At 53.0% G+C, this 897,593-nt stretch overlaps 43 protein-coding genes and 3 long non-coding RNA genes across 108 annotated transcripts; 24 read left to right on the top strand and 22 right to left on the bottom strand.

The window, feature by feature from the left end:
• Positions 1 to 4,526: 4,526 nt before the first annotated feature.
• On the top strand, positions 4,527 to 37,527 carry LOC144248148 (uncharacterized). The gene is made up of 21 exons (XM_085565723.1): positions 4,527 to 4,565; positions 4,615 to 4,719; positions 4,881 to 5,769; positions 5,903 to 6,000; positions 6,091 to 6,105; positions 6,191 to 6,364; positions 6,414 to 6,441; positions 7,649 to 7,767; positions 9,968 to 10,124; positions 11,454 to 11,515; positions 13,914 to 14,020; positions 16,995 to 17,079; positions 18,994 to 19,142; positions 21,214 to 21,298; positions 23,176 to 23,300; positions 24,921 to 25,064; positions 25,974 to 32,541; positions 32,593 to 33,691; positions 35,537 to 35,838; positions 35,954 to 36,020; positions 37,017 to 37,527. The coding sequence occupies exons 1-21, from the start codon at positions 4,527 to 4,529 to the stop codon at positions 37,031 to 37,033; spliced, it is 10,434 nt and encodes a 3,477-aa protein (XP_085421849.1). The 3' UTR covers positions 37,034 to 37,527.
• A 3,125-nt stretch (positions 37,528 to 40,652) lies between these two features.
• CACNG7 (calcium voltage-gated channel auxiliary subunit gamma 7) lies at positions 40,653 to 51,662 on the top strand. 6 transcript variants are annotated; one of them, XR_014951015.1, is made up of 9 exons: positions 40,653 to 40,780; positions 42,608 to 42,811; positions 44,342 to 44,428; positions 45,374 to 45,514; positions 47,032 to 47,177; positions 48,852 to 49,184; positions 49,309 to 49,324; positions 49,367 to 49,387; positions 49,533 to 51,662. XR_014951015.1 is itself a non-coding variant. In XM_077789874.2 (6 exons), the coding sequence occupies exons 2-6, from the start codon at positions 42,616 to 42,618 to the stop codon at positions 49,119 to 49,121; spliced, it is 840 nt and encodes a 279-aa protein (XP_077646000.1). In that variant the 5' UTR covers positions 40,653 to 40,780; positions 42,608 to 42,615; the 3' UTR covers positions 49,122 to 51,662. The 6 variants fall into 6 exon arrangements, 3 of the variants coding, with proteins under 3 accessions (XP_077646000.1, XP_085422081.1, XP_085422082.1); XR_014951014.1 differs by having other exon boundaries at positions 49,367 to 51,662; XR_014951013.1 differs by having other exon boundaries at positions 49,309 to 51,662.
• A 1,054-nt stretch (positions 51,663 to 52,716) lies between these two features.
• On the top strand, positions 52,717 to 54,357 carry LOC144248155 (uncharacterized). Its single transcript, XR_013341541.2, has 2 exons — positions 52,717 to 53,298; positions 54,057 to 54,357. It is a non-coding gene; the product is annotated as an uncharacterized LOC144248155 (long non-coding RNA).
• A 326-nt stretch (positions 54,358 to 54,683) lies between these two features.
• Positions 54,684 to 62,947, top strand: CACNG8 (calcium voltage-gated channel auxiliary subunit gamma 8). Its single transcript, XM_085565722.1, has 6 exons — positions 54,684 to 54,982; positions 56,038 to 56,121; positions 56,275 to 56,370; positions 58,311 to 58,451; positions 60,833 to 61,103; positions 62,839 to 62,947. Exons 1-6 carry the CDS (start codon positions 54,814 to 54,816, stop codon positions 62,945 to 62,947), a joined length of 870 nt encoding a protein of 289 aa, XP_085421848.1. The 5' UTR covers positions 54,684 to 54,813.
• A 2,189-nt stretch (positions 62,948 to 65,136) lies between these two features.
• CYTH2 (cytohesin 2) lies at positions 65,137 to 83,771 on the top strand. The gene is made up of 12 exons (XM_077789872.2): positions 65,137 to 65,189; positions 66,842 to 66,989; positions 68,298 to 68,364; positions 69,343 to 69,461; positions 70,691 to 70,771; positions 71,594 to 71,706; positions 73,807 to 73,955; positions 75,893 to 76,004; positions 78,194 to 78,270; positions 79,232 to 79,303; positions 81,163 to 81,317; positions 82,856 to 83,771. Exons 1-12 carry the CDS (start codon positions 65,171 to 65,173, stop codon positions 82,941 to 82,943), a joined length of 1,200 nt encoding a protein of 399 aa, XP_077645998.1. The 5' UTR covers positions 65,137 to 65,170; the 3' UTR covers positions 82,944 to 83,771.
• An 8,693-nt stretch (positions 83,772 to 92,464) lies between these two features.
• PRKCG (protein kinase C gamma) lies at positions 92,465 to 134,405 on the bottom strand. Of its 16 annotated transcripts, XR_014950999.1 has the most exons (20): positions 132,640 to 134,405; positions 130,365 to 130,598; positions 127,630 to 127,661; positions 125,462 to 125,544; positions 123,068 to 123,179; positions 121,596 to 121,727; positions 119,853 to 120,009; positions 115,370 to 115,504; positions 113,733 to 113,820; positions 113,074 to 113,103; positions 111,590 to 111,712; positions 108,363 to 108,536; positions 103,175 to 103,266; positions 101,707 to 101,769; positions 100,379 to 100,517; positions 99,350 to 99,430; positions 97,838 to 97,945; positions 96,351 to 96,491; positions 93,760 to 94,033; positions 92,465 to 93,594 (listed from the first exon to the last, which is right to left on the bottom strand). XR_014950999.1 is itself a non-coding variant. In XM_085565788.1 (19 exons), exons 1-19 carry the CDS (start codon positions 131,412 to 131,414, stop codon positions 93,872 to 93,874), a joined length of 2,094 nt encoding a protein of 697 aa, XP_085421914.1. In that variant the 5' UTR covers positions 131,415 to 134,405; the 3' UTR covers positions 92,465 to 93,871. The 16 variants fall into 16 exon arrangements, 13 of the variants coding, with proteins under 13 accessions (XP_085421914.1, XP_085421905.1, XP_085421908.1 ...); XR_014951001.1 differs by having other exon boundaries at positions 92,465 to 94,033; positions 103,204 to 103,266; XR_014951000.1 differs by having other exon boundaries at positions 92,465 to 94,033; positions 119,876 to 120,009.
• Positions 134,406 to 134,539: 134 nt separating this feature from the next.
• On the bottom strand, positions 134,540 to 153,971 carry LOC116184739 (reticulocalbin-3-like). 2 transcript variants are annotated; one of them, XM_085565842.1, is made up of 8 exons: positions 153,885 to 153,971; positions 149,695 to 149,894; positions 146,569 to 146,759; positions 142,979 to 143,148; positions 139,609 to 139,669; positions 138,389 to 138,588; positions 135,513 to 135,629; positions 134,540 to 135,287 (listed from the first exon to the last, which is right to left on the bottom strand). In XM_085565842.1, exons 2-7 carry the CDS (start codon positions 149,892 to 149,894, stop codon positions 135,522 to 135,524), a joined length of 930 nt encoding a protein of 309 aa, XP_085421968.1. In that variant the 5' UTR covers positions 153,885 to 153,971; the 3' UTR covers positions 134,540 to 135,287; positions 135,513 to 135,521. The 2 variants fall into 2 exon arrangements, with proteins under 2 accessions (XP_085421968.1, XP_085421967.1); XM_085565841.1 differs by having other exon boundaries at positions 134,540 to 135,629; positions 153,885 to 153,966.
• Positions 153,972 to 156,218: 2,247 nt separating this feature from the next.
• Positions 156,219 to 160,012, top strand: LOC146763977 (uncharacterized). The gene is made up of 3 exons (XM_085565856.1): positions 156,219 to 156,708; positions 158,636 to 158,793; positions 159,867 to 160,012. Exons 1-2 carry the CDS (start codon positions 156,531 to 156,533, stop codon positions 158,779 to 158,781), a joined length of 324 nt encoding a protein of 107 aa, XP_085421982.1. The 5' UTR covers positions 156,219 to 156,530; the 3' UTR covers positions 158,782 to 158,793; positions 159,867 to 160,012.
• Positions 160,013 to 166,327: 6,315 nt separating this feature from the next.
• On the top strand, positions 166,328 to 172,583 carry NDUFA3 (NADH:ubiquinone oxidoreductase subunit A3). Its single transcript, XM_077789869.2, has 4 exons — positions 166,328 to 166,388; positions 168,818 to 168,892; positions 168,987 to 169,064; positions 172,362 to 172,583. Exons 1-4 carry the CDS (start codon positions 166,379 to 166,381, stop codon positions 172,451 to 172,453), a joined length of 255 nt encoding a protein of 84 aa, XP_077645995.2. The 5' UTR covers positions 166,328 to 166,378; the 3' UTR covers positions 172,454 to 172,583.
• TFPT (TCF3 fusion partner) lies at positions 172,545 to 183,463 on the bottom strand. The gene is made up of 6 exons (XM_085565851.1): positions 183,375 to 183,463; positions 180,865 to 181,148; positions 177,864 to 177,934; positions 177,699 to 177,768; positions 175,327 to 175,548; positions 172,545 to 173,381 (listed from the first exon to the last, which is right to left on the bottom strand). Exons 2-6 carry the CDS (start codon positions 181,144 to 181,146, stop codon positions 173,295 to 173,297), a joined length of 732 nt encoding a protein of 243 aa, XP_085421977.1. The 5' UTR covers positions 181,147 to 181,148; positions 183,375 to 183,463; the 3' UTR covers positions 172,545 to 173,294.
• Positions 183,464 to 183,484: 21 nt separating this feature from the next.
• Positions 183,485 to 207,800, top strand: PRPF31 (pre-mRNA processing factor 31). 4 transcript variants are annotated; one of them, XM_077789870.2, is made up of 14 exons: positions 183,491 to 183,571; positions 185,073 to 185,267; positions 187,697 to 187,757; positions 188,758 to 188,841; positions 189,874 to 189,971; positions 191,512 to 191,618; positions 193,453 to 193,622; positions 197,660 to 197,817; positions 200,550 to 200,639; positions 202,455 to 202,582; positions 203,531 to 203,603; positions 205,741 to 205,869; positions 205,954 to 206,052; positions 207,425 to 207,800. In XM_077789870.2, exons 2-14 carry the CDS (start codon positions 185,091 to 185,093, stop codon positions 207,551 to 207,553), a joined length of 1,503 nt encoding a protein of 500 aa, XP_077645996.1. In that variant the 5' UTR covers positions 183,491 to 183,571; positions 185,073 to 185,090; the 3' UTR covers positions 207,554 to 207,800. The 4 variants fall into 4 exon arrangements, with proteins under 4 accessions (XP_085421951.1, XP_085421949.1, XP_085421950.1 ...); XM_085565823.1 differs by lacking the exon at positions 197,660 to 197,817 and having other exon boundaries at positions 183,489 to 183,571; XM_085565824.1 differs by lacking the exons at positions 205,741 to 205,869; positions 205,954 to 206,052; positions 207,425 to 207,800 and adding an exon at positions 205,034 to 205,123 and having other exon boundaries at positions 183,490 to 183,571.
• Positions 207,801 to 211,159: 3,359 nt separating this feature from the next.
• CNOT3 (CCR4-NOT transcription complex subunit 3) lies at positions 211,160 to 256,440 on the top strand. Of its 2 annotated transcripts, XM_085565804.1 has the most exons (18): positions 211,163 to 211,431; positions 215,072 to 215,130; positions 216,022 to 216,089; positions 217,153 to 217,227; positions 219,135 to 219,224; positions 220,669 to 220,797; positions 223,827 to 223,922; positions 227,622 to 227,841; positions 229,552 to 229,682; positions 233,376 to 233,432; positions 236,981 to 237,335; positions 238,391 to 238,499; positions 241,305 to 241,470; positions 244,897 to 244,996; positions 247,266 to 247,467; positions 250,383 to 250,515; positions 253,266 to 253,391; positions 255,990 to 256,440. In XM_085565804.1, exons 2-18 carry the CDS (start codon positions 215,106 to 215,108, stop codon positions 256,086 to 256,088), a joined length of 2,181 nt encoding a protein of 726 aa, XP_085421930.1. In that variant the 5' UTR covers positions 211,163 to 211,431; positions 215,072 to 215,105; the 3' UTR covers positions 256,089 to 256,440. The 2 variants fall into 2 exon arrangements, with proteins under 2 accessions (XP_085421931.1, XP_085421930.1); XM_085565805.1 differs by lacking the exons at positions 253,266 to 253,391; positions 255,990 to 256,440 and adding an exon at positions 252,402 to 252,578 and having other exon boundaries at positions 211,160 to 211,431.
• LENG1 (leukocyte receptor cluster member 1) lies at positions 254,829 to 265,231 on the bottom strand. The gene is made up of 4 exons (XM_021551781.4): positions 264,791 to 265,231; positions 264,194 to 264,331; positions 260,622 to 260,884; positions 254,829 to 258,825 (listed from the first exon to the last, which is right to left on the bottom strand). The coding sequence occupies exons 1-4, from the start codon at positions 264,920 to 264,922 to the stop codon at positions 258,549 to 258,551; spliced, it is 810 nt and encodes a 269-aa protein (XP_021407456.4). The 5' UTR covers positions 264,923 to 265,231; the 3' UTR covers positions 254,829 to 258,548.
• A 285-nt stretch (positions 265,232 to 265,516) lies between these two features.
• On the bottom strand, positions 265,517 to 289,860 carry MBOAT7 (membrane bound acylglycerophosphatidylinositol O-acyltransferase MBOAT7). 4 transcript variants are annotated; one of them, XM_085565776.1, is made up of 8 exons: positions 288,592 to 289,860; positions 281,420 to 281,549; positions 278,744 to 278,870; positions 276,629 to 276,785; positions 273,974 to 274,289; positions 273,610 to 273,648; positions 271,363 to 271,539; positions 265,517 to 267,811 (listed from the first exon to the last, which is right to left on the bottom strand). In XM_085565776.1, the coding sequence occupies exons 1-8, from the start codon at positions 288,665 to 288,667 to the stop codon at positions 265,828 to 265,830; spliced, it is 3,006 nt and encodes a 1,001-aa protein (XP_085421902.1). In that variant the 5' UTR covers positions 288,668 to 289,860; the 3' UTR covers positions 265,517 to 265,827. The 4 variants fall into 4 exon arrangements, with proteins under 4 accessions (XP_085421902.1, XP_085421900.1, XP_085421904.1 ...); XM_085565774.1 differs by lacking the exon at positions 273,610 to 273,648 and having other exon boundaries at positions 273,935 to 274,289; positions 288,592 to 289,858; XM_085565778.1 differs by lacking the exons at positions 273,610 to 273,648; positions 278,744 to 278,870; positions 281,420 to 281,549 and having other exon boundaries at positions 273,935 to 274,289; positions 288,592 to 289,859.
• A 1,098-nt stretch (positions 289,861 to 290,958) lies between these two features.
• TSEN34 (tRNA splicing endonuclease subunit 34) lies at positions 290,959 to 293,475 on the top strand. 2 transcript variants are annotated; one of them, XM_085565855.1, is made up of 3 exons: positions 290,959 to 291,093; positions 291,364 to 291,538; positions 293,149 to 293,475. In XM_085565855.1, the coding sequence occupies exons 1-3, from the start codon at positions 291,004 to 291,006 to the stop codon at positions 293,337 to 293,339; spliced, it is 456 nt and encodes a 151-aa protein (XP_085421981.1). In that variant the 5' UTR covers positions 290,959 to 291,003; the 3' UTR covers positions 293,340 to 293,475. The 2 variants fall into 2 exon arrangements, with proteins under 2 accessions (XP_085421981.1, XP_077645964.2); XM_077789838.2 differs by having other exon boundaries at positions 290,980 to 291,120.
• Positions 293,476 to 294,083: 608 nt separating this feature from the next.
• On the bottom strand, positions 294,084 to 310,010 carry GRWD1 (glutamate rich WD repeat containing 1). The gene is made up of 7 exons (XM_077789868.2): positions 309,383 to 310,010; positions 306,087 to 306,204; positions 304,979 to 305,144; positions 303,762 to 303,987; positions 300,121 to 300,260; positions 298,894 to 299,094; positions 294,084 to 296,783 (listed from the first exon to the last, which is right to left on the bottom strand). The coding sequence occupies exons 1-7, from the start codon at positions 309,585 to 309,587 to the stop codon at positions 296,460 to 296,462; spliced, it is 1,380 nt and encodes a 459-aa protein (XP_077645994.2). The 5' UTR covers positions 309,588 to 310,010; the 3' UTR covers positions 294,084 to 296,459.
• Positions 310,011 to 310,406: 396 nt separating this feature from the next.
• LOC110472932 (palmitoyl thioesterase CPT1C) lies at positions 310,407 to 350,066 on the bottom strand. 6 transcript variants are annotated; one of them, XM_085565796.1, is made up of 19 exons: positions 342,567 to 342,713; positions 340,923 to 341,060; positions 339,107 to 339,228; positions 337,838 to 338,000; positions 336,511 to 336,612; positions 334,796 to 334,933; positions 333,357 to 333,434; positions 330,958 to 331,065; positions 327,878 to 327,962; positions 326,166 to 326,364; positions 323,471 to 323,716; positions 321,751 to 321,856; positions 318,492 to 318,608; positions 317,738 to 317,896; positions 316,727 to 316,858; positions 314,873 to 315,025; positions 313,405 to 313,506; positions 312,693 to 312,788; positions 310,407 to 310,516 (listed from the first exon to the last, which is right to left on the bottom strand). In XM_085565796.1, exons 2-19 carry the CDS (start codon positions 341,058 to 341,060, stop codon positions 310,424 to 310,426), a joined length of 2,337 nt encoding a protein of 778 aa, XP_085421922.1. In that variant the 5' UTR covers positions 342,567 to 342,713; the 3' UTR covers positions 310,407 to 310,423. The 6 variants fall into 6 exon arrangements, with proteins under 6 accessions (XP_085421922.1, XP_085421923.1, XP_085421925.1 ...); XM_085565797.1 differs by lacking the exon at positions 312,693 to 312,788; XM_085565799.1 differs by lacking the exons at positions 310,407 to 310,516; positions 312,693 to 312,788; positions 313,405 to 313,506 and adding an exon at positions 313,521 to 313,636.
• Positions 348,699 to 352,086, bottom strand: LOC146763976 (uncharacterized). The gene is made up of 4 exons (XM_085565721.1): positions 351,992 to 352,086; positions 351,703 to 351,821; positions 348,879 to 349,789; positions 348,699 to 348,838 (listed from the first exon to the last, which is right to left on the bottom strand). Exons 1-4 carry the CDS (start codon positions 352,084 to 352,086, stop codon positions 348,818 to 348,820), a joined length of 1,146 nt encoding a protein of 381 aa, XP_085421847.1. The 3' UTR covers positions 348,699 to 348,817.
• RPL28 (ribosomal protein L28) lies at positions 351,891 to 354,981 on the top strand. The gene is made up of 5 exons (XM_021552366.4): positions 351,891 to 351,922; positions 352,080 to 352,165; positions 353,177 to 353,300; positions 354,296 to 354,414; positions 354,862 to 354,981. The coding sequence occupies exons 2-5, from the start codon at positions 352,085 to 352,087 to the stop codon at positions 354,949 to 354,951; spliced, it is 414 nt and encodes a 137-aa protein (XP_021408041.1). The 5' UTR covers positions 351,891 to 351,922; positions 352,080 to 352,084; the 3' UTR covers positions 354,952 to 354,981.
• Positions 354,982 to 357,351: 2,370 nt separating this feature from the next.
• FUZ (fuzzy planar cell polarity protein) lies at positions 357,352 to 371,784 on the bottom strand. Of its 2 annotated transcripts, XM_077789836.2 has the most exons (11): positions 370,790 to 371,784; positions 370,601 to 370,722; positions 370,009 to 370,078; positions 369,615 to 369,683; positions 369,085 to 369,183; positions 366,212 to 366,430; positions 365,288 to 365,383; positions 363,855 to 363,937; positions 363,286 to 363,344; positions 360,327 to 360,404; positions 357,352 to 357,566 (listed from the first exon to the last, which is right to left on the bottom strand). In XM_077789836.2, the coding sequence occupies exons 1-11, from the start codon at positions 370,874 to 370,876 to the stop codon at positions 357,400 to 357,402; spliced, it is 1,149 nt and encodes a 382-aa protein (XP_077645962.2). In that variant the 5' UTR covers positions 370,877 to 371,784; the 3' UTR covers positions 357,352 to 357,399. The 2 variants fall into 2 exon arrangements, with proteins under 2 accessions (XP_077645962.2, XP_085421962.1); XM_085565836.1 differs by lacking the exon at positions 366,212 to 366,430 and having other exon boundaries at positions 370,790 to 371,782.
• Positions 371,785 to 372,022: 238 nt separating this feature from the next.
• MED25 (mediator complex subunit 25) lies at positions 372,023 to 417,720 on the top strand. 3 transcript variants are annotated; one of them, XM_085565801.1, is made up of 20 exons: positions 372,023 to 372,149; positions 372,334 to 372,492; positions 374,642 to 374,687; positions 375,288 to 375,412; positions 377,932 to 378,030; positions 379,769 to 379,889; positions 384,957 to 385,116; positions 388,142 to 388,260; positions 389,260 to 389,350; positions 392,320 to 392,483; positions 394,153 to 394,287; positions 395,158 to 395,243; positions 396,867 to 396,924; positions 399,233 to 399,340; positions 402,692 to 402,880; positions 404,713 to 404,802; positions 409,909 to 409,968; positions 411,359 to 411,562; positions 414,562 to 414,730; positions 416,549 to 417,720. In XM_085565801.1, the coding sequence occupies exons 2-20, from the start codon at positions 372,359 to 372,361 to the stop codon at positions 416,656 to 416,658; spliced, it is 2,268 nt and encodes a 755-aa protein (XP_085421927.1). In that variant the 5' UTR covers positions 372,023 to 372,149; positions 372,334 to 372,358; the 3' UTR covers positions 416,659 to 417,720. The 3 variants fall into 3 exon arrangements, with proteins under 3 accessions (XP_085421927.1, XP_085421928.1, XP_085421929.1); XM_085565802.1 differs by lacking the exons at positions 372,023 to 372,149; positions 372,334 to 372,492 and adding an exon at positions 372,501 to 372,645; XM_085565803.1 differs by lacking the exons at positions 372,023 to 372,149; positions 372,334 to 372,492; positions 374,642 to 374,687; positions 375,288 to 375,412 and adding an exon at positions 376,439 to 376,533.
• A 700-nt stretch (positions 417,721 to 418,420) lies between these two features.
• LOC110483776 (uncharacterized) lies at positions 418,421 to 422,771 on the top strand. The gene is made up of 2 exons (XM_021553916.4): positions 418,421 to 420,105; positions 420,811 to 422,771. Exons 1-2 carry the CDS (start codon positions 420,029 to 420,031, stop codon positions 421,361 to 421,363), a joined length of 630 nt encoding a protein of 209 aa, XP_021409591.3. The 5' UTR covers positions 418,421 to 420,028; the 3' UTR covers positions 421,364 to 422,771.
• Positions 422,772 to 424,980: 2,209 nt separating this feature from the next.
• LOC146763975 (lutropin subunit beta-like) lies at positions 424,981 to 428,903 on the bottom strand (the record flags this gene model as incomplete). Its single annotated transcript, XM_085565719.1, has 2 exons — positions 424,981 to 425,294; positions 428,223 to 428,903. Coding segments are annotated over 2 exons (918 nt in total), but the record flags the coding sequence as incomplete, so codon positions are not given.
• Positions 428,904 to 430,721: 1,818 nt separating this feature from the next.
• On the top strand, positions 430,722 to 438,513 carry LOC144248144 (uncharacterized). 2 transcript variants are annotated; one of them, XM_085565829.1, is made up of 7 exons: positions 430,722 to 434,361; positions 434,395 to 435,568; positions 435,669 to 435,766; positions 436,287 to 436,355; positions 437,072 to 437,126; positions 438,201 to 438,237; positions 438,356 to 438,513. In XM_085565829.1, the coding sequence occupies exons 1-7, from the start codon at positions 434,284 to 434,286 to the stop codon at positions 438,390 to 438,392; spliced, it is 1,548 nt and encodes a 515-aa protein (XP_085421955.1). In that variant the 5' UTR covers positions 430,722 to 434,283; the 3' UTR covers positions 438,393 to 438,513. The 2 variants fall into 2 exon arrangements, with proteins under 2 accessions (XP_085421955.1, XP_085421954.1); XM_085565828.1 differs by having other exon boundaries at positions 430,722 to 435,568.
• Positions 438,514 to 438,624: 111 nt separating this feature from the next.
• PPFIA3 (PPFI scaffold protein A3) lies at positions 438,625 to 479,619 on the bottom strand. The gene is made up of 30 exons (XM_085565718.1): positions 479,481 to 479,619; positions 476,454 to 476,743; positions 472,628 to 472,729; positions 471,614 to 471,778; positions 470,925 to 470,999; positions 469,782 to 469,868; positions 468,483 to 468,653; positions 466,895 to 467,041; positions 464,080 to 464,214; positions 463,202 to 463,285; positions 461,981 to 462,112; positions 459,980 to 460,042; positions 458,910 to 458,989; positions 457,781 to 457,892; positions 456,601 to 456,749; positions 455,715 to 455,820; positions 454,778 to 454,923; positions 453,924 to 454,069; positions 452,393 to 452,486; positions 450,944 to 451,025; positions 448,933 to 449,133; positions 447,248 to 447,310; positions 446,469 to 446,495; positions 445,520 to 445,695; positions 443,733 to 443,830; positions 442,109 to 442,284; positions 441,332 to 441,400; positions 440,541 to 440,703; positions 439,249 to 439,312; positions 438,625 to 438,947 (listed from the first exon to the last, which is right to left on the bottom strand). Exons 2-29 carry the CDS (start codon positions 476,682 to 476,684, stop codon positions 439,251 to 439,253), a joined length of 3,342 nt encoding a protein of 1,113 aa, XP_085421844.1. The 5' UTR covers positions 476,685 to 476,743; positions 479,481 to 479,619; the 3' UTR covers positions 438,625 to 438,947; positions 439,249 to 439,250.
• A 2,070-nt stretch (positions 479,620 to 481,689) lies between these two features.
• LOC110481266 (lin-7 cell polarity scaffold B) lies at positions 481,690 to 491,168 on the bottom strand. Of its 2 annotated transcripts, XM_077789867.2 has the most exons (6): positions 491,042 to 491,168; positions 489,166 to 489,284; positions 487,672 to 487,743; positions 486,010 to 486,219; positions 483,987 to 484,147; positions 481,690 to 482,547 (listed from the first exon to the last, which is right to left on the bottom strand). In XM_077789867.2, exons 1-6 carry the CDS (start codon positions 491,136 to 491,138, stop codon positions 482,526 to 482,528), a joined length of 681 nt encoding a protein of 226 aa, XP_077645993.2. In that variant the 5' UTR covers positions 491,139 to 491,168; the 3' UTR covers positions 481,690 to 482,525. The 2 variants fall into 2 exon arrangements, with proteins under 2 accessions (XP_077645993.2, XP_085421980.1); XM_085565854.1 differs by lacking the exons at positions 481,690 to 482,547; positions 483,987 to 484,147 and adding an exon at positions 484,154 to 484,306.
• Positions 491,169 to 493,484: 2,316 nt separating this feature from the next.
• Positions 493,485 to 509,137, bottom strand: SNRNP70 (small nuclear ribonucleoprotein U1 subunit 70). The gene is made up of 10 exons (XM_077789866.2): positions 508,989 to 509,137; positions 507,299 to 507,456; positions 506,068 to 506,130; positions 505,665 to 505,719; positions 505,464 to 505,528; positions 505,075 to 505,137; positions 504,724 to 504,805; positions 496,907 to 497,008; positions 495,894 to 495,981; positions 493,485 to 494,140 (listed from the first exon to the last, which is right to left on the bottom strand). The coding sequence occupies exons 2-10, from the start codon at positions 507,443 to 507,445 to the stop codon at positions 493,513 to 493,515; spliced, it is 1,293 nt and encodes a 430-aa protein (XP_077645992.1). The 5' UTR covers positions 507,446 to 507,456; positions 508,989 to 509,137; the 3' UTR covers positions 493,485 to 493,512.
• LOC146763974 (uncharacterized) lies at positions 499,808 to 504,715 on the bottom strand. Its single transcript, XR_014951007.1, has 2 exons — positions 504,499 to 504,715; positions 499,808 to 504,467 (listed from the first exon to the last, which is right to left on the bottom strand). It is a non-coding gene; the product is annotated as an uncharacterized LOC146763974 (long non-coding RNA).
• Positions 509,138 to 511,187: 2,050 nt separating the features above from the next.
• On the top strand, positions 511,188 to 516,913 carry KCNA7 (potassium voltage-gated channel subfamily A member 7). Its single transcript, XM_085565834.1, has 3 exons — positions 511,188 to 512,381; positions 512,509 to 513,419; positions 515,377 to 516,913. Exons 2-3 carry the CDS (start codon positions 512,907 to 512,909, stop codon positions 516,211 to 516,213), a joined length of 1,350 nt encoding a protein of 449 aa, XP_085421960.1. The 5' UTR covers positions 511,188 to 512,381; positions 512,509 to 512,906; the 3' UTR covers positions 516,214 to 516,913.
• A 1,879-nt stretch (positions 516,914 to 518,792) lies between these two features.
• Positions 518,793 to 530,361, top strand: PNKP (polynucleotide kinase 3'-phosphatase). 3 transcript variants are annotated; one of them, XM_085565830.1, is made up of 16 exons: positions 518,793 to 518,996; positions 520,208 to 520,254; positions 521,162 to 521,434; positions 522,177 to 522,256; positions 522,345 to 522,402; positions 523,161 to 523,268; positions 523,383 to 523,454; positions 523,922 to 523,970; positions 524,421 to 524,491; positions 525,938 to 526,030; positions 526,684 to 526,774; positions 528,462 to 528,523; positions 529,230 to 529,339; positions 529,440 to 529,527; positions 529,628 to 529,689; positions 530,187 to 530,361. In XM_085565830.1, the coding sequence occupies exons 1-16, from the start codon at positions 518,879 to 518,881 to the stop codon at positions 530,314 to 530,316; spliced, it is 1,512 nt and encodes a 503-aa protein (XP_085421956.1). In that variant the 5' UTR covers positions 518,793 to 518,878; the 3' UTR covers positions 530,317 to 530,361. The 3 variants fall into 3 exon arrangements, with proteins under 3 accessions (XP_085421956.1, XP_085421958.1, XP_085421959.1); XM_085565832.1 differs by lacking the exon at positions 529,230 to 529,339; XM_085565833.1 differs by lacking the exons at positions 529,230 to 529,339; positions 529,440 to 529,527; positions 529,628 to 529,689; positions 530,187 to 530,361 and adding an exon at positions 528,705 to 528,770.
• Positions 530,362 to 530,372: 11 nt separating this feature from the next.
• Positions 530,373 to 539,036, bottom strand: RUVBL2 (RuvB like AAA ATPase 2). Of its 2 annotated transcripts, XM_077789864.2 has the most exons (15): positions 538,974 to 539,036; positions 537,823 to 537,871; positions 537,502 to 537,557; positions 537,273 to 537,414; positions 536,168 to 536,297; positions 535,219 to 535,285; positions 534,992 to 535,098; positions 534,061 to 534,154; positions 533,856 to 533,979; positions 533,526 to 533,620; positions 533,294 to 533,412; positions 533,097 to 533,216; positions 532,375 to 532,504; positions 531,206 to 531,320; positions 530,373 to 530,453 (listed from the first exon to the last, which is right to left on the bottom strand). In XM_077789864.2, the coding sequence occupies exons 1-15, from the start codon at positions 538,983 to 538,985 to the stop codon at positions 530,428 to 530,430; spliced, it is 1,386 nt and encodes a 461-aa protein (XP_077645990.1). In that variant the 5' UTR covers positions 538,986 to 539,036; the 3' UTR covers positions 530,373 to 530,427. The 2 variants fall into 2 exon arrangements, with proteins under 2 accessions (XP_077645990.1, XP_077645991.1); XM_077789865.1 differs by lacking the exons at positions 537,273 to 537,414; positions 537,502 to 537,557; positions 537,823 to 537,871; positions 538,974 to 539,036 and adding an exon at positions 537,116 to 537,127.
• Positions 539,037 to 539,055: 19 nt separating this feature from the next.
• On the top strand, positions 539,056 to 570,791 carry GYS1 (glycogen synthase 1). Of its 3 annotated transcripts, none has more exons than XM_085565818.1 (17): positions 539,056 to 539,259; positions 542,459 to 542,596; positions 545,796 to 545,977; positions 549,756 to 549,947; positions 552,991 to 553,176; positions 554,885 to 555,029; positions 556,212 to 556,329; positions 558,158 to 558,278; positions 559,548 to 559,654; positions 560,701 to 560,760; positions 560,879 to 560,957; positions 562,272 to 562,385; positions 564,595 to 564,721; positions 564,826 to 564,921; positions 567,152 to 567,315; positions 568,124 to 568,204; positions 569,578 to 570,791. In XM_085565818.1, exons 2-17 carry the CDS (start codon positions 542,479 to 542,481, stop codon positions 569,755 to 569,757), a joined length of 2,070 nt encoding a protein of 689 aa, XP_085421944.1. In that variant the 5' UTR covers positions 539,056 to 539,259; positions 542,459 to 542,478; the 3' UTR covers positions 569,758 to 570,791. The 3 variants fall into 3 exon arrangements, with proteins under 3 accessions (XP_085421944.1, XP_077645989.1, XP_085421945.1); XM_077789863.2 differs by lacking the exon at positions 539,056 to 539,259 and adding an exon at positions 539,651 to 539,760; XM_085565819.1 differs by lacking the exons at positions 539,056 to 539,259; positions 542,459 to 542,596; positions 545,796 to 545,977 and adding an exon at positions 546,284 to 546,319.
• Positions 570,792 to 571,474: 683 nt separating this feature from the next.
• LOC144248130 (cathepsin D-like) lies at positions 571,475 to 582,585 on the top strand. The gene is made up of 9 exons (XM_085565858.1): positions 571,475 to 572,066; positions 573,186 to 573,303; positions 575,047 to 575,170; positions 576,369 to 576,487; positions 578,300 to 578,499; positions 579,333 to 579,455; positions 580,466 to 580,631; positions 581,518 to 581,616; positions 582,301 to 582,585. The coding sequence occupies exons 1-9, from the start codon at positions 571,888 to 571,890 to the stop codon at positions 582,478 to 582,480; spliced, it is 1,308 nt and encodes a 435-aa protein (XP_085421984.1). The 5' UTR covers positions 571,475 to 571,887; the 3' UTR covers positions 582,481 to 582,585.
• A 2,655-nt stretch (positions 582,586 to 585,240) lies between these two features.
• LOC110481261 (voltage-gated potassium channel KCNC1) lies at positions 585,241 to 601,817 on the top strand. Of its 2 annotated transcripts, XM_085565821.1 has the most exons (5): positions 585,242 to 585,884; positions 593,766 to 594,714; positions 598,367 to 598,579; positions 600,523 to 600,559; positions 601,560 to 601,661. In XM_085565821.1, exons 1-4 carry the CDS (start codon positions 585,372 to 585,374, stop codon positions 600,537 to 600,539), a joined length of 1,692 nt encoding a protein of 563 aa, XP_085421947.1. In that variant the 5' UTR covers positions 585,242 to 585,371; the 3' UTR covers positions 600,540 to 600,559; positions 601,560 to 601,661. The 2 variants fall into 2 exon arrangements, with proteins under 2 accessions (XP_021405453.3, XP_085421947.1); XM_021549778.3 differs by lacking the exon at positions 600,523 to 600,559 and having other exon boundaries at positions 585,241 to 585,884; positions 601,560 to 601,817.
• Positions 601,818 to 608,240: 6,423 nt separating this feature from the next.
• Positions 608,241 to 626,826, bottom strand: LOC144248129 (glutamate receptor ionotropic, NMDA 2D-like). Its single transcript, XM_085565773.1, has 13 exons — positions 626,775 to 626,826; positions 623,101 to 623,528; positions 621,796 to 622,388; positions 620,833 to 620,947; positions 619,885 to 620,096; positions 618,671 to 618,827; positions 617,890 to 618,043; positions 616,250 to 616,375; positions 615,170 to 615,399; positions 614,671 to 614,831; positions 611,992 to 612,179; positions 610,964 to 611,193; positions 608,241 to 609,374 (listed from the first exon to the last, which is right to left on the bottom strand). Exons 2-13 carry the CDS (start codon positions 623,506 to 623,508, stop codon positions 608,256 to 608,258), a joined length of 3,693 nt encoding a protein of 1,230 aa, XP_085421899.1. The 5' UTR covers positions 623,509 to 623,528; positions 626,775 to 626,826; the 3' UTR covers positions 608,241 to 608,255.
• A 4,322-nt stretch (positions 626,827 to 631,148) lies between these two features.
• Positions 631,149 to 639,857, bottom strand: LOC146763973 (epithelial membrane protein 3-like). 2 transcript variants are annotated; one of them, XM_085565853.1, is made up of 5 exons: positions 639,740 to 639,857; positions 638,865 to 638,948; positions 637,819 to 637,921; positions 635,943 to 636,083; positions 631,149 to 635,290 (listed from the first exon to the last, which is right to left on the bottom strand). In XM_085565853.1, exons 2-5 carry the CDS (start codon positions 638,940 to 638,942, stop codon positions 635,088 to 635,090), a joined length of 525 nt encoding a protein of 174 aa, XP_085421979.1. In that variant the 5' UTR covers positions 638,943 to 638,948; positions 639,740 to 639,857; the 3' UTR covers positions 631,149 to 635,087. The 2 variants fall into 2 exon arrangements, with proteins under 2 accessions (XP_085421979.1, XP_085421978.1); XM_085565852.1 differs by lacking the exon at positions 631,149 to 635,290 and having other exon boundaries at positions 635,344 to 636,083.
• Positions 639,858 to 640,215: 358 nt separating this feature from the next.
• LOC144248153 (uncharacterized) lies at positions 640,216 to 650,569 on the top strand. The gene is made up of 12 exons (XM_085565717.1): positions 640,216 to 640,285; positions 641,145 to 641,195; positions 642,257 to 642,370; positions 643,288 to 643,355; positions 644,173 to 644,300; positions 645,701 to 645,820; positions 646,635 to 646,708; positions 647,185 to 647,359; positions 648,154 to 648,512; positions 649,589 to 649,650; positions 649,746 to 649,809; positions 650,495 to 650,569. The coding sequence occupies exons 2-12, from the start codon at positions 641,145 to 641,147 to the stop codon at positions 650,567 to 650,569; spliced, it is 1,290 nt and encodes a 429-aa protein (XP_085421843.1). The 5' UTR covers positions 640,216 to 640,285.
• Positions 650,570 to 651,911: 1,342 nt separating this feature from the next.
• LOC110478299 (myeloid-associated differentiation marker homolog) lies at positions 651,912 to 655,935 on the top strand. The gene is made up of 2 exons (XM_085565848.1): positions 651,912 to 652,047; positions 653,711 to 655,935. The coding sequence occupies exon 2, from the start codon at positions 653,719 to 653,721 to the stop codon at positions 654,586 to 654,588; it is 870 nt and encodes a 289-aa protein (XP_085421974.1). The 5' UTR covers positions 651,912 to 652,047; positions 653,711 to 653,718; the 3' UTR covers positions 654,589 to 655,935.
• A 2,544-nt stretch (positions 655,936 to 658,479) lies between these two features.
• MYBPC2 (myosin binding protein C2) lies at positions 658,480 to 717,851 on the bottom strand. The gene is made up of 30 exons (XM_085565857.1): positions 717,767 to 717,851; positions 712,053 to 712,181; positions 710,241 to 710,258; positions 710,060 to 710,137; positions 708,394 to 708,542; positions 707,207 to 707,324; positions 705,660 to 705,708; positions 704,117 to 704,176; positions 702,819 to 703,018; positions 700,762 to 700,894; positions 698,892 to 699,016; positions 695,927 to 696,032; positions 694,465 to 694,631; positions 693,297 to 693,462; positions 689,784 to 689,890; positions 686,937 to 686,966; positions 686,101 to 686,240; positions 684,058 to 684,217; positions 682,827 to 682,931; positions 681,314 to 681,502; positions 678,338 to 678,472; positions 675,681 to 675,848; positions 674,276 to 674,364; positions 672,573 to 672,765; positions 669,570 to 669,709; positions 667,390 to 667,549; positions 663,262 to 663,398; positions 660,511 to 660,697; positions 659,223 to 659,249; positions 658,480 to 658,574 (listed from the first exon to the last, which is right to left on the bottom strand). Exons 1-29 carry the CDS (start codon positions 717,846 to 717,848, stop codon positions 659,239 to 659,241), a joined length of 3,531 nt encoding a protein of 1,176 aa, XP_085421983.1. The 5' UTR covers positions 717,849 to 717,851; the 3' UTR covers positions 658,480 to 658,574; positions 659,223 to 659,238.
• Positions 717,852 to 719,551: 1,700 nt separating this feature from the next.
• LOC146763972 (uncharacterized) lies at positions 719,552 to 720,812 on the bottom strand. The gene is made up of 2 exons (XR_014951006.1): positions 720,585 to 720,812; positions 719,552 to 720,333 (listed from the first exon to the last, which is right to left on the bottom strand). It is a non-coding gene; the product is annotated as an uncharacterized LOC146763972 (long non-coding RNA).
• A 127-nt stretch (positions 720,813 to 720,939) lies between these two features.
• Positions 720,940 to 749,264, bottom strand: SCAF1 (SR-related CTD associated factor 1). 3 transcript variants are annotated; one of them, XM_085565772.1, is made up of 11 exons: positions 749,151 to 749,264; positions 746,193 to 746,273; positions 744,707 to 744,752; positions 743,660 to 743,724; positions 741,579 to 741,634; positions 738,768 to 738,895; positions 733,052 to 736,102; positions 729,887 to 729,969; positions 727,069 to 727,290; positions 724,676 to 724,804; positions 720,940 to 721,250 (listed from the first exon to the last, which is right to left on the bottom strand). In XM_085565772.1, exons 2-11 carry the CDS (start codon positions 746,268 to 746,270, stop codon positions 721,056 to 721,058), a joined length of 4,053 nt encoding a protein of 1,350 aa, XP_085421898.1. In that variant the 5' UTR covers positions 746,271 to 746,273; positions 749,151 to 749,264; the 3' UTR covers positions 720,940 to 721,055. The 3 variants fall into 3 exon arrangements, with proteins under 3 accessions (XP_085421898.1, XP_085421896.1, XP_085421897.1); XM_085565770.1 differs by lacking the exon at positions 749,151 to 749,264 and adding an exon at positions 747,438 to 747,770; XM_085565771.1 differs by lacking the exon at positions 749,151 to 749,264 and having other exon boundaries at positions 746,184 to 747,771.
• Positions 749,265 to 755,583: 6,319 nt separating this feature from the next.
• Positions 755,584 to 791,266, top strand: LOC110483345 (uncharacterized). Of its 2 annotated transcripts, none has more exons than XM_077789860.2 (22): positions 755,584 to 755,724; positions 755,913 to 756,047; positions 756,313 to 756,386; positions 764,546 to 764,677; positions 766,459 to 766,538; positions 768,558 to 768,672; positions 769,372 to 769,461; positions 770,750 to 770,854; positions 770,946 to 771,111; positions 771,230 to 771,324; positions 772,730 to 772,879; positions 773,705 to 773,853; positions 775,477 to 775,618; positions 775,700 to 775,837; positions 777,262 to 777,438; positions 780,844 to 780,999; positions 781,137 to 781,238; positions 782,971 to 783,073; positions 783,201 to 783,260; positions 783,338 to 783,520; positions 787,669 to 787,800; positions 790,924 to 791,266. In XM_077789860.2, exons 5-20 carry the CDS (start codon positions 766,516 to 766,518, stop codon positions 783,475 to 783,477), a joined length of 1,911 nt encoding a protein of 636 aa, XP_077645986.1. In that variant the 5' UTR covers positions 755,584 to 755,724; positions 755,913 to 756,047; positions 756,313 to 756,386; positions 764,546 to 764,677; positions 766,459 to 766,515; the 3' UTR covers positions 783,478 to 783,520; positions 787,669 to 787,800; positions 790,924 to 791,266. The 2 variants fall into 2 exon arrangements, with proteins under 2 accessions (XP_077645986.1, XP_085421926.1); XM_085565800.1 differs by having other exon boundaries at positions 755,913 to 756,230.
• A 3,648-nt stretch (positions 791,267 to 794,914) lies between these two features.
• Positions 794,915 to 837,205, bottom strand: PRR12 (proline rich 12). 2 transcript variants are annotated; one of them, XM_085565768.1, is made up of 14 exons: positions 836,977 to 837,145; positions 833,911 to 834,023; positions 828,714 to 828,875; positions 824,207 to 827,544; positions 820,796 to 821,411; positions 816,725 to 817,050; positions 812,269 to 812,385; positions 809,689 to 809,819; positions 807,597 to 807,904; positions 802,205 to 802,330; positions 802,027 to 802,124; positions 799,718 to 799,846; positions 798,968 to 799,063; positions 794,915 to 797,574 (listed from the first exon to the last, which is right to left on the bottom strand). In XM_085565768.1, the coding sequence occupies exons 1-14, from the start codon at positions 837,060 to 837,062 to the stop codon at positions 797,434 to 797,436; spliced, it is 5,787 nt and encodes a 1,928-aa protein (XP_085421894.1). In that variant the 5' UTR covers positions 837,063 to 837,145; the 3' UTR covers positions 794,915 to 797,433. The 2 variants fall into 2 exon arrangements, with proteins under 2 accessions (XP_085421894.1, XP_085421895.1); XM_085565769.1 differs by lacking the exons at positions 794,915 to 797,574; positions 798,968 to 799,063; positions 799,718 to 799,846; ... (2 more) ...; positions 807,597 to 807,904; positions 809,689 to 809,819 and adding an exon at positions 809,996 to 810,349 and having other exon boundaries at positions 836,977 to 837,205.
• Positions 837,206 to 839,157: 1,952 nt separating this feature from the next.
• On the top strand, positions 839,158 to 857,200 carry NOSIP (nitric oxide synthase interacting protein). Of its 4 annotated transcripts, XR_014951003.1 has the most exons (9): positions 839,158 to 839,503; positions 843,837 to 843,942; positions 845,210 to 845,291; positions 847,684 to 847,843; positions 849,915 to 849,991; positions 852,695 to 852,888; positions 852,983 to 853,653; positions 854,975 to 855,083; positions 856,689 to 856,793. XR_014951003.1 is itself a non-coding variant. In XM_085565846.1 (8 exons), the coding sequence occupies exons 1-8, from the start codon at positions 839,434 to 839,436 to the stop codon at positions 856,758 to 856,760; spliced, it is 870 nt and encodes a 289-aa protein (XP_085421972.1). In that variant the 5' UTR covers positions 839,171 to 839,433; the 3' UTR covers positions 856,761 to 857,200. The 4 variants fall into 4 exon arrangements, 3 of the variants coding, with proteins under 3 accessions (XP_085421972.1, XP_085421971.1, XP_085421973.1); XM_085565846.1 differs by lacking the exon at positions 852,983 to 853,653 and having other exon boundaries at positions 839,171 to 839,503; positions 856,689 to 857,200; XM_085565845.1 differs by lacking the exons at positions 852,695 to 852,888; positions 852,983 to 853,653 and having other exon boundaries at positions 839,174 to 839,503; positions 856,689 to 857,200.
• Positions 857,201 to 857,363: 163 nt separating this feature from the next.
• LOC144248151 (uncharacterized) lies at positions 857,364 to 864,914 on the bottom strand. Its single transcript, XM_085565715.1, has 4 exons — positions 863,168 to 864,914; positions 861,611 to 861,682; positions 860,012 to 860,136; positions 857,364 to 858,597 (listed from the first exon to the last, which is right to left on the bottom strand). Exons 1-4 carry the CDS (start codon positions 864,912 to 864,914, stop codon positions 858,472 to 858,474), a joined length of 2,070 nt encoding a protein of 689 aa, XP_085421841.1. The 3' UTR covers positions 857,364 to 858,471.
• A 905-nt stretch (positions 864,915 to 865,819) lies between these two features.
• On the top strand, positions 865,820 to 897,094 carry LOC110483043 (TBC1 domain family member 17-like). Of its 10 annotated transcripts, XM_085565808.1 has the most exons (17): positions 865,824 to 866,787; positions 869,759 to 869,840; positions 871,206 to 871,268; positions 872,364 to 872,427; positions 874,574 to 874,754; positions 877,046 to 877,115; positions 879,348 to 879,449; positions 881,028 to 881,131; positions 883,103 to 883,197; positions 884,686 to 884,775; positions 886,732 to 886,832; positions 888,921 to 889,020; positions 891,854 to 891,945; positions 894,312 to 894,629; positions 895,510 to 895,584; positions 896,339 to 896,660; positions 896,815 to 896,910. In XM_085565808.1, exons 1-16 carry the CDS (start codon positions 866,465 to 866,467, stop codon positions 896,636 to 896,638), a joined length of 2,160 nt encoding a protein of 719 aa, XP_085421934.1. In that variant the 5' UTR covers positions 865,824 to 866,464; the 3' UTR covers positions 896,639 to 896,660; positions 896,815 to 896,910. The 10 variants fall into 10 exon arrangements, 9 of the variants coding, with proteins under 9 accessions (XP_085421941.1, XP_085421940.1, XP_085421934.1 ...); XM_085565806.1 differs by lacking the exon at positions 896,815 to 896,910 and having other exon boundaries at positions 865,825 to 866,787; positions 896,339 to 896,782; XM_085565813.1 differs by lacking the exon at positions 896,815 to 896,910 and having other exon boundaries at positions 866,734 to 866,787; positions 869,759 to 869,836; positions 896,339 to 896,782.
• The last annotated feature ends 499 nt before the right edge of the window (positions 897,095 to 897,593 follow it).

Raw genomic sequence — 897,593 nt, 5'->3', positions numbered from 1 at the left:
ATCCCAAAATTCTTTAAAAATCCCCTCAAAACCCCCCAAAAATCCCCAAACCTCCCCAAATCTCCCACCCCTCAAACCCCCCCCAAAAAAAACCAAAAACCCCAAACCCCCCAAATCCCCCACACAAATTCTCCCTGAATCCCCTCACACCCCAAAACACCCAAAATCCCCCAAAATTCCCTTCAACCCCCCAAAAACCCCAAATCCCCCCAAATCTTCTGCCCAGAATCCCCTCAAAGCCCCCCAAAAAACCCAAAATTCCCAAATCTCCACCCCAAAATTGCGCTGAATCTCCTCACACCCCCAAACCCCCCAAAATTTCCCCAAAATCCCCCAAAATTCCTCAAAATCCCCCAAAATTTCCAAAAACCTCCCCCAAAACCCCAAACCCCCGCAAATCTCCCGCCCCAAATCCCCTCAAACCCCCCCAAAAACCCCAAAACCCCCCAAATCTTCCACCCCAAATTCTCCCTGAATCCCCTTACACCCCAAAACCCCCCAAAATCCCCTAAAATTCTCCAAAATTCCCAAAAACCCCCCCAAAAACCCCAAACCCCCCAAATCTTCCGCCCCAAATCCCCTCAAACCCCCCCAAAAACACCCCAAAAAAAACCCCAAAACCCCCAGATCTCCACCCCAAAATCGCCCCGAATCCCCTCACACCCCAAAACCCCCCAAATTTCCCCAAAATCCCCCAAAATTACCCAAAATCCCCCAATATTCCCTTCAACCCCCCCAAAAACCCCAAACCCCCCCAAATCTTCCACCCAGAATCCCCTCAAACCCCCCCAAAAACACCCCAAAATTCCCAAATCTCCACCCCAAAATCGCCCCGAATCCCCTCACATCCCCAAACCCCCCAAAATTTCCCCCAAATCCCCCAAAATTCCTCAAAATCCCCCAAAATTTCCAAAAACCCCCCAAAAACCCCAACCCCCCCCAAAATCTCTTGCCCCAAATCCCCTCAACCCCCCCCAAAAACACCCCAAAAACCCCAAAACCCCCCAAATCTTCCACCCCAAATTCTCCCTGAATCCCCTCACACCCCAAAATCCCCCAAAATCCCCTCAACCCCCCCCAAAAACCCCAAACCCTCCAAATCTCCCGCCCCAAATCCCCTCAAACCCCCCCAAAAAAACCCAAAAACCCCCCCAAATCTTCACCCCTAAATCCCCTCACACCCCAAAATCCCCCAAAATCCCCCAAAACCCCCCAAAACCCCCCAAAATCCCCCAAAACCCCCCAAAATCCCCCAAACCCCCCCAAAAACCCCAAACCCCCCCAAATCTCCCGCCCCAAATCCCCTCAACCCCCCCAAAAACACCCCAAAACCCCCCCAAATCTTCACCCCTGAATCCCCTCACACCCCAAATCCCCCAAAATCCCCCAAAATCCCCCAAAACACCCCAAATCCCCCAAAACCCCCCAAAACCCTCCAAAACCCCCAAAATCCCCCCAAAACCCCCCAAACCCCCCCAAACCCCCACCCCCCGTTACCATGACAACCCCTCCCGCAACGCCCCGCCCCTCCCTCCTCCCCGCTTTGATTGACAGCGCCGCCGGCCAATCACCGGCCGCTCCCTCCTGGGCGGGCCCATCTGCCCCGGGGGGGGTCGCCATCGGTCGCGGTCGGTCGCGACAGCGGCGCCGCCTCAGCGGGACCCCCGGGACCCCCCCGCGCCTTTTGGCACCGCCCCGCCCCTTTTTTCCGCCCCCCCCCTCACCATTCCCGATTTTCCTTTTTTCTTCCCATTTTTCCTCTTTTTTCTTCCCATTTTCCATTCGCTTTTTCAGCCTCTGCACTCCCCCCTCAAACCCCCGCCCTAAATTCCCTTTTTTCGCCCCGTTTTCCCCCCGTTTTTTCCCTGTTTTTCCTCCTTTCTCCCTCACAAACCCTCCTTTTTTCCCTCCCGATTTTTCCCTTCTTTTTTCCCTCTTGAATTCCCATTTTCCCTCATTCCTTCCCCAATTAAATCCCCTTTTCCTCCTCCCTTTTTTCCCAATTCCCCCCATTTCCTCCCTCCTTATTTTCCCATTTTCCCTCATTTTCCCCTATTTAATTCCCATTTTTCCCGATTTTCCTCCATTTATTCCTCTTTTTTCCCTCCTTTTCCCCTCATTTTTCCCTCTTTTTCCCTCATTTTTTCCTCTTTATTTTCCTCATTTTTCCTTTTTTTGTTTTCCTTTTTTGTTCCTATTTCCCTTCCATTTTTTCTCTTTTTTCCCATTTTTTCATCTTTATTTTCCGATTTTTTCCTCTTTCCCCCATTTTTCCTCTATTCCCCCCTTTTAATTCCCAATTTCCCCCTTTTAATTCTCATTTTCCCCTTTTAATTCCCAATTTTCCCCCATTTTCCCCCTTTTAATTCCCAATTTTCCCCCATTTTCCCACTTGTAATTACAATTTTCCCTCATTTTCCCCCATTTTCACCCTTTAATTCCCTTTTTTCCCATTTCCCCCTTTTAATTTCTATTTTTCCAAGTTTTTTTCACTTTTCATTCCCAATTTTACCACTCTCCCCCTTTTTAATTCCAATTTTTCCCATTTCCCCCTTTTTAATTGCAATTTTTCCCATTTTCCCCCTTTTAATTCCCATTTTCCCAAATTTTTCTCCTTTTAATTCCCAATCTTCCCCATTTTACCCAATTTCCCCCTTTTTTATTCCAAATTTGCCCCCATTTAATTCCCAATTTTCCCCAAATTAATTCCAAATTTGCCCCAATTTTCCCTCATTTTCCCCCATTTTTCCCTATTTCCCCCATTTTAATTCCAATTTCCCCTTTATTCCCAATTTTCCCCATTTTTATTCCAAATTTTCCCCAATTTTTCATTCATTTTTCCCCATTTTTCCCCATTTTCCCCCTTTAATTCCAATTTCCCCCTTTAATCCCATTTTCCTCCTTTTTATTCCAAATTTTCCTGAATTTCCCCTCATTTTTCCCTATTTCCCCCCATTTTAATTCCCATTTTCCCCTTTAATCCTAATTTCCCCTTTAATTCAATTTTTCCCCTTTTAATTCCCATTATCCCCCTTTTCCCCCTTTTAATCCAAATTTTCCCCCTTTTTATTCCAAATTTTCCTCAATTTACCCTCATTTTACCCTATTTTCCCCCATTTTAATCCAAATTTTCCCCTTTTTATTCCCTATTTTCCCCTTTTTATTCCAAATTTCCCACATTTAATTCCCAATTTTCCCCATTTTCCCCCTTTTATTCCAAATTTTCCCATTTATTCCAAATTTTTCCCCATTTCCCCCCTTTAATCCAAATTTTCCCCATTCTAATTCCCAATTTTCCCCCATTTTCCCCCATTTTCCCCCATTTTCCCCCTTTTTATTCCCAATTTCCCCCCATTTAATTCCCAATTTTCCCCATTTTTATTCCAAATTTTCCCCCTTTTGTTCCCAATTTTCCCAATTTTTCCCATTTTTATTCCAAATTTTCCCCTTTAATCCAAATTTTCCCCCTTTAATCCCAATTTCCCCCCTTTTTATTCCAAATTTTCCCCCCTTTATTCCCAATTTCCCCCTTTTTATTCCAAATTTTCCCCCTTTAATCCAAATTTTTCCCATTTCCACCTCTTTATTCCCAGTTTTCCCCCTCTTTATTCCCAGTTTTCCCCATTTTTATTCCAAATTTTCCCGATTTTCCCCATTTTTATTCCAAATTTCCCCCTTTTATTCCCAATTTTCCCAATTTTTGCCATTTTTATTCCCAATTTTCCCCATTTTTATTCCCAATTTCCCCCCTTTTATTCCCAATTACGCCAATTTTTCCCATTTTTATTCCAAATTTTCCCATTTTTATTCCCAATTTCTCCCAATTTTCCCATTTTTATTCCCAATTTTTCCCCATTTTCCCCTTTAATTCCCATTTTTCCCCTTTAATTCCCATTTAATCCCCATTTCCCCCCATTTTTATCCCAATTTCCCCATTTTTATTCCCAATTTTCCCATTTTTATTCCCATTTTTATTCCCATTTTCCCCATCCCCTCATGCCCCGCCCCGCCCCTCCCCTCTGACCCCGCCCCTCCAGAGGGGGCGTGGCCTGACTGGAGGAGGCGTGGCCCTGCCCGAAGGGGGCGTGGCCTGTCCTGAAGGGGGCGTGGCCCGCCATGAAATGGGCGTGGCCTGTCCTGAAGGGGGCGTGGCTTGACCTGGAGGGGGCGTGGCCCGCCATGAAAGGGGCGTGGACTGTCCTGAAGGGGGCGTGGCCCGCCATGAAAGGGGCGTGGCCTGTCCCAAAGGGGGCGTGGCCCGCCATTAAATGGGCATGGCCCTGCCTGAAAGGGGCGTGGCCCGCCATAAAAGGGGCGTGGCCATGCCTGAAAGGGGCGTGGCCTGTCCTGCAGGGGGCGTGTCCCTCGCGGCCCCGCCCCGCCTGGCCCCGCCCCCCGCGCCCCTTGCCCCCCCTGCTGGCGGCGCTGGCGGCGCTCGGAGCGCCCGCGGCCATGGGCGCGCCCCCGGGCCGCGGTGAGTGATTATCGATTATCAGTTATTGATTATCGATTGGCGGGTGTCGGGTATGGGGCGTCAGGTGTCGGGTATCGGGTATCAATTATCGGTATCAGGTGTCGGGTATTGGGTATTGGTTATCGGGTATCGGTTTTCAGGTATCGGGTATCAATTATCGGGTGTCAGGTATCAGGTGTCGGGTATCGGGTATTGATTATCAGGTATTGGTTATCAGGTATCGGTTATTGGGTATTGGGTATCGGGTATGGGGCATCAATTATTGGCTATCGGGTATTGGGTATCGGGTATCAATTATCGGGTATTGATTATCAGGTGTCGGGTATTGGGTATTGGTTATCAGATTTTAGTTATCAGGTATCGGGTATCGGTTATTGGTTATCGAGTATCGGGTATCGGTTATCAGGTATCGGTTTTCGGGTATTGGGTATCAATTATCAGGTGTCGGGTATCAGGTGTCGGGTATCGATTATCGGGTATTGATTATCAGGTATTGGTTATCGGGTATCGGTTATTGGTTATCGGGTATCGGTTATTGGTTATCGAGTATCAGGTATTGGTTATCGGGTATCGGTTATTGGTTATCGAGTATCAGGTATTGGTTATCGGGTATCGGGTATTGGTTATCGAGTATCGGGTATTGGTTATCTGGTATCGGTTATTGCTTATCGAGTATCGGATATTGGTTATCGGGTATCGGGTATTGGTTATCGGGTATCGGTTATTGGTTATCAAGTATCGGGTATTGGTTATCGGGTATCAGTTATTGGGTATCGAGTATCGGGTATTGGTTATCGGGTATCGGTTATTGGTTATCGAGTATCAGGTATTGGTTATCGGGTATCGGTTATTGGTTATCGGGTATCGGTTATTGGTTATCGGGTATCGGGTATTGGTTATCGGGTATCGGGTATTGGTTATCGGGTATCAGTTATTGGTTATCGAGTATCGGGTATTGGTTATCCGGTATCGGGTATTGGTTATCGAGTATCGGGTATTGGTTATCGGGTATCGGTTATTGGTTATCGAGTATCAGGTATTGGTTATCGGGTATTGGTTATTGGTTATCGAGTATCGGTTATTGGTTATTGGGTATCGGTTATTGGTTATCGAGTATCAGGTATCAGGTATTGGTTATCGGGTATCGGTTATTGGTTATCGAGTATCAGGTATTGGTTATCGGGTATCGGTTATTGGTTATCGAGTATCGGATATTGGTTATCGGGTATCAGTTATTGGTTATCGAGTATCAGGTATTGGTTATCGGTTATTGGTTATTGGGTATCGGGTATCACGTATTGCTTATCAAGTATCGGTTATCAGTTATTGATTATCGTGTATTGATTATTGGTTACTGGTTATTGATTATCAGGTATCGGGTATTGATTATTGGGTATTGGTTATTGGGTATTGGTTGTTGATTATCAGTTATCGGGTATCAATTATCGATTATTAAGTATCAGTTATTAGGTATCGATTATCGGGTATCGGTTATCGAGTATCGGGTATCAGTTATCGGGTATCGGGTATCAGTTATCTGGTATTGATTATCGATTATTGATTATTGGGTATCGGTTATCATGTATCGGTTATCAGGTATTGGGTATCGGTTATAGGATATCGGGTATGGGGTATTGGGTATTGGTTTTCGGGTATCGATTATGGGGTATCGATTGTTGGTTATTGATTAGCAGGTATCGGTTATCGTTTATTTAGTATAAATTATCAGTTATCGATTATCAGGTATTGGGTATCGGGTATCGGTTATCGGGTATCAGGTATCGGTTATCAATTATTGGTTATCAGTTATTGGTTATTGTGTATCGGTTATTGGGTATCAGTTATCGGGTATTGGGTATCGGGTATCGATTATTGGGTATTGGTTACCAGGTATTGGTTATTGATTATCAGTTATTGGGTATTGGGTATCGGTTATCAGGTATCGGTTATTGGATATCGGTTATCGGGTATTGGTTAGTGGGTATCAGTTATCGGTTATTGGGTATAAATTATCAGGTATTGGGTATTGGGTATCAATTATCAGGCATTGGTTATCAGTTATCAATTATTGATTATCTATTTCAATTATTGATTATCAATTATAGATTTTTTCCCGTTATTCCCCATTTTCCCCCATTTATTCCCATTTTTTCCCATTTATTTCAATTTTTTCCCATTTATTCATATTTTTTTCCCATTTATTCCCATTTTCCCCTATTCATTCCCATTTAATCTCATTTTTTCCCATTTTCCCCCATTTATTCCCATTTTCCCCCATTTTATTCCCATTTTTTCCCATTTATTCCCATATTTTCCCATTTATTCCCATTTTTCCCCATTCATTCCCATTTAATCTCATTTTTTCCCATTTTTCCCCATTTTTTCCCATTTTCCCCCTTTCTTACCCCATTTCCCCCCGTTTATTCCCATTTCCCCCCATTTTATTCCCATTTTTTCCCAGTTATTCCCATTTTTTCCCATTTATTCCGATTTTTTCCCATTTATTCCCATTTCCCCCCATTTTATTCCCATTTTTTCCCAGTTATTCCAAATTTTTCCCATTTATTCTGATTTTTTCCCATTTATTCCCATTTTCCCCCATTTATTCCCATTTTCCCCCATTTATTCCCATTTTTTCCCATTTATTCCCATTTTTTCCCATTTATTCCTATATTTTCCCATTTATTCCCATTTTTCCCCATTCATTCCCATTTAATCTCATTTATTCCCATTTTTCCCCATTTTTTCCCATTTTCCCCCTTTCTTACCCCATTTCCCCCCGTTTATTCCCATTTCCCCCCATTTTATTCCCATTTCCCCCATTCATTCCCATTTAATCTCATTTATTCCCATTTCCCCCCATTTTATTCCCATGTTTTCCCATTTATTCCCATTTTCCCCCATTTATTCCCATTTTTTTCCCATTCTTTCCCATTTTTTCCTATTTATTCCCATTTTTCCCCATTTAATCTCATTTATTCCCATTTTTTCCCATTTTCCCCCTTTCTTACCCCATTTCCCCCCGTTTATTCCCATTTTATTCCCATTGTTTCCCATTTATTCCCATTTTACATCCATTTCCCTCCTTTCTCCCCATTTCCCCCCGTTCATTCCCATTTTTGATGAACGTTTCTCATTTTTTCCCGTTTTCTCCGTTTTTCTCCCCGTTTCCAGGCCCCCCCCCCGCGGGCCCCCCCTCGGCGGCGCTGCTGCTCTCGTGCTCGGGGCTGGCGGCCTTCATCCTCCTCCTCCTCACCTGCCTGTGCTGCAAGCGCGGCGACCTCGGCTTCAAGGTGAGCCAAAATCCCCGGAATTCACCCCAAAAAAATAGCCCAAAAAATCCCCAAAAAAATCCAACCAAAATCACCCAAAAACCACCAAAATTCACCCAAAATTCACCCCAAACCCCCCCGGGGCCTTCATCCTCCTCCTCCTCACCTGCCTGTGCTGCAAGCGCGGCGACCTCGGCTTCAAGGTGAGCCAAAATCCCCGGAATTCACCCCAAAAAAATAGCCCAAAAAATCCCCAAAAAAATCCCACCAAAATCACCCAAAAACCACCAAAATTCACCCAAAATTCACCCAAAATTCACCCAAAATTCACCCCAAACACCCCCGGGGCCTTCATCCTCCTCCTCCTCACCTGCCTGTGCTGCAAGCGCGGCGACCTCGGCTTCAAGGTGAGCCAAAATCCCCGGAATTCACCCCAAAAAAATAGCCCAAAAAATCCCCAAAAAAATCCCCCAAAATTCACCCAAAAACCACCAAAATTCACCCAAAATTCACCCCAAACCCCCCCGGGGCCTTCATCCTCCTCCTCCTCACCTGCCTGTGCTGCAAGCACGGCGACCTCGGCTTCAAGGTGAGCCAAAATCCCCGGAATTCACCCCAAAAAAATAGCCCAAAAAATCCCCAAAAAAATCCAACCAAAATCACCCAAAAACCACCAAAATTCACCCAAAAAACCCCCCCGGGGCCTTCATCCTCCTCCTCCTCACCTGCCTGTGCTGCAAGCGCGGCGACCTCGGCTTCAAGGTGAGCCAAAATCCCCGGAATTCACCCCAAAAAAATAGCCCAAAAAATCCCCAAAAAAATCCCCCAAAATTCACCCAAAAAGCACCAAAATTCACCCAAAATTCACCCAAAACCCCCCCGGGGCCTTCATCCTCCTCCTCCTCACCTGCCTGTGCTGCAAGCGCGGCGACCTCGGCTTCAAGGTGAGCCAAAATCCCCGGAATTCACCCCAAAAAAATAGCCCAAAAAATCCCCAAAAAAATCCAACCAAAATCACCCAAAAACCACCAAAATTCACCCAAAATTCACCCAGAAAATTCACCCAAAAACCCAAAAAAATCCCCCAAAAAATCCCCCAAAAAATCCTCCAAAATCCACCAAAATTCACCCAAAAAACCCCAGAAAATTCACCCAAAAACCCAAAAAAATCCCCCAAAAAATCCCCCCAAAAATCCCCCAAAATCCACCAAAATTCACCCAAAAAACCCCAGAAAATTCACCCAAAAACCCAAAAAAAATTCCCCCCAAAAAATCCCCAATATTCATTAAAAATTCCCAAAAAATCACGGAAAATTTCAGAAAAAAATCCCAAAAAATTCATTAAAAATTCCCCAAAAAGATCCCAAAACATTCATTAAAAATTCCCCAAAAAAATCCCAAAAATCCATTTAAAGTTTTGAAATAAATCACGGAAAATTTCAGAAAAAAATCCCAAAGATTCATTAAAAATCCCCCCAAAATATTCCAAAAAAATGATTTAAAATTCCAAAATAATTCCCAAAAATTCATTTAAAATCCCCCCCAAAAAATCTCAAAAATTCATTAAAAATTCCAAAAAAATTCATTAAAAATTCCCCAAAAAATCCCAAAAATTTATTAAAAATCCCCCCAAAAAATCCAAAAAAATTAATTTAAAATCCCTAAAAAAATTCCCAAAAAGTTCATTAAAAATTCCCCAAAATTCCCAAAAAATCATTAAAAATTTCAAAAAAATCATGGAAAATTTCAGAATAAAAATCCTGAAATATCCCAAAAATTCATTAAAAATCCCAAAAAAAGATTCCCAAAACATTCATTTAAAAATTCCCAAAAAATCCCAAAAACTCATTAAAAACTCCCAAAAAAAATCCCGAAAATTCATTAAAAATTCCCAAAAAAATCAGCAAAATTCATTAAAAATTCCCTAAAAATCACGGAAAATTTCAGACAAAATTCCCGAAAAATCCCTAAAAATTCATTAAAAATGCCCCAAAAAAAACCCAAAAATCCATTAAAAATTCCCAAAAAAATCACAGAAAATTTCAGACAAAAAAACCCCCAAAATTCGTTTAAAATTCCCAAAAAAAAAAATCCCAAAAAATTCCAGGAAAAAATCCCAAAAATTTCATTTCAAATCCCAAAAAAGTCCCAAAAATTCATTTAAAATTCCCTAAAATTCATTTAAAATCCCCAAAAATTCATTAAAAATTCCCCCAAAAATCCCCAAAATTCCCCAAAAAGCCCAAAATTCCTTAAAATTCCCCAAATTTGGGGATTTCCCGGGATTCCGTGGCAGGAGCTGGAGGCGGAGGCGGATTCCGGGGATTCCCGCCCCTCCCCCCCCGAGGTGTTCCTGGTGCCCCTGGAGCCGCCCCCGGGTACGGAACGGGGCGAAAAACGGGAAAACGGGAAAAACGGGGGGAAAATGGGAAAAAATGGGGGAAAACAGGGGGAAAACATGAAAACCGGGGAAAAATGGGGGGAAAATGGGAATAAATGGGGGAAAACACAAAAAACGGGGAAAAATGGGAATAAATGGGGGAAAAACAGGGAAAATGGGAAAAAATGGGAATAAATGGGGGGAAAAACACGAAAAACGGGAAAAAATGGGAATAAATGGGGGGAAAACACGAAAAACGGGGGAAAATGGGGGGAAAAACAGGGAAAATGGGAAAAAATGGGAATAAATGGGGAAAAACAGGGAAAATGGGAAAAACGGGGAAAATGGGGGGAAAAACAGGAAAAAATGGGAATAAATGGGGGGAAAACAGGGAAAATGGGAAAAATGGGAATAAATGGGGGGAAAAACACGAAAAACGGGAAAAATGGGAATAAATGGGGGAAAACGGGGGGAAAACAGGGAAAGTGGGAAAAACGGGGAAAATGGGGGGAAAAACACAAAAAACAGGAAAAAATGGGGGGGAAATGAGGAAAATGGGGGAAAATGGGGAAAAACTGGGAAAAATGGGAAAAATGGAGGGGAAAACACAAAAAATGGGAAAAATGGGGAAAAATGGGGAAAAACGGGGGGAAAACGGGGGGAAAAACACAAAAAACGGGAATAAATTGGGAAAAATGGGAAAAATGGGGCGAAAAACATGAAAAACGGGGGAAAAATGGGAATAAATGGGGAAAAATGGGAATAAATGGGGAAAACAGGGTGGAAAACGGGGAAATGAGGGAAAATGGGAATAAATGGGGCAAAAAACGTGGAAAAATGGGGAAAATGGGAAAAAATGGGGGAAAATGGGGGAAAATGGGAGGAAATGGGAAAAATGGGAATAAATGGGGAAAATGGGGAAATTTTGGGGGGAATGGGAAAATGATGGATATGAATGGGAAAATGGGGAAAAACAGGAAAATGGGAAAATTTGGGAAAAAAGGGGATGAAAATGGGGGAAAATGGGAATAAAATGGGAAAATTTGGAGAGAAAATGGGAATAAAATGGGGGAAATTGGGGAAAATGGGGAAGAAATGGGGGAAAAATGGGAACTTTTGGTGTTAAAAATGGGAATTTTGGGTGCAATTTTGGGGATTTTGGGTGCAATTTTGGGTGCAATGTTGGGTGGGATTTTGGGTGCAATTTTGGGAATTTTGGTTGGAATTTTGGGAATTTGGGTGGAATTTTGGGTGGAATTTTGGGAATTTTGGGTGGAATTTTGGGAATTCGGGCGGAATTTTGGGAATTTTTTGGGAATTTCCGCAGCCGCCCCGGCGCCGCCCCAGCTCCGCCTCCTGCAGGAGATCGGCTCCGCCTGGTTCGGCAAGGTCGGAATTCCGGAAAATTCGGGAATTTGGGCAACTTCCGGGAAAATTCCGGAATTTGGGGAATTTCCAGAAAAAAAAATTGGGAATTTCCAGGGGAAATTTGGGGGGAATTTGGGGTTTCATGGGTTTTAATGGGGTTTTTTGGGAGTTTTTATTTTATTTTTAATGAGATTTTTTGGGGGGTTTTTGGACTTTTTTGGGGGGGATTTTTTTTTTTTCATTTATTTTAAATTTTTATGGGATTTTTTTTTGTTTTTAATTTTTAAAAATTTTTTTAAATGGGGTTTTTGGGGTTTTTAATTTTTTTTTTAATTTTTATGGGAATTTTTTTTTTGTTTTTAATTTATTTAAATTTTTATAGGAATTTTTGGGGGTTTTTAATTTTTTAATTTTTGGCTGTTCTCGTGCGGATTTTGGCTTTTTTTGGCTTTTCACAGATTTTGGCTTTTTTTGGGGTTTTTTTGGATTTTATTTTTTTTTTTTGTGTTCGTGCCGTGCTGCTCCCGCTCCGATTTTCCCTTTTTTTTTATTTTTTTAAATTTTTTTTATTTTATGTTATTTCTTTGTGTTGGAGCCGCTCGGATTTTCCCTTTTTTTTTGATTTTTTTTTTAATTTTTTTTTATTTTTTGTTATTCTTTTGTGTTGGAGCCGCTTGGATTTTCCCTTTTTTTTGTCTTTTCCTGGATTTTGCCTTTTTTTGATTTTTTTTTTAATTTTTTTTATTTTATGTTATTTCTTTGTGTTGGAGCCACTCGGATTTTCCCTTTTTTCGTTTTTTTCCCGGATTTTCCCCTTTTTTTGAGTTTTTATTTTGATTTATTTTATTTTATGTTATTTTTTTCTGTTGGAGCCGCTCGGATTTTCCCTTTTTTCGGTTTTTATTTTGATTTATTTTATAGTATGTTATTTCATTGTGTCGTTCCCGCTCGGATTTTCCCTTTTTTTTAATTTTTTTTTAAATTTATTTTATTTTATGTTATTTTTTTCTGTTGGAGCTGCTCGGATTTTCCCTTTTTTTGATTTTTATTTTATTTTTTTTTATTTTATGTTATTTCTTTGTGCCGTTCCCGCTCGGATTTTCCCTTTTTTTTAATTTTTTTTTAAATTTATTTTATTGTATGTTATTTTTTTCTGTTGGAGCCGCTCGGATTTTCCCTTTTTTTGATTTTTATTTTATTTTATTTTATTTTATTTTATGTTATTTTTTTCTGTTGGAGCCGCTCGGATTTTCCCTTTTTTTTGGTTTTTATTTTATTTTATTTTATTTTATGTTATTTCTTTGTGCCGTTCCCGCTCGGATTTTCCCTTTTTTCGGTTTTTTCCCGGATTTTCCCTTTTTTTGGTTTTTATTTTATTTTTTTTTATTTTATGTTATTTTTTTCTGTTGGAGCCGCTCGGATTTTCCCTTTTTTTGATTTTTATTTTATTTTTTTTTATTTTATGTTATTTTTTTCTGTTGGAGCCGCTCGGATTTTCCCTTTTTTTGATTTTTATTTTGATTTTATTTTATTTTATGTTATTTTTTTCTGTTGGAGCCGCTCGGATTTTCCCTTTTTTTGGTTTTTATTTTATTTTATTTTATTTTATGTTATTTTTTTCTGTTGGAGCCGCTCGGATTTTCCCTTTTTTTGATTTTTATTTTATTTTTTTTTATTTTATGTTATTTTTTTCTGTTGGAGCCGCTCGGATTTTCCCTTTTTTTGGTTTTTATTTTATTTTATTTTATTTTATGTTATTTTTTTCTGTTGGAGCCGCTCGGCTTTTCCCTTTTTTTGATTTTTATTTCATTTTATTTTATTTTATGTTATTTTTTTCTGTTGGAGCCGCTCGGATTTTCCCTTTTTTGGGTTTTTTTCCTGATTTTCCCTTTTTTTGGTTTTTATTTTATTTTATTTTATTTTATGTTATTTTTTTCTGTTGGAGCCGCTCGGATTTTCCCTTTTTTTTGATTTTTATTTTATTTTTTTTTATTTTATGTTATTTCTTTGTGCCGTTCCCGCTCGGATTTTCCCTTTTTTCGGTTTTTTCCCGGATTTTCCCTGTTTTTGATTTTTATTTTATTTTATTTTATTTTATGTTATTTTTTTCTGTTGGAGCCGCTCGGATTTTCCCTTTTTTGGGTTTTTTCCCGGATTTTCCCTTTTTTTGATTTTTATTTTATTTTTTTTTATTTTATGTTATTTCTTTGTGCCGTTCCCGCTCGGATTTTCCCTTTTTTCGGTTTTTATTTTATTTTTTTTTATTTTATGTTATTTCTTTGTGCCGTTCCCGCTCGGATTTTCCCTGTTTTTGGTTTTTATTTTATTTTTTTTTATTTTATGTTATTTTTTTCTGTTGGAGCCGCTCGGATTTTCCCTTTTTCGGGTTTTTTTCCCGATTTTCCCGTTTCTGGTGCAGGTGGCGCTGGCGCAGCTGCGAGGGGCCCCGGGGCCGGTTCTGCTGCAGGAGCTGCACGACGGCGCCGCCAGCCCCGAGCGCCTCCTGAGCCACGCCGAGCCCTACAGGTACCAAAAACCCCAAAAACAGCCCAAAAACGCACCAAAAACACCCCAAAAACAGCCCCAAAAAACCCCACCCAAATAGACCAAAAAACACCCCCAAAATCACCCCAAAAATGCACCAAAAACAGCCCAAAAACGCACCAAAAACAGCCCCAAAATGCACCAAAACCAGCCCAAAAACACGCACCCAAATATAGCAAAAAACACCCCCAAAATCACCCAAAAAAGGCACCAAAAACAGCCCAAAATCACCCCCAAAAAACCCCACCCAAATATAGCAAAAAACACCCCCAAAATCACCCCAAAAATGCACCAAAAACAGCCCAAAATCGCCCCAAAATGCACCAAAAACACCCCCAAAAACACCCCCAAAAAATCCCACCCAAATATAGCAAAAAACACCCCCAAAATCACCCCAAAAACGCACCAAAAACCCCAAAATCACCCCAAAAACGCAACAAAAACAACCCAAAATCACCCCAAATCACCCCAAAATGCACCAAAAACAGCCCAAAAACAGCCCAAAAACGCACCAAAAACAGCCCAAAAACACCCCCAAAATCACCCCAAAAACGCACCAAAAACAGCCCAAAAACACGCACCCAAATATAGCAAAAAACACCCCCAAAATCACCCCAAAAACGCACCAAAAACCCCAAAAACAGCCCAAAAACGCACCAAAAACAGCGCAAAAATCACCCCAAAATGCACCAAAAACAGCCCAAAAACACCCCAAAAATGCACCAAAAACAGCCCAAAAATCACCCCAAAAATGAACCAAAAACCACCCCAAAAATGCACCAAAAACAGCCCAAAAATGCACCAAAATCACCCCAAAAATCACCCCAAAAATGCACCAAAAACCACCCCAAAAATGCACCAAAAACAGCCCAAAAATGCACCAAAAACAGCCCAAAAACACCCACCCAAATAGACCAAAAAACACCCCCAAAATTACCCCAAAAATGCACCAAAAACAGCCCAAAAATGCACCAAAAACAGCCCAAAAATGCACCAAAAACAGCCCAAAAACACCCACCCAAATAGACCAAAAAACACCCCCAAAATTACCCCAAAAATGCACCAAAAACAGCCCAAAAACACCCACCCAAATAGACCAAAAAACACCCCCGAAATCACCCCAAAAATGCACCAAAAACAGCCCCAAATCACCCCAAAAATGCACCAAAAACAGCCCAAAAATGCACCAAAAACAGCCCAAAAACACCCACCCAAATAGACCAAAAAACACCCCCAAAATCACCCCAAAAATGCACCAAAAACCCCCAAAATCACCCCAAAAATGCACCAAAAACAGCCCAAAAATGCACCAAAAACAGCCCAAAAATACCCACCCAAATAGACCAAAAAACACCCCCAAAATCACCCCAAAAATGCACCAAAAACAGCCCAAAAACAGCCCAAAAATGCACCAAAAACAGCCCAAAAACACCCCCAAAATGCACCAAGAAACCCCCAAAAAAACCACCCAAATAGACCGAAAAACACCCCCAAAATTAGCCCAAAAACACCCCAAAAACACCCCAAACTGCCCCAAAAAAACCACCCAAATATAGCAAAAAACACCCCCAAAATTACCCCAAAAATGCACCAAGAAACCCCCAAAAAAACCACCCAAATATACCGAAATACACCCCAAAAATTAGCCCAAAAATGCACAAAAAACCCGCCCAAAATACCCCCAAAATCCCCCAAAATTACCCCAAAAATGCACCAAAAAACCCGTCCAAAATTACCCCAAAAATACACAAGATACCCCAAAAACAAACACCCAAAAATACCCCCAAAATCCCCCGAAATTACCCCAGAAATACACAAAAACCCGCCCAAAATACCCAAAAAACAGCCCAAAATGCCCCAAAAACAAACACCCAAAAATACCAAAAAACACCCCAAAAATACACAAAAAAGCTCCGGATTTTGGGAAGAATTTGGGGAATTTTTGCCAGAATTTTGGGGCATTTTGGGCCGGATTTTTGGGTGGGATTTGGGGGATTTTTGGGGGAATTTTGGGTGGAATTTGGGCTGGATTTCGGGGTGAATTTTGGGTGAATTTTGGGTGAAATTCGGGGGATTTTGGGACCCCCCAGGACCCTGCGCCACCTGAACCTGCTGCGGATTTTGGGTGGAATTTGGGGGATTTTGGGCTGGATTTTGGGCAGAATTTTGGGTGAATTTTGGGCCAGATTTTGAGGAATTTTTGGATGGATTTTGGGTGAATTTTGGGGTGAATTTTGGGTGAAATTTGGGTGAATTTTGGGTGAAATTGGGGGGATTTTGGGCCCGCAGGACCCTGCGCCACTCGAACCTGCTGCGGATTTTGGGTGGAATTTGGGGAATTTTTGGGGGAATTTGGGCAGAATTTTGGGGGAATTTTGGGCCAGATTTTGGGGTGAATTTTGGGTGAAATTTGGGTGAATTTTGGGTGAAATTGGGGGGATTTTGGGACCCCCCAGGACCCTGCGCCACCCGAACCTGCTGCGGATTTTGGGTGGAATTTGGGGGATTTTGGGTGGAATTTGGGGGATTTTTGGGGTGAATTTTGCGGGAATTTTGGGTGGAATTTGGGCCGGATTTCGGGCCAGATTTTGGGGTGGATTTTGGGTGAATTCTGGGTGAAATTCGGGGGATTTTGGGACCCCGCAGCACCCTGCGCCACCCGAACCTGCTGCAGATTTTGGGTGGAATTTGGGCTGGATTTCGGGGTGAATTTTGGGTGAATTTTGGGTGAATTTTGGGTGAATTTTGGGTGAAATTCGGGGGATTTTGGGCCCGCAGGACCCTGCGCCACCCGAACCTGCTGCGGATTTTGGGTGGAATTTGGGGGATTTTTGGGGGAATTTTGCGGGAATTTTGGGTGGGATTTGGGCCGGATTTCGGGCCAGATTTTGGGGTGAATTTTGGGTGGATTTTGGGGTGAATTTTGGGTGAAATTGGGGGGATTTTGGGCCCGCAGGACCCTGCGCCACCCGAACCTGCTGCGCTGCCTGGGCGGCTGCCGGGAGCGCCCCCTGCTGCTCGTCTGGGAGTACTGCCCGATGGTGAGCGGGAATTGGGAAATTTTGGGAATTTTGGGAAATTTTGGGAATTTTGGGGAATTTTGGGAATTTGGGGAATTTTGGGGGGGTCCTGGGGGGGTTTTGGGGGAGTCCTGGGGGGGAATCTGGGGAAGTTTTGGGGAATTTGGGGGGGATTTTTTGGGAGATTTCAGGGGGATTTGGGGGAATTTTGGGGGATTTTTGGGAATTTTGGGAATTTGGGGAAATTTTGGGGAGTTTTGGGAAATTTTGGGAATTTGGGGAATTTTGGGGGGGTCCTGGGGGAGAATTTGGGGAAGTTTTGGGGAATTTGGGGGGATTTTTTGGGAGATTTCAGGGGGATTTGGGGGAATTTTGGGGGATTTTTGGGAATTTGAAGGAATTTTTAGGAATTTTGGGAATTTGGGGGAATTTTGGGGGGATTTGGAGAATTTTTGGGAATCTTGGGGGGCGTCCTGGGGTGGTTTTGGGGGGAATTTGGGAGGATTTCGGGGGAATTTTGGAGTAATTTTTGGGGTTTTGTTGGGTAATTTGGGGGGTTTTTCTTGGGTTAAATTTGGGATTTTTTTGATTCATTTTGGGGCTTTTTGGGTTTTTTGGGGTAAATTTTGGGTTTTTTGACACCTCGGGGTGACCTGAAGCATTACCTGGGGGGATTTTGGGGTGGATTTTTGGGGTAAATTTTGGGATTTTGGGGTTAATTTTGTTTTTTTTTATTTTTTAATAAATTCTGCGTTAATTTTTGATTATTTTTGGGGTAAATTCCGGTTTTTTTGGTAAATTTGTTTTTTTCTGTCCCCAGGGTGACCTGAAGCGTTTCCTGGGGGGATTTTGGGTTAATTTTGGCTTTTTTGGGGGTTATTTCTTTGGGGATTTTTTGGTTTTTTTTTATTAATTTTGGGTAATTTTTGGGGTAAATTCCGCTTTTTTTGGTAAATTTGTTTTTTTCTGTCCCCAGGGTGACCTGAAGTGTTCCCTGGGGAGATTTTGGGTTAATTTTGGGGTTTTTTGGGGGTTATTTCATTGTTTTTTTTTTTTTAATTAATTTTGGGTAATTTTTGATTAATTCGGAGTTATTTCTGGAGTAAATTCTGGTTTTTTTGGTAAATTTGTTTTTTCTGTCCCCAGGGTGACCTGAAGCGTTTCCTGGGGGGATTTTGGGTTAATTTTGGCTTTTTTGGGGGTTATTTCTTTGGGGATTTTTTGGGTTTTTTTGATTAATTTGGGGTTATTTTTGGGGTAAATTCCGCTTTTTTTGGTAAATTTGTTTTTTTCTGTCCCCAGGGTGACCTGAAGCGTTTCCTGGGGGGATTTTGGGTTAATTTTGGGGTTTTTTGGGGGTTATTTCATTGTTTTTTTTTTTTTAATTAATTTTGGGTAATTTTTGATTAATTCGGAGTTATTTCTGGAGTAAATTCTGCTTTTTTTGGTAAATTTGTTTTTTTCTGTCCCCAGGGTGACCTGAAGCGTTCCCTGGGGGGATTTTGGGTTAATTTTGGCTTTTTTGGGGGTTATTCCGTTGGGGTTTTTTGGGTTTTTTTTATTAATTTTGGGTAATTTTTGGGGTAAATTCCGGTTTTTTTGGTAAATTTGTTTTTTCTGTGCCCAGGGTGACCTGAAGCGTTTCCTGGGGGGATTTTGGGGTGGAATTTTGGGGAATTTTGGAGTAAATTTTGTTGTTTTTTTATTTTTGAATGAATTTTGAGTTAATTTTTTATTAATTTTGGGATTTTTGGGATAAATTTGGTTTTTTCTGTCCCCAGGGTGACCTGAAGCGTTTCCTGGGGGGATTTTGGTTAATTTTGGCTTTTTTGGGGGTTATTTCTTTGGTGTTTTTTGGGGTTTTTTTATTAATTTGTGGTTATTTTTGGGGTAAATTCTGGGTTTTTTGGTAAATTTGTTTTTTTCTGTCCCCAGGGTGACCTGAAGCGTTTCCTGCGGGCGCAGGGGGGGGGAGGGGCCGGGCCTGCCCCTCCCCCCCCCCGGGATTTGGGGACGCTGCAGCGTCTGGCCCTGGAGGTGACGCGGGGGCTGCGGCACCTGCACCGCCACGGCTTCGTGCACGGGTACCAAAATCCCCCCAATTCACCCCAAAAATCCCAGAGCAATGGAAAAAATGGCGTTAAAATGGAAAAAATCCCGAAAAAATGGAAAAAATCCAAAAAAAATGGCATTAAAATGAAAAAATCCCATTAAAAATGGCATTAAAATGAAAAAATCCCGAAAAAATCCCATTAAAAATAAAAAAATCCCATTAAAAATGGCATTAAAATGGAAAAAATCTCATTAAAAATGGCATTAAAATGAAAAAATCCCATAACAGCCACGGCTTCGTGCACGGGTACCAAAATCCTCCAAATTCACCCCAAAAATCCCAGAGCAATGGAAAAAATACCGGAAAAATGGCGTTAAAATGGAAAAAATCCCGGAAAAATGGAAAAAATCCCGAAAAAATGGAAAAAATCCCGAAAAAATGGAAAAAATCCCATTAAAAATGGTGTTAAAATGGAAAAAATCCCATAACAGCCACGGCTTCGTGCACGGGTACCAAAATCCTCCAAATTCACCCCAAAAATCCCAGAGCAATGGAAAAAATACCGGAAAAATGGAAAAAATCCCGAAAAAATGGAAAAAATCCCATTAAAAATGGCATTAAAATGGAAAAAATCCCATTAAAAATGGCATTAAAATGGAAAAAATCCCATAACAGCCACGGCTTCGTGCACAGGTACCAAAATCCCCCCAATTCACCCCAAAAACGGAAATCAGCCCCAAAAAATGGAAAAAATCCCGGGAAAATCCCATTAAAATGGAAAAAATCCCGTTAAAAATAGAAAAATCCCATTAAAAATGGCATTAAAATGGAAAAAATCCCCAAAAAATGGCATTAAAATGGAAAAAATCCCATTAAAAATGGCATTAAAATGGAAAAAATCTCATTAAAAATGGCATTAAAATGGAAAAAATCCCATAACAGCCACGGCTTCGTGCACGGGTACCAAAATCCTCCAAATTCACCCCAAAAATCCCAGAGCAATGGAAAAAATCCCGAAAAAATGGCGTTAAAATGGAAAAAATCCCGAAAAAATGGAAAAAATCTCTTTAAAATGAAAAAAATCCCATAAAAATCCCATGACAATGAAAAAAATCCCACCAAATTTCGGGATTTTTTTCCCCCAAATTCCTCCCTTTTTCCCCAAATCCCGGGATTCCCCCCAATTTCGGGATTCTCTCCCAAATTTCGGGATTTTCCCCCAAATCCCAGGATTCTCTCCCAAATTTCGCAATTTTTTCCCCAAATCCCAGGATTCTCTCCCAAATTTCGGGATTTTTTTCCCCCAATTTTGGGATTTTTTCCCCCAATTTCGGGATTTTTCCCCCAAATCCCGGGATTCTCTCCCAAATTTCGGGATTTTTCCCCCAAATCCCAGGATTCTCTCCCAAATCCCGGGATTCTCTCCCCAATTTCGGGATTTTTCCCCCAAATCCCAGGATTCTCTCCCAAATTTCGGGATTTTTTCCCAAATTTCGGGATTTTTCCCCAAATCCCGGGATTTTTCCCCCAATTTGGGGATTTTTTCCCCAAATCCCGGGATTCTCTCCCAAATTTCAGGATTTTTTCCCCCAAATTCCTCTTTTTTTCCCCAAATTTCGGGATTCTCTCCCCAATTTGGGGATTTTCCCCCAAATCCCGGGATTCTCTCCCAAATTTGGGATTCTGTCCTCAATCCCGGGATTTTTTCCCCAAATTTGGGGATTTTCCCCCAAATCCCGGGATTCTCTCCCAAATTTCAGGATTTTTTCCCCCAAATTCCTCTTTTTTCCCCCAAATCCCGGGATTCTCTCCCAAATTTGGGATTCTGTCCCCCAATTTCGGGATTTTTCCCCCAATTTCGGGATTTTTCCCCAAATCCCGGGATTCTCTCCCAAATTTCGGGATTCTCTCCCAAATCCCGGGATTTTTCCCCCAATTTGGGGATTTTTTCCCCCAATCCCGGGATTCTCTCCCAAATTTCAGGATTTTTTCCCCCAAATTCCTCTTTTTTTCCCCAAATTCCTCCCTTTTCCCCCAAATCCCGGGATTCTCTCCCAAATCCCGGGATTCTGTCCCAATTTGGGGTTCCCGGCGTTCCGCAGGGACCTGGCGCTCCGGAACGTTCTGCTGACCCCGGCGCTGACGGCGCGACTCGGCGACTGCGGCCTGGGCCCCGCCCTCTACCGCGTCCGTTTGGGGCAAAAAACGCCGATTTCGGGCAACGGGCGGCGCGGGGGATCGGGGGCATTTTGGGGCATTTTTGGGGATTTTTGGGGGGATTTTGGGGCAATTTTTGGGGGGAAAATCCGGGATTTTGGGGAGGTTTTTAGGGGGTTTTGTCGGGAAGTTTTGGGGGAGATTTGGGGATTTTGGGACATTTTGGGGGATTTTTGGGGGGATTTTGGGGATTTTTGGGGGGATTTTGGGACATTTTGGGGATTTTTGGGGGATTTTTTTGGGGGGTTTAGGGGGATTTTGGGACATTTGGGGGATTTTTGGAGGATTTTTGGGGGGGATTTTGGGGATTTTTGGGGGGATTTTCGGTGGGTTTGGGGAGATTTGGGGGGATTTTGGGGGGGATTTGGGGGATTTTTGAGGATTTTTTGGGGGATTTTTTTGGGGATTTTTGGGGGGGTTTAAGGGGATTTTGGGACATTTGGGGGGATTTTTGGGGAAATTTTGGGGGGGTTTGGGGTGGATTTTGGGACATTTGGGAGATTTTTTGGGGGATTTTTGGGGGGGTTTAAGGGGATTTTGGGACATTGGGGGGGATTTTTGGGGAAATTTTGGGGGGTTTGGGGTGGATTTTGGGACACTTTGGGGCATTTTTTGGAGGATTTTGGGGGGGGATTTTTTTGGGGGATTTTGGGACATTTTGGGGGAATTTTGGGAGGAAAATCCGGGATTTTGGGGAATTTTGGGGAGGTTTTAGGGGGTTTTGTCAGGAAGTTTTGGAGGAGTTTTGGGGATTTTGGGACATTTGGGGGATTTTGGGGGGGATTGGGGGATTTTTTGGGGGATTTTCGGTGGGTTTGGGGGGAAAATTTTCAGAAATTTGGGAAATTTGGAAATTTTGGGAATTTGGGAACTCCAGGGACCTTGGGGACAGAAAACCACGGCTTTTCACATGAATTTCACCCAAATTTCACCGTAATTTCACCGTATTTCCACACAAACCCCCGGGAATTTCGGTGGAATTTGGGTGGAATTTTGGGGAATTTTGGGAATTTGGGGATTTGGGGAACTTCGGGGACCTTGGGGACATCAGAAAACCGCACTTTTCGCGTGAATTTCACCCAAATTTCGTCCAAATTTCATCCAAATTTCGCCGTAATTTCACCGTATTTTCGCACAAACGCCCGGGAATTTCGGTGGAATTTTGGGGAAATTTTGGGAATTTGGGGATTTTGGGGATTTGGGATCTCTGGGAACTCTGGGCACATCAGAAAACCGCACTTTTTGCATGAATTTCGTCCAAATTTCACCCAAATTTCACCGTATTTTCACACAAACCCCAGGGAATTTTGGTGGAATTTGGTGGAATTATGGGGAAATTTCAGAATTTTGGGAAAATTTGGAGATTTTGGGATTTGGGGATTTGGGATCTCCGGGAACTTTGGGCACATCAGAAAACCGCGCTTTTCGCGTGAATTTCACCCAAATTTCACCCAAATTTCGCCGCGTTTTCGCGCAAACCCCCGGGAATTTCGGTGGAATTTGGGCGGAATTTTTGGGAATTTTGGGAATTTGGGGATTTGGGATCTCCGGGACCTTTGGGCACATCAGAAAACCACGCTTTTCGCATGAATTCCACCCAAATTTCGCCGCGTTTTCGCGCAAACCCCCGGGAATTTTGTTGGAATTGGGGCGGAATTTTTGGGAATTTTGGGAATTTGGGGATTTGGGATCCCCGGGACCTTTGGGCACATCAGAAAACCGCACTTTGCGCGTGAATTTCGCCGTAATTTCGCTGCGTTTTCGCGCAAACCCCCGGGAATTTCGTTGGAATTGGGGCGGAATTTTTGGGAATTTTGGGCATTGTGGAATTTCGGGAATGCCCGCAGGAGGATTACGTGGCGGCGGGCGGGCGCGCGCCGGTGCCGCTGCGCTGGCTGGCGCCGGAGCTGCTGCGCGCCGGCCCCCAAGGGACGCTGGACGTGGCGCCGCAGAGCCCCGAGAGCAACGTCTGGTCAGCAGCCCCGATTTTGGGGGGATTTCCGGGGAATTTGGGGCTTTGGGGGGTTTGGGGGGTTTGGGGACATTTGGGGGGTTTGGGGACTTTGGGGACATTTGGGAGATTTGGGGGGTTTGGGGGGTTTGGGGGGTTTGGGGGGTTTGGGGACATTTGGGGGGTTTGGGGGGTTTGGGGATTTTCGGGACATATGGGGAGTTTGGGGGATTTTGGGGACATTTGGGGGATTTGGGGGGTTTGGGGGGTTTGGGGGATTTGGGGACATTTGGGGAGTTTGGGGACATTTGGGGGGTTTGGGGACTTTGGGGGGTTTGGGGACATTTGGGACATTTGGGGGGTTTGGGGAGTTTGGGGGGTTTGGGGAATTCGGGGACATTTGGGGGGTTTGGGGACATTTGAGGGATTTGGGGACATTTGGGAGATTTGGGGGGTTTGGGGACATTTGGGGGGTTTGGGGGGTTTGGGGATTTTCGGGACATATGGGGAGTTTGGGGGATTTTGGGGACATTTGGGGGGTTTGGGGGATTTGGGGAGTTTGGGGGGTTTGGGGAATTCGGGGACATTTGGGGAATTCGGGGACATTTGGGGAGTTTGGGGACATTTGGGGGATTTGGGGGATTTTGGGGGGTTTGGGGGATTTGGGGGGTTTGGGGACATTTGGGGGATTTTGGGAGTTTGAGGGATTTCGGGACATTTGGGGGATTTGGGGACATTTGGGGGAATTTGGGACATTTGGGGGATTTTGGGGGATTTGGGGATTTGGGGGATTTGGGGGAATTCAGGACATTTGGGGACTTTGGGGGGATTTGGGGATTTTAGGGGATTTGGGGATTTTGGGGAATTTGGGGGGTTTGGGGGATTTTGGGGATTTGGGGATTTTGGGGATTTTGGGGCATTCGGGACATTGGGAGGGTTGGGGGAATTTGGGGACTTTGGGGGATTTGGGGGATTCAGGGGGGTTTGGGGAATTTGGGGACATTTGGGGATTTTTGGGGGATTTGGGACATTTGGGGACATTTCAGGACTTTGGGTGGTTTGGGGGATTTGGGGGATTTGGGGATTTTTGGGGATTTTGGGACATTTGGGGACGTTTGGGTGGTTGGGGGATTTGGGGACATTGGGAGGATTTGGGGACATTTGGGAACTTTGGAGGATTTGAGGATTTTGGGGAATTTGGGAACATTTGGGTGTTTGGGGGGATTTGGGGGGGATTTGGGGGGATTTTGGGGGATTTGGGGACTTCAGGGTGGCTTGGGGGGCTTTGGGGACATTTGGGGACATTTGGGGGATTTGGGCATTTTGAGGGGATTTTGGGACATTGTGGGGTTGGAGGATTTGGTGACCCCGAGGTGACAATGGTGACAATGGTGACCCCGAGGTGACCGTGATGGTGGCCCTGTCCCCATTGTCCCCTCAGGGCGCTGGGGGTGACCCTGGGGGGGTTTTGGTGACCCTGGGGAGGTGACAATGGTGACAATGGTGACCCTGATGGTGGCATTGTCCCCTCAGGGCGCTGGGGGTGACCCTGGGGGGTTTTGGTGACCCTGGGGAGGTTTTGGTGACCCCGAGGTGACAATGGTGACCCTGACGGTGGCCCTGTCCCCATTGTCCCCTCAGGGCGCTGGGGGTGACCCTGTGGGAGCTCCTGGAGTGGGGGGCCCAGCCCCTCCCCCACCTCTCGGACCGGCAGCTCCTGGGGCGGCTCCGGAGCCGCCGAGCGCCGGAACTGCCGCGGCCCCGGCTGGAGCTGCCACCGGCCTGGTGAGGGGACATTTGGGGACATTTGGGACATTTGGGGACATTGGGGACATTGGGGACAGCTGGGGACATTGGGGGGATTGGGGACATTGGGGACATTGGGGACATTGGGGACATTGGGGGGATTGGGGACACCGGGGACATTGGGGACATTGGGGACATTGGGGACATTGGGGTCACCGGGGGGATTGGGGACATTGGGGACATTTGGGGATGTTTGGGGACACCGGGGACATTTGGGGACATTGGGGGGGTTGGGGACATTGGGGGGGGATTTGAAGAGAAATTGGAGGAAATCTCCTTCAAAATCCCCAAACGTCCCCAATCCCCCCAAAATCCCCAAACATCCCCAAATGTCCCCAAATATCTCCAAACGTCCCGAAATCTCCCCAAATCCCCCAAAGTCCCCAAATCCCCAAATGTCCCCAAATATCTCCAAACATCGACAATGTCCCAAATTCCCCCAAAACCCCAAATGTCCCCAAAACCCCAAATGTCCCCAAATCCTCCAAAGTCCCCAAAATCCCCCAAATGTCCCCAAAATCCCCAACCCTTCCAACATCCCCAAAATCCCCCAAAGTCCCCAAATCTTCCAATGTCCCCAAATCCCCCAAATGTCCCCAAATCCCCAAACGTCCCCAAATCTTCCAATGTCCCCAAATCCCCCAAATGTCCTCAAAATCCCCAAACGTCCCCAATCCCCCCAAAATCCCCAAATGTCCCCAAAGTCCCCAAATTCTCCAAATGTCCCCAAATATCTCCAAACATCTCCCAATGCCCCCAAATGTCCCCAAATCCCCAAACGTCCCCAAATCTTCCAATGTCCCCAAATCCCCCAAATGTCCTCAAAATCCCCAAATCCCCCAAACGTCCCCAAACGTCCCCAACCATCCCCCCAACCATCCCCGCCAGGTTCGACCTCCTCCGGTCGTGCCGGCTGCCGCCGGCGCAGCGCCCGACCCTGGAGCAGCTCCACGGGCGCCTCTCGGCGCTGCTGGCGCGTCCCCAACCGTCGCCGGCGTCGTCACCGGCATCGTCACCGTCGCCGGCGTCGCCCTTCCCGCTGCTGGACGCGCCGCCGGGCGCCGAGGACGTCCTGACGGTGACCCGGGAGCCGCGCGGCGGCGGCCCGGCCCTGCAGTGCTGGTGGCGGCGCGGCGCCCGGCCGGGCCTCGGCGCGCTGCCGGTGCCGGCGACGCGCGGCCCCTCGGGGACCTCCGAGCTCTACGTCAGGTTGGAGGAGCACGAGGCGGCGCGGCGTGCCCCGGGCGGCGGCGGCGGCGGCGGCGAGGGTTCGGCGGCGGCGCGGTGTCAGGGAGGGGAGGGGGAGGGGAGGGGGTTGGTGGTGGGGTGGCAGGAGGGGGCGGGGGGTCAGGAATGGACGTGGAGGAAGGAGAGGTCATCGGTGGGTCAAGATCGGTCATTGGTGGGTCAAAATCGGTCATTGGTGGGTCAAGATCGGACATTGGTGGGTCAGGATCGGTCATCGGTGGGTCAAGATCGGACAGTGACCCAAGATCGGTCATCGGTGGGTCAAGATCGGTCATTGGTGGGTCAAGATTGGACATTGACCCAAGATCGGTCATCGGTGGGTCAAGACCAGTCATCGTTGGGTCAAGATTGGTCATCATTGGGTCAAGATCGGTCATTGACCCAAGATCGGTCATTGGTGGGTCAAGACCAGTCATCGTTGGGTCAAGATCGGACATTGACCCAAGATTGGTCATTGGTGGGTCAAGATTGGACATTGGTGGGTCAGGATCGGACATTGTTGGGTCAAGATCGGTCATTGACCCAAGATCGGTCATCGGTGGGTCAAGATCGGACATTGACCCAAGATCGGTCATCGGTGGGTCAAGACCAGTCATCGTTGGGTCAAGATTGGTCATCATTGGGTCAAGATTGGTCATTGACCCAAGATCGGTCATCGGTGGGTCAAGATCGGACATTGACCCAAGATCGGTCATCGGTGGGTCAAGATTGGTCATTGGTGGGTCAAGATCGGTCATCATTGGGTCAAGACCGGTCATCGTTGGGTCAAGATCGGACATTGTTGGGTCAAGATCGGTCATCATTGGGTCAAGATCGGTCATTGACCCAAGATCGGTCATCGTTGGGTCAAGATCGGACGTTGACCCAAGATCGGTCATCGGTGGGTCAAGATTGGTCACTGACCCAGGACCAGTCACCGTTGGGTCAAGACTGGTCATCGTTGGGTCACGAAAGGTCAATGGCCCAAGCAACGTCACCGTTGTCACTGGAAATGACCCCAAGGGGACAAAGCCGGACACTGACCCAGGACTGGTCATCGTTGGGTCAAGATCGATCATCATTGACCCAAGATCGGTCATTGGTGGGTCAAGATCGATCATCGTTGGGTCAAGATCGATCATCATTGACCCAAGATCGGTCATTGGTGGGTCAAGATCGATCATCGTTGGGTCAAGATCGATCATCATTGACGCAAGACTGGACAATGACCCAAAACCAGTCCTTATTGACCCAAGACTGGACATTGACCCAAGACCGGTCATCGTTGGGTCAAGATCGGACATTGACCCAAGACCGGTCATCGTTGGGTCAAGATCGGTCATTGGTGGGTCAAGATCGGTCATTGTTGGGTCAAGACCAGCCATTGGGTCAAGACCGGTCATCCTTGGGACAAGACCAGACGTCGTTGACCCAAGACCAGACATTGACCCAAAACCGGTCGTTATTTACTCAAAATTGGTCATTGTTGACCCAAGATCAGACATTGGCCCAAGACCAGTCGTCGTTGGGTCAAGACCGGACATTGACCCAAGACCGGACATTGACCCAAGCCCGGTCATCGTTGGGTCAAGTTTGGTCACTGACCCAGGACCGGCCATCGTTGACCCAATCAAGGTCAACGGCCCAAGCGACGTCGCCGTTGACCCTCGAGATGACCCCGTGGGGTCAGGGCCGGACATTGACCCAGGAGGGGTCACCGTTGGCCCAGGACCGGTCATCGTTGGGTCAAGAGTGGTCATTGTCACCTCTGTCACCGGAGGTGGCGCCTTGGGGACAAAGCCAGACATCGTTGGCCCAAGACCGGACATTGACCCAAGACAAGCCATTGTTGACCCAAGACTGGTCATCGTTGGGTCAAGAAAGGTCAACAGCCCAAGGGACGTCGCCGTTGTCCCTTGAGATGACCCCAAGGGGACAAAGCCGGACACTGACCCAGGACCGGTCATCGTTGGGTCAAGGTCGATCATCATTGACCCAAGACCGGTCATCATTGACCCAAGACCAGTCATTGTTGGGTCAAGACCAGACATTGACCCAAGACAAGCCATTGTTGACCCAAGACTGGTCATCGTTGGGTCAAGAAAGGTCAACGGCCCACGGGACGTCGCCGTTGTCCCTTGAGATGACCCCAAGGGGACAAAGCCGGACACTGACCCAGGACCGGTCATCGTTGGGTCAAGGTCGATCATCATTGACCCAAGACCGGTCATCATTGACCCAAGACCAGTCATTGTTGGGTCAAGACCAGACATTGACCCAAGACAAGCCATTGTTGACCCAAGACTGGTCATCGTTGGGTCAAGAAAGGTCAACGGCCCACGGGACGTTGCCGTTGACCCTCGAGATGACCCCAAGGGGACAAAGCTGGACACTGACCCAGGACCGGTCATCATTGGGTCAAGATCGATCATCATTGGGTCAAGATTGGTCATCATTGGCCCAAGACCAATCCTTGTTGGGTCAAGACCAGACATTGACCCAAGACCGGTCATCGTTGGGTCAAGATTGGTCATCGTTGACCCAAGACCGGTCATTGTTGGGTCAAGAGAGGACATTGACCCAAGAGTGGTCATCATTGACCCAAGACGGGTCATCGTTGGGTCAAGAAAGGTCAACGGCCCACGGGACGTCGCCGTTGACCCTCGAGATGACCCCAAGGGGACAAAGCCGGACACTGACCCAGGAGCCGCCCCCAGTGCCCCCCAGGACGTCCCCAAGGCCACCAGAGACTCCCCCAAGGCCACCAGAACTGTCCTCAAGGCCACCAGAACTGTCCTCAAGGCCACCAGAGACGTCCCCAAGGCCACCAGAGACGTCCCCAAGGCCACCAGAGATGTCCCCAAGGTCACCAGAGACTCCCCCAAGGCCACCAGAAGTGACCCCAAGGCCACCAGAACTGTCCTCAAGGCCACCAGAGACGTCCCCAAGGCCACCAGAAGTGACCCCAAGGCCACCAGAAGTGACCCCAAGGTCACCAGAACTGTCCCCAAGGCCACCAGAGATGTCCCCAAGGTCACCAGAGATGTCCCCAAGGCCACCAGAGACATCCCCAAGGCCGCCAGAGATGTCCCCAAGGTCACCAGAGATGTCCCCAAGGCCACCAGAGACATCCCCAAGGCCACCAGAAGTGACCCCAAGGCCACCAGAACTGTCCTCAAGGCCACCAGAGATGTCCCCAAGGCCACCAGAGACATCCCCAAGGTCACCAGAACTGTCCTCAAGGCCACCAGAGATGTCCCCAAGGCCACCAGAGACATCCCCAAGGCCACCAGAGACGCCCCCAAGGACATCAGAGATGTCCCCAAGGCCACCAGAGACATCCCCAAGGCCACCAGAGATGTCCTCAAGGCCACCAGAGATGTCCCCAAGGCCACCAGAACTGTCCCCAAGGCCACCAGAGACGCCCCCAAGGCCACCGGAGATGTCCCCAAGGCCACCAGAAGCTGGGGACCCCCTTGGGGACACCCCTGGGGACCCCCTGGGTGGCACCACAGGGGGGGGGTGTCCCCAGATGTCCCCACAGGGGTCCCCAGATGGGTCCCCGGTGTCCCAAATGTCCCCAAAACTGTCCCAAATGTCCCCAAAACTGTCCCAGATGTCCCCAAAATTGTCCCAAGTGTCCCCAGAGCCTCTCCAGGTGTCCCAAATGTCCCCAAAAGTGTCCCAGATGTCCCCAGAGGCTCCCCAGGTGTCCCAAATGTCCCCAAAATTGTCCCCAAAGGGGTCCCCGAGGAGGAGCCCCAGGTCCCCAAGGAGGGGCAGGGGGTCCCCGAGGAAACGCCGCGAGGTGGCCCCAAAAACGTCCCCAAAAATGTCCCCAAAACGCCCCGAGGTGGCCCCAAAAACGTCCCCAAAAATGTCCCCAAAATCCTCCAGGGGGTCTCCAAAAAGGTCCCTGAAACACCCGGAGGTGTCCCCAAAAATGTCCCCAAAAAGCCCCGAAATATCCCCGGAAACGTCCCCAAGGAGACACCCGGAGATGTCCCCAAAATGCCCCAAAATTTCCCCAGAAATGTCCCAAAAATTGTCCCCAAAAAACCTCGAAATGTCCCCGGAAATGGGTCCAAAAAGTCCCAAAATGTCCCCAAAAATGTCCCCAAAAACGGCTCCAAAAAACCTCGAAATGTCCCCAAAAATGTCCCCGGAAATGGCTTCCAAAACTCCCAAAATATCCCCAAAAATATCCCCAGAAACGTCCCCAAAAATGGCTCCAAAAAACCTCAAAACGTCCCCAAAAACGTCCCTGAGGGCATTCCCAAAAACGGCTCCGAAAAACCACAAAATGTCCCCAAAAAACCACAAAATGTCCCCAAAAACGTCCCCGAAACACCTCGAGACGTCCCCAGGAATGTCCCAAAAAATGTCCCCAAGAAACCACGAAATTTCCCCAAAAATGTCCCCGAAAAGCTCCAAAATGTCCCCAAAAACGTCCCCGAGGAGGTCCCTGGGACATCCCAAAATGTCCCCGAAAAACCTCGAAATGTCCCCAAAAACGTCTCCCAAAATGTCCCAAAAAATGTCCCCAAAAAGCCCCGAAATGTCCCCAAAAATGTCCCAAAAAACGTCCCCAAAAAACCTCAAAATGTCCCCAGAAATGCCCCAAAAAATGTCCCCAAAAAGCCCCAAATTGTCCCCAAAAACGTCCCCAAAACATCTCAAGATGTCCCCAAGGAGATGTCCCGAGGTGGCCCCAAAAACGGCCCCAAAAATCCCCAAAATGTCCCCAAAAAAACTCGAAATGTCCCCAAAAAGTTCCCCGAGGGGACATCCCGAGGTGGCCCCAAAAACATCCCCAGAAATCCCCAAAATTTCCCCAAAAATGCCCGAAACGTCCCCAAAAAAACTCGAAATGTCCCCAAGGAGATGTCCCGAGGTGGCCCCAAAAACGTCCCCAGAAAGCCCCGAAATGTCCCCAAAAAGCCTCGAAATGTCCCCAAAAATCCCCAAAACGTCTCCAAAAATCCCCAAAATGTCCCCAAAACACCTCGAGATGTCCCCGAGGGGACATCCCGAGGTGGTCCCAAAAACATCCCCAAAAAGCTCCAAAATGTCCCCAAAAAACCTCGAAATGGCCCCAAAAATGCCCGAAACGTCCCCAAAAATCCCCAAAATGTCCCCAGAAATGTCCCCGAGGAGACGTCCCGAGGTGGCCCCAAAAACGTCCCCAAAAAGCCCCAAAATGTCCCAAAAAAACCTCGAGATGTCCCCAAAAGTGCCCGAAATGTCCCCAGATCCGTGCGGGGAGACGCCCCCAGGTGTGGCCCAGGTGACCTCGGGGCTGTCCCAGGTGTCCCCAGGTGTCTCTCACCTGTCCCCAGGTGTGTCCCAGGTGTCCCCGGGTGTGTCTCACCTGTCCCCAGGTGTGTCTCACCTGTCCCCAGCTGTGTCCCAGGTGTCCCCAGCTGTGTCTCACCTGTCCCCAGGTGTGTCCCAGGTGTCCCCAGCTGTGTCTCACCTGTCCCCGGGTGTGTCTCACCTGTCCCCAGGTGTGTCCCAGGTGTCCCCAGCTGTGTCTCACCTGTCCCCAGGTGTGTCCCAGGTGTCCCCGGGTGTGTCCCAGGTGTCCCCAGGTGTGTCTCACCTGTCCCCGGGTGTGTCTCACCCATCCCCAGGTGTGTCTCCCCTGTCCCCAGGTGTGTCCCAGGTGTCCCCAGCTGTGTCCCAGCTGTCCCCAGGTGTGTCTCACCTGTCCCCGGGTGTGTCTCACCTGTCCCCAGGTGTGTCCCAGGTATCCCCAGGTGTGTCTCACCTGTCCCCAGGTGTGTCCCAGGTGTCCCCAGGTGTCTCTCCCCTGTCCCCGGGTGTGTCTCACCTGTCCCCGGGTGTGTCTCACCCATCCCCAGGTGTCTCTCCCCTGTCCCCAGGTGTGTCTCACCTGTCCCCAGGTGTGTCCCAGGTGTCCCCAGCTGTGTCCCACCTGTCCCCAGGTGTGTCCCAGGTGTCCCCAGGTGTGTCCCAGGTGTCCCCAGCTGTGTCCCACCTGTCCCCAGGTGTGTCCCAGGTGTCCCCAGGTGTGTCTCACCCATCCCCAGGTGTGTCTCACCTGTCCCCAGGTGTCTCTCACCTGTCCCCAGGTGTGTCTCACCTGTCCCCAGCTGTGTCTCACCTGTCCCCAGGTGTGTCTCACCTGTCCCCAGGTGTGTCCCCATCCCCAGCTGTGTCTCACCTGTCCCCAGGTGTGTCTCACCTGTCCCCAGGTGTGTCCCAGGTGTCCCCAGGTGTGTCCCCATCCCCAGGTGTGTCCCCAGGTGTGTCCCAGGTGTGCCAGGAGCGGCTCCAGCCCCCCCTCACCGAGGGCGTCTCGCGCCACCTCCTGCACCACCCCCGGGGGGGCGGGGCCTCTGCAGGGGGCGGGGCTTCCACGATGGGCGTGGCCTCTGCAGGGGGCGGGGCCTCCTCATTGGACGAGGCTTCCACGATGGGCGTGGCCTCTGCAGAGGGCGGGGCTACGGTGGGAGGCGCTTCGATAGTGGGCGGGGCTTCACCAGTGGGCGTGGCCTACATGGTGGGCGGGGCCTCTGCAGAGGGCGGGGCTTCCCCAGGGGGCGTGGCCTCATCGGAGGGCGTGGCTTCGGTGGGAGGGGCTCCGGTAGTGGGCGGGGCTCCCACAGGGGGCGTGGCCTCTGCTGAGGGCGGGGCTCCCACAGGGGGCGTGGCCTCTGCTGAGGGCGGGGCTTCATCAGAGGGCGTGGCCTCATTGGATGGTGTTTCCACAGGGGGCGGGGCTCCCACAGGGGGCGTGGCCTTCTCTGTGGGCGTGGCCTCTGCAGAGGGCGGGGCTCAATCAGTGGGCGTGGCTTCCCCGGTGGGCGGGGCCTCCTCATTGGCCGGGGATTCCTTGGGGGGCGTGGCTTCAGTGGGAGTGGCTTCGATAGTGGGCGGAGCTTCCACAGGGGGCGTGGCCTCTGCTGAGGGCGGGGCCTCCTCCGAGGGCGTGGCCTCATTGGATGGTGTTTCCACAGGGGGCGGGGCTACCACAGGGGGCGTGGCCTCCTCAGGGGGCGTGGCTTCAGTGGGAGTGGCTTCGATAGTGGGCGGGGTTTGCACATGGGGCGTGGCCTCCTCGGTGGGAGGGGCCTCCTCATTGGCCGAGGTTTCCACAGGGGGCGTGGCCTCCTCAGAGGTCGGGGCTTCTGTGGGAGGGGCTCCCGTAGGGGGCGTGGCCTCCTCGGTGGGCGTGGCCTCGGCGGTGGGCGTGTCTTCCTCGGCAGGGGGCGTGGCCTCGGCAGGGGGCGGAGCCTCGGCAGCCCCGGGAGGAGGAGGAGGAGGGGGAGGGGAAGGAGGAGGGGGAGGGGACCCCCCGGGACCCCCCCCGGGCCCCTCCCCCACCCCCCGCGGCAGCAGCGCCGAGATCAGAGGTGGGGGAGGGGATCTGGGGGGGATTGGGGGAAAATTTGGGAAAAATTGGGGAGTTTTGGGGGGAAAAATTGGGAAAAAAATTGGGGGGTTTTGGGGGACGAAATTGGGATTTTTTTGGGGGAAAATTTGGGGGTTCGGGGGGAAATTTGGAAAAATCGGGGTTTTGGGGGGAAATTTGGGGATTTTAGGGGGGAATTTGGGGTTTCGGTGGAAATTTGGGGAAAATTTGGGAGTTTGGGGGGAATTTAGGGGAAATTTGGGGATTTTGGGAGAAATTTTGGGAGTTCGGGGAAATTTTGGGGGTTTTGGAGGGAAAACTGGAGATTTGGGGGGAAATTTGGGGATTTTGGGGAGATTTGGGGTTTTTGTGAAAAACTGATGGGGTTTGGGGGAGATTTTGGGAATTTGGAGGAAAATTCGGGATTTTGGGGGGAAATTTGGTGATTTGGCGGAGGAGATTTGGGGTTTTTGTGAAATATATTTGGGATTTTCTCCTCATTTTCCTCAAATTTTATTTCATTTTCCTCCCGTCATTTTCCCCCATTTCCTTCTCATTTTTCCCTCATTTCCCCCTAATTTTTCCTTATTTTTCCACATGATCACCTCATATTCCAAATTTCCCCTCATTTTTTCCCAATTCCCCTCATGTTTCCCTCAATTTCCCCAATTCTCCCCCCATTTCCTCCAATTTTCCCTCATTTTTCCTCATTTTCCTTCGTTTTCCCCCAATTTCTCCTCATTTTCCCTCACTTCCCCCTCACTTTTCTCTCATTTTCCCCCATTTCCTGCCAATTTCTCCTCATTTTCCCCCTTTTTTCCTCATTTTTTCCCCAATTTCCCCCATTTCCCCCCAATTTCTCATTCCCCCCCTTTTTTCTTAATTTCCCCCATTTTCCCCTCATTTTTCCCCATTTTCCCCCACATTTCCCCCAATTTTCCCATTTCCCCCCACATTTATCCCCATTTCCCCCTCATTTCCCCCCATTTTTTCCACTTTTCCCCCATTTTCCCCAATTTCCCCCAATTTTCCCTTTTCTCCCCCCTTTTCCCCATTTTTCCCCCAATTTCCCCCACATTTATCCCCATTTCCCCCAATTTTCCCCCACTTTTCCCTCTTTTCTCCCCCAATTTTCCCTTTCCCCCCATTCTTCCCCATTTTCCCCGACTTTCCCTCTTTTCTTCCCCCTTTTCCCCCATTTCCCCCAATATTTTCCCCTATTTCCCCCAATTTTCCCTCTTTTCCCCCTATTTTCCCCTAATTTTCCCCTATTTTCCCCCACTTTTCCCCCATTTTCCCCCCATTTTCCCCATTTTTCCCCATTTCCCCCACTTTTCCCCCATTATGCCCCCACATTTCTCCCATTTTCCCCCACTTTTCCCCCATTATCCCCCCACATTTATCCCCATTTTCCCCCATTTTCCCCATTTCCCCCCATTTTCCCCCATTTCCCCCCACATTTCCCCCAATTTTCCCTCTTTCCCCCCCATTTTCCCCCCATTTTTCCGCATTTCCCCTACTTTTCCCCCATTATGCCCCCACATTTCTCCCATTTTTCCCCACATTTCCCCCCCACATTTATCCCCATTTTCCCCATTTCCCCCCACATTTCCCCCAATTTTCCCTCTTTCCCCCCCATTTTCCCCATTTTCCCCCCATTTTTCCCCATTTCCCCCACTTTTCCCCCATGATGCCCCCACATTTCTCCCATTTTCCCCCACATTTCCCCCATTATCCCCCCACATTTATCCCCATTTTCCCCATTTTCCCCCATTTCCCCCCATTTCCCCCAATTTTCCCTCTTTTCCCCCCATTTCCCCATTCCCCATTCCCCTTCCCCCCTCAGCCAAGGCCTCCCGCCTGTCGCTGCCGCTGCCCCCGCTGGCGCTGCGGCCGCTCCCGCCTCGCCGGGGCTCGGCCGACCCGTCGCGGGCGGAGGCGGCCGAGGCCGAGGAGGCGGCGGAGGCGGCGGAACCCGCCGGGGCCGCTCCGCCGCGCGTCCCGCTCGTGGTCTCCGCCTGGAGCGCGCGCGGCCTCCGCGGCCTCCTGAAGGCGCCGCGCCGCCCGCCGGAAGCGGGACTGAGCGCCGACCGGAAGCGCAAGGCGGTCTCGTTCTTCGATGACGTCACGGTGCACCTCTTCGATCAGGTGATTGGGCTTGGCGGGCTTGGCGGGCCGGCCAATCAGAGGGCGGGGATGTGGGCGGGCCAATCAGAGGGCGGGGATGTGGGCGGGCCAATCAGAGGGCGCCATTTCGTTGCAGGAGACGCCGACCAATGAGCTGAGCGGACAGAGCGGCGGCGCGGGGGGGGCGCCCCCTGGCGGCCTGGGTGGGTGCGGGGGGTGGGGATTTTGGGGAATTTGGGGAATTTTGGGGATATTCGGGGATTTTTGGGGAAATTTGGGGGGAAATTTGGGGATTTTGGGGGAATTGTGGGAATTTGGGGGGAAATTTGGGGGGGAATTTGTGGATTTTGGGGGAATTTGGGGATTTTGGGGGAATTTGGGGAATATTTGGGGGATATTCGAGGATTTTTGGGGGGAAATGTGGGGATTTTGGGGGAATTTGGGGAATATTTGGGGGATATTCGGGGATTTTTGGGGGGAAATGTGGGGATTTTGGGGGAATTTGGGGAATTTTAGGGGGAATTTTGGGGAATTTGGGGAATTTTAGGGGAAATTTGGGGGATATTCGGGGATTTTGGGGGGAAATGTGGGGATTTGGGGGGAATTTGGGGGGAATTTGGGGGGAATTTGGGGGGAATTTGGGGGTTTTGGGGAATTTTGAAGGAAATTTAGGGGGGAATTGGGGAATTTGGGGGAAATTTGGGGGATTTTGAGGGAAATTGGGGAATTAGGGGGAATTTGGGGGATATTTGGGGATTTTTTGGGGGGAAATTTGGGGATTTTGGGGAAAAATTGGGATTTGGGGGAAATTTGGGGAAAATTTGGGGAATTTTGGGGGAAATTGGGAATTTTGGGGGAAAATTTGGGGGAACTTGGGGAATTTTGGGGAGAAATTCAGGGAAATTTGGGAATTTGGAGGGAATTTTGTGGGAAATTTGGGGAAATGTGGGGGATTTGAGGGAAATTGGGGAATTTGGGAAGAAAATGGGGAATTTGGGGAACTTCGGGGAATTTTGGGAGGAAATTTGGGGAATTTTGGGAGGAAATTTGGGGGAAATTTGGGGAAAATTTGGGGAATTTTGGGGACTTGTTGGGGGGGCGAAATTTGGGGATTTTGGGGATTTCGGGATCCTGGGAGGGAAATGTTGGGGATTTTTTTGTGGCAAAATTTGGGAATTTTGGGGTTTTTCTTTCCGCAGCCGCCGTGGAGAACTGAGCCCCGGGCGGGGGCGGGGCGGGGCCGAAGCTCCGCCCCCTTTTCCTCAAGCCCCGCCCCTTTTCAGGCCCCGCCCCTTTTCTCAAGCCCCGCCCCCTTTTCTTCAGGCCCCGCCCCTTTCCTCAAGCCCCGCCCCCTTTTCCTCAAGCCCCGCCCCCGGTCCGGGGTGGGGGAGGGGCAATAAAGAATTCCAGGGCTCCTGGACTGGAATGGGAGGAGCCGGAGTCTTTTGTACTGGTTTATACTGGTTTAGACTGGTTTGGACTGGTTTGGACTGGGAGGGACTGGTTTCGACTGGTTTGGACTGGTTTGGACTGGTTTGGACTGGGAGGGACTGGTTTTTACTGGTTTGGACTGGGAGGGACTGGGAGGGACTGGGAGGGACTGGTTTTTACTGGTTTGGACTGGTTTGGACTGGTTTGGACTGGTTTATATTGGGATGGACTGCTCCGGACCAGTTTGGATTCCCATTAAATTTTGTAATTTTTCCCAAATTTTGGGATTTTTTTCCCCCAAAAAAATCCCCCCCCCCAAAAAAAAAACCCCAAACCAGCAAAAACTCCCCCCAGAAATCCCCAAAATTCCCCCAAAATCCCCAAAAATTCTCCCCAAAAATCCCAAAATATACAAGAGTCCCTCCAAAATCCCCCAAATTTCCCCCAAAAATTCCCCCAAACCTCCCAAAAATTCCCCCAAAAAATCCCAAAATATACAAAAAAGTCCCTCCAAAATCACCCCAACTTCCCCAAAATTCCCCCCAAAAATCCCCCCAAAAATGCCCCAAAATTGCAGAAAAAAAACCCCAAAATCCCCAAAATCCCCCAAACCTCCCCCAAAAATACAAAAAATTCTCTCCAAAATCTCCCCAAATTCTCCTAAAAATCCCAAAAAATACAAAAAAAAACCACCCCCAAAATCCCCCAAACTTCCCCCAAAATTCCCCCCAAAAATCCCAATAAAGTTTCCCAAAAATCCCCCAAAAATATTTTAAAAATCCCTCAAAAATCCCCAAGAATCCCCAAAAAAATCCCCCAAAATCTCCCAAAAATCCCCACAAATTTGGGGACTTTGGGGAATTTTTTTTTTTTGTTTATTTTTTGGGATTTTGGGGGGAATTTTGGAGGATTTGGGGGATTTTTGGAGGCATTTTTTGGGCATTTTTGGGGGAAAATTGGGTTTTCTGGGGGTGAATTTTGGGATTTTTGGAGGCTCAATTTTGGGATTTTTTGGGGAGAAATTTGGAGGTTTTGTGGGGTGAATTTTGTGATTTTTTGGGAGTGAATTTTGAGATTTTTGGGGGCTGAATTTTGTGATTTTTGGGGGGTGAACTTTTGGATTTTTGGGGGCGAAATTTGGGAGTTTTTGGGGGGTGAATTTTGGGATTTTTGGGGGGTGAACTTTTGGATTTTTGGGGGCGAAATTTGGGAGTTTTTGGGGGGTGAATTTTGGGATTTTTGGGGGGTGAACTTTTGGATTTTTGGGGGCGAAATTTGGGATTTTTGGGGGGTGAATTTTGGGATTTTTGGGGGGTGAACTTTTGGATTTTTGGGGGCGAAATTTGGGATTTTTGGGGGTGAAATTTGGGATTTTTTGCGGGCAAAACTTGGGATTTTTTTGGGTTCAATTTTGTGATTTTGGGGGGCGAAATTTGGGATTTTTGGGGGGTGAATTTTGGGCTTTTTCGGGGATGAATTTTGGGCTTTTTCGGGGTTGAAATTTGTTATTTTGGGGTTGAATTTTGACATTTTTGGGGTAAATTTTGGCATTTTTTGACGTTTAACCTCCTCCCTTTTTGCTTCTTTTTAATATTTTTCACTTTTTTCCCATTTTTTCCATTTTTTTCTCATTTTTCGATTAATTTCTTTTTTTAACCCCCCCGTCCCCAAATCGTCTCTTTGGGGGGGGGCTGGGGGAGGGGCGCTGCGGGTGCGCGGTCCCTTTAAGAGCGGCGGCGGTGACGTCACGCGGTGCCCGCGGGGGGGGGGGGGTTGGTGCCCATCCCCCACCCCCCTCCCCCCCCTCCCCCCCCTCCCCCTCCCCCCCCCGCGTCCGTTTGTCCGTCCCGCGCCTCCGGCCCGGCCCCGCCGCAGCGGCCGCAGCAGCGCCCGGGGAGCGGCCGCGTGTCCGTCTGTCCGTCCGTCCGTCTGTCTGTCAGTGTGTCCGTCTGTCCGTCCGTCCGTCTGTCTGTCAGTGTGTCCGTCTGTCCGTCCGTCCGTCCGTCCGTCTGTCCGTCCGTCCGTCCGTCCGTCCGTCCGTCCGTCTGTCTGTCAGTGTGTCCGTCCGTCCGTCCGTCCGTCTGTCCTTCCCCCGCGTCCTCCATCCATCCCCGTGTCTGTCTGTCCTTTCCCCCGCATCCTTCATCCATCCTCGTGTCCGTCTGTCTGTCCGTCCGCCCGTCCTTCCCATCCCCGTGTCTGTCTGTCCTTCCCATCCCCGTGTCCGTCTGTCCTTCCCCCGCATCCTCCATCCATCCCCGGGTCCGTCTGTCTGTCCGTCCGTCCGTTTGTCCGTGTGTCCGTGTGTCCGTCCCCGTCCCCTCCGTGTCCGTCTGTCCGTCCTTCCCCCGCGTCCTCCATCCATCCCCGGGTCTGTCCGTCCGCCCGTCCTTCCCATCCCCGTGTCTGTCTGTCCTTCCCATCCCCGGGTCCGTCTGTCCTTTCCCCTGCATCCTTCATCCATCCTCGTGTCCGTCTGTCTGTCTGTCCGCCCGTCCTTCCCATCCCCGGGTCCGTCCGTCCGTCTGTCCGATCCCCCCCCCCCCCCCGTGTCCGTCTGTCCTTCCCATCCCCGTGTCCGTCTGTCCTTCCCGCGCGTCCTCCATCCCTCCCCGCCTCCTCCGTCGCCGCATCCCCGTGTCCGTCCGTCTGTCCGTCCCCACCCCCCCGTGTCCGTCTGTCCTTCCTCCATCCTTCCCCCGCGTCCCCCGTCCCCGTGTCCGTCTGTCCGTCCGTCCTTCCCCCGCGTCCTCCGTCCATCCCCGCATCCCTCCCCCGTGTCCGTCCGTCTGTCCGTCCCTTCCCTCCGTCCCCGTGTCCGTCTGTCCATCCCCGCATCCCTCCCCCGTGTCCGTCTGTCCTTCCTCCATCCTTCCCCGCCTCCTCCATCCCCGCGTCCGTCCGTCTGTCCGTCCGTTCCTTCCTCCCCCCGTGTCCGTCTGTCCTTCCCCGGCGTCCTCCGTCCGTCCCCCCCGTGTCCGTCTGTCCTTTCTCCATCCTTCCCCGCCTCCTCCATCCCCGCGTCCCCCCCGTGTCCGTCTGTCCTTCCGTGTCCTCCATCCCCGTGTCCGTCTGTCCGTCTGTCCTTCCCCATCCCCCTCCCGTGTCCGTCTGTCCGTCCATCCCCGTGTCCGTCTGTCCCTCTGTCTCCCGCCGTGTCCGTCTGTCCGTCTCTCCCCCCCCCGTGTCCGTCCGTCCTTCCCCATCCCCCCCGTGTCCCTCTGTCCGTCCCCGGGTCCGTCTGTCCGTCCGTCCCCGCCGTGTCCGTCTGTCCTTCCGTGTCCTCCATCCCCCCCCCGTGTCCGTCTGTCCTTCCTCCATCCTTCCCCGCGTCCTCCGTCCCCGTGTCCGTCTGTCCGTCCGTCTGTCCTTTCCCCCCCCCCCCGTGTCCGTCTGTCCCTCTTCCCCCCCCCCCCGTGTCCGTCTGTCCGTCCGTCTCTCCTTCCCCATCTCCCCCGTGTCCGTCTGTCCGTCCGTCCCCGCGCTCCGATGGCGCCCCGGGCCCGCGGGGCAGCGACGGCGCCGTGAGCGGGTGAGGGGGAGGGAAATTTGGGGAAATTTGGGGGAATTTGGGGAAATTTGGGAGAATTTGGGGGAATTTGGGGGAATTTGGGGAAATTTGGGAGAATTTGGGGGAATTTGGGGGATTTGGGGGAATTTGGGGAATTTTGGGGGAATTTGGGGGATTTGGGGGGAATTTCGGGGGGAATTTGGGGGAAATTGAGGAAATTTGGGGGAAATTGGGGGGATTTAGGGGAATTTGGGGGAATTTGGGGAAATTGGGGGATTTTGGGGGAATTCGGGGAATTTGGGGGAATTTGGGGAAATTGGGAAATTTGGGGGAATTTGGGGGAATTTGGGGAATTTTGGGGGAAATTTGGGGAATTTTGGGGGAAATTGGGGAACTTTGGGGGGATTTGGGGAGAATTTTGGGGTAATTTGGGGAGAATTTTGGGGAAAATTTGGAAAATTTTGAGGAAATTTGGGGGTTTTGGGGAGAATTTGGAGTAATTTAGGGGGGATTTTGAGGGGATTTGGGGGAATTTGGGGAAGATTTGGGGGATATGGGAAGATTTTGGGGGCATTGGGAAAATTTTGGGGAATTTTGGGGATTTGGGGAGAAAGGTTGGGGGGATTTGGGGAGATTTGGGGGAAATTTGGGGAATTTGGGGAAATTTGGGGGAATTTGGGGTAAATTGGGGGATTTGGGGGTGGATTGGGAGAATTTGGAGGAAATTTCAGGGAATTTGCAGGGATTTTGGGGAATTTGGGGGATTTGGAGGAATTTTTGGGAATTTTGGGGGGATTTGGGGAGGGTCCCGTTGTCCCGATAGATTCCCACAACTGCGCCGAATTCAACCCCAAAAATCTCCAAAATCCCCCCAAAAATCCAACCCCAAATCCCCAAAATTCCCCAAAATCCCCCCAAAATCCCCAAATTTTCTTCCCAGCCAATCCCCGCCCACTTCCCCTCCCCAAAATTCCTTTCAATTCCCCCAAAACGACCCAAAAATTCCCCAAAATTCCTGCCCGCCTTTAACCCCTTCCTGCCCGCATTGCTCCAATATAGCCGCGAAACTCCTTTAAAAATCCTTCAAAAATCGGGAAAAAACCCCAAAAATCCCCAAAAAATTCCCAAAAAATTCCCAAAAAATTCCCAAATTTCCCTCTCTGACCATTCCCAGCCACTTCCCGGCCACTTTTAACCCCTTCATCCCCGCCTCGCTCCAACATACCCCCAAAAACCCTTAAAAAAAACCCCAAAAATCATCCAAAAAAATCGGGAAAAATTCCCAAAAAATCCTAAGAAGTTCCCCAAAAAATTCCCAAAAATTCCCAAAAAATTCCCAATTTCCTCTCTCAGCCACTCCCCGTTCATTTTTAACCCCTTCATGCCCACATTGCTCCTCCATTCCACTCCTCACAGCTGCCCTCAACCTGCCCCTAAAAATCCCCCAAAAATTCCCAAAAAATCCTCAAAATTTCCCAAAATTCCCCAAATATTCCCAAAAAATCCCCAGATTTCCCTCTCTGACCATTCCCAGCCACTTCCCGGCCACTTTTAACCCCTTCATCCCCGCCTTGCTCCAACATACCCCCGAAAACCCTTAAAAAAACCACCAAAAATCATCCAAAAATCGGGAAAAATTCCCAAAAAATCCTAAGAAGTTCCCCAAAAAATTCCCAAAAATTCCCAATTTCCTCTCTCAGTCACTTCCCCGGCCACTTTTAACCCCTTCATCCCCGCCTCCCTCCAACATACCCCCGAAAACCCTTAAAAAAACCCCCAAAAATGGGGAAAAATTCCCCAAAATTCCCCCAAAATCCCCGAAATTCCCGAATTTCCCTGGAATTGCAGGGGCCAGGATGAGCTCGTGCAGCTCGCGGGCGCTGACGCTGCTGAGCAGCGTTTTCGGGGCCTGCGGGCTGCTCCTGGTGGGCATCGCCGTGTCCACGGACTATTGGCTCTACATGGAGGAGGGCGTCGTGTCCCCCCAGAACCAGAGCACCGAGGTGCGCATGGCGCTGCACGCCGGCCTCTGGCGCGTCTGCTTCTTCGCGGGTAAGCCCCGAATTCCCAAAAATATTTGGGAAAAAAATTGGGGATTCATGGGAAAAAAATTTGGGGTCGATCGGATGAAAAATGGCCGAGATACGGGGGTGAGAAGGGGAAATAAATGGAATTTTTGGGGGATTTTCCCGGCCTCTGGCGCGTCTGCTTCTTCGCGGGTAAGCCTGGAATTCCCAAAAATATCCGGGAAAAAAAATTGGGATTCATGGGAAAAAAATTTGGGGTCGATCGGATGAAAAATGGCCGAGATATGGGGGTGAGAAGGGGAAATAAATGGAATTTTGGGGGGATTTTTTGGGCCAAAAATTCCTAAAAATATCCAGGAAAAAATTTGGGAATCGAGGGAAAAAAATTTGGGGTCGATCGGATGAAAAATGGCCGAGATATGGGGGTTAGAAGGGGAAATAAATGGAATTTTGGGGGGATTTTTTGGGCACAAAATTCCCAAAAATACCCAGGAAAAATTTTTGGGAATCGAGGGAAAAAAATTTGGGATCCATAGGAAAAAAATTTGGGGTCGATCGGAAAGAATTTGGGGTGGATCAGGTGAATTTTGGGCTGGTTTTGGATTAATTTTGGCGTTAATTTGGGCTCATTTTGGGTGAATTTTGGGAAGTTTTGGGCTGATTTTTTTGGCTATTTTCGGCTGAATTTTGGCTAATTTTGGGTAAATTTTGGGCTATTTTCGGGTGAATTTTGTGCTGAATTTTGGGCTGAATTTTGGGCTGAATTTTGGGCAATTTGGGGCTGATTTTTGGGGTATTTTTGGCTGAATTTTGGGTGAATTTTGGGCAATTTGGGGCTGATTTTTGGGGTATTTTTGGCTGAATTTTGGGCTGATTTTTTGGGCTATTTTCGGCGTAATTTTGGGTGAATTTTGCCTGAATTTTGGCTGAATTTTGGCTGAGTTTTGGGTGAATTTTGGGTGAATTTTGGCTGATTTTTGGGCTGATTTTTGGATGAATTTTGGGCTGATTTGGGCTGATTTTGGGACCGATTTTAGGGCTCCTTTGGGCTGAATTTTGGCTGAATTTTGGGCTGAATTTTGTCTGAATTTGGGATGAATTTGGGTTGAATTTTGGCTGAATTTTTGCTGAATTTTGGGCTGAATTTGGGCTGATTTTGGGCTGAATTTGGGCTGAATTTTGGCTGAATTTGGGCTGAATTTGGGTTGAATTTTGGCTGAATTTTTGCTGAATTTTGGGCTGATTTTGGGCTGATTTTGGGCTGAATTTTGGTTGAATTTGGGCTGATTTTGGGCTGATTTTCAGATGGATTTTGGTTGAATTTCGGCTGAATTTTGGCTGAATTTTGACTGAATTTTGGGCTATTTTTGGCTGAATTTTGGTTGAATTTCAGCTGAATTTGGGCTGATTTTGGGCTGAATTTGGGTTGAATTTTGGCTGAATTTTGGGCTATTTTTGGCTGAATTTTGGCTGAATTTCAGCTGAATTTGGGCTGATTTTGGGCTGAATTTTGGGCTGATTTTGGGCTGAATTTGGGGGATTTTGGGTCCGGCAGGCCGGGAGAAGGGGCGCTGCGTCGCCTCCGAATATTTCCTGGAGCCGGAGCTGAATTTGGTGACGGAAAACACGGAAAACATCCTCAGTAAGGGCGGAATTCCCGGAATCCCGGGAATCCCGGGGATTTCGGGAATTCCGGGGGGGGAATTTTGGGAATATTTGGGAATTTTGGGGGGATTTTCAGGGATTTTGGGGGGTATTTGGGGAATTTTGAGGGAATTTTCAGGGGGATTTTGGGAATTTCGGGCATTCTGGGAATTTTGGGGGAATCTTTGGGGTGAATTTTGGGAGAATTTTGGGAATTTTTGGAGGGGATTTTGGGGTATTTGGGGAATTTGGAGGGAATTTTGGAGGGATTCTGGGGGGATTTGGGGAATTTTGAGGGAATTTTCAGGGGAATTTTGGGAATTCTGGGAATTTGGGGAATTTTTGGGGTGAATTTTGGGAGAATTTGGGGAATTTTGGGGGGCAATTTGGGAATTTTGGGGGGATTTCTGGGAATTTGAGGAATTTTGGAGGGGAGTTTTGGGGAATTTTTAAGGGAAAATTGAGGAATTTGGGGGGAATTTTTTTTGAAATTTTGGGGGATTTGGGGGAGGATTTTGGGGCAAAATTTGGGGAGATTTTTGGGAAAAGTTTTTGGGAATTTTAGGGGATTTTGGGTGAATTTGGGGAGGATCTGAGGGAATTTGGGGGCGATTTTTTGGGGTTTTTTTGCTTTTTTATGGTCTGGAAATTTTGGATTTTTTTTTTTTTTGGATGTTCCTGAGACTCTCGGGCTGAATTTGGGGGGAATTTTGGGAGGATTTGGGAGAAATTTGGGGGCAATTTTGGGGCAGATTTTTGGGTGAATTTGGGGTGGATTTGAGGGAATTTGGGGACTTTTTTTGGGTTTTTTCAGGTTTTTTGGGTCTGGAAATTTTGGAATTTTTTGGGGGATGTTCCTGAGACCCTCGGGCTGAATTTGGGGGGATTTTGGGATTATTTGGGGTGGATTTCGGGGGGTCCCGACGTTTTTTGGCGCCCCCAGAGACGGTGAGGACGGCCACGCCCTTCCCCATGGTCAGCCTCTTCCTGGTCTTCACCGCCTTCGTCATCAGCAACGTGGGGCACATCCGGCCCCAGAGGACCCTGCTGGCCTTCGTCTCGGGCATCTTCTTCATCCTCTCGGGTGAGGGAGAGCCCCAAAAACCAAAAAACCCCAAAAAAATCCGATTTCACCCCAAAAATCGGCGCCAAAATCAGCCCCAAACCCCCATTCCCATCCTGGGTCTTCGTTGTTCTCTGCAGGGGGGGAGATCCAAAATTGGCTCAAATCCCCCCAAAATTTACCCAAATCCCCCAAAATTTACCCAAATCCCCCCAAAATGGACCCTGAGAACCCCTGGGGTTCCCTCAAAAACAGAAAACCCCCAAAAAATCCGATTTCACCCCAAAAATCGGCACCAAAATCAGCCCCGGCCTCCCATTCCCACCCTGGGTCTTCGTTGTTCTCTGCAGGGTGGGAGCCCCAAAATTGGCTCAAATCTCCCCAAAATTGGCTCAAATCTCCCCAAAATGGACCCAGACATCCCCTCCAGGACTTCCCAAATTCAGAAACCCCAAAAAAATCCGATTTTACCCCAAAAATCGGCGCCAAAATCAGCCCCAAACCCCCATTCCCATCCTGGGTCTTCGTTGTTCTCTGCGGGTGGGAGCCCCAAAATTGGCTCAAATCTCCCCAAAAATTGGCTCAAATCTCCCCTGATTTTCTCAAATCCCACCAAATTTTCACAAATTTTCTGGAATTTCCCAGAATTTTCCCAAATATCCCCCCAAACTCTCCCCAAGCTCTCATTTCTCCCCATTTTTGGCCATTTTTGGCCATTTTTGGCTATTTTCACCCCAAAATCCCCTCTAAATTTCCCAGAATTTTCCAGAATTTCACAGAATTTTCTGGATTTCCTGGAATTTTCGGGAATTTCCCGGAATCTTCCCAAATATCCCCCCAAACTCTCCCCAAGCTCTCATTTCTCCCCATTTCTCCCCATTTTTGGCCGTTTTCCGCCATTTTCTGCCATTATTGGCCATTTTCTCCCCAAAACCCCCCCGAAATTTCCCAGAATCTCCCGGAATTCTGAGGAATTTTTGGGAATTTCCCAGAATTTTCCCAAATTTCCCCCCAAGCCCTCCCCAAGCTCTCATTTCTCCCCATTTTTGTCCATTTTCCGCCATTTTCTGCCATTTTCTCCCATTTCCCGCCATTTTTGGCCATTTTCCCCCCAAAACTCGCCCGGAATCTCCCGGAATTCCGAGGAATTTCCCAGAATTATCTGGAATTTCCTGGAATTTTCCCAAATTTCCCCCCAAGCCCTCCCCAAGCTCTCATTTCTCCCCATTTTTGTCCGTTTTCCGCCATTTTCCGCCATTTTCTCCCATTTTCCGCCATTTTTGGCCATTTCCCCCCAAAACCCGCCCGGAATCTCCCGGAATTCCGAGGAATTTCCCAGAATTATCTGGAATTTCCTGGAATTTTCCCAAATTTCCCCCCAAGCCCTCCCCAAGCTCTCATTTCTCCCCATTTTTGTCCATTTTCCGCCATTTTCCGCCATTTTCTCCCATTTTCCGCCATTTTCTCCCCAAACCCCGCCCGGAATCTCCCGGAATTCCGCGGAATTTTGGGAATTTCCGGGACTTTCCCGTCTCCAGGGCTGTCTCTGGTGGTGGGGCTGGTTCTCTACATCTCCAGCATCAACGACGAGGTGATGAACCGCCCGGGCGGCTCCGAGCAATACTTCCAGTACCGCTACGGCTGGAGCTTCGCCTTCGCCGCCTCCTCCTTCCTGCTCAAGGAGGTCAGGACAAGGGAATTTGGGGGGAAAAACGGGAATTTGGGCAAAAAAAATGGAGTTTTTTGGTGAAAAAATGAAGTTTCTAGGCGAAAAAATGGGGTTTTTATGATGAAAAATGCGATTTTTACGCAGGAAAAACGGGAGTTTTGTGATCAAAAAAAATTGGGGAAAATCGAGATTTCCCACGTAATTCCTGGTTTTCCCAAAAAAGTGGGAATTTTGGGTGAAAAAATTGGAATTTGGGGGGAAAAAATGGGAATTTTGGGGGGAAAAAATGGGAATTTTGGGGGGAAAAATGGGGGTTTCAGTGCAGGCTCCCAGAAAATCTTCCAGCCCTGCCCCGGCTGGAGCTTCGCCTTCGGCGCCTCCTCCTTCCTGCTCAAGGAGGTCAGGGCCAGGAAAAAGCAAAATTCCCAAAAAATTCCAGAGTTTTCGGGAAAAAACGGGAATTTTGGGTGAAAAAATGAAGTTTCTAGGCGAAAAAATGGGGTTTTTATGATGAAAAATGCGATTTTTATGCCAAAAAAATGGGAGTTTTATGCCCAAAAACACTGGGGGAAATAAAGCTTTCCCACATAATTCCTGGTTTTCCCAAAAAAGTGGGAATTTTGGGTGAAAAAATTGAGTTTTTAGGTGAAAAAATGGAGGTTTTAGGTGAAAAAATGGAGGTTTTAGGTGAAAAAATGATGGTTTTATGATTAAAAAATGGGATTTTTTAGGTGAAAAAATGGGAATTTTGTGGCAAAAAGCGCTGGTGTGGTTGAGGTGTCACTCAGGTGTGTCACAGGTGTGTCACAGGTGTGTCACAGGTGCGTCACTAACCCTCTCAGTCTCTCTGCTGCAGGGCACAGGTGTGACGTCGTCGGCGTGCTCAGGTGTCACTCAGGTGTCACTCAGGTGTCACTCAGGTGTCACTCAGGTGTCACTCACCCCTTTCTCTCTCTCCCTGCAGGGCACAGGTGTGTCACAGGTGTGTCACAGGTGTGACAGGTGTGTCACTCACCCGTCTCTCTCTCTGTTTCAGGGCGCAGGTGTGATGTCGGTGTACCCAGCTGTCACTCAGGTGTCACAGGTGTGACACAGGTGTGTCACAGGTGTGACAGGTGTGTCACTCACCCCTCTCTCTCTCTGTTTCAGGGCGCAGGTGTGATGTCGGTGTACCCAGCTGTCACTCAGGTGTCACTCAGGTGTCACAGGTGTCACTCAGGTGTGTCACAGGTGTCACTCAGGTGTGACAGGTGTGTCACTCACCCCTCTCTCTCTCTGTTTCAGGGCTCAGGTGTGATGTCGGTGTACCCAGCTGTCACTCAGGTGTCACTCAGGTGTCACAGGTGTCACTCAGGTGTGTCACAGGTGTCACTCAGGTGTGACAGGTGTGTCACTCACCCCTCTCTCTCTCTGTTTCAGGGCGCAGGTGTGATGTCGGTGTACCCAGCTGTCACTCAGGTGTCACTCAGGTGTCACAGCTGTCACTCAGGTGTGTCACAGGTGTCACTCAGGTGTGACAGGTGTGTCACTCACCCCTCTCTCTCTCTGTTTCAGGGCGCAGGTGTGATGTCGGTGTACCCAGCTGTCACTCAGGTGTCACTCAGGTGTCACAGCTGTCACTCAGGTGTGTCACAGGTGTCACTCAGGTGTGACAGGCGTGTCACTCACCCGTCTCTCTCTCTGTTTCAGGGCGCAGGTGTGATGTCGGTGTACCTGTTCACCAAGCGCTACGCCGAGGAGGAGCTGTGCCGGGCGCCGCCGCAGCTGCTGCGCCCGCGCCTCAGCACCTGCTCGGGGCTGTCGGCGCAGTTCCTGCAGCCGCGGGCGTGGCCGCGCGCCCGCAGCGCCTCCGACGCCTCGTCCGACGTCTCCATCCAGATGACCCAGAACTACCCGCCCGCCATCAAGTACCCCCAGAGACCCGCCCCGCACCCCCACCTGTCCACCTCGCCCTGCTAGGGGCGCCTGGGCGCACCTGGGCGCACCTGGGATACACCTGGGTATGTCTGTGATACACCTGGGCACGCCTGGGCACACCTGGGATACACTTGGGCACACCTGGGTATGTCTGTGATACACCTGGGCACACCTGGGATACACCTGGGTATGTCTGTGATACACCTGGGCATACCTGGGTATGTCTGTGATACACCTGGGCACACCTGGGTATGTCTGGGATACACCTGGGCGCACCTGGGATACACCTGGGTATGTCTGTGATACACCTGGGCATACCTGGGTATGTCTGTGATATACCCAGGATACACCTGAGGGGCAGGGGAGCAGAGCTTGGGGTGTGAAAAGGGCTGGGGGACACACCTGGGCACACCTGGGCACACCTGGGCACAGCTGGGCACATCTATGATGCACCTGGGCGCACCTGGGTATGTCTGTGATACACCTGGGCACACCTGGGCGCACCTGGGCACACCTGGGACACACCTGTGATACACCTGGGGGCATTGGAGGCTCACCTGGGGGCATTGGGGACACACCTGGGCACACCTGGGTACACCTAGGTGTGTCTATGATACACCTGGGCACACCTGGGATACACCTGGGCACAGCTGGGTATGCCTGGGTACATCTATGATACACCTGGGCACACCTGGGCAATGTGGGGCACACCTGGGACACACCTGGGATACACCTGGGATACACCTGGGCACACCTGGGACACACCTGGGGTACACTTGGGACACACCTGGGCACACCCGAGCACACCTGGGAACGTCTATGACACACCTGGGACACACCTGGGATACACCTGGGATACACCTGGGCACACCTGGGCAATGTGGGGCACACCTGGGACACACCTGGGACACACCTGGGATACACCTGGGATACACCTGGGATACACCTGGGCACACCTGGGCAATGTGGGGCACACCTGGGACACACCTGGGACACACCTGGGATACACCTGGGATACACCTGGGATACACCTGGGCACACCTGGGCAATGTGGGGCACACCTGGGACACACCTGGGACACACCTGGGATACACCTGGGATACACCTGGGATACACCTGGGATACACCTGGGCACACCTGGGATACACCTGGGATACACCTGGGATACACCTGGGACACACCTGGGATACACCTGGGATACACCTGGGCACACCTGGGCACACCTGGGCACACCTGGGACACACCTGGTCACACCTGGGCACACCTGAGACACACCTGGGATACACCTGGGACACACCTGGGCACACCTGGGCAATGTGGGACACACCTGGGACACACCTGGGGGCATTGGGGACACACCTGGGCACACCTGGATACACCTGGGACACACCTGGGCACACCTGGGCACACCTGGGGCCATTGGGGACACACCTGGGCACACCTGGGCTCACCTGGACCCTTCAGGGGCATCAAGGCCCCGCCCCCCCGGCCGCCATCTTGATGACATCATCGGCCGCCATCTCGCTGATTTCTTGGCCACCATCTTGGCCAGGCGGCCACAACCAATCAGAATCCAGGATGGGCTCGGCGGCCATTTTGGATCTGTGGCCGCAGCCAATCAGGATCCAGGATGGGCTCGGCCACCATTTTGGCTGGGCGGCTGCAACCAATGAGGGGCCAGGATTGGCTCGGGAGCCATTTTGGATCAGCAGCAGCAGCCAATCAGAGACAAGGATCGCCCTGGCGGCCATTTTGGCTGGACAGAATCAGCCAATGAGAAACAAGGATCGCCCTGGAGGCCATCTTGATTGGGCAGGACCAGCCAATAAGCGACAATGGCGGCCATTTTGTCTGTCTGCAAGCAGCCAATGAGAGACCAGGATCACCTCAGCAGCCATCTTGACTGGGCAGGATCAACCAATGAGAGACAAGGATCACCTTGGTGGCCATCTTGTCCATCCAGAATCAGCCAATGAGAGGCAAGGATCACATTGGCAGCCATCTTGATTGGGTGGGCTCAACCAATGAGCAACAAGGATCACCTTGGTGGCCATTTTGTCCATCTGGAATGAACCAATGAGAAACAAGGATCACCTTGGCGGCCATTTTGTTCATCTGGCATCAGCCAATGAGAGACGAGGATCACCTTAGCAGTCATCTTGATTGGTTAGACTCAGCCAATGAGAGACAAGGATCACCCTGGCGGCCATCTTGTCCATCCGGAATCAGCCAATGAGAGACAAGGATCACCCTGGCGGCCATCTTGTCCCCTCCAACCTTTTCCCGCCCTTTTGGCCCCGCCCACATTTCCCAGGTGTCCCCGTGACCTTTGACCCGGGGGGGAGGAAGGGGGCGTGGCTTGGGGTGGCCCCGCCCCCGAATTTCCGTGGCAATAAAACGGCTCCGATATGTAGCGACCCCCCCCCAAATTAATTAATAATGAATAATTAATTAATTAATTTGGGGGGGGAGGGGTAAAAAAAAAGCAAAAAAAAAAATTGGGGGGGTGGGGGGAGGGGGAGATATGTAAATAAGATGTAAATAAGGTGGATCACGTGACCTCAATAAAGGATTTGAAACTGTGCCGGGCCCAAAATTCAAACCGGGAATTCCGAAATTCAAACTGGGAATCCCAGATTCAAACTGGGAATCCCAAAAATTCCCTCCCCACGCCCTGGGGGGTTAATTAGCGGGCTTTGGGGGGGGTAATTAGTGCCTGGGGGCTTAATTAGGGGGCTTGGGGGGGGTTAATTAGTGTCTGGAGGGGTTAATTAGTGCCTGGGGGTTTAATTAGTGGAGCTCTGGGGTCTTAATTAGAGACTGAGAGCGTTAATTAGTGTCTGGAGGGGTTAATTAGTGTCTGGGGGCTTAATTATTATGGATTTGGGGGGGTTAATTAGTGCCTGAAGGGATTAATTAGTGCCAGGGGGCTTAATTAGGCAACTTTGGGGGGGTTCATTAGAGACTGAGGGCATTAATTAGTGTCTGGAGGGGTTAATTAGTGCCTGGCGTGGTTAATTAGTATCTGGAGGGGTTAACTAGTGCCAGGGGGCTTAATTAGGGAACTTTGGGGGGGTTAATTAGAGACTGAGGGTGTTAATTAGTGTCTGGAGGGATTAATTAGGGAACTTTGCTGGGGTTAATTAGTGCCTGGGGGCTTACTTAGTGGAGCTCTGGGGTCTTAATTAGAGACTGAGAGCGTTAATTAGTGCCTGAAGGGGTTAATTAGGGAACTTTGTTGGGGTTAATTAGCGCCTGGCAGGGTTAATTAGGGAACTTTGGGGGGGTTTAATGAGTGCCTGAAGGGGTTAATTAGTGTCTGGAGGGGTTAATTAGCACCGAGGGCGGCTCCATAGGGGCGTGGCTTCGCTTTGGGGGCGTGGTCTCTCCCGCGGTGGGCGGGGCTAATACACAATGGGCGTGGCTTAGTTCGTGGGCGTGGCCTAGTTCGTGGGCGTGGCCTATCAGCGATGGGCGTGGCTTCGATGTGTGGGCGTGGCCTCCCCGTTGTGGGCGTGGCCTCGCCGCCGCCGTTGCCGTGGGAACCGCGCGGGACCCCCGAGCCCCGCCCCCCTGTGACGTCACCGCAGAACCTTCCAGGCCCCGCCCCCTCCCCCCTCCCCCCATTTCCCCTCCCCCCCCTCCCCCCCCCCAAACGTCGCAGCCGAACCCGGGACCGGCACCGGCGGCGGGGACCCCCCGGGACCCCCCAAAAATACCCAAAAATACCCAAAAATCCAAAAAATCCCCCAAAAATCCCCCGGGAACCCCCAAAATCCCCCCGGGAACCCCCAAAATCCCCCCGGGAACCCCAAAATCACCCAAAATTTACCCCTAAAACCCCTCCGGGAACCCCCAAAAATCCCCCAAAACCCCCCAAAAATCCCCCCCGGGACCCCCCCGGCATCGGCGGCCTCGAGACCCCCCAAAATCCCCCCAAAATCCCCCAAAATTCCCCCGGAAAAAAATTTGGGGGAGGGAATCCCCAAAAATCGGAGCCGGGACTGCGAAATTTGGGCTCGGAACCCCAAAAATCGACAGCGGGACCCCCCCCCCTTCGGAAGCTGCCGGGACCCCCTAATTTGGGGACCCCCAAAATCGGAGCCGGGAACGCCAAAATTTGGGGTGGGAACCCCGAAATTTGGGGTCGGAACCCCGAAATTTGGGGTCGGAACCCCGAAATTTGGGGCCGGGATGCGCGGGATCGGCGAGTGAGGAGGTAAAGGGGGGGCGGGGGGGTTGGGGGGATTTTGGGGGGTCCTGGGGGGGTCTTGAGGGGATTTTCGGGGGGTACTGGGGGTTTTGGGGGGATTTTGGGGGGTCCTGGGGGATTTGGGGGGCTCTGAGTGGGTTGGGGGGGGTCTAGAGGGGTCTGGGGGGGTTTTAGGGTGTCCGGGTGGGATTTTGGGGAGTCCTGGGGGGGTCATGAGGGGATTTTCGGGGGGCTCTGGGGAGATTTAGGGATCCGGGAGGGTTTTGGGGAGTCCTGGGGGGTTCTTGAGGGGATTTTGGGGGGTCCTGGGGGGATTTTGGGGGAATTTTGGGGGGGGCCTGGGGCGGTTTTGGGGGTTCTTAGGAGGTCCTGGGGAATTTGGGGGGGTTTGGGGGGGGGGTCTTGAGGGGATTGGGGAGTCCTAGGGAGGTTCTGGGGGGATTTGGGGGAGTTTTGGGGGTCCAGGGGTGGTTTTGGGGGGTCCCGGGGGGATTTTCGGGGGGTCTGGGGGGGTTTTAGGGGATCCGGGAGGGTTCTGGGGGGTCTCCAGGGGATTTTGGGGGGTCCTGGGGGGATTTTGGGGGGATTTTGGGGAGACTTGAGGGGTCTGGGGGCGTTTTAGGGGGGGTTCAAAAGGATTTTGGGGGGTCCTGGGGGGATTCTGGGGGGTCCTCAAGGGATTTTGGGGTTCTCCCGGTTCTTTGAAGGGGGGAGGGGCGTTCACGGACCCCTCCCCAATTTTCCCCTCCCCCATTTCCCCGCAGCTGATTGGCCGAGAGCGAGGAGCCCCCCCCAGCAGCACCTGCGACCCCCCCCCCCCCAAAAAATAAACCTCGGGACCCCCCAAAATTCCCCTAAAGAGCCCCTCCCCCACCCCAAATCCCCTCCCCCACCCTTAAACCCCCCCCAAATCCCCTCCCCCACCCCCTAAACCTCCTCAAATCCCCCCAAACCCCCCAAAATCCCCCCAAATTCCCCCCAAAATCCCCTCCCCCACCCCAAATTCCCCCCAAAATCCCCTCCCCCACCTCTTAACCCCCTTTTAACCCCTCCCCCACCCCAAAACCCCCCAAATCCCCTCCCCCACCCTCCAAACTTTCTTTCACCCCTCCCCCACCCCTTAACCCCCTTTAACCCCTCCCCCACCCCTTAACCCCCCTCCCCCCTTCCTCTCACCCCTCCCCCACCCCCCAAACCCCCTTTCACCCCTCCCCCACCCCTCACCCCGCCCCTCCCCCCCCCTTTTCCTCCCGCCCCTCCCCCACCCTGGGCACCCTGTGGGGGGGCGGGGCTTTGCTGGGGGGTGGGGGAGGGGCGGGGAGCGGCGCCTCCCCCATCCCCGGCCCCTCCCCCCCCTCCCCGCCCTCCCCGCCCCCTCCCCCCTCCCCCCGCAGCCCCTCCCCCCCCCGGGGGTTTTGGGGGAAGGTGGGGGAGGGCCCCGGCGGGGGAGGGGCGCGGCGGTGCCAGCGGGGGGCGCCGGTGCTGCTGACGGCCGTGGGCGCCTTCGCGGCCTTCGGCCTCATGGCCATCGCCATCGGCACCGACTACTGGCTCTACGCCCGCGCCCGCGTCTGCAACGCCACCGGCGCCGCCGGCGGCGCCACCGGCGCCAACGGCACCAACGGCGGCGCCGCCACGGCCCACGGCGGCCTCACCCACTCCGGCCTCTGGAGGGTCTGCTGCCTCGAAGGTGGCGCCCGCGACGGGGCGGGGGACGTCGCGGTGGGCTTGGTGGCACCTGGGGTGGGGTTGGGGAGGGTTGGTGGCACCTGGGGTGGGGTTGGTGGCACTTGGGACATGGTTCAGCGGGGTTGGTGGCATCTGGGATGGGGTTGGTGGCACCTGGGGTGGGGTTGGGGATGGGGTTGGTGGCACCTGGGGTGGGGTTGGTGGCACCTGGGATGGGGTTGGTGGCACCTGGGATGGGTTTGGGGAGGGTTGGTGGCACCTGGGGTGGGGTTGGTGGCACCTGGGGTGCGGTTGGTGGCATCTGGGGTGGGTTTGGGGAGGGTTGGTGGCACCTGGGATGGGATTGGTGGCACTTGGGACATGGTTCAGCGGGGTTGGTGGCATCTGGGATGGGGTTGGGGATGGTTGGTGGCACCTGCGATGGGTTTGGTGGCACCTGGGATGGGTTTTGGGATGGTTGGTGGCACCTGGGATGGGCTTGGTGGCACTTGGGACATCGTTCAGGGGGGTTGGTGGTATCTGGGATGGGTTTGGGGATGGTTGGTGGCACCTGCGATGGGTTGGGTGGCATCTGGGGTAGGTTGGGTGACGCCAGGGATGTGGTTCTGGAGGGTTGGTGGCACCTGGGATGGGTTTGGGGACATCTGGGACATCATTGGTGACACTTGGGACATGGTTCAAGGGGGTTGGTGGCACCTGGGATGGGTTTGGGGACATCTGGGACATCATTGGTGACACTTGGGACATAGTTCAAGGGGGTTGGTGGCAGCTGGGATGGGTTTAGGGACATTGGGGTGGGGTTGGTAGCATCTGGGGTGGGTTGGTGGCCTCTGGGACATCATTGGTGGCATCTAGGTTGGGGTTGGGGACATTTGGGATGTGGTTCTGGAGGGTTGGTGGCACCTGGGATGGGTTTGCGGACATTGGGGACGTCATCGGGGACATCACTGGGGACATCAGGGATGTGGTTCAGGGGTTTGGTGTCACCTGGGACACGTTTCGGGAGGGTTGGTGGCACCTGGGACAGGTTGGGGACGATGTCCCCGCTGTCCCCAGGGCTGAAGCGGGGGCTGTGCCTGCGCATCAACCACTTCCCCGAGGACCTGGAGTACGACCACGACAGCGCCGAGTACCTGCTGCGTGAGTGACCGTGTCACCCGTGTCACCTGTGTCACCTGTGTCACCCGTGTCACCCGTGTCACCCGTGTCACCTGTGTCACGTCATCGTCACCACGACAGCGCCGAGTACCTGCTGCGTGAGTGACCGTGTCATTGTCACCTGTGTCACCTCAGTGTCACCTGTGTCACCTGTGTCACCTGTGTCACCTGTGTCACCATCACTGTCAGTGTCACCTCATCATCACCACGACAGCGCCGAGTACCTGCTGCGTGAGTGACCGTGTCACCCGTGTCACCTGTGTCACCCGTGTCACCCGTGTCACCTGTGTCACCTGTGTCACCCCTGTCACCTGTGTCACCCGTGTCACCTGTGTCACCCATGTCACCTGTGTCACCTGTGTCACCCGTGTCACCTGTGTCACCCGTGTCACCTGTGTCACCTGTGTCACCCGTGTCACCTGTGTCACCTGTGTCACCTGTGTCACCTCACTGTCACCCGTGTCACCTGTGTCACCTGTGTCACCTGTGTCACCCGTGTCACCCGTGTCACCTGTGTCACCTCACTGTCACCTGTGTCACCTGTGTCACCTCAGTGTCACCTGTGTCACCTGTGTCACCTGTGTCACCTGGGTCACCTCAGTGTCACCTGTGTCACCTCAGTGTCACCTGTGTCACCCGTGTCACCTCACTGTCACCTGTGTCACCTGTGTCACCATCACTGTCAGTGTCACCTCATGGTCACCACGACAGCGCTGAGTACCTGCTCCGTGAGTGACCAGTGTCACTGTCACCCGTGTCACCCGTGTCACCTGTGTCACCTCAGTGTCACCCGTGTCACCTGTGTCACCCGTGTCACCCGTGTCACCTGTGTCACCTGTGTCACCTCAGTGTCAATGTCACCTCATCATCACCATGACAGCGCCGAGTACCTGCTCCGTGAGTGACCAATGTCAGTGTCACCCGTGTCACCCGTGTCACCTGTGTCACCTCAGTGTCACCCGTGTCACCTGTGTCACCCGTGTCACCCGTGTCACCTCATCGTCACCACGACAGCACCGAGTACCTGCTCCGTGAGTGACCAATGTCACCCGTGTCACCTTTGTCACCCATGTCACCTGATTGTCATTATCACCTGTGTCACCCGTGTCACCTCATCGTCACCATGGTAACCGTGTCCCTGTCCCCACGGCGACCGTGCCGCCGCCGCCGCCGCCTTTGTCCCGTGTCACCGTGGGAACCAAACCCCGGCTTCTGTTGCCATGGCGACACTCCCGGCATCCTCCCGTCGCCATGGCGACGTTCTGGTACCCAGACACGCGTTGCCATGGCGACGCTCCCGGCATCCTCCCGTTGCCATGGCGACGTTCTGGTACCCAGCCTCACGTCGCCATGGCGACGCTCCCGGCATCTTTCCCGTTGCCATGGCGACCATCCTGGCGATGCCGCTGCCGTCGCCATGGCGACGCTTCCGGCATCCTCCCGTTGCCATGGCGACGCTCTGGTACCCAGCCTCGCGTTGCCATGGCAACCATCCTGGCTCCCTGATTGGCTCTCGGCTACCCGCACTCTGATTGGCTGGAGATAACAGATCCCTGTCCAATGGCGGGCTCTGATTGGTCAGCGATGCCTGCGCTCCCATTGGCTGGCGATAACAGACCCCTCCCCTTCCTTGCTGGTCTCTGATTGGTTGGAGATGACAGGGCCCCTTCCAGGGGGCATTCCTGATTGGGTGGATGCCCCGGATTCCCTTTCCAATGCTGCTCCCTGATTGGTCCCCATTCCCTGTGCTCCCATTGGCTGGAGTTAACAGATCTTGGCAGCTGATTGGCTGGGACTCCCAGATTCCTTTTCAACGCTGGGCTCTGATTGGTCAGAACTCCCAGATCCCTCCCCTACATTGCTGCTCCCTGATTGGTCAGAACTCCCAGATCCCTTTTCAATGCCGCTCCCTGATTGGTCAGAACTCCCAGATCCCTTTTAAATCCTGCTCCCTGATTGGTCAGAACTCCCAGATCCCTCCCCTCCATTGCTGGGCTCTGATTGGTTAGAACTCCCAGATCTCTTTTCAATGCTGGGCTCTGATTGGCCAGAACTCCCAGATCCCTTTTCAATGCCGCTCCCTGATTGGCCAGCGCTCCCTTCTCAATGCTGGGCTCCGATTGGCGGCGGGGGAGCGGCGCCGGGCCCTGATTGGCCGGTTTGGCTGGCAGGCGTGGTCCGGGCCTCGAGCATCTTCCCGATCCTGAGCGCGGTGCTGCTGCTGCTGGGGGGGCTCTGCGTGGCCGCCTCGCGCCTGCGGCGGGCCAGGACCAGCCTCGTGCTCGGCGCCGGCATCCTCTTCGTGGCCGCGGGTATGACCCCCAAATCCGCCCCAAAATCCCCGAAATCTACCCCAAAAACCCCGAAAATCCATCCCAAAATCCATCCCAAAATCCATCCCAAAATCCATCCCGGCATCCTCTTCGTGGCCGCGGGTATGAACTCCCAAATCCGCCCCAAAATCCCCGAAATCCACCCCAAAAACCCCGAAAATCCATCCCAAAATCCATAAAAAATCCATCCCATAATCCATCCCGAAATCCATCCCGGCATCCTCTTCGTGGCCGCGGGTATGACCCCCAAATCCGCCCCAAATCCATCCCAAAATCCATCCTGAAATCCATCCAAAAACCCATCCCAAAAACCCCGAAATCCATCCCAAAATCCATCCCAAAATCCATCCCGGCATCCTCTTCATGGCCGCGGGTATGAACCCCCAAATCCGCCCCAAAATCCCCGAAATCCACCCCAAAATCCATCCCAAAATCCCCAAAATCCATCCCAAAATCCATCCCGGCATCCTCTTCGTGGCCGCGGGTATGAACCCCAAATCCGCCCCAAATCCATCCCAAAAACCCCGAAAATCCATCCCAAAAACGATCAAAATCCATAAAAAATCCATCCCCAAATCCATCCTGAAATCCATCCAAAAACCCATCCCAAAAACCCCGAAATCCATCCCAAAATCCATCCCAAATCCATCCCGGCATCCTCTTCGTGGCCGCGGGTATGACCCCCAAATCCGCCCCAAAATCCCCGAAATCCACCCCAAAATCCATCCCAAAATCCATCCCGGCATCCTCTTCCTGGCCGCGGGTATGAACCCCAAATCCGCCCCAAAATCCATCCCAAAATCCCCAAAATCCACCCCAAAATCCATCCCAAAATCCACCCCAAAATCCATCCCAAAATCCATCCCAAATCCATCCCGGCATCCTCTTCGTGGCCGCGGGTATGAACCCCCAAATCCGCCCCAAAAACCCCGAAATCCATCCCAAAAACCCCTAAAATCCATCCCAAAAAGCAGCAAAATCCATAAAAAAATCCATCTCAAAAATCCATCCCAAAATCCATCCCAAAACCCCAAAAATCCACCCCAAAATCCATCCCTTTTTTTTAAATTTTCCCCCATAAAAATTTTTTTTCCCCCCTATTTTTTTAATTTCAAATTTTTAATTTTCCCCCCATTTTTTTTGTAATTTACCCAATTTTTTTAAAATTTCCCCCCATTTTCCCCCATATTTTTTTAATTGCAATTTTTTCCCCCCCATTAACGAATCATTTAACCCCTTCGCTGCCAGGCCTGTCCAACATCGTCGCCGCCATCCTTTCCATCATTCCCCTTTTTTAACCATTTCCTTTACATTTTTCCCCATTTTTTTTTTTAATTTCTCCCCTTTTTTACCTCTTTAATTAATTCCCCCCCATTAACGAGCCATTTAACCCCTTCGCTGCCAGGCCTGTCCAACATCGTCGCCGCCATCCTTTCCATCATTTCCCCTTTTTTAATCATTTCCTTTACATTTTCCCCCGATTTTTTAAAATTTCTCCCCTTTTTTACCTCTTTAATTAATTCCCCCCCCCATTAATTAATCATTTAACCCCTTCGCTGCCAGGCCTGTCCAACATCGTCGGCGTCATCCTTTCCATCATTCCCCCTTTTTTAATCATTTCCTTTACATTTTTCCCCGATTTTTTTAATTTCTCCCCATTTTTACCTCTTTAATTAATTCCCCCCCCCATTAACGAATCATTTAACCCCTTCGCTGCCAGGCCTGTCCAACATCGTCGCCGCCATCCTTTCCATCATTCCCCTTTTTTAACCATTTCCTTTACATTTTTCCCCATTTTTTTTTTTAATTTCTCCCCTTTTTTACCTCTTTAATTAATTCCCCCCCATTAACGAGCCATTTAACCCCTTCGCTGCCAGGCCTGTCCAACATCGCCGCCGCCATCCTTTCCATCATTCCCCTTTTTAAATCATTTCCTTTACATTTTTCCCCATTTTTTTTTTAATTTCTCCCCTTTTTTACCTCTTTAATTAATTCCCCCCCCCATTAACGAATCATTTAACCCCTTCGCTGCCAGGCCTGTCCAACATCGTCGCCGCCATCCTTTCCATCATTCCCCTTTTTTAATCATTTCCTTTACATTTTTCCCCATTTTTTTCCCATTTTTTTTTTAATTTCTCCCCATTTTTACCTCTTTAATTAATTTCCCCCCCATTAACGAATCATTTAACCCCTTCGCTGCCAGGCCTGTCCAACATCGCCGCCACCATCCTTTCCATCATTCCCATTTTTTAATCATTTCCTTTACATTTTTCCCATTTTTTTTTTAATTTCTCCCCTTTTTTAGCTCTTTAATTAATTCCCCCCCCCATTAACGAGCCATTTAACCCCTTCGCTGCCAGGCCTGTCCAACATCGTCGGCGTCATCGTTTACATCTCGGCCAACTCGGGCGAGGGCTCGGCGGGGGGGGTGGGCGCGGGCGGGGTCCCCTCCCCCCGGTACGGGGGGGTGGGGGGAGGGGCGGGGGGCGGGGGCGGGGGAGGGGCGGGCGGGGGGGGAGGGGAGCGCCGCCCCTCCCCCTACAGCTACGGCTGGAGCTTCTACTTCGGCGGCGTCTCGTTCATCCTGGCCGAGGCCATCGGCGTCCTGGCCGTCAACCTGTACATCGAGCGGCACCGCGCCGCCCCTCCCCCCCCGCCCCGCGCCCCTCCCCCCCCGCCCCCTCCCCCCCGCGCCGCCCGGCCCCGCCCCCCCCCCGCGCGCCGCCGCTCGCGCTCGGGCTCGCGCTCCAGCGCCAAGTCGCGCGACCCCTCCCCCCCTCCCCCTCCCCCACCCCCTCCCCCGCCGCCCCTCCCCCACCCCTCCCAGCAAAGCCGCGGGAAAGCCGCGAGCCCCCCCCCGCCGCCCCTCCCCCCCCCCGCCGAGATCTCCCTCTTCACCCTCGGCCGGGGGGGGGAGGGGCCGCCGCACGCCCCGCCCCTCCCCCAGCCCGCCCCGCCCCCCCCCGGCACCCCCGGCGCCCCTCCCCCACCCGGCCCCGGCGCCTTCCTGGCGCTGGCGGGGGGGGGAGGGGCGGAGACGGCGGGGGGGGGCGGGAGCGGGACCCTCAACCGGAGAACCACGCCGGTCTAGGGGGCCCCAAACCGGCCGGAATTCACCCCAAAACCGGCCCCAAACCGGCCGGAATTCACCCCAAAATCGGCCCCAAACCGGCCCCAAATTATCCCGAAATTATCCCAAAATTATCCCGAATTCACCCCAAAATCGGTCCCAAATCGGCCCAAAATTGGCCCCAAATCAGCCTAAAATTATCCCGAAATTATCCCAAAATCAGCCCGAAATTATCCCGAAATCACCCCAAAATCGGTCCCAAATCGGCCCCAAACCGGCCCCAAATTATCCCGAAATTATCCCAAATTCACCCCAAAATCGGCCCCAAACCGGCCCCAAATCGGCCCCAAATTATCCCAAAATCAGCCCGAAATTATCCCGAAATCACCCCAAAATCGGTCCCAAATCGGCCCCAAATCGGCCCCAAATTATCCCGAATTCACCCCAAAATCAGCCCAAAATTATCCCGAATTCACCCCGAAATCGGCCCCAAATCGGCCCCATCCCGAAATTATCCCAAATTCACCCCGAAATTGGCCCGAAATTATCCCAAAATTATCCTGCTTTCATCCCAAAATTTTCCCAAATACACCCCAAAATCGGCCCCAAATTCAGCCCGAAATCAGCACAAATTCACCCCAAAATCAGCCCAAAATCAGCCCAAAATTATCCCAAAATTATCCCCAATTCACCCCAAAATTCATCCAAAATCGGCCCGAAATTATCCCAAAATTATCCCAAAATCAGCGCGAAATTATCCCAAAATTATCCCAAATTCACCACAAAATTCATCCAAAATCACCCAAAATTCACCCAAAATCACCCCAAAAATCCCCCAAAATTCACTTTTCAGATTTACCCAAAATTCACCCCAAATTCACGGGGATCCCCCAAAATCCCCCTCAGGACCCCAAAATCCGGGTGCCAAAAATCGTCAATTTTTTGGAGCCCCAAAATCGTCATTTTTTGGATGGAATTGCCCAAATTTCCCCTCCCTGGGGGATCCCAAAATTCCCTTTTTTCCCCTTCTTTCCCCGTTTTTCCCTTTTTTTCCCATTCCCCCATTTTTTGACTTTTTTTTTTTTTTTTGCTTTTTTTGATCATTTTTTGGGTTTTTCTGTTATTTTTTGACTTTTTTGTCCTTTTCTTGTCCTTTTTTTCCCCACTTTTTTTGAACAATTTTTGGCCTTTTTTCCCCCTTTTTTCCCCCTTTTTTCTCGTTTTTCCCTTTTTTCCCCTTTTTCCCCATTTTTTGCCCCATTTTGCCCCTCCCCCCCCACCCCCGGGGGGTCCCAGTGCCTTAAAGGGGGGGGCTGGGACCCCCGGGGTGCCCCCACCAGTTTGGACCAGTACGGACCAGTACGGACCAGTACGGACCAGTTTGGACCAGTTTGGACCAGTTTGACCCAATTTCCCTAGACCAGTCTGGACCAGTTTGGCCCAGTAACCCCCAATTTCCCCGGACCAGTTTGGCCCAGTTTGTCCCAGTTTGGACCAGTTTGGCCCAACTTCCCCAGGCCAGTTTGGCCCAGTGTCCCCCAGTTCCCTGGACCAGTTTGGACCAGTTTGGACCTGTTTGGCCCAATTTCCCTGGCCCAGTTTGTCCCCGTTTGGCCCATTAACTCCCAGTTCCCTGGACCAGTTTGGCGCAGTAATTCCCTGAACCAGTTTGGACCAGTCCAGACCAGTTCCCTGCCTTATACGGGACCAGTTTCCCCCATTTTCCCTGGACCAGTTTGGCCCAGTAACTCCCAGTTCCCTGGCCCAGTTTGGCCCAGTTTGTCCCAAATTCCCTGGCCCAGTTTGTCCCAGTTTCCCTGGCCCAGTTTGTCCCCGTTTGTCCCAATTTCTCTGGCCCAGTTTGTCCCAGTTTCCCTGGCCCAGTTTGTCCCAGTTTGGCCCTGTTTGTCCCAATTTCTCTGGCCCAGTTTGTCCCAGTTTGGCCCAGTTTGTCCCAGTTTCCCTGGCCCAGTTTGGCCCAGTTTGGCCCAGTTTGTCCCAGTTTCCTTGGCCCAGTTTGGCCCAGTTTGGCCCAGCGTGCCTCAGTTTCCCCTTCCCCATGACCCCGGGCGGGTGGGGGGGGCTGGGATCATCGGGAGCCCCCCCGGCCACGCCCCCTTGGCCAAGCCCCGCCCCTTTCTGCCCCACCCAATCAAACCCCGCCCCTTTCTGCCCCACCCAATCAAATCCCGCCCCTTTCTGCCCCACCCAATCAACCGCCGCCCAACCAAGCCCCGCCCCTTTCTGCCCCGCCCAATCAAACTCCGCCCCTTTCTGCCCCGCCCAATCAAACCCCGCCCCTTTCTGCCCCGCCCAATCAAACTCCGCCCCTTTCTGCTCAGGCCACGCCCCCACAGCACCCTGGATGAGGCCACGCCCCCTTTCTTTAAGCCCCGCCCCCCGCGCAGGCCCCGCCCCCCGCATGCAAATTTTTACGGGAATTTCGCTCTTTCCAATAAAAAAACGCGCGTGAAAACGGCGGAATTTGGGGAATTCCGGGAATTTTGGGGGATTTTGGGACGTTTTGGGGAATTCGGGCAGAATTTGGGGGAAATTTGGGGAATTCTGTGGGAATTTGGGGGGAATTTCGGAAATTTCAGTGACGTTTTGGGGAATTCTGTGGGAATTTGGGGGAAATTTGGGGAATTTTGGGGACATTTTGGGGAATTCTGTGGGAATTTCGGGGAAATTTGGGGAATTTTGGGGAGTTTGAGGCCATTTTAGGGAAACTCAGGGAATTTTGGGGACATTTTGTGGAATTCTGTGGGAATTTGGAGGAAGTTTGGGGATTTTTTTTTTTGGAATTGGGGAAATTTGGGGAATTTGGGGCCACTTGATGGGAATTCAGGGGAATTGTGGGATCATTTTGTGGGAGTTTGGGGAATTTTGGGCCATTTTGGGGAATTTTTTTTGAAATTTGGGGAATTGGGGGCCATTTTATAGGAATTTGGGGGAATTTGGGGGAATTTTGGCGCCATTTTGGGATCACTTTGTGAGAATTTGGGGAATTTGGGGTAATTTTGTGGCCATTTGGGGAATTTGAGGGCTTTGGGGCCATTTTGGGGTAATTTTGTGGCGATTTGGAACCATCTTGGGGTAATTTCGTGAGAATTTTGGGAATTCGGGGTCATTTTAGGGGAAATTGGGGGATTTGGGAACAGTGTGGGGTCGCTTTTTGGAAATTTGAGGTCATTTTGTGGCAATTTGGGGCCATTTTGTGGCAATTTGGGGCCATTTGGGGCCGGGAAAGGCCCTCAGGGCACACAATTAATATTCATGAGCTTCATTAACATCAACAAGCGCGGCTCAACACGCAAGTCCCGCCTCCTTCCCCAATCCCCCTCGCTATTGGCCGGCTCCGCTGTCAATCACAGTCACCCCCCGCCGCCCCGCCTCGCTGTCTCCCGATTGGCCGAGCGCTCTGTCAATCCCCCGCCGCGCGCGCTCCCCGCGCGGCGCTCGGTCCCGCCGTCCCCCCGCTCCCATTGGCCGCGCGGCCCGTCGCTCAGGGCGGGCGCGGCGCTGATTGGCGGAGCGGCCGCGGGGCGGGCGCGGCGCTGATTGGCGGAGCGGCCGCGGGCCCGGCGGGGCGGAGCGGCGGCGGCGGCGGGGCCGGCCCGGGGCCGCCATGGAGGACGGCGTGTACGGTGAGGGCGGCGGGGCGGCCATGGCGGCAATGGCGGCCATGGCGGCAATGGCGGCGGGGAAGGAGCGGAGCGGGAACTGGCCCTGGGGGGGGGGGGGGGGGGGGGTTCGTGAGGCGCGGGCCAATGGCGCGGCGAGGGGCGGTCACGTGGCGGGCGCGGCGGGAAAGCGGGGCGTGGGTCACGTGGGTGGGCGGGGCCAATCAGTGGGGGCGAGGCCATTCATCTGGTGGCCACGCCCCTTTTGAATGGGCCACGCCCCCTGTGGGCCACACCTCTTTATGAATAGGCCACGCCCCTTTCGCTAAACCACGCCCTAACTGCATATGCAAATTAGACCACGCCCTCTGCACGTACCAATATGTATTAGTGATGGCCACGCCCCTTTGGGCCAGACCACGCCCTCTTCTTTACGCTGAAGGCTTAATTGAGGGGGCGGGGCTTGACTGGGAAGGGGCGTGGCCAAGGAAATGAGGGGCAGGTGTGAAATGGGCGTGGCCTTGAAGATGTGGGCGTGGCCAGGGAGGTGCCCAGGTGTGCCCAGGTGTGATGTGGGCGTGGTCATGAAGCTGTGAGTGTGCCCAGGTGTGCCAGGGCTGTGCCCAGGTGTGCCCAGGTGCGCCAGGGATGCACTCAGGTGAGCTCAGGTGTGCAGGGCAGTACCAAGGTGTACCCAGGGTGGTGCCCAGGTGTGCCCAACTGTGCCCAGGTGTGCCCAGCTGTGCCCAGGTGTGCCCAGGTGTGTCAGGTGTGCCCAGGTGTGCTCAGGTGTGCCCAGGGTGATGCTCAGGTGTACCCAGGGTGGTACCCAGGTGTGCCCAGGTGTGTCCAGCTGTGCCCAGGTGTGCCCAGGTGTGCCCAGGTGTGCCCAGGTGTGCTCAGGTGTGCCAGGTGTGCTCAGGTGTACCCAGGAGTGCTCAGGTGTATCCAGGGTGGTGCCCAGGTGTACCCAGGGTGGTGCCCAGGTGTGCCCAGGTGTACCCAGGAGTGCTCAGGTGTATCCAGGGTGGTGCCCAGGTGTACCCAGGGTGGTGCTCAGGTGTGCCCAGGTGTGCCCAGGTGTGTCAGGTGTGCTTAGGTGTACCCAGGGTGGTGCCCAGGTGTGCCCAGGTGTGCCCAGGTGTGCCCAGGGTGGTGCCCAGATGTGCCCAGGTGTGCCCAGGTGTGCCCAGGTGTGCCCAGGTGTACCCAGGGTGGTGCCCAGGTGTGCCCAGGTGTGCCCAGGTGTGCTCAGGTGTGCCCAGCTGTGCCCAGGTGTGCCCAGGTGTACCCAGGGTGGTGCCCAGGTGTGCCCAGGTGTGCTCAGGTGTGCCCAGGTGTGCTCAGGTGTGCCCAGGGTGATGCTCAGGTGTACCCAGGGTGGTACCCAGGTGTGCCCAGGTGTGCTCAGGTGTGCCCAGGTGTGCTCAGCTGTGTCCAGGTGTGCCCAGGGTGGTACCCAGCTGTGCCCAGGTGTGCCCAGCTGTGCCAGGTGTGCCAGCCGTGCCCGCCGTGCCCGCAGTGCCCCCGGACCTGTCCCCCGAGGAGCGGCGGGAGCTGGAGTCCATCCGGCGCCGGAAGCAGGAGCTGCTGGGGGGTGGCTGTGGGTGTGCCCAGGTGTGCCCAGGTGTGTCAGGTGTGCCCAGGTGTGCCAGCCGTGCCCGCCGTGCCCGCAGTGCCCCCGGACCTGTCCCCCGAGGAGCGGCGGGAGCTGGAGTCCATCCGGCGCCGGAAGCAGGAGCTGCTGGGGGAGATCCGGCGCCTGCGGGACGAGCTCAGCGAGGCCATCAGCGAGGTCGAGGGGCTGGAGGCCAGCGAGGGCAGGTGGGGGCGCCCTGGCATGCTCCCGAAACAGCCCCAAAATATCCCTGAAATGTCCCCAAAATGTTCCCGAAACAGCCCCAAAATGTTCCCAAAATATCCCTGAAATAGCCCCAAAATGTTCCCAAAATGTTCCCGAAACAGCCCCAAAATGTTCCCAAAATGTTCCCAAAATGTTCCCAAAATGTTCCCGAAATATCCCCAAAATGTTCCCAAAATGTTCCCAAAACAGCCCCAAAATGTTCCCAAAATATCCCCAAAATGTTCCCGAAACAGCCCCAAAATGTTCCTGAAATATTCCCCAAATATTCCCAAAATATCCCTGAAATAGCCCCAAAATATCCCTGAAATAGCCCCAAAATATCCCCAAAATGTTCCCAAAATATCCCCAAAATATCCCCAAAATATCCCCAAAATGTTCCCAAAATATCCCCAAAATATCCCCAAAATGTTCCCAAAATATCCCCAAAATATCCCGGAAATAGTCACAAAAATAGCCCAAAGTATCCCCAAAATATTCCCAAAATATTGCCAAAAATAGCCCAAGATATCCCCAAAATATCCTCAAAAATATCCCTAAATAACCCCAAAATGTTCCCAAAATATCCCCAAAATATCCCCAAAATATCCCCAAAATAGCCCAGAGTATCCCCAAAATTTCCCCAAAAATATCCCAAAATAGCCCCAAAATATTCCCAAAATGTAAAAAAAAAATTCCCAAAATACTCCAAAAAATTGCCCAAAGTATTCCTAAAATACTCCCAAAATATTCCCAAAAATATCCCAAAAATGGCCCAAACAATTCCCAAAATATCCCCAAAAAATCCCCAAAATTACTCCCTAAATATTCCCCAAAACAGCCCAAAATGTTCCCAAAAAATTCCTGAAACATCCCGAAAATAGCCCCAGAAATATTCCCAAAAATAGTCCAAATTATCCCCAAAATATTCCTAAAATAGCCCCAAAATAGTCCCAAAAAAATCTCCAAAATTTCCCCTCAAATTCCCCAAAATTTTCCCCAAATTCCCAAAAATTCCCATTTTTTAACCCAAAAGTCCCAAAAATATTCCCGAAAATTCCCAGTTTTGACCCCAAAATTCCCCAAATTTTGTCCCAAATTCCCCAAAAACTCCCAAAATATTCCCCAGGATTCCCAAAAATTCCCCCCAAAATCCCCATTTTTAACCCCCAAAATCCCCAAATTCCCCTGAATTTTCTGCCCAAATTCCCAAAAATTCCCATTTTTGATCCCCAAATTCCCAAAAATTCCCATTTTTGACCCCAAAATTCCCAAAATTCCCGAAATTGCAGCAAGACGCTGCAGCGGAACCGGAAGATGGGGATGGGCCGCAAGAAATTCAACATGGACCCCAAAAAGGTCAGCGGGAATTCCCAAATTTCGGGAATTTCGGGGAATTTCGGGGAATTTTGGGGAATTTGGGGAATTTGGGAGTTTTCCAGGGAATTTTGGGGGGATTTTGGGGGGAAATTTGGGATTTTTTTGGTAAATCTTGAGGAATATTTTGGGAATTTTGGGGAATATTTGGGGGGAATTTTTTGGGGATTTTGGGAATTTTTAGGGGAATTTGGAGGAATTTTTTTGTTTTGGAATTTTGGGAGAATTTTTGGGAATTTTGGGGATTTTTAAAATTGGGGGGAATTTTGGGAATTTGGGGGAAGTTCGGGGAATTTTAGGGGGATTTGGGGGAATTTTGGGGAATTTTTAAAATTTGGGGGAATTTTGGGGGGAAATTTGTGGATTTTTGGGGAATTTGTAAAATTTGTGGGAAATTTTGGGTGAAGTTTTGGGATTTGGGGGCTGGGAATTTTGGGGAATTTTGGGGAATTTCAGGGAATTTCGGGAATGTGGGGATTTGGGAAGTTTGAGGGTTAAAAACGTGAATTTTCAGTGTAAAAAAAGCGAATTTTGGCTGATTTTTGCTGCAAAAATGGGGAATTTTGGGTTTTCTGTGTGGGAATTTTTGGGATCTGGGCCGGGAATTTTTGGGAATTTTCAGAATTTTGGGAATGTGGGAATTTGGGAAGTTTGAGGGTTAAAAATGTGAATTTTCAGTGTAAAAAAAGCGAATTTTGGCTGATTTTCGCTGTAAAAACGGGGAATTTTGGGGTTTTTTGTGTGGGAATTTTTGGGATCTGGGCTGGGAATTTTTGGGAATTTTCAGAATTTTGGGAATGTGGGAATTTGGGAAGTTTGAGGGTTAAAAATGTGAATTTTGACCCATTTTTCAATGTAAAAAAAGCGAATTTTGGCTGATTTTCGCTGTAAAAACGGGGAATTTGGGGTTTTTTTGCGCGGGAATTTTTGGGAATTCCGGGAATTCCGGGAATTGCGCAGGGGATCCAGTTCCTGGTGGAGCAGGAGCTGCTGCGGCACACGGCCGAGGACATCGCCCGCTTCCTCTACAAGGGCGAGGGGCTGAACAAAACGGCCATCGGAGACTACCTGGGGGAGAGGTGCCAAACTGGGAGCACTGGGAACCAAACTGGGAGCACTGGGACGGACTGGGAGCCAAACTGGGAGCACTGGGACGGACTGGGAGGGACGGGGAGCCAAACTGGGAGCACTGGGACGGACTGGGAGGGACTGGGAGGGACTGGGAGGGACTGGGAGCCAAACTGGGAGCACTGGGACGGACTGGGAGGGACGGGGAACCAAACTGGGAGCACTGGGACGGACTGGGAACCAAACTGGGAGCACTGGGACACACTGGGAACCAAACTGGGAGCACTGGGACGGACTGGGAACCAAACTGGGAGCACTGGGACACACTGGGACACACTGGGAACCAAACTGGGAGCACTGGGACACACTGGGAGGGACGGGGAACCAAACTGGGAGCACTGGGACACACTGGGAGGGACGGGGAACCAAACTGGGAGCACTGGGACACACTGGGAGGGACTGGGATGGACTGGGAGGGACTGGGGGGGACTGGGAGGGACTGGGACAGGATTGGGAGGGACTGGGAGGGGTTAAAGGGGAACTGGGAGGGACTGGGATAAACTGGGATTGACTGGGAGGGAACTGGGATTGACTGGGATGGACTGGGAGGGAACTGGGATAAACTGGGAGGGAACTGGGATGGACTGGGAGGGACTGGGAGGGACTGGGGGGGACTGGGAGGGACTGGGATGGACTGGGAGCACTGGGAATGGTTAAAGGGGCACTGGGAGCACTGGGAGGGAACTGGGAGGGACTGGGAGGAGTTAAAGGGGGACTGGGATGAACTGGGAGCACTGGAAGGGACTGAGGGAAGCAATGATTGACAGCCGGGGGGCGGGGCTTATTCCAACCCATGGGCGTGGCCAGGAATGATTGACAGGGGCTGGAATGAACTGGTCAATGGGTGATTGATGGGTGGGCGTGGCCAGGGGTGATTGACATGTGCTGGCCCGGGCTGGTCAATGGGTGATTGACAGGGGTGGGCGTGGCCAGGGGTGATTGACAGGGGCTGGACTGGGCTGGTCAATGGGTGATTGACAGGGGATGGGCGTGGCCAGGGGTGATTGACAGGGGGTGGGCGTGGCCAGGGGTGATTGACAGGGGCTGGACCGGGCTGGTCAATGGGTGATGGATGGGTGGGCGTGGCCAGGGTGATTGACAGGGGCTGGACCGGGCTGCTCAATGGGTGATTGATGGGTGGGCGTGGCCAGGGTGATTGACAGCCCGGCCCCGCCCCCAGGGAGGAGTTTAACCTGGGCGTGCTCCACGCCTTCGTGGACCTGCACGAGTTCACCGACCTCAACCTGGTGCAGGCGCTCAGGTGAGCCCGACGGGGGCGGGGCTTCAACGGGGCGGGGCTCACCTGGGGGCGGGGCTTCAACGGGGCGGGGCTCACCTGGGGGCGGGGCTCACCTGGGGCGGGGCTTAAATTGGGGCGGGGCTCACCTGGGGCGGGGCTTCAACGGGGCGGGGCTCACCTGGGGCGGGGCTCACCTGGGGCGGGGCTCACCTGGGGGCGGGGCTCACCTGGGGTGGGGCTCACCTGGGGCGGGGCTCACCTGGGGCGGGGCTCACCTGGGGGCGGGGTCACCACACAGGTGGAATCCCAGGTGAGTCCCAGGTGAGTTTTGGGGGGTTCAGGTGAGTCCCAGGTGTGTTTTGGGGGGATTCAGGTGAGTCCCAGGTGAGTTTGGGGGGTTCAGGTGAGTCCCAGGTGTGTTTTGGGGGGTTCAGGTGAGTCCCAGGTGTGTTTTGGGGGGTTCAGGTGAGTCCCAGGTGAGTTTTGAGGGGGTTCAGGTGAGTCCCAGGTGAGTTTTGAGGGGGTTCAGGTGAGTCCCAGGTGAGTTTTGGGGGGTTCAGGTGGAATTCCAGGTGAGTTTTGGGGGGGTTCAGGTAGAATTCCAGGTCTGAATTCTGGGAATGTCTCAGGTGAGCCCAGGTGACCCCAGGTGAATTTTTTCCGGAACGTTCCAGGCAGTTCCTGTGGGATCCCAGGTGAATTTTGGGGCTGGTTCAGGTGGAATTCCAGGTGTGATTTTTGGGGATGTCTCAGGTGGAATTCCAGGTGTGATTTTTGGGGATGTCTCAGGTGAGTCTCAGGTGAGCCCAGGTGAGCCCAGGTGTTTTTTCCGGAACGTTCCAGGCAGTTCCTGTGGAGTTTCCGGCTGCCGGGGGAGGCGCAGAAAATCGATCGGATGATGGAGGCGTTCGCCCAGCGCTACTGCCTGTGCAACCCGGGCGTGTTCACCTGCACAGGTAACGCACCTGGGCACACCTGGGCACACCTGGGCACACCTGGGCACACCTGGGCACAGGTAACACACCTGGGCACATCACTGACACACCCAGCGCTACTGCCTGTGCAACCCGGGCGTGTTCACCTGCACAGGTAACGCACCTGGGCACACCTGGGCACACCTGGGCACAGGTAACACACCTGGGCACATCACTGACACACCCAGCGCTACTGCCTGTGCAACCCGGGCGTGTTCACCTGCACAGGTAACGCACCTGAGCACACCTGGGCACACCTGGGATACCCACTGACACACCTGGGCACATCACTGACACACCCAGCGCTACTGCCTGTGCAACCCCGGCGTGTTCACCTGCACAGGTAACGCACCTGGGCACACCTGGGTACAGCTGGGATATCCACTGACACACCTGGGCACACCTGGGCACACCTGGGCACACCTGGGCACACCTGGGCACATCACTGACACACCCAGCGCTACTGCCTGTGCAACCCGGGCGTGTTCACCTGCACAGGTAACGCACCTGGGCACACCTGGGCACACCTGGGCACACCTGGGATACCCACTGACACACCTGGGCACACCTGGGCACAGCCCTGACACACCTGGACACACCTGGGCACAGGTAACACACCTGGGCACAGGTAACACACCTGGGCACAGCTGTAAAATCTGAGAATTTTTGGGATTTCGGGTGGGGATTTTTTGGGAATGTCGGGAATTTTGGGGAATGGCGGGAATTTGGGAGAAATTGGGGAAATTTGGTGTTAAAAATGCGGATTTTTACCGAATTTGGTGTTAAAAATGTGAATTTTTGCTGAATTTGATGTTAAAAATGTGGATTTTTACCTATTTTGGTGTTAAAAATGCGGATTTTTACCAAATTCCTGGTTAAAAATGCGGATTTTTACAGAATTTGGTGTTAAAAATGCAGATTTTTACCGAATTTGGTGTTAAAAATGTGAATTTTTGCTGAATTTGATGTTAAAAATGTGGATTTTTACCTATTTTGGTGTTAAAAATGCGGATTTTTACCAAACTCCTGGTTAAAAATGTGGATTTTTACCTATTTTGGTGTTAAAAATGCAGATTTTTACAGAATTTGGTGTTAAAAATGTGGATTTTTACGAAACTCCTGGTTAAAAATGCGGATTTTTACTGAACTCGTGGTTAAAAATGTGGATTTTTAGTGAATTTGGTGTTAAAAATGTGGATTTTTACAGAATTTGGTGTTAAAAATGCGGATTTTTACCTATTTTGGTGTTAAAAATGCGGATTTTTACCAAACTCCTGGTTAAAAATGTGGATTTTTACCTATTTTGGTGTTAAAAATGCGGATTTTTACCAAACTCGTGGTTAAAAATGCAGATTTTTACTGAACTCGTGGTTAAAAATGCAGATTTTTACAGAATTTGGTGTTAAAAATGTGGATTTTTACAGAATTTGGTGTTAAAAATGTGGATTTTTACCAAACTCCTGGTTAAAAATGTGGATTTTTACCTATTTTGGTGTTAAAAATGCAGATTTTTACCTATTTTGGTGTTAAAAACGTGGATTTTTACTGAGCTCGTGGTTAAAAATGTGGAATTTTAGTGAATTTGGTGTTAAAAATGTGGATTTTTACAGAATTTGGTGTTAAAAATGCGGCTTTTTACCTATTTTGGTGTTAAAAATGCGGATTTTTACCGAACTCCTGGTTAAAAATGTGGATTTTTACAGAATTTGGTGTTAAAAACGCGGATTTTTACCTATTTTGGTGTTAAAAACGCAGATTTTTACCAAACTCCTGGTTAAAAATGCGGATTTTTACCTATTTTTGTGTTAAAAATGCGGATTTTTACCTATTTTGGTGTTAAAAATGCGGATTTTTACCGAACTCCTGGTTAAAAATGTGGATTTTTACAGAATTTGATGTTAAAAATGCGGATTTTTACCGAATTCCTGGTTAAAAACGCGGATTTTTACCTATTTTGGTGTTAAAAATGCGAATTTTACCAAACTCCCGGATAAAACCGCGTATTTTTAGGGCTTTTCGATGTAAACCCCGCGTGTTTTGCGTTGTTTTCCCGCTGAAATTCGGGATTTTGGGTTTTCCCAGACACGTGCTACGTGCTCTCCTTCGCCGTGATCATGCTGAACACGAGTTTGCACAACCCCAACGTGCGCGACAAACCCTCGGCCGAGCGCTTCGTGGCCATGAACCGCGGCATCAACGACGGCGGCGACCTGCCCGAGGAGCTGCTCCGGGTGCGCCCCGAATTTGGGGGGATTTGGGCAAAATTTGGGGAAATTTGGGCAAATTTGGGCGAGATTTGGGCGAGATTTGGGGAGAAAAAGGTGAAAAAATGGGAATTTTGGGGGTTTTGGGGCATCAACGACGGCGGCGACCTGCCCGAGGAGCTGCTCCGGGTGCGCCGCGAGTTTGGGGAGATTTGGGGAAAATTTGGGGAAAATTTGGGCGAGATTTGGGCGAGATTTGGGGAGATAAAGGTGAAAAAATGGGAATTTTGGGGGTTTTGGGGCATCAACGACGGCGGCGACCTGCCCGAGGAGCTGCTCCGGGTGCGCCGCGAGTTTGGGGAGATTTGGGCAAAATTTGGGGAAATTTGGGTGAAATTTGGGGAGAAAAAGGTGAAAAAACGGGAATTTTGGGGTTTTTGGGGCATCAACGACAGCGGCGACCTGCCCGAGGAGCTGCTTCGGGTGCGCCCCGAATTTGGGGGATTTGGGCAAAATTTGGGCAAATTTGGGCAAAATTGGGCGAGATTTGGGTGAAATTTGGGGAGAAAAAGGTGAAAAAATGGGAATTTTGGGGGTTTTTGGGGCATCAACGACGGCGGCGACCTGCCCGAGGAGCTGCTCCGGGTGCGCCGCGAGTTTGGGGGATTTCGGGGAAATTTGGGCAAAATTTGGGCAAAATTGGGCGAGATTTGGGGAGAAAAAGGTGAAAAAATGGGAATTTTGGGGGTTTTGGGGCATCAACGACGGCGGCGACCTGCCCGAGGAGCTGCTCCGGGTGCGCCCCGAATTTGGGGGATTTCGGGGAAATTTGGGCAAAATTTGGGCAAAATTGGGCGAGATTTGGGGAGAAAAAGGTGAAAAAATGGGAATTTTGGGGGTTTTTTTAGGGCATCCAAGATGGCGGAGATTTGATTGACAGGTGCTCAGGGTGGGCGGGGCCATTGGGTGTGGCCGGGGGCGTGGCCAGGTGTGGGGGCGAAATTTGGGTGAAATTTGGGGAGAAAAAGGTGAAAAAACGGGAATTTTGGGGGTTTTTTGGAGCATCAACGACGGCGGCGACCTGCCCGAGGAGCTGCTCCGGGTGCGCCCCGAATTTGGGGGGATTTGGGCAAAATTTGGGGAAATTTGGGCAAAATTGGGCAAAATTGGGGAGAAAAAGGTGAAAAAATGGGAATTTTGGGGGTTTTTGGGGCATCAACGACGGCGGCGACCTGCCCGAGGAGCTGCTCCGGGTGCGCCCCGAATTTGGGGAGATTTCGGGAAAATTTGGGGAAATTTGGGCGAAATTGGGCGAGATTTGGGGAGAAAAAGGTGAAAAAATGGGAATTTTGGGGGTTTTGGGGGCATCAACGACGGCGGCGACCTGCCCGAGGAGCTGCTCCGGGTGCGCCCCAAATTTGGGGAGATTTGGGCAAAATTTGGGGAAATTTGGGCAAAATTGGGCGAGATTTGGGGAGAAAAAGGTGAAAAAATGGGAATTTTGGGGGTTTTTTTAGGGCATCCAAGATGGCGGAGATTTGATTGACAGGTGCTCCGGGTGGGCGGGGCCATTGGGTGTGGCCGGGGGCGTGGCCAGGTGTGGGGGCGAAATTTGGGTGAAATTTGGGAGAAATTTGGGGAGAAAAAGGTGAAAAAATGGGAATTTTGGGGGTTTTTGGGGCATCAACGACGGCGGCGACCTGCCCGAGGAGCTGCTCCGGGTGCGCCCCGAATTTGGGGGATTTTGGGGAAATTTGGGCAAAATTGGGCGAGATTTGGGGAGAAAAAGGTGAAAAAATGGGAATTTTGGGGGTTTTTGGGGCATCAACGACGGCGGCGACCTGCCCGAGGAGCTGCTCCGGGTGCGCGGGGCCGGGGAGAAATTTGGGGGAGATTCGGGTGAAATTTGGGGAGAGAAAGGTGAAAAAATGGGAAAAAATGGGCGGAATTTTCCCCAACGGCAGAACCTGTACGAGAGCATCCGCTCGGAGCCCTTCAAGATCCCCGAGGACGACGGCAACGACCTGACGCACACCTTCTTCAACCCCGACCGCGAGGGCTGGCTGCTCAAGCTGGGTGAGCACCTGGGCCACGCCCACCGCACCTGGGACACGCCCACCGCACCTGGGACACGCCCTCACCTGGCCACGCCCAAAAAATCCCACACCAATTACTCAAAAATTGAAATTTTTGGGTATTTTTTGAGGTTTAATGGGGTTTGAATGGGCTCAAAGTGTGTGGGGCTTCGCGTTGGCCACGCCCACCGCACCTGGGACACGCCCACCGCACCTGGGACACGCCCTCACCTGGCCACGCCCAAAAAATCCCGACAAAATTACTCCAAAATTCCGATTTTGGGGCATTTTTTGAGGTTTAATGGGCTTTGAATGGGGCTCAAAGTGGGTGGGATCTGCCCTGGCCACGCCCACATCACGTGGACACACCCACCGCACCTGGACACGCCCTCACCTGGCCACGCCCAAAAAATCCCGACAAAATTACTCCAAAATTCCGATTTTTGGGTATTTTTTGAAGTTTAATGGGGTTTGAATGGGCTCAAAGTGGGTGGGATCTGCCCTGGCCACGCCCACCTCACCTGGCCACACCCTCACCTGGCCACGCCCAAAAAACCCCGCCCAAATTACTCAAAAATTCAGATTTTTTGGCATTTTTGGAGGTTTAATGAGGTTTGAATGCACTCAAAGTGGGTGGGGCTTCGCGTTGGCCACGCCCACCTCACCTGTGACACGCCCACCGCACCTGGGACATGCCCTCACCTGGCCACGCCCAAAAAACCCCACCCAAATTACTCCAAAATTCCAAATTTTGGGCATTTTTTGAGGTTTAATGGGGTTTGAATGGGCTCAAAGTGGGTGGGGCTTCGCATTGGCCACGCCCACATCACCTGGACACGCCCACCGCACCTGGACACGCCCACACCTGGCCACGCCCAAAAACCCGCCCAAATTACTCCAAAATTCCCATTTTTGGCCCTCCCAGTTCCCCCCAGTCGCTCCCAGTTCAGTTTTGTGGAATTTTAACGATTTTTCCTTTTTCTTTCCTTTCTTCCCCCAAAATTTCCCAAATTTCCCCAAAAAAATCTTCCCAACTTTTGCCAAAATCCCCAAATCTCCCCGAAAATTCTTCCCAAATTTTCCCAAAATTCCCCCCAAAATTCTCCAAATCTCCCCGAAATTTCCCCTCATTTTCCCAAAATTCCTCTGAAATTCGCTCAAATTCCCCCAAAATTCCCCAATTCTCCAAAAATTCTCACCAAAATTCCCTAAAATTCACCAAATCTGCCTAAAATTTCCCCTCATTTTCCCAAAATTCTTGTGGAATTCTCTCAAATTCCCCCAAAATTCCCCAATTCTCCAAAAATTCTCCCTAAAATTCCCCAAAATTCCCTAAAATTCACCAAATCTGCCTAAAATTTCCCCTCATTTTCCCAAAATTCTTGTGGAATTCTCTCAAATTTTCCCGAAATTCCCCAATACCTAAAAAATCCCCCGAATTTCCCCAAAATTCCCTAAAATTCTTCCAAATTCCCTCAAAAATCCCCTAAAATGCTCCCAAAATTCCCCGAAATCCCCCCAAAATTTTATAAATTCCAAAAATTCCCAAAATTTTCCCAACATTTTACAAATTTTCCTCCGTGCTGCCTTTGGGACCCCCCAGGAGGTGAGTGCAGGGGTGGGGACCCCCAAAAATCCCCAAAATTTTCCAAAATTCCTTCAAAATTCCCCCAAATCCCCCCAAAAATCCAAAATCACTCCAAAATTTCCCCAAAATTCCCCAAATTTCTTTCCAAAGCCCTGAAATTCTCCTGATTTTGCCCCAAAATCTTCCCATATTTCCCCCAAAATCTCTCCAAAATTCTCTCAAAAACCCAAAATCTTCCAAAAATTCCTGATATTCTCCAGAATTACCCCAAATCCCCCAAATTTCCCCAAATTTCTCCCAAACACCCCAAAATTCTCCCAAATTTGCCCCAAAATCTTCACGTATTTCCCCAAAACTCTCCCAAAATCCCCCCAAAATTCCCTCAAAAATCCAAAATTTCCCAAAATCCCCCAAATTCTCCTGAATTCCCTCCAAAATCTCTTGAAATTCAACCGATTCTCACTGGAATTCCCCCAAAATTCCCTCAAAAATCCAAAATTTCCCCCAAAATTCCGGCTAAAATCTCCTCAAATTTACCACAAAATCCCCCCAAAATTCCGAAATTGCCCAAAATGCCCAAATTTCCCCCAAATCGCCCTCAGGGGGGCGGGTGAAGACGTGGAAGCGCCGTTGGTTCATCCTGACCGACAACTGCCTCTACTACTTCGAGTACACCACGGTGAGACCCAAAATCCCCCAAATTCCCCCCAAAATTCCCAAAATTCTCCCCAAAATATCCCAAAATCCACCTCGGGACCCCCAAAAACCCACAAATCCACCCCAAAATCCCCCAAAATTCACCCAAAATAACATAAAATATCCCAAATATCCCAAATTCGCCTCTACTACTTTGAGTGCACCACGGTGAGACCCAAAATCCCCCAAATTCACCCCAAAATCCCCCAAATTCACCCCAAAATTCCCAAAATCCCCCCAAAATATCCCAAAATCCACCTGGGGACCCTCAAAAATCCCCAAATCCACCCCAAAATCCCCCAAAATTCACCCAAAATAACCCAAAATATCCCAAATATCCCAAATTCGCCTCTACTTCTTCAAGTGCACCACGGTGAGACCCAAAAACCCCCAAATTCACCCCAAAATCTCCCAAAATTCCCCCAAAATATCCCAAATATCCCAAATTTGCCTCTACTACTTTGAGTGCACCATGGTGAGACCCAAAATCTACCAAATTCACCCCAAAATTCCCAAAATTCTCCCCAAAATAACCCAAAATCCACCTCAGGACACCCAAAATCCTCAGGACACCCAAAATACCCCAAAAAATCCCAAAATTCAACCCAAAATATCCCAAAAATCCCACAATTCACCCCAAAATATCCCAAAATCCACCTCGGGACCCCCAAAATCTCCCAAATTCCCCCCAAAATCGCCCAAGTTTTGCCCCGGGGATGCCAAAATTCCCAAAATTCCTCCAAAATTCCCAAAAATTCCCCAAAATTCCCGAATTTCCAAGACAAGGAGCCGCAGGGAATCATCCACGAGGTGGAATCTGCCCCAAAATCCCCCAAATCCACCCCAAAATCCCTCCCTGGGATCCCAAATTTCCAAAAAAAACCCCAAAAATTCCCAAAATTCCCAAAATTCCCCAAAAATTCCCCAAAATTCCGGAATTCCAGGACAAGGAGCCGCGGGGAATCATCCCGCTGGAGAACCTGAGCATCCGTGAGGTCGAGGATCCGCGCAAGCCGGTGAGAGCCAAAACGCCCCAAAATTGCCCAAAATCACCCAAAATTGCCCCAAAAATTATCCAGAAATTACCCCAAAATCGCCCCAAAATCCCCCAAAAATCACCTTAAAAATTATCCAAAAATCACCTCCAAATCGCCCCAAAATCATCCCAAAAATTATCCAAAAATCACCCCAAAATCGCCCCCAAATCCCCCAAAAATCACCTCAAAATCCCCCAAAAATCACCTTTAAAATTATCCAAAAATCACCCCAAAATCGCCCCAAAATCCCCCAAAAATCACCCCTAAAATTATCCAAAAATCACCCCAAAATCACCCAAAATCACCACAAAAATTACCCAAAAAGCTTCTTCAAATCAGCCTAAAATACCCCAAAATTACTTAAAAACGTATCCCGAAATAACTCCAAAAATCATCTCAAAATCACCCCAAAATCCCCCAAAAATCACCCCAAAAATCACCCCAAAATTACCCCAAAATCACCTAAAAAATTACCCCAAAATAACTCCAAAAATCATCTCAAAATCCCCCGAAAAACAGCCCCAAAATCAACCCAAAAACACCCCAAAATTGCCCCAAAATAATCTTAAAAATCACCCAAAAATTCCAAAAATCCACCCCAAAAGTCACTTCAAAGTCTCCCAAAAATCAGCCCAAAATCCTCCCGAATCACCCCCCAAAAAAAATCCCAAAAATCACCCAAAAATCACCCCAAAATTGCCCCAAAAGTCACCCAAAAATCACCCCAAGGATCCCCAAAAACCAGCCCAAAATTCAAAATAATTTCCCCAGAAATCACCTCAAAAATCTCCCAAAAATCAGCACAAATTCCCCCAAAAATCTCCCCAAAAAACAGCCCAAAATTACTCCAAAAACCAGCCCAAAATTACCTAAAAATCATCCCAAAATTATCCCAAAGAATCAGCCCAAAATTGTCCCAAATCAGCCCAAAATTACCCCAAAAATCACCCCAAAAATTGCCTCAAAAATCAAAATAATTTCCCCAAAAATCACCTCAAAAATCACCCAAAAATTCCCTTTTTCCCCCATTTTCCCCTCTCTCTCCATCGCCCTTTACCCGATTCCACCCCAATTTACCCCAAACCGGTTCTAACCAGTTTGGAACTGGTTTGGAACTGGTTTGAACTGGTTTATACTGGTTTGTACTGGTCCATAGTGGTTTTTAACCCTTTCCAGTCCAGTTTAAATTCCCCAAAATTCCCTTTTTCCCCATTTTTTCCCCATTTTTCCCCTCTCTCTCCATCACCCTTTACCCGATTCCACCCCAATTTCCCCCAGACCGGTTCTAACCAGTTTTGTACTGGTTTGTACTGGTTTTTACTGGTTTTTAACCCTTTCCAGTCCACTTTAAACTCCCCAAAATTCCCTTTTTCCCCCATTTTCCCCTCTCTCTCCATCACCCTCTACCCGATTCCACCCCAATTTCCCCCAGACCGGTTCTAACCGGTTTGGAACCGGTTTTTAACTGGTTTGTACTGGTTTTTACTGGTTTTTAACCCTTTGAAGTCCACTTTAAACTCCCCAAAATTCCCTTTTTTCCCCATTTTTCCCCCATTTTTCCCTCTCTCTCCATCGCCCTTTACCCGATTCCACCCCAATCTCCCCCAGACCGGTTCTAACCGGTCCTAACTGGTTTTTAACTGGTTTGTACTGGTTTTTAACCCTTTCCAGTCCACTTTAAATTCCCCAAAATTCCCTTTTTTCCCCCATTTTTCCCCCATTTTTCCCCTCTCCCTCCATCGCCCTCTACCCGATTCCACCCCAATCTCCCCCAGACCGGTTCTAACCGGTTCTGAGCGGTCTGGAACCGGTCTGAACCGGTCTGACCCGGTTGGCAGCACTGCTTCGAGCTCTACATCCCCAACAACCGGGGCCAGCTGATCAAGGCCTGCAAGACGGAGGCGGACGGGCGCGTGGTGGAGGGGAACCACGCCGTGTACCGCATCTCGGCGCCCACGCGGGACCAGAAGGACGAGTGGATCAAATCCATACAGTGAGCCCGGAATTCCCGGAAAAAATTCCCAAAATTCCCGAAAATTATCCGGGGGGTTTTCAAACGGGGCTTTGGGGGGTTAAAATGGGATTTTGGGGGTTAAAATGGGATTTTGGGGTCACCGCATCTCGGCGCCCACGCGGGACCAGAAGGACGAGTGGATCAAATCCATACAGTGAGCCCCAAAAAATTCCCAAAAATTCCCAAAAATTATCCGGGGGGCTTTGAAACGGGGATTTCTGGGGTTAAAATGGGATTTCTGGGGTTAAAATGGGATTTTTGGGGTCACCGCATCTCGGCGCCCACGCGGGACCAGAAGGACGAGTGGATCAAATCCATCCAGTGAGCCGGAAAAAATTCCCAAAAATTCCCAAAAATTCCCAGAAATTATCCGGGGGGCTTTGAAACGGGGATTTGGGGGGTTAAAATGGGATTTTTGGGGTTAAAATGGGATTTTGGGGTCACCGCATCTCGGCGCCCACGCGGGACCAGAAGGACGAGTGGATCAAATCCATCCAGTGAGCCCCAAAAAATTCCCAAAAATTCCCAAACATTCCCAGAAATTATCCGGGGGGCTTTCAAACGGGGATTTGGGGAGTTAAAATGGGATTTTGGGGGTTAAAATGGGATTTTTGGGGTCACCGCATCTCGGCGCCCACGTGGGACCAGAAGGACGAGTGGATCAAATCCATCCAGTGAGCCCCAAAAAATTCCCAAACATTCCCAAAAATTCCCAGAAATTATCCGGGGGGCTTTGAAACGGGGATTTCTGGGGTTAAAATGGGATTTTTGGGGTTAAAATGGGATTTTGGGGGTTAAAATGGGATTTTGGGGGTTAAAATGGGATTTTGGGGGTCACCGCATCTCGGCGCCCACGTGGGACCAGAAGGACGAGTGGATCAAATCCATCCAGTGAGCCCGGAATTCCCGGAAAAAATTCCCAAAAATTCCCAGAAATTATCCGGGGGGCTTTGAAACGGGGATTTCTGGGGTTAAAATGGGATTTTGGGGGTTAAAATCGGATTTTGGGGTCACCGCATCTCGGCGCCCACGCGGGACCAGAAGGACGAGTGGATCAAATCCATCCAGTGAGCCCCAAAAAATTCCCAAAAATTCCCAAAAATTATCCGGGGGGCTTTGAAACGGGGGTTTCTGGGGTTAAAATGGGAATTTTTGGGGTTAAAATGGGTTTTTATGGATCAAATCCATCCAGTGAGCCCAGAAAAATTCCCTAAAATTCCCTGGAATTCAAAAAAAAATCTCTGGAATTAATTGCACATGTTTTGATGGGGCTTTTTTTTGGGATTTTTGTGGGATTTTGCAGGAATTTTGGGGTGATTTTTAGGGAATATTTTGGGGGATTTGGGGGGAATTTTTGGGGGGATTTTTGTGACTTTTTGGGGGACTTTGGGGGGGATTTTGGGTCCTTTTCCCACAGATTTGGGAATTTTGGGGGGAATATTTTCCAGGGGGTTCCCCGAGGGGTCAGGACCCCAAAAATTCCCCAAAAATTCCCGAAATTCCCGAAATTCCCGCAGGGCGGCGGTGAGCGTGGATCCCTTCTACGAGATGCTGGCGGCGCGGAAAAAGCGAATTTCGGTCAAGAAAAAGCCGGAAAATCCCTAAAAAAACCCCAAAATTCCCGGAAAAACGAAGGGGGCGGGACCCCCGGAATTCCCAGCTGGAACCTCCCGAAAAATTCCCCAAATTTGGGGGAATTCCCCCCAAAATTCCTCCGGACTGGGAAAGGAGCCAGAGGCAGCGGCCGGAGCCTCCGGAATTCCCAAATTTCCCAAAATTTCACCCCTGGGAGCCCCAGAATTCCCAAAATTCCTCCCAAAATCCCAAAATTCCTCCCAGAATCCCAAAATTCCTCCCAAAATCCCAAATTTCCCCTCTGGAAATCCCAAAGTTCCCCAAATCCCCCCAGGGAATCCCAAATTTCACTCCCAAAATTCCTCCCAAAATCCCCTTTGGGAGCCCCAGAATTCCCAAATTTCCCCCCAGGAATTCCAAAGTTCCCAAAAATCCTCCCCAAGAGCCCCAAAATTCCCAAAATTCCCTTTGGGAATCCCGAAATTCCACTTGGGAACCCCAAAATTCCCCAGATCCCCCCTGGGAATCCCAAATTTCCTCGTGGGAGCCCCAAAATCCCAAAATTCCATTTGGGAATCCCAAAATTCCCAAAAATTCCCCCCCCACAGGATTCCCAAATTTGGCTCCCAAAATCCCAAAATTCTTCCCAAAATTCCCAATTCCTCCCCCAAATTCCTCCCGGGAATCCCAGATTTGGCACCCAAAATCCCGAAATTCCTCCCCAAATTCCCAAATTTTTCCCAAAATTCCTCCCGAAATTCCCGAATTTCCCTCCCGGTTTGGGGCTCCGGGGGGTCCCGGCCCCTCCCCCCCCCCCTTTATTTATGATCCCAATAAAAAAATGGAGAAATCCAAAAATTCCGGAATTTTCTTCGGGAATTCGGGATGGGGAGGGGCCAGGCTGGGGGAATTTGGGGAATTTTTTGGGAATTTTGGGGGAATTTTGGGGGGGAATTTTGGAGAAGTTTGGGGCATTTTTGGGGGAACGTCGGGGAATTTGGGGAGAAATTTTGGGAATTTGGGGGAATTTGGGAGAAATTTGGGGCCAATTTTGGGAATTTGGGGAAATCTGGGGGGAATTCAGGGACAAATTTTGGGAATTCGGGGCCAATTTTGTGGGAGTTTGGGGGAAATTCTGGGAAATTGGGGAGATTTGGGGGGAAATTGGGGAAATTTGGGAACAAATTTGGGGAATTGGGGCCAAGTTTTTGAATTCGGGGGAATTTGGGGGATTTTGGGGGGATTTGGGGCCAATTTTTGGAGTTTGGGGCATTTTTGTGGAGACTTTGGGGGAATTTGGGGGGAATTTGGGGGAATTTGGGGATTTTGGGGGAATTTGGGGATTTTGGGGGAATTTGGGGGGTCCCGGGTGTGGGGAAGGTCCCCGCGGGGGATTCCAGGTGGATTTTGGGTGTCTCAGGTGGATTTTGGGTGTCTCAGGTGGATTTTGGGTCTCTCAGGTGGATTTTGGGTCTCTCAGGTGAATTTTGGGGTCCCAGGTGAGTTGTGGGTTCTCTCAGGTGTTCCCAGCTCCTTCCAGGTGAGTTTTGTGGTTCCAGGTGTTCCCAGGTGAATTTTGGTGTCTCTCAGGTGGGTTTGGTGTCTCTCAGGTGGTTTTGGTCTATCTCAGGTGGGTTTTGGTGTATCTCAGGTGGGTTTGGTGTATCTCAGGTGGTTTTGGTGTATCTCAGGTGGGTTTGGTGTCTCTCAGGTGGGTTTGGTGTATCTCAGGTGAATTTTGGGTCTCTCAGGTGGGTTTGGTGTATCTCAGGTGGGTTTGGTGTATCTCAGGTGGGTTTGGTGTCTCTCAGGTGGGTTTGGTGTATCTCAGGTGGTTTTGGTGTATCTCAGGTGGTTTTGGTGTATCTCAGGTGGGTTTGGTGTATCTCAGGTGGGTTTGGTGTCTCTCAGGTGGGTTTTGGTGTCTCTCAGGTGGGTTTTGGTGTCTCTCAGGTGGGTTTTGGTGTATCTCAGGTGGGTTTTGCTGTATCTCAGGTGAATTTTGGTGTCTCTCAGGTGGGTTTTGGTCTATCTCAGGTGGGTTTGGTGTATCTCAGGTGTTTTTGGTCTATCTCAGGTGGTTTTGGTGTATCTCAGGTGGGTTTGGTGTATCTCAGGTGAATTTTGGTGTATCTCAGGTGGGTTTTGCTGTATCTCAGGTGGTTTTGGTGTCTCTCAGGTGGGTTTTGGGTCTCTCAGGTGGTTTTGGTGTATCTCAGGTGGGTTTGGTGTATCTCAGGTGGGTTTTGCTGTATCTCAGGTGGTTTTGGTGTCTCTCAGGTGGGTTTTGGGTCTCTCAGGTGGTTTTGGTGTATCTCAGGTGGGTTTGGTGTATCTCAGGTGGGTTTTGCTGTATCTCAGGTGAATTTTGGTGTCTCTCAGGTGGGTTTTGGTCTATCTCAGGTGGGTTTGGTGTATCTCAGGTGTTTTTGGTCTATCTCAGGTGGTTTTGGTGTATCTCAGGTGGGTTTGGTGTATCTCAGGTGAATTTTGGTGTATCTCAGGTGGGTTTTGGTGTATCTCAGGTGGGTTTTGGTGTATCTCAGGTGGGTTTTGGTCTATCTCAGGTGGTTTTGGTGTATCTCAGGTGGGTTTGGTGTATCTCAGGTGGTTTTGGTGTATCTCAGGTGGGTTTGGTGTCTCTCAGGTGGGTTTTGGGTCTCTCAGGTGGTTTTGGTGTCTCTCAGGTGGGTTTTGGTGTATCTCAGGTGGTTTTGGTGTATCTCAGGTGGGTTTGGTGTCTCTCAGGTGGGTTTTGGTGTCTCTCAGGTGGTTTTGGTCTATCTCAGGTGGGTTTGGTGTATCTCAGGTGGTTTTGGTGTATCTCAGGTGGTTTTGGTGTCTCTCAGGTGGGTTTGGTGTCTCTCAGGTGGGTTTTGGTCTATCTCAGGTGAATTTTGGTGTCTCTCAGGTGGTTTTGGTCTATCTCAGGTGGGTTTTGGTGTATCTCAGGTGTATCTCAGGTGGGTTTTGGTGTATCTCAGGTGGTTTTGGTGTATCTCAGGTGGGTTTGGTGTATCTCAGGTGGTTTTGGTGTCTCTCAGGTGGTTTTGGTGTCTCTCAGGTGGGTTTGGTGTCTCTCAGGTGGGTTTGGTGTCTCTCAGGTGTATCTCAGGTGGGTTTTTGGGTCTCCCAGGTGTCTCTCAGGTGCACCGGTTGGTTACTGGCTGGTTACTGGTTGGTTAGTGGTTGGTTAGTGGTTGGTTAGCGGTTGGTTAGTGGTTGGTTAGCGGTTGGTTAGTGGGTTGGTTACGGGTTGGTTACCGTGGTTAGTGGTTGGTTAGCGGTTGGTTAGCGGTTGGTTAGTGGGTTGGTTAGTGGGTTGGTTACCGTGGTTAGTGGTTGGTTAGTGGTTGGTTAGCGGTTGGTTAGCGGTTGGTTAGTGGTCGGTTAGTGGGCCCCGGGCAGCGGTCGCTGGGGTCGCTTCCCGCGGTCACCGGGTCCCTCCAGCCGGTTGACGCCTTTGCCGCCGTCGTGGTCGCCATGGAGACCGTGGAGATGCTTCTGCTGGTGGTGGTGGCCATGGAGATCGTTGTGGTCACCATGGAAACCATCGTGGTTGCCGTGGAGACCGTGGAGATGCTTCTGCTGGTGGTGGTGGCCGTGGAGATCATTGTGGTTGCCGTGGAGACCATGGAGATGCTTCTCCTGGTGGTGGTCATGGTGGTCGCCATGGAGACCGTGAAGATGCTTCTCCTGGTGCTGGTGGCCCTGGAGATCGTTGTGGTCGCCATGGAAACCGTGAAGGTGCTTCTCCTGGTGCTGGTCCCCGTGCTTCTCCTGCTGGTGGTGGCCGTGGAGACCGTGGGGATGTTTCTCCAGGTGATGGTTGCCATGGAGACCATCGTGGTCGCCATGGAGATCCTTGTGGTTGCCCTGGTGACCGCCATGGTGGTCCCTGTGCTTCTCCTGGTGGCGGTTGCCATGGTGACCGTCGTGGTCGCCGTGGAGATCATAAAGATGTTTCTCCATGTGGTGGTTGCCATGGAGACCATCGTGGTGGTGGTCCCCATGGTTTTCATGGTGGTGGTTGCCATGGAGACCATAATGGTTGCTATGGAGATGGTGGGGATGCTTCTCCTGGCGGTGGTTGCCATGGAGACCGTCGTGGTGGTCCCCGCGCTTCTCCTGGTGATGGTTGCCATGGAGATCGTCGTGGTTGCCATGGAAACGGTGATGCTCGGCGTGGTCCCTGTGCTTTTCCTGGTGATGGTCGCCATGGTGACCGTGGGGATGTCTCTCCTGGTAGTGGTTGCCATGGAGACCGTGAAGATGCTTTTCATGGTGGTGGCTCTCATGGAAACCATCGTGGTTGCCATGGAAACCATGGGCATGCTTCTCCTGGTGGTGGTCGCCATGGAAACCATCGTGGTTGCCATGGAAACCATCGTGGTTGCCATGGAGACCGTGGGGATGCTTTTCATGGTGATGGTTGCCGTGGTAGCCATCGTGGTGGTCCCCGTGCTTCTCCTGGTGATGGTTTCCATGGAGATCATCATGGTTGTCATGGTGACCGTGATGCTGGGCGTGGTCCCCGTGCTTCTCCTGGTGGTGGTTGCCATGGAGACCATGAAGATGTTTCTCCAGGTGATGGTTGCCACGCAGATGGTGGTGGTTGCCATGGTGACCGTCACGGACATCCCCGTGCTTTTCCTGGTGGTGGTTGCCATGGTGACCATCGTGGTCGCCATGGCGACCGTGGGGATGTTTCTCCTGGTGGTGGTCGCCGTGGTGACCGTGCTTCTCGTGGTGATGGTTGCCATGGAAACCGTGATGCTGGGCGTGGTCCCCGTGCTTCTCCTGGTGGTGGTTGCCATGGACACCATGGGGATGCTTCTCCACGTGGTGGTTGCCATGGAAACTGTGAAGATGCTTCTCGTGGTCGCCGTGGAGACCGTGGTGGTTGCCATGGTGACCGTGATGCTCAGCGTGGTCCCCGTGCTTTTCGTGATGGTGGTCGCCATGGTGACCATCGTGGTGGTCCCCGTACTTCTCGTGGTGATGGTTGCCATGGTGACCATGGGGATGTTTCTCATGGTGGTGGTCACCATGGTGACCATGAAGATGCTTCTCCTGGTGGTGGTCACCATGGAGACCATGGTGGTTGCCATGGAGACCATGGGGATGCTTTTCATGGTGGTTGCCGTGGAGATCGTTGTGGTTGCCATGGTGACCATGAAGATGTTTCTCTTGGTGGTGGTCACCATGGAGACCATCGTGGTTGCCATGGAGATCGTTGCGGTTGCCATGGAGACCATGAAGATGTTTCTCCAGGTGGAGGTCTCCATGGTGACCATGGGGATGTTTCTCCTGGTGATGGTTGCCATGGAGACCATCGTGGTTGCCATGGAGACCATCATGGTTGCCATGGAGACCATGAAGATGCTTCTCCAGGTGGTGGTTGCCATGGAGATCATGGGGCTGTTTCTCCTGGTGGAGGTCCCCATGGGTCTCGTGGTGGTTCCCATGGTGGCCATGAAGATGTTTCTCCTGGTGGAGGTCCCCGTGGATCTCGTGGTGGTTCCCATGGTGACCATGGGGCTGTTTCTCCTGGTGGAGGTCCCCATGGAGGTCCCCATGGATCTCGTGGTGGTTCCCATGGTGACCGTGGGGCTGTTTCTCCCGGTGGAGGTCCCCGTGGAGGTCCCCATGGATCTCGTGGTGGTTCCCATGGAGACCATGAAGATGTTTCTCCTGGTGGAGGTCCCCGTGGATCTCGTGGTGGTCCCCATGGTGACCGTGGGGCTGTTTCTCCCGGTGGAGGTCCCCGTGGATCTCGTGGTGGTCCCCATGGAGACCATGGGGCTGTTTCTCCTGGTGGTGGTCCCCGTGGAGCCCATGGTGGTCCCCATGGAGACCATGGGGCTGTTTCTCCCGGTGGAGGTCCCCGTGGATCTCGTGGTGGTTCCCATGCTGACCGTGGGGCTGTTTCTCCTGGTGGAGGTCCCCGTGGATCTCGTGGTGGTTCCCATGGTGACCATGGGGCTGTTTCTCCTGGTGGAGATCCCCATGGAGGTCCCCGTGGATCTCGTGGTGGTTCCCATGGTGACCATGGGGCTGTTTCTCCCGGTGGAGGTCCCCGTGGAGGTCCCCATGGATCTCGTGGTGGTTCCCATGGAGACCATGAAGATGTTTCTCCTGGTGGAGGTCCCCGTGGATCTCGTGGTGGTTCCCATGGTGACCATGGGGCTGTTTCTCCAGGTGGAGGTCCCCATGGAGGTCCCCGTGGATCTCGTGGTGGTTCCCATGGTGACCGTGGGGCTGTTTCTCCTGGTGGAGGTCCCCATGGAGGTCCCCGTGGATCCCGTGGTTCTCCTGCCGGGAGCCGTTCCTGCGGAGCCGCAGCTGCAGCTCCAGGGCCTCGATCTTCTCCTGCAGGGCCTCGCGCAGCCCCGAGGCCTCGCGGCTCTGCGGGCAGCGAGGGGTTAAAGAGGGCCGGGACCGCCCCCAAATCAGCCCCAAATTATCCCAAAATTATCCCCAAATTGCCCCAAAATCAGCCCGAAATTATCCCAGAAACCGCCCCCAAACGGCCCCGAAATCATCCCAAAATTATCCCGAAGTCACCCAAAAATCAGCCCAAAATTATCCCGAAATCACCCCCCAATTAGCCCGAAATTATCCCAAAATCAGCCCGAAATTTTCCTGAAATCAGCCCAAACACCACCTCAAAATCAGCCCAAAATTATCCGAAAATCACCCCAAAATTATCCCGAAATTATCCCAAAATCACCCCAAAAATGACCCCAAAATAACCCCAGAAGACCCCGCCCCTCCCCTTTAGCCCCTCCTCTTTAGCCCCTCCCCCACCTCTCTTAGCCCCTCCCCGTTCAGCCCCTCCCCCTTTGCCCCTCCTCTTTAGCCCCTCCCCCACGTCCTTTAACCCCTCCCCCACCTCCTTTAGCCCCTCCCCCTTCGGCCCCTCCCCCTTTAACTCCTCCCCCATTATACCCTCCCCCTTCGGCCCCTCCCCCACCTTCTTTAGCCCCTCCTCCCTTTTTAGCCCCTCCCCCACCCATTTAACCCCTCCCCCTTTAGCCCCTCCCCCTTTAGCCCCTCCCCCTTTTTAGCCCCTCCTTATTTAGCCCCTCCCCACCTCCTTTGGCCCCTCCCCCTTCCTTTAGCCCCTCCCCCTCCTTTAGCCCCTCCCCCTTTTTAGCCCCTCCCCATTTAGCCCCTCCCTCCTTTGGCCCCTCCCCTTTTAGCCCCTTCCCCACCTTTAGCCCCTCCCCCCTTTTTTAGCCCCTCCCTCCTTTAGCCCCTCCCCCTCCTTTAGCCCCTCCCCCTCATTTATCCCCTCCCCCTTTTGCCCCTCCCCCTTTAGCCCCTCCCCCTCCTTTAGCCCCTTCCCCTTTAGCCCCTCCCCCACCTCCTTTGGCCCCTCCCCTTTTAGCCCCTTCCCCACCTTTAGCCCCTCCCCCTTTTTTAGCCCCTCCCCACCTCATTTGGCCCCTCCCCCTCCTTTAGCCCCTCCCCCTCCAGCCCCTCCCCCTTTGGCCCCTCCCCCTCACCTGCAGCTGCCGCAGCCGCTCCCGCAGCCCCCTCAGGGCCCCCAGGGGCCCCTCCCCCCCCTCCCCCTCCCCCTCCCCCTCCCCCTGCCCCGCCCCTCCCCCCCAGGCCCCGCCCCCCGGGGGGGAGGGGGGGAGGGGCGAGCAGAGGAGGCGCAGGGGGGGTGGGGGAGGGGCGGCGGCGGCCGCGAGGGCGAGGAGGGCGAGGAGGGGGAGGGGCGGGGCCATGGCCTGACGAGGCGCTAATTAACGGGCTAATTAACGGGCCGGTTGATTGATTAATTGGCGGAGGTGAATGGGGCCCGGCGTGGGGGAGGGGCGGCGTCCGGGCGGCTGCGGAGAGAGGGGGAGGGGAGGGGGGGAGGGGTGAGGGAGCCTCCCCCACCTCTGGGACCCCTCCCCCACCCTGGGACCCCTCCCCCACCTTTGGTGCCCCTCCCCCACCCTGGGACCCCTCCCCCACCCTGGGACCCCTCCCCCACCTTTGTGTCCCCTCCCCCACCCCTGGGACCCCTCCCCCACCCTGGGACCCCTCCCCCACCCTGGGACCCCTCCCCCACCTCTGGGACCCCTCCCCCACCCTGGGACCCCTCCCCCACCTCTGGGACCCCTCCCCCACCTCTGGGACCCCTCCCCCACCCTGGGACCCCTCCCCCACTTTTGTGTCCCCTCCCCCACCCCTGGGACCCCTCCCCCACCCCCTGGGACCCCTCCCCCACCCCCTGGGACCCCTCCCCCACCTTTGTGTCCCCTCCCCCATCCCCATTTCCCCTCCCCCATCCCCCTTTCCCCTCCCCCACCCCAAATTCTCCCCCCCCGCCCCTCCCCCCCCCCCACCTGCAGCCCCTCCCCCTCCTCCGGGACCCTTTCCCCTCCCCCCTTTCCCCTCCCCCACCTCAGTTTCCCCTCCCGCATTTCCCCTTTCCCTCCCCCTCCCCCTCCCCAAATTCCCCCCTTCCCCTCCCCCACCTCGGGGACCCCTCCCCCCGCCCCTCCCCCTCACCTGCAGCCCCCTCCCCTCCTCGGCTCCGCACTGGTTTGAACTGGGACGGACTGGGACGGGCGGGGGGGGAGGGGCCGGGGGGATCAGAGCGGCTCAAGGGAGGGGGAGGGGCCGGGGGGGAGGGGCCGGCGCTGGGCGGACGAGAAACCAGGACGGACCAGTACGGACCAGTAAAAACCAGTACGGACCAGTGTGGACCAGTACGGACCAGTAAAAACCAGTATGGACCAGTAAAAACCAGTACAGACCAGTACGGAGGGGAATAAACCGGTATAAACCAGTATGGACCAGTAAAAACCAGTACGGACCAGTACGGACCAGTAAAAACCAGTACGGACCAGTAAAAACCAGTACAGACCAGTACGGAATAGAATAAACTGGTATAAACCAGTAAAAACCAGTACGGACCAGTACGGACCAGTAAAAACCAGTACGGACCAGTAAAAACCAGTATGGACCAGTACGGAATAGAATAAACCGGTATAAACCAGTACAGACCAGTAAAAACCAGTACGGACCAGTATGGACCAGTAAAAACCAGTACGGACCAGTAAAAACCAGTACAGACCAGTACGGAGGGGAATAAACCGGTATAAACCAGTACAAACCAGTATGGACCAGTACGGACCAGTAAAAACCAGTACAGACCAGTACGGAGGGGAATAAACCGGTATAAACCAGTACAAACCAGTACGGAGCAGCACGGACCAGTGCGGACCAGTAAAAACCAGTATGGAATGGAATAAACCGGTAAAAACCAGTACAAACCAGTATGGACCAGTAGAAACCAGGAAAATCCAGTCCAAACCAGTATAAACCAGTCCAGAATAGTCCCTCCCAGTACAAACCAGTCCAAACCAGTTCTCTCCCAGTATAAACCAGTATAAACCAGTTCTCTCCCAGTATAAACCAGTCTAAACCAGTCCCCCAGTCTCTCCCAGTATAAACCAGTCCAAACCAGTATAAACCAGTCCAAACCAGTCCAAACCAGTATAACCAGTATAAACCAGTTCAAACAAAGGGACCCAAGAAGCTCCGGCTGGGCTCAACTCTTTATTGGGGGAGGGGAAATTGGGGAAATTTGGGAAAATTTGGGAAAATTTTGGGATTTTTGGGGGAATTTTAGGGAAAATTTGGAGAAATTTTGGGATTTTGGGGGGGAGATTTTGGGAAAATTTGGGGTTTTGGGAAATTTTTTTGGGAAATTTTGGGATTTTTTTAGGAAGTTTTGAGGGAATTTTGGGATTTTGGTGGGGAATTTTGGGGAACGTTTGGGGGAATTTTGAGATTTTTGGGGAAATTTGGGAAAAATTTTGGATTTTGGGGAATTATGGGGAAAATTTGGAAAATCTTGGGATTTTGAAGAATTTTGGGGAAAATTTGGGAATTTTTTTAATTTTTTGAGGAATTTTGGGAAAATTTTGGGGAAATTATTGGATTTTTGGGAATTTGGGGGGAAACTTTTAGAAAATTTGGGAAAATCTGGAGGAATTTAGGGAAAATTTTGGCATTTTTGGGGAAATTTGGGAAAATTTTGGGGATTTTGGGGAATTTTGGGTCCTCCCTGCTCATCCCAGGAGGAGTCACAGCCGGGAGGGAAAAAAATCCCAAAATTTTGGGGAAAATCCCAAAAATTTGGGTGGAAAATCCCAAAATTTCCGGGGAAAGGGGCAAAAATGGGGGGAAAAATCCCAAAATTTGGGGAAAAATTTCAAATTTTCAAGAATTTTTTGTCAAATTTGGGTTGGGACCCCCCAAATTTTTTGGGAATTTTTTAGGGGACCCCAAATTTTAGAGGGAATTTTTTTAGGATGCCCAAAAATTAAGGGAAAAACCCCCAAAATTTGGGGAAAAACCCCCAAAATTGGGGGAAATTCAATATAATTTGGATTTTTTGGGATTTTTTGGGAATTTTTGGGGGAATTTTTGGGGAATTCAGGATCGGGCGATCCCAAATTTTTTTGGGGGTGGTTCCCAAATTTTAGGGAATTCCTGAACTTGGTACGGTCCAAAATAGGGGGAAAACCTCAAAATAATCGAATTTTTTGGGGAATTTTTTGGGAATTCGGGGTCAGGGGGTCCCAAATTTTTTTTGGGAATTCCTGAACTTGGTCCAGTCCAAAATAGGGGGAATCCTAAACATGGTACGGTCCAAAATAGGGGGGAAAACCTCAAAATAATCAGAAAAAAGTCAAATTTTGGGGGATTTTTTGGGAATTTTTTGGGAATTTGGGGTCAGGGGCTCCCGAATTTTTTGGGGGAATTCCTGAACTTGGTCCAGTCCAAAATAGGGGGAATCCTAAACATGGTATGGTCCAAAATAGGGGGGGAAAACCTCAAAATAAAGCAAAAAAATCGAATTTTTTGGGATTTTTTTGGGGTTTTTTTGGGAATTCGGGGTCGGGGGCTCCCGAAATTTTTTGGGGGGGTTCCCCCAAGGTCGGGGGTCAGGCGAGGGCGGCGGGGGGCGGCGGGAAGTCGGGGTTGGTGAAGCTGAAGCCCTGGAACTCGGCCTGGTCCAGCCCCGCCAGCACCAGCGCGTCCGGCGGCGTCAGCGCCGGCGGCGCCCGCGTGAAGAACTGGTCGAAATTCTCCCCGTTCCGGCCGCACTTTTTGGGAGGAAAAGAAGAGATTTTGGGGAAATTTGGGAGGGGGAAAGTGGGGGGAGGGGGGAAAGGTGGGGGAAGAGAAGGGGGAGGGGGGGAGGAAGTTTGGGGGGAATCGGGGGGAGAGGGGGGAAAAAAGGGGGAAATTTGGGGAAAAAAGGGGGAAATTTGGGGAAAAAATGGGATTTTTTGGAGGAAATAAGGGGAAAGTTTGGGGAGGAAAAATGGGAATTTTTTGGGGGGAAAAATGGGGATTTTTTGGGGGGAAAATAAGAAGTTTTGGGGTAAAAAATGGGAAAATTTGGGGAAAAAAAGGGGAAAGTTTGGGGGGAAATAAGGGGAAAGTTTGGGGGGAAATAAGGGGAAAGTTTGGGGGGAAATGGAAATGAAAAAAAGAATTTTGGGGAAATTTGGGAGGGGGAAAGTGGGGGGAGGGGGGAAAGGTGGGGGAAGAGAAGGGGGAGGGGGGAGGAAGTTTGGGGGGGATCGGGGGGAGAGGGGGGGAAATAAGGGGGAAATTTGGGGAAAAAAGGGGAAAATTTGGGGAAAAAATGGGAAAATTTGGGGAAAAAATGGGATTTTTTGGGGGGAAATAAGGGGAAAGTTTGGGGAGGAAAAATGGGAATTTTTTTGGGGGAAAAATGGGGATTTTTTAGGGAGAAAACAAGAAGTTTTGGGGAAAAAAAGGGGAAAGTTTGGGGAAAATAAGGGGAAAGTTTGGGGGGAAATGGAAATGAAAAAAAGGACTTTGGGGAAATTTGGGAGGGGGAAAGTGGGGGGAGGGGGGAAAGGTGGGGGAAGAGAAGGGGGAGGGGGGGAGGAAGTTTGGGGGGGATCGGGGCGAGAGGGGGAATTTTTGGGGGAAAAATGGGAAATTTTGAGGGGAAAATAAGGGGGATTTTTAGGGAAAAAAAGTGAATTTTTTGGGGGAAAAAAAAGGGAATTTTTTGGGAAAAAATGGGAGTATTTGGGGGAAATTTGGGGGGAAAATGGGAATTTAGGGGGGAAAATAAAGGTATTTTTGGGGGAAAATAAGGGGAAAGTTTGGGGGGAAATGGGAAAATTTGGGTGGAAAGGGAAATGAAAAAAAGAATTTTGGGGAAATGGGGGAGGGGGAAAGTGGGGGGAGGGGGGAAAAGGTGGGGGAAGAGAAGGGGGAGGGGGGGAGGAAGTTTGGGGGGGATCGGGGGGAGAGGGGAGGAAATAAGGGGGAAATTTGGGGAAAAAAGGGGGAAATTTGGGGAAAAAGTGGGATTTTTTGGGGGGAAATAAGGGGAAAGTTTGGGGAGGAAAAATGGGAATTTTTGGGGGAAAAAAATGAATTTTTGGGGCTATTTTGGTGCTGATTTTGGGAATGTTTTGGGTTATTTTTGGGGCTATTCCGGGCATATTTTTGGGCTGATTTTGGGGATATTTCGGGTTCTTTCTGGGGATATTTTGGGAATATTTTGGGTTATTTTTGGGAATATCTTGGGTTATTTTTGGGGATATTTCGGGTTCTTTCTGGGAATATTTTGGGTTATTTTTGGGGCTATCCTGGGAATATTTTGGGTTATTTTTGGGGCTATTTTGGGTTATTTTTGGGAATATTTTGGGTTGTTTTTAGTAATATTTTGGGTTGTTTTTGGGGCTATCCTGGGGATATTTTGGGTTATTTTTGGGGCTATTTTGGGTTGTTTTTGGGAATATTTTGGGTTGTTTTTGGGGCTATCCTGGGGATATTTTGGGGTGATTTCGGGAATATTTTGGGTTATTTTTGGGAATATTTTGGGTTATTTTTGGGGCTATCCTGGGGATGTTTTGGGGTGATTTTAGGAATATTTTGGGTTATTTTTGGGTTATTTTTGGAGCTATCCTGGGGCTATTTTGGGTTATTTTTGGGGCTATTTTGGGTTGTTTTTGGGAATATTTTGGGTTATTTTTGGGAATATTTTGGGTTATTTTTGGGGCTATCCTGGGGCTATTTTGGGTTATTTTTGGGGCCATCCTGGGGCTATTTTGGGTTATTTTTGGGGCCATCCTGTGGATATTCTGGGGCTATTCCGGGCGTATTTTGGGGCCGATTTTGGGGATATTTCGGGTTCTTTCTGGGGATTTTTTGGGGCTATTTTGGGTTATTTTTGGGGCCATCCTGGGGATATTCTGGGGCTATTCCGGGCGTATTTTGGGGCCGATTTTGGGGATATTTCGGGTTCTTTCTGGGGATTTTTTGGGGCTATTTTGGGTTATTTTTGGGGCCATCCTGGGGCTATTCTGGGGCTATTCCGGGCGTATTTTGGGGCCGATTTTGGGTGGATTTGGGGGTTTTTGGGTCACTCACCGGGCGGGGGGTGAAGGGCGGCGGCACCTCCAGGCGCTCCAGGCGCTCCCAGTCCGTTCGGCGGAAGAAGGGGTGACCCCGAACCTCCTGCTCCCCCCCCGGGCCGGCCCCCAGCCGCTTCCCGGGGTGCTTGGTCAGGAACTGCCGAGGGAAAAATCCCCAAAATTCCCGGAATTCCCGGGAGAACAAAAAAAACCGCGCGGAAATCCGAGGGAAAACGGGGAAACGGCGGGGAAAAGAAGGGGTTAAAAAAGGGGCGAAATTAAGGCTAAAAGAAATGGGTCTGGGGGATGGAAAATCCAGGAAATCGTCAAGAAATATTCCTGAAAAATTCCCAAATTTCCTCAAATTCTCGGAAGAACCAAAAAAAACCCCCAAGGGAAACGGAGGAAATTTGGGAAAACGGCGAGAAAAAAAAAGGATTAAAAAAAAGGGTGAAATTAAGGCTAAAAATGGGTCTGGGGGATGGAAATTCCCAAATTTTGGAAAATTACCAAAATTCCCGGAAAAACAAAAAAAAACCCCAAGGGAAACGGAGGAAATTTGGGAAAACGGCGAAAAAAAAGGGATTTAAAAAAAGGTGAAATTAAGGCTAAAAATGGGTCTGGGGGATGGAAATTCCAAAAAAATCAACACAAAAAATTCCCAAAAAATTCCCAAATTTCCTCAAATTCCCGAAATTCCTGGAAAAACAAAAAAAAACCCCGAGAAAATTGGAGGAAATTTGGGAAAACGGCGGAAAAAAAGGGATTAAAAGAAAGGGTGAAATTAAGGATAAAAATGGGTCTGGGGGATGGAAATTCCTAAAAATCATCTGAAAAAATTCTGGAAAAATTCCCAAATTTCTGAAAATTCCCGAAATTCCCAAAAAATCAAAAAAAACCCTGAGGAAATCAAAGAAAATTTGGGAAAATGGTGAAAAAAAAGGGTTTAAAAAAGGCAAAAATTAAGGCTAAAAATTGAAATTTTGGGGGTTTTTTTTTGGGGGGGGATTTTTTGGAATTTTTGGGAATTTTTTGGGTTTTATTAGGAATTTTTTTTTTTTCCAATAATTTTGGGAATTTGGTTTTGAATTTTTCCAGAATTTTTTGTGACATTTTTTGGAATATTTTTTCGAATTTTTCCGGAGTTTTTGGGTCGTTTTTGGTCGTTTTTTGGGCCATTTTTGTCGGTTTTTTTGCGGATTTTTCCGGGGTTTTTTGCGGAATTTTGCGGATTTGGGGAATTTTTGGGAATTTTTTGGAATTTTTTTGGGTTTTTTTTAGGATTTTGTTCCAATAATTTTGGGAATTTTATTTTAAATTTTTCTGGAACGTTTCGCGACATTTTTTTGGAATTTTTTTTCGAATTTTCCCGGAATTTTTGGGCGTTTTTGGGGCCATTTTTGTCGGTTTTTTTTGGTTTTTTGCGGATTTTTTCGGGGTTTTTTGCGGAATTCTGTGGATTTTGGGAATTTTGGGGGAATTTTGGGAATTTTGGGCTCTCACCCCCTTGCAGATGGCCACGGCCTCCCGGGACAGGGATTTTGGGTAGGTCACCGTCTGCTCCAGGATGGATTGGAAGAGCTCGTCCTCGTCCTCGCCGTCAAACGGGGGCTGAGGGCCCAAAAACAGCCAAAATCACCCCAAAATATCCCTGAAATAGCCCCAAAATATCCTCAAAATATCCCTGAAATATCCCCAAAATATTCCTGAAATATCCCCGAAATATCCTCAAAATATCCCCAAAATATTCCTGAAATATCCCCAAAATATCCCAGAAATATCCTCAAAATATCCCTAAAATATCCCCGAAATATCCCCAAAATATTCCTGAATTTTTTTCCCGAAATATCCCCAAAATATCCTCAAAATATTCCTGAATTTTTTCCCAAAATATCCCCGAAATGTTCCCAAAATATCCCTAAAATATCCCCAAAATATTCCTGAATTATTCCTAAAATATCCCCAAATTATCCCCTAAATGTCTCCAAAATATTCCTAAAATATCCCCAAAATATCCCCAAAATATCCCCAAAAAATCCCCTAAATGTTCCCAAAATATCCCCAAAATATCACCCAAAATATCCCCAAAATCTTCCCAAAAAATCCCCTAAATGTTCCCAAAATATTCCTAAAATAGCACCAAAATATTCCTGAATTATCCCCGAAAATATCCCAGAAATATCCTCAAAATATCCCTAAAATATTGCCAAAATATTCCTGAATTAGCCCCAAAATATTCCCAAAATATTCCTGAATTATCCCCAAAATATCCCTAAAATATTCCTAAATTATTCCGAAAATATCCCCAAAATATCCCCAAAATATTCCCAAATTTTCCCCAAATTATCCCCAAAATATCCCCCCAAAATTTAAAATAAAAATTCCCCAATCTCCCCCCAAAATTCTCCAAAAAACCCCCAAAATCCCCATTTTCCCCCCAAAAATTCCCCAAATTCCCAAAATCCCCAAAATTCCCAAAAAAAAATTCCCAAAAAATTCCCAAACCCCCCCAAAATTCCAAAGAAATTAATAAAAAATCCCATTTTTTCCCCAAAATTCCCCATTTCCCCCCAGATTTCCCCCAAGTTCCCACCTAAATCCCCAAAAATTCCCTGAAAATTCCCCAAAATTCCAAAATTTCCCCAAAATTTCCCCAAATCCCCCAAAATTCCCAAAAAATCCCCCCAAAAAATCCCAAAATTTCTCCAAAACCCCCTAAAAATCCCCTTTTCTTCCCAAAATTCCCAATTTTTCTCCGCAAATCCCCCAAATTCCCAAAAAATTCCCAAATTTCCCCAAAATTCCCCAAAAATCCCCAAATCTCCCCCAAAATTCTGAAAAAATATCTAAAAAAACCCAATTTTTTCCCCAAAAAATCCCATTTTTTCCCCCAAAATCCCCATTTTTCCCCCCAAATTTCCCCCAAATTCCTGCCTAAATCCCCCCAAATTCCCAGAAAATTCCCGAAAATTCCCGAAAATTCCCAAAATTCCCGAAAATTCCCGAAATTCCGACCTGTCCTGCGAGCATCTCGTAGAGCAGGACGCCGTAGGACCACCAATCCACCGACTTCCCATAGGGCTGGTAGGCGATGATCTGCCAAAATCCGCGCCCCAAATTCCCAAAAATTCCCAAAATTCCCAAATTCCCAAAATTCCCCCGAAATTCCCAAAAAAAACCCCGCGAAAATCGCCCGAAAATCGCCCGAAAAAGCCTCAAAAAACACCAAAAATTCGAATTTTTTTCTCGTTTTTTGGCTTTTTTTTCCCGGATTTTTTTCCGGGATTTTTGGGAATTGTGGGGATTTTCGGGATTTCCCAAAAACCCCAAAAAATCCAAAAAAATTCCCCCCAAAAATCCCCCCAAAAATCACAGAAAATCCCAAAATTTCCTGATTTTTCCCCAATTTTTGGCAATTTTTTTTCTGTGATTTTTTGGAATTTTGGGAATTCCCAAAAAACTCCCAAAAATTTGGAAAAATCCCTAAAAAAAAATTCCCCCCCCCCCCCAAAAAAAATTCCCAAAAAATCTCCAAAAAGTCGCCAAAAATCCCTAAATAATTCCAAAAATTTCCTTTTTTTTCCCCAAATTTTGGCAGTTTTTTTCTGGGATTTCCCCCAGACTTTCAGGAATTTTGGGAATTCCCGAAAAACAAAAAAAAAATCCCAAAAAAATCCCAAAAAATCCCCAAAACTCCCCAAAAATCCCAAAAAAATCCCCAAAACTCCCAAAAAAATCCCCAAAACTCCCCAAAAATCCCAAAAAATCCCCAAAACTCCCCAAAAAATCCCCAAAAATCCAATTTTTTCCCTGTTCTTTCACCATTTCCCCCCTTTTTTTTCCCAAAATTCCGAGAATTCCAAAATTTTTCAGAATTCCTAAAAATCCCCCAAAAAACCCCAAAAAACCCCCAAAAAACCCCCGAAAAATCAGATTTTTTGCCGTTTTTTCGCCGTTTTTCGCCCGATTTTCACCCGGTTTTTTTCGGGTTTTTTCCCAAAATTTGGGGAATTTGGGAATTTTGGGAATTTTGGGAATTCCGACCTCGGGGGCGATGTAGTCGGGGGTCCCGCAGAAGGTTCTGGTGCTGCAGCCGGGGCCGATGTTCTCCTTGCACATCCCAAAATCCGTGATCTTCACGTGGCCCTGCGCGTCCAGCATCACGTTGTCCAGCTTCAGATCCCTGAAATCCCAAAATTTGGGAAATTTGGGAATTTGGGGAATTTTGGGAATTTTTGGGGGGAATTTTGGGGATTTTTTCCGATTTTTTCGGTGATTTTTGGGCATTTTTTGGCGATTTTTTGCATTTTAATTTGATTTTTTTGCTGATTTTTTATTCTTTTTTTGATGTTAAAAGAATTTTTGAAATTTTTGGGAATTTTTGGGATTTTTTTTTATTTTTTTGGAATTTTGGGAATTTTTTTGGGAATTTTTTCTGAATTTTTGGGGATTTTTGGAATTATTTTTGGATTTTTGTTGATTTTGGGTGGGATTTTTTTGGCCATCAGGTTGTCCAGCTTCAGATCCCTGAAATCCCAAAATTTGGGAATTTGGGAAAATTTGGGAATTTTTGGGGGGAATTTTGGGAATTTTTTCCGATTTTTTCGGGGATTTTTGGGCATTTTTTGGCGATTTTTTGCATTTTAATTTGATTTTTTTGCTGATTTTTTATTCTTTTTTTGATGTTAAAAGAATTTTTTAAATTTTTGGGAATTTTTTGGGATTTCTTGGGAATTTTTGAGGCTTTTTTGGGGATTTTTTCTGAATTTTTGGGGATTTTTGGAATTATTTTTGGATTTTTGCTGATTTTGGGTGGGATTTTTTGGCCATCACGTTGTCCAGCTTCAGATCCCTGAAAATCCCAAAATTTGGGAAATTTGGGGAAAATTTGGGAATTTTTTCTGAATTTTTTGGGGATTTTTGGGCATTTTTTGACGATTTTTTGCCTTTTAATTTGATTTTTTTGGGGATTTTTTTACTCTTTTGTTTGATGTCAGGAGAGAATTTTGGGAATTTTGGGGATTTGGGGAATTTTGGGAATTTTTTGGAATTTTTTTTTTATTTTTGGGGAATTTTTGCAATTTTTTTGGTAATGTTTTTGGAGTTTTTTTAAAGGGAATTTTCTGGGGTTTTTTGGAGGGTTTTTTGGGATTTTTTTGGGATTTTTGGGATTTTGGGGATTTTTTGGGATTTTTTTTGGCAATTTTTGGAGAATTTTCTGGGGTTTTTTTTTATTTTTGGGAATTTTCTGGGGGGTTTGGGGGTTATTTGGGGATTTTTGAGGTTTTTTTAGAAATTTTGGGGATTTTTGGGAATTTTTTGGGAATTTTTTGGGAATTTTGGGAAATTTTGGGGAATTTTGGGAACCTCACCTGTAGATGATCCCTTGGTTGTGCAGGAAGAAGAGGCCGATGGCGATTTCGGCTGCGTAAAACCTGGAAAATTTGGGAAAATTCGGGAAATTTTGGGAAAATTAGAAAAAATATTAAGAAAAAAAACAAATGGGGAAATTTGGGGAAAAAATTGGGAAAATTTGGGGGAGAAATTGAAGAAATTTCAAAAAAAAAGGAAAATTTTAGGAAAAATTTTAGGAAAATTTGGGAAAAATCAGGAAAATTTGGGGGAAAATTGAGAAAATTTGAAAAAAACGGGGATATTAAAAAAAACTGAAAAATTGGGAAAATTTGGTGAAAATCTGGGAAAAATTGGGGAAATTGGGAAAATAAAATAAAATAAAAAAAGAAATGGGGAAAATTGGGAAAGAATTGGTGAAAATTTGGGAAAAACTGGGGAAAATTCACCGGAAATTTGGGAAAATGTTGATGGAAATTTGGGGAAAATGATGAAAAATTGGGAAAATTTTGTATAAATCAGGAAAAATCAAGGGAAAATTGGGAAAATTTGGGGGAATTGGAAAAAATTTGGGAAAATTGAGGAAAAATCTGGAAAAATTGGAAAATTTGGGAATAATTTGGGGAAAATATTGGGAAAATTCCCAGAATTTTGGGGAATATTTTGGGGGGAATTTTGAGGCTGTTTCCTGGATTTTAATTGGATTTTCTTGGATTTTTTTCCTGTTTTTCTGGGAATTTTTCGGGGAATTTCCCATTCCCGCCTCCTCCCTAGAATTCCCCAGAATTTCTGGGAATATTTTGGGCGGAATTCCGGGAATTTTGGGGTCTTTAAGTGAATTTCGGGCTGAACTTTGAGGCTTTTTAATGGATTTTTGTGGGAATTTTTCCACATTTCCCCCGATTTTCCCAGGATTTTTTTGGGAATTTCCCCCTCCCGCCTCCTCCCAAGGAATTCCCGGAATCTTTTGGGTGGAATTCTGGGAATTTTGGGTTCTTTACATGAATTTTGGGCAGAATTTTCATGAATTTTGAGTAATTTTGAGGAATTTTCTTAAATTTTCCCGGGATTTTTTCCGGGAATTTCCCATTCCCGCCTCCTCCTGCGGAATTCCCGGAATTCCCGGAATATTTTGGGGAGAATTCCGGGAATTTTGACCTGAACTTTAGGGAATTTCGAGGCTCTTAAATGGATTTTTGTGGGAATTTTTCCATATTTCCCCTGATTTTCCCAGGATTTTTTGGGGATTTCCCATTCCCGCCTCCTCCCATGGAATTCCCAGAATCTTTTGGGTGGAATTTCGGGAATTTTGGAGGATTTGGGGCTGAGTTTTAATGGATTTTAATGGATTTTAATGGGTTTTTCTTGGATTTTCTTGGATTTTCCCGGGATTTTTTTGGGAATTTCCCCCTCCCGCCTCCTCCCAAGGAATTCCCGGAATTCCCGGGGATCTTGTGGCCGGAATTCCGGGAATTTTGGCCGACTCACGCCGCGTGGGGCTCCTTGAACTTGCCGACCTGCTGGATGTGGTACATGAGGTCGCCGCCGGTGACGTACTCCATGACGAAGTAGAGCCGGTCCTGCCGCCCAGTTTGGACCAGTTTGAACCGGTTTGGACCAGTTTGGACCGGTTTGGACCAGTTCGAACCAGTTCGGACCAGTTCCGACCACTTTGGACCAGTCTGGACCGGTTTGCTCCCAGTATAACGCAAATCTCCTCTTCCATTGGCTCCCATTGGCTCCCAGTTCATCCCAGTCCCTCCCAGTAACTCCCAGGTTATTCCCAGTTAATCCCAGTAAATCCCAGTCCCTCCCAGTCCATCCCAGTTTATTCCCAGTTAATTCCAGTCCATCCCAGTCCCTCCCAGTTTATTCCCAGTCCATCCCAGTTGCTCCCAGTCCATCCCAGTTACTCCCAGTTTATTCCCAGTCCATCCCAGTCCCTCCCAGTTGCTCCCAGTCCATCCCAGTCCCCTCGAATCCTCTCCCAGTTTATTCCCAGTCCCTCCCAGTTACTCCCAGTCCATCCCAGTCCCCTCAAATACTCTCCCAGTTGCTCCCAGTCCCTCCCAGTTACTCCCAGTCCATCCCAGTCCCCTTGAATCCTCTCCCAGTCCCTCCCAGTTGCTCCCAGTCCATCCCAGTCCACTCAAATCTCCCCTTCCATTGGCTCCAATTGGCCGCCATTGGTTCCCATTGATTTCCATTGACTCCCAGTCCCTCCCAGTTGCTCCCAGTTTATTCCCAGTCCCTCCCAGTTACTCCCAGTCCATCCCAGTCCCCTTGAATCCTCTCCCAGTTGCTCCCAGTCCCTCCCAGTTACTCCCAGTCCATCCCAGTCCCCTTGAATCCTCTCCCAGTTGCTCCCAGTCCCTCCCAGTTGCTCCCAGTCCATCCCAGTCCACTCAAATCTCCCCTTCCATTGGCTCCAATTGGCCGCCATTGGCTCCCATTGGTTCCCATTGACTCCCAGTTGCTCCCAGTCCCTCCCAGTTGCTCCCAGTCCATCCCAGTCCACCCCAAATCTCCCCTCCCATTGGCCGCCATTGGTTCCCATTGGCCGCCATTGGTTCCCATTGGTTCCCATTGACTCCCAGTCGCTCCCAGTCCCTCCCAGTTTATTCCCAGTCCCTCCCAGTTGCTCCCAGTTTATTCCCAGTCCATCCAAGTCCATCCCAGTCCCCTCGAATCCTCTCCCAGTCCCTCCCAGTTGTTCTCATTCTACCCCAAATCTCCCCTTCCATTGGTTCCCATTGGTTCCCATTGACTCCCAGTCGCTCCCAGTTTATTCCCAGTTGCTCCCAGTAATTCCCAGTTGCTCCCAGTATCTCACGGGGGTCTGGAAGGTGGAGTGCAGGTGCGTGAGGAAGTGGGGCCGGGGTCCCAGGGCCAGCACCCTCCTCTCCACCAGTGCTCCCAGTCCATCCCAGTAACCCCCAGTCCCTCCCAGTTGCTCCCAGTTAATTCCCAGTCCCTCCCAGTCCCTCCCAGTTGCTCCCAGTCCACTCAAATCTCCCCTTCCATTGGCTCCCATTGGCCGCCATTGGTTCCCATTGGTTCCCATTGACTCCCAGTCGCTCCCAGTTTATTCCCAGTAATTCCCAGTTGCTCCCAGTATCTCACGGGGGTCTGGAAGGTGGAGTGCAGGTGCGTGAGGAAGTGGGGCCGGGGTCCCAGGGCCAGCACCCTCCTCTCCACCAGTGCTCCCAGTCCATCCCAGTAACCCCCGGTCCCCAATCCCAGTGCCCCAAATCTCCCCTTCCATTGGCTCCCATTGGCCGCCATTGGTTCCCATTGACTCCCAGTCCCTCCCAGTTGCTCCCAGTCCATCCCAGTCCACTCAAATCTCCCCTTCCATTGGCTCCCATTGGCCGCCATTGGTTCCCATTGATTTCCATTGACTCCCAGTCCCTCCCAGTTACTCCCAGTCCATCCCAGTCCCCTTGAATCCTCTCCCAGTCCATCCCAGTTGCTCCCAGTCCATCCCAGTCCCCTCAAATCCTCTCCCAGTCCCTCCCAGTTGTTCTCACTTTACCCCAAATCTCCCCTCCCATTGGCCGCCATTGGTTCCCATTGGTTCCCATTGGTTCCCATTGACTCCCAGTCGCTCCCAGTTTGTTCCCAGTTGCTCCCAGTAATTCCCAGTTGCTCCCAGTATCTCACGGGGGTCTGGAAGGTGGAGTGCAGGTGCGTGAGGAAGTGGGGCCGGGGTCCCAGGGCCAGCACCCTCCTCTCCACCAGTGCTCCCAGTCCATCCCAGTAACCCCCAGTCCCTCCCAGTTGCTCCCAGTTAACTCCCAGTCCCTCCCAGTTACTCCCAGTCCATCCCAGTCCCCTCGAATCCTGTCCCAGTCCATCCCAGTTGCTCCCAGTCCCTCCCAGTCCATCCCAGTCCACCCCAAATCTCCCCTTCCATTGGCTCCCATTGGCCGCCATTGGTTCCCATTGGTTCCCATTGACTCCCAGTCGCTCCCAGTTTGTTCCCAGTTTATTCCCAGTTGCTCCCAGTAATTCCCAGTTTATTCCCAGTTGCTCCCAGTAATTCCCAGTTGCTCCCAGTATCTCACGGGGGTCTGGAAGGTGGAGTGCAGGTGCGTGAGGAAGTGGGGCCGGGGTCCCAGGGCCAGCACCCTCCTCTCCACCAGTGCTCCCAGTCCATCCCAGTAACCCCCGGTCCCCAATCCCAGTGCCCCAAATCTCCCCTTCCATTGGCTCCCATTGGCCGCCATTGGTTCCCATTGACTCCCAGTCCATCCCAGTTGCTCCCAGTCCATCCCAATCCCCTCAAATACTCTCCCAGTTGCTCCCAGTCCCTCCCAGTTGCTCCCAGTCCATCCCAGTCCACTCAAATCTCCCCTTCCATTGGCTCCAATTGGCCGCCATTGGCTCCCATTGGTTCCCATTGACTCCCAGTCGCTCCCAGTTTATTCCCAGTTGCTCCCAGTCCATCCCAGTTGCTCCCAGTCCATCCCAGTCCACCCCAAATCTCCCCTCCCATTGGCCGCCATTGGTTCCCATTGGCCGCCATTGGTTCCCACTGGCTCCCATTGGTTCCCATTGACTCCCAGTTGCTCCCAGTCGCTCCCAGTTTATTCCCAGTTGCTCCCAGTAATTCCCAGTTGCTCCCAGTATCTCACGGGGGTCTGGAAGGTGGAGTGCAGGTGCGTGAGGAAGTGGGGCCGGGGTCCCAGGGCCAGCACCCTCCTCTCCACCAGTGCTCCCAGTCCATCCCAGTAACCCCCGGTCCCCAATCCCAGTGCCCCAAATCTCCCCTTCCATTGGCTCCCATTGGCTCCCATTGGTTCCCATTGACTCCCAGTCCCTCCCAGTTACTCCCAGTCCATCCCAGTCCCCTCAAATACTCTCCCAGTTGCTCCCAGTCCCTTTCAGTTGCTCCCAGTCCATCCCAGTCCCCTTGAATCCTCTCCCAGTCCATCCCAGTCCATCCCAGTCCCCTTGAATCCTCTCCCAGTTCCTCCCAGTTGTTCTCACTCTACCCCAAATCTCCCCTTCCATTGGTTCCCATTGATTTCCATTGACTCCCAGTCCCTCCCAGTTACTCCCAGTTTATTCCCAGTCCCTCCCAGTTACTCCCAGTCCATCCCAGTCCCCTCGAATCCTGTCCCAGTCCCTCCCAGTCCATCCCAGTTGCTCCCAGTCCATCCCAGTCCACTCAAATCTCCCCTTCCATTGGCTCCAATTGGCCGCCATTGGTTCCCATTGGTTCCCATTGACTCCCAGTCGCTCCCAGTTTATTCCCAGTCCATCCCAGTTGCTCCCAGTATCTCACGGGGGTCTGGAAGGTGGAGTGCAGGTGCGTGAGGAAGTGGGGCCGGGGTCCCAGGGCCAGCACCCTCCTCTCCACCAGTGCTCCCAGTCCATCCCAGTAACCCCCAGTCCCTCCCAGTTGCTCCCAGTTAACTCCCAGTCCCTCCCAGTTACTCCCAGTCCATCCCAGTCCCCTCGAATCCTGTCCCAGTCCCTCCCAGTCCATCCCAGTTGCTCCCAGTCCCTCCCAGTCCACTCAAATCTCCCCTTCCATTGGCTCCCATTGGCCACCATTGGCTCCCATTGATTCCCATTGACTCCCAGTCCCTCCCAGTTGCTCCCAGTCCATCCCAGTCCCCTCGAATCCTCTCCCAGTTGCTCCCAGTCCATCCCAGTCCACTCAAATCTCCCCTTCCATTGGCTCCCATTGGCCGCCATTGGCTCCCATTGGTTCCCATTGACTCCCAGTCGCTCCCAGTTTATTCCCAGTTGCTCCCAGTCCATCCCAGTCCACTCAAATCTCCCCTTCCATTGGCTCCCATTGGCCGCCATTGGCTCCCATTGGTTCCCATTGACTCCCAGTCGCTCCCAGTTTATTCCCAGTTGCTCCCAGTAATTCCCAGTTGCTCCCAGTATCTCACGGGGGTCTGGAAGGTGGAGTGCAGGTGCGTGAGGAAGTGGGGCCGGGGTCCCAGGGCCAGCACCCTCCTCTCCACCAGTGCTCCCAGTCCATCCCAGTAACCCCCGGTCCCCAATCCCAGTGCCCCAAATCTCCCCTTCCATTGGCTCCCATTGGCCGCCATTGGTTCCCATTGACTCCCAGTCCCTCCCAGTTGCTCCCAGTCCCTCCCAGTTGCTCCCAGTCCCTCCCAGTTGCTCCCAGTCCATCCCAGTCCACCCCAAATCTCCCCTTCCATTGGCTCCCATTGGCCGCCATTGGTTCCCATTGGTTCCCATTGGTTCCCATTGACTCCCAGTTGCTCCCAGTCGCTCCCAGTTTATTCCCAGTTGCTCCCAGTAATTCCCAGTTGCTCCCAGTATCTCACGGGGGTCTGGAAGGTGGAGTGCAGGTGCGTGAGGAAGTGGGGCCGGGGTCCCAGGGCCAGCACCCTCCTCTCCACCAGTGCTCCCAGTCCATCCCAGTAACCCCCAGTCCCTCCCAGTTGCTCCCAGTTAATTCCCAGTCCCTCCCAGTTACTCCCAGTCCATCCCAGTCCCCTCGAATCCTGTCCCAGTCCATCCCAGTTGCTCCCAGTCCCTCCCAGTCCATCCCAGTCCACCCCAAATCTCCCCTTCCATTGGCCGCCATTGGCTCCCATTGGTTCCCATTGACTCCCAGTTGCTCCCAGTCACTCCCAGTTTATTCCCAGTTGCTCCCAGTAATTCCCAGTTGCTCCCAGTATCTCACGGGGGTCTGGAAGGTGGAGTGCAGGTGCGTGAGGAAGTGGGGCCGGGGTCCCAGGGCCAGCACCCTCCTCTCCACCATGGTGGAGGCGGCGTCGTCGTCCTGCACCACCACGTCCTTCTTCAGGATCTTGATGGCGAAGAGCTCGGCCGAGCCCCGGCGCTCGGCCAGCATCACCTGCGGGAACATTCCGGGAAATTCCGGGAATTTTTCGGGAATTTTTCCCATTTTTTTCGGATTTTTTTTCGATTTTTTTCGATTTTTTAAACTTTTTTTTTCCGATTTTTTTCCACTCTGTTCTCCTGGGATTTTGGCGCCACTGGATGGTCTCGGGTGTTTCCCAAATGATTTCGGATTTTTGGGAATTTTTTGGGAATTTTTCCCGCCTTTTTTCCCATTTTTTGGCATTTTTTTGGGATTTTTTTGGGAATTTTTTCCCTATTTTTCCCCATTTTTTCGAGGTCCTTCTTCAGGATCTTGATGGCGAAGAGCTCGGCCGAGCCCCGGCGCTCGGCCAGCATCACCTGCGGGAACATTCCGGGAAATTCCGGGAATTTTTCGGGAATTTTTCCCTTTTTTTTTGGATTTTTTTTCGATTTTTTTCGATTTTTTAAACGTTTTTTTCTGATTTTTTTCACTCTGTTCTCATGGGATTTTGGTGCCATTTTACGGTCTCGGGTGTTTCCCAAATGATTTTGGATTTTTGGGAATTTTTTGGGAATTTTTGGGAATTTTTTGGGAATTTTTCCCATTTTTTTCAGATTTTTTTTCGATTTTTTAAACGTTTTTTTTCCGATTTTTTTCCACTCTGTTCTCATGGGATTTTGGCACCATTGGACGGTCTCGGGTGTTTCCTAAATTATTTTGGATTTTTGGGAATTTTTTGGGAATTTTTCCCGCCTTTTTTCCCATTTTTTGGCATTTTTTTGGGATTTTTTTGGGAATTTTTTCCCTATTTTTCCCCATTTTTTCGAGGTCCTTCTTCAGGATCTTGATGGCGAAGAGCTCGGCCGAGCCCCGGCGCTCGGCCAGCATCACCTGCGGGAACATTCCGGGAAATTCCGGGAATTTTTCGGGAATTTTTCCCATTTTTTTCGGATTTTTTTTCGATTTTTTTCGATTTTTTAAACGTTTTTTTTCCGATTTTTTCCCACTCTGTTCTCATGGGATTTTGGCGCCATTGGACGGTCTCAGGTGTTTCCCAAATGATTTCAGATTTTTGGGAAATTTTTGGGAATTTTTTGGGAATTTTTTGGGAATTTTTTGGGAATTTTTTGGGAATTTTTTGGGAATTTTTCCCATTTTTTTCAGATTTTTTTTTTATTTTTTAAACGTTTTTTTTCCCATTTTTTTTCCACTCTGTTCTCATGGGATTTTGGCGCCATTGGACGGTCTCGGGTGTTTCCCAAATGATTTTGGATTTTTGGGAATTTTTTGGGAATTTTTTGGGGATTTTTCCCATTTTTTTCAGATTTTTTTTTTATTTTTTTCGATTTTTTAAACGTTTTTTTTCCCGATTTTTTTCCACTCTGTTCTCATGGGATTTTGGCGCCATTGGACGGTCTCGGGTGTTTCCCAAATGATTTCGGATTTTTGGGAATTTTTTGGGAATTTTTTGGGAATTTTTCCCATTTTTTTCGGATTTTTTTTCGATTTTTTTCGATTTTTTAAACGTTTTAATTCCGATTTTTTTCCACTCTGTTCTCATGGGATTTTGGCGCCATTGGACGGTCTCAGGTGTTTCCCAAATGATTTTGGATTTTTGGGAATTTTTTGGGAATTATTTGGGAATTTTTTGGGAATTTCCCCCATTTTTTTCAGATTTTTTTTGGATTTTTTTTCGATTTTTTAAACGTTTTTTTCTGATTTTTTTTCACTCTGTTCTCATGGGATTTTGGCGCCATTGAACGGTCACAGGATTTTTTTTGGGAATTCCCAAATTGTTTTTGGGAATTTTGGGAATTCTGGATCTCACCCCCCTCCACATTGATTTTTGGGTTAATTTTCCCTCTTTTTGGGCCATTTTTTCACCATTTCCCCCCCATTTTCCAACCATTTTTCACCATTTTTTCACCGTTTTTCCCCGGATTTTTTTTGGGAATTACCAAATTTTTTGGGGAATTTTGGGAATTCTGTATCCCACCCCCCCAAATTGATTTTTGAGTTAATTTTCCCTCTTTTTGGGCCATTTTTTCACCTTTTTCCCCATTTTCCGGCCGTTTTTCGCCATTTTTTCACCGTTTTTCCCTGGGTTTTTTCTGGCAATTCCCAAATTCTTTTGGGAATTTTAGATCTCAACCCCCAAATTGATTTTTGAGTTAATTTTTCCTCTTTTTGGAGCCATTTTTTCACCGTTTCCCCATTTTCCGTCCGTTTTCCGCCATTTTTTCACCGTTTTCCGCCATTTTTTCACCGTTTTTCCCCGGGTTTTTTTTGGGAATTCCCAAATTCTTTTGGGAATCTTGGGAATTCGGTATCCCACCTCCCCAAATTGATTTTTGAATTAATTTTCCCTCTTTTTGGAGCCATTTTTTCACCGTTTTCCCCATTTTCCATCCGTTTTCCGCCATTTTTTCACCGTTTTCCGCCATTTTTTCACCGTTTCTCCCCAGGTTTTTTTTGGCAATTCCCAAATTCTTTTGGGAATCTTGGGAATTCTGTATCCCACCTCCCCAAATTGATTTTTGAGTTAATTTTCGCTCTTTTTGGAGCCATTTTTTCACTGTTTTCCCCATTTTCCAACCGTTTTCCGCCATTTTTTCCCCGTTTTCCGCCATTTTTTCACCGTTTTTCCCCGGGTTTTTTTTGGCAATTCCCAAATTCTTTTGGGAATTTTAGATCTCAACCCCCAAATTGATTTTTGAATTAATTTTCCCTCTTTTTGGAGCCATTTTTTCACCGTTCCCCCCATTTTCCAACCGTTTTTCGCCATTTTTTTCCCCGTTTTCCGCCATTTTTTCACCGTTTCTCCCCGGGTTTTTTCTGGCAATTCCCAAATTCTTTTGGGACTTTTGGGAATTCTGGATCTCACCACCCCCAAGCGATTTTTGAGTTAATTTTCCCTCTTTTTGGAGCCATTTTTTCACCGTTCCCCCCATTTTCCGTCCGTTTTTCGCCATTTTTCCACCTTTTTCCGCCATTTTTTCCCCGTTTTCCGCCATTTTTTCACCGTTTCTCCCCGGGTTTTTTTTGGCAATTCCCAAATTTTTTGGGAATTCTGGGGATCTGACCTTGCCGAAGCTGCCCTTGCCCAGCACCATGAGGAAGTTGAAGTCCCCGAGCGTCGAGCGGCCGCTGCCGGGGGAGGGCAGCGGGGAGGGGCTGGGGGAGGGGCCCGGCCCCCGGCGCACTTTCTGCCGGAGAAAATTCCCAAAAAATTCCATTTTTTAACATATTCCCCCATTTCCCAGCTTTTTCCCTGCATTTCCCCCCATTTTATCCCAAATTGTTCCCATTTTCCCCAATTTTTTCCCAATTTTTTCCCATTTTTCTCCCATTTTTTTCCATTTTTCTCCCATTTTTTTCCCATTTTTTTCCCATTTTTCCCCAATTTTTCCCATTTTCCCCAAATTTCTCCTTTTCTCCTGCACTTTTCTCCCACTTTCCTCCAAAATTGCCCTTTTTCTTGCATTTTCCCCAATTTTTCCCATTTTCCCAATTTTTCCCATTTTTCCCATTTTTTCCCCATTTTTCTCCCATTTTTTCCCCAATTTTTCCCATTTTCCCCACATTCCTCCTTTTTTCCTGCACTTTCCCCCCATTTTCCCCCAAAATTTCCTTTTTTTTGCATTTTCCCCAATTTTCCCCCGATTTTCCCCCAATTTTTTCCCCCATTTCTTTTTTTTTTCCTATTTTCCTGCCATTTTTTCCCAATTTTTCCCATTTTCCCCCAACTTTTCCCATTTTCCCCACATTTCTCCTTTTTTCCTGCACTTTCCCCCCATTTTCCGCCAATTTCCCCCAAAATTTCCCTTTTTTTTTTTAATTCTTCCCAATTTTTCCCATTTTCCCATTTTTTTCCCATTTTTCTCCCATTTTTTCACAATTTTTCCCCATTTTTTCCCATTTTCCCACAAATTTTTCCCATTTTCCCACAAATTTTTCCCATTTTCCCCAAATTTCCCTTTTCTCCTGCACTTTCCCCCCACTTTCCCCCAAAATTTCCCTTTTTTTTGCATTTTTCCCAATTTTTCCCAAATTTTCCAATTTTTTCCCATTTTCCCCCCATTATTTCCTTTTTTTCCCCATTTTTCCAATTTTTTTCCTATATTCACCCAATTTTTCCCATTTTCCCACAAATTTTTCCCATTTTCCCCAAATTTCCCTTTTTTCCTGCACTTTTCCCCCAAAATTTCCCCTTTTTTTGCATTTTTCCCGATTTTTCACATTTTCTCAATTTTTTCCCATTTTTCTTCCATTATTTCTTTTTTTCCCAATTTTTCCCCCAATTTTCCCTTTTTTTTTTTGCATTTCCCCCCCGGCCCCCGCTGCACTTTCTACCGGAAAAAATTCCAAAAAAATTCCAATTTTTCCCAATTTTCCCATTTTCCTACATTTTTCCCCATTTCCCAGCTTTTTTCTTGCATTTTTTCCCCCATTTTTCCCAAAATTTCCCCATTTTTCCCTCCCAATTTTATCCCAAAATTTTCCCAATTTTATCCCAAAATTTTCCCAATTTTTCCCGGATTTTTCCCCATTTTTCCCCCAATTTTACCTCGTACAGCTCCAGCGGATAATTGCAAGCCTGAAAAAAAAACAAAATTTGGGAGAAATTCGGAATTTTTGGGGAATTTGAGGAAAATATTTGGGGATTTTGGGAATTTTTTGGGACTTTTTGGAACTTTTTTGGGGGAATTTTTAGGAATATTTTGAGATTTTTTTTTTTTTAATTTTTGGGGAATTTTCAGGATTTTTTTGGGATTTAAAAATTTTTTTTTGAATTATTTGGGAATATTTTGGATTTTTAAAAATTTTGAAAATTTTTGGGGTATTTTGGGTTTTTTTTTTCAAATTTCTGGGTGGAATTTTTTTCTTTCCTGGGAAATTTTGGGAATTTCTCAGAACTTTTGGAGAATTTTTTAAAACTTTGGAGCATTTTTGGTATTTTTTTGAGAATTTCTATGCAGTTTTTTCATTTTTTTAATAAATTTTTACCAATTTCTTGGATTTTGTGGGAATTCCTCAAAATTTTTTGTGGGAATATTTCCAATTATTTTTTAATTTTTTTTAAAATTTTTGGCCATTTTTTGCATTTTTTGGAGTTTTCTTCCGGGATTTTTTTTGATTTCTGGGGGGGATTTTTTTCCTTTTCGGGGAATTTGGGGAATTTGCCAAAATTTTGGGGAAAATTTTGGGAATTTTGGGGCTCCAAACCTCGAATTTGGGCCGGAGGCCGCAGTCGTCGGTGTCGGCCACGGGGACGTTGTAATATTCGCCCTCCTCCTGGTTCAGCAGCTTGAACCTGAAAAATTTGGGAATTTTGGGCGAAAATTTGGGAATTTTGGGGCATTTTTTCGAAGCTGCCCCAAAATGCCAAAATTCCCCCAAAAATCCGGGAAAAACAGCCCCAAATCCCCCAAAATTCCCATAAAATCCCCCCAAAAAATCCCCAAAATCCCACAAAATTCCCACAAAAAATCCCCTCCAAAAATTCCCAAAAGTCTCCTCAAAAAAATCCCAGAATTCACAAAAAATCCCCCAAAAAATCCCCGTAAAAATACCAAAATTCCCCCAAAAATCCCCATTTATCCCTCAAAATTCCCATTTTATCCCCCAAAATTCCCATTGTACCCCCAAAAAAGCCCTAAAAGTTACCATTTTACCCCCAAATTCCCATTTTCCCCAAAAAATTCCCAATTTCCCCCCAAAATTCCCATTTCCCCCTAAAATTTCCATTTTCCCCCCAAAATTCCCAATTTCCCCCCAAAATCCCCATTTTCCCCCCCAAAATTCCCCATTTCCCCTCCCATTTTTTTCTCAAAATTCCCATTTCCCCCAAAATCCCCAATTTTCCCCCCGAAAATTCCCATTTCCCCCCAAAAAAACCCCAAAAATTCCCATTTTCTCCCCAAAAAACCCCAAAAATTCCCATTTCCCCCCAAAAAATTCCCATTTTCCCCCCAAAAACCCCATTTTCTCCCCAAAATTCCCCATTTCCCCCCCAATTTCCCCCCAACCCCCTGTTTTTCCCAAAACCCCCGTTTTTCCCCTAAAATCCCCAATTTTCCCCCAAAAAATTCCCATTTCCCCCCCCAAAAATCCCCATTTTTCCCTCCAAAATTCCCCATCCCCCCCCCAAATTTTCCCCCAAAACCCCCATAATTCCCCCCAAAATCCCCATTTTTCCCCAAATCCCCGTTTTTCCCCAAAACCCCCATTCCCCCCCAAATTCCCCATCGCCCCCCAATTCCCCCCAAAATCCCCATTTTTCCCAAACCCCATTTTCCCAAAATCCCCATTTTTCCCCAAACCCCCATTTTCCCCAAACCCCCATTTTCCCCCAATCCCCATTTTCCCCAAACCCCCATTTTTCCCAAAACCCCCGTTTTTCGCCCCAAACCCCCATTTCCCCCAACCCCCATTTTTCCCAAAATCCCCGTTTTTCTCCCCAATCCCCCATTTTCCCAAAATCCCCATTTCCCCCCAACCCCCATTTTTCCCCCAATCCCCATTCCCCCCAACCCCCATTTTCCCAAAATCCCCGTTTTTCGCCCCAAACCCCCATTTCCCCCCAACCCCCATTTCCCCCCAATCCCCATTTCCCCCCATCCCCCATTTTTCCCAAAATCCCCGTTTTTCCCCCCAACCCCCATTTTCCCCCAAACCCCCATTTCCCCAACCCCCATTTTTCCCAAATCCCCATTTTTCCCCCAATCCCCATTTCCCCCCAAACCCCCATTTTTCCCAAAATCCCCGTTTTTCCCCCCAAACCCCCATTTTCCCCCAATCCCCATTTTTCCCCCAAACCCCCATTTTCCCAAAATCCCCGTTTTTCGCCCCAATCCCCTCACCATCCGTCCACGCGGCCCTTGAGCAGCTCGGCCACTCCGAAGCTCATGGCGCCCATGAAATCGTTCCGGGACGTCCGGTCCCAGTCCCACACCTCCACCGAGAGGCGCCGCTCCGCGTCCCCGGGCCGCAGCACGCTGCCATTCCCAAAAAAACCGGGAATTCGGGAATGGCCCCAACATTCCCAACATTTCCCCCCTTTTTCCCTCATTTTCCCCTTTTTTCCATGAATTTTTAGCGATTTTTGGTGATTTTTCCCCATTTTTCCCCTGATTTTTCTGCCACATTATCCCAGGATTATTTCCAATTTTTCCCCAAATTTTCCAGAAATTTTCCTTGATTTTCCCCTTTTTTCCCTGAATTTTTAGCGATTTTTCCTCAATTTTTTCCTCATTTTTCCCTCAATTTTTCCCTGAATTATTCCCAAAATTTCCCCCAAATTTTTCACATTTTACCCCAGAGTTTTCCCAATTTCCCTTGTTTTTCTCACTATTTCCCCAATTTCCCTTGTTTTTCTCTCTATTTTCCCCAATTTTTCCCAATTTTCCTTGTTTTTCTCTCTATTTTCCCCAATTTTTCCCAATTTCCCTTGTTTTTCTCTCTATTTTCCCCAATTTTTCCCAATTTTCCCCAATTTTCCCCATTTTCCCCGCAGTGGTTCCGGGACGTCCGGTCCCAGTCCCACACCTCCACCGAGAGGCGCCGCTCCGCGTCCCCGGGCCGCAGCGCGCTGCCATTCCCAAAAAAACCGGGAATTCGGGAATGGCCCCAACATTCCCAACATTTCCCCCCTTTTTCCCTCATTTTCCCTTTTTTTCCTTGAATTTTTAGCGATTTTTGGTGATTTTTCCCCATTTTTTCCCTGATTTTTCAGCCACATTTTCCCAGGATTTTTCCCAATTTTTTCCCCAAATTTTCCAGAAATTTTCCCTGATTTTCCCCCTTTTTTTCCTGGATTTTTAGTGATTTTTTGCATTTTTCCCTGATTTTTCCCCGTTTTTCCCCTGATTTTTCTGCCACATTATCCCAGGATTATTCCCAATTTTTTCCCAAATTTTCCCTGATTTTTCCCCTTTTTTCCCTCAATTTTTAGCGATTTTTGGTGATTTTTCCTCGATTTTTTCCTCATTTTTCCCTCAATTTTTCCCTGAATTATTCCCAAAATTTCCCCCAAATTTTTCTGATTTTACCCCCGAGTTTTCCCCAATTTTCCTTGTTTTTTCTCTCTATTTTCCCCAATTTTTCCCAATTTTCCCCATTTTCCCCATGTGGTTCCTGGACGTCCGGTCCCAGTCCCACACCTCCACCGAGAGGCGCCGCTCCGCGTCCCCGGGCCGCAGCGCGCTGCCATTCCCAAAAAAAACGGGAATTCGGGAATGGCCCCAACATTCCCAACATTCCCTGCAGCTTTTCCCGGGTTTCCCCCTTTTTTCCATGAATTTTTAGCGATTTTTGGTGATTTTTCCTCATTTTTCCCTCAAGTTTTTCCTGAATTATTCCCAAATTTTTCTCATTTTATCCCAGAATTTTCCCAATTTTCCTTGTTTTTCTCACTATTTTCCCCCATTTTCCCTGCAATGGTTCCCCCTTTTTTCCCTGAATTTTTAGTGATTTTTTGCATTTTTCCCTGATTTTTCCCCGTTTTTCCCCTGATTTTTCCGCCACATTATCCCAGGATTTTTCCCAAATTTTCCCTGATTTTTCCCCCTTTTTCCCTGAATTTTTAGCGATTTTTGGTGATTTTTCCCCATTTTTTCCCTGATTTTTCACCCACGTTTTCCCAGGATTTTTCCCAATTTTTTCCCAAATTTTCCAGAAATTTTCCCTAATTTTCCCCCTTTTTTTCCTGAATTTTTAGCGATTTTTTGTGATTTTTCCTCGATTTTTTCCTCATTTTTCCATCAAGTTTTTCCTGAATTATTCCCAAAATTTTCCCCAAATTTTCCTCATTTTACCCCAGAGTTTTCCCAATTTCCCTTGTTTTTCTCACTATTTTCCCCAATTTTCTCCCATTTTTCCCCATTTTCCCTGTGATTTTTCTCCCATTTTTTCCATATTTTTCCCTAAATTTTCCCCCCAAATTTTCCTGAATGATTCCCAAATTTTTCCCAGATTTTTCTCACTTTTTCCCTGATTTTTCAGTAATTTTCCTCCATTTCCCCCCTATTTTCCCCAAATATTTCCTTCATTTTTCACCTAAATTTTCCCAGGATTTTTCCCAAATTTTCCTGAATTATTCCCAAACTTTCCCAAATTGTTCCCAAATTTTCCCTGAATTTTTCACTATTTTTCCCAAAATTCCCCCAATTTTTCCCTGATTCCCCCCCATTTTTCCCTTGATTCTTCCCCGAAATTTTTCCCAAATTTTCCCCAAATGTTCCCAATTTTTTTCTGAATTATTCCCATTTTTTTTCTGTTTTTTTCCCAATTTCTTGCCATTTTTCCTGAATTTTTCCCAAATTTTCCCCCAAATTGTACCCATTTTTCCTCCATTTTTTAACCAATTTCCCCCCAATTTTTTCCCGATTTTCCGGTGGATTTTTTCCCATTTTTGCCCTTTTTTGCCCCATTTCTCACAAGAGGAAGGCCTCGTTCCACACCGGCTTCAGCATCACCTTCACCCTTTTTTTCCTGGTTTTTTCCCCATTTTTTTTCCTGTTTCTTTTCCCAATTTTTACCTTTTTCCTCCCCATTTTTTCCTCTTATTTTTTACCATTTTCCCCAATTTTTTTCCCCATTTCCCTCCCATTTTTTCCCCTTTTATTCCCATTTTTTAACCATTTTTCCTCCATTTTTAACCAATTTTCCCCCATTTTTTCCCTTTTTTTTGCTGTTTTTTTCCCAATTTTTCCTCTTTTATTTCCAATATCTTTTTCTTATTTTTTCCTCTTTTCTCCTCATTTTCCCCCCATTTTCCCCCCTTTTATTCCCATTTTTTAACCATTTTTCCTCCATTTTTTAACCATTTTCCCTCCACTTTTAACCAATTTTCCCCCATTTTTTCCTTTTTTCTTCCTATTTTTTCCCCATTTTTCCTGATATTTTCCCAATTTTTCCTCTTTTATTTCCAATATTTTTTTTCCTCAATTTTTCTTTTTTTCTTCTCATTTTCCCCCCATTTTCCCCCCTTTTATTCCCATTTTTTAACCATTTTTCCTCCATTTTTTAACCATTTTTCCTCCATTTTTTAACCGATTTTCCCCCAATTTTTTTCCCGATTTCCCCCCAATTTTTCCCCGATTTTCCGGTGGATTTTTTCCCATTTTTGCCCTTTTTTGCCCCATTTCTCACAAGAGGAAGGCCTCGTTCCACACCGGCTTCAGCGTCGCCTTCACCCTTTTTTTCCTGGTTTTTTCCCCATTTTTTTTCCCTGTTTCTTTTCCCAATTTTTTCCTTTTCCCTCCCCATTTTTTCCTCTTATTTTTTACCATTTTCCCCAATTTTTTTCCCCATTTCCCTCCCATTTTTTCCCCTTTTATTCCCATTTTTTAACCATTTTCCCTCCACTTTTAACCAATTTTCCCCTATTTTTTCCTTTTTTCTTCCTATTTTTTTCCCATTTTTCCTGATATTTTCCCAATTTTTCCTCTTTTATTTCCAATTTTTTTTTCCTCAATTTTTCTTTTTTTCTTCTCATTTTCCCCCCATTTTTCCCCTTTTATTCCCATTTTTTAACATTTTTTCCCCATTTTTTCCTTCTTTTTCCTGATATTTTCCCAATTTTTCCTCTTTTATTTCCAATATCTTTTTCTTATTTTTTCCTCTTTTCTCCTCATTTTCCCCCCATTTTCCCCCTTTTATTCCCATTTTTTAACCATTTTTCCTCCATTTTTTAACCATTTTTCCTCCATTTTTTAACCAATTTTCCCCCAATTTTTTTCCCGATATTTCCCCAATTTTTCCCCGATTTCCCCTTGGATTTTTTCCCGTTTTCGCCCTTTTTTGCCCCATTTCTCACAAGAGGAAGGCCTCGTTCCACACCGGGTTCAGCGTCGCCTTCACCCTTTTTTTCCTGGTTTTTTCCCCATTTTTTCCCTGTTTCTTTTCCCAATTTTTACCTTTTTCCTCCCCATTTTTTCCTCTTATTTTTTACCATTTTCCCCAATTTTTTCCCCATTTCCCTCCCATTTTTTCCCCTTTTATTCCCATTTTTTAACCATTTTTCCTCCATTTTTAACCAATTTTCCCCCATTTTTTCCCTTTTTTTTCCTGTTTTTTTCCCAATTTTTCCTCTTTTATTTCCAATATCTTTTTCTTATTTTTTCCTCTTTTCTCCTCATTTTCCCCCCATTTTCCCCCCTTTTATTCCCATTTTTCAACCATTTTTCCTCCATTTTTCCTCCATTTTTCAACCATTTTTCCTCCATTTTTTAACCATTTTTCCCCCGATTTTCCCCCAATTTTTTTCCTGATTTTCCCCCAATTTTTCCCCGATTTCCCCGCAGATTTTTTCCCGTTTTCGCCCTTTTTTGCCCCATTTCTCACAAGAGGAAGGCCTCGTTCCACACCGGGTTCAGCGTCGCCTTCACCGTCCGCGTTTTCTGCTTGGAGACGTTCTTGGGGTCGGGGATCAGCTTCAGCTTCACGTAGGGATCCGAGAGCCCGTTGGGATCCATCGGGATCAGGTTCCGCGCCTCGCCCACTGCGAATTTGGGGGAAAAAACCAGGAATTTGGGAAAAAATCCGAGAAAAAAAGGTGAAAAAACGGCGAAAAACGGTGAAAAAATGACCAAAAACGGCCCCAAAAATGGGATTTTGGGGGGTTTTAGGATTTGGGATCCGAGAGCCCGTTGGGATCCATCGGGATCAGGTTCCGTGCCTCGCCCACTGGGAATTTGGGGGAAAAAAACAGGAATTTGGGAAAAAATCCGGGGAAAAACGGTGAAAAACGGCCAAAAAACGGCCAAAAGTGGCTCCAAAATTGGGATTTTAGGGGGTTTTGGGATTTGGGATCCGAGAGCCCGTTGGGATCCATCGGGATCAGGTTCCGCGCCTCGCCCACTGGGAATTTGGGGAAAAAAAATGGGAATTTGGGAAAAAATCCGGGGAAAAACGGTGAAAAAACGGCCAAAAACGGTCAAAAAACGGCCAAAAACGGCCCCAAAAATGGGATTTTTGGGGGTTTTGGGATTTGGGATCCGAGAGCCCGTTGGGATCCATCGGGATCAGGTTCCGCGCCTCGCCCACTGGGAATTTGGGGGAAAAAACGGGAATTTGGGAAAAAATGGTGAAAAAATGGTGAAAAAATGGCAAAAAACGGCCAAAAACGGCTCCAAAAATGGGATTTTTGGGGGATTTGGGATTTGGGATCCGAGAGTCCGTTGGGATCCATCGGGATCAGGTTCCGCGCCTCGCCCACTGGGAATTTGGGGGAAAAAAACGGGAATTTGGGAAAAAATCCGAGAAAAAACGGTGAAAAATGGTGAAAAAACGGCCAAAAATGGCCCAAAAATGGGATTTTTTTTCTTTTTTTTCCCCCATTTTCCCCCCATTCCCGACCGGATTTTCTCGGGGTTTTTTTCCCGGATGATTCCCAGGAATTCCCGAGCTCATTCCTGAGAAATTTTTGGGATTTTTTGGAATTTTTAGGAATTTTTTGGATTTTTATTTTTGAAATTTGTGGATTTTTATCCCACTTTTCAAGATTTTTCCCCATTTTCCCCCCATTCCCAACCGGATTTTCGTGGGGTTTTTTTTCCCTGACGATACCCAGGAATCCCCGAGCTCAATCCTGAGAAATTTTTGGGAATTTTCAGGAATTTTTAAGAATTTTTGAGCCAAAGTTTTCAAGATTTTTCCCAAATTTTTCCCCATTTTCCCCCCATTCCCGACTGGATTTTCTCGGGGTTTTTTCCCTGACGATTCCCAGGAATTCCGGAGCTCATTCCCGAGGAATTTTTGGGAATTTTCGGGAATTTTCGAGCCAAAGTTTTCGGGATTTTCCCCACATTTTTCTCAATTTTTCCCCATTTTTCCCCCATTCCCGACCGGATTTTCTCGGGGTTTTTTCCCTGACGATTCCCAGGAATTCCGGAGCTGATTCCCGAGGAATTTTTGGGAATTTTTGGGAATTTTCGAGCCAAAGTTTTCGGGATTTTCCCCACATTTTTCTCAATTTCCCCCCATTTTTCCCCCATTCCCGACCGGATTTTCGCGGGGTTTTTTTCCCTGACGATTCCCAGGAATTCCGGAGCTGATTCCCGAGGAATTTTTGGGAATTTTTGGCACCTGTGACGTGGAGCTGCTCCCCGGGCAGGGCCTGGATGCGGATCTGGAGCCGCCCCCTCCTCTCGGTGTGGTCGACGCCGCAGAGGCTCGGGACGCTCTGCACGCAGCGTTTGTGCACGTTCATCTCACAGCCTGCAAAATTCGGGAATTTTGGGAATTTCGGGAATTTTTTGGGAATTTTTCGGGAGTTTTTGGGGGTCGGAACGGCCCAAAAAGCAAAAAAAATGGATTTTTTATGGATTTTTAATGGATTTTATCCCAAAATCCCCTCTGATCGCAATGTTTGTGGATTCCTTTGTCACTCTCTGGAAGATTTGGGAATTTCGGGAATTTTTTGGGAATTTTTCGGGAGTTTTTGGGGGTCGGAACGGCCCAAAAAGCAAAAAAATCGGATTTTTTATGGATTTTTTATGGATTTTTTGCACATTTTCCTCCCCTGCACGCAGCGTTTGTGCACGTTCATCTCACAGCCTGCAAAATTCGGGAATTTTGGGAATTTCGGGAATTTTTCGGGAATTTTTCGGGAGTTTTTGGGGGTCGGAACGGCCCAAAAAGCAATCATCCCGAATTTTTTCCCAAACCCCAAAAATTCCCCAAAAATCCCCAAATTCCCCCCCAAAATTCCCAAAAATTCCCAAAATGCTCAAAACCCCCTTAAAATCCTCCCAAAAATCCCAAAAATCCCCCCAAAAATCCCCAAAATTTCCCAAATTCCCCAAATCCCAAAATTCCCCCCAAAAATCCCAAGTCACCTAAAATTCAAATAATTCCCAAAATCCCCCCCAAAAAATCCCAAAAATCCCCAAATCCGTCCAAAATCCCCCAAAATTCCCCTAAAAATTCCAAAAATTCCCAAAACCTCCCCAAAATCCCAAAAAGTCCCAAAAAATTCCCTAAAAATTCCCAAAAATCACAAAATCCCCCCAAAAATTCGAAAAATTCCCAAAATGCTCAAAATCCACCCAAAATCCTCCCCAAAAAAATCCCAAAAAAACCCTAAAAAAATCCCAAAAATCCCCAAATCTCCCCCAAAATATCCCCAAAATCCCCTAAAAATTCCCAAAATTCCCCAAATGCTCAAAACCCCCCCAAAAATCCCCTCCAAATATCCCCTAAAAATCCCCCAAAATCCCCCAAAACCCCCTAAAAATGCCCAAAAATTCCCCAGATCCCCCCAAAAATCCCAAAAATCCATTAAAAATCCCCCAAAAATCCCCAAATCCCCCCAAAAATCCCAAAAATCCATTAAAAATCCCCCCAAAAATCCCCAAACTTTCTCAAATTCCCCAAAATCCCCCCCAAAAAACCCCCCAAAATTCAAAATAAACCCCTAAAAAAACCCCCAAAAATCCCCTTCAAATCCCCCCAAAACCCCAATTTTTCCCCGATTTTTTTCCCCAACCCCCCCCGAACCCCCAAATTCCCCAATTTTCCCAAAATCACCCGAATTTGCCCCAAAATTGGGGACTCACAGGAGCACTTCATGCCCTGGTGCACGAGGCCGTAGAGCAGCGAGCCGCAGTGGTCGCAGAAGGTGGGGCTGCTGTAGCTGTGCACCCGAAATTTGTGCTTGTTCCGGGGGTCCTGCCAGAGAATTCCCAGATTTTGGGTGAAATTCCCAAAATTTTGGGAAAAAACCCGGAGGTTTTGGGGGAAAAAATGAGGATTTTGGGTGAAAAAATGAGGATTTTTGGTCCAAAAATGGGGATTTTGTGTGGGATTTACGGGGTTTAAAGGGTTAAATTGGGCGGATTTGGGGGAAATTTGGGTGAATTCCCAAATTTTGGGGAGGATTCCCAAAAGTTTGGGGAAAAAATTGCAGATTTTAGGGAAAAAATTGGGGATTTTGGGAAAAAAACAAAGGCGATTTTGGGAGAAATGCCCTGGGTTGAAAGGGTTAAATTGGCCAAATTTGGGAGCCCTGCACCCAAAATTTGGGATCGTTCCGGGGGTCCTGCCAGAGAATTCCCAGATTTTGGGGCGAATTCCCAAAATTTTGGGAAAAAACCCGGAGGTTTTGGGTGAAAAAATGAGGACTTTGGGTGAAAAAATGAGGATTTTTGGCCCAAAAATGGGGATTTTGCATGGGATTTACGGGGTTTAAAGGGTTAAATTGGGCGGATTTTGGGGAAATTTGGGTGAATTCCCAAATTTTGGGGAGGATTCCCAAAAGTTTGGGGAAAAAATTGCAGATTTAAGGGAAAAAATTGGGGATTTTGGGAAAAAAAAATGGCAATTTTGGGTGAAAGGTCCAGGGGTGAAAGGGTTAAATTGGCCAAATTTGGGAGCCCTGCACCCGAAATTTGGGATCGTTCCGGGGGTCCTGCCAGAGAATTCCCAGATTTTGGGGCGAATTCCCAAAATTTTGGGAAAAAACCCGGAGGTTTTGGGGGAAAAAATGAGGATTTTGGGTGAAAAAATGAGGATTTTTGGTCCAAAAATGGGGATTTGGCGTGGGATTTACAGGGTTTAAAGGGTTAAATTGGGTGGATTTTGGGGATATTTTGGGTGAATTCCCAAATTTTGGGTGAAATTCCCAAAATTTTGGGAAAAAACCGGGAGGTTTTGGGGGGAAAAATGGGGATTTGGGGTGAAAAAATGAGGATTTTTGGCCCAAAAATGGGGATCTTACTTGGAATTTCTGGGGTTTAAAGGGTTAAATTGGGCGGATTTGGGGGAAATTTGGGAGAATTCCCAAATTTTGGGTGAAATTCCCAACATTTTGGGAAAAAACCCGGAGGTTTTGGGTGAAAAAATGGGGATTTTGGGTCCAAAAATGGGGATTTTGTGTGGGATTTTTGGGGTTTAAAGGGTTAAATTGGGTGCATTTTGGGGAAATTTGGGAGAATTCCCAAATTTTATTAAAACTTCCCAAATTTTGGGGAGAAGTCCCAAAATTTTGGGAAAAATCCCAGAAGTTTTGGGTGAAAAAATGGGGATTTTGGGTGAAAAAATGAGGATTTCAAGTGGAATTTTGGGGAAATTTTGGGAATTTTTGAGGGGATTTTTGGGGAATTTTAAGGCAAATTTTTAGGGAATTTTTGGGAATTTTGAGGGGAATTTTCCAGGGATTTTTGTGGGGATTTTGGGGGGGGATTTTGGGGGGGGGATTTTGGGAATTTTTGGGAATTTTGAGGGGATTTTAAGGGGAATTTTTGGGGGATTTTTGGGAATTTTTTGGGGTTTTTTGGTGGGGATTCTTGGGGGAATTTTTGAGGGGATTTTTGGGAATTTTTGGGGGATTTTTGGGGAATTTTTGGGAGACTTTTGTGGGGATTTTTGAGGGGGTTTTTGTGGGGACTTTTGGAGAATTTTTGGGGAATTTTGGGGAATTTTTAGGGAATTTTAAGGGGGATTTTGGGGGGATTTTGGGGAAATTTGTGGAGATTTTTGGGGGAATTTTTGGGGAATTTTAAGGGGAATTTTGGGGGGATTTTGTGGGATTTTTGGCGATTTTAGTGGGGATTTTTGGGGGGATTTTGGGGGGGAATTTTTGGGGAATTTTAAGGGGGATTTTTGGGGGATTTTTGGGTGAAATTTTGGGCATTTTTGGGGGATTTTTGGGTGAAATTTTGGGCATTTTTGGGGGATTTTTGGGGATTTTTTGGGGATTTTAAAGGAATTTTAAGGGGAATATTTAGGTAATTTTTGGGGAATTTGGGGGGAATTTTTCAGGGATTTTGGGGGGAATTTTTGGGAATTTTGAGGGAATTTTAAGGCGAATTTTTATGGAATTTTTGGGGATTTTGGAGGGATTTTTTGGGGGATTTTTGTGGGGATTTTTGTGGGGATTTTGGGGTTTTTTGTGGGAATTTTTGGGGGATTTTGTGGGAATTTTGGGAATGTTTTGGGAATTTGGGACTCACGTCGGTCTGGGGTCCCTTCCCGGCGCCGGGACATTCGAAGGTGACGAATTCGTGGCAGCGTTTGTGAACCACGAAGCTGCAAACTGCCAAAAAAAAGGGTCAGAAAGGGCCAAAATCCCCCAAATTCCACCCAAAATTCCACCCAAAATTCCCCCAAAAAATTCCCAAAAAAAGCCCCAAAATTCCACCCAAAATTAAAAAAAAAAAGTACCAAAATTCCCCTCAAAATTCCCTTAAAATTACCAATATTCCCCTCAAAATTCCCCAAAAAACTCCCTAAAAACGTCCCAAAATTCCCCCAGAAAATTCCCCAAATTCTCCCAAAAAATTCCCAAAAAAAATCCCCTAAAAATTCCCAAATTGCCCTTAAAATACCCAAATTTCCACTCAAAATTCCAATAAAAACTCCCTGTATTCCCCCTAAAAATTCCCCTTAAAATGCCACCCAAAATCCCCAAAATTCCACCCAAAATTCCCCAAAATTCTCCCAAAAATTCTGCAAAATTCCCAAATTCCCCAAAATTCCAAATCCCTCCAAAATGCCCCCAAAATTCTCCCAAAAATTCCCCAAAATTTCCCCCAAAATTCCCCAAATTTCACTCAAAATTCCCACCAAAAATCCCCAAATTTCCTCCAAATTTCCCAAAATCCAAAATCCCTCCAAAATTCCCAAAAAATTCTCCCAAAATTTCCCCAAAATTCCCAAAATTTCCCCAAAAATCCCCAAAATTCCCCTGCCTGTCAATCACCGCCCAGGCCACGCCCACCCCGAACCCACGGGTCCCAAAATTGGAGAAATTTGGGAATTTTGGGGGGAAAATTGGGAATTTTGGGGGAATTTGGGCGATTTTGGGAAGAATTTCGGGGGGATTTTGGGGTATTTTTGAGAGATTTGGGTGAATTTGGGGGATTTTGGTGAATTTGAGGTATTTTGGAGTGGATTTTGGGGTGGATTTTGGGGAATTTTGGTTTGGATTTTGGGAAATTTTGGGGTGGATTTTGGGATGGATTTTGGGGTAATTTTGGGATTTTGGGATGGATTTTGGGATGGATTTTGGGGTATTTTGGGGGAGTTTGGGGGATTTTTGGTGAATTTTGGGGTGGATTTTGGAGGATTTTTTTGGGGATTTTGGGGTGGATTTTGGGGCAATTTGGGGAATTTTGTGGAATTTGGTGAATTTGGGGGTTTTGGGGGAATTTTTTGGGAATTTCGGTAGATTTGGGGTATTTTGGAGCGGATTTTGGGGTAGACATTGGATGATTTTTTTGGGGATTTTGGGGTGGATTTGGGGGTATTTTTGGGGTGGATTTTGGGGATTTTGGGCTATTTTGGGGTAATTTTGAGGAATTTGGTGAATTTGGGGATTTTGGGGTGGATTTTGGGGTGGATTTTGGAGGATTTTTTGGGAATTTTGGGGTGGATCTTGGGGTACTTTTGGGGTGGATTTTGGGGATTTTGGGCTATTTTGGGGTAATTTTGAGGAATTTGGTGAATTTGGGGATTTTGGGGTGGATTTTGGGGTGGATTTTGGAGGATTTTTTGGGAATTTTGGGGTGGATCTTGGGGTATTATTGGGGTGGATTTTGGGGATTTTGGGCTATTTTGGGGGAATTTTGAGGAATTTGGTGAATTTGGGGATTTTGGGGTGGATTTTGGGGTGGATTTTGGAGGATTTTTTGGGAATTTTGGGGTGGATCTTGGGGTACTTTTGGGGTGGATTTTGGGGATTTTGGGGTAATTTTGAGGAATTTGGTGAATTTGGGGATTTTGGGGGGGATTTTGAGGATTTTTTGGGAATTTTGGGGTGGATCTTGGGGTATTATTGGGGCGGATTTTGGGGATTTTGGGCCATTTTTGGGGGAATTTTGAGGAAGTTGGTGAATTTGGGGATTTTGGGGTGGATTTTGGAGGATTTTGGAGGATTTTTTGGGAATTTTGGGGTGGATTTTGGGGTATTTTTGGGGTGGATTTTGGGGATTTTGGGCTATTTTGGGGGAATTTTGAGGAATTTGGTGAATTTGGGAATTTTGGGGTGGATCTTGGGGTACTTTTGCGGTGGATTTTGGGGATTTTGGGCTATTTTAGGGGAATTTTGAGGAATTTGGTGAATTTGGGGATTTTGGGGGTGGATTTTGGGGTCATTTGGGGTAATTTTGGGGTCGCTCACCCATGCACTGCAGGCCCTGCTTGCCGATGCCCCTGGAGGGAGAGACAGAAATGGGTGGGGGGGAGGAGGTCACATCTGGACCCCCAAAAACCACAGCTGGGCACACCTGGACATCCCCCAGCTGTGCCCAGCTGTGTCCCACCCGTCCAGGTGACCTCCCCAGATGTTCCCCAGATGTTCCCAGGTGTGTCACCGACCAGCTGCAGTCGGTGCAGTGGCTGCAGGAGGTCGGTTCCTCGAGGAACCCTCCACGTGTGGTGGACACAGGTGTGTCCCATCACCCCCAGCTGTGTCCAGCTGTGTCCCACCTGTCCAGGTGACCTCCCCAGATGTTCCCCAGATGTTCCCGGCCCCGTCACTGACCAGCTGCAGTCGGTGCAGTGGCTGCAGGAGGTCGGTTCCTCGAGGAACCCTCCACGTGTGGTGGACCCAGGTGTGTCCCATCCCCCCCAGCTGTGCCCAGCTGTGTCCCACCTGTCCAGGTGACCTCCCCAGATGTTCCCCAGATGTTCCCAGGTGTGTCACTGACCAGCTGCAGTCGGTGCAGCGGCTGCAGGAGGTCGGTTCCTCGAGGAACCCTCCACGTGTGGTGGACCCAGGTGTGTCCCATCCCCCCCAGCTGTGTCCAGCTGTGTCCCACCCGTCCAGGTGACCTCCCCAGATGTTCCCCAGATGTTCCCAGGTGTGTCACTGACCAGATGAAGTCGGTGCAGTGGCTGCAGAAGGTCGGTTCCTCGAGGAACCCTCCACGTGTGGTGGACACAGGTGTGTCCCATCCCCCCCAGCTGTGTCCAGCTGTGTCCAGCTGTGTCCCACCTGTCCAGGTGACCTCCCCAGATGTTCCCCAGATGTTCCCGGCCCCGTCACTGACCAGCTGCAGTCGGTGCAGTGGCTGCAGAAGGTCGGTTCCTCGAGGAACCCTCCACGTGTGATGGACCCAGGTGTGTCCCATCACCCCCAGCTGTGTCCAGCTGTGTCCCACCTGTCCAGGTGACCTCCCCAGATGTTCCCCAGATGTTCCCAGGTGTGTCACTGACCAGCTGCAGTCGGTGCAGTGGCTGCAGAAGGTCGGTTCCTCGAGGAACCCTCCACGTGTGATGGACACAGGTGCATCACACCTGTCCAGCTGTGTTCCAGCTGTGTCCAGCTGCGTCCCACCCGTCCAGGTGACCTCCCCAGATGTTCCCCAGATGTTCCCGGCCCCGTCACTGACCAGCTGCAGTCGGTGCAGTGGCTGCAGAAGGTCGGTTCCTCGAGGAACCCTCCATGTGTGGTGGACCCAGGTGTGTCCCATCACCCCCAGCTGTGTCCAGCTGTGTCCCACCCGTCCAGGTGACCTCCCCAGATGTTCCCCAGATGTTCCCGGCCCCGTCACTGACCAGATGAAGTCGGTGCAGTGGCTGCAGGAGGTCGGTTCCTCGAGGAACCCTCCACGTGTGGTGGACCCAGGTGTGTCCCATCACCCCCAGCTGTGTCCAGCTGTGTCCCAGCTGTCCAGGTGACCTCCCCAGATGTTCCCCAGATGTTCCCAGGTGCGTCACCGACCAGATGAAGTCGGTGCAGTGGCTGCAGGAGGTCGGTTCCTCGAGGAACCCTCCACGTGTGATGGACACAGGTGCATCACACCTGTCCAGCTGTGTCCAGCTGTGTCCAGCTGCGTCCCACCCGTCCAGGTGACCTCCCCAGATGTTCCCCAGATGTTCCCAGGTGTGTCACTGACCAGCTGCAGTCGGTGCAGTGGCTGCAGAAGGTCGGTTCCTCGAGGAACCCTCCACGTGTGGTGGACCCAGGTGTGTCCCATACCCCCCAGCTGTGTCCAGCTGTGTCCAGCTGTGTCCCACCCGTCCAGGTGACCTCCCCAGATGTTCCCCAGATGTTCCCAGGTGCGTCACTGACCAGATGAAGTCGGTGCAGTGGCTGCAGAAGGTCGGTTCCTCGAGGAACCCTCCACGTGTGATGGACACAGGTGTGTCCCATCACCCCCAGCTGTGCCCAGCTGTGTCCCACCCGTCCAGGTGACCTCCCCAGATGTTCCCCAGATGTTCCCAGGTGTGTCACTGACCAGCTGCAGTCGGTGCAGTGGCTGCAGGAGGTCGGTTCCTCGAGGAACCCTCCACGTGTGGTGGACCCAGGTGTGTCCCATCCCCCCCAGCTGTGTCCAGCTGCGTCCCACCTGTCCAGGTGACCTCCCCAGATGTTCCCCAGATGTTCCCAGGTGTGTCACTGACCAGATGAAGTCGGTGCAGTGGCTGCAGGAGGTCGGTTCCTCGAGGAACCCTCCACGTGTGGTGGACCCACGTGTGTCCCATCCCCCCCAGCTGTGTCCAGCTGTGTCCCACCTGTCCAGGTGACCTCCCCAGATGTTCCCCAGATGTTCCCGGCCCCGTCACTGACCAGATGAAGTCGGTGCAGTGGCTGCAGGAGGTCGGTTCCTCGAGGAACCCTCCACGTGTGGTGGACCCAGGTGTGTCCCATCCCCCCCAGCTGTGTCCAGCTGTGTCCCACCCGTCCAGGTGACCTCCCCAGATGTTCCCCAGATGTTCCCGGCCCCGTCACTGACCAGATGAAGTCGGTGCAGTGGCTGCAGAAGGTCGGTTCCTCGAGGAACCCTCCACGTGTGATGGACACAGGTGCATCACACCTGTCCAGCTGTGTCCAGCTGTGTCCAGCTGCGTCCCACCCGTCCAGGTGACCTCCCCAGATGTTCCCCAGATGTTCCCGGCCCCGTCACTGACCAGATGAAGTCGGTGCAGTGGCTGCAGAAGGTGGGCTGCTTGAAGAACCTGGCGGTGAAGCGGTGGCTCTTCACCTCGTGGACCACCTTGTGCCGCAGCGCCCCCCGGCGGCAGAAGAGCGGCCGCGCTCCGGCCGCTCCTCCGGCCGCTCCTCCGGCCACTCCCGCGGCCGCTGACCGCTCGGGCTCGGCCAGCGCCATGGACGGACGGACGGACGGACGGGCGGAGGGACGGCTGCGGGGAGAGGGGAGGTCAGCGGTGGACACACGGATGGACACACGGGTGGACACACGGGTGGACACACGGATGGACACACGGATGGACACACGGATGGACACACGGACGGACACTCGGGCCACTGACCGCTGCAGTGGTCAGTGGAGGCAAAGATGGACATTGGGATGGACAGATGGACACTTGATGGACAGATGGACACTGGGATGGACACACGGATACTGGGTGGACACTGGGATGGACACTGGATGGACAGATGGACACTGGGATGGACACTGGATGGACAGATGGACACTGGGTGGACACTGGGATGGACACTGGGATGGACAATGGGATGGACACTGGATGGACACACGGACACTGGGATGGACAGATGGACACTGGATGGACACACGGACACTGGGATGGACACTGGATGGACACTGGGATGGACACTGGGATGGACACTGGGATGGACACGGGGATGGACACACGGACAGGGGGATGGACAATGGGATGGACACACAGACACTGGATGGACAATGGATGGACAATGGGATGGACAGATGGACACTGGATGGACAATGGGATGGACACACGGACACTGGATGGACACTGGATGGACAATGGGATGGACAATGGGATGGACAGATGGACACTGGATGGACAATGGGATGGACACACGGACACTGGATGGACACTGGATGGACAATGGGATGGACAATGGGATGGACAGATGGACACTGGATGGACAATGGGATGGACACACGGACACTGGATGGACAGATGGACACTGGATGGACACTGGGATGGACACTGGGATGGACACCTGGACATCCGGACGGATCCAAGGACACCCGGACGGACTCACGGACACCGGGACGGACACACGGACACCCGGACGGAGCCATGGGTGGACGCCTGGACACCTGGATGGACACAGGGACAGAGGCATGGACAGAGCCACGGACATCATGGACACTGGGACGGACACACGGACAGACCCACGGACACGGGGATGGACACTGGAGTGGACACTGGGATGGACAAACGGACAGGGGAGTGGACAGAGGGACAGACACACGGACACGGGGATGGACACTGGAGTGGACACTGGGATGGACAAACGGACAGGGGAGTGGACAGAGGGACAGACACACGGACAGACCCACGGACACAGGGATGGACACTGGAGTGGACACTGGGATGGACAAACGGACAGGGGAGTGGACACACGGACACAGGAGTGGACAGAGGGGTGGACATATGGACAGACCCACGGCTGGACACTGGGATGGACACATGGACACAGGAATGGACACAGGAGTGGACACACGGACAGACCCACGGACAGGGGAGTGGACACTGGAGTGGACACAGGGATGGACACGGGGTTGGACACACGGACAGACCCACGGACAGGGGAGTGGACACAGGTGTGGACACACGGACAGACCCACAGCCAGACACAGGGATGGACACAGGGATGGACACACGGACACAGGAGTGGACACACGGACAGACCCACAGACGCTGGAGTGGACACTGGAGTGGACACTGGGACGGACACACAGACAGGGGAGTGGACACAGGAGTGGACACAGGGATGGACATATGGACAGACCCCCGGCCGGACACAGGGATGGACACACGGACACGGGAATGGACACAGGAGTGGACACAGGGATGGACACTGGAGTGGACACTGGGACGGACACACGGACAGACCCACGGACACGGGTATGGACACCGGGATGGACACATGGACACAGGGATGGACACACGGACGGGGAGTGGACACAGGAGTGGACACAGGGATGGACACAGGAGAGGACACTGGGACGGACACACGGACAGACCCACGGACCCTGGAGTGGACACAGGGATGGACACAGGGACAGATGGACACACGGACAGATGGACACACCCACGGACACACGGACAGACGGACACACGGACAGACGGACACACAGACAGACGGACACACGGACAGACGGACAGACGGACACACCCACGGCGGGGCTGTTGAACCACCCCCCCCCCACACCCACCCAGGACTGACCTGAGCTCTCCGGCCACTCGGACGCTGCTCGGACACACGGCCGGACACACGGACACACGGACACACGGACGGACACACGGACACACGGACACTCGGACAGACACTCGGACACTCGGACACACGGACAGACCCACGGACACACGGACACACGGACAGACCCACGGACACTCGGACACTCGGACGGACACACGGACACTCGGACAGCCCCACGGACACTCGGACAGACCCACGGACACTCGGACACTCGGACAGACACACGGACAGCCCCACGGACACTCGGACAGACCCACGGACACTCGGACACACGGACAGACCCACGGACACTCGGACACTCGGACACTCGGACACTCGGACAGACCCACGGACACTCGGACACACGGACAGCCCCACGGACACTCGGACACTCGGACAGACCCACGGACACTCGGACAGCCCCACGGACACTCGGACACTCGGACAGACCCACGGACACTCGGACAGACCCACGGACACTCGGACAGACCCACGGACACTCGGACACTCGGACAGACCCACGGACACTCGGACACTCGGACAGACGCACGGACACTCGGACAGACCCACGGACACTCGGACAGACCCACGGACACTCGGACACTCGGACAGACACACGGACAGACCCACGGACACTCGGACAGACCCACGGACACTCGGACACACGGACAGACCCACGGACACTCGGACACTCGGGCCGGGCCCCCGCGGCAACCGGGGAGGGGGCGTGGCTTAGCGCCGTGGGCGTGGCCTAGAGGGGCGGGGGGCGTGGCCTCGGCATTGCGGCAAGTGAGAGGCGCGCCGGGAGGGGGCGTGGCTTCAGCCCCGTTGTTTTGCATAGAGGGGGGCGTGGCTTAGCGCCCATTGATTTCAGCGGAGGGGGCGTGGCTTAGCTCCCATTGATTTCAATGGAGGGGGCGTGGCTTAGCTCCCATTTATTTCAACGGAGGGGGCGTGGCTTAACCCCCCCATTGATTTCAATGGAGAGGGCGCGGCCTCGCCCTGCGGCAATGGGCGGGGTTATTCAAATGAGGCCGCATGGGCGTGGCTTCTCTTAAAGGGGCCGCGTCGCTTGGGAGGAGCTCCCAAAGGGATCCTGAACTAAATTTGGGAATTTTTCCCAAAAAAACCCAAAATCTCGGCCGGGTCCCCGAGGACCCCCCCCCCCGGACCCAAATTTGGGGAATTTGGGACGGGTCACCCCTCCCCCACCCCCCCAGGAGCCCCAAATTTGGGTTGGGGGGGGGGAGGGGCCAGTCCCTCCTCTTTTTTAAATTTTTTTTCCTCCTAAAATTCCCAATTTTGGGGTCGCGGCCGTTTGGGGACCCTCCAAAATCAGGAATTATCACCCCAAAAATTTCCCCCCCAGAAATCCCCAGTTTTCCCCCCGAAATTCCCAATTTTCTCCCCAAAAATTCCCATTTCCCCCCCAAAATTCCCAATTTTCCCCCCCAAAAATTCCCATTTTTCTCCTAATTTCCATTTTTCCCCCTAAAATCCCCATTTCCCCTACAAAATACCCAATTTCCCCCCGCAAAATTCCAATTTTCCCCCAAATTTCTGGGTTTTCTCCCCAAAATTCCCCCTTAAAATTCCCAAACTTTCCCACAAAAATTCATTTTTTCCCAAAAACCCCCAATTTTCCCCCCAAAATTCCCAATTTTCCCCCCAAAATTCCCAATTTTCCCCAAATTCCTGGATTTTCTCCCCAAAATCCCCAATTTCCCCCCAAAATTCCCATTTTTTCTCCCTAAAATATCCCATTTTACCCCCAAAATCCCCAAATTCCTCCCAAAATCCCCAATTTCCCCCCAAAATTCCCAATTTCCCCCCAAAATTCCCATTTTCCCCCCAAAATTCCCAATTTTCCCCCAAAATCGACTCGGACTTGGAATTTTTGGGATCGGGGGGAGCGACCCCGAATTTTTATTCCCAAAGATCCCAAAATTCAAAATTTTTGGGAATATTTTGGAAATTTTTTGAGAATATTTTTGGGATTTTTTTGGGACTATTTAAGGAAATTTTTGGGACTATTTTTGGGGATGTTTTCTGGGAATTTTTGGGGATATTTTGGGACTATTTTTGGGGATATTTCTGGGAATTTTTGGGACTATTTTTGGGAATGTATGGGAGTATTTTAGGGAATTTAGGGGGGTATTTTTGGGGATATTTTTCGGTATTTTGGGGTATTTTTGGGAATATTTTGGCAATATTTCTGGGATTTTTTAGGGATGTTTTTGGGGGTGTTTTTGGAATGTTTTTGGGATATTTTTGGAATGTTTTTGGGATATTTTTGGGGATGTTTTTGGGATGTTTTTGGGATGTTTTTGGGATATTTTTGGGATATTTTTGGGGATGTTTTTGGGATATTTTTGGGGATACTTTTGGGATATTTTTGGGATATTTTTGGGTATTTTTGGGATGTTTTTGGGGATATTTTGGGGATATTTTTGGGGATGTTTTTGGGTTGTTTTTGGGATATTTTTGGGATATTTTGGGGATATTTTTGGGGATGTTTTTGGGTTGTTTTTGGGATATTTTTGGGATATTTTTGGGATGTTTTTGGGGATGTTTTTGGGTTGTTTTTGGGATGTTTTTGGGATATTTTTGGGTTGTTTTTGGGATGTTTTTGGGTTGTTTTTGGGTTGTTTTTGGGATATTTTTGGGGTTGTTTTTGGGGATGTTTCTGGGTTGTTTCTGGGATGTTTTTGGGTTGTTTTTGGGGATGTTTTTGGGGATATTTTTTGGATATTTCTGGGTTGTTTCTGGGTTGTTTCTGGGATGTTTTTGGGATGTTTTTGGGGATATTTTTTGGATATTTCTGGGATGTTTCTGGGTTGTTTTTGGGTTGTTTTTGGGTTTTTTTGGGCTCAGAGCTCGTCGTGGGCCCGGTGCAGGTCCTGCCCGTAGTCGGTGGCTCGGCTCCCCACGAAAAGTTCCCAACGCCCCAAAATCTCCTCCCGGGTCAGGGCCCCGTCCTGGGGAAAATTCGGGAAAAATTCCAGAAAATTCCAGAAAATTTGGGATCCGCCTCCAAAAAAATCCCACCCAAAATGGCCCAAAAATTCCTTAAAACCCCCCCCCAGAAATTCCCAAAATATCCCAAAAAGTTCACAAAGAATCCTCGAAATAGCCCTAAAAAATCCCCAAAAATTCCCCAAAAAATTCACAAAGAATCCCCAACATATCCCTAAAAAATTCCCAAAATATTCCCAAAAATACCTAAAATATCCCTAAAACATTCCCAAAATATTCCCAAAAATCCCCCCAAATATTCCCAAAATATCCCAAAAACATCCCCAAAAATTCACAAAGAACCCCCAAAATATCCCCGAAAAATTCCCAAAAATTCTACCCAAATATCCCCAAAATATCCCAAAAAATCTCAAAAAGATGCCCAAAATATCCCCTAAAAATGCCCCAAAACAGCCTCGAAACCCCAAATTTTCCAGGATTTTTTTTGGGAATTCCGGGATTTTTTTGGGAATTCCGGGAATTTTGGGAATTCTCACCTGGTCCAGGATCAGGTGCTTGCATTTTAGCTCAAAATTCCCAAAAAATACCCCAAAAATGCCCCAAAATCCCCTAAAAATGCCCCAAAATGGCCCCGAAACCCCAAATTTTCTGGGATTTTTTTGCGAATGAATGGATTTTTTTGGGAATTCCGGGAATTTTGGGAATTCTCACCTGGTCCAGGATCAGGTGCTTGCATTTTAGCTCAAAATTCCCAAAAAATACCCCAAAAATGCCCCAAAATCCCCTAAAAATGCCCCAAAATGGCCCCGAAACCCCAAATTTTCCAGGATTTTTTTTGGGAATTCCGGGATTTTTTTGGGAATTCTGGGATTTTGGGAATTCTCACCTGGTCCAGGATCATGTGCTTGCATTTTAGCTCAAAATTCCCAAAAAATACCCCAAAAATGCCCCAAAATCCCCTAAAAATGCCCCAAAATGGCCCCGAAACCCCAAATTTTCCAGGATTTTTTTGGGAATTCTGGGATTTTTTTGGGAATTCCGGGAATTTTGGGAATTCTCACCTGGTCCAGGATCAGGTGCTTGCATTTTAGCTCAAAATTCCCAAAAAATACCCCAAAAATGCCCCAAAATCCCCTAAAAATGCCCCAAAATGGCCCCGAAACCCCAAATTTTCCAGTATTTTTTTGGGAATTCCGGGATTTTTTTGGGAATTCCTGGAATTTTGGGAATTCTCACCTGGTCCAGGATCAGGTGCTTGCATTTTAGCTCAAAATTCCCAAAAAATACCCCAAAAATGCCCCAAAATCCCCTAAAAATGCCCCAAAATGGCCCCGAAACCCCAAATTTTCCAGGATTTTTTTGGGAATTCAGGGATTTTTTTGGGAATTCTGGGATTTTTTTGGGAATTCCTGGAATTTTGGGAATTCTCACCTGGTCCAGGATCAGGTGCTTGCATTTTAGCTCAAAATTCCCAAAAAATACCCCAAAAATGCCCCAAAATACCCTAAAAATGCCCCAAAATGGCCCCGAAACCCCAAATTTTCCGGGATTTTTTTGGGAATCAATGGATTTTTTTGGGAATTCTGGGATTTTTTCGGGAATTTTGGGAATTCTCACCTGGTCCAGGATCAAGTGCTTGGATTTGAGCCCAAAAAATCCCCTAAAATCACCCCGAAACCCCAAATTTTCCAGGATTTTTTTGGGAATTCCGGGATTTTTTTGGGAATTCCGGGAATTTTGGGAATTCTCACCTGGTCCAGGATCAGGTGCTTGCATTTTAGCTCAAAATTCCCAAAAAATACCCCAAAAATGCCCCAAAATCCCCTAAAAATGCCCCAAAATGGCCCCGAAACCCCAAATTTTCCAGGATTTTTTTTGGGAATTCCGGGATTTTTTTGGGAATTCTGGGAATCTTGGGAATTCTCACCTGGTCCAGGATCAGGTGCTTGCATTTTAGCTCAAAATTCCCAAAAAATACCCCAAAAATGCCCCAAAATCCCCTAAAAATGCCCCAAAATGGCCCCGAAACCCCAAATTTTCCAGGATTTTTTTGCAAATGAATGGATTTTTTTGGGAATTCCGGGAATTTTGGGAATTCTCACCTGGTCCAGGATCAGGTGCTTGCATTTTAGCTCAAAATTCCCAAAAAATACCCCAAAAATGCCCCAAAATCCCCTAAAAATGCTTCAAAATGGCCCCAAAACCCCAAATTTTCTCGGATTTTTTTTGGGAATTCCGGGATTTTTTTGGGAATTCCGGGAATTTTGGGAATTCTCACCTGGTCCAGGATCAGGTGCTTGCATTTTAGCTCAAAATTCCCAAAAAATACCCCATAAATGCCCCAAAATTACCCCGAAACCCCAAATTTTCTGGGATTTTTTTTGGGAATCAATGGATTTTTTTGGGAATTCTGGGATTTTGGGAATTCTCACCTGGTCCAGGATCAGGTGCTTGCATTTTAGCTCAAAATTCCCAAAAAATACCCCAAAAATGCCGCAAAATCCCCTAAAAATGCTTCAAAATGGCCCCAAAACACCAAATTTTCCGGGATTTTTTTGGGAATGAATGGATTTTTTTGCGAATTCCGGGAATTTTGGGAATTCTCACCTGGTCCAGGATCAGCTGCTTGCATTTTAGCTCAAAATTCCCAAAAAATACCCCAAAAATGCCCCAAAATTGCCCCGAAACCCCAAATTTTCCGGGATTTTTTTGCGAATGAATGGATTTTTTTGGGAATTCCGGGAATTTTGGGAATTCTCACCTGGTCCAGGTCGGCGTGGTGGATCAGGTGCTCGGCCTCGACCCCGGCCCAGTCGGGGCTGGGGGGGCTGAGCCAAAATTTGACCTCGTCGGGTCCGAGTCGGGCGTCGCCGTCGCGATCCCGATGCCGCAGGAATTGTTCCCGTTCCCGGAGAATTTCGGGAGGCTCCGGGGAGCCCGGGGGGCCCTCGGATAAATCAGCTGGAAAAGAGAAAGGAAAGTTCCTTAGCAAAAAAATCCCCATCCCAAAAAAGCCAAAAATAGCCAAGAAAAGGGGAAAAAACGGGGAAAAAAACCCAAAAAAATCGACAAAAAAATGAAGAAAATCGTAAAGAAATCCCAAAAAAATCTCGGAAAAAATGCGTCAAAATCCCAAAAATTATCCCAAAAAAACCTCGCAAAAAATCTCAAAAAAAGCCACAAAAAAATCCTCAAAAATTCTCCCAAAAATGCCACAAAAAAAATTAAAAAAAAAGTCCCCAAATAATGTGAAAAAATCACTCAAAAAACACCCCCAAAAATCTCCGGAAAAATCTCAAAAATTTCTCAAAAACATCCCAAAATTGCCACCAAAAAATCCCCCAAAAAAACCCCCAAAAATACCACCAAAAAATCCCAAAAAAACCTACCAAAAAAATCCCAAAAAAATTCCCAAAAAATCCACAAGAAATTCCTAAAAAAAGACCAAAAAAAAAAACCCAAAAAAGCCAAAAAATTCCTTCAAAAAACATCCCAGAAATGCCAAAAAAATCACCAAAAAAATCCCCTAAAAAAATCCCAAAAAATGCCAAAAAATTCCCCCAAAATCTCACCAAATGCAACAAAAATTCCCAAAAAAATCCCAAAAAAAAACCCTCAAAAAATCCTCAAAAATCCCCTCCAAAAAAATGCCACAAAAATTCCCAAAAATCACCAAAAAACCCCTAAAAAAATTCAAAAAATGCCACCAAAAAAAACCCCCAAAATTCCCCTAAAATTCCCAAAAATCCCTAAAAATGGAGGCAAGGACTCCCAAAATTCCAAAAAAATTCCAAAAATTCCTAAAAAATCTCTCCAAATCCCCCAAAATTTCCTCCAAAATCCCCAGAAAATCCCAAAATTCTGCCAAAAATCCTCCTAAAATTCCCAAAAATCCCTACAAATGGAGGCAAGGACCCCCAAAATTCCCCAATTTTCCCCAAAATTCCCCAATTTTCCCCCAAATTCCCGAAATCCGCTCACCGATGTATTCGTCGACCTGGATGAATCCGTCCCCGTCCCGGTCCAGGTCCTCGATCGTCTCCTGGGGAGGCAAAATTTGGGAATTCTGCCCAAAAATTCCAAAAAATTCCCAAAAATTCCCCCCCAAAATTCCTGGAAACTTTGTTAAAAATTTCCAAAAAATTCCCCCAAAAATCCGCAAAAATTCCCCCAAAAATTCACAAAAAACTCCCGCAAAATTCCTGGAAAAAAAATCCCAAAAATTCCCCAAAATTCCCTGGGAAAATCACAAAAATTCCCCCCAAAATTTCTGGGAAAAATCCCGAAGAATTCCCCAAAATTCCCAAAAAAATTCCTGGGAAATTCACGAAAAATTCCTGGAAAATTCAAAAAATATTCCCCAAAAATATCACCAAAAATTTGGGAAAATTCCTTTAAAAATTCCCCCCAAAAAACCCAAAAAACACCAAAAAATCCCCAAAAATCCTCTAAAAATCCCATTTTTTGACTGTTTTCGATGCGGCTTTCGGGATTTTTTTGGGAATTTTGGGATTTTTTTGGGAATTTTGGGAATTCTCACCTGCACCACCCAAATCCCAAAAAATTCCCCCCAAAAATGCCAAAAAAACCACCAAAAAAATCCCCAAAAATCCTCTAAAAATCCCATTTTTTGACCGTTTTTGATGCGGTTTTCGGGATTTTTTGGGGAATTTCGGGATTTTTTGGGCAATTTCGAGATTTTTTGGGAATTTTGGGAATTCTCACCTGCACCACCCAAATCCCTAAAAAATCCCCCAAAAAACCACCCAAAAAAATCCCCAAAAATCCTCTAAAAATCCCATTTTTTGACCGTTTTTGATGCGGTTTTCGGGATTTTTTTGAGAATTTTGGGTTTTTTTGGGAATTTTGGGAATTCTCGCCTGCACCACTCAAATCCCTAAAAAATCCCCCAAAAATCCCAAAAACCACAAAAAAAATCCCCAAAAATCCTCTAAAAATCCCATTTTTTGACCGTTTTCGATGCGGTTTTCGGGATTTTTCTGGGAATTTCGGGATTTTTTTGGGAATTTTGGGAATTTTGGGAATTCTCACCAGCACCACTCAAATCCCTAAAAAATCCCCCAAAAATCACCAAAAAATTCCCCAAAAATCCTCTAAAAATCCCATTTTTTGACCATTTTCGATGCGGTTTTCGGGATTTTTCTGGGAATTTCGGGATTTTTTTGGGAATTTCGGGAATTTTGGGAATTCTCGCCTGCACCACCCAAATCCCTAAAAAATCCCCCAAAAATCACCAAAAAAATCCCCAAAAACCCCCTAAAAATCCCATTTTTTGACCGTTTTCGATGCGGTTTTCGGGATTTTTCTGGGAATTTCGGGATTTTTTTGGGAATTTTGGGAATTTTGGGAATTCTCACCAGCACCACTCAAATCCCTAAAAAATCCCCCAAAAACCACAAAAAAAATCCCCAAAAATCCTCTAAAAATCCCATTTTTTGACCGTTTTCGATGCGGTTTTCGGGATTTTTTTGGGAATTTCGGGATTTTTTTGGGAATTTTGGGAATTCTCGCCTGCACCACTCAAATCCCTAAAAAATCCCCCAAAAATGCCAAAAAAACCACCAAAAAAATCCCCAAAAATCCTCTAAAAATCCCATTTTTTGACCGTTTTCGATGCGGTTTTCGGGATTTTTTTGGGAATTTCGGGATTTTTTTGGGAATTTCGGGAATTTTGGGAATTCTCACCTGCACCACCCAAATCCCTAAAAAATCCCCCCAAAATGACCAAAAAAATCCCCAAAAATCCTCTAAAAGTCCCATTTTTTGACCGTTTTCGATGCGGTTTTCGGGATTTTTTGGGGAATTTCGGGATTTTTTTGGGAATTTCGGGAATTTTGGGAATTCTCGCCTGCACCACCCAAATCCCTAAAAAATCCCCCAAAAATCACCAAAAAAATCCCCAAAAACCCCCTAAAAATCCCATTTTTTGACCGTTTTTGATGCGGTTTTCGGGATTTTTCTGGGAATTTCCGGGATTTTTTGGGGAATTTTGGGGAATTTTGGGAATTTTGGGAATTCTCGCCTGCACCACCCAAATCCCTAAAAAATCCCCCAAAAATCACCAAAAAAATCCCCAAAAACCCCCTAAAAATCCCATTTTTTGACCGTTTTCGATGCGGTTTTAGGGATTTTTTGGGGAATTTCGGGATTTTTTGGGGAATTTTGGGAATTTTGGGAATTCTCACCTGCACCACTCAAATCCCTAAAAAATCCCCCAAAAATCACCAAAAAAATCCCCAAAAATCCTCTAAAAATTCCATTTTTTGACCATTTTCGATGCGGTTTTCGGTATTTTTTGGGGAATTTCGGGATTTTTTGGGGAATTTCGGGAATTTTGGGAATTCTCACCTGCACCACCCAAATCCCTAAAAAATCCCCCCAAAATGACCAAAAAAATCCCCAAAAATCCTCTAAAAATCCAATTTTTTGACCGTTTTTGATGCGGTTTTCGGGATTTTTTGGGGAATTTCGGGATTTTTTGGGGAATTTCGGGAATTTTGGGAATTCTCACCTGCACCACCCAAATCCCTAAAAAATCCCCCAAAAATGACCAAAAAAATCCCCAAAAATCCTCTAAAAATCCCATTTTTTGACCGTTTTCGATGCGGTTTTCGGGATTTTTCTGGGAATTTCGGGATTTTTCTGGGAATTTCGGGAATTTTGGGAATTCTCACCAGCACCACCCAAATCCCAAAAAAATCCCCCCAAAAAACCACCCAAAAAATCCCCAAAAATCCTCTAAAAATCCCATTTTTTGACCGTTTTCGATGCGGTTTTCGGGATTTTTCTGGGAATTTCGGGATTTTTCTGGGAATTTCGGGAATTTTGGGAATTCTCACCAGCACCACCCAAATCCCAAAAAAATCCCCCCAAAAAACCACCCAAAAAATCCCCAAAAATCCTCTAAAAATCCCATTTTTTGACCGTTTTCAATGCGGTTTTCGGGATTTTTCTGGGAATTTTGGGATTTTTTTGGGAATTTCGGGAATTTTGGGAATTCTCACCTGCACCACCCAAATCCCTAAAAAATCCCCCCAAAATGACCAAAAAAATCCCCAAAAATCCTCTAAAAATCCAATTTTTTGACCGTTTTTGATGCGGTTTTCGGGATTTTTCGGGGAATTTCGGGCTTTTTTTGGGAATTTCGGGAATTTTGGGAATTCTCACCTGCACCACCCAAATCCCTAAAAAATCCCCCCAAAATGACCAAAAAAATCCCCAAAAATCCTCTAAAAATCCCATTTTTTGACCGTTTTTGATGCGGTTTTCGGGATTTTTCGGGGAATTTCGGGATTTTTTTGGGAATTTCGGGAATTTTGGGAATTCTCACCTGCACCACCAGGTCCTGGAGCCGGGGGAAGTCCTCGGGGTGGAGGAAGGCGTCGAGCTCGGCGGCCTCGAGCCGCCCGTCCCCGTCCTCGTCGGCCGCCAGGAAACGGCGCCGGGAACGTTCCAGAAGCTTCCGGTGGGAATCGGGGTCAGGGGAGCCCCCAAAATCCTCTGGAACGGGGAACAAAAAATTGGGAAAATTAGCAGAAAAAATCACCCCAAAATTCCCAAAAACTCCCCCCGAAAAACTGTGAAAAAATCAAAAAAATTGGCAAAAAATTGGCAAAAAATTGGCAAAAAAATCGGCAAAAAACCTGAAAAGAATCCCCCAAAATTGGTGAAAATACTCAAAGAGACACAAAAAAAAATCCACAAAAATTCTCCCCCAAAATTCCCCAAAACTGGCAAAAAATCCCAAAAAAATTCACCAAAATTCCCAAAAAGTTCCCAAAAAAACTCCCTACAAATCCCCAAAATAATCCTATAAAAGCCTCCCAAAAAAGCCCACAAAAATCCCCTAAAATTTCCCAAAAATTCAAAAAAATCCCCTAAAAATTCCCAAAAAAACCCTAAAAATTCCCCAGAAGTCCCCAAAAAGTCCCCAAAAAGTCCCCTAAAAACCCCCAAAAATCCCCTATAAATTCCCAAAAAATCCCCTAAAAATCCCCAAAAAATCCTATAAAAGCCCCCCCAAAAAACCAAAAATCCCCTAAAAATCCCCAAAAAATTCCCCCCAAACCCCCCCTAAAAATTCCCAAAAAACTCCCTAAAAACCCCCAAAAGCATCCTATAAAAACCCTCAAAAAAATCAAAAAATCCTCTAAAAATTCCCCAAAAAAAACCCTAAAACCTCCCAAACAATCCTATAAAAGCCCTCCAAAAACACCGAAAAATCCCCTAAAAATTCCCCCAAAAATCCCCCCAAAAATCCTATGAAAGCCCCCTAAAAAAAACCCAAAAATCCCCTAAAAATTCCCCCAAGTATCCCCTAAAAAATCCTATAAAAACCCCCACAAAAAAACCCTAAAAATCCCCAAAAAATCCTATAAATGCCCCCCAAAAAAACCCCTAAAAATTCCCCTAAAAATCCCCCAAAAATCCCCTAAAAAATCCTATAAAAACCCCCACAAAAAAACCCTAAAAATCCCAAAAAAATCCTATAAATGCCCCCCAAAAAAACCCCAAAATCCCCTAAAAATTCCCCCCAAAACCCCCAAAAAAAACCCCTAAAAATTCCCCCAAAAATCCCCTAAAAATTCCCCCAAAAAAACCCTAAAAATTCCCCCAAAAATCCCCTAAAAATTCCCCAAATAAAACCCCAAAAATCCCCCAAAAATCCCCCCCAAAATCCTATAAAAGCCCCCAAAAAACCCCAAAAATCCCCTAAAAATTCCCCCAAAAATCCCCTAAAAATTCCCCCAAAAAAACCCTAAAAAAACCCTAAAAATTCCCCCAAAAAATCCCCTAAAAATTCCCTCCAAAATCCCCTAAAAATTCCCCCAAAATCCTATAAAAGCCCCCCAAAAACCCCAAAAATCCCCTAAAAATTCCCCCAAAAATCCCCTAAAAATTTCCAAAAATTCCCCTAAAAACCTCCCAAAAAATCCTATAAAAGCCCTCCAAAACCCACAAAAAAAAACCCTAAAAATTCCCAAAAATTCTTCCAAAAATCCCAAAAAAATCCTATAAAAGCTCCCTAAAAAAACCCCAAAAATCCCCTAAAAATTCCCCAAAAAATCCTATAAAAGCCCCCCTCAAAAAACCAAAAATCCCCTAAAAATCCCCCCAAAAATCCCCAAAAACATCCTATAAAAGCCCCCAAAAAACCCCTAAAAATTCCCCCAAAAATCCCCTAAAAATTCCCCCAAAATCCCCTAAAAATCCCCTAAAAAAATCCTATAAAATCCCCTAAAAAAAAACCAAAAATCCCCTAAAAATTCCCCAAAAATCCCCTAAAAATTCCCCAAAAATCCCCTAAAAATGCCCCCCAAAATCCTATAAAAGCCCTCCAAAACCCACAAAAAACCCCTAAAAATTCCCCAAAAAACCCCCTAAAAATCCCCTAAAAAAATCCTATAAAATCCCCTAAAAAAACCCAAAAATCCCCTAAAAATTTCCCAAAAAAACCCCAAAATTCCCCCAAAAACCTCCCAAAAAATCCTATAAAAGCCGTCCAAAAACACTGAAAAATCCCCTAAAAATTCCCCCAAAAATCCCCTAAAAATCCCCCCCAAAATCCTATAAAAGCCCCCAAAAAACCCCAAAAATCCCCTAAAAATTCCCCCAAAAACCCCCTAAAAATCCCCTTAAAAACTCCTATAAAATCCCCTAAAAAAGCCCAAAAATCCCCTAAAAATTCCCCAAATAAACCCCAAAATTCCCCTAAAAACCTCCCAAAAAATCCTATAAAAGCCCTCCAAAAACACTGAAAAATCCCCTAAAAATTCCCCCAAAAATCCCCTAAAAACCTCCCAAAAAATCCTATAAAAGCCCTCCAAAACCCACAAAAAAAAACCCTAAAAATTCCCCAAAATTCCCCCAAAAACCCCCTAAAAATCCCCCCCAAAATCCTATAAAAGCCCCCAAAAAACCCCAAAAATCTCCTAAAAATTCCCCAAAAATCCCCTAAAAATTCCCCAAAAACCCCCTAAAACCCCCTAAAAAAATCCTATAAAATCCCCAAAAATCCCCTAAAAATTCCCCAAAATTCCCCTAAAGATCCCCTAAAAAATCCTATAAAACCCCCCCAAAAAACCCCAAAAAAACCCCCAAAATCCCGTATAAACCCCCTAAAAATTCCCCAAAAATTCCCCAAAAATCCCCTAAAAATTCCCTAAAAAAATCCTATAAAAGCCCCCCAAAAAACCCAAAAATCCCCCAAAAATCCCCCCCAAAAATCCTATAAAAGCCCCCTAAAAAAACCCAGAAATCCCCTAAAAATTCTCCCAAAAATCCCCTAAAAAAATCCTATAAAATCCCCCCAAAAATCCCCTATAAACCCCCTAAAAATTCCCCTAAAAAAATCCTATAAAAGCCCCCCAAAAAAACCCCAAAAATCCCCTATAAACCCCCTAAAAATTCCCCCAAAAACCCCCTAAAAAAATCCTATAAAAGCCCCCCAAAAAAACCAAAAATCCCCTAAAAATTCCCCCAAAAATCCCCTAAAAATTTCCAAAAATTCCCCTAAAAACCTCCCAAAAAATCCTATAAAAGCCCTCCAAAACCCACAAAAAAAACCCCTAAAAATTCCCCAAAAACCCCCTAAAACCCCCTAAAAAAATCCTATAAAATCCCCAAAAAAACCCTAAAAATTCCCCCAAAAATCCCCTAAAAATTCCCAAAAAAACCCCTAAAAATCCCCAAAAGCATCCTATAAAAGCCCTCAAAAAAATCCCCTAAAAATTCCCCAAAAATTCCCCAAAAATCCCAAAAAAAATCCTATAAAAGCCCCCAAAAAACCCCAAAAATCTCCTAAAAATTCCCCCAAAAATCCCCCAAAAATCCCCCAAAAATCCCCTAAAAATTCCCCAAATAAACCCCCAAAAAACCCCCAAATAAACCCCCAAAATCCCCCAAATTCCCATTTCCCACCGCCGTGTCCGAAGTTGCGCTCTCTGAACTCGCTCCAGGCCACGGCGCCGTCGCGGTCGCGGTCCAGGCGGGCGCGGTGGCTCCGCAGCGCCGCCTGGCGGGCGGCGCGGTGCCTGCGCAGGATCCAGGCGCGCAGCTCCTCCCGCGAGACGCGCCCGCCGCCGTCCGCGTCCATCCGCGCCGCCAGCAGCCTGCCGACAGCCACGGGTTAGGGGGTTTTAAAAAGAAAATAAATTGGGGATTTTTGGGAATTTAAAAAAAAATAAATTGGGGATTTAAAAAAATAAAGTGGGGGTTTTAAAAAAATAAATTGGGGGTTTTGAAAAATAAATTGGGGTTTAAAAAATAAATAAATTGGGGGTTTTAAAAAAATAAATTGGGGGTTTAAAAAAAAAAATTGGGGATTTTTTGGGATTTAAAAAAAAATAAATTGAGGATTTAAAAAAAAATAAATTGGGGATTTAAAAAAAAATAAATTGGGGATTTAAAAAAAAATTGGGGGTTTTAAAAAAAAATAAATTGGGGGTTTAAAAAAAATAAATTGGGGGTTTTAAAAAAAAATAAATTGGGGATTTAAAAAAAAATAAATTGGGGGTTTTAAAAAAAATAAATTGGAGGATTTAAAAAAAAATAAATTGGGGATTTAAAAAAAAATAAATTGGGGGTTTTAAAAAAAATAAATTGGGGGTTTAAAAAAAATAAATTGGGGGTTTTAAAAAAAATAAATTGGGGGTTTTGAAAAAAATAAATTGGGGGTTTTAAAAAAAAAATAAATTGGGGGTTTTAAAAAAAATAAAGTGGGGGTTTTAAAAAAAATAAATTGGGGTTTTAAGAAAAATAAATTGGGGTTTTGAAAAAAATAAATTGGGGGTTTAAAAAAAAATAAATTGGGGGTTTTAAAAAAAAAATTGGGGGTTTAAAAAAATAAATTGGGGGTTTTAAAAAAAATAAATTGGGGATTTAAAAAAAAAATTGGGGATTTTTGGGAATTTAAAAAAAATAAATTGGGGATTTTAAAAAAAAAATTGGGGATTTTTGGGGATTTAAAAAAAATAAATTGGGGGTTTTAAAAAAAATAAATTGGGGATTTAAAAAAAAATAAATTGGGGTTTAAAAAAAAATAAATTGGGGGTTTTAAAAAAAATAAATTGGGGATTTAAAAAAAAAAATTGGGGATTTTTGGGAATTTAAAAAAAAATAAATTGGGGATTTAAAAAAAAAAATTGGGGATTTAAAAAAAAAAATTGGGGATTTTTGGGAATTTAAAAAAAAATAAATTGAGGATTTAAAAAAAATAAATTGGGGGTTTTAAAAAAAATAAATTGGGGATTTTTAAAAAAAAAATGGGGATTTAAAAAAAAAAATTGGGGATTTTTTGGGAATTTAAAAAAAATAAATTGGGGATTTTAAAAAAAAAAATTGGGGATTTAAAAAAAAAATAAATTGGGGGTTTTAAAAAAAATAAATTGGGGGTTTTAAAAAAAAAATTGGGGGTTTAAAAAAAATAAATTGGGGGTTTTGAAAAAAATAAATTGGGGGTTTTAAAAAAAATATTGGGGGTTTTAAAAAAAATAAATTGGGGGTTTAAGAAAAAATAAATTGGGGGTTTAAGAAAAAATAAATTGGGGGTTTAAGAAAAAATAAATTGGGGGTTTAAGAAAAAATAAATTGGGGGTTTTGAAAAAAATAAATTGGGGGTTTAAAAAAAAAAAATTGGGGATTTTTGGGATTTAAAAAAAAATAAATTGGGGATTTAAAAAAAATAAATTGGGGATTTAAAAAAAATAAATTGGGGATTTTAAAAAAAATATTGGGGATTTTAAAAAAAATAAATTGGGGGTTTTAAAAAAAAAAATTGGGGATTTTTTGGGGTTAAAAAAAAAAATTGGGGAATTTTTGGGGGTTTTTAATGAATTTTTGTGCATTTTTAAGTGGTTTTTCTTGGGGGATTTTTTAGGGATTTTTGGGGATTTTTTAAAGATATTTGGGAATTTTTTTTAAAGATATTTCCAGGAAGTTTTGCAAAAATTTTTTTTGGATTTTTGGGGGGAATTTTTAGGAATTTTAGGAGAATTTCCAGGAATTTTTCAGGGAAGTTTCAGGAATTTTTAGTGAATTTTAGGGGAATTTTCAGGAATTTTTCATTAATTTTTGGGAGAAGTCTCAGGAATTTTTAGTGAATTTTTGGGGGAAATTTTCAGGAATTCGAAGGGAATTTTTAGTGAATTTTTGAGGGAAATTTTGAGGAATTTTTGGGGTAATTTTTAGTGAATTTTAGGAGATTTTCCAGGAATTTTTGGGAGAAGTTTCAGGAATTTTTAGTGAATTTTAGGAGAATTTCCAGTAATTTTTTTGGATTTTTGGGAGAGGTTTCAGGAATTTTTAATGAATTTTAGGGGAATTTTCAGGAATTTTTCATTAATTTTTGGGAGAAGTCTCAGGAATTTTTAGTGAATTTTTGGGTGAATTTTCAGGAATTTTTGGGGGAAATTTTAGTGAATTTTTGGGGGAAATTTTCAGGAAATTTTCAGGAATTCGAAGGGAATTTTTAGTGAATTTTTTGGGGAATTTTAAGTGAATTTTTGGGGAAATTTTCAGGAATTTTTTGGGGGAATTTTTAGTGAATTTTCAGGAATTTTTTGGGGAATTTTTAGTAAATTTTGGGGGAAATTTTCAGGAATTTTGGGGGGAATTTTCGGTGAATTTTGGGGGGAATTTTCAGGAATTTTGGGGGGAAATTTTAGTGAATTTTGGGGGAATTTTCAGGAATTTTGGGGGGAATTTTGGGTGAATTTTTTGGGGAATTTTCATGAATTTTGGGGGGAAATTTTAGTGAATTTTGGGGGAATTTTCAGGAATTTTTGGGGGAAATTTTCAGGAATTTTGGGGGGAATTTTCGGTGAATTTTTGGGTGAATTTTCAGGAATTTTTGGGGGAAATTTTAGTGAATTGTGGGGGAATTTTCAGGAATTTTTGGGGGAATTTTTAGTCAATTTTCAGGAATTTTTGGGGAAATTTTAGTGAATTTTGGGGGAATTTTCCGGAATTTTTGGGGAATTTTTGGGGGAATTTCCAGGCATTTTGGGGGGATTTTGGGTGAATTCTCAGGGACTTTGTGCCTCTCACCCCAGGCGCCGGCGCGACTCCTCGGGGGGCAGCTCCCGCTGCTCCCGCGCCTCCTGCGCCCCCCAAATGGCGGCGTGGTCCCAGAAAAGCCCCTCGGGGTCGTGGTCGTGCGTGGGGGGAGCCCCGAAATGTGGGTGGGGGGCGTGGGGGGACCCCCCGAGGGCCAGAGCCAGCAGGGGCCACAGCGGCCACAGCGGCATCTGCGGGGAGAAAAAGGAAAAAGCGTCCTTAAATGGAGAGGAATTAGATTAAAATGTCCCGAAATGGAGAGAAATGTGCCTGAAGTGTCCCAAAATGGAGAGAAGTGAGAGCAAAGTGTCCCAAAATGGAGAGAAATGTGCCTGAAGTGTCCCAAAATGGAGAGAAATGAGCCCAAAATGGCCCAAAATGGAGAGAAGTGAGAGCAAAGTGTCCCCAAAATGGAGAGAAATGAGGCGAGAATGGAGAGAAATGAGCCCAAAGTGCCCCAAAATGGAGAGAAATGAGAGCAAAGTGTCCCAAAATGGAGAGAAATGAGAGCAAAGTGCCCCAAAATGGAGAGAAATGAGCACAAAGTGTCCCCAAAATGGAGAGAAATGAGCCCAAAGTGCCCCAAAATGGAGAGAAATGAGCCCAAAGTGTCCCAAAATGCAGAGAAATGAGCCCAAAGTGTCCCAAAATGGAGAGAAATGAGAGCAAAGTGCCCCAAAATGGGGAGAAAATTGGAGGGAATGGAGAGAAATGACCCCAAAATATCCTAAAATTGAGAGAAATGAGACCGAAAGGGAGAGAAATGAGCCCAAAGTGTCCCAAAATGGAGAGAAATGAGCCCAAAATGGCCCAAAATGGAGAGAAGTGAGAGCAAAGTGTCCCCAAAATGGAGAGAAATGAGAGCAAAGTGTCCCAAAATGGAGAGAAATGAGCCCAAAGTGCCCCAAAATGGAAAGAAGTGAGCACAAAGTGTCCCAAAATGGAGAGAAATGAGCCCAAAGTGTCCCAAAATGGAGAGAAATGAGCTCAAAGTGTCCCCAAAATGGAGAGAAATGTGCCTGAAGTGTCCCAAAATGGAGAGAAATGTGCCTGAAGTGTCCCAAAATGGAGAGAAGTGAGAGCAAAGTGTCCCAAAATGGAGAGAAGTGAGCCCAAAGTGTCCCAAAATGGAGAGAAGTGAGCCCAAAGTGTCCCAAAATGGAGAGAAATGAGCCCAAAGTGCCCCAAAATGGAGAGAAATGAGCCCGAAGTGTCCCAAAATGGAGAGAAGTGAGAGCAAAGTGTCCCAAAATGGAGAGAAATGAGAGCAAAGTGTCCCAAAACGGAGAGAAATGTGCCTGAAGTGTCCCAAAATGGGGAGAAGTGAGAGCAAAGTGTCCCAAAATGGGGAGAAGTGAGAGCAAAGTGTCCCAAAATGGGGAGAAGTGAGAGCAAAGTGTCCCCAAAATGGAGAGAAATGAGGTGAGAATGGAGAGAAATGAGCCCAAAGTGTCCCAAAATGGAGAGAAATGAGAGCAAAGTGTCCCAAAATGGAGAGAAATGAGGCGAGAATGGAGAGAAATGAGCCCAAAGTGTCCCAAAATGGAGAGAAGTGAGAGCAAAGTGTCCCAAAATGGAGAGAAATGAGAGCAAAGTGTCCCAAAATGGAGAGAAATGAGCCCAAAGTGCCCCAAAATGGAAAGAAGTGAGCACAAAGTGTCCCAAAATGGAGAGAAATGAGCCCAAAGTGTCCCAAAATGGAGAGAAATGAGCTCAAAGTGTCCCCAAAATGGAGAGAAATGAGCCCGAAGTGTCCCAAAATTGAGAGAAGTGAGCCCAAAATGCCCCAAAATGGAAAGAAGTGAGCACAAAGTGTCCCAAAATTGAGAGAAATGAGAGCAAAGTGCCCCAAAATGGAGAGAAGAGAGCCCAAAGTGTCCCAAAATGGAGAGAAATGAGAGCAAAGTGCCCCAAAATGGGGAGAAAATTGGAGGGAATGGAGAGAAATGACCCCAAAATATCCTAAAATTGAGAGAAATGAGACCGAAATGGAGAGAAATGAGCCCAAAGTGTCCCAAAATGGAGAGAAATGAACCCAAAATGCCCCAAAATTGAGAGAAATGAGCCCAGAATGGAGAGAAATGAGCCCAAAGTGTCCCCAAATCGAGAGAAATTAGCCCATAATGGAGAGGAACAAGTGCAAAATGTCCCAAAATGCAGAGAAATTAACCCAAAATGTCCTAAAATTTAGAGAAATGAGCCCAAAATGTCCCTAAACCGACCGCAAATGCTCCTAAATGAGCCCAAATGGAGCAAAACGAACCCGAAATGACCCAAAATACCCCAAAAATGTCCCTATAACCCGCCTAAAACTCCCCCAAATCCTCCTCAGAACCCCCCAAACCCCTCAGGACACCCCAAAATCCCCCTCAGGACACCCCAAAATCCCCTCAGATCACTCCAAAATTCCCCTAAAATCCCCCAAAACTCCCCCAAATCCTCCTCAGAACCCCCCAAACCCCTCAGGACACCCCAAAATCCCCTCAGACCCCTCCAAAATTCCCCTAAAATCCCCCAAAACTCCCCCAAATCCTCCTCAGAACCCCCCAAACCCCTCAGGACACCCCAAAATCCCCTCAGACCCCTCCAAAATTCCCCTAAAATTCCCCAAATCTCCCCGAAATCCTCCTCAGAACCCCCAAACCCCTCAGGACACCCCAAATTCCCCTCAGATCCCTCCAAAACTCCCCTAAAACCCCCCAAATCTCCCCGAAATCCTCCTCAGAACCCCCAAACCCCTCAGGACACCCCAAAATCCCCTCAGACCCCTCCAAAATTCCCCTAAAATCTCCCAAAACTCCCCCAAATCCTCCTCAGAACCCCCAAACCCCTCAGGACACCCCAAATTCCCCTCAGACCCCTCCAAAATTCCCCTAAAATCTCCCAAAACTCCCCCAAATCCTCCTCAGAACCCCCAAACCAGTCAGGACACCCCAAATTCCCCTCAGCCCCCTCCAAAATTCCCGTAAAATCCACCAAAACTCCCCCAAATCCTCCCTAGACCCCCCCCAAACCCCTCAGGACACCCCAAAATCCCCTCAGACCACTCCAAAACTCCCCTAAAATTCCCCAAAACTCCCCCAAATCCTCTTCAGAACCCCACAAACCCCTCAGGACACCCCAAAATCCCCTTAGACCCCTCCAAAATTCCCCTAAAATTCCCCAAATCTCCCCCAAATCCTCCTCAGAACCCCCAAAACCCTCAGGACCTTCCCAAAATCCCCTCAGACTCCTCGAAAACTCTCCTAAAATCCCCCAAATCTCCCCCAAATCCTCCTCAGAACCCCCCAAACCCCTCAGGACACCCCAAAATCCCCTCAGACCCCTCCAAAATTCCCCTAAAATTCCCCAAATCTCCCCCAAATCCTCCTCAGAACCCCCCAAACCACTCATGACACCCCAAAATCCCCTCAGACCCCTCCAAAATTCCCCTAAAATTCCCCAAATCTCCCCCAAATCCTCCTCAGAACCCCCAAAACCCTCAGGACCTTCCCAAAATCCCCTCAGACTCCTCGAAAACTCTCCTAAAATCCCCCAAATCTCCCCCAAATCCTCCTCAGAACCCCCCAAACCCCTCAGGACACCCCAAAATCCCCTCAGCCCCCTCCAAAATTCCCCTAAAATGTCCCAAAACTCCCCCAAATCCTCCCCAGAACCCCCCAAACCACTCATGACACCCCAAAATCCCCTCAGACCCCTCCAAAATTCCCCTAAAATCTCCCAAAACTCCCCCAAATCCTCCTCAGAACCCCCTCAAACCCCTCAGGACACCCCAAAATCCCCTCAGATCACTCCAAAATTCCCCTAAAATCCCCCAAAACTCCCCCAAATCCTCCTCAGAACCCCCTAAACCCCTCAAGACCCTCAGGATCTTCCCAAAATCCCCTCAGACTCCTCGAAAACTCTCCTAAAACCCCCCAAAACTCCCCCAAATCCTCCTCAGAACCCCCCAAACCCCTCAGGACCCTTCGGGACCTTCAAGACCCCCCCAAAATCCCCCTCAGGACACCCCAAATTCCCCTCAGATCACTACAAATCTCCCCTAAAATCCACCAAAACTCCCCGAAATTTCCCCCCAAATCCTCCTCACACCCCCCAAACCCCCCAGGACCCTTCGGGACCCTCACGACCCCCCCAAAATTCCCCAAAATCCCCCCAAAATTCGCCCCCCCCCCCCTCACCTCGTCTCGTCCTGCCCCAACCCCGGGGGGGGTCCCGCTGTCACTCACAGCGTTGGCCACGCCCCCTCTGGGGGTATCGACCAATCAGCGTTGGCCGAGCCCGCGTGGGGCGGGGCGAGGCGCGTTCCCATTGGCTGCCGCGCGCCACGTCCGCGCGCCGGAGCCAAAAAGGCGAAAATTTAACCCAAAATGAGCGCGGGGGGGGGGGGGGGGAATGGGGCGGGGTATTGGGGTGTACTGGGATATACTGGGTTATACTGGGATGTACTGGGTTATACTGGGTTATACTGGGATGTACTGGGATATACTGGGACGTACTGGGTTATATTGGGATGTAATGGGTTATATTGGGACGTACTGGGTTATACTGGGGTGTACTGGGATGTACTGAGATATAATGGGTTATACTGGGACGTACTGGGATGTACTGGGATGTACTGGGATATAATGGGATGTACTGGGTTATACTGGGATATACTGGGATGTACTGGGATATACTGGGACGTACTGGGTTATATTGGGATGTACTGGGGTGTACTGGGTTATATTGGGACGTACTGGGTTATACTGGGATGTACTGGGTTATACTGGGATGTACTGGGATATAATGGGTTATACTGGGACGTACTGGGATGTACTGGGTTATATTGGGATGTACTGGGTTATATTGGGACGTACTGGGTTATACTGGGATGTACTGGGTTATACTGGGTTATACTGGGTTATAATGGGTTATACTGGATTATACTGGGATATACTGGGTTATACTGGGACATACTGGGATGTACTGGGTTATACTGGGATGTACTGGGATATAATGGGTTATACTGGGATATACTGGGATGTACTGGGTTATATTGGGACGTACTGGGTTATACTGGGGTGTACTGGGATGTACTGAGATATAATGGGTTATACTGGGATGTACTGGGATGTACTGGGATGTACTGGGATATAATGGGTTATACTGGGATATACTGGGATGTACTGGGTTATATTGGGATGTACTGGGTTATATTGGGACGTACTGGGTTATACTGGGATGTACTGGGTTATACTGGGATATACTGGGTTATACTGGGATGTACTGGGATGTACTGGGATGTACTGGGTTATACTGGGATGTACTGGGTTATAATGGGTTATACTGGATTATACTAGGTTATACTGGGTTATACTGGGACATACTGGGATGTACTGGGTTATATTGGGACGTACTGGGTTATACTGGGATGTACTGGGTTATACTGGGACATACTGGGATGTACTGGGTTATACTGGGATATACTGGGTTATAATGGGTTATACTGGGATATACTGGGATGTACTGGGAGATATTTAGTTATACTGGGATGTACTGAGATATAATGGGTTATACTGGGATGTACTGGGATATATTTAGTTATACTGGGATATACTGGTTTATACTGGTATGTACTGGGGTGTATTGGGATGTGGTGGGTTATACTGGGATGTACTGAGTTCTAGTGGGCTAAACTGGGTTATACTGGTTTGCACTGGGATATACTGGAAACGTGAGGGGGAGAAAAAGGGCGGGAAAACGTGAGGGGAGAAAAAGGGCGGGAAAACGTGAGGGGGGGAAAAAGGGCGGGAAAACGTGAGGGGAGAAAAAGGGCGGGAAAACGTGAGGGGGGAAAAAAGGCGGGAAAACGTGAGGGGGAGTAAAAAGGGCGGGAAAACGTGAGGGGAAAAAAAGGGCGGGAAAACGTGAGGGGGAGTAAAAAGGGCGGGAAAACGTGAGGGGGAGAGAAAGGGCGGGAAAACGTGAGGGGGAAAAAAGGGCGGGAAAACGTGAGGGGGGGAAAAAAGGGTGGGAAAACGTGAGGGGGGAGAAAAAGAGTGGGAAAACGTGAGGGGGGGAAAAAAGGGTGGGAAAATGTGAGGGGAGAGAAAAAGGGCGGGAAAACGTGAGGGGGGAAAAAAGGCGGGAAAACGTGAGGGGGAGTAAAAAGGGCGGGAAAACGTGAGGGGAAAAAAAGGGCGGGAAAACGTGAGGGGGAGTAAAAAGGGCGGGAAAACGTGAGGGGGAGAGAAAGGGCGGGAAAACGTGAGGGGGAAAAAAGGGCGGGAAAACGTGAGGGGGGGAAAAAAGGGTGGGAAAACGTGAGGGGGGAGAAAAAGAGTGGGAAAACGTGAGGGGGGGAAAAAAGGGTGGGAAAATGTGAGGGGAGAGAAAAAGGGCGGGAAAACGTGAGGGGGGGAAAAGGGCGGGAAAACGTGAGGGGGAGAAAAAAGGCGGGAAAACGTGAGGGGGGGAAAAAAAGGCGGGAAAACGTGAGGGGGGAAAAGGGCGGGAAAACGTGAGGGAAAAAAAGGGCGGGAAAACGTGAGGGGGAGAAAAAGGGCGGGAAAATGTGAGGGGGGGAAGAAATGGCAGGAACTGTGAGGGGAAAGAAGAGTGGAAAATGTGACCAAAAAAGGGATCGATGACATTGATGGTGGGGGGGGGCAGTGACGCCGGGAGAGGGAATCGATGTGACTTTGGGGGGTGTCAATGACATTGGAGGGGGATCAATGGCAGCCCTGAGGGGGGGGTGGTGGTCAGTGACGTGAGGGGGATCGATCGCAGCTCGGGGGGGGCTCAGTGAGGGTTTTGGGGGGTCGATCGCAGCTCGGGGGGCGGCCATGGGGTTCTGGGGGGCCGTGGCGCTGGCGGCCGTGCTGGTTTTGGGGCGGGGGGTTCCCTTCCAGCTGCAGGAGACGCTGCGGGGGCTGCGCGGGGAGAACGCGCGGCTGGAGGGGACCCTGCGCAACCTGAGCCGAGCGCTGGGGGCTCTGCGGGCGCGGCTGCGGGACCCCCCTGGTGAGTGCAGGAATGATGAAAATCCGCCATGAAATCCTAAAAATCTGCCCTGAAATCCTAAAAATCCACCCTAAAATCCCTCTGAAACCTAATCCCAAAAATCCACCCTGAAATCCCAAAAATCCACCCAATCCTGGCTGCGGGACCCCCCCGGTGAGTGCAGGAATGACGAAAATCCACCATGAAATCCTAAAAATCCACCCTGAAATCCTAAAAATCCGCCCTGACATCCCCAAAATCCACCCTGAAATCCCAAAAATCCGCCCTGACATCCCTCTGAACCCCTCAATCCTGGCTGCGGGACCCCCCCAGTGAGTGCAGGAATGACGAAAATCCGCCCTGAAATCCTAAAAATCCGCCCTGAAATCCTAAAAATCCACCCTGAAATCCTAAAAATCCACCCTAAAATCCCTCTGAACCCCTCAATCCTGGCTGCGGGACCCCCCCGGTGAGTGCAGGAATGCCGAAAATCCGCCCTGAAATCCTAAAAATCCACCCTGAAATCCTAAAAATCCACCCTGACATCCCCAAAATCCACCCTGAAATCCCCAAAATCCGCCCTGAAATACCCAAAATCCACCCTAAAATCCCTCTGAACCCCTCAATCCTGGCTGCGGGACCCCCCCGGTGAGTGCAGGAATGACGAAAATCCGCCATGAAATCCTAAAAATCCGCCCTGGAATCCCAAAAATCCACCCTGACATCCCCAAAATCCACCCTGACATCCTAAAAATCCACCCTGAAATCCCCCAAATCCACCCTGAAATCCTAAAAATCCACCCTAAAATCCCTCTGAACCCCTCAATCCTGGCTGTGGGACCCCCCCGGTGAGTGCAGGAATGACGAAAATCCACCCTGAAATCCTAAAAATCCACCCTGAAATCCCTCTGAACCCCTCAATCCTGGCTGTGGGACCCCCCCGGTGAGTGCAGGAATGACGAAAATCCGCCCTGAAATCCCCAAAATCCGCCCTAAAATCCTAAAAATCCACCCTGACATCCCTCTGAACCCCTCAATCCTGGCTGTGGGACTCCCCTGGTGAGCGGGACCCCAAAATCCACCCTAAAATTCCCAAAAACCACCCTAAAATCCCAAAAATCCACCCTGAAATCCCTCTGAACTCCAAAACCAATCCCCAAATCCCCCCAAAACCCCTCAAAATCCCCCCAAATCCCCCCCAAAATCCTCCTAAAATCCTCCCAAATTCCCCCAAAATCCCCCCAAATCCTCCCACCCCCCCCAAAATCTCCCCCAAACCCCCCAAAATCCGCCCGAAATCCTCCCCAAAACCCCCCAAATCTCCAAAATCTCCCCCCAAATCCTCCCCAAAATCCCCCAAAATCCCCCCAAAATCCCCCCAAACCCCCCCAAATCCCCATAAAATCTCCCCCCATTTCCCCCAACGCCCCCCAAATCCCCCCAAATCCCCCAAATCCCCTCCAATCCTCCCCAAATCCCCCCCAAATTCCCCCCAAATCCCCCCCAAACCCCCCCAAACCCCCCCAAATCCCCCCCAAATTCCCCCCAAATCCCCCAAATCCCCCCAAATCCCCCCCAAATCCCCCCAAATCCCCCCAAAATCCTCCCCCAAATCCCCCAAATCCCCCCAAATCCCCCCCAAATCCCCCCAAATCCCCCCAAATCCCCCCAAAATCCTCCCCCAATCCTCCCCAAATCCCCCCAAAATCCTCCCCAAATGCCCCCAAATCCCCCCCAAACCCCCCCAATCCTCCCCAAATCCCCCCAAATCCCCCCGAATCCCCCCAAATCCCCCAAATCCCCCATGAATCCCCCAAATCCCCCTAAAATCCCCCAAAATCCCCCAAATCCCCAAACCCCCCAAATCCCCCCAAATCCCCCAAATCCCCCCAAATCCCCCCAAATCCCCCCAACCCCCCAACCCCCCGCCTCCGCCGTGTCCCCCCAGATCCGCTCTGGAGCCCGGAGCCCCCCCCGGCCGAGCTGCCCCCCCCCTGTGCCCGGGGGTCCCCCTCGGCCGCCCCCCAAAACCCGCCCGGGACCCCCAAACTCGGGGGGCTGCTGCTGGGGCTGGGGGCGCTGCTGCTGCCCTGAGACCCCACAACGGTACCGGGGGTGGGGGATTTGGGGATTTGGGGGTTTGGGGATTTGGGGGGATTTGGGGATTTGGGGATTTGGGGATTTGGGGGGATTTGGGGGATTTGGGGGAATTTTGGGGGGATTTGGGGGGATTTGGGGGCATTTGGGGGCATTTGGGGGCATTTGGGGATTTGGGGGGATTTGGGGATTTGGGGGATTTGGGGATTTGGGGGGATTGGGGGAATTTGGGGGGATTTGGGGATTTGGGGATTTGGGGGGATTTGGGGATTTGGGGATTTGGGGGGATTTGGGGGATTTGGGGGGATTTGGGGATTTGGGGATTTGGGGGGATTTGGGGGATTTGGGGGGATTTGGGGGGATTGGGGGGGTTTGGGGGATTTGGGGATTTGGGGATTTGGGGATTTGGGGGGATTTGGGGATTTGGGATTTGGGGGATTTGGGGATTTGGGGGATTTGGGGGATTTGGGATTTGGGGGATTGGGGGAGATTTTGGGGGGATTTTGGGGGGATTTGGGGATTTGGGGGGATTTGGGGGATTTGGGGGATTTGGGGGGATTGGGGGGATTTGGGGGAGATTTTGGGGGGATTTCGGGGAGGTTTTTGGAGGGAATTTGGGGGATTTTGGGGGGATTTTGGGGAGGTTTTTGGAGGGAATTTGGGGGATTTTGGGGGGATTTGGGGTGGGTTTTGGGGGGACTTGGAGGTGTTTTTGGGGGGTTTTAGGGGATTTTTGGGGGGGATTTTGGAGGGGATTTGGGGGATTTTGGTGGGATTTGAGTGGATTTTCGGGGGGATTTGGGGTTTTTTGGGGGTTTTGGGGGATTTGGCCGTTTTTTTGAGTGGGTTTTGGGGGGTTTTAGGGGATTTTTTTGGGGTGGATTTTGGGGGATTTTGGAGGGGATTTGGGGGGATTTTTAGGGGGGTTTGGGTTGATTTTAGGGGGTTTTGGGTTAATTTTGGGGGGTCCGGGGGATTTTTGGGGGGGGGTTGGGTTGATTTTGGGGGGTTTTGGGTTAATTTTGGGGGGTTTGGGGGATTTTTGGGGGGGCTCTCCTTGACCCTCCCCCGTCTCTCCGCAGGCTGAGCTCCTCCCCCAAACGGGGCACCCCAAAAACCCCAAATTCACCCCAAAATCGCCGCCCCTCCCCCAGGAACCCTCTCCTAATTAAACCTTAATGAGCTTAATTGGGCCTTGATTGCTTCGTCTTTTGGGGGGAAATTCCAAATTTTGGGGTAAAAAAATGAACATTTTATTTTCCATTTTTTGGTTAAAATGTAATATTTTATTGCTAATTTTTGGGTTTAAATTCAACATTTTTTGCTCATTTTTGGTCTAAAAATCCGAATTTTTTTTTGCCCATTTTTGTTATAAAAATTCGACATTTATCGTTCATTTTTGGTATAAAAATTCAACATTTATCGCTAATTTTTGGTATAAATATTGAACATTTTTTGCCCGTTTTTGGCATAAAAACTCAACATATATAGCCCATTTTTGGTATAAAAATTCAACATTTATTGCCCATCTTTCGTATAAAAATTCAACATTTATTACTCATTCTTGGTATAAAAACTTAACATTTATTGCCTATTTTTGGTACAAAAATTGAACATTTACCGCTCATTTTTGGTACAAAAATTGAACATTCATCACTCATTTTTGGTACAAAAATTGAACATTCATCACTCATTTTTGGTACAAAAATCGAACATTTACCGCTCATTTTTAGTACAAAACTTGAACATTTTTTGCCCGTTTTTGGTACAAAAATTCGCCGCTTTTTGCCCGTTTTTGGGTGAAAATCCGGCGGATTCGGGGTGGCGCCCCTAGAGCAGCGTGCAGCGCTCGGGGCGGGTCCCGCCAGGATTTGGGGACATTGGGGATGTCCCGACAGGATTTGGGGACACTCTGGGGGTCGCGACAGAATTTGGGGACACCGAGGGGGTCCCGACAGGATTTGGGGATATTGGGAATGTCGTGACAGGATTTGGGGACACTCTGGGGGTCGTGACAGGATTTGGGGATATTGGGGATGTCCCGCCAGAACTCGGGGACACCCTGGATGTCGCGAGAGGATTTGGGGACATTGGGGATGTCCCGCCAAAACTCGGGGACACCCTGGATGTCCCGCCAGAACTCGGGGACACCCCGCATGTCGCGCCAAAACTCGGGGACACTCTGGATGTCCCGACAGGATTCGGGGACACCCTGGATGTCCCGCCAGAACTCGGGGACACCCTGAATGTCCCGCCAGAACTCGGGGACACCGCGCTGCTCCCGCCAGAACTCGGGGACACCGCGCTGCTCCCGCCAGAACTCGGGGACACCCTGGATGTCCCGCCAGAACTCGGGGACACCCTGGATGTTGTGACAGGATTTGGGGACACTCTGGATGTCCCGCCAGAACTCGGGGACACCCTGGATATCCCGCCAGAACTCGGGGACACCCTGGATGTTGTGACAGGATTTGGGGACACCCCGCATGTCCCGCCAGAACTCGGGGACACCCTGGATGTCCCGCCAGAACTCGGGGACACCGCGCTGCTCCCGCCACCGCGGCTGCCGCACCCCGGGCACGCCGCGGGGTTGGCGGCTGGCTCCGGGGGCGCTCCGCCTGTGCCGGCTGCTGTCCCCGTCCCCGTCCCCGTCCCCGTCCCCGTCCCCGTGCCCCGTCCCCGGCCGCTCCCTCCCGCTCCGGGGCTCCGGTCGCGATTCGGCGACGCCGCCCGCGGCGCCGGCTCCCCCCGCCACGAGTCCTCCGCGCCGCCAGGGGGCAGCACGCGGAGCTGCACGCCGCAGCCGCGCAGGCGCAGCGCGGCGCCGGGCAGCTGGCGCAGGCGCAGTCGGGCGGAGGCGGCGGCGCCCAAGGGGAGGGGCCGGCGGTAGGCGGCGCTGTAGGCGGCGCGCAGCTGGAAGAGCGAGAGGCCGGCGGGGCGCGCGCGCAGCAGCGCGCGCAGTTGGCGGGAAAGCGCCAGCGCCTCCGAGTCGCCCGCGGGGGGGGCGGGGGGGGCGGGGGGGGGGGAGAGGCGGGGGGGGGCGGCAGGGGGGAACTGCAGAGGGTCGTGAGGGGAAACGTGAGGGGGGAATTCGAGAGGGTTCTGAGGGGAAATGTGAGGGGAAACGTGAGGGGAAATGTGAGAGGAAATGTGAGGGGAAATGTGATGGGAAACGTCAAGAGGGTCCTGAGGGGAAACGTGAGGGGGGAATTCAACAGGGTCCTGAGGGGAAATGTGAGGGGAAATGTGAGGGGAAATGTGAGGGGAAACGTGAGGGGAAATGTCAAGAGGGTCCTGAGGGGAAATGTGAGAGGGGAATTCAACAGGGTCCTGAGGGGAAACGTGAGGGGAAACGTGAGGGGAAATGTGAGGGGAAATGTGAGGGGAAATGTGATGGGAAACGTCAAGAGGGTCCTGAGGGGAAACGTGAGGGGGGAATTCAACAGGGTTCTGAGGGGAAATGTGAGGGGAAACGTGAGAGGAAAGATGAGTGGAGTCCTGAGGGGAAACGTGAGGGGAGTCCTGAGGGGAAACGTCAACAGGGTCCTGAGGGGAAATGTGAGGGGAAACGTGAGGGGGGAATTCAAGAGGGTTCTGAGGGGAAACGTGAGGGGAAACGTGAGGAGAAACGTGAGGGGAATGGTGGCTGGAAATGTGAGGGGAATGGTGAGGAGGGTCCTGAGGGGAATGGTGAGAGCGGTCCTGAATGTGAGAGGAAACCTGAGGGGAAATGTGGGGGGAATGGTGAGGGGAATGGTGAGGGGGGTCCTGAGGGGAAACGTGAGGGGGAACGTCAGTGGAAATGTAAAGAGGGTCCTGAACATGAGGGGAAACGTGAGGGGGGTCCTGAGGGGAAATGTAAAAGGGATCCTGAGGGGAAACACGAGTGGAAACATGAGGGGAAACACGAGTGGAACCTTGAGGGGGGTCCTGAGGGGAATTGTAAAAGGGATCCTGAGGGGAAACACGAGTGGAACCTTGAGGGGGGTCCTGAGGGGAATTGTAAAAGGGATCCTGAGGGGAAACACGAGTGGAACCTTGAGGGGGGTCCTGAGGGGAAACCTGAGGGAAAACACGAGTGGAAACCTGAGGGGAAACACGAGTGGAACCTTGAGGGGAAACACGAGTGGAACCTTGAGGAGGGTCCTGAACGCGAGGGGGAAGCTGAGAGGGGTCCTGAGGGGAAATGTGGGAAGAAAACTGAAGGGAAAAGTCGGGGGGACCCCGAGGGGAGAGAGAAGAGGGGTCATGAGGGGAAAGGAGAGGGGCGTCCTTAGGGGGAAACTGAGGCAGGACTTGAGAGGGGTCCTGAGGGGGTTTCGGTGGGTAAAAGGGAGGGGGGATGGTTTGGGGGGATCTGGGGGGGCTCAGGTGGTTTTGGGGGTCTCTTTGGGGGTCTCTGGGGGGGCTCAGGTGGTCCTGGGGGTCTCTGGGGGGGCTCAGGTGGTTTTGGGGGTCTCTGGGGGGGCTCAGGTGGTTTTGGGGGTCTCTGGGGGGGCTCAGGTGGTTTTGGGGGTCTCTTTGGGGGTCTCTGGGGGGGCTCAGGTGGTTTTGGGGGTCTCTGGGGGGGCTCAGGTGGTTTTGGGGGTCTCTGGGGGGGCTCAGGTGGTTTTGGGGGTCTCTGGGGGGGCTCAGGTGGTTTTGGGGGTCTCTTTGGGGGCTCAGGTGGTTTTGGGGGGATCTGGGGGGGCTCAGGTGGTCCTGGGGGTCTCTGGGGTGGCCCCAAGGGGGGGTTTTGGGGGTCCTGGGGTCACTTTGGGGGGTCCCCTTGTGTCCCCAAGGGGGGGGCTGGGACCCCCAGGCGCCCCGAGGGGGCGGGCAGGGGGGGCGGGGGGGAATTCGGGGGGTCCCCGAGAGGGTTTTGGGGGTCCCGCAGCCCTGGGAGCCCCTCTGGGGTTGGGGAGGGGCTCTGGGGGTCCCGCGGGGTTTTTGGGGGGCTCCCCGCGCCCCTTTCTTGGCCTTTTTTGGGGTGGTGGTCGCCCCCCCGGAGCCCCCCCGGCGGCGCGGCGCTTCCCAGGGCGGCTCCGCGGGGTCTGGGGGGGACAGGGGGGTCAGAGAGGGGGGGACCCCACAAAGACCCCCAGAGACCCCCCAAAACACCCCCTGAGACCACCCCCAGACCCCCCAAAACACCCCCAGAGACCCCCCAAAACACCCCCAGACCCCCAAAACACCCCCAGACCCCCCCAAAACACCCCCAGACCCCCAAAACACCCCCAGACCCCCAAAACACCCCCAGAGACCCCCCAAAACACCCCCAGACCCCCGAAACACCCCCAGAGACCCCCCAAACACCCCCAGACCCCCAAAACACCCCCAGAGACCCCCCAAAACACCCCCAGACCCCTCCAAAACACCCCCAGACCCCCCAAAGACCCCCAGACCCCCGAGACCACCCCCAGACCCCCTAAACTACCCTAGACCTCCCCAAAACACCCCCAGACCCCCCAAAACACCCCCAGACCCCCTAAACCACCCCCCAACCCCCCCGAGACCACCCCCAGAGACCCCCCAAAACCACCCCCAGACCCCCCCCAAATCCCCCCCAGACTCCCCAAATCCCCCCCAGACCCCCCAAAACACCCCCAGAGACCCCTGAGACCACCCCCAGACCCCCAAAACACCCCCAGAGACCCCCGAGACCACCCCCAGACCCCCAAAACACCCCCAGAGACCCCCGAGACCACCCCCAGACCCCCAAAACACCCCCAGAGACCCCCGAGACCACCCCCAGACCCCCCCAAAACACCCCCAGAGACCCCCGAGACCATCCCCAGACCCCCCAAAACTACCCTCAGAGACCCCCAAAACCACCCCCAGACCCCCCAAATCCCCCCCAGACCCCCCCAAATCCCCCTCAAACCCCCCTAAACCACCCCCAGACCCCCCAAATCCCCCCCAGACCCCCCAAAACCACCCCCAAACCCCCCGAGACCACCCCTAGACCCCCCAAACCACCCCCAGACCCCCCAAACCACCCCCAGACCCCCCAAATCCTCCCCAGACCCCCCCAAATCCCCCCCCAGACCCCCCAAAACCACCCCCAAACCCCCCAAAACACCCCCAGACCCCCCAAAACCACCCCCAAACCCCCCGAGACCACCCCTAGACCCTCTCAGACCCCCTCAAACCACCCCCAGACCCCCCCAAATCCCCCCCAGACCCCCCAAAACCACCCCCAAACCCCCCGAGACCACCCCTAGACCCTCTCAGACCCCCCCAAATCCCCCCCAGACCCCCCTAAACCACCCCCAGGACCCCCTTAGACCCCCCCAAACCCCCCCAAATCCCCCCCAGCCCCCTCCCCAGTGCTCCCAGTTGGCACCTGGCCGCTCCCAGTCCGGCACCAGCAGGTCCAGCGTGTCCAGCCCCTCCCCCTCCAGCCAGCGCAGGGTCCCCATGGTGGGGGAGGGTCCCGGGGGTCCCGGGGGGTCTCTGGGGGGGGTCTCGCCTCAGATTTGGGGGTCCCCACCCACAATTTGGGGGTCTTTTTCGCCCCATTTCTATTTGGGAATTTCCCGTTCCCCTCCCCCACCCCAAACCCCCCCAAAAATCCCCCCAAATCCTTCGGGGACCCCTCCCCAAATTTGGGGGTCCGTCCCCTCCCCCCACCTTAATTTGGGGACCCCCTCCCCAAATTTGGGGTTTTTTTCCCCCCGTTTCGATTTGGGACCTCCGCCTTCCCCTCCCCCACCCCAAACCCCCCCAAAATCCCCAAATTTGGGGGTCCCTCGCCCCTCCTCCACCCTTTGAGGACCCCTCCCCAAATTTGGGGGTCCCTCCCCTCCCCCCCACCTTAATTTGGGGACCCCCTCCCCAAATTTGTTTTTTTTTCCCCCGTTTCGATTTGGGATCTTCCCGTTCCCCTCCCCCACCCCAAACCCCCCCAAAAATCCCCCCAAAACCTTCGGGGACCCCTCCCCAAATGTGGGGGTCCCTCCCCTCCCCCCCACCTTAATTTAGGGACCCCCTCCCCAAATTTGGGTTTTTTTCCCCCCGTTTCGATTTGGGATCTTCTCGTTCCCCTCCCCCACCCCAAACCCCCCAAAATCCCCAAATTTGGGGGTCCCTCGCCCCTCCTCCACCCTTTGAGGACCCCTCCCCAAATTTGGGGGTCCCTCCCCTCCCCCCACCTTAATTTAGGGACCCCCTCCCCAAATTTGGGGTTTTTTTCCCCCCGTTTCGATTTGGGATCTTCCCGTTCCCCTCCCCCACCCCAAAATCCCCAAATTTGGGGGTCCCTCCCCTCCCCCCCACCTTAATTTGGGGACCCCTCCCCAAATTTGGGGGTCCCTCCCCTCCCCCCTTACCTCGCTCTCCCGCCCAGGCCCCGCCCCCGGCGCGATGACGTCACCAGAGCGAGCCCCGCCCCTTGTCCCGGCGCGGTGACGTCACCAGAGCGAGCCCCGCCCCTTGTCCCGGCGCGGTGACGTCACCAGAGCGAGCCCCGCCCCTTGTCCCGGCGCGGTGACGTCACCAGAGCGAGCCCCGCCCCCTTTCCCGGCGCGGTGACGTCACCAAAACGGGCCCCGCCCCCTTTCCAGGCGCGGTGACGTCATCGCCGCGCGCGGACGCCCTTGAGAGGGGGGAGGGGATGGCGGGACGTGAGTGAGGGGAAATTGGGGAATTTGGGGAAATTTGGGGGGATTTGGGGGAATTTGGGGGAAATTTGGGGGAATTTGGGGGGATTTGGGGAAATTTGGGGGAATTTGGGGGAATTTGGGGAAATTTGGGGAAATTTGGGGGGATTTGGGGGAAATTTGGGGGAATTTGGGGAAATTTGGGGGAATTTGGGGGAAATTTTGGGAATTTGGGGAAATTTGGGGGAAATTTGGGGAAATTTGGGGAAATTTGGGGGAATTTGGGGAAATTTGGGGAAATTTGGGGGGATTTGGGGGAAATTTGGGGGAATTTGGGGGAATTTGGGGAAATTTGGGGGAAATTTGGGGAATTTGGGGGAAATTTGGGGAAATTTGGGGGGATTTGGGGGAATTTGGGGAAAATTTGGGGAAATTTGGGGGAATTTGGGGAAATTTGGGGAAATTTGGGGGAATTTGGGGGGATTTGGGGAATTTGGGGAAAATTGGGGGAATTTGGGGAAAATTGGGGGGATTTGGGGGAATTTGGGGGAAATTTGGGGAAATTTGGGGAAATTTGGGGGAATTTGGGGGAAATTTGGGGGGAATTTGGGGAAAATTTGGGGAAAATTGGGGAAATTTGGGGGAAATTTGGGGAATTTGGGGAAATTTGGGGGGAAATTTGGGGGAATTTGGGGAAATTTGGGGGGAAATTTGGGGGAATTTGGGGAAATTTGGGGGGATTTGGGGAAATTTGGGGAAAATTTGGGGGGATTTGGGGGAAATTTGGGGGGATTTGGGGAATTTGGGGGAAATTTGGGGGGATTTGGGGGAATTTGGGGAAAATTTGGGGAAAATTGGGGAAATTTGGGGAATTTGGGGGAATTTGGGGGAAATTTAGGAGAAATTTGGGGGGTCCTGAGGGGATTTGGGGGAATTTGGGGAAATTTGGGGAAATTTGGAGAATTTGGGGAAAATTTGGGGGAATTTGGGGAAATTTGGGGGGATTTGGGGGAATTTGGGGGAAATTTGGGGGAATTTGGGGTGTCCTGAGGGGATTTGGGGGAATTTGGGGGAAATTTGGGGGAATTTGGGGTGTCCTGAGGGGATTTGGGGGAATTTGGGGGAAATTTGGGGGAATTTGGGGTGTCCTGAGGGGATTTGGGGGAATTTGGGGAAATTTGGGGGAATTTGGGGGGTCCTGAGGGGATTTGGGGAAATTTGGGGGAATTTGGGGGGTCCTGAGGGGATTTGGGGGGATTTGGTGGGTCCTGAGGGGATTTGGGGGAATTGGGGGGATCCTGAGGGAATTTGGGGGGTTCTGAGGGGATTTGGGCTATTTTGAGGTACTTTGGGATGTTTTGGGGCTGTTTTGGGGTGGTTTGGTTTTGGGGCATTTCTGGGGTGTTTTGGGGTGTTTTTGGGTGTTTTTGGGGGCTGGTTTTGGTATTTCTGGGCTGGTTTGGGGTATTTTTGGGTTTGGGTATTTTGGGGCTGTTTGGGGTATTTTAGTCAGTTCTGGGCCGTTATTTTGGGCTGTTTTGGGGCTGTTTTGGGTATTTTGGGTAGTTTGGGGTATTTTAGTCAGTTTTGGGCTGTTTTTGGGCTGGTTTTGGCTATTTTTGAGTCTTTTGGGGCCATTTGGGGTATTTTAGTCAGTTCTGGGCTGTTTTTCGGCTGGTTTTGGCCATTTTTGGGCTGGTTTTGGGTATTTTGGGCCATTTGGGGTATTTTAGTGAGTTCTGGGCTGTTATTTTGGGCTGGTTTTGGCTATTTTGGGCTGCTTTTGGCTATTTTTGGGTCTTTTGGGGCCCTTTGGGGTATTTTAGTCAGTTCTGGGCTGTTTTTGGGGCTGGTTTTGGCCGTTTTTGGGCTGTTTTGGGTATTTTGGGTAGTTTGGGGTATTTTAGTCAGTTCTGGGCTGTTTTTGGGCTGGTTTTGGGTATTTTGGGTAGTTTGGGGTATTTTAGTCAGTTCTGGGCCGTTATTTTGGGCTGTTTTGGGGCTGTTTTGGGTATTTTGGGTAGTTTGGGGTATTTTAGTCAGTTCTGGGCTGTTTTTGGGCTGTTTTGGGTATTTTGGGCTGGTTTTGACTATTTTTGGGCATTTTGGGGCTGTTTGGGGTATTTTGGTCAGTTCTGGGCTGTTATTTTGGGCTGTTTTGGGTATTTGGGTAGTTTGGGATATTTTAGTCAGTTCTGGGCTGTTTTTGGGCTGGTTTTGGCCGTTTTTGGGCTGTTTTGGGTATTTTGGGTAGTTTGGGGTATTTTAGTCAGTTCTGGGCTGTTTTTGGGCTGGTTTTGGCCGTTTTTGGGCTGTTTTGGGTATTTTGGGCCATTTGGGGTATTTTAGTCAGTTCTGGGCCATTATTTGGGCCCATTTTGGCCGATTTTGGGCCCATTTTGGCCGATTTTGGGCCGATTTTGGCCCTTTTTGGCTCTCTGACTCCTCCCCAGGCCTGGCCGCCGCCCTGCGCTCGTTCTGGGCCAAGGAGCCGGTGATCGCCGCCAGCGTCGGCATCGCCGCCCTGGGTGAGCCCCGGGGGGGTTTCGGGCAATTTTGGGGGGTTTTGGGGGATTTTTGGGGTCCCCCTGACCTCCCCCCCCTCTCTGTGCCCCTCCCCAGCGTTGGTGTCGCCGCTGCTGAGCCCCTTGACCAAATACTCGGGGATGATCAACCAGGCCACGCCCTACACCTACCCCGGTACGGAGCCCGAAATCACCCCAAAATCTGCCCCAAAATATCACCAAAATATCCCCGAAACAGCCCAAAACTAGCCCTGAATTATCCCCAAAGTATACCTCAAACAGCCCAAAAGCACCCCAAAATCAGCCCCAAAATATCCCCAAAACAGCCCAAAATCAGCCCCAAATTATCCCCAAAATCACCCCAAAATCAGCCCCAAAATATCCCCGAAATATCCCCAAAACAGCCCAAAACCAGCCCTGAATTATCGCCAAAGTATACCTCAAACAGCCCGAAATCACCCCAAAATCTGCCCCAAAATATCACCAAAATATCCCCAAAACAGCCCAAAATCAGCCCCGAATTATCCCCAAAATATACCTCAAACAGCCCAAAATCAGCCCCAAAATATCCACAAAATCAGCCCCAAAATATTCCCAAAATATCCCCAAAATCAGCCCCAAAATATCTCCAAAATCAGCCCAAAATCATCCCAAAAATATCCCCGAAACACCCCAAAATAACCCTGGAAATATCCCCAAAAATAACCCAAAAACCCCCCAGATCCCCCAAAATTCCCTCCCCCGATCCCAAATTTGGGGTTTTTGGGGTCCCCAATTTTTGGGGACTACTGAGACCCCCAAATCTCCCCCAAACCCCCAAAATCTCCCCAATTTCTCCCCTTTGGAACCCCACAAAAATCCCCTAAAACCCCAAAAATCCGCCCAAAATGTCCCAAAACCCCCCCAAATTCCTTCCCCCGATCCCAAATTTGGGGTTTTTGGGTTCCCCAATTTTTGGGGACCCCCTGACCCCCCAAATCTCCTCCAAACCCCCCAAAATCTCCCCAATTTCTCCCCTTTGGAACCCCAAAAAAATCCCCTAAAACCCCAAAAATCCCCCCAAAATGTCCCAAAACCCCCCAAAATTCCCTCCCCCGATCCCAAATTTGGGGTTTTTGGGTTCCCCAATTTTTGGGGACCCCCTGAACCCCCAAATCTCCCCCAAATTCCCCCAAAATCTCCCCAATTTCTCTCCTTTGGAACCCCAAAAAAATCCCCTAAAACCCCAAAAATCCCCCCGAAATGTCCCAAAATCCCCCAAAATTCCCTCCCCCGATCCCAAATTTGGGGTTTTTGGGGTCCCCCAATTTTTGGGGACTCCCAGAGACCCCCCAAATCTCCCCCAAATTCCCCCAAAATCTCCCCAATTTCTCCCCTTTGGAACCCCAAAAAAATCCCCTAAAACCCCAAAAATCCGCCCAAAATGTCCCAAAATCCCCCAAAATTCCCTCCCCCGATCCCAAATTTGGGGTTTTTGGGGTCCCCCGATTTTAGGGGACCCCTGACCCCCCAAATCTCCCCCAAATCCCCCCAAAATTCGCCCCAATTTCTCCCCTTCAGAACCCCAAAAATATCCCCTAAAACCCCAAAAATCCCCCCAAAATGTCCCAAAACCCCCCAAAATTCCCTCCCCCGATCCCAAATTTGGGGTTTTTGGGGTCCCCAATTTTTGGGGACTACTGAGACCCCCAAATCTCCCCCAAACCCCCAAAATCTCCCCAATTTCTCCCCTTTGGAACCCCACAAAAATCCCCTAAAACCCCAAAAATCCGCCCAAAATGTCCCAAAACCCCCCAAAATTCCTTCCCTTGATCCCAAATTTGGGGTTTTTGGGGTCCCCAATTTTTGGGGACTCCCAGAGACCCCCCAAATCTCCCCCAAAATCTCCCCAATTTCTCCCCTTTGGAACCCCAAAAATATCCCCTAAAACCCCAAAAATCCGCCCAAAATGTCCCAAAACCCCCCAAAATTCCCTCCTCCGATCCCAAATTTGGGGTTTTTGGGGTCCCCCGATTTTTGGGGACCACTGACCCCCCAAATCTCCCCCAAATTCCCCCCAAATTCCCCCAATTTCTCCCCTTTGGAACCCCACAAAATTCCCTTAAAACCCCACAAATCCGCCCAAAATGTCCCAAAACCCCCCCAAATTCCTTCCCCCGATCCCAAATTTGGGGTTTTTGGGTTCCCCAATTTTTGGGGACCCCTGACCCCCCAAATCTCCTCCAAACCCCCCAAAATCTCCCCAATTTCTCCCCTTTGGAACCCCAAAAAAATCCCCTAAAACCCCAAAAATCCCCCCAAAATGTCCCAAAACCCCCCAAAATTCCCTCCCCCGATCCCAAATTTGGGGTTTTTGGGTTCCCCAATTTTTGGGGACCCCCTGAACCCCCAAATCTCCCCCAAATTCCCCCAAAATCTCCCCAATTTCTCTCCTTTGGAACCCCAAAAAAATCCCCTAAAACCCCAAAAATCCCCCCGAAATGTCCCAAAATCCCCCAAAATTCCCTCCCCCGATCCCAAATTTGGGGTTTTTGGGTTCCCCAATTTTTGGGGACCCCCTGAACCCCCAAATCTCCCCCAAATTCCCCCAAAATCTCCCCAATTTCTCTCCTTTGGAACCCCAAAAAAATCCCCTAAAACCCCAAAAATCCCCCCGAAATGTCCCAAAATCCCCCAAAATTCCCTCCCCCGATCCCAAATTTGGGGTTTTTGGGGTCCCCCAATTTTTGGGGACTCCCAGAGACCCCCCAAATCTCCCCCAAAATCTCCCCAATTTCTCCCCTTTGGAACCCCAAAAATATCCCCTAAAACCCCAAAAATCCGCCCAAAATGTCCCAAAACCCCCCAAAATTCCCTCCTCCGATCCCAAATTTGGGGTTTTTGGGGTCCCCCGATTTTTGGGGACCCCTGACCCCCCAAATCTCCCCCAAACCCCCCAAAAATCTCCCCAATTTCTCCCCTTTGGGACCCCAAAAATATCCCCTAAAACCCCAAAAATCCCCCCGAAATGTCCCAAAACCCCCCAAAATTCCCTCCCCAGATCCCAAATTTGGGGTTTTTGGGGTTCCCCAATTTTTGGGGACCCCTGACCCCCCAAATCTCCCCCAAACCCCCCAAAAATCGCCCCAATTTCTCCCCTTTGGAACCCCAAAACAATCCCCTAAAACCCCAAAAATCCCCCTGAAATGTCCCAAAATACCCCCAAAATCCCCCAAAATTCCCCCACCAATCCCAAATTTGGGGTTTTTGGGGTCCCCCAATTTTTGGGGACCCCTGACCCCCAAAATCTCCCCCAAAACCCCCAAATTCCCCCAATTTCTCCCCTTTGGGACCCCAAAAAATCCCTCCAAAAATCCTTCCAAAATGTCCCAAAACCCCCCAAATCCCCCAAAATTCCCTCCCCCGATCCCAAATTTGGGGTTTTTGGGGTCCCCCGGTTTTTGGGGACCCCTGACCCCCCAAATTTCCCCAGTTCCTCTGCGGGACGACGGCCGGCACCCCGAGGTGCCCTCGCACCCCTGCGCCCCCGAGGGCCCCGGCCTGGCCTGGCTCCAGAAGCTCTGAGGGACCCAAAATCCCCCAAATTCACCCCAAAAAAAACCCAAAATTTGGGGAACCCCCCCCCCGACCCCCTGAGGGCGATTTTGGGGGGACCCCAAAAGTGGAAACCCCAAAAATACAGAAATGAAATGAGGATTTTGTGCTGGTTTTGTTGTTTATTGAGAATTTTTGGGGGGAATTTTGGGGGATTTTGGGTTTTTTGGAGGGATTTGGGGATTTTGAGGGGATTTGGGGGTTTTTAGGGGGATTTTGGGGGGGATTTGCGGATTTTTGGGAGGATTTTTTTATTTTTGGGGTTTTTTTGGGGGGATTTTTGTTTATTAAGAAATTTGGGGATTTTGGGGGGAATTTTTGGTTTTTTGGGGGGGATTTTGGGATTTTTGGGGAGTTTTTTGGGGGATTTTTGGGGAGTTTTTTGGGGGGATTTTGGGATTTTTGGGGGTTTTTGGGGGGATTTTGGGATTTTTTTTGGGGGGACTTGAGGGATTGTTGGGAGGGGATTTTAGGGGGGATTTTGGGTTTTTTTTTGGGGAGTTTTTGAGATTACTGGGAGGGATTTTTGGGGGGATTTTGGGAGGATTTTGGGGGATTTTAGGGTTTTTCGGGGATATTTTTGGATGCGGATTTTGGGGGATTTGGGAGAGGATTTTTGGGGGGATTTTGGGATTTTTTGGGGGAGAATTTCGCGATCCCCCCAAGCTTTGGAACCCCAAAAATACAGAAAAGAAATGAAATTTTTGTTGTTGGGATTTCCGTTTATTGAGAAATTTGAGGTTTTTTGGGGGGATTTTGGGGGGGATTTTTGGGGGATTTTGGGGGGATTTTGGGGTCCCCCCCGCGGGGCTCAGTCGAAATCGGCCCCGGAGAATTTGGGGACCCTCGGGGGCTTCTCGGGGGGGCTGGGGGGTCCCCAGGGGGGGGAGGGGCTGGGCTGGGGAGAGAGGGGGAGGGGTCAGACCCCCAAAGGGACCCCAAAATATCCCAAAAGTGACCCAAAATATCCCTGAACCCCAAAATGTCCCAAAAGTGACCCCAAAATACCCCAAAAGTGACCCCCAAATACCCCAAAAGTGACCCCAAATATCCCTGCACCCCAAAATACCCCAAAAGTGACCCCAAAATGTCCCAAAAGTGACCCCAAAATACCCCAAAAGTGACCCAAAATACCCCAAAAGTGACCCAAAATACCCCAAAAGTGACCCCAAAATGTCCCAAAAGTGACCCCAAAATCCTTGGTACCCCCCAACCCCCCCCAAATTACCCCCAAACCCCCCAAATCCTCCCCAAAACTGCCCAAATCCCCCCAAAATTTCCCCAAACCGACCCTTGAGACCCCCAAAATTACCCCAAATCCCCCCAAAACCGACCCCCAGGATCCCCCAAATCCCCCCAAAATTTCCCCAGACCAACCCTGGGGACCCCCAAATCCTCCGCAATCCCCCCAAAACCGACCCTTGGGACCCCAAATCCCCCCCAAAGTGCCCCCCGGGACCCCCCAAATCCCCCCAAATCCCCCCAAAACCGACCCTTGAGACCCCCAAATTCCCCCAAAATGCCCCCCGGGACCCCCCAAATCCCCCCTAATCCCCCAAATCCCCACCAAACCACCCCCGGGACCCCCCAAATTTCCCCAATCCCCCCCAAATCCCCCCAAAACCGACCCTTAAGACCCCCAAATCCCCCCAAAGTGCCCCCCAGGACCCCCCAAATCCCCCCCAATCCCCCCAAACCACCCCCGGGACCCCCCAAAACCGACCCCCGGGACCCCCCAAACCCCCCCCAAATCCCCCCAAACCACCCCCTGGGACCCCAAATCCCCCCAAATCCCCCCAAACCACCGCCGGGACCCCCCAAATCCCCCCAAATCCCCCCAAAACCGCCCCCTGGGACCCCCCAAATCCCCCCCAAATCCCCCCAAAACCGACCCTTGGGACCCCAAACCCCCCCAAACCACCCCCGGGACCCCCCAAACCCCCCCAAATTGACCTCCAGGACCCCCAAATCCCCCCCAAATCCCCCCAAATCCCCCCAAAACCGACCCCCAGGACCCCCCAAATCCCCCCCAATCCCCCCAAAACCGACCCTTGGAACCCCCAAATCCCCCCAAATCCCCCCAAAGCACCGCCAGGACTCCCCAAATCCCCCCCAATCCCCCCCAAATTCCCCCAAACCACCCCCTGGGACCCCCCAAATCCCCCCAAATGCCCCCAAAGCACCTCCTGGACCCCCCAAATTCCCCCAAATCCCCCCAAAACCGACCCCCAGGACCTCCCAAATCCCCCCAAATCCCCCCAAACCGCCCCCTGGGACCCCCCAAATCCCCCCAAAACCGACCCTTGGGACCCCAAATCCCCCCAAATTCCCCCCAATCCCCCCAAATCCCCCCAAACCACCCCCGGGACCCCCCAAATCCCCCAAAACCGACCACCGGGACCCCCCAAATCCCCCCCAATCCCCCCAAAACCGACCCTTGGAACCCCCAAATCCCCCCAAATCCCCCCAAAGCACCGCCAGGACTCCCCAAATCCCCCCCAATCCCCCCCAAATTCCCCCAAACCACCCCCTGGGACCCCCCAAATCCCCCCAAATGCCCCCAAAGCACCTCCAGGACCCCCCAAATTCCCCCAAATCCCCCCAAACCACCCCCAGGACCCCCCAAGCCCCCCCAAATCCCCCCCAAACCACCCCCAGGACCCCCCAAGCCCCCCCAAATCCCCCCAAATCCCCCCCAAACCACCCCCAGGACCCCCCAAGCCCCCCCAAATCCCCCCAAATCCCCCCAAACCACCCCCAGGACCTCCCAAATCCCCCCCAAATCCCCCCAAATCCCCCCAAACCACCCCCAGGACCCCCCAAACCCCCCCCCGCCCCCTTACCTGCGCGCCCCCCCCGGGGGGGTTTTGGGGCGCCCTTTGGGGTCTCGGGGGGTTTTGGGGTCCCCCCCTGCGCCCCCCCCGGGGGTCTCGGCGGCGCCGTTTGGGCCCGGGGGGCTCCGGGGGGGCCGGGGGGGGCGGGGCGGGGGCGCCCCCCCCGGGGGGCTCGTTCTCGGCGTTCCCGGGGGGGGCGGCCGCGACCCCCCCGCAGGGACCCCCCTCGTCCTGGGGGGAATTTGGGGGTCAGGGGGGATTTGGGGGTCAGGGGGGGTTTGGGGGGAAATTTGGGGGGAAATTTGGGGGGTCCTGGGGGGAAATTTGGGGAGAAATTGGGGGGTCGGGGGGGTTTGGGGGGGAAATTTGGGGGTCAGGGGGGATTTGGGGGGGAAATTTGGGGGTTTTGGGGGGAAAGTGGCAATCAGGGGGGAAATTTGGGGGGCAGGGGGGAAATTTGGGGGGAAGGGGGGGATTGGGGGGGAAATTTGGGGGGTCAGGGGAGGTTTGGGGGAGAAATTTGGGGGTCAGGGGGAAATTTGGAGGGTCCTGGGGGGAAATTTGGGGGTCAGGGGGGAAATTTGGGGGGTCCTGGGGGGTTTGGGGGGGCCTGGGGGGAAATTTGGGGGGCAGGGGGGTTTGGGGGGGAAATTTGGGGGATTGGGGGGAAATTTGGGGGTCAGGGGGGAATTTGGGGGGTCCTGGGGGGAAATTGGGGGTCAGGGGGAAATTTGGGGGGACCTGGGGGTGAAATTTGGGGGTCAGGGGGGGATTGGGGGGGAAATTTGGGGGTTTTGGGGGGAAAGTGGGGGTCAGGGGGGAATTTGGGGGGTCCTGGGGGGGAATTGGGGGGGTTTTGGGGGGACTTGGGGGGGAAATTTGGGGGTCAGGGGGGGATTTGGGGGGTCAGGGGGGAAATTTGGGGGGAAATTTGGGGGTCAGGGGGGGCTTGGGGGGTCCTCGGGGTGAAATTTGGGGGGCAGGGGGAAACTTGGGGGGGAAATTTGGGGGTTTTGGGGGTCCTGGGGAGGGAAATTGGGGGGTCAGGGGGAAATTTGGGGGGAAATTGGGGGTCAGGGGGGAAATTTGGGGGGAAATTGGGGGGTCAGGGGGAAATTTGGGGGGTCGGGGGGGATTTGGGGGGTCAGGGGAGGTTTGGGGGGCAAATTTGGGGGTCGGGGGGATTGGGGGGGGAAATTTGGGGGTCAGGGGGAAATGTGGGGGGAAGGGGGGAAATTTGGGGGGCAGGGGGGAAATTTGGGGGTCGGGGGGATTGGGGGGGGAAATTTGGGGGGTCAGGGGAGGTTTGGGGGAGAAATTTGGAGGTCAGGGGGGAAATTTGGGGGTTTTGGGGGGAAAGTGGGTGTCAGGGGGGAATTTGGGGGGTCCTGGGGGGGAATTGGGGGTCAGGGGAGAAATTTGGGGGGTCCTGGGGGGTTTTGGGGGGACTTGGGGGGGAAATTTGGGGGTCAGGGGGGGATTTGGGGGGTCAGGGGGGAAATTTGGGGGGAAATTTGGGGGTCGGGGGGAAATTTGGGGGGTCAGGGGGGGATTTGGGGGGTCAGGGGAGGTTTGGGGGGCAAATTTGGGGGTCAGGGGGGATTTGGGGGGGAAATTTGGGGGTTTTGGGGGGAAAGTGGCGGTCAGGGGGGAAATTTGGGGGGCAGGGGGAAATTTGGGGGGGCAGGGGGGTTGGGGGGGACCTGGGGGTGAAATTTGGGGGGCAGGGGGGATTTGGGGGTGAAATTTGGGGGTCAGGGGGGAAATTTGGGGGGTCCTGGGGGAAAAATTTGGGGGGTCCTGGGAGGGAATTGGGGGGTCGGGGGGTTTTGGGGGGGAAATTTGGGAGTTATTTTTGGGGTGATTTTGGGTTAATTTTGGGGTGATTTGGGGTTAATTTTGGGGTGATTTTGGGTTAATTTTAGGGAGATTTTGGGTTCATTTTGAGATGATTTGGGGTTAATTTTGGGGTGATTTGGGGTTAATTTCGGGGTGATTTTGGGTTAATTTTGAGATGATTTTGGGTTAATTTTGAGATGATTTTGGGTTAATTTTGGGGTGATTTGGGGTTAATTTTGGGGTGATTTTGGGTGAATTTTGGGGTGATTTTGGGTTAATTTTGAGATGATTTGGGGTTAATTTTGGGGTGATTTTGGGTTAATTTTAGGGTGATTTTGGGTTAATTTTGAGATGATTTGGGGTTAATTTTGAGATGATTTTGGGTTCATTTAGGGATGATTTTGGGTTAATTTTGGGGTGATTTTGGGTTAATTTTGAGATGATTTTGGGTTCATTTAGGGATGATTTGGGGTTAATTTTGGGGTGATTTTGGGTTAATTTTGGGGTGATTTTGGGTGAATTTGGGGCAGTTTCGGGCCCACCTGCAGCAGCACCGTCAGCTCTCCCTGCCGGTACCGATCCCCGTGAGCGTCCAGCACCCGCATCAGGAACCTGCGGGCGGGGCCCAGCAGTTATTTGCATATATTTGCATACCCCGGCGCGTCGTTTGCATACATTTGCGTGCTGGGCTGTTATTGGCTCCCCACCTGCGCTCCAGCCGCATGCGGCGCGTCTCCCGCTGCACCAGCCGCAGTCGCTGCAGCGCCCGCGCATTCACCTGGGGGCGGGGCCAGGGAAAGGGGCGGGCTTAGAGGGGAAAGGGGCGGGGCTTAGAGGAAAAGGGGCGGGGCTAAATGGGAAAGGGGCGGGGTTATATGGAAAAGGGGCGGGGCTTAGAGGGGAAACGGGCGGGGCTAAATGGGAAAGGGGCGGTGCTATATGGAAAAGGGGCGGGGCTTAGAGGGGAAACGGGCGGGGCTTAGAAGGAAAGGGCGGGGCTATATGGGAAAGGGGCGGGGCTTAGAGGGAAAGGGCGGGGCTATATGAGAAGGGAGAGGCTATATGGGAAAGGGGCGGGGCTTAGAGGGGAAAGGGGCGGGGCTTAGAAGGACAGGGGCGGGGCTTAGAGGGGAAAGGGCGGGGCTTAGAGGGGAAAGGGCGGGGCTTAGAGGAGAAAGGGCGGGGCTTAGAGGGGAAAGGGCGGGGCTTAGAGGGGAAGGGGCGGGGCTTAGATGGGAAAGGGCGGGGCTTAGAGGGAAAGGGGCGGGGCTTAGAGGGTAAATGGGTGGGGCTTATAGGGACAGGGGCGGGGCTTAGAGGGACAGGGCGGGGCTTAGAGGAAAATGGGCGTGGCTTAGATGGAAAGGGCGGGGGCTATATGGGAAAGGGGCGGGGCTTAGAGGGGTAATGGGTGGGGCTTAGAGGGGTAATGGGTGGGGCTTAGAGGGGAAAGGGGCGGGGCTTAGAAGGAAAGGGGCGTGGCTATATGGGGAAGAGGGCGGGGCTTAGGAGGAAAACGGGCGGGGTTTAGCGGGGAAGGGGCGGGGCTTAGAAGGAAAGGGGCGGGGTTTAGAGGGGCAGGGACGGGGCTTAGAGGAAAAGGGGCGGTGCTTAGAGGGGAAAAGGGCGGGGCTATATGAGAAAGAGGAGGGGCTTGCTAGAAAAGAGGCGGGGCTTAGCGGGACGGGGGCGGGGCTTAGAATGAAAGGGGTGCAGCTTAGAGGGGAAAGGGGCGTGGCTACATGGGAAAGGGGCGGGGCTTAGAGGGACAGGGGCGGGGCTTAGAGGAAAATGGGTGGGGCTTAGAAGGTAAGGGGCGGTGCTTAGAGGGAAAGGGGCGGGGCTTATAAAATAAAGGGCGGAGCTTAGAAAAAAACGGGCGGGGCTTAGAGGGACAGGGGCGTGGCTTAGAAGAAAATGGGTGGGGCTTAGAGGAAAATGGGTGAGGCTTAGAAGAAAAGGGGCGGGGCTTAGAGGGACGGGGAGTGGCTTAGAGGGGAAATGGGTGGGGCTTAAAGGGGAAGGGGCGGGACTTAGAGGAAAATGGGCGGTGCTTAGAAGGACAGGGGCGGGGCTTAGATGGAAAGGGGTGGGGCTTAGAAGGAAAAGGGCGGGGCTTAGAGGGTCTGGGGCAGGGCTAAATGGGAAAGGGGAGGGGCTTAGAGGGAAATGGGTGGGCTTAGAAGGAAAGGGGCGGGGCTTGGAGGGAAAGGGGCCCCTTTTGTGAGCGTGGCCGCCATGATGCCAACCCCCCTGCCATCTTGGCGGGCGTGGCCGCGATGTTGCGCCTCCGCCATTCTGTGGGCGTGGCCACCATGTTCTGTGCCCGCCATTTTGTGAGGGCCGCCATTTTGTGGGTGTGGTGTCAATCTTGTGCGTGGCCAACGCTTTATGGTCTGGTCCGCCATGTTGCCCATCCTCCCGCCATCTTGGTGGACGTGGCTGCCATGTTTCGCCCCCGCCATTTTGTGGGCATGGCCGCCATGTTGTGCACCCGCCATTTTGTCGGTGTGGCCACCATGTTGTGCATGCCTCCGCCATTTTGTGGGCGTGGCCAACACTTTACGGTCTAGTCCGCCATGTTGCCCACCCTCTCCCCGCTATCTTGGCGGGTGTGGCCGCCATCTTGTGTGCCTGCCATTTTCTGGCCGTGGCCGCCATGTTGCCCGCCCCGCCGCCATCTTGGTGGTCACGGCCACCATGTAGCGCACCCGCCATTTTGTGGCCGTGGCCGCCATGTTGTGTGTGTCTCTGCCATTTTGCGGGCACGACCGCCATGTTGCCCTCCCTGCCGCCATCTTGGTGGTCATGGCCACCATGTTGCGCACCCGCCATTTTATGGCCGTGGCTTCCATGTTGTGCGTGTCTCTGCCATTTTGTGGCCGTGGCCGCCATGTTGTGCGTGTCTCCGCCATTTTTTGGCCGAGGCCGCCATGTTGTGCGTGTCTCCGCCATTTTGCGGGTGTGGCCGCCATGTTGTGTGTGTCTCCGCCATTTTGCGGGCGCGGCCGCCATGTTGCCCACCCACTCCCCGCCATCTTGGCGGGTGTGGCCGCCATCTTGTGCGCCTGCCATTTTCTGGTCCCGGCTGCCATCTTGGTGGTCACGGCCACCATGTTGCGCACCCGCCATTTTGTGGCCGCGGCCGCCATGTTGCCCGCCCCGCCGCCATCTTGGTGGTCATGGCCACCATGTTGCGCACCCGCCATTTTTTGGCCGTGGCCACCATGTTGTGTGTGTCTCCGCCATTTTGTGGCTGCGGCCACCATGTTGCGCACCCGCCATTTTATGGCCGCGGTCGCCATGTTGTGCGTGTCTCCGCCATTTTGTGGCCGCGGGAGCCATGTTGTGTGTGTCTCCGCCATTTTATGGCCGCGGTCGCCATGTTGTGCATGTCTCCGCCATTTTATGGCCATGGCCGCCATGTTGTGCGTGTCTCCGCCATTTTGTGGCCGTGGCCGCCATGTTGCCCTCCCTGCCGCCATCTTGGTGGTCATGGCCACCATGTTGCGCACCCGCCATTTTATGGCCGCGGTCGCCATGTTGTGCGTGTCTCTGCCATTTTATGGCCGTGGCCGCCATGTTGTGCGTGTCTCCGCCATTTTGTGGCCGCGGCCGCCATGTTGTGCGTGTCTCCACCATTTTCTGGCCGTGGCCGCCATGTTGCCCACCCCGCCGCCATCTTGGCGGGCGTGTCCCGGCCCTCACCTGCCGGATCTCGCGGCAGCGCCGGCCCAGCGCCTGCAGCTTCATCCGGCGCCGCCGACGCTCCGGGGAGTCCTCGCCCGCCCGCCCCTCCCCCCCCCGCTCCTGGCCGCGTCCCCCGCGCGGGGGGCGGGGCGCGGGGGGGAGGGGCGGGGCAGCCCCACCCCCCTCGGGCCCCGCCTCGGGCTCGCCTTCGCTTTCCAGAATGTTCCCCCCGAAGAGCGGCTCCAGCGCCAGCTCCGCGCCCGGCGGCGCCGAGAACTCCTCGAAGGAGACGCCCGCCATGCCTGCGGGGAGGAGATGGGCCCAAATTAACTCAAAAATTCACCACAAATGCGCCCAAAAATCCGCTGAAATATCACCCTAAAATCACCCAAAAATCCACTGAAATATCGCCATAAAATCACCCAAAATTCACCCAAAAATCCACTGAAATATCGCCATAAAATCACCCAAGATTCACCCAAAAATCCACTGAAATATCGCCCTAAAATCACCCAAAATTCACCCAAAAATCCGCTGAAATATCGCCCTAAAATCACCCAAAAATCAGCCAAAAATCCACTGAAATATCGCCCTAAAATCACCCAAAATTCACCCAAAAGTCCGCTGAAATATCGCCATAAAATTGCCCAAAATTCACCCAAAAATCCGCTGACATATCACCATAAAATCACCCAAAATTCACCCAAAAATCCACTGAAATATCGCCCTAAAATCACCCAAAATTCCCTCAAAGGAGACGCCCGCCATGCCTGCGGGGAGGAGATGGACCCAAATTAACTCAAAAATTCACCACAAATGCGCCCAAAAATCCGCTGAAATATTGCCCAAAAATCAGCAAAAATTCACCAAAAAATCCACTGAAATATCGCCATAAAATCGCCCAAAATTCACCCAAAAATCCGCTGACATATCGCCCTAAAATCACCCAAAAATCAGCCAAAAATCCGCTGAAATATCGCCATAAAATCACCCAAAATTCACCCAAAAATCCACTGAAATATCGCCATAAAATCGCCCAAAATTCACCCAAAAATCCGCTGAAATATCACCCTAAAATCACCCGAAATTCACTCAAAAAATCCACTGAAATATTGCCCAAAAATCACCCAAAAATTCACTGAAACATCACCCAAAAATGACCCAAAAAACCACCAAAACGTCACCCTGAAATCACCCTGAAATCACCCAAAAAATCAGCCAAAATTAACCCCAAAATTCCCTAAAATATCACCAAAAATTCACCCCAAATTCACCCAAAATCCGCCCCCTGGGGAGGGGGGGTCCTAAGTTCACTCCCAGTCCCTCCCAGTCCCCCCCAGTTCCTTCCCAGTCCCTCCCAGTGCTCCCAGTCCATCCCAGTTCTCCTCTGATCACTCCCAGTCCATCCCAGTCCCTCCCAGTGCTCCCAGTCCATCCCAGTTCCCCCTCCACCCTTCCCAGTCTCTCCCAGTCCATCCCAGTCCCCCGAATTCCCACTCCCTGTCTCTCCCAGTCCATCCCAGTTCCCCCTCCCAGTCCCTCCCAGTCCATCCCAGTTCCCGCTCCCAGTACTCCCAGTGCCCCTCTGATCACTCCCAGTTCCCTCCCAGTCCCTCCCAGTTTCCCCCCAGTGCTCCCAGTCCCTCCCAGTCCATCCCAGTTCCCTCCCAGTTGCTCCCAGCCCGCTCCCAGTTGTTCCCAGTCCATCCCAGTCCCTCCCAGTCCATCCCAGTCCCTATTCCCAGTGCTCCCAGTCCCTCCCAGTCCCTCCCAGTGCCCCCAATCGCCACTCCCAGTCCCTCCCAGTTCATCCCAGTCCATCCCAGTTCATCCCAGTTCATCCCAGTCCCTATTCCCAGTGCTCCCAGTCCCTCCCAGTACTTCCAGTCCCTCCCAGTGCCCCCAATCTCCAGTCCCAGTTCCCTCCCAGTTCCCTCCCAGTCCATCCCAGTTCCCTCCCAGTTTATCCCAGTTTCCCCCAGTCCCTCCCAGTCTATCCCAGTCCCTATTCCCAGTGCTCCCAGTCCCTCCCAGTCCATCCCAGTTCCCTCCCAGTCCATCCCAGTTCCCTCCCAGTCCATCCCAGTTCATCCCAGTTCATCCCAGTTCATCTCAGTCCCTATTCCCAGTGCTCCCAGTCCCTCCCAGTACTTCCAGTCGCTCCCAGTGCCCCCAATCTCCAGTCCCAGTTCCCTCCCAGTCCCTCCCAGTCCATCCCAGTTCCCTCCCAGTTGCTCCCAGCCCGTTCCCAGTTGTTCCCAGTTCATCCCAGTTCCCTCCCAGTTCATCCCAGTCCATCCCAGTTCCCTCCCAGTTGCTCCCAGCCCGTTCCCAGTTGTTCCCAGTCCATCCCAGTCCCTCCCAGTCCATCCCAGTTCATCCCAGTCCCCTCCCAGTTGTTCCCAGTTGTTCCCAGCCCGTTCCCAGTTGTTCCCAGTTGTTCCCAGTCCATCCCAGTTCATCCCAGTCCGTCCCAGTCCATCCCAGTTCCCTCCCAGTCCCCCCCACCGCCCGCTGACGTCACGCACCGCGCGATGACGTCACGGCGCCGGGGCCGCGCGCGCCGCTCCGGGCGGGAGGGGGGGGGGAGGGGGGAGCGGGACCGGAGCGGCGCCGGCGCGCGGCGATGACGTCACCGAGGCGACGGCGCGGGAGAAGTGACGTCAGCGGCAGAGCCGGCGCGCCGCGAGTGACGTCAGAGCGGCTGCGACGGGAGCGGCGGGAGGTGAGGGAGGGAAAAATTGGGGGAATTTGGGGAAATTTGGGGAATTTTGGGGAATTTTGGGGAAATTTGGGGAATTTTGGGGGAATTTTGGGAATTTTGGGGCATTTGGGGCGAATTTGAGAGAGTTTGAGAGAATTTAGGGGGAATTTTGGGTGAATTTGGGGAATTTTGGGGAGAACTTTGGGGGCTTTTGGGGAATTCGGGAAATTTTGGGGGGAATTTTGGGGAAGTTTGAGGAGAATTTGGGAAATTTTGGGGCATTTTGGGTGAATTTGAGAGAATTTAGGGGGAATTTTGGGTGAATTTGGGGAATTTTGGGGAGAACTTTGGGGAATTTTGGGGAATTTGGGGAAACCTGGGGGAATTCGGGGAATTTTGGGGGGAATTTTGGAGAAGTTTGAGGAGAATCTGGGAAATTTTGGGGGGAATTTTGGGGAAATTGGGGGAATTTGAGGGGAATTTTGGGAAGAATTTGGGAATTTTGGGGGGCTTTTGGAGAATTTGGGGGGGAATTTGGGGAGAATTTGGGGGAATTTGGGGTATTTTGGGAGGAAAATTTTGGGAGATTCGGCGGAAAGTTGAGGGACGGGGTGGGGGAGGGGCTGCTCCCAGTGCTCCCAGTTCATCCCAGTTTGGGGCCGCCTCTGACTGGGAGGCGCCTCTGCTCTGTTCCCAGTTCATCCCAGTTTGATCCCAGTTCAGCCCAGTGCTCCCAGTCCCCCTTTAACCCCTCCCAGTCCCTCCCAGTCCCCCTTTAACCCTTCCCAGTCCGTCCCAGTTTGATCCCAGTTCCCCTTTAACCCTTCCCAGTGCTCCCAGTTCCCTCCCAGTTCCCCCCAGTTCCTCCCAGTCTATTCCCAGTCTATTCCCAGTTTGATCCCAGTTCCCCCCAGTCCCCCCCAGTCCCTCCCAGTACTTCCAGTCGCTCCCAGTGCCCCCAGTCTCCACTCCCAGTTCCCTCCCAGTTCCCCTTTAACCCCTCCCAGTTCCCTCCCAGTTCCCCTTTAACCCCTCCCAGTCCCTCCCAGTTTGATCCCAGTCCATCCCAGTTCCTCCCAGTCTATTCCCAGTCTATTCCCAGTTTATCCCAGTTTATTCCCAGTCCCTCCCAGTCCCTCCCAGTTTGATCCCAGTCCCTCCCAGTTTATCCCAGTTTATTCCCAGTCCCTCCCAGTCTCTCCCAGTTTGATCCCAGTTTATCCCAGTCCCTCCCAGTCCCCTTTTAACCCCTCCCAGTCCCTCCCAGTCCCTCCCAGTCTATTCCCAGTCCCTCCCAGTCCCTCCCAGTTTATCCCAGTCTATTCCCAGTCCCTCCCAGTTTATCCCAGTTTATTCCCAGTTTATCCCAGTCCCTCCCAGTCCCTCCCAGTCCCTCCCAGTTTATCCCAGTCCCCCCCAGTCCCTCCCAGTCCCTCCCAGTTTATCCCAGTTTATTCCCAGTCCCTCCCAGTCCCTCCCAGTTTATCCCAGTCTATTCCCAGTTGATCCCAGTCCCTCCCAGTCCGTCCCAGTCGGGGCCATGTCCCTGGCCGAGGAGCTGCTGGCGGACCTGGAGGAGGCGGCGGGGGAGGAGGAGGAGGAGGCCGAAGGCTCCGAGGGGGGGGAGGGGCCCCCGATCGAGGAGGTTCGGGAGGAGCCGGAGCCGGAGGGCGGCGACAGCGTCCGGAGCATCGCCAAACTGTGGGGGTCCCGAGGGGTGAGGCGGCCCAAAATTACCCAAAAACATCCCAAAAACATCCCAAAAATATCCTGAAATTATCCCCAAAATATCCTGAAATTATACCGAAATTATCACCAAAGTATCCCCAAAATTATCCCAAAATATTCCCAAATCAGCGTCCGGAGCATCGCCAAACTCTGGGGGTCCCGAGGGGTGAGGGGGCCCAAAATTACCCAAAATATCCCCAAAAACATCCCAAAAATATCCCCAAAGTATCCTGAAATTATCCCCAAAATATCACCAAAGTATCCCCAAAATTATCCCAAAATATTCCCAAATCAGCGTCCGGAGCATCGCCAAACTGTGGGGGTCCCGAGGGGTGAGGCGGCCCAAAATTACCCAAAAACATCCCAAAAATATCCCAAAAATATCCCAAAAATATCACCAAAGTATCCCCAAAATATCACCAAAGTATCCTGAAATTATCCCCAAAGTATCCCCAAAGTATCCCCAAAATTATCCCAAAATATTCCCAAATCAGCGTCCGGAGCATCGCCAAGCTCTGGGGGTCCCGAGGGGTGAGGCGGCCCAAAATTACCCAAAATTACCCCAAAATATCCCCAAAATATCCCAGAAATATCCCCAAAGTATCCAGAAATTATCCCCAAAATATCACCAAAGTATCCCCAAAACTGTCCCAAAATTATCCCAAAATATTCCCAAATCAGCGTCCGGAGCATCGCCAAACTCTGGGGGTCCCGAGGGGTGAGGCGGCCCAAAATATCCCCAAAAACATCCCAAAAATATCCCAAAAATATCCGGAAATTATCCCCAAAATATCACCAAAGTATCACCAAAATATCACCAAAGTATCCCCAAAATTATCCCAAAATATTCCCAAATCAGCGTCCGGAGCATTGCCAAGCTCTGGGGGTCCCGAGGGGTGAGGCGGCCCAAAATTACCCAAAATTACCCCAAAAACGTTCCCAAAATTACCCCAAAAATATCCCCAAAATATCCACAAAATATCCACAAAGTATCCCCAAAATTATCCCAAAATATTCCCAAATCAGCGTCCGGAGCATCGCCAAGCTCTGGGGGTCCCGAGGGGTGAGGCGGCCCAAAATTACCCCAAAATTATCCCAAAAATATCCCAAAAATATCCCAAAAATATCCGGAAATTATCCCCAAATTATCACCAAAGTATCCCCAAAATTACCCAAAAATTATCCCAAAATATTCCCAAATCAGCGTCCGGAGCATCGCCAAGCTCTGGGGGTCCCGAGGGGTGAGGCAGCCCAAAATTATCCAAAATTACCCCAAAATATCCCCAAAATATCCCCAAAATATCCCCAAAAATATCCCAAAAATATCCCAAAAATATCCCAAAAATATCCGGAAATTATCCCCAAAATTACCCAAAATATCCCCAAAAACATCCCAAAAATATCCCAAAAATATCCTGAAATTATCCCCAAAATATCACCAAAGTATCCTGAAATTATACCGAAATTATCCCCAAAGTATCCCCAAAAACATCCCAAAAACATCCCAAAAATATCCGGAAATTATCCCCAAAATATCACCAAAGTATCCCCAAAATTATCCCAAAATTATCCCAAAATATTCCCAAATCAGCGTCCGGAGCATCGCCAAGCTCTGGGGGTCCCGAGGGGTGAGGCGGCCCAAAATTACCCAAAATATCCCCAAAATATCCCAAAAATATCCTGAAATTATCCCCAAAATATCACCAAAGTATCCCCAAAATTATCCCAAAATCATCCCAAAATTACCCCTAAATATTCCCAAAATATCCTAAAATATCCCCAAAATTTTTCCAAAATATCCTGAAATTATCCCAAAGTTATCCCCGAATTACCTTGGAACTATTCCAAAAATATCCCAAAAAATATCCCAAAAATATCCCCAAAATATCCCAAAGTTATCCTGAAATTATCTCAGAAATCCATCAATTAAATCCCAAATAAATCCCCAAAATTTCCAAATAAATCCCAAAAATCCCCAAATAAATCCAGAGAAAATCCCCAAAAATCCCAAAAAAAATCCCAAAAAAATCCCCAAAAATCTCCCAAAAAACCCAAATAAATCCCCAAAATCCTCAGATAAATCCCAAATAAATCCAAAAAAATCCCCAAAAATCCCCCCAAAAACCCAAATAAATCCCCAATAATTCCCAAAAATCCCCCAAATTCCCAAAAATCCCCCAAAAATCCCCAAATAAATCCCCAAAATCCTCAGATAAATCCCAAATAAATCCAAAAAAATCCCCAAAAATCCCCAAAAATCCCCCAAAAACCCAAATAAATCCCAAATAAATCCAAAAAAATCCCCAAAAATCCCCCAAAAAACCCAAATAAATCCCAAATAAATCCCAGAAATCTCCAAAAATTCCCGAAAATTCCCAAAAATCCCCAAATCCCCCAAATCCGTCTGTTTTCCCGCAGTTTGCCGAGATCATGCAGAAGATCGAGGAATACATCGGGAAGCAGCCGCGGGCGGCCGAAGGTGACCCAAAAATCCCAAAAATCCCCAAAATCCCAAAAATCCGGGATCCCAAATCCCAAAAATCCCAAAAATCCAGGATCCCAAATCCCAAAAATCCCAAAATTCCAAAAAGCCGGGATCCCAAATCCCAAAAATCCCAAAATCCCAAAAATCCGGGATCCTAAATCCCAAAAATCCCAAAATCCCAAAAATCCGGGATCCCAAATCCCAAAAATCCCAAAAATCCCAAAAATCCCAAAAATCCCCAAATCCCCAAAAATCCGGGATCCCAAATCCCAAAAATCCCCAAAATCCCAAAAAGCCGGGATCCTAAATCCCAAAATCCCAAAAATCCGGGATCCCAAATCCCAAAAATCCCAAAATCCCCAAAATCCGGGATCCCAAATCCCAAAATCCCAAAAATCCGGGATCCCAAATCCCAAAAATCCCAAATCCCAAAAATCCGGGATCCCAAATCCCCCAAAATCCCCAAAATCTGGGATTCCAATTCCCAAAATTCCCAAAACCCCAAAAATCCGGGATCCCAAAAATCCCAAAACCCCCAAAATCCCAAAACCCCCAAAATCCCAAATCCCCAAAATCCCAAAAATCCCAAAAATTTGGGATCCCAAACCTCTGAATCACACTTTTTTTGGGGAATTTTGGGGGATTTTGGGGAATTTTGGGTCGATTTTTTGGGAATTCTGGGTGGATTTTTGGGAATTCCGGCCGGATTTGGGAATTTTGGGGGTTTCCTGCTGGAATTTTGGGAATTCTGGCCGGATTTGGGAATTTTGGGTTTCCTGCTGGAATTTTGGGTGGATTTGGGGATTTCCTGCTGGAATTTTGGGTGGATTTCCCCGTTTTCGGGCAGTTTTGGGACCCTTGTTTAGTGGGATTTTTGGGGTTTCCTGCTGGAATTTTTGGGGTTTCCTGCTGGAATTTTGGGAATTCTGGCCGGATTTGGGAATTTGGGGGTTTCCCGCTGGAATTTTGGGCGGATTTCCCCGTTTTTGGGCAGTTTTGGGGCCGGTGGAGGCGGCGCCCGAGTACCGGGTGATCGTGGACGCCAACAACCTGACGGTGGAGATCGAGAACGAGCTCAGTGAGCGCCGGGAATTCCGGGAATTCCGGGAATTTTGGGAATTCTGGGGGATTTGGGGGGAGATTTGAGTGGATTTGGGGGGATTTTGGGGGATTTGGGGGGATTTTGGGGAGATTTCGGTGCAGATTTGAGTGGATTTGGGGGGTTTTGAGTGGATTTGGGGGGATTGTGGGGAATTTTGGAGAATTTTGGGGATTTTGGGGAATTTGGGGGGATTTAGGGGGGAGTTTGGGAAGATTTGGGGGAGATTTGGGGGGATTTTGAGGATTTTGGGAGGATTTTGGGGGGATTTTGGGCATTTCGGGGAATTTTGGGGAATTTTGTGGGATTTGGGGGATTTGGGGGGAGATTTGAGTGGATTTGGGGGGATTTGGGTGGATTTTGGGGGGATTTTGGGGGGATTTTGGTGGAATTTGGGGGATTTCGGTGCAGATTTGAGCGGATTTGGGGGGATTGTGGGGAATTTTGGGGAATTTGGGGGGATTTGGGGGGATTTTGGGGGAGATTTGAGTGGATTTGGGGAGATTTAGGGGGATTTTGGGGGGATTTTTGGAAGATTTGGGGGAGATTTGGGGGGATTTTGGGGGAGATTTGAGTGGATTTGGGGAGATTTAGGGGGATTTTGGGGGAATTTGGGGAGATTTTGGGGGGATTTAGGGGGATTTTGGGGATTTGGGGGGATTTTAGAGTGATTTTGAGGGGATTTTGAGGGATTTCAGGGGGAATTTTGGGGGGATTTTGGGGGGATTTTAGGGGATTTTAGAGTGATTTTGGGGGGATTTTGAGGGATTTCAGGGGGAATTTTGGGGGGATTTTGGGCATTTTGGGGAATTTTGGGGGGATTTTGGGGAGCATTTGGGAATTTGGGGGGATTTTGGGGAGATTTGGGGGGATTTTGGGGGGATTCGGGGGGATTTTGGGGTATTTTAGAGTGATTTTGAGGGATTTTGGGGGGGATTTTGGGGAATTTGGGGGGATTTGGGGAATTTTGGGAATTTTGGGATCTGATTTGGGATTTTTGGGCTCCCCCAGACATCATCCACAAATTCATCCGGGACAAATATTCCAAACGTTTCCCGGAGTTGGAGTCGCTGGTGCCCAACGCGCTCGATTACATCCGCACCGTCAAGGTGGGCCCCAAAAACCCCCAAAATTACCCCAAAACCAGCCAAAATAACCCAAAATAACCCAAAAATCTGCTGGGGAAACCAAAAATAACCCAAACCCACCCAAAACAACCCCAAACCAGCCAAAATAACCCAAAATTACCCAAAAATCTGCTGGGGAAACCAAAAATAACCCAAACCCCCCAAAATTACCCCAAAACAGCCAAAATAACCCAAAATCACCCAAAAATCTGCTGGGGAAACCAAAAATAACCCAAAACCACCCAAAACAACCCCAAAACCAGCCCAAAAATCACCAGAAACACCCAAAAAACCCCAAAACCAGCCAGAAAACACCCAAAATAACCCAAAATAACCCAAAAATAACCCAAAACCACCAAAATTACCCAAAAACAGCCAAAATAACCCAAAATTACCCAAAAATCTGCTGGGGAAACCAAAAATAACCCAAAACCACCCAAAATTGCCCAAAACCAGCCAAAATAACCCAAAATAACCCAAAAATCTGCTGGGGAAACCAAAAATAACCCAAAACCACCCAAAATTACCCAAAACAGCCAAAATAACCCAAAACAACCCAAAAACCAGCCCAAAAATCACCAAAACACCCAAAATCCCCCAGGAAACCCAAAATTTTTGCTCCTTTTTTTTGGATTTTTGGGTGGTTTTCGATTTTTTTGCATTTTTTTGCTTTTTTTGGGTGTTTTCTATTTTTTTTCTTTTTTTTTCTTTTTTTTGATTTTTGGGCTTTTTTCGTATTTTTGTCCATTTTTTTGCTTTTTTTTTGATTTTTGGGTGGTGCTTCAATTTTTTTCACATTTTTTAGGGGGATTCTTGGGAGTTTTTTATTCAATTTTTCCCCTTTTTTTCCGCTTTTTTTTTTGGGATTTTTGCTTGCCTTTTTGTTCAATTTTTTCCCTTTTTTTGGTGATTTTTGGGTGTCTTTTCCTCATTTCCCCCCTTTTTTTTGCTTTTTTTTGGGATTTTTTGATTGGTTTTTTGTTCAATTTTTCCCCTTTTTTTTGGTGATTTTTGGGTGTTTTTTCCTCATTTCCCCCCCTTTTTTTTTGCTGTTTTTTGGGATTTTTTGGGTGTTTTTTTCCTCATTTCCCCCCCTTTTTCTTTGCTGTTTTTTGGTGATTTTTCGGGTGTCTTTTCCTCATTTCCCCCCTTTTTTTTCCCCTTTTTTTTGCTGATTTTCGGGTGTTTTTTCCTCATTTCCCCCCCTTTTTTTCCCTTTTTTTTGCTGATTTTCGGGTGTTTTTTCCTCATTTCCCCCCCCTTTTTTTCCCCTTTTTTTTGCTGATTTTTGGGTGTTTTTTCCTCATTTCCCCCCCTTTTTTTTTGCTGTTTTTTGGGATTTTTTGGGTGTTTTTTCCTCATTTCCCCCCCTTTTTTTTCCCCTTTTTTTTGCTGATTTTCGGGTGTCTTTTCCTCATTTCCCCCCCTTTTTTTTGGCCGTTTTTTGGGATTTTTGGGGCGACTCGATGGCGCCTTCCGGCGCGCGGCGAGCCGGGCGCCGATTTTGGGGTGAATTTGGCAGGAATTGGGCAATTCCCTGGACAAGTGCAAGAACAACGAGAACGTGCAGCAGATCCTGACCAACGCCACCATCATGGTGGTCAGCGTCACGGCCTCCACCACGCAGGGGTGCGGATTTGGGGGATTTGGGAAAATTTGGGGGGTTTGGGGGGATTTGGGGGATTTGGGGAAATTTGGGGGATTTGGGGGATTTGGGGGATTTGGGGGATTTGGGGGATTTGGGGGATTTGGGGGGTTTGGGGAGTTTGGGGGATTTGGGGGATTTTGGGAGTTTGGGGGGTTTGGGGGATTTGGGGAGTTTGGGGGATTTGGGGAGTTTGGGGGATTTTGGGGGATTTGGGGAATTTTGGGGGATTTGGGGAAAATTTGGGGGATTTTGGGGAGAATTTGGGGAGATTTGGGGGATTTTGGGGGGGATTTGGGGGATTTTGGGGAAATTTGGGGGATTTTGGGGGATTTGGGGGGGATTTTGGGGGGATTTGGGGGATTTGGGGAGTTTGGGGAGTTTGGGGGATTTTGGGGGGATTTGGGGAAATTTGGGGGATTTGGGGGATTTGGGGAAAATTTGGGGGGATTTGGGGAAAATTTGGGCACTTTAGGGAGATTTGGGGGATTTGGGGGAGTTTGGGGGGATTTGGGGGGATTTTGGGGAAAATTTGGGGGATTTCGGGGGATTTGGAGGGATTTGGGGGATTTGGGGAGAATTTGGGGGAGTTTGGGGGGATTTTGGGGAGGTTTTGGGGGGATTTGGGGAAAATTTGGGGGATTTCGGGGGGATTTGGGGGATTTGGGGGGATTTGGGGAGATTTTGGGGGGATTTGGGGGATTTTGGGGATTTTGGGGGATTTGGGGGATTTGGGGGATTTGGGGATTTGGGGGGATTTGGGGAAATTTGGGGAGTTTGGGGGGATTTGGGGGGATTTGGGGGATTTGGGGAAAATTTGGGGGATTTGGGGGATTTGGGGAAAATTTGGGGGATTTTGGGGGATTTTGGGGATTTGGGGGATTTGGGGATTTGGGGGGATTTGGGGAAATTTGGGGAGTTTGGGGGGATTTGGGGGGATTTGGGGGATTTGGGGGATTTGGGGAAAATTTGGGGGATTTGGGGGATTTGGGGAAAATTTGGGGGATTTCGGGGGATTTGGGGAGTTTGGGGGGATTTGGGGGATTTGAGGGATTTGGGGAGAATTTGGGGGGTTTTGGGGGATTTGGGGAAAATTTGAGGGATTTCGGGGGATTTGGGGGGGTTTCGGGGGGATTTGGGGGATTTTGGGGGGATTTGGGGAAAATTTGGGGGATTTCGGGGGATTTTGGGGGATTTGGGGAGTTTGGGGGGATTTGGGGAAAATTTGGGGGGATTTGGGGGATTTTGGGGGATTTGGGGGATTTTGGGGAAAATTTGGGGGATTTAGGGAAAATTTGGGGGGATTTTGGGGGGATTTGGGGAGAATTTGGGGGATTTCGGGGGATTTGGGGAGATTTTGGGGGATTTTGGGGAAAATTTGGGGGAGTTTGGGGAAAATTTGGGGGATTTCGGGGGATTTGGGGAAAATTTGGGGGAATTTGGGGGTTTTTGGGGAAAATTTGGGGGATTTTTGGGAGGTTTTGGGGGGATTTGGGGAAAATTTGGGGGGGTTTGGAAAAATTTGGGCACTTTGGGGGGATTTGGGGATTTTGGGGTTTTCGGGCTGTTTTCTTTGGGGTTTTTGGGGGTGTTTATTGGGGGTGTTTTTTTGGGGTTTTTTCTGGGTTTTTGGGGGTGTTTTTTGGGGGTGTTTCTTTTGGTTTTTGGGGTTTTTTTTTTTGGGTTTTTTTGGGTGATTTTTGCAGTTTCTGGGTGGTTTTTTTTGCGGTTTTTTTTGGGTTATCCCTGCTGAATTTGGGTGTATTTTTGGGGTGTTTTTGGGCTCGCCGTGCCGAATTTTGGGGGGTTTTGGGGCAGGCAGCAGCTGTCGGAGGAGGAGCTGGGGCGCATCGAGGACGCGTGCGACATGGCGCTGGCGCTGAGCGGCGCCAAGCTGCGCATCCACGAGTACGTCGAGTCCCGCATGTCCTTCATCGCCCCCAACCTCTCCCTCATCCTCGGCGCCTCCACGGCTGCCAAGATCATGGGTGAGAAACCAAAAAAACCCAAAAAAACCCCGAAAAAATCCCAAAATCCCCGCGAAAACGGGACTAGAATAGCCAAAAATATCAAAAAATGAACCAAAAATGTCCCAAAACACCCCAAAACCGAGTCCCCGTGTCCTTCATCGCCCCCAACCTCTCCCTCATCCTCGGGGCTTCCACGGCCGCCAAGATCATGGGTGAGGAACCAAAAAAACCCAAAAATCCCCAAAAAAATCCCAAAATCCCCGCGAAAATGGGACTAGAATAGCCAAAAATGCCAAAAAACGCCCCAAAATCACCCCAAAACCGAGTCCTGCATGTCCTTCATCGCCCCCAACCTCTCCCTCATCCTCGGGGCTTCCACGGCTGCCAAGATCATGGGTGAGGAACCCAAAAAACCCAAAAATCCCCAAAAAAATCCCAAAAAAATCCCAAAATCCCCGCGAAAATGGCACTAAAATAGCCAAAAACACACTAAAAATACGCCAAAACTGCCCCAAAACCAAGTCCCGCGTGTCCTTCATCGCCCCCAACCTCTCCCTCATCCTCGGGGCCTCCACAGCCGCCAAGATCATGGGTGAGAAACCCAAAAAAACCCAAAAAACCCCAAAAAAATCCCAAAATCCCCGCGAAAACGGGACTAAAATAGCCAAAAATGTCAAAAAGTGAACCAAAAATGTCCCAAAACACCCCAAAAATGAGTCCCCGTGTCCTTCATCACCCCCAACCTCTCCCTCATCCTCGGCGCTTCCACGGCTGCCAAGATCATGGGTGAGAAACCAAAAAAACCCAAAAAACCCAAAAAAATCCCAAAAAAAATCCCAAAATCCCCGCGAAAACGGGGCTAAAATAGCCAAAAATGCCAAAAAACACCCAAAAATGAGTCCCCGTGTCCTTCATCGCCCCCAACCTCTTCCTCATCCTCGGCGCCTCCACGGCTGCCAAGATCATGGGTGAGGAACCAAAAAAACCCAAAAATCCCAAAAAAAATCCCCAAAAAATCCCAAAAAATCCCCCAAAAATCCCAAAATCCCCGCAAAAACGGGACTAGAATAGCCAAAAATGTCAAAAAATGAACCAAAAATGTCCCAAAAACACCCAAAAATGAGTCCCCATGTCCTTCATCACCCCCAACCTCTCCCTCATCCTCGGCGCCTCCACGGCTGCCAAGATCATGGGTGAGAAACCCAAAAAAACCCAAAAATCCCAAAAAAATCCCAAAAAAACCTCTAAAAATTGCCCAAAAATCCCCCAAATAAACCCCAAAAAATCCCCCCAAAATCACCAAAAATGCCACAAAAAAAAAAATCTCAAGAACCCCCTAAAAAGTCCCAAAAAACCTCAAGAATCCTCCAATAAAAAAGTCCAAAAAATCACCCAAAATTCCCCCCCAAAAAAATGTAAAAATCCCCTCAAAAATCCCCCCCAAAAAAACCCCAAAAGAATCCCCCAAAATCACCCCAAAAAATCCCAAAAAAACCCCAAAAACTACTGAGAATTCCCCCCCAGAAAACCCAAAAATCCCCCCCAAAAAAACCCAAAAAATCCCCCCAAAAAAACCTCAAAAATCCCAAAAAAAACTCCAAAAACTCCAAAAATCCCTCCCAAAAAACCCAAAAAATCTCCCCAAAAAAACCCTCAAAAATCCCAAAAAACTCCAAAAACTCAAAAATCCCTCCCAAAAAACCCAAAAAATCTCCCCAAAAAAAACCCTCAAAAATCCCAAAAAAACTCCAAAAACTCCAAAAATCCCTCCCAAAAAACCCAAAAAATCCCCCCAAAAAAAACCCCAAAAAATCCCAAAACCCCCCCAAAAAAATCCCAAAACCAAAAGAAAATTCCCAAAAATCCCCCCAAAAACACCAGAAATTCCCAAAAAACCACAAAAACACCACAAAAATCCGAATTTTAGGGGTTTTTGGGGTATTTTTGGGGTATTTTCGGGGTTATTTTTGGGATTTTTTTGGGTATTTCAGGGTTATTTTTGGGGTATTTTTGGGATTTTTTTTGGGTATTTCAGGGTTATTTTTGGGATTTTTTTTTGGTATTTCAGGGTTATTTTTGGGGTATTTTTGGGTTATTTCAGGGTTATTTTTGGGGTTATTTTTGGGGTTTTTTGGGGGGTATTTTTGGCGTATTTTTAGGGTTTTTTTGGGGTATTTTAAGGCATTTTTGGGGTGGTTTTTTTTGGGTATTTTAGGGCTATTTTTGGGGTATTTTACAACTATTTTGGGGGTGTTTTAGGATTATTTTGGGAGTATTTTTGGGGACATTTTCTGGGGTATTTTGGGTGTATTTTGGGAATATTTTGGGGTATTTTTGGGATATTTTGGGGTGCTTTAGGATTATTTTTTGGGGTAGTTCTGGGTTGTTTTTGGGTTATTTTTGGGGGTCTTTTTGGGATGTGTCAGGGCTATTTTTGGGGTGTTTTTCGGTTATTTTTGGAGTAAACTTGAGCTAATTTTGGGGTATTTTTGGGGCGTTTCGGGGTTATTTTTGGGGCGTTTCGGGGTTATTTTTGGGGCGTTTCGGGGTTATTTTTGGGGGGATTTTTGAGGCATTTTTTGGGGCACTTCAGGGGTATTTTTGGGCTGTTTTTGGGCTATTTTGAGATCTTTTTGGTTCATTTTTAGGCGTGGCCGTGGGCCTGACCCCGCAGTGATTCCGGGCTGGTTTTGGGGTATTTTTGGGCTATTTTTGGGCTATTTTGGGCTATTTTTGGGCTATTTTGGGATATTTTTGGTTCGTTTCCAGGCGTGGCTGGGGGTCTCACCCCGCAGTGATTCCGGGCTGGTTTTGGGCTATTTTTGGGCTGGTTTTGGGCTGTTTTTGGGCTATTTTTGGGATATTTTGGGATATTTTTGGTTCGTTTCCAGGCGTGGCCGGGGGTCTGACCCCGCAGTGATTCCGGGCTGGTTTTGGGCTATTTTTGGGCTATTTTTGGGCTATTTTGGGCTATTTTTGGGCTATTTTGGGATATTTTTGGGTGTGTTCCAGGCGTGGCCGGGGGCCTGACCCCGCAGTGACTCCGGGCTGGTTTTGGGCTATTTTTGGGCTGGTTTTGGGCTATTTTTGGGATATTTTGGGCTATTTTTGGTTCATTTTTAGACGTCACCAGGGGCTTGACCCCGCAGTGATTCCGGGCTGGTTTTGGGATATTTTGGGCTATTTTGGGATATTTTTGGTTCGTTTCCAGGCGTCACCGGGGGCTTGACCCCGCAGTGATTCCAGGCTGTTTTTGGGCTATTTTGGGATATTTTGGGATATTTTTGGTTCATTTTTAGGCATGGCCATGGGTCTGACCCCGCAGTGATTCCAGGCTGTTTTTGGGCTATTTTTGGGCTATTTTTGGGCTATTTTGGGATATTTTTGGTTCATTTTTAGGCGTGGCCGTGGGCCTGACCCCGCAGTGATTCCGGGCTGTTTTTGGGCTGTTTTTGGGCTATTTTGGGATATTTTTGGGCTGTTTTGGGATATTTTTGGTTCATTTCCAGGCGTGGCTGCGGGCCTGACCCCGCAGTGATTCCGGGCTGGTTTTGGGCTATTTTTGGGCTATTTTGGGATATTTTTGGGTGTGTTCCAGGCGTGGCCGGGGGTCTCACCCCGCAGTGATTCCGGGCTGTTTTTGGGCTATTTTTGGGCTATTTTGGGATATTTTTAGTTCATTTTTAGACGTCACCAGGGGCTTGACCCCGCAGTGATTCCAGGCTGGTTTTGGGCTGTTTTTGGGCTATTTTGGGATCTTTTTGGTTCGTTTCCAGACGTCACCGGGGGTCTGACCCCGCAGTGATTCCGGGCTGTTTTTGGGCTATTTTTGGGCTATTTTTGGGCTATTTTGGGATCTTTTTGGTTCATTTCCAGGCGTGGCCGGGGGTGTGACCCCGCAGTGATTCCGGGCTATTTTTGGGCTATTTTTGGGCTATTTTGGGATCTTTTTGGGTGTGTTCCAGGCGTGGCCGGGGGCCTGACCCCGCAGTGATTCCAGGCTGGTTTTGGGCTATTTTTGGGGTATTTTTGGGATATTTTGGGATGTTTTCCAGGCGTGGCCGGGGGTCTCACGCCGCTGTCCAAGCTGCCCGCCTGTAACATCCTCCTGCTGGGCGCCCAGCGCCGAACGCTCTCGGGCTTCTCCTCCACCTCCGTGCTGCCCCACACCGGCTTCATCTACCACAGCGACATCGTGCAGTCCCTGCCGCCCGTGAGTGCCCAAAACACCCCAAAATCACCCCAAAAATACCCCAAAATCATCCCAAAATCATCCCAAAAATATCCCAAAAATATCCCAAAAATACCCCCAAAATCATCACAAAAATACCCCAAAATCCACAGCGACATCGTGCAGTCCCTGCCGCCCGTGAGTGCCCAAAACACCCCAAAAATATCCCAAAATCATCCCAAAAATACCCCAAAAATATCCCAAAAATATCCCAAAATCACCCCAAAAATACCCCAAAATCATCCCAAAATCCACAGCGACATCGTGCAGTCCCTGCCGCCCGTGAGTGCCCAAAACACCCCAAAAATATCCCAAAAATACCCCAAAATCATCCCAAAAATACCCCCAAAATCATCACAAAAATACCCCAAAATCCACAGCGACATCGTGCAGTCCCTGCCGCCCGTGAGTGCCCAAAATCATCCCAAAATCATCCCAAAAATATCCCAAAATCACCCCAAAAATACCCCAAAATCACCCCAAAAATATCCCAAAATCACCCCAAAAATACCCCAAAAATACCCCAAAATCATCCCAAAATCCACAGCGACATCGTGCAGTCCCTGCCGCCCGTGAGTGCCCAAAACACCCCAAAAATACCCCAAAAATACCCCAAAAATACCCCAAAATCATCCCAAAAATCATCCCAAAATCATCCCAAAAATACCTGAAAATCAGCCCAAAAATACCCCCAAAATCATCCCAAAATCCACAGCGACATCGTGCAGTCCCTGCCGCCCGTGAGTGCCCAAAATCATCCCAAAAATACCCCAAAAATACCCCAAAATCATCCCAAAAATCATCCCAAAATCATCCCAAAAATACCCCAAAAATACCCCCAAAATCATCCCAAAATCCACAGCGACATCGTGCAGTCCCTGCCGCCCGTGAGTGTCCAAAATACCCAAAAAATACCCCAAAATCATGCCAAAAATATCCCAAAAATATCCCCAAAATCCACAGCGACATCGTGCAGTCCCTGCCGCCCGTGAGTGCCCAAAACACCCCAAAATCACCCCAAAATCACCCCAAAAATACCCCAAAATCATCCCAAAAATACCCCCAAAATCACCCCAAAAATACCCCAAAATCAGCCCAAAAATACCCCAAAGTCATCACAAAAATACCCCAAAATCATCCCAAAATCACCCCAAAATCACCCCAAAAATACCCCAAAATCATCCCAAAAATCATCCCAAAATCATCCCAAAAATATCCCAAAAATACCCTAAAAATACCCCAAAATCATCACAAAAATACCCCAAAATCCACAGCGACATCGTGCAGTCCCTGCCGCCCGTGAGTGCCCAAAACACCCCAAAAATACCCCAAAATCATGCCAAAAATACCCCCAAAATCATCCCAAAAACACCCCAAAAATATCCCAAAAATACCCCAAAATCAGCCCAAAAATACCCCAAAATACCCCCAAAATCTCCCAAAAACACCCCAAAATCATCCCAAAAATAACCCTAAAGTCACCCCAAAATCCCCCCAAAAATCCCCCAAAAATCCCCCCAAATCTCCCCAATATTCCCCAAAATCCCCCAAAATCCCCCCGAAACCCCTCAAAATCCCCCCCAAAAACCCCTAAAATTTCCCTAAAATTCCCCCAAAATGTCTCAAAACCCCCCCAAAATCCCCCCAATATCCCCCAAAATCCCCAAATCCCCCCAAATCCCCCCAAAATCCCCAAATCCCCCCAAATCCCCCCAAAATCCCCCCAAATCCCCCCAAAATCCCCAAAATCCCCCAAAATCCCCCAAAATCCCCCCAAAATCCCCCAAAATTCCCCAAAATCCCCCAAAATCCCCAAAATTCCCCCAAAATCCCCCAAAATCCCCAAATCCCCCCAAATCCCCCCAAAATCCCCCCAAATCCCCCCCAAATCCCCCCAAATCCCCCCAAATCCCCCCAAAATCCTCCAAAATCCCCCTAAAATCCCCCCAAAATGTCTCAAAATCCCCCCAAAATCCTCCAATCTCCCCCCAAATCTCCCCTAAAATCCCCCAAAATTCCCCAAATCCCCCCAAATCCCCCAAATCCCCCCAAATCCCCAAAATCCCCCAAAATCCCCCCAAATCCCCCAAATCCCCCAAATCCCCCAAATCCCCCAAATCCCCCAAATCCCCCAAATCCCCCCAAAATCCCCAAATCCCCCCAAATCCCCCCAAATCCCCCAAATCCCCCAAATCCCCCCAAAATCCCCAAATCCCCCCAAATCCCCCAAATCCCCCCAAAATCCCCAAATCCCCCCAAATCCCCCCAAATCCCCCAAATCCCCCCAAAATCCCCAAATCCCCCCAAATCCCCCCAAATCCCCCAAATCCCCCAAATCCCCCCAAATCCCCCAAATCCCCCCAAATCCCCCCAAAATCCCCCAAATCCCCAAAATCCCCAAAATCCCCCAAAATCCCCCAAATCCCCCAAATCCCCCCAAATCCCCCCAAATCCCCCCAAATCCCCCAAATCCCCCAAAATCCCCCAAATCCCCCAAAATCCCCAAATCCCCCAAATCCCCCAAATCCCCCAAATCCCCCAAATCCCCCAAAATCCCCCAAAATCCCCCCAAATCCCCCCAAAATCCCCCAAAATCCCCAAAATCCCCAAAATCCCCAAATCCCCCAAAATCCCCAAAATCCCCAAAATCCCAAAATCCCCCAAATCCCCCCAAAATCCCCCAAAATCCCCAAAATCCCCAAATCCCTCTCCAGGACCTGCGCAGGAAGGCCGCTCGGCTGGTGGCCGCCAAGTGCACGCTGGCGGCGCGGGTGGACAGCTTCCACGAGAGCCAGGATGGCAAGGTGCCCCCAAAATCCCCCAAAACACCCCAAAAATTCGGGCATTCCATCAGAACTTTGGGAATTCCACCAACATTTTGGGAATTGCCCCGAAATTTTGGGAATTTTGGGGGTTCCAGGTGGGCTACGAGCTGAAGGAGGAGATCGAGCGCAAGTTTGACAAGTGGCAGGAACCCCTAGAATCACCCAAAAAATCCCCAAAAATTCCCAAAAATCACCCAAAATTTTGGGGATTCCATCAGAACTTTGGGAATTGCCCCGAAATTTTGGGAATTGGCGCGAAATTTTGGGAATTTTGGGGATTACAGGTGGGAGACGAGCTGAAGGAGGAGATCGAGCGCAAGTTCGACAAGTGGCAGGAGCCCCTAAAATCACCCAAAAAATCCCCAAAAATCACCCAAAATCCCCCCAAAACCACCCAGAATTTTGGGAATTGCCTCAGAAATTTGGGAATTTCCCCAAAATTCTGGGAATTGCCCAGGAAATTTTGGGAATTTTGGGGGTTCCAGGTGGGATACGAGCTGAAGGAGGAGATCGAGCGCAAGTTCGACAACTGGCAGGAACCCCTAAAATCACCCAAAAAACCCCAAAAATTCCCAAAAATCACCCAAAATTTTGGGGATTCCATCAGAACTTTGGGAATTCCACCAAAATTTTGGGAATTGCCCGGGAATTTTGGGGATTACCGGTGGGGTTTGAGCTGAAGGAGGAGATCGAGCGCAAGTTCGACAAGTGGCAGGAGCCCCTAAAATCACCCCAAAAAATCCCCAAAAATCACCCAAAATCCCCCCAAAACCACCCAGAATTTTGGGAATTGCCTCAGAAATTTTGGGAATTTCCCCAAAATTCTGGGAATTGCCCCGAAATTTTGGAAATTTTGGGGATTTCCAGGTGGGCTACAAGCTGAAGGAGGAGATCGAGCGCAAGTTCGACAAGTGGCAGGAGCCCCTAAAATCACCCAAAAAATCCCCAAAAATCACCCAAAATCCCCCCAAAACCACCCAGAATTTTGGGAATTGCCTCAGAAATTTCGGGAATTGCCCCGAAATTTTGGAAATTCCCAAATTTGCAGGTGGGCTACGAGCTGAAGGAGGAGATCGAGCGCAAGTTCGACAAGTGGCAGGAGCCCCTAAAATCACCCAAAAAATCCCCAAAAATCACCCAAAATCCCCCCAAAACCACCCAAAATTTTGGGAATTGCCTCAGAAATTTTGGGAATTGCCCCGAAATTTTGGAAATTCCCAAATTTGCAGGTGGGCTACGAGCTGAAGGAGGAGATCGAGCGCAAGTTCGACCAGTGGCAGGAGCCCCTAAAATCACCCCAAAAAATCCCCAAAAATCACCCAAAATCCCCCCAAAACCACCCAGAATTTTGGGAATTGCCTCAGAAATTTTGGGAATTTCCCCAAAATTCTGGGAATTGCCCCGAAATTTTGGAAATTTTGGGGATTTCCAGGTGGGCTACAAGCTGAAGGAGGAGATCGAGTGCAAGTTCGACAAGTGGCAGGAGCCCCTAAAATCACCCAAAAAATCCCCAAAAATCCCCAAAAATCCCCCCAAAACCACCCAGAATTTTGGGAATTGCCTCAGAAATTTTGGGAATTGCCCCGAAATTTTGGAAATTCCCAAATTTGCAGGTGGGCTACGAGCTGAAGGAGGAGATCGAGCGCAAGTTCGACAAGTGGCAGGAGCCCCTAAAATCACCCAAAAAATCCCCAAAAATCACCCAAAATCCCCCCAAAACCACCCAGAATTTTGGGAATTGCCTCAGAAATTTTGGGAATTGCCCCGAAATTTTGGAAATTCCCAAATTTGCAGGTGGGCTACGAGCTGAAGGAGGAGATCGAGCGCAAGTTCGACAAGTGGCAGGAGCCGCCCCCGGTCAAGCAGGTGAAGCCGCTGCCGGCGCCGCTGGACGGGCAGAGGAAGAAGAGGGGGGGCCGGCGGTGAGTTAATTAGCGCTAATTAGCCCTAATTAGCCTCAATTAGTCCGTAATTAGCCCCTAATGAGTCCCTGATTGGCTCCTGGTTAATGAACGGGTGGAGGCTCCTGGTGACTCCCAGGTCCGGCCTGGTCGCGCCCCTGGTTCAGCTGTAATTAGCGCACTAATGAAGGGCTAATTAAGGCCTAATTAATATCTGATTGACCCCTAATTAGTCCCCAATTAAGATTTAGTTAGTCCCTGATTAGAGCTTTATGAATTCCGGATTAATTCCTAATTAATCCCCAATTAAGACCTAAATAGTTCATGATTAAACCCTAACTAATCCCCAATTAAGCACTCATTAATCCCTGATTAAACCCTAATTAATCCCCACTTAAGCCCTCATTAATCCCTGATTAAACCCTAATTAACTCGCAATTAAGCGTTAATTAATCCCTGATTACCGCCTAGTTAATCCGCCATTAGGACATAATAGTTCCTGATTAGACCCTAATTAATCCCTGATTAACCCCTAATTAATCCTCAATTAAGGCTTAATTAGTCCCTGATTAACCACTAATTAAACCCTAATTAAGACCTAATTAATCCCTGATTAACCAGTGAACTTGAAATCAATCTCAGTTAACCCCTTAATTATCTCCCAATTAACCTCTAATCAACCCCCTTAATTACCTCCCAATTAACCCCCAATTGACCCCTTAATTGCTCTCCAATTAACACCCAATCAACCCCTTAATTACTCCTAAATTAACCCCCAATCAACCCCCTAATTACCCCAAATTAAGCCCCACTTAACCCCTTAATTGCTCCCCAATTAACCCCCAATTAACCTCTTAATTACCCCCAATTAACCTCTTAATTACCCCCAATTAACACCCCCCCCCTCCCCCTGCAATCAACCCCTAAATCCCTCCTAATTAACCCCTAATTAGTCCCTAATTAATGCAGCTACCGGAAGATGAAGGAGCGCCTGGGGCTGACGGAGATCCGCAAACAGGCCAACAGGATGAGTTTTGGGGAGGTAATTAACCCTAATTAACGCTAATTAATCCCCCAAATCTCCGTTTTGACCTTCCTGGGACCCCAAATCCCTTTTCCCCTCATTTTTCCCCTTTTTAAATCCTATTTAACCCCAATTTTTCTCACTAAAACCCATTTTAACCCCCCCAAATCTCGTTCTTTTACCTGTTTTTTACAATATTTTTCCTATTTTTACCTATTTTTATCTATTTTTATTTATTTTTATCTTTCTTGATCATTTTTTTAATGTTTTTAACCCAGTTTTTCCCCTCAGACTGAGGAAGAGGCCTGGACCACCTGGGGCTCCTAAACCTCATTTTCCCCTCTTTAACCCAAATTTTTCTCATTAAATCCCATTTTAATATCTCCAAATCCCATTATTTTATCTCTTTTTACCCATTTTCTCCTACTTTTGCCTCTTTTTCTCATTTTTAACCCCATTTTCCCCTCAGATCAAGGAAGGCCTACCAGGAAAACCCGGGCTTCAGCCTGGGCCACCTGGGACCCAAAAATGCCATTTTTCCCCCTTTAATCCCAATTTTTATCACTAAACCCCATTTTAACCTTCTCAAAACCCATTTTATTCCATTTTTAACCCCCAAAATCCCATTTTTCACTCATTTTTTCCCTTTTTTCCCATTTTTAACCCCATTTTCCCCTCAGATCAAGGGAGGCCTACCAGGAAAACCCGGGCTTCGGCCTGGGCCACCTGGGACCCAAAAATCCCATTTTCCCCCCTTTAATCCCAATTTTTATCACTAAAACCCATTTTAACTCCCCTATATCTTGTTATTTTACCTATTTTTGTGTATTTTTGCCTCTTTTTCACATTTTTAACCCCATTTTCCCCTCAGATCAAGGAGGGCACCTACCAGGAAAACCTGGGCTTCAGTCTGGGACCCTTAAATCCAATTTTCCTTCCTTTAATCCCATTTTAAACCCCCAGAATCTCATTTTTTACCCTTTTAACCCCTGCAAATCCTATTTTATAATTTTTTTCCTGTTTTTCCCACTTTTAACCCCATTTTCCCCCCAGATCGAGGAGGACACCTACCAGGAGGACCTGGGCTTCAGCCTGGGACCCCAAACCCCATTGTAACCCCATTTTAACCCCCTAAAATCCGATTTTAATCCCCGAAAATCCCATTTTTCACTCATTTCCCCCCATTTCTCACCCATTTTCCACCCATTTTTTCCTGTTTTTCCTGTTTTTCACCCCGTTTTCCCGCCCAGATCAAGGAGGTCGCCTACCAGGAGGACCTGGGCTTCAGCCTGGGACCCCAAACCCCATTTTAACCCCATTTTAACCCCCATAAATCCCATTTTAACCCCCCAAAATCCCATTTTAACCCCATTTTAACCCCCCAAAATCCCATTTTTCACCCATTTTTTCCCGTTTTCCCCATTTTTCACCCCGTTTTTCCCCCTCAGATCGAGGAGGACGCCTACCAGGAGGACCTGGGCTTCAGCCTGGGACTCTTAAATCCCATTTTAACCCCATTTTAACCCCACAAAATCCCATTTTTTGCCCTTTTAACCCACCAAAATCATATTTTATATATTTTTTTTTCCCGTTTTCCCCGTTTTTCACCCCGTTTTTCCCCCTCAGATCGAGGAGGACGCCTACCAGGAGGACCTGGGCTTCAGCCTGGGACCCTTAAATCCCATTTTAACCCCATTTTAACCCCCCAAAATCCCATTTTAACCCCATTTTAACCCCCAAAATCCCATTTTTCACCCATTTTTTCCCGTTTTCCCCATTTTTCACCCCGTTTTCCCCCTCAGATCGAGGAGGACGCCTACCAGGAGGACCTGGGCTTCAGCCTGGGACCCTTAAATCCCATTTTAACCCCATTTTAACCCCCCAAAATCCCATTTTAACCCCATTTTAACCCCCAAAATCCCATTTTTCACCCATTTTTTCCCGTTTTCCCCGTTTTTCACCCCATTTTTTCCCCCTCAGATCGAGGAGGACGCCTACCAGGAGGACCTGGGCTTCAGCCTGGGACCCTTAAATCCCATTTTAACCCCATTTTAACCCCCCAAAATCCCATTTTTTACCCTTTTAACCCCCCAAATCATATTTTATATATTTTTTTTCCCGTTTTCCCCGTTTTTCACCCCGTTTTCCCCCTCAGATCGAGGAGGACGCCTACCAGGAGGACCTGGGCTTCAGCCTGGGCCACCTGGGCAAGGCGGGCAGCGGCCGCGTGCGCCAGACCCAGGTCAACGAGGCCACCAAGGCTCGGATCAGCAAAACCCTGCAGGTGCCTGACCCCCCCCTCACACCGGGGCTGTAATTAGCGGTAATTAGCGGTAATTAGCGTCGTTAACCCCTGACGAACCCCCAGAGGACGCTGCAGAAGCAGAGTGTGGTGTACGGCGGCAAATCCACCATCCGCGACCGCAGCTCGGGCACCGCCTCCAGCGTGGCCTTCACGCCCCTGCAGGTGGGATTGGGGGATTTGGGGGGGTTTGGGGGGATTTGGGGGGTTTGGGGGGGATTTGGGGGTCCTGGGGGGGATTTGGGGGAGTTTGAGGGGTCTGGGGGGGATTTGGGGGGGTTTGGGGGGTCCTGGGCGGGATTTGGGGGGATTTGGGGGGGTTTGGGGGGCTCTTAGAGGGGTTTGGGGGAATTAAAGGGGGATTTGGGGGGATTTGGGGGGATTTGGGGGATTTGGGGGGTCCTGGGGGGGTTTGGGGGGATTTGGGGGGTCCTGGGTGGGATTTGGGGGGGATTTGGGGGGTCCTGGGGGGTCCTGGGGGGGTTTGGGGGGGATTTGGGGGGGGGTTGGGGGGTCCTGGGGGGGATTTGGGGGGTCCTGGGGGGGTTTGGGAGGGATTTGGGGGGTCCTGGGGGGATTTGGGGGGATTTGGGGGTCCTGGGGGGATTTGGGGGGTCCTGGGCGGGATTTTGGGGAGATTTGGGGGGTCCTGGGGGGGTTTGGGGGGTCCTGGGGGGGTTTGGGGGGGTCTTAGAGGGGTTTGGGGGGGATTAATGGGAGTTAAGGGGGGATTTGGGGGAGTCCTGGGGGGGTTTGGGGGTGTTGGGGAGGATTTGGGGGGTCCAGAGGGGATTTGGGGGGTCCTGGGGGGGATTTGGGGGGGTTTGAGGGGTCTGGGGGGAATTTGGGGGTCCTTGGGGGGGTTTGGGGGGTCCTGGGGGCTTTGGGGGGATTTGGGGGGGGTTTGGGGGGGTCTTAGAGGGGTTTGGGGGGATTAAAGGGGGATTTAGGGGGGATTTGGGGGATCCTGTGGGGGATTTGGGGGGGTTTGGGGGGTCTGGGGGGGATTTGGGGGGTTCTGGGGGGGGTTTGGGGGGTCCTGGGTGGGATTGGGGGGGTCTTAGAGGGGTTTGGGGGGATTAAAGGGGGATTTAGGGGGGATTTTGGGGGTCCTGGGGGGGATTTGGGGGGTCCTGGGGAACTTTGGGGGGTCCTGGGGGGGTTTGGGGGGGATTTGGGGGGGATTTGGGGGGGATTTGGGGGGGTCCTGGGGGGTCCTGGGTGGGATTTGGTGGTCCTGGGTAGATTTGGGGGGTCCTGGGGGGATTTTGGGGTGTCCTGGGGGGATTTGGGGGGTCCTGGGTAGGATTTTGGGGGTCCTGGGTGGGATTTTGGGGTCCTGGGTGGGATTTTGGGGAGTTTTGGAGGATCTTGCATGGACCCAGAACCTCCCAAAACGAACCCGGAACCCTCCAATTCTTTCCTGAAAACCCCAAATTTTTTCCTGGCACCCCCCAAAATTTTTTTCTGGGACCCCAAAATTTTTTCGGGACCCCCCGAATTTTTTCGGGAACCCCAAAATTTGGCCTCCCCGCAGGGTTTGGAGATCGTGAACCCGCAGGCGGCCGAGAAGAAAGTGGCCGAGGCCAACCAGAAATATTTCTCCAGCATGGCCGAGTTCCTCAAGGTCAAGGGCGAGAAAAGCGGGGAGCCCACCCCCCCCTGAACCCCAAAATCCCCCCAAAATCCCCCCAAAATTTTGGGGGAATCCCAAAATCCCCGGGGACCCCAAAATCCCTCACCCTCGCTTCCATTCTTCCCTTTTTATCCGTTATAATTTGAATTTTTTGGGGAATTTTTGGGGAGTTTTTGGGGGTCCTCAAACTCAAGGGTGACAAATTTGGGGTCCCCACCCCCCTGAGACCCAAAATCCCCAAAATCCCCCCAAAATTTTGGGGGAATCCCAAAATCCCCGGGGACCCCAAAATCCCCCACCCTCGCTTCCATTCTTCCCTTTTTACCCGTTCTAATTTGAATTTTTGGGGAATTTTTGGGGTTTTTTGAGCTCAAAGGGGACAAATTTGGGGTCCCCACCCCCCTGAACCCCAAAATCCCCCCAAAATTTTGGGGAATCCCAAAATTCCTGGGGAACCCCAAAATCCCTCATCCCCGCTTCACTCCTTCCCTTTTTACCCGTTATAATTTGAATTTTTGGGGAATTTTTGGGGAGTTTTTGGGGGTCCTCAAACTCAAGGGTGACAAATTTGGGGTCCCCACCCCCCTGAGCCTCAAAATCCCCCCAAAATTTTGGGGAACCCCAAAATTCCTGGGGAACCCCAAAATCCCCCACCCTCGCTTCCATTCTTCCCTTTTTACCCGTTATAATTTGAATTTTTGGGGAATTTTTGGGGTTCCTTGAGCTCAAAGGGGACAAATTTGGGGACCCCACCCCCCTGAACCCCAAAATCCCCCCAAAATTTTGGGGGAATCCCAAAATCCCCAGGGACCCCAAAATCCCCAGGGACCCCAAAATCCCTCACCCTCGCTTCCATTCTTCCCTTTTTACCCGTTATAATTTGAATTTTTGGGGAATTTTTGGGGTTTTTTGAGCTCAAAGGGGACAAATTCGGGGTCCCCACCCCCCTGAACCCCAAAATCCCCCCAAAATTTTGGGGGAACCCCAAAATTTCAGGGACCCCAAAATCCCTCATCCCCGCTTCACTCCTTCTCTTTTTACCCGTTATAATTTGAATTTTTGGGGAATTTTTGGGGTTCCTTGAGCTCAAAGGGGACAAATTTGGGGTCCCCACCCCCCTGAACCCTAAAATCCCCAAAATCCCCCCAAAATTTTGGGGGAATCCCAAAATCCCCGGGGACCCCAAAATCCCTCACCCTCGCTTCCATTCTTCCCTTTTTACCCGTTATAATTTGAATTTTTGGGGAATTTTTGGGGTTTTTTGAGCTCAAAGGGGACAAATTTGGGGTCCCCACCTCCCTGAACCCCAAAATCCCCAAAATCCGCCCAAAATTTTGGGGAATCCCAAAATCCCCGGGGACCCCAAAATCCCCCACCCTCGCTTCCATTCTTCCCTTTTTACCCATTATAATTTGAATTTTTGGGGAATTTTGGGGAGTTTTTGAGGAATTTTGGGGGTCCTCAAACTCAAGGGTGACAAATTTGGGGTCCCCACCCCCCTGAGCCCCAAAATCCCCCCAAAATTTTGGGGGAATCCCAAAATTTCCAGGGACCCCAAAATCCCCCACCCTCGCTTCCATTCTTCCCTTTTTACCCGTTATAATTTGAATTTTTGGGGAATTTTTGGGTTTTTTGAGCTCAAAGGGGACAAATTTGGGGTCCCCACCCCCCTGAACCCTAAAATCCCCAAAATCCGCCCAAAATTTTTGGGGAACCCCAAAATTCCCGGGGACCCCAAAATCCCCCACCCTCGCTTCCATTCTTCCATTTTTACCCGTTGTAATTTGAATTTTTGGGGAGTTTTTGGGGTTCCTTGAGCTCAAAGGGGACAAATTTGGGGTCCCCACCCCCCTGAGCCTCAAAATCCCCCCAAAATTTTTGGGGAACCCCAAAATTTCCAGGGACCCCAAAATCCCCCATCCCCGCTTCACTCCTTCCCTTTTTACCCGTTATAATTTGAATTTTTGGGGAATTTTTGGGGTTTTTGAGCTCAAAGGGGACAAATTTGGGGTCCCCACCTCCCTGAACCCCAAAATCCCCAAAATCCGCCCAAAATTTTGGGGAATCCCAAAATTTCCAGGGACCCCAAAATCCCCCACCCTCGCTTCCATTCTTCCCTTTTTACCCGTTATAATTTGAATTTTTGGGGAATTTTTGGGGAGTTTTTGGGGGTCCTCAAACTCAAGGGTGACAAATTTGGGGTCCCCACCCCCCTGAACCCCAAAATCCCCCCAAAATTTTGGAGAACCCCAAAATTTCCAGGGACCCCAAAATCCCCCATCCCCGCTTCACTCCTTCCCTTTTTACCCGTTCTAATTTGAATTTTTTGGGGAATTTTGGGGAGTTTTTGGGGAATTTTGGGGGTCCTCAAACTCAAGGGTGACAAATTTGGGGTCCCCACCCCACCCGAACCCCCAAATTTTTGGGGTCCCCCCCCAGTCCCAATTTTGTGTTTTTTCCGGAACTTTCTATAAATGTTGGATTTTTTTTTTTTTTTAATAAAAATTGGAATTTTTTGGGGGGGTTGAGGACCGGGGGGGGGGGCGGATTTTGGGGGATTTTGGGGCAGATTTTGGGGCGGATTTTTGGGGGGGATTTTGAGGCGGATTTTTGGGGATTTTGGGGCAGATTTTGGGTGGATTTGGGGCAAATTTTGGAGTTTTTGGGGTGGATTTTGGGTGGATTTTGGGGGTTTTTGAGGGCAGTTTTGGGGCACATTTTGGGCGGATCTTGGGCAGATTTTGGGGTATTTTGGGGGTTTTTGGGGCAGATTTTGGGGTGAATTTTAGGGGTTTTGGGGTGGCTTTTGGGGCAGATTTTGGGGGATTTTGGGGCAGATTTTGTGTGATTTTTGGGGCATTTTGGGATGGATTTTGGGGAGATTTAGGGGTTTCTCAGGCAGATTTTGGGGCTTTTGCGGGGAGTTTTTGGGGTTTTTAGGCAGATTTTGGGGGTTTTGGGGGAGGATTTTGGGGCAGAATTTGAGGGATTTTGGGTGGATTTTGGGTGGTTTTGGGGTGGATTTTGGAGTTTTTTAGGGCAGATTTTGGGGCAGACTTTGAGCGGATTTTGGGGGTTTTTGGGGCGGATTTTGGGTGGTTTTGGGGTGGATTTTGGAGGTTTGGGGGCAGATTTTTGCCTGATTTTGGGGCGGATTTTGGGGATTTTGGGGCCTTTTTTTGAGGGTTTTTGGAGGCCCCGCCCCCTTGGGTGGGCACTGAGCAGATCTCCGCCTCCTATTGGCTGCCTCTACTTTGAGTGACAGCTCAGCTCGTTGGCCACGCCCCCTGCGTGCTATTGGCTGCCTCGCTCAAAAAAGCAACCAATAGGAGCAGAGCCTCGCGCGTGCCCCCGCCCCTCGCAGCATTGCTCGGCCAATCAGCGAAGGCGTCGCCCACTCCCGCCACGCTGTGAGTGACAGCGATTCTGACCAATGGGAATGCGCGTTATCCGCGCCGTCCCGCCTTCCCCGCTATAAACACAACCCCACCAATGGGAACGCGGCGCTGCGTTGATTGACAGCGTCGCGCTTCCTCCCGCCTATTTTTTGCCGTTAACCAATCACCGCGCGGCTTTCCTTGACGGGCAGGCGGTTCGGCCAATGGGCGCGCGGCGCGGGGCGGGGCGCGCGGGCGGGGCGGAGCGGGCGGGCTGAGGGAGCCGCCGCCATCTTGGAGGCCGCTGAGGCGGGAGGAGCGGAGGGGGCGGCGGAGCGGCGGAAAAACGGGAGAAAAACGGGAAAAGAACGGGAGAAAAACGGGAGAGAAACGGAGTAACAACGGGAGAGAAACGGAGTAACAACGGGAGAGGAGCGGCGGCGGCGGCGGCGGCCGCGGGCGGCGGCGCTCTCGTGAGGTTATCGCGACATCCCCGCGCCGGCGCCGCCGGGGCCGCCTCGGGAGCTGCCGGTGAGGGCGGGGGGGGAGGGAGGGGCCTGAGGGGGGATGTGGGGGGATATGGGGGGATATAGGGGATCTATAGGGGATGTGGGGGGATATAGGGGATCTGTAGGGGATTTTTGGGGGTTATAGGGGGGTATAGGGGATCTATAGGGGATTTTTGGGGGTTATAGGGGGGATATAAGGGATCTATAGGGGATGTTTGGGGGTTATAGGGGGGATATAGGGGGTCTATAGGGGATGTTTGGGGGTTATAGGGGATTTTTGGGGGTTATGGGGGGATATAGGGCATCTATAGGGGATTTTTGGGGGTTATAGGGTTCTGGAGGGGGTTATAGGGGGATGTAGGGGTTCTATAGGGGATGTTCAGGGGATATAGGGAATCTATGGGGGATGTTTGGGGGTTATAGGGGGGATATAGGGGATCTATAGGAGGTATTTGGGGGTTATGGGGGTCTGCAGGGGGTTATAGGGGGGATATAGGGGATCTATAGGGGATTTTTGGGGGTTCAGGGGGGATATAGGGGATCTATAGGGGATGTTTGGGGGTTATAGGGGTCTGGAGGGGTTATAGGGGGTATAGGGGATCTATAGGGGATGTTTGGGGTGCATAGGGGTTCTATAGGGGATGTTTGGGGTGCATAGGTGTTCTATAGGGGATGTTTGGCATTTGTTGGGGGTCTGGAGGGGATCTATAGGGGATGTTCGGTGTTTATGGGGGGTCTATAGGGGGTATAGGGCGTTGTTGGGGGCTCTCTAGGGGGTCTGTAGGGGTTCTATAGGGGATGTTTGGGGGGTATAGGGGATATAGGGGCCTATATGGGTTCTGTAGGGGGTATAGGGCATTGTTAGAGGTTCATGGGGGACATAGGGGGTCTATAGGGGGATGTAGGCGTTCTATAGGGGGTATAGGGCATTGGTAGAGGTACATAGGGGGTCTATAGGGGGATGTAGGCGTTCTATAGGGGGTGTAGGGCATTGTTAGAGGTACATAGGGGGTCTATAGGGGGATGTAGGCGTTCTATAGGGGGTATAGGGCATTGGTAGAGGTACATAGGGGGTCTATAGGGGGGATATAGGCGTTCTATAGGGGGTGTAGGGCATTGGTAGAGGTACATAGGGGGTCTATAGGGGGGATATAGGCGTTCTATAGGGGGTATAGGGCATTGGTAGAGGGATATCGGGGGTCTATAGGGGGATGTAGGCGTTCTATAGGGGGTATAGGGCATTGGTAGAGGTACATAGGGGGTCTATAGGGGGGATATAGGCGTTCTATAGGGGGTATAGGGCATTGGTAGAGGTACATAGGGGGTCTATAGGGGGGATATAGGCGTTCTATAGGGGGTATAGGGCATTGGTAGAGGGATATCGGGGGTCTATAGGGGGATGTAGGCGTTCTATAGGGGGTGTAGGGCATTGGTAGAGGTACATAGGGGGTCTATAGGGGGATGTAGGCGTTCTATAGGGGGTGTAGGGCATTGGTAGAGGTACATAGGGGGTCTATAGGGGGGATATAGGCGTTCTATAGGGGGTATAGGGCATTGGTAGAGGGATATCGGGGGTCTATAGGGGGATGTAGGCGTTCTATAGGGGGTATAGGGCATTGGTAGAGGGATATCGGGGGTCTATAGGGTGTGTAGGGCACTGTTGGGGGCTCCCTAGGGGGGATATAGGGGATCTATAGGGGGTCTGTAGGGGATGAAGGGGGGATATAGGGGATCTATAGGGGGTCTGTAGGGGATGTTTGGGGCTTTCGGGGCTCTGGAGGGGGCTATTGGGGTCTATAGGGGTTCTGTAGGGGATATCGGGGTTCTATAGGGGTTCTGTAGGGGATATAGGTGGTTATTGGGGGTCTATAGGGGATGTAGGGGGGGATATAGGGGGTCTATAGGGGTTCTGTGGGGGATATCGGGGATCCATAGGGGGTGTAGGGGATCTATAGGGGGTCTATAGGGGATGTAGGGGGGGTGTAGGGGATCTATAGGGGATCCATAGGGGGTTAGAGGGAATATAGGGGGTCTATAGGGGATGAAGGGGGGATATAGGGGATCTATAGGGAGTATAGGGCATTGTTAGAGGGTTATAGGGGGTCTATAGGGGATCTAGGGGTTCTGTGGGGGGTGTATAGGGGATTTAGGGGGGATATAGGTGGTCCATAGGGGATATAGGGGTGCTGTAGCGGGGGTCTATAGGGGATATGGGGGGGTATAGGGGGTCTATAGGAGATATAGGATGTCTATAGGGCATATAGGGGGGTATAGGGAGTCCGTAGGGGATATCGGGGATCTATAGGGGATGCAGGGCCTTGTTGGGGGTTATAGGGGGCCTATAGGGGATGTAGGGGGGATATATGGGGGTCTATAGGGGATATAGGGGGTCTATAGGGGTTCTGTGGGGGGGGAATATAGAGGATGTAGGGGAGGTATAGGGGATCTATAGGGGATCCATAGGGGATAAAGGGGGGGTATAGGAGGTCTATAGGGGATATAGGGGGTCTATAGGGGATATAGGGGATGTTCAGGGGTTATAGGAGGGGGTGGAGGGGTTCTATAGGGGTTCTATAGGGGATGTAGGTGTCTGTAGGGTTCTATAGGGGATGTAGGGCCGTTTTAGGGGGTTTGGGGGTTCCCGTCTGGATTTTGGGGTTCTCAGGAGGATTTGGGGGGGGGGGTCCCTGTGGATTTTGGGGTTCCTGTGTGGATTTTGGGGTTCCCGGGTGGATTTTGGGGTTCCCGTGTGGATTTTGGGGTTCCTTGGAGGATTTTGGAGGCTCCCTGTAGATTTTGGGGTTCCCGTGTGGATTTTGGGGTTCCCAGGTTGGATTTTGGGGTTCCCATGTGGATTTTGGGGGGGGTCCCTGTGGATTTTGGGGTTCCCGTGTGGATTTTGGGGGGTTCCTGTGGATTTTGGGGTTCCCGTGTGGATTTTGGGGGGGTCCCTGTGGATTTTGGGGTTCCCGTGTGGATTTTGGGATTCCCATGTGGATTTTGGGATTCCTGTGTGGATTTTGGGGTTCCCGTGTGGATTTTGGGGGGTTCCCCTGTGGATTTTGGGGTTCCTTGGAGGATTTTGGAGGCTCCCTGTAGATTTTGGGGTTCCCGTGTGGATTTTGGGGGGCGTCCCTGTGGATTTTGGGGTTCCCGTGTGGATTTTGGGGTTCCCAGGTTGGATTTTGGGGTTCCCATGTGGAATTTGGGGGGTGTCCCTGTGGATTTTGGGGTTCCTGTGTGGATTTTGGGGGGTTCCCGTGTGGATTTTGGGGTTCCCAGGGGGGATTTTGGGGTGGTCCCTGTGGATTTTGGGGTTCCCGTGTGGATTTTGGGGGGGTCCCTGTAGATTTTGGGGTTCCTGTGTGGATTTTGGGGGGGTCCCTGTAGATTTTGGGGTTCCCGTGTGGATTTTGGGGTTCCCGTGTAGATTTTGGGGTTCCCAGGTTGGATTTTGGGGTGTCCCTGTGGATTTTGGGGTTCCCGTGTGGATTTGGGGGTTCCTGTGGATTTTGGGGTTCTAAGGAGGATTTTGGGGTTCCCAGGTTGGATTTTGGGGTTCCCGTGTGGATTTTGGGGGTTCCTGTGGATTTTGGGGGGTTCCCATGTGGATTTTGGGGGGTTCCCGTGTGGATTTTGGGGTCCCTGCCCCTTCCCCGCAGGCGCCCCCCGAGGGGATGCCGAGAGCGCCCCGGCATGGCTGACAAGAGGAAGCTGCAGGGTGAGCCCTGATTGGCTGGGACGGCATGGGCGGGGCCACGGGGAGAGGCTCTGATTGGCTGGGATGGCCTGGGTGGGGCCACGGGGAGAGGCTCTGATTGGCTGGGACGGTGTGGGCGGGGCCACGGGGAGAGGCTCTGATTGGCTGGGATGGCCTGGGTGGGGCCAGCCAGAGCCTCTGATTGGCTGGGATGGCCTGGGTGGGGTCACAGGGTGGCTCTGATTGGCTGTGGGGTTCTGGGTGTGGCCTGACTCTGATTGGCTGCCGAGTTCTCGTTGTGGCCAAAGAGAGGCTCTGATTGGCTGGGATAGCCTGGGTGGGGCCAAAGGCAGCCTTTGATTGGCTGTGTGGCTCTGGGTGTGGTCCAAGACCAGCTGTGATTGGCTGTGAGGCTCTGGGCGTGGCCCAAGGCCGTCTCTGATTGGCTGTGGGGAACTGGGTGTGGCCAGCTCTGATTGGCTGTGGGGAACTGGGTGTGGCCAGCTATGATTGGCTGTGGGGTTGTGGGTGTGGCCAGCTCTGATTGGCTGTGGGGCACTGGGTGTGGCCCGAGGCCGGCTCTGATTGGCTGTGGGGCACTGGGTGTGGCCAGCTCTGATTGGCTGTGGGGCACTGGGTGTCGCCAGCTCTGATTGGCTGTGGGGCTCTGGGTGTGGCCAGCTCTGATTGGCTGTGGGACACTGGGTGTGGCCCGAGGCTGGCTCTGATTGGCTGTGGGGCACTGGGTGTGGCCTGAGGCTGGCTCTGATTGGCTGTGGGGAACTGGGTGTGGCCAGCTCTGATTGGCTGTGGGGCACTGGGTGTGGCCCGAGGCTGGCTCTGATTGGCTGTGGGGCACTGGGTGTGGCCCGAGGCTGGCTCTGATTGGCTGTGATGTTGCTCCGCCCCCAGGGGAGATTGACAGGTGCCTGAAGAAGGTCTCGGAGGGGGTGGAGCAGTTCGAGGACATCTGGCAGAAGGTCAGGGGGGAGCCCCCCAAAAATCCCCGAAATTCCCCCAAAAATCCTCAAAATCCTCCCCCAAAACCCACAAAAATCCCCTAAAAATTTCCACCAAAAATCCCTAAAATCCCACCAAAAATCCCTAAAATCCACCCAAAAATTCCCCCAAAATCCCCTCCAAAATCCCCCCAAAACTCCCAAAAATTCCCTCAAAAGTTCCCTCCAAAAATCCCTAAAATCCTCCCCCAAAATCCCCCAAAAATCCACCTAAATAACCCCCCAAAAATCCCCCAAAAATTCCCAACAAAAATCCCTAAAATCCTCCCTGAAAAATCCCCCCAAAATTCCCACCAGAATTCCCCAAATCTCTTCCAAGAATCCCCCAAAAATTCCCCAAAAAATCCCCCCAAAAACCCCAAATCTCCCCAAATATCAACCACAAAAAAATCCCCCAAAAATCCTCAAAATCCTCCCCCCAAAACGCCCAAAAATCCCCCAAAAATCCCCTCCAAAATCCCACAAAAATCCACCCAAAAAAATCCCTCCAAAATCCCTAAAATCCTCCCCCAATAACACCCAAAAATCCCCAAATATCCCCCCAAAAATCCTCCTAAAATTCCCACCAAAAATCCCTAAAATCCCCCAAAAAAATCCCCCCAAAATCCCCCCAAAACCCCCCCAAAAAAGCCCCAAAAAGCCCTAAAATCCTGCCCTCAAAAACCTCCAAAATTCCCACCAAAATTCCCAAATATTCCCCAAAATCCCCCAGAAAAATCCCCAAAAAAACCCAGAAAAATCCCAAAAAAACCCAGAAAAATCCCCAAAAAAACCCGGAAAAATCCCCAAAAAAACCCGGAAAAATCCCCAAAAAAACCCAGAAAAATCCCCCAAAAAACCCGGAAAAATCCCCAAAAAAACCCGGAAAAATCCCCAAAAAAACCCAGAAAAATCCCCAAAAAAACCCAGAAAAATCCCCAAAAAAACCCGGAAAAATCCCCAAAAAAACCCAGAAAAATCTGAAAAAACCCCAAAACCCCCAGAATTCCCCAAAATTTCCCAAAATTCCCATTTTTTCCCCCAGCTGCACAACGCTGCCAACGCCAACCAGAAGGAGAAATACGAGGCTGACCTGAAAAAGGAAATCAAAAAACTGCAGGTGGGGATTGGGGGAAAAAAGGGAAAAAACGGGAAAAATCATGGGAATAATGGGAAAATAATGGGGAAAAAATGGGGAAAATAATGGGAAAAATAATGGGGAAAAATGGGAAAAATAATGAGAAAAATAATGGGAAAAATAATGGGGAAAAATAATGGGAAAAATAATGGGAAAAATAATGGGGAAAATAATGGGAAAAATAATGGGAAAAATAATGGGGAAAATAATGGGAATAATGGGAAAAATAATGGGGAAAAATAATGGGGAAAATAATGGGGAAAAATAATGGGAATAATGGGAAAAATAATGGGAATAATGGGAAAAATAATGGGAAAAATAATGGGGAAAAATAATGGGAAAAATAATGGGGAAAAATGGGAAAACAAGAGGGAAAATGGGAAAAAATGGGGGAAAAATGGGAAAACAAGAGGGAAAAAATGGGGGAAAAAGGGAAAAATGGGAAAAAAAGATGGAAAAATGGGAATAATGGGGAAAAATAGGAAAAGAAGTGGGAAAATAGGGAAAAACAGGAAAAAAGAGGGGGAAAATGGGGGAAAATGGGAAAAAATGGGGAAAAAAGAGGGAAAATGGGGAAAAAAGGAAAAATGGGGAAAAAAAGAGGGAAAAATGGGGAAAATTGGGAAAAAAGAGGGAAAAGATGGGGAAAATGGGAAAAATGGGGGAGAAAATGGGAAAAGAATGGGGGAAAATAAGGGAAAAGGGAAAAATGGGAAAAAAGAGGGAAAATCGGGAAAAGGGGAAAAAACAGGAAAAAAAGAGGGGAAAAATGGGAAAAAGGGGGAAAAAGAGGGAAAATGGGGAAAATGGGAAAATGGGGAAAAAAGAGGAAAAAAGGGAAAGAAGAGAAAATGGGAGGAAAAAATGGGAATAATGGGTAAAAATGGGAAAAAAGAGGGGAAAAATGGGGGGAAATGGGAAAAAAGAGGGAAAAATGGGGAAAATGGGAAAAATGGGAAAAAAGAGGGGAAAAATGGGGGGAAATGGGAAAAAAGAGGGAAAAAATGGGAAAAATGGGGGAGAAAATGGGAAAAAAATGGTGGAAAATGGGAAAAACTGAGGAAAAAATAGGGAAAAATAGGGAAAAAGGGAAAAATGGGAACAAAAGGAAAAAAGGGAAAGAAGAGAAAATGGGAGGAAAAAATGGGAATAATGGGGAAAAATGGGAAAAAAAGAGGGAAAAAATGGGGAAAAATGGGAAAAAAGAGGGGAAAAATGGGGAAAATGGGAAAAATGGGAAAAAAGAGGGAAAAATGGGAAAAAAGAGGGGAAAAATGGGGAAAATGGGAAAAATGGGAAAAAAGAGGGAAAAATGGGAAAAAAGAGGGGAAAAATGGGGAAAATGGGAAAAATGGGGGAGAAAATGGGAAAAAAATGGGGGAAAATGGGAAAAACTGAGGAAAAAATAGGGAAAAAAGAGGGAAAATGGGGAAAAAGGGAAAAATGGGAAAAAAAGGAAAAATGAGAAAAAGGGGAAAATGGGAAAATGGGGGAAAATGGGGGAAAAGTGGAAAAAAAGGGAAAAAAGGGAATAAAAGGGGAAAAGGGTTAAAAGGGAGAAATAAAGAAGAGGATTTTGGGATATTTTTGGGATATTTTGGGATATTTTAGGATATTTTGGGATATTTTAGGATATTTTGGGATATTTTGGGATATTTTAGGATATTTTGGGATATTTGGGGCTGTTTTTGGGGCTATTTTGGGATGTTTTGGTGCCTTTTGGGCTATCGGGGATATTTTGGGGACATTTTGGGCCGGTTTTGTGCTGTTTTTTGGGTATTTTTGGTCATTTTTGGGGTGTTTTATGACATTTTGGAATATTTGGGAATATTTGGGAATATTTTGGGAATATTTTGGGAATATTTTGGGAATGTTTTGGGCTCGTGCAGCGGCTGCGGGACCAGATCAAGACATGGGTGGCCTCCAACGAGATCAAGGACAAGCGGCAGCTGATCGACAACCGCAAACTCATCGAGACGGTGAGGCCGGATCGGGGCAAAAAACCCGGATTTTGGGAAAAAACGGGAGCGGGGGAAAAAAAATGGGGTTTTGGGAAAAAAAATGGGGGTTTTGGGAAAAAAAAATGGGGGTTTTGGGAAAAAAAATGGGATTTTTGGGGGGAAAAATGGGATTTTTGGGGGGAAAAAATGGGATTTTTGGGGGGAAAAATGGGAGTTTTGGGGGGAAAAATGGGAGTTTTGGGGAAAAAATGGGGGTTTTGGGGAAAAAAATGGGAGTTTTGGGGGGAAAAATGGGATTTTTGGGGGGAAAAAATGGGATTTTTGGGGGGAAATAAATGGGATTTTTGGGGGGAAAAATGGGATTTTTGGGGGGGAAATAAATGGGATTTTTGGGGGGGAAAATGGGAGTTTTGGGGGAAAAAAAATGGGATTTTTTGGGGGAAAAAATGGGAGTTTTGGGGGGAAAAAAATGGGAGTTTTGGGGGGAAAAAATGGGGGTTTTGGGGGGAAAAATGGGATTTTTGGGGAAAATGGGAATTATTGGGGAAATAAATGGTTTTTTTGGGGGGGAAAGGCTTTTTTGAGGGAAAAATGCGATTTTGGGGGAAAAAATGGGATTTTTTGGGGGAGAAATGGGATTTTTGTGGGGAAAAATGGGAGTTTTGGGGGAAAAAAAATGGGATTTTTGGGGAAAATGGGAATTATTGGGTAAATAAATGGTTTTGTTTTGGGGGGGAAAAAAATGGGATTTTTTGAAGGAAAAATGCAATTTTTTTGGGAAAAAATGGGATTTTGGGTGAAAAAATGGGATTTTTTGGGGGGAAAATGGGAGTTTTGGGGGGAAAAATGGGAGTTTTGGGGGGAAAAATGGGATTTTTTGGAAAAAAAATTGGATTTTTGGGGGAAAAACGGGGGGGAAATGGCATTTTTTGGTGAAAAAAAGGGAATTTTTGTATGAAAATTTTGAATTTCGGGTTCTGAGTGGTTTTGCCCATCCTAAATTTGTTATTTTTAATTTTTGGCAGCAAATGGAGGGGAAAAAAATGGGAATTTTAAGTCAAAAAATGGGAAATTTTGGGTGGAAAATGGGGATTTTTGTCTGAAAAATGTGAATTTTGGGTTCTGTGTGATTTTGCCCACCCCAAATTTGTTTTCTTTGGTTTTGGCAGCAAACGGAGGGGAAAAATGGGACTTTTGGGTGAAAAAATTGGAAGTTTTGCGTGGAAAAAGGGAATTTTTGGGTGAAAAATGAGAATTTTTGGGTGAAAAATGAGAATTTCTGTGAAGAAAATTGGAATTATTGGGTGAAAAATGAGAATTTTTGTGAAGAAAAGGGGAATTTTAAGTGAAAAAAACGGGATTTTTTTTGCGGAAAAGGGGAATTTTTGCCTGAAATTGTGGATTTTGGGTTCTGGGTGGTTTTGCCCCCCCTAAATTTGGATTTTTTTGGGGTTTTTGGCAGCAAATGGAGCGGTTCAAGGTGGTGGAGCGCGAGACCAAGACCAAGGCGTACAGCAAGGAGGGGCTGGGGCTGGCCCAGAAGGTCGACCCCGCGCAGAAGGAGAAGGAGGAGGTCGGGCAGTGGCTGACGGTGAGGAAAATCCAAAAAAATCCCATTTTTCCCGGAAAAATACAGTGGTTTATGGTGAAATTTAAAAAAAAAAAAAATTCCGTGAAAAAATCAAATTTTTCCGGGAAAAATCCAATTTTTTCTGGACAAAAATCCAATTTTTTCTGGAAAAAAATTCGATTTTTTCCGGAAATAAATCTAATTTTTTCCGGAAATAAATCCAATTTTTTCTGGAAATAAATCCAATTTTTTTCTGGAAAAAAATTCAATTTTTTCTGGAAATAAATCCAATTTTTTCCGGAAATAAATCTAATTTTTTCCGGAAATAAATCCAATTTTTTTCCGGGAAAAAATCCAATTTTTTCTGGAAATAAATCCAATTTTTTCCGGAAATAAATCCAATTTTTTCCTGAAAAAAAATCCAATATTTCCCGAAAAAAATCCAATTTTTTCCGGAAAAAAATCCACTATTTCCCGGAAAAAATAAAATTTTTCCTGAAAATTTCCATTTTTTCCTCAAAAACATCAGTTTTTTTCCTCACAAAAATCCATTAATTTCTCAAAAAAATGAGGGGCTGGGGCTGGCCCAGAAGGTCGACCCCGCGCAGAAGGAGAAGGAGGAGGTCGGGCAGTGGCTGACGGTGAGGAAAATCCAAAAAAATCCCATTTTTCCTGATTAAATACAGTGGTTTATGGTAAAATTAAAAAACAAAAAAAAATTCCGTGAAAAAATCCAATTTTTCCGGAAAAAAAATCCAATTTTTTCCGGAAAAAAATCCAATTTTTTCTGGAAAAAAAATCTAATTTTTCCTGATTAAATACAGTGGTTTATGGTAAAATTAAAAAAAAAAAATTCCGTGAAAAAATCAAATTTTTCCGGAAAAAAATCCAATTTTTTCTGGAAAAAAATCCAATTTTTTTCTGGAAAAAATCCAATTTTTTCTGGAAATAAATCCAATTTTTTCTGGAAAAAAATCCAATTTTTTCCGGAAATAAATCCAATTTTTTCCGGAAATAAATCCAATTTTTTCCCGGAAATAAATCCAATTTTTTCCGGAAAAAAAATCCAATATTTCTCGGAAAAAAATAAAATTTTTCCTGAAAAAATCCATTTTTTCCTGATTAAATACAGTGGTTTATGGTGAAATTTAAAAAAAAAAAAATTCCGTGAAAAGAGCAAATTTTCCTGGGAAAAATCCAATTTTTTCTGGAAAAAATCCATTTTTTTCTGGAAAAAAAATCCAATTTTTTCTGGGAAAAAAATCCAATTTTTTCCGGAAAAAAATCCAATTTTTTCTGGAAAAAAAAAATTTTTCCTGAAAAAAATCCATTTTTTCCTCAAAAACATCAGTTTTTTTCCTCACAAAAATCCATTAATTTCTCAAAAAAATGAGGGGCTGGGGCTGGCCCAGAAGGTCGACCCCGCGCAGAAGGAGAAGGAGGAGGTCGGGCAGTGGCTGACGGTGAGGAAAATCCAAAAAAATCCAATTTTTCCTGATTAAATACAGTGGTTTATGGTGAAATTTAAAAAAAAAAAAATTCCGTGAAAAGAGCAAATTTTCCTGGGAAAAATCCAATTTTTTCTGGAAAAAATCCATTTTTTTCTGGAAAAAAAATCCAATTTTTTCTGGGAAAAAAATCCAATTTTTTCCGGAAAAAAATCCTATATTTCTCGGGAAAAAAAAATAAAATTTTTCCTGAAAAAATCCATTTTTTCCTCAAAAACATCAGTTTTTTCCTCACAAAAATCCATTAATTTCTCAAAAAAATGAGGGGCTGGGGCTGGCCCAGAAGGTCGACCCCGCGCAGAAGGAGAAGGAGGAGGTCGGGCAGTGGCTGACGGTGAGGAAAATCCAAAAAAATCCCATTTTTCCTGGAAAAATACAGTGGTTTATGGTAAAATTAAAAAACAAAATAAAATTCCGTGAAAAAAGCAAATTTTCCCGGAAAAAATCCGATTTTTTCTGGAAAAAAATCCAATTTTTTCTGGAAAAAAATCCGATTTTTTCCGGAAAAAAAATCTAATTTTTCCTGATTAAATACAGTGGTTTATGGTAAAATTTAAAAAAAAAAAAAAATTCCATGAAAAAATCAAATTTTTCCGGAAAAAAAATCCAATTTTTTCCGGAAAATAAATCAATTTTTTTCCGGAAAAAAAATCCTATCTTTTCCGGAAAAAAATCCAATTTTTTCCAGAAAAAAAATCCGATTTTTTCCTGAAAAAAAATCCAATTTTTTCCGGAAAAAAATCCAATATTTATCGGAAAAAAAAATAAAATTTTTCCTGAAAAAATCCATTTTTTTCCTCAAAAACATCAGTTTTTTTCCTCACAAAAATCCATTAATTTATCAAAAAAATGAGGGGCTGGGGCTGGCCCAGAAGGTCGACCCCGCGCAGAAGGAGAAGGAGGAGGTCGGGCAGTGGCTGACGGTGAGGAAAATCCAAAAAAATCCAGTTTTTCCCAGAAAAATACAGTGGTTTATGGCGAAATTTAAAAAAAAAAAAAAATTCTGTGAAAAAATCCAATTTTTCCGGGAAAAATCCGATTTTTTCCGGAAAAAAATCCAATTTTTTCTGGAAAAAAAATCTGATTTTTCCTGATGAAATACAGTGGTTTATGGTAAAATTAAAAAACAAAAAAAAATTCCGTGAAAAAATCAAATTTTTCCGGAAAAAAATCCGATTTTTTCCTGAAAAAAAATCCAATTTTTTTCTGGAAAAAAATCCAATTTTTTCCTGAAAAAAAATCCAATTTTTTCCAGAAAAAAAATCCAATATTTCTCAGAAAAAAAATAAAATTTTTCCTGAAAAAATCCATTTTTTCCTCAAAAACATCAGTTTTTCCCCTCACAAAAATCCCTTTATTTCTCCAAAAAAAATCCATTTATTTCCATATAAAATCTCCTTTTTTTCCCCCAGAAATGTCGTTTTTTCTCCCAAAATTCGATTTATCTTCCCCGATTTTTTTTTTTTTTGCCCAGATTTTTTTTTGTCGTTTCCGCCCGTCTGAATTTTGTGTTTTTTGGGTTTTTTTGGGTGTTTTTGGCAGAACACCATCGACACGCTGAACATGCAGGTGGATCAGTTCGAGAGCGAGGTGGAGTCGCTGTCGGTGCAGACGCGCAAGAAAAAGGGGGACAAGGATGTGAGTGCCCAAAATCGCCCAAAATCGCCCCAAAAATTCCCCCAAATATCCCAGAATTACCCCAAAATATCCCAAAATACCGTGAAATACAGAAAATATCCCAAAATTACCCCAAAATATCACGAAATACACAAAATATCCCAGAAACATCCACAAATATCCCGAAATACACAAAATAGCCCAAAATCGCCCCAAAAATAGCCCCAAATATCCCAGAATTACCCCAAAATATCCCAAAATATCGTGAAATACAGAAAATATCCCAAAATTACCCCAAAATATCCCCAAATATCTCAGAATTGCCCCAAAATATCCCAAAATATCGTGAAATACAGAAAATATCTCAAAATTACCCCAAAATATCCCCAAATATCCCAAAATTACCCCAAAATATCGCGAAATGCACAAAATATCCCAGAAACATCCACAAATATCCCGAAATACACAAAATAGCCCAAAATTACCCCAAAAATAGCCCCAAATATCCCAGAATTACCCCAAAATATCCCAAAATACCGTGAAATACAGAAAATATCCCAAAATTACCCCAAAATATCACGAAATGCACAAAATATCCCAAAAATATCCCAGAAATATCCCCAAATACACAAAATCGCCCAAAATCGCCCCAAAAATATCCCCAAATATCCCAGAATTACCCCAAAATTACCCCAAAATATCGTGAAATACAGAAAATATCCCAAAATTACCCCAAAATATCCCCAAATATCTCAGAATTACCCCAAAATATCCCAAAATATCGTGAAATACAGAAAATATCCCAAAATTGCCCCAAAATATCCCCAAATATCCCAGAATTGCCCCAAAATATCACGAAATACACAAAATATCCCAGAAACATCCACAAATATCCCGAAATACACAAAATAGCCCAAAATCGCCCCAAAAATATCCCCAAATATCCCAGAATTGCCCCAAAATATCCCAAAATACCGTGAAATACAGAAAATATCCCAAAATTACCCCAAAATATCCCCAAATACACAAAATATCCCAAAATAACCCCAAAATATCCCAAAATTACCCCAAAACATCCCAAAGTATCGTGAAATGCTCAAAATATCCCAAAATCGCCCCAAAATACCCCGAAATATCCCAAAATACACAAAATATTCATAAATTACCAAAAATATCCCCAAATCGCCTCAAAATGTCCCAAAATATCCCAAAGTACACAAAATATCCCAGAAATATCCCAAAATGTCCTGAAATTACCCCAAAATATCCCAAAAATATTCCAAAATTACCCCAAAATATCCCAGAAATATCCCAGAAACATCCCCAAATATCCCAAAATACACAAAATAGCCCAAAATCGCCCCAAAACATCCCAGAATATCCATAAGTTACCAAAAATATCCCAAAATATCCCAAAATATGCTGAAATGCACAAAATATCCCCAAAATATCCCCATTTTCCCCTTTTTTTTCCTATTTTTCCCCATATTTTCCCCATTTTCCTGTATTTTCCCCCATTTTTCCCCATTTTTCCCCATTTCCCCCCATTTTTCCACTTTTTTTTCCCATTTTTCCCCATTTTTTCCCATTTTTTTCCCCTTTATTCGTCTTTTTTCCCCAATTTTCCCCATTTTTCCCCAGTTTCCCCCATTTTTCCCCATTTTCCCCCATTTTTTCCCTTTTCCCCCATTTTTCCCCAATTTTCCCCATTTTCCTGTATTTTCCCCTTTTTTCCCCATTTTTCCCCATTCCCCCCATTTTTCCCCATTTTTTTCCCATTTTCTCCCCTTTTTTCCCCAATTTTCCCCCTTTTCCCCCCATTTTTCCCCATTTTCCCCCATTTTTCCCCTTTTCCCCCATTTTTTCCCATTTTTCCCCCCTTTTTTCCCCAATTTTCCCCCTTTTTCCCCATTTTTCCCCATTTTCCCCCATTTTTTCCCCTTTTCCCCCATTTTTTCCCATTTTTCCCCCTTTTTTCCCCAATTTTCCCCCTTTTTCCCCATTTTTCCCCATTTTCCCCCATTTTTTCCCCTTTTCCCTCATTTTTTCCCATTTTTCCCCCTTTTTTCCCCAATTTTCCCCCCATTTTTTCCCATTTTTCCCCATTTTCCCCCATTTTTTCCCTTTTTCCCCCATTTTTCCCCATTTTTCCCCGCGGATCCCTGACCCCATCCCAGGGATTTATTCCCATTTTAGGGAATTTCATATTTCAATTTTCCCGTTTTTGGGTTTTTCGCCCCAGAAGCAGGACCGCATCGAGGCGCTGAAGCGGCAGGTGGAGCGGCACCGCTGCCAGATCCCATCCAGAGGGATCCATCCCATGGGATCCTGTGGATCCCTGACCCCATTCCCATTGCTCCAATACAATATTTACCATTTTTGGGTATGAATTTTCCCGTTTTTTGGGTTTTTCGCCCCAGAAGCAGGACCGCATCGAGGCGCTGAAGCGGCAGGTGGAGCGGCACCGCTCCCAAACCTCATCCTGGGGGATGGATCCTGTGGGATCCTGTGGGATCCTGACCCCATTCCCATTACTCCCATCGCTCCCATGTGATATTTACGATTTTTGGATATGAATTTTCCCATTTTTTGGGTTTTTTGTCCCAGAAGCAGGACCGCATCGAGGCGCTGAAGCGGCAGGTGGAGCGGCACCGCTGCCAAACCCCATCCAGAGGGATCCATCCCATGGGATCCTGTGGGATCCTGTGGGATCCTGACCCCATTCCCATTACTCCAATACGATATTTATGATTTTTGGGTATGAATTTTCCCGTTTTTGGGGTTTTTTGCCCCAGAAGCAGGACCGCATCGAGGCGCTGAAGCGGCAGGTGGAGCGGCACCGCTGCCAGATCCCATCCTGGGGGATGGATCCTGTGGGATCCTGTGGATCCCTGACCCCATTCCCATTGCTCCCATCGCTCCAATACAATATTTACCATTTTTGGGTATCAATTTTCCCATTTTTTGGGTTTTTCGCCCCAGAAGCAGGACCGCATCGAGGCGCTGAAGCGGCAGGTGGAGCGGCACCGCTCCCAAACCCATCCAGAGGGATCCATCCCATGGGATCCCTGACCCCATTCCCATTGCTCCCATCACTCCCATGTGATATTTATGATTTTTGGGTATGAATTTTCCCGTTTTTGGGGTTTTTCGCCCCAGAAGCAGGACCGCATCGAGGCGCTGAAGCGGCAGGTGGAGCGGCACCGCTCCCAAACCCCATCCAGAGGGATCCATCCCATGGGATCCTGACCCCATTCCCATTGTTCCCATTGCTCCAATACAATATTTACCATTTTTGGGTATGAATTTTCCCGTTTTTGGGGTTTTTCGCCCCAGAAGCAGGACCGCATCGAGGCGCTGAAGCGGCAGGTGGAGCGGCACCGCTTCCAGACCTCATCCAGAGGGATCCATCCCATGGGATCCTGTGGGATCCTGACCCCATTCCCATTACTCCCATTGCTCCAATACAATATTTACCATTTTTGGATATGAATTTTCCCGTTTTTTGGGTTTTTTGCCCCAGAAGCAGGACCGCATCGAGGCGCTGAAGCGGCAGGTGGAGCGGCACCGCTGCCAGATCCCATCCTGGGGGATCCATCCCATGGGATCCTGTGGGATCCTGTGGGATCCTGACCCCATTCCCATTACTCCCATCACTCCAATACAATATTTAGGATTTTTGGGTATGAATTTTCCCGTTTTTGGGGTTTTTCGCCCCAGAAGCAGGACCGCATCGAGGCGCTGAAGCGGCAGGTGGAGCGGCACCGCTTCCACGTGCGCATGCTGGAGACGCTGCTGCGGATGCTGGACAACGACTCGATCCCGGTGGATCCCGTGCGGAAGCTGAAGGACGACGTGGAATATTACGTGGATTCCTGCCAGGAGCCCGACTTCGAGGAGAACGAGTTCCTCTACGATGACCTGGACCTGGATGACATCCGTAATTCGGGGATAAAACGGGGGAAAACGGGGAAAAACGGGGGGGAAAGGGGGAAAAATGGGAAAAAATGGGAAAAAACAGGGGAAAATGGGAAAAAACGGGGGGGAATGGGGAAAAAATGGGAAAAAACGAGGGGGAAATGGGGGGAAAATGGGAAAAAACGGGAAAAAACGGGGGGGAAAGGGGGAAAAACGGGGGGAAAGGGGAAAAAATGGGAAAAAACGGGGGGAAAGGGGAAAAAATGGGGGGGAAATGGGAAAAAATGGGAAAAAATGGGGGGGAAATGGGAAAAAATGAGAAAAAATGGGGGGAAAGGGGAAAAAATGGGAAAAAACGGGGGGAAAATGGGAAAAAATGGGAAAAAACGGGGGGGAAAATGGGAAAAAATGGGGGGAAAATGGGAAAAAATGGGAAAAAACGGGGCGGAAAGGGGAAAAAATGGGAAAAAACGGGGGGGAAAGGGGAAAAAATTGGAAAAAAACAGGGGGAAAGGGGAAAAAACAGGGGGGAAATGGGAAAAAATGGAAAAAAACAGGGGGGAAAGGGGAAAAAATGGGAAAAAACAGGGGGAAAATGGGGGGAAAATGGGAAAAAATGGGGGGAAAATGGGAAAAAACGGGGGGGAAAGGGGGAAAAACAGGGGGGGAAAGGGGAAAAAATGGGAAAAAACGGGGGGGAAATGGGAAAAAACGGGGTGAAATTGGAAAAAGTGGGGGGAAAATGGGAATGAAAGGGAGAAAAACGGGGAAATTGGAAAAATTGGGGGGGGAATGGGGAGAAAACGGGGGGAAAACGGGAAAAAACGGGGGAAATATGGGAATAAAAGGGGGAAAATGGGGGAAAACAGGGATAAAAGGGGGGAAATTGGAATGAAAGGGGGAAAAACGGAGGGAAAACGGGAAAAAATGGGAATGGAAGGGTGAAAAAGGGGAAAATATGGGGGGAAAATGGGAAAAAATGGGGGGGAAATGGGAATAAAAGGGGCAAAATGGAGGAAAAAGGGGGGAAAACGGGAAAAACAGGAATGGAAGGGAAAAAACGGGGTAAATGGGGGAAAAATGGGGATAAAAGGGGAATAAAAGGGGAAAATGGGAATAAAAAGGGGGAAAAACGGGGGAAATTGGAAAAAATGGGGGGGGAGAAAATAGGGGCTAAATGGGAAAAAATGGGGGGAAAATGGGAATAAAAGGGGGCAAAATGGGAAAAAATTTGGGGAAAATGGGAATGAAAGGAGGAAATAGGGGTATAAGAGGGGGAGAAACGGGGGAAATTGGAAAAATGGGGGAAAAGGGGAATAAAAGGGGGAAAAATGGGAATAAAAGGGGGAAAATGGGAATGAAAGGGGGAAAAATGGGGGGAATGGGAAAAAATGGGTGGAAAATGGAGGGAAATGTGGAAAAACCAGGAAAACGGGGAAAAAATAGAGGAAATGGGGAAAAACGGGCAGGAAAAATGGAGTAAATGGGAGGGAAAATGGGGAACCAACCGGAAAAATGGGAATAAAGGGGCTGGGAAATGGGGGATCGGAGGAAGAATGGGATTTTCCGAAGGAAAAACGGATTTTTTTTAGGATTTTTTGGGCCAGGGGTGGGGTTTTTGGGGAGCAGAAGGGGGTTTGGGACGGGGATTTTTTTGGGGAGGAAGTCGGGGGGTTCTGGGGGGTTTTTTGGGGTGGGGGATGCTCAGGGTGACCCCCCCGTGCCCCCCCAGCGCAGGCTCTGGTGGCCACGTCCCCCCCCAGCCACTCCCAGATGGAGGACGAGATTTTCAACCAGAGCAGCAGCACCCCGACCTCCACCACGTCCAGCTCCCCGATCCCGCCCAGCCCGGCTGCAAATGCTGTGAGTGACCCCCAAAATATCCCAAAAATATCCCCAAAATATCCCAAAATATCCCAGAAACATCCACCACGTCCAGCTCCCCGATCCCGCCCAGCCCGGCTGCCAATGCTGTGAGTGACCCCCAAAATATCCAAAAATTATCCAGAAATATCCCAAAATATCCAAAAATTATCCAGAAATATCCCAAAATATCCCAAAAACATCCACCACGTCCAGCTCCCCGATCCCGCCCAGCCCGGCTGCCAATGCTGTGAGTGACCCCCAAAATATCCCAAAATTATCCAAAAAATATCCCAAAATATCCCAAAATATCCCAAAAACATCCACCACATCCAGCTCCCCGATCCCGCCCAGCCCGGCTGCAAATGCTGTGAGTGACCCCCAAAATATCCAAAAATTATCCCAAAAATATCCCCAAAATATCCCAAAAACATCCACCACGTCCAGCTCCCCGATCCCGCCCAGCCCGGCTGCCAACGCTGTGAGTGACCCCCAAAATATCCCAAAATTATCCAGAAATATCCAAAAATTATCCAGAAATATCCCAAAAACATCCACCACGTCCAGCTCCCCGATCCCGCCCAGCCCGGCTGCCAACGCTGTGAGTGAGCCCCAAAATATCCCAAAAATATCCCAAAAATATCCAGAAATATCCAAAAATTATCCAGAAATATCCCAAAAACATCCACCACGTCCAGCTCCCCGATCCCGCCCAGCCCGGCTGCCAACACTGTGAGTGACCCCCAAAATATCCAAAAATTATCCCCAAAATATCCCAAAATATCCCAAAAATATCCACCACGTCCAGCTCCCCGATCCCGCCCAGCCTGGCTGCCAACGCTGTGAGTGACCCCCAAAATATCCAAAAATTATCCAAAAATTATCCCAAAATATCCAAAAATATCCCTAAAATATCCCAAAAACATCCACCACGTCCAGCTCCCCGATCCCGCCCAGCCCGGCTGCCAACGCTGTGAGTGACCCCCAAAATATCCCAAAATTATCCCAAAAATATCCCAAAATATCCAAAAATTATCCAGAAATACCCCTAAAATATTCCAAAAACATCCATCACGTCCAGCTCCCCGATCCCGCCCAGCCCGGCTGCAAATGCTGTGAGTGACCCCCAAAATATCCCAAAAATATCAAAAAAATATCCTAAAATATCCCAAAAATATCCCAAAAACATCCACCACGTCCAGCTCCCCGATCCCGCCCAGCCCGGCTGCCAACGCTGTGAGTGACCCCCAAAATATCCAAAAATTATCCCAAAAATATCCCAAAATATCCAAAAATTATCCAGAAATATCCCTAAAATATCCCAAAAACATCCACCACGTCCAGCTCCCCGATCCCGCCCAGCCCGGCTGCAAATGCTGTGAGTGACCCCCAAAATATCCAAAAATTATCCCAAAAATATCCCCAAAATATCCCAAAAACATCCACCACGTCCAGCTCCCCGATCCCGCCCAGCCCGGCTGCCAACGCTGTGAGTGACCCCCAAAATATCCCAAAATTATCCAGAAATATCCAAAAATTATCCAGAAATATCCCAAAAACATCCACCACGTCCAGCTCCCCGATCCCGCCCAGCCCGGCTGCCAACGCTGTGAGTGAGCCCCAAAATATCCCAAAAATATCCCAAAAATATCCAGAAATATCCAAAAATTATCCAGAAATATCCCAAAAACATCCACCACGTCCAGCTCCCCGATCCCGCCCAGCCCGGCTGCCAACACTGTGAGTGACCCCCAAAATATCCAAAAATTATCCCCAAAATATCCCAAAATATCCCAAAAATATCCACCACGTCCAGCTCCCCGATCCCGCCCAGCCTGGCTGCCAACGCTGTGAGTGACCCCCAAAATATCCAAAAATTATCCAAAAATTATCCCAAAATATCCAAAAATATCCCTAAAATATCCCAAAAACATCCACCACGTCCAGCTCCCCGATCCCGCCCAGCCCGGCTGCCAACGCTGTGAGTGACCCCCAAAATATCCCAAAATTATCCCAAAAATATCCCAAAATATCCAAAAATTATCCAGAAATACCCCTAAAATATTCCAAAAACATCCATCACGTCCAGCTCCCCGATCCCGCCCAGCCCGGCTGCAAATGCTGTGAGTGACCCCCAAAATATCCCAAAAATATCAAAAAAATATCCTAAAATATCCCAAAAATATCCCAAAAACATCCACCACGTCCAGCTCCCCGATCCCGCCCAGCCCGGCTGCCAACGCTGTGAGTGACCCCCAAAATATCCAAAAATTATCCCAAAAATATCCCAAAATATCCAAAAATTATCCAGAAATATCCCTAAAATATCCCAAAAACATCCACCACGTCCAGCTCCCCGATCCCGCCCAGCCCGGCTGCAAATGCTGTGAGTGACCCCCAAAATATCCAAAAATTATCCAAAAATTATCCCCAAAATATCCCAAAATATCCCAAAAACATCCACCACGTCCAGCTCCCCGATCCCGCCCAGCCCGGCTGCAAATGCTGTGAGTGACCCCCAAAATATCCCAAAATTATCCAGAAATATCCCAAAATATCCAAAAATATCCCAAAATTATCCAAAATATCCCAAAATATCCCAAAAATATCCAGAAATACCCCAAAAACATCCCCCGCCTCCAGGACAAAATGACCAAAAAACCACCAAAAAAGGCATTGAAAAGACCCCTAAAAAAAGCATTAAAAAAAGCTCAAAAAAACCCCAAAAAAAACACCAAAAAAAGCCCCAAAAGAGCCACAAAAAAAAGCCACCAAAAAAAGCCCTAAAAAAGCTCAAAAACCACCAAAAATCCCCCAAAAAAGTCCAAAAAAAAAAACCCAAAACTAACTAAAAAAACTCCAACATGCTCAAAAAAATCCCCCCCAAAATCACCAAAAAAGCCCAAAAAAACCCCCCCAAAAAACCCCCCAAAAACCACTAAAAAAAGCCCAAAAAACGACCACAAAACCCCCAAAATCACTAAAAAAAGCCCCAAAAAGCTCAAAAAAACCCTAAATAAACAAACAAAAAAAACCCCCAAAACCCGGAAAAAAAAAACCAAAAACCACTAAAAAAAGCCCAAAACCCCCCCCAAAAAAACCCAAAAAAAGCTCATAAAAACCCTAAAAAACAGCAAAAAAACCCCAAAAATCACCAAAAAAACCCAAAAACCACTAAAAAAAGCCCAACCCTCCCAAAAAGGAATTCAAGAATCACCAAAAAACCCCAAAAAAAGCTCATAAAAACCCTAAAAAAACACAAAAAAAAACCCAAAAATCACCAAAAAAAGCTCATAAAAACCGTAAAAAAACACCAAAAAAAACCCCAAAAATCACCAAAAAAACCCCAAAAAAAGCTCATAAAAACCCTAAAAAAACACCAAAAAAAACCCCAAAAATCATCAAAAAAACCCAAAAAAAGCTCATAAAAACCCTAAAAAACACCAAAAAAAACACAAAAAAAAAAGCCTCAAAAACCACTTTAAAAAACCCCAAAAAAACGCCAAAAAACCAATAAAAACCACCAAAAATCTCTCAAAAAATCTAAAAAAAATCTGCAAAAACCCCCAAAAAAACCCCAACCCCCCCCCCACCCTTTGAATTTTGGGACCCCCCCCAATTTTGGGGTTCCCCTCCCAATTTTGGGGTCCCCCCCGAATTTTGGGGTCCCCCTGACCCCCTTTTTCCCCCCAGGAGAATTCGGAGGACGACAAAAAGCGCGGCCGCTCCACCGACAGCGAGGTGGGACAGGTGAGGGGGACCCCGAAACGGGGAGGGGTCCCCAAAATTCCGGGGGTCTCCCCCACCCCTCCTTATCCCCCCCCTCCCTTTTAATTGGGACCCCCCCCCCAAATTTAGGGGTGTCCCCCCATTTATCCACAATGGATTCTTCCATTTTAAACGGTGTCACCCCCCCATTTTCACAATGGATTCTTCCATTTTTAATGGGGACCCCCCCCTTTAATTTAGGGGTGTCCCCCCCTCCATTTTCACAATGGATTCTTCCATTCTAATGGGGACCCCCCCCTTAAAACTCCCTCCCTTTAATTTAGGGGTGTCCCCCCCCCCATTTTCACAATGGATTCTTCCAATTTTAATGGGGACCCCCCCAAATTTAGGGGTGTCACCCCCTCCGTTTTCACAATGGATTCTTCCATTTTTAATGGGGGACCCCCCCCCAAATTTAGGGGTGTCACCCCCCCATTTTCACAATGGATTCTTCCGTTTTAGACGGTGTCACCCCCCCCATTTTCACAATGGATTCTTCCATTTTTAATGAGACCCCCCCCAAATTTAGGGGTGTCACCCCTCCATTTTCACAATGGATTCTTCCATTTTTAATGGGGACCCCCCCCAAATTTAGGGGTGTCCCCCCATTTGTCCACAATGGATTCTTCCATTTTAAACGGTGTCACCCCCCCATTTTCACAATGGATTCTTCCATTTTTAATGGGGGACCCCCCAAATTTAGGGGTGTCCCCCCATTTATTCACAATGGATTCTTCCATTTTAAATTGTGTCCCCCCCCATTTTCACAATGGATTCTTCCTTTTTTAATGGGACCCCCCCCAAATTTAGGGGTGTCCCCCCATTTATTCACAATGGATTCTTCCATTTTAAATTGTGTCACCCCCCCATTTTAACAATGGATTCTTCCATTTTTAATGGGACCCCCCCCCAAATTTAGGGGTGTCCCCCCCTCCGTGTTCACAATGGATTCTTCCATTTTTAATGGGGACCCCCCCCCAAATTTAGGGGTGTCCCCCCATTTATTCACAATGGATTCTTCCATTTTAAATTGTGTCACCCCCCCATTTTCACAATGGATTCTTCCATTTTTAATGGGGACCCCCCCCAAATTTAGGGGTGTCCCCCCATTTATTCACAATGGATTCTTCCATTTTAAATTGTGTCACCCCCCCATTTTCACAATGGATTCTTCCATTTTTAATGGGACCCCCCCCCAAATTTAGGGGTGTCACCCCCCCATTTTCACAATGGATTCTTCCATTTTTAATGGGACCCCCCCAAATTTAGGGGTGTCCCCCCATTTCTTCACAATGGATTCTTCCATTTTAAATTGTGTCCCCCCCCATTTTCACAATGGATTCTTCCTTTTTTAATGGGACCCCCCCCCAAATTTAGGGGTGTCCCCCCATTTATCCACAATGGATTCTTCCATTTTAAACGGTGTCACCCCCCCATTTTCACAATGGATTCTTCCATTTTTAATGGGGACCCCCCCCCAAATTTAGGGGTGTCCCCCCCTCCGTTTTCACAATGGATTCTTCCGTTTTAAATTGTTTCCCCCCCTCCGTTTTCACAATGGATTCTTCCATTTTTAATGGGGGACCCCCCCAAATTTAGGGGTGTCCCCCCCTCCGTTTTCACAATGGATTCTTCCATTTTAAATTGTGTCACCCCCCCATTTTCACAATGGATTCTTCCATTTTTAATGGGGACCCCCCCCCCAGATTTAGGGGTGTCCCCCCATTTATCCACAATGGATTCTTCCATTTTAAACGGTGTCACCCCCCCATTTTCACAATGGATTCTTCCATTTTTAATGGGGGACCCCCCCAAATTTAGGGGTGTCACCCCCCCATTTTCACAATGGATTCTTCCATTTTTAATGGGGGACCCCCCCAAATTTAGGGGTGTCCCCCCCTCCGTTTTCACAATGGATTCTTCCATTTTTAATGGGGACCCCCCCCAAATTTAGGGGTGTCCCCCCCTCCGTTTTCACAATGGATTCTTCCATTTTTAATGGGGGACCCCCCCAAATTTAGGGGTGTCCCCCCCTCCGTTTTCACAATGGATTCTTCCATTTTTAATGGGGACCCCCCCCAAATTTAGGGGTGTCCCCCCCTCCGTTTTCACAATGGATTCTTCCATTTTTAATGGGGGACCCCCCCAAATTTAGGGGTGTCCCCCCCTCCATTTTCACAATGGATTCTTCCATTTTAAACGGTGTCACCCCCCCCATTTTCACAATGGATTCTTCCTTTTTAATGGGGACCCCCCCCAAATTTAGGGGTGTTCCCCCATTTATCCACAATGGATTCTTCCATTTTAAATTGTGTAACCCCCCCATTTTCACAATGGATTCTTCCATTTTTAATGGGGGACCCCCCCAAATTTAGGGGTGTCCCCCCCCCCATTTTCACAATGGATTCTTCCGTTTTTAATGGGGACCCCCCCCCAAATTTAGGGGTGTTCTCCCCCCCATTTTCACAATGGATTCTTCCATTTTAAACGGTGTCACCCCCCCATTTTCACAATGGATTCTTCCATTTTTAATGGGACCCCCCCCAAATTTAGGGGTGTCCCCCCCTCCGTGTTCCCAATGGAATCTTCCTTTTTTAATGGGACCCCCCCCCAAATTTAGGGGTGTCCCCCCCTCCGTTTTCACAATGGATTCTTCCATTTTTAATGGGGACCCTCCCAAATTTAGGGGTGTTCCCCCCTCTGTTTTCACTATGGATTCTTCCATTTTTAATGGGACCCCCCCCCAAATTTAGGGGTGTCACCCCCCCCATTTTCACAATGGATTCTTCCATTTTTAATGGGGGACCCCCCCAAATTTAGGGGTGTCCCCCCATTTATCCACAATGGATTCTTCCATTTGAAACGGTGTCACCCCCTTTAATTTTCACAATGGATTCTTCCATTTTTAATGGGGACCCCCCCAAATTTAGGGGTGTCACCCCCCTCCATTTTCACAATGGATTCTTCCATTTTTAATGGGGACCCCCCCCAAATTTAGGGGTGTCCCCTCACCCCCCCCATTAACCCCCCCATTAATTACCCCCCATTAATTACCCCCCATTAACCCCCCACCCCCCAATTACCGACCCCATTAATTAACCCCTCACCCCCCCCATTAACCCCCCCATTAATTACCCCCCATTAATTACCCCCAATTAACCCCCCACCCCCCGAATTACCGACCCCATTAATGAACCCCTCACCCCCCCATTAACCCCCCCATTAATTACCCCCCATTAACCCCCCACCCCCCAATTACCGACCCCATTAATTAACCCCTCAATCCCCCCATTAATTACCCCCCATTAATTACCCCCCATTAACCCCCCACCCCCCCAATTACCGACCCCATTAACGAACCCCTCACCCCCCCCATTAACCCCCCCATTAATTACCCCCCATTAATTACCCCCCATTAACCCCCCAATTACCGACCCCATTAATTAACCCGTCACCCCCCCCATTAACCCCCTCCCATTCCCGTTAATTAAGCCGGTTCGTCACGCTAATTAACCCCTCTCCTCCCGCAGTCTCCCGCCAAGAACGGCGCCAAGCCCCTCCCTCATGGCCACGCCCCCTCCCCGGCTGGCCCCGCCCCCTTCCCCGGCCCCGCCCCCTCGGGCGGAGGCTCCGCCCCCTCGGGGGCGGGGCCGGCCAAGGGGGGCGTGGCCAGCGGGGAAAGGGGCGTGGCCGCCGCGGAAAGGGGCGTGGCCGCCGCGGAAAGGGGCGTGGCCGGCGCGGAAAGGGGCGTGGCCGGGCCGGCAGGCTCCACCCCCACGCCCTACGCCCAGGCCCTGGCCCCGCCCCCGGCCCCGCCCCCCAGCGCCCCCCAGCCCCGCCCCCCCAGCGCCCAGCAGGGCGGCAAGCAGAACGGGGCAGGCACCAGTGAGTGAGCGGGGCGGACTGGGAGCCACTGGGAGCCACTGGGAGCGACTGGGAGGGGTTAAATGGGGACTGGGAGGGAGTGGGAGGGGTTAAATGGGGACTGGGAGGGACTGGGAGGGGTGAAACGGGGACTGGGAGGGACTGGGAGGGGTTAAACGGGGACTGGGAGGGGTGAAATGGGGACTGGGAGGGACTGGGAGGGACTGGGAGGGGTGAAACGGGGACTGGGAGGGACTGGGAGGGGTTAAATGGGGACTGGGAGGGGTGAAATGGGGACTGGGAGTGACTGGGAGGGGTTAAATGGGGACTGGGATAAACTGGGAGGGACTGGGATAAACTGGGAGGGACTGGGAGGGGTTAAATGGGGACTGGGAGGGGTGAAACGGGGACTGGGAGGGACTGGGAGGGCTAAATGGGGACTGGGATAAACTGGGAGGGACTGGGAGGGGTTAAACGGGGACTGGGATAAACTGGGAGGGACTGGGAGGGACTGGGACACACTGGGAGCGACTGGGGGGGATGAAACGGGGACTGGGATAAACTGGGAGGGACTGGGAGGGGTGAAACGGGGACTGGGAGGGACTGGGATAGACTGGGACAAACTGGGAGGGAACTGGGAGGGACTGGGAGGGACTGGGATAAACTGGGAGGGGTTCAAGGGGCACTGGGGTTTTTATTTTGGGGTTTTTTGGGGTTATTCTTGGGTTATTTTGAGCTTTTTTGGGTTATTTTGAGGATTTTTGGGAGATTTTTGGGGTTGTTCTGGGGTTTTTGGGTTATTTTGAGCTTTTTTGGGTTATTTTGAGGATTTTTGGGAGATTTTTTGGGGTCATTTTGGGGTTTTTGGGTTATTTTGCTGCTTTTTGGGTTGGTTTTTCGCTTTTTGGCTGGTTTATTCGGGTTATTTCATTGTTTTTGGGGTTAATTGGTCTCTTTTTGGTGATTTTTTTAGCTCTATTTATTTTTCATTGTTTCGGGGGTTACTCGGTGCAACTTTGGGGGGATTTTTTTGGGTTTCTTTGGGTGATTTTTGGGCTCTTTTGGAACCCCCCCAGGTTACAGCTCCGTGGTCGCCGACAACTCCGCGGATCCGGGGCTGGGGGGGGGCGGCGCCCAGCCCCCCCTGGGGCAGCCCCCGGGGCACGGGACCCCCGGCACGGCCACGTGAGTGTCCCAAAATTATCCTAAATTATCCCAAAATATCCCAAAGTATCCCAAAATATTCCTAAAGTATCCCAAAAATATCCTGAATTACCCCAAAGTAACCCCAGCCCCCCCTGGGGCAGCCCCCGGGGCACGGGACCCCCGGCACGGCCACGTGAGTGTCCCAAAATATTCCAAAATTATCCCAAAATATCCCTAAAGTATCCCAAAATATTCCTAATGTATCCCAAAAATATCCTGAATTACCCCAAAGTAACCCCAGCCCCCCCTGGGGCAGCCCCCGGGGCACGGGACCCCCGGCGCGGCCACGTGAGTGTCCCAAAATTATCCTAAATTATCCCAAAATTATCCCAAAATATCATAAAAATATCCTAAAATATCCCCAAATTATCCCAGAATATCCCTAAAATATCCCAAAATATTCCTAAAGTATCCCAAAATATCCCAAAAATATCCTGAATTACCCCAAAGTAACCCCAAATCCCCCCGGGGCACGGGACCCCCGGCGCGGCCACGTGAGTGTCCCAAAATTATCCTAAATTATCCCAAAATATCCCTAAAGTATCCCAAAGTATTCCTAAAGTATCCCAAAAATATCCTGAATTATCCCAAAGTAACCCCAGCCCCCCCCGGGGCACGGGACCCCCGGCGCGGCCACGTGAGTGTCCCAAAATTATCCTAAATTACCCCAAAATTATCCCTAAATATCCCTAATGTATCCCAAAATATCCCAAAAATATCCTGAATTATCCCAAAGTAACCCCAAACCCCCCTGGGGCACGGGACCCCCGGCGCGGCCACGTGAGTGTCCCAAAATTATCCTAAATTATCCCAAAATATCCCTAAAGTATCCCAAAATATCCCAAAAATATCCTGAATTATCCCAAAGTAACCCCAGCCCCCCCCGGGGCACGGGACCCCCGGCGCGGCCACGTGAGTGTCCCAAAATTATCCTAAATTATCCCAAAATTATCCCAAAATATCATAAAAATAACCTAAAATATCCCAAAATTATCCCAAAATATCATAAAAATATCCCAAAAATATCCCCAAATTATCCCAAAATATCCCTAAAGTATCCCTAAATATCCCTAATGTATCCCAAAATATCCCAAAAATATCCTGAATTACCCCAAAGTAACCCCAGCCCCCCCTGGGGCACGGGACCCCCGGCGCGGCCACGTGAGTGTCCCAAAATATCCCAAAATTACCCCAAAATATCCCAAAATATCATAAAAATAACCTAAAATATCCCCAAATTATCCCAAAATATCCCTAAAGTATCCCAAAATATCCCAAAATTATCCCAAAATTGTCCCAAAATATCCCTAAAATATCCCTAAAATATCCCAAAATTATCCCAAAATTATCCCAAAATATCCCTAAAATATCCCAAAGTAACCCCACCAACCCCCGTTGATTTCCCCCAAAATCCCCGATTTTAACCCCAAACCCCCTCGGTTGATTTTTTCCCAAAATCCCCATTTTTAACCCCAAACCCCCTCGGTTGATTTTTTCCCAAAATCCCCATTTTTAACCCCAAACCCCCTCGGTTGATTTTTTCCCAAAATCCCCATTTTTAACCCCGAATGTCCCGGTCGATTTTTTCCCAAAATCGCGTTTTTTCGCCCCAAATCTCCCGGTGTGTCGATTTTTTCCCAAAATCCCATTTTTTCCCCCCGATCTTGCAGTGTGTCGATTTTTCCCAAAATCCCCGTTTTTCCCCCAAATCTTGCGGTGTGTGTATTTTTCCCAAAATCCCCATTTTTCCCCCAAATCTCCCGGTGTGTGTATTTTTTCCCAAAATCCCCGTTTTTCGCCCCGATCTTGCAGTGTGTGTATTTTTCCCAAAATCCCCATTTTTCCCCCGAATCTCCTAGTTGATTTTTTCCCAAAATCCCCGTTTTTCCCCCGAATCTCCCGTTTGATTTTTTCCCAAAATCCCGTTTTTCCCCCGAATCTCCTAGTTGATTTTTTCCCAAAATCCCCATTTTTCGCCCCGATCTCGCGGTGTGTGTATTTTTCCCAAAATCCCCGTTTTTCCCCCGAATCTCCTAGTTGATTTTTTCCCAAAATCACGGTTTTCCCCCAAATCTCCCAGTGTGTCGATTTTTCCCAAAATCCCCGTTTTTCCCCCAAATCTCCCAGTGTGTCGATTTTTCCCAAAATCCCCGTTTTTCGCCCCAAATCTCCCGGTGTGTGGATTTTTCCCAAAATCCCCGTTTTTCCCCCGAATCTCCTAGTTGATTTTTTCCCAAAATTGCGGGTTTTCCCCCCAAATCTCCCGGTGTGTGTATTTTTCCCAAAATCCCGGTTTTTCGCCCCGATCTCGCGGTGTGTGTATTTTTCCCAAAATCCCCGTTTTTCCCCCGAATCTCCCGTTGGATTTTTTCCCAAAATCCCCGTTTTTCGCCCCAAATCTCCCGTTGTGTTAAATTTTTCCCAAAATCGCGGTTTTTCGCCCCGATCTCGTGGTGTGTGTATTTTTCCCAAAATCCCCGTTTTTCCCCCGAATCTCCCGTTCGATTTTTTCCCAAAATCGCGGTTTTTCGCCCCAAATCTCCCGTTGTGTTAAATTTTTCCCAAAATCCCCGTTTTTCCCCCGAATCTCCTAGTTGATCTTTTCCCAAAATCCCCGTTTTTCGCCCCGGATCTCCCGTTGTGTTAAATTTTTCCCAAAATCCCCGTTTTCCGCCCCAAATCTCCCGTTGTGTTAAATTTTTCCCAAAATCCCCGTTTTTCCCCCAAATCTCCCGTTGTGTTAAATTTTTCCCAAAATCCCCGTTTTTTGCCCCAATTTCACAGGAAGGACCCGGTTGGGGGCGCGGCGGGCGGGGGGGGAGGGGCGGCGCTGCTCGGCCCCGCCCCCAGCCCCGCCCCCTGCCCCTCCCCCCCCTTCGAGCCCAAGGGCGGCCCCGCCCCCGCCCCGCCCCTCCCCAACGGCCCCGCCCCCTTCGGGCCCGACGGCAAGGTGAGAAACGGGGCGAAAAACGGGGATTTTGGGAAAAACGGGGGAAACGGGGAAAAAACGGGGAAAAACGGGGAAAAACGGGGAAAACCGGGGCGGGAAACGGGGAAAAAACGGGGAAAAACGGGGAAAAACGGGGAAAACCGGGGCGGGAAACGGGGAAAAAACGGGGAAAAACGGGGCGGGAAACGGCAAGGTGAGGAACGGGGCGAAAAACGGGGATTTTGGGAAAAACGGGGGAAACGGGGCGAAAAAACGGGAAAAAACGGGGAAAAACGGGGAAAAAAAACGGGGGAAAACGGGGAAAAACGGGGAAAAACGGGGAAAACGGGGAAAAAATGGGGAAAAACGGGGCGGGAAACGGCAAGGTGAGGAACGGGGCGAAAAAACGGGATTTTGGGAAAAACGGGGAGAAACGGGGAAAAAACGGGGAAAAACGGGGCGGGAAACGGCAAGGTGAGGAACGGGGCGGAAAACGGGGATTTCGGGAAAAACGGGGAGAAACGGGGAAAAAACGGGACGAAAAAACGGGGAAAATGGGGAAAAAACGGGGAAAAACGGGGCGGGAAACGGGGAGAAACGGGGCGGGAAACGGCAAGGTGAGGAACGGGGCGAAAAACGGGGATTTCGGGAAAAACGGGAAAAACGGGGCGAAAAAATGGGAGAAACGGGGAAAAACGGGAAAACGGGGAAAAACGGGGAAAAAACGGGGAGAAACGGGGAAAAAACGGGGAAAAACAGGGAGAAAAACGGGGCGGGAAACGGCAAGGTGAGGAACGGGGCGGAAAACGGGGATTTTGGGAAAAACGGGGAGAAACAGGGAGAAAAAACGGGAAAACGGGAAAAACGGGGGAAAAACGGGGAAAAAATGGGGCGGGAAACGGGGATTTCGGGAAAAACGGGGCGAAAAAATGGGAAAAATGGGAAAACGGGGCGAAAAAACGGGGAAAAACGGGGCGGGAAACGGCAAGGTGAGGAACGGGGCGGAAAACGGGGATTTCGGGAAAAACGGGGAGAAAAACGGGGAAAAACAGGGAGAAAAACGGGGCGGGAAACGGCAAGGTGAGGAACGGGGCGAAAAACGGGGATTTCGGGAAAAACGGGGAAAACGGGGAAAAACGGGGAAAAACGGGGAAAACGGGGCGAAAAAACGGGGCGAAAAAACGGGGAAAAAACGGGAAAAAACGGGGAAAAACGGGGAAAACGGGGAAAAACGGGGAAAACGGGGCGAAAAAACGGGGAAAAAACGGGAAAAAACGGGGAAAAAACGGGGAAAACGGGGCGGGAAACGGCAAGGTGAGGAACGGGGCGGAAAACGGGGATTTCGGGAAAAACGGGGAAAACGGGGAGAAAAAACGGGGAAAAACGGGGAAAAAACGGGGAAAAAACGGGAAAAAACGGGGAAAACGGGGAAAAACGGGGAAAAAACAGGGAAAAACGGGGAAAAAACGGGGAAAACGGGGCGGGAAACGGCAAGGTGAGGAACGGGGCGAAAAACGGGGATTTCGGGAAAAACGGGGAGAAAACGGGGAAAAAACGGGAAAACGGGGAGAAACGGGGAGAAAAAACGGGGAAAAACGGGGAAAACGGGGCGAAAAACGGGATTTCGGGAAAAACGGGGGAAACGGGGAGAAAAAATGGGAAAAAAAACGGGGCGGGAAATGGCAAGGTGAGGAACGGGGCGGAAAACGGGGATTTCGGGAAAAACGGGAAAAACGGGGCGAAAAAATGGGAAAAACGGGGAGAAACGGGGAAAAACGGGGAAACGGGGAAAAAACGGGAAAAAAACGGGGAAATGGGGAGAAGAAACGGGGAAAAACGGGGCGAAAAAATGGGAAAAACGGGGCGGGAAACGGTAAGGTGAGGAACGGGGCGGAAAAACGGGATTTCGGGAAAAACGGGGAAACGGGGCGGAAAAACGGGAAAAACGGAGAAAAAACGGGGAAAAAATGGGGAAAAACGGGGAAACGGGGCGAAAAAATGGGATTTCGGGAAAAAACGGGGAAAAACGGGGATTTTGGGAAAAACGGGAAAAGAAAAACGGGAAAAAACGGGGGAAAAACGGGTAAAAACGGGGGTTTCAGAAAAAACGGGAAACGGGGGAAAACAGGGAAACGGGGCAGGAAACGGCGGTTTCGGGAAAAAACGGGCATTTCGGGAAAAACGGGGAAAAAACGGGGATTTTGGGAAAAACGAGATTTGGGGAAATGAGGAGAAAATGGGAATTGGGGGAGAAATGGGAAACGAGGCGGAAAAATGGGGATTTTGGGAAAAACGGGGATTTGGGAAAATCGGGAATAAAACGGGATTTTGTGAAAAAACTGAAAACCAGGGATTTGGGGAAAAATGGGGATTTTGGGAAAAACGGGGGGGAAAAATGGGATTTGGGGAAAAAATGGGATTTTGGGAAAAACGGGGATTTGGGGAAAATCGGGAATGAAAACAGAGATTGGGAAAAACGGGACGAAAAATGGGGATTTTGGGAAAAACGGGATTTGGGGAAATGAGGGGAAAACAGGGATTTGGGGAAAAACGGGATTTTGGGGGAAAAAATTGGGAATTTTAGCCTAAAAAATGGGAAATTTGGGGCAAAAACTTGGGAATTTTAGGGTAAAAAAATGGGAATTTTGGGAGGAAGATGGGTTTTGGGTGGAAAAGTCGGGAATTTGGGGAATATTTGGGAATTTTGGGGGAAAATTTGGGAATTTTGGAGGAAAAACGGGAATTTGGGGGAAATTCAGGTCTTTTGGGGAAAAAATTGGGCATTTTGATGGGGAAAATTGGAATTTTGAGGGGAAGAATAGGAATTTCAGGGGAAAAGTCAAGAATTGTAGAAAAACAGGAATTTGGGAGGAAAAATTGGGAATTTGGGGAAAAATCTGGGAATTTTGGGGGAAAAGTCAAGAATTTAAAAAAAACGGAATTTGGGGAGAAAAATTCAGGGATTTTGGGGAAAAATCTGGGAATTTTTGGGAAAAATTGGGAATTTTGGGGTAAAAAATCGGAGTTTTGGGAGGAAGGTGAGTTTTGGGTGGAAAAGTTGGGAATTTTGGGAATATTTAGGAATTTCGAGGGGAAAAATGCGAATTTTGGGGGAAAAGTCAAGGATTTTAGAAAAAAGGGGATTTGGGGAGAAAATTCAGGAATTTAGGGAAAAAATCTGGGAAATTTGGGGGAAAAAATCTTGGAGTTTTGGGAAAAGAATTAGGAATTTTGGCGTAAAAAATGGGAATTTTTGGGGTAAAAAAATGGGAATTTTTGGGGTAAAAAATGGGAATTTTTGGGGTAAAAAATGGGAATTTTTGGGGTAAAAAATGGGAATTTTTGGGGTAAAAAATGGGAATTTTGGGGTAAAAAGAAAGGGAATTCTGGGAGGAAGGTGAGTTTCGGGTGGAAATTGGGGAATTTGGGAATTTTTGGGAATTTCAGGCGCCGGAGCCGCTGAGCAGCCTCAAGTCGATGGCGGAGCGGGCGGCGCTGGGGGCGGGGCTGGAGGAGCCGGGACCCCCCCTGCACCTGGGGGAGCGCGGTGAGACCCCCCAAAATGACCCAAAATATCCCAAATTCACCCCAAAATCATCCCCGAAATCATCCCCGACCCCCTGCACCTGGGGGAGCGCGGTGAGACCCCAAAATATCCCAAATTCACCCCAAAATCCACCCCGAAATCATCCCCGACCCCCTGCACCTGGGGGAGCGCGGTGAGACCCCCAAAATATCCCAAATTCACCCCAAAATCCACCCCGAAATCATCCCCGACCCCCTGCACCTGGGGGAGCGCGGTGAGACCCCAAAATATCCCAAATTCACCCCAAAATCATCCCCGACCCCCTGCACCTGGGGGAGCGCGGTGAGACCCCCCAAAATGACCCAAAATATCCCAAATTCACCCCAAAATCATCCCCGACCCCCTGCACCTGGGGGAGCACGGTGAGACCCCCCAAAATGACCCAAAATATCCCAAATTCATCCCAAAATCCACCCCGAAATCATCCCCGACCCCCTGCACCTGGGGGAGCGCGGTGAGACCCCCAAAATGACCCAAAATATCCCAAATTCACCCCAAAATCATCCCCAAAATCATCCCTGACCCCCCCTGCACCTGGGGGAGCGCGGTGAGACCCCCAAAATGACCCAAAATATCCCAAATTCACCCCAAAATCATCCCCAAAATCATCCCTGACCCCCCCTGCACCTGGGGGAGCGCGGTGAGACCCCCAAAATGACCCAAAATATCCCAAATTCACCCCAAAATCATCCCCAAAATCATCCCTGACCCCCCCTGCACCTGGGGGAGCGCGGTGAGACCCCAAAATATCCCAAATTCACCCCAAAATCCACCGCAAAATCATCCCCGACCCCCCTGCACCTGGGGGAGCGCGGTGAGACCCCCAAAATGACCCAAAATATCCCAAATTCACCCCAAAATTAACCTCTAAGCCCCCGAAAGCCCCAAATGTTCCCCAAATCCCCCCTTAAATCCCCCTAAAACCCCCCAAAGCCCCCTAAAACCTCCAAACTCTCCCCAAAATCTCCCCAAAATCCCCCCAAAAACCCCCAGATCCCCTCGAATCCCCCGAAAACTCCCTCCAAACCCCCCCCAAAATCCCTCCTAAACACCCCAAATCCCCCCTAAAAATTCCCCCAAAACCACGCCAACACCCCCAATCCCCCCCAAATCCCCTTAAATCCCCCCAAAATCCCCAAATCCCGCCCAAAACCCTCCAAACCCCACCCCCAAAATCCCCCCAAACCTCCCAAAATCCCCCCAAATTCCCCCAAATCTCCCCAAACCCCCCCAAACTCCCCAAATCTCCCCAAATCCCCCCCAAAATCCCTTCCAAACCCTTCAATCCCCCCCCAAATCCCCCCAAAGCCCCCCAAACCGGCCCCAAATCCCCCAAATCCCCTTTAAATCTCCCCCCTCAAAATCCCCATAATCCCCCAAACCCCCACCCCCAAGCTGACCCCTGACCCCCCAAATCCTCCCCAAATCCCCCCAAAGCCCCCCAAAATCCCTCCTAAACACCCCAAACTCTCCCCAAATCCTCTCCAAACTCCCCAAAATCCCCCCAAACTCCCAAACCCCCCCAAACTCCCCAAACCTGATCCCCAATCCCTCCAAATGCCCCCAAAGCCCCTGAAATCCCCCCCAAAATCCCCTTAAATCCCCCCCAAATTCCCCCCAAAATCCCCCCAAACCCCCCCAAACTCCCCCAAATCCCCCAAACCTGACCCCCAATCCCCCTCAAAATCCCCCAAATCCCCCCCAAAATCCCCCCAAACTCCCCAAATCCCCCCAAAATCCCCCCAAACCCCCCCAATCCCCCCCAAACCCCCCAAGCTGACCCCAAACCCCCCCAAAATCCCCCCAATCCCCCCCAAACCCCCAAAATCCCCCCAAACCTGACCCCATCCCCCCTCAAACCCCCCCAATCCCCCCCAATCCCCCCAAACCCCCCAAGCTGACCCCAATCCCCCCCAAACCCCCCCAAACTCCCCCCAAAGCCCCCCAAACCCCCTCCAAATCCCCCCAAACCCCCCAAAATCCCCCCAAGCTGACCCCAAACCCCCCCAAAATTCCCCCAAACCCGCCCCAAAATCCCCCCAAAAATCCCCCAAATCCCCCCCCAAACCCCCCCAATCCCCCCCAAACTCCCCCCCAAACCCCCCAAGCTGACCCCAATCCCCCCCAAACTCCCCCCAAACTCCCCCAAAATCCCCCCCAATCCCCCCCAAACCCCCCCAAACCCCCCCAAAACCCCCCCAAGCTGACCCCCATCCCCCTCTCCCCCCAGAGCTGCTGCTGGGCGCCCCGGGGGTCCCGGGGGGGGTCCCGGGGGTCCCGGGGGGGTCGCTGGGCGAGGTCAGCATCCCGCTGCCGCTGGGGGTCTGTCCCCTGGGCCCCCTGCCCCTGCCCAAGGAGCAGCTCTACCAGCAGGCGCTGCAGGAGCCCGCCTGGCACCACATGCCGCACCCCTCCGACTCCGAGAGGATCAGGTGGGGTTCCCAAAATTCCAAAAAATCCAAAAAATCCCGAAATTCCCAAAAAAATCCCAAATTCGGGGGGTCCTGAATGGGGTTATGGGGGGTTACAGGGCATTCAGAGCAGGGAAATTGGGATTTTTGGCACCACATGCCGCACCCCTCGGACTCCGAGAGGATCAGGTGGGGGGCACGAAATTCCCGAAATTCCGGAAAATCCCGAAATTCCCAAAAAAATCCCGAAATTCGGGGGGGTTACGGTGGGATTTTGGGGATTCAGAGCAGGGAAATTGGGATTTTTGGGGTATTTTGGCACCACATGCCGCACCCCTCCGACTCCGAGAGGATCACGTGGGGATTGTTAAAATTCCCAAAATTCCCGAAATTCCCGAAATTCCCAAAAAAATCCCAAATTCGGGGGGGTTACGGTGGGATTTTGGGGATTCACAGCAGGGAAATTGGGATTTTTGGGGTATTTTGGCACCACATGCCGCACCCCTCCGACTCCGAGAGGATCAGGTGGGATGGCCGAAATTCCCAAAATTCCCGAAATTCCCGAAATTCCCAAAAAATCCCGAATTCGGGGGGGTTACAGTGGGAATTTGGGGGGTTACAGGGCATTCAGAGCAGGGAAATTGGGATTTTTGGCACCACACGCCGCACCCCTCTGACTCCGAGAGGATCAGGTGGGATTCCCGAAATTCCCAAAATTTAAAAAAAAATCCCGAAATTCCCAAAAAATCCCGAAATTCGGGGGGGTTACAGTGGGAATTTGGGGGGTTACAGGGGATTCAGAGCAGGGAAATTGGGATTTTTGGCACCACACGCCGCACCCCTCCGACTCCGAGAGGATCAGGTGGGGGACACGAAATTCCCGAAATTCCCAAAAATCCCGAAATTCCCAAAAAAATCCCGAATTTGGGGGGGTTACAGTGGGAATTTGGGGGGTTACAGGGGATTCAGAGCAGGGAAACTGGGATTTTTGGGGTATTTTGGCACCACATGCCGCACCCCTCCGACTCCGATAGGATCAGGTGGGATTCCCAAAAATCCCGAAATTCCCGAAAAATCCCGAAATTCCCAAAAAAATCCCAAATTCGGGGGGGTTACGGTGGGATTTTGGGGATTCAGAGCAGGGAAATTGGGATTTTTGGGGTATTTTGGCACCACATGCCGCACCCCTCCGACTCCGAGAGGATCAGGTGGGATTCCCAAAAAATTCCCAAATTCCAAAAAATCCCGAAATTCCCAAAAAAATCCCAAATTTGGGGGGGTTACAGTGGGAATTTGGGGGGTTACAGGGGATTCAGAGCAGGGAAATTGGGATTTTTGGCATCACATGCCACACCCCTCCGACTCCGAGAGGATCAGGTGGGATTCCCGAAATTCCCGAAATTCCAAAAAATCCCAAAATTCCCAAAAAAATCCCGAATTCGGGGGGGTTACAGTGGGATTTTGGGGGGTTACAGGGCATTCAGAGCAGGGAAATTGGGATTTTTGGCACCACACGCCGCACCCCTCTGACTCCGAGAGGATCAGGTGGGATTCCCAAAAATCCCGAAATTCCAGAAAATCCCAAAATTCCCAAAAAAATCCCGAATTCGGGGGGGTTACGGTGGGATTTTGGGGATTCAGAGCAGGGAAATTGGGATTTTTGGGGTATTTTGGCACCACATGCCGCACCCCTCGGACTCCGAGAGGATCAGGTGGGATGGCTGAAATTCCCAAAATTCCCGAAATTCCCAAAAAAATCCCAAATTCGGGGGGTCCTGGGTGGGGTTTGAGGGGGGTTATAGGGGTTTTTTGGGGATTCAGAGCAGGGAAATTGGGATTTTTGGCACCACATGCCGCACCCCTCGGACTCCGAGAGGATCAGGTGGGGATTCCCGAAAATCCCGAAATTTAAAAAAATCCCGAAATTCCCAAAAAATCCCGAAATTTGGGAGGTCCTTGGTGGGGTTTGAGGGGATTTTTGGGGATTCAGAGCAGGGAAATTGGGATTTTTTTTTAGGATTTTTATTTGGAATTCCCAGCAGTTAAATTCAGATTTTTTGGGTATTTCTGGGGGAATTCCCAGCAGTTAAATTCAGATTTTTTGGGTATTTCTGGGGGAATTCCCAGCAGTTAAATTCAGATTTTTTGGGTATTTTTGGGGGATTCAGAACAGTTAAATTCAGATTTTTAGGGGATTCAGAACAGTTAAATTCAGATTTTTTGGGTATTTTTGGGGGGATTCAGAACAGTTAAATTCAGATTTTTTGGGTATTTTTGGGGGAATTCCCAGCAGTTAAATTCAGATTTTTTTGGTTTTTTTGGGGGAATTCAGAACAGTTAAATTCAGATTTTTTGGGGGCATTCCCAGCACTTAAATTGGGATTTTTTGGGTATTTTTGGGGGAATTCAGAACAGTTAAATTCAGATTTTTTGGGTTTTTTTGGGGGGATTCAGAACAGTTAAATTCAGATTTTTTGGGTATTTTTGGGGGCATTCCCAGCAGTTAAATTCAGATTTTTTGGGTTTTTTTGGGGGAATTCAGAACAGTTAAATTCAGATTTTTTGGGGAATTCAGAACAGTTAAATTCAGATTTTTTGGGGTATTTTTGGGGGAATTCAGAACAGTTAAATTCAGATTTTTTGGGGGCATTCCCAGCAGTTAAATTGGGATTTTTTGGGTTTTTTTGGGGGGATTCAGAACACTTAAATTCACATTTTTTGGGTATTTTTGGGGGAATTCAGAACAGTTAAATTCACATTTTTTGGTGACATTCCCAGCACTTAAATCGGGATTTTTTACCTTTTTTAGCCCCCTATCCCCCCCTCCCCCCGCGATGGATCACCCGGACCTTCCCCAAACCCTCCGTTTGTATTTTGGGTGCGTTTTGCCCGTTTTTGGCCGTTTTTAACCCGATTTTTTTGCCGTTTTTTCGCAGGCAGTACCTGCCCCGCAACCCCTGCCCCACCCCCCCCTACCACCACCAGCTGCCGCCGCCGCACTCGGACACGGTGGAGTTCTACCAGCGCCTGTCCACCGAGACCCTCTTCTTCATCTTCTACTACCTGGAGGTGCCAAAATCCCCAGAATTCGCCCCAAAAATCGGGGGTCCCGAAAATCCCCAAAATTGCCCGAAAATCCCAAAAAAAACGGGGGAAAAATGCCCCAAAACGGCCCCAAAATCCACCCCAAAGGAGCTTTTTGGGGGTTCTTCAGACCTTCTTCTTCATTTTCTGCTCCAAAATCCCCCAAATTTGACCCAAAATTCTGAAAATTCACCCCAAAAATTGGGGGTGACGAAAATCCCGAAAATTGCCCGAAAATCCCAAAAAAAACGGGGCAAAAATGCCCCAAAACGGCCCCAAAATCCACCCCAAAGGAGCTTTTCTTCCTCTTCTCCAGACCCTCTTCTTCATCTTCTGCTCCCTGGAGGTGCCAAAATCCCCAGAATTCGCCCCAAAAATCGGGGGTGACAAAAATCCCCAAAATTGCCCAAAAATCCCAAAAAAAACGGGGGAAAAATGCCCCAAAACGGCCCCAAAATCACCCTCAGAATCCACCCCAAAGGAGCTTCTCCGAAATTCCCGAAATTCTTCTTCATCTTCTACTACCTGGAGGTGCCAAAATCCCCAGAATTCGCCCCAAAAATCGGGGGTCCCGAAAATCCCGAAAATTGCCCGAAAATCCCAAAAAAAACGGGGGAAAAATGCCCCAAAACGGCCCCAAAATCCACCCCAAAGGAGCTTTTTGGGGGTTCTTCTTCTTCTCCGAAATTCCCGAAATTCTACTTCATCTTCTGCTCCCTGGAGGTGCCAAAATCCCCAGAATTCACCCCAAAAATCGGGGGTCCAGAAAATCCTGAAAATTGCCCGAAAATCCCAAAAAAAATGGGGGAAAAATGCCCCAAAACGGCCCTTTTTGGGGGTTCTTCAGAGCCTTTTCTTCATTTTCTGCTCCAAAATCACCAAAATTTGACCCAAAATTCTGAAAATTCACCCCAAAAATCCTGGGAATGACAAAAATCCTCAAAATTGCCCAAAAATCCCCAAAAAAACAGGATAAAAATGCCCAAAATTGCCCCAAAATTCCTCTTGTCCAGACCTTCATCTTCTACTCCCTGGAGGTGCCAAAATCCCCAAAATTTGACCCAAAATCCTGAAAATTCACCCCAAAATCCTGAAAATTCACCCCAAAATTCTGAAAATTCACCCCAAAATCCTGAAAGTTCACCCCAAAATTCTGAAAATTCACCTCAAAATTCTGAAAATTTGACCCAAAATCCTGAAAATTCACCCCAAAATTCTGAAAATTTGACCCAAAATCCTGAAAATTCACCCCAAAATTCTGAAAATTCACCCCAAAATCCTGAAAATTCACCCCAAAATCCTGAAAATTCACCCCAAAATCCTGAAAATTCACCCCAAAATTCTGGGATTCCCAAAAAATTCCAAAACAACCCGAAAACCTAAAAAAAAACCTAAAAAAATCCCCAAAATTTGTCCCAAAATCCTGGGAATTCACCCCAAAATTCTGGGAATCCCTAAAAATTGTTCCCGGTGGATTTTGGGTGCAGATTTGGGGATTTTGGGGTTCGGATTTTGGGATTTTTTGGGATTCTGATTTTGGGATTTTTTTGGGGTGTCCCTGGTCGATTTTTGGGATGTTTTTGGGATGTTTTTGGGGTATTTTTGGGATTATTTTTGGGATGTTTTTGGGATATTTTTCGGGTATTTTTGGGATGTTTTCGGGATTTTTTGGAGGATATTTTGGGGATTATTTTGGGATATTTTGGGGATACTTTTGAGATATTTTGAGGATTATTTTGGGATATTTTGGGATGTTTTTGGGGATATTTTTGGGATATTTTTGGGATATTTTGGGGATATTTCTGGGATATTTCTGGGACGATTTTGGGACATTTTTGGGACATTTTTGGGATATTTTCGGGGTGTCCCAGGGCACGAAGGCGCAGTACCTGGCGGGTTTTGGGTGTGGATTTGGGGATTTTTCTGGGATGTTTTTTGGGATATTTTTGGGATATTTCTGGGATGATTTTGGGACATTTTTGGGATATTTCTGGGATGTTTTTTGGGATATTTTTGGGATATTTCTGGGATGATTTTGGGATATTTCTGGGATGATTTTGGGATATTTTTGGGGTGTTTTCGGGGTGTCCCAGGGCACGAAGGCGCAGTACCTGGCGGGTTTTGGTGCGGATTTGGGGATATTTTTTGGGATATTTCTGGGATATTTTTGGGATATTTTTGGGATATTTTTGGGATATTTCTGGGACATTTTTGGGATATTTTTGGGATATTTCTGGGACATTTTTGGGATATTTTTGGGACATTTTTGGGACATTTTTGGGGTGTTTTCGGGGTGTCCCAGGGCACGAAGGCGCAGTACCTGGCGGGTTTTGGGTGTGGATTTGGGGATGTTTTTTGGGGATATTTTTGGGATATTTCTGGGATATTTCTGGGATGATTTTGGGACATTTTTGGGACATTTTGGGGATATTTCTGTGATATTTCTGGGATGATTTTTTGGATATTTCTGGGATATTTCTGGGATATTTCTGGGATGATTTTGGGACATTTTTGGGATATTTTTGGGATGATCTTGGGATATTTTTGGGACATTTTCGGGGTGTCCCAGGGCACGAAGGCGCAGTACCTGGCGGGTTTTGGGTGCGGATTTGGGGATTTTTCTGGGATGTTTTTTGGGATATTTCTGTGATATTTCTGGAATATTTCTGGGATATTTCTGGGATATTTTTGGGATGATTTTGGGATATTTTTGGGACATTTTCGGGGTGTCCCAGGGCACGAAGGCGCAGTACCTGGCGGCCAAGGCTCTCAAGAAGCAATCCTGGCGCTTCCACACCAAGTACATGATGTGGTTCCAGCGGCACGAGGAGCCCAAAACCATCACGGACGAGTTCGAGCAGGTGCCCGGAATTCCCAAAATCCCGAATTCCCAAAATCCCAGTGCCTGGAATTCCCGAATTCCCAAAATCCCAGTGCCCCCAATTCCCAAAATCCCAGTGCCCCAATTCCCAAAATCCCGAATTCCCAGTGCCCCCAATTCCCAAAATCCCAAAATCCCAGTGCCCCCAATTCCCAAAATCCCAGTGCCCCCAATTCCCAAAATCCCAAAATCCCAGTGCCCCCAATTCCCAAAATCCCAGTGCCCCCAATTCCCAAATTCCCGAATTCCCAAAATCCCAGTGCCCCCAATTCCCGAATTCCCAAAATCCCAGTGCCCCCAATTCCCGAATTCCTGAAATCCCAAAATCCCAGTGCCCCCAATTCCCAATATCCCAGTGCCCGGAATTCCCCAATTCCCAAAATCCCAAAATCCCAGTGCCCCCAATTCCCAAAATCCCAGTGCCCCCAATTCCCAAAATCCCAAAATCCCAAAATCCCAATTCCCGAATTCCCAAAATCCCAGTGCCCCCAATTCCCAAAATCCCAATGCCCCCAATTCCCGAATTCCCAACATTCCCAATGCCCCCAAATTCCCAAAATCCCAGTGCCCCGAATTCCCAAATTCCCAATGCCCGGAATTCCCAAAATCCCAATGCCCCGAATTCCCAAAATCCCAGTGCCCCCAATTCCCAAAATCCCAGTGCCCCCAATTCCCAAAATCCCGAATTCCCAAAATCCCAGTGCCCCCAATTCCCAAAATCCCAATGCCCAGAATTCCCGAATTCCCAAAATCCCAGTGCCCCCGGAATTCCTGAATTCCCAAATTCCCAGTGCCCCGAATTCCCAAATTCCCAATGCCCGGGATTCCCAAATTCCCACCCAGGATTCCAAAATTCCCAGCAAAATTCCCAAATTCCTGCCCAGAATTCCCAACATTCCCAAATTTCCGGCCGGAATTCCCAATATTCCCACCCAGAATTCCCAGCAAAATCCCAAATTCCCCAAAATCCCACCCGTAATTCCCAAATTTCCGCCTGGAATTCCCAAAATTCCCAGCAAAATTCCCAAATTCCCGGCAAAACCCCATCCAGAATTCCCAAATTTCTGGCAAAATCTCACCCGGAATTCCCAAAATTCCCAGGAAATTCCCGCCCAAAGTTCACAAATTCCCGGCAAAATTCTGACCAGAATTCCCAAATTCCCACCCAGAATTCCCAAAATTCCCAAATTTCCAGGAAATTCCTGCCCGGAATTCCCAAATTCCCACCTAGAATTCCCCAATTCCCAGCAAAATCCTTCATGGAATTCCCAAATTTTCAAAATCCTCCCTGGAATTCCCAAAATTCCCAAATTCCCACCCGGAATTCCCGAAATTCCCACCTGGATCCGAAATTCCCACCCCAAAATCCCCAAATTTTCCCAATCCCATTAAAAAATCCCGACCCGAGACACAAAAATTCCTCCAAAATTCCGATTTTAATTCCAATTTCCATGGGAATTTTTAATCAAAGTGGATTGGGAGCCCCGAAATTCCCACCTGGATCCCGAAATTCCCGCCTAAAATTCCAAAAATTCCCAAAAAATCCTTAAAATTCCCTAAAATCCCCCCAAAATTCGGTTTTTCGTGGGTTTTTTTTTTGGGTTGGGGTTTTTGGGGACCCCAAATTATTTTTTTGGGATTCCCCAAATTTCTGCGCCCCAAAATTTTAATTTACACCCCAAAATCCTTCCCGAAATCCCAAAAAATTCCTTTAAATTGCAAAAAATACCAAAAAATTCCCCAAAATCCCCAAAAATCCCCCTCCAAATTGGTTTTTTTTGGGGTTTTTTGGGGGTTGGGGTTTTTGGGGACCCCCAATCATTTTTTTGGGGTTCCCCAAATTTCTGCACCCCAAAATTTTCATTTACACCCCAAAATCCCCCTGAAATCCCAAAATTCTTCAAAAAAATCCAAAAAATTCCCAAAAATGCCCTAAAACCCCTCCCCAAATTGTGGTTTTTTTGGGGTTCTTTTGGGTTGGGGTTTTTGGGGACCCCAAATCATTTTTTGGGGTTCCCCAAATTTCTGCACCCCAAAATCCCCCTGAAATCCCAAAATTCTTCCAAAAAAATCTAAAAAATTCCCAAAAATCACCTAAAACCCCTCCCCAAATTGGGTTTTTTTGGGGTTTTTTTTTTGGTTGGAGTTTTTGGGGACCCCCGATGATTTTTTTGGGGTTCCCCAAATTTCTGCACCCCAAAATTTTAATTGAGCCCCAAAATCCCCCTGAAATCCCAAAATTCTTCCAAAAAATCCAAAAAATTCCCAAAAATCCCCTAAAACCCCTCCCCAAAATGGGATTTTCGTGGGGTTTTTTTTGGGATCGGGGTTTTTGGGGACCCCAAATCATTTTTTGGGGTTCCCCAAATTTCTGCACCCCAAAATTTTCATTTACACCCCAAAATCCCTTTGAAATCCCAAAATTTCCCAAAAAAATCCAAAAAATCCCCAAAAATCCCCTAAAACCCCTCCCCAAATTGGGATTTTCGCGGGGTTTTTTTTGGGATCGGGGTTTTTGGGGACCCCCGATCGATTTTTGGGGTGTCCCTGACCCCTCCCACCCCCCAAAATTTCGCAGGGCACTTACATCTACTTCGACTACGAGAAGTGGGGGCAGCGCAAGAAGGAAGGCTTCACCTTCGAGTATCGTTACCTGGAGGACCGAGACCTGCAGTGAGGGGACCCAAAATCCCCCAAAATCAACCCAAAAATCCCCCCCAAACCCCCTGCATGCTTTTTGGGGGGGGGGTCAGAACCAGCGACACCCCAAATTTCCCCCTCTCGGTGCTGCCGAATTTTTGGGGGGGTTAAGGGTTGAAAAAACCACCGAAAAACCACCAAAAAACCACCAAAAAAAGGAAATTTTGGGGGGATTTTTTTGGGATTTTTTGGGGTTTTTTTGGGGTCCCCCCCCTGGGGGGTTTTTTTTTTTCTCTTCCCCCCCACCACCACCCTCAGCAGTTGATATTTTTTCGTAAAGTTATTTTCATTTTTGGAAAATATTTATGAATAAATAGTTTTATATCAGAGCTCGTCGTTGGGGGGGGGGATAAAGAATTTTGGGGATTTTTTGAGTTCCTAAAAAACAAAAAAAAAGCGTCTTTGCCCCTCCCCAAAATTTAAAATCTTTTTTATTTTTTTCCCCTTTTCAGGATTTTTGGGGTTGATTCCCCCCCCCCAAAAATGTTTTGGGCTGTTCCAGCCCAGGGGGGTTTGCAAAGGGACTGGGAGGTTCCACTGGATTTTGGGGGGGGTCCCAGGGGGATTTTGGGGGGTCTCAGGTGAATTTTGGGGTTTTTCAGGTGGATTTTGGGTCTCTCAGGTGCATTTTGGGTCTCTCAGGTGAATTTTGGGTCTCTCAGGTGAATTTTGGGTGTTCCAGGTGGATTTTGGGTGTTCCAGGTGAATTTTGGGTCTCTCAGGTGGATTTTGGGTCTCTCAGGTGGATTTTGGGTCTCTCAGGTGAATTTTGGGGTTTTTCAGGTGGATTTTGGGTCTCTCAGGTGGATTTTGGGGTGTCTCAGGTGAATTTTGGGTCTCTCAGGTGCATTTTGGGTCTCTCAGGTGGATTTTGGGTGTTCCGGGTGAATTTTGGGTCTCTCAGGTGGATTTTGGGTCTCTCAGGTGTATTTTGGGTCTCTCAGGTGAATTTTGGGTCTCTCAGGTGGATTTTGGGGTTTTTCAGGTGGATTTTGGGTCTCTCAGGTGAATTTTGGGGTTTTTCAGGTGGATTTTGGGGTTTTTCAGGTGGATTTTGGGGCCTCTCAGGTGGATTTTGGGTCTCTCAGGTGGATTTTGGGTCTCTCAGGTGGATTTTGGGGTGTCTCAGGTGTATTTTGGGTCTCTCGGGTGGATTTTGGGTCTCTCAGGTGGATTTTGGGTCTCTCAGGTGGATTTTGGGGTGTCTCAGGTGTATTTTGGGTCTCTCGGGTGGATTTTGGGTCTCTCAGGTGGATTTTGGGTCTCTCAAGTGGATTTTGGGTTTTTTCAGGTGTATTTTGGGTCTCTCAGGTGAATTTTGGGGTGTCTCAGCTGAATTTTGGGGTGTTTTTCATCCCCCCCCCGGGCCAGGCGCGGGTGGAACTGTCCATTACCAATCTGGGGGTGTTCCAGGTGGATTTTGGGTCTCTCAGGTGTATTTTGGGTCTCTCAGGTGAATTTTGGGTCTCTCAGGTGTATTTTGGGTCTCTCAGGTGTATTTTGGGTCTCTCAGGTGAATTTTGGGTCTCTCAGGTGGATTTTGGGTCTCTCAGGTGTATTTTGGGGTCTCTCAGGTGTATTTTGGGGTGTCTCAGCTGAATTTTGGGGTGTTTTTCATCCCCCCCCCGGGCCAGGCGCGGGTGGAACTGTCCATTACCAATCTGGGGGTGTTCCAGGTGAATTTTGGGGTGTCTCAGGTGGATTTTGGGGTGCATTTCTTCCCCCCCCGGGCCAGGCACGGGAGGAACTGTCCATTACCGATTTTGGGTGTTCCAGGTGAATTTTGGGGTGTCTCAGCTGGATTTTGGGTCTCTCAGGTGAATTTTGGGGTGTCTCAGGTGTATTTTGGGGTGTCTCAGGTGAATTTTGGGTCTCTCAGGTGTATTTTGGGTCTCTCAGGTGAATTTTGGGTCTCTCAGGTGTATTTTGGGGTGTCTCAGCTGAATTTTGGGGCGTTTCTCATCCCCCCCCGGGCCAGGCGCGGGTGGAACTGTCCATTACCGATTTTGGGTGTTCCAGGTGAATTTTGGGTCTCTCAGGTGAATTTTGGGGTGTCTCAGGTGGATTTTGGGGTGTCTCAGGTGGATTTTGGGTCTCTCAGGTGTATTTTGGGGTGTCACAGCTGAATTTTGGGGTGTTTCTCGTCCCCCCCCGGGCCAGGCGCGGGTGGAACTGTCCATTACCGATTTTGGGTGTTCCAGGTGAATTTTGGGGTCTCTCAGCTGAATTTTGGGGTGCATTTCTTCCCCCCCCGGGCCAGGCGCGGGTGGAACTGTCCATTACCGATTTTGGGTGTTCCAGCTGAATTTTGGGGTGTCTCAGCTGAATTTTGGGGTGTCTCAGGTGGATTTTGGGGTGTTTCTCGTCCCCCGGGCCAGGCGCGGGTGGAGCTGTCCATTACCAATCTGGGGGTGTTCCAGGTGAATTTTGGGGTGTCTCAGCTGAATTTTGGGGTGTTTCTCGTCCCCCGGGCCAGGCGCGGGTGGAACTGGCTGTTGTAGCGCCGCTGCCGTTCCGGGGGGGGGTCCCAGGCGGGATTTTGGGGGGTCCCGGGCGGATTTCGGGGGTCCCGGGCGGGATTTCGGGGGTCCCGGGCGGGATTTCGGGGGGTCCCGGGCGGATTTCGGGGGTCCCGGGGCCCCCCCAGCAGCTCCCGGCTCCGCGCCGCCTCGGCCGCCTCCCGGGCCAGGCGCTGCCGCCGCAGCTCCGCCAGCCTGACGGGCAATTAGCGATAATTAGTGCTAATTAGGGACCCGCCGGGGCGGGGGGGGGGCAACGACGCCCCCCTTGGGAGGGGTGGGAGAGGTGGGGGTGGGCATTAATGAGTAATTCGTTAATTACCGTATGGTTAAAGGGGTAATTAATAGTAATTAATGTGTTAGTTAGCTGTAATTAATATGTAATTAGCAAGATTAACAATGTAATTAGTTAGCAGTAGTTAACAATGTAATTATGGGTAATTAGTTAGCAGTGATTAGGGGAAAGGGTTAAAAATAAGGCGATTAAATTCCTAAGGTGGCAGTAAGAAATAAGGGTAATTAAATATTAATTAGGGGACAAATTAATTAATGGGTTAATTAGCACAAAGGGAGGGGTCGACCCTCGCTTTTAGGGGGATAATTTAAATTTTAGGGGTTCTAAGCTCAACTCTAGAACTGATAAAATCACAGTTTTGGAGGAGTTAAATTTTAATTTTTAGGGGGTGAACCCCAATTTAGGAGGGGTTAAATCCCCAAATTTGGGGGATTTCACCCCAATTTAGGAGGGGTTAAATACCCAAATTTGGGGGGGGTCACACCCCAATTTTGGATGGGTTACGTCTCCAAATTTTGGGGGATTTCACCGCAATTTAGGAGGGGTTAAATCCCCAAATTTTCGGGATTTCACCCCAATTTAGGAGGGGTTAAATTCCCAAATTTAGGGGATTTCACCCCAATTTAGGAGGGGTTAAATCCCCAAATTTGGGGGGGTCACACTCCAAATTTGGATGAGTTAAATCTCCAAATTTTGAGGATTTTACCCCAATTTTGGATGGGTTAAATCCCCAAATTTGGGGGATTTCACCCCAATTTAGGAGGGGTTAAATCCCCAAATTTGGGGGGGTCACACTCCAAGTTTGGATGAGTTAAATCTCCAAATTTTGAGGATTTCACCCCAATTTTGGATGGGTTAAATCCCCAAATTTGGGGGATTTCACCCCAGTTTATGAGGGGTTAAATCCCCAAATTTTCCGGATTTCACCCCAATTTAGGAGGGGTTAAATACCCAAATTTGGGGGATTTCACCCCAATTTAGGAGGGGTTAAATCCCCAAATTTTCGGGATTTCACCCCAATTTAGGAGGGGTTAAATCCCCAAATTTTTGGGATTTCACCCCAATTTAGGAGGGGTTAAATCCCCAAATTTTTGGGATTTCACCCCAATTTAGGAGGGGTTAAATCCCCAAATTTGGGGGGGTCACACTCCAAGTTTGGATGAGTTAAATCTCCAAATTTTGGGGATTTCACCCCAATTTTGGATGGGTTAAATCCCCAAATTTGGGGGATTTCACCCCAATTTTGGATGGGTTAAATCCCCAAATTTTCGGGATTTCACCCCAATTTAGGAGGGGTTAAATCCCCAAATTTTCGGGATTTCACCCCAATTTAGGAGGGGTTAAATACCCAAATTTGGGGGATTGCACCCCAATTTTGGATGGGTTAAATACCCAAATTTGGGGGATTTCACCCCAATTTAGGAGGGGTTAAATCCCCAAATTTTCGGGATTTCACCCCAATTTCGGAGGGGTTAAATCCCCAAATTTTGGGTGGGTTGAATCCCAATTTTGGGGTCTGAAGCCTTTATTGTGGGAGGACTGGAGGGCGTCGTGAGGCAATGAGATTTAATTAAATAATTAAGGCACAATTAGATATTTAAGGTGTTAATTAACGGGGGGAAGACACTCATGGCAGCGCTAATGAGCGGACGAAGGGATTACTGCACTAATTAATGCTAATTAATCAATCACTCACCCTGCTCCCCCGCGGGGGGCTCCGGGGGGGCTGCCAGGCCGAGGCTCGGGGGGATTTTGGGGTTTTTTGGGGCTGGGGGCTCGGCGCAGCCCCTTCCTCATCTCCTGCAGGGGGTCCAGCAGGGCCTTGCGCCCCCCCTGCACCTCCCGGGACCCCTGCCCGGGGATTTTGGGGGGCTGCAGGTACCAGGGGGGGCAGGTCTGGGCCTCGGCCGCGCTCTGCCCCAGGTAGGTCAGGACCCCCAGGGCGCGTTCCCGGCGTTCCTGGGGAAATTGGGGAGGGGGATTGGGGGTGAGACCCCCAATGTCAAAAACAGACACTTTTTTATACCCAAATTCCCCTTTTTTCCACACAAATTCTGCTTTTTTTCACCCAAATTCCCCATTTCCCACCCAAATGCCGCCATTTTCTGCCCCCACCCCTCCAATCTCAGCCGCTCCTGAGGGGAAATTTGGGGAAGGGGATTTGGGGGTGAGACCCCCCAGTTCCAAAAACAGACACTTTTTCCCACCCAAATTCTGTTTTTTTTCACCCAAATTCTGCTTTTTTTCACCCAAATTCCCCCATTTCCCACCCAAATTCCCCCATTTTCTGCTCCCACCCCTCCAATCTCAGCCACTCCTAAAGAGAAAATTGGGGAGGGGGATTTGGGGGTGAGACCCCTCAATGTCAAAAACAGACACTTTTGTACACCCAAATTCCCCTTTTTCCCCCACAATTTCCCCTTTTTTTCACCCAAATTCTGCTTTTTTTCACCCAAATTCCCCCATTTCCCACCCAAATGCCGCCATTTTCTGCCCCCACCCCTCCAATATCAACCACTCCTAAAGAGAAAATTGGGGAGGGGGATTTGGGGTGAGACCCCAAATGTCAAAAACAGCCACTTTTTTATACCCAAATTCCACTTTTTTCCACCCAAATTCCCCTTTTTTCCACACTAATTCCGCTTTTTTACAGCAAAAATTCCCCCATTTCCCACCCAAATGCCGCCATTTTCTGTCCCCACCCCTCCAATCTCAGCCGTTCCTGGGGGTAAAATTGGGGAGGGGGATTTGGGGTGAGACCCCCCAGTTCCAAAAACAGACACTTTTTCCCACCCAAATTCTGCTTTTTTTCACCCAAATTCTGCTTTTTTTCACCCAAATTCTGCTTTTTTTCACCCAAATTCCCCCATTTCCCACCCAAATGCCGCCATTTTCTGCCCCCACCCCTCCAATCTCAGCCGCTCCTGAGGGGAAATTGGGGAGGGGGATTTGGGGTGAGACCCCTCAATGTCAAAAACAGACGCTTTTGTACACCCAAATTCCGCTTTTTTCCACCCAAATTCTGCTTTTTTCCACCCAAATTCCCCATTTCCCACCCAAATGCCGCCATTTTCTGCCCCCACCCCTCCAATATCAACCACTCCTAAAGAGAAAATTGGGGAGGGGGATTTGGGGTGAGACCCCTCAATGTCAAAAACAGACACTTTTGTACACCCAAATTCCCCTTTTTCCCACACAAATTCCCCTTTTTTTCACCCAAATTCTGCCTTTTTACAGCGAAAATCCTCCCATTTCCCACCCAAATGCCGCCATTTTCTGCCCCCACCCCTCCAATCTCAACCACTCCTAAAGAGAAAATTGGGGAGGGGGATTTGGGGTGAGACCCCTCAATGTCAAAAACAGCCACTTTTTTACACCCAAATTCCCCTTTTTTCCACCCAAATTCTGCTTTTTTTTCACCCAAATTCCCCCATTTCCCACACAAATTCCCCCATTTTCTGCCCCACCCCTCCAATCTCAGCCGCTCCTGAGGGGAAATTGGGGAGGGGGATTTAGGGTGAGACCCCTCAATGTCAAAAACAGACGCTTTTGTACACCCAAATTCCCCTTTTTCCCCCACAATTTCCCCTTTTTTTCACCCAAATTCTGCTTTTTTTCACCCAAATTCCCCCATTTCCCACCCAAATGCCGCCATTTTCTGCCCCCACCCCTCCAATCTCAGCCGCTCCTGAGGAGAAATTGGGGAGGGGGATTGGGGGTGAGACCCCCCAGTTCCAAAAACAGACACTTTTTCCCACCCAAATTCTGCTTTTTTTCACCCAAATTCTGCTTTTTTTCACCCAAATTCCCCCATTTCCCACCCAAATTCCCCCATTTTCTGCCCCCACCCCTCCAATCTCAGCCGCTCCTAAAGAGAAAATTGGGGAGGGGGATTGGGGGTGAGACCCCTCAATGTCAAAAACAGACACTTTTGTACACCCAAATTCCCCTTTTTCCCACACAAATTCTGCTTTTTTTCACCCAAATTCTGCTTTTTTTCACCCAAATTCCCCATTTCCCACACGAATTCCCCCAGTTTCAGCCCCCACACCTCCAATCTCAGCCACTCCTGAGGGGAAATTTGGGGAGGGGGATTTGGGGTGAGACCCTCCCCTGGGTGAAAATCACCTCGGGTTTTCCTCAAATTCCGCTTTTTCCACCCAAATTCCCCTTTTTTCCACACAAATTCCCACTTTTTCCACCCAAAATCCTCTAATTTCCCACACAAATTCCCCCATTTTTCCATTCCTCCAACCTCAGGAAATTTCTGAGGGGAAAACTGGGGAACTGGGATTCAGCTGATCCCTCCCAATACAAAAACTTCCCCCTTTTCTTCCAAATTCCCCCCAAAAATACCAAAACCATCTCATTTTTTCCCAAATTTCCCTCAAAAATACCAAAACCACCTCATTTTCTCCCAAATTCCCCCCAAAAATACCAAAACCTCATTTTCTCCCTAATTCCCCCCAAAAATACCAAAACCACCTCATTTCCCCTCAAATCCCCCCCAAAAATACCAAACCCACCTCATTTTTCCTCCCAAATTCCCCTCAAAAAATACCAAAATCTCCCCCTTTCCTCCCAAATTCCCCTCAAAAATACCAAAACCTCCTAATTTTTTCCCCTCAAAAAATACCAAAACCTCCTCATTTTCTCCCAAATTCCCCTCAAATAATACCAAAACCTCCCCATTTTTTCCCAAATTCCCCCCAAAAATACCAAAACCACCTCATTTTTTTCCCAAATTCCCCTCAAATAATACCAAAATCTCCCCATTTTTTCCCATATTCCGTTCAAAAATACCAAAACACCTCATTTTTCTCCCAAATTCCCCCCAAAAATACCAAACCCACCTCATTTTCTTCCAAATTCCCCCAAAAAATACCAAAACCACCTCATTTTCTCCCAAATTCCCCTCAAAAATACCAAAACCACCTCATTTTTCTCCCAAATTCCCCTCAAAAATACCAAACCCACCTCATTTTTCCCCCAAATTCCCCTCAAATAACACCAAAACCTCCTAATTTCCTCCCAAATCCCCTCAAACCCCCCTCAAACCCCCCCAAATCCCATTCCCCCCCTCACACCGCCCCATTTTTTCCCCTTCACCTCCTCCCGGGCTCGGAATTTCAGTCTCCAACCCCTCCAAACCCTTTTCCTCTTATTTTCCCCAATGCTATTTCCACCCTCAGCCCATCCGCGGGGATGATTTCTTTTATCCCCAGGGGGGTAATTTAATTTAATTTGGTTTCCGGGGGGTACCCTCACCCGTTCCCGCCTTTTCTCCGCCTCGTGCTCGCGGTTCGGCGCCGCCTCCTCGGGCGGCGGGAACAGCGCGGGGGCCGCGGGGGGGGCCGGGCTGCGCCCCCCGAGCCGCGCCCGCTTCCGCAGCACCTCCGTGCGCACCTGGCGGGGCACAGAGCGGCCTCAGGGACCCCCCAAATCCCTCCCCCACCCCAAATTCACCAAAAGATTCCCCCCCCCATATTCCCTTCCCCATCGAGCTTTTTCACCCCCCCCCCCCTCACAAATTTACCCATCCCGGGTGTTTTGCCCCCCCCCTCCCAAATCTCATCCCACTGACTTTTTAAACCCTCTCCCATTTATTTCGCTAAATTGTGTTGTTAATTTATTTTGCCCCCTCCCCAATAAAACAACTTTTTAAACTCAGTCCCCCCCCGCCACCCCCATAGATGGAAATGGTTCGCGCCGCCCCACGCCAATCGCCCCAAGTCATGCCAATCACCCCAAGCCACGCCCCTAATTTATAATATATTCAAGGATTCTCATGCTGATTGGCTCCTCGCTACCCAGCCCCGCCCCTTTCCCCTCCCGACACCCCCCCCATTATCCCTCAGCACTCGCCTCCTGCTCCGCCCGCAGCGCGCGCGCCTCGCGTTTCCTCCGCTCCACCTCGGCCGCCGCCTCGTCCCGCCGCACCCGCGCCACATTGTCCTTGTTCCGGACGTGCCACGACTTCTTCGGAAGGATGTTCATGGCGGCGGCGGCGGCGGGACAAGGCCGCGGCTCTGAGGCGCCGCGGCCGCAGCGGCTTCACTGCCGGCCTCTTTGTTCTGATTGGTCGAGCACCTGTCACTCCGCCCTTTCGCGCGCTCTGATTCGCTCAGGCTTTTGCTCCGCCCCGTTGCCGCGCTCTGATTCGCCGAGCGCCGTAGTCCCGCCTTTTACCCATCCTCTGATTGGCTCACCCGTCTCCCTCAGCCGGGCGAGGCCGGAAGTGGCGGTTTCCCGCCTTGCCGCCATATTGAGCCGTGAGGGGAGACGAGAACGTCTCTGTAACTTCCCCCAAAACTCCCTCGGGACGCACCAAATCCACCCTAAAACCCCTCAGGGAACGCTCAAAATCTCCTGGGGAATTCCCGGCCCGGGTTCTTTGCACATTTCAAGGATTTGCCTCCAGCTTTGCCTCATTTCCCTCCGAGATTCCCCTCAGGGTGCCGCAGGCTCAGGTCAGTTCAGGGAGATTCGATCCATTTCTTACATCCGGCTGCATTTAAATGTATTTTATTCACTCTTAATGTTTTGAGAGGCACTTTCGGGGTCCCCACACGCACCAAACACACCCGGAGCGTCACTCAAAGCTTTTATTGGTCTCAATTTTAGGGGGGCTTTTTCCAAAAACAGCCCCACACCCCTAAAAAAAACCCCAGGGGGTGCCCACAGCCCCCCAATCCTCCCCATTCCTGATTATTGGGGTTCAGGGGGGGGTGAGAACCCCCTAAATTCTCATTTTTGGGGTCCCTCCTCTTCCTCACCCGGGGGTCCCCCCGATCCCAATTTCCAATTTTGGATTTTGGGGGTTCAGGGCGTTTTTTCTCCCATTTTCCACTGGGGTTCCTCCCCCCCCCCTCACAGAGTTTTGGGGTGCTGCCTCCTCATCCTCACCCCAAATTTGGCTCTTGGGGTTCATCCCCAGCCCGGCCCTCGGGGTCCCTCCTCTTCCTCAGCTCCCCAGCATCACTTTTGGGGTTCCATCCCTCAGAAATTTGGGGATTTTGGGGCTCCCCGCCCTCCTGAAATTTGGGGTTCGAGGGGTCCAATCCCTCAGGGGTTTTAGGATTTAGGAGGTTCTCGCCCTCATGGATTTTAGGATTCAGGGGCTCCCCATATTCCTGAATTTTAGGGTTTAGGGGCTCCCATCCCTCATGGATTTTAGATTTTAGGGGCTCCCCACTCTCCTGGATTTTAGGATTTAGAGGATCCCATCCCTCATGGATTTTAGGATTCAGGGGCTCCCCACATTCCTGAACTTTAGGATTCAGGGGCTCCCCAAATTCCTGAATTTTAGGATTTATAGGGTCCCATCCCTCATGAACTTTAGGATTCAGGGTCTCCCCACATTCCTGAACTTTAGGATTCAGGGGCTCCCCACATTTTTGAACTTTAGGATTCAGGGTCTCCCCACATTCCTGAACTTTAGGATTTAGGGGCTCCCCACATTTTTGAACTTTAGGATTCAGGGTCTCCCCAGCCTCCAGAATTTTGGGATTTAGGGGCTCCCATCCCTCATGGATTTTAGGATTCAGGGTCTCCCCAGCCTCCTGAATTTTAGGATTCAGGGGCTCCCATCCCTCATGGATTTTAGGATTCAGGGTCTCCCTAGCCTCCTGAATTTTGGGATTCAGGGGCTCCCATCCCTCATGAATTTTAGGATTCAGGGTCTCCCTAGCCTCCTGAATTTTGGGATTTAGGGGCTCCCATCCCTCATGGGTTTCAGGATTCAGGGTCTCCCTAGCCTCCTGAATTTTAGGATTCAGGGTCTCCCCAGCCTCCTGAATTTTAGGATTCAGGGGCTCCCCACATTCCTGAACTTTAGGATTCAGGGGCTCCCCAGCCTCCTGAATTTTGGGATTCAGGGGCTCCCATCCCTCATGAATTTTAGGATTCAGGGTCTCCCCAGCCTCCTGAATTTTAGGATTTAGAGGATCCCATCCCTCATGGATTTCAGGATTCAGGGTCTCCCCAGCCTCCTGAATTTTGGGATTCAGGGGCTCCCATCCCTCATGGATTTTAGGATTCAGGGTCTCCCCAGCCTCCTGAACTTTAGGATTCAGGGGCTCCCATCCCTCATGAATTTTAGATTTTAGGGGCTCCCCTCTCTCCTGAACTTTAGGATTCAGGGGCTCCCTAGCCTCCTGAATTTTAGGATTTAGGGGCTCCCATCCCTCATGGATTTTAGGATTCAGGAGCTCCCCACCCTCCCCCTCACAGCGCTCCCGCCTCCTCCTCACTGTCTCCTCCCCTCCCCCGCACTCCCCCTCACGCCCCTTTTCCCGCCCTTTTCCCCTCCCCTCTTCCCGCCCTTTTCCCCTCCCCTCTTCCCGCCCATTCTCCCGTTCCCGCCCATTCTCCCGTTCCCGCCCATTCTCCCGCTCCCGCCCATTCTCCCATTCCCGCCCATTCTCCCGTTCCCGCCCATTCTCCCGCTCCCGCCCATTCTCCCATTCCCGCCCATTCTCCCGTTCCCGCCCGTTCTCCCGCCCGTTCTCCCGCCCGTTCTCCCGCCCGTTCCCCGTCCCCCTTCCCCGCGCTCCGCTGCCCGCGGCCGCCAGCAGGATGAGCAGCGGCAGCACGTGCAGGCAGAAATGCACCGAGGCCCAGTAGCGCAGCGTGTCGGCGGCGCCGCGCAGCACGAAGCCCACGCTCAGGTACTCGAACGCCCTCATCTTGAGGAACCACTGCGCCCCGCGCAGCGCCGAGCCCCTCCAGCCGCCCAGCCGCTCCAGCGGCGCCCCGAAACGCGCGCCCAGCGCCGCCTCGGCCGCCGCCTCGGCCGCCAGCCACAGCGGCACGCTGAGGAACGACAGGTACTGCCCGCCGTGCAGGCCGTGCCAGTACGCCGAGGCCAGCATGGTCCAGGCGTTCCTGCAGGGGGGAGGTTTTTGGGGGGAAAAAAGGGGGGAATGGGGTCAGGGAGGTGTTTGAACGGTGTTGGTGCGGCCTCGAATTCGGCACGAGCGGTATGAAGTTTGGGTTGTGCGCTGCGAAGTGCAGCTTGCTCCACAGAAAGTTCAATTTAGGCACCCAAAATGGAGTTTGTGCCTCTCAGAGTCCAGCCTAATAACCCAAAATTCAGTTTGTGCCTCTCAGAGTCCAGCCCAAGCACCCAAAATTCAGTTTGTGCGCTGCGAAGTGCAGCTTGCTCCACAGAAAGTTCAATTTAGGCACCCAAAATTGAGTTTACGCCTCTCAGAGTCCAGCCCAAGCACCTAAAATTCAGTTTACGCCTCTCAAAGTCCAGCCTAATAACCCAAAATTCAGTTTACACCTCTCAAAGTCCAGCCTAATAACCCAAAATTCAGTTTGTGCGCTGCAAAGTGCAGCTTGCCCAACAGAAAGTTCAATTTAGGCACCCAAAATTCAGTTTACAACTCCCAAAGTCCAGCCTAATAACGCAAAATTCAGTTTACACTTCCCAAAGTCCAGCCTAATAACGCAAAATTCAGTTTACACCTCTCAAAGTCCAGCCTAATAACCCAAAATTCAGTTTGTGCGCTGCGAAGTGCAGCTTGCTCCACAGAAAGTTCAATTTATGCACCCAAAATGGAGTTTGTGCCTCTCAGAGTCCAGCCTAATAACCCAAAATTCAGTTTACACCTCTCAAAGTCCAGCCCAATAACCCAAAATTCAGTTTGTGCGCTGCAAAGTGCAGCTTGCCCAACAGAAAGTTCAATTTAGGCACCCAAAATTCAGTTTACAACTCCCAAAGTCCAGCCCAAGCACCTAAATTTCAGTTTACGCCTCCCAAAGTCCAGCCTAATAACGCAAAATTCAGTTTACACCTCCCAAAGTCCAGCCTAATAACCCAAAATTCAGTTTGTGCCTCTCAAAGTCCAGCCTAATAACCCAAAATTCAGTCTACAACTCCCAAAGTCCAGCCCAAGCACCTAAAATTCAGTTTACGCCTCTCAAAGTCCAGCCTAATAACCCAAAATTCAGTGTACACCTCTCAAAGTCCAGCCTAATAACCCAAAATTCAGTTTACGCCTCTCAAAGTCCAGCCTAATAACCCAAAATTCAGTTTACACCTCTCAAAGTCCAGCCCAATAACCCAAAATTCAGTTTGTGCCTCTCAGAGTCCAGCCTAATAACCCAAAATTCAGTTTGTGCCTCTCAGAGTCCAGCCTAATAACCCAAAATTCAGTTTACGCCTCTCAAAGTCCAGCCCCAGCACCCAAAATTCAGTTTACACCTCCCAAAGTCCAGCCTAATAACCCAAAATTCAGTTTACAACTCCCAAAGTCCAGCCTAATAACCCAAAATTCAGTTTACACCTCTCAAAGTCCAGCCTAATAACCCAAAATTCAGTTTACGCCTCTCAAAGTCCAGCCTAATAACCCAAAATTCAGTTTACAACTCCCAAAGTCCAGCCTAATAACCCAAAATTCAGCTTGCACCTCTCAAAGTCCAGCCCCAGCACCCAAAATTCAGTTTACATCTCCCAAAGTCCAGCCTAATAACCCAAAATTCAGTTTACACCTCCCAAAGTCCAGCCTAATAACCCAAAATTCAGTTTACAACTCCCAAAGTCCAGCCCAATAACCCAAAATTCAGTTTACACCTCCCAAAGTCCAGCCTAATAACCCAAAATTCAGTTTACACCTCCCAAAGTCCAGCCTAATAACCCAAAATTCAGCTTGCACCTCTCAAAGTCCAGCCCCAGCACCCAAAATTCAGTTTACACGTCCCAAATTCAATCTCACAAACTCAGCTCCCAGTGCCCCAACCTTCATCCTTCTCCCCGTGTCCCCCAGTCCCTCCCAGTGCTCCCAATAACTCCCAGTACTCCCAGTTCGTTCCTCCCAGTGCTCCCAGTCTCTCCCAGTACTCCCAGTTAGTTCCTCCCAGTGCTCCCAGTCCATCCCAGTCCCTCCCAGTGCTCCCAGTACTCCCAGTTAGTTCCTCCCAGTGCTCCCAGTCTCTCCCAGTACTCCCAGTTAGTTCCTCCCAGTGCTCCCAGTCCCTCCCAGTGCTCCCAGTACTCCGAGTTAGTCTCTCCCATTTCCCCCCCAGTCCCTCCCAGTCCCCCCCAGTCCCTCCCAGTCCCATCCCAGTCCCCCCCAGTCCATCCCAGTCCCATCCCAGTCCCCCCCAGTCCATCCCAGTCCCATCCCATTTCCCTCCCAGTGTTCCCAGTCCCCCCCAGTCTCTCCCAGCCACCCCCAGTCCCTCCCAGTCCCATGCCAGTCCATCCCAGTCCCTCCCAGTCCCTCCCAGTCCCTCCCAGTCCATCCCAGTCCCTCCCAGTCCCCCCCAGTCCCTCCCAGTCCATCCCAGTCCCCCCCAGTCCATCCCAGTCCCTCCCAGTCCCCCCCAGTCCCTCCCAGTCCCATCCCAGTCCCATCCCAGTCCCTCCCAGTGTTCCCAGTCCCATCCCAGTCCCCCCCAGTCCCCCCCAGTCCCCCCCAGTCCCATCCCAGTCCCCCCCAGTCCCATCCCAGTCCCATCCCAGTCCCATCCCAGTCCCTCCCAGTCCCTCCCATTTCCCTCCCAGTCCCCCCGAGTCTCTCCCAGTTCCCCCCCAGTCCCTCCCAGTCCCATCCCAGTCCCCCCCAGTTCCCTCCCAGTCCCTCCCAGTCCCATCCCAGTCCCATCCCAGTCCCTCCCAGTCTCTCCCATTTCCCTCCCAGTCCCTCCCATTTCCCTCCCAGTGTTCCCAGTCCCATCCCATTTCCCCCCCAGTCCCTCCCATTTCCCTCCCAGTCCCCCCCAGTCCCTCCCAGTCCCATCCCAGTCCCCCCCAGTCCCTCCCAGTCCCTCCCATTTCCCTCCCAGTCCCTCCCAGTCCCTCCCAGTCCCATCCCAGTCCCCCCCAGTCCCCCCCAGTCCCTCCCAGTCCCTCCCAGTCCCCCCCAGTTCCCTCCCAGTCCCTCCCAGTCCCCCCCAGTCCCTCCCAGTCCCTCCCAGTCCCATCCCAGTCCCCCCCAGTCCCTCCCAGTCCCACCCCAGTCCCTCCCAGTCCCTCCCAGTCCCCCCCAGTTCCCTCCCAGTCCCATCCCAGTCCCCCCCAGTCTCTCCCATTTCCCTCCCAGATCCCCCAGTCCCCCCCAGTCCCCCCCAGTCCCTCCCAGTCCCTCCCATTTCCCTCCCAGTCCCCCCCAGTCCCTCCCAGTCCATCCCAGTCCCATCCCAGTCTCTCCCATTTCCCTCCCAGTCCCTCCCAGTCCCATCCCAGTCCCCCCCAGTTCCCTCCCAGTCCCATCCCAGTCCCTCCCAGTGTTCCCAGTCCCCCCTAGTCCCATCCCAGTCCCATCCCAGTTCCCCCCAGTCCCCCCTAGTCCCATCCCAGTCCCCCCCACTCCCTCCCAGTCCCATCCCAGTTCCATCCCATTTCCCCCCCAGTCCCTCCCATTTCCCTCCCAGTCCCCCCCAGTCCCCCCCAGTCCCCCCGTCCCCCCAGTCCCCCGGTGCGGTACCGGAGCAGCGGGTAGCGGCGCGGTCCCCGGCGGTGCACGTAGGCCGCCAGCCACCACTGCACCGTCATGTTCCAGCGGCGCAGCCCGTCCCGGAAGCGCCGGCCCAGCTCCGTGCCCCGCGGGTCCACCGTGCGGATGGCCTCGAAATCCCACTGCTCCTCGGGGAGATCCGACCACCTGGAACGGTGAGACACGCGTGGGACACGTGTGGGACACGTGTGGGACATGTGTGGGACATGGCGGACACAGACACCCCCACTCTGTGCCACACCGTGCGGATGGCCTCGAAATCCCACTGCTCCTCGGGGACATCCGACCACCTGGAACGGTGAGACACGCGTGGGACACGCGTGGGACACGTGTGGGACATGTGTGGGACATGGCGGACACAGACACCCCCAGTCTGTGCCACACCGTGCGGATGGCCTCGAAATCCCACTGCTCCTCGGGGAGATCTGACCACCTGGAACGGTGAGACACGCGTGGGACACGTGTGGGACACGTGTGGGACATGTGTGGGACATGGCGGACACAGACACCCCCACTCTGTGCCACACCGTGCGGATGGCCTCGAAATCCCACTGCTCCTCGGGGACATCCGACCACCTGGAACGGTGAGACACGCGTGGGACACGCGTGGGACACGTGTGGGACATGTGTGGGACATGGCGGACACAGACACCCCCAGTCTGTGCCACACCGTGCGGATGGCCTCGAAATCCCACTGCTCCTCGGGGAGATCTGACCACCTGGAACGGTGAGACACGCGTGGGACACGTGTGGGACATGTGTGGGACACGCGTGGGACATGTGTGGGACATGGGGGACACAGACACCCCCGTCTGTGCCACACCGTGCGGATGGCCTCGAAATCCCACTGCTCCTCGGGGACATCCGACCACCTGGAACGGTGAGACACGCGTGGGACACGCGTGGGACACACATGGGACATGGGGACACACATGGGTGGGACATGGGGACACAGACACCCCTGTCTGTGCCACACCGTGCAATGGCCTCGAAATCCCACTGCTCCTCGGGGACATCCGACCACCTGGAACGGTGAGACACGCGTGGGACACGCGTGGGACACGCCTGGGACATGGGGACACATGGGTGGGACATGGGGACACAGACACCCCCCGTCTGTGCCACACCGTGCGGATGGCCTCGAAATCCCACTGCTCCTCGGGGACATCCGACCACCTGGAACGGTGAGACACGCGTGGGACACGCCTGGGACACGTGTGGGACATGTGTGGGACATGTGTGGGACATGGCGGACACAGACACCCCCCGTCTGTGCCCCACAGTGCGGATGGCCTCGAAATCCCACTGCTCCTCGGGGAGATCCGACCACCTGGAACGGTGAGACACGCGTGGGACACGCGTGGGACATGTGTGGGACATGTGTGGGACATGGGGACACAGACACCCCCCGTCTGTGCCACACCGTGCGGATGGCCTCGAAATCCCACTGCTCCTCGGGGACATCGGACCACCTGGAACGGTGAGACATGCGTGGGACATGCCTGGGACATGGGGACACACGGGTAGGACATGGGGACACACACGGGTGACACAAGGACAGGCCCGGGCGGATTTGGGGTACACACCCAGCCCCACACCCCCTGCACCCCAATGATGTCCCCAGGGTGTCACTCACTTTTTGGGGCGCTCCCAGCTGACCGTGGGTCCCTGTCCCGGCCGTGCCCGGGCAGATTTGGGGTTCACACCCAGCCCCACATCCCCTGCACCCCAATGTCCCTGTACCCCAAAGGTGTCACTCACTTTTTGGGGCGCTCCCTTTGGGGTTTGCACCCAGCCCCACACCCCCTGCACCCCAATGATGTCCCCAGGGTGTCACTCACTTTTTGGGGCGCTCCCTTTGGGGTACACGCCCAGCCCCACACCCCCTGCACCCCAATGATGTCCCCAGGGTGTCACTCACTTTTTGGGGCGCTCCCTTTGGGGTTCACACCCAGCCCCACATCCCCTGCACCCCAATGATGTCCTCCATGTTGTCACTCACTTTTTGGGGCGCTCCCTTTGGGGTACGCGCCCAGCCCCACATCCCCTGCACCCCAATGTCCCCAATGTCCCTGTACCCCAAAGGTGTCACTCACTTTTTGGGGCGCTCCCAGCTGACCGTGGGTCCCTGTCCCGGCCGTGCCCGGGCAGATTTGGGGTTCACACCCAGCCCCACACCCCCTGCACCCCAATGATGTCCCCAAAGGTGTCACTCACTTTTTGGGGCGCTCCCATGGCACCGTGGGTCCCTGTCCCAGCCGTGCCCGGGCACATTTGGGGTACACACCCAGCCCCACACCCCCTGCACCCCAATGATGTCCCCAGGGTGTCACTCACTTTTTGGGGCGCTCCCTTTGGGGTACACGGCCTGCCCCACATCCCCTGCACCCCAATGTCCCTGTACCCCAAAGGTGTCACTCACTTTTTGGGGCGCTCCCAGCTGACCGTGGGTCCCTGTCCCGGCCGTGCCCGGGCACATTTGGGGTACGCGCCCAGCCCCACACCCCCTGCACCCCAATGATGTCCCCAGGGTGTCACTCACTTTTTGGGGCGCTCCCAGCTGACCGTGGGTCCCTGTCCCGGCCGTGCCCGGGCACATTTGGGGTACGCGCCCAGCCCCGCGGCCAGGCAGCCGGCCTCGGCGCAGAGCCATCCCACGTAGAGGCGCAGGCGCAGGGCGAGGAACACGGGCACCATGTGTGCCAGGCGGGCGGGCCAGGCGCGCGCGGCGAAGTCGGGGCGCAGCGCGGCGCCCGCCGGCCACGCCCGGCCCACCAGCAGCCCCAGCGCGCCCAGCGCCGGCGCCCAGCGCACGCGGCGCAGCGCCCGGCCCAGCGCCGGCGGCCCCGGCGGGCCCCACACCCAGTCCAGGTGCGTGCCCAGGCGGTAGAACGGACCTGCGGGCACGGGGCACGCGTCAGGGGCACGGTGCAGGTGGGCACGGGTGAAGGAAATGGTGCAGGTGGAATGGAAATGAATGGCACACAGGTGAGGGAAATGGTGCAGGTGGGCACGGGTGAGGGAAATGGTGCAGGTGGCACGGAAATGAATGGCACACGGGTGAGGGACATGGTGCAGGTGGGCACAGGTGAGGGAAATGGTGCAGGTGAGATGGAAATGAATGGCACACGGGTGAGGGACATGGTGCAGGTGGCACAGAAATCAATGGCACACAGGTGAGGGAAATGGTGCAGGTGGGCACGGGTGAGGGAAATGGTGCAGGTGGCACAGGTGACATGGAAATCAATGGCACACAGGTGAGGGAAATGGTGCAGGTGGCACAGAAATCACTGGCACACAGGTGAGGAAAATGGTGTAGGTGGCATGGAAATGAATGGCACACAGGTGAGGGAAATGGTGCAGGTGGCACAGGTGAGGGAAATGGTGCAGGTGGGCACGGGTGGGCACAGAAATCAATGGCACACGGGTGAGGGACATGGTGCAGGTGAGCACAGGTGAGGGAAATGGTGTAGGTGGCACGGAAATGAATGGCACACGGGGGAGGGAAATGGTGCAGGTGGGCACGGGTGAGGGACATGGTGCAGGTGGCACGGAAATGAATGGCACACAGGTGAGGGAAATCAGTGGCACACAGGTGAGGGACATGGTGCAGGTGGGCATGGGTGGCATGGAAATGAATGGCACACGGGTGAGGGAAATGGAGCAGGTGGCACGGAAATGAATGGCACACAGGTGAGGGAAATGGTGCAGGTGGCACGGAAATGAATGGCACACAGGTGAGGGACATGGTGCAGGTGGGCACAGGTGACATGGAAATCACTGGCACACAGGTGAGGGAAATGGTGCAGGTGGCATGGAAATGAATGGCACACGGGTGAGGGACATGGTGCAGGTGGCACAGAAATCAATGGCACACAGGTGAGGGACATGGTGGAGGTGAGCACAGGTGAGGGAAATGGTGCAGGTGGCACAGAAATGAATGGCACACGGGTAAGGGACATGGTGCAGGTGGCACGGAAATCAATGGCACACAGGTGAGGGAAATGGTGCAGGTGACATGGGAATGAATGGCACACGGGTGAGGGACATGGTGCAGGTGGGCACGGGTGAGGGAAATGGTGCAAGTGGGCACGGGTGGCACGGGAATGAATGGCACACGGGTGAGGGAAATGGTGCAGGTGGGCACAGGTGAGGGAAATGGTGCAGGTGGGCACGCGTGAGGGACATGGTGCAGGTGGCACAGGTGGCACGGAAATGAATGGCACATGGGTGAGGGAAATGGTGCAGGTGGCACAGAAATCAATGGCACACGGGTGAGGGAAATGGTGCAGGTGGCACAGGTGGCACAGAAATCAATGGCACACAGGTGAGGGACATGGCGCAGGTGGGCACAGGTGAGGGAAATGGTGCAGGTGGCACAGAAATCAATGGCACACAGGTGAGAAAAGAGGTGACAAATAAATGGCACACGGGTGGCACATAAATAAATGGCACACAGGTGAGACCAGGTGGCACACAGGTGAGAAAAGAGGTGACAAAGACATGGCACACGGGTGGCACAAATGACACGTGAGTGGCACATAAACGCACACAGGTAAGATCAGGTGGCACATAAATGGCACGCAGGTGGCACAGGTGACAAATGGCACACAGGTGAGACAGTGGTGACACATAAATGGCACACAGGTGACATAAATGGCACGCAGGTGACATAAATGGCACACAGGTGAGAAAAGAGGTGGCACTTAAATGGCACACAGGTGACATAAATGGCACGCAGGTGGTGCAGTTAGAAAGCCCCAAAATCCCCTCAAAATTCCCCCAAAATCCTCAGTGGCACCTCCCAAAATTCCCCCCCAAACTCCCTCGGAGTTCCCCCTAAAATTCCCTTTGGGACCACCCAAAATCCCCCCCAAAAATCCCCCCCAAAAATCCCCCCAAACTCTTTCTGGGATGGCCCAAAATCCCCTCAGGGATTCCCCCCCAAAATTCCTTCTGGGACCCCCAAAATCCTTTGTGGGACCCTCCAAAATTCCTTCTGGGACCCCCAAAATCCTTTGTGGGACCCTCCAAAATTCCTTCTGGGACCCCCAAAATCCTCTGTGGGACCCTCCAAAATTCCTTCTGGGACCCCCAAAATCCTTTGTGGGACCCTCCAAAATTCCTTCTGGGACCCCCAAAATCCTCTGTGGGACCCTCCAAAATTCCTTCTGGGATCCCCACCCCCAAAATCCCCCAAATTTGCCCCAAATTCCCCCTGGGGCCCCGCCCTCACCTGTCAGCAGCCCCAGGTAGCAGTAGCTGTAGCACAGGATGTCAATCAGGCTGGGCACGCGCCGCAGCGAGCCAATCAGCAGCCGCGTCTCCTCTGACGTCACGCCCTTAAGCTCCGCCTCCCGCAGCTGCTGCGTGTCACTGGCCAGGCTGGCCATCTGGGGGCGGGGCCTCGGTCAGGCCACGCCCCCTTTTATTCAGATTTGTGGGGGTGGTCAGGGCAGGCCACGCCCCCTCGGGGAGGCGCAGCGCCGCCTGGTGGCCAGGCAGCGTTTCTGTGATTGCAGCCCCAAAATCAGCCCTGGAACCCCCGAAATTCACCCCAAAATCAGCCCCAAAATCAGCCCTGAAACATCCAAAATTCACCCCAAAATCAGCCCTGGAACCCCCGAAATTCACCCCAAAATCAGCCCCAAAATCAGCCCTGGAACCCCCGAAATTCACCCCAAAATCAGCCCTGGAACCCCCAAAATTCACCCCAAAATCAGCCCTGAAACCCCCGAAATTCACCCCAAAATCAGCCCCAAAATCAGCCCTGGAACCCCCAAATTCACCCCAAAATCAGCCCAGAAACCCCCGAAATTCACCCCAAAATCAGCCCTGAAACCCCGAAATTCACCCCAAAATCAGCCCCAAAATCAGCCCTGGAACCCCCAAATTCACCCCAAAATCAGCCCTGGAACCCCCAAAATTCACCCCAAAATCAGCCCCAAAATCAGCCCTGAAACCCCCAAAATTCACCCCAAAATCAGCCCTGGAACCCCCAAAATTCACCCCAAAATCAGCCCCAAAATCAGCCCTGAAACCCCCGAATTCACCCCAAAATCAGCCCCAAAATCAGCCCTGGAACACCCAAAATTCACCCCAAAATCAGCCCTGGAACCCCCGAAATTCACCCCAAAATCAGCCCCAAAATCAGCCCTGAAACCCCCAAATTCACCCCAAAATCAGCCCCAAAATCAGCCCTGGAACCCCCGAATTCACCCCAAAATCAGCCCCTAAATCAGCCCTGGAATCCCCGAAATTCACCCCAAAATCAGCCCTGAAACCTCCGAAATTCACCCCAAAATCAGCCCTGGAACACCCGAAATTCACCCCAAAATCAGCCCTGGAACCCCCAAAATCAGCCCCAAAATCAGCCCTGGAACCCCCGAAATTCACCCCAAAATCAGCCCTGAAACCCCCGAAATTCACCCCAAAATCAGCCCTGGAACACCCGAAATTCACCCCAAAATCAGCCCCAAAATCAGCCCTGGAACCCCCGAAATTCACCCCAAATTCATCCCAAAATCAGCCCCAAAATCAGCCCGGGACCCTGCAAAAATCACTCCTGAACTCCCCAAAATCACCCCAAAATTTCCCCTGAACCCCCCAAAATCCCCTCAAATCATCCCCAAATCCCCCCAGGACCCCCCAAACCCCCCCAGGACCCCCCAAATATCCCCCAGGACCCCCCAAACCCCCACAGGACCCCCTAAAACCCTCCCAGGACTCCCCAGATCCCCCCCAGGACTCCCCAAATCCCACCAGGACCCCCCAAATCCCCCCCAAATCAACTCAGAACCCCCCCAAACCCCCCCAGGACCCCCCAAATCCCCCCAAATCCCCCCCAAATCAACTCAGGACCCCCCAAATCCCCCCCAAATCCTCCCAGGACCCCCCAAATCCCCCCAGGACCCCCCCAAATCTCACCTTGAGGGTGAGCAGCAGCTGCAGGGCGTTGGCGTGGGGAGGGGGCTCGGGCAGCCCCCAGAGCCAAATCCCCCCAGGACCCCCCAAACCCCCCCCAGGACTCCCCAAATCCCCCCCAGGACTCCCCAAATCCCCCCCAAATCAACTCAGGACCCCCCAACCCCTCCCAGGACCCCCCAAATCCCCCCCTAAATCCCCCCAGGACCCCCCAAAACCCCCCCAGGACCCCCTAAATATCCCCCAGGACCCCCCAAACCCCCCCAGGACCGCCCAAATCATTCCCAGGACCCCCCAAATCCCCCCCAAATCAACTCAGGACCCCCCAAATCCTCCCAGGACCCCCCAAATCCCCCCCAGGACCCCCCAAATCCCCCCCAAATCAACTCAGGACCCCCCAAATCCCCCAGGACCCCCCAAATCTCACCTTGAGGGTGAGCAGCAGCTGCAGGGCGTTGGCGTGGGGAGGGGGCTCGGGCAGCCCCCAGAGCCGGGCGGTGCGGAAGAAGAGCAGGTACCCGAAAACCCAGAGCAGCGCCGCCCCCCCGCTGTGCCTGCGGGTTTTGGGGGGTCCCCCTGAATTTGGGGCACCCCAAAATCCTCCCCCGAACCCCAAAATCCTCCCCCGAACCCCAAAATCCCAGCCCAGCCCACTGGGGATTTGGGGGGGGGGGGGGTAAAAGTTCTTCCTCCAATAAGGGATTTGGGGGTCCCAAAATATTTCTGAGCCCCCCAAATTTCCCCACGCCCTCACAGAGAATTTGGGGGTCCCAAAATATCTCTGAGCCCCCCAAATTTCCCCACGCCCTCACAGAGAATTTGGGGGTCCCAAAATATCTCTGAGCCCCCCCAAATTTCCCCACGCCCTCACAGAGAATTTGGGGGTCCCAAAATGTCTCTGAGCCCCCCCAGAGAGAATTTGGGGGTCACAAAAATCCCCACACCAACACAGAATTTGGGGGGGGTCCCAAAATGTCTGAGTCCCCCCCAGAGAGGATTTGGGGGTTCTAAAATTCCCTCCCAGATTTTGGGGGGTCCCAAAAATCCCCCCCCCACCACCAAGAAAGAATTTGGGGGGATCCAAAAATCCCCACACAGAGAGAATTTGGGGGGGGGGCAAAAATTATTCCTCCAATAAGGGATTTGGGGGTCCCAAAATATCTCTGAGCCCCCCCAAATTTCCCCACGCCCTCATAGAGAATTTGGGGGTCCCAAAATATCTCTGAGCCCCCCCAGAGAGAATTTGGGGAATCCAAAAATCACCCCACAAAGAATTTGGGGGGGGTCCCAAAAATCCCCCCCCCCAATAGAGAATTTGGGGGTCCCAAAATGTCTTTGAACCCCTCCCCAAATTTTCCCCCCTCAGAGAATTTGGGGGGGTCCCAAAATGTGTCTGAGTCCCCCCAAATTCCCCCCCCCGTCACCCTGGCCCTAATTAAGCAATAACGAGCTCGGCTGATAACGAGCCCCAAACCCGGGGGGGAGGGGAGGAAAGGCTCCAGACACCCCAAAATGGAGCTGGGACCCCCAAAATGGGTCAGGGACCCCCAAAATGGAGCTGGGACCCCCAAAAATGGGTCAGGGACCCCCAAAATGGGTCAGGGACCCCCAAAATGGAGCTGGGACCCCCAAAAATGGGTCAGGGACCCCCAAAATGGGTCCGGGACCCCCAAAAATGGGTCAGGGACCCCCAAAATGGAGCTGGGACCCCAAAAAAAGGGTAAAGGACCCCCAAAAATGGGTCAGGGACCCCCAAAATGGAGCTGGGATCCCCAGAAATGGGTCAGGGACCCCCAAAATGGAGCTGGGACCCCCAAAAAGGGTAAAGGACCCCCAAGAAAGGGTAAGGGACCCCCAAAACCGAGCTGGGAGCCCCCAAACTGAGCTGGGACCCACAAAAATGGAACTGGGACCCCCAAAATGGAGCTGGGATCCCCAAAAAGGGTAAAGGACCCCAAAAAATGGGTCAGGGACCCCCAAAAAGGAGCTGGGATCCCCAAAATGGAGCTGGGATTCCAAAAATGGAACTGGGACCCCCAAAATGGAGCTGGGACCCCCAAAAACTGAGTTGGGGCCCCCAAAATGGAGCTGGGACCCTCCAAAATGGGACTGGGATCCCCCCAAAAGGGCTGTGGGACCCCCCAAAGGGGCCAGGGACCCCCCAAATGGGCCAGGGACCCCCCAAATGGCTCCAGGACCCCCCAAAATGGGACAGGGACCCCCAAAAGGGCTTTGGGATCCCCCAAAAGGCTCCAGGACCCCCCAAAGGGGCTGTGGGACCCCTCAATATGGGCCAGGGACCCCCAAAATGGGACAGGGACCCCCAAAAGGGCTGTGAAACCCCACCCAAAGGGGACAGGGACCCCCCAAAAGGGCTGTGGGACCCCCCAAAGGGGCCAGGGTCCCCCCCAAAGGGGCCAGGGACCCCCAAAAGGGCCCAAGGACCCCCCAAAAGGGGCCAGGGACCCCCCAAAGGGGCCAGGGTCCCCCCAAATGGCTCCAGGACCCCCCCCAAAAGGGGCCAGGGACCCCCCAATATGGGACAGGGACCCCCCAAATGGGACAGGGACCCCCCAAAAGGGGACAGGGACCCCCCAAAGGAGCTGTGGGACCCCCAAACGGGCCAGGGTCCCCCCAAAAGGGCGAGGGGGTCTCACCTGGGCAGGCAGGTGAGCAGCACCCAGGTGCCCAGCGCGGGACAGGGACCCCTCAAAGGGGCTGTGGGACCCCCCAAAATGGGACAGGGACCCCCCAAAGGGGCCAGGGACCCCCCAAAAGGGCGAGGGGGTCTCACCTGGGCAGGCAGGTGAGCAGCGCCCAGGTGCCCAGCGCGGGACAGGGACCCCCCAAAATGGGACAGGGACCCCCCAAAATGGGACAGGGACCCCCCAAAATGGGACAGGGACCCCCCAAAAGGGGACAGGGACCCCCCAAAATGGGACAGGGACCCCCCAAAATGGGACAGGGCCCCCCGGTCTCACCTGGGCAGGCAGGTGAGCAGCGCCCAGGTGCCCAGCGCGGGACAGGGACCCCAAAATGGGACAGGGACCCCCCAAACGGGACAGGGACCCCCCAAAATGGGACAGGGCCCCCCGGGTCTCACCTGGGCAGGCAGGTGAGCAGCGCCCAGGTGCCCAGCGCGGTGCCCAGCGAGTGCAGCACGTGGGGGCCGCAGGTCAGCAGCGCCAGCCCCGCGCCCACCGCGGCGCCCCCAAACTGCCGCCAGCGCGGGCCTGGGGGACCCCAAAAACGGGTCAGGGATCCCGAAACCAAACAGGGGAACCCCAAAACCGGACAGGGGAACCCCAAAATGGGTCAGGGACCCCGAAATGGGTCAGGGGAACCCGAAATGGGTCAGGGGAACCCGAAATGGGTCAGGGGACCCCAAAATGGGTCAGGGGATCCCAAAATGGGTCAGGGGGATCCCGAAATGGGTCAGGGGAACCCGAAATGGGTCAGGGATCCCAAAATGGGTCAGGGGAACCCGAAATGGGTCAGGGGACCCCGAAATGGGTCAGGGACCCCCGAAACCAAACAGGGGACCCCAAAATGGGTCAGGGGACCCCGAAAATGGGACAGGGGAACCCGAAACGGGTCAGGGAACCCGAAATGGGTCAGGGGACCCTGAAATGGGTCAGGGGACCCCAAAATGGGTCAGGGGACCCCGAAATGGGTCAGGGGAACCCAAAATGGGTCAGGGGACCCCGAAAGGGGACAGGGGGACCCAAAAATGGGTCAGGGGGACCCGAAATGGGTCAGGGGGACCCCAAAATGGGTCAGGGGACCCCGAAATGGGTCAGGGGACCCCAAAATGGGTCAGGGGAACCCGAAATGGGTCAGGGGACCCCGAAATGGGTCAGGGACCCCCGAAACCAAACAGGGGAACCCCAAAACCGGACAGGGAACCCCGAAACGGGTCAGGGGACCCCGAAAATGGGACAGGGGACCCCGAAATGGGTCAGGGGGACCCGAAATGGGTCAGGGGGACCCGAAACCAGACAGGGGAACCCCAAAACCGGACAGGGACCCCCGAAATGGGTCAGAGGATCCCCAAAATGGGTCAGGGGAACCCGAAACGGGTCAGGGGAACCCAAAATGGGTCAGGGGACCCCGAAACCAGACAGGGGAACCCGAAAATGGGTCAGGGGACCCCGAAATGGGTCAGGGGAACCCAAAATGGGTCAGGGACCCCCGAAATGGGTCAGGGACCCCGAAATGGGTCAGGGGAACCCCAAAATGGGTCAGGGGATCCCGAAATGGGTCAGGGGAACCCAAAATGGGTCAGGGGACCCCAAAATGGGTCAGGGGGACCCAAAATGGGTCAGGGACCCCCGAAATGGGTCAGGGGACCCCGAAAGGGGACAGGGGGACCCGAAATGGGTCAGGGGGACCCAAAATGGGTCAGGGGGACCCAAAATGGGTCAGGGGGACCCAAAATGGGTCAGGGGACCCCAAAATGGGTCAGGGGAACTCAAAACGGGTCAGGGACCCCCGAAACGGGTCAGGGGACCCCAAAATGGGTCAGGGGACCCCAAAAGGGGACGGGGCACCTCCAAAGGGAACAGGGGAACCCCAAAACCTGCCCCGGCACCCCAAAACCTGACAGGGGCACCCCAAAAGGGGACATGAGCACCCCAAAACCTGCCCGGGGCTCGGGAGCAGCCCCAGAGTGCCCCAAAATTGTACAGGAACAGCCCAAAGTACCCCAAAACAGCCCAAAAATAGCCAAAAAATGCATTGAAATATCCCAAAGTACCCCCGAAATTCACTGAAATATCCCAAAGTACCCCAAAAATGCACAGGAACAGCCCAAAGTACCCCAAAACAGCCAAAAAAGACCCCAAAATGCACAGGAATATCCAAAAATAGACAAAAAAATAACCCAAAGTGCACAGAAATATCCCAAAATATCCCCAAAATGCACTGAAATATCCAAAATACCCCCGAAATGCAGAAATATCCAGAAATACCCCCAAAATGCACCGAAATGTCAAAAAATACCCCGAAAATGCACAAAAATATCCAAAAACTATCCCAAAATGCACTGAAATGTCCGAAATACCCTCAAAATGCAGAAATATTCAAAAAATACACCAAAATGCACAGAAATATCAAAAAACAATTCCAAAATGCACTGAAATATCCAAAAGTACACCAAAATAGCCCAAAAATAGCCCAAAAATGCACAGAAATATCCAAAAACTATCCCAAAATGCACTGAAATGTCCAAAATACCCCCGAAACTCAGAAATATCCAGAAATACCCCCAAATTGCACTGAAATATCAAAAAAACCCCAAAACAGCCAAAAAATAGCCCAAAAATGCACCAAAAATATGAAAAATACACCAAAATGCACCGAAACATCCAAAAAGTACACCAAAATGCACAGAAGTATCCAAAAATTAACCAAAAATGCACCAAAATACCCGAAAATGCCAAAGACCCTTCAAAACAACCTCAAATGGCTCAAAACACCCCGAAAGTACCCCCAAAATGCACCAAAAATGCAGCAAAATGCACCGAAATATCCCAAAATAACCCAAAATCCACCAAAATATCCAGAAAATACCCCAAAATGCACCAAAACCTCCAAAAATACCCCCAAAAATGCAACGAAACACCTTCAAAACAACTTCAAATTCCTCCGAGCTCCCCTGAACTTCCTCCAAAAAGCTCCAAAATGCCCCAAAATCTTTTGGAAATAAGTTAAAAATGCGAGAAAAACCTTCATAGCAACCCCCAGTGGCTTATAACGCCTCGAAAGCGCCCCCAAAACGCGCCGAAAAACCCAAAAATTGCCCCCAAAACGCCGCAGAACATTAAAATACCCCAAAGCCCAACGAAGCAGCCCAAAAATACCCCAAAAACGCCCCAAAAGAGCCCAAAACAGCCCAAAAACGCCACGAAACATCCCGAAAACGCCCCGAAAACGCATCGGAACATCCAAAAATAGCCCAAAAACGCGGCGGGGCATCAAAAATACCCAAAAATGCACCAAAAACGCCCGAAATGCACCAAAAATGCACCAAAAACGCCCGAAATGCACCAAAAATGCGCCCAAAGCAAGAAAAGGAACCCCGAAATGCACCGAGAAGGTTTCAAAACCCCAAATTCCTGGAAAGGCCCCAAATTTGCAGCAAAAAGCCACAAAACAACACGAAAATGCGCCAAAAACCTTTGAAAACGCCCCAAAAATATAAAAACCTCAAAACAACCTAAAACCGCCCCAAAAATCAACCAGAACTGCTCAAAACACCCCAAAATGTCCCAAAATCCACCAAAACCTCCCAAAACACCCCAAAAATGAACCAAAATCCACCAGAACCTCCCAAAACACCCCAAAATGTCCCAAAAATCCACCAGAACCTCCCAAAACAACCCAAAATGTCCCAAAATCCACCAGAACCTCCCAAAACACCCCAAAATGTCCCAAAATCCACCAAAACCTCCCAAAACACCCCAAAAATGAACCAAAATCCACCAGAACCTCCCAAAACACCCCAAAAATGCACCAAAATCCACCAGAACATCTCAAAACTCCCAAAAATGTCCCAAAAATCCACCAGAACATCTCAAAACATCCCAAAATGTCCCAAAATCCACCAAAACCTCCCAAAACACCCCAAAAATGAACCAAAATCCACCAGAACCTCCCAAAACACCCCAAAATGTCCCAAAAATCCACCAGAACCTCCCAAAACACCCCAAAATGTCCCAAAATCCACCAGAACCTCTCAAAACACCCCAAAATATCCCAAAAATCCAACAGAACCTCTCAAAACACCCCAAAAATCCACCAGAACCTCCCAAAACACCCCAAAATGTCCCAAAAATCCACCAGAACCTCCCAAAACACCCCAAAATGTCCCAAAAATCCACCAGAACCTCCCAAAACATCCCAAAATGTCCCAAAATCCACCAGAACCTCCCAAAACACCCCAAAAATGCACCAAAATCTCTCAAAACAACCAAAATATCCCAAAAACCTCTCAAAACAACCAAGATATCCCCAAAATCCACAAAAACCTCTCAAAACACCCCAAAAATGCACCAAAAACTTCTCAAAACACCCCAAAAATGCACCAAAAATCTCTCAACCCAAAAAATGCAGCAAAGCATCTCAAAACGCCCCAAAAATGCACCAAAAACCTCTCAAAACGCCCCAAAATATCCCAAAAAATGCACCAAAACCTCTGAAAACAACCCAAAATATCCTAAAAATCCACCAAAACCTCTCAACCCAAAACCACCCCAAAAACCTTTCAAAACAACCCAAAACAACTCAAAAATCCACAAAAAACCCAAAACACTCCAAAATGTACCAAACCCTCACAAAACACCCCAAAATATTCCAAAAATCCACAAAAAACCTCTCAAAACAACCCAAAAAATGCACCAAAAATCTCTCAACCCAAAAATCCACAAAAACCTCTCGAAACACCCCAAAAATCCACAAAAAACTCTCAAAACAACCCGAAACTGCACCAAAACCTCTCAAAACAACCCAAAATGTCCCCAAATCCCCCAAAATCTCCCTTAAATTTCCCAAATCCCCCAAAATCTCCCTTAAATCTCCCAAATCTCCCTTAAAATTCCCAAAGTCCCCAAAAAAACTCATTTAAAATTCCCAAATCCCTCCAAAATCTCCCTTAAGTTTCCCAAATCCCCCCAAAATCTCTTTTAAATTTCCAAAATCCCCCAAAATGTCACTTAAAATTCCCAAATCTCTATTGAAATTCCCAAATCCCCCCAAAATCTCCCTTAAATTTCCCAAATTCCCCCAAAACATCTCAGGACCCATCAAGGTCCTCCACAACCCCCCCAAACCCCTCAGAACACCCCAAAATTCCTCAAGATTCCCCCAAAATCGCCTCAGAACTCCCCAAAACCCCCAAATTCCCACAGGACCACCCCAAAGCCCCTCAGGACACCCTAAAATCCCTCAGGACACCCTAAAATCCCTCAGGATTCTCCCAAAATTCCTCAAGTTTCACCCCAAATCCCCTCATGATCCTTTAAGACCCTCACAACGCCCCAAAACCTTCGAAACCCCCCCAAACCCCCTTCAGGAACCCCCCAAAATCCCTCAGAACCACCAAATCCCCTCGAAATCCTCCCAAACTTTTCAAGTTTCACCCCAAATCCCCTCAGAACACCCCAAAATCCTTCAAGTTTCACCCCAAATCCTCTCAGAACACCCCAAAATCCCTCAGGACCACCAAATCCCCTCGAAATCCTCCCAAACTTTTCAAGTTTCTCCCCAATCCCCTCAAATCCCCCCCAAATCCCCTCAGAACACCCCAAAATCCCTCAGGACCACCAAATCCCCTCAGAACACCCCAAAATCCTTCACGTTTCACCCCAAATCCTCTCAGAACCCCTCAAACCCCCTCAGGACCCTTGAAGCCCCCCAAAACCCCTCAGGATTCCCCCCAAAATCCTTCAGGACCCTCACAACCCCCCCAAACCTCTCAGAACCCCCAAAAATCCCTGAGGATTCCCCCCAAAATCCTTCAGGACCCTCAGAACTGCCCAAATCCCCTCAGGACCCCCCAAATCCCCTCACAAACCTCTCAGAACTCCCCAAAATCCCTGAGGATTTCCCCCAAAATCCCTCCAGACTCCCCCAAAACCTCGCAGGACCCCCCCCAAAATCCCCTCAGAATGTCTCAAACCCCCTCAGAACACCCCAAATCCCCCCAAACCCCCTCAGGACCCCCCAAACCCCCCCAAACCCCCTCAGGATCCCCCAAACCACCTCAGACCTCCCCAAATCCCCCCAAATCCCCTCAGCACCCCCCAAACCCCTCAGGACCCCCCAAACCCCCTCAGGACCCCTGAAAAAAATCCCTCAGGACCCCCCAAATCCCCTCGGGACGTCTCAAACCCCCTCAGAACACCCCAAAAAAATCCCTCAGAACCCCCCAAAACCCCTGAGAACCCCCCAAACCCCTCAGAACCCCCCAAAAAAATCCCTCAGGACCCCCCAAAATCCCCTCAGGACCCCCCAAAATCCCCCCAAACCCCCTCAGGACCCCCAAACCCCCACAGCACCCCCCAATTCCCCCCAGGATCCCCCCAAACCCCCCCAGCACCCCCCAAACCCCCTCAGGACCCCCAAATCCCCTCAGAACCCCCCAAAAAAATCCCTCAGGACCCCCCAAAAATCCCTCAGAACCCCCCAAATCCCCCCAAACCCCCTCAGCACCCCTAAACCCCCTCAGAACCCCCCAAAAAAATCCCTCAGAACCCCCCAAACCCCCTCGGCACCCCCCAAATCCCTCCAGCACCCCCCAAATCCCCTCAGGATGTCTCAAATGCCCTCAGAACCCACCCTAAACCCCTCAGAAACCCCCAAAACCCCTCAGGACCCCCCAAATCCCACCAGAAACTCCGAAATCCCCTCAGAACCCCCCAAAACTTCTCAGGACCCTTCGAACCCCCCCAAAACCCCCTCAGGATCCCCCCAATTCCCCTCAGGACCCCCAAAATCCCCTCAGGACCCACAAAATCCCCTCAGGACCCCCAAAATCCCTCAGCACCCCCCAAATCCCCTCAGGAGCCCCCAAACCCCCTTTGGGACGTCTCAAACCCCCTCAGAACCCCTCAAAAAAATCCCTCAGAACCCCCAAATCCCCTCAGCACCCCCAAAATCCCCCCAAATCCCCTCGGGACGTCTCAAAACCCTCAGAACCCCCTAAAAAAATCTCTCAGAACCCCCCAAATCCCCTCAGAACCCCCCAAAATCCCGTCAGGACCCCCCAAACCCCCTCGGCACGTCTCAAACCCCCCCAGCACCCCCCAAACTGCCTCAGCACCCTCCAAACCCCCCCAGGACCCCCCAAACCCCCTCGGCACGCCCCAAACCCCCCCAGGATCCCCCAAAATCCCCCCAATTCCCCCAATTCCCCCCCGCACCCCCCAAACCCCCCCAGGATCCCCCCAATTCCCCTGAGAACCCCCCAATTGCCCCCAGGATCCCCCCAAACCCCCCCCGCACCCCCCAAACCCCCCCAGGATTCCCCCAATTCCCCTGAGAACCCCCTAATTCCCCCCAGCACCCCCCAGACCCCCTCGGCACGCCCCAAACCCCCCCAGGATCCCCCAAAATCCCCCCAATTCCCCCCAGGATCCCCCCAGACCCCCCCCGCACCCCCCAAACCCCCCCAGGATCCCCCCAATTCCCCTCAGCACCCCCCAAAATCCCCCCAAACCCCCCAAACCCCCCCAATTCCCCCCCCAGGAGCCGCGGGCGGGCGGGCCGGGCTCTCACCGCGCTCCTTGAGCACGAAGCCCACGGGGATGGAGCCCAGCAGCACGGCCAGGTAGGTCAGCTCCTCGCGCTCCATGGCGGCGCCGGGACCGGCCCAAAACGGCCCCAAATCCGCCCGAAACGGCCCCAAAACCGCCCCAAACGGCCCCAAAATTCCGCCGCGGCTCCGAGCGGGGGCGGGGCCGGAGCGAGACGCGCCCACAGCGGGGTCAGGCCACGCCCACGGCCGTCAATCAACGGGGCAGGCCACGCCCACTGATGTCAAACAACGCGGCAGGCCACGCCCACTGATGTCAAACAACGCGCCAAGCCGCGCCCACACCCGTCAATCAACGCGCCAAGCCACGCCCACATCGGGCAACGCGCGCCTCGGGCCGCACACACGCCTGTCAATCAACGCGCCAAGCCGCGCCCACACCAGTCAATCAACGCGGGAAGCCACGCCCACACCGGGCAATGCGCGCTTCAGGCCACGCATACGCCTGTCAATCAACGCGCCGGGCCACGCCTACGGCCGTCAATCAACGGGGCAGGCCACGCCCACAGCGGGCAACGCGCGCGTCAGGCCTCGCCCACGCCTGTCAATCAACGCGCCAAGCCACGCCCACGGCCGTCAATCAACGCGGCAAGCCACGCCCACATTGAGTAACGCGCGCGTCAGGCCACACACACGCCTGTCAATCAACGTGCCACGCCACGCCCACGGCCGTCAATCAACGTGCTACGCCACGCCCACACCGGGCAACGCGCGCGTCGGGCCACGCACACGGCCGTCAATCAACGCGCCGGGCCACGCCCACAGCCGTCAATCAACGCGGCAAGCCACGCCCACTGCCGTCAAACAACGCGGCAGGCCACGCCCACTGCCGTCAATTGACGCGCCAAGCCACGCCCACACTCGTCAATTAACGCGCCAAACCACGCCCACTTTGGGCAACGCTCGCGTCAGGCCACACCCACATCGGGCAACGCGCGTGTCAGGCGGCGCTCACAACTGTCAATCAACGCGCCAAGCCACGCCCACATCGGGCAACGCGCGCGTCAGGCCATGCACACACCTGTCAATCAACGTGCCACGCCACGCCCACATTGGCAACGCGCGCGTCAGGCCATGCACACGCCTGTCAATCAACGTGCCAGGCCACGCCCACAGCGATCAATCAACGTGCCAAGCCACGCCCACTCCGCTGTTTGATCTGTGGGCGTGGCCTCGTTACAGCCACGCCCCCGGTGGGCGGGGTCACGCCAGCACGGGGGAGCCCCAGGCGCGGATTTTGGGGGGGGGGGTGTCGAGGTTTAAAGGGGCTTGGGGGGGTCCTTTAAGAGGGTCTGGCCCTTTAAGAGGGGGGGAGGGGCTGTTAAAGGGGTCTGGTTCTTTAATGGGGGGTGGGATCCACAAGGGGGGTGGATTTTAAAGGGCTCTGGCCCTTTAAGAGGAGTGGGATCCACAAGGGGGGTGGATTTTAAATGGTTCTGGCCCTTTAAGAGGAGTGGGATCCACAGGTGGGCTCTAATGGGGGGTCAGGCCCCTTTAAGACGGCTTTTAAATGGTTCTGGCCCTTTAAGAGGAGTGGGATCCACAAGGGGGGTGGATTTTAAAGGGCTCTGGCCCTTTAAGAGGAGTGGGCCCCTCACAGGGGCTCTAAAGGGGGTCAGGCCCCCTGAAGACGGTTTTTAAAGGAGTCTGGCCCTTTAAGGAGCCTGAAGGGTTCTCAGGGCCTTTGGCAATGGGTGTGAAGCGGTGTTCAAAGCGCTTTTCAGGTTGTTCAGCCATTAAAGGGGTGTTTGAAAGGAGACCTGGCCCTTTAAGGGGATGAAACCCACCCGACTGGGGGATTTTAAGGCGCTCTGGCCCTTTAAGGGGATGAAACCCGCCCACTGGGGGACTTTTAAGGCGCTCTGTCCCTTTAAGGGGATGAAACCCGCCCGACTGGGGGATTTTAAGGCGCTCTGGCCCTTTAAGGGGATGAAACCCAGCCGACTTGGCATTTTAAGGCGGTCTGGCCCTTTAAGGGGATGAAACCCACCCACTGGGGGACTTTTAAGGCGCTCTGGCCCTTTAAGGGGATGAAACCCGCCCGACTGGAGAACTTTTAAGGCGGTCTGGCCCTTTAAGAGGATGAAACCCACCCACTGGGGGACTTTTAAGGCGGCCTGGCCCTTTAAGGGGATGAAACCCACCCACTGGGGGACTTTTAAGGCGTTCTGGCCCTTTAAGTCTGGTGGGGCCCACAGTGACGGATTTAAAGGGGCTCTGTCCCTTTAAATCGCTGAGCCCCCTTTAAGAGCCGCTCTTAAAAGGGGCTGAACCCCTCCCACAGCTCTGCCCCGGCCGCGGTGGGCCCCCCCGCGGCATCGCCGCTTTAACCCCGCCGCTCCTCCCGGCGTCCCTCCGGTGAAGGCGCCGCCAAGATGGCGGCGGGCGCTGCGGGGCTGCCGGCGCTCCGCGGGCTCGGGGAGAGCCCCGGCACCGGCCCGAGCCCCCCGGCGGAGCGGCCGCGGGTGCGGCGGCAGCGCGGCCGCTTCCTGGTGTGGTCGCCGGCGGCGGCGCGGGCGCTGCGGGAGCGGCACCGCGTGTGGGGGGCGCTGGTCGGGACCCCGCCGCGGCGCGGGGCGGCGGCGGCGGCGGCGGGGCGGCGGCTGCCGCTGCAGCTGAGGCCGGAGGAGGCGCGGGCGCTGCGGGAGAGCGGCGGAGCCGCGGTGGAGCCGGTGGAGCGGCGGGCGGGAGGGGGACGCGGGAGAGGAGCCGCCGCTCAGCCGGTCCGTCCGCAGGTGGGCGAGGCCGGAGCGGAGCCCGAGGAGGAGGAGGAGGAGGAGGAGGAAGATGAGGATGAGGATGAGGACGGGGCCGCCCCCCGCCGCTTCCGCCTCTTCCGGGCGCTCTGGCGGCGGGGCCTGCACCTGACCCCCGGCGGGAAATTCGGCGGCGACTTCCTGGTGTACCCCGGTACGGGGCAGGGGCGGGGACCCCCCAATTGCTGAGACCCCCCCCTAATTCATGAGACCCCCCCCCGAATTACTGAGACCCCCCCGAGTTACTGAGACCCCCCCCTAATTCATGAGACCCCCCCCTAATTCATGAGACCCCGCCCCGAGTTACTGAGACCCCCCCCCAAATTACTGAGACCCCGCCCTAATTCATGAGACACCCCCCGAATTACTGCGACCCCCCCCGAATTACTGAGACCCCCCCCGAGTTACTGAGACCCCCCCCTAATTCATGAGACCCCCCCCAATTCATGAGACCCCCCCCCCGAGTTACTGAGACCCCCCCCTAATTCATGAGACCCCTCCCGAATTCATGAGACCCCCCCCTAATTCAGGAGACCCCCCCCGAATTACTGAGACCCTCCCCTAATTCAGGAGACCCCCCCCCCTAATTCAGGAGACCCCCCCCGAATTACTGAGACCCCCCCCCGAGTTACTGAGACCCCTCCCCTAATTCATGAGACCCCTCCCCTAATTCATGAGACCCTCCCCGAATTCCTGAGACCCCTCCCCTTTATTGCTGACACCCCCTGGGTACTCATGAGACCCCCCCCTAATTCCTGAGACCCCTCCCCCTAATTCCTGACACACCCCGGGAATTCCTGAGACCCCTCCCCTGGTATTCCTGAGACCCTTCTCCGGAATTCCTAACCCCACCCGAGGGTCCCAGCCCCCTCCCCTTTATTCCTGACCCCCTCCCCACCATTCCCCCCCCTTTCTTTGGGGTCCCAGCCCCCTCCCCACCATTCCTCCCCCTTTCTTTGGGGTCCCAGCCCCCTCCCCACCATTCCTCCCCCTTTCCCAGGGGTCCCAGCCCCCTCCCCACCATTCCCCCCCCTTCCTTTGGGGTCCCAGCCCCCTCCCCACCATTCCTCCCCCTTTCCCAGGGGTCCCAGCCCCCTCCCCACCATCCCTCCCCCTTTCTTTGGGGTCCCAGCCCCCTCCCCACCATTCCTCCCCCTTTCTTTGGAGTCCCAGCCCCCTCCCCTTTATGCCTGACCCCCTCCCCACCATTCCCTCCCCCTTTCCCAGGGGTCCCAGCCCCCTCCCCACCATTCCCTCCCCTTCCTTTGGGCTCCCAGCCCCCTCCCCACCATTCCCCCCCCCCTTTCTTTGGGGTCCCAGCCCCCTCCCCACCATTTCCCCCCCTTTCTTTGTGGTCCCAGCCCCCTCCCCACCATTCCTCCCCCTTCCTTTGGGGTCCCAGCCCCCTCCCCACCATTCCTCCCCCTTCCTTTGGGGTCCCAGCCCCCTCCCCACCATTCCCTCCCCTTTCTTTGTGGTCCCAGCCCCCTCCCCACCATTCCTCCCCCTTTCCAGGGGGTCCCAGCCCCCTCCCCACCATTCCCCCCCCTTTCTTTGTGGTCCCAGCCCCCTCCCCACCATTCCCTCCCCTTTCTTTGGGGTCCCAGCCCCCTCCCCACCATTCCCTCCCCTTCCTTGGGGGTCCCAGCCCCCTCCCCACCATTCCTCCCCCATTTCTTTGTGGTCCCAGCCCCCTCCCCACCATTCCTCCCCCTTTCCCAGGGGTCCCAGCCCCCTCCCCACCATTCCCCCCCTTTGTTGCAGGCCCCCCCGCGCAGTTCCACGCAGGCGCAGTGGCGCTGTGCCCGCGCAGTTCCCGCGCGCAGCCGCTGGGGGCGCTGCTGGCGGCCGCGCGCCTGGGCGCGAGCGTGCGCAAAGCGCTGCTGCTGTGCGCCGCGCCGCCAGGGGGCGCCCTGACCTGCACCGCGCTCACCTGGCGCGCCGACCTCACGTGACCCGCCCCGGCCACGCCCCCCGCTCGGTGACGTCACGGCGCGAGGCTTTTCCCGCGCTCCGCGGGAGGCGCGAAATAAAAAAAGTTGTTTTTTTTTTTTAAATATTGAATTAAAATAAAGTTGATTTTTGGAGTTGTTCGGTGAAGTTTTTCTTGGGGGTATCAGCGTTGCGTTGTGAGGGGATAAGGATGGTGAATGCTAAAAGTAGAATGGTTTTAATATTTAATAATAAAAATAAAATCGGTTTTTTGAGTTTGGTGAAGTTTTTCTTGGGGGTATCAGCGTTGCGTTGTGGGGGATAAGGACGGTGAATGATCAAAGTAGAAAGCTTTTTAAATTTTTAATAATAAAAATAAAATTGATCTTTGGAGTTGTTTGGTGAAGTTTTTCTTGGGGGTATCAGCGTTGCGTTGTGAGGGGATAAGGATGGTGAATGCTAAAAGTAGAAAGGTTTTTTTAATTTTTAATAATAAAAATAAAATTGATTTTTATCAGCGCTGCATTGTGGGGGATAAGGACGGTAAATGCTCAAAGTAGAAAGGGTTTTTTAATTTTTAATAATAAAAATAAAATTGATTTTTATCAGCGCTGCGTTGTGGGGGATAAGGACAGTGAATGCTCAAAGTAGAAAGCTTTTTTTAATTTTTAATAATAAAAATAAAATCGGTTTTTTGAGTTTGGTGAAGTTTTTCTTGGGGTATCAGCACTGCGTTGTGAGGGGAGAAGGACGGTGAATGCTCAAAGTAGAATGGTTTTAATATTTAATAATAAAAATAAAATTGGTTTTTGGAGTTGTTCGGTGCAGTTTCACTGGAGGGGGTCAGCGTTGCGTTGTGGGGGACAAAAATGGTGGATTGGGGGCAGAGACCCCCAGAATTTGGGGGCAGAGACCCCCAGAATTTGGGGGCAGGACCCCCAGAATTTGGGGGCAGGACCCTCTGAAATTTGGGGCAGGATCCCTGAATTTGGGGGGCAGAACCCCCCTGAATTTGGGGGCAGGACCCCTGAATTTGGGGCTGTTCTGCTCCCCAATTTGGGGGTCTCCATCCTCGTTTGGGAAGGGTCCCCTCCCTGTTTTGGGGGGATCCCTGACCCATCTTGAGGGGGTCCCCAGTTCCCACCCCCATTTTGTAAAGATCTCCTCTCATTTTTGGATGTTTCACCCTCATTTTTGGGGGTGTTTCATCATTTTTTGGGTGTTTTATCCTCATTTTTGGGGGTGTTTCATCCTCATTTTTTGCGTGTTTCACCCTCATTTTGGGGGGGTTTCACCCTCATTTTTGGGGGTGTTTCATCATTTTTTGGGTGTTTAATCCTCATTTTTGCAGCTTTCCCATCCACATTCTGGGCGTGCCCCATCCCCATTTTCAGGAGGATTCCGGCCCCATTCTGGGATCCCATTTCCACTTCAGGAGTTCCCACCACAATTTTGAGCAGTCCTGACCCCAATTAAGGCTGATTTCACCCCAAATTTGGGTGAAATCACCCCAAATTCAGATCTCACACGCTGATGGTGCGGAAGGCGGCGATGCCCTCGCGGCCGGTGCACAGCAGCAGCCCCGGGCACTGCGGGTGCCAATCCCACCCCAATCCCTGCCATTCCCACCCCAATTTTGATCATTCCTGACCCCAATTTTGGCTGATTTCACCCCAAATTTTGGCTGATTTCACCCCAAATTTTGGCTGATTTCACCCCAATTTTGGCTGATTTCACCCCAAATTTTGGCCCTCACACGCTGATGGTGCGGAAGGCGGCGATGCCCTCGCGGCCGGTGCACAGCAGCAGCCCCGGGCACTGCGGGTGCCAATCCCTGCCATTCCCACCCCAATTTTGAACATTCCCACCCCAATTTTGAACATTCCTGACCCAATTTTGGGTGAAATCACCCCAAATTTTGGCCCTCACACGCTGATGGTGCGGAAGGCGGCGATGCCCTCGCGGCCGGTGCACAGCAGCAGCCCCGGGCACTGCGGGTGCCAATCCCACCCCAATCCCTGCCATTCCCACCCCAATTTTGAACATTCCCACCCCAATTTTGAACATTCCTGACCCAATTTTGGGTGAAATCACCCCAAATTTTGACTCTCACACGCTGATGGTGCGGAAGGCGGCGATGCCCTCGCGGCCGGTGCAGCCGGGCACTGCGGGTGCCAATCCCAGCTATTCCCACCCCAATTTTGAGCATTCCCACCCCAATTTTGAACATCCCTGACCCCAATTTTGGCTGATTTCACCCCAAATTTTGGCCCTCACACGCTGATGGTGCGGAAGGCGGCGATGCCCTCGCGGCCGGTGCAGAGCAGCAGCCCCGGGCACTGCGGGTGCCAATCCCTGCCATTCCCACCCCAATTTTGAACATTCCTGACCCCATTTTTGGGTGAAATCACCCCAAATTTTGGCCCTCACACGCTGATGGTGCGGAAGGCAGCGATGCCCTCGCGGCCGGTGCAGCCGGGCACTGCGGGTGCCAATCCCTGCTATTCCCACCCCAATTTTGAACATTCCCACCCCAATTTTGAACATTCCTGACCCCAATTTTGGCTGATTTCACCCCAAATTTTGACTCTCACACGCTGATGGTGCGGAAGGCGGCGATGCCCTCGCAGCCGGTGCACAGCAGCAGCCCCGGGCACTGCGGGTGCCAATCCCTGCTATTCCCACCCCAATTTTGAACATTCCCACCCCAATTTTGAACATTCCTGACCCATTTTTGGGTGAAATCACCCCAATTTTGGCCCTCACACGCTGATGGTGCGGAAGGCGGCGATGCCCTCGCGGCCGGTGCAGAGCAGCAGCCCCGGGCACTGCGGGTGCCAATCCCACCCCAATCCCTGCCATTCCCACCCCAATTTTGAACATTCCCACCCCAATTTTGAACATTCCTGACCCAATTTTGGGTGAAATCACCCCAAATTTTGGCCCTCACACGCTGATGGTGCGGAAGGCGGCGATGCCCTCGCGGCCGGTGCACAGCAGCAGCCCCGGGCACTGCGGGTGCCAATCCCAGGGGGTTCCTTTCCCCAATCCCTGCCATTCCCACCCCAATTTTGAACATTCCCACCCCAATTTTGAACATCCCTGACCCCATTTTTGGCTGATTTCACCCCAAATTTTGGCCCTCACACGCTGATGGTGCGGAAGGCGGCGATGCCCTCGCGGCCGGTGCACAGCAGCAGCCCCGGGCACTGCGGGTGCCAGTGCAGCTCCTTCACCTCCCTCTCGCCCTGGTGCAGGAACAGCAGCTGCGGCGGCAGCTCCCGCAGCCCCTCCCCGTCCCCGTCGCCCTCGCCCACCTCGGGGTCCCTCTCCACGCCCAGGTCCCACTGCGTGACCAGGTCGTCCTCGCCCGCGGCCGCCAGGACGCCGCTCTCGCCCGGGTGCCACTGCACCGAGGTGATGGGCCCGCGGTGCTGCTTGAAGGTGGCCACGCACGAGGGGCTCCGCTGGGCGGGGAAACACGGGCAGGGGTCAGCGGGGAGGGGCTGGGGGGGTTTGGGGGTTCGTGGGGCGGATTTTGGGGTTGGGGGGGGGTTGGGGGGGCTTTGGGGGGGTTATCAAGTGGTTTGGGGGAGTTTATGGGGTGGTTTGGGGGTTCATGGGGCAGATTCTGGGGCTGGGGGGTGATTTCGGGGGGCTTTGGGGGGGTTATCAAGTGGTTTGGGGGAGTTTATGGGGTGGTTTGGGGGTTCATGGGGCAGATTTAGGGGCTGGGAGATGATTTTGGGGGGCTTTGGGGGGGTTATCAAGTGGTTTTGGGGTTCATGGGGCTGATTCCGGGGCTGGGGGGTGATTTTGGGGTGGTTTTTGGGGGGTTATGGGGTGGTTTGGGGGTTCGTGGGGCAGATTCCGGGGCTGGGCGTGCTTTTGGGGGGGTTATCAAGTGGTTTGAGGGAGTTTATGGGGTGGTTTGGGGGTTCATGGGGCAGATTTCGGGGCTGAGGGTGATTTTGGGGGGGGGTTGGGGATTTATGGGGGGGTTTTGGGGGTGTATGAAGTGGTTTGGGGGAGTTTATGGGGTGGTTTGGGGGTTCATGGGGCAGATTCCGGGCTTGGGGGATGATTTTGGGGGGCTTTCGGGGGGTTATCAAGTGCTTTGTGGGAGTTTATGGGGTGGTTTTGGGGTTCACGGGGCAGATTCCGGGGCTGGGGGGTGATTTTGGGGGGGTTATCAAGTGGTTTTGGGGTTCACGGGGCAGAATCTGGGGCTGGGGGGTGATTTCGGGGGGCTTTGGGGGGGTTATCAAGTGGTTTGGGGGAGTTTATGGGGTGGTTTGGGGGTTCATGGGGCAGATTTAGGGGCTGGGAGATGATTTTGGGGGGCTTTGGGGGGGTTATCAAGTGGTTTTGGGGTTCATGGGGCAGATTCCGGGGCTGGGGGGTGATTTTGGGGTGGTTTTTGGGGGGTTATGGGGTGGTTTGGGGGTTCGTGGGGCAGATTCCGGGGCTGGGCGTGCTTTTGGGGGGGTTATCAAGTGGTTTGGGGGAGTTTATGGGGTGGTTTGGGGGTTCGTGGGGCAGATTCTGGGGCTGGGGGGTGATTTTGGGGGGCTTGGGGGATATATGAAGTGGTTTGGTGTTCATGGGGCAGATTTAGGGGCTGGGGGTGGTTTGGGGGGGGTTTGGGGGGGGTTTGGGGGGGTTATCAAGTGGTTTGGGGGAGTTTATGGGGTGGTTTTGGGGTTCGTGGGGCAGATTCCGGGGCTGAGGGTGGTTTTGGGGGGTTATCAAGTGGTTTTGGGGTTCACGGGGCAGATTCCGGGGCTGGGGGGTGATTTTGGGGTGGTTTTTGGGGGAGTTTATGGGGTGGTTTGGGGGTTCATGGGGCAGATTTAGGGGCTGGGGGTGGCTTTGGGGGGGTTATCAAGTGGTTTGGGGGAGTTTATGGGGTGGTTTGGGGGTTCATGGGGCAGATTCCGGGGCTGGGGGGTGATTTTGGGGGGTCCCTGGGTCAGTTTGGGTGATTCCCAGGGTTCCCTGGGTCGGTCAGGGTGATTCCCAGGGGTCCCAGGGCGGCGCCGGGGGTCCCTGGGTCGGTCAGGGTGATTCCAGGGGTCCCTGGGTTGGTCAGGGTGATTCCCGGGGTGACTCCTGGGGTCCCAGGGTGGCTCCGGGGGTCCCAGGGTCGGTCAGGGTGATTCCCGGGGTGGTTCCGGGGGTCCCAGGGTCGGTCAGGGTGATTCCCGGGGTGATTCCGGGGGTCCCAGGGTCACTCTGGGGGTCCCAGGGTCGGTCAGGGTGATTCCTGGGGTCCCAGGGTGGCTCCGGGGGTCCCAGGGTCGGTCAGGATGATTCCCGGGGTGATTCCGGGGGTCCCTGGGTCGGTCAGGATGATTCCCGGGGTGATTCCGGGGGTCCCTGGGTCGGTCAGGATGATTCCCGGGGGTCCCAGGGTCACTCTGGGGGTCCCTGGGTCGGTCAGGTTGATTCCTGGGGGTCCCAGGGTCGGTCAGGTTGATTCCCGGGGTTCCCAGGGTCACTCTGGGGGTCCCTGGGTCGGTCAGGATGATTCCCAGGATTCCCAGAGCGACGCCGGGGGTCCCGCTGCGCTCTCACCCGGATGCTCCTCAGGTCCCAGAGGCGCAGGGCGCCGTCGTCGCCGCCGCTGAGCAGCGCGGCCGCGTCGCGCCGGCTCCAGCTGAGCACGTTGACGTCGCCCTCGTGGGCCGCGGCCACGCTGAGCTGGCAGGCGCGGGCCGGCGGCGCCCGCACGTCCCACACGCGGATGGAGGCGTCCGAGGAGCACGAGATGAACACCTGGCCAGGAGAACACCTGAGCCCGGGCGGCCCCTCCCGAAACACGGGGGAAATTAAACCCCAAAATCCCGATAAGGATCCGTAGGGAACGGGTGCGTTCATGTACAGCGCTGTGGCTGCACGTCGGGACCACCTCTGAGGACTCCCGATCCTTTTTTATTACTCTAATTTCCATATGCATAAATTCCACAATAGGTTCATGCATATTCATTATGCTGGTTTTACATTATAACTAGTTACGCTTGTATTCAGTTTTTGTTAGAAAGAAACTCTTGGGTCACTTTGTCTGTTTTAAGGTTTGAGGAGTCTTTCTTATCTCCAGACCGCCTGTGAACCCCATGAACCCCCAGACCCCAAAACCCCCCAAATTCTCACCAGGGCTCTGAGGTCCCCAGGCCCCATGAACCCCCAGACCCCAAAATCCCCTAATTTCCACCAAATTTTCACCATGGCTCTGGGGTCTTCAGACCCCCGTGAGCCCCCAGACCCCAAATTTCCCCCAAATCCTCACCAGAGCTCTGTGATATCCAAAACCCCTGTGAACCCCATGAGCCCCCAGACTCCAAAACCCCCCAAATTTCCCCCAAATCCTCACCAGGGCTCTGGGGTCCCCAAACCCCCATGAGCCCCCAGACCCAAAACCCTCCAAATTTTCCCCAAATGCTCACCAGGGATTTGTGATATCCAATCCCCCTGTGAACCCCATGAACCCTCAGACCCCAAACCTCCCAAATTTCCCCCAAATCCTCACCTGGGCTCTAAGGTCTCCTAACCCCCTGTGACCCCCATGAGCCCCCATACCCCAAACCCCCCAAATTTCCCCCAAATCCTCACCGGGGCTCTGGGGTCCCCAAACCCCCATGGACCTCCAGACCCCAAACCCCCCAAACCCTCACCTTTAGCTGGGGGTATTTTGCTAGGGCTGCATATGAACTAAACACCCAATTTACCAAGCCCAAAGTGTCGCGTTCGACCTCAATCTGAATGGATTTCCACCCCGTTAAATGCCCGCCCTGTCCCCCTCACCGAGGCCTCGCAGGGGGACCACTGGATGTCCTCCACGCTGCCGCCATGGCCGAGCAGCGGCCGCTGGTCCACGACCCAGCCGGACTCGCGCGGCTCCCAGCGATGGATGCGCCCGCGCACGTCCCCGGACAGCAGCCGGCCTGGACAGAAGGGACGGCCACGTCAAAACGCCAAAATCACAACGTTTATACCCCAAATTTGTACCGGGGGGCTGGGGGGTTCAGCGCAGCCTGACCCCCAAAATCCCTGGTTTGGTAAATTGGGGGGGGACCAGCAGAGACCACAAATGATTGCCCCAAATTCCTCTTGGGATCCCCTCCAGCAGCAAATTCATATTTTCTTGTCTCATTTCCCACATTTTCCCCTCACATTTCCCACATTTTCTCATCTCACATTTCCCACATTTTCTCCTCTCACATTTCCCACATTTTCTCCTCGCATTGCCCACATTTTCCCCTCACAATTCCCACATTTTCTCCCCTCACATTGCGCACATTTTCTCCTCTAACGTTTCCCATTTTCTCCTCTCACATTTCCCACATTTTCCCCTCACAATTCCCACATTTTCTCCCCTCACATTTCCCACATTTTCTCCCCTCACATTTTCCACATTTTCTCCACTCACACTGCGCACATTTTCCCCTCTAACGTTTCCCACATTTTCTCCCCTCACATTTCCCACATTTTCTCCCCTCACATTTCACATTTTCCCCTCACATTTTCCACATTTTCTCCACTCACACTGCGCACATTTTCCCCTCTAACGTTTCCCACATTTTCTCCCCTCACATTTCCCACATTTCCTCATCTCACATTTCCCACATTTTCTCCACTCACACTGCGCACATTTTCCCCTCTAACGTTTCCCACATTTTCTCCCCTCACATTTCCCACATTTCCTCATCTCACATTTCCCACATTTTCTCCTCTCATTTTCTCCCCTCACATTTCCCACATTTTCCCCTCACAATTCCCACATTTCCTCATCTCACATTTCCCACATTTTCCCCTCACAATTCCCACATTTCCTCATCTCACAATTCCCACATTTTCTCCTCTCACATTGCGCACATTTTCTCCCCTCACACTGCCCATATTTTCTCCTCTAACGTTTCCCACATTTTCTCCTCTCACATTTCCCACATTTTCTCATCTCATATTTCCCACATTTTCCCCTCACATTTCCCAATTTTCCCCTCACAATTCCCACATTTTCTCCGCTCACAATTCCCACATTTTCTCCCCTCACATTTCCCACATTTTCTCCTCTCACATTTTCTCCTCACATTTCCCACATTTTCTCCCGTCACAATTTCCTACTCTTTCCCCCTCACATTTTCTGCCACTTTTCCCCTTTTCTGCTTTTTTCCCCTCATTTTCCTGTCCTTTCCCCCCCTCCTCATATTTTCTGCCACTTCTCCATCTTTCCACCATCTTTTCTCCCCTCACATTTCCCATCATTTTCCCCCCTTCACGTTTTCCCGCCCTTTCTCCCCCTCACGTTTTCCCGCCCTTTTTCCCCTCACGTTTTCCCGCCCTTTTTCTCCCCTCACGTTTTCCCGCCCTTTTTCCCCCCACATTTTCCCGCCCTTTTTCCCCTCATGTTTTCCCGCCCTTTTTCCCCTCACATTTTCCCGCTCTTTTCTCCCCTCACACTTCCCACCATTTTCCCCTCATATTTGCCCCAATTTCCCCCAAATCCTCACGTGGGTTCTGGGGTCTTCAGACCCCCATGAGCCCCCAGACCCCAAACCCCCCAAATTTCCCCCAAATCCTCACCAGGGATTTGTGATATCCAAACCTCATGTGACCCCTATGAGCCCCCAGACCCCAAACCCCCCAAATTTCCCTCAAATGCTCATCGGGGCTCTGGGGGCTCCAGACCCCAAACCCCCCCAATTTCCCCCAAATTGTCACCAGGGATTTGTGATATCCAAACCCCCTGTGACCCCCATGAGCCCCCAGACCCAAAATCCCCCAAATTTCCCCCAAATCCTCACCAGGGCTCTGGGGTCCTCAGAGCCCCATGAGCCCCCAGACTCCAAAACCCCCCAAATTTCCCCCAAATCCTCACCAGGGATTTGTGATATCCAAACCCCATGTGACCCCCATGAGCCCCTAGACCCAAAACTCCCAAATTTCCCCCAAATCCTCACCAGAGCTCTGGGATTGTCAAACCCCCTGTGACCCCCATGAGCCCCCAGACCCAAAACCCCCCAAATTTCCCCCAAATCCTCACCAGAGCTCTGTGATATCCAAACCTCATGTGACCCCCATGAGCCCCCAGACCCAAAACCCCCCAAACTTCCCCCAAATGCTCACCGGGGCTCTGGGATCTTCAGACCTCCATGAGCCCCCAGACCCTAAACCCCCCAAATTTCCCCCAAATCCTCACCAGAGCTCTGTGATATCCAAACCTCATGTGACCCCCATGAGCCCCCAGACCCAAAACCCCCAAATTTCCTCCAAATCCTCACCAGGGATTTGTGATATCCAAACCTCATGTGAACCCCATGAGCCCCCAGACCCAAAACCCCCCAAACTCCCCCCAAATCCTCACGTGGGTTCTGGGGTCCTCAGAGCCCCATGAGCCCCCAGACTCCAAAACCCCCCAAATTTCCCCCAAATCCTCACCAGGGATTTGTGATATCCAAACCCCATGTGACCCCCATGAGCCCCTAGACCCAAAACTCCCAAATTTCCCCCAAATCCTCACCAGAGCTCTGGGATTGTCAAACCCCCTGTGACCCCCATGAGCCCCCAGACCCAAAACCCCCCAAATTTCCCCCAAATCCTCACCAGAGCTCTGGGATATCCAAACCCCCTGTGACCCCCATGAGCCCCCAGACCCAAAACCCCCCAAACTTCCCCCAAATGCTCACCGGGGCTCTGGGATCTTCAGACCCCCATGAGCCCCCAGACCCTAAACCCCCCAAATTTCCCCCAAATCCTCACCAGGGCTCTGGGGTCTTCAGACCCCCATGAGCCCCCAGACCCCAAACCCCCCAAATTTCCCCAAAATCCTCACCAGGGATTTGTGATATCCAAACCCCCTGTGACCCCCATGAGCCTCCAGACCCCAAACCCCCCAAATTTCCCCCAAATCCTCACCAGGGATTTGTGATATCCAAACCCCCTGTGACCCCCATGAGCCCCCAGACCCAAAACCCCCCAAATTTCCCCCAAATCCTCACCAGGGCTCTGGGGTCTTCAGACCCCCATGATCCCCCAGACCCAAAACCCCCCAAACTTCCCCCAAATCCTCACCAGGGCTCTGGGGTCTTCAGACCCCCATGATCCCCCAGACCCAAAACCCCCCAAACTTCCCCCAAATCCTCACCAGGGCTCTGGGGTCTTCAGACCCCCATGAGCCCCCAGACCCAAAACCCACAAATTTCCCCCAAATCCTCACCAGGGCTCTGGGGTCTTCAGACCCCCATGAGCCCCCAGACCCAAAACCCCCCAAATTTCCCCCAAATGCTCACCAGGGATTTGTGATATCCAAACCCCCTGTGACCCCCATGAGCCTCCAGACCCAAAACCCCCCAAATTTCCCCCAAATGCTCACCGGGGCTCTGGGGTCTTCAGACCCCCATGAGCCCCCAGACCCAAAACCCCCCAAATTTCCCCCAAATGCTCACCGGGGCTCTGGGGGCTCCAGTCCAGCCCGAAGCCTTCGTCCAGGTGGCCGCTGAAGGTGGCCAGGGCGGGCAGTGCTCCCTGCTGGACGCTCTTGGGCCCCCTGCCCGAATCCCCCTCCCCAAATTGCGTCCCCAGGACCCCCAGGGCCCCCTCCAGGGCCAGCACCTCCACCTGGCCCCGCTCCGACCACACGGCCGCGATCGGGGACCCCCCGAGGGACGTCACCTGTGGGGGGACACGGGAACGGGGGGTCAGGGACCCCCAAGAGGGGCTGAGGGAGGGATCTGGGGGCACCCAGAGGGGATTTGAGGGGGGTTTGGGGGGTCTTAGGTTGATTTGGGGAGGCCTGGGAGGGTCTCAGAGAGCTTTGGGGGATCCCAGAGGGTCCTGGGAGGGACTCAGGGGGAGATTTGGGGGTCCCAGGGGTTTCTATGGGGGTCCCAGAGGGTTTGGTGGGGGAGCAAAGATGGGGGTCTCAGAGCAGCCCAAGGTTTTTTGGGGGGTCTTGAGGGTTAATTGGACGTTTAAGGATTTTTTTGAGGTTCCCAGATAAATTTTGAGGGGTCCCAGAGTAATTTGAGTGGTGGTCCCAGGGTTATATGGAGAATCCCAAAAAGTTTTTGGGGGGTCCCAGGGGGTGTTTTGGGAGGTCCGTGGGGTTTTTTAGGGGTGCCAGGTTGGGTTTTTGGGGTTCCCAGAAGCTTTTCAGAGTTTCCAGGGTTAATTTTTGGTATTTTTTTGGGTTTCCAGGTGGGTTTTTGGGGTCTCAGGGTGGATTTTTGGGGTTCCCAGAGTTGATTCTTGAGCTTTTTTTGGGTTTCCAGGTGCGTTTTTTTGGGTTTTAGGGTGGATTTTTGGGGTTCCCAGGTGGGTTTTTTGGGGTTCCCAGATGAGGTTTTGTGGTTTTAGGGTGGATTTTTGGGGTTCCCAGGATTGATTCTTGAGCTTTTTTGGGGTTCCCAGGTGGGTTTTGGGGGTTTTAGGGTGGATTTTTGGGGTTCCCGGGGTTGATTTTTGGGGTTCCCAGGTGGGTTTTTGGGTGGATTTTTGGGATTCCAGGTGGGTTTTTGTGGTTTTAGAGTGGATTTTTGGGGTTCCCAGGGTTGATTTTTGAGCTTTTTTTGGGGTTCCCAGGTGCGTTTTTTGGGTTTTAGGGTGGATTTTTGGGGTACCCAGGTGGGTTTTTTTGGGGGGGCTGTTTTTGGGGGGTCCTTACCCTCAGCCTGTTGATCCCCCCGTAGTGGGGAGCCATGAGGAGCAGCAGCTGCGGCTCCCGTCCCTCCTCCTCCTCCTCCTCTTCCTCGCTGTCACTGTCACTGTCGCTGTCACTGCCCCTCCTGCCCCGCAGCCCGTGCAGGTTCTGCATCTGCAGCAGCAGCACCCTGAAACGAGGGGGGGACACCCCAAATCAGGGCTGGGACGCCCCAAAAACATCCAAAACACACCTGAAAAACACCCTAAAAACACCCCAGAACCCACCATAAAAACATCCCAAAACCCACGCTAAAAACACCCCAAAACCATCCCAAAACCCAACCCAAACCCCTCCAAAAAGCACCCCAAAACCAACGGCAAAACCATCCTAAACCTCACCCCAAAAACAACCCCAAAACACCCCAAAACCCACCCAAAAAACATCCAAAACCCACCCTAAAACCACCCCAAAAACCCACCCCAAACCCATCCCAAAACCCACACTAAAACCACCCAAAACCATCCCAAAACCCACACAAAAACCATCCTAAAACCACCCCAAAACCACTCCACACCCACCCCAAGAAACACCTAAAAACCATCCCAAAAACACCTGAAAAACACCAAAAACACCCCAAAACCATCCCAAAACCCACCCTAAAATCACCCCCAAACCCACCCCAAAACCCACCCCAAACCCCTCCAAAAACCACCCCAAAACCACCCCAAAATCCACCCGAAACCCAACCTAAACCCAGCCCAAAAAGTCCCCAAACCCACCCCAAAACTATCCCAAAACCCACCCCAAACCCCTCCAAAAACCACCCCAAAACCATCCCAAAATCCACCTGAAACCCATCCCAAAACCACCCCAAAAAATCCCAAAACCCATCCCAAAACTACCCCAAAAACATCCCAAAACCCACCCAAAAATCATCCCAAAACCACCCCAAAAACACCTGAAAAACACCCCGAAAACCATCCCAAAACCCACCCCAAACCCACCCTAAAACCACCCCCAAACCCACCCCAAAACCATCCCCAAACCCAGCCCAAAAACATCCCAAAACCCACCCAAAACTCCCCTAAAAACACCCCAGAAACCCCCCCAAGGGCCGGGGGTCTCTCACCGGTTGGCGCTGGGGGTCTCGGCCTGGGTGCCGGCGCAGAGCAGCACCGAGAGCGGCGGCTCCTCCCGCCCGTCCCCCAGCCCGTCCCGCACCACGTCAAAGCTCAGGCACGGCGACCCTGGGGGGACCCCGAAACCCCCAAATCCTTCCTCAAAACCCCCCCAAATCCTTCCTCAAAACCCCCCAAAATCCTCCCTCAAATCCCCCAAAACCTGCCCAAAATCCTCCCTCAAACCCCAAAACCCCACTGAAATTCCCTCCAAAATCCTCCCTCAAAACCCCCAAAACCTCTCTGAAATTCCCCCAAAATCCTCCCTCAAACCCCAAAACCCCACTGAAATTCCCTCCAAGCCCTCCCACAAACCTCTCCAAAATTCCCCCAAAATCCTCCCTCAAATCCCCCAAAATCCTTCCTCAAATCCCTCTGAAATTCCCTCCAAAATCCTTCCTCAAATCCCCAAAACCCCACTGAAATTCCCTCCAAAATCCTTCCTCAAAACCCCCCCAAATCCTTCCTCAAAACCCCCCCAAAATCCTCCCTCAAATCCCCCAAAACCTGCCCAAAATCCTCCCTCAAACCCCAAAACCCCACTGAAATTCCCTGCAAAATCCTTCCTCAAAACCCCCAAAACCTCTCTGAAATTCCCCCAAAATCCTCCCTCAAACCCCAAAGCCCCACTGAAATTCCCTCCAAAATCCTTTCTCAAAACCCCCAAAACCTCTCGGAAATTCCCCCAAAATCCTCCCTCAAACCCCAAAACCCCACTGAAATTCCCTCCAAAATCCTCCCTCAAAACCCCCAAAACGTCTCTGAAATTCCCCCAAAATCCTCCCTCAAACCCCCAAACCCCACTGAAATTCCCTCCAAAATCTTTCCTCAAAACCCCCAAAACCTCTCTGAAATTCCCCCAAAATCCTCCCTCAAACCCCAAAGCCCCACTGAAATTCCCTCCAAAATCTTTCCTCAAAACCCCCAAAACCTCTCTGAAATTCCCCCAAAATCCTCCCTCAAACCCCAAAACCCCACTGAAATTCCCTCCAAAATCCTTCCTCAAAACCCCCAAAACCTCTCTGAAATTCCCTCCAAAATCCTTCCTCAAAACCCCCAAAACCTCTCTGAAATTCCCTCCAAAATCCTTCCTCAAAACCCCCCCCAAATCCTTCCTCAAAACCCAAAACCCCACTGAAATTCCCTCCAAAATCCTTCCTCAAAACCCCTCTGAAATTCCCTCCAAGCCCTCCCTCAAAAATCTCCAAAATTCCCCCAAAATCCTCCCTCAAATCCCCCAAAATCCTTCCTCAAACCCCTCTGAAATTCCCTCCAAAATCCTTCCTCAAACCCCCAAAACCTCTCTGAAATTCCCCCAAAATCCTTCCTCAAAACCCCCAAAATCCTCCTTCAAACCTCCCCAAATCTTCCCTTCAAACCCTCCCCGAAACCCCTCCAAAATCCCCCCTCAAAACCCCCCAAAATTCTCCCTCAAACCTCCCCAAACTCCCCCCCAAATCCTCCCCAAAACTCCTCCAAAATTCTCTCCAAGTCCTCCCTCAAACCTCTTCAAGATCCTCCCTCAAACCTCCCCAAACCCCCTCCAAAATCCCCCAAATATCCTCCCTCAAACCTCCCCAAACCCCCTCCAAAATCCCCCAAATATCCTCCCTCAAACCTCCCCAAACCCCCCCAAAATCCCCCAAGATCCTCCCTCAAACCTCCCCAATCCCCCCCAAAATCCCCCAAAAACCTCTCTCAGCATCTCCCGGCTCCCCTCAGCCCCTCCAGCTCCCTCATCCTCACTGGTTTCCCCTCCGGACCCTCCAGCCCCCTCAGGATCCCCCGGATTTTCCTCAGCCCAGTTCCCCTCATCCCCCCGGTTCTCCTCATCCTCTCCAGCCTCCTCATCCCCCGGTTCTCCTCAAGATCCCCCGGTTCTCCTCATCCTCTCCAGCCCCCTCAGGACCACCGGTTTCCCCTCAGGATCCCCTGCTTTCCCTCAGCCCCTTCAGCCCCCGTCAGGATCCCCCAGTTCCCATCAGGATCCCCCAGTTCCCATCAGGATCCCCCAGTTCCCCTCATCCCGGTTCCCTTCAGGATCCCCCAGTTCCCCTCAGGATCCCCCAGTTCCCCTCAGGATCCCCCAGTTCCCCTCAGGATTCCCCAGTTCCCATCAGGATTCCCCAGTTCCCTTCAGGATCCCCCAGTTCTCATCCCCATCCGCTTCCCCTCATCCTGGTTCCCTTCAGGATCCCCCAGTTCTCCTCAGGATCCCCCAGTTCCCCTCAGGATCCCCCAGTTCCCCTCAGGATTCCCCGGTTCCCCTCAGGATCCCCCAGTTCCCCTCAGGATCCCCCAGTTCCCCTCAGGATTCCCCGGTTCCCCTCATCCCCATCCGCTTCCCCTCATCCCGGTTCCCCTCAGGATTCCCTGGTTCCCTTCAGGATCCCCCAGTTCCCCTCAGGATCCCCCAGTTCTCATCCCCATCCGCTTCCCCTCATCCCGGTTCCCGTCAGGATCCCCCAGTTCCCATCAGGATCCCCCAGTTCCCATCAGGATCCCCCAGTTCCCCTCATCCCGGTTCCCTTCAGGATCCCCCAGTTCCCCTCAGGATCCCCCAGTTCCCATCAGGATCCCCCAGTTCTCCTCATCCCGGTTCCCCTCAGGATCCCCCAGTTCCCCTCAGGATCCCCCAGTTCTCCTCAGGATCCCCCAGTTCTCATCCCCATCCGCTTCCCCTCATCCCGGTTCCCCTCAGGATTCCCCGGTTCCCCTCACCCGGTTTCCCCTCAGGACCGCCAGTTCCACTCATTCTCCCGGTTTCCCTCATCTCCCCGATTCCCCTCAGCTCCCTCATCCCCTCCAGCCGCCTCATTCCCCCGGTTTCTCCTCATTCCAGTTCCCTTCATCCGCCCGCTTCCCCTCAGGATCCCCCGCTTCTCCTCATCCTCTCCATCCGCTTCAGGATCCCCCGGTTCCCCTCAGGATCCCCCCGTTCCCCTCAGGATCCCCCGCTTCCCCTCATGCCCCGGTTCCCCTCATCCCCCGCTTCCCCTCATCCCCCCGTTCCCCTCATCCCCCCGTTCCCCTCAGGATCCCCCGCTTCCCCTCATCCCCCGCTTCCCCTCATCCCCCGCTTCCCCTCATCCCCCCGTTCCCCTCATCCCCCCCCAATTCCCCTCATCCCCCCCCAATTCCCCTCATCCCCCGCTTCCCCTCATCCCCCCGTTCCCCTCATCCCCCGCTTCCCCTCAGGATCCCCCGCTTCCCCTCATCCCCCGTTCCCCCCGCCCGCAGCAGGTACCGGTGCCGGCGCGGTGATACATCACGTACGCCTCCTCATCCATCACCAGCTCCTCGTCGGGCCGCAGCGGCGGCCCCTGCCCGGGCACGTACACGCGGCCGGGCCGCTCCGCCTCCGCCCGATCCCGGGCCCGGGCCCGGTCGCGGTTCGCGGCCCTGACGCGATTCGGGGCCCGGGCTCGGGACGCGCCGCGCCGCGCCGCCATCTTGGCCGCGAGGGGAGGCGGCGCTTCCGGCGGGAGCCGCGCCCACTTCCGGGTGATGGGTGGCGGCTTCCGGTCACGTGACAGGCGATGGCGGGCGAGCGCTCCCAGCGAGTCCCAGTAACACCAGTGACACCAGTAACCTCCCCAGTAACCTCCCAGTGAGTCCCAGTAACACCAGTAACCTCCCAGTGACCTCCAAGTGACCTCCCAGTGACACCAGTGACCTCCCAGTGACCTCCCAGTGAGTCCCAGTAACACCAGTGACCTCCCAGTAACACCAGTGACCTCCCAGTGACCTCCCAGTAACACCAGTGACCTCCCAGTGAGTCCCAGTAACACCAGTAACCTCCCCAGTAACCTCCCAGTGACCTCCCAGTGACACCAGTGACCTCCCAGTGACCTCCCAGTGACCCCCCCCAGTGACCCCCAGTAACCCCCAGTGACCTCCCAGTGACCCCCCCCAGTGACCCCCAGTAACCCCCAGTGACCTTCCAGTGACCCCCCCAGTAACACCAGTGACACCAGTAACCCCCAGTAACACCAGTGAGTCCCAGTGACCCCCCAGTAACCTTTCAGTGACTCCCAGTAACACCAGTGACCCCCAGTGACCTCCCACTGACCCCCCCAGTAACCTCCCAGTGACTCCCAGTAACACCAGTGACCTCAAGTGTCCTCCCAGTCCCCCCCAGCCCCATTCCCAGTCCCCCGCAGTCCCCTCCCAGTGCTCCCAGTTCCCTCCCAGTTCCCTCTCAGTCCCTCCCAGTCCCTCCCAGTGCTCCCAGTCCCCCCCAGTCCGTCCCAGTTTGCCCAGTCCGGCTCTGCTCGGTCCCAGCCGTTTATTGGGGGGGGAGGGGCGGCCCCTCCCCCCCCCGCAGCTGCCGCAGCTCCGCCAGCGCCGCGCGGAGGCGCCGCAGGAACAGCCGGGGGTCCTGGGGGCACAGGGGTCAGGGACACCCGAAAATACACCCCAAAACAGCCCGAATACACCCAAAATACAGCCCGGAAACAGCCCAAATACACCCCAAATACAGCCCGAATACACCCAAAATACAGCCCGGAAACAGCCCAAATACAGCCCAAAACAGCCCAAAATACACCCAAAATACAGCCCGGAAACAGCCCAAATACACCCCAAATACAGCCCGAATACACCCAAAATACAGCCCAAAACAGCCCGAATACACCCCAAAATACAGCCCGAAAACAGCCCAAATACACCCCAAAACAGCCCAAAATACACCCAAAAATATAGCCCGAAAACAGCCCAAATACAGCCAAAAAACAGCCCAAAATACACCCAAAAATACAGCCCGAAAACAGCCCAAATACAGCCAAAAAACAGCCCAAAACCAGCTCAAAATACATCCAAAAAACAGCCTGAAAACAGCCCAAAACCAGCCCAAAATACACCCAAAAATATAGCCCAAAACCAGCCCCAAATACACCCAAAAAACAGCCCCAAAACAGCCCAAAATACACCCAAAAAACAGCACCAAAACAGCCCAAAACACACCCAAAAAACAGCCCCAAAACAGCCCAAAAACAGCCCAAAAACACCCCAAAATACACCCCAAAACCAGCTCAAAACCACCCAAGAACAGCCCAAACACCCAAAATACACCCAAAGTACACCCAAAATACAGCCCAAATACACCCAAAATACAGCCCAGGAAGGGTGGGGGGAGGTTTTGGGATTTTTGGGGGCAAGATTTGGGTTTTTTTTGTGGGGATGTTTTCGGGTTTTTTTGGGGGGGTGTTGGGGGAGGTTTTGGGGTTTTTTTAGGGGACTTTGGGGGAGGTTTTGGGTTTTTTTGGGGCAGGATTTGCATTTTTGTGGGGGGTGGTTTTTGGGTTTTTTGGGGGGATGTTTTCGGGTTTTTTTGGGGGGGTGTTGGGGGAGGTTTTGGGGTTTTTGGGGATTTTTGGGGGGATGTTTTCGGGTTTTTTTGGGGGGTGCTGGGGAGGTTTTGGGGTTTTTGGGGATTTTTGGGGGGATGTTTTCAGGTTTTTTTGGGGGGTGTTGGGGAGGTTTTGGGTTTTTTTTGGGGGGATGTTTTCAGGTTTTTTTGGGGGGTATTGGGGAGGTTTTGGGGATTTTGGGGATTTTTGGGGGGATGTTTTCAGGTTTTTTTGGGGGGTGTTGGGGAGGTTTTGGGGATTTTGGGGATTTTTGTGGGGGTGTTTTCGGTTTTTTTTGGGGGGTGCTGGGGAGGTTTTGGGTTTTTTTTGGGGGGATGTTTTCGGGTTTTTTTGGGGGGGTGTTAGGGAGGTTTTGGGGTTTTTGGGGATTTTTGGGGGGATGTTTTCGGGTTTTTTTGGGGGGTGCTGGGGAGGTTTTGGGGGATTTTTGGGGATTTTTGGGGGGATGTTTTCGGGTTTTTTTGGGGGGTGCTGGGGAGGTTTTGGGGGATTTTTGGGGGGATGTTTTCGGGTTTTTTTGGGGGGTGCTGGGGAGGTTTTGGGTTTTTTTTGGGGGGATGTTTTCGGGTTTTTTTGGGGGGTGTTGGGGAGGTTTTGGGGTTTTGGGGGATTTTTGGGGGGATGTTTTCGGGTTTTTTTGGGGGGGTGTTGGGGAGGTTTTGGGGTTTTTGGGGATTTTTGGGGGGATGTTTTCGGGTTTTTTTGGGGGGTGTTGGGGAGGTTTTGGGGTTTTTGGGGATTTTTGGGGGGATGTTTTTGGGTTTTTTTGGGGGGTGCTGGGGAGGTTTTGGGGTTTTTGGGGATTTTTGGGGGGATGTTTTCAGGTTTTTTTGGGGGGTGTTGGGGAGGTTTTGGGTTTTTTTTGGGGGGATGTTTTCAGGTTTTTTTGGGGGGTATTGGGGAGGTTTTGGGGATTTTGGGGATTTTTGGGGGGATGTTTTCAGGTTTTTTTGGGGGGTGTTGGGGAGGTTTTGGGGATTTTGGGGATTTTTGTGGGGGTGTTTTCGGTTTTTTTTGGGGGGTGCTGGGGAGGTTTTGGGTTTTTTTTGGGGGGATGTTTTTGGGTTTTTTTGGGGGGTGCTGGGGAGGTTTTTGGGGATTTTTGGGGGGATGTTTTCGGGTTTTTTTGGAGGGTGTTGGGGAGGTTTTGGGGTTTTTGGGGATTTTTGGCCAGCCCTCACTCACCGTTTTCGGGGACCCCTCCCTGCAGGAGATGTGGACGAGGACGGGGCCGGCGTCCCCTCCCCCGGTGAAGGAAACCCCGTAACCGTCCTGGTGGGGCTGGGGGGGCCCAGTCAGCACCAGGGACCCCCAGTCCCTCCCAGTCCCTCCCAGTCCATCCCAGTTCAACCCAGTTCAACCCAGTTCAACCCAGTTCAACCCAGTTCATCCCAGTTCAACCCAGTATCCCCCAGTTCCATCCCAGTCCATCCCAGTATCCCCCAATTCCATCCCAGTCCATCCCAGTTCATCCCAGTTCATCCCAGTTCATCCCAGTTCAACCCAGTAACCCCCAGTTCCATCCCAGTAACCCCCAGTTCAACCCAGTAACCCCCAGTTCAACCCAGTTCCTCCCAGTTCCCCCCAGTCCCCTCCCAGTTCCCTCCCAGCCCCTCCCAGTCCCCCCCAGTTCCCTCCCAGTCCGTCCCAGTCCCTCCCAGCTTATTCCCAGTCCCTCCCAGTCCGTCCCAGTTCCTCCCAGTTCCCTCCCAGTTCCCCCCCAGTCCCTCCCAATCCCTCCCAGTTCCCCCCCAGTCCCTCCCAATCCCTCCCAGTTCCCTCCCAGTTTATTCCCAGTTCCCTCCCAATCCCTCCCAGCCCCTCCCAGTCCCTCCCAGTTTATTCCCAGCCCCTCCCAGCCCCTCCCAGTCCCTCCCAGTTTATTCCCAGTACACACCGGGTTGAAGCCGCCCCCCGCCGGCCGCAGGGGGAGGGGCAGCAGCGGTGGGTGTGGCCGGGGGGCGGGGCTAAAGGCCAGAGCCCAGGGCTGCCCCAGCACCTGGGGGCGGGGACATGCAAATGAGGCCGGCAGCCACACCCAACGCGCCGGCCAATCGCGGTGACGCTCGTCAGGCCACGTCCTCGGGTGGCAACGCCTCATTGGCCAGATGAAGTCAGGCCACGCCCTCCTTGGACACACCCACCTCATTATAAGGCAATTTTATGCAAGCCACACCCTTCCTGGTTGAGGACACGCCCCCTTTTAAACAAAGCCCGCCCCTCATGCCACACCCACTTCCTTATGGTAATTAATAACCAAGCCACGCCCACTTCCCTATATGGTAATTTACACACACCCACTTCTTTATATGGTAATTAACACCCAAGCCCCACCCACTTCCTTATATGGTAATTAATAACCACGCCACACCCCCTCAGGCCACACCCACTTCCTTTTATGGTAATTCACATCCAAGCCCCACCCACTTCCTTATATGGTAATTGCCACTGAAGCCCCACCCACTTTCTTATATGGTAATTAACACTCAAGCACCACCCACTCCTTATATGGTAATTCTCACTAAAGCCACAACCAATTCCTTATATGGTAATTCCCGCCCAAGCCCCGCCCACTTCCTTATATGGTAATTAATAACCAAGACACACCCCCCCTCAGGCCACACCCACTTCCTTACATGGTAATTATCACTCAAGCCCCACCCACTTCCTTGTATGGTAATTATAACTGAAGCCACACCCACTTCCTTACATGGTAATTATTACCAAGCCACGCCCCCTCAGGCCACACCCGCTTCCTTATATGGTAATTCCTACCGAAGCCACACCCACTTATTTATATGGTAATTTCACCCAAGCCCCGCCCCCTCATGCCACGCCCACTTCCTTATATGGAAATTATCACCAAATCCACACCCCTCAGGCCACACCCACTTCCTTATATGGTAATTCTAACTAAAGCCCCACCCACTTCCTTATATGGTAATTAACACTCAAGCCCCACCCACTTCCTTATATGGTCATTCCCACCCAAGCCCCACCCACTTCCTTATATGGTAATTAGCACTCAAGCCCCACCCACTTCCTTATATGGTAATTAGCACTCAAGCCCCACCCACTTCCTTATATGGTCATTCCCACCCAAGCCCCACCCACTTATATGGTAATTAACACTCAAGCCCCACCCACTTATATGGTAATTAACACCCAAGCCCCACCCTCTTCCTTATATGGTAATTACCAAGCCCCGCCCCTCAGGCCACACCCACTTCCTTATATGGTAATTCCTCCCAAGCCCCGCCCTCTTCCTTATATGGTAATGACCAAGCCCCACCCCCTCAGGCCACACCCACTTCCTTATATGGTAATTCCACCCAAGCCCCGCCCCACGCCGAAGCCCCGCCCACCTCGGTGAGGAAGGGTGGGCGGAGCCTCATCTGATTGGCCACGGCCGCCAGCGCCTGCAGGTGCCGCTCCAGCCCCGCCCCCGTCATGGCCGCCCGGCGCCGCCCCCGCGCCTGCGCCAGCGCCGCCTCCAGCAGCGCCCGGCGGCGGCCCCGCTGCGGGACCCCCGGGCAGCGCCCCAAAATCACCCAGAGACCCCCAAAATCCAACCAGAGACCCCCGAACAGCGCCCCAAAATCAACCCCAAAATCCCCCCAGTGATCCCCCCAAAATCAATCAGAGACCCCCGAACAGCGCCCCAAAATCAATCCAAAATCCCCCCAGTGATCCCCCCAAAATCAATCCAAAATCCCCCCAGTGATCCCCCCAAAATCACCCAGAGACCCCCGAACAGCGCCCCAAAATCAACCCCAAAATCCGCCCAGTGATCCCCCCAAAATCCAACCAGAGACCCCCGGACAGCGCCCCAAAATCACCCAGAGACCCCCAAAATCAACCCGAGACCCCCAGTGATCACCCCAAAATCCAACCAGAGACCCCCGAACAGCGCCCCAAAATCACCCAGAGACCCCCAAAATCCAACCAGAGACCCCCAGTGATCCCCCCAAAATCCAACCAGAGACCCCCCGTGATCACCCCCAAAATCCAACCAGAGACCCCCGAACAGCGCCCCAAAATCAACCCCAAAATCCCCCCAGTGATCCCCCCAAAATCCAACCAGAGACCCCCAGTGATCACCCCAAAATCCAACCAGAGACCCCCAGTGATCACCCCCAAAATCCAACCAGAGACCCCCGAACAGCGCCCCAAAATCAACCCCAAAATCCCCCCAGTGATCCCCCCAAAATCCAACCAGAGACCCCCAGTGATCACCCCAAAATCCAACCAGAGACCCCCGAACAGCGCCCCAAAATCACCCAGAGACCCCCGAACAGCGCCCCAAAATCACCCAGAGACCCCCAAAATCCAACCAGAGACCCCCAGTGATCCCCCCAAAATCAATCAGAGACCCCCGAACAGCGCCCCAAAATCAACCCCGAGACCCCCGAACAGCGCCTCAAAATCAACAAGAGACCCCCAGTGATCACCCCCAAAATTCAACCAGAGACCCCCAGTGATCCCCCCAAAATCCAACCAGAGACCCCCAGTGATCACCCCCAAAATCCAACCAGAGACCCCCAGAGACCCCCAGTGATCACCCCCAAAATCCAACCAGAGACCCCCAGAGACCCCCAATGATCACCCCCAAAATCCAACCAGAGACCCCCGAACAGCGCCCCAAAATCAACCAGAGACCCCCAGTGATCACCCCCAAAATCCAACCAGAGACCCCCAATGATCATCCCCAAAATCCTCCCCAAGACCCCCAATGATCTCCCCAAAATCCCCTCTGAGACCCCCAATGATGCTCCAACCCCATTTTGGGTTCCCCATCCCCATTTTGGGATCCCCATCCCCATTTTGGGATCCCCATCCCCATTTTGGGGTCCCCATCCCCATTTTGGGATCCCCATCCCCATTTTGGTTTCCCCATCCCCATTTTCGTATCCCCATCCCCATTTTGGGATCCCCAACCCCATTTTGGTTTCCCCAACCCCATTTTGGTTTCCCCATCCCCATTTTCGTATCCCCATCCCCATTTTGGGATCCCCAACCCCATTTTGGTTTCCCCATCCCCATTTTGGGGTCCCCATCCCCATTTTGGGGTCCCCATCCCCATTTTGGGATCCCCAACCCCATTTTGGTTTCCCCAACCCCATTTTGGTTTCCCCATCCCCATTTTGGTTTCCCCATCCCCATTTCAGGATCCCCAACCCCATTTTGGGGTCCCCAGCCCCATTTTTGGGGTTCCTCACGGGGGTTTGGGGGTCCCTCAGGGCGCGTTCCAGCTCGAGCAGGGGTCGCCCCACGCCGCGGGCGCCGTCGGCGCGGCCCTCGAGGAAAAGGCGCGTCGGGATCGGCTCGTACGTCAGGGCGGGGCCGCGCTCCTGAGGGGATTTCGGGAGATTTCGGGAATCTGGGGGAGTTTGGGGTCTCTGGGACGGAGTTTGGGGGGGTCTCAGTTGGATTTGGGGGGTCTCAGTTGGATTTGGGGGGTCTCAGGTGGGTTTTGGAGCACTTGAGGAAAAGGCACATCAGGATCAGTTTGTACGTGAGGGTGGAGCCATGATCCTGAGGGGATTTTGGGGAGATTTTGGGAATCTGGAGGATTTTGGGGTCTTTGGGATGGAGTTTGGGGGGGTCTCAGTTGGATTTTGGGGGATCTCAGTTAAGTTTTGGGGGTCTCAGGTGGGTTTTGGAGCCCTTGAGGAAAAGGCACATCGGGATCGGTTTGCACGTGAGGGTGGGGCCACGCTCCTGAGGGCATTTTGGGGAGATTTTGGGAATCTGGAGGATTTTGGGGTCTTTGGGATGGAGTTTGGGGTCTCTGGGATGGAATTTAGGGCATCTCAATTGGATTTGGGGGGGTCTCAGTTGGATTTTGGGGGTCTCAGGTGGGTTTTGGAGCCCTTGAGGAAAAGGCACATCGGGATTGGTTTGTACGTGAGGGTGGGGCCGTGATCCTGAGAGGATTTTGAGGAGATTTTGGGAATCTGGGGAATTTTGGGGTCTTTGGGATGGAGTTTGGGGTCTCTGGGATGGAATTTAGGGCATCTCAATTGGATTTGGGGGGGTCTCAGTTGGATTTGGGGGGTCTCAGTTGGATTTTGGGGGTCTCAGGTGGGTTTTGGAGCACTTGAGGAAAAGGCACATTGGGATCAGTTTGTACGTGAGGGTGGGGCCATGATCCTGAGGGGATTTTGGGGAGATTTTGGGAGTCGGGGATGGAGTTTGGGGGGTCCTGGGGTGAATTTTGGGGGTCTCACCCTGACCAGCGCCAGCTCCAGCGCCAGCGGCAGCAGCTCCTGGGGGTTCTCGGGGGTCCCGGAGGGTCCCAGGGGGTCCTCGACCGACACCACGTGGAGCTGGAGCCCCTCAGCCATGGCCTGGAACTGCTCCCGGGCCTGGGGCAGCATCCCCGAAACCTGCCCGAAAATATTCCTGAGATACCCCAAAATATCACAAAATATCCTCAAACAACTCTGAACACCCAGGGCTTGAGACAGCACCCTTGAAACCTGCCCCAAAAATATTCCTGAGATACCCCAAAATATCCCAAAATATCCTCAAACCCCTCTGAACACCTGGGGTTGAGACAGCACCCCCGAAACCTGCCCGAAAATATCCAAAAAATACCCCGAAATATCCTCAAGCAACTCTGAAACCTTGGGCAACATCCCTAAAAGCTGCCCCCAAATATCCCAAAAATATCCCAAAAATACCCCAAAATATCCTCAAACAGCTCTGAACCCCCAGGCTTCGCAGCACCCCTAAAAACTGCCCCCAAATATCCCAAAAATATCGAAAAATACCCCAAAACACCCCCAGACCCTCTCCCAGTGCTCCCAGTGCTCCCAGTACCTGCGGGGGCAGCTCCCAGTGCAGCTCCTGGGGGGGCTCGGGGTCGCTGTCCTGCCCCATCCCGGGGCAGCTCCTTTACTCACCAAATATCCCAAAAATATCGAAAAATACCCCAAAAACCCCCAGACCCTCTCCCAGTGCTCCCAGTGCTCCCAGTACCTGCGGGGGCAGCTCCCAGTGCAGCTCCTGGGGGGGCTCGGGGTCGCTGTCCTGCCCCATCCCGGGGCAATTCCCGTTCTCGTCGTAGCCCAGGGATCGGTCCAGAGCCAGCGCGAACTGAGGGGAAAAAATCAGGGGAGGGGGTCCCAAAATTAGGAACCCTCCCCAATTCACCCCTCCCAAAATTTCCCCCCTCATGTTTTCCACACTTTCTCTTCCCTCACGTTTCCCATTCTTTTTCCCCTCACGTTTTCCACCATTTGCTCCCCTCACGTTTCCCTCCCTTTTGCCCCCTCATATTTCCCACCCTTTTCCCCCTCACATTTTCCTGCCCTTTTTTCCCTTCACGTTTTTTTCGTGCCCTTTTCCCCCCCGTCATGTTTTCCTGCTGTCCCCTCACGTTTCCCATTCTTTTTCCCCTCACGTTTTCCACCATTTGCTCCCCTCACGTTTCCCGCCCTTTTCCCCCCTCATATTTCCCACCCTTTTCCCCCTCACGTTTTCCTGCCCTTTTTTCCCTTCACGTTTTTTTCGTGCCCTTTTCCCCCCCGTCATGTTTTCCTGCTCTTTTCTCCCCTCACATTTCCCACCCTTTTTTTCACCCCTCATATTTTCCTGCCTTTTTCTCCCCCTCACTTTTCCCACCTTTTCCCCCCTCACATTTTCCCATCCTTTTTCCCCCCTCACATCTTCCACCTTTTTTCCCCTCACGTTTCCCACTTTTTTCCCTCCTCATATTTCCTGCCCTTTTCCCCCTCATGTTTCCCATCCTTTTCCCCCCTCACATTTTCCTGCTTTTTTCTCTCCTCACCTTTCCTGTCCTTTTCTCTCCTCACATTTTCCTGCCTTTTTCTCCCCCTCACATTTCCCACCTTTTTCCCCCTCACATTTTCCCATCCTTTTTCCCCCCCATCACGTTTTCTGCCCTTTTTTCGCCTCACGTTTCCCACTTTTTTCCCTCCTCACCTTTCCTGTCCTTTTCTCCCATCACATTTCCCTGCCTTTATCTCCCCCTCACGTTTCCCACCATTTTCCCAAGTTTCCTGCTCTTTTTCCCCTCGTTTCCCACCCTTTTCTCCCCTCAAATTTCCCGCTCTTTTCTCCTCTCACATTTCCCACCATTTCCCCCCCTCATGTTTTCCACCCTTTTTCCCATCACGTTTCCTGCCCTTTTTCCCCCCTCACGTTTTCCTTTTTCTCCCCCCTCACGTTTCCCACCTTTTTCCCCCCTCACATATTCTGCCCATTTTTCCCCCCTCATGTTTCTTACCCTTTTTCCCCCTCACATTTCTCACTTTCTCCCCTCACATTTTCCACCTTTTTTCCCCCTTACATTTTCCCGCCTTTTTTCCCCCTCACGTTTCCCACCATTTTTTCCCCTCATGTTTTCCGCCCTTTTCTCCCCTCACATTTTCCACCCTTTTTTCCCTTCACGTTTCCCACCATTTTTTCCCCACTCACATTCTCCTGCCTTTTTCTCCCCTCACGTTTTCTGCTCTTTTCCCCCTCACATTTTCCCACCCTTTTTTCCCCCATTTCCCACCCTTTTTTCCCTCACGTTTTCCCGCCCTTTTCTCCCCTCACATTTCCCCCCTCATTTTCCCCTTCATGTTTCCAGCCCTTTTCTCCCCTCATATTTCCCGCTTTTTTCTACCCTCACGTTTTCCCACCCCTTTTTCCCCCTCAAAATTCCCACCTTTTTCTCCCTCTCACATTTTTCCACCCTTTTTCCCCCTTCATGTTTCCCACCTTTTTCCCCCCTCACATTTTCTGCCTCTTTCCCCCCTCACGTTTTCTGCCATTTTTTCCCTCCTCACGTTTTCTGCCCTTTTTTTCCCCTCACATTTTCTGCCCTTTTTTTCCCCTCAAGTTTTCCACCATTTTTTCCCTCCTCACGTTTTCCACCATTTTTTCCCTCCTCACATTTTCTGCCCTTTTTTCCCCTCACGTTTTCTGCCCTTTTTTCCTCCTTCACGTTTTCCCGCCTTTTTCTCCCCTCACATTTCCTACTCTTTTTTCCCCCTCACATTTTTGGGTGATTTTGAGGGCATCTCAGGAGCCATTTTTGGGTGGACTTTTGGGGGATTTTGGGGGAGATTTGGGGGGGATTTTTGGGATGATTTTGGGGGCAATTCAGGGAGGACTTTCAGAGGGATTTTGGGGTGATTTTGAGAGGAATTTGATGGGATTTTTGGAGGAATTTTGGGGGTGTTTTTGGGAGGATTTTTGGAGGAATTTTGAGAGATTTTTTGCGGGATTTTTTGGGTTGATTTTGAGGTATTTTTGGGGTACCTCCCAGAGGTGCCCGCCCACAGGGGAATCCTGGATTTTGGGATGATTTCTGAGTGGATTTGGGGGGGATTTTTTTTGCAGTATTTTTGGGGAGATTTGGGGGGATTTTTGCAGTGTTTTAGGGGGGTGTTTTTGGGGTATTTTTGGGGTATTTTTGGGATACCTCCCAGAGGTGCCCGGCCATGAGGGGGCATCCTGGATTTTGGGATGATTTTTGAGTGGATTTGGGGGTGATATTTTGGGTATTTTTGGGGAGATTTGGGGGTATTTTTGGGGTATTTTAGGGGGGTGTTTTTGGGGTGATTTGGGGTATTTTTGAGGTACCTCCCAGAGGAGCCCGGCCATGGGGGGCATCCTGGATTTTGGGATGATTTTTGAGTGGATTTGGGGGGGATTTTTTTGGGGGTATTTTTGGGGAGATTTGGGGGGATTTTTGGGGTGATTTGGGGTATTTTTGGGGTACCTCCCAGAGGTGCCAAGCCATGGAGGGGCATCCTGGATTTTGGAATGATTTTTGAGTGGATTTGGGGGGAATTTTTGGGGTATTTTTGGGGTTATTTGGGGGTATTTTTGCGATGTTTTAGGGGGGTGTTTTTGGGGTGATTTGGGGTATTTTTGGGGTACCTCCCAGAGGTGCTCGGCCCCAGGGTGGAATTCTGGATTTTGGAGTGATTTTTGAGTGGATTTGGGGGGGATATTTTGGGTATTTTTGGGGAGATTTGGGGGGATTTCTGCGGTGTTTTAGGGGGGTATTTTTGGGTGGATTTGGGGTATTTTTGGGGTACCTCCCAGAGGTGCTCGGCCCCAGGGTGGAATTCTGGATTTTGGAGTGATTTTTGAGTGGATTTGGGGGGGATATTTTGGGTATTTTTGGGGAGATTTGGGGGGATTTTTGGGGTATTTTAGGGGGGTATTTTTGGGGAGATTTGGGGTATTTTGGGGTGGATTTGGGGTATTTTTGGGGTACCTCCCAGAGGTGCCAGGCCACGGGGGGGTCTCCCCACGAGTGCTCCACGTTGAGCCCCACGCGCCCCGAGGGGAACACGACCAACGTCAGCGACTTGTCAAACCACCTGGGGGGGACACGGGGGGGTCCCAAAATCCCCAAAATCCCACCCTGGGACCCCCCCCCAAAATATCCCCCAGCACCCAAAATACCCCAGACTCCCCAAAATTCCCCAAAAAAGCTCCAAGAAGCACCTGGGGTGCGACCAAAATCCCCCCCCGAACACCCCAAAATCCACCCTGGACCCCCCCAATTCCTCCTGGGACCCCCAAAATCTTCCTCAAGGGACCCCCCCCAAATCCCTGCTGGGGGTCCTGGGTTGGGATTTGGGAGATTTGGGGGGGAGGATGGGGGTCCAGGGGGAGTTTGGGGGGATTTTGGGGGGTTTTGAGGAGATTTTGGGGCAATTTTGGGGGAATGTGGGGGGGACTTTGGGGGTCTCGGACCAGATGTGGAGGGGGTTTAGGTGTTCCCAGGGGGAATGAGGGAGGTTTTGGGGGGAAATTTGGGAGATTTTGAGGGGATTTGGGGAAATTTTGGGGGGACTTTGGGGGTGGAGGGGGTCTCTGATTGGTTGTGGGCGATTTGGGGTTCCCAAGGGGATTTTGGGGGGTTTTTGAAGAGATTTTGGGGGGTTTTGAGGGGATTTTGGGGGTCTCTGACCGGTTGTGGTTGGGTTTAGGAGTGCCCAGGGAGAATCTGGGATGTTTTGGGTGGATTTTGGGGGCATTTTGGGGGGATTTTGGGGGTTTCTGAGGGGATTTTGGGGGGATTTTTGGTGGATTTTGGGGGGATTTTGGGTGGATTTGGGGGGGATTTTGGGGGTTTTTGAGGGGATATTGGGGGTTTCTGAGGGGATTTTGGGACGTTTTGAGGTGATTTTGGAGTTTTTGAGGATATTTTGGGGGTTTTTGAGGGGATTTTGGGGGTTTCTGAGGGGATTTTGGGACGTTTCGAGGGGATTTTGGAGTTTTTGAGGATATTTTGGGGGTTTTTGAGGGGACTTTGGGGGGGATTTTGGGGGTTTTTGAGGGGATTTTGGGGTTTTTGAGGAGATTTTGGGACGTTTTGAGGTGATTTTGGAGTTTTTGAGGATATTTTGGGGGTTTTTGAGGGGATTTTGGGGGGGATTTTGGGGGTTTTTGAGGGGATTTTGGGAGGTTTTGAGAGGATTTTGGGGTTTTTGAACAGATTTTGGGGCTTTTTGAGAGGATTTTGGGAGGTTTTGAGGGGATTTTGGGGTTTTTGAGGAGATTTTGGGGGTTTTTGAGGGGATTTTTGAGGTGATTTTGGGGGTTTTTGAGGGGATTTTGGGGGGATTTTGGGCGTTTCTGAGGGGATTTTGGGAGGTTTTGAGGGGATTTTGGGGTTTTTGAGGGGATTTTGAGGGTTTCTGAGGGGATTTTGGGGGGGATTTTGGGAGGTTTTGAGGGGATTTTGGGGGTTTTGAGGAGATTTTGGGAGGTTTTGAGGAGATTTGGGGGGTTTTTGAGGGGATTTTGGGGGGATTTGAGGGGATTTTGGGGTTTTTGAGGGGATTTTGGGGGTTTTTGAGGGGATTTTGGGGGGGATTTTGGGAGGTTTTGAGGGGATTTTGGGGTTTTTGAGATTTTGGGGGTTTTTGAGGGGATTTTGGGGGGGATTTTGGGAGGTTTTTGAGGGGATTTTGGGGGTCTCTGACCGGTTGTGGGGGGGTCCCAGCAGCAGCGCCTTGGCCTCGTTGTCCAGGTCCCCATCCCGGGGGGGGTCTCGCTCCTCGGGGGGGGGTTCCCCGTTTTCGGGGGGTTCCCCATTTTCGGGGGGTTCCCCGTTTTTGGGGGAGGGGTCGAAGGCGATGACGAACGGGGCGTCCTCGAGGACCCCCAGGGCCGCCGCGCTGGGACCCCCCCCCGCCAGCAGCAGCGCCCGCGCCCGCGCCCAGCGGCACCTGGGGACCCCGAAACCTCATCAGGGACCCCAAAACACCCCAAAAACACCCCAAAATACCCCCAAAACACCCTAAAATACCCCAAAAATAACCCAAACACCCCAAAAATAACCCAAAATACCCCAAAAATAACCTAACCCCCCCCGCCAGCAGCAGCGCCCGCGCCCAGCGGCACCTGGGGACCCCGAAACCTCATCAGGGACCCCAAAACACCCCAAAAACACCCCAAAACACCCCAAAAACACCCCAAAATACCTCATAAATAACCCAAAATACCCCAAAAATAACCCAACCCCTCCCGCCAGCAGCAGCGCCCGCGCCCGCGCCCAGCGGCACCTAGGGACCCCGAAACCTCATCAGGGACCCCAAAACACCCCAAAAACACCCCAAAATACCCCCAAAACACCCCAAAATACCCCAAAAACCACCCCAAAATACCCCAAAACACCCCAAAATACCCCAAAAACACCCCAAAATACCCCAAAAATAACCCAACCCTCCCCGCCAGCAGCAGCGCCCGCGCCCAGCGGCACCTGGGGACCCCGAAACTTCATCAGGGACCCCAAAATACCCCAAAAACACCCCAAAATACCCCAAAAACCACCCAAAATACCCCAAAAACACCCTAAAATACCCCAAAAATAACCCAACCCCCCCCGCCGGCAGCAGCGCCCGCGCCCAGCGGCACCTGGGGACCCCGAAACTTCATCAGGGACCCCAAAATACCCCAAAAACACCCCAAAATACCCCAAAAACCACCCAAAATACCCCAAAAATAACCCAAAATCCCCCAAATCTCCCCAAAATTCCCCCCAAAATCCCCCAAATCTCCCTAAAATTCCCCAAATCTCCCCAAAATTCCCTAAAATCCCCCAAATCTCCCCAAATTCCCCAAGTCTCCCCCAAAATTCCCCAAATCTCCCCAAATCTCTCCAAAATCCCCCAAATCTCCCCAAAATCCCCCAAATCTCCCCAAATCCCCCAAATCTCCCCCAAAATCCCCCTAAAATCCCCCAAATCTCCCCAAAATTCCCTAAAATCCCCCAAATCTCCCCCAAAATTCCCCAAAATTCCCCAAAATCCCCCAAAATCTCCCTAAAATGCCCAAGTCTCCCCCAAAATTCCTCAAAATTCCCCAAAATCTCCCCAAAAATCCCCCAAAATTCCCCAAATCCCCCCAAAATTCCTCCCAACATCCCCCCAAATCTCCCCCAAAATGCCCCAAATCTCCCCAAAATTCCCCAAAATCCCCCAAAATCTCCCTAAAATGCCCAAGTCTCCCCCAAAATTCCTCAAAATTCCCCAAAATCTCCCCAAAAATCCCCCAAAATTCCCCAAATCCCCCCAAAATCCCCCAAAACCCCCCCAAATCTCCCCCAAAATGCCCCAAATCTCCCCAAAATTCCCCAAATCTCCCCAAAATCTCCCCAAAATCCCCAAATCCCCCCAAAATTCCTCCCAACATCCCCCCAAATCTCCCCCAAAATGCCCCAAATCTCCCCAAAATTCCCCAAAATTCCCCAAAATCCCCCAAAATCTCCCTAAAATGCCCAAGTCTCCCCCAAAATTCCTCAAAATTCCCCAAAATCTCCCCAAAAATCCCCCAAAATTCCCCAAATCCCCCCAAAATCCCCCAAAATTCCTCCCAAATCCCCCCAAATCTCCCCCAAAATGCCCCAAATCTCCCCCAAAAAGCCCCCAAAACCCCCCCAAATCTCCCCCAAAATTCCCCAAGTCTCCCCCAAAATTCCCCAAAATTCCCCAAAATCCCCCAAAATCTCCCTAAAATGCCCAAGTCTCCCCCAAAATTCCTCAAAATTCCCCAAAATCTCCCCAAAAATCCCCCAAAATTCCCCAAATCCCCCCAAAATCCCCCAAAATTCCTCCCAAATCCCCCCAAATCTCCCCCAAAATGCCCCAAATCTCCCCCAAAAAGCCCCCAAAACCCCCCCAAATCTCCCCCAAAATTCCCCAAGTCTCCCCCAAAATTCCCCAAAATTCCCCAAAATCCCCCAAAATCTCCCTAAAATGCCCAAGTCTCCCCCAAAATTCCTCAAAATTCCCCAAAATCTCCCCAAAAATCCCCCAAAATTCCTCCCAAAACCCCCCCAAATCTCCCCCAAAATGCCCCAAATCTCCCCAAAATTCCCCAAAATCCCCGAAAATCTCCCCAAAATCCCCCAAATCTCCCCAAAATCCCCCAAAATCCCCCCAAAATCCCCCTAAAATCCCCCAAATCCCCCCAAAATTCCTCCCAAAATCCCCCCAAATCTCCCCCAAAATCCCCCTAAAATCCCCCAATTCCCCCCAAATCTCCCCAAAATCCCCCAAATCTCCCCAAATCTCCCCAAAATTCCCCAAAATCCCCCAAAATCTCCCCCAAACTCCCCCAAATCTCCCCCAAAAACCCCCCAAAACCCCCCCAAACCCCCCCAAAATCCCCCCTCACCTGTCCCCGGCCGTCAGCACCGCGGGGGTCTCGGGGGGGGGTCCCTGCCCCCCCTTGTGCTCCAGAACTTTCTGGAACAGCCCCTGGAGCTCGGGGGGGCCCAGGGGCCGCCCCCCGCCCGCCCGCAGGGGCACCCGGAACAGGCGCCCCCCAAAAAGCACGGCCAGGTGAGACCCCCCCCCAAAATGCCTCAGGTGGTCTGGGGGGGAAAGGGCGCGTCAGGGGGACCCCCCCTCAAATCCCACTGGGAGATTTTGGGGGGGTCCCTAAAAGGATTTGGGGGTTTTGGGGTGTCTGGGAGGGGGTTTGAGGGGGCCTAGGGGGGGAATTGGGGGAAATTTGGGGGTCCCAGGTGGAATTTGGGGGGTCCAGGGGGGATTTGGGGGGTCCTATGGGGGGAATTGGGGGAAATTTGGGGGTCCCAGGTGGAATTTGGGGTGTCCGGGGGGGATTTGGGGGTCCTGAGGGGGGGAATTGGGGGTCCCAGGTGGAATTTGATGGGTCCCGAGGGGGTTTGGGTGGAATTTGGGGGGTCCAAGGGGGAATTTGGGGGGTCCAGGGGGAACTTGGGGGTCCTAGGGAGGGAACTTGGGGAAATTTGGGGGTCCCAGGTGGAATTTTGGGGGGTTCAGGGGGGGTTTGAGGGGTCCTAGGGGGGGAATTGGGGGAAATTTGGGGGTCCCAGGTGGAATTTGGGGTGTCCAGAGGGGATCTGGGGGAAATTTGGGGGTCCCAAAAGGGATTTGGGGGGTTCAGAGGGGATTTGGGGGGTCCGGGGGGGAATTGGGGGAAATTTGGGGGTCCCAGGTGGAATTTGGGGGGTCTGGGGGGGATTTGGGGGTCCTCAGGGGGGAATTGGGGGAAATTTGGGGGTCCCAGGTGGAATTTGGGGTGTCCGGGGGGGATTTGGGGGTCCTATGGGGGGAATTGGGGGTCCTAGGGGGGGAATTGGGGGAAATTTTGGGGTCCCAAAAGGGATTTGGGGGGTTCAGGTGGAATTTGGGGGGTCCAGGGGGGATTTGGGGGAAATTTGGGGGTCCCACGTGGAATTTTGGGTGTCCGGGGGGGATTTGGGGGGTCCTAGGGGGGAATTGAGGGAAATTTGGGGGTCCCAGGTGGAATTTTAGGAGGATTTGGGGGTCCCCAGAAGGATTTTGAGGGTCCTGGCGGTTTTGGGGGTCTGGGGTGGGATTTTGGGGAGGATTTGGGGGGTTTTGGGGGTCTGGGGTGGGATTTTGGGGAGGATTTTGGGGTTTTTTGGGGTTTTTGGGGGTCCAGGGTGGGATTTTCGGGAGGATTTGGGGGTTTTGGGGGTTTTTGGGGGTCTGGGGTGGGATTTTGGGGCAGATTTTGGGGTTTTTGGGGGTCCGGGGTGGGATTTTGGGGTTTTTGGGGGTCCGGGGTGGGATTTTGGGGAGGATTTTGGAATTTTTGGGGGTTTTGGGGGTCTGGGGTGGGATTTTGGGGCAGATTTTGGGGTTTTTGGGGGTCTGGGGTGGGATTTTGGGGAGGATTTTGGGGTTTTTGGGGGTCCGGGGTGGGATTTTGGGGAGGATTTGGGGGTTTTGGGGGTCTGGGGTGGGATTTTGGGGAGGATTTGGGGGTTTTTGGGGGTCCGGGGTGGGATTTTGGGGGTTTTGGGGGTTTTTGGGGGTCTGGGGTGGGATTTTGGGGAGGATTTGGGGGTTTTTGGGGTTTTTGGGGGGCCGTACCCCGGTGCTCCCCCGGGAGCCGCGTGGTGTCGAAGAGCCGCTCGTACTGAGCCGAGCAGGTGGGGAGGGACCCCCGGAACAGCACCTGGGGACCCCAAAAAACCCAGAGTCACCCCAAAAATCAGCCTAAAAATCACCCTAAAAACACCCCAAAATCACCCTAAAAACACCCCAAAAATCACCCCAAAAATCAGCCTAAAAACACCCCAAAGTCACCCCAAAAATCACCCCCGGAACAGCACCTGGGGACCCCAAAAAACCCAGAGTCACCCCAAAAATCAGCCTAAAAATCACCCTAAAAACACCCCAAAATCAGCCCGAAATCACCCTAAAAACACCCCAAAAATCAGCCTAAAAACACCCCAAAATCAGCCCAAAATCACCCTAAAAACGCCCCAAAAATCAGCCTAAAAACACCCCAAAAATCAGCCTAAAAACACCCCAAAGTCACCCCAAAAATCACCCCCGGAACAGCACCTGGGGGACCCCAAAAAACCCAGAGTCACCCCAAAAATCAGCCTAAAAATCAGCCTAAAAACACCCCAAAATCAGCCTAAAACCACCCCAAAAATCACCTTTAAACCACCCCAAAATCACCACAAAAATCAGCCTAAAAACACCCCAAAATCAGCTCAAAATCAGCCCCAAAATCACCCCTAGAACAGCACCTGGGGGACCCCAAAAAATCCAGAATCACCCCAAAAATCAGCCCTAAATCACCCCAAAATCAGCCCCAAATCCACCCCAAAAATCACTCCCAAAATCACCCCAAAATCCCCAAAAATCAGCTCCAAAAGCACCCCAAAATTCCTCCAAAACCCCAAAATTCCCCTCTAGGCTCCAAAATTTCCCCTTTTGCCCCCAAATTTCCCCCTTTAAACCTCAAATTTCCCCTTTAGACCCCAAAATTTCCCCTTTTAACCCCAAAAATTCCATTTTAACCCCAAATTTCCCTCTTTAACCCCAACATTTCCCCTTTAAATCCCAAAATTTCCATTTTAACCCCCAATTTCCCCCTTTAAACCCCCAAAATTCCACTTTCAACCCCAAATTTCCCCCCTTAAACCCCAAAATTTCCCCTTTAAACCCCAAATTTCCCCTCTAGACCCCCAAATTTCCCCTTTTGCCCTCAAATTTCCCCTTTAAACAGCAAAATTTCCCTTTTCAACATCAAAATTTCCCTTTAAAAGCCCGAATTTCCCCTTTTGATCCCAAATTTGCCCTTTTTCCCCCAAATTTCCCCTTTAAACGCCAAAATTTCCCCTTTTACCCCCAAAATTCCCCTTTAAACCCCCAAATTCCTCCTTTGGACCCCAACATTTCCCCTTTTACCCCCAAATTTCCCCCTTTAAACCCCCAATCTCCCCCTCAAACCCCCCAATCTCCCCTCTAGACCCCAAAATGTCCATTTTTAACCCAAATTTCCCCTTTTACCCCCAAATTTCCCCTTTTTCCCCCGAATTTCTCCTTTAAACCCCAAAATTTCCCTTTTTACCCCCAAAATTCCCCATTAAACCCCCAAATTCCTCCTTTGGACCCCAACATTTCCCCTTTTGCCCCCAAATTTCCCCCTTTAAACCCCAAATTTCCCCCTTTAACCCCCCCAATCTCCCCCTCAAACCCCCAAATTTCCCCTCTAGACCCCAAAATTTCCATTTTGATCCCAAATTTCCCCTTTTTCCCCCAAATTTCCCCTTTAAACGCCAAAATTTCCCCTTTTATCCCCAAAATTTCCCCTTTTCCCCCCAAATTTCCCCTTTAAACCCCAACATTTCCCCTTTTACCCCCAAATTTCCCCCTTTAAACCCCCAAATTCCCCCTTTAACCCCCCAAATCTTGCCTCTAGACCCCAAAATTTCCATTTTTAATCCAAATTTCCCCTTTTACCCCCAAATTTCCCCCTTTAAACCCCCAATTTTCCCCTTTAACCCCCAAATCTCGCCTCTAGACCCCAAAATGTCCATTTTTAACCCAAATTTCCCCTTTAAACGCCAAAATTTCCCCTTTTACCCCCAAAATTCCCCTTTAAACCCCCAAATTTCTCCTTTGGACCCCAACATTTCCCCTTTTACCCCCAAATTCCCCCTTTAAACCCCCAAATTTCTCCTTTGGACCCCAAAATTCCCCTTTAAACCCCCAAATTCCTCCTTTTGCCCACAAATTTCCCCTTTTACCCCCAAATTTCCCCTTTTACCCCCAAATTTCCCCCTTTAAACCCCCCAAATTTCCCCCTCAAACCCCCCAATCTCGCCTCTAGACCCCAAAATGTCCGTTTTTAACCCAAATTTCCCCTTTTACCCCCAAATTCCCCCTTTAAACCCCCAAAATTCCCCTTTAAACCCCCAAATTCCTCCTTTTGCCCACAAATTTCCCCTTTTACCCCCAAAATTTCCCCTTTTCCCCCCAAATTTCCCCCTTTAACCCCCAAATTTCCCCCTCAAACCCCCCAATCTCCCCTCTAGACCCCAAAATGTCCATTTTTAACCCAAATTTCCCCCTTTTACCCCCAAAATTTCCCCTTTTACCCCCAAATTTCCCCTTTAAACCCCAACATTTCCCCTTTTACCCCCAAATTTCCCCCTTTAAACCCCCAAATTCCCCCTTTAACCCCCCAAATCTTGCCTCTAGACCCCAAAATTTCCATTTTTAATCCAAATTTCCCCTTTTACCCCCAAATTTCCCCCTTTAAACCCCCAAAATTCCCCTTTAAACCCCCAAATTCCTCCTTTTGCCCACAAATTTCCCCTTTTACCCCCAAAATTTCCCCTTTTCCCCCCAAATTTCCCCCTTTAACCCCCCAATCTCCCCCTCAACCCCCCCAAATCTCCCCTCTAGACCCCAAAATTTCCGTTTTTTACCCAAATTTCCCCTTTTACCCCCAACATTTCCCCTTTTACCCCCAAATTTCCCCCTTTAAACCCCCAAATTCCTCCTTTTACCCCCAAATTTCCCTCTTTAACCCCCCAAATTTCCCCCTTTAAACCCCAAATTTCCCCCTCAAACCCCCCAATCTCGCCTCTAGACCCCAAAATGTCCGTTTTTAACCCAAATTTCCCCTTTTCCCCCCAAATTTGGCTCACGGGGGGCAGGCTCCCGGCGCGGACGAGGCTCCGGAAGCGCAGGAAGGCGACGGCGACGTTGGCGGCGCGCGCGGCCGGGCGGCGCGAGGCCGGCGGCCCCACCAGGTCCTGGGGGCACCCCAAAAGCAGAACCCCAAAATTTGGGGAGCGCCCCAAAATCAGAACCCCAAAATTTGGGGGGGTCAGACCCTCACCCACCCCCCAAAAACCCAAATTTTGGGGGGCAAAACACCCAAAAATCCTAAAAATGGTGGGGAAACCCATTGAGAGTGATAGGGAAGGAACTCCAAAATGTCCTGGGGGGCACCCCAAAATCAGAACCCCAAAATTTGGGGAGCGCCCCAAAATCAGAACCCCAAAATTTGGGGAGCGCCCCAAAATCAGAATCCAAAATTTGGGGGGTCAGACCCGCACCCACCCCCCAAAACGTGAATTTTGGGGGGCAAAACACCCAAAAATCCTGAAAATTGAGGTAAACCCATTAAGAGTGATGGGGAAGGAACCCCAAAATTTGGGGGGAACCCCAAAATCAGAACCCCAAAATTTGGGGGGGTCCGAAACGCAGAACCCCAAATTTGGGGGGGTCAGACCCTCAAAACCTCCAAAAACTTCAAATTTTTGGGGGCCAAAACACCCAAAAATCCTAAAAATGGAGGTAAATCCACTAAGAGTGATGGGAAAGAAACCCCAAAATGTCCTGGGGGCACCCCAAAAGCAGAACCCCAAAATTTGGGGAGCGCCCCAAAATCAGAATCCAAAATTTGGGGGGTCAGACCCTCACCCACCCCCCAAAAACCCAAATTTTGGGGGGCAAAACACCCAAAAATCCTAAAAATGGTGGGGAAACCCATTGAGAGTGATAGGGAAGGAACCCCAAAATGTCCTGGGGGGCACCCCAAAATCAGAACCCCAAAATTTGGGGGGTCAGACCCTCAGAACCCCCAAAAACCCAAATTTTGGGGGGCAAAACACCCAAAAATCCTGAAAATGGTGGGGAAACCCATTGAGAGTGATGGGGAAGGAACCCCAAAAGTTCCTGGGGGCACCCCAAAAGCAGAACCCCAAAATTTGGGGAGCGCCCCAAAATCAGAATCCAAAATTTGGGGAGCGCCCCAAAATCAGAATCCAAAATTTGGGGGGTCAGACCCTCACCCACCCCCCAAAACGTGAATTTTGGGGGGCAAAACCTCCAAAAATCCTAAAAATGGTGGGGAAACCCATTAAGAGTGATGGGGAAGGAACCCCAAAATGTCCTGGGGGCACCCCAAAAGCAGAACTCCAAAATTTGGGGGGAACCCCTAAATCAGAATCCAAAATTTGGGGGGTCAGACCCTCAAAACCTCCAAAAACTTCAAATTTGAGGGGGCAAAACTCCCAAAAATCCTAAAAATGGAGGTAAATCCACTAAGAGTGATGGGGAAGGAACCCCAAAATGTCCTGGGGGGCACCCCAAAATCAGAACCCCAAAATTTGGGGGGAACCCCTAAATCAGAATCCAAAATTTGGGGGGTCAGACCCTCAAAACCTCCAAAAACTTCAAATTTGAGGGGCAAAACTCCCAAAAATCCTAAAAATTTTTTTTTTTTTGGGGGGGGAGTTGCAGATTTTGGGTTTTTTTGGGGGGGGAATTGCAGATTTTGGGGTTTTTGGGGGTTTTTTTTGGGGGGGAGTTGCAAATTTTGGGGTTTTGGGGGTTTTTTTGGGGCAGGGTTGCAGATTTTGGGGTTTTTTTGGGGGCAGGGTTGCAGATTTTGGGTTTTTTGGGGATTTTTTTGGGGGGGAGTTGCAGATTTGGGGTTTTTTGGGGGGGTCTCAGATTTTGGAGTTTTTGGAAATTTTTGGGGGGGATCGCAGATTTTGGAGTTTTTAGAGGTTTTTTTTTTTCAGGGTTGCAGATTTTGGGGTTTCGGGGTGTTTTTTTCAGGTAGAGTTGCAGATTTTGGGATTTTTTGGGGTGGGTCTCAGACTTTGGGTTTTTTGGGGGGGGGTCTCAGATTTTGGAGTTTATGGAATTTTTTTGGGGGGATCGCAGATTTTGGAGTTTTTAGAGTTGTTGGTTTTTTTTCCAGGGTTGCAGATTTTGGGGTTTTGGGGATTTTTTGGGGGGGGAGTCGCAGATTTGGGGTTTTTTGGGGGGGTGTCCCAGATTTTGGAGTTTATGGAATTTTTTCGGGGGGGGGGTCTCAGATTTTGGAGTTTTTAAGGTTTTCTTTTTTCCAGGGTTGCAGATTTTGGGGATTTTTCTGGGGGAGATTTGCAGATTTTGGGGATTTTTCTGGGGGAGATTTGCAGATTTTGGGATTTTTTTGGGGGAGATTTGCAGATTTTGGGGATTTTTCTGGGGGAGATTTGCAGATTTTGGGATTTTTTTGGGGGGTCCCCAATTTCGGGGGGCTCACCATGAGGTAGTAGCTGCCCGTGCTGGGGAGGGGTCCCCGAGCCCCCAGGTGCAGCTGCTCCTCCCACAGCTCGCTCAGCTGGGGGGGGAAAAAAAACAAAATTTGGGACCCCAAAATTCACCTGGGACACCCCAAAAATGACAGAACCACCCAAAAAATTCCCCCAAACTCCCCAAAACCCACCCGAGACCCCCCAAATTCCTTCCAGGACCCCCCCAAAATCCACCCAGGACCCCCCAAAATCCCCGTAGTGGCCCCTAAATCCCCCCCAGGACCCCCCATATCCCCCCCAGGGACCCCCCAAAATCCCCCCAAATCCCCCCAGGACCCCCCAAATCCCCCCAAGACCCCCCAAATCCACCCCAAACCCCCCAAAACCCCCCCAGGACCCCCCAAAAATCACCCAAACCCCTCCCACGACGCCCCAAATCCCCCCCACAACCTCCCAAACCACCCCAGGACCCCCCAAACCCCCCTCAGGACCCCCAAAATCCCCCCCAGGACCCCCCTAAATCCCTCCAGGACCCCCCAAAATCCCCCAAAACCCCTCCAGAACCCCCCTAAATCCCCCCAAACCCCCCCAGGACCCCCCAAACCCCCCCAGGACCCTCCAAAAATCACCCAAACCCCTCCCACGACGCCCCAAATCCCCCCCACAACCTCCCAAACCACCCCAGGACCCCCCCAAATCCCCCCAGGACCCCCCAAAAATCACCCAACCCCCCCCAAAATCCCCCCAGGACGCCCCAGGACCCCTCAAGACCCCCCAAATCCCCCCCAGGACCCCCCAAAATCCCCCCAAACCCCCCCAGGACCCCCCAAACCCCTCCCAGGACCCCCCAAATCCCCCCCAGGACCCCCCCAAATCCCCCCCAGGACCCCCCAAATCCCCCCAGAACCCCCCAAATCCCCCCCAAATCCCCCCAGGACCCCCCAAAATCCCCCCAGGACCCCCCAAATCCCCTCAAATCCCCCCAGGACCCCCCAAAATCCCCCCCAGGACCCCCCAAATCCCCCCAGAACCCCCCAAATCCCCCCCAAATCCCCCCAGGACCCCCCAAATCCCCCCCAGGACCCCCCAAAATCCCCCCAGAACCCCCCAAATCCCCTCAAATCCCCCCAGGACCCCCCAAATCCCCCCCAGGACCCCCCAAATCCCCCCCAGGACCCCCCAAATCCCCCCCAGGACCCCCCAAATCCCCTCAAATCCCCCCAGGACCCCCCAAATCCCCCCCAGGACCCCCCAAACCCCCCCCAGGACCCCCCAAAACCCCCCCAAATCCCCCCCAAATCCCCCTAAACCCCTCCCAGGACCCCCCAAATCCCCCCCAAATCCCCCCCAGGACCCCCAAAATCCCCCCAGGACCCCCCAAACCCCCCCCAGGACCCCCCAAATCCCCCTCAGGACCCCCCAAAATCCCCCCAGGACCCCTCCTCACGTAGCTGGGCAGGGCCCAGCCCCGCAGGCGCAGCCACCGCTGGATTTGGGGGCCGGGACCCCCCAAAAAGCTCCGGGCGAGGGGGGGGAGCCCCTCCCCGACCCCCCCCGGGTCCAGGGTCTGCAGCGACTCCACGGCCTGGGGGGACAGGGCGGGCAGGGACCCCAAAACCACCCAAAAAACCCCAAAAAACGACCCCGAAAAACCACAAATAAATCCCAAAATAACCACCAGAAAAAGAAAAAAAAAGAAAAAAAAAAGAAAAAAAAAGAAAAAAAAAAGAAAAAAAAAGAACAAAAAAAGAAAAAAAAAGAAAAAAAAAGAAGAAAAAAAGAAACCCCCGCCAAAAAAAAGGAAAATTCTAAAAAAACCCAAAATAAACCCCAAAAAACCCCCCAAGAAACCCCCAACAAAAAAAAAATAAACCAAAAACACCCAAAAAACCCCAAAAAACGACCCTGAAAAACCACAAATAAATCCCAAAATAACCACCAGAAAAAGAAAGAAAAAGAAAAAAAAAAAGAAAAGAAAAAAAAAAGAAAAAAAAGAAGAAAAAAAGAAACCCCCGCCAAAAAAAAGGAAAATTCTAAAAAAAACCCAAAATAAACCCCAAAAAACCCCCCAAGAAACCCCCCCAACAAAATAAAAAACAAACCAAAACCACCCGAAAAACCCCAAAAAACGACCCCGAAAAACCACAAATAAATCCCAAAATAACCACCAGAAAAAGAAAAAAAATTAAACCCCCACCCAAAAAAATAAACAAAAAAACAAAATTCTAAAAAAACTCAAAATAAACCCCAAAAAACCACCCAAGAAACCCACCTAAAAAAAAAAAAAAAAAAAAAACAAACCCCAAAACCCCCAAAAATCTCTCCAGGACCCCCCAAAACTCCCCCAGGACCCCCCAAAACCCCTCCAAGACCCCCAAAATCCACCCAGGACCCCCCAAATCCTCCCCAGAACCCTGAAAAACTTGTCCAGGACCCCCAGACCACCCCCAGGACCCCCCAAAACCCCTCCAAAATCCCCCAAACCACCCCCGGTACCCCCCAAATCCCCCCGGGACCCCCCCAAGACCCCCCAAATTCCATCCAGGACCCCCCAAATTCCATCCAGGACCCCCCAAAATCCCTCCAGGACCCCTCTAAATCCCTCCAGGACCCCCCAAAATCCCTCCAGGACGCCCCCAAGTCCCTCCAGGACGCCCCAAATCCCCCAAAATCCCCCCAAATCCCTCCAGGACCCCTCTAAATCCTTCCAGGACGCCCCCAAGTCCCTCCAGGACGCCCAAAATCCCCCCAAATCCCCCAAATCCCCCCCAAAATCCCCCCAAATGCCCCCAAAATCCCCCCAAAATCCCCCCCAAAATCCCCCCAAAATCCCCCCAAATCCCCCCAAAATCCCCCAAAATCCCCCAAATCCCCCCCAAAATCCCCCAAAATCCCCCAAATCCCCCCCAAATCCCCCCATATCCCCCCAAATCCCCCAAAATCCCCAAACCCCCCAAAACCCCCCAAAATCCCCCCAAATCCCCCCAAATCCCCCCAAATCCCCCCCAAATCCCCCCAAAATCCCCCCAAAACCCCCCAAATCCCCCCAAAATCCCCCCAAATCCCCCCCAAATCCCCCCAAATCCCCCCAAAATCCCCCAAAAATCCCCCCAAAATCCCCCCAAAATCCCCCAAAATCCCCCAAAATCCCCAAATCCGCACCTGCCGCACGGTCTCGGCCAGGGCCGGCAGCGGCAGCGCCGGCAGCGCCCCCTGGAGGCTGCGGAGCCCCGGGCGGCGCCCCGCGAACATCCGGACCAGGGCCTGGGGAGCCCCAAAAACGGCCGAAATGAGCCCAAAAACAACCCCCAAATAACACCAGAAACACACCGAAATAGTAATAAAATAATCCCAAAAACACACCCAAAATAACAGCACAGACAGCCCAAAAACAACCCCAAAATAACAGCAAAAACAGCCGAAATCAGCCCAAAAACAGCCCCAAAATAGCAACAAAAACACACCCAAATAATAATAAAATAATCCCAAAAACACACCCAAAGTAACAGCAAAGACAGCCCAAAAAAAACCCCAAAATAACAGCAAAAACAGCCCAAAAACACCCCCAAAATAATAGCAAAAACACACCAAAATAATCCCAAAATAATCCCAAAAACACCCCCAAAATAACAGGAAAAGCAGCTGAAATTACCCCAAAAACACCCCCAAAATAATCCCAAAATTGCCCCAAAATAATCCCAAAATTCCCCCAAACCCCCCCAGGGACCCCCAAAATCCCCCCAGTGACCCCCAAACCCCCCCCAGGACCCCCAAAATCCCCTCAGGGACCCCAAATCCCCCCCAGTGACCCCCAAAATCCCCTCAGGGACCCCAAATCCCCCCCAGGACTCCCCAAATCCCCCCCAGTGACCCCCAAAATCCCCCCAGGGACCCCCAAACCCCCCCCAGGACCCCCAAAATCCCCTCAGGGACCCCAAATCCCCCCCAGGACTCCCCAAATCCCCCCCAGTGACCCCCAAATCCCCCCCAGTGACCCCCCAAATCCCCCCCAGTGACCCCCCAAACCCCCCCCAGGACCCCCAAAATCCCCCCAGTGACCCCCAAACCCCCCCCAGGACCCCCAAAATCCCTCCAGTGACCCCCCAAACCCCCCCCCAGGACCCCCAAAATCCCCCCAGTGACCCCCCAAATCCCCCCCGGGGACCCCCAAACCCCACGAAGGAACCCCCAAACCCCGCAGGGACCCCCAAATCCCCCCCAGAGACCCCCCCAAATCCCCCCAGGGACCCCCCAAATCCCCCCCAGGACCCCCAAATCCCCCCCAGGACCCCCAAAATCCCCCCAGTGACCCCCCAAACCCCCCCCAGGACCCCCAAACCCCCCCAGGACCCCCAAAATCCCTCCAGTGACCCCCCAAATCCCCCCCAGGGACCCCCAAATCCCCCCCAGGGACCCCCAAATCCCCCCAGTGACCCCCCAAAATCCCCCCAGTGACCCCCCAAAATCCCCCCCAGGGACCCCCACCTACCACCCAGATGCGGGGGGGGGGTCCGGGCCCGGCCAGGACCCCCCCGGTGCCCCCCAGGAGCAAACGCAGCCCCAGGCGCAGGATCAGCCCCAGCAGCAGCCAGAGCCCCGAGGAGAAGAGCAGCAGGGCCAGGGGGTCCCGCAGCCCCCCCGGAATCAGGGGGCTGGAAACGGGGTCAGGGACCCCAAAAATGGAACCAGGGACCCCAAAAACCCCAAAAACCCACCCCAGAATCCCCAAAAACCCCAAAAATCCATCCCAAAACCCCAAAAATCCAGCCCAAAATCCACCCCGGGAGAGGAGAAGAGCAGCAGGGCCAGGGGGTCCCGCAGCCCCCCCGGAATCAGGGGGCTGGAAATGGGGTGAGGCACCCCAAAAATGGAACCAGGGACCCAAAAAATGGAACCAGGGACCCCAAAAATGGAACCAGGGACCCCAAAAACCCCAAAAACCCACCCCAGAATCCACAAAAACCCCAAAAATCCATCCCAAAATCCACCCCGGGAGAGGAGAAGAGCAGCAGGGCCAGGGGGTCCCGCAGCCCCCCCGGAATCAGGGGGCTGGAAATGGGGTGAGGCACCCCAAAAATGGAACCAGGGACCCAAAAAATGGAACCAGGGACCCCAAAAATGGAACCAGGGACCCCAAAAACCCCAAAAATCCACCCCAAAACTCCCAAAAATCCATCCCAAAATCCACCCTGGGAGAGGAGAAGAGCAGCAGGGCCAGGGGGTCCCGCAGCCCCCCCGGAATCAGGGGGCTGGAAATGGGGTGAGGCACCCCAAAAATGCACCCAGGGACCCCAAAAATGGAACCAGGGACCCCAAAAATGGAACCAGGGACCCCAAAAACCCCCAAAATCCACCCCAAAACTCCCAAAAATCCATCCCAAAATCCACCCCAGGAGAGGAGAAGAGCAGCAGGGCCAGGGGGTCCCGCAGCCCCCCCGGAATCAGGGGGCTGGAAATGGGGTGAGGCACCCCAAAAATGGAACCAGGGACCCCAAAAATGGAACCAGGGACCCCAAAAACCCCCAAAATCCACCCAGGGACCCAAAAAATCCACCCTGGGACCCCAAAAATCCCTCCCCGAGACCCCCAAAAACCCCCAAAAGCCACTTTGGGACCCCCCAAAAATCCACCCCAAAAAAACCCCCCAAGACCCCAAAATCCCACCCGATCACCCCCAATTTTGGTGCCCACCCCCCCCACTCCAGGAATTTGGGGAATGTTGGGGTGCCCCCTCCCCAAATTTGGGGGTCCCCCTTACCTGTGGGGCAGCCCCCGGGCCAGGGCCCCCACCAGCCCCAGGGAGGGGTCGAGTCCGGCGGCCTCGCAGACCCCCACGGCCCCCCCCAAAAACAGCCAGGTCCGGGGTCCCGCGGGGTGAGTCTGGAACCCCAAAATATCCCATCGGCACCCCAAAATCCCATCGGACCCCAAAATCCATCCTGAGATCCCAAAAACCCCCAAAATCCACCCCAAAAAACCCCAAAATCACCAAAATCCAACCCAAAAATCACCAAAATCCACCCCCAAAAACAGGCAGGTCCGGGGTCCCGCGGGGTGAGTCTGGAACCCCAAAATATCCCATCGGCACCCCAAAATCCCATCGGACCCCAAAATCCATCCTGAGATCCCAAAAACCCCCAAAATCCACCCAAAAAAAACCCCAAAATCCACCCCAAAAATCAGCAAAATCCACCCCAAAAACAGCCAGGTCCGGGGTCCCGCGGGGTGAGTCTGGAACCCCAAAATTGCATCAGCACCCCAAAATCGTATCGGCACCCCAAAATCCATCCTGAGATCCCAAAAATCCCCCAAATCCACCCCAAAACCCCCAAAATCCACCCCAAAAAAACCCCAAAAAACCCCAAAACCCCCAAAATCCACCCCAAAAAACCCCCAAAATCACCAAAATCCAGCCCAAAAAACCCCCAAAACCCCCAAAATCCACCCCAAAAAACATCAAAATCCACCCCAAAAAACCCCCCAAAACCCCAAAAATCCATCCCGGGACCCCCAAAAATCCACCCCGAGTCCCAAAAATCACCAAAATCCCCCCAAAACCAGCCCAAATTTGGGGGTCCTGGACCCATTTCCAGCTGCCCCCTCCCCAATTTCAGGCTCCTCCACGCCGCTTTGGGGGTCTCCTCCCCAATTTCGGGGTCCCCCTCCCCAATTTTGAGGTCCTATTCCCCAATTTTGGGGTCCCCTCCCCAATTTCGGGGTCCCCCTCCCCAATTTCGGGCTCCCCCTCCCCAATTTCGGGGTCCCCTCCCCAATTTCGGGGTCCCCTCCCCAATTTCGGGGTCCCATACCCCAATTTCAGCCTCCCCCTCCCCAATTTCAGCCTCCCCCTCCCCAATTTCGAGGTCCCCTCCCCAATTTCGAGGTCCCCTCCCCAATTTTGGGGTCCCCTCCCCAATTTCGGGGTCCCCTCCCCAATTTCAGGGTCCCATACCCCAATTTCAGGCTCCCCCTCCCCAATTTCAGCCTCCCCCTCCCCAATTTCGAGGTCCCCTCCCCAATTTCGGGGTCCCCCTCCCCAATTTCAGGTCTCCTCCCTAATTTCGGAGTCCCCCTCCCCAATTTCGGGGTCCCATACCCCAATTTCGGGCTCCCCCTCCCCAATTTCGGGGTCCCATACCCCAATTTCGGGCTCCCCCTCCCCAATTTCGGGGTCCCATACCCCAATTTCAGCCTCCCCCTCCCCAATTTCGGGGTCCCCTCCCCAATTTCAGGGTCCCATACCCCAATTTCAGGCTCCCCCTCCCCAATTTCAGCATCCCATACCCCAATTTCAGCCTCCCCCTCCCCAATTTCGGGGTCCCCTCCCCAAATTTCGGGGTCCCCTCCCCAATTTCAGGGTCCCATACCCCAATTTCGGGGTCCCCCTCCCCAATTTCGGGGTCCCCTCCCCAAATTTCGGGGTGCGTACCCCAATTTCAGCCTCCCCCTCCCCAATTTCGGGGTCCCCTCCCCAAATTTCGGGGTCCCCTCCCCAATTTCGGCGTCCCATACCCCAATTTCAGGCTCCCCCTCCCCAATTTCGGGGTCCCCTCCCCAAATTTCGGGGTGCGTACCCCAAATCCGCGCAGGCGCCGCCGGCCCGAGCTCAGCACCCCCCGGCTCAGGTGTCGCAGCGGCCCCGGGCCCGGGGGGGACCCCCCCGGAGCCCCCAGGGACCCCCCGAAAACGCCGACCACGGCCGCCTCCGCCATCTGGGGGGGACCCCAAAAATGAGCACCCCCAAATCTGGGGGGACACCCCGAATTTCAGCCCCGAAATCCAGCCCGAACCCCAAAATTCACCCCAAAATCCATTGGGGAACACAAATCCATTGGGGACTCAAAATTCACCCCAAAAATCCATTGGGGACACCCCAAATCCAGCCCAAAATCCTTTTGGAACCCCAAAATCTATCGGGGACCCCAAATCTGGGGGGACACCCCGAATTCCAGCCCCGAAATCCAGCCTGAATCCCAAAATTCACCCCAAAATCCATTGGGGACCTCAAATCCATCAAGGGCCCCCAAATTCACCCCAAAATTCACCCCAAAATCCACTGGGACACCCCCAAATCCACCCGGAACCCCGAATTCCACCCCCAAATCCACCGGGAACCCTCAAATCCATCGGGACCCCCAAATTCCACCCCCAAAATCCATCGGGGACCTCCTAAAACCATCGGGACCCCCCAAATTCCAACCCAAAATCCATCGGGAATGTTCAATATCCATCAGGACCCCCCAAATCCACCGGGACCCCCAAATTCCACCCTCAAATCCATCAGGACCCCCCCAAATCCACCGGGATCCCCTAAATTCCACCCCCAAATCCACCGGGACCCCCTAAAACCAACCCTAAATCCACCCAGGACCCCCCAAATCCATCGGGACCCCCAAATTCCACCCCCAAATCCACCCGGGACCACCCAAATCCATCGGGACCCCCAAATTCCACCCTCAAATCCATCAGGACCCCCCCAAATCCACCGGGACCCCCAAATTCCACCCTCAAATCCACCCGGGACCACCCAAATCCATTGGGACCCCCCAAATTCCACCCCAAAATATAGTCGGGACCCCCAAATTCCACCCAAATCCATCGGGACCCCCAAATTCCACCCCAAAATATACCAGGGACCCCCCAAATTCCGCCCAAAATCCACCGGGACCCCAAATTCCACCCCCAAACCCACCTGGGACCCCCCCAATCCATCGGGACCCCCCAAATTCCCCCCCAAATCCACCGGGACCCCCAAATTCCCCCCCAAACCCACCCGGGACCCCCCAAATCCATCGGGACCCCCAAATTCCACCCCAAATCCACCGGGAGCCCCCCAAATTCCACCCAAAATCCATCGGGACCCCCAAATTCCACCCCCAAACCCACCCGGGACCCCCCAAATCCACCGGGACCCCCAAATTCCACCCCCAAACCCACCCGGGACCCCCCAAATCCATCGGGACCCCCAAACCCACCCGGGACCCCCCTAGGAAATCGAGGCCCCCCCAAATCCCATCCCTCCCCCACCCCAAAACCTTCCCCTCCCCCCCCCAAAACCTTCCCCTCCCCCCCCCAAAGGATGCTCTGCCCCTCCCCCACCCCAGCCCCGGGGGGGGGGGGATCGATCCGCCCCTCCCCCACCCCACCAGGGTCGATTTTTGGGGGGGGTTGGGGGAGGGACCCCCCCAGCCCCTCCCCCCTCCCCTCCCCCCCCTCACCTTGGAGCTGCCGCCGGATCAAACCATTCCCCTCCCGGGGGGGGGAGCACCCCGAGGATTTTGGGGGGGGGGGGCGGTCCGCGGTGCGATGGGGAGGGGTCACCCCAATTTTGGGGGGTTTTTTTGGGGGGGCTCCGGGAGTCTGGGGGTCCCCCCGAGGCCGAGGATGCGGAGGAGGAGGAGGAGGGAGCGACCCCTCCCCCTGCCCCTCCCCCCGGCCCTCCCCCACCAGGGGCGGGGCCAGCGAGGGGAACCCCCCCCCCAAAAAAAAAAACCACCAAAACCACCAGGGGACCCCCCCAAAAAATCTGGGATACGCCCCAAAATTTGTGGGAACACCCTAAAATTAACGGGGACCACGCTCATTTTAGGGAATCCCCCAAAATTTATGGGAGCACCCCAAAATTTATGGGAGTCCCCAAAAATTCATGGGAGCACTCTAAAATTAACGGGGGACCCCCCTCCCAAAATTAATGGGGAGCCCCCCCGAATTTATGGAGACCGCCCCCAAATTTATGGGAATCTCCTAAAATTAATGGGAATCCCCCAAAATTAATGGGAATCCTCCAAAATTAATGGGGACGTCCCAAATTTATGGAGGCCACCCCAAAATTTATGGGAATCCTCCCAAATTGATGGGGACACCCTAAAATTAATGGGGACACCCCAAAATTAGTGGGAACACCCTAAAATTAATGGGGATCACCCATAATTAATGGGGACCCCTCCCAAAATTAATGGGAACGCCCTGAAGTTAATGGGGACCCCCTAAATTTATGGGAATCCCCCCTAATTAATAGGGACACCCTAAAATTAATGGGGAATTCCCCCAAATTTATGGAGGCCACCCAAAATTTTACGGGAGCCCCCCCCCCCAAAAGTGAGGGGAGCCCCAAAAGGCGCGGCCCAAATTTGGGGGGAGGGTCGGGGGGGCACTGGGGGGACATTTTGGGGGGACATTGGGGACATTTTGAGGGGACATTGGGGACACTGGGGGGACATTGGGGACACTGGGGGACATTTGGGGTCACTGGGGGGCATTGGGGGGGACATTGGGGACATTTGGGGTCACTGGGGGGCATTGGGGGACATTTTGGGGGGGATTGGGGACATTGGGGACACTGGGGGGACATTTTGGGGGGACATTGGGGACACTGGGGGGACATTGGGGGTCACTGGGGGGCATTGGGGGACATTTTTGGGGGGATTGGGGACACTGGGGGACATTCTGGGGGGGATTTTGGGGACATTGGGGGGACATTTGGGGGGACATTGGGGGGCATTGGGGACATTTGGGGACATTGGGGGGCATTGAGGACATTGGGGGACATTTTGGGGGGACATTTGGGGTCACTGGGGGGACATTTTGGGGGTACATTGGGGGCACTGGGGGGGCACTGGGGACATTTGGGGACATTTTGGGGGGACATTGGGGGGACATTTTGGGGGGGATTAGGGACACTGGGGGGGCACTGGGGGGCATTGGGGACATTTTAGGGGGACATTGGGGACACTGGGGGGACATTTTGGGGGGACATTTGGGGACACTGGGGGACATTGGGGGGCATTGAGGACATTGGGGACATTGGGGGACATTTGGGGGCACTGGGGACATTTGGGGACATTTTTGGGGGGATTGGGGACACTGGGGGGACATTGGGGGGGCATTGGGGACACTGGGGGACATTTGGGGTCACTGGGGGGCATTGGGGGACATTTTGGGGGCGATTGGGGGCACTGGGGGGCACTGGGGACATTTTGGGGGGACATTTGGGGACACTGGGGGGGACATTTTGGGGGTACATTGGGGGCACTGGGGGGCACTGGGGGGCATTGGGGGACATTTTGGGGGGACATTGGGGACACTGGGGGACATTTGGGGTCACCGGGGGGACATTGGGCACATTGGGGGGACATTAGGGGGCACTGGGGGTGACACCAGGGTGTCCCCAAGGTGGGTGACACTGGGGGTGACACTGGGGGTGACACCGGGGTGTCCCCAAGGTGGGTGACACCGGGGGTGACACTGGGGTGTCCCCAAGGTGGGTGACACCGTGGGTGACACCGGGGTGTCCCCATGGGTGGGTGACACCGGGGGTGACATCGGGGTGTCCCCAAGGGGGGTGACACCGGGGTGTCCCCATGGGTGGTGACACCGGAGGTGACACCGGGGTGTCCCCATGGGTGGGTGACACCGGGGGTGACATCGGGGTGTCCCCAAGGTGGGTGACACCAGGGGTGACACCGGGGGTGACACCGGGGTGTCCCCATGGTGGGTGACACCGGGGGTGACACTGGGGTGTCCCCACGGGGGGTGACACCAGGGGTGACACCAGGGTGTCCCCAAGGGTGGGTGACACGGGGGGTGACATCGGGGTGTCCCCAAGGTGGGTGACACGGGGGGTGACACCGGGGTGTCCCCACGGGGGGTGACACCGGGGTGTCCCCATGGGTGGGTGACACCGGGGGTGACACCGGGGTGTCCCCATGGGTGGGTGACACCGCGGGTGACACCGGGGTGTCCCCAGGGGTGGGTGACACCGGGGGTGACACCAGGGTGTCCCCAAGGGTGGGTGACACGGGGGGTGACACCGGGGGTGACACTGGGGGTGACACCGGGGTGTCCCCACGGGGGGTCCCGCCGCGGGTGCCGCCGCCCGCCCCCCCCCATCCCCCGCACCGGGGCGGTGACAGTGACACCGGTACCGGGGTTGGGAGAGGGCGGGGGGCGCGGGGGGGACCGACCCCCAAATCGGGACCCCCCGACCGGGACCCCCAAACCGGGATCCCAAATCGGGACCCCCCCACCGGGACCCCCAAATCGGGACCCCCAAATCGGGACCCCAAATCGGGACCCCCAAACTGGGACCCCAAACTGGGACCCCCAAATCGGGACCCCAAATCGGGACCCCAAACTGGGACCCCACACTGGGACCCCAAATCGGGACCCCCAAATCGGGACCCCAAACTGGGACCCCCAAATCGGGACCCCAAATCGGGACCCCAAACTGGGACCCCAAACTGGGACCCCCAAATCGGGACCCCAAACTGGGACCCCAAACTGGGACCCCAAACTGGGACCCCCAAATCGGGACCCCAAACTGGGACCCCCCGACCGGGACCCCAAATCGGGACCCCAAATCGGGACCCCCAAATCGGGACCCCCAAATCGGGACCCCAAACTGGGACCCCCAAATCGGGACCCCCAAATCGGGACCCCAAACCGGGACCCCAAACTGGGACCCCAAACTGGGACCCCCCGACCGGGACCCCAAATCGAGACCCTGAACACCCCAAAATCCCCAAACTGGGACCCCAAATCGGGACCCCAAACTGGGACCCCCGACCGGGACCCCAAACTGGGACTCCGGACACCCCAAATCTGGACCCTGAACACCCCAAAACTTGGACCCCAACATCCCCAAGCCGGGACCCCAAACTGAGACCCCCAAACCCCTCAGACACCCCCAAACTGGGACCCCAAACACCCCCAAACTGGGACCCCCAAACCCCTCAGACACCCCCAAACTGGGACCCCAAACACTCCCAAACTGGGACCCCCAAACCCCTCAGACACCCCCAAACTGGGACCCCAAACACTCCCAAACTGGGACCCCCAAACCCCTCAGACACCCCCAAACTGGGACCCCAAACACTCCCAAATCGGACCTAAAATTGGGACCCCAAACACCCCAAATTGGGACTCCAAACACCCTTAAACACCCCAAAATCGGGACCCCAAACACCCCCAAATCGGGACTCCAAAAACCCTTAAACACCCCAAAATCGGGACCCCAAACACCCCCAAAATTGGGACCCCAAATACCCCTAAACACCCCAAAATCGGGACCCCAAACACCCCCAAAATTGGGACCCCAAAAACCCTTAAACACCCCAAAATCGGGACCCCAAACACCCCAAAATCGGGACCCCAAACCCCCCCAAATCGGGACCCCCAAATCCCTCTAAACCCCCCCTAATCACGACCCCAAACCCCCCCAAATCGGGACCCCCAAACCCCCCCCCAAATCCCCAAATTCCCTCAGCCCCCCCCCCCAAATCAGGGCCCCTAAATCCCCCCAAATCAAGATCCCAGATCCCCCCAAAAACCCAAATCCCCCCAAATCAAGACCCCAAATCCCCCCAAAAACCCAAATCCCCCCAAAAACCCAAATCCCCCCAAAAACAACCTGGACCTCCCCCAAACCCAGGGCGGGGGGGGTGGGATCCCATTCTTTTTTTTTGGGGGGGTGAGTATTCTCACTTTTTGGGGTTCCAAATTTTGGGGGGTTTCTCATTTTTGGTGTCCCAAATTTGGGGTTTTTCTCGTTTTTGCAGTTCCAAATTTTGGGGTTTTCTCATTTTTGGTGTCCCAGATTTTGGATTTTTTCCTCATTTTTGAGGTTCCGTATTTTTGGGGTTTTCTCATTTTTGGTGTCCCAAATTTTGGGCTTTTCTCATTTTTGGTGTCCCAGATTTTGGATTTTTTCTCATTTTTGGTGTCCCAAATTTTGGGGTTTTCTCATTTTTGGTGTCCCAGATTTTGGATTTTTTCTCATTTTTGGTGTCCCAAATTTTGGGCTTTTCTCATTTTTGGTGTCCCAAATTTTGGGGTTTTCTCATTTTTGGTGTCCCAGATTTTGGATTTTTTCTCATTTTTGGTGTCCCAAATTTTGGGGTTTTCTCATTTTTGGTGTCCCAAATTTTGGGCTTTTCTCATTTTTGGTGTCCCAGGTTTTGGATTTTTTATCATTTTTAAGGTTCCCTATTTTTGGGTTTTTCTCATTTTTGTGTCCCAAATTTTGGGTTTTTCTCGTTTTTGCGGTTCCAAATTTTGGGGTTTTCCCATTTTTGGTGTCCCAAATTTTGGGGTTTTCCCATTTTTGGTGTCCCAAATTTTGGGCTTTTCTCATTTTTGGTGTCCCAAATTTTGGGGTTTTCTCATTTTTGGTGTCCCAAATTTTGGATTTTTTCTCATTTTTGGTGTCCCAAATTTTGGGGTTTTCCCATTTTTGGTGTCCCAAATTTTGGGGTTTTTTCATTTTCGGGGTCCCCTCTCACCTGGTCCCATAAATGCTGTTTTTTTTCCCCCCAACCCCGGCAGTTTTTAAGGTCTCACCCCTCCCCCCCCATTTCCTGCACCCCAAAAACAACAGGAAGGGTGGGGGGGAGGGGCCAGGTTCCCACGGGACCCCCCCACCCACCTGGGGGGGGGAAGGGCATCCGGTTCTCACGGGCCCAGTACAAACCAGTATAAACCAGTATAACTAAATACAGCCTGGTATAACCTGGATTAAATCAGTATAACCCAGTCTAAACCAGTATAACCCAGTACAAACCAGTATAGCACAGTAGAACCCCAAATATAACCCCAAATAACCCAGTATAAACCAGTATAAACCAGTATAACTAAATACAACCTAGTATAGCCCAGTCTAAACCAGTATAACCCAGTACAAACCAGTATAGCGCAGTACAACCCCAAATAACCCAGTATAAACCAGTATAAACCAGTATAACTAAATACAACCTGGTATAACCTGGAATAAAACAGTATACCCCAGTCTAAACCAGTATAACCCAGTACAAACCAGTATAGCCCAGTAGAACCCCAAATATAACCCCAAATAACCCAGTACAAACCAGTATAAACCAGTATAACTAAATACAACCTGGTATAACCTGGATTAAACCAGTATAGCCCAGTCTAAACCAGTATAACCCAGTCTAAACCAGTATAGCGCAGTACAACCCCAAATATAACCCCAAATAACCCAGTATAAACCAGTATAAACCAGTATAACTAAATACAACCTGGTATAACCTGGATTAAACCAGTATAGCCCAGTCTAAACCAGTATAACCCAGTATAAACCAGTATAGCGCAGTACAACCCCAAATATAACCCCAAATAACCCAGTATAAACCAGTATAAACCAGTATAAACCAGTATAAACCAGTATAACTAAATACAACCTGGTATAACCTGGGTTAAATCAGTATAACGCAGTCTAAACCAGTATAACCCAGTACAAACCAGTATAGCCCAGTAGAACCCCAAATATAACCCCAAATTACCCCAGTATAAACCAGTATAAACCAGTATAACTAAATACAACCTGGTATAACCTGGAATAAAACAGTATAGCCCAGTCTAAACCAGTATAACCCAGTACAAACCAGTATAGCGCAGTACAACCCCAAATATAACGCCAAATTACTCCAGTACAAACCAGTATAAACCAGTATAACTAAATACAACCTGGTATAACCTGGATTAAATCAGTATAACCCAGGCTAGACCAGTATAACCCCAAACATAACCCAAAATAACCCAGTAGAAACCAGTATACCCCAGTACAAACCAGTATAGCCGAGTACAAACCAGTACAACCCAGTACAACCCCAAATTGCCCAGTACAAACCAGTACAAACCAGTATAACCCCAAATCGCCCAGTACAAACCAGTATAACCCCAAATAGAACCCCAAATAGCCCAGTACAACCCAATATAACCCGAAATAACCCAGTACAAACCACTACAGCCCAGTACAAACCAGTACAACCCAGTACAACCCAGTACAACCCCAAATCGCCCAGTACAAACCAGTACAAACCAGTATAACCCCAAATATAACCCCAAATAACCCAGTACAACCCAATATAACCCGAAATAACCCAGTACAAACCACTACAGCCCAGTACAAACCAGTACAACCCAGTACAACCCAGTACAACCCCAAATCGCCCAGTACAAACCAGTACAAACCAGTATAACCCCAAATATAACCCCAAATAGCCCAGTACAACCCAATATAACCCGAAATAACCCAGTACAAACCAGTACAAACCAGTACAACCCCAAATCGCCCAGTACAAACCAGTATAACCCCAAATTGCCCAGTACAAACCAGTACAACCCAATATAACCCGAAATAACCCAGTACAAACCAGTATAGCCCAGTACAAACCAGTACAAACCAGTACAACCCAGTACAACCCCAAATCGCCCAGTACAAACCAGTACAAACCAGTACAACCCCAAATCGCCCAGTACAAACCAGTATAACCCCAAATAGAACCCCAAATAGCCCAGTACAACCCAATATAACCCGAAATAACCCAGTACAAACCAGTACAACCCAATACAACCCCAAACCGCCCAGTACAAACCAGTAAAACCCAGCGCAGCTCCCAGTACCACCCGATTGTCGTGGGAAAAGCTCACAATCCCCCCATAAACTCCCTGGGAATTGCCCAAATTCCCCCAAAAAACCTCTCAGGTAAAAACTCACCTGCAAGGGCTGCTCCAGGTGGGACCCCTCACGTTTTCCTGCTCTTTTCTCCCCTCACATTTATTTCCCTTCTTCCCCTCACATTTCCCAATCTTTTTTCCCTCACATTTCCTCTCTTTTTTCCTTTAGACTTCCCATTATTTTCCCCCCTCACATTTCCCGCCCTTTTCCCCCCCTCACATTTTCCATATTTTTCCCCTCACATTTCCCACCCTTTTCCCCTCACCTTTCTCACTCTTTTCCCTCATTTTTCCTGCTTTTTCCCCCTCACGTTTCCCATTTTTTCCCCTCACGTTTCCCATCTTTTTCCCCTTCACGTTTCCCGCCCATTTCCCCTCACCTTTCTCACTCTTTCCCCTCATTTTTCCTGCTTTTTCCCCCTCACGTTTCCCATTTTTTTCCCCTTCACATTTCCCACCCATTTCCCCTCATTTCCTGCCCATTTCCCCTCACCTTTCTCACTCTTTTCCCCTCACATTTCCCATTTTTTTCCCCTCATATTTCCCACCCTTTTCTCCCCTCACGTTTCCCACCTTTTTCCCCCTCACATTTCCCATCCTTTTTACCTCACCTTTCTCACTCTTTCCCCTCATTTTTCCTGCTTTTTTCCCCTCACATTTCCCTTTTTTTTCCCCTCACATTCCCACTCATTTCCCCCCTCACATTTCCAACCCATTTCCCCTAATTTCCCACCCGTTTCCCCTCACCTTTCTCACCCTTTTCCCTCATTTTTCCTGCTTTTTCCCCCTCACATTTCCCATATTTTTCCCCTCACGTTTCCCACCCATTTCCCCTCACCTTTCTCACCCTTTCCCCTCATTTTTCCTGCTTTCTTTCCCCTCACATTTCCCACCCTTTCCCCCTCACATTTCCCACCCATTTTTCCTCTTTTCCATATTTTTCCCCTCACATTTCCCACCCTTTTTACCTCACCTTTTTCACCATTTTCCCTCATTTTTCCTGCTTTTTTTCCCCTCACATTTCCCATTTTCCCCCTCACATTTCCAACCCATTTCCCCTCATTTCCCGCCCTTTTTACCTCATATTTTTCACCCTTTTCCTTCATTTTCCCCGCCTTTTCCCCCCTCACATTTCCCATATTTTTCCCCTCACATTCCCACTCATTTTCCCCCTCACATTTCCAACCCATTTCCCCTCATTTCCCTCCCTTTTTACCTCACCTTTTTCACTCTTTTCCCTCATTTTTCCTGCTTTTTTTCCCCCTCACATTTCCCACCCTTTCCCCCCATCACATTTCCCATTTTTCCCCCTCACATTTCCCACCCATTCCCCTCATTTCCCTCCCTTTTCCCCTCACCTTTCTCACCCTTTCCCCTCATTTTCCCCGCCTTTTCCCCCTCACATTTCCCATATTTTTCCCCCTCACATTTCCCACCCATTCCCCTCATTTCCCTCCCTTTTCCCCTCACCTTTCTCACCCTTTCCCCTCATTTTCCCTGCCTTTCCCCCCTCACATTTCCCATATTTTTTCCCCCCCTCACATTTCCCGCCCTTTTCCCCATCACATTTCCCATATTTTTCCCCCTCACATTTCCCACCCATTTCCCCTCATTTCCCTCCCTTTTCCCCTCACCTTTCTCACCCTTTCCCCTCATTTCCCCCGCCTTTCCCCCCTCACATTTCCCATATTTTTTCCCCCCCTCACATTTCCCGCCCTTTTCCCCCCTCCCCTTTTTCCCGCAAACCCCGCGCGGAGCCGAAAGGACCCGAACGCCGCTCCCGGCCGACGGCGGAGATTGCCGAAGCGAGCCGGAAAATCCCGAAAGAACCCGGAAACCCGCGGAGGAATGCCGCGCTTGGCGAACAGCGCCGGAGATTGCCGAAGGGGGGCGGAGATTGCCGAAGAGGGGGCGGAGACTGCCGGAAGTGGGCGGAGATTGCCGAAGAGGGGGCGGAGACTGCCGGAAGTGGGCGGAGACTGCCGAAGAGGGAGCGGAGACTGCCGAAGAGGGGGCGGAGACTGCCGGAAGTGGGCGTGGCTTAGCGAGCCGCCGGAGCTCCCGTCGCTCTTTCCGTTTCCGGCGGCCGCAAGGAGCGGAGGTGCGGCGTGGGGCTCCGGTTTGGGGCGGCCCGCGGGGGCTCGGGGGTGCCCGGGGAGGGCTCGCTAACCCCGGGGAGGCTCTCTGAGGGTGCGGGGGAGCGGGCTGTGAGGCGCGGCGGCGGTGCTGAGGAGGCTCCCCTGGGCTGTCCCCCGCAGGCGCCATGTCGGCCCATTTGCAGTGGATGGTGGTGAGGAACTGCTCCAGTTTCCTGCTGAAGAGGAACAACCAGACCTACAGCACCGTCAGTGCGGGGAGGGGAGCGGGGTTAGGGTCCCTCAAAGCCCAAAAATCGCAAAAAACAAAAAGATTTAAGCACCCGATATATCCCCATTAACACACAAAGGGGGTCCCCCAAACCCTCGGGATTCCACCCCTGTCTCTCTCCCCAGCCTCCTGAGAACCTCCCTGATTTTTGGGGTGCCCTGCGAATTGTCGGGGACACCCCCAGACACTCTCCCAAATCCCCTTTGTAACCTCTCAAATTCCCCTTGGATCCCCCCAAATCCCCTTTGATCCACCCCATAATATTTGAAACCCTCCCAAATCCCCTTTGAACCCCCTCAAATCCCCATTAAACCCCCCCAAATCCCCTTTAAACCCCCCCAAATCCCCATTAAACCCCCCAAATCCCCATTAAACCCCCCCCAAATTCCCTTTGATCCCCCCACCAAATATTTGAAAACCCCCAAATCCCCTCTGAACCCCTCAAATTCTCCTTGGATCCCCCCCAAATCCCCTTTGGATCTCCCCAGATCCCCTTTTGAACACCCCCAAATCAACATTGAACCCCCCCTAAATATTTTAACACCCCCAAATCCCTTTCGTACCCCCTTGGGTCCCCTTTGAACCCCCCAAATCCCCCTTGGATCCCCTCAAATCCCCTTTAAACCCCCCCCCAAATCCTCTCTGAATTCCTCAAATCCCCCTTGAATCCCCCCAAATCCCCTTTAAACACCCCAAATCCCATTTGAACCCCCCTAAACCCCCTTTGATCCCCCCAAATTCCCATTGAATCCCCCCAAAGCCCCTTTGAACCCCCTCAAGTCCTCTTTAAACTCCCCCAAATCTCATTTTAACCCCCCAAATCTCCTTTGAACCCCTCAAAACCCCCTTTAACCCCCCTAAATCCCTACAAAACCCCTGAACAACCCCCCTCAAAATCTCATGACCCCTTCCAAAACCCTTTTCCCCTCTCCAGACCCCCCCCAAAATTTCCAAGCCACCCCAAAACCCTCTCACAAAACCCCCCCAGGAGCCCAACAACCTCAAGGCTCGCAACTCTTTCCGCTACAATGGATTGATCCATCGCAAAACCGTGGGCGTGGAGCCGGCACCGGACGGGAAAGGGATCGTGGTGGTCCTCAAGAAACGTGCAGGTGGGTGAATCCCACCCAATCCCCTCTGAAACCCCCCCAAACCCCCTCTGAACCCCCCTAAATCTCCTTTTGAACCCCCCCAAACCCCGTTTAAACCCCCCAAATTTCCTCCAAACTTCTTAAATCCCCTCTGAACCGCTCAAATCCCCTTTGGAACCCCCCCAAATCCTCTTTAAAGTCCGTTAAATCCCCTTTTGAACCCCTTTAAACACCCCTAAATCTCCTCCGACCTTCTTAAATCCCTTCTGAACCTCTCAAATCCTGTCTGAACCCACCAAATCCCCCTTAAAGCCCCCTAAATCCCCTTTGAACCCCTCAAATCCCCTTTGAACCCCCCTAAATCCTCTTTGAACCCCTCAAATCGCCTTTCAAACCCCTCAAATTCCCTTTTGAACCCCCCCAAATCCCCTCTGAACTCCTCAAATACCCTCTAAAACTCTCAAATCGCCCATGGATTCCCCCCAAATCCCCTTTAAATTCCCCCAAATCCCCTTTAAACCCCTGAAATCCCCTTTTGAACCCCCCCAAATCCCCTTTGAACCCCTCAAATCCCCTTTAAATTCCACCAAATCCCCTTTTAACCCCTCAAATCCCCTTTTGAACCCCCCAAATCCCCTTTGAACCCCTCAAATCCCCTTAAAATTCCCCCAAATCCCCTTTTAACCCCCCAAATCTCCTTTAAATCCCCCCAAATCCCCTTTTAACCCCTCAAATCCCCTTTTGAACCCTCCCAAATCCCCTTTGAATCACCCAAATCTCCTTTAAACCCCTCAAATCCCCTTTTAACCCCCCAAATCCCCTTTGAACCCCCCAAATCCCCTTCTGCCAACTCCTTGAATTCCCCCAAATCACCTTTAAACCCCCCGAATCTTCTTAGAACCCCCCCCAAACCCCCTTTGAACCCCCCAAATCCCCACAACCCGCCTCACTACCCTTTAGCGGAACCCCAAATCTCCTCGGAGCCCCCCCAAAAATCCACTTTTTGTCCCCCCCAGGGCAGCGCAAGCCGGCCTCGTCGTACGTGCGCGTGCGGATCCGCCGCGACGCCCGCGGGTCCCTGCGCAGCCTCCGGCACCTGATCAGCAAGAACAGATACAGGAGGGACCTGCGCATGGTGAGGGGCTCCCAAAATTCGGGGAGAGGGTCCCCAAAATCCGGGGAGGGTCCGCAAAGCTGTGGAGAACCCCAAAAACGCGGCCAGGCTGCGGAATTCGGGCTGGGAAAGCAATTGGGGGGTGGAAAGCCTTATAGGAGGAGGATGCAAAAATTTGGGGGTTACCCCAAAATTTGTGGGTGTGTAATAGAGAGGACACAGAGCTTGACAAGCTGACAGTCCCCAAAATTGGAGTGGGTTCTAAACACCCAAAAATACTGAGGGAATTTAAAATCATCTTGGAGAAGCTTAAAACTCCTGGAGGGAGTTATAGGTCCCCAAAACTGGTTGGGTGGTCCCCAAAAATACACTGGGACTTCAGAGGGATAATTTAGGGTGTGCCCCCCACCATCCCCAGATTTATTTTTTATTTTTGGGGTGTTAAACTGTTAATTTTATCCCCTCCAGGCTGCCCTGCGCCGGGCCAGCGCCATTTTGCGCAGCCAGAAGCCCGTGGTGGTGAGGAAGAAGAGGGTGAGGGCGGCCAAGGCCCCCTGAGCTCCATCAGAAATAAAATGTCTGAGCAGCTTCCAGAGTCTGTGCTTGATTTTGGGGAGGGCGCCGTTGTATCCGTATTTTCACCTTTTCTTACCTGTTTCTCCCCATTTTCCCCTCACCTTTCCCACCCTTTTCCCCTCACATTTTCTGGTACTTTTCCCCCTTTCCACCATCCTTTCCCCCCACATTTTCCAGTCTTTTCCCCCTCACATTTCCCTTTTTCCCCTCAGATTTCCCGCTCTTTTCTCCCCTCACATTTCCCTTTTCTCCCTCATATTTCCCACTCTTTCCCCCCCTCACATTTCCCGCTCTTTTTTCCCCTCACGTTTCCCGCCCTTTTTTCCCCTCACATTTCCCCCATATTTCTCCTTTTATTCCACTCGTTTTCTCCCCTCACATTTCCCTTTTTTCCCCTCACATTTCCCACCTTTTTTCCCCTCACATTTCCTCCATTTTCCAGTTATAATTCCCCCATTTCCCCCCTCACATTTCCCGCCCTTTTCCCCCCTCACATTTCCCCCATTTTCCCCTCATATTTTCCCCATTTCCCCTCATATTTTCCCCATTTTCCCCTCATATTTTCCCCATTTCCCCCTCACATTTCCCCCATTTTCCCCTCATATTTTCCCCATTTTCCCCTCACATTTCCCCCTTCCATTCCCCATTCCCCCTCCCTCTCCACCACCCCCAACCCAACCTGTTGCATCACCACCCACTCAGGTAAATTTTTTATTATCATCATCACTATAATTCTCACCCCATACAATTAAGTTTGTTTTTTTTTTCCGGGGGTCTCACCCGTGCCCCATTTCCCTCTCACATTTCCCGCCTTTCCCCCCCCTCACAATTCCCCCATTTTCCCCCTCACAATTCCCCCATTTTCCCCCTCACAATTCCCCCATTTCCCCCTCATAATTCCCCCATTTTCCCCCTCACAATTCCCCCATTTCCCCCCTCACAAGTCCCCCATTTTCCCCCTCATATTTTCCCCCATTTTCCCCCTCACAATTCCCCTATTTTCCCCCTCATAATTCCCCCATTTCCCCCTCACATTTCCCCCATTTTCCCCCTCATAATTCCCCCATTTCCCCCCTCATATTTTCCCCCATTTTCCCCTCACATTTCCCCATTTTTTCCCTCATAATTCCCCCATTTCCCCCTCATAATTCCCCCATTTTCCCCTCACATTTCCCCTATTTTCCCCCTCATAATTCCCCCATTTTCCCCCTCATAATTCCCCCATTTTCCCCTCATAATTCCCCCATTTCCCCCTCACATTTCCCCCATTTTCCCCTCATAATTCCCCCATTTCCCCCTCATAATTCCCCCATTCCCCCTCATAATTCCCCCATTTTCCCCCTCATAATTCCCCCATTTCCCCCTCATAATTCCATTTTTCCCCTCACAATTCCCCCATTTCCCCCCTCATATTTTCCCCCATTTTCCCCTCATAATTCCCCATTTTCCCCCTCACAATTCCCCCATTTCCCCGCTCACAATTCCCCCATTTTCCCCTCACATTTCCCCCATTTCCCCCCTCATATTTTCCCACATTTTCCCCTCACAATTCCCCCATTTCCCCCTCATAATTCCCCCATTTTCCCCCTCATAATTCCCCCATTTTCCCCCTCATAATTCCCCCATTTTCCCCCTCATAATTCCCCCATTTCCCCCCTCATAATTCCCCCATTTCCCCCTCATAATTCCCCCATTTCCCCCTCATAATTCCCCATTCCCCCTCCCACTTCACCACCAGCAAAATTTTTTATGATCATTATATCACTATAACTCTCACCCCATACAATTTCCTCTTATATTTTATTTTGTTTTTTATTTTTCTGGGGGGTCTCACCCGTGCCCCATTTCCCCCTCACATTTCCCGCCTTTCCCCCCCCTCATAATTCCCCCATTTTCTCCCTCACAATTCCCCCATTTTCCCCCTCATATTTTCCTCCATTTTCCCCCTCACAATTCCCCCATTTCCCCCTCACAATTCCCCCATTTCCCCTCATAATTCCCCCATTTCCCCCTCACAATTCCCCCATTTCCCCCTCATAATTCCCCCATTTCCCCTCATAATTCCCCCATTTTCCTCTCACAATTCCCCATTTTCCCCCTCACATTTCCCCATTTCCCCTCATAATTCCCCATTTTCCCCCTCATAATTCCCCCATTTTCCCCCTCACATTTCCCCATTTTTCCCCTCATAATTCCCCCATTTTCCCCTCACATTTCCCCCATTTTCCCCTCACAATTCCCCCATTTTTCCCCTCACAATTCCCCCATTTCCCCCTCATAATTCCCCATTCCCCCTCTCCACCACCCCCAACCCACCCATCGCATCACCACCCGCTCAGCTAAATTTTTTACGATCATTCTATCACTCTAACTCTCGCCCCATACAATTTCCTCTTATACTTTATTATTTTTTTTATTTTTCCGGGGTTCTCAGCCGTGCCCCAGGGCGCTGAGGGCGCTCAGAGCCGTGGGGCTCAGGGGGTCTCGGGGGGTCCCGGGGGGCAGCAGCAGCAGCAGCGTCAGCTCGGGGCGCACGAGGCAGCAGCCGGTGTGGGTGGGCAGCGACACGTAGCACAATTTGGGGCTGCCGTGGGGTCCTGGGGGCACCCCGAAATCATTTCATAGTAAAAAAAAAATTATTCTCCCAAAAACCCCGAAATTACCCCAAAAAACCCCAAAACGACCCCTCCAGGGACACCCAAAACTCCCCAAAGTGACCCCAGGTAGCACAGCTTGGGGCTGCCGTGGGGTCCTGGGGGCACCCCGAAATCATTTCATAGCAAAAAAACACTAAATTATCCAAAAAAACCTAAATGACCCCAAAAAACCCCAAAATGATCCCTCCAGGGACACCCCAAGTGACCCCAAAACCCCCCAAAGTGACCCCAAAACCCCCCAAAGTGACCCCAAAACCCCCCAAAGTGACCCCAGGTAGCACAGCTTGGGGCTGCCGTGGGGTCCTGGGGGCACCCCGAAATCATTTCATAGCAAAAAAAAAATTATTCTCCCAAAAACCCCAAAATTACCCCAAAAAACCTCAAAATGACCCCTCCAGGGACACCCAAAAACCCCCAAAGTGACCCCAGGTATCAGAGCTTGGGGCTGCCGTGGGGTCCTGGGGGCACCCCGAAATCATTTCATAGCAAAAAACAACCTAAATTATCCAAAAAAACCTAAATGACCCCAAAAAACCCCAAAATGACCCCTCCAGGGACACCCCAAGTGACCCCAAAACCCCCCAAAGTGACCCCACGTAGCAGAGCTTGGGGCTGCCATGGGGTCCTGGGGGCACCCCGAAATCATTTCATAGCAAAAAAAACCTAAATTATCCTAAAAACCCCAAAGTGACCCAAAAAACCCCAAAATGACCCCTCCAGGGACCCCCAAAACCCCCCAAAGTGACCCCAGGTATCAGAGCTTGGGGCTGCCGTGGGGTCCTGGGGACACCCCGAAATCATTTCATAGCAAAAAAACTCTAAATTATCCAAAAAAACCTAAATGACCCCAAAAAACCCCAAAATGACCCCTCCAGGGACACCCCAAGTGACCCCAAAACCCCCCAAAGTGACCCCAGGTAGCAGAGCTTGGGGCTGCCGTGGGGTCCTGGGGGCACCCCGAAATCATTTCATATCAAAAAAAACCCTAAATTATCCCAAAAACCCCTAAATTACCCCAAAAACCCCAAAGTGACCCAAAAACCCCAAAGGGATCCCTCTAGGGACCCCCAAAGTGACCCCAAAACCCCCAAAGTGACCCCAGGTAGCACAGCTTGGGGCTGCCGTGGGGTCCTGGGGGCACCCCGAAATCATTTCATAGCAAAAAAAAACCTAAATTATCCAAAAAAACCTAAATGACCCCAAAAAACCCCAAAATGACCCCTCCAGGGACACCCAAAACCCCCCAAAGTGACCCCAGGTAGCACAGCTTGGGGCTGCCGTGGGGTCCTGGGGGCACCCCGAAATCATTTCATAGCAAAAAAAACCTAAATTATCCAAAAAAACCTAAATTACCCCAAAAAACCCCAAAATGACCCTTCCAGGGACACCCCAAGTGACCCAAAACCCCCCAAAGTGACCCCAGGTAGCAGAGCTTGGGGCTGCCGTGGGGTCCTGGGGGCACCCCGAAATCATTTCATAGCAAAAAAAACCTAAATTATCCTAAAAACCCCAAAGTGACCCAAAAAACCCCAAAATGACCCCTCCAGGGACACCCAAAACCCCCCAAAGTGACCCCAAAACCCCCAAAGTGACCCCACGTAGCACAGCTTGGGGCTGCCGTGGGGTCCTGGGGGCACCCCGAAATCATTTCATATCAAAAAAAACCCTAAATTATCCAAAAAAACCTAAATGACCCCAAAAAACCCCCAAATGACCCCTCCAGGGACACCCCAAGTGACCCCAGGTATCAGAGCTTGGGGCTGCCGTGGGGTCCTGGGGGCACCCCGAAATCATTTCGTAGCAAAAAAACACTAAATTATCCAAAAAAACCTAAATGACCCCAAAAAACCCCAAAATGACCCCTCCAGGGACCCCCAAAACCCCCCAAAGTGACCCCAGGTAGCAGAGCTTGGGGCTGCCGTGGGGTCTTGGGGGCACCCCGAAATTATTTCATATCAAAAAAAACCTAAATTATCCCAAAAAACCCTAAATTACCCCCAAAAACCCCCAAATTTCCCCCAAACCCCCAAATTGACCCGCTAGGGACCCCCAAAGTCACCCCAAAACCCCCCAAATGACCCCAAAATTTCCCCCAAAAACCCCCATGAATTTCCCCAAAACCCCCCAAATTTCCCCCAAACCCCCAAAATTACCCGAAAACCCTTGAAGTGACCCCAAAACCCCCCAAAATTACCCCCAAACCCCCAAAGTTTCCCCAAAATCCGCCATGAATTTCCCCAAAACCCCCCAAAATTACCCCAAAACCCCCCCAAATTACCCCAAAACCCCCCAAATTACCCCAAAACCCCCCATGAATTTCCCCCAAAACCCCCATAAATTTCCCTAAAAACCCCAAATTTTCCCCCAAAACCCCCCATGAATTCCCCCAAAAACCCCAAATTTTCCCCAAAACCCCCATAAATTCCCCCCAAACCCCCCCAAATTTCCCCCCCAACCCCCGAAATGCCCCAAAATCGCCCGAATTTCCCCAAAACCCCCCAAAATTACCCCAAAACCCCCCATAAATTCCCCCAAAAACCCCAAATTCTCCCCCAAAACCCCTCCATGAACTCCCCCAAAACCCCCCATAAATTCCCCCAAAAACCCCAAATTTTCCCCCAAAACCCCCATAAATTTCCCTAAAAACCCCGAAATGCCCCAAAATCGCCCGAATTTCCCCCAAAACCGCTCCCCGCTCACCGCGGCCGATCTGCGGCTCCAGCAGGACCCGGAGGCGCCGCAGGGCCCCGGCCCGGAGCGGCGGCGGCAGCGCCCCGCCTGCGGGAAATTTGGGGCAAATTCGGGCGATTTTGGGAAAATTCGGGGTTTTTAGGGAAATTTATGGGGGTTTGGGGGGAATTCATGGGGGGTTTTGGGGGGATTTATGGGGTTTTGGGGGGAATTTATGGGGGGTTTTGGGGAATTTCATGAGGGGTTTTGGGGTAATTTTGGGGGGTTTTGGGGAAAAAAATGGGGTTTTTTGGGAAAATTTGGGGGTTTTAGGGAAATTTATGGGCGTTTGGGGGGAATTCGTGGGGGGTTTTGGGGGGATTTATGGGGTTTTGGGGGGAATTTATGGGGGATCTTGGGGTAATTTTGGGGGGTTTTGGGGAAAAAAATGGGTTTTTTTGGGAAAATTTGGGGGTTTTAGGGAAATTTATGGGGGTTTTTGGGAAAATTCGGGGTTTTTAGGGAAATTTATGGAGGTTTTGGGGAAATTCATGGGGGGTTTTGGGGGAGAATTTATGAGATTTAGGGGGATTTTGGGGAATTTCATGAGGGGTTTTGGGGTAATTTTGGGGGGTTTTGGGGAAAAAAATGGGGTTTTTTGGGAAAATTTGGGGTTTTTAGGGAAATTTATGGGGGTTTGGGGGGAATTCGTGGGGGGTTTTGGGGGGATTTATGGGGTTTTGGGGGAATTTATGGGGGATTTTGGGGAATTTCATGAGGGGTTTTGGGGTAATTTTGGGGGGTTTTGGGGAAAAAAATGGGTTTTTTTGGGAAAATTTGGGGGTTTTAGGGAAATTTATGGGGGTTTTGGGGAAATTCGGGGTTTTAAGGAAATTTATGGAGGTTTTGGGGAAATTCATGGGGGGTTTTGGGGGGATTTATGGGGTTTTGGGGGAATTTATGGGGGATTTTGGGGAATTTCATGAGGGGTTTTGGGGTAATTTTGGGGGGTTTTGGGGAAAAAATGGGTTTTTTTGGGAAAATTTGGGGGTTTTAGGGAAATTTATGGGGGTTTGGGGGAAATTCGGGGTTTTTAGGGAAATTTATGGAGGTTTTGGGGAAATTCATGGGGGGTTTTGGGGGAGAATTTATGAGGTTTTGGGGGAATTTATGGGGGATTTTGGGGAATTTTATGGGGGTTTTGGGGAAAAAATGAAGTTTTTTGGGGGGAAGTTATTGGGGTTTTTGGGGAAATTCATGGGGGGTTTTGGGGGTGAAAATGTGGGGTTTGGGGGAAAAAAATGGGGTTTTTGGGGAAAATTTGGGGTTTTTAGGGAAATTTATGGGGTTTTTTGGGAAAATTTGGGGTTTTTAGGGAAATTTATGGGGGTTTGGGGGGAATTCGTGGGGGGTTTTGGGGGGATTTATGGGGTTTTGGGGGGAATTTATGGGGGATTTTGGGGAATTTCATGAGGGGTTTTGGGGTAATTTTGGGGGGATTTTGGGGAAAAAATGGGGTTTTTTGGGAAAATTTGGGGTTTTTAGGGAAATTTATAGGGGTTTTGGGGAAATTCATGGGGGGTTTTGGGGGGATTTATGGGGTTTTGGGGGGAATTTATGGGGTTTTTTGGGGTAATTTTGGGGGGTTTTGGGGAAAAAATGGGGTTTTTGGGGAAAATTTGGGGGTTTTAGGGAAATTTATGGGGGTTTTGGGGAAATTCATGGGGGGTTTTGGGGGAGAATTTATGAGGTTTTGGGGGAATTTATGGGGGATTTTGGGGAAATTTTAGGATTTTGGGGAAATTCATGGGGGTAAATTTGGGGAGAATTTGGGGATTTTTGGGAAAATTTGGGGGTTTGGGGGGGATTTATGGGGTTTTTTGGGGGGATTTATGGGGGTTTTGGGGAAAAAATGAAGTTTTTTGGGGGGAAGTTATTGGGGTTTTTGGGGAAATTCATGAGGGCTTTTGGGGGTGAAAATGTGGGGTTTTGGGGAAAAAAATGGGGTTTTTGGGGAAAATTTGGGGTTTTGGGGAAAAAAATGGGGTTTTTGGGGGAAGAATTTGGGGTTTTGGGGAATTTATGGGGGCAAATTTGGGGAGAATTTGGGGGGTTTTGGGAAAATTTGGGGTTTGGGGAGGAATTCGGGGTTTTTGGGGGAATTTATGGGTTTTTTTGGGGAAATTTTAGGATTTTGGGGAAATTCATGGGGTTTTTTTGGGAAATTTTAGGATTTTGGGGAAAATTTAAGATTTTGGGGAAATTCATGGGGGTTTTTGGGGAAACTTTAGGATTTTGGGGAAATGAATGGGGGTACATTTGGGGAGAATTTGGGGATTTTTGGGAAAATTTGGGGGTTTGGGAGGATTTATGGGGGTAATTTTGGGGGGATTTATGGGGGTTTTTGGGGGGATTTATGGGGGATTTTGGGGAAAATTTGGGGTTTTTGGGAAAATTCATGGGGGTTTTTGGGAAAATTCATGGGGGTTTTGGGGGGAAATTTTAGGATTTTGGGGAAATTTATGGGGGTTTTTGGGGAAATTTAGGATTTTGAGGGAAAAAATGAAGGTTTTGGGGGGGAAATTATTGGGGTTTTGGGGGTAAATTATGGGGATTTTGGGGAAATTATTGGGGTTTTGGGGAAATTCATGGGGATTTTGGGGAAAATTGGGGATTTTGGGGGAAATTAGGGGGTTTGGGGAGGAAATTATGGGGGTTTGGTGGGAAATTTTGGGATTTTTAGGAAATTGGGATTTTGGGGAAATTAATGGGGGATTTTGGTGAAATTCATGAGGATTTTGGTGAAATTCTTGGGATTTTGGGGGATAAACCATGCGGTTTTGGGAATTAAAAAATGACATTTTTCGGGTAAAACCGGGGGAATTTGGGTTATTTTTGTTGCCAATTGAATATTTCGGGGCGGTTTTTGGGGGGTTTTGGGTTTGGGGGGTCCGGGCTCAGATTTTGGGGTTCGGGGGGGGTCACAAACCCTGCCCCGCCCCCCTGACGATCCCGCTCTGCTTCCGGCCCCGATGGATCAGGAGGTACCTGGGGGGGGAAAAAAGAAAAATTTGGGGATCCCCCCTCAAAAAAAAAACCCAAAAAACACCCCCAAAATTTTAAGGGTCTTCCAAAATCCCCCCCAGCCCCAAATTTGGGGGTTCCACCCCAAAATCCCCACCCCCCAAATTAAAATTTCAGGAATTTGGGGGTTTTTCACCCCAAGATCCTCCCCCCCAAAATTAAAACTACCCCAAATTTGGGGGTTCCACCCCAAAATCACCCCAAAATCCCCCTCCCCAAATTCAGACCCCCCAAATTTTGGGTTCCACCCCAAAATCCCCTCCCCCAAATTAAAACCCCCCCCAAATTTGAGGATTCCCCCCAAAATCACCCCAAAATCCCCCTCCCCAAATTTAAACCCCCCAAATTTGGGGATTCTCCCCCAAAATCCCCCTCCCCAAATTAAAACTCCCCAAATTTGGGGATTCCACCCCAAAATCCCCCTCCCCAAATTCAGACCCCCCCCCAAATTTTGGGGTCCCCCCCAAAACTCACCCCAAAACCTGGGGGGGCAGCGGGGGGGGGCGGGGCCGGGCCCGGAGCTGCTCCAGGACGGGACCCCAAAATTGGGGCACGAGCTGGGGGGAAATTTGGGGAGGGGGATTGGGGGGATTTGGGGGATTTGGGGAGATTTTGGGGGATTTAGGGAGATTTTGGGGGATTTAGGGAGATTTTGGGGATTTTGGGGAGGGGGTTTTGGGGATTTTGGGGGGATTTTTGGGAATTTGGGGAGGGAATTTGGGGGGATTTTGGGGAATTTGGGGAGGGGCCTTTGGGGGATTTGGGGAATTTTGGGGAGATTTTGGGGAATTTGGGGAAGAATTTTGGGAGATTCTGGGGAGAAATTTTGGGGGATTTTGGGGAGGAATTTTGGGGGATTTTGGGGAGGGGGTTTTGGGGGAATTTGGGGAGGGGTCTTGGGGGATTTTGGGGAATTTAGGGAGGGGATTTTGGGGATTTTTGGGGAGGGGATTTTGGGGGACTTTGGGGAGGAATTTTGGTGGATTTTGGGGAATTTGGGGAAGAATTTTGGGAGATTTTGGGGAGGGATCTTGGGGGATTTGGGGGAATTTAGGGAGGGGATTTTGGGGATTTGGGGGATTTTTGGGGAGGAATTTTGGGGGATTTTGGGGAGGAATTTTGGGGGAATTTGGGGTGGGGTCTTTGGGGGATTTTGGGGAATTTGGGGAGGAATTTTGAGGGATTTTGGGGAGGGGGTTTGGGGGAATTTGGGGAGGAGATTTTGGGGAATTTGGGGAGGGGTCTTTGGGGGACTTCGGCAGGATTTTGGGGAATTTGGGGAGATTTTGGGGAATTTGGGGAGGGGGTTTTAGGGGATTTTGGGGATTTTGTGGAGGGATTTTGGGGGGGGACACCCCAAAAAAACCCTGGCTCAGTTTTGGGGTTATTTTGGGACTATTTCGGGGTCAGTTTTGGGGATTTTGGGTCAGTTATGGGGTCAGTTATGGAGACAGTTTTGGGGATATTTCAGGGTTATTTTGGGGACAGTTTCGGGGATATTTTGGGGATATTTTGGGTTATTTTTGGGGTAAATTTGGGGGATTTTGGGGTCTCACCTTGGTCAGCAGGTGCTGCAGCGAGGGCCGGGCCAGGTTTGGGTCAGTTTTGGGGATATTTCGGGGATATTTCAGGGATATTTTGGGGATATTTCGGGGATATTTTGGGGTCACTTTTGGGGATATTTCGGGGCTATTTTGGGGTTATTTTGGGGACAGTTTCGGGGATATTTTGGGGTCAGTTTTGGGGATATTTCGGGGCTATTTTGGGGATATTTCGGGGCTATTTTGGGGTTATTTTGGGGACAGTTTTGGGGTTATTTTGGGGACAGTTTCGGGGATATTTCTGGGATATTTTGGGGTTATTTTGGGTTATTTTTGGGGTAGATTTGGGGGGTTTTGGGGTCTCACCTGGGTCAGCAGGTGCTGCAGCGAGGGCCGGGGTCCGCAGAGCAGCCCCACCCCCACCCCCGGCAGCAGCCGCAGCTGCAGCAGCCGCAGCGGGACCTGGCGGGAAATTCGGGTCAGTTTGGGGGATTTGGGGAAATTTGGGTGATTTGGGGTCACTTTGGGGGATTTGGGGTAATTTTGGGTTATTTTAGGGTCAGTTTTGGGGTAATTTTGGGTTATTTTAGGGTCAATTTTGAGGTAATTTTGGGTTATTTTCGGGTGAGTTTTGGGGTAATTTTGGGTTATTTTAGAGTCAGTTTTGGGGCCACTTTTGGGTTGTTTTAGGATATTTTCAGGGTCACTTTGGGGTCAAATTTGGGTCAGTTTTGGGGTTATTTTAGGGTCAGATTTGGGGTAATTTTGGGTTATTTTAGGGTCAATTTTGGGGTAATTTTGGGTTATTTTAGGGTCAGTTTTGGGGTTATTTGGGGTCATTTTAGGGTCAGATTTGGGGTAATTTGGGGTCACTTTAGGGTCAGTTTTGGATTACTTTAGAGTCAATTTAGGGGTCATTTTGGGGTCATTTTAGGGTCAGCTTTGGCCTATTTTAGGCTTATTTTAGGGCCAATTTTGGGTTATTTTTGGGTCAGTTTTGGGTTACTTTAGAGTCAATTTTGGGGTAATGTTGGGGTCATTTTAGGGTCAATTTTAGGGTAATTTTGTGCTATTTAGGGTCAATTTTGGTGTCAGTTTTGGGCCACTTTAGGGTCAATTTTGGGTTATTTTAGGGTCAGTTTTGGGTTATTTTAGGGTCAGTATTAGGGTCAGTTTTGGGGTAATTTTGGGTCATTTCGGGGTCATTTTTGGGTCATTTGGGGCTCACTCCTTGTTCCATTTCAGCCTTCATTTTCCCGCCACTCCCCCCCAAACCCCACGTGACCTCACCTCCGGGCTGCTATTGGGCAGGAACACCGGCAGGTCGCGCGCGGCCACGCCCCCTCGGAGGGCGCCCCCTGGCGGCGCGGCCAGCAGCGCGCGCAGGGGGGCGGAGTCAGCCTCGGGCAACGCCCCCCAGGGGGCGGTGCCGAGCCAGGCCACGCCCCCCGCCCAGGCCAGGCAGCCCAGCGCGGTCCCGGCCGCGCCCGCGAAGCGCCGCAGCCGCTCCTGGGGGCGGGGCATGCAAATCAGGGCGCGCGGAGCGCAAATCAGAGGGCGGTATGCAAATCAGGGGGCGAGGCGCGCCAATCAGGGGGCGGTATGCAAATCAGGGCGCGCGGCGCGCCAATCAGGGGGCGGCATGCAAATCAGGGCGCGGGGCGCGCGAAACACGGAGCGGCATGCAAATCAGGGCGCGCGGCGCGCTAATCAGGGAGCGGCATGCAAATCAGGGCGCGCGGCGCGCCAATCAGGGGGTGGCATGCAAATCACGGCGCGCGGCGCGCCAGTCAGGGGGCGGCATGCAAATCAGGGCGCGCGGCGCGCCAGTCAGGAGGCGGCATGCAAATCAGGGCGCGCGTCGCGCCAATCAGGGGGCGGCATGCAGATCAGGGCGCAGGGCGCGCGAAACAGGGAGTGGCATGCAAATCAGGGCGCGCGGCGCGCCAATCAGGGAGCGGCATGCAGATCAGGGCGCGCGGCGCGCCAATCAGGGGGCGGCATGCAAATCAGGGCGTGCGGCGCGCGAAACAGGGAGCGGCATGCAAATCAGGGCGCGCGGCGGGCCAATCAGGGGGCGGCATGCAGATCAGGGCGCGGGGCGCGCGAAACAGGGAGGGGCATGCAAATCAGGGCGCGCGGCACGCCAATCAAGGGGCGGCATGCAGATCAGGGCACGCGGCGCGCCAATCAGGGGGCGTCATGCAAATCAGGGCGCAGGGCGCGCGAAACAGGGAGTGGCATGCAAATCAGGGCGCGCGGCGCGCCAATCAGGGAGCGGCATGCAGATCAGGGCGCGCGGCGAGCCAATCAGGGAGCAGCATGCAAATCAGGGCGCGCGGCGAGCCAATCAGGGAGCAGCATGCAAATCAGGGCGCAGGGCGCGCGAAACACGGAGTGGCATGCAAATCAGGGCGCGGAACGCGCCAATCAGGGAGCGGCATGCAGATCAGGGCGCGCGGCGCGCCAATCAGGGGGCGGCATGCAAATCAGGGCGCGCGTCGCGCCAATCAGGGGGCGGCATGCAAATCAGGGCGCGGGGCGCGCCAAACAGGGAGCGGCATGCAAATCAAGGCGCGCGGCGCGCCAATCAGGGGGCGGAATGCAAATCCGGGCGCGCGGCGCGCCAGTCAGGGGGCGGGGCATGCAAATCAGGGCGCGCGGCGCGCGAATCAGGGGGCGAAATGCAAATAAGGCCGCGCGTCGCGCCAGTTAGGGGGCGGCATGCAAATCAGGGCGCGCGGCGCGCCAATCAGGGGGCGGCATGCAGATCAGGGCACGCGGCGCGCCAATCATGGGGCGTCATGCAAATCAGGGCGCAGGGCGCGCGAAACAGGGAGGAGCATGCAAATCAGGGCGCGCGGCGCGCCAATCAGGGAGCGGCATGCAAATCAGGGCGCAGGGCGCGCGAAACAGGGAGGAGCATGCAAATCAGGGCGCGCGGCGCGCCAATCAGGGAGCGGCATGCAAATCAGGGCGCGGGGCGCGCAAATCAGGGGGCGGCATGCAAATCAGGGCGCAGGGCGCGCGAAACAGGGAGGAGCATGCAAATAAGGGCGCGCGGCGCGCCAATCAGGGGGTGGCATGCAGCTCAGGGGGCGGGGCGCGCGAAACAGGGAGGGGCATGCAAATCAGGCCGCGGGGCGCGCCAATCAGGGGGCGGCATGCAGCTCAGGGGGCGGGGCGCGCGAAACAGGGAGTGGCATGCAAATCAGGGCGCAGGGCGCGCCAATCAGGGAGCGGCATGCAAATCAGGGCGCGGGGCGCGAGAAACAGGGAGTGGCATGCAGATCAGGGCACGCGGCGCGCCAATCATGGGGCGGAATGCAAATCAGGGCGCGGGACGCGCCAATCAGGGGGCGGCATGCAAATCAGGACGCGCGTCGCGCCAGTCAGGGGGCGGCATGCAAATAAGGGGCGGTATGCAAATCAAGGAGCGGCACGGAAATCAAGCCGCGGGGTGCACCAATCAGGGGGCGGCATGCAGATCAGGGGCGGACACGCGAATCAGGGAGCGGCATGCAAATCAGGGCGCGGGGCGCGCGAAACAGGGAGCGGCATGCAAATCAAGGCGCGCGGCGCGCCAATCAGGGAGTGGCATGCAACTAAGGGGGCGGTATGCAAATAAGGGAGCGGGACAAGCGAATCAGGGAGCGGCATGCAGATCGGAGGGGCTGCGCCAATCAGGGGGCGGCATGCAGATCAGGAAGGGAAACGCGAATCAGGGAACGGTATGCAAATTAGGGCGCGGGGCGCCAATCAGGGAGCGGCATGCAAATCAGGGAGCGGGGCGCGCGAAACAGGGAGCGGTATGCAAATCAGGGCGCGCGAATCAGGGAGCGGCATGCAAAATCTTGGGGCCAATCCCCAAATTGGGTGATTTTTGGATAATTTGGGGGGTTTTTTTGGGGTGATTTTGGGGTGATTTTGGGTGTGATTTCGGGGTGCTTTTGGGTATTTTTTGGAATGATTTTGGGGTGATTTGGGGGGTTCTTTTTGGGGTGATTTTTGGGCTGATTTGGGGTATTTTTGGGGGTATTTTTGGGTGTGATTTTGGGGTTTTTTGGGGTGATTTTGGGGTTTTTTTTGGGATGATTTGAAGGGGTTTTTGGGTCGATTTTGGGTTTTTTTGGGGTGATTTGTGGGTTTTTGGGGTCCCTCACCTCCAGCGTGTCACGGTCGGGGCCGGGGGGGAGGGGCCAGCAGGGGGCGCCCATCCCCCCCCCGGGGCTCAGCAGCCAATCCAGGAGCGGGAAACAGCCCTGGGGGCGGGGCCGGAAAAGGGGCGGGGTCAGGAAAGAAGGCGTGGCCAGGAAAGGGGCGGGGCCAATCAGGGGAGACAGGACAGAAATGGAGGAGGAGCTAAAACTGGGGGCGGGGTCACCCCAGGACCCCCAAAAATGCCTCAGAGCCCTCCCAGTAACTCCCAGTAACTCCCAGTAAGTCCCAGTTGGCCCTCCCAGTGCTCCCAGTGCTCCCAGTTACCCTTTCCATTGCTCCCAGTCCAAACCAGTTTATCCCGGTCCCTCCCAGTTCCTCCCAGTAACTCCCAGTGCCCCCCAGTCTGTCCCAGCCCCATTTCCAGTGCTCCCAGTAGCTCCCAGTCCCACCCAGTTCCCCATCCCAGTCCATCCCAGTTTATTCCAGTTTATCCCAGTCCCTCCCAGTTTGTCCCAGTCTGTCCCAGTCTCACCCTCAGCTCCCGTTTCAGCCTCTCCTCGTTCCGCACCGGCAGCAGCTGCTCCCGGCCCAGCAGCAGCACCTGGAAACTGGGATGGACTGGGACAAACTGGGACAAACTGGGAGGGACTGGGAGGGACTGGGATGGACTGGGACAAACTGGGATGGACTGGGAGAAACTGGGAGGGACTGGGAGGGACTGGGAGAGACTGGGAGGGAACTGGGACAAACTGTGACAAACTGGGAGGGACTGGGGGGGACTGGGATGGACTGGGACAGACTGGGAGGGACTGGGAGGGAACTGGGACAAACTGGGAGGGACTGGGACAAACTGGGAGGGACCGGGAGGGACTGGTCTATACTGGTTTATACTGGTCTATACTGGTTTATACTGGGCAGGCTCTCACCAAGGCGCCGAAGGCGGAGTCGAGGATCTGGGCGGGGGCGGGGCCAAAGCTGAGCCCAATCAGGGTCAGGCTGGGGGGGGACGACCCCTGAGTGACCCCTGAGTGACCTCTCCCTGACCCCATGACCCCCTGTGACCCCTCCCTGACCCCATGACCCGCCATGACCCTTGAGTGACCCCGTGACCCCCCATGACCCCTCCCTGACCCCGTGACCTGACCGCAGCCCACCCATGACCCTGTGTGACCCTGTGACCCCTCCCTGACCCTGTGTCACCTCCCATAACCCTGTGACCCCCCGTGACCCTGTGACCCCTCCCTAACCCCATGACCCCCTGTGACCCCTCCCTGACCCCATGACCCGACCGTGACCCACCCATGACCCTGTGACCCCTCCCAAGACCCCGTGACCTTCCTGTGACCCCTCCCTGACCCCATGACCCCGTGACCCCCCCGTGCTCCCCACCCTGACCCCATGACCCAATCCCTGACCCCGTGACCCCGTGACCCCCCATGACCCCATCCCTGACCCCGTGACCCCGTGACCCCCAGCTGACCCCGTGACCCCCCCAGTGACCCCTGGGTGCCCCCTGACCTGTCCGGCTGTCCGGCCCAGCCCAGCCGGGCCGTGGGCGTGGCCGCCTCCCGCAGCTCCGCCCCCGCGGCCGCCCCGAAGAGCCACGCCCCGTGCAGGGCCCCGACCAATGGGAACGGCACCTGCGGGGGTCAAAGGTCACCTCCCGAAAAAAGGGGGAGGGGAGGGGAGGGGGGGGCGTGGCCTCACCTGGGGGCGGGGCGGGCGGCAGAACAGGGGGAGGCCGCTGGCCGTGGCCACGCCCACCAGGAAGGCCCCGCCCTCCTCGCCGGACATGGCCACGCCCACTCGTGCGGGACACGCCCCTTTTCGAGCTAAGCCACGCCCCCTTGTAATGGCCACTCCCTCTTAAACCCCGCCTCTTGCCTACAAACCCCGCCCCTTGCTCATAAGCCACGCCCCTTTACTAATAAACCCGCCCCTCGACTTCAGCCACGCCCATTTGTCCTTAAGCCTCGCCCTTTGATATTAAACCCCACCCCTTTGCTCTTAAGCCACAACCCTTTGCTTTAAGCCACGCCCTTTACTCTCAAACCACGCCCCTTTTGCTCTTAAGCCACGCCCATTTGCTAGTAACCCCGCCCCTTTGCTTATAAGCCCCGCCCTTTTGCTATTAAGCCACGCCCCTTTACTATCAAGTCCCGCCCCTTTGATATCAAGCCACGCCTCTTTGCATTTAAGCCACGCCCCTTTAGGGTAAACCCCGCCCCCTTTGCTCTTAAGCCACGCCCCCTTGCTTTTAAACCACACCCCTTTGATCTCAAGCCACGCCCTTTGCTCTTAAGCCACGCCCATTGGATATAAACCCCGCCCCTTGTCTCTTAAGCCACGCCCCTTTGATCCTAAGCCACACCCCTTCGCTTCAAACCACGCCCCTTTGCTCTTAAGCCACGCCCCTTCGCTTCAAACCCCGCCCCTTATCAGTCAAGCCACGCCCCTTGGCTCTAAAGCCACGCCTCCTGATTCTAAACCCCGCCCCTTTTCTCCCAAACCCCGCCCCTTCCTTCCAAACCACGCCCCTTTTCCCACAAACCACGCCCCCTTTCCTCTCAAGCCCCGCCCCTTCCTTGGCCCCGCCCCCTCCCTGCCCGCGCGCGCTCCCCGCTCAGTTGGCGCCACTCGCCGCCATTTCCCGCGCGGGGCACGCCGGGAGCGCCGCGGTTGCCGCGCAACGGCGGAAGGGGCGTGGCTTCCCCTACAACGCGATTGGTCCATGAGTCGCAACGGCGGGAAGGGGCGTGGCTTCCCCTGCAACGCGATTGGTCCATGAGTCGCAATGGCGGAAAAGGCGTGGCTTATTCTGCAACGCGATTGGCCGATGAGTCGTTACTATAGCAATGCGGAAGGGGCGTGGCTTCCTTATTATCCTCTTCAATTCCATTGGTCGATGAGTCGTTACTATAGCAATGCGGAAGGGGCGTGTCTCCTTTCCTCCACGCTGATTGGCTGAGGCAGGCGCAACGCCCGCGTCCCTCCTTTCCGCGCATGCGCCGCCGCCCGGCGCGGACGCGAAGGAAAACCCCTTCCTCCTCTCCGCGCGCCGCCGCCGGTACCGACCCCGGGGAGTTGTGGGGGGGGGGGGAACCGGGAGGGGGGAAGTTAATTAAAAACCCAAATTGCGGCACCGCCAACCCCGTGAGAATGCCGGGCGGGGTTGAGGGGGGAGCTGCGGGCGAGTCGCCGCTTCGGGCTCGGTTCCGGGGAGTCACGGCGTTGTTGTTTCCCCCCCGCAGGAGCCGGCCCCCCCCGCGGGCCGCCATGGTCGTGCCCGCGCTGGAAGGCCCCGCCCCCCCCGCCCTGGTGGCCGACGTGGTTTTCGTCATCGAGGGCACCGCCAACCTCGGGCCCTACTTCGAGGCTCTGCGCAAGCACTACCTGCTGCCCGCCATCGAGTCAGCCTCATTAACATATTCATTAGCTAGTTAATTAGCGGGGCCCTCCCCCTAATAGATAAATGAGGCCCCGCCCCAAAAGAATTAAAGGGAACCCGGTGTAAAGTAATTAATGGGATCCTGCCCCAAGCACTACCTGCTGCCCGCCATCGAGTCAGCCTCATTAACATATTCATTAGCTAATTAATTAATGAGAACCCTCCCCATATAGATAATTGAGGCCCCGCCCCAAAAGAATTAAAGGGAACCCCGCTATAAAGTAATTAATGGGAGCCTGCCCCAAGCATTGCCTGTCTGTGCCATTGAGTGAGAGTTAATTAGCGATTTAATTAGCTAATTAATTAGAGGGACCCCTCCCCATAATGATTAATGAGGCCCCGCCTCAAATTAATTCAAGGGAACCTGTCATTAATTAATGGGAACCCATCATAAATTAATGGGGATCCTGCCCCAAGCACTACCTGCTGTCCGCCATCGAGTCAGCCTCATTAACATATTCATTAGCTAATTAGTTAATGAGACCCCTCCCCATATAGATAATTGAGGCCCTGCCCCAAAAGAATTAAAGGGAACCCGGTATAAAGTAATTAATGGGATCCTGCCCCAAGCATTGGCTGTCTGTGCCATTGAGTGACAGCTAATTAGCGTGTTAATTAGCTAACTAATTAGAGGGACCCCTCCCCTAATAGATTAATGAGGTCCCATCTCAAATTAATTAAAGGGAACCCGTTATAATTTAATTAAAGGGAACCCCGTTATAAAGTAATGAATGGGATCCTGCCCCAAGCATTGCCTGTCTGTGCCATTGAGTGACAGCTCATTAGCATGTTAATTAGCTGATTAATGAGGTAATTAATTAGAGAGACCCTTCCCCTAAATGGTTAATGAGGTCCCATCTCAAATTAATTAAAGGGAACCCGTTATAATTTAATTAAAGGGAAGCCAGTATAAATTAATTCATGGGATCCTGCCCCAAGCATTGGCTGGCTGTGCCATTGGGTGACAGCTAATTAACATGTTAATTAGCTGATTAATTAGCTCATTAATATGATAATTTATTAAAGGAACCTCTCCCTAAATTATTAATGAGGCCCCACCTCAAATTAATTAAAGGGAACCCGTTATAAATTAATTAAAGGGGATCCTGCCCCAAGAATTTCCTGTCTGTGCCATTGAGTGAGGGCTAATTAGCATGTTAATTAGCTGATTAATTAGCTAATTAATGAGATAATTTATTAGAGAGACCCCTCCTCTAATAGATTAATGAGCCCTCGTCTCAAATTAATTAAAAGGAACCCGTTATAATTTAATTAAAGGGAACCAGTTATAATTTAATTAATGGGATCCTGCCCCAAGCATTGCCTGTGTCTCCATTATGTCAGGCTCATTAGCGTGTTAATTAGCGTGTTAATTAGCATGTTAATAATTGGGACCCTTCCCCAAATTCCCCCAAAAATTCCCAAAACCCCCAAATTTCCCCAAAACCCCCAAAAAATTTCCAAAATTCCCCCAAAACCCCTCCAGGACCCCCCAAAATTCTCAAATTTCCCCTAAATTACCCCAGGATTCCCCAAAATTCCCAAAATTTCCCCAAAAATCCCCAAAATCTCCCCAAAAAATCCAAAAACTCCCCTAAATTTCCCCAGGACCCCCAAAAATTCCCCAAAACCCCCCCAAAATTCCCAAAATCCCCCCAAAAAATTCCTCCAAAATTCCCCCAAAAATTCCCTAAAAATCCCCCAAAAATTCCCCAAATTCCCCCAAAAATTCCCCAAAAATTCCCCAAAAATTCCCCAAAAATTCCCAAAATCACCCCAAAACCCTTCAGGACCCCAAAAATTCCCAAAATTCCCCAAAATTCCCCAAATCCTCCAAAAAATTCCCAAAATTTCCCACAATTTCCAAAAATTCCTCCAAAATTCCCCCAAAAATTCCTCCAAAAATTCCCCAAAAATTCCCCAAAAATTCCCCAAAAAATTCCCCAAAAATTCCCCCAAAATTCCCCCAAAAATTCCCCAAATTCCCCCAAAAATTCCCCAAAAATTCCCCAAAAATTCCCCAAATCACCCCAAAACCCTTCAGGACCCCAAAAATTCCCAAAATTCCCAAAAATTCCCAAAATCTCCCCAAATTCTCTTTGCCCCCCCAGGTATTTCAATGGGGGCCCCCCCGCGGAGACCGACTTCGGCGGAGACGTGAGTGGGAATTAAATTAATTGATTTAATTAATTTTATTGGTTTTATTTTATTTATTCTTATCGTAATTTATTTTATTTTCTATTTTATTTTATTTATTGATTTAATTTTTTAAAAATTTAATTTAATTTATTTTGTTGTCTTGTATTACGTTGTATTGTGTTTATTTTGTTTTCTTTATTTTATTTTGTTTTATTCTCTTTTTCTTTTATTTTATGTACTTTAATTAATTCCCATTTTAACTAGCTAATTAACATGTTTATTAATCAGTTTGGGGGCACCCAGTACAGCCTGGTGCCTATTTTATAACATTTAATTGAATATAATTTAATTAATATTTAATTAACCAAAGTGGGGGCCCCCAATACAACTTGGTGGTTGTATATTTTAATTAATTCCAATTTTAATTAGCTAATTAACATGTTTATTAATTAGTTTGGGGGCACCCAGTACAGCCTGGTGCCTATTTTATAACATTTAATCGAATATAATTTAATTAATATTTAAGGAATCAATTTGGGAATACCCAATACAGCTTGGTGGTTGTGTACTTTAATTAATTCCCATATTAATTAGCTAATTAACATGTTTATTAATTAGTTTGGGGGCACCCAGTACAGCCTGGTGGTTTTCAACACGGTCGACTGCGCGCCCGAGTCGTACGTGCAGAGCCACGCGCCCACCAGCAGCGCCCACGAGTTCCTCACCTGGCTCGACAGCATCCAGTGAGGAAAACGGGGCGAAAAACGGCGATTTTGGGCAAAAATGGGGAAAAATGGGAATTTGGGGAAAAAAAATGGGGAAAAACGGTGAAAAAACGGCGAAAAACGGTGAAAAAATGGGGAAAATATGGCGAAAAATGAGAATAAAATGGGAATTTTTGACAAAAAGTGGGAGGGGGAAAAAGGGAATTTTTTGGGGGGAAAATGTGAATTTTGGGAAAAATGGGAAATTTGGGGGAAAAAATGGGAATTTTGAAATGAAAGGGGAATTTGAGTGAAAAAAATGGGATTTTGGGGGGAAAATGGGGATTTTGGGTGTGGGGTCCCTGGGGATCCCCGGCAGCAGCGCCCACGAGTTCCTCACCTGGCTCGGCAGCATCCAGTGAGGAAAACGGGGCGAAAAACGGGGATTTTGGGCAAAAATGGGGAAAAATGGGAATTTGGGGGAAAAAAAATGGGGAAAAACGGTGAAAAAATGGCGAAAAACGGTGAAAAAATGGGGAAAATATGGCGAAAAATGAGAATAAAATGGGAATTTTTGACAAAAAGTTGGAGGAGAAAAGGGAATTTTTTGGGGGGAAAAATGGGAAATTTGGGGAAAAAATGGGAATTTTGAAAAGAAAGGGGAATTTGAGTGAAAAAAATGGGATTTTGGGGGGAAAAATGGGGATTTTGGGTGTGGGGTCCCTGGGGATCCCCGGCAGCAGCGCCCACAAGTTCCTCACCTGGCTCGACAGCATCCAGTGAGGAAAACGGGGCGAAAAACGGGGATTTTGGGCAAAAATGGGGAAAAATGGGAATTTGGGGGAAAAAAAATGGGGAAAAACGGTGAAAAAATGGCGAAAAACGGTGAAAAAATGGGGAAAATATGGCGAAAAATGAGAATAAAATGGGAATTTTTGACAAAAAGTTGGAGGGGAAAAAGGGAATTTTTTGGGGGGAAAAATAGGAATTTTGGGAAAAATGGGAAATTTGGGGGAAAAAATGGGAATTTTGAAATGAAAGGGGAATTTGAGTGAAAAAAATGGGATTTTGGAGGGAAAAATGGGGATTTTGGGTGTGGGGTCCCTGGGGATCCCCGGCAGCAGCGCCCACAAGTTCCTCACCTGGCTCGACAGCATCCAGTGAGGAAAATGGGGAGAAAAACGGGGATTTTGGGCAAAAATGGGGAAAAATGGGAATTTGGGGGAAAAAAAATGGGGAAAAACGGTGAAAAAATGGCGAAAAACGGTGAAAAAATGGGGAAAATATGACGAAAAATGAGAATAAAATGGGAATTTTTGACAAAAAGTGGGAGGGGAAAAAGGGAATTTTTTGGGGGGGAAATGTGAATTTTGGGAAAAATGGGAAATTTGGGGGAAAAAATGGGAATTTTGAAATGAAAGGGGAATTTGAGTGGAAAAATGGGATTTTGGGGGGAAAATGGGGATTTTGGGTGTGGGGTCCCTGGGGATCCCCGGCAGCAGCGCCCACGAGTTCCTCACCTGGCTCGACAGCATCTAGTGAGGAAAACGGGGCGAAAAATGGGGATTTTGGGCAAAAATGGGGAAAAATGGGAATTTGGGGGAAAAAAAATGGGGAAAAACGGTGAAAAAATGGCGAAAAACGGTGAAAAAATGGGGAAAATATGGCGAAAAATGAGAATAAAATGGGAATTTTTGACAAAAAGTTGGAGGGGAAAAAGGGAATTTTTGGGGGGAAAAATGGGAAATTTGGGAAAAAATGGGAAATTTGGGGGAAAAAATGGGAATTTTGAAATGAAAGGGGAATTTGAGTGAAAAAAATGGGATTTTGGGGGGAAAAATGGGGATTTTGGGTGTGGGGTCCCTGGGGATCCCCGGCAGCAGCGCCCACGAGTTCTTCACCTGGCTCGACAGCATCTAGTGAGGAAAATGGGGAGAAAAACGGCGATTTTGGGCAAAAATGGGGAAAAATGGGAATTTGGGGGAAAAAAAATGGGGAAAAACGGTGAAAAAATGGCGAAAAACGGTGAAAAAATGGGGAAAATATGGCGAAAAATGAGAATAAAATGGGAATTTTTGACAAAAAGTGGGAGGGGAAAAAAGGGAATTTTTTGGGGGGGGAAATGTGAATTTTGGGAAAAATGGGAAATTTGGGGTAAAAATAGGAATTTTGGGAAAAAATGGGGAAAAACGGAAGAAAAAGGGGAATAAATGGGGAAAAGTTAGGAAAAAATGGGGGGAAAAATGAGAATTTTTGCCATAAAGTGGGAGGTAAGAAAGCAAGGTTTTGGGGAAAAAAAAGTGAATTTTGGGAAAAAATGGAAAATTTGGGGACAAAAAATGAGAATTTTGGGACAAAATGGGGAATAAATTGGGGGAAAAAAGGGGAGAAAATGGGAATAAATTTGGAATAAAATCGGGGAAAAATTGGGATTTTGGGGGGAGAAATGGGGAAAAAATGGGGGAAAAAATGGGAATTTTGGGGGAAAAGGGGATTTGGGGTAAAAATGGGAATTTTGGGGGTCGGGCCCCCCCAAAAAATCCCAAATTTTCCCCGAGGTTCGCGGGGGGGGGCGGCGAGAGCTGCAGCCTGATCGCCGAGGGGCTCAGCACCGCCCTGCAGCTCTTCGACGACTTCAAGAAAATGAGGGAGCAAATGTGAGAATTTGGGACATTTTGGGCGCTTTTGGGGGTTTTTGGGAATTTTGGAAATTTTGGGGTTTTTTTGGGGGGGTTTTGGGGCTTTTTTGGGGCTTTTTAAAGGGATTTTTGGTGGTTTTTTGGAGGTTTTTTTTGATTTTTTAATAGGTTTTTGGGGGATTTTTGGCAGGGATTTTGGGGTTTTTTGGGTTTTTTAGGATTTTTTGGGGTTTTTTTGGGGTTTTTTTGGGGGGAATTTTGGGTTTTTTGGGATTTGGGGTTTTTTTTAGGGAGGTTTTGGGGGTTTTTTAAGGGGTTTTTGGTGGGTTTTTTGGAGGTTTTTTTGAGGGGTTTTTGGAGGTTTTTTGGGGTTTTTTTGGTGGGTTTTTTGGGTTTATTTTAAAGGCGTTTTGGGGAGTTTTGGGAATTTTTGGGGTTTTGGGGTTTTTTTTAAGGGGTATTTGGGGTTTTTGGGTTTTTTTGGGTTTTTTTAAAGCATTTTTGGGGGATTGCCGAGGGGCTCAGCACGGCCCTGCAGCTCTTCGACGACTTCAAGAAAATGAGGGAGCAAATGTGAGAATTTGGGACATTTTGGGCGCTTTTGGGGGTTTTTGGAAATTTTGGAAATTTTGGGGTTTTTTTGGGGTTTTTTTTGGGGGGTTTTGGGGCTTTTTTGGGGCTTTTTAAAGGGATTTTTGGTGGTTTTTTGAGGTTTTTTTGGATTTTTTAATAGGTTTTTGGGGGATTTTTGACAGGGATTTTGGGGGTTTTTTGGGGTTTTTTGGGGTTTTTTGGGGGGAATTTTGGGTTTTTTGGGATTTTGGGTTTTTTTTAGGGAGGTTTTGGGGCTTTTTTAAGGGGTTTTTGGTGGGTTTTTTGAGGTTTTTTGAGGGGTTTTTGGGGTTTTTTGGGGTTTTTTTTTGGGGTTTTTTTGGGAATTTTTCCCTGAGGTAATTCTCAATTAATTTGGGATTTTTTCTGTGAGGAATTTTGGATAATTTTAGGATTTTTGGGGGGTTTTTTTGGGATTTTTGGGGTTTTTTTTGGTTTTTTTTTGCTTTTTTTGGGTTTTTTTCTCCTGTGGTAATTCTCAATAAATTTGGGATTTTTTCTGTGAGGAATTTTGGATAATTTTCGGATAATTTTGGGATTTTTTTGGCAGAGGACAGACCCACAAGGTTTGCGTGCTGATCTGTGACTTTTTAGGGAGGATTTGGGGTTTTTTTGGGGTATTTTAAGGAGATTTTGGCCTTTTTTTTTTGGTTTTTTTTCCTGAGGTAATTCTGAACGATGTTGGGATTTTTTTCTGTGAGGAATTTTGGATAATTTTAGGATTTTTGGGGGGGTTTTTTTGGGCTTTTTGGGGTTTTTTTTGGGGTTTTTTTTGGGGTGTTTTTTGGGGAATATTTTCCTGGGGTAATTCTGAATGATTTTGAGATATTTTCTGTGTGGAATTTTGGATAATTTAAGGATTTTTTGGTGGTTTTTTTTTTGTTTTTTAAGGGGATTTTTTGCTTTTTTGGTTTTTTATTTTCCCTTTGGTAATTCTCAATAAATTTGGGATTTTTTCTGTGAGAAATTTTGGATAATTTTAGAATTTTTGGGGGTTTTTTTTTTACTTTTAGGGGTTTTTTTTTGGGGTTTTTTTTGCTTTTTTTGGGTTTTTTTTTTCCTGTGGTAATTCTCAATAAATTTGGGATTTTTTCTGTGAGGAATTTTGGATAATTTTCGGGTAATTTTGGGAATTTTTTGGCAGAGGACAGACCCACAAGGTTTGCGTGCTGATCTGTAACTCCCCCCCGTACCTGCTGCCCGCCGTGGAGAGCACCACGTACTCAGGCTACAGCACCGAGAGCCTCGTGCAGAGAATCGCTGAGGTTTGCGCTTTTTTGGGGCAAATTTGGGCCTTTTTGGGATTTGGGAATTTTGGGGAATTTTGGGGAATTTTTTGGGATTTTTTGGGGATTTTTTTGGGGGTTTTTCGGGGGTTTTTTGGTGATTTTTTGGCATTTTTTTCAATTTTTTTTTAATTTTTATTTTGATTTTTTTGTGTTTTTTTTTTTTTTTTTAACCAGGATTTTTGGGTTTTTTAGGAGGGTTTTGGGGTGGATTTGGGGTTTTTTGGGTTTGGGGATTTTTTGGGGGTTTTTTTGGGGGGGTTTTTTTTGGGATATTTTAGGGTTTTTAGGGATTGATGACGGCACAGCCCTGAGACAGTCGCTGAAGTTGGAGGAATTTTTTGGGATTTTTTTGGGATTTTTTTGGGGAATTTTTTTGGATTTTTTAGGGATTTTTAGGGAGATTTGGGATTTTTGGGGATTTTTGGGGTTTTTTTTGGGGATTTTTTTGGTGTTTCTGAAATTTCTGGGGTTCCTGCCCCACGTAGTCAGGCTACAGCACCGAGAGCCTCGTGCAGAGAATCGCTGAGGTTTGCGCTTTTTTGGGGAAAATTTGGGCCTTTTTGGGATTTTGGAATTTTGGGGAATTTTGGGGAATTTTTTGGGATTTTTTTGGGATTTTTTTGGGGGTTTTTCGGGGGTTTTTTGGTGATTTTTTGGCATTTTTTTTAATTTTTTTTTAATTTTTATTTTGATTTTTTTGTGTTTTTTTTTTTTTTTTTTTTTAACCAGGATTTGTGGGTTTTTTAGGAGGGTTTTGGGGTGGATTTGGGGTTTTTTGGGTTTGGGGATTTTTTGGGGGTTTTTTTGGGGTTTTTTTTGGGGATATTTTAGGGTTTTTAGGGATTGATGAAGGCACAGCCCTGAGACAGTCGCTGAAGTTGGAGGGAATTTTTTGGGATTTTTTTGGGATTTTTTTGGATTTTTTAGGGATTTTTAGGGAGATTTGGGATTTTGGGGGATTTTTGGGTGTTTTTTTGGGGATTTTTTTGGTGTTTCTGAAATTTCTGGGGTTCCTGCCCCACGTACTCAGGCTACAGCACCAAGAGCCTCGTGCAGAGAATCGCTGAGGTTTGCGCTTTTTTGGGGCAAATTTGGGCCTTTTTGGGATTTTGGGGATTTTGGGAATTTTTGGGGATTTTTTTGGGATTTTTTTGGGATTTTTTGGGGGGTTTTTCGGGGGTTTTTTGGTGATTTTTTGGCATTTTTTTCAATTTTTTTTGATTTTTATTTTGATTTTTTTGTGTTTTTTTAACCAGGATTTGTGGGTTTTTTAGGAGGGTTTTGGGGTGGATTTGGGGTTTTTTGGGTTTGGGGATTTTTTGGGGGTTTTTTTTGGGGGTTTTTTTTGGGATATTTTAGGGGTTTTTAGGGATTGATGGGGGCACAGCCCTGAGACAGTCGCTGAAGTTGGAGGGAATTTTTTGGGATTTCTTTTGGGAATTTTTTTGGATTTTTTAGGGATTTTTAGGGAGATTTGGGATTTTTGGGGATTTTTGGGGTTTTTTTTGGGGATTTTTTTGGTGTTTCTGAAATTTCTGGGGTTCCTGCCCCACGTACTCAGGCTACAGCACCGAGAGCCTCGTGCAGAGAATCGCTGAGGTTTGCGCTTTTTTGGGGAAAATTTGGGGCTTTTTGGGATTTTGGGGATTTTGGGAATTTTTGGGGATTTTTTGGGATTTTTTCGGGCTTTTTTGGGGGTTTTTTGGTGATTTTTGGGCATTTTTTTCCATTTTTTTGGATCGTTATTTTGATTTTTTTGTGGGTTTTTAACCAGGATTTGTGGGTTTTTTAGGAGGATTTTGGGGTGGATTTGGGGTTTTTTGGGGTTTGGGGATTTTTTGGGGGTTTTTTGGGGGTTTTTTTGGGATATTTTAGGGGTTTTTAGGGATTGATGGGGGCACAGCCCTGAGACAGTCGCTGAAGTTGGGGGGAATTTTTTGGGATTTTTTTGGGAATTTTTTTGGATTTTTTAGGGATTTTTAGGGAGATTTGGGATTTTTGGGGATTTTTTTTTTGGGGATTTTTTTCGGGGGTTTTTTGGGGGTTTTTTGGTGATTTTTTGGCGTTTTTTTGCCATTTTTCTACATTTTTTTTCAATTTTTCTTGATTTTTATTTTGATTTTTTGGGTTTTTTTAAAAGGGATTTTGGGGTGGATTTGGGGTTTTGGGGCCTTGAGGATTTTCTGGGGATTTTTTGGGGGATTTTTTTTAGGGTTTTTTGGAGCTTTTTAATGAGATTTGGGATTTTTTTGCGTTTTTTTAGGGATTTTTGGGGATTTTCCTGATTTTTTTAGGAGTATTTCTTTTTTTATTCTTTCTTATTCTATTTTTTCCCTTTATTTATATTTTTCCCATTTTTTACCTTTTCCCAGCACAATATTTGATTTTTTCCTTCTTTTTTCTGTTTTTTTTTTTAAATTTTCAACTGATTTTTTTGGTGATTTTTTTGGATTTTTTCCGAACTATTTCTTTTTTATTATTTTTTATTCTATTTTTTCCCTCTATTTACATTTCCCCATTTTTCTTACCTTTTCCTACCACAATATTTGTCTTTTTCCTTCTTTTTTTCTGTTTTTTAAATTTTTGACGTATTTTTTTGTGGCTTTTTGGTATTTTTTCCGAACTATTTCTTTTTTATTAATTTTTATTCTCTTTTTTCCCTCAATTTACATTTTCCCCATTTTTCTTACCTTTTCCCTGCGCGATATTTATCTTTTTTCCTTCTTTTTTATGTTTTTTTTAATTTTTGACGGATTTCTTTGGGGATTTTTGGGATTCCTTCTGGACTATTTCTTTTTTATTATTTTTTATTCTATTTTTTCCCTTTACTTATATTTTTTACTATATTTTTTTCTTTACTTATATCTTTCCCCAATTTTTTTTATGTTTTCCCAGCACAATATTTGATTTTTTCCTTCTTTTTTCTGTTTTTTTTTTAAATTTTCAACTGATTTTTTAGGGGATTTTTGGGGATTTTTCTCTGACTATTCCTTTTTTATTAATTTTGATTCTATTTTTCCCCTCTATTTACATTTCCCCATTTTTCTTACCTTTTCCTACCACAATATTTGATTTTTTCCTTGTTTTTTCTGTTTTTTTTTTTAAATTTTCAACTGATTTTTTTGGGGATTTTTTGGGGATTTTTCCCGAACTATTTCTCTTTTATTATTTTTTATTCTATTTTTTCTCTTTATTTATATTTTTCCCATTTTTTACCTTTTCCCAGCACAATATTTGATTTTTTCCTTGTTTTTTCTGGGTTTTTAATTTTCGACTGATTTTTTTGGTGATTTTTGGGGATTTTTCCCGAACTATTTCTCTTTTATTATTTTTGATTCTATTTTTTCCCTCTATTTACATTTTCCCCATTTTTCTTACCTTTTCCTACCACAATATTTGATTTTTTCCTTCTTTTTTCTGTTTTTTTTTAATTTTTGACGGATTTCTTTGGGGATTTTTGGGATTCCTTCTGGACTATTCCTTTTTTATTAATTTTGATTCTATTTTTTCCCTCTATTTACATTTTCCCCATTTTTCTTACCTTTTCCTACCACAATATTTGATTTTTTCCTTGTTTTTTCTGGTTTTTTTTTTTAATTTTCGACTGATTTTTTTGGGGATTTTTTGGGGATTTTTCCCGAACTATTTCTCTTTTATTATTTTTGATTCTATTTTTTCCCTTTATTTATATTTTTCCCATTTTTTACCTTTTCCCAGCACAATATTTGATTTTTTCCTTGTTTTTTCTGGGTTTTTAATTTTCGACTGATTTTTTTGGGGATTTTTTGGGATTTTTTCCGAACTATTTCTCTTTTATTATTTTTGATTCTATTTTCCCCCTCTATTTACATTTTCCCCATTTTTCTTACCTTTCCCTACCACGATATTTGATTTTTTTCCTTCTTTTTTCTGTTTTTTTTTTTTTAATTTTTGACTGATTTTTTTGGTGATTTTTTCCGAACTATTTCTTTTTTATTATTTTTGATTCTATTTTTTCCCTCTATTTACATTTTTCCCATTTTCTTACCTTTTCCTACCACAATATTTGTCTTTTTCCTTCTTTTTTCTGTTTTTTTTTAAATTTTCGACTGATTTTTTTGGTGATTTTTTGGGGATTTTTTCCGAACTATTTCTTTTTTATTATTTTTGATTCTATTTTTTCCCTCTATTTACATTTCCCCATTTTTCTTACCTTTTCCTACCACAATACTTGTCTTTTTTCTTCTTTTTTCTGTTTTTTTTAAATTTTTGACGTATTTTTTAGGGGATTTTTGGGGATTTTTCTCTGACTATTCCTTTTTTATTAATTTTGATTCTATTTTTCCCCTCTATTTAAATTTTCCCCATTTTTCTTACCTTTTCCTACCATGATATTTGATTTTTTCCTTGTTTTTTCTATTTTTTTTTTAAATTTTCGACTGATTTTTTTGGGGATTTTTTGGGGATTTTTCCCGAACTATTTCTCTTTTATTATTTTTTATTCTATTTTTTCTCTTTATTTATATTTTTCCCATTTTTTACCTTTTCCCAGCACAATATTTGATTTTTTCCTTGTTTTTTCTGGGTTTTTAATTTTCGACTGATTTTTTTGGTGATTTTTGGGGATTTTTCCCGAACTATTTCTCTTTTATTATTTTTGATTCTATTTTTCCCCTCTATTTACATTTTCCCCATTTTTCTTACCTTTTCCTACCACAATATTTGTCTTTTTCCTTCTTTTTTCTGTTTTTTTTAAATTTTTGACGGATTTCTTTGGGGATTTTTGGGATTCCTTCTGGACTGTTTCTTTTTTATTATTTTTTATTCTATTTTTTCCCTTTACTTATATTTTTTACTATATTTTTTTCTTTACTTATATCTTTCCCCAATTTTTTTTATGTTTTCCCAGCACGATATTTGATTTTTTCCTTCTTTTTTCTGTTTTTTTTTAAATTTTCGACTGATTTTTTTGGGGATTTTTGGGTTTTTTTCCGTTCTATTTCTTTTTAATTATTTTTTAATTCTATTTTTCCCTCTATTTACCCTTTTTTTCCCTTTTCCCAGCGCGGGATCCACTTCTCGGTGGTGGCTCCGCGGAAGCTCCCGGCGCTGCGCGCGCTCTTCGAGAAGGGAGCGCCCCCCGGCGGCCTGGAGCCCCCCCAGGGCAAAGAGTGCGGCCAGGACCCCCGGCACATGGTGCTGGTCCGGGGGGTGGCGCTGCCAGGTGCCCCGGGGACATTGGGGACATTGGGGACATTTGGGATATTTGGGACATTTGGGACATCGGGGACATTGGGGACATTTGGGATATTTGGGACATTGGGGACACTGGGGACAGGACCCCCGGCACATGGTGCTGGTCCGGGGGGTGGCGCTGCCAGGTGCCCCGGGGACATTTGGGGACATTTGGGACATTTGGGGACATTGGGGACATTTGGGGACATTTGGGGATATTTGGGGAATTTGGGATATTGGGGACATTGGGGACAATGGGGACGTTGGGGACATTGGGGGCAGGACCCCCGGCACATGGTGCTGGTCCGGGGGGTGGCACTGCCAGGTGCCCTGGGGACATTGGGGACATTTGGGGAATTTGGGGACATTTGGGGGATTGGGGGGATTGGGGACATTTGGGATATTTGGGATATTTGGGACATTGGGGACATCGGGGACATCGGGGACATTGGGGACATTTGGGGACATTGGGGAATTTGGGATATTGGGGGGATTGGGGGGATTGGGGACATTGGGGACATTTGGGGACATTTGGGATATTTGGGACATTGGGGACATCGGGGACATCGGGGACATTGGGGACATTTGGGACATTTGGGACATTTGGGACATTGGGGACATTGGGGTCAGGACCCCCGGCACATGGTGCTGGTCCGGGGCGTGGCACTGCCAGGTGCCCTGGGGACATCGGGGACATTTGGGGACATTTGGGGAATTTGGGGGGATTGGGGGGATTGGGGGGATTGGGGACATTTGGGGGGATTGGGGACATTTGGGGGATTGGGGGGATTGGGGACATTTGGGACATTTGGGACATTTGGGACATTGGGGACATTGGGGGGATTGGGGGGATTGGGGACGTTGGGGACACTGGGGGAATTTGGGATATTTGGGATATTGGGGACATTGGGGGGATTGGGGGGATTGGGGGAATTTGGGACATTTGGGACATTTGGGATATTGGGGACATTGGGGGGATTTGGGATATTGGGGACATTGGGGACATTTGGGACATTTGGGACATTGGGGACATCGGGGTCAGGACCCCCGGCACATGGTGCTGGTCCGGGGGGTGGCACTGCCAGGTGCCCCGGGGACATTTGGGGACATTTGGGGACATTTGGGGACATTTGGGGAATTTGGGATATTGGGGGGATTGGGGACAATGGGGACGTTGGGGACATTGGGGACATTTGGGATATTTGGGACATTGGGGACATTTGGGGACATTGGGGGAATTTGAGATATTGGGGACATTGGGGACATTTGGGGAATTTGGGATATTGGGGACATTTGGGACATTTGGGATATTTGGGACATTGGGGACATTGGGGACATTGGGGGGATTGGGGACGTTGGGGACACTGGGGGAATTTGGGATATTGGGGACATTGGGGACATTTGGGGACATTTTGGGATATTTGGGATATTGGGGACATTGGGGACATCGGGGACATTTGGGGAATTTGGGGAATTTGGGATATTGGGGGGATTGGGGACATTTGGGGGATTGGGGACATTGGGGACATTTGGAACATTGGGGGGATTGGGGACATTTGGGGGATTGGGGACATTGGGGACATTTGGGACATTGGGGACAGTGGGGTCAGGACCCCCGGCACATGGTGCTGGTCCGGGGGGTGGCGCTGCCAGGTGCCCCGGGGACATTTGGGGACATTTTGGGACATTTGGGAACATTTGGGGAATTTGGGATATTGGGGACATTGGGGACAATGGGGACATTGGGGACATTGGGGACATTGGGGATATTTGGGGAATTTGGGACATCGGGGACATTTGGGGACATTTGGGGAATTTGGGATATTGGGGGGATTGGGGACATCGGGGGGATTGGGGGGATTGGGGACATTTGAGACATTTGGGGTCATTGGGGGAATTTGGGGACATTTGGGGACAATTTTGGGGACACTCGATGACATTCGGGGACACTCGGAGACAATTTGGGGACAATTTTGGTGACCATTTGGTGACCATTTGGTGACAATTTTGGGACAATTTTGGTGGCCATTTTGGTGACAATTTTGGGGACAATTTGGGCACCATTTCGGGGACACTTGGGGACATTTGGTGACAATTGCTGACAATCTGGTGACACTTGGTGACATTTGGTGACAGTTTGCTGACAATTTTTGTGACATTTGGTGACACTTGGTGACAATTGATGACACTTGGTGACAATCTGTTGACACTTGGTGACATTTGGTGACAATCTGTTGACATTTGGTGACAGTTTGCTGACAATTTGGTGACATTTGATGACACTTGGTGACATTTGGTGACAATCTGTTGACATTTGATGACATTTGGTGACATTTGGTGACATTTGGTGACAATCTGGTGACATTTGGTGACACTTGGTGACATTTGGTGACATTTGATGATACTTGGTGACATTTGGCGACATTTGATGACAATCTGTTGACATTTGATGACACTTGGTGACATTTGGTGACACTTGGTGACAATTTGATGACACTTGGTGACATTTGATGACACTTGGTGACAATCTGGTGACACTTGGTGACATTTGGTGACACTTGGTGCCATTTGGTGACAATCTGTTGACATTTGGTGACACTTGGTGACAATCTGTTGACATTTGATGACACTTGGTGACATTTGATGACATTTGGTGACATTTGGTGACAATTGATGACACTTGGTGACATTTGGTGACAATCTGTTGACATTTGATGACATTTGGTGACATTTGGTGCCATCTGATGACAATCTGTTGACATTTGATGACACTTGGTGACATTTGGTGACACTTGGTGACAATTTGGTGACATTTGTTGACACTTGGTGACATTTGGTGCCATCTGATGACAATCTGTTGACATTTGTTGACATTTGATGACACTTGGTGACAATCTGTTGACACTTGATGACACCTGGTGACACCTGGTGACAATTTGGTGACATTTGGTGCCATTTGGTGACATTTGGTGCCATTTGGTGACATTTGGTGACACTTGGTGCCACCCCCCCAGGCAGCAGCGGCGCCCCTCCCCCGCTGCCGCCCCCCAAGGCGGGCGCTGCCCCTCCCCCGCTGCCCCCCAGCGCCCCCCCCCTGCCGGCGCCCGCCCCGCCCGCGGCCCCCGGATACCAGGTACCAAATTCGGGGGGTTTGGGGATTTTTGGGGGGTTTGGGGGGATTTGGGGTTTTTTGGGGGTTTTATTTGGGGTTTTTTGGGGGGATTTGGGGATTTTTGGGGATTTTTGGGGTGGGCTTGGGGGGGATTTGGGGTTTTTTAGGGGGGTTTGGGGGGTTTGGGGATTTTTGGGGGTTTTTGGGGGGTTTTTGGGGGGATTTGGGGGGATTTGGGGTTTTTTTGGGGGTTTATTTGGGGTTTTTTGGGGAGGATTTGGGGATTTTTGGGGGGGATTTGGGGATTTTTGGGGGGGATTTGGGGATTTTTGGGGTTTTTTAGGGGGGGCTTGGGGATTTTTGGGGTTTTTTGGGGGGGTTCGGGGAGGATTTGGGATTTTTGGGGGGGGTTTGGGGGGATTTGGGGTTTTTTGGGATTTTATTTGGGGTTTTTTGGGGGGATTTGGGGATTTTTGGGGGGGATTTGTGGTTTTTTGGGGAGGATTTGGGGATTTTTGGGTTTTTTTAGGGGGGGATTTGGGGAGGATTTGGGGTTTTGGGGTATTTTGGGGGGATTTGGGGATTTTTGGGGGTTTTTTGGGGGGTTTGGGGGCTTTGGGTGGGATTTGGACTTTTTTGGGGTTGTTTAAGGGGGGTTTTGTGAGTTTTTTGGGTTTTTTTGGGGGGATTGGGGTTTTTTGGGGTTCTTTAAGGGAGTTTTGGGGGTTTTTTTAAGGGATTTGGAGGGATTTGTGTTTTTTTAAGCGATTTGGGGGCATTTGGGGTTTTTTGGGTGGTTTGGGTGGATTTGAGTTATTTTGGGAGAAATTCTCTGTTGTTTCGTGGGAGGATTTTGAGGTTTTTTTGGGTGAAGATTTGTGCTGTTTTCGGGCTGTTTTTCCACTTCGGGAATAATTTTTTTTTAAAATTATTTATTTCCGACGTTTTCTTTTCTTTTTTGGGGGGGAGGAGAAGGTTTAACCCCCCAAATTTTCCCCAAATTTTCCCCAAATTTGGCAGGTGCCCCCCCCCGGCGCCCTGAACGCCGCCCAGGCCGCGGCTCAGTCGGCCGTGGAGGCCGCCAAGAACCAGAAGAGCCTCGCGGGGCGCTGTGAGTTTTGGGGACCCCCCCCCAAAAAATCGGGACCCCCCCCCAAAAAATCGGGACCCCAAAAATTGGGGGGGGTGCGGGGGATTTTGGGGGATTTTTTGGGGGGGGTTTGGGGGGTTTTGGGGGGATTTTGGGGATTTTTTTGGGATTTTTGGGGGATTTTTTGGGGATTTTTTGGGGGTTTTTGGGGGGATTTTTTGGGGGGCTTTTGGGGGATTTTTTGGGGATTTTTGGGGGGATTTTGGGGGGTTTTTTGGGGATTTTTTAGGGATTTCTTGGGGATTTTTTGGGGATTTTTTGAGGGTTTTTGGCGGGATTTTGGGGGGATTTTTGGGGATTTTTTTGGGATTTTTGGAGGATTTTTCAGGATTTTTTGGGGGTTTTTGGGGGGATTTTTGGGGGATTTTTTTGGGATTTTTTGGGGATTTTTGGGGATTTTTTGGGATTTCTTGGGGGATTTTTCGGCCGTGGAGGCCGCCAAGAACCAGAAGAGCCTCGCGGGGCGCTGTGAGTTTTGGGGACCCCCCCCAAAAAATCGGGACCCCAAAAATTGGGGGGGGTGCAGGGAATTTTGGGGGATTTTTTGGGGGGGGTTTGGGGGGTTTTGGTGGGATTTTTGGGGGATTTTTTGGGGATTTTTTTGGGATTTTTGGGGGATTTTTCAGGATTTTTTGGGGGTTTTTGGAGGGATTTTTGGGGGATTTTGGGGGGATTTTTGGGGATTTTTTTGGGATTTCTTGGGGGATTTTTCGGCCGTGGAGGCCGCCAAGAACCAGAAGAGCCTCGCGGGGCGCTGTGAGTTTTGGGGACCCCCCCCAAAAAATCGGGACCCCAAAAATTGGGGGGGTGCGGGGAATTTTGGGGGATTTTTTGGGGGGTTTTGGGGGGATTTTGGGGGATTTTTGGAGGATTTTTCAGCATTTTTTGGGGATTTTTTAGGGATTTCTTGGGGATTTTTTGGGGATTTTGGGGGGATTTTTGGGGATTTTGGAGGTTTTTTGGGGATTTTTTGGGGGGGTTTTGGGCGTTTTTGGGGGGATTTTTTGGGGATTTTTTGGGGATTTTTTGAGATTTTTGGGGGATTTTTGGGAATTTTTTTGGGATTTTTCAGGATTTTTTGGGGGTTTTTGGCGGGATTTTGGGGGATTTTGGGGATTTTTTGGGGATTTTTTGGGGATTTTTTGAGGGATTTTTGGGGATTTTTGGGGCGATTTTGGGGGGTTTTTTGGAGATTTTGGGGGGATTTTTGGGAATTTTTTTTGGATTTTTCAGGATTTTTTGGGGGTTTTTGGCGGGATTTTGGGGGGATTTTTGGGGATTTTTTTTGGATTTTTGGGGGATTTTTTTGGGATTTTCTGGGGATTTTTGGGGGGATTTTTGGGGATTTTGGCGGGATTTTTGGGGATTTTTTTGGGATTTTTGGGGGATTTTTCAGGATTTTTTTGGGAGTTTTTGGCGGGATTTTTGGGGATTTTGGGGGGATTTTTGGGGATTTTTTTGGAATTTTTGGGGGATTTTTCAGGATTTTTTGGGGGTTTTTGGAGGGATTTTTGGGGGATTTTTTTGGGATTTTTTGGGGATTTTTGGGGATTTTTTGGGATTTCTTGGGGGATTTTTCGGCCGTGGAGGCCGCCAAGAACCAGAAGAGCCTCGCGGGGCGCTGTGAGTTTTGGGGACCCCCCCCCAAAAAATCGGGACCCCAAAAATTGGGGGGGGTGCGGGGAATTTTGGGGGGATTTTTTGGGGGGTTTTGGGGGGGTTTTGGGGGGATTTTGGGGGATTTTTTTGGGATTTTTGGGGGATTTTTGGGGGATTTTTGGGGGATTTTTAATGGGGTTTCTTGGGGATTTTTGGGGGATTTTTTGGGATTTCTTGAGGATTTTTTGGGGATTTTTGGGGGGATTTTGGGGGGTTTTTAGGGATTTTTTGGGGATTTTTTAGGGATTTCTTGGGGATTTTTTGGGGGTTTTGGGGGGGATTTTTGGCGGGATTTTGGGGGGATTTTTGGGGATTTTAGGGGGGATTTTGGGGGGTTTCTGGGGATTTTTTGGGGATTTTTGGGGGGATTTTTGGGGGGATCTTTTGGGGATTTTGGGGATTTTTTGGGTATTTTTGGAGGGATTTCTTTGGGATTTTTGGAGGATTTTTCCGGATTTTTTGGGGGTTTTTGGCAGGATTTTGGGGGGATTTTTGGGGATTTTTTTGGGATTTCTTGGGGGATTTTTCGGCCGTGGAGGCCGCCAAGAACCAGAAGAGCCTCGCGGGGCGCTGTGAGTTTTGGGGACCCCCCCCAAAAAATCGGGACCCCAAAAATTGGGGGGGGTGCGGGGAATTTTGGGGGATTTTTTGGGGTGTTTGGGGGGGTTTTGGGGATTTTTGGGGATTTTTTTGGGATTTTTGGGGGATTTTTTGGGGATTTTTTGAGGGATTTTTTGAGGGATTTTTGGGGGGATTTTGGGGGGATTTTTGGAGATTTTTGGGGGATTTTTGTGGATTTTTTGAGGGGATATTTTGGGGGCGCTGGGAAGGTCGGGGAGGGGGCGCTGCCATCTGGTGGTTGCTGGTGGTATTGCAGGAGGGGTAATGCGGGGTTAATTAAGGTGGGGAGTTAATTGGGGGGTTAATTAAGGGGTTAATTATGAGTGTTAGTTAGGGTGGGGAGTTAATTGGGGGGTGATTTGAGGTTAATTATGGGGGGGTTAAATTAAATTAAAATAATTTTGGGGGGGGTTCAAAATAATTTTGGGGTGTCCAAATAATTTCGGGAGATACCACAACCATTTTGGGGGGGGGGGGCTTAAAATATTTTAGGGTGGATTTAAAATATTTTAGGGGGGCTTAAAACAACTTGGGGTGCATCAAAATAATTTCGGGGGGCTTAAAATAATTTTGGGGGGTTAAAATAATTTTTGGGGGGGGGGTCAACACCCCCCTGACCCCCCCCCCCCCCCCCAAATTTTGTGTGGCAGTCCCGGCCCTGCCCCCCCTGCAGCCCCCCCCCTTCGGGCAGGCCCCGCCCCTCCCCCCCCTGCCCCCCAAGCTGCCGCCCCCCGCCCCCCCCGGGACCCCCCAAAATCCGCCGCTGCTGCCGCCGCCCCCCGGAGCCCCCCAGAACCCGGCGGCGCCCGGAGCGGTGAGAGGGAAGTGGGGATTTTGGGGGGAAATGGGGATTTTGGGGGAAAAATGGGGATTTTGGGGGGAAAAATGGCATTTTTTGGGGGTTAAAGGGGAATTTTGGGGGGGTTAAAGGGGAATTTTGGGGGGTAAATGGGGATTCTGGGGGATTTAATTTCATTTTTTGGGGGGGTTAAATGGGGATTTTGGGGAGAAAAATGGGAATTTGGGGGGGAAAATGGGGATTTTGGGGGGAAAATGGGGATTTTGGGGGGAAAAATGGGGATTTTGGGGGGAAAATGGGGATTTTGGGGGAAAAATGGGGATTTTGGGGGGAAAAATGGGGATTTTGGGGGGAAAAATGGGGATTTTGGGGGGGAAATGGGGATTTTGGGGGGAAAAATGGGGATTTTGGGGGGAAAAATGGGGATTTTGGGGGGAAAATGGGGATTTTGGGGGAAAAATGGGGATTTTGGGGGGAAAAATGGGGATTTTGGGGGGGAAATGGGGATTTTGGGGGGAAAAATGGGGATTTTGGGGGGAAAAATGGGGATTTTGGGGGGAAAATGGGGATTTTGGGGGGTTTAATTTCATTTTTTGGGGGTTAAATGGGGATTTTGGGGGGGAAATGGGGATTTGGGGGGGAAAATGGGGATTTTGGGGGGGAAAATGGGGATTTTGGGGGGAAAAATGGGGATTTTGGGGGGAAAAATGGGAATTTGGGGGGGAAATGGGGATTTTGGGGGGTTTAATTTCATTTTTTGGGGGGGAAATGGGGATTTTGGGGGGGGAAATGGGGATTTGGGGGGAAAATGGGGATTTTGGGGGGAAAAATGGGGATTTTGGGGGGAAAATGGGGATTTTGGGGAAAATGGGAATTTTGGGGGGAAAAATGGCATTTTTTGGTATGGTTAAATGTGAATTTTGGGGGGGTTAAAGGGGAATTTTGGGGGGGAAATGGGGATTCTGGGGGATTTAATTTCATTTTTTGGGGGTTAAATGGGAATTTTGGGGGCAAATGGGGATTTTGGGGAAAATGGGGATTTTGGGGGGTTTAATTTCATTTTTTGGGGGTTAAACGTTAATTTTGGGGGGTTAAATGGGGATTTTGGGGGGAAAATGGGGAATTTGGGGGGGAAAATGGGAATTTGGGGGGTGAAATGGGAATTTTGGGGGTTTAATGGCACTTTTGGGATGGGAAATGGGAATTTTGGGGGTAAAATGGGAATTTTGGGGGGGAAATGGGAATTTTGGAGGGGGAAATGGTATTTTTGGGGGGTAAATGGCATTTTTGGGGGGTTAAATGTGAATTTTGGGGATTAAATGGAAATTTGGGGCGTTAAATGTTAATTTTGGGGGCTTAATTTAATTTTGGTGGGTAAAATCTTAATTTTGGGGGCAAAAATCTTAATTTTGGTGTGGTTAAATGGCATTTTTGGGGGGTTAAATATTAATTTTGGGGGGGTAAAAATCTTAATTTTGGCGGGGTTATATTTTCATTTTTTGGGCCTTAAATTTCATTTTTGGGGGGGCTTAAATGTCACTTTTTTGGGTGTAAAAATCTTCATTTTGGCGGGTTAAAATTGCATTTTTTGGGCTGAAATGTGGCATTTTCAGGCGCGGGAGGACGGGGATTTTTTTGGGGCGTTTCTCTGATTTTTCCCCATTTTTCCTCTTCCCCCCCCCAGCCCAGCGGGGGTCCCCCCAGCTCGGGACCCCCCCAAAATTCGGGGGCACCCCTGGGTGCTCCCCCCTTGGCCGGGGCCCCGCAGCCGGTGGGGAACAAAGTCCTGGCCTGGAGCGGCGTCCTGGAGTGGCAGGAGGTGGATTTTGGGGGGAATTCGGGGGATTTTGGGAAATTTGGGGGATTTGGGGGGATTTTGGGGGGATTTTGGGGGGATTTTGGGAAATTTGGGGGGTTTGGGGGGATTTGGGGGAGTTTGTGGGGATTTTGGGGGATTTTAGGGGGATTTTGGGAAATTTGGGGGGATTTTGGAGGGGGGTTGGGGGGGACTTGGGGGAATTTTGGGGGGGATTTTGAGGGGATTTTAGGGGGGTTTGGGGGGAATTTGGGGGGATTTGGAAAGTTTTGAGGGGTTTTGGGGACTTTAAGGGGGGATTTTGGGGGGATTTGGGGGGATTTTGGGAAATTGGAGGGATTTTTGGGGGATTTTGGGGGGTCTTGGGGGATTTGGGGGCATTGTTGGGGAGTTTTGGGGGGATTTGGGGAAATTTGGGGGGATTTTGGGGTGTTTAGGGGGGATTTTGGGATCTCTGACCCCCCAAATTTCCCCTCTGACCCCCCCAATTTCTCCTCTGACCAACAAATTTCCTGTCTGACCCCCAAATTTCACCTTTTTCCCCCAAATTTCCCCTTTTCCCCCCAAATTTCACCTTTTTCCCCCAAATTTCCCCTCAGAAGCCCCAAATTTCACCTTTTTCCCCAAATTTCCCCTCAGAAGCCCCAAATTTCCCCTTTCCCCCCCAAATTTCCGCAAATTACCCCTTTTTCCCCCAAATTTCCCCAAATTTCCCCTTTTTCCCCCCAAATTTCCCCAAATTTCACCTTTTTCCCCCAAATTTCCCCTCAGAAGCCCCAAATTTCCCCAAATTTCCCCTTTTTCCCCCCAAATTTCCCCAAATTTCAACTTTTTCCCCCAAATTTCACCTTTTTTCCCCAAATCTCCCCTCAGAAGCCCAAGCCCGCCCTGGTGGACTCGAGCACGAAGCTGACGCGCTCCCTGCCCTGCCAGGTCTACGTCAGCGCCGGGGACAACCTGTGAGTTTGGGGAGAATTCCGGGGATTTTGGGCAAATTTGGGGAATTTTGGGGTCCTGAGGGGGTCCCGAGGGTGTTTGGGGTAAATTTGGGGGAGTTTGGGAAAAATTGGGGGGTTTTGGGGTCATTTTTGGGGGGTTTTAAAGACATTTTTGGGGTGATAAAAATTCACTGGTGTGGAGTGGGGGGGGATTTTGGGCTGAATTTGGGGGATTTTGGGCAAATTTGGGGTTTTTTGGGGATCCTGAGGGGGTCACGGGGGTGTTTGGGGTAAATTTGGGGGGTTTTGGGATCATTTTTTGGGGGGTTTTAGGGACATTTTGGGGTGGGGAAAATGGGGTAAAAATTCACTGGTGTGGAGTGGGAGGGGATTTTGGGGGTAAATTTGGGGTAAATTTGGAGGATTTTGGGCAAATTTGGGAAATTTTGGGGTCCTGAGGGGGTCACGGGGGTGTTTGGGGTAAATTTGGGGGAGTTTGGGAAAAATTGGGGGGGTTTTGGGGTCATTTTGGGGGGTTTTAGGGACATTTTTGGGGTGATAAAAATTCACTGGTGTGGAGTGGGAGGGGATTTTGGGCTGAATTTGGGGGATTTTGGGCAAATTTGGGGCATTTCCCCCCTTTTTTTCCATTTTTCCCTCTTTTATTCCCCTGTTTTCCCCGTTTTATTCCTTTTCTTTCTCTTATTGAATTTTTCCCCATTTTTCCCATTTTTTCCTCTTTTTTCCCCTTTTATTCCTTTTCTCTCCCTTATTAAATTTTTCCCCCTTTTTTTTCTGCTTTTTTTCCCTTTTTTTCCCCATTTTTTCCTCTTTTTTCCCCTTTTATTCCTTTTCTCTCCCTTATTAAATTTTTCCCCTTTTTCCCCCTTTTTTCTGCTTTTTTTCCCTTTTTTCCACATTTTTTCCCCTTTTATTCCTTTTCTCTCCCTTATTAAATTTTTCCCCCTTTTTTTCTGCTTTTTTTCCCTTTTTTCCCCATTTTTCCCCTTTTATTCCTTTTCTCTCCCTTATTAAATTTTTCCCCCTTTTTTTTCTGCTTTTTTTTCCTTTTTTTCCCCATTTTTTCCCCTTTTTTTCCCCTTTTATTCCTTTTCTCTCCCTTATTAAATTTTTCCCCTTTTCCCCCCCATTTTTTCTGCTTTTTTTCCCTTTTTTCCCCATTTTTTCCCCTTTTTTTCCCCTTTTATTCCTTTTCTCTCTCTTATTAAATTTTTCCCCTTTTTCCCCCTTTTTTTCTGCTTTTTTTCCCTTTTTTCCCCATTTTTTCCCCTTTTATTTCTTTTCTTTCCCTTTTTAAATTTTTTCCCCATTTTTTCCCCTTTTCCCCCTTTTATTCCTTTTCTTTCCCTTTTTAACTTTTTTCCCATTTTCCTTTTCTCCTTTTTTCCCCATTTCCCCCCCTTTTTTTCCTTTTCTTTACCTTTTTAATTTTTTTCCTTTTTTTTTCCCTTTTTCCCCCTTTTTTCCCCTTTTTTTTCTCCTTTTTCCCCTTTTTTTCCCCCTTTTTCCCCCCCTTTTTTTTTCCTTTTTTTCCCATTTTCCCCCCATTTTTTCCCCTTTTATTCCTTTTCTTTCCCTTATTAAATTTTTTCCCATTTTTCCCTTTTTTTCCCTTTTTCCCAGCAAAACGGACCAGTGGCCACAGAAGTTGATCATGCAGCTCATCCCGCAGCAGCTCCTGGTGGGATTTTGGGGTTTTTTTGTGGAATTTTGGGGTTTTTTGGTGGAATTTTGGGGTTTTGGTGGAATTTGGGATTTTTTTGTGGAATTTGGGATTTTTTGGGTGGGATTTTGGGGTTTTTTTTTGTGGGATTTTGGGGGGGTTTTTTTGTGGAATTTTGGGGTTTTTTGTGGAATTTGGGTTTTTTTGTGGAATTTGGGGATTTTTTGGGGTGGGATTTTGGGTTTTTTTGTGGGATTTTGGTGGTTTTTTGTGGAATTTTGGGGTTTTTTTAGTGGAATATTGGGGTTTTTGGTGGAATTTGGGATTTTTTGGGGTGGGATTTTGGTGGTTTTTTTGTGGGATTTTGGGGTTTTTTTTTTGTGGAATTTGGGGGTTTTTTAAGTGGAATTTTGGGTTTTTTTGTGGGATTTGGGAATTTTTTGGGGTGGGATTTTGGGTTTTTTTGTGGGATTTTGGTGGTTTTTTTGTGGAATTTGGGGGTTTTTTTTGGTGGAATTTTGGGTTTTTTTGTGGGATTTGGGATTTTTTGGGGTGGGATTTTGGTTTTTTTAGTGGGATTTTGGGGGTTTTTTTTAGTGGGATTTTGGGGTTTTTTGTGGGATTTGGGATTTTTTTTTGGGTGGGATTTTGGGGTTTTTTGTGGGATTTTGGGGTTTTTTTGGTGGAATTTGGGGTTTTTGGTGGAATTTGGGTTTTTTTTGTGGAATTTGGGAATTTTTTGGGGTGGGATTTTGGTGGTTTTTTGTGGGATTTTGTTTTTTTTTTTGTGGGATTTTGGGGTTTTTTTGTGGAATTTGGGGTTTTTGGTGGAATTTGGGGTTTTTTTTGTGGAATTTGGGATTTTTTTGGGGTGGGATTTTGGGTTTTTTGTGGGATTTTGGTGGTTTTTTGTGGGATTTTGGTTTTTTTTTTTTGTGGAATTTTGGGGTTTTTTTAGTGGAATTTTGGGTTTTTAGTGGAATTTTGGGTTTTTTTGGGGTGGGATTTAGGGTTTTTTTGTGGGATTTTGGGGGTTTTTTGTGGGATTTGGGAATTTTTGTGGGATTTGGGAATTTTTGTGGGATTTGGGAATTTTTTTTGGGTGGGATTTTGGTGTTTTTTGAGGAATTTTGGGGTTTTTTTTGGTGGAATTTGGGGTGGTTTTTCCTGGGATTTTGGGGTTTTTCGTGAGATTTTTGGTTTTTTTGTAACATTTTAGGTTGTTTATGATATTTTCTGATTTATGAGTTTTATGAGTTGTTTTTTGGGGGATTTTTGGGGGTTTTTTTATGGGAGTTTCTGTGGAATTTTAGGGATATTTTTTGGTGGCATTTTGGGGTTTTGTGTGGAATTTGGGTTTTTTTTGGTGGGATTTTGGGGTTTTTTTGTGGGATTTTTGGGATTTTTTTGTGAAATTTGGGGTTTTTTTGGGGGGATTTTGGGGTTTTTTATTTATGGAATTTGGGGTTTTTTTTGTGGGATTTTTGGGGAATTTGGGGTTTTTTTGTGGAATTTTGGGGTTTTTGCGTGGAATTTGGGGTGGTTTTTGTGGGATTTTTGGGGGTTTTTTTGGGATTTGGGGTGGTTTTTCCTGGGATTTTGGGATTTTTTTGGTGGCATTTTGGGGTTTTTGTGGGATTTTGGGTTTCTTTTGTGTAATTTGGGGTTTTCTGTGGGATTTTGTGGTGGTTTTTCCTGGGATTTTTGGTTTTTTTATGGGATTTTTAGGGTTTTGTTGGGATTTTGATGTTTTTTTTGTGGGATTTTTGGGTTTTTTTGTGACATTTTAGGTTGTTTATGATATTTTCTGATTTATGAGTTTTATGAGTTGTTTTTTTGGGGATTTTGGGGGTTTTTTAATGGGAGTTTTTGTGGAATTTTAGGGATTTTTTTGGTGGCATTTTGGGGTTTTGTGTGGAATTTGGGTTTTTTTGGTGGGATTTTGGGGTTTTTTTGTGGGATTTTGGGGTTTTTTTTGTGAAATTTGGGGTGGTTTTTCCTGGGACTTTGGGGGTTTTTTTGGGGGATTTTGGGGTTTTTTATTTATGGAATTTGGGGTTTTTTTTGTGGGATTTTTGGGGAATTTGGGGTTTTTTTGTGGAATTTTGGGGTTTTTGCGTGGAATTTTGTGGTGGTTTTTCCTGGGATTTTTGGTTTTTTTATGGGATTTTTAGGGTTTTGTTGGGATTTTGATGGTTTTTTCGTGGGATTTTTGGGTTTTTTTGTGACATTTCGTGTCGTTGATGATATTTTCTGATTTACGAATTTAAGAGTTGGTTTTTTTGGGGATTTTTGGGATTTTTGAGCCCATTTTTCCCCCTGCCAGACCACGCTGGGGCCCCTGTTCCGCAATTCCCGCATGGTCCAGTTCCACTTCACCAACAAAGACCTGGAGTCGCTCAAGGGCCTCTACAGGATCATGGGCAACGGCTTTGTGAGCACCCCAAAATCCTCCCTGGGGACCCCAAAATCCTCCTGGCACCCCAAAATCCTCCTGGGCAACCCAAAATCATCCGGGGACCCCAAAATTATCACTGGGGACCCCAAAATCATCCTGGGCAACCCAAAATCATCCGGGGACCCCAAAATTATCACTGGGGACCCCAAAATCATCCTCGGGACACCGAAATTATCCCTGGGGACCCTGAAATCATCCTGGCACCCCAAAATCCTCCTGGCACCCCAAAATTATACCTGGGCACCCCAAAATCATCCTGGCACCCTAAAATTATCCTCAGGGACTCCAAATTATCCTGGGGACCCCGAAATTATCCTCAGGGAGCCCAAAATTATCCTCAGGGAGCCCAAAACATTCCCAGGGAAACCAAAATTATCCTGGGGACCCCAAAATCATCCCTGGGGACCCCAAAATTATCCTCAGGGAGCCCAAATTATCCTGGGGACCCCAAAATTATCCTGGGGACCCCAGAATTATCCGGGGGACACCGAAATTATCCTTGGGACCCCAAAAACTTCCCCGGGACCCCAAAATTATCCTCAGGGACCCCAAAATCATCCCTGGGGACCCCGAAATTATCCTCAGGGAGCCCAAATTATCCTCAGGGAAACCAAAATATCCTGGGGACCCCCAAATCATCCTCGGCACCCCAAAAACTTCCCCGGGACCCCAAAATTATCCTCAGGGAACCCAAAATCATCCCTGGGGACCCCGAAATTATCCTGGAGACCCCAAAAATATCCTGGGCACCCCAAAATTATCCTGGCACCCTAAAATTATCCTCAGGGAGCCCAAATTATCCTGGGGACCCCGAAATTATCCTGGAGACCCCGAAATTATCCTGGGGACCCCAAAATTATCCTGGGGACCCCAAAATCATCCTGGCACCCTAAAATCATCCTGGGGACCCTGAAATTATCCTCAGGGAGCCCAAAACATTCCCAGGGAAACCAAAATATTCTGGGGACCTGGAAATTATCCTGGGGACCCCGAAATTATCCTGGCACCCCAAAATTATCCTGGGGACACCGAAATTATCCCTGGGGACCCCGAAATTATCCTGGAGACCCCAAAAATTATCCCTGGGGACCCCAAAATCATCCCTGGGGACCTGGAAATTATCCTGGCACCCCAAAATTATCCTGGGGACACCGAAATTATCCTCAGGGAGCCCAAATTATCCTGGGGACCCCAAAAATTATCCTGGGGACCCCAAAATTATCCTGGGGACCCCAAAAATTATCCTGGGGACACCGAAATTATCCTGGGGACCCCGAAATTATCCTGGGGACCCCGAAATCATCCTGGGGACCCCAAAAATTATCTGGGGACCCTGAAATTATCCTGGGGACCCTGAAATTATCCTGGGGACCCCAAAAACTTCCCCAGCACCCCAAAATTATCCTAGGGACCCTAAAATTATCCTGGAGACCCCAAAATTATCCTGGGGACCCCAAAAATTATCTGGGGACCCCAAAATTATCCTAATTTGCTGCCATTTTAATGCCATTTTCTGCCGTTTTCTGCCATTTTAGTGTCATTTTTTGTCATTTTAATGCCATTTTATGACATTTTATGGTATTTTAATGTATTTAATGCCAATTTATGCCATTTTAATGCAAATTTCTGCCATTTTAATGCCATTTAATACCATTTCATGCCATTTCATGCCATTTTATGCCATTTTATGCCATTTTAATGCAAATTTCTGCCATTTTAGTGCCATTTTAGTGCCATTTTATGCCGTTTTTGACCATTTAAATGCCATTTTATGCCATTTGAATGCCATTTAATGCCATTTTAATGCCAATTTCTGCCATTTTAATGCCCTTTTAATGCCATTTTCTACCACTTTAATGCCATTTTTACCATTTTAATGCCATTTTTACGCCAATTTCTGCCATTTTTTACCATTTTAATGCCATTTTCTGCCACTTTAATGCCATTTTAACGCCATTTAATGCCATTTTCTGCCATTTTAATGCCATTTCTTACCATTTTAACGCCATTTAATGCCATTTTCTGCCACTTTAATACCATTTAATGCCATTTTTTACCATTCTAATGCCATTTAATGCCATTTTAATACCACTTAATTCCATTTCTTACCATTTTAATGCCATTTTCATTCCCTTTAATGCCATTTTCATTCCCTTTAATGCCATTTTTTACCATTTTAATGCCATTTTCTGCCAATTTAATGCCATTTCTTACCATTTTACTGCCATTTTCATGCCAATTTCTGCTATTTTCATGCCATTTCCTGCCGTTTTAATACCATTTAATGCCATTTTTTACCATTTTAATGCCATTTACTGCCATTTTAATGCCATTTTCATTCCCTTTAATGCCATTTTAATGCCATTTTCTGCCGTTTTAACGCCATTTCTTACCATTTTCTGCCATTTTCATTCCCTTTAATGCCATTTCAATGCCATTTTCTGCCATTTAATGCCATTTTCTGCCATTTTCATGCCATTTTAATACCATTTAATGCCATTTCTTACCATTTTCTGCCATTTTCATTCCCTTTAATGCCATTTCAATGCCATTTCCTGCCATTTTATGCCATTTTCACGCCATTTTCATGCCATTTAATGCCGTTTTTTACCATTTTAATGCCATTTTCTGACACTTTAATGCCATTTTAACGCCATTTTCTGCCATTTTAATGCCATTTCTTACCATTTTCTGCCACTTTAATGCCATTTTCATGCCATTTTAACGCCCTTTAATGCCATTTTCTGCCGTTTTAACGCCATTTCTTACCATTTTCTGCCATTTTCATGCCATTTTCATACCATTTAATGCCGTTTTTTACCATTTTAATGCCATTTTCTGCCACTTTAATGCCATTTTTTGACATTTTTTACCATTTTAATGCCATTTTTTCCACTTTAATGCCATTTTAATGCCATTTTCTGCCACTTTAATGCCATTTTCTGCCACTTCTTACCATTTTCAGCCACTTTAATGCCATTTTAACGCCCTTTAATGCCATTTTCTGCCGTTTTAACGCCATTTCTTACCATTTTCTGCCATTTTCATTCCCTTTAATGCCATTTCAATGCCATTTCAATGCCATTTTAATGCCATTTCCTGCCATTTTCATGCCATTTTCATTCCCTTTAATGCCATTTCAATGCCATTTTCTGCCATTTAATGCCATTTCTTACCATTTTCTGCCATTTTCATTCCCTTTAATGCCATTTCCTGCCATTTCCTGCCATTTTCATGCCATTTAATGCCGTTTTTTACCATTTTAATGCCATTTTCTGCCGTTTTAACGCCATTTCTTACCATTTTGACTCCCTTCCCGCGCCGCAGGCCGGCTGCGTGCACTTCCCGCACACGGCGCCGTGCGAGGTGCGCGTCCTCATGCTCCTCTACTCCTCCAAAAAGAAAATTTTCATGGGCCTCATCCCCAACGACCAGAGCGGCTTCGTCAACGGCATCCGCCAGGTCATCACCAACCACAAGCAGGTGCAGCAGCACAAGATGGACCAGCAGCGCGGGGTGAGCCCGCCAAAAAAACCCCAAAAAATCCCCAAAAACCACCCAAAAACACCCAAAAACCACCCAAAAACACCCAAAAACACCCAAAAGCACCCAAAACCACCCAAAAACACCCAAAAACACCAAAAACCACCCAAAAACCCCCAAAAACCCCCAAAAACCACCCCAAAAATCCCCAAAATCCTGCACGCCTCAGCCAGCTCGCCCCCGTCGCTTCCCGGCACGATTTTCCACCCTTCGGCCCCCCCAAAAAAAATTACATTATTTTATGATTTTTTTACAATTTTTTGCCCATTTTTTTCAGGTTGTAATCCCGTTTTTAATCAGGTTTTCCACTCAGATTAAGGAGGAGGATGGCAGGGCCAGCTGAGACCCCTAAATCCCATTTTTTTCCCCCAAAACCCCATTTTCCTCCCTTTAACCCCATTTTCCCCCCTTTAACCCCATTTTCACCCCACCAAATCCCATTTTCCCTTTTAACCCCACCAAATCCCATTTTCCCTTTTAACCCCACCAAATCCCATTTTCCCCTTTAACCCCATTTTCCCCCCATTTTTCCCCCTTTCACCCCATTTTCCCCCCTTGAATCCCATTTTAACCCCACCAAATCCCATTTTCCCCTATTTAACCCCATTTTTCCCCTTTTATCCCTTTTTACCCCATTTTTCCCCTCCAAATCCCATCCTTTTACCTATTTTTACACATTTTTTCCCATTTTTAGTCCCATTTTCCCCTCAAATCAAGGAGGAGGATCCCAGGGCCAGCTGAGACCCCAAAATCCCATTTTTTCCCCCAAAACCCCATTTCCCCCCCTTTAACCCCATTTTAACCCCACCAAATCCCATTTTCCCCCATTTAACCCCATTTTTCCGCCATTTAATCCCATTTTTCCCCTTTTACTCCTTTTTTCCCCCATTTTCCCTCCTTTAATCCCATCCTTTTACCAATTTTTACTCATTTTTTCCCATTTTTAACCCCATTTTTGCCTCACATCAAGGAGAATGATCTCAGGGCCAGCTGAGACCCCTAAACCCCATTTTCCTCCCATTTTTTCCCTTTTTAACCCCATTTTCCCCCCTTTAAACCCATTTTAACCCCACCAAATCCCATTTTTAACCCCATTTAACCCCATTTTTCCCCTTTTACCCCTTTTTCCCCCTTTAATCCCCTCCAAATCCCATCCTTTTACCAATTTTTACACATTTTTTCCCATTTTTAATCTCATTTTCCACTCAAATCAAGGAGGAGGATGGCAGGGCCAGCTGAGACTCCAAAATCCCATTTTTCCCCATTTTAACCCCCCAAATCCCATTTTTCCCCCTTTAACCCCATTTCCCCCCTTTAACCCCATTTTCAACCCCATTTTTCCCCATTTAACCTCATTTTAACCCCCCCAAATCCCATTTTTCCCCCTTTAACCCCATTTTTTCCCCCTTTAACCCCATTTTAACCCCACCAAATCTCATTTTTAACCCCATTTCTCCCCATTTAACCCCATTTTAACCCCCCCAAATCCCATTTTTCCCCCTTTAACCCCATTTTTTCCCTCTTTAACCTCATTTTAATCCCACCAAATCTCATTTTTAACCCCATTTTTCCCCCTTTAACACCATTTTAACCCCACCAAATCTCATTTTTAACCCCATTTTTCCCCATTTAACCCCATTTTACCCCCCAAAATCCCATTTTTTTCCTCTTTTCCCCCCTCCTTTAACCCTTTATATCTTGAATGCCCCCAATTTCCCCCCCCAAAACCCCATTTTGGGCATATTTTAATTATTTTTGGGGTCTTTATCTCCCTAAATCCCCCAAATTTTTTTCTGTGCCCACAGTTGGGGGGCTCAGCCCCCGTCCCTGGGGCTCCCCCGTTCCTGCCCAAGCAGCCGGGGACCCTCCCCGTCACCTCGGGGGTGCAGCCGCAGGTAAGGGGGGATTTTGGGGGGTTTTGGGGGGATTTTGGGTCATTTTTTGTGGGATGTGGGGTGGTTTTTGTGGGATTTTGGGTCATTTTTTTTGTGGGATTTGGGATGGTTTTTGGGGGGCTTTGGGGGGATTTTACGTGGTTTTTGGGGGATTTGGGATGATTTTTGTGGGATTTGGGATGATTTTTGTGGGATTTTGGGTCATTTTTTTTGGGAATTGGGATGGTTTTTGTGGGATTTTGGGTCATTTTTTGTGGGATTTTAGGTGGTTTTTGAGGGATTTTGTGTCATTTTTTTGGGGAATTACGATGGTTTTTGTGGGGTTTTGGGGGGATTTTGGGTCATTTTTTTGGGGATTTGGGGTGGTTTTTGTGGGATTTTGGGTGTTTTTGGGGGATTTTGGGTCATTTGTTGTGATATTTTGGATGGTTTTTGTGGGATTTTGGGAGGATTTTTGTGGGATTTGAGATTATTTTTGTGGGATTTTGGGTGGGTTTTGGGGTATTTTGGGTGTTTTTTGTGGGATTTTGGGTCAATTTTTGTGGGATTTGGGGTGGTTTTTGTGGGATTTTGGGTCAGTTTTTGTGGGATTTGGGATGGTTTTTGTGGGATTTTGGGTGGTTTTTGGGGGCTTTTGGGTCATTTTTTGCGGGATTTGGGGTGGTTTTTGTGGGATTTGGAATGATTTTTCTGGGATTTTGGTTGATTTTGCGGGTTTTGGGATGATTTTTGTGGGATTTTAGGTGGTTTTTGGGGGATTTTGGGTCATTTTTTATGGATTTTGGGATTATTTTTGTGGGATTTGGGATGGTTTTGGTGGGATTTGGGATGGTTTTGGTGGGATTTGGGATGATTTTGGGGGGATTTTGGGTGGTTTTTGGGGGGATTTTGGGTGGTTTTTGGGGGGATTTTGGGTCATTTGTTGTGGGATTTGGGGTGGTTGTTGTGGGATTTTGGGTCATTTTTGAGGGATTTGGGATGATTTTTGGGGGATTTTTGTGGGATTTTGGGTGGTTTTTGGAGGGATTTTGGGTCATTTGTTGTGGGATGTGGGGTGGTTTTTGTGGGATTTGGGGTCATTTTTTGTGGGATTTGGGATGATTTTTGTATGATTTGGGATGATTTTTGTGGGATTTGGGGTGTTTTTTGAGGAATTTTGAGTAATTTTTGTTGAATTTTGGGTGGTTTGTGTGGGATTTTGGGTCATTTTCGGGATGATTTTTGGGGGATTCGGGATGGTTTTTGTGGGATTTCGGATGAATTTTCTGGGATTTGAGGTAGCTTTTGTGGGATTTGGGGTGGTTTTGGTGGTATTTGGGATTATTTTTGTGGGATTTGAGGGGTTTTTTAGTGGGATTTCAGTTGGTATTTGTGAGAAAAACCCTGGATTAATTTTTTTTCCCATCTCCCCCCTTTGTGTTCCTACCTTTTCTTGTCTTCTTTCTCCTCTTGTGTCTTCAGCCTCTTTTCCTGATGTTTTTTCTTCACATTTTCCACCATTTTCCCCTCACGTTCCCACCCTTTTCCCCCCTCACATTTCCCTTTTCCCCCTCACATTTCCCTCGTTTTCCCCTCACATTTCTCACCCTTTTCTCTCCTCACATTTCCCCTCTTTTTCTCTTCTCATTTCCCTTTTCCCCTTCACATTTCCCACTCTTTTCCCCCTCACATTTCCCATAGGTTTTTTTCCCTCATTTTTCCCTTTTCTTTTCCCCCTCACATTTTCTGCCCTTTTCCCCTCACGTTTCTCCCTTTTTTCCCCTCACATTTCCCACCTTTTTCCCCCCTCACATTTCCCTCTTTCCCCCTCACATTTCCTTCTTTTTCCCCTCACATTTCTCACCATTTTCTCTCCTCACAATTCCTTTCCCCCTCATGTTTCCCGCTCTTTTCTCCCCTCACATTTCCCGCCCTTTTCCCCTTTATATTTCCCATCCTTTTTCTGCTCATCTTTCCCTTTCTTTTCCCCCTCACATTTCTCAACCTTTTCTTTTCTCACTTTTCCTTTTCCCCTCATGTTTCTCACCTTTTTCCCCTTTACATTTCCCTTTGGTTTTTTTCCTCATCTTTCCCACTCTTTTCCCCCTCACGTTTCTCCCCTTTTCTCCCCTCACATTTTCTCCCCTTTTCTCCCCTCACATTTTCTCCCCTTTTCCCCCTCACATTTCCCACTTTTTTTCCCCTCACATTTCTCACCATTTTCTCTCCTCACTTTTCCTTTTCCCCTCACATTTCCCATCCTTTTCCCCTTTACATTTCCCATCAGTTTTTTTCCTCATTTTTCCCTCTGTTTTTCCCCTTATGTTTCCCTCTCTTTTCCCCCTCACAATTCTCACCCTTTTTTCTCCTCATGTTTCCTTTCCCCTCATGTTTCCCACCCTTTATTCTTTTACATTTCCAGCTCTTTTCCCCCTCCTATTTCCCTCTCTTTTCCCCTCCTCACGTTTCCCTCCCTTTTCTCCCCTCACATTTCCCACCCTTTTCCCCTTTACATTTCCCATCCTTTTTCTCCACATTTTTCCCTCTTCTTCCACTCACATTTTCCACCCTTTTCCCCCTCACATTTTCTCCTTTTTCCCCCTCCTATTTCCCTCTCTTTTCCCCTCACATTTCTCAACCTTTTCTTTTCTCACTTTTCCCCTCATGTTTCTCACCCTTTTCCCCTTTACATTTCCCTTTGGTTTTTTTCCTCATCTTTCCCACTCTTGTCCGCCTCACATTTCCCTTTTCTCCCCTCACATTTCCCACTGTTTTCCCCTCACATTTCCCACCCTTTTCCCCTTTACATTTCCCACCCTTTTCCCCCTCACATTTCCCACCATCTTCTCTCCTCACAATTCCTTTTTCCCCCTCACGTTTCCCTCCCTTTTCTCCCCTCACATTTCCCATCCTTTTTCTGCTCATTTTTCCCTCTCTTTTCCCCCTCACAATTCTCACCCTTTTTTCTCCTCATGTTTCCTTTCCCCTCATGTTTCCCACCCTTTATCCTTTTACATTTCCAGCTCTTTTCTCCCCTCATTTTTCCCGCTCTTTTCTCCCCTCACATTTCCTGCCCTTTCCCCCTCACATTTCCCACTTTTTTTCCCCTCACATTTCTCACCATTTTCTCTCCTCACTTTTCCTTTTCCCCTCACATTTCCCACCCTTTTCCCCTTTACATTTCCCATCAGTTTTTTTTCCTCATTTTTCCCTCTCTTTTTCCCCTTATGTTTCCCGCTCTTTTCTCCCCTCACATTTCCTGCCCCTTTTCCCTTTACATTTCCCATCCTTTTTATCTCCATCTTTCCCTCTCTTTTTCGCCTCACGTTTCTCCCCTTTTCCCCTCACATTTCCCTCTCTTTTTCCCCTCACATTTCTCACCATTTTCTCTCCTCACATTTCCTTTTCCCCTCACATTTGCCGCCCTATTCTCCCCTCACATTTCCCGCCCTTTTCCCCTTTACATTTCCCACCCTTTTTCCCCTCACATTTCCCTCTCTTTCCCCCTCACATTTCCTTCTTTTTCCCCTCGCATTTCTCACCATTTTCTCTCCTCACAATTCCTTTCCTCCTCACATTTCCCTCCCTTTTCTTCCCTCACATTTCCCTTTTCCCCCTCACATTTCCCTCTTTCCCCCTCACATTTCCTTCTTTTTCCCTCACATTTCCCACCATTTTCTCTCCTCACAATTCCTTTTCCCCCTCACGTTTCCCTCCCTTTTCTCCCCTCACATTTCCCGCCCTTTCCCCCTTTACATTTCCCATCCTTTTTCTCTGCATTTTTCCCTCTTTTTCCCCTCACATTTTCCACCCTTTTCCCCCTCACATTTTCTCCTTTTTCCCCCTCATATTTCCTGCCCTTTTCCCCCTCCTATTTCCCTCTCTTTTCCCCTCACATTTCTCAACCTTTTCTTTTCTCACTTTTCCTTTTCCCCTCATGTTTCTCACCCTTTTCCCCTTTACATTTCCCTTTGGTTTTTTTCCTCATCTTTCCAACTCTTTTCCCCCTCACGTTTCTCCCCTTTTCTCCCCTCACATTTTCTCCCCTTTTTCCCCTCACATTTCCCATGCTTTTCCCCCCTCACATTTCCTTCTTTTTCCCCTCACATTTCTCACCATTTTCTCTCCTCACATTTCCTTTTCCCCTTTACATTTCCCATCTTTTTTTTTCCTCATTTTTCCCTCTCCTTTTCCCCTCACGTTTCCTGCTCTTTTCTCCCCTCACGTTTCCCACCCATTTCCCCTTTACATTTCCCATCCTTTTTCTGCTCATCTTTCCCTCTCTTTTCCCCCTCATATTTCTCACCCTTTTCTCCCCTCACATTTCCTTTTCCCCTCACGTTTCCTATCATTTTATCCTTTTAAATTTCCAGCTCTTTTCTCCCTTCACGTTTCCCGCTCTTTTCTCCCCTCACATTTCCCGCCCTTTCCCCTCTCACATTTCCCACTTTTTTTCCCCTCACATTTCTCAACCTTTTCTTTTCTCACTTTTCCTTTTCCCATCACATTTCCCACCCTTTTCCCCTTTACATTTCTCATCCTTTTTCTCCGCATTTTTCCCTCTTTTCCCCCTCACATTTTCCACCCATTTTCCCCTCACATTTTCTCCTTTTTTTCCCTTCATATTTCCGTCCCTTTTCCCCCTCACATTTCCCTCTCTTTCCCCCTCACATTTCCTTTGTTTTCCTCTCACATTTCTCATCCTTTTCTCCCCTCACATTTCCCTTTCCCCCCCTCACATTTCCCACCCTTTTCCCTTTACATTTCCCATTGTTTTTTTTTTCTCATTTTTCCCTCTCTTTTCCCCCTCACATTTCCTGCCCTTTTCCCCCTCACATTCCCATCTTTTTCCCCCTTACATTTCTCACCCTTTTCTCCCCTCACATTTCTTTATCCCTTTACCTTTTCCCATCCTTTTTCTCTTCATTTTCCCCTCTCTTCTTCCCCTCACCTTTCCCTCCCTTTTCTCCCCTCACATCTCCATTTGAAATTTTTTTTTTTTGGTGGAATTTTACGTGCTTTTTTTGTGCATTTGAGGTGCTTTTTTTTTTCCCATTTGAGACGGTTTTTCTGGAATTTGATGTCGTTTTCATGGAATTTGAGATATTTTTTTGCTTTAATTTGCAGGTGAGCCCAGGCTTGGCTCAGGTCGGGATCATGGATGAGCAGCAGCGACAGCAGAGCCTGGTCTGGGGGAATTTTGGGGGAATTTGGGCAATTTTGGGGACATTTGAGGGGATCCTGGATGGGGTTTGAAAAATTTTGGGGTGATTTTGGGGATCCTGCATGAATTTTGGGGTTTTGGGTGGGGTTTTAAATGATTTTGGGGGCCCCTGGCTGGGTCTGGGGGTGTGGTTTGAGGAATTTTGGGGTGATTTTGGGGGGTCCTGTATGAATTTTGGGGTTTTAAATTATTTTGGGAGACCCTGGTTGATTTTGGGGAATTCTGGATGATTTTGGGGGTGGGCTTGGAAGAATTTTGGGGTGGTTCTGGGGGTCCTGCATGAATTCTGAGGTTTTGGGTGAGGTTTTAAATGATTTTGGGAGACCCTGGTTGATTTTGGGAAATTCTGGATGATTCTGGGGAATTCTGGATGATTTTGGGGGTGAGGTTGGAGGAATTTCGGGACGATTTTGGGGGTCCTGCATGAATTTTGGGGTTTTTGGGTGAGGTTTTAAATGATTTTGGGGGATCCTGGTTGATTTTGGTGAGTTCTGGATGATTTTGGGGGTGGGCTAGGAAGAATTTTTGGGTGATTTTGGGGGGGTCCTGCATGAATTGTGGGGTTTTAAATGATTTTGGGGGACCCTGGTTGATTTTGAGGAATTCTGGATTATTTTGGGGGTGAGGTTTGAGGAATTTTGGGATGATTTTGGGGGATCTTGCATGAATTTTGGGGTTTTGGGTGAGGTTTTAAATTATTTTGGGAGACCCTGGTTGATTTTGGGAAATTCTGGATGATTTTGGGGAATTCTGGATGATTTTGGGGGTGGGGTTTGAGGAATTTTATGGGTGATTTTGGGGGATCTTGCATGAATTTTGGGGTTTTTGGGTGGGGTTTTAAATTATTTTGGGAGACACTGGTTGATTTTGGGGAATTCTGGATGATTTTGGGGGTGGGGTTTTAAAGAATTTATGATGATTTTGGGGGGTCCTGTATGAATTTTGGGGTTTTAAATGATTTTGGGGGACCCTGGTTGATTTTGGAGAGTCCTGGATGATTTTGGGGGCTCCTGGATGATTTTGGGGAGTCCTGGATGATCTTGGGGGTGGGGTTTGAGGAATTTTGGGGTCTCCTGCGTGAATTTTGGGGTTTTGGGTGGGATTTTAAATGATTTTGGGAGACCCTGCTTGATTTGGTGATTTCTGGATGATTTTTGGCGAATTTTGGATAAACTTATGGGATATTTCAGGATATTTTACCGTGCCCTAAATCCCGAGTGGAACCAGCGTGAATTTTTGGGATTTTTTTTTTTTTTTTTTATATTTTGGGGTTCAAGAAAATTTTTTTTGGGGGGGATTTTTTTAAAGGGGATTTTTCCTAAAATTCACTTTTTTTTTTTTTTCCTTCTCCAGTTACAACTCCGGGCGCAGCAACAACAACCTCAGCCCCCCCAAGCCCCCCCTGCAGCCTCTGCAGCCCCCCCAGCCCCCCAAAATCCGGGAGCCCCCCAAGCCGGACCCCCCCAACCCACCCAGGGTGGGGGCGGGGCTCTGCTGCGCCCCCAAAATCCGGGGGCCAACCCCCAACTTCGGAGTCTCCTGCTCAGCCAGCAGCCGGTGAGTGAACCCCAAAAAAACCCTTAAAAAAAGGCAAAAAATTAAAAAAAAAAAACCACGAAAATTTAAAAATATAAAAAAAACCTAAAAAAAACCAAAAACAAAAACCCACCAAAAAACCAAAAAATAAAAATCAAAAAACCCACAATAAAATTTAAAAAGCCCACAAAAAAAACAAAACAAACAAAAAAAACCCACCAAAAAATCAAAAAAACCTAAAAAAACACACCAAAAAACCTTCGGAAAAACTCCAAAAAAATCTCAAAAAACCCCCCCAAAACCCCCCCAAAAATCCTAAAAAAAACCACAAAAAAAAAAAACCCAAAAAAACCCACCAAAAAATAAAAAAAAAACTAAAAAAACACACCAAAAAACCTTCAGAAAAACTCCAAAAAAATCTCAAAAAAACCCCACAAAACCCCCCCAAAAATCCTAAAAAAACCACAAAAAAACATAAAAAATATATTAGAAAAACCCAACAACAACAAAAACCCAAAACCCAAAAAAACAAACAAAAAAACAACAAAATCCACAAAAAAAGTAAAAAAAAAACACAAAAAAACCTAAAAAAAATCTCAAAAAACCCCCAAAGAACCCCCAAAAAAAATCCTAAAAAAACCACAAAAAAACTTTAAAAAACCCCAAAAAAAACTCAAAAAGAAAAACCCAAAGAAACCCCCAAAAATTAAAAAAAACCCTCAAAGAATTCTCAAAAAACCACAAAAAAAAAAAACAAAAAAGCGCAATAAAAATCAAAAAATCCCCCCCAAAAATCTAAAAAAAAACTCAAAAAAAAACCCCCACAAATACTTCAAAAAACCCAAAAAAACCTCAAATAAACCTCAAAAAACCCGCAAAAAAAACCCCCAAAATAGGACCCCCCAAAAATCACAAACCCCCACCCCAAGATAATTTTGGGGGGAAAATTTTGATTTGGGGGGGTCCTAAAAATTGGGGGGGAGGGAGGGAATTTTTGGGGTTTTTTGGAGGAATTTGGGGCTGGATTTTTTTGGGATGGGGGCTCTTAAAATTGGGAATTTTTGGGTTTTTCCTGATGTAATTTTGAACAAAAAACTAAAAATTCAAACCTGTGGTGGTGGTGGGGGTTTGAAATTAAATATTTTAAAAATTAAATATTTTAAAAATTAAATATTTTAAAAATTAAATATTTTAAAAATTAAATATTTTAAAGGGGGGGGGGGATGAAATTCAATATTTTAAATATGGGACTGGGGATGTTTTGGGGTCCCCCTTGTCTGTCCCCCCCAGGCTCAGGGTGGGGGTCCGGGCTGGGATTGGGGATGTTTTGGGACTGGGGATGTTTTTGGGACTGGGGATTTTTTGGGACTGGTGATGTTTTTGGGACTGGGGATGTTTTTGGGACTGGGGATGTTTTTGGGACTGGGGATGTTTTTGGGACTGAGGATGTTTTTGGGACTGAGGATGTTTTTGGGACTGGGGATGTTTTTGGGACTGGGGATGTTTTGGGACTGGGGATGTTTTTGGGACTGGGGATGTTTTTGGGACTGGGGATTTTTTGGGACTGGGGATGTTTTGGGACTGGGGATTTTTTGGGACTGGGGATGTTTTGGGACTGGGGATGTTTTGGGACTGGGGATGTTTTTGGGACTGGGGATGTTTTGGGACTGGGGATGTTTTTGGGACTGGGGATTTTTTGGGTCTGGGGATTTTTTGGGTCTGGGGATTTTTTGGGGTCCCCCTGACATTGTCTGTCCCCAGGCTCAGGGTGGGGGGTCTGGGCTGGGATTGAGGATGTTTTTGGGATTGGGGATTTTTTGGGACTGGGGATGTTTTTGGGACTGGGGATGTTTTGGGACTGGGGATGTTTTTGGGATTGGGGATTTTTTGGGACTGGGGATGTTTTGGGACTGGGGATGTTTTTGGGACTGGGGATTTTTTTGGGATTGAGGATTTTTTGGGACTGGGGATGTTTTTGGGACTGGGGATGTTTTGGGACTGAGGATGTTCTTAGGACTGGGGATTTTTTGGGACTGGGGATTTTTTGGGACTGGGGATGTTTTGGGACTGAGGATGTTCTTAGGACTGGGGATTTTTTGGGACTGGGGATTTTTTGGGTCTGGGGATGTTTTGGGACTGGGGATGTTTTTGGGACTGGGGATTTTTTGGGACTGGGGATGTTTTTGGGACTGGGGATGTTTTGGGACTGGGGATGTTTTTGGGACTGGGGATGTTTTTGGGACTGGGGATTTTTTGGGACTGGGGATGTTTTGGGACTGGGGATGTTTTTGGAACTGAGGATGTTTTTGGGACTGGGGATGTTTTGGGACTGGGGATTTTTTGGGACTGGGGATGTTTTGGGACTGGGGATGTTTTGGGACTGGGGATGTTTTGGGGTCCCCCTGACCTTGTCTGTCCCCAGGCTCAGGGTGGGGGTCCAGGCTGGAACTGGGGATGTTTTTGGGATTGGGGATTTTTTGGGACTGGGGATGTTTTTGGACTGGGGATGTTTTCGGGACTGGGGATGTTTTTGGGACTGGGGATGTTTTGGGACTGGGGATCTTTTGGAACTGAGGATGTTTTTGGGACTGGGGATGTTTTTGGGACTGGGGATGCTTTTGGGACTGGGGATGTTTTGGGACTGAGGATGTTCTTAGGACTGGGGATTTTTTGGGACTGGGGATGTTTTTGGGACTGGGGATGTTTTTGGGACTGGGGATGTTCTTAGGACTGGGGATGTTTTTGGGACTGGGGATGTTTTGGGACTGGGGATGTTTTTGGGACTGGGGATGTTTTGGGACTGGGGATGTTTTGGGGTCCCCCTGACCTTGTCTGTCCCCCCAGGCTCAGGGTGGGGGTCCGGGCTGGGATTGAGGATGCTTTTGGGACTGGGGATGTTTTGGGACTGGGGATGCTTTTGGGACTGGGGATGTTTTGGGACTGGGGATGTTTTTGGGACTGGGGATGTTTTGGGACTGGGGATGTTTTGGGGTCCCCCTGACATTGTCTGTCCCCCCCAGGCTCAGGGCGCGGTGCCGCCCCCGGCGCAGCCCCTGCACCACCTGCAGCCGCCGGGCCCGCCGCAGCCGCAGCCGCCGCTGCTGGGGCAGCTGCCGCCGCTGCTGCACCCCCCCCAGCCGGGGCAGCCCTGGGGGGCGCAGCTGGGGGCGCCCCGAGCCGCCATGCCAGGTGAGACCCCCGCCCCCCGAAAAATCGGACCGAAAATCAGACCGCAAATGCAAAAATCAGCGCGAAAATCAGCCCAGGAAATCCAAAAATCAGCGCAGGGATCCCCCGAAAATCGGCAAAAAAATCAGACCGAAAATCAGACCGGAAATCCAAAAATCAGCCCAAAAATCGGCAAAAAAATCAGCCCAAAAATCAGCCCAAAAATCAGCGCAGGGATCCCCCGAAAATCGGCAAAAAAATCAGCCCAAAAATCAGCCCAAAAATCAGTGCAGGGATCCCCCGAAAATCGGCAAAAAAATCAGACCGAAAATCAGCCTGGGAAAGCCAAAAATCGGCAAAAAATCAGCCTGAAAATCAGCCCAGAAATCCAAAAATCAGCCCGAAAATCAGCCCGAAAATCGGCAAAAAATCAGCCCGAAAATCAGCCCAAAAATCAGCCCAGAAATCAGCCCAGAAATCAGCCCAGAAATCCAAAAATCAGCCCGAAAATCAGCCCAAAAATCAGCACGGGAAATCCAAAAATCAGCCCAAAAATCTGCCCAGGGACCCCCAAAAATCAGCCTGGGAAATTCAAAAATCAGCGCAAAAATCAGCCCGAAAATCAGCCCAAAAATCAGTGCGGGGAACCCCAAAAATCAGCCCGAAAATCAGCCCAAAAATCAGCCCGGGAAAGCCAAAAATCGGCAAAAACTCAGCCTGGGAAAGCCAAAAATCAGCCCAAAAATCTGCCCAGGGACCCCCAAAAATCAGCCTGGGAAATCCAAAAATCAGACCAAAAATCAGCCCGGGGACCCTTGAAAATGTGCTGGGAATGGCAAACAAATAAGCCCAGGGGAACCCCAAAAATCAGCCCAAAAATCAGCACGGGGAACCCCAAAAATCAGCCCGAGGACCCCCAAATCCCTCTGAGACCCCCCAAAACTCCCCTGGGACCCCCAAAACCCCCCTGGGACCCCCCAAAAAACCCCTGGGACCCCCCAAAACTCCCTGGGACCCCCCAAATCCCCCCTGGGACCCCCAAAAAACCCCTGGGACCCCCAAAACCCCCCTGGGACCCCCAAAAAACCCCTGGGACCCCCAAAACCCCCCTGGGACCCCCCAAAACCACGCAGACACCCCCAGAACCTCCCCTGGGACCCCCAAAACCCCCCTGGGACCCCCCAAATCCCCCCTGGGACCCCCAAAACCACCCTGAGACCCCCAAAACCACCCTGGGACCCCCCAAATCCCCCCTGGGACCCCCAAAGCCCCCCTGGGACCCCCCAAATCCCCCCTGGGACCCCCAAAGCCCCCCTGGGACCCCCAAAACCACCCCAGGGACACCTGGGACCCCCCCAAACTGCTCTGGGACCCCCCAAAACCCCCCTGGGACCCCCCAAAACTACCCTGGGGCCCCCAAAACTACCCTGGGACCCCCAAAACCCCCCTGGGACCCCCAAATCCCCCCTGGGCCCCCCAAAACCCCCCTGGGACCCCCAAAACCCCCCTGGGACCCCCAAATCCCCCCTGGGACCCCCAAAACCCCCCTGGGACCCCCAAATCCCCCCTGGGACCCCCCAAATCCCCCCTGGGACCCCCAAATCCCCCCTGGGACCCCCCAAACCCCCCTGGGACCCCCAAAAAACCCCCTGGGACCCCCAAATCCCCCCCTGGGACCCCCTAAATCCCCCCTGGGACCCCCAAAACTCCCCTGGGACCCCCAAAACCCCCCTGGGACCCCCAAAACCCCCCTGGGACCCCCCCAAATCCCCCCTGGGACCCCCCAAATCCCCCCGGGGAGATTTTGGGGTGCCCCCCTGACCCCTCTTTGCCCCCCAGGGCAGATGCTGCTGCCCCCCGGCCCCCGGGGTCCCGTCCCCCCGGGGGGGCTGCAGCCCGTGCAGACCCCCAGCGTGATGGAGGAGGACATCCTGATGGACCTCATCTAGGAGACCCCCAAATCTGGGGTGAGAACTCCGAAATTTGGGGTGAAAAAGCCCAAAAAACCCACCCAAAATCCCCAAATATCATTAAAAACCCCAAAAATCACACAAAACCCCCGATTTCCCCCAAATCTGGGCTCTGCAGACCCTCAGGTGATGGAGGAGGACATCCTGATGGACCTCATCTAGGAGACCCCCAAATTTGGGGTGAGAACCCCAAAATTTGGGGTGAAAAACCCCAAAAAACCCACCCAAAATCCCCAAATATCCCAAAATGACCTCAAAAACCCCCAAATTCCCCCAAATTTGGGCTCTGCAGACCCTCAGGTGATGGAGGAGGACATCCTGATGGACCTCATCTAGGAGACCCCCAAATTTGGGGTGAGAACCCCAAAATTTGGGGTGAAAAAGCCCAAAAAACCCACCCAAAATCCCAAAATATCCCAAAATGACCTCAAAAACCCCCAAATTCCCCCAAATTTGGGCTCTGCAGACCCTCAGGTGATGGAGGAGGACATCCTGATGGACCTCATCTAGGAGACCCCCAAATCTGGGGTGAGAACCCCAAAATTTGGGGTGAAAAACTGAAAAAATTCCCCCAAAATCCCAAAATATCCCAAAATGACCTCAAAAACCCCAAAATTCCCCCAAATCTGGGCTCTGCAGACCCTCAGGTGATGGAGGAGGACATCCTGATGGACCTCATCTAGGAGACCCCCAAATTTGGGGTGAGAACTCCGAAATTTGGGGTGAAAAAGCCCAAAAAACCCACCCAAAATCCCCAAATATCCAAAAATGACCCAAAATCCTCAAAAATCCCCCCAAAATTCCCCCAAATCTCAATGGGACCCCCCCAAATCACCATTTGGAGACCCCCGTGGGGGAGTCCCTAAAATTTGGGGGGACCCCCAAAAAAAACCCCAAAAAATCTGAAAAAAAAAAAAAATCCCAAAAATCTCCCAAAAAATCCCCAAAAACCTCAAAAATCCCAAAAAAACCCAATTTTGGCCCCCTCCCCCCCCCTTTTTTTCTGGCTTTGTTGAATAAAAACGGAATTTTTGCACTTCATCCTCGTGGTCGAAAATTGGGAATTTTGGTAAAAATTGGGAATTTTGGGGGTTGGGAGGGACAAAAATTGGGAATTTTGGTTGAATTTGGGAATTTTGGGGGTTGGGAGGGACAAAAATTGGGAATTTTGGTTGAATTTGGGAATTTTGGGGTCTGGGAGGGAAAAATTTGGGAATTTTTGGCAAAAATTGTGAATTTTGTCCAAAAATTGGATATTTTGGGATTGGGAGGGGTCCAAAATTGGGAATTTTGGGGTCTGGTGGGGGCAAAAATTGGGAAATTTGGCAAAATTTTGGGGCGGGTTTTGGGCGGGTTTGAGCAGATTTTGGGGCGGGTTTTTGGGCGGGTTTGAGCAGATTTTGGGCAGATTTTGGGCAGATTTTGGGCAGATTTTGGGCGGGTTTGAGCAGATTTTGGGGCGGGTTTTTGGGCGGGTTTGAGCAGATTTTGGGCAGATTTTGGGCGGGTTTGAGCAGATTTTGGGGCGGGTTTTTGGGCGGGTTTGAGCAGATTTTGGGCGGATTTTGGGCGGGTTTGAGCAGATTTTGGGGCGGGTTTTTGGGCGGGTTTGAGCAGATTTTGGGGCGGGTTTTTGGGCGGGTTTGAGCAGATTTTGGACTGGATTTTGGGTGGGTTTGAGCAGATTTTGGGGCGGGTTTTTGGGCGGGTTTTGGGGCGGGTTTTTGGGTGGGTTTGAGCAGATTTTGGGCAGATTTTGGGCGGGTTTTTGGGTGGGTTTGAGCAGATTTTGGGGCGGGTTTTTGGGCGGGTTTGAGCAGATTTTGGGCGGATTTTGGGTGGGTTTTTGGGCGGGTTTTTGGGCGGGTTTGAGCAGATTTTGAGCAGATTTTGGGCGGGTTTGAGCAGATTTTGGGGCGGGTTTTTCGGCGGGTTTTTGGGCGGGTTTTTGGGCAGATTTTGGGCGGGTTTTTGGGCGGGTTTGAGCAGATTTTGGGCAGATTTTGGGCAGATTTTGGGCGGGTTTTTGGGCGGGTTTGAGCAGATTTTGGGGCGGGTTTTGGGGCGGGTTTGAGCAGATTTTGGGTGGGTTTGAGCAGATTTTGGGGCGGGTTTTTGGGCGGATTTTGGGGCGGGTTTGAGCAGATTTTGGGCGGGTTTTTGGGCGGGTTTGAGCAGATTTTGAGCAGATTTTGGGCGGGTTTTTGGGCGGGTTTGAGCAGATTTTGGGCGGGTTTTGGGCGGGTTTTTGAGCAGATTTTGAGCAGATTTTGGGCGGGTTTTTGGGCGGGTTTTGGGGCGGGTTTTTGGGTGGGTTTGAGCAGATTTTGGGCGGGTTTTTGGGCGGGTTTTGGGCGGGTTTTGGGCGGGTTTTTGGGTGGGTTTGAGCAGATTTTGGGCAGATTTTGGGGCGGGGTTTTTGGGTGGGTTTGAGCAGATTTTGGGCGGGTTTGGAGCTGAAACGAAAGCGGAAATTCCCGGGAGATCGCGGAGACCCGGGGAGGAGGAGACCCCGAACTGAGGAGATCCTGGAGGAGATCCCAAAGGTGAGGAGATCCTGGAGGAGATCCTGGAGGAGATCCCAGAGCTGAGGAGATCCTGGAGGAGATCCTGGAGGAGATCCTGGAGGAGATCCCAGAGCTGAGGAGATCCTGGAGGAGATCCCAAAGCTGAGGAGATCCAGGAGGAGATCCCAAAGGTGAGGAGATCCTGGAGGAGATCCCAAAGGTGAGGAGATCCTGGAGGAGATCCTGGAGGAGATCCCGGAGCTGAGGAGATCCCAAAGCTGAGGAGATCCAGGAGGAGATCCCGGAGCTGAGGAGATCCTGGAGCTGAGGAGATCCCGGAGCTGAGGAGATCCTGGAGGAGATCCCAGAGCTGAGGAGATCCCGGAGCTGAGGAGATCCCAGAGCTGAGGAGATCCTGGAGGAGATCCAGGAGAAGATCCTGGAGGAGATCCCAGAGCTGAGGAGATCCCAGAGCTGAGGAGATCCTGGAGGAGATCCAGGAGAAGATCCTGGAGGAGATCCCAGAGCTGAGGAGATCCCAGAGCTGAGGAGATCCTGGAGGAGATCCCGGAGCTGAGGAGATCCCGGAGCTGAGGAGATCCTGGAGGAGATCCTGGAGAAGATCCTGGAGGAGATCCCAGAGCTGAGGAGATCCCAAAGCTGAGGAGATCCTGGAGAAGATCCTGGAGGAGATCCCAGAGCTGAGGAGATCCTGGAGCTGAGGAGATCCCGGAGCTGAGGAGATCCTGGAGGAGATCCAGGAGAAGATCCTGGAGGAGATCCCAGAGCTGAGGAGATCCCGGAGCTGAGGAGATCCCGGACCGAGTGGATCCCGTGCCAGGATGGCAGAAGAGCAGATCCGGAAGCCTCTGGAGTTCCACATCTCCAACAACACCCAGGTCACCCTGAAGTACCACAGGTGAGGATGGAGGAACACCAGAGGAACCCTCGGGGTGTACGGGGACAGCGCCGGTGGGATCTTCATCCTGGGTTGGGATCATCTCCAGGGTTGGGATCATCTCCAGGGGTTGGGATCATCTCCATGGGTTGGGATCATCTCCAGAGGTTCGGGATCATCTCCAGGGTTCGGGATCATCTCCAGAGGTTCGGGATCATCTCCAGGGGTTGGGATCATCTCCATGGGTTGGGATCATCTCCAGGGGTTGGGATCATCTCCAGGGGTTGGGATCATCTCCGTGGGTTGGGATCATCTCCATGGGTTGGGATCATCTCCAGGGGGTTGGGATCATCTCCAGGGGGTTGGGATCATCTCCAGGGTTAGGATCATCTCCAGGGTTGGGATCATCTCCAGGGCTGGGATCATCTCCATGGGTTGGGATCATCTCCAGGGTTGGAATCATCTCCATGGGTTAGGATCATCTCCAGGGTTGGGATCATCTCCATGGGTTGCGATCATCTCCATGGGTTGGGATCATCTCCAGGGTTGGGATCATCTCCAGGGTTGGGATCATCTCCATGGGTTGGGATCATCTCCAGATGTTGGGATCTTCATCCCGGGCCAGGATCTTCTCCAGATGTTGGAACCATCTCCAGATCTTCTCCCATCTCCCATCTCCCCCATCCCACCTGGGCCAATCCCACCCCACCTCCTCCCACCCCGCAGGACCGCGGAGGACCTGAGCTGCTCCCACCTCCTCCCGGAGCTCCTGGGCGGTTCCTCGGACTCCTACCACATCTTCAGCACCTCCAACGCGCTGGGCCGGGGCTGGTTGGTCATCTACGAGGCCTCCTCCTTCACCTTGGCCGTCTTCTTCTTCCTCCGCTCCCACCCGGAGCTCCTGCCCACGACGCTGCACCTGGAGCTCTCCACGGCCAAGGTCCACCTGGGCGACTTCCGGGAGACCTTCGACCGCCTGACGCTGCAGCAGGAGCCGCCCGACCCCGCGGCCACCGCGGTGGCCCGCGCCCAATCCTCCGGCCGCGGCGACGCCTACGTCCGGCTGGGCGCCGGCGCCTACGGCGTCCTGGCCACCGCCGCGTCCCGCCGCGCCCGGCCGCTCCTCAGGGTGGAGGTGGAGGAGAGGCACTTCGTGTTTCCTCCTCTGGGAAGCGCTGGGCCACCGCCGGCACCTCCAGAATCCTGCGGGTACTGCCAGAAGGCCAGAAAGTCCTCTGGAACCTCAAGAGCTCCTCTGGAAGCTTCTAGGAACGTGTAGGAACCTCCAGGAGCTCTCAAGAACCTGCAGAACCTCTCAAGAACCTCCAGAAGCCCAAAAGCTCCTCTGGAACCTCAAAAGCTCCTCTGGAAGCTTCTAGGAACGTGTAGGAACCTCCAGGAGCTCTCAAGAACCTCCAGAAGCCCAAAAGCACCTCTGGAACCTCAAAAGCTTCTCTGGAAGCTTCTAGGAACGTGTAGGAACCTCCAGGACCCCTCAAGAACCTCCAGAAGCTCTCAAGAACCTCCAGAAGCCCAAAAGCTCCTCTGGAACCTCAAAAACTCCTCTGGAAGCTTCTAGGAACGTGTAGGAACCTCCAGGACCTCTCAAGAACCTGCAGAAGCTCTCAAGAACCTCCAGAAGCCCAAAAGCACCTCTGGAACCTCAAAAGCTCCTCTGGAAGCTTCTAGGAACGTGTAGGAACCTCCAGGACCTCTCAAGAACCTGCAGAACCTCTCAAGAACCTCCAGAAGCCCAAAAGCTCCTCTGGAACCTCAAAAGCTCCTCTGGAAGCTTCTAGGAACGTGTAGGAACCTCCAGGAGCCCTCAAGAACCTCCAGAAGCTCTCAAGAACCTCCAGAAGCCCAAAAGCACCTCTGGAACCTCAAGAGCTCCTCTGGAAGCTTCTAGGAACGTGTAGGAACCTCCAGAGCCTCTCAAGAACCTCCAGAAGCCCTCAAGAATCTCCAGAACCCCACGAGAACATCCAGAACCCCAAAAGCACCTCTGGAACCTCAAAAGCTCCTCTGGAACTTTCTAGGAACCTGTAGGAACTTCTAGAACCCTGTAGGAACATCTAGAATCTTGTAGGAACCTCGAGAAACCCACAGGAACCTCCAGAACCCCTCCAGAACCCCAAAAGCTTCTCCAGAACCCCAAAAGCTCCTTCAGGAGCCCCAAAGCTCCTCCAGAACTCCAAAAGCTCCTCCAGGAGACCCAAAGCTCCTCCAGAACCCCAAAAGCTCCTCCAGAACCCTCAAAGCTCCTCCAGAACCTCTCCAGAACCTCAAAAGCTCCTCCAGGACCCCCAAAGCTCCTCCAGAACCTTCAAAGCTCTTCCAGAAGCCCCAAAGCTCCTCCAGAACCCCCAAATCTCCTCCAGGACCCCCAAATCTCCTCCAGAACCCCAAAAGCTCCTCCAGAACCCCCAAAGCTCCTCCAGGACCCCCAAAGCTCCTCCAGAACCCCAAAAACTCCTCCAGGTCCCCAAAAACTCCTCCAGGACCCCAAAAGTTCTTCCAGAACCTCCAGGAGAACCTCGTGGGCTCCAGGAGAACCTCGGGGGAGCCCCCAGGAACCTCCTGGACCCCCCCGGGCTCGGGAGGTCCCGGTCCCGCCCAGGTCGGGGCCCCGGCCCGAAATCTCCGTCCCCGCTTCCCATTGGCTCAATAAAAATACGGACATTTGGGAGGATTTGGGGGATTCTGGGGGAATTTGGGGGATTTTGGGGGAATTTGGGGAGAATTTGGGGGAATTTGAGAAGAATTTGGGGGGAATGTGGGGGGATTTGGGGGGATTTTGGGATATTTGGGGGAATTTGAGGAGAATTTGGGAAAATTTGGAGGAATTTTGAGGAGAATTTGGGGGAATTTGGGGAGGATTTGAGGGAATTTGGGGAGAATTTGTGGGAATTTTGGGGAAATTTGGGCAGAATTTGGGGGAAATTGAGGAGAATTTGGGGAGAATTTGTGGGAATTTTGGGGAAATTTAGGCAGAATTTGGGGGAAATTGAGGAAAATTTGGGGAGAATTTGTGGGAATTTTGGGGAAATGTGGGCAGAATTTGGGGGAAATTGAGGAAAAATTGGGGAGAATTTGTGGGAATTTTGGGGAAATTTGGGCAGAATTTGGGGGAAATTGAGGAAAATTTGGGGAGAATTTGTGGGAATTTTGGGGAAATTTGGGCAGAATTTGGGGGAAATTGAGGAGAATTTGGGGAGAATTTGTGGGAATTTTGGGGAAATTTGGGCAGAATTTGGGGGAAATTGAGGAGAATTTGGAGGAATTTGGGGAGAATTTGGAGGAATTTGGGGGGATTTGGGGAGGATTTGGGGGAATTTGGGGGGAATTTGGGGAGAATTTGGGAATTTGGGAGGATTTGGGGGAAGAAAAGATTGGAGAGGGGCTGGGATTTCCCTCCCTTTTCCCGCCATTTTCCCCCTCACATTTCCCACCATTTCCCCCTCACATTTCCCACTCTTTTCCCCTCACGTTTCCTTTTTTTTCCCCCTCACATTTCTCACCCTTCTATATTCTCAATGACATTTCCTTTCCCCCTCCCATTTCCCGCTCTTTTCTCCTCATTCCTTCCCATTCCCCCTCCCATTTCCCGCCATTTTCTCCCTCCCATTTCCCGCCATTTCCCCCCTCTAATTTCCCGCCATTTTCCCCCTCACATTTCTCACCTTTTCTCCCCTCAATTGCGTGGTGGGGGGTCCCTTCCCAGGGGTTTTGGGGGTCTCAGGACCCCCCAAAATTTTTATTGCCCCCCAAAATCCTATAAATGATTGGTGAGGGTCCCATATTTGTGTTTGGGGGTCTCAGGACTCCCCAAATTCCCCCCAAAATTCCCATTGACACACAGCGCCCCCCGGCGGCCAGGAGGATTTATTACCCCCCAAACCCCATCAATTCGGGTGGGGGGTCCCATCCCCGGGTTTTGGGGGTCTCAGGACCCCCCAAAATCCTACAAATGGTAGGTGAGGGTCCCACAACTGAATTTGGGAATCTCAGGACCCCCCAAAATCCCCCAAAAATTCCCATTGACACACAGCGCCCCCCGGCGGCCAGGAGGATTTATTACCCCCCCCCAAACCCCATCAATTCGGGTGGGGGTCCCATCCCCGGGGGTTTAGGGGTCTCAGGACCCCCCAAAATTTTTATGCCCCCCCAAAATCTTATAAATGGTAATTGAGAGTCCCATACCTGGGGTTTGGGGGTCTCAGGACCCCCCAAAATTTTTATGACCCCCCAAAATCCTATAAATGGTGGGTGAGGGTCCCATACCTGAGTTTGGGGGTCTCAGGACCCCCCAAAATTTTTATTGCCCCCCAAAATCCTATAAATGGTGGGTGAAGGTCCCATACCTGAGTTTGGGGGTCTCAGGACCCCCCAAAATTTTTATTGCCCCCCAAAATCCTATAAATGGTGGGTGAAGGTCCCACACCTGAATTTGGGGGTCTCAGGACCCCCCCAAAATCCCCCCAAAATTCCCAATGACACACAGCGCCCCCCGGCGGCCAGGAGGATTAACCCCCCCAAACCCCATCAATTCGGGTGGGGGGTCCCATCCCCGGGGTTTGGGGGTCTCAGGACCCCCCCCAAATTTTATGACCCCCGAAATCCTATAAATGATAGGTGAGGGTCCCATACCTGAGTTTGGGGGTCTCAGGACCCCCCCAAAATTCCCAATGACACACAGCGCCCCCCGGTGGCCAGGAGGATTTATTACCCCCCCAACCCCATCAATTCGGGTGGGGGGTCCCATCCCCGGGGTTTGGGGGTCTCAGGACCCCCCAAAATCCTACTAATGGTAGGTGAAGGTCCCACACCTGAATTTGGGAATCTCAGGACCCCCCAAAATCCCCCCAAAATTCCCAATGACACACAGCGCCCCCCGGCGGCCAGGAGGATTTATTACCCCCTCCAACCCCATCAATTCGGGTGGGGGGTCCCATCCCCGGGTTTTGGGGGTCTCAGGACCCCCCGAAGCCCCCCGGAGCCCCGCAGAAGGAGGGGCCCAGCCCCAGCACGGCGCAGTCGGCGGCGGCCATGGGGCAGCGGCCGCAGCGACAGCCCAGGGCCACCGGGACGGTGACGGCGGGGTCGGTGCCGGGGGGACAGCCCCCCAAAATCCAGCGCTCGTAGCGCACCCCCGAATAGGTGCAGGCGGCCTGGCGGGGGGGGCCCAGGGGGCTGCGGTAAACCGGCTCCTGAAGGGGGGGGACACGTCCTGATAATGCCCTAAAGACCCCCGAATAATGCCCTAAAGACCCCCGAATAATCCCCAAAGGACCCCCGAATAATCCCCTAAAGACCCCCAAAATAATCCCCAAAGGACCCCCGAATAATCCCCAAAGGACCCCCGAATAATCCCCTAAAGACCCCCGAATAATCCCCAAAGGACCCCCGAATAATGCCCTAAAGACCCCCAAAATAATCCCCTAAAAACCCCAAAATAATCCCCTAAAACACACCCAAATAATCCCCAAAGGACCCCCGAATAATCCCCTAAAGACCCCCAAAATAATCCCCAAAGGACCCCCGAGTAATCCCCTAAAGACCCCCGAATAATCCCCTAAAGACCCCCAAAATAATCCCCTAAAGACCCCCGAATAATCCCCAAAGGACCCCCGAATAATCCCCTAAAGACCCCCGAATAATCCTCAAAGTACCCCGTAATAATCCCCTAAAACACACCCAAATAATCCCCTAAAGACCCCCGAATAATCCCCTAAAGACCCCCAAAATAATTCCCTAAAGACCCCCGAATAATCCCCTAAAACACACCCAAATAATCCCCAAAGGACCCCCGAATAATCCCCAAAGGACCCCCAAAAAAATCCCCTAAAGACCCCCACTAGTCCCCTAATACACACACCGATAATGCCCCAAATGTCCCCAAAATCCTCCCCAAATCCCCCCAAGCCCCCTAAAACCCCTCCAAACCCCCCCAATTTCCCTTAAATCCCCAACCCCCCCCCAAAAAAAAACCCCAAATCCCCCCAAACCCCTTTCCCGAACCCCCAAACCCCCCCCAATTCCTCACGAATCCCCTCCAAACCCTCCGAAATCCCCCAAATCCCCCCAAAATCCCCCCCCCCCAGAATCCCCCCAAATCTCCCCAAAATCCCCCCAACCCCCTAAAACCCCCCCAAATCCTCCCCCAAATCCCCCCAAAATTCCCCCAAACTCCCCAAATCACCCCCAAACCCCATAAAAACCCCCTAATTTCCCCCCCAACCCTCCTCAAACCCTCCCAACATCCCCCCAAATCCCCCCCAAAAAACCCAAAAAACCCCCAAACCCCCCCCAAACCCCCCCAAATCCCCTGAAAACCCCCCAATTTCCCCCCCAACCCCCCCAAAACCCCCCCAAATCCTCCCCAAAATCCCCCCAGCCCCCCTAAAAACCCCCTAAAACCCCCCCAAATCCTCCCCAAATTCCCCTAATTTCCTCCCCAAATCCCCCCCCAAACCCCCTAAAAACCCCCCAAATCCCCCCAAATCCACCCCCAAATCCCCCCCCAAAATTCCCCCAAATCCCCCCCAAAACCCTCCAAAGCCCCCCAAATTCCTCCCAGACCCCCCCAGACCCCCCAAACCCTTCCCAAAATCCCCCCAAATCCCGCCCACACCCCCTAAAAACCCCCTAAAAACCCCCCAAATCCTCCCCCCAAATCCCCCCAAACCCCCTAAAAACCCCTCCAAATCCCCCCAAACACCCCCAAATCCCCCCAGACCCCCCCAAACCCCCTAAAACCCCCCCAAATTCCCCCAAATCCCCCCAAACCCCCCAAATCCCCCCCAGCCCCCCTAAAAACCCCCCAATTTCCCCCACAAAATCCCCCCCAAACCCCTCCAAATCCCCCCAAACCCCCTAAAAACCCCCCAAATTCCCCCAAATCCCCCCAAATCCCCCCCAAACCCCCTAAAAACCCCCCAAATCCCCCAAAATCCCCCCAAACCCCCCCAAACCCCTCCAAACCCCCCAAACCCCCCCAGACCCCCCCAAACCCCCCCAAATCCCCTCCAAATCCCCCCCAAACCCCCCCAAACCCCCCCAGACCCCCCCAGACCCCCCCAAACCCCCCCCAAACCCCCCCAAACCCCCCCAGACCCCCCCAAACCCCCCCAAATCCCTCCAAACCCCCCCCAAACCCCCCCAAACCCCCCCCAGCCCCCCTAAAAACCCCCCAATTTCCCCCACAAAATCCCCCCCAAATCCCCCCAAACCCCCCCAGACCCCCCCAAATCCCCCCAAATCCCCCCAAATCCTCCCCCCAAATCCCCCCAAATCCCCTCCAAACCCCTCCAAACCCCTCCAAACCCCCCCAGACCCCCCCAAACCCCCCCCAAACCCCTCCAAACCCCTCCAGACCCCCCAAACCCCCCCCAAACCCCCCCAAATCCCCTCCAATTCCCCCCAAACTCCCCCAAATCCCCCCCAAACCCCCCCAGCCCCCCCAAAGCCCCCCAAACCCCCCCAAATCCCCTCCAATCCCCCCAACCCCCTCCAAACCCCCCCAAACCCCCCCAGACCCCCCCAAACCCCCCCAAAATCCCCTCCAAATCCCCCCAACCCCCCCCAAACCCCCCCAATCCCCCCAAATCCCCCCCAAACCCCCCCAGCCCCCCCAAACCCCCCCAAACCCCCCCAAATTCCCCCAAATCCCCCCAAATTCCCCCCAAATCCCCCCAAATTCCCCCCAGACCCCTCCAATCCCCCCCAAACCCCCCCCAAACCCCCCCAATCCCCTCCAAATCCTCCCCCAAATCCCCCCAACCCCCCCCAAACCCCCCCAATCCCCCCAAATCCCCCCCAAACCCCCCCAGCCCCCCCAAAGCCCCCCAAACCCCCCCAAATCCCCTCCAATCCCCCCCAAACCCCCCCAAACCCCCCCAAACCCCTCCAATCCCCCCCAAACCCCCCCAAATCCCCTCCAATCCCCCCCAAACCCCCCCAAACCCCCCCAAATCCCCTCCAATTCCCCCCAAACTCCCCCAAATCCCCCCCAAACCCCCCCAGCCCCCCCAAAGCCCCCCAAACCCCCCCAAATCCCCTCCAATCCCCCCCAAACCCCCCCAGACCCCTCCAAACCCCCCCAAACCCCCCCAAACCCCCCAGCCCCCCGGCCGTACCCGCGTGCGGCAGAAGCCCCCGCAGGCGGTGGCGGTGACCGCCCGGCACTGCGGACACTCGTCCTTCTCCAGCGCCACCGTCACGTTCACGGGCCGGCACGGGGGGCGCCCGGGACCCCCCCCCAAAACCGCCGAGACCCCCCCCAGCACCGAGACCCCCCCCCCGGCCACCGCGGGGTCCCCGCGGCTCCCCGAAGCCGCCGGGGTCGCCACCAGCGCCGCCAGGAGCAGGAGCTGCGAGGGGACGGGGAGGGGGCGGTGAGGAATTTGGGGAGGGGGCGTCCTGGGGGAGCCCCCCCCCGGCAATGGGGGCGGCCGAAGCGACCCCCGCCCCCAAATTGGGGGGTCCCCGCCCGTAATTTGGGGGTTAATGGTTCCTTCGTTCCATAATTGGGGGTCCCCGCCCGTAATTTGGGGGTCCCCGCCCGTAATTTGGGGGGCCCACCCCGTAATTTGGGGGTCCCCACCCGTAATTTGGGGGTTAATGGTTCCTTCGTTCCATAATTGGGGGGCCCACCCGTAATTTGGGGTCCCCGCCTGTAATTTGGGGGTCCCACCCCGTAATTTGGGGGTTAATGGTTCCTTCGTTCCATAATTGGGGGGCCCACCCGTAATTTGGGGTCCCCGCCCGTAATTTGGGGGTCCCCGCCCGTAATTTGGGGGTCCCCGCCCGTAATTTGGGGGTTAATGGTTCCTTCGTTACATAATTGGGGGTCCCAGCCCGTAATTTGGGGGTCCCCGCCCGTAATTTGGGGGTCCCCGCCCGTAATTTGGGGGTTCGCCTGTAATTAGGGGGTTAATGGTTCCTTCGTTCCATAACTGGGGGTCCCGCCCCGAAATTTGAGGGTCCCCGCCCGTAATTTGGGGGTCTCGCCCCGAAATTTGGGGGTCCCACCCCATAATTGGGGGTCCCCATGTCCCCCCCACCCCATAATTTGGGGTCCCGCCCCATAATTTGGGGGTCTCCGCCCGTAATTTGGGGTTTAATGACTCCCCCACCCATTAATTTGGGGGTCCCACCCCATAATTGGGGGTCCCCTCCTCCTTAATTAGGGAATATTTGGGGTCTCCCCCCATTAATTTGGGGTCTCCCCCCCCTAAATTAATTTGGGATCCCCTCCCCATTAATTAGGGAATATTTGGGGTCTCCCCCCATTAATTTGGGGTCTCCCCCGCTAAATTAATTTGGGGTCCCCTCCTCCTTAATTAGGGAATATTTGGGGTCTCCCCCCATTAATTTGGGGTCTCCCCCCCCTAAATTAATATGGGGGTCCCCTCCCCCTTAATTAGGAAATATTTGGGGTCTCCCCCCATTAATTTGGGGTCTCCCCCCATTAATTTGGGGTCTCCCCCCCCCAAATTTGGGGTCCCCCCTCACCTGCACCCCCCCCATGGCGCTGCGGTTCCGGCTCCTCTTTTGTTTTTTTTTGGGGGGGGGTCCCCCCTTTATCCCCCCCCCCAAGGCCGTGCGGGGGTGGGGGGAGGGGCCCCGACCTCCCCTCCCCCTCCCCCCCCCCAAATTTGTCCTTGCCCCCTCCCCCCTTTTTATTTTTTAATTTTTATTTTAATTTTTTTAATTTTTTTTTTGGGGGGTGGGGGCGGGGAAAATTTTGGGGTGTCCCCCCCCCAAAAAATCGGGGCTATCCCAGAATCCCCCTCGGCAGCGCGTGACCCCCCCTCCCCCCTTCCCCTCCCCCCTTCCCCTCCCCCCCCCCGGGCTATTTTTAGCTCGGGGCTTCCAATTTCCGCCCCTCCCCCACCCCCCAAAAAAAACCAACAAAAAAAACCCAAAAAAATCCTAAATTTTGGGTCCCCCCCCCAAATTTCAGCTCCTCCCACCCCCAAAATATTTTGGGGTGATCCCCTAAAAATTTGACCCCCCCCGCCCCCCCCAAAAAAAGGGGAAAATGTCACAAAAATGGGTGGAAATATTTAATTTTTATGATTTTTTTTTTTGGGGGGGTGGTGCTCCTAAATCAAATATTGGGGTGTCGCCCCCGCCCCGTAAATGTGATCCCCCCCCAAAATTTGACCCCCCAAAATTTGGGGACAACCCAAATTTGGGGACACCCCCAAATGGGAGAAAAAAACCTAAAATTGGGTCAAAATATTGAAATTTTGGGGGTTTTCTCCTCAATTTACCCCCCCGACGCCAAAAATTTTGGGTTTGACCCCAAAATTTGGGGTGACCCCCCCCCCTAAATTTGCCCCCTCCCCAAAATCTGACCCCCCCAAAATTGGGGCCACCCCTAAATGGGAGAAAACTCCAAAAATGGGCCAAAATCTTGAATTTTTGGGGGTTTTCTCCCCAATTTCCACCCCCCGCCCCCCAAATTTGGGGTGACCCCCCCTGAATTTGACCCCCCCCCCCAAATCTGACCCCCCAAAACTGGGGACACCCCGAAATGTGAAGAAAAACCCCAAAAATTGGGTCAAAATCCGGAATTTTGGGTTTTTTTTCCCCAATTTCCCCTCCCCCCCCCCGGGTCTATTTTGGGTGCCCGCGGTGGGGGAGGGGCGCAGCTGCTGTGGTCACTCAGCGGTCACTCCGTGGTCACTCCGTGGTCACTCAGCGGTCACTCGGTGCTGGACACTCGGTGCCGGGCACTCCGTGGTCACTCAGAGCCGGTCACTCCGTGGTCAGTCGGTGCTGGTCACCCAGCGGTCACTCCGTGGTCACTCAGCGGTCACTCAGCGGTCACTCAGCGGTCACTCAGCGCCGGTAACTCAGCGGTCACTCCGTGGTCACTCAGTGGTCACTCTGTGGTCACTCCGTGCTGGGCACTCAGTGCTGGGCACTCCGTGGTCACTCAGAGGTCAGTCTGTGGTCATTCAGCGCCGGTCACTCCGTGGTCACTCAGCGGTCACTCAGTGGTCACTCCGAGGTCAGTCCGTGGTCATTCAGCGCCGGTCACTCCGTGGTCACTCAGCGGTCACTCAGCGGTCACCCAGCGGTCACTCAGCGGTCACTCAGTGCCGGTAACTCAGCGGTCACTCAGCGGTCATTCAGCGCCAGTAACTCAGCGGTCACTCCGTGGTCACCCATCGGTCACTCAGCGGTCACTCCGTGGTCACTCAGCGGTCACTCAGCTCTGGTCACTCTGAGGTCAGTGCAGTCACTCAGCGGTCACTCAGCGGTCACCCAGCGGTCACTCCGTGGTCACTCAGCGGTCATTCAGCGCCAGTAACTCAGCTCTGGTCACTCCGTGGTCACTCAGCGGTCACTCAGCTCTGGTCACTCTGAGGTCAGTGCAGTCACTCAGCGGTCACTCAGCGGTCACTCAGCGGTCACTCCGTGGTCATTTAGCACCGGTCACTCAGCGGTCATTCAGCAGTCACTCAGCGGTCACTCAGCGGTCACTCTGTGGTCACTCCGTGGTCACTCCGAGGTCAGTCTGTGGTCATTCAGCACCGGTCACTCCGTGGTCACTCAGCGGTCACTCAGCGGTCACCCAGCGGTCACTCAGCGGTCACTCAGTGCCGGTAACTCAGCGGTCACTCTGTGGTCACCCAGCGGTCACCCAGCGGTCACTCCGTGGTCACTCAGCGCCAGTAACTCAGCAGTCACTCTGTGGTCACTCAGCGGTCACCCAGTGGTCACTCCGAGGTCAGTCCGTGGTCATTCAGCGCCAGTCACTCTGTGGTCACTCAGCGGTCACTCAGCGGTCACTCTATGGTCACTTGGTGCTGGTCACTCTGATGTCACTCTGAGGTCACCCAGTGGTCACTCTGTGGTCACTTAGCGGTCACTCCGTGGTCACTCCGTGGTCACTCGTCAGTCATCCACCGTCACTCAGCGGTCACTCAGCACCGGTAATTCAGCGGTCACTCCGTGGTCACTCAGCGGTCACTCAGCGGTCATTCAGCGCCGGTCACTCAGCTCTGGTCACTCCGTGGTCACTCAGCGGTCACTCAGCTCTGGTCACTCTGAGGTCAGTGCAGTCACTCAGCGGTCACTCAGCGGTCACTCAGCGGTCACTCAGCGGTCACTCTGTGGTCATTCAGCGCCGGTAACTCAGCGGTCACTCCGTGGTCACTCATCGGTCACCCACGGTCACTCAGCGGTCACCCAGTGGTCACTCCGTGGTCACTCAGCGGTCACTCAGCGGTCACTCTGTGGTCATTCAGCGCCGGTAACTCAGCGGTCACTCCGTGGTCACTCATCGGTCACCCACGGTCACTCAGCGGTCACCCAGTGGTCACTCCGTGGTCACTCAGCGGTCATTCAGCGCCAGTAACTCAGCGGTCACTCCGTGGTCACTCCGTGGTCACTCAGCGGTCACTCAGCGGTCAGTCCATGGTCACTCAGAGCCGGTAACTCAGCGGTCACTCTGTGGTCACTCATCGGTCACTCAGCGGTCAGTCCATGGTCACTCAGTGCCGGTAACTCAGCGGTCACTCCGTGGTCACTCAGCGGTCACTCCGAGGTCAGTCCGTGGTCATTCAGCGCCGGTCACTCTGTGGTCACTCAGCGGTCACTCTATGGTCACTTGGTGCTGGTCACTCTGATGTCACTCTGAGGTCACCCAGTGGTCACTCTGTGGTCACTTAGCGGTCACTCCATGGTCATTCAGCGGTCACTCAGCTCTGGTCACTCTGAGGTCAGTGCAGTCACAGCACCGGTCACTCATCGGTCACTCATTGGTCACTTGGGACACTCAGCGGTCAGTGGTCACTCCGTGGTCACTCAGCGGTCACTGTGTGATAACTCAGCGGTCACTCGGTCACTCAGTGGTCACTCAAGGTCTCTCATTGGTCACTCGGGACACTCAGCGGTCAGCGGTCACTCAGTGGTCACTCAGCGGTCACTCTGACGTCGCTCTGAGGTCACTCAGCACCGGTCACTCAGTGGTCACTCCGTGGTCACTCAGGGTCACTCATTGATCACTCATTGATCACTCATTGGTCACTCAGCGGTCAGTGGTCAGTGGTCACTCAGGGTCATTCAGTGGTCACTCATTGATCACTCATTGATCACTCATTGATCACTCATTGATCACTCAGGGGTCACTCAGCGGTCAGTCGGTCAGTGGTCACTCAGGGTCACTCAGGGTCACTCAGTGGTCACTCATTGATCACTCATTGATCACTCAGTGGTCACTCAGGGTCACTCAGGGTCACTCATTGATCACTCAGGGGTCACTCAGTGGTCAGTTGGTCAGTGGTCACTCCGTGGTCACTCAGTGGTCACTCAGTGGTCACTCATTGATCACTCATTGGTCACTCATTGATCACTCAGGGTCACTCAGTGTCACTCAGGGTCACTCCTTGGTCACTCAGTGGTCAGTCGGTCAGTGGTCACTCAGTGGTCACTCCGTGGTCACTCAGCGGTCAGTCGGTCAGTGGTCACTCATTGATCACTCAGGGGTCACTCAGGGTCACTCATTGATCACTCAGGGTCACTCATTGATCACTCAGGGGTCACTCAGCGGTCACTCATTGATCACTCATTGATCACTCAGCGGTCAGTTGGTCAGTGGTCACTCATTGATCACTCAGTGGTCACTCAGGGTCACTCAGGGTCACTCAGGGGTCACTCAGCGGTCAGTCGGTCAGTGGTCACTCCGTGGTCACTCAGGGGTCACTCAGGGTCACTCAGGGGTCACTCAGCGGTCAGTCGGTCAGTGGTCACTCCCTGGTCACTCAGTGGTCACTCAGGGTCACTCAGGGTCACTCCTTGATCACTCAGGGGTCACTCAGGGTCACTCATTGATCACTCAGGGGTCACTCAGTGGTCAGTTGGTCAGTGGTCACTCCGTGGTCACTCAGGGGTCACTCAGGGTCACTCATTGGTCACTCATTGGTCACTCATTGGTCACTCAGCAGTCAGTCGGTCAGTGGTCACTCAGTGGTCACTCAGGGTCACTCAGGGTCACTCATTGATCACTCAGTGGTCACTCATTGATCACTCAGGGGTCACTCAGGGTCACTCATTGATCACTCAGCGGTCAGTCGGTCAGTGGTCACTCCGTGGTCACTCATTGATCACTCATTGATCACTCATTGGTCACTCAGCGGTCAGTTGGTCACTGGTCACTCAGTGGTCACTCAGTGGTCACTCATGGCTCCGGCCGTGCTGCTGCTGCTGCTGCTCCTCCGGGCGGGGGCGGCCTGGGGGGAGCCCCCGGAGCTTCCTCACCTTCATCATCCTCACCCTCATCATCCTCATCACCCTCATCATCCTCATCACCCTCACCCTGACCGTCCTCATCCTCAGAGGGAGGAAGGCTCCTTTGGTGGCCCCCATCTTCCTCACCCTCATCATCCTCATCACCCTCACCCTGACCGTCCTCATCCTCAGAGGGAGGAAGGCTCCTTTGGTGGCCCCCATCTTCCTCACCTTCATCACCCTCATCATCATCGCGAGGAAGGCTCCCCCGGCGACCTTCACCATCCTCAGCACCATCCTCATCCTCAGCAGAGCGAGGAAGGCTCCCCTGGTGGCCCCCATCCTCATCATCATCCTCACCCTCACCCTGACCATCCTCATCCTCAGCAGAGCGAGGAAGGCTCCCCTGGTGGCCCCCATCCTCATCATCCTCATCATCCTCACCCTGACCATCCTCATCCTCAGCAGAGCGAGGAAGGCTCACCCGGCGACCTTCATCATCCTCAGCACCATCATCATCTTCATCACCAGAGGGATGAAGGCTCCCCTGGTCACCTCCATCATCTTCATCACCAGAGGGAGGAAGGCTCCCCCAGTGACCTTCATCATCATCATCATCATCACCAGAGCGACGAAGGCTCCCCTGGTCACCACCACCATCATCATCGTCACCACGGCGACGGGGAGGATGACGATGATGAAGGTCAACTGCAGGTGGATGAAGGCCGCCGTCGCCATGACGACGATGAAGGTCAACCAAAGGTGGATGAAGGCCGCCGTCACCATGACGATGATGATGAAGGTCAAGCCCAGGTGGATGAAGGCCGCCGTCACCATGACGACGATGAAGGTCAACCGCAGGTGGATGAAGGCCACCGTCGCCATGACGATGATGACGAAGGTCAACCAAGAGTGGATGAAGGCCGCCATCACCATGACGATGACGAAGGTCAAGCCCAGGTGGATGAAGGCCACCATCACCATGACGATGATGATGAAGGTCAAGCCCGGGTGGATGAAGGCCGCCATCACCATGACGATGATGAAGGTCAACCGCGGGTGGATGAAGGCCACCATCACCACGACGACGATGACAATGATGATGATGACGACGATGATGATGAAGGCCACCCCCTCCCCCACCAAAGCCGCGCCCCCTCCCCCCCCAGCTCCGAGGAGGAGGAGGATGAAGATGAAGATGACGGCGACGAAGGCTCCGAGGAAGAGGAGGAGGAAGGTGGGATTTTTTATTTTTTGGGGGGGGCGGGAAATTTTGGGGATTTTTGGGGTAATTTTGGGGATTTTTGGGGAAATCCGACCCCATCCCCGAAACGCAGGGAGTGAGGAAGAGGAGGAGGAGGAGGAGGAGGAGGAAGGTGAGGCCGAAGGGCGCTACCGGCCCGGCTCCGTCTGCCGCTACTGCAGCTACTGCAAGGTGGGGATTTTGGGGGAAATTTGGGGGGTTTTGGGGGGATTTGGGGATTTTGGGGGGAATTTGGGGAATTTTAGGGAAATTTAGGGGGATTTTTGAGAAAATTTGGGAGATTTTTGGGGGAATTTAGGGGAAAATTGGGGGATTTAGGGAGATTTTGGGGAAAATTGGGGGGAAATTGGGGGATTTTGGGGGGGTTTAGGGGATTTGAGGGGGTTCGGGCAGATTTTGGGGGGATTTTGGGGGGATCTGGACGGAATTTGGGGGGATTGGGGGAATTTGGGGGGATTTTGGGGGAATTTAGGGGGAAATTGGGGATTTTGGAGAGATTTGGAGGGAATTTGGGGGGATTTTGGGGGAGTTTGGGGGAATTATTTTGGTTTTGGGGGGGGAATTTTGGGGATGGTGGGGAAATTTGGGGGAATTTGGGGGGATTTTAGGGATTTTGGGGGGGTTGTGGTAATTTTGGGGGGATTTTGGGGGATTTTGGACCCCCCTGACCCCCCAAATTTCCCCTCCCCAGCACTGCCGGCTCTGCTCGCGCTGCCCCTGCACCGAGGGGGACCCCGGGGACCCCTGTCCCCCCTGCCAGGTGACCCCAAAATCCCCCCAAAATCCCCCAAAATCCCCCCAAAATCCCCCCAAATCTCCCAAACCCCTCAAAACCCCCAAAATCCCCCCAAATCCCCCCCAAACCCCTCAAAAATTCAATTTTTATCCCCCCAAAATTCCCCAAAACACCCCGTCTAACCCCCCCACAAAAACCCCAACATTTCCCCAAATTCCCCCAAAATCCCACCAAAACCCCCCCAAATCCCCCTAAAATCCCTCTACCCCCCCAAAAAACCACCCAAAACCCCCCAAAAAACTCCCAAAACCACAAAATCCCCCCAAAACCCCTCAAAAATTCCCTTTAATCCCCCCCAAAAGACCCCAAAATTCACCAAAACGCCAGAAAAATTCCCTTAAAATCCCAAAAATCCCCCAACCCCCCCCAATTCCTCTAAAACGCCCCAAACGCCCAAAATTTCCCCAAATTCCTCCAAATCTCACCAAAACCCCCCAAAATCCCCCTAAAATCCCTCTAAACCCCCCCAAAAACCCCAAAAAAACTCCCCAAAATCTCCCCAAAATCCCAGAAAACTCCAAAAATCCGCCCCAAAAACGCCCCAAACCTCCCCAAATTTTCCAAAAACCGCCCCAAAACCCCGCAGCTCCCCCCAAAGATCCCCCCAAAATCCCCCAAAATTTCCTGACCCCTCTGGGGACCCCCGGGACCCCCCAAAATTCCCATTTTTGTCCCCCCAGGGCTGCCAGTTCTGTTACCTGTGTCCCCTCCTGTGCGACACCGCCTGCCGGCCGGGTGAGACCCCCAAAAACCCGCCGGGACCCCCAAAAAATCCACCCCGGGACCCCCAAAATCCACCCCAAATCCACCGGGATCCCCAAAATCCGCCCCAAAATCCGCCGGGACCCCAAAATCCATCCCAAAATCCGCCGGGACCCCCAAAAAATCCACCCCGGGACCCCCAAAATCCCCCCCAAATCCACCGGGACCCCCAAAATCCGCCCCAAAATCCGCCGGGACCCCCAAAAACTCCACCCCGGGACCCCCAAAATCCACCCCGGGACCCCCAAAATCCATCCCAAAAACCCGCCGGGACCCCCAAAAAATCCACCCCAAAAAATCCACCCCAGGACCCCCAAAACCCACCCCAAAAACCCGCCGGGACCCCCAAAAAATCCACCCCGGGTCCCCCAAAATCCCCCCCAAATCCACCCCGGGACCCCCAAAAAATCCACCCCGGGACCCCCAAAATCCGCCCCAAAATCCGCCGGGACCCCAAAAACCCGCCGGGACCCCAAAAAAATCCACCCCGGGACCCCCAAAATCCAGCCCGGAACCCCCAAAATCCACCCCAAAATCCACCCCGGGATCCCCAAAAATCCACCCCCAAATCAGCCCCGGGACCCCCAAAATCCACCCGGGAACCCCAAAATCCGTCCCAGGACCCCCAAAAGTCGACCCCGGGACCCCCAAAATCCGCCAGGGACCCCAAAATCCACCCCGGGATCCTAAAATCCATCCCCAGATCCCAAAAATCTGCCCCGGGACCCCAAAATTCACCCCAAAATCCATCCCGGGACCCCAAAATTCACTCTGGGACCCCAAAATCCATCCTAAAATCCACTGGGACCCCAAAAACTCCACCCCTGAACCCCCAAAAATCCACCCCAAAATCCACCCCGGGACCCCAAAATCCACCCCAAAATCCACCGGGACTCCAAAATCCACCCCAAAAATCCACCCCGGGACCCCAAAATCAACACTGGGACCCCCAAAATCCACCCCGGGACCCCCAAAATCCGCCCCAAAATCCACCCGGGACCCCCCAAAATCCCCTGAGACCCCCCAAATCCCCCCCGAATTCCGCAGGCAGCCTCGTGGACGAACTCTCGGGAGCGCTGCTGCAGTAAGTGCCCCCCCAAATTTGGGGAGGGGTCCCCCAAAAATCCCGACCCCCCCAAATCCCCCCCAGCTGATTTTGGGGGCGCCCCCTCCCCAAATTTAACCCCCCTCACCCCCCCCAGGTCACTCGCCAAATTCTTCGAGCCCCCCGAAGCTTGAGGGGATTTTTGGGGGGGGGGCGCGGGTTTGAAGACCCCCCCCTCCCCTCCCCCACCCTGGCGCCCCCTCCCCAAATTTTTTGGGGTGGGGGGGGTGGAAATAAAAAGCTTGAAAGGACGAACGTGGATTTTGGGGGGTTTTTTGGGGGGTTTTTGGGGGGGGTTGAGGGGATTTTGGGGGTCGAAGAGACCCCGCCCCATTTATTTGGGGGGGGGTCCCCAAAAATTCCACATTTTTCCAGGTTTTTGGGGGTTTTCCCCCATTTTTTTATTGGGTTTTCCATGCAGACCCCCCCGCGCCCCCCTCCCCCAGCGCCGGGGGGGGGAAATTGGGGAGGGGGCGCAAAGGGGGGGAGGGGGGACCCCCAAAATCCCCCCCCCCCAATTTTATAGCAGCAGAGCCAGAGCCCCCCCCCCAACAAGGGCTCAGCAATTTTTTTTGGGGGGGGTCCCCAAAATTCACCCCCCAATCACGGACATGGGGGGGGGGGCGAATTTGGGGAGGGGGATTTTGGGGTGCCCCCCCCCCCACGAAGGTTTCATCAGGTCAGGGACCCTGTGAGGGGGGGGGGGGGAAATAAATGAGGGGGGGTCCCCAAAAATGGGGACCCCCAAATTTTATTCACCTCCAGCCCCGAATTGAGAATCCCCCTCCCCAAAATTCAGGACCCCCCCCCAAAAAATTGAAGACCCCCCTCAAATTCTTCACCCTCCCCTTAAAAAAACCCCTTAATTCACCCAAATTTGAGACCCCCCCCCAAATTTCTCAGCCCAAACCCCCCCCCAAAATTGCACACCCGAGACCCCTCCCCAATTTCCCGTTCCCCCCAAAAAAAATTTTGGGGACCCCCCCTCACCGTTAACAGGAGTAGGTCCGGACCGAGACCCCCCCATCCCCCCTCGGGGGGGGCAGCGAGTTTCCTGAGGGGGGGAGGGGATGGGGGGGTCAGGACCCCCCAAAAAATCCCCCAGACCCCCCCCAAAAAAATCCAGACCCCCCAAAAACTTGGGACCCCCAAAATCCCCTCAAAATCCCCCCAAAATCCCCCCAAATTTGCCCCCAAACCCCCCCAAAATCCTCCCCACGACCCCTCCCCAAATTCCCCCCAACCCGAGCCCTCCACGACCCCCCAAAAATTGACCCCCCCAGGCATCAAAAACCCCTCCGAGACCCCTCCCCAAAATCGACACCAAATCTCCCCAAAATCCCCCCCTGACCCCCCAAATTTCCCCAAAATGCCCCCCAGACCCCCAAAATCTCCCCCAAACTTCTCCTCAACCCCCCCAAATCAACCCCAGACCCCCAAATTCCCCCAAATCTCCCCCAAATTTCCCCCCAGACCCCCCAAAACCCACCCAAATCCCCCCCAAATTTCCCTTCAGCCCCCCCAAATCAACCCCAGACCCCCCAAACCCCCCCAAATTCCCCCAGATTTCCCCAAAATGCCCCCAAGACCCCCAAATCTCCCCCAAACCCCCGCAAATCTTCCCTAGATTTCTCCAAAATGCCCCCAAGACCCCCCAAATTTCCCCTCAACCTCCCCGAAATCATCCCCAGACCCCCAAAATCCACCCCAAATCCCCCCAAATCTCCCCTAAATTCCCCAATATGCCCCCAAGACCCCCAGAATCACCCCAAATTTCCCCCAAACTCCCCAAATCAACCCCAGATCCCCAAAATCTCCCCAAATCCTCCCCAATCTCCCCCAAATTTCCCCCCTGACCCCCCAAATTTCCCCCCAGACCCCCCAAACCCCCAAAATCTCCCCCAAATTTCCCCCCAGACCCCCCAAAACCCACCCAAATCTCCCCCAAACTTCTCCTCAACCTCCCCAAATCAACCCCAGACCCCCAAATTCCCCCAAATCCCCCCCAAATTTCCCTTCAGCCCCCCCCAAATCAACCCCAGACCCTCCAAATCCCCCCCAAATTTCTCCCCAGACCCCCCAAATCTCCCCCAAATTTCCCCAAAATGCCCCCAAGACCCCCCAAATCACCCCAAATTTCCACCCAGGCCCCGCCAAATCAACCCCCAAACCCCCCAAATCTCCCCCAAATTTCCCCTAAACCCCCTCAAATCTCCCCAAATCCCCCCCAAATTTCCCCCAAACCCCCCCAGGACCCCTCCCCAAATTCCCCTCCCCCTCACCGTCGGGCTGGACCTTGCGCAGGGGCAGGGGGGGGGTCCCCAGGGGTCCCCCCCGAAAGTTGGGGGGCAGCATCTCGGCAGCGTCGGGGCCCCCCCCCCGCAGCTCCTTCTCCCGGAACAGCTTCCGCCAGGACGGGGAGCGGGTGAAGGGTCTGGGGGCGTCCTGGGGGCACCCCGAAATCTGAGACCCCCCCCCCGGGGTGGTGGGAGGGGGGTTTGGGGGGGTTTGGGGGGGATTTGGGGGGATTTTGGGGGGATTGGGGAGAGTTTGGGGGGGTTAAAGTGGATTTTGGGGGGATTTTGTGGGGATTTTAGGGTCCTGAAGGGTCTGGGGGCGTCCTGGGGGCACCCCGAAATCTGAGACCCCCCCCCAGGGTGGTGGGAGGGGGGTTTGGGGAGGTTTGGGGGGGCTTGGGGGGGTTAAAGTGGATTTTGGGGGGATTTGGGGTGTTAAAGTGGAATTTTGGGGGGGATTTTGGGGGTCCTGAAGGGTCTGGGGGCGTCCTGGGGGCACCCCGAAATCTGAGACCCCCCCCGGGGTGGTGGGAGGGGGATTTGGGGGGGTTTGGGGAGATTTTGGGGGGATTTTGGGGGAGGTTTTTGGGGGGATTTCGAGGATTTTGGGGAGGGAATTTGGGGAGGATTTGGGAGGGATTTTGGGAGGATTTTGGGGGGATTTGGAGTTTTTTGGGGGAGGATTTTGGGGGGATTTGGGGTCCCCGGGGTGGGGGTGGTCCCAGGGGTGTGGGGGGGTCCCGGGGGGGGTCCCGGGGGTCCCGCCCCTCCCCCACCTCATCGAGGCGCCGCTCGGTGCCCGCCGAGATCAAAGCGCTGAATTCCTTCTCCAGCAGCTGCCGCGCCTGGACAGAGAGGGGATTTGGGGGATTTGGGGGATTGGGGGGATTTGGGGGATTTGGGGGATTTGGGGGATTTGGGGGGATTTGGGGGATTTGGGGGATTTGGGGGGATTTGGGGGGATTTGGGGGATTTGGGCGATTTGGGGGGATTTGGGGGGATTTGGGGGATTTGGGGGATTTGGGGGATTTGGGGGGATTTGGGGGATTTGGGGGATTTGGGGGATTTGGGGGGATTTGGGGGATTTGGGGACATTTGGGGACATTTGGGGATTTGGGGTGACCAGTCCCTCCTAGTCCCACCAGGCTGTTCTGGGTGGGGATCTCTCCGTTCCCCAGTCCCTCCCAGTTTGTCCCAGTTTGTCCCAGTGCTCCCAGTCCCACCTGCGTGTTCTGGGTGGGGATCTGCAGCAGCAGCGCCAGGTCCGCCCAGTCCCTCCCAGTGCTCCCAGTCCCACCTGGCTGTTCTGGGTGGGGATTTTTGCCCTTCCCAGTCCCTCCCAGTCCCTCCCAGTTTGTCCCAGTTTGTCCCAGTGCTCCCAGTCCCACCTGCGTGTTCTGGGTGGGGATCTGCAGCAGCAGCGCCAGGTCCGCCCAGTCCCTCCCAGTGCTCCCAGTCCCACCTGGCTGTTCTGGGTGGGGATTTTTGCCCTCCCCAGCCCCTCCCAGTTTGTCCCAGTTTGTCCCAGTTTGTCCCAGTGCTCCCAGTCCCACCTGCGTGTTCTGGGTGGGGATCTGCAGCAGCAGCGCCAGGTCCGCCCACTCGAAGGTCTCGTCCAGCGCCAGCAGCGCCCCGTGCACGCCGGACTCGCCCAGGTTGGGCGCGAACTCCCGCAGCCCCACGCTGCTCACCCAGGCGCTGACCCGCTCGTTGGACCACACCACCACATCTGGGGCACCCCAAAATCTCGGTGGCACCCCAAAAATCCCGCCCCGGATCCCCCAAATCCCACCCGAAACCCCAAAACCCGCAGGGATCCCATATTCCTCCTGGGGTCCCAAAAATCCCCCAAATCCCCAGCCAGGGATCCCCAAATCCCCACCCAGGCGCTGACCCGCTCGTTGGACCACACCACCACATCTGGGGCACCCCAAAATCTCGGTGGCACCCCAAAAATCCCGCCCCGGATCGCCCAAATCCCACCCGAAACCCCAAAACCCGCAGGGGTCCCAAAATCCCACAGAATCCTCTGTGACATCCCAAAAATCCCCCAAATCCCGACCCAGGCGCTGACCCGCTCGTTGGAGCACACCACCACATCTGGGGCACCCAGAAAATCCCGGTGGCACCCCAAAAATCCCGGTGGCACCCCAAAAATCCCGCCCCGGATCGCCCAAATCCCACCCGAAACTCCGAAACCCGCAGGGATCCCAAATTCCTCCTGGGGTCACAAAAATCCCCCAAATCCCGACCCAGGGATCCCCAAATCCCCACCCAGGCGCTGACCCGCTCGTTGGACCACACCACCACATCTGGGGCACCCCAAAATCCCGGTGGCACCCCAAAAATCCCGGTGGCACCCCAAAAATCCCGGTGGCACCCCGAAAATCCCGGTGGCACCCCAAAAATCCCGGTGGCACCCCAAAAATCCCTCCCCGGATCCCCAAAATCCCCTCAGGACCCCCCCAAATCCCCCCGAGCCCCCCCAAAATCCCTCTGAGACCCCCCCAAATCCCCTCAGGACCCCCCCAAATCCCCCCAAGACCCCCCAAACCCCTCCGAGACCCCCCTAAAACTATTCAGGACCCCCCCAAAATGCCTCCACGACCTCAAGGACCCCCTCAGGACCCCCCCAGGACCCCCCAAAACCCCCTCAGAGCCCCCCCGACTCTCCCATACCGATGGTCCCCCCTCAACTCCGCCCCCCAAATCCCCCTGAGACCCCCCAAAACCCCCTGAGACCCCCCCAAACCCCCTCCACGACCCCCCCAGACCCCAAGGACCCCCTCAGGACCCTCCAGGACCCCCCCAAACCCAACCAGATCCCCCCCAAATCCCCCCCTTTTCTCCCCCGTATCAGCGATTCCTCCCCAACTCTGATACCAGGGACCCCCCAAAGCCCCCTGAGACCCCCCAAATCTCCTCAGGACCCCCCAAAACCCCTTCACGACCTCAAGGACCCCCTCAGGACCCTCCAGAACCCCCCAAACCCCCCCAAATCCCCCCCTTTTCTCCCCCATATCAGCGACCCCTCCTCAACTCCGACCCCGAGACCCCCCCAAATCCCCCCGAGGCCCCCCCAAATCCCCCCGAGACCCCCCGAGACCCCCTCAGGACTCCCCAAACCCCCTCAGGACCCCCCAAACCCCCTGAGGACCCCCCAAAATCCCCCCGTACCCGAGGTGCCCCCCTGGCTCTCCTCCCGCCGCCGCTCCAGCTCCTTGCGGTCGTAGTTGAGGCGCTTCAGGCACATGATGCCGTAGTGGAGGCTCACCCTGGGGGGTCCCCAAAGCAAATTTGGGGGTCCCCAAAGTCACCTCGGGGGTCCCCAAAGTCACCTCGGGGGTCCCCAGGTCACCCTGAGGCCACCCCGGGGGTCCCAGGGTCGTTTAAAGGGGGTTGGGGGCACCCCGAAGTCACCCCGGGGGTCCCAAAGTGACCCTGGACAGGGTTTGGGGACATTTTTGGGGGGCTGGGGTCGCTCGAGGGGGTCCCCAAAGCGAATTTGGGGGTCCCCAAAATCAGCTCGGGGTCCCCAAAGTCACCTCGGGGGTCCCCAAAGTCGTTTAAAGGGGGTTGGGGGCACCCCAAAGTCACCCCGGGGGTCTCAAAGTGACCCTGGAGAGGGGTTTGGGGTCATTTTTGGGGGTTTGGGGTCACCCTGGAGGGTCCCCAAAACAAATTTGGGGGTCCCCAAAATCCGCTCGGGGTCCCCAAATTCACTTTGGGGGTCCCCAGGTCACCCTGAGGCCAAACTTTGAACGTTTTGCCCCAAATTTTGGGGTTCCCCCCTAAATTTTGAGGTTTCCCCCCGAAGTTTGAACATCCCCCCAAAATTTTGAGGTTTCCCCCAAACTTTTAACCAATTTTTTTCACCATTTTCCCACAAATTTTCAACATTTCCTCCAAAATTTTCACCATCCCCCCCAACTTTTCCCCATTTTCCCCACAACTTTTCCCCATTTCCCCCAAACCTTTAATCAAACTTTTAATGATTTCTCCCAAACTTTTCCCCATTTTCCCCCAACTTTTCCCCATTTCCCCCCAAATTTTTTGCCATTGCCTCCAAATTTTCCCCATTCCCCCCAACTTTTAATGATTTTCCCCAACATTTCCCCATTCCCCCCAACTTTCCGTTATTTGCCCTCAAATTTTAACAATTTCTCCCAACCTTTTACCATTCCCCCCAACTTTTCCCCATTTCCCCCCAATTTTTCCCCACTTCCCCAAACTTTTCCCCATTTCCCCCCAACCTTTCCCCATTTTCCCCCAACTTTTAAAGATTTCCCCCAACTTTTCCCCATTTCCCCCAACTTTTCCCCATTCCCCCCAACTTTTTCACCATTTTTTTCAAACTTTTAATGATTTTCCCCAACTTTTCCCCATTTCGCCCCAACTTTTCCCCATTCCCCCCAAATTTCCCCATTTCCCCCCAACTTTTCCCCATTCCCCCAACTTTTAATGATTTCCCCCAACTTTTCCTCACTTCCCTCAACGTTTCCCCATTTCCCCCCAACTTTTCACCATTTTTTTTCAAACTTTTGAGATTTTCTCCCAACTTTTCCCCATTTTCCCCCAACTTTTCCCCATTCCCCCCAAATTCTCCCCATTCCCCCCAAATTTCCCCATTCCTCCCAACTTTTCTCCATTTCTCCCCAACTTCTTCACCATTTTTTTCAAACTTTTGAGATTTCCCCCCAACTTTTCCCCATTTTCCCCCAACTTTTCCCCATTTCCCCCAACTTTTTCACCAATTTTTTCAAACTTTTGAGATTTCCCCCAACTTTTCCCCATTTCCCCCAACTTTTCCCATTTCCCCCAACTTTTCCCCATTTTCCCCCAACTTTTCCCCATTCCCCCCAACTTTTTCACCATTTTTTTCAAACTTTTGAGATTTCCCCCAACTTTTCCCCATTTCCCCCCAGCTTTTCCCCATTTCCCCCAAATCTGGGGTCCCCGCTCACCGGTGGAAGGAATCCACCATCTTCAGCTGCCCCCGCAGCTCCTTCTTGCTGAGGTGGTCGAGCATCCGCGCGTCCACCAGCGACTCCATGAAGTAGCTGCGGTACTGCGGCAGCCCCAGGCTGGGCAGCCACTCGTTCCCCACCCACTCGTGGTTCATGTCCCCGTGCGCCAGGATCTGCGTGGGGGACCCCCGGGGGTTTATAACCCTGCCAGGACCTGGCTATGGCACCCCCGAATTTCCATATTCCTGCCAGGACCTGGCTATGGCACTCTAAAGCTTTATAGCCCTGCTAGGACCTGGCTATGAGACAATCCAAAGCTTTATATCTCTGCCAGGACCTGCTTATGGTACCCCAAACCTTTATATCCCTGCCAGGACCTGGTTATGGCACCCCAAAATTTTATATCCCTGCCAGGACCTGCTTATGGCACTTTAAAACTTTATATCCCTGCCAGAACCTGGTTACGACACTTTAAATCTTTATATCCCTGCCAGGACCTGGTTACAGCACTCCAATCTTTTATATCCCTGCCAGGACCTGGTTATGACACTTTAAATCTTTATATCGCTGCCAGGACCTGGTTACAGCACTCCAATCTTTTATATCCCTGCCAGGACCTGGTTATGACACTTTAAATCTTTATATCCCTGCCAGGACCTGGTTATGACACTTTAAATCTTTATATCGCTGCCAGGACCTGGCTACGATCCTTTTCAACCCTCATTCAACCCTGCCAGGACCTGATCAAGCCACGCCCCATCACGCATGCCCCGCCCCTTGTGAAGCCACGCCCCCTTGTGAGGCGCCGCCCCTTTGTAAAGCCCCGCCCACTTATTAAGCCACTCCCATTGCCGAAGCCACGCCCACCGTTTAAACCACGCCCCATTTGTGAAGCCACGCCCACCTCTGTGAAGCCCCGCCCCCTTTTCGAAGCCCCGCCCCCTACCTGCTCCCAGCTGATCTCCCGCGGCTCCTGGGGGGAAAAAAAGGGGGTCAGGGGTCCCAAAATCCCCCAAAATCCCCCCAAAATCCCCCCAAAATCTCCCCACATTTCCCTCAGTAGGGTCAGGGGTCCCAAAATCCCCCAAAATCCCCCCAAAATCCCCCCAAAATCCACCCCAAATCTCCCCAAATTTCCCACAGCGGGGTCAGGGGTCCCAAAATCCCCCAAAATCGCCCCAAAATCCACCCCAAATCTCCCCAAATTTCCCACAGCGGGGTCAGGGGTCCCAAAATCCCCCAAAATCGCCCCCAAATCCCCCCAGATCCTCCCCAAATCCCCCCTGGAATCCTCCTGAATTTCCCCCAGATTCCCCCAAAATTCCCCCAAATCTCCCCCAATTTCCCCCAAAATCCCCCAAAATAGCCCCGAAAAATTCCCCCAAATCTCCCCCAGTTTCCCCCAAAATGCCCCAAAATTTTCACCCAAATCCCCCCAAATTCCCCCCAAATTTTCCCCAAATTTCCCACAAATCCCCCAAATATGCCCCCCAAATCCCCCAAAAATTTCCCCCAAATCTCCTCCAATTTCCCCCAAAATTTCCACCCAAATTCCCCCCAAAATTTCCCAAATTCCCCCCAAATTTCCCTCTAAACTCCCCAAAATCCCCCCAAATCTCCCAAATTTCCCCCAAATTCCCCAAAAAATCCCTCCAAATTCCCACGATTTTTTCCCCAAACTCCTGAATTTTCCCAAAATCCCCCAAATTTGCCCCAAATTCTCACCGCGTTGGGCGTGGCCGGCAGCGACTCCATCTCCTCGTGCGTCATCCACACGTTCCCCGTGACCTGCGCGGTGACGTCATCGGCCGGGCGGTGACGTCATCGGCCGGGCAAATGACGTCATCGGGAACAAGAAACCGCCGGGACAGGAAATGACGTCACGGAGGCGTCGGGAAAGCTCCAAAATTCCCAAAATATTCCCCAAAAAATTCTATAAATGCCCCCCGAAATTCCCCATAAATTAATAAAAAAAAAAAACCAAAATATTCCTCCCAAAATCCCCCAAAATTCTCCCTCAATGCCCCATAAATTCCCAAAATATTCCCCAAAAAAACTCTATAAATCCCCCATCAATTCCAAAAAAAATTCCAAAATATTGCCCCCAAAATCCCCCAAAAATCCCCCAAAATTCTCCCTCAATTCTCCATAAGTTCCCAAAATACGCCCCAAAAAATTCTATAAATTCCCCCCAAAATCCCCCAAAAATTCAAAAAAAAATCCCAAAATATTGCCCCACAAAATCCCCCCAAAATCCCCCAAAATTCTCCCTCAATGCCTCATAAATTCCCCCATACATTCCCCCTTTGCACACCCATTTGCACACTCACGGTGAGCGAGACCATCCCCCGGTGTGAGACCCCAAATCCCCCTCCCCAAATCCCATAACCCCATATAAATTCCCCTATGCATTCCCCATACATTGCCCCTTTGCACACCCATTTGCACACTCACGGTGCGTGAGGAGTGGGCACAGAGGGGCTGGTGAGCGACACCATCCCCTGAGAGACCCCTCCCCAAATCCCCTCCCCAAATCCCATATCCCCACACATTCCCGTATACATTCCCCCATACATTGCCCCTTTGCACACCCATTTGCACACTCACGGTGCGTGACGAGGGGGCACAGAGGGGCTGGTGAGCGAGACCATCCCCTGAGAGACCCCTCCCCAAATCCCTTACCCCCATATAAATTCCCTATACATTCCCCCATACATTGCCCCTTTGCACACCCATTTGCACGCCCATTTGCACACTCACGGTGCGCGAGGAGGGCGGCGCCGAGGGGCTGGTGAGCGACACCATCCCCCAGTGTGAGACCCCAAATCCCCCTCCCCAAATGCCATATCCCCACACATTCCCCCATACATTCCCCCATACATTGCCCCTTTGCACACCCATTTGCACACTCACGGTGCGCGAGGAGGGGGCACAGACAGACTGGAGAGTGACACCATCCCCCGGTGTGAGACCCCAAATCCCCCTCCCCAAATCCCATATCCCCATATAAATTCCCCATACATTGCCCCATACATTCCCCCTTTGCACACCCATTTGCACGCCCATTTGCACACTCACGGTGCGCGAGGAGGGCGGCGCAGAGGGGCTGGTGAGCGACACCATCCCCTGAGAGACCCCTCCCCAAATCCCCTCCCCAAATCCCTTACCCCCATATAAATTCCCCATACATTCCCCCATACATTCCCCCATACATTCCCCCTTTGCACACCCATTTGCACACTCACGGTGCGCGAGGAGGGCGGCGCCGAGGGGCTGGTGAGCGACACCATCTCCCAGTGTGAGACCCCAAATCCCCCTCCCCAAATGCCATATCCCCACACATTCCCCCATACATTCCCCCATACATTCCCCCTTTGCACACCCATTTGCACACCCATTTGCACACTCACGGTGCGCGAGGAGGGCGGCGCCGAGGGGCTGGTGAGCGACACCATCTCGCGCACGGCCAGGCGCAGCTTCAGGCGGTGCAGGGGGTGCGAGATCCCCAATTCCCGCTGGATCTCGGGGTCCGACAGGTTGGCCAGGACGCCCCCGCTGCGCACGTTGGCGCGGCACGCCGCCACGTACCAGGCGGGCATGCCCACCCACACCTGCCCAGGGGGACGAAAATGGGGCTGGGGTCCCCAGAAATGGGGCTGGGGGCTCCAGGAATGGGTTAGGGGAGGCCCAGGCCCGAAAAACCCCAAAAAACCACCAAAAACCATCCCAAAACCACCCCAAAACCACCCCAAAAACCTCGAATCTCCAGGGCATGCCCACCCACACCTGCCCAGGGGGACGAAAATGGGGCTGGGGTCCTCAAAAATGGGGCTGGGGTCCTCAAAAATGGGGCTGGGGGCTCCAGGAATGGGTTATGGGAGACCCGGGCCCGAAAAAACCCAAAAAAATCCCGAATCTCCAGCCCAAGATATCACCAAACACACCTGGGATACTCAAAAATGGGGCTGGGGTCCTCAGAAATGGGGCTGGGGTCCCCAGAAATGGGGCTGGGGGCTCCAGGAATGGGTTAGGGGAGGCCCAGGCCCGAAAAACCCCAAAAAAACCCAAAAAAATCCCGAATCTCCAGCCCAAGATATCACCAAAGATATCCCCACCAACCTGGGATACTCAAAAATGGGGCTGGGGTCCTCAAAATGGGGCTGGGGGCTTCCCAAATGGGTGGGAGGAGCCCCGAGCCTGAAAAACCCCCAAAAAACCCAAAAAAAACCCCCAAACCAGCCCAAAAACCCCGAATCTCCAGGGCATGCCCACCCACACCTGCCCAGGGGGACGAAAATGGGGCTGGGGTCCCCAGAAATGGGTCTGGGGTCCTCAAAAATGGGGCTGGGGGCTCCAGGAATGGGTTATGGGAGACCCGGGCCCGAAAAACCCCAAAAAACCCCAAAAAAATCCCGAATCTCCAGCCCAAGATATCACCAAACACACCTGGGATACTCAAAAATGGGGCTGGGGGCTCCCCAAAATGGGTCTGGGGTCCCCAAAAATGGGTCTGGGGTCCCCAAAATGGGTCTGGGGGCTTCAGAAATGGGTGGGCAGAACCTTGAGCCCAAAAAAACCCCAAAAAAATCCCCCCAAAAACCCCAAAATCTCCTGGATTTCCCCAAAAATGTCATTTTTTCCCCCAAGATTTTGGGACTTTTTTCCCCAAATTTCTGATTTTTTTTCCCAAATTTTTGGATTTTTTTCCCCAAGTTTTTTGGGGGTTTTTCCCAAATTTTCCGCTTTTTTCCCGAAATTTCAGAGGGATTTTTTCCCAAATTTTGAGGTTTTTTCCCAAATTTCTGTGTTTTTTCCCCAATTTTTGGGGTTTTTTTCCCAATTTTCTGCGTTGTTTTCCCAAATTTTGGGGGGTTTCCCCCCAATTTCAGGGATTTTTTCCCAAATTCCCACTCTTTTCCCCAAATTTTGGGGATTTTTCCCAAATTCCCGCTCTTTTTCTCCAATTTTCCCCAATTTTTTCCCCAATTTTGGGATTTTTTTCCCCCCACACTTGTTGGCAATTTATTCCAAATTTTCCGCATTTTTTTCCCAAATTTTGGGATTTTTTTCTCAAATTCCTGCGTTTTTCCCAAATTTTGGGGTTTTTTTCAAAAATTTTGTGTGTTTTTTCCCAAATTTTGCGTGTTTTCCCCAAATCCCCGCATTTTCCCCAAATTTTGGTGTTTTCCCCCCAAATTTTCGGGGAATTTATTCCCAATTTTCCTCATTTATCCCGAAATTTCAGAGTTTTTTTCCCCCATATTTTGGTGGGTTTTTCCCCAAATTTGAGGCTTTTCCCCCCTTTTTTTTTTATTTATTCCTAAATTTCTACATTTTTCCCAAATTTTGGGGGTTTTTTTTCCCAACTTTTGGGTTTTTTTCCCAAATTTGGGCTTTTTCTCCCCAAACTGCGCCGCTCACCTCGAGCCAGGACACCACGGTGGGGCCGTCCCAGGCGGCGAAGGGCAAACCCTGGCGGCACGCCTCCTCCAGCAGCTCGTGCCTGCAGACCCCTCCCCAAATTACCCAAAATCCCCCGAATTCACCCCAAAACCCCCCCGGGACCCCTCCCCAAAGTAACGAAATCGGGACCCCCAAAATCCGCCCCAAAATCCTCCAAATTCACCCCAATATCTCCCAAATTCACCCCAATATCTCCCGAATTCACCCCAAATTCACCCCAAAACCCCCCAGGGACCCCTCCCCAAATTACCCAAAATCCCCGGAATTCACCCCAAAACCCCCCGGGACCCCTCCCCAAATTACCCAAAACCCCCGGAATTCACCCCAAAACCCCCCCGGGACCCCTCCCCAAATTACCCAAAACCCCCGGAATTCACCCCAAAACCCCCCCGGGACCCCTCCCCAAATTACCCAAAATCCCCGGAATTCACCCCAAAACCCCCCGGGACCCCTCCCCAAATTAACGAAAACCCCCGGAATTCACCCCAAAACCCCCCGGGACCCCTCCCCAAATTAACGAAATCAGGACCCCCAAAATCCGCCCCAAAATCCCCCAAATTCACCCCAAAACCCCCCGGGACCCCTCCCCAAATTCACCGACCCGGAACCCCCAAAATCCGCCCCAAAATCCCCCCAATTCACCCCAATATCTCCCGAATTCACCCCAAATTCACCCCAAAACCCCCCCGGGACCCCTCCCCAAATTACCCAAAACCGCCCGAATTCACCCCAAAACCCCCCCGGGACCCCTCCCCAAATTCACCGACCCGGGACCCCCAAAATCTGCCCCAAAATCCTCCAAATTCACCCCAAATCCACCCCCGGGCAGCCTCCTCCAGCAGCTCGTGCCTGCAGACCCCTCCCCAAATTACCCAAAACCCCCCGAATTCACCCCAAAAACGCCCCCGGGACCCCTCCCCAAATTACCCAAAACCCCCGGAATTCACCCCAAAACCCCCCCGGGACCCCTCCCCAAATTAACGAAATCGGGACCCCCAAAATCCGCCCCCAAATCCCCCAAATTCACCCCAAAACACCCCCGGGACCCCTCCCCAAATTCACCAAACCACGACCCCCAAAATCCCCCCAAAATCCCCCAAAATCCCCCCACATCCCTCCAAATCTCCCCAAAATCCCCCAAATCCCCCCAAAATCTCCCAAAATCCCCCCAAATCCCCCAAAATCCCCCAAATTCCCCCCAAAAATCTCCCAAATTCCCCCCTAATTCTCCCCTAAAATCCCAAAAAAATCCCCCAAATTTCCCCCCAGATCCCCCCAAAATCCCCCAAATCCCCCCCAAATCCCCCAAATTTTCCCCCAAATCCCCCAAATCCCCCCAAATCCCCCCAAATCCCCCCAAAATCCCCAAAATTCCCCCAAATCCCCAATTTTGGGGACCCCCCTCACTTTTTTTTGCTCCTCCGGTCCTTGTCCACCGCCCCCGGCAGCTTGGCCAGGCCCAGCGCCTCGGGGGGGCCCGGCTCGTCCGAGGGGGTCCCGGCTGGGGGGCACAGGTGAGACCCCTCCCCAAATTCCCAAAAATCCCAAAATCCCAAAAATTCCCCAAAAAAAACCAAAAAAAACCCGAAGAAAATAGCGAAAAACCCGCCCAAAATAGCAAAAAAACCCCCTAAAATCGAAAGGAAATCCCCCAAAATTAACGGGAAACCCCCCCAAAAAAAATCCATCGGGACCCCTCCCCAAATTCTCCAAAAATCCCAAAATCCCCAAAATCAAAAAAAAAAAAAAACCCCAAAGAAAATAGCAAAAAAAAGCAAAAAAAAACCCCAAATAGCAAAAAAACCCCCTAAAATCTAAAGGAAATCCCCCAAAATTAACGGGAAACCCCCAAAAAAATCCATCGGGACCCCTCCCCAAATTCCCCAAAAAATCCCAAAAATCCCAGAAATCCCCAAAATCTCAAACACCCCCCCCCCCAAAAAAACAACAAAAAAAAAACCAAAAAACCCACCAAAAATTACCAAAAATCCCCCCAAAAATCCCCAAACAAACCCCAAAAAATCCCCAAAAAATCCTCCCCAAAAACCCAAAAATTCCCCCCAAAAAAACCCCCAAAAATCCCTCAGGACCTCAAAAGTTTCGGGGTTTTCTTCTGGATTTTTTGGGGATTTTTTGGGTTTTTTGTGGATTTTTTGGGGGTTTTTTTGGTTGTTGTTGGTTTTTTTTTGGGGGGGGTTTGGGGGGGATTTTTGGGTGATTTTAGGGTTTTTTTTTTAGATTTTTTCGGGATTTTTTGGGGGATTATTGGAGATTTTTTGGGGTTTTGGGGGTTTTTTTGGGGGGATTTTTTGGAGGTTTTTTTTATTTTTTGGGGTTTTTTGGGAATTTTTTGGGGATTTTTTTGGGGATTTTTGGGGGATTTTTGGGGATTTTTTTGGGGATTTTTGGGGGATTTTTTGGGGATTTTTGGGGATTTTTTGGGGGATTCTGCAGGGATGTTTTTTGGATTTTTCGGGGGGATACTTTTTTGGGGACTTTTTGGGGATTTTTGGGGATTTTTTGGTGATATTTTGGGGATTTTTTGGGGATTTTTTTTGGGGATTTTATTTTTGGGGATTTTTGAGTGGATTTTAAGGATTTATTTGGATTTTTTTTAGTGATTTTTTGGGGGGTTTTTTGCGATTTTTTTGCCATTTTTTGGCGATTTTTTGGCCATTTTTTTTCCGATTTTTTTTATTTTTTGGGGATTTTTTTGGGGATTTTTGGGGCCCATTTTGGGGGTCTCAGGTTTAATTTGGGGAGGGGTCTCACCCGGGCCCGCCTCCCGCGGGGGGGAAGAATTTGGCTTTTTTTGCGATATTTTTGCCATTTTTTGGCCAATTTTTTCCCGGTTTTTTTTTATTTTTTCGGGATTTTTTGGGGGATTTTTTGGGGCCCATTTTGGGGGTCTCCGATGTAATTTGGGGAGGGGTCTCACCCGGGCCCGGCTCCCGCGGGGGGGGTCCCAGCCGCCCTTTCTCCTTCTTGCCGAAGAGGCGGCCGATGGAGGATTTGATGCTTTTCTTTTTGGGGGGGGTCTTCTGCAGGGGGTCCTGGGGGGCTCCCGGGGCCTCGGGGCCCAGCCTGGGCAATTTGGGGAGGGGGCGTCACCCCCGCGACCCCCCCAAAATTTACCGAGCCCAAAAAACCCCAAAATTTTAGCGAAAAACGTCCAAAAAAACCCCCAAATTTCAGCCCCGAAACGGGCGCGAATTCCAGCGAATTCAGCGCCAAGAAACCCAAAAATTCCCCAAATTCTCCCCAAAAATCCTCAAATTTCCCCCAAATCCTCCCCCAAAACCCCCTAAAATCCCCCCAGGAACCCCAAAATTCCCCAAAATCCCCCCAAATCCCCCCAAATCCCCCCAAAATCCCCCCAAAATCCCCCAAATCCCCCCCAAAATCCCCCAAAATCCCCCCAAAATCCCCCCAAATCCCCCCCAAAATCCCCCCCAAATCCCCCCAAATCCCCCCCAAAATCCCCCCAAAATCCCCCCCAAAATCCCCCAAATCCCCCAAAATCCCCCCAAAATCCCCCAAATCCCCCAAAATCCCCCCAAAATCCCCCAAATCCCCCCCAAAATCCCCCCAAAATCCCCCAAATCCCCCCAAATCCCCCCAAATCCCCCAAATCCCCCCAAAATCCCCCCAAAATCCCCCCAAGTCCCCCCAAAATCCCCCCAAATCCCCCCAAGTCCCCCCCAAATCCCCCCAAATCCCCCCAAATCCCCCCAAATCCCCCCAAATCCCCCCAAATCCCCCCAAAATCCCCCCGACCCCCCAAATCCTGACCCCGCTCGGGGGTCCCGCCCCTCCTCCTGCGCCGCCGGGGGGTTTCGGGGGGTCCGGGGGGGCGCGGGGGGGTCGCCGGGACCCCCCCCCTTTTCCTCCGCCCCCCCCCGCGGCTCCTCCTTGCCCACGTGGTTCTGCCAGGCAAATTTGGGGGGGGGGGTCCCCCGAAATTTTGGGGTTCCCTCCCCCCCCCAACTCATTTTTGGCGTTTCTCACCCATTTTTGGGTGTCCACCCCCCCCATTTTATTTTAGGGGGGGGGGTCTCCACCCATTTTATGCTTCCTCCCCCCCCAAGACCCCTCCCCCAAATTTTGGGGTCCCTTCCCCCCATTTTTGGGGTCCCCACCCCCAATTTTGGGGTCCCCACCCCCAATTTCGAGACCCCCGCCCCATTTTTTCACTCCCCCCCCAATTTCTGTCTCTCCTCCCATTTTTGGGGACCCCCCCCCCATTTTTTGGGACCCCCCCCCCAATTTCGGGGTCCCCTCCCTTTCTTCCCCCCCCCCCCCCAGTTTCAAGACCCCACCCCAATTACGGGACCCCCAAATTTAGGAACCCCCCCCCCGAATTTTCGGGACCCCTCCCCAATTTTTCGGGCTCCCTCCCCCCCTTTTTTTGACACCCCCCCCCCCAAATTTTCGGGACCCCCCCCCAATTTCGGTTCCCACCCCCCCCCCCCAATTTCGGGACCCCCCAAATTTCAGGACCCCCCCCCAATTTCGGGGTCCCCTCCCTTTCTCCCCCCTACCCATTTTTGGGGCCCCCCCCCAATTTCAGGACCCCCCCCCAATTTCAAGCTCCCCTCCCTTTCTCCCCCCCCCCTCCCCATTTTTGGGGACCCTCCCCCCAAATGTTGGGGGGTCTCACCTCTCGGGCGGGGCTGGGGGGGGCGGGGCGGGGGGGGGAGGGACCCCCCAAATTGGGGGGGGTCCCCCGGAACCGCGCCCCCCCCCCCGGGGGGGTCCCCTCCAGCCCCCCCCCCACGCGGCTCTCCAGCTCCTCGGCCCGCAGCTCCGTGCTCTCCTTCTCCTCCTGGATCAGCCTGGGGGGGTCCCCAAAAATTGGGGGGGGTCCCCAAAAATTTGGGGGGTCCCAGAGCCGAAAATCCCCAAAAAAAACCCAAAAATCCCACCGAAAAATGCGAATTTCCAGCCCAAAATGGCCCAAAACTGCCCCAAAATTTGGGGTTTTCTCCTCCTGGATCAGCCTGGGGGGGTCCCCAAAAATTGGGGGGGGTCCCCAAAAATTTGGGGGGGTCCCAGAGCCAGAAATCCCAAAAAAAACCCCAAAAATCCCACCCAAAATCGCGAATTTCCAGCCCAAAATGGCCCAAAACCGCCCCAAAATTTGGGGTTTTCTCCTCCTGGATCAGCCTGGGGGGGCCCCCAAAAATTGGGGGGGGTCCCCAAAAATTTGGGGAATTTTGGGATTTTTGGGGAATTTTTGGGTCCCCAAATTTTTAATTTTGGGGGCTCTGATTTGATCCCTTTTTGATGCTCCTGGGGTGGATTTTGGGGGCAAAAACTCCGAATTTTTGGGTTTTTCGGGCTCCCAAATTTCGGGGGATTTTGAGGGGATTTTGGGATTTTTTTGGGGTCCCCAAATTTTTATTTTTGGGGGCTCTGATTTGATCCCTTTTTGATGCTCCTGGGTGGATTTTGGGGGCAAAAAATCAGAATTTTTGGGGAAAAACTGAGAATTTTTGGGGAAAAACTCCGAATTTTTGGGTTTTTCGGGCTCCCAGATTTCGGGGGATTTTTGGGGGATTTTGGGGCATTTTTGGGGTCCCGGAATTTGGATTTTTTTGGGGTTTTTCACTGACTTGATCTCCTTGTTGATGGCCTCCAGCTGCTCCTGCAGCATCACCGCCAGCGTCTGCACGTCGGCCTGGCCGGGGGGCGAGGGGGGCTCCCCCACCCGCGGCTCCTCCTCGTCCGAGCCCTCGGGGGGTCCCTCCCCCCGCTCCCACTCCTGAAAAATCCCCAAATCCCAAAAAATCACAAAAAACCCCCAAAAAATCCCCCAAAAAACGGCGATTTTCTGAGCGAAAACGGCGAAAATCCGCTCAGGAACGGTCGGAATATCGCGGAAATTCGGACGCAAAAGGAGTGAAATTCTGCCCAAAATTGCGGCCAGAATTCCGCCCCAAAATCCCGCCCGAAAATCCAAAAAAATCCCAAAAAAAATCCCCAGAAAAATCCCCAAAAAATCCCAAAAAAATCCCCAAAAAATGGCGATTTTCTGAGCGAAAACGGCGAAATTCCGCTCAGGAACGGTCGGAATATCACGGAAATTCGGACACAAAAGCAGCGAAATTCTGCCCAAAATGGTGGCCAAAATTCCATCCCAAAATCCCGCCCGAAAATCCAAAAAAATCCCCCCCCCGAAAAAAAAAACATCAAAAAACCTCCCCAAATCCTCTCAAAATCCCCCTAAAATCCTCCCCAAAATCCTCCCCAAATTCCCCCCCCCAATCCTCCCAAAATCCCCCAAAATCCCCCAAATCGCCCCCAAAATCGCCCCCAAATCCCCCCCAAATCCCCCCAAAACCCCCAAAATCCCCCAAAATCCCCCAAAATCCCCCAAATCCCCCCAAATCCCCCCAAAATCCCCCCAAAATCCCCCCAAATCCCCCCAAAATCCCCCAAATCCCCCCAAATCCCCCCTAAATTTCTCCAAAATCCTTCCCAAATTCCCCCCCAAATTCCCCCAAATCCCCTCAAAATCCCCCCAAAATTCTCCAAAATTCCCCAAATCCCCTCAAATTATTTCCCCCAAAATCCCTCCAAATTCCCCCAAAATCCCCGAAACCCCCGCAAAATCCCCAAAATCCCCCCAAATTTCCCCCAAATCTCCCCAAATCCTCCCAAAATCCCCCCAAAATCCCAAAATCCCCCACATTTTCCCCAAAATCCCCCCAAATCTTTCCCAAATTCCCCCAAATCCCCCCAAATCCCCCCCAAAATCCCCAAATCCCCCAAATTTCCCCCAAAACCCCTCACCTGCTGCCGGGGGGGTCCCCATCGGCCCCTCCGGCCCCTCCGGGGGGGCTCGGGGGGGGTCCCCGGGGTGCTCGGGGTGCAGCGGAGCTCCAGAGCACTGCCCGGGAGGGACCTGGGGAATTTGGGATTTGGGATTTTGGGATTTTGGGATTTTGGGGATTTGGGGATTTTGGGGGATTTGGGGGATTTGGGGGGATTTGGGGAGATTTGGGGAAAGATTTGGGGGGATTTGGGGGGTTTTGGGGGGATTTTGGGGGATTTTGGGAAAGATTTTGGGGGATTTGGGGGATTTGGGGGGATTGGGGAATTTGGGGATTTTGGGGATTTTGGGGATTTGGGGGATTTGGGGGGATTTGGGGGATTTGGGGGATTTGGGGGATTTGGGGGGATTCGGGGGATTTGGGGGATTTGGGGGGATTCGGGAATTTGGGGATTTTGGGGATTTTGGGGATTTGGGGGATTTGGGGATTTGGGGGGATTTGGGGATTTGGGGAGGTTTGGGGGAAAATTTTGGGGAATTTGGGGAGGATTTAGGGGGATTTTGGGGGAATTTGGGGTGGTTTGGGGGGGGATTTGGGGAGGAGTTTGGGGAGTTTGGGGGAATTTGGGAAAGATTTGGGGGGATTTTGGGAGGATTTGGGGAAAATTTGGGGGGGATTTTGGGGTTTTGGGGAATTTGGGAGATTTTGGGAGATTTTGGGGGATTTGGGGATTTTGGGGGGTCCCGGGGGGGTTTTGAGGGGGATTTTGGGGGGATTTGGCTGAAATTTGAGAGGATTTTGGGACTTTTCTGGGGGGTTTTTTGGGTTATCTTGGGGATTTTTGGGATATTTTTTTGTTATTTTGGGGATGTTTTTTGCCTCATTTTTGAGTTCTTTTGGGTTATTTGGGGATTATTTTGGGTTGTTTTTTGCATTATTTTTTAGGGGGGTTATTTTGGGATTATTTTGGGATTATTTTCAGTTTTTTGGGGTTATTTTTGGGATATTTTTTGGTTTTTTGGTGGTGTTTTTTGCATTATTTTTTGGGTTATTTTGGGGTTTTTTTGGGATTATTTTGGGATTATTTTGGGGTTGTTTTGGGGTTGTTTTGGGGTTATTTTGGGCGTTTTTTGGGGGTTTTTGGGTACCTGGAGTAGGAGGAGCCGGGGCGGCCCCGGAGCTGGTCCAGCTCCAGCTGCATCCGCTCCATCTCCGCCAGCAGCTGCTCCTGGGGGGAAATTCGGGAATTTTGGGAATTTTGGGAAATTTGGGAATTTGGGGAATTTGGGGATTCAGTGCTGGGGAGCCCCGGTGGGAATCGGCGTCCGGGAAACCCCAAAAATCATCCGGGATTGGGGAAAAATCGGAATTTTATCCCAAAAACTCTCCCAAAATTGCCACAAATCCATAAAAAAATTCTCTCCTAAATCTACTGGAAAAAAAAACTCAAAATCCGACCAAAATCAACCAAAATTCCTCCTCAAAATTCCCTCCAAAATCTGACAAATCCGCCCCACAAAAAACCCCCAAAATCCCCTCAAGAAACCCCAAAATTCTCCTAAAAGCCCCTAAAAAAACTCCCCCAAAAAACCCTAAAAAACAAAAATTTAAAAAAAACTAAAAAAATCAACAAAAATCTCAAAAAAAACTATAAAAATATAAAAACACCAAAATTTTTAACAAATTTTAAATCCCTCCCAAAATCTCCAGAAATTCCCCAAAATCCTCTAAGATCCCCCCAGAACCCCTAAAATTAAAAAAACAATTTTTTTTCTTCATTCCCAGAAAATCCCTCTAAAGTCCCTCAAAAAATCCTTAAAATAAAAAAATCTCAAAAAATTACTTAAAAAATAAAAAAATCCCCAAAAACCCTAAAAAACAACTAAAAACCCACCCCAAAATTAAAAAAAAACCACAAAATAATTAAAAAATTAAAATCCATCAAAATCCCTCCCCAAATCCCCCAAACTCCCCAAAATCCAAATAAAATTAAAAAAAATTAAATTATAAAAAATCCCCCCAAAATTCCCCAAAATCCATAAAAAATCCTCAAAAAAAAAAAAAATCCATGAAAAAATTTAAATAATCTAAAAAAAAATCCCCCAAAAAATCACAAAAAATCCCCCCAAAATCTTCCCAAAACGCCACAAAATTTCCAAAATTCCCCAAAATTCCCCCAAATTCCCCAAAATTCCCCAAATTCTCCAAAATTTCCGACCTTGTTGAGCAGGAGCTCGTCCTGCATTTTCTTCATGTTGGCGATTTCTTCACTCAGCGAATTCTGGGGAGGGGAAAATGAGGGGGGGACCCCAAAAAATTCCCAAAATTTCCCAAAAAATTCCCAAAAAATTTTAAAAAAAATTCCCAAAAAACCAAAACAAAAAAACCCACTCGAAAATCCCCAAAAAAACCTCTAAAAAGCGTCCAAAAACCCCCAAAATTGACCAAAAAACCGAAAAAATGCCCCAAAAAGCCCCAAACCCCCCAAAAAACTCAAAATCCCTCCCCCCCAAAAAAACCAAAATCCCCAAAAATCTTCCTAAAAATGCCTCCAAACCCCTCCAAAAACCCCAAAATCGCCAAAATCACCCCAAAAAAATCCTGCAGCCCCCCCAAAATTCCAACTCAGCCCCTTAAAAGACCCAAAAATCGAAATCCCCCCCCCAAAAAAACCCCAAAAATCCCCCAAATCCCATCCAGGATCCCCCAAAATCCATCCAGGACCCCCCAAATCCCACCCGGGACCCCCCAAATCCCACCCGGGACCCCCAAATTTCACCCAGGACCTCCAAATCCCATCCGGGACCCCCCAAATCCCATCCAGGACCCCCCAAATTTCTCCCAGGACCCCCCAAATCCCACCCAGGACCCCCCAAAACCCATCCGGGACCCCCCAAATCCCACCCGGGACCCCCCAAATCCCTCCAGGATCCCCCAAATCCCATCCAGGACCCCCCAAATTTCTCCCAGGACCCCCCAAATCCCACCCGGGACCCCCCAAATCCATCCAGGACCCCCCAAATCCCACCCGGGACCCCCCAAATTTCTCCCCAGTTTCGGGGCGCCCCCACCTTCTCCTCCAGCGCGCCCATCCTCTCCTTGAGGTGCAACAAATCCCATCCAGGACCCCCCAAATCCCATCCAGGACCCCCCAAATCCCACCCGGGACCCCCCAAATCCCATCCAGGACCCCCCAAATCCCACCCAGGACCCCCCAAATTCCATCCAGGACCCCCCAAATTTCTCCCCAATTTCGGGGCGCCCCCACCTTCTCCTCCAGCGCGCCCATCCTCTCCTCGAGGTGCAACAAAACCCAGTTCAGAGCCCCCAGGACCCCCCAAACTCCCCCCAAATCCCATCCAGGACCCCCCAAATCCCACCCTGGACCCCCAAATCCCATCCAGGACCCCCCAGGACCCCCCAAACTCCCCCCAAATCCCACCCAGGACCCCCCAAATCCCACCCAGGACCCCCCAAATTTCTCCCCAATTTCGGGGCGTCCCCACCTTCTCCTCCAGCGCGCCCATCCTCTCCTCGAGGTGCAGCTGCAGCCGCCCGGACCCCCCAAACTCCCCCAAATTCCCGCCTGGGACCCCCCAAATCCCACCCGGGACCCCCCAAATTTCTCCCCAATTTCGGGGCGCCCCCACCTTCTCCTCCAGCGCGCCCATCCTCTCCTTGAGGTGCAGCTGCAGCCGCCCGGACCCCCCAAACTCCCCCCAAATCCCATCCAGGACCCCCCAAATCCCACCCTGAACCCCCCAAATCCCACCCTGAACCCCCCAAATCCATCCGGGACCCCCCAAATCCCATCCAGGACCCCCCAAATCCCACCCTGGACCCCCCAAAATCCATCCGGGACCCCCCAAATCCCACCCGGGACCCCCAAATCCCACCCAGGACCCCCCAAATCCCACCCGGGACCCCCCAAATCCCACCCGGGACCCCCAAATCCCATCCAGGACCCCCCAAAATCCACCCAGGACCCCCCAAATCCCACCCAGGACCCCCCAAATCCCACCCTGGACCCCCCAAATTTCTCCCCAGTTTCGGGGCGCCCCCACCTTCTCCTCCAGCGCGCCCATCCTCTCCTTGAGGTGCAACAAATCCCATCCAGGACCCCCCAAATCCCATCCAGGACCCCCCAAATCCCACCCGGGACCCCCCAAATCCCACCCAGGACCCCCCAAATTTCTCCCCAGTTTCGGGGCGCCCCCACCTTCTCCTCCAGCGCGCCCATCCTCTCCTTGAGGTGCAGCTGCAGCCGCTCATTGCTCTCGCTCAGCAGCCGATCCACGGTCTCCGAGAGCCGCTTGTTGTGCTCGTCGTTCATCTTCTCCCTCTGCCGGGCCTGGGGGGGGACCCCAAAATTTTGGGGGGGTCCCCAAAATGTCCGAGGGGGTCCCCAAAAAATCAAGGCAGCGGCTAAAATTGACGGGGAGCCAACGGGAGCACGGCAAGGGCGGGGGTTGCAGCACAAAAAGGGGCGAAAATTGGATTTTTTTAATGAGTTTCGGGGTGCACGGCTTGGGGGTGGCCGAATTTGGGGTGTCCCTAATTTTGGGGTGCAGGTTTTTGGGGTTTCCAATTTTTGGGGTTTCCCATTTTTTAAGGTTTCCCATTTTTGGGATATCCCTAATTTTGGGCTGCCGGTTTTTGGGGTTCTCCCATTTTAGGGGTGCCGGTTTTTGGGGTGCCGGTTTTTGGGGTTCTCCCATTTTTGGGGTTTCCCCATTTTTTAAGGTTTCCCATTTTTGGGGTTTCCCATTTTTGGGGTTTCCCATTTCTGGGGTTTTCAGTTTTTGGGATTTCAAATTTTTGAGGTTTCCCATTTTTGGGTTCTCCCATTTTTGGGTTCTCCCATTTTTGGGGTTTCCCATTTTTGGGGTGCCCATATTTGGGGTTTCCCATTTTTGGGGTTTCCCATTTCTGGGGTTTTCAATTTTTGGGATTTCAAATTTTTGAGGTTTCCCATTTTTGGGTTCTCCCATTTTTGGGGTTTCCAATTTTTGGGTTCTCCCACTTTTGGGGTTTCCCATTTTTGGGATTTCCCATTTTTGGGGTTTCCAATTTTTGAGGTTTCCCATTTTTTGGGTTTCCCATTTTTGGGATTTCCCATTTTTTGGGTTTCCTATTTTTGGGGTTTCCCATTTCTGGGGTTTTCAGTTTTTGGGATTTCAAATGTTTGAGGTTTCCCATTTTTGGGTTCTCTCATTTTTGGGGTTCTCCTATTTTTGGGGTTTCCCATTTTTGGGGTGCCCATTTTTGGGGTGCCTATTTTTGGAGTTTCCCATTTTTGGGATATCCCTAATTTTGGGCTGCCGGTTTTTGGGGTTCTCCCATTTTTAGGGGTTTCCAATTTTTGGAGTTTCCAATTTTTGGGGTTTCCCATTTTTGGGGTGCCCCCATTTTTGGGGTGCCGGGTTTTGGGGTGCCCCACCCTCTGCAGCTCCTGGTTCTTCTCCTGCAGTTGGGCCTCGAGCTGCCGGAGCCGCTCCTCGAAATTCCCGTGGCGCTCCTCGGCCTGGGGACATCGGGGACATTTGGGACATTTGGGGACATTTGGGAGATTTGGGACATTTGGGGGATTTGGGAGATTTGGGAGATTTGGGGACATTTGGGGAATTTGGGGAATTTGGGGACATTTAGGGGATTTGGGGAATTTGGGACATTTGGGATATTTGGGGGATTTGGGAGATTGAGGACGTTTGGGGATACAGAAGCCCCAAAATCCCTCCAGGACCCCCCAAATCCCTCCAGGACCCCTCAAGACTTCCCCAAATCCCCCCAAATCCCCCCCAGGACCCCCCAAAATCCCCCCAGACCACTCCAGAACCCCCCAAATCCCCCTCAGGACACCCCAAATCACACCCAGGACCCCCCAAAACCCCCCCAGAATCCCCAAAATTCCCTCAAGACCCCCCAAAACCCCCCTCAGGACCCCCCAAATCCCCCCCACGACCCCCCAAATCCCCCCCAGGACACCCCAAATCCCCCTCAGGACCCCTCAAGACTCCCCCAAATCCCCCCAAATCCCCTCAAGACCCCCCAAATCCCCCCAGGACACCCCAAATCCCCCTCAGGACCCCTCAAGACTCCCCCAAATCCCCCCAAATCCCCTCAAGACCCCCCAAATCCCCCTCAGGACCCCTGAGGACTCCCCCAGGACCCCCCAAATCCCCCCCAGGATCCCCCCAAACCCCCCCAGGACCCCTGAGGACTCCCCCAAATCCCCCCAAATCCCCCTCAGGACCCCCCAAATCCCCTCCAGGACCCCCCAAATCCCCTCCAGGACCCCCCAAAACCCCCCGGCCCCACCTTGGTGAGCGCGGCCACCCTCTGGGCCAGCTGGGCCTCGATCTCGGGCAGGGTCTCGGCCTTCTGCAGGGTCAGCTGCAGCTTGGCCTTGGCGTCCTCCAGCCACTCCTGCAGCTGCCGGCCCTTCTCCTCGCTCTGGGGACATCAGGGACATCGGGGACGTTGGGGACATCGGGGGGATTGGGGGACATTGGGGACATCGGGGACATTGAGGGGATTTGGGACACTGGGCACACTGGGACCTCAGGTGTTCTCCATCCACTCCTGCAGCTGCCAGCTCTTCTCCTCGCTCTGGGGACATCGTGGACGTTGGGGACATCGGGGGGATTTGGGGGGATTTGGGACATTGGGGACATTGGGGGATTGAGGACATCGGGGACATTGGGCACACTGGGACATCAGATGTTCTCCAACCATTCCTGCAGCTCACAGCTTCTCCTCGCTCTGGGGACATCGGGGACGTTGGGGACATCAGGGGGATTTGGGGACATTGGGGACATCGGGGGGATTGGGGGATGTTGGGGACATCGGGGGGATTGGGGGACATTGGGGGGATTGGGGACACAGGGACCTCAGGTGTCCTCCAGCCACTCCTGAAGCTGCCAGCTCTTCTCCTTGCTCTGGGGACATTGGGGACATCAGGGGGATCGGGGGGATTTGGGGGATTGAGGACATCGGGGACATTGGACACACTGGGACATCAGATGTTCTCCATCCATTCCTGCAGCTGCTGGCTTCTCCTCGTTCTGGGGACATTGGGGACATTGGGGACATTGGGGACATTGGGGGACATCGGGGGGATTGGGGGACACTGGGGACATTTGGGGGGATTTGGGGGTTTGGGGATATTGGGGACACGGGGACCTCAGGTGTTCTCTGGCCACTCCTGCAGCTGCCGGCCCTTCTCCTCGCTCTGGGGACATCGGGGACATCAGGGACGTTGGGGACATCGGGGGGATTGGGGACATTTGGGGGATTGGGGACATTGGGGACATTGGGGGCATTTGGGACATTGGACACACTGGGACCTCAGGTGTTCTCCATCCATTCCTGCAGCTGACAGCTTCTCCTCGCTCTGGGGACATCGGGGACGTTGGGGACATTTGGGGGATTGGGGACATTGGGCACACTGGGACATCAGATGTTCTCCATCCATTCCTGCAGCTGCCAGCTCTTCTCCTCGCTCTGGGGACATTTGGGGACATCGGGGACATTTGGGGACATTGGGGACGTTGGGGACATCGGGGGGATTTGGGGGATTTGGGACATTAGGGACATTTGGGGACACGGATTTGGGGGGGACATCGGGGACATCGGGTGAAGGACAAGGATGGGGGAGGGACAACATCAACCGGTGGTGGGGACATCAATGGGGACACCAAGGTGTGCCCAGGTGTGTCCCCAGTGTCCCCAGGTGTGTCCCAGGTGTGTCCCCAATGTCCACAGGTGTGTCCCCAGGTGTGTTCCAGATGTGTCCCCTCTATCCCAGCTGTGTCCCCAGTGTCCCCAGGTGTATCTCAGGTGTGTCCCCTCTATCCCAGCTGTGTCCCCAGTGTCCCCAGGTGTATCTCAGGTGTGTCCCCTCTATCCCAGCTGTGTCCCCAGTGTCCCCAGGTGTCCCCAATGTCCCCAGGTGTATCTCAGCTGTGTCCCCAGCTGTGTCCCCAGTGTCCCCAGGTGTGTCCCCAGTGTCCCCAGGTGTATCTCAGGTGTGTCCCCAGCTGTGTCCCCAGTGTCCCCAGGTGTCCTCAGGTGTCCCCAATGTCCCCAGGTGTGTCCCCAGGTGTCCCACCTGGCGGTACAGGGACTTCTTGCTGGCCAGCTCCTTCTCCAGCTGTGTCCCCAGTGTCCCCAGGTGTATCTCAGCTGTGTCCCCAGCTGTGTCCCCAATGTCCCCAGGTGTGTCCCCAGTGTCCCCAGGTGTCCCACCTGGCGGTACAGGGACTCCTTGCTGGTCAGCTCCTTCTCCAGCTGTGTCCCCAGTGTCCCCAGGTGTCCCCAGTGTCCCCAGGTGTATCTCAGGTGTGTCCCCTCTATCCCAGCTGTGTCCCCAGCTGTGTCCCCAGCTGTGTCCCCAGCTGTGTCCCCAGGTGTCCTCAGGTGTCCCCAATATCCCCAGGTGTGTCCCCAGGTGTCCCACCTGGCGGTACAGGGACTCCTTGCTGGCCAGCTCCTTCTCCAGGTGTGTCCCCAATGTCCCCAGGTGTGTCCCCAGTGTCCCCAGGTGTATCTCAGGTGTGTCCCCAGCTGTGTCCCCAGTGTCCCCAGGTGTCCCCAGTGTCCCCAGGTGTATCTCAGCTGTGTCCCCAGGTGTGTCCCCAGTGTCCCCAGGTGTATCTCAGGTGTGTCCCCAGGTGTCCCCAGTGTCCCCAGGTGTATCTCAGGTGTGTCCCCAGGTGTGTCCCCAGTGTCCCCAGGTGTATCTCAGGTGTGTCCCCAGCTGTGTCCCCAGTGTCCCCAGGTGTCCCCAGTGTCCCCAGGTGTATCTCAGCTTTGTCCCCAGGTGTGTCCCCAGCTGTGTCCCCAGTGTCCCCAGGTGTCCCCGGTGTCCCAAGGTGTGTCTCAGGTGTGTCCCCAGCTGTGTCCCCGGTGTCCCCAGGTGTGTCCCCAGTGTCCCCAGGTGTCCCACCTGGCGGTACAGGGACTCCTTGCTGGTCAGCTCCTTCTCCAGGTGTATCCCAGGTGTGTCCCCACTGTCCCCAGGTGTCCCCAGGTGTATCTCAGGTGTGTCCCCTCTATCCCGGCTGTGTCCCCAGTGTCCCCAGGTGTCCCCAGGTGTCCCCAATGTCCCCAGGTGTGTCCCCAGGTGTCCCACCTGGCGGTACAGGGACTCCTTGCTGGCCAGCTCGTTCTCCAGGCGGTCGTTGGCGTCGTGCAGCGAGGTGGCCTCGCGCTGCGCGCTCAGGTAGCGCCGCTCCAGCGTCGTGATGCGCTCCTCCATGTCCTCCCGCTGCGCCAGCGCCTGCGGACAGCGGGGACAGCGGGGACATTGGGGACACTGGGGACACTGGGGACAGTGGGGACACTGGGGACACTGGGGGGACTGGGGACAGTGGGGGGACTGGGGACAGTGGGGACAGTGGGGACATTGGGACACTCCATGTTCTCCTCCATGTCCTCCCGCTGCGCCAGCGCCTGGGGACAGCGGGGACAGTGGGGACAGTGGGGACATTGGGGGGATTGGGGACACTGGGGACATTGGGGACACTGGGGACATTGGGGACATCGGGGACAGTGGGGACACTGGGGACAGCGGGGACATTGGGGACACTGGGGACATTGGGGACATCAGGGGGATTGGGGACATCGGGGACAGTGGGGACATTGGGGACACTGGGGGATTGGGGACATTGGGGACATTGGGGGGATTGGGGACACTGGGGACACTGGGGACAGTGGGGACATTGGGACACTCCACATTCTCCTCCATGTCCTCCCGCTGCGCCAGCGCCTGCGGACAGCCAGGGGACATCGGGGACAGTGGGGACATCGGGGGGATTGGGGACACTGGGGACAGCTGGGACATCGGGGACAGCGGGGACACTGGGGACACTGGGGGGACTGGGGACAGTGGGGACACTGGAGACACTGGGGACAGTGGGGACAGCGGGGACAGTGGGGGATTGGGGACACTGGGGACATTGGGGACACTGGGGACACTGGGGGGATTGGGGACACTGGGGACACTGGGGACAGTGGGGACATTGGGACACTCCACGTTCTCCTCCATGTCCTCCCGCTGCGCCAGCGCCTGCAGACAGCCAGGGGACATCGGGGACAGTGGGGACAGTGGGGGGACTGGGGGATTGGGGACATTGGGGGGATTGGGGACATTGGGGGAATTGGGGACACTGGGGACACCAGGGACATTTGGGGACATTGGAGATGTGGAGGACATTGAGGACATTGGGGACATGGGGGACACTGGGGACACTGGGGACAGCCATTCCCTCCCAGTTTGGGGCCATTTTTTCCCATTTTTTCCCATTTTTTTCCCGTTTTTTCCCATTTTTTCCCATTTTCCCATCCTCACCTCCTTGAGGTCCCTCTGCAGCTTGGCGCCCGCCTCGTGGGCCCGGGCCAGCTCCAGTTTGGGGTGAAACCCTCCCAGTTTGGGCCATTCCCTCCCAGTTTGGGGCCATTTTTTCCCATTTTTTCCCATTTTTTTCCCGTTTTTTCCCATTTTTTCCCGTTTTTTCATCCTCACCTCCTTGAGGTCCCTCTGCAGCTTGGCGCCCGCCTCGTGGGCCCGGGCCAGCTCCAGTTTGGGGTGAAACCCTCCCAGTTTGGGCCATTCCCTCCCAGTTTGGGGCCATTTTTTCCCATTTTTTCCCCGTTTTTTCCCGTTTTTTCCCCGTTTTTTCCCGTTTTTTCCCGTTTTTTCCCATTTTTCCCATCCTCACCTCCTTGAGGTCCCTCTGCAGCTTGGCGCCCGCCTCGTGGGCCCGGGCCAGCTCCCTCTGGGCGGCGCTGGCCTCGTCCTGCAGCCGGCCCAGCTGGCGGCACAGGGCGGCCACGCGCTGCCGGCCCAGCGACGCCTCCAGCTCGGCCTCGCGCCGCCGCTCCGGCCCCGCCTGCGGACAGCGGTCAGTCGGCGTGGCGGTGGCCACTCGGCGTGGCCGCGGTCACTTGGTGTGGCCATGGTCACTCAGCATGGCCGTGGTCACTCAGTGCCACAGCAGTCACTCGGCGTGGCCGCGGTCACTCAGGGTGGCTGAGGTCACTCGGCATGGCCGCGGTCACTCAGGGTGGCTGCAGTCACTTGGTGCCACAGCGGGCACTCGGTGTGGCTGTGGTCACTCGGCATGGCCGAGGTCACTCGGTGTGGCTGTGGTCACTCGGTGTGGCCGCGGTCACTCGGCGTGGCCGTGGTCACTCGGGGTGGCCACAGGCAACTCTGCCCCTCCACAGCCATGGAGTGATGACCACTGACCCCTCCAGGGCCACTGACCCCTGACCACTGACCACTGACCCGTGACCCCGCCACTGTCCCCGGTGTCCCCTTGGTGACCCCTGACCCCCTGCTGTCCCCACTGTGACCCCTGACCCCCAGTGTCCCCACTGTCCCCTTGGTGACCCCTGACCCCCCAGTGTCCCCTCGGTGACCCCTGACCCCACCGCTGTCCCCGCTGCCCCCTCGGTGACCCCTGACCCCCAGTGTCCCCACTGTCCCCTTGGTGACCCCTGACCCCCCAGTGTCCCCTCGGTGACCCCTGACCCCACCGCTGTCCCCGCTGCCCCCTCGGTGACCCCTGACCCCCAGTGTCCCCACTGTCCCCTCGGTGACCTCTGACCCCCCCGCTGTCCCCACTGTGACCCCTGACCCTCAGTGACCCCCAGTGTCCCCGCTGTCCCCAGTGTCCCCTCAGTGACCCCTGACCCCCCAGTGTCCCCTCGGTGACCCGTGACCCCCAGTGTCCCCAATGTCCCCAGTGTCCCCTCGGTGACCCCTGACCCCTGCTGTCCCCAGTGTCCCCAATGTCCCCTCATTGACCCCTGACCCCCGCTGTCCCCAGTGTCCCCTCGGTGACCCCTGACCCCCAGTGTCCCCTCGGTGACCCCTGACCCCCCGCTGTCCCCAGTGTCCCCTCGGTGACCCCTGACCCCCAGTGTCCCCTCAGTGACCCCTGACCCCCGCTGTCCCCAGTGTCCCCAGTGTCCCTCGGTGACCCCTGACCCCCGCTGTCCCCAGTGTCCCTCACCGCGCTGTCCCCGTCGGTGGCCGCGTCCTCCAGGCCCGAGCGGCGCCGGGACAGGGAGAGGGAGAGCTGCTCCCGCAGGGACAGCGACTGTGGGGACAGGGACAGGGACAGTGACACAGTGACACAGTGACACAGGGACAGTGACAGTGACAGGGACAGTGACAGTGACACAATGACAGTGACAGTGACACCCCCGGGACAGGGAGAGGGAGAGCTGCTCCCGCAGGGACAGCGACTGTGGGGACAGGGACAGGGACAGTGACAGGGACACAGTGACACAGTGACACAGGGACAGTGACAGTGACAGGGACAGTGACAGTGACAGTGACACAGGGACAGTGACAGTGACAGTGACAGTGACAGTGACAGTGACAGGGAGAGGGAGAGGGAGAGCTGCTCCCGCAGGGACAGCGACTGTGGGGACAGGGACAGGGACAGGGACAGTGACAGGGACAGTGACAGTGACAGGGACAGGGACAGGGACAGGGACAGTGACAGGGACAGTGACAGTGACAGGGACAGGGACACCCCCGGGACAGGGAGAGGGAGAGCTGCTCCCGCAGGGACAGCGACTGTGGGGACAGGGACAGGGACAGTGACAGTGACAGTGACAGTGACACAGGGACAGTGACAGTGACAGTGACACAGTGACAGGGACAGGGACACAGTGACAGTGACAGTGACAGGGACAGGGACAGGGACAGGGACAGTGACAGTGACAGGGACACAGTGACAGTGACACAGTGACAGGGACAGTGACAGTGACAGTGACAGTGACAGTGACAGTGACAGTGACAGTGCCACCCCCGGGACAGGGACAGGGACAGGGACATGGGGACAGTGACACAGTGACAGTGACACAGTGACAGTGACAGTGACAGTGCCACCCCAGGGACAGGGACAGGGACAGTGACACAGTGACAGTGACAGTGACACAGTGACAGTGACAGTGACAGTGCCACCCCCGGGACAGGGACATGGACACGGGGACAGTGCCACCCCAGGGACAGGGGGACAGGGCACAGATGCCACCCTCCAAAGGACCGCGATGGGCGTCACTCCTGGCGCCACCCACGGGGACACCCCAGTGCCGCCACCCCGGTGTCACCACCCCGGTGTCCCCGGTGTCCCCGGTGTCCCCACCTCCTGGTTGGACACCTCCAGCTCCTCCTCGAGGACGGCCACGCGCTCCAGGGCCACCCGCAGCCGCTCCCGCACCTGGGGACACCGGGGTGACATCGGGGTGACATTGGGGTGACATCGGGGTGACATCAGGGTGACATTGGGACATCCCCAGAGCCACCAGAACCCCCCTGAGATGTCCTCAGAGCCACCAGAACCCCCCTGAGATGTCCCCAGGGACCCCCAAAACCCCCCCAAGTCACCCCAAAACCCCCCTGAGATCCCTTTGGGTCCCACCTGGGACCTCCAGGTGCCACCAGGTCACCTTGAAACCCCCCAGAACCACCCAAACCCATCAAGGAGCCCCCAAAACCCACCAGGTCACCCCAAAACCCCCCTGAGATCCCACCAGGTCCCACCTGGGACCTCCAGGTGCCACCAGATCACCTTGAAACCCCCCAGAACCACCCAAACCCCCTCCAGATCACCCCAAATCCCCTCAGGGACCCCCCAGGACCCCCCAGGATCCCCCAAGACCCCCCAAGACCTTCTTGAGATCCCACCAGGTCCCACCAAGTTCCACCTGGGACCTCAAAGTGCCACCAGGTCACCTTGAAACCCTCCCAGAACCACCCAAAACAACCCAGATCACCCCAAAACCCCTCAGGGACCCCCCAAGACCCCCCAGGACCCCCCAGGACCCCCCAGACCTTCTCGTCCAGGGCCTTGTGGTGCTCGAAGAGCGACTTGAGGGCCTTGAGCACCTCGACCTCGGAGGAGACCCCGGCCGGGGACTGGGCCTGGCGCTTGACCACGGTCATGCGCAGCGAGCGCTCGTGGCGGGACACCAGGTGCTCCAGGTGCTCCAGCAGCAGCTGGGGACATGGAGGGGACATTGAGGGGACACTGGGGACATTGGGGACGCTGGGGACATTGTGGACATTGGGGACATTCGGGACATTGGGGGGATTTGAGGGATTGGGGACATTGAGGGGACATTGGGAACATTGAGGGGACATTGGGACATTGGGGACATTGGGGACATCGGGGACATTGAGGGGACATTGGGGACACCAGGTGCTCCAGGTGCTCCAGCAGCAGCTGGGGACATGGAGGGGACATTGAGGGGACACTGGGGACATCGGGGACGTTGGGGACATTGTGGACATTGAGGGGACATTGGGGGGAAGTGGGGACACTGGGGACTTGTGTCCAGCTGTCCCCAGCTGTGCCAGCCGTGCCCTGCTCACCCGGGTGTCCCAGGTGTCCCCACTGTCCCCAGTGTCCCCAATGTCCCCAGTGTCCCCAATGTCCCCAATGTCCCCGATGTCCCCAATGTCCCCATTGTCCCGGTGTCCCTGGTGTCCCCAGTGTCCCCGGTGTCCTCAATGTCCCCAGTGTCCCAGCTGTCCCCAGTGTTCCCAGTGTCCCCGGTGTCCCGGTGTCCCCAATGTCCCCAATGTCCCCAGTGTCCCCAGCTGTCCCCATTGTCCCGGTGTCCCCAATGTCCTGGTGTCCCAGCTGTCCCCAATGTCCCCGGTGTCCCGGTGTCCCGGTGTCCCCAGCTGTCCCCAATCCCCCCAATGTCCCCAGTGTCCCGGTGTCCCGGTGTCCCCAGTGTCCCCAGTGTCCCCAATGTCCCCAATGTCCCCGCTGTCCCAGCTGTCCCCAATGTCCCGGTGTCCCAGCTGTCCCCGGTGTCCCGGTGTCCCCAGGCCGCTCACCCGGGTGTTGTTGCGCTCGGCTTTGAGCTCGGCGATCTCCTCCTCGCGCTCCAGGAGCTGCTCCCGGCACACGTTCAGCTCCTTGGTCAGCGCCGCCAGCTCCTGCACGGCGGGGACATTGGGGACATTGGGGACATTGGGGACATTGGGGACATTGGGGACATTGGGGACATTGGGGACATTGGGGACATCAATGGGGACAGTAGGGACATCAATGGGGACATTGGGGACATCAATGGGGACATCAATGGGGACATTGGGGACATCAATGGGGACAGCGGGGACATCAATGGGGACATTGGGGACATCAATGGGGACATCAATGGGGACATTGGGGACATTGGGACATTGGGGACACCAATGGGGACATTGGGGACATTGGGGACATTGGGGACATTGGGGACATTGGGGACATTGGGGACATTGGGGACATCAATGGGGACAGTAGGGACATCAATGGGGACATTGGGGACATCAATGGGGACATCAATGGGGACATTGGGGACATCAATGGGGACAGCGGGGACATCAATGGGGACATTGGGGACATCAATGGGGACATCAATGGGGACATTGGGGACATTGGGACATTGGGGACACCAATGGGGACATTGGGGACATTGGGGACATTGGGGACATCAATGGGGACACTGGGGACATCAATGGGGACATTGGGGACAGCAGGGACATCAATGGGGACATCAATGGGGACATTGGGGACATCAATGGGGACACTGGGGACATCAATGGGGACATTGGGGACATGAATGGGGACACTGGGGACATTGGGGACATCAATGGGGACATCAATGGGGACATTGGGGACATCAATGGGGACATCAATGGGGACATTGGGGACATTGGGGACACCAGGGACATCAATGGGGACATTGGGGACATCAATGGGGACATTGGGGACCTCAATGGGGACATTGGGACATTGGGGACATCAATGGGGACATTGGGGACAGCAGGGACATCAATGGGGACATCAATGGGGACATTGGGGACATCAATGGGGACATTGGGGACATCAATGGGGACATCAGTGGGGACATTGGGGACATCAATGGGGACATTGGGGACATCAATGGGGACATTGGGACATTGGGGACATCAATGGGGACATTGGGACATTGGGGACATTGGGGACATTGGGGACACCGGGGGATTGGGGGGATTGGAGACACTGGGGACACTGAGGACATTGGGGGTGGCGCTGGGGACAGCGGGGACACGGGGACCTTCACACCTGACCTGGGCACACCTGGGAATACCTGGGCACACCTGAGATCACCTAAACACACCTGAACACACCTGAACACACCTGAGCACACCTGAGCTCACCTGAGATCACCTGAACACACCTGGGCACACCTGAACACACCTGAGCTCACCTGGGCACACCTGGGGGCACACCTGAACACACCTGGGCACACCTGGGCACACCTGGGACACACCTGAGCACACCTGGGCACACCTGGGCACACCTGAACACACCTGGGACACACCTGGGCACACCTGGGCACACCTGGGACACACCTGAGCACACCTGGGCACACCTGGGCACACCTGAACACACCTGGGACACACCTGGGCACACCTGGGCACACCTGGGCACACCTGGGCACTCCCGCCCCGCGCTCACCTGGGGCAGGGCGCTGTTGAGCTGCCGCTGCAGCAGGTCCCGCTCGTGGGCACACCTGAACACACCTGGGCACACCTGGGTACACCTGAGCACACCTGGGCACACCTGAGCACACCTGAACACACCTGGGCACACCTGGGCACTCCTGGGCACACCTGGGCACACCTGGGCACACCTGAACACACCTGGGCACACCTGGGCACTCCTGGGCACTCCCGCCCCGCGCTCACCTGGGGCAGGGCGCTGTTGAGCTGCCGCTGCAGCAGGTCCCGCTCGTGGGCACACCTGAACACACCTGAGCACACCTGGGCACACCTGGGCACACCTGAACACACCTGAGCTCACCTGGGGCACACCTGGGCACACCTGAACACACCTGGGCACACCTGGGCACACCTGGGCACACCTGGGACACACCTGGGCACACCTGAACACACCTGAACACACCTGGGCACACCTGAACACACCTGGGCACACCTGGGCACACCTGGGCACACCCGCCCCGCGCTCACCTGGGGCAGGGCGCTGTTGAGCTGCCGCTGCAGCAGGTCCCGCTCGTGGGCACACCTGAACACACCTGGGCACACCTGGGCACACCTGAACACACCTGGGCACACCTGAGCTCACCTGGGGCACATCTGAACACACCTGAGCTGACCTGGGGCACACCTGAACACACCTGAGCACACCTGGGCACACCTGAACACACCTGAACACACCTGGGCACACCTGGGCACACCTGGGCACACCTGAGCACACCTGGGCACACCTGGGCACACCTGGGCACTCCCGCCCCGCGCTCACCTGGGGCAGGGCGCTGTTGAGCTGCCGCTGCAGCAGGTCCCGCTCGTGGGCACACCTGAACACACCTGGGCACACCTGGGCACACCTGAACACACCTGAACACACCTGAACACACCTGGGCACACCTGAGCACACCTGGGCACACCTGAACACACCTGGGCACACCTGAACACACCTGGGCACACCTGGGGCACACCTGAGCACACCTGGGCACACCTGAACACACCTGGGACACACCTGAGCACACCTGGGCACACCTGGGCACACCTGGGCACACCTGAACACACCTGGGACACACCTGGGACACACCTGAGCACACCTGGGCACACCTGGGCACACCTGAACACACCTGGGACACACCTGAGCACACCTGGGCACACCTGGGCACACCTGAACACACCTGGGACACACCTGGGCACACCTGGGCACACCTGGGCACACCTGGGCACTCCCGCCCCGCGCTCACCTGGGGCAGGGCGCTGTTGAGCTGCCGCTGCAGCAGGTCCCGCTCGTGGGCACACCTAACACACCTGAACACACCTGGGCACACCTGGGGCACACCTGAACACACCTGAGCACACCTGAGCACACCTGGGCACACCTGGGCACACCTGAACACACCTGGGCACACCTGAACACACCTGAACACACCTGAACACATCTGGGCACACCTGAGCACACCTGGGCACACCTGAACACACCTGAGCACACCTGGGCACTCCTGGGCACACCTGAACACACCTGAACACACCTGAGCACACCTGGGCACACCTGAGCACACCTGAGCACACCTGGGCACACCTGAACACACCTGGGCACACCTGGGCACACCTGGGCACACCTGAACACACCTGGGCACACCTGAACACACCTGAGCTCACCTGGGGCACACCTGGGCACACCTGAGCACACCTGGGCACACCTGGGAGCACACCTGGGCACACCTGGGCACACCTGAACACACCTGAGCTCACCTGGGGCACACCTGGGCACACCTGGGCACACCTGAACACACCTGGGCACACCTGGGCACACCTGGGCACACCTGGGCACTCCCGCCCCGCGCTCACCTGGGGCAGGGCGCTGTTGAGCTGCCGCTGCAGCAGGTTCCGCTCGTGGGCACACCTAACACACCTGAGCACACCTGAGCACACCTGGGCACACCTGAGCACACCTGGGCACACCTGGGCACACCTGGGGCACACCTGAACACACCTGAGCACACCTGGGCACACCTGGGGCACACCTGGGGGCACACCTGAACACACCTGGGGCACACCTGGGCACACCTGGGCACACCTGAGCTCACCTGAGCACACCTGGGCACACCTGGGCACACCTGGGCACACCTGGGCACTCCCGCCCCGCGCTCACCTGGGGCAGGGCGCTGTTGAGCTGCCGCTGCAGCAGGTCCCGCTCGTGGGCCAGGTCGCGCAGGCGCAGGTGCGCCGTGTTCAGCCCCTCCTGCGTGTCGCGCAGCGTCTCCAGCAGCCGCTCGCGCTCCCGCAGCATCTGCACCATCAGCTGCTCCAGCCCCGGCTCCTCGGCCGCGCCCGAGCCCCGCCGCGGGTCCTCGCTGATGGTGGGCAGCACCTCGCACATCATCCTGGGCACCTGGGCGCACCTGGGCGCACCTGGAGACACCTGGAGACACCTGGGAGAACCTGGGAGCACCTGGGAGGAGACACAGTAAGGGAGATGTCAGTGCTGGATCTGGGATGGATCCAATCTGGGGGTCCTGAACCACTCTGGGGGTCCTGGCTGATGGTGGGCAGCACCTCGCACATCATCCTGGGCACCTGGGCGCACCTGGGCGCACCTGGAGGCACCTGGAGACACCTGGGGACACCTGGAGACACCTGGGAGGAGACACAGTAACGGAGATGTCAGTGCTGGATCTGGGACTGAACCACTCTGGGGGTCCTGAACCACTCTGGGGGTCCTGGCTGATGGTGGGCAGCACCTCGCACATCATCCTGGGCACACCTGGGCGCACCTGAGCTCACCTGGGCGCACCTGGGCGCACCTGGGTGAGGGGATATGGGGCCAGTACCCAGAACTGCTCCAGTCCTGACCCATTTTGGGGGGTCCTGACCCCACCCCAGGAGTCCTAAACCATTCTGCAGGTGGGCCCCACATCCTGGGCACAGCTGGGCACACCTGGGCACAGCCGGGCACACCTGGGCACACCTGGGCACAGCCGGGCACAGCTGGGCACTGCTGGGCACACCTGGGCACACCTGGGCACTGCTGGGCACACCTGGGCACAGCCGGGCACACCTGGGCACAGCTGGGGGCAATGGGGGGTGCAGTGGGACGCAGTGGGGGGGTGCTGGGATGAAATGGGGCAGGGGGATGTGCTGGAGGGGGGATGGGATCGGGATGGGGATGGGGAGTTTGGGACGGGGAATTTGGGAATTTGGGAATTTGGGATGGGGGTTTGGGATGGGGAATTTGGGTTTGGGAATTTGGGGTGGGGGGTTTGGGATGGGGAATTTGGGAATTTGGGATGGGGGTTTGGGATGGGGAATTTGGGTTTGGGAATTTGGGGTGGGGGGTTTGGGATGGAGGTTTGGGATGGGGTTTGGGATGGGGCTGGGGTTTGGATTTGGGATGGGGAATTTGGGTTTGGGAATTTGGGAATTTGGGATGGGGGTTTGGGATGGGGAATTTGGGTTTGGGAATTTGGGGTGGGGGGTTTGGGATGGGGGTTTGGGATGGGAATTTGGGTTTGGGATGAGGTTTGGGATGGGGAATTTGGGATGGGGCTGGGGTTTGGATTTGGGATGGGGAATTTGGGTTTGGGAATTTGGGGTGGGGGGTTTGGGGTGGGGTTTGGGATGGGGAATTTGGGTTGGGGAATTTGGGATGGGGGTTTGGGATGGGGTTTGGGATGGGGGAGTTTGGGAATTTGGGATGGGGGGTTTGGGATGGGGATTTGGGGGTTTGGGATGGAGATGGGGAATTTGGGATGGGAATTTTGGGATGGGGGATTTGGGATGGGGGTTTGGGGGTTTGGGATGGGGATGGAGAATTTGGAATGGGAATTTTGGGATGGGGGATTTGGGATGGGGGTTTGGGGGTTTGGGATGGAGGGATCGGGATCGGGATGTCGGAGGTGGGATGGAGATGGGGAATTTGGGATGGAGATGGGGTTTAGGATGGGATTTGGGATGTCAGAGGTGGGATGGAGATTCCGGGAATGGGATCGGGATGGGGACAGCGGGGCCGGGCCCGGGGATGGGATCAGGATGCGGGACACGGCTGCGGGGCCGGGATGGGGATGCCGGATTTGGGATGTGAATTTGGGATTCGGGATGGGGATGCCGGGCTTGGGATGGGGATGGGATGGGAATGCCGGGTTTGGGATGAGAATTTGGGATTTGGGATGCCGGGTTTGGGATGAGAATTTGGGATTTGGGATGCAGATGCCGGGGCTGGGATGGGGCCAGGATGGGAATGCCAAGTTTGGGATGCGAATTTCAGATTTGGGATGCGGATGCTGGGATGGGAATGCCGGGTTTGGGATGCAAATTTGGGATTCGGAATGGGAATGCCAGGCTTGGGATGGGGATGGGATGGGAATGCCGGGCTTGGGATGGGGATGGGATGGGAATGCCGGGTTTGGGATGTGAATTTGGGATTCAGGATGCGGATTTGGGATTCGGGATGCGGATGCCGGGGCCGGGATGGCGATGCCGGGTTTGGGATGTGAATTTGGGATTCAGGATGTGAATGCCGGGGCCGGGATGGGAATGCCAGGTTTAGGATGGGGATTTGGGATGCAAATTTGGGATTCGGGATGCGGATGCCGGGGCCGGGATGGGGCCGGGATGGCGATGCCGGGTTTGGGATGCGAATGCCGGAGGTGGGATGGGGTCGGGATGGGGACGCTGGATTCGGGATGCGGATTTGGGATTCGGGATGCGGATTTGGGATTCGGGATGCGGCTGCCGGGTTTGGGATGCGGCTCCCGAGGCAGGGATGGGATCGGGATGGCGATGCCGGGTTTGGGATGCGGATTTGGGATTCGGGATGCGGATTTGGGATTCGGGATGCGGATGCCGGGGCCGGGATGCGATCGGGATGCGGATTTGGGATTCGGGATGCGGCTGCCGGGGCCGGGATGCGATCGGGATGCGGATTTGGGATTGGGGATGCCGATGCCGGGGCCGGGATGGGATCGGGATGGCGATGCCGGGTTTGGGATGCGGATTTGGGATTCGGGATGCGGATGCCGGGGCCGGGATGCGATCGGGATGGCGATGCCGGGTTTGGGATGCGGATTTGGGATTCGGGATGCGGATTTGGGACTCGGGATGCGGATGCCGGCGGCGGGCCGGGGGTCCCGGGGGTCCCGGGGGTCCCGGGGGTCCCGGGGGTCCCGGGCCCTGCTCCTACCTGGGCTCCGAGCGGCGCTGCGGCAGCTCCGGCGGAGGGAGGCGGCCCGGCGGGGAGGGGGGGCCCCGGGGGGGGTCGCTGCCGGTCGCCCCCGCGCCCGTTCAGGCCCCCAGCGAGCCCCGGGCCCGCCCGAGCCCCGCGGCCGCCGCCCGCCCCCCCCCCGGTACCGACCCCCCCCCCCCCCCGGCCGGCCCCGCAAAACGCTGCGCGGGCCCTTTAAGAGCGGCGCTGATTGACGGCGGCGCCGACCAATGGGAGCGCGCCCCGGGCCGCCGGCGGCGCCGTGGCCCCGCCCCCTCGGCGGGTGGGAGGGAGGGGCGTGGCCTGGGGGCGAGCGGCCAATGGGAGCGCGCGGGGGGCGGGGCCGCGGCGGGGGTGATGTCATCGGGCGGGGGCGGGGCCGGGCGCGCATGCGCGTTGCCATGGAGACGGCCCCGCCCCCCGCGTTGCCATGGGGATGGGCCATTCCCGGCACCACCCCCTCCTCCCCCCGCGGGCGTTGCCATGGGGACGGAGCATCATCCGCCCCGTTGCCATGGAGACGGGAGCGCTTCCCTTGATGGCGGTCGCCATGGAGACGGAGCATCATCATCAGCCGCGTTGCCATGGAGACGGGATCGCCCCTCCCCCCTCGTCACCATGGAAACCGCCCCACCCCCACCCCCCATGTTGCCATGGAGACGGGATCGCCCCTCCCCCCCCGTCACCATGGAAACCGCCCCACCCCCACCCCCCATGTTGCCATGGAGACGTGGCCCCGCCCCCTCCCCGGTTGCCATGGTTACCGACACACCACCCCACCAATTTTCCCATTTTCCCACCCAAAAATGGCACCTGGACCCCCTCCCCCCCCCCCGCCTGGGGACGGACACGTGACACTCAGGTGACACTCAGGTGACACAGGTGACGCAGGTGACACAGGTGTGAAACAGGTGACACAGGTGACACTGAGGTGACAGGTGACACAGGTGACACAGGTGACACTCAGGTGACACTGAGGTGACAGGTGACACAGGTGACACAGGTGACACTCAGGTGACACTCAGGTGACAGGTGACGCAGGTGACACAGGTGACACTGAGGTGACAGGTGACACAGGTGACACTCAGGTGACACTCAGGTGACACTCAGGTGACAGGTGACAGGTGACACAGGTGACACAGGTGACACACAGGTGACACACAGGTGACAGGTGACACAGGTGTGACACAGGTGACACTCAGGTGACAGGTGACAGGTGACAGAGGTGACACACAGGTGACACACAGGTGACAGGTGACACAGGTGACACTCAGGTGACACTCAGGTGACAGGTGACACAGGTGACACAGGTGACACTCAGGTGACAGGTGACAGGTGACACAGGTGACACAGGTGACACAGGGGTGACACTCAGGTGACACTCAGGTGACACAGGTGACACAGGTGACACAGGTGACACAGGGGTGACACTCAGGTGACAGGTGACACACAGGTGACACAGATGACAGGTGACACAGGTGTGACACAGGTGACACTCAGGTGACTCAGGTGACACAGGTGACACAGGTGACACAGGTGACACAGGTGACACTCAGATGACAGGTGACACAGGTGACACAGGTGTGACACTCAGGTGACACTCAGGTGACACTCAGGTGACAGGTGACACAGGTGTGACACAGGTGTCACTCAGGTGACTCAGGTGACACACAGGTGACACTCAGGTGACACTCAGGTGACACAGGTGACACACAGGTGACACAGGTGACACAAGTGTGACACAGGTGACAGGTGACAATCAGGTCACACAGGTGACACTCAGGTGACAGGTGACAGGTGACACAGGTGACACAGGTGACACACAGGTGACACACAGGTGACAGGTGACACAGGTGACACAGGTGACACTGAGGTGACAGGTGACACAGGTGTGACACAGGTGACACTCAGGTGACAGGTGACACAGGTGACACAGGTGACACAGGTGACACAGGGGTGACACTCAGGTGACACTCAGGTGACACACAGGTGACACAGATGACAGGTGACACAGGTGACACAGGTGACACACAGTTGACACTGAGGTGACACAGGTGACACTCAGGTGACACTCAGGTGACAGGTGACACAGGTGTGACACAGGTGACACTCAGGTGACTCAGGTGACACAGGTGTGACACAGGTGACACTCAGGTGACACTCAGGTGACACTCAGGTGACACTCAGGTGACTCAGGTGACCCACCTGGGCCACAACTTTAAATAGTCGCCAATAAATACTGTACAGAAATCCCCCAATGTACACGGGGGGGTCCCAGAGGGGTCCTGGGGGGTCCCAGAGGGTCCTGGGGGGTCCCAGAGGGTCCTGGGGGGTCCCGGGTGATTTTGGGGGGTCCTGGGGGTTCCCGGAGGGTCCTGGGGGGTCCCAAAGGGGTCCCGTGGGGGTCCCAGGTGACTCTGGGGTGTCCTGGATGGGGGTCCCAGGTGATTTTGGGGGGTACCAGAGATGTCCCAGAGGGGTCCCAGGTGACTTTGGGGTGTCCCGGGTGGTCCCAGGGGTGTCCCAGGGGGTCCCGGGGGGGTCGCAAGTGACTTTGGGGTGTCCTGGGGGACTTTGGGGGGTCCTGGGGAGTCCCAGAGAGGTCCCAGAGGGGTGCCAGGTGATTTTGGGGGGTCCTGGGTGGTCCCAGGGCATCCTGGGGGGTCCCAGGTGATTTTGGGGTGTCCTGGGTGGTCCCAGGGCATCCTGGGGGGTCCCAGGTGATTTTGGGGTGTCCTGGGGGGGGTCCCAGGTGATTTTGGGGGTCCCGGGTGGTCCCAGGGGTGTCCCAGGGCATCCCGGGGGGTCCCAGATGATTTTGGGGAGTCCCAGGGGTCCTGGGGGGGTCCCAGGTGATTTTGGGGTGTCCTGGGGGGGGGTCCCAGGTGATTTTGGGGGGTCCTGGGTGGTCCCAGGGCATCCTGGGGGGTCCCAGGTGATTTTGGGGTGTCCTGGGGGGGGTCCCAGGTGATTTTGGGGGGTCCCGGGTGGTCCCAGGGGTGTCCCAGGGCATCCCGGGGGGTTCTACCCCCTCGATTCCAGCGACCTGTGGGGAGAAATTGGGGTGGGGTCAGCGGGGTCAGGGGGCAGTTCAGGATTTTGGGATTTGGGCGCTCAGGATTTGGGATTTAGGACCCAGGGATTTGGGTGCTCAGGATTTGGGATTTGGGTGCTCAGGATTTAGGATTTGGGCGCCCAGATTTTGGGATTTAGGCACTCAGGGATTTGGGCGCCCAGATTTTGGGACTCGGGCGCTCAGGATTTGGGATTTGGGCGCTCAGGATTTGGGATTTGGGTGCTCAGTATTTGGGCACTCAGGATTTGGGATTTGGGCACTCAGGATTTGGGATTTGGGTGCTCAGGATTTGGGCACTCAGGATTTGGGACTCGGGCACTCAGGTTTTGGGATTTGGGCGCCCAGATTTTGGGATTCGGGCGCTCAGGGATCTGGGATTTGGGCGCCCAGATTTTGGGATTTAGGCACTCAGGGATGTGGGATTTGGGCGCCCAGATTTTGGGATTCGGGCGCTCAGGTTTTGGGATTTGGGCGCCCGGATTTTGGGACTCCGGCGCTCAGGATTTGGGTGCTCAGGTTTTGGGATTTGGGCACTCAGGATTTGGGATTCGGGCGCTCAGGATTTGGGTGCTCAGGTTTTGGGATTTGGGCGCCCGGATTTTGGGATTCGGGCGCTCAGGGATTTGGGATTTGGGCGCCCGGATTTTGGGACTCGGGCGCTCAGGATTTGGGTGCTCAGGATTTGGGATTTGGGCGCTCAGGATTTGGGATTTGGGCGCCCGGATTTTGGGACTCGGGCGCTCAGGTTTTGGGTGCTCAGGATTTGGGTTTTGGGCGCCCGGATTTTGGGATTCGGGCGCTCAGGATTTGGGATTTAGGCACTCAGGGATCTGGGATTTGGGCGCCCAGATTTTGGGATTCGGGCGCTCAGGTTTTGGGATTTGGGCGCCCAGATTTTGGGATTCGGGCGCTCAGGTTTTGGGATCTGGGCGCCCAGATTTTGGGACTCGGGCGCTCAGGATTTGGGATTTGGGCGCCCGGATTTTGGGATTCGGGCGCTCAGGATTTGGGATTTGGGCGCCCGGATTTTGGGATTCGGGCGCTCAGGATTTGGGATTTGGATGCCCGGATTTTGGGATTCGGGCGCTCAGGATTTGGGTGCTCAGGATTTGGGATTCGGGCGCTCAGGTTTTGGGATTTGGGCGCCCAGATTTTGGGATTCGGGCACTCAGGGATCTGGGATTTGGGCGCCCAGATTTTGGGATTTGGGCGCTCAGGATTTGGGATTTGGGCGCCCAGATTTTGGGACTAGGGCGCTCAGGGATTTGGGATTTGGGCGCCCGGATTTTGGGACTCGGGCGCTCAGGACTCGGGCGCTCAGGATTTGGGATTTAGGCGCCCGGATTTTGGGATTCGGGCGCTCAGGATTTGGGATTTGGGCGCCCGGATTTTGGGACTCGGGCGCTCACGAGTAGCTGTTGTGCTGCCGGCGCCGCGCCGTTCGCAGCTTCTCGAAGCGCGCCTCCATCTCCTCCAGCACGCGCGGCGTGTACCGGACCACGAGCTTCACCGAGCCCTGCGCCGCCTTCAGCAGCTCCACCGCGCGCTCGTGCTGCTCCCCCTCCACGCTCTGCGCCCCGAAAACTCAGATGGAGCCCCAAAAACTGCCCCGATCCCAAAATCCCACCCAAAAATGGACCAGATCCCAAAATCCCACCCAAAAACTGCCCCGGCCCCAAAATCCCTTCAGCAGCTCCACCGCGCGCTCGTGCTGCTCCCCCTCCACGCTCTGCGCCCCGAAACCCGGGATGGAGCCCCAAAAACTGCCCCAACACCAAAAACCCACCCAAAAATGGACCAGGCCCCAAAATCCCAGACAGAAACTGCCCCAAACCCAAAATCCCTTCAGCAGCTCCACCGCGCGCTCATGCTGCTCCCCCTCCACGCTCTGCGCCCCAAAACCCGGGATGGAGCCCCAAAAACCCACCCAAAAACTGCCCCGATCCCAAAATCCCACCCAAAAACTGTCCCAAACCCAAAAACCCATCCAAAAAATGCCCCGGCTCCAAAAACCCAACCGAAACCAGCCCCGACCCCAAAAACCACCCAAAATCCCAACTGAACTGCTCCAAACCCCTATTTAACTACCCCAAACCCCCATTTAACCACCCCAAAACCCCAAAATCCCCCCCAAATCCTCACCACGCCGTTTACGCTGAGCAGCTGGTCGCCGCGTTTGAGGCCCCATATCCCACCCAAACCCCCCAAAACCACCCCAAAACCCCAATTTAACCCTTCAAACCCCAATTTTTCCACCCAAACCCCCAAAATCCCGGGAATTCCCCCCGGATCCTCACCACACCGTTGACGCTGAGCAGCTGGTCACCGCGTTTGAGGCCCCATATCCCACCCAAATGCCCCTAAACCACCCCAAAACTCCAATTTAACCCTTCAAACCCCAATTTAACCACTCCAAACCCCAACTTTTCCACCCAAACCCCCAAAATCCCGGGAATTCCCCCCAAACATTCACCACGCCGTTGACGCTGAGCAGCTGGTCGCCGCGTTTGAGGCCCCATATCCCACCCAAATGCCCCTAAACCACCCCAAAACTCCAATTTTTCCACCCAAAACCCCAATTTTTCCACCCAAACCCCCAAAATCCTGGGAATTCCCCACGGATCCTCACCACGCCGTTGATGCTGAGCAGCTGGTCGCCGCATTTGAGGTCCCATATCCCACCCAAACCCCCCTAAACCACCCCAAAACCCCAATTTAACCCTTCAAACCCCAATTTAACCCTTCAAACCCCAATTTTTCCACCCAAAACCCCAAAATCCCGGGAATTCCCCCCGAAGCCTCACCACGCCGTTGACGCTGAGCAGCTGATCCCCCGTATCCCACCCAAACCACCCAAAACCACCCCAAAACCCAATTTGACCACTCCAAACCCCAATTTAACCACCCCAAACTCCCAATTTAATCACCCAAAAACCCAAAACCCCAATTTAACCACCCAAAACCCCAATTTTTCCACCCAAAACCCCCAAAATCCTGGGAATTCCCCCCAGATCCTCACCACGCCATTGACACTGAGCAGCTGGTCGCCGCGTTTGAGGCCCCATATCCCACCCAAACCCCCTAAACCACCCCAAAAACCCAATTTAACCCTTCAAACCCCAATTTAACCACTCCAAACCCCAATTTTTCCACCCAAAACCCCAATTTTTCCACCCAAAACCCCAAAATCCCGGGAATTCCCCCCGGATCCTCACCACGCCGTTGACGCTGAGCAGCTGGTCGCCGCGTTTGAGGCCCCGTATCCCACCCAAACCCCCTAAACCACCCCAAAACCCCAATTTAACCCTTCAAACCCCAATTTAACCACTCCAAACCCCAATTTAACCACTCCAAACCCCAATTTTTCCACCCAAAACCCCAATTTTTCCACCCAAAACCCCAAAATCCCGGGAATTCCCCCCGGATCCTCACCACGCCGTTGACGCTGAGCAGCTGGTCACCGCGTTTGAGGCCGCCGTGGCGGTCGGCGACGCCGCCGGGGATGACGCGCGAGATGTAGATGGGCGAGTTCTGCTCCTTGCCCCCCATGATGTTGAAGCCCAAACCCTCCTCGGTCTTGGGCAGCTCCACCACCCGCGGGTGCGCGTGGCCCTCGCTGGCCGCGAACGCCGCCACCGTGGCCTGGGGACACCGGGGGGACGGTGGGGACATTTGGGGACATTTGGGGACATTTGGGGACATCAAGGACAGTGGGGACATTGAGGGGATTGGGGACATTGGGGACATTTGGGGACATTGGGGACATCAAGGACAGTGGGGACATTGAGGGGATTGGGGACATTGGGGACATTGAGGGGATTGGGGACATTGGGGACACTGGGGACATCGGGGACATTTGGGGACATTTGGGATAATGAGGACACTTGAGGACATTGGGGTCATTGAGGGGATTGGGGACATTGGGGACATTTGGGGACATTGGGGACATTGGGGACATCAAGGACAGTGGGGACATTGAGGGGATTGGGGACACTGGGGACATTGGGGTCATTGGGTCATCAAGGGGACTGGGGACATTGGGGTGATTGGGGGCAATGGGGGCTTTGGGGGCATTGGGGACACTGGGGACATCGGGGACATTTGGGGACATTTGGGATAATGAGCACACTTGAGGACATTGGGGTCATTGAGGGGACTGGGGACATCGGGGACATCGGGGGCTTTGGGGACACTGAGTATACTGGGGGATACTGGGGACACTGGGGACATCGGGGACATTTGGGGACATTTTGGGACATTGGGGACATTTGGGATACTGAGGACATTTGAGGACATTGGAGTCATTGGGGACATTTGGGGACATTTGGGGACATTGGAGACATTTTGGGACATTGGGGACATTTGGGACATTGGGGACATTTGGGGACATTGGAGACATTTTGGGACATTGGGGACATTTGGGACATTTGGGGACATTGGGGACATTGGGGTCACTGGGGACGTTGAATTGTTTTGGGGTCCTGGCTGAGTTTTGGGGTCCCCAGGGTGGTTTTGGGCTCCTTGGGGACATTTTGGGGTCCCAGGGGAGTTTTGGGTTCCCTGGGAGATTTTTGGGGTCCCAGGTGGTGTTTTGGGGTCCCAGGGTGGTTTTTGGGGTCCCGAATGAGTTTTTGGGGTCCAAGGGGGATTTTTGGGGTCCCAGGGTAGTTTTTAGGATGCCAGGGGTGTTTTTGGGGTCCCAGGTGGATTTTTGGGGTCCCGGGGTGGTTTTAGGGTCCCAAGGTAATTTTTGGGGTCCCAGGGGTGTTTTTGGGGTCCCAGGTGGATTTTTGGGGTCCCGGGGTGGTTTTGGGGTCCCAGGGGTGTTTTTGGGGTCCCAGGTGGATTTTTGGGGTCCCAGGGTGTTTTTAGGGTCCCAGGTGGATTTTTGCGGTCCCAGGGGTGTTTTTGGGGTCCCAGGTGGGTTTTTGGGGTCCCGGGGGTGGTTTTGGGGTCCCGGGGTGTTTTTGGGGTCCCAGGTGGGTTTTTGGGGTCCCAGGGGTGGTTTTGGGGTCCCAGGGGTGTTTTTGGGGTCCCAGGGTAATTTTTGGGGTCCCGGGGTGTTTTTGGGGTCCCGGGGTGTTTTTGGGGTACCTTGGCCGTGGCGTGGGCGCGGATTTCGGGGCTCCCCGCGATGTCCAAGGTGTCGTAGAGCTGCTCGTAGACCTGGGGGGACCCCGGGATTGGGGGGGACCCCAAAACCCCAGGGGGGAACTGGGGGGCTCCCAGGAAAAGATTTGGGGGGGAGGGTTGGGGAGTTTTTGGGGTGGATTTGGGGTTTTTTTGGGTGCATTTGGGGGTTTTGGCGTGGATTTGGGGTTTTTGTGGTGGTTTTGGATTTTTTTTGGGGTGCATTTGGGTTTTTGGGGGGTTTTCTAGGTGGATTTGGGGGTTTTGGGGTGAATTTGGGGTTTTTTCAGATGGATTTGGGATTTTTTGGGGGGTTTTTCAAATGGATTTGGGATTTTTGGGGGGGTTTCAGATGGATTTGGGATTTTTGGGGGGGTTTTCAGATGGATTTGGGATTTTTGGGGGGGTTTTCAGATGGATTTGGGATTTTTCGGGGGTTTTGGGGTGGATTTGGGATTTTGGGGGGTTTCGGGGTGGATTTGGGGGTTTTTTGGGGGTTTTTCAGATGTATTTGCGATTTTTGGGGGGTTTTTTAGGGTAGATTTGGGTTTTTTCAGATGGATTTGGGTTTCTTGGGGATTTTTTAGGGTGGATTTGGGGTTTTTCAGATGGGTTTGGGATTTTTGGGGGGTTTTTTCAGATGGATTTGGGATTTTTGGGGGGTTTTTTCAGATGGATTTGGGAATTTTTTAGGGTGGATTTGGGGTTTTTCAGATGGATTTGGGATTTTTGGGGGTTTTTTTCAGATGGATTTGGTATTTTTGGGGGGTTTCGGGGTGGATTTGGGATTTTTGGGGGGGTTTCGGGGTGGATTTGGGATTTTTGGGGGGTTTTTTCAGATGGATTTGGGATTTTTGGGGGGTTTCGGGGTGGATTTGGGATTTTTTTAGGGTAGATTTGGGTTTTTTTCAGATGGATTTGGGATTTTTTGGGTTTTTTTCAGATGTATTTGGGATTTTTTGGGGGTTTGGGGTGGATTTGAGGTTTTTCAGATGGATTTGGTTTTTTGGGGGGTTTTGGGGTGGATTTGGGATTTTTTAGGGTGGATTTGGGGTTTTTCAGATGGATTTGGGATTTTTTGGGTTTTTTTCAGATGTATTTGGGATTTTTGGGGGGTTTTGGGGTGGATTTGGGATTTTTTTAGGGTAGATTTGGGTTTTTTTCAGATGGATTTGGGATTTTTGGGGTTTTTTTCAGATGTATTTGGGATTTTTTGGGGGTTTGGGGTGGATTTGAGGTTTTTCAGATGGATTTGGTTTTTTGGGGGGTTTCGGGGTGGATTTGGGTTTTTTTTGGGGGTTTTTCAGATGTATTTGGGATTTTTGGGGGATTTTTTAGGGTAGATTTGGGTTTTTTCAGATGGATTTGGGTTTCTTGGGGATTTTTTAGGGTGGATTTGGGTTTTTTTCAGATGGATTTGGGGTTTTTTGGGGGGTTTTCAGGTGGATTCGGGGTCACCTCGCGGATGGCGGAGCAGAACTTGCTCTGCAGGACCCTCTGCAGCGCCTGCAGCTTTTGGGGGGGCAGCTCCCCGCTGCGCTGGAGCCGCTCCAGCAGCTCCACGGCCCGGGACACGTCTGGGGAACCCCAAAATCAGCCCAACATCGGCCAGGGTCACCCCAAAATCAGCCCCAAATCGGCCCAGGGTCACCCCAAAATCAGCCCAACATCGGCCCATGGTCACCCCAAAATCAGCCCCAGGGACACCCCAAAAACAGCCCAACATCGGCCCAGGGTCACCCCAAAATCAGCCCCAAATCGGCCAGGGTCACCCCAAAATCAGCCCCAGGGTCACCCCAAAATCAGCCCAAAATCAGCCCCAGGGTCACCCCAAAATCAGCCCCAAATCGGCCCAGGGTCACCCCAAAATCAGCCCAACATCGGCCCAGGGTCACCCCAAAATCAGCCCCAGGGTCATTGCAAAATCACCCCAAAATCAGCCCCAGGGTCACCCCAAAAACAGCCCAACATCGGCCAGGGTCACCCCAAAATCAGCCCAACATCGGCCAGGGTCACCCCAAAATCAGCCCCAGGGTCCCCCAAAATCAGCCCAAAATCGGCCCATGGTCACCCCAAAATCAGCCCAAAATCACTCCCAGAGTCACCCCAAAATCAGCCCAACATCGGCCCAGAGTCACCCCAAAAACAGCCCAACATCGGCCAGGGTCACCCCAAAATCAGCCCCAGGGTCATCCCAAAATCGCCCCCAGGGTAATTGCAAAATCAGCCCAAAATCGGCCCAGAGTCACCCCAAAATCACCCCCAGGGTCCCCCAAAATCAGCCCAAAATCACCCCAAAAATCAGCCCAGGGTCATCCCAAAATCAGCCCAAAACCAGCCCAGAGTCACCCCAAAACCAGCCCAAAATCAGCCCCAGGGTCACCCTAAAATCAGCCCAACATCGGCCCAGGGTCACCCCAAAATCACTCCCAGAGTTACCCCAAAATCAGCCCAAAATCGCCACAGAATCACCCCAAAATCAGTCCCAGAGTCACCCCAAAATCAGCCCAAAATCAGCCCAGAGTCACCCCAAAATCAGCCCCAGGGCCATCCCAAAATCAGCCCAAAATCGCCACAGAGTCACCCCAAAATCACTCCCAGTCACCCCAAAATCATCCCAAAATGACCCAAAAATTACCCTCAGACTCACCCAAAAATAACCTCAAAATCACCCCAAAATCATCCCCAGAGTCACCCCAAAATCACCCCCAAATTCAGCCCAAAATCGCCCCAGGGTCACCCCAAAATCAAACACAGAGTCACCCCAAAATCTCCACAAAATTACCCAAAAATCACCCCTAGAGTCACCCCAAAATCACACCCAAAGTCAATCCAAAATCAAACCCAAATTATCCCCAAAGCCACCCCAAAATCACCCCAAAACAGGCCCAGTCACCCCAAAATCGCCCCAAAATCGCCCGGGCCACCCCAAAACAGCCCCAAAAACACCAAAATCACCCCAAAACCACCCAAAATCACCCCAAAACCACCCAAAATCCCCACCCTGCACCCCAAAACAGCCTCATTGCAGCCCCCCCCCCAAAAACCTGCTCATGGTGCCCCCACACCGACCCCACCTCACCCCAAAACTCCCCAAAACTCCCAAAACTCCCCCTGCACCCCAAAATTCACCCCCTGCCCCTCCTCAGCCCCCCAAAACCCCAAAATCCCCCAAAATTCCCCCAAATTCCCCATTGAACCCCCCCCAACCGCCCCTGGGCGCCCCCTCCCCCACTCCCCACACCCCTCAGCCCCTCCCCCTCCCCTCCCCCACCCTCCGCGCCCCCCAAAATCCCCCAAAATCCCCCAAAATCTCCCCAAAATCCGCCCCTACCCCGCTCCAGCCCCAGCGCGTCCCCGCTCAGCGCTGCCATCTTCGCGCGGCCACGCCCACCCGAGGCCACGCCCACTCCAGCGCAAACCACGCCCATTTCCACACAGACCACGCCCCCTTCTGCACAGGCCACGCCCACCACCCGCTCCGGGTCACGTATCCCGCGCGTGGCCACGCCCACTCCCTTATATGGGCATGCGCTGATCACGCCCCTCTCGGGCCACGCCCCCTGGGGAAATGGTCACGCCTTCCTGCGCGTGCGCAGAAAGGGGGGGGAACCCCCAAATTAGGGGGGGGGAACCCAAATTTTGGGGTGAAGACCCCAAATGTTGGTGGGGAATGGGGTGGGGGGCAAATTAGTGGGGGGCCCCAAATTTGTGGGGGATCCCAAATTTGTGGGGGATCCCAAATATTGGGGGGGGTCCCCATTTTAATGGGGGACCCCAAATTTTGGGGAGGGGTCCCAAATTAATGGGGTACCACAAATTTTGGGGGTGTCCCAAATTAATGGGGATCCAAATTTGGGGGGTCCCAAATTAATGGGGATCCCAAATTTTGGGGGGGTCCCAAATTAATGGGGGGCTCCAAATTAATGGGGGATCCCAAATATTGGGGGGGGGGGTTCCAAATTAGTGGGGATCCATATTTTGGGGGGGTCCCAAATTAATGGGGGTCCAAATATTGGTGGGGTCCCAAATTAATGGGGGACCACAAATTTTGGGGGGGTCCCAAATTAATGGGGGGCTCCAAATTAATGGGGGATCCCAAATATTGGGGGGGGGTCCCAAATTACTGGGGATCCCAAATTTTGGGGGTTCCCAAATTTTGGGGGGGATCCCAAATTTTGTGGGGGGTCCCAAATTAATGGGGATCCCAAATTTTGGGGGGGGTCCCAAATTACCGGGGGGGACCCCAGTTCTGAGAGAAAATACCCCAAAAATTGCGGGGATGTCACAAATTTTGGGGTGAAAGAGCTCCCAAATTTGAGGGGGGGGGGGGCAGCTCTTTTTAGGGAAATATCCCAAAATGAGGAGGATGTTATTTTTAGGGATTAAAAAAAAAATTATTTTTGGAGCAAAATGACCCCAAATATATCTGAAAAATCCTTAACTTGGAGCAATAATCCCCAATTCCACCTGAAAAAAACCCAAATTCGAGGAACAAAAAAATCCCCGATTCCATCTGAAAAAAGAACCTCAAAAAACCCAAATTCAAGCAAAAAATAACCCAATTCCACCCGAAAAAAATTCTCAAATTCAACCAAAAACCCCAAATCTCACCCCAAAACCCCCAAATTTACCACATCGTCCATCCCACTCCCAAACCTCCCCACCCATCCCAACTTTCCCCTTTTCCACCCCAAAAAAATCCCCAAAACCCCGTTTATTTCCCAATAAACCCCCATTTCCCACCCAAAACTCCATTGATTTCCCAATAACCCCCATTTCTCACCCAAAACCCCATTGATTTCCCAATAAACCCCATTTATTTCCCAATAAACCCCATTGATTTCCCAATAACCCCCATTGATTTCCCAATAACCCCATTCATTTCCCAATAACCCCATTGATTTCCCAATAACCCCCATTGATTTCCCAATAACCCCCATTGATTTCCCAATAAACCCCATTGATTTCCCCCCAAACCCCATCAATTTCCCCCCAAACCCCATTGATTTCCCCCCAAACCCCATCAATTTCCCCCCAAACCCCATCGATTTCCCAATAACACCATTGATTTCCCAATAAACCCCATTGATTTCCCAATAACCCCATTGATTTCCCAATAACCCCACTGATTTCCCAATAAAACCCCATTGATTTCCCAATAACCCCATTGATTTCCCAATAACCCCATTGATTTCCCAATAACCCCCATTGATTTCCCCCCAAACCCCATTTATTTCCCAATAACCCCCATTGATTTCCCAATAACCCCATTGATTTCCCCCCAAACCCCATCGATTTCCCAATAACCCCATCGATTTCCCAATAACCCCCATTGATTTCCCAATAACCCCATCGATTTCCCAATAACCCCATTGATTTCCCAATAACCCCATTGATTTCCCAATAACCCCCATTGATTTCCCAATAACCCCCATTGATTTCCCAATAACCCCATTGATTTCCCAATAACCCCATTGATTTCCCAATAACCCCCATTGATTTCCCAATAAAACCCCATTGATTTCCTAATAAACCCCCATTTATTTCCCAATAAACCCCCATTTATTTCCCAATAAACCCCATTTATTTCCCAATAACCCCCATTGATTTCCCAATAACCCCATTGATTTCCCAATAACCCCCATTGATTTCCCAATAAAACCCCATTGATTTCCCAATAACCCCATTGATTTCCCAATAACCCCATTGATTTCCCCCCAAACCCCACTGATTTCCCTCCCCGCCCCGGTGCACGCAGAGCCGCGCCGCCGCCGTCCCGCTCGGTGCCGTTTATTGCGGCGCTCACTCCAGCGCCGGCTCCAGCAGGTAGCCGTTCTCCGCGGCCCCGTACCCATCGCCCGCCGCCATCGCCTCCGCGCCCAGGAACATCTCCGCGTCCGCACCGGGCCCCGCCTCGCCGCCCTCCCCGGCCCCGGGGCCGCTCCCGGGGCCGCTCCCGGGGCCGCCGCCGCTCCCGGCCGCTCTCTCGTCGCGCCGCTCCCGCTCCCGTTTGTGCTCCCGCTCGCGATCCCGCTCCCGCTCCCTCCTCCTCTCCCTCTCCCGGTGCCCCCGGCGCCGCTCCCGTTCCCTGTCCCGTTTCTCCGCCGCCTCCCCCGCCATCCCCTCGGCGGCTCCGGGCTCCCCGCCGCCCGCTCCCAGCTCCTCGGGGGCTTCCAGCGCTTCCAGGGTCGCCTCGTCCTTCTTGTCGCGGTCGCGCTCGCGTTTTCGGTCCCGGGATCGCGAGCGGCGCTTGCGGTCGCGGTCGCGGTCGCGGTCCTTGCTGCGGTCGCGGCTCCCGGCCCGTTTCCGTTCCCGCTCGTCCTTCTCGCGGCTCCGCGTTCGCCGCCGCCGCTCCCGGGAGCGCGAGCGGCGCCGGTCCCGTTCCCGGGAGCGCTCCCGGCGGTCCCGCTCCCGCTCCCGCTCCCGGTCCCTGCGGGGACGGCGGCGCTCAGGAGGCGCCGGGGGGCGCGGGGGTGGGCGGGGGGCGGCCTGGGCCAGTTTGGGGGGTCCCAAGGGGGTCCTTGAGCCATTCCAGGGGGTCCCTGACCCAATTTAGGGGGTCCCAAGGGGGTCCCTGAGCCATTCCAGGGGGTCCCTGAGCCAGTTTGGGGGTCCCTGAGCCAAGTTAGGGGATCCCAAGGGGGTCCCGAACCCATTCCAGGGGGTCCCTGGGCCAGTTTAGGGGGTCCCAAGGGGGTCCCTGAGCCACTCCAGGGGGTCCCTGAGCCAGTTTGGGGGTCCCTGAGCCGGTTTAGGGGGTCCCTGAGCCAGTTTAGGGGGTCCCAAGGGGGTCCCAAACCCACTCCAGGGGGTCCCTGACCCAATTTAGGGGGTCCCAAGGGGGTCCCTGGGCCAAGTTAGGGGGTCCCAAGGGGGTCCTTGAGCCATTCCAGGGGGTCCCTGACCCAATTTAGGGGGTCCCAAGGGGGTCCCTGAACCATTCCAGGGGGTCCCTGGGCCAGTTAGAGGGTCCCTGAGCCGGTTTAGGGGGTCCCTGGGCCAGTTTAGGGGGTCCCTAGACCAGTTTAGGGGGTCCCAAGGGGGTCCCTGAGCCATTCCAGGGGGTCCCTGACCCAATTTAGGGGGTCCCAAGGGGGTCCCTGAGCCATTCCAGGGGGTCCCTGAGCCAGTTTGGGGGTCCCTGAGCCAAGTTAGGGGATCCCAAGGGGGTCCCGAACCCATTCCAGGGGGTCCCGAACCCATTCCAGGGGGTCCCTGAGCCACTCCAGGGGGTCCCAAGGGGGTCCCTGAGCCGGTTTAGGGGGTCCCAAAGGGGTCCCTGAGCCACTCCAGGGGGTCCCTGAGCCGGATTAGGGGGTCCCAAGGGGGTCCCGAACCCATTCCAGGGGGTCCCTGACCCAATTTAGGGGGTCCCAAGGGGGTCCCTGAGGTGTCCTAAAGGTCCCTGAGCCAATTTAAGGGGTCCCAAGGGAGCCCCTGACTCAATTGAGGGGGTCCCTGAGCCAATTTAGGGGGTCCCAAGGGGGTCTCGAACCCATTCCAGGGGGTCCCAAGGGGGTCCCTGAGGTGGCCCGGGGGTCCCTGAGGTGACACAGTGGGTCCTTGGGGTCCCCTGTCCCCTCCCTGGGGGTCCCAGAGGTGACAAAGGGGGACCGGTGACAATCCCAGGGGTCCCAGGGGTGACAATGACAATCCCGGGGGTCCCAAGGGTGACAATGACAATCCCGGGGGTCCCAGGGGTGACAATGACAATCCCAGGGGTCCCAAGGGTGACAATCCCGGGGGTCCCATGGGTGACAATGACAATCCCAGGGGTCCCAAGGGTGACAATCCCGGGGGTCCCAGGGGTGACAATCCCGGGGGTCCCAAGGGTGACAATGACAATCCCGGGGGTCCCAAGGGTGACAATCCCGGGGGTCCCAAGGGTGACAATGACAATCCCGGGGGTCCCAAGGGTGACAATCCCGGGGGTCCCAAGGGTGACAATGACAATCCCGGGGGTCCCAGGGGTGACAATCCCGGGGGTCCCAGGGGTGACAATGACAATTCTGGGGGTCCCAGGGGTGACAATGACAATTCCGGGGGTCCCAAGGGTGACAATCCCGGGGGTCCCATGGGTGACAATCCCGGGGGTCCCAGGGGTGACAATCCCGGGGGTCCCAGGGGTGACAATCCCGGGGGTCCCAGGGGTGACAATCCCGGGGGTCCGGCCCCCCACTCACCGCTCGTCGTAGCGGGAGGTGTCGTCCCTCCCCGAGTGCCGGATGTTGACGTCGGCTCCGCCGCGCCGGGTGCCCCCCAAACCTCCCCCTGGGGGGACAGGGGGGTCAGGGACCCCAAAACTGACCCCAAACCTGACCCCTGACCCCAAAACTGACCCCCAAACCTCCCCCTGGGGGGACAGGGGGGTCAGGGACCCCAAAACTGACCCCAAACCCAAAACTGACCCCCCAAACCTCCCCCTGGGGGGACAGGGGGGTCAGGGACCCCAAAACTGACCCCAAACCCAAAACTGACCCCCCAAACCTCCCCCTGGGGGGACAGGGGGGTCAGGGACCCCAAAACTGACCCCAAACCCAAAACTGACCCCCCAAACCTCCCCCTGGGGGGACAGGGGGGTCAGGGACCCCAAAACTGACCCCTGACCCCAAAACTGACCCCCCAAACCTCCCCCTGGGGGGACAGGGGGGTCAGGGACCCCAAAACTGACCCCAAACCCAAAACTGACCCCCCAAACCTCCCCCTGGGGGGACAGGGGGGTCAGGGACCCCAAAACTGACCCCAAACCCAAAACTGACCCCAAAACTGACCCCAAAACTGACCCCCCAAACCTCCCCCTGGGGGGACAGGGGGGTCAGGGACCCCAAAACTGACCCCAAACCCAAAACTGACCCCAAAACTGACCCCCAAAACCCCAAACTGACCCCCCAAACCCCAAACTGACCCCAAAACTGACCCCCCAAACCCCAAAATGACCCCTGAACCCAAACTGACCCCCCAAACCTCCCCCTGGGGGGACACGGGGGTCAGGGACCCCAAAAATGACCCCTGACCCCAAACTGACCCCAAAAAATGTGTGGAGGCACCAAAAAAACCCCCCAAAAACTCCGATTTTCCCATCCCAGACCCCGATTTCGAGGTGAAAAAGCCCCGAACTGGGGGCGTGGCCCCACTTGAGGCCCAGGGGACCCCCCGAATTTTGGGGTGGGGGGGTTAATTTGGGGAGGGGGCTCACCCAGGCGCCGGGGCCGCCAGCCCTTGACGGTCCTGCCCCGCTCCACGTCCACCAGCACCCGGCGCCCATCGATTTTCTTCCCGTCCGCGTGCTTGTAGGCGGCTGCAAAATATTTTGGGGAGGGGTCCCGAGGGGGTGGAAAAATGGGGAGGGGTCAGCCACAGTGGGGTCACATCAGCCCGCCCCCCCCTCCCCCAAAAAATCAGCTCCTTCCCCACCCCACGCCCCAAAAAAATAAAAATTTCCCCAAAAACTCACAGGGGTTTTGTGGGGAGAAGAATTTGGGGTGGGGGGGGGGTTAAAGGGGTGAGACCCCCCCCCCCCCAAAAAAAAAATGGCATGGCTGTAAAGGAAAGGGTTAAGGATTGTGAGACCCCCCCCCCCAAAAAAAAAAATTAACCCCACCCCAAAATCGACACCACAAAATTTGGGGTTTTCACCTGTTTATGGACCCCCCCCACCCCGATTTTGGGGTTTTTTTTGGGGGGGGGGGGTCGTCAGCACCTTCAACTGAACATTGACCCCCCCCAACCCATATATCACCCCCCCCTTATTTTTGGGGGGTCCTTTACCTGTTTATTGACCCCCCTCACCTTGTTTTTTGGGGGGGTCACCACCTTTACCTGTTTATTGACCCCCCCACTTTGATTTTTGGGGGTTTCACCACCTTTACCTGATTATTGACCCCCCCACTTTGATTTTTGGGGGGTCACCACCTTTACCTGATTATTGACCCCCCCACTTTGATTTTTGGGGGGGTCATCACCTTTACCTGTATATTGACCCCCGCCCCCAGTTTTATTTTTGGGGGGGGTTCACCACTTTTACCTGTTTATTGACCCCCCCCAACCTTGATTTTTGGGGGGGGTCACCCCCTTAACCTATAAACCGACTCCCCCAACCTCATTTTTGGAGGGTCACCACCTTTACCTGATTATTGACCCCCCCACTTTGATTTTTTGGGGAAGTCACCACCTTTACCTGTTTATTGACCCCCCCCAATTTTACTTTTTTGGGGGGTCACCACCTTTACCTGTACATTGCCCCCCCCAAATTAAATTTTTTGGGGCTTCAACCCCCTTTACCTATAAACCGACCCCCCAACACTTCATTTTTTGGGAGGGGTGTCACCTTTACCTGATTATTACCCCCGCAACTTTGATTTTTTTTGGGGGGTCACCACCTTTACCTGATTATTGACCCCCTTATTTATTTTAGGGGGGGTTCACCACCTTTACCTGATTATTGACCCCCCCCAATTTTAATTTTCGGGGGGTTCACCACCTTTACCTGTACATTGCCCCCCCCAAATTAAATTTTTTGGGGCTTCCACCCCCTTTGCCTATAAACCGACCCCCCAACACTTCATTTTTTGGGGGGGGTCACCACCTTTACCTGATTATTGACCCCCCCACTTTGATTTTTGGGGGGTCACCTTCACCTATAAACCGACCCCCCAACACCTCATTTTTTTTTTTTTGGGGGGGGGGTCACCTTTTACCTATTTAAGACCCCGCCCCAAATTTTGGGGGGGGCACCCCCAGCGCTGCCTTACCTGCACTGTCCCCCCCCATTTTTACACCCTCCCCAAATTTTAATTTTTTTTTTTTTTTGGGGGGGGGGGGGTCACCCGCAGCATTTCGGGCCCCCCCCAAACGAGGGACGCAGCCCCTCCCCCACCCCCTAGACCCCTCCCCGCCCCCCCCCACCCCAAATTTTCCATCCCCCCCCCCTCGCGGGGTCCTGGGTGCGGTGGGGGGCGGGTCCGCGTCCCCCCCCCCGCCGGGGGGTCCCTCCAGACGAAGCCGCTCCTGGACGGGCGCTGGGGCCTTACCTGAGACCCGTCCTACCTCGCCCCCCCCCCAAAAAAACCCACCCCCACCCCTGGGGACCCCCTCCCCGCACACATCCCACCCCCCACTGCGGGACTGGGGGGGGGGCTCGGCGCCCCCTCCCCAAAAAATCGCCATTTTTACCCCTCCCCCCCCCAGCACCGCCCCCTCGGTCGGTGGGACCGGGGTGGGGGGGTCGCTCCCCGATTTTTGGGTGGGGGGCTCAGCCCCCCCCCTCATCCCCACCCCCCAAAACCCGCCCCCCCCCCGCTAAGGGACCTGTCCCCCCCCTACACAATCATCCAGGCTCCTGGGGGGGCCCCAAAATTTGTTTTTTTGGGGAGGGGGCGCCATGGGCACCCCCCCCTCGGGACCCACGTGGGGAGGGGGCACTCGGAGCCCCCCCCCCGCCTTCCTCCTCCTCCTCTTCCTCGGGCAAAACAAACACGGGGGGGGCAAATTGGGGGGCTGGGGGGGTCCTGCCTGGTCACCCCCCCATAGCGAGGGGGTGGGGGGGGGTCCTTGAGGGCCCCCTCCCCAAAAAAAAAAATCTGGGGGGGGGTCACATGTCCCGTGACTGCGCTGGGGGGGGTCGGGGTGGGAAATTTGGGAATTCCAGGTGGGATTCGCTCCCTGCCCGCGCTGGGAAGGGGTCCGTGAGGTGGGGGGGGGGAGAGGGCGCGGCGAGGAGCCCCCCCACCAAAAAACATCGGGGGGGGGTCCCTAAATTAAGGAGTGTTGGGGGGGGGGAAGGTAATGATTTATTGAGGGGGGGTCCAACCCCGCCGCCCCCAGCCCGGCCCAGCCCGGCTGCGAGCAGAGGGGTCTCCCCCCCAAAATTCAACACCCCCCCCAAAAAAAAAACCAAAAAATCTCCTCCGCCGCCCCTTTTTTGGGGGGGGGTTTGTTGGGGGGGGGGGGGTGCTCAGCGCTCCCCCCGCCCCCCCAGCCCCTCCCCCAGGCCTCGGTGGTGCCGTGGTGGTTTTTGGGGGGTTTTTTTGGGGTGGGGGGTGTTTACGAACGTGTCTTACCAGGATACAAACCCTTATACCAACCATACACTGAGGTGTGGAGGGGGGAGCATTAGGATCAGCTGCAAGCCAGCAGTGGCAAAAGCCATCACAAAGGTGGCTGCAGTGACAATAAAACACAGTTAATACAACCCCGGCCGGCCACCGGCCTCCGTCCCGCCCCACCGCACGCCGACAACGCCGGGAGCGCCCCCGCGGGAACCGCCGGCGGCGGCCCGGAACGGAGACGGCCCCGCGGGAACAACCGGGGGACGGAGACGCCCCCAAGGAAACGACCGGGGGATGGAGACGGCCCCGCGGGAACAACCGGGGGACGGAGACGGCCCCGCGGGAACAACCGGGGGACGGAGACGGCCCAAAGGAACTAATGGGAACGTCACCGGAATGGAGACACCTCCATGGAACCAATGGGAACGTCACCGGAATGGAGACGCCTCCATGGAACCAATGGGAACGTCACTGGAATGGAGACGCCTCCATGGAACCAACCGGGGGATGGAGACACCTCCATGGAACCAATGGGAACGTCACCAGAATGGAGACACCTCCATGGAACCAATGGGACCATCACTGGAATGGAGATGCCTCCATGGAACCAATGGGAATGTCACCAGAATGGAGACACCTCCATGGAACCAACCGGGGGATCTAGACGCCTCCATGGAACCAATGGGAACGTCACCAGAATGGAGATGCCTCCATGGAACCAACCGGGGGATGGAGACGCCCCAAAGGAACCAACCAGGGGATGGAGATGCCTCCATGGAACCAATTGGGCGATGGAGATGCCTCCATGGAACCAACCAGGGGATGTAGACGCCTCCATGGAACCAATGGGAACGTCACCGGAATGGAGATGCCTCCATGGAACCAATTGGGCGATGGAGATGCCTCCATGGAACCAACTGGGCGATGGAGATGCCTCCATGGAACCAATGGGAACGTCACCGGAATGGAGACGCCTCCATGGAACCAATGGGAACGTCACTGGAATGGAGATGCCTCCATGGAACCAATGGGAACGTCACCGGAATGGAGACGCCTCCATGGAACCAATGGGGACATCACCAGAACGGAGACGCCTCCATGGAACCAACCGGGGGATCTAGACGCCTCCATGGAACCAATGGGAACGTCACCAGAATGGAGATGCCTCCATGGAACCAATGGGAACGTCACCGGAATGGAGACGCCTCCATGGAACCAATGGGGACATCACCAGAACGGAGACGCCTCCATGGAACCAACCGGGGAACGGAGACGCCCCAAAGGAACCAACCGGCGGATGGAGACACCCCAAAGGAACCAACCGGGACATCACCGGAATGGAGACGTCCCAATGGAACCAATGGGGATGTCACCAGAATGGAGACGCCCCCAAGGAACCAACTGGGGGATGGAGACGCCCCAAAGGAACCAATGGGGCTGACCCCGGAATGGAGATGCCTCCATGGAACCAATGGGGACGTCACCGGAATGGAGATGCCTCCATGGAACCAATGGGGACGTCACCGGAATGGAGACGCCTCCATGGAACCAACAGGGACGTCACCAGAACGGAAATGCCTCGATGGAACCAATGGGGACATCACCGGAACGAAGACGCCTCCATGGAACCAATGGGAACATCACCAGAATGGAGACACCTCCATGGAACCAACAGGGACGTCACCGGAACGAAGATACCTCCATGGAACCAATGGGAACGTCACCGGAATGGAGACGTCTCCATGGAAACAACCAGGGAACGGAGACGCCCCAAAGGAACCAATGGGGATGACCCCAGAATGGAGACACCACCATGGAATCAACCGGCAATGGAGACGCCCCAAAGGAACCAACTGCGGGATGGAGACACCCCCATGACCCCGGAATGGGAACGCCCCCAAGGAAACAACCGGGGAACAGATACTTCCATGGAACCAACGGGGAATGTAGACACCCCAACGGAACCAACGGGGATGACCCCGGAATGGAGACGCCTCCATGGAATCAATGGGGATGACCCCGGAATGGAGACGCCCCCACGGAAACAACCAGGGAATGGAGACACCCCCATGGAACCAACGGGGATGACCCTGGAATGGAGACGCCTCCATGGAACCAACGGGGACGTCAACAGAATGGAGACGCCTCCATGGAACCAACGGGGACGTCAACAGAACAGAGACACCCCCATGGAACCAACGAGGATGACCCCAGAGCCAGGAATGCCTCCACGGAACCAATGGGGATGCCACCGGAGCCGGGAATACCCCCACGGAACCAACCAGGGAACAGAGACGCTCCCATGGAACCAACCGGGGAACGGAGACGTCCCCGGATCACCCGCCTCAAGGGGTGCAGGGATGGAGAGACACAGAGAGAGAGAGAGCGGCGCCGGCACGACACACATGCCACGGGATGGACTTGGACAACTGGGTGTTGGTCAGCGTCAATGGAGGTTGGTCAACATCAGTGGAGGTTGGTCAACGTCAATGGAGGTTGGTCAATGTCAATGGAAGTTGGTCAACATCAATGGAAGGTTGGCCAATCCCAATAGGACATTGGTCAACCTCTATGGAAGGTTGGTAAACATCAACGGACATTGGCCAACCTCAGTGGAGGTTGGTCAGAATCAATGGAGGTTGGTCAGCGTTAATAGAGGTTGGTCAAGGTCAATGGAAGGTTGGCCAACCTCAATGGGTGGTTGGCCAACCTCAATAGACAGTTGGCCAACATCAGTGAACAGTTGGCCAATCTCAATGGAAGGTTGGCCAACATCAATGAATGGTTGGCCAATCTCAATGGACAGTCGGCCAACATCTCAATGGAAGGTTGGCCAACCTCAATGGAAGACTGGCCAACATCAGTGGAAGGTTGGCCAACCTCAACGGAAGCTGGCCAACCTCTATGGACGCTTAGCCAACCTCCATGGATGGTTGGCCAACCTCAATGGAAGCTGGCCAACCTCTATGGATGCTTGGCCAACCTCAATGGATGGTCTGCCAACCTCAATGGACGCTTGGCCAAACTCAATGGAAGGTTGACCAATGGGAGCTCTACCCACAGGCTTGGTCAGCTGGACACTTGACCAATGGGGTGGTTGGCCAATGGAAGGTTGACCAACGGGATCTCTACCCATAGGCTCGGCCAACTCGGATGCTTGGCCAACGGGCGGTTGGCCAATGGTAGCCTTGACAAACAAAACATTGGCCAATGGGTGATTGGCCAACTGGAGACTTGGCCAATGGAAAATTCGGTCAGTTGGACACTTGGCCAACAGTAGCCCTACCCTTAAATTTGGTCAATGGTCGCCTTGGCCACCTGAAGCCTTGGTCAACGACACCCTTGGCCAATTGTAGACTGGTTTCCCCGTAATTTGACTAACCAAAGCCTTGGTTGCCCATAGTTTGGAGCCTTGGCCAACCGCAGCCTCGGTTGGCTGCAGTTTGGCCACCTGGAACCTTGGCCAATGGTAGCCCTGACTAACTGTAGGTTGGACAACAGCACCGCTGGCCAACCGCCGCTCGGCTAACGTGGCTGCCTCCAAGTAGGCCAACAGCAGCCTTGGTCAACCACACCATTGGTCAACCAGCCATAACCTTGGCCACCTGTAGCTTGGCTACCTTGGCCACCAACTGCAGCTCTGCCTGTCCTTTGGCCGCCACGTGTAGCCTTGGCCACCGACTGTAGCTCTGTTCGTGCCTTGACTCTGTACCCGTGGCCACCGCCTGTCCCTCAGCTCGCCTTGGCCACCGCCTGTAGTCAAGCAGCGACCTGGACTTTGGCCACCTGTAGCCCTGCTGACCTACAGCTTGGCCACCTGTAGCCTCATTACCTTGGCCGTCGGTAGCCTTGGCTACCTAAAACTGCATCACCTGTAGCCCTGTCCGCGTGTAGCCCTGTCCGCCTGTAAATTTGGCCACCTACAGCTTGGCCAACTGCGCCCTTGACCGCTGGTAGCCCCGTCCACCTCTAGGTTGGCCACCCAATAGTGTCGGCCACCTGAGCCCTGGCCACCTGAGCCTTTTCCACTTGTAACCTCGACCACTGGTAGCCTTGGCCACCTGTACCTTGGCCACCTGAACCCTTGGCCACCTGTAGCCTTGGCCACCTGTATTTGGCTACCAGTAGCCTTGGCCACCTGAACCTTTGGCTACCAGTAGCCTTGGCCACCTAAACCCTTGGCCACCTGTATCTTGGCCACCTGAACCTTTGGCTACCAGTAGCCTTGGCCACCTGTATCTTGATGACCTGAACCCTTGACTGGTAGCTTTGGCCACCTGTATCTTGGCCGCCTGTATCTTTACCACCTGAACCCTTGGCTACCAATAGCCTTGGCCACCTGTATTTGGCTACCGGTAGCCTTGGCCACCTCTATTTGGCTACCGGTAGCCTTGGCCACCTGAACCTTCAGCTATTGGTAGTCTTGGCCACCTGAGCCCTTGGCCACCTGAACCCTTGGCCGCCTGTTTCTTGACCACCTGTATCTTGACCACCTGAACCCTTGGCCACCTGAACCTTTGGCTACCGGTAGTTTTGGCCACCTGTATTTGGCTGCTGGTAGCCTTGGCCACCTGAACCCTTGACCACCTGAACCCTTGGCCGCCTGTTTCTTGACCACCTGTATCTTGACCACCTGAACCCTTGGCTACCATAGCCTTGGCCACCTGTATTTGGCTACCGGTAGCCTTGGCCACCTGAACCCTTGACCACCTGAACCCTTGGCCGCCTGTATCTTGACCACCTGAACCCTTGGCTACCGGTAGCCTTGGCCACCTGCATTTGGCTACCGGTAGCCTTGGCCACCCGTAGCCTCGCTCAGTCACCGCACGGCCCCGCCCCGGTACTTACCTGGCGCCCGGCCCGGGGGGGCCACGGGGCCCCCCAGGTGTGGGTGGGGGGGTCAGACATGCGGAGTTGGGGGGCTGGGGGAGTTTGGGGGTCCGGGGGGGGGTCTGGGGGTACTCACAGTGCATGTCCCGCTCGTGCTCGTACTCGATGAAGGCGTAGCCGCGGGGCTTCCCCGAGCGCTTGTTGTACACCATGTAGATCTGCAGGTGTGGGACAGGTGTGGGACAGGTGAGGGACAGGTGAGGGACCCCAAAAATTGGGGGGGACACACACAGGTGTGACCCCGCCCCCCCCGCCGAGGCAGCGGTCACGGGGATGTTTGGGTGGTCACAGAGTGGTGGTTGTACACCAGGTGTGTCTGTAGGTGCGAGGGGACAGGTGTGACACCCCAAAAAATGAGTTGGGGGATAGGTGTGACCCCCCCCATGGGGTGTTTGGGGGGCGTTTTTTGGGGGTGACCCCAACTCACCCTCTTGATGGGGCCGTAAACCTCAAATTCTCGGCGCAGCTTCGACTCCGTCGTGTCGTAATTCTGGGAAGAAACGAGGAGGGGTGACCCCAAAATTGGGGGGGGATTTCCAAGAATTGGGGGATCCCCAAAATAGGGAAAACTCACAGGAATCGGGAGAATATCCCAAACATTGAAGGGAACCCCAAAGATTTTGGGGGAGTACCACAGATCTCTGAAAATAAAAGATCTCACAGATTGGGGGGAGAACCCAAAATTAAGAGGGACCACGTGGATTGGGGAACCCCAAAAATTGAGCAAAGACCCTCAAGGACCTGAAGAAACCCCCAAAAATTGCTGTGAGTCCCCCCAAATTGGAGGGGACCCCATTTCCTCCCGCCAGCACTCACCACTCTGGCCACAAACAGGGTTTTGAAGGCATCTCCTTGAGCATTGGGGTCATTGTGGGGGTCCCCTGGAGGAAAAGAGGAAAAAGGGGGGGTCAGAGGAAAAAGGGGGAACCCCCCAACCCCACGGGACCCCCCCAGCCCCATGAGACCCCTCCCAGACCCACGGGACCCCCACAGCCCCACGGGATCCCCCCAACTTACAGAGCTTGAGCTCGGACTCCACCTCCTGCTGTCTGCGCTCAATCTTCTCCCGCCGCTGTTTGGGTAAAAAAGGGAGAAAAACGACCAAAAAATGGGGGTGGGATTAATCTCAGGGGGTCCCCGAACCCACAGGGACCACCCACAGCCCCCCAAAATCCAGTGGGGACCCCAAAAAACCCCAGTGGTGGAGAGGGAGCACAACCCAAGAGGCTCCCCTAAATCCCAGAACCAAGCTCTGCCTTGAGGACGAGTTGAATTTTAGGGGGGGACACCCCCTTGGTGCCAGTTTTGGGGACCCCCCCCAGCACTCCCAGCAGGGTGGGGAAGGGGCTGAGCCCTCCTGAGGGGGGCTGCACCCCATTTTGGGGGAGTTTTCCCCCCGTTTTGGGGGTTCTGGACGTACCTTGCGCTCCATGCGCTCCTCGCGCGTCTCGGCGCGCGTCGGCGGGGGGGCATCGCGGGGGTCCTGGGGGGACACAGAGGGGTTTTGGGGGGTCACAGAGGGGTTTTGGGGGTCACAGATGGGTTTTGGGGGGTCACAGAGGGTTTTTGGGGTGGAGAGGGGGTTTGGGGCATAGTTATGGGGGTCTGGGGGAGTCTAGAAAGGGGTTTTTGGGGATTTGGGGGGATGCAGGGGAGGATTGTGGGGGTCCGGGGTGGTTTTGGGGAGTTCTGGAGAGGGTTTTGGGGAGTTCTGGGGGGATTTTGGAGCTCTGGGGTGGTTTTGGGGAGTTCTGGGGAGGGTTTTGGGGGTCCACGGTGGTTTTGGGGACTTCTGGGTTGGGGTTTTGGGGCTCTGAGGTGGTTCTGGGGAATCCTGGGGTAGGGTTTGGGGGGTTTTGGGGGTCTGAGGGAGTTTTGGGGAGTCCTGGGGTGGGGTTTGGGGGCTTCCAGGGTGGGTTTTGCAGGGTTTTGGGGGATTATGGGGCTCCAGGGTGGTTTTGGGGGGTTCTGGGGTGGGGTCTGGTGGTTTTGGGGGGATTATAGGGCTCCATAGGGGTTCTGGGGAGTTCTGGGGAGGGGTTTTGGGGTTTTTTGGGGTCTGGGATGGTTTTGGGGAGTTCTGGGGTAGAGTTTTGGGGGTCTGGGGAGGGTTCTGGGGGTCCGGGATAATTTTGGGGATTTCTGCGGTGGGGTTTGGGGGGTTTATGGGAGGGTTTTGGGGGTCTGGGGAGGGTTTTGGGGATATCTGGAGTGGGGTTTTGGGGGATTGGGGAGTCCTGGGGTGGATTTTTGGGGAGTCCTGGGGTGGGTTTTGAGGGTCTGGGATGGTTTTTGGAGAGTCCTGGGATGGAGTTCTGGGGGATTGTGGGGGCCTGGGGAGGGTTTTGGGGGTCTTGGGAGGGTTTTGGGGGTCCGGGGTGGTTTTGGGGAGTTCTGCAGTGGGGCTTGGGGGGTCTAGGGGTGGAGTTTTGGGGGTCTGGGCAGGGTTTTGGGGGTCTGGGCAGGGTTTTGGAGAGTCCTGGGGTGGGGTTTTGGGGGATTGTGGGGATCTGTGGGGGTTTGGCCAGACCTGGGGTGGAGTTTGGGGATCTGGGGAGAGTTTTGGGGGTCCGGGGTGGTTTTGGGGAGTTCCACAGTGGGGTTTGGGGGGTTTAGGGGAGGGTTTTGGGGGTCTGGGGGCTTTGGGGTACCTCAAACTCCCGGATGTAGGGCGCAATGCCACTGTAGGGTTGGTTGTGGTGCTTCTCGTGGGGCAACTTCTCCAGGGGGGGCAGGTAAGGGATGGGGTCCCGGGGGGCAAAAAGGGCCAAAAGGTTGGGGGGCAGGAACTGCGTCATCCTGGGAGGCTCTGGGGGGCACAGGGGGGAGGTCAGGACCCCCAGAACCCCAAAAAACCCACCCCAAAATCCCCAAATTCCGCCCTCGCTGCAGCCGATTCATCCCACGCTGGATCCCCAAAAACCCACCCCAACCCCCCAGAACATTCCTGAGACCCCCCCAGAAACTTTGTGGATCCTTCTAACCCCACACCGACCACCCCCATACCCATTCCAGACCCCCAAAACCCCACCTGGGACCCCCCAAAACCTTCCTGGGCTCCTTTCACCCTACACCAGCCACCCCCAGACCCCCAAAAACCCCACACTGCACCCCATAACCTCACCTGGGACCCCCCAAAACCTTCCTGGGTCCTTCTAACCCCACACCAGCCACCCCCAGACCCATTCCAGACCCCCAAAACCCCACCCTGGGCACCCCAGACCCCCATAACCCCACCTGGGACCCCCCAAACCTTCCTGAGCCCCTCTAATCGCACACCAGCCACCCCCAGACCCCCCCAAAATCCCCTCCAGACACCCCTAGACCCCCATAACCCCACCCCACACACCCCCCAGACCCCCCAAACCCCCCCCAACACCCACAGACCCCCCAAAATCCTCTCTGGACACCCCTAGATACCCCATAACCCCACCCTGGACACCCCCCAGACCCCCCAAACCCCCCCCAACACCCACAGACCCACCAAAATCCCCTCCAGACACCCCTAGACCCCCATAACCCCACCCCACACACCCCCCCAAATCCCACAGCCGCCCTCAGACCCCCCAAAATCCCCTCCTAGACCCTCATAACCCCACCCTGGACACCCCCCAGACCCCCCAAACCCCCTCCCAACATCCAAAACTGCCCTCAGACCCCCCAAAATCCCCTCCTAGACCCCCATAACCCCACCCTGGACACCCCCCAGACCCCCCAAACCACCCCCAGTCCTCCCAAAATCCCCTCCTAGAGCCCCATAACCCCACCCTGCACACCCCCCAGACCCCCCAAAACCCTCCCCCAACACTCACAGCCATCCTCAGACCCCAAAATCCCCTCCTAGACCCCCATAACCCCACCCTGCACACCCCCCAGACCCCCCAAACCACCCCCAGACCCCCCAAAATCCCCTCCTAGAGCCCCATAACCCCACCCTGCACACACCCCAGACCCCCCAAACCACCCCCAGACCTCTCCCAAAATCCCCTCCTAGACCCCCATAACCCCACCCTGCACACCCCCCAGACCCCCCAAACCACTCCCAGACCTCCCCCAAATCCCCACCGGACACCCACAGCCACCCTCCGACCCCCAAAATCCCCCCCGGACACCCCTGGACCCCTCAACCCCCCCCCAGCGCCCCCAGCCACCCTCAGCCCCCCAAGCCCTCAGGGCAGCGCCCCCCCCTCACCCTCCCCACCCCTCCCCGCGCCCCCCCGCCGCTCCGGGGCTCTCCCCCTCTCCCGGGCGGGCCCCTCCCGGCCCGCTGCCCTCTCGGGGTCCCTCCCGGAGCCGCCCCCGGAGCCCGCGGCCCTCCCGGAGCCCGCGGCCCTCACGGACCCCGCGCTGCCTCCGGCTCCGCGCGCGCCGCCCCCCGCGCATGCGCGCCCGCCGCCGCGCCAACGGAAGTGAGGGGCGAAACCGGAAGTGGCGGCGGCGGAAAGGCGGGGAAGGGGCCGGTAACGGTTCCGTGAGGGGGCGTGGTCAAAGGGGCGTGGTCATGCAAATGAAGGAGGCGTGGCGGACCAATCGCTGTTAGGGGCGTGGCTTAATTAAACGGTGCTGTGGGCGTGGTCTGGTGAGGAGGCGTGGTTATGAGATGGCCACGCCCCCCACCGCGCGCCATGGCAACGTGGGCGGGGCTTCGCTGCCGGGCCGGGGGTTTCCATGGCAACCGGGAACAGCCGCGGGGTCCCCCCCTCCCTCCGGAGCAACGGGGAGGGAACAGCCCGTCTCGTTGCCATAGCAACCAGGTTGCCACCCCCCCCCCCGTGGGACACCCCGCGTGGTTTCCATGACAACGGAGAAAAAAAAAATTTAAAATAAAAACCCAAAATTCAAAATTATAAATCACGTCGCCACGGCAACCGGGATGTTCCCCCTCCCTCATCCCTACACAGGTCACACCCCCCCCCCCCGTCCCGTTGCCATGACAACCAGGGTGACACCACCCCCCCCACCCTTCCCAATTTTGGGGTGGGGGGGTCCCCTCCTGCCCATCCCCCCCCCTCCCCACCGGGGTGTTCCCCCCCCCCCCCGTCGTTAGCCATGGGGGAGGGGCGACAGCCATTCCCCGCCCCTCCCCCACCCCCCCAGGGGTGTCACCCCCCCTTGGGGACACTCGGTGACCCCGGGGGGGTGGGGGAGGACCCGGTGTCCGGTCACCCCCCCCCAGGGTTGTCACCCACCCCTTGGGGACACTCGGTGACCCCGGGGGGGGGTGGGGGAGGACCCGGTGTCCGGTCACCCCCCCCCCAGGGATGTCCCTCCCCCCCTTGGGGACACTCGGTGACCCCGGGGTGGGGGAGGACCCGGTGTCCGGTCACCCCCCCCAGGGATGTCACCCCCCCCCTTGGGGACACTCGGTGACCCCGGGGGGGGTGGGGGAGGACCCGGGTGTCCGGTCACCCCCCCTTGGGGACACTCGGTGACCCCGGGATGGGGTGGGGGAGGACCCGGGTGTCCGGTCACCCCCCCAGGGATGTCCCTCCTCCCCTTGGGGACACTCGGTGACCCCGGGGGGGGTGGGGGAGGACCCGGTGTCCGGTCACCCCCCCCAGGGATGTCCCTCCCCCCTTGGGGACACTCGGTGACCCCGGGGGGGGGTGGGGGAGGACCAGGGTGTCCGGTCACCCCCCCCCACCCTCCCCCCCCCCGTTATTTTTAGCGCGGGGGGGAACCCGACACCGCGGGGCCACCCTGTCACCCTGTTTACGGGACAGCGGCGGTGACAGCGGGACGGCGGGCCGGGGACACCCGGTGACAGGGACAGGGGCCGGGGACACCCCGTGGTGGCGGGGGTGGGGGGGGGGTTGGGGACACCCGGGTGACGTGGGGGGGAGGGGGCACCCGGGGACAAGGTGGGGGGGCAACCCCTGGGGACAGCGGGGACACCCACGGGACAGCGGGGACACCCACGGGACAGCGGGGACACCCCCAGGACAGGGTCAGGAGGGGTGGGGACACCCCCAGGACAGTGGGGACATCCCCAGGACAGCGGGGACACCCCCGGGACAGGGTCAGGAGGGGTGGGGACATCCCCAGGACAGCAGGGACACCACCAGGACAGGGTCAGGAGGGTTGGGGACACCCCCAGGACAGCGGGGACACCCCCAGGACAGGGTCAGGAGGGTTGGGGACATCCCCAGGACAGCGGGGACACCCCCAGGACAGTGGGGACATCCCCAGGACAGCGGGGACACCCCCGGGACAGGGTCAGGAGGGGTGGGGACATCCCCAGGACAGCAGGGACACCACCAGGACAGCGGGGACACCCCGGGGACAGGGTCAGGAGGGTTGGGGACACCCCCAGGACAGGGTCGGGAGGGTTGGGGACATCCCCAGGACAGTGGGGACACCCCCAGGACAGGGTCAGGAGGGTTGGGGACATCCCCAGGACAGTGGGGACACCCCCAGGACAGGGTCAGGAGGGTTGGGGACACCCCCAGGACAGTGGGGACACCCCCAGGACAGGGTCAGGAGGGTTGGGGACACCCCCGGGACAGGGTCAGGAGGGTTGGGGACACCCCCAGAACAGGGCCAGGAGGGGTGGGGACAGTGGGGACACCCCCAGGACAGGGTGAGGAGGGTAGGGGACACCCCCGGGACCGGGTTTGGGGACAGGCGGTGACACGGGGCCAGGCCGGTGGCAGCCGCTGGGGACCCCCCGGTGACACCTTGGGGACAGGAGGGGACCTTGGGGACACCCCTGTGACACTGGGGGTGGGGGCGGTTTGGGACACTCGGTGACAGGGGTCTGGTGGCTTGGGGACACCGGGGACACCCTCGGGGGGACGCAGTGACACCGGGGGACACCAAGAGTTGAGGGTCCCCCCAAATCTTTGGGGTCACCCCCGAGGACCTCGAAGGTCCTGACCCCCCGTGAGACCCCCCTGAGGTCCACCCAGCTCCAACATTTTTGGGGTCCCCCCAAATCTTGGGGGTCACTGTGTGACCCCCAAAGACCTCGAGGGTTCTCCAAGGCTTTGGGGTCACCCTGGGACACCCCCTAAGTTTAGGGGGTCCCCCAAATCTGTAGGACCCCCCAAGGATCCTGAGGGTCCTCCAGCACTGTTGACCACTTGAGAATTTAGGGGCCCCCCAAATCTTTAGGGTCCTCTTGGGACCCCCAAAAGTTTTGGGGTGTCCCAACACCGCAGGACCTCGAGGTTCCTCCGGCGTTGTAGAACCGCGGTTGGACCCCCAAAAATTTGGGGTCCTCCAACATTGTTGGCCCCGAATATTTTAGGGTTCCTCCAATCTTTAGGGTCCCACTTTGACCTCCAATAGTTTTGGGGTTCCCCAAATCTTTAAGGTCCCATTGGGCTCCAAATATTTCAGTGTCCCTCAAGATTTTTGGGTTGTCCTGAATGCTGAAGAACCTTGGGGTTCCTCCAACATTGTAGACCCAGTGTGGGACCCCCAGAAGTTTGAGGTCCTCCAACATTGTAGATCCCAAATATTTTTGGGGTTCCCCAAATCTTTAAAGTCCCATTGTGACCCCCAATATTTCAGTGTCACTCAAGATTTTTGGGGTGTCCCCAATGCTGAAGAACCTTGAGTTTCCTCCAGCATTGTAAACCCCGAATATTTTCAGGGTCCTCCAAATATTTGACCTCCAATCTTTCCAACATTTTTCGGGGTTCCCCAAATCTTTGGGGTCCCATTGTGACCTCAAGTCCTTCAGTATCCCTCAAGACTTTTGGGTTTTCCCCAGCGCTGAAGAACCTTGAGGTTCCTCCAGCATTGTAAACCCCGAATATTTTCACAGTCCTCCAAATCTTTGGGGTCCCATTGTGACCCCCAATACTTCAGTGTCACTCAAGACTTTTGGGTTTCCCTGACGCTGAAGAACCTTGAGGTTCCTCCAGCATTGTAAACCCCAAATATTTTCACAGTCCTCCAAATCTTTGACCTCCAATTTTTCGGGGTTCCCCAAATCTTTGGGGTCCCATTGTGACCTCAAGTCCTTCAGTATCCCTCAAGACTTTTGGGTTTCCCCGACGCTGAAGAACCTTGAGGTTCCTCCAGCATTGTAGATCCCAAATATTTTCAAGGTCCTCCAAATCTTTGGTGTCCCATTGTGACCTCAAATACTTCAGTATCCCTCAAGACTTTTGGGTTTCCCCCACGCTGAAGAACCTTGACCCTCTCGCCCCCCGCTGACCCCCAGGACCGCCGGGGCCGCCCCCCACCTGCCCCAGGCTGCCCTCGGTGCCCTCTGCCCCGCCCGTGCCCCGTCGCGGGGGCGCCGTGGGCATGGGCGAGCCGCTGGGCTGCTGCGAGCGCGTGGCCATCAACGTGGCCGGCCGGCGCTTCGAGACCTTGGTGCGGACGCTGCGGCGCTTCCCCGACACCCTCCTGGGCGACCCCCGGCGCCGGCGCCGCTTCTTCGACCCCCAGCGCCGCGAGTATTTCTTCGACCGCCACCGCGGCGCCTTCGGGGCCGTGCTCTACTACTACCAGTCCGGGGGGCGGCTGCGGAGACCCCCGGACGTGCCCCTGGACGTGTTCCTGGAGGAGCTGAGGTTCTACCAGCTGGGCGACGAGGCGGAGGAGCGGCTGCGCGAGGCCGAAGGCTTCTCGGTGGAGGAGCCGCCGGCGTTGCCGCGTGGAGGGTTGAGGCGGCGGGCGTGGCTGCTGTGCGAGCACCCCGAGAGCTCGCCGGCCGCGCGGGTGGTGGCCCTGCTGTCCGTGCTGGTCATCCTGGTGTCCATCGTGGTCTTCTGCCTCGAGACGTTGCCGCAGTTCCGCTCCGGCGCCGAGGGAGAGGTCAGTGGGGGGAGCGGGCGCGGTCGGCGGCGTCGGGTTCGTCGTCGGGGTTGTCGTCTTCATCATCCTTGTTGTTGGTGCCGTTGTCACCATCTTCATCAACTTCATCATCAGTGTCGTTTTTATCTTCGTCATTCTCGTTGTCGGTGTCGTTGTCACCATCTTCAGCATCTTCATCATTGGTGTCATTGTCATCTTCATCATCCTCATTGTCGGTGTCGTCACCATTCTCATCGTATTCCTCATTGGTGTTGTCACCATCTTCATCAACTTCATCATCAGTGTCATTTTTATCTTCGTCATTCTCGTTGTCGGTGTCGTTGTCACCATCCTCATCAACTTCGTCATCAGTGTCATTTTTATCTTCATCATCTTCATCGTCACTGTCATTGTCATCTTCATCCTCATTGTCGGTGTCGTTGTCACCATCTTCATCATCTTCATCGTTGGTGTCATTGTCACCATCTTCATCATTGGTGTCACTGTCACCATCCTCATTCTCATCATCCTCATTGTCGGTGTCATTGTCACCATCTTCATCATCTTCATCGTTGGTGTCATTGTCACCTTCATCATTTTCATCATTGGTGCAGTTGTCACCATCTTCTTCATCAGCATCATTGTCACCATCCTCATCCTCATCCTCCTCATTGTCGGGGTCCTTGTCATCATCTTCATCATCTTCATCCTCATCGTCCTCGGTGTCACTGACATCATCTTCATCATCCTCATCTTCAGTGTCCTCATTGTGGACATCCTCATCTTCATCGTCCTTGGTGTCATTGTCACCATCCTCGTCATCATCATCATCATTGGTGTCATTGACAACATCCTCATCCTTATCATCCTGATCATCGGTGTCGTGGTCACCATCTTCATCATCTTCATCCTCAATGTCATTATCACCGTCCTCATCATCCTCATCATCCCCAGTGTCATGGTCACCATCCTCATCTGCAGTGTCCTCATTGTGGACATCCTCATCTTCATTGTCCTCAGTGTCATGGTCACCATCCTCATCCTCATCTTCAGTGCCCTCATCATGGCCATCTTCACATCTTCCTCCTCATCATCCTCATCATCCTCATCATCCTCAGTGTCATTGTCACCATCCTCATCCTCATCTTCATCATCCTCATCATGGCTACCTTCATCTTCATTGTCCTTGGTGTCACTGTTACCGTCCTCATCATCCTCATCATTTTCAGTGTCCTCATCATGGCCATCTTCATCCTCATCATCCTCAGTGTCATCCTCGGTGTCATTGTCACCATCCTCATCATCCTCATCATCCTCATCATCTTCAGTGTCCCTGTTGTCACCACCCTTGTGTTCACCCTCATATTCATCAGCGTTCTCTTCATCATCATCATCATCATCATCATCATCATCATCATCCTCCTCATCCTCATCCTCATCCTCATCATCATCCTCATCTTCATCCTCCAACCCCACTGACCCACGGTGGGTGGGTGGGTGGTCACTTTGGGGTCTGGGTGGTCTCCAACTCCCATTAACCCATTTTTGGGGATCTCCAACCCCCATTAAGCCATTTTTGGGGTCTCCAACCCCTGTTAACCCCCTCTGGGCGGTCACTTTGGGGTTTGGGTGGTCTCCAACCCCCATTAACCCATTTTGGGTGGTGGATCTGGGGTTTGGGTGGTCTCCAACCCCCATTAACCCATTTTGGGGTCTCCAGCCCCCCTTAACCCATTTTGGGTGGTGGATCTGGGGTTTGGGTGGTCTCCAACCCCCCTTAACCCATTTTGGGAGGTGGATCTAGGGTTTGGGTGGTCTCCAACCCCCATTAACCCATTTTGGGTGGTGGATCTGGGGTTTGGGTGGTCTCCAACCCCATTAACCCATTCTGGGCATTGACTTTGGGGTTCCGGCTGCCGGATTCGGGCGTTTCCCCCACCTCCAGCTCACCCCCCACCTCTCTCCTCTCTCCCCACAGCCCCCCTCGCCCACCCCCACCAACACCACCACCCCCACGCCCCCTCCCCACCGCTCCGGCCTGACCGACCCCTTCTTCCTGGTGGAGACCGTCTGCATCTGCTGGTTCTCGCTGGAGCTGCTGGTGCGGCTGGTGGCCAGCCCCAGCAAGGCGGCCTTCTTCCGCAGCGCCATGAACCTCATCGACCTGGCGGCCATCGCGCCGTACTTCATCGCGCTGGGCACCGAGCTGGCGCGGCAGCGCGGCATCGGCCAGCCCGCCATGTCGCTGGCCGTGCTGCGCGTCATCCGCCTGGTGCGCGTCTTCCGCGTCTTCAAACTGTCCCGCCACTCCACCGGCCTGCAGATCCTGGGCCAGACCCTCAAGGCCAGCATGAGGGAGCTGGGCCTGCTCATCTTCTTCCTCCTCATCGGCGTCGTGCTCTTCTCCAGCGCCGTCTACTTCGCCGAGGCCGAAGACGCGGCCACGGCCTTCACCTCCATCCCGCAGGCGTTCTGGTGGGCGGTGGTCACCATGACCACGGTGGGTTACGGGGACATGGCGCCGGTGACGGTGGGCGGCAAGCTGGTGGGCTCGCTGTGCGCCATCGCGGGCGTGTTGACCATCTCGCTGCCCGTGCCCGTCATCGTCTCCAACTTCTCCTACTTCTACCGGCGCGAGCTGCGCGGCGAGGAGAGCGGCGCCGTGGTGCCCGCCGCGCCCTGCCCGCACCACCCCGAGCCCGCCGGCGACGCCGAGGACAAGGCGGGCGCCGGGCAGGGGCCGGGCTGGGGCGTGGACGGCGAGGCCGGCGGCCAGAAGGGCTGGGCCGGGGGCAGGCTGGTGACCGAGGTGTGACAAGGCGGGGCGGCGGGGTGGGGGGCGGGCTGGGATGGACTGGGAGGAACTGGGAGGCACTGGGAGTGCATCTGGATGGACTGGGATGGACTGGAATGAACTGGAAGTGCACCTGGATGGACTGGGAGGCACTGGGAGTTCATCTGGATGGACTGGGATGGACTGGGAGTGCACCTGGATGGACTGGGGTGCACTGGGAGTGCACCTGAATGAACTGGGAGGCACTGGGAGTGCATCTGGATGGACTGGGATGGACTGGAATGCACTGGGATGAACTGGAATGAACTGGAGGTGCACCTGGATGGACTGGGAGGCACTGGGAGTTCATCTGGATGGACTGGGATGGACTGGGAGTGCACCTGGATGGACTGGGATGCACCAGGATGGACTGGGATGCACTGGGAGTGCACCAGTATGGACTGGGAGGCACTGGGAGTGCACCTGGATGGACTGGGATGGACTGGGAGTGCACCTGGATGGACTGGGATGCACCAGGATGGACTGGGATGCACTGGGAGTGCACCAGTATGGACTGGGAGTGCACCAGTATGGACTGGGATGGACTGGGAGTGCACCTGGATGGACTGGGAGTGCACCAGTATGGACTGGGAGGCACTGGGAGTGCACCTGGATGGACTGGGATGGACTGGGAGTGCACCTGGATGAATTGAGATTGCACTGGGATGGACTGGGAGTGCACCTGGATGAACTGGGATGGACTGGGAGTGTACCAGTATGGACTGGAGGTGCACCTGGATGAACTGGGATGGACTGGGAGTGCACCTGGATGGACTGGGAGTGCACTAGAATGGACTGGGATGCACTGGGAGTGCACCAGTATGGACTGGAGGTGCACCTGGATGAACTGGGATGGACTGGGAGTGCACCTGGATGGACTGGGATGGACTGGGAGTGCACCTGGATGAACTGGAACGAGTGAGGATGAACTGGGAGTGCACCAGAACAAACTGGGGGACACTGTGACAATCTGGGAATGCACCAGCATGGACTGGGAGTGCACCAGGATGAACTGGGAATGCACCAGAGCAAACTGGGGCGCACTGGAATGAACTGGGATCGCACCTGGATGAACTGGGAGTGCACCAGGGCAAACTGGGGCACACTGGGATGAACTGGGATGAACTGGGAGTGCACCATAATGAACTGGGGGTGCACCAGAACAAACTGGGGAGCCCTGGGATGAACTGGGGGTGCACCTGGATGAACTGGGATGAACTGGGAGTGCACCAGAGCAAACTGGGGGTCACTGGGATAAACTGGGGGTGCACCTGGATGAACTGGGGGTGCACCACAACGAACTGGGGGGGGGGCACTGGGATGAACTGGGGCGAACAGAGCCAAACTGGGGGGGTGGGGGGAGGGGTACAAGAGCTCCATGGGGACACCGAGGCCACCTCGGGACCCACGGGGGACACCGAGGCCACCGAGGCCACCGAGGCCACCCCTGCTGACCCCCCCATCCCCACCCCGGCAATAAAGGTGACACTTGGTGGCACAGCGGGGGTCGTGGGGGGGTCACGGGGGGGTCACGGGGGGGTCACGGGGGGGTCATGCTGAGTCAGCAGGTTTGTATTTTGGGGTCCCAGCTTGGGGTGGGGAGGGGTGACCCCTCAGGTAGCCTCTTCCAGTCCGAACCAGTCCCCTCCCAGTGACCCCCCCGACCCCTCCCAGTCCCCTCAAACCCCTCCCAGTGACCCCCAAACCCCTCCCAGTCCCTCCCAGTGCCCCCCAAACCCCTCCCAGTCCCCCCTAGACCTCTCCCAGTTCCTCCCAGTCCATCCCAGTGACCCCCAAACCCCTCCCAGTCCAAACCAGTCCCTCCCAGTGCCCCTCAAACCCCTCCCAGTGCCCCCAAACCCCTCCCAGTCCCCCCCAGACCTCTCCCAGCCCCTCCCAGTCCCTCCCAGTGCCCCCAAACCCCTCCCAGTCCCCCCCAGACCTCTCCCAGCCCCTCTCAGTCCCTCCCAGTGCCCCCCAAACCCCTCCCAGTCCTAACCAGTCCCTCCCAGTGCCCCTCAAACCCCTCCCAGTTCCTCCCAGTCCATCCCAGTGCCCCCCAGACCTCTCCCAGCCCCTCCCAGTCCCCTCCCAGCGACCCCCAAACCCCTCCCAGTGCCACTCAAACCCCTCCCAGTCCAAACCAGTCCTTCCCAGTGACCCCCAAACCTCTCCCAGTCCCCTCCCAGTGCCTCCCAGCGACCCCCAAACCCCTCCCAGTGCCCCTCAAACCCCTCCCAGTCCATCCCAGTCCCTCCCAGTCCATCCCAGTCCCCTCCCATTCTCCCACCCACCCTTGGAGGACCCACCCAGTCCTCCACCGCCAGGGGGCGCGATGCCACTCCACCCACCGGAAGCGGCGGCGTAGCAGCACCGGAAGTCGCCTCGCAGGCGCCAAAAGAGGCGCGGCCCTGAGGGGGCGTGGCTTAGAAATAAAGGGGCGTGTCTTAGGAACAAAGGGGCGTGGCTTTGCAGCGTGCAAGGGCAAAAAAAGGCGGGAACGGAGCAAAGGGGCGGGGCTGCGTGGCGGAAGTGACGTCACGGCGCCGGGAGGAGGCGGCGGGGCCGGGGCGGCTCCGGCGCCGCTCCCGGTTCGGGTCCCGGTGCCGGTTCGGGTCCCGGTGCCGGTTCGGGTCCCGCCGCCGCCATGCGGGCCGAGCTGCGCGGCCTGGCCGGGCCCGTGCCGCTGCCCGACGGGCAGCCCGTGCTGCTGGGCCGCGGGCCGCTCACCGGCGTCACCGACCGCAAGTGCTCCCGGCAGCAGGGTGGGTGCGGGGAACCCCCCCGGGACCTCCCGGGACCCGAGCCCGAACCGGGACCCCCTCAGAGCCAGCGGGACCCCCTCAGAACCTCCCCGGGACCCCCTCAAGACCCCCCGGGATCCACTCAGAGCCCCCCCGGGAGCCTCCCCTCCCGGGACCCCCTGAGAATCCCCTCAGAACCCCCACGGATCCCCCGGGACCCCCTCAGGACCCTCCCGGGATCTTCCCCCCCGAGACCCCCTGAGAATCCCCCCCAGGACCTCCTCAAGACCCCCTCAAGACCCCCCGGGACCCCCTCAGAGACCCCCTGGGACCTCCCCTCCCGGGACCCCCTGAGAATCCCCCCAGGACCCCCTCAAGACCCCCCAGGACCCCCTCAGGACCCTCCCAGGACCCGCCGTGCCCTCTGCCCACGGGAGCCCCAAATTCACCTCCCAGGACCCCCAAATTCACCCTGCAAATTTACCCTCAGGACCCCCAAATATTCCTCCCCCAGGGCTCCAAAATTTACCATCAGAACCCCCACGTTTCCTGCCCCAGGACCCCCAAATTCACTCTCAGGACCCCCAAATATTCCCGCCCCAGGACCCCCAAATTCACCTCCAAATTCACCTCCCAGGACCCCCAAATTCACCTTCGGAACTCTCAAATTCACTTCCAAATTCTCCCCCAGGACCTGTAAATATTCACCCCCCAGGTGCCCCAAATTCCCCGTCAGGACCCCAAAATTCACCGCCCAAATTCTCCCCCCAAGACCCCAAAATTCACCCCCCAAATTCTCCCCCCAGGACTCTCAAATTCACCCTCTGGGACCCCCAAATTCACCCCCAGGACCCCCAAGTTTCACCCCCGTGATCCCCAAATTTTTCCCAAAGACTCTCAAGTTGCAGCCCATGTGATCCCCAAATTTCACCCCCAGAACCCCCAAATTTCACCCCATAATCCCCAAATTTCCCCCTCAGGACCCCCAAATTCAACTCCCAAGACCCCCAAAGTTTCCCCCTAAGACCTCTAAATATTCACCCCCCCCAGAATCCCCAAATTCACCCCCAAAACCCCCAAATTTCATTCTCAGAACCCCCAAATTTCACCTTCAGGACCCCCCAAATCCCCCCCAAACCCCCCTCCAGGCTCTGGGGACACTTTTGTGGGTTCCCCCTCCCCGAATTTTGGGGGGCTCAGGGGGGATCCCCAAATCTGCCCCCTCCCCACAGTGGAGATCGTGGCCAACTACGCCGAGGGCACGGCCCGGGTCACACAGGTGGGGGGACCTGGGGGGGTTTTGGGGGGTCCTAAGAGGGTTTTGGGGGGTCCTGGGGGGTTTTGGAGGGTCCTGGGGTGGATTTTGGGGGACCTGGGGGGGATTGGGGGATCCTGGGTGGGGTTAGGGGGTCCTGGGAGGGGTTTTGGGGGGTCCTGGGGGTTTTTGGGTGGTCTTAGTGGGATTTTGGGGATGCTTAAAGGGGTTTTGGGGGGTCCTGGGGGGATTTGGGGGGGTCCTAGAGGGGTTTTGGGGGTGCTTGGAGGAGTTTTGGGGGGTCCTGGGAGGGATTTGGGGAGTCCTGGGGGGTTTTGGAGGGTCCTGGGGGGGATTTGGGGGGTCCTGGGGAGGGTTTTGGGGGGTCTTGGGGTGGATTTTGGGGGACCTGGGGCGGATTGGGGGATCCTGGGTGGGGTTAGGGGGCCCTGGGAGGGGTTTTGGGGGGTCCTGGGGGGTTTTGGGTGGTCTTGGTGGGATTTTGGGGGTGCTTAAAGGGGTTTTGGGGGGTCCTGGGGGGATCTGGGGGGTCCTAGAGGGGTTTTGGGGGTGCTTGGAGGAGTTTTGGGGGGTCCTGGGAGGGATTTGGGGGGTCCTTGGGGGGTTTTGGGGGGTGCTTGGAGGGGTTTTGAGGGGTCCTGGGGGGGATTTATGGGATTTTGGGGCTCATTTCGGGGTGGGTTTTTTGGGGAGGGGTCTTTCTTTAACCCTTCCCTCCCCAGCACGATGTGAAGCCCATTTTTTTTGGGGTGGGATTTATGGGATTTTGGGGTGGGTTTTTTTTGGGGAGGGGTCTTTCTTTAACCCTTCCCTCCCCAGCGCGGGGTGAACCCCAGTTTTTTGGGGTGGGATTTATGGGATTTTGGGGTGGGTTTTTTTGGGGAGGGGTCTTTAACCCTTCCCTCCCCAGCGCGGGGTGAACCCCAGCTCGGTGGGGGGCTCGGTGCTGGGCCGGGGGGGCTGCGGGACCCTCGCCCCTGGTCAGACGCTGCTGCTGGTGAACGGGAGGTACCCCCTGGTGCTGCACTTCGAGGGGACCCCCCACCCCAAAAAACGCCCCGCCAGCCCCCCCGAGGAGCCCCCCCCGGCCCGCAGAGACCCCCAAAGCCCCTCCCGGGGGGGGTGGCAGAAACTGGGACCCCTCCTCATCTTCACCCCCTCAGGGCTCCGGCCCAGCACGAAGGTACGGGGTGGAGGGGGGGGATTTTGGGGGGAGGGATTTGGGGGTCCTGTGCCCAGCCCCCCCCCCCTCCCCATTTCAGAGACCCCCCCCAAATTCCCCCCTCAAACCCCCAACCCCAATGGGGCTCCCCAAACTTCAGCCCACAAACCCCTGAGCCCCCCAAAATCTCCCCAAATCGCACTCCAGACACCTCAGAGCCCCCAAATCCCACCCCAGAACCCCTCAGACTCCCCAGATCCCACCACAAGACCCCTCAGACCCCCCCAAATCCCACCCCAGAACCGCTCAGACTCCCCAGATCCCACCACAAGACCCCTCAGACCCCCCCAAATCCCACCCCAGGATTACTCAGAGCCCCCCAAATCCCACCCCAAGACCCCTCAATGCACTCAGACCCCGCAGTTCCCCTCCCAGGACCCCTCAGACCCCCCAAATCCCACCCCAAGATCCCTCAATGCACTCAGACCCCTCAAATCCCATCCCAGGACCCCTCAAACATTCTCAGACCCCCCAAATCCCCTCCCGGGACCCCTCAGATCCCCCCAAATCCCCTCCCAGGACCCCTCAGCCCCCCCAAATCTCAAAGCACCCCTTTTTCCCTCACAAAGACCCCCAAACAACCCCTTCAAGTGGGTGAAAACCCCCCAGAATTCGTGGGGGGGGGGGTCTGGGTTGGGATTTGGGGTTCCCGGGGGGGTCCCCACTGTCCCTGACCCCTCCTGTTTTTTGGGGACCCCCCCAGATTGCGGGGTTCGACCTGGACGGGACCCTCATCACCACCCGCTCGGGGAAGGTGTTTCCCACCAGCCCCGACGACTGGAGGTGAGCGGGGGGCGTTTTTTGGGGGGGTCTTGGGGATGTTTTTGGGGTCCCACTCGCTTTTTATTTCATTTTCTCCCTGCCCGCACAGGATTTTGTATCCTCAGATCCCCAAGAAGCTGAAACAGCTGCAGGATGAGGGGTACAAGGTGAGACCCCCTCCCCAAAATTCCACACCTTGGGACCCCAAATCACTTCAGGACACCCCAAACCCTTTAAGACCCCCGCCCCAAATCCCACAAGACCCCCTTGAGCCCCCAAAGCCCCCCCAAACCCCTCAGGGCTCCTCCAAACCCCTCCAGAGCCCCCTAAAGCTCCCCCAGATGTCTTGGGGACCCCTCAGGTTCCTCCCCAAGACCCCACTGAGCCCCCAAAGCTCCCCCAAACCCCTCAGGGCTCCTCCAGACCCCCCTAAAGACCCCCCAGGTTCTTCCCCAAGACCCCCTGAGCTCCTAAAGCCCCCCCAAGAGCCCCCACACCCCTCCAGACCCCCTAAAGCCCCCCCAGGTTCCTCCCCAAGACCCCACTGAGCCCCCAAAGCCCCCCCAAATCTCTCAGGGACTCCTCCAAACCCCCTAAAGCCCCCCCAGGTTCCTCCCCAAGACCCCACTGAACCCCCAAAGCCCCCCCAAACCCCTCAGAGGCTCCTCCAAACCCCCTAAAGACCCCCCAGGTTCCTCCCCAAGACCCCACTGAACCCCCAAAGCTCCCCCAAACCCCTCAGAGGCTCCTCCAAACCCCCTAAAGACCCCCCAGGTTCCTCCCCAAGACCCCACTGAGCCCCCAAAGCCCCCCCAAACCCCTCAGAGGCTCCTCCAACCCCCCTAAAGTCCCCCTCAGACCCTCATAAACCCCTCAAGACCCCCCCAGAATCCCCCCAAACCCCATTTTTTTGCCCCCTCCCCAGCTCGTGGTGTTCACCAACCAGCTGGGCATCTCCCGGGGCCGCCTGCGCCCGGAGCTGTTCCAGGCCAAGGTGGAGGCGGTGTCGCAGCAGCTCGGGGTGCCCCTGCAGGTCTGGGGGACCCCCAAACCCCCCTGGGACCCCCCCCCAAACTCGGGGATCCCCCCTCGAGGGTCCAGAGTTCCCTCCCTGAGGTGTTTGATGCTCCCCCCAACCTCAATTCAGGTGTTGGTGGCCACGGGGCCGGGGATTTACAGGAAACCAGTGCTGGGAATGTGGGACCACCTGTGTGAGAAGGTGGGACTGGGGGGACTGGGGGGACTGGGAGAGACTGGGAGGGTGCTGGAAGGGACTGGAGGGGACTGGGAGGGACTGGGAGGGTGCTGGGAGGGGACTGGGAGGGTGCTGGGAGGGTGCTGGGAGGGGACTGGGAGGGACTGGGAGGGTGCTGGGAGGGTGCTGGGAGGGACTGGGAGGGGACTGGGAGGGTGCTGGGAGGAACTGGGAGGGGACTGGGAGCACTGGGAGGGACTGGGAGGGTGTTGGGAGGACTGGGAGTTACTGGGAGGGACTGGGAGGGTGCTGGGAGGGACTGGGGGGCACTGGGAGGGACTGGGAGGGTGTTGGGAGGACTGGGAGTTACTGGGAGGTTGTTGGGAACTGAGGAGGGGGCACTGGGAGCTGTTGTGGGGGGGTCAGAGGGGTCACTGGTGTGAACTGGTGTGAACTGGTGTGAACTGGGCTCACTGGTTTGGGTCCCGCAGGCGAACGGGGACGTGACGGTGTCGGTGCCCGACAGCTTCTACGTGGGGGGTGAGCATGTGAGGGGTCCTGGGGGAACTTTGGGGAAGTTTTGGGGGGCCTGGGGGAATTTTGAGGAAGTTTTGGGGGTTCTTGGGGGTTTTGGGGATATTTTGGGGGTCCTGGGAGAATTCTGGGGGAGTTTGGGGGTCCTGGGGGAATTTTGGGGAAGTTTTGTGGGTTCTTGGGGGTTTTGGGGATGTTTTGGGGGTCCTGGGAGAATTTTGGGGAAGTTTTGGGGGTCCTGGGGGAATTTTGGGGATGTTTTGGGGGTCCTGGGGAGTTTTGGGGACACTACAGTGGCATTGGGATGCTCAGATGGGGCACTGGGTGGGGGGAGGGGGGTTCCTGGGTGTATTTTGGGGGGTCCTTGGGGCATTTGGGGGTTCAGGGAGGGGTGTTGGGGTTCTGGGTGCATTTTTGGGGTCCCAGCACCTCCCCAACCTCTCATTTCCCCCCCAGATGCTGCCGGACGCCCCCCGAACTGGGCCCCGGGGCGGAAGAAAAAGGATTTCTCCTGCAGCGACCGCTTGGTGGGACCCCAAAACCTGCCTGGGGACCCCCCCAAACTCCCCGGGACCCTCCAGAATCCCGTGGCGTCCCCCCGGAACCCCCAAATCCCCCCCGGCACCCCCAAATCCCACCAGGCATCCCCAAATCCCCCCTGACACCCCCAAATCCCCCCCTGCACCCCAAATCCCCCCTGACACCCCCAAATCCCACCAGGCACCCCCAAATCCCCCCTGACACCCCCAAATCCCACCAGGCACCCCCAAATCCCCCCTGGCACCCCCAAATCCCCCCTGACACCCCCAAATCCCACCAGGCACCCCCAAATCCCCCCTGACACCCCCAAATCCTCCCTGGCACCCCCAAATCCCCCCTGACACCCCCAAATCCCCCCTGACACCCCCAAATCCCCCCTGACACCCCCAAATCCCTGACAGCTCCACCCTGTGCCCCTCTCAGTACCCCCAGTTCATGACCCTGGGCTCTTCTGTGTCCCCCCAGTCCCTCCCAGTTGCCCCCAGTTCATCCCCACCAGTCCCTCCCATTTGCCCCCCAGTTGATCCCAGTGCCCCCAGTTCACTCCCCCAGTCACCCCCCAGTTCCCCCAGTTGACCCCAGTGTCCCCAGTTGCCCCCAGTTCACCCCCCCAGTCCCTCCCATTTGCCCTCCAGTTCCCCCAGTTGATCCCAGTGTTCCCAGTTCACCCCCCCAGTCCCTCCCATTTGCCCTCCAGTTCCCCCAGTTGATCCCAGTGTTCCCAGTTCACCCCCCCAGTCCCTCCCATTTGCCCTCCAGTTCCCCCAGTTGATCCCAGTGTTCCCAGTTCACCCCCCCAGTCCCTCCCATTTGCCCTCCAGTTCCCCCAGTTGATCCCAGTGTTCCCAGTTCACCCCCCCAGTCCCTCCCATTTGCCCTCCAGTTCCCCCAGTTGATCCCAGTGTTCCCAGTTCACCCCCCCAGTCACCCCCCAGTTTACCCAGTTGATCCCAGTGTTCCCAGTTCACCCCCCCAGTCACCCCCCAGTTCCCCCAGTTGACCCCAGTGTCCCCAGTTGCCCCCAGTTCACCCCCCCAGTCCCTTCCTTTTGCCCTCCAGTTCCCCCAGTTCACCCCCCCAGTCCCTCCCATTTGCCCCCCAGTTGATCCCAGTGTTCCCAGTTCACCCCCCCAGTCCCTCCCGTTTGCCCCCCAGTTCCCCCAGTTGATCCCAGTCCCTCCCATTTGCCCACCAGTTGATCCCAGTGTTTCCCAGTTCACCTCCCCAGTTAATCCCAGTGTTCCCAGTTCACCCCCCCAGTTGCCCCCAGTGCCCCCAGTTCAACCCCCAGTCCCTCCCATTTTCCCCCCAGTTCCCCCAGTTGATCCCAGTGTTCCCAGTTCACCCCCCCAGTTGATCCCAGTGTTCCCAGTTCAACCCCCAGTCCCTCCCATTTGCCCCCCAGTTCCCCCAGTTGATCCCAGTGTTCCCAGTTTGCTCTCAACGCGGGGCTGCGCTTCCTGACTCCTGAGGAAAAGTTCCTGGGCTGGGCCCCAGCACCCTTTGACCTCCCGGCCTTCGACCCCGTGAGTGACCGCTGACCCCAAAAATGACCACTGACCCCAAAAATGACTGCTGACCCCAAAAATGACCACTGACACCATTAATAACACTGACCCCATAAATGACTACTGACCTGAAAAATGACCACTGACCCCAAATGATCGCTGACCCCATAAATGACCATTGACCCCATAAATAATACTGACCCCATAAATGACCACTGACCCCGTAAATAATACTGACCCCATAAATGACCACTGACCCCATAAAATGACCACTGACACCATAAATAACACTGACCCCAAAAATGACCACTGACCCCATAAAATGACCACTGACACCATAAATAACACTGACCCCAAAAATGACCACTGACCCCATAAAATGACCACTGACACCATAAATAACACTGACCCCAAAAATGACCACTGACCCCATAAAATGACCACTGACACCATAAATAACACTGACCCCAAAAATGACCACTGACCCCAAAAATGACCATTGACCCCAAAAATGACCGTTGACCCCAAATGACCACTGACCCCATAAATAACGCTGACCCCATAAATGATCACTGACCCCAAAAATGACCAGTGACCCCATAAATGACCACTGACCCCAAGAGCAGCCCCCGAGCCTGTCCCCAATCCTGACCTTTGACCTTTGTCCGCAGCGTGACCTGGACAAAGCTCCCCAGGAGCTGCCCGAGGCCGAGCTGGTGTCGGACAGCCCGGAGGTGCTGCTGACCGTCGGCTTCCCTGGCGGTGAGTGACCACTGAGCTGAGCCCTGCACGGCTGCTGACCGCTGCACTGACCGCTGCACTGACCGCTGCACTGGGCACTGAGCCTTGCACAGCCACTGACTGCTGCATTGACCACTGCACTGACCACTGCGCCGGCTGCTGACCGCTGCACTGACCGCTGCACTGACTGCTGCACTGGCCACTGAGCCTTGCACAGCCACTGACCGCTGCACTGACCACTGCACTGGCCACTGAGCCTTGCACAGCCACTGACCGCTGCATTGACCGCTGCACTGACTGCTGCACTGACCACTGCACTGACCGCTGCACTGGCCACTGAGCCTTGCACAGCCACTGACCGCTGCACTGACCGCTGCACTGACCACTGAGCCTTGCACAGCCACTGACCGCTGCACTGACCGCTGCACTGGCCACTGAGCCTTGCACAGCCACTGACTGCTGCATTGACCGCTGCACTGACTGCTGCACTGACCACTGCACTGACCACTGCGCCGGCCACTGAGCCCTGCACGGCCACTGACCGCTGCACTGACCACTGCACTGGCTGCTGACCACTGCACTGACCGCTGCACTGGCTGCTGCACTGACCACTGATCGCTGCACTGGCTGCTGACCACTGCACTGACCACTGCACTGACCACTGAACTCACCACTACACTGACCACTGCACTGACTGCTGCACCAACCACTGACCGCTGCACTGACCACTGCACTGACCGCTGCACTGGCTGCTGAGCCCTGCACGGCCGCTGAGTCAGCTCTGGTTCCGAACCCTAATGGGCAAAAAGAGGAAGGAAAATGGCGGGAAACATGAAGGGCAAAAGGGTGGGAAGTGTGTGGGGAGAAAAGAGCGGGAACTGTGAAGGGAGAAAATGGTGGGAACAGTGAGGGGAGAAAAGGATAGAAAATGTGAGGGGGGAAAAAGAATGAGAAATGTGAGGGGAGAAGAGTGGAAAATGTGACGGGGGAGAAAAGAGCAGGAAATGTGAGGGATAAAAAGAGTGGGAAACATGAGGGGAGAAAAGGACAGGAAACATGGGGGGAAAAAAGAGTGGGAAACGTGAGGGAGAAAAGGGCAGGAAATGGGAGAAAAGGACAGGAAAAGTGAGGGGGAAAAAGAATGGGAAATGTGAGGGGAGAAAAGAGCGGGAAAAGTGAGGGGAGAAAAGGATGGAAAAAGTGAGGGGAGAAAAGGACAGGAAACATGAGGGGAAAAAAATGGGAAATGTGAGGGAAGAAAAGGGCAGGAAACGTGAGGGGGAAAAAAGAGTGGGAAACGTGAGGGAAAAAAGAGCGGGAAACGTGAGGGGGAAAAAAGAGCGGGAAACGTGAGGGGAAAAAGAGCGGGAAACGTGAGGGGAAAAAGAGCGGGAAACGTGAGGGAAAAAGAGCGGGAAACGTGAGGGAAAAAGAGCGGGAAACGTGAGGGGGAAAAAAGAGCGGGAAACGTGAGGGAAAAAAGAGCGGGAAACGTGAGGGAAAAAGAGCGGGAAACGTGAGGGGAAAAAGAGCGGGAAACGTGAGGGGAGAAACAGCGGGAAACGTGAGGGGGGAAAAAGGCAGGAAATGTGAGGGGAGAAAAAAAGATGGGAAATGTGAGAGGGTAGAAGGGGAAACATGAGAGGGGAAACAAGGGTTGGAAACTGTGGGAAATGTGAGAGGAAAAAGGAAAAATTTTTCCTCTCAGCCGGCAAATCCACTTTCGTGAAGCGGCACCTGATCCCGGCTGGATATGAATATGTGAACAGGGTGAGTTATTGTGTGATCTCCAGGACGTGTTGGGCTCGTGGCCACGCTGTGTCTGTGCCTTGAGCCCAGAGTGACCTCACTGTCACCCCTGGTCATCCCCAGGACACGCTGGGCTCGTGGCCATGCTGTGTCTGTGCCTTGAGCCCAGAGTGACCTCAGTGTCACCACTGGTCATCCCCAGGACACTCTGGGCTCGTGGCAGCGCTGTGTCTGTGCCTTGAGCCCAGAGTGACCTCAGTGTCATCCCCAGGACATGCTGGGCTCGTGGCAGCGCTGTGTCTGTGCCTGCTGAGCCCAGAGTGACCTCAGTGTCACCCTCAGGACACGCTGGGCTTGTGGCAGCGCTGTGTCTGTGCCTTGAGCCCAGAGTGACCTCAGTGTCACCACTGGTTACCCTCAGGACACGCTGGGCTCGTGGCCATGCTGTGTCTGTGCCTTGAGCCCAGAGTGACCTCAGTGTCACCACTGGTCACCCTCAGGACACGCTGGGCTCGTGGCCACGCTGTGTCTGTGCCTTGAGCCCAGAGTGACCTCAGTGTCACCACTGGTCATCCCCAGGACACGCTGGGCTCGTGGCCATGCTGTGTCTGTGCCTGGAGCCCAGAGTGACCTCAGTGTCACCCCCAGGACACACTGGGCTCGTGGCAGCGCTGTGTCTGTGCCTTGAGCCCAGAGTGACCTCAGTGTCACCACTGGTCATCCCCAGGACACTCTGGGCTCGTGGCAGCGCTGTGTCTCTGCCTGCTCGGCCGCCCTGGCTCGGGGCCGCGCCGTCGTCGTCGACAACACCAACCCTGACCCTGAATCGCGGCAAAGGCCAGTCTGGGCACTGGGATGGCACTGGGATGGCACTGGGAGGGCACTGGGACACTTCCTGGGGTTTTGGGCACCCCCCTGACCCGCCCTGCTCCCCCAGGTTCGTGTCCTGCGCCCGGGAGGCTGCGGTGCCGTGTCGGTGCCTCCAGTTCACGGCGAGCCTGGAGCTGGCGCGGCACAACTGCAGGGTGAGGAGGGGCTGAGGGGGTCCTGATCCTCCTCCCGAGGGTGAGGATGAACCCTCAGCACTCCCTGAACCCTTTTCTTTGGGTTTTCACCCCAAAATAGTTCCGGGATATGACGCAGAGTGGCCACGTCCCCGTCACTGACGCTGTTCTGTTCAGCTACAAGTGAGAGGGGACTGGGTTTGGGGGGGTCTGGAGTGATTTGGGTGTGTCTGGGGGGACCCAGGGAGAATTTTGGGGGAACTGAAGCGTTTTGGGGATCCCTGGGGAAAGATCTGGAGGGGATTTGGGAGATCTGAGAGGAATTTTGGGGCATCTGAAGTGTTTTGGGAGCTCTGTAGGGATGATTTAGAGAGGCTTTGGGGGGGTGGGGGGAATTTGGGGCTGGTTTGGGTTTTTTTGCTTTTTTCCCCATTATTTAGCCCCATTACTCATTTTTGTTCCATTTTCCCTATTTTTGCCTTTTTCCCAGTATTGGGGGTTCTCCCCTATTCTATTCTTTCTCATTTTGGATGCGCTTTTACCTTTTCCTCTTTCTCCCCTTTTTTCTCCTATCTTGGGTGGATTTGTCCCATTTTTGCTGCATTTTCCCCCATCTGGAGCTGTTGCTCCTCCCACTTTACCCAAATCCAGGTGATTTTCCCCCATTTCCTCCCCTTTAGGAAACAATTTGTGGCTCCCGACCTCTCCGAAGGCTTCTCCCAAATTCTCCAGATCCCCTTTGTGCCCCATTTTGGGGACCCCCCAGACCCCCAACGAAGGCGCCTCTTCTTCCAGTTCAGCGATGGATGAAGACCCCCACTGAACCCCCAAATAAAGGCACTGCTCCTCCCCTAATTTTTGGGAGATTTTTGGCTCTAAATCAGATTTATTGTACAAAGTGGGGAAGGGGCAGCGGGGGGGTCACGGCGTTTCCATGGATTCACCCTCTGTGGAGAGAACGGGGAGATGGGCTGGGTCAGTGTCCCCAAATCCCCAGTTTACCCCTTTACCCCAGTTCCTTTTTTTCCCATTTTATCTGATTTCCATCCCATTTCCACTTATTTTTGTCTCAATCCCATAATTTTATTAACTTGGCTATTTTTATGTGATTTTCCTAATTTTCACCAATTTCTCCCAATTTCACTGCTTTGCAACCAATTTTTTCCCTATCTCTCCCCTTTTTATCCAATTCCTGGCCAATTTCTCCCCTTATTTTTGCCCAAGTTTCCTCCTTTCTCCCATAGTTCTTAGTTTTGCGTTTAATTCTGATTTTTAACCCGCTCTTACTCAACTTGCTCTGTTTGCCCCAATTCCTTAACTTCTATCTCTTTCTCCCTCATGTACACAATTTCCCCATTTTTTACTACATTTCTCACATTTTGCCCCATTTGCTACATTTTTGCCCCTTTTTGTCCTGATTTTCCCATCCATTTTTACCTTTTTTTTTTTTTTTACCAAAATTCCATCAATTTTTACCATTTTTCTCCTCCTGTTTTGCCCAAATCTCTTGATTTTTCCTTCATTCCTTCCACTTCATTTCCATTAATTCATTTCCACTCCCTATCCCCTAATTTTTGGCCGTTTACCACAATTTTCTCCTGTTTTTACACCTCCCTGCTCCCCCTCCATGTTGCACCACGTTACCCACCCTTGTTTTGGAGACCCCCAGGTGTCCCCCCCAGTGTCCCCAGAGGCTCACGGAGCTCGTTGAACAGAAAAGCCTCCTGGTACTCCCTCATGTACTGCGTGGAGCGCGACTCGTCCAGGAACAGGGAATAAACTCGTTTGATGTCCTCCACGCCCACCTCCGCGCCCTGCCAGGACACCAACATCAGCAGCAACCCAGAATATTTCACCTCACACTTCCCACTCTCTTTTCCAGCTTGTCATTCTTTTCCCCCTCACATTTCCTGCCTTTTTTCCTCTCCTCATGTTTCCCGCCCTTTCCTCCCCTCATGTTTCCTTTTTTCCCCCCGTCACATTTCCCACCCTTTTCCCCTCACATTTCCTTCTTTTTCTCCCCTCACCTTTCCCATCCATTTCCCTCTTCTACCCTTTTCCCGTTTCCCGCCATTTTCTCCCCTCTCATGTTTCCTTTTTTTCCCCTCATGTTTCCCACCATTTTCTCCCCTCACGTTTCCTGCCCTTTTCTCCCCTCACATTTCCCACCCGTTTTCCCCTTCTAAACCCCTTTCCCCCTCATACTTCCCACCCTTTTCTCCCCTCACGTTTCCTTTTTCCCCCTCATATTTCCTGCCATTTTCTCCCCTCATGTTTCCCACTTTCCCCCCAAGTTTCCTGCTTGTTTCTCCCGTTTCCTGCTTTTTCCCCTCATGTTTCCCCCTCATGTTTTCTGCCCTTTTCTCCCTTCACGTTTCCTTTTTCTCCCCTCATCTTTCCTGCTCTTTTCCCCCTCATGATTCCCACCCTTTTCTCCCCTCACAATTCCCGCTCTTTTCCCCCCCTCACATTTCCCACTCTTTTTCCCCTCATGATTCCAGCTCTTTTCTCCCATCACGTTTCCCGCTCTTTTTCCCCCCACAATTCCCGCCCTTTTCTCACCTCATGTTTCCCGCCCTTTTTTCCCCTCATGTTTCCCTCCCTATTCTCCCCTCACATTTCCCACCCTTTCCCCAAACCTCATGTCTGACCCAAACCATCAGGAGCACCCCAAATCCACACTGACCCTCCCACTCCTCCCATGTCACCACAAACCTCCCCCAGAGACCCCCAAACCTCCCTCAGCACCTCGTGTCTAAGCCCCTCAATGCTGCCCCATAAATTTGGGCTCCCACACCACCTCCTGACACCAGTTTTTGGATCCCATTCCCCAGATTTTGGGGTGTCCTCAGGATTTGGGGTGCCCACCTTGCGTTTCCTGGCCACCAGGCTGGCGGCGGTGATGAGCTGCATGGCGTAGCGCAGCGACGTCTCCAGCCCGATGCGGGTCAGCACCGCATACGCGTCCTCCGTCATCTCCACGTCCTCCTCCTCACACCTGCGCCCCCAAACCAGTCAGGGGAACCCCAAAATGGCCGAGGGATCCCCTAAAAAGGGGTAGGGGGGACCCAAAAAGGGCCTGGGGGCACCCCAACGGGGTTATGGGGTACCCAGGGGGGATGATGAGGACCCAGGTTGGCAACTGGGGTGTCCTTAAGGGGTTGGGGGGCAACTTGTGGGGATTAGGGCTGTCCCAGAGGAGGTTTTGAGGTGTCTGAGGGGACTCTGAGGGAGTAAAGTGACACCTGAAAAGAATTATGGGGCACCCCAGGAGGCTTTTGGGGTGACAAGGATTTTGGGGATAACCTGCAGAGGATTATTGGGCGCCCCAAGTGTGTTGAGGAACATCAGCCATGTTTAAGATTCAGGGCATTTTTGGTGTCCAGGTGGGTTTCAGAGTTCAGGTTGATTTTGGGGGTGTCATAGATGATTTTTGGTGTTCCCACCCTATTTTGAAGATCTTCTGGGTCTCTTTCTCCCCATAAAAGCTGTGATGATTCTTTTTGGGGTGCCCAGGTGTGTCAGGGTGTGGTTTGGGCTGTGTCAAGGAGGATTTAGGGGTGCCCAGGTGTATTTTCGGGGTGTCCCACCGGATTTTGAGGATCTGCCGTGTCTCCTTGTCGCCGTATGGGGCCGTGGCGATGATCAGCAGCCGGTCCAGCAGATCCAACGGGAGCCCGTGGGGGCTGCGGTGGGCAGTGCCTCGAATCCTGAGGGACACGTGGAGATGAGGGGGTTCACCTGAGGTTTGGGGGTGCCCAGGTGTTGCCCAGGTGTGCTCAGCTACCTGGTGATGCCGCGGTTCGTGGCCATGATCAGCACGGGCGCCATGTCGCTCTCCAGGGCGCGGTTGAGGAAGGAGAAGCTCTCGATGTCCAACATGTGAACCTCATCGATGAACAACACCTGGGGGGTTTTGGGGAGGCTCTTGGTGATCCTCAAGGGGGTTTTGGTGCTCTTGGTGATCCCCAATGGAGTTTTGGGGGTGCCCAGGAAGGTTTTGGGGGATCAGGGCTTACCCCAGGGATGACCTCAGCCTTGCCCTCCTCACGCCACTCGGCCACTTTGGCGTTGATCTGCTCCCGCACCTCTGGCTTGATCTCACCTGTGTCACCTGGATTTGGGATTTGGGGAGGTCAGGGGTTGTTTTGGGGGGTCCCAGGTGCAGTTTGGGGGTCTGAGAGTACCCAAAAAAGGGCTCAGAACCCCTGGGGTGGATCAGATGCAGTATGGGGGCGCCAGGAGCAGTTTTGGGAGTCTGGGGATGGTCAAGAAGAGAACAAGGAAGCCCTGAGCTGGGTGAGGACAGTGTGGAGGATTTTGGGGTCAGTTTTGGGGTCTGAGGGTACCCGAGAACAGAGCGAGGAATCCCTGGGTGCGGGAGTTGATGACATCGATCTCGTGCAGCGACACCGTGTGAACGACCTCGCGCCGCTTCTGCAGCTCCCCGTCAGGGCACTGCACAAATTTCGTCTGGGGAGGGGGAGAATTCAGGAGGTCAGAGCCACCCCAAAACCCCCACTGCACCCCCCAGAAAACCCCCAAAAACCTCACCTGTGCCCCCATGGCGTCGTAGTCCCGTGCTCGGGTGAAGGAGCGTCCCAGCTTTGAGATCTTCCCTGTGGCTTTGTCGATTGTGATGACATCCCTAGGGAGGAAAATGGGGTATTTTGGTATTTTTTCACTTCTCACGTTTTCTGCCCTTTTTCCCCTGGCGTTTCCCGCCATTTTCTCCCCTCACGTTTCCCACCATTTTCTCCCTTGACATTTCCCGCTCTTTTTTCCCTCACATTTCCTGCCCTTTTTCCCCTCACGATTCTCGCCATTTTCTCCCCTCACATTTCCTGCTCTTTTTCCCCTCACAATTCTCGCCATTTTCTCCCCTCACATTTCCCGCCCTTTTTCCCCCTCACATTTCCCGCCATTTTCTCCCCTCACATTTCCCGCTCTTTTTCCCCTCACATTTCCCGCCCTTTTTTCCCCTCACGTTTCCCGCCATTTTTTCCCCTCACGTTTCCCGCCATTTTCTCCCCTCACATTTCCCACCCTTTTTTCCCCTCACGTTTCCCACCATTTTCTCCCCTCACATTTCCAGCCATTTTCTCCCTTGACATTTCCCGCTCTTTTTCCCCTCACAGTTCCCGCCATTTTTTCCCCTCACGTTTCCCGCTTTTTCTCCCCTCACATTTCCCACCCTTTTTTCCCCTCACAGTTCCCACCATTTTCTCCCCTCATGTTTCCCACTCTTTTTCCCCCCAGATTTCAGGGTCCCCACCCCAATTCCAGGGCCCCTCACCCTCATTTTGGGGTCCCCCCACTCACCCCACTTCTCCTTGCTCAGCTCCTCCATCTCTTTACCCCCCTCTCCTAAATCATCTCCCACCCCAATTCCAGCCCCCACCCCCCAAATTCTGTGATCCCCACCCCGATTTCTGGGTGTCCCTCAAATTTTGAGGTCCCCCCAATTTGGGGGACCCCCACTCACCCTGCCTGCACCTTCTCCTTGCTCAGAGCCTCGATCATCTTCGCCCCCAAATCGTAAATGGTCTCCATTTCTGTCGTTTTCAGCGTCAGCTTCCCCACTTTGGTCCCCTGTGAGGAAGAGGAAAATTTGGGGGGGTCCTTGAGGGGATTTTGGGGTGCCCTGATGGGATTTTGGGGGCAAAAAGAGGATTTTGGGGCCACAAAGAAGGTTTTGGGGTCCCCCCTCACCGTGCCGGTGGCCGGGCGGTCGATCTGGATTTCCACCACCTCCCCCTCGATGATCTCGGTCTCCTCCCTGTAATGCAAAAAAAAGGGAGGAACACCCCAAAAATGAGAGGGGAACCCCAAAATTTAGGTGTTGGGACATTTAAATGGGGTGGAGTAACCCCAAAATCGGGGTGGAGAGTGAAATTTGGGGGGTGCAGAGTAGCAGAACAGGATATGGGAATCCCAAAATGGGGCAGGAGGACCCCAAACTTGAGATAGAATCCCAAATTTTGGGAAGGAACCTCAAAATTGGGGTGTTGGACCCCAAAACAGGGGGAAAAGAGATGAAATTGAGCTCAAAACAGGAAAATGGGGAGCGGGAAGCACAAAATGTGGTGGGGGGACTGAAAATGAGGGGGCAGATTTTGGAATTTAGTGGGAGATTCTGAAATTGATTAAGATTTTGGAGAAAACACCTAAATTAGGACGGGAACCCCAAAATTATGAGAAAACTCAAAATTAAATGGAAAGAATGAAAGTGAAAAGAAAGCCAACAAGAAAGCTTAGAGTGGAAAGGAAAAAAAAAGGTAAGAAAAAATAAGACATTGAGCAAAAAAAACGGGGCAGCTGAGGACCCCAAAATTGGGGTGGATGGGGCAGGTGGGAACCCCGAAATTGGGGTGGATGGGGCAGCTGGGGATCCCAAAATTGGGGTGGATGGGGCAGGTGGGAACCCTGAAATTGAGGTGGATGGGGCAGCTGGGGTTCCCAAAATTGGGGTGGGGACCTCAAAATTCGAGACCCCACCCCAAAATCTGACAGAGTGCCCCGAAACCAGAGATAAAACCAAACAGAACTTGAAACAGATAAGACAAACATCCAGAAGGAAGAACAAAAAGAGGAGTGGGGACCCCAAAAAACGAGGTGGGACCCCCAAATCTGGGATGGGACCCCCTGAAAGGGGCCGTACTTGATGCGAACGCCGATGGAGCGGCGGAAGGCCTGGGTCAGCGCCTCGGTGCGCGACATCTCCAGCGAGAAGATCTCGCTGCCCGCGATGGCCGTGAAGGGCGTGTCGGGGCCCAGCGCCTGCGCCATGCCTGCGGGGGAAAACGGGGGTGTGGGGTCTTGGAGGGGGGTTTGGGGGGCTTGGAGGGGGATTTGGGGGGCTTGGAGGGGGATTTGGGGGCCTAGGAGGGGGGTTTGGGGGGCTTGGAGGGGGGTTTGGGGGGCTTGGAGGGGGATTTGGGGGCCTAGGAGGAGGGTATGGGGGGCTTGGAGGGGGATTTGGGGGGCTTGGAGGGGGATTTGGGGGGCTTGGAGGTGGGTTGTGGGGCTTGGAGGGGGATTTGGGGGAGTTTAGGGATAGTTGGGAGTGGGATTTGGGGGGGTTTAGGGGGGTTGGAGGGGGATTTGGGGAGCTTGGAGGGGGATTTGGGGGGGTTGGAAGGGGATTTGGGGGGCTTGGAGGGGGATTTGGGGGGGTTGGAAGGGGATTTGGGGGGCTTGGAGGGGGATTTGGGGGGGTTGGAGGGGGATTTGGGGGGGTTGGAGGGGGATTGGGAGCGGGTGGAGGGGAATTTGGGGGCTTGGACAAGGATTTGGAGGAATTTAGGGATGTTTCTGGGTGGGGACGTTTTGGGGACGTTTTTGGGTGAAATTTAAGAATTCTTAGGGTGGAATTTGGGTAGGATTTAGGGTTTTTTTGGGTGGGATTTGGGGATATTTTGGAGTTTTTTGGGTCACCCATCCATAGCAATGGCCATTTGCCCGTGCCCGGCTGCCTGGCCATCAGCACAGGGATTTGGGGATATTTTGTGGATATTTTGGGGATGCTTCGGGGTGGGATTTGGGAAAGTTTTTGGGTGGGATTTGGGGATATTTTGGGGTGTTTTTAGGGGTTTTTTGGGTCACCCACCCATGGCGATGGCCATTTGCCCGTGCCCGGCTGCCTGGCCATCAGCACAGGGATTTGGGGATATTTTGGGGATGCTTCGGGGTGGGATTTGGGAAAGTTTTTGGGTGGGATTTGGGGATATTTTGGGGTGTTTTTAGGGGTTTTTGGGGTCACCCACCCATGGCGATGGCCGTTTTGCCCGTGCCCGGCTGCCCGGCGATCAGCACGGCGCGCCCGGCGATTTTCCCTTCTTTGATCATCTCCAGGATGACGCCGGCGGCGCGGCGCGCTGACAGCTGCCCCACCATGCCCTGGGACACCTGGGGGGGACGGAGAGGGGCTGAACCCCCAAATTCCGGGGACGCAGACCCCCCCAAAAAAGGTACAAAGCTCCCCGATCCTCGTACCTGCCGCGGCTCCAGGGCATCATCCAAGCCCAGCCCGCGGATGTGGGAGTGGGCACCTGGGGGAGGAATTTGGGGGGGTCACAAGGGGTCCCCTTCCCATTTTGGGGACCCCCTCAACCCCCCCAAAAACTTTGGGAGTGATCCCCATAATTTCTGAGTCTCTCTGACCCCCTTTTCCCAATTTTGGGATCTCACCCCACCAACTGAGCGCCACTTAAAGCTCCCCAAAAAATGGGATTGCAGCCCTAAAATGAGGTGGGGATCCCCAAAAAGGGGGAGAACCCCCCCCCCCCCCCCCAAAATGAGGGGGTTTTGTCTCACCGATGCGCTCGATCCGGGTCACATCCCGAACCTCCGGAACTTTGGGGGTCTGGGAGGGAACTTGGGGTCACTTTGGGGGTCTCCCATTCCCACAGAGCTGCCCTTCAACCCCTCAGGACCCCCCCCAAATACCCCCAGGACCCCCTCAAACCCTTCCCTGTCTGGTCAGGACCCCCCAAGACTCCCCAAATTCCCTTCAAAGCCCAATTAGATCCCCCCCATCCTCTCAGGACACCCCAAATCCCCTCAGAGACCCCCCCAGAATCCCCTCAGGGAATCCGGGACTCCCCCATCCCCTCACGGGCACCCCCAAACACCCCCCGGACCCCCCCCAAACAACCCCAAAACCCCCCAAACATCCCCCAGAACCCCCCCAGGACCCCCTCAGACCCTCCAGGATCCCCCCAAACCCCCCCAGGATCCCCTCAGACCCCCGCACCCCCTCAAGACCCCCTCCCAGACACCCCAGGATCCCCTCAGGACCCCCTCAGACCCCCCCCACCCCCTCAGGACCCCCCCCAAACATCCCCCAGGATACCCCCCTGGACCCCCTCACCCCCTCAGGACCCCCCCAGGATACCCCCGTGGACCCCCGCACCCCCCCAGGATCCCCTCAGACCCCCCCCCATCCACTCAGGACCCCCTCAAATACCCCCAGGACCCTCCCAAACACCCCAGGATCCCCTCAGACTGCCAGGACCCCCTCAGCCCCCTCAGGACCACCCCAAGACCCCCCCAAAGACCCCCAGGACCCCCCCAAACATCCCCTGGACCCCCTCAGACCCCTCAGGGATCCCCCCAAACCCCCTCAGGACCCCCCCCAGGATCCCCTCAGACCCCCGCACCCCCTCAGGACCCCCCCAAACATCCCCCAGGATCCCCTCAGACCCCCCTCAAACACCCCCAGGACCCCCCCAAACCCCCCCAGGACCCCCTCAGACCCCCCCCACCCCCCCAGGACCCCCCCAAACATCCCCTGGATCCCCTCAGACCCCCCCACCCCCTCAGGACCCCCCCAGGATCCCCTCAGGACCCCCGCACCCCCCCAGGACCCCCTCAAACACCCCCAGGACCCCCCCAAACCCTCCCTGGACCCCCCCAGACCCCCCCACCCCCTCAGGACCCCCCGTTCCCCCGCTCCCCTCCCCCACCGCCGTTGCCATGGCGCCGCCGCTCCGCTCCCGCGCTGGCCTCGCGCTCTCCCGGCCGGAAGTGACGCAGGGAACCCGGAAGCGGGCGGGGCCGAGGCGGGAGCGGCGCCGCTCCGGCCGCGCCTCTCGGCGGCGCTCGGTCCTCCCGCCCCGCCGGGAGGGCCCCTTGCGGGGGGAGCGGTCCTGAAATCGGCCCTAAAAACCCCAAAAGCGGCCCCAAAATTCCGAACGTGCCCTTGACCCCGTGACTGCCCCGTGGATGCCGGAACTGCCCCGTAACTGCCCCGTGAGCTGCCCCACAGCACCCTGAGCCCCATAGCCCGCCCCCGAACCCCACAGAAAGCCCCATAACCGCCCCATAGACGCCGCCCAGCCCCATGGTTTGCCTCACAGACCTTCCATGACCCCATAACTCTGCTGCAACCCACCCCACAAGCCCTGGAGCAGCCCCACAGCCCCATAACCCGCCCCGTATCCACACCCTGCCCTATAACCGCGCCACAACCTGTCCTAGAGCCCCCCCCCCCACACCCAGCCCTCTCCCCATCCCCTAAATCCCCTCCCCCGCCCGTGGCCGCTTTAAGGCGCCGTTGCCCCTTTAAGGCGCCGTTGCCCCTTTAAGCCGCCCCCCCCTCACGTGCCGCCCCTCCCTCCCGTCCCCCTCCCGCTCGGCCGCGTCTCCACCAATCAGCGGCGGGGGGCGTGGCCGCGGCGCGGGGAGGGGGCGTGGCCCGGGGACGGGGGGCGGGAGGGGTCAGTCCGCGATCAGCTGCGGGAGCGCGGGGAGGTGAGGGGAGGGGGGCGGCCACAGTGGGACCCCCCCCCCACCGGGACCGGGGGACCCCCCCACCCCAAAATTGAGGAGGGGTCTCCTGCCCGGGGGGGGTTCAGGGGGGGTTCTGGAGCCGCTGGAGAAGTTTGGGGCTCCCTTGGGGGGGGGTCCCGTGAGGTGGGGGGGGGGCGCGGAGGGTTCGGGGGGGGCACCCATGGGTGGGGGGGGTCCCTAAGGGGGGTTTTGGAGGGGGAGGGGGGGGTTGGGAGGGGCTGAGGGGGCTTTTGGGGGGGTCCTGGGGGGGTTATGGGATTTTGGGGGGGGTCCCATGGGTGGGGGGGGTCGTGGGGGGGGGTCCTGGGGGGGTTATGGGATTTTGGGGGGGGTCCCATGGGTGGGGGGGGTCCTGGGGGGGTTATGGGGTCCTGGGGGGGTCCCATGGGTGGGGGGGGTCTTGGTAGGGGTCCTGGATGGGGTTATGGGGTCCTGGGGGGGGTCCCATGGGTGGGGGGGCTCGTGGTGTGGGTTCTGGGGGGGTTATGGGGTCCTGGAGGGGGTCCCATGGGTGGGGGGGGTTCCTGGGGGGGTTATGGGGTCCTGGGGGGGGTCCCATGGGTGGGGGGGGGGGTCTTGGTGGGGGTCCTGAGGGGGGTCATGGGATTTTGGGGGGGGTCCCATGGGTGGGGGGGGTCTTGGTGGGTGTCCTGGGTGGGTCCTGGTTGGGGTTTTGGGGTCATGGGTGGGGGTCCTGGGTGGGTTATGAGATATTTGGGGAGGGGTCCCATGGGTGGGGAGGGGTTCTGGGTGGGGTTTTGGGGTCATGGGGGGGGGCTCCCATGGGTGAGGGGGGCTCCTGGGGGGGGTTATGGGGTATTTTGAGGGGGGGTCCCATGGGTGGGGAGGGGTCCTGGGTGGGGTTATGGGGTATTTTGAGGGGGGGGTCCCATGGGTGGGGAGGGGTCCTGGGTGGGGTTATGGGGGGGGTCCCATGGGTGAGGGGGGATCTTGGGTTGATTTTGGGGGGTTTGGGGTCATGGGTGGGGGCTGGGGACTCCCCCGATATTTTGGGGGTCCCGATCCCAATTTTGGGGCTCCCATGACTCTCTGTGACCCCCAACCCCCCAAATTTTAGGGTCCTCCCCACAACCCCCCAATTTTTGTGTCCCCCCCCCCCCATTTTTGGCTTTCCACCAATTTTTGGCTTTTTCATTTTTGGCTTTTTCTCCCCAATTTTGGCTTTGCACTTTCCCCACGGGACCGGGGGCTCCCCCGATATTTTGGGGGTCCCATTCCCCATTTCGTTTTGGAGGTCCCGTGACCTCCCTGTGACCCCAAACCCCCCAAATTTCGGGGTTCCCCCCCAGAATCCCCCCAATTTTTGGGTTTTGCCCCCAATTTTTTGGCTTTTCCCCCCCAATTTTGGCTTTGCACCTTTCCCACAGGACCAGGGTCTCCCCGGTATTTTGGGGGTCCCGTTCCCCATTCCGGGGGTCCCGTTCCTGATTTCAGGGGTGCCGATCCCAATTTTGGGGGTGCCGTGACATCCCTGTGACCCCAAACCCCCCAAATTTTGGGGTCCTCCCTCCAACCTCCCCAATTTTGTGTTCCCTGCCATTTTTGGGTTTCCCACCCCAATTTTTGGCTTTTCCCCCCCAATTTTGGCTTTTGCACCTTCCCCACACGCCCGGGGGCTCCCCCGATGTTTTGGGGGTCCCGTTCCCCATTCCGGGGGTCCCGTTCCCCATTCTGGGCGTCCCGTTCCCGATTTCGGGGGTCCCCTTCCCCATTCTCATTTTTGGGGGTGCCGATCCCGATTTCGGGGGTCTCGTCCCAATTTCGGGGTTCCCGTTCCCGATTTTGGGGGTCCCATTCCCCATTTCGCGGGTCCCGTTCCCATTCCGGGGATGCCGATCCCGATTTTGGGGGTGCCGATCCCCATTCCAGGGGTCCCATTCCCCATTCAGGGGGTCCCATTCCCCATTTTGGGGGTCCCCTTCCCCATTCCCGTTTTTGGGGGTCCCGATCCCCATTCCAGGGGTCCCCTTCCTCATTCCGGGGGTGCTGATCCCGATTTTGGGGGTGCCGTGCCCCCCGTGTGCCCCCCAGGCCGGTTTCGGGGTGCCATTCCCCATTCCGGGGGTCCCGTTCCCCATTCCCGTTTTCGGGGGTCCCGATCCCCATTCCAGGGGTCCCATTCCCGTTTTTGGGGGTCCCGATCCCCATTCCGGGGGTGCTGATCCCGATTTTGGGGGTCCCATTCCCGTTTTCGGGGGTGCTGATCCCGATTCTGGGGGTGCCGTGCCCCCCGTGTGCCCCCCAGGCCGGTTTCGGGGTGCCATTCCCCATTCCGGGGGTCCCATTCCCGTTTTCGGGGGTGCCGATCCCGATTCCGGGGGTCCCATTCCCGTTTTCGGGGGTGCTGATCCCGATTTTGGGGGTCCCATTCCCGTTTTCGGGGGTGCTGATCCCGATTCTGGGGGTGCCGTGCCCCCCGTGTGCCCCCCAGGCCGGTTTCGGGGTGCCATTCCCCATTCCGGGGGTCCCGATCCCCATTCCGGGGATCCCGTTCTCCATTCCAGGGGTCCCATTCCCGTTTCCAGGTGTGCCGATCCCGATTCCGGGGGTCCCATTCCCGTTTTTGGGGGTCCCCTTCCCCATTCCGGGGGTGCCGATCCCGATTTTGGGGGTCCCGTGCCCCCCGTGTGCCCCCCAGGCCGGTTTCGGGGTGCCCAGATGCCGCTGGCCCGCAGCGTCTCCGTCAGTTCCCTGCCGGGCCTGGAGGACTGGGGGGGTCCCGGCGCCCCCGACAACGTGGTGCTCTTCGAGGTGGCCTGGGAGGTGGCCAACAAGGGTGAGACCCCCAAAAAACACAAACACCCCAAAAAAAATGGCCTAAAAACTGTATGGGAGCTCCCCCGAAACGAAACGATCCCAAAAAACCAGGTTAAAAATAAAAATACCCGCGAAAAAATAGCCTAAAAATGAAAATATCACCCCAAAAAATAGCCTGGAAGTGAAAAGAACCCTCCTAAAAATAAAAATACCCCCCAAAAAATAGCCTAAAAATGAAAATATCACCCCAAAAAATGGCCTGGAAGTGAAAAGAACCCCTCTAAAAATAAAAATACCCGCGAAAAAATAGCCTAAAAATGAAAATATCACCCCAAAAAATAGCCTAAAAGTGAAAATACCACCCCAAAAAATAGGCTGAAAGTGAAAAGAACCCTCCTAAAAATAAAAATACTCCTCAAAAATTGCCCTAAAAATAAAAATAATCCCCAAAAATAGCCTAAAAAGAAAAATAACCCCCCCAAAATAGCCTAAAAATGAAAATACCTCCAAAAAATAGCCTAAAAGTGAAAATACCCCCCAAAAATGCCCTAAATATGAAAATACTCAAAAAAATATCCTAAAAATAAAAGTACTCCAAAAAATAGCTTAAAAGTAAAAATACTCCCCAAAAAATAGCCTAAAAATAAAAATACCCCCCCGAAAATGCTGTAAAATTAAAAATACTAAAAAAAAATCCTAAAAATAAATATACTCCCAAAAAATTGCTTAAAAGTAAAAATGCCCTCAAAAAATATAGCCTAAATACGAAAATAACCCCCTAAAAAATAAAAATACTCCTCAAAAAATGCCCTAAATATAAAAATACTCCCAAAAAATAGCTTAAAAATAAAAATACCCCCAAAAAACAGTCTAAAAATAAAAACACCCCAAAAAATGCCCTAAAAATAAAAATACTCCAAAAATAGCTTAAAAATAAAAATATCCCCCAGAAAATAGCCTAAAAATAAAAATACTCCCCAAAAATGCCCCAAAAATAAAAATACCCCCCCAGAAAATGCCCTTAAAATAAAAATACTCCAAAAAAAATAGCCTAAAAATAAAAACACCCCAAAAAATATCCTAAACATTTTTGGGAGCTTCCCCGAAATTAAACAATCCCCCAAAAAATACCCTAAAAATGAAAATACCCCCAAAAAATATCCTAAAACATTCCTGGGAAATTCCCTGAAATGGAACAATCCCAAAAAAATAGCTTAAAAATAAAAATACCCCCCAAAAAATACCCTAAAAATAAAAATACCCCCAAAAAATACCCTAAAAGTAAAAACGCCCTAAAAAAAACCCCTTAAAAATAGAAATACCCTCAAAAAATATCAATACCCCAAAAAAATATCCTAAAGAATTCCTGGGAACTTCCCTGAAATGAGACAACCCTCTAAAAAATATTCTAAAAATAAAGATTCCTCCCTCAAAATAAACCCTAAAATTAAAAATACTCTAGAAAAATATCCTAAAAATTTCCTGGGAGCATCCCCGAAATGAAGCAATCCCAAAAAAATATTCTAAAAATAAAAATACCCAAAAAAAAAATCATAAAAACTATCTGGGAACTTCTTTAAAATAAAAACATCCCGAAAAAAATCTAAAAAATTCCTGGGAAATTCCCAAAAAAATTCCCAAAAAAATTCCCCCAGGTGTGTCGGGGTTGGGATTTGGGGGGTGCCAGGGATTTGGGGTTTCCATTTATTTGGGATGGATTTGGGGTGGATTTGGGATGGATTTGGGGTGAAATTGGGGTGAATTTGGGGAGAAATTTGGGTGAATTTGGGGTGAAATTGGGGTGTATTTGGGGTGAAATTTGGGTGGATTTGGGATGGATTTGGGGTGAAATTGGGGTGGATTTGTGGTGGATTTAGGATGGATTTGGGGTGGATTTGGGATGAAGTTGGGGTGAATTTGGGATGAATTTTGGGTGAATTTGGGATGGGTTTGGGATGGATTTGTGGTGGATTTGGGGTGAAATTGGGGTGAATTTGGGGTGGATTTGGGGAGAGATTTGGGGTGAAATTGGGGTGAATTTGGGGAGAAATTTGGGTGAATTTGGGGTGAAATTGGGGTGGATTTGGGGTGGATTCGGGATGGATTTGGGGTGGATTTGGGGTGAAATTTGGGTGGATTTGGGATGATTTGGGGTGAAATTGGGATGAATTTGGGGTGGATTTAGGATGGATTTGGGGTGGATTTGGGATGAAGTTGGGGTGAATTTGGGATGAATTTTGGGTGAATTCGGGATGGATTTGGGGTGGATTTTGGATGGATTCGGGGTGGATTTTGGATGGATTTTGGATGGATTTGGGATGGATTTGGGGCAGATTTGGGATGGATTTGGGGTGCCCCTGACCCCGTTATCCCCCCAAATGCAGTGGGGGGGATCTACACGGTGCTGCCCTGTGAGATCCCAGGTGTGTCAGGGTTGAGATTTGGGGGTTCCAGGTATTTGTGATGGTGCTCAGGGATTTGGGATGGATTTTGGATGGATTTTGGATGGATTTGGGGCAGATTTGGGATGGATTTGGGGTGTCCCTGACCCCCTTATCCCCCCAAATGCAGTGGGGGGATCTACACGGTGCTGCCCTGTGAGATCCCAGGTGTGTCAGGGTTGGGATGTGTCCCATGTGTCTGGGTTGATCTCAGGTATTTGGGGTGGATTTGGGATGGATTCAGGTTGGATTTGGGATGGATTTGGGATGGATTTGGGGTGGATTTGGGGCAGATTTGGGATGGATTTGGGGTGCCCCTGACCCCCTTATCCCCCCAAATGCAGTGGGGGGATCTACACGGTGCTGCCCTGTGAGATCCCAGGTGTGTCAGGGTTGGGATGTGTCCCATGTGTCTGGGTTGATCTCAGGTATTTGGGGTGGATTTGGGATGGATTCAGGTTGGATTTGGGATGGATTTGGGATGGATTTGGGGTGGATTTGGGGCAGATTTGGGATGGATTCAGGGTACCCCTGACCCCCTTATCCCCCCAAATGCAGTGGGGGGATCTACACGGTGCTGCCCTGTGAGATCCCAGGTGTGTCAGGGTTGGGATTTGGGGTGTCCCAGGTGTCTGGGTTGATCTCAGGTATTTGGGGTGGATTTGGGATGGATTCAGGTTGGATTTTGGATGGATTTGGGATGGATTCGGGGTGGATTTGGGGCAGATTTGGGATGGATTCGGGGTACCCCTGACCCCCTTATCCCCCCAAATGCAGTGGGGGGGATCTACACGGTGCTGCAGACCAAGGCGCGCGTGACGGCCGACGAGTGGGGCGAGAGCTACGTGCTGGTGGGGCCCTACGTGGAGAGCGCCGTGCGCACCCAGGTGGAGCTGCTGGAGCCGCCCCAGCCCGCCCTGCGCCGCACCCTGGCCGCCATGAACGCCCAGGGCTGCAAGGTGGGCACGCCTGGCACACCTGGGCACACCTGGGCACACCTGGGGGGGAGTTATGGGGTCAGGGAAGGAGTTATGGGGTCGGGAAATGAGTTTTGGGGTTGGGGGACTGGAGGGTCCCAAGGATTGGAAGGCACCCAGAGCACCATGAACACCCAGGGCTGCAAGGTGGGCACGCCTGGCACACCTGGGGGCACCTGGGCACACCTGGGGGGCACCTGGGGGCACCTTGGGGGGGAGTTATGGGGTCGGGGAAGGAGTTATGGGGTCAGGATGGAGTTGTGGGGTTGGGGGTCCCAAGGGTTGGAGGGTGCCCACAATGCCATGAACGCCCAGGGCTGCAAGGTGGGCACGCCTGGCACAGCTGGGCACACCTGGGCACACCTGGGGGGAGTTATGGGGTTGGGGAAGGAGTTATGGGGTCAGGAAATGAGTTTTGGGGTTGGGGGACTGGAGGGTCCCAAGGATTGGAAGGCACCCAGAGCACCATGAACACCCAGGGCTGCAAGGTGGGCACACCTGGCACACCTGGGGCACACCTGGGCACACCTGGGCACACCTGGGCACACCCGGGGGGGATTTATGGGGTCGGGGAATGAGTTATGGGGTCAAGGAATGTGTTTTGGGGTCAGGGAGCGAGTTATGGGGTCGGTGAAGGAGTTATGGGGTCACAGAAGGGGTTTTGGGGTCAGGATGGGTTTATGGGGTCAGGGAAGGGGTTTTGGGGTCGGGGAAGGCATTTTGGGGTCAGGATGGATTTATGGGGTCAGGGGGTTATTTATGGGGGGATTTATAGGGTCAGGGAAGGGGTTTTGGGGTCGTGGAGGAATTATGGGGTTGAGGAATGAGTTATGGGGTCACAGAAGGGGTTTTGGGGTCAGGGGGAGATTTATGGGGTCAGGGGGGATTTATGGGGTCGGGGAAGGGGTTTTGGGGTCAGGGAATGAGTTTCGGGGTTGGGGAAGGGGTTTTGGGGTCGGGGGGCATTTATGGATTCAGGGGGGGATTTATGGATTATGGGGGGCATTTATGGGGTCGGGGGGGATTTATGGGGGGATTTATGGGGTCACAGAAGGGGTTTTGGGGTCAGGGGGGGATTTATGGGGTCGGGGGGGATTTATGGGGTCGGGGAAGGGGTTTTGGGGTCAGGATGAATTATGGGGTTGGGGGGGAATTTATGGATTCAGGGGGGGATTTATGTGGGGGGATTTATGGGGTCGGGGGGGATTTATGGGGGGATTTATGGGGTCAGGGAAGGGGTTTTGGGGTCAGAAAGGATTTATTGGGTCAGGGAAGGGGTTTTGGGGTCAGGATGAATTATGGGGTCGGGGGGGATTTATGGATTATGGGGGGGATTTATGTGGGGGGATTTATGGGGTCGGGGGTCCCAGGGCTTGGGGACAGCCCCAGATTTGGGGTGAGGACACCCAAGGACCCTCCCCCAGTGGAGCCCCCAAATTTTGGGGGAATTTTGGGGGTCCCGGGGTGGGGGAGGCTTTCCCATAGGGGGGATTTTTGGGGGGGATCCCAGAGATTTGGGGGATTTTGGGGGGGATCCCTCAGATTTGGGGGATTTTGGGGTGGTTTTGGGGGATTTTGGAGGGATTTTTTGGTGGGTTAGGGGATTTGGGGGATTTTGGGGGGATGTGGGGGGATTTTGGAGGGATTTTGGGGGATTTTGGAGGATTTGGGGGGATTTCGGGGATTTTGGGGGATTTTGGAGGATTTGAGGGGAGTTTGGGTGGATTTTGGTGTGGTTTTTGAGGATTTTGGGGGATTTTGGGGTGGTTTTGAAGGATTTTGGAGGGATTTGGGAGGATTTCAGGAATTTGGGGGGATTTTGGAGGATTTGGGGGGATTTGGGGGTGGTTTTTGAGAATTTTGGGGGGATTTTGGGGGATTTTAGGGGATTTTGGAGGATTTTGGGGGGATTCGGGGGGATTTTGGGGCGGTTTTTGAGGATTTTGGGGGATTTTGGGGTGGTTTTAGAGGATTTGGGGGATTTTAGGGGTTTGGGGCAGATTTTGGAGGATTTGGGGGGATTTTGGGGTGGTTTTTGAGGATTGGGGGGGATTTTAGGGGATTTTGGGAGGATTTGGGGGGATTTTGGGGCGGTTTTTGAGGATTTGGGGAATTTTGGGGGATTTTGGGGTGGATTTAGAGGATTTGGGGGATTTTGGGGTGGTTTTTGGGGATTTGGGGGATTTTGGGGTGGTTTTAGAGGGTTTGGGGGATTTTGGGGTGTTTTTTGAGGATTTTGGGGGGATTTGGGGGATTTTGGGGCGGTTTTTGAGGATTTTGGGGATTTTGGGGGATTTTGGGGTGGTTTTAGAGGGTTTGGGGGATTTGGGGGTGTTTTTTGAGGATTTTGGGGGGATTTGGGGTGGTTTTAGAGGGTTTGGGGGATTTGGGGGTGTTTTTTGAGGATTTTGGGGTGGTTTTGAAGGATTTTAGAGGATTTTGGGGGGATTTTTGACGATTTTGGGGGGATTTGGGGGATTTTGGGGACACTTTGGTGGCACCCAAGGGCCCCGCGTGTCCCCGGGGGGGGTTGGGGACACGGGCCCGCCCCTCCCCCCCCGGCACGCGGGGTTTATTTTTAGCCCCCCCGCCCCTCCCCCCTCGGCAAAGGTCAGGGTGGGGGAGGGGCGGGGGGAGGGGCCCCTCCAGGGGGGCTCCGGCCCCGCCTGGGGGCGATTTTGGGGTCAAATATTCAATTTTTGGGGTCCTTTACGGCATTTTTGGGGTCACTGGGGCAAATTTGGGGTGATTGATCTCATTTTTGGGGACATTTGTGGCATTTCTGGGGTCATTTGTGGCGATTCTGGGGTCGATCATTCAATTTTTGGGGTAATTTTTGGCAATTTTTTGGGGTTATTTATTGCAGTTTTGGGGTCAATTATTTCATTTTTAGGGCAATTCATTCTATTTTTGGCATTGTGGCATTTTTGGGGTCGATTATTTTGTTTTTAGCGTAATTTATTCTATTTTTGGGGTCATTTATGGCATTTTTGGGGTCATTGGGGCAGATTCGGGGTGATTTACCTCATTCTTGGGGACATTTATGCCATTTTTGGGGTCAATTATTTCATTTTTAGGGCAATTCATTCCATTTTTGGGGGTCCTTTATGATGTTTTTGGGGTCGTTTATCCAATTTTTGGGGTGACTCATCCCATTTTTGGGGTCATTTGTGCCATTTTAGGGGAGTTTAGCCCATTTTTGAGAGAATTTATTCCATTTTTGGGGCGGTGACAATTTTGGAACCCCCAAATTTTGGGGTTCAGGTGAATTTTGGGCGCTGGCTGATCGAGGGCAGCTCTTGGAGGGGATTTAGGGTGAACTTTGATTTAGGATTTCCCAATTTTGGGCCACAAACCAACTGAGGTGACCCCAAATTGGACATTTTGGGGCGGTGACAATTTCGGGACCCCCCAGATTTTGGGGTTCAGGTGAATTTTGGCAATGGTTGATCAGGGACAGCTCTTGGAGGGGATTTAGGATGAACTTTGATTTAGGATTTCCCAATTTTGGGTCACAAACCAACCGAGGCGACCCCAAATTGGACATTTTGGGGCGGTGACAATTTCGGGACCCCCCCAAATTTTGGGGGTTCAGGTGAATTTTTGGCAGTGGTTGATCAGGAAGAGCACTGGGAAGGGATTTAGGGTAAACTTTGATTTGGGATTTCCCAATTTTGGGCCACAAACCAACCGAGGTGACCCCAAATTGGACATTTTGGGGCGGTGACAATTTCGGGACCCCCCAAATTTTGGGGTTCAGGTGCACTTTGGGCGCTGGCTGATCGAGGGCAGCCCGGCCGTGGTGCTGCTGGACGTGGGCGCCACGGCCTGGAGCCTGGAGCGCTGGAAGGGCGAGCTCTGGGAGAGCTGCGCCATCGGCGTGCCCTGGTACGACCGCGAGGCCAACGACGCCGTCCTCTTCGGCTTCCTCGTCGCCTGGTTCCTCGGAGAGGTGGGCCTGGGGTTCCATCAGGGGCTTTTGGGGTTCCTCAGAGGTTTTGGGGTGTCCCTGAGGGGGTTTCAGGTGGTTTTGGGGTGCCCTGGTACGACCACGAGGCCAATGACGCCGTCCTCTTCGACTTCCTTCTGGTCTGGTTCTTGGGAGATGTGGATTTTGGGGTTCCATCAAGGGGTTTTGGGGTTCCATCAAGGGGTTTTGGGGTTCCTCAGGGAGTTTTGTGGTTCCTCTGAGGTTTTTGGGGTTCTTCAGGGGGTTTTGGGGAGATTTGAGGTGGTTTTGGGGAGGTTTGGGGGAGGTTTGGGGAGGTTTGAGGGAGGTTTGGGGTGCCCTGGTACGACCGCGAGGCCAACGACACCGTCCTCTTTGGCTTCCTCGTCGCCTGGTTCCTCGGAGAGGTGGGCCTGGGGTTCCATCAGGGGCTTTTGGGGTTCCTCAGGGGTTTTGGGGTGTCCCTGAGGGGGTTTCAGGTGGTTTTGGGGTGCCCTGGTACGACCACGAGGCCAATGACGCCGTCCTCTTCGACTTCCTTCTGGTCTGGTTCTTGGGAGATGTGGATTTTGGGGTCCATCAGGGGGTTTTGTGGTTCCTCAGAGGTTTTTGGGGTTCCTCAGGGGGTTTTGGGGTTCTTCAGGGGGTTTTAGGGAGATTTGAGGTGGTTTTGGGGAGATTTGAGATGGTTTGGAGGAGGTTTGGGGTGCCCTGGTACGACCGCGAGGCCAACGACGCCGTCCTCTTCGGCTTCCTCGTCGCCTGGTTCCTCGGAGAGGTGGGCCTGGGGTTCCATCAGGGGCTTTTGGGGTTCCTCAGAGGTTTTGGGGTGTCCCTGAGGGGGTTTCAGGTGGTTTTGGGGTGCCCTGGTACGACTGCGACGCAAAGACTTGGTTCTCTTTGACTTCCTTCTGGTCTGGTTCTTGGGAGACGTGGATTTTGGGGTTCCATCAAGGGGTTTTGGGGTTCCATCAAGGGGTTTTGGGGTTCCTCAGGGAGTTTTGGGGTTCCTCTGAGGTTTTTGGGGTTCTTCAGGGGGTTTTGGGGAGATTTGAGGTGGTTTTGGGGAGATTTGAGGTGGTTTGGAGGAGGTTTGGGGTGCCCTGGTACGACCGCGAGGCCAACGACGCCGTCCTCTTCGACTTCCTTCTGGTCTGGTTCTTGGGAGACGTGGATTTTGGGGTCCATCAGGGGGTTTTGGGGTTCCTCAGAGGTTTTTGGGGTTCTTCAGGGGGTTTTGGGGAGATTTGAGGTGGTTTGGGGGTGGTTTGGGGTGCCCTGGTACGACCGCGAGGCCAACGACGCCGTCCTCTTCGGCTTCCTCGTCGCCTGGTTCCTCGGAGAGGTGGGCCTGGGGTTCCATCAGGGGCTTTTGGGGTTCCTCAGAGGTTTTGGGGTGTCCCTGAGGGGGTTTCAGGTGGTTTTGGGCTGCCCTGGTACGACTGCGACGCAAAGACTTGGTTCTCTTTGACTTCCTTCTGGTCTGGTTCTTGGGAGACATGGATTTTGGGGTCCATCAGGGGGTTTTGGGGTTCCTCAGAGGTTTTTGGGGTTCCTCAGGGGGTTTTGGGGTTCTTCAGGGGGTTTTGGGGAGATTTGAGGTGGTTTTGGGGAGATTTGAGGTGGTTTTGGGGTGGTTTGAGGTGGTTTGGGGGAGGTTTGGGGTGCCCTGGTACGACTGCGACACAAAGACTTGGTTCTCTTTGACTTCCTTCTGGTCTGGTTCTTGGGAGACGTGGATTTTGGGGTTCCATCAAGGGGTTTTGGGGTTCCATCAAGGGGTTTTGGGGTTCCTCAGGGAGTTTTGGGGTTCCTCTGAGGTTTTTGGGGTTCTTCAGGGGGTTTTGGGGAGATTTGAGGTGGTTTTGGGGAGATTTGAGGTGGTTTGGAGGAGGTTTGGGGTGCCCTGGTACGACCGCGAGGCCAACGACGCCGTCCTCTTCGACTTCCTTCTGGTCTGGTTCTTGGGAGACGTGGATTTTGGGGTCCATCAGGGGGTTTTGGGGTTCCTCAGAGGTTTTTGGGGTTCTTCAGGGGGTTTTGGGGAGATTTGAGGTGGTTTGGGGGTGGTTTGGGGTGCCCTGGTACGACCGCGAGGCCAACGACGCCGTCCTCTTCGGCTTCCTCGTCGCCTGGTTCCTCGGAGAGGTGGGCCTGGGGTTCCATCAGGGGCTTTTGGGGTTCCTCAGAGGTTTTGGGGTGTCCCTGAGGGGGTTTCAGGTGGTTTTGGGCTGCCCTGGTACAACTGCGACGCAAAGACTTCATTCTCTTTGACTTCCTTCTGGTCTGGTTCTTGGGAGACGTGGATTTTGGAGTCCATCAGGGGGATTTGTGGTTCCTCAGAGGTTTTTGGCATTCCTCAGGGCGTTTTGGGGTCCATCAGGGGATTTTGGGGTTCCTTGAGGTGGTTTTGGGTTTCTTCAGGGGGTTTTGGGGTTCCTTAGAGAGTTCTGGGGGGTTCCTCAGGGGATTTTGGGGTCCATCAGGGGATTTTGGGGTTCCTTGAGGTGGTTTTGGGGTTCCTCAGAGGTTTTTGGGGTTCTTCAGGGGGTTTTGGGGTTCCTCAGGGAGTTCTGGGGGGTTCCTCAGGGGATTTTGGGGTCCATCAGGGGATTTTGGGGTCCATCAGGGGATTTTTGGGGTCCATCAGGGGGTTTTGGGTTGTCCCTGAGGTTTTTGGGGTTCTTCAGGGGGTTTTGGGGTTCCTCAGGGAGTTCTGGGGGGTTCCTCAGGGGGTTTTTGGGTCCATCAGGGGATTTTAGGGTTCCTCAGAGTTTTTTTTGGGGTTCCTCAGAGATTTTTGGGGTTCCTCAGGGAGTTTTGGGGAGATTTGAGCTGGTTTTGTGGTTCCTCAGTGAGTTTTGGGGAGGTTTGGGTTGGTTTTGGGGAGGTTTGGTACAGCGACAATGACACGACGGTGACAGTGGTGGGGTCCCCGGCTGGGCTGTGGTGGCACCAGGTGTGGCGGGGACACCTGGGGCGCGGTGTGCCGGGCTCAGGTGCCACCTGGTGCCACCTGGTGACACCTGGTGCCACCTGGGGACAGTTTGCGGCGCAGAGCGAGGAGCGGCCGTTCATCGTGGGCCACTTCCACGAGTGGCTGGCGGGGCTGGGGCTGGTGCTGAGCCGCGCCCGGCGCCTGCCCGTGGCCACCATCTTCACCACGCACGCCACGCTGCTGGGCCGCTACCTGTGCGCCGGGAGCGTGGACTTCTACAACAACCTGCACAGCGTGAGTCACCGGGGACACCTGGGGACACACCTGAGGGGTGGGACACACCTGGGACACCTGGGGACACACCTGAGGGGTGGGACACACCTGGGACACACCTGGGGACACACCTGGGACACACCTGGGGACACACCTGGGGACACACCTGAGGGGTGGGACACACCTGGGACACACCTGGGGACACACCTGGGACACACCTGGGGACACACCTGGGGACACACCTGAGGGGTGGGACACACCTGGGGACACACCTGGGACACACCTGGGGACACACCTGAGGGGTGGGACACACCTGGGGACACACCTGGGACACACCTGGGGACATGGGGACACACCTGGGGACACACCTGGGGACATGGGGGTTGGTACCTGTGCGCCGGGAGCGTGGACTTCTACAACAACCTGCACAGCGTGAGTCACCTGGGACACCTGGGGACACACCTGGGACACACCTGGGGACACACCTGGGGACACACCTGAGGGGTGGGACACACCTGGGGACACACCTGGGGACACACCTGGGACACACCTGGGGACATGGGGGTCGGTACCTGTGCGCCGGGAGCGTGGACTTCTACAACAACCTGCACAGCGTGAGTCACCTGGGACACACCTGAGGGGTGGGACACACCTGGGGACACACCTGGGACACCTGGGGACACACCTGAGGGGTGGGACACACCTGGGACACACCTGGGGACACACCTGGGGACATGGGGGCCGCTACCTGTGCGCCGGGAGCGTGGACTTCTACAACAACCTGCAGAGCGTGAGTGCCACGGGACACCTGGGGACACACCTGGGACACACCTGAGGGGTGGGACACACCTGGGGATGTGGGGACACACCTGGGGACACACCTGGGACATGGGGGTCGGTGCCTGTGCGCCGGGAGCGTGGACTTCTACAACAACCTGCACAGCGTGAGTCACCTGGGACACACCTGAGGGGTGGGACACACCTGGGACATACCTGGGACACACCTGGGACACACCTGGGGACACACCTGGGGACATGGGGGTCGGTGCCTGTGCGCCGGGAGCGTGGACTTCTACAACAACCTGCACAGCGTGAGTACCACGGGACACCTGGGGACACACCTGGGACACACCTGGGGTCACACCTGGGGACACACCTGGGGACACGCCTGGAGTCAGGGCTCTCCGTGGGGTTCTGGGTGTGCCCAGGTGAGCTCAGCTGTGCCCAGGTGTGTGCCCAGGTGAGCAGCAGGTCAGGGCTGGGAGGGTTCCAGGTCTGCCCAGGTGAGCTCAGCTGTGCCCAGGTGTGCCCAGGTGTGCCCAGGTGACCCCCAGGTGTGCCCAGGTGTGCCCAGGTGTGCCCAGGTGTGCCCAGGTGTGCCCTGTCCCCAGTTTGACGTGGACAAGGAGGCCGGGGAGTGGCAGATCAGGGCTGGGAGGGTTCCAGGTGTGCCCAGGTGAGCCCAGGTGTGCCCAGGTGTGCCCTGTCCCCAGTTTGACGTGGACAAGGAGGCCGGGGAGCGGCAGATCAGGGCTGGGGGGGGTTCCAGGTGTGCCCAGCTGTGCCCAGGTGAGCTCAGGTGTGCCCAGGTGTGCCCAGGTGTGCCCTGTCCCCAGTTTGACGTGGACAAGGAGGCCGGGGAGCGGCAGATCAGGGCTGGGGGGGGTTCCAGGTGTGCCCAGGTGTGCCCAGGTGTGCCCAGGTGTGCCCAGGTGTGTCCTGCCCGCAGTTTGACGTGGACAAGGAGGCCGGGGAGCGGCAGATCTACCACCGGTACTGCCTGGAGCGCGCGGCCGCGCACTGCGCCCACGTGCTGACCACCGTGTCCCACGTCACCGCCGCCGAGGCCGAGCACCTGCTCAAGCGCAAGCCAGGTGTGACCCTGACTCACCTGGGGAACCCCAAAATCCCCAAAATCCCTTCCCAATATTCCCAAAACCCCCAAATCCCCCAAATCCCTTTCCCAAATTCCCCAAATCCCAGCCCTGGCACTGCCAAGGCCGAGCACCTGCTCAAGCGCAAGCCAGGTGTGACCCCGGCTCACCTGGGGAACCCCAAAATCCCCAAATTCCTTCCCAATATTCCCAAAATCCCCCAAATCCCCTTCCCAGTATTCCTAAATCCCTTCTCAAAATCCCCCAAATCCCAGCCCTGACACTGCCATGGCCGAGCACCTGCTCAGGTGTGAGCCAGGTGTGACCCCAAATTCACCTGGGGAACCCCAAAATCCCTCAAATCCCTCAAATCCCCTCCCAAAATCCCCCAAATCCCAGCCCTGGCACTGCCAAGGCCAAGCTCCTGCTCAAGCGCAAGCCAGGTGTGACCCCAAATTCACCTGGGGAGCCCCAAAATCCCCAAATTCACCTGGGGAACCCCAAAATCTCCAAATCCCCCAAATCCCTTCCCAAATTCCCTCCCAAAATCCCCCAAATCCCAGCCCTGGCACTGCCATGGCCGAGCACCTGCTCAGGTGTGAGCCAGGTGCGACCCCGACTCACCTGGGGCACCCCAAAATCTCCAAAATCTGCAAAATCCCCAAATTCCCTCCCCAATATTCCCAAAATACCCCAAAATCCCCCAAATCCCACCCCTGGCACTGCCAAGGCCGAGCTCCTGCTCAAGCACAAGCCAGGTGTGACCCCGACTCACCTGGGGCACCCCAAAATCCCCAAATTCACCTGGGAAACCCCAAAATCCCCCAAATCCCCCTGAGTACCCCAAAATCCCCCTGATCCCCTCCCGAAATCCCCCAAATTCCAGCCCTGTCACTGCCACGGGGAGGATTTGGGGGATTTGGGGGGGATTTGAGGATTTGGGGGGACATTTTTGGGGGCATTTTGGGTTCTCCCCAACCTCCCACACCTGGTGATCCCCAAAATCCTGGTGGACCCCCAAAGACCTCCTCCAAAAATCCCCTCACCCCCAAAATTCCTTATGGGGTTTCAGGGTGGGATTTGGGGAAGGATCCAGGGATTTTGGGAGGCGGATTTGGGGATTTGGGGGGACATTTTTGGGGGGATTTTGGGGTCCCCCTGACCCCCCAAAATCCCGCCCAGACCTGGTGACCCCCAACGGGCTGAACGTGCGCAAGTTCTCGGCCATGCACGAGTTCCAGAACCTGCACGCCCAGAGCAAGGCCCGTGTGCAGGAGTTCGTGCGGGGCCACTTCTACGGGTGAGGGACCCCAAAAGGGACCCCAAAATCCTGGGGGGACCCCAAAATCTTGAGGGGACCCCAAAATCCCGGGGGACCCCAAAATCTTGGGGGGATCCTGATGTGCAGAGGGTGGGAGCCAGGAGTTCGTGTGGGGTGACTTCTATGGGTCAGGGACCCCAAAAGGGACCCCAAAACCTCGAAAGGGACCCCAAAAATCCTGGGGGACCCCAAAATCCCGGGGGACCCCAAAATCCTGAGGGAAACTTGGGCAGAAACCCCAAAATCTTGGGGGGATCCTGATGTGCAGAGGGTGGGAGCCAGGAGTTTGTATGGGGTCACTTCTACGGGTGAGGGACCCCAAAAGGGACCCCAAAACCTCGAAAGGGACCCCAAAATCTTGAGGGGACCCCAAAATCCCGGGGAGACCCCAAAATCCTGGGGGAAACCCCAAAATCTTGGGGGGATCCTGATGTGCAGAGGGTGGGAGCCAGGAGTTCGTGTGGGGTCACTTCTATGGGTGAGGGACCCCAAAAGGGACCCCAAAATCCCGGGGGGACCCCAAAATCTTGAGGGGACCCCAAAATCCCGAGGGGAACTCAAAATCCTGGGGGAAATGTGGCCAGAAACCCCAAAATCCTGTGGAAGATTCTGAGCCAGGAGTTCAGGGAAGCTTCTACGGGTGAGGGACCCCAAAAAAGACCCCAGTACCCCTAAAGGGACCCCGAAACCCCAAAAGGGACCCCAAAATCCCAGGAGAAACCCCAAAACCACGAGGGGATCCCAAAATCCTGGGGGAAACCTGGGCAGAAACCCCAAATCCTGGGGGGGACCCCAAAACCCCAAAAGGGACCCCAAAAAAAGGACCCCAAAATCCTGAAAGGGACCCCAAAACCACGAGGGGAACCCAGAACCATGGGAGGTAACCCCAAAATCCAGTGAGGGAACCTCGGGGTGGTTTTGGGGTTCCCCAGGTGGGTTTGGGGTATTTTGGGTGTTTCTGTGGTGTTTTGGGGGTATTTTTGGGTATTTTGGGGTGTTTTTGACACATTTTGGGGTTTTTTGGGTGTTTTGGGGCTATTTTGGGGTATATTGGGGTGTTTTGGGGCTGTTTTTGGTGTGGTTTTGGGCTGTTTGTGGTGTGGTTTTTTGGCTGTTTTTGGGGTATTTGGGGGTATTTTTGGGCTGGTTTTGGGGTATTTTTGGGCTGGTTTTGGGGTGGTTTTGGGGTATTTTGGCATGTTTTGGGGTGTTTTGGGGTATTTGGGGTATTTTGGGGTGTTTGGGGGTATTTTGGGGTATTTGGGGGTGGGTTTGGGGTATTTTTTTGTATTTTGGGGTGTTTGGCGGTATTTTGGGGTATTTGGGGGTGGTTTTGGGGTATTTTTTTGGTATTTGGGGGTATTTGGGGGTGATTTTGGGGTGATTTTGAGGTATTATGCGGTATTTTGGGGTTTTTTTGGGGTATTTTTGGAGTGTTTTGGGTATTTTGGGGTGTTTTGGGGGTATTTGGGGGTGGTTTGGGGGTATTATGGGGTATTTTTTGGGGGTTTTTGGGGTATTTTGGGGTGGGTTTTTTGGGTATTTTGGAGTGTTTGGGGTATTTTGGGGTATTTTGGGATATTTTTGGGGTATTTTGGGGTATTTGGGGGTGATTTTGGGGTGATTTTGAGGTATTATGGGGTATTTGGGGGTTTTTTTGGGTATTTTGGAGTGTTTTGGGTATTTTGGGGTATTTTGGGATATTTTTGGGGTATTTTGGGGTGTTTTGGGTATTTTGGGATATTTTTTGGGTATTTTGGGGTGTTTTTGGGGGTGTTTGGGAGTCCCAGGCGAGCTCCCCCCGCAGGCACCTGGATTTCGACTTGGACAAGACGCTTTTCTTCTTCATCGCCGGCCGCTACGAGTTCTCCAACAAGGGCGCCGACATTTTCCTGGAGGCGCTGGCCCGGCTCAACTACCTGCTCCGGGTGACACGGGGGTGGCCCTGGGGACATCGGGGACATTTGGGGACACTGGGGACATCGGGGGGATTGGGGACATTTGGGGACATCGGGGGATTGGGGACATGGAGGACATTTGGGGACACTGGGGACATTGGGGGGATCGGGGGGATCGGGGACATTTGGGGACATTGGGGACATTGGGGGATTGGGGACATTGAGGACATTTGGGGACACTGGGGACATTTGGGACATCAGGGGGATCGGGGGGATCGGGGACATTGGGGACATCAAGGGGATTTGGGACATGGAGGACACTTGGAGACATTGGGGACATTGGGGACATCAGGGGGATCGGGGGGATTGGGGACACTGAGGACATTTGGAGACATTGGGGACACTGAGGACATTTGGGGACATTGGGGACATGGAGGACATTTGGGGACATTGGGGGATTGGGGACATTGAGGGGATGGGGGACACTGGGGACATTGGGGATGTTGGGGACATTGAGGGGATCAGGGCGACAATTGGGGGGACTGGGACTTGGGGACACTGGGGACACTCAGGGGGATTGGGGACATCGGGGAAATTTGGGACATTTGGGGACATTGGGGACATTGAGGGGATTGGGGACATCGGGGACATTGGGCAGAGCAGGACTGGGGACACTGGGGGGATTGGGGACACTGAGGACATCAGGGACATTTGGGGACATTGGGCAGATCAGGAGGATTGAGGACATTGAGGGCATGGGGGACATTGAGGACATTGAGGGGATCGGGGACATCAGGGACAGTGAGGACATTGGGGACATTGGAGAGACATTGAGGGGGTTGGGGACATTGGGGACATTTGGGGATTTTGGACATTGGGGGACATTGGAGATGTTGGGGACATTGGGGTGATTTGGGACATCGGGGACATTGAGGACGTTGGGGACATCAAGGTGACATGGGGACATTGCTGAAACCCATGGGGACACAAGTGACATCTGGGGACATTTGGGGACATTCCAGGCTTGGGGGGACACCGGAGGTATTTGGGGACAGAGGGGACATTTGGGGTCAGCTTGGGGACATTTGGGGGGGTTTTAGGGCACCCCGGGTGACATTTGGGGACCCTGGGTGACATCTGGGGACACCCCTGGCAGCTGATCCATGCTGGGGACATTTGGGGACAAACGGGGTTACTTGGGGCTGGGGGCGCTGCGGGGAATTTTGGGGACCTTTGGGGACTTTTGGGGACCCCAGGTGACATTGGGGACCCCGGGTGACATTTGGGGACCCCCCGCAGGTGAATGGCAGCGAGGTGACCGTGGTGGCATTTTTCATCATGCCCGCCAGGACCAACAACTTCAACGTGGAGTCGCTCAAGGGCCAGGCCGTGCGCAAGCAGCTCTGGTGGGACCCCAAAAAACCCCAAAAATGTCCCAAAAGATCCCAAAAGATCTCAAAAAATCCCCAAAATCCACTGAACTACCCCAAAATACCCAAAAACCAAAAAAAACCCCCCAAAAATCCCAAAAACACACCCCAAACCCATCCAGGGTCAGGCCGTGCGCAAGCAGCTCTGGTGGGACCCCAAAATATCCCCAAATATCCCCAAAATATCCCAAAATATCTCAAAAGATCCCAAAATACACAAAAATCCCAAATATCCCAAAATATCCCAAAAATCCACCCCAAACCCATCCAGGCCAGGCCGTGCGCAAGCAGCTCTGGTGGAACCCAAAATATCCCCAAAATATCTCAAAATAACCTAAAGAAAAATCTCAAAATACCCCAAAATACCCAAAATAGCCTAAAAATATCCCAAAATCCACCCAAAATATCCCAAAATTATCCCAAAAATCCACCCCAAATCCATCCAGGGTCAGGCCGTGCGTAAGCAGCTCTGGTGGGACCCCAAAATATCCCATAAAATCCAAAAATATCCCAAAATGTCCCAAAAATATTTTTTAAAATCTCAAAATATCCCAAAATATCCCAAAATACCCCCCAAAAAATCCTAAAAATCCCCAAAATATCCCAAAATACCCAAAAAAATCCCAAAAATCCACCCCAAACATATCCAGGGCCAGGCTGTGCACAAGCAGCTCTGGTGGGACCCAAAAACCCCCAAAAATATCCCAAAATATCCCAAAAAATCCCCAAAATCCACTGAACAGCCCCAAAAATACCCAAAAAAACAAAAAAATCCAAAAATATTTCAAAAATCCACCCCAAATCCATCCAGGGCCAGGCCGTGCACAAGCAGCTCTGGTGGGACCCAAAATATCCCAGAAAAATCTCAAAAATATCCCAAAATCCCCCAAAAAAATCCCAAAATATCCCTAAAAAATCCCCAAAATCCCCAAAAATATCCAGAAAAATCCCCAAAATATCCCCAAAATATCCCAAAATATCCCAAAAAATCCCCAAAATCCCCCCCAAATTCTGCCCCCCAGGGACACGGCCAACGCCGTGAAGGAGAAATTCGGGAAGAAGCTCTACGAGTCTCTGCTGGTGTAAGAACCCCCCAAAAAAAACCCCCCAAAAAACCCCAAACCCCCCCAAACGCACCCTGGGGACCCCCGGGGATTTTGGGGTGGGGTCCCCTCGGCTCCCAGCCCCCCCAAATTTTAGGGGGAACCTCCCGGACATGAACAAGATGCTGGACAGGGAGGATTTCACCATGATGAAGAGAGCCATCTTCGCCACCCAGGTGATTTTGGGGGGCTGCACCCCCTTTTGGGGGGGCTGGGACCCCTTTTTGGGGGTGTGACTCCTTTTTTGGGGGGCTGGGACCCTTTTTTTGGAGGGCTGGGACCCTTTTGGGGGGGCTGCACCCTCTTTTTGGGGGGCTGAGACCCATTTTTTGGGGGGCTGGGACTCTATTTTGGGGGGCTGGAACCCATTTTGGGGGGCTGCACCCCTTTTTTAGGGGGCTGAGACCCCTTTTTTTGGGTGGGGACCCCCTTTTTGGGGAGCTGAGACCCATTTTTTGGGGGGCTGGGACCCCTTTTTGGGGGGCTGCCACCCCATTTTGGGGGTGGGGACCCACTTTTTGGGGGTGTGACTCCTTTTTGGGGGGCTGGGACCCTTTTTTGGGGGGGCTGGGACCCTTTTTGGGGGGCTGCACCCCCTTTTTGGAGGGCTGGGACCTCTTTTTGGGGGGCTGGGACCCTTTTTGGGGGGCTGCACCCCCTTTTTGGAGGGCTGGGACCTCTTTTTGGGGGGCTGAGACCCATTTTTTGGGGGGCTGGGACTCTATTTTGGGGGGCTGTAACCCATTTTGGGGGGCTGGGACCCCTTTTTGGGGGGCTGCACCCCTTTTTTGGGGGGCTGAGACCCCTTTTTTTGGGTGGGGACCCCCTTTTTGGGGGGCTGGACCCTTTTTGGGGGGCTGGGACCCCATTTTGGGGGGCTGGGATCTCTTTTTGGGGTCTGACACACTTGAGACCCTTTTTTGGGGTTACAGAAAATTTTGGGGTTCCTAGGTCCCCCTTTTTTTGGGTGTGGGGACAATAATGGGGTCCTGGGCCCCCCTTTTTTGGGAGCGATTTTGGGGTTCCTGCTGCCCCTTTTTGGGGTAAAATCAGGAGAATTGGACAGAAATTTGGGGTTCCTGGTTCCGTTTTTTGGGGTCAGAGAAGATTTTGGGGTTCCTGGGTCCCCCTTTTTTTGGGGGCGATTTTGGGGTTCTTGCTGCCCCTTTTTGGGAGAGATTTTGGGGTTCCTGCTGCCCCTTTTGGGAGAGATTTTGGGGTTCCTGCTGCCCTTTTTGGGGAGCGATTTTGGGGTTCCTGCTGCCCCTTTTTGGGAGAGATTTTGGGGTTCTTTCTGCCATTTTTGGGGAGCGATTTTGGGGTTCCTGCTACCCATTTTTGGGGTAAAACCAGTAAAATTGGACAGAAATTCGGTGCTCCTGGGTGCGCTTTTTGGGGTCGGAGGAGCTTTGGGTGCCCGTTTTTGGGGTGTGGGGACATTTGGGGGGGTCCTGAACACTGGGGGGACCCCCAAAATTTGTCCCCCCCAGCGTCAGTCCTTCCCCCCCGTGTGCACCCACAACATGCTGGACGACGCCACCGACCCCATCCTGACCACGATCCGCAGGATCGGCCTCTTCAACAGCAGCAACGACCGCGTCAAGGTGGCACCTGGGGACACTTCTGGGGGTGGGGACATCGGGGGGACACGGGGACATCGGGGGGACACGGGGACATCGGGGGGACACGGGATTTTGGGGGGTTTGGGGGGTTTGGTTGGGATTTTGGGGGGTTTTATGGGGGTTTTGAGGGGGTTTGGAGCATCTGGAGCTCTTCAACAGCAGCAACGATCAGGTCAAGGTGGCACCTGGGGACACTTCTGGGGGTGGGGACATCGGGGGGGACACGGGGACATCGGGGGGACACGGGGACATCAGGGGATGTGGGGTTTGGGGGTGCTCAGGGTTTTTTTTGGGGGATTTTTGGGTGTTTTATGGGGGTTTTTAGGGGGTTTTGGAGCATCTGGAGCTCTTCAAGAGCAGCAACGATCAGGTCAAGGTGGCACCTGGGGACACTTCTGGGGGTGGGGACATCGGGGGGACACGGGGACATCGGGGGGACACGGGGTTTGGGGGGTTTGGGGGGTTTGGTTGGGAATTTGGGGGGTTTAATTTGGGTTTTGGGGGGTTTTGGATCATCTGGAGCTCTCCAGCAGCAGCAACGATCAGGTCAAGGTGGCACCTGGGGACACTTCTGGGGGTGGGGACATCGGGGGGACACGGGGACATCGGGGGATGTGGGGTTTGGGGGTGCTCAGGGGGTTTTTTGGGGGGATTTTTGGGGGTTTTATGGGGGCTTTTAGGGAGTTTTTGGGCATCTGGAGCTCTCCAGCAGCAGCAACGATCAGGTCAAGGTGGCACCTGGGGACACTTCTGGGGGTGGGGACATCGGGGGGGACACGGGGACATCGGGGGATGTGGGGTTTGGGGGCTTTGGTTGGGATTTTGGGGAGTCTGCAGGGAGGGATTTGGGGTTCCAGGGCATTTTGGGGTTCTGGGCTAGAAATTTTGGGGTTCAAATCAGGATTTTGATTTCTGAGAGGGAATTTTTCTGTTCTGGGATGGGAATTTGCAGGAATTTTGGTTTCTGGGATGGGAATTTTGGGGTTCAGCTCAGAATTTTGGGGTTCTGGGGTGAGAATTTTGAGGTCCAGAGCAGGATTTTTGGTTTCTGGGGTGGAAATTTTGGCATTCAGCTCAGAATTTTGGCATTCTGGGTTGGGAATTTGCAGAATTTTGGGGTTCTAGGTTGGGAATTTGCAGGATTTTGGGTTTCTGGAGTGGGAATTTCGGGGTTCAGATCAGGATTTTGGGGTTCTGGGGTGAGAATTTTGAGGTCCAGAGCAGAATTTTGGGTTTCTGGGATGGGAATTTGCAGGATTTTTGGTTTCTGGGGTGGAAATTTCGGGGTTCAGATCCAAATTTTGGGGTTCTGGGTTGGGAATTTTGGGGTTCAGATCAGGATTTTGGGGTTCTGGGTTGGGAATTTGCAGGATTTTTGGTGTTCTGGGGTGGAAATTTCGGGGTTCAGCTCAGAATTTTGGTGTTCTGGCGTGGAAATTTCGGGGTTCAGCTCAGAATTTTGGGGTTCTGGGATGGGAATTTCGGGGTTCAGCTCAGAATTTTGGGGTTCTGGGATGGGAATTTGCAGGATTTTGGGTTTCTGGAGTGGGAATTTCAGGGTTCAGCTCTGGATTTTGGGTTTCTGGAGTGGGAATTTCAGGGTTCAGCTCTGGATTTTGGGTTTCTGGAGTGGGAATTTCGGGGTTCAGCTCAGAATTTTGGGTTTCTGGAGTGGGAATTTCAGGGTTCAGCTCTGGATTTTGGGTTTCTGGAGTGGAAATTTCAGGGTTGGGTTTCTGGAGTGGGAATTTCGGGGTTCAGCTCTGGATTTTGGGTTTCTGGGATGGAAATTTCGGGGTTCAGCTCTGGATTTTGGGTTTCTGGAGTGGGAATTTCAGGGTTCAGCTCTGGATTTTGGGGTTCTGGGTTGGGAATGTGCAGGATTTTTGGTTTCTGGGGTGGAAATTTCGGGGTTCAGCTCAGAATTTTGGGGTTCTGGGTTGGGAATTTGCAGGATTTTGGGTTTCTGGAGTGGGAATTTCGGGGTTCAGCTCTGGATTTTGGGTTTCTGGAGTGGGAATTTCAGGGTTCAGCTCTGGATTTTGGGTTTCTGGGATGGGAATTTGCAGGATTTTTGGTTTCTGGAGTGGGAATTTCAGGGTTCAGCTCAGGATTTTGGGTTTCTGGGATGGGAATTTCGGGGTTCAGCTCCGGATTTGGGGGCTCACCCCCCGTTTCCCCCCTCCCCAAGATCATCTTCCACCCCGAGTTCCTGTCCTCCACCAGCCCCCTGCTCCCGGTGGACTACGAGGAGTTCGTCCGCGGTTGCCACCTGGGCGTCTTCCCCTCCTACTACGAGCCCTGGGGCTACACCCCAGGTGAAAGCCACCCTCGGGAGGGGCTCCCCGAGTCCCCGGGACCCCCCAAAACCCGCCCGGGACCCCCAAAAACCCCCCGTGACCCCCCAAAATCCGCCCCCCAGCCGAGTGCACGGTCATGGGCATCCCCAGCGTCTCCACCAACCTCTCGGGCTTCGGCTGCTTCATGGAGGAGCACATCGCCGACCCCTCGGCCTACGGTCAGCGGCGGGGACCCCGAAAAGTGGGGAGCACCCCGAAATATGGGGGGGACCCCAAAATATGGGGGGGCACCCCGAAATATGGGGGGGACCCCAAAATATGGGGGGGACCCAGAATTCTGAGGGGTGGGTACAAAATCCAGGGGGTGACCCAGAATTCTGAGGGGTTCAACAAAAACCTGGGGGGGACCCCAAATTCTGGGAGGGGCCCAAATTCTGGGGGGGACCCCAAAATATGGGGGGGACCCCAAAATAGGAGGGGAACCCCAAAATGGGGGGGGGGCGGGCAAAATTCAGGGGGTGTCCCAAAATTCTGGAAGGGGGTGGGTACAAAATCCAGGGCGTGACCCAAAATTCTGAGGGGTTCAACAAAAACCTGGGGGGGACCCCAAATTCTGGGGGGACCCAAAATTCTGGGGGGGACCCCAAAATATGGGGGGAGCCCCAAAATATGGGGGGGGGGGGGAGATTCAGGGGGTGTCCCAAAATTCTGGGGGGAGCAGGTACAAAATCCAAGGGGTGACCCAAAATTCTGAGGGGTTCAACAAAAACCTGGGGGGGACCCCACATTCTGAGGGGGGCCCAAATCTGGGGGAAAGCCAAAATATGGGTGGGACCCCAAAATATGGGGGAGGACCCCAAATTCTGAGTGGGGGGGAAAAATTCAGGGGGGGTCCCAAAATTCTGGGGAGGGGGTCAAAAACCTGGGGTGGGTCAACAAAAAACTGGGGAGGGGGGCAAAATCCAAAATTTTGGGTGGGGGCTCAAAAACCTGGAAGGGGACCCAAATACCGAGTGGGACCCCAAAATTCTGGGAGGGTCACCAACACCTGTCCCCATGTCCCCATCCTCGTCACTGTCCCCATGTCCCCATTGTCCCCATTGTCCCTGTCCCCATGTCCTCATGTTCCTGTCCCCATCCTTGTCCTCATCCCTGTTCCTGTCCCCATCATGATGTCCCTGTCCCCATGTCCCTGTCCCCATCCCCTTGTCCCCATCCCCATGTCCCTGTGTCCCCCTGTCCCCATGTCCCTGTCCCTGTGTCCATGTCCCCATTGTCCCCATCTCCATGTCCCTGTCCCCATTGTCCCCACATCCCAGTCCCCATGTCCCTGTCCCCCTGTCCCCCTGTCCCCATGTCCCTGTCCCTGTCCCCATTGTCCCCGTGTCCCTGTCCCCATGTCTGTCCCATGTCCCCCTGTCCCTGTGTCCCCATCCCTGTGTCCATGTCCCCACTGTCCCCATGTCCCTGTGTCCCTGTCCCCATGTCCCCCTGTCCCCATCATGATGTCCCTGTGTCCATGTCCCCATTGTCCTCATGTCCCTGTCCCCATGTCCCCATGTCCCTGTCCCCATCCCTGTCCACGTCCCCATGTCCCCATGTCCCTGTGTCCCCCTGTCCCCATCCCCATGTCCCCATTGTCCCCATGCCCCCATTTTGCCATCTCCATGTCCCTGTCCCCATGTCCCCATCCCTGTCCCAGTCCCCCTGTTGCTGTCCCCATGTCCCACTCTCCATGTCCCCATTGTCCCCGTGTCCCCACTGTCCCCATCTCCATGTCCATGTCCCCATTGTCCCCCTGTCCCCATTGTCCCCACGTCCCTGTCCCAGTCCCCACTGTCCCCATCTCCATGTCCATGTCCCTGTCCCCGTCCCCATGTCCCCATCCCCATGTCCCCCTGTCCCCATGTCCCCATTGTCCCCATGCCCCCATTTTGTCATCTCCATGTCCCTGTCCCCATTGTCCCCATCCCCATGTCCCTGTCCCCATCCCTGTCCCCATCCCCATGTCCCCATGTCCCCATTGTCCCCATGCCCCCATTTTGTCATCTCCATGTCCCTGTCCCCATTGTCCCCATCCCTGTTCCTATTGTCCCCATCCCCATGTCCCTGTCCCCGTGTCCCCATTTTCCCCATTGTCCCCATGTCGCTGTCCCCATTGTCCCCATTGTCCCCATTGTCCCCACGTCCCAGTTCCCACTGTTCCCATCTCCATGTCCATGTCCCTGTCCCCATTCCCATGTCCCCATCCCTGTCCCCATGTCCCTGTCCCCATGTCCCCATCCCTGTTCCCATCCCTGCCCATGTCCCTGTCCTCATCCCCATGTCCCCATCCCTGTCCCCATCCCCATGTCCCCGTGTCTCCATGTCCCTGTCCCCATTGTCCCCATTGTCCCTGTGTCCCCGTCCCCGTGTCGCCGTCCCGCGGCTGACGTCGATCTCCGGCAGGGATCTACATCGTGGACCGGCGGTTCCGGGCGCCGGAGGAGTCGTGCGCGCAGCTGACGGCGTTCCTGTACGGCTTCTGCCAGCAGAGCCGGCGGCAGCGCATCGTGCAGCGCAACCGCACCGAGCGCCTCTCCGACCTGCTCGACTGGAAGTACCTGGGACGGGTGAGAGGGGCCAAAATCCACCTGGAGCTTCTGCTGGGGGGTCTGGAGGCATCTCGGGGGGGTTTGGAGGCATCTCAGGGGGGTTTGGAGCATCTCAGAGGGGTTTGGAGGCATCTCAGGGGGGTTTGGAGGCATCTCGGGGGGGTTAGGAGGCATCTCGGGGGGGTTTGGAGGCATCTCAGGGGGGTTTGGAGGCATCTCAGAGGGTTTGGAGGCATCTCAGGGGGGTTTGGAGGCATCTCGGACGGGTTTCTGGAGGTCCTAGAGAAGTTCCTTGGGGGTTTGGGGGCATCTCAGAGGGTTTGGAGGCATCTCAGGGGGGTTTGGAGGCATCTCAGGGGGGTTTGGGGGCATCTCAGAGGGTTTGGAGGCATCTCGGGGGGGTTTGGGGTCTCCGGGGGTTTTTGGGGGTCTCTGGGGTGGTTTTTGGGGGGAGTTTTTGGGGTGGTTCTTGGGGGTCTCGGGGTGGTCTTTGGGGGGAGTTTTTGGGGTGGTTTCGGGGGGTCTCTGGGTGGTTTTTGGGGGAGTTTTTGGGGTGGTTTTTGGGGGTCTCTGGGGTGGTTTTTGGGGGAGTTTTTGGGGTGGTTTTTGGGGGTCTCTGGGGTGGTTTTTGGGGGAGTTTTTGGGGTGGTTTTTGGGGGTCTCTGGGGTGGTTTTTGGGGGAGTTTTTGGGGTGGTTTTTGGGGGTCTCTGGGGTGGTTTTTGGGGGAGTTTTTGGGGTGGTTTTTGGGGGTCTCTGGGGTGGTTTTTGGGGTGGTTTCGGGGGGTCTCGGGTGGTTTTTGGGGGCTCCTGACCCCTCCCCCCCAGTACTACACCTTCGCCCGGCGCATGGCCCTGGCCAAGGCCTTCCCCGAGAGCTTCACCTACGAACCCCCCGAGGCCGCGGCTGTGAGTGACCCCAGAACCCTGGGGGGGACCCCAAACCCGGGGGACCCCAAAACACTGGGGGGGACCCCAAAATCCTAGAGGGGACCCCCCTGAGTGACCCCAAAACCGGGGGGACCCCAAAACCCAGGGGTGAACCCCAAAACCCTGGGGGGGACCTCAAAATCCTAGAGGGGACCCCCCTGAGTGACCCCAAAACCGGGGGGACCCCAAAACCTAGGGGTGAACCCCAAAACCCTGAGGGACCCCAAAACCCTGGGGGGGACCCCCCTGAGTGACCCCAAAACCGGGGGGACCCCAAAATCCTGGGGGGGACCCCAAAAACCTGGGGGGGATCCCAAAATCCTGAGTGACCCCAAAACCCGGGGGACCTCAAAACCCTGGGGGGACCCCCTTTTCCACCCCATTTTCCCCATTTTTTCCCCTTTTCCCCCCGCGTTTTTTCCTCATTTTTTCCATTTTTATCCCCTTGTTTTCCCCTTCCCCCCCCTGCATTTTTCCCCCATTTTTCCCCTTCCCCCCCATTTTTTCCACTTTTATCCCCCTTTCCCCCCCCGTTTTTCCCCCATTTTTCCTCCTTTCTCCCCGTTTTTCCCCATTTTTCCCCTTTCCCCCCCCCGTTTTTCCCCCTTTCCCCCTCCGTTTTCCCCCATTTCCCCCCATTCCCCCTTTCCCCCTTTTCCCCCTTTTCCCCCATTTTCCCCCCTTTTATCCCCCTTTTCCCCCATTTTCCCCATTCCCCCTTTCCCCCATTTTCCCCTTTCCCCCCTTCCCCCCATTTTTTCCCCATTTATCCCCCTTTTCCCCCATTTTCCCCATTCCCCTTTTCCCCCATTTTTCCCCTTTCCCCCCCTTTTTCCCCCTTTTCCCCCATTTTCCCCATTCCCCCCTTTCCCCCATTTTCCCCTTTCCCCCATTTTTTCCCCATTTATCCCCCTTTTTCCCCATTTTTCCCCTTTCCCCCTTTTCCCCCTTTCCCCCCATTTTCCCCCATTTTCCCCCCTTTTATCCCCCTTTTCCCCCATTTTCCCCATTCCCCCTTTTCCCCCATTTTCCCATTCCCCCCTTTTCCCTCCTTTTCCCCCATTTTCTGCATTCCCCTATTCCCCCCTTTTCCCCCATTTTTCCCCTTTTCCCCCGTTTTCCCCCATTTTTCCCCATTCCCTATTCCCCCTTTCCCCCCCATTTTTCCCCATTCTCCCCCATTTTTCCCCATTCCCCCCTTTTCCCTCCTTTTCCCCCATTTTCCCCATTCCCCCTTTCCCCCCATTTTTCCCCATTCCCCCCATTCCCCATTCCCCCATTTATCCCCCTTTCCCCCCATATTCCCCAATCCCCTTTCCCGTTCCCCCTCCCCTCTCCGCCCCTCCCCGCAGGGGTTCCGCTACCCCCGGCCCGCCTCGGTGCCGCCGTCCCCGGCGCTGTCGCGCCTCTCGAGCCCGCGGCACAGCGACGACGAGGACGAGCGCTACGACGAGGAGGAGGAGGCGGCCAAGGACCGCGCCAACATCCGCCGGCCCCCGAGCCCCCCCGGGCTGCCGCCCACCCGCAACTGAGCCCCCCGATTTGGGGAGGGGGCTCCTCCTCATCCCCCCCACCCGCAACTGAGCCCCCCGATTTGGGGAGGGGGCTCCTCCTCATCCCCCCCACCCGCAACTGAGCCCCCAGATTTGGGGAGGGGGCTCCTCCTCCTCATCATCACCCACCCGCAGCTGAACCCCCGAAATTTGGGGAGGGGGATCCTCCTCCTCATCATCACCCACCCGCAGCTGAACCCCCGAAATCTGGGGAGGGGGCTCCTTCAACAGCCCCACTACCCACTACCGAGCCCCGGAAATCTGGGGAGGGGGCTCCTCATCCCCCACCCACTACTGAACCCCAAAATCCGGGCAGGGGGCTCCTCCTCATCCCTCCCCACCCACAAATGATCCCCCGAAATTTGGGGAGGGGGCTCCTTCTCATCATCCCCCCCACCCGCAACTGAGCCCCCCAAATCTGGGGAGGGGGCTCCTCCTCATCCCCCCCACCCGCAAATGATCCCCCGAAATTTGGGGAGGGGGCGCCTTCAACACCCCCCCTACCCGCAGCTGAACCCCCGAAATCTGGGGAGGGGGCTTCTCATCCCCCACCCACTACTGAACCCCCGAAATTTGGGGAGGGGTCTCCTCCTCCTCATCCCCCACCTGCAACTCACCCACCGAAATTTGGGGAGGGGGCTCCTCCTCATCCCCCACCCACAACTCAGCCCCAGATATTTGGGGAGGGGGCTCCTCCAACCCCCCCCACGCTGGACTCGCAAAAAAATACAAAAAAAAGGAGGAGGAATTTGGGGGGGGTCCCCAAAATTCTCCCCCCGCCTCATTTCAGTGCCTGGGCTCGGGGGGGGGGGGGTGCCCCCCTCGGTGTTGTTTTATTTTATTTTTTGGGGGGTTTTTTGTTGTTTTTTTTTTGGGGGGGGGTCCCCGCGCCCCCTCCCCACAATCACACTCCGAACCCCCCCCCCCCCCCCCCAAAATCTGGGGCCGGGGGGGGCCCCGCATCCGTCCGACCCCCCCCCGGCGCAGCGGATCAATAAAGGTGCTTCACAGCCCCCCCCTCCCGGCGGCGAGTTTGGGGGTGCCCCCTCCCCAAATTATGGGGGGGGTTGGGGTCACACCCCCCGAATTATTGGGGTCACACCCCCTCCCCAAATTTGGGGGGGGGTCTCAGTTGTGGGGCAGTTTCTGCCCCCCATGGGTTGATTTTGGGGTGGGGTCCTCAGTTATGGGGAAATTTGGGGTCCCCCCACCCCAAATTATGGGGGGGTTGGGGTCACACCCCCCAAATTATTGGGGTCACACTCCCCACCCCAAATTTGGGGGGGGGTCTCAGTTGTGGGGCAGTTTCTGCCCCCCATGGGTTGATTTTGGGGGTGGGGGTCACAGTTATGGGGAAATTTGGGGTCCCCCCTCCCTAAATTATGGGTGAGATTGGGGTCACACCCCCCAAATTATTGGGGTCACACCCCCCACCCCAAATTTGGGGAGGGGGCTCAGTTGTGGGGCAGTTTCTGCCCCCCATGGGTTGATTTGGGGTGGGGTCCCAGTTATGGGGAAATTTGGGGTCCCCCATGGGTTGATTTGGGGGGGGGGTGTGATTTTGGGACCCCCTCCATTTTTGGGGTGCTTTCATCCCCCCACACAGGGGACAATTTTGGGACCCCCAAAACGGGTTAATTTGGGGGTCCCGCCATTATGGGGCACTTCAGAGCCCCCTCCCCAAATTTTGGGGTGATTTTTCCCCCCACACCCCCCCAAATCCTGTGGGTCAATTTTCCGGCTCCTCCTTCAAACCACCCCAAAATTTGGGGGGGGGCGTCTCCTGATGACGGGGTGGGTTCGGGGGGTCCCCCCAAATTTCTGTTTTGGCGGGAATTCGGGCCCACCCCCCGGATGTGGGGGCGGTTTTGGGGTTCCCGCGCCCCCTGAGTCACCCCCGCCCCCGCCATGACGTCACACGAGGGGGCGTGGCCAACCATTGATGGTTAACAAGGGGGCGTGGCCGCCGGGTGCGTTTTTCTCAATGAGGGGGCGTGGCCGCGCCGCGCGATTTACCCAATGAGGGGCGTGGGTCCGGGAGTGGGCGTGGCTTAGCGATCCATTTATGGTCAATGTGGGCGTGGCCTGGTGGGATCCCCGCCGCTGTCAATGGGATGGGGCGTGGTCTGTGAGGAAGGGGCGTGGCTGGGGGCGGGGCCTGAGGGGGTTCCCCACTCGCGCGTGGGGCGGGGGGCTCAGAGCGGCCACGGGGGGCTCAGGGCGGCCATGGGGGGTCCCGCGATCGGGCCCCTCCTGCTGCTCGTGGCTGGAGCCGGAGCGATGCTGCGGTGAGAGACCGGGGGGGGTCCCGGGGGGAAGTTTGGGGGGTCCTGGATACTTGGGGTGGGGATTTGGGGGGGTCCCGGATACCTGGGAGGTGTTTGGGGGGGGTCCCGGATACCTGGGGTGGGGATTTCGGGGGTCCCGGATACCTGGGGGTGTTTGGGGGGGGGGTCACGGATGCCTGGGATAATTTGGGGGGGGGTTCCCAGATACCTGGGGGTGTTTGGAGGGGTCCCGGATATCTGGGAGGAATTTTGGGGGGGTCCCGGATATTCGGGAGGAATTTTGGGGGTCGTTGAACACCTGGCTCCTCTCAGGTGGGGGTTTGGGGGGTTTCGTGGACACCTGGATGCCCCCCGGTGGGGTTTTGGGGGTCCCTGGATGCCCCCAGGTGGGGTTTTGGGGGCTGAATTTGGGGGTTCCCGGATACTTGGATCCCCCCCCCCCCCCAGGTGGATTTTGGGGTTCCCTCTCCCTCAAAGGTGGATTTTGGGAGAGGTTTTGGGGGTTCCTGGATCCCCTCAGGTGGATTTTGGGAGGGGTTTTGGGATTCCTGCTCCCTCCCAGGTGGGTTTTGGGGGTTCCCGGTCCCTCCCAGGTGGATTTTGTGGTTCCCGGATGCCCTCGGGTGGATTCTGGGAGGGGTTTTGGGGTTCCCGGTCCCTCCCAGGTGGATTTTGGGGTTGCTGGATGCTCCAAGATGGATTTTCGGATTCCCGGATGCCCTCGGGTGGATTTTGGGAGGGGTTTTGGGGTTCCCGGTCCCTCCCAGGTGGATTTTGGGGTTCCCGGTCCCTCCCGGGCGGGGGCGGGAGCCGGTCGGACCCGCTCGGCCCCGGCCCCACCCTTAGGGCGTGACCCCCCCGTGACCTTTGACCCCAGGGGTGACCCTGGGGGTGACCCCAGAATTTGGGGACCCTCCCTCACCCCATTAACCCTTCCAACCCCATGGAGCCACGACGGAGCCCCTCATTAATGAACCTCGTTAATGAACCTCGTTAATGAACTTCGTTAATCCCCCGCCCCGTTCCGCGCTGCGCTGCCCGCGCCTTCATTAGCATAATTAGTGCCATTAAGCTGATTAAGGTCACGGGGCGCCGTTAACCCCTTCGTGTCCCCCGCAGCATCCCCCTGGAGAGGGGGCCCTGGGTGCCCCCCAAATTTTGGGGGGCCGGGGGGGGTCCCCGCAGCCGCAGTGGGGGAGGGGCGGCGGCGCCCGCGCGGCTGCGGAACTTCATGGACGTGAGTGGGGGAGGGGCGGGGGGGACCCCGGGGGGACACTGGGGACACTGGGGGGACAGGGGGACACTGGGGGGACAGGGGGACACTGGGGACATGGGGGACACTGGGGGGGATAGGGACATGGGGGACATTGGGAACAGGGGGACGCTGGGGACACTGGGGGGGACAGGGACATGGGGGACATTGGGGACATTGGGGACACTGGGGGGACAGGGGGACACTGGGGGGGACAGGGACATGGGGGACATTGGGGACATTGGGGACACTGGGGGGACAGGGGGACACTGGGGGGGACAGGGACATGGGGGACATTGGGGACATTGGGGACACTGAGGGGACAGGGGGACACTGGGGACATGGGGGACACTGGGGGGGACAGGGACATGGGGGACATTGGGAACAGGGGGACACTGGGGACATTGGGGGGTCACAGGGACATGGGGGACACTGGGGACACTGGGGGGACAGGGGGACACTGGGGACATGGGAGACACTGGGGGGGATAGGGACATGGGGGACATTGGGAACAGGGGGACACTGGGGGGACAGGGGGACACTGGGGACATTGGGGGGGATAGGGACATGGGGGACATTGGGGGGTCACAGGGACATGGGGGACATTGGGGACACTGGGGGAGACAGGGACATGGGGGACATGGGGGGGTCACAGGGACATTGGGGACACTGGGGACATTGGGGACATTGGGGGGGACAGGGACATGGGGGACATTGGGGGGGTCACAGGGACATGGGGGACATTGGGGACACTGGGGACACTGGGGACACTGGGGACATTGGGGACACTGGGGACACTGGGGGGGATAGGGACATGGGGGACATTGGGGACAGGGGGACATTGGGGACACTGGGGGGTCTCAGGGACATTGGGGACACTGGGGACACTGGGGAGACAGGGGGACACTGGGGACACTGGGGACATTGGGGGGGACAGGGGGGCATTGGGGACATTGGGGGTCACAGGGACATGGGGGACATTGGGGACAGGGGGACATTGGGGACACTGGGAGGGACAGGGACTTTGGGATATGGGGGACATTGGGGACATGGGGGGAGTCAGGGACCCCTGGGGGGGGACAGGGGGACACTGGGGACATTGGGGACAGGGGGACACTGGGGACATTGGGGACATTGGGGGGAGTGGGGGATGAAGATATTGGGGGGGACAGGGGGGACATTGGGGACACTGGGGGGGTCACAGGGACATGGGGGACATGGGGGGGACAGGGACCCCCGAGGGGGGGACAGGAACCTTGGGGACTTTGGGGACATTGGGGGGGGTCACAAAGACCTTGGGGACATTGGCGGGGGGGGGTCACAGGGACTTTGGGGACATGGGAGGGGACAGGGACATTTGGGACATTGGGGGGCTGGGGCACAGTGACATGGGGGGGTCACAGGGACGCTGGGGACAGGGACATGGGTGTGACAGCTCCACGGGGACACCGGTGGGGGGGTTGGCAGCGCCTTGGGGACAACGAGATGACACCGTGTGTGTCCCCCCCCCACCCCCCCCCCCCAGACCCTTGGGGACACTGCAGTGACACCGTGTCCCCCCAGACCCCTGGTGACACCGCGGTGACACCGTGCCTGTCCCCCCAACCCTTGGTGACACTGCGGTGACACCGTGCCTGTCCCAGACCCCTGGTGACACCGCGGTGACACCATGCCTGTCCCCACGAACCCTCGGTGACACCGCGGTGACACCGTGCCTGTCCCCCCCAGGCCCAGTACTACGGGACGATCTCCCTGGGGACCCCGGCCCAGAATTTCAGCGTCGTGTTCGACACCGGCTCCGCCGACCTCTGGGTGCCGTCGTCGCGCTGCTGCCTGCTCTACCTGGCCTGCTGTGAGGGGCGGGGCCTGGCGGGCCGGGGGCGGGGCTTAGCGGGGCGGGGCACGGGGATTGGGCGTGGTTTGGTCGGTGGGCGGGGCTTAGCGGGGCGTGGCTGGTTGAGTGGGCGTGGTCTGTGAGATGGGCGGGGCTTAGCAGGGCGTGGCACAATGAATGGGCGTGGTTTGTGTGGTGGGTGTCGCCTGGAGGGCGTGGCTCATAGAGTGGGCGTGGTTCGGATGGTGGGCGTGGCTTAACAGGGCGCGGCAAGGGCACTGGGCGTGGCTTGGATGGTGGGCGGGGCTTATCAGGGTGTAACATGGGAGTGGGCGTGGTTTTAAAAAGTGGGTGGGGCCTGGCAGGGCGCGGCACGGGGAGTGGGCGTGGTTTGGATGGTGGGTGGGGCTTATTGGGGCGTGGCAGGGTGCTCAGGGTGTGGTTTGGGTGATGGGTGGGGCGTATTGGGGTGTGGCAGGGTGCTCAGGGTGTGGTTTGGATGGTGGGTGGAGTTTATTGGGGTGTGGCAGGGTGCTCAGGGTGTGGTTTGGATGATGGGTGGGGCTTATTGGGGTGTGGCAGGGTGCTCAGGGTGTGGTTTGGATGGTGGGTGGGGCCTGGCAGGGCGTGGCAGGGTGCTCAGGGTGTGGTTTGGGTGGTGGGCGGGGCTTATTGGGGTGTGGCAGGGTGCTAAGGGTGTGGTTTGGATGGTGGGTGGAGTTTATTGGGGTGTGGCAGGGTGCTCAGGGTGTGGTTTAGGTGATGGGTGGGGCTCATTGGGGTGTGGCAGGGTGCTCAGGGTGTGGTTTGGGTGATGGGTGGGGCTTATTGGGGTGTGGCAGGGTGCTCAGGGTGTGGTTTGGATGGTGGGTGGAGTTTATTGGGGTGTGGCAGGGTGCTCAGGGTGTGGTTTAGGTGATGGGCGAGGCTTATTGGGGTGTGGCAGGGTGCTCAGGGTGTGGTTTGGGTCATGGGTGGGGCCTGGCAGGGCGTGGCAGGGTGCTCAGGGTGTGGTTTGGGTGATGGGCGGGGCTTATTGGGGTGTGGCAGGGTGCTCAGGGTGTGGTTTGGGTGATGGGCGGGGCTTATTGGGGTGTGGCAGGGTGCTCAGGGTGTGGTTTGGGTGATGGGCGGGGCTTATTGGGGTGTGGCAGGGTGCTCAGGGTGTGGTTTGGGCGGTGGGCGTGGTCTGACGCGAGTGGGCGTGTCCCCGCAGGGCTCCACCCCCACTACCACTCGCTGCTGTCCTGCACCCACCGGGCCAACGGCACCGAATTCGGCATCAGCTACGGCAGCGGCAGCCTGCGCGGCTTCCTGAGCACCGACACGCTCACGGTGGGCGGGGGTCCCTGGGGAGGGGTCCCGGGGGTCCCTCGGGAGGGGTCCCGGGGGTCCCTGGGGAGGGGTCCCGGGTGTCCCTGGGGAGGGGTCCCGGGGGTCCCTGAGCACCGACACGCTCACGGTGGGGAGGGGTCCCTGGGGAGGGGTCCTGGGGGTCCCTGGGGCTTCCTGAGCACCGACACGCTCACGGTGGGCGGGGGTCCCTGGGGAGGGGTCCCGGGGGTCCCTGAGCACCGACACGCTCACGGTGGCCGGGGGTCCCTGGGGAGGGGTCCTGGGGGTCCCTGGGGAGGGGTCCCAGGGGCTTCCTGAGCACTGACACGCTCGTGGTGGGCGGGGGTCCCTGGGGAGGGGTCCTGGGGTCCCTGGGGAGGGGTCCCGGGGGTCCCTGGGGAGGAATCCCGGGGGTCCCTGAGCACCGACATGCTCACGGTGGACGGGGGTCCCTGGGGAGGGGTCCCGGGGGTCCCTGGGGGTCCCTGGGGAGGGGTCCCGGCGGTCCCTGGGGTCTCTGGGGAGGGGTCCCGGGGTCCCTGGGGGTCCTTGGGAGTCCTTGGGGAGGGGTCCTGGGGAGGGGTCCCGGCAGTCCCTGAGCTCCAACACGCTGACGGTGGGGAGAGGTCAGTGAGAAGATAATGAGGGGTGGGGCCAAACCAGACATTGGCAGTGTCACTGTCCCTGTCACCGTGTCCCTGTCACCGTGTCCCTGTGTCCCTGTCCTGTGTCCCTGTCCACACAGGTGTCCAACATCTCGGTGCCCAACCAGATATTCACCAAGACGGTGTCACCGTGTCACTGTCACTGTCACTGTGTCCCTGTCCCTGTGTCACAATCCCTGTCCCTGTCCTTGTCACTGTCACTGTCACCGTGTCCCCATGTCCCCACAGGTGTCCAACGTCTCGGTGCCCAACCAGACGTTCACCGTGTCCCTGTCAACATGTCACTGTCCCTGTGTCACTGTCCCCACAGGTGTCCAACATCTCGGTGCCCAACCAGACATTCACCAAGACGGTGTCACTGTGTCACTGTCACCGTCACCGTGTCACCATGTCCCTGTGTCCCTGTCCCTGCAGGTGTCCAACGTCTCGGTGCCCAACCAGACGTTCACCGTGTCACCGTCACTGTGTCACTGTCACCATGTCACCGTCACCGTGTCACTGTCCCTGTGTCACCATGTCCCCGTGTCCCTGTCCCCGCAGGTGTCCAACGTGTCGGTGCCCAACCAGACATTCACCGTGTCCCTGTCACCGTGTCCCCATGTCCCCGTGTCACTGTCCCCGCAGGTGTCCAACGTGTCGGTGCCCAACCAGACGTTCACCGTGTCACTGTCACCATGTCACTGTCCCCGTGTCCCTGTCCCTGCAGGTGTCCAACATCTCGGTGCCCAACCAGACGTTCACCGTGTCACTGTCACCGTGTCCCTGTCCCTGTGTCACTGTCCCCGTGTCCCCACAGGTGTCCAACGTCTCGGTGCCCAACCAGACGTTCGCCGTGTCCCTGTCACCATGTCACTGTCCCTGTGTCACTGTCCCTGTGTCCCTGTCCCCGCAGGTGTCCCAGATCTCGGTGGCCATGCCAATGTCACCCTGTCACTGTGTCACTGTCCCTGTCCCTGTCCCCGCAGGTGTCCAACGTCTCGGTGCCCACCCAGACGTTCACCGTGTCCCTGTCACCATGTCACCGTCACCGTGTCCCCATGTCCCCGTGTCCCTGTCCCCGCAGGTGTCCAACGTGTCGGTGCCCAACCAGACGTTCACCGTGTCACTGTCACCGTGTCACCATGTCCCCGTGTCCCTGTCCCCGCAGGTGTCCAACGTGTCGGTGCCCAACCAGACGTTCGCCGAGGCGGTGGCGCTGCCCGGGCTGGCCTTCGCGGCGGCGCGCTTCGACGGCGTGCTGGGCCTGGCGTACCCCGGCGCCGCCGCCGGCCCCGCGCGCCCCGTGTTCGACAGCATGATGGGGCTGCGGCTGTTCCGCAACAACGTCTTCTCCTTCTACCTGCGCAGGTACGGCCACCTGGGGACACCTGGGACACTGGGACAGCTGGGACAGCTGGGACAGCTGGGGACATTGGGGACACTGGGGACACTGGGGACAGCTGGGACAGCAGGGACAGCTGGGACAGCGGGGACACCTGGGACAGCTGGGACAGCTGGGACAGCTGGGACAGCGGGGACAGCTGGGACAGCGGGGACAGCTGGGGACACTGGGACAGCAGGGACAGCTGGGACAGCAGGGACAGCAGGGACAGCTGGGACAGCGGGGACAGCTGGGACAGCGGGGACAGCTGGGGACACTGGGACAGCAGGGACAGCTGGGGACACCTGGGGACACCTGGGACACCTGGGACATTGGGGACATTGGGGACACCTGGGGACACCTGGGACAGCTGGGACACCTGGGCATGACCAGAGCACCCTGAAATAGCCCTGATCCAGCCCTGAGCATGCCCCAAATACACCCCCAAATACACCCAAAATAACTCCAAATACACCCAAAATATACCCAAAATAACCCCAAATCCCCTCTGGGACCCCCTGGGACCCCCAAACCCCCTTAAATCCCCTCTGGGACCCCCCAAATCCCCTCTGGGACCCCCTGGAACCCTAATTCCCCCCTGAAATCCCCTCTGGGACCCCCTGGGACCCCAAATCCCCTCTGGGACCCCCTGGAACCCCAAATCCCCTCTGGGACCCCCCTGGGACCCCAAATCCCCTCTGGGACCCCCCTGGGAGCCTAATTCCCCCCTGAAATCCCCTCTGGGACCCCCTGGGACCCCCAATTCCCCCCTGGGACCCCCAAGCCCCCCCTGACACCCCCGATTTCCCCGGGGGTGCAGCGGGGCGTCGGAGGGCGACGGGGGGGAGCTGCTTTTGGGGGGCATCGACGAGCGGCTCTTCGAGGGACCCCTGCACTACATCCCCGTGACCCGAAAGAGCTACTGGCAGGTGCACATGGACAGGTGAGGCACCCCAAAATCCCCCCAAAATCCCCCAAAATCTCCTGCCCCAAATTCCAAAATCCCCTCCCCCAGATTCCCCAAGACCCGCCCAAAATTCCTCCCTGGTCTGTCCCAAAATGCCCCCTCAAAATTCCTGAAGATTCCTCAAATTCCTCCTGAACCATCCCAAAATTCCCCCCAAAATCCCCTCCCCCAAATTCCAAAATCCCCTCCCCCAAATTCCCAAAGACTCCCCCAAAATTCCTCCCGGGATTGTCCCAGAATCCCCCCTCAAAATTCTTAAAAATTCCTCAAATTCCCCCTGAACTATCCCAAAATCCCCCCCAAAATCCCCCCAAAATCCCCTCCCCCAAATTCCAAAATCCCCTCCCCTAAATTCCCAAAGACTCCCTCAAAATTCCTCCCGGGATTGTCCCAGAATCCCCCCTCAAAATTCTTAAAAATTCCTCAAATTCCCCCTGAACTATCCCAAAATCCCCCCCAAAATCCCCTCCCCCAAATTCCAAAATCCCCTCCCCTAAATTCCCAAAGACTCCCCCAAAATTCCTCCCGGGATTGTCCCAGAATCCCCCCTCAAAATTCTTAAAAATTCCTCAAATTCCCCCTGAACTATCCCAAAGTTCCCCCCCCCGCCAAATTCCCAAAGACCCCCCCCAAATCCCCCTGAACCCTCTCAAAATCCCCCCCAAATCCCCCCAAAATCCCCTCCCCCAAATTCCAAAATCCCCTGCCCAAAATTCCCCAAGACCCCCCAAAATCCCCCCTGGACCCTCCCAAAATCCCCCCTCCCCAAATTCCCAAACACTTCCCCAAATCCCCCCTGAACCATCTCAAAATCCCCTGCCCAAATTTCCCAAGACCCCCCCCAAATGCCCCCCGACCCCTCTGAGTGTCCCCAAATCCCCCCTAAAAGCCCCCTGACCCCTCAAACTGCCCCCAAAGCCCCCCTAAAAGCCCCCTGACCCCTCTGAGTGCCCCCTGACCCCCCTAATTGCCCCCCGCCCCCCCAGGCTGTCCGTGGGGTCCCCGGGGGTCTCGGGGTGCCGGGACCCCCCCCTGTGCCGGGGGGGCTGCGAGGCCATCGTGGACACGGGGACCTCGCTGGTCACCGGGCCCAGCGCCGAGGTGGGCGCCCTGCACCGGGCCCTGGGGGGCTTCCGCGCCGAGCAGGGGCAGGTACGGACCCCCGGACCCCGCCAGAGACCCCCGAGACACCCCCAGAGACCCCCGGGACACCCCCAGATACCCCCGGGACACCCCCAGAGACCCCCAGACCCCGCCAGAGACCCCCGGACCATCCCAGAGACCCCCGCGACACCCCCAGAGACCCTCGGGACACCCCCAGAGACCCCCGGGACACCCCCAGATACCCCCCGGACCCCGCCAGAGACCCCCGGGACACTCCCAGAGACCCCCGGACCATCCCAGAGACCCCCCAGACCCCGCCAGAGACCCTCGGACCACCCCCAGAGACCCCCAGACCCCACCAGAGACCCCCGGACCATCCCAGAGACCCCCGGACCCCGCCAGAGACCCCCGGACCATCCCAGAGACCTCCGGACCACCCCAGAGACCCCTAGACCCCACCAGAGACCCCCGGACCACCCCCAGAGACCCCCAGACCCCACCAGAGACCCCCGGACCACCCCGGAGCCCCCTGGACCCCCATGGACCCCCCCTGACCCCTCCCGGACCTCCATGGACCCCCATGGAACCCCCCGAGGCCCCATGGACCACCCCGGAGACCCCCGGACCTCCATGGACCCCCCCAGAGACCCCCAGAACCCCATGGACCCCCATGGACCTCGGGGGGGGGGGTGTTGGGTGACACCCAGGGGTCCCCCTGGGGTGGGTGAGTGACACCCAGGGGTCACCTCGGGGGGGGGGTGGGTGACACCCAGGGGTCCCCGTGTCCCCGCGGGGGGGGTGGGTGACACCCATGGGTCCCCTCGGGGTGGGTGGGTGACACCCAGGGGTCCCCGTGTTCCCCCGGGGGGGGTGGGTGACACCCAGGGGTCCCCTCAGGGTGGGTGACACCCATGGGTCCCCATGTCCCCCCCAGTACCTGCTGGACTGTGACAAGGTCACGTCCCTGCCCAACGTCACCTTCGTGCTGGCGGGGACGACGTTCACGCTGAGCCCCCAGGAGTACGTGCTCAAGGTGGGAGCCTGTCCCCGTGTCACCTGTGTCACCTCTGTGTCACCTGTGTGTCACCTGTGTCCCCCCTGTGTCACCTATGTCACCTGCATCACCTGTGTGTCACCTGTGTGTCACCTGTGTCCCCTCTGTGTCACCTGTGTGTCACCCCTGTGTCACCTGTGTCCCCCCTGTGTCACCTGTGTGTCACCTGTGTCACCTGTGTCACCTGTGTCACGTGTGTCACCTGTGTCACCTGTGTGTCACCTGTGTCACCTGAGTCACCTGTGTGTCACCTGTGTCACCTGTGTCACCTGTGTGTCACCTGTGTCACGTGTGTCACCTGTCACCTGTGTGTCACCTGTGTGTCACCTGTGTGTCACCTGTGTGTCACCCCTGTGTCACCTGTGTCCCCTTGTCCCCATGTCCATCATGTCCCCATCCTTCTCCTTGTCCTTCTGTCCCCTGCTCTGTCCCCGTGTCCCTGTCCCCTTGTCCCCATGTCCCCGTGTCCCCCTGTCACCTCCATGTCCCCCTGTCCCCAGCTCTGTCCCCGTGTCCCCCTGTCACCGCCGTGTCCCCCTGTCACCGCCGTGTCCCCCTGTCCCCAGCTCTGTCCCCGTGTCCCCCTGTCACCGCCGTGTCCCCCTGTCACCCCCGTGTCCCCCCGTCACTGCCGTGTCCCCGTGTCACCGCCGTGTCCCCCAGGTGTCCCAGCTGGGGACCCCCACGTGCATCAGCGGCTTCATGGGCCTGGACATCCCGCGGCCCTCGGGGCCGCTCTGGATCCTCGGGGACGTTTTCCTGGCCGTGCACTACGCCGTCTTCGACCGCGACCGCGACCGCGTGGGGCTGGCCCGCAGCCGCCGCCGCCCCGGGGACCCCTGAGGCACCCGGGACACCCTGGGGACACCCTGGGGACACCCCCAGGACACCCCGGGGACACCCCAGGGACCCCTGAGGCACCCCCAGGACACCCCGAGGATCCCTGAGGCACCCTGGGGACCCCCGAGGACACCCTGGGGACACCCCCAGGATACCCCGGGGTCACCCCGGGGACCCCTGAGGCACCCGGGACACCCTGGGGACACCCTGGGGACACCCTGGGGACACCCTGGGGTCACCCCGGGGACCCCTGAGGCACCCCGGGGACCCCCAGGACACCCCGAGGACCCCTGAGGCACCCCGGGGACCCCCGGGGACATCCCCAGGACACCCCCAGGACAACCCGGGATCACCCTGGGGACCCCTGAGTCATCCCGGGTCACCCTGGGGTCACCTCTGGGACACTCCGGAGACCCCTGAGGCACCCTGGGGACCCCTCGGGGACACCCTGGGGACACCCCCAGGACACCCCGAGGACCCCTGAGTCATCCCGGGACACCCTGGGGACACCCCGGAGACACCCCTAGGATACCCCGGGGACCCCTGAGGCATCCGGGACACCCTGGGGACACCCCCAGGGTCACCTCTGGGACGCCCTCAGGATACCCTGGGGACCCCTGAGCTCCCAGAACACCCTGGGGACCCCTCTGGGACACCCCCAGGGTCACCCCCAGGACACCCCGAGACCCCTGAGGCACCCGGGACACCCAGGGGACACCCCGGGGACCCCTGAGGCACCCTGGGGACCCCTCTGGGACACCCCCAGGGTCACCCCTGGGATAACCCGGGGACTCCTGAGGCACCCGGGACACCCTGGGGTCACCTCTGGGGCACCCCCAGGACACCCTCAGGACACCCCAGGGACTCCTGAGTCACCCTGGAGACATTCCCAGGACACCCCAGGGACACCCCGGGGACACCTGAGTCCCCTGGGACACACCGGGAACACCTGGGACACACCTGGGACACCCCCAGGACACCCCGTGGACTCCTGAGACACCCCCAGGAGACCCCCAGGACACCCTGGGGACACCCCAGGGTCACTCCGGTGACTCCTGAGACACCCTGAGGACACCTGGGACACCCCCAGGACACCCTGGGGACACCTCTGGATGACTGGGACACCCCTGGGGACCACCTGGACATGCGGACCACCCAACACCTGGGCGTCCCCAGGTGACAGCCACCCCAGGGACACCTTGGGACCACCCTGGACACCTGGGTGTCACCAGGTGACAGCTGCCCCAGGGACACCTTGGTGACCCCCGGATCTCTGAGTCCTCCCTGGGACCACCCAACCCACGAGGACCTTGGGGACCCCCCGCATGTCACCCCCCCCCTCCCTCAGGTGACCCTCCTTGACACCTGCACCCATCCTGGGGACACCTGGGACCTTCTGGGTCACCCCAGGGTCCCCTGGAACCCCTCTGGGACCCCCTGGATGTTGTTTTTTTTGGGGGAGGGGGCTCCTGGTCCTGGCTCCTCCCTTGGGTGCCCCCCGGAGGTGGAGACCCCTCCCCAGTCCCAGCACAGCCCAGAAGCCCCCAGACCCATTTGGCTTTTTGCTCCCAGTGCTCCCAGTAACGCCCAGTTCCCCCCTGCCCCCCCCGCTCTGAGGGGGCGTGGCTTCGCCGCTTAGGGGCGGGGCTCCAGTGATATGGGCGTGGCTTTCGAGAAGTGGGCGTGGCCTCTCCTCTCGGTGGGCGTGGTTTCAATAAATGTGCGGTTCCCCTCAATGTGGGCGTGGCCTCTCCTTGCAGTGGGCGTGGCTTTAATGCAAATCGGCTTTTCCCCTCACTGTGGGCGTGGCCTCTCCTCTCGGTGGGCGTGGCCTGCATAAATTTAGGGTTTTTACACGAGTGGGCGTGGCCTCCCCCACAGTGGGCGTGGCTTTAATGCAAATGGGCGTGTCCCCCTCTCCGTGGGCGTGTCCCCCTCTCCGTGGGCGTGTCCTTCTATCCGTGGGCGTGTCCCCCTCACTGTGGGCGTGTCCCCCTCCCCGTGGGCGTGTCCCCCTCTCCGTGGGTGTGTCCCCCTCTCCGTGGGCGTGTCCCATTCACTGTGGGCGTGTCCCCCTCTCCGTGGGCGTGTCCTTCTATCCGTGGGCGTGTCCCCCTCACTGTGGGCGTGTCCCCCTCACTGTGGGCGTGTCCCCCTCTCCGTGGGCGTGTCCCCCTCTCCGTGGGCGTGTCCCTCTCACTGTGGGCGTGTCCCCCTCCCCGTGGGCGTGTCCCCCTCCCCGTGGGCGTGTCCCATTCACTCTGGGCGTGTCCCCCTCTCCGTGGGTGTGTCCCCCTCTCACTGTGGGCGTTTCCCCCTCTCCGTGGGCGTGTCCCCCTCCCCGTGGGCGTGTCCCATTCACTGTGGGCGTGTCCCCCTCCCCGTGGGCGTGTCCCCCTCTCCGTGGGCGTGTCCCCCTCTCCGTGGGCGTGTCCCCCTCTCCGTGGGCGTGTCCTTCTATCCGTGGGCGTGTCCCACTCTCACTGTGGGCGTGTCCTCCCCTCCCCGTGGGCGTGTCCCATTCACTGTGGGCGTGTCCCATTCACTGTGGGCGTGTCCCATTCACTGTGGGCGTGTCCCCCTCTCACTGTGGGCGTGTCCCCCTCCCCGTGGGCGTGTCCCCCTCCCCGTGGGCGTGTCCCCCTCCCCGTGGGCGTGTCCCGCTCTCTGTGGGCGTTTCCCCCTCTCCGTGGGCGTGTCCCCCTCCCCGTGGGCGTGTCCCCCTCCCCGTGGGCGTGTCCTCCGCCGCGCCTGCGCGCTCCGCTCCCTCCCCGCCGCGCCGGGATGCGGCACCCGCCGTCCCCTCTCCCTCCCCTCGCCCCCTCCTCCTCCTCCTCCTCCTCCTCCCATCGCGACTCTCGCCCCCTCCTCCTCCTCCTGTCGCGACCCTCGCCATGGGCTGGCAAGCCGAGCGCGACAAGGTGGTGATCAACGTCGGCGGCGTCCGCCATGAGACCTACCGCAGCACCCTGCAGACGCTGCCCGGCACCCGCCTGGCCGGGCTGGCCGAGCCGGGCGCCGCCGCCCGCTTCGACTACGACGCCGGCGCGGGCGAGTTCTTCTTCGACCGGCACCCCGCCGTCTTCGCCTACGTGCTCAACTACTACCGCACCGGCAAGCTGCACTGCCCGGCCGACGTGTGCGGGCCGCTCTTCGAGGAGGAGCTCGCCTTCTGGGGCATCGACGAGACGGACGTGGAGGCTTGCTGCTGGATGAACTACCGGCAGCACCGCGACGCCGAGGAGGCCCTGGACAGCTTCGAGAGCCCCGAGGGGCCCGGCCCGCCCGAGCCCGCCGAGCCCAAGCGGCTGTGCCTGGAGGAGGGCCGGCCGGCCGGCTGGTGGCGGCGCTGGCGGCCGCGGCTCTGGGCGCTCTTCGAGGATCCCTACTCCTCGCGGATGGCCAGGGTGAGGGCAAGGGGGGATAAAAGGGTCTGCGGCGGGGTTTTGGAGAGGTTGTGGGGGGGGGTTAGGGCGATTCTGAGGGGGTTTGGGGCGTTTAAAGGGGTTTAGGGCAGCTCTGAATGGGGTCCCGGGGGATTTGGAGGGGTTTAGGGCAGCCCTGAAGGGGTTTAGGGCGATTCTGAGGGGGTTTGGGGGGTTCCAGAGGGGTTTAGGGCAGCTCTGAATGGGGTCTCGGGGGATTTGGAGGGGTTTAGGGCAGCCCTGAAGGGGTTTAGGGCGATTCTGAGGGGGTTTGGGGGGTTTAAGGGGGTTCCAGAGGGGTTTAGAGCAGCCCTGAAGGGGCTCTTCGGGGATTTAGAGGGGTTTAGGGCAGCCCTGAAGGGGTTTAGGGCGATTCTGAGGGGGTTTGGGAGGTTTAAGGGGGTTCCAGAGGGGTTTAGGGCAGCTCTGAATGGGGTCTCGGGGGATTTAGAGGGGTTTAGGGCAGCCCTGAAGGGGTCTTGGGGGATTTAAAGGGGTTTAGGGCAGATGTGAAGGGTTTAGGGCATTTCTGAGGGGGTCTTCGGGGATTTAGAGGGGTTTAGGGCAGCCCTGAAGGGGTTTAGGGCGATTCTGAGGGGGTTTGGGGTAGATCTGGAGGGGGCTTGGGGGGTTTAAAGGGGTTTAGGGCAGCCCTGAAGGGGTTTAGGGCATTTCTGAGGGGGTTTGGGGTAGATCTGGAGAGGGCTTGGGGGGTTTAAAGGGGTTTAGGGCAGCCCTGAAGGGGTTTAGGGCATTTCTGAGGGGGTTTGGGGTAGATCTGGAGAGGGCTTGGGGGGTTTAAAGGGGTTTAGGGCAGTCCTGAAGGGGTTTAGGGCATTTCTGAGGGGGTTTGGGGTAGATCTGGAGAGGGCTTGGGGGGTTTAAAGGGGTTTAGGGCAGTCCTGAAGGGGTTTAGGGCATTTCTGAGGGGGTTTGGGGTAGACCTGGAGGGGGCTTGGGGGGTTTAAAGGGGTTTAGGGCAGATCTGAAGAGGTCTTGGGGGATTTAAAGTGGTTTAGGGCAGCCTTGAAGGAGTTTAGGGCATTTCTGAGGGGGTTTGGGGTAGATCTGAGGGGGTCTCGGGGGATGTAAGGGGACTCTAGAGAGTTTTAGGGCAGCCCTGAAGGGGTCTCGGGGGATTTAAAGGTGTTTAGGGCAGATGTGAAGGGGTTTAGGGCATTTCTGAGGGGGTTTAGAGCGGCTCTAGAGGGGTTTAGGGCAATCCTGAAGGGGTTTAGGGCATTTCTGAGGGGGTTTAAGACAGATATGAAAGGGTCTCGGGGGATTTAGAGGGGTGTAGGGCAGTCCTGAAGGGGTTTACGGCATTTCTGAGAGGGTTTAGAGGGGCTCTAGAGGGGTTTAGAGCAACCCTGAAGGGGTTTAAGGTGTTTCTGAGGGGGTTTAGGGCAGATCTGAGGGGGTCTTGGGGGCTCTAGAGGGGTTTAGGGCAGCCCTGAAGGAGTTTAGGGCATTTCTGAGGGGGTTTAGGGTAGATCTGGAGTGGGCTTGGGGGATTTAAGGGGGTTCTAGAGGGGTTTAGGACAGCCCAGAAAGGGTTTAGGGCATTTCTGAGGGGGTTTAGGGCAGATACGAAGAGGTCTCGGGGGATTTAGAGGGGTTTAGGGCAGCCCTGAAGGGGCTTAAGATGTTTCTGAGGGGGTTTAGAGAGGCTCTAGACAGGTTGAGGACAGCCCTGAAGGGGTCTTGGGGGATTTAAGGGGTTTAGGGCAGCCCTGAAGGGGTTTAGGGCATTTCTGAGGGGGTTTAGGGTAGATCTGAAGGGGTCTCGGGGGATGTAAGGGGATTCTAGAGGGGTTTAGGGCAGTCCTGACAGGGTTTAGGGCAGCTCTGATGGGGTCTTGGGGGATTTAGAGGGGTTTAAGGCAGCCCTGAAGGGGCTTAAGGCGTTTCTGAGGGGATTTAGAGGGGCTCTAGAGGGGTTTAGGGTAGATCTGAAGGGGTCTTGGGAGATTTAAAGGGGTTTAGGGCAGCTCTGAATGGGTCTTGGGGGTTTAGAGGGGTTTAGAGCAGCCCTGAAGGGGTTTAGGGCGTTTCTGAGGGGGTTTACAGGTGTTTAGAGAAGTCCTGTAGGGGTCTCGGGGGCTCTAGAGGGGTTTAGGGCAGCTCTGAAGGGGTTTTGGGGGTTTAAAGGGTTCTAGAGGGGTTTAGAGCAGCCCTGAAGGGATTTAAGGCATTTCTGAGGGGGGTTGTTGGGCTTTAGAGGGGTTTAGGGCATTTTTGAGGGGGTTTGGGGTGATTTAGAGGGGTTTAGAGCATATCTGAGGGGGTTTGTGGGGCTCTAGAGGGGTTTAGAGCAGCCCTGACGGGGTTTAGAACATTTTTGAGGGGGTTTGGGGGCCTGTGAGGGGGTTTTAGAGATTCTAAATGGGTTTAGAGCATCTCTGAAGGGAGTCCTGAGGAGTTTTGAGGGATTTAAGGCGTCTCTGAGGGGGTTTAGGGGGGCTCTGAGGAGGTTTAGGAAGGTTGGGGGAGCTCCAGAGGAGTTCAGGACATCTCTGAGGGGCTGTGAGGGGATTTGGGGGAGCTCTAGGGGGGTTTTAGGGCACCTCTGAGGGGATGTGAGGGGGTTTAAGGGTGGCTGAGGGGGTTTAGGACACCTCGGAGGGGATTTAGGGGGTTTAGTAGCGCGGTGAGAGAGTTTGGGGGGCTCTGAGGGGAGATGTGAGGGGTCTGAGGGGGAATTATGGCAATTGGAATTTTTTAAGGGAATTAAAGTGAATTCTAGAGGGGTTCAGGGCATCTCTGTGAGGGTTTTGGGGGGCTCTGAGGTGGTTTGGGGGGGAATGTGAGTTTGATGGGGCTCTGAAGGGGTTTAGAGGGGCTCTGAGGGGGTTTAGAGGGGCTCTGAGGGGGTTCTGGGGGGTCCTGAGAAGGTTTAGGACGTTCTAGAGGGGATTTAAGGATGTCTGAGGGAGTTAAGGACATCCCTGAGGGAGTTTTAGGAGGATTTTAAAGTGATTTTTGGGGGTGCAGACAGGGCTGGGGGGGATGTGAGAGGATTTAGGGCATCTCTGAGGTGGTCTCGGGGGGTCTCTGAGGGGGTTTAGGGCATTTCTGAGGGGGTTAAATGGATTTTGTGGGAATCTCTCAGGTTTAAGAAGGCTCTGAGAGGGTCTTGGCGTGTTCCGAGGGGGTTTAGGGCATTTTTGGAGGAAGTTTAGGGGGTCTGTGAGGGGATTGAGGCACTTCCCAAGACTTTTAGGGGGTCTTTGAGGAGGTCTTGGGGGGCTTTGAGGGGGTCTTGGGCAGCTGGGGGGGTTTTAGGGCAGCTCTGAAGGGATTTGGGGGTCTGTGAGGGTTTTAAGGGATCTCTGAGGGGATTTTGGGGGTCTCTGAGGGGGATTTAGGGGGTCTCTGAGGGAGTTGAAGGGTCTGAGGGGGTTTAGGGACACTGTGAGGGGTTTAGAGGAGCTCTGGCCGGGTTTTGGGGGTCTCTGGGGTGTTTTAGAGAATTTTTGAGGGGGTTCGGGGGGGTTTCAGGGGGTCTTGAGGGGCTCCGAGGGGGTTTAGTGGGTCTCTGAGTGGGTTTTGGGGGGTTCTGTGAGGAGATTTGGGGGTCTTTGAGGGGTTTTGGGGGTTCTGTGAAGAGGTTTGGGGGTCTCTGAGTCGGTTTGGGGGGGGTCTGTGAGGAGATTTGGGGGTCTCCGAGTGCATTTTGAGGGTTCTACGAGGAGGTTTGGGGGTCTCTGAGTGACTTTTAGGGTCTGTGAGGAGATTGGGGGGGGGGTCTGCCAGGAGGTTTGGGGGTCTCCGAGTGGTTTTGGGGAGTTCTGTGAGGAGATTTGGGGGTCTCCGAGTGAGTTTTGGGGTCTGCCAGGAGGTTTGGGGGACTATGAGTGAGTTTTGGGGGGTCTGTGAGGAAATTTGGGGGTCTCCGAGTGGGTTTTGAGGGCTCTATGAGGAGGTTTGGGGGTCTTGAGTGGGTTTGGGGTCAGTGAGGAACTTTGGGGGTCTCTGAGTGAGTTTGGGGGGTCTGTGAGGAGGTTTGGGGGTCTCCGAGTGGGATTTGGGGTCAGTGAAGAACTTTGGGGGGTCTCTGAGGAGGTTTAGGTGGGCTCAGGGGGGCTTTGGGGGTCTTTGAGGAGGTTTAGGGGGGCTTTGGGGGTCTTTGAGGAGGTTTAGGGTGCTCAGGGGGTTTTGGGGGTCTCTGAGGAGGTTTAGGGGGCTCAGGGAGATTTGGGGGTCTCGGAGCTGATTTGGGGGGGCTTTGATGCCACTCCTGGGGGGTCTGTGAGGTGCTGGGGGTGGGGGGGGTCAGATTTATTTTGGGGGGGGGACACCGGGGACCCTGAGGGGACCCTGAGGGGACATCGGGGGTGGCTTTGAGGGGACAGCGCTGGGTGGGGGGGGGGGATGGGGACACGGGGATGGGGGGGATGGGAGGACGCGGTGGGGGTGGGGAGGGGTCCGATCCTCTCTGTGTCCCCCCCCCGGTGTCCCCTCGGTGTCCCCCCGCAGCCGCTGGCCCCGATCCTGCCGCAGCGGGGCCGGGGGGGGGAGGACCGCACTGCGGTGCCCCCTCCCCCCCCAGGCCTGGCCTACATCCCCTCCCCCCCCCGGGCCCCCTCCCCCTCCGTGTCACCCTCCCCTCCCCCACCTGGCCTAAATCGCCCCCCCCCAGCCTGGCCTAGATCCCCCCCCGTGTCCCCTGTGTCCCCCAAATCCCCCCCGCGTGTCCCCAAAATCCCCCGCGTGTCCCTCGTGTCCCCAAACCCCCCCCCCGTGTCCCCAAAATCCCCCGCGTGTCCCCAAAACCCTCCCCTGCGTGTCCCCAAAATCCCCTGCGTGTCCCTCGTGTCCCCAAACCCCCCCCGCGTGTCCCCAAAATCCCCCCCCCCACGGCCTAGATCCCCCCCGTGTCCCTCGTGTCCCCAAAATCCCCCCCCGCGTGTCCTTTGTGTCCCCCAAACCCCCCCCGCGTGTCCACAAAATCCCTCCCCGTGTCCCCAAAATCCCCCCCCGTGTCCCCGAAATCCCCCCCTGTGTCCCCAAAATCCCCCCCCGTGTCCCCCAAACCCCCACCCGTGTCCCCAAAATCCCCCCGTGTGTCCCTCGTGTCCCCCAAAATCCCCCCCCGTGTCCCCAAAATCGCCCCCCGTGTCCCCAAAATCCCCCCGTGTGTCCCTTGTGTCCCCAAAATCACCTCACCCGTGTCCCCAAAATCTCCCTGTGTCCCTCGTGTCCCCCAAACCCCCCCCCCGTGTCCCTAAAATCCCCCGTGTGTCCCTCGTGTCCCCAAAATCCACACCCGTGTCCCCAAAATCCCCCCCCGTGTCCCTCGTGTCCCCAAAACCCCCCCCGTGTCCCCAAAATCCCCCCCGCGTCTCTCGTGTCCCCCAAAATCACCTCACCCGTGTCCCCAAAATCTCCCTGTGTCCCTCGTGTCCCCCAAACCCCCCCCCCGTGTCCCTAAAATCTCCCCGTGTGTCCCTCGTGTCCCCAAAATCCACACCCGTGTCCCTAAAATCCCCCCCCGTGTCCCTCGTGTCCCCAAAATCCCCCCCCGCGTGTCCCTTGTGTCCCCCAAAACCCCACCCCCGCGTCCCCAAAATCCCCCCCCGTGTCCCCAAACCCCCCCCGCGTGTCCCCAAAATCCCCCCCTGTGTCCCCAAAATCCCCCCATGTGTCCCCCAAACCCCCACCCATGTCCCCAAAATCCCCCCAGCCTGGCCTAGATCCCCCCTGTGTCCCTCGTGTCCCCCAAACCCCCCACCTCATGTCCCTCGAGTCCCCAAAATCCCCCCTGTGTCTCTTGTGTCCCCCAAAATCACCTCACCCGTGTCCCCAAACCCCCCCGCGCGTCCCCTGTGTCCCCCAAAATCCCACCCGTGTCCCCAAAATCCCCACGCGTGTCCGTCGTGTCCCCCAAACCCCCACCCGTGTCCCCAAAATCCCCCCCCGCCTGGCCTAGATCCCCCCGTGTGTCCCTTGTGTCCCCCAAAATCACCTCACCCATGTCCCCCAAAATCCCCCCGGCGTGTCCCTTGTGTCCCCCAAAATCCCACCCGTGTCCCCCAAACCCCCACCCGTGTCCCCAAAATCCCCCCCCCATGGCCTAGATCCCCCCTCTGTGTCCCTCGTGTCCCCCCAAACCCCCCCCGCGTGTCCCCAAAATCCCCCCTCTGTGTCCCTCGTGTCCCCCCAAACCCCCCCCGCGTGTCCCCAAACTCCCCCGCGTGTCCCTCGTGTCCCCCAAATCCCACCTGTGTGTCCCCAAACTCCCCATGTGTGTCCCCAAAATCCCCCCCCGTGTCCCCAAACTCCCCCGCGTGTCCCCCAAAATCCCACCCGTGTCCCCAAAATCCCCCCAGCCTGGCCTAGATCCCCCCCGTGTCCCTCATGTCCCCCCAAACCCCCCCCATGTCCCCCAAAATTACCCCCCGTGTCCCTCGTGTCCCCCCAAACCCCCCTGTGTGTCCCCAAAATCCCCCCCGTCCCTCGTGTCCCCCAAAATCCCCCCCTGGCCTAGACCCCCCCCCACTCGTGTCCCCCAAAATGTCCCCAAATATCTCCCCCCCCCCCCCCCGCCGTGCCCTAAATATTGTCCTGCCCCCCCCCGTGTCCCCAAACCCCCCCCGTGTCCCCATGGGGACATTTTGGGGGGGTCACGGATTTGGGGGGGTCAGTGTGGATAATTTTGGGGGGTCAGTGATTTTGGGGGGTCAGTGTGGGGAATTTTGGGGGGGTCAGTGATTTGGGGGGGGTCAATCTTGGGAATTTTGGGGGGGTCAGTGATTTTGGGGGTCAGACTGGGACATTTTGGGGGGGTCACGGATTTGGGGGGTCAGTGTGGGGAATTTTGGGGGGGTCAGTGATTTGGGGGGGTCAGTCTTGGGAATTTTGGGGGTGTCAAAGATTTGGGGGATGCTCAGAACTCAAACCAATGAGCCCCCCCCATGAATATTTGGGGGTGTCAGGGATTTGGGGGGGTCAGTGTGGGGCATTTTTGGGGGGTCAATCTGGGGAATTTTGGGGTGGTCAGTGTTTTGGGGGGGTCAATCTGGGGGTTTGGGGCATTTTGGGGGTGCCAATGATTTGGGGGGGGTCAGAACTCAACTGAGCCACTACTCACGAATATTTGGGGGGGTCAGTCTTGGTAATTTTGGGGGGGTCAGTGATTTTGGGGGGTCAGTGTGGGGCATTTGGGGGGGCAGTAATTTTGGGGGGGTCAGTGTGGGGCATTTTGGGGGGGTCGGTGATTGGGGGGGGTCAGTCTGGGGAATTTTTGGGGGACAGGGATTTTGGGGGGGTCAGTGTGGATCATTTGGGGGGGTCAGTGATTTTGGGGGGTCAGACTGGGGAACTTTGGGGGGGCAGGGATTTTGGGGGGGTCAGTGTGGGGGTTCAGGACATTTTGGGGGTGTCAGTGATTTGGGGAGGTCAGAACTCAACTGAGCCCCCCCATGAATATTTGGGGGTGTCACTGATTTGGGGGTGCTCAGAACTCAAACCAACAAACCCCCCATGAATATTTGGGGGTGTCAATGTTTTTGGGGATGCTCAGAACTCAAACCAACAATCCCCCCATGAATATTTGGGGGTGTCAATGTTTTTGGGGGTGCTCAGAACTCAAACCAACAATCCCCTAATTAATATTTGGGGGTGTCAATGTTTTTGGGGGTGCTCAGAACTCAAACCAACAATCCCCTAATTAATATTTGGGGGTGTCAATGTTTTTGGGGGTGCTCAGAACTCAAACCAACAAACCCCCCATGAATATTCGGGGGTGTCACCGGTTCGGTGGGGGGGTCCAGAACCCCAAATTCCCGTTCCTCCCCTTCCGTGCCTTTTGGGGGGTCTCAGCCCCCTCCACCCTGACCTCTCCCCTCTCCCCCTCCCCAGTACGTGGCCTTCGCCTCGCTCTTCTTCATCCTCATCTCCATCACCACCTTCTGCCTGGAGACGCACGAGGCCTTCAACCGCGTCATCAACAAGACGGAGACGGTGACCACGGGCAACGAGACGGGCACGCAGGTGGCCGTGGAGGTGGAGACCGAGCCCTTCCTCACCTACGTGGAGGGGCTGTGCGTGGTGTGGTTCACCTTCGAGTTCCTCATGCGCGTCAGCTTCTGCCCGGACAAGCGCGACTTCATCAAGAGCAGCCTCAACATCATCGACTTCGTGGCCATCTTGCCCTTCTACCTGGAGGTGGGCCTGCGGGGCTTGTCCTCCAAGGCGGCCAAGGACGTGCTGGGCTTCCTGCGCGTGGTGCGCTTCGTGCGCATCCTGCGCATCTTCAAGCTGACGCGGCACTTCGTGGGGCTGCGCGTGCTGGGCCACACGCTGCGCGCCAGCACCAACGAGTTCCTGCTGCTCGTCATCTTCCTCGCCCTGGGCGTGCTCATCTTCGCCACCATGATCTACTACGCCGAGCGCATCGGCGCCGACCCCGACGACGTCACCGGCTCGCGGCACACCTACTTCAAGAACATCCCCATCGGCTTCTGGTGGGCCGTGGTCACCATGACCACGCTGGGCTACGGCGACATGTACCCCATGACGTGGTCGGGCATGCTGGTGGGCGCCCTGTGCGCGCTGGCCGGCGTGCTCACCATCGCCATGCCCGTGCCCGTCATCGTCAACAACTTCGGCATGTACTACTCGCTGGCCATGGCCAAGCAGAAGCTGCCCAAGAAGAAGAACAAACACATCCCCAGGCCGCCCCAGCCCGGCTCGCCCGGCTACGGCTCGCCGGGCGCGGGCCCCAACGCCCCCGGCAGCCCCCGCGCCGCGCGCCGCCCGCCCGCCTGCCCGCTGGCCCAGGAGGAGGTGGTGGAGATCAACCGGGCCGGTGAGCGGCCAGGCCGGCACCCTGGGGCGGGGGGTGGGCGTGGAGGGGGTTTGGGTGGGTTTTGGGGTGGGTTTGGGGGGGTTGGTGGGGTTTGGGGCGGGGTTTGGGGGAGTTGGTAGGGTTTGGGGTGGGTTTGGGGTGGGATTTGGGGGGTTTTGGGGTGGGGTTTGGGGGAGTTGGAAGGGTTTGGAGGGGGTTTGGGGTGGGATTTGGGGGGGTTTGGGGTGGGTTTAGTGGGGTTTGGGGTGGGATTTGGGGGTTTTGGGTGGGTTTGGAGGGGGTTTGGGGGGTTTGGGTGGGTTTTTGGGGGGTTGGGGTTTGGGGTGGGGTTTGGGGGAGTTGGAAGGGTTTGGGGTGGGTTTGGGGTGGGTTTGGGTGGGTTTTGGGGGGTTTGGGGTGGGTTGGAAGGGTTTGGAGGGGGTTTGGGGTGGGATTTGGGGGGGTTTGGGGTGGGTTTAGTGGGGTTTGGGGTGGGATTTGGGGGTTTTGGGTGGGTTTGGAGGGGGTTTGGGGGGTTTGGGGTGGGTTTTGGGGGGGTTGGTGGGGGTTTGGGGTGGGGTTTGGGGGAGTTGGAAGGGTTTGGGGTGGGTTTGGGGTGGGTTTGGGTGGGTTTTGGGGGGTTTGGGGTGGGTTGGAAGGGTTTGGAGGGGGTTTGGGGTGGGATTTGGGGGGGTTTGGGGTGGGTTTTGGGGGGGTTTGGGGTGGGATTTGGGGGTTTTGGGTGGGTTTGGAGGGGGTTTGGGGGGTTTGGGTGGGTTTTGGGGGGGTTGGGGTTTGGGGTGGGGTTTGGGGGAGTTGGAAGGGTTTGGGGTGGGTTTTGGGGTAGGTTTGGGGGGGTTGGTGGGGTTTGGGGGAGTTGGAAGGGTTTGGAGGGGGTTCGGGGTGGGATTTGGGGGGTTTTGGGGTGGGTTTAGTGGGGTTTGGGGTGGGATTGGGGGGCTTGGTAGGGTTTGGGGTGGGATGAGTGGGGTTTTGGGATGGGTTTTGAGGGTTTTGAGGTGGGTTTGGGGGGTTTTGGGGTGGGTTTGGAAGGGGTTTGGGGTGGGTTTTGGGGGGCTTGATGGGGTTTGGGGTGGGTTTTGGGGGGTTTGGGGTGGGTTGGAAGAGTTTGGAGGGGGTTTGGGGTGGGATTTGGGGGTTTTGGGGTGGGTTTTGATGGGGTTTGGGGTGGGATTTGGGGGGTTTGATGGGGTTTGGGGGGGTTGGTAGGGTTGCAAGGGGTTTTGGGGTGGGTTTTGGGGGGCTTGGTAGGGTTTGGGGTGGGTTTGGGGGGTTTTGGGGTGGGTTTGGGGGGGTTAAGAGGGTCTTGTTGAGTTTGGGGTGGGATTAGTGGGTTTTGGGGAGGGTTGGTAGGGTTTGGGGTGGGTTTAGTGGGCTTTAACCGGGGTTAGTTGAGTTTAGGGTGGGATTAGTGGGGTTTAACCAGGGTTAGTTGAGTTTAGGGTGGGATTAGTGGGGTTTAACCAGGGTTAGTTGAGTTTGGGGTGGGTTTAGTGGGGTTTAACCAGGGTTAATTGAGTTTAGGGTGGGATTAGTGGGGTTTAACCGGGGTTAGTTGAGTTTAGGGTGGGATTAGTGGGGTTTAACCGGGGTTAGTTGAGTTTAGGGTGGGATTAGTGGGGTTTAACCAGGGTTAGTTGAGTTTAGGGTGGGTTTAGTGGGGTTTAACCAGGGTTAGTTGAGTTTAGGGTGGGATTAGTGGGGTTTAACCGGGGTTAGTTGAGTTTGGGGTGGGATTAGTGGGGTTTAACCGGGTTTAGTTGAGTTTAGGGTGGGATTAGTGGGGTTTAGTGGGGTTTAGTGGGATTTTTTAGGGTTTGGGGGAATTTTGGGGGAATTTCGTGGGTTTTAGGGATTTTAGTGGGATTTCAGTGGGATTTGGGGAATTTTGGGGGCGTTTGGTGGATTTCAATGGATTTTGGAAGGATTTTTGGGGATTTTAGTGGCGCAGCCTGAGGTGGTTTGGGGAAATTCAGTGAATTTTGGGGGGATTTTTCTGGATTTTGGGGTAATCGGTGGAGTTTGGTGGATTCGGGGCGAATTTGGGCGAGTTTCGGGGTGTTTGGTGGATTTTGGGTGAGTTCTGCCGATTTTGGGGGAATTTTGGAAAGATTTGGCGCAGGGCTGGGGGAATAATGTGAGGGGAACGTGGTTTGGGGGAGTTTTGTGGGATTTGGGGAGTTTTGGGCGGATTATGTGGGAAAACTTTTTTTTGGGGATATTTTTGAGGTATTTTGTGTGAGCCTGCTACATTTTGGAGGATATTTTGGGATATTCGGGGAGAATTTGTAATATTTTAGGGGGAAATTTGGGGAAAATTGGGAGGAGTTTGGAGTATTTTGGGGGGAGTCTGGTGCATTTTCGGGGGAAATTTTTTGTATTTTGGGGAGAATTTAGCGCATTTTGTGGCGATATTTTGATATAACTTTGGGGTATTTTGGGAGGGAATTTTTGCATTTTGGGGGGATATTTTGGGGTAAGTTTGGTGCATTTTGGAAGATATTTGGTGCATTTTGTGGGGATATTTTGGGGAGAATTTGGTGAATTTTGTGGGGATTTTTTGGGAAGTATTTGGGATATTTTGGGGGAACTTTTTGTATTTTGGGGGAATATTTTGGGGCGAAATTTTTCCATTTTGGGGGGATATTTTTGGGAGGATTTTTTGTATTTTGGGGGGATATTTTGGGGGAATTTTTTCCATTTTGGGGGGATATTTTGGGGAGGATTTTTTGTGTTTTGGGGGGAAATTTTGGGGCAAAATTGGCACATTTTGTGGGATATTTTGATATATCTTTGGGGTGTTTTGGGGAGGATTTTTTGTATTTTGGGGGGATATTTAGGAGGGAATTTTTTCCATTTTGGGGGGATATTTTGGGGGAATTTTTTCCATTTTGGGGGGATATTTAGGAGGGAATTTTTTCCATTTTGGGGCAATATTTTGGGGAGGATGTTCTGTATTTTGGGGGGATATTTTAAGGAGGATTTTTTGTATTTTAGGGGAATATTTTGGGGGTGATTTTTTGCATTTTGGGGGGAAATTTTTCCATTTTGGGGGGATATTTTGGGGAGGATTTTTTTGTATTTTGGGGGGATATTTTAGGGCGAGTTTGGCGCATTTTGCGCTCCCACCCGCCAGGACTATCATCCCCCACCCTGGCCGGGTTCGACCCCCCCGCGGGTGCTCGGGGGGGGTTCCCGGCCCAATTTCGGGGGGATATTTTGGGGGAATTTTTTCCATTTTGGGGGGATATTTAGGAGGGAAATTTTTCCATTTTGGGGGTATTTTTAGGAGGGAATTTTTTCCATTTTGGGGCGATATTTAGGAGGGAATTTTTTCCATTTTGGGGGGATATTTAGGAGGGAATTTTTTCCATTTTGGGGGTATTTTGGGGGTGGTTTTTTGCATTTTGGGGGGAAATTTTTCCATTTTGGGGGTATTTTTAGGAGGGAATTTTTTCCATTTTGGGGCGATATTTAGGAGGGAATTTTTTCCATTTTGGGGGTGCTCGGGGGGGGTTCCCAGCCCAATTTCGGGGGGATATTTTGGGGGAATTTTTTCCATTTTGGGGCGATATTTAGGAGGGAATTTTTTCCATTTTGGGGGTGCTGGGGGGGGGTTCCCAGCCCAATTTCGGGGTCCCCAAACCTGCAGAGTCGCGGCCGAACGGCGAGGCGGGGCGGGCGGCGCTGGCGCAGGAGGACTGTCCCCCCATCGAGCAGGCGCTGAGCCCCGAGGAGCGCGGGGGGGGACCCCAAAACGCCCCCGCCGGGCCCGGGGGGGGCCGCGAGCGCTGCGGCCGCGACCGCGCCTGCTTCCTGCTGGGGCCCGACTACGCGCCCCCCCCCGAGGGAGCCCTGCGCAAAGGTGGGTGCTGGGGGCACCCCGGGGTGCCCCGACACTGGGTGGGGGGGTCACATAGCCCCCCGTATGCTGGGGGTGCTGATATCCCATCCTGGGGACCCCAAAAATGGGTGGGGGGGGTTACAGAGCCCCCCATATCCTGGGGGTGCTGATATCCCCCCCCGAGGGAGCCCTGCGCAAAGGTGGGTGCTGGGGGCACCCCGGGGTGCCCCGAGACTGGGTGGGGGGGTTACAGAGCCCCCCGTATGCTGGGGGTGCTGATATCCCATCCTGGGGACCCCAAAAATGGGTGGGGGGTTACAGAGCCCCCCGTATGCTGGGGGTGCTGATATCCCATCCTGGGGACCCCAAAAATGGGTGGGGGGTTACAGAGCCCCCCGTATGCTGGGGGTGCTGATATCCCATCCTGGGGACCCCAAAAATGGGTGGGGGGGGGTTACAGAGCCCCCCGTATGCTGGGGGTGCTGATATCCCATCCTGGGGACCCCAAAAATGGGTGGGAGGGGTTACAGAGCCCCCCGTATGCTGGGGGTGCTGATATCCCCCCACCAAGGGAGCCCTGCGCAAAGGTGGGTGCTGGGGGGACCCTCAAAATGGGGGGGGGGGGGGGTTACTGACACCCCAGGGTGCCGTGAAAATGGGTGGGGGGGTTACAGAGCCCCCCAAAACTTTCCGAGGTACCTACAGACCCCCCCCCCCCCGATATCCTGGGGGTGCTGATATCACCCCCCCGGGGCACCCCAATACTGCGTGGGGGGGTTACTGACACCCCGGGTACCCCAAAACTGTCCGGGGTGTTTACAGCCCCCCCCCATTTTCTGGGGGTCCCCAAATCCCCCTCCATGTCCCCACCTCCCCCCTCAATGTCACCCCAAATCCTGGGGGTCCCCAAATTCCCCCCCACCCCCCCCAGGGTACCCCAAAACCCCTTTGGGGGGGGTCCCCAAATTCCTCCCTCCCGCTTCCCGCGTGTCCCTCCCAGTTCCCACCTCCCCCAAACTGGGGGAACTGGGAGAACTGGGAGGGGGCGGGGCTTGCACAGCCCCCCCAAACTGGGAGAACTGGGAGAACTGGGAGGGGGCGGGGCTTGCACAGCCCCCCCAAACTGGGAGAACTGGGAGAACTGGGAGGGGGCGGGGCTTGCACAGACCCCCCGGCGCTGGGGGGCTCTGGGTGCCCCTTGCACACGCGCGTGCAAGGGGCGGGGCTGGCTGGGGGCTCCGCCCATTTGGGGGTCCCTCTCCCCATTTTGGGGTCCCTGTCCCCATTTAGGGGGTCCCTGTCCCCATTTAGGGGTCTCTGTGTCCATTAAGGGGTCCCTGTCCCCATCAGGGGGTCCCCGGGGTGACCCCTCCCCTCTCCCTTCTGTCCCCATTTAGGGGGTCCCTGTCCCCATCAGGGGGTCCCTGTCCCTAGGGGGTCCCTGTCCCCATTTAGGGGGTCCCTGTCCCCATTTAGGGGGTCCCGTTTGGGGGTCCCTGTCCCCATCAGGGGGTCCCTGTCCCTAGGGGGTCTCTGTCCCCATTTAGGGGGTCCCTGTCCCCATCAGGGGGTCCCTGTCCCTAGGGGGTCCCTGTCCCCATTTAGGGGGTCCCTGTCCCCATTTGGGGGTCCCTGCCCCACCAGGGGGTCCCCGGGGTGACCTCTCCCCTCTCCCTTCTGTCCCCATTTGGGGGTCTCTGTCCCCATTTAGGGGGTCCCTGTCCCCATCAGGGGGTCTCTCCCCATTTAGGGGGTCCCTGTCCCCATCAGGGGGTCCCGTTTGGGGGTCCCTGCCCCACCAGGGGGTCCCCGGGGTGACCCCTCCCCTCTCCCTTCTGTCCCCATTTGGGGGTCTCTGTCCCCATTTAGGGGGTCCCTGTCCCCATCAGGGGGTCCCGTTTGGGGGTCCCTGCCCCACCAGGGGGTCCCCGGGGTGACCCCTCCCCTCTCCCTTCTGTCCCCAGCGCTCGTCACCGCCTGAGAGCCCCGACGGCGCCGCAGGTCAGCCGCCAGGGGGCGCCCTCACCCTGGCCCCGCCCCCCGCGCTTGGCCCCGCCCCCTCCCGGGGCTGGCCCCGCCCCTCGCACCGCTGCGCATGCGCAATTCCCGCTCCCCCCCCCCCCCCCGCACCGCGACGCTGCTTGACCGGGGAATGGGGGGGGAGGGGCGGCAGAGGGGACCCCCCCCCAAAATATCCGGGAACCCCCCCGAAAATACCCGGGAACCCTAAAAATATCTGGGAACCCCCCCAAAAATACCCGGGAACCCCAAAAATACATGGGAACCCCAAAAATATCTGGGAACCCCCCCCAAAAAATACCTGGGAATTGCCTCAAAAGTACCCGGGAATATCGAAAATAACCGGGAACTCCCAAAACCACATCTAGGAACCCCCAAAAATGCACCTGGGAACCCCCCCAAAAAATTTGGGAACTCCAAAAATATCCGGGAACCCCAAAAACCCACACCTGGGAACCCCCAAAAAGTCACCTGGGAACCCCAAAAAACACCTGGGGACCCTCCCGGCATTTGTGGGGTGCCTGCTCCTCCCCCCCCTCCTCAATACCCCCTGGGGGGTCCCCAAATTTTGGGGAGGCACCCCCAGCTCCTGGGGGGTGACCCCACATTTGCAGGGGGGTCCCCTCTTCCCCCATAATGGGGTCCCCCAAATTTTGGGGATCCTCAAACTTTTGGGGGTGTCCCAAATCTTTGGGGGGTCCCCATTTCCTGAGGGGGGGTCCCTAAATCCCGGGGGGAATCCTCAACCACTTGGGGGGGCTGGGGGGGTTTTGGGGGGACCCCAAATTTTGTTTTAAAGGGAGAGGGAGGGGGAAGGGTGGGATCGCATTTTTGGGGGGAGATTTTCCCCATTTTTGGGGGGATGGGATATTTGGGAAATGCAAGGGAGGGGGGGGCTGAGGGGATTTTGGGGGTTCACCGGTGGTTTTTTTTTTTGGGGTACTGACCCCCCCTCTCCCCCATTTGTGTCTCCCCAAAAAAGGCTACGAGAAGTCGCGGAGCCTCAACAGCATCACGGGGGTGCGGGTGGCCCCCGCCGCGCCCCCCTTCAGCTCCCCCAGCCCCCCCCGGCGCCCCCGCTCCCCCATCCCCTCCATCCTCTGAGGGGGAGGGGGGGCACCCCCTTTTCCTACCTCCCCACCCCCCCCAAAATCCCAAAATCCCAGAGTGGGATTTGGGGCAAAAAACCGGGAAAAAAACTCATCAGTGGCAACGGGGGGAGGGGGCACCCCGGCATGGGGGGGGTGATTTTGGGGACACCCCACCCCCCCCTTCCCTAAAAGGGATTGGAGCCCCCCTAAAAAGGAGGGGTGCCCCCCTAAGAGACTGTGAAAGGGGGTGACGAGGGGACCCCCCCCCAGCCCCGATGTCACCCCAAAGGCTGCACTGCACTTTCTGGACTGGGTGTCCCCCCCAAAATTTGGGGTCCCTCCAAGCCCACCCCTGTTTCTGGGGCGGGTTTGGGTGTCGCTGTCGTTCCCCACCCCGTGTGTGTCCCCCCGCCTCCATGATCACTCAGGACTTGGGGAGCCCCTCCCCCCCCCCCCCCCCCAAATTGGTGTCACCTCACCTCGTGTGTACCCTGTGTGTGTCCCCCATGTCCCCCCCCACCGTGTGTCCCCTCCCCTGGGCTCCCCACACCCCCCCAAGCAATAACTGGAGCCGCCGGACGCGCCGATGGCGGAGGACGACGGCGGAGGTAGGGAGGGCCCTGCCCGGGTGTCCCCCCTGTCCCCCTGTGGTGGCAATGTCACCCCAGAAGTGGGGGGAGAAGGGGGGAAACCGTCCCCACTGCGAGGCCAGGCTGCGTTTCCATGGTAACGAGACTAGGCCTGAGCACTCACTGTGGCGCCAGGCTGCGTTTCCATGGTAACGGGACTAGGCCTGAACTCTCACTGCGATGCCAGGCTGCGTTTCCATGGTAACGAGACCAGGCCTGAGCCCTCACTGCGAGGCCAGGCTGCGTTTCCATGGTAACGAGACCAGGCCTGAGCCCTCACTGCGAGGCCAGGCTGCGTTTCCATGGTAACAGGACCAGGCCTGAGCTCTCACTGCGAGGCCAGGCTGCATTTCCATGGTAACAGGACCAGGCCTGAGCCCTCACTGCGAGGCCAGGCTGCGTTTCCATGGTAACGGGACCAGGCCTGAGCCCTCACTGCGAGGCCAGGCTGTGTTTCCATGGTAACGAGACCAGGCCTGAGCCCTCACTGCGAGGCCAGGCTGCGTTTCCATGGTAACGAGACCAGGCCTGAGCCCTCACTGCGAGGCCAGGCTGCGTTTCCATGGTAACAGGACCAGGCGTGAGCCCTCACTGCGGGGTCAGGCTTCGTTTCCATGGTAACGGGACCAGGCGTGAGCCCTCACTGCGGGGCCAGGCTGCGTTTCCATGGTAACAGGACTAGGCCTGAATCCGCACTGCGAGGCCAGGCTGCGTTTCCATGGTAACGGGACTAGGCCTGAGCCCTCACTGCAAGGTCAGGTTTTGTTTCCATGGTAATGGGACTAGGCCTGAGCCCTCACTGCGAGGCCAGGCTGCGTTTCCATGGTAACAGGACCAAGCCTGAGCCCTCACTGCGGGGCCAGGCTGCGTTTCCATGGTAACAGGACCAGGCCTGAGCTCTCACTGCTAGGCCAGACTGCGTTTCCATGGTAACAGGACCAGGCCTGAGCTCTCACTGCGAGGCCAGGCTGCGTTTCCATGGTAACGGGACTAGGCCTGAGCCCTCACTGCGGGGCCAGGCTGCGTTTCCATGGTAACAGGACTAGGCCTGAACTCTCACAGCGAGGCCAGACTGCGTTTCCATGGTAACAGGACTAGGCCTGAATCCGCACTGCGAGGCCAGGCTGCGTTTCCATGGTAACAGGACTAGGCCTGAACTCTCACTGCGAGGCCAGGCTGCGTTTCCATGGTAACGGGACCAGGCCTGAGTTCTACTGCAAGGCCAGGCTGCGTTTCCATGGTAACAGGACAAGGCCTGAGCCCTCACTGCGAGGCCAGGCTGTTTCCATGGTAACGAGAGTGGGCCTGAGTTCTACTGCGAGGCCAGGCTGCGTTTCCATGGTAACAGGACCAGGCCTGAGCGCTCACTGCGAGGCCAGGCTGCGTTTCCATGGTAACGGGACTAGGCCTGAGCCCTCACAGCGAGGCCAGGCTGCGTTTCCATGGTAACAGGACTCGGCCTGAATCCTCACTGCGAGGCCAGGCTGCGTTTCCATGGTAACAGGAGCAGGCCTGAGTGCTCACTGTGAAGCCAGGCTGCGTTTCCATGGTAACAAGACCAGGCCTGAATCCTCACAGCGAGGCCAGGCTGCGTTTCCATGGTAACAGGACCAGGCCTGAGCCCTCACTGCGAGGCCAGGCTGCGTTTCCATGGTGACGGGACTAGGCCTGAATCCTCACAGCGAGGCCAGGCTGCGTTTCCATGGTAACAGGACCAGGCCTGAGTTCTTCTGTGAGTCCAGGCTGCGTTTCCATGGTAACAGGACTAGGCCTGAGCGCTCACTGCGAGGCCAGGCTGCGTTTCCATGGTAACTGGACTAGGCCTGAGCCCTCACTGCGAGGCCAGGCTGCGTTTCCATGGTAACAGGACCAGGCCTGAGTTCTAGTGCGAGGCCAGGCTGCGTTTCCATGGTAACAGGACCAGGCCAGAGCCCCCAGAACAGGCCTTGCCCCCTTTGGGGGGGGCCGGGACCCCCCCAAACCTGTTCCCCCCCCCAGGGGGGTTCCTGGGGGCAGCAGTTTGGGGGTGGGGCCCCCCAGGGTGCCCCGCCCCCGACCAGCATGTCTGCATGTCCGACCCGCCGGTATTTATTGTAATATGCAAAAAAACCCCAAAACTCCCTGAATCTCCCCAAACCCACCCTCCCCCCCCTTTTCGGGGGTCCCCATTTATCGGGGTCCCCTCCTTCTCCAGCCCCACCCCCCCTCCCCAGCGCGGCGGGAGCCTTATGCAATGACTCCTATGCAAATGAGATGCTAATGAGGACTAATTGCTCCTTGGCCGCTCCCTTCCCCCCCCTTCCCCCCCCAATTCGCTGCATGTTTGGGGGGCCCCCGACGCCTCTCGCGCTTTTTGGGGGGAGGGTCTCCAGCCCCTCCCCCCCCGGGCTGCGCTGTAACGAGCTCCCCCCCTTTAATTACTATTTATTAACACCTCATGAATATTCATGACCCCCCCTCCCTCCCCTGGGATCGGTGCAATCCCCCCTCCCCCCCTCGTCTCTGGGGTTTTTTTTTTGGGGGGGTGCGCCCCCCGTTTTGGGGGGGGTCTCTGACTCAGGAAGGGGGGAGGGGCTGTGCCAAACGGGGGGGGCCCCCGGGGGGTGGGGGAGGGGCGGGGGCCCCGCTGGGGGGGGGGTGGGGGAGGGGCTCAGAGCTATTTTTTCACGCGGGGAATTGAAACGGCCGCGAAATAAAAAGTGACAAAAAAAACCAAAACAAAAACCAGAAAAACAGGTGGAAATGGCCTTAAAATGGGGAGGGGTCTTGGGAAGGGGGGGGGGGGGTCCCTGGTGGGTGGCGCCTCAGTGTCCTGTCCCCGGTGTCCCCCAAGTCCCCTCTGTCCCCCATGTCCTCCCTGGTGTCCCCCATGTCCCCTCCCGTGTCCCCTCTGGTGTCCCCCCTGTCCCTCCCCCATGTCCCCTCTGTCCCCTCCCGTGTCCCCGAAGTCCCCTCTGTCCCCCATGTCCTCCCTGGTGTCCCCCATGTCCCCCCTGTCCCCCCCCGTGTCCCCCCCGGTGTCCCCCACATCCTCTCCCGTGGCTGGAGCAGGAATAGAAAAGCTTTATTGGGTGGGTGGGGCTGGGGGACAGGGGGGACACGGGGACATGGGGGGGACAGGGACATTGAGGGGTGGCAGAGACATGAGGGGTGACAGGGACATTGAGGGGTGACAGGGACATGGGGGTGACAGGGACATGGAGGGGGTGACAGGGACATGGGGACATCGGGGGTGGCAGGGGGGACATGGAGGGTGACAGGGACATTGAGGGGTGACAGGGACACGGGGGTGGCAGGGGGGACACGAGGGGGATGACAGGGACACAGGGGAGGGGTGCAGGGCCCGCGGGTGGCCCCGGGATCACAGTCGCGGTGTGGCAATGTCACGGTGTCACCCGTGTCGTGGTGTCACCGTCACTCACAGTTTCGTCTCCCCCCTCCCTCCCCCAATAATTAATTCATTGATTAATTGGTTAATTAAAAACGTCAGCAGCAGCGGGGCGGGGGAGGGGACAGCGGATGGTGCCAGCCCATCCCCCACGGCGCGGGGTGGGGGGGAGGGGACACCGTGGTGTCCTCGAGGGCTCTGGGGGGGGGGGGTCACAGTGTCACCAGTGGGGTCACAGTGTCACCCACAGGGTCACGGTGCCACCTGTGGGGTCACAGTGTCACAATGTCACCCACAGGGCTGTGGTGTCACCTGTGGGGTCACAGTGCCACCCACGGGGTCACGGTGTCACCCATGGGGCCACAGTGTCACCCATGGGGTCACCGTGTCACCCATGGGGTCAGTGTCACCCACGGAGTCACAGTGTCACCCATGGAGTCACAGTGTCACCCACAGGGTCACGGTGCCAGCCATGGGGATGTGGTGTCACCCACAGGGACGTGGTGTCACCTGTGGGGTCACAGTGCCACCCGCGGGGTCACAGTGCCACCCGCGGGGATATGGTGACACTGATGGGGTCAGTGTCACCCACAGGGATGTGGGGTCACCCATGGGGTCACAGTGTCACCCACGGGGATTTGGTGTCACCTGTGGGGTCACAGTGTCACCCACAGGGCCGTGGTGTCACCCGTGGGGTCACAGTGTCACCCGTGGGGACAGGGCCACCCTGAGCTGTCCCCTGGGGCTCTCTCGGTGGCCGTGGTGTCACCCCTGGGGACATGGTGATGTGGCTCTTGGTGGTGGCACTTTAGGGACAAAACGCGTCCTCAGCGGGGACCGTCCCCATCCTTGTCACCGTGTCACCTCGGTGCCACCCAGCTGTCCTCATCCTCCTGGTGTCACCTCCAAGGCCACGAGGACCTTGTGATCGCTGTCCTCGTTGTCACTCGGTGCCACAGGGACGTGTCCATGTCCTGGTGTCACCTTCTGGGTTCCTGTCCGTGTCCTGGTGTCACCTCATGGGTTCCTGTCCTTGTCCTGGTGTCACCTCGTGGGATGTGTCCGTGTCCTGGTGTCACCTCATGGGTTCCTGTCCTTGTCCTGGTGTCACCTCATGGGACGTGTCCATGTCCTGGTGTCACCTTCTGGGTTCCTGTCCATGTCCTGGTGTCACCTCGTGGGACGTGTCCGTGTCCTCGCTGTCCCCCACGAGTGCCACCATCCCCGTGGGTGCCTTGAGGACGTGTCCTTGTCCTCGCCGGTGCCACCAGGACCTGTCCTTGTCCTCGCCGGTGCCACCGGGGCCTGGCCTTGTCCTTGTCCTCGCCAGTGTCACCTCAGGTGCCACCAAGACTTGTCCTTGTCCTGGCCGGTGTCACCTGGGTGACATCTTCTCCTCCTCGGTGTCACCGCCCCTGTCCTTGTCCCCGCTGTCACCTCAGGTGCCACCAGGACCTGTCCTGGTCCTGGCCGGTGTCACCTCAGGGGCCGGGGGGGCCCCTCTGTGTCCTTGCTGTCACCGCGGGGGTGGCCAGGGTGTCCCCAGGGATGTCCTGGGTGTCCTCTGTGTCCCAGGGGTGTCCCCAGGGGTGTCCCAGGGATGTCCTGGGTGTCCCCTGTGTCCCAGGGGTGTCCCCAGGGATGTCCTGGGTGTCCTCTGTGTCCCAGGGGTGTCCCCAGGGGTGTCCCAGGGATGTCCTGGGTGTCCCCTGTGTCCCAGGGGTGTCCCCAGGGATGTCCTGGGTGTCTCCCGTGTCCCAGGGGTGTTCCCAGGGGTGTCCCAGGGATGTCCTTGGTGTCCCCTGTGTCCCCAGGGATGTCCCCTCTCTCCCAGGGGTGTCCCCAGGGATGTCCTGGGTGTCCCCTGTGTCCCCAGGGATGTCCCCTCTCTCCCAGGGGTGTCCCCAGGGGTGCTTGGGGATGTCCCTTCTCTGTCCCCGGGGGTGTCTCTGGGGTGTCCCCTCTGTCCCAGCTGTGTCCCGGGTCTGTCCCCAGGGCTGTCCCCTCTGTCCCAAGTGTGTCCCCTCTCTCCCAGGACTGTCCCAGGTGTCCCAGCTGTGTCCCCTGTTTCCCAGGGATGTCCCTGGACTGTCCCCAGGTGTATCCCCAGGGGTCCCCAGCTGTGTCCCAGGTGTCCCCTCTTTCCCAGAACTGTCCCCAGGTGTGCCAGGTGTCCCCAGCTGTGTCCCCTCTCCCCCAGGACTGTCCCCAGCTGTGTCCCGGGTGTGTCCCCAGGGCTGTCCCCTCTGTCCCAGGTGTGTCCCCTCTCTCCCAGGACTGTCCCAGGTGTCCCCAGCTGTGTCCCAGGCCTGTCCCCGGTCTCTCCCCGTTCTGTCCCGGGTCTGTCCCGGGTCATACCTCGGACTCGAGGCTGGAGAAGTGGGCGGAGCCTCTGCGCGCCCCCAGCGGCTCCGCCCCCCCGCGCCCCCCCCCGCAGCCGTGCCGGTGGTGGGGGGGGGGCGGGGGCGGGGAGGGCGCCCCCCGGCGGGGGTGGGGGTGGGGGAGGGGGGGTCCCCAGAGCCCCGCCCCCCCCCACGGCCCCCCCCACGCCCCTCCCCCCCCCCAGGCGCTCAGGTCCTCCAGGCTGCGCGAGGCCGGGGGGGGGCGGCGGGCGCAGGGCGGGGGGCGGTGCCGGCGGGGCGGGGGGGGCGCGGCCCCCCAAAACCCGGCCCAGGGGTGGGGACCCCCCCCCCAATACCCCGGCGGGGTGAGGGGGGGTCCCCATCGCGCCCCCTCCCCCCAGTCGCGGAGCCGCTCGGCCGAGCAGCTGCGGCAGCGGGGGGGCAGGGGCGCGTACAGCGGGGGGGGCGGCAGGGGGGGGGTCCCCAAAAACTCCAGGCTGCCCCAGGCGGCGCCCCCAGCCCCACCCCAGGGCCCCCCCAGCTTCTCGGCCGACCAGCAGCGCCCCGGGGGGGGCGCGGGGGGGCCCCGCTCGCGGCCGGGGACGGTGCAGAAATAAGGGGGGTGGGCGTGGGGGGGGGGCGCGCACCAGCACGGACCCCCGGGGGGGGGCGGCGGCGTTTGGGGGGGGAGGGGAGCAGGGGGAGGGGCGGGGGGGGGCGGGGGGGGGCGGCCTCGCAGCCCTCCGAGTCCGAGTCGGAGACGTCGGGGTACAGGCTGGGGGGGGGCGGCGCGAAATGGGGCGGGGGGTGCCCCCGGCAGAGGTGGGCGCGGGGCGGCCGCAGCAGCGGCTGCGTCTCGGGGTCCCCCCCCACCCCCGGGACCCCCGGGACCCCCGGGACCCCCAGCCCGGCCCCGCGGGGGGGGCGGCGGGGCCGCTCGCGGTGGGGCGCGGGGGGGCTCCGCTCGTCCTCGTACGCCAGGCGGGCGTAGGCGAACGGGGGGTCGGGGTCGTCGCGGGACCCCCCCGGGGGCTCGTAGGGGGCGCGGCGGGGCCAGGGGGGGGTGAGGGGCTCCGGGGGGGGCGGGGAGCGCGGGCAGGGCCCCCCCCCGGCCGCCCGGCCCAGCCCCTGCGGCTCGATGGGGCCGTAGAAGCGGTGGAAGGAGTCGGGGGGACCCCGGCGGGGGGCGGGGGGCGTGCGCGGGGGTCGCCACCGCTCGGGGGGGGGGCGGCGGTCGCGGGGGGGGGTGGGCGTGGGGAGGGCGGGGGGCGTGGGGGGGTGGGGGGGGGCGCGGAGGGCGTGGGGGGGCGTGGGGGGGTCCTCGGCGCTGCAGCAGCTGTACATGCCCTGGGGAGGGGGGGGACACACACACAAGGTGGCATTTTTGGGGGGGGGGGGCACTGCGTGTCCCCAGCCTGTCCCCGCGTGCCTCAGTGTCCCCGCGTGCCCCCCCCGATGTCCCCCGGTGTCCCCATGTCCTTCAGTATCTCCCAGTATTGCCCAGTGTCACCCCCATGTCCCCAGTGTCTCCCATCCCCTGATGTCCCCATCTCCCCCCAGTGTGCCAACATCCCCCCCAATGTCCCTGATGTCCCCCGTGTCCCACCATCTTCTCAATGTCCTCACGTCCCCCCAGTGTCCCCCACATCCCCCGTCCCCGATGTCCCAAATGTCCTCTCAATGTCCCCCCGTGTCCCCGTACCCTGCTGATGTCCTCGGGGTCCCCACACCCCCAATGTCCCCCACACTGTCAATGTCCCCAATCCCCTCAATGTCCCCGTGTCCCCCCGTGTCCCCATGTCCACATACCCTGCCCATGTCCCCAGTGTCCCCACGTCCCCTACCCTGTTGATGTCCTCCATGTCCCCACACCCCAGTGTCCCCACATCCCCCAATCCCCCCAACGTCCCCATGTCCCCCCGTGTCCCCATGTCCCTGTACCCTGCCCATGTCCCCGATGTCCCCACATTCCCCAGTGTCCCCCCATGTCCCAATCCCCCCAATCCCCCCAGTGTCCCCATGTCCCCCTGTGTCCCCGTACCCTGTTGGTGGCCTCAATGTCCCCAGACCCCCCAATGTCCCAAATCCTCACCAATGTCCCCCACATCCCCAATGTCCCCAATCCTTGCAGTGTCCCCCACATCCCCTGCTGTCCCCAGTGTCCTGTGTCCCCATGTCCTTGTACCCTGCCCATGTCCTCAATGTCCCCAATCTCCCCAATGTCCCCCACACCCACAATGTCCCCAATCTCCCCAATCCCCCCAATGTCCCCCACATCCCCTGCTGTCCCCAATGTCCCCAATCCCCCCAATGTCCCCCACATCCCCTGCTGTCCCCAATGTCCCCGTGTCCTCTACCCTGCTGATGTCCTCGATGTCCCCACACCCCCAATGTCCCCAGTCCCCTCAATGCCCCCAATCCCCACAGTGTCCCTGTGTCCTCCCGTGTCCCCATGTCCCTGTACCCTGCCCACATCCTCAATGTCCCCACATCCCCTGCTGTCCCCAATGTCCCCTACCCTGCTGATGTCCTCAATGTCTCCACATCCCCCAGTGTCCCCACACGCCCAATGTCCCCCACATCCCCCAATGTCCCCCACATCCCCCACTGTCCCCAGTGTCCCCAATCCCCCCAATGTCCCCCACATCCCCCACTGTCCCCAATGTCCCCAATCCCCCCAATGTCCCCCACATCTCCAATGTCCCCAATCCCCCCAATGTCCCCCACATCTCCAATGTCCCCAATCCCCCCAATGTCCCCCACACCCCCCACTGTCCCCAATGTCCCCAATCCCCCCAATGTCCCCCACATCTCCCAATGTCCCCGATGTCCCCAATCCCCCCAATGTCCCCCATATCCCCCACATCCCCAATGTCCCCAATCCCCCCAATGTCCCCCACATCCCCCACTGTCCCCAGTGTCCCCGTGTCCCCTACCCTGCTGATGGCCAGCAGGCAGCGCAGCCGCCCGGGCGTGCCCAGGTGCCGCAGCTTCCAGTGCACCAGGTGCTCCCAGGCGAAGACCAGCAGGCTCAGCCCCATGGCCACCAGCAGCATGTAGAACACCCCGGCCATGTTGTCGATGTCCAGCTTGCTGCTCATCACCTCCAGCTTCTCCTGGTGGCAGATCCCCGACAGCCACAGCCGCTCCAGCATCTCGATCTCGTCTGGGGTGGGGCGGGGCAGAGGGGTCAGGGGGGCTGGGGGGCATCTCAAAAGGGTTTAAGGGTTTGGGGGCATCTCAGGGGGGTTTGGGGGCATCTCGAGGGGGTTTGGGGGCATCTTCAGGGGTTGGGGGGCATCTCAGAGGGGTTTGGGGGCATCTCAGGGGGGTTTGGGGGCATCTTCAGGGGTTGGGGGGCATCTCAGAGGGGTTTGGGGGCATCTCAGAGGGGTTTGGAGGCATCTCAGAGGGGTTTGGAGGCATCTTGAGGGGTTTGGGGGCATTTCAAAAGGGTTTGGGGGACATCTCGAGGGGTTTGGAGGCATCTCAGAGGGGTTTGGGGGCATCTTGAAGGGGTTTGGGGGCATCTCAGAGGGGTTTGGAGGCATCTCGGGGGGTTTGGGGAGAATCTTGGGGAGTTTGGGGGCATTTCAGAGGGGTGTGGGGACATCTCAGGGGGGTTTGGGGAGAATCTCAGGGGGTTTGGGGGCATCTCAGGGGAGGTTTGGGTCTCCAAAGACCCCCACAAAACCCCTCAGAGACCCCCGAACAAACCGTCCCCCAGGAGCTGGAGCAGGGCAAGGTCCATGGGACATCATCAGCAGGACCCCAGGACCCCCAAACCCACCAAAGACCACCCCAAAACCCCTCCGAGACCCCCGGACCCACCGTCCCCCAGGAGCTGGAGCAGGGCCAGGTCCACGGGGCGTTTCCAGCGGGATCCCCTCTGCAGGGCGATGCCGTGGGGACCCAAAACTCCCCCAAAATCCCCCCAAAACCCCTCCGAGACCCCCGGACCCACCGTCCCCCAGGAGCTGGAGCAGGGCCAGGTCCACGGGGCGCTTCCAGCGGGATCCCCTCTGCAGGGCGATGCCGTAGCCGGTGGAGGCGAAGACCTTCCCCGAGCCGATGGTGACCAGCTTGCAGCCTTCCTCCTTGCGGGCCATGTAGTTCAGCACGGCCGCGTCGTAGATGAAGGCGTCCAGCTTCCTGCGGGGAGGGACACGCCCACCGCCCTCAGCCACGCCCACCGCCCGGAGACCCCGCCCACCACATCTAAACCCCGCCCACTGCCTCACCTGTGCACTAAGCCCCGCCCACAGCCTCACCTGTGCACTACGCCCCACCCACAGGGTCACCTGGGCTGTTGGCAATACCCCAAAGCCACGCCCACAGGTAATAGACCCCGCCCACCGCACCTAAACCCCGCCCACCGCACCGAAACCCAGCCCACAGCATCGAAACTCCGCCCACCGCCTCACCTGTGCACTAAGCCCCGCCCACAATGTCGCCTACATTGCTGCCAATAAACACAAGCCCCGCCCACATTGTATAGGCCACGCCTACTTGGATCCACCCACATCCCAAAGCCCCGCCCACAGCACCAAAACCCCGCCCACCTCACATAAACCCCGCCTACGGCACCTAAACCCCGCGTACGGCGCCTAAACCCCGCCCACCGCGCCTAAACCCCGCCCACAGCCTCACCTGTGCACTAAGCCCCGCCCACAGACACCACACCAGTACCCAAGCCACACCCACCGCATAATTTAGCCAATAACCACGCCCATTTTTCACCAGGCTCCGCCCACTTCCACGAAGCCCCTCCCCTATCACATCCTGCCAATCATGTGCCACGCCCATCCAAACCACGCCCATTTCCCCACAAGCCACGCCCCCTCCAGGCTCCTCCCACCCCAGACCACACCCCCGACCCCCAGACCCCCCCCGTACCCCATTATTTCCCCCATTATTCTCCCCCGTACCCGATTTTCCCCCCCGTACCCCGTTATTCCTCCCTGTACCCCACTTCCCCCCCATTTTTCCCCCTGTACCCCATTTTCTCCCCCATTTTTCCCCCCGTACCCCATTATTCCCCCCAAAGCCATTATTTTCCCTTCCATACCCCATTTCTCCCCCATTTTTCCCTTCCATACCCCATTATTTCCCCCATTATTTCCCCCATACCCCATTATTTCCCCTGTACCGCATTTCTCCCCCATTTTCTCCCCTTGTACCCCATTATTCCCCCCAAACCCATTATTTCCCCCCATAATCCATTATTTCCCCCATTTTCCCCCCGTACCCCATTATTTGCCCCCATACCCCATTTTCTCCCCCATTTTTACCCCCAAAACCCATTATTTCCACTGTTATTCTCTCCCATACCAAATTTTTCCCCCCTGTACCCCGTTATTTCTCCCTGTACCCCACTTCCCCCCCATTATTCCCCCCATACCCCATTTTCACCCCCATTTTCCCCCCTGTACCCCATTATTTCCCCCATACCGCATTTCTCCCCCATTTTTCCCCCCCATACCCCATTATTTCCCCCATTTTCCCCCTGTACCCCATTATTTGCCCCCATACCCCATTTTCTCCCCCATTTCTCCCCCATTTTAACCCCTGTACCCCATTATTTTCCCCCGTACCCCATTTCTCCCCCATTTTTCCCCCCATACCCCATTTTCCCCCAATAACCCATTATTTCCCCCATTATTCTGCCCCGTACCCCGTTATTTCCCCCATTTTTCCCCCCGTATCCCATTATTTCCACCCGTACCCTGTTTTCTCCCCCATTTTTAACCCCATACCCCGTTATTTCCCCATTTTTACCCCAATACCCCATTATTTCCGCCATTTCCTCCCCATACCCCATTATTTCCCCCCCTTACCCCATTTTTCCCTTCCATACCCCGTTATTTCCCCCATTATTTCCCCCCATAACTCGTTATTCCCCCCCGTACCCCGTTATTTCCCTTGTTTTATACCCCTGTACCCCGTTTTCAGCCCCCGTACCCCATTATTTCTCCCGTACCCCGTTATTTCCCCCATACCCCATTATTTCCCCCATACCCCGTTTTTCCCCCTCTACCCCATTTTCTCCCCTGTACCCCATTATTTCCCCCATTATTTCCCCCCCATACCCCATTATTTCCCCCATTATTTCCCCCTGTACCCCATTATTACCCCCCGTACCCCATTATTCCCCCCCGTTCCCCATTATTTCCCCCATTATTTCCCCCCATACCCCATTATTTCCCCCCCGTACCCCATTATTTCCCCCATTATTCCCTCCTGTACCCCATTTTCCCCCCTGTACCCCATTATTTCCCCCATTATTTCCCCCTGTACCCCATTATTCCCCCCGTTCCCCGTTATTTCCCCCATTATTTCCCCCTGTACCCCATTATTACCCCCCGTACCCCATTATTCCCCCCCGTTCCCTGTTATTTCCCCCATTATTCCCTCCTGTACCCCATTTTCCCCCCTGTACCCCATTATTCCCCCCCGTTCCCCGTTATTTCCCCCATTATTTCCCCCCCATACCCCATTATTCCCCCCCATACCCCATTATTTCCCCCCGTACCCCGTTTTGTGCCCCTGTACCCCGTTTTGTGCCCCCGTACCCCGTTATTTCCCCCATTATTCCCCCCGTACCCCGTTTTGTGCCCCCGTACCCCGTTTTGTGCCCCCGTACCCCGTTTTGAGGTGCTGCAGCGCGTCCTCCACGCCGCGCTGGTTGTAGCGCACCATGTAACTGTGCATGGCCGGGTAATTGCTGCGGATGTTCTTCTCCGTGCTGCCGTTGGGCACCGTGCCGAACTTCAGCGGGGGGTACTGCTCCTGGGGCCGCTGGAACTGCGCCCCAAAATCCCCAAAATCTCCTCAGGAACCCCAAAAATCCACGGGAACGCCCAAAAATAAACCTGTGCCAATAGGGACCCAAATACACCCACCCAACACCCAAAGGTGACACCCAAAGGTGACACCCAAAGGTGACACCATGCCCTCAACATCTCCTAAGCTTCATGGGGGTGCTGATCCTGGATCTGCGCTCCAAAAACCCCGAAAATCACCTCAGGGACCCCAAAAATCCACGGGAACGTGCAACAAGACCCACCAACCCCCACCCAACACCCAAAGGTGACACCCAAAGGTGACACCCAGCCCCCAGCGCCGGCGCCTCGCGGTGTCACCTTGCGGTCGCTGAGGCCGGACACGGTGTCCACGTACTCCTCCTGGATCATGAAGGCCGCCAGGTTGGCCGTGTAGCTGGCGAGGAAGATGACGGCGAAGAAGGCCCAGACCAGCACCATGATCTTGCTGGTGGTGCCCTTGGGGTTCTCCACCGGCACCGAGTTGTTGAACACCAGAGCCCACAGCAGCCAGATGGACTTGCCGATGGTGAAGGTGGAGCCGCCGGCACCTGGGGGACGGGGGGACAGGGTCACCTGGGGTCCCCCAGAGTCACCTGAGGTCACCTTGGGTCACCCAGAGTCACCTGAGGTCACCTGGGGTCCCCCAGAGTCACCTGAGGTCACCTTGGGTCACCCAGAGTCACCTGGGGTCACCCCAAGGACAGGGGACACCACCAGCAGCCAGATGGACTTGCCGACGGTGAAGGTGGAGCCACCAGCACCTGGGGGGACGGGGGACGGGGGGACATGGTCACCTGGGGTCACCCAGAGTCACCTGAGGTCACCTTGGGTCACCCAGAGTCACCTGGGGTCATCTGGGGTCACCCAGAGTCACTTTGGGTCACCTGGGGCCACCTTGGGTCACCTGGGATCACCTTGGGTCACCCAGAGTCACTTTGGGTCACCTGGGATCACCTTGGGTCACCTGGGGCCACCTTGGGTCACCCAGAGTCACTTTGGGTCACCCCAAGGACAGGGGACACCACCAGTGGGCAGATGGACACGCTGATGGTGGGGAGACAGGGGACAGCATCACCTGGGGCCACCTGGGGTCACCTGGGGCCACCTTGGGTCACCCAGAGTCACCTGGGGTCACCTGGGACCACCCAAGGACAGGGGACACTGGGGGGACACAAGGGGACACAAGGAGACACTGGGGGGTCACAAGGGGACTCTGGGGGGGGTCACAAGGGGACACGAGGACATGAGGGGACACGAGGGGACCCCATCGACGCCCAGAGCAGCTGATGGATTTGTCACTGGTGAACATGGAGCTGCCCAGACTTGGGGACACCGGGGGTGACACGCGGGTGACACGGGGGTGACACGGGGGTGACACGGGGACAGCGGGTCACTCACGCTGGCCGCTGGCCAGGCTCCGGTTGTAGCCCACGGGGCTGAAGTACTCGAAGATGAAGACGGTGACGGCCACCACGGTGAGACACATGACGAACATCATCACCCACACGGCCGGGCTGTACGGCTCTGCGGGGACAGCGGGGACATTGGGGACAGTGGGGACAGTGGGGACAGTGGGGACATGGGGACAGCTGGGAATGAGGGGACATTGGGGACATTTGGGACACTGGGGACATTGGGGACACATGGTGAGACACATCACAAACATCATCACCCACACGGCTGGGCTGAACGGCTCTGCGGGGACACTGGGGACATCAGGGGACAGCGGGGACACTGGGGACACTGGGGACATCAGGGGACATTGGGGACATTGAGAACATCGGGGACAGCAGGGACATTGGGGACATCAGGGGTATTGGGGACATCGGGGACATTGGGGCCATTGAGGGATTGGGGACATCAGGGATATTGGGGACATTGAGGACACAGGGACAGGAGGGGACACAGGGGACAGCAGGGACATCGGGGACGTCAGGGACAGGAGGGGACATTGGGGACACACATGGGGACATGGAGGGCAGTAAATTCTTTGGGCACAAAGGGACATTGGGTTTTGGGGATCCCAGTTGAGTTTTGGAGATCCCAGTTGGGTCTGGGAGATCCCAGTTGAGTTTTGGGGATCCCAGTTGGGTTTTGGGGGATCCCAGTTGAGTTTTGGAGATCCCAGTTGGGTTTGGGAGATCCCAATTGGGTTTGGGAGATCCCAGTTGGGTTTTGGGGATCCCAGTTGAGTTTTGGAGATCCCAGTTGGGTTTTGGGAGATCCCAGTTGGGTTTTGGGAGATCCCAGTTGGGTTTTGGGGATCCCAGTTGGGTTTGGGAGATCCCAATTGGGTTTGGGAGATCCCAGTTGGGTTTTGGGGATCCCAGTTGAGTTTTGGAGATCCCAGTTGGGTTTTGGGAGATCCCAGTTGGGTTTTGGGGATCCCAGTTGGGTTTTGGGGATCCCAGTTGGGGTTTGGGAGATCCCAGTTGGGTTTTGGGGATCCCAGTTGGGTTTTGGGAGATCCCAGTTGGGGTTTGGGGGATCCCAGTTGAGTTTTGGAGATCCCAGTTGGGTTTTGGGAGATCCCAGTTGGGTTTGGGAGATCCCAGTTGGGTTTGGGAGATCCCAGCTGGGTTTTGGGGATCCCAGTTGGGTTTTGGGGATCCCAGTTGGGTCTGGGAGATCCCAGTTGAGTTTTGGAGATCCCAGTTGGGTTTTGGGGATCCCAGTTGAGTTTTGGAGATCCCAGTTGGGTTTTGGGGATCCCAGTTGAGTTTTGGGGATCCCAGTTGGGTCTGGGAGATCCCAGTTGAGTTTTGGGGATCCCAGTTGAGTTTTGGTGGATCCCAGTTGGGTTTTGGGGATCCCAGTTGGGTTTTGGGAGATCCCAGTTGGGTTTTGGTGGATCCCAGTTGGGTTTTGGAGATCCCAGTTGGGTTTTGGGGATCCCAGTTGGGTTTTGGTGGATCCCAGTTGGGTTTTGGAGATCCCAGTTGGGTTTTGGGAGATCCCAGTTGGGTTTTGGGGATCCCAGTTGGGTTTTGGAGATCCCAGTTGGGTTTTGGGAGATCCCAGTTGGGTTTTTGGGGTACCCAGGAAGGCGGAGGGGGACACGGTGCCGTTGCTGCGGGACACCATCACGCTGATGCCGGTCTCCACGAAGGGCACGGAGAAGTCGATGATCTCGGAGCGCTCCTCGTTGATGGTCAGCGAGCCGATGGCCATGTCGGCGCGGCGGTAAAACACCTGGGCGGGGCAGGGCGTGGTCGGGGCGTGGCCAGAGGGGCGTGGCCAGAGGGGCGTGGCCAGAGGGGCATGGCCAGAGGGGATTTTTGGGGGTCCCCCTGCCATCCCCATCCCCCTTGGTTGCCCTCCCTGATCCTCCCTGGGGGTCTCTCCCCAGCCTCCATCACCAGGGGTCTCCATGGTGGGTTTTGGGCATTTTTGGGGTGCAGAGGGACATTTTTGGGATTTGGGGAGGTATTTTTGGAATTTGGGGATGTATTTTTGGGATCTGGGGACGTATTCTGGGGATTTGGGGATGTATTTTTGGGGGTCCCACCTTCCCTACCATGCCCTTCCCCCTTGGTTGCCCTCCTTGGGGGTCTCTCCCCAGCCTCCATCACCCGGGGGTCTCCATGGTGGGTTTTGGGGCATTTTTGGGGTGCAGAGGGACATTTCTGGGATTTGGGGATGTATTTTTGGGGTCCCACCTCGCCCACCATGCCCTCCCCCCTTGGTTGCCCTCCCTGACCCTCCTTGGGGGTCTCTCCCCAGCCTCCATCACCATGGGGTCTCCATGGTGGGTTTTGGGGCATTTTTGGGGTTTTGGGGCATTTTTGGGGTGCGGGGAGGTGATTTTGGGGGTCCCACCTCGCCCACCATGCCGTTCCAGACGCCGTCGATCTTCTTGCCATGTTTGCCGTTGGTGACCAGGTAGAGGTCGTAGGTGAAGCCCAGGGCCCGCGCCAGCCGCTTCAGGATGTCGATGCAGAAACCTTTGCAGCACTTCTTCTCAAAGGGCGGGGGGCTGCAGGGGACCCCGAGAGTGGTGCCACCCTCACCTGTGCCAGGTGTGCCCACCTGGGCAGCGCCACCCTCACCTGTCCCAGGTGTCCCACCTGGCAGTGCCACCAATACCTGTCCCAGGTGTCCCCCAACCCCTTCAGTGCCACCTCCACCTGTCCCAGGTGTCCCCCACCCTCACCTCTCCCAGATGTGCCCCACCTGGTCAGTGCCACCCTCACCTGTGCCAGGTGTGCCCACCTGGGCAGTGCCACCAACACCTGTCCCAGCTGTCCTCCACCTGGTCAGTGCCAGCCCACCTGTCCCAGGTGTCCCCCAACCCCTTCAGTGCCACCTCCACCTGTCTCAGGTGTCCCCCACCCTCACCTCTCCCAGATGTGCCCCACCTGGTCAGTGCCACCCCCACCTGTCCCAGCTGTCCTCCACCTGGTCAGTGACACCCTCACCTGTGCCAGGTGTGCCTACCTGGGCAGCGCCACCCTCACCTGTCCCAGGTGTCCCCACCCTCACCTGTCGCAGGTGTGCCCCACCCGGTCAGTACCACCCCCACCTGTCCCAGGTGTCCCCCCTGGTCAGTGCCACCCTCACCTGTCCCAGCTGTGCCCACCTGGTCAGTGCCACCCTCACCTGTCCCAGCTGTCCCCACCTGGTGGTGCCACCCCCACCTGTGCCCGGTGTCCCCACCTGGTCAGTGCCACCCTCACCTGTCCCAGCTGTCCCCACCTGGGCAGTGCCACCCTCACCTGTCCCAGCTGTCCCCACCTGGGCAGTGCCACTCCGATCTGTCCCAGGTGTCCCACCTGGCAGTGCCACCAATACCTGTCCCAGGTGTCCCCCAACCCCTTCAGTGCCACCTCCACCTGTCTCAGGTGTCCCCCACCCTCACCTGTCGCAGGTGTGCCCCACCTGGTCAGTGCCACCCCCACCTGTCCCAGCTGTCCCCACCTGGTCAGTGCCACCCCCACCTGTCCCAGGTGTCCCCACCTGGTCAGTGCCACCCCCACCTGTCCCAGCTGTCCCCCCCGGTCAGTGCCACCCCCACCTGTGCCCGGTGTCCCCACCTGGCGGTGCGGTTGAGCTGGCGCCGGCAGGGCACGGAGTCGCGGATGCAGGTGCCGGTGGCGGGGTCGATGTTCTCCACGATGACGAAGGGACGCTCCTCCAGCGTGGCCACCGTCAGGTGCCGCCCGTCCTCCACCGGCTGCAGGAACCGCCCGTAGCGCGACCACACCGGGTACTTGAGCCGCAGCACCCGCTGCTCCCAGCTGCCCACCTGCGGGGACACGTGGTGGCATCTGGGGACACGTGGGGACATGTGGGGACAGCCAGAGGGTGACAGGCCCAGGTGTCACCATGATGAGATCCCACCACCTACAGTGTGACCACACCGGGTGCTTGAGCCGCAGCACCTGCTGATCCCAGGGGGGACACGTGGGGACACCTGGGGACACGTGGGGACACGTGGTGGCATCTGGGGACACGTGGGGACACTGAGAAGGTGACAGGCCCAGGTGTCACCATGAGGAGATGCCACCACCCACAGTGTGACCACACCGGGTACTTGAGCCACAGGACCCGCTGCTCCCAGCTGCCCACCTGCGGGGACACGTGGGGACACGTGGTGGCATCTGGGGACACGTGGGGACACCCAGAAGGTGACAGGCCAAGGTGTCACCATGATGAGATCCCACCACCCACAGTGTGACCACACCGGGTGCTTCAGCCGCAGCACCCGCTGCTCCCAGCTGCCCACCTGGGGACACGTGGGGACATGTGGTGGCATCTGGGGACACTTGGTGGCATCTGGGGACATGTGGAGATACCCAGAAGGTGACAGGCCCAGGTGTCACCATGAGGAGATGCCACCACCCACAGTGTGACCACACCGGGTGCTTGAGCCGCAGCACCCACTGTTCCCTGGGGTGACACCCTGTCCCCGGGGGTGGCACCTGTCCCGGGGGTGGCACCCTGTCCCAGGGGTGGCACCCTGTCCCGGGGGTGGCACTCACCACCTCCCAGCTGCGCTCCTTATTGAGGGAGATGACGACCAGCGAGGGGTTCACCAGGTACCCATCCTCGTTGAAGGAGAAATCCTTCTGGCCCCACGTGATGTTCATGAAGTACCTGCAGGACGCCGCCCCGGGAACGTCACCCAATGTCCCCAACGCCACCCCGGGAACGTCACCCCATGTCCCCAAAGCCACCCTGGGAATGTCACCCAATGTCCCCAACGCCACCCCAGGAACGTCACCCGATGTCCCCAGTGCCACCCCGAGAGTGTCCAGGGTCACCCAATGTCCCCAGCGCCACCGCGAGTGTGTCCGGGGTCACCAAATGTCCCCAACCCAACTGTCCCCAGCCATGTCCAGAGCCACCCAAAGGTCCCCAACCCAACCTCACCGCAACCATGTCTAGAACCACCTGAACATCCCTAACCCAACCGTCCCCAACCCAACTGTCCCCAACTCAACTGTCCTCAAACCAACCGTCCCAAACCCATCCCCAACCATGTCCAGAGCCAACCAAATGTCCCCAACCCAAATGTCCCCAAACAGGTCTAGAACCACCTGAACATGCCCAACCCAACTGTCCCCAACCCAACCGTCCCCAACTCAACCGTCCCCAACCATGTCTAGAACCACCCAACTATCCCCAACCCAACTGTCCCCAACCCAACCTCACCCCAACCATGTCCAGAGTCACCCAAGTGTCCCCAACCCAACCGTCCCCAACCCAACTGTCCCCAACCCAAATGTCCCCAACCATGTCTAGAACCACCCATCTCCAACCCAACCGTCTCTGACCCAACTGTCCCCAACCCAAGTGTCCTCAACCCAACTGTCCCCAACCCAACTGTCCCCAACCGTGTCTAGAACCACCCAACTGTCCCCAACCCAACCATCCCCAACCCAACCATCCCAACCCACCCCAGACCCCACCTGCCACCCTCTGGCGGCGCCGCCGGGTCCCACCTGTGCAGGTTGTCGTTGATCTGGGTGACGTTGGGCGTGCGGCAGTCGTTGTTGAACTCGGGGATGAAGCCGTAGTCGCGCAGCAGCGCCTCGGCGCCCTTGGCCACGATGGCCACGCCGTTGCGCACGCGGTGCTGGAGGTCGTCGCGCCAGCCGGCCGACAGCACGGCGAACAGCCCGGCGGGGACGTGCTCGGGCAGCTGCTCGCTGCCCCCCAGGTTGGTGCCCACCACGAACCAGATGTAGCCGGGCCCGGTGAGGCCGGCGTCGCGGGCGGCGCGGAACACGGCCTCGGCCTCGTCGCGCGAGCAGTAGAGCAGCCGGATCTGCGCCGTCACCTCGCGCAGCTGCCGGCGCGTCCGCGCGCCCTCGGGGTCGTCGGTCAGGTTCAGGGTGACCACGCCGCGGTGCTCCCAGCCGATGAAGCTGCTGTCGGTCAGCACCTCCACGTAGTCCACGAAGTCCTCGTAGCCCGGCAGCAGCGTGGTGACCACGGCGAAGGCCGTCCAGTCGTACTCCTCCAGCACCTCGAAGATCACCTGGAGCTGCTGCTCCGTGGAGGAGCCCAGCTGCAGGAAGGTGGAGCCCTTCTCCTGCGGTGGCGGGAGACGGGGAGGGGACACGGGTTGGGGACGTCGCGTTGGGGACGGTTGGGTCACGCTAGGTTGGGCTTAGGGACGGTTGGGTTGAGGAGGGTCGAGTGGGGCTGGAACACAGTTGGGGTTTGGGAACCGCTGGGTTGGGGACATTTGGGTGACACCAGACACAGGTGGGGCTTGGGGACAGGTGGGCTGGGGACATTCAGGTGGCTCCAGACACAGCTGGGGACATTTGGGAGCCCCTGGACACAGTTGGGGACATTCAGATGGCTCCAGACACATTTGGGGACATTTGGGTGCCCCTAGACATGGCTGGGGACATTCAGGTGGCTCCAGACATGGTTTGGGACATTCAGATGGCTCCAGACACAGCTGGGATGTGACAGAGTTGGGGACATTCAGGTGGCCCCAGACACTGTTGGGGTTAGGATGGGGACAGTTGAGTGACACAAGACATGGCTGGGGTCATGCTGGGGACAGTTGGGTGACACAGGACACGGCTGGGGACAGTTGGGTGACACAAGACACGGCTGAGGTCATGCTGGGGACAGTTGGGTGACACAGGACACGGCTGGGGACACTCGGGTGCCCCCAGGCAGGGCTGGGGTTGGAGACAGTTGGCTCGAGGACGCTCGCTCGGTCCCAGATCCACCCGGGGACGTTTGGGTGTCCCCAGACACGCCCGGCGTCGCTCGGGGGGCGTCACCTTGGGCGTGAGGACGATGGCGGAGCCGCCGTTGACGCCGATGATGGGCACGGAGGTCTGGGCCGAGATGAAGTCCAGGATCTGCGCCACGGCCTCGGAGCGCGTGTCGTCCTCGAAGACGACGCCGTGGATGCGCAGCGAGGACAGCACGTCGCACAGGCGCACGATGAGGCTGCGCGGGTTGGTGTCGTTCAGCACCACCCCCACGGGGTTGACGTCCAGCGAGAAGTTCCGGAAGGTTCCGGGCGCCAGGCGGGGCCCGGCGGGGCCGTAGGAGGCCCCGCTGAGGATCACGGCCACGTTGAGCGTCCGGCGCGGCGCCGCCGGCGGCTCCAGGAAGGGGCTGGCGCAGGCCAGGGCCAGGGCGAGCAGCATCCTGCCGGCGGGGACGGGGACCGGGGGGCTCATCGCGCCGCCGCCGCTGCGCCCTGCGGGGACACGGCGGCCGCGGGTCACCGCCGGTGCCCGCCGGTGCCCACGGGTGCAGGGGAGGGTCAGGCATGGAGATATCGGTGCCACCAGTAACCACCAGTAACCACCAGTGACCATCAGTGACCACCAGTGACCATCAGTGCCAGGGGAGGGTCAGGCATGGAGATATCGGTGCCACCAGTAACCACCAGTGACCATCAGTGCCAGGGGAGGGTCAGGCATGGAGATATCAGTGCCACCAGTAACCACCAGTGACCACCAGTGGCCACCAGTAACCACCAGTGACCATCAGTGCCACCAGTAACCACCAGTAACCACCAGTGACCATCAGTGCCCACGGGTGCAGGGGAGGGTCAGGCATGGAGATATCAGTGCCACCAGTAACCACCAGTGACCACCAGTAACCACCAGTGACCATCAGTGCCAGGGGAGGGTCAGGCATGGAGATATCGGTGCCACCAGTAACCACCAGTGACCACCAGTGACCATCAGTGCCAGGGGAGGGTCAGGCATGGAGATATCAGTGCCACCAGTAACCACCAGTGACCACCAGTGCCAGGGGAGGGTCAGGTATGGAGATATCGGTGCCACCAGTAACCACCAGTGACCATCAGTGCCAGGGGAGGGTCAGGTATGGAGATGTCGGTGCCACCAGTAACCACCAGTGACCATCAGTGCCAGGGGAGGGTCAGGTATGGAGATATCGGTGCCACCAGTAACCACCAGTGACCATCAGTGCCAGGGGAGGGTCAGGCATGGAGATGTCGGTGCCACCAGTAACCACCAGTGACCATCAGTGACCACCAGTAACCACCAGTAACCACCAGTGACCATCAGTGCCAGGGGAGGGTCAGGTATGGAGATATCGGTGCCACCAGTAACCACCAGTGCCCACCAGTGACCCCCCAGAACAAAACCCTGTTACCAACCCCAAACCAGCAGGTGACAAACTGGTGTCACTGTCCCCACAACACCGGGGGAACAAATCTGCCAGAGGGTGACAAACCCCTGTCACTGTCCCCAAAACAGAGCGGACAAACCTGTGAGAGCGAGTGACAAATCTCTGTCACTGTCCCCAAAACAGCAGGGGACAAACCAGTGCCAGCGGGTGACAAACTGGTGTCAGTGTCCCCAAAACAGCGGGGACAAACCCCTGTCACTGTCCCCAAAACAGAGGGGACAAACCTGTGAGAGCGAGTGACAAATCTCTGTCACTGTCCCCAAAACAGAGGAGACCAAACCCTGTCACCATTCCCAAACCAGCAGGTGACAAACCAGTGTCACTGTCCCCAAAACAGCAAGAATAAATCTCTGTCACTGTCCCCGAATCAGCAGTGACAAACCTGTGCCAGCGGGTGAAAACCTGTGTCATTGTCTGCAAAACAGCGGGTGACAAACCCTTGTCACCATCCCCAAAACAGTGGGGACAAACCTGTGCCAGAGGGTGACAAACCTGTGTCATTGTCCCCAGAACAATGGGGACAAACCCCTGCCACTGTCCCCAAGCCAACAAGGGACAAACCTGTGCCAGCGGGTGACAAACCCCTGTCACCATCGTCCCCAGAACAGCAGGTGAAAAATTCCTGTCACTGTCCCCAAAACAGAGGAGACAAACCCCTGTCACTGTCCCCAAAACACCAGGTAACAAACCCCTGTCACTGTGCCCAAAACAGCAGGAACAAACCTGTGCCATTGTTCCCAGAACAGCAGGGACAAGCCTGTGCCAGCGGGTGACAAACCCCTGTCACTGTCCCCAAAACACCAGGTGACAAACCCCTGTCACTGTGCCCAAAACAGCAGGGACAAACCTGTGTCATTGTTCCCAGAACAGCAGGGACAAGCCTGTGCCAGCGGGTGACAAACCCCTGTCACTGTCCCCACACCACTGGGGGAACAAGTGACAAGCCCCTGTCACCGTTCCCAAAACAGCCGGGACAAGCCTGTGCCAGCGAGTGACAAACCTGTGTCATTGTCCCCAGAACAGCAGGGACCAGCCTGTGCCAGCAGGTGACAAGCTCCTGTCACTGTCCCACAAACAGTGGGGACAAACCTCTGTCACCATCCCCATAACAACAGGGACAAACCCCTGTCACTGTCCCCACAACACTGGGGGAACAAGTGACAAACCCCTGTCACTGTACCCAAAGCAGCAGGGACAAACCTGTGCCAGCGGGTGACAAACCTGTGTCATTGTCCCCAGAATAGCAGGGACAAACCCCTGTCACTGTCCCCAGAACAGCAGGGACAAGCCTGTGCCAGCGGGTGACAAACCCCTGTCACTGTCCCCAGAACAGCAGGGACAAGCCTGTGCCAGCAGGTGACAAACCCCTGTCACTGTCCCCAGAACAGCAGGGACAAACCTGTGCCATTGTTCCCAGAACAGCAGGGACAAGCCTGTGCCAGCGGGTGACAAACCCCTGTCACTGTCCCCAGAACAGCAGGGACAAGCCTGTGCCAGCGGGTGACAAACCCCTGTCACTGTCCCCAGAACAGCAGGGACAAGCCTGTGCCAGCGGGTGACAAACCTCTGTCACTGTCCCCAGAACAGCAGGGACAAGCCTGTGCCATTGTTCCCAGAACAGCAGGGACAAGTCTGTGCCAGCGGGTGACAAACCTCTGTCACCATCGTCCCCAGAACAGCAGGAGGGGACAAACCCATGTCACCATCCCCACCCTGGTGAGGACAAACTGTCCCCGTGCCGGAGTGGGACACAACTCCCTGTGTCACTGTCCCCACACCCCCGTGTCACTGTCCCCACACCTCCGTGTCACTGTCCCCACACCCCCCTGTCACTGTCCCCACACCCCCCTGTCACTGTCCCCACACCCCCCATGTCACTGTCCCCACACCTCCGTGTCACTGTCCCCACACTCCCGTGTCACTGTCCCCACACCTCCGTGTCACTGTCCCCACACTCCCGTGTCACTGTCCCCACACCCCTGTGTCACTGTCCCCACACCCCCCCTGTCACTGTCCCCACACCTCCCTGTCACTGTCCCCACACCCCTGTGTCACTGTCCCCACACCCCCCTGTCACTGTCCCCACACCCCCGTGTCACTGTCCCCACACCAGCAGGAGGCACAGCTGTGTCACCGTCCCCGTGACAACGGGGTGACGAGTCAATGTCCCCTCCGTGTCCCCTCCCCAGCGACACCGGCTGTGTCCCCAACACCTCTGTGTCCCCTCCGTGTCCCCTCTGTGTCCCCCCCGTGTCCCCCCCGTGTCCCCCCCGTGTCCTACCTGGCCCAAGCTCCTCTCCGGGGGGCTCTGCCTCATCTCGGCCGGGGGGACAATGGGGGGGTTGGGGACAATGGGGGGTTGGGGACAATGGGGGGTTGGGGACACACAGAGGGGGGTTGGGACAATGGGGGGTTTGGGGACACACAGAGGGGGGTTGGGGACAATGGGGGGTTTGGGGACACACAGAGGGGGGTTGGGACACACACGGGGGGGTTGGGGACACACAGAGGGGGGTTGGGGACACACACGGGGGGTTTGGGGACAATGGGGGGGTTGGGGACAATGGGGGGTTGGGGACAATGGGGGGTTGGGGACACACAGAGGGGGGTTGGGGACACACACGGGGGGTTTGGGGACAATGGGGGGGTTGGGGACAATGGGGGGTTTGGGGACACACACGGGGGGCTTGGGGACACACACGGGGGGTTTGGGGACAATGGGGGGGTTGGGGACACACACGGGGGGGTTGGGGACACACAGAGGGGGGTTGGGGACACACAGAGGGGGTTTGGGGACAATGGGGGGGTTGGGGACACACACGGGGGGTTTGGGGACAATGGGGGGGTTGGGGACACACACGGGGGGTTTGGGGACACTGGGGGGGTTGGGGACACTGGGGGGGTCAGCCTGGTGGCTGCACCTGGTGGGGGGGAGGGGACAGTGAGGGGAAGGTCCGGCCCTTCCCGAGCACCCGACCCTCCCCCCAAAATCCCCAGAACGCCCAAATGCTCCCCAAAATATCGGATCCCCCCCCAGCGGGGACCCCAGTGCCTCCCAGTCCACTCCCAGTTCACCCAGTTGGGTGCCAGCACCCCCAAACTGGTCACCAGTGCCCCCCAGTTAAACTCCAGCATCCCCCAGTTCCCCCCCCCAATCCTGCCTCCCCTCCCATTCCACAGCCCGGAGCTGGGTCCCAGCTCCTCCCAGTCCATCCCAGTCCCCCCAAATCCCCCATTCCACCCCAAAACCCTCCCAGTCCCCCCAAATCCCATTCCAGTCCATCCCAGTCCCCCCAAATCCCATTCCAGTCCATCCCAGTCCCCCCAAATCCCCCATTCCACCCCAAATCCCTCCCAGTTCCCCCAAATCCCATTCCAGTCCATCCCAGTCCCCCCATTCCACCCCAAATCCCTCCCAGTCCCCCCAAATCCCGTTCCAGTCCCTCCCAGTTCCCCCTTTTCCATTCCAGCCCCCCCAGTTCGCCCCCAGCTCCTTCCATTCCTCACTCAGCCCTCCCCAGTCACCCCATTCCCCCCATCCCATCCCATCCCAGTTCTCCCAGTCCCACCCCAGTTCCCCAAACTGGGTCCCAGCCCCATCTCCATCCCCCCCAACTCCATCCCAGTCCCATCCCAGTCCCCCCAGTTTCACCCCAGCCCCCCCAAACTGGATCCCAGCTCCCTCTCCATCCCATCCCAGTCCTCCCGGTCCCACCCCAGTTCCCCCAAACTGGTTCCCAGTTCCTTCTCCATCCCCTCCCAGTCCCCCCAGTCTCCTCCCAGCCCCCCAAACTGGGCCCTGGCTCCCTCTCCATCCCCCCCCAATCCCCCCAACCCCACCCCACTCCCCTGCGATGAGACCCTCCCCATCTCCTCTCCCCCAAACCCCCCCAGTGCCCCCCAATCCCACCCCAGACCCCCCAACTGGCCACCACCACCCCCCCATCCCCTCCCAGTCCCTCCCAGTGCCCCCCAGTCCTGCCCAGTGCCCCCCAGTCCCTCCCAGTGCCCTCCAGTCCGGCCCCGCCGCCCCCCCCGGCCCTGCAGCAGCCGCTGCCGCTCGCAGAATACTAATGGGGCAGGCGGGTGGTGCGGCGGGGCCGCCTGTCCGTCCGCCTGTCCGTCTGTCTGTCCGCCTGTCTGTCCATCCCTGTGTCCCGCTGTCCCCGTGTCCCCCTGCCCTGCCCCCCCCGAGGGGTCTCGGGGTGTCCCCAGCCCGCGGGGAAAGGGGAGAGGGGGGATTTGGGGTGCTGGGGGGCGGTTTTGGGGTGTCGGGGTGTTGTCGGGGTGTCCTGGAGATGTTTGGGGGGTGTCGGGAGGGGGGCAGTTGGGGGTGTTATGAGGTGTGGAGTTGTTTGGGGGTGCATGTGGGGGTTGTTTGGGGGTGTCGGGGAGGTGTTGTTGGGGGGTTTTGGGGGTTTGGGGGTGTCAAGGAGGTGTTGTTGGGGGGCTCTGTGGGTTGCTGGCGGATTTGGGGGTGTCAGGGAGGTGTTGTTGGGGGGTTCTGTATCAGGGATGTTTTTGGGTGCTGGGGTGGGAGGGGTCCCAGGGGATATTTGGGTCCCAGGGGTCCCAGGGGAAGGGGCTCAAGGGGTGTTGGGGGGTCCCAGGGGGAGTTGGGGTTCCAGAGCGGGGGGTGCTGGAGGGTCCTGAGAGGGTCTCAGGGTTCCGGGGGGTGTCCTGGGGGGTGTTGGGGGGTCCCGGGAGATGTTGGGGGTGTCCTGGTGGGGGGCTGTGAGGTGTTGGGGGGTCCCGGGGGGTGTTGGGGGTGCCCTGGGGGGTCCCGGGTGGTGTTGGGGGTGTCCTGGGGGGGGGGCTGTGAGATGTTGGGGGGTCCCAGGGGGTATCCTGGGGGGTGTTGGGGGGTCCCAGGGCTGTTGGGGGTGCCCTGGGGGGTATTGGGGGTGTCCTGGTGTGAGGTGTTGGGGGGTCCCGGGGGGTGTTGGGGGGTCCCAGGGGGTGTCAGAGAGCTGGGGGGGACCCCAGGGGGCTGTGTCAGGTTGTGGGGGGCCGGATGGGGGTCGGGGGTCCCGGGGGGGGGGGGTCAGTGATGGAGTCCGAGAATTGAGGGGGGGTCCTCAGGGCAGCGCGGGGGGGACTGTGAGCAGCTCCCGGGGGGGATTTGGGGGTCTCGAGGGAAAACCGGGGGGGGCTTTCGGTACCGGGGGGGTCTCGGGGGGTCCATCGGGGTTTCAGGGTGTTGAGGGGGGGTCCCCAGGGTGGGGTGGGGGAGGTCTGTGGGGAGGGGTCTGCAGCCGCCGCTCACCTCTCACGCTGCCCGCCGCATCCCCGCCGCTGCCGCCGCCGGTCACTGGGACACACCGGCCCGGCCCCGCCCCTGCGGTACCGGCCACACCCCCCCGGTACCGGCTCCGCCCCCCCGGTACCGCCCCGCCCCTCCCGGTACCGGCTCCGCCCCTCCCGGTACCGGCTCCGCCCCTCCCGGTACCGCCCCGCCCCTCCCGGTACCGGCTCCGCCCCTCCCGGTACCGCCCCGCCCCTCCCGGTACCGGCCACACCCCCCCGGTACCGGCCACACCCCCCCGGTACCGGCTCCGCCCTCCCGGTACCGGCTCCGCCCTCCCGGTACCGGCCACACCCCCCCGGTACCGGCTCCGCCCTCCCGGTACCGGCTCCGCCCCTCCCGGTACCGGCTCCACCTTTCCCGGTACTGCCCCGCCCCTCCCGGTATCAGTCCAGCCCCTCCCGGTACCGGCTCTGCCCCCTCCCGGTACCGCCCCGCCCCTCCCGGTTTTGGGGGCGAGGGCAGGTGACAGATGGGGACAGGAGAGGGGACAGACTCAGGTGAGAGTGGGGACAGATCCAGGTGACAATTTGGGACAGGTCCAAGTGACAGCTTGGAGAGAAGACAGGGGACAGGGACAGGTGGGAGGACACAGGGGACAGGTGAGGGGACAGGGTCTGGTGGTGGCTTGGGGACAGGTGGGAGGACAGGGGACAGAGTGGGGACAGACCCAGGTGATAGTGGGGGACAGGAGAGAGGACAGGGCCAGGTGACAGCTGGGGACAGACCCAGGGGACAGAGTGGGGACAAGCCCAGGTGACAGTGTGAGGACAGGGGTGGGTGGTGGCATGAGGACAGGCCCAGGTGACAGTGGGGACAGGAGAGGGGACAGACCCAGGTGACAGTGTGGGGACAGGCCCAGGGGACAGTGGGGAACAGCAGAGGGGACAGCTGGGGACAGGCCCAGGGGACAGCTGGGGACAGGCCATGGGGACAGTGTGGGGACAGCCCCAGGGGACAATGTGGGGACAGCAGAGGGGACAGTGTGGGCACAGCAGAGGGGACAGTGGGGAACAGCAGAGGGGACAGCTGGGGACAGCCCCAGGGGACAGCTGGGGACAGGCCCAGGGGACAGTGTGGGGACAGCAGAGGGGACAGGAGAGGGGACAGAGTGGGGACAGCAGAGGGGACAGCTGGGGACAGCCCCAGGGGACAGCTGGGGACAGCCCAGGGGACAGCTGGGGACAGGCCCAGGGGACAGTGTATGGACAGCAGAGGGGACAGCAGAGGGGACAATGTGGGGACAGGCCCAGGTGACAGCTGGAGACAAGCCCAGGGGACAGCTGGGGACAGGCCCAGAGGACAGTGTGGGGACAGCAGAGGGGACAGCAGAGGGGACAATGTGGGGACAGCCCCAGGGGACAGCTGGGGACAGCCCCAGGGGACAGCTGGGGACAGCCCAGGGGACAGCTGGGGACAGGCCCATGGGACAGTGTGGGGACAGGCCCAGGGGACAGCTGGGGACAGCCCAGGGGACAGCTGGGGACAGGCCCATGGGACAGTGTGGGGACAGGCCCAGGGGACAGCTGGGGACAGCCCAGGGGACAGCTGGGGACAGCCCAGGGGACAGTGTGGGGACAGCAGAGGGGACAGTGTGGGGACAGGCCCAGGGGACAGCTGGGGACAGGCCCAGGGGACAGCTGGGGACAGGCCCAGGGGACAGTGTGGGGACAGCAGAGGGGACAGCTGGGGACAGCCCAGGGGACAGTGTGGGGACAGCCCAGGGGACAGTGTGGGGACAGCCCAGGGGACAGCTGGGGACAGGCCCAGGGGACAGTGTGGGGACAGGCCCAGGGGACAGTGTGGGGACAGCAGAGGGGACAGCTGGGGACAGGCCCAGGGGACAGTGGGGAACAGCAGAGGGGACAGCTGGGGACAGGCCCAGGGGACAGCTGGGGACAGGCCCAGGGGACAGTGTGGGGACAGCCCAGGGGACAGCGCGAGGCCCGCTCCTCCACGCGCCGCTGCCCCGGCGCTGCCCAAGCCGCGTCCATCACCTGCCCAGCAGCTGCTTCCAGTCCAGGGCCACGCTTGGCTGACGGCGACGGCAGCGAGGAGGACGAAAAGCGACGCGGAGGGGACCGGAGCCGTGCCCGCCATCCCCCCGTCGGCGTGAGGGGAGCTGGCTGAGGGAAATGGCGCCGCCCGCCATCTTGGCACCCTCGGCCTGAGGGGAGGCCAGCGAGGGGAGCCCCCCATGGCCGGACCCGTATTTGGAGAGCCTCCTGTTCAGGTCCGGGAGGGTCCCGAGGGAAGTTTGGGGGTCCCGAGGGAGTTTTTGGGGTTCCTGATGGAGTTTTTGGGGTCTCTCTCCCGCCCCGCCTCCCCTCAGCGCTTTCCCGCCCTTTTTCCTTCCCGCGCGGCCGCTAGGGGGCGCCCCGCGCGCCGGCTTCTGATTGGCCGCGGCCTGGGCGAGGCTCCGCCCCCTGCCTCGTGCGGGTCTGCGGTGGGGGCGTGGCCTATGCAGGAGGGGGCGTGGCCAAAGGCGCCCTATGGAGACCCTATAGAGACCCTATGGAGACCCCATAGAGACCCTATAGAGACCCTATAGCACTCTATAGAAACGCTATAGCGCCTATAGAGACCCTATAGAGACCCTATAGCACTCTATAGAAACCCTATAGCGCCTATAGAGACCCTATAGAGACCCAGAGACCCATAGAGACCCTACAGAGAACCAGAGACCCATAGAGACCCTACAGCACTCTATAGAAACCCTATAGTGCCCTATAGAGACCCATAGAAACCCATAGAGAGAGACCCATAGAGACCCACAGAGAGAGACTCATAGAGACCCTATAGAGACCCTATGGAGACCCTATAGAGAGAGACGCATAGAGACCCGAGACCCATAGAGACCCTATAGAGACCCATAGAAACCCTACAATGCCCTATAGAAACCCTATAGCACCCTATAGAGACCCTATAGAGACCTATAGAGAAATACCCTATAGACACCCTATAGAGAACCATAGAGACCCTATAGTGCCCTATAGAGACCCATAGAGAGAGACCCAGAGACCCTATAGAGACCCATCGAGACCCTATAGACACCCTATAGAGACCCTATAGAGACCCTATAGAGACCCTATAGAGACCCTATAGAGACCCATAGAGATCCTATAGAGAATCTATAGAGACCCATAGAGACCCTAGAGACCCATAGAGATGCAGAGATCCATAGACACCCTACAGAGATCCATAGAGACCCATAGAGAGCCTACAGAGACCCTATAGATACCCTATAGAGACCCTATAGAGACGAGACCCCTAGACACCCATAGAGACCCTATATCGAACCCCATTACCCACAATGCCCTGGGGCAATGCCTGACCCGCCCCCCCGGCGATGACATCATCAGCCACACCAATGACATCATCGGTCGTGTTGACATGGCTGCAGTGACATCACCAGACACACCCACCCAGTCGGTGACATCATTGGCCACGTTGATGATGTCATTGGCCACGCCCACCCAGTCAGTGACATCATTGGCCATGTTGATGATGTCATTGGCCACACCCATCCTGTGTCGTCATTGGCAATGTTGATGATGTCATTGGCCACACCCATCCTGTCAGTGTTGTCATTGGCCACACCCATCCTGCTGATGATGTCATCGGCCATGTCCGTTCTGCCATTGGCTGCCCGTGGCCTCCCAATGACATCACAGACGATGCCGGCCACGCCCATATCTGGCTGATGATATCATTGGCCATGCCCATCTCGCTGCCGATGTCATTGTTGGTATCTGTACCACCGATGACGTCACTGGCCACACCCCCAGTGTGTGATGATGTCATCAGGTGGCCATTGATGATGTCATTGCAGGGTCAGGGGTTGGGCTGGGGGGGACAGCGTGGTGGGCGTGTCCCGTTGGTGCATTCCCAGGTAGGCGTGTCCAGTGGGCATGTCCCAGGAGGGCATGTCCAATGGGAATGACCCTGATGGGTGTGTCCTGTGTGGATGTGTCCAGTGGGTGTGTCCCAGGTGGGTGTGTCAGTGGGTGTGTCCAGTGGGCGTGTCCCAGATGGGCGTGTCCATTGGTTGTATCCCAGAGGGATTTCTAGTGGGTGTGTCCAATGGGTGTGTCAATGGGTGTGTCCCAGGTGGGTGTGTCCCAGGTGGGCGTGACCGTTTGGGGCATGTACAGCAGGTATGTCCATTGGCCGTGTTCATTGGGTGTGTCAAGTGGGCGTGTCCAGTGGGCGTGTCCATTGGGCGTCTCCATGGGTGTACCCAGTGGGCGTGCCCATTGGGTGTGTCTAGTGGGCACGTCCATTGGGTGTGTCCATTGAGTGTGTCCATTTGGCGTGTCAAGTGGGCGTGTCCTTTTGGCATGTCCGGAGGCCGTGTGTCAGTGGGGGTGTCCCGTGGGGTGTGTCCATTGGGTGTGTCCTAGGTGGGCGTGTCCCAGGTGGCCATGTCCTGGGTGGGCACGTCCATTGGCTGTGTCCATTGGGCGTGCCCCAGGTGGGCTTGTGCCTGGGTATGTCCATTGTGCGTGTCAAGTGGGAGTGTCAATTGGGCGTGTCCATTGGGTGTGTTCATGGGCGCATCCATTGGGTGTGTCCATTGGGTGTGTTCATGGGCGCGTCCACTGGGTGTGTCCATTGGGTGCGTCCATTGGGCGTGTTCATGGGCGTGTCCATTGGGTGCGTCCATTGGGTGTGTTCATGGGCACGTCCACTGGGTGTGTCCATTGGGCATGTTCATTTGGCGTGTCCAGTGGGCATGTCCATTGAGTGTGTTCATTGGATGTGTCCATTGGCCGTGTCCATTGGGTGTGTCAAGTGTGAGTGTCCATTGGGCGTGTCCATTGGGTGTGTTCGTGGGCGTGTCCATTGAGTGTATCCATTGAGTGTATCCATTGGGCGTGTCCATTGGGTGCATCCATTGAATGTGTCCATTGGGTGTGTCCAGTGGGAGTGTCCATGGGTGTGCCCATTGGGTGTGTCAATTGGGCGTGTCCATTGGGCGTGTCCATTGGGCGTGCCCATTGGGTGTGCCCATTGGGCGTGTCCATTGAGTGTATCCATTGGGCGTGTCCATTGGGTGCATCCATTGAATGTGTCCATTGGGTGTGTCCATTGGGTGTGTCCATTGGGTGTGTCCATGGGTGTGTCCATTGGGTGCATCCATTGAATGTGTCCATTGGGTGTGTCCATGGGTGTGTCCATTGGGTGCATCCATTGAATGTGTCCATTGGGTGTGTCCATTGGGTGTGTCCATGGGTGTGTCCATTGGGTGTGTCCCGGGTGGGCGTGTCCCGGGTGGGCGTGTCCGGCTCAGTCCCGCCCCCGCAGCCGCAGGTAGCCGCCCCCGCTGGCCAGCGCCAGGGCCCCGCCCAGCCCGGCCAGCGCCGGGCAGTGCCCGGGGTGGCCCCCGAGCACCCCAGGGTGCCCCCCGAGCACCTCGGGGTGGTCCCCGAGCGCCCCGGGGTGGCCCCCGCTGGCCAGGAACAGCCCCACCGCCAGCAGCGCCGCCAGTCCTGCGGGGACACCCGGGGGGACATCGGGATGGGGACATCGGTGGGGGGGACACAGGAGGGTGACACCGGGGGGGAACACAGGACGAGGGGAGGTGACACCAGAGTGGGTGTTTGGGGGGTCCCAGGGGAGTTTTGGGGGGTCCTGGAGAAGTTTGGGGGGTCCCAGGGGAGTTTGGGGGTTCCCAGGGAATTTTGGGGGGTCCTGGGGGAGTTTTGGGGGGTCCCGGGAGAGTTTTGGGGGGTCCCAGGGGAGTTTCAGGGGGTCCTGGAGTAGTTTAGGGGGTCTCAGAGGAGTTTTGGGTGGTCCCAGAGGAGTTTGGGGGTGGTCCAGGGTAGTTTGGAGGATCCCAGGTGAGTCTGGAGGGGTCTGAGGGGAGTTTGGGGGCTCCCAGAGGAGTTTTGGGGCTCTCAGGGCAGCTTGGGGGGGTCCCAGGGGAGTTTTGGGTGGTGCCAGGGAAGTTTTGGGTGGTCCCAGGGTTTTGGGTGGTCCAAGGTGTTTTGAGGGATCCCAGAGGATTTTTGGGGTGGTCCCAGGGGATTTTTGGGTGGTCCCAGGTGAGCCTGGGTGGTCCCAGGGGTTTTGGGTGGTCCCAGAGGAGATTTTTGGGGGTGTCAGGGGTTTTGGGGAGCCCCGTTTTTGGGGGGCACGGACCTGCCAGCAGCTGGGCGGTGGCTGAGGGGAGGAAGAGGCGCCCGCGGGGCCCCCCCAGCAGCTGCCCGAGGAAGAGGAGGAGGCCGAAGGCCGAGAGCAGCAGCGCGGCCACCATCAGCCCCTGCACCCCCCGCAGCAGCGCTGGGGACACCGAGCCCCCGTCAGCCCCCCGAGAACGAGAGGAGACCCCCGAAAACGAGCACAGCCCCCCCAAAGTGAGCACAGGCCTCCCAAACCCAGCACAGCCCCCCGAGAACGAGAGGAGACCCCCAAACCCAGCACAGACCCCCGAGAACGAGAGGAGACCCCCGAAAACGAGCACAGCCCCCCCAAAGTGAGCACAGCCCCCCCAAACCCAACAGAGCCCCCCGAGAACGAGAGGAGACCCCCAAACCCAGCACAGCCCCCCCAAAGTGAGCACAGCCCCCCCAAACCCAGCACAGCCCCCCGAGGACGAGAGGAGACCCCCGAAAACGAGCACAGACCCCCCAAAGTGAGACAGGCCCCCCAAACCCAGCACAGCCCCCCGAGAACGAGAGGAGACCCCCGAGAACGAGAGGAGACCCCCGAAAACGACCACAGCCCCCCCAAACCCAGCACAGCCCCCCCAAACCCAGCACAGCCCCCCGAGAACGAGAGGAGACCCCCGAAAACGAGCACAGACCCCCCAAAGTGAGCACAGCCCCCCCAAACCCAGCACAGCCCCCCGAGAACGAGAGGAGACCCCCAAACCCAACACAGACCCCCCAAAGTGAGCACAGCCCCCCCAAACCCAGCACAGCCCCCCGAGAACGAGAGGAGACCCCCAAACCCAGCACAGCCCCCCGAGGACGAGAGGAGACCCCCGAAAACGAGCAAAGAGCCCCCAAAGTGAGCACAGCCCCCCCAAACCCAGCACAGCCCCGCGAGAACGAGAGGAGCCCCCCGAAAATGAGTGGAGACCCCCAAACCCAGCACAGCCCCCAAAACCCAGCACAGCCCCCCGAAACCGAACGGAGCCCCCCAAAAACCAGCGGAGCCCCCCGAAAACCAGCGGAGCTCCCCAAAACCCAGCACAGCCCCCCGAGAACGAGAGGAGACCCCCGAACCCAGCACAGACCCCCCAAAGTGAGCACAGCCCCCCCAAACCCAGCACAGCCCCCCGAGAACGAGAGGAGCCCCCCGAAAACGAGCACAGAACCCCCAAACTGAGCACAGCCCCCCCAAAGTGGGCACAGACCCCCCCCCTCAGCACCCCCAAAGACCCTCCAGAGACCCCCCCAGAGATGCCCCTAAACCCCCTCAGAACCCCTCCAGGACCCCCAAGACCCCCCAAGGACCACCCAGAACCCCCCCAAATCCCCCAGGACCCCCCCAAAACCCTCAGGGCCCCCCCAGAACCTCCCTCCAGACCCTCAAAGGACCCCCAGGACCCCCCAGAGACGCCCTTAAACCCCACCAGGGACCCCCATGGAGCCCAAGGGAACCCCCCCAAAACCCCCAAGATCCCCCCAAAACAACCCCCCCAGGGACCCCCCAAAAAGCCCCCAAAACCCCCAAGACCCCCCCAAAACCCCCCAGGATCCCCCAGAACCTCCCAGGACCCCCCCCAAAATCCCCAGGGACCCCCCAAAACCCCCCTAAAATGCCCAAGATCCCCCCAAAACCTCCCCAGGACCCCCCCAAGACCCCCCCAAAACCCCAAATACCCACCCAACCCCCACCCCAGGATCCCCCAGAACCTCCCAGGACCCCCCCCAAAATCCCCAGGGATCCCCCAAAACCCCCCCAAAATGCCCAAGACCCCCCCAAAACCCCCAAGACCCACACAAAACCCCCCCAAATCCCCCTAGATCCCCCCAAAACCCCCCGGGACCCCCCCGGGACCCCCACTCACGGCTGAGCCCGAGGCTGCGGCACTCCCAGCCCCGGCTGAGATTTTGGGGGGCGCAGTCGAACCAAAGGTTCAGCGCCTGCGAGTCCGGCAGCACCCACCAGCCCTGGGGGGCAGGGGAGGGGTGGGGGACCCCCAAAAGCACCCCAAAAATATCCCAAAACCGCCCCAAAAATACCCCAAAATCACAGCAAAAACAGCCCCAAAAACAACCCCTAAACACCCCCAAAAACATCCCCAAACCACCCCCAAAACATCCCCAAAAATATCCCAAAAACACCCCAAAAATATCCCAAAACATCCCAAAAACACCCCAAAAATATCCCCAAACACCCCAAAAACACCCCTGGGGACTTGGGGGTTCAGCAGTGTTTGGGGGGATCCCACTCTGGGATTTGGGGGTCCCAGGGTATTTTTGGAGTCCCTGGGGTGTTTTTTGGGGTCCCAGGGCTGTTTTTGGGATCCCAGGGACATTTTTGGGGGATCCCAGGGCTGTATTTTTGGAGGGTCCCAAGGGTCTTTTGGGGTCCCTGGTGTATTTTGGGGATCCCAAAGCTGTTTTTTGGGGGTCCCAGAGAAGTTTTGGGGGTCCCAGGGTATTTTTGGGGTCCCCGGGCTGTTTTTTGGGGGGTCCCAGGCAAGTTTTGGGGGTCCCAGGGCTGTTTTTGGGGTCCCGGGGACATTTTGGGGTCCCCGGGCTGTTTTTTGGGGGGTCCCAGGCAAGTTTTGGGGGTCCCAGGGGTGTTTTTGGGGGTCTCAGGGACATTTTTGGGGGTCCCAGGGCTGTTTTTGGGGTCCCAGGGACATTTTTGGGGGTCCCAGGGCTGTTTTTGGGGGTCTCAGGGACATTTTTGGGGGTCCCAGGGCTGTTTTTGGGGTCCCAGGGACATTTTTGGGGGTCCCAGGGCTGTTTTTGGGGTCCCAGGGACATTTTGGGGTCCCAGGGCTGGTTTTGGGGGGGTCCCAGGGGTATTTTGGGGTCCCAGGGACATTTTTGGGGGTCCCAGGGACATTTTTTGGGGGTCCCAGGGCAGTTTTTGGGGTCCCACCTTGCCCAGCGTGGCGAGGAAGAGCAGCAGCAGCACGAGCAGGTGAAGGGCGCTGACGGCAGCCGGGAGCAGCTCCATGGGGGGCTGGGGGAGAGGGGGTCGGGCACCCCAAAAACCCCCCGGGAGACCCCCAAAAACCACCCCAAAACCCCCCCCGGGAGACCCCCAAAAACCACCCCAAAAACCCCCGGGAGACCCCCAAAAACCACCCCAAAAACCACCCCAAAACCCCCCGGGAGACCCCCAAAAACCACCCCAAAAACCTCCCCGGGAGCCCCCGAAAAACTACCCCAAAAACCCCCCGGGAGCCCCCCAGAAACCACCCCGGGAGCCCCCCAAAAACCACCCCAAAAAAACCCCCGGGAGCCCCCCAAGAGTCCTTCAGAGCCCCCCAAACACCCCCCAAAAATCCCTCTGAGTCCCCCAAATCCCTCCTGAAGCCCCCCAAATCCTCTCAGAACTCCCCAAATCCCCTCCGAATTCCCCCAAAATCCCTCCGATCCCCCCAAATCCCCCCCGAATTTCCCCAAAATCCCTCCGAGCCCCCCAAATCCCCCCCAAATCTCCCCGAATCCCTCCAAATCCTCTCAGAACTCCCCAAATCACCCCCGAATCCCCCCAAAATCCCACTCAGAACCCCCGAATCCCCCCCAGATTCCCCCCGAATCCCCCCAAACCCTCTCAGAATCCCCCCAAAAACCCTCGAATCCCCCCAAAATCCCCTCGGAACCCCCAAATCTCCTCAGAACCCCCAAATCCCCCCCGAATCCCCCCGAATCCCCCCAAAACTCTTAGAGCCCCCCCAAATCCCACCCCAAACCCTCTCAGAGCCCCCCAAACCCCCCCCAAATCCCCCCCAAACCCCCCCCACCCACTTTTTTTGGGGGTCGCGCCTCTCCCGCAGCTCCGCTCGCTCGGTGCGGGGTGGGCGTGGCCTCCCCGCCCAGGCCACGCCCCCGAACGACCACACCCACCGCGACCACGCCCACAGCCGGTCACACACTCCCTGGCCACGCCCACCCCACATCCTGCCTTCTGATTGGGTGCTGATTTTTGGGAGGCGCCTGATTGGCGGAAAACTTTGGCAGCCTCTGATTGGCTGGGAGGGTTTTTTGGGTTTCCCCCCCTCCCTTCCCCGCGGCGCGCTGCGCTCTGATTGGTGCAGAAGGACAGGGGCGTGGTTTAAAGGTAAATAGCATCTTCTGATTGGCCGATGGCGCGGGGACCGCGCCCTGTTTGTGATTGGCTGCGAGCCCGAGCCCCGCCCAGCCTCTGATTGGTTGATTCGCGCTGAGGTGGAGAAAATCGCGGATCACGTGGTCCTTGTGGCCACGCCCTCTTTTCCGTCCGTGTCACGTGGTCGGGCGAGGCCCCGCCCCTGGCGACGGCGCCATGGCAACGGCGGGGGTCACGTGACCGCGGTCCGAGCGCGAGGGGAAATTTGGGGGGTCCCAGGGGGGGAAATTGGGGGGGGGTGGGAGATTTTGGGGGGTCCGGGACCCCATTTTGGGGGATTTGGGGCGGTGGGGTACGGGGGAGGGGGGGGGATGGGATTTGGGGGGATTTGGGGGGGCTGGGATGGAATTTAGGGGGCTGGGTTGGGATTTTGGGGGGGCTGGGATGGGATTTGGGGAGATTTGGGGGGTCTCAGATGGAATTTGGGGGGCTGGGATGGAATTTGGGGGGATTTTCGGGGTCTGGGATGGATTTTGGGGATCTGGGATGGGATTTGGGGGGATTTCGGGGGTCTGGGATGGATTTTGGGGGAATTTCGGGGGTCTCAGATGGATTTCGGGGGTCTCAGATGGAATTTGGGGGGTCTCAGATGGATTTTGGGGGTGATTTCGGGGGTCTCAGATGGAATTTGGGGGGTCTCAGATGGAATTTGGGGGTGATTTCGGGGGTCTCAGATGGAATTTGGGGGGTCTCAGATGGAATTTGGGGGTGATTTCGGGGGTCTCAGATGGAATTTGGGGGGTCTCAGATGGATTTTGGGGGTGATTTCGGGGGTCTCAGATGGAATTTGGGGGTCTGGGATGGAATTTGGGGGTCTGGGATGGATTTTGGGGGGATTTCGGGGGTCTGGGATGGAATTTGGGGGTCTGGGATGGATTTTGGGGGGATTTCGGGGGTCTGGGATGGAATTTGGGGGTCTGGGATGGATTTTGGGGGGATTTCGGGGGTCTCAGATGGAATTTGGGGGTCTGGGATGGAATTTGGGGGTCTGGGATGGATTTTGGGGGGATTTCGGGGGTCTCAGACCCCCCCCCCCCCCCACAGATGGCTGGGGCCCAGCGCCGCCTGGAGCTGCTGCAGGATCAGGTGCAGAGGGTGAGAGCGGGGGGGACACGGGTGGGGTCCCACAGACACGGGTGGGGGTCCCACGGACACGGGTGGGGGTCCCTGAGATGTGGGTGGGGTCCCACGGACACGGGTGGGGGTCCCACAGACACGGGTGGGGTCCCTGAGATGTGGGTGGGGGTCCCATGAACATGGGTGGGGTCCCTGAGATGTGGGTGGGGGTCCCATGGACACGGGTGGGGGTCCCTGAGATGTGGGTGGGGTCCCACGGACACGGGTGGGGGTCCCACAGACACGGGTGGGGTCCCTGAGATGTGGGTGGGGGTCCCACGGACACGGGTGGGGGTCCCACAGACACGGGTGGGGTCCCTGAGATGTGGGTGGGGGTCCCTGGACACGGGTGGGGGTCCCACAGACACGGGTGGGGGTCCCTGAGATGTGGGTGGGGGTCCCACAGACACGGGTGGAGTCCCACGGACACGGGTGGGGGTCTGGGGTCTCTGGGGGTCCCTTTGGGGGTCTCTGACCCGTTTTTGGGGTCTCTGACCCATTTTGGGGGTCCCTGACCCGTTTTTGGGGTCACTGACCCATTTTGGGGGTCTCTGACCCATTTTGGGGGTCCCTGACCCGTTTTTGGGGTCCCCCCAGGCCGGGGCGGCTCAGGGGGGGTCCCTGGGGGTCCCTGACCCGTTTTGGGGGTCCCTGACCCGTTTTTGGGGGTCCCTGACCCGTTTTTGGGGTCCCTGCCCCATTTTGGGGGTCCCTGACCCGTTTTTGGGGTCCCTGCCCCATTTTGGAGGTCCCTGACCCGTTTTTGGGGTCCCTAACCCGTTTTTGGGGATCCCTGACCCGTTTTTGGGGTCCCTGCCCCATTTTGGGGGTCCCTGACCCGTTTTTGGGGTCCCCTCAGGCCGGGGCGGCTCAGGGGGGGTCCCTGGGGGTCCCTGACCCGTTTTGGGGGTCCCTGACCCGTTTTTGGGGGTCCCTGACCCGTTTTTGGGGTCCCTGCCCCATTTTGGGGGTCCCTGACCCGTTTTTGGGGTCCCTGCCCCATTTTGGAGGTCCCTGACCCGTTTTTGGGGTCCCCCCAGGCCGGGGCGGCTCTGGGGGGGTCCCTGGGGGTCCTGCCCCCCCTGCGCCGGGAGCTGGAGCGGCTGCGGGGGGAGCGGCGGCGGCTGCGGCGCCTCCTGAGGGGGCGGCTGAGGGTGAGACCCCAAAAACAGCCCTGAGCCCCCCTAAAAATCAACCCTGAGCCCCAAAAATAACCCTGAAACCCCCAAAAACAGCCCTGAACCCCCAAAAACAGCCCTGAACCCCAGAAATAACCCCGAAGCCCCAAAAATCAATCCTGAAACCCCAAAATATCCTTGAACCCCCCAAAATCATCCCTGAGTCCCCCAAAAATCATCCCTGAACCCCCAAAAACAGCCCTGAACCCCAAAAATCAACCCTGAACCCCCCAAAACAGCCCTGAACCCCCAAAAACAGCCGTGAACCCCAAAAATCAACCCTGAACCCCCCAAAACAGCCCTGAACCCCCAAAAACAGCCGTGAACCCCAAAAATCAACCCTGAACCCCCAAAAATCATCCCTGAACCCCAAAAACAGCCCTGAACCCCAAAAATCATCCCTGAACCCCCCAAAATATCCCTGAACCCCCAAAACTCATCCCTGAACCCCCCCAAATCCTCCTGAGCCCCCAAAAATCCCTGTGACACCCCCAAAACCCTCCTGAACCCTGGGGAGTGGATCCCGGGGCAATCGAGCGCTGTGATTGGCTGGGGAGGGGATCCTGGGGTGTCAGAGAACTCTGATTGGCTGGGGGGGAGGTGGATCCTGGAGGGTTGTGATTGGCTGGGGGGGGGGGGGGTGGATCCTGGAGGGCTCTGATTGGCTGAGGGTTGATCCTGGAGGGCTCTGATTGGCTGGGGTGGATCTTGGAGGGCTCTGATTGGCTGAGGGTGGATCCCGGAGGGCTCTGATTGGCTGGGGGTGGATCTTGGAGGGCTCGGATTGGCTGGGGGTGGGATCTTGGAGGGCTCTGATTGGCTGGGGGGGGGGGTGGATCCCGGAGGGCTCTGATTGGCTGGGGGTGGATCCCAAGGGCTCTGATTGGCTGCAGGAGCTGGAGGAGACCCAGCGGGAGATCGAGGCCGAGCTGCAGCGAGCGGCGCCGGCGCCGAAGGACGGGTGGGGACCCCAAAAAACCCCCCAAAAAAACCCCAAAACCCCCCCAAAAAACCCCAAAAACCTCCCAAAAAACCCCCCAAAAAACCCCAAAAACCCCCCCAAAAACCCCAAAACCCCCCCCAAAAACCTCCCAAAAACCTCCCAAAAAACCCCCCAAAAAACCCTGATACCCCCAAACCTGACACCCCCAAATCACGTGGGACCCCGAAAACCCCCCTGGGACCCCCAAACCCGACACCCCCAAATCCCCCCGGGACCCCCCAAATCCCCCGGGAAACCCCGAACCCCCCGGGACCCCCCAAAACCCCCCCTGGGACCCCAAAATCCTCTCCAGGGACCCCCAAAATCCTCCCCGGGACCCCCCAAATCCCCCCCGGGACCCCCCAAAACCCCCCTGGGAGCCCCCAAAACGCCCCCGGGACCCCCCAAATCCCCCCCGGGACCCCCAAATCCCCCCCGGGACCCCCAAATCCCCCCCGGGACCCCCCAAAACCCCCCCGGGATCCCCCAAATCCCCCCCGGGACCCCCCAAATCCCCCCCGGGACCCCCAAATCCCCCCCGGGATCCCCCAAATCCCCCCCGGGACCCCCCAAATCCCCCCCGGGACTCCCCAAATCCCCCCCGGGATCCCCCAAATCCCCCCCGGGACCCCCCAAATCCCCCCCGGGATCCCCCAAATCCCCCCCGGGACCCCCCAAAACCCCCCCGGGACCCCCCAAATCCCCCCCGGGACCCCCAAAATCCCCCCCGGGACCCCCCAAATGCCCCCCGGGACCCCCGTTCCCCCCGGGACCGCCGCCGTTCTCGCTCCCGCAGCGCCCCGGGGGTCCCGCGGGGGTCCCGGGGGTCCCGGGGGGCTCCGGGCGAGGCCGAGCGGGGCCGGGAGCGGCAGCGGCGCCTGCGGAGCTTCCTGGAGACCAAGGGGCGGCAGCGGCCCCGAGCGGGTGCGGCCCGGGGAACCGGGAACCGGGGGGGACCGGGAACCGGGCACCGGGAACCGGGGGGTTAACGGGGAACCGGGGGGGACCGGGGGGACCGGAGGGAACGGGGGGAACGGGGGAAACGGGGAGAACGGGGAACCGGGAACCGGGCACCGGGAACCGGGGGGGGACCGGGGAACCGGGGAACCGGGCACCGGGAACCGGGAACCGGGGACCGGGAACCGGGAACCGGGGGGGACCGGGGACCGGGGACCGGGCACCGGGCACCGGGAACCGGGGGGTCAACGGGGAACCGGGGGGGACCGGGACGGAACCGGGGAACCGGGGGGTTAAAGGGGAACCGGGGGGGACCGGGGGGAACGGGGGAAACGGGGAGAACGGGGAACCGGGAACCGGGCACCGGGAACCGGGCACCGGGAACCGGGCACCGGGAACCGGGGGGGGACCGGGGAACCGGGGACCGGGGGGGGACCGGGGACCGGGAACCGGGGGGTTAACGGGGAACCGGGGGGAACGGGGAACCGGGAACCGGGGGGAACCGGGGGGGGATCGGGAACTGGGGGGTTAACGGGGAACCGGGGGGAACGGGGAACCGGGAACCGGGCACCGGGAACCGGGAACCGGGGGGGGACCGGGAACCGGGGACCGGGGGGGACCGGGAACCGGGGGGTTAACGGGGAACCGGGGGGAACGGGGAACCGGGGGGAACCGGGGGGGGATCGGGAACCGGGGGGTTAACGGGGAACCGGGGGGAACGGGGAACCGGGAACCGGGGGAGACCGGGACGGAACCGGGGAACCGGGGGGTTAACGGGGAACCGGGGGGGTCTGAGCGGCTACCGGGGGGATACCGGTGGGGTACCGGGGGGGAGTAACGGGGCTACCGGGGGGTACCGGGGCTAACGGGGATGACTGAGGGGCTACCGGGGGGGGGGGGGGGTAACGGGGGCTACCGGGGGACCAGGGGAGGTAACGGGGTTACCGGGGGAGATAACGGGGGTACCGGGGGGGTAACGGGGTTAACGGGCGTGTCTGAGTGGCTACCGGTGGGCTACCGGGGCTACTTGGGGGGTTACCGGGGGGGTGTGACGGGGCTACCGGGGGGCTACTGGGTTTCCGGGGCTGCCGAGGGGCAAGTGGGGGCTACTGGGGGCACCTCGGGGTGCTTGGGGTCCCTGGGGGGGATTTTGGGGGTCCCTGAGGGATTTGGGGGTCCCTGGGGGGATTTGGGGGTCCCGGGGAGGATTTTGGGGGTCCCTGGGGGGATTTTGGGGGTCCCTGGGAGGATTTTGGGGTCCCTGGGGGGGGATTTTGGGGGTCCCTGTGAGGATTTTGGGGTCCCTGGGGGGGGATTTTGGGGTCCCTGTGAGGATTTTGGGGGTCCTCATGGGTGTCCCCCCCCAGCACAGCCCCACCCGAAGCCCCGGGACCCCCCCGAGACCCCCGGGGACCCCCCTGAGGGGGTGGGGGAGGGGCTGGAGCCCCCCAAAAATGAGGAGGAGGAGGAGGAGACCTGGCTGGACGGTGAGGGGGGGCTGGGGGGGTTTGGGGGGGTCTGAGGGGTCCCATGGTGATTTTTGGGGTTCCCTGCTGATTTTTGGGGTTCAGGGGGGCTCCAATGGTGGGTTTTGGGGTTCGGGGGGGTCTCAGGGTGTTCCCATGGTGGTTCTGGGGCTCCCCTCCTGATTTTTGGGGTTCTCAAGTTGATTTTGGGGTCCCCCTGCTGATTTTCGGGGTGCAGGGGGCTCCCAGGGTGATTTTTGGGGTTCCCAGGGTGATTTTTGGGGTTCCGAGGTTGATTTTGGGGGTCCGTCCCAGGTTGATTTTGGGGTTCCCAGGTTGATTTTTGGGGTTCCCCGCTGATTTTGGAGGTGCAGGGGGGTTCCCAAGGTGGATTTTGGGGTTCCGAGGTGGATTTTGGGGGTCCCAAGTTGATTTTTGGGGTTCCCATGGTGATTTTGGGGTTCCCCCACTGATTTTTGGGGTTCCCATGGTGATTTTTGGGGTCCCCCCACTGATTTTAGGGTGCAGGGGGCTCCCAGGGTGGATTTTGGGGTTCCCTGTCAATTTTCAGGTTGCAGGGGGCTCCCAGGTTGATTTTTTGGGGTTCCCCTGCTGATTTTTGGGGTTCCCCGCTGATTTTTGGGGTGCAGGGGAGTTCCCAAGGTGATTTTTGGGGTTCCCAAGGTGGATTTTGGGGTCTCCCTGCTGATTTTTGGGGTTCCCCGCTGATTTTTGGGGTGCAGGGGGGTTCCCAAGGTGATTTTTAGGGTTCCCAAGGTGGATTTTGGGGTCTCCCTGCTGATTTTTGGGGTTCCCCGCTGATTTTGGGGTGCAGGGGCCTTCTCGCAGTTCCTGCTGCTGACGGAGCAGCAGCGGCAGCTGCAGGAGCTGCAGCAGGAGGTGGAGCAGGTGGGACCCCAAAACCCCCAAAAAACCCCAAAATCCTCCAAAACCACCCCAAAACCACCAAAATCCCCCCCAAAACCCCAAAATTCCCCCCCAAAATCCCCCCAAAACCACCAAAATCCCCCTGAAATCCCCCCAAACCCCCCAAAACCCCAAAAAACCCCAGAATTCCCCCAAAACCCCCCCAAAACCCCCCAAAATCCCTTCCCAACACCCCAAAAAAACCCCAAAACCCTTCCCAGCACCCCAAAACCCCCCAAACCCCTCCAGACCCCCCCAAATCCTCCCCAAACCTCCCCAAAACCCCTCTGGACCCTCCCAAATCCCCCCCAAATCCCCCAAAATCCCCTTCCAACAGCCCAAAAAAAACCCCAAAACCCCCCAAATCTCCTCCAAACCCCCCAAATCCTCCCCAAACCCCCCCAAAATCCCCCCAAACCCCCCAAATCCCCCCAAAATCCCCCCAAACCCCTCCCCAGCTCCGGGCCGCCGTGGCAGCCGCCGAGACCCCCGAGGAGGAGCCGGGGGGACCCCCGGGGGACCCCGAGCCGGAGCCCCGGGCAGGCACGGGGGGACCCCCGGGGAATTCGGGGTTCGGGGGGGGAAATTTGGGGTCTGGGGGGGGATTTGGGGTCCTTGGGGGGGAAATTTTGGGTCTGGGGGGGAATTTGGGGTCCTTGGGGGGCAAATTTGGGGTCTGGGGGAGGATTTGAGGTCCTTGGGGGGGAAATTTGGGGTCTGGGGGGGGATTTGGGGTCCTTGGGGGGGAAATTTGGGGTCTGGGGGGGGATTTGGGGTCCTTGGGGGGAAATTTGGGGTCTGGGGGGGAATTTGGGGTCTGGGGGGAAATTTGGGGTCTGGGGGGGAATTTGGGGTTTGGGGGGGAATTTGGGGTTTGGGAGGGGGAATTTGGGGTCTGGGAGGGGGAATTTGGGGTCTGGGAGGGGGAATTTGGGGTCTGGGGGGGAATTTGGGGTTTGGGGGGGAATTTGGGGTTTGGGAGGGGGAATTTGGGGTCTGGGAGGGGGAATTTGGGGTCTGGGAGGGGGAATTTGGGGTCTGGGGGGGAATTTGGGGTTTGGGGGGGAATTTGGGGTTTGGGAGGGGGAATTTGGGGTCTGGGGGGGAATTTGGGGTTTGGGGGGGAATTTGGGGTTTGGGAGGGGGAATTTGGGGTCTGGGGGGGAATTTGGGGTCTGGGAGGGGGAATTTGGGGTCTGGGGGGCGATCTGGGGTCCTGGAGGGGGAATTTGGGGTTCGTAGGGGTTAATTTAGGGGGATCCTGGGGGGGAATTTGGGGTTCGTGGGGGTGGAATTTGGGGTCCGAGGGGGCGATTTAGGGGGATCCTGGGGTGGAATTTGGGGTCTGGGGGGGGGTACACGCAGGTTTTTGGGGGTCCGGTCCGGTTTTTGGGGGGGGGGTGTCTCACGGGTGCGTCCCCCCCCAGGGCTGGGGGTGCTGCCGGCCCGGCTGGAGGGGGGGCCGGGGGCCGGGGACCCCCCCGGGGGCCCCCCCGGAATTGGGGACCCCCTGTGGGACCCCCCCGGAATTGGGGACCCCCTGTGGGACCCCCCCGGAACTGGGGACCCCCCCGGAACTGGGGACCCCCTGTGGGACCTCCCCGGAACTGGGGACCCCCTGTGGGACCCCCCCGGAATTGGGGACCCCCTGTGGGACCCCCCCGGAATTGGGGATCCCCCCGGAACTGGGGACCCCCTGTGGGACCCCCCCGGAATTGGGGACCCCCTGTGGGAGCAGCTGCGGCGCCTGGAGCTGGCCGTGAACCGGAGTGGGGAGCCGGGGACGGTGAGAGCAACTGGGGGAACTGGGAGCACTGGGAGGGACTGGGAGAACAGACTGGGAGTACTGGGGGGGACTGGGAGCACTGGGAGGGACTGGGATAACAGACTGGGAGTACTGGGGGGGACTGGGAGCACTGGGAGGGACTGGGAGCACAAACTGGGAACACTGGGAGGGACTGGGAGGGACTGGGAGAGAGAAACTGGGAGTACTGGGAACAACTGGGAGTACTGGGAGGGACTGGGAGAACAGACTGGGAGTACTGGGAGGGACTGGGAACACAAACTGGGAGTACTGGGAACAACTGGGAGCACTGGGAGGGACTGGGAACACAAACTGGGAGTACTGGGAACAACTGGGAGCACTGGGAGGGACTGGGAACACAAACTGGGAGTACTGGGAAGGACTGGGAGAACAGACTGGGAGCACTGGGAGTGACTGGGAGTTTGGGAAGGGGAGGTCGGGGGGTTTTGGGGGGGCAATTTTGGGTTCATTGGGGGAGAATTTGGGGTTCACGGGGATAATTTGGGGTTCATGGGGAAATTTTGGGGGTTCATTGGGAGAATTTGGGGGTTCATGGGGAAAAATTTGGGGTCCATTGGGGAAAATTTAGGGGTTCACGGGGATAATTGGGGAAAAATTTGGGGGTTCATGGGGGAGAATTTGGGGCTAATTTGGGATAATTTGGGGACTCATTTGGGATAATTTGGGGTTCACTGGGGAAATTTTGGGGTTCACGGGGATAATTTGGGGTTCATTGAGGAAATATTGGGGGATAATTGGGGAAAAATTTGGGGGTTCATGGGTAGAATTTGGGGGTTCATTGGGGAGAATTTGGGGGTTCATTGGGGAGAATTTGGGGGTCTTGCAGGTTTGGGGGTCCCCCCTCGGGGTTTGGGGTCCCCCAAAATTTTCGGGTCCCCCCTCGAGGTCTGGGGTCCCCAATCGGGGCTTGGGGTCCCCCCCCAATTTTGGGGGTCCCCGCTCGGGGTTTGGGGTCCCTGCTCGGGGTCTGGGGTCCTCCCCAATTTGGGGGTCCCCCCCAGTTTTGGTGTCCCCCCCAATTTTGGGGTCCCCCCCAGGTCCTGGCAGGGATCGAGCCCCGCTGGAGCCGCCCCCCCCCTCTGCGCCCCCCCAGCCCCAGGTGAGCCCCCCGGGACCCCCCAGACCCACCCTGGCAGCGGGGTGGGGGGGGTCACAGCACCCAAGGGTGCCCCCCACATCCCCCCCGCCCCCCAGGGAGGAGGAGGAGGAGGAGAGACCCCTGAGCCCCCGAGAGCTGCGGGAGAGGGTCCTGAGAGAGGTGGGGGCACGGGGGGCTGGCACCCTTGGGTGGGGGTCCTGAGAGAGGTGGGGGCACGGGGGGGCTGGCACCCTTGGGTGGGGGTCCTGGCACCCATAGAGGGGTTCTGGGACATGAGGGGGGGTCCCAGCCCTATGGGTGGGGGTCCCGGTGCCGTGGGTGGGGTCCTAGCCCTATGGGTGGGGGTCCCAGCCCTATGGGTGGGGGGTCCCAGTGCCGTGGGTGGGGTCCCAGCCCTATGGGTGGGGTCCCAGCCCTATGGGTGGGGTCCCAGCCCTATGGGTGGGGGGTCCCGGTGCCGTGGGTGGGGGTCCCAGCCCTATGGGTGGGGGTCCTGGTGCCATGGGTGGGGTCCCAGCCCTATGGGTGGGGGGTCCCGGTGCCGTGGGTGGGGGTCCCAGCCCTATGGGTGGGGTCCCAGCCCTATGGGTGGGGGTCCCGGTGCCATGGGTGGGGTCCCAGCCCTATGGGTGGGGGTTCCAACCCTATGGGTGGGGGTCCCGGTGCCATGGGGGGGGTCCCAGCCCTATGGGTGGGGGTCCCAGCCCCATGGGTGGGGGTCCCAGCCCTATGGGTGGGGTCCCAGCCCCATGGGTGGGGTCCCAGCCCCATGGGTGGGGTCCCAGCCCTATGGGTGGGGGGTCCTGGACGCGCGGGTGCCCCCCCAAGCCCCCTCCTCCCACAGGTGCTGAGCCGCGAGGGACCCCTCCCCACCCCCCGGCTGAGTCTGGGGGGTCCCCGCGACCCCCCCGGGCCCTGAGCCCCTCCCCCCCCGTTCCCGCGGCAACCGCGTCAATATTTGGGGCGGTGGCGGCCGCGTTGTCCCGGTAACGGCCCAAACTTCCCAAAACAGCCCGAAACGGCCCAAAAACCAGCGGGGGGAGGGGCGGGGGCGCCGCCCTTCGTCCCCCCCGTGGCACCCACCCACCCACGGGCTGCGGACGCACGTGGGGGCCCCTCCCCCGCCCCGGGGACCCCCCCCCGCCCCGGGGACCCCCGCCCGGTTCGTGGTGATGCCGTGACGTCATTCCCGGGACCCCCGTGACGTCACACCCCGCCGGCCACGCCCCCTGGGGCACCGCCCGGAGCGGCGCGAGCGGGACCGGCCCGGCGGAGAGACCCGAAGGGAGCCGAACCGGCCCGAGCGGAGCCGAACCGGGAGGCGCCGAACCGCTCCGGAGACACCCGAACCGGCCCGAGCGGAGCCGAACCGGGAGGCGCCGAACCGCTCCGGAGACACCCGAACCGGCCCGAGCGGAGCCGAACCGGGAGGCGCCGAACCGCTCCGGAAACAGCCGAACTTGGACTCGAAGCGGGAGCCGAACACTCCCGGAGGGAGCCGAACTCGCTCGGGGGGGGGCCCGAACGTGGACACGAAACTGTTCGGAGGGTCCCGAACCCGCCTGAGGGAAACCGAACCGGGAGGAGCCGAACCGGGAGGAGCCGAACCGGGAGGAGCTCCGGAGAGACCGAACGGTCCCGAACCCGCCTGAGGGAACCGAACCGGGAGGAGCCGAACCGGGAGGAGCCGAACCGGGAGGAGCTCCGGAGAGACCGAACGGTCCCGAACCCGCCTGAGGGAACCGAACCGGGAGGAGCCGAACCGGGAGGAGCCGAACCGGGAGGAGCTCCGGAGAGACCGAACGGTCCCGAACCCGCCTGAGGGAGCCGAACCGGGAGGAGCCGAACCGAGAGGAGCCCAACTGCTCCGGAGGGATCGAACGGTCCTGAACCGGCCCGAGGGAGCCGAACCGTCCCGAACCACCCGAACCGGGAGGAGCCCAACTGCTCCGGAGGGACCGAACGGTCCCGAACCCGCCTGAGGGAACCGAACCGTCCCGAACCCGCCTGAGGGAACCGAACCGTCCCGAACCCGCTCCGGACAGACCCGAACCGTCCCGAACCGGGAGGAGCCCAACCGCTCCGGAGAGACCCGAACCGTCCCAAACCGCCCGAGCCGGGAGGAGCCGAACCGTCCCGAACCACCCGAACCGTCCCGAACCACCCGAACCGGCAGCGTCCCGCGCCAAGGGACCGGAACCCGCCCGGAGGGGACCCGAACCGGGACCCCGAACCGGGACCCGAACCGGGACCCCGAACCAGGACCCCGAACCGGGACCCCGAACCGGGACCCCGAACCGGGACCCCGAACCGGGACCCGAACCGGCACCGTCCCGTCCGTAAGGACCCGAACCGAACTCCCCAAAAACTCCTCCGGAACAGCCCGAACGCGCTCGGGTGAGTGCCGGGACCCTCGGGGGTCTCCCCGGACCTCGGGGGTCTCCTCCAGAACTTTGGGGTCTCCTCTGCCCTTCGGGGGTCTCCCCCGGAACTTTGGGGTCTCCTCCGCCCCCTCGGGAGTCTACCCGCCCCTCGGGGGTCTCCCCGGACCCTCGGGGGTCTCCCCCGGAACTTTGGGGTCTCCTCCGCCTCTCGGGGGTCTCCTCCAGAACTTTGGGGTCTCCTCCGCCCCTCGGGGGTCTCCTCCAGATCCTTGGGGTCTCCCGGGACCCTCGGGGGTCTCCTCCGCCCCCCGGGGGTCTCCCCCAGAACTTTGGGGTCTCCTCCGCCCCTCGAGGGTCTCCCCCGTCCCCCGGGGGTCTCCTCCGCCCCTCGGAGGTCTCCCCCATATCCTTGGGGTCTCCCCCATATCCTTGGGGTCTCCCCCATATCCTTGGGGTCTCCCTCGCCTTTCGGGGGTCTCCCCCAGAACTTTGGGGTCTCCCCCGCCTCTCGGGGGTCTCCTCCTCCCCTCGGGGGTCTCCCCCGCCCCCCGGGGGTCTCCCCGTCCCCCGGGACCCCCGCCCATCACCCACAGGATGCAGCCAGCGCCCGGCCGGGGCGGGGATGAGGCGGGGGCGGGGGGAGAGGAAGGAGAATTTTCCGAGGCCTTTTATGGGCACAGCCCTGACCGCGCCCACCCCCGGGACCCCCGGGACCCCCGGGGGGAACCCCAGGATCCCCCCAGTGCAGGGAATCCCCCCCCCCAAAATCCCAGTTTCCTTCACTCCTTCCAGCCCCCCAAAACCCTCTCCAGCCTCCCCAAAATCCTCTCCAGCCCCCCAAAATCCTCTCCACTCCCCCAAAACCCTCTCCAGCCCTCCATTAAAAAATAAATTACAAAAAGAAAAAAAAAAGTTTTAAAATTTACCCCAAATACCATTAAAAAATAAATTATCAAAAAAAAAAACCCACAAAAAAAAGTAAATGTTTAACCCCCGGACCCCATTAAATAATAAATTATGAAAAAAAACCCCACACAAATAAAGGTAAAAATTTAACCCCAACCCCATTAAAAAATAAATTACAAAAAGAAAACTAAAATTAAAAATTTACCCCCAATAACCAAATACCCCCCAGTACCCACCCCAAAACCCCCCAAGCCCCCCAATACCCACTCCAAAACACCCCAATACCCAAATACCCCCCAAAACCCCCCAATACCCACCCAGCACCCCAATACCCAATACCCAAATACCCAATACCCAATACCCAAATACCCAAATACCCCCCAATACCCACCCAGCACCCAATATCCAATATCCAAATACCCAATACCCAACCCAATCCCCACCCCAAAACCCCCCAATACCCACCCCAAGACCCCTCAATACCCAAATACCCAATACCCAAATACCCACCCCAAAACCCAATACCCAAAACCCCCAATACCCCAATACCCCAATACCCAAATAGCCACCCCAAAACCCCCAATACCCAAATACCCCAATACCCCCATACCCCCGAATACCCAAATACCCCAATACCCCCATACCCCCCAATACCCCAATACTCCAATAACCCCCAATACCCCAATACCCCCCAATACCCCCCAATACCCAAACCCCCAACACCCAAACCCCCCGTAACCCCCCGAAACCCTGTCCCCCTCTCTCCGCAGCCGCCGCGATGCCCGCCCCGTGCCGCCCCCCGTCCCTTCTGCGCTGCGTCCAGGCCCTCAGCGCGCTGCTGGCGCTGGCGCTGGCCGCGGCCCCGGGCTACTGGCACTCGGGCGAGGGCGACGGCTGCCTGTCCGCCTGGGCCTTGTCCTTCGTCTTCACCCTCCTCCTCCTCCTCCACGACGCCCTCCGCCGCCCGCCGCCCCGCCGCGACCTCCCGCTGGCCCTGGCGCTGGCCGCCGCCATGGCTTGCGCCACCGCCACCGTCCTGTGGCCGCTGGGCCACCTGCGCGGGCACGAGGGCGGCCAAGGTCGCCCCCGCGCCCTCCGCGCCGCCGCCGCCGCCGCCTCGGCCGTGGCCACGCTGGCCTACGCCGCCGAGGTCGCCCGGGACCGGGCGCGACCCGGCGAGGCCGCCCCGTACTTGGCGACCCCGTCCGGGCTGCTCAAGGTGGCCGAAGCCTTCCTCGCCCTCGTCCTCCTCGGGCTGTCGGCCGAGCTGGGCGCGGCGTCGGGGCCGGCGGCCTTGCGCTGGTGCCTGGGCATCTTCTGCGTGTCCTTCGTGCTGGGCGTGCTGCTGGTGGGGGGCTGCCTGCTGGGCTGGGGGTGGTGCGGCTGGATGCGGGACCCCGAGGGGATGCGCTGGGGGCTGGGGGTCTACGCGGGGCTGGGGGTGCTGGCCTACGGGGCGGCCACGGTGCTGTGGGCGCTCTACAGCTTCTCGGACGACGTGGGCGGCCAGGCGCGGAGACCCCACGGCTGCCCCGCCACCTGCGCCTGGGACAGGAGGGTGCTGGTGGCCGTGCTCAGCGGGCTCAACCTGGTGGCGTTCGGCGTGGATTTGGGGCAGACGGGACGGTTGGTGCTGTTGAGGGCGTGAGGGGGGGTCTCCAGGGTGAGTGGTGGTGGGGGGGGGGATACTGGGGGGGTCAGAACAGTAACGGGGGTCTGGGGTCACCCCAGGGTGGGATCCGGCCTCTCTGGGGGTCTGGGGGTCACCCTAAGGTGGGATCCAGCCTCTCTGGGGGTCTGGGGTCTCCCGCAGGTTGGGATCGGGGTCTTTGTGGGGGTCTGGGGTGATCGCTGGGGTGGGATCAGGCTCCCAAAGGATTCTTCTGTGGAGGTTTGGGGTCCTAAGAGGGATCTGGAGGGGGATTGGGGTCTGGGGGGCACCCCGGGGTGGGATCCGGCCTCTCTGGGGGTCTGGAGTCACCCCAGGGTGGGATCCAGCATCTCTGGTGGTCTGGGGTCACCCCAGGGTGGGATCCGGCCTCTCTGGGGGTCCGGAGGTCACCCCAGGGTGGGATCAAGCTCCTAATGGGAGCCCTGGACCCTCTATAGGGCAAGACTGAGTTCCTAATGGGGGTCTGGGGTCACCCCAGGGTGGGATCCAGCATCTCTGGTGGTCTGGGGTCACCCCAGGGTGGGATCTGGCCTCTCTGGGGGTCTGGGGTCCTCTCCTGGGATTGGATCAGACTCCAAATGGGAGCCCTGGACCCTCTATGGGGCAGGATTGAGCCCCTAATGGTGGTCTGGGTGTGACCAGGTGGGATCGGGATGCTAATGGGGGTCTGGGGTCTCCCCATGGGATGAGATCAAGCCCCTCATGGGAGCCCTGGACCCTCTGTAGGGCAGGACTGAGCCGCTAATGGGGGTCTGGGGGTCACCCCAGGGTGGGATTCAACCTCTCTGCGAGTCTGGGGTCACCCCAGGGTGGGATCCAGCCTCTCTGGTGGTCTGGGGTCTCCCCAGGGTGGGATCAAGCCCCTAATGGGGGTCCTGGACCCTCTATAGGGCAGGATTGAGCCCCTAATGGGGGTCTGGGGGTGACCAGGTGGGATCGGGATGCTAATGGGGGTCTGGGGTCTCCCCGTGGAGTGAGATCGAGCCCCTCATGGGAGCCCTGGATCCTTTTTTGGGGCATTCCTGGTCCTTATCAGGGTGGGGGTCCCCTCTGGGGAGATAACGGGACCCCAGTGGGGGTCCTGGTTCCTCTGTGGGGTGGGATCCAGCCCTGGCAGGGGTCTGGGGTCACCCCAGGGTGGGGTTGGGTGCTAAATGGGTTCTGCATCCTCTATGGGGCGGGATCTGGCGATTTTGGGGCTCTGGGATCAAGTGCCTGGAGGGAAGTTGGGATCACAAGGGGGTCTTGGGGAGGGGGACACCGCCGAGGCCTTAATTTGGGGGGTGAAAATGTCATTAAAGAGATATTTCTGCTTCTTAATGAGCTGCTGAGTGTCTGTGATGGAGCGTGAGGGAGGGAAAAGTGTGGGAAATGTGAGGGGAAAATGATGGGAAACGGGAAGGGGGGAGAGGGAAAGAAATTTGAGGGGAAAAGGGGAGGGATAGGGAAAAGAGGAGAAAATGGGGAAAAAAACATGAGGGGGGAAGAGGGTAAGAAATTTGAGGGGAAAGGGGGAGGGATGGGGAAAAGAGGAGATAATGGGGAAAAAAAACTTGAGTGTGGGGAGGCTGAGGGGGAAAAGAGAGGGAAAAAGGCAGGAAGTGTGAGAGGAAAAAGGGTAGAAAAGGTGAGGGGGAAAGGGTGGGAAATGTGAGGGGGGAAAAGGGAAGAAAATATGAGGGAAAAAAGCCAGGAAATATGAAGGGAAAAGGCAGGAAGTGTGAGAGGAGAAAGGGCAGAAAATGTGAGGGGAAAAAGGGAGGGGAACGTGAGGGGGAAAATGGTGGGCAACATGAGGGGGAAGAGGGTAAGAAATTTGAGGGGAAAAGGGGAGGGATGGGGAAAAGAGGAGAAAATGGGGAAAAAACGTGAAGGGCAAAGTGTGGGAAGTGTGAGGGGGGAAAGGGTGAGAAAAGAGAGGAAAAAAGCAGCATGTGTGAGAGAAAAAGGCAGAAAATGTGAGGGGAGAAAAGGGCGGGAAACGTGAGGGGGAAAAATGGAAATGTGAGGGGGAAAGAGTGGGAAATGAGGGGGGGAAATGGTGGGAAATGTGAGGGGGAAAAGGGAAAGAAATATGAGGAGAAAAGAGCGGGAAATGTGAGGGGAGAAAATGAAGAGAAACGTGAGGGGAGAAAAAGGGGGGAAATGTGAGGGGGGAAAAAAAAGGAAATGTGAGGGGAAAAAGAGTGGGAAATTTGAGGGGGAAAATAGTGGAAAATTTAAGGAGGAAAAGGGCAGGAAATGTGAGGGGAGAAAATGAAGAGAAATGGGAGAAAAAGCAAGATCCACGAGTGGATACAGAGCCAGGAAAGACGAAGGGAAAAGAGAAGAAAAGACAAAGTGGAAAAGGTGGGAAATGTGATGGGGGCGAAAAAAAAGGAAATGTGAGGGGAAAAGTGAGGGGGGAAAAAAAAGAAATGTGAGGGGAAAAGAGTGGGGAATGTGAGGGGGAAAATGTGGGGAATGTGGGGGGGGAAAAAAGGAAATGTGAGGGGAAAAGAGTGGGGAATGTGAGGGGAAAAAGGGGAAGAAATGTGAGAGGAGAAAAAGAAGAGAAATGTGAGGGAGAAAAGGGTAGAAAATGTGAGGGGAAAAAAATAGTGGGAAACTTGTCAGGAGGGGAAAAAAAGGGTGGGAAACATGAGGGGGAAAAGAGTGGGAAATGTGAGGGGAGAAAATGGCGGGAAAAGAGAGGAGAGAAAAGGGCGGGAAATGTGAGGGGAAAAAAGGGGGGAAACATGAGGGGAAAAAAAGGAAATGTGAGGGGAAAAGTGTGGGAAATGAGAGGGGGAAATTATGGGAAATGTGAGGGGGAAAAGGAGAAGAAATGTGAGGGGAGAAGAAGAAGAGAAATGTGAGGGAAGAAAAGGGAAGGAAACATGAGGAGAGAAATGAAATGTGAGGGGGGAAAAAGGAAATGTGAGGGGGAAAGTGTGGGAAATGAGAGGGGGAAATTGTGGAAAATGTGAGGGGGAAAAGGAGAAGATATATGAGGAAAGAAAAGGGCAGGAAATGTGAGGGGAGAAAGGGTGGGAAACATGAGGGGAGAAAATGAAGAGAAATGTGAGGGGAGAAAAAGGCAGGAAATGTGAGGGGGAAAAATGGAAATGTGAGGGGGGAAAAGTGGGAAACGAGAGGGGGAAAATGGTGGGAAATGTGAGGGGGAAAGAGGAAGAAATATGAGGAGAAAAGAGCGGGAAATGTGAGGGGAGAAAAAGGGGGGAAATATGAGGGGAAAAAGGGTGAGAAATGTGATGGGGTTAAAAAAAAGGAAATGTGAGGGGAAAAAGAGTGGGAAATTTGAGGAGGAAAAGGGCAGGAAATGTGAGGGGAGAAAATGAAGAGAAATGGGAGAAAAAGCAAGATCCACGAGTGGATACAGAGCCAGGAAAGACGAAGGGAAAAGAGAAGAAAAGACAAAGTGGAAAAGGTGGGAAATGTGATGGGGGTGAAAAAAAAGGAAATGTGAGGGGAAAAGAATGGGAAATGAGAGGGGAAAAATGTGGGAAATTTGAGGGGGAAAAAAGGAAATGTGAGGGGAAAAGAGTGGGAAATTTGAGGGGGAAAATGGTGGGAAATGTGATGGGGGTGAAAAAAAAGGAAATGTGAGGGGAAAATGTGGGGAATGTGAGGGGGAAAATGTGGGAAATTTGAGGGAAAAAAAAAGGAAATGTGGGGGGAAAAGAGTTGGGAATGAGAGGGGAAAAAAAAGGAAATGTGAGGGGAAAAAAAGGAAATGTGAGGGGAAAAGAGTTGGGAATGAGAGGGGAAAAATGTGGGAAATTTGAGGGGAAAAAAAAGGAAATGTGAGGGGAAAAGAGTGGGGAATTTGAGGGGGAAAATTCCTCCCCAAAACGAAGCACAGACTCTGGGGAATTGCTCAGATTCTTTATTTTTTGGGGGTTTTTTGTCACCCACACAATCTTCTTTTCCTTCTCCCGGCCGTGCACGATGGTGCTGGGCTGGAGGTGGCGAAAATGGGGGTCAGCGCCCCAAAATTTGGGGGAATCCCCTCAAATTTGACCTCAAAATCCATCCCGCTAATTAAACACCCGCCCCCTTAAATACCCCCTAATTAAATACCCCCTAATTAAAAACCCCCTAATTAAACCTTAGCCTGAATTACAAATATACCAAATACAGCCTCAAAAATCACCATTAAATCTCCTTAATTAAAGTCCTCCCTAATTAAAATACCTAATTTAATAACTCCATTTAACTCCCTCAATTAAAGACCTTCTTAACACCCCTAATTTAACAACTCCATTAAACTCCCCCAATTAAAGACCTCCCTAATTAACACCCCTAATTTAATATTTCCATTTAACTCCCTCAATTAAAGACCTCCCCAATTAACACCCCTAATTTAATAACTCCATTTAACCCCCCCAATTAAACCCCCCAATTAAACCCCTCAATTAAAACACCCCAATTAAACCCAAGTAAAAACCAATTTAACCCCCCCAAGACCCCTCAATTAATCCCCCTCAATTAACCCCCCCAATTAACCCCCCCCAATTAACACACCCCAATCTAACAACCCAATCAAACCCCCCAATTAAAGCTGCTCTAATTAATACCCCCTCCCAACAAATTAAGCCCCCTCTCACCATTTTTTTGTCACCATCACTGAGGCACTGTGGAAGGGAGAGAAACTCATTGAGGGGGCTTCAGCTCCCCCCCAAATATCAGGAACCCCTCCCAAGGTACCCCCAAAATTTTGGGGAACCCCCCCCAAATCTTGAGGACCTCCCCAAAATTTTGGGGTGCCCCTTCTCCTTTCCATTATTCCTTCACCTCCTTGTACCACGACCCTCCCCCAGGTATCCACCACCTCCCTAAAAAATTTTGGGAACTCCTCCCCGATTTTTGGGGATCCCCCAGATTTTGGGGACCCTCCCATGATTTTGGGGACACTCCCATGATTTCGGGGACCCCCTCAAACCTTGAGGACCTCCCCCAAATTTTGGGGTGCCCCTTCTCCTTTCCATTATTCCTTCCCCCAGCACCTCCCCTTTGTACCACAACCTTCCCCCAGATATTCACAAATTCCCCCCAAATTTTGGGAACTCCTCCCCGATTTTGGGGATCCATCAGATTTTGGGGACCCCCCCATGATTTTGGGGACCCCCTCAGACCTTGAGGACCTCCCCCAAATTTTGGGGTGCCCCTTCTCCTTTCCATTATTCCTTCACCCCCTTGTACCACAACCCTCCCCCAGGTATCCACCACCTCCCTAAAAAATTTTGGGAACTCCTCCCCGATTTTGGAGATCCCCCAGATTTTGGGGACCCTCCCATGATTTTGGGGACCCCCCATGATTTCGGGGACCCCCTCAGACCTTGAGGACCTCCCCCAAATTTTGGGGTGCCCCTTCTCCTTTCCATTATTCCTTCCCCCAGCACCTCCCCCTTGTGCCACAACCTTCCCCAGATATTCACAAATTCCCCCCAAATTTTGGGAACTCCTCCCCGATTTTTGGGGATCCCCCAGATTTTGGGGACCCCCCCATGATTTTGGGGAGCCCCTCAAACCTTGAAGACCTCCCCAAATTTTCGGGTGCCCCTTCTCCTTTCCATTATTCCTTCCCCCCTTGTACCACAACCCTTCCCCAGGTATCCACCACCTCCCCCAAAATTTTGGGAACTCCTCCCCGATTTTTGGGGATCCCCCAGATTTTGGGGACCCCCCATGATTTCGGGGACCCCCTCAAACCTTGAGGACCTCCCCCAAATTTTGGGGTGCCCCTTCTCCTTTCCATTATTCCTTCACCCCCTTGTACCACAACCCTCCCCCAGGTATCCACCACCTCCCTAAAAAATTTTGGGAACTCCTCCCCGATTTTTGGGGATCCCCCAGATTTTGGGGACCCCCCCATGATTTCGGGGACCCCCTCACCCCGAATCTCGAGCCGACACTCGGTCAGGGCCTCGCCCAGCTCGTTGACAGCCCTGCAGGTGTAGGTGCCGCCGTCGAAGGGTCCCGGCTTGCGGATCAGCAGCGTCAGGACCCCCTGGCTGTGCCTGGCCAGGAATTTGGGGTCCTCCCCGATGGCCACCTGGTTCTTCAGCCACACCACCTTGGGCTGCGAGGGACACACCTGGCCAGGTGAGGCCCCAACGCACCCCAAAAATATCCCAAGGTACCCCAAAAATGCCCCAAGGTACCCCAAAAACCACCCAAGGTACCCCAAAAACTCCCAGACCTGAGGGTGGGTTCACAGCCCCACAGGGACACCCCAAAATCCCTTCCTCAGGTGAACCCCACACCTGGATCTTCAGGCTGGGAGGGGCACACCTGGGCAGGTGAGGCCCAAACGTACCCCAAAAACCACCCAAGGTACCCCAAAAACCACCCAAGGCACCCCAAAAACTCCCAGACCTGGGGATGGGTTCACAGCCTCATTATGACACCCCAAAATCCCTTCCTCAGGTGAACCCCACACCTGGTTCTTCAGCCACACCACCTTGGGCTGCGAGGGACACACCTGGCCAGGTGAGGCCCAAACGCACCCCAAAAATATCCCAAGGTACCCCAAAAACCACCCAAGGCACCCCAAAAACTCCCAGATCTGGGGATGGGTTCACAGCCCCACGGGGACACCCCGAAATCCCTCCCTCAGGTGAACCCCACACCTGGATCTTCAGGATGGGAGGGGCACACCTGGCCAGGTGAGGCCCAAACGCACCCCAAAAACCACCCAAGGTACCCCAAAAACCACCCAAGGTACCCCAAAAACCACCCAAGGTACCCCAAAAATACCCCAAGGCACCCCAAAAACCACCCAAGGCACCCCAAAAACCACCCAAGGTACCCCAAAAATGCCCCAAAACTCATCCAGGACCCCAAAATCTCCACTCAGGACCCCAAATCTCCACCCAAACCCCCCTAATTTTGGGGTGAACGTGCTCAGGGGGACCCCAAAATCCCCTCAGGACCCCAAATCTTCATCCAAACCCCCCAAATTTTGGGGTGAACATGCTCAGTGGGACCCCAAAATCCCCCCAGGACCCCCAAACTGGCCCCCAAGACCCCCCATAATTATCCAGTTAAGAGCAGAGTGGTTAATTTTTGATTCTTAACCCCAAAACCCACCCAGAACCCCCCCAAATCTCCACCTAGGACACCCAAACCCCCCTAGTTTCGGGGTGAGCGTGCTCTGGGGGACCCCAAAACCCACCCAGGACCCCCAAATCTTCATCCAAACCCCCCTAATTTTAATGGGAACAGTATCAGGGGGACCCCAAAATCCCCTCAGGACCCCAAATCTCCACCCAAACCCCCCTAATTTTGGGGTGAACATGCTCAGGGGTACCCCAAAACCTGACCAGGACCCCAAATCTTCATCCAAACCCCCCTAATTTTGGGGTGAACGTGCTCAGGGGGACCCCAAAACCTGACCAGGACCCCAAATCTTCATCCAAACCCCCGTAATTTTTGGGTGAACAGGCTCAGGGGTACCCCAAAACCTCCTCAGGACCCCCCAAACTGACCCCCATAATTATCCCCACCCATCCAGTTAAGAGCGGAATGGTTAATTTTTGATTTTTAACCCCAAAACCCACCCAGAACCCCCCCAAATCTCCACCTAGGACCCCCAAACCCCCCTAATTTCGGGGTGAGCGTGCTCTGGGGGACCCCAAAATCCCCTCAGGACCCCAAATCTCCACCCAAAGCCCCCTAATTTTAATGGGAACAGTATCAGGGGGACCCCAAATTCCTCCCAGGACCCCCAAATCTCCACCCAAACCCCAAATCTCCATCCAAAGCCCCCTAATTTCAGGGTGAACGTGCTCAGGGGGACCCCAAAATCCCCTCAGGACCCCAAATCTTCATCCAAACCCCCCCAAATTTTGGGGTGAACATGCTCAGGGGGACCCCAAAATCCCCCCAGGACCCCCAAACTGACCCCCAAGACCCCCCCATAATTATCCAGTTAAGAGTGGAGTGGTTAATTTTTGATTTTTAACCCCAAAACCCACCCAGAACCCCCCCAAATCTCCACCTAGGACCCCCAAACCCCCCTAATTTCGGGGTGAGCGTGCTCTGGGGGACCCCAAAATCCCCTCAGGACCCCAAATCTCCACCCAAAGCCCCCTAATTTTAATGGGAACAGTATCAGGGGGTCCCCAAAACCCCCTCAGGACCCCAAATCTCCATCCAAACCCCCCTAATTTTGGGGTGAACAGGCTCAGGGGGACCCCAAAATCCCCTCAGGACCCCAAATCTTCATCCAAACCCCCCTAATTTTGGGGTGAACGTGCTCAGGGGGACCCCAAAATCCCCTCAGGACCCCCAAATCTCCACCCAGGACCCCAAATCTCCACCCAAACCCCCCTAATTTTGGGGTGAACAGGCTCAGGGGGACCCCAAAATCCCCCCAGGACCCCAAATCTCCATCCAAAGCCCCCTAATTTCAGGGTGAACGTGCTCAGGGGGACCCCAAAATCCCCCCAGGACCCCCAAACTGACCCCCAAGACCCCCCCATAATTATCCAGTTAAGAGCGGAGTGGTTAATTTTTGATTTTTAACCCCAAAACCCACCCAGAACCCCCCCAAATCTCCACCTAGGACCCCCAAACCCCCCTAATTTCGGGGTGAGCGTGCTCTGGGGGACCCCAAATTCCCCCCAGGACCCCTCCCCAGACCTTGGGGTGCCCCCTGACCGCGCAGTTGAGGGCGGTGGAGTATCCGGCCACGGCGCTGCGATCCACCAGCGGGGTCAGGAACTGGGGGGCCGAGCGGAAATCGTGCTCCTGGTACTGGGGGGGCTTCAGCCGCAGCTCTGGGGGGGGGTCCCACAGCAGTTAGGGGGACCCCGAAATTCTCAAGGGGGTGAGAATTGTCTGGGGTTCCACCCCCGACCTCAAAAATGGGTGGGTGAAATCAGGGTGAGACCCCAGTGCCAAAAAAACCCCTTTAAAAATCTTCATAAAGTCACCGTTAAACACGCCAAAATTAATGCCTCACAATTAAACAGACAGCAATTCATTAAAAATACTAATTAAGAGGTTAATTAAGGCTGTGGTTTTGGGGTTGGGGGTTTGGGGATGCTGGAAGTGGTTTTGGGATCGTGGGGATCTTCCTGAGACCACAGGAAATGCAACGAATCTCTTCAAATCTACCCCAAAATCACCTCAAATCCTCCCAAAATCACCTCAAATCCTCCCAAAATCACCTCAATAGCTCCCAAAAATACCTCAACACCCCCCAAATCCCTTCAAATCTACCCCAAAATCACCTCAAATCCCCCCAAAAGCAACTCAACCCCCCCTCAATCCACCTCAAATCCCCCCAAAACCACCTTGGACCTCCTGAAAAACACCCCAAAATCACCTCAAATCCCCCAAAAAACACCTCAAATCACTGAAAAATCACCTCAAATCCCTTCAATCTCCCCACAAAACCATCTCAAATGCCCCCAAAATCACCTCAACACCCCCCAAAAACACCTCAACACCCCCCAGATCCCTTCAAATCTACCCCAAAATCACCTCAAATCCTCCCAAAATCACCTCAAATCCTCCCAAAATCACCTCAATAGCTCCCAAAAATACCTCAACACCCCCCAAATCCCTTCAAATCTACCCCAAAATCACCTCAAATCCTCCCAAAATCACCTCAAATCCTCCCAAAATCACCTCAATAGCCCCCAAAAATACCTCAACACCCCCCAAATCCCTTCAAATCTACCCCAAAATCACCTCAAATCCCCCCAAAAGCAACTCAATCGCCCCTCAATCCACCTCAAATCCCCCCCAAACCACCTTGGACCTCCTGAAAAACACCCCAAAACCACCTCAAACCCCCCCAAAACCACCTCAAATCCCCCCAAAACCCCCAAATCCCTTCAGTGTCCCCCAAAACCATCTCAAACCCCTGAAAACCACATCAACATCCCCCCCAAATCTCCTCAAACCCCCCAAAAACCACCTTGAACTGCCCCTAAACCATCTCAAAACCACCTCAAACCCCCCCAAATCCACCTCAAACCTCCCCAAAACCACCTCAATCTCCCCCAAAACCACCTCAGACCCCCCCAAAACCCCCAAATCCCTTCAAACCTCCCCCAAAACCACCTCAATCCCCCCCAAAACCACCTCAAACCCCCCCCCAAAACCACCTCAGATCCCCCCAAAACCACCTCAGACCCCCCAAAAACCCCCTCAAATCCCCGCAAACCCCCCCAAATCTCTCCCAAATCTCCCCTAAAACCCCCTCAAACCCCCCCCAGAGCCCCCGAATTTTGGGGTACCCGCTTTGGGGATGAGGGCGGTGTTGGAGGACAGCCCGGGTTTCTCGCTCAGCCCGCACAGGTTCCTCCCCAAATCCCTTTGATATCCCCTCAAATCCCCCCAAAATCACCTCAGATCCCCCCAAAACCCCCAAATCCCTTCAGTGTCCCCCAAAACCATCTCAAACCCTGGAAAACCACATCAACATCCCCCCCAAATCTCCTCAAACCCCCCAAAAACCACCTTGAACTGCCCCAAAACCATCTCAAAACCACCTCAAACCCCCCCAAATCCACCTCAGATCCCCCCAAAACCACCTCAATCTCCCCAAAAATCACCTCAGATCCCCCCAAAAACCACCTTGAACTGCCCCCAAACCATCTCAAAACCACCTCAAACCCCCCCAAATCCACCTCAACACCCCCAAAACCACCTCAATCTCCCCCAAAATCACCTCAGATCCCCCCAAAACCCCCAAATCCCTTCAAACCTCCCCCAAAACCACCTCAATCCCCCCCAAAACGACCTCAAACCCCCCCAAAACCACCTCAAATCCCCCCAAAACCACCTCAGACCCCCCCAAAAACCCCTCAATTCCTCAAAATCTCCCCCAAATTTCCCCCAAAACCCCCTCAAACCCCCCCCAGAGCCCCCGAATTTTGGGGTACCCGCTTTGGGGATGAGGGCGGTGTTGGAGGACAGCCCGGGTTTCTCGCTCAGCCCGCACAGGTGCCCCCCCAAATCCCTTTGATCTCCCCTCAAATCCCCCCAAAATCATCTCAGATCCCCCCAAAACCCCCAAATCCCTTCAGTCTCCCCCAAAACCATCTCAAACCCTGGAAAACCACATCAACATCCCCCCCAAATCTCCTCAAACCCCCCAAAAACCACCTTGAACTGCCCCAAAACCATCTCAAAACCACCTCAAACCCCCCCAAATCCACCTCAGATCCCCCCAAAACCACCTCAATCTCCCCAAAAATCACCTCAGATCCCCCCAAAAACCACCTTGAACTGCCCCCAAACCATCTCAAAACCACCTCAAACCCCCCCAAATCCACCTCAACACCCCCAAAACCACCTCAATCTCCCCCAAAATCACCTCAGATCCCCCCAAAACCCCCAAATCCCTTCAAACCTCCCCCAAAACCACCTCAATCCCCCCCAAAACGACCTCAAACCCCCCCAAAACCACCTCAAATCCCCCCAAAACCACCTCAGACCCCCCCAAAAACCCCTCAATTCCTCAAAATCTCCCCCAAATCTCCCCCAAAACCCCCTCAAACCCCCCCCAGAGCCCCCGAATTTTGGGGTACCCGCTTTGGGGATGAGGGCGGTGTTGGAGGACAGCCCGGGTTTCTCGCTCAGCCCGCACAGGTTCCTCCCCAAATCCCTTTGATATCCCCTCAAATCCCCCCAAAATCACCTCAGATCCCCCCAAAACCCCCAAATCCCTTCAAACCTCCCCCAAAACCATCTCAAACCCCTGAAAACCACATCAACATCCCCCCCAAATCACCTCAAACCCCCCAAAAACCACCTTGAACTGCCCCAAAACCATCTCAAAACCACCTCAAACCCCCCCAAATCCACCTCAAACCTCCCCAAAACCACCTCAATCTCCCCAAAAATCACCTCAGATCCCCCCAAAACCCCCAAATCCCTTCAAACCTCCCCCAAAACCATCTCAAACCCCCCCAAAACCATCTCAAACCCCCCCCCAAAACCACCTCAGATCCCCCCAAAACCACCTCAGACCCCCCAAAAACCCCCTCAAATCCCCGCAAACCCCCCCAAATCTCTCCCAAATCTCCCCTAAAACCCCCTCAAACCCCCCCCAGAGCCCCCGAATTTTGGGGTACCCGCTTTGGGGATGAGGGCGGTGTTGGAGGACAGCCCGGGTTTCTCGCTCAGCCCGCACAGGTTCCTCCCCAAATCCCTTTGATCTCCCCTCAAATCCCCCCAAAATCACCTCAGATCCCCCCAAATCCCTTCAAACCCCCCAAACCCACCTCAAATCCCCCCAAAACCCCCAAATCCCTTCAGTGTCCCCCAAAACCATCTCAAACCCTGGAAAACCACATCAACATCCCCCCCAAAACCACCTCAAACCCCCCAAAAACCACCTTGAACTGCCCCTAAACCATCTCAAAACCACCTCAAACCCCTCCAAATCCACCTCAAACCCCCCCAAATCTACCTCAGATCTCCCCAAAACCACCTCAATCTCCCCAAAAATCACCTCAGATCCCCCCAAAAACCACCTTGAACCGCCCCCAAACCATCTCAAAACCACCTCAAACCCCTCCAAATCCACCTCAAACCTCCCCAAAACCACCTCAATCTCCCCCAAAATCACCTCAGATCCCCCCAAAACCCCCAAATCCCTTCAAACCTCCCCCAAAACCATCTCAAACCCCCCCAAAACCATCTCAAATCCCCCCAAAACCACCTCAGAACCCCCCAAAAACCCCTCAACTCCCCAAAATCTCCCCCAAAACCCCCTCAGACCCCCCCCAGAGCCCCCGAATTTTGGGGTACCCGCTTTGGGGATGAGGGCGGTGTTGGAGGACAGCCCGGGTTTCTCGCTCAGCCCGCACAGGTTCTCGCTGAACACCTTGAACAGGTACTCGTTGCCCATCACCAGCTCCGAGGCCGTGCAGCGCAGGGGCCGGTTGTGCTCGTACACCGTGAACCACTCCTGCGGTTTGGGGGGGGGGGTTTCGGGGGGTCGTGAGGGGGTTTTTTTTGGGGGGGTTGTTTTGGGGGAGGTTTGGGGGAGCTGAGGGGTTTTGGGGGCATTTGAGGTGGTTTTGGGGGAGTTGGAGGTGGTTTTGGGGGAGGTTTGGGGGAGCTGAGGGGTTTTTGGGGGGAGCTGAGGGGGTTTTGGGGCATTTGAGGTGGTTTTGGGGGAGTTGGAGGTGGTTTTGGGGGAGGTTTGGGGGAGCTGAGGGGTTTTTGGGGGGAGCTGAGGGGGTTTTGGGGCATTTGAGGTGGTTTTGGGGGAGTTGGAGGTGGTTTTGGGGGAGGTTTGGGGGAGCTGAGGGGTTTTTGGGGGGAGCTGAGGGGTTTTGGGGGCATTTGAGGTGGTTTTGGGGGAGTTGGAGGTGGTTTTGGGGAGGTTTGGGGGAGCTGAGGGGTTTTTGGGGGGAGCTGAGGGGGTTTTGGGGCATTTGAGGTGGTTTTGGGGGAGTTGGAGGTGGTTTTGGGGGAGGTTTGGGGGAGCTGAGGGGTTTTTGGGGGGAGCTGAGGGGGTTTGGGGGCATTTGAGGTGGTTTTGGGGGAGTTGGAGGTGGTTTTGGGGAGGTTTGGGGGAGCTGAGGGGTTTTGGGGGCATTTGAGGTGGTTTTGGGGGAGTTGGAGGTGGTTTTGGGGAGGTTTGGGGGAGCTGAGGGGTTTTTGGGGGGAGCTGAGGGGGTTTTGTGGCATTTGAGGTGGTTTTGGGGGAGATTTTGGTGAGTTGAGGGGTTTTGGGGCATTTGAGGTGGTTTTGGGGAGGTTTGGGGGAGCTGAGGGGTTTTTGGGGGGAGCTGAGGGGGTTTTGGGGCATTTGAGGTGGTTCTTGGGGGGGTTGGAGGTGGTTTTGGGGAACTTTGGGGGAGATTTTGGGGACTTGATGGGTTTTTGGGGAAGATTTCAGGTGGCTTTGGGGAGGTTTGGGGGAGATTTTGGGGAGTTGAGGGGTTCTTGGGGGGGTTTGAGGAGGTTTTGGGGGAGATTTTGGGGAGTTGAGGGGTTTTGGGGGGTTTGAGGTGGTTTTGGGGGAGGTTTGGGGGAGATTTTGGGGGTTTTGGGGGGAGCTGAGGGGGTTTGGGGGCATTTGAGGTGTTTTTGGGGGAGTTTGAGGTGGTTTTGGGGAGGTTTGGGGGAGCTGAGGGGTTTTGGGGCATTTGAGGTGGTTCTTGGGGGGGTTTGAGGTGGTTTTGGGGGAGATTTTGGGAAATTGAGGGGTTTTTGGGGGGGTTGGAGGTGGTTTTGGTGAGGTTTTGGGGGAGATTTTGGGAAATTGAGGGGTTTTTGGGGGGGTTTGAAGTGGTTTTGGGGGAGATTTTGGGGAATTTAAGGGTTTTTGGGGGGCGTTGAGGTGGTTTTAGGGAGGTTTGGGGGAGATTTTGGGGATTTGAGGGGTTTTTGGGGGCTTTGAGTTGTTTTTGGGAAGGTTTAGGGGAGATTTTGGGGAGTTGAGGGGTTTTTGGGGGGGTTTGAGGTGGTTTTGGGGAGGTTTGGGGAAGAATTTTGGGCACTGCAGGATTTTTGGGGAAGATTTGAGGTGGTTTTGGGGAGGTTTTGGGGGAGATTTTGGGGTGCTGAGTGGATTTGGGGGTTCAATTCAAGATTTCGGGGTTCCATTGACGATTTGTGGGTTCCACTCAGAATTTGGGTGCTTAATTCAGGATTTTGGGGTTCAATTCAACATTTGTGATTTCCACTCAAAATCTGGGGGTTCCCTTGAGGATTTTGGGGTTCAGTTCAAGATTTGGGGGTTCCATTGACAATCTGGGTGTTCCATTCAGAATTTGGGGGATCCTTTGAGGATTTGGGGGCTCCACTCAGAATTTGTGGGTTCCACTCAGAATTTGGGGGCTTAATTCAGGATTTTAGGGTTCAATTCAAGATTTGTGATTTCCGCTCAAAATCTGGGGGTTCCCTTGAGGATTTTGGGGTTCCGTTCAGGATTCTGGGGGTTCCCCCGGGCGGATTTTGGGGCGCTGCCCCCTCACCATGGTTCTCTTGTCGGCCTTCATGATGGTGTAGCCGGTGATTTCGGCGTTGCCGTCGTCCTCGGGGGGCTCCCACTCCACCAGCGCGTTGAACCCCCAAACCTCCTTCACCTGCACCTTCCGGGGGGGCCCCGGCCGCTCTGGGACGGGGGGAACGCCTCAGGTACACCCCAAAAATCACCCCGAAAACACCCCAAAAACATACCCAAAACCACCCCAAAAACACCCCAAAAACTTACCCAAAAACACCCCAAAAACACCCAAAGAAACCCCAAAATATCCCAAAAAACACCCCAGAAAAACCAAAAAATCAACCAAAACACTCCAAAAATATATCCAAAAACATGCCAAAAATATACCCAAAAACACCCCAAAAACATACCCAAAACCACACCAAAAATCACCCCGAAAACACCCCAAAAACATACCCAAAAACACACCAAAAATCACCCCAAAAACACCCCAAAAACATCCAAAGAAACCCCAAAATATCCCAAAAAACAACCCAGAAAAAACAAAAAATCACCCCAAAACCGCCCCAAAAATATACCCAAAAACACTCCAAAAATATACCCAAAAACACTCCAAAAATATACCCAAAACCAGTTCAAAAATATACCCAAAAATATACCCAAAAACACCCCAAAAATATACCCAAAAAACACCCCCAAAACCCACAAAAAAAACCCCAAAAACATGCAAAGAAACCCCAAAATATCCCAAAAAACAACCCAGAAAAAACAAAAACCAAAAAAACACCACCCCAAAATCCCCCAAAATCCTCAAAAAAAACCAGCCAAAAAACCATCCCAGTGCTCCCAGTCCCTCCCAGTGCTCCCAGTTCCCAATCCCAGTACCCAGCCCAGTTCCCCCAGTTGCTGTCCCATCACTCCCAGTCCTCCCAGTCCATCCCAGTGCTCCCAGTCCCCAATCCCAGTGCCCAGCCCTGTTCCCCTCACACCATTCCCATCCCTCCCAGTCCCTCCCAGTCCCTCCCAGTCCATCCCAGTGCTCCCAGTCTCTCCCAGTGCTCCCAGTTCCCAATCCCAATGCCCAGTCCCAGTTCACCCAGTTCCCCCAGTTGCCGTCCCATCACTCCCAGTGCTCCCAGTTCCCAATCCCAGTGCCCATCCCTGTTCCCCTCACACCATTCCCATGTTTCCCATCCCTTCCATCCCTCCCAGTCCCTCCCAGTGCTCCCAGTTACCGACGACGCGCAGGCGCATCTCGGCCGTGTCCTCCATGCCCTCGATGCCAACAGAGCCTGGCATTCCCAGTGCTCCCAGTGCTCCCAGTCCCCAATCCCAGTGCCCAGACCCAGTTCCCTTCTCACCATTCCCATCCCTCCCAGTCCCTCCCAGTCCATCCCAGTGCTCCCAGTTCCCAATCCCAATGCCCAGACCCAGTTCCCCCAGTTGCCGTCCCATCACTCCCATCCCTCCCAGTCCCTCCCAGTGCTCCCAGTTCCCAATCCCAGTGCCCAGCCCTGTTCCCTTCTCACCATTCCCATGTTTCCCATCCCTCCCAGTCTCTCCCAGTGCTCCCAGTTCCCAATCCCAATGCCCAGTCCCAGTTCACCCAGTTCATCCAGTTGCCGTCCCATCACTCCCAGTCCTCCCAGTCCATCCCAGTGCTCCCAGTCCCCGACCCCAGTGCCCAGCCCTGTTCCCCTCACACCATTCCCATGTCTCCCATCCCTCCCAGTGCTCCCAGTCCCTCCCAGTGCTCCCAGTTACCGACGACGCGCAGGCGCATCTCGGCCGTGTCCTCCATGCCCTCGATGCGCACGCTGAGCCTGGCATTCCCAGTGCTCCCAGTTCCCAATCCCATCACTCCCAGTCCCTCCCAGTCCATCCCAGTGCTCCCAGTCCCTCCCAGTGCTCCCAGTTACCGACGACGCGCAGGCGCATCTCGGCCGTGTCCTCCATGCCCTCGATGCCAACAGAGCCTGGCATTCCCAGTGCTCCCAGTTCCCAATCCCAGTGCCCAGCCCTGTTCCCCTCACACCATTCCCATCCCTCCCAGTCCCTCCCAGTCCATCCCAGTGCTCCCAGTCTCTCCCAGTGCTCCCAGTTCCCAATCCCAATGCCCAGTCCCAGTTCACCCAGTTCATCCAGTTGCCGTCCCATCACTCCCAGTGCTCCCAGTCCTCAATCCCAGTACCCAGCCCAGTTCCCTTCACACCATTCCCATGTCTCCCATCCCTCCCAGTCCATCCCAGTGCTCCCAGTTCCCAATCCCAATGCCCAGACCCAGTTCCCCCAGTTGCCGTCCCATCACTCCCAGTGCTCCCAGTTCCCAATCCCAGTGCCCAGCCCTGTTCCCCTCACACCATTCCCATCCCTCCCATCCCTCCCAGTCGCTCCCAGTGCTCCCAGTTACCGACGACGCGCAGGCGCATCTCGGCCGTGTCCTCCATGCCCTCGATGCCAACACTGAGCCTGGCATTCCCAGTGCTCCCAGTGCTCCCAGTCCCCAATCCCAGTGCCCAGCCCTGTTCCCCTCACACCATTCCCATGTTTCCCATCCCTCCCAGTCCGTCCCAGTGCTCCCAGTTCCCAATCCCAGTGCCCAGCCCTGTTCCCCTCACACCATTCCCATGTTTCCCATGTCTCCCATCACTCCCAGTGCTCCCAGTCCTCAATCCCAGTGCCCAGCCCTGTTCCCTTCTCACCATTCCCATCCCTCCCCTCCCAGTCCCTCCCAGTCCCTCCCAGTCCCTCCCAGTTACCGACGACGCGCAGGCGCATCTCGGCCGTGTCCTCCATGCCCTCGATGCGCACGCTGAGCCTGGCATTCCCAGTGCTCCCAGTTCCCAATCCCAGTGCTCCCAGTCCGTCCCAGTGCTCCCAGTCCCCAATCCCAGTGCTCCCAGTTCCCAATCCCAGTGCTCCCAGTTCCCAATCCCAGTGCCCAGCCCTGTTCCCCTCACACCATTCCCATGTCTCCCATCCCTCCCAGTCCATCCCATCCCTCCCAGTCCCTCCCAGTGCTCCCAGTTACCGACGACGCGCAGGCGCATCTCGGCCGTGTCCTCCATGCCCTCGATGCGCACGCTGAGCCCGTAGCGCCCCGAGTGCCCCCTGGCGGCGGCGCGGATGAAGAACACCGTGTCGCGGTCCGACGTGCGCACGTGCACGTCCTCGCCCAGGGGCCCGCCCTCCTTCGTCCACGTGACCTGGGGGCGGGGCTTACCCTGCCGGGGGGCGGGGCTTGGTCAGACCCCATGGGGGGGGGTGGGGATGGGGGGTCCCTATGGGGCTGTGGGGTCCCTATGGGGCTGTGGGGCTGGGGGGTCCCTATGGGGCTGTGGGGTCCCTATGGGGCTGTGGGGTCCCTATGGGGCTGTGGGGCTGGGGGGTCCCTATGGGGCTGTGGGGTCCCTATGGGGCTGTGGGGCTGTGGGGTCCCTATGGGGCTGGGGGGTCCCTATGGGGCTGTGGGGTCCCTATGGGGCTGTGGGGCTGTGGGGTCCCTATGGGGCTGTGGGGGTGTGGGGCTGTGGGGTCCCTATGGGGCTGTGGGGGTGTGGGGCTGTGGGGTCCCTATGGGGCTGTGGGGTCCCTATGGGGCTGTGGGGGTGTGGGGCTGTGGGGTCCCTATGGGGCTGTGGGGTCCCTATGGGGCTGTGGGGGTGTGGGGCTGTGGGGTCCCTATGGGGCTGGGGTGTCCCTATAGGGCTGTGGGGTCCCTATGGGGCTGTGGGGTCCCTATGGGATCTATGGAGTCCCTATGGGGCTGTGGGGTCCCTATGGGATCTATGGAGTCCCTATGGGGCTGTAGGGTCCCTATGGGGCTGTGGGGTCCCTATGGGGCTGTGGGGTCCCTATGAGGCTGTGGGGGTGTGGGGCTGGGGTGTCCCTATGGGGCTGTGGGAGTGTGGGGTCCCTATGGGGCTGGGGTGTCCCTATGGGGCTGTGGGGTCCCTATGGGGCTGTGGGGTCCCTATGGGATCTATGGAGTCCCTATGGGGCTGTGGGGTCCCTATGGGGCTGTGGGGCTGGGGTGTCCCTATGGGGCTGTGGGAGTGTGGGGTCCCTATGGGGCTGAGGTGTCCCTATGGGGCTGTGGGGCTATGGGGTCCCTATGGGGCTGTGGAGTCCCTATGGGGCTGTGGGGTCCCTATGGGGCTGTAGGGCTGTGGGGCTGTGGGGTCCCTATGGGATCTATGGGGCTGTGGGGTCCCTATGGGGCTGGGGTGTCCCTATGGGGCTGGGGTGTCCCTATGGGATCTGTGGGGCTGTGGGGTCCCTATGGGGCTGTGGGGGTGTGGGGCTGGGGTGTCCCTATGGGATCTGTGGGGCTGGGGTGTCCCTATGGGATCTATGGGGTCCCTATGGGGCTGTGGGGTCCCTATGGGATCTGTGGGGCTGATTTGTCCCTATGGGGCTGAGTTACCACTCCAAATCTATACGGCAGAGCTCCCCTATGGGTCTGAATTTCCCCAATAAATCTATAGGGCAGAGCTGCCCCTATGGGGCTGAATTTCCCCAATAAATCTATAGGGCAGAGCTCCCCTATGGGGCTGAATTTCCCCTACAAATCTATAGGGCAGAGCTCCCCTATGGGGCTGAATTTCCCCTACAAATCTATAGGGCAGAGCTCCCCTATGGGGCTGAATTTCCCCAATAAATCTATAGGTCCGAGCTGCCCCTATAGGGCTCCCCATGGGGCGGCTGCCCCATAAGTTGTGGGTCCCGGCTCACCTGGAAGGGGATCACCAGGTTCACCTGCTCCCCCACCTTCCTCACGTACGTCTGCCGCAGGTGCCGCGGCAGCCGGATTTTGGGGCGCTCTGGGGGGGTGCGACAACGCTTGGGGGGGGTCTATGGGGCAGAACCCCCAAATTTGGGGTCCCACCCCAATTTTGGGGTCATCGCTCCCCCCCCTTATTCACAAATTCCCCCCAAATTTGGGGTCCCACCTCGATTTTGGGGTCATCGCTCCCCCCCCTTATTCACAAATTCTCCCCAAATTTGGGGTCCCACCCCAATTTTGGGGTCATCGCTCCCCCCCCTTATTCACAAATTCCCCCCAAATTTGGGGTCTCCCCCCGATTTTGGGCTCCTTCCCCATTTTTGGGGTCCCACCCCAATTTTGGGATCTCTCCCTATTTTTAGGGTCTCTCCCCATTTTTGGGGTCTTTCCCCATTTTTAGGGTCACTCCCCATTTTCCGTCTCCTCCAAATTTTTGGGGTCACTGCCCAATTTTGGGTTCCCACCTGATTTTTAGGGTCACCCCCCATTTTTAGGGTCCTTCTTCAATTTTGGGGTCCCTCCTCATTTTTGTAGTCCCTCCCCAATATTGGGGTCCTACCCAATTTTGGGGTCCCACCTCATTTCTGGGGTCTCTCCCCATTTTGGGGGTCTCTCCCCATTTTTGGGCTCCTTCCCCAATTTTGGGGTCCCACCTCATTTCTGGGGTCTCTCCCCATTTCTGGGCTCCTTCCCCAATTTTTAGGGTCCTCCAAATTTTTGGGACCCCCCTAATTTCGGGATTCCCCCCTGATTTGGGGGTCCCTCCCGCGATGTTTTGGGGTCTCCCCTAATTTCAGCCTCCCCCCCAATTTCAGCCTCCTCCCCTAATTTTGGGCTCCCCCCCTGATTTGGGGGTGTTCCCCCTAATTCGGGGCTAACCCCGCGATTTTGGGGGTGCCCCCCGTGATTTTGGGGATACCCCCTCAGATTTGGGGGGTGCCCCCCGTGATTTTGGGGATACCCCCTCAGATTTGGGGGTGCCCCTCTGATTTCAGGTTTCTCCCCAAATTTCGGGACCCCCCCCCCAATCCCGCCATGCCCCCCTTTATTCGGAGCCACCCCCCCGTGATTCAGAGCCACCCCCCGGATTTTGGGGCTAACCCCCCGTAATTTTGGGGGTGCCCCCCGTGATTTTGGGGATACCCCCTCAGATTTGGGGGTGCCCCACTGATTTCAGGTTTCTCCCCAAATTTCGGGACCCCCCCCCAATTTCAGCCTCCCCCCCATTCCCGCTGTGTCCCCCTTTATTCGGAGCCACCCCCCCCGTGATTCGGTGCCACCCCCCGGATTTCGGTGCCACCCCCCGTAATTTTGGGGGTGCCCCCCGTGATTTTGGGGTGCCCCGGGGCGCACCCACGATCTCGCGGATGGTGACGGGCTGGGCCATGGTGGCCGGGGGGCTGCGGCCCGCGATGTTGACGCCCACCACGCGGAACAGGAGCTTCTCCCCCGTGGGCAGCCCCCGCACGGTGAGGCCGCAGCGCTCCACCAGCTCCGTGTTCGCGGGGGTCCACGTGGACTCTGGGGGGCCGAAATTGGGGTTAGGGGGTCGGGGGTATCGGATTTGGGGGGTTAGGGGGTCGGGGGTTATTGGATTTTGGGGTTGTGGAGTTGGGGGTTATTGGGTTTTGGGGCTGGGGGCTCCACCAGCTCCGTGTTCGCGGGGGTCCACGTGGACTCTGGGGGGCCGAAATTGGGGTTAGGGGGTCGGGGGTACCAAATTTTGGGGTTGTGGGGTTGGGGGTTATTGGATTTTGGGGTTAGGGGGTCGGGGGGTGTCGGATTTTGGGGGGTTATGGGGTCAGGAAAGGGGTTTTGGGGCTGGGGGCTCCACCAGCTCCGTGTTCGCGGGGGTCCACGTGGACTCTGGGGGGCCGAAATTGGGGTTAGGGGGTCGGGGGTACCGGATTTGGGGGGTTAGGGGGTTGGGGGTACCGGATTTGGGGGGTTATGGGGTCGGGGGGTATCAGATTTTGGGGTTATGGGGTTGGGGGTACCGGATTTTGGGGTTTTGGGGCTGGGGGCTCCACCAGCTCCGTGTTCGCGGGGGTCCACGTGGACGCTGGGGGGCCGAAATTGGGGTTAGGGGGTCGGGGGTACCAAATTTTGGGGTTGTGGGGTTGGGGGTTATTGGATTTGGGGGGTTATGGGGTCAGGAAAGGGGTTTTGGGGCTGGGGGCTCCACCAGCTCCGTGTTCGCGGGGGTCCACGTGGACTCTGGGGGGCCGAAATTGGGGTTAGGGGGTCGGGGGTACCAAATTTTGGGGGGTTATGGATTTGGGGAGGGGGTTATGGGGTCGGGGGGTATCGGATTTGGGGGGTTATGGGGTTGGGGGTCTCGGATTTTGGGGTTATGGGGTTGGGGGTATCGGATTTGGGGGGTTAGGGGGTTGGGGGTCTCAGATTTTGGGGTTTTGGGGCTGGGGGCTCCACCAGCTCCGTGTTCGCGGGGGTCCACGTGGCCTCTGGGGGGCCAAATCTGGGCTTAGGGGTTCGGAGTTACCAAATTTTGGGATCCCACCCCAAAATTTTGGGGTGCCCCACTCACCACCCCTCCCCAGTCCACCTCGATGCACCCCAAACTTTTGATTTCCCATAAAATTTTGGTATCGCCCCAAATTTCAGCCATTCCCAACAAGCTTTTGGATCCCAACCAAAATCTATTGGATTTTCCCCAAAATTTTGGATTTTCCCCCGAATTTTTGGATTCCCCCCGGATTTTGGGGTGCCCACTCACCACCCCTCCCCAGTCCACCTCGATGCACCCCAAAATTTTGATTTCCCACGAAATTTTGTGATTGTTCCAAATTTCAGCCATTCCCACCAAGTTTTTTGGTCTTAACCGAAATTTTTTGGATTTTCCCCAAAATTTTGGGGTTCCCCTGAATTTTTGGATTCCCCCCAAATTTTGGGGTGCCTCACTCCCCAGTCCACCTCGATGTCCCCCAAATTTTGGAATTCCCACCAAATCTGGGGTCACCCCAAATTTCTGCCATTCCCACCAAGTTTTTTGGTCGTAACCGAAATTTTTTGGATTTTCCCCCAAATTTTGGGATTCCCCCAAAATTCTGGGACTTCCCCCTAAATTTTGGGGTGCCCCACTCTCCAGTCCACCTCGATGTCCCCCAAATTTTGGGATTCCCATGAAATTCTGGTATCGCTCCAAATTTCAGCCATTCCCACCAAGTTTTTTGGTCGTAACTGAAATTTTTTGGATTTTCCCCAAATTTTTTGGATTCCCCCCCAAATTTTGGGACTTCCCCCCAAATTTTGGGGTACCCCACTCCCCAGTCCACCTCGATGTCCCCCAAATTTTGGGATTCCCATGAAATTCTGGTATCGCTCCAAATTTCTGCCATTCCCAACAAGTTTTTTGGTCGTAACCAAAATTTTTTGGATTTTCCCCCAAATTTTGGGGATCCCCCCAAATTCTGGGACTTCCCCCCAAATTTTGGGGTGCCCCACTCCCCAGTCCACCTCGATGTCCCCCAAAATTTGGGATTCCCATGAAATTCTGGTATCGCTCCAAATTTCTGCCATTCCCACCAAGTTTTTTGGTCGTAACCGAAATTTTTTGGATTTTCCCCCAAATTTTGGAATTCCCCCAAAATTCTGGGACTTCCACCCAAATTTTGGGGTACCCCACTCCCCAGTCCACCTCGATGCCCCCAAATTTTGGAATTCCCACCAAACTTCGGTATCACTCCAAATTTCAGCCATTCCCACCAAGTTTTTTGGTCGTAACTGAAATTTTTTGGATTTTCCCCCAAATTTTGGAATTCCCCCAAAATTCTGGGACTTCCCCCCAAATTTTGGGGTGCCCCACTCCCCAGTCCACCTCGATGTCCCCCAAACTTTTGATTTCCCATAAAATTTTGGTTTCGCCCCAAATTTCAGCCATTCCCACCAAGTTTTTTGGTCGTAACGGAAATTTTTTGGATTTTCCCCAAATTTTTTGGATTCCCCCCCAAATTTTAGGGTTCCCCCCGGATTTTGGGGTGCCCACTCACCCCCTTCGCGGCACCACTCCACCAGGTAGCCGTCGATGCCGCCGGCGCCCAGGCGCTCGGGCGGGCGCCACTTGAGCGTGGCCGTGGTGTCGGTGACGTCCTCCAGCACCAGGTGGGTGGGTTCGCTGGTGGGGGCTGCGGGGGGACCCCAAAAATCACCCCAAAATGATCACCCCAAAAAATCGACCCCAAAATGATCGACCCCAAAATTATCGACCCAAAAAGATCAACCCCAAAATGATCGACCCCAAAAATCACCCCAAAATTATCGACCCAAAAAGATCGACCCCAAAATGATCGACCCCAAAAATCACCCCAAAATTATCGACCCAAAAAGATCAACCCCAAAATGATCGACCCCAAAAATCAACCCGAAATCGTCAACCCCAAAATCACCCCAAAATTATCGACCCAAAAAATCGACCCCAAAATGATCGACCCCAAAAATCACCCCAAAATGATTGACCCAAAAAGATCAACCCCAAAATGATCGACCCCAAAAATCACCCCAGAATTATCAACCCAAAAAGATCAACCCCAAAATGATCGACCCCAAAAATCACCCCAAAATTATCGACCCAAAAAGATCGACCCCAAAATGATCGACCCCAAAAATCACCCCAAAATTATCGACCCAAAAAGATCAACCCCAAAATGATCGACCCCAAAAATCACCCCAAAATGATCACCCCAAAAAATCGACCCCAAAATGATCGACCCCAAAAATCACCCCAAAATTATCGACCCAAAAAGATCGACCCCAAAATGATCGACCCCAAAAATCACCCCAAAATTATCGACCCCAAAAAATCGACCCCAAAATGATCGACCCCAAAAATCACCCCAAAATTATCACCCCAAAATGATGCACCCCAAAATTCAGCCCGAAATTCGAAACCCCAAAATTCAGCCCGAAATCGTCGACACCGAAATGGTCGACCCCAAAAATCGACGCAAAATGGTCGACTCCAAAAATCAACACAAAATGGTCGACCCCAAAATGGTCGACCCCAAAAATCACCCCAAAATTATTGACCCAAAAAGATCAACCCCAAAATGATGGACCCCAAAAATCAACCCGAAATTATGAACCCCAAAAACCAGCCCCAAATCCTCAACCCCAAAATGATCGACCCCAAAAATCACCCCAAAATTATTGACCCCAAAAATCAACCCGAAATCCTCAACCCCAAAATTATCAACCCAAAAATCACCCCAAAATGGTCGACCCCAAAAATCACCCCAAAATGGTCGACCCCAAAAAATCGACCCGAAATTATGAACCCCAATAATCAACCTGAAATCCTCAACCCCAAAATGGTCGACCCCAAAAATCACCCCAAAATTATTGACCCGAAAAATCACCCCAAAATGGTCGACCCCAAAATGATCGACCCCAAAAATCACCCCAAAATTATCAACCCCAAAAATCTCCCCCAAATCCCCCTCAAATCCCCACCAGGACCCCCAAAATCTCCTTAAATTCCCCCAAATACCCCTGGGACCCCCAGACCCAATCCGGGACCCCCAAAATACTCCCCAAATTCCCTCCAGGACCCCCCAAATCCCCCTGGGTACCCCCAGACCCAATCCAGGACCCCCAAAATACTCCCCAAATTCCCTCCAGGACCCCCCAAATCCCCCCCAAACCCACCGGGACCCCCCAAATCCTCCCCAAATCCCCTCCAGGAGCCCCCAGACCCAATCCGGGACCCCCAAATCCTCCCCAAATCCCCTCCAGGAGCCCCCAGACCCAATCCAGGACCCCCAAATCTCCTTTAGGACCCCCGAATCCCCCTGGGACCCCCCAGACCCAATCCAGGACCCCCCAAATCCTCCCCAAATCCCCTCCGGGACCCCCCAAATCCTCCCTCAAATCCCCTCTAGGACCCCTCAAATCCCCTTAAATCCCCCCAGACCCCCCCGGGACCCCCCAAATCCCCCCCAAATCCCCCCCAGGACCCCCCTGGGACCCCTCCCCGGGACCCCCACCCACCGATGGGCATGAAGGGGGGGGTGTTGAGGCTGGGGGCCGAGACGCCGATGGCGTTGACGGCGAAGACCCTCATCTCGTAGAGCCCCCCCAAACCCCCCCGGGACCCCCCAAATCCTCCCCAAATCCCCCCCAAACCCCACCCGGGACCCCCCAAATCCTCCCCAAACCCCTCCAGGAGCCCCGAGACCCAATCCGGGACCCCCAAATCCTCCTCAAATCCCCCTGGGATCCCCCAGACCCAATCCAGGACCCCCCAAATCCCCTCCAGGATCCCCCAGACCCAATCCGGGACCCCCAAAATCCTCCCCAAATCCCCTCCAGAAACCCCCAAATCCCCCTGGGTACCCCCAGACCCAATCCAGGACCCCCAAAATACTCCCCAAATTCCCTCCAGGACCCCCCAAATCCCCCCCAAACCCACCGGGACCCCCCAAATCCCCTCCAGGAGCCCCCAGACCCAATCCAGGATCCCCCAGATCCTCTCCAAATCCCCCCCAAATCCCCCCGGGACCCCCCAAATCCTCCCCAAATCCCCCCCAAACCCCACCCGGGACCCCCCAAATCCTCCCCAAACCCCTCCAGGAGCCCCGAGACCCAATCCGGGACCCCCAAATCCTCCTCAAATCCCCCTGGGATCCCCCAGACCCAATCCAGGACCCCCCAAATCCCCTCCAGGATCCCCCAGACCCAATCCGGGACCCCCAAAATCCTCCCCAAATCCCCTCCAGGAACCCCCAAATCCCCCTGGGTACCCCCAGACCCAATCCAGGACCCCCAAAATCCTCCCCAAATTCCCTCCAGGACCCCCCAAATCCCCCCCAAACCCACCGGGACCCCCAAAATCCCCCCCAAATCCCCCCCAAACCCACCGGGACCCCCCAAATCCCCTCCAGGAGCCCCCAGACCCAATCCAGGATCCCCCAAATCCTCCCCAAATCCCCCCCAAACCCCTCTGGGACCCCTCTGGGACCCCCACCCACCGATGGGCATGAAGGGGGGGGTGTTGAGGCTGGGGGCCGAGACGCCGATGGCGTTGACGGCGAAGACCCTCATCTCGTAGAGCACACCCTCGATCATGCGCGTGGACTCGAAGGTGAGCGCCGGCAGCACCTCGAAGTTGAGCTTCATCCAGCGGTGGGAGCCCTTCTTCTTCCTCTCCACCAGGTAACCTGGGCAGGTGGGACAGGTGGGACAGGTGAGAGAGGTGGGACAGGTGAGGGACAGGTGAGAGAGGTGGGACAGGTGGGACACAGGTGGGACAGGTGAGACACAGGTGGGACAGGTGAGGGACAGGTCAGAGAGGTGGGACACAGGTGGGACACAGGTGGGACACAGGTGGGACAGGTGAGGGACAGAAGTTGAGCTTCATCCAGCGGTGGGAGCCCTTCTTCTTCCTCTCCACCAGGTAACCTGGACAGGTGGGACAGGTGGGACAGGTGGGACAGGTGGGGGACAGGTGAGGGACAGGTGGGACAGGTGAGGGACAGGTCAGAGAGGTGGGACACAGGTGGGACACAGGTGGGACACAGGTGGGACAGGTGAGGGACAGAAGTTGAGCTTCATCCAGCGGTGGGAGCCCTTCTTCTTCCTCTCCACCAGGTAACCTGGGCAGGTGGGACAGGTGAGGGACAGGTGGGACACAGGTGGGACACAGGTGGGACAGGTGGGACACAGGTGGGACACAGGTGGGACACAGGTGAGACAGGTGAGGGACAGGTGGGACAGGTGGGATGGGTGGGACAGGTGAGACACAGGTGGGACACACGTGGCCCAGGTGAGTCCCAGGTGAGACACAGGTGAGACAGGTGAGACACAGGTGAGAACACACATGGCCCAGGTGGGACACGGGTGGCCCAGGTGAGTCCCAGGTGAGACACAGGTGACACAGGTGAGACACAGGTGGCCCAGGTGAGACACAGGTGACACAGGTGAGACAGGTGAGGGCACACATGGCCCAGGTGGGACACATGTGGCCCAGGTGAGGCCCAGGTGAGACACAGGTGACACAGGTGAGGGCACACATGGCACAGGTGAGGACACACGGGTGGCCCAGGTGAGTCCCAGGTGAGACACAGGTGACACAGGTGAGGACACATGGGTGGCCCAGGTGGGACACGGGTGGCCCAGGTGAGTCCCAGGTGAGACACAGGTGACACAGGTGAGACAGGTGAGGACACACATGGCACAGGTGAGGACACACGGGTGGCCCAGGTGAGTCCCAGGTGAGACACAGGTGAGACAGGTGAGGACACTCGTGGCCCAGGTGAGTCCCAGGTGAGACACAGGTGACACAGGTGAGGGCACACATGGCACAGGTGAGGACACACGGGTGGCCCAGGTGAGTCCCAGGTGAGACACAGGTGACACAGGTGAGACACAGGTGGCCCAGGTGAGGCCCGGCTGTGCCAGGACCCCCAGCCCAGCCCGCAGCGGTGGCACGGAGGGGACGCCCAGGTGCGTGCCCAGGTGCCACCTGCCAGGTGTGGCCCTCACCTGTCACCGGCTGCCCCCCGTCGAACTTGGGGGGCTCCCAGACCAGCACGGCCCAGTCCTCGCCCACCTGGGTGACGCGCACGGCCTCGGGCGGGTCGGGGACGTCTGCGGGGACAGGGCACACCTGAGCGCCCAGGTGTGCCCAGGTGTGCCCCCAGGTATCCCCAGGAGCCCCCAGGTGTGCCCAGGTGTGTCTCCAGGGGTGCCCAGGTGTGTGCCCAGGTTCTCCCCAGGTGTGCCCCCAGGTGCGCCAGGTGTGCCCACCCATGACGCGGATGTTGATGGCGGCCGTGTCCCCCCAGGTGTCCCCAGGTGCGCCCAGGTGTCCCCAGGTGTCCCCAGGTTCTCCCCAGGTGTCCCCAGGTGTGCCCAGGTGTCCCCAGGTGTGTCCCCAGGTTCTCCCCAGGTGTCCCCAGGTGTGCCCAGGTGTCCCCAGGTGTGTCCCCAGGTTCTCCCCAGGTGCCCCCAGGTGCACCAGCTGCGCCCAGGTGTGCCTAGGTGTCCCCAGGTGTGCCCCCAGCTGCCTGAGGTGCCCCCAGGTGCCCCCAGGTGTCCCCAGGTGCGCCAGGTGTGCCCACCCATGACACGGATGTTGATGGCGGCCGTGTCCCCCCAGGTGTCCCCAGGTGCGCCCAGGTGTCCCCAGGTGTGTGCCCAGGTGCCCCCAGGTGCGCCAGGTGTGCCCCCAGGTGTCCCCAGGTGCGCCAGGTGTGCCCCCAGGTTCTCCCCAGGTGTGCCCAGGTGCCCCCAGGTGTGCCCAGGTGTGCCCAGGTGTGCCCAGGTGTCCCCAGCTGCCCCAGGTGTGCCCCCAGGTTCTCCCCAGGTGTGCCCAGGTGTCCCCAGGTGTCCCCAGCTGCCCCAGGTGTGTCCCCAGGTATCCCCAGCTGCCCCAGGTGTGTCCCCAGCTGCCCCAGGTGTGCCCCCAGGTGTCCCCAGGTGTGCCCAGGTGCCCCCAGCTGCCCCAGGTGTGTCCCCAGCCGCCCCAGGTGTGTCCCCAGGTATCCCCAGGTGTGTCCCCAGGTGCCCCCAGCTGCCCCAGGTGTGTCCCCAGCCGCCCCAGGTGTGCCCCCAGGTTCTCCCCAGGTGTGCCCAGGTGCCCCCAGCTGCCCCAGGTGTGCCCCCAGCTGCCCCAGGTGTGTCCCCAGGTATCCCCAGGTGTGTCCCCAGCTGCCCCAGGTGTGTCCCCAGCCGCCCCAGGTGTGTCCCCAGGTGTGTCCCCAGGTGTGCCCACCCACGACGCGGATGTTGATGGTGGCCGTGTCCTCTCCGGCCGGGTTGGTGACCCGGATCTGGTACCGTCCCTCGTCGGCGCGCTCGGCGCTCTCGATGACGAAACTGCTCAGCTCGTGCTTGGACTCGAGCCGGACGCGGCCCTCGGTGGCCGAGAACTCCTGCAGGTGAGATACAGGTGAGATACAGGTGAGATGGACAGGTGAGATGGACAGGTGACACAGGTGACACAGGTGACACAGGTGGGACAGGTGAGAGGACACCAGGAGCTGCTCAGCTCGTGCTTGGACTCGAGGCGGACGCGGCCCTCGGTGGCCGAGAACTCCTGCACAGGTGAGATGGACAGGTGAGATACAGGTGAGATACAGGTGAGATGGACAGGTGAGACAGGTGACACAGGTGGGACAGGTGGGACAGGTGACACAGGTGAGGGGACACCAGGAGCTGCTCAGCTCGTGCTTGGACTCGAGCCGGACGCGGCCCTCGGTGGCCGAGAACTCCTGCACAGGTGAGATACAGGTGAGATGGACAGGTGAGACAGGTGGGACAGGTGAGAGAGGTGGGACAGGTGAGACAGGTGACACAGGTGAGGGGACACCAGAACTGCTCAGCTCGTGCTTGGACTCGAGGCGGACGCGGCCCTCGGTGGCCGAGAACTCCTGCAGGTGAGATACAGGTGAGATACAGGTGAGACAGGTGGGATAGGTGACACAGGTGGGACAGGTGACACAGGTGACACAGGTGACACAGGTGAGGGGACACCAGAACTGCTCAGCTCGTGCTTGGACTCGAGGCGGACGCGGCCCTCGGTGGCCGAGAACTCCTGCAGGTGAGATACAGGTGAGATGGACAGGTGAGACAGGTGGGATAGGTGACACAGGTGGGACAGGTGACACAGGTGACACAGGTGACACAGGTGAGAGGACACCAGGAGCTGCTCAGCTCGTGCTTGGACTCGAGGCGGACGCGGCCCTCGGTGGCCGAGAACTCCTGCACAGGTGAGATACAGGTGAGATGGACAGGTGAGATGGACAGGTGAGATGGACAGGTGAGACAGGTGGGACAGGTGGGACAGGTGGGACAGGTGAGATGGACAGGTGAGATACAGGTGAGATGGACAGGTGAGATGGACAGGTGAGATACAGGTGACACAGGTGACACAGGTGTGACACAGGTGACACAGGTGACACAGGTGACACACAGGTGACACACAGGTGACACTGAGGTCTCACCTGTCTGTCCCTGCTCCAGGTGACGCTGGGCGGGGGCTCTCCCGAGATGGGCACAGGTGACACAGGTGTGACACAGGTGACACACAGATGGCACAGGTGACACAGGTGTGACACAGAGGTGACACAGGTGACACACAGGTGACACCCAGGAGGTCTCACCTGTCCGTCCCTGCTCCAGGTGACGCTGGGTGGTGGCTCTCCGGAGATGGGCACAGGTGACACAGGTGACACACAGGTGACACACAGATGGCACAGGTGACACAGGTGACACAGGTGACACAGGTGTGACACAGGTGTGACACAGGTGACACTCAGGTGACACAGGTGACACTGAGGTCTCACCTGTCCGTCCCTGCTCCAGGTGACGCTGGGCGGGGGCTCTCCGGAGATGGGCACAGGTGACACAGGTGACACAGGTGACACAGGTGACACACAGGTGACACACAGGTGACACAGGTGTGACACAGGTGACACAGGTGTGACACAGGTGACACAGGTGACACAGAGGTGACACAGGTGACACAGATGACACAGAGGTGACACACAGGTGTGCCACAGGGGTCTCACCTGTCCGTCCCTGCTCCAGGTGACGCTGGGCGGGGGCTCTCCGGAGATGGGCACAGGTGACACAGGTGATGCACAGGTGACACAGGTGACACACAGGTGACACAGAGGTGACACACAGGTGACACAGGTGTGACACAGGTGACACAGGTGACACACAGGTGACACACAGGTGACACAGGTGACACAGGTGACACACAGGTGACACAGGTGACACAGGTGACACAGGTGTGCCACAGGGGTCTCACCTGTCCGTCCCTGCTCCAGGTGACGCTGGGTGGTGGCTCTCCGGAGATGGGCACGTCCAGCCGCACTTTGTTGCCCGCCACCACCACCAGGCTGTTCTCCGCGTCCCGGCCCGAGCAGTCCAGGTGGATCTTGGGCGGCTCTGCAGGCGGGCACAGGTGGGCACAGGTGGCCACAGGTGGGCACAGGTGTGCTCTGTCCTGCCAGGGGTTTCTTCTCCCCACCAGGTGTGCTCTGTCCCCTCAGGTGTGCCCACATGTCCTCCCAGGTGCCCCCAGGTGTGCCCAGGTGCCCCCAGGTGTGCCCAGGTGTCTTCCCTGGCGTCCCCCTCAGGTGTCCCCAGGTGCCCCCAGGTGTGCCCAGCTGTGCCCAGGTGTCCCCCCAGGTGTGCTCTGTGCCCTCAGTGAGTCCCAGGTGTGCCAGGTGTCCCCCCAAGTGTGCCCAGGTGTCACCTCAGGTGTTGCCAGGTGTCCCAGGTGTGTCTAGGTGTCCCCCCAAGTGTGCCCGGGTGTCCCCAGGTGTGCCCCCCCAGGTGTCCCAGGTGTGCCCAGGTGTGCCCAGGTGTCCCCCAGGTGTCCCCTCAGGTGCTCCCCCAGGTGTCCCCCAGGTGTCCCCTCAGGTGCTCCCCCAGGTGTCCCCAGGTGTCCCCAGGTGTCCCAGGTGTCCCCAGGTGTGCCCAGGTGTGCCCAGGTGTCCCCAGGTGTCCCCAGGTGTCCCAGGTGTCCCCAGGTGTGTCCAGGTGTGCCCAGGTGTGCCCAGGTGTCCCCAGGTGTGTCCCCAGGTGTGCCCAGGTGTGCCCAGGTATCCCCAGGTGTCCCCAGGTGCCCGCTGCCCTCACCTTGCTTGGGCACGTACTCCACCTTGATCTCTGTTGGGGAGAGGGGGGTCAGTGACGTCACAGGCCCCGCCCAGCGGCCGTGACGTCATCGATGACGTCACCGGGAAGGCGGTGACGTCACTGCCCCCATTGCCCCCCAAATTCCCCCCAAATTTCCCCCAAACCCCCAAATTTTTCCCATATTCCCCCAAATTTTTCCCAAATCCCCCCAAAACTCCCTAAATTTCCCCCAAATTTCCTCTAAAGGCCCCCAAAATTTCCCCCAAATTGCTCCCGAATCCCCCAAATTTTTCCCAAATTTCCCCCAATTTTTCCCCAATTTCCCCAAATATCCCCAACCTCCCCCCAAATTTCCACTAAATCCCCTCAAAACCCCCAAATTTTCCCCAAATCCCCCCAAATTCCCCCAAAACCCCCCAAATTTCCCCAAATTTTCCCCAAATCCCACCCAAAACCCCCAAAACCCCCAAATTCCCCCCAAATTTCCCCAAATACCCCCCAAATCGCCCAAATTTTTCCCAAATCTCCCTAAATTTCCCCCAAATTTCCCCTAAATCCCCCCAAAATCCCCCCAAATCCACCCCAGAACCCGATTTTTTTCCAAAATTCCCCCAAATTTTCCCCCAGTTTTCCTCAAAACCCCTAAATTTCCCCCAAATCCCCTAAATTGTCCCTAAATCCCCCCAAAATTCCCCAAAATTCCCCCAAATCCCCCAGAAATCCCCCCAAAACCCCCAGATTTTTCCCCAAATCCCCCAATTTTTTCCCCAATTTCCCCAAATTTCCCCCAAATCTCCCATTTTTTTCCCCAATCCTCCCAAATGTCCCCCAAATTGCCCCCAATTCCCCCCAAATCCCCCCAAATTTCCCCTAAATTCCCTCAAATCCCCCAACCCCCCAAATTTTTCCCCAATTTCCCCAATTTTTTCCCAATTTTTTCCCCAATTTCCCCAAATCCCCCCAAAACCCCCAAATTTTTCCCCAATTTTTTCCCAATTTTTTCCCCAATTCCCCCAAATCCCCCCAAATTTTTCCCCAATTTGCCCCATTTTTTCCAAAATCCCCCCCAAAACCCCCAATTTTTTCCCCAAATTTTCCCATATTTCCCCCAATTCCCCCCAAGTTTTCCCCAATTTCCCCAATTTTTCCCCAAATCCCCCAAATTTCCCCCCAAATCCCCCCCAGAACCCCCAATTTTTCCCCAACTTCCCCCCCAATTTCCCCAATTTTTCCCCAGATTTTCCCCAAATTTCCCCCAATTCCCCCAATTTTTCCCCCAATTCCCCCATTTTTCCCCAATTTCCCCAATTTTTCCCCAGTTTTTTCTGCAAATTTCCCCCTATTCCCCCCATTTTTTCCCAAATCCCCCCAAATCCCCCCCAGAACCCCCAATTTTTCCCCAACTTCCCCAATTTTTTCCCCAAGTCCCCCAATTTTCCCCCAATTCCCCCAATTTTCCCCCAATTCCCCCAATTATTCCCCAGTTTTTTCCCCAATTTTTCCCCAATTTCCCCAATTTTTTCCCAATTCCCCCAAATTTCCCCCAATTCCCCCAAATTTCCCCAATTCCCCCAATTATTCCCCAGTTTTTTCCCCAATTTTTCCCCAATTTCCCCAATTTTTTCCCAATTCCCCCAAATTTCCCCCAATTCCCCCAAATTTCCCCAATTCCCCCAATTTTTCCCCAGTTTTTTCCCCAATTTTTCCCCAATTTCCCCAATTTTTTCCCAAATCCCCCCCAAATCCCTCCAAAACCCCAAATTTTCCCCCAAATTTCCCCCAATTCCCCCAATTTTTCCCCAATTTCCCCAATTTTTTCCCAATTTCCCCAAATTTCCCCCAATTCCCCCCATTTTTCCCCAATTCCCCCAATTTTCCCCCATTTTTTCCCCAATTTTTCCCCAGTTTTTTCCCCAATTTTCCCAATTTTTTCCCAAATCCCCCCCAAATCCCTCCAAAACCCCAAATTTTTCCCCAAATTTCTCCCAATTCCCCCCATTTTTTCCCCAATTTTTTCCCCAAATTTCCCCCAATTCCCCCAATTTTTCCCCAATTCCCCCAATTTTTCCCCAGTTTTTTCCCCAATTTTTTTCCCCAAATTTCCCCCAATTCCTCCCATTTTTTCCCCAATTTTTTTCCCCAAATTTCCCCCAATTCCCCCCATTTTTTCCCCAATTTTCCCCCAAATTTCCCCCCATTTTTTCCCCAATTTTTTCCCCAAATTTTCCCCAATTTTTTCCCCCAATTCCCCCAAATTTCCCCAATTTTTTCCCAATTTTTTCCCCAAATTTCCCCCAATTCCCCCCATTTTTTCCCCAATTTTTCCCCAAATTTCCCCCAATTTTTTCCCCAATTTTTCCCCAATTCCCCCCATTTTTTCCCCAATTTTTCCCCAATTCCCCCCATTTTTTCCCCAATTTTTCCCCAAATTTCCCCCAATTCCCCCCATTTTTTCCCCAATTTTTTCCCAAATTTCCCCCAATTCCCCCCATTTTTTCCCCAATTTTTTCCCCAAATTTTCCCCAATTTTTTCCCAATTTTTTCCCCCAATTCCCCCAAATTTCCCCAATTTTTTCCCCCAATTCCCCCAATTTCCCCAATTTTTTCCCCAAATTTCCCCCAATTCCCCCCAATTTTTTCCCAATTTTTTCCCCCAATTTCCCCCCAAATTTCCCCCAATTCTTTCCCCAAATTTTCCCCAATTTTTTACCCAATTTTTCCCCAAATTTCCCCCAATTCCCCTCATTTTCCCCCAATTTTTTCCCCAATTTTTCCCCCCAATTCCCCCAATTTTTCCCCAAATTTCCCAAAACCCCCCAGATTTGCCCCAGATTTGCCCGTGCCCACCGAGGAAGTTGAGCTTGGCCGAGAGCGTGAGGGCGAAGCCGTCGGGGACGAAGGTGTAATCGCCCTCGTCCTCGGGCCGCACGTCGTCGATCACCAGCTTGTGGATCCTGCGGGGCCAAAAAATCCCAAAAATCCCCAAAATCCCCACAGCCAAAAAAATCCCCAGCCGAAAATCGCAAAATTGCAAAAATTCCCGCTCGAAAATCACCAAAATTGCAAAAATTCCCGCTCAAAAATCACCAAAATTGCAAAAATTCCCGCTCAAAAATCCCAAAAATCCCAACAATTCCCGCTCAAAAATCCCCAAAATCCCCAAAATCCCCACAGCCAAAAAATCCCCAGCCGAAAATCACTAAAATTGCAAAAATTCCTGCTCAAAAATCACCAAAATTGCAAAAATTCCCGCTCAAAAATCCCCAAAATCCCCAAAATCCCCACAGCCAAAAAATCCCCAGCCGAAAATCACTAAAATTGCAAAAATTCCTGCTCAAAAATCACCAAAATTGCAAAAATTCCCGCTCAAAAATCCCAAAAATCCCAACAATTCCCGCTCAAAAATCCCAAAAATCCCCAAAATCCCCACAGCCAAAAAAATCCCCAGCCGAAAATCGCAAAATTGCAAAAATTCCCACTCGAAAATCACCAAAATTGCAAAAATTCCCGCTCAAAAATCCCAAAAATCCCAACAATTCCCGCTCAAAAATCCCCAAAATCCCCAAAATCCCCACAGCCAAAAAATCCCCAGCCGAAAATCACTAAAATTGCAAAAATTCCTGCTCAAAAATCACCAAAATTGCAAAAATTCCCGCTCAAAAATCCCCAAAATCCCCAAAATCCCCACAGCCAAAAAATCCCCAGCCGAAAATCACTAAAATTGCAAAAATTCCTGCTCAAAAATCACCAAAATTGCAAAAATTCCCGCTCAAAAATCCCAAAAATCCCAACAATTCCCGCTCAAAAATCCCAAAAATCCCCAAAATCCCCACAGCCAAAAAAATCCCCAGCCGAAAATCGCAAAATTGCAAAAATTCCCACTCGAAAATCACCAAAATTGCAAAAATTCCCGCTCAAAAATCCCAAAAATCCCAACAATTCCCGCTCAAAAATCCCCAAAATCCCCAAAATCCCCACAGCCAAAAAATCCCCAGCCGAAAATCGCAAAATTGCAAAAATTCCTGCTCAAAAATCACCAAAATTGCAAAAATTCCCGCTCAAAAATCACCAAAATTGCAAAAATTCCCGCTCAAAAATCCCAAAAATCCCCAAAATCCCCACAGCCAAAAAAATCCCCAGCCGAAAATCGCAAAATTGCAAAAATTCCCGCTAAAAAATCACCAAAATTGCAAAAATTCCCGCTCAAAAATCACCAAAATCGCAAAAATTCCCGCTCAAAAATCACCAAAATTCCCGCCCGAAAATCCCCAAATCCAAAAAAATTCCAACTCAAAAATCACAAAACCAAAAAAAATTTCTGGTCGAAAATCACCAAAATCCAAAAAAATTCCCACCCGAAAATCACCAAAATTGCAAAAATTCCCGCTCAAAAATCACCAAAATCCCAACAATTCCCGCTCAAAAATCCCAAAAATCCCCAAAATCCCCACAGCCAAAAAAATCCCCAGCCGAAAATCGCAAAATTGCAAAAATTCCTGCTCAAAAATCACCAAAATTGCAAAAATTCCCGCTCAAAAATCACCAAAATTCCCGCCCGAAAATCCCCAAATCCAAAAACATTCCAACTCAAAAATCACAAAACCAAAAAAATTTCTGGTTGAAAATCACCAAAATCCAAAAAAATTCCCGCCCGAAAATCCCAAAATCGAAAAAAATTCCCAGCCAAAAATCAAAAAACCAAAAAAATTCCCGCCTGAAAATCACCAAAATCCAAAAAAATTCCCGCCCGAAAATCACCAAAATTGCAAAAAGTCCCAGCCGAAAATCAGAAAATCCGAAAAAATTCCAACTCAAAAATCACAAAATCCCAAAAATCCCAAAATCCGAAAACATTCCAACTCAAAAATCACAAAAACAAAAAAATTCCAACTCAAAAATTGAAAATTGCAAAAAGCCCCAGCCGAAAATCCCAAAATCCCAAAAAAATTCCCGCCCGAAAATCCCAAAATCCAAAAAAATCCCAAAAATCCCAAAAATCCCAAAAATTCCTTCACAAAAATCCCAAAAATTCCCAGCCAAAATTGGTGAAATCCCAAAAAATTCCCACTCAAAAATCCCAAAAATCCCAAAATCCAAAAAAATTCCGTTCAAAAATCCCAAAAATTCCATTCGGGTTTTTTTTTTTTGGGGGGGGGTGGGGGGTGATTTTGGGGATTTTTTGGGGAATTTTGGGGATTTTTGGGGAGTTTTTCAGGAATTTTGGGATTTTTTGGGGAATTCTTGAGATTTCTGGGGAATTTTGGGGACTTTTGGGGAATTTTTGGGATTTTTTTTTGGGAATTTTGGGGATTTTTGGGGGGAAATTTTGGGATTTTTGGGATATTTTGGGGATATTTTGCCAGTTTTTTAATTTTTTTTTTTTTGAGATATTTTGGGGGGGATTTTTTCGGGTAATTTTGGGATATTTTTGGGACATTTTGGGATATTTTTGGGATTTTTTTGGGATTTTTTGGGGGGATATTTTTGGGACATTTTGGGATATTTTTGGGATATTTTTGGGATTTTTTTGGGGGATATTTTTGGGATATTTTGGGATTTTTTTGGGGATATTTTTGGGATTTTTTTTGGGATATTTTTGGGATATTTTGGGGATATTTTTTTGGGGATTTTTTTTGATATTTTGGGACATTTTGGGATATTTTTGGGATTTTTTTGGGATATTTTTGGGGGATATTTTTGGGATATTTTTGGGATATTTTGGGATATTTTTGGGATTTTTTTTGGGATATTTTTGGGATATTTTGGGATATTTTTGGGATATTTTGGGGATATTTTGGGGATTTTTTGGGGATTTTTTTTGGGGATTTTTTTTGATATTTTGGGACATTTTGGGATATTTTTGGGATTTTTTTTGGGATATTTTTGGGATATTTTGGGGATATTTTTTTGGGGATTTTTTTTGATATTTTGGGACATTTGGGGATATTTTTGGGATTTTTTTTTGGGATATTTTTGGGATATTTTGGGGATATTTTTTTGGGGATTTTTTTTTATATTTTGGGACATTTTGGGATATTTTTGGGATATTTTGGGGATATTTTTGGGATATTTTGGGGATATTTTTTTGGGGATTTTTTTTGATATTTTGGGACATTTTGGGATATTTTTGGGATATTTTTGGGATTTTTTTGGGGGATATTTTTGGGATATTTTTGGGACATTTTGGGATATTTTTGGGGGATATTTTTGGGATATTTTGGGATATTTTTGGGATATTTTTGGGATATTTTGGGGATATTTTTTTGGGGATTTTTTTTTATATTTTGGGACATTTTGGGATATTTTTGGGATTTTTTTTTGGAATATTTTTGGGATATTTTGGGATTTTCGGAGCCTCACCGGCCGGTGTGCGAGATGTGGATGCGTTTGCTGGGCCGGACCTCGACGCCGTTCTTGAACCAGCGGCCGGTGACCTTCTCGTCCGACACCTCGCACTTGAACACGGCCTGCTCGGCCGCCTGCACCGTCAGGTCCGCGATGCCCTGCAGCACCTCCAGCTGCTTCTCTGCGGGCCAAAAAACCCCAAAATTCCATCAGAACCCCAAAAAATTCCATGGGAACCTCAAAAATTCCATGGAAACGCCAAGAAGTTCATTGGAACCACCAAAAACCCACAGGAACCCTTGAAGAACCCATGGAGAACATCTGGAGAACTTCCTGCAGCACCTCCAGCTGCTTCTCTGCGGGCCAGAAAACCCAAAATTCCATGGGAACCCAAAAAAACCCCACAGGAACCCTTGAAGAACCGATGGAGAACATCTGGAGAATTTCTTGCAGCACCTCCAGCTGCTTTTCTGCGGGCCAAAGCCCCCAAAATTCCATGAGAACCCCAAAAAATTCCATGGGAACCTCAAAAAATTCCAGGGGAACCCCAAAGAATTCCATGGGAACCCAAAAAACCCCACAGGAACCCTTGGAGAACCCATGGAGAACATCTGAAGAACTTCCTGCAGCACCTCCAGCTGCTTCTCTGTGGGCCAGAAAATCCAAAATTCCATGAGAACCCCAAAGAATTCCATGGGAACCCAAAAAACCCCACAGGAACCCTTGAAGAACCCATGGAGAACATCTGGAGAACTTCCTGCAGCACCTCCAGCTGCTTCTCTGCAGGCAAAAAAATCCAAAAATTCCATGAGAACCCAAAAAAATCCACAAAAACCCTTGAAGAACCCATGGAGAACTCATGAAAACATCTCGAGAACTTCCTGCAGCACCTCCAGCTGCTTCTCTGCAGGCCAAAAACCCCAAAATTCCATCAGAACCCCCAAAATTCCATGGGAACCTCAAAAAATTCTATGGGAACCTCCAGGACCTTCCACAAGGTGACCCTCAAACATCTCCTGGAGCTTTTGGGACCTCCCAGGCCCTTCCAGGACCCCTCAAATTCCTCTGAAACCTTCTGAGATCTCCAAGAACTTCCACAAGGTGACCCTCAAACATCTCCTGGAGCTTTTGGGACCTCCCAGGACCACGAAGAACCGCGGAGGAACGGCGGAGGAGGTCCCACCTTCCACGATGACCTCGGCCTCGGCCTCGCCGCCGTTGGTCATGATGCGGTAGCGGCCGGTGTCCTCCTTGGTGGCCTCGTTGAGGATCAGGAAGTGCTTCTTGCCGTCCTTCTTGAAGCGGTACTTGAAGGTCTCCTCGCGGGTCAGCTCCACCCCGTCCTTCGTCCTGAGGGGGACACGGGGTGGGCACAGGGTGGGCGTGGAGATGGACAGGGAGATGGACACCAGGTGGACATGGAGACGGACATGGACATGGAGATGGGGTGGGCATGGAGATGGACATGGAGGTGGAGATGGGGTGAGCATGGAGATGGACATGAGGTGGGCATGGAGATGGACATGGAGATGGGGATGGACTTGGAGATGGACATGGAGATGGATATGGAGACGGACATGGAGATGGACATGGAGATGGAGTGGGCATGGAGAGGGACATGGAGATGGGGATGGACTTGGAGATGGACATGGAGATGGATATGGAGACGGACATGGAGATGGAGATGGACATGGAGATGGAGTGGGCATGGAGAGGGACATGGAGATGGAGATGGGGTGAGCATGGAGATGGACATGGAGGTGGGGTGAGCATGGAGATGGACATGGACATGGAGATGGCGTGAGCATGGAGATGGACATGGAGATGGGGTGGGCATGGAGATGGACATGGAGGTGGACACCAGGTGGACATGGAGACGGACATGGAGATGGACATGAGGTGGACACCCCGTGGGCATGGGGTGGACACAAAGATGGAGATGGAGTGGACATGGAGATGGATATGGAGTGGACATGGAGATGGACATGGGGTGGACATGGAGATGGAGATGGAGATGGGATAGACATGAGGTGGACATGGGCATGGACATGGACATGGAGATGGACATGGAGATGGACATGGAGACGGACATGGACATGGGGTGGACATGGAGATGGACATGGGATGGACATGGAGATGGAGATGGGGATGGACATGGAGATGGAAATGGGATGGACATGGAAATGGACATGGAGATGGAGATGGAGATGGAGATGGAGATGGAGATGGAGATGGAGATGGACATGGACATGGAGATGGACATGGGGTGGACATGGAGATGGAAATGGGATGGACATGGAAATGGACATGGAGATGGAGATGGAGATGGAGATGGAGATGGAGATGGACATGGACATGGAGATGGACATGGGGTGGACATGGAGATGGACATGGGATGGACATGGACATGGGGTGGACATGGAGATGGACATGGGATGGACATGGAAATGGAGATGGGGATGGACATGGAGATGGACATGGAGATGGACATGGACATGGAGATGGACACGGGGTGGACATGGAGATAGACATGGACGTGGACACGAGATGGACATGGAGATGGACATGGGGATGGACATGGGGATGGAGATGGAGATGGACATGGAGATGGACACGGACACACGGAGGTCCAGCTCCGGCCGTACCACATGACCTGCGCGCCCTCCTCGGACACTTCGGCCTCCAGCACCACCCGCTCGCCCACCAGAACCTGCTGGTCCTCAGGACCATGAACGATGGTCACCGGTGGCTCTGTGAGGGACAGGTGAGGGACAGGTGAGGTGACACAGGGGACACCAGAACCTGCTGGTCCTCAGGACCATGAACAATGGTCACCGGTGGCTCTGAGGGGGACAGGTGAGGGACAGGTGAGGTGACACAGGGGACACCAGAACCTGCTGGTCCTCAGGACCATGAACGATGGTCACTGGTGGCTCTGAGGGGGACAGGGGACATGGGACAGCTGAGGGACAGCCGAGGGTGACCCCCAAACATCTCACAGAGCCCCCAAAAACCCCCCCAGATGCCCCAGGTGGCCCCAGGTGTGCCCAGGTACCCCAAAGTACCCCCAGATGCCCTCAAACCTCCCCAGATGCCCTCAAACCACTCCAGGTACCCCAAAGTACCCCCAGATGCCTTCAAACCTCCCCAGATGCCCTCAAACCTCCCCAGATGCCCTCAAACCCCTCCAGGTGTTCCCAGGTACCCCCAGGTGCCCCAAAGTACCCCCAGATGCCCTCAAAGCCCCCCAGATGTCCTCAAACGCCCCCAGGTACCACCAGATGCCCTCAAACCCCCCCAGGTGTCCCAGGTGTCCCAGGTGTGTCCCAGGTGTGTCCCAGGTGTGTCCCAGGTGTCCCAGGTGTCCCAGGTGTCCAGGTGTCCCACCTTTGACGAAGACCTCGGTGAAGCTCTTCTCGTCGTTGACCCGGCACTCGGACCCCCAGGTACCCCAAAGTACCCCCAGATGCCCTCAAACCCCTCCAGGTGTTCCCAGGTACCCCCAGGTGCCCCAAAGTACCCCCAGATGCCCTCAAAGGCCCCCAGATGTCCTCAAACGCCCCCAGGTGTCCCAGGTCCCCAGGTCCCCAGCTGTCCCAGGTGTCCCAGCTGTCCCAGGTGTCCCAGGTGTCCCAGGTGTCCCAGGTGTCCCAGGTGCCCAGGTGCCCAGGTGTCCCAGGTGTCCCAGGTGTGTCCCAGGTGTCCCAGGTGTCCCAGGTGTGTCCCAGGTGTCCCAGATGTCCCAGGTGTCCCAGGTGTGTCCCAGCTGTCCCAGGTGTCCCAGGTCCCCAGGTGTCCCAGGTGTGTCCCAGGTGTCCCAGGTCCCCAGGTGTGTCCCAGGTGTCCCAGGTGTCCCAGGTGTCCCAGGTCCCCAGGTCCCCAGGTGTCCCAGGTGTCCCAGGTGTGTCCCAGGTGTCCCAGGTCCCCAGGTCCCCAGGTGTCCCAGGTGTCCCAGGTGTCCCAGGTGTCCCAGGTGTCCCAGGTGTGTCCCAGGTCCCCAGGTCCCCAGGTGTCCCAGGTGTCCCAGGTGTCCCACCTTTGACGAAGACCTCGGTGAAGCTCTTCTCGTCGTTGACCCGGCACTCGGACCCCCAGGTGCCCCAAAGTACCCCCAGATACCCTCAAACCCCTCCAGGTGCCCCCAGGTGTGCCCAGATGCCCTCAAACCCCCCCAGGTGTCCCAGATGTCCCAGGTGTGTCCCAGGTGTCCCAGGTGTCCCAGGTGTCCCAGGTGTCCCAGGTGTCCCACCTTTGACGAAGACCTCGGTGAAGCTCTTCTCGTCGTTGACCCGGCACTCGGACCCCCAGGTGCCCCAAAGTACCTCCAGATGCCCTCAAACCTCCCCAGATGTCCTCAAACCTCCCCAGATGTCCTCAAACCTCCCCAGATGCCCCCAAACCCCTCTAGGTGCCCCCAGGTGTGCCCAGATGTCCTCAAACCTCCCCAGATGCCCTCAAATCCCCCCAGGTGTCCCAGATGTCCCAGGTGTCCCAGGTGTCCCAGGTGTCCCAGATGCCCCAGGTGTCCCAGGTGTCCCAGGTGTCCCAGGTGTCCCAGGTCCCCAGGTGTCCCAGGTGTGTCCCAGGTGTCCCAGGTCCCCAGGTGCCCAGGTGTCCCAGGTGTCCCAGGTGTCCCAGGTGTGTCCCAGGTGTGTCCCAGGTGTCCCAGGTGTGTCCCAGGTGTGTCCCAGGTGTCCCAGGTGTCCCAGCTGTCCCAGGTGTCCCAGGTGTCCCCAGGTGTCCCAGGTGTCCCAGGTGTCCCAGGTGTGTCCCAGGTGTGTCCCAGGTGTCCCAGGTGTCCCAGGTGTGTCCCAGGTGTGTCCCAGGTGTCCCAGGTGTCCCAGGTGTCCCAGGTCCCCAGGTCCCCAGGTCCCCAGGTCCCCAGGTGCCCAGGTGCCCAGGTCCCCAGGTGTCCCAGGTGTCCCAGGTGTCCCAGGTGTGTCCCAGGTGTCCCAGGTGTCCCAGGTGTCCCAGGTGTCCCAGGTGTCCCAGGTCCCCAGGTCCCCAGGTCCCCAGGTCCCCAGGTGCCCAGGTGCCCAGGTCCCCAGGTGTCCCAGGTGTCCCAGGTGTCCCAGATGTCCCAGATGTCCCAGATGTCCCAGGTGCCCAGGTGTCCCCAGGTGTGTCCCAGGTGTGTCCCAGGTGTGTCCCAGGTGTCCCAGGTGTCCCAGGTGTCCAGGTGTCCCACCTTTGACGAAGACCTCGGTGAAGCTCTTCTCGTCGTTGACCCGGCACTCGGACCCCCAGGTACCCCAAAGTACCCCCAGATGCCCTCAAACCCCTCCAGGTGCCCCCAGGTGTGCCCAGATGCCCTCAAACCCCCCCAGGTGTCCCAGGTGTGTCCCAGGTGTCCCAGGTGTCCCAGGTCCCCAGGTCCCCAGGTGTCCCAGGTGTCCCAGGTGTCCCAGGTGTCCCAGGTGTCCCAGGTGTGTCCCAGGTGTCCCAGGTGTCCCAGGTCCCCAGGTCCCCAGGTGTCCCAGGTGTCCCAGGTGTCCCAGGTGTCCCAGGTGTCCCAGGTGTCCCAGGTGTCCCAGGTGTGTCCCAGGTGTCCCAGGTGTGTCCCAGGTGTCCCAGGTGGCCCAGGTGTCCCAGGTGTCCCAGGTGTCCCACCTTTGACGAAGACCTCGGTGAAGCTCTTCTCGTCGTTGACCCGGCACTCGTAGGCGGCGTCGTCGGCCAGGGAACATTTGTTGATGGTCAGGATGCGCTTCAGCCCCACGTTCTCGAACACGTACCTGCGGGCGGGCACACCTGGGCACACCTGGGCACACCTGGGGACACCTGGGCACACCTGGGGGCACCTGGGGGGACCTGGGGGGACCTGGGGGCACCTGGGGGGACCTGGGGGGACCTGGGGGCACCTGGGGACACCTGGGCACACCTGGGGGCACCTGGGGGGACCTGGGGGGACCTGGGGGCACCTGGGGGGACCTGGGGGGACCTGGGGGCACCTGGGGACACCTGGGACACACCTGGGGGCACCTGGGGGCACCTGGGGGCATCTGGGGACACCTGGGCGCACCTGGGGGCACCTGGGGGCACCTGGGCACACCTGGGCGCACCTGGGCGCACCTGGGGGTGTCTGGGGACACCTGGGGACACCTGGGCACGCCTGGGGACACCTGGGGGCACCTGGGGGCATCTGGGGACACCTGGGGACATCTGTGCCACACCTGGGGGCATCTGGGGGGCATCTGGGGGCACCTGAGACACACCTGGGGACACCTGGGGAGACCTGGGCACACCTGGGGGTGTCTGGGGACACCTGGGGGCACCTGGGGGCACCTGGGGGCACCTGGGGACACCTGGGCACACCTGGGGGCACCTGGGGACATCTGTGCCACACCTGGGGGCATCTGGGGGCACCTGGGGGCACCTGGGCACACCTGGGGACACCTGGGGACACCTGGGGGCATCTGGGGACACCTGGGACACACCTGGGGACACCTGGGGCACACCTGGGGGCATCTGGGGACACCTGGGGGCACCTGGGACACACCTGTGCCACACCTGGGACACACCTGTGCCACACCTGGGCACACCTGTGCCACACCTGGGCACACCTGTGCCACACCTGGGACACACCTGGGCACACCTGGGGGCACCTGGGGGTACCTGGGGGCACCTGGGCACACCTGGGCACACCTGGAGACACCTGGGGACACCTGGGGACACCTGGGGTAGTCTGAGGGACACCTGGGGACAGCTGAGGGGCACCTGTGCCACACCTGGGGTCACCTGGGGACAACTGGGCACACCTGGGCACGCCTGTGCCACACCTGTGTGACACCTGGGGGCAACTGGGGTGGTCTGAGGGACACCTGGGGGCACCTGGGGGCACCTGGGCCACACCTGGGCCACACCTGGGCCACACCTGTGCCACACCTGGGCACACCTGGGGGCACCTGGGGGCACCTGGGGGCATCTAAGGACAACTGGGGACAGCTGGGGACAACTGGGGAGCACCTGTGCCCACCTGGCACACCTGTGCCACACCTGGGGGTGTCTAAGGACACCTGGGGACACCTGGGGTGGTCTGAGGGACACCTGGGCACACCTGGGCACACCTGGGGGTGTCTGGGGACAACTGGGGACAACTGGGGAGCACCTGTGCCACACCTGTGCCACACCTGTGCCCACCTGTGCCCACCTGGGGGTGTCTGGGGACAACTGGGGACACCTGGGGGTGTCTAAGGGCACCTGGGGACAACTGGGGACACCTGGGGAGCACCTGGGACACACCTGTGCCCACCCGTGCCACACCTGTGCCCACCTGTGCCCACCTGTGCCCACCTGGGGGTGTCTGGGGACAACTGGGGACACCTGGGGGTGTCTAAGGGCACCTGGGGACAACTGGGGACACCTGGGGAGCACCTGAGACACACCTGTGCCACACCTGTGCCCACCTGTGCCACACCTGTGCCCACCCGTGCCACACCTGTGCCACACCTGTGCCCACCTGTGCCCACCTGGCACTCACTTGTTGCTGGGCTTGATGAGCTGCCCGTTCTTGTACCACTTGAGGGGCAGGTCGGGGTTGCTGAGCTCCACCATCAGCCGGATCTTGTTGCCCTTGTCCACCTGGTAGGCGGGGTCCAGCTTCCGGATGAAGGCTGGGGGGGACAGGGGAGGTCAGGGGACCTCCAAAAACCACCTGAGAACCTCCAAAAACCACCCAGGAACCCAAAACCCACCCAGGAACCTCCAAAAACCACCCTAGAACCCAAAACCCACCCAGGAACCTCCAAAAACCACCCGGGGACCTCCAAAAATCCACCAGGAACCCAAAAATGACCTGGGGACACCAAAAAAACACCCGAAAACCACCCAGGAACCTCCAAAAACCACCTGAGAACCTTCAAAAATCACCTGAGAACCTCCAAAAACCACCCAGGAACCTCCAAAAACCACCCAGGAACCCCAAAAAAACATCCAGGAACCCCAAAAAACCACCCAGAAACCACCCAGAAACCACCCAGGAACCCCAAAAAACCACCTGAAAACCTCCAAAAATCATCTGAGAACCTCCAAAAACCACCCAGGAACCCCCAAAAAACATCCAGGAACCTCCAAAAACCACCCAGGAACCCCAAAAAGTCACCTGGGAACCCCAAAAATGACCTGGGGACACCAAAAAAACACCCAAAAACCATCCAGGAACCTCCAAAAACCACCCGGGAACCTCCAAAAACGACCAGAGAACCTCCAAAAACCACCCAGGAACCCAAAAAATCACCTGGGAACCCCGAAAAACCACCCAGGAACCCCAAAAAACCACCCTGGAACCTCCAAAAATCACCTGAGAACCCAAAAAAATCACCTAGGAACCCAAAAATCCACCAGGAACCCCAAAATGACCTGGGGACACCAAAAAACCACCCAAAAACCACCCAGGAACCTCCAAAAACCACCCAGGAACCTCCAAAAATCCACCAGGAACCCAAAAATCCACCAGGAACCCCAAAATGACCTGGGGACACCAAAAAACCACCCAAAAACCACCCAGGAACCTCCAAAAACCACCCAGGAACCTCCAAAAACCACCTGAGAACCTTCAAAAATCACCTGAGAACCTCCAAAAACCACCCAGGAACCTCCAAAAACCACCTGAGAACCTCCAAAAACCACCCAGGAACCTCCAAAAACCACCTGAGAACCTCCAAAAACCACCCAGGAACCTCCAAAAACCACCTGAGAACCTCCAAAAACCACCCAGGAACCTCCAAAAACCACCTGAGAACCTCCAAAAACCACCCAGGAACCCAAAAACCACCCAGGAACCCAAAAACCACCCAGGAACCTCAAAAAACCACCCAGGAACCCCAAAAAGTCACCTGGGAACCCCAAAAAACCCAAAAGGTTCCTCAGGGAACCATCAGGGGTCCAGCTTCCGGAAGAAGGCTGGGGGGGACAGGGGAGGTCAGGGAACCTCCAAAAATCCACCAGGAACCCCAAAATGACCTGGGGACACCAAAAAACCACCCAAAAACCACCCAGGAACCTCCAAAAACCACCCAGGAACCTCCAAAAACCACCCAGGAACCTCCAAAAACCACCCAGGAACCTCCAAAAACCACCTGAGAACCTCCAAAAACCACCCAGGAACCTCCAAAAACCACCTGAGAACCTCCAAAAACCACCCAGGAACCCAAAAAAATCACCCAGGAACCCAAAAAACCACCCAGAAACCTCCAAAAATCATCTGAGAACCTCCAAAAAACACCCAGGAACCCAAAGAAACATCCAGGAACCCCAAAAAACCACCCAGGAACCTCAAAAAACCACCCAGGAACCCCAAAAGTCACCTGAGAACCCCAAAATTTGCCAAATTTGCCCCAAAATGTGTCACCTTCGCTCTTCTTGGGCTCCACCTTGATCTTCTTGATCATCTTGATCATCTCCTGTCCTTCAAACCCTCAAAATCCCTCAAGGATTTCACGTAAAAACCCCAAAATTTCTCCAAATTTCCTCCAATTTTTTCCAATTTTTTTCCCAAATTTTCCCAAAATTTGCCGAATTTTCCCCAAGATGTCCCACCTTCGCTCTTCTTGGGCTCCACCTTGATCTTCTTGAGGCGCTTGAGCATGCCGCGCAGGTCGGTGATGCCGTACTGGAAGGCGATGCGCTCGTACTCGCTCTTCTTGGTGACGCCCTTGAGCAGCTCCCAGATCTCGGGTGGGATGGTGTCCTCCTCGTCGTCCTTCTTCTTCTTCTTCACCTCCTCGGCCTGCTCCTCCCTGCCGGCCGGAGCCTTCAGCCTCAGCCTCAGCCTCATCATCTTCATCTTCATCTTCATCCCAAAGTTCTCCTCAACTCAACCCTGTTCCTGTCCTCATCCTCATCTTCATCCTCATCTTCATCTTCATCTTCATCCCAGAGTTGTCCTCAACTCAACCCTGTTCCTGTCCTCATCCTCATCTCCATCTTCATCCTCATCCTCATCCTCGTCCTCATCATCCTCATCCTCATCTTCATCCTCATCATCTTCATCCCAAAGTTCTCCTCAACTCAACCCTGTTCCTGTCCTCATCCTCATCCCTGTTCTCCTCATCACCATCCTCATCCTCATCATCCTCATCTCCATCCTCATCATCTTCATCCTCATCCCCATCCTCATCCTCATCCTCATCCCCTCCTTCTTCTTCTTCACCTCCTCGGCCTGCTCCTCCCTGCCGGCCAGAGCCTTCAGCCTCAGCCTCATCCTCATCCTCATCCTCGTCATCCTCATCTTCATCCCAGAGTTCTGCTCAACTCAACCCCGTTCCTGTCCTCATCCTCATCCTCATCTTCATCCCTGTTCTCCTCATCCTCATCCTCATCCTCATCTCCATCTTCATCCTCATCCTCATCATCTTCATCCTTCATCCTCATCCTCATCATTCTCGTCCTTGTCCCTCCTGCCCTTCCTCCTCCTCCTCTTCATCCTCCCCCTGCTCTTCCTCATCCTGCCCTTCCTCTTCCTCTTCCTCTTCCTCTTCCTCTTCCTCTTCCTCTTCCTCTTCCTCCTCCTCCTCCTCCTCCTCCTGCCCTTCCTCCTCCTCTTCATCCTCCTCCCCTGCCCTTCCTCCCCTCCTGCCCTTCCTCCTCCTCCTCCTCCTCCTCCTCCTCCCCTGCCCTTCCTCCTCCTCTTCCTCCTCCTCCTCCTCCTCTTCCTCCTCCTGCCCTTCCTCCTCCTCCTCCTCCTCCTCCTCCTCCTCCTCCCCCCCTGCCCTTCCTCCTCCTCCTCCTCCTCTTCCTCCTCCTCCTCCTCCTCCTCCTGCCCTTCCTCCCCCTGCCCTTCCTCCTCCTCCTCCTCCTCCCCCCCTGCCCTTCCTCCCCCTCCTCCTCCTCCTCACCTCTTCTTCAGCAGCCCGCTGAAGTCCAGCTCTCCGGCCGTCTCGTCCTTGGCGCCGTCCCTGCAGAATTTGGGGCAATTTCGGGGGATTTTGGGGCATTTTGGGGTCCCCAGGGGGGGTCTCGGTGTCCAGGGGAGTCCCTGGGGGGGTTTTGGGGGGAATTTGGGCAATTTTGGGGATCCCCAGGGTGGCATTTTGGGGGAATTTGGGAGGATTTTGGGGATCCCAAAGTTGGATTTTGGGGCATTTTGAAGGGATTTTTAGGGGATTTCGGGGGAGTTTTGGGGGATTTTGGGGTCCCGGGTGAGATTTTGGGGTTTTTGGGGGGTCCCAGGTGAAATTTTGGGGTCCTGGGTGGGATTTTGGGGTTTTTGGGGTGTCCCAGGTGAGATTTTGGGGTTTTTCGGGTGTCCCAGGTGGGATTTTGGAGTTTTTGGGGTGTCCCAGGTGGGATTTTGGGGTCCTGGGTGGGATTTTGAGATTTTTTGGGTGTCCCAGGTGAGATTTTGGGTTTTTTGGGGTGTCCCAGGTGAGATTTTGGGTTTTTTGGGGTGTCCCGGGTGAGATTTTGGGTTTTTTGGGGTGTCCCAGGTGAGATTTTGGGTTTTTTGGGGTGTCCCGGGTGGGATTTTGGGTTTTTGGGTGTCCCAGGTGGGATTTTGGGTTTTTGGGGGGTCCCGGGTGGGATTTTGGGGTCCCGGGTGAGATTTTGGGGTTTTTGGGTGTCCCAGGTGAGATTTTGGGTTTTTTGGGGGGTCCCAGGTGAAATTTTGGGGTCCTGGGTGGGATTTTGAGATTTTTTGGGTGTCCCAGGTGAGATTTTGGGTTTTTTGGGGTGTCCCAGGTGAGATTTTGGGTTTTTGGGGTATCCCAGGTGACATTTTGGGTTTTTTGGGTGTCCCAGGTGAGATTTTGGGTTTTTTGGGGTGTCCCGGGTGGGATTTTGGAGTTTTTGTGGTCCCGGGTGGGATTTTGGGGTCCCGGGTGAGATTTTGGGGTTTTTGGGGTGTCCTGGGTGAGATTTTGGGGTTTTTGGGGAGTCCCGGGTGGGATTTTGGGGTCCCGGGTGGGATTTTAGGGTTTTTTGGGGTTTCCCGGGTGGGATTTGGGGGTTTTTGGGGTGTCCCAGGTGAGATTTTGGATTTTTTGGGGTGTCCCAGGTGAGATTTTGGGTTTTTTGGGGGGTCCCAGGTGAAATTTTGGGGTCCTGGGTGGGATTTTGGGGTTTTTTGGGTGTCCCAGGCGAGATTTTGGGGTTTTTGGGATGTCCTGGGTGGGATTTTGGAGTTTTTGTGGTCCCAGGTGAAATTTTGGGGTCCTGGGTGGGATTTTGGGTTTTTGGGGTGTCCCGGGTGAGATTTTGGGTTTTTTGGGGTGTCCCGGGTGGGATTTTGGGGTTTTTTGGGGGGTCCCGGGTGGGATTTTGGGTTTTTTGGGGTGTCCCAGGTGAGATTTTGGGGTTTTTGGGTGTCCCATGTAAGATTTTGGGGTTTTTGGGGTGCCCCGGGTGGGATTTTGGGGTTTTTTGGGGGTCTCCACTCACGTCCTCTTGAAGGCCTGCAGGACGTTCTCCGAGCCCGAGGGGCGGCCGGCTGGGGAGGGCGTCCCAAAAATGTCCCAAAATGTCCCCAAAATGTCCTCAAAATGTCCCCAAAATGTCCCCAAATCCCCCAAATGCCCCAAAATGTCCCCAAATCCCCCCAAAATGTCCCCAAAATGTCCCAAATATCCCCAAATTTCCCAAATGTTCCCAAATGTCCCCAAAATGTCCCAAAATGTCCCCAAAATGTCCCAAAAATGTCCCCAAATCCCCCCAAAATGTTCCCAAATGTCCCAAATATCCCCAAATGTCCTCAAAATGTCCTAAAAATGTCCCCAAATCCCCCCAATGTCCCCAAAATGTCCCAAAATGTCCCAAAATGTCCCAAAATGTCCCCAAATGTCCCAAAATGTCCCAAAATGTCCCAAAATGTCCCCAAATGTCCCAAATATCCCCAAATTTCCCAAATGTTCCCATATGTCCCCAAAATGTCCCAAAATGTCCCAAAAATGTCCCCAAATCCTCCCAAAATGTCCCCAAAATGTCCCAAAATGTCCCCAAAATTTCCGAAAATGTCCCAAAATGTCCCCAAAATTTCCCAAAATGTCCCCAAATCCCCCCAAAATGTCCCCAAATGTCCCAAATATCCCCAAATTTCCCAAATGTTCCCAAAATGTCCCCAAATGTCCCCAAATGTCCCCAGGGTTGTTTTCAGGGAGTTTTGGGTTTTTTTGGGAGTTTTTAAGGCGGTTTTGGGGTGATTTTGGGACATTTTTGGGGTTAATTTTGGCTTAATTTTGGGATATTTTTGGGATGATTTTGGGGTTGATTTTGGGATAATTTTTAGATATTTTTGGGGTTAATTTGGGATCACTTTGGGTTAATATTGGGATATTTTGGGGATATTTTTATGGTTAATTTTGGGTTAATTTTCGGGTGTTTTTGGGGTGGTTTTTTTTTTTTGCTGATTTTGGGATATTTTTGCGTTAATTTTGGGATAATTTTGAGGTGAATTTTTTGCTGATTTTGGGATATTTTTGGGATAATTTTGGGATAATTTTGAGGTGAATTTTTTGCTGATTTTGGGATATTTTTGCGTTAATTTTGGGATAATTTTGAGGTGAATTTTTTGCTGATTTTGGGATATTTTTGGGATATTTTTGGGGTGATTTTGGGATATTTTTGGGGTGATTTTGGGCGATTTTGGGGCTCCCACCCTCGACGTCGATGTTGAAGGAGCAGCGGGTGCCCGGGAGGTTTTTGGGGTTATTTTTGGTTAATTTTGGGACATTTTAATGGATATTTTTGGGATATTTTTTTGATATTTTTTGGATAATTTTGGGGTGATTTTGGGCGATTTTGGGGCTCCCACCCTCGACGTCGATGTTGAAGGAGCAGCGGGTGCCCGGGAGGTTTTTGGGGTTATTTTCGGTTAATTTTGGGACATTTTAATGGATATTTTTGGGATATTTTTGGGATATTTTTTGGATAATTTTGGGGTGATTTTGGGGTAATTTTGGGGTGATTTTGGGCGATTTTGGGGCTCCCACCCTCGACGTCGATGTTGAAGGAGCAGCTGTCCTTCTTGTCCTTGGCCGTGACCTCGCAGCGATAATCGCCCCGGTCCCCCGGAACCACCTTGGAGATGGCGAGCTCGAAGGTGAACACCTGGCACAGGTGAGACAGGTGAGAATGGACAGGTGAGAACACCTGGGACAGGTGAGACAGGTGAGAATGGACAGGTGAGAACACCTGGCACAGGTGAGACAGGTGAGAATGGACAGGTGAGACAGGTGAGAATGGACAGGTGAGAACACCTGGGACAGGTGAGAATGGACAGGTGAGAATGGACAGGTGAGAATGGACAGGTGAGAATGGGCAGCTCGAAGGTGAACACCTGGCACAGGTGAGACGGGACAGGTGAGACAGGTGAGAACACCTGGGACAGGTGAGACAGGTGAGAATGGACAGGTGAGAATGGGCAGCTCGAAGGTGAACACCTGGCACAGGTGAGACGGGACAGGTGAGACAGGTGAGACAGGTGAGAATGGACAGGTGAGACAGGTGAGAACACCTGGGACAGGTGAGAACGAACAGGTGAGAATGGACAGGTGAGAACACCTGGGACAGGTGAGATGGGACAGGTGAGACAGGTGAACACCTGGCACAGGTGAGATGGGACAGCTCGAAGGTGAACACCTGGCACAGGTGAGACAGGTGAGAATGGACAGGTGAGAACACCTGGGACAGGTGAGAACACCTGGGACAGGTGAGATTGGACAGGTGAGATGGGACAGGTGAGACAGGTGAGAACACCTGGGACAGGTGGGACAGGTGAGACAGGTGAGAATGGACAGGTGAGAATGGACAGGTGAGAACGGACAGGTGAGATTGGACAGGTGAGAATGGACAGGTGAGTTCCCCCCCCCAGTCCCTCCCAGACCCTTCCAGCTCATTCCCAGTCCAAACCAGTCCAAACCAGTCCATTCCCAGTATAAACCAGTACAAACCAGTACAAACCAGTACAAACCAGTACAAACCAGTATAAACCAGTCCCACCTGGCTGTCCTTGTCGCAGGTGTCCCGGAACTGGAAGCGGGCTCCGCTCTTGCTGCCCAGCTCATTCCCAGTGCTCCCAGTCCATCCCAGTCCATCCCAGTATAACCCAGTCCATTCCCAGTATAACCCAGTCTATTCCCAGTATAAACCAGTATAAACCAGTACAAACCAGTCCCACCTGGCTGTCCTTGTCGCAGGTGTCCCGGAACTGGAAGCGGGCTCCGCTCTTGCTGCCCAGCTCCAGCCATTTGCCCTTGAACCATTTGACGGCGGGTTTGGTTCCCAGTTTGGCGCCGTCCACTCGCGCCACCACCAGAACGTCCCCGCCTGGTTTGGGGGAAAAAACCCCAAAAAAATCAAAAAAAATCCAAAAAAAATTTAAAAAAATGAAATTGGGGGAAAAAAGATGGAAACAGGGAAAAAAAAACGGGAAAAAAAGGGAAAAAAACGCGGCAGAAATAGCGCCCCGAGAAAATGAAATCGGGAAAAAAAAATATGAAAAAAGAAAAGAAAAATTTCCCGAAAATCCCCACGAAATTCACCCCCAAATTCCCCAAAATTCCCTCAAATCTACCCAAACCACCTCAGGATAAATCTCCCCCAAAATCCCCCCAAATTTTCCCAGATTTCGCCAAAATTCCCCCAAATTCCCCACAAAATCCCCCAAATCCCTCAAATCCACCCAAATCCCCCAAAATTCTCCCAAAATTCTCCCAAATCCCCCCAAAACCGCCCAAAATCCCCCTCAAATCACCCAAATCCCCCAAAATCCCCCCGAAATCCCCCAAAATTCTCTCAAATCCCCCCAAAATCCCCCCAAAATCCCCCCAAATCCCCCCCAAATAACCCCAAAATATCCCAAATCCCCCAAATCCCCCCAAAATTCCCCAAATCTCCCCAAATTCCCCTGCAAAATCCCCCAAAATCCCCCAAACCCCCCAAATCCCCCCAAAATCCCCCCAAAATTCTCCCAAATCCCCCCCAAATCCCCCAAAATCCTCCCAAATCCCCCAAATCCCCCAAATCCCCCCAAATTCCCCCAAAATCCCCCCAAAATCCCCCCAAATCCCCCCCAAATCCCCCAAATCCCCCCAAATTCCCCAATTCCCAAACCCCCCAAAATCCCCCCAAATTCCCAAATCCCCCAAATCCCCCCAAAATCCCCCAAAATCCCCCAAAATCCCCCCAAATCCCTCAAATCCCCCCAAACCCCCCCAAACCCCCCCAAAATCCCCCCCAAATTTCCCCAAATCCCCCAAATTTCCCCAAATCCCCCCCAAATCCCCCCAAATAACCCCAAACCCCCAAAATCCCCCCAAATCCCCCCAAATCTCCCCCCAAAATCCCCCCCAAACCCCCCTCAAATCACCCAAATCCCCCCAAATTCCCCCAAAAATCCCCCAAAATTCTCCCAAAATCCCCCAAATCCCCCCAAATCCCCCAAATCCCCCAAATTCCCCAATTCCCAAACCCCCCAAACCCCCCCCAAACCCCCCCAAATCCCCCCAAATTCCCCAAATCCCCCCAAAATTCCCCAATTCCCAAGTTCCCAAATTCCCAAATCCCCCCAAAATCCCCCAAATTCACAAAATTCCCAAATCCCCCCCAAAATCCCCCCAATCCCCCCCAAATCCCCTCCAAAACCCCCCAAAAATCCCCCAAAATCCCCCCAAAATTCCCCAAATCCCCCCAAATTCCCAAAATCCTCCCAAAATCCGCGCAAACCCCCCAAATTCCCCAAATCCCCCCCAAAATCCCCTCAAACCCCCCAAATCTCCCAAATCCCCCCAAATCCCCCAAAATTCCCAAAATTCCCAAAATTCCCAATCCCAATCCCTGCTCACCGCTCTCCACCAGCACGTTTTGGGGCTGGCTCAGGAACAGCCCGTCCGGGTCGGGGGGTCCGGGGGGGTTCAGCTCCTCTGGGGGGGCGGGGGGGTCAGGGGGGCCGAGACCCCCAAATTTTGGGGAGGGGGGAGGGGGGAGGGCACCAAAAATTTGGGGGGAAAAAACCCCAAAACTCACCCAAATCATCCTTGGGCTCTGGAAGGGAATGGGGGGAGGGGGAGTGAGGGAGGGACCCCAAAAATGAGGAAAGGCGCCCCAAAATCACCCCAAAAATCATCCCAAAAATCATCCCAAAATAATCCCAAAAATCATCCCAAAATAACCCCAAAATCGCCCCAAAATCATCCCAAAATCATCCCAAAATCATCCAAAAATCATCCCAAAATCACCCCAAAAATCATCCCAAAATCACCCAAAAATCATCCCAAAATCATCCCCAAATCCTCCCAAAATCATCCCAAAATCATCCCAGAATCACCCCAAAAATCATCCCAAAAATCACCCCAAAATCACCCAAAAATCATCCCAGAATCATCCCAAAATCATCCCAGAATCACCCAAAAATCATCCCAAAATCATCCCCAAATCCTCCCAAAATCACCCCAAAATCATCCCAGAATCATCCCAAAATCATCCCAAAATCACCCCAAAATCATCCCAGAATCTCCCAAAATCACCCAAAAATCATCCCAAAATCATCCCAAAATCATCCCAAAATCCCCCCAAATCCCCCAAAAAAATCCCAAAAAATTCCCAAATTCCCTCCAAAATTCCCCCCAAAATTCCCCAAATCCCCCCAAATTTGCCCCAAAAATCCCCAAAATTCCTCAAAATTCCCCCAAAATCGCCCCCGAAAATCCTCCCAAATCCCCCAAAATTCCCAAATTCCCCCCAGAAAATTCCCCAAATCCTCCAAAATTCCCCAAAATCCCCCCAAAAATCCCCCAAAATTTCTCAAAACTCCCCCCAAAAAAATCCCCAAAAATTCCCAAATTCCCCCAAAAATTCCCAAAAAATTCCCAAATTTCCCCAAAAAAATCCCCAAAAATTCCCAAATTCCCCCAAAAATTCCCAAAACCCCCCCAAAAAATCCACCAAATCCCCTCAAAAACTCCCAAATTTCCCCAAAAAAATCCCCCAAAATTCCCAAATTTCCCCAAAAAATCCCCCCCAAAATCCCCAAAAATTCCCCAAAAATTCCCAAATTTCCCCAAAAATTCCCCAAAAACTCCCAAATTCCCCCCAAAAATCCCCAAAAATTCCCCAAAAACTCCCAAATTTCCCCCAAAAATTCCCAAAAATTCCCCAAAATTCCCAAATTTCCCCAAAAAAAATCCCCAAAAATTCCCAAATCCCCCCAAATCCCCCCAAAAATCCCCAAAAATTCCCCAAAAACTCCCAAATTTCCCCAAAAAAATCCCCAAAAATTCCCAAATCCCCCCAAAAATCCCCAAAAATTCCCCAAAAACTCCCAAATTTTCCCCAAAAATTCCCCAAAAACTCCCAAATTCCCCCCAAAAATTCCCCAAAAATTCCCAAATTTCCCCAAAAATTCCCCAAAAACTCCCAAATTTCCCCCAAAAATTCCCCAAAAACTCCCAAATTCCCCCCAAAAATCCTCAAAAATCCTCAAAAATTCCCAAATTTTCCCAAAAAATCCCCAAAAATTCCCCAAATCCTCCCCAAAAATCCTCAAAAATTCCCCAAAAATTCCCAAATTTCCCCAAAAAAATCCCCAAAAATTCCCAAATCCCCCCAAAAAATCCCCAAAAATTCCCCAAAAATTCCCAAATTTCCCCCAAAATTCCCAAATTTCCTCAAAAAATCCCCAAAAATTCCCAAATTTCCCAAAAAAATCCCCAAAAATTCCCCAAATCCTCCCCAAAAATCCCCAAAAATTCCCAAATCCCCCCAAAAATTCCCAAAAATTTCCCAAATTTCCCCAAAAAATCCCCAAAAAATTCCGAAATTCCCGCTCCCCTCCCCCACCTTTCGGGGGCTCCTCGGGCCCCTCCCCCGCCGCCTTTTGCCCAATTTCGCCTTTTTTCTCCTCATTTTTCTCCTCTTTTTTCTCCTCTTTTTTCTCTTTTTTCTCCTTTTTCGCCTCTTTTTTGGCAGCTGCCGGGGAGGGGAAAAAAATCAAAATAAAACCAAAGAAATTAAAAAAGAAAATTAAATAAAATTCAAAAGAAATAAAAATTAAAATCAATAAAATTAAAATCAAAATTGAAAAAAAATGAAAAATTAAAAGAAAAGAATGAAAAATTAAACTAAAACGGGAAATTTAAAAAAAAAAAATATTTAAAGTTAAAATAAAAAATGAAAAATTAAGATTAAAAAACGAACATTTAAAATAAAAAGTGAAAAAATAAAATAAAACTGAAAATTAAAAAAAATATTTAAAATTAAAATAAAAAATGAAAAATTAAGATTAAAAAATGAACATTTAAAATAAAAAATGAAAAATTAAAAGAAAAACATAACAATTAAAATAAAACTGAAAATGTAAAAAAAAAATTAAAATTAAAATTAAAATATGAAAATTTAAAATAAAAAAAAGAAAAATTAAAAGAAAAAAATAACAATTAAAATAAAAAAGAAATTAGAAGAAGGAAAATGAAAAGTGAAAATAAATAAAACAAAGAAGTAAAAATTTAAAAAAGAAATTTAAAATTAAAAAAGGAAAAACTAAATTGAAAAATTAAAAGTTTCAAAAATGAAAGCTTAGAATTAAAAAATGAAAAATTAAAATAGAATAAATTAAAAACTAAAACTAAAAAATGAAAACCTAAATTTAAAAAATGGAAAAATTAAAATAAAAAACGAAAACTTAAAATTAAAAAAAATGAAGAACTAAAATTTTAAAAATCTAAAAAAAAATTAAAACAAAAAATGAAATGAAACAAAGAAAATTAAAGACAAAACATTTTTCCCACAATCAAAAAACTTTAAAAAATAAAAAAAAATTCAAATTAAATTTTTTGGGGGGGGGGGGGGGCGGATTTGGGGGATTTTGGGGGGAATTTTGGGGGGATTTTGGGGTGGGGGAGGGGCGGATTTTGGGGGGATTTTTTGGGATTTTGGGGGGATTTTTTGGGATTTTTTGGGATTTTTTTGGTGGGGGAGGGGCGGAATTTTTTTGGGATTTGGGGGGTGGGGGAGGGGCGGATTTTTGGGGATTTTTTGGTGGGGGAGGGGCGGATTTTTGGGGGGATTTTTTTGGATTTTTTGGTGGGGGAGGGGCGGATTTTGGGGGGATTTTTGGGGATTTTTTGGGATTTTTTTGGTGGGGGAGGGGCGGAATTTTTTTGGGATTTGGGGGGTGGGGGAGGGGCGGATTTTTTGGGATTTTTTGGTGGGGGATGGGCGGATTTTGGGGGGATTTTTTGGGATTTTTTTGTGTGTGGGGGAGGGGCGGATTTTTGGGGGGATTTTTTGGGATTTTGGGGCGATTTTTTGGGATTTTTTGGGATTTTTTTGGTGGGGGAGGGGCGGGGTTTTTTGGGGATTTTTTGGTGGGGGAGGGGCGGATTTTGGGGGGATTTTTTGGGCTTTTGGGGGGATTTTTTGGGCTTTTGGGGGGATTTTTTGGGATTTTTTTTTTGTGTGTGTGGGGGAGGGGCGGATTTTTTGGGGGATTTTTTGGGATTTTTGGGGGGATTTTTTCGGATTTTTTGGGATTTTTTTTGTGGGGGAGGGGCGGATTTTTGGGGGGATTTTTTGGGATTTTGGGTGGATTTTTTGGGATTTTTTTTGGTGGGGGAGGGGCGGATTTTTTTGGGGATTTGGGGGGGTGGGGGAGGGGCGGATTTTTTGGTGGGGGATGGGCGGATTTTGGGGGGATTTTTTGGGATTTTGGGGGGATTTTTTGGGATTTTTTGGGATTTTTTGGTGGGGGAGGGGCAGATTTTTGGGGGGATTTTTTGGGATTTTTTGGGATTTTTTTGGTGGGGGAGGGGCGGGGTTTTTTGGGGATTTTTTGGTGGGGGATGAGCGGATTTAGGGGGGATTTTTTGGGATTTTGGGGGGATTTTTTGGGATTTTTTTGAGATTTTTTGGTGGGGGAGGGGCGGATTTTTTGGGGGATTTTTTTGGCTTTTGGGGGGATTTTTTGGATTTTGGGGGGATTTTTTGGGATTTTTTTGAGATTTTTTGGTGGGGGAGGGGCGGATTTTTTGGGGGATTTTTTTGGCTTTTGGGGGGATTTTTTGGGATTTTCGGGGGATTTTTTGGGATTTTTTTTTGTGTGGGGGAGGGGCGGATTTAGGGGGGATTTTTTGGGCTTTTGGGGGGATTTTTTGGGATTTTGGGGGGATTTTTTGGGATTTTTTTTTTTTTTGTGGGGGGGAGGGGCGGATTTTTTTGGGGGATTTTTTGGGTGGGGGAGGGGCGGATTTTGGCCCTGCCAAATTTGGGGTTCGCTCCGTGACCCCCCCAAAAATAGCGGCGGCTCCGGTGTCACCTCCGGGCTCGGGTGACATTTTGGGGGGGCCCCTCCCCCCTCCCCCCCCCCGCGGCCAAAAATAAAATTTAAAAATAAAATCGGGGGGTGGGGGAGGGGGGGAAGGAAAATTTGGGGTTTTTTAAGGGCGGGGAGCCCCAAAAATCGGCGCGAAACCCCCCAAAAAATTGGAGAGAACCCCCAAAAAATTGGGGCAAAACCCCCCCAAAAAATTGGGACAAATCCCTCCAAAAAATTGGGGCAAAATCCCTCAAAAATTGGAGCAAAACCCCCCAAAAAATTGGGGCAAAATCCCCCAAAAATTGGAGCAAAACCCCCTCAAAAATTGGGGCAAATCCCTCAAAAAAATTGGGGCAAAACCCCCCCAAAAAATTGGAGAGATCCCCCAAAAAATTGGGGCAAAACCCCCCAAAAAATTGGGGCAAAACTCCCCAAAAATTGAAGCAAAACCCCCCAAAAAATTGGGGTAAAACCCCCCAAAAAATTGGGACAAAACCCCCCCAAAAATTGGGACAAAACCCCCCCAAAAAATTGGAGAGATCCCCCAAAAATTGGGACAAAACTCCCCAAAAAATTGGGGCAAAACCCCCCAAAAATTGAAGCAAAACCCCCCAAAAAATTGGGGCAAAAACCCCCCAAAAATTGTCAAAATCCCCCCCCAAAAAAAGGAAAATTTGACAAATTTTTGGAACCCAAAATTTGGAATCTCCCCCAAAATTTTTGGAACCCCCCCAATTAAAATTATCAGATTCCCTCCCAAATTAATTTTGGAACCCTCCCCAAAAAATTGTCACAATCCCCCCAAATTTTTGGGACACGAATTTTGGAAACCCCCCTCCCCCCCGAAAAATTTTTTGGAGAACCCCCCAAAATTTTTGGAACTTCCCAAAAGTGTCATGAACGCCCCAAAAAATTGTCAAAATCCCCCCAAAAATTGTCAAAATCCCCCCAAAAAATTGGCGAGACCTCACCAAAAAAAATAAATTTACCCAAATTTTTGGAATTCAAATTTTGGAACCTCCCCAAAATTTTTGGAATCCCCCCAAAATGTCACACCCCCCCCCAAAATGTCACAACCCCCCCCCCAAAAATTGTCGCCTCCTAAAATGTCACCCCCCAAAATAACTGTCCCCTCCCCCCCCAAAATTTGTCACCTCCCAAATTTGTCAACCCCCAAAAATGTCAAGAATTCCCAAAATTTGTCTCAAACCCCCCAAATTTTGTCCCTTCCCCAAAAATTGTCACCCCCAAAAATGTCACAAAACCCCAAATTTGTCCCTTCCCAAAAATTTTCGCCCCCCAAAATTGTCACGAATTCCCAAAATTTGTCCCAAATCCCCCCAAATTTGTCACCCCCCAAAATTGTCCCAAATCCCCCCAAATTTGTCCCCTCCCCCCCCCAAAATTTGTCACCCCCCAAAAATGTCGCCCCCCCCCCCCCCCAAAGCGCTGAGTCAGCAACGGTGGGAAAAAAACCCCCAAAATTCGAATTTTACACCCCAAAAAACTCCAAATTCAAATTTTACACCCCCAAAAAACCCAAAATTCAAATTTTACACCCCAAAAAACTCCAAATTCAAATTTTACACCCCAAAAACCCCAAAAGTCAAATTTTACACCCCAAAATCACCCCAAAAAACCCCAAAAATCAAATTTTACACCCCAAAAAACCCAAAATTCAAATTTTACGCCCCAAAATCACCCCAAAAAACCCCAAAAATTCAAATTTTACACCCCAAAAAAACCCCAACATTCAAATTTTACACCCCAAGAAAATCGCATTTTTATATTTCAAAAATCGACCCAAAAAGTCGCTTTTTACTCCCCCAAAATTCGCTTTTTGTACCCAAAAACTACCCCAAAAAATCGCATTTTTATATCTCAAAAATCACCCCAAAATTTGCTTTTCACACCCCAAAAATCACCCCAAAAATTGTATTTTACTCCCCTAAAATTTGCATTTTTACACCCCAAAATTCGCTTTTTACACCCCAAAAATTTGCTTTTTATACCCCAAAAATTCACATTTTTTCCCCAAAAAATTTCAAATTTTTACCCCCAAAAATTCACATTTTTGTCCCAAAAATCGCCCCAAAAATTCCCTTTTTTCACCCAAACTTCCTCCCCAAAATTCGCTTTTTTCACCCCCAAAAATTCAAAATTTTCCCTCCAAAATTTGCATTTTTCACCCCAAAATTTGAATATTTACCCCTAAATTTGCATTTTCACCCCAGAATTTGCATTTTTCTCCCAAAATTTGCATTTTCCACCCCAAAATTTGCATTTTTTACTCCAAAATTGGTCCCCGCCTTCCCGGGCATTAATTAGCTCAGTTAATTAAGGATTTAATTGAATGTTTTCATTAAGTCTCCTCCCGATTAATTCAGCTTCTCATTAATTAATGGTGATTAATGAGTAATTAATGAGGAATTAAGGGGTAATTAATGAGTTAATAGTGGTAATTAATGATTGATTAATGAGTAATAAACGAGTAATTTAGTGGTAATTAATGAGTAATTAAGGAACTATTAATTAGTTAATAATGGGTAATTAATGGGTAATTAATGGTGATTATGGGGCAATTAATGGGTAATGAACGGGGTAATTAATGAGTTATTAATTGGTAATTAATGAGTAATAAATAGGCAATTAACGGGTAATTAATGAGTTAATAAAGGGTAATTAATATATAAATAATGAGCAACTAATTAGTTATTAATGGGCAATTAACGGGTAATTAATGTATAATTAATCCATGCTTTATGGGTACTTAATGAGTAATTAATGAGTAATTAGGGGTAATTAATGTATAATTAACGTGTAATTAATGAGTAATTAACAGATGATTGATAAGTAATTGGTGGTAATTTATGGATATTTGACGTGTAATTTACAGGTAATTAATACATAATTAATGGGTAATTAGTGGATAATTTAGGGGAAATTAATGGTTGATAAATAGCTAATTCTCCCCATTAGTTAATTAAAAAATTGAAAAATTGAATAAATTGAATACATTCAATTAATTAAAAATAATTAAACTACCGCCGGGCCAATTAATTCCCCCGGCTAATTAATTACCACCATCAATTAATTAAAGAAACCAACGCAAAACCCCAATGAAATCACCGCAATCAACAAAACCAAATTAATGAAACGATTAAAATAAATCATTAACCCCTCCCAGGGCCCTTGGGGGCGGCGCTAATTAAGCCCCTCGCTAATTAGGCGCGTTAATTACCGGCCTTGGCCTCGGGCATGGCGGCGGCGCTCGGGGGGTCCCGACTGGCCCCGCCCCCCCCGCGCCCGCGCTTAAACCCCATTGGCCACGCCCACGCCGGCCACGCCCACCACAGGCCACGCCCCCTCAAGGCCACGCCCCTAATTGAAGTCAATGGGGCTGAGGCCACGCCCCTCGGGCAGACCACGCCCCCTCCATATAGAGTCAATGGCAATTGAGGCCACGCCCCCTCACGCAGACCACGCCCATTCACACAGGCCACGCCCATTCACACAGGCCACGCCCCCTCCATATTAAGTCAATGGCAATTGAGGCCACGCCCCCTCACTCAAGCCACGCCCCCTCAGCCCCCCCCGCCAATGGAACCGTCCGGCCCCTCTCCCCCCCCAATCCCAATGGAACCTTCCAGCCCCGCCCCTCACAGATTTTTGGGGTTTTTTTCCCCAATTTTTGGGGATTTCCACCCAAATTTTGGGATTTCCACCCAGATTTTCCATTTCTGCCTCGATTTTTGGGATCTCCACCCAATTTTTGGGATGTTTTTCTCAAATTTTTGGGGTTTTTTTAACCAAATTTTTGGGATTTTTTTCCCCAGTTTTTAGGATTTCTTCCCCAATTTTGGGTTTGGTTTTTTTTTTCCCCAATTTTTTGGGATTTTTTCCCAATTTTGGGGGGATTTTCACCCCAAATTTTTGGGATTTTTCTCCCAAATTTTCAATTTCTGCCTCGATTTTAGGGATCTCCAACGAATTTTTGGGTTTTTTCCCAATTTTTGGGATTTTTCCCAATTTTTGGGATTTTTCCCCAAATTTTTGGGGTTTTTTCCCAATTTTTGGGTTTTTTTTCCCCAATTTTTGGGTTTTTTTTTACACAATTTTTGGAGATTTTTTCCCAATTTTTGGGATTTCCTCCCCAAATTTTTGGGATTTCCACCCAAATTTTCAATTTCTGCCTCGATTTTTGGGATTCCCACCCCAATTTTTTGGGATTTTTTCCCAATTTTTGGGATTTCCCCCCGATTTTGTCATTTTCTACCCCAATTTTTGGGGTTTCCCACCCCAAATTTTGGGATTTGCACACCAATTTTTGGTTTTTTTTTTCCCCAATTTTTTTTGGATTTTCCCCCCAGTTTTTGGACATTTCCACCCCACATTTTTCGGGATTTCCTCCCAATTTTATTTTTTCCCACCAAAATTTTGGGTTTTTTTCCCAAATTTTTCATTCCCACCCCAATTTTTTAGCCTTTTTCCTAAATTTTGGGATTCCCACCCCAATTTTTTGGGTTTTTTCCCCAATTTTAGGATTTCCACCCCAATTTTTTGCCATTTCCCACCCAAATTTTGGGACTTCCATTCAATTTTTGGGATTCCCACCCCAATTTTGGGGTTTTTTCCCCCAATTTTTTAGGATTTCCTCCCAATTTTGGTATTTCTACCCAAAATTTCCATTTCTTGCCCCAAATTTGGGGATTTCCACTGAATTTTTGGGATTTTTTTCCCAATTTCAAGGATCTCCACCCCAATTTTAGGGTTTTTTTCCCAATTTTTGGAGTTTTTTCCCAAATTTTGGAATTTCCCTCCCAATTTGGGGATGTCCCCAATTTTTGGGGATTTCCACCTAAATTTTCAATTTCCACCCCAATTTTTTTCCCTCCCCACCCCAATTTTTTGGTTTTTCCCCCAATTTTAGGATTCCCACCCCAATTTTTGCCATTTCCTCCCAAATTTTCACTTCCCACCCCAATTTTTCGGGATTTTTCCCCAAAAAAAAAACCCCCAGACCATCTCCAGGTGCCCAAACTCCGTTTTTATCTCCAACTCCGGCATCGGGCGGGGGGAACTTCCCTCGGGGGGGCAACAAAATCCTCCAAAATCCTCCAAATCCTCCCAAAATCCACCCAAATCCACCCAAAATCCACCCAAATCCTCCAAAATCCTCCAAAATCCACCCTAATCCTACACAATCCTCCAAAATCCACCAAAATCCACCCAAAATCCCCGAAAATCCTCATAAATCCACCCAAATTCTCCCAAATCCCCCAAATCCCCCCAAATCCTCCAAAATCTACCTAAATTATCCAAAATGCACCCAAATCCTCCCAAATTCACCCAAAATCCACCCAAATCTTCCAAAATCCACCAAATTCTTCTCAAATCCCCCAAAATCCCCCAAAATGCACCCAAAATCCCCCAAAATCCCCCCAAATCCCCCCAAATCCTCCAAAATCCACCCAAATGCACCCAAATCCTCCAAATCCTCCCAAAATCCACCCAAATCCTCCAAAATCCTTCAAAATACTCCAAAACCCTCCAAAATCTTCAAAATCCACCCAAATCCTCTAAAATCCACCCAAATCCTCCAAATTTTTCCAAAATCCACCCAAAATCCACCCAAATCCACCTAAATTATCCAAAATTCCCTAAATCCTCCCAAATTCACCCAAAATCCATCCAAATCCACCCAAATCCACCCAAAATCCACCCAAATCTACCAAAATCCCCCAAAATGCACCCAAATCCACCCAAATCCTCCAAAATCCTTCAAAATACTCCAAAACCCTCCAAAATCTTCAAAATCCACCCAAATCCTCCAAATTTTTCCAAAATCCACCCAAAATCCACCCAAATCCACCTAAATTATCCAAAATTCCCTAAATCCTCCCAAATTCACCCAAAATCCACCCAAAATCCACCCAAATCCTCTAAAATCCACCCAAATCCTCCAAAATTTTCCAAAATCCACCCAAATCCACCTAAATTATCCAAAATGCACCCAAATCTTCCAAAATCCCCCAAAATCCCCCCAAATCCCCCAAAACCCTCAAAATCCACCCAAATCCTCTAAAATCCACCCAAATCCTCCAAATTTTTCCAAAATCCACCCAAATCCTCCCAAATTCACCCAAAATCCACCGAAATCCTCATAAATCCACCCAAATTCTCCCAAATCCCCCAAATTCTTCCCAAATCCCCCCAAAATCCTCCAAAATCCCCCAAAATCCTCCAAAATCCCCCAAAATCCCCCAAAATCCTCCAAAATCCTCCCAAAATCCCCCAAAATCCACCTAAATTATCCAAAATCCCCCCAAAATCCTCCAAAATCCCCCAAAATCCTCCAAAACCCCCCAAAATCCTCCAAAATCCCCCAAATCCCCCAAAATCCCCCAGCCCCCCCATCCCCCCCCCTCCACCGCCGGACCGAACCATTCCCTCCCCGGGGGGAGCCGGGGGCACATTTTGGGGCGGTTTCGTCGTTTTTCGGGCGTTTCCCGCCGGGTTTTTGGGGTTATTTACAGCGGGGGGAGGGGCAGGGGGGGCGGGGCGGGGCCCCCCGGGGATTTGGGGGGTCCCGGGGGGTCCGGGGGGTCCTCGGGGGGGGCGGGGCGGCGGCGGCGGCGCCGGAAGTATTTGTAGCGCTGCACGTAGGCGCCCACCAGGCGCGTCACCTTCACCGGGTTGATCTCGCCGCTGCGGCTGTGGCAGATCTGGGGGAAATTTGGGGGGATTTGGGGAAATTTGGGGGAATTTGGGGTTATTTGGGGATTTTTTCGGATTTTTTGGGGATTTTTTGGGGGGGGTTTGGGGGGTTTTGGGGGGGTTTTAAGGGTTTTTAAGGGGTTTTTAGGGGATTTTATTTGAGTTTTTAAGGGGTTTTTGGAAGGGTTTTGGGGGATTTGGGGGGATTTGGGGGAATTTGGCGGATTTGGGGGGATTTGGGGTTTTTTGGGATTTTTTTGGGGGGGGTTTAGGGGGTTTTGGGGGGGTTTTTAAGGGGTTTTTGGGGATTTTATTTGAGTTTTTAAGGGGGTTTTTTGGAGGATTTTGGGGACATTTGGGGATTTGGGGAAATTTGGGGGGTTTTGGGGTTTTTGGGGGTTTTTGGGGTTTTTTTTGGGGGGGTTTTGGGGGTTTTTAAGGGGTTTTTTTTGGATTTTATTTGAGTTTTTAAGGGGTTTTATGGAGGATTTTGGGGACATTTGGGGATTTGGGGAAATTTGGGGGGATTTGGGGTTTTTGAGGGTTTTTTGGGGGTTTTTTTGGGGGGTGTTTAGGGGGTTTTGGGGGGTTTTGGGGGGGTTTTAAGGGGTTTTTGGGGATTTTATTTGAGTTTTTTAAGGGGGTTTTGGGAGGGTTTTGGGGAATTTGGGGGAATTTGGGGGAATTTGGGGTTTTTTGGGGATTTTTGGGATTTTTTTGGGGGGTTTTTAAGGGGTTTTTGGGGATTTTATTTGAGTTTTTAAGGGGTTTTATGGAGGATTTTGGGGAAATTTGGGGGAATTTGGGGGATTTGGGGAAATTTGGGGGAATTTGAGGTTTTTTGGGATTTTTTTGGGGGGGGTTTAGGGGGTTTTGGGGGGTTTTTAAGGGGTTTTTTGGGGATTTTATTTGATTTTTAAGGGGGTTTTGGGAGGATTTTGGGGAAATTTGGGGCAATTTGGGGGAATTTGGGGATTTGGGGAATTTTGGGGATTTTTTGGGGGGGGTTTGGGGGGTTTTTAAGGGTTTTTTTCGGGATTTTATTTGAGTTTTTAAGGGGTTTTTTTGGAGGATTTTGGGGGACATTTGGGGATTTGGGGGGTTTTGGGGGGATTTGGGGGATTTGGGTTTTTTGGGATTTTTTGGGATTTTTTGGGGGTTTTTTTGGGGGGGGTTTGGGGGGTTTTGGGGGGGTTTTAAGGGGTTTTTAAGGGGTTTTTGGGGATTTTATTTGAGTTTTTAAGGGGTTTTATGGAGGGTTTTGGGGAAATTTTGGAAATTTGGGGGGATTTGGGGAAATTTGGGGAGTTTTGGGTTTTTGGGGGTTTTTTGGGATATTTTGGGATTTTTTGGGGATGTTTTTGGGGGGGTTTTGGGGAGTTTTAAGGGGTTTTTTTGGGATTTTATTTGAGTTTTTAAGGGGTTTTTTTTTGAGGATTTGGGGGAATTGGGGGATTTGGGGGGATTTGGGGAGTTTTGGGATTTTTGGGGATTTTTGGGGATTTTTTTGGGGGGGTTTAGGGGTTTTAAGGGGGTTTTGGGGGTTTTTTGGGGGATTTTATTTGAGTTTTTAAGGGTTTTTTTTGAGGATTTTGGGGAAATTTGGGGAGTTTTGGGGTTTTTTGGGATTTTTTGGGGGTTTTTTTGGGGGGGGTTTGGGGGGTTTTGGGGGTTTTTAAGGGTTTTTTGGGGATTTTATTCGAGTTTTTAAGGGGTTTTATGGAGGGTTTTGGGGAAATTTGGGGATTTGGGGAAATTTTGGGGGTTTTGGGGTTTTTGGGGATTTTTTGGGGGTTTTTATGGGGGGGTTTGGGGGGTTTTGAGGGGGTTTTGGGGGGATTTTATTTGAGTTTTTAAGGGGCTTTTTTGGAGGATTTTGGGGACATTTGGGGATTTGGGAAATTTGGGGGGTTTTGGGGATTTGGGGAATTTTGGGGTTTTTTGCGATTTTTTCAGGGGGGGTTTAGGGGGGTTTAGGGGGTTTTGAAGGGGTTTTTGGGGGGGTTTTAAGGGTTTTTTTTGGGATTTTGAGTTTTAAGGGGTTTTTTGGAGGATTTTGGGGAAATTTGGGGATTTGGGGAAATTTTGGGGATTTTTTGGGGGGGGTTTTGGGGGGTTTTTAAGGGTTTTTTTTTTCCCATTTTTGACCATTTCCCTCCAAATTTTCTCTATTTCCCCCCAATTTTTGCCAATTTTTCTCAATTTTCTCCATTTTTCCCCCACTTTTTGCCCATTTTTCCCCATTTTTTGCCCGATTTTCACCAAATTTTCACCGTTTTCCCCAAATTTTCTCTATTTTTCCAATTTTTCAACCCATTTTTGAGTACCTTGTACTCCTCCTTGCTGATCTCCTTACATTGCCAGATTCCTTATTTTCCTCCAATTTTCTCCATTTTTTCCCCATTTTTTGCCCGTTTTTCTCCATTTTTTGCTCGATTTTCCCCAAATTTTCACCATTTTTCCCAAATTTTCACCATTTTCCCCAAATTTTCTCTATTTTTCCCTTTTTCCCCCAATTTTGTGTCACCTTTTGCTCCTCCCTGCTGATCTCCTTGTTCTGGCAGATTCCTCATTTTTTGCCCGTTTTTCCCCATTTTTTGCTCGATTTTCACCAAATTTTCACCGTTTTTCCCCAAATTTTCACCATTTTTCCCAAATTTTCTCTATTTTTACCTTTTTCCCCCAGTTTTGAGTCACCTTGTACTCCTCCTTGCTGATCTCCTTGCTCTGGCAGATTCCTCATTTTCTCCCATTTTCCCCCCAATTTTCTCCATGTTTTCTCCATTTTTTTCCTGATTTTCACCAAATTTTCACCATTTTTCACAACATTTTCTCTATTTTTCCCAGTTTTTCCTGTTTTTCCAATTTTTCACCCCATTTTTGGGTACCTTGTACTCGTCCTTGCTGATCTCCTTGCTCTGGCAGATTCCTCACTTTTCGCTCATTTTTTCCCCATTTTTTGCCCGTTTTTCCCCATTTTTTGCCCGATTTTCACCAAATTTTCACCGTTTTTCCCCAAATTTTCACCATTTTTCCCAAATTTTCTCTATTTTTACCTTTTTCCCCCAGTTTTGTGTCACCTTGTGTTCGTCCTTGCTGATCTCCTTGCTCTGGCAGATTCCTCATTTTTCGCTCGTTTTTTCCCCATTTTTCGCCCATTTTTCCCCATTTTTTGCCCGATTTTCACCAAATTTTCACCGTTTTTCCCCAAATTTTCCCTTTTTCCCCCCAATTTGGTCAGACCTTGTGCACGGCCTTGCGCAGGATGTCCTTGTACTCGTCCTTGCTGATCTCCTTGCTCTGGCAGATTCCTCATTTTTCGCCCGTTTTTTCCCCATTTTTCGCCCGTTTTTCCCCATTTTTCGCCCGATTTTCACCAAATTTTCACCGTTTTTCCCCAAATTTTCCCTTTTTCCCCCCAATTCGGGGTCACCTTGTGCACGGCCTTGCGCAGGATGTCCTTGTACTCGTCCTTGCTGATGTCCTTGCGCTGGTAGAAGGGTTTGATCGCCAGCTTCACCTCCTCCACCGCGCGCTCCTGCGTGTGCAGCTTCTGCAGGTACTGCGGGGTCACACGGGGGTCACGGGGTCACACGGGGGTCACCCGGGGGTCACGGGGTCACCACAAAGTGATGGAGTCAGCTGAGGTCACCCAAGGGTCACCCACGGGTCATGGGGTCACCACGAGGTCAGGGGGTCACCCAGGGGTCACACGGGGGTCACGGGGTCACCCGGGGGTCACCCGGGGGTCACGGGGTCACCACGAAGTGATGGAGTCAGCTGAGGTCACCCAGGGGTCATGGGGGTCACGGAGGGTCATGGGGTCACCGAGGGGTCACATGGAGGTTACAGGGATCACACAGGGGTCATGGGGTCACACAGGGGTCACGGGGTCACACAGGGTCACCCAGGGGTCACCACAAAGTCATGGAGTTAGCTGAGGTCACCCAGGAGTCACGGGGTCACCCAGGGGTCACGGGGTCACCGAGGGGTCACATGGTGGTTACGGGGGTCACACGGGGGTCACAAGGTCACACAGGGGTCACCGAGGGGTCACCACAAAGTCATGGAGTTAGCTGAGGTCACCCAGGGGTCACGGGGTCACCCAGGGGTTACGGGGTCACCAAGGGGTCATGGGGTCACCACAAGGTCACCCAGGGTAACCATTAAGTCACAGGGTCACATGGGGGTCACGGGGTCACACAGAGGTCATGGGGTCACCCAGGGGTCACACGGGGGTCATGGGGTCACTGAAGGGTCACAGGGTCACACAGGGTCACAGGGTCACCCAGGGGTCAGCACGAAGTCATGGAGTTAGCTGAGGTCACCCAGGGGTCAAGGGGTCACTGAGGGGTCATGGGGTCACCAAGGGGTCACTGAGGGGTCTCCAAGGCGTCATGGGGTCACACAAAGGTCATGGGGTCACAAAGGGTCACCATGAGGTCACCACGAGGTCATGAGGTCACCCAGAGGTCACAGGGTCACCACAAGGTCACCCAGGGTTACGATGGGGTCACCATTAGGTCACGGGGTCACCCAGGGGTCACGGGGTCACCCAGGGGTCACGGGGTCCCCACAAGGTCATGGGGGTCACCCGGGGGTCACCACAAGGTCACCCAGAGGGTCACCCAGGGTCACGGCGAGGTCATGGCTGAGCACGGGGTCACCACGAGGTCACCAAATGTCCCCAAATGTCCCAAAATCCCCCAAATCTCCACATTGTCCCCGATGTCCCCAACTCCCCTCGATACCCCAAATCCCCCCAAATGTCCCCAAACCCCCCCAAATGTCCCCAAACCCCCCCAGTGTCCCCAATGTCCCAAATCCCCTCACTGTCCCCTCAATGTCCCCTCAATGTCCCCAATGGCCTCGATACCCCAAATATCCCCAAATATCCCCAAATCCCCCCAAATGTCCCCAAATCCCTCAATGTCCCCAATGTCCCCTAAAGTCCCCAATGTCCCCAATAATCCAAATATCCCCAAATCGCCCCAAATGTTCCCAATGTCCCCAACCCCCCCAACGTCCCCAATGTCCCCAAATCCTCCCAAATGTCCCCAATTCCGCAATGTCCCCTCCTGTCCCCAATGTCCCCAATCCCCTCAATGTCCCCAGTGTCCCCCCGCTGTCCCCACACCTTGTCACTGTCCCCTCTGCCCTCACCGTCCCTCCAATGTCCCCAACCCCCCAAATGTCCCCAATGTCCCAAATGTCCCCAATGTCCCCAATACCCCAAATATCCCCAAATCCCCCAAGTGTCCCCAATGTCCCAAACCCCCCAATGTCCCCAATCCCCTGAATCCCCCTAACCCCCCAAATCCCCCCAATGTCCCCAACCCCCCCAAATTCCCAAATCCCCCCAATCTCCCAAATGTCCCCCAACGTCCCCAATGTCCCCCACACTGTCCCCGCACCTTGTCGCTGTCCCCTCTGCCCTCGCCGTCCCTCCAATGTCCCCAAATCCCCCAAATGTCCCCAAATTCCCAAATCCCCCCAGTGTCCCCAATCGCCCCAAATCCCCCCAATCTCCCAAATGTCCCCAATGTCCCAAATTCCCCCAATGTCCCCAATGTCCCCAACCCCCCAAATGTCCCCAATGTCCCCCAACGTCCCCAATGTCCCCCCGTTGCCCCCGCACCTTGTCGCTGTCCCCTCTGCCCTCGCCGTCCCTCCAATGTCCCCAAATGTCCCAAAATGTCCCCAATCTCCCAAATCTCCCCAACGTCCCCAATACCCCAAATCCCCCCAATGTCCCCAATCCCCCCAAATCCCCCCAATCTCCCAAATGTCCCCAAATCCCCCCCACTGTCCCCGCTGTCCCCGCACCTTGTCGCTGTCCCCTCTGCCCTCGCCGTCCCTCCTGTCCCCCCCGTACAGGGGGGCTCCGGCCGCCCCCCCCGGGCCGGGCAGGGCGGGGGTGGGGGGCGCGGGGGGTCCCCCCCCGAGGGGCAGCAGGTACGGGGGGGGGCCCTGGGGGGGGCCCGGGGGGGCGGGGGGGGGCTGGGCGGGGCCCAGGGGGGGAGGGGCCGCCTTGCTCTGGCTCAGGATCTGCCAAAAAAAATTAAAAAAAAAAAAAAAATTTTAAAAATTATGGGTTGTTTTGTTTTCTTTTGGGGTCCCCCAACCTGTTTTCGGGGTCCCCACCCCCATTTTGGATGTCCCCACCCTCATTTTGGGGTATCCCTGGTCATTTTTGGGGGTCCCCACCCCCATTTTGGGGGGTCCTCGGTGCTTTTTGGGGTCCCCACCCCCATTTTGGATGTCCCCACCCTCATTCTGGGGTATCCCTGGTCATTTTTGGGGGTCCCCACCCCCATTTTGGGGGGTCCTCGGTGCTTTTTGGGGTCCCCATCCCCATTTTGGATGTCCCCACCCCCATTTTGGGGTGTCCCTATTCATTTTGGGGTCCTCACCCCCATTTTGGGGTATCCTTGGTCCTTTTTGGGGGTCCCCATCCCCATTTTGGGGGATCCCTGGTCGTTTTTGGGGTCCCCACCTTCATTTTGGGGTGTCCTTATTAATTTTCTGGGGGTCCCCATCCCCATTTTGGGGGTCCCCACCCTCATTTTGGGGTATCCCTGGTCATTTTTGGGGTCCCCACCCTCATTTTGGGGTGTCCTTGGTCCTTTTTGGATGTCCCCACCCCCATTTTGGGGTATCCCTGGTCATTTTTGGGGGTCCCCACCCCCATTTTGGGGCATCCCAGGTCATTTTTGGGGTCCCCACCCTCATTTTGAGCTGCCCTTGTTCCTTTTTGGGGTCCCCCAACCCATTTTTGGGGTCCCCACCCCCATTTTAGGGTGTCCCTATTAATTTTTGGGGTCCCCACCCCCATTTTGGGGTATCCCAGGTCATTTTCGGGGTCCCCCCCCCAAATTTCGGGGTTCCCCCCCCAAATTTCGGGGTGCCCCCCCAAATTTTGGGGTGCCCCCCCCAAATTTCGGGGTCCCCCCCAAATTTCGGTGTCCCCCCCCCAAATTTCGGGGTTCCCCCCCCAAATTTCGGGGTCCCCCCCAAATTTCGGGGTCTCCCCCCAAATTTCGGGGTGCCCCCCCAAATTTCGGGGTGCCCCCCCAAATTTCGGGGTCCCCCCCAAATTTCGGGGTCCCCCCCCAAATTTCGGGGTTCCCCCCCAAATTTCGGGGTCCCCCCCAAATTTCGGGGTCCCCCCCCAGATTTCGGGGTCCCCCCCCCAAATTTCGGGGTGCCCCCCCAAATTTCGGGGTCCCCCCCCCCAAATTTCGGGGTCTCCCCCCAAATTTTGGGGTCTCCCCCCCAAATTTTGGGGTCTCCCCCCAAATTTTGGGGTCTCCCCCCCAAATTTCGGGGTCTCCCCCCAAATTTCGGGGTGCCCCCCCAAATTTCGGGGTCCCCCCCCAAATTTCGGGGTCCCCCCCCCAAATTTCGGGGTCCCCCACCCCAAATTTCGGGGTGCCCCCCCAAATTTCGGGGTGCCCCCCCAAATTTTGGGGTCTCCCCCCAAATTTCGGGGTTCGCCCCCCAAATTTCGGGGTTCCCCCCAAATTTCGGAGTTCCCCCCCAAATTTCGGGGTCCCCCCCCCAAATTTCGGGGTGCCCCCCTATATTTCGGGGTCCCCCCCCAAATTTCGGGGTCTCCCCCCAAATTTCGGGGTGCCCCCCAAATTTCAGGGTCCCCCCCCCAAATTTCGGGGTCCCCCCCAAATTTCGGGGTCTCCCCCCAAATTTCGGGGTGCCCCCCCAAATTTCGGGGTGCCCCCCCAAATTTCGGGGTCCCCCCCAAATTTCGGGGTCCCCCCCCAAATTTCGGGGTTCCCCCCCAAATTTCGGGGTCCCCCCCAAATTTCGGGGTCCCCCCCCAGATTTCGGGGTCCCCCCCCCAAATTTCGGGGTGCCCCCCCAAATTTCGGGGTCCCCCCCCCAAATTTCGGGGTCTCCCCCCAAATTTTGGGGTCTCCCCCCCAAATTTTGGGGTCTCCCCCCAAATTTTGGGGTCTCCCCCCCAAATTTCGGGGTCTCCCCCCAAATTTCGGGGTGCCCCCCCAAATTTCGGGGTCCCCCCCCAAATTTCGGGGTCCCCCCCCCAAATTTCGGGGTCCCCCACCCCAAATTTCGGGGTGCCCCCCCAAATTTCGGGGTGCCCCCCCAAATTTTGGGGTCTCCCCCCAAATTTCGGGGTTCGCCCCCCAAATTTCGGGGTTCCCCCCAAATTTCGGAGTTCCCCCCCAAATTTCGGGGTCCCCCCCCCAAATTTCGGGGTGCCCCCCTATATTTCGGGGTCCCCCCCCCAAATTTCGGGGTCTCCCCCCAAATTTCGGGGTGCCCCCCAAATTTCAGGGTCCCCCCCCCAAATTTCGGGGTCCCCCCCCCAAATTTCGGGGTTCCCCCCCCAAATTTCGGGGTCCCCCCCAAATTTCGGGGTCTCCCCCCAAATTTCGGGGTGCCCCCCCAAATTTCGGGGTCCCCCCCCCAAATTTCGGTGTCCCCCCCCCAAATTTCGGGGTTCCCCCCCCAAATTTCGGGGTCCCCCCCAAATTTCGGGGTCCCCCCCCCAAATTTCGGGGTCCCCCCCCCAAATTTCGGGGTCCCCCCCCCAATTTCGGGGTCACCCCACCCTCCCAGTTTCGGGGTCCCCCCCCAAATTTCGGGGTGCCCCGTGTCCCACCTGGTTGGTGGCCTGGATCAGCTCCTGGGCCTTGGCCCGGCTGGCCAGGTTGGCTTCCTCCATCTTGAACAGCAGCGCCGTCACTGGGGAGAGGGGCGCCCCAAAAATCCCCGTTACCCCCAAAATCACCCCGAAAATACCACAAAAATACCACAAAATACCCCAAAATATCCCAAAAAACCCCCAAAATCACCCCAAAACCACCCCGAAAATACCACAAAAATACCCCAAAATATCCCAAAAAACCCCCAAAATCACCCAAAAAATACCCCGAAATATCCCAAAAGACCGTTACCCCCAAAATCACCCCGAAAATACCACAAAATATCCCAAAAACCCGTTACCCCCAAAATCACCCCAAAACCACCCCGAAAATACCACAAAAATACCCCAAAATATCCCAAAAAAGCCCAAAATCACCCCGAAAACACCCTGAAATATCCCAAAAACCCGTTACCCCCAAAATCACCCCGAAAATACCCCAAAATATCGCAAAAATCCCCATTACCCCCAAAATCACCCCGAAAACATCCCGAAATATCCCAAAAACCCGTTACCCCCAAAATCACCCCGAAAATACCCCGAAATATCCCAAAAAACCCCAAAATCACCCCGAAAATACCCCAAAATATCCCAAAAACCCGTTACACCCAAAATCACCCCAAAACCACCCCGAAATATCCCAAAAACCCGTTACACCCAAAATCACCCCGAAAACACCCCGAAAATACCACAAAAATACCCCTAAACACCAAAAAAATACCCCAAAATATCCCAAAAATACTCCAAAATATCCCAAAAATCCCCGTTACCCCCAAAATCACCCCGAAAATACCCTGAAATATCCTAAAAACCCGTTACCCCCAAAATCACCCCGAAAACACCCCGAAAATACCACAAAAATACCCCAAAATATCCCAAAAAACCCCCAAATCACCCCAAAAATACCCCGAAATATCCCAAAAACCCGTTACCCCCAAAATCTCCTAAAAAAACCCACAAACACCCCCAACCCCCCCCAAAAAACCTCAATAACCCCCCAAAAAACCCCCCAAAACCGCCCAAAACCCCCCCAAAAACCCCCCAAAACCCAAACCCCCCAAAAAACCCCAAAAACCCCCCCAATAATCCCAAAAAGCTCCCCCAACATCTCCCAAAAAAACCCAAAAAAACCAAAAAACCCCCCAACCCCCCCCAAAAAACCCCAAAAACCCCCCAAGTCGCCAAACCCCCCCAAAATCTCCCAAAAAACCCAAAAAACCCCCAAACACCCCCAAAACCCCCCTAAAAAAACCCAAACACCCCCAAAAAACCCCAAAACCCCCCCCAAAAAATCCCCAAAAACTCCCAAAAAACCCCAAACCCACCCCCAAAACCCCCCTAAAAAACCCCAAAAAACCCCAAAAAACCCCAAAACCCCCCCAAAAAACCCCCAAACCCCCCCAAAAAACCCCTAAAAAAACCCAAAAAACCCCAAACCCCCCTAAAAAAACCCAAAAAACCCCCAAACCCCCCCAAAACCCCCCTAAAAAAACCCAAAAAAGCCCAAAATTCCCCTTAAAAAACCCAAAAAACCCCAAAAAACCCTAAAAAAACCCAAAAAACCCCCAAATCCCCCAAACCCCCCCTTAAAAAACCCAAAAAACCCACAAACCCCCCAAACCCCTCCTAAAAGAACCCCAAACACCCCCAAAATCCCCCCCAAAAAACCCCAAACCCCCCCAAAACCCCAAAAAACCCCCAAACACCCCCAAAACCCCCCTAAAAAAACCCAAAAAAAACCCCAAACCCCCCTCAAAACCCCAAACACCCCCAAAAGCACCCCAAAAAACCCCCAAACCCCCCCTTAAAAAAACCCAAAAAAACCACAAAACCCCCCCTAAAAAACCCCAAAAAACCCCAAACACCCCCTTAAAAACCCCACAAAAACCCAAACCCCCCCCAACCCCCCCCCTAAAAAGCCCCAAAAACCCCCCAAGTCCCCAAATGCCCCCCTAAAAAAACCCAAAAAACCCCAAAATCCACCCCAAATCCCCCCTAAAAAACCCCAAAAAACCCCCAAACCCCACCAAAACCCCCCTAAAAAAAACCCAAAAAACCCCAAACACCCCCAAACCCCCCTAAAAAAACCCCAAACACCCCCAAAAAACCCCCAAATCCCGCTAAAACCCCCCTAAAAAACCCCAAACCCCCCCAAAACCCCCCTAAAAAACCCCAACCCCCCCTTAAAAAACCCAAAAAACCCACAGACCCCCCCAAACCCCCCCTAAAAACACCCAAAAAACCCACAAACCCGCCCAAAAATCCCCTAAAAAACCCCAAAAAACCCCAAACACCCCCAAACCCCCCCTAAAATACCCCAAAAAACCCACAAACACCCCCAAAACCCCCTAAAAACCCCCCAAAAACCCTCCAAAACCCAAACCCCCCAAAAAACCCCAAAACCCCCCCCAAAAAATCCCCAAAATCTCCCAAAAAACCCAAAAAAACCCAAACCCCCCACCCAAAACCCCCCTAAAAAAACCCAAAAAACCCCCAAATCCCCCAAACCCCCCTAAAAAACCCAAAAAACCCCAAAATCCACCCCAAACCCCCCTAAAAACCCCAAAGCCCCCCAAAACCCCCCCAAAAATCCACAACCCCCCCCCAAACCCCCCTAAAAAACCCCAAAACCCCCCCAAACCCCCCTAAAAAACCCCAAAACCCCCCCAAATCCCCCCAAACCCCCCAAAAAACCCCAAACCCCCCTCAAAACCCCAAACACCCCCAAAAGCACCCCAAAAAACCCCCAAAAAACCTCAAACCCCCCTAAAAAACCCCCAAAAAACCCACAAACCCCCCCCAAACCCCCCTAAAAAACCCCAAAACCCCCCCAAACCTCCCCAAAACCCCCCCAAAAAAACCCCAAAAAACCCCAACCCCCCCTAAAAAACCCCAAAAAAACCCAAACACCCCCAAAACCCCCCTAAAAAACCCAAAAGCACCCCAAAAAACCCCCAAACCCCCCCTTAAAAAACCCAAAAAAAACCACAAATCCCCCCTAAAAAACCCCAAAAACCCCCCCAAACCCCCCCTAATAAACCCCAAAAAACCCCCAAAATCCCCCCCAAACCCCCCCAAAATCCCCAAAACCCCCCCAAACCCCCCAAAAAACCCCAAACCCACGCGCCAGGACGCCGCTGGCGGCGCAGTCCACGCCGCCCTGGAGGCTCCACCCCGGTGCCGGTGCCGGTGTTGCCGGTGCTGCCGGTGCCGGCGCCGCTCCGCCGCCGTCGTCCTTCCCCTCGCTCCGGCTGTCGGCCTCGGGCTCCCCTCGACTCTGGGGGTCCCCCTCTCCCGTCCCCTCCATTTTTGGGGCTCCCTCCTCGCTCAGGAACGAAACCTCGGGGGTCTTGCAGCTGCTGTCCACCGTCTGCGAATCCGGCGTCAGCTCCCGCTCCGCCGCCGCGCCACATTTCGGCGCCGCCGCCGCCGCCGCCGAGACGGGGCTGGGAAGTTTTGGGGTTCCCCCGGCGGATTTCTCCGAGCCGGACCAGGTTGGGTCGGTTTTGGGGGGCAGGCGGAGAGGAGGGGAGGCGGCGCTTTGGCTGCAGCTGTCGGCCTTGGATTTCTTCAGCGCCGCGCCGGTGCCGCCGGCGCCGCTCTTGGTTTTGGTTTTCCTCTTCTTGCGCGCCTCGCCCTTGGTTTTCACCTTCACCTTCTTGGCCGCGCCCTTGGTTTTGGCAGGTTTGGCTTTGCGCGTTTTGGCGCCCGCCTCGTTTTTGGCCGTTCCTTTCTCCGCCTTCTCCTCGGCCTTGAGGAACGCCGCGCGGCTTTCGGCGTCGCGGGCGAATTTCACCCCGATGCCGCCGTCCTTGCCGGGCGTCGTGGTGGAGCTGACGCCCTCGCGGATCAACACCGACACCTTGGATTGCAGCTTCACCTTCCTCGGCGCCGCCGCCGACGCCGGCGGTTTGGCCGCCGCCGTTTCCGCGCCGTCCTTGCCGTGCCCGCTTTTGCTTTTCCGCCCGCTTTTTTCCCGTTGTTTCTCCTTGTTTTTCGCCGGCTCGGTCGGCGCCGGCTCGGCGTAATCCTTGAATTTCTTCTTGTATTTCTCCCTGGCCGCCGGGCGCTCCTCGGCGCGGCCGCGCTTCCTCTCCTTGTCCTTCTTGGCGGGCTCGGCGGGCGCGGGCCGCGCCTCGGCTTGGCGCGCCGGCGGCTCGGCGTGCTCGCGGTCGGAGCCGCCTTCGAAGCTCAGCCCCTCCGAGTCGTAGAGCACCTCGCGCTTGGGCTCGGCCGCGCCGCCGGCGCGCCGGCTCACCGTGATGGTCCTCTTGATGGCGAACAGCTCCGAGTCGTTCAGCTCCTGCACCGACGGCGGCACCACGGCGCGGGCCTGGCGCCGCCGCGCCGCCTCGCCCTTCTCCGCCTTGGCGTCGGCGTCGCGCCGGGAGCCGCGCCGCTCCCGCGACCTCGAGCGCTGCTTCTTCTTCTTCTTCTCGCCGCGGTGCTTCTCCTTGTGCCGCGAGCGCCCGGAGCTGCCGGAGCGGCGCCGGCGGCGCTTCTCCCGCGAGCGCGACCGCCGCGACCACGAGCGCCGGCGCGAGCGCGACCGCGAGCCGCCGCCGCCGTGCCGACGCTCCTTCGCTTTCGGCGACGGCTCCGGCGCTTTCTTGCCGCCGCCGGCGGCCCAGGCGTCGCCGCCGCGCTCGCGGGACCGCTTGGGCTTCTTCCGCGACGCCGCCGACGGCGAGCGCGGCGAGGGCGGCGCGCGGAGCCGCCGCTGGCTCAGGATTTTGCGCCGCAGGTCGGAACCGCCGCCGGAGCCGGCGCCGCCGCTTTTCCACCGCGGATCCGGTTGGGATTCGGCGCCGAAATCGGCCTCCTCGTCCGAATCGGCGTGCAGCGACAGGAAATCGTCGCCGCCCTCGGGCAGCCGCACCGGCCGCGGCTCCGGCGCGCGGCCGCGGGTGGCGGTGCCGGTGCCGGCGTTGCCGGCGGCGTTGCCGGCGCCGCCGCGGAAGATCCTCGGCGGGCTGAAGCGCTCCTCCTCGGGCTGCACGATCTCGCCCTCCTCGATCTCCGAATCGCCCGGCGCGCCCCACTCGCGCCGCCCGCGGTGCCGCGCCGCTTTCGGCGCCCCGGCCGCGCCGCGCGGTTGCTGCGTCGCCGTCGCCGCCGTCGCCGCTTTGGCGTTACCGGCGGTCACCACCTCCAGCGAGAGCTTGCCGTCGAACTTGGCGCGCGCCTCGCTCTCGGCGCCGCCTTTGCCGCCCAGCTCCACCACGAAGACGCGGCGGCGCGGCTCCGCCTCCACGGCGGCGGCGTTGCGGGGCGAGGAGCCTTCCTCCTCCTCGTCGTCCTCCTCCTCCTCCTCGTCGTCCTCCTCCTCCTCGGGCAGCGTGGAGTCGGCGCCGGGCGCGTTGGGCGGCGTTTTGGGCGGCGCCGGCTCCGGATCTTTCTCGAAGTCTTGGCTCAGGCTGTTGTCGTCGTAGATGCCGGCCAAGGTCTCCGAGATGCGGCTGATGCTGTGCGACACGTCCGGCAGCGCCGCCTGCTCTTCCTCCTCCTCCTCCTCCTCCTCCTCCTCCTCCTCCTCTTCCTCCTCCTCGTCTTCGTCCTCGTCCTCATCCTCCTCCTCGTCCTCCTCCTCCTCGGGGCTGGGGCTGCTGCGCGACGAGCTGGGGTTGGAGCCGGTGGGGTCGAAGGGGTCGTACTTCTGGTCCTGCCGGCCTTCGGCCTCTTTGCCGGGCGAGGAAGACGAGGCCGCGCCGGCGCCGTAACCGAATTCCGCCGCCGCCGCCGCCGGGTTCTCCTCGTCCGTGGGGTGGAAAGGATCATAAATATCCAAGGAAGGCGAGCGGGGCCGGGCGGAGACGGGCGGGGGGCACGAGGAGGAGGAAGAGCGGGATGAGGAGGAGGAGGAGGAGGAGGATGAAGAGGAGGAATCGGCTTTTTCGGGGGGGTGGGCGCGGCCGGGCTGCTGGCGGCCGGCGGGGGGCGGCGCCGGGGGGCGCTGCTGTTGGGGCTGCTGCTGGTTTTGGGGCGCCCCCGGCCCGCCCGGGGCGGCCGCTCGGGGTCCCCGGGGCCGGCGGGGCCGGGCCGGGGTCGGGGGAGGGGCGCGGCGGGTCCGGTGGGGGAGGGGAGGCGCCGGCGGGGGTCCGGCCGGGGGGCCCGGGGGGCCGGGGGGACCCCCGGGGACGCGCCAGCGGCGGGACGAGGAGCCGGGGAGGGGACCTGGCGGGGGACGGAGAGGTGGCGTCAAATTGTGCACAGAGACACCCGAAATATGCCTTTTTCACCCCAAAATATCCCATTTTCACCCCAAAATATGCCATTTTCACCCCAAAATGCCGTTTGTACCCCAAAATATCCCATTTTCACCCCAAAATATCCCATTTTCACCCCAAAATATGCCGTTTTCACCCCAAAATGCCATTTGTACCCCAAAATATCCCATTTTCACCCCAAAATATCCCATTTGTACCCCAAAATATCCCATTTTTAGCCAAAATACCCCAAATCCCCCCAAAATCCACCCAAATCCCCCGACAATCCACCCAAACGCCCCCAAAATCCACCCAAACGCCCCCAAAATCCACCCAAACCACCCCAAAATCCACCCAAATCTCCCCAAATCCCCTCAAATCCCCCCAAAATCTCCTCAAATCCCCAAAATCCCCTAAACCCTCCAAATACCCCCACAAAATCCACCCAAACCCACCCAAAATCCCCCCCAAAACCCGCTCAGAAATCCCCCAAATCCCCCCAAAAATCCTCCAAAATCCGTCCCAAACTCCCCAAAATCCACCCCAAATCCTCCCAAAATCCACCCCAAATCCCCCCAAAATCCCCCAAACCCCCCAAAATCCACCCAAACCCTCCAGAAAATCCCCCAAAATCCTCACAAAATCCACCTAAATCCCCCCAAAACTTTCCCAAAATCCCCTCAAACTCCCCCAAAATCCCCCCAAATCCCCTCAAATCCCCCCAAAATCTCCTCAAATCCCCCAAAATCTCCTCAAATCCCCCAAAATCTCCTAAACCCTCCAAATACTCCCCCAAAATCCACCCAAAATCCATCCCAAAATCCACTCAATCCCTTCAGAAACCCCCCCAAAATCCTCACAAAATCCACCTAAATCCCCCCAAAACCTCCCCAAAATCCCCTCAAATCCCCCAAAATCCACCCCAAACCCTCCCAAAAATCCCAAAATCCCAAAAAAACCCCCCTGACCTCCTTTGGGGGCCCTCCAGGGCCGCTCCCGGCGCAGGAGCCCCGAGGTGGCCACCAGCCCCCCAAATCTCCCCAAAATCCCCTGAAATCCCCTCAAATCTCCCCAAATCCCCTCAAATCCCCCCAAAATCTCCTCAAATCCCCCAAATTCCATCCCAAAATCCATCCCAAAATCCATCCCAAAATCCACCCAAAATCCACTTAATCCCTTCAGAAACCCCCCCAAAATCCTCACAAAATCCACCTAAATCCCCCCAAAACCTCCCCAAAATCCCCTCAAACTCCCCCAAAATCCCCCAAAATCTCCCCAAAATCCACCCCAAACCCTCCCAAAAATCCCAAAATCCCCCAAATCCCCCCTGACCTCCTTTGGGGGCTCTCCAGGGCCGCTCCCGGCGCAGGAGCCCCGAGGTGGCCACCAGCCCCCCCAGATCCCCCCAAAATCCCCTCAAATCCCCCCAAATCCCCTCAAATCCCCCCAAAATCTCCTCAAATCCCCCAAAATCCCCTAAACCCTCCAAATACCCCCCCAAAATCCACCCAAACCCACCCAAAACCTCCCCAAAATCCACCCAAAACCTCAAAAATCTGCCCCAAAATCCGCCCAAAATCCACCCAAACCCACCCAAAATCCCCCCCAAAACCCGCTCAGAAATCCCCCAAATCCCCCCAAAAATCCTCCAAAATCCGTCCCAAACTCCCCAAAATCCACCCCAAATCCACCCCAAACCCCAAAATCCACCCAAACCCCCCAAAATCCAGCCAAAATCCACCCAAACCCTCCAGAAAATCCCCCAAAATCCTCCCAAAATCCACCTAAATCCCCCCAAAACTTTCCCAAAATCCCCTCAAACTCCCCCAAAATCCCCCCAAAATCCCCTCAAATCCCCCCAAAATCTCCTCAAATCCCCCAAAATCCCCTAAACCCTCCAAATACCCCCCCAAAATCCACCCAAAATCCATCCCAAAATCCACTCAATCCCTTCAGAAACCCCCCCAAAATCCACCTAAATCCCCCCAAAACCTCCCCAAAATCCCCTCAAACTCCCCCAAAATCCCCTCAAATCCCCCCAAAATCCCCTCAAATCTCCCCAAATCCCCTCAAATCCCCCCAAAATCTCCTCAAATCCCACAAATTCCCCTAAACCCTCCAAATACTCCCCCAAAATCCACCCAAACCCTCCAGAAAATCCCCCAAAATCCTCACAAAATCCACCTAAATCCCCCCAAAACCTCCCCAAAATCCCCTCAAACTCCCCCAAAATCCCCCAAAATCCCCCCAAATCCACCCCAAACCCTCCCAAAAATCCCAAAATCCCCAAAAATCCCCCCTGACCTCCTTTGGGGGCTCTCCAGGGCCGCTCCCGGCGCAGGAGCCCCGAGGTGGCCACCAGCCCCCCCAAATCTCCCCAAAATCCCCTCAAATCCCCCCAAATCCCCCCAAAATCTCCTCAAATCCCCCAAAATCCCCTAAACCCTCCAAATACTCCCCCAAAATCCACCCAAAATCCACTCAATCCCTTCAGAAACGCCCCCAAAATCCTCACAAAATCCCCTCAAACTCCCCCAAAATCCCCTCAAATCTCCCCAAATCCCCTCAAATCCCCCCAAAATCCCCCCCAAACCCTCCCAAAAATCCCAAAATCCCCAAAAATCCCCCCTGACCTCCTTTGGGGGCTCTCCAGGGCCGCTCCCGGCGCAGGAGCCCCGAGGTGGCCACCAGCCCCCCCAGATCGGCCACGCGAACCTCGGCCACCAACTCCAGCTCCTCGTCCTCGGGGGACCCCTCCCCGCTGGGGGCACAGGGACGGGTGAGCCCCAAAAACCGACCCCAAAATCCCAAAATCTGACCCCAAAATACCACCCGGAAGCACAGAAATGGGGCAAAAAAAATGGGCCCCAAAATCCCAAAAACCGACCCCAAAATCCCAAAATCCGACCCCAAAATCCCACCCGGAAACACAGAAATGGGGCAAAAAAATTGGCCCCAAAATCCCAAAAGCCTACACCAAAATCCCAAAAATGGGCCCCAAAATCCCAAAATCCGACCCCAAAATCCCAAAAACCGACCCCAAAATCCCACCCGGAACCACAGAAATGGAGCAAAAAAATTGGCCCCAAAATCCCAAAAATGGGCCCCAAAATAATCCCCAAACACCAGAAATGGACCTCAAAACTGGACACCAAAATCCCAAAAACCGACCCCAAAATCCCAAAAATTGGCCCCAAAATCCCAAAAATGGGCCCCAAAATCCCAAAAACGGGGCCCAAAATCCCACCCAGAACCACAGAAATGGACCTCAGAAAATGGGCCCCAAAATCCCAAAAATTGGCCCCAAAATCCCACCCGGAACCACAGAAATGGGTCAAAAAAATTGGCCGCAAAATCCCAAAAACCGACCCCAAAATCCCAAAAACCGACCCCAAAATCCCAAAAACCGACCCCAAAATAGAACCCCCCAACCACAGAAATGGGGCCCAAAAATTGGCCACAAAATCCCAAAAATGGGCCCCAAAATAATCCCCAAACACCAGAAATGGACCTCAAGAATGGACCCCAAAATCCCAACAACCGACCCCAAAATCCCAAAAATTGGCCCTAAAATCCCAAAAATGGGCCCCAAAATCCCAAAAACGGGGCCCAAAATCCCAAAAATGGGCCCCAAAATCCCAAAAACGGGGCCCAAAATCCCACCCAGAACCACAGAAATGGACCTCAGAAAATGGGCCCCAAAATCCCAAAAATTGGCCCCAAAATCCCACCCGGAACCACAGAAATGGGGCAAAAAAATTGGCCGCAAAATCCCAAAAATGGGGCCCAAAATCCCAAAAATGGGCCCCAAAATCCCAAAAATGGATCCCAAAAATGGACCCCAAAAATTGGCCCCAAAATCCCAAAAACCGACCCCAAAATCCCACCCGGAACCACAGAAATGGGGCAAAAAAAATTGGCCACAAAATCCCAAAAATGGATCCCAAAATCTGCCCTGAACCCCAAAAATGGACCCCAAAAATGGGCCCGAAAGATGGACCCCAAAATCCAAAAATGGGCTCAAAAATCCCAAAAATGAATCCCAAAAATGGGCCCCAAAATCCCTAAAATGGACCCCAAAATCACCCCCCCGAACCCCAGAAATGGACCCCAAAAATGGGCCCCAAAATCCCAAAAATGGGCTCAAAAATCCCAAAAATGTAACTCTAAAATAGGCCCAAAAATCCCAAAAATGGACCCCAAAAATGGACCCCAAAATCCCAAAAATGGACCCCAAAATCCCAAAAATAGATCCCAAAAATGGGCCCCAAAATCCCAAAAATGGACCCCAAAAATGGGCCCCAAAATCCCAAAAATGGGCTCAAAAATCCCAAAAATGTACCCCTAAAATAGGCCCAAAAATCCCAAAAATGGACCCCAAAAACAGACCCCAAAATCCGAAAAATGGACCCCAAAAACGGACCCCAAAATCCCAAAAATAGATCCCAAAAATGGACCCCAAAATTCCCTCCTGTACCCCAAAAACGGGCACAGAAACCCAAATTTTTGGGGTCTCCCTTCACCATTTTTGGGGTCACCCCAATTTTTGGGGATTTCCCCCAAATTTTGGTTTGTTCCCCGCCCCATTTTTTGGGGTCCTCCCAAATTTTTTGGGGTCCCCCTCAAAAATTTTTGAATTTTCCCCCCAATTTTTGGGAACGCCCCCAATTTTTGGGGATTTCCTCCAAATTTTGGGGTTTTCCATCCCTGATTTTGGGGATCCCAACCCAAATTTTTGGGGTGTCCCCCCCCACAAATTTTGGGGTCTCCCCATTTTTTGGGGTGTCCCCCCCAAATTTTGGGTTGTTTCCCCCCCACCAATTTTGGGGTCCTCATCCAATTTTTGGGGATCCCCCAAATTTTTGGGGATTTCCTCCAAATTTGGGGTTTTTTCCATCCCTGATTTTGGGGATCCCAACCCAAATTTTTGGGGTGTCCTCCCCCAAATTTTGGGGTCTCCCCATTTTTTGGGGTGTCCCCCCCAAATTTTGGGGTCTCCCCATTTTTTGGGGTGTCCCCCCCAAATTTTGGGTTGTTCCCCCCCCACCAATTTTGGGCTCCTCATCCAATTTTTGAGGACCCCCCCCCCAATTTTTGGGGATTTCCTCCAAATTTTGGGGTTTTTTCCATCCCTGATTTTGGGGATCCCAACCCAAATTTTTGGGGTGTCCTCCCCCAAATTTTGGGGTCTCCCCATTTTTTGGGGTGTCCCCCCCAAATTTTGGGGTCTCCCCATTTTTTGGGGTGTCCCCCCCAAATTTTGGGGTCTCCCCATTTTTTGGGGTGTCCCCCCAAATTTTGGGTTGTTCCCCCCCCACCAATTTTTGGGGATCCCCCCCAATTTTTGGGGATTTCCTCCAAATTTTGGGTTTTCCATCCCTGATTTTGGGGTTACGTCCCAAATTTTTGGGGTGTCCCCCCAAATTTTGGGGTCCCCCCCTCACCTGCTGAGCTGCAGCTGCTCCAGGGCCCCCCCCGGGCCCCCCACGGGCTCCCAAACCTGGGGGGAAACGGAACTGGTCAGACTGGGAGGGACTGGTTTGGACTGGTTTGGACTGGGAGGGACTGGGAGGGAACTGGGATAAACTGGGAGGGACTGGGAGGGACTGGGAGGGACTGGGACGGACTGGGGGGAACTGGGAGGGACTGGGATAAACTGGGAGGGACTGGGAGGGAACTGGGATAAACTGGGAGGGACTGGGAGGGACTGGGAGGGACTGGGATAAACTGGGAGGGACTGGGATAAACTGGGAGGGACTGGGAGGGAACTGGGATAAACTGGGAGGGACTGGGAGGGACTGGGAGGGAACTGGGAGGGACTGGGAGGGACTGGTTTGGACTGGGAGGGACTGGTTTGGACTGGGAGGGAACTGGGAGGGACTGGGAGGGACTGGGAGGGACTGGTTTGGACTGGGAGGGACTGGTTTGGACTGGGAGGGAACTGGGAGGGACTGGGAGGGACTGGGAGGGACTGGTTTGGACTGGGAGGGACTGGTTTGGACTGGGAGGGAACTGGGAGGGACTGGGAGGAACTGGGAGAGAACTGGGAGGGAACTGGGAGGGACTGGGAGGGACTGGGAGGGAACTGGGGGAAACTGGGAGGGACTGGGATGGAACTGGTTTATACTGGGAGGGAACTGGGAGCAAACTGGGACAAACTGGGAAGGACTGGGAGGGGACTGGTTTATACTGGGAGGTACTGGGATATACTGGGATATACCGGGAAGGGAACTGGGTTGTACTGGGATGAACTGGGAACAGAAGTGAGATGGACTGGGATGGACTGGTCCATACTGGTCTGAACTAGTCTGTATTGGTCTGTACTGGTCCATACTGGTCTATATTGGTCCATACTGGTCCGTACTGGTCTGTACTGGTCCATACTGGTCTATATTGGTCCATACTGGTCCATACTGGTCTGTACCGGTCCATACAGGTCTGTACGGGTCTATACTGGTCCATGCTGGTTTATACTGGTTCATACTGGTCCATACTGGCCTATACTGGTTTATACTGGTGTATACCAGTGCATACTGGTCTATACAAGTCTATGCCACTCCGTACTGGTGCATACTGGTCCACACTGGTCCATACTGGTTTATACTGGTCTATACTGGTCCATACTGCTTTATACCAGTCCGTACGGGCCCATACTAGTCCATACTGGTCCATACAAGTCTATGCCAGTCCGTACTGGTCCGTACTGGTCCGTACTGGTCCATACTGGTCTATACTGGTCCATACTGGTTTATAGTGGTCCCTACTAGTCCATACTGGTCCATACTGGTCCATACTGGTCCATACAAGTCTATGCCGGTCCATACTGGTCCATACAAGTCTATGCCGGTCCATACTGGTCCATACTGGTCTATACTGGTCCATACTGGTCCGTACTGGTCCATACTGGTCCATACAGATCTGTACTGGTCCATACTGGTCCGTACTGGTCCATACTGGTCCATACTGGTCCATACTGGTTTATACTGGTCCATACTGGTTTATACTGGTCCATACTGGTCTATACTGGTCCGTACTGGTCCGTACTGGTCCATACTGGTCCGTACTGGTCCATACTGGTCTATACTGGTCCATACTGGTCCGTACTGGTCCATACTGGTCCGTACTGGTCCATACTGGTCCATACAGATCTATACTGGTCCATACTGGTCCGTACTGGTCCATACTGGTCCGTACTGGTCCATACTGGTCCATATAGATCTATACTGGTCCGTACTGGTCTGTACTGGTCTGTACTGGTCCGTACTGGTCTGTACTGGTCCATACTGGTCCATACTGGTCCGTACTGGTCCATACTGGTCCATACTAGTCTGTACTGGTCCATACTGGTCCATACTAGTCCATACTGGTCCATACTGGTCCATACTGGTCCATACAAGTCTATGCCAGTCCGTACTGGTCCGTACTGGTCCGTACTGGTCCGTACTGGTCCATACTGGTCCGTACTGGTTTATACTGGTCCATACTGGTTTATACTGGTCCGTACTGGTCCGTACTGGTGACTCACCGCGCCGCCCTCGGGCCGGGCTCCCCAGCACCAGCGCTGCAGCCGGGGCGGCTTCCGGGGGGGGGCTGGGGACAGAGGGGACACGGTCGGGGGGACATCGGGGACACCCCAGGTGGCACCAGGGGACATCAGGGGACATTGGGGACACCCCAGGGGACATCGGGGACACCCCAGGTGGCACCAGGGGACCCCAGGTGACATCGGGGGACATCGGGGACACCCCAGGGGACACCAGGGGACACCAGGGGACATCAGGACCCCCAGGTGGCATCGGGACAGCCCCAGGACACCCCCAGGTGACCCCAGGTGACACCAGGGGACATTGGGGACACCCCAGGTGGCACCAGGGGACCCCAGGTGACATCAGGGGACCCCAGGGGACATTGGGGACACCCCCAGGTGGCACCAGGGGACCCCAGGTGACATCGGGGGACATCGGGGACACCCCAGGTGACACCAGGGGACGTCGGGGACCCCCCAGGTGACATTTTGGGACCCCCCAGGGGACACCAGGTGACATTGGAGACCCCCAGGTGACATGTGGGACCCCCCAGGTGACATCAGGGACACCCCCAGGTGGCCCCAGGTGACATTGGGGACCCCCAGGTGACATTTGGGACCCCCAGGTGACCTCTGGGACCCCCAGGTGACCTCTGGGACCCCCCAGGTGACATTTGGGACCCCCAGGTGACATCGGGGACCCCCCAGGTGACATCGGGGACCCCCAGGTGACCCCAGGTGACATCGGGGACCCCCAGGTGACATTGGGGACCCCCAGGTGACACTGGGGACACCCCAGGTGACATTGGGGACCCCCCAGATGACCCCAGGTGACATTTGGGACCCCCCAGGTGACATCGGGGACACGCCCAGGTGACATCGGGGACCCCCAGGTGACATCGGGGACACGCCCAGGTGACATCGGGGACCCCCAGGTGACATTGGGGACCCCCAGGTGACATTGGGGACCCCCAGGTGACCCCAGGTGACATTGGGGACACCCCCAGGTGACATCGGGGACCCCCCAGGTGACCCCGGGGCTCTCACCTTGTCCCCAGGTGCCGGCGCCACTCAGGAGGCGCTGCAGGGCTTTCTGTGGGGGACCCAAAATCACCCCAAATCAGCCCAAAAATATCCCAAAATCAACCCAAAATCACCCCAAATCAGCCCAAAACTAACCCAAAATCACCCCAAAAACAGCCCAAAAATATCCCAAAATCAGCCCAAAATCAGCCCAAAAAACAGCCAAAAAATATCCCAAAATTCACCCCAAAATCACCCCAAATCAGCCCAAAAATAACCCAAAACCACCCCAAAAACAGCCCAAAAATATCCCAAAATCACCCCAAATCAGCCCAAAAATAACCCAAAATCAGCCCAAAAACAGCCACAAAATATCCCAAAATCACTCCAAAAACAGCCAAAAAATATCCCAAAATCAGCCCAAAATCACTCCAAAAGCAGCCAAAAAATATCCCAAAATTCACCCCAAAATCACCTCAAATCAGCCCAAAAATAACCCAAAACCACCCCAAAACTAGCCAAAAAATATCCCAAAATCAGCCCAAAACCAGCCAAAAAATATCCCAAAATTCACCCCAAAATCACCCCAAATCAGCCCAAAAATAACCCCAAATCAGCCCAAAAGCAGCCAAAATCACCCAAAATCATGCCAAATCGGCCCAAAAATCACCCCAAAACCAGCCAAAAAATATCCCAAAATTCACCCCAAAATCACCCCAAATCAGCCCAAAAATAACCCCAAAACCAGCCCAAAATCACAACAAAAAACCCCCAAAAATAGCGAAATTCAAGCCAAAATTACCCAAAATCAGCCCATGAATTGCCCCAAAATCACCCCAAATCACCCAAAAAATATCCCAAAAATCACCCCAAAACCCACCCCAAACCCCTCCCAGTGCTCCCAGTTTATCCCAGTTCCTCCCAGTCCCCTCCCAGTCTGTCCCAGTTTATCCCAGTCCGCTCCCAGTCTGTCCCAGTTTATCCCAGTCCGCTCCCAGTCTCCTCCCAATTTGTCTCCCAGTTCCTCCCAGTCCCTCCCAGTTTATCCCAGTCCCTCCCAGTCCCCTCCCAGTCTGTCCCAGTTTATCCCAGTCCCTCCCAATCCCTCCCAGTTTCCCCCAGTCCCTCCCAGTTCCTCCCAGTCCCCCCACAGTCCCCTCCCAGTCCCTCCCAGTTTATCCCAGTTCCCTCCCAGTGCTCCCAGTTTGGTTCCCAGTCCCCCCCAGTTTATCCCAGTTCCCTCCCAGTTCCCCCCAGACCCCTCCCAGTTTATCCCAGTCCCCCCCAGACCCCTCCCAGTCCCTCCCAGTTTATCCCAGTTCCCTCCCAGTGCTCCCAGTTTGGTTCCCAGTCCCCCCCAGTTTATCCCAGTCCCTCCCAGTCCCCCCCAGTCCCTCCCAGTCCCCCCCAGACCCCTCCCAGTCCCTCCCAGTTTATCCCAATCCCCTCCCAGTTTATCCCAGTCCCCCCCAGACCCCTCCCAGTCCCTCCCAGTACAAACCAGTCTCACCAGTAGCCCCTGGCCGTGCCGCTCCCGCTCCTCGCCCGGCTCCTCCCCCCCCCGGGGGGGCTTCTCCTCCTCCTCCATGGCCTGGGAGGGAAATTGGGGTTGGGGGGACCCCAAAATCGGGGGGTTTCACCCCAATTCCGGCCCCATTTCCCCAATTTCGGATTTTTTCGGGTCTTTTTGGGGCATAAATTCGACACTTGTGGCTCTCGAATTGGGAATTCCCGCCCGAAAATCCAAAATTTTCACCCAAAAATTCGAAATTTCTGCCACAAAATTTGAATTTTCACCACAAAATTCTCAATTTCTACCCCAAAAGCTTCAATTTCTCCCCAAAATTCTCAATTCTTGTCCCAAAATTCTCAATTCCCACCCCAAAATTCTCAATTCCCTCCACAAATTCTCAATTGCTCCCCAAAATCCTCAATTCCTCCTCAAAATTCTCAATTTCTACCCCAAGATTCTGAATTTTACCCTAAAATTCTCAATTCCCACAACAAAATTCTCAATTTTACCCAAAATCCTCATTTTTTTCACAAAATTCTCAATTCCAGCCCCAAAATTCTCAATTCCCCCCCCAAAATTCCCAATTCCCACCACAAAATCCTCAATTTTACCCTAAAATTCTCATTTTTTCCCAAAATCCTGAATTCCCACCCCAAAATTCTCAATTCTGCCTCAAAATTGTCAATTCCTGCCCCAAAAATCTCTTCTTTTTTCCCCAAATCTCAAATTTTCCCCAAAATTCTCTATTTTTCCTCAAAATCCTGAATTCCCACCCCAAAATCCTCAATTCCCACCCAAAAATTCTCAATTCCACCCCAAAATTATAATTTTCTCCCCAAAATTCTCAATTCCCGCCCCCAAATCCCTTCTATTCCCCCCAAAAATTCCTTTTTTAGCCCCAAATCCTCCACTTCTCCCTCAAAATCCCACCCCGAAATTATCCTTTCACTCCAATTCCCACCCCAAATTTTCCTTTTCTTCCCCCAAATCCTTTCCAGCACCCAAAATCCCAAATTCTAACCCCAAATTTTCCTTTTCTTCCCCCAAATCCTTTCCAGAACCCAAAATCCCAAATTCTAACCCCAAATTTTCCTTTCCTTGCCCCAAATCTTTCCCAGAATCCCAAAATCCCAAATTCTAACCTCAATCCTCTTTTTCTTCCCCCAAATTCTTTCCAGAAACCCCAAATTCCCCATCCCACCCCAAATTTTCCTTTTCTTCCCCAAAATCCCAAATTCCAACCCCAAATTTTCCTTTTCTTTCCCCAAATCTTTTCCAGAACCCAAAATACCAATTTCTAACCCCAAATTTTCCTTTCCTTGCCCCAAATCTTTCCCAGAATCCCAATTTGCTGATCCCACCCCAAATCTTCCTTTTTTTCCCTGAAATCCTTTCCAGAACACCAAATTTTCCTTTTTTTCCCCCAAATCCCCTCCCAGAACCCCAAATCTTCATTTTCTTCCCCTAAATCCTTTCCAGAACCCCAAATCCCCTCAAATCTCCCCCAAATCCCCTCCCTGCACCCCAAATTTTCCTTTTCTTCCCCCAAATTCTTTCCAGAACCCCAAATCCCCTCAAATATCCCCAAATCCCTGATTTCCACCCCAAATTTTCCTTTTCTTCCTCTAAATCCTTTCCAGAACCCCAAATCCCCTCAAATCCCCCCAAATCCCCTCCCTGTAACCCAAATCCTCCTTTTCTTCCTCAAAACCCCCTAAATCTCCCCCAAATCCCTGACTTCCACCCCAAATCCTTTCGAGAACCCCAAATCCCCTCAAATCTCCCCCAAATCCCCTCCCTGCACCCCAAATTTTCCTTTTCTTCCCCCAAATCCTTTCCAGAACCCCAAATCCCCTCAAATCTCCCCCAAATCCCCTCCCTGTAACCCAAATCCTCCTTTTCTTCACCCAAATTCTTTCCAGAACCACAAATCCCCTCAAATCTCCCCCAAATCCCCTCCCTGCACCCCAAATTTTTGTTTTCTCTCCCCAAATCCCTTTTGAGAACCCCAAATCCCCTCAAATCTCCCCCAAATCCCCTCCCTGCAACCCAAATTTTCATTTTCTTCCTCCAAACCCCCCCAATCTCCCCCAAATCCCTGACTTCCACCCCAAACCTTTATTTTATCCCCCCAAATCCTTTCCAGAACCCCCAAATCCCCCCAAATCCCCTCCCTGCACCCCAAATTTTCCTTTTCTTCACCCAAATCCTTTCCAGAACCCCAAATCCCTGACTTCCACCCCAAACCTTTATTTTATCCCCCCAAATCCTTTCCAGAACCCCCAAATCCCCCCAAATCCCCTCCCTGCACCCCAAATTTTCCTTTTCTTCACCCAAATCCTTTCCAGAACCCCAAATCCCCTCAAATCTCCCCCAAATCCCCTCCCTGCACCCAAATTTTCCTTTTCTTCCCCCAAATCCTTTCCAGAACCACAAATCCCCTCCCTGCACCCCAAATTTTCCTTTTCTCCTCCCAAATCCTTTCCAGAACCCCAAATCCCCTCAAATCTCCCCCAAATCCCCTCCCTGCACCCCAAATTTTACTTTTCTCCCCCCAAATTCTTTCCAGAACCCCAAATCCCCTCAAATCTCCCCCAAATCCCCTCCCTGCACCCCAAATTTTCCTTTTCTTCACCCAAATCCTTTCCAGAACCCCAAACCTTTATTTTATCCCCCCAAATCCTTTCCAGAACCCCCAAATCCCCTCCCTGCACCCCAAATTTTCCTTTTCTCCCCCTCAGCCCCCTCCCCTCCCTCTTCCCCTCCCGCCCCCTCCCCACCCTCCCCCCGCCCCCCAGACCCCCCAAACCCCCCCCAAACCCCTCTCCCCACCCCACCCCCCCCTCCCCACCCCCTCCCGCCCCCCAAAACCCCCTCAGGACCCCCCAAAATCCCCTCCCGATCCCCTCCCTCGCCCCCCCCCCCGCCCGGGGCCGGGCCCCGCCGCCATTTTACCGCGGCCGCTCCGCTGCCCGCGCGCGGGGCACGCCGGGTAGCGCCGCCTACCGGGGGGGAGGACCCGCGCCCAGCGCGCGCGCGCGCGCCGTTGCCGGGCGACGCCGCCGCCGAGGCCACGCCCCTCCCTCCCCCCCCCGCCCAGGACCAATCACAGCCGGCCTTGCCGCCCCAGGCCACGCCCACTGCCCCCGCCTTTATTGCCTTATATGGGAGGGGGCGCGTGAAAGGGGCGGGGTTTGAATAAATTAACGGGAGGCCACGCCCCCCTTTCCCGCGCCCGGAAGCGGGGGGGGGATTTGGGGGGTTGGGGAGGGGGTTTGGGGGTCCCGAGGAGAATTTGGGGGGTCCCGAGGGGATTTTGGGGGGTCTCGAGGGGATTTGGGGGGGTCCTGGGGGGATTTTGGGGGTCCCGAGGAGAATTTGGGGGGTCTCGAGAGGATTTTGGGGGGTCTCGAAAAGATTTTGGGGGTCCTGGGGGGATTTTGGGGGGTCTCGAGAGGATTTTGGGCATCATGGGGGGATTTTGGGGGGTCTCGAGAGGATTTTGGGGGTCCTGGGGGGATTTTGGGGGTCCCGAGGAGAATTTGGGGGTCCCGAGGGGATTTTGGGGAGTCTCGAGAGGATTTTGGGAGTCCTGGGGGGATTTGGGGGGGTCTCGAGAGAATTTGGGGGTCCTGCGGGGATTTTGGGGGGTCTCGAGGGGATTTCGGGGGTCCTGGGGGATTTGGGGCGTCCTGGGGGGATTTTGGGAGGTCCTTGGTGTGTTTGGGGGGTCCCGAGGGAATTTTGGGGGATCCCGAGAGGATTTTGGGAGTCCCGAGGGGATTTTGGGGGTTCCGAGGGGATTTTGGGGGTCCTTGGTGTGTTTGGGGATCCCGAGGGGATTTTGGGGGGTCCTGAGGGGATTTTGGGGTTTGGGGAGGGGATTTTGGGGGTCCCATGGGGATTTGGGGGTTTTGGGGAGGAGATTTGGGGGTCTCGAGGGGATTTTGGGGGGTCCTGGGGGGATTTTGGGGGTCCCTAGGGGATTTTGGGGGTTTCGAGGGGATTTTAGGGTTTTAGGGAGGGGATTTGGGGGTCCCGAGGGGATTTTAGGGTTTTAGGGAGGGGATTTGGGGGGTCCTGGGGGGATTTTGGGGGTCTCGAGGGGATTTTGGGGGTCCTGGGGGGATTTTTGGGGGTCTCGAGGGGATTTTGGGGGTTCCGGGGGGATTTTGGGGGGTCCCGAGGGGGTTTGGGGGTCTCAAGGGGATTTTGGGGGGTCCTGGGTGTTGTTTTGGGGGTCTTCGCTGCCCCCTCCCCCAAATCTTATGGACCCCCCCCCATTCCTGCCCTCATTTTCCCCCCAAAATCCCCGCCCGGACCCCCCCAAATTCCCCCAATTTTCTCAAAATTTCCCCAAATTTTGGGAAAATTAAAAAAATCTCTTTTAACACCCCAAAATTTCACAGTAAAAAAAAGGGGGGGACCCCCCAATTCTCACCCTGAACCCCCCCCAGGAGCTCTGAGCCCCCCAATTCCCCCAAATTCCGTTCCTGCACCCCAAATTTCCCTTTCTGACCCCAAAAATCCCTCGCAACACCCACTGAAAATCCCCAAATTTCTCCTTTCTGCCCCATTCCTCCTCTTTTTCCCCCTCAACCCAAAATTTCCCCTTTTTTGCCCCTTTTTGAACCCCAAATCCACAAATCCCTGCACCCCAAATTTTCCCTTTCTGACACCAAAAATCCCTCCCAATACCCACTGAAAATCCCCAAAATTCTCTTTTTTGCCCCATTCCTCCTCTTTTCCCCTAAATCCAAATTTTCTCCTTTTTTGCCCCTTTTTGAACCCCAAATCCACAAATCCCTGCACCCCAAATTTTCCCTTTCTGACACCAAAAATCCCTCAAATCCCTCCCAATTCCCAAATCCCCAGATCCCCAAAATTCTCTTTTTTGCCCCATTCCTTCTCTTTTTCCTCCTCAATCCAAATTTTCCCTTTTTTGCATTTTTTCACCCCTTTTTGAACCCCAAATCCTGCTCCCAAACCCCCAAATTCCCTCCCTGCACCCCAAATTTCCCTTTCTGACACCAAAAATCCCTCCCAATACCCACTGAAAATCCCCAAAATTCTCTTTTTTGCCCCATTCCTCCTCTTTTCCCGCTCAATATAAAATTTCTCCTTTCTTGCCCTGAAATCCCTTTACAAAATAAAATTTACAATTTTCCATCTATTTTTCAGCTTCAGATTCTCAAACATTTTGTTCCACCGAAACCAAAATTTCTTCAAGGTGCAAAAACACCCAAAATATTCAGAATTTGACCCTGACCAGGAAATCCTCGGCTCATGTCATTTCTCTTTAAATTTTCCCTTTTCCTTCACATTTCCTGGCTTTTTTCCCCTCAAATTTCCCACCATTTTTTTCCTCTCACTTTTCCCACCATTTTCCCCTTAAATTTCACATTTTTTACCTCAGTTTTCTGCTTTTTTCCCTCAGATTTCTCACTCTTTTCTCCCCCATCCCCTTTTCTTGACATTTTTTCCTCTCATTTTTCCCGCCCTTTTTCCCCTCATATTTCTCATTTTTTCCCTCACATTTTCCTTCCTTTTCCCCTCAAATTTCCCACCATTTCCCCCCTCACTTTTCCTACCCCTTTTTCCCTAATTTTTCCCATTTTTACCTCACATTTTCCGCCTTTTTCCCTTTCGAATTTTCCGCCATTTTTACTCTCATTTTCCCCACCATTTTCCCACTAATATTTCTCTTTTTTTACCTCAGTTTTCTGCCTTTTCCCCCTCATATTTTCCACCTTTTTCCAATCACGTTTCCCACCATTTTTCCCTCTCACTTTTCCCACCATTTTTTTCCTCGTATTTCTCATTTTTTACCTCACATTTTCTGCCTTTTTCCCCTCACATTTCCCACTCTTTTCTCACATTTCCTGCCATTTTTTCCTCTCACTTTTCCCATTTTCCCCTCACATTTCCTCCCTTTTCCCCTCTCTTTTTCGCACCATTTTCCCCTCATATTTCCCATTTTTACCTCACATTTCCTCCCTTTTCCCCTTTTTTTCCCACCATTTTCCCCTCATATTTCCCATTTTTTCCCTCACATTTTCCTCCCTTTTCCCCTCAAATTTCCCCCCATATTTTCCTCTCATTTTTCCCACCATTTTCCCCCTAATATTTCTCTTTTATTACCTCACTTTTCTGCCTTTTCCCCCTCTCATTTTCCACCTTTTTCCCCTCAAATTTCCCTCCCTTTTCTCTCCCCTCCCCTTTTCTCGACATTTTTTCCTCACTTTTTCCGCCCTTTTTTCCTTCATATTTCTCATTTTTTACCTCACATTTTCCTCCCTTTTCCCCTTCAAGTTTCCCACCATTTTCCCCTCTCACTTTTCCCGCCCTTTTTTCCCCTCATATTTCTTTTTTTTTCCCCTCACATTTCCTCCCTTTTCCCCTCTCACTTTTCCCACCATTTTCCCCTCTCACTTTTCCCATTTTTTCCCTCACATTTTCCTCCCTTTTCCCCTCAAATTTCCCACCATTTTTTCCTCTCACTTTTCCCATTTTCCCCCTCACATTTTCCACCATTTTCCCCCTCAAATTTCCCACCATTTTTTCCCTCTCACTTTTCCCATTTTCCCCTCATATTTCTCATTTTTTCCCTCACATTTTCCTCCTTTTCCCCTCACGTTTCCCGCCCTTTTCCCCCTCATATTTCCCATTTTCCCCTCACATTTCCTTCCTTTTCCCCTTTCTTTTTCCCACCATTTCTTCCTCACATTTCTCATTTTTTCCCTCACATTTCCTCCAATTTTTTATATTGTATTATTTATTTTATTTTTATATTTTTATATATTTTATATTTTTATATTTTTAATATTTATGATATTTTTAATATTTTTAGATTTTCCATATTTTTCATATTTTAATATTTTTATATATTTTTATATTCTTTATATTTTTTAGCATTTTTTACTTTTTATATTTGTAATGTTTTTTAATATTTTTTATATTTTATATATATTTTATATATTTTATATATTTATATAAATTTTATATATTTTGTATTTTTAATGTATTTTATATTTTTTATATTTTTTATATTTTATTTTTATTTCTAATTTATTTTATATTTTTTTTCATATTTTTATGTTCTTAACTTTTAAAATATTTTTATATTTTTCATATTTTTTATATATTTATATTCTTATATTTTGATTTATATATTTTTATTTTTAAATTTTTAATATTTTTAATATCTTTAAATATTTTTATATTTTTATATATTTTATATATTTTATATTTTTCATATTTATAATATATTTTTATATTTTATTTTTTATATTTTCATTTTTTATCTTATATTTTTTATGTTTTTCAGATTTTAATATATTTTTATATGTTATTTTTAATATTCTTATATTTTTCATATCTTTATATATTTTTATTTTTAAATTTTTAATATTTTTAATATTAATTTTATATTTTTAATAATTTTAATATTTATATATATGTTATATATTTTTATATAGTTTCTATTTTAAATATTTTTATATTTTGAATTTTTTTTTAAATTTTAAAATATTTTTTTATTATTTTAAAAATTTGTTTTCTTTTTAATTTTTTATATATTTTTAAATTTTTAATCTTTGATTTTTATATTTTTTAATATTTTTTAGCTGCTCTCCTCCATATATGTTATATATTTTTACATCGTTTCCATTTTAAATATTTTTATATTTTGAAAATTTTTTTAAATTTTAAAATATTTTTTTATTATTTTAAAAATTTGTTTTCTTTTTAATTTTTTATATATTTTTAAATTTTTAATCTTTTATTTTTATTTTTTTAATATTTTTTGGCTGCTCTCCTCCATATATGTTATATATTTTTACATCGTTTCTATTTTAAATATTTTTATCTTTTGAAATTTTTTTAAATTTTAAAATATTTTTATATTATTTTAAAAATGTGTTTTCTTTTTAATTTTTTATATATTTTTAAATTTTTAATCTTTTATTTTTATTTTTTTAATATTTTTTGGCTGCTCTCCTCCATCCCTCCTCGGGTGGCTGTTGTGGTTTTGGGGGTCACAGACCCCTCAATAAATTAAATATTGATTATCGGGAGGGAATTTCTCAATAAACTGAATATTGATTATCTGGAATGCCTCTCAATAAATTAAATATTGATTATCTGGAGCACCTCTCTTCCTCAATAAACTGAATATTGATTATCTGGAGGGCCTCTCTCAAATTAAATATTGATTATCTGGAGGGCATCCCTCAATAAACTGAATATTGATTATCTGGAGGGTCTCTCTCCCTCAATAAATTAAATATTGATTATCTGGAGGGTCTCTCTCCCTCAATAAATTGAATATTAATTATCTGGAGCGCCTCTCTCAATAAACTGAATATTGATTATCTGGAATGCCTCTCAATAAATTAAATATTGATTATCTGGAGCACCTCTCTTCCTCAATAAACTGAATATTGATTATCTGGAGTGCCTCCCTCAATAAATCAAATATTGATTATCTGGAGTGTCTCTCCCTCAATAAACTGAATATTGATTATCTTGAGTGCCTCTCTCAATAAACCGAATATTGATTATGTGGAGTGCCTCTCTCAATAAATTAAATATTGATTATCTGGAGGGAATCCCTCAATAAACTGAATATTGATTATCTGGAGTGCCTCTCTCCCTCAATAAATTAAATATTGATTATCTGTAGCGCCTCTCTCAATAAACTGAATATTGATTATGTGGAGTGCCTCTCTCAATAAATTAAATATTGATAATCTGGAGGGAAGCCCTCAATAAATTAAATATTGATTATCTGGAGGGCCTCTCTCTCTAAATAAATTAAATATTGATAATCTGGAGGGCATCCCTCAATAAACTGAATATTGATTATCTGGAGTGTCTCTCCCTCAATAAATTGAATATTGATTATCTGGAGTGCCTCCCTCAATAAACTGAATATTGATTATCTGGAGGGCCTCTCTCCCTCAATAAATTAAATATTGATTATCTGGAGTGCCTCCCTCAATAAACTGAATATTGATTATCTGAAGTGCCTCTCTCCCTCAATAAATTAAATATTGATTATCTGCAGGGCCTGTCTCCCTCAATAAACTGAATATCGATTATCTGAAGTGCCTCTCTCAATAAATTGAATATTGATTATCTGAAGTGCCTCTCTCCCTCAATAAATTAAATATTGATTATCTGGAGGGAATCCCTCAATAAATTAAATATTGATTATCTGGAGGGCATCCCTCAATAAACTGAATATTGATTATCTGAAGTGCCTCTCTCCCTCAATAAATTAAATATTGATTATCTGCAGGGCCTGTCTCCCTCAATAAACTGAATATTGATTATCTGGAGTGCCTCTTTCTCTCAATAAATTAAATATTGATTATGTGGAGTGCCTCTCTCAATAAATTAAATATTGATTATCTGGAGGGAATCCCTCAATAAATTAAATATTGATAATCTGGAGGGCATCCCTCAATAAACTGAATATTGATTATCAGGAGTGTGTGAACCTGATCGAAGTCCAGCTTGTTGCGAGGTGAGTGGTAAGAAAAGGAACATTTTTTAATCTTTTAATTTGAATTTTGCAGGTTTTTTCCGCTTTATTTTTTATAGTAAAACACCAGGAGTAGCTTTATTAAATTTGGGTTTTTTCCCCCTTAAGTCGCGCCCGCTCTGCTCTATCGCTTTGCTGCGTTTGATTTGAAAAATTCTGCGTTTCCACAGCGGGTTTTTCGTCGCGGAACGTCCCGGCGGGAGGATAAAAACCGCGGCGATGTCACAAAGGATTTGTCACCCGCGGCACCCCTGGCGACCACGGAACCCACCCGAGCCCCGCACTGTCCGCCAGGACAGCGACGGGTGAGCACGGTGCTGGCTCGCGTCTGACCTAAAACATTCCAAATTGCATTCTTGTCTCATCCGAAATGGAGAAAAAACCCCCAAAACGACCCAAAGTGGCTTTTCGGGAGGTGGTGGAGGTTATCGGAGAGAAGGACTCTGAGGAACCCACCTCGGTGACCGCGGTGGAGGAGCTGCACCTCAGTGAGCGTCGCGGCGGGGAAGGAATCCCAGCTCCGCATCCGTCCTCGGCGGCGATAATTTGGATTTTTTCCCTCTTTTTCAGATCCCGGATGGGTGCCGCTTCATGCAAAGCACACGGTGGATTTCGTCGAAGCTTTTGCTCGGAGCCCGGCGAAGGTACCCGAGGGGGTTCGGGGCGGGCGGAGGATCTGCGGGGGCGAATTGAAATGTAAATTTTGAGAATTTGGGGATTTGAGTTAGAGTTTAACCTTACTAAAGTAAATTAAAATAATAATAGGATGAAAAATCAATAATCCGTACTAGACTTAATTGAAATAATAATAGGATGAAAAATCCAATCTCGCAATGCAAATTGAAATTAAATTTTGAGGAATTTAGAGATTTGACTTAGAGTTTAACCTTACTAGAGTAAATTAAAATAATAATAGGATGGAGATAAGCAGTACTAGAGGTAATTAAAATAATAATAGGATGAAAAAATCAATAATCCTTACTAAATTGAAATGATAATAGGATGAAAAATCAAATCTCGCAATGCCAATTGAAATTAAATTTTGAGGAATTTAGAGATTTTAGTTAGAATTTAACCTTACTAGAGTAAATTAAAATAATAATAGGATGGAGATAAGCAGTACTAGAGTAAATTAAAATAATAATAGGATGAAAAAATCAATAATCCTTACTAAATTGAAATAATAATAGGATGAAAAATAAATCTTGCCATGCAAATTGAAATTAAATTTTGAGGAATTTAGAGATTTGAGTTAGAATTTAACCTTACTAGAGTAAATTAAAATAATAATAGGATGGAGATAAGCAGTACTAGAGGTAATTAAAATAATAATAAGATGAAAAAATCAATAATCCTTACTAAATTGAAATGGTAATAGGATGAAAAATCAAATCTCGCAATGCCAATTGAAATTAAATTTTGAGGAATTTAGAGATTTGAGTTGGAATTTAACCTTACTACAGTAAATTAAAATAATAATAGGATGAAAAAATCAATAATCCTTACTAAATTGAAATGATAATAGGATGAAAAATCAAATCTCTAAATGCAAATTGAAATGTAAATTTTGAGGAATTTGGGGATTTGAGTTAGAGTTTAAGCTTACTAGAGTAAATTAAAATAATAATAGGATGAAAAAATCAATAATCCTTACTAAATTGAAATAATAATAGGATGAAAAATCAAATCTCGCAATGCCAATTGAAATTAAATTTTGAGGAATTTGGGGATTTTAGTTAGAGTTTAACCTTACTAGAGTAAATTAAAATAATAATAGGATGAAAAAATCAATAATCCTTACTAAATTGAAATGATAATAGGATGAAAAATCAAATCTCTAAATGCAAATTGAAATGTAAATTTTGAGGAATTTAGAGATTTGAGTTAGAATTTAACCTTACTACAGTAAATTAAAATAATAATAGGATGGAGATAAGCAGTACTAGAGGTAATTAAAATAATAATAGGATGAAAAATCAATAATCCGTACTAGTTTTAATTGAAATAATAATAGGATGAAAAATCAAATCTCGCAATGCCAATTGAAATTAAATTTTGAGGAATTTGGGGATTTTAGTTAGAGTTTAACCTTACTAGAGTAAATTAAAATAATAATAGGATAAAAAAATCAATAATCCTTACTAAATTGAAATAATAATAGGATGAAAAATCAAATCTCCCAATGCCAATTGAAATTAAATTTTGAGGAATTTAGAGATTTGAGTTGGAATTTAACCTTACTACAGTAAATTAAAATAATAATAGGATGGAGATAAGCAGTACTAGAGGTAATTAAAATAATAATAGGATGAAAAATCAATAATCCGTACTAGTTTTAATTGAAATAATAATAGGATGAAAAATCAAATCTCGCAATGCCAATTGAAATTAAATTTTGAGGAATTTAGAGATTTGAGTTAGAATTTAACCTTACTAGAGTAAATTAAAATAAAAATAGGATGGAGATAAGCAGTACTAGAGGTAATTAAAATAATAATAAGATGAAAAAATCAATAATCCTTACTAAATTGAAATGATAATAGGATGAAAAATCAAATCTCGCAATGCCAATTGAAATTAAATTTTGAGGAATTTGGGGATTTTAGTTAGAATTTAACCTTACTAGAGTAAATTAAAATAATAATAGGATGAAAAAATCAATAATCCTTAATAAATTGAAATGATAATAGGATGAAAAATCAAATCTCTAAATGCAAATTGAAATGAAATTTTGAGGAATTTGGGGATTTTAGTTAGAATTTAACCTTACTAGAGTAAATTAAAATAATAATAGGATGAAAAAATCAATAATCCTTACTAAATTGAAATGATAATAGGATGAAAAATCAAATCTCGCAATGCAAATTGAAATGTAAATTTTGAGAATTTGGGGATTTTAGTTAGAATTTAACCTTACTAGAGTAAATTAAAATAATAATAGGATGAAAAAAATCAATAATCCTTACTAAATTGAAATGATAATAGGATGAAAAAGCAAATCTCTAAATGCAAATTGAAATGAAATTTTGAGGAATTTAGATATTTGAGTTGGAATTTAACCTTACTAGAGTAAATTAAAATAATAATAGGATGGAGATAAGCAGTACTAGAGGTAATTAAAATAATAATAGGATGAAATAATCAATAATCCTTAGTAAATTGAAATAATAATAGGATGAAAAATCAAATCTCCCAATGTCAATTGAAATGTAAATTTTGAGGAATTTGGGGATTTGAGTTGGAATTTAACCTTAGTACAGTAAATTAAAATAATAATAGGATGAAAAAATCAATAATCCTTACTAAATTGAAATAATAATAGGATGACAAATCAAATCTCGCAATGCCAATTGAAATTAAATTTTGAGAATTCGGGGATTTTAGTTAGAATTTAACCTTACTAGAGTAAATTAAAATAATAATAGGATGGAGATAAGCAGTACTAGAGGTAATTAAAATAATAATAGGATGAAAAAATCAATAATCCTTACTTAATTGAAATGATAATAGGATGAAAAATCAAATCTCGCAATGCCAATTGAAATTAAATTTTGAGAATTTGGAGATTTGAGTTAGAATTTAACCTTACTAGAGTAAATTAAAATAATAATAGGATAAAAAAATCAATAATCCTTACTAAATTGAAATGATAATAGGATGAAAAATCAAATCTCGCAATGCCAGTTGAAATGTAAATTTTGAGAAATTTGGGGATTTTAGTTAGAGTTTAACCTTACTACAGTAAATTAAAATAATAATAGGATGAAAAAATCAATAATCCTTACTAAATTGAAATGATAATAGGATGAAAAATCAAATCTCTAAATGCAAATTGAAATGAAATTTTGAGGAATTTGGGGATTTTAGTTAGAATTTAACCTTACTAGAGTAAATTAAAATAATAATAGGATGGAGATAAGCAATACTAGAGGTAATTAAAATAATAATAGGATGAAAAAATCAATAATCCGTACTAGACTTAATTGAAATAATAATAGGATGAAAAATCAAATCTCGCAATGCCAATTGAAATTAAATTTTGAGGAATTTAGAGATTTGAGTTAGAATTTAACCTTACTAGAGTAAATTAAAATAAAAATAGGATGAAAAAAATCAATAATCCTTACTAAATTGAAATAATAATAGGATGAAAAATCAAATCTCTAAATGCAAATTGAAATGAAATTTTGAGGAATTTAGAGATTTGAGTTGGAATTTAACCTTACTAGAGTAAATTAAAATAATAATAGGATGAAAAAATCAATAATCCTTACTAAATTGAAATGATAATAGGATGAAAAATCCAATCTCGCAATGCCAATTGAAATTAAATTTTGAGGAATTTAGAGATTTGAGTTAGAATTTAACCTTACTAGAGTAAATTAAAATAATAATAGGATGGAGATAAGCAGTACTAGAGGTAATTAAAATAATAATAAGATGAAAAAATCAATAATCCTTACTAAATTGAAATGATAATAGGATGAAAAAGCAAATTTCGCAATGCCAATTGAAATTAAATTTTGAGGAATTTGGGGATTTTAGTTAGAATTTAACCTTACTAAAGTAAATTAAAATAATAATAGGATGAAATAATCAATAATCCTTACTAAATTGAAATGATAATAGGATGAAAAATCAAATCTCGCAATGCCAATTGAAATTAAATTTTGAGGAATTTAGAGATTTGAGTTAGAATTTAACCTTACTAGAGTAAATTAAAATAATAATAGGATGAAAAAATCAATAATCCTTACTAAATTGAAATGATAATAGGATGAAAAATCAAATCTCGCAATGCAAATTGAAATGTAAATTTTGAGGAATTTGGGGATTTGAGTTAGAGTTTAACCTTACTACAGTAAATTAAAATAATAATAGGATGGAGATAAGCAGTACTAGAGGTAATTAAAATAATAATAGGATGAAAAAATCAATAATCCGTACTAGACTTAATTGAAATAATAATAGGATGAAAAATCAAATCTCGCAATGCCAATTGAAATTAAATTTTGAGGAATTTAGAGATTTGAGTTGGAATTTAACCTTACTAGATTAAATTAAAATAATAATAGGATAAAAAAATCAATCATCCTTACTAAATTGAAATGATAATAGGATGAAAAATAAATCTTGCCATGCAAATTGAAATTAAATTTTGAGGAATTTAGAGATTTGAGTTAGAATTTAACCTTACTACAGTAAATTAAAATAATAATAGGATGGAGATAAGCAGTACTAGAGGTAATTAAAATAATAATAGGATGAAAAAATCAATAATCCTTACTAAATTAAAATGATAATAGGATGAAAAATCAAATCTCGCAATGCCAATTGAAATTAAATTTTGAGGAATTTAGAGATTTGAGTTGGAATTTAACCTTACTAGAGTAAATTAAAATAATAATAGGATGAAATAATCAATTATCTTTAGTAGAGTTAAGTAAAATAATAATGCAATGAAAAATCAAACCCACAATTACAATTGAAACGTAAATTTTGAGGAATTTAGAGATTTGAGTTAGAAATTAACCTTACTAGAGTAAATTAAAATAATAATAGGATGAAAAAAATCAATAATCCTTACTAGAGTTAATTAAAATAATATCAATAAATGAGCAGACCTTGATGAAATTAGGAGTTTTTTAACTAATAATTGATTCCTTGTCAGCACGGTGTTTATTTATTTGCATTTATAATGAAGAATATAAACTGACAAATAGCTTTTAGGAACATCAGACAATTGTAGTCCAATTGTCCATTGTCCAATTGTCCAAAAACAATTTATTCACAATTGGCTGTGGCTAAACACACACTTTTTAACTTAAAACTTTTAGAGAATTTTTGTCCCTCACCGTTGGATATCGGTGCTAGATCAATATCCATATTTTTTTTTAATAAAGAAAAATAAATATTTTTAGGGAATGGGTGTGTTTATTCACAGCCAATGAAGATTTTTAGGGAATGGGTGTGTTTATTCACAGAAAATAAAATTTTTAGGGAATGGGTGGTTTTATTCACAGTGCTCAGGGCTCATTGCCCTATAATGGACCTGCTCTGAGAACTCCCCATCCTTTTTTATTATATTCCTTTAATTTATATATATATATTTATATTTATATATTTATATATATTTTTATATATATATATATAGTATTTTACATATATATATAGTATTTTACATATATATATAGTATTTTTTATATAGAGTATTTTACATGTATTTTATATATATATAGTATTTTAGATATATATAGTATCTTATATATATAGTATTTTATACATATGTAGTATTTTATAAATATATATATAGTATTTTACACGTATATATAGTATTTTTTTATATATAATATTTTTATATATATAGTATTTTACATGTATATCTAGTATTTTATGTATATATATAGTATTTTATATATATAGTATTTTACATATATATGGTATTTTACATATATATGGTATTTTACATATATATTATTTTACATATATACATTATTTTAAATATATATAGTATTATATATATAGTACTTTTTACATATATATAGCGTATTTTATATATATATACAGTTTTTTATATATATATATATATATATAGTATCGTTTTTTTTAATATATATACACATATACATAGTAACGCAATATATATTATATACCTACTAATTTCCATATGCATAAAATTTCACCCTAAATTCATACATATTCATTCTGCTGATTTCTCATTATTTTCAGAAAACACAGAAAGAACTCCTGGGTCACTCTGTTTTAAGGCCCGAGGAGTCTTTCTTATCTCTTATTTTTTAGCGTGGAAATTTGCATTTTTTTCTCGTTAGCTAAGGCTGCAGTTACCAGAATAAACAGCAGATTTAGAGATTAAAGTGGCATATTTTACCTAAATCAAAATGGATTTTTACTCTGTTAAATTTTTACTCTGTTAAATTCTTGTTCTGTTAAATTTTTACTGTTAAATTTTTACTCTGTTAAGTTTCACTCTGTTAAATTTTTACTTTGTTAAACTTTTACCTTTAAATTTTCACTCTTTTAAATTTTCACTGTTAAATTTCTACCCTGTTAAATTTTTCCTCTGTTTAATTTTAACTCTGTTAAATTTTTACCTTGTTAAATTTTTGCCCTGTTAAATTTTCACCCTGTTATATTTTTACTCTGTTAAATTTTCATTCTGTTAAATTTTTACCCTGTTAAATTTTTACTGTGTCAAATTTTCACTCTGTTAAATTTTTGCTCTATTAAATTTTTACCCTGTTAAATTTCCACTCTGTTAAATTTTTACCCTGTTAAATATTTGCCATGTTAAATTTTCACTCTGTTAGATTTTTCCTCTGTTAATTTTTTGCCCTGTTAAATTTTCACTCTGTTAAATATTTACCCTGTTAAATTTTCACTCTGTTAAATTTTTGCCCTGTTAAATTTTCATCCTGTTAAATTTTCACTGTGTTAAATTTTCACTCTGTTAAATATTTACCCTGTTAAATTTTCACTCTGTTAAATTTTCACTGTTAAATTTTTACCTTGTTAAATTTTTACTGTTACATTTTTGCCATGTGAAATTTTCACCCTGTTAAATTTTCACTCTGTTAAATTTTCACTGTTAAATTTTTACCTTGTTAAATTTTTACCTTGTTAAATTTTCACTCTGTTACATTTTTGCTCTGTTAAATTTTCACTGTTAAATTTTTACCTTGTTAAATTTTCACTCTGTTACATTTTTGCTCTGTTAAATTTTCACTGTTAAATTTTTACCTTGTTAAATTTTCACTCTGTTACATTTTTGCCATGTTAGATTTTCACTCTGTTAAATTTTCACTCTGTTAAATTTTTCCTCTGTTAAATTTTCACTCTGTTTAATTTTTACCTTGTTAAATTTTTGCCCTGTTAAATTTTCATCCTGTTAAATTTTCACTGTATTAAATTTTCACCCTGTTAAATATTTACCCTGTTAAATTTTCACTCTGTTAAATTTTCACCTTATTAAATTTTTACTGTTACATTTTTGCCATGTGAAATTTTCACCCTGTTAAATTTTCACTGTTAAATTTTTACCCTGTTAAATTTTCACTGTTAAATTTATACCTTGTTAAATTTTTACCCTGTTAAATTTTCACTCTGTTGAATTTTCACCCTGTTAAATTTTCACTGTTAAATTTTCACTCTGTTACATTTTTGCCATGTGAAATTTTCACCCGGTTAAATTTTCACTGTTAAATTTTTACCTTGTTAAATTTTTACTGTTACATTTTTGCCATGTGAAATTTTCACCCGGTTAAATTTTCACTGTTAAATTTTTACCCTGTTAAATTTTCACTCTGTTAAATTTTTACCCTGTTAAATTTTTACCTTGTTAAATTTTCATTCTGTTACATTTTTGCCATGTGAAATTTTCACCCTGTGAAATTTTCACCCTTAAATTTCCACCTTGTTAAATTTTCACCCTGTTACATTTTTGCCATGTGAAATTTTCACTGTTAAATTTTCACTCTGTTAAATTTTTACCTTGTTAAATTTTCACTCTGTTACATTTTTGCTCTGTTAAATTTTCACTGTTAAATTTTTACCTTGTTAAATTTTCACTCTGTTACATTTTTGCTCTGTTAAATTTTCACTGTTAAATTTTTACCTTGTTAAATTTTCACTCTGTTACATTTTTGCTCTGTTAAATTTTCACCTGGTTAAATTTTCACTCTGTTAAATTTTTACCCTGTTAAATTTTCACTGTTAAATTTTTACCTGGTTAAATTTTCCCTGTCTCGACGCCACGGCCTCACGCTGCTCTCGCTGTCCCCCCCAGTTCCAGGAGAAGGAGCAGAAATTGGAATTTCTCCACAGCATCTGCACCCTGTGCCGGGACTCCAAACTCCGCGACTTCTCCGAGGAGCTGAGGGATTTCTTCGACAGGCTCAAGCTGGTGGAGACGGTGCAGGTGAGGGGGAAACGCACGGAAAAAAGGGGAAAAAGAACCAAGGAATCCTGACAGGGATGGAGGGAGTTCTGGGGAGGAATGGTGAGAAATGTGGGGGGAGAAAAGGAGGGAAATGTGAGGGGGGAAAATGGTGAGAAGTGTGAGGGGGAAAAGGAGGGAAAGGTGTGGGGGAAATGGTGAGAAATGTGAGGGGAGAAAAGGAGGGAAATGTGAGGGGGAAAATGGTGAGAAATGTGAGGGGAGAAAAGGAGGGAAATGGTGAGGGGGAAAAGGGAGGGAAATGTGGGGGGAAAATGGTGAGAAGTGTGAGGGGAGAAAATGGAAAGAAAGATGAGGGGGGAAAATGGTGAGAAATGTGAGGGGAGAAAAGGGAAATAAAGGTGAGGGGGGAAAATGGTGAGAAATGTGAGGGGAGAAAAGGGAAATAAAGGTGGGGGGAGAAAAGGAGGGAAATGTGAGGGGGGAAAATGGTGAGAAATGTGAGGGGAGAAAAGGGAAATAAAGGTGGGGGGGGAAATGGTGAGAAGTGTGAGGGGAGAAAAGGAGGGAAATGTGAGGGGGAAAATGGTGAGAAGTGTGAGGGGAGAAAATGGAAAGAAAGGTGAGGGGTGAAAAGGAGGGAAATGTGAGGGGGAAATGGTGAGAAACGTGAGGGGAGAAAAGGGAAATAAAGGTGGGGGGGGGGAAATGGTGAGAAGTGTGAGGGGAGAAAAGGGAGGGAAATGTGAGGGGAGAAAAGGGTGGGGAGCAAGAAAGGGGAAATTGTGAGAAATGTGAGGGGGGAAAAGGGTGAGAAATGTGAGGGGAGAAAATGGTGAGAAATGTGAGGGGAGAAAAGGAGGGAAATGTGAGGGGGGAAAATAGTGAGAAATGTGAGTGGAGAAAAGGGAAATAAAGGTGAGGGGGGGGGAAATGGTGAGAAGTGTGAGGGGAGAAAAGGGAGGGAAATGTGAGGGGAGAAAAGGGTGGGGAGCAAGAAAGGGGAAATTGTGAGAAATGTGAGGGGAGAAAAGGGTGAAAAATGTGAGGGGTAGAAAAGGGAAAGAAAGGTGAGGGGGGAAATGGTCCAAAATATGAGGGGAGAAAAGGAGGGAAATGTGAGGGGGAAATGGTGAGAAATGTGAGGGGAGAAAAGGAGGGAAATGGTGAGGGGGAAAAGGGAGGGAAATGTGGGGGGAAAATGGTGAGAAGTGTGAGGGGAGAAAATGGAAAGAAAGATGAGGGGAGAAAAGGAGGGAAATGTGAGGGGGGAAAATGGTGAGAAATGTGAGGGGAGAAAAGGGAAATAAAGGTGAGGGGAGAAAAGGAGGGAAATGTGAGTGGAGAAAGGGAGGGAAATGTGGGGGGAAAATGGTGAGAAATGTGAGGGGAGAAAATGGAAAGAAAGGTGAGGGGAGAAAAGGAGGGAAATGTGAGGGGGAAATGGTGAGAAATGTGAGTGGAGAAAAGGAGGGAAATGGTGAGGGGGAAAAGGGAGGGAAATGTGGGGGGAAAATGGTGAGAAGTGTGAGGGGAGAAAATGGAAAGAAAGGTGAGGGGGGAAAATGGTGAGAAACGTGAGGGGAGAAAAGGGAAATAAAGGTGAGGAGGAAAATGGTGAGAAATGTAAGGAGATAAAAGGGAAAGAAAGGTGAGGGAGGAAATGGTGAGAAATGTGAGGGGAGAAAAGGCAGGGAAATGTGAGGGGGGGAAAATGATCCAAAACGTGAGGGGATAAAAGTGTGATTGGGAGAAAGTTGTGGTGGCCGTGCCGGGTTCCAACCCAGCTGTGCTTTCCGCAGCTGCTGCTGGATTTGGAGCCCAAGTACGAGATCAACGACCGCGTGCAGCGCCTCGCCATGCTGGCTTTCGCCGAGCTCAGGTACCGACCCACAGGCTCCATCCTCGCCTGCAGCCCGGTTCTGGGGCTCCGTGTGCTGGAAAAGTCTCTCCTCCAAGCCGTGCTTCCAAAAAAATCCTCCTCAGCCTCTTCTTGTTCGGTCTCAGGGCAGTTTACTGCGAGTTATCTCAAATTTTCTGCATTTTCCCCCTCGTGTTTCACGCACTTCTCCCATCACATTTCCCACCCTTTTCTCCTCACATTTCTCACCAATTCCCCCCCCTCACATTTCTCACTCACTCTTTTCTCAAGTTTCCTGCCATTTTTTCCCCCTCACTTTTCCCACTATTTTCCCCTAATATTTCTCATTTTTTACCTCATATTTTCCTCCCTTTTGCCCTCAAATTTCCCACCATTTTTCTCTCTCACTTTTCCCACCATTTCCCTCTAATATTTCCAGTCTTTTACCTCACATTTTCCTGCCATTTTTCCCTCTCACTTTTTCCACCATTTCCCCCCTCATATTTCCAATTTTTTACCTCACATTTTCCTCCCTTTTCCCCTCAAATTTCCCACCATTTTTCCTTCTCACTTTCCCACCATTTCCCCCCTTATATTTCCCATTTTTTACCACATTTTCCTTCATTTTCCTCTCAAATTTCCCACTATTTTTCCCTCTCACTTTTCCCACCATTTCCCTCTAATATTTCCAATCTTTTACCTCACATTTTCCTGCCATTTTTTCCTCTCACTTTTCCCACCCTTTTCCCCCTTATATTTCCCATTTTTTACCTCACATTTTCCTCCATTTTCCTCTCAAATTTCCCATCATTTTTCCCTCTCACTTTTCCCACCATTTCCCTCTAATATTTCCAATCTTTTACCTCACATTTTCCTGCCATTTTTTCCTCTCACTTTTCCCACCCTTTTCCCCCTTATATTTCCCATTTTTTACCTCACATTTTCCTCCATTTTCCTCTCAAATTTCCCACTATTTTTCCCTCTCACTTTTCCCACCCTTTCCTCCTCATATTTCCAATCTTTTACCTCACATTTTCCTGCCGTTTTGTCCTCTCACTTTTCCCACCATTTTCCCCCTTTTATTTCTCATTTTTTCCCTCACATTTTCCTCCCTTTTCCCCTCAAATTTCCAACCATTTTTTTCCTCTCACTTTCCCATCTTTTATATGGTACATTACATGTTAAATATTTATAGTTTTTCCCCAATTCCTATTACCTATATTAAATTATGCTTTTCTATCTTTTATATGATACATTACATGTTAAATGTTTATATTTTTCCCCAATTCCTATTGCCTATATTAAATGATGCTTTTCTATCTTTTATATGGCATATTACATGCTAAACATTTGTAGTTTTTCCCCAATGCCTATTACCTATATTTTATATTCTATCCTTATATAATTTACATATTAATTATTAAACTTATACTGTTTTATTGTGTACATCGTCATGAGTTTCTCATGATCTTTCTTAGGCCCCTGACCAGTTTCTCATTATTATTCTTATAAGTAATATAAGTAATTATAGTATTATAATATATATAAGTATATATATATATATATGTATAATAATAATAATATATATAATATATTGTTGCAATATACAATATACAATATAATATATTATATTATATATTATATATTATATATTATATATTATATATTATATATTATATATTATATATTATATATTATATATTATAATATATAATATAATAGTATAATAATATAATATATATAATCTAAGTATAATAATTATATATATCATATATAATTATAAATAATTATAATATTATTATTATGATTAAACAGCAATTATATTTAGTAACTAAACAATAATCACATCTAACAATTACATAATTTATCACAAACAGCTGCACTTCTAGCAACTACAATTTCTCCATGTGCTACGGGTGTTTATTTTTCCAGGGCCCAATAAGTTTAGTTTTAATTTAATTAATTTTTTTATTTTTAACCCTAAATCCCCACGATTTTAAAGCTTTTTTCTGTCTACTGAGTCTCTCTCTCTCTTGGCAGCACCATCGGGATCGTGCTGGAGACCAAAAAAGTTTTAAAACTTTGCTTCAACAGCGTCTTTCACCTCCGCCCGCTCCGGGAAATGTCACGCATGGAAGTGGCGCTCTGCACTCAGGTAAGGGCTGGAGGAGCCTCCAAACCCTCTGAGATGCTCCTGGGCACCCCAAAAATCCAAAATTCAGGTAGAAAAATCCAAAATCCAGGTGGTTTTGGGCACCCCAAAAATCAAAAATCCAGGTGGTTTTGGGCAACGCAAAAAATCGAAAATCCAGGTGGTTTTGGGCATCCCAAAAATCCAAAATTCAGGTGGTTTTGGTCAACCCAAAAAATCCAAAATCCAGGTGGTTTTGGGCACCCCAAAAATCAAAAATCCAGGTGGTTTTGGGCAACGCAAAAAATCGAAAATCCAGGTGGTTTTGGGCACCCCAAAAATCCAAAATCTAGGTGGTTTTACCCACTCCAAAAATCCAAAATCCAGGTGGTTTTGGTCAACCCCAAAAATCAAAAATCCAGGTGGTTTTACCCACTCCAAAAATCCAAAATCCAGGTGGTTTTGGGCACCCCAAAAATCCAAAATCCAGGTGGTTAAATCCAAAATCCAGGTGGTTTTGGGCAACCCAAAAAATCAAAAATTCAGGTGGTTTTGGGCATCCCAAAAATCCAAAATCCAGGTGGTTTTACCCACTCCAAAAATCGAAAATCCAGGTGGTTTTGGGCACCCCAAAAATCCAAAATTTGGTGGTTTTGGGCATCCCAAAAATCCGAAATCCCGGGACAGCAGGACCACGGCCACCGCTCTGTGTCCTCCTTGCAGGCGCTGCGCTCCATGGACACCATGCTGGAGGTGATGCTGCTCAGCACTCCTGCCCCCAAGATCGGCGAGATGCTGAACAACATGTTTGAGGTGTGTGCGTGAGGTGGAAGGAACAGCTCCAGGTTCCTCAGACCTGCAAGATGAGGAACATCTCCGGGTGTTCCTCACACCTTGGGAGATGAGGAACATCTCCAGGTGTTCCTGATGCCTTGGGAGATGAGGAAGATCTCCAGGTGTTCCTGATGCCTTGGGAGATGAGGAAGATCTCCAGGTGTTCCTCACACCTTGTGAGCTGAGGAACATCTCCGGGTGTTCCTCACACCGTGTGAGCTCAGGAACACCTCCAGGTGTTACCTTGTGAGCTGAGGAACATCTCCAGATGTTCCTCATACCCTGTGAGCTGAGGAACATCTCCAGGTTCCTCACACCTTGTGAGCTCAAGAACAACTCCAGGTGTTACCTTGTGAGCTGAGGAACATCTCCGGGTGTTCCTCACACCTTGTGAGCTGAGGAACATCTCCAGATGCTCCTCACACCTTGTGAGCTGAGGAACATCTCTAGATGTTCCTCACACCCTGTGAGCTGAGGAACATCTCCAGATGTTCTTCCTGCCTTGCGAGCTGAGGAACATCTCTAGATGTTCCTCACACCCTGTGAGCTGAGGAACATCTCCGGGTGTTCCTCACACCTTGTGAGCTGAGGAACATCTCCAGATGCTCCTCACACCTCGCGAGCTGAGGAACACCTTCAGATGTTCCTCATACCCTGTGAGCTGAGGAACATATCCAGGTTCCTCCCGCCTTGTGAGCTGAGGAACATCTCCAGGTGTTACCTTGTAAGCTGAGAAATATCTCCAGATGCTCCTCACATCTCGCGAGCTGAGGAACACCTCCAGGTGTTCCTCCCGCCTTGCGAGCTGAGGAACACCTCCAGGTGTTCCTCCCGCCTTGCGAGCTGAGGAACATCTCCAGATGTTCTTCCTGCCTTGCGAGCTGAGGAACACCTCCAGGTGTTCCTCCCGCCTTGCGAGCTGAGGAACATCTCCAGGTGTTCCTCCCGCCTTGCGAGCTGAGGAACATCTCTAGATGTTCCTCACACCCTGTGAGCTGAGGAACATCTCCAGATGTTCCTCCCACCTTGTGATCTGAGGAACACCTCCAGATGCTCCTCACACCTCGCGAGCTGAGGAACACCTCCAGTTGTTCCTCAAACCGAGGGAAAGGAGCCTGGGCGTCGTGTCCGTTCTTCTCTTCCTCCTGCTCGAGGAGGACGCTCCCCGCGGGCTTTGCCTGAGGGCCAAGCCTGGAGGCACCTCTGGAGAAGCCTCCATGACGCTGCTGCTGATTCTGGGTCTCACCTGCACCTTTTCTCCTCCCAGTCTCTCCTGCCCTACCTGCTCTCCGACTTCCTGCCCACACAGGAGAGGGTCGTGGGCAGGATTCGTGGGCTGTGCCATCTTCTGGCCAAATTTACCAGCGAGCAGGTAAAGCCACCCTCCATCCAGCCCATCACCATTCCCAAAGCTCCTCCATCCTTCACCTCAACCCTTCTCCTCTTCCTCCCGCGCCGCCTAGAGCGATGAAGATGAGGACGACGGCTCCTCCAGGGGACATCTCCAGATCCCGGTCCTGGGGAAGCTGCTGGGATATCTGTTCTTCAGGTTGTACCGGCCTGAAAACAGAATCACCATGGTGGTGGACATTCTCTCCTGCCTGATGACCTTCCTCTTCACGCAGAAATGTAGGAGGAAAAACCCCGCCGTGTGCACATAAATCTGAATTTTCTTCCTCTCCTGGTTCTCGTTCTTGGTGCGGGTGCCACCACGTCCCCAGCGCGGTTGTCACCTCTGTTTTTGTAGGTGATGCGATGGAAGAAGGTGACATCCAGCCCCCGGAACGTTGGGAAGCCGAGATCATCTCCTGGGTGAACGCTCCCAACGCGTGGAAAGTTCAGGCACGGAGATTTCCCTGCTGGAAATGGCGGGAGGGAAGTGGGAGGAGGGAAGGGGAATGGGAGGGGGGAAAGGAGCTGGAAATGGGAGAGGGAAAAAATGGGAAATGTGAGGGGAGAAAAGGGAGGGAAATGTGAGGGGGGAAAAGAATGGGAAATGTGAGGGGAGAAAAGAATGGGAGAATGTGAGGGGGAAAAAAAGAGAAGGAAATGTGAGGGGGAAAAAAGAGGAAATGTGAGGGGGAAAAAGAGTGGGAAATGTGAGGGGGAAAAAAGGAGGAAATGTGAGGGGGAAAAAGAGTGGGAAATGTGAGGGGGAAAAAAGCAGGAAATGTGAGGAGAGAAAAGGATGGAAAATTTGAGGGGGGGAAAAGAATGGGAAATGTGAGGGGAGAAAAGGATGGGAAATGTGAGGGGGAAAGAATGGGAAATGTGAGGGGGAAAAGGATGGGAAATGTGAGGGGAAAAAATGGGAAATGTGAGGGGAGAAAAGAGGAGGAAATGTGAGGGGGAAAAATGGGAAATGTGAGGGGGAAAAGAATGGGAAATGTGAGGGGGAAAAATGGGAAATGTGAGGGGAGAAAAGAGGAGGAAATGTGACAGGGAAAAGGATGGGAAATGTGAGGGGGGAAAAAGGATGGAAAACGTGAGGGGAAAAGGGAGGGAAACATAAGTGGGGAAAAGGATGGGAAATGTGAGGGGGGAAAAGAGCGGGAAATGTGAGGGGGAAAGGGATGGGAAATGTGAGGGGGAAAAGGATGGAAAATTTGAGGGGGAAAAGGATGGGAAAATGTGAGGGAGAAAAGAGGAAATGTGACAGGGAAAAGGATGGGAAATGTGAGGGGGGAAAAAGGATGGAAAACGTGAGGGGAAAAGGGAGGGAAACATAAGTGGGGAAAAGGATGGGAAATGTGAGGGGGGAAAAGAGCGGGAAATGTGAGGAGGAAAGGGATGGAAAATGTGAGGGGGAAAAGGATGGAAAATTTGAGGGGGAAAAGGATGGGAAAATGTGAGGGGAAAAAAGAGGAGGAAATGTGAGGGGGAAAAAAGCGGGAAATGTGAGGGGGAAAATGATGGGAAAAATAAAGGGACAATAGGACGGAAAATGTGAGGGGAGAAAGAGCAGGAAATGTGAGGGGGGAAAGGATGGGAAATGTGAGGGGGGAAAGGATGGAAAACATGAGGGGAAAAGAGAGGGAAACATGAGTGGGGAAAAGGGTGGGAAATGTGAGGAGAGATAAAGGATGGGAAATGTGAGGGGAGAAAAGGATGGGAAATGTGAGAGGGGAAAAGGATGGGAAAAATAAAGGGACAAAAGAACAGGAAATGTGAGAGGAAAAGGGTGGGAAATGTGAGGGGAAAATGACGGTTTCTGGCACTGCCTTTAATCCGTTCCTTCCTGCCGCAGGCTTTGGGGCGATACCTCCGGCCGGCGGAGAGGACGGAAGTGGTCCTTGCGGCCCTGGAGATCTTGGGACACGCCACCTTCCAGAACAATGAACCCCCGATGGAGTTCCTGGAGGAGGTCATGGAATCCCCTGAGGTGTGGCTGACGGATGTAAGTGGCTTTGGTCCTTCAACCCTGCCAGGCTCCTGCCTCCGTCCACCCCAAATCCTGAATCACCCCGAGGCACAGAGCATCTCACCCCCATCTGCCTCACCTTGCTGTTGTTTTCTCTGTGCTTTTCCCACATTTTGTGTCATTTTTTTCACGGTGCTGATTCCAAACCTCTGTTCATAATTAACCCCTTCCTTTTTCCTCCATCTGCACCTGGCGTGGTGGCTTATTTTACATTAATTTTGTTCTTTGGCGGTGCTTTGAGATGGTTTAACCACATTCTTTAAATCCTGACTGAGGATTGATGGGCAGGGCAGCCCCAGACGTGGCTGCACCACCCTGACCCGTGTTCCTTGTGATTATCTGGGATAATCATATCCCGTGATTATGTGTGTTTCTATGATTATCTGGGATAATCATATCATATCATCTCTGGGAATCAGGGATACAGCCCCAAATCTGACTCCGACACGGCTTTCGAGCCGAACGTATTTTATATTCTATCCTTACACAACTCACATATTAATTATTAAACTTACGTTGTTCTATTGTATACATTGACATGAGTTTCTCGTGATCTTTCTTAGGTCACTGACCATAGTTCCTCATGATTATTCTTATGATTTAACAGTAATTATATTTAATTACTAAACAACCATCACATCTAACAATTATATCAATTACCACGTACCAGCTACACGGTGCAGTTCGAGCAAGTACGAGTTCTCCACGTGCTTAGTTTATTTTTCCAGGGCCTACTAAGCTTATTTTTCCTTTTGACCCTTAATCCCCACGATTTTAAAACCCTTTTTCTATCACTCGCAGGTGCCAAAGGTGGTGAGGCACATCTTCAGTTTTTATGACGACGGCAACGCGATGACCGCCTTCAGCTTCCACTCCCTCCTTCTCCACCTGGTGAATATGAACCCTGAGCAAGCCGTCGCCGCGGCGCTGGAGGCCACGCCGAATTTCAGGTACTGCCCACCTGGAGATTCCTTCTGGGGAGAGCCACCCCGAGACTCTCTGGCTGCCCAAAAAACCCAAAAACGAGCGTGTCGGAATTTGTGGTGTTGATGATTCTGAGATGGGAAAAAGTCTCTGTCAGCCCTGTTGCCAAAGAAGTCATAATTCATCTGTGCTGATTATTTTTGTTTATTTATAATGTGTTCTGCTGCCCTGCTGCAGGTCCGTCCTGCAGGGCAGCGTGTGGGGCTCTGCCCTCAGTGGGATGTTACAAATATTATGTATTAAAAATTATGTGTGCTATATTTACAATAACATGCCAATGTAACATCCCTCAGAGGGATGTTACAAACATTATATATTAAAAATTATATGTGCTATATTTACAATAATGTATCAATGTAACATCCCTCAGTGGGAAGTTATAAACAGTATATATTTAAAATTATACGTGCTATATTTACAATAACGTGTCATTGTAACACCCCTCAGTGGGATGTTACAAACATTATATATTAAAAATTACGTGTGCTATATTTACCATAATGTGTCAATGTAACACCCCTCAGTGGGATGTTACAAACATTATATATTAAAAATTATATGTACTATATTTACAATTATGTGTCAATGTAACACCCCTCAGTGGGATGTTACAACCATTATATATTAAAAATTACGTGTGCTATATTTACAATAACGTGACAATGTAACACCCCTCAGTGGGATGTTACAAACATTATATATTAAAAATTACGTGTGCTATATTTACAATAACGTGCCAAAATCTATCACCTACTTTGAACAGTGGGTCCCAACCTAAACCCAGCCCCCAGTTTATGGTATATAATGTTACAAATATTATACACCACAAACTACCTGTGCTATATTTCTAGTATTTAATGTTTGTAACATCCCACTGAGGGATGTTACATTGACACATTATTGTAAATATAGCACACGTAATTTTTAATATATAATGGTTGTAACATCCCACTGAGGGATGTTACATTGGCATGTTATTGTAAATATAGCACACGTAATTTTTAATATATAATGGTTGTAACTTCCCACTGAGGGATGTTACATTGAAACATTATTGTAAATGTAGCACATGTAATTTTTAATATATAATGGTTGTAACATCCCACTGAGGGATGTTACATTGTCACGTTATTGTAAATATAGCACACATAATTTTTAATATATAATGTTTATAACTTCCCACTGAGGGATGTTACATTGACACATTACTGTAAATATAGCACACATAATTTTTAATATATAATATTTGTAACATCCCACTGAGGGCAGAGCCCCACACGCTGCCCTGCAGGACAGAGCTGCAGCAGGGCAGCAGAACACGTTATAAATAAACAAAAATAATCAGCACAGACGAATTATGACTTCTTCTTCGGCAACAGGGCTGACAGAGACTTTTTCCCATCTCGGAATCATCAACACCACAGATTCCAACCCCAGTGTCTCCCGGGGCTCTGTCCAGGGGGGTTCCTGACCCTCTTCCAGGGTCCCAGAGGGACTCCCTGGATTCCCACCGGAGCGGGGTCTCCATCCCACCCCCTTCCCCACCCCAACCCCTTCCACAGCCCTGCTGACATCGCCCTGCCTTGCAGCCAACAAATCCACCTGTGGAAGGTGATGTTCTCCGTGCGCCAGACGCTGGAGAAGGTCCTGAAGGAGCTGGAGGTCCACATCCTGGACTGCCGTAGCAACGTCTTCACTCAGCAGCAGAAGAATTGTCTCTCTTTCTTATCTGTGAGTCCAAAAAAAATTCACATTCTTCTGCCCTCCGCTGCGCCAGGGGAGCCCTGCCAGCTCTCTGCTCTTTCCTCCCAGATGCTGACCTTCGACGACGTGCTGGCGAGCAAAGTGTGTCCACTCTACCAAAATCTGAGCCTTCTCAGCAATCCGAAGATGGAAATGATCCCTCTGGTGCTCAGGGCTCTGGAGACGCTCTCGGAGAACGCCGAGACGGTGAGCGGGGGGAATGTGGCACGGGGATTCTGAGGCTTCAGAAGGAGGTGGTTTGGGGATGAAACGTGGAGAAAAATTACAATTTTACCATTCTGATAAAGATTTGTAGGGATTGTGTTTATTCACAGTGCTGGGTGAGGACTCATCGCCCTTCAATGGACGTGCACACCTCCGAAAACTCCCCATCCTTTTTTATTATATTATTGCCCTTACTAATTTCCGTATGCATAGAATTTCATAATAAATTCATGCATATTCATTCTGCTGATTTCACTCATAGTTAGTTACACTTGTACTCAGTTTTTGTCAGAAAGTACAGAAACAACTCGTGGGTCCTTTTCCCACTCTGTTTCAAGGTCCGAGGAGACTTTCTTATCTTTTTACTGTGGAAATTTGCATTTTTTTCTCCTTAGCTGGGGTAGTTTTGCTCGTGCTGCAGTTACCAGACTAAACAGCAGATTTAGCACGCTCCAAGTGGCACATTTCACCTAAATCCAAATGGATTTTTTACTCTGTTAAATTTTCACTCTGCTCCCAACACCCTGCCTGCCATGATGTGGCCTGGCAGCTGTTTTGGGAGCTGACCAGGCCCGGAAATTCTCACAGAATGGAGAATTTTGTACACAGTGAGACAGAATAAAACACCCACGGATTCAATTTTAGCCCACGGGAGAGGCTGCCGACCTTATCTGAGGAATTACATGCAAAAGGGGTTTGAATGATGTAAAAAAGAAATTGACACAGGGTGGAAAAAGTAGAATTTTGGGATTTTTTAGAATGAAATTGAGGGGTACAAGATGGAGGAGTCTGGGTGTGCCCTAGCTTCATCTTCCTTCTTCTTGTCCTCCATGTCTCGGTGTGATGGTGACAATTTTCTATTGGTTTAGGATAGGCACAATTTGTCCAACGTAGATTTTAGGTATTGGTATGGGAATTATAAACATGGTACACTTAATTTTGGGTATTTAATGTGGGAGCCACCTGGGGCAGGAGGGAGGCTGCCATGGGTTTTGTTCTAGCTGGACCTCAGCATGTCAGAAACTATTATAGATAAGGAAAAATAACTTTAAAAACTCGGCTTCACACATTCCAGACCTCTTCTTCCAGCGGCTGGACTAGGAAAAAATGATTTTCACACTGTTGGGGTCTTGCCAATGACCCCGACATGAATATAGAAATTAGTATAATATAGAATGAATATAGAAATTAAAATATAATATAATAATATAGACATGAATATAGAAATTAAAATAAATTAATTAAAAAAAAATAAAATAAAAAAGGATTGGGAGTTTTCAGGGGTGCGTGCGTCCATTGAAGGGTGATGAGTCCCCACGTGCGTCCAGCGCCGTGAATAAACACATTCCCTACAAATCTTTATTAGAATCGTAGAGTTTGATCTTTCATCTTTGCGTTTTCAACAGGCAAAAAAAATGAAGGGCCTCCTGCCCGAGATGGTGAAATTCCTGGGGTATCTTTCCTGGGACGTGTCCGTGATGGCCCTGGACGCTTTCCACAACGTGCTGGGGCAGCTGAAGAAGAAGGAGGCCAGCAGCGTGGCGGTGAAGGTGGTGCAGAGGCTCTGGTGGCTGTTTGATTCGGTAAGGTGGCACCAAAATGGGCCAAAATGTGAGGGGACAACAGGAGGGGAAGGTGAGAAGAGAAAAAGGGAGGGAAATGTGAGGGGAGAAAATGGTGGGAAATGTGAGAGGGAAAATGGTCCAAAATGTGAGGGGAGAACAGGAGGGGAAGGTGAGGGGGGAAAATGGTGAAAAATGTGAGAAGAGGAAAAGGGAGGGAAAGGTGAGGGGAGAAAATGGCTCAAAATGTGAGAAGAGGAAAAGGGAGGGAAAAGTGAGGGGGAAATGGTGGAAAAGGTGAGGGGGAAAATGGTGAGAAATGTGAGAGGGGAAAATGGTCCAAAATGTGAGGGGAGAAAAGGAGGGAAAGGTGAGGGGGAAATGGTCCAAAATGTGAGAAGAGGAAAAGGGAGGGAAAGGTGAGGGGAGAAAATGGCTCAAAATGTGAGAAGAGGAAAAGGGAGGGAAAGGTGAGGGGGGGAAAAGGAAGGGAAAGGTGAGGGGAGAAAATGGTGAGAAATGTGAGAGGGAAAATGGTCCAAAATGTGAGGGGAGAAAAGGGATGGAAAGGTGAGGGGGGAAAATGGTCCAAAATGTGAGAAGAGGAAAAGGGAGGGAAAGGTGAGGGGAGAAAATGGCTCAAAATGTGAGAAGAGGAAAAGGGAGGGAAAGGTGAGGGGGAAATGGTGGGAAAGGTGAGGGGGAAAATGGTGAGAAATGTGAGAGGGAAAATGGTCCAAAATGTGAGGGGAGAAAAGGAGGGAAAGGTGAGGGGGAAATGGTCCAAAATGTGAGAAGAGGAAAAGGGAGGGAAAGGTGAGGGGGAAATGGGCCAAAATGTGAGGAGAGAAAAGGGAAGGAAAGGTGAGGGGGGAAAATGGTGAAAAATGTGAGAAGAGGAAAAGGGAGGGAAAGGTGAGGGGGGGAAAAGGAAGGGAAAGGTGAGGAGGAAATGGTGGAAAGGTGAGGGGGAAAATGGTCCAAAATGTGAGAAGAGGAAAAGGGAGGGAAAGGTGAGGGGAGAAAATGGTGAGAAATGTGAGAGGGAAAATGGTCCAAAATGTGAGGGGGGAAAAGAAGGGAAAGGTGAGGGGGAAATGGTGGGAAAGGTGAGGGGGAAAATGGAGGGAAAGGTGAGAGGAAAATGGTCCAAAATGTGAGGGGAGAAAAGGAGGGAAACATGAGGGGGGAAAATGGTGAGAAATGTGAGAAGATGAAAAGGGAGGGAAAGGTGGGGGGGGAAAGGAAGGGAAAGGTGAGGGGAGTAAATGGTGAGAAATGTGAGAGGGAAAATGGTCCAAAATGTGAGGAGAGAAAAGGGAAGGAAAGGTGAGGGGGGGAAATGGTGAAAAATGTGAGAAGAGGAAAAGGGAGGGAAAGGTGAGGGGGGGGAAAGGAAGGGAAAGGTGAGGGGGAAATGGTGGGAAAGGTGAGAGGGAAAATGGTCCAAAATGTGAGGGGAGAAAAGGAGGGAAATGTGAGGAGAGAAAATGGTGAGAAACATGAGGGGAAAAAAAGGTGGGAAATGTGAGGGGAGGAAAAGGTTGAGAAATGTGAGGGGAGGGAAGGGAGAGAAACATGAAGGGGGAAAAATGGTCCAAAACATGAGGGGAGAAAAGGAGGGAAAGGTGAGGGGGGAAATGGTGAGAAATGTGGGAAGAGGAAAGGGAGGGAAACATGAGGGGAGAAAATGGTGGGAAACGTGAGGGGAAAAGGGAAGGAAACATGAAGTGAAATAGGATGGGAAATGTGAGGGGAGAAAAGGGAGGGAAAGGTGAGAGGAGAAAAGGGAAAGAAAGGTGAGAGGGAAAATGGTCCAAAATGTGAGGGGAGAAAAGGGAGGGAAAGGTGAGGGGAGAAAAGAGAGGGAAAGGTGAGGGGAGAAAAGGGCAAGAAACTTGAGGGGAAAAAAAGGTGGGAAATGTGAGGGGAGAAAAAGGAGGGAAAGGTGAGGGGGGAAAATGGCCCAAAATGTGAGGGGGGAAAATGGAGGGAAAGATGAGGGGGGTAAAAGGGAAAGAAAGGTGAGGGGAGAAAATGGTGGGAAATGTGAGAGGAAAAATGGTCCAAAATGTGAGGGGAGAAAAGGGAGGGAAACGTGAGGGGAAAAGGGAAGGAAACATGAAGTGAAATAGGATGGGAAACGTGAGGGGAGAAAAGGGAGGGAAAGATGAGAGGAGAAAAGGGAAAGAAAGGTGAAGGGGGAAATGGTCCAAAATGTGAGGGGAGAAAAGGGAGGGAAAGGTGAGGGGGAAAAGGGCTTAAAAGGTGAGGGGAAAAAGGGAAGGAAACATGAAGTGAAATAGGATGGGAAACACAAGGGGAGAAAAGGGTGGGAAACACGAGAGGAGAAAATGGCGAGAAACATGAGGGGAGAAAATGGTGAGAAATGTAAGGGGAGAAAAGAGTGGGAAACGAGGGGGAAGAGGGCTGGAAATGTGAGGGGAGAAAAGGGTGGGAAACATGTGAAGGAAAAGGGTGGGAAAGATAAGAAAAGGGAAGTAAACATGAGAAGGAAAAGGGAAGGAAATTTGAGAAGGAAAAGGGAGGGAAAGATGAGAAGGAAAAGGGAAGGAAAGATAAGAAAAGGGTGGGAAAAGTGAGAAGGAAAAGGGAGGGAAAGATAGGAAAAGGGAAGGAAATGTGAGAAGGAAAAGGGTTGGAAACATGAGAAGGAAAAGGGTGGGAAACGTGAGAAGGAAAAGGGAAGGAAAAGAGAAGGAAAAGGGAAGGAAAGATGAGAAAAGGGAAGGAAATGTGAGAAGGAAAAGGATGGGAAATGTGAGAAGGAAAAGGGAAGGAAAGACGAGAAAAGGGAAGGAAAGATAAGAAGGAAAAGGGAGGGAAACGTGAGAAGGAAAAGGGAAGGAAAAGGGAAGGAAAGATGAGAAGGAAAAGGGTGGGAAATGTGAGAAGGAAAAGGGAAGGAAAGATGAGAAAAGGGAAGGAAAGATGAGAAGGAAAAGGGAGGGAAACGTGAGAAGGAAAAGGGAAGGAAACGTGAGAAGGTAAAGGGAAGGAAAGATGAGAAAAGGGAAGGAAATGTGAGAAGGAAAAGGGTGGGAAATGTGAGAAGGAAAAGGGAAGGAAAGACGAGAAAAGGGAAGGAAATGTGAGAAGGAAAAGGGTGGGAAATGTGAGAAGGAAAAGGGAAGGAAAAGAGAAGGAAAGATGAGAAGGTAAAGGGAAGGAAAGATGAGAAAAGGGAAGGAAATGTAAGAAGGAAAAGGGAAGGAAAGACGAGAAAAGGGAAGGAAAGATGAGAAGGAAAAGGGAGGGAAATGTGAGAAGGAAAAGGGAAGGAAAGATGAGAAAAGGGAAGGAAACGTGAGGGCACAAAAAGGCTGAGAAGCCCCAGCTCAGCCCCTCCTGGCCGCGGGCAGGGAGCTGCTGTGTGTGACTCTCCTCCTTCCTCCTCCCCACCAGAAGGAACCCTGCGTGCGGGAGCGCTCCATCTCCCTCTTCGGAGAGCTCCTGGGCAAAACGGCGTGGAGGGACAGGAGAGCCATGAGGAGAAACTCATGGGAGGCCCTGGTCCAGCTCGTTCTTCACATGAGCGACCAGGTGCCCAGCGTGGCCAAGGTACCGAGCACTGACCCACAGATTGTGGCTCCTTCCACCTCCTTGAGGTCCTGGTGCTCCTTCCACCACCTTGAGGTCCTGGTGCCCCTTCCACCACCTTGAGGTCCTGGTGCCACCTCACATCTTCTGTCCCGCAGGCTTCCAAAAACGCCGTCCTGGCTGTGGCAGAGCTCCTCGGCTGGGAGGAGCTGAAGCAGCTGGCGAACAGGGAGCAGACGTGGATGATGGGCGAGTGCTTGGTGAGGATGGGTTGGGTGAGGGTTGTGAGCTCCTCAGCTGGACCTCCTCATGGTCCAAAGCCTGGAGCTGCACCCTTGGTCAGGTCTCAAGAGCAGGAGGTTCCTCCAAGCTGCGTGAAGGGAGGGTTCTGAGCCACGGGGGTGACGGCAGGGTGGGCTACTCTGGCCAGATGGTGGCTTCTGAGAGAGGTTCACAGCTCTGTGGTGTCTCCAGCTGGCCAAGGACTAGCTGGTGGCTCTGAGAAAGGTTCACAGCTCTGTGGTGTCTCCAGCTGGCCAAGAACCAGCTGGTGGCCTCTGAGAAACCCTCTCACCTTTGTCCTCTCCAACTGGCCAAGGACCAGGTGGTGGCCTCTGGGAAAGGTTCACACCTTTCTCCTCTTGAGCTGGCCAAGGACCAACTGGTGGCCAAGGACCAGCTGGTGGCCTCTCAGAAGGTTCACAGCTTTGTCCTCTCCAGCTGGTCAAGGACCAGCTGGTGGCCAAGGACCAGCTGGTGGCCTCTCAGAAGGTTCACAGCTTTGTCCTCTCCAGCTGGCCAAGGACCAGCTGGTGGCCAAGGACCAGCTGGTGGCTCTGAGAAAGGTTCACACCTCTGTGGTGTCTCCAGCTGGCCAAGGACCAGCTGGTGGCCTCTGAGAAGGTTCACAGCTTGTGATCTCCAACTGGCCAAGGACCAGCTGGTGGCCTCTGAGAAACCCTCTCACCTTTGTCCTCTCCAACTGGCCAAGGACCAGCTGGTGGCCTCTGGGAAAGGTTCACACCTTTCTCCTCTTGAGCTGGCCAAGGACCAACTGGTGGCCTCTGAGAAATGCCCACACCTTTGTGATCTCCAACTGGCCAAGGACCAGCTGGTGGCCTCTGAGAAACCCTCTCACCTTTGTGATCTCCAGCTGACCAAGGACCAGCTGGTGGCCTCTGAGAAACCCTCTCACCTTTGTGATCTCCAGCTGACCAAGGACCAGCTGGTGGCTCTGAGAAAGGTTCTCACCTTTCTCCTCTTGAGCTGGCCAAGGACCAACTGGTGGCCAAGGACCAGCTGGTGGCCTCTGAGAAGGTTCACAGCTTTGTGCTCTCCAGCTGGCCAAGGACCAGCTGGTGGCTCTGAGAAATGTCCACAGCTTTGTGCTCTCCAGCTGGCCAAGGACCAACTGGTGGCTTCTGAGAAAATGCCCACACTTTTGTGGTCTCTTGAGCTGGCCAAGGACCAACTGGTGGCTTCTGAGAAAGGTTCACACCTCTGTGGTGTCTCCAGCTGGCCAAGGCTTCTGAGAAATGCCCACACCTTTGTGATCTCCAGCTGGCCAAGGACCAGCTGGTGGCCTCTGAGAAAGGTTCACACCTTTCTCCTCTTGAGCTGGCCAAGGACCAGCTGGTGGCCAAGGACCAGCTGGTGGCTCTGAGAAAGGTTCACACCTCTGTGGTGTCTCCAGCTGGCCAAGGACCAGCTGGTGGCTTCTGAGAATTGCCCCACCTTTGTCCTCTCCAGCTGGCCAAGGACCAGCTGGTGTCCTCTGGGAAAGGTTCACACCTTTCTCCTCTTGAGCTGGCCAAGGACCAGCTGGTGGCTCTGAGAAAGGTTCTCACCTTTCTCCTCTTGAGCTGGCCAAGGACCAGCTGGTGGCCAAGGACCAGCTGGTGGCCTCTGAGAAGGTTCACAGCTTGTGCTCTCCAACTGGCCAAGGACCAGCTGGTGGCCTCTGAGAAACCCTCTCACCTTTGTCCCCTCCAGCTGGCCAAGGACAGCGGCAGAGCCGAGCAGTTCCTGCAGGACACCAAACCTTACCTCCTGAACCCTCAGGCCCCCATACGAGAAGCAGCTCTCAGGTTCATTGGTGAGTCCCCATCCCCACGTACCCACCTCGGGGCAACCCTGAGGTTGGTTTTGGTGCCCACCTTGCCCAGCGGCACCCCCGGGCTGCCGAGGGGCTCGGGCAGGGGGTGACGGAGCTCTGTGCCCAGGGTTGGCCGCGCGGCGCCTGATGGAGCAGAACGAGGACGCCGTGACCGCCGTCCTCGGGGGTGAGTGGTGCTGTCGGGACACCCGAGGGTTCTCCACGGGCGCGCGGGGCCTCACCCAGATGTTCTCGCTGCTGCAGGACTCCAAACGATGAAAGCAAGAGAGAGGAACCCCTCCATCCGTTCCCTGGCGGATCAGACCGGCTTGATCCTGACATCCCTGAAGGATCGCCAAAAATCGGGATTTTCCCTGCGCTCGCTCTGCTGCTGGTGCTGCTGAGCGCCCGGGGACGCGAATTCCGAAAATCCCAAAGAATCATGAGGTGGGCAAAGGATGCTCTGGGTTTTTAAAAATTAGGAGAGAAGGATCCCTCCATCTGTTCCCTGGTGGATCAGACCAGTTAAACTTCTAAAAAATCACCAAAAATTGGGATTTTTGTTGTGCTGCTGAGCGCCCGGGGACGCGAATTCCGAAAATCCCAAAGAATCATGAGGTGGGCAAAGGATGCGCTGGGTTTTAAAAAATTAGATCCCTCCATCTGTTCCCTGGTGGATCAGACCAGTTTGATCCTGAAATATCTATAAAATCAGCAAAAATTGGGATTTGAAATATCTAAAAAATCACCAAAAATAGGGATTTTCCCTGCACTCACTTGGCTGCTGAGCGCCCAGGGACACGAATTCCCAAAATCCAGAGAATTATGAGGTGGGCAAAGGATGCTCTGGGTTTTAAAAAATTAGGAGAGAAGGATCCCTCCATCCGTTTCCTGGTGGATCAGACCACTTAAACTTCTAAAAAACCACCAAATTTGGGATTTGAAATATCTAAAAAATCACCAAAAATTGGGATTTTTGTTGTGATGCTGAGCGCCCGGGGACACGAATTCCCGAAATCCAGAGAATCATGAGGTGGGCAAAGGATGCTCTGGGTTTTTAAAAATTAGGAGAGAAGGATCCCTCCATCCGTTTCCTGGTGGATCAGACCACTTAAACTTCTAAAAAACCACCAAAAATTGGGATTTGAAATATCTAAAAAATCACCAAAAATTGGGATTTTTGCTGTGCTGCTGAGCACCTGGGGACGTGAATCCCAAAAATCCCAAAGAATCATGAGGTGGGCAAAGGATGCTCTGGGTTTTAAAAAACAACAGGAATGAGGGATCCCTCCATCCGTTCCCTGGTGGATCAGACTGGTTTGATCCTGAAATATCTAAAAAATCACCAAAAATTGGGATTTGAAATATCTAAAAAAATCACCAAAAATTGGGATTTTCCCTCCGCTGGCTTGGCTGCTGAGTGCCCAGGGACACAAATTCCCAAAATCCAGAGAATCATGAGGTGGGTAAAGGATGCTCTGGGTTTTAAAAAATTAGGAGAGAAGGATCCCTCCATCCGTTTCCTGGTGGATCAGACCACTTAAACTTCTAAAAAACCACCAAAAATTGGGATTTGAAATATCTAAAAAATCACCAAAAATTGGGATTTTTGCTGTGCTGCTGAGCGCCCGGGGACGCGAATTCCGAAAATCCCAGAGAATCATGAGGTGGGCAAAGGATGCTCTGGGTTTTAAAAAATAACAGGAATGAGGGATCCCTCCATCCGTTCCCTGGTGGATCAGACTGGTTTGATCCTGAAATATCTATAAAATCAGCAAAAATTGGGATTTGAAATATCTAAAAAAATTACCAAAAATAGGGATTTTCCCTCCGCTGGCTTGGCTGCTGAGCGCCCGGGACACAAATTCCCAAAATCCAGAGAATCATGAGGTGGGCAAAGGATTTTCTGGGTTTTAAAAATTAGATCCCTCCATCTGTTCCCTGGTGGATCAGACCAGTTAAACTTCTAAAAAATCACCAAAAATTGGGATTTGAAATATCTAAAAAATCACCAAAAATTGGGATTTTTGTTGTGCTGCTGAGCACCCGGGGACGCGAATTCCGAAAATCCCAGAGAATCATGAGGTGGGCAAAGGATGCTCTGGGTTTTAAAAAATAACAGGAATGAGGGATCCCTCCATCCGTTCCCTGGTGGATCAGACCAGTTAAACTTCTAAAAAATCAGCAAAAATTGGGATTTGAAATATCTAAAAAACCACCAAAAATTGGGATTTGAAATATCTAAAAAATCACCAAAAATTGGGAATTTTTTTGTGCTGCTGAGCGCCCGGGGACGCGAATTCCCAAAATCCAGAGAATCATGAGGTGGGTAAAGGATGCTCTGGGTTTTTAAAAAGTCAGTTACAAGTTACGATTTGTAAACTATATAGAAATGTATATAAACTGCCTTTTTTTAGACAATAAACGGAGAAAATTTATTGTTTATAGTTTACAATTTGTAAACTTTAGACAACAAACAGAGAACATTTATTTTTTATAGTTTCCAACTTCTAAACTATTTTGAAGTTATATAAACTGCCTTTTTTTAGGCAATAAACAGAATATTTATTGTTTATAGTTTACAATTTGTAAATAAACTATATTGTAGTGCTTATAAATTGCCATCTCTTAGACAATAAACATTTATTGTTTATAGTTTACAATTTGTAAACTATACAGAAATTTATATTAACTTCAATCTTTGAGACAAAAACCAGAGCAAATTTATTGTTTATAGTTTAAAATTTGTAAACTATATTAAAATGTATATAAACTACCATCCTTTAGACAATAAACAGAGAACATTTATTATTTATAGTTTACAATTTGTAAACTATACAGAAATTTATATTAACTTCAATCTTTGAGACAAAAACCAGAGCAAATTTATTGTTTATAGTTTAAAATTTGTAAACTATATTAAAATGTATATAAACTACCATCCTTTAGACAATAAACAGAGAACATTTATTATTTATAGTTTACAATTTGTAAACTATACAGAAATTTATATTAACTTCAATCTTTGAGACAAAAACCAGAGCAAATTTATTGTTTATAGTTTAAAATTTGTAAACTATATTAAAATGTATATAAACTACCATCCTTTAGACAATAAACAGAGAACATTTATTGTTTATAGTTTACAATTTGTAAACTTTAGACAATAAACGGAGAACATTTATTTTTTATAGTTTCCAACTTCTTAACTATATTGAACTGTAAATAAACTGCCTTTTTTAAAGAATAAACATTTATTGTTTATAGTTTACAATTTGTAAACTTTAGACAACAAACGGAGAACATTTATTTTTTATAGTTTCCAACTTGTAAATTATATTTAAACATATATAAACTACCATCTTTTAGACAATAAACAGATAAAATTTATTCTTTATAGTTTACAATTTGTAAATAAACTATATTGAAGTGTAAATAAACTGCCATCTTTTACACATTAAATATTTATTGTTTATAGTTTACAATTTGTAAACTTTAGACGATAAATGGAGAATATTTTTTATAGTTTCAAACTTGTAAATTATATTGAAGTCTGTATAAACTGCCTTTTTTTAGACAATAAACATTTATTGTTTATAGTTTACAATTTGTAAACTACATTGAAGTTATATAAAAACTGCCTTTTTTTAGACAATAAACAGAACATTTATTGTTTGTAGTTTACAATTTATAAACAAATTACCAACTTTTAAAGAATAAACAAGAACATTTATTTAGAGTTTACAATTTGTAAACTATGTTGAACTTATATAAACTGCCATCTTTTAGGCAATAAACACAAAAAATTTTATTTATAGTTTACAATTTTTTAACTATGTTGAAATTATACAAACTGTCATCTTTTAGGCAATAAACACAAAAAATTTTATTTATAGTTTACAATTTTTTAACTATAATGAAATTATATAAACTGCCATCTTTTAGGCAATAAACACAGAAATTTTATTTATAGTTTACAATTTTTTAACTATGTTGAAATTCTACAAACTGCCATCTTTTAGGCAATAAACACAATAAGTTTATTTATAGTTTACAATTTTTTAACTATGTTGAAATTATACAAACTGCCATCTTTTAGGCAATAAACACAAAAAGTTTATTTATAGTTTACAATTTTTTAACTATGTTGAAATTCTACAAACTGCCATCTTTTAGGCAATAAACACAAAAAATTTTATTTATAGTTTACAATTTTTAAACTATGTTGAAATTTTACAAACTGCCATCTTTTAGGCAATAAACACAGAAATTTTATTTATAGTTTACAATTTTTTAACTATGTTGAAATTATACAAACTGCCATCTTTTAGGCAATAAACACAGAAATTTTATTTATAGTTTACAATTTTTTAACTATGTTGAACTTATATAAACTGCCATCTTTTAGGCAATAAAAACAGAAAGTTTCTTTATAGTTTACAATTTTTAAACTAGATTTAAATGTGTATAATCTGAATTAAATTGAGAACGTCGCTTTGGCCGTATTGGCTAAATTTGCATTTTTCCAGTCCAGCTCCATTCATATTTTAAGAATTCCCTAAATTTTGTTGGATTTCCTTCTGCTTCTCCCCCAGGCTGCTGAAAACGGGGCCAAAACGGGGCCAAAACGGGCCAAAACGGGGCCAAAACGGGCCAAAATGGTCAAAAAAGGAGGCGAGGCCAGAGCCGATCCAGCCCTGCAGGAGCTGCTGGGACTTTGCCCCCAGGTGGGTTTGGGGGTCCGGAAATATTCGGAATTATTCGGAATTATTCGGAAATATTTGGAAATATTTGGAAATTTTCGGAAATATTCGGAAATATTCGGAATTGTTCGGAAATATTTGGAAATATTCGGAAATATTCGGAAATATTCTGAAATATTTGGAAATATTCGGAAATATTTGGAAATATTCGGAAATATTGGGAAATATTTGGAAATATTCGGAAATATTTGGAAATTATCAGAAATATTTGGAAATATTCAGAAATATTCGAAAATATTTGGAAATGTTTGGAAATTATCAGAAATATTTGGAAATATTCAGAAATATTTGGAAATATTCGGAAATATTTGGAAATATTCGGAAATATTTGGAAATATTTGGAAATATTCGGAAATATTCGGAAATATTCGGAAATATTTGGAAATATTTGGAAATATTCGGAAATATTCGGAAATATTCGGAAATATTTGGAAATATTCGGAAATATTCGGAAATATTCTGAAATATTCTGAAATATTCAGAATTATTCGGAAATATTCGGAAATATTCGGAATTATTTGGAAATATTTGGAAATTTTCGGAAATATTTGGAAATATTTGGAAATATTCGGAAATATTCAGAACTATTCAGAAATATTCGGAATTGTTCAGAAATATTCGAAAATATTCGGAAATATTCGGAAATATTCTGAAATATTCAGAATTATTCGGAAATATTCGGAATTATTTGGAAATATTTGGAAATTTTTGGAAATATTCAGAATTATTCGGAAATATTTGGAAATTTTCGGAAATATTCAGAAATATTCGGAAATATTTGGAAATTTTCGGAAATATTCGGAAATATTCAGAATTACTCGGAAATATTTGGAAATTTTCGGAAATATTCGGAAATATTTGGAAATATTCGGAATTATTTGGAAATATTTGGAAATATTTGGAAATATTCGGAAATATTTGGAATTATTAGGAAATATTCAGAATTATTCAGAAATATTCGGAAATATTCAGAATTATTCGGAAATATTTGGAAATTTTCGGAAATATTCAGAAATATTTGGAAATATTTGGAAATATTCGGAAATTTTCGGAAATTTTCGGAAATATTTGGAATTGTTCGGAAATATTCAGAAATATTTGGAAATATTTGGAAATATTTGGAAATATTTGGAAATATTTGGAAATTTTCGGAAATATTCAGAAATATTCGGAAATATTCGGAATTATTTGGAAATATTTGGAAATATTTGGAAATATTCAGAAATATTTGGAAATATTTGGAAATATTCGGAAATATTTGGAATTATTCGGAAATATTCGGAAATATTTGGAAATATTCGGAAATATTTGGAATTGTTCGGAAATATTCGGAATTATTTGGAAATTTTCGGAAATATTTGGAAATATTCGGAAATATTCGGAAATATTCTGAAATATTCTGAAATATTTGGAAATATTCGGAAATATTTGGAAATATTTGGAAATTATCAGAAATATTTGGAAATATTCAGAAATATTCTGAAATATTCGGAAATATTTGGAAATATTCAGAATTATTCGGAAATATTCGGAATTATTTGGAAATATTCGGAAATATTCGGAAATATTCGGAAATATTCAGAATTATTCAGAAATATTCGGAAATATTCGGAAATATTCAGAATTATTCGGAAATATTTGGAAATTTTCGGAAATATTCAGAAATATTCAGAATTATTCGGAATTATTCAGAATTATTCGGAAATATTCAGATATATACGGAAATACTTGGAAATATTCGGAAATATTCGGAAATATTCGGAAATATTCGGAAATATTCAGAATTATTCGGAAATATTCGGAAATATTCAGAATTATTCGGAAATATTCGGAAATATTCGGAAATATTCGGAAATATTTGGAAATTTTCAGAAATATTTGGAAATATTCGGAAATGTTTGGAAATTTTCAGAAATATTCAGAAATACTCGGAAATATTTGGAATTATTCGGAAATATTTGGAAATATTCGGAAATATTCGGAATTATTCGGAAATATTCGGAAATATTTGGAAATGTTCCGAATTATTCGGAAATATTTGGAATTATTAGGAAATATTCAGAATTGTTCAGAAATATTCGGAAATATTTGGAAATATTTGGAAATATTCAGAAATATTCGGAAATATTCCGAATTATTCGGAAATATTTGGAAATTTTCGGAAATATTTGGAAATATTCGGAAATATTTGGAAATTTTCGGAAATATTCAGAATTATTCGGAAATATTCGGAATTGTTCAGAAATATTTGGAAATATTTGGAAATATTCGGAAATATTTGGAAATTATCAGAAATATTTGGAAATATTCGGAAATATTTGGAAATATTCGGAAATATTCGGAAATATTTGGAAATATTCGGAAATATTTGGAAATATTCGGAAATATTTGGAAATTTTCGGAAATATTTGGAAATATTTGGAAATATTCGGAAATTTTCGGAAATATTCGGAAATATTCGGAAATATTCGGAAATATTCGGAAATATTTGGAATTATTCGGAAATATTCGGAAATATTTGGAATTATTCGGAAATATTCGGAAATATTCGGAAATTTTCGGAAATATTCGGAAATATTCGGAAATATTCGGAATTATTCGGAAATATTCGGAAATATTCAGAAATATTCGGAAATATTTGGAAATTTTCGGAAATATTCGGAAATATTTGGAAATTTTCGGAAATATTCAGAAATATTCGGAAATATTCGGAAATATTTGGAAATTTTCGGAAATATGCGGAAATATTTGGAAATATTTGGAAATTTTTGGAAATATTTGGAAATATTCGGAAATATTCGGAAATATTTGGAAATATCCTGAATTATTTGGAAATATTCGGAAATATGTTGAAATATCTGAAATATTCTGAAATACTCTAAATTATTCTGAAATATTCTGAAATATTCCAAAATACTCTGAAATATCTGAAATATTTTGAAATACCTGAAATATTCTAAATTATTTTGAAATATCTGAATTATTCGGAAATATTTTGCAATATCTGAAATATTCTGAAATATCTGAAATATTCTGAAATATTCTGAATTATTTGGAAATATTCTGAATTATTCTGAATTTTTGCAGGCCAGCGAGAAGGATCCCTGGAGAGGAGCCCGAAATTCCTGGATCCGAGCCCAGCCCCAGATTTTTCCGAGCCTCTTCTAATTAACAAAAATGATAATTAATTGTATTAGATATAGAATTTATATAGAATTTATATAGTTAAACAAAATTTTATATGTTTTAAAATTAGATATAGAAATTGTATAAGTAAATAATAGATATAAACAATATCTGTAATTAACGTAGATATATTAGAAACATTGTGTTTCGTTAATAAGCGTTAAGTATATTAGAATTACCTATTTTACATATTCATTAGATGTATATTAGCTTTTAAATTTAAATAAAAGTTTTATTAAATCAATTAGGGAATGGATCTTGATTTCTGCTCTGCCTGGGAGTAAATTTTGGGTGTATTTGGGTGAATTTTGGGTGAATTTGGGTGAATTTTGGGTGAATTTGGGTGTGTTTGGGTGAATTTTGGGTGAATTTTGGGTGAATTTTGGGTGAATTTTGGGTGTGTTTGGGTGAATTTGGGTGAATTTGGGTGAATTTTGGGTGAATTTGGGTGAAGTTTGGGTGTGTTTGGGTGAATTTGGGTGTGTTTGGGTGAATTTTGGGTGTGTTTGGGTGAATTTGGGTGAATTTGGGTGAATTTTGGGTGTGTTTGGGTGAATTTGGGTGAATTTGGGTGAAGTTTGGGTGAATTTGGGTGAATTTTGGGTGTATTTGGGTGTATTTCGGGATTATTTTGGGTATTTGGGTGTATTTTGGGTGAAATTTGGGTTTATTCGTGTTTATTTGGGGTATTTGGGTGTATTTTGGGTTTATATGTGTGTATTTTGGTGTATTTTGGGTATTTGGGTGAATTTTGGGGTTATTTGTGTTTATTTTGTGTTTATTTTGTGTTTATTTGGGTGTATTTGGGAGAATTTTGGGGTGTATTTTGGGTATTTGGGTGAATTTTGGGTTTAGTTGGGTGTATTTTGGGATTATTTTGGGTATTTGGGTGAATTTTGGGTTTTTATTTTGGGTGTATTTGTGTGTATTAAGGGTGTGTATTTTGGGTATTTGGGTGAATTTTGGGTGGTTTTGCCTTTATTTTGGGTATTTGGGTGAATTTTGGGTTTATTTGGGTCTATTTTGGGTATTTGGGTGAATTTTGGGTGTATTTGTGTATATTTTGGGTATTTGGGTGAGTATTTGTGTTTATTTTGGGTTTATTTGGGTGTATCTTGGGTTTATTTTGGGAATTTGGGTGTATTTTGGGTTTTTGGGGTATTTGGGTGAATTTTGGGTTTTTATTTTGGGTGTGTATTTGTGTTTATTGTGGGTGTGTTTATGTTTATTTTGGGTTTATTTCTGTTTATTTTGGATATTTGGCTGTATTTTGGGTGAATTTGGGTGAATTTTGGGTGTGTGTTTGTGTTCCCCAAATCGTGACCCCCCCCCCACCCAAACCTCCCCAAATTCCCCCCAAAATCCGGCGACCCTCCCACCCCAAATCCCCCCCAAAATGTCCCCAAATCGCCCCAAAATCCCCCAAAATCTCCCCAATATCCCCCCAAATATCCCCAAATTCCACCCCCCAAAACCTCCTGCGCCCCCAGCCCCAAATTCCCCTTTTTTCACCCCAAATTCCCCTTTTTCCCCCCAAAACCTCCCGCCCCCCAGCCCCAAATTCCCCTTTTTTCCCTCCAAAATCGCGTTTTTTCCCACCAAATTTCCCTTTTTTTGCCTCAAAACCTCATGACCCCCAGCCCCAAATTCCTTTTTTCCCCCAAATTCTCCTTTTTCCCCCCAAATTTCCCCCTTTTTTTCCCCCAAACCTCTCACCCCCAGCCCCAAATTCCCCTTTCCGCCCCCCAGCCCCAAATTCCGCTTTTTTCGCTCAAAATTCCCTTTTTTCCCTTCAAATTCCCTTTCCCCCCCCAAAACCTCGTGCCCTCCCAGCCCCAAATTCCACTTTTTTCGCCCCAAATTCTCCTTTTTCCTCCCCAAATTCCCCTTTTTACCCCCCTAATTCCCCTTTTTCCCACCCAAATTCCCCTTTTTTCCCAAACCCCCAGCCCCAAATTCCGCTTTTTTCCCCCCTAATTCCGCTTTTTGCGCCCCAAATTCCCTTTTTCCTAAACCCCCAGCCCCAAATTCCGCTTTTTTCCCCCCTAATTCCCCTCTTTTCTCCCCAAATTCTCCTTTTTCCCCCCCAAATTTCCCCTTTTTTTCCCCACAAATTTCCCCTTTTTTCCCCCAAAACCACCCACCCCCAGCCCCAAATTCCTCTTTCCGCCCCCCAGCCCCAAATTCCGCTTTTTTCCCCTCAAATTCGCCTTTCACCCCCCTAATTCCCCTTTTTTTCCCCCCTAATTCCCCTTTCCCCCCCCCCAATTCCCTTTTTTCCCCCCAATTCCCCCTTTTTCCCCCAAATTCCCCTTTTTCCCCCCAATTCCCCTTTTTTCCCCCAATTCCCCTTTTTTCACCCCAATTCCCTTTTTCTCAACCCCCCAGCCCCTAATTCCCCTTTTTCCCCCCCTAATTCCCCTTTTTCCCCCCAAATTCCCCTTTTTTCTCCCCAAATTCCCCTTTTTTCCCAAACCCCCAGCCCCAAATTCCGCTTTTTTCCCCCCTAATTCCCCTCTTTTCTCCCCAAATTCTCCTTTTTCCCCCCAAATTTCCCTTTTTCCCCCCAAATTTCCCCTTTTTTCCCCCAAAACCTCCCACCCCCAGCCCCAAATTCCTCTTTCCGCCCCCCAGCCCCAAATTCCCCTTTTTTCCCCCCAAATTCCCCTTTTTCCCCCCCAAATTCCCCTTTTTTCCCCCCAAATTCCCCTTTTTCCCCCCCCCAAATTCCCCTTTTTTCCCCCTAAATTCCCCTTTTTCCGCCCCCCAGCCCCAAATTCCCCTTTTTTCCCCCCTAATTCCCCTTTTTTCACCCCAATTCCCTTTTTCCCAACCCCCCAGCCCCAAATTCCCCCTTTTTTCCCCCCAAAATCCCTTTTTTCCCCCCCAATTCCCCTTTTTTCCCCCCAAATTCCCCTTTTTTCCCCCCTAATTCCCCTTTTTTCCCCCCAAATTCCCTTTTTTCCCCCCAAATTCCCCTTTTTTTCCCCCCAAATTCCCCTTTTTTTCCCCCCAAATTCCCCTTTTTCCCCCCAAATTCCCCTTTTTCCCCCCTAATTCCCTTTTTTCACCCCAGTTCCCTTTTTCCCAACCCCCCAGCCCCAAATTCCCCTTTTTTCGCCCCAAAAACACTCGGGAGCCGGGGAACGATAAAAAGGTCTCGGCCACACCCACGACACGCCCGTCACGATAACACCGTAGAAAATTGGGGGGGGGTCCCGGGGGGCCCCTCCCCCCCAAAAACCCCTCGGGGGGGGGAGGGGAGGGGGGGAAGGGCTGGGGGGGGAGGGGCCCCAATAGATATAATAATAATAATAATAATTATAATAATAATAATTAAAAAAAAACCCCGAAATGAACAAAAAAAATGGGGAGGGGGCGTGGGAAAGGAGAGAAGCCCCCCCCCCAAAATTTGGGGGGGGGGGAGGGGTAAAGACCCCCCCCCCGAGGTGGGGGAGGGGTTTTGTGTTGGTAATTGGGGGGGGGAGGGGAAATTCGACCCCACCCAGGAGGGGCAAATTTGGGGGGGGGGAGGGGGGTGGATGCGCCCCTGGGGGGGTAAATTTGGGGGGGGGGCAAATACAATATGATACATAGACTTTGACATGTACACTATTTACAGCCCCCCCCCCAAAAATCCCCAAAATTTTGGGGTGGGGGAGGGGGGCGAGGGGGGTCCCCGCACCCCCAAAATTCATCCGAGGGGGGGGAGGGGGGGTTTCCCCTCCCCCTTTTTAAACCCCCCCCCCCAAATTCATCCGGGGGGGGCAACTTGGCAATAAATAGGTCGGCGGGGGGGGGGGGATTTTTTGGGGGGGGGTTTGATGATTTTGGGGACCCCTCCCCCACCCCTTGGCAGAGCCCCCCCCCCCAATTTGAAACCCCCCCCCCCAAAATTTATGTACAGGCTCCCCCCGAGGGGGCGAGGGGTGGTCCCGGCTGGAGGGGGGCAAATTTTGGGGGACCCCCCCCCAAAAAAATAAAAAAAACCCTGTTGGCTGCCTGGGATTGAGGGGGACCCCAAGGGGGGGACACAGATGTTGGGGACCCCCCCCCAAAAATTTGGGACCCCCCCCCAAAATCAGGGACCCCCCCCGGGCGGAGAGAGGGGGCTGCTAATAGACTTTTATACATATATATAAATAGGGGGGGGGGTCTCCGCCGGGGGGGCGTTTTTGGGGGGACCCCCCTTTTGGGGGGGTCGGGACACCCCGGTTTTTTTGGGGGGGGGGTCGGGACACCCCGTTTTTTTTTGGGGGGGGGGTCTCGGTGCCTCTGCCGATGGCCAGAGCCCCCCCGAACCCCGGAGAAAAAGGGGAGGGGGACACCCAGACCCTGCCGGGCTGATTTGGGGGGGGGTCCCAAAAATGGGGGTACCCCCCCAGTTCTGGGGTGGGATCCCCAAATTTTTTGGGGTGCGGTTTTTTAGCGGGAGGTGTCCCCCAATTTTTGGGGGGGGTCCCCCCAGAGCTGTCCCCGTTTTTTGGGGTGTCCCCATTTTTGGGGTGTCCCCATTTTTGGGGTGCCCTCCCACCCCTGATCCTGGGGGGGGGTGTCTGTCCCGCTCCCCCTCATTTGGGTGTGCCCCCCCCCCATTTTTGGGGACCCTCCCCCATTTTGGGGACCCCCCGCTGTATTTCGGGGTGCCCTGCGGGGGGTCCCCAATTCCATCCCCACTGCAGGAGCTTCAATCCTCACCCCAAAAATGCCCCCCCCCCCATTTTGAGGAGCTTTTGGGATGGCCCCCAATTATTTTGGGGAGGGGGTCCCCCGTATTTTGGGGTGCCCCCCCCCCAAATTGGTGTCCCCATCCCCGTGGCGGAGGCTCCACCCTTGTCCCCCCTGCCATTCTGGGGGTGTCACCCCGTTTTTTGGGGGGTGTCACCCCGTTTTTCGGGGGGGTTTCCCCATTTTTGGGGTGTCTCCATTTTCTGGGGGTGTCCCCGATTTTGGGGTGCCCCACTGGGGGTGTCCAGGTGTCCCCACCCGGCAGCTCCGTCCCCGTGGCGGGAGGTCCAGTCCTCGTCCTGGGGGTGTCACCCCGTTTTTGGGGAGGGGGGTTCCCCATTTTTGGGGTGTCTCCATTTTTTGGGGGTGTCAGCCCGTTTTTGGGGTCCCGGTTTTGGGGGTGTCACCCCGTTTCCAAGCAGGGGTCCCTGTTCCAGGGGTGTCATCCTGGATTCCGGGGGTGTCACCCCGTTTTTGGGGTCCCGTTTCCAGGGGTATCACCCCATGTTTGGGGTCCTGTTTTTGGGGGTTTCACCCCGTTTTTAGGGTCCCGCTTTTGGGGGTGTCACGCGTTTTTGGGGTCCCGTTTTTGGGGGTGTCACTCCGTTTCCGAGGTCCCGAATTTGGGGGTGTCACGCTGTGTTTGGGGCCCCGTTTTTGGGGTCCCATTCCAGGGGTGTCACGCCGTATTTGGGGTCTCGTTTTTGGGGGTGTCACGCCGTTATTGGGGGGGTCCCGTTTTTGGGGTCGTATTTTGGGGGTGTCACCCCAATTTTTTGGAGTCCCGTTGCCATGGGTGCCACCCCGTTTCGGGGGTCCCGTTTTCGGGGTCTGTTCCGGGGTCCCGTTTTTGGGGGTGTCACCCCATTTTTGGGGTCCCGGTTTTGGGGGGTCTCACCCTGTGTTTGGGGTCCTGTACTGGGGGTCCCATTTCCAGGGGTGTCACCTCGTGTTTGGGGTCCCGCTTTTGGGAGTGTCACCCCGTTTCGGGGGTCCCGGTTTGGGGGTGTCGCGCCGTGTTTGGGGTCCGGTTCTGGGGGTCTCACCCCGTTTCCAGGCAGGGGTCCCCGTTCCGGGGGTGTCACCCCGTTTTTAGGGTCCTGTTTTGGGGTCTGGTTTCCGGGGGTGCCACCCCGTTTCGGGGCTCCCATTCCCGGCGGTGCCACCCCATTTTGGGGGTGTCACCCCAATTTTTTGGAGTCCAGTTGCCAGGGGTGCCACCCTGTTTCGGGGCTCCCATTCCCGGCGGTGCCACCCCATTTTGGGGGTGTCACCCCAATTTTTTGGAGTCCCGTTGCCAGGGGTGCCACCCCGTTTTGGGGCTCCCATTCCCGGCGGTGCCACCCCATTTCGGGGCTCCCATTCCCGGCGGTGCCACCCCATTTCGGGGGTGTCACCCCAATCTTTTGGAGTCCCGTTGCCAGGGGTGCCACCCCGTTTCGGGGCTCCCATTCCCGGCGGTGCCACCCCATTTCAGAGGTGTCACCCCAATTTTTTGGAGTCCCGTTGCCAGGGGTGCCACCCCGTTTCGGGGCTCCCATTCCCGGGGTTGCCACCCCGTTTTCAGGGTCCCGGTTTGGGCCGTCACGCCGTTCGTGGGGGTCCCGTTGTCGGGGTCCGGCTGCGGGGGTGCCACCCCGTTTCCGAGGTCCCGCTTTCGGGGGGCTCGCCCCGTTTTCGGGCTCAGGCGCACTTGGCGCGCGCCTGGGCCAGCAGGTCGCTGAAGGAGTCGAAGAGGCGCTCGAGCCACGGCTGGTTGCGCATGCAGCGCTGCACCACCTCCTCCTGGCCCAGGTCCTCGGCGCGGCCCTCGATGGCCGTGGTCTGCGCCGGACGGGGAAACTGAGTCACGGGGCGGCCAGCGGGGTGGGAATGGTCATTGGGACGGGGGAAACTGAGTCACAGAGCGGCCAGCGGGGTGGGGAATGGTCAGTGGGAATGGTCAGTGGGACGGGGGAAACTGAGTCACGGAGTGGCCAGCGGGGTGGGGAATGGTCAGCGGGGTGGGGAATGGTCAGTGGGACAGGGGAAACTGAGTCACGGAGCGGCCAGCGGGGTGGGAATGGTCAGCGGGGTGGGGAATGGTCAGCGGGAATGGTCAGCGGGAATGGTCAGTGGGAATGGTCAGTGGGACGGGGGAAACTGAGTCACGGGGCGGCCAGCGGGGTGGCCAGAGGGATGGGAATGGTCAGTGGGACGGGGGAAACTGAGTCACGGAGCGGCCAGCGGGGTGGCCAGAGGGATGGGAATGGTCAGTGGGATGGGGGAAACTGAGTCACGGGGCGGCCAGCGGGGTGGCCAGAGGGATGGGAATGGTCAGTGGGACGGGGGAAACTGAGTCACGGGGCGGCCAGCAGGGTGGGGAATGGTCAGCGGGGTGGGGAATGGTCAGTGGGACAGGGGAAACTGAGTCACGGAGCGGCCAGCGGGGTGGCCAGAGGGATGGGAATGGTCATTGGGACGGGGGAAACTGAGTCACGGAGCGGCCAGCGGGGTGGGGAATGGTCAGTGGGAATGGTCACTGGGACGGGGGAAACTGAGTCACGGAGCGGCCAGCGGGGTGGGGAATGGCCCAGGTGACAGGGACATGTCCCCAGCTGTCCCCAGGTGTGTCCCCAGGTGTCCCCAGGTGTGTCCCCAGGTGTCGCCAGGTGTCCCAGGTGTGTCCCCAAGGTGTCCCCATGTCCCCCCAGGTGTCTCCAGGTGTCCCAGGTGTCCCCAAGGTGTCTCCAGGTGTCCCCATGTCCCCCCAGGTGTCCCCAGGTGTCCCCAGGTGTCCCCAGGTGTGTCCCCAAGGTGTCTCCAGGTGTCCCAGGTGTCCCCAAGGTGTCCCCCAGGTGTCCCCAGGTGTCTCACCTCGTCCTTGCAGCGCAGGAAGGTGCAGGGAACATGGGGGGGACACAGGGGGACAGGGGGGTGTCCCTGGTGTCCCCAGGTGTCCCAGGTGTCCCAGGTGTCTCCAGGTGTCCCACGTCCCCCCAGGTGTCCCCAGGTGTCCCAGGTGTCCCCAGGTGTCCCAGGTGTCCCAGGTGTCCCAGGTGTCCCAGGTGTGTCCCCAAGGTGTCCCCAGGTGTCCCCCAGGTGTCCCATGTCCCCCCAGGTGTCCCCAGGTGTCCCCAGGTGTCCCAGGTGTCCCCCAGGTGTCCCAGGTGTCCCTCAGGTGTCCCTCAGGTGTCCCCAGGTGTCCCAGGTGTCCCAGGTGTCCCAGGTGTCTCACCTCGTCCTTGCAGCGCAGGAAGGTGTGGTACTTGTAGTGGTGCAGGGAGTGGTAGAGCGTGTACAGGAAGGACTTCTCCACCTCCACCTTGAACTCCTGCGGGGGCACCCGGCTCAGGGACCCCAAAAACACCCGGGACCCCAAAATCCCACCCGGGACCCCCAAAATCACCCGGCTCAGGGACCCCCAAATCACCCGGGACCCCAAAATCCCACCCGGGACCCCCAAAATCCTACCTGGGACCCCCAAAATCCCACCCGGGACCCCCAAAATCCCACCCGGGACCCCCAAAAACACCCGGGACCCCCAAAATCCCACCCGGGACCCCCAAAAACACCCGGGACCCCAAAATCCCACCCGGGACCCCCAAAATCCCACCCGGGACCCCCAGAATCCCACCTGGGACCCCCAGAACCCCACCCGGGACCCCCAAAATCCCACCCGGGACCCCCAAAAACACCCGGGACCCCCAAAATCCCACCTGGGACCCCCCAAACCTCACCCGGGATCCCCCAAATCTCACCTGGGACCCCCCAGACCCCACCTGTGACCCCCCAAACCCCACCTGGGACCCCCCAAACCCCACCTGGGACCCCCCAAACCCCAACTGGGACCCCCAAACCCCACCTGGGACTCCCCAAACCCCACCTGGGACCCCCCAGACCCCCCCGGGACCCCCCAAACCCCACCTGTGACCCCCCAGACCCCCCCCGGGACCCCCCGACCCCCCCGGGACCCCCGTGCCCGTACCTGCGGCTTGCCCACGCTGCGCTTCACCTTGCTCAGCGTCTTGCGGTTGTACGGGTCCCCGCCCGGGCGCAGCCGCACCAGCGACTCGCCCGGCTCGGCGTGGAGCTGCGGGAAGGTGTGCAGGGCCTCCTGCGGACAGGGGGACAGGTGAGAGAGGGGGGACAGGTGAGTGAGGGGGGACAGGTGAGAGAGGGGGGACAGGTGAGTGAGGGGGGACAGGTGAGAGAGGGGGGACAGGTGAGAGAGGGGGGACAGGTGGGACAGGTGAGGGACGGGTGAGACAGGTGAGGGACAGGTGAGGGACAGGTGAGAGAGGTGGGACAGGTGGGACAGGTGAGGGACAGGTGAGAGAGGGGGAACAGGGGGGACAGGTGAGGGACAGGTGAGGGACAGGTGAGAGAGGGGGAACAGGTGAGGGACAGGTGAGGGACAGGGGAAAGAGGGGGGACAGGTGGGACAGGTGGGACAGGTGAGAGACAGGTGAGACAGGTGAGCGAGGGGGGACAGGTGGGACAGGTGAGGGACAGGTGAGAGAGAGGAGAGAGGAGGGACAGGTGAGACAGGGGGGACAGGTGAGACAGGTGAGGGACAGGTGAGACAGGGGAAAGAGGTGAGAGAGAGTGGGACAGGGGGGACAGGTGAGACAGGTGGGACAGGTGAGATACAGGTGGGACAGGAGGGACAGGTGAGACAGGTGAAGGACAGGTGAGACAGGTGAGGGACAGCTGAGGGACAGGTGAGGGACAGGTGAGACAGGGGGGACAGGTGAGAGAGGGGGGACAGTTGAGGGACAGGGGAGGGACAGGTGGGACAGGTGAGGGACAGGTGAGAGAGGGGGGACAGAGGAGACAGGTGAGGGACAGGTGGGACAGGGGGGACAGGTGAGGGACAGGTGAGGGACAGGGGAAAGAGGGGGGACAGGTGGGACAGGTGGGGAACAGGTGAGTGAGAGGGGACAGGTGGGACAGGTGAGAGAGGGTGGGACAGGTGAGAGAGGGGGGACAGGTGAGAGAGGGGGGACAGGTGAGAGAGGTGAGAGAGAGTGGGACAGGGGGGACAGGTGAGAGAGGGGGGACAGGTGAGAGAGGTGAGGGACAAGTGAGAGAGGGGGGACAGGTGGGACAGGTGAGAGACAGGGGAGGGACAGGTGGGGGACAGGTGAGAGAGGGGGGACAGGTGAGGGACAGATGGGACAGGTGGGACAGGTGGGACAGGTGAAAGAGGTGGGACAGGCAATACAGGTGACACAGGTGACACAGGGGACAGGTGAGAGATGGGTGAGGGACAGGTGGAACAGGTGACACACAGGTGACACATGTGTGACACATGTGACACACAGGTGACACAGGGTCACCACGGGGCCTCCTGGGACAGGTGAGCAAGCACAGGTGAGCACGGGGGTCACCGTGGGGTCACCGGTGTCACCTGAACTCCCCAGGTCACCCCCAAACCCCACAGACCCCCCCAAAACCCCTGCAGACCCCACAGATCCCTGCCAGGACCCCACAGGTCCCCCCCAAGCCCCCCAGGACCCCCAAATCCCACAGATCTCCTCCCAAATCCTCCCCAAGCCCACAGAACTCCTTCCACGAGACCCCCAAACCCCCCAGATCCCCTCCCAGGACCCCCCAAACCCCACAGAACCCCCCCAAACCCCCCAGATCCCCCCAGGACCCCCCAAACCCCTCAGATCCCCCCCAAAACCCCTCAGATTGCCCCCAAACCCCTCAGATCCCCTTCCAGGACCCCCCAAAACCCCACAGATCCCCCCCAAAACCCTTCAGATCCCCCCCAGGACCCCCCAAACCCCTCAGATCCCCCCCCAAACCCCTCAGATTCCCCCCAGATCCCCCCAAACCCCACAGATCCCCTCCAGGACCCCCAGATCCCCCCCAGGACCCCCAGATCCCCCCCAAAACCCCTCAGATCCCCCCCAAAACCCCTCAGATTCCCCCCAAAACCCCTCAGATCCCCCCCAGGACCCCCCAAACCCCTCAGATTCCCCCCAAAACCCTTCAGATCCCCCCCAGGACCCCCCAAACCCCTCAGATCCCCCCAAACCCCTCAGATCCCCTTCCAGGACCCCCCAAAACCCCACAGATCCCCCCCAAAACCCCTCAGATCCCCTTCCAGGACCCCCCAAAACCCCACAGAACCCCCCCAAAACCCCTCAGATCCCCCCCAGGACCCCCCCAGGACCCCCAGATCCCCCCCAAAACCCCTCAGATCCCCCCCAAACTTTACAGACCCCCCCCCCAAATCCCCCAAAACCCCCCAGATCCCCCCCAGGACCCCCCAGACCCCCTGACCTGCAGGCTGGGGTTCAGGGTCACCCTCTTCAGCACCTTCTTCTTGTGGTCGTTGAGGATGCCGTCAATCTTGCGCATGGGGGGCAGGTACAGCTCATCTGGGGGGGCACGGGGGGGTCAGGGGGGGTTATTTTTTTTGGGGGGGGGGTCCCCGGGCTGGGGGAGGGGCGGGGCTCACCGTTGGTGTCCTCCAGGGCCTGGATCATGTCGGGGTCCAGGGCGGTGCTGACCAGCATCTCCACGTAGCTGCGGTACATCTCCTTCATGGCCCGCGTGTTCAGCACCCGCCCCGGCGGGGCCCGCTCTGCGCGACACGGCCCCTTTAAGGGGCGGGGCAAAGGACACGCCCACCCCCCAAAAAACCGGGAAACCCCGCCCACAATTCACAGACATGGCCTCGGTATAAAGGTGCGTGGCCCCTTTAAGGGGCGGGGCAAAGGACACGCCCACCCCCCAAAAAAACCGGGAAACCCCGCCCACAATTCACTGACATGGCCCCGGTATAAAGGTGCGCTGGCCCTTTAAGAGAGGAGAAAACCCCGCCCACAATTCACAGACACGGCCCTGTTCTAAAGGAGCGCTGGCCCTTTAAGGGGAGGAGTGGAGGGACACGCCCACCTCCCAAAATTGAGGAAAACTCCGCCCACAATTCACAGACACACCCCCGTTTTAAATGATCGCTGGCCCTTTAAGGGGTGGGGCAAAAGGACACGCCTACCCCCCAAAATTGAGGAAAGCCCCGCCCACAATTCACTGACATGGCCCTGTTCTAAAGGAGCACTGGCCCTTTAAGAGAAGAGAAAACCCCACCCACAATTCACAGACACACCCCTGTTTTAAAGGAGCGCTGGCCCTTTAAGGGGTGGGGCAAAGGACACGCCCACCTCCCAAAAATGGGAAACCCCGCCCACAATTCACAGACACGCCCCCATTTTAAAGGTGCGCTGGCCCTTTAAGAGAGGAGAAAACCCTGCCCACAATTCACAGACACGGCCCCGTTTTAAATGAGCGCTGGCCCTTTAAGGAGTGGAGCAAAAGGACACGCCCACCCCCCAGAAAACCGGGAAACCCCGCCCACAATTCACTGACATGGCCCTGTTCTAAAGGAGCGCTGGCCCTTTAAGAGAAGAGAAAACCCCACCCACAATTCACTGACATGGCCCTGTTCTAAAGGAGCGCTGGCCCTTTAAGAGAAGAGAAAACCCCACCCACAATTCACTGACATGGCCCTGTTCTAAAGGAGCGCTGGCCCTTTAAGAGAAGAGAAAACCCCACCCACAATTCACTGACATGGCCCTGTTCTAAAGGAGCGCTGGCCCTTTAAGAGAAGAGAAAACCCCACCCACAATTCACAGACGCCCCCATTTTAAAGGAGCGCTGGCCCTTTAAGAGAGGAGAAAACCCTGCCCACAATTCACAGACATGGCCCTGTTCTAAAGGAGCGCTGGCCCTTTAAGAGAGGAGAAAACCCCGCCCACAATTCACAGACATGGCCCTGTTCGAAAGGAGCGCTGGCCCTTTAAGGGGAGGAGTGGAGAGACACGCCCACCCCCAAAATTGAGGAAAGCCCCGCCCACAATTCACTGACATGGCCCTGTTCTAAAGGAGCGCTGGCCCTTTAAGAGAAGAGAAAACCCCACCCACAATTCACAGACACGCCCCCATTTTAAAGGAGCGCTGGCCCTTTAAGGGGTGGGGCAAAAGGACACGCCCACCCCCCAAAAAACCGGGAAACCCCGCCCACAATTCACAGACACGGCCCCATTTTAAAAGAGCGCTGGCCCTTTAAGAGAGGAGAAAACTCCGCCCACAATTCACAGACACGGCCCCATTTTAAAAGAGCACTGGCCCTTTAAGAGAGGAGAAAACCCCGCCCACAATTCACAGACACGGCCCCGTTTTAAAAGAGCGCTGGCCCTTTAAGAGAGGAGAAAACCCCGCCCACAATTCACAGACACGCCCCCATTTTAAAGGAGCGCTGGCCCTTTAAGGGGAGGAGTGGAGGGACACGCCCACCTCCCAAAATTGAGGAAAGCCCCGCCCACAATTCACTGACACGCCCCCATTTTAAAAGAGCCCTGGCCCTTTAAGAGAGGAGAAAACCCCGCCCACAATTCACAGACATGGCCCTGTTCGAAAGGAGCGCTGGCCCTTTAAGGGGAGGAGTGGAGGGACACGCCCACCTCCCAAAATTGAGGAAAGCCCCGCCCACAATTCACAGACACACCCCTGTTCTAAAGGAGCGCTGGCCCTTTAAGGGGTGGGGCAAAAGGACACGCCCACCCCCCAAAATTGAGGAAAGCCCCGCCCACAATTCACTGACATGGCCCTGTTCTAAAGGAGCGCTGGCCCTTTAAGAGAAGAGAAAACCCCACCCACAATTCACAGACACGCCCCCATTTTAAAGGAGCGCTGGCCCTTTAAGGGGTGGGGCAAAAGGACACGCCCACCCCCCAAAAAACCGGGAAACCCCGCCCACAATTCACTGACACGCCCCCATTTTAATGAAGCGCTGGCCCTTTAAGAGAGGAGAAAACCCCGCCCACAATTCACTGACATGGCCCTGTTCTAAAGGAGCGCTGGCCCTTTAAGGGGAGGAGTGGAGGGACACGCCCACCTCCCAAAATTGGGGAAACCCCACCCACAATTCACAGACACACCCCTGTTCTAAAGGAGCGCTGGCCCTTTAAGGGGTGGGGCAAAAGGACACGCCCACCCCCCAAAAAACGGGGGGAACTCCACCCACAATTCACAGACATGGCCCCAGTATAAAGGTGCGCTGGCCCTTTAAGAGAGGAGAAAACCCCGCCCACAATTCACAGACATGGCCCTGTTCTAAAGGAGCGCTGGCCCTTTAAGGGGTGGGGCAAAAGGACACGCCCACCCCCCAAAAAACCGGGAAACCCCGCCCACAATTCACAGACACGGCCCCGTTTTAAAAGAGCGCTGGCCCTTTAAGAGAGGAGAAAACCCCGCCCACAATTCACAGACACGCCCCCATTTTAAAGGAGCGCTGGCCCTTTAAGAGAAAACCCCGCCCACAATTCACAGACACGCCCCCGTTTTAAAGGAGCGCTGGCCCTTTAAGAGAGGAGAAAACCCCGCCCACAATTCACAGACACGCCCCCATTTTAAAGGAGTGCTGGCCCTTTAAGAAAGGAAAAACCCCGCCCACAATTCACAGACACGCCCCCGTTTTAAAGGAGCGCTGGCCCTTTAAGAGAGGAGAAAACCCCGCCCACAATTCACTGACACGCCCCCATTTTAAAGGAGTGCTGGCCCTTTAAGAAAGGAAAAACCCCGCCCACAATTCACAGACACGCCCCCGTTTTAAAGGAGCGCTGGCCCTTTAAGAGAGGAGAAAACCCCGCCCACAATTCACTGACACGCCCCCATTTTAAAGGAGTGCTGGCCCTTTAAGAAAGGAAAAACCCCGCCCACAATTTACAGACACACCCCCATTCTAAAGGAGCCCTCCCCCAAATTTTGGGGTTCACTCCCCAAAAATTTTGGCTTCCCCCCTCCCCATATCCCGGCTTCCCCCTCCAAATTTTGGGTTCCCCCACCCCACCACCCAAATTTTGGGATCCTTCCCCAAATTTCACGTCCCCCCACCCAAATTCCGGGGATGCACCCCTCCAAAATTTGGGTTCCCTCCCCAAATTTTGGGCCAATCTGGGGTTCCCCTCCCCTCCCAAAATCCCGGATCCCCCCGCAAAACCCAAATTTTGGGATCCCCCCCCCCCATTTTGGTTTCCCCCCCAAATCCCAGATCCCCCCAAAAATTTCGGGTTTCCTCCGCTCCAAATTTTGAGGTTCTCCCCCCAAATTTCCAAATTCGCCCCTCAAATTTCGTTCTACCACCCCCAAATTTCAGGGTTCCCCCCCAAATTTTGGTTTCAAACCCCAAATTTTTGGGTTCCTCCCCAAAAATCCACTTTTCCCCCCAAATTTGGGGTTCCCTCCCCAAATCCCATTTCCCCTGCAAATTTCGGGTTCCTTCCCCAAATCCCGGATTCCCCGTCCAAAATTTGGGTTCCCTCCCCAAATTTCAGGTTCCCCCCCAAAATCCCAAGTTCTACCCCTCCAAATCCCAGGTTCTCCCACAAATTTTGGATTCTCCCCCAAATTTTGGGTTCCCCCCCTCCAAATTCTGGGTTCCCACCTCCAAATCCCAGGTTCCTCCCCAAATTTCGGTTTCCCCCCCAAATTTCTGGTTTCCCCCCAAATTTTGGTTTCCCCCCCTCAAATCCCATTTCCCCCCCCAAATTTCGGTTTGCCCCCAAATTTCCCCCCCAAATTTCGGTATTTCCCCCCAAATTTCAGTATTTCCCCCCAAATTCCTGTATTTCCCCCAAATTTTGGTATTTCCCCCCAAATTTCCGTATTTCCCCCCAAATTTTGGTATTTCCCCCCAAATTTCAGTATTTCCCCCCAAATTTCGGCATTCCCCCCCAAATTTCGGCATTCCTCCCCAAATTCCGGCATTCCCCCCCAAATTTCAGTATTTCCCCCCAAATTTCAGTATTTCCCCCCAGATTCCGCTATTTCCCCCCAAATTTCGGCATTCCCCCCAAATTTCGGTATTCCCCCCCAAATTTCAGTATCTCCCCCCCAAATTCCGGCATTCCCCCCAGATTTCAGCATTCCCCCCAAATTTCAGCATTCCCCCCCAAATTCCGGCATTCCCCCCCAAATTCCAGCACTCCCCCCAAATTCCGGTATTCCCCCCAAATTTCAGTATTCACCCCATTTCCGGCACACCCCCCAAATTCCGGCATTCCCCCCAAATTCCGGCATTTCCCCCCAAATTTCAGTATTTCCCCCCAAATTCCGGTATTCCCCCCAAATTCCGGCGTTCCCCCCAAATTCCGGCATTCCCCCCCAAATTTCAGTATCTCCCCCCCAAATTCCGGCACTCCCCCCAAATTCCGGCATTTCCCCCCAAATTTCAGTATTTCCCCCCAAATTTCAGTATTTCCCCCCAAATTCTGGCACACCCCCCAAATTCCGGCACACCCCCCAAATTCCGGCATTCCCCCCAAATTCCGGTATTTCCCCCCCAAATTCTGGTTTCCCCCCCCAGATTCCGGCATTCCCCCCAAATTCCGGCACTCCCCCCAAATTCCGGCACACCCCCCAAATTCCGGCATTCCCCCCATTTCCAGCATCCCCCCAAATTCCGGCATTCCCCCCATTTCCAGCACACCCCCCAAATTCCGGCATTCCCCCCAAATTCCAGCACTCCCCCCATTTCCAGCATCCCCCCAAATTCCAGCACTCCCCCCAAATTCCGGCACTCCCCCCATTTCCAGCATCCCCCCAAATTCCGGCACACCCCCCATTTCCGGCACTCCCCCCATTTCCAGCATCCCCCCAAATTCCGGCACACCCCCCATTTCCGGCACTCCCCCCATTTCCAGCATCCCCCCAAATTCCGGCACACCCCCCATTTCCGGCACTCCCCCCATTTCCAGCATCCCCCCAAATTCCGGCACACCCCCCATTTCCGGCACTCCCCCCATTTCCAGCATCCCCCCATTCCCGGCCGGTTCTGGGGCGCCGCTCACCCTCCTCGCTCAGCGCCTCGGGGCTGGACTCGGACTCGGAGCTCGTGGCCGCCTCCTTGAGCCACTTTTTCCTCTTTTTGGGGGGCGGCTCCGCCTTCACTTTGGGGGGTTTGGGTTTGGGTCTGGGGGGCGCGGGGGGGGCGCGGGGGGGCGCGGGGGGCGGCGCGGGGGGGGGCGGGGCGGGTCTCTCGGCCCTCGGCGCCCGCTCCGTTTTGGGGTTCTTTTCGGCTTTTTGGGGTTTCTCGGCGGGCTCGGGCCGGGCCGGGGGAGGGGCTCTGGGGGCGCTGGGCTTGGGGTGGGCGTGGCGCCTGGGGGGAGGGGCGAGAGAGAGAAGGGGGAGGGGTTAGAGGGGGCGTGGCCACGGGTGCGCCCGCAGGTGTGCCCAGGTGTGCCCAGGTGTGCTCAGGTATGCCCAGGTGTGGCCAAGTGTGCCCAGGTGTGCCCAAAAGTGTGCCCAGGTGTGCTCAGGTGTGCCCAAAAGTGTGCCCAGGTGTGCCCAGGTGTGCCCAGGTGTGCCCACAGGTGTCCCCAGGTGAGCCCAGGTGAGCCCAGGTGAGCTCAGGTGAGCTCAGGTGTGCCCACAAGTGTGCCCAGGTGTGCCCAGGTGTGGCCAAGTGTGCCCAGGTGTGCCCAAAAGTGTGCCCAGGTGTGCCCAGGTGTGCCCAAAAGTGTGCCCAGGTGTGCTCAGGTGTGCCCACAAGTGTGCCCAGGTGTGCCCAGGTGTGCCCAAAAGTGTGCCCAGGTGTGCCCAGGTGTGGCCAAGTGCGCCCAGGTGTGCCCAAAAGTGTGCCCAGGTGTGCCCAGGTGTGCCCAAAAGTGTGCCCAGGTGTGCTCAGGTGAGCTCAGGTGTGCCCAAAAGTGTGCCCAGGTGTGCCCAGGTGTGCTCAGGTGAGCGCATGTGTGCCCAAAAGTGTCCCCAGGTGAGCTCAGTTGTGCCCAGCTGTGCCCAGGTGTCCCCAGGTGTCCCCAGGTGTGTCCCCAGGTGCTGCCAGGTGCCTCCAAATGTGTCCCCAGAGGTGCCACCAGGTGTGCCCAGGTATGTCCCCAGGTGTGCCCAGGGCTGTCCCCATGTCCCCCCAGGTGTCTCCAGCTGTGCCCAGGTGTGCTCAGGTGTGTCCCCATGTCCCCCCAGCTGTGCCCAGCTGTGCCTAGGTGCCCCCAGGTGTGCCCAGGTGTATTCCCAGCTCTGCCCAGGTGTGCCCCCATGTCCCCCCAGCTGTGCCTATGTCCCCTCAGCTGTCCCCATGTCCCCCCAGCTGTGCCCAGCTGTATTTCCAGGTGTCAGGTGTGCCCAGGTGTGCCCAGGTGTATTCCCAGCTCTGCCCAGGTGTGCCCCCATGTCCCCCCAGCTGTGCCCAGCTGTATTTCCAGGTGTCAGGTGTGCCCAGGTGTGCCCAGGTGTATTCCCAGCTCTGCCCAGGTGTGCCCCCATGTCCCCCCAGCTGTGCCCAGCTGTATTTCCAGGTGTCAGGTGTGCCCAGGTGTGCCCAGGTGTATTCCCAGCTCTGCCCAGGTGTGCCCCCATGTCCCTCCAGCTGTGCCTATGTCCCCTCAGCTGTCCCCATGTCCCCCCAGCTGTGCCCAGCTGTATTTCCAGGTGTGCCCAGGTGTCCCCAGGTGTGCCCAGGTGTATTCCCAGCTCTGCCCAGGTGTGCCCCCATGTCCCCCCAGCTGTGCCCAGCTGTATTTCCAGGTGTCAGGTGTGCCCAGCTGTGCCCAGGTGTATTCCCAGCTCTGCCCAGGTGTGCCCCCATGTCCCCCCAGCTGTGCCCAGCTGTATTTCCAGGTGTCAGGTGTGCCCAGCTGTGCCCAGGTGTATTCCCAGCTCTGCCCAGGTGTGTCCCCATGTTCCCCCAGCTGTGCCCAGGTGCCCCCAGCTGTGCCCAGGTGTATTCCCAGGCGTGCCCAGCTGTGCCCAGCTGTGCCCAGGTGTGCCCAGGTGTGCCCCCATGTCCCTCCAGCTATCCCCATGTCCCCCCAGGTGTGCCCAGGTGTATTCCCAGGTGTGCCCAGCTGTGCCCAGGTGTGTCCCCAGGTGTGCCCAGGTGTGTCCCCAGCTGTCCCCAGGTGTGCCCAGGTGTGCCAGCCGTACCTGAGTGCCAGCGGGCGGTGCCAGGGTTTCCGGGAGCAGACCCTCACGTAATCCTTCTTGTTGACGTTCTCCAGGAACTTCACGTAGAGCCGCTGGTACCGGTGCTTGGCATCCCCAAAATACCCCAGGTACTGCGGGGGGGGCACAGAGGGGCTCAGGGCACCCCAAAATCCCAAAAATCCACCCCAAAATACCCCAAATCCACCCTAAAATCCCAAAAATCCACCCCAAAATCCCCCAAAATCCACCCAGGTTCCCCCAGGTTTTGGTGCTCGGCATCCCCAAAATATCCCAGGGACTGTGGGGGGGGGCACAGAGGGGGTCAGGGCACCCCAAAATCCCAAAAATCCACCCCAAAATCCCCCAAATCCACACTAAAATCCCAAAAATCCACCCCAAAATCCACCCCAGAATACCCAAAATCCACCCAGGTACCCCCAGGTTTTGGTGCTTGGCATCCCCAAAATACCCCAGGTACTGCGGGGGGGGCACAGAGGGGGTCAGGGCACCCCAAAATCCTCAGCGCCCCAAAATCCCAAAAATCCACCCCAAAATACTCAAAATCAACCCTAAAATCCCAAAAATCCACCCCAAAATCCCCCAAAATCCACCCAGGTTCCTCCAGGTTTTGGTGCTTGGCATCCCCAAAATACCCCAGGTACTGCGGGGGGGGACAGAGGGGGTCAGGGCACCCCAAAATCCTCAGAGCCCCAAAATCCCAAAAATCCACCCCAAAATCCCACAAATTCACCCCAGAATCCTCAAAAATCCCCCCAAAACCACCCAGGTTCCCCCAAGTTTTGGTGCTCGGTGTCCCCAAAATATCCCAGGTACTGCGGGGGGGGGCACAGAGAGGGTCAAGGGCACCCCAAAATCCCAAAAATCCACCCCAAAATACCCAAAATCCACCCTAAAATCCCAAAAATCCACCCCAAAATACCCAAAATCCACCCTAAAATCCCAAAAATCCACCCCAAAATCCTCAGCGCCCCAAAATCCCAAAAATCCACCCCAAAATACCCCAAATCCACCCCAGAATACTCAAAATCCTCAAAAATCCACCCCCAAAATCAATCCCAAATATACCCAAAAATCCACCCCAAACCCCCCAAAATCCACTCCAAAATCCTCCCAAAAATCCACCCCAAAATACCCAAAAATCCACCCCAAAAGCCCCAAAATCCACCCAGGTTCCCCCAGGTTTTGGTGCTCGGTGTCCCCAAAATATCCCAGGTACTGCGGGGGGGGACACAGAGGGGGTCAGGGCACCCCAAAATCCTCAGTGCCCCAAAATCCCAAAAATCCACCCCAAAATCCACCCCAAAATGCCCAAAAAACCTGAAAAATCCACCTCAAAATCCCAAAAATCCATCCCAAAATCTTCAAAAATCCACCCCCAAAATCTCCAAAAATCCACCTCCAAATCCACCCCAAAATCCCCAAAATCCCCAAAATCCACCACAAAATCCACCCAGAATCCTCAAAAATCCACCCCAAAACCCACCCAAAATCCCAAAAATCCATCCCAAAATCCCCAAAAATTCTTGGCATTTTTTGGGTAAAAAATCTCAGATTTCAGGGTCACACCCCAGGTTTGGGGCGGGGTTTTCCAGCCCAGGGTTATCCCCACGGGTTTGGGGATTTTTTTGGGGTGCCCCGGGTGTTTTTTGGGGTCCCCCCAGTTTTTGGGGTGCCCCAAAATTGGGGAGAGGTCCAAAATCCTCTATTTTTAGGGAAATCCCAATGATTTTTGGGGGAAAATCTCAGATTTCAGGGTCACACCCCAGGTTTGGGGCGGGGTTTTCCAGCCCAGGGTTATCCCCACGGGTTTGGGGATTTTTTTGGGGTGTCCCCGGTATTTTTTGGGGTGTCCCCGGTATTTTTTGGGGTGTCCCGGGTGTTTTTGGGGTCCCCCCAGTTTTTGGGGTGCCCCAAAATTGGGGAGAAGTCCCAAATCCTCCATTTTTAGTAAAATCCCCACGATTTTTGGGGGAAAATCTCAGATTTCAGGGTCACACCCCATGTCTTGGGCGGGGTTTTCCAGCCCAGGGTTATCCCCACGGGTTTGGGGATTTTTTTGGGGTGTCCCCGGTATTTTTTGGGGTGTCCCCGGTATTTTTTGGGGTGTCCCGGGTGTTTTTGGGGTGCCCCAAAATTGGGGAGAAGTCCCAAATCCTCCATTTTTAGTAAAATCCCCATGATTTTTGGGGGAAAATCTCAGATTTCAGGGTCACACCCCAAGTTTGGGGCGGGGTTTTCCAGCCCAGGGTTATCCCCACGGGTTTGGGGATTTTTTTGGCGTGTCCCCGGTATTTTTTGGGGTGTCCCCGGTATTTTTTGGGGTGTCCCCAGTATTTTTAGGGGTACCTGAGAGTTTTTGGGGTGCCCCAAAATTGAGGAGAGGTCCCAAATCCTCCATTTTTAGTAAAATCCCCATGATTTTTTGGGGAAAATCTCAGATTTCAGGGTCACACCCCATGTCTTGGGCGGGGTTTTCCAGCCCAGGGTTATCCCCACGGGTTTGGGGATTTTTTTGGGGTGTCCCCGGTATTTTTCGGGTGTTTTTGGGGTGCCACTCACGTTGCTGGTGGCGCAGAACTGCCGCTGCCCGTCCTTGATCTCGGGGGTGAATTTCTGCAGCAGCGCCTTCTGCACCCGCCAGATGGGCGGCGGCTCCCGGCCCGTCTGCAGCGCCAGCTGGGGAGACGGGGGTCAGCGCCCCGAAATCCGACCCAAATCCGCCCAAATCCACCCCAAAATCCGACCCAAATCCACCCCAAAATCCGACCCAAATCTGCCCAAATCCATCCCTATATCATCCCCAAAATCCGACCCAAATCTGCCCAAGTCTGACCCAAAACTGCCCAAACCCACCCCAAATTCATCCCCAAATCCACCCCAAAATCCGCCCCAAATCCATCCCAAAATCCACCCCAAAATCCGACCCAAATCCGCCCAAATCCACCCCAAAATCCGACCCAAATCCGCCCAAATCCACCCCAAAATCCGACCCAAATCTGCCCAAATCCATCCCTATATCATCCCCAAAATCCGACCCAAATCCACCCAAATCTGACCCAAAATCCGACCCAAATCTGCCCAAATCTGACCCAAAATCCACCCCAAATCTGCCCAAATCCATCCCTATATCATCCCCAAAATCCGACCCAAATCCGCCCAAATCCGCCCAAATCCACCCCAAAATCCGACCCAAATCTGCCCAAATCCATCCCAAAATCCGACCCAAATCTGCCCAAATCCATCCCTATATCATCCCCAAAATCCGCCCCAAATCTGCCCAAATCTGACCCAAAATCTGACCCAAATCCGCCCAAATCTGACCCAAAATCCGACCCAAATCTGCCCAAATCCATCCCTATATCATCCCCAAAATCCGCCCCAAATCTGCCCAAGTCTGAACCAAAACTGCCCAAAATCAACCCCAAATCCATCCCTAAATCAACCCCAAAATCCGCCCCAAATCCGCCCCAAATTCATCCCAAAATCCACCCCAAAATCCGACCCAAATCCGCCCAAATCCATCCCAAAATCCGACCCAAATCTGCCCAAATCCATCCCTATATCATCCCCAAAATCCGACCCAAATCTGCCCAAATCTGACCCAAAATCCGACCCAAATCCGCCCAAATCCACCCCAAAATCCGACCCAAATCCGCCCAAATCCATCCCTATATCATCCCCAAAATCCGCCCCAAATCTGCACAAATCTGACCCAAAACTGCCCAAAATCAACCCCAAATCCATCCCTAAATCAACCCCAAAATCCGACCCAAAACTGCCCAAACCCACCCCAAATTCATCTCAAAATCCACCCCAAAATCCGACCCAAATCTGCCCCAAATTCATCCCAATATCCACCCCAAAATCCGACCCAAATCCGCCCAAATCCACCCCGAAATCCGACCCAAATCCGCCCAAATCCATCCCTATATCATCCCCAAAATCCACCCCAAATCTGCCCAAGTCTGACCCAAAACTGCCCAAACCCACCCCAAATTCATCTCAAAATCCACCCCAAAATCCGCCCCAAATCTGCCCCAAATTCATCCCTAAATCCACCCCAAAATCCGACCCAAATCCGCCCAAATCCACCCCAAAATCCGACCCAAATCCACCCAAATCCGCCCCAAAATCCGACCCAAATCCGCCCAAATCCGCCCCAAAATCCACCCCAAATCTGCCCAAATCCACCCCAAAATCCACCCCAAATCTGCCCAAGTCTGACCCAAAACTGCCCAAACCCACCCCAAATTCATCTCAAAATCCACCCCAAAATCCGCCCTAAATCCGCCCCAAAATCAACCCCAAATTCATCCCTAAATCAACCCCCAATTCATCCCTAAATCCACCCCAAAATCCGACCCAAATCTGCCCCAAATTCATCCCAAAATCCACCCCAAAATCCAAACCAAATCTGACCCAAAACTGCCCAAACCCACCCCAAATTCATCCCTAAATCAACCCCAAATTCATCCCAAATTCATGCCAAAATCTGCCCCAAATCTGCCCAAATCTGACCCAAAACTGCCCAAACCACCCCAAATTCATACCAAAATCAACCCCCAAATCCGACCCAAATCTGCCCAAATCTGACCCAAAACTGCCCAAACCCACCCCAAATTCATCCCTAATCTGCCCCAAAATCAACCCCAAATTCATCCCAAAATCAACCCCAAAATCTGCCCCAAATCTGCCCAAATCTGACCCAAATTCACCCCAAATTCATCCCAAAATCCACCCCAAAATCTCACCCAAATCTGCCCAAACCCACCCCAAATTCATCCCTAAATCAACCCCAAAATCCGACCCAAATCTGCCCAAATCCACCCCAGAATCCGCCCCAAATCTACCCAAATCTGACCCAAAACTGCCCAAACCCACCCCAAATTCATCCCTAAATCCACCCCAAAATCCGCCCCAAATCCACCCCAAACCTGCCCCAAAATCAACCCCAAATCCATCCCAATTTCACCCAATCTGCCCAAAATCCGCTCCAAATTCACCCCAAATCCACCCCAAATCCATCCAGTTCAATCCCAGTTAAACCCCAGTTCAATCCCAGTTCAATCCCAGTTCAACACCAGTTCAACCCTAATTCCTCATGCAGTCCCTCCCAGTGCTCCCAGTTCCTTTCCCAATGCCATGTCCTGACTCCCAGTCCATCCCAGTGACTCCCAGTCCATCCCAGTGACTCCCAGTCCATCCCAGTCCCTCCCAGTCCATCCCAGTCCGTCCCAGTCCATCCCAGTGACTCCCAGTCCCTCCCAGTCCATCCCAGTCCATCCCAGTGACTCCCAGTCCATCCCAGTCCATCCCAGTCCCTCCCAGTCCATCCCAGTCCATCCCAGTCCCTCCCAGTCCATCCCAGTCCATCCCAGTGACTCCCAGTCCCTCCCAGTCCCTCCCAGTCCATCCCAGTCCATCCCAGTCCATCCCAGTCCATCCCAGTGACTCCCAGTCCCTCCCAGTCCCTCCCAGTCCATCCCAGTCCCTCCCAGTCCATCCCAGTCCATCCCAGTGACTCCCAGTCCCTCCCAGTTCCCTCCCAGTCCCTCCCAGTCCATCCCAGTCCCTCCCAGTCCCTCCCAGTCCATCCCAGTCCCTCCCAGTCCATCCCAGTCCATCCCAGTGACTCCCAGTCCCTCCCAGTCCCTCCCAGTTCCCTCCCAGTTCCCTCCCAGTCCCTCCCAGTCCCTCCCAGTGATTCCCAGTCCCTCCCAGTCCATCCCAGTCCCTCCCAGTTTATCCCAGTCCATCCCAGTGACTCCCAGTCCCTCCCAGTCCATCCCAGTCCCTCCCAGTGATTCCCAGTCCATCCCAGTCCCTCCCAGTCCGTCCCAGTCTCACCTTGAGGGCAGGGATATCCTCCACCCTGACCACGAACTCGTCCCTCTCCCGGAAGATTCCCTCTCCCCAGTGCTCCCAGTCCCACCCAGTGCCATGTCCTCACTCCCAGTCCATCCCAGTCCATCCCACTCCATCCCAGTCCATCCCAGTCCCTCCCAGTCTCACCTTGAGGGTGGGGATATCCTCCACCCTGACCACGAACTCGTCCCTCTCCCGGAAGATTCCCTCTCCCCAGTGACTCCCAGTCCATCCCAGTGACTCCCAGTCCATCCCAGTTTCTCCCAGTCCATCCCAGTCCCTCCCAGTCCATCCCAGTCCATCCCAGTCCGTCCCAGTCCCTCCCAGTCCGTCCCAGTCTCACCTTGAGGGCGGGGATATCCTCCACCCTGACCACGAACTCGTCCCTCTCCCGGAAGATTCGCTTTCCCCAGTGCTCCCAGTCCATCCCAGTGACTCCCAGTCCATCCCAGTGACTCCCAGTCCATCCCAGTTTCTCCCAGTCCATCCCAGTCCATCCCAGTCCATCCCAGTCCCTCCCAGTCCATCCCAGTCCATCCCAGTCCGTCCCAGTCCCTCCCAGTCCGTCCCAGTCTCACCTTGAGGGCGGGGATATCCTCCACCCTGACCACGAACTCGTCCCTCTCTCGGAAGATTCCCTCTCCCCAGTGCTCCCAGTTTATCCCGGTCCATCCCAGTCCATCCCAGTCCCTTCCAGTCCCTCCCAGTCCATCCCAGTCCATCCCAGTGACTCCCAGTCCATCCCAGTCCATCCCAGTTCATCCCAGTGACTCCCAGTCCATCCCAGTCCCTCCCAGTCCATCCCAGTCCGTCCCAGTCTCACCTTGAGGGCGGGGATATCCTCCACCCTGACCACGAACTCGTCCCTCTCCCGGAAGATTCCCTCTCCCCAGTGCTCCCAGTCCCTCCCAGTGCCATCCCAGTCCCTCCCAGTCCATCCCAGTCCATCCCAGTCCCTCCCAGTCCATCCCAGTCCATCCCAGTGACTCCCAGTCCCTCCCAGTCCCTCCCAGTCCATCCCAGTCCCTCCCAGTGCCATCCCAGTTTATCCCAGTCCCTCCCAGTCCCTCCCAGTCCCTCCCAGTCCATCCCAGTCCCTCCCAGTCCATCCCAGTCCCTCCCAGTCCCTCCCAGTCCGTCCCAGTCTCACCTTGAGGGCGGGGATATCCTCCACCCTGACCACGAACTCGTCCCTCTCCCGGAAGATTCCCTCTCCGCCGCTCTCCTCCTCGTCGCTGGTGTCCCCGCACACGGCGGCCGTGCCCTGCTTCTGCGCCAGGTGCAGCGGCCGCTCCGGCGGCTCCGGCGGCTCCGGCGGCTCCGGCGGCTCCGGCGACCCCCGGGGGGGGCTCGGGGACCCCCCGGCCCCGGGCGGGGACCCCGGGGGCGCCGCGGGGGGAGGGGGCGGCTCGGGCTGGGGGGGCTCCGGGGGCGCGGGGGGAGGGGGCGGGAGGGGATCCTCCGGCGGGGGGGCGGCTGTGGGGGGGGAAAGAGAGTTAGACAGGTCCTGGAAGGGGTATGGGAAACACTGGCAGGTCCTGGAAGGGGTATGGGAAACACGGGCAGGTCCTGGAAGGGTCATGGGAAACACTGCAGGGCCATGGGAAACACGGACAGGTCCTGGAAGGGGTATGGGAAACACTGCAGGGCCATGGGAAACACGGACAGGTCCTGGAAGGGTCATGGGAAACACTGCAGGTCCATGGGAAACACGGACAGGTCCTGGAAGGGTCATGGGAAACACTGCAGGTCCATGGGAAACACGGACAGGTCCTGGAAGGGGTATGAGAAACACGGGCAGGTCCTGGAAGGGGTATGGGAAACACGGGCAGGTCCTGGAAGTGGTATGGGAAACACGGGCAGGTCCTGGAAGGGTCATGGGAAACACGGGCAGGTCCTGGAAGTGGTATGGGAAACACGGGCAGGTCCTGGAAGGGTCATGGGAAACACTGGCAGGTCCTGGAAGGGGTATGGGAAACACGGGCAGGTCCTGGAAGGGGTATGGGAAACACTGGCAGGTCCTGGAAGGGCCATGGGAAACACTGGCAGGTCCTGGAAGGGGCATGGGAAACACGGGCAGGTCCTGGAAGGGGTATGGGAAACACGGGCAGGTCCTGGAAGATCCCTATGAATGAATGGCAGGCCCCTAGGAACCCCTGGCAGGTCCTGGAAGATCCCTATGAATGAATGGAATGTCCCTATGAATCAATGGAAGGTCCTGGAAGGTCACCATGAACCCCTGGCAGGTCCCTACGAATCAATGGAAGGTCCTGGAAGGTCACCATGAAGCCCTGGAAGTTCTCTATGAATCAATGGAAGGTCCTGGAAGATCACCATGAACCCCTGAAATTTCCTCATGAACCCATGGAAGGTCCTGGAAGGTCCCTATGAACCCCTGGCAGGTCCCTATGAATCAATGGAAGGTCCTGGAAGGTCCCTATGAACCCCTGGCAGGTCCCTATGAATCAATGTCAGGTCCTGGAAGGTCACCATGAACCTCCAAAATGTCTCTATGAACCCCTGGCAGGTCCTGGAAGGTCCCTATAAACACCTGGAGACTCTCTATGAATCCTGGCAGATTCCCATGAACCCCTGGCAGGTCCTGGAAGGTCACCATGAACCCCTGCAAGGTCCTGGAAGCCCACCATGAATTCCTGGAAGGTCACCATGAACCCCTGGCAGGTCCTGGAAGGTCACCATGAACCCCTGCAAGGTCCTGGAAGCCCACCATGAATTCCTGGAAGGTCACCATGAACCCCTGGAAGGTCCTGGAAGGTCACCATGAACCCCTGGCAGGTCCCTATGAACCCCTGGCAGGTCCTGGAAGGTCACCATGAACCCCTGGAAAGTCCCTATGAATCCATGGGAGGTCCTGGAAGGTCCCTATGAATCAATGGAAGGTCACTATGAACCCCAGGATGGTCCTGGAAGGTCACCATGAACCCCTAGAAGGTCCTGGAAGGACTCTATGAACCCCTGGAGGCTGCTGATGGGTCCTGGAAGGTCCCTATGAAGCCCTGGCAGGTCTCTACAAGCCCCTGGAAGGTCTCTGTGAACTCCTGGCAGGTCCCTACGAGCCCCTGGCAGGTCCTGGAAGGTCCCTATGGATTCCTGGAGGCTGTTTATGGGTCCTGGCAGGTCCATATGAACCCCTGGCAGCTCCTGGAATGTCCCTATGAACCCCTGGAAGATCCTGGAAGGTCCCTATGAACTCCTGCAAGGTCCTGGCAGCTCCCTATGAACCCCTGGAGGCTGTTTATGGGTCCTGGAAGATTCCTATGAGCCCCTGGCAGGTCTCTAAAAGCCCCTGGAAGGTCTCCATGAACCCCTGGTCACTCTCCATGGGTCCTGGAAGGTCCCTATGAACCTCTGGAATGTGTCTATGGGTCCTGACAGATCCCTAGGAACCCCTGGAGGCTGTTCATGGGTCCTGGAAGATCCCTATGAGCCCCTGGCAGGTCTCTACAGGCCTGTGGATGGTCCTGGAAGGTCCCTATGAACCCTTGGTTGCTCTCCATGGGTCCTGGAAGGTTACTATGAACCCTTGGTCACTCTCTATGGGTCCTGGAAGGTCTCTATGAACCCTTGGTCACTCTCTATGGGTCCTGGCAGGTCTCTATGAACCCTGGGTCGCTCTCTATGGGTTCTAGCAGGTCTCTATGAACCCTTGGTCACTCTCTATGGGTCCTGGCAGGTCTCTATGAACCCTTGGTCACTCTCTATGGGTCCTGGCAGGTCCCTATGAACCCTTGGTCACTCTCTATGGGTCCTGGAAGGTCACTATGAACCCTTGGTCACTCTCCATGGGTCCTGGAAGGTCTCTATGAACCCTTGGTCGCTCTCCATGAGTCCTGGAAGGTCACTATGAACCCTTGGTTGCTCTCCATGGGTCCTGGCAGCTCCCTAGGAACCCCTGGCAGGTCTCTACAAGCCCCTGGAAGGTCCTGGAAGGTCCCTATGAACCCCTGGAAGGTCCTGGAATGTCTCTATGAACCCCTGGAGGCTGTTCATGGGTCCTGAAAGGTCTCTATGAGCCCCCAGCAGGTCTCTACAAGCCCGTGGATGGTCCTGGAAGGTCCCTATGAACCCCTGTAATGTTCTGGAAGGTTCTTTTGAACCCCATGGAGGCTTTTTATGGGTTCTGGAAGTGCTGTATGAACCCCTGGTCGCTCTCTATGGGTCCTGGAAGGTCCCTATGAACCCCTGGAATGTGTCTATGGGTCCTGACAGATCCCTAGGAACCCCTGGAGGCTGTTTATGGGTCCTGGAAGATCCCTATGAGCCCCTGGCAGGTCTCTACAAGCCCCTGGAAGGTCTCTGTGAACTCCTGGCAGGTCTCTACAGGCCCGTGGATGGTCCTGGAAGGTCTCTATGAACCCTTGGTCGCTCTCTATGGGTCCTGGAAGGTCCCTATGAATGCCTGATCGCTCTCTATGGGTCCTGGAAGGTCCCTATGAACCCTTGGTCACTTTCCATGGGTCCTGGAAGGTCACTATGAACCCTTGGTTGCTCTCTATGGGTTCTAGCAGGTCTCTATGAACCCTTGGTCACTCTCCACGGGTCCTGGAAGGTCCCTATGAACGCCTGGTTACTCTCTATAGGTCCTGGAAGGTCCCTATGAACCTTGGTTGCTCTCTATGGGTCCTGGAAGGTCTCTATGAACCTTTGGTCACTCTCCACGAGTCCTGGAAGGTCCCTATGAACCCCTGGTCACTCTCTATGGGTCCTGGCAGGTCTCTATGAACCCTTGGTCACTCTCCATGGGTCCTGGAAGGTCTCTATGAACCCTTGGTCACTCTCCATGGGTCCTGGAAGGTCTCTATCAACCTTTGGTCACTCTCCATGAGTCCTGGAAGGTCTCTATCAGCCTTTGGTCACTCTCCATGAGTCCTGGAAGGTCACTATGAACCCTTGGTCACTCTCCATGGGTCCTGGAAGGTCTCTATGAACCCTTGGTTGCTCTCCATGGGTCCTGGCAGCTCCCTAGGAACCCCTGGCAGGTCTCTACCAGCCCCTGGAAGGTCCTGGAAGGTCCCTATGAACCCCTGGAGGCTGATAATGGGTCCTGGTCACTCTCTGTGGGTCCCTGTGAACCTGTGTCAGGTCCCAGCAGGTTCCTATGAACTCCTGCAAAGTCCTGGAAGGTTCCTATGAACTCCTACAGGCTGTTTATGGGTCCTGGCAGGTCCCTATGAACCCGTCAGGTCCTGTCAGGTCTCACCGTGCGCCTCGGGGGGCTCCCTGCGCTCGGGGGGCTCGTCCAGCGCCGAGATGGCCGAGCTGATGCTCTTCTGCAGGTCCTGGTTCTTGCTGACCGAGTCCTCCTCGTCGCTGGAGAAGGAGGGCAGCGTCTCCAGGTTCCTCTTGAGCTCCTCGTCCAGGCGCTTGCAGGGCGAGGGACACGCCATCACCAGCCCGCCCTCGGCCTCGCCGCCCTCCAGGGACCCCCCCAGCACGCCGGGGCCGAAGCCGGGGGGCGGCGCCGCGCCGCTCTTGGGGGGCTTGCCGGGCCCGGGGGGCGGCGGCTGCCGCTTGCCGGATTTGAGGAAGTCCAGGAAGGAGGCCATGAAGCCCGACTTCATCTCAGGCTGCTTCTCCTCGGCCTCGCGCAGCCGCTGCTGCTGCTGCTGCTGCTGCTGCTGCTGCTGCTGCTGCTGCGGCTGCTGCGGCGGCTGCGGCGGCGGCTGCGGTTTGGCGCGGCTCGGCGACGGCGGCGCCGCCTCGGCGAACGGGCCCGGAGCCACCGGGACGGAGCCGGGGATGCCGGGGACGGAGCCGGGGATGGAGCCGGGAAGCGAGGCGGGAGAGGCGTCCGGCTTGGACACGGCCAGCTTGATCTGTGGGGAGAGAAAGGGTTACTGGTTTGTACTGGGAGACACTGATCCAGATGTGAATGTCCCATGGACATGGTCAGTTTGATCTGTGGGGAGAGAAAGGGTTACTGGTTATACTGGTTTGTACTGGGACACATTGATCCATCCATGGAGACGGCCAGTTTGTTCTGTGTGAGAGAAAAGGGGTTACTGGTTTGTACTGGTTTGTACTGGGATACATTGATCCTATGACCCCATGAACGCCCATGGACACGGCCAGCTTGATCTGTGGGGAGAGAGAAAGGGTTACTGGTTATACTGGTTTGTACTGGAAGACATGGATCCCATGACCCCATGAACCCCCCATGGACACGGCCAGTTTGATCTGTGGGGAGAGAAAGGGTTACTGGTTGTACTGGTTTGTACTGGGAGACACTGATCCTATGACCCCATGAACCCCCATGGACACGGCCAGCTTGATCTGTGGGGAGAGAAAGGGTTACTGGTTGTACTGGTTTGTACTGGGAGACACTGATCCAGATGTGAATGTCCCATGGACATGGCCAGCTTGATCTGTGGGGAGAGAAGGGGTTACTGGTTGTACTGGTTTGTACTGGGAGACATGGATCCCATGACCCCATGAACCCCCCATGGACACGGCCAGCTTGATCTGTGGGGAGAGAAAGGGTTACTGGTTGTACTGGTTTGTACTGGGACACATTGATCCATCCATGGAGACAGCCAGTTTGTTCTGTGTGAGAGAAAAGGGGTTACTGGTTTGTACTGGTTTGTACTGGGATACATTGATCCTATGACCCCATGAACCCCCATGGACACGGCCAGCTTGATCTGTGGGGAGAGAGAAGGGGGTTACTGGTTATACTGGTTTGTACTGGGAGACATGGATCCCATGACCCCATGAACACCCATGGACACGGCCAGCTTGATCTGTGAGGAGAGAAAGGGTTACTGGTTGTACTGGTTTGTACTGGGACACATTGATCCATCCATGGAGACAGCCAGTTTGTTCTGTGTGAGAGAAAAGGGGTTACTGGTTTGTACTGGTTTGTACTGGGATACATTTATCCTATGACCCCATGAACCCCCATGGACACGTCCAACTTGATCTGTGGGGAGAGAGAAGGGGGTTACTGGTTATACTGGTTTGTACTGGGAGACATGGATCCCATGACCCCATGAACCCCCATGGACACAGCCAGCTTGATCTGTGAGGAGAGAAAGGGTTACTGGTTGTACTGGTTTGTACTGGGACACATTGATCCATCCATGGAGACAGCCAGTTTGTTCTGTGTGAGAGAAAAGGGGTTACTGGTTTGTACTGGTTTGTACTGGGATACATTGATCCTATGACCCCATGAACCCCCATGGACACGTCCAACTTGATCTGTGGGGAGAGAGAAGGGGGTTACTGGTTATACTGGTTTGTACTGGGAGACATGGATCCCATGACCCCATGAACACCCCATGGACACGGCCAGCTTGATCTGTGAGGAGAGAAAGGGTTACTGGTTTGTACTGGTTTGTACTGGGAGACACTGATCCAGATGTGAATGTCCCATGGACATGGCCAGCTTGATCTGTGGGGAGAGAAAGGGTTACTGGTTATACTGGTTTGTACTGGGAGACATAGATCCCATGACCCCATGAACACCCCATGGACACGGCCAGCTTGATCTGTGAGGAGAGAAAGGGTTACTGGTTGTACTGGTTTGTACTGGGACACATTGATCCATCCATGGAGACAGCCAGTTTGTTCTGTGTGAGAGAAAAGGGGTTACTGGTTTGTACTGGTTTGTACTGGGATACATTTATCCTATGACCCCATGAATTCCCCATAGACATGGTTAGTTTGATCTGTGAGAGAAAAGGGGTTACTGGTTGTACTGGTTTGTACCGGGACACATTGATCCTATGACCCCATGAACCCCCCATGGACACGGCCAGTTTGATCTGTGGGGAGAGAAAGGGTTACTGGTTGTACTGGTTTGTACTGGGACACATTGATCCATCCATGGACATGGCCAGTTTGTTCTGTGTGGGAGAAAAGGGGTTACTGGTTATACTGGTTTGTACTGGGAGACGGTAACCCATCCATGGAGACAGCCAGCTTGACCTGGGGGGGGGATGGGAGGACCCCAATTCTGGGTCATTTCGGGACCATCCCGAGCCCCCCAACCCCCCAACCCCCAATTTTGGGTCATTTCGGGACCATTCCGAGCACACCAAACCCCAATTTTTGATCATTTCAGGACCATTCTGAGCCCTCCAAACCCCAATTTTGGGTCATTTCGGGACCATTCCAAGCCCCCAACCCTCCCAAACCCCAAATTTGAGTCATTTCGGGACCATGTGGAGCCCCCCAACCCCCCGATTTTGGGTCCTTTCGGGACCATGCGGAGCCCCCCAACCCCCGATTTTGGGTCCTTTCGGGACCACGCGGAGCCCCCAACCCCCAATTTTGGGTCCTTTCGGGACCATATGGAGCCCCCCAACCCCAAATTTGAGTCATTTCGGGACCATTTGGAGCCCCCCAACCCCCGATTTTGGGACCTTTCGGGACCATCCTGAGCCCCCCAACCCCAAATTTGAGTCATTTCGGGACCACGCGGAGCCCCCAACCCCCGATTTTGGGTCCTTTCGGGACCATTTGGAGCCCCCCAACCCCCAATTTTGGGTCCTTTCGGGACCATTTGGAGCCCCCCAACCCCCGATTTTGGGACCTTTCGGGACCATCCTGAGCCCCCCAACCCCCGATTTTGGGACCTTTCGGGACCACGCGGAGCCCCCCAACCCCTCACCTTGAGCGGCCGCAGCGGCTCCATCCCCTCTCCGTCCTCGCCGCCCTTCTTGCCCCGGCCCCGGCCCCGGCCCCGCGGCCGCTTGGCTCCCTCGGGGAACCCGGGCGGCTCCAGGGGCCGGATCCTGGGCCGGCCCCGGGGCCGGGGGGGCCCTTCCCGCTTGGGCTTGGTGGGTTTGCGGCCGCGCTTCTTGGGCGCGGGGTGGGCGCCGGGGTGCGGGCAGAAGTCGATGTCGCCCATGGGGGTGAGCGGGGGCCGGCGGCAGCTGGAGATGAGGTCGGGCAGCAGGTCCGGGAGGCGCCGCGAGTTGAGGCGGATGTCGGCGGGCACGTCGGCTTTATCCTCGTCGTCCTCGAACTCGTACTCCTGCGCGTAGGTTTTTTTGGGGGGAGGGAAGGGGTCCCGCTTGCGCAGCAGGTGGAAGGACGAAGTTTTCAGCAGCTTTTTGGGTTTGGAGGAGCAGAAGAGAGGGGTGCTGAGAGGAGGAGGAGGGGGTTTCGGACCCCCGTCGCCGGTGCTCTGGATTAAGCCCAGCGGCTCCGCGTTCACCGTGGAGGGTAACTCGTGTTTGGGGGGCTCCAGCCCCAGCTGGGGGGGGTCCCCGGCGGCGCCCCCGTCCTGCGGGCAGAACGAGGGGTAGCTCTGCCCCATATCGTACGGAGGCGGCGCTTTCATCCCCTCGGGCCGCGCCTCCAGCCCGCCGGCGTTGGCGTTGCCTTCCTCCTCCTCCTCCTCGCTGGCCTTGGGGAAGTCCTCGGGCGGGGGTCCGAACATGTCCTCCATGCCGGGGAAGAAGCCGCGGTCCTCGTCCTGCAGCAGAGCGTCCGGGAAGCAGATGGAGGTGAGGGGCACGAAGCGCCCCTTGCCCCCCGCGGGGCTCCCCCCTTCCGAAAACTGGTCCTTGGCTTCGGGGGGCACGGCCGGGACGCCCCCCTCGGGGTCCAGCAGGTGCCCGGGCGGTCCCTGCACCCCCGCGCTCTGCCCCAGGTGCGGTTCCAAGCCCAAGGGGGGCTCCAAGAAGTCCTGGATTTCCTGGGGAGGGGGCAACACCTCCATGGAGTCGGGGGGCAGCGGCGGCGGGGCCTGGGGGTCCAGCCCTTGCGAGCGCACCTGGTGCAGGTGGGCTTCCAGCAGCAGCTGCGGGGAGGGGGCGGCCGGAGGGGCCGGGGCGGCCGAGGGGGCGGCGGGGGGCGGCGGCGGAGGGGGCGGCGGGGGCGGCATCCTCTGCTGCTCCAGCAGGTGAACGTCCAGCGGGGCTCTGCCCTTGGGCCGGCCGTGCAGCTGGCTCTGCGTGTGGGTCAGCACCGAGGGCAGCAGCGAGCCCCCCAGCTCCGGGGAGGGGTCCAGCAGGAGGTTGTGGGGCTCCAGCGGGGGTCCCTCGCCCACCAGCCGCCCGTGCTCGGGGGTTTTGGGCAGGTAGGAGTGCGGCGGCGGCGGCTGGCCCAGCTCCTTGCCGCCCGAGAGGTGCTCCGGAGGCTTCTTCAGCTCGTACGTGTCCAGCGCGGGCGGCGGCTGGTGGCCGTAGTGGACCACCGAGGTGGCCGCCACCTCGGCGCCCCCTCCTCCTCCGCTCGCCCCCCGGAATTCCTTGCCTCTCTCCGGCTTCTTCTTCTCCTTGAGCAGCGCCAGCTCCAGCGGCGCCTCCAGGTTGGAGTTGGGCCGGATGACGCTCTGCAGCTGGTACCGCTCCTCCTTGCCCAGCGCTCCCCCGTAGCCCCCCAGGGTTTTGGGGCGCTCCTCGCAGCCCCCCAGCCCCTCTCGGGGCGGGCTGGGCGCCTGCAGCAGGTGCTGGATCAGGAAATCCTCGTCCTCGCTGCGCTCCGCCGCCAGCAGCTCCGCCTCGCCTTTCGCCCCCTTGCCGAAAGCCGGGGGCGCCCCCGGCGGGGCGGGGGGCGGCTGCCGCTCCAGCCCCCCGCCCGGAGCGGCGCCGTAGCCCTGCGGGGCCATGAAGGACGGCGACAGCACCGAGCCCAGGTACTTCTGCGACTGGCCCGGCGACGCGCCGCTCTGCGGCCGGGCGGCCGGCGGCGACTGCAGCGGGCGGATGATGGGCGAGGGGCTGGAGCCCCCCAGGCCGGCGTAGGGCAGAGGCGGGCCGGGCATGGCGGGCGAGTGGCCGGTGCTGTAGGTCAGCGAGGGGCTGGCGGTGGGCAAGCCCTGCGAGGGGGCCGGGGGCCCGTAGCCCCCCGCTTGCCCTCCCTCGGGCTGGACGCCGTAGGGCAGCGCCTGCAGCTGCTCGGGCGAGTAGGTGCCGGCGCCGCTGACGCAGGGCTGCAGCCCCCCTTGGCCGCCGGCTTGCCCCCCGCCCTGGTAGCCGCCGGCCTTGCCGCCCAGGTCGCCCCCCTGCCCTCCGCTGAAGCCCCCCGCGGGCTGCGCCGCCCCCGCCAGGCTCTGGGGCGCGCCGGGCGCGCTGTAGCCGGGGGCTCCCCCCATGGCCAGCAGGCTCTGGGGCGGCTGGCCCGGCGAGTAGGCGGGCGACTGGCTGGCGATGACGGAGCTGGGCTTGGGCGTGCTGGGCGTGTAGCTGCTCTGGCACTTGGGCGTGTTGGTGGAGCGCGGCGGCTGCCGCGACGCCGAGTAGCTCTTGGACTTGCCGCCGTTGCCGCCGGCCGCGCCGCCGTTGCCCGCCGCGCCGCTGCCGGAGTAGCCGGGCGACTGGATGATGGGCCGGTAGCCCGGCTCGGGGCGCGGCGCGGCGGGCGCGGCCTTGGGCGGCTGCTGCGAGCCCTCGGAGCTGGCGGGCGACTGCTCGCCCAGCGGGCTGCAGGACAGCGGGGCGCGGTGCGCGGGCACCTGCTGGTAGGAGCCGCCGCAGCTCAGGTAGTGCTGCAGGCCCGGCGCCGGCGGCAGCTGCGGTTGCGCCGCTCCGGGCCGCTGGTAGTGCTTGATGACGCTGTCCTGCCGCGATATGGCGCGGTCGCCGCCGCCCGCCGCGTTGGCGCCGCCGAAAACGGGCGCGTTGTAGAGCTGGGGCGGCTGCTCGGCGGCGGCCAGCAGGTTGAACTGCGAGGAAGCGGGAGCCGGGCGGTACGGAGGCGTCTGGGCGGGCAGCGCCGAGCCCAGCACGGCCGAGCCCAGGCGGTCGAAGCCCAGCGAGGAGGGCACGGCGGGCTGCGCGGGTTTGATGTGCAGCAGCGGGTCGTGCGGCGACAGCAGCCCGTTGGAGCCGGGGCTGAAGGCGGCCTCGGGCAGGCTCAGCGGGGAACCCACCGGGAAGCTGCGGCCGCCGAAGGACGCCGGGTGCTGGTAGGGGCCCAGCGCCGACGAGGACGGGAAGGTGCCCGAGCCGGGAAGGGCTCCCGAGATGAAGAGTTCGGCCGGAGCTGGAGTGTGCATGGCTGCCAAGGGGGGGAGAACAGCGGAGTGAGGGGGGGAGACGGGGGGAACGGGGACGGGGGAGTGGGGGCACCCCGGGGTGGTGGGGGACCCCGGGAGGGTAAGAGGGGACACCCCCAGGGGGAGTGGGGGACACCCAGGGACCCCATTTGGGGAGGGGGGGACACCCCCAGGGGGAGTGGGGGACACCCAGGGACCCCATTTGGGGAGGGGGGGACACCCCCAGGGGGAGTGGGGGCACCCCGGGGAGTGTGGGGACCCCGGGAGGGTAAGAGGGGACACACCCAGGGGGAGTGGGGGACACCCCAGGGACCCCATTTGGGGAGGGGGGACACCCCCAGGGGGAGTGGGGGACACCCAGGGACCCCATTTGGGGAGGGGGGGACACCCCCAGGGGGAGTGGGGGACACCCAGGGACCCCATTTGGGGAGGGGGGGACACCCCCAGGGGGAGTGGGGGCACCCCAGGGACCCCATTTGGGGAGGGGGGGACACCCCCAGGGGGAGTGGGGGCACCCTGGGGAGTGAGGGGACCACATTTGGGGAGAGGGCACAGCCCTGGGGGGAACACCCAGGTACACCTGGGGACCCCATTTGGGGAGGGGGGACACCCAGGTACACCTGGGGACCCCATTTGGGGAGGGGGGGACACCCGGGTACACCTGGGGACCCCATTTGGGGAGGGGGGACCCCCCAAAGAAGCCCCCAGACCCACCAGTCTGCCAGGAGGGCATGCAGAACTGAGACCCCCCAGATCCGCCGGTCTGCCCAAGGGGGGGTGCAGAACTGGGACCCCCACCCCAAAGAAGCCCCCAGACTCATCAGTCTGCCAGGAGGGGAGGTAGAACTGGGACCCCCACCCCAAAGAAGCCCCCAGACCCACCAGTCTGCCAGAAGGGCGTGTGGAACTGGGACCCCCATACCAAAAAAGCCCCCAGAGCCCCCAGTCTGCCCAAGGGGGGGTGCAGAACTGGGACCCCCACCCCAAAGAAGCCCCCAGACCCACCGGTCTGCCCAAGGGGGGGTGCAGAACTGGGACCCCCAGACCCACCAGTCTGCCCAGAGGGGTGCAGAACTGGGACCCCCACCCCAAAGAAGCCCCCAGACCCACCAGTCTGCCCAAGGGGGGGTGCAGAACTGGGACCCCACCCCAAAGAAGCCCCCAGACCCACCGGTCTGCCAGGAGGGCGTGCGGAACTGGGAGAGCAGGGACGAGGCCGAGGGGCCGGGCTGGGGTCCGCGCGACTCCAGCGCCGAGATCAGGTTCATGACGGAGGCGTCGGGGGCCGCGCCCCCCGCGTGGTGCAGCCCCGTCTCGAAGAGCCCCGACAGCCCTGGGGACACGGGACAGCTCGGGGACAGCTCGGGGACAGCGTGGGGACACCCTGGGGACACCCTGGGGACACCCTGGGGACAGCTCGGGGACACGGGACAGCTCGGGGACAGCTTGGGGACACCCTGGGGACACCCTGGGGACAGCTCGGGGACAGCTCGGGGACACCCTGGGGACACGGGACAGCTCGGGAACAGCTTGGGGACACCCTGGGGACACCCTGGGAACAGCTCGGGGACACGGGACAGCTTGGGGACAGCTCGGGAACAGCTTGGGGACACCCTGGGGACACGGGACAGCTCGGGGACAGCTCGGGGACAGCTCGGGGACAGCGTGGGGACACCCTGGGGACACGGGACAGCTCGGGGACAGCTTGGGGACACTCTGGGGACAGCTTGGGGACAGCTCGGGGACACCCTGGGGACACAGGACAGCTCGGGGACAGCTTGGGGACAGCGTGGGGACAGCTCGGGAACACCCCGGGGATAGCCCTGGGGACATGGGGACAGCTCGGGGATACTGGGACAGCTTGGGGACAGCTTGGGGACAGCTTGGGGACACTTCAGGGGACACTTTGAAGATGTGGGGACACCTCGGCGTCAACTCAGGGATGTGGGGTCACCTTGGGGACACTTGGGAGACACCTTGGGGACACCCTGAGGACAGGGAGGGAATTGAGGGGACAGTTTGGGGTGACCCTGAGTGGAGCAGCCCTGGGGACACCTGGGGGACACCCTGAGGACACCCTGGGGATGTGGGGACACCTCGGGGACAGCTCAGGGATGTGGGGACACCATGAGAGTAAGGGGGAAAATGTGAGGGGAAAAGGGGGGAAATGGTAGGGGGAAAATGGGGGAAAATGTGGGGGGAAAAAGGGGAAATGTAAGGGGGTAAAAGTGAGAAATGTGAGGGGAAAAAGGGGGGAAATGTGAGGGGAAAAGGGAGAAAATGTGGGGGGAAATAGGGGAAAATGTGAGGGGAAAAGGGAGAAAATGTGAGGGAAAAAAAGGAAATGTTAGGGGGAAAAGGGGGGAAATGTGAGGGGGAAAAGGGGGGAAATGTGAGGGGAAAAGGGGGGAAATATGAAGAGAAAAAAAAAGGGAAATGTGAGGGGATAAAGAGCAGGAAGCGTGACAGAAGAAAAGAGTAAAGAATGTGAGGGGCAAAGAATGGGAAACATGAGGGGAAAATGGGTGAGAAATGAGACAACAAAGCAACAAGAAACATAAAGAGAAAAATTGGTAGGAAATGTTAGGGAAGAAAAAGTGAGACATGGAAAAGGAAAGTGTAAAACTTGAATGGACAAAATGACAAATGCATAAAAGGAAATAGCCAGAAAACTGAAGGGGAAAAGGGTGGGAAATGTGAGGGGGGGAAAAAGCAGGAAATGCAAGGGAGGAAAAAAGGGTACGAGGGGAAAATTGGAAATGTGAGGGAAGAAAACGTGGGAAAAAGAGCAGGAAATGTGAGGGGAGAAAAGGGCAGGAAATGTGAGGTGAAAACTGGGAAACATGAGGGAAAAAAGGGTGGGAAATTTGAGAGGGAGAAGGGCAGAAAACGAGACAATAACGTGACAACAAATATAACAAGAAAAATTGGTGAGAAATGTTACAGGAAAAAAGATGAAAAATGTGAGAAAAAGCGTAAAACTTGAGAGAACAAAAAAAAGGGAATGCAGGAAGAATTGGTGGGAAATGTGAGGGAAAAAATGTGGGAAATGTGAGGGGAAAAGAGTGGGAAATGTGAGGAGGAAAATTGGCAGGAAACGTGAGGGGAGAAAAAGGCGGGAAATGTGAGGGGAAAAAAAAGAGTAAGAAATTTTAGAGGCAAAAAAAGTGGGAAATGTGAGGGGGAAATGGGTGGGAAATGAGAAAACAAAGCAGCAGAAAACGCAAAGAGAAAAATCAGCAGGAAACGTTAACAGCAAAAACGTAAAAAAACCCATAAATTAAAAGAAAAGTGAAAAACTTGTCAACACAAAATGGTGGCAAACACGAGGAAGGAAATAAGAAAGAAACTTGAAGGGAAAAAAGGTGGAAAATATGAGAGGAACAAATGCATGAGGGAAGAATTGGTGGGAAAGGTGAGCAGAAAAAAGTGAGAAATGTGAAGGGGCAAAGAGTGGAAATGTGAGGGGTCAAGATAGCAGAAACATGAGGGGAAGATGGCGGGTAGGATTTGGGGAAAAAGTGAGAAATGTGGGGGGAGAAGTGTGAGTGGGAAACATGAGGGGAAAAGGGTAGGAAATGGGGAAAAGCACTGGAAATGTAAGGGGAAAAAAGGCAGGGAATACTGGGAAATGTGAGGGAGAATTGGTGGCAAATGTCAGGGGAAAAAGGGGGGAAAGGGTGGGAAAAGTGAGGGGAAAAAGAGCGGGAAATGTGAGGGGAAAAAGGGCGAGAAAAATGAGGGGAAAAAGTGGGAAATGTGAGGGAAAAAAGGCGGGAAACAAGGGGAGAAAAGGGAGGGAAACATGAGGGGGAAAAAGGGAGGGAAATGTGAGGGGGGAAAAAGAACCCAAAATATAAGGAGAAGAAAGGGAGGGAAAGGTGAAGGGAGAAAATGGTGATAAACGTGAGGGGAGAAAAGTGGGGGAAACGTGAGGGGAGAAAAGGATGGCAAATGTGAGGGGGAAAAAGAGTGGGAAACGTGAGGGGAAAAATGAGCAGGAAACGTGAGGGGGAAAAAAGAGCGGGAAACGTGAGGGGGAAAAAGAGCAGGAAAAGTGAGGGGGAAAAAGGCGGGAAATGTGAGGGGGGAAAGAGCAGGAAATGTGAGAGGGAAAGGGTGGGAAAAATGAGGGGAAAAAATGGGAAATGTGAGGGGGAAAGGGCAGGAAACGTGAGGGGAGAAAGGGTGAGAAAAGTGAAGGGAGAAAAAGTGGGAAAGGTGAGGGGAAAAAAGGGCAGGAAAAGTGAGGGGCAAAAAGGTGGGAAAACATGAAGGGGGAAAAAGGGCGGGAAACGTGAGGGGGAAAAAGAACAGGAAACGTGAGGGGGGAAAAGAGCGGGAAACGTGAGGGGAAAAAAGGCAGGAAACGTGAGGGGGGAAAAGGGTGGGAAATGTGAGGGGAGAAAAAGGTGGGAAATGTGAGGGAAAAAAGGCGGGAAATGAGGGGAGAAAAGGGAGGGAAATGTGAGGGGGAAAAGAGAGGGAAATGTGAGGGAGGAAAGAGCAGGAAATGTGAGAGGGAAAGGGTGGGAAAAATGAGGGGAAAAAGTGGGAAATGTGAGGGGGAAAGGGCGGGAAACGTGAGGGGGAAAAAGGCGGGAAATGTGAGGAGAGAAAAGAGCGGGAAACGTGAGGGGGAAAAATGGTGGGAAACTTGAGGGGGAAAAGAGTGGGAAATGTGAGGGGAAAAAGGGTGGAAAATGTGAGAGGGAAAGGGCGGGAAAAATGAGGGGAAAAAGTGGGAAAGGTGAGGGGGAAAAAGGTGGGAAACGTGAGGGGAAAAAAGAGCGGGAAATGAGGGGAGAAAAAGCGGGAAATGTGAGGGGGGGACAAATGTGGCAGGGTGACAGCGCTGGGACATTGAAGTGACAAAGTGACACAGGGACGGTCAGGGTGACACGGGGTGGGTGACAGGAGGGGACAGGAGGTGACAAAAGGTGACAAAAGGTGACAGAAGGTGACAGAAAGTGGAAGTAGGTGACAGTAGGTGACAGGGGGCAAGAGAAGGTGACAGAAGATGACTGAAGGTGACAAGGAATGACAGTAGGTGACAACAGGTGACAGAAGGTGACAAGCAGCGACAGTGGGTGATGGGGTGACAGAAGGTGACAGAGGGTGATGAGGAGTGACAGAAGGTGACAAGGAGTGACAACAAGTGATGGGGTGACAGAAGGTGACAGAAGGTGACAGAAGGTGACAGAAGGTGACAAGGAGTGACAACAAGTGATGGGGTGACAGAAGGTGACAGGGTGATGAGGAGTGACAGAAGGTGACAAGGAGTGGCAGTGGGTGAGGAGGTGACAGTAGGTGACAGTAGGTGACAGAAGGTGACAATAGGTGACAGAAGGTGACAAGGAGTGACAGTAAGTGACAAAAGTGACAAGCAGTGACAGAAGGTGACAACAAGTAACTGTAGGTGACAGAAGATGACAGAAAGTGACACAAAGTGACAAACAGCGACAGTAGGTGACAATGGGTGACAGAAAGTGACAGAAGGTGATGGGGAGTGACAGTGACAAGGAGCAACAGTAGGTGACAACAGGTGACAGAAGTCGACAGAAGTTGACAAAGAGTGACAGTAGGTGACAGTAGGTGATGGGGTGACAATAGGTGACTGAAGGTTACAGTAGGTGACAGAAGGTGATACTAGGTGACAGAAGGTGACAGTAGGTGATGGTAGGTGATGGGGTGACAATAGGCGACAATGGGTGACAGAAGGTGACAGGTGACAGTAGGTGATAGGGTGACAATAGGTGACAGAAGGTGATGGGGTGACAATGGGTGGCAGAAGGTAACAGTAGGTGACAGTAGGTTATGGGGTGACAATAGGTGAAAGAAGGTGACAAGGAGTGACAGAAGGTGACAGAAGGTGACAAAAGGTGACAGAAGGTGATGGGGTGACAATAGGCGACAACAGTTGACAGAAGGTGATAGTAAGGTGACAAAGAGTGACAGTAGGTGACAGTAGATGACAGAAGGTGACAAGGGGTGACAGAAGGTGACAGAAGGTGACAATAGGTGACAGAAGGTGACCGTAGGTGATGGGGTGACAATAGGTGACAGAAGGTGCCGGAAGGTGACAATAGGTGACAGAAAGTGACAGTAGGTGATGAGGTGACAATAAATTACAATAGGCGATGGGGTGACAATGGGTGACAGAAGGTGACAAAAGGTGACAATAAATGACAATAGGTGATGAGGTGACAGTAGGTGACAGAAGGTGCTGGAAGGTGACCGTAGGTGATGGGGTGACAATAGGTGACACAAGGTGACAATAGGTGACACAAGGTGACAAGGAGTGATAATAGGTGACACAAGGTGACACAAGGTGACAATAGGTGACACAAGGCGCCGGAGCGCGGTACCTGGCGGGTGGTGGTTGGCCGCATAGCCCTGCAGTGGGTGGGGCGCTCCGTAGGGCTGCCGGTGCAGCAGGTCGGGGTCGGGGTGCGACCCCCGCGAGCCCCCGTACACCAGGCTGGGGACAGGGACAGGCGTGTCAGGGACAGGTGTGTCACACGGGATTGTCACACCAAAACAACCCCCCCAGGCTGGGGACAGGGACAGGCATGTCAGGGACAGGTGTGTCACACGGGATTGTCACACCCACACCAAAACAACCCCCCCAGGCTGGGGACAGCGACAGGCGTGTCAGGGACAGGTGTGTCACACGGGATTGTCACACCCACACCTCACACTGGGCTGGAGATAGGGACAGGTGTGACTGTCACTGCCCCACAACGCTGTGACAAGTGTGACACACCTACAGGTGTGACACACCCACAGGTATGACACCAGCACACACAGGTGTGACACAGGCACCCACAGGTGTGACACAGGCACAAACAGGTGTGACAAAGTCACACACAGGTGTGACACGTCTACAGGTGTGACACAGGCACAGGTGTGACACAGCTGCACACAGGTGTGACACAGGCACAGATGTGACACAGGCACACAGGTGTGACACACCTACAGGTGTGACACAACCACAGGTATAACACAGGCACACACAGGTGTGACACAAGCACACACAGGTGTGACACAGGCACAGGTGTGACACAGCCGCATACGGGTGTGACACACTTACAGGTGTGACACAACCACAGGTGTGAAACAGCACACACAGGTGTATCACAGGCGCAAACAGGTGTGACACAGGCACAGGTATGACACAGCCGCACACAAGCTGTACACAGGTGTGACACAGGCACAGGTGTGACACAGCCACACACAGGTGTGACACAGGCACACATAGGTGTGACACACCTACACACAGGTGTGACACAGACACATACAAGTGTGACACCCCAAATCCTGGAGGTCCCCAAATCCCAGCACACCCCAAATCCCGGTGTAACAGGATCCCAACACCCCAAATCCCAGAGTAACGGGATCCCCTCACCCCAAATCCTGGAGTAACAGGATCCCAGCACCCCAAATCCCGGAGTAACAGGATCCCAGCACCCCAAATACCAGAGTAACAGGATCCCAGCACCCCAAATTCCAGAGTAACGGGATCCCAGCACCCCAAATTCCAGAGTAACGGGATCCCAGCACCCCAAATTCCGGAGTAACGGGATCCCAGCACCCCAAATACCGGAGTAACAGGATCCCAGCACTCCAAATCCCGGAATAACGGGATTCCAGCACCCCAAATCCCAGAATAACGGGATTCCAGCACGCCAAATCCCAGAGAAACAGGATCCCAGCACTCCAAATCCCGGAATAACGGGATTCCAGCACCCCAAATCCCAGAATAACGGGATTCCAGCACCCCAAATCCCGGAATAATGGGATCCCAGCACTCCAAATCCCGGAATAACGGGATTCCAGCACCCCAAATCCCAGAGTAACGGGATCCCAGCACTCCAAATCCCAGAATAACGGGATTCCAGCACCCCAAATCCCAGAGTAACGGGATCCCAGCACTCCAAATCCCAGAATAACGGGATTCCAGCACCCCAAATCCCGGAATAATGGGATCCCAGCACCCCAAATCCCGGAGTAAGGGGATACCTGCACCCCAAATCCCAGAATAACGGGATCCCAGTACCCCAAATCCCGGAGAAACGGGATCCCAGCACCCCAAATCCTGGAGTAACGGGATCCCAGCACCCCAAATCCTGGAGTAACGGGATCCCAGCACCCCAATTCCTGCTGTAATGGGACCCTCACCCCAAACCCAGAACAACTGGATCCCTGCGCCCCAAATTCTGGAGTAAGGGGATTCCCAGCACCCCAATTCCCACTGAAACAGGATCCCAGCATCCCAAATCCCACTGATAGGGGATCCCAGCACCCCAATACAGATTGAACACCCCAAATCCCAGCACAATTCCCGCTACAACGGGACCCCCACCCCAATTCGAGTGTAACGGGACCCTCACCCCAATTTGGGTATAACGGGACCCCCACCCCAATTGGGGTATAACGGGACCCCCACCCCAATTTCCGCAACAGGACCCTCACCCCCAATTCCTCTGTAACGGGACCCTCACCCCAATTCCTGCAATAACGGGACCCCCACCCCAATTCCGCTGTAACGGGACCTCCACCCCAATTTGGGTATAACGGGACCCTCACCCCAATTCGAGTATAATAGGACCCCCACCCCAATTCCTGCAATAACGGGACCCCCACCCCAATTCCTCCTGTAACGGGACCCTCACCCCAATTCGGGTATAACGGGACCCCCACCCCAATTTCCGCAACAACAGGACCCTCACCCCCAATTCCTCTGTAACGGGACCCTCACCCCAATTCCTGCAATAACGGGACCCCCACCCCAATTCCTCCTGTAACGGGACCCTCACCCCAATTTGGGTATAACGGGACCCTCACCCCAATCTGGGTATAACGGGACCCTCGCCCCAATTCCCGCTGTAACGGGACCCTCACCCCAATCTGGGTATAACGGGACCCTCACCCCAATCTGGGTATAACGGGACCCCCACCCCAATTTGGGTATAACAGGACCCCCACCCCAATTCCTGCAATAACGGAACCCCCACCCCAATTCCTCCTGTAACGGGACCCTCACCCCATTTCCTGCAATAAAGGGACCCCCACCCCAATTTGGCTATAACGGGACCCCCACCCCGATTTGGCTGTAACGGGACCCTCACCCCAATTCGGCTGTAACGGGACCCCCACCCCGATTTGGCTGTAACGGGACCCTCACCCCAATTCGGGTGTAACGGGACCCCCACCCCAATTCCCACTATAACAGGATCCCCACCCCAATTGGGCTGTAACGGGACCCCCACCCCGATTTGGCTATAACGGGACCCCCACCCCAATTCCCTCTGTAACGGGACCCCCACCCCAATTGGGCTGTAACGGGACCCCCACCCCAACCCCCCCCTCACCCCCTCCCCCCATCCCCCTCCCCCGCCGCCCCCTCCCCCCTCCGCCGCCCCCCCCCTCACCTGGCCTTGGCCGAGCGCTCGTAGCTCCAGCCGGGCCCGGCGCTGAGCGGGTCCCCGAACCCGGCTCCGGGGTAGTTCCTGTCCATGGGGGCGGCGCCCCCCGGGGCCGGGCGGGTTCGAGGGCCGGGGGGGCCGGGGGGGGGCCGGGGGCGGCCGGGCCGGGGGCGCCTCACGGAGCCGCCATGATGGAGCGGGGCCGCGCGCCGCCGCTTCCTCCCACACTGCCCCGCGCGGCGGCGGGCGCGCGGCGGGAGGGGCGGGGCGGCCGCCGGCCAATGGGGAGCGGGGGGCGGGGCCAGCGCAGGGCCATATAGGGGAAAAGGGGCGGGGCCAGTGCGGGGCCGGACAATGCCCGCGCGGGGAAGGGGGCGGGGCCGAGCGCCGCCGTACATGGGGAAAGGGGCGGGGCCACGCTGTGGCGGGAGCGCTGAGGGGGCGTGGCCACGCGGGAGAAAGGGGCGGAGCTTAGCGCTTCCATATATGGAAAAGGGGCGTGGCAAGAGGGAAATAGAGCGCTGAGGGGGCGTGGCCACGCGGGAGAAAGGGGCGGAGCTTAGCGCTTCCATATATGGAAAAGGGGCGTGGCAAGAGTGCAATATAGCGCTGAGGGGGCGTGGCCACGCGGGGAGAAAGGGGCGGAGCTTAGCGCTTCCATATATGGAAAAGGGGCGTGGCAAGAGGGAAATAGAGCGCTGAGGGGGCGTGGCCACGCGGGAGAAAGGGGCGGAGCTTAGCGCTTCCATATATGGAAAAGGGGCGTGGCAACACGGGAGCAGAGCGCTGAGGGGGCGTGGCCACGCGGGGAGAAAGGGGCGGAGCTTCGCCTTCCATATATGGAAAAGGGGCGTGGCAAGAGGGGAGCAGAGCGCTGAGGGGGCGTGGCCACGCGGGGAGAAAGGGGCGGAGCTTAGCGCTTCCATATATGGAAAAGGGGCGTGGCCAAAGGGGAGCAGAGCGCTGAGGGGGCGTGGCCACGCGGGAGAAAGAGGCGGGGCTTAGCGCTTCCATATATGGAAAAGGGGCGTGGCAAGAGGGAAATAGAGCGCTGAGGGGGCGGGACCACGCGGGGAGAAAGGGGCGGGGCTTAGCGCTTCCATATATGGAAAAGGGGCGTGGCAACAGGGGAACAGAGCGCTGAGGGGGCGTGGCCACGAGGGGAGAAAGGGGCGGGGCTTCGCCTTCCATATATGGAAAAGGGGCGTGGCAACAGGGGAATAGAGCGCTGAGGGGGCGGGGCCACGCGGGGAGAAAGGGGCGGGGCTTAGCGCTTCCATATATGGAAAAGGGGCGTGGCAAGAGGGAACAGAGCGCTGAGGGGGCGTGGCCACGAGGGGAGAAAGGGGCGGGGCTTCGCCTTCCATATATGGAAAAGGGGCGTGGCAACAGGGGAATAGAGCGCTGAGGGGGCGGGGCCACGCGGGGAGAAAGGGGCGGGGCTTAGCGCTTCCATATATGGAAAAGGGGCGTGGCAAGAGGGAACAGAGCGCTGAGGGGGCGTGGCCACGCGGAAATGAATGGGCGGGGTTCAGCGCTTTAATATATGGAAAAGGGGCGTGGTCAGAATAAAATACACTGCTGAGGGGGCGGGGCCATGCGGCGGAAAAAGGGGGCGTGGCTAAAGACTTCCCTATATGGAAAAGGGGCGTGACCAAACGACCGCGGGATTCCGTGGGGGCGTGGCCAAACACTTCCACGTATGGAAATGGGCGTGGTCGCACGTAGCAAGCCGTTTATGGGCGGGGCCAAGCCACACCTATAGGCGACGAAGGGGCGGGGCTAACAGGCTCCATGTATGGAAGGGGGCGTGGCAAACGGTGTTGGAAGTGCCGAGGGGGCGTGGCCACGCGGCGTTGATGCAGGAGGAAGGGGGCGGGGTTTCCCCATATGCAAATGGGGCGTGGCCAGAGAGTGGCGGGAGCCCTGAGGGGCGGGGCCAGGCATTTTCTATGGGCGAAGGGCGTGGCTGGGGCGTGGCCATAGGGGTTTCCGCCTCTGGGGGCGTGGCGACGTGGAGCAGCACGAAGTGGGCGTGGCTAGCGTGCTGAGGGAGGCTGAACTGGCGCCAACCGGGCGGAACCAAACCTCGCTCCCACCCGGACCCTTTTCCTCGCCGCACTTCCGGTCTCCGCTTCCGCCGCGCCGCTGCTGCCGGCGGGCGGGAGCCCCCCCGTAAAAAAAAAGCCCCAAAAACCCACGAAATCCCCCCAAAAAAAAACCCTCCCGGGCGGAACTGGGAGCTGCGGTCTGCACGGGCGGAACCAAAGCGCTGCCCCCACCCGGACCCTTTTCCCCGCCGCACTTCCGGTCTCCGCTTCCGCCTTCCGCCGCTTCCGCCGCTGCCGGCCCGAGGCGGGCGCGAAGCCCCAAAAAACAAAACTCCAAAAAAAACCCAAAAAAACCCAAAAAAAGCCCCCGGGCTCGTTTGGAATCCCGCTGCGGGTCCCCGCGGGCGCGGCCATGACGCGGCACGGCAAAAACTGCACGGCGGGGGCCGTGTACAGCTACCACGAGCGGCGCAAGGACACGGGTGCGCTGCGGGAACGGGGAGCGGGGAGCGGGGAGCGGGGATTGGGGATTGGGGATTGGGGATTGGGGATTGGGGATTGGGGATTGGGGATTGGGGATTGGGGGATTGGGGGATTGGGGATTGGGGATTGGGGATTGGGGGATTGGGGATTGGGGATTGGGGGATTGGGGATTGGGGGATTGGGGATTGGGGATTGGGGATTGGGGGATTGGGGATTGGGGGATTGGGGATTGGGAATTGGGGGAACTGGGGGATTGGGGATTGGGGATTGGGGGATTGGGGATTGGGGATTGGGGATTGGGGATTGGGGGATTGGGGGATTGGGGATTGGGGGATTGGGGATTGGGGATTGGGGATTGGGGGATTGGGGATTGGGGGATTGGGGATTGGGAATTGGGGGAACTGGGGGATTGGGGATTGGGGATTGGGGGATTGGGGATTGGGGATTGGGGATTGGGGATTGGGGGATTGGGGATTGGGGATTGGGGATTGGGGATTGGGGGATTGGGGATTGGGGATTGGGGATTGGGGGATTGGGGGATTGGGGATTGGGGGATTGGGGGATTGGGGATTGGGAATTGGGGGAACTGGGGGATTGGGGATTGGGGATTGGGGGATTGGGGATTGGGGATTGGGGGATTGGGGATTGGGGATTGGGGATTGGGGATTGGGGGATTGGGGATTGGGGATTGGGGATTGGGGGATTGGGGATTGGGGATTGGGGGATTGGGGATTGGGGATCGGGAATTGGGGGATTGGGGATTGGGGATTGGGGATTGGGGGATTGGGGATTGGGGATCGGGAATTGGGGGATTGGGGATTGGGGATTGGGGATTGGGGGATTGGGGGATTGGGGATTGGGGATTGGGGGATTGGGGATTGGGGATTGGGGATTGGGGATTGGGGGATTGGGGATTGGGGATGGGGGATTGGGGATTAGGGGAACGGGGATTGGGGATTGGGGATTGGGGGGATTGGGGATTGGGGATTGGGGGATTGGGGATTGGGGATTGGGGGATTGGGGGATTGGGGATTGGGGATTGGGGATTGGGGGATTGGGGATTGGGGATTGGGGGATTGGGGATTGGGGATTGGGGATTGGGGGATTGGGGATTGGGGGATTGGGGATTGGGGATTGGGGGATTGGGGATTGGGGGATTGGGGATTGGGGATTGGGGATTGGGGGGATTGGAGGGGATGGGGGGGGTTTGGGGATTGGGGGGATTGGGGATTGGGGATTGGGGGATTGGGGGATTGGGGATTGGGGATTGGGGATTGGGGATTGGGGAGCGGGGATTGGGGATTGGGGATTGGGGGATTGGGGATTGGGGATTGGGGAGCGGGGATTGGGGATTGGGGGATTGGGGGATTGGGGATTGGGGGGATTGGGGATTGGGGATTGGGGGATTGGGGATTGGGGATGGGGGATTGGGGATTGGGGGATTGGGGATTGGGGATTGGGGGGATTGGGGATTGGGGATTGGGGGATTGGGGATTGGGGATGGGGGATTGGGGATTGGGGGATTGGGGATTGGGGATTGGGGGATTGGGGATTGGGGGATTGGGGATTGGGGATTGGGGAGCGGGGATTGGGGATTGGGGGATTGGGGGATTGGGGATTGGGGGGATTGGGGATTGGGGATTGGGGGATTGGGGATTGGGGATGGGGGATTGGGGATTGGGGGATTGGGGGAACGGGGATGGGGGATTGGGGATTGGGGATTGGGGATTGGGGGATTGGGGATTGGGGATTGGGGATTGGGGATTGGGGATTGGGGGATTGGGGGATTGGGGATTGGGGATTGGGGATTGGGGGATTGGGGATTGGGGATTGGGGGATTGGGGATTGGGGGATTGGGGATTGGGGATTGGGGATTGGGGGATTGGGGATTGGGGGATTGGGGATTAGGGGAACGGGGATTGGGGATTGGGGATTGGGGATTGGGGATTGGGGGATTGGGGGATTGGGGATTGGGGATTGGGGATTGGGGGATTGGGGATTGGGGATTGGGGGATTGGGGATTGGGGATTGGGGGATTGGGGATTGGGGATTGGGGATTGGGGGATTGGGGATTGGGGGATTGGGGATTGGGGGAACGGGGATTGGGGATTGGGGGATTGGGGATTGGGGATTGGGGATTGGGGGGATTGGGGGATTGGGGGATTGGGGATTGGGGATTGGGGATTGGGGGATTGGGGATTGGGGATCGGGAATTGGGGGATTGGGGATTGGGGATTGGGGATTGGGGGATTGGGGGATTGGGGATTGGGGATTGGGGGATTGGGGATTGGGGATTGGGGATTGGGGATTGGGGGATTGGGGATTGGGGATGGGGGATTGGGGATTAGGGGAACGGGGATTGGGGATTGGGGATTGGGGGGATTGGGGGATTGGGGATTGGGGATTGGGGGATTGGGGGATTGGGGATTGGGGATTGGGGGATTGGGGGATTGGGGATTGGGGATTGGGGATTGGGGGATTGGGGATTGGGGATTGGGGATTGGGGGATTGGGGATTGGGGGATTGGGGATTGGGGATTGGGGATTGGGGGATTGGGGATTGGGGATTGGGGGATTGGGGGATTGGGGATTGGGGATTGGGGATTGGGGGATTGGGGATTGGGGATTGGGGGATTGGGGATTGGGGATTGGGGATTGGGGGATTGGGGATTGGGGGATTGGGGATTGGGGATTGGGGGATTGGGGATTGGGGGATTGGGGATTGGGGATTGGGGATTGGGGGGATTGGAGGGGATGGGGGGGGTTTGGGGATTGGGGGGATTGGGGATTGGGGATTGGGGGATTGGGGGATTGGGGATTGGGGATTGGGGATTGGGGATTGGGGAGCGGGGATTGGGGATTGGGGATTGGGGGATTGGGGATTGGGGATTGGGGAGCGGGGATTGGGGATTGGGGGATTGGGGATTGGGGATTGGGGGGATTGGGGATTGGGGATTGGGGGATTGGGGATTGGGGATGGGGGATTGGGGATTGGGGGATTGGGGATTGGGGATTGGGGATTGGGGATTGGGGAGCGGGGATTGGGGGATTGGGGATTGGGGATTGGGGAGCGGGGATTGGGGATTGGGGGATTGGGGGATTGGGGATTGGGGGGATTGGGGATTGGGGATTGGGGGATTGGGGATTGGGGATTGGGGATTGGGGGATTGGGGATTGGGGATTGGGGGGATTGGGGATTGGGGATTGGGGGATTGGGGATGGGGGATTGGGGATTGGGGGATTGGGGATTGGGGATTGGGGGATTGGGGATTGGGGGATTGGGGATTGGGGATTGGGGAGCGGGGATTGGGGATTGGGGGATTGGGGGATTGGGGATTGGGGGGATTGGGGATTGGGGATTGGGGGATTGGGGATTGGGGATGGGGGATTGGGGATTGGGGGATTGGGGGAACGGGGATGGGGGATTGGGGATTGGGGATTGGGGATTGGGGGATTGGGGATTGGGGATTGGGGATTGGGGATTGGGGATTGGGGGATTGGGGGATTGGGGATTGGGGATTGGGGATTGGGGGATTGGGGATTGGGGATTGGGGGATTGGGGATTGGGGGATTGGGGATTGGGGATTGGGGATTGGGGGATTGGGGATTGGGGGATTGGGGATTAGGGGAACGGGGATTGGGGATTGGGGATTGGGGATTGGGGATTGGGGGATTGGGGGATTGGGGATTGGGGATTGGGGATTGGGGGATTGGGGATTGGGGATTGGGGGATTGGGGATTGGGGATTGGGGGATTGGGGATTGGGGATTGGGGATTGGGGGATTGGGGATTGGGGGATTGGGGATTGGGGGAACGGGGATTGGGGGGATTGGGGGATTGGGGATTGGGGATTGGGGATTGGGGATTGGGGATTGGGGGATTGGGGATTGGGGGGATTGGGGGATTGGGGGGGATTGGGGGGGATTGGGGGATTCGGGGGGATTGGGGAGGTTTTGGGGGATTTGGAGGGGATTTTGGGGGGATTTTGGAGGATTTGGGGGGATTTTGGGGAGATTCGGGGGGATTTGGGGTGGTTTGGGGGAATTTCGGGGGGATTTTGGAGGGATTTGGGGTGGTTTGGGGGGATTTTGGGGGATTTGGGGGAGATTTTGGGGGGATTCAGGGGGGATTTGGGGGAATTTGGGGAGATTTTGGGGATTGTGGGGGGATTTGGGGGAGATTTTGGGGGGATTTTGGGGATTCTGGGGGGATTTTGGAGGATTTCGGGGGATTCGGGGGGATTTTGGGGGATTTTGGGGGGATTTTGGGGATTCTGGGGAGATTTTTGGGGGATTCTGGTCGGCTGAGCCGCGCGTGCCGCCGCTGCCCGCAGCCGCCTCGGGCTACGGCACGCAGCGCGTGCGGCTGGGCCGTGACGCCATCAAGGATTTCGATTGCTGCTGCCTGTCGCTGCAGCCCTGCCGGGACCCCGTGGTGACGTGAGTGAGCCCCGAAATAGGCCAAAAATAGCCCAGAAATAGCCCAAAATCAGCCCCAAAATCAGCCCTGAAATAGGCCAAAAATAGCCCAGAAATAGCCCAAAATCAGCCCCAAAATCAGCCCCAAAATAGCCCAAAATCAGCCCCAAACCAGCCCTGAAATAGCCCCAAACCTGACCTGAAATAGGCCAAAAATAGCCCAGAAATAGCCCAAAATCAGCCCCGAAATAGCCCAAAATCAGCCCCAAAATAGCCCAAAATCAGCCCCAAAATAGCCCAAAATCAGCCCCGAAATAGCCCAAAATCAGCCCCAAAATAGCCCAAAATCAGCCCAGAAATAGCCCAAAATCAGCCCCGAAATAGCCCAAAATCAGCCCAAAACCAGCCCTGAAATAGACCCAAAACTGCCCTGAAATAGCCCAAAAATAGCCCCAAACCAGCCCCAAAACCAGCCCAAAAATAGACCCAAAACTACCCTGAAATAGCCCCAAAGCAGCCCTGAAATAGCCCAGAAATAGCCCAAAATCACCCCAGAAATAGCCCAAAATCAGCCCAGAAATAGCCCAAAATCAGCCCCGAAATAGCCCAAAACCAGCCCAAAACCAGCCCTGAAATAGACCCAAACCAGCCCTGAAATAGCCCAGAAATAGCCCCAAAATCAGCCCCGAAACCAGCCCAAAAATAGACCCAAAACTACCCTGAAATAGCCCCAAACCAGCCCTGAAATAGCCCAGAAATAGCCCCAAAATCAGCCCTGAAATAACCCAAAAATAGCCCCAAAACTGCCCAAAAATAGCCCAAAAATAGCCCCAAACCTGCCCTGAAATATCCGAATTATAACCCAAAATCAGCCCTGAAATAGCCCAAAAATAGCCCAAAATCAGCCCCAAAATAACTAAATTATAACCCCAAAAGTGCACCAAAATCCCCTAAACTGGCCCAAAAAAACCCCAAAAATGCCCCCAAAAAAACCCCAAAATCCCCCAAAACCACCCCAAAATAAAACCCAAAATCCCCCAAAACCACCCCAAAAAAGCCAAAATCCCCCAAAACCACCCCAAAGAAGCCCCAAATACCCCCAAAAAACCCCAAAAATCCCCAAAACCCCAACCAAGACCCCCACAGAACCCCAAAAAAACCCCAAAAAACCCCCAAATCCGCCCCAAAACCGCCCAAATTTGACCATTTCTGGTCGCCCCGACCCCAAATCGCTCCCGAATAATTTTGGGGTTCCCCAAATAATTTTGGGGTTCCCGAATCTCCCCAGCCCCGACGGGTTCCTGTACGAGCGCGAGGCCATCGTGGGGTACCTGCTGCACCAGAAAACCAAAATCGCCCGCGAGACCAAGGTGAGAAATCCGAAATTCCCAAAATTCCCAAAAAATCCCCAAATATCCCCAAAAACCCCAAAAAATCCCCCACAAAAACCCAAAATCCCCCCAAAAAACCCCCAAAGAAACCTCAAAAAAATCCCCCAAAAAATCCCAAAATCGCCCGTGAGACCAAGGTGAGAAATCCAAAATTCCCAAAAATCCCCCAAAAACCCCAAAAATCCCCCCCAAAAACCCCAAAATCCCCCAAAAAAACCCCCAAAGAAACCCCAAAAAAATCCCCCAAAAAGTCCCAAAATCGCCCGTGAGACCAAGGTGAGAACCCAAAAATTCCCAAAATTCCCAAAATTCCCAAATATCCCCAAAAAATCCCCCACAAAAACCCCAAAATCCCCCCAAAAAAACCCCAAAGAAACCCCAAAAAAATCCCCCAAAAAATCCCAAAATCGCCCGCAAGACCAAGGTGAGAAATCCAAAATTCCCAAAAATCCCCAAATATCCCCAAATATCCCCAAATCCCCCAAAACCCCCAAAAAATCCCCCACAAAAACCCAAAATCCCCCCAAAAAAACCCCAAAGAAACCCCCAAAAAAACCCCAAAGAAACCCCAAAAAAATCCCCCAAAAAATCCCAAAATCGCCCCTGAGACCAAGGTGAGAAATCCAAAATTCCCAAAATTCCCAAAAATCCCCAAATCCCCTAAAAACCCCAAAAAATCCCCCCAAAAAAACCCCAAAGAAACCCCAAAAAACCCCAAAGAAACCCCAAAAAATCCCCCAAAAATCCCAAAATCGCCCGCGAGACCAAGGTGAGAAATCCAAAAATTCCCAAAATTCCCAAAAAATCCCTAAATCCCCCCAAAAACCCCAAAAAATCCCCCCCCAAAAACCCCAAAATCCCCCAAAGAAACCCCACAAAATCCCCCAAAAAATCCCAAAATCGCCCGTGAGACCAAGGTGAGAACCCAAAAATTCCCAAAATTCCCAAAAATCCCCAAATCCCCCAAAAACCCCAAAAAATCCCCCACAAAAACCCAAAATCCACCCAAAAAACCCCCAAAGAAACCCCAAAAAACCCCAAAGAAACCCCAAAAAATCCCCCAAAAAATCCCAAAATCGCCCGCGAGACCAAGGTGAGAACCCAAAAATTCCCAAAATTCCCCAAAAATCCCCAAATCCCCAAAAAACCCCCAAAAAATCCCCCCCCAAAAAAAACAAAATCCCCCCAAAAAACCCCCAAAGAAACCCCACAAAATCCCCCAAAAAAATCCCAAAATCGCCCGCGAGACCAAGGTGAGAAATCCAAAATTCCCAAATATCCCCAAATCCCCTAAAACCCCCAAAAAATCCCCCCCCAAAAACCCCAAAATCCCCCAAAAAAACCCCCAAAGAAACCCCAAAAAAATCCCAAAAAAATCCCAAAATCGCCCGTGAGACCAAGGTGAGAAATCCAAAATTCCCAAAATTCCCAAAAACCCCAAAAAATCCCCCCCAAAAACCCCAAAATCCCCCAAAAAACCCCCAAAGAAACCCCACAAAATCCCCCAAAAAATCCCAAAATCGCCCGTGAGACCAAGGTGAGAAATCCAAAATTCCCAAAAATCCCAAAAATCCCCAAATCCCCCAAAAACCCCAAAAAATCCCCCACAAAAAAAACCAAAATCCACCCAAAAAACCCCCAAAGAAACCCCAAAAAATCCCCCAAAAAATCCCAAAATCACCCAGAAATTCAGGATAAAACCCCAGAAATTTGGGGTAAAATCCCAGAAATTCGGGGTCAAACCCCCGGATTTGGGGATTTTGGGTTCCCTGTCTCATTTTTGGGGTCCCTGTCTCATTTTTGGGGTCCCTGATGAATTTTTGGGTTCCCTGATGAATTTTTGGGGTCCCTGGTGGATTTTTGGGGTGCAGGCCTGGCAGCGGCAGCGGGGCAGGATTTTGGGGTCAAACCCCAGAAATTTGGAGTAAAACCCCCGGATTTGGGGTTTTTGGGGTCCCTGTCTCATTTTTGGGGTCCCTGGTGGATTTTTGGGGTGCAGGCCTGGCAGCGGCAGCGGGGCAGGAATTTGGAGTCAAACCCCAGAAATTCAGGGTCAAACCCCAGAAATTCGGTGTCAAACCCCAGAAATTCAGGGTCAAACCCCAGAAATTCGGGGTCAAACCCCCGGATTTGGGGATTTTGGGGTCCCTGATGAATTTTTGGGGTCCCTGACGAATTTTTGGGGTCCCTGGTGGATTTTCGGGGTGCAGGCCTGGCAGCGGCAGCGCGCTGAGTGGCACCGGCAGCAGCAGCAGCCGGGGGGGGGGAATTCGGGGTCAAACCCCAGAAATTCGGGGTCAAACCCCCGGATTTGGGGTTTTTGGGTTCCCTGTCTCATTTTTGGGGTCCCTGCTGGATTTTTGGGGTGCAGGCCTGGCAGCGGCAGCGCGCCGAGCGGCGCCAGCAGCAGCAGGGTCAGGGGCAGGGGCAGGGTCAGGGGCGGGGGGCTGCGGGCGCTGCCCTCCGGAGCTTCCTGGAGACCGAGACCCCCCCGGGGAACGGGGCCGGGAGAGAGACCCCCGCGGGCGGCGGTGAGCGGGGATGGGATCGGGGGATTTGGGGGGGATTGGGGGGTTTGGGGGGATTGGGGGGATTTTGGGGGGTTTGGGGGGGATTTGGGGGGGAATTTTGGGGATTTGGGGGGATTTTGGGGGGTCTGGGGGAGTTTGGGGGGTTTGAGGGGGATTTTGGGGGGTCTGGGGGGGAATTTGGGGAGTTTGGGGGGGATTTGAGGGGATTTTGGGGGGTCTGGGGGGGAATTTGGGGGGTTTGGGGGGGGTTTGGGGGCTTGGGGAGGATTTTGGGGGGGTTTGGTGGGGGTTTGGGATGAATTTTGGGAGGTTTGGGGGGGGGTTGGGGGGGATTGGGGAGGATTTTGTTGGGGTCTGGAGGGGTTTGGGGGGGAATTTGGGGGATTTGGGGGGTCTGGGGGGGTTTGGGATGGATTTTGGGGGTTTTGGGGGGGAATTTGGGGGGGATTTGGGTGGGGTTTCGGGGGGGATTTGGGGGGTCTGGAGGGGTTGGGGTGGGATTTTGGGGGGGTTTGGGAGGGAATTTGGGTGGGTCTGGGGGGGTTTGGGTGGGATTTTGGGGGGGTCTGGAGGGGGTTTGGGGGGAGTTTTGGGGGGCTTTGGGGGGGATTTGTGGGGGTTTGGGCTGGATTTTGGGGGGTTTGGGAGGTTTGGCTGGATTTGGGGGGATTTTGGGGGGGATTTGGGGGGTCTGGGGGGTTTTGGGGGGGAATTTGGGGAGGTTTGGGTGGGATTTGGGGGGGGTTTGGGGGGATTTTGGGGGGCTGGGGGGATTTTGGGGGATTTTGGGGGGATTTGGATGGATTTGGGGGGATTCAGGGGGTATTTGGGTGGGATTTCGGGGGGTTTGGGGAGGATTTGGGGGGTCTGGAGGGGTTTGGGGGGGGTTGGGAGGATCTGGAGAGGAATTTTGGGGGGATTTGGGGGGATTTTGGGGGTTCTGGAGGGGATTTGGGTGGGCTTTGGGATGGATTTTGGGGGGATTTTGGGGGGTTTGGGGAGGATTTGGGGGGATTCTGGGTGGGTTTTGGGGGGGATTTTGGGGGATTTTGGGGGGATTTTGGGGGGTTTCAGGAGATTTTGGGGGGTTTTGGGATGGATTTTGGGGGGGTTGGGATGAATTTTGGGAGAATTTGGGGGGATTTGGGCGCTTTCGGTGGGGTTTGGGATGGATTTTGGGTGATTTTGGGGATTTTTTAGGAGGATATTGGGAGAATTTGGGGAGTTTTTTGGGGTGATTTTTTGGGGGGATTTGGGGATTTTTGGGGAATTTTCAAGGTATTTTTGGGAGTTTTTTGGAATTTAGGGATTTTTGGGAATTTGGGGATTTTTTGGGATTTTGGATATTAGGGATATTTTGGGGGAATGTTGGGATATTTTGGGGTATTTTGGGATATTTTGGGATATTTGGGGGGGATTTTGGGATATTTTGGGACATTTTGGGGTATTTTGGGATATTTTGGGATATTTTGGGGGGATTTTGGGATATTTTGGGACATTTTGGGACATTTTGGGATATTTTGGGGTATTTTGGGACATTTTGGGATTTTTGGGATATTTTGGGATATTTTGGGACATTTTGGGATATTTTGGGACATTTTGGGACATTTTGGGATATTTTGGGATATTTTGGGGTATTTTGGGACATTTTGGGGTATTTTGGGGGAATGTTGGGATATTTTGGGACATTTTGGGGTATTTTTGGGATATTTTGGGACATTTTGGGACATTTTGGGATATTTTGGGATATTTTGGGGTATTTTGGGACATTTTGGGCTATTTTGGGACATTTTGGGATATTTTGGGACATTTTGGGCTATTTTGGGACATTTTGGGATATTTTGGGATATTTTGGGACATTTTGGGCTATTTTGGGACATTTTGGGCTATTTTGGGCTATTTTGGGACATTTTGGTACATTTTGGGCTATTTTGGGCTATTTTGGTACATTTTGGGACATTTTGGGGTATTTTGGGGGAATGTTGGGATATTTTGGGCTATTTTGGGGTATTTTGGGACATTTTGGGGTATTTTGGGCTATTTCGGGATCTCAGCCCCTCCCCCTCCCCAGCCCCCCCGGGACCCCTCCCCAGTTTCTGGATCCCCTCCCTGACCCCCGAGGCCGGAGCCGAGCGGCTGCAGAGACCCGTGAGTGACCGAGTGACCAACTGACCAGAGTGACCAACTGACCAACTGACCAGAGTGACCACTGAGTGACCAACTGACCAACTGACCAGAGTGACCACTGAGTGACCAACTGACCAACTGACCAGAGTGACCACTGAGTGACCGAGTGACCACTGAGTGACCAACTGACCACTGACCACTGAGTGACCACTGAGTGACCACTGAGTGACCACTGACCAACTGACCAACTGACCAGAGTGACCAATGAGTGACCAACTGACCACTGAGTGACCAACTGACCAACTGACCAACTGACCACTGAGTGACCACTGAGTGACCAACTGACCACTGACCAGAGTGACCACTGAGTGACCAACTGACCACTGACCAGAGTGACCAACTGACCAACTGACCACTGAGTGACCAACTGACCAACTGACCACTGAGTGACCACTGACCACTGAGTGACCACTGAGTGACCAACTGACCACTGACCAGAGTGACCAACTGACCAACTGACCACTGAGTGACCAACTGACCACTGAGTGACCAACTGACCAACTGACCACTGACCACTGAGTGACCACTGACCACTGAGTGACCACTGAGTGACCAACTGACCACTGACCACTGAGTGACCACTGACCACTGACCACTGACCACTGAGTGACCACTGAGTGACCAACTGACCACTGAGTGACCACTGACCACTGAGTGACCACTGAGTGACCAACTGACCACTGAGTGACCACTGACCACTGAGTGACCACTGACCACTGAGTGACCAACTGACCAACTGACCACTGACCACTGAGTGACCACTGACCAACTGACCACTGAGTGACCAACTGACCGCTGAGCACTGACTGGGGGGTTTTGGGGTGATTTTGGGTTTTTTTGTGTTTTTGGGGTGATTTTGGGTTATTTTCGGGGATAATTTTGGGCTGATTTTGGGTTTATTTTGGGTGATTTCAGGTTTATTTTTGGGGCTAATTTTGGGTTTATTTTGGGTGATTTTGTGTTTATTTTTGGGTTTAATTTTGGGTTAATTTCAGGGGATTTTGTATTTATTTTTGGGGATAATTTTGGGTTTATTTTGGGTGATTTTAGGTTCGTTTTTGGGGTTAATTTTGGGTTTATTTGGGATGATTTCGGGTTTATTTTTGGGGTTAATTTTGGGTTTATTTGGGCTGATTTTGGGTTTATTTTGTGTTTATTTTTGGGGTTTATTTTGTGTTTATTTTTGGGGTTAATTTCGGGTTAATTTGGTCTGATTTCGGGTTTATTTCGGGTGATTTTGTGTTTATTTTTGGGGTTAATTTTTGGGTTTAATTTCGGGTTTATTTGGGCTGATTTTGGGTTGATTTCTGGTTAATTTGGGCAGATTTTGGGGTTTTTTTGGGTCAATTTGGGCTGATTTTGGGTTGATTTCTGGTTAATTTGGTCTGATTTTGGGGTTAATTTCGGGTTAATTTGGGCTGGTTTTGGGTTTATTTTGGGTTTAATTTCGGGTTAATTTGGGCTGATTCGGGTGAATTTGGGTGATTTTGGGTTGATTTTGGGTGAATTTGGGTGATTTTGGGTGGATTTCGGGTTAATTTGGGCTGATTTTGGTTTAATTATTTCAGGTTAATTTGGGCTGATTTTGGGTGAATTTGGGTGATTTTGGGTTGATTTTGGGTGATTTTGGGTTGATTTTGGATAATTTCAGGTTAATTTGGGCTGATTTTGGGTTAATGTGGGCTGATTTGGGGTTTAATTATTTCAGGTTAATTTGGGCTGATTTTGGGTGAATTTGGCTGATTTGGGTGAATTTGGGTGAATTTGGGTGGATTTCGGGTGATTTTGGGTGGATTTCGGGTTAATTTGGCCGATTTTGGGTGAATTTGGCTGATTTTGGGTGAATTTGGGCTGATTTTGGGCTGATTCCGGGTGAATTTGGGTTGATTTTGGGTGAATTTGGGCTGATTTGGCTGATTTGGGCTGATTTTGGGCTGATTTTGGGTGATTTTGGGCTGATTTGGGCTGATTTTGGGTGAATTTGGGCTGATTTCGGGTGATTTTGGGCTGATTCCGGGTGAATTTTGGCTGATTCGGTTGAATTTGGGCTGATTTTGGGCTGATTTCGGGTTAATTTGGGTTGATTTTGGGTGAATTTGGGCTGATTTCGGGTGATTTTGGGCTGATTGGGCTGATTTTGGGTTGATTTTGGGCTGATTTTTGGGTGAATTTGGGTTGATTTCGGGTGAATTTGGGCTGATTTCGGGTGATTTGGGCTGATTTCGGGTGATTTTGGGCTGATTTGGCTGATTTTGGGCTGACTTGGGTGAATTTGGGTGGATTTCGGATTAATTTGGGCTGATTTCGGGTGATTTTGGGCTGATTTGGCTGATTCCGGGTGAATTTGGGCTGATTTTGGCTGATTTTGGGTGAATTTGGGCTGATTTTGGGTGAATTTGGGCTGAATTTTGGCTGATTTGGGTGATTTTGGGCTGATTTGGGCTGATTTTGGGTGAATTTGGGCTGATTTGGCTGATTTGGGCTGATTTTGGGCTGATTTTGGGTGAATTTGGGCTGATTTGGGCTGATTTGGGGCTGATTTGGCTGATTTTGGGCTGATTCCGGGTTAATTTGGGCTGATTCGGTTGAATTTGGGCTGATTTTGGGTGAATTTTGGCTGATTCGGTTGAATTTGGGCTGATTTGTGTGCTTTGGTGCCCCCAGGAGCGCGGCGCGCGCTGCCCCATGTCCGGCCGGCGGCTGCGCCTGGCCCAGCTGGTCAGTGTCCACTTCACCCCGGCCCAGCGCGGCCTGAGCCCCGCCCGCCTGCTGGCCCGAGCGCCCAGTGACCGCTACGTGTGCGCGCTGACCGGCGACCCGCTGGGCAACGCCACGCCCTGCGCCGTGCTGCGGCCATCGTGAGTGACCACTGAGTGACCACTGACCCCTGAGTGACCACTGACTGACCACTGACCCCTGAGTGACCATTGACTGACCCTGAGTGACCCCCAGTGACCGCTACGTGTGCGCGCTGACCGGCGACCCGCTGGGCAACGCCATGCCCTGCGCCGTGCTGCGGCCATCGTGAGTGACCACTGAGTGACCACTGAGTGACCACTGACCTCTGAGTGACCACTGAGTGACCACTGACCCCTGAGTGACCACTGAGTGACCACTGACCTCTGAGTGACCAATGAGTGACCACTGAGTGACCACTGACCCCTGAGTGACCACTGAGTGACCACTGAGTGACCACTGACCCCTGAGTGACCACTGAGTGACCACTGACCCCTGAGTGACCAATGAGTGACCACTGACTGACCCTGAGTGACCACTGACTGACCCTGAGTGACCAATGAGTGACCACTGATCCCTGAGTGACCAATGAGTGACCAATGAGTGACCCTGAGTGACCATTGACTGACCCCCAGTGACCGCTACGTGTGCGCGCTGACCGGCGACCCGCTGGGCAACGCCACGCCCTGCGCCGTGCTGCGGCCATCGTGAGTGACCACTGAGTGACCACTGAGTGACCAATGAGTGACCACTGACCCCTGAGTGACCAATGAGTGACCATTGACTGACCCTGACTGACCCTGACTGACCCCCAGTGACCGCTACGTGTGCGCGCTGACCGGCGACCCGCTGGGCAACGCCACGCCCTGCGCCGTGCTGCGGCCATCGTGAGTGACCACTGAGTGACCAATGAGTGACCACTGACCCCTGAGTGACCAATGAGTGACCACTGAGTGACCAATGAGTGACCAATGAGTGCCCCTTAGTGACCAATGAGTGACCCCTGAGTGACCCTGAATGACCAATGAGTGACCCCTGAGTGACCAATGAGTGACCCTGAGTGACCAATGAGTGACCCTGAGTGACCCGAGTGACCCTGAGTGACCAATGAGTGACCCCTGAGTGACCAATGAGTGACCCTGAGTGACCAATGAGTGACCCCTGAGTGACCCGAGTGACCCTGAGTGACCAATGAGTGACCCCTGAGTGACCAATGAGTGACCCTGAGTGACCCCTGAGTGACCAATGAGTGACCAATGAGTGACCAATGAGTGACCCCTGAGTGACCCGAGTGACCCTGAGTGACCAATGAGTGCCTCTTAGTGACCAATGAGTGACCAATGAGTGACCACTGCCCGTGTGCCCAGGGCTCAGTGGTCACTGTGGGTCAGTGGTCACTCAGTGGTCACTGGTCACTCAGTGGTCACTCGATGGTCACTTGTCACTCAGTGGTCACTCGGTGGTCACTGTGGGTCAGTGGTCACTCAGTGGTCACTCGGTGGTCACTCCCCAGGGGGGCAGTGGTCACTCAGTGGTCACTCAGTGGTCACTCAGTGGTCACTGTGGGTCACTGGTCACTCGGTGGTCACTCAGTGGTCACTGTGGGTCACTGGTCACTCGGTGGTCACTCGGTGGTCACTCCCCAGGGGGGCAGTGGTCACTCAGTGGTCACTGTGGGTCACTCGGTGGTCACTCAGTGGTCACTCGGTGGTCACAGTGGGTCACTCGGTGGTCACTCGGTGGTCACTGTGGGTCACTCAGTGGTCACTCGGTGGTCACTCGGTGGTCACTGTGGGTCACTCAGTGGTCACTCGGTGGTCACTCAGTGGTCACTCGGTGGTCACTCCCCAGGGGGGCAGTGGTCACTGTGGGTCACTGGTCACTCGGTGGTCACTCGGTGGTCACTCGGTGGTCACTCCCCAGGGGGGCAGTGGTCACTCAGTGGTCACTGTGGGTCACTCGGTGGTCACTCAGTGGTCACTCGGTGGTCACTGTGGGTCACTCGGTGGTCACTCAGTGGTCATTGGTCACTCGGTGGTCACTGGTCACTCGGTGGTCACTCGGTGGTCACTCGGTGGTCACTCCCCAGGGGGGCAGTGGTCACTGTGGGTCAGTGGTCACTCAGTGGTCACTGTGGGTCACTCAGTGGTCACTGTGGGTCAGTGGTCACTGGTCACTCAGTGGTCACTCGGTGGTCACTCTGTCCAGGGGGGCAGTGGTCACTCTGGCCGCAGTCCAGCGCCTGCTCCGTCCGGCCATGCGGGACCCGCTGAGCGGCGCCGCCCTGAGCGAGAGCGACATCATCGAGCTGCAGAGGGTGGGACGGGGGATTTGGGGGGATTTGGGGAATTTGGGGAATTTTGGGGAGTTTTGGGGGATTTTGGGGATTTTTGGGGGGATTTTGGGGGAATTTAGGGGATTTTGGGGGGATTTTTGGGGATTTTTTGAGGGGGATTATGGGGAGTTTGGGATGATTTTGGGGACTTTTGGGGGGATTTTGGGGAGATTTTGCGGATTTTTGGGAATTTTTGGGGGATTTTGGGGGAATTTAGGGGATTTTGCGGGGATTTTTTTGGGGAGTTTTGGGGATTTTTGGGGGGGATTTTTGAGGAGTTGGGGGATTTTGGGAAGATATTGGGGGAGAGTTTGGGGATTTTTGGGGGGATTTTGGGGATTTTTGGGGAGTTTTGAGGGGGATTTTGGGAAGTTTTGGGGATTTTGGGGAGGATTTTTGGGAAGTTGGGGGGATTTTTGGGATTTTGGGGATTCTTGGGGAGTTTTGGGGGGATTTTGGGGGAATTTAGGGGATTTTTGGGGATTTTTTGAGGGGGAGTTTGGGGTGATTTGGGGGATTTTGGGGACTTTTGGAGGGATTTTGGGGAGTTTAGGGGAGATTTTGCAGATTTTTGGGAATTTTTGGGGGGATTTTTGGGGAGATTGGGGGAATTTAGGAGGTTTTGGGGGGATTTTTTGGGGAGTTTTGAGGAGGATTTTGGGGGGGATTTTTGGGTAGTTGGGGGGATTTTGGGAAGATTTTGGGGATTCTTTGGGAGTTTTGGGGGGGATTTTTGGGGATTTTGTGGATTTTTGGGGAGTTTTGGGCATTTTTAGGGGGATTTTGGGGATTTTTGAGAGTTTTAGGGGGATTTTGGGGATTCTTGGGGAGTTTGGGGGGTTTGGGGGATTTTTGTGGGAATTTTGTGGAGATTTTGGGGATTCTTGGGGAGTTTTGGAGAGATTTTGTGAGATTTCGGGGAGTTATGGGGATTTTTGGGGGGATTTTTGGGGAGTTTTGGGGGGAAATTTGGGAAATTTTTGGGGGATTTTTGGGGAGTTTGGGTGATTCTTGGAGAGTTTGGGGGATTTTTGGGGGGATTTTGGGGAGTTTTGGGATTTTGTGGAGATTTTCGGGATTCTTGGGGAGTTTTAGGGATTTTTGGGGGTTTTAGGTGCATTTTGGGGGATTTGGGGAGTTTTGGGGGGAATTTCTGGTATTTTTGGGGGATTTTGGGTGAAACTTTTGGGTTTGGGTTTTGGGGGAAATTCAGAGCAATTTTTGGGCTCTGGGTTGGATTTTGGGTGAAATTTTTCAGGTTTGGGGATCTGGGTTGGATTTTGGGGAGATTTTCGGGGATTTTGGGCTCCGGGTTGGATTTTTGGGGATTTTTGGGCTCCGGGTTGGATTTTTGGGGAGATTTTCGGGGATTTTGGGCTCTGGGCTGGGTTTTGAGTGAAATTTTGGGGATTTCTGGGCTCTGGGTTGGATTTCGGGAATTTTTGGGCTCTGGGTTGGATTTTTGGGGAGATTTTCGGGGATTTTGGGCCCCGGGTTGGATTTTTGGGGATTTTTGGGCTCCGGGTTGGATTTTGGGGGGATTTTGGGCAATTTTGGGGTCCCCCCTCACCCCTTTTCCCCCCCCAGGGCGGGACCGGCTTCGCTGGCGCCGGAGTTTCCCTGGAGGCCAAAAAATCCCGGCCGGTGATGCAGGCCTAGGGGGGACCCCAAAATCCCCCCAAAAACCCCAAATCCCCCCCAAAATCCCCAAATTCCTGTTAATCTTCCCCAAATTCCCATTAATCCCCCCCAAAATCCCTTTAATTCCACCCAAAATCCAGCCTGGAACCCCAAAATCCCCCCAAAATTTCCAAATTCTCATTATTCCCCCCCAAAATCCCGTTAATCCCCCCAAATTCCCATTAATCCCCCCAAATTCCCATTAATCCCCCCCAAATTCCCATTAATCCCCCCAAATTCCCATTAATCCCCCCAAATTCCCATTAATCCCCCCAAATTCCCATTAATCCCCCCCAAATTCCCATTATTCCCCCCCAAATTCCCATTAATCCCCCCAAATTCCCATAATTCCCCCCAAAACCCCCCTGGAACCCCCAGGTCCCATTTCCCCCTCCAAATAAACTCGTTTCACCCCAAAATTTCTGTTTCCGCTCCTTGAACCCCCCAAAAATTTTTTGGGGCGCCCCAAAAACTTCCAAAATTTGGCGGCGCCGTCGCCCTTTTAATTCCCCCCCGTGTGGGCCCCACCCGCGCCTCGCCGCTTTAAGCCACGCCCCCTCCCGCGCCGCAACCAATCAGCGCTCAGCACACCAGCTTTATTAGCATAGTGGGCGTGGCCTCAGTGGGCGACGCCCAATCAGCTTTGGGCAAAAATAAAGTGGGCGGGGCCTCCAGGAAGCCACGCCCATCTCAGGCACAAAAGGGGGGGAGCCCCAACCCCGGAGCTGTCAATCAAACCCGGCTGGCCACGCCCCCTTTTTGGGGAGGGGTCCCCAAAATTTCTGGGCAAGGCGGGGGGGGAGGGGAGGGACCCCCAAAATAAGACACTTGGTGGGGGAGGGGCACCCCCGAAATTTTGGGGGACCCCAACACTCGAAACCCCCAAATTTCAGGGAAAAATCCCCAAATTTTAGGGAAAAATCCCAAATTCTGGGGACGGAAACCCCAAATTTTTGGGTGAACCCCCCCCAAATTTTGACCTGAAAACCCCCGAATTTTCGGGGAAATCCCCAAATTTCAGGGAAAATCCCCAAATTTTGGGATGAACCCCCCCAAATTTTGGGCTAAAACCACACAATTTTGGGGAAAATCCCCAAATTTTGAGCTGAGAACCCCAAATCTTGAGGTGAAACCCCCAAATTTTTGGCTGAAACCTCCAAAATTTCGATCTGAAACCCCGAATTTTTTTCTCCTCTCCCATTTTTTAGGGGCACCCCAAAAATCAATGGGGAGGTTGAAAAATCCTCATTTTAAGGCTTCGAAATTGGGGTTTTTGGGGGTTTTTTTGTGGATTTTTGGGGTTTTTTGGAGGATTTTTGGGGTTTTTTGGGGTTCCCGGATTTTGGGGGATTTTGGGGATTTTTGGGGGGTCACTGGGGTCCCCCCCCAGCAGGCGGGGCCGGGGGAGGTCCCCGAAAATTTCGGGGTCGTCGCCAACCCCAACACCTGAAACCCCCAAATTTTGGGTAAAACCCCCAAATTTTGAGCTGAAAACCCCAAATTTTTGGCTGAAAACCCCAAATTTTTTTCTCCTCCCCCATTTTTTAGGAGCACCTCAAAAATCGATGTGGGGGGTGAAAAATCCTCATTTTAAGGCTTCGAAATTGGGTTTTTTTGGGGTTTTTTGGAGGATTTTGGGGGTTTTTTTGGGGTTGCCGGATTTTGGGGGATTTTGGGGATTTTTGGGGGGTCACTGGGGGTCCCCCCCCAGCAGGCGGGGCCGGGGGAGGTCCCCAAAAATTTCGGGGCCGTCGCCGCCGCCGCGCAGCGCCAGCGCCCGCATCGAGGCCGCGATCCGCTCCAGGTCGGGCGGCGCCTGCGGGAGGGAATTTTGGGAATTTTGGGAATTTTTTGGGGGGTTTGGGGAATGTTCCGAACCCCAAAACGATCCCGAAAAGTTCTGAGGGAACCCAAATTCGGGTTTTGGGGGGGGTGGGATTGTAAAAAAAAAATGAAAAATTCCCCAAAACTCCTCCCAAAATACCCCAAACCCACCATAAAAATTCTATAAAATCCCCCAAAATTCCCCCAAATCCTCCAAAATCCCTCCCAGCCCGCCCCCAGACTCCTCCAGTTCCCCAAAATGCCCCCAAACCCCCTCAAATCCCCCCAAAATCCCCCAAAACTCCCCCCCAAAATATCCTCCAAATGCCCCAAAAATCCTCCAAAAATCCCCCCCCAAATTACCTCCCAATTCCTCCCATAAAAACCCCAAAATCCCCCCAAACCCCCCATAAAAAACCCCAAATTCCCCCAAAATCCCCCATAAAAGCCCCAAATTTTCCCAAATTCCCCCAAATTTCCCCAAATTCCCCCAAAATCCCCCATAAAAGCCCCCAAAACACCCCCTAAAAAACCCAAATCCCCCCAGACCCCCCCAAATCTCCCCAAAATCCCCCAAACCCCCCCAAACCACCCCAAAATCCCCCATAAAACCCCCCAAACCCCCCATAAAAACCCCCAAATTTCCCCATATTCCCCCCAAAACCCCCATAAAAGCCCCCAAACCCCCATAAAAACCCCTAAAAACCCCCAAATTTCCCCAAATCCCCCCAAACCCCCCAAAATCCCCCATAAAACCCACCAAACCCCCCATAAAAATCCCCAAATTTCCCCAAAATGCCCCCAAAATCCCCCATAAAAAACCCCAAATTCCCCCAAGTTCCCCCCAAAATCCCCCATAAAAGCTCCCAAGTCCCCCATAAAAACCCCTAAAAACCCCCAAATTCCCCCAAATTTTCCCAAAAACCCCAAAATTTTCCCAAATTCCCCCCAAAATCCCCCATAAAAGCCCCCAAGTCCCCCACAAAAACCCCTAAAAACCCCTAAATTTCCTCAAATCCCCCCAAACCCCCAAATCCCCCAAATCCCCCCAAAATCCCCCATAAAAGCCCCCAAGTCCCCCACAAAAACCCCCAAATTTCCCAAATTCCCCCAAATCCCCCCCAAAATCCCCCATAAAAGCCCCTGAACCCCCCCCAAAAACCCCCAAATTTTCCCAAAATCCCCCCAAAATCCCCCATAAAAAACCCCAAATCCCCCCAAGTTCCCCCCAAATCCCCCCCAAATCCCCCATAAAAACCCCCAAATTTCCCCAAATTCCCCCAAACCCCCCATAAAAACCCCCAAATTTCCCCAAAATCCCCCCAAAATCCCCCATAAAAGCCCCCAAACCCCCCTAAAAACCCCAAATTACCCCAAATTTCCCAAATTTCCCAGGTCCCGCTGACCTTGGGGGGGTCCCCGCGGGGTCCCGGGGGGTTCCGGGGGCTCCAGCCGGGCACCGACAGCGGCAGCGACCGGGCCAGGGGGGGCCCGGGGGGGCTGCGGGGGGACCCCTCCTCGGGGGGGCTCCCTGGGGGGCAGAAACACAGAAAAACAAAAAAAAACAAAAAAACCCAAAGAAGGGCTGGAAACGGACTAAAATCCATTAAAATCCCGTTAAAATCCATTAAAATCCCTTTAAAATCCATTAAAGTCCCATTAAAATCCATTAAAATCCATTAAAATCCCATTAAAATCCATTAAAGTCCCGTTAAAATTCATTAAAATCCCATTAAAATCCATTAAAATCCATTAAAATCCATTAAAGTCCCATTAAAATCCATTAAAATCCCGTTAAAATCCATTAAAATCCCTTTAAAATCCTTTAAAATCCATTAAAATCCCGTTAAAATCCATTAAAATCCCATTAAAATCCATTAAAATCCCATTAAAATCCATTAAAGTCCCGTTAAAATTCATTAAAATCCCTTTAAAATCCATTAAAATCCCGTTAAAATCGATTAAAATCCCTTTAAAATTCATTAAAATCCATTAAAATCCATTAAAATCCCGTTAAAATCGATTAAAATCCCTTTAAAATCCATTAAAATCCATTAAAATCCCGTTTAAATTGATTAAAATCCCATTAAAATCCATTAAAATCCATTAAAATCCCGTTAACTGCCCGTTAAAATTGATTAAAATCCCGTTAAAATTGATTAAAATCCCGTTAAAATCCCATTAAAATCCCGTTAAAATTGATTAAAATGCCATTAAAATCCCATTAAGATCACTTAAAATCCCCTTAATTGCCTGTTAAAATTGATTAAAATCCCGTTAAAATCCCGTTAAAATCGATTAAAATCCTGTTAAAATCCCGTTAAGATTGATTAAAATCCTGTTAAAATCCCATTAAAATCGCTTAAATTCCCGTTAACTGCCCGTTAAAATTGATTAAAATCCTGTTAAAATCCCATTAAAATTGATTAAAATCCTGTTAAAATCCCATTAAGATCACTTAAAATCCCGTTAACTGCCCGTTAAAATTGATTAAAATCCCATTAAGATCCCGTTAAAATCACTTTAAATTAGCTTAAAATCCCATTAAAATTGCGCAAAATCCTGTTAAAATCGCTTAAAATCGCTTAAAATCCCGTTAAAATCCCGTTAAAATTGATTAAAATCCTGTTAAAATCCCATTTTACCTCCCCCCCCCCAAATTTTTGCACCCCCCCAAATTTTACCCCAAATTTTTGCCCCTCCCACCCCCAAATTTTCTCCCCCACCCCAAATTTTGCCCCTCCCCCCAAATTTTCTTCCTTTTACCCCAAATTTTTTCCAAAATTTTCGTTTCCCCCCCAAATTTTTCCCCTCCCACCCCAAATTTTTGCCTTTACCCCCAAAAATTTTACCCCCACCCCAATTTTACCCCAAATTTTGAGTCCCCACCCCAAAATTTTCTCCCCCCACCCCAAATTTTTCCCAACCCCCCGAATTTCCTTCCTTTTACCCAACTTTTGCCCAAAATTGTCGTTTTTCCCCCCAAATTTCCGCCCCTCCCCCACCGTCGGGGCTCTCCCAGTCCGGCTCCTCCTCGTCGCCGCCCCTCCCCCACTCCTCGTCCATCAGGAACAGCCCTGGGGGACCCCAAAATAGCCAAAATTAGCCAAAATTACCCAAAAAACCCCAAAATTATCCAAAATTACCCCAGATTACCCAAAACCCCCCAAAATTACCCAAAAAACCCCAAAATTACCCAAAACCCCCCAAAATTACCCAAAAAACCCCAAAATTAACCCCCCAAAATCACCCGGGACTCCCCAAAATATCCCAAAATATCCAAAATTACCCCAAAATCCCCAAAATTACCCCAAAATCCCCAAAATTACCCAAAAAAACCCAAAATTACCCAAAAAACCCCAAAATTAACCCCTCAAAATCGCTCGGGACTCCCCAAAATATCCCAAATTATCCCAAATTACCCCAAATTATCCTCAGACCCCCAAAATTACCCAAACCCCCCAAATTACCTAAAACCCCCCAAAATTACCCAAAAAACCCCAAAATTACCCCAAAACCCCCAAAATTACCCAAAAAACCCCAAAATTAACCCCCCCAAATCACCCGGGACCCCCCCAAAATATCCCAAATTATCCCAAATTACCCCAAATTATCCTCAGACCCCCAAAATTACCCCAAAATTACCCAAAAAACCCCAAAATTACCCAGAAAACCCCAAAATTACCCCAAAAAACCCCAAATTACCCCAAAAAAACCCAAAATTAACCCCCCAAAATCACCCGGGACTCCCCAAAATATCCCAAATTATCCAAAATTACCCCAAAATCCCCAAAATTACCCAAAAAAACCCAAAATTACCCAAAAAACCCCAAAATTAACCCCTCAAAATCGCTCTGGACTCCCCAAAATATCCCAAATTATCCCAAAATACCCCAAATTATCCTCAGACCCCCAAAATTACTCCAAAATTACCCAAACCCCCCCAAAATTACCCAAAAAACCCCAAAATTACCCAAAAAATCCCCAAATTACCCCAAAACCCCCAAAATTACCCCAGAACACCCAAAATTACCCAAAAAAAACCCAAAATTACCCAAAAACGCCCAAAATTCCCCAAATCCCCCAAACCTCCCCAAAATCTCCCCAAATTCCCAAAATTTTCCCTCAAATCCACCCAAAACGTCCCAAAATTCCCCCCAAATCTCCCAAAATTCTCCAAAATCCCCTCAAAATTCCCCCAAGATTCCGCCAAAATCCCCCAAAATTCCCAAAAATTCCCCCAAATTTCCAAAAATCTCCCCAAAATTCCCAAAAATCTCCCCTAATCCCCCCAAAATTCCCCGAATCTCCCAAAATTCTCCAAAATCCCTCCAAAATTCCCCCCAAATCACCCCAAAATCCCCAAAATTCCCCAAAATCTCCCCTAATCCCCCCAAAATCACCCCAAAATCCCCCCAAAATTCCCCCAAATCCCCCCAAAATTCCCCCAAAAAATCTCCCAAAAATTCCCCCAAAATCCCCCAAATCCCCCCAAAACTCCCCAAAATTCCCAAAATCTCTGAAAATTCCCAAAAATCCCCCCAAATTCCCCTCCCCCTCACCGATGACGTCACTGGGCGCCGCCCCCTCCCCCCCCCTCCTCCGGGGGGGGGTCGCGGGTTTTGGGGGGTCCCGGGCGCGATTTTGGGGCGAATTCGGGCGAATTTGGGGCATTTTCGGGGCCGTTTTGGGCGGTTTTTTTGGGGGGTCCCAGGGGAGATTCGGGGGAATTTTGGGGGAAATTTGGGGTGAAAATGCAGAATTTAGGGGAAAAATTTGGGGTGAAAATTGGGGATTTTGGGGAGGATTTAGGGGTGAAAATTGGGGATTTTGGGGAGAAATTGGAGGATTTTGGGGAGGATTTAGGGGAAAATTTTGGGGTGAAAAAGGAGCAGTTTGGGGAAGATTTTGGGGTGAAAATGGAGGATTTAGGGGAGGATTTTGGGGCTGATTTTGGGGTGCAAACGGAGAATTTTGGGGCTCATCTTGGGGCTGGTTTTGGGGAGAAAATGGAGGAATTTGGGGAGGATTTTGGGGAGAAAACTGAGAATTTTGGGTTGAAAATTGAGAATTTTGGGGAGAAAATTGAGAATTTTCGGGAGGATCTTGGGGAGAAAATTGAGAATTTTGGGGAGGATTTTGGGGCTGATTTTGGGGCGAAAACTGACAATTTTGGGGAGGATTTTGGGGTGAAAAAGGCAGATTTTGGGGTGAAAAAGGCGGATCTGGGGGCTGATTTTGGGGTGAAAAAGGCAGATTTGGGGGCTGGTTTTGGGGCTGATTTTGGGGTGAAAAAGGCGGATTTTGGGGCGGATTTTGGGGTGAAAAAGGCGGGTTTTGGGGCTGATTTTGGGGTGAAAAAGGCGGATTTGGGGGCTGATTTTGGGGTGAAAAAGGCGGATTTTGGGGCGGATTTTGGGGCGGATTTTGGGGCAGATTTTGGGGTGAAAAAGGCGGATTTTGGGGAGGATTTTGGGGTGAAAAAGGCGGATTTTGGGGCGGATTTTGGGGTGAAAAAGGCGGGTTCTGGGGCTGATTTTGGGGTGAAAAAGGCGGATTTTGGGGCTGATTTTGGGGTGAAAAAGGCGGATTTTGGGGCGGATTTTGGGGTGAAAAAGGCGGATTTTGGGGCGGATTTTGGGGTGAAAAAGGCGGGTTTTGGGGCGGGTTTTGGGGCGGATTTTGGGGCAGATTTTGGGGTGAAAAAGGCGGATTTTGTGGCAGATTTTGGGGTGAAAAAGGCGGATTTTGGGGCGGATTTTGGGGTGAAAAAGGCGGGTTTTGGGGCGGATCTGGGGGCGGATTTTGGGGTGAAAAAGGCGGGTTTTGGGGCGGATTTTGGGGTGAAAAAGGCGGGTTCTGGTGCAGATTTTGGGGTGAAAAAGGCGGATTTTGGGGCGGATTTTGGGGTGAAAAAGGCGGATTTTGGGGCGGATTTTGGGGTGAAAAAGGCGGATTTTGGGGCGGATTTTGGGGTGAAAAAGGCGGGTTTTGGGGCGGATTTTGGGGCGGATTTTGGGGTGAAAAAGGCGGGTTCTGGGGCTGATTTTGGGGCGGATTTTGGGGTGAAAAAGGCGGGTTCTGGGCCCGCCGCAGCAGCTCCCGCTGGATGCGGGGCAGGAATTTTCGGGTGGCCTCGCCCAGGGGTCCCGGGCCGTGCTGCAGCCACGCCCCGCCCCCCCCGGGGCCCCCCCAGCACCCCAAAACCGCCACGTCGGGACCCCCGGGACCCCCCCGGAACCCCTCGGCCGCCGCCACCAGCGCGGCCCAGAGCGGGGGGAGGGGCTCGGGGGGGGGAGGGGAGGACATGGGGGGTCTGGGGGGGTGTTGGGGGGTCCTGGGGGGATTTGGGGGGGAGTTGGGGGGATTTGGGGGGATTTGGGGGGTCCTGGGGCGGATTTGGGGGGGAGTTGGGGGGAGTTGGGGGGTCCTGGGGGGGAGTTGGGGGGTCCTGCGGGGGTTTGGGGGGGGTTTGGGGGGGATTTGGGGGGAATTTGGGGGGTCCTGGGGGGGATTTGGGGGGTCCTGGGGGGGTTTGGGGGGGAGTTGGGGGGGGTTTGGGGGGTCCTGGGGGGATTTGGGGGGGTCCTGGGAGGGGTTTGGGGGGGAGTTGGGGGGTCCTGGGGGGGATTTGGGGGGGTCAGGGGGGGATTTGGGGTGTTCTGGGGGGATTTGGGGGGGAGTTGGGGGGGATTTGGGGAGGATTTGGGGGGATTTGGGGGGTCCTGGGGGGGATTTGGGGGGTCCTGGGGGGGTCCGGGAGGGATTTGGGGGGTCCTGGGGGGATTTGGGGGGGTTTGGGGGGATTTGGGGGGGAGTTGGGGGCTCCTGGGGGGATTTGGGGGGTCCTGGGGGGGTCCGGGGGGGATTTGGGGGCTTTGGGGGAGAGTTGGGGGGGGTCCTGAGGGGATTTGGGGGGTTTAGGGGGAAATTGGGGGGTCCTGGGGGGGGCTGAGGGGTCCTAGAGGGGATTTGGGGGGTCCTGTGGGAATTTAGGGGGGTTTGGGTTGGATTTGGGGGTCCTGGGGGGGTCTGGGGGGGATTTGGGGGGTCCTGGGAGGGTTTGGGGGGTCCTGGGGGGATTTAGGGGGAATTTGGGGGGGGGATTTAGGGGGGTTTGGTGGGCAGTTAAGAGGGGTACCGAGGGGATTTTGGGGGGTCCTGGAGGGGATTTTGGGGGGTCCAGGGGGGGGTTGGGGGGGGGGGTTGGGGTCCCGGGGGGATCACGCGGGGATTTGGGGGGGGGGGAAAGGGGAAAATTTGGGGTAAAAAAGGGAATTTTGGGGTAAAAAAAGGGAATTTTGGGCTCCCGGGGCGGATTTTAGGGGTCCCGGAGGGGGATTGGGGGGTGAAAAAAGGGAATTTTGGGGTAAGAAAGGGAAATTAGGGATAAAAAAGGGGAATTTGGGGTAGAAAAGGGGAATTTGGGGTAGAAAAGGGGAATTTGGGGTAAAAAAAGGGAATTTGGGGTAGAAAAGGGGAATTTTGGGGTAAAAAAAGGGAATTTGGGGTAAAAAAAGGGAATTTGGGGTAGAAAAGGGGAATTTGGGGTAAGAAAGGGGAATTTTGGGGTAAAAAGGGAATTTTGGGGTAAGAAAGGGAAATTAGGGATAAAAAGGGGGAATTTGGGGTAGAAAAGGGGAATTTGGGGTAAAAAAAGGGAATTTGGGGTAAGAAAGGGGAATTAGGGATAAAAAAGGGGAATTTGGGGTAGAAAAGGGGAATTTGGGGTAAAAAAAGGGAATTTGGGGGTGAGAAAGGGAAATTAGGGATAAAAAAGGGGAATTTGGGGTAGAAAAGGGGAATTTTGGGGTAAAAAAAGGGAATTTGGGGTCGCGGTCGCGGGGGCCGCCCCCGAGATGGCGGCGGAGGAAGGGGCGGGGCCAGGAGCGGAATGGGCGGGGCCAAGGGGGAACCAACCAATGGCGGCGCGGCTTTGCGTGGGGGCGTGGCCAGGAGGGGGCGGGGTTTATGCAAAACGCGGCGGATTCCGCGGCTCCCATTGGTCAGGGGGCGGGGTGGGCGTGGCTAAAGGGGAGGGAGAGTGGGCGTGGCTTCCGCGGGAGGGGCATGGCCCCGCGGGTTTCATTGGTCGGTGGGCGGAGTGGCGCCGGAAGTGGGCGGGGCCAGAGGCGGAAGCGGAAGCGGGGGCGCGGCCATGGAGGAGGCGGCGGGAGGGAGGGTGAGGCCGCCCCTCCCCCACCCCCCGAAAAAAACCCAAATTCCCCCAAAATATCCCCAAAATTCCACCAAATTCCCAAAAATCCCCAAAATATCCCCAAAATTCCACCAAAATCCCCCAAAATATCCCCAAAATTCCACCAAATTCCACAAAATTCCACCAAATTCCCAAAAATATCCCCAAAATCCCCCAAAATCCCCCAAAATATCCCCAAAATTCCACCAAATTCCACAAAATCCCCCAAAATATCCCCAAAATTCCACAAAATTCCCCCAAAATCCCCCAAAATATCCCCAAAATTCCCCAAAAATCCCCCAAAATATCCCCAAAATCCCCCAAAATATCCCCAAAATTCCACCAAATTCCCAAAAATATCCCCAAAAATATCCCCAAAATTCCCCAAAATATCCCCAAAATTCCACAAAATTCCCCAAAATATCCCCAAAATTCCCAAAATCTCCCCAAAATCTTCCCAAAAATCTCAAAAAAATCCCAAAAATCTCCCCTAAATATCCCCAAAATTCCACAAAATTCCACAAAATATCCCCAAAATTCCCAAAAATCTCAAAATTCCACGAAATCTCCAAAAATCTCCCCAAAATTCCCAAAAATATCCCCAAAATTCCACAAAATTCCCCAAAATATCCCCCAACATTCCCAAAATCTCCCGAAAATATCCCCAAAAATCTCAAAATCTCCCCAAAATCTTCCCAAAAATCTCCCCTAAATATCCCCAAAATTCCACAAAATTCCACAAAATATCCCCAAAATTCCCAAAAATATCCCCAAAATTCCGCAAAATTCCCCAAAAAATCCCCCCAAATTCCCAAAATCTCCTGAAAATATCCCCAAAATTCCCAAAATCTCCCCAAAATCTCCCCAAAATCCCCAAAAATTCCCCCAAATCCCTCCAAATTTCCCCAGAATTCCCCAAAAACTCCCCAAAATCCCCCAAAATCCCTCCCAAAATTCCCCCACGATTCCCTAAATCTCCCCAAAATTCACCCAAATCCCCCAAAATTCCCAAAATCCCCGGAAATTCCCACAAATCCTTCCAAAATTCCCCCCAAATCCCTCCAAAACTCCCAAAATTCACCCAAATCCCCCAAAATCACCCAAAAATCCACCAAAATCCCCGAAATTCATCAACAACTCCTGAAAATTCCCCCAAATCCCCGAAAATTCACAGAATTCCCAAAAATTCCTCCCAAAATCCCACCAAAAATTTCCCAAAATTCCCCAAATCCCCCCCAAATTCCCCAAAAATCCCCCAAACCCCCAAAATCACCCCAAAATCCCCAAATTCCACAAAATCTCCCAAATCCCTAAAAACTTCCTGAAAATCCTCCCAAAATTCCCAAAAATTCCCCAAAATTCCCCCCAAAATTTCCCCAAAATCCCCAAAAAATCCCCCCAAAACCCCAAAGTCACCTAAAAATCCCCCAAAATCCCCAAAATTCTTAAAATCCCACAAAATTTCTCCAAAATTCTCCAAGAACTTCCAAAAACTCTGAAAAAATCTCTCAAAAATTCCCCAAAATCCCCCAAAAACTTCTCCAAAATCCTCCCAAAATTCCCCAAATCGACCCAAAATTTTCCAAATACCCCCAAAAGTCTCCAAAATTCCCCAGTGACCCCTGGGTGACCCCTGGGTGACCCCAGTGACCCCTGGGTGACCCCAATGACTCCTGGGTGACCCCGGGGTGACCCCGGGGTGACCCCTGTGACCCCTGGGTGACCCCTGTGACCCCTGGATGACCCAAATGACCCCTGGGTGACCCCAATGACCCCAATGACCCCAATGACCCCATGGTGACCCCATGGTGACCCCAATGACCCCATGGTGACCCCATGGTGACCCCTGGCTGACCCCAATGACCCCATGGTGACCCCAATGACCCCAATGACCCCATGGTGACCCCAGTGACCCCAATGACCCCAATGACCCCAATGACCCCATGGTGACCCCAGTGACCCCAATGACCCCAATGACCCCAATGACCCCAGTGACCCCATGGTGACCCCAATGACCCCATGGTGACCCCAGTGACCCCATGGTGACCCCAATGACCCCAGTGACCCCAATGACCCCAATGACCCCATGGTGACCCCAGTGACCCCATGGTGACCCCATGGTGACCCCAGTGACCCCAATGACCCCTTGCTGACCCCATGGTGACCCCAATGACCCCAGTGACCCCAATGACCCCAGTGACCCCATGGTGACCCCAATGACCCCTTGCTGACCCCATGGTGACCCCAGTGACCCCAGTGACCCCAGTGACCCCATGGTGACCCCAATGACCCCAGTGACCCCAATGACCCCATGGTGACCCCAGTGACCCCATGGTGACCCCAATGACCCCAGTGACCCCAATGACCCCATGGTGACCCCAGTGACCCCATGGTGACCCCAGTGACCCCATGGTGACCCCATGGTGACCCCAGTGACCCCATGGTGACCCCATGGTGACCCCAATGACCCCATGGTGACCCCAGTGACCCCATGGTGACCCCAATGACCCCAGCTGACCCCATGGTGACCCCATGGTGACCCCAATGACCCCATGGTGACCCCAGTGACCCCATGGTGACCCCATGGTGACCCCAATGACCCCAGTGACCCCATGGTGACCCCAGTGACCCCAATGACCCCATGGTGACCCCAATGACCCCAATGACCCCATGGTGACCCCAATGACCCCAGTGACCCCATGGTGACCCCTGGCTGACCCCAATGACCCCCAGCTGACCCCAATGACCCCATGGTGACCCCAATGACCCCAGTGACCCCATGGTGACCCCTGGCTGACCCCAATGACCCCCAGCTGACCCCAATGACCCCAATGACCCCATGGTGACCCCAATGACCCCATGGTGACCCCAGTGACCCCCGGCTGACCCCATGGTGACCCCAGTGACCCCTGTTTGACCCCTGTTTGACCCCGGCTGTTCCCGCCCCTCCCCCCAGGTGCTGCTGGCCCTGCCCGCGGCTGTTCCGGGGCCCCTCCCCCCGCGGCTGCACGGGGAGCTGCGCCTGCGCGCGCCCGTGGGTGCGGCTTGGACTGGGTATACTGGGTTATACTGGGTTATACTGGGTTATACTGGTTAGACTGGTTAGACTGGGTTATACTGGTTAGACTGGTTATACTGGGAGGGACTGGTTAGACTGGTTAGACTGGGAGGGACTGGTTAGACTGGTTAGACTGGGTTATACTGGGAGGGACTGGTTAGACTGGTTAGACTGGTTACACTGGGAGGGACTGGTTAGACTGGTTATACTGGGAGGGACTGGTTAGACTGGTTATACTGGTTTATACTGGGTTATACTGGGGGGGACTGGTTAGACTGGTTAGACTGGTTACACTGGTTTATACTGGGTTATACTGGGAGGGACTGGTTGGACTGGTTAGACTGGTTATACTGGGAGGGACTGGGAGGGACGGGTTGGACTGGTTAGACTGGTTGGACTGGTTATACTGGGTTATACTGGGAGGGACTGGTTAGACTGGTTAAACTGGGAGGGACTGGTTGGACTGGTTAGACTGGTGGGGACGGGTTAGACTGGTTAGACTGGTTAGACTGGTGTGGACTGGTTAGACTGGGAGGGACTGGTTAGACTGGTTAGACTGGGAGGGACTGGTTAGACTGGTTAGACTGGTTGGACTGGTGTGTACTGCTGTGTACTGGTGTGTACTGGTTATACTGGTTATACTGGTTATACTGGTTATACTGGTGTGTACTGGTGTGGACTGGTTTGGACTGGTTTGTACCGGTTTATACTGGTTTATACTGGGAGGGACTGGGGGGAACTGGGAGGGAACTGGGAGTGAACTGGGGGGGACTGGTTTGTACTGGTTTATACTGGGATGGACTGGGAGGGGATTGGGTTGTACTGGTTTGTACTGGTTTATACTGGTTTGTACTGGTTTATACTGGGAGGGACTGGGAGGGGATTGGGTTGTACTGGTTTGTACTGGTTTATACTGGTGTGTACTGGTTTATACTGGGAGGGACTGGGAGGGACTGGTGTGTACTGGGTTATACTGGTCTGTACTGGTCCATACTGGTCCATACTGGTTCGTACTGGTCCATACTGGTCCATACTGGTTTGTACTGGTTTATACTGGTTTGTACTGGTTTATACTAGTTTTTGCTGGTTCATACTAGTCCATTTTGGTCTATACTGGTCCGTACTGGTCCATACTGGTCCGTACTGGTTTATACTGGTCCATACTGGTCTGTACTAGTTTATACTGATTTATACTGGTCTGTACTGGTTTATACTGGTTTATACTGGTCCATACTGGTCCATACTGGTCTGTACTGGTCCATACTGGTCCGTACTGGTCCATACTGGTCCATACTGATCTGTACTGGTCCATACTGGTCCATACTGGTCTGTACTGGTTCCGCAGCCCCAGGACCTGGTGCTGGAATGGGAACCCCTGGAGGGGAACTGGGAACCCCCCGAGGAGACGGTGAGACCCCAAAACATCCCAAAATAACCCCAAAAAAACCCCAAAATAACCCCAAAATAACCCCAAAACATCCCAAAATAACCCCAAAAAACCCAAAAAAAACCCCAAAATAACCCCAAAACATCCCAAAATAACCCCAAAATGACCCAAAATAACCCAAAAAAACCCAAAAAACCCCCAAAAATAACCCCAAAATAACCCAAAAAATACCCCCAAAAAAGCCCAAAATAACCCCAAAAAAACCCCAAAATAACCCCAAAAAATCCCCCCAAAATTCCCCCAAATTTTTCCAATTTACCCCAAAATTTACCCCAAAATTCCCACAAATTTCCCCTAAATCCCCCCAAAATCCCCCAACTTTCCCAAATTTCCCCAATTTTCCCTGAAATTCCCCAAAAATCCCCCAAATTTGCCTTAAATTTCCCAAAATTCCCCCAAATTTCCCCAATTCTCCCTGAAATTCCCCAAAATTCCCCCAAATTTCCCCTAAATCCCCCCAAAATCCCCCAAATTTCCCCAAATTTCCCCAATTCTCCCTGAAATTCCCCAAAAATCCCCACAAATCTCCTCCAATTCTCCCGAAATTTTCTGAAATTTCCCCAAATTTACCCCAAAACTCCCCGAATTTCCCCCAAAATTCCTCCAGATTTCCCAAAATTCTCCCAAAATTCCCCAAAATTCCCCAATTTCCCCTGAAATTCCCCCAAAATCCTCCAAATTTTCCCCCAATTTGCCCAAAATTCCCCAAAATCCCCAAAATTCCCCAATTTTCCCTGAAATTCCCCAAAAATCCCCCCAAATCTCCCCCAATTTTCTGAAATTTCCCCAAAATTCCCCCAAAATCCCCATATCTTCCCAAAATTCCCCCAAAATTTTCCAATTTACCCCAAAATTTACCCCATAACTCCCCCAAATTTCCCCAGAATCCCGCAAAAATCCCCCAACTTTCCCAAAATTCCCCAATTTTCCCTGAAATTCCCCAAAAATCCCCCTAAATCTCTCCCAATTCTCCCCAGATTTTCCCAATTTCCCCCAAAATCCCCAAAATTCCCCAAAATTCCCCAAATTTCCCCCAAAATTCCCGAATTTTCCCAGGAGCCGCCCGACCCCGGCTTCGAGCCCGACTGGGCCGTGCTGAGCCCCCCCCGGCCCCGCCCCGGTACCCAGCGGGATTCGGGGGAAATTTGGGAAATTTTGGGAAATTTCGGGAAAATTGGGAATTTTGGGAAATTAGGGGCAATTTTGGGGAAAATTTGGGAAGTTTTGGGGATTTTGTGGGAATTTCGGGGGAATTTTGGGGAAGATTTGGGAAGTTTTGGGGGAATTTGGGGGGATTTTGGGGAAATTTCAGGGGAAATTGGGGGAATTTTGGGGCAATTTTGGGGAAAACTTGGGGGATTTGGGGAGAATTTTGGGGATTTTAGGGGAAAATTGGGGAAAATTGGAGGATTTCAGGGAAATTTGGGAAGTTTTGGGAAATTTGGGGGAAATTTGGGAACATTTGGGGGAATTTTGGGGAAAATTTGGGAAGTTTTGGGAAATTTTGGGGAAAATTGGGGAAATTTTGGGGGAATTTTGGGACATTTGGGGAATTTTGGGGGAAATTTGGGAAGTTTTGGGTATTTTGGGGGGATTTTGGGAATTTTGGGAACATTGGGGGGAATCTGGGGGGATTTTGGGGAACTTTGGGACATTTGGGGAATTTTGGGGAAAATTTGGGAAAAATTTGGGAAGTTTTGGGGATTTTGGGGGAATTTTAGGAACATTGGGGGGAATTTGGGGGGATTTTGGGGGAATTTTGGGAAATTTGGGGAATTCAGGGAAAAATTGGGGGGATTTTATGGAGGTTTGGGAAAAATTTGAAGAAATTTTGGGGAATTTTGGGAAATTATGGGGGAATTTCAGAGGAATTTTGGGGGAAAATTTTGGGACTTTGGAGGAGAATTGGGAGATTTTGGAGGGAAATTTTGAGGAGAAAAAATGGGAAAAATTTTGCCGATTTTTGGGCGATTTTGGAGCTGATTTTTGGGTGAATTTTGCTGATTTTTGGCTGATTTCAGATCCAATTTTTGGGTAAATTTTACTGATTTTTGGGCAATTTCAGAGTTGATTTTTGGGGTAATTTTGCTGATTTTTCGCTGAATTTTGCTGATTTTTGGCTGATTTCAGTGGGATTTTTTTAGCGATTTCTGTGGGATTTTTAGGCGATTTTGGAGCTGATTTTTGGGTGAAATTTCTCGATTTTTGGTGGGTTTTTTGGTGATTTTTGGGCGATTTTGGAGCCGATTTTTGGGTGAAATTTCCCGATTTTTGGTGGTTTTTTTGGTGATTTTTGGGCAATTTCGGAGCCTATTTTTGGTAAATTTTACCAATTTTTGGTAGGTTTTTTGCCGACTTTTGGACGATTTTGGAGCTGATTTTTTGGTGAATTTGCTGATTTTTGGGCGATTTCAGAGCGGATTTTTGGGTGAAATTTCCCCATTTTTGGGTGAATTTTGGTGATTTTTGGCTGATTTCGGAGCCGATTTTTGGGTGAAATTTGCCCATTTTTGGTGGTTTTTTTGGTGATTTTTGGGCAATTTTGGAGCTGATTTTTGGGTGAAATTTGCCCATTTTTGGTGGTTTTTTGGTGATTTTGGGGCGATCTCGGAGCCGATTTTTGGTGTTTTTTTGGTGATTTTTGGGCGATTTCGGCGCCGATTTTTGGGCGATTTCGGCGCTGATTTTTGGGTGGAATTTGCCCATTTTTGGTTCGTTTCCAGGCTGGGCCGGGGGGTTCTCGCTGCCCCTGCGGGAGCTGCGGGGGGATTTTTGGGTGAAATTTCCCGATTTTTGGTGGTTTTTTTGGTGATTTTTGGGCGATTTCGGAGCCGATTTTTGAGTTAAATTTCTTGATTTTTGGTGGTTTTTTCGGTGATTTTTTGGGCGATTTCGGCGCCGATTTTTGGGTGAAATTTGCCCATTTTTGGTGGTTTTTTTGGTGATTTTTGGGCGATTTCGGCGCCGATTTTTGGGTGGAATTTGCCTATTTTTGGTTCATTTCCAGGCTGGGCCGGGGGGTTCTCGCTGCCCCTGCGGGAGCTGCGGGGGCGGTTTTGGGTTAAATTTCTCAATTTTTGGTGGTTTTTTTGGTGATTTTTGGGCAATTTCGGCGCCGATTTTTGGGCGATTTTGGCGCCGATTTTTGGGTTAAATTTCTCCATTTTTGGTTCGTTTCCAGGCTGGGCCCGGGGGTTCTCGCTGCCCCTGCGGGAGCTGCGGGGGGATTTTTGGGTGAAATTTCTCCATTTTTGGTTCGTTTCCAGGCTGGGCCCGGGGGTTCTCGCTGCCCCTGCGGGAGCTGCGGGGGCTCCGCCGGGGCCCCCCCGGGCCGGGCCCCCCAATTTTGGAGCTGCTGCCCCGGGGGGGGCCCCGCCCCCCCCCCCTGCGCCTCCCCCGGGGGGGGCTCCGAAAACTCCGGAGACTTTTGGGGTCACGACTGCGCCCGTGAGTCACCCCCGAAAAACACCCCAAAAACCTGCCAAAAACCCCAAAAACCCCAAAAATCCACCCAAAAACCCCCCAAAAACCCTCCCAAAAACACCCCAAAAATCCTCCCAAAAACACCCCAAAAACCCTCCCCAAAAACCCCAAAAATCCACCCAAAAATACCCCAAAAATCCACCTAAAAACACCCCAAAAATCCACCCAAAAATACCCCCAAAACCCTCCCCAAAAACCCCAAAAATCCACCTAAAAACACCCCAAAAATCCACCCCAAAAACACCCCAAAAACCCTCCCCATAAACCCCAAAAATCCACCCAAAACCACCCAAAAATCCACCCCAAAAATCCCCTGAAAAATACCCCAAAAATCCACCCAAAAACCCTCCCCAAAAACCCCAAAATACCCTAAAAATCCTCCCCAAAAACCCCAAAATACCCCAAAAATCCTCCCCAAAACCCCAAAAATCCACCCAAAAACACCCCAAGAACACTCCCCAAAATCCCCAAAATCCACCCGAAAACACCCCAAAAACCCTTCCCAAAAAACCTCCCCAAAAACCCCAAAAATCCACCCAAAAAATACCCCAAAAATCCTCCCAAAAACCCTCCCCAAAAATCCCCAAAATCCACCGAAAAATACCCCAAAAACCCCAAAGTACCCCAAAAATCCTCCCCAAAAACCCCCAAAATCCACCCAAAAACACCCCAAAAACCCTCCCCAAAAACCCCAAAAATCCACCCAAAAACACCCCAAAAATCCACCCCAAAAACCCCAAAAATCCACCCAAAAATACCCCAAAAATCCTCCCAAAAACCCCAAAAATCCACCCAAAAACACCCCAAAAATCCACCCGAAAAACACCTTAAAAACCCTCCCCAAAAACCCCAAAAATCCTCCCAAAAATACCCCAAAAACCCTCCCCAAAACCCCAAAAATCCCCTGAAAAATACCCCAAAAATCCTCCCAAAAACCCTCCCCAAAAACCTGCCAAAACCCCCAAAAATACCCCAAAAATCCACCCAAAAATACCCCAAAAATCCACCCAAAAATACCCCAAAAACCCTCCCAAAAACACCCCAAAAATCCTCCCAAAAACACCCCAAAAACCCTCCCCAAAAACCCCAAAAATCCACCCAAAAACACCCCAAAAACCCTCCCCAAAAACCCCCAAAATACCCCAAAAATCCTCCCAAAAACACTCCAAAAACCCTCCCCAAAAACCCCAAAAATCCACCCAAAAAACCCCAAAAATCCACCTAAAAACACCCCAAAAATCCACCTGAAAATACCCCAAAAACCCTCCCCAAAAACCCCAAAAATCCTCCCAAAAATACCCCAAAAACCCTCACCAAAAACCCCAAAAATCCACCCAAAAACACCCCAAAAATCCACCCAAAAACACCCAAAAATCCTCCCAAAAACACCAAAAATACCCCAAAAATCCACCCAAAAACCCCCCAAAAACCCTCCCCAAAAACCCCAAAAATCCACCCAAAAACACCCCAAAAACCTGCCGAAAACCCCAAAAATACCCCAAAAATCCTCCCAAAAACACCCCAAAAACCCTCCCCATAAACCCCAAAAATCCACCCGAAAATCCCCTAAAAACCCTCCCCAAAAACCCCAAAAATACCCTAAAAACCCTCCCAAAAACCCCCCAAAAACCCTCCCCAAAAACCCCAAAAATCCACTCAAAAATACCCCAAAAATCCCCTGAAAAATACCCCAAAAATCCTCCCAAAAACCCCAAAATCCACCCGAAATTACCCTAAAAAGTCTCCCCAAAAACCCCCAAAAATACCCCAAAACCCCAGAGACCCCCGGGACCCCTCCCCAATTTCAGGGACCCCTCCCCAATTCCGGGGACCTCTCCCCAATTTAGGGACCCCTCCCCAATTTAGGGACCCCTCCCCAATTTGGGGACCCCTCCCCAATTTCGGGACCCCTCCCCAATTTGGGGACCCCTCCCCAATTCCGGGACCCCTCCCCAATTTTGGGGACCCCTCCCCAATTTCAGGGACCCCTCCCCAATTTTGGGGACCCCTCCCCAATTTCAGGGACCCCTCCCCAATTTTGGGACCCCTCCCCAATTTTGGGGACCCCTCCCCAATTTTGGGACCCCTCCCCAATTTCAGGGACCCCTCCCCAATTTTGGGACCCCTCCCCAATTTTGGGGACCCCTCCCCAATTTTGGGACCCCTCCCCAATTTGGGGACCCCTCCCCAATTTTGGGACACCTCCCCAATTTGGGGACCCCTCCCCAATTTCAGGGACCCCTCCCCAATTTCAGGGACCCCCGGGACCCCCGGCTGCTGCTCCTGGAGCCCCCCGCGCCCCCCCTGGAGCCCGGCCTGGTCACCGTGAGCACCCCAAAATTTGAGGGGGGGTCCCCAAAAATGGGGAGGGGGTCCCCAAAAATGGGGAGGGGGTCCCAAAGTTGGGGGGGGCCCAAAATTGGGGAGGGGGTCCTAAAAATGGGGGGGTTCTAAAAATGGGGGGGGGGGACACTGAAATGGGGGGGTCCCCAAAATTTGAGGGGGGGTCCCCAAAATAATGGGGGGGTCTAAAGTATGGGAGGGTCACAAAATGGGGGGGGTCCCCAAAAATTTGGGGGGGGGGTCCTAAAATGGGGGGGGTCCTAAAATGGGAGGGGGTCCCCAAAATGGGCGGGTCCTGGGATGGGTTTGGGAATATTTTGGGAAAATTTTGGGATAATTTTGGGATGATTTTGGGATAATTTCGGGGTTATTTTGGGATAATTTTGGGATTAATTTGGGGTTTTTTGGGAGCATTTTGGGGTTATTTTGGGAATATTTTGGGGTTATTTGGGGGTAATTTTGGGATAACTTTTGGGTAATTTCGGGAATATTTTAGGAATATTCGGGGAACATTTTGGGATAATTTGTGAAAAATTTGAGATTAGTTTGGGGTAATTTTGGGAAAATTTCAGGGTTATTTTGGGATGATTTTGCAGTTATTTTGGGAATATTTTGGGATAATTTTGGGAATAATTTTGGATAATTTCGGGGTTATTTTGGGATAATTTTGGGATTAATTTGGGGTTTTTTGGGAATAATTTTGGGGTTATTTTGGGATATTTTTGGGGTTATTTCGGGAATATTTTGGGATTATTTTGGGATGATTTCGGGCTGTTTTGGGGATTATTAGGGGTTATTTTGGGATTATTTCGGGGCTATTTTCGGGCAGTTTCGGGGCTATTTTCGGGTCTGTTTTTGGGCTGATTTCGGGCCGTTTCGGGTCTGTTTTTGGGCTGATTTCGGGCAGTTTCGGGGCTATTTTCGGGTCTGTTTTTGGGGTGATTTCGGGCAGTTTCGGGTCTGTTTTTGGGGTAATTTCGGGCAGTTTCGGGTCTGTTTTTGGGCTGATTTCGGGCAGTTTCGGGGCTATTTTCGGGTCCGTTTTTGGGGTAATTTCGGGCAGTTTCGGGTCCATTTTTGGGGTGATTTCGGGCTGTTTCGGGTCCATTTTCGGGTCCGTTTTTGGGCTGATTTCGGGCAGTTTCGGGTCCGTTTTTGGGGTGATTTCGGGCAGTTTCGGGTCCGTTTTTGGGGTGATTTCGGGCCGTTTCGGGGCTATTTTCGGGTCTGTTTTTGGGCTGATTTCGGGCCGTTTCGGGGCTATTTTCGGGTCCGTTTTTGGGGTGATTTCGGGCAGTTTTGGGGTTATTTTTGGGGTGATTTGGGGCCGTTTCGGGGTCCTGAGCCCCTCCCCAGCGCCCCCTGCGCGGTCCCGGCGCCGCCGCCCCGGGGGGGCGGGGCCCAAAGGGGCGGGGCCGGAGCTGCCACTCAAGGAGAGCAGCGAGGTGATTGGACAGGGGAAAAGGGGGCGGGGCCTAAAGGGGCGGGGCCGGAGCTGCCACTCAAGGAGAGCAGCGAGGTGATTGGCCGGGGGTTAAAGGGGCGGGGCCTAAAGGGGCGGGGCCGGAGCTGCCACTCAAGGAGAGCAGCGAGGTGATTGGTCGGGGAAAAGGGGGCGGGGCCGAAAGGGGCGGGGCCGGAGCTGCCACTCAAGGAGAGCAGTGAGGTGATTGGACAGGGGAAAAGGGGGCGGGGCCTAAAGGGGCGGGGCCGGAGCTGCCACTCAAGGAGAGCAGCGAGGTGATTGGTCGGGGATTAAAGGGGCGGGGCTAAAAGGGGCGGGGCCGGAGCCGCCCAGCAAGGAGTTCAGCAAGGTGATTGGGCGGTGCTAAAAGGGGGCGGGGCCTAAAGGGGGGATTTGGAGGGAGTTCTGGGGGGATTTTGGTGTTTTCGGGAGGGATTTTGGGGGGATTTGGGGGAATTTTGGGGTTTCGGGAGGGATTTTGGGGGGATTTGGGGGAATTTTGGTGTTTTCGGGAGGGATTTTGGGGGGATTTGGGGGAATTTGGGGGTTTCGGGTGGGATTTTGGGGGGATTTGGGGGAATTTGCGGGTTTCGGGTGGGATTTTGGGGGGATTTGGGGGAATTTTGGGGTTTCGGGAGGGATTTTGGGGGGATTTAAGAGATTTTCGGGTGAATTTCAGATATTTTGGGGGATTTTAGGGGCGGTTTTTTCAATGGGGGCGTGGCCTAATAAGCCCCGCCCCTTTCCAGGTGCCGCTGGGGCCCCGCCCCGCCCGAGGGCCGCCATTGGCTGCCGCCGATTGGGGGCGTGGCCTGGACCCGGAAGTGCTGCGGGAGCGAATCTTCAGGGGGGTGAGGGGCGGGGCCAGAGTGGGCGGGGCCGGAGTGGGCGGGGCCAGAGTGGGCGGGGCCAGAGTGGGCGGGGCCAGGGATGGGCGCCCCAAATTGACCCCAAATTGACCCCAAAGGTCCCCAAAAAATCCCAAAATCCTCCCCAAAACCCCACAAAAATCCCAAATCCCCCCAAATGTCCCCAAAAATCCCAAATCCCCCCAAAAAATCCCCCAAAAATCCCAAATCCGCCCCAAAATGTCCCTAAAAATTCCAAATTCCCCCCAAAATGTCCCCAAAATCCCATATTCCCCCCAAATGTCCCCAAAAATGTCCCAAAAATCCCAAATCCGCCCCAAAAACATCCCCAAACCCCTCGAAGATCTCCCCAAATCCCCCAAATCTCCCCATATCCCCCCAAAATCTCCTCAAACCTCCCCAAAATCTCCCCAAATCCACCAAGATCCCCCCAAAATCCCCCCACAGACCCCAAACCTTCCCCAAATCTCCCCAAATTCATGAAAATCTCTCCATATTCCCCCCAAATCTCCCCCAAATCTCCCCCAAATCTCCCCCAAATCACCCCAAAATCTCCCCAAATTCCACCCAAATCCCCCCAAAATCCCCTAAAATCTCCCCATGCCCCCCCAAAATTTCCCCAAATCCCCCCAAAATCCACCAAATCCCCCCAAATATTTCAAAATCTCCCCAAATCCCCCCAAATCTCCTCAAATCTCCCCCAAACCCCCCAAATATTCCAAATCCCCCCCAAATTCCCCCCGAAATCCCCCAAATGCCCCCTAAATCCCCCTAAATCCCCCCAAATCCCCCCAAATTTCCCCAAAATCCCCCCAAATATACCAAAATCCCCCAAATCTCCCCAAAATCCCCCAAATCCCCCCAAATCCCCCCAAATCTCCCCAAATCCCCCCAAATCCCCCCAAATCCCCCCAAATCTCCCCAAATCCCCCAAATCCCCCCAAATCCCCCCAAAATCCCCCCAAACCTCCCCCAAATCCCCCCAAATCCCCCCAAATCCCCCAAATCCCCCCAAATCCCCCCAAATCCCCCCAAATCTCCCCAAATCCCCCCAAATCCCCCCAAATCCCCCCAAATCTCCCCAAATCCCCCAAATCCCCCCAAATCCCCCCAAAATCCCCCCAAACCTCCCCCAAATCCCCCCAAATCCCCCCAAATCCCCCAAATCCCCCCAAATCCCCCCAAACCTCCCCCAAATCCCCCCAAAATCCCCCCAAACCTCCCCCAAATCCCCCCAAATCCCCCCAAATCTCCCCAAATCCCCCCAAATCCCCCCAAATCTCCCCCCAAATCCCCCAAATCCCCCCAAATCCCCCCAAATCTCCCCAAATCCCCCCAAATCCCCCAAATCCCCCCAAATCCCCCAAATCCCCCCAAATCTCCCCAAATCCCCCCAAATCCCCCAAATCCCCCCAAATCCCCCCAAATCTCCCCAAATCCCCCCAAATCCCCCAAATCCCCCCAAATCCCCCAAATCCCCCCAAATCTCCCCAAATCCCCCCAAATTCCCCCAAATTCCCCAAATCCCCCAAATCCCCCCAAATTCCCCGAATCCCGCAGGGCGTGCTCCCCGCGCTCCGGGCCCGGGCCTGGCCCTTCCTGCTGGGGCTGCGGAATTTGGGGGAGCCCGGGGGGACCCCCGAGAGCCCCGGGGGCACCCGCAGGTCAGAGGGGTCAGAATGGGGAGCAGGGGGTCAAAATGGGGGTGCGGGGGTCAAAATGGGGGTGTGGGGGTCAGAATGGGGGTGCGGGGTCAGAATTGGGGTGTGGGGGTCAAAATGGGGGTGCGGGGGGTCAAAATGGGGGTTCGGGGGTCAGAATGGGGGTGTGGGGGTCAAAATGGGGGTGCGGGGGTCAGAATTGGGGTTCGGGGGTCAAAATGGGGGTTCGGGGGTCAAAATGGGGGTGTGGGGGTCAGAATGGGGGTGCGGGGGTCAGAATTGGGGTTCGGGGGTCGGAATTGGGGTTCGGGGGTCGGAATTGGGGTTCGGGGGTCGGAATTGGGGTTGGGGGGTCAGAATTGGGGTGTGGGGGTCAGAATCGGGGTGTGGGGTGGGTTTGGCTTTTTTTGGGGTGCTCAGGATGTTTTTGACTGTTTTTGGGCCGTGTTTGGGTGTTTTCCCCCATTTTTGGGGTGCTCAGGATGTTTTTTGGGGTGGTTTTCGCCATTTTTCGGGTGCTCAGGATGTTTTTGACTGTTTTTGGGCCGTTTTTGGGGTGTTTTTGGCTGTTTTTGGGGTGCTCAGGATGTTTTTGGGGTGCTCAGGATGTTTTTTGGGGTGCTCAGGATGTTTTTGACTGGTTTAGGGCCGTTTTTCGGGTGCTCAGGATGTTTTTGGGGTGCTCAGGGTGTTTTTTGGGGTGGTTTTGGCTGGTTTTGGGGTGCTCAGGACGTTTTTGGGGTGCTCAGGATGTTTTTGGGTTGCTCAGGATGTTTTTTGGGGTGCTCAGGATGTTTTTGGGGTGCTATTGATGTTTTTTGGGGGGCTCAGGGTGTTTTTTGGGGTGCTCAGGGTGTTTTTTGGGGTGGTTTTGGCTGTTTTTGGGGTGCTCAGGACATTTTTGGGGTGCTCAGGACGTTTTTGGGGTGCTCAGGATGTTTTTGGGTTGCTCAGGTGTTTTTTGGGGTGTTTTTGGCTGTTTTTGGGGTGCTCAGGACGTTTTTGGGGTGCTCAGGATGTTTTTTGGGGTGCTCAGGTGTTTTTTGGGGTGTTTTTGGCTGTTTTTGGGGTGCTCAGGACGTTTTTGGGGTGCTCAGGTGTTTTTTGGGGTGCTCAGGACGTTTTTGTGGTGCTCAGGATGTTTTTGGGGTGCTCAGGTGTTTTTTGGGGTGTTTTTGGCTGTTTTTGGGGTGCTCAGGATGTTTTTTGGGTTGCTCAGGGTGTTTTTTGGGGTGGTTTTGGGGTGCTCAGGACGTTTTTGGGGTGCTCAGGTGTTTTTTGGGGTGCTCAGGACGTTTTTGGGGTGCTCAGGATGTTTTTGGGGTGCTCAGGGTGTTTTTTGGGGTGGTTTTGGCTGTTTTTGGGGTGCTCAGGATGTTTTTGGGGTGCTCAGGTGTTTTTGGGGTGCTCAGGTGTTTTTTGGGTTGCTCAGGATGTTTTTTGGGGTGCTCAGGATGTTTTTGGGGTGCTCAGGATGTTTTTGGGGTGCTCAGGGTGTTTTTTGGGGTGCTCAGGATGTTTTTGGGTTGCTCAGGATGTTTTTTGGGTTGCTCAGGATGTTTTTGGGTTGCTCAGGATGTTTTTTGGGGTGCTCAGGATGTTTTTGGGGTGCTCAGGTGTTTTTGGGGTGCTCAGGTGTTTTTTGGGTTGCTCAGGATGTTTTTTGGGGTGCTCAGGATGTTTTTGGGGTGCTCAGGACGTTTTTGGGGTGCTCAGGGTGTTTTTTGGGGTGCTCAGGATGTTTTTGGGGTACTCAGGATGTTTTTTGGGGTGCTCAGGTGTTTTTTGGGGTGTTTTTGGCTGTTTTTGGGGTGCTCAGGATGTTTTTTGGGTTGCTCAGGGTGTTTTTTGGGGTGGTTTTGGGGTGCTCAGGTGTTTTTGGGGTGCTCAGGACGTTTTTGGGGTGCTCAGGATGTTTTTGGGGTGCTCAGGACATTTTTGGGGTGCTCAGGTGTTTTTGGGGTGCTTTTCCAGGGAGGATTATTTCCGGATGAAGCTCCAGTGGCGCTCGCTGAGCCCGGGGCAGCTGCGCAGGAACAAAATCCTCAGCGGCTACCGGGAGCGCATGGGTGAGAGCCAAAATCCCCCCAAATCGCCCCAAAATCACCCCAAAAATATCCCAAAATCACCCCAAAATCACTGCAAAGATCACCCCAAAATCACCCAAAAATCACCCTAAAAATATCCCAGAAATCACTGCAAAATCACCCCAAAATCACTGCAAAAATCACCCCAAAATCACCCAAAAATCATCCAAAAAAACACCCCAAAATCACCCCAAAATCACCCCCAAATCACCCCAAAATCTCCCCAAAATCACCCCCAAATCACCCCAAAAATATCCCAAAAATATCCCAAAATCATCCCAAAATCACCCCAAAACCACCCCAAAATCACCCCAAAAATATCCCAAAATCACCCCAAAATCACTGCAAAGATCACCCCAAAATCACCCCAAAATCACCCCTAAAATATCCCAAAAATCACTGCAAAAATCACCCAAAAATGACCCCAAAATCTCCTAAAAATCACCCCAAACATTACCCCAAAATCACCCAAAAATCAGCCAAAAAATATCCCAAAAATCACCCCAAAATCCCCCAAAATCACCCCAAAAATATCCCAAAAATCACTGCAAAATCACCCCAAAATCACTGCAAAGATCACCCCAAAATCACCCAAAAATCATCCAAAAAAACACCCCAAAATCACCCCAAAATTACCCCAAAGTCGCCCCAAAAATATCCCAAAAATCACTGTAAAGATCACCCAAAAATGACCCCAAAATCACTGCAAAAATCACCCCAAACGTTACCCCAAAATCACCCAAAAATCACCCCAAAATCACCCAAAAATCACCCAAAAAATCTCCCCAAAATCACCCCAAAATCACCCAAAAATCACCCCAAAAATATCCCAAAAATCACCCCAAAATCAGCCCCAAAATTACCCCAAAAATCACCCAAAATCAGCCAAAATCACTCCAAAAAACACCCCAAAATCACCAAAAAATCTCCCCCAAATCATCTCAAAATCACCCAAAAATCACCCCAAAAATAATCCCAAAATCACCCCAAAAATAATCCCAAAATCACCAAAAATCCCCCCAAAAACCCAAATCTCCCCCTAAATGTCCCCCAAAAGTCCCAATTTGTCCCCAAATATCCCAAAAATCTCCCCAAAAATGTCTCAAAATCTTCCCCCAACATCCCCAACATTCCCAAATGTCCCCCAAAAAATCCCAAAAAATCCCAAAATGTCCCCAAATCTCCCCCAAATCCCCCCAAAAATCCAAAATGTCCCAAACATCCCCAAAATATCCCCAAAAAAATCCCAAAATATCCCCAAAAAAATCCCAAAATATCCCAAAAAATCCCAAAACTCCCCCGAAATATCCCCAAAAATGTCCTTAAAATGTCCCCAAATCCCCCTGAACTCTCCCCAAAATGTCCCCAAATCTCCTCCAAAAATCCCCAAAAAATCCCAAAATGTCCCAAAAAGTCCCAAAATGTCCCAAAATGTCCCAAAATGTCCCAAAATTCCCCCAAATCTCCGAGAGCGGGACCTGGCGCGGGCCCCGCCCTGGGCGCCGCCGGCGCGGCTGCGGGAGCTGCTGCTCACCTTCTGCATGTTCCACTTCGACCTGGGTAAAAAATCACAATTTTGGGCAATTTTGGGGAGATTTGGGGATTTTGGGGAATTTTGGGGATTTTTGGGAATTTTGGGGGGATTTTGGGGATTTTTGTTGGGATTTGGGGGATTTGGGGTTCAGGGCTCTCCTGACCTTCTGCATGTTCCACTTCTATCTGGGTAAAAAAAACCCAATTTTGGGCAATTTTGGGGAGATTTGGGGATTTTGGGGGATTTTGGGAATTTTGGGGGAATTTGGGGGGAGTTTTGGGGGATTTTTTGGGCGATTTTTGGGGATTTTGGGGGGAATTTTTGGGGATTTTTTTGGATTATTCGGAGGTTTACGGGGGATTTTTTGGCGACTTTTTTGGGATTTTTGGGGATTTTTTTGGGAAAATTTGGGGGTTTTGGGGAGAATTTGCGGATTTTGGGGGGTTTTTGCAAAATTTGGGGATTTTGGGGGATTTTGGGGGGATTTTTGTTGGGATTTTGGGGATTTGGGGTTCAGGGCTCTCCTGACCTTCTGCATGTTCCACTTGGACCTCGGTGAAACCACAAATTTGGGAATTTTGGGAAAATTTGGGGATTTTTGGGAATTTTGGGAAATTTGGGGGGATTTGGGGGGATTTTTGGGGATTTTGGGGGAATTTTTTGGGATTTTCTTTGATTATTTGGAGGTTTTGGGGGGATTTTTTTTTGGCGACTTTTTTTGGATTTTTGGGGATTTTGGGGGAAATTTGGGATTTTTTTGGGGGGAATTTTGGGATTTTTTGGGGCAAATGTTGGGATTTTTTTGGGGGGGGAAATTTGGGGATTTTGAGCGGAAATTCGCTATTTTTGAGGGAATTTTGAGGGGAAATTCACGATTCTTGATGAAATTTTTGGGGGAAAATTCGGGATTTTTTTGGGGAATTTTTTGGGGACCCCCCAAATTTTGGGATCTCCCGAATTTTGGGTTCCCAAATTTTGGTCTCAGGGTACGTGGGGGGGATGAGCGAGGTCCTGGGGGAAATTCGGGATTTTTGAGGGAATTTTTGGGGAAAATTTGGGATTTTTTGGGGCAAATCTTAGGATTTTTTGGGGGGAATTTTGGGATTTTTTTGGGGGGAATTTTGGGATTTTTTGGTGTCAAATTTTAGGATTTTTTTGGGGAGGAAATTTATGATTTTTGACCGTAAATTCGCTATTTTTGAGGGAATTTTGAGGGGAAATTCGCGATTTTTGATGGAATTTTTTTGGGGAAAATTCGGGATTTTTTGGGGACCCCCCAAATTTTGGGATCTCCCGAATTTTGGGTTCCCAAATTTTGGTCTCAGGGTACGTGGGGGGGATGAGCGAGGGCCTGGGGGAAAATCGGGATTTTTGAGGGAATTTTTGGGGAAAATTTGGAATTTTTTGGGGCAAATCTTAGGATTTTTTGGGGGGAATTTTGGGATTTTTTTGGGGGGAATTTTGGGATTTTTTGGTGTCAAATTTTAGGATTTTTTTGGGGAGGAAATTTGGGAATTTTGACCGTAAATTCGCTATTTTTGAGCGAATTTTGAGGGGAAATTCGCGATTTTTGATGGAATTTTTTGGGAAGATTCGGGATTTTTTGGGGAATTTTTTGGGGACCCCCCAAATTTTGGGATCTCCCGAATTTTGGGTTCCCAAATTTTGGTCTCAGGGTACGTGGGGGGGATGAGCGAGGTCCTGGGGGAAAATCGGGATTTTTGAGGGAATTTTTGGGGAAATTTTGGGATTTTTTTGGGGGGGAATTTTGGGATTTTTTGGTGTCAAATTTTAGGATTTTTTTGGGAGGAAATTTATGATTTTTGACCGTAAATTCGCTATTTTTGAGGGAATTTTTAGGGGAAATTCGCGATTTTTGATGGAATTTTTGGGGGAAAATTCGGGATTTTTTGGGGAATTTTTTGGGGACCCCCCAAATTTTGGGATCTCCCGAATTTTGGGTTCCCAAATTTTGGGTGCAGGGTACGTGGGGGGGATGAGCGAGGTCCTGGCCCCCCTGGTCTCCGTCTGCCCCGACGAGGCCGAAGCGTTCTGGGCCTTCGTCGCCGTCATGGAGCGCGTGGTGAGCCCGAATTTGGGGGGAAAAAAACGAATTTTGGGCAAATTTAAAAATCCAGGGGAAACCAGGGACTTTTGGGGGGGAAATCACAAAAAATTGGGGGGAAAAATGTCAAAATTTGGGTGAGAAAAGAGCAAAATTCAGGGGAAAATCTGGAATTTTTGGGGGGGAGAAAATCACAAAAATGTGGGGGGAAAAATGTCAAAATTTGGGTGAGAAAAGAGGAAAATTTGGGGGAAAAATCACAAAAATTTGGGGGGAAAAATGTCAAAATTTGGGTGAGAAAAGAGCAAAATTCGGGGAAAATCTTGAATTTTTGGGGAAAATCAACCAAAATTTGGGGAAAAAAAGTGAAAATTTTGAAGGGAAATGTCAAAAATGTTGGGGTGAAAGTCAAAATTTGGGGGAGAAAAGACCAAAATTTGGGGAAATTTATAAATTCAGGGGACATCTGGAATTGTTTAGGGAAAATTGTAAAAATTTGGGAAAAAAAGTGAAAATTTGGGTGAGATCTAAAATTTCGGGGGTGAAATGTGAAAATTTGGGAGGAAAAGACCAAAATTTGGGGAAAATCTGGAAATTTGGGGGTGAAATATGAAAATTTGGGGGGAAAGTCAAAATTTGGGGGAAAATCGACCAAAATTTGGGGTGAATTTGATCATTTTGGGGGGAAAATGCCAAAAATTGGTCAAAATCCAAAATTTTGGGGGTGTAATGTGAAAATTTTGGGGGGAAATGTCAAAATTTGGGGAAAATCTGGAATTTTGGGGGGGAAGCGACCAAAATTTGGGGGGAAATGTCAAAATTTGCGGAAAATCAACCAAAATTTGGGAAAAATTCAAAATTTTGGGGAGCATCAAAAATTTGGGAGAGGAAATGTCAAAATTTGGGGGGAAATTAGAAAATTCATGGGGAAATATGAAAATTTTGGGTGAAAAATGGCAAAATTTGGGGAAATTTATAAAGTTGGCGGAAATCTGGAATTTTTGGGGGGAAAATCGACCAAAATTTGGGGGAAAAATGCCAAAATTTGGGCGAAATCCAGAATTTTGGGGGTGAAATGTGAAAATTTTGGGGGTAAATGTGAAAATTTGGGGAAAATCTGAAATTTTGGGGGGGAATTGACCAAAATTTGGGGGAAATCCAAAATTTTGAGGGGGAAAATTGACCAAAATTTGAGGTTTTGGGTGGAATTTGGGGTTATTTTGGGGGATTTTGGGATTTTGGGGGGAATTTTGGGATTTTGGTGGTTTTGGGGGAGGCTTTGGGAGGGATTTTGGGGTTTTTTGGGTGGATTTGGGTTTTTTTTGGGGAATTGGGTTTTTCAGGGGGATTTTGGGGGGAATTTTGGGGTTTTTGGGTGGTTTTGGGAGAAATTTGGGGGAATTTTGGGGGAATTTTGGGTCGGAATTTGGGGCTTTTAGGGCTTTTTTGGGTGTTTGGGGGGATTTGGGGGAATTTTGGGCGGAATTTTGGGGTTTTTGGGGTTTGGGTTTATTTAGGCGATTTTGGGGTGGTTTTTTTTTTGGTTTTTAGGGTTTTTTGGGGTATTTGGGTGGTTTTTTGGGGGAATTTTTGGGTTTTTTGGGGGGAATTTGGCATTTTGGGGGATATTTTTGGGGATTTTATGGGAAATTCTTTGGGCTTCAGGGTTTTTTCGGAGGATTTGGGGGTTTTAAGGTTTTTGGGGGGTTTCTGGGGTTTTTCTGGGTTTTTTGGGGGGATATTTTTGGCTTTTTGGGGATCTTGGGGTGAATTTTGGGGGGTTTTGGGTGATATTTTTGGGGTGTATTGGGAGGGATTTTGAGGGGAAATTCTTTGTTTTTTGGGGGGGTTTTGGGTGAATTTTTTTGTTTTTTAGGGTATTTGGGGTTTTTTGGGGTTTTTTTGGGGATGTTTTTGGGGGGAGATTTTTGGGTGGAAATTCTTTATTTTTTAGGGGGTTTGGGGATTTTTGGGGGGTTTTTAAGGGTTTTTTGGGGGGGTTTTAAGGGTTTTTTGGTGGTTTTTTTGGGGTGAATTTTTGTTTTTTTGGGGTATTTGTGTTTTTTGGGATTTTTTTTGGGATTTCAGCCTTTTTGCCCCCCCCAGGGTGAGAATTTCGGGCCGGGCCCCGAGGGGCTGCGGAGGAATTTGGGGGCTCTGGGAGCTCTGCTGCGAGTGCTGAACCCCGGCCTCGAGCCCCTGCTGGGTGAGCAGCCCCAAATCGGGGAGAAAAACCCCAAAATCGGGAAAAAAATCCAACCAATGGGAAGAAACACACAAAAATTGGGGGAAAAAAACCCAAAAAACCGGGAGAAAAAGCTCAAAAAAATGGGCAAAAAGCCAAAAAAAATTGGGGAAAAAAAGCTCACGGAATTGGGAAGAAACACACAAAAATTGGGGAAAAAACCCCAAAAACGGGGAGAAAAAAACCTCAAAAAAATGGGTAAAAAGCCAAAAAAAAAATTGGGGAAAAAAAGCTCACGGAATTGGGAAGAAACACACAAAAATTGGGAAAAAAACCCCAAAAACCGGGAGAAAAAAAACTCAAAAAAATGGGGGAAAAAGCCCAAAAAAATGGGAAAAAAGCTCATGGAATTGGGAAGAAACACACAAAAATTGGGGGAAATAAAAAAGCAAAAAATTTGGGAAGAAAAAGACAAAAATTGGGGGAAAAAAAAACCCACAAAAAATGAGAAAAAAAAAAGAGGGGAAAAAACCCCCAAAATTGGGAAAAAGCCACAAAAATAGGAAAAAACCAGAAAAATGGGAAACAAACTCCCAAAAAGTGGGGGGGAAAACTCAAAAATTGGGAAAAACCATGAAAATTGGGCAAAACTACAAAAAATTTGGGAAAAAGCCCCAAAATTGGGCAAAAAAACAAAGAAGGGGTGGGACCCAAAAAATTGGAATAAATCCACAAAAATTGGGGAAAAGAAGCAAAAATTGGGGAAAAAACTCAAAAATTGGGAAAAAAAAAAAAACAAAAAATGGAAAAAGAGCCCCCCCAAAATTAGGAATAAAAAACCCACGAAAATTTGGGTGGGAAAAAAGCCCAAAAATGGGGAAAGAATCCCAAAAATTGAGGGGGAAACTGCAAAGTTTTGGGTGGGGTTGGGGTCCCTGAGTGTCCCCAATGTCCCCAATGTCCCCAATGTCCCCAAATGTCCCCAATGTCCCCAATGTCCCCAAATGTCCCCAATGTCCCCAATGTCCCCAATGTCCCCAATGTCCCCAAATGTCCCCAATGTCCCCAATGTCCCCAAATGTCCCCAATGTCCCCAAATGTCCCCAAAAAACCACAAAGCCACCCCAGAATCTCCTCAGAGAACGTCCCCAAAATGTCCCAAAACTGCCCCCGAACGTCCCCAAAATGTCCCAAAACCGCCCCAAATGTCCCCGATGTCCCCAATGTCCCCAACCCCCCGATGTGCCCAATGTCCCCAGTGTCCCAAATGTCCCCAAATGTCCCCAAACCTTCCCCAATCCCCTCAATGTCCCCAATCCCCCGATGTCCCCAGTGTCCCCAAATATCTCCAATGTCCCCGCTGTCCCCGATGTCCCTGATGTCCCCAGTGTCCCCAATGTCCCCAACGTTCCCAATGTCCCCAATCCCCCAATGTCCCCATCGATGTCCCCAATATCCCCGATGTCCCCAATGTCCCCAGTGTCCCCATCGATGTCCCCATCGATTTCCCCAATCCCCCAATGTCCCCAGTGTCCCCAGTGTCCTCAATGCCCCCGATGTCCCATCGATGTCCCCGATGTCCCCAATCCTGCCAATCCCCCAATCCCCCATTGTCCCCAATCCCCCGATGTCCCCAATGTCCCCATCGATGTCCCCATCGATGTCCCCTCTCTGTCCCCATCGATGTCCCCACTGTCCCCTGTCTGTCCCCGCTGTCCCCATCGATGTCCCTTCTCTGTCCCTCTCTGTCCCCTCTCTGTCCCTCTCTGTCCCCGCTGTCCCCATCGCTGTCCCCATCGCTGTCCCCATCGCTGTCCCCTCTCTGTCCCTCTCTGTCCCCTCTCTGTCCCCTCTCTGTCCCTCTCTGTCCCTCTCTGTCCCCTCTCTGTCCCTCTCTGTCCCCTCTCTGTCCCTCTCTGTCCCTCTCTGTCCCCTCTCTGTCCCTCTCTGTCCCCTCTCTGTCCCTCTCTGTCCCTCTCTGTCCCCTCTCTGTCCCTCTCTGTCCCCTCTCTGTCCCCTCACTGTCCCCTCTCTGTCCCTCTCTGTCCCCTCTCTGTCCCCTCTCTGTCCCTCCCTGTCCCCTCTCTGTCCCTCTCTGTCCCCTCTCTGTCCCTCTCTGTCCCTCTCTGTCCCCTCTCTGTCCCTCTCTGTCCCCTCTCTGTCCCCTCTCTGTCCCCTCTCTGTCCCCTCTCTGTCCCTCTCTGTCCCTCTCTGTCCCCTCACTGTCCCCTCTCTGTCCCCTCTCTGTCCCTCCCTGTCCCTCTCTGTCCCTCTCTGTCCCTCTCTGTCCCCTCTCTGTCCCCTCTCTGTCCCTCCCTGTCCCCTCTCTGTCCCTCTCTGTCCCTCTCTGTCCCCTCTCTGTCCCTCTCTGTCCCCTCTCTGTCCCTCTCTGTCCCCTCTCTGTCCCCTCTCTGTCCCTCCCTGTCCCCTCTCTGTCCCTCTCTGTCCCTCTCTGTCCCTCTCTGTCCCTCTCTGTCCCTCTCTGTCCCCTCTCTGTCCCCTCTCTGTCCCTCTCTGTCCCTCTCTGTCCCCTCTCTGTCCCTCTCTGTCCCCTCTCTGTCCCCATCGCTGTCCCCTCTCTGTCCCCTCTCTGTCCCTCTCTGTCCCCACTGTCCCCATTGCTGTCCCCTCTCTGTCCCCTCTCTGTCCCTCTCTGTCCCTCTCTGTCCCCTCTCTGTCCCCTCTCTGTCCCCTCTCTGTCCCTCTCTGTCCCTCTCTGTCCCTCTCTGTCCCCTCTTTGTCCCCAATGTCCCCATCGCTGTCCCCATCGCTGTCCCCTCTCTGTCCCCATTGATGTCCCCTCTCTGTCCCTCTCTGTCCCCAATGTCCCCATCGCTGTCCCCTGTGTCCCCAGCCCGGCGGTGGCCGCGCCGTTGCTGCTCCCGCTGGCTCCAGTTCCGCTTCCAGCGGCTGCTGGGCCCCGAGGGGACGCGGCAGCTCTGCGAGGTGCCCGGCTCTGGGGACATTTGGGGACATTTGGGGACACGGGGGACAGCTGGGGACATTTGGGGACATTCTGAGGTGGTTTTGGGGCCAATTTGGGGACACTTGGGGTGGTTTTGGGGACATTTGGGGACGTTCTGGGGCGGTTTTGGGACATTTTGGGGTCGTTCTCTGAGGAGATTCTGGGGTGGTTTTGTGGTTCCTTGGGGACACTTGGGGACATTTGGGGACATTTTGAGATGGTTTTGGGGAAATTTGGGGACATTTGGGGCGGTTTTGGGACATTTGGGGACATTCTGAGGTGGTTTTGGGGACATTTGGGGACGTTCTGGGGCGGTTTTGGGACATTTGGGGACGTTCTCTGAGGAGATTCTGGGGTGGTTTTGTGATTCCTTGGGGACATTTTGGGGACATTTGGGGCGGTTTTGGGGACATTTGGGGACATTCTGAGGTGGTTTTGGGGACATTTGGGGACATTTGGGGTGGTTTGGGGGACATTTGGGGACATTTGGGGTGGTTTTGGGGACATTTGGGGATGTTCTGGGGCGGTTTTGGGGACATTTGGGGACCTTTGGGTTGGCTTTGGGTGGTTTTGGGAACATTTGGGGACATTTGGGGCGGTTTTGGGGACATTCTGAGGTGGTTTTGGGAACATTTGGGGACGTTCTGGGGCGGTTTTGGGACATTTGGGGACGTTCTCTGAGGAGATTCTGGGGTGGCTTTGTGGTTCTTTGGGGACATTTTGGGGACACTTGGGGCGGTTTTGGGGACATTTGGGGACATTCTGAGGTGGTTTTGGGGACATTTGGGGACACCTGGGGTGGTTCTGGGGACGTTTTGGGGACATTGTCTGAGGAGATTCTGGGGTGGCTTTGTGGTTCCTTGGGGACATTTTGGGGACATTTGGGGACACTTGGGGAGGTTTTGGGGACATTTGGGGACATTTGGGGACAGCTGGGGCAGTTTTGGGGACATTTGGGGACGTTCTGGGGCAGTTTTGGGGACATTTTGGGGACATTGTCTGAGGAGATTCTGGGGTGGTTTTGTGGTTCCTTGGGGACACCTGGGGACATTTGGGGACACCTGGGGACACCTGGGGACACTTGGGGCGGTTTTGGGGACATTTGGGGACAGCTGGGGCGGTTTTGGGACATTTTGGGGACATTTGGGTTGGCTTTGGGTGGCTTTGAGGGGATTTGGGGACAATCTTGGGACATTTTGGGGACATTTGGTGTGGCTGGGGTGGTGACAATTGGGGACATTTTGGGGACATTTGGGGTGGCTTTGAGGGGATTTGGGGACATTTGGGGTAATTTTTTTGAGATTTGGGGACATTTTGGGGACATTGGGTGTGGCTGGGGTGCCTTTAAGGGGATTTGGGGACAATTGGGGACATTTTGGGGACATTTTGGGGTGGCTTTGAGGTGGTTTGGGGGCCTTTTGGGGACAATTTGGGGACACTTTGGGGTGCTTTTAAAAGGATTTGGGGATGTTTGGGGACATTTTTGGGACATTTCGGGGACATTTGGTGCGGTTTTGGGGACATTTTGGGGACATTTCCTGTGTCTGGGGTGGCTTTAAGGGGATTTGGGGACATCTGGGGACATTTTGGGGACATTTTGGGGTGGCTTTGAGGGGATTTGGGGACATTTTGGGACATTTGGGGTGGCTGGGGTGGCTCTAAGGGGATTTGGGGACAATTGGGGACATTTTGGGGACATTTTGGGGTGGCTTTGAGGTGGTTTGGGGCCTTTTGGGGACAATTTGGGGACATTTTGGGGTGCTTTTAAAAGGATTTGGGGATGTTTGGGGACATTTTTGGGACATTTGGGGATGTTTGGGGACATTTTTGGGACATTTTGGGGACATTTGGTGCGGTTTTGGGGACATTTTGGGGACATTTCCTGTGTCTGGGGTGGCTTTAAGGGGATTTGGGGACATTTGGGGACATTTGGGGTGGTTTTGAGGGGATTTGGGGACATTTGGGGACATTTTGGGGACATTTGGGGTGGTTTTGAGGGGATTTGGGGACATTTTGGGACATTTGGGGTGGCTTTAAGGGGATTTGGGGACATCTGGGGACATTTTGGGGACATTTTGGGGTGGTTTTGAGGGGATTTGGGGACATTTTGGGGACATTTGGTGTGGCTGGGGTGGCTCTAAGGGGATTTGGGGACATTTTGGGACATTTGGGGACAATTTGTGGTGGCTTTGGGGCAGTTTGGGGCCATTTCGGAGCCACTTTGGGGACATTTTTGGGGCCATTTGGGTGCGTTTGTCCCCAGAGGTGTCCCCAGAGGTGTCCCCAATGTCCCCAGAGGTGTCCCCAATGTCCCCAAGTGTCCCCAAGTGTCCCCTGCTGTCCCCAGGTGCTCTGGACGGGGCTGCCCTGCCCCAATTTCCTCCTCTTGGTCACCTGCGCCCTCCTGGAGCTGCTCGGGGACACCCTTGGGGACACCCTTGGGGACACTTCTGGGGACACCCCTGGGGACACCCTTGGGGACACCCTTGGGGACACCCCTGGGGACACCCTTGGGGACACCCTTGGGGACACCCCTGGGGACACCCCCGGGGACACCCTTGGGGACACCCCTGGGGACACCCTTGGGGACACTTCTGGGGACAGTGACAGCGACGGGGACGCGGCCCAGGGGGACACGGACAGCGAGGACAGCGACGGGGAGCAGGTGGGGACACCGGGGTGGCACCGGGGACACCAGGGACATCAGGGTGGCACTGGGATGGCACTGGGGACATCAGGATGGCACTGGGGTGGCACTGGGGACACGGGTGGGGACATCAGGGTGGAACTGGGGTGGCACTGGGGACACTGGGGTGACACTGGGGTGACACTGGGACATCAGGATGGCACCGGGGTGGCACTGGGGACATTGGGGTGGCACCGGGGTGGGGCTGGGGACATTGGGGTGGCACTGGGGACACGGGTGGGGACATCAGGGTGGCACCGGGGTGGCACTGGGGACACTGGGGACACTGGGATGGCACTGGGGACATCAGGATGGCACTGGGGTGGCACTGGGGACACTGGGGTGGCACCGGGGTGGGGTTGGGGACATTGGGGTGGCACTGGGGACACAGGTGGGGACACCGGGGTGGCACCGGGGTGGCATTGGGGACATGGGTGGGGACATCGGGGTGGCACTGGTGACACCAGGGACATCAGGGTGGCACCGGGGTGGGGTTGGGGACATCAAGGTGGCACCGGGGTGGCACTGGGGACACTGGGGTGGCACCAGGGACACAGGGGTGACATTGGGATGGCACTGGGGACACTGGGGTGGCACCAGGGACACAGGGGTGACATTGGGATGGCACTGGGGACACTGGGGTGGCGCCAGGGTGGCACTGGGGATAGGGCTGGGGACACTGGGGTGGCACAGGGACAGGGGTGGTGGCACAGGGTGGTGGCACTGTCCCCACTGTCCCCATGTCCCCAGGTGTCCCCGTGGGTGGCGGTGGGTGACATTAGGACAGGGTGGGTGACATTAGGACAGGGTTGGTGGCACAGGGTGGTGGCACTGTCCCCAATGTCCCCAATGTCCCCAGGTGTCCCCGCGGGTGGCGCTGCCCGAGCTGCTGCTCCGCGCCGAGCGGCTCTTCCTGCAGCTGGCGGCCACGCAGGTCGGTGTCACCAAATGTCCCCAAATGTCCCCAAGTGTCATCTGAGTGTCCCCAAGTGTCACCAAGTGTCCCCAAGTGTCCCCAAGTGTCCCTGAGTGTCCCCAAATGTCATCTGAGTGTCCCCAAGTGTCCCTGAGTGTCCCCAAATGTCATCTGAGTGTCCCCAAGTGTCACTGAGTGTCCCCAAATGTCCCCTGAGTGTCCCCAAATATCACCCAGTGTCACCCAGTGTCACCTGAGTGTCCCCAAGTGTCACCTGAGTGTCCCCAAATGTCACCTGAGTGTCCCCAAGTGTCCCCAAATGTCCCCTGAGTGTCCCCAAATGTCACCTGAGTGTCCCCAAGTGTCCCCAAATGTCCCCTGAGTGTCCCCAAATGTCACCCAGTGTCCCCTGAGTGTCCCCAAGTGTCACCTGAGTGTCCCCAAATGTCCCCAAATGTCCCCTGAGTGTCCCCAAATGTCACCCAGTGTCACCCAGTGTCACCTGAGTGTCCCCAAATGTCCCCTGAGTGTCCCCAAATGTCCCCAAATGTCACCTGAGTGTCCCCAAGTGTCCCAGATTGACCCCAATTACCCCAAATCACCCCAAAATTACCCCTGAGTGACCCCTGGGTGACCCCTGGGTGACCCCAAATGACCCCAAAGTGACCCCAAATCCCCCCCAGTGACCCCGGGGTGACCCCTGGGTGACCCCAGTGACCCCTGGGTGACCCCAGTGACCCCGGGGTGACCCCTGACCCCGCCCCTCCCCCAGGCGCTGCCCCCGGCCCTGCGGGAGCTGCTGGGACTGGGACAGACCAGGAGCCAAACTGGGACAGACTGGGAGGGACTGGGAGGGACTGGGAGCCAAACTGGGACAGACTGGGAGGGACTGGGAGGGACCAAGAGCCAAACTGGGACAAACTGGGAGGGACTGGGAGGGACCGGGAGCCAAACTGGGACAGACTGGGAGGGACTGGGAGGGACCGGGAGCCAAACTGGGACAGACTGGGAGGAACTGGGAGGGACTGGGGAGGCCCAACCCACCCCAGAGTCGCCCCCGGGCACCGCCTGAGCCAAACTGGGATGAACTGGGAGGGACTGGGAGGGAACTGGGAGTCAAACTGGGGCAACTGGGAGCAACTGGGACAAACTGGGATGAACTGGGAGGGACTGGGAGGGACTGGGAGAAACTGGGATGAATTGGGAGGAACTGGGAGCAATGGGAAGCCAAACTGGGATGAACTGGGAACCAAACTGGGGCAACTGGGAGGGACTGGGACAAACTGGGAGCACTGGGAGCCAAACTGGGACAAACTGGGAGCCAAACTGGGATGAACTGGGAGCACTGGGAGCCAAACTGGGACAAACTGGGAGCCAAACTGGGACAAACTGGGAAGAACTGGGATGAACTGGGAGCCCAAACTGGGATGAACTGGGATGAAATGGGAGCCCAAACTGGGACAAACTGGGAGCACTGGGAGCCAAACTGGTTTTTGTCTCTCTGGTCATTAAAGCTTTGGAACCCCGGGTTTGGAATTTTGGAATTTTTTGGGGATTTTTGGGAAATTTTTGGGAAATTTTTCGGGTTTTTTGGGAATTTCTGGACTTTTTTTTGGGAGGGGGATTTGGGAATTTTTTGGGGTTTTTTTTGGTGGAGTTTTTTTGAGGTTTTGGGTTTTTTGGGGGTTTTTTGGTGGTTTTTTTGAGGGGATTTGGGTTTTTTGGGGGGGGGTTTGGGGAAATTTTGGGGGTTTTTTTGGGAAGTTTTGGGGGGTTTTTGGCTTTTGGGGGGGTTTGGGGATTTTTTGGGAATTTTTTGGGGTTTTTTTAGAATTTTGCGGGTTTTTTGGGGGGTTTTTTTGGGGGGGCGTTTTTGGATTTTTTTTGGTGGAGTTTTCTTCAGGTTTTGGGGATTTTTTGGGTTTTTTGGGGGGATTTGGGGTTTTTTGGGGCGTTTGGGGGAAATTTTGGGGGGGTTTTGGGAATTTTGGGGGATTTTTGGGGGTTTTTTTTGGAATTTTGGTGGT

This window comes from Lonchura striata, chromosome 37, assembly GCF_050655825.1.
Source record: "Lonchura striata isolate lonStrDom1 chromosome 37, ASM5065582v1, whole genome shotgun sequence".
Lineage (NCBI taxonomy): Eukaryota > Metazoa > Chordata > Aves > Passeriformes > Estrildidae > Lonchura > Lonchura striata.
This window is presented reverse-complemented; position numbering and strand designations above follow the sequence as displayed.

Coding starts and splice junctions, on each gene's coding strand:
- LOC144248148 (XM_085565723.1), top strand. CDS start 4,527: ATGGGGCGTCAGGTGTCGGGTATCGGGTATCAATTATCG. Junction 6,442..7,648: donor TATTGGATATCGGTTATCGG/GTATTGGTTAGT, acceptor CCCCGTTTCCAG/GCCCCCCCCCCGCGGGCCCC. Junction 10,125..11,453: donor GCCCCTGGAGCCGCCCCCGG/GTACGGAACGGG, acceptor GAATTTCCGCAG/CCGCCCCGGCGCCGCCCCAG.
- CACNG7 (XM_077789874.2), top strand. CDS start 42,616: ATGAGCTCGTGCAGCTCGCGGGCGCTGACGCTGCTGAGCAGCGTTTTC. Junction 44,429..45,373: donor AAACACGGAAAACATCCTCA/GTAAGGGCGGAA, acceptor TGGCGCCCCCAG/AGACGGTGAGGACGGCCACG. Junction 45,515..47,031: donor CATCTTCTTCATCCTCTCGG/GTGAGGGAGAGC, acceptor TCCCGTCTCCAG/GGCTGTCTCTGGTGGTGGGG.
- CACNG8 (XM_085565722.1), top strand. CDS start 54,814: ATGGCCATCGCCATCGGCACCGACTACTGGCTCTACGCCCGCGCCCGC. Junction 56,122..56,274: donor CAGCGCCGAGTACCTGCTGC/GTGAGTGACCGT, acceptor GTGTCACCTCAG/TGTCACCTGTGTCACCTGTG. Junction 58,452..60,832: donor CATCCTCTTCGTGGCCGCGG/GTATGACCCCCA, acceptor CTTCGCTGCCAG/GCCTGTCCAACATCGTCGGC.
- CYTH2 (XM_077789872.2), top strand. Junction 71,707..73,806: donor GGGCGTGTTCACCTGCACAG/GTAACGCACCTG, acceptor GGGTTTTCCCAG/ACACGTGCTACGTGCTCTCC. Junction 73,956..75,892: donor TGCCCGAGGAGCTGCTCCGG/GTGCGCCCCGAA, acceptor CCCCAACGGCAG/AACCTGTACGAGAGCATCCG.
- PRKCG (XM_085565779.1), bottom strand. CDS start 133,490: ATGCAAAACAACGGGGCTGAAGCCACGCCCCCTCCCGGCGCGCCTCTC. Junction 120,010..121,595: donor GGAGCAGCTCCACGTCACAG/GTGCCAAAAATT, acceptor CCAAATTCGCAG/TGGGCGAGGCGCGGAACCTG. Junction 113,821..115,369: donor AAGGGCCGCGTGGACGGATG/GTGAGGGGATTG, acceptor CAAATTTTTCAG/GTTCAAGCTGCTGAACCAGG.
- LOC116184739 (XM_085565842.1), bottom strand. CDS start 149,894: ATGCCGCTGTGGCCGCTGTGGCCCCTGCTGGCTCTGGCCCTCGGGGGG. Junction 143,149..146,568: donor GCGCAACTTCGGACACGGCG/GTGGGAAATGGG, acceptor TCCCCGTTCCAG/AGGATTTTGGGGGCTCCCCT. Junction 138,589..139,608: donor CCAGGTCGACGAATACATCG/GTGAGCGGATTT, acceptor TCTCTTTTCCAG/CTGATTTATCCGAGGGCCCC.
- LOC146763977 (XM_085565856.1), top strand. CDS start 156,531: ATGGGGTTCTGGGGGGCCGTGGCGCTGGCGGCCGTGCTGGTTTTGGGG. Junction 156,709..158,635: donor GCGGCTGCGGGACCCCCCTG/GTGAGTGCAGGA, acceptor GTGTCCCCCCAG/ATCCGCTCTGGAGCCCGGAG.
- NDUFA3 (XM_077789869.2), top strand. Junction 168,893..168,986: donor CGTCGGCATCGCCGCCCTGG/GTGAGCCCCGGG, acceptor GCCCCTCCCCAG/CGTTGGTGTCGCCGCTGCTG. Junction 169,065..172,361: donor CACGCCCTACACCTACCCCG/GTACGGAGCCCG, acceptor AAATTTCCCCAG/TTCCTCTGCGGGACGACGGC.
- TFPT (XM_085565851.1), bottom strand. CDS start 181,146: ATGGCGGGCGTCTCCTTCGAGGAGTTCTCGGCGCCGCCGGGCGCGGAG. Junction 177,935..180,864: donor GCTGCCGCGAGATCCGGCAG/GTGAGGGCCGGG, acceptor CCCCGCCCCCAG/GTGAATGCGCGGGCGCTGCA. Junction 175,549..177,698: donor AGCTGACGGTGCTGCTGCAG/GTGGGCCCGAAA, acceptor AATTCCCCCCAG/GACGAGGGGGGTCCCTGCGG.
- PRPF31 (XM_077789870.2), top strand. CDS start 185,091: ATGTCCCTGGCCGAGGAGCTGCTGGCGGACCTGGAGGAGGCGGCGGGG. Junction 189,972..191,511: donor ATTACATCCGCACCGTCAAG/GTGGGCCCCAAA, acceptor TGAATTTGGCAG/GAATTGGGCAATTCCCTGGA. Junction 193,623..197,659: donor CACGGCTGCCAAGATCATGG/GTGAGAAACCAA, acceptor GATGTTTTCCAG/GCGTGGCCGGGGGTCTCACG.
- CNOT3 (XM_085565804.1), top strand. CDS start 215,106: ATGGCTGACAAGAGGAAGCTGCAGG. Junction 237,336..238,390: donor GCAGAACGGGGCAGGCACCA/GTGAGTGAGCGG, acceptor GAACCCCCCCAG/GTTACAGCTCCGTGGTCGCC. Junction 244,997..247,265: donor CCTGCACCTGGGGGAGCGCG/GTGAGACCCCCC, acceptor CTCTCCCCCCAG/AGCTGCTGCTGGGCGCCCCG.
- LENG1 (XM_021551781.4), bottom strand. CDS start 264,922: ATGAACATCCTTCCGAAGAAGTCGTGGCACGTCCGGAACAAGGACAAT. Junction 264,332..264,790: donor CGCTGCGGGCGGAGCAGGAG/GCGAGTGCTGAG, acceptor GTGCCCCGCCAG/GTGCGCACGGAGGTGCTGCG. Junction 258,826..260,621: donor GCCCCCCGCGGGGGAGCAGG/GTGAGTGATTGA, acceptor ATTGCCCGTCAG/GCTGGCGGAGCTGCGGCGGC.
- MBOAT7 (XM_085565776.1), bottom strand. CDS start 288,667: ATGGAGCGCGAGGAGCTGACCTACCTGGCCGTGCTGCTGGGCTCCATC. Junction 278,871..281,419: donor CTGCTCACCTGCCTGCCCAG/GTGAGACCCGGG, acceptor CAAAACCCGCAG/GCACAGCGGGGGGGCGGCGC. Junction 267,812..271,362: donor CGCCGCTACCCGCTGCTCCG/GTACCGCACCGG, acceptor TCCCCCCTGCAG/GAACGCCTGGACCATGCTGG.
- TSEN34 (XM_077789838.2), top strand. CDS start 291,004: ATGGCGGCGGGCGCTGCGGGGCTGCCGGCGCTCCGCGGGCTCGGGGAG. Junction 291,121..291,363: donor GGCAGCGCGGCCGCTTCCTG/GTGTGGTCGCCG, acceptor GTCCGTCCGCAG/GTGGGCGAGGCCGGAGCGGA. Junction 291,539..293,148: donor CGACTTCCTGGTGTACCCCG/GTACGGGGCAGG, acceptor CCTTTGTTGCAG/GCCCCCCCGCGCAGTTCCAC.
- GRWD1 (XM_077789868.2), bottom strand. CDS start 309,587: ATGGCGGCGCGGCGCGGCGCGTCCCGAGCCCGGGCCCCGAATCGCGTC. Junction 305,145..306,086: donor GAGACCCCCAGCGCCAACCG/GTGAGAGACCCC, acceptor CCCTCGTTTCAG/GGTGCTGCTGCTGCAGATGC. Junction 300,261..303,761: donor CTGGAGCCCCCAGAGCCCCG/GTGAGCATTTGG, acceptor CCTTCTGTCCAG/GCCGGCTGCTGTCCGGGGAC.
- LOC110472932 (XM_085565795.1), bottom strand. CDS start 341,060: ATGGCGGAGGCGGCCGTGGTCGGCGTTTTCGGGGGGTCCCTGGGGGCT. Junction 334,934..336,510: donor TGGCCGAGACCGTGCGGCAG/GTGCGGATTTGG, acceptor CTGTCCCCCCAG/GCCGTGGAGTCGCTGCAGAC. Junction 318,609..321,750: donor TGGCCTGGCACCTCTGGGAG/GTACCCCAAAAA, acceptor TTTTCCCCTCAG/TTCGCGCTGGCTCTGGACCG.
- RPL28 (XM_021552366.4), top strand. CDS start 352,085: ATGTCGGCCCATTTGCAGTGGATGGTGGTGAGGAACTGCTCCAGTTTC. Junction 352,166..353,176: donor ACAACCAGACCTACAGCACC/GTCAGTGCGGGG, acceptor AAACCCCCCCAG/GAGCCCAACAACCTCAAGGC. Junction 353,301..354,295: donor GGTCCTCAAGAAACGTGCAG/GTGGGTGAATCC, acceptor TGTCCCCCCCAG/GGCAGCGCAAGCCGGCCTCG.
- LOC146763976 (XM_085565721.1), bottom strand. CDS start 352,086: ATGGCGCCTGCGGGGGACAGCCCAGGGGAGCCTCCTCAGCACCGCCGC. Junction 351,822..351,991: donor CCTCAGAGAGCCTCCCCGGG/GTTAGCGAGCCC, acceptor CCTCTTCGGCAG/TCTCCGCTCCCTCTTCGGCA. Junction 348,839..348,878: donor TATTTTGGGTTATGTTTGGG/GTTATACTGGTC, acceptor GATTTAATCCAG/GTTATACCAGGTTGTATTTA.
- FUZ (XM_077789836.2), bottom strand. CDS start 370,876: ATGTCCGGCGAGGAGGGCGGGGCCTTCCTGGTGGGCGTGGCCACGGCC. Junction 369,184..369,614: donor GGCTGAAACGGGAGCTGAGG/GTGAGACTGGGA, acceptor CCCCGCCCCCAG/GGCTGTTTCCCGCTCCTGGA. Junction 366,431..369,084: donor CCGACCGTGACACGCTGGAG/GTGAGGGACCCC, acceptor CCCCGCCCCCAG/GAGCGGCTGCGGCGCTTCGC.
- MED25 (XM_085565801.1), top strand. CDS start 372,359: ATGGTCGTGCCCGCGCTGGAAGGCCCCGCCCCCCCCGCCCTGGTGGCC. Junction 379,890..384,956: donor TCGTGCAGAGAATCGCTGAG/GTTTGCGCTTTT, acceptor CCCTTTTCCCAG/CGCGGGATCCACTTCTCGGT. Junction 414,731..416,548: donor GCCCCGAGCCGCCATGCCAG/GTGAGACCCCCG, acceptor TTTGCCCCCCAG/GGCAGATGCTGCTGCCCCCC.
- LOC110483776 (XM_021553916.4), top strand. CDS start 420,029: ATGGCAGAAGAGCAGATCCGGAAGCCTCTGGAGTTCCACATCTCCAAC. Junction 420,106..420,810: donor GTCACCCTGAAGTACCACAG/GTGAGGATGGAG, acceptor CCCACCCCGCAG/GACCGCGGAGGACCTGAGCT.
- LOC144248144 (XM_085565828.1), top strand. CDS start 434,284: ATGGCTCCGGCCGTGCTGCTGCTGCTGCTGCTCCTCCGGGCGGGGGCG. Junction 435,569..435,668: donor CGAGGAAGAGGAGGAGGAAG/GTGGGATTTTTT, acceptor CCCGAAACGCAG/GGAGTGAGGAAGAGGAGGAG. Junction 438,238..438,355: donor CTCTCGGGAGCGCTGCTGCA/GTAAGTGCCCCC, acceptor CACCCCCCCCAG/GTCACTCGCCAAATTCTTCG.
- PPFIA3 (XM_085565718.1), bottom strand. CDS start 476,684: ATGATGTGCGAGGTGCTGCCCACCATCAGCGAGGACCCGCGGCGGGGC. Junction 469,869..470,924: donor TGGAGGTGTCCAACCAGGAG/GTGGGGACACCG, acceptor CTGTCCCCACAG/TCGCTGTCCCTGCGGGAGCA. Junction 441,401..442,108: donor TCCCCACCCAGAACACGCAG/GTGGGACTGGGA, acceptor CTCTCTGTCCAG/GCGCGGCAGCTGCTGGAGAA.
- LOC110481266 (XM_077789867.2), bottom strand. CDS start 491,138: ATGGGCGTGGTTTGCGCTGGAGTGGGCGTGGCCTCGGGTGGGCGTGGC. Junction 487,744..489,165: donor TCTGCTCCGCCATCCGCGAG/GTGACCCCGAAT, acceptor GGGTCCCCCCAG/GTCTACGAGCAGCTCTACGA. Junction 484,148..486,009: donor TGCTCAGCGTCAACGGCGTG/GTGAGGATCCGG, acceptor TTCGGGGCGCAG/AGCGTGGAGGGGGAGCAGCA.
- SNRNP70 (XM_077789866.2), bottom strand. CDS start 507,445: ATGACGCAGTTCCTGCCCCCCAACCTTTTGGCCCTTTTTGCCCCCCGG. Junction 506,131..507,298: donor CCTACATCCGGGAGTTTGAG/GTACCCCAAAGC, acceptor GTGTCCCCCCAG/GACCCCCGCGATGCCCCCCC. Junction 505,720..506,067: donor AGGAGCGCATGGAGCGCAAG/GTACGTCCAGAA, acceptor TTACCCAAACAG/CGGCGGGAGAAGATTGAGCG.
- KCNA7 (XM_085565834.1), top strand. CDS start 512,907: ATGGGCGAGCCGCTGGGCTGCTGCGAGCGCGTGGCCATCAACGTGGCC. Junction 513,420..515,376: donor GCTCCGGCGCCGAGGGAGAG/GTCAGTGGGGGG, acceptor CTCTCCCCACAG/CCCCCCTCGCCCACCCCCAC.
- PNKP (XM_085565830.1), top strand. CDS start 518,879: ATGCGGGCCGAGCTGCGCGGCCTGGCCGGGCCCGTGCCGCTGCCCGAC. Junction 518,997..520,207: donor CAAGTGCTCCCGGCAGCAGG/GTGGGTGCGGGG, acceptor CCCTCCCCACAG/TGGAGATCGTGGCCAACTAC. Junction 529,340..529,439: donor GACCCTGAATCGCGGCAAAG/GCCAGTCTGGGC, acceptor CTGCTCCCCCAG/GTTCGTGTCCTGCGCCCGGG.
- RUVBL2 (XM_077789864.2), bottom strand. Junction 536,298..537,272: donor CAAAACGGCCATCGCCATGG/GTGGGTGACCCC, acceptor TTTCCCCCGCAG/GCATGGCGCAGGCGCTGGGC. Junction 533,217..533,293: donor ACGAACCGCGGCATCACCAG/GTAGCTGAGCAC, acceptor CGTGTCCCTCAG/GATTCGAGGCACTGCCCACC.
- GYS1 (XM_085565818.1), top strand. CDS start 542,479: ATGCCGCTGGCCCGCAGCGTCTCCGTCAGTTCCCTGCCGGGCCTGGAG. Junction 560,958..562,271: donor GAGCCATCTTCGCCACCCAG/GTGATTTTGGGG, acceptor TGTCCCCCCCAG/CGTCAGTCCTTCCCCCCCGT. Junction 567,316..568,123: donor ACTGGAAGTACCTGGGACGG/GTGAGAGGGGCC, acceptor CCTCCCCCCCAG/TACTACACCTTCGCCCGGCG.
- LOC144248130 (XM_085565858.1), top strand. CDS start 571,888: ATGGGATGGGGCGTGGTCTGTGAGGAAGGGGCGTGGCTGGGGGCGGGG. Junction 576,488..578,299: donor TGAGCACCGACACGCTCACG/GTGGGCGGGGGT, acceptor CTGTCCCCGCAG/GTGTCCAACGTGTCGGTGCC. Junction 580,632..581,517: donor TCCGCGCCGAGCAGGGGCAG/GTACGGACCCCC, acceptor TGTCCCCCCCAG/TACCTGCTGGACTGTGACAA.
- LOC110481261 (XM_021549778.3), top strand. CDS start 585,372: ATGGGCTGGCAAGCCGAGCGCGACAAGGTGGTGATCAACGTCGGCGGC. Junction 594,715..598,366: donor GGTGGAGATCAACCGGGCCG/GTGAGCGGCCAG, acceptor CCAAACCTGCAG/AGTCGCGGCCGAACGGCGAG. Junction 598,580..601,559: donor CGAGGGAGCCCTGCGCAAAG/GTGGGTGCTGGG, acceptor TCCCCAAAAAAG/GCTACGAGAAGTCGCGGAGC.
- LOC144248129 (XM_085565773.1), bottom strand. CDS start 623,508: ATGAGCCCCCCGGTCCCCGTCCCCGCCGGCAGGATGCTGCTCGCCCTG. Junction 622,389..623,100: donor CCATCGTCCTCACGCCCAAG/GTGACGCCCCCC, acceptor CCGCCACCGCAG/GAGAAGGGCTCCACCTTCCT. Junction 611,194..611,991: donor GCTCCAGCTCCTGGGGGACG/GTGGGTCCGGGG, acceptor GCCCCACCCCAG/ACGAGATCGAGATGCTGGAG.
- LOC146763973 (XM_085565852.1), bottom strand. CDS start 638,942: ATGGAGCTGCTCCCGGCTGCCGTCAGCGCCCTTCACCTGCTCGTGCTG. Junction 637,922..638,864: donor TCCTCGCCACGCTGGGCAAG/GTGGGACCCCAA, acceptor CCTGCCCCCCAG/GGCTGGTGGGTGCTGCCGGA. Junction 636,084..637,818: donor CCGCAGCCTCGGGCTCAGCC/GTGAGTGGGGGT, acceptor CGGTGTCCCCAG/CGCTGCTGCGGGGGGTGCAG.
- LOC144248153 (XM_085565717.1), top strand. CDS start 641,145: ATGGCTGGGGCCCAGCGCCGCCTGGAGCTGCTGCAGGATCAGGTGCAG. Junction 644,301..645,700: donor GCGGCAGCGGCCCCGAGCGG/GTGCGGCCCGGG, acceptor GTCCCCCCCCAG/CACAGCCCCACCCGAAGCCC. Junction 649,810..650,494: donor GGGAGAGGGTCCTGAGAGAG/GTGGGGGCACGG, acceptor CTCCTCCCACAG/GTGCTGAGCCGCGAGGGACC.
- LOC110478299 (XM_085565848.1), top strand. CDS start 653,719: ATGCCCGCCCCGTGCCGCCCCCCGTCCCTTCTGCGCTGCGTCCAGGCC.
- MYBPC2 (XM_085565857.1), bottom strand. CDS start 717,848: ATGGGGTTTAAGCGCGGGCGCGGGGGGGGCGGGGCCAGTCGGGACCCC. Junction 707,325..708,393: donor CCTGCGACAAGGACAGCCAG/GTGGGACTGGTT, acceptor CACCTGTGCCAG/GTGTTCACCTTCGAGCTCGC. Junction 705,709..707,206: donor CTTCAACATCGACGTCGAGG/GTGGGAGCCCCA, acceptor CGCCCTCCCCAG/CCGGCCGCCCCTCGGGCTCG.
- SCAF1 (XM_085565770.1), bottom strand. CDS start 747,650: ATGAAGATTTGGGGTTCTGGGAGGGGATTTGGGGGAAAAAAAGGAAAA. Junction 738,896..741,578: donor GAGCAGCTGCAGCTCAGCAG/GTGAGGGGGGGA, acceptor CTGTGCCCCCAG/CGGGGAGGGGTCCCCCGAGG. Junction 729,970..733,051: donor CGCCAGCGGCGTCCTGGCGC/GTGGGTTTGGGG, acceptor CCCTCTCCCCAG/TGACGGCGCTGCTGTTCAAG.
- LOC110483345 (XM_085565800.1), top strand. CDS start 756,113: ATGGAGAAAAAACCCCCAAAACGACCCAAAGTGGCTTTTCGGGAGGTG. Junction 756,231..756,312: donor GGTGGAGGAGCTGCACCTCA/GTGAGCGTCGCG, acceptor CCTCTTTTTCAG/ATCCCGGATGGGTGCCGCTT. Junction 783,074..783,200: donor AGCAGCTCTCAGGTTCATTG/GTGAGTCCCCAT, acceptor CTCTGTGCCCAG/GGTTGGCCGCGCGGCGCCTG.
- PRR12 (XM_085565768.1), bottom strand. CDS start 837,062: ATGGACAGGAACTACCCCGGAGCCGGGTTCGGGGACCCGCTCAGCGCC. Junction 807,905..809,688: donor CACCGCCCGCTGGCACTCAG/GTACGGCTGGCA, acceptor CCCTCCCCCCAG/GCGCCACGCCCACCCCAAGC. Junction 802,125..802,204: donor GGCCCTGGAGGACACCAACG/GTGAGCCCCGCC, acceptor GTGCCCCCCCAG/ATGAGCTGTACCTGCCCCCC.
- NOSIP (XM_085565845.1), top strand. CDS start 839,434: ATGACGCGGCACGGCAAAAACTGCACGGCGGGGGCCGTGTACAGCTAC. Junction 839,504..843,836: donor CGAGCGGCGCAAGGACACGG/GTGCGCTGCGGG, acceptor CGCTGCCCGCAG/CCGCCTCGGGCTACGGCACG. Junction 855,084..856,688: donor ACATCATCGAGCTGCAGAGG/GTGGGACGGGGG, acceptor TTCCCCCCCCAG/GGCGGGACCGGCTTCGCTGG.
- LOC144248151 (XM_085565715.1), bottom strand. CDS start 864,914: ATGTCCTCCCCTCCCCCCCCCGAGCCCCTCCCCCCGCTCTGGGCCGCG. Junction 860,137..861,610: donor GGACTGGGAGAGCCCCGACG/GTGGGGGAGGGG, acceptor TCTGCCCCCCAG/GGAGCCCCCCCGAGGAGGGG. Junction 858,598..860,011: donor CCCGCGGGGACCCCCCCAAG/GTCAGCGGGACC, acceptor TCCCTCCCGCAG/GCGCCGCCCGACCTGGAGCG.
- LOC110483043 (XM_085565808.1), top strand. CDS start 866,465: ATGGCGGCGGAGGAAGGGGCGGGGCCAGGAGCGGAATGGGCGGGGCCA. Junction 881,132..883,102: donor AGCCCCGGGGGCACCCGCAG/GTCAGAGGGGTC, acceptor GTGCTTTTCCAG/GGAGGATTATTTCCGGATGA. Junction 889,021..891,853: donor CGGCCTCGAGCCCCTGCTGG/GTGAGCAGCCCC, acceptor CTGTGTCCCCAG/CCCGGCGGTGGCCGCGCCGT.